At 35.8% G+C, this 1,153,433-nt stretch overlaps 2 protein-coding genes, 2 long non-coding RNA genes and 4 pseudogenes across 60 annotated transcripts; 4 read left to right on the forward strand and 4 right to left on the reverse strand.

The window, feature by feature from the left end:
- Positions 1-1,346: 1,346 nt before the first annotated feature.
- On the forward strand, positions 1,347-179,392 carry LOC140636783 (uncharacterized). Of its 7 annotated transcripts, none has more exons than XR_012034003.1 (7): positions 1,373-1,448; positions 59,296-60,439; positions 111,536-111,654; positions 142,846-142,903; positions 175,436-175,496; positions 176,509-176,647; positions 178,627-179,392. It is a non-coding gene; the product is annotated as an uncharacterized lncRNA (long non-coding RNA). The 7 variants fall into 7 exon arrangements; XR_012034005.1 differs by having other exon boundaries at positions 175,436-175,482; XR_012034004.1 differs by lacking the exon at positions 59,296-60,439 and having other exon boundaries at positions 1,347-1,448.
- RIMS1 (regulating synaptic membrane exocytosis 1) lies at positions 46,367-524,073 on the reverse strand. 50 transcript variants are annotated; one of them, XM_072832362.1, is made up of 34 exons: positions 523,618-524,072; positions 441,067-441,147; positions 322,846-323,056; positions 320,588-320,599; positions 261,552-261,892; positions 257,192-258,057; positions 212,603-212,670; positions 211,719-211,829; positions 209,687-209,786; positions 205,331-205,454; positions 201,709-201,755; positions 198,751-198,863; positions 195,252-195,382; positions 194,296-194,467; positions 194,015-194,168; positions 192,886-192,957; positions 188,276-188,432; positions 187,422-187,547; positions 185,733-185,795; positions 182,266-182,343; positions 181,293-181,382; positions 173,194-173,277; positions 163,745-163,816; positions 157,494-157,676; positions 156,283-156,395; positions 152,363-152,392; positions 141,020-141,132; positions 134,703-134,869; positions 113,621-113,856; positions 56,407-56,545; positions 54,149-54,261; positions 51,287-51,388; positions 50,549-50,688; positions 46,367-49,006 (listed from the first exon to the last, which is right to left on the reverse strand). In XM_072832362.1, exons 1-34 carry the CDS (start codon positions 523,779-523,781, stop codon positions 48,788-48,790), a joined length of 4,992 nt encoding a protein of 1,663 aa, XP_072688463.1. In that variant the 5' UTR covers positions 523,782-524,072; the 3' UTR covers positions 46,367-48,787. The 50 variants fall into 50 exon arrangements, with proteins under 50 accessions (XP_072688463.1, XP_072688464.1, XP_072688462.1 ...); XM_072832363.1 differs by having other exon boundaries at positions 188,276-188,429; positions 322,846-323,059; XM_072832361.1 differs by having other exon boundaries at positions 322,846-323,059.
- Positions 524,074-692,822: 168,749 nt separating this feature from the next.
- On the forward strand, positions 692,823-694,600 carry LOC140636402 (large ribosomal subunit protein eL8 pseudogene; annotated as a pseudogene).
- Positions 694,601-734,262: 39,662 nt separating this feature from the next.
- Positions 734,263-734,842, reverse strand: LOC140636404 (large ribosomal subunit protein eL19-like; annotated as a pseudogene).
- A 9,759-nt stretch (positions 734,843-744,601) lies between these two features.
- LOC140636285 (archaemetzincin-2 pseudogene) lies at positions 744,602-745,547 on the forward strand (annotated as a pseudogene).
- A 152,839-nt stretch (positions 745,548-898,386) lies between these two features.
- Positions 898,387-904,766, reverse strand: LOC140636286 (uncharacterized). Its single transcript, XR_012033575.1, has 2 exons — positions 904,558-904,766; positions 898,387-898,803 (listed from the first exon to the last, which is right to left on the reverse strand). It is a non-coding gene; the product is annotated as an uncharacterized lncRNA (long non-coding RNA).
- A 106,247-nt stretch (positions 904,767-1,011,013) lies between these two features.
- OGFRL1 (opioid growth factor receptor like 1) lies at positions 1,011,014-1,029,154 on the reverse strand. 2 transcript variants are annotated; one of them, XM_072832417.1, is made up of 7 exons: positions 1,028,725-1,029,154; positions 1,024,483-1,024,569; positions 1,024,251-1,024,332; positions 1,020,797-1,020,875; positions 1,020,632-1,020,698; positions 1,020,380-1,020,525; positions 1,011,014-1,016,376 (listed from the first exon to the last, which is right to left on the reverse strand). In XM_072832417.1, the coding sequence occupies exons 1-7, from the start codon at positions 1,028,995-1,028,997 to the stop codon at positions 1,015,713-1,015,715; spliced, it is 1,398 nt and encodes a 465-aa protein (XP_072688518.1). In that variant the 5' UTR covers positions 1,028,998-1,029,154; the 3' UTR covers positions 1,011,014-1,015,712. The 2 variants fall into 2 exon arrangements, with proteins under 2 accessions (XP_072688518.1, XP_072688519.1); XM_072832418.1 differs by having other exon boundaries at positions 1,024,251-1,024,329; positions 1,028,725-1,029,023.
- An 18,759-nt stretch (positions 1,029,155-1,047,913) lies between these two features.
- Positions 1,047,914-1,048,880, forward strand: LOC140636784 (heterogeneous nuclear ribonucleoprotein C pseudogene; annotated as a pseudogene).
- The last annotated feature ends 104,553 nt before the right edge of the window (positions 1,048,881-1,153,433 follow it).

The following is a 1,153,433-nucleotide window of genomic DNA, read 5'->3' on the forward strand; positions in this document are numbered from 1 at the left end:
TGCACTAGCGTTCTGGAGTTTTTGGTTTCTGACAACAGAAAACATAAATTTATCTGTAGTGGAAAAAAAAAAAAAGTCCTAAATAGAAAAGACAGCAAGAATCTATCACATGTTTAATATTGTTGGCTTTAAAAAAGTCTAATTCTACCTATGTGAAACTGGTGCTTAGAGAAATTAATTGATAATCACAATATTAGCACATGTTCTTATGTTCTTGATTGGCTTTCAAGGAGGTGATTCAAAAGATGTTTGTAAGGAAGAATTGATTTATTAACAAGGTGACAAGATTTTTGGAGTTAGAAGGGGTACCATGAATCACCTAAGTCAAATTTCCTTGATTTCCCACATAAAGAAACTGAGACTCAGAGACATTAAAACCAAACAGCATGAATTATTAGAAGTGGTGAGGGGGCACCTGGGTGGCTCAGTGGTTGAGTGTCTGCCTTGGGCTGAGGGCGTGATCCCAGGGTCCTGAGATGGAGTTCCACATGGGGCTCCCCGAATGGGGCCTGCTTCCTTCCCCCTTTGCCTGTGTCTCTGCCTCTCTGTCTCTGTGTGTCTCATGATTAAATAAACAAAATCTTAAAAAAAAAAAAAGTAGTAAGAAAAGTAACAAGACCGTGAAAAGGAACTTGCTCTTTAGCTCCATGCTAGGAGAGTGAACTTAGAAATCAAATCTCTCCTGCTATACACCCTCACATCCTCTAAGACCCCATAGTCAAACATGGTTCGGATGAACGGAAGGTCACTTGGAGGTTCTTTTTAAGATTTTTGTTTATCCATGAGAGACAGAGAGAGAGAGAGGCAGAAACACAAGCAGGGTCCATACAAGGAGCCTGATGTAGGACTTGAACCCAGGACTCCAGGATCACACCCTGAGCCAAAGGCAGGCGCTCAACCGCTGAGCCACCAGGCGTCCCTTAGCATGGGGCTAAGCAGCAGCTGTTTCAAGGCACCAGGGCAGCTTTCAGGTGAGCCGCGGACTCCCACACACGTCAGCCTCTCGGTGTTTCAAGATGGACTGAGCGGCTGCTGACCCCGTGCGCTTGCCTGGCTGTGCTTGTCACAGCCTGACGCCTGGGAACCGCGCAGGCCCGCGGCACACCCGGCGGAGCCGCGCTAGGGAAGGCTCTCGCGGGGCTACTGTAGGCGCATGGCGGCCGGCCGGGCGCGGGAGAGCGCCGGGGCCGAGCGCAGGCGGGCCGCGCCCTTGTTCCGGTGGGTCACGACCGCGGCTTGCATTCCCTGCGGGCACAGGGGAAGGGGGAATCGGACCGGCCTCGCGCAGGGAAGCACGGAGAAGTCGGGCGGACACACACCGGAAGCTGCCCAAGCGCGGACCGGAAGTGCTCCCCTCAGGGCCCCAACCACGTGGCCGGATCGTCTCCACCTGAGCAACTGCAGAGCGGCTGTGGCACCTTGGAGGTTCGGAAGGGACCTGCGTGGCTGTGAGTTTGGATCAAGGGGAAAAAAAGGGGGAAAAATAGGATTTAAAAAAATATGTATATAAGAAAACAATCAATTATTAAGCATATAATCACACTTAAGTGGTCAATAAGAGATTTGCTGTACGTCTAAATAAAACAGGCCATTACAGGGATCCCTGGGTGGCGCAGCGGTTTGGCGCCTGCCTTTGGCCCAGGGCGCGATCCTGGACACCCGGGATCGAGTCCCACGTCGGGCTCCCTGCATGGAGCCTGCTTCTCCCTCTGCCTGTGTCTCTGCCTCTCTCTCTCTGTGTGACTATCATAAATAAATAAAAATCAAAAAAAAAAAAAAAACAGGCCATTACAGAGCAATAAAATAAAAAGGGCTAGAGATCTGGGAAGATCATCCTCTGTAGGGTGAGAAAATTAGAATCCAGAGTCGTGTCACTTACAATGGGATTGAGGAAAAACGACAAGTTTTTGTTAGATCAACAAATGCGATTTGAACAGACCATCTCTGTGACTGTCGGTCTGCGGGTATGAGAGGCGGCATCACAAAAGACTGGAAAGGGAAGAAGAGAAATGTGCAGTAATTGGCTTAAGTAAGAGTAGGGAGAGGAAAGAGAGAAGAAACCGAGACCGGGAGAATTAAGAAATGGGAATAAGATGGAAACCATAGAAACAGGCTAGATTTTATGGATTCGTATAAAGAGAAAAAATCTTCCTCTGTGGTCGATAAGTATTTACTGTTATTGAAGGAAAAAAGGTCACCCAGGGAAAGCACACCAAAAAAACCATAATCTTGTTATACCATGAAAATCAGCGAGCTAGTGGCTAACATAGACCGATTTTTCTGGGCCTTGCATCACCCAGAAGCCTCTGATTTCCTCTATTTTTTTTTTTTTTTTTTAACAAAACCCAAATTCTCTTCGGAAAAGGCGTTTTAAACATTATGGTTTTCATGTTTGGTAGGTAAATGGGAAAGTCTAGAAAGGATTAATTTGAACTGAGCACATTAAAAAATAATACTGATTAAAAACTCCCTTTTTGATGAATCTTTTTCCCAAATTCACAATTAACACCTGAATCTCAGGCTAGGAATCCACGGAAAGGCCTTTCAAACCTCCTCATGGGCCCTTTCCTCAGATTTAGTGAGGATCTGACTTTAGCCTGTCGCCACAGCTCACAGGTTCCTTCTCAAATTCCTCCAGACCATAGGAAGGCCTGCCAGAAATTCAGAGTAGAAAAGGAGCAAGGTTCTCAGCTGAGTGAAGTATGGAGGAAATGTTTTTTTACTATAGTATAGACAAACTACAGTCATGAGACTGATACTGCTCTTGATCTTTGGATGCATCTTTGAAATAAGTATAAATGTATTTCCAATGAAACCACATCTGGATAGGCAAGTAGATAAAGAAAAATATTCTCAGTACATTAAAATTTTGTAGAAGAATTGATCCTTGACAATGACTGATGAATTATTGCTGTTCACACGATTATGTTCTTTTGCAAATGTGGGTCCAAGAAGGGAGGATGTCTGGTGTTATGTTTTCAGGATCAAAATCAGCAATTTGAGTTTGGCTATCATTCAAGCAAAAGCTTTGAGGACTTTTTATTATGAATCCACAATTGGTGAAGAGCCACAAGGTAAAAAAACAAAACAAAACAAAACAAAAAAACCCAAGTGCACGTTAGACAAGTTTATGCATTTTAAAATCCAATATGTCTTGCATAAAGTCAGGTGCAAGGTGAAGCTACTAGTGCTATATGAGATGGAAATATAAAAAAGTAAAACATCTATTCTTAAAAATAAATTAGCAGTTGTTTTGTGCCTCAGACCTATTCTTGCAAGAGGTATCTGCATGAGCAGAACATGAGAGAAGACCCATCTGATTTATTCCTCAAAAAATAGATGGCTATTTTGTTTGGGGAAGCAAATTAATGCTCAGAGACTGAGTTTATCTTTGCCAGCAATTTATTTAACACTGGTTCACTGCGGGAATTAGGGTAATTTCACAAGCTACTATTGTACAGACTAATATCTCTTAGTAAGCCTATAAAGGAATAACATATTCTAAACCAGTGATAAGTTAATCACAGGAGTAAAGTCCAAGTTTAGTTGAGGTATACCTTTATAGATGTTGGTACGTGGGAAAGACAGCTTAACCAATAGAGAGCTGATGTCCAGCTGCCAGTGCAAAAGTAAAAGTCTCATGTTGCTAGAGCACAATGCTAGGGAATGATGTTGTGGTTATTGACAGGCAAGATTTCCTTTGTGGAGCCACTGCAAGATTTTCACCACTGCCTTATTGTGGCAGGAGCTAATTGCCCCAAGGTCTTCAGAGAGCTATTTAGATCAGCAAAGAGCTGCCTTGCCCAGACTGAATACTCTCAGTCATCACAAACTCTTGGTATTTATAGTCTGAATGTGCACTTGCCATAGATGCTTCTTTATGTGTTTTTATTGATAAGCCCCAGCGGGGCCCCTCAGCAGCTGGGCTACTGAGTTCTTATTAGTGACAACAAATGAGATGATGACATCCTGTCACAGTTTACTTTGCTCATATCAAAACAACTTCACTCTTAAAAAACAATTTCATTTTTGCCAAAAACAAGTGGATTTGAAATTATGCCAAGCCAATATATGACAGTGGCCCTAAGTCCAGTCTATTTTAAAAAGTTGTAGACATCTGAGTTCTGTGGGCCTAAGGCAGATTTCCCTTCACATCCTAATGTATAGAAGCAAGAAATTTGGAAGGAATGGCTGATAAACAGTAGTCTTAAGGCTGTTTTCAAATAACAGAAACCTAGTCAAAGTAACTGGAAGAAAAAGCAAAGGGACAATTATCATAAGGATAGAAGGAATACAAGGAAACCTCAGAAGGATTGGAAACAAGAACAGAAAAGCCATGAGAATGCAGCCACTACTTTTTTTTTTTTTTTCCAGCCACTACTTTTCAGTGACTCTCACTCTCTGGACCACATGGTTTCTCATCTTTACCTCTCTCTGTGATACCGTTCTTCTCTGGGGCCAACATAGCTGCCCTAGCCCACCCCTACATCATTTCCTCGTTAAAAGCATGGCAGACACTAACTAGTTTTTGTATTCCTGATTGACCTGGGTTGTTCAGGTTCACCCCAGGCAATTGGCAAAAGTCAGGTTATGGAATTTCAGCATCATTTCCAGGATCTATCCCCTTGGATAAGTGAGCTATTTGCAGAGTAGTCTAGGTATGCAACCAAAAAATATGTCTACCACAAGGGTGGTTAGGTTACTGTATCATGTTAAATCACCTGCTAGTTAATCAGGTTACCCTGTTTTCTCAAGTTGAATATACTTTTTAGAAAGAGATATGTTTTTTTTAAAAGATTTTCTTTATTGATTACAGAGAGAGCACACAGGGGCAGAGGGAGAAGGAGAAGCAGACTCCCTGTCAAGCAGGGAGCTCAGTGTGAGCTCGATCCCAGAACCCTAAGATTATGACCTGAGCCGAAGGCAGATGCCTAACCAACTGAGCCACCTAGGCGCCGCTAGAAAATGTTTTAACATTGATTGTCATTCATAGTTTGTTAAGAAAGACATTTCATTAACATTTATGAAAATATGATACATAGTTAATGGTCAGAATTATAAACCTCTATTATATCAATGCATATTTGGTAAAAAGCATATTTGATTTCTATTTGATTTGCATTTTAGTGTTGGAACAGATAGTATAGATTGCTGTGACACAGATAAAAGATTCATTGTGCCCTTCCATAGTGTCAAATTGTTAGAAAGGAGCTGTCCATTGTGGGACTGCGTGTCCCAGGTGCCTTTGTATCTGGGGGAGCTGTGTCCTGATTCTTGCCATGTTGACACACAGTGCTATGATTAAAGCCACGTGTTAAAGATGACAGAGTCTCTGTCAATCTGGGCCTTGAGTGTTTATGTGTACCAGGGGCATTAAGAAAGGAATTTTGCCGAAGAAAATACCTTAACCCTATGGTTGGGACATACAGGTATGCTTGAGGTGAGAATTTCTCTTAAAGTCATATTAAAGTATAAATCAGTATTTTTCAATGTATGGTCTGAAAACTGCATAAGAACTGTTGCCAATCAGTGAGGGATAAAAAGTTTGCCTTGAGGGGTGCAGAAATGGCTCAGTGGGCAAGGTGTCTGTCTTCATCTCAGGTCATGATTTCAGGGTCCTGGGCTCGAGCCCTGCATTGGGCGCCCTGCTCAGCCAGAACTCTGCTTCTCCCTGTCTCCTTGCCCCTCCCCCTCACTTATGCTAGCGCTCTCTCTCTCTCTCTCAAATAATAAAGAAAATCTTAAAAAAAAAGAGAGAGAGAGAGAAATTTACCTTGGAATGTAAATCAACTGTATTACTGCACACTGTTCAGTTTAGCCGACATTTTTTTTCCTAGGTAGATTATTTTGCCAAAAAAGTGATGTATTGTTTTACATTCTTACATAAGCACTAGAACTTGTCATCAATTAGTACTTTGAGTAAACCTGGTGTAAATGATCCATATTAGACTTATTCCTGAAAGCAAGTTTATTTTATTCTTTGAACCGAAGTGACATATGGACATACTGAAAACAAACAAACAAAACAAAACAAACAAAAACTCACAGTGCTGAAAAGAGACATCAAATAAAAAGGAAAAAAGCTTCCTTTCTATTTGAGCCCACTCAAATCCTTCTCTGCAAATTAATCACTTTCTTGTATATCCAGGCAGAAAACATTATGAGGATATGTGCATATACAAGTATAGAGTTTAAAAATATACACAAATGGAATTCGAGTATGCACACTTTTTGGTACCTTACCTCTTCATTCAATATTTCTAAGTAATACTTGTATATCAGCAAATATAGATCTATCCCATTCCATTTGAGGGCTGTATAGTAAGAGTATTACATAGCATAAATATATCATAATAGGGACGCCAGGGTGACTCAGTAGTTGAGTGTCTGCTTTCGGCTCAGAGTGTGATCATGGGTCCTGGGATCGAGTCCCGCATCATACTTCCCGCCAGCTTCTCCCTCTGCCTATGTCTCTCTCTCTCTCTCTCTCTCTCTCTCTGTGTGTGTCTTTCATGAGTAAATAAATAAAATCTTAATATACATATATACATATACACATATATGATGTTTTCATATATATGATATATATCATAATATAGCTAAATTAGTAATTCACTTGTGGACATGTACCACATTTCTAATTTTTGTTTTTTTCTTATTACAAGCAATATTGCAATGGATAGAATTATACATACAGAAATTTTTCTGTACTATTAAAAATATTTAAGAGGGAATCTCTGTGTCAAAGGAATGCATATATGAAATATTTACAAGATGTTACCAAATTATCTTTCAAAAAGGTGATTCCCATTCATATTCTTTCCAAATGAATATGGAAATATTTTTCTCTTGTATTTGCTCTACTTTTTATTTTACTTTTTCTCTATATCCTAACCAAAGCTATTACTGCATTTTGAACAATCTGATAAGTGAATAGTGTTAAGATTTGAACTGTTTAATTTGAGAGTGGGTAAGCTTTTTGTCTCCTAAGAAGTGATGTCATACAGGACCAGCTCAGGAAAACCAACTATACCAAGAACATCCAAGGAAAGAGACAGAACTAGAAAGCCATTGGGAAAAATAGGTTTTCTCTCTCGTGGGTATAAGGATTCTCATTTGTTTCTTTCTGATTCTCTCTCTCTGTCTCCCCCCCCCCCACCCCCTACCTCGTTCCCCTTTCTCTCCCTCTCTCAGTCTGTTTTATCTGCTGAATTAGGCACTGGAAAAGATGATGATGCACCACAGCACCAGAGTTCAAGCAAAATAGAGTGACCAATATTCTGATTTTAGATCTCTAGGAGTGAAAAACTAATGGGTCCAATTAGTTAGGAGTGCTATATAATAATATGAATATGAACACAGGGTCCTCTATCCTATCCACTGTCGTTTCAGGGGTTGGAGAATGAGGCAAGTCTAATAACAAAATAGCAGTAAGAGAAATTAAGAAAACAATTCCATTTACAGCTATACCAAAAAGAATGAAACACCTAGGCTTAAACTTAACCAAGGACATGAAAGACCTATACTCTGAAAACTATAAAAAAAATTGTTGAAAGAAATTAAAGGTGACACAAACAAATGGGAAAGATAGTCCATGTTCATGGAATGAAAGAAGTAATATTGTTAAAATGTCCATACTACCCCCAAAACAATCTATAGATTCAATGTATGCTTTATCAAAATACCAACAGTATTTTTCACAGGACTAGAGCTAGTAATACTAAAATTTTTGTGGAACCACAAAAGATCCTGAATAACCAAAGCAATCTTGAGAAATATGAACAAAGCTGGAGGTGTCTCAATCCCAGATTTCAAGATACACTACAAAGCCATAGTAATCAAAACTGGATGGTATTAGTACAACCATAGACATATAGGTCAACAGAAAAGGATAGAGAACCCAGAAATAAACCCATGCTTATATGGCCAATTCATCTACAACAAAGGAGGCAAGAATGTACAATGGAAACAAGAGTCTCTTCAATAAATGGTGCTGGGAAAACTTAACTCCATGCAAAAGGATAAAACTGGATTGCTCTCTTATGCCATACGTAAAAATAGACTCAAAATAAAGACCTGAATCTGAGACCCAAAACCATAAAAATCCTAGAAGAAAACATAAGCAGTAATCACTTTGACATCAGCCTTAGCAAAATTTTTCTAGCTATGTCTCTTCAGGCAAGGGAAACAAAACCAAACGTAACATTTGGAATTACACCAAAATAAAAAGTTTTTGCACAGTAAAGGAAACCACCAACAAAATGAAAAGGCAACCTACTGAATGAGAGATGTCTGCAAATGACATATCTAATAAGGGGTTAATATCCACAATATATAAAAATAACCTATAGAACTCAACACCAAAAAAATCAAAAAAAAAATGGGCGAGGATCTGAGTAGACGTTTTCCCAAAAAAGACATACAGATGGCCCACAGACACATAAAAAGATGCTCAACATCACTAATCATCAGGGAAATGCAAATCAAAAGCACAATGAGTTAACAACTTTCACCAGTCATAATGACTAGTATCAAGAACAAGAAATAATAAGGGTTGGTGAGGATGTGGAGAAAAAAGAACCTTTGTGCACTGATGGTGGGAATGTAAATTGGTGTAGCCACTGTGGAAAACAGTATGGAGGTTCCTCAAAAAATTAAAAATGCCAATACTGTAGAATCCAGTAATTGTATCACTGGGTACTTACCAAAGAAAACAAAAACACTAATTTGTAATAATATATATGCAACCGTGTTTTTGCAGCATTATTTACATCAGTAGATGAACAAATAAAGGAGAAGTGGTATATGTATATATATACTATGGAATATTACTCTATTCAAAAAAGAATGAGATTTTGTCAGTTGCAAAAACATGGATAGTCCTAGAGGATGTTCTACTAAGTGAAATAAGTCAGACAAAGAAAGACAAATACCATAGGATTTCACTTATATGTTGAATCTCAAAAACAAAATGAACAAACAAAGCAGAAACATACCCATAAATACAGAGAACAAACTGGTGGCTGCCAGAGGGAAGGTGTGGGAGGATTGGTAAAATGGGTGAAGGGAAGTGGGAGGTACAGGCTTCCAATTATGAAATGAATGAGTCAAGGGCATGAAAGGTACAGCATAGGGAATATAGTCAATGATATTGCATGGTGACAGATAGTAACTACACTTGTGAGCACAACATAACTTGTAGAGTTGTCGAATCACTGTATTGTATATCTGTAATTACCATGTGTAACATTGTGTATCAACAGTATCTTAATTAAAAAGAAAGAGAAGTGGTGAGTAGTGAGTGAGGAAGATAATCAAAAAGGTATCTATTACATGGATTTCTTACCTGTGTCATACACAGTATTGACTCCTCACCTAGAATTGTTTCTTAAATGTTATTATTCAGTATTCTACTCTTTATCACAACCTATCTCCCTATTTTTTTAACTTCTTCGTTACCACTACAAACGTGCTCCTCAAATTCATTAAGCCCTTATATATTTGATCCTTCCCCTCCCTCCCTGTCCATCACCTTCTTACCACATCTCTTGTTTAAACCTAAAAATTCTTGCTCCCTGATCTAGAAAAATTACACTTGACAGCTAATGAGCCATCATCTTTCTCTGCTATGTAACTGGACTTCTGAGCACTGCCAGAAAAAGTCCCCAAGTAAATAGATTATTCTCAAAGCACTAAAGTTTTTTAAAACTGCAGCAAGATGCTCAATACAGCCTGAGAGTCCTGTGCCTTCTCCTTGCTTATGCTCCTTTTTCATGCCAAACTTTTAGCTCTGCTCAAGTCTCTCACTCTAGAAAACCTCTTTTCTTTCTATAAGAAAAACCTCTTATTCATACACCATCTCATGTCATTTCCCTTGCTTTTAAGCTTCTGAGGACTCGTCTTCACATTGATCTACAGAATCAAAGTTCCTCAGCATTTTGTATAAGATCCTTCATGGTATGGCTCCCACTTACTTCCCATTACATCCCATATCCCTTGTGTACCCCATATTTCAGCCAAACCAGTAACAAAGATCTCAGGATGCTCCAAACTCTCTCATACCACTCCATCTCTGTTCTTCCCAATTGAATCCTTAGCATGCCATTGTTTCCTTACTCAGCTTGGTGACTGCTCTTTACCCTCTCTCCTCAGTTCAGGTGTAGCTTGCTCTGAGAAGCCTTGTCTGCCACCCTCTCCTCCCACAGCACATCCTACTCCATTAGAGTTTGTGTGTTTCTCTTCAAACCAGAGACCCTTTGCTTCTTTGCTTCCACCTCAGTCCAAGGCTTATAATTCTGTACCTTAGAGTGGAGATTTTAGGTCTCAAAAACTAAAAATTGCAGCTGCCTCATAATAACCAATAAATGTTTCTAGAATGAAGAGACAGATGGATCCTTAAAGTGAAGAACAGAACATCACATTTAGGAATTGGGTGACTGGGAGAAAAGCATGTAAGACTCTGCTCTCCTGTTTAACAATGTCACTAGTATCAATAACCTAAAACCAACACCAAAATGTCTCAGTCCGCTTAAAAGAGAGGAATGTCCTTTTCTCGAGTTAATTACCTTTGACACTATTTTATGGGGAACATTGTTTCTCATACTTGTAGATGTCATGTGAGATTGAAACTGTAGTATCCCTACTTTCTGCTCTCCATTCCCAATAAGGATATAAGGAGATGGATATGCTGACACTTTGACTGAATGGAAATCAACACCCATATGTTCAACATCATCTACAGAGATGAAGTTTTCCAGGCTGGCAGGCTTTATTGCAACCTCTGAAGGTGTTAATAGGCCAAGAGGAGGACTGTTAACCAGAACAGCATCAGTCAGAACCCTATGGAAGCAGAGGCGAAAAGGTAGATACAAAGGAACAACAGTCCAGTGTTTCATAGGCACCTGGGACCCTTGCTAAAAATGCTGGTGACCAGGGATGCCTGGGTGGCTTGATCAGTTAAGCATCTAACTCTTAATTTCACCTCAGGTCATAATCTCAGCGTTGTGTGATTGAGCCCAATGTCAGACTCTGTGCTGGGCATGGACCTACTTAAGATTCTCTCTCTCTCTCTCTCTCTCTCTCTCTCTCTCTCTCTCTCCTTCTCCCTGTCTCCCTGCTCCCTGCCCATCCTTCTACCCCCTGCCACTCGCCACCTGCATGCACACATGTGTGCACTCTCTAAAAAAAAAAAAAAAAATGCAGGTGACCAGACCCCATCTCAGTCCTACTAAATAAGAATCTCTGGGAGAGGAGCCCATGAATCTGACTTTTAAAAAGTTCTTCTGATGTTTCTTTGGCCCATTAACCTATGGGAGCATTAATTCAGACATGATTCCCCTCCCCCGCGAGCTGCCCCTGGGGCAGAGGGAAAGGTCCCAGTGTGCAGATGGACATTTCAGGCTAGGCAAACTCAGATGCCTTTAAACTGTCAGATCATGGGCACCTGGGTTGCTCAGTGGTTGGGCATCTGCCTTTGGCCTTGGTCCTGAACCAGGGTCCTGGGATCAAATCCCGCATCAGGCTCCCCATAGGGAGCCTGCTTCTCTCTCCGCCTGTGTATCTCTCATGAATAAATAAATAAAATCTTTTTTAAAAAAACCTGTCAAATCACAAGTCAAATTCCTCTGTTTTGAGTCTGTGCTCACTAAGCACCCTCCAACAATTCAGTTTCCATATAGCTAGCCTATGTGAGGAGACAATGCAGTACAGCCAGTGTGTATTTCAGTTCTTTTCACACTGATGTTTCTTATTGCAAATTAACAAATAGTTGTACCTGCTCTATTTAATAATCTCTTGTAAGCTCATGGGAAACATGAATTGAAGCCCTAAATCTGATAAATTCTTTAATAATTCTTTCAAGTATATTGAACATCTGGATATGTAAGGCTGGAGAACACCCTAGATTACTTCCATGTGCAAAGGCTTTTAAAAGGAATATCTCTGGCCTCCTCTCAATCCCTTCTCCTTTACCCCAATTGTCTATCTTTCTAAAATATTTGTTACGAGGTTGCAGTGGTTTTACCTAAAGAGATTAAATACTTATAAAATGTCTAGCCAAGTTCTTCTGTTTCAAATAGGGTTCAAAAATGATGCTTCTTAAGAAACTTAACATAATCTAGTTTTTATTTTTCCTGTAAGGGTAAGGTCAAACTCTGAAACAGTAGTTTTAAACCAAGGATGAATTTGCCCACTAGGAGACATTTGGCAGTGTCTAGTCACAATTTTTTTTTTTTTTTTGGTCACAATTGGGGGGTGCTACTGGCATTGAGAGTTTAGAGGCTAGGGATGGTAGCTAAACATTTTACAATGTACACAACAGCTCTCTACAAAAAAGAAAATTATGTCAGGCAAGGGGTAATATGGGAACTATCTCAGTTTTGCTGTGTACCTAAAACTACTCTAAAAAATAAATTCCATTTTTAAGAAAAGAGAATTATCTAGCCTAAACGCTAATAATACCAAATTTGAGAAGCTCTGTCCAGAAGGAAGTCAGAAAACTTCTTTTCTACTTCTGAATCTTCATTCAACTTTTATGGCAATGCTAGCTAGCTTTTATAAAGGATAGTAATTTTGCATATAAATGCTTTCAAAGTAAGTTAAGATGTACATCTCTCTTTTTTGTTCAAATCGGAAGATGATGTTATAATTGAGTAACATATGCTGTATAACATCACCCTTGAGACGAAGGCATTTAGCTATACCACAAATATGAACTATGCTGATAAGAGAATTGAATTCACTTTTAAAAACATAGTTATGTCAACAGAGGTAAGCTAAATTACAAGTATGAGATGTTATGTGACAGAAATTTGGTCTTGGAATCTGGTTACAAGAGATGACCTACTTTGGGGAGGGGGGTTCATTTTTGATTTCAGAATCTATGTTTTTCCCTCAGCACACGAGCCTTCTATACCCACACATCTTGTGGGCCATATGGTGCTCTTTTGGAATGACTTTCATTTGATTTTCTTCCTTCTTAAGAAATATTTCTTTTACTTTCACTTTGTCAGGAAATGATGAGGTCCTTGAAGAAGGGTCTTTTTTCTTAATGTTTTTCTTGCTAGTAATGACTTTTAATTCCAATAAGAGTCTTATCACAACATTATGTTTTTTGAAAAAAAGAAGTATAACCCTGTTGGTGAAGTTTAGGAAAGCATTTCTGTATAACTTATTTGGATATAGAGGAAGTAATCCACCCGTCATTTGGATTCAGGACATCATAATTATGTGAAAAATTCAGAGATTTCTTTTGTGTGATGGGGGAAATGGGCAAGAGAGGTAAGCTAAGGGTTAGGGATGTAAGAATATAAATGTCACTTCCTGGGAGTTATTGAACTGTCTACCTCAAGGCCAGGGAAAAAGGGCATTTGACAATGTCGACTATGATTTGAATATTTCAGCAGTAAAGATGAGAGAAAATGGCTAACTGCTTTCTATAGGGACAAACCCAAATGAATGGTGGAAATTAACTATCTGTTAGTATTAAAAGATGCCAAGAGCACAGCAGGGAAGAATCAAGATTAGTTAAATATAATTAAAAAGTGGAACTCACACACACAAAAAAGTGGAATACACTGTACCAAAACAGAACCTGGCTGCTTACCAGAAAGCCTGCATCTCTCTCTGTTTTCCCTCCATCAGTCTTCTCCTTCGGATGTTGTTCAGCTTCAATGTAACAGTCAATTGCCATTAGGCTGGGCAGAAACACTCTGCTGTCTTTTGTTATGGCAGATTGCCTCTACCTCTGTGTCATCTGTTGTATTTGCTTAGGACATTTCCACCATTGTATCTGCCCCCAAACCCACACTTAGTAAAACTCCTGCTTGGAAAAGTGCTTATCAGTACAAGGGTAGAAGTCGTTATCTGTAGGATGACACCTTCTCTAGTGTTTAGTATTTCAGATTAGTGGAAAACCTTTCATAGTTGATGGTTTCATATCACCTGCACAAAGCCAGGCAAGGAAGCCTTTGAGTAAGTTTAAACATACTGTTTCAGAAACACAAATTTGAAAACTAGAATAACTCAAAAACAATTTAAATCTCTTAAAGCCACTGCAGTGGCTCAACCCAGTGTCAAAAAAGGGGTTTAAATGCGTATCACACAGAAAGTAACTTCAAAACCTCTTTCCCTGCTCTCCAGTTATCTCACCAGGAATACAAGCTGTTGGGGAATGTCCCTTCTCTATTTCCCAGTCCTGTCTCTAAATTCAATTTATGTTAGGCTGAGTACCTACTATCGTCTCTTGTTAAGCTTGCATCAAGAGTTCTTCAAGTATAATCTAGATTAATCTAGACTTTCAAAGTATTTTTCTGTGCATTACATGGGTCAGCAGAACCAAATGCTGAGTATCTCCCAAGCTTGCTTGCTACTTTTGAAAGTGATTTTTTAAAAAAAGTTAAATCCACAATTTTCCTTTACAAAACATACACATGTGCACACAACAGTGAGGCATTCTTCCTGAAGGAAAAGATTATCAATTCTTATGTCAAATTGTTACAAGTGTGTCTATAGAGGATTAGTATTTTGGTGACCCTGGGGAAGGAAAAACACTTCAACATAACCCCTAGAAAGAATAATTACATCCTATAAATAGGCTACTCTCCATCAAAGTTCTTGAAATACTCTGATTGGTGCTGACTGGTCAAAGCCACAGAATTTTTTCTTTCTTAATGTGTTAATGGCACTAACCTCTAGGCAGAAAAAGTGGCATGTCTTCAGGCTTCTCTCAAAAAGGATCCCCTTCTCAGTTCTTCAGTGAATTAACCTTGCAGATGGTTGGTTCCTCTGGGCAAGGTGTTCAGTAGGCCTCTGGTGGACCCAGACTGCAGGCCCTTTTCAACTGATTAGGGTTCTAAGGATAATGATTAGTACCCAGGGCTGGGAGCAGATAATATGAAGCACTGTCTTCCCAAGTAGCAAGAACAGAGGACCTTGTCATTATAAGCACATCTGTATGTCTTTGTAAAGGAAAGTGTGATTTTATTAGCACATTATCTTTAAAATCACAAAATTCTTAAGTGCTACATTAAGTGTTACATCCAATACTTCAGGTGGGAGATGATAGCAAATTGAGTCAGTCCTGGAGAGAGAAGGAATGATGAGCTGGGCCCTGATTAATGAGTTAGGGGAGAACTAAAGACCTAACCATGAGCCCTTTTTTATATATTCTCACTTTTTTCAATTTGAAGGAAAAAATTCAAGTGTTAAGATTTTTGCTGTTTTCTGAATTTTTTCAAATTTTCTGCCAATCAACCTAGAAAAAAATTTCTGTATGTATATCTTGTCTTTTAATTATTTATTTTAGAAGGATTACAAAAGAGATATACATTTGACATCAGAGGTTGTCAATAATCAAAAGAAGTGAAGGAGTGTTTTCTGGAAACTATAGATGTTCATTATAGAGATTTTGGAAGCTGCAGAAAAGAGCACCTATAATCCCACCACTTGGAGATAATTTCGGTTAATGCTTTGGTGTTTGTGTTTTAAAATTTTTTTTCTGGAAGAATGACTCCCTAAAATTTTGATAATTTATCAAGAAGTTCTCTAATATTTTTAATATTTATTATGAAATATATCCACCAATAAATGTAATCCTTAGTTAATTGTTGTCCAATTGGAAGCTTATTCCAGAAAAGTTATCTTTTTTTGCATTGTGGGCACTCAGTTGTACTTCTGAATATTCTTGTGTTTTATTCTTTCCTGCAACTCCAGTTGCATCTCTTAAAGACTTTAAAGGGACTATAATAAGTGAAATAGTTACCTTGCTGGAAATAAAAAGCCACCTATTATAGTTTCTGGAAGTCATTCCATGACTCTTTTTTTTTTTTTTTTAACAATATCTTACCCCAGGTCACTTGGAATTGTACAGTATTCTTAAGAGACAATCTTTCTGGAGTTTTGAGGATATTTTTCTTTTTTTCTTTTAAGGTTTTATTTATTTATTCATGAGAGACACAGAGAGAGAGGCAGAGACATAGGCAGATGGAGAAGCAGAGGGAGAAGCAGGCTCTCCACGGGGATCCTGATGTGGGACTTGATCCCCAGACTCCAGGGTCATGCCCTGAGCCCCCTGAGCTAAAGGCAGACAGACGCTCAACCACTGAGCCACCCAGGCGTCCCTTTGATGATATTTTTCTACTGCTAACATAAAATGTTAACAATAAATGAACAGATGCCTTTTCTGTCAACAAATAGGATGATTCCCTGTTTTAGTACAAATAGATCTGTTTCCTCACAAGGTAATAAGCCTTCCATTAGCCCCATATTTTAAATATAAGGACTAATTTTATTTAACTTATTTTTCTCATGTTGAACATACCTTAAAAATAAAACATCAGAGTTATAAAAACTAACATATTTGAAAGAGTATTATATTATTTTTTAAAAACTATCTATTTGAAAGAGAGTGTGCACACATGTGCATATGAGCAGGGGTGGGGGGGGACGTGATGATGAGGGGGCTAGGAAAGAGCAGAGGGAAGAGACAAGCAAACTCCATGATGAGCTCAGAGCCCAACGCAGGGCTCAGTCCCATGACTCTGAGATCATGATCTGAGCCAAAAATCAAGAGTCGGATACTAAACTGACTGAGCCACCCAGGTGCCCTGAAAGTATATTATTATATTTATTAATAAAGTATTTTTATTTAACAACATTCTTCTTGCCACACTCCTAAGTAATTAAAGGCATTTTGAAGACATTCGTGCTATTCTCAATTGCCATTTTTGAATTTTTGCTTTCTCGCATTTCTCTAAAAAACAAAGAATTATTTTTAGTTTCATATGTTAAGTCATAACAATGTAACCATGAACTGTTCTTCATGTCACTGATAAACACACTCAGTCATCGTATTTCCTCCATATTCCTTCCATAACCTTGGAAGAATTCAGTTTCCAAAGGAAACAATCCATCCCATAGATGAAGCTTCATTTCATAGTCATTTTAAATCAAATTACTTTTCTTATTAACCAATATTTTTTCTCTGAACTAAGTAAAAAACAGTAACTTTGATATTTCCTCCACAACCACACATTTCTTTTCTTCCACTCTCATTTATTTTTGCTAAATCTGCTCTTTAATTAACTGAGACCAGTAGGTCTTTGATGCTCTCTTTAGTTCCATTTGATCAGTTCTCTTTTGGCTTTCTTTCTTCCCTTTATGGCTTAAAAACTATGGCCAAATTGTTTCAACTAGGCCTTCCTAATGACTCAAAGTCCTACCAGCTTGTGTTTTTGTTCTGCCTGATATGTTGTGTAGGAAAAACCATGAACTGTCTTTTCTCTCTCACTGCTACCACATTCACAACACCTTTGAAACCACTTCTTCCCCACACCACGGAATTCTAGAACACTAGCTCTGTGCCCTATAATTTAACTCAATTCTGACACTATCTACCCAGAGATAGCATCGGATTCTACAGTATAAAGGCTCAGTCCTGCAAGACTACCTTCCACTTCACATGCCAGTCACCAGTAGTAGATTTCTGTGTTACCCACAACTTCTGTCCAGCTTGGCAACAAATTGGAGGTTCCTATGATCTCCTCCTCCTTGGACTAGATTATTTGCTAGGACAGCTCACAGAACTCAGAGAAATATTTATCAGTTTATTAAAGGATATAAACAGTCACACAGAGATGTAAGGCAAGATCTGGGAGGGTCCTTAGCTCAGAAGTTTCTGTCCCTGTAGAGTTGGGGTGCACCACTCTCCTTGTACATGGATGTGTTTACTAACTTGGAGCTCTCCAAACATAATATTATTAGGATTTTATGGACACCTTCCTTATGTAGCCATAGTCGATTATTAACTCAATGTCTAGCTCTGCTTCCCTCTCTGGAGAGTGGGAGGTGGGTCCAAAAGTTCAAATCTTCTAATTATGGCTTGGTTTTTCTAATGAACAGACTCCATTCAGGAGTCCCCCTGAGTCACATTATTAGAACCAAAAGACGCTTCTATCAACCATGAACTTGCAAAGGACGTGAGAACCCTATGTCAGGAAACAGGGTCAAAGACTAAATAGTAGAACAAAAGATGCTCCTAGTGCTCTTATCACTTAGGAATTTACAAGGATTTCAGGACCCTCTGTCAAGAATCAGGGGTAGATATATATATATATATATATATTTTTTTTTTTCTGTTATTTCACATTGGTGAAGCCACATTTCTCCAGTAACTATCCATTTACCTTTTCTCCTCATATCTGAAGACTTGGGAAATTGGATAAAAAAAAAACAAAACAAAAAAAACTAAAAAACTTTTCTGTTTGGAGTTTGTTTAAATGCATGATTTCCAATATCAGCTGAGCCTTTAATGTAGCTTTGAATTCCTTGTTTTTGGAAAGATCACTTTCCCACTTCCCACCACTGTCTTCACCTCAGCACCTCACTTTAACTCAAGTCCCCCACCCCATCTTTCTTGGCAGATGGCCTTGTCTTCTACTTCCTAGTGAGAAAAAACTATCAAGTTCTCTTAGCTTCCTTCTTGTTTACTTCCCATTTCACTGGATGTAGTGTTTTCTTTCTTTCTAAAGCAAATCTCTCACAATGATTACTGGTTTCTCTGAAGATTTGCCATCAATTATTTACTTCTTATAGACATCTCTTCCTCACTAGTAAAATGCTCATGTCCATTTCTTCTGAACTGTTACTAGTCTCTATGCTTTTTATGCTTTTCTGTATTTTTCAAACTTTTTAATGTATTATGTCATTAGATACAAAACACCTGAGTATAATACAGTCCATTCTATCTCTTGCTTTGGACAGATTTCTTGAAAGAGTAATACTATTTTATCCTCAATATTTTAATGCTTTCTCACCTCTAATTTGTTTTTTGGTCCCATGTCACCTTGTCTCTACTATACTGTGATATCTTTTTGTTTACAAAAGTTACCAAAATTTTCTAAATAAATACATTAACATTTATTTTTCTTACTTGACATCTCTGTGTCATGAGTTGTTCAGCATCTTCTCTTACTTAACATGGTCTCTCTGGGTGATAGCACCTATATCCATAGCTTCCAGGGATGCAGTCACACTAAGGATATCCAGGTTTTGTCTTCCTTGAGCTCCCAAATCAGTTCTCAACTCTCCATTGATTATCTCTTCATGGGTATGGCACACAGACACGTCAAATAGAAGAGGTCTGAATGGAACCAATCATCCCCCCATTAAAATCTTCTCTTCCTTCTTTGTTTTCTATATTGATGACTAGTAATGCCATTATCTCATCTTCCAAGCCAGAAGAGCCATTCAAGTTTATTTTGTTTCCTATATTAAATTATTTACAAACTCTATGTTGCTTCTGACAAACAAATATATGTAGAATATGCTATATAATTTTCCTTTTCATCTCAACTGTCCCATCTTAGGATAGAGCAATTGCTTTCTGACTCTCTTGAGTAGGTGACTACTCAATTTACAACAAGTCGCCAGCTTCAGTAGATGAGGCTCTATGCTTTGGCTAGTTAACCCCATCTCCTGAACATAAATGATAATCCAAGTTGGGGCAATCAGGCTCTTTCCTCTAGAAATCTGAAATATCTGTTTTTGAATACAGGGGCCAAGTGACCAATAGTTGGTGGAACTGACATACTTTTATGGTGCCACTTCAGGTGGACTGCCCACAACTCTTGTAGCTCCTCTGGTTCTCTGTCTTAGTTGTTAATAATTTCCTCAAAGAAATGAGATAATGCTTTATAATAAATATCCTTTTTTTGTTGTTAATTTTGGCCCATTTGTTCATATTGCTTAAAACCAAAACATCCTTAAAGTATGCCCTGACGTTTCTAACACTGTTATTGGAGTTCTTTGTTTGTTTGTTTGTTTGTTATTGGAGTTCTACTTCTGAAATGAGAGGTAGGTCTTACTTCTCTTTTTAAGTTATTTCAGAGATATGCCATAGCCTAGTGTGTAAAATGTAAATTCCATAGCTAAGAATGAAGGAACTTTCAAAATCTGGGTTCTTTTTCTTTCCTTGTGTTACCATCCAGTACCTCCTGTGTACGTAGTGATTCCAGCCTCACCACTTGCGATTCTGGGATCTTCTGTGTTGGGTAGGCTGCTAAGCCCTGGCTATGCCTCCCTTTCTTCTTATATAGTATGCACCGCCGCTCCCCTATGATGAACCCACTCACCAACCTCTTCTGACACTCTTGGGTACAGTCAGTGCCTTCTTCCCTTCTGCTCCCATAGCATGTTCTTACTTCCATAAGTGTTTACAATGCTGGAGGGTAAGTACTGTTTTACTGCTTATTGTCCTATTAGACTGTGGAAACTCCTTGATGGCAGCAATATCTGGCTAAGGGGCCCATATGCTTCTGGAAGCACCATGAGAGGGAGGATGATGAAAGATCGGAGACCCTTAGAAAGGTTGGAGAATTATGGTGGCCTAGTAAGCGTCTCATGCATCTTCCAGGGCAAGATAACACCCTGACAGAAAGTACATCATGATACCAAAAAAATGAAATAAAAGGAAGGAGTTACTAAACTAGTGGTGTTAACAACCGAAAGTAGTGCTTCTTTAATTTAGAACTACAGGATTAACAACACAGATGGAAAAAACCTGTATGTGAGTATGGCGATAGAAGGAATGCAAGAGTCTGTGGCATAAGCTTGGAGGATGTAAGGAGGACTGAGATGACAGTTTAGGGACATATGTGAGACATACTAGTAATGGCTGAATAAAAATTTAGCTTCTGGACACCAGAAGATCTTTACCATTAGTGGGCCCACGTCACTCCTGCCTCTTTTTGTAACCATTGCTGAGATGACTAAAGAAAAGATCCAGATATCCCACAAATGATTTCTAAAAACAATGAGAATAGTTATTTGTACTTGGGACCTCTGCTTAAGAGTTCTGAGAGATTGGTCAAGGATATTGACAGATGAGTTGAGTGAGTCAGTCTGAACACAAAAGAGTGTGAGTATGTGACTAAGAAGCCAAGGAATACAACATGTTTAACAGAGGTTAATTAGAATATAAATTTGGCAAGCACTAAAATTTTGGACCTCCTTAAAACTTTTAAAATGTTGCTACTTTAATAAGCTTAGGTTTCTACTTATGTCTTTAATTACCATCTGTTAAGTGAACAGTGATGATGAAGTAAAATAAAGTTTTCCCAGAGCTTTTGGTATTAAATCTACTTTAAAAACTTACTCATTGGGGCATTGGGGTGGCTCAGTTGGTTAAGAAACAGCCTTCAGCTCGGGTCATGATCTTAGGGTCCTAGGATCCAGCCCTATATTGGGCTCGTTGCTCAGCGAGGAGTCTGCTTCTTCCTCTCCCTTTGCCCCTCCCTTCCACTAGTATTGTCTCTCTCTCTCTCTCAAATAAATAAAATCTAAAAAACAAAAGCAATAACAAAAACAAAAAGAAAATTTCAGTCCTCTGTTTGTTTTTATTTTATTTTTAATTTTTTGGCTATTGCCTCTTTTGTCCAGGCCAACCACTCTTGGGTTTTCACTTAAACCAGTATTCTCAGTTTGGTCACTACAATCACCATTTTAATATTCCCTGTGATGTTGCAAATGAAAATCCAAATCATTCTTATCTTGTGAAAATCATGTGTTAGATTTGATGATGAAAAGGAAAAGTGCTTTTAAGAGGCCCAGTATGGATGTACTCATGTATTTTAGCATTTTAATAACTACCAACTGTGAATTTGGTTTTGGCAGAACACACTGTCACCTTTATGGATATTTCAGTAGTGGCTGTTGATTACATGATTTGACATTATTTTTTCTAGAATTGCATTTATAAAAACTAACTACATTAAAATGAAGCAATCATACTGTTTACCACCACTCTGTGATATAAAAGGTGAAAGGAGATTTCTGATTATTTGTTTTTCCACACCTGGGTAGTAAACAGTAATATGCATGCATTTTATTATAGTAAATTGGCTGGAACAGATTTCCAGTTTGTCCTTTGTCTATTGAAAACCTGCACCTAGGAGAAGTAAAAAAGAATTAAATCCAATATAACCAGGTTGTATTAAGTGCATAGAAGTCGTAAGAGAAATCAGCACTCTGGGGTTCCATTGTAAAGTAAAAGAGATAAGCCAGCTGTTGAGGAAATGAGATATGAACCCCATGAAGACATAGAGCTATTTTTTAGACTGCGCCTGCCCTAAGGATTAGATTTAGATCAAATAGCTTGTTCTTAATGCCTTCCGCCAATCTTGCTAGCCTACTCATTGACAGATACTTTGTCTGCCCCAACTCTCAGGTCCTCTGTTTTCCCTGAATATCCAAATACTACCTGTTTCTGATAGTCCCAGTTCAATCTTATTTCAACTGGTCTCGAGTTTCAACGATTTCCCTCCCATCTGAAATATTTCATTAATTGGTGAACTGGGTAAAACTAACATTTAAGTATACGCAGCACAGTATTGCTCAGTATTATGGCATGTGTCCATATCTTTATTCCCTATGTAGATTGTAAACTTTAGAGAGCAGGTACCATGTTTCATACTACTGCAATGTCTGCCCCAAGAAACTCTGAGCATATGTCTAGTATATACTTATTACTTGAGATATAGTTTCCCACAGGATTGCTAAAAAGAAGGGAAGAACATTCTAAGAAGATGACTTGGCTTAACTAAATGAAATCTCCCTGCAGGATGGACTAATAACTACTCATGCAATTCATTTGCTGACACTTGAATTTGTACCAGATTTTAGGGAATGGAGAAAAACAGGAAGTAAAGGTGGTGGGGAATCAATAGAGGAGAATTCTATATAGACCCTCATTAATTCTGACTCCTTTTCCTTATGAAAGTTCTTTCTATCTTAAATATGATTTATAAGCCAACGTATACTCACTGCTATATGAAAGCATAGCTTCTTCTGACAGCTGACTACCACTTCATTAAATTTGCAATTTATTCCCATTTTTCCTTCTTTTTAGCCAAAAGCAAATAGGCATTATTGTCTCTATTTCCTGTAACAGTTATTGCTACCATTAATCTCTCAAATAAGTTTTACAGAGAGGCATAAATCTGCCCACAATACCAGATAAGACAGATACTCAAAGAAATATATAGTTATATATAGTTTATATATACTTATAGTTATATGCTTATATTAAAAGTGACACAATTTAAAGTTGGATTGTATTCTTTTAAAAAAATTGTATTTTGTATGTCAATTTACTTGAACATCCATGACTCCATTCACATACTCCTGTGCATTCATTTAAGAAATAACAAATAATATACTCCATAAGGTAAGTGAATGAAATTTAGGACATTCCATTAATCTAGCATTTTAATTTTAAAGATGGGGTTGCCAAATTTGAGAGCAACCAAAATGTCCTTCAGTAGGTAAATGGATGAACAAAATGGGTATATACAATGGAATATCATTCCACTATTTTTTAAATAAACAATTGAGCCACAAAAAAACAGAGGAAACTTGAATGCATATTGCTAAGTGAAAGAAGCCTGTCTGAAAACACTACATACTGTATGATCCCAACTATATGACATACTGGAAAAGGCAAAACTATTCAAAGAGTTAAATAAAATGATCAATGATTGCCAGGAGTTCACAGTGAAGGAGTAAAGGAGGGATGAACAGGTGGAGCACAGGACATTTTTAGGGCAGTGAAACAATTCTGTATGATAATGGAATGGTAGATACCTGGCATTATACATTTGTCAAAACCCATAAAATGTACAACACAAAAAGTGAACCCTAATATAAACTATACACTTTATCGTAATAATGTATCAAAATTGGTTCATCAGTTGTAACAAACGTACCACAGTAATGCAAGTTGTTAACAGATGAGCCTGGGAGAAGGAGGGGTGGGGCGATGAGGAGACATATGAGAACTCTCTGTACTTCCTCCCCAATTTTTTCTATAAACCTAAAATTGCTCAAAAAATAAAGTCTATTTTTAAAAAAAAGATGGGAACATGTTTTTTTTTTCTCATGTTATATGTAATGAGTTGTATTCTTTAGTTAAATCTTTTTTTAATCTCTAAGATAACTGAAAATCATAAGGGCTAAAGTTGTTAATGGTTTGTTCAGGTGAATTTTAAAATCTTAATATAAAAAATGAATGTTAAAGCAAGTATGTTCAAAGGTTATGTTGTCAAAATATATGAAGCAGTAGTCACAGAAGGATGGTTGATAAATATTATATGAGAATATGCTATAGCACACCCAGAATCTGCAAGCTGTCATGCATGTGTGGGTGCATCAGCTCTTGTCTGCCATCCTTAATCTAGCCAGCCTCTCCTTCTCCAGCTTGTCAGAGAAGTGAATGACTTTTGTGTGAGGGGAAATAAATGTCTCTGGTTTCATCTCAGAGGAACTAGTCAAATTTTCAAAAATGGATCCTGACTTGTAACACTTTGAGAGATTGATATGTATATGGAAAAGATTAAGAAAATGAATGACTTATGGGACCCCTGGATGGCGCAGCGGTTTGGTGCCTGCATTTGGCCCAGGGCGCGATCCTGGAGACCCAGGATCGAATCCCACGTCGGACTCCCGGTGCATGGAGCCTGCTTCTCCCTCTGCCTATGTCTCTGCCTCTCTCTCTCTCTGTGTGACTATCATAAAATAAATAAATAAATAAATAAATAAATAAATAAATAAATAAATAAAATGAATGAGTTAATTATGATGGTAATTGAAATTAATTCCATATTATCTAACATTTATTAAGTGCTTGGTTAATGACAGGTATTGACAAAATGCTTTTATAAACATGTATACAGCACTTACTTAACAAATATCTAATAGGTGGCCACTATATGCCAGGCATTATCTTCTTTATTTATCATTATAATTCCATAAAATGAGAGCTCTTATTATCTATATTTACTGATGAAGAAAATGATACTGTCAAGCTTAATAAAATTTCCCATGGTCAGAGAGTCAGTAAGTGGAAGAGTCAGAATTCTGACTTCAGAGCCCAAGCTCTTAGATGCCAAATTGTCTCATATAATACACCAAACCTGAAATTATGAAGCTATACTATAATGCATATCTTTGTTCCCATATATGGAACAAGCAAGGAGATAAGTCAAGTGAGAAGTAAAGAAAGAGAGATGAGAATGAAGTCATTTTGTTTTAAAGTTATACATTTTTGGTACATTTTGGTAAAATCTTTGAAGTTTCATTAATTTCTTCTCCCAGTTTTACCTTAACTGACAGTATGTTGATAAATTTTTAACAAGTGACTCTCTAACATGAAAAGCTCTGATTTATAGTATTTACTAACTTCTGTGGTATACGTACTCCCACCATGACTGATACCAATGTGACATAACTGAACACAAAGTTGATAAGAGACATGCACCATTGGTTCATGTAACCTGGCTTCCACATACCACTGTTTATACCCTGTCAAAATGGGCACTTAGTAGTTGAGAAGTGATCAATTCCAGAAGGAAACTCTTCGAAGATTGAGGATTGAGGTTCTCTGTTATTTTTGGTACATTGGGCTTGTTCATGAAAAAATCTAGAGAGAAGAGAAATTTTTCCACAGATTTTATGGTATTCCATTCAAAACTTATGAGGACCTTGAGTAGTTTCTCAGGTGATGAGCTGATCTCAAAGTTCTGGAATTAAAAATGTGAGTGTGTCCAGCTGTCTAAGCCAAAGGTAGATTTTTGACATTGTTGCCAGATAACTGACTGAATTAATTCTGTGGGTTAGTCATGGCCTCTAGCATAAACTGATAGGGAGGAACAAGTAATGAAAATAGGGAATAAAAATATTCCTAGAAACTCACCTATAAAGAACTATAATTTAAAATGTACATTCAGCATTCCCAGTGAGAGCCGATACTGGGAAAACTGCCACACTATGCTGGCCTCTACATTCTGGCACAGCAGTGCTCTGCTAGAAGGAACTGCTCTCTGCAGCAACTTTCATTTCTGTTTATATACTGCCTCAGGACTCACAGCCTGGAGGGGTGTGAGTGCAGGAAGCATAGACATCCTTGGGGGTTATGCCTTGAGGGTATGTTTGGGGAGCAGTGTTCTGCAAGCTACAGGAAACTCCACCCAGGCTCCACCTCCTAACTTCAATAAATGCTAAAACCACTTGTTCCTCACTTGGCTCAGTCATTCCAAAACAGCTTGGGTGCTTGCCATGCTATCCCCAGAAAGTCTCATTATGTGAGTAATAAGCCTCTTCATACCCTCTGGTTACATGGTGTCACCATCAGTCTTGATACCCAAACCAATGTCTAGTGTGGGATTGATTTCTCTGTAAATAGGACAACCACAGAACACTAAACTAAATATACTTATTAATACCTAAAAGACCAGAAGATCTGTGCAATCTGTATAGTCACATATTTATGTAGCTTGCACCAAGGGAGGGAACGCACCAGAGTTTCTTACTGGCATCTAGTGGGGCAAAAAGCAGGGAAGGGAGGTGTGGGGCCTGAAAGCTGTTGGCTTTCAGTGGCTAAATGCCAAAGTGGAGTATTTGCATTTAGATATTAAAATAGTCAAATATAGTTTTGCTTGAACTTCACCTACAGAAGGATACGGGTAGGATATGTCTAGATAATAGCCATTTGCACTGAGTGATGAGTATGTGGAAGTTGACTATGCTATTTTACTTCGGTATGATTTGAATTTTCCATAAACTTTTTAAAAAGTGTAGTCCAGTATAATATCAGAGATTCAACCTGTCACCCAACTTAAGCTTCTCACTTTTTGCCTGATTTAGGCTTAAAAATCTACAGAATAGAGTAGCGTGTAATCAGTTCCTTTTCCCTTTCCACACATTTCTCAACTTCCTCTTGGCAGTCTTGCTGCATTGGGAGCTGGAAAGACAAAGAGACAAAGATTGTGATCCAGCACTGGTGCTCTCCAGAGGATAGGAGTTGCCCAAATGTTGAATACTGGGTCATTCATTTTTATGGATTTATGCAGACTCTGTGAATCTTTTTACTTGGGCCTGCTTGTAGCCCTAATTCCAGGGTGGGAATGCAATCTCTGGTTGGCTATTTACAACATCCACAACCACCCCCATCCCCTCCAGCTGTATGACTTTGGTCACTTTCTGCCAGAGATGCCTACATCTGGAAAGAAGTCCTCCAGAGCAGTGTCTTATCAACATGATTCAAGACCAGTTATTTTTTATATGCCCATATGGCTCCAGAGAGACCCATGATAGGAATACTGTTTACATTATAAGCACTTTCTGTCTGTCTTGCTTTGAGGGAATCTGTAGACTATCTTTACCCTTCAAACTTTCCCAGGTAGGATTCCAGTGCAAGTCCTTAAGGCCCTACACTCCAGCTAACCAAGAGAGTGTCTTTAAGAACCAGGAGGCTGTGGGGTCAGCAAATTTCTATAGCTTAACAAATATCCTTCAGGAGTGGGTGGTCAGCCTCCTCTGCCTTGGCAAGGGCCAATGTCACCTATGAGTAGCTCCTAGGAAGCTCTTCTCACATAGCTTGTTGTAGAGAAAAGCCAGTCCTCTTTTCTTACCCCCAAAGGGTGATACACTGCATTCTGGCAGCTGTCCCCAGAGGAAATCTTCACTCCTAACCTTCCCACAGTCTCCCCCTTTTTTAATGGATACCCTGGATGTGGAATGTGGAGTTAAAGGTGGCCAAGATGTGTTTTGGATTACCACTTAGCAGATTTTGCCTAAATGCTTTGGCATCTCCTTTTAGAATGTACAGACAATTAACACTCTTCCTTATCAGCTTTGAAGCCTCAGCCAAAATTCTAAAACAACAGGGAATTCACACTTAGCATCCTCCTTCTTGCATTTGCAATCATTTTAAGGCAATGTTGCTCATGACATTTTTTTTGGGGGGGGGGTGTATTATAAAGTGTGGCTGGTGGTTATTTTGTAAAACCTCTTAGGAATTTGTAGGAATCATATTTGGGGTGATGAACACTTATAGGTACAGGACACTGATGGAGAGACATGGGGATTCACAGAAAAAGGCTCACCATTTGCATCTACAAATTATTGGACTCAAGTGATTTTAAAGACTAAGAGCTGAAGAAATCAATGGGAGTTAGGGAAAGTCTACCTATGTCTACTCTACTGAATGCTAGAAAAATCTTTGTTGCATTAAATTATGATCTAGAACTTCATTCTTTTCACACGAGATACAGAAAAAGAAGCAAAAACAGAAGAACTGGAGGGGAAGATGTCATTGCCCAGTGCCTACCAATATTCTTGCCCAAACGAAAGTAGGCAGGACCTAGTAACAGCACAGATCCTCCTAATGACAAGAGATGAAATTGAGCAATGTACCTGTTTGATATCATTATTAAAACAGGGACTTTCATGTCAGTTTACGTATAGCTCTGCCTTGTATTCACTAAGAGAAATAGTTTTAATCAAGTGGTGTTTAGAAATTTCAAGGGATTTTATATGTAACAAGAATCTTAAGTTCTACCTTTCAGCCCTGAGTCTTACAACAAGCCATTCAGTTGGGGCGTGTGTGTGTGTGCGTGTGTGTGTGTGTGTGTGTGTGTGTGTGTTGGGGCGGGAGGCAGCAGTTCTCTTCCCTGCCATCTGGATAGCACTGTTCACTTTGACTCTGGGGATCAGAGTATGAGGTGAACCATCTGGATTCTTTCACCCTCCTGGTGATGTGTTAGAAGGTACCTGGCACAGAGGACAGATTTACATGGAAGCAAAAATAATAAGGTAAGACATGAGAGACCCTGAGAGACCAGCCCTTTGCTTTGAGGCTTTGCACCACAGAGCATACGGGGGCTGTTCCAGGGACTTGGGCAGGGAGGGTCTGCATGGAAGTGTAGCCACTCACCCAACTGCCGAAGCCAGTCCATTGAAAAGATCTCTTTTACAGATTAGGCTTTTGCTTTCCTTTGAAGGAAACCTGCTGCTGCTGTAAATAGTAATGATAATAATAGTAACAGTCATAATAACAACTATAGCAATAAGTTTAAAAACCACTGATATGGTTCAGCTCTCATATGTCCTAGGTGAGGGGTTTGGAAGGAGTAAATGATTTGCCCAAGCCTGTGGCTGGGTGGTGCAGGAATCCAAACCTCCTGACATCCCTCAGGGCACACATGTACAGTGTGCTGGCCTATGTGCCTCCCCAGGGATTCCCCTCTAGTCCTGCATTCCCCTCCTCCCATCCCCCTACTATACAGGGACCCACAAGAATCGTACCTTCTGAGGTGAGCAGACTTCTGGGTCAGTCATTTTTCCTTCATTCCATCTTAATCCCTCTGAATGTCAGCAAAAGCCAGGAATGAACAATAGACTCTTCCAAAACAAATCTCTCTCATGTCTTTTTTGTCTTGTTTCTTTTGTGTCTGTCACTGAATAATTCTTCCCAAACCTGCTCAGATCACTCAAATCCTTGAGCCTGTATTGAGGAAAAGCAAGAGCACACAGCTGTCTCTATGTGCATGGATATGTGACTTCTGGCATGTTGACACCACCAGAATGAACTGAAACTGAGATCTTTCCAGTTGCAGAGCAAACTCCAGAGGCAGAGAAGGGGGAATTGAAAATCAGTTCAGGAAGCTTCCAACTTCACTTCATAGATTGTTATATAGAAGTCAATACAACATGTGTGCCAGTCAAATGAGATAAGGTCTGTGAAGAGTTTGGATCATTTATTAATTCAGGTGCACAAATTAAAGCAAGAGACCCAGAGACATTCGTGGGGGTGGCCCTGGGCTTTATGATATCTGGTTCTAGTCCTGGCTCTGCCACCAACTAGGAGCATGAGAAGGCCGCTTTACCTTTCCAGGCCTAGTTACTTCCTCTATAAAATGAGTGGTTCCTGCCAGCTTTTGTAATTTAGGATTCAATCACATTTAGGGAGCCAAGCCAGATTTCTGGCACTGCTGTTTTGTAAGGCTGATTTTGACCTAAGCATATGCAATGCTAAATATAATATTTTAACTGCATTTCTGTCTCTGTTTATGGCTTCTTTTACTAAGCCAAGATGAGCCTATTTGGTTCAAGGCTAGATTGCCTGGGTGTGTTGAGCATGTTCAGACTGTACTGCCTGTAACCGCAGGCTTTCTGGAATTGTCTATAGAAAAGCAGCAGGAATTTCAAACAAGGCTATACTCATAGTAACTAAACTGCAAAAACAAAGATCCTTATTAACTGAGTGAAATCTATGAATATTTGGGCTGAAATATTTCTATTTACAAAGTAATACCAACTGAACATCAGGAAGTCTGTCTCTTTCCCCTGGACAAGGCTGCTTAGGGACTGAATAGCCCTCTGTAGTGTCCTCTGTATGTTCAGAAGGGGATTACTATGGGCAGATGCCAGAGTGACCCTACAAACATATTCCTTTCAATAGGTTCACTACTTTCCTTCTAACCCTCTGCAGATGCTCAATTGTATGCCACCAAGGATCACATGTGTCCCTCTTCTATGAACCAAGCAGCCCCCCACCAGCAGCGTGATCTGGGAGCCAGAACCTGCCCACTGCTCTCAGCACATTCTGAGATTCTGTCAGGAAGTGATGACTGAATTGCACAGAGAAGGATCTTGGCAGAGCCAACGTATAAGGAGAGATCTCTAGTTTTTGGTGGTTTTATTTTTCATTGCAGATTGAAAACCTGCTCTTCTATGACTTGTGCCCGGAGACTTTTCGGGAGGCCCTGAACCCGGGATAATGAAGAAATGATAGAAATTCATTTGGGGAGTCAAATGGAGAGGGGGGACTGCCTTTGATACAGGCAATTTAGTGGATTATAGTAATAGTGAAGGCTTGAGATGTAGAGTTTTTAAAAAGTGGACTATTCCTGTTCTTACATTTGTTTGTAAAGAAAACCATATGTCTTTAAATCACTCTTCTGTAAATAGATAACCTTTTTGCAGTATTAACAAAACAAAGCAAAACAAAGCACTTGGGAGCAAAGCAAACCCAGTTGCATAAACACTGTGGGATACAAGTCAACAAGCTCTGCAACTCTGCTGTCAAGGAGCTCTCAGGAAGCCACCACTGTGGTCTGGAGAAGGTAAATTGCGTTCTGTGGATGTTACCAATATGTTCAATTACAATGAACATTGATAGTGGCAGCCAGAACCCAGGTCTTACGACAGCTGGAAGAACACTAGAAATGGAGAACTATCAATCACGTACGCTTGTTAAACACTAAGGACCAGGGCAGCTCATCTGAAGAGGAGGTAGAGCCTTGGCAGCAAATACTAAAAGGGCAATCACGCGGTGTAGGCTCCTCTGCATGGCTGCTGATTGGGAGCTCACGGTTACAGAGTCACTAGAAAAACGTGCATCTGGGCTATCAAATTTTTGTAGATGGTGTCTACAGGGCAAAGTCTAAGTATGGAGTTGGGATATGGAAGTGGGGGAAATATGGCAATGAATTTACAGAAATAGAAAAGCCACCAAAAAATATAAAGAGAAGAACATGTCCTTTAAAAGAACTGTTATTATTGAGTTTTTTGGGAAAGAAAATCCTCTCCTGGCCCCCAACAAGCTAGTGGGGGCAGTGAAAAGGTGAGGAGACCCACAGGTTTTCCGACCTGTTCTCATTAAATAGGGAAGAAAAATAAAAATGTTTTTGTGAATTTTAGTTGAACAAGGAATCAGATAAGAGCCTCTGCGTTTTCAAGGCATTTCCACAAAGTATTCTTTGCTCTTACTACCTCCTTTCACAGATATGAAAAAGGTGTCAAATGACTTGTGCAGATCCCACAAAGATTTGTTGGAAGGTTGTGATGAGAAAGCCACCTGACCAGACAGAGTCCTTCCTCTTCTCTTGAGTGGCACCATTTAGGCTACTCTAAGCCTTTAAATGGGAGTGATTTTGAAATGATATTCAAATGAAGCTCTTATTTGAGCAGCTTTTTCAGCCTTTTTTTTTTAAAGCCCCTTTTATAATAAAAATAGTATCAATACTTAGTCTGATATATGGATAAAATAGATGATAATTATAATTTCTCGAGCACTTACTATGTGTTGGGAAGTGTAGTAAGCACTTTGCATACATCACCTAATGTAATTCTCACAGTAACCCTTTTAGGCAAGTGATATTGTTTGCCTCAATTTGAAGATGACTGATCTAAAGTGCAGTGTTAAAGTTACTTGCAAAGGCTAGGGAGCCAGTGATTATTGCAGGGCGGATTTGACCTCCAGTGTGCCTTGTCTGTAGTTGTGCTGGCATTAGTAATCCTGTATCACTTGCAAGGATGGTTTTACCACTAAAAGAGGTCTATATTTTCTACTCCAGACCCCTAGAATATTCTGGCAAATTGGCTAAGAACATTGCTTTGCATCAGAGGGACCTGGGTACAAATACTGTCTCAGCAATTGGTTGGTTGTGACACACATCTAGGATTATAGGATTGGTGGGAACATCAAAATTAAGTTTAATAACTTTATAAACTACCAGCAACTAGTAAGTTTTCAATATGATGATTATATTGTTTCTGCTTCACTATAAGGCTTTTCTGAAAAACTCAGCATTGTTTGGTTATATCCGTTCCACCTTCTCTCAGCCTTCACTAAGCAGCGTAGTGGGGGGGCGGTATTTCTTTCAAATAATTATTGAGGACCAATTATGTCAGACACTGTGCCAGGCACTTGGAATAGAGAAATAAATAGCATCCTTGATCTTAAGGACATTACTTGACTGGTAAAAGGAGTAGCCCAAAATAATCACAGTAGAATATGATAATAAGGGCTTGAATACTATACTTGGGAGCATAGAGGAATAACTGATTCTATCAGGAGGCAGACAAGAAGAGTTCACAGATGTGCAGTGAGCAAGAAGAGTTCACAGATGTGCAGTGAGCAAGACAAATAAATGGCAAATGCAAGGGTCCCTGGCTGGCTCAGTCAGTAGAGCATGTGACTCTTGATCTCGGGGTCATGAGTTTGAGCCCCATATTGGATGTAGAGATTACTTAAAAATAAAATCTTGTAAAAAAATAAATAGCAAATCTAAATCCTAAATCCTCTCTAAGAAAAGATGGCAAGACAGCATTTTTTCTATGGTCCTTAATGAGCATTGTGTCAAGACAAAGCAAAGACATTATCTGAGGCTGCCCTAGGTTTGGCCACAAAAGGAATGGTAAGACTTCTGTGCCAGGCTAAGAAAGTGATTCCTCACAGAGAATGCAAATCCAGGCTGAGGGTTTGTACATCCTGGGTTTTTTTTTTTTTTTTTTTTCTTCTCCTAAGAAGGCTACTTCTCTCACTGTTAAGAGTTTCTATTCAAAAGAGCTCTACTGGAGAAGATGGGCATGATCCCTTTCATTGGTCATCATTGGCTTTTGCTTTGGTCACTCAAAATACATGTTTTTCACTTGAAATCTGCTCTCAGCTCCACCAATCAACCAAGAACCTAGGTTATCCCAGTCTCTCCTGCAGCAGTTTCCTTGGCAACCAGGGCCCAGCCAGAGAGCTCACCAAACCACAGTGGGACCAAGTGAAACCCTGCATGAGTATCAGCGTTCTGTCTGTTTTTAAAAAGTAAGAGACCACACCAGAGACTCCCTCTCTTGCAAAAATGCCTACCCAGCTACCATCATTTTGGGTTTGTTGAGTGTCTTTTACCAGTACACCTCAAAGTAGATATACTTTTGCATCATGAGTCTTACCCTATTGAGATAAATGTCATTATTCACATTGTTCTTTTAAGGAATCGCCAGTGAGAAAATCGAAGGATCCTCCAATGGGCTCTTCTGTTTTTGTTTTTTGTTTTTTGTTTTTTTAAAACTATGTGCACGGCACTCCCTTGCAATTACTATTTCAGAATGCCACACTACAATGCTAAAATGTTGGGGTGAAAAATCAAAGAATATTGTATGGTTCCCTAATCAGCATTGCCCCATTGATCTTTCACAGTGATCAAAACTGAACTCAACTGATGTCCAAACCAGGTGTTGTGTTTGTAGTTTATAATCTGGTTCGCTGGGGATTGTCAGTGAAAAAGGTCCATGTAATGGGTAAGAGTAACTTTTCTGTCAACCACTGCTCATACCAGGGCTGTTCCTAAGGACTTCCTAATAGTGGGGGAAAATAGTGAGGCTTGCCATTTGAGTATATGAAACTTTCCAAACAGGGAACATTTAGGACAGGGCTTATCAAACCCTAGTATCAATGTGAATCACCTGGGGAGCTTGTTAAACACAGATTCAGTCTCAGGTGGGACCAGAGCATCTGCAATTCTGACAAGTTCCCAAGTGATGATTCTGTGGCTTGTCAGAGGACTAGATTTTCAGCAGCCAGAGATCAGGCTCTATGTCTGTATTTCCGTGATGACGTGTGTGCTATGGAAGTGGGAGAGAAAGAAAAATACACCTCTAATTCTTGTAGGGCTTTCAGTATTTTAAAACACTTTAATATATATTCCTCTTAAGCAAGCAATGTAAGTATTATTGTCCTCCCCTCCTATTTTTCCCCTCAGTGACACATAGCTAATGAGATTCCAGATCCAAGTTTTCATGTCTGTTCATCATAAAGGACTAATCCAAATAGAATATTTTTGTCATTATTAAGGTGTTTTGTTATTATAGTATGTATATGATTTAGAAAAGCATTACGACTATTATTAAACACACACATAATATTGAAATACTCTAAACCTAAGTGGGCTAAAGTTACTAGGAAATTATGTCCTAGATCACAAAAAGGTTCATAGAGACATCTCTGAGGGAAGGGGGTTTCTTTAGCAATGATGTTTCTTCAGAAACTCCCATATTCACAGTCAAGTGAACTTTGCTACTTTGGCCTGATATTTACTGGCTGCTGTTCTGATTTATTGAGATTCCATAATTCTGGTGGGAATAATGAGATGTCCAAGCTGTAGTGGGTTGAATGGTGTGCTCCCTCCCCAACATGAAAGTCCACCTGGAACTTTAATGTGACCTTGTTTGGAAGAAGAGTGTCGATTTAACTAAGGTAAGGCTCTCAAGATGATATCAGTCCTGATTTAAGGTGGACCCTAAATCCAATGATGACTGTCCTTACAAGACTCAGAGAAGAGGATAGAGGGGACACAGGGAGGAAAGGCATGTGAAGATGGAGGCAGAGAACGGAGTAATGCTTCCACTATCCAAGGAATGCCAAGAGGTACCAGAAGCTGAGAGAAGTAAGGAAGAGACTAGAGACTTTGGAGGGAGCTTGGTCCTGCTTCCACTATCCAAGGAATGCCAAGAGGTACCAGAAGCTGAGAGAAGTAAGGAAGAGACTAGAGACTTTGGAGGGAGCTTGGTCCTGCTGATGCTGTAATATCAGATTTCTGGCCTCCAGAACTGTAGATACATTTTGTCATTTTAAGCCTTCAAGTTTGTGGTAATTTGTTGTGGCGATCCTAAGGAACAAACAACTGCTTCCAAATCTTTCAATGGTTAAAAATGGCCTTGCCTTGGCAAGCTGCTCTCAGTGCTGTTGATGCTCTGTCCTAGTGTCTCAGGTACTGGTCTCAGCGTGGCAAATCTCTGTGGCACCTACAGGAGAGTGTGGTGGTGTTAGCCCTGGAGTTTGGGCCGCTTTCTATTAGATAAATGGAAATGATATTTTCTGAACAGACATATCTGTGCACTGAAATGAACTCACTGTACTCTTAAAGGAGGGGAGTCACAACTCTGAATTTATGCAACAAAATAAGACCTCTTGACTAATTCTTGATGGAAATAAGGCAAATTTTGGATATGCTTATAATCATGAAATATTTATACTCTTAGATTGTTTTTATGCCTTGAAAAAGGCTCTTTCCCCATAAATTTTTTCTAGACCTTAAACTTTAGTCAGTCACAGTCTAAATCTACTTCACTTAAGACTTCCCTGGTGGTACTGCCCCCTCAGAAGGTCCTTCTGTCTTTAGCTGCTTCCCACAAGCTGCATGAGGCCCTACTGCCATCTTGTGGCATTGATGTGCCACCATGCCCATTTGTTAAGGTTTCAGTTCTCACCAACAGAGGGCAGAGATGGAGGCCTTGGACTGGAGATTGAAACCCTTTATAATTTTGAGCTTTTGGCATTCAGCTGTCATGGTAGGGTGAGATTTGAAACTGAATATTAAAAAGAACCATATCATGTGATTTCTGTTTGCCTGTAATTTAAAGCAGTGGAAATTCGCAAATATTGTACAGCCTCCCTGGGGGTAAAAGCATACCGCAGATATACCATTTTGAATTTCCAACTCTTTTCTTAAACCTCACCCACCCTATGCTGTAGTGATAGCTAACAGGCAGGCATTTAGGGTAGAAAGATGATGAAGGTCAGAGTTCAGGAGGCTGACAAACACCCTGTCTGGTACTTACTTGGCTTCCTGTTAATTTGGACCTGAGAAGCCACCCAACTCTAAATTGATGGAACTTTTGTTAGATTGCTTGTTTATTTAACTCTAAACAACTGGGGTTTTTGATGGCCTAATTTTCTAGGAAATAAGATTTACATAGCTCAGAGTCATATTTACTATGTGGCTTCTATTAAATTAGAAGAATCATTTTCTCTGTGTCTCCATCTAAATTTTCACAACAGTGGAACTTTCCTGACTGACACCAATATTCCCCTTCCCCAACCTTTAGTGAAATTGCCAAGCAGGTTAAATCTCAGAGCTCTCTTTAGAGCAAGAGTGAGGTTTTGGGAGCTTCTATCTTTTTTTCTACCAATATTTAGACAGAAGCTCAAAAAACTGTTCCTCAGTTTGCTAGAACATCATTTGGAAAGGCTTCATCAAGAGACAGTATTCCAATATCCTAGAACATTGCTTCAGAAGTATCAACTTAACAATTTTAATCAAATGAATCCGAGATCTAAATGGTTGAAAAATCATTACCAGTTTTACCTAGACACTATTCTTAGTAGAGAAAAAGCTGCTGGAAAAGATGGCTAACCATAAAGTTTTGCTTTCTAGGCCTGGACCCTCACACTTTTTTACTCAAAGTAAGATCCACCAACTCTTGCATCAGCCGAGAGAACAGGGGCTGGCTTCATAGGTGTACATAAACTTGTATAGTCACTTGGGACCTTGTACTTAGAAGGACCCCGCACTTGGCTTAATGCTCTGTTGCCACCATCTTGAAATTCTTAATAATTTTTTTTAAAAAGGGGTTTCTTGCATTTTTATTTTTTACTGAGCCTTTCAAATTAGTACATCCTTCCTGGAACCTTTTTAGAAACATATAATCTGAGGTCCCACCTCAAACTTCTAAAATTGAATCTGAATTATAACAAGATCTTGAATGAACTGCTACAATACTGAAGTTTAAGAAGCACTGATCTTGGCTACCTCTGAGGTAGGTCCCAGGTAGCATAGGAAGGCTCAGATGAGTGAGTAGCAAGTGGGTTGTTGGTGGAGAACATGGGGGATAATCTGCATTCTCTTTAGAGCAGAAGAATCAAAAGTCATTTAGACTGGAGGGGTATGGATGGGGCAGACTTTGGGAGATCATTGGAGGATAGAGAAGGAAAATGTGGGAAATTATTTTATTATATAGGAAATAACATCTTCAAAACTATTTCTTTTAAATCATAGTGACCTGTCACAATTTTTTGAAAATTCAATCCTAACATTAGAGTACAAAAGAGAACTTGAACAATGAATGGCCACTGGTTTTTGACTTTGGGGTATAGTCTGATCAGGTATTGCTGATTGAGCTATTGTGGCATGGAATGGGCCAAGAATACACATCCATTATTATGGTCAAGCTGCTCTTCATCTCTTCACTGTTTCTAGGAATTTCTCCCTCTATTCCTCTTTTTAACTGTCAAAATTCCTCTTCCTCCACCCCCTTTCTCTAGACATGTGCACTTTGCTTTGGAAAATTTACACATTTACAAAAGAACAGATTGGAAGAGATTTGGACCTTAGGCTTTAGTTGCTTTCAGAAAAACAAGAAATCCTTGAAAAAGAAGCTTCAATAGGTCAACTGCTAGCAAGAGTGGTGGTGGATTTATAGAGTTTAATTTAAAATTATACTGTTGTGGGGCACCTGGGTGGCTCAGTAGGTTAAGTGTCCAACTCTTGGTTTCGGCTCACGTCATGATCTTGCAATCCTGGGGTAGACCTAGAGCTCTACCTGGGCTCTGTGCTCAGCACCAAGTCAGATTCTTTCTCCCTCTCCCTTCCTCTCTATCTCTCTGTTTGCCCGGGAAATGTGTGCTCTCTTTCTCATATTCCAAAAACAATATTGGTATGAATATTTCACAAAATCAAAACATCTTTTATGTGATGATACAGTTAGATAAAGCAAAACCAAACCAAACCAAACCAAACCAAACCAAACCAAAAAGTATTGTTTTTGGAGTATAAGCTGGAAAATAGCATGCAAGCAAAATCTTGGCTTGTGGCAACAAGACTATGGAATTTACTTTGTTTCTCAACTGCCAGGGCAATAGACCCCTTGAACATTATAACTGTAGCTATGTTGGGTGTAGGAGATGAAATTTTTGTATTTATTCAAAGGAGATTGAGTTTTAATAGACTGAAAACAATAATCTAGGAGGAAATGGAGTTCTCAATCTTCTTGCCATTCATTCATTCCTATAGTCTTGTTTTTGGTACACATTTTGTGTACCAACCACTGAAGTTTAGTTTATGTCATTGTTTTTATCTTGAATAATTTCAAAGGATTTACAAGTTTCACCAAACCATTTAATTATAACAATATTGGAATAAAGCATAAAAGAAAGAAAAAATAAATACACTATTCGTGAGCTTGACTGCAGTTGACATGAGAGTATAATTGTTTAGCAGGGTAAATGGAGCCAGGGCAAATTGTAAAGTCATTGTAGTCAGGGTAACTTGAGACCATACAATGGATTATACTATTCCTACAGTGGTCCAAGGAAGCAATTTCTACAGTGGTCCAAGGTCTATGAACTTGGATGAAAACAACAACAACAAAACTATACCTTTCTTTTTCTTTGTTTTTCTTGCCTCTAAATGAAATTGAGCATTTCTTTCAATTGTTACTGTAGGCAACAAGCCATAGCCATAGCATAGCAGTACTTATGACCTTGTTGTCAATAAAATCATAGATATTTTTATATCATGTTACAGTTGTTACAGATATTTTGAACTATCATGTATGTTATCATCACTTCAAAATATAATGGTCATTGGATTTGTCACTTTATTTAGTACATCAGTAAAGAAGTCACATATATTATTACATTACAAATTGTTTTTAAAATGTTTTTAATTTTTCTAATATAATTAATTTCTTTTGTATCTTATGTACTTTTTAAATGAGTCTAATATTATTCTAAGGAGGAGCCCATAGGCTTTGCCAGGCCCCACAGGGACCCGAAGCATTCTAAACACTAGGGTAGAAGAAAACACAAGTCCATAGAAGAAAATTATTTTCCCAGACACTAAATAAAGTATAGAACACACAAACAGCATCATGTGCGTCCGTTTGCCAACAAAAAGATATTGAGTGATATATTGGAAAATAAATTCAAAATGGATTAGAGAGCTATATGTGAGACAGGAAACCATCAAAATCCTAGAGGAGAACACAGGCAGCAACCTCTTTGACCTCAGGCATAGCAACTTCTTACTAGATACATCACTGCAGGCAAAGGAAACAAAAGCAAAAATGAACTATTGGGGCTTCATCAAGATAAATCTTCTGCACAGAGAAGGAAACAGTCAACAAAACTAAAAAGCAGCCTATGGAATGGGAGAAGATATTTGCAAATGACATATCTGATAAGGGATTACTATCCAAAATATATAGAGACTCAACATCCAAAAAACAAAAAATCCAGTTAAGAAATGGGCAGAATACATGAATAGACGTTTTCCTAAAGAAGACATACAAATGGCTAACAAATACATGAAAAGATGTTCAACATTACTCATCATCAGGGAAATACAAATCAAAACCATGATGAGATACCAGCTCACACCTGTCAATATAGCTAAATGAACCTGGGAAATGGTGGATGTTGGCAAAGATGCAGAGAAAGGGAAACCCTTTTACACTGTTGGTGGGAATAAAAACTGGTGCAGCCGCTCTGGTAAACAGTATGGAGGATCCTCAAAAAGTTAAAAATAGAACTACCCTATGATACAGCAATTGCATTACTAGATATTTACTCAAAGTATACAAAAATATTGATTCAAAGGCGCATCGGCACCTTAATGGTTATAGCAGCATTATCAACAATAACCAAATTATGGAAAGGGCCCAAGCAAGTGTCCATTGGCTAATGAATATATATATATATATATATATATACTCAGCCATAATAAAAGAATGAAATCTTGCCATTTACAGGGACATGGATGGAACTAGAGTATATTATGCTAAGTGAATTAAGTCAGTCAAAGATAAATACCCTATGATTTCACTCCTATGTGAAGTTTAAGAAACAAAGCAGATGAACATAGGGGGAGAAAAGAGGGAGAGGCAAACCATAAGACAGACTCTTAACTATAGAGAACAAACAGCGTTGGTGGAGAGAGGTAGTGGGAGATGGGCTAAATGAGTGATGGGTGTGAAGAGGGCGCTTGTGATGAGTACTATTATATGTAAGTGATGAATCACTAAATTCTACTCCTGAAACTAATATTACACTATATGATAACAATTGGAATTAAAAACTTGGGGGCAGCTTGGGTGGCTCAGCAGTTTAGCACTGCCTTCAGCCTAGGGTGTGATCCTGGGGCCCCGGGATTGAGTCCCACGTCAGGCTCCCTTCATGGAGCCTGTTTCTCCCTCTGCCTGTGTCTTTGCCTCTCTCTCTCTCTCTCTCTCTCTGTGTGTGTGTCTCTCATGAATAAATAATTAAAATCTTAAAAAAAAACAGAGAAAAAGGGAAAGTTACATTTTGTAAAAATATATATAGCCAATGAAAGAATTTTTAATTTATACTTAATAAAAATGAAAAGCAAAACATTATGAAAAACTTGGCAAATCTATGGTGGAGTGAAAATCATGATAAAAACAAATTAGTGTGATCTGCTTGGTTTTACATTATGTGTTGATAGAACTTGGAAAACCTAGAGGAATGAAGAGATAACAAAATACATACTAATCAGAAAAGCCATGGTCATATCTTGTGGATTGTACAACAAGGAAAGGAGTCCTAGAATGAAGTGCCTATGGAGGAAGATGAAAGAGAGATTCTAGCATCTAAAAGAAGGCTAGATAGTGCATACCCAATGAGAAAAAGAAAAAGATGATTTCAGTGAAAAGTAAGTTCCTCTCCACCCGGAAAAATGGGTGGGCGTTCAGAGATGTGGGAGCAGACTTGTGGGTACAGTATAGGCTGGTAACCTCACATAGCAGAAGGCAGTCAGAGAACATTAAAAGGTTGAGAATTCCTGGGATAGAAACATTGCAGGAATTGTTAACTAAATTATCTAGGAAATGGTACTAAAAATGCTGGTGAGAGTAGTTTTGCTGGGCTAGGTCAGATGGAGTTCTCTGTTTGCTTTCCAGGAAGTGGTACTGACTAAATGCAAGGTTGGTCTAGAAAAGTAGTGAGTAATCAGCCCCACTGAAAGTGCCAGGATTGGACTGAAGAAAGCAAATGTGGTATGGGCTGTGGAGGTTAGTACTTCTGTGGCCTGAGTGGAAAAAAAAACCTTTCTCTAGACTTACCTGACTGTACAGGAAAGAAACATTGCAGCAGCGTTGTTGGGTGGAATAGAGCAGGCACTAAAGGCTAGATTTGCCTAAGAGTTCTAGATTCATATGCAGTTTTCACACATTTAACTTTGATGAATATTAGTATTTGATGTATAGCAGTTATAACAACTAACATTTATTCGGTATTTACTATGAATTCAGATTTTATCGTAAGAATTCACATATTTACTACTTACCTTAATCTTCAAACTAATGCTATGAAGAGGGTAGTATTATTATTCCATTCAACAGATATGTTCTATAGTATGGTTTTATTAATTGAACTCTTAGTATAACAATTAAATATCTAACTTTTAATTAACCTAATTAACCTTTTGATTTTTTTAATCATCCACAGATCTGGAGGTCAGCTGGGGCAGCTCTGTTTCAGCCTGGGAGTTGGGTTCAGGTCTGTTTCACATGTCTCTTATTCAAGGACCAGGTTGAATGAGCAGTGTCCACCTACAGAAAGCTGTTCCCATAGAGAATGGTCTCTACTTATGTCATATCCACTTAACTTTCCCCGTTAGGGAAATAACTAACACAGAAATAAGTCATCTGGCCAAAGTCAATGGGCCAGGGGTATATAAATTCTCAGCCTCTTCTGTTGTGAGGCACTGCAAAGCAGCATGGCAATGGGTCTGAGTATGTATAATTCTTTCAGAAGGAGTGAAGAACTGGGAACAAAATCTTGCCTTCAAGCTGGAAAACTGGGACCATGAGAAGGAGAAAAATTTCCAAGAAGGAAATCTTCAGTAGTAGTTACAGAGAGGGTCAATAACTGTGCTATGATAAGACTGTTGGAATTTGTGGCTAGATATCATGTTTAGTGGAGCATATTAGCAAAGTGGTGGTGGGGGTGCTCAAACCATATGGCAGTAGAGGTAAGGTTGCCAGATTAAGCAAATAAAAATATAGGAAGCCAAATTAAATTTGAATTTCTAATAAAAATAAATAATTTTAAAATCATATTTAAATTTAATTATTCATTTTAAAAATGAAATACAAATGTAACCGAGTATTCTGTATTTGATTTGGTATGTTGGGTTATGTTGGGATTATGAATGAGTAGTAGGTGAGGTATTGGAGCCAAAATAGAAGAGATCACTATGGAAGTTGGGTGATAAAGGCAAAAGGAGGGATAAACTAGAAGATCTATATAATTAAGAAGAGCTCTATTAGCAGTAAAGGCCTGACCTACATTATTAGAGATCATCACATATATACCCATGATGGATGTATGTTGGTGGAGGGGGGTATGTAACACTGACCATTTGGGGAGCTAATGAGACAAAAGTTTTAGCAGGAACTGGATGCAGCCACCCAGAGCATCTCTGTATGGCAATTTGAAAAAGAAAAAAGAGGAAAGGAAAATCCCAAAAGTGAATGACTCAGTCTCAAGCTGAGATTAGAGTAACCTGTGTGAGACTAACTAATGAAAGTGTCATTATGTGATTGGCCATGATACTGACCACGTTTAGTTTACACCTAGGAATTGTGAATACTTGCATATGTTGTCTTCTTGATAGGTACCTGAGGAACCAGGATGGAAGGTAGGATGTGGGAGTTGTGTAAGGCCTGATGACTTCTGAGCTCCTCTAAGAAGGGACTCTATGTATAGATGAGGAGTCTTGGAAACTATTTTTGGGAGCAAATAACTTAGCCTATGGACTGACTCTGGGTGGACTTAAATGCTCCATGGGGCTGGGATTCAGTGCTGATCAGTTCAACCTCAAGGTGTGAATTTTTGTGACTGATGCAGAATTGAGGGTACTGTGCACTGGGACTAGGGACAAGGAGTCAGGTAGAGGTACTCAAAAGACAATTTTACCTTGGAACCAAAGGATAAGTCGGGGGCTCAGCTAAGGACAATTTTGTTCTATCTTTATTAATACTCTTCTTGAGAGCTGGTATGTTATATTCAAGAAGTTTGATAATGCAAATGGTGAGTGCAGTCAGAGGAGGATGCAGAGGAGAGAATTATAGGACAAAAGTTTTAGAAAGAGGGCTCAGCAGATGCAGAAGAGTTCACCTGCCTCCTTTCCCTATTTCCTCACCTCCTGTAGTAACGGCAGAGTGCTTGAGATGTACAACAGGAGACCTTACTGGCTGGGAATGTGTTGGGTCTTTTCCATGTAAGTATCTTGGCTGTAGACATTTTTGCCACAAGCATTTTTACCACACAGCTGTCTGTAAGGCAATTTTGCTATAAAAGGTAAAATCACAAAAAATTTAAAAATGAATAAAATTTTAATAAATAAAAATTCATTAAAAAGGACATAATGAAACATGGAAAATGAATAACAAAATTAAAAAGCTTTTATTGTGAAATATAAAATATTTGAATACAGGGCAGCCCGGGTGGCTCAGCGGTTTAGTGACGCTTTCAGCCCAGGGCCTGATCCTGGAGTCCGGGATTGAGTCCCACATCAGGCTCCCTGCATGGAGCCTGCCTCTCTCTCTCTCTCTGAACGAAGAAATAAAAATCTTAAAAAAAATTTTTTTTTGAATACATTTAAAATGTATGTAGATTCATGGCAATGCTGTGCAAAAAAGATTTTGTGGTTTGTACCTATCTTTGAAATTTTTCATTCTTTGTATTACACACATTTTTTTTTGCTTGTTGATTTGTCTCTTTGTTCAGCATATACTTTTTTAAAATAAATCTTTCTTCATTAAGCAAGGTATCAGTTTCCAAATACTAGGATGTATATTTGTAACTGAGTTTTGTATTGCTTAATGAAAGCCTTCTACACTGTTGTTTTTGGCATATTGTTCTTGACATATTGTCATTGATAGATGTCCTAAAGTTCTATGGGTTCAAAATTCCATACCATTGTAATAGACCATTATGAGAGCTAAGATTTACATAGTATAAAAATGAAAATACTATGTCAATGGAGAAACTATCAACCAGTTGATGAAACCAACAAAGTCAAATCAAACCATCAACCAGTTTTGTTGTTGTTTTTATGTTATAGAGTGAAATTGCCTGATAGCCAGTTTTAGTTATATGGTGAAAAGGTTTGCGGCAAAAATACTTGTGGACAAGAGGTCTATGGTAAAGATGCTTATGGCAAAAGTACTTAGAACTGGCTGGAAGTTGTGTTAAGGCAGAGTGGTTTGGGTTAGAATTCTTTCCTTTCTTTCCCATCTGATGGACTCTTCATTCTTTTTTTTTTTTTTTTTTTAAATTTTATTTATTTATGATAGTCACAGAGAGAGAGAGAGAGAGAGAGAGAGGCAGAGACACAGGCAGAGGGAGAAGCAGGCTCCATGCACCAGGAGCCCGATGTGGGATTCGATCCTGGGTCTCCAGGATCGCGCCCTAGGCCAAAGGCAGGCGCCAAACCGCTGCGCCACCCAGGGATCCCTGGACTCTTCATTCTTAAATGAAGTTGATCTAGCTCAACTATCAGGGCATAATGGAGGATGCAAAGTGTTTAGCGGGGCAGGCTCTGGAGTCAGACTTTGGTATATCCCAGCTCCATCACTAACCAGTGCTGTGACCTTTGGCCTGTTATTCATCTTCTCCAAGCTGCAGATCCTACACTTGAAATAGGGTTATAAGAGTTCTTAACTCTTAGGGCTATTGTGAGAATTAAAGGCAATCCCATAGCCCTTTGCATACAAATGAAAATACATTACTGTAATTATTTATGTCATGATCTCTCTTAATAGATAAAGAGCTCCTTTAAGATGGTCAGGGTTTTTTTGTTTGTTTTTCTTTTGTTTTTCATTTTTACATCCCAAGTAAATATACATGACATCTAGTACTCAACAAAGCCCTTAATAATGTTAGTTAAGTATAATCAGAACATATATCTCTGGCTGGGATTTCTAGATATTAAGTTGTCAAAGTCAGCAAAAAACCCATGAAGACAGCAAAATTGCCTTTCTCATGGTTACTAACTCTCCACCACTGTAGGCCCTGAAGTCATCATGCCAGGCAGACTTACCTGATTTGAAGAGAGATTTCTGCTTTTCTCTGTCTAGACAAAGAATTTTAAGGCTGTATTTAGTTGCCTCCTGTTTTAATGTCAGACTTGCCCTTGCCCTCCCCCGGTTATGTGTTAAACAGCTCTGCTTTGACAGCTTGATGTAAACTGAACTAATCTGTTGTTTTTGTCTTCTCCACCCAATCTAACAGATAATTTCATGTCTTGTAGACCAAACAACTGGTTGACTCAATAGGGTAAAATTCAGTCAACTGTTTAAAAAACTTTAAACAACTGATATAGTGACATGTCTCACATTGCTTTATTGTCTCAAATTTGATACTGATTTAGTTGTGTTTATTTTGCTTTACGTTAAAGCCAGTGTGGTCTATAAAAATATTAAGGGTTTTAAAAAAGTAGAGACTGGATCCTAACAGTGATTTACTACAAATAAACTGCAATATGAAATTATTGCTTACCAAGTATTTTGTGAGGATAATTATGAAATACATGAACACACTTCTGGAGAAGCAAAGAGTCTTAAAATTAAATTAAGACAGCTAATAATTTCTCTTTTAACATATTATTTATGAAGCTTCATCTACTATATGTGAATACATATTTATTCCCTAAGAACCTACTAAAGATAATTTAATGGATTGCTTGGTTTGTTAAGTTGGCCTCACCTAAGGCAAAGATTTATAAATCAGTCAGGAGTTCAAGAAAAGATGGAATGAGGAGACAGGTTGCTTTGATGAGAGACGCGGGAGTTAATATTCTGATATGTGACATAACTGGAAATGATTTGGCAATTGGACAAGAGAGTTGTCTCTTTTATTAGCACACTCAAACAGCAGCAGAAAAACAACCTTCCATATGATTCTTACCGAGATTTATTGTTTTTAATAATGCCACTTTTCAGAAGTATAGTCATGTGTTCACTTAGACAGGCTAACAAAGTGAAAACTTGTATGTGATGCAAAGTACCCTTTGGGCGTAGATTAAGACAGATATAGTGCAGTGACAAGTCAAGTCAAATGCCCACAGCAGACAACAAATCTCAGCGTCCTTTTCCCATGATCTGGCTCCCATTTTGCACCATAGAACCCACAATGGAAATCTGGCAAAACATAGAACACAGATGGCTACCAACTGACATGAAAAGTAAATTTTATTAAACATGTTTACATACATGAGTTGTTCATTTTAAAAGCACAGGGGAGTGTTAAGACAAGTGGTCAAAATAGAAAGATACTACCCAATTATAATTAGTTGATTGTTGGCCACTAAGACAGAACGGAATCTAGTAGAAGTGCACCAATGCTTCAGTTCTTCCTGCTCAGCATGGTGAGTATAGTGGTCAATCTGTGCCCTGTGGAATGATGGGCAGATAATTCTGGTATGTGTAAATAATAATAAATAATTCACTTGGTGCAGGCAGTATGTCTATGGATTAAAACCTAGTGTGTAACACAGTGTCTACATGTGGTACAGCCCCACGGTAGGAATCTACACCAAAATATTAATTAGAAGGAATTTGGTCCATACTACATCACGTTTTCCAGAGGGTAAAAAATAAAGTCCATCTATAGACATTTCACCCCAAACTCACAGACGGAGTATGGCTAAAACCTGCAAAATGTCTATAACAAAAATGGATGGCTTAGATTTCTTGGTTATTTCAGTAGAGTAATTAACGAGCAAACTGTACAAGTACATGCAACATACAAGCTGGCCTAAGGTGGAACTAACATACATTATTAAATAACCTATTTTTTCATTTTTTCTTTTCTTTATTCTTTTTCTTTCTTTTCCTTTCTTTTCTTTTTCTTCTTTTTTTTTCTTTTTTTTCTTTTTTTTTACAAAACGTGCATGCAGCTTTGAACAGTTCCAAGTCATGCTGCTCTATTTGTGTGATCACAAAAATTGAATGACTCATAAAAGGAGGGAGAACATATCAATGCATCTGCAGAGTCTGCAGTTTGTAGCACTTATACAGAATGTCACAAGGGAAATTCAAGGCCAAGAAAAACTCAAATGAAGAAAATGCAAGTTGAAATTTGACTGTTTTATTCCCCCCACCCCAGAAGTAAGATACTTTGCATTAAAAAATCAAGCTTTGTGCTTGCATCGATCTCAAAGAAATGTAAACTAAAATTTGATAAAAACATCACTTTAGTGCAGAATATTTCAACTGGAATTTCCAGTGGAATACTGGACAGCTCATACCATGCTCTTTCTGGGGCAGATGGGTATGTCTACGTGGAGACATGGCCGAGAGGCCTGGGCATAACTGTAAGTGTTTTCAGCTCAAATCTGTTTCTAGTTTTTAGTCACCATTTTGGGGAGTCAAAAGTATGGTTTATACACATGAGCATATACTTTTTTGGGGAGATATCAGAAAGAAGAAGTTATTATGAGGAGAGTTTCCAAAGTACAGTTATGTGGTTAGTTTTAATTCCCAGCATTTGTTGCAGGTTGACTTCTTTAAAAATCTTCCATGGAGAACAATGGAAAACATAAATTACTTTTTTAGAACGCAAACAGATTATTCTTCATTAAAAAAAAGTGATTCTATGATTATTTGTTTTAGAAGATAACTTTTTGTTTTCTGGGTTTCCACACATAAGACTGAAGTATTATAAAATGAAAGCCAGTGAAACCCTTCATTGGCCTCATCTTGCCTAGTTGTTGAACACTTTGGGGAGATGCCACAGAGACTGCTTCAGCCCTTTGGTGCTTTTGGGAAAAGAAAGGAAAGGTCTTTGTAAGCATCATGAGGCCTGTCATGACATATCCAAAAACTAGTGGAAATAACAAATACAGTGAAAAATAAAACAAAACAGATCAAGAAACCAAAACCCAACAAATAATACACAAATAAAACACACAGAACAAAATTTCTCAAACACCAAGGAAATAACACTGCTTGTGGTCTGTGCAGAAACGTGTAAAATACAACTTTTCAGAGTGAGAGTTTCCAGTTTGTTCAATTTGGGGTGCGTGTGTGTGTGTATGTGTGTGTTTGTGTGTGTGTATTTGAAGTTTCCTCTTTTTCTGTTTGTTCGAAGCATCAGTGACTCTCACTAGCATGTTGACTCTTACTGTAATTTGATAGACTGTCTTGTTCTGTCATATGAAGCCAGGTTCTAAACAAGTGGGACATATTATTGAAAACTACTACAGGCAAAACACAAGTTGATTGTCTCCAACAATGCTTTTGATCATGAAATATCTGGTTCAGATTATTATCCTGAAAGGTAGAGTTTCACTGGAATGACTCTTGTATGAGTTCACTATGAGCGGATGCAGGGAGGCCCAGTTGAACTTTCCAGAGATGACTGGGAAGCCCGGCGGGTCAGGGGAGTGAGTGTGGGATCCACCAGGGATGATGGTGGGAACAACTTGTACCATCCAATTACCATACTGGAGAGATCAAGTTCTTCCAGCAAGATCTGTGCCACACCCATAAAGCATTTATGGTCCATTCTGCCATAGTCCCCCCAGACGATCACCTGCAGAGACAAAGAAATGCCATACAACTTGAAGGGCTCTTTTTTTCATATTTGAAGGCTAAAAACAACTATTCTGTAAAAGTGGGCCAATCAGTGAAGCAGAGGAAATGAATATAACTGACACCAAAGAGGAAGAACAGATAGAAAGATACTAACATTAAAGTGCTCAAAGAGACACTATATGATAATTTTTAGATTTGATAATGTTTCCCTATCAATGAGGGGTATTATCTACGTAAACCATGTTAAAGAAGTAAATATATAAGTTTATCTTATCTAATAAGTCATGTGCAGGGCCAGATAAATAAAAATTAAAATTTGTATAAGTTAGCAGAGCAAAACAACATAATTCAGTGTACAGAGGAGTGTGTATATGGATGATGATGGAGTATGTGTATGTATGTATATGATCACGGATTGTGTACAAAGAATGAGAACATTCATTACATTTCTTTTACATTATGTACTTGTTAGTGATGTGACAGGTTGAAAAATAATTGTAAGCCAGTGCCTTCTGAGCATCTGCCTGACAATTCTGATTTGATCAGATGATTAATAAGTCCTATTATTAATTGACGAATAATATTCGTCCTATTGCTTACAGGCAGTTAGTACAATCTGGGTCAACTCCTATTGGCATCAGATAAGCATTCCATTACACTTACTCCTACTAGGTTCTGTTTTCCAATCCTTTGGTCATCTGTAAAGGTTCTCCACTGAAATCATTCACCGGCTTACAGGACTGCTGAAACTTGCCTTTTCAATTTACTGAGTAATTTTGCCAAATTATTTAATCTCTGTGATCCTCATACATAATCTGTATAATGGGGATTATGATATTTTATGCACACAATAGTTAAAATGTTTAAAAGAAGTGTATGTTTAAAAGAATGCATGGGGGTGTCTGGGTGGTGCAGTCAGTTGACCGTCGGATTCTTGGTTTTGGCTCAAGTCAGGGTCTTGGGGTTGTGAAATGGAGCCCTGCATCGGGCTCTGTGCTCAGCATGGAGTCTGCTTGGGATTCTCTCTTCCTCTGCACATCCCCCCTGCTCTCTCTAAAATAAATAAATCTTAAAAAAAGAAGTAATGTAATAGAATTACTTAATATGTCCGATATTCACCAGTCCTGAATATTCTCTTTTTCTTTCCTTTCTTCCTTTTTGTATCCCATGTCTGGCACATAGCAATGCTCAATAAATCATTGCATCATTTGCCTTGATTATCTATCTATCTACCTACCTACCTAGCCAGCTATCTATTGAGAAGAGGGGGTGTGAGAGCAGGACAAAAACTGAAGGAGAGGATGAGGAGAAGGAAAAAAACAAGGGAGATAAAATAAAGATTATGTTTTCCATTAGATTCATCAGATATTTTTAATACTACATATTGTTTATACTGTAATTTAACAATTTGTCTTTTTCTACTCAAAGATGTTACACATTTCTCCTTACTGAAATTTATTCTTTTCATGTTTGACCACCTCTTCAGTGTTTATATGAATAATTTGGACATTATAATGTAAAAACTCAAACTTCTACCAACCTGAAGAACTTTACCCTGTGGACTTTCATCAAAAACCAGGGACTGTTGATATAAAGGATCAAGGGTTTTTCGTGCAATTCTTGTCTTCTTTTTGGCTATACAGGCCCCGTTTTCCAAAAGATATACTTTGACGTATGGAGCTGAACAAAGTAATATTTAACATATAAGAAGTTAATCCTTCAGTGAAATTGATTTGGAGAATGCTTTATTAGAGAATTAGAGATGTTTATTGAAAAGTTCCCCATTGATTATTTAAATCATTTTAAATTTCCAGTGCTCCATAAATTCTATTCTTTAAAACTCTTATGTTACCACTAGGCATTTTCTTCATTTCAAGTAAATGTATGCAAAGTTAATCTAAGACTGACTGACCTGAGCTATAGCTGGCATCACAATTCAGGTGTATAACTTAAAGCCCATTGTTTCCTTTTTATGCTTAGAACTAAAAAAAAAAATCTTTTTCATTTGTGAATGTGCAGAAAAAAAACACAAGCTAAGAAACAATCATAACTAAACTTTTCTTAATTTGATAATACTCTTCCTTATCCTTTCTGCAGAATAATTGCGCAAGGAAAACCCAAATCCGTTTTTATAGAATCAAAGAATACAGAAAAGCTGCTTTTTTAATCATTCAGATGATGTGAAGTGGAGCATATAGAATTCAAGTGCAGCAAATATTTTGATTTTTTTTGCTTATGTCAGATTCTCTTGTCCAAACTCAGTACCACCTTTCCTTACCAGGTGTAGACTTGGAACCAGGTTTTTGCGTGAGACTTCGTGCTCTAATAACTTCAACTTCTAATTGGCCCTTTTTATCCTCCATTCCAATTTGTATGTCACCTGCAAGTGGAAAGGAAACAAAATGTTTCAGTTTCTTTGCAGTTACACAGAGTTGAAAAAATAGAGGTATACGACAGACCCCATGATCCTAATGGTCTTGATAAAAACCCTAATATTTAGAACCCCAGCTTTCACTTTTATTCCCCTGCCTCCAATCAGGTTTTGAAATGTTTCTCATTATTTTTCTGGTACTAATCCACATTATAAGAATCTCAAATTAGTTTAAAAATCACTTAATTACAATAATACTCAAGTATTTAAGTTATTCTTATACTCTGGTAAGATTTTTCTTTTTTTAAAAAAAAGATTTACTTATTTAGTTATTTGAGAGAGAGAGAGAGAGAGCATGCACAAGAAGGGGAAGCAGCAGAGGGAGAAGCAGGCTCCCCACTAAGCAGGGAGCCCAATGAGGGGCTCTATCCTAGGACTCCAGAATCATGACCTGAGCTGAAGGCAGATGTTCAACCAACTGAGCCACCCAGGCTCCCCAAAGAGCACAAACAGAAAGAACTGCAGGCAGAGAGAGAGGGAGAAACAGGCTCCCCACTGAGCAGAGAGCCTGACATGGAGCTTGATCCCAGGACCCTGGAATCATGACTTGAGCTGAAGGCAGGAGCTTAACCAACTGAGCCAGCCAGGTGTCTGGTAAGATTTCTTATCCTTTATATAACCTAGTATATAATACTTTTTAGTAAAAAAAGTATAATTATCTATATTTCCATTATCTAGAGAAAACCACTATTAATGTTTTTGGTGAACATTCTAGCAATCTCATAAATACTTTCTCTTTCTTTCATTAACTCCCTCCCTTCATTCCTTTCTCTCTCTCTCTCTCTCTCTCTCCCCCTACCTACCTACCTATCTCTATCATGATCATATATCCTCAATTGACTATATGGACCAGTGAATGGGCATGTCATTACCTGTTTAACAAGATCCCTGTTGATGGAAATATCTATGGTTAGGTAGGTTATCTATCATAGGTTATATATGTTGTTGCTATTATAAATAGCACCACAATGAACAGCTTAATACAGAATTTTTGCACAATTGGTGTGCATTCTCAAATTTTTAATTATTGGGTCTATTTAAATGGACAATCAAAAATTCCATGCATATTGCCAAATATCCTTCAGAAAGATTGTGCCAGTTTGTACTACCACCAGAAGTATCTGTTTTCCTATATTCTACACCCACTAATAGGAGTATTAGGAATATGGTCTATTTTTTTCCAATCTGATGGTTAAAAAGTTATAATTTGCATTTCTTTGATTAATAGAGAAGCTGAACATATTTCTAAATATTTTTGGTTTGCATGCTTTCTCTTACACTTACCTGTTCATATCCTTTGGCCATTTTTACTGAAGTGCTCACTGTTTTCTGATTGATATGTTATTTGGATTTCCGAAAATGATAAATGTAATTATTTCTAATTTTTTCTAGTTAAATCATCTCTATTTTCTCAGTTGTGAATTCTCTTTATTTGCCAGGTCAGTTGATCAATTCTGTGGCTCTGGATTGTTCATTAGTTTTTTATAACTCTGTTTCAGACCTCAGCTCCCAGATGTCTCTTTTGTTTTTGTTTTAATCACATAGACACATAGTTAAAAAGTCAAACTGTTCCGTAAGTCTTGTTATTAGTATAAAAGATTCCCATTCTCTCTCCCAACTTGCAGCCTTCCAAAGGTCACTGCCTTCAGAATTTTCAATATTTATATCTGATTTATTTTTTTACGACTTGGCATTTCCCTATTTCTAAATATTATATATAATATATATATGTGTGTGTGTGTATATATATATACATATATATATTATAAAATACTACAATAAAAATAAAATACTATAATAAAAATAAAATACTATAATAAAAATAAAAATACATATATATATAAGATTTTATTCATTCATTCATGAGAGACACACACAGAGAGAGAGAGAGAGAGAAAGAGACAGAGAGAGAGAGAGAGAGAGAGAGAGACAGAGACAGAGACACAGGCAGAAGGAGAAGCAGGCTCCATGCAGGGAGCCTGATGTCTCCAGGAGCAAGCCCTGGGCTGAAGGTGGCACTAAACCGCTGAGCCACCTAGGCTGCCCTAAATACTATACTTATAAGGTATTTTCCTATTTTTCAGTTTTAGATATTGTCACTGGCTTCTACCTTCAATCTCCCTCACTCCCTTCCTACTCCCACCATATACTTGACACTTTGTCATTATCCCAATATTAGACTATATAATTATGATTATGTAATTTTTTAAGTTCACCTAGCTCATCTTGTTGAGGTATACCCTCTGGTAACTTTCTGAGCAATGTTGTGTATGAGGAAAATGTTTTGAGACCTTTTCTTTGTCAAAGATTTATGACTAACTTTATTCACTTTGCATCATGTCTTAAGTTAGAAACAGGCATCAGAAATTAGAATAGTCATTTGAAACCAGCAATACCCTTGCTAAAATGTTGCTTCTCACTTATATTAATATTATAATACTTTATTTTTTAAGGTTTTATTTATTTATTTATTTGAGAGAGAGACAGTACAAAAGCAAGAGCAATGGGGAGGGGTAGAGGGAGAAATAGACACCCTGCTGAGCAAGGAGCCAGATGTGGGGGGACTCCATCCCAGGATCCTGGGATCATGATCTGAGCTAAAGGCAGATGCTTAACAGACTGAGCCACCCAGAGGCCCACTATTATGATACTTTAAATGACCTTGTCAATCATGAAACAATTTTCTTATGGAAAAAAAAAAATTCCTACCCATTGCAGGGGTGGCAAGGGTTTGACGGCCAACTAGCTGAGCTGGTCCCAATCCATCAAGAAAATCACTGAATTGACTGTCTGCTCCTAGTCGTACTCCAGGAAATATTAAGCTATTAGCAAAGAGAAAAGAAATCAAAATGTTAGATCTTTTAAAATTCTTTTCATTAACTTCCATTTGACTCCTACTTCTCTTCATGAGTCATAAACATTAGACAGTTTACATTGATTCTTTGCATTCATTGCCTCTGAACCAAGTATATGAAGCTCAGCACTGATTGAGAAAAGGTCTAAATAAATTCTCAAGTTAAGAGCTGATGTTCTATTCAGAAGGGCTTAGCTACAGTTGATATACTAAGTTTTCTGGACATTTACAAATACAAATCCCTACATAAACATATTGCTGACATAAAATATAAGATGCAAATTTTTATATAATGAATTTCACATAAATAACTGTTCATGAACATTAATTAACATTTATGTTCAATTTAAAAAAGGCCTGATAATTTCTTCCAACAAATGTGATAGTACAGTACAAGTTCTTATTTACAAGCAAAACTTGTTTAATTTATTTTTTTTTTAGCGAACTACATTTTTATGTTATCTGAGATTTTCATTCAGTTCAAGTGGAAAATAATTGATTAGACTATGTTCATTTCTTACTACATTTTGACTGCCTGAATTCCCTGGGCTGAAGCTCCAGCAGGGAGTGACTATGCTCTTCTGGTTTACTGATGTATCCTGGGCAACAAGAACCATCCTTGCTATGTAGCTGGACTTCAGTAAGGATTTTTTGAATAAGCACATATCTATAGAGATTTATTGTTTCCAGTATACTTTCTCACATATTATTTCCTCACAATCAAGGGAATTGGGGCGGGCACATACTATTATCACATCCAGAGACTATGAAAATCAATCTGTGAGAGGTTAAGTGGTTTATCCACAATGTAGATAAATATTGATTTATTAATTTTATATCAGAAAATAATGTCTCTGGTCTTTCATTTGCACATTGCATTATAATACTTCATCAATACTGGCATTTTGTCAGCAAGTTCATCTCCATAATTTTCGTTCCTGCTTATTTTTGGTCTTAGCTATATCTTGTTAGGAGTGTGCATACCAATCATTTAATCAAATAAACACACCTTTCTAGTGTAAAGCATGTCATGAACAACTTGGCATAATTTTATTTCATTTTCTGAGCAAAATAAAAAAGTGCCAGTAAAGTAAAATAAATTATTACTTTTAGATTGGTAAATGAGATTTTTGAATGGCGATAAATGAATATAGAAAATTTGTACACAATCAATCCCCAAGTAACCCACTGCAGAATAATAATTACTTAGTTGTAAGATCTATCACCTCAGTAAAAGTTTGGTTTTATCAGAAAAATTCTCAAGCATAGAAAAATGCAAGGTTTTCTGCAAGATCTTTATGGAAAAGCAAGTAAGCAAAACATAAATCAAGTTATACTTTTTTCAAGATTAATTAATTTCAAAATAACTAAAACTCTTTAACCAGAAAAATAATGAGTAAGATAAATTCTGGGCTGTTTTCCTAAGATAAAGATGAGTTAGTGATGTTTTTAAAAACAAAAAAATTTAAGTAGCTATTATGAGAGTGTAAGACTTCCAACAACTCAGAACCTAAAACAGTCTGGAGATAAGTAAGAATATAGGAAATTAGTTCTCACTTCTAAATTTTTTTTAAATATTTTATTTATTTATTCATGAGAAACTCAGAGAGACAGCGAGGCAGAGACATAGGCAAAGGGAGAAGCAGGCTCCATGCAGGGAGCCTTATGCAGGACTCAGTCCCAGGACTCCAGGATTGCGCCCTGAGCTGAAGGCAGACACATAACCACTGAGCCACCCAGGTGTCCCTCATTTCTAAATTTTAATTCAGATTTTAGTGTCTTGGCCCGACAATGAGTTTCCTCACATGAAATAATACATTAAATGTGGCATTTCTACAATAAACATCCGGTTATGGACTGTTCTGAACTTTTTGGGATGATGGAGATCACTTTACTCATGTTAGCCCAGATTTTCTTCATACCTTTGAAAGTTCTGAGTGACCAGGAGAGGTGTGTCCCTGCATACGTATCACAAGAGATAAGGCTGTTTTAGAAGGGTTGAACTCCTAGAAAATAAAGAATCTGTACCATAACCATTGGCAGCTTTGTTATTTTACCCGTGACTACACAAACCATGGTCCTAAAGCCATACAGAGGTGCTAATATCACTTACTTTCCCTCGGAGCTGTAACTGTTGATGCTGCCATCAGTAGACTCTCGACTTGGTTGCCTTACCATCTTCCTCATTTCAGCTGCCATTCCTGTTTCTGTGCTTCTCTGGATGGTACTTTTTAACTTCTTGTGGCCTGACTCTGACAAGAGAGAGTAAAAGAAACTCTTAAGTTTTGTCTGGACAGTTTCTCCCTGAATACTGATTGATTCTGCAAATAAAATAATTATGCATAAAATTAAATGCTTACTCGGAAAAAGAGAGTCTAAGAGAATAATCTGATTAGCTAAATCTCTTTGCCAACATGTGCTTTGGCCAAGAGGGGTAGCAGTGGAAGGTAGACCACTGCCTCAGTTCCAGAGACTACTTGAATCTCAGTGAACCAAAATGAATTTATTGACTTATTGCTGCTCAAGTTATCAACTGCAGTGAAAAACGATTTGCCACTGAACTGTCTTATGTGGAAATATAATGCTGAACAAAACAAAAGGTTTTTCCCAATCTGGAGTGTTCTGAACAGACCTAAATGAACAGGCCTTGTCCTTTTTTTTTTTTTTTTTCTAAGATTTTATTTACTTATTCAGAGACACAGAGAGATAGAGAGAGAGAGAGAGAGAGAGGCAGAGACACAGGCAGAGGGAGAAGCAGGCTCCATGCAGGGAGCCAGATGTGGGACTCGATCCCGGGACTCCAGGATCACGCCCTGGGCTGAAGGCGGCAGTAAACTGTTGAGCCACCGGGGCTGCCCCAGGCCTTGTCCTTTAAAGGGGAAGAGGCACAGGGAACCAAGTATGAAAAATAACCAGTTTTGGCCATTTCTCAGCAATCTCATAAAGAGAAACAGTAGTGTTTTATTTAATGATTTTCGAAACACTTTACCATACACATTCTTTTTTGAGATGGCACATAGGAGGCATGTGCCTTTATGGAGGTAGAACAGGTATATCTTAACTCCAAGCTTTTATGGCTCTCTCATTGGTTTTTTGTCTCAGCTGCATGACTTCTGTCTGGCAGTTTTGGGTGTGAGTCTCTTTTGGTATTGTGAATTATAATGGCTGATCATTTTCTTGATAAACTCTAAGTTCAGAGCAACTTAATCAAGCCACTTTGAAATGCACTAACTGGCATTCTATTCATAGCATGGAAATGAAATTCTAAAACATTTGTTTGATTAAAGCAATATCAAAAGGTTAGACAAACACTTAGACTTTTAATACCTGCCACACTTTTTCCATCCACACATCTGATATGAATTTCTGGTTTTCTTTCAGTTTTTCATATAGTATCATTTAATAGCCATTAATATATGAAAAAAGCTCTATATGCATAACCATGTATGTGCGTACACACACGAACTCTTCAACCCTCATACAGCAGATGCTTCAAAACACTCATAAATAAACTATAGGAAACACTGCACGTTTTCCTCATTTTTTGGTCACTGTAATCCTGTTGTAGATTATTTAATAAAAAAAATTGGTTATACTATGTTCAGAATGCTGAATATTCTCTACATAAGAGCCACAGCAATTTCTTAAAAACATAAATCTGAATATGTCATTCCCTTGCTTAAGAGTTTGTGCTTTTCTATTAACAAAATTAAAAGAAAATCCAAAACTGTTACAATGGCCCATAAAATGCCACATAACCTAACCCTTGCTCACCTCTCAGATCTCACACTGCCTCTCATTCCTGTGATCACTTCTCTCCAGTCACACAGTCTTCCCACATTTTCTTGAACACTCCAAGCAGTCTTTTCCTTCTGTCTTTTCCTTTCTGACTTTCTTGCCTTGTCCCCTCACTTTATTCAAGTCTCTGTGCCAATGTCACCCCCTCAGAGAGGCTTTTACTGATGCTTATCACTTTCTATCTCTTTGCTATGCTTGATATTTCTTTATAGCACTGCTCTGTCATTAAATTTCTATTTGTTTGCTGCCTGTTTCCCCAATTAGAATGCCATCTTTATGAGGAGAGGGACATTGTGAATGTTGCTCACTGTTATCCCTAGTATCTAAAACATTGGTATAAACTCAATAGCAAGATCACACATTTTCTTCATTCCTTAATACAAACATGTCTATATCTATTTTTTTTTAATGATTGCACCATTAGGTGGCATCATAATTAAGCCATCTCCTAACTGAGGAGCATTGGGATGTTTCTAGTTGTTACAGGAGAGTTTTTATAGAACAAATTTCCAGAAGTTGAATACTAGTGAAAGGATAGGAATCTATTTAATCTTAATAGCTATTTCTAAATTGCCAAATAGAAACATTATAGTAATTTAAATCACTGCTACCAACATTCATATGGATGTACCCATTTTTCCATCTAAGGCTCAGGGATTCTCTACTTTTCCAAACCCTTCTAGTCTCTGTCTTGCCTATTTGACTCATCCTCGTAGAATTTGTACAATTACTGAATGCAGTGAATTCATTTATGGGCATTCTAGTGCTGTTTTTTATTTATATATTTATTTGTTTGTATATTGTGCCTCCTTCTCAAAATGTAGTTCCTTTATGAAGTCACTATGGTAGAACAACATTTCATTCACACACACATATTGACCAGATTCCACTTGCAGAGTAAAGGCAAGCCCCAAGGGCATATTATGAAATCAAGCTAAGTGGAATTATGCAAGTGTTTCCCTGAAGCAGCAGGAAGCAATAAACCCAGGGTTGAACACCAAATTCTTATTGAGAACAAGGACTATCACAGCTAGGAAAATGAGGGCAAATTTTAAATCTAAATGGTGAGATGATACTGGAAATTGGAGGAGAACAGTTAAGATCAATAGTGGGGAGGTTCAGGTCATTCATTCATCAGTTTTTCATTTATCCATCCATTCAACAAATATTTACTAGTACTTGTGATATGTACACGCTGTTCTAGGTGCTGGGGACATGATGAATGACAAATTTCCTGCTATCATGGAGCTGACATTCTAGTGTGTGTATACAATCAAGACAATGGACGAATAAATATATTCTTGGTAATAACTGCTGTGGGAAAAAAAAAACAGGTAGGATGGGGGAGGGTATAGAAAGTGACAAGGTAGAGCAGCAACGGTTTTATTATAAAGGGGTGAGGGTCTCATTAATCATCAGTGTGGAGGAAGTGAGGACACAAGCCATGAGGGAACAGGGAAGTAACACTCCTGGTGGGACTGGTAGTGGTGACTGTAGTGGGGAGGCTGTGAGTAATGGTGGTCAGGAGAGGGCCCCTGTCTTCTTGGTCCTGCACAACTTTCCTCTGTAGTCTTTCCAATGTTGATGTTGGCTCTGGCCAAAAGGCTGTGTCACCAGACATCTCAGGGCTCTGGGTACACCTGGCAGTGCAGGTGACAGGTGCAGAGTAGGCTCATCAAGTAGGCTATCATTTCCTAACACAGGGTTTCACAGAGTTGTCACTTATTACACATTTGTTCAATGAATGAAAAAAAAGTAAAGAATCTGTTAATTTGTTTATATTCTTTAATTGGGACATCAAGTATTCTTAAAGAAGGGTATATTTACAGGTTGCCCTAACATTCTTAGAACAGTTTTAAAACTTAATAGCTTCCAAAATGTAAATGCTACACACCTTGAGAAAACATCATTTGAGAAGTTGGTCATTGAACTTTCTTTTATACTTACTTACTTTTATGAATTTGAATAATATATTTTTAATTGTAAAGTTTTTGTTTTAGTCCTTTTGAAGATAGCAAATAGGGACTGATACCTATCTCTTGTCTTATTCTTGTTAATAAATATCCAATAAAAAGATTTTTGATAAACAATTTTACAAAAGCCTAGGTAAAAACTGAATATAGTTCTAGCTACAAATCTGTCTTATTTAAATTCCCAACAGCTTTAATACCATTTAGAATGCAAGGATTGGAAAGAACTTTGTTTTGTAGATGTGGAAACTAATTTTGGAGAAGTATACCTCATGCAACAAATACTTGTTCAGCACTTACACTCAGCCCAGCCTTTTAACCAGATACTGGTGATACAGCAATGAACACAACAGACAAAAATCCCTCTCCTAATGGAAGGTACATTTCTAATAAGTAAAATAATTTGCTCAAAATGATTTGCTAGTTAGCAGCAGAAGTTGGATTAGATTTTCTGAATCTCAATCTTATGACCATTCCTTTATACCATAGTTTAGGAAAACACAAAGTCTAATCTCATTTATTTTATGAACAGAACAATGGTTTAGCTACATAGATATTTTCATGTACACAATTTCATATGGGCTTAGAAATTCATTTAAAAACTTTGTTAAAATCATATATATTCTATGTAAACACAAATATATATAATTATCTGTATCTCTGTATATATGCTGTGATTATAGCATAAATATATGTTCCATATATGTAATTTAAAAAGTATCAATATAATGCATTAAACCATTAAATGAGATCACCATTATTTAACAATTATTTGTATCCATTGAAGGATCATCAACCTGGTTAAGACATGAAATCTCCTATCAGATTATGACATGAAACCTTTGACTTGAAACTGCTGTCCCAAGTATTATATAAAGAACAAAGGGATTAGAAAACTAGCCTATTTTAATACTCTATATTCATGAACACATGAAAAATTAGTAAAATCCATATAATTTGGGAACAATTATTTTCCCCTGCTTTGGAAAAACAACTTTCCTTTATATAATGTTCTGGAATGTATAATTAATTATTTCTCTCTTTTCATAGTAAGAGATGTATGTTATATTGAGAAACACCCTCACTGATACATTACTTTATTATGTAAATACTCATTAAGCAGTAACTAATCTTTTTTTAAAATATTTTATTTATTTATTCATGAGAGACACAAAGAGAGTGGCAGAAACATAGGCAGAGGGAGAAGCAGGCTCCTGGCTTGTGGGGAGCCTGATGCAGGACTTGATCCTATGAGCTACCCAGGCACCAGCAAGTACCTAATCTAACAGGCATTTTTCTAGGTGTTGGAGCTAGAACAGTAAGAAGACAGGATAGTGCATATAATAAACAATTAAAACAAATAAGTTATGATAATTTTAGAACTGGTAATCATCATGGAAAAAAAGTAAACCAAAGCAGAATAGACTGTCCCAGTAGGGTGAGTTACTTTTGACCAGCTGGGCAGAGAAGGACACTTCTGGATCTAATGGAAGTGTTATCCAGACAGAAGGAGCAAGTGCAAGACCTTGAGGAGTGATTGACTTTCCTTGGCCGGTCTGAGAAAGCTATGGGAAGCTGAAGTCATATGGATAAGGAGAAGATAGGGTGGAAGAGGGTGAAGGACAAGGTGGGGCATGGCCTGCTGGAAAAGACCTGGATTTTGTGCTGAGTGTACCGGGAGGCCACAGGGAAGGGTCAGGATATGATTGACAATTTTCAAAGGATCATTCTAGCTCTTATGTGCAGAATGAATTGTAGAAACTAGAAGTGGGAGCAGAGAAGAATTGGAAAGCTACTTTCCTACCTACGAAGAGATAAATAGTGGCTTAGGTTAGGGAAGCAGCAGTGGAGATAGGGAAGAGGGTAAGTTTTGATTATATTTTGAAGTGGATATGACAGTATTTGCTCTATTAGATGTACAAGAGGTTCAGAAAAAAACACATCAATTAACTTTCAGGTTTTTAGTTAACTAGTTGATAGTAGTGTCATTTACTGGAAAGGAAGAGGAATTCATTATGAGTGGTGAAAATGATGAGTTCTCTCTTGGATGTTTGAGGGGCTTCCTAAGTAGCCATGTGGAGAGTAAAGTAGGAAGTATGTGCATGAGTCAGGACCATGACGGATAGGTCAACCAGTAGTTAGACAGACAGTATATACTGGCATGCAGATGGAATTAAAATCTATCACAGATGGAATTAAAATCTATCATAGTAAATGAAATAGGGAGGAAGTATAGAGATAGATAAAAAGAGTAAGCAAAATAAAGCCTGGGATATTTCCTATATTTAGAGAGGTCCAGAAGAAAATCAAGACTGTTAAAGAACCTCAAGGGAAGATGTTTTAAGGCATGGGGTAAAATAGGTAAGTGTCATGGTGCAGAAGTCACAAGAATAAAGTGTTAGAAGTAAAAAAAAAAAAAAAAAAAAAAAGTATTGTCTACTACCTAGAATTTTAGTAAGAAACAGTAAGAATTTTAGAAAGGCACCTGAGTGGCTCAGTCAGTTAAGCATCTGCCTTTGGGCCAGGTCATAATCTCAGGGTCCCAGGAACTAAGTCCCATGTAGGACTCCCTGCTCTTGGGGAGTCTGCTTCTTCCTCTTCCTCTGCCTCTCCCCCAACCCCACCAGTGCTCAAGCACTCATTCTCTCCCTCTCTCAAATCAATAAAATCTTAAAAAAAGAAAAAAGACACAGAAGTGATGATAGAGTTTGACTTCATGGAAATCACTGATTTCAAGAGTAGATTTGGTAAAGCAGTAGGGCTGGGAGCCTGAAAGGAATGGCCAGTCGGAAAAGAGAATGAGACACAGTAAGTAGAGGGAGTTTCCATGACTATTTTGAAAAGGTTTGTTGTGACTGAGAGGTAGGTTGGAGAATTGCATAGGATATGTAGAGGTTATCTATTTTTTAAGATATGTGACATTAGAGCCTGTTTCTATACAGATGGGAATGATTGAATGTACAAGATAAAACATTAAAATTTTTAGATCTAATATTATTGGTTGGAAAGGTGGATAAACATAGATAATTGTCTGATAAATCATCATTCAAAGTATTCTCTAATGCCAAATGAATAGTCAATTTCATCAATTAATTGGAAAAATCAGTAAAATATCATTTAACTGATTAAACAGTTCAGATCCGAAAGATAAATGCAGTAATATCCTATTAGCTTACAAAGAAAAACTAGAAGTAGATGCAGTCTTTTGGTAATCCTGAAAATGAAACTGAGATCAGTGATAAAAATTAAATATTTTTTATGTACAGAGACAAAACTGTTATGTTTTTAAAAAGAAAAGTTGTTGTAGTTAATATGTTTTGGTCATTCATTCCCTTGTTTACTTATTCAACAAACTATTCTCGGAGTGTTTTGGCTCCAGTACCGTATATACAGAAGAGCAGAAAGGAGAGGCCTTACCCGCAACCATGTTGTTGCCTAGTAGGAGAGACTGACACGCAGAAGTTTGTGATTCAGCATAATTAAAACAGAGGACTTATTTTATATTTATTTAGCTTTAGGTATTTGTTTTACGTATATTTAATAATATAGGAGAGAGGAAGAAAAAGGGGAGAGAAGGAACAATTTAAACAGTGAGTGTGAGTCTGTGCTTGCTCTGCCACTAAATGAGCATGGAACCTGGTGAGATCAGGAGATGAGAAATGCAAATCTTCTCTTCCTTTACTTTGTTCCTGAAGATAATTCTGGTGCTTATGATGATCTCTAAAATAGGCTTCCTAAAAAAAAAAAAAAAAAAAAAAAAGAAAAAAACCAACCACTTTATCTGGTGTTCAAACAAAGTAGCAGCAATTACAGTTAAACTCACAGTATTGGATATGCTGAGAGACTAGGTATCCAAGGGATTTGAAAAGGAAATTTTAACTCCATGCAGATGGTGGATGGGGGTGGTATTTGTATTTTAGGCTAAGAGAGCAGTATATTTAAAGGTCCTGACATGATAGAGAACATAGCCTCTTGAGAAAACTACATTTCCAGAATGACCAGGGTTCTGTCAATGGTGAGAGTTGAAGCTAGAGGGGTGGCAGGTGGGCAGGCTGACACGGGACCTTTCCTATAATGCTCTCAAGTGTAGAGTATGTATCATTTGGGTGGCTGTTGTATTGTTATATTAATGTTGTTAATGATCTCAAGGTCTTGGTCTTCCTAATGCCAATATTATCCCAATAATGTTGTGTGTAATTTGTATTATATGCAATATGATATAGCAGTATTGTCAAAGGTCTTTAGTAATCATTCTCTAAAAGAAAGCATTCAGCAGTTCCCCTTTGTTGTCAGATGCTTCTAATGTTGTCATAACCACATAGAAATCTTTATAAGGTAGTCTGTTCTAATAGTGCCACGGTTTTTCTTTCTTAGTTTTTAAACAAACAAGTGTTCCTTTTGTGTTATGTCAAAGTTTTAAAAATGTATTTCATCCCAAACCAGATAAGTACAACTTGTAAAAATTTCATACATCTGAAGATTATTTTTACAAAATTGCATGAGGCCTCTTTGACTTTTTTGGTCTCCCTCATTTATCCTCTATGTTAATCCTACAAGCAATAAAGTTCACAACTTTCCTTTCCTCGTCTCATTTTCTAGAGAGATTTATAATGAAAGAAATAAAATGGTCAAGAAAATAAAAATAGTATCATTAAGAATATTTCTGTGAGATGATGGAATAAATTCCCTTAATGATATTTTCAGAATACTTTAAAATCTTTCTCAGTGATGTGCCTATCCTCTTTTATTTCACTGTCATAACCTGAAAGAGGTAAATAGTTTTCTCTTGCTGCCATATACTTTAAGTTCTCTACAGATACAACTCTAGAAAAGGGATTCATGCATACTGAACACTGATCTGTATTTTTCCAGTTCTTCTGTGGTTAATAGTTATTCTCTGGTAAGAGACCCGGTGTTCTGAGCCAAGGTAATGCCTGTCTGTCCTATCTGCCCAGTTCATTCAACCACACTTGAGCTTTTCAGCAAAACATTTGCCAGTGTCACACTGAGTTTTCATTTTTCCTCTTGCCTGGCTGGTGAAAATGTAAGCAATAGCAAGTTCAAGATGCTCTTTTAAATAATCTTCATACTGAATTTAGTAAGGCTGCCAAAAAATATTTAGATGAAGAGGTTTATTGTCACTGAAACATACTACCTGTACCACATTCTATTTTGGGCAAAGCTGTAAGATGGGGGAGGTCAAATGCTGAACTTCTCACTGCTGCCAATTGATTTTGTAGCTTCAGTGTTTACAAAGAGTTTCCATATTATGGACTACTCCTCCCACCCCCACCATTCATACGTTGAGAAAATAGATTGCTATTTCAGAATATGACTGAATTTGGTGACAGAGCCTTTAAAGGGTGATACAGTTAAAATAACCCTGCTAGTGGGGGCTTGAATCCCCACCTTTTTGGTTTTCTTATGAGAAGAAGGCATTAGGACACAGAAAGGCACCATCATGTGAAGAGGGCAGCTGTTTGCAAGCCAAGAAGAGAGGCCTCAGAGGAAAGCAAACCTGCCCATACCTTGATCATAGACTTCTAGCATCTAGAACTGTGAGAATATAAATTTCTGTTATTTTAACTGCCCCATGTATGGTATTTTGTTATGGCCGCCTTAGCAAACTAATGCATCTAGGGAGTGGATATTGTTAGTTTAACACTCTAAAGCCATCCCCTTATTTATTCAATGTGATGATTTAAATATATTTTAAAGCACCTATGGATATGTCATCACCTAAATGGTCTGAGGGTGAGATTAAGCCCCAAATAACAGCATGAATTTGTTTCAGATATCCTTGATTAAAAAAATCAAGTATAGCTGAATATACCTAAATCATTTACCAACAATCCTGGAGGTTCAGAAAATAAGGTTTTATATATATTTTCCCAGGAGTAGTAAAAAAACACATTTAGATCAATTTTTTTCTCTCTCCTTTAGCCTAAATTAATACCTTAGATGAATCTGGGTTTCATTTATTGATTATAAACCTAGAATATCTCCTTACTATCAACCATTCTGGTTGTAAAAATAAAACAATAATTTAGGCTACATCTTGTTTTATTGTATATTTTTAATTTAAAAATTTTTGTTTAAATTCAGGGTATTGCTATTTAGAGAATCTTTCCTCCTATCCAGGTTCAAAAGGCAGCCTAAGATTCCAAAGGCTGGCTGAACAGGAAATTATTTGAGAGGTAATTCTGAAATCTGAATGTCTGGATTCAAGTACCAGCTTTACCATATGTTAGTTCTGTGGCTGTAGGCAGCTTACTTCACCTCTCTCTGTATGCCTCACCTTCCTCCATCTATGAAAGGGGAGGGATAATAATACCTAGCTCACAGGATGATTTTGAGTAGTAATTTAGATAATCCATGTAAAGCACTCAGGACAGTGTTTTGTACCTATTTAAGTTAAATATTGTTACAACAATAAGATCTCCAGTATTTTGTACAGATTAAGTTTTCAAGTTGAATGATGATAATTCCTCTTGCTCTACTCAAAGCACATGTTTCTGTGCATATTTAACTCAAAATATTTAGAATGAAGCATAATTAAATTGCAACATGTCACAGAGACTACTTGTGTCACCAGTACCCATTCTGACCCTTTTCTCTTAGTGATAGAATTTCCCCATCCTACAAGCTAAAGACCAACTGCATATCCCTTTCCCTCTCCCCTCTTGATGGCATGGGGACATAATGGTGGGAGCTACAGCAACTACTCTGGACCTCAAGATGGAAGCACTTGTTGAATTGGCACCACCTGGATCCCTGACATGATGGAGCCACTATAACCCAGACTGGACTGTCCTGTTATATGACAGTCTTCATTAAGCCACTGAATCTAAGGGTATCTTGTTACAGCAGCCTATCCTGTATCATAGTACATAGTACTCTAAATAAAATCAATAGGGGATTTAAAAAATTAGCAATTTTGTGAACAGTACTGTCAATACTTTAACTTTGGATAAGAAATTGGGGTTATATTAGATTGTTCCTCTATAGTTTTATATTTAGAAGAATAAGACTCTTCTAACAATAAAATTAATGGGAATTTTTCTTCCTTATGACATGTGAGAATATGCAGGGTTAGAAGGGGAGAAACTAGCAATAAATAATGTTCATTAAATATTACTGTAGATAGATCTTCTGGGAAAGATAGTAGAGTAGGAGGATCATCAGCTCACTTTGTCCCATGGGTACACCTAGATAACACCTACATCAGTGTAAATAACCCAGAAAATAACCTGAACACTGGCAGAACAGACTCTCCACAGCTAATGTAGAGAAGAGCCCACACTGAAGAGGGTAGGAAGGGCAGAGATGGGTTGGGAGCCAAATGGACTCACAGGAGAGGCTGTGAGAGGGAGGAATGCTTCGGACATGAAGAGGGGAGAAGAGCACCAAGGTATGGGGACCCCACACTGGGAAAATGAGTTCCCATAACTTTGGCTTTGAAAAACAGAAGGGCCTAACTCTTTGAGTTCTTATAACCAGTGGGGCTTAACACCTGGAACTTTTTTTTTTAAAGATTTTATTTATTTATTCATGAGAGAGACACACACAGAGAGAGGCAGAGACATAGGCAGAGGGAGAAGCAGGCTCCATGCAGGGAGCCTGACGTGGGACTGGATCCTGGGTCTCCAGGACCACACCCTAGGCTGAAGGCGGTGCTAAACTGCTGAGCCACTGGGGCTGCCCAACACTTGGAACTTTAAAAATCAGTGGGCTTGGCTCTGTGAGAGCTGGAGGGGAAGAAGAAACTGAGACCTTACCCTTAAAGAGACAGCATAACAAACATCTCCACTGAGATACAGCACAGAAGCAGTAGTATGAAAATCACCTAGGGTATATAGGAAGGAGATTTGTTTACTAATTTCAGAGCATAGTGCTGGAGGGGCAGAGATCAATAGGAGACTTCTCCAAGAAAAAGAGAGCTGGTGGATGCCATTTTCCTTCTTCATCCCCAAGCCTAGATACTCAGAACACCTGTGGGAACCAGCACAGCATGAACACTCTTCATCCAGCTTGCTAACAGCATGCCTCCTCCCTTCTGCCCTGTACGCTATGTGGATTCACAATCTCCATCAAAGCTTATGTAGGAGTTTTTCTGAGTGGCTGCAGCTCTCTCCCCAGAGCAGACAGGCATGGACTTTGCTAACAGTGAGCTCCACCCCTGTGCTCTCCTGCATACCTGCCCCCTCCAATACAGTCTTGGCTACAGCCCGTCCAGAAGGTGTCACAAGCCCAGCAGGATGCAAGCAGCCCCTACAGGGGCCAGTACCACTCCGAAGTGACTCCTGACCCAAGGAGAGGGGAAGATGACCACACATACCAGGCCAATTGTGGTCCCAACAGTGGGCTGGGGGCAGAGCTCTGGTCTGAATGCAAGCAGCACCCATCAGTGAAAGCTTTTCAGGAACAACACAGGGAAAATGCCATGTAGTTCAGTGCAACTACATCTCTGGCATCTCTACATCTCCTGGTTTGACTCAACTCAAACCCAAGGTGGCTTTAGACTGGCCCACTCATGACAAGGGACCAAATCCTGCCTACAACATGCAAAGAGAGTCATTGCAGATGACTGAAGGCAAAAGCGGCTCAGCCACAACAGCAGGGCACATGCAACACCCATAGGAGACACCCATGAAATGCCAGTTTCTGGTGAATGGGGGACATTGCACTGCAGGGCAATACAGGACCTCTTCTTCATAAGGCCATTACTTTTAAGAGCAGGAGATGTAGCTGACTTACCTAATACATAGAAACAGAGTTAGAAAAAATGAGGAGACAGAGGAATATGTCCCAAATGAAAGAACAGGACAAAATCACAGCAAGAGAGCTAAATGAAATGGAGATAAGTAATATGCCTGATAGAGAATTTAAAGTAATGGTCATAAAAATATTAGACTTGAGAAAAGAGTGGAAGACCTTAGTGAGACCCTCAACAAAGAGATAGAAAACATAAAAAAGAACCAAAAAAGATGAAGAAATCAATAACTGAAATTAAAAATACACTATATGGAATACACAGATCAGTGACCTGGAGGACAGAATAGTACAAAGTAATCAAGCTGAACGGGAGAGGGGAAAAAACTAAGAAAAAATGAAAATAGACTATAGGAACTAAGCAACATCATTAAGATAAGAATAATAACATTTGCGTTATAGCGGTCACAATAAGAGAAGAGAGAGCAGAAGGGGCAGAAAATTTATTTGAAGAAATATTAGCCAAAAATTTCCTCAATCTGAGGAAGGAAACAAATTCAGATTGAGGAAGCACATAAAACCCCCAACAAAAGCAACTCAAGGAGGGGTCCGCATCAAGACACATAATAATTAAAATGGCAAAAAGTAGTGACACAGAATTTTAAAAGCAGCAAAAGAAGACAGTAACTTATGAGGGAAACCCCATAAGGCTATCAGCTGATTTTTCAACAGAAACTCCGCAGGACAGAAGACAATAACATGAAATATTCAAAGTGCTTATAGAAAAAAAATCTGCAGCCAAGAAGATGCTGTTCAGCAAAGTTATCATTCAGAATAGAAGGAGAGATAAAGAGTCCCAAACAAACGTTAAAGGAATTCCTGACCACTAACCCAGTTCTGCAAGAAATGTTGAAAAGGACTCTTTGAGTGGAAGGGAAAAGACTATACGTAGGAGGAAGAAAAATAGGAAGCACAAAAACTGTAAAATTAAGTATATCTATAAAAATCAGTCACAAAATAAGAGGATGTGAAGTATGACACCATATACCTAAGAGATGGAGGGAAGAAGAGTAAAGAATAGGTTCAAACTTAAGCAACTGTCAACTTTATATAGACTACTATAAGCATAACATGTTATATATAATCCTAATGGTAACCACAAATCAAAAACCAGTAATAGGTATGCAAAAAACAGAAAGGAATCCAAATATATCACGAAAGAAAACCAGCAAGAGAGAAGACAGCAAGAGAAGAAACAGGGAAGAACTTCAAAAACAACCATAAAACAAGTAACAAAATGTCAATAAATATATACCTATCAATAAATACTTTGAATGTAAATGGACTAAATGCTATAATCAAAAGACACAGGGTAACAGAATGGATAAAAAAGCAAGACCCATTTATCTACTGCCTATTAGAGACTCATCTTTACACTTCCTATCACAAACATATGCAGACTGAAAGTGAAAGGATACAAATGAAGTGAAAAGAGAGCCAGGGTAGCAATACTTATATTGGATGAAATAGATATTAAAATAAAGACTGTAACAACAGACAAAGGATACCATAATATCTTAAAGGGGACAATCCAACAAGAAGATACAATTGTAAATATTTATGTACCCAACATGGGTGCACCCAAATACATTAAGCAGTTAATAACAAACATACTGGGAATAATCAATAGTAATACAAGAATAGTAGGATTTTTTTTTTTTTAGAATAGTAGGAAATTTTAACACCTCACTTACATCAATGGATAGATCATCCAAACAGAAAGTAAGGACACAGAGGCTTTGAATGACACACTACACGAGGTGGATTTAATAGACATATTCAGTACGTTCCATCCCCCAAAAGCAGAATGCATGTTCTTTTCAAGTACATATGAACATTCTTTTTTTTTTTTGAACATTCTTTAAAATACATCCTACAATAGGCCACAAAACAAGTCTCAACAAATTGAAAAAATCAGTTATAACATGCATCCTTTCTGACCACAATGCTGTGAAACTAGAAATCAACCACAAGAAAAAATATGGAAAGGAGACAAATACATGGAGGTTGAATAACATGCTACTAAACAATGAGTGAGTCAATCAATAAATTGAAGGAGAAATCAAAATATACATTGAGACAAATGAAAATGAAAACACTATAGTCCAAAATCTTTGGGTCAGAGCAGAAGCTGTTCTAAGAGGAAAGTTTATAGCAATATAGGCCTACCTCATGAAGCAAGAATAATCCCAAACAACCTAATCTTACCCCTAAAGAAGCTAGGTGTAACAAGACCCAAAACTAGTAGAAGGAAAGGAATAATAAAGATTAAAGCAAAACTAAATGAAATTGCAACTAAAAAAAAAAAAAAAAACAATAGAAAAGATCAATGAAACAAGGAGTTGGTTCTTTGTAAAGATCAATAAAATTGAAAACCTGCAGTGAGACTAATTAAAAAAAGATGAGAGAGAGAGAGAGAGAGAGAAAACTCAACTAAACAAAATCAGAAGCAAAAGAGTAGAAATAACAACTGACACCACAGGAATACAAATGATTATGAGAATATTATAAAAATTATATGCCAATAAATTGGACAATCTAGAAAAAATGGATAAATTCCTAGAAACATATAATCTCTCAAAACTGAATAAGGAAGAAATAAAAAATACAAATAGGCTTATTACTAGCAATGAAATTTAATCAGTAAAACAAACAAACAAACAAACAAACAATAAAACAAACTCCTAAAAACAAAAGTTCAGGACCCAATGGTTTCACAGGTGAATTCTACCAAACATTTAAAGAAGAGTTAATACCTATTCTTTACAAACTATTCCAAAAAAATAGAAGAGGAAGGAAAACTTTCCAATTCATTCTGTTAAGCCAGTATTACCCTGATACCAAAACCAGATAGAATCACTACTAAAAAAGAGAAGTACAGGCCAAAACCTCTGATGAATATAGATGCAAAAATCCTAAACAAAATATTAGCAAACTGAATCCAACAATACATCACAAAATCATTCACCATGATCAAGTGGGGTTCATTTTGGGGATACAAAGGTGGTTCAGTATTTGCAAATCAATCAACATGATACATCAAAACCAGAAAGGATATCATATGATCATCTCCGTAGATGCGGAAAAAAGCATGTGACAAAGTACAATATGTATTCATGATAAAAACTTTCAACAAAGTAGGTTTAGAGGGAACATACCTCAACATAATCAATTCCATAAAGGAAAACCCCACAGCAAACATCATACTCAACAGGAAAAACTGAGAGCTTTCCCCCATGGTCGGGAATAAGACAAGGATGTCTACTCTCACCACTTTTATTCAACATAGTGCTGGAAGTCCTAGCTACAGCAATCAGACAGAAAAAAAATAAAAAGCATCCAAATTGGTAAGGAAGAAGTAAAACTTTCACTATTCGCAGATGGCAAACTATATATAGAAAACCTAAAGACTCCACCAAAAAATTACTAATACTCATAAGTGAATTCAGTAAAGCTACAGGGTACAAAATCAATACACAGAAATCTAGTGCGTTTCTATGCATTAATAATGAAGTAGTAGAAAAAGAAATTAAGAAAACAATCCCATTTACAACTGCTTCAAAAATAGTAAGATACCTAGGGATAAACCTAGGAGGTGAAAAACAAGGAGGCAAAAGACCTGTACTCTGAAAACTATAAAATATTGATGAAAAAAATTGAAGATGACACAAATGGGAAGATATTTCATGCTCATGAATTGTAAGAACAAATACTGTGACAATGTCCATTCTACCCAAAGCAGTCTACAGATTTTTGCAATCTCTATCAAAATCTCTATAAAAAACAGCATTTTTTTCACAAAACTAGAACAAATAATCTTAAAATTTGTATAGAACCAAAAAGACCCTGAATAGTAATTTTAAAAAACAATAAAACTAGAGGAATCACAATCTCAGATTTCAAGAAATACTACAAAACTGTTGTAATCAAAACAGTATGGTAACTGGCACAAAAATATACACATAGATCAATAAAATAGAACAGAGAGGCCATAAATAAACTCATGATTATATGATCAATTAATCTTTGACAAAGGAGGCAAGAATATATCATGGGAAAAAGACAGTTTCTTCAGCAAATGGTATTTGGAAAAGTGGACAACTATAGGCAAAAGAATCAAACTGGACCACTTTCTTACACCCTACACAAAATAAACTCAAAATGGGTTAAGGACCTGAATGTGCAACCTCATAAAACTATAAAAATCCTTGAAGGGAACACAGGCAGTAATTTTCTGGGATCAATGGTAACAATATTTTTGTAGATGTGTCTCCTGAGGCAAGGGTAACAATAGAAAAAAATAAACTATTGGAACTACATCAAAATAAAAAGCATCTGCCCAGCAAAGGAAGAAATCAACAAAATGAAAAGGCAACTTACCAGACAGGAGAAGATATCTGCAAATGATATATCTGGTAAAGGGTTAGTATCCAAAATCTAAAAAACCTATACAACCTAACACCAAAATCCCCGAATAATCCAATTAAAAGTGGTCAGAAGACATGAAGACATTTCTCCAAAGAAGACATACAGATGGCCAACAGACATATGAAAAGATACTCAACATCACTAATCACCAGGGAAATGCAAATCAAAACCACAATGAGGTGTCACCTCACACCTGTCAGAATGGCTAAAACAAACAAACAAACAAACAAACAACAAACAAAAACACGCACACACACACAAAATCAGTGTTGGTGAGAATATAGAGAAAAAGAACTCTCATGCCCTGCTGGTGCAGCCACTGTGGAAACAATATGGAGTTTCTGAAAGAAATTAAAAATAGAACTACTGTATGATCCAGTAATTCTGCTACTGTGTATTTACTCAAAGAAAACAAAAACACTAATCTGAAAGAATATATGCACCCCTGTATTTATTGCAGCATTATTTACAGTAGTGAAAACATGGAAGCAGTCCTGGGGCAACCAAGAATCTCTCATGTATAAAACTGTCTCATGCTTCATAATACCACAAATCCTTTATTTTGATAGATTTGAAGAATTATCATTAGAATAAATCTGTTGGGTAGTTTTGTATGGAGTTTTGGTCAAACTGAAAAACTTGGAATAAATTTTCATGATTAAAACCCAAGGAAGGGGATCCCTGGGTGGCGCAGCAGTTTGGCACCTGGCTTTGGCCCAGGGCGCGATCCTGGAGACCCGGGATCGAATCCCACATTGGGCTCCCAGTGCATGGAGCCTGCTTCTCCCTCTGCCTGTGTCTCTGCCTCTCTCTCTCTCTCTCTCTCTCTCTCTCTGTGACTATCATAAATAAAAAAAAAAAAATTAAAAAAATAAAAAGCCCAAGGAAGTCTTATGTGAGTCACAAAAACCTATTCTCTTTGGTAGAGTTTTACCTCTCATTGGTTCAGGAACCTTGGAGGTACAAAAAGAAAAGAGACAATGTGTATAATAACAGTTCTACTGGGTACATATATCTTTGAAGGCTCAATCCTCACTTCTCTGTCCCTCGGGTTGATGATCTTCATGTTGGCACACAGGAAGTACAAAGCCTTATACCTAGACAGAATATTTCTTAAGTAAACCAGGTGGGGTAGGATCAGGGCAGCAGGAAAATAGGTTCAGTGCAGTGGAGCTTATACTTCACAGAACAAGATAGGATGTGCTAGCACATATTGTAATGTCTTGTTTATGATCCTCACATGATTGGTATTTCTCTGCATATTTTTAATAGAATGTGAAAGCATTATTTGCTAAGATTTGTTTTAAGCAGAGATTCCAAAGAAAACTAGGGTCTTGGGATAAATCTTTTTAAAACTGTAAAATTGGAAAATCATATTGACCTTTTTTAACTTAAAAAATTTTTGTTTTGTTTTTATTTAAATTCCAGTTAGTTAACATATAGAGTAATATTGATTTCAGGAGTAGAATTTAGGGATTCATCACTTATAAGACCCAGGGCTCATCATAGGTGCCCTCCTTAATAGCCATCACTTAAAATTTTTAAGAATTTTCAGGAGAAAAAAAAAGTAAAGTCAGATGCATTAAGAGCCATCTCTTTCCTCTTGAGCTTGTAAAATCAACTGGTAGCTTTTAAAAATCATCCAGTTTCTATTTTATTAGTGAAGATATTAAAAAATTCTGTCAGATGGAATACTTTCAACTCAGAAGGTGAGGACAGACATGTTAACTAGCAAACTTCCACGGAGTCAGCAGCCAGAAAATACTGCAAAGTCCCATTTAGGTTGTATCTTAGTTCCAAACAATCCATACTCATTGCCCCTTTCCTGCCCAAATCTTGCCCCACTACCTCTGGAGACCTGCATATACAGCCAGAGGAGCTTTTGTGTGTTATGTCATTGTAGAGGAAGAAGCAAAATCAATTGTGAAAATGTAAGGACTACTCAAGGTGGCTACACTCCCAAAATACTATCATCTGGAAATGTTTCACTTCAGTTTGTTATATCATAATTGTTGGTTTATTTGGATTTCTAATTAGCAACTGCCTCTGGTTGTTACAAGTTAGTTCATTGCTTATTTTTTTTCTAACACTCAGCTGACATACCTAATCTAGAGGATGAGATAAAAATTTTTAAAATTGTTATACCTATTTACTTAGTGATCAGAAAGGTAATTTATGGTTTTGGAGGGGGAGGTATCAGGATTAGCTAGTAGGCATAGAAGGAGTTAAGTTAATAAATTCAGGAGAAATTTTTCAGATTCTGAGTGAAGAGAGGAGAATAAATTAATTGGAGGTAGGGGAGAAGGAGAGAGAAAGAGAGACCAATTTTTCAAGAAAAAGACCACAAGAGTAAGGGTGGCCATCAGCACCATATGAGTCTGAGCAGCTGGTCCTTGTAGAGCAAAATGCTGTAACTACTTCATTCCAGGCTGGCACTGAGATCAAACCATACCTCAGAATATAATAAGCAGCAAAATGTGCAAATTAAGTAAACTGTGGTAATTTGAGGACTGGCCACAAAGGTCTTGGAGGTTGTATGCTGCTGATGAAGGATGATTCCATGACTGACAAGAATACAATTTATGTACAAAACGGTTAATTTGAGTCTCTGTGCATGAGAGATTTGAGAAACTGCTGGCTGGCTGCTTTTCTATTGACTGTGATTAGAATAAATACTACATAACAAAACATAAAGTTACATACCCATAAAGGCAAAAGAAAATCCTTAGGAAATAAAGAGAAAATATTTGGTGGGAAAATTGGTACAAAAGAATATTAAACATTTTGTCTTTAATTTTTACCCCACTACCTTCCATCTTTTGAAAATCAGGCAAACAAGAACTTGAAATATACAATATAATAAAGGCCTAAAAGTGTGCTGGTAAAGGGAAAATCTAGTGACAAAGGTTTACCAATTTCCAGAACTAAATTACCTGTATATCTCAGGGAATACAGGGAATTAACTGACCTATGTCAAGCACAGTATTTAAAGAATCTGCAGGCAAACAACTGCATAACCAGATATCTAAGCATTAATAGAGGAACTATCTTAACAAAATGGGGGCTAGGAATCATGCACATATTACTGATACTAATTTGACATCCTGAGCAAAGTCAATTACTATCTACATCTCATTTTTCCAGATATTGTTTATTACTTTCAAGGCACTGTTCTGGCTAATTTAATTCTAAAATAGTGATAGTCCTGACAGTTTGAAGGAGTTAGAGAAGCATTTGGTGTTAACCACACAAAAACTTTTGATTCTCTTTCAGCTACGTGCTAAAGACTGAATGTGTCTTCCCTGGCTCCCCAATTCACGTATGGAGACTAATACCCAGTGTGATGGCCTTAGGAGGTGGGGCTTTTGGATGAGGTCATGAGAGTAAAACCCTCATGAATGGGATTAGTGCCTTCATACAAGAGATCCCAAATATTTTACTTACCCTTCCCACCATATGAATTTATAGTAAAAAAGATGGCCATCAATGTATGAAGGAGGAACCAGATCCTTACCAGAACCTGATCATGCTGGTACCCTGGTCTTGGACTTCCAAGCCTCCAGAAGGGTGATAAATAAGTTTCTGTTGTTTATAAACTGGCCAGTATATGGCATTTTTGTTAAAGCAGCCAAACAGACAAAGACATTACACCTTGACAAGTGGGAGGAAATGAACATGGCCAAGATTGTAGAGTTTATGTGGCTTTTCTCGAAGGAAGACTATGATATAAACTAAAAACAAACCTGATATTCTTTCATTAGAGCAGAAGTAAATTTATAAGAATATTAAATATTTAATATATTTTGAGGCTTATGTGATATTATAGTAAGCTAATTTCATATTGGCAATATTTATTTTCAGTTCATATCAAATGAGGATTAAAATAACACTAAAAATAAACATTAAGATGAAATACTGAGGGACGTGTGGGTGGCTCAGCAGTTGAATGTCTGCCTTTGGCTCAGGGGGTGATCCTGGGTTCCAGGATCAAGTCCCGCATCAGGCTTCCTGCATAGAGCCTGCTTCTCCCTCTATGTCTCTGCCCCTCTCTCTGTGTGTCTCTCATGAATAAATAAAGTCTTAAAAAAAGATGAAATACTGAAATGTATATGATAGGTAGATTAAACTGTTAAATTTAGAATAGATCTGAAACTTAGCACTGGAGACTTAAAAATAAATGACCTCATCCAAACTCTGTTTAAAGAAGCCAAGGTACAGTAAAGTTAAATCATTAACTATGGTCACCCAACTCCTTAATGCCACAGTGAGGATTAGAGCTTGAATCTTTCTGCTCCAAAGTGTCAATCTCCTATTTTGCAAAAAAAAAAAAAAAAAAAAAAGAGTCTCATCATGAAGGCAGTGAAGCATGAATGCAATGTATCCTTATTCCTATTTGTTTCAGAAATAACACACATTGTCATACTCCATTTGTTCACACTTTAATAGGCCAAGTCCAGTCTCTAGTGATTTCAGCATTTCTCTGCTACAATAATTTTTTATGTAACAGGTGGTGAAGCCTGGAGGCAGCCATTATGATGTCCCTGCAATGAATAGGAACCCAATCACTGCAGATTAGACACAGTCCAGACAAATCACTCTTAGTTCTACTGTTCTCCTTAGAGACAGAAAGGTTTTGTTTCCAAATCTAATTCTGAAGTACTACAGTAAAAAGCTTTCAATAGTACTTCCTGAAATTGCCCCTAAAAAAAAGTACAAAAGGAGAGAAGTACTGTATATGCCACTGGTTTCCTAAATTTTTGATAAGTGGATTTCAGCTGTATTTCTCTACAAAGTAAGTTAAGTTCATATTTTTTGAAAGATAATAAGCAGTCAAGTTCTAAATGCTGAAGGGGGAAAGCATGTTTATGGATTTAAAAGCTCCATCTACCATTTGCTACATTAAAGGCAAAAAACATGAAACAATTTAAAAGATGGAACTCTGGAAGGCACAGGCAAAAATAATTATCTCAGGAATACGTTACACAATTCTTTTTTAAAATTTATTTATTCATGAGATACACAGAAGAGGCAGAGACACAGGCAGAGAGAGAAGCAGGCTCCCCGTAGGGAGCCTGATGTGGGACTCAATCCCCGGACCTCAGGATGACACCCTGAACCTAAGGTAGATGCTCAACCACTGAGCCACCCAGGCATCCCACACTCCACAATTCTGATGAGATATGACATTGAATTTTATAAAAGTTAAACACCATGGAAATATGTACCAGCTCTTTAATTGAAAATAAATCTTTTTAACTTTTATGTTTTCCTTTCAAGAATACTGCAATATAATGATGATGTGTAAAGTCATCTCTGGTTCTTGCAACCCATAGTGTAAGAGTTACACTCATTAAGGATATCACCATTTGCAAAATAATTTCAACTTATTGATGTGGGAACCACATTTTGACTTACTTGCATTTGTAATCCTAGCATTGATTAGAGGTCAAGTGTCATTTTTCATAAAAATTGCCCATTATAGGAGTGCCTGGGGGGCTCAATCATTAAGCATCTGCCTTTGACTCAAGTCATGGTCCCAGGGTTCTGGGATGGAGCCCCCTCTTGAGCTCCCTGCTCAGCGAGGAGTCTGCTTCTCCCTCTGCACCACTCTCTCTCTCTCCTTTTCTCTCTGAAATAAATAAAATCTTAAAAAAAGAATTACCCATAATAGATAGACACTCAGATTTCTCTTTTTCTCTCTCTCTCACACACACACAAGGAATAGCAGCTTTCATTGTTACTAGTATTTTAAATGCTATAGATCAAAGTTAAATTGACAAATACAGTGTCAAGTTTTTCACATCAAGAAAAATCTTTTCTTAGGAGAAGGCACAATTTCTTTCACATCCATTTGTCTTTTTTTTTTTTTTTTTTTCCTGGGGGACAGATTTCTTCCATCCTTCCTCCCTTCCAACTAAATCTTTATGTACACCAAGTCTCTCCTTTCCTTTTCAGTATCAGAATGGTATTCCTTCTCCTTTGCATTCTTACCATACATTCCCCCTTCTCTTCTTCTCCACCTTATTCCCTTACATTTTACTCTGTGAACTGCAGAATTTTCAAAAGTTCTCCTTCCATTAACTGTTTATAAACATATGTAGGTTTGGGGCACTAGGGTGGCTCAGCTGGTTAATTGTCCAACTCTTGATTTCACCACACATCATGATCTTGGTGTTGTGAGAGATCAAGCCCCTCATCAGGTTCCGTGCTAGGCATGAAGCCTGCTAGAGTCTCTCTCTCCCTCTCCCTTTGCCTGATGCCCCCAATAATAAACATGTATAGATTTGTCTTCTTTACACTGTTTTCTCATATACATGCATATATAGCTATCCCTCCTTTCCTAAATATGTATTAAACACTTGGATGGTATTACTACAGACACTGTCAACTCAAAATTGAAAGGAGCTTACAAACTGGTGGGGGGGAAAAACATAGAAGCAATTCTATTTCAGCAGGATAAGAAGTATAAAATATGCCTAAATGAGTGATGGGACAAAGGATGAAGTTAACATCTCTGTCGGCATGAGTTAAGGAACTTCCTAGAGGAGGAGATGCTTGAGTTATACCTTGGAGGATAAGAACGAATTTGCTGGGCAGATAAGGAAGGGAAAGAGCATTCAAGACTCTGGAGGCTAGGGTCCCTGAAAGACCTCTCTATTAAGTAATCAGAATAGCTGTAACTTTAAATCCTTATTATCTGTGGTACATATCTAATTTTTCAGGTCCGAAACACCTGCAATCTGGAGTGTTTTTCATCTTTCTACTTGAATTGTACCTTCAAAGTTTGGGGTAAAAACCACTGACCTTTACTCAATGTAAATTATGTTTGGATCTCTGGCAGCAAGATTCTCAAAACTCAAGAGGAAAGCAAAGGAACCACAACAATGCTCCCCAGTCCACTGGAAATGTCAGGAAACTAATGAGAAAGTCTAGCAAAGAGAGGGACAGCCAAGGCTATGTGCTATTCTTGTTCTCTTCTTAGCCAAGGCTATATGCTATTCTTGTTCTCCTCTTAGCTCTTCCATCCTTTTTTCCCCTTTATCTTTTAGTTAATTCTTCTTTCTTCAACCCTCTAAAATGTTTTCATCTCCAGAACTCATCTTTGATGTAGAAGTTTATAGACTTCTCTGGGGATCTCCCATTTGACTGGCATGGATATCATCTCTATGTGGATAATGTCCATCTTGTATTTCCAATTTCAGTAACTTTCTTGAGTTTTGATTCTGAATTTCCTATATATTTCTGGCCATCGTCACTTAAGAAATCCTGCCAGCAACTTAGAGTTTATGTAGCAATTGGGGATTTTTGAAGGATTCATGATGTGTCAACTTGGCTAGTCTATGGCTCCAGTTATTTAAGTGTCACTGTGAAGGTATTTTGTAGGTGTGACCGAGTCCACAATCAGTAGACCATAAATAAAGTATACTATTTCAGATCATCTGGGTGGGCCCAGTTCAATCAGATGGAATTTAAGAGCAGAAGTAAGGCTTCCATGTTAAAGAAATTCCACAGCTTCAGCCAGTACCTGAGAGTTCTAGCCTGCCCCTCTCAGGCTCATGCCTTGTCAGCCTCCATAATCACAGAAGCCAACAATACCTTGTAATAAATCTCTTCTTAATATACATCTCTTACAGATTCTGCTTCTCTAGTTGAATCAGGACTGGTAGAGGTTTATAGACCCAGACTGGCCTTTTTACTCATTTCTCAATTCTGTTAAAGATATTGCCATTTCCCCCATTATCAAACATGGTTATAATTATTCTTACTGCCTTATATCTCCTGAACTTATTCCTTCCGTTTTGTTTCAACTGGTCTCTCCATATTGCAATTCTTATTATTTCAACTGCGTTTGGACCACCATAACAGATAAAGATGTTGGTCTCCTGCTCCAATTTTACTGGCTCTCCCTGGCAGCCTAGCACATCATTTAAAGTGCTCCCTATTGTATTCCTACCAACTCTGCCATATTTACCTCTGTACCTCTGATAGCAAACTTCTGTGCCAACCAAGCTGTTTATATACCATTTCTTCTTCATGACTTTACATTTTCCGCCTCCAAACTTTTCCTAATACTATCCTACCCACTTGAGATGTCCTTTCTGTCTTTTCTCTACCAATGCTTTAAGACCACCTCAAAGCATCTCTACTTACAACTTGGTCTGACCATCTTAAGCTGCAGTGATATTTTTCTCTAAACTCCTATATTGATTATTTCCCTATATTTAAATTGGTAATTGATTATGAATTGCTCTATGAAAATACTTAATATGATAGACTTTTAATAAAAACCTCACTTACATATAATTTTTCACATAAATATATATGCTTTATATGTTTCCCTTCCAGTACTCTCCCGTCAGAGTGCTTTGAGTGAAAGAGTACTGCTCAGCAACTGTTTATCAAGTGAGTTGCTGAATGAACCTTAGTAACTAAAACTTAGACTGTTAACTGTATATATATCTTCATAGAAGCCCAAAGTGGTTCCTACTGATTGGTCAATCAGGTAAAAAAAAATATCTAGACCACACTGATTCTGTAATGCTGGTCTTATATCAAGTTTAAAGTGTGAGGGAGGAAAAGAATAAATGTTTTTACTTAGGTAGAAAGATAATTTTTGGGTGCCCACTAACAATCAGCACAGATAAGCACAGATAAGAGGCAAAGGGACATTTCACTTAGTTGGTTAAACATGAGGATGGCATAAAACCAAACAGATGTTAAGATTCCTTTTAAGATAAACGACTTAAACTAAACTGGGAATTAGGGGAGGGAAAGATATAAATTACAAATGTAGCACAGCCATCCTAAGTATATTTATGCCTTCTTTTCATGGATGAGGCCTGCATCTGAAATTAAATATTAAGTGTTAAAACTAAAAACAAGAAATTAACTGCAAATATTACTCAGAATATAAAATGAAAATATAAACATAACACAAGCAATATATAGAATACTCTTCTTTGCTCAGGTATAAAATCCTTCATACACTAAAGTGTCCTTCATTAGATTTTGATTTAGAGCTTTTTTAGAAAGAAGAAAGGGAGTTGCTGATAAGTATTGATTTTACCATACAGTTTATATGCTTAGTCTCTGGAGAACAACTCTGTTTTGGAATATATACAAGTACGACTGCTGTTTTCTAGAGGGATCTCAGAATAGCTTTTGCACAAACCCTGGTGATAACAATATTACATTTTCAATTTCAGCCAGACTGCTGTGACATCAGTACATGAGTGAATAAGAAAATGAATTAGGAAATTTTTTTTTACTGGATTGTACTTCTCCATAAATTATCTGAAACATAAGTCTATTTTTGAAATTTCTTTAAGTTCTTAATATGTATGTCTTCTTCTGATCTAATGACAATTAAAACATGTTTATCATTTGAGAATTTTAAGTGATTTCTATGAAATACTGCTGAGAAAGATCCTCATAAATAGGTAGTCTTAGAAAAAAAAAGTATAACTTATCATACAGCTTATCACACAGCTGGCATGAGTCATTGTAAGTTATTCACACAGACAAAAGTTACATTTCTCTGGTCCATGCCTGAAGATAACAAAATGAAAGGCAAAATTTTTGGAGCTAAAATAGAAAATATGATTTATAATTTCCAAATGCAAACTAAATATACTTCTTAATTTCCAAAATAAATGCCCAAAGTATTTATCTGCATTGAATTGTGTGTAAAAGGTCTATATGGATGCAACACAACTGGTGCAATTTTAAATATAAATAAAATTGCTTTAAAGAAAACTATAACTTTGTGATAACACTAAGATGCATATTTTGGTACTAATGAGTCAAACCACTGCTTGATTTCAAATCCAGCTTTATAGTGCACTAAGTCAAGGTTTAAAGTTAATCACATCAGACATCACAATTTTATACATATACCTGCCACCTCCTTCTGTAAGTCAGTCATGCATCACATTAATAAGTTTTTGCATTTTTTCCTTTTCATTCACTTATTAGTAATCTCAAGTATAACATCACCTTTGTTTGAAACTGTTAATACATCATCGAAAGCTTCAGACAAATATAGAAATTCTCCTTTTGGTTTTAGATTTATGAAAAGTTGTAAATTAAGCAGTAAAATCCTTTTAGAACTTGGAATATTCATACATGGAACACAGACTTACCTTGTTTATCTTGAAAAAGTTAAGAATTAACATTAAGTTCTCAGAGAAAACCTGAAATCCAAAGGAGCTTTGACCTGGTTTAAATAAGCTGTCCTGTCTCTGGGTGGAATATCGGAGCTCTCTGCAGTCTTTACTTTCTCTCTCCCAATCTCTGTTTCTCTCATTCTCAGCCTCTCTCCTCCCCCTACATCCTACCCCCCCCTTCTTCTTCTCACTCATACACACAGCATGATTAAATTGCTCCTGTCAAGAGTGTTTTTTCTATGGCTTATTATAAGACCATGAAGTGAAAAATCACTCAGTAATTTTGCTATTATCATCTCATAAATATGAAAACTGCTAAAAAGCCACACTTTGAAAACTGCTACATAGTCACAAATCTTAAACAAACTATATAATGGAGACATACTTTAAGTATGAAATGAAAATATGTTGCTTACTTTATTAAACACTGATGTTATTTAAGAGATATCAAAGAAGTAAAGCTCAGAGCTAATACTTGATTTCCAAGGGTAAATCTGTTTAGAGAGCATTTACACGGGCAGGAGGAAGGCCCATATTGATTTCTGGCATCATACCCACGTAACCCTTAGAATGTGAAAAATTATCACTCCCAAAATGCACTTATTAAGCACTCATAGGTTACATCTGCTTTCCCCAGACCCTTTCTCATCCCACCCCCCTGCCAGGAGATGAGCACTAGGGCCAGAGAAATGGTAAAGCCTAGAATAAGAAAGAGGCCCCACCTCTGTTGAGTGCTTTTTATATACCAAGCCCTAGACTCCATGTTTTATACGCATTTCTGCATTTCCACTAACCCTCTTCCTAAGTTGCTAGTGGTATTGGTGTTGCTCTATTTTACAAGTATGAGAACTGGAGCTCAAGAGTTAAGAAACAGTCGGTGGCAAACTATCACTCCCTACAAAAGGAGGGAGTAAAGTAAATCCCAAGGCCCACATCCTCTGAAACCTGTATAATTCATAAAGGTCTTTCTATGACACTATGTTGCGGGAGGGTTTTAAAATTGCACCAATAGAATCATTTTACCAGGACAGTGTTTTTCCTATGGTTCCCCCTGGCCACAATGGCCAGGGCAATGAGAGTCCCGAGTGTTCTGCTTTTTCCTCTCCTTCCCTCTAGTGCTGTGTTAAGAGCACGAATAGGTAAACAGGGTAATCGCACTTCATGGTTAACTCAGGGCAATCATGTTTGAGGGCCTGTTGTTCTAGCATATTATTTATTACTAGTGGAAATAGCCTCACAGAACTTGTGGCTTGGTATAAGTTGCACATATTTAATTGTTGTGGTATTGTAGAGCTCCCCCCACTCCCCACACCCCCTGGCTGGGTACCGTTGTGTAGAGCCCAATCTGTACAGCTATAGCTGGAGACCCTGGGTAGAAGGCTACAGTAGCAGATGTGGTTGGTGTGCTGCCCATACCCACCCTGGCACTCGCTGCTCCTGTTTGCATGCATGGCATATCGCTGCAGGCACCTGCAACTCTGCTGAGGGGCCTTCCAACTGTTGGCAGTCAGCTAGGTTCACATGGAAAAGAGGCCTGAAAGTGCCAGGAAGTTAATGATCCTGGAAGCAGTCCTCAGCCAGTGACAAATGGAAGTTGTTGGATAAAAGCTAGTTTCTTTACCCTCAGGGGAGACACCTCTACACTGTCTGCCATAGAACCCCAATGGGATCAAGCCCCAATTACCCAGAGCACTAATCTACCACATAACACACCTTATATTGACTTACTTTCCCTATCTCATTTCCCTATAATCCATATTGGTGCTTCCTTGGGAATCACCTCTCAAAATAACTACTTGTGCTCAAATCTCTGCTTGTAGGAGAACCCAGACGACAGGGTTGCCAAAGACAAGTGGATTCTATTTTACAAGGCTGGAGAGCTTTGTGGCTTAGCCAATATTTGGGAGATGTAGGAAATTTTTCTTAGTCAATAGATTAGTATTTTATAAATATTAGAGTGATGTTTTTAATTTCACATAAATTATTAAAAAAAAAACTTTCCACAGACAGCATGTGGGAATCACAAATATAGGAAAGCCTTCTTCAGATATTCATTCTCTATGGAATGAAAACTCTTATGTGGCTATCCATCTTGGCTTATTTTTTAAAAGATTATTCATTTATTCATTCATTCATTCGAGACACAGAGAGAGAGACAGAGACATAAGCCGAGGGAGAAGCAGGCTCCCTGCAGGGAGCCCAATGCAGGACTCCATTTTAGGACCCTAGGATTACTACCTGAGCCGAAGGCAGACACTCAACCACTGAGCCACCCAGGTGCCCTTAGCTATTTTTAAAGGTATAATTTATACCTCCATCAACAGAGAACCATATCCCAATGATATATTTCATCATGTAGCAAGCAGAGGTAGAAGCTGTATCAGAGGGGATACTAGAATGTGGCAAGGTTTGTTAAAGATATGCAAGATCACAAAGAAAACATACACTATGCCACTGGCAATCTTAGGGCAGAAAAATAAGGGATACAAAAATGAGTTTTATCAATAGGATCAGGACAGGGGATTTGGCCAATGGCCAGGCTTGAAAAAGGGCTGAAAAAGAAAAAGAAGGAAACATCTGGAGTGGAGAAATCAATGCCAAGTATGTTCCTTGGAAGCTGGTGAGGAACTCACCTGGTGCCTCCATGATCAGTAAGTCCTAGAAAGAGGGTTCAGTCCACAAGAATGGGAGGCTATATGTGGGTGCCTCTCTTCCCTGCCACCAACATGTACTAAATCATGTAGAGAAGGCCTGGTAAGATTTGAGAAGCAACTCTCTAACTCCTCAGTTATCCCCTTAACCATTTTGTTGATGCCTGAAATGCCTGTATTTAGGAAACTGTTCATTATATACTTAGAAATAAAATGCAAACACCTGGTCAAAGAAACAGTATGAATGCATCTCTCAGCATAAAAGCAACCAATCAGGTATGCTTTCTACTTTTCTTGTATGTCTTAAATAGTGCTTAATGAATAACATTTTTAAACATTTTTAAAATGGAATCATTGTTAATGAAAATGCATACATACCAGAATCCTTTTGAAGAGAAGGTAGTTAATAACACATCTTTATGTTTCAACTGCAAACACTTTTCTTCATCCTAACTCATTCACTTACATCTAATCTTGCATTTCCCCCTCTTCCCAGCCCCATGCTCCAAAGCAGAACAACTTTAAGTCTGCTTATCAGATCATTCTACATCTTTGTCAAAACTCTTCAATAGCATGCTACTGCATTAAGATGAAATCAAAATCTTAAGCATGGTCATAAGCCTTATTAGACCTGGCCCCAACTTGCTCTCAAGAATGTTACTATGCCACCCTCTCCCTTTCCCTCTGTTTATTCTGACTTCTTTTGGCTTCTCAAAATCAGCATCAGCTTTCCCATCAGAGGTCTTTGTCAGAGGTCTATTTACCTGGAATCTTCCCTCTTCCCCTGCACTGACTCTCCTGGATTGCTCTGTCTCATCACTCAGGCCTTGGAGTAAACATCACTCCACTAGTCTAGGTTGAGTCCACTTGTAGGTCTCACTGACATAGGGCCCTGTACTTCTTCATAACATTTAACGTATTTGAGATGACCTTCCTATGTCTGTCCTGGGGCAAGGACCATATCTATCTTGCTTCTTACTCTGAGCTCAGAACAGTGCCTGGTAAATATTAGATTGTTTAATAAATGCTTTTCATGAGTGAATAAACAGTGACATGATCCAAGGTCTTCTGGGCTCAAATTCCATATTCTTTATGTCACATCTCCCAGAATACAAGGAGTTGGACAATTAAACTGATGGTGGTGGTGGTGGTGGGGGGATGACAAAAATACAAATGAACAAAGAGTTGCTGAGAAACCAAACTTTGAAGGCATAATTTTGGCAAACGTTCTACCTATTTATTTTTCTTTTACCCAAAACAAATGGAAGTTTTAAAAGAGGCATTTTTTTTTATCACAGAACTGTTTTATTTGATATATGGATATATTAAACAATTGAGGGTAAAATTGGTTTGGGTTAAGTTGGGAGATATTTATGCAGTTGGCCTTTTTAAAAGTCTGTAGTTGGTGTCGTCTTTTTTCTCACTACATAAGTATGTGTTTTAGTGTCTCAATTTGCATTTGTAATTTTGTTTGTTCATTTTCTTAAAGGGGGTTTCCATATTTTTCAGATTGCAAACTTTATAAAATCTAAACTGGCCTGTACTAAGTAGAATAAGTAACCCTACCCAAATTTTTTGTGTACTAATCTCTAGAATTTATGCTTCATTACATAGCAAGGGGAAATTATGGTTCCAGATAGAACTAAGTTTGCTAGCCAGCTAACCTTAAAATAATGAGATGATGTGGATTGTTTGGGGCAGTCTAATCACAAAAGTTCTCGTTATAGGAAGAGAAGAGACAGAAAGGTCAGAGTAAGATGTGATATGAGAAAGACTTAGCTAGCTATTTCTGGCTTTGAAGATGGAAAAGGGCTGAAGGCCAAGGAATGAATGCAGTCCCTAAGAACCTGGGAAGGCAAGAAATGGATTCTCTCCTAGAGCCTCCAAAAAGAAGAAAGCCCTACTGATACCTTAACTCATTTTGGACTTGTGACCTCCAGAACTCCCAAACAGTTCATTCCTGTTGTTTTAAGCCACTACATTTGTGATAATTTGTTACAGCAGCAATGAGGAACTATAATACACTGCCCCTACATCAAGAGATTGCTCAAAAACCTATTATCTTACAAAAGACTACCCTAAAATTTTCTTTTATTTATAAAATTGTCTCATAATCTAAATTGTGAGGATAATTATGGACAGCTTCCAAATAGTTTTGAGAAAAAAAACTATCATTTATAAGGAAGATCTCTAAGGCTAGGAAACATAATCTACTATAAGTGCTATTATGTTCACATCTAAGGAAACAGTCACTTGTAACTGGAATGCATTTAGTCAAATATTTATTAAGAACTTTAAAGGAATATACATAGAAATAAAATATTGCCTTTTCTCTTATCCTCAGGTACACACACACACACACGTTTTCCCTTCATTGAGACTCTACATAAACCTAATTTAAAACCAACCACTACCACTGATATAATTTTTGGTAAGTTGTTTACCTTAAGTGTTCCTTTATGTAAAGTGGAAACAGGTTAGTTTTCTGGAAGGAATAGAAATGATGATATGTAAAGCACTCAGGGTGGGTAAGACACCTAAAAATTCAGTAGCTATTATATTAATATAATAATAACTTCGGACTTACGGATTTCTACATTGAATAACATTGTACTGCAGACCCTTTGTATTTTCTCACAAATAAGGGTTCTGACTAATAACATTTCCATACATGCTTGAAAGCAGTTGTTAACAGGGAGATATTTTAAAAGTAGGATCAAGACACAGTGTGCTCTGGTTAGAAGCTAGGTGATAAATATAACAGAAGTTAACCTTATACAAATGGGAATTTTAAATTAGCATAGAGGATGATTAATGAAAGAATGTTTATATTCTATTATTTGACATGAATTAAAATATTAGGAAAGCTAGTTGTTGCTTTTAAGGAATGTGAAAGGGGGATGCAATGCAGGAAAGCAGCTTGATATGTAAGAACTAATAATCCTCTGCTTAGGATTTTGGGATAGCTTTAACATTTGAATCTGGAAGGTGAACAAAACTCTGATGTGCAAGTTATTCTGTTTTAGCCTAGTCACTCCAATTAAAGCAAACATACCTACATGATAGAATTTTATACAATTTGTGTTAAAAAATCTATGGAAATGATTGCATATTAAAAGTCTGTTAGTAAAAGTTGACAAAGAAGAATATAAAATGCTTCCAGAAAACTAGGAAAGATAAGTATTTTGCATGTTGGGTCCTTTTCATGATTTTTAACAATAATTTTTTCAGATATGTGCTAATGAGAAAATGATTACTTTAAAACACATTAACATATATTGGGAACCCAACCTTGGAAAGTACTAATGCTTATGATCTTATGAGCATTATTTATTTCACATGACCCTTGTAGGAAAATTCTTGTCAACTAGACTTGCAACCTTTGCTATTTACATGTTAATTGAAAGAAATGCATGTCAAAATATATCCTTGTCTTGGGAGGTTCTGGTGACTCCATGGGCAGTAAATATTAATTTAATGAGCTTTATTGTTTATGCAACTACCTGACATGCTCAGTATATTAAGGAGGGCCAATAAAAATGTGCCTAATAGGCTCTATGATATTTGAGAAGGTCATTCCTTGGGGAAAGAAAGGTAAATTGCTTTCTACGATGTAAATTAAGTGGAGATGAAACTTAGCACAGAAGAATGGGTAGTGGGAGTGACCCTTAGGTGCTAATATTTACTTATTTGAGAGACAGAGAGAGAGAGAGAGAGAGTCCACTGACTGTGAGTGGAGTGAGGAGCAGAGGGGAGAAAAAGAAAATCATCAAGTTGACTCCCCTCTGAGCACAGAGCCCTACACAGGGCTCTATCCCAGAACCCTGAGATTGTGACCTAAACTGAAATCAAGAGTCTGACTCTCAATCAACTGAACCACCCAAGTGCTCCCTCTGAGGTGCTTTCTAAATGCCTTTTTGGCATATTAGACTTAAGATGTCTCACTTCATCTGGCTGGGGCTCTGTTACACACTCTTAGGACTGTTGGTGTCTTATGTGAAGACCTGTCTATGGGTTTAGGTAGCATATAGGTAATTAGCTGAGCTTGATGTACAAGGAGATCATGAAGCCCCTCATCTTCCACATCCGCCCTTTCCCTCCTCCTCTCCTGCCACAGTACAAAAGGTGACTCTTCTCTTAACTGGATTTGATACCTCTCCCTCTTGCCTTCTCAAGGACCAAGCTCTATTGATTACATTCTCTCTCTTTTTATCTTAAAATGTCCCTTTCATTAGATTATAAGTATTTCAAAAACCTATATTCTTTTTGGGACAAACTTAATGGGCTCCTCTTCTGTGTTCATTTCTCAGAGAATTATATTTAAATAATTTTTTCCTTATCTGTCCCCACATAATCTCTAGTTAAGTTTAATATTTTGTTTGATAAATTCTAGGGAATTTATCAAAGAAGTCTTTGCTAATCAGAAATTCTGGAATGTCAGCAGCCACTTCTAAATATTTCTTTCAGTTCTCCTATGAACTTATAACTTTACTTTGTGTTAGTAAAAGACTCACTGAAATGTTTTTTTGAGATAATGATCCTCATACCAGAAGTATGAGGATTTCTCTATCACTTCATTACTCCACCTCATCTGTTAGACATAGTCTCTAATTATATTCTTTTGAATTCTATTTTATGATGCCTATGCTTATCACCAGTAATAGCCTACTGTTTTCTGTTCTTCACTCATTTCTATCAGGGGCAAGTGTTTTGGTACTCTACAGTGCTGTAGAGCCAAGGTGGTGACACTGCAGAAAGTCCACTGTTTTCTGTCAGACAGCAGCTCTGTTGTAAGGAAATCAATGTAGGATATGGGAAATTGGCTGCACAGAAGTGAAACATAAAGCAGTTGAGTATCACCCTTAAATAAAAACTACTATGGCTTGTTTTCTTGATTTCTCAGTCTCTGCAAGTAATCAGATTCAATATATTTTTGTGCTTAGAAAAAATTAAAAAGTTGGGGCACCTGGATGCCCAATCGGTTAAGCTTCTGCCTTCAGCTCAGGTCATAATTCCAGGGTCTTGGGATCATGCCCCACACCAGGCTCCCGGCTCAGAGGGAAGTCTGCTTCTCCCTCTGTCTCTCACCCTGCCTATGCTCTATCACTTTCTTTCTCTCTCAAATAAATAAAATCTTTAAAAAAAAAAAGAAAAAGAAAAAAGTTACACGACCTTTAGCATAATAATTGTCAATTACCAATTTCAGGAAAGTGGGATTATGACTCATATGGCTATTAGTAGATTCTGTTTCAGGTTTATGGAAAAGCTAAATGTTGAATATTATGTAATGTATGACCGAGTAAAGAAAATCTGGATTAAAGTCATTATTATAGAAAACAATTAATGGAACCCTAAGTTATACAGCTCAGTAGTAGTAGACACCATGTATAACTCAATCCTGTTGGGCCACTGCTGGGAAAACTGAGGCTGAGAACAGGAAATACCGTGTGGACTGTCACAGCGTATGGAAGAGGCAGGCCCTACAACTCAGGCCTGCTGACCCTCTCAGTTCAGCACATCTTCAGGAAACACATACATGCTGACAGAATAATCCTGTAAGTCACTTGTTTATACTTAAAAATATTCTACCTATAAAGTACTGCTGTCCCAACCAGGCAGTTGTGGAGTTCTCCGGGTGTGTGCAGCATTTGGCAGCAAGATCGCTCCCTCATCAAAGCGGAGAGAGTGCTGCCCTGCAGGACGCCATGGGGAAGCCTTCAGTTTGGAGCTTCAGTGAGGGTTAAACATCAGAGTCCCTGGGAACCAGAAAGTGGAACACAAGTCTTTTCTCTGGGGGAGCCATGGAAAATAATCTTTATTCTTTTAGCCTACAAGCCAAACTGAACTCAGTGTGAAGTACTGAATTGGACAGTTGGAATTTAGTGCTCGATGATTATCTCTGGTTTGATATCTTTGCTGTCCAATTAGTTGTGCTTTATTCTGGAGTCATGGGCTACACTGAGAATCTCTGCAGTTTAACCCACACATGTGGACCGTCTGGCCTTAAGACTCTGGCTTATGTTTCTGGGGTAAGTTAAGCAGTGTTTTAGAGGATGTTTGAAGAGAAGTAATAAGCATGGAATTTCAAGAATAATACCCTTTTACATCTATTGGAATATTTTGGAGAATTTTATAGTAAACATGAATTTGGGTGAAAGGCTAAAGTCTCATTAATTTTTATGATAAAACTGAAGACTTCAAATAATCCTTCTTTAGCTGCTGTTTGAGGCTATGCTCTCGGTCCTTTTGGAGATAAGTGCTAGTTTCCTTTGCCATTAGAAGTGATTCAGTGGAAAAGTTTGAGGAATATGGATCATTTCTTCTTCCTTTTTTTTTTCAAGTTTTTTTTTTGGGGGGGGGGCGGTGGACAAAGGGAGAGGGAGAGAGAGAATCCACACTGAGCGAGGAACCTGACACAGGGTTCAATCTCACAACTCTGAGATCAGGACCTGAGCCAAAACCAAGAGTTGGACACTTAACTGCCTGAGCCACCCAGGTGCCCTGGATCATTTCTTTATCCCAGAAGCAATGTTTCCAAATTCCAGAAGGCAAATGATAGAATTTCCAATCTTTTTGGAGCTCAGTGATTAGGAGTTAAAATAGTTCTTAGTTCATATATTCCACAGATAGGAAATATTTATATACTGAAGACAGCATTAAAGTATAGAATCAGCTTAAAATGGGCATACCTTAGAGACCAATATATCAATTCACTGGATATAGAATGTCAACCCATTTCTGGGGCATCACAAGATGGTTGACATACTGGGCTGGGATCACCTTCCAGATTATGTAGAAGAATTATGATGATATCCAATCTCCTTTTTTTGTATTGAGACTAAGCCAAAGAACTGTCTAGTATGTATTAATATAATCTTCTGAGAAACCAGGAGTCATTATGTGTCTGACAAGAATGTCAAAAGTGTGTTTTATTAGCAAATACGAGCTCCTGTTCATTATGAGTCAATTCTTTTGAGAGGAGAGGATATAAATAAGGGTATAGAACTGAGATATAAGAAAACTATAAACAGAAAGCCCAAACATTTTTTTTTTAATTATAGCAATCAACTACTAGGAAACCACAGATGGCAGATACATACTATAATTCATTAAAATGTCATGTAGTCTGAGAGGTGGAAATATCCAGTATCTCTTGACATGACAGTTGCTAACCTGAGAACATAGCTGCTGCACAATTTACCAGTGTGAAAAACTAATTGCTTATTATAATGGTGTTTTCAGTTATCTTTATTCACATAAAAGAAGAATAAAAGAATTCAGCACTTACACATAAAGGAAAAAGAAACAATCAAGGAACAATAATTTTAAGAATTAACAAATCTTTCCAAGCCCAAATAAAGTAAATTGCCATTATAATTTGGGTTATTTTTGCTTTAGGTACTTGAGCTGTGAATATATATTTTCTTTTGTTTTTGAGAATTCAAGGCTTAATAATATCTACATCAAGAAAATCACCTAAAATAAACTAACATTTAAAAAGGGATACACTAGGGGCCCTGGGTGGCTCAGTCAGTTGAACATCCAACTCTTGGTCTCAGCACAGGTCTTTATCTCAGGGTCATGAGTTTAAGCCCCACACTGGGCTCCATGCTAGGTGGTGAGCCCACTTAAAAAAAAAAAAAATGTTAAGCTGTAACCTAAAGGATTTATGTACAAGTGTTGAACTATGTAAACTTTACAGATAGCATAAAATCCAACATAGATGGACTAGAAAATAATCTCATTCTTCATCCTCATATTTGTGTTCTGTCAAAAATTATAAAATGACACATACCTACTGTTTAAAAATTTTAACCAAACTTTAGCTAAGCATCCAAAGTGGAAATATTTCTTTCCATATTTTATCATCTATCTTAGGAATTGATTGGTGACACTTTGGATGCACAATCACAACACATAATTTTTTTCCCCTTCCTATTTGGTTACATAGGTTTGCGAACTTCCTTAGCTGTTTAATATTTGAACATGCCACTCAGCACAAAAAAAAAAAAAAGGATTTTCAGAAGAAAGAACAAAAGCCAATACTGGTAGCTGGATTCTGTGTGCAAAGTAGCAGCAGCAAAGATTTTAGGTGCTATCTGGACTTATTTCTGGGCCCTGATTTGCGTGACAAGTCCATAAAAAGTCTAAAGAACTAAAGAGGTTACCACACTGGGATGTGGCTGTGTGCTTTCTCAGTGTACATATACAAGGTATACAAAACTAAGTACCTCTGTCAAAACCATTATTCTAATCATCAAAAGAACACTAGGAAAAACTACAAATAAATCAGCTGCAGTTCAACCAATCAATGGCAACTCTATCACTTTTTTTTTTAAAGAGTTTATTTATTTATTCATGAGAGACACAGAGGGAGAGGAGGAGGACAGACACACAGGCAGAAGGAGAAGCAGGCTCCCCACAGGGAGCCTGATGTGGGACTCAATCCTGGGACTCAATCCTGGGACTCCAGGATCACACCCTGGGCTGAAGGTAGGTGCTAAACCACTGAGCCACCCAGGAGTCCCCTCTATCACTCTTAAGACTTAACATTGAGCATGGGTTATAGAGTATCTAAGAAACAAAGTAAGTAATCTCCAATGCTAGATTGCATAACACATTTTAGCTTTTTTTATTAAAGCATAAAGTTGTAATTATTTTAACTATAGCAAGTACTTGAGTTGGATTAAAAATTAGCTTTACGTCAAAAATAAACTCAAAATAGAATTCTACCTTAAGAGCTGGTACTACAATTTTCCTTAATGAAGAAGTTGCCCCCATTGAAAGGCAGAATAATTTAGTGGCTAAGAGGACATACTCTACAGTCATACAGCCTGGGTTCAAATCCTTGCTGTGCCAAACTCCACTTATTCTAGTTTAGCTTCCTCCCTCAGGCAAACAGAAAAAATGATAGGAGAGCCCACCTTATAAATCTATCTAAAGATTAAATAAATATTGATAAAGTAACTTGAAGAGTGACAAAAATGTACTTGTTTGTTGTCTAGAGATATTGACAGAATCCAGGAGAAATAATTGAGGAATGGTAAGAGAAAAGAGAAAAAAAAATGGCACAATATCATGTGCTTAGTGTTTATGATCACTTCCAAACCACTCCCTTCTCTCTGGTCCCCTGTTTGCTCCCAATACTCTCTTCACTGAAGTCTATGAGACGCATGAATGCTGGGCATGCACAAATTTTAATTCTGTTTTGTTATAAAAACCAGAGAAATGGTTTCACACAATGAAGTATGGGACAGAGGGAGCTGGACTCCAAGACTCAGAAGAGGCCAGGAAAGTTTTAAACTGGGGGAAGGAATAGAAATCGTGGGGATAGTTTCAGAATCTGACAGGCTTTGATACTGGGATAAAGAGACTCCCAGGTTACAATGGTGGTGACAAATAACATAGGAAAGCAGCAAGAGTTTTAGACTCTACTTAAAAAATAATTTGAACTCTCAAATGATTTAATTAATTATAATTAAAGAAATTTTAAGTCATGCATATGAGAACCAGCCACTTGCTGGTTCAATTTTATTGAACTTGAGACTATACATTTTAAAGTCAATTTTTACAGCAGATAGAATTATTTTAACTAATATTATCAAGTTACTTGCGGATGACAGCACAGTATCATGACAAAGAATATAAATGCTAGCATGCTGAATCTACCAGTATTGGCTATGTGATCCTGGGAAAATTATTTAATCTTTCTGAGCTGAGTTTCCTTATCTAAAAAAATGATGATAACAATGGTACCTATTTTAAAGTGCTAGAATTGTGTCAGTCTGGCTCATAATATGTATTCGATAAACTCAGTCTTCATTATTATCTATAATAATGTTTATCTTTGTGGATAACTGAATCAATTAAGTGAATAGAACAAATGAATCTACTTTTCTTATAAGAATATAGTAGCAGTCCTCAAGATATAAATGACTTGCTGATAGCATTTTCCCATCTTCTCCCCAACACAATCAACTTGTTCTAGACTGTTAGGGGATCCTTGTAGACAACTAACTGCCTGATACTTTCCTAATACCCATGCTTCCTTTTCCCCTGGGACGATTCTCCTGCTGGTGCCTCACTACAAGTAATTTGGACAACATGGACCAAAGGGAATCTCCCATGTGCATGTACAGATAATTTTTTAGCTCTCTTCTTCCTTCACTTATCTTTTACAGCTCTTTCTCAGCTATTCCAAGGAAATCTTTCCTTCCTTTGATAACTTCTTCAGTGCCCAGGAAGCAGCAACATGTTGCAGAAGAAAACAAGTACCATTTTGAACGGGACTTCTCCCTTTGAAAGAAGACTATGTAATTTGAGATATGATCCCTTTATGTACTCTCTTCTCCACAGAAAAATCTAGGAGAATTTACTGAACCCAGAGATGCCCACCAAACTCATTTTTGTTAAACAAACAAGAAATATAATCATCTTCTGTTTGAGCCTTTGCACATTTTAAGACAGCATGAGAAACTAGTTCACCAAGCTGTTGGAGTTGCAGTACAATAGTATCATGGTCCTGGCACCACACAGCAGGCTGACAGTGTCCCTTCCCAAGCCAACTTTGATGACAGGCCCCACTCAGAGCAGAGACTCTGTAGCTTGATTGCTAGGCTCAAATTCTGCCCTTACTAAATGTGAACTTGGGAAGTTACTCTATATGTTTTACTGACAAGTAAAATAGGACTAATAATACCATAAGGCATAGTATTGAAGAAGAAGTAAGAGTGGTGTGCATTAGCTTATTAATTTTAATGTGTAAAATTATGTGAATATACATTTTATCATTTTCTCCCTATAAAGGAAAATGATACCCAAATTAAATATTTTTCTAGTTATATAAACTTCTATAAAAATATCAAAATGCTAAACACTGACACTAGATATTCTGGATATTTATAGATAATTATACATTTAACTAACAGTTAACAGCACTTTAAACATACCCAGACCATGTAGTACAATGGTTATGGACTTAGTCCATTCAGGCTGCTATAACAAAAATACTATCAACTAGGTGTCTTATAAAGAACAAATGTGGGATGCCTGGGTGACTCAGCGGTTGAGCATCTGCCTTTGGCTCAGGGTGTGATTCCGGGGTTCTGGGATCGAGTCCCACATCGGGCTTCTTGTATGGAGCCTGCTTCTCCCTCTCTCTGTGTCTCTCATGAATAAATAAATAAAATCTTAAAAAAAAAAGAATAAATGTTTATTTCTCACAGTTCTAGAGGCTGAGAGGTCCACAATCATGGATGGAAATGGCAGATTCAGTGACCGGGGAGGACCCACTTTCTTGTCCACAGCTGTCTTCTCACTGTGACCTCACATGGTTGAAAGGGCAGTTAGCTCTCTGGGGTCTCTTTTATGAGGGTACTAATAGTCATGAAGGCTCTACCTCTCATGACCTAGTCACCTCGCAAATGCCCTACCTCCCAATATGATCATATTGGCCACTAGGTTAAAAAATATGAATTTTAGGGTGACATAAATATTCAGTCCACAGCAAGGACTAAGACTCTAGGCAAAGACAAAGATTCAAATTCTCTTTGCCACTTATTAGCTGTTTGACTTTGGGCAAGTGATTGAACTTCTCTCAGCCTTAGTTTTTTTCCTTGAATATTACGAGATAATTACTGTATATCATAAACTCTCCTAGCAACTGCACAGAATTGTTGAGAGGGTTTAATATGATAATGCACATTAAGTACATTACATAGGACCAGTCACATAATATGGGCTGAACAAGTATTCACCATTTTTATTAGTTATTGATATCCACTTGATAAATGTTTTCAGAGTAACTGAAATGTTTGGCATCACATAAACATTACTGCCAGTGCTAGGTGGGAGTAAAAGTGGTAGCCACTAAAGTTCAGTGAGGGAACAATTGCTAGTTTCAGGCACTACTGACCCAGTGATCTATGGTGGAAAAAAGGGGAAAACTTGAAAGAAAAATAATGACTTCTTTACCTTGGGAAAGTGAGCAGGATATAATTAAGAATGAACAAGATAGATGTTAGTATAGTATGCTACTAAAAACATATTGTTTAAAAGATTAAAATTCAGGTGATACATATGCAAAATCTGAACTATTTGAGCTCGTTATAATTGTATTTAATTCTCACATTTTCTGAATGGAAAGAAAGGCAAATTATGAATATATTAAATTTTAAGAACATATGCTTATATTATATTTAACTCTAAAGCTAATTTTCTTCAGGAATCCTTCCTCTGTTAATGTATTTCTAATGTTTCCTAATATGATCTGGCTTTTATTTTAAGAGCTTTCAATAATTTTGCACTCATGAGATGGTGAGCCTGAAAGACTTTGTAAACTGTAAAGCTCTATAAAAAGACAAGATAGCCCTCTGCTTTTTATTAAGTAAAAATAAGCCTGTAAACAATTCGAGGGAAAAGAAAATCCTTTCTATTTGTGTGTATCATGAAGAATACTCACAGCAGAGTTCTAAAGGGCAGAGGTTTTTCTCAAATGCTTAGCTAAAGGGTACACAATGAATGACTACAAAAACATAAAAGCAGAACAAAAGAATAGATAATTGGCATTACTTTGGGGGAACATCACTAAGCCACTTACAGAGTAAAACGATGTGCACCAAATTGTCAAATTGTGCTATCTGGGCCAAAGAATCTAGGACATGCTGAATATGAATTGAAAAGCACTGTTGAGATATTGAGGAGACAGCTTCTGCATCCAGCACCATGAACAGAAGGAAGCCAACAGATCTGTTACTATAGGGCCACTATGATTCGAGAACTCTCACCAAGGAACCCATAATTCAGGCCACCTACATCTTGGAAATTAAAACCAGTATTTGTAACTGTACTTAGACTAAATTCAAGAATATGGAAAAAATATGCTTTTTCATCCTGATCAAAGCATGTAATGCATTACATTAAAATACTTGAATTCAGCTGTTCTTCCTTTATGTTTCTGTATATAAAATTTGGACTAGATTTTCAAAATTAATTACATGATTTATACAAATGGGTGGTTTTCCCCCACAAAAACAGAATGCTTTGGAGTCTTTACTTTGAAAGAGATAATAAAGAATGATCCATGAGAAGAGAGTATTGTTAAGCATTATAAAAAGTCAACGGACTGAAAGTAAATTTTTACTTTGCAGGTAAAAGTTTCCTACTCTGATATTGCTATTCACATTAATCTTCTTAATAAGTCTCTTAAACATATCAATTGTATTTTTTTGTTAATGATTTTCTGATGATCACAGAATTCCCAGGAAATTTTATGTAATCTTTCTTAAAACTACATCTTCTTTCTTTCTCTCTCTCTTTTTTCTCCCTCTTTCTTTTCTATTCCTTTTTTTTCTTAAAAATATTTTATTTATTTATTCATGAAAGACACAGAGAGGCAAACACATAGACAGAGGGAGAACCAGGCTCTCTCTGGGAAGCCTGAATGGAACTCGATCCCAGGACCCTGGGATCATGACCTGAGCCAAAGGCAGATGCTTACTTGTTGAGCCACCCAGGTGCCCCTCTTCTTTTTTTTTTTTTTTTTAAAGGTTTTATTTATTTATTCATGAGAGACACACAGAGAGAAACAGAGACACAGGCAGAGGGAGAAGCAGGCTCCATGCAGGGAGCCCGATGTGGGACTCAATCCCGGGACCCCAGGATCACGCCCTGAGCCAAAGGCAGACACTCAACCACTGGAGCCACCCAGGCACCGCCCCCCTCTATTCCTTTTTAAAAACAACTAGATAATTGGGTGAATTTCTTGAGTTAGAAGTTGTAAGCAAGAATTGGCATTTTTAGTAGCAGGTTGAATCATATATGTCAAACATCCCTTGAATTTATTTTCCTGTGGATTTCTGATCAAAAGGCTTTCCTTTCAAGAACCCTCCTTCATTAGAGGCATTGCATCTGTTTCTAGTTTCCATAATTCAGGTAGGCAGATCATGTAAGATTCTTCTTATATTTTCAAATTTGGAGTGATAAAAATGTTAACTTAAGATATTAACTGATTTGTTTATATTTCCTAATTAATATACTTCTACTTCATTAGATAATAGCAGTGTTTCCATGCAACTATATGTTTATTTACAAATGTTTATTTAGATATTACATATACTTTCTAATTCTTTCCATTTGAAACTTTCCTAAACATAATACAATTATTTACTACTTTATTGTCAGAAGTTTTATAGTTTCAACTTAAAAGCTAAAGAAATGTGCTATTTCAACTTACAAAAACATCCTAGGGAGGCACCTGGGTGGCTCAGAGGTTGAGCTTCTACTTTCAGCTTAGAGTGTGATCCTGGGGTCCTGGGATCTTGTCCCGCATTCGGGCTCCCTGCATGGAGCCTGCTTCTCTCTCTGCCTCTGTCTCTGCCTCTTTCTCTCTCTGTGTCTCTCATGAATAAATAAATAAAATCTTAAAAAAAAACCATCCTAGGGTACTGAATTGAATCTGGAATCTGGACTGTTTTTTCTCCCATAGTCCTAGAACAAAGTTTGTTAAGCCTCACTAAAACTTTCACTAATCATTGTGTGTACCACATTCTTTAGTTATAAGAAAATAATTCTTACAATGTAAAGGATTATTTTAATAAGTATCACAATGTACTGGCCTGATATCAGTAGATTTTTTTTTTCTTTAAAGATTTCCTTTACCCATTCGACAGACTGAGAGAGTACAAGTAGGGGGAGCAGCAGAGGAAGAGGCAGAAGTAGGCCCCCAACCAAGCAGGGAGCCCAACAGAGGACCCGATCCCAGGACCCTGGGATCATGACCCAAGCTGAAGGTAGATGCCTAACTGACTGAGCCACCCAGACACCCCAGAAGTTTTATTTTCCATATAAGAAGTCACCAGCTGACTTGCAAAATGGCTATGGCAAATCCATTATGACAGGTATACTTTGTCTTCATCCCCAAGGAAACACAGATTTCCAAAAAATATAGACATTTTCACATTTCTTAACTAAGTACTTTCATAAAATTAATTGCCAGACTTTTATAAAATGAAATGATATATGTAAGAGAGCAGTGAAAACTGTAATATCTTTATCAATCATTATCAATGCAAATTTCATCTTTCAGTAATTTTCTAATAAAATGTTACTTTGACTTTACTGTGGTACAGAAGTTACTCTCACAACAATTCATTTACCATCTCAAAACCCTAAAATGAAAGTATCTACTGTTATTTATAGAAAGGTTAAAACTTAAAAGCAAAAAGGTGGAAGTATCCAGTAAAATGTATCCAGATCAATACTTAGGGGCCTTTGAAGTTATATAAGAGAAAGAAAGGGAAAAGGAGGCAGAAAAATTAAAAAAAAAAAATCACTTCTACTTGTCAAAGTGTTGGCTGTGCAACAGTGGATTTTTTTTTTTTTTTTTTTTTTTTTTTTTTTGCGAGGGACAGTGTCTTACAGGACAGTGCCTTTAATGAAGAAGATTCTCGATAGAAGTCTACTGGTTGGGTATAATGTTTGCACAGCCAGAATATCATGCTCAGATGGTAATTAATTGATCATATCATGGTATTTCATTTAACATTATGACTGCTGATCTTAGTGGATATATTTTAAAGGCAATTTTTCTTCTATGTTGGATTTTATTATATTTTAGGAAATCAACACATCTAATTTTTAAAATTTTTGACAAGTAGAAGTGCAATTTTTACCAATATTTTCCATTACACATATCTCATTGGTTTCATATGCATAATACCTGTGACCTTATAAGTTAAATTTTATCCAAATCAAATTCATATCTATGAACTTTCTGTGACTTTAACAAGAACAATCTGAGGCACCTGAGGGGAGCAGAATTCAGTTTAGGGTATGAGGAGGACTGAGTGGCTTGTGAGGAAAGAGAAAGAACACAAAACTCTTAAAAAGTTTCATTCATTCAAGAAAATCTTTGTATGCCTAATACAGGTATTGTGCTAAATTCTGGGAGTGTAATCATCACTGATATAAAAGACACAACCCTGAGCTCCCAACTGGGAAAATTAAGAATTAGGGGAAATGGTTTCACTACTTTATGCAAGCAGCAGAGTCAAGGATCAGTTTTTAGGGCAAGGTTGAAGAGTTGAAGATTCTTATGTTTGTGGAGGGTGGATCAGCTTTCATTCTGAAAAATCATTTTGTCTAGTGAGAGATGACACCATTGGCACACAGTATAAATGTCAACACTGAAGGAATAGGGAAACTGAAAGTTCAGGAGTAGTATAAATTAACTTCTGACTATGAGAAGCAGAAAATGTGTTTAGGTAACTACAGAAATGATCATTATTCTCTAATGACTTCATCTGTATTCTCCATGGTAGGCACTAAGTTCTTGGCCTACAGCAAAGGTTCTGAAACCTCTTTAAAAGTTGACAGTGTGGAGGAGGCACTAGGTGGCTCTGCCTTGGGCTCAGGTCTCAATCCTGGGGTCCTGGGATTGAGTCCCACATCTGCTCCCCATAGGGAGTCTGCTTCTCCCGCTGCCTTTGTCTCTGCCTCTCTCTGTGTCCCTCATGAATAAATAAATAAATATTATAATAAATAAATAAATAAATAATAAACAAACAAATAATAAATATTTTGGACTCTGTGGGCCATAAGATCTTTGCCTTTGTAGCATGAAAGCAGCCATGGATGACACAGAAATGAATAAGCATGGCTGAATTTCAATAAAACTGCTTTTAGACATCAAAACTGAATTTCATATAACTTTTATGTCACAAAATTTTATTCCTATTATGACTGTTTGCAACCATTTGAAAAAACTGAAAAATCATTATTAGCTCATAGGCCATAAGAAATAGACTTTGAGCCAGAGTTTGCTGACCTCTGACCTAGGATAGAAAAGACTGGGTAATAGGGCAAAGGGAGGGTCAGTTTAAGAGAGATCCTGGATCATTTTCTTGCAGATTATGCTTAATGCAGGATAAACATGTGCACAAATGCCCTTTAAGTGTGCGCACAATGTGGTGTTGTGACCAAGTACAATTTTCTGAGGCCAAGGCTGACAGACTGTACCAGATCCTCAAAGGAGGACTTGACAAGGAGGAACTTTGGGAACACTGATAAGCATAGAACTCAGGTTAGATCTCAAGAACTTGTATCCCATTAACCACTTTACACCTAATGAGCAGAGAAAAACATTGGCTGGCTTAACCTGTCTCTCAGCATCATTCACGAATGATGTCACCAATATCTGTTCTCTACCTACTGCCCTTTTATTTGGTTTCTCAGAATTATTAAGATCGCTAGTCAGTATTACTGTGAGCCCTTTTATTTATATTATTTTTTATATATATTTATTTATGCCAGGTACTTTGCTAAACTGTCAACATAAATTTTCATTTAATTCTCACAACAGTCTTCTGAGATAGGTACCATTTATTCCATTTTATAGTTGAAAAAACTGAGGCTGAAAAGGCCTTTGACTTTTCCTTTTCTTCTGGAGTCTTCCACATCCTCTGTCCTTACATTCTTTTTTTTTTTTTTTAAGATTTTATTTATTTATTCATGAGACACACAGAAAGAGGCACAGACATAAGCAGAGGGAAAAGCAGGCTCCCCAGAAGGAGCCCGATGTGGGACTTGATCTCAGGATCCCGGGATCTTGATCTGAGCTAAGGGCAAATGCTCAACCACTGAGCCACGTGCCCCCTGTCCTTACATTCTGCACTGCCTTCTTAAGAACATTCATTAACCCCAATTTCCATTTACATGCTGATGATCCTCAATTGCTTTAAAAACCTATCCAATGACTGTCCCAAAATCAGAATGGCCAGAAGTGATAAATAATATCCTTGCCCAGCAGTCACTCTTTGACCAAACGGTAATATGTACTCTTATCCCTGGCATTCCTCTCCTCTCTATTGCCCACAGACTCTTGGATACAAAGGACTATAATATTTTTCCTACTCACCAAGCTTTTCTAAATATAGCTTGGCACAAGCCTTCTGCAATGGTGTCCTAAGAGATGTTCTAAATATATGTTTTTTTTTTAATTAAAAAAAAGGTAGTGTTATAGAATAAAAAATATATGAATTTATATTTTTTAAAAGCTATATAAAAAAGTATCTCTCTGTGTGTACAAGGAGTTGAATGGAGCTATAATGAAGTGGTTAAACTCTACTTCGATTTCTAAAAGTTCTGTGGCCTCAGGCAAGTCATGGAATCTGTAAAATAGTAGTAATAAATAGCACCTTATAACTGTTTTGAGGACTGGAGAAATTAATACATGCAAAGCAATTAAACACCTGGATGGCATGTGGTAATTGATAAATAATAACTGTCACTGTTGATGGTTTTATTAATATTAATAACATGCATTAAAAAGATTAGCTAATAATATACTAATTTTTTCACAGTGAACTTGCAGTTAGTGGTGGCATTGTAAGAGTTTTATATTATCTTTTTTCTGGTTTCTTTTGTGACTAAAAATCTGAAAAAGATTACTAAAATAAATGAGCAAAAAATCTATGTAAAATCACTCTGTGTTAAATGAGGATGCATTGAAACTGGTTATCTGCTATAAAAATAATCAGACACATTTCTCATGACACTTGAGCTACCCAGAATATTTTATAACACTCATTCTGAAATTTATCTCATGTTTAAAAATTATCTTAGTACAGTTAACAATAATTATCACCATATATAACTATTTGAGTACTGAGGATTGTACTTTGAAGGCATTTAATAAATGTTAGTTTCCTTTCCTCCTTCAGATTCTAAACACAAATTAATTATAAAAATTAATTCCACTCAAATAAATATTTTTTCTGACAAACCAACCTACTAAAAGTATATATACATATTAGCCAAATTGAAAATTTATAGTTCAAGCGAGGAAAAGAACAAAAATAGAGCAGCTGGCATGTGTTTGAAAATACTAATCCTTATTAGGGCATCTCTTCAGAAGATGAGTTACTATAGCTGAATTGAAATCTCTATTAACAGTAGTGAATTCCTAGGCCAGACAGCAACAGTAAATAAAAGAACCCATGCTTACATTTATTTGATGGTTTTGCAGACTTGGGAATCATTTCTGGCACCATGATTTTGTGTTCAGGAAACAAAGAACATGAAACATTATGTTCCTCAGAATGTTTTTCTTGTGCTATTAAATGAATCAAATAAATGAGGTACAGACAAATAATCTGGATTTTAGCAAAATTGTGATAAATATAGCTTTCCATTTCTGAAGCTCTTGGGGGGGCATCTATCCTTTGTGAGACCTTTTTGCTTTCGTTATTAATCATCAGCAGAGCCAAGGAAACATTTCTTAAAATGTTCTAAGAGAACACCTTAGCCTTCCTTCCTTGCAGCTGTAACTCCCTTTTATAAAGGATAAGACTGAGAATCTTCACAAAGCTGCACTAAACTTAAAATGCAGGGGCGCCTGGGTGGCTCAGTCAGTTAAGTGTCTGACTTTGGTTCAGATCATGTTCTCAAGGTGCTGGGATGGAGCCCAATGTTAGGCTCCATGCTCATCAGGGAATCTACTTCTCCCTCTCCTCCTTCTGCTCCCCTGCTCATGCTCTCTCTCTCTCAAAAACAAACAAACAAACAAACAAACAAACAAACAAAAAACACAAAAAACAAAAAACAAAAACAACCAAAAAACAAAAAACAAAAACAACCAAAAAACAAAAAACAAAAAACAACCTAAAATATTTAGAAAAAATAAAATGTAGAGACTATTTTGGTAAACTAGATTGGCTGAAAGGAAACAAATTAAATCCTATGGCAAAATAAGATATTCACTTTCCCAAGGTAAATAAAGTATGAAATCAAAGCTGGTGATCACTTATTTTATGACTTGCTTTGCTGGTGTGATTTTTGGGGAGAAAATTGGAAAAAGATTAGCAGAAGGGGATTTAATATCTTGGACATTTTCTTGGCGTGATTATTGTCTAAGGACCACATGAATTTTAAAATAATGTCCTCAAGTCACAGGGAAATTAACTTATTCAAGCACTATCCCATTAGGTTTAAGTAGGTTATAGTTACAGTTTTATTCTTGTATATTATTTTCTTGACAGTAGAACAAGGGTAATTTTGTTAGTTTCTATCTATGATTTCTTCTTGAGGAATCTGTGATATGCCTTGGTAATTCCTTAACTCTTACTAAACTATTTTGAAATCAAACATACATAACTCTACCTAAAAGTTCTTAGAATACTTACATTTTTGCCTGTGTAATCTTGTGGGATAATGAACACTATATAGTTTTTAATTCTACTGTGAACCTTCTGAAATGTTTCATTTCTGTGATTATAATGAAAGAATTAATTTCATTGAGATAAATTGCCAAAAAAGGCCTTTTAATCCATATTCTGAGTAAGATTAAGAAAATGATTTGCCTTAGGAAGAGGTAATATCAATAGGTAAGAGAGAGGGCAGAGCTTCAATTTTCTCCAATAGTGCAAATCTTCATACTGGGAAGAGCCAAATTAAGTAGTAAATGGCAGCTCAAGACAGATGAATTTCCAAAATGAATACAATAATCTAGATCTAACCAAATTTTATCTATCTTAAAGATGGACAGTATGATTTCAAAGAATCCTATCATGATCTCAGAAATTCTGGTGCAGACATTGGAGCTGCACATGGCAGGGGATGACAGTCTTGAAAGGCAAATGGAACTAACATGAACTAAGATAACTGCAAATCCTGGTAAATGTGTTTAAAGTTACCTTGCTGAGATTTTACATTATCCAAACTCAGCTGGAATTCCAGTGCTGCTCAGCAGTACTTTTACTGTAATCATTTCTTACAACATCCCTCACCCTGTATCCTCACTCTCTCCATTCACTCTAGCCTCATTTGCACTGAGAAGATCAAAGTCCTCAGACTCAAGCTCCTTCAGCTTTCATATTCCCATTGCAAGACTCCTCTGGATCTTTTCTGTCAAATTCAGGGAGAGAACCATCTTTTCCTCTCCAAGAATAATTTTGGTGTCCTTGAATTATACCTTCTGTTCTCTGGGACTTTGCTCTGTTAATTAAAATTCTTTGTATTCGTATCTTTCAATCTTTCCATCCAGAGGTGCTTTTTCCATATTTCATCCTGTAAAAATGCTCAGATCACCTTCATTCTGAGACAGAAACACATACAGACACAGACACACACGCATACACAGTTTATTCCTAATACTGCCTCCATTACAATGTCTGGTTCATAAAAAAATGCTTTATAAATTTTGGTAGAATGAATGAAAGAAGTGTTCACATGGTCTTTTCTCTTCCTAATACTAAGCTTTCTGAAGAGAAGTTCATAGTAATTGCTTCTATTTATTCATCCTTCCAGCTCCAGCCCCATATATCTCAATAAGCTTTAGGGTGGTGAGGGCAGCCTCATACCATCCCATTGTAGACCCTCCACTTCCATGCCCCTGAGCTCCTATCCACAGTCTCTGCTATTCCAGTTCCTTCCACCCATGACAAGAACCCCCAACCCAAATCCAATGGGGAGTAATTAAGTGGGCATGGGTGAGATGAGAGAAAGTTGAAAGGGACTTCCTTGGGACTCTCTTTCTTGTCTTTACTCCTCACTATTTTTCCTGGATCCTGCTCCTCCCTCCCCACTTCTCTATATTCTCCCTCTTCCTTTAGTAGTTATTCCTGAATAAGGGCATTTGATCTTGTCTCTCTCAAATTTATCTTCAGTCCGTTCCTTTCTCTGAGTAAGCACATTCCTTTCCATATCTATAGTTCCTTCTCTACCTTCTTGTGTCATCATCTGTCATTTCATCTATTAGCCCCACACTGACCTCCTTGCTTCTTCACTGATTTTGTCCACTTGGCTTCCATTTAAGCTTCAAGCAGCACAGCTTTGCTTCTTCTATTGTCCTGATTAAAATGTCTCTATCAAACAGTGAGCAAAGTCCCTTAAGGGCTTCTAAAAGACCTGGCCCCAACCTTCTTCTTCTAAATATATTTCCCACTATAGCCCTTTCATACACCTTTGCTTTCTCCAGACTGTGTCCATGGGCTGAGATCATTTACTGAAATATACATTTGTGTTTTTCTCACAGTTTTTTTCCTTTCCCCTTTCCACAAAATTATTTGCCTTTTAATGTTTCCACAAAATTATTTTATGCTTCCTTGCTTCAGGGATTCTCACAGGAATGTAAAGCAGCCAGAAGGCAGCAGCGACTCTTTTGCCTTTCGTAAATGCCTAAACTCTAAAACAGATAATGCTAAATGTGTGAGCCAGATGGGGAAAGAGGAGAAGGCTCTGCAGGGCCCAGAGGCCAGGGTGGAACCTGTAGGAACCCAGGCCCTGGTCTGTTGCTCTGCTGTGACACAGAAAGAGAGGAAGAATATGCTAGGAGTTTAATGTAACTAAAAGGTATTCTTGGTACAGATTGAGATTCTTTTACTCAGAAGGGGTGTGCATCATTTCCAAGTCATAGAAATTTTGGTTTATCCATGTTCATGTGAGATATGTTTCTTTACAAAATATATACCTATTACTTTGCTCATGACAATAGCCCCAAATTTTCTGCACTTGAAGCAAACGGACAGGAAAGTCAGAGAGTTTTATCTAACAGGAATTCAGAGAAAAAGATACTGGTAAATATTGAAGTAACAGAAGACAATTTATAGAGTTAGAGGGTCTTGAGCAGGGTCTTAAAGGAAAGGACTTGGACAGAGGAAAATGAAATTTGGAATGGGGAAAATTTGAAAGGTACAGAATATCTATCATTAAAGAAAGAGAAATGATTTTTTGGTACATTCTTAGTACATGATAATTGACTCTTAATTGTTTGAAAATTAGAAAATAGTCCAGTAACATTTTCCATAATTTCATCAGTTTTAATCATTAACACGGTATTAGTCTATCTACTAAAGTATTTTTAGCTGTTAATGATATAATAAATAATTTAATCAAATGGTTAGACCATAATTATTTACCAGTTCTACATTTGCTCTCATCCCAAGACACAGATTTTAGACCATTTTGTCTTCCCTCTTCTTTTGGTAACATACATAAATGGCATGGTGTTTACTACATTTGGCACTTGCTTTATATTTTCTCATTCAGTTCTTTGGTTTATATTTATTTCAAGTGTGAATAATTTCCTTCCCCTGGGGATGATACTTTTAATTCTAAAATACCTACTGTGGCTGGTACAGAATGGAGATATAGTTATTCAGTAATATAAGATGAGGTAAATTGAACAATTTCTAGTCTATAAAACTGACGGTATTTTACATGCATAGATATTTTCTTCATAAAATTTAAATGTTCTAAGCAGAAATCATAATCTCAGATTCACAGTGCTTATTTGATCTAAGATTTGTCCTGAGGTGACCTGTCTGTTGCATGGAAGAGGTCTATCCATTAGAGTTAAAGAAATCTTTTATATGCTTTTAGGATGTGCACCTTTCCCAGGGGAGTAAGCACTCATCATTTTCAAATACTTTATCGAGGTACTGTTCCCTCTGTCCTGGAATGGCCTTCCCTGTATAACAGTCCTGATTGATTGATTATTTATTTTTTAAATATTTTATTTATTTATTCATGAGGACACACAGAGAGAGGCAGAGACATAGGCAGAGGGAGAAGCAGGCTCCCTGTAGGGAGTCCAATGCAGGACTCTCAGGACCTTGGGATCACACCCTGAGCCAAAGGCAGACACTCAACCGCTGAGCCACCTAGGTGCCCCCCAATTTATTTTTTAATGCACAGGTCTCACCTCATTAAGGAATCCTCTTGAAATTGCATGAGAAAGTGAATCACACTCTGTGCTCCCCCTGTACCCCTTTGATAATTGGATAGTTGCCCTTTCTGAGATGGAATATTAATATGTAACTCACCCTTTTCTACTTTGACATCTCTGAAGGCAGGGTCAGTATTTCATCCATCTCTTTAGTATTCCTTGCTCCTAGCCCAGTGCCTAGTATAGTGTCTATCACACACTAGCAACAGGACTGTGCTTAAATGTTTGTTGAACCTTATTTCAAATTCTTTGTTGCACAGTGGTTAAGAGCATAGGCTTTGGTACCCAGAAACCTGGGTTTAAATTCTGGGCCTATCACTTATAATGGGAACTTGGGCAAATTACCTAATCACTGTATGCCTTAGTTTCTTCAATTTCAAAATGGGAATAGGGCAGCCTGGGTGGCTCAGTGGTTTAGCACCGCCTTCAGCCCAGGATGTGATCCTGGAGACCCGGGATCAAATCCCATGTCGGGCTCTCTGCATGGAGCCTGCTTCTCCCTCTGCTTGTGTCTCTGCCTCTCTCTCTCTCTCTCTCTCTCTCTCATGAATAAATAAAATCTTAAAAAAAAAAAAGGGAATAGTAGCAATGGTACTTCATAAGTTTATTATGACCAATAAAGGAGTGAAATTATATGTACACATATGTGCATATGTATAACTGAAGAATGCATGGGAAAAGCTCTAGAATGTAAATCTGTTACTAGTTTTATTCACATAGACACATGAATACTTACCATTCTTATGATACTTCTACTTGTAGGTAATTGCAGGGGTGTTATTTAGGGATGAACCTTCACAGATGTTTAGACCCTTCTCAAAAATGCCTTTATTTATAAGTAAGGAAGGGATTTCCACTGGGGGAATGTCATATAGTTAGCCTATAAGTGAGGGAACAAATCCTCACACTACTCAGGCTGGGCTTCTAAATCTACATGAGCTAAAAAAACTACCTTGAGTTCTAAAGCCTAGCTCTAAGTTTACTCAGAATTTCATTCAATTTGAAAATATTGCTAGATCAGGATCAGGAGTTTTTTCTTATAATTTTCCTTTCTTTCACTACTTCACATTTCAATCTAATTCAGCTACCATTTACTGAATAGTAAATAGTATGTTGTGATTGCTTGAAGACATTTACCAGTAGTAACACCTAGAGTCATTGGAAATGTCTTGTCACTTTCCTATTAAAAATACATATTTAAAGAAGTTATTCCTACTTTAATTGTGAATAAATAGTGTGGTAAAGGTGATTTAAAAATATTAATATTATTTATAACTGAAATATCCTGTAAGAATAATCATATGTAACTTTAGAGACTAGTATATCGTTAGAATAATTATATATCTAATTAAAGAGCTAATAAATGCTCTTCATAGTAAATATACATATGTGAGTATATGTATAAAATTTACTATTTTCAATTTGTTGAAATAAATTTTACTTGATTTCAAACGAAGACTCAAATATGCCACTTTGAGCAAACTTGCAGTTATAGCAACAAAAGCAGAAAAGCAATATGTTTGTAGTCTATCATTCTAAAAAGAGTTGATTAGACTTTATTTCTGAGTGCTTTGCATTTTCTTGATTCTCTGTTGTCTGTGTGGTAGAGGGTAGAGAATCTGTAACCCAGGCTGTACAGATTAGAGGTTTACTATAAGAGAAGACCTTACTTAATCTTTTTTCACATTAAAACAATTAAACATTTACATTAAATGTAATATGTTCTATTTCACAGAATACACAGCCTGTTTTAATGTATAAGGAATGCTGTTTTCCTCTCCATATCACTTCTAGAAGACAGAACAGGGCAAAAAACCACGGCATGCACTGAAACAAAGAGGCATGACAATTGAGGTTTGTTACTATTTGTCGTGTGCTTTAGAAAGATGGAGAGTATCAAATAACAGGTAAAATTATGATATAGAAAAAGAGACATAAAATTTTATACCTGGAAAGTTCAAACAAGGACATCTAGTCCAACCCACCCATTATATAAGCAAACTAAGTCCTATAGAAATGAAGTCAAAGTTGATTCACTGAGTCATTTTGGAATAGAATTATTTTGTTAGCTTGGCTTTGTAACCCGTTATCTTTTTCCGCTTCCTTACACTGCAACCTAATCCCCTAAAGTAGGCATTCCATGGAAGTTATTAACAATGCAACCTTTTGGGAAGGTAAATATTATTTGAAATTAAACAATGACCATAAATGGAATAAAATTTAAATTAATAAAGCAGAGTCTAAGTGTTTCATCTGAACCTATTACCTACAAAGTTGTATAACAAGTATAGATTCTATATAAAATTATTGTTGTGTTTTAGTCTAAGAAACTATAATTATACTTAACTAGTGAGTGATAGAGAGGGAACTAACTATAGGGGAAAAATAAAAGAAGAGAGACTATGAATAGTTAGGGAAAGAAGATACCTGCTCGCTAAACCTGCAGCCTCTCACATAGGAAAGACTGGTTCATCAAAGAACATTTCCATTTCATCTAAGTGATGACGGATTTTGAAATCTGGTGGTGAAATCCTTATCCACACTGTAAACTATCATTACATCAATACCAAAAACCAAGAAGCATCACCATCAAAAATAAGACAAATCAAACAACACAAAGGAAAAATGCCTCCTACTCTTTAGGAAGAAGTCTGACACTAGGAAAATAAAAAATTCTCCTTCCCAATGAACATCTCATCTTAGTTGGATGGCACAGAGGCAGATCCATCACAGAGACTAGCTAATCTAGGTTCATTCTATGTTTTTCAGAAAGACAAACCTCTGTTTAAATAGCTGTGCACTCTAGTTCAGTTTTTCAATGGTTTAATATCCTACCTTTAATTTATTTGTAAGTACGTCCACTAGAATGCACATTTTAAAATAGGCACTCTCCAGGATGCCAAGTTAACTATGAAAAGAATTTCATGAAAGTTTTTTGGCATAAGTAAATTTTGTTACAAGACTTTTGCTGTTAAGGAACAGAAATACGGAACCAATGGTTATAACAAGAGAAACAAGTACTGACAGTTTAAATCAATTCAATATTTCACTTACCTTTAGTTTTCCATAGTACTGAGCATAGTACTGAATTATCTAATAATGTCTGATAAATATTATATAATTTTGGGCAACTGAAAAAAAATTTTGTAGTACAGAAATAACCATCCTCCTTTCTGTGTTTGCTTTTTTCTATATACCTTGAGGACATAAAGCTTTTAAGATTTATAAGCTGTAGAAAGTATCTGAAACTCAAATTTGTATTAAGACATTATTCTTTGCACAAATCCACTGACCCATTTTCCTAAAGTAAAAATAACTGCTGGGTTTTTAACTTGCACTGAAAATATAACAATCACAGTTCAATAATTATATTCATACAGTACCTTGAAGACTATATTTCAAGTTGCACAACTGACCTTCTTTTCTATAAAAAATATAGATAGAGCCTAAATCATAGGTAATTATATCATGGAACATTTTGAAAAGGAGAATCCTGTTGCTTTTCTTGCATATAAATCAATTTGGATCTTTAATACTTCTTTGCATTTCCTTGCATATTTATAGACATGACTTTATTTCTTTTTTTAACTTATAGAAAATATCTGACCACTTTATAGATTGACAAATGATACCTTGTTAGACAGCTGTACAGAAAAAAAATAAGCACACACATGTGACAGATTTTCAGAGACAGAAAAATAAATTTCCTTTTGCAAAGAATCAGTACACTCTACAATCACTCACAAGCCATAGCACGAGGATCCACTTTTGTCTCTCCAGCAAGAATTCGAGGTGTCTAAGTTGAATTCACTTCACTCACCTGTTTGGCTTAGTTGGGATGTGCTTCTACTCCTTCTAGATACTATGGCAACCACTTTGGCACTCAGGCTGGATCTCCTTTTCTTTCCACCTGCTCCAACTGTACCCACAGCCGTGTCGGACTGACTGCCATCATTATGCTCCAGTGTGTACATCTCCCCACTCACACTGGTGCTCTTCGTGATGGCTCTTCCTGAAGTCCCCATCCGTCTGCCTTGCATTTTAGGGGTAAATGAACTATATTTACAAAGTAAAAACATATATGCATCCATAAATTACAGGTCAGCATAACCAAAGCTCTAAATCTAATTAATTTTGAAATAATCCAGGTAAATTTTTAGCAGGAAAAGTCAGTTGAGTAGTAGGCTTATAGCTAGGATTTACTAGACATAGCTTAAAACAATAGTATTTTGACATAGGAATCTTAAACTTAGAGTAAAAAGAAATGCAACCAATGTTATCCACAGGGAGGAAAATGTTACTAATTTTAGAGTTACTGTGTTACTTTCAGAGAAAAACAAAAATATTTAAATCAATAAAACAAGTTCATATACATTCCTCAGAAAAAAGTATTATTAAAAATGGATACTCTGGATTTGCCATTCAAGGCTTAAAAAATGAAAACATCTGTTCTAGTTCCAACTAACAGATATCTCTTTTACAATCTGAGGCTTAACGAGTCTAAGACAGACTACTAATGAGGCAAAAAGAATCACATTTCCCTCTTTCTTCCTTATCCCCTCATGTTGCATCTCTTCCAAATTCCACTTCCTTTTTCTCTGTCAGTGTTTCAAACTCATATGCTCAGATTGAGATGTTCTTTTTTTTTCCTTGCTTATTATAACTTGCTTGTCTATGTTTCCAGATTATACTAATTTACCTGAATAAATTACTATACTTCTTTCCTAAATGAAAAAAATTACTGTTGAGAATTTCAGGCACCCTGGAAGTTTGGTGGGGAAAAAAAATCGCCTCTACTTGCTAAAGTAAATGTATGTCTGTGAGTTGGGGAGAGAGCTAAGGCAGGAAAGTTGGGAGCCACGGATGTTAGGATTCTTCATATCTTTTAAGTTACGCTGCATATGCAGTTATATTATCCATGTAGATTGCCCTCTTTTGGTCTAGTAAAGACCTGGTTTGATATATCTGAAATGGCCCTCTTTATTTTATGTTTTCTTAAAATATCTGCAAAAATTGACTTACATGACCCTTACCACGATCTTGATTTTCTATTTCTTGTTTTGAAGTACAAAATACGTTGAAACAGTAACTTTTAACAGTGATGACATTTAATACTCAGGTTGGGATAAATCCTAATATGATTAGAAATGATAAAACAAATATTTGGGATCATGTAATGTATTTGTGGTTAAATATATAATGAGTGTTTCAGTAGAAAGGGAAACTGATATGGGATGAATTCAGAAAAATGGGAGAATGAGATTGTGGAAGGCTTAGAAGTTATGGAAATGAAACAAGACTGTTGGATCCTTAGTATCCTTCCATGAATTGAATTGAAAAATGAGACCCCTATTTGATAGGAATCATTTTTAATCCCTACCTGAATTACTTGGTCTATATCATTAATAATATTAATACTTGTACCCTTTCAATTTATTCTAATCAGCTTTTCATTAACTCAAAGCTTTTAAAGCCATTTAGTTATGCTATGTGCTTTATGCAAACTCTATTTCAAAACATTATTGAGGACAGTATTACCTATAGCTAGTCCAAAATTGATTCTTATGGGGTTTGTATTCCCAACTCCAGGGGACCTTCTTTCATGATAAATATTACAGTAAACTTCTTCTGTGTCCTCACCAATTTATTTCAATGCATGATCTAAATCTGCCACGTCTCCTTAAGCTTACTCTTACTACCTGCTTTTTCTACTATTTTGCTTGCAGACTTTTTGCTGGAGAATATGAAGCAATGTCATAATTTGGTCAGTTTTGTAGTTATCATGTCCATCTTCAATCAAACACTTGTGATTGAGAAGTCAGTAGTTTTTCCACCTCTCATCAATCTTTTTAGCACACTCCTTGCAGGAGTTATTGAAAATTTCTTTTCTGATGATTTTATTCTTACCTTAATAGTAAAGTCTGGATAAACTAACATGTACCTTTTGTTTCTCCATTATTTCCATGAAAATGGAGTTCTATTACAACTCTCAATTTGTATTTTAAAAGTTAGTTCATAAAAAATACTATTGTAAAATATTTGACAATGTTCTTTAGGCTACAGAAAAATTTAAAAGTATAGGGAAATGTCATCAATAATATTTCTGTCATGAGAGTGTATTCAATATGAGCCAGGAAGATTCAAAATTATTTTTTCATGGGCGTTTAATCACAGCAATGAAATGTTCTACTATGTTGAAAAAATTCTGGAAAGCAGCTATGCTCATCACTATATCACCAATGCAAACCAATGACAAAACTTCTAAAAAAATTAGGGAAATCTGTATAGTGATTACCACTTATGGAGTTAAGAATTTATGTTAAAATTAGTTTTGTGAATAAATGATATAGTTTTTCCTCAAAAAATAAAATATTTAGAATTTTAAAAGCATTCTTATATGATATGACAACTGTACACAGCTTCCTTAAGAATATGGAATATCATAGTGTTCAACAAGAACATGTTAAGGCATTTTCAATTCTGTTTACCTAATTGAGGGGAGAGGTTTCTGGGTTCTAATCAGGTTAATTTAATTCATGTGAAGGTTACCATTTTACTGCAAATATGCTTTCTATTCCCCTATTTTGTATCCTTTTATTTGTTTCGCTTCCATTGCCTAGTAAACTATTCCCGTTACTTAGTTTCATTTAGTGCCTGAATCCTTCAGGATGTACTTTAAGGTTTTCTGCTTTATAAAGCTCAGAGCCTGTTTAGTGTTATGACTCTCGTTTCCCAGTCCTTTGTTTTCTGTTTTCTTTTGGTTATATTAGGATTCTTACATTTTATATCAGCATGCACCTTATGCATCACTAGATTTGCCACAGTGCCCTTCCTACTGCTGAATGAACTGAAAATTTGAGTAGGAAGCAAAAAAAAAAAGTGATGTTGGTATACAAATGGACTAGGATATAACCCATCTTTAAAAATAAATAAACAAAACCCCCACCTTTCTTCTTTGATACCCCCCCTCCCTCTGGCTACTGGCTTTTTTGCTAAAAAATCTTCTCATGCAGTTGTCTGTATGTTCTGTCTTCCTATTCTATCTTGAACTAATTTAAATCAGGCTCTGTCCCCACTACTTCACCAAAGCTGCCTTTTTTATTAAAGTCACCAATGATTCCACATGGTAGTCCTATCATTGCACAGTCCTTACCTTTTTGACCTCTCAATAAATCATGTATGTGACAAGACATTTGATTTTACTGATCATGAAACACTTTATTCTCATGATTTTCCTACCTCATTGACAAGAAGACCTTTATCCTCTTTGTCACCAAATACTGCGGTTCTTCAGTGCTCAGCCCTCTGACCTATATTCTTCCCTATGACACTAACTCCCCAGGTGTCTCCTCTCTCAGGCTTTACATATTAAACATTGCTGCAAATTCCAATTGTTTTCTCTCCACTTGTACTCAGTCCTGAACTCGAGATTTATATAGTCAGCTGTTAACTGACATTCCTGTTTGGATATGTTTCTCAAAAATAACATGTTCCACCCAACTGAAAAACTGCTCTATAGAACTTATCCTTCTTATCACATTAAAGATACCCATTCTCCCAATTGCTCAGAGTAATAATTTCCCCCTATAAAGAAATCTAATGTGGATTTTAGACCAAATAAAATAGTTGCCTTATTTTCTAATGGTTGATGTATTATCTAACAAGCCCACTGAAGGGTCATGTGACTCTCTAGGGGAATGTGTAAAATTTTTGTCTATTTACTCCTATAATAATTATGGTTCAAAGATTTTGCAACTCTGTAAAGCTAGATATTAACTTGAAGAAAACTGATAAGGAGCAAATGATAACTATTTAGAAGATGAGGTAACTCCAAAGGTTACAGTTTTACTGACCTAGAGAATATTACCCAGTTTTGAATCTAAATTCATAATCTTATTCAGCATTCATCTTTTTTTTCAATGACTATATATGTGTATACATAAGTACCTGAGTTTCTTGGATCATCTTTGGAATCTATTTATCATCCTGTTGGTTTTCTCACTAATGAGTTAAAAGTTCAACATTTGCTACCTGTTTGTCTTATTACTGTGTTTTGATTTTGAGAATAAGGTTTTGGTAGTGTTGAGGAGTCCCATCAAAATGCCCAAATGGACCCCCTGCTGGATCCAATTAAACTATGTTGTTGGAGCAGGGCACCTCCTGTACTCCTTAAAGGTTGCCTTTAAACAAGTGGCAACAGAACATGACTTTTAGTCTCTGCTTCCTTTTTTCAGACTCTGGTTTTCTGTATTTCTTTGTTTTGTTTGTTTGTTTCTGGTTCTTGGTAAATTGGCTCATATTTTGCTTGCTTGTGACTAATAATACAATCCTCACTAATGGCACCAATAATAGGAAATCCATTCATGGAATCAAATCTGTTGGATGATAGATATCAGGATATATTATAAGTTGGATGGCAAAACCCCCCAAAATTGGGTTTGTTAGCCTTTTTTACATGTCTGTTAGCTTGTTACTAAAAGTTCACATAACTTATGAAAATGTCTTGTGCATACTGAAATAAGAACTGCTCTTTAAAGTCCAGGCTTAGATTTCGGTGGTAATTTTGGTCCTTTGGCTAAGTGGGAAAACCAAGGTTGCTAGTTCTCTTCGTATTCTTAAAAACAGTCTTTTTAATTGATAATAAAAATCTTTTACTTTCTATGTACCCTAGGAATAGCTGTCCAGGCAGATAGATATTAGATCCAAAGTTATCTTAAATTTAATAGAACTCCTGTTCTGACTGAACTGTATAGATGAGTAAGTACTTACATAATTCTAATATGGGTAACTAAAGAATCTCTAGAGAAAAAAGAAACTGAAAATCAAATACTTTGAATATGCTAGCCTCTTAAGAAAAAAAATTCTCAAAGAATTGCTAACTCAGAAGAATTTTAATAGAAGAATTTAAGCCCATAATCAAAGCTAATCCTTTGAGATATCAAACTAGTTTGATAAATTTGGCTTAAAAACAGCCTTATAAAAACCATGATGAGATGCCAGTTCATACACACTAGGATAGCTATAATAAAAAGGAGACACTAACAAGTGTTGATGAGAATCTGAAGAAACTAGAACCCTCATACATTGCTGATGGGGAAGTAAAATACTACTGCTTTGGAAAAGTCTGACAGTTTCATTAAACTTAGACATAGTTAAATTAAACTCAAAGTTATCGAATGATTCAGTAATTCCATTCAAAAGTTAAACATAGTTACCATATGGCCCAGCAATTCCATGCCTTGGTACACACTGAAGAAAATTTAAAACACATATCTACATGAAAACTCACATATGAATATTCATATCAACGTCATTCTTAACACTGAAAAAAAGGACAACCCAAATGCTCATAAACTGATGAATGGAGAAACAAAATGTGGCATATCCATATACAATGGAGAATTATCAAACATAAAAAAGGAATGAAGTGCTGTTATAAACATGGATTAAGTTAAAAACATCATTACATGAAAGAAGCTAGATACAAAAGGCTACTTATTGTGTGCTTCCATTTAAATGGAATGTCCTAGAGTCAAATTCACAGAGACAAATGTAGATAAGTGGTCACCAAATGCTAAAAGGGGGAGAATGGGAAGTGACCACTAAATGGGCTTCTTCTGGGGGATGATAAATATATTGTGGAATTAGACAGTTGTGATAGTTGCACATCAAATTGTGACTACATTAAAAACTTCTAGATTTTATAATTCCATAGGATGAACTTTGTAGTATGTGAATTATATCTCAACTTAAAGTTTTGTCTTCTTACAGATTTTACCAGCATGGTATATGATATGAGCACAAAATTTCATTTTCTTTTTTAGAAAATGAAAGACTTAGACTTAGATTGGTTTTCCAAGACAGATTGGTTTTTGCATGGGCAGCCAGAATCTGGAATTCCTAAACTGGTTTTACTTAATGGAACGCTAACACAGTAATAATGCTTAAGATTATGAAAAATGTAAAATTATGTAATAACTAAATTGAATTGTAATTCTGATAAAACTCTGTTATCAATAAGAATTAAGTTGGAGTGTCAGCCTAAGCAAAATTTCCAAGTGATTAGTGAATTTTAAGATTTAGAATTAGTATTAAAAAATTCATTAATTAATTAAAAAATCTCTGAATAAGAGATTCTGGATAATAAGAATATAGATATTTTCTAAGTTAGAATATAAAACTTGGTTAATAACCAAGGAAATATATATATGTACATTTAATTTTCATATGATATATAGTAGCTTTGCCTTTGATAAAGTTTATCTTCATTTCTGCCCCTTAAACAATATATCTAAGGGATATTGTGGGTGTAGGGTGCTTTCATGTGTGCTCTATAACTTGCTGGTATGCTAAATTACTTGCATATGACAGTCTGTTGTGCTCAATTACCTACCTCTGAGTTTTCTCTATGAAATAGAAGCTTAGGTTAAAAGTTGTAGTTAATATTGACAGTTGGTTCTACACTAGGAACAAAAGTGGCATATACTTTAAAATATGTGGATACATATTCAAGACAATAGATGTGTTTTTATTTATCAAAGGAAAAGAAGGAAATAATTTCTTAGATTAAAATACCTGGAATGTGAATGAAGATAGTAAAAGACAGAACTTGAGCAGATACATTAAATTGTAGAAGGTCTGAGGAAAAGTGAGCTATTTACCCTGTTTTATGGTAGCTGTAAACAGTAAGTCTGAAGGGCAAAAAAATAAAACTTTGACAAACTGGCTCCAATTAATGTAAATATTCATAATATACTAAGAAAAGTCTGTGAGTTATTTACTAAAAGTTATATTAATACAAGATTAAAATTTGATTTTCTGTTAAAATGATGAATTGATCTTAGAATATTTAGTTGAGAGCAACTTTCATTTAATTAGAAGTGGCAAGCTGACCATTAAGGAACAAGAGTTCTACTTTATATGTAGAACCAATACCTACAAAGCCTGCAAAGGAAATTGGTTTAGTATCTGTTTTATGGCTCACAGGATCCTAGAACTACGGATAATAAAAAAAAGTCTGTACCCTGAATTTAGCAGAATTTTAGAGATCTCATAGTGATAGGTACAGCAAATGATGTCTGGTAGTGATGACTGCTTTGGCTCACACTGTAAATAACATACATTATTTAGTGGGATATAATTTACCATAAAATGGCAAAGATGGTATGATAATCTATATGCATTTTATCAAATCAAAGATGTCATCAATATTAAAATACATTATTATTTTATGTATTCTTAAGAAAGAAAAATGTTGGTAACAAAACTATGGCATGCCATCAATTGTAAAATATATACCAATTTCATATATGGCAAAGTATAAATAAGTGAGAACCATGAAATTATGATAATAGCCAATTTAGAAACTCATTTTAAACAAGAATTTTTAAAAAAAGATTGGTAAATTATAATCACTTTCTAAATATTCAACATGCCAAAAGAATCTGGAGGTCTAACAAGATTCTATGGTAAACCTGAAAAGGGGCCAGTAATATAAGGCATATTAAAAGATGGCTGTAATATACATAAATTCATAATTCTGTTAACAAAAATACTAAAAATCAACCCAAATTATTTAGATCAATATGGAAGTTACTAATCACAAATTGAAATCAAACAGAAACTTGCTGATCAATATTAAGAAACAATTCCCAGGCATCTATCTCAAAATTTTCAGTAGTTAAAATACAGGGCTGATGAATGACAACCAAATGGCATCAAATATCTCCTGACCATGTCTAGTGGATCTACCTGAATAAGCATCAGTTAGAACTGAGGGATGCACTCAAGTTAAATCACTATATTCAATCTCTTCAAAAATGCCAGCCGTTCAGAATAATTACCTCTGTGTAATTCTTGCTGAATTTCATTCGTATACACATACACATGCATGAGGCTATAAGTAGTTTTTGGTATTGAGGATGTACATACCTTTTGTTAGCATATTCTTAGGTAACAGACTTATTCCTAGGTATTTCTAGTTTCTGATTATATTATACTAATGGTATTTTATAAATTTAATTTCCTAAAGTTTGCTGCTAGTACATAAAAATACAATAAATTTTTGTATTTTGCCATTGTATCCAGTGACTATACTAAGTTCATTTATTGATTCTAATAGTTGTTTTATAGATTATTTTGGGTTTTTTATATGAAGAATCATAAAAACTATGAATAATGACATTTTAAATTCTTCATTTGCAATCTTTATAGCTTTTATTAACTTATTTTTTACTGCTATATTGCTATACTGCGAGGTCCAACACTGGCTAGGGCCATGTGAATAATGTTTGATAGAAGTTGTGAGAATGGCCTATGAAATTGGGGCAAAAGTGTTCAGTTTTTCACTATGAAATAAAATACTTGCTGTAGGGTCACTGTAGATAATTTTTATTGTCTTAAGAAAGTTCTTAGTTTGCTAAGATATTTTATCAAATGTATGTGCTGAATTTTATCAAATGCTTTTTTCCCTTTATTGAGACGATTATATAATTTCTTTCATTCTGCAATTAATTATATATGGAAAATGTAAAACAAATTTTGCATTATGGAACAAAAAGTTTTGTCATAATGTATTTTCATTCTCTCAAAATCTATCTGGATTCAATTTGCTGAAATTTTATGAGAGATTTTGGTTTGTGATTTTCCTGTCTTCTAATGTCCTTATCAAAGTTATCAAGGATAGGCTGGCCTCACAAAAAGATTTAGGAAGTATTTTTACTTTTACTTTTTATTCTCTAGAGAAATTGCTATATGCCTGAGAGCATTCATTCCTTAAATATTTGGAATAATTTATCAGTGAATCTGCATGGGTGAGGAGTTTTCTTTGTGGGGAATATTAAAATAATTTCAGAAGCATTAAAAAAATAGACACAGGACTCTTCAAAGTTTTTATTCTTTTTATGTCATTTTTAGTAAGTTGTGCTTTCTAAGAAATTTGTACATTTCATCTGAGTCAGGGTTAGGCAAACTTATTTTGTAAAGGGCCAGATAGTAAATATTTTAGGCTTTGCAGGCCAGATTGTTTCTGTTGCAATTACTCTACTATTATGGTAGATAAAGAGCCACAGATAATATATAAGGAAATGATGTATTCCAATAAATCTTTATTCACAAAAATAGGCGGTGGGCCAGATTTGGTTTGTTGGTCATAGTTTTGGCTAACCCTGATCTGAACTGTAAAACTTACTGGCATACAATTGTTTAAACCATTTAAATATTTGTGTATCCTACACTGGTATCTCCCTTTTCTCATTTCATGACATTGGTTATACGTATTTAGTCCATTTACTTTTGATGCAATTAATGAGATAGCTGGAATTGACCCTATCACTTGCCACTTATTTTTAATCATTGTGTTCTTTTACTTCTCCATTTCTGCCTAGATTAATTTGGTCTCTTTTTCTACATATTAGCATCTGAATTATGTATTCTTCTATTAGTTATTAATGGACACCTTCAGGATTAAAAAATACATAATATATACCTTGACTTATTAAAAACTTCCTTAAATTAAACATTTTATCGCTTTCAAAAGAATGCGAAAACTTTAGCATGGCTTGATTCCATTTACACCCTTTCCACCTTTTATGTAGGTGTTATATATTTTACTTCTATATTTTTTTGTTTTAGAGAGAGAAAGTGCACATGAGTGGTAGGGGAGGGGTAAAGGAAGAGGGGGAGGGAGAATCTTAAGCAGGTTCCATGCCCAGTGTAAATAGTGATAGTAAATGTTGCTTAATCTCACAACCCTAGATTATGACTTGAGCTGAACTCAAGAGTCATACGCTTAATTGACTGAACCATTCAGGCACCCCCTTCTACATATGTTTTAACCACGACAAAATATTGTTATCATTATTAACTCTTCCCAGTGTTCATTCTTTCCTCAAATTTAGTGCTTCCCACTGGGGGCATTTTCCTTCAATGTGGAGTACAGGTCTACTGGTGATGAATTCTCCTACCTGTTGTATTCCTCCCTTCCTTCATTTTCTGTAGGATATTCTTTGCTAGGTAATATTTACTAAGCATAAAATTTTAGGCTGGAAATATTTTTGTTTTGTTTTTTTTCCCTACAACATTCTTTCTTTTGGTCATTCCATTGCTTTTTAGCTTTTATGTATCTGTTGAAATTTCAGCCAGTTTTATCATTGTCTTGGTGAACTTCACATCTCTTTACCCTGAGATTCTTTTAAGAAATGTTTTTTTTCTTCAGTTTTCAGTACTCTGATCATGATATTGGTAGATTTTTTTTCTTTTTACATCCTGTGGATTCTTTTATAGGTTTTTGGATTCATAATTTGATGTATTTCATCAGTTTTGGAAAACTCTCGGCTAGTACTTTGGTATTCAAGTATTGTTTCTGCCATTTCCTCTTCTTCTGGGATCCAAACTATATATATAGATTAGACCTTCTCATTATGCCCACATATCTCATATGTCCTCCTCCAATTTATTTCCTTGTTTTCTCTTTGTCCATCAATTTATACACGTTCCATTGACCAGCTCAAGAATTCTCTATTCTACTGCTTCTAATACCCCATTAAACTGACCTATTACATTTTTGTTTGTATCTTTTAGTTTTAGAATTGCCATTTAACTTTTTAGAATGGGTTCCAGGTCTCAGCAGAAAACACCCAACATCCTTTGTTTTCTGGAACATATTAATCATGAATATTTTAAAGACCCTATATGAAAACTCTATTATTGATTTTTGGTCAATTGGTCCTTTTTTATTAATCTAATTTTTAAATCATACCTTATAAATTTTAATTAGATGCCAGCCACTGTGGATGTTTGCTCTCTTATTTTCCTTTAATCAGGGTAAAATTTTCTTTTGGTAGGCAGAGAGAAATCATCTCATTCCTATTCAGAGTTGACCCTAAAGCTTTGCCATTACTTGTATAGTGTAATGCATATCCCCAGAGTTTGGTCCTTCTGGACTTTGTCCAAGAAACTAAAGGTATTTTTCAAACCCCTCTGACTGTGGAACTTGAGGGTGATGTGTCTCCCCAGCACTGGGTACTCACTGGAATCTTTCTTCAATCCTTCCTTTAATCTTCTAGCCATGCTTTTTGTTTGGTTTCTTGGGAGTCTTTTCCTGTGTATGCTCACTTCAGGAGTCAACAAATTATGGAAACCTGTAGCAAAGTTTGGTGCCCCTCAGGCACAGTTTCCAGCTCCTTCTCTTTATCAATTCCTGATCTGTGATCCCTCTCCTCAGTCCAGTAAGACTGCTGCTTTCTGCTTAGGCTCTATTATCTCAGGTCACTAAATCAGAAAGTACCTTCAGAGAAAGCTGGGTTAACTTTGGCACTTACTTCACTTTATTTCTTCTTTCCTTCCTTTCTTTTTTAAAGAATTTATTTATTCATGAGAGACACAGAGAGAAAGGCAGAGACACAGGCAGAGGGAGAGGCAGGCTCCCTATGGGGACCCTGATGTGGGACTGGATCATGCCCTGAGCCAAAGGCAGCCACTCAGCTACTGAGCCATGTAGGCGTCCCTCTTCTCCTCTTTCAAAGATTGAATTTCTTCAAATTTCTGCCTGTTTTGTTCCATCCAAATACCCTCAAACATTTGCTTGTTTGTGTTTGTTGGTTTAGAGGTGGGAAGGTTAGTCTGATACAAACTATATTGTTATGCCTGAAACTGGAAGGACTGTGTCTTCTTACTGTTCTTGAATAATGGTAGATCAGTGATGCTTTCAAAATCTCCACAAGATTAGCCATGAAGTTTTAAGTATTATAATTGTGCTGTAGCAATTTATTTCTCTGCAAACGACACCAAATAGCTTCTGCCATATCAGTCCCTCTACGTACCCTCAGCAGCCTCTCTGCAATAGACAACTTGGAGGCTTCCCCTCTGAGTTGGTATCATCTGCTACTCAAGGCATAAAACACTGTTTCTGTGTTTTCCAGCGCTAAAACTGTCTCTAGTTCTCACAGAGTCTAGATGGGAATTTTTTTGATGGGGCTTTCCAATGTTGTGCCACTGACTTTAGAGAGCTCTACATTCTATTCAATAGGCAAATAAGTCAGCATCTACTCTTGATGTTTCTCCTCATTTGAGTCCAGATTTCGTTGAATTTGGAAGTTGTGTTCTATGATTTATGATTTAAAGATACGGTTGTCTTCTAGGTTCATGCTGGATGAGGTTTTTCATTTCTTTCTTTAAAAATGTGGGTAGTTTTCAGCTGACAATTAGAGAGGAATAAAAATCTCTGTTTTCTGTAATCTTCAGTGTAAGATCATAGAATTCTTTTTAGGAAGTAAAATCAATGAGTCTTGATGACTCATTTCAGTATGCAATCTCAATGGGAGTGATATACTTCCAAAGGGTAATAACTGGTTCTTGGTAGAGGTAAGAGGGGTAAACCCTTCTTAGATAACACAATGGCTGTGGTCCTCTAAAGAGCCACAGCACATAAACAGATATAATGTTATCTACGATATTAAAATGTCACGTGGGAAGGACAATTAGGAAAATAACATCTAAGAGGGGGTTGATAATGATAAAATTGAGGAACAATGCATTAGAATGAGGATGGGGGAAGAGTTAAAATAAAGGTGGCTTCCAGGTTTTTGATTTGGGAACCAGGTGGATAATGGGATGGGAAGAATATAATTACTCTGTTCAAATACTAATTAAGTCAATATGTTTATATATTTAAGAAATATTTTAGGATCTCAATGACTACAAATAGCTAGTTAGCAATATATGTTTTCATGTATTTCCAGGATATTATAAATGCAAGTAAATATATGTTTGTACACACACACACACACACACACACACACAGTTCAACAAAACCTGGTGTGCAATATTCAGTGAATACCAAAACATTAAAAGATAATCTCACATTACAACATTTCTTATCTGTCAATATGACCGGATAAGAAACTTCCTAAATACATTCTGTAGACAACTTGTATTGATTGCTTATGTGTACTTATCTAAGGTCTAAATATTCTCCATGGATATGTATATGTCTCTATCTTCAATATACCCATATCTCTCTGCTGAGTGCCATACTGTCCATGAAATTCTAATTACAGTTGATTCATGAACAATGTGGAGGTCAAGGGCAATGACTCCCTGCACAGTCAGAAATCTGCATCTAGCTTTTGGTTCTCCTAAAACTTAAAATACTAATATTCTACTGTTAACTAGAAACCTTACTGATAAACACCATTGGTTAATACATTTTGTATATGTATTATATGCTGTATTCTTTCAATAAAATAAATTTTATTTATTCTTTAAAACAAGAGAAAAGAAAACTTAGTAAGAAAATCACAAAAAGACAAAATACATTTATAGTATTATACTGTGTATGTTGAAAAAAAATCCACATATGAGTGGACCTGCTCAGTTCAAACCCATGTTGTTCACAGGTCAACTGTACTTGTGGTGAGGTGATCTTCTCCTAGGTATAGCAATTATTTTGTATCAATCTGTGGAATGTGAAGACCTAGCTTAAATTTTTTGCATTGTTTTGTTTTTTGCTTGTCAGAAACCTCTATCGAATATACCTCCCAGTTATACTGCTTCTAGTTGAATCAAAAAGGTCACAGACATTTGCTTGTGTCAAGCATAATGTGTTCAGTATCCTGTCATCTTGGCCACAGCTGACTGAATCAGGGACTGGCATCTGAGTTGAAAGTAGGGGGGACCTGAAGGGGGAGGAATAGAGGGCTAGCTGAGGACAAAGCATAACCCCAGGGCAGCACATTGACAAGTCTTTGAAACAGGTAGAGGGATATTCCTCTAAGGACTCAGCTGCCTCCATGTTAATACTTTGCCAAGGGCAAAGGCAATCTTAGCCTGACACACAGGATCCTGTAAGTCTACTTTAACATATAAAAATTTCTTTAGAAATTTCCTTTACTTCTACCCCTCCCCCAAGATATGTGTTGGCAACCATGCCCCAAGCACATGGCCCACTGATATACATCTGAAGGGTCTCATGACTAAGGTTTTACTAGACGGTAATAAGTGACCTTTTCCCAACTATAGCTAGCCCTCTCAATGTCCTGGAAACCTTGCTTTCAAAATTCCTTAGGGAGTATGCTATCCCCTAAACCCCTCCCAACTCCCAGGTATATATCAGTCCTGTCCCCGTGCTTAAATAAAACCACCATTTTGCACCAAAGACATCTCAGGAATTCTTTCTTGGTCGTCGGCTCTGGACCTCACCTGTATTCCAAAACTTCATCAGCCTCTAAGGTCAGGAAGACAGCCTATAGACTGTCCAGGCTTTGGACCTCTGATTACGGGATGCTCTTTATTTGATGATTACTAATTGCTCCTTTGATCATAGGCCCACCCATCTTCTTTCCTTAAATTCCAACATCCTCTGAGTTCCCAGAATCTCTTTCTCTAGCTTAGCGGTAATCTCCCTTTACTCCTTACATTTCTGTTCCATGCTCCATCTACTATTCTTCCTCACATCTTAAATGGTCTTTTCTCTGTTGGAGCTCCTCTCTGTCCTTTTCCTGTCCTGAGCTCCCTCCACCTTCTGCTTTGATGCTTTGATGTCCCTGACTGCTATCTTCTTAACACCTCAGACATCACTGTGAGTTCAAGATACAATTTTCTTTGCCCTGCCCTGATATTTGCTTTCTAACTTGGGATAAAGTCCCTAGGCCCATAGTTCTTGCTTTTTTACACCTACAATTATTTTCTTATTTATTAATTTCATTTTTAACTATTCCCTTTAAGGAAGTAAATTTAAAACTAAAGAAAATAGGAATGCATTAAATATTAAACATCTATTCTAGCAATGTGGTAGGTAATACATTCTGAAAATCTTTTCACTCCCAAATGCCTAGAAATTATGTGAAAATCACAACAAATACCCATTACAATACAAACCCAAGTTCACAAGAAAGGCACATCCCTCTAGCCAAAGACCAAGAGGGAACTGAAAACAGATTGCTTAATGGATTATGAGTGTCTTGGGAGGTTTTATAGAGAGATTTAGAGCAGGCCCAGTGGGGAGTCAGAACTAAAAAGCCTGCAGGAACCAAGATCCTTAAAGAACAAGGGAAAACTCAGTCCCACCCTAAGCCCTAATGGCCCTCACTGGTTACATTCTAATGCATTATTTCAGGAAGAAAGAGAAATGCCCCAAAATGAAAGTCTAAAATACACAGGAAGTGGTTAGCAAAGAAACTTGAAAATGTGGGGTCAATCTAAAGCATTTAAAAGCAAAAATAACATCTAATAATGGGAGAAAGAAAACAAGTGGAAAATATGTAAATACATTTTGTTATGTTAATACAAATACTTGTAACATAGAAGAGCTAAAGTGACTAGAATAACTTTTTTTCCCTAGGAGGGAGTAGAAGTACTTAAATTTAAATGTGTTATTTAACTAAATATATCTATTTGAAACACTAAATTAGGCACTAAAATCAAAGAAATAGTATAATTTCCAGAGTAATAAAAGGGAAAAATGAAATAAATACAATTCAATTAAAAATCAACCAGGAAAGAGGAAAAGTATAATAATAATAAAAATGGAAAATATAAAATTGGATAGTAGAAATAATTCCAAATATATAAGAAATCAAAATAAATACAAACTGATTAGGAAGCCAATTAAATGAGAGACTTTCAGGCTAGGAGAAGAAAAAAAAAATCTAAATCCATCTACATGCCATTTATAAGAGATACAACTGATACATAGTCTCAGAAAGGTTGAGAATAAAAGGATGGGAAGAGTTAGACTGAATACTAATAAAAAAAAAAACCCTTATGTTCTCATATAAGATAAAAGTTTCTTTAAATCAAAAGAATATTATTATTATCAGAGATAAACAAGTTCACTCCTTAAGATAAAAGGGTTAAATTACCAGACTGTCAATTCTAGCTTTATTGCATATTGGCTATGTGAATCCACTTCGATCTTTATTTGTAAAATGAGGACATTAATAATTACATTACAAGGCTGTTATAGCAATCATGATCTTGCATGTGGACCATCTATCAAAGTTCCTGGTATGCAAAAAAAGATACTTAATAAATCAGTATTTTTAATATATTAAAAATAAAATATTTTAATACATAAAATATTATATTTTCATTATATTAAAAATATAATATACATATCGCATAGCTATGGCAAAATTATGAAAATGACACATGAAATAGGTGAAGTTTGGAAAGCACTGGCTCAAAGTAAAAGGATATTTTATCCATTCCAAATAAGAGAACTGTCACAGAATTTGAATATTCACCCAAGGAAGGTATTTAATATTGATTGCCAGAGTTCATGCCTGGTGACCAATAAAACAATTAGCTGCCAATCAACATAATACAGCTAGATTTATAATCCCCATTTGGTTCTGCAATGTGCAAACATAAACATGTAAACACAGTACATTAAATAGAAATTTAAGAATCTATTAGAAATTTCCCATTATATACTTTTTGGCATAAAAATATAGTAACAATTTTCGATCCTCTCAACAGTCATCCTGCTATTTAGTAGCTACTATAGCACTGAGCATCCTTAATATAGCTGGTCTGTGTGGTAATTACAACACATCAAAGACTAAAGGGTGACATAACTGGCTCTTGAGGAAGTCCTCATGTGCTTTAAGAATTATATAGTATTGAAATAAAGGTAGACAACATCTTAGCAACAGGGGAGTTTCTTATACTTAAGTCTGATGTTGTTTTCCTTGTACTTAAAAGATGTCTAAGCTTTAGACATCTTTAATAATATGTTATACTGAAGATGTGCTGTTAGCAGCTGTAAGTTAATTTCTTATATATTGAGGGGAAAATAATAATTAAGCAGGGAGAATTATATTCTTGTTTTATTTAACAACAGAATATTAAATTAAATGTGTAACTTCTTTTAGGTTAAATTAAATTACAAAATTATTGGAAAAAAAACTTACAGGCAATCATAAATAGACGTGTATAAATTTTTCATACTTTCTTCCAAAGACACACTGACTTATTTTTCTAATTAAAGAAAAATTTCTAATTATCATTATCTATGATCTCCATTGAACATGTTCTTTAAAATATTTTATTTAATTAATTAATTAATTTATTTATTTATTTAAAGGTTTTATTTATTTATTAATGAGAGACCCAGAGAGAGAGAGAGAGAGAGAGAGAGAGAGAAGCAGAGACACAGGCAGAGAGAGAAACAGGCTCCATGCAGGGAGCCTGACGTGGGACTCGATCCCGGGTCTCCAGGATCAGGCCCTGGGCTGAAGGCGGCGCTGAACTGTTGAGGCACCTGGGCTGCCCTTTAAAATATTTTAAATTTAAACAGAATCTATGATCTATTTCTAATAAAAGAATAAAACTACAGAGAAGTAGATTTCTATAGAAAACATTACAATGTACTTTTAAAACTCCATGTATAGTGTATACTTTTCCCCCACATGAGTCTCTACTAATATCTAATTATAATCCTTTCCACAAATAATCCCATCTTTATAAGGTATTCCAAGTTGCTATTATCTTTTGAAAATTTAGTTTATTAAAACTTATTTTTTATTGTCTATTAGATAGTAAGCATTTATCTAATTTTCTACTGACATTCCCAGTATTTAACTAAATACATCTTAGTAAATCTATAATGAAATTGCAGAGTAGAAAGGTAAAAACAAAGCAGGCTAAAGCTTTTCAAACAAAACCAGTGCTGCTTTATTTACTTCAAACTGCAATGTTAAATGGCTTGCAAGGAAGAACCTTACCAGGAAAACCTACTCATCTGTCCCAAGAGCTCTGTAACTTGCCATTATCAAGTCTGTTGAATCACTTATATTCATAGGTCAAGCAGTATTTTGTTTATAATTATGGCGTGGTATAATAATTTAAATATATAGTACATTTAGTCATATGATATATTAATAAGTATGGTATAGTATTTTTACTGTACCCTTTTTAAAGGGCACATGGCATATTCCTTCTATCTCTTTATAGCTTTAATCTGGTCACAGAAAATAACAGTGGTGAGGACTCATCAATCTTGGACTATTAAAACTAAGACAATGCTGTGAAAGAAGCCACTAGAAGATCACTAAAATATCTCTTCTTTCTCAGATATTCAATATCCAGTATCCTTCACTGTTTCCAGTTCATTGTCTCCCCTATCATCAAATTTCCATGTTATTTTCCTCCCTTTTTAGTACTTTTATAGATCTCAATAGACTGCTTTTCCATTCTACAACAGACAACCATGCAAAATTAAGGGTGGATAGCTCCAAGAAAAAAATTCCCTTTTGATCACTCTTAATATATTCAGTGTCAGTAGGCTTAATGATTAGTAAGTACAAGGGGTGCCTGAGTGGTGCAATCGGTATGTGCCTGACTCTCAGTTTCAGCTCAGGTCATGATCTCAGGGTCCTGGGATCAAGCCCTGCATCCCACTCAGGCTCTGGGCTCAGAGTAGAGTCCTTCTGGAAAACTCTCTCCCTCTTCCTCTGTGCCTCACACTCATCCTGCTCATGCTCCCTCCCTCTCTCCTTCTAAAATAAATAAATAAATCTTAAAAAAATAGTAAGTATATAAAATGAAAGTTCAATTTGTTATTCTAAGCTATATGTAGCAAGTGATTTTTGCAGTTAAGTATTTCTCAAATGCCATCACAAACAAATCCAAAGATTATTTTAAATGTTATCCTATATTCCTCTGCTGAATTGAAGAACTATTGTGAAATAAAATACAGTAATGTAGACTGTGAATCATTAATAGGAAAATATAGCAAGCAGTATTTGGAAAACAAGAAATTATACAGAAGGTTGTGCAGCCCACTGTTCATTTCAGATGTGCTTATCTCAACATTTTCTTGGTTCATAATATGCTTGGATAGAGGAAAACAAAGCTGTACATGTTATTTTAAGTGCCTATATACTAAGAGTTTGCATAATGTGGATAAGATTATATCATATACTTTCTTCCTATAGTCCTTTGTGAGAATACTCGGTATTTGGTTGCCTTTTAGGATACTGAACACTGTCTTTGGAAATGCTCTAATGTCTTCTAAATCCATTTGTTGACTTCTAGAATAAAATTCATCTGACACAATGTATAATAAAATATTTTTTGTGTCATGGGAAAATTTGAGGAAAAAATATATATGGAATGAGAATATAAAAATAAAAATAAATTTAAATTCTCACATAGATTATAATCTCCTTGAATGTGTAGCCTAGGTATTATAATTTAAGGTAGTGTTGGAAAATAATGGTGTTCTTACACATGATAGGAATCCAAAAGTTTGCTGCTTCTTATGACATAGAAATACATTCTATCATCATAATTGATTAGACTTGTTGATCTTTTATCCACGAATTTGAATTAATAGAATTTTAAAACCTATGCAGATGTTAGTTAAAAAAATAGAAATGAGAAGCAGTATTATATTGAGAACCATCATTCTTCACAATGTTAGTTATAAGAACAGGAAATATTTAATGGCTAAAAAGACTAAAAGCAATGTTCTAATTAGTGAGACACAGTGTTTTTATATTGATATTATTTTGTTCCTTTTTTTTTTTTTTTTATTCCAAAGCCTTCTCAGGTTTCTACCACGTGGTTGATGATGGATGAAAAATAACCCTGTGTGTGCCTGTGTGTGTGTGTGTGTGTGTGTGTGTGTGTGTATGTATGTACAGTTATGCCTGTGTGCCTACGAGGATATTCAGGGAGAAGAATACGTATGAAAAGATAACTAGACTGAATGTCAAAAGAAAGCTACTAATTATCCCATCTCATTTTTCCTATCTATTCCTCCTAAGTATTCTAAGAAATCACATGTGTACCACATACCAAGAATCAATCACTGGCTTAAAGTATGGGGGTATAAGAAAAGTAGTTCTTCACTAGTTTAAGGGGAAATTTGCTTAGCTGTTAGCATTTGTGCCTAAATTTACCTAATCCACTTATATATTTGAGAAACTCTCTCAGCTCCTATGTATTCTAAACTGCAGAGCAGAGAAAGGGAAGCTGAAAACCGAAATGCCTAGAAAAAACTGATTTGTCACTAGGAAATCTATTTGTACCCTTATGAGGTCCATTTTCAGAGTATTAGAAAGGTAATTGCTCCTATTCTGAACATTTCTATTTTTTGGGCCTCTCACCAAGCCCCAAATTCCTTCAATGAAACTTCTTTCTGGAAACTAGTTAAGAACAAATATAAAATATGGCTTGTCCAGACTAAGTCTGCGTTAAGTAAGATGGCACTCTGATTCCTGTGGTCTTTTCTCTTTCAGCGAGGCATTTGTGTTGTAAAAAGACAAGAGCACAACTGGTGTTTTAAACAAACTTCATGCAGATTTCTTAGAACTCATGTAATGTAAACTAGGGATGTGTATTTAGTATCACGTCTGCTCAGTCCTACTCTGAAAGACCAATTGCTATGGGACTAAAGAAGAGGTCAGTAAACTACAGCCCATGAGCAAAACGTAGCCTGCTTCTTGTTTTTATGAATAAAGTTTTATTGGAATACAGTCATGCTCACTTGTTTGCATAGCTTTCACACTGCAATGATATCATAAAGTAAATGCAAGAGAGACTGTCCTTTATAGCCTGAAATATTTACTATCTGGCCCTTTTCAGGAAAAAAATTTTAACACTGGACTAAAGGATGCTTTGTGGATTTAATTACATTAGAAGAAACTTCCATATATATGACTCTGAGCAATCTCTAAAATTATGACTACAGTTATAAGCTAGATAGTATTGAATAGTCTGTAGGCAATAGTACACAATAGCAAATAACACTCAACCCACTCCAGTCTCAGTTATATTAGGGAAATGTTTCTGCTGCTTGACCTAAACTGTATTTTAGCAAGAACATTAAGAAAGCTAGATGCATTTTTATACCATGGATACAGACCCAGTTTACATAAACAGTGTTGCCAACTCACCTGATTCTACCCCTGGGGTGCTCAGATTGCTCTGACATAAAGCTTGTGCTGCTGAGGCGTGAGGCACTGCTGGTTCGGGAAATGGCGGACACATCACTGACATCACTATCTGATGATTTGGCAGAGACGTTATCACAGCTTCTGTACTGATCTTTATGTATGCTATACTAAAGATTAAAAACAAGAAAGTGTGAGCTCCATCATCAGGTTGTGGGAAAAGAGACATACATGGTGAGGTTAATGACTACTTAGCCCATGCCAAGTAAAAGTGTACCTTCAAAAAAGTAGTGTGGAATAAAAAATAATACAGACACTAATGTAATATATGATTTTCAATACAAAAATCCTACATCCTTTGAGTGGTAAAAAATGGTTTATGAAGACTGAATTATAAATCAAACAAAAACTTTAAATGTTTGGGCAGAAAATTCATTGAATAAATTACTGGCATATACTTGAAACTTCAAAATGTCCTTTTTTCCAGTGTATTGGTTTCTCTATTCTTACTTTGGTTGTCATTATTGCCTGTTTGGTCATCTCTACTGTATGCATGGTATAGACTACGTCTTTTTGTCTGTGCTTTTGATTCTTTCCAAAACTATTCAATTTACCTACACAGTTTCTCTGTTTTAAGACATCAATTTGTTTCACATTTCTTCAAAATATATATCTCTTCATAAAGGGCTGGTATTAAATTAAGGGCCTGTGCCAAGGAGGAATAAAGCAATGGAGGCAAAAACTGGACCTCAGCTCTCTACTGTAGTTTAATTAGACATTTTCAGATTTAAACTATCTGCTCAGTGTCAAAAGTAAAAAAAAATGGGATTCCTATTAAAATTTGAGCATACACTATATGTTGTATTTTTAAATTTGCTTTGGTATTCATTACACCTAAGACTTTAGAAATCATTAGGCAGAAGATTAAAACATGCAAAGTTGTCAGAGCAGTTAAATGTATTCCTCTATTTGACTCTTATTGCAGTAGATGACATAGCAAGTAGCTTTATATATTATTATTTTATATTTGTGTTTTCATCATAATAAATAGGTTATAACATAACTATTCAACCGTAATTATATATACTTTTAAAATACCTGATTATTCAGTGTTTCTCTTATTTTTGGTACTGAAAGTTTAAGATAATATAACTTTTTTAATTTTTAAAGATTTTATTTATTTATTCATGAGAGACACAGAGAGAGAGAGAGGCAGAGACACAGGCAGAGGGAGAAGCGGGCTCCACTCAGGGAGCCTGACGTGGGACTGGATCGTGGCTCTTCAGGATTATGCCCTGGGCCGAAGGCGGCCCTAAACCAAGCCACCTGGGCTGCCTCGATAATATAACTTATTAATGATAGAATACATGACTAAAAGAAAAACATGACTAAACATTGGGTATTTAATTTTCTTAACAAGTAATTTAATTTTATATTTATGTGCTGAGATGTGAAAATATCAAATGTTTATTAAACTTGCAGAAAATCTCTTCTATTTTCTGATGCTCCATATAGATAGTTTTAATGAACCTAAAATAGTCCAAATATTCTTTATAAAAATTTGCATAAATGTCTTGCTAAAGTACACTAATAAATGTTGCTAAAAACCTGGATCTGTATATAAAAAAGAAGTATAAAACAATAATATTTTTAAAAAAATCATAGAAAAGAGAATCATATTTATTTAATAATCCTTCAGGTAAGAGTAGTTCAGGCCTGAGGTATTTGCATGTTAGTTTTAACTCTTCATATCTCATGTGAATGTATTGGGCAAAGAATTTCACATCCAGGATGAAAACAATTCCAAATTATAGACTATCAATGAAGTTATCTTTCCAAAGAATTTTTTCTTAATTATGTAAGTTGTTCATGAAAGTCATATGTTAAATTATAATTCAAGGGAAATTCATATATGTGCAGAACTGAGAGCTACTTTACAACTTCGTGTATGATGTAACATTAATATGACTTAACATAACATGCATTTTAAAGTAATGTGAAAATGTTTTACCATCAATTCTGTTATATCTTATAGCATGATGCCAACATGACTCATCTCAATCAGAACTGTTTTTATTTATAGAGTGGATGTGGTAAAAACTAAATATGCTCACACAGCAGGATCTGAATTTAATACTGTTAGTGGGGTACAAACATAACTCCTATCTTACTTGTCTTGGAAACTATTTTGCTAAGTACACATATCATGTAATTATTATGATGCTTCCAAACATACTGAAATGATAGCTTGTCCATAAAGGACTATGAAAGAATTGGGTTCTAATACAATAAAAATCTACCCAGCTGTAGGAGATTTTCTGTCACTCTGTTAACATCAGAACAAATGTTCTCCTTATTGGCAAATTCCAATAATAAGCAATGTAGACTATAGCATAAGAATATGTGAATACACACAGAACTATTTCTCCAACTAAAGAAATCTTCCTTCTCTATAAGCCGTCTCTTCCTCAACATTTTTGTATATAGACTTTTGCTATTTCAGCAAAGAGATTAAACAGGGATTTTAAAAGACTATATATCATATTAATATCATATTAAAGTTTTCTATGCTGGGCTAAAAAACAATCCATCATTTTAACACAAGATCACAGTTTTCTTTGCATTTAGTTATCTGAAGAAAATGAAAGATTTTTACATATATTTTTTACTACTATATTTATTTTCAAAAACTGTTAGGAGTTTAATCACTTTGACTTTTCTTCAAGCATTATTTGTTCAATTTCCTATTTAACAATTAAATATTTTAATGGAAATAAATTTTATTTTGAGAAATATAATATCACTAGGAGGAATTTATACTAATACGGCAGAGAAATAAGTCATTGGTGTGAGGGGAGACTCTAATTATATGGTGGCTATTTTTAAAAATAATAATAAACATTCAGCAGCTCCCTACAAAACCCATCGCATCAATCTTGGTTGCTGTTCCTGGGTTATAGAAACATAAACAGTCTTTAAAATGTGAGTGCCTAAATGCAAACTCACCCTCCAATTATGAATTTCACCCCATCATTAAGGAATGCAACACTGTATATAACATCATTGAAAAAATAGCATCACATTTCACGGATCCTGAAGCAGTCTTGTGTGTTTTCAAAAGGAAAGTTAGTGCCAATTCCCTATTCAAGATGGAGTTAGGGATGTTCCACATTTTATTTTTTTAAAAGATTTTATTTAATTTATTCATGAGAGACAGAGAGAGAGAGGCAGAGACATAGGCAGAGGGAGAAGCAGGCTCCTTGCGGGGAGCTTGATACAGAACTCTATCCCAGGACCTGGAATCACGCCTTGAGCCAAAGGCAGACATGCAACTGCTGAGCCACCCAGGCTTCTCGGGATGTTCCATATTTTAAAGGAGGTGCCAGGTTTGAAACATCTTAAGAATTATAGTACATTTATCTGATAATTCTTTGCCCTGAAAAAAATCTAGTTCTACTGGTATTTAGTTCTAAATATTTTGAGAATAGCTAACTAATTTCTAATTTGGCAGAATTTCCACAAAGGTGTTCATCAGAAATGTCAAATGTATTAAAACACTAAAAAAGAATCAGGAAAGGAAAAAGTTCAAAAGTTAATTTATATTAAATTATAAATTTAGGACAATTCTAGTTCTTGATTATATGATTTTTGTAAAGTAAATTATAAAAAGGTTGGAGTAAAAGGATAAAAAATGAGAAAGAACTTCTCCAGTAGGTAAGAGATGTTCAACTGGCCTACTCTTCGAAATGAAACTACTTAAAATGGAAAATTACTTAAATCATTTCCTAATGAAATAGGGAATTCTTTTAAAAAGTTTACGTATTAGGCCACAATATGAATATTAGAACTGTAGAGGATTTATCTTTTACTTGACATATAAAATAAAAAATAAACTATTTTATCTTATATATTTTTCCTATCCTGTATTCATATAAGTTCTTAAAGAGACCATATCCTTGGTCTCACATTTATTGATACAATATATCATAATTTTATTTAGATAACATAGTAGTCTTAACTTATACAGTAAGAGCAACAATAATATATTTGAAAGTTATGAGTTTTTTAATATTCAAATGGGATGAGAGAGAAAAAGAAAAAAGATGCCTGTGCTAAGGAGAGAGCAAAGACAGAATATGATAATTTAACTGCATGCGAATTAAGTCATAGGAGAACTTCTGAATCAAACTGGAATGACATGTACATTTCAATGATGTAAGAAGCAGAACACAGCAATACCTAAGTTTCAGATAAGGAGTTCTAGGACTCATCACTCCACAGAAAGGCTTTACAAATTCTGGTAAGCCTCAGCTTTCATAAATTTGGTAAGTAAGAGAGCTGGAATAGAAGATTAATTTCAGGTATTTTTCAGTCCTAAATTTCTAAAAGTCAGATAATAGTCAGAATCTCCCAATCAAGATAAACCTATTTTTGATTTATTATAAATATTAAATATTAGTGGTTGTCTAGATTTTTTAAAAAAGATTTATCTATTTTAGAGAGAGAGAGAGCGTGAATAGGAGGGGCAGAGGGAGAGGGAGAATCCCAAGCAGACTCTGTGCTGAGTGCAGAGCCTGATATGGGGCTCAACCTCAAGACCCTGAGATCATGACCTGAGTGGAAATCAAGAGTCCTGGGCTTAACTTATTGCACCACTCAGGGCCCCCTCATGGTTGTTTAGACTTGTAACGCATTTCCTTTGTAAATTTTTTTGATCAACTGATTGATGATTGGAGTCCGGGTCCAGAATGATCCAGAAAGGCTAAGATTACACTAATTGTTTATCTCTTTCTTGTTTCCTATACTGTCCCTAACTTTGACTTGTTATTCTATTTGACCTTATCCTTTGACATAATGTTACGAAATTAATAAGGCATTTTCAGCTTTAATGAAGCATTTCCAGTTTAAAGAACCTTTCTAAATAACTGCATCTAACTGTGGAGGAAGAAAACCTAAATTATCCTGCCTTCTAATCACTACTGCATTTGTTGTAAAAGAAAACAAAAATAATGATGATATTTATAAAGAAGACAGACAAATAAGCTAAGTGATAATAATTAAGAATGAACCACAGAAAAGACTTGTAGAGCTGAAATCAGCAACTCTATGGCACATTAAGATATTCTGCTTACGTTTTTTTTTTCTTTTAATTTAAATTCAATTAGCCAACATATAATAATTAGTTTCAGATGTAGAGTTCAATAATTCATCGTTGCATAAGTTGGTTGTTTTTTTCTTAAATGATTTTACTTTTTAAAGTGTTGTTTCAGACTCTTATGGTACTGAGCCTCACTGAAATCAGTGACCCTAGGCATTGTCTCAATTAGAAATCCTATAGCTAATTAAGATGTAGGGTGGTAAACCGCAGCCAATACATAGGACTCTTTTTGAGTCTGGTGACAAGTCATATTTTGTGACCAATTCTATTTTTTTGTATCAGTCTCTGAATATCTGGCTATGTAAAGATCAACCCCCAATATTTACAAATAAGTAGGTTTTTCTCACATTCATATTTCAAGTTCACAATATTAAGTACAGTTTTTATTTAATCTTGAATTTCTAAAAGTCCATTACTTCCAAAAGGGCTTCTTGACATCAAATAATAACATGGGTTGTTCTGTAATGGCTGCTGCCACTTTTGTAAGTATTAAAAATATATGTATATTTTAAGTGAAACATATAATCTGTTTAAAATTGTTTCATGAGGTTAAAAATTCTACACATATTTTAATTAAAATTATTAGATGCTAATTAGCAGTTTATAAACTCCTAGTGTATCCTTATAAAATAATATTGAAATATAAATTAAATGTTTTATTGCCACTTGAAATTGTGATTTCAGTTTCTAAGAATATGATATCATTTATTTTTCTCACTAAAGACAGATCAATAAGAAATCTCACATTGCATAACTTGTGTCACTCACTAATAAATCTCAATAGTCAATATCAACCTAAAATAGTATTTAAGACTATAAACTTTTATCTTAATATTTTAAATGCGATATTAAATGAGATTCAAGCAATAAAATAGCTTCATTATCTTGCTTATTTATGTCAATTTGACTTGGTAACAGATCACTAAATGACTTTAAATCAAGTATTTACTTTTTCTCTTTAGAAAAAGACATTAAATCCCAAGTTTATTTTAACAAAGATACGTATCTTCTAAAATATCAAAAGGACAGAGGTTATGATGCAAGACCATCACGTGAATGATAACTTCTCTAACATAACTTGGCACTTGCCAGTCCTACCTGCAATACACACTATACATTTTTTTTTAAAGGGAAACTATTGGTTGGATACTACTAGTTTTACCTTGGAATATTGCTCGCGATCAAGTTCTTGACTAGAACCAGACCCTGTTGTCTGCTTAAATCGATGGACTTTCATTTTCATCTGTCTTGTTCGCTCCTCCACTACTAAGCTTGCTGCAAAAACACACAATGGAAGCCTATTAACAAAGGCGAAGCACTTTTTGGAACTGAATGGTTTAAGATTTCAATTCTTTTGATATGATTTCAATTAAATCAAATTTAGAAATAACTCATGACTAATAAACAAAATGCAGAATATTCAATGCTAGCACCTGTTAATCTAAAGATGGACATGACTCAAATAACACAAAATGGGGAACACAAATGTTAGTAACAAAATATAAGTACCCTACTTCTTCACCTGATATGAAATATTTTCAATTCCATTTATAAATGACTATGTGAAATCAGATTTAATTGTGAAAATATGCTTTCCATTTAATCAACTGCTTGTTGCATGTACATATATAGAGAAACAAATATGCATACTGAACACATCACACATATATGCACATGCTTAGCATGCATGCACACATCCACTTAACATCCTCAGCTAACTGCAGTCATCTAAAAACTGTTTTAACTGATAAACACCTGCTTTTCTGAGGCATTCTTATTAAATCAATTTCTACCAGCAGTGTTTCATGAATATTTGCCAGTCTTAGAAATGAACTAAGAGAAAAAAAAAATAGTTTTCTATTTCTAGTGGCTGTATCTGACCACATATATGAAATTCTTACATTTTGAAAATACAATATAATATTTTTAGCTCTTTAATTTGTAATATGAAAGAAATACATTACATTTAAATCTTTCTTAGTCTCCTAAGTAGAAGCGTGACTGTTTAGATAGGAAAACTACAGCCTTTGATAAAATACAAGCTATTTTAAGTCAGAATCCATCATAAGCAGCTTAGCTTCAAGACCTTGCTATTATTTTATACATTTTTACAAATGAAGGGGGAAAAAGAACTAAGAGCACAGTTCTGTGGAGAATAAACTCTTCAAAACATGCACGTGTGTTGTGTGAGACCTATGTTATTTTTTTATAACCTTCTGACAATTTCTCAGACTATTCAACCTCTGCAACACAATGCTAAGATTTAGTTTTAAGTTGTGTATATACATATATTTATGGGGGGGAAATTTTTTTGTGTGTGTGATTAAAGTACTGAGGCTTCTGCCAAGAGAGCCAAATGCCCTCATTATAATATGAATGTCGATATATGTTATTGACTTGGCAGCTGATTTTACCTCTTATGAGGAGTTTATAAAGACACTTGCTGGCAAATGTTTTCATTGCAATAGCTAAAGGCCTATCATCCTCGATAAAAGACACTGACATCGATTATAAAACTTAAGCAAATATGTAGCTTTTTTTGTGTATTCAAGTACAGATGAATAGCACAAGAGATAAATACATAGTTTGAAATGTGTGGGCAAATGTTTTAATTATACTTTAAGCATAACATTATTAGATGTTTAGCTTTGTTTAAATTCAGTAAATTAGGTAGACAACATCCATCCCTGACACCACTGTTCTGTGAATTAAGCAATGATGCACACTTGCTTTGAAAAAGCTGACTTCAGAGACAGTAAATGATGATTATTATGATTAAAGGATGGTACAATGGAGATCTTGAGAAAAGTAGTAGAAATTTATTAAATACTTGACAATATAGATTAATGATTACTATAAAGTAAAAGGCTACTTGAGATTAATTAGAAATTGAGACAAAATCATTAAGATGCGTTATATTTACATAAAGCCATGTGCAATACAGAAAATGTACAAAAATATGTTTTCTGCCTTCTGCCTATGGTGTAGGTACCTTGAGATACTTGCTCTGTCATTTGCTTTGAGTATGGAGGAAATCAAATGAACAGTAAGTAATAAGTCATACTGTGCACTTAAAGCTTAAAGTAACTCAAAGTCATCTGTATTTGTAATAAAACCAAACTTAAATGACATTAGCTTAATATTCTCACCAAATAATATTATTTTTAAGATATTCTTCACATTGATTGGCCCATAGCTTTGTAACCTTCACTTTTATTATCATGAAATTCTTAGGGAAGATAGTTACTTACACTGAAAAGATAATTTCCCAAGAGCTACTGGCCTGAAGCAATCTGAAACATTTCTGGTGATTTTACCTTGCCAGGACAACACCTCAGTTCTCTAAATAGGATTACTTAGTTTGTGATATGGCTGTATTTAAATCTTTATGTTGCAAAACTCAAAACTAAATCATAAGGAGACAGTGGTAGCCTAACTAAAACGAATCCTAAAATTTTTTTTTTTTTGTAGATTTTTAAAAAGATTTTATTTATATTCATGAGACACACAGAGAGAGAGGTAGGCTCCATGCAGGGATCCTGATGTGGGACTCGATCCCAGCACCCCGGGATCACGACCTGAGCCAAAGGCAGATGCTCAACCACTGAGCCACTCAGGTACCCACTAAAATGGTTTTAAATGACTTCATTTGACCTTCCAAAAATGACTAATACACTATCTTTATTCTTAAGGGAATAAAAGTTAACATTTTTTAATCTGTCAAAGAAAGAAAATCCCCAAATTTTGATTCAAAATTGTCAGTAGACTCCCTTGACTACCCAGAAAAAAATGTAGTTGCCATCTATCCTCATTGCTTGCTCTCAGATCCCAAGAACAGAAGCAAAATGCCAATAGCTTATCATTTACTAACTCATATCAAAACATCAAATAATTACATAAAATTCACATTTTTTTAGTTATTCTCAATACTTCCATATGGTATATACATTAGTGTGTATTCTGAAATAATTATTCATACAAGTTATTATGTTTCAGTAAATATTTTTTCTCCAAACATCAATGAAGAAGCTTCCATGTGAATTTGGAGAGTTTAACTTTTTTACAGAGTTTGCTTACTTGAGATGACATTATTTCTGAATTATTGGTGTGTCTATCTAAACAGTAAAACAATATATGAATTAAAATAAAATATCACAATTTGAACCAGAGGACATGATTATTAATGTAGATTTATATAGATACTTAGAAATGATTAAAAATGATTTGAATCCTTGGAATATGGTTATCTGTCAAGTATCCCGGTATAAGCAAAATTAACCATGGCCTAGAAAGCTCAAGTATCTTGTTTTGAAAAGAATGGTCATTTAAAATTTTTGCATTGGCACTTTTAATGCCAATAGCAAAGCTAAAATATGAAATATTTTCCAATTCTCCCATAAACCCTAGCATTAAATTCACATTTTAGGAGCATTCTGAATGTTGGCAGCATTTGTAAACTAACAAAATCATTAAAATGTCAGTTGTCATTCTGTTATAAAGGAATTTAAAAACTGGGGGACTTCTGGGTTTTAATTTTTTTTTAATTTCAAAACTGTCATATACTAGAAGTTAAGAAAAAAATGCTCTCATTTTCTACAACAAATTTAAATTGCATTTAGTTTTTTAATGAACATATAGCATAGGTAAAACAGTTAAAAGAGAAGGATGTTTGCTATAGATTAAATTTTAGCTATAATTGTGATAACGTGATATGAATAAACAATTCTTCTCTCCCTCTAAGGTACAATTAACACTGTAATTTTTAAAAAAAAATTCTATTTATTTATTTGACAGAGAGAGAGAGAAAGCACTAACAGGGGTAGTGGCAGAAGGGAGGAGGCTCCCCACTGAGCAGGGAGCATGATGCTGGGCTAGACCCCAGGACTCTGGGATCATGATCTGAGCCAAAGGCAGACACTTAGCCAACTGAGCCACCCAGGTGCCCAACACTGTAATTTTATACAAAAGGTATTTAAGTTGGAATTTTTCACCGTGCTTTCTACAAGCTGAATGCTGTGTCTGATGTTAAAAAAACTGTGCTTCTTCAAAAGCAGATAGTAATTTAGCTAAAAAAATATATATTGAATTTAATCCATTTTCTTTAGTTCCACTTCATTTACACTATTATTTTAAACTCTGACATTTTTAAATGAATGTACATATGTCAAATATCAACTCAATATTATAATTAAGAAATAATAAAACTAGAACCTTTATGGGTTAATTTAAAACCATACTTATGAACTCATTTCTTCTAAACTCAACAAGGACTCTGGAACACGAAAGGTGAGAAAAGTAAGGACGGTTTTATTTTATTTATTTATTTTTTAAAGATTTTATTTATTTATTCATGAAAGACACAGAGAGAAAGAGGCAGAGACACAGGAAGAGGGAGAAGTAAGCTCCATGCAGGAAGCCCGATGTGGGACTCGATTCCAGGACTCTGGGATCACACCCTGAGCCAAAGGCAGACGCTCAACCATTGAGCCACCCAAGCATCCCAGTAAGGACAATTTTAAAAGTCTATAGTTTATTACAATTTGCTAATGGAAAGTATTAAATATTATTAAAAAGACAGACTAAAATAATTGTTTCTCTTCTCATGTCCCATACTTTGCTATGAATTCTTACTCTAATGGTATGGATGATCTTTGATGAAATTCCAAAGAAGGTAAAATCATTTGCAAATACTGTGTTTGTGCCTACATGCATTTCTTCTAGATCTATCCCTTTCATAGGATTATTAAAGAGGCCTGTGACTTAAAAAAATAATAAAGTTAAAAGGTTAAATCTTCCCTAACTGTCCCTCACTGAAAAATGTCTATAATATCATCTCTTCCAAAGATAATGTAATTTTTTCAGGGAAACTCCTCTGACTTACAGATATTTGTGATTTGCTTAAAAAGATTTTAAATATTAAAGTTTTGTATAATTTAAGATAATTATAATTTAAGCATTACACTTTCTTAAATATATTTAAAATATAAATGAATTTACAATTACATAATGATAAATTTGCTCTGATCTTCAAATCCGAAATCTTCATTTCTTCCTATGCATCTACAAATTAACATAAATTTGGAGTTTCAAATGTTTGTGTTTATAGGCAAAAAGATAATCCAGATACTATATTGTTAAAGCTTCTAATACTTTGTAGTATTCTAGGTGAAACATAAGTGTAAAAGAGAATAGGAATAATAAAAATTTCCATACTACTAAATATATTAAATTAAAAACATTATGATTATTTTAATTTATAACAGAGTTAGCTAGTACATCTGTCAATCATGACTGGAGGTTAATGTTTGTCAAGTCAACTACAAAGTGCTATCAGATTTTGTCAATAGAAAAACCAATGCCTCTGCTTCCCTACTTCTCAGTAGTAGTACAATGAGAGTTCAGAGATAACGAAGTCCCATCTTTGCTCCAATGTCTGTCCAGAAGAGCAATGGTAAATGACCACATATCTGGAATTTGTCAGGTAGAATGAGATACATAAATGAAACATTTACGATGTCTCACTTATTGACAGTATTGAAAAAAAAATTCCTTCTCTGAAGCACTTAAAAACTCATTGATAGTGGTAACTCAAATATAAGAAACAATATAACATGAAACATGGAGACTATAAGTAATAAAAGATTTAAAAACTTAGCTAACTGAATTTTTAACTATTATAAACTATATACAACTTGAACAGAAAGATGGGTTGATATTTGAAAATTCAAAAATGAAGAGTCTCTATTAACAGTTTTTTAGGCTTTTAAGTGACACAAATTGTTAAGATGTATAAACATTCTCCATACATCTGGAAGCAATGTGGCAAAACAGAAAGACCCCGCAGGAATGACTAGGCATGGCTTACAATCTTGGGTGCATTACCATTCATCAATTCATCAGTGTAGCCTTGATCAATTCCTGATACATCTCTTCATTATGGAGTTTTTATTTGTAAAGTAATAAGATTGCTCAGTTTAACTGCCAGATGTTATAGCTTATGATTTTGTTTATTTCAATAGGGTGTTAGAATTTTCTCCACATGTTTAAAAAACAAAAAACTACAAATGACTTTCTCTCTTGCTCTATTACCTAATTCCCAGTATTATAAAATTTGCTAACTTTTTGCTAAAACTATAGATGTTAATGGGGGAAAAATCAACAGTGCATTTTACATTATTATTTATTATTGTGGTTTATTTTTCCAATTAAAAAAGGCATTCCTTGCATATTCATCCTATTTTTGGAGTCATACAAGTGTAGCAAACAACTATGATATAAATACACCCTCTACCTTCCACACACATATACAGTATATCTACATGAAAATTAAATGTTTATAGTACTTTCACTACACAGAAATGCCCAAATTGTGGGTCATTTTCCCAAAATAAAATGCATTACAATTTGCAAGGGTAGAAATGTATCAAATTGTTTTCCTTGTGCTCTTGTATGATTTTCTTAGATATTAAGAATTGTGCAATCATAGTACAAACAATAAAAATAACAGATAACATCTATCCAGCATGAGAAGTATTAAATATAACAAGTAAATAACATGTAAAGTGAAAACATATTGCCTTTAAAGGCTTTTAAAGAAAATAACTTATGTTTGGTATGGATCATTGAAGTGCAATATTGGCACAGGCGGAATAGGTAATTTGTACATATAATCATTCAAATCTCACCATAGCCAAAGCCATAAGACCATTTCTTGTTTAAGCATGCTGATTTTCACTGAACTGTCTAAAACAAAGCTAAGATTACCAATCCCAGGCATCCCTTTCAGTGTTAAAATTGCCAAGCACCAGAGTAACACTGCAAATACTAGTCAGATACTTGACAGATTAGAAAGGCTCTTGATGAAATAATCTGTCATTCTACTTTGCCCTTTTGTGTTTCATAAGGGTAAACAGCTTTATAAAATGTATTTCTATTCTGGGGGGAACTTTTTTCCTTATGAGACACTTTCAAGAATACAGTTTTCATGAAAAGCAGCCCATGTATGTAAGGCTTCTCTGGGGGAATACCAAAATCATTCCCTGAGGGATCATGTTCTTCATTCCAAGTGATCTCCAAAATGTTTATTCATAGTTTTCATTATTCCAATTACTTATTCCAATCACATTATTTTATTATGCCATTACAATACAGATGGGAGGAGTATCTAACTTGAAAGGTTTGATGTGGCTTAACTGCTAAATTCAGCATCAATTTTTTGATAGTCTTTTCCCTTTTTAATATAAAAAGTGCTTATCAATTTTAAAATTTGTTAAAAATACAATATTGAAGGGAAACACATGCTGTTAAAGGAAAAAAAAATCACAGAACTTATGCATGGCTAGACATCTGTCTGCCTTTTACTTTTCCTCTACACTTTTCTTAAAAAATCCTAGGAAGAAAAAAAAAATCCTAGGAAGAAAGCGGTAACAATGTTCTCCCTCAACAAGGCAGATCTTGCAAGTTGACATAAGTGCTAACTACTTTGAAGTTTTTACAGTCTATATACTATTTTAAATAACCATATATTAATCAACAGATGGGAAAACAGGATTAAAACCAAGAGTTCTGAACTGTTATACGTAAGCTGCTTCACTCACTATGTCTCTAAAGTTTAAAGAGAAGGCTAGAATGACAACTATATTTAAGGATTTGTGGCAAAAAAAGAAATGGGTAAATTAGGCACTTTTACTGATGGAGCTCTGAATATTTATGATATTCATAAATATTCATAAGGGTTCAAGAAAAGCAAAGCCTGGAAGATACAGAAACTTAAACCTTTGAAATCACAACATGATATAATAACAGGAAATGAATCACCTGGCCTAAAATGCACCCTACTAAATATGCATCTAATAAAAATGTTAATAGAACTGAAATCCTTTTCTACTTAGTGACAGTTAAAATAGTGCTGCTTCTGAATACACAAATTAGTTTACTTTCAACAAAGATTAAGTTACATGATTTTTTCCTATAATGTGTTTCACAACCATAGTATACTGTTAAAGTAAATGTGCAGGTATCATCTATACAATAATTTAGGTAACAGAAGATTATTAAATAATGTTTTTCATTTTTTATATGAATTGCAGTAATGCTTAATAGTTCCATAAATTCTATTTTGCTTAACTTAGCATTCCAACTGTTCTTGTCAACACTTAAGGAAGGAAAGTACAGGTAATTGATTTGACCATTTTTTATAAAAACCTTATACTTTAAAATACACTTGACTGTAGACAATCCTTACAGAGCCCCTACAACTTGGTTGCAATAATTATTATATATTTTATTAGTGAAGCAGGAAAATAAAAAAAGCAACAAGTGCCACTTACTCTTTGTTCCTGTTCAAACCATTTAATAATTTGAACTCTAATTGCTTTTCATTCTCCACAGGTGTAAGTTACACATTTTTTATAATAAAGAAAATTCATATTTGTATAAAAGAGAATGTGACATGTTTTGCTAGGATTTAAAATTGCTTCCAAAACCCCCAAAGTTAGTGCACTTAAGAAATAGTATCCAAACGTATATAAATTAGAAATTTATTATGATAGTAACATTTTTTCTCACCTTGAAGTCATTTAATTTCTGGTTCTGTTTTGATCTTCTTATATCATTATTTCGATGCCCCCAAACTACATTCATGGGCTCTTTAAAACTGTCCAAGAAATGTAGCAGAGAGGGAAAAATTGGCTTACTTTTAGAATGAATAATTAAAATATGCCTATAAAGCAGTTTGTGAAGTCTAAAATGATATGGTCTCTCAGCTTTCAACATAAAAGAGGGAGGGAAAAGATAAATAACGTTTTATAAACATTTATAGTTCCTCAGTTAACTTTTCAAGTTCAAGAATGTGTTATCTTTATTCAAATACATTAATTTGAGGGACAAGCCGGGTATAAGATTTAGTTGCGTCGTAAAAAATTGGGTCATCAGGGGGAGGTGGGACTCCTACATGAGCCTCTCTAAGGTGCTGTAAGTGGTAGATGTCATAGCAACATGGACTGTAGACAGAAAATGGGCGGCAGACTTGAAATCTGGTTCTGCTGTGCAGCAGCTTTATCCCTTAGGCATCCCACTTAGCCCTCTCTCTATGAAACAGGTACTAATCCTTTCCTTACAGTTGCACATGTTGTTACCATAAACATAGTTATCTTTCAGGTTGTTGTAAGAACATGAGATAAATATATAGCACTCTTAGTCAAGTTATTGACATAGAATAAGTGGTGAATAAATTCTATCTAACATTAAAAAATTAATAGTATTTAACATCTCTGTTTATGTGCTTTACAAACATATGCTGGAAAATTATATATTGGTCCTTTACAGTTAGGGTGACCAACCATCCCATTTTGTCTGGAACTGCCCCAATTCAAGCACTGAAAATCTTGTATCTCGGGAAACCTCTCAGTCCTCCACAAACTGGGACTGTTAGTTGTCCTACAAGTTGGTCTACATTCATTAAAAACAAACTGTCACTAGGAGCCCCTTAGTTTATACTTTCAGGTAGGCAGTTTGTCCCAGTCTTCATCTATCCAGGGAAGATTCAAGATAACTTAATTCTCCAATACAATCCATCACAGAAAAGTCAGCTCATAGCAGCAGGGTTTCTATACAAAATAAAACTGTTTCTTTCTTGTGGGGATATGTGAACCTAAACTTTGACTTTAAAGAAATTTCTTGAACTTGCTTCTATCATATATGGGCTTTTCAAACTTTTTGTGACTAAGCAATACTCCCTTAAATCCTAGGAGAGGGAAGCAACAACCTCTGCCTTGCTTACATGCATTTTGGGATGTGCCTCTTTGGCTGTTTTAGTCATGTGGTCCATTCCATGAAGCATATCCATGTTCTACATGCAAAGAAGACTTGGCAGAGTGACGATACCTCTCAGCCAGAACACAATGACCTTGCAGAAATGTCAGGCTGTGTAGTGAGGCTGTAAATGTGCACAACTCATAGAGATTTTAAGTTGTACAACTTATGAGTTTTGTTTTGTTTTGATTAGCTAATTATAGCTTTTGGCTAGTAATAATATATATATAGAAGATTTTTCTAAGTGAAGAATTATTACATTTTTCTTTCTTTTGGCTAACTTAATTAGGTCATGACCCATTTCTAATATAAAATTTTAAGGTTTTTATCATACTAAATTTATCATACAAATCCAACTAAATTCATCTAGGTACAAATGCATTGGCCATTTTTGAACCACTGAATCTAAAGTTGTGTTTCTGATACCTGAATTAAAATTGCAGGTTGGCCAGCAATCTTTGCAAAATCTAAGGACCAAGATATTTTGACCTTATTGAATAACATTTTATTTTATATTAATATCTACTTATTGCCTGGTATGTCAGATACTTTGCCAGAATATAAATATATCTTTAAAATTCAAATTAAGTAAATAATCGAATATTATCTCCCATTTTCACTTGGTAATACTGAGGTATATAACACATACCTTAATACCTAGGAGTTAGGGATAATGTACTTGGGATTCATGTCTATTAAAATAGGATATACTAGAGTATAGAGGAAGGAAGTCAAAAAGTAAGAGACCTGGGTGTATAGTCTACCATTCATTAGCAGTGTAGATGGGTAAATCTCTTAATGTCTCTGAATCTGAGCTTTATCATTCATAAAAAAGGATGATGCTACTCTCTGGACTAAGTTTTAGGATTACTATGCCTAAAAAATTAATTCAATCATTAATCCACAAATACTAAGTAAATGTACTTTTATTATGTAGATAGGATTACTTAATTTTTTAACTATTATTAACAACATTCTATTAAGCTAAAAGCTAATGTTCAAATATTTAATTATCAGGCCAACAGTAACAGTGAATAGAAAATGGTACGGGCAGTACATGAGCAGGACAAGGTATGCGAGTACTTGAAACTCAAGTCCAAAGACCAAAAATCAAATGTGATCCAAAAGATAATAAGACAGGAGGTCACTAATGTGCCAACATAGCAGGCTGAGTGGTTTTCCTTGTCACTCAGGAAGACAGAACTCATGGGTATTGTAACAGTACTGAGGCCGAGAGAAGTGATATTTAGGCAGCTGTTTCCCAGATGTATGATTACACTGGGAACCAAACTTTCTATAATGTTACTAATATCAGAAGGGAATATCCAGGGATTTTTCTCATCCTTTGCAGTAGATACTATGCTGAACAGAGGCATAATCAAACCTTTTATATGAGAGCAGGGGAATCCAAACAAACAAACAAAAACATATAAAAATATATTATTTTTCAAAAGTAATTGTCATCATAGATCAATTTTGAGACAAAAGCACTCTTAATTTTAATCTTTTCCTCTTCAATGTGCACAGTGCAAAATACTTAACGCCAAATGCCCTACAAAATCTTTGCAGGGAGGAAACTACCTTTATGTTAAATAATTTTGCTCATTATTTCAATAAATACAGTTATATAATTCACATATTATGAAAGAAAAGGAATAATATTAAATGGTTAAAAAGTTACATTAATATTTACCTTTTGTGGAAGAGTTATATTTTTCTTGTTCTTCAATGAATTAAATGCACATAATGATGGAAACAAAAGAAAGAAATCAGCAAATTTATAGTTAGACACGGAAATGTGAATCAGCACAATGGCATGAATAATAAAAATGTACAACATATAATGTGACATGATAAATTGCAATGACAAATCATAAGAAGTCTCAAATATGGTACTAAAATTAATCAAAGAAAGAATGAATACAATAATTTAAATATTTAAAATAAAAACATAAACATTGGGAAATTAATAATGTTTGGCATTGAAAAATATATTGTGTGGCATTTTTTCTTTCTTTTAGGAACTGCAAAAATATTTCAGTACTAATTTTTCCTATAAATTCTAATTTAATCCATTATGACTTTTTATTGCAAGCATATTAAAAAGCATCCATATATTCATAATGAACATTTTTCATCATTTCAAAAATGATAGCATTTCAGATAATTTGTAATTTCATATAAGCCACGAAAAACAGAATTCCATTTTTTACTAGATAGTAAGCATTTTCTTTTCATTTTGAAAATATTCAGTAACATTTCCCACAAGGAAAAAATTATCCTAGTTTAAGTAATCCTTTCTTCCTTCCCAAATTAGTTATATTAAAATATCCCAAAGTGAAATTATTCTTTGGAGATTATATTTCTTAGACATTTCATAAAGCTTTATATCTACCTCCTTATTTGTACACTATTTACTGAAAAATAGTGGTCTATCTAGATAATTCTGAAGTGGGTATCGTCAGAGTTTTAAGTAACAGATATATTAATAATAGAACACATAAAATAAAATTGGAACACCAAGTATTAGTTTACAAATAATTTTTAAGTATTTCTTTAAAAGATATTCAGTTGAGCACAAAAAGTCACTTGGTTGGTTTCAGAAAACCATACAACATTTTTTTGCAAACAGTTATGTTGCTTTCAGCTTCACTCCCTATAAGGACTACATTGGAATACAAATTTGGAATATAATCAGAGAAATTTCTTAGGAGTCTTTGCTCAATTATCACATGCCATCAGTTATTTAAATTGTAAGGCTACTTTTTTGGCTACTTTATCTCAAAATCTGTGTTGTAATCACTCCTCTTCTTTTCTTCTAAGTATACTTTAACATAATCAGATTCCATGTAGCAAAGAGGCTAGCATTTTTAATTTTTAGAAGAAACTTTAAAAAACTTTTCAAAATTTAGTAAAAATGCTCTTTCAAAGGATGTGTTGCCTTTATAGAACATATTGCTTTTATGGTACAAATACAGAGGACTAAGACTGAATTAAAAAAAAAAAAATGTATCCAGTCAAACAATCTAATCATCCTGGCACGAATCCTAAAAACAATCAAGTAGATAACTGTATCCAGCAACTGTATGAATAACATTTTATGAGTTCATCAAAAGTTGTATCACTACAGGAATCTAAACCATTTGAAATATCTGCTCTTACCAACAATGCTTATCATCAATTCAGTTCTTTTTTCAAAAATAAATAAATAAATAAAACTACCCTTTGTTAAAAATAAAAAAGACAACAGCAACAAAAAAGAAGACTAGAAAGAAGGAAGTCAAGTATAGTAGAGACTTAATTTGCAAATGAACTTCATTCAGCATTAACTACAAAGAAGATTGAACTAATGTTTAAAAAATACTGTCAAAAGAAGAAAGAATAATCCTATAGCCCTACAAACAATGAAATCAATCATAAATAGAATGTGCTACATTCTGCTAATCTATCATCAAATAAAAAATTTACTTTTAAAAACATATTTTAGGACACAAAGATTTCATGTCTGTTCAGTTTGAAATAGATCCACAATATGATGATGGCAGATACTATTATCATTTACCAAAAGTCTCAGAGCACTTCATAAAATCAAAAGTAAACCAGATCTGTTTTAATTATGTTAGAACACTTAGATACAATAACACATGTTCTCAGATTTTTGAAAGGTTTTGAGACCATAAATTTCAGGAACCTCAAATAACAAAAAAGTGTTGACTAAGTATATTTATATTAAATTTCAAAATAACTCCATCAATTTCAAGCTCAGTCATTCCTTTCTTCCCACCTCAATTCAATCCTTACAAATTGATGATTTCTCTGAAAGACAACTGTGAATATGAATATCATAAACAGTAATGTTGATATTAACAATAGAACATAAGCTTTTTTAAAAAAAAACAACAAATCCAGCATACAATCCAACTGATTTCATAGAAGCAATTCTTATTTCTACAGAAGTAATATAACTATAATCTCACTATATAAGAGTTATATGCAGTACCCTTATATGCTTTTGAACCTGTAAAGTATTATAACAACTGGAGGAAATGCAAAGAATTTTAGGAACACATGACGTTTTGGATATCGATCTTTAGCAAAATATGGCCAGTAACAATGAATTTCTACAAAATGCCAGAGTTTGTGGTTCTTTTAGTTGTGCAACAGGAGTTCATGAATGGATAATTTAAATAAACACCAAGTTTTATTTAAAGCAGTTTCATCTAGGCTATTGCTAATTCGAGTCTTAAGAACATTAATTATGAATTATCTTCTCAAAATGTTCCCAAAAGAGAAAAGTTTGTTAAACACATGAACTGAGAATTCCAATTAATTGCTATTTTAGAAAAGAAAGTCAGAGTTTCACATGGCATAAATTCCTTATTAACTAAATGAATACTCTTATAACAGGCCTGAATATTGAAGCATGATATATCAATGAGACATATAATTTTTAAAAATAATACATATCCAGAGTTTACCATAGCAACTTTCCTCTTAGTAAGTTGATACTTCTTAAAAATCTATATTAATTTTTCTATAACCAAGTATTCTTTTTGTACTCTCTGCCATATGTCTTTGAAACAATGTATTTATCTTCTTACATCATTTCTGTGATATATTAACGTGATACATTCAGTAAATTCCTACAGTTAAATAGTAAAACACCTACACAGCTCCCTCAATATAGAATGAAATACAAATTTCACATCAGAACAACCAACACTATTGAAAAAAATATACAAAATGTTAACCTTTTAGTTTTTTTACGGGGATGAAGATTTTGAACACACATTTTAAATAGAAGTTCACTGTATTATACTATAACCCCAAACTAAAAATTATTTCAGTACATTACTTAGTGGATCTCTGAAAATACTTAAGTGATAAATATACTTATAAATCTTTTTACCTAGTGAGAAATCTGATAGACCTTGGAGCACATGAAAAAAAAAAAACTGGGACTATTTTAACACAGTATTGAAATAATCTAGCCTGCATTAAGTTTAGGGAACTTAATTTCCATAATCAAAGCTCTCTTCTCTCTGTTTCTCTCATTCTCTTTCTTTCTAGGCAAATAAACACAATGTGTATATGCTTAAAATAAGAGAATCTGTAAGTAACGTGAACTGTTTAAAAAAAAAAAACAAAACACCCAAAACACTAAAATATGTGTTCTAACTTTTTCTTGTGTCATAAAACTTGTATAAAAGACTAGTATATTGCAAGTATATTAAAATTAAAAATACCAGTAAAGACTTCAAATGTTTAAAAAATATTTTTAAAATAAGTTTAAGCCTTCTTCTAACACATAAAATATCATATTTTACTGAGATTTTAAAAACTGTATTTTTTTGTCCCTTTCTAAAAAGGTGCTTCTAAGGCTCAATTCATTCTCTCAATTGACTGTCTAAAATTCATTCATTCACTCACTCAGCAAAAACAGAGTATATGCCATAAACCACTATAACTTGGTTCTGGGAATAAAATTCTAAGAAACAAAACTTTAAGATTCAGTAAACTACATAAATTATTATTCATTTAATATAAAGAGTATAAAAAGAGGTGATTCTCAAATCCAAGGTTTTTGGAAAATGATCTCTCTTTATTGGATACCTTGTTCTATACTGCTGCTTCTCACTGGCACCTGTGGGAGCTGTCGTCCCCTCCGACTGCTGAAGGATGTGTCTGAAGGAGGAGGATGGGTTGGACTTGCTTGTCTGTGCATTCTGTGGGCACAAAACAAAGGGGGGAATGAAATGATGAAACTCCAAGAAGGGCCTGACAAGTACCTTTCCCTTCTTCCTGTTACTATTAAAATAGACATAAACCTCCTAACTCAGCCTTTGGAAACAAAATCAAATGCTTTTGATGATATGAGTAAAAGAAATACTATAAAAAGGAGCTAAAAGAGACAAGGTAATGTCTGTCACAAATAGTTCTGCATAATGAATTCCTGAATTGAGTACAATCAGACTCACTTTGAAATAACTTTCTATGAAGTTGTGGCTTTCCATTAAGTTATCCATTTTTGGTGGTGCTGAACCAAATATATCTACTTACAGCCTCTGAATCCTAACCATGTGGATAAATTAGTCAAGAAAGGCTGTTGCCTAAATTGCTACTATTAAGTCAATATTTATATATAGAATTACTTATAAGTGATAAGAATACTTCTGGCTGTAGACTTTTATAAATTACCATTCACTTGTTCTTTATTTTTAAATAGGAAAACCTTGACGGATATTAAAAAAAAATAACCTTGGGTACATGCTATAAAATATACTGGTCCAAGGACTGAAGTTACAAATATAAATTTGAGAAGTGTGCAGATACATTACTACTGCACAGGAGTAATCTGACCTCCATCTGCTGGCATTCACTTTTTTTTTTTTTAACTAAAAAACTTTCAAACACTCTAAGATTTTACCGAAAACATACAAAAGATTTTTATAAAAGAAATTTCTCTTATACTTTTTAAAGCAAATACACATTTAATTTTCCAGGTAATTTTTCATAAAGAGTTTCACATAATTAAAATATATGTATATATATATATATGAATATGCCACAAACAGATGGAAGGACATAACACAGCCAAATTTAATTTTCAATGGTAGCTAATTGGCAGGAACTATAGACTACTATCAGCACAGTGAAGATAGATGCAACTATAGAGGATGTGGAATAGGTTTAAGTGCCACAAAGAAAGGGTTAAAAATTATGGTGTCATAATGAGTGAAAGCATCAAGTGCTCAGAAAAGTACAACACCACACCAACACCCGGAGGCAGAACATGAATGCTGGGCTGGACACTGAATAGCGACCTTGTCAGAAGCGGAGAAGGTGGCGCCGACCCTCCAGGGGCAAGGTGGTGGGTAGAACACAGTGCTCTGACACTAGAGTGCTCACTCGACCTTGAGCGAGCGGGATGTTTTCCCCTAAGGACTGGCTGATCAGTCGCTCTTAGGGCTGCGTATCCCCTTCTAGAAAGGCATGGTGGGAGAACCCTAAAACATTAGGGCCAAAAAAGATCTTCAGTCAGCAGGTTCACATTAAGTTTGATACCAACACATTTGTCCAAGGAAAACCTGGTTACTCTTACAAGGCAGTGACTTTAAAAACCAGAAGAAACTCATCATCATGCGATCACTGAAATGGAATTCAAAAGAAACTGACAAGTTATTGCAAATGTACATGCCACGTGGTTTTCAGAGGGCTAATCCAGATTCCTCCAATATAATAAACCTCTTGTAAAGTTGCACAAGGGCAGAGACTTCTGTCTCTTTTTTACTGAGTTGCATCTCTAGTGCCTAGAATACAGCTGTACAGAAAGCAAGAACTCAAAAAAGATACCTTGATTGAATGAATAAATATGATTAGAATAGCAAACACAGGGATACTTCAAGCACTTGCCTTCGAGAAGAAATAGTGCACTGTAGGACTCTGTGTATATTTTTACAATGTTAATCATTATAATCTGCAATAGGAAGTTTATTCCATGTAGGCTGCAAAAGGAAGATGTCTTCTAAGGTTAAGAGAAGCAGACCAACAAATTATAATGATACAATAAGATGGAGTATGTTTCATTATTGAACTGACTAAATACAAATGACTAATGTATGGATAATAACATCTTCTAAGACTAAAAAAAAGTCTGAAAAGATACTGTCCATATATTGACAGTTATTTTAATATAGGGTTCAAAATCATTATGAAGCCAATTTATGAATGAAGAATTAAAAACTGATGCGTATCTTGTTTGAAACAGATACATGATTTTGTCTTTTAAAAAATCATTTCCAATATGTATTTAAATAAAATGCATGTTTAAAATACCCAGAATTGATCTTTTTTTTACAGTGACAGAAGCAAAGAAATAACATTTCATCCCTTTTGAAACAAGGTTGTAAATCCACTTATCAAGTGATTTGAAATGTGAGAGTAAAGAATACATATTAATCATTGGAAGTTTATTAATTATTGACTATTTTATTCACCTTGTATTCAGATTGACAATTTTTCTTTTAAATAAAATGACTTTCATAGCTGTTATGATTTTAATTCAAGGTATCTATTTCAGAACAATAAAATGGGAAAAAGGGACAACTTAGAATGGTAATAAATGTACATTTTTATCTTCTTGACCTATGGATTGATGCTTTATCAGACTTTAATGCTAATCCTGAAACCTGGACTGTTGTCTCAATTTATAAATTAAAGGAGAAAAGAACTGACAATACATACTAACACTGTCTATTCATTCTAAATTGACTTTTCACATACTTCAACTCTATAGAATTAATTTATATGGAAAGGAGGGCATGATCAAGTCTTTTTCAGTAGTAAAGAATGAGTTTTTATCTATTACTCTTTAAAAGCCATTATCATGAGTACAAACTTCAAGCAATCCTTATTCACAATACTTTTTTAGTGTGGTCTGAAAAGTGAATAGTAGTTTTCACCCTAGTATTGAGAAATTTCATTTCAATTTCACTTAAATCTATCTTCATTCTTTAATGCAATTCATAGGCACTAAAAGGACTATTTAAATGGTAACTTGAAATATGAACAATTTAGGTAGACCTTGTATGGCACCAAACTGGCAAAGATATAAAAAGTAACTACAGAGACAAATAAATGGCTTTCTAGGTGAGTATTAATCCAGATTAAGATTACATGACTTAGTGTTTCCATCTCCAAAGCTACAGGAGTATCTGGGAACAGCTTGTATAGTGTGTTTAAGGTTCCTCATTTAGCACCAGATCTGTTTTTTCTTTGACACGAACTAAAAAAATCCCTTAATAACAAAACAGTCCCTACTGCCAGCCAAACTATAAGTATGAAAGCACAGACCAAAGGGGTGGCATCAATAACCACTTTGCCTGAGGAAGAGAGAGGAGTGTGGCATTAAGTCTGAATTCCAGGAAGGAAAACTGAGGAGAGTGAATACGCAGAACTTTAAGAGAGAAGGGCAAGGTTCTGGAGATGAGAGATAATGGAACCAAGTACAGTTCATTTAGACTAGAGGAAAGGCAAATCAATCAAGAAATTCTGAGGTACAGGGATGAAATGTTGATAATCCAGGCTGTTCAGCCTTGATGTTTTCAATGGAATGTAATGTGCTAAGAACATACGGATGCAAGAATGGAAGAGATTAGGAACAACCATACCAGAGAATGGAACAGGGAGTGCATGAGGGATAAGTAAAATGACAGTAACAACTATTCTTTACTGAGCATCCATCTGGAGCCAGGCACTAAATGTATGTGTGTATAAGGACACATGTATACACATATATGTTCTTCTTTTTGATATTCTCATAGCAACTCTGGAGAAGTATCATTATTTCTATTTTATAGACAGAAAAACTGAAGATCATAGAGTGACTTGTAAAATGACAGCTAATGTGCGGTAAAGGTAGGATCCACACAGATCTACTGACCACCAACACTTGCTCCCTGTGTCGCCTATTGAGATAGAATTTGTTTCCATATCACAAGATGAAAAATGGCAAATCCTTGGATATACTGTTAGTCTTATAAAACAAAATATAAATATATATCCAAATATCAAACTGTTTGACAAGTTTTAACAGAATGGTCTCCTTAGAGCTTGTAGGAACAAAATGTATGGGAAATGGCATTTAATGAATACCTACTCCATTATACAGATCTATAAATATCCCATAATTTTTAAACAAAAAATAAAGCTAATAGAGCAAAATTCTAATTCAAACTTAAGTATGTCTGAAGCTAGTTTACCATCTCCAAACGTGTATCTAAATATTTACCAGAGTCCAATCTATGCCTACTCTCTTCATCTAAGACTAGTGTTTTGACTTGAACTTAAGTAAAAACACATATCTCACCAAAATCTGAGGTTAGTCAGACATATCTATTGTTTCAATGATCTTGCAGTGAATTTCTTCTACTGCAGCTTAAAAATATATCTTTTTTATGGCTTATTAAATAAAGGATGGACACACCTGTACTATTTAAGGTCAGCTGTTCAATATGGTTCCTCTTATAACGGCCATTGCAGGCCTACACATTCTCTTTCCAAAAGTACCAGAAAAACATAAAATGCATATATGTTGGGAAGCTTTCCTTTTCAAATTGGTTAATTCTAAATACTAATCTTGACAAAACATCCCCTAGGTAGGATGCAGAGTATGGGTTCCACAAAAATAAAAGTCGCTAGAATAGAAAGGAAAAATGCTGCTAGATATCATACACTGAATTCATATGAGAGTGAAAAGTCAGACTTTTACTAAGGAGCTTCCCAAGAAAATCTGAAGCACTGCTTTAAATGCTAGGCACAAAAGTCAGAAATGAGTTCTGCTTGTCTTCTGTCTGTAACTGTTCATATCTTTCAAAATATTTTCTTACAACGCTATTCCCCATAAGACCAAATTTGTTAAGGCCAACAAAGGGCCTTCAAAATGATGACCATTAAATAGCATATTTTGCCAGAAGCCAAGTTGTGACTGTATGGTATGAATCCTTTGGGTACGTTGTTAACTTCCCAAAGACTAAGCATTGATGTCCAAAGGATTCATACTGTGACTTCAATTCACCTGAAGTTAGGTGTTAACTCAAGGTAATGAGAGTTAACACAAACCTAGAAAATCAGGCCAATTCTTCTTTTGTAACTAGTTATTCAACAATCCACTTAAAAACCAAGCATATAATTTATTCTCTAAAAATCAGTGGAGAGCTTTAATTATAATCGAACAAATATACACCCTTAAAAGGTTTGAATTTTCTATATTAAAATCTATTAGCAAAGTAAATAAAGCAAGAGTAATATGAATATGAAACTTAAGCAGCAAACACGGGAGACTGGGAATCAATGAAATTCTTGCTATTCTTTTTGGAGGGAAGGAGGATATGTGTTTATTTACAGATAATTTCAGTGTTGTAGAGGGAAATGCCCAGATACCACTCATTTGTAGTTAAGCACCATGAGTTGATTCTAGAATCATCCAACATTTTATAAAACAGTATCCTATTATCAAAAAGACTTTCTCATTTATACTCAATTAGTAATTGTTAAATGAACTAAAGCCTGAATGGGGTAAAAAGATTAAGACTTTGAGGAAAAATCTTAATCATATCAAAATAATTGAAATTATGTCTGTGAGGCAGGGGAGCAGTAAATGGTGCTTGAAGATTAAAAACTTGTCTAAGGAACTTAAGTCATTTTACTAGTAAAGAAACTGTAGTTAACTGAGTTGGCATTAAAGAATATGTAAATGGAAACATAATCAGTATTGTTTCATCACAGGATATCTATCTCTCTATCTTTCATTTTCTTTCTCAAAGCCTAGATCTCTGTAAAATTGAATCTCTACTCAACACTTTTTGAATCCTCTAAATCCTAAATCTCTAAATCTAAAGGAATTAGAATCCTTAAATAATCGATATCCCCATAACTATTAGCTAGGAATAAATTTCATTTTCCCTTTACCCACACCCCTTGATGTAACTAATAGCTACTAATTTTTCTTTTTCTTTTTTTTTTAACTACTAATTTTTCTGATCTCAGTTCAGAGGTAGTATCTCCTGGGAGGTTTCCTTTTTGCTGTTCACTATTTTATTCCTTGAACTTACTAGCACATTGCTTGGCAGATATCCTTTAAATGAATAACTGCATTGTCCAGAGTTTATCTCAATCAAATCTATTGTGACAGCCTAGCTGGAATCTTGCATTTGCCTTTTAATCTTTTAATTCATCTTACAAACTGTTGTTATAGTGATCTATAATTTTTGAACTCAAAGCCAATGATTAGCCTCTTATGTGTCCAGCTCACCAATGGCTCATGGATGAATAAAGCAGAAGTTGAAATTTTGTTAAACAGTCCACAAGGTCATGTGTAACATAACATCTAGAGATTTCTGCAGTTTTATTTTCAACTCTCTCCCATCTCCTGAAAGGATTCTCCCTCTCAAAACGGGCATAGATCCCCCCAGATCAAGAGGAAATTTTAAGCCTCAGTGTTTACTCATATTTTTTTCATTTTCATGGAATATTTTTTTCATGGAATATTTTCTACACATCTACTTTTTTTTTTTTTACACATCTACTTTTAAATATCTAGATTTCACTCAAGTGACACCTTTTTTAAAAAAAGATTTTATTTATTTATTCATGGGAGAGAGAGAGAGAGAGAGAGAGAGGCAGAGACATAAGCAGAGGGAGAGGCAGGCTCCACACAGGGAGCCCAATGTGGGACTTGGTCCTGGGACTCCAGGATCATGCCCTGAGTTAAAGGCAGACGCTGTAACTACTGAGCCACCCAGGTGTCCCTCAAGTGACACCTTTTATGAGATATTTCCTTTCTGTACTGTACTCTTTTTGTTTTCCCTATACCTTGTGCATACCTTTATAGTAATAGATGTAACACTTTAATGCATTCTTTCATTCACATCTGCGTCCCCCTACATGTTCTCAATAATTTTTGGATGAATCAAGAATATGTTAATGAGACATTAGGTGTTTTTTACAGCTATGTAAAATAATGTGTTAATATCTTACACCTAAAAATAGTAAAAAAAAAAATTGGTAAAGTTGGATAACTTGCAAAGTAAGTCAATAATTCCATTAATTTTTACATTAACTCAACAAATATCTTTTATAGACAAGTAGAAAAATCTTGGATCAATTTGCAGAAAAGAGATTTTTTAAAGAGATGACATCATTCAGATAAATAACACTCAAAATATTTGCATATTCCAAGTATTACATTCATTGATAATATTTAAATAATCTCTGAAACAAAATATTAAAATGTCCTAATATGTAAATAGTAATGAGTACAGTATTGGTCCCCTTTAGTCATCAGCATGATCACTAAGAGAAAGAGATTTTTCTTAAACCCTAAAATTTAAGGGCCACCTTCAAATTACCCTTCTCTTGTTTTTTAAGGCTATTCCCATATAGGAGATCTATTTACATGAATGTCTTTAAACATCACAATCTGTGCTTATAAACTGATCATATAAAATAAGTGAAGGCACCCTTGAATTTATCAGTTGAAATAGAAGATGGCCACACAGCACAACACCAAGCCTACCTTTCTGCATCAGAGGCAGTGCCTTTCCTAGTCTGTTTTTGGATGCTAGATCTGTCAGACTTTCTGGAGTGCCTGTGGAATGAAATGTTAAAGAAATACAAAATATATGATGAATAAAGCTACAGTAATATCATACAATGATCAAAGCAATAGACATGAGAAATGACAACTATCTTACTTAAATGATTTTGTCAGTTGGTGCTTTTTAAAATTAAAAAAAAACAATAATAAATAAAAATCAGAACTGGTGCTAAGTGGAAGACACAAGTTGCCCAACAGGAGATACAAGAAATTGAGATTCTCTTAGTCTAGACAGGTTTGTCTGCAGTAATGATTTAGTAGGAACCCCTGCCGAGCAACTTTGCCTTTCTTAATGAGTAAACAAGTCCAGTGGAGCAATGTAGTGATGATGGATGTGATGACAGTAATGGTTTAGGTGCTGAAAGACTACAAAGGGGTGAAGTGCCCTCTACATTTACAAGTTGAACAGGGTGCTACAAAGATTTTTTGTTTGTTGTTCTTCCTCCACAAAATATGAAGAGAAGAAAAATACTAGAGTGAAATATGATTCACATAATCATTTTAAATCAAATATTAAAATTATTTCCAAAGTTATCACAAACATGCTTTTGTAACCATGTAGCACTTTAAAAAGCTAACCACATATCACAAACCAAAGAATAAAGTTCTCAATATATTCTGTGTTCCAGAAGCACATATGTACACTGAACATTTGGAACTTGAAATGTCTTTTCCCAAAGAAATGTTTATATAGAGAGCCTACCTCCCTAAGTAGCAGCTTATATATGCCTATTTGACCTAAAATGTATCTCAGCTACCATATATTTGAAATAAATATAATATATTATGGTCAAGAAACTAAGACCTTAAAAAGAATCCCAGGGAAACCATAAAAAGTAATATGCATTTTTACCTTGATAATTGTATATTTTTATCTCAATAGTTGATTCTTTACAGTTTATCCTTATTTTTCTTTCCTGATATCCCTTCTTTCCAACAACGAAGAGAAAACTATCTGTCATTACTTACTAATGCCAGATAATCTTTGTGTCATATATATGCCAAGCCCTGCTATCAAGCTCACTAGTAATAACATATCAAAGGATAAAGTCCACCTTCACAGGGAATACAGACTTCTGGGGCTGTTCCTCTCTCCCCATCTCTTTTGCTGTTGCCCAAAACTGGGCTCACCCTGTGTTGCCTTTCCAATTTAGGCTTTCAGTTGGGTGTTCTCGGGTCTTCTGTTAGTATGACATCTCACTTCTGAGAAATGAAAAAAGGGTTGAACCAGAGGAGAGAAACATCTCTCACCTGCCACTTTCCTTGAATTGTTGGAAAGGGGATATATAAAATGATAACTCTATGCCAGGTCCTGAGGGAGGCACTGATGTATTAACCTTCATGACAATCCTTTCGTGGTCATCTTCATTTCAAAGATAAGGAAACAGGCTCAGGACAAAGCCACTCAATCAGTAAGAAGTAGAGCTGGGAAAAAAATGTAAGTATGTCTGGCTCCTAACCCATTTCTGTCACGTACTATCCAGCAAAGTGAAGGGATGAAGTTGATTCTAATGTATGCCTTTGGGTTGCACCTTTGCTCAAGAAGGGAAGAAACTACAAAATGTGGTATAAGCCTAGGGAAGCACGAAGACATAATCCCTCATACTAAAGGAGTATCTCTGATATTCTAATTTACTTTGTTGATCCTGTGATGAGGAGAGAGAACTGTAGTGTGGAAGAGTAGAGAAGTACATGGCACACATGTAAAATCGATTGGAGATGGTTGTTGGGAAGGAAAGCTTGTCCCTAAAGCAAAGGGAAGGAAGGTATATACATAGCAGGAGTTCAGTAGGCATCTGAACTCAAAATAAAAATATACCATTAAGAGAAATTTATTCCTTGTCCCAAGAACGCTCAGGGACTGGTAGGACAAATGTTCCTTTTCTCATATTGAGCAGAGTGAGAACAGAATGAGAGCAGAGTTTTAGGTAACATGAAACTCACTGTCGTAAAAGTTTTCACTCATTTATTCATTCAACAAATATTTGTTGAATGTGTATTTATGTCAGACTGTTCTAGATGTTTGGCTTATGTCTATGAAAATAAAAATTCTTCTGTCTTTAAGCAATTAACATTTTATCTGTAGGAGACAGTGTACCACCACAACAAAAACCTCTCAAGAAGTAAATCATATAGTGTAATAGAAGGTGATAAATGCTAACAACAAAAAGTCCATGAGAGCAGGAAGGATCAGAAATGTACGTGAGGGTGGGGTTTGGAGGGCAAATCTAGATCACCATTTTAAATAGGGTAAATTCAAGAAGGATTCATTGAATAGACAACATAAGGTGAGGTCCAGGGAGTTAGCCACCTACATATCTATGGAAAATGTATTTCAGGAAAATGAATGGCAAGTGCATAGGCTCTAAGACAGGTGTGTCCTTGGTATGTTGAAACAAAGTAAGGAGACCAGAAGGCAAAGTGCTGAGAGGGAAGAGTCAGAGGACAAGTTTGGTGATGGGTGGGGGTTGGTGACTTATATGCAGTATCCCATAGACTTTTGACAAACTTTCTCCTACTGCATAATGAAAAGGTTTAAAGGCATCTTTTAGAACCTGTCTGTTTTTATCCCTGCTAATTTCTATTAATCTTTCTAGATTCAACTGAGATTTTGCTCCTGTAAAACTTTCAACTCTCCCTCCTCTTCTCATCCCTAATAATATACTCACATACTAGATTATCACAATAATCTATAATGAGAGTAATGATGACAATGATGAGGATGATACCAATGATATCTAACATTTACCGAGAGCTTGCTGTACACCTGACTGCTTTATCCGCATTAATTCATCTTATCTTACCAATCTAATGAGATGGATACTACTCTTTTATATCTTTTTTAAACAAAAAGATTGAGGCTTAAATAAGTTTCTCTAAATAATCTTATTTAATCTAGAGATTAAATAAGTTTCTCTAACTCATAAAGTCATTAAATGTGAAACCATGAAGTGAAAGGAGACTCCACAATCTGAACAGCAGAGAACATACTTCATCTGTGGCATAAATGACGCTGGCACACAGTAGTTAAAAGCATAGACTCTGGACTCAGACTGTCTGGGTTTAACTACCTGTTTTTATCTAGCTGGGTGATTTTAGTCAAGTTATCTAACCACTCCATGCCTGTGTTTCTTGTTCTTACCTGTGAAGTGGAGATAATATTATCACATCACAAGTTTGCCAATTCTAACTCTTTGAGTATCACTTAGCATTTGTGTTACGGTTTTTATGACATTACACAGAACAAGGATTTGTAGTAGTTTCAGCATTACTTAGAACTAGCTAGCAGTAAGTGCTATAAAAGTATTATTTAAACAGATAATAGCATATGTTTGTTTCTTAAAAGTGAAGACTCATTCATCTAGAATAGTGTCAACCTCAGTCAGTACTCCATAACTGGATGACAAAAATTCATGCAGAGGTTCATACATCCAATTTTTAATTTCTATTTTAACTCTCTGGTTAAGAATGACCTTTTTTCTCTAAATGCTATAGAAACTTACTTTTATTGAAGATTCATCTAAAGATTTCTACAAAGGACAGGTCTTTATAATTCTTTTTAACCACTTAAAAGGATCTTCAAATTTAGTTCAAATAATATACACTTAATTGTAATAATTCAATGTAAAGCAAGAAACAGAATAGGAAATTCTAATATCTTTTCCACTCCAAATCCTGTTATTGCTATGAATATATAGTATTTTTAAACACAGATATTTCTTAGAAGAGAGGATTGCGAAACGTGAATAGGAAAGATTAGATCAACCTACATTTATGTACTATACTATTGAAACTATTGATCATATGGTTATAAAATGGATCATGGTGAAATGAACTACATTCTACCCTACATTACTCTAAGTTTTTTATGATCAAGAATGGCATCTGAGTTATCACTATAACATCAACATCTAGCACATAGTAGCTGCTTATAAGTGTTTGAACTGAATGAATGGTTTAAAAATTAATTTTTTGAGTATTATCCTGTAATTTGAGAGTCTAAAAAACTACAATAAATAAAAAACTAGGGTTATAAAATTCATTTTACATAAAATCAAGTAAATTTAGAAATATAACTTTTTATTGTTTTCTGGGCTTTAGTAAAATACAAAATATCATACATTTAAAAAGCTATTTCATTAGCCTTATGTATAATGAAGTATCAGTCATTATTATTGGCCCGAAAAATGCTTATCATGTTGCAACAAGGCAGCATAGACAGAATTTTAGTTTTAAGGGACACTAGAATTCATCTAGTCTACCTACAACTACCTAAATTTACAGATGAGGAAACAGAGTTCCATAAGGTTTAAGTGACTTATGCAAGGTAAGAGGGGCCTTAATTAGTTGGTGAGGACACCACCTTCATTTTCTCATGTCCTTAGGTTCTCTGCCCATCTGTCCTCCAGTGACTTGAATGATTGATGTTTATTGGAGGGGGCCCTGGAGAGAAGTGAACAAAACAGTTGTAGTGTTTCCATCATGTCTTACTTATGTTAGGTTTTAACATGTTTTGTTCATTAAAATATTTTATCATTTTATTATTCATAAATAATGTTTCTAAACATGCATGAATCAGAAATACTGAGCATTCTTTTCACTTCACAACTTAATGGTTGTATGGTTTTGGCCTTATGATTCTTAGTTCCCAGGGCACAAATGGAATTCTTTAAAAGTTATAAAGCTACATTCAAATGTAGGTAAAACAATTATTTTATTATTAAATCAAAGAAAGAGTAATAATCAGAAGTGGGAGTGTTCTTATTTAAATCTAATTCCTTGTAACTCCATTTTAATTATTGTTCTATTAATTTAAATGTGAAGATTCATAAAATGTACTAATGAAGACAAGTAATTGGTAAAATCTATTTCTGTGCTACTTTCCTTTCCTCTTCAGTAACTAAATTCAATTAGAGCAATTCCCTGAAGACATTGGTAAATACATTTTTTTCCTTTTTTTTGTGGTAAATACAGCTTTTCTGAAGATATTACAATTCTATTAAGGTCTAAAATGAATATGTTAATAAAATTTTAGTATTACTTAAAGCTATTTTTTTTTGAAGATTTATTTTTTTGAAAGCGAGAGAATGCACCTGAGCACTTGAGTTGGTGGGGAGGGGCAAAGAGAGAGAGGGAGAGAATTTTAAGCACATTCTGCACTGAGGGGAGAGACCAATGCAGGGCTTTCTCTCACAACCCTGAGATCATGACCTGAGCTGAAACCAAGAGTTAGATGCTTAACCAACTGTGCCACCCAGGTACCCCTATTTAAAGCCATTTTATAATAAAATGAAAATATAGTATGCTCTGTTTAAATTTAGGAAGAAAACATTATATTTGAATAAGAATCTACCTAAGAAATGTTCATATGCAGTGAGGATGGCTGCATGCAATTAAGATGCTTTTACCATTTTGTACAGTATTGATATTTATGTACATGACTATAGCTATTAAACAGACTTAAGTATTTTAGTGGATAAGTATATTTCATTCATCCAAATAAAGAACATTTTTGAAAAGCACAAGTAACAAATGATGCTATCATGCAAATAAAAATGGTAAGTAATGTACTGAATTTATAAATGGTTCTATGTTAACTCTGCATCACTCTGGCAACTGCCATGAACTCTGGAAGTAAAAAAGTAGGTAATCTCTTTATTCCAGAAATATTTTTAATGGAGGAAGACTGTTCATTCAGTTTGAATCAAAGAAAATCATTTGACATTTTCGGTCAGAGATTCTAATGGACAAGTAGCTGCTACTAATTGACAAATGCTGGGAAACTATACAAACAGGATTATTTACAAAAGAAATAAGAACTACTTTAGCGACTCAGGAATTAATCTGTAACACAGTGGGATGCTTTACTTGTTCCAATAATTTGCTTGTTGCCAATAATAACGTTCTCGAAAACAGGGTTATTTCCTCAAATATTTTTAGTATTTATTTAAATCACACACCTTAAAGTTATCATGTATTTTAAAGGATGCAAAAATATTCTCAATCACTCATTAAAGTTAGTAACTTCAAGCTAATGAAGCTAATGAAGTGTTAAAATACATCTCAAAATGTACCAATAAGAATACATTGAATTTTTCTGAAAAAGCTTTTATACTAAGAATAAAGGAGAATTAGATAATAGCAATTATGATTATTTATACTAGCCTTTCATATTTAAGAATGATTAATTCAACTGTGAGTGCTAAACTCAGAACTTTGATGTGTCAGGGGTATATTAAAATACATTTTTTTCTAACTTGCAAAATAAAAATTATTATTTTGAAGCTACAAGTAGATGTGGTTTTTATTAAATTCATAAACAGAAAAAAATTCATAAACAGAATTATGTACAAGCAAGTTCATAGAAGTTACTTTTTATATATTAAAATAATACCGTTTACAAAGAAGTATTTTGTTATTGGAATGATTATTTTTTAAGATATCTTTGCATTTTTAGTAATAAAACTGAAAGGAAATTTTCTCTATAATTTTAATGCCAAAATCATTCCCTGGGTCTCCAAATTTATGTAGTTCTTCTTCATCATTGTTCTAAACATCCTACAACTTCTAGGAAATCCTCTTAGATCTAGAAAAACCTACTTCCATGTTAATTACAAATAAATCTATTATACAACCTGATAGGACATCAAGATTGTTTAAAACTGAAATTATGGCAGCCCTGGGGGCCCAGCGGTTTAGCGCCGCCTTCAGCCCAGGGCGTGATCCTGGAGACCAGGGATCCAGTCCCACGTCGGGCTCCCCGCATGGAGCCTGCTTCTCCCTCTGCCTGTGTCTCTGCCTCTCTCTCCCTGTGTATGTGTGTCTCTCATGAATAAATAAATAAAATCTTAAAAAAAAAAAACTGAAATTAAATTGTGGGAAAATGGCACATTAAAATTTCATGTGAGTGCACGTGCACATGTAACCACATGTATATTTATGCTGTAAGAAATAAGTGGGCAATCAAATGCTTTCCAACTTACTAGAGAACCTTCTTAAGCAAAATTTTCTGTATTACTGTTATTTTCAAAATAATCAAATATGACTCTGATACAGGACATCCAAAGGCTGATTATATAAATTGTCATTGATTTTAGAATATTTTCCTAGTTACCAGTAACCTAGGGCAAAAGTCAAATGATGCCCAATTCTTATGAGCATTCACTATCTCCAAATGTGATGATAGGTTCACTTCATTTAGAAATTGGTAGAAACTGAAGTAAATAAAACTGATAGGAGATAAAATGCAAGTGTTATGTTTTGTCAAGTGATTGACATGGCTACTTATGAACTTAGCATCTGTTGATTCAGCTGTTTCTATGGGTATATATTATTCCTATATTTTAATAAAAGTTTACTGTAAATAACTTTCTGTTCCCTATTGTAACAAATCCTGTTGTCAAGCCATTTAAAATGTGTCTTTTGGTTTAACATAGATCTTATTTACAAATAAGTTGTAATAAAAACATAAAATATATATTCAGAATTATGTATTAGTAAAAGTTTCCTTAGTGATCTTATCTAAAAGGACCATTTCTGCTTCTAAAATTTACCCATAAAATTATATATACATTCTATTACACCGAATAACATAATTAATTCATATGTCACTAAATGACAACTAATTTTTAACTAATTTTAACCTCATGTGTCTAAGAACTGAAACTATTATTTGGAAGAAAGAAAGAAAGAAAGAAAGAAAGAAAGAAAGAAAGAAAGAAAGAAAGAAAGAAAGAAAGAAAGAAAGAAAGAATTATTTGGATTTCCATTTTGCTTAATTTGTGTCCTGATAAACTTACATTTATATTCATTATAAATACCATGATATGTAATTGTCTTATACTCACACAGTCATTACATGAGATGAAATACACTGACTCATTTGTTTGTAATAGATTCAAAGGCTTTCCAGAGTTGTGTTTTATAAAAGGACATTCTAAGTTCCTTGATGGCAGGAATCTTGCTTTTCTTAAACACTGCTATGTCTCTAGCCATAATAAGAATGCAACATAGCAGGGTACAATAAATATTTGTTGAATGCATGAGTAGCAATGTGGATTTAAGTTTTGATTTAATTTATATGGTACCTTATATTCGGATAGAAAATACTTTAAATTTACAATAATTTTTAGATTTCAGATTCGACTAACTTCTCTACTCTCCGAAATTCTATCTTAGATACCAGATAATAGCAGAAGGAATTAGTTTTAATTTTCAAATACACAAATCATATTAAAAGATAAATTTCTTAAAGATTAAAACATGATAAAATATTCTTAAAGTCTTTATAAACTACCAGTTTGTGGTCCTTTCCAACATTGGTAAAATGACTTAATTTTTTCTGAGTGACAGCGTTTAGTTTTTCTTTCATATCGGAATCCTGAAGATATCTTGACTATTTACAGACACAGAAAGAAAATTACATCACTCTTAACTAAGATTGCAATTACTCTGCTATCTATACCCACACATATTGGAAATGAACCACAGGAACCTCTTGTATACTTGCATGACTAGTTGTTCTGTTTCTGAGCTATCAGATATACTTATCTACTTTATAAATATTACCAATGTGTTGATTGAATTTCTCCTTAAACTAGAAGCACCTCAAACATCCAATAACTTCTTGAGATCAGTTAGAAATAGATATTTAAAGCCAAAAATTATATATAAGAAGCACTGTAAACAGGAGAACTGGGTTAGCTATGCCTGTGAGAAGGATAACACAGCATTTCTGACATATCAGCATGAAGTACATTCAAAGGATTGATGCTATTTTCAAAGACCTACCTTGTAGACTGACACTAGCCCTTGACAATATTTGGTTTAAAAATACCATATTCATATAATATGTAAGAACCAGTTATTCTATTTCAAAATCAGACATTTTTAATGTTCCCACAAACCTAAACTTCGTTATTAACAAGTCTGTGTAGTAAAAAAAAAACAACAAAAAAACACAAGACAACAGAAATTAAACCATTAACCAAATAACAAAGAAAGACTCTGTGACAGATTTTAACATATTTTTAAGCACCTGAAAATTTTTATTTACTCATGTGTAAATCAAAGCAATATTTAAATGTTTCTAGAAAATCAAAACACTGAAATAAATGCTGATTTAAAACAGAACTCTTCCACTGAATCTGACTTTATTGTGTTTAAACTATGCCATATGCATGCCACCCTCATTTCAGTAAACACTGAGGTGCTTTATTAACGGTGGATGCATTTATTGATCGCAACATATCTGATTCTGGCTCCTGAAAGGAAGCATATAATAACCAACATTTCTCTTGGTTATCTTTCACTTGGTGACCTATAAGCCTGTCGAAGCCACTTGTCTGTGAGGAGGAGTTGGCTAGTACCTGTCATTCTCCGGAGATGCATGCTGGATTTGAATCCTGGGACTAGGAGGTCGTCTCCTATCTAGGGAGGGGGACCATCTACCCCTGTTTGCCCAATGAACAAGACAGGAAAAAACAGGACATTTAGTAACTCCTAAAACAAAATAATATATGGAACAATAGGACTGGAAAAGCACCCCAAAAAGGCAAGGTGTAGAATCTTTGCTCCATAATTTACTCTTGATGAAAATAAATCTTGTTAACCTAGAAGTGAATAGAAACAGTTTATTTGGGAAGATGTTTGAAATCTATTATGTGTAATTTTGTTCTTTTAAAATGTGCTTGTGTGGATACATATCTACACACACACACACACACACACACACACATAAATATAAGTTTAAGTTAAAAAAAGATGCACCCTTAAGAACTTGGCTTATGTTCATAAAAAACAGATTTAATAAGCTACCGATGCTTATTTGAAATTACTGGATAAAGTGGTTTAAAGATGAGGTGTGTGAATTTAATACAAAGCAGAAGCACAGTTTTCTATTTCTGTGTTTATAATAATACTTTTTTGTGATTAACAGTTCAATGAAAATTTGAATCTTAGTTCATTCTTTTGTTAAACTATCTTAAGATTCTGTTTATGCAGAAATCACAAATACCCTGTTGAAACAGAATAGAGGCAGTAATGAACTAAACAGGCCAGATTTGGAAATTTTTATATATTAGGTGTGAATACTTTAAACAGGATAATTCCTCTGGATATTTACTTCCTTGTATGCAGGAAGGGACAACTGAATGGTCTTTAAGGACTCATCCAGCTAGAAGAGTTTATTATTATCCAAAGTAGACTAGTCCTAATGTTTAAAAAAAAATAAAAGCCATCTTCTTTGCCATTTCACTTGGCTTATTGGCTTTATTATCTGGACAAAAGCAGCAAAGGGCTGTCAACATGTGACCAGGATATCTGAGAGCAGCAGATACTAGATTCTGAAAGCTCCTTGGAAGTTTGTGCTTAATTAGTCAGCCTTACACTATGATTCAAACAGAGCTTTAAGGAAGCTGCGAAGGAAATAAAGGTATCAATAGCAGAATTTGGGCAGAAGAGAAAGCTGTGTGACATATACTCTTAAATGTGTTACATGTTTGTGAAATTAAAAGTACCTTGCATTACTTTTAAATTACTTAATAATTTTGGATTAAATAGTTGGTCAGTCCAATCTAACCGCTTTAAAATATATTTTACTCGACTTTTGTTCTGCAGAAAAAATAAAGAAAAATATTTCTAAAGTAATTGAAAATAATCATGATCACAGTGTCTTCTACATTAAGTTGTACTGTCATGTTAAAAATTATGGTGTTGGAAGTTTTTATGGTATGTGAAAACACTAAAAATATAGTTAATGTATTTTTTTCTGTAAAGAATTAAGTAATGTTAGCTTGACAGGATCATGAGTAACCTTGCTTCTTGAGGCAAAATTCCAGTCCTTGTGTTTATTTAAACAAAAAAGTAAAGGAAAATGCTGTAATTATGAACCATGCAGTGAAAGCTACGAAAGGAAAAGGTGTACATTTGGAAACAAGCAACTGTGAATGCAAGCTATTAAAAGGTAATTTTTGATGAAATATGTAGCATAATACATATATTATCTGTACACTCAAAGTCCTTCTGAATATGCTGATATACAGAAAAATATAAGAAATCAATTTGCTTTTTCCTCATATATTTAATATGGGAGCAAGATCAATTTATACTCAATTTTCATCCAGAGACTAGATATCACATAAGTTTTAATATGATACATTTGTGAATTTCAAATATACTAGTATATTTTATATGCTTTCAAATTATGTGCAACTTCTTTCTCTCCTACAACACAGAAGAAAAAGCCAAAATTTGAATCTTTATCTCTTTGTTCTTGAGCCAAATACACAGGGTTCAACTTCCATTTTCATCTTGGAAGGTAGCATGGCAGGCTATGTTGGAGTTATTAATCATGAAGCTGAACCAGCTCCTTCTTGAATTTCTCTTTCCAAAATAGCCTACCTAGAAGTTACTGGTTAGTTACAATATTATCATTTCAATATCAGGCATCCCAATCCATTAATTTAGGACCCTCTATTTGTTCAGAGCTCATCTCTTTCCCTGTGATCATAGTAGAAGAAAGGTCACTCTGATGGTTGAGGGGTTGACTTAATAGGCTGTGTGCTCCTTGCATAAGGAACTCCAGTGTTTGTTTTTGTTTCATTTTGACAGGTACAGAAAAAGTAATCAACATATATTTGTGAATGTCCAAGTAGACAGTAAGTTATTACGGGTAAGAAATAATGAGTACCTTAACCAAGAGATTAACAGTGATAAAAGGGACTCACTAATGAGATATAAAGGAATTTGAATTGACAGGTTCTGGTAAGCAATTAAATGATTCTTATGTCATGTCTTTCCCCCCCAGAACTGATACACTGTAAAACAAATGTGGATGTGTTTAAATGTGCAATTACTATTTACGTTTGCATATGTACACTTCTTTCAATGGCACATATCTCTCGGCAGAATATGGTTAAGCAGCTCAATTTTCTAAAAGAGAAATTGGGATCCCTGGGTGGCACAGCGGTTTGGCGCCTGCCTTTGGCCCAGGGTGCAATCCTGGAGACCCAGGATCGAATCCCACGTCAGGCTCCCGGTGCATGGAGCCTGCTTCTCCCTCTGCCTATGTCTCTGCTTCTCTCTCCCTCTCTCTCTGTATGACTATCATAAATAAATTAAAAAAATAAAATAAAAGAGAAATTATACGGAAAGGTAACCATTCACTTCATAAGCAGCACAAGTAAGAAATAGTTGTGAACTACTGTAATATTAGAAGTTAAACCTGAAAAAATGAGATGACTGATTATATAGAAGGTATTTTTATTGTTTGATCTCACTATTTATTTTAGTCCTTTAAAAAATGAGTGATGGGCTTATTAAGGAGTTTACTTGTGATGAGCACTGGGTGTTATATGTAAGTGGTGAATCACTAAATTCTACTCCTGAAACTAATATTACACTGTATGTTAACTAACTGGAATTTAAATAAAAACTTGAAATAAAAAATAAATTAAGTAAAAAAAATTCCCCAGTATTGTTTTAAAGTAAAATGAATATAGATACTTATACTTTGAAACAAAGTATAAGTAACAAACAAAGCTTATTTATTTTAATTCAATTTATATTTGTTACATTTTAAGTAGGTACTTCCTTTCTGTTAGGCCTCATGTTTCCATGTAGAGTGAAATTCATTCAAGCAATGCTCCTGTCTCTTTTTACCCTTTGTCTCACTCTACCTCAAGAAAGGAAGACTGCCTTAGGAGATCAGTGACTGTGTTAAAGGACCAGGCACAGGTGACTTAGTCCTTTCTGGATTACTCCTTCCAAATCAAGCTACCTGCAAACAGCAAACACTGCAGGACACAAATCTTCAAAACAGCTGTAAGATCTGAGGTCTGGGCCTGAACCTGTCTTGTGGTTCAGTGAATCTAACTGATTCTGGGGTGGGTTATTAGCAAGCCTGTAGACCTAAAGTCACAGCTATTAAACTTGTCCATTGCATTTATGGTGATATTAAGATCTCCCATCTTCTAGTTCCTGGGTCTAGCTCACAATTAGACCCAAATTTGGGAATAGAAAATGGGAGTATTTTTAAGCCCCCTAAATCTCCAAATTGAGCATTTACTAAGTAAAAAACAATAATGCTATCAGAGATGGCAAGGACAAATAAGATATGATCCCTATCTTCCAGGAATAAAATATAGCAGAAAAAACAAATACAGTACTAGGTAAAATATAATGTTTTAATAGAAGTATATAATATTATGTGGGCCCAGAAAAGAAAGTGAATAATTCTGATTTGCAAAAGGGAAGTATGGGAGTAGGTGGTGTGGGTAATTTAGAAAGGTTTTATAAAAGCTATAGTTATCTGATGTCCATTTTTGAAGAATGGACATTAAAATTTTTAATCAGGGAAGCCCCAGTGGCCCAGTGGTTTAGCGCCGCCTTCAGCCCACGGCATGATCCTGGAGACCCGGGATTGAGTCCCACGTTGGGTTCCCTGCATGGAGCCTGCTTCTCCCTCTGCCTGTGTCTCTGCTTCTCTCTCTCTCTCTGTGTCCCTCATGAATAAATAAATAAAATCTTAAATAAAATAAAATAAAATTTTTAATCATACAACAAAGGAAAAAGTGATATTTTAATTTTAATGGAAAGAAAACAAGACAAAAATGAATAAAAACTATTAATAAAGGTCATGAAAAAACTAATGGGGCAAGAGTGACAAGGGAAAGGCTATAATATAATTCAACACAATCAAGGTAAGAGATCTGTTTGGGAGATTCTCAAAAGAGAATTAATAGGATTTACTGACTCCTTAATGTGAAGGACCAGGAAAAATATTTCCAGATAATGTGTCTGGTTATATGTCAAAGCTATCTAATAAAAGGAAAATTTAGGAAAAGAAAGTCTTTTGCTATAACAGGATACAAACCGACATAATGAATTTAATTTAGACATTCAGATGTACAGAAATGGCAATTGTTTAGAAATTCAGACCTAGCTAATACTCAAGGGAAAGTTCTGGCCTGGTCAATTATAGTGGAGTATTGTCTTCATATGTATTGGGAATCAAATTTTTGATAGAAGTACAATTTCAGGGGCAGAATGAGTGGGACAAAAGAAAACTGAAGATGGAAGTAGGAAAGACACCTATCTTTGTGGGATGGGAAGGAAGTGAAGCCTGTAAGAGGAGATCGTCATAACCAAAGCACAAGAAAGAAAATCTGTAGAGGGTACTGAACAGGGGAGAGGTTCAAGTGACAGGGTGGTTAATACAAAATGTTGTAAGATGCTGCTGAACAAATAGGGAGCCAGTGTAGTTCTTGGAGGAATTTCAGTACTATGATAGAGCCATGGTAAGGAGAAGTTAGACTGCAGAATTTACTAGGAGGTAAAAAATGGAGGCACTAAGTGGAGACTACCCTTTCACAAACCTTCACTAAGGCTATGATTTCTATGAAAGGTCCAAAAAGAAGATAAAGCATCCAAGAAAAGTAACTATTCCCATGGCTCTAAAAATAAATGTATCTGAACATTTAAATAATAATTTGTTTTAAAGCCTGAGAAAGAAAAGGTTAATGGTAGGCCTGCAACCTACCCCTTCCCAAACAGGGCACGAGGGGGAATGAATGATGTGAAACATTCCCTGAATAAAGATGGAGGAAAAGTTAAAAAACATTGACTAGCCTTCCTTGTAAACATTCAGTGATATTTGCTAGTGAAAATATATACATCTTCAGTAGGAAATAGTCTTCCTAGACCTTTCACTGTAAATAAACCCCAAAATTGATTTATGAAGCATGACTAGATTCAGCAATGGGATAATTCATACTTGTGTTTGTTATTTGTGTATTCAACAGAATATATAATGAAGGCACTTAAAAATGGAAATGGCTTCCTTTGCAAACAGTGCTTCTACACGCACTATAAAACCTGGGCCAAACCATCCTAATAAGAGAGAAAAAATGGATCTGGTGGTTTGGGACTCCCTGAAGAAAAGAATACGTCATCTGTGCCTGGTGCTCCTTCATCTTTGAATCATTAGTGAACTATGGTGTTGGATATCAAGTCCGCTTTGACAATTTTGTACTGACACAAAACTTCATTCATTTTACAAGTTAGTGAAGATACTTCAAAAAAGGGCATGGAGGGGTTGGTACAACAGCATACAAACATTCATTAAAATGGTTTAGAATCAGTAAATTATTTAACTTTTATAGTTCATTAGGCCATGGAAACATGTCACTATTTTAAGAATATGTTTAAAAAATTTTCTTTAACATTTTATGTCCTGTGTATAAATTAGGCATTCATATAAGAAGTTCTCTGGTCAATATGAGAAACTAAGTAACTGGGACAAGCCTCTAAACTTCCCTCTCCCTACTCTCTGCAACATTCTGCCCTGGGACTTTATGCATCTTCCAAAGAGAACAAAGTCACCACTGTTGATACTGTGATGCTCTGCTTCAAAGCTGCTGATAGGTATGGGCACAAAACGGCATTTGAGGTCCTTATCCTCCAGACCAATAAGAATCTACAACTTGTGTAATTATCTTGATGAAAACTTAGCTCACTTTATGTTGTTCTTGGCAACGAAGTTAACCACAATAAATTAAAGATCATTGATCATACCAATTCTTGCCTCTTGGTCCTTTTTCATTTGCTAATGGAGAATTTCTATTTAATAATATAGACTGAATATAGGTTTCAATTATATTTTTCTTCTATCAAAAGTAAGTACACTCAGACTTCTCTATGACCGGTACAAAAATTGTAGCCAGATTGTCTACAGGCTATTTTAAGAATATTACTTAAGAGGTTAAATTCACTAATACATAGATTTGTGAACTCTATGCCTCTAGAGTAACAAAGGAACACATGCTAGATAGGTCAGCATAATAAACCTGTGGTATCCAATATAGTAGCTACAACCCATAAGTGGCTATTAAGCATTATGGAAGAAAGAATGTAAAATATCTATAGTTTTTAATTGATTATATGTCAGAATATTTCAGATATATATTGGGCTAAAGTATTAAAATAAATTTCACCTTTTAAATATGGCAACCAGAGAATTAAAAATTATACATGTGGCTTGCACTGTATCTCTAGTAGATAGTACCTAAGTACCTATATAAATGATATTAAAAATGTTAGGGTGTTGTTATATAGTCAGAATATTCTACTGAATTGAGCAATTCTATTCTGTTTTAATACCAACTGGAAACATATAAGAAAATAAAAATAAGTAAAAACTATAAAAAGATTTTTCTTGCTACTCTTGTATTTACTCTTTTCTTGAGGAGGAGGTATATTCTATAACAAAAGAGAAAAATAAAACAATTTCAACTGTGATTTTAGAAGAGCCTATAGCCATTTCAACTAAAATTTCTAGTACAAATATAAAAATATATAACATATAATTTAGATTCCACTGTTTGCTATTACAAAATATATAAATACAAAAGAATACCAAATAAAAAGTAATTTCCTCAGTAGAATCATATGCAGTCAGTTAAAAATGGATGTGAATACCCATACCTATTATTTAAGTCCAGAAATAAACACCTCATAAATAGATTCTGACTAAAAAGATTGCTAAAGAAAAGTTTAAGGCAGCCTCTGAAGAAGAGGAGAAGTGGGTTGCACATTAGCATCAAAATTCTCTTCAAGATTTATAAATAGGTAGTAAACAAATCTCCAGTGAATGACTTCAAATTGAAAAGAAATAACAAGTACATCCAAGACTATCAATTATAACCAACTTTATACTGGGACAGAAAATTCCATTATAATGGAAAAATTAGCTGCTTAGAATTAGGAAACACTATAATACAAAAACTTTGAATACAATTGAATTAAAATCAGAATTATTTATTAATCCATCAGTTGAAAGTGTTAAGTAAAACTGTGTTTGTATATATAATGTGCTCTTATTTTTGTAAGGCATCAGAAAATCTAAGATAAACATATCATTTTTTTGTTGTCAAAATAATAACTTACTGCAAAACCTGATCTACATCAATGAGAAGGTTGACTAAGCAATGAATATAAATTTACAAGGTAAGTTTCCCACCTAAATAGAATTCTTATTTTTAGTTTGTGGGAAGATTGCTCTTAAACCTATACTTAATAGGAACTAATAGGAAAGTGATCCCCTTCGGATAACTCTCTGGGCCCTATAACATTATCAGCATACTGAAGGCTCCCTGAGTTGTGTGTAAATAAAACGACCGAACAGCAACAGAAGGGAAAAAGCAGCAGCCAGAAGCAGTGACAAATTACACCACACCATTTGCAACAACATTCATGGAAATATGTGTATGTGTAGCCCTGGGCTTACCCACATACACATATCTCTACTTAGATATGTATAATAAGGGAAGGGGGAGATGGAGACAGTCAGCAAAGTGAACATGAATGAATAAAACTGTGAGAATCACATGAAACAAAACAAAGTGATCAAAAAAAAAATCACTAGTACAAATGATAGGAAATTAAGATTAAGAAAGTCTTTATTTTATACCTTTCTCGTTCTGGTGAATGCAAACTAGTATCTGGTCTCAAGCAGTTGGTACTAGCACTCCTAGCCCTGTCAAGAGAGGGCTGCAGTTCACTAGTGCCAGTGCATTGCATCCAGTGGTAGAAGAGAACGACAAAGAAAACAAAGAAAGGAAGACCGTGTTAGAGAGTAAAGCATAAAATAATGTCCCCTTTACATAAAATGCAGAATCACTGTGATTCAGTTCATAAGGGTGTGAGAGAGCTGACAGGATGGCAGTGCAAAATTTTGTTTAGAAAATGAAACTAAACAAAGATTATGCTTGAATTGGTTTGCATAATTTTTTAAAAGGGTCTCAGACTGAAAAAAAATGAGACTACAACACACCTACTTATGAAAAAACTGGATACAGAAAGCACTAAAACAAAATGCCTAAAACTTCGTTACCAAGAACAGATGCCACACCAAAACAAAATGAAGGACATTGGAGGAGAAAAAATTTATGACTCAACTATTTTGGTTCACGACACTAGACAAGGGGAAGTGGAAGGCATGACTTCCAAATGTTCTTACCTAACCAATATTTCATCAGTAAATCTCAAGACTCTTGAGTGAAAGCATTCATGATGCAGGGGAAAGTCCTGTCTAGTCACTGACTTGGTTTTGGTATGTGCAGGCAGAACTGAGCTTCACACATTAAAATTATCCAAAAATAAAATAATATAAAATTAATTATCATAATTAAAATCAACAAAACAAATGACACGACAATTAGAATTCTGATATTTAAGTAGACTTCATTTTGAGAAATATTAAGGAATTAGTAAGTTTTATATAGTTAAAGTCATTTTTAGATATCATTAATCTCATGAATCTCTGTGCATAATTACTTTCAAGAGAAAAGGTTAGCGCTTTATTAGAAATTGAATTTGTTATGTTTAGTAGGCAAGGGATTCAGGATTGGTTTATAACTGGGACTCACTGTTATGGCTCTTACCTGTAAATATTCCAGTGAGAACCGTTCTCTAACAAAGGCATCTTAGGCGGTAATGTTTTATAGTGCCTAACAAAATGTCTGGAACATGGCAACACAAACATGCAGGAAACAGAAAAATATATATGAAGCAAATTTTATTGGGACATGAAAAAATGTCGGAGGCCTATTAGGTTTCAAACAAAGACAGGTCTTTTGCTTATTAACAGAATAACCACAGTAATTATTTAAGGGTAGAATAAGAATTATTAAAATATGGAATTATAGACATTTGACTTCATAATTAAGGTAAAGACTCAAAATTATAATTTAATTGCCTTAATTTGAAAAATATCTGCCAACAAAATTCTGAGTTAATCAATATTTAGACTTACTCTTTAATCCCTGACTTAATACTACATCTGCTTCTGTGGAAATAAACAACTCATAGCTAAACGTGCTAACCAAATAATTTATGTAATTTGGGAATTAAAATATGACATTGTAGTAATAAGCAGAGAGCTGACCAGCATGTCAGGGAGAAAGCTCATCATGGGATGGAACTGCAGTAAGGAAAGATTAGACCAAAAGATCAGGTGAGTGCAGTGGAGGAACTCTTTCCCATTTACTGGCATCTGAATCCAAATCCAACCACATGTAAAATTTATCACTGGGAAGCAAATGAGATGGACAATAGATGCAAACCTGAATAGAATTTTGATTTGGCAGAAAATGGTGGAAAAGGCCCAACCTTATTTGAATTATTTTAAATCTCTGAGGGATTCTGGATGGTCTAAACTACACCAAGGGCAAGGTAGATCCAGTTAATCAATTATTTTTTTTAACAATTTAATGTTTCTACAAATTTAACTGCTGATTATGAAAGTCCCTAGTCTATTTCAGCTTATGTTAAAATACAATAAACAGGGAAGGGAATAAACAATTGCTGAGGACAAACTAAACATTCAAACACCCTACTGGCTTACTCATATTTATACTAATGTCAAATCAAAAAAAATCTCTTAAAGCTTCAGTTTAAAAATATATTAGAGCACCATATTTGAAAACCAACTGAAGACAAATTTGACTGAAAATAAGCATCTGCCTGCTTCACAAGCAGTAGTTTTCTTTTCAACTCCTGACCTTAGGCAAATATCTCCAGCAACAGGTTGCTCTATAACTTTTTAAAGCAATCAATTCAAAAGTGGTTTATTCAGGAACACTTTGACAAGGGTTAGCAGAGAATGTGCATCAGAATGGAAGAGAGCATAACATTTATGTATAGTATGAAGGCTCTAAATTCGCACCTTGGCTTTGCAACTTAATGGCAATGAACCTGGCTAATTCAGACCTTTTCCTACGTCTATATAAGAGTGGATATAAATCCACTTAACAGGAGTCTCAGAGAATTAAATGGGATAATAGATATAAAGTATGCAACACATAGTAAAGCAGCTATATAGCATTTTCTGTACAATGTTACTTTCTCAGGTCATATTTTTATGAAAAGGATTTAATGGTTAAATAAATAGATATTAATTGTGTAACAAATTATAATCATTATCAGTTATAAATATAATAATTGGATATTATGTATTAATTATTAAAATAAATAGGCAGAAAATGGATTAAACAGCATGAGATATATTTCTTGAGTGTATGATGACTGTAACATGATGTGCATACTAAATCTTCAGGGAGGGACTATATTTTGCAAGTTTCCAAAATCTGTTTGACTCATACTCTATTATTACTGGCACAGCACCAACTCCTCAAAATCTAATTTTGGAAAAACTAGTTTAGTGGAAAATGTCAATAGATCTGATTTTGAATCCTTGCTCTGTTACTTATTAAAGTTTCTCAGCACCTTTCCTCATCTGTAAAATGAGGGTAATAACATTCACATCATATAATTACTGCCAGAGAATTGAGATAAAGTACACTAATGACAACACTATACTTGGTGCTCAATGAATTGTATTTTCCTTGTTTGCTCGAAAGTAGTAAATCCTCAAATTTTATTCTTAAAATTCCCAAGTGAATATGAAATGATGTATCTTGAAGATTGTACAAAATGATGAAATTACCAGTATATTATATTTGCATATCTTGATATTTCAACTTTATATGTAGAGAATACAGGAAAGAAAAAATATATTTAGTTCTTCCATTTAGACTATTGGTGTAAATTTATTTCGTTTTACTTTATTTATTTATTTATTTTTGAATTTACAAATACATTGTTCCTATTGACAAACTATTTTTTAGGAAGACACATAATAGTAAGTCTGGGCAGTTAAGCATTATAAAGAACTTGAGATAATTTTTACAATATTTATAATTTTATATTTTTCTCTATTTCACAATCAAAACTAGCATTTCCTCATTTTTTTCCTGAGTCACTACAAGAAGACATGGAAATAGTTATCAATAGGATAATTTTATATATAAAAGAAGTTGAAACAATTCTTATTAGCATGACCATGTTTGCATTACTTAGCAGAAACACGTGTGCCATGAAGACAAAGTAAATTCTGCATTCGTCCTTGCACGCAGATGTTCCACAGTTACAGCCCTTTCCTACTGTCTTTTTATTAGCCAAAATATTTGAAAAAGTTTGTCTTTGTGTTGGTTTGTTTCACAGACTTCTACTTCCTTACCTTCTATTAACTCTAAATTGGCATAAATGTTTACAGGTTGCATTCTATGCATAATCTATGAGATTTACTAGTTAAATTTATTTATTTTGGATATGAAATCCAAGATGTAATGAGATGTAAATCAAGTATCAGGTTCTAAGTTCCAATTTACAGTAGAATATTACATCCCCTTTTCTTCTCAACTTTAAAGAAGCATCATATTGTTATATGCTTATATGAGAAACTTTGTATTATAACCATTCTGAATGGTGAGGGGATGAGGGAGGGAGGGAGGGTTTAGAAGTTAAGGTCAAATATTCTCATTCTTTATCATGAAGGAAGCTGATGCTCAGCCAATAAAAAATGACCATTATTAAGATTTTATTAAAAGCAAATAATATAAATAATAGTAGGTTCCAAAAGCAAATTAAAAAGGCTAAAACAAACATAATCATGAAAACAATAACACTGCCATGCACAGATCAGACCTCCTGTGACTAGACAGGTATGTGTGTGTGCTGCCAGGGGCCTTGTTGGGGCTGCTCATAGTGAGCATTTTGAATTGTAATTGTGGAAATCGGTTCCTCAGTTTTAGGAATGTGTAAAGAGTTCCACAGAGGCACATCAGTCTCTGGAGTTTGAATATACAAATAGAAAAGCAGTCTGTCTGGATTAGAATTAAAATATATTTGGAACCTTTCCACAGCCTCCAATAAAACAAAACAAATTTTGAATACTTGGGAAACTAATTTTACATATTTGTAATAATACCATTATGTGCAAGAAGAAAGAATAGTAGAATGGAAAGAGAGTCATCACACACAGTTACCATTACCAAATCCCTGTATTTACCTGGTTGTATGTAGGCATTCTGCACTTCGTCCTCGTTTTGCTCTGGGCAGCATAAGAAGCTCACTGCACAGACAGGATGGGTGGTGGATGAAACAGATAAATCATGAGGCATTAAGTGACATGGAATATGTCAATGGTATGCCGATGAAAATGTGAAAAGGGAAGAAACCAGATTGTCTGCACTAGCATATTTGCTCAAGAGGTTAAACAAAAATAAACATGACAGTATTTTAAAAAATTTAAACAATAAAGTACAAACATCATGGTCAAAGTCCTAGCTGTTGCTGATTTGCTATCGTATTTCCAAGTGACTTTACAAAATATTCAAACAAAGCAAATCTAAACTGAACCTTCCCCAAGTAAGACGCAGAAATCTATTTCTAATTCCTGATAGTTGGGTATTTTAAAAACTTTTGAAAGGCCTATACATCTGGCCATTCTGATGCTAATGAGAATCCTAAGCATGAGTCCTCTTGGCTCTTACAGTCACTAAAAATGCAATATCATATATGTTACTTCTTAGCCAATCATGAATATACTCAATTAGAATTGTTTTATTTTAAAACTGGTACTTTTTCTACACTCAAATGAATTTCACTTTATTAAATGCCCTGGTCAAGAAGCCCTCTTTTTCCATCCTCACCTAAATTCACAGTGGCCCCAATGAAGGTTGACAAAGTGGCCCTCACTCAACTCAGCTCAGGCTGAGCAGTGTGCAATCCTATTCCTCAAAGCAGTTCTTATCTCAGTACCCAGTATGACTCCACTCTTGAAGGTCATGAAACCACTTCCCACAGTAGGATGACAATAAAGGATTAAGAAGCTCTACTGAGTTCTGTGTCCTCGATTATACAGCAAAAAAAAAAAAAAAAAAAAAAAATCAATCATTAAGCACCACTAACATTTCCCTACTCCTTCCTGAAAGTTTTTCCCACTTTAAAAAATCCAGAAGAGGATATCCAGCAAGGTGGGTATTCTAAAACCTTAAATCAGATCCTGAGCTTGTGATCTGGCATATATAAGTATGTGGTTAGTCTGAGAACAAAGTCTATGGGCATGTAGAACAACAGAGCTGTAATGTAGATTTTTAGTAATTGTGTCCAGGAAGTACTTGCTCATATGAAAAAAAATCCATCTCAATATTTTATACTTTATAGACATTTTATAGAAATACATTTTATGAAAATTAGGTATATAAAAATATTATTATTAAAGTTCTCACAGAAACTCTGCAACATCAATTGTCTTTCAGATGACCTGTATCCAAATTTGTTTAATAACATAAAAAACATAATTTTATAATTACATAATTGTTTAATAGCATAAAAACAATTTGATAATCACATCAATAACATCCCAAAGACTGCAACCCACAAAATATAAAATATTTGAAAATTGCTTCTGTAGGCTTCCTTCTATAATTTAGAAACAATAAGCTATGCATTTTAAACTGGCTAAACATAAATTTCTATTTATTAAAAAATGCACACATTATGACAATATAATGTTAGCCAAATATTTCCTAGAGTCGCATTTCTATTAGAATATCCTCACAGCTGTTCCTTGAGAGTTCACTTTCGAGCAATTAAGTACTTTTACTTTCTGATGTACTCTGCCAAGATATCTATCATATACTAAAAAGGAGCAAATAAAAAGTTAAAATGTTGAGATCATAATTTGAACAAATACCTGTCTTGTTCTGATAAATACTGACTATCCACATCTCTGGATCTGTGATCAACTGGACTTCGGGAGGCATCATGGTGTCTAGTTGGAGAACGTGACCTTCTTGTTGGATGAATTTCATCTAAACTCCTAAAATGATTACAAAAATACATATGGATCAAAGTGTATAATCTTCCCAAATCTGGCAAACTAATGGGGAAGATCTGTCAGTAACTGGCAAAATACAGGCATGGCTTGAAAAGTTCTGGCATCATAACCAAATACATATTTTATCAATGAGCTAAAGGTATTAATTCCCTATGAGTGATTTCCCTGTTCTGCATTTCTCCAATCTTCTTTTGCATCTTTGTCAAAAAAGGACCACAATTTTCATCTGCATAAGTAATTATAATTTCAGAAGTATATTTCAGGATTAGAGCACTACATTACTTATGTTTTATATACTTTTTTTGAGCACTTAAAGTGCTTCAAAGAGACAATTCTAAATTCTAAATTTCTTAAAAATACATTCTGCCTCTTAACCTTTTCCTCTTTGCCATTTCTCTCCACAAGTTATTCATTATTATACAGTTTTTCCTAACAGGAGAGAAAATTGGCCAGCGGAATACAAGATAGTCATTCAAAAACTATGCTTGAGACATAAACTTTTTCAAATCCCTGGAAAAAATTTCTTGAGATTCAAGAACAGAATGTGATATAGGTTGAGTAATGCATAAAAAGACATTTTGCTCCAAATGATTCTGAAAAAGGAACTTGACTGCCCAAACCATTATTTCATGTAACAGTCTTGTGGCAGCTTACATTGTATTAAAATTAAAAATTACTGACAGAGACTTTAAGCCCATTTCAAAGCCTACCTCTGTAATGGCACATTTGGTAAACGTGAACGCGGCCTTCCCTGATCATCGCCGCGGTGAGGAGATACTGAACGTGAGCGGTGATGAGTTGTTCTTTGCTGTTCTGGCACAGTTAATGTTGTAGATTTACTTTCTCTAGCACTAGACCTATAACCTACTGGCAAGAGTACACACAAAATATCAGTCAGTACTCTTCTATAATGCAAACATTAATGTGGAAATATCAGATTATATCTAGAGTAGATTATATCTACTACAATAAATGCCATGCAATCAGTATTATTAGCTTTTCTCCTCAAAACTATTAAGTATACGTACACAGAGTGTAACATATACATGCATAAAAACAAGCTACAGATTTGTTCAAAGGTACCCATAGAAATACTGAATATGAGTATGACAACTGATGCCTCAGATGTTATGATGAGCTGGGATACTATTTTAATTTTAAAAATGAATGAGTTAGTGATTTTTTTCATTGACAGTGTTCTCTCATTAATAGATAAATCAATGCTTAGAAATGTGGGTCTCTTTAAATGTTATTTGAACTTTTCTTCCAAAGGATCAACTATTTTAATTGGATTTCAGATGGCTTTGCAATTAAGAAAATGAAAATGTTATCATATCAATTTTAGTTAACAAAGAAGAGTACTAAATCTTCACTATTACAAATATTCACTGAATTTTGCAAACTGTATATAATACCAAAATTTTCAAATGAAAATAGTGTAGGGATGGAGATGATTATGGCAATAATGCAGAGAAAATTAAACCTCCTATAGAAACAATCATCAGATCTACCTCAGACATCTGAAACTATTCCTCAAATGTGCTGATAACATAACTTAGTTAATATAATTAATAAAATTGCAATTAAAAGTACATTGTAAAATTAATTCTCCCTTGAAACAAAAAGGTTTATATCATCTCTTAGTTAAGATAAAACAGTAATCCAACCTCAAATCCAAGTAACAGTTTAATTAACTTTCTTTTTTCCCTGATGGTCATTGTTTGCCATTGAAAGGAAAATAAAAAATTCTGTGGTTCAGGGAAAATAATATATTTACAACTACATACATGTACATGAAACATTAAATTTAACTGAGCATCCTGAACTGTTCTTCATTTATTTACTTGATAATTTCTACATTATTTTAAAATATGCCAATGAAACATCATCATTAGGGAGACTAAATTTCTTCAACAATTTATTTGTTGTGACTGTATGATCTTTTAACTAAGCTTAATGAATAAGAAAGGCCTTTAAACATTTCATTAAGTGCAATTTAACAATACTGAGATCAACGATGCCCAACATTGTCATTCTAAAAACTTCAGTATAATGACCAAATAATATAACAATAAATGTTATAATTTATAATTTCATATATTTCATTTTGTGACAAAAATCATAGTAATTAAAGTTTTGAGTTTCACATAGGAAAGTTTCTCTGTCATTGTTAAGTTTAGAAAGAAACCACGTAAATTTACGCATAGTGAATTTATGTCACAGCTCATTATAAAAAATGGTGATTATTTTTAAAGATAATCCAAGGTCTGAATTACTTAAACATTTCAAATTACCATTTGTTATTACTTGATAACATTTTGTATCAGTTATACAAGAATTATGGAAGGTCAAGATTGAATTGGAGCACCATTTCAAAATTTCAAAGAATATTTAAGATATATAAATAACACTTTCATATTTGAAATATATGTATATAATAAACAATACAAATCACATTATAATTTGATATAATTAATTATTATGAAATAACTTAGAGAACTTTGACATCTTACTGTTAGAAGGGTATAAATGATTTTTTTCATGGGTTCTTTGTATTTACATAGAAAGTAATATCCTTTTTTATCCTATCCTAATTTGTATTCATAGTTGTTTTGATGCTTTTCAAAATAATTTGGTTTTCTTTGTATTATGTTTAATTTGTTGCTGATAACACATATTCTATCTTCAGAAAAAGGTGGGAGGAAACTGCTACTTTATGCTCATTTCAATGTTTTAGTTAACTCAAAGAGGGTTTATTTGTATTTTCACTTTCTGAATTTGTAGTAATGCTCAGAAAAATTGAGGCTACCACATGTCTTGCCCCATATAAGAGCATTCTCCATATGCTTATTTTTATTCTTCTTAAGTGGCTAAAATTATTTATTTTAAATAACAACAAAGCTATGATAAAGTTAATAAAATGTAGCTTTGAAAGTCTCAGCTACTTTCAAAACATTCCCTAAGGGGAGAAAGGTAAGCACATCAAACATGAGAACTCTGTGGTCCTAGAAAAGCAAAAGTCTTAGAAAGTTTAATAAAGATTCAGCTGTGGTAAGACATCTAAATAAAGCTTTTGAACGTCTTCAGAAAACAAAAAAAACAGAAATTTCAGAGTATACTAATCAAATGTAGAACTAGTATCTACATCTAAATAAATCTTTCTTCATACTGAATATTGGGAAACATAGTAACAAATTCATAATTGATCTCTAAAAGCATGTGCAAATTTATCTACCTGCTTGTTTATTAATTTATCCCTTCATTTTATTTTTGCTGCTTGCCCTTATTTTACCAATGACTCATCTTTCCTCTTTTTTTTTTTTTAGCGTATTGTATATTACTGTGTAACTTGCTATATTTTATTGTCCACACCAATGTATCTTTAGAATTTAGCATATATCCATTTTGGATCAATTAAGAGTATACCTAAATATATAAATTAATTGCATTATCTCCCTTTTTTATGAAGAGACCTCTAGAATATAAAATATTATTGATTATTTATTTGTCATATTCTATTAAAAGTCCTGCCTCATTATCTTTTAAATGCTGAATAAAAATAAGTATTATTTGAAATGACAACTTAGACATTGCTTCTATATTATAAAAGAGATTATATATGTTTATAAAAATCATGATTTGGTAAATTTCAGTGCAGAATATAAATATTTTTAAAACTCAGTGTTTTTTAGTGAGTTTTTAGTTTTCATTCCTACTATAGTGGGTTCGTAACTCCCATTTTGGCTGCTATCTGTGATCTCTCAGGGAAAGGAGAAGAAACCATTTTAGTAATTTAGTAATTATTCAAGTGGCCATTTATTCTTTCATCTGTTTGTTATCCTGCCTCATAATATAAAAATATGAAATTTCAGGTGAATGAAACATGAGAACTATACACAGAAGTAAATTCTGTTTAGATGAGTTGGTAATGACCATTTTAAGGCTGATTAATAGCCAAGATTCTTGTTAAAAAGGCTTGATTACTCTTCTACCAGGAATCATCTGAATAGGAATTTAAATAGGAATCAATGGATTTAATATACACTTTTCCACTATCAATTTTGTAAAAAATGAATATTCTATTGACTGTCGTGTTCAAGTTTCTGAGGAGAATGTGTCTATCATGATACTTTTAAAAATAAAACAGAAAATATGAAATTTTATGCACTAATATTCAAAACTCTTGTAGTCTGATGTCAGAGTATTATCTAAGAATATAGATGGGCACAACATCAGGTTTATTGCTCTTAAGAATATTTGCTAATTTCATACAGTGATTAAATACTATATTTTCTCTGAATTATAAGAAGCAAATGAATTCTAATTTTAGAGAACTCTCCACAGTTTCTCCTAGTTTTAAAGAAGTTTTATGTATCTCTTCAAACTGTGAATTAAGTCACTAGTGTGGAATCTATCCATTGACTTTACCAAAATCACTGCCTTCAAGTTAAGTGCATCTCCATCTGAGAAATTACGCGAATTAAGGGGTCATATGTCATTACTGTCCTAAAGAAATGCCTTTAATAATTCATAATTATGCATTCCAAGATACTCTCTTTACTTGTTATTTGACATTTCCTTACTTTTTATTAGTAAGTCAAGAAAATCGCACAGGATTAGCATCAAGAAAATAAGCCTTTACAACTTAGTTTTACTCACTTTCTGACAAGAGTCAGGTGAAAAACATAGATTTGAATCATATAATGCCACAAAAATTTTACTAACTTGTACAGTGACAAAAAGATGTTGACTTAAATGAATATTGAATCTTTCTAAAGCATTTCCTTATTTTAATACATACATACACATTCTAGGTATAATAAGTGATAAACACATCACAAAAGCATTAAAATTTAAGCCATGCCACATGCAATTTTAAACCCTGCCATGCATCTTTCTCAGTATATTCCATGGAAGGCTACATTATTTTGAGAAATGGAGGAAGGAAAAATCATAGGCATACAATATAAAACATAGGAGAATGGAATTTTTGAGAAAATTAACGTATTCTTTCAAAACGAAATTTGTATTTTTACTTATGCTCAGAGCATTATGAAATAATGATTTCAACCTAGCTAGCCATCTTAGCTTCTAAGATAGAACCTAAGTAAATTAAGTAAGTGGGACAGTTAATGTATAGTTACTAGCCCATTTCAAACTTTCTTAATAATTTGGAACAAAAGTCACCATGGAATAATATAATACTGATTTCTCTGTCCTATAAATCTCCAGTTCAGTATCCCAAATAAGTCTGGAAATTGACAGTGAAAACAAGCATAAGAAGCACAGTGAAGCAGAGCCATGCTCTTCACCCACGCACCTGGAGGAACTACTCCAATACCATCATCAACCTCATAATCTGAGATGTCACTATCACTGATTCGCTGAGATCCTGCACAACAGTAAGGCAAACAGATACCTCTGTGTTTTGTTGGTTTATGAAATGTAAAGGACATGGTCAAAATTTTTTTTTAAAAAAGCTAATTACGTTACTACTAAATACTTTTGAACAAGAATACACAAAGTTAATGCTGAGACGATTTTTTAAAACCTGTTTTTTCTCCAAAGATAACATTTTCTCAGTATCTCCTTTTAGTCACTTAAGACATAGAATGAAGGAGATTTTATATAATAAGATTTTGACTTTTCAAATTATTCTTTTATTCATGTATTATGCTAAAAGTCTGTAGCAAAGTATATACAGTATTTTCTACCCAATTAGGTGCCCTCCTCCACCAAGAGGAAGGGTGGGAGTATGGGGCTGAGTGGGAAGGCTGAAAGACTTTCTTGGCTAGAGCTCTATTGAGCTCATATGTTAAAAAGGACATCATGGTCTTTATAAAATATTTATGCTTATCCTTCAAAATTAGTCATTATACTGCATTAAACATTAACTTTGAGAACATGATTCTCTGATCAGAGAGGCACTAACATGAAATATTCAATTATAAGAGAAAAACAAGTTGGTTCTAGATTACCAAAATGAAGCTTCTAAGTTTCAGTTGATTATTTAGTCATAACTCAAAATTTAATGGACATAGGCAGAAAAAGATACTGTTTTACTCAATCACCAGATAAGTAACAACAAACATACTTTACAATGGGTTTTTAAAAAGTCTCTTATTAATAATAATACTAAAAATACTGAGGAATTATAAAGTTATCAAGAATCTTATATATATAGCAACCCATCAATTAATCAACCAATCAATTCAATCAGTACTGAGCAAAGAATGATAATTCAGAGTTTTTTAACTGGAGCCTCTGGAATCACATACCTTTCATTAGAGAAATGTAGAAAATAGTTTTGCCAAGTCACTTTATATAGACAAATCATTTTCCAATATTTTGATCTCTAATAAACATTTAAAAAATATCTTGAATGTCAATCTCTAATTTGATCAATACAACATAACTAATTCTGGTAACTAAAAATAACTTCAACCTACTTTGTAGTTTTTTGCTAGAGCTTTCTCCATGAATGTGTCGCCTTGGCATGAATGGTGATGGCTGAGGCAGAGGTAGTGAGGATTCATCATGTGTCTGAAGTTTATACCAATGTGGCTCATCATCTAAAAGTGCTGTCTCCAATTCTATGAGGATCTGAAAGGGCAGTTCTTAAATTAAATCAAGGGTCTTGCCCAAAACAGAATATAAAATCAATAACAATTAATACATATCACAGAAACTTCAATAAGCATTTGGCTTGAATCTTTACAATATACGTCACCTCTCCAAGAAATTCACTCTCTTCTTCTTGTACTCTTGGTTGATCCCACACAGTTATTTCTAACATCCGTTCTCTAAAATCTCTACGATGTACATGTGAATAGACAAATGTTTGATTCCATTTTGGTTCTAGGACTTTCTTTACTGTTTTGGTCCTTCTTTTGCTTTTATCACTGAAAAATAAGTATATTTTGTAAATGAAAAAGCAAAATGAAGAATCTGCTGCCATCTACTGTAGTGACATGTAATACTGCTACTGGGATTTTTTATTCTTTTTAACTCAAAATTTTTAATAAAAAAGCCTAAAAAGACTGTAGGGTTTAACACTACTCTAATTTTAACTACAATGATAGCAATAGTTATAACAGGCATATACAGAAAGGTATATTCTAAATGATGTATAGTTATTCAAGTCTAAGTGATGTATAAACAAGGTAATGAAAAAATTTTAAATTGGTATATATATTTTTTTTAAAATACAAAGCTTGAGGGTTTTTTTTTTTTAGGGAGAACATAGTTATTCTCTCATAGAGAATATTTTATTATATTTTAAAACTATATTACAGGTGTATGCATATGTTCAAACTCATCAAAATGTACACATTAATTACATGCAATTTCTGGTATATCAGTTTTACCTTAATAAGGCTTTATTTTTTATTTTTTTAAGATTTTATTTATTTATTCATGAGAGCCAGGGAGAGAGAGAGAGAGAGAGAGGCAGAGACACAGACACAGGTAGAGGGAGGAGCAGGCTCCAATGCAGGGAGCCCGACATGGGACTAGATCCTGGGTCTTCGGATCTGGCCCTGCGCTAAAGGCAGCGTTAAACTGCTGAGCCACCCCAGCGGCCCCTTAATAAGGCTTTAAAAAAACAAAACTATATCCCAGGAGATGATATCGTACCTTTTCTATTAGTAATAATTTTTGCATATTTTTTCTAAAATTATTCACTACCTTCTATCTGGAAGAAAATACATTTTCACGTAGGGATTCCTGGGACGCCCATCTACTCTAGTAGGTAAATCTGTTGCTTGCAGAACATTTACAATCAGCTGGTGTCCCACTTTATCATACCACAGCTTCACCTAAGATCAATGAAGAAAGGAATTATTTGTAAAAGTCATGAGGTATTATAATCCTGCAAAAAAACATACTAAACCTATTTTTGAAGAACTTTTAAATAACAATTATATTATTTCTGAAAAGAATACCAACTTGAAAGCATAACCATTTATAACTTGACAAAATTTTCTATTTATGTGTTTGACTTAATGATGGGCAAGCCTATAGTGTTATAGCATGTTATGAAAATAAAACTGATAAAAATTTTATTAAAAGGTAAGGGAAGAATATTAAAATAATTATCCTTATCTTTAAGTGCTAAGTGCCACAAAAACAGACACATAGATCAGTGGAACAGAATAGAGAATCCAGAAGTGGACCCTGAACTTTATGGGCAACTAATATTCGATAAAGGAGGAAAGACTATCCATTGGAAGAAAGACAGTCTCTTCAATAAATGGTGCTGGGAAAATTGGACATCCACATGCAGAAGAATGAAACTAGACCACTCTCTTTCACCATACACAAAGATAAACTCAAAATGGATGAAAGATCTAAATGTGAGACAAGATTCCATCAAAATCCTAGAGAAGAACACAGGCAACACCCTTTTTGAACTCGGCCATAGTAACTTCTTGCAAGATACATCCACGAAGGCAAAAGAAACAAAAGCAAAAATGAACTATTGGGACTTCATCAAGATAAGAAGCTTTTGCACAGCAAAGGATACAGTCAACAAAACTCAAAGACAACCTACAGAATGGGAGAAGATATTTGCAAATGACATATCAGATAAAGGGCTAGTTTCCAAGATCTATAAAGAACTTATTAAACTCAACACCAAAGAAACAAACAATCCAATCATGAAATGGGCAAAAGACATGAACAGAAATCTCACAGAGGAAGACATAGACATGGCCAACATGCATATGAGAAAATGTTCTGCATCACTTGCCATCAGGGAAATACAAATCAAAACCACAATGAGATACCACCTCACACCAGTGAGAATGGGGAAAATTAACAAGGCAGGAAACCACAAATGTTGGAGAGGATGCGGAGAAAAGGGAACCCTCTTACACTGTTGGTGGGAATGTGAACTGGTGCAGCCACTCTGGAAAACTGTGTGGAGGTTCCTCAAACAGTTAAAAATAGACCTGCCCTACGACCCAGCAATTGCAGTGTTGGGGATTTACCCCAAAGATACAAATGCAATGAAACGCCGGGACACCTGCACCCCGATGTTTATAGCAGCAATGGCCACGATAGCCAAACTGTGGAAGGAGCCTCGGTGTCCAATGAAAGATGAATGGATAAAGAAGATGTGGTTTATGTATACAATGGAATATTACTCAGCTATTAGAAATGACAAATACCCACCATTTGCTTCAACGTGGATGGAACTGGAGGGTATTATGCTGAGTGAAGTAAGTCAGTCGGAGAAGGACAAACATTATATGTTCTCATTCATTTGGGGAATATAAATAATAGTGAAAGGGAATATAAGGGAAGGGAGAAGAAATGTGTGGGAAATATCAGAAAGGGAGACAGAACGTAAAGACTGCTAACTCTGGGAAACGAACTAGGGGTGGTAGAAGGGGAGGAGGGTGGGGGGTGGGAGTGAATGGGTGACCGGCACTGGGGGTTATTCTGTATGTTAGTAAATTGAACACCAATAAAAAATAAATTAAAAAAAAATAAGTGCTAAGTGCCAGTGTTTGGTGTTTATAAATGACTTAATGATTTTAGTGTGGCTAAATGTATTTTATATTACCATATGTGTTGAAATGAAGTTTAATGAATAGGCAGTTTACACAAGTGATTTGGTAAAGAGGAGGAAACATTTACTGTGAGCCTCCTTAACACCAGATACTGTTGTTTTCTGTTTTTTTTTTTCATTTAATTTTTATAATTAACCTATTACAAGTTAATTTTCATGAGAGAAAGGGAACAGAACAAGGAAGGTAGGAAAGGTGCATTACATATCTTCAACTAAGTGAAGACCAAATAATGATATTTCTACTAAGATTTCATAGTTCGAATTAAAAAAAAATGGGACAATGGCAGACTGAAATACCATCAAATTCCTAAAAACCAGAATGTTAGTGGTCATTATAGTATTTGTGCTGGCAGTGAACAATGTTAACATGACTTTTTTTTTTTTTTAATCTAGAAGTTAACTTTGGTTTTATGGCTGAGTGAAAACTATGAGTGAAGTTGTCTAATGGGAATATATTGGAACATATTCAAAAGTCATTATAGAAAGTAACGTAATTTAACATATGATTGGTCTTTCATAGTGCAGGGCAGAGTAAAGGTTCAAACCTGAATCCATATGAATCCATATCTCTGTTCTCAGTTAATAACAGAGATGTGTTTTTCATAAAACCAAAACAGATTTTTTATCCCTCCTAAAATATTGGTGGAGTATATGAGAGATTCTCTCTCTCTATCACACACACACACACACACACACACACACACACACACACACAAATGGCAGGGCAGATAAAATAAACAGAAAGGACTATGCAAAGATATTCAATTTACTAAAAATAGAAGTTAAAACCAAGAATGGTTTTAAAAATAACAGTAAGCTTACAGTTACCTTCTTTGTTTAATTAAATGCCAAGAGTAGAGCAGCAGAAACAGACTACAGAAATCCACATACTACCAATGAAGAAAAAGTAAACTATTTACAGGACAGTTTTGAAGCAAGTTTTCTTTTAGTTACAAATATAAATGTCCTCTATTCTACCATAATCTACATAGATGTGGCATTTCATAATAGTTCGCCATAGTTTCTTTTCTCTGGCTTTCCCCACATCATATATAAAGCAACGGAAAGAAAAACTGTAGCTTTTCCAGAGTGATATCAGAAATGAAGTGTTTCAAATAAAAAAAAAAAAAAAAAAAAAAAAAAAAGAAATGAAGTGTTTCATCCAATGACTCAACAAGTTAAAAAGAGTATTAAAAATTTTTTTTCAGGCTCCAGGTTCATAAGGTTATTAAGTAGGTGGAGCCATGACCTTCTGAGTTTTTATGTCTAATCAAATACTTACCTCAGAAACTTTTATAGCACACAAAACATAATGGACATTTTATTTACTTACATTGTCATGTATCATTGAATGTTTATAACATCTGGGTACATTAGAGGCACTGAATAAATATTTCCAAATAAATATATGAACAGAGACTAATCTAATAATTTAATAAATATATGCAAATTGTGAAATAGATTATGGTGTTAAATATATGATATATATTTGGAGGACAGACTTCAAATTTTGGGGGACATTGAGAGATAAATGTCCTTCATTTTTTTAAGGACAGACTCAGAACAATGAGAAAAGACTAATCGTTTCCAACATGTATGAAAAATACACACAGAAAGTTGTCCTGGCAAGACTTGTGGGGCATCTTTTAGAGCTCCAGGACTTGTTGGAGAAATAACAGAAATGGAAGGCCTTTCCATCTTCTGAGACTCAAAGGAACTTGAACCTAAAATGATAAAAAATATAAGTAATTTTTAGTAACACATTTATATGTGTGAGAATAAATATTTTTTATGAAATGTTAAACGCACCTATTATTTGTATAAAACCATATTTCAATACCATCAGTAAGAGCAGAATCTACTTTCAATTGGATAGTTACAAAAAGTTATCATATTGTTTTCTATGGTTAATTTCCTATTTTAAAGGTATTTGAAATGATATAATTAAATATTGTACTTATTCGCTCCAATTTATATTGTCTTTCTATATTTCGGAGGGGGGAATCTGTACAGTTTAGGTTCTGACATAACGTCACATATAGGTATAAAGATTTCATGCTTTAGTGATAAAAAATATGGTGCCTGGGGATGAATGGGTGGCTCAGTGGTTGAGCATCTGTCTTAGGCTCAGGGCATGATACTGGGGTCTGGGATTGAGTACCACATCAAGCTTCTTGCAGGGAGCCTGCTTTTCCCTCTCCCTATGTTTCTGCCTCTCTCTGTGTGTCTCTCATGAATAAATAAATAAAATATAAAAAAAAAAAGATGGTGTCTGTTATTTTAATTATCTTGGCTAAAGAATCATCCATTATGAATATCCTTGCTGAAATTAAAATGAATAAACATATAATTTATGAGCCACATCTAAGCCTAGAACTCATTGCTTTTTTAAATATGATTTACCATCTATTTCAATTTGTTTATTTTTTTAAAGATTTATTTATTTATTTTGAGAGAGTGTGTGCACACAGGGTGGGGGAGGGGCAGAAGGAAAAGGAGAGGGAGAAAATTTCCAGCAATTCACACTTGATCTCATGACCCTGAGATCATGACCTGAGCCGAAACCAAAACCGAGAGTCAGATGTTCAACCTACTGAGCCACCCTGGCACCCCCACCCGTCTATCTCAGTTTTGATCTTAAGAATGAACTTCCTGAATGTCTGAGAATGCTTTCTCCAGTGATTCACAAGTGACCCATTTCACCTTCATGTAGAGGAGGCTGGCAGTCCACTTAGCCACTCAGTGTGGCTTTTCTCTCCTCTTTTTATTTTTTTATTTTTTTTATTTATTTATTTATTTATTTATTTATTTATTTATTTATTTATTTATGATAGTCACAGAGAGAGAGAGAGAGAGAAAGAGGCAGAGACACAGGCAGAGGGAGAAGCAGGCTCCATGCACCGGGAGCCCGACGTGGGATTCGATCCCGGGTCTCCAGGATCGCGCCCTGGGCCAAAGGCAGGCACCAAACCGCTGCACCACCCAGGGATCCCTTCTCTCCTCTTTTTAAAGTAAGAGTTTTCTCTTCTCAGATCACTGTTAAAATATACCCTGACACAATCCATGGTAAAGAATGTTTATGAAAAAAAAAAAAAAAAAAAGAATGTTTATGGAATGCTATTATCCTGGCAAGCATCTTGAACCCACAGCCATTCGAAATTTAGCTTTATTGATAAAACACTTATGGAGCATTGCCTGAGGGTGTGTCATCCACACATTTTTTTTTTTATACACACAAATTAAGTCTAAGTTAAGCCACATAGCATCACTCTGTGCCCTCCAAAGACTTCAAAAAAGATTTTTATAAAATTCTTTGTAACTATGCTTCTTTTATCAGGTATCCTTAAGATAATTTTTTCCCCTACGTCTTAATACAGGAACACTGTTGCTTCTAATAATCAGTTTGTTTTTAATACAGAAGTTTATTTTTAAATACTGTTAACTATAAATGAGGCAATTGGTCCAATTTTCCTCTACTCTATACTTCTGTGTATATCAGAAAGCTCAAAATCAAATATGGTCTCATCTCTAGCAGGTATGCATTTGATATACTAAGCTAATTTTCCATTCCTTTTCTATCCCACCCACATTTTTCTACCTCCTTATAGCCACGATCACATGTTTTCCTCTTAAATCACTTTGTATTTGTATTTCCATAAAATGGGTTACATAATAACACTTGATCATCAAGCCCAAGGTATTATGAATTTAATGCCAATCTGTTGCAGAGTAAATATCCACATCACTTCATTACTTCCACATTCTCACTGAAAATCTCATTACTGTCTAGACTCCAAGGCATACATTATCATTTTCTATTACCTGGAGTGTCTTTAACGGCCATGTAGATAATTCAACCATTGAGCCTCACTATCCCCTGACCCCCCTCTGTTGAACTTCACCTCTACTCCACTGACTTCACTTCTACTCCACCCACTCATTTCCACAATCATATCTGACACTGTTATAGGTTGTTTTAGGTTTTTTTTTTAATTGTTTTTATTTTATTTAAAAAAATTTTATTACTATTACTTCAATTTAAATTCAGGTAGTTAATATACAGTGCAATGTTGGTTTCTGGAGTAGAAGTCACCTACATATAGTACCCAGTGCTTATCATGTTATGCTCTTTTTAAGTTATCTAACGTGCTTGTTTCCTTCACTGGAAGTTAGCTTATGAGACTGAGCTAATTGATTGTATCAGACTGAATAATCCAGTATCACAGTAGATTTTTATGTATAGCAAACAAAACTAATATTGGTATATTAATTGAGCTCTGTAAGAGTCCTGACTGTTATGATGCAGAAGGTACTGCCAGTTAAGGTTTTTGTATACCCATCAAAAAAAAAAAAAAAAAAAAGAAAGAAAAGAAAGTAGGAAAAGAAAAATCTTAAAATAGAACTTTGGGTTTCCAGTGATTGTCATAGTTGCCAACTTCTGAATCATTGGAGATAACTTAGTATAGTAATACCAATTCATTTATATCCAATAACTAAAATAAGTGCTAAATCTTTATTCTTCAATTTCATTCAGTACATATTAAAGTAACAAATAAATCTTCTACTCACTGGACTCCAGTGGAGGATGGGAGCTCTCAGGAATCCGTGGAATGTCACTAAAAGAAATAGGGGATAGTGAAAATCCCATTAGATAAATTACCCTGCCTGAGGCAATCACAACCACATTTTATTTCAGTGGTGTGAACAATCCTTTTGGGTCTTTACAGGTGTGGAAATGGACAGGAGTTACTATCAAGGGAATTACTAATGTGCATGAATGTCAAACATCACACACACACACACACACAAATTGCAGTAAAAATAACTTTTTATATATTTAACAGCAAAACACTTCAACATGACAACAATCAGACTAATATTGTGGCTAAAATTGCCACAATATTTTTACTACCAAAACAGCAGGTTTTGGAAATAAAAAATGTTAAAGATAATATTTTATTTCAATTTGAGAAAATCAAAATGACACATATTTTACAAATCATTAATATGCTTTACAAACACATCTGAAAGAGTTTACTGAATGAAAGGGATGAAAACATTTCTTGATAAAATAATATGGTGAATATCATGGGCAAAGTTAATAAAATGAAAAGGATGAATTGCTTTAGAAATTAAAAATGGTTCAAGCTTGCAACAAAAAAGCTAAAATATTTTATATATGTGAATATATAATTTATATACACATATATAACCCTATATAGAGATTTATATCTCTATACTGAAGTTAGCTAAATATATGGCCATTTACTGTATGATTAGAAAGTGACTTGTGAGAACACCCATTCCTGTCACACTCACAAATTACTCTGAATAAATGTTTATAACCTCAGCTTAATCCATTATCCACTGTGACCTTAACCCTGGACCAGTTTGGTTTGGGAAATGTACTGCATAGAACTACTTTACTTCTGGTTTTTGAAAGATAGTTTGTATCAATTTAAGGAGATTAACAATATGCAAGTATTAACATGACATATTAAAGCAGACTGGAGTTAGCTAGGAGCAAGAGAATTATTAGAATAACATTGGAATATTATTTAAGAATTTCTAACCACTTACCTGTGACCTAACGTCACTTTGATTTTTCTTTGCACTTTTGGTGGGGAACAGAACCAAAAGCAGTTTTCTCTATTTTCCGACTCTTCATTTTTACTTTTTTGTGCAAAGTGCAAAACCACCTATATTATACTTCTTACAAAGATAATACAATCTGTATTGTATATTTTATAAATATATTTTATTGTATATTTCTGTATAACTACTGATTTGTATAAAATAAGTATTTTATATCATAATCAGGAGCTTAATCTGTAATACCTAACCACAAGAAACCAACTATTTATCTCCCATTACCTTCTTCTAAATTTATCTAGGCAAATAAAAATAATTTTTTAAAAAAAATATGTAAGCAAGGATGCCTGGGTGGCTCAGTGGTTGAGCATCTATCTTCTGCTCCAGGTATGATCCCAGGGTCCTGGGATCAAGTTCTGCATTGGGTTCCCTGCAAGGACTCTGCTTCTCCCTCTGCCTATGTTTCTGCCTCTCTCTCTCTCTGTATCTTATGAATAAATAAATGAAATCTTAAAAAAAAAACCAACTAGAAGCCATAATTTTTTAGATAGTACAACTTTGAAAACCAGTCTCAAAGTCAATTATGGAAATCAGAATCTGTAATTAAAACCAGGTACAAGCTTTGGATTTTATGTATCTGTGAAAGAAAGACTACGGAGAAGTAAAAAAAATTTTGAAGTAATTTTGAATCAAAATTTATTAATGTTTATTGCTTCAGTAATATTTTCGAGCACAAATTTCCACATTTACAAACAAGCCTTCTTAATTACTTCTACTCATCCTACTCACAAGTAAGGTGACAGAACAGTTCTGATACCAATTATAAGCATAAATGCCAAGAATATTATATTGGTAGGTTAGTAAAATTGATCAATACTTCAAGAGGGCTAATGTTTCTTAGTCCATTTGATCAATGTGCATGTAAGTTATATTTGGAATGATTTGTGGAATTACTATCCCATTAAACTAAGGATAAATATTATTTTCTTCTTTAAATTAGTCATAGAATTACATTAAACATAATTATTAAATTTAGCTAGAATTAATCTTCTACGATCCTAATAATTTCTCTATTAACTGGAGAGTTGATGTCAGATTTGATTTCTATTTAAATATAATCTTTGCATTCTATGTTTCTTTAAATTCCATAATCCATGACAATTTAGGGTTTGGTTATGCAGATTATTACTTTTTAAATTATTTACATACAAAAGTAAAAATAATGAAAATGTTACTCCAGTCCACTTTAATTGCCTTTTAATTTTTTGTTAAAGTTACCATCAATCCATATTTTGGCTTTTAAAATTTTTTTTAAACTTTTAAATCTCTACATATCGGAAAGTATTTGGCAATGTGTACAGTGCTTGATTTTAATTTTTTTTATACTTTTGATTCATTTTCCAATTTACTTACCTCTTTTCCAGCCTCATATTTACCTTAGCACTAGAACACATATCATGTAAAACTAGCATGAATTATATAGTGTTGCTATTTTTAAAAAATCTGCATGGAAATGTACCATATTTTTGCAAATGTCTTCAATGTTTACTCTTAATAATCACCACTTAAAGTTGTTTATAATCTTGCTTTTATTTTAGAGTTTATATATATTAATATTATTCTTTGGAATATATGATCATACATTTTCAGTCTTTTGGAAACTAGGATAATTATATTTTCTTCTATGTTTTGCATTGGCATATATAATACATGAGGACAACAAAAATTTAAGGCTACTACTTTTTCAACATAAAAAGTCTTGAACTAATGGCTCTACAATATTTTAGATAAAAGGGGGTAAAAGGGAATTATTTCCAAAAATATATTTAAACATCAACCCAACTATAATGAGACAATTTAAAATGACTTCCAAAAAATTACAGACCGGCAAAAAGAGTATCTGGACTTTGTGAGTTAGTGAGGAAAAGCTAATGATGTGGCGAACTCTATGCACAAATATGAAAAATATCCCACTGGCTACAGATAATTAGATTATGCTAAAAATTTAAGTTTAAAAAATACTATATCAATTATTATGACCAACTAAAAAGTAAAAATATTTCACATTTGCTTAACTTTAAAAGTCGGTACTACCCATGGGTAAAAATAAAGAAAAAAATATTCTATGCTTAGTAAAATAATAAAAAGTTCATGTAGACATGAAACAATTAGTATTTTAAATATAAGAAGACAAGTTTGTTAGTGACTCCCTTCAAGGAAATACTACTCATTAAATTAAAATTACTAAAAATAATAGTTCTGCCTTAAAAGAAGATATTTTTAGTTTATTTTTCACTTTTGAAAAATACATATCAATATTTTTTGATATTACAAGTGATAAATTGTGGAGCTTCTAAAATGTAGTAAAGAAAATCCAGTATTCAAGTTTAAAAAATTAAGAAATTTTAAAAATCTAAAATGTATGCCAGTATTCAAGTTTAAAAAATTAAGAAATTTTAAAAATCTAAAATGTATGCCCATAATTGAAGAAAAAACTATCCATGTTAACATGTACTGTATGAATGTATAAACTTCTTTTTAAAACCCTGCTAATACATGTAATTTACTAAACTTAAGAAGTAAGTTTTTTTAGCCTTACCCAATAGGCCTTGAAACAATAATTTCAACTTGAGGTTCTGATTTTGATTCTAAAATAATGTTGTAAACTTCTTCATTTGTAGCTCCCGGCAGGGGTTTACCATTCCATTCTAGAACTTCATCCCCTTGAATTTAAAAAAAAGGGTATTTTTTTACCTTATATATTCTGTTTATTTTTCTTATCTTTTTTCTTTTTTAACAAAGAAATGCAAAACATATACAAATAGTTTAATTGTCTAGGCTCTGCTCTCAAAAGCAAATTAATTGACATAAAATGTCAGCTAAATGGTTCTTCTAAACACTTTTTCCTTTTCTTCTTTCTTTCTTTCTTTTTTCCTTTTCTTTCCCCCATAGAATATTACTGGTCACAGGAAACAGTACAATACAAAACTACCTTTATCTTTGATATATACCAGAAATAATATAAAAAATAATCTCATGCTATGGGATGGAATTAGCACAGCTTATTTGGAAACATTAAAAAATAATAATTAGCATGTCCTACATATAATAAATGCAGGCAGCTCTATATGTGAAAGATTCTTATTGAACTCTGCATAAATCCTGCTTTGTTTTTGGTTGAAATAGCAATTAACATTTATTAGCATGAATTTTCCAATTATAAGTCATGCTTCATTGTCTTCACCAGACACACAACAGAATAAAAATGCATGAAAGGATCTGAATTCATACCCATTAGGGCAACGCAGGTAGCTATGGCAAAGTTACAAAGCAAGCAGATGTAAAACTGTTGCATGACAGTTAACCCACTTCCAGATGTTCATAACACACACATTCTATATATAATATATATTGTGAGCATTAACATAAAATTAGAAAATATTTTATAATAATAAAACTAATATAGTACTCATTAATTTGTTAAATATTGTAAGATTAATCAAGTAGGGTCATATGATGTTAAAATACATGAGCTAATGCTTATCGTTGATATTTTAACTAGTCTTTTCACAATTGATCATTTGGGAAAAATTATTTATTTTCATGAATATTTAAAGAAATTTTAGATCCCAAATGGTTCTCTGCACAGTACCCTTCAATTCACAATGGTAGGCTTAGCTGAAATATCCCAACCTCAATGATACTTTGAGGTGTCTTAATTTTTTTGTTTGTTTGTTTCTGTTCATTTTGTTGTTCTCAGTGCCTAAACATTTTACTAGCTAAGTAAATATAGGATAAGCTGATGAATCAATACAATCATTATATAAATGAAAGCTAACTGTAAGCATGAAATCTTTGTTTTTAGGTAGGTCTTTAAAAAGAAGTAGAAAAATTTTGTTTTACTAGAACCATTTTAAGGTATTTTTTCCCAAATGTTTGCTTACTCAAAAATATAAAATAAATATTTGAAAGGCATGTGATGCTGCTTTGGTTTGGAAGAGTATGGTTAGTATCAACATTTAAATGACTTCTAATAGTTTGACCTAAGAAGTTACCCAGCAAGGTTTTTAAAATAGGCAATGAATATAAATTGATGTTAAAAAAGGAATTAATTTATAAAATTAAAATATATTCAGTCTTTTAAATTTGACAAAGGAAATAAAGTTTATGTCATGGGAATATATATGTATGTGTGCATGTATGAAAAAATATTTTCTGAAAGAATACTTACCCTGATATCTCTTATTCTATCATGTTTTATTTCATTTTTTAAAAAATGGATACAAACCACTAAATTAATATAACTAGCCAGTAATGAGCTGCAGTCAACATTTTGCAAAAGCCCTGAACTATAAAATTCTCTTTATAGACAGCAACCTGGAAGCATAAATTTTATTTTATTTTATTTTTTTATTTTTAAGCATATATTTTAATACCATATTAACTTAGTGCATGTGTTCATTTACAAATCAATACCTCCTAAAGTAGAAGATAGTTTAACAATATTTATTTTTATGTGGATAATATCTTCAGGCAGAGATGTAGATTATGGTGATGGAAAGATAAAGAGATTTCTTCTGGCCCTACATTTGGTGGCGAAGAAGAAAGAAAGGAATGAATATCTTTACTACAAGGTTACACACCATGATAGTTCATCTGAGGAACAGAAGTAGAGCCAGGTAAGTGCTGGAGATATAGTAATTAGTGTTCCAGGTGAGATATCAGGAAACACTTGAAAATTAAGGCAATTTTAGCTGAGTTTTGAAAGATGGGAAGGACTTCAATAGGCAGAGCACAGAGCAGAAAAGTAACCAAGTAGAGAACAGGTAATCAGGTCTTAAAGGTGGACAGCTTCCCAGGGACCTGTAGGCAGACCGCCATGACAGAAGGGACAGTGAATGGTAATGGAAGTGGCTGGAACTGTTAGCAGAGAACAGAACTACAGAGCTTTGACTTAGGCAGATGATGACAGAAAGACAGTGAAGGGCTTTAATAAGGAGCATGTCAGTGTCGACTTTGTGTTTTTGATAAGTAAGCCAAGTTGTAGCACAGTACATGGACTCAAGGGGAAAGAGCAGTAGAGAAAGCTATGACAAAATTAAAGATTAATTGCAAATGATGAACAAAGGTCAAGCTAATAAAAAAGCACAGCGCGGTAGAGGCCAGTGATGTTTATGTGCAAATAGAAGGAAGATCATTCCTAAATTATAATGTCAATCAAACAGAATATATGATCCAATTCATTAAAATACTTTTTCAAATGCATCAATTGCTTGAAGTGAAAGTCTACTTGTATGGTTTATACTTATTTAAGCTGAGCTTTTAACATTTTAGATTTAAGTTTCTCAGGCTGAAGGTATATTAAGGGTGATAAAATAAATGAAATTTATCACTAAGGGATATTTTATATAGAAAAAAACCTTTCACTGACTCTCTTATGTAATCATGTATTAAAATACAAAGACCAAAAGCCATTATGTTTATAATCTGATCTGCAAATTCAGATTTCTATAGTTAGATCAGAGCACCACATTGACTTAAGGGAATCTTATACTTTTTCTAAGGGATTCTCAAACTTTCTAAGGCTGACTTTTTCAGCCTTAGAGACAAGTAAGACTTAGTTTATTGACACAGTCACTCTTGATTGAGTTATTTTCTTATTAAATCATAACTAGTTCCTGATAATAAACAACAGTGTACTATACCTCTACACATCTTCAAAGCTGTATGTATTGTAGATGGAGAAAGATCTCTGATTTGGGTTTTCTCCCTATACAATACCTGCATAGGGAATCTCTATCAAAGAAAAAACCTGGGATGTCTGGGTAGCTCAGAGGTTGAGTGTCTGCCTTCCGCTAAGGTGTGACCCCAGAGTTTCAGAATCAAGTGCCATATCGGGCTCCCACTGGAGAGCCTGCTTCTCCCTCTGCCTATGTCTCTGCCTCTCTCTGTGTGTCTCATGAATAAATAAATGAAATCTTAAAAAAAAAAAGAGAAAACTTAAATGACTTTGAACTGATATCCTGGTAATCAATTACAACAAAAATGTCTTTTAACAGTTATAGAACACTTTTCTAAAAGTCTCAGTAATTACAATCTTAAGGTATAAAAACTGAAAATAGCCTAGAAATGTTCTTTTTCTATGGGCTATGAGTTATTCATCCTCAATTCTACAGTTCAGCTTTCTGTTTTTATTTTTATTGTGATTGTCTTTCAAATACATAAGCAGACATTCCAACCAAAAGATTTATACTCAATTGTGAAGTAAATCAGAAAAAAAATATTAACAGAATTTTAACTAAAATGAAGAGTAAACAATTTAACAAAAATAGATTTTAAAGTAGATTGCTGCTGAATATGGTATATCTGAATTATCAAATGATTTTGTTATATGTTAAGGTTACAGAGCAACATTATGAAAATTTCCAAATACCGAGAAGTAGCACCTCTGCATGTGTATGATAATGCCACAATTAAATTAACAACTATTCTATTACATAATCTGTGTAAGAAATGTGACTGTGGTTGTATTTTACTAAAAATTACTACTGGTAAGTGTTTGGGGACCATTGTGAAAAACTTCAGTTATTATAACAACTTAAAATATAAACTAAGGAATTAATTAGCTATATTATTTTTTCTACAAGGCTAAATTGTTTTGGATTTGTAGCAACATTATGCAGCCATCTACATAAACTAGTGATCCTGCAGCACTTTGTATCTATTTACTTTTACACAAATTAACACAAAGATTCCTAATCTTACTCTCTCCAAACTGCTACTGATGTATCATTACCTATTATTGCCATCAATAAATATTCACACCAGGAAAAAAGTTTTCAGTCATGCACTAAGATTATTTATTTAATTGACTTATATATAACTTACCCCAAATTGAAAACCACCATCTCATGCAAAGAGTACACACTGTCTAAATGTTAAAAATAAACTTTACCTGCTCTCAAGTGTCCAACTACATCTGCAAGGCTACCCTTCTTTACTTTGGTGATGAAGGCACCAAGACGTCCTAAATCAGTCATTTTTCCTCCAACAACCTGGACAATAATAAATTTATAAGTTCCCAAAATTCATATCAAAACATAAATTTATTACTTTGATGAATTACTCCTACAGTCTCTTACAATGTATTTAGGATTGAGTGTAGGTACATTAATAAACTGAAATATATTTTGATTAAATGAGTGGCAGTATGTTTTTTATTTTTTTTTATTTTATTTTATTATTATTTTTTTAAGTAGGCCCCCAACGCAGGGCTTGAAATCATGATCCTGACATCAAGACCTGAGCTAAGATCAGGAGTCAGACACTTGAGGCATCTGGATGGCTCAGTTGGTTAAAAGTCTGTCTTCAGCTCAGGTTGTGATCCTGAGGTCCTGGGACAGAGCCCCGCTTTGGATTTCCTGCTCAGCCAGCAGTTTGCTTCTCTCTATCCTCTTCCCCAAACCTCTTGCTGTGCTCTCTCTCTTTCTCAAATAAATAAAATCTTAAAAACAAGCCAGACACTTAACCAACTGAGCTACACTGGCATGGAGTGGCAGTGTAGTTTTAAAAAGAAAATATCTCATTATGTTTGAGATGATCCTGTGTCCTAAGGAAGTTCATATACTGATTACTTATATTGACCTAACAATATGCAAGGGCACCATGAATAATGTATATCCTTACAAGACAAGTGCCAGGTCTTCCAGACTTACTTACAGAAGTGTGTGACATAGTTTATATTAGGATTCATTTTTCTTTATCCTCAAAATTCATGCCAACCATTTGAATTATAGTTCTATATGCACATGATGCACCACTGCCACATAAGTTCTTTAACTCTTTTGTATACCTTCAGTACAATATAGACCTAAGACATAATGACTATAGATTCAAACCAAGAATATGCTACTTTGGGGAAGCAATTCACCATGGTATAATGAGGAATAGCCTAAGTTTATCTCTGCTATTGACCATCTTCATTCATGACTTCATCTGAAATATGTATGTGTTCTAATCTAACTCTTGAAGTCTGAGTTATTTTACTAAATATTTAACACTTTTACATAGCTTTTCTACTGTAACTAAAATTACATACATCTGAAAGTTTCTAAATTTAATTTTTCCCAATGCAGGTGCTAAGTATGTATAATTAAAAGTGCAGGGCAAATTCCCAAAGCTTGAGGTTGATCCACAATTCTTTGGGACATGCTCATTAGTGGAGGTAATCAGAATTATCTCATAGCAAGAGAAATTAACGGTAATAACTGATGAGGTGATATGATGTGCATTAACTGAAGAAAAGTTTTGGTTGGATTAATAGTCAATGGTTTTGAAGAAGTCAAACTATCACACAACAATAGTATAATACATTGGTAAATAATTTTAAAGCCCAACTTTGAATGTGTTTCTAAGTTTCTGAAAGCAAATAAAAACCATGTGATATAATATATACATGCAAACATATAAGATAAAATGTATACATATATTTTTTCGATAATAAAACATAATTTTTTGCAGTGGGAATCAGTTAATATTTTTAAAAGATACATTTTACTCTTTTGGTATTACCATAAATTCTATTATACTTAGGAAACAATCTCTTTAATGATATTTTATGTTGCTTGTCAAGATATAATAAAATTATGCAGTTCACATTATCTAACTTTACTATCATCCATTAAAATCTTTTTAATGTAAAAATTGTCCTTGAACTTTATACTCAGATAAAAATTCTTTATTTTCCTCTATTTTATGGCAGTTTCCTAACACATCTGTATGCCATATTAATAAAATGATTTTGAAATATTAATCCATATAAAACACTAAATCTATCATTAAGACTTCAGTATATTAACAAGATATATTCACAAGAAGGACTTTATTTTGGAGAAGAGAGGAAGATATTTAAAAATCAGTTAGAAACTGCTGAATGCAACCCATACTGTGATCCGCCCTTAAGAAACACTTTAAACCAGCATACTTACTTTCAGACCCAGTAATGCACCTGATTCTTTGGGCATGGTTGTTCTCTTGTTAAGAATAACACGTCCAATTAATCGGTCTCCTTCTTTAGATGGCTGCCACGTTACAGGATGCTATTAAAACATGAATAAAGTTTTTAAAAAGGTAAGTTATTTTCTTTCCTATAGACATATAATTATTGGTTGTAGCAGGATGTTATTTCCTCAGGTAAAGGCTCTCTAGAAGGAAATCTTTATTCTGGTGGGTTCTACCCTAGGCTTACAACAATTTGCATTTACAGCTACATTTTATTTGTAGTAGACTCTTAAACTAAATAGTTCTAAAAGTATCAGCAATTAAGTAAATCTCTAAAAAATTGTTCTGAAATGAATTAAATTGAAATTTAAAATATATCTGCCTATATAAAGAAAAAATGATTCTGTATTTTGAGTTGTTAATATCATTAACTAAATAATATCTAATTTATATATAGTCATCAATTGTTTTTTGATTAAATTTAAAATTTATTAAACTTATTCAGTGATTTTTTTTCCCTTCTAAACTGCATTGCCAGGATGCCTGGGTGGCTCAGCGGTTGAGCACCTGCCATTGGCCCAGGGCGTGATCCTATAGTCCTGGATCGAGTCCCACATCAGGCTTTCTGCATGGAGCCTGCTTCTCTCTCTACCTATGTCTCTGCCTCTCTCTGTGTGTGTCTCTCATGAATAAATAAATAAAATATTAAAAAATAAACTGCATTGCCTTAAATTGCAATGAATATTTTCTCTCTTAAAATGTACATATAATGAAAAGGAGTAAGATTGTCATCTATCATATATAAAACACAGGACTATGAACAGCACATATCGTCCCCAAGCTCCAAACTTTCACTTCCCAGAAAGCTTACCGAACTAATAGGTGATGTTTCCCGGCTATGCCACGTAGCAGGATCCAACCAGTAATAATCCAAATCACCTGCACCACAGGAAAAAAATTAAAAGTGTTTAAATGTTTTAAAGTGGAGAATGTATCATTTTAAGTATGACTTCTTCATCTATAAAGCAAAGGGTTATGAATACCATAATCTTCAGTGTGTACATCCCAGAATGATACACCCTTGTATTGCCAAGGTGTGACCTGAATCCTTGGAATGGATGTGTTATAAATGCGCTTAATACTACATACTACCTTTTATTTTCATTAAAGAAACACACATAAAAAGTACTGAAAGAACTGGATTAACCCATTCCACTTTCCCTCAAAAGACTAACTATACCAAGGCATAGCCTGCCATCTAGTGATAGTGGCAGAAATTATATTCATTGAACTAAGTATTAAAACTTAGTGTCTCTTTTTCTACTCTTCTGAACTATATCATATCCTTTCAAAATTAATATTTGGTCTCAATCCTCTTCCCTCATCAACTGGCAATAGGGCATACATTTTAGAACATAGTGTTTAATAAATTAAGTATCAAGAAGAACTTTTAGCAAGAGTACAATACAACGAACAGAAAATTCAATTTTACTAAGCCATAAAAAAGACTTTAGAAAACTTTAAAAATACTAATTTTGTAAGCATGAGCTTATGAAACTTTAATTTTCATTTTTTTGGCTTAAAAATATAATGCTAAAGAAAGGGCCTGAAAAAAAAAAGAAGACAATTAATGGAAAGCAGCAGTGCTTTCAGTATTTGCATAGGAAGAAAGGCCCGTATGGCCTTTGAATGTGAGAATAAATGATCTTTTACATTTTTTTAAAATTTTTTTTTCATTTATTTATGATAGTCACACAGAGAGAGAGAGAGGCAGAGACATAGGCAGAGGGAGAAGCAGGCTCCATGCACCGGGAGCCTGACGTGGGATTCGATCCCGGGTCTCCAGGATCGCGCCCTGGGCCAAAGGCAGGCGCTAAACCGCTGCGCCACTCAGGGATCCCATCTTTTACATTTTAAATGTTAGATTAAATACATGAAAATTTTTCTCTTGATGGATCTTGAAAGAGAAGATGATTAAGAAAGTGAGTCAAGCATGCCAACTAACAGAAATCTAGCTTAATGTTGGGAAAATGTGTCTGGCTGATATCTGTGAAGTACATAAGCAAAGAATTGCATGTAGATGACAGGCATGGCAGATATAGGCATTATAACAGAAATGTGATAGAAAATGTAAAAATGATTAAAATCCACAGGCATAAAGAAGTCTATACATTTAAGTTTCTTAGTAGTTGCTTCTCTTTTCCTTTTAAATAATATCTTAGAAAGGCTGAAGGGAGAATATTATATATACTGCAATAAATACTAAAATGTTCTTTAAATATGTCATGTACATGGTAGTATATTCTGGGAAGGAGTAAATACTAGAAACTGCATTAGCAGAAACTATATTCTATTTCTGTTTCATACAGAGTACATACCCCTTTCAAAATCACATACTTTAAAATGTGTACATGGCTTGGTGGCAATGATTATAGATTTCTGCTCTTCTTTTGGATCACCTCAGTTAATGGAATATAAGGAAAGTTGTAAAAGGTTTTTTTTTTATCCTTTATTTTTACTGTTTGTAAAACGTCATGTTTTTTACGAAAATTTTTTCTTTGAATATAGTTGACATACAATGTTAACATTAGTTTTACATGTACAACATAGAGATTCAACATCTCTACACTTTATACTGTGCTCACCACAACTGTAGCTACCATCTGTCCCCATGCAACACTATTATGGTACCACTGACTGTATTGCTATGCTGTACCTCTTATTCCCATGACTTATTCATTCCATAACTGGAAGCCTGTATATTGCACTTCCCTTCACCCATTTTGCTCATCCCCTGCCCATATATTTATTTTTAAAGTTGTTTTGTCTTTAGTATTATGATACCATTCCTCTTGAAAGAAAAACTATGTATCATACTATAAAATTGTAAGCAGTTTTAAGTAGTAACTACAATTATCATTCAAAAGATTGTAACAATTCACAAAGCTTTTCCCCTAAGAAAGTCTGATGACTTCTTTTTTTTTATTTTTTAAGGATTTTATTTATTTATTCATGAGAGACACACAGAGAGAGAGAGAGACAGACAGACAGAGAGAGACAGAGACAGGCAGAGGGAGAAGCAGGCTCCATGCAGGGAGCCCGATGCGGGACTCCATCCCAGGGACTCCAGGACCACGCCCTGGGCCAAAGGCAGGCCCTAAACCACTAAGCTACCCAGGGATCCCCAAAAGTCTGATGACTTCTTAAATGCTGACTCATTTTGAAATACTGTGATAAATTAATAAAATCACCGAGATTTGTGGGGCTTAAAGAAGAAAATTAGTCATTAAGTTGAAAGCTTAGCTGCTTTGAAAAATCTTTGAGGTTAAAAATATGACAAAAATCCATCCCATTTTAAAGACTCTAAAAGAAGTTTTTTGTATTCTTCAATAACTTAGATATTAAAAACTGTACTTCTTGTTGGTATCCTTGTCTGGCTCATGCATCAACTCCTTGTATGGTGGTTCACTCTGTGTCTCAATCATCTTGTCCTAATTAAATCTGGATATAGATATCTGATGAATATTTCCTGTGCAAAAAGTGCTCCTTATACACAAAAAACCAAAGGCTTATGTTTCTAGTATGTTTTGGTGAGGATACTGAGCACATTTTAATCTAAAAACAATGCTTTCAAGTAATGGTATCCTATCATCTACAACCTTTATATAATAATGATCTTGAGGGACACCTGAGTGGCTCAGTGGCTCTGCCTTACACTCAGGGTGTGATCCTGGAGACCCGGGATCGAGTTCTGCATTGGGCTTCCTGCTTGGAGCCTGCATCTCCCTCTGCCTGTGTCCCTGCCTCTCTTTCTGTCTCTCATGAATAAATAAATAAAATCTTAAAAAAATAATGATCTTGAATGGAGAGTCTAATTTAATTGGTTTAATGTGATAATTTTGGTCATACATAGTACTGTTCATATATACTAAAACTGCTCCTAAATCTAAATTAAGAGGTCATTCAGTATTTTGGTATACAATAATATTTGTATATATTTCAGTATATAATTATACTTGCTTCACATTCTGAACAGTTTCTAAGAATTTTCTTATCACAAACTTCATCATCAGTCATTAAAATATAACATTTTTGCTTAAAGACTTATGAAAAATAAATTCTAAAATCTAAATACGTAGTTTTAAACTTATTTTTCTTCTTTCCACATAATTACTAAATTTTAAAGATATTATTGATTTTTTAAGTACTGTAATTTGTCTTTATAAGTCACATTTCTCTATTATTAATGGACTAGGCAACATTCAACAAAACTTCCTCCTAAAATATTCAGAATCCAGTATTTCATTAATATAAAACATTTTCCTTGATTATTTTTCTAATAGGTGATTAAAGAGATTGGTTTCCAAGTAGCATGACTACAAAATGATAAATTCAGGGTATTTGCTTATGGACTGAATACAAAAGAATTTTGGTTCTAATGTTCAATATAACTAACTATAAAGGAACAAATTTACTATTATCACTAATTTAGATCCAGGGAATATATCAGATGCTTGAGTCTACTGAAATTGTTTGAGTTCATAAACAGCTGAAGTTCAATGAAGTGTTATAATTTTAAGTATTATTTTTTTAAGACTTTAAAAACAGACTTTTATCCTATCCCTTGTGAAAAAAGTAGTTAATTAAACTTAATAAGCACTCAACTTTCACTGAAAGAATAAAAGTCAGCTAAATGACTCCTGAACCTTCTGTAAAGAGAACTTATCCTAACCCAAGTTATTATGATTAGAGAACGTAACAACAACAAAAAAAGAATGTAACAATGTGTAAACATGTGCCTCTATGATTTAAAACTTTTTATCTTACTGTACTTAATGTCAAAGCAAAATGGGTTCCAATAGGATCAAAATCAGTTGAACAAAAATTCTTTCTAAATTATACAAATGCATGATAATGTAGGAGTATATTAAAACCATAAAGATAAAACCATAATTCTGTTTTCATACAATAAATACCTATCAATTTACATGATAATTACACTTGACCAAGTGGAATGTGTATCTAATGTATAGGTAGTAAAGGAAAGGTTATCTACACCAAAACCTTTAAATATTAGAAAATTTGGATTTCTTTTCCATTTCCAGAAGAAATACACAGCATATTTTTAACCTCATTATAATGAATGATGATAAAAGATGGGACTGAAACAGATTCCAAGATTGACTCACAGTAATTGTGCTACTTGTCATCTCAAAGAAAATTATTCTTCCTATATAGAACAGATTGTTGGTATCCAAAGAAATTATAAAATTCATAGTCCAAAAATCAGTAGAATCATCCTTATCAGAGATTTCCTGTGCCTCTTAAACTGTTTCCCTCTTTTATTTCTATTTATCCTCTGTAATAGGATGTGTGTTGGGACTAAGTAAAATTAAATAAATCCTAATATAATTTATTATAGCACAGCACATAAATTAAAATACTTGGTAAAAATGTTTGTCGAACAGACATTCATGTTGAATAGATACGCAGTGCACACACAAAAACCAACTCAAGTTCCAAGAATGAGTTTTTACTTTGAGACAAGGTGGGGTATTTTTACACTGAGTACCATGGTTAACACACAAGTTAATAAATACTGCTTTAGTTATAACGTAGTGAAAATGTTACACATATTAAATCCTTTTATTTTACAAAGGCCTACTTTTCATAAATAGGAATTGATATCCAAAGTCTAAGAATTGAGAAAAAAATCTTAATTTCTGATTAATATAATGAAAATACCATTTTGAAATAATTTCCTCTTATTTTAGAAGTTTATTGCAGATAGTTCCATGCCTATAAAAGTCAAGTGTGACTGCTCCCACCTCTAAGTTAAAAATGACAGTGGAACTAACTTTGAAATAAATAAGCAGTAATTTGCTATACAGCAAAGTCCTAGAAAGCCTAATTTTACTTAGGTTAAATTAGCAGTCAGGGATAAGAAACAAATATTGTTTCATAGGTCTTAGAATCCAGGCATTAAAATAAAATGAGAAGATATACTTGCAAAATTTAATAATTAATCAGTGAAATATTAAAGCCTATAAATAAATGTAAATACTATGTATATGCAAAATCAATATCAGTATAAGTCCCTAGAATAGTAAAACACTTTTTGGTGATTTCATTTAGTTTACTGAACACAAATGTTCACTCCACAATTTGACAGCAAATGCTGCATAATTAAGGAATTTGTGTCAGTTGAGGCATGGCTAGAGGTATCTCCACAGCACTGGTCTTCAGCAAGAACTTCTTCAAAAATTCTAAGTAATATAAATTCCAAATTCCGGTTTTGGCCCAGGACACACACACACACACACACACACACACACACACACATACACAGAAGGTGCTATTTGCTGGAAGAATTACATTATATCTAGCCTGTAGGGATTTACTAGACTGGCTGCTCTCTGTATACTTGTCATAAGTTTCACTTTCAAAATTCCCCTTTGTTAACAATGTGCTCTGCTTCTATCAGAGAACCAATAATACCACTCTTTCCCTGGTATAAGAGTTTGATGGTTCAAATAAATGCATTCACTATTATTTATTAAGTTAATGATGTACAAAGATGTTTGTATTCAGAACCCATTTATACTCAATAGAACCTCCAGAGCTGAACTACCTCCAAAGAAAGATGAGATATTTGTGTAAGGGCCTGTAGTGCCTTCTCTGTTTAACACTGTTAGGGACCAACAATGGAGGCTTGGTAGCTCATCTAGAATTTAATTAACATATTTGGTGGAGCTAGTACTTCTCTGGTTATTATGTGTACTTTTTGGTGATTTTGAGTGCTAATGGAACACCAACACGATTACCACACAATTTCTACAAAGCAGTTTTATGGAACTCAGAATCAACACTTGTAACTGAACTCTGAGCTCAGGCATTCAGATAATCCCTCAACCTCAGAGTTAACTCCTATAGAATCCTATTGCTCTTTTAAGAGTTATCTGAGATAAAGTACATGAAATTGCTTTACAAATTATAAAGCACCACAGAAATGCAAGTTGTCATTAGAGTGTAAAAATATTTACTAAAACATATTTCCAATAATAATACTGATAAGCACCTCTGTCAATTCTAACGCCAGGTAAAAATTAAGGAACTGTCCCCATAGTTTACTTATTTGGAAACTTGAATAATCAGAGAACTTCACTCTATTTTAATTCTTCTATTAATAGCATTATCTTGTATTAGAAACTAATAATTATGTTTTTTCTTATAAAACATAAAAACTAGCTTTCGTGTAAAAAGAACATTTTACTTAACATTAGAGATTTGTGACTCTCTTCCTAACTCTGCCATATTCTTGATAATATACCTTCATCTCTATAAACCCTGTCCTCCTCTATAAAATGGGGATAATGCCACTTTCTTGCAAAAGTTTCATGATGATTAAATGAGATGTGTCAACTTCGTAAATTATAAAGGACTTCAGAAATAGATTTTATTATATAACTACACAACTGAAATTAGGACTATGAAATCATGGTGTTAGAGTTCACATTTATAGTTAATTAGCTATAACTAAAATATACATAATATGAGCAATCTCTGCAAAATATGCTCTGCATTAGGCTTAGAAAGATGTTAGTCACTTTATTTACAGAAATTAATTGGCCTGATCTAAAACAATTGCTCAACTATTCAGAGTGAATGAGTATTTCTTTAATACGAATTGATGAAGGATGAGGAAAAAGGCTATCACATATAGAAAAAGTAACATACATCTTCCTGTTAATTTCCATAAAGCCAAGGGTAGCCTAAGGTATTAAGAAAACAGTTGTTTTTACAGTATTGTCAGGTAATCTACACATTAAGTATATAGATTAACCTCTATCTGGACAGTGAAGCAATTAATTTGATCAGAATGCATAATGTATCCTTAATGTAAAAATAAGTATTTCATCATTTCTTCTTTATATGATCATGTTTTAATGTGGAAAAATAAAATACAATGTATCAGCAAAATATTTGTGATGAATTACTCTGAATCATGAAACAGGTAGGCTATTACATTCCTTTATACTTTTTTTCTGATGATTCAAGATATCCTTGAAAAAGTTTCCTTGAAACCAGCTTGTATTATACCCTAAAAATTATTAGGTATGGACTTTAGTTATGGAATACATTTTAATATTTATATTCTAATAAACTATAAGCATCCTAACTTCCTAAGATTCCTTTTTTCAGTTTATACTCCCAGCCAAATTACCCAAATAATAACAAGACTGATGGTCTTAAGAAAACAATTATAAGTTTAAAGATGTACTTGAGTCATCCCGAATGATGGGGCTTTGGAAAAGCACAGAAAATTTTGTGGATTTACTTAAGTAAGCTAAAAGACATTCAGAGGTAAAAAGCTATCTGAGATACTTAACACTGATCATCAACTCAATTTTTCCTAGTTTTGAAAAGAATATAAACTTAGATTTTTGAGACCACTTCAGAGTTCAGAAACACTTCCAAAACACCACTTCCAAAATGAGCATCGTGATGCTTGATGACATCCTTATTTTTAATCTCTGCACTGACCTGATGCTGCAGGCCTCAGAAGAAGTTGACTAATTTAAACTCCTGAAACAACAACAAAAAACCACACACACAGTCACACACACACACCTTTATGCCTTCGAATAATAAGGATGTTCATCGTCTTCAGAAAATCTAGACCAGACTATATTTATTATCTATATTAAACGACAATAAAAATTATCTACAGAAAAGTCTAAGATTACTGATGATAGGGCAAAAAGATGTCTACATATAATAATCTAGAAAGGAATAAATTTCATGTATAAATATGGTTTGAGGTCTAATGACTGAGAAATTTTTTTCTCAGAATCTAAATATATAAGAGTAAAGTACCCTGGATAGCAAAGCACAAAATTAACAGTCTTATGGAAACCTTTCTTTTTTTTCTAACACAATGACTCTACATAAATAAGAATTTGGAAGTGCTGCACACAGGAGGGAAATATTTTACTGCAACTTTCCAACTGACCAGGCTTCCACATTGAGACTGAGTATTCCATTCACGTGGGAGAACAGGTTGTCACGTGCAAAGCCTCGGAATAACCAGCCAGGAAACCCTGTGGAAAAAATCGGGGTTTATACGTTTTCATTGTTTGGGGACTGGACGTTAACCACAGGTTTAAGAAATTGTAGTGCTGGGCAAGTTCACAGCAGAGACATTACCAGAAAGCACTCTAGATGTAAATATCGTTGATAAAGGAAAATGTTAGTCTTTATCCAGACCTCACACCCAGGCAAAACTAGCAAAACAATATTAATTTGCAATAATAATTCTGAATGTCAAATCAACTTCTGCCAGCCTCTACATCCCAAAGACATGGAAATGAAAAAATACAGAGATTGATACATTATCACAATTTTAGTGATATAAATAACAAGAGTAATAGTCAAATAATGATAAAGATGAATTCCAAGGGAACACAGAACAAAATGGAAGAACTTAGGGAATGATACTGTTTATCATTTAAAAATATGTAGTAAAATTATAAATTAGTAGGAAATAAATATACTCTAGCAAACAGTTTTGGTAATATAAACAGATGTTTCAAAATCAGAGTCTATCAAAGAAAGTTACTGTAAATATGTTTTTTCCCCTGTTTTTATTTTATTTTTTATTCACTTGTTTTTATTTTGGGTATTCAAATAAATAATTTCTAGATATATTAAAGAACATTATATATATATTTATTATATGTATTATAGTTATATATTATATATATAATTATATATATATATGATTCCTATACTGGCAGTGGGAAATTGCTAGGCATAGAAATTTGGAGAATATTTTACACCTCAACATTGTTATAGAGAAAAATGTGAAGTATCCATATTTACAAACTTCCAAATTATGGTACAGGAAAGCAGATTGCAAAATACTGTCAGATCACTATCTAAATCTCTGCCAAAGGGCAAAAGTGATCAGACTGTATTGTATAAAGCTTTCAACTATACTCAAACTCCATATGATGGAAGATAATCAGGCAAGAGAAAGCACAAAAGGAAGGAACAATATTCACAATGCATTTAGATCACATATACATTTATCTTTATAAAGCAAAATATATTAAGGTTGGTCAAATATTAACCTATTGACTCAAGAAAGGACTTCTCTTCCAGAGTTCCTAAACATTTAAGGGTTGAATAAGTGATTCTAAAATTATGTTTCCAAAATAATAATTTCAAAATAGCTTCACCTTAGATAACATTTTCATAGCAAAAACTGTTACTTTAAAAAATCAGAAGTCTCATTAGTCCAGACTTAAAGGGCCCAATATGATTTTTTGGCTGGGTCACAGGTACTCTGGTGAGAAGAATGAGATGACCTTCTACTCAGGAATGTAAGGCAATCCATGCCCAGTGTGCCTAGATGTTTAAATCCAAGATTCCATAATTACCTAGCTGCACTGAACTATTCCCAAGTGTACTTCAGAGAGAATATATTTTGGAATACAGTGTTTCTCAATATTTTTGACATGTTTTATCCTTGTGAGGGATATGCAGGAAGTCAACTTAGATATTCTAAAATCTAACTCTCAATTAATCCAGAGCATCACACAACCATGCACTTGGTCTACACTACATTTCACATAGTCCCTCCCCCATCTCCCCAACGGCCTCCATAGTTCCTTTCATATATTGTCCTTCAACATATGACTCTATGAGTCATGGTGATGATGTTACTCATATGGATCATGCTCTGATAATGATTATCTCTTGTGAACAAAAGAAACTTCCCTCTGTGTCACTCTCAGGAAAAATTTGTGTGCACTAGACTGGTTTATTTTCACGTTATGGAAGCTGAAGTTTTATAACTGATGGTACATTTATCAAAATATGTTAGAATGTTCATGGTTAAACCTGCAGCCTAATTTTCTTCCCTTATTTTTTCTTACCAATCTTTTCTACACATTTTTAACTTATTTCGTATGGCTATGCTTTTACATTTAGGTAGGTACCTTAAGTAACTTTTGATATTAAGGTAGACATTAAAGCAAAAATTAAAATAAAATAAAATTTTTATAACTCTATTTTCATTAAAATATAGAATTTTCCATCCATCACTCTCCACATACCTTTGATGCAATAAGAAACAACTTAACTAAAATGCAACTGATATACAGGCATGAATTTATCCACAGCTTAAACAGCAGATTGCAGAAAATAGCAAATTATCTCAGCAAATTATCTATTTGGAAATATTGCCAAAGAATGGAAAGCAAATGAAAAAAAGACTTCTAATCTGGAAATAAACAAACAAACAAACAAACAAATCTGAGCTCCTAGACTTTATTCTTCCGAAAGTCCTGGATCCTCACAATTTTACAGTCAAAATCCTGAGTTTTTCTGTTTTTCAACTCCACAGGGCCAGTGAACATGCATTGTGTTGGTAAGGACAAGCACACTAACAGCAATAAGAATTAATTCACAAGGAGAGAGAAAGGGAAAATTAAAAAAAAAAAAACAAAAAACAATTAAACAAACCGGTTAAGGATATACATGACCTCAACACTATGACACTTAAGTAGCACTAGAACATAACTGCACCAATGGGCAACATAATAACTGATGTCAAAACAATATACATTTAGGCAACAACCAAAAAAATTATTTTGTGGCATATAAACTTTTAAAAAAATAGAATGAAATCTCCTTTTCTGGTTTTCTGGTTTAATTTAAAACTAAAAATGAAAGAGTAATATACAATACTGATGAAAAAGATTTTAAGTAAAATAACAAACAAGTAGCATCAACAACAACAAGCTGGTTGGCAAATATTTGGCATGTTGGAAAATTTAGCTATCAAGAATTACGGACTTGAATCTGAGTTTTCACCATTTCAAAATTAAATCATTACTCATAAAAACAACAAAAAACAGACATGCAGTAATTGTTTATCAAATAACTGCTTTTGATTTATGATGTAATAAAGGATTCAATGAATGATAAACATTAATTCTTATTTTCTCCCTCTGAATGTTCTATTTCTTGACATTTTGTGAATTTAGTACAAGAAATGGGAAAGATAGAATTAATTGTTCTTTGCAAAACATACTATACACAGAGTAGCTGAAATGTCTTCTAAATATTCTTGATCAAAATTATTGCCTTTTTAAGAGCAAAGCAAACAAAACTCTTTCTAGGGGATTGATCATGTCACTGAATTAAATTGTGAAATTAACATCTATTTGGCGAAAAAACTGAAACTGAATACTGTTTTCACTGATATTTAAAATTTTCAATGACATTAAATCTGTCAATTATTCTTGAAATTCTTTTATGGGGCAGCCCAGGTGGCTCAGCGGTTTAGTGCCGCCTTCAGCCCAGGGCCTGATCCTGGAGATCCAGGATCGAATCCCATGTCAGGCTCCCCACATGGAGCCTGCTTCTCCCTCTGCCTCTCTTTCTCTCTCTCTGTGTCTTTCGGGAATAAATAAATAAAAATCTTAAAAAAAAAAAAAGAAACTCTTTTATGAAAAAAGACTAAATTGCTATTTCAACAATGTTAAAAATAATGATTTTTCAAATGTTTTCTAATGCAAATTTTACAAATCTATAACAAACCTTTCCTGATTAAGACATAATGATTTCATTCACAAAGACAGTAAATATCTTTAGGTAATTTCTCCCAATAATTAAGAGCACATTTAAGATTGATTGAATAATTCCAATGATTTTAACAATAACAATTATACTGCACCTCATTTCCATATATACCAACCCAAATTGAGTTATAATGTTTTCTGATCACAGCAAGAATGAGTTGGAAAAATGGATGAAGCCCATCATAAAGATCAAATAATTAGTGTGATTATAATAGTTCCAATATTAAGAAAAAAATCAGTTTACCTTAATCTTTCCCAAAGTCTCTCTTGGTTTGCCTCCCTCCCTGTTCTTATTTTATTTTTCCTTCTCATCCCCTATGTTCTTCTGTTTTGTTTCTTAAATTCTACATATGACTGAAATCATATTTGTCTTTCTCTGATTGACTTATTTTCCTTAGCATAATACCCTCTAGTTTTATCCATGTTGTTGCAAGGCAAAATTTCATTCTTTTTGATGGCAGAAGGACTTATTTTATATATACTTTAACTCAAATTAAAAGCTTATCTCCTTTTAAAAATGAAAGAGTCTGGGGACACCTGGGTGGCTCAGTGGTTAAGCACCTGCTTTTGGTTCAGGGTGTCATCCTTGAGTCCTGGGATCTAGTCCCACATCGCGTTTCCTGCATGGAGCCTGCTTCTCCCTCTGCCTATGTTTCTGTCTGTCTGTCTGTCTGTCTCTCTCTCTCTCTGTGTGTCTCTCATGAATAAATAAATAAAATCTTTAAAAGAAATAATAAAATAATAAAAATGAAAGAGTCTGTCAATAGACATCTCCTAAACTCAATCTTATTTCTTTCTATATGGCAAGACTGTAAGTAGTCTTTACTTTTCAGTAGAAAATGCTTATTCATGTTTGAAATATATTTTTAAAGAAACCAGGCTAAGGTAATTATTGCAACTCTATTCTAAGGAATAAATACTCATTTTTCAAATGACAAACTTACTCTAGCCTGGCTATTTGCATTTTTTACTGTTGAAAGGGATAAAAATAATGAAAGACAACAATTGCTAGCCTTTATAATTTCACTTATTACTAAGAATTTTTATAGTTCCATTCATTTTCCAAAGTGATACACTAATAATTTTGATGACAAAAAAATGACACACATACACACACACACACTCCAGATCTTTGGGCCTACTGTGGTCCTTTAACATAATTATCATTGCATCATATTTTACATCAAACATCCAGATATGCACTTAGTTCACAGACATGAAAACTGTACCCATTTCAGTTTAGTTTTATAAACCAGCCAGGCAAATGTGGAAACTACAAATGGTATATTCAAAGATTCTGTATAGTAAACTCAAAAGGGACAACTTCAAGCAAAAACTCCAAAGACAAATCCTTCTCCTCATTATAAACCACAGGTTTATCACTGTGAAGGATCTCTCAGATTAAATAGATATTTAGGGGGCTCTTATTCTGTGCTCAATTTTCCCATCACCTTCATGTTCTCATTGAATAGTTCCAATTGCAGTAAAATTTCATAGACTAAAATAAACCTTACATAGAAATCTCTATAAGTAAATGTCTGAGCTTGAACAAGACTAGCCTCTGATGTCAGGGAGTCATAACATATTTTTCCAGGATGCCTAATGTCAGAAAAAACTCTAGTCTCTGTTAAGTCATTCTGAACAGAAATAGCTCTAGCTGGCCCTTCAGGTACAGATGAAATAATGTGGGTCCCTATATAGTCTCCCACTCATCTAAATGAAAGCTTTCTATGTTGTATTTGAATTTTCTGTCATTTCTAGTCTCTTTACTTATATCAATGCATCTTATCATTTATTTACCTTTCAGAAAGTTAAGCTTGTGGTAGATTTTTTTACTATGATGTGGAATAACACCCCATGAAAAATTGAAACAGTAATGAAGTTGGGTTTTTGTTTGTTTTTTTAGCAATAATATTTTGAAGTGAGTGTTGGGTTTATTTACTCACTTCGGTCACTTGGGAAGAGAAATGGCTTACCTTCACATAGGGCAAGACTTTTCTACCATGGAATGCCAAGTACTTTTTTGTTTTTGTGATCTTTAAGGCAAACTTTATAATCTGAGTTATGTGAGCCCTTTTACACGATCCATAATTAGAGTTAGGGGATCCATATGCTCTTTAAAATTGTACATAAAATTTTGTGTGCAGTAAGTATTGTTTTGTGAGAGCCCACTGCTTCCTTTATTTCTCTAATGGGCCTATGACCACTCTCCAAATTACTAGCAAATGGTTGAAGAGTCTGGATGAAGGGGTGACTCAAACTAGGACACTGCTATATTGCCTTGGTGCTTTACCTTTAGCTCCCAGAATTATCCTCTTTTATAGGTCCTCAGGCTCAGCAGTATGCTTTCATTAAGAACCCTATTTAAGCTAGACACTTAGGAAATCAAGAAACCATACCCTGAGAAAATGAGCTTTATGATTATATACAGAGGGAAAAGAAATTCATCTCAGAAAGCACTTTCATGAGCTATCAGTACTCTAATGAATCATATTTTTGAAAAGACTTTAATATCAACAGGCAAGAGAAATACTATATATAGATGTGCTAAAATCTCTTCCCTGATGAGTTCCTTAAACAACTTCAAAGACATTGACTAAGAAGGAAAATATAGAAAAAAAAAACACAAACTTTATGTAATCTAAATAAACCATTAGAAAGCATAATCCTGAAATAAGAGTAAAACTTCAAAGTGGATAAAACAATTGTTCCAATTTGGACCTGCTTAGAAGTTAAGAACAAACTTCAAAGGCTAAGCATTCTCTAGAGAGGGAAAAACAAACAAATGAAATAACACCAACAAAAAATTGAAATTGCAAGACTAACAGCTTCTTGTTACCACAAAAAAGTTCAAAAGTCATTAATAGGTCTAAAATATCTGACAGGTGTTATACAACAGAAAACATGTTTGCTAGAACCTACATCTGTTAATCAATATGCCACCTTTTCTGAAGTCAGCTTTGAAATCTATTCAATATTTACAATTTATCAAATAAAAAATTTATTTCCCTGTAAAACTCATACAGCTCACACAAAACCTTCTTTGAAACAAGTGACTTACTAGGCATTTACAATTTTTGGTTGGATTTCTGAAGTGAACTGACCAACTCATTATATGATTATGACAATTACCTTCCTAAAGAGAAAAGATGGCCTACTTGAAGCAGGCTATCCAAAATCTAAACCCATTTCACTAGCCTACCATTTATCGGTGTGGAACTGAATAGAATAAAAGTCTTCTTGATTATTAATATTACTATAATTAGTAATTCTTCATTGATTTCTCTATTCTTATGATTGGACATGCTTCTAATTAATCTTCCAGGCCTTAGAAAATTGAGAAGAAATATTCATTTTATTTATTATTGACTCTCCTCACAGTCATTTTCCTGTAACCTCCTACCTGGATCTGGCTTTCCCTGGAGACTATCACTATCAGTGGGAAGATGGCATCTTGGAGGGACCTCTGTGCCCAGTCTGTCTCAGTGTCGGCATCAGGGCCACTCTGCCTCTGGCTGCCTTGATCTTCCCTCTGTTAAGACATGCTCTCAGATGTCACAGGTCACAGGGTGACTGCAGGCACAGGAAGCAGTAGGGACCCTGGAAATCTTCCCTTACCCCACTCCTGAAATGCTCCCCACTATAACCCCATCCTCTTTTGCTATGTGGATGCTGTTGTGACTGAAGTTTGTCCATTAAAGAGTTTTTGTGATATGTCTAGTTGATCCAAAAATAAAAAGCATATCATCATCTGAGAAAAAAAAAGATATCTAAAAGGCATAGAAACTGCCTGCATTGATCATTTCTTTAGGTCTTAATTTCATTATTGGGCCTCCATGCACAGGTAATTAAACCTTGTTGGTTTTCTTTTTTTTTTTTTTAATGTTACTCTGTCTCATGTCACTCTAATCCTTAGATCAGCTAGAAGAATCTTGAACGGCAAAGAAATTTTTTCTCCCCAACACTCTAGGATTACCTACAATATATATTTGCTGTTTGCTGAGATTAATTTTGTCTTTGTTTTCCAAATGACTTCCATCATTTCTCTAATAAAATTTTCCTCCAGACCATTCACAGGCAGTACTTCAAAATAAAAATATCTCCTTCTCCTGAAGAGCTTTTTAACCATGTGTTAATAACAGTATCACATAAAATCACAGAGTTTGAAGAGAACTAAGTGGGCAAGTTTCTGTATGATGATCATTTCACCAGTGAAGTTACTGCCTTCATACATGCATTTATAGAGACTGTAAAATCAAATAGACTGCTCCCTCAAAGCTAGATAATCAATCACATTAGTTTCATCTCATCTCTCAGGTGCAAATGTGGGAGCACGAACCATCATTGCTTCAGTCTTCCTCTCAAAATAGTGGGTGTCTATCAAGAAGACACAGTAAATATGACCATAAACATGAGATTCATCTTTATCAGATAGCAACCATAGCTACTCTGCAAGTATATGTCAATTCAAAATAAAATCCTCTGTCCTCTAGAAAGAACATATTTAGTTTGTCATGAATGTTAACTGGCAGTTGACAGACAACAATGTGATTAATACTTTTACAAGTAGAAGGTGGCTGGCTGCTTCTTTTCTTTTTATTTTTTTATAATAAATTTATTTTTTATTGGTGTTCAATTTGCCAACATACAGAATAACACCCAGTGCTCATCCCGTCAAGTGCCCCCCTCAGTGCCTGTCACCATTTGCCTCTGATCTCTTGGATTTTAAGCTTGTCCTCAGCAAGAAAGTGAACCTCTTGAAAGTCATTTGCCGGGAAGAGCAGGCAGGCACTCTCCTTAGCTGCTCTCAGCAGTACTTGCTGTACCTGAGAGGGAGCAAGGGAGTAGCCAGGCAAGCTCGTGTCCCTGGCAGGCTTTCAGAGAGTCCCAGAGCCTCTGCATCTAGGACCTTATCCTGCTGCTGCATAACTCGAGATGTGCCCCTTCCCCTCCGCACAGCTCCAAGGAATACAGTCTAACAGCAAATGCCCTCAGGACACCTCACATTTCCTCAATGCCAATTTGGCAAAATAGTTACAATGAAGCCATGAGATTTACCAGTTTAATTTAAAAGACCCATAATCTCCCCTCCAAAAAAAGCCTCAGCTGCTAAAACACTACACAGAAAAGACAAAAAACAAAACAAAACAAAACAAAACTCTGTTCCCTTCCTTTATTAAGAAAATGTATACCTTTAAAAATTTAATAACAGCGTCTTTTTTTACACAGAAATAATCATCAGACAATCCTGAGGCCCTGAAAAACATTGTGTCATTCCCACTGAGAATAACAGTAGTCTCTTTTCAAACAGGCAGAATGGAAACAAGGGCCAGGAGGGGTTGGTTACTCTGTCGTCCAAGGTCACATACTCAAATCTCTAACCTGAAAGACTGCATTTTCCTTTCCTTTTTTCTGTCTGGGCTATCTGTTCCCTATATCTAAACAGTTTTTCCTTTAGTCCACAGCTGAACATCACAGAAACACAGGCAATTCCGTGCTGTGCGCTAAAATCAGGACTGTTGATTAGGAGATACCAGGCCTTGGCAGCCTTTGTCTATACACTTTAAAATAACAATCTATACAGAAACTGGTATCTTTCTGTCTTTAAGAAGATTAAGTTCTGAAGCTTTCTAATTTTAATGAAATTCAGTAAACATGGAAAACAACTATCTTTGGTCAATCAGAAAAGGAAAATACATACTTTCTGAATTAATTGTGTAATATATATGTGTGTGTATATATATATCAAGTTAAAAATTAAATACTAAATTGTAGACAATTTAATGTACACTTCTATTACTTAAAACATAAACATGAAAATAACTTCATATAATGCAACTCAATGATCACTACTGTATTTTAAAATGATATATCTGTGTAATTGCATGTTAAAAGCAAACTATTCCTTATTCTATATTGATAGGCTCTAAATGAAGCATTTTAATATCTTACTCTTGGGATAATTAAACAATATATTCTATTAATTTTACATTTATGTATAAAATTAATATAGCTTAGTTTACCTGTTCCTGAGTGCAACGTATGAAGTAGGAGAAACTGCAGAAACCCAGCAAACATAACAGCAGCATCGGAGTGGTTAAATAAATGCTACTGGCATCAAATCACTAAATTCTAGCTAGCAAAAGCAGCAAATGCACAACACAATAAAAAAAAAAAAAAACACCAAAAATGCAAAAAAATGTTAAAATTCCCTGTGGTCCTTGCATTCTAAATCAAAACCAAAAAAATTTAAAAAGCCTGCAGTGTCCAACATTATACAACGGTGACACTAAACAAGGCCATAAGTGCTGCTGTCATCAAAACAGATCTCTGCAGTGTACAGATTCTCATTGATTACTGCATTAATCTATAGTGCTCTGTGCTATACTAAAGAGGTTCCCACTGTAGCAAATACCAAAGCTCTGGTAGGTCCGTAATTAACCATTTCCTGAAACAATGCACAGAAGATGTTACCTTCCTGTAGGCAGAGACACGAAATGAAACAAAATGTAATGCTGTGGTCCCTTAAAACTAGCACAGGAGAAAAGACTTAGGCATATGCTTGAAGAGCTCCTCCTATTATTTCCCCAGTGACATTGCACTGAGATATCCATGGGCTAAGATAACAAAGTCAAGCAGACCCCTGCTGGCTTGTGGACCTTAGAAAACGCACCTGAAATGATTTGGTCCCATTATCAATCACTGGCAATGGTCCTAACAAGCTCTGTGTAACAGATCATTTCCCCTGCAGTTTCCCTGAGAAATCTTACTCAGCCCAATGACAACTGGCACCAGGAGGCATAAACCAGGAATTCAGGAGTGATTGTTGAGAACACAGACAAAAGTGTTCCGGTATGGCCAGCCTAATGGTAATAGTGGCTCATCTCCAGGGGGCAAAAGAACAACTCCAGACAGGTTTTAACAGGAGTTGGGGAGGGTGTCCATATTATATTCAACATTTTAAATGTGCAGCTTTTTGATGATTGTAGAGTCACAACTCTGTCTTTTTTACCACGCACTCTCACTGAAGCATAGAATCATTATTCTCTGTTAGGTTGCTACATTTACACTATCAACCCCATATCATGTACTACAGAACAAAAGCAATAATAACAACCAAATTAGTTGATTTGAAATTATGTCACTCCTTTAAATTCATTTTTATCATGATACATCATTCTGTTTCCAGAGACAACAATGAAAAATAATACACTTCTCTAATTCACTAGGGAATATTATTGAAAAGTAGAAGCAGACTGCTTCTAGTTTGTTTTAGAAGATTAAATGATCAAATGATAATAGGGAGAGAATTAAGAACCATCTTTCATTTATTTAAATTAAATGCAGTGTTTAATTAAATTATACTTGTTAAAAATAATTATCTGATAAGAAAAAAATTAATACTGAACTATGGATCATCTCACCACCACCAAATCAACTGCAAAATATCAGCCTCACACAAAATAGCAAATCTGAATGTTTTCAACCCCTTAACAGAATATGTCTTTAGCCTCTATTTAGAATCTTTGCTTTTTCTTTACCCTAAACTTTAAAGTATGTTTTAAACTGGCTTAAGTTAAAGACTGGTCAAATTGTTGCTGGGAAGAGAGAAAAGGAAATAAATATCATTTGAATGATTTTTATGTGCCAGATATTGTGCTGTGTTAATTTTACATACTCCATGTAATTCTTAGAGATATATGACAAAATCAGTATTACTTATCCCATATTACTGATGAAGCTCAGAAAGGCTAATTAATTTGCCCAAAGTCACGTGAATTTGGAAAGCTGGAATTCAGATTTGACTTTATCTGACTTGAATGTCCATGCAAAAGCTCTTCATTACACCATGATATATAGGAGCTACTGCAATTATTCTGATGGATTACCTCAAAGTTAAAGTGTTAATGACTTGGTGTGGAAAACCATGGTGATGCAGAAGGGGCCTATAATCATCTACCTCTATATCCTACATTTGAAGCCAGTGAATATTTTCCAGAGCTGTTTATAGGACTGAAATCTTATCCTTGCTGAATTTAAATTCCTTTCACTATGGCACTGTCATAAGGTACACATAAGAATGTCATGGTCTAGAGACTGATCTACTGGCCCAGCAAGTATATTTGAAGATAATCTATGGAAAGAGAGTCCAACTTTCAACAATCAATTTACCAGTTTTCCCTAGGTCCAATGATACCATATAATTTTGTTTGATTGAAATGTAAGAATCTATGGACCTTATAGACCTATATGTAGGCTAAGCCAGCTAAATGAAAATATTTTAATTCACTGCATGTGACTATTACTGTACCTGAGTTTTGAGGTATTTTTTTATGTTTTCCTATTTTTTCTCATTTATTACCTGGTATGAATTTATTTCAGATTACAAAGTCATTTTGAATGCTATTAATCTAATATTCTTCTCTCATTTCATGTCATGAATTTTGTTAATTTGGTATAATTATCTTGAATTCCCTAAAGTGCCTCCATATGAAAAAATTAATCGAGTGGTAACAAATTATATTTCTAACAAAAGATACTTCGTAAACTGAATAAGGTCTCTGAAATGGTATACAAAGCTTTCATAACTTCAGAGTTAAAATACAGAATCAATAAAAGAAGGGGCTAATATCGATTTTATTTTAAAATGTCCTTTCACTTATTTCTGGGCATAACATACTCTAAGATTCTATGCACAGAATAGTGTCACTGAGGACATTGTTCATATAGGTAGAAAAAAAAAACCCTTCCATTTTTATCTTGTCAATTCAGAAATTTATATTAGTAATATTTACTTATTTAAAGCATTTCTATCACTGCCCATTTTGAACTACATATATCCCATCTTGGGGTTATAATATTTCAAAACCACTCACTCAGCTGTGATTCCACAGCCTTTCATAGACCAGCAGACTGATTTCCCTGGGGAGAGAACACATAAAGCCTAACATCAATTGCAATTTTGAGCTTGCTTCACATACACCATTTGACCTTGTGCTACTGTGGTACAGGAAAAGGCCTGTGTGGAAGGGTTTCAGCTCTTTTCAAGAACCCAGGACCCATTATTTTGAAAAATTGACACTAACTTCGTATATTTGGACTGAACTACCCACTAATAGATAGTTCTAATTTGTCAGGTATTTCTCACTCTTTGTATTAGCGTGGAATATACTGATGACAAAACAAAACTCATGCACAATTAAACAACTTGCTATTCCTTTTCCTTATTTTCAGAGAATATTGATGTTGTAATCTTTAAATATTTTGGGGTTGGCTATTACACAATAAATCACAAATGTGATTAATTATCTTACAGTCTTTAGAGCTAAATCATAAATCTAATCATCTCTTTTTCAGAGAAAAAGAATGAAGATAAAATTGGTAGTTAGAAACTTTGCTGAGAAAATGGAACAAAATCACTCCACACCTCACACACACAGAATGGGAATACTTACAGGGGAGAAACAGATACAGAGGGAGTATATAATATAGGTTTCTGTCCAACTCTTAAAAATAATGACGTGGGATCCCCGTGCCCCAAACTCATTGTTGCTTACCAGCACCTGCTCCTCGGACATCGACTGTTCTCTCTTCGGAATCAACGGACCTCACTTCTCCCCACCCTTCTGAAGAGATGGGTATCCCAGGTGCACACATGACAGCAACCTTGTAAAGAAATTCAGCCTGGGGATTTTTAGCTTTGCTTTTAAACAAATTCAAAATCTTATCTAAGAAGAGCACAGAGTACCTCACCCACCACTCCGCTTACATCATTGAACAACAGCACCAACCCATAGGTCAGGAGCAGCAGAAAATGGAAACTAAAAGAAAATATTGGTGTAAGCATAAGAAAGTCTCTTTGCATGACTGACTCAGGTCATTGCAGGCACTGTGCGGCTATGCAAAGGATCACTTGGATAAAATACCACACATAAGCCTCAGTGGGCCTGGTGGCGTGGAGACTGGTAGCATTTACTGAGGAGAAGCATATTGGCATCTCTGTTGGGTTTTAACCAGATCCACAGGATTCAGGAAATAAGCTCTCTGCCAGATGACACTATGCTCCTAGCCATTCCTTCTGTTTACTTATCCTCCAAATTGCTCTAACTAGTGGCCTTTCTCCTGCTGTGAGCTTATTTGTGGAGAGGGCTAAATAAAGGATTTTTATGACAGCAAAATGGCCATTAGCCCATACAATGATTTCTTAAAATATAACTTTTCTGCTTTTGTTTAGTACTATTAAAATCAATTAAATACGTTTCTTATTATTATATCCTTGGTTTTTGAAGAAAAAAAATGTTTTGTTTCTGGTGTGAATTTGAAATTGAGCTATCTTTGTACATATGTGCATGTTCTTTATATATTATTTTTCTCCTATTTACATAAACTATTAAAGGTAGATTCCCTCTTCCTATTGCTATATTTTCCTAGCAGAGGCAAATACTTTTAAATACATACATACATTTATATATATATGGAATTTTTTTCCTACTATATGTGACTTGGCACATTTCCAGACTATGTACCCTCTTTCAGATAGAATGCAAACTCTATGAGGAAAAGAAAGCAGTTATATTTTTCCTCTATCATAATGTAGTCTTCTCATTAAAACAAAGTTATATATATTTTAATGTAAACATATTACTTGGTAAGTAATGATTATTTTTTGAATTTCAATACAGAGAATGCTGTAAATAGTAAAAAAATAAGGTATGTATGCATGTATTTCACTCTTCCTAAAGCATATTCATGTACTTCAAAACAAATTTGAGAAGTGACCAGGATAAATAGCATTATGAGAGAATCAACTATTTACAGAAACAGACATGGGAGTGTATACCAAGACTGACTTGTCTAGAAAGTAAATTCCTAAATCACCAACCTAAGGCTTCCACTTCATCAAGACTTTATTTTCTAATTAAACTTCAGTATTAACAGAAAAGTCGGAAAGTACAGGTAAAGCTTATTACAACCAAGTGACAATACTGTTAATGTTGAAATATTAATCACATATAATACCCTGGAAATTATGGGGTTTTTCTTCCTCCACAGTCCTAGCAACTACGAAAAAAGAAATTTCATTTCAAATCACAAATCTCATACCAGTGCACTTTCAAGTAATAATACTATATTGAACTTCTAAGTTCCATATAATACATTTTAAGGAGAGTGGCACTGAAATACTAAAGAGTAAATATATATATTATTTCCTAACTCTCCTTAAATATTTGCAAAAGTTGAAAAAGATCTCTACTTGTCTATAGCTAACTCATCTATGTAGTGTCTTCTGCTGGTCACAATCATATGTTAAAAAAATACAAGGTATACCTCCACAGGGACAAATATACTAAGTAATTTTAAGTAATGGGGATATCTAGATTATAAACTCTTTTTTTGTAAAAAAAGATTTTATTTATTTATTTGAGAGAGAAAGATCAAGAGAGCATGCAAGCTGGGGAAGAGGCAGAGGAAGAGAGAGAAGCAGGCTCCCTGTTGAGCAAGGAGCCTGATGTGGGACGCAATCCCAGGACCCTGGGATCATGACCTGAGCCGAAGGCAGATGCTTAACTAACTGAGCCACCCAGGTACCCCTAGGTTATAAACTGCTGATGGGATGTAAATAAAGTTTCTGATTCTCTGTGAGACTACAGACTGAAGATAGTCCAGGTGGAAATAATGTGTTGCCACCATATCAAATGACTTTATCTACTTTGTGAGCCACACTGCATTGTATTAATATTTTGGCACTTAGATCAATGGCAGGACAAACTGGGCAAAAGAGGGTAAACGTATTGTCTTTCAGTCTATACATGTGTAAACTCTACAACATCTTAGTAAAATCAAGGCTCTTAATCTTCACAACCAGTAGCGTAATACAGTATTTGTGAAAAACTTATGGCATAAATACAAGTTCTGGTTCAAAGTACCTCTTATGAGACATTTTCACTGACTAAACAATCCACGTGGTTCTCTTCACTGTTTTTGACTTCCCTTCAGGAAGGGAAGGGAAGGGAACAGGAGAGTCCCACATTGGGCTTTATTCTATTATTTCTCAAAAGTTTTGTTGATCCCTGTATACATTTATAATTTCTTTCATCTAGCAAAAATTCTAAACACTGAATATACTAGGTCTAGAATAAAGAGAAAAAAGAGCTAGACCAGATCTCTTCCTTGAAGGTTCAGGTGCTATTATTATTTCCATACTACAGATAAAGAACCCGAGGTTTAGATATGCTACATGACATATCTAGTCCATGGCAGAGTAAAAATTTGAATTTAAAAACAATAATAATAATCAAAGCTAATCTTGCTTTAGATCACAATATCCTAAAGTATGGGAACTTTTACCTAGTATCAAGTACAAGACTGTTCTTGGTGGTTCATGATTGAGGCAAATGAATCTACACCAAGTAAAATGCACAGGATGCTATTTACTGGCTGAGGTCTTTCATGAGACTCTAGCATGGAGTCTTGCCTAGACCTCAGAACACCAGTTTATAGAAATATTAATGAATGGTTCTGAATGAAAGGTACCCTGATCAAATGTATTCAGGACATACTGTGTATTGTATTATTTTCTAGAACAATCACAATGCACATCACCTTTAAAGGTGGTGAAAAGTCTTTAATTAAAGTAATTTTGGCCAAAGTTAGCATCAGCCAAACTTATTTGAACACCCTTATTTTTGACAGAACACTTATTAAAACTATTATTGCTCTGCAGAAATACTAGATGGAGAAATGCTGCATTATTAATACTATTTCTTTTTATTTGTTAAGATATTGTAATGAAAAAGGGAGGGAAGTACTGGATTCTGTTTTATAGATTCAGAGTTGATTTTGAGAACCATATCGTTCATTTGGGTAGTTTCTGTAATAACAGGCACTGTTCCATATCCTGCTCTGTCACTGGGCTATCTGTGATTCTGCTGTCACAAAGCACCAGCTCAGCTATCCCTTTCTGACTGATATGGATATGCTTCTGGATCAAGGTCTTCCATTTATTCAATTCTACTGAATCACACTGAAGCAACTGTTCTGAAGGATCCTAAGCTAAAATAAAACAAACCAAACATAAAACAAAACACAAAGTCCAAATACATATTCTGGGAAATCCTAGTTTTATATATCTAGACATAGAATAAACCAATATTCGAAATACAACGAAGGACTCTGTGGAATAACAGAAAAGGTTAGATCTAAAGATATGAGAATGAATAAAATATAGATGGTCCCTGACTTACAATGGTGTGACTTAAAATTTCTCACCTTTATGATGGTATGAAAGCAATATGCATTCAACAGAAACCACAGTTTTAATTTTGAATTTTGATCTTTTCCTGAGCTAACAATATAAGATATGATATAGCCTCTCATGATGCTGGGCAGTGGCAGTGAGCAACTGCTTCCAGTCAGCCATGTGATCACCAGTGTAAACAACTGATGCACTTACAACATTCTGTACCCAATCATTCTGTTTTTTATTTTAAGTACAGTATTCAATTAAATGAGATATTCAGCACTTGATTATAAAATAGGCTTTGTGTTAGATGATTTTGCCCAACTATAGGCTAATTATATAAGTGTTCTGAGCATGTTTAATGTAGACTAGGCTAAGCTATGATGTTTAGTAGGTTAAGTATTAAATGCATTTTCAGCTTAATATCTTCAACTTATGATGGGCTCATTGGGATGTAACCCCATCCTAAGCAAGGAAGAATTGCATTAGGATTTGGGAAATTAATCTATTTAATTAACATTTTCTCCAGGATTGAGAGCTACTTTCATATCTTCAATTTCCTGAGTCATAAGGCTACAACCTATCTTATGTCAGATTTTATAGGTTTCTGACAAGAGTATATTGGATACTAGAAGACACTCTGGCTATAAAATGCCTAGCCTGAGAACGTTTGAAAGAATACAAATAGTCAAAGAATTTGTTGCTATCAAAGCACTCTGAAATTCTGAAATACAGGTATGGGAATTTCAGGCTATGGCAATGAAACCATTTAAAATATAAATGAATGTAAGCACCCTATTAATGTTGCTATTCTTTGTCTCACAGTGTATTAGAGGACAGGCATGTATGAAAAGGATAATTCAAGGAGAACTAGTCAGTACAACGTGCCTCAATCTGTACTGTCTTCTAAGCTAGGGAGACCTAGGGCTCCCAGATCCTGAACCAAACACATGGAGTAACTCAGTTGATACTTGGTATCAGAACAGCAGATATGCCAAAATGTCAGAGAGTGGAAGAATATGGGTCAGGGTGAGGTAGGGAACACTTCAGAATGGATCTTTTTAAGGAAATGAGGCGGGGGGGGGGGGATGAGTGAGCCATGAAAGGGAGATTAAAGAGAGAAATTTTTACCTTTATTAAGATAGGTCGGTATTAAGGATCGCAATTACTGTAAACTTGACTCACCTACCACAGAATGTTTCTCCAATTCATACCCTCTGACCTATTCTATACATGTTCTATAGGAGACCTAGCAAAGTAGGACAATATGAAACCGATTGCTTTTCATGGTGCTGAGATATTTAAAGGATAATCAAAAGCTAACCATTTCAGCCTAAAACATGGTGCAAATGCTTTAGCCATTACTGCATTTCTCTGTAAAAGACAGAAAACATGCTAAAAGAAAAAGGAATTCAATTGACAAAGCCAAAATTTTGGCACTCTGAGGGTCATTTCTTAGCATCTGTCTGTTCTTTGTAATTTAAGTTATTGATTATAGAAAAATGGGAAGGCTTTTGAGCTTGAAGCTAGATAGGAAAGATATTGCAGAATGAGGTATCACTGTACAAGGACCAAATTTAATGCTAATTTCTTGTCCTGGGATTAAATCATAATACAAGCAATATAAATTCAGCCTACAAAATCCACCTAAGGAACACAATGATATTTCAGTTCCTTACAAGAGATTGATTTTTCACCCAGGGTTCAGACAGAAAAAGTTTCCTCATTTATCTGAACTGTGTGAAATGTAATATTAATCCTTTCTATGTGGGGGAAGCACTCTGAGGGTGATGGCCTTATCCACAGATGTCAGTTCCAATTACCTGCTTCTTACAAGGCGAAACTGCCTCTGGCAGCCCTGTGTTGTTTAAAAACCCAAACCCCAGACATTACAAATTTTGATTCATCAGAGGTGTTGCTGATATATATACACTAAGGATCGGCTTTCTCCTTTCATTTCTGACTCTTGGAGATTTCTCTTTATGCAAACTCAGCTATACTTTTTTAAATAAACATTATATTTTCACCATTATAGGTTTTTTGCAGTGAAAATTAGTTTTGTTTGTTTTTAATTTCTTTAGCTTACACAGCCATGTAACTGTAAACAGGAAGTAGTTTCAAGTGGTATGATGGGTAACTTTTTCCTTTTTATAGGTTGGCAATTTAAAATCTCATTTATAAGTTCAAAAACCATTAAAGTATCTATTCATTTGTATTTATAGGATACAATTCAAGTAATGCTATGTAGTGAGTAATGATGACTTTTTAAAATTATCCTGTGGCCCAAATACATAGCTTCCTACAATCATGGACATGAGCTATTTCTTCATTAAGAAAGCAACCAATAAAAAGGCTGAGTAGAAACATTAGGCCACATATGATGAGACTTCAAACAGTAAGTTATTAAAGAGAGCACAGTCAAGGAGAGAGGGAAGATCACTTGCATCATATACAAACTAATTAATTAAATGCCATATAGAAACTTGCAGTTTCACTTCATTATTTCTATACTCCATTTATCTTTCCTATTTGTATCCGTTTGTTGTCTTTTTTGTTGTTATTATGTTAGAAGTACTTTTAAAACCTTTCAAGAATTAAATCTGTGATTTAATTTAAAACCTTTCAAGAATTAAATCAGTGATTCTTCAGTATAGGAGATTCCCTAAGTTCCACCTTAATTAATTAAATTTACAACCAAATCACATAAAAGGCCAGTATTTTTCCTGGTTTCTACTATAACTAAAGAACTGTGGTATACTGGTTTGTTTATTCGTCCTTCAATTTTTAAAAATGTCTTATTAAAAATGGTATATGTGCTCCAGGTCAAAGTAAAACACACATAAAATCCTCCCTCTACTCAAACACAGTACAATATTTATTTCAAACAATAAATACAATGCTACAAAGCATAAATAAGACAAACATAGAGCTGAAAGCTACAGAAACTACAGAGGTGAGTGGTTCAAGCTGTCGGATCCACTGACATGGAAACAAGTGTTGGGTAGAGGTGGCTGCTGCCAAGCTGTCCTATCCTGCTGGGAGAGAACACTCAGCCCCTGACCAAAGTCCTCCCAGTTAATGGAGTTCAAAGCACCTCCAGTCAACTTCCCAGGATTGCTGCCTGAAAGCTGCTCCATCTCTGTTATTCACAAAGCACAAGAAACTGGGCAAGAGAAAAAGCCTCTGCTATAAACTCAGTTGAAATGTCATTCAAAAAATGATAAACTAATATTTATTTTACTTCTGCTAGACTCTCATGGAAAGAACTAATAAAAAAATATGTTCTAACAAAAAGAAAAATGAAGGCAGGAAAAAAAGGGAGATATAGAAAGTAGTTATAAACAATGAAATCGGTAAATCATGGTAAACATGTTGGTAAATCTAAATCAGTATTAACTACAGAAATAATGTTAACATTTATTTATATGTTCAAAAACAAGCTGGGCCCTTCCAGATAACAGTAATATTGAGGATAGAAAGAAAACAGTAAACTGTGGAAGAAAGAGCATGCTAAAGTCCTCTTTCATAGAAGACTCTAGAGGACTTTCAGATTTTGCTAAAAAAATTGTAAAACTAAGTACTGCACTGAAAACTTAAGTTTTGCATTTAAGGATAGAAAAAAATATATAATGTCCTAAGCTCTAAATTAAATGAATAGGCTCAGAAAACAACTTGATCAATCTAATGGAAGGCATGAAAAGAGAAAAAGAAAAGCAAACAAATAAATGGTAAAAAGAAGATGTGGTTTATGTATACAATGGAATATTACTCAGCTATTAGAAATGACAAATACCCACCATTTGCTTCAACGTGGATGGAACTGGAGGGTATTATGCTGAGTGAAGTAAGTCAGTCGGAGAAGGACAAACATTATATGTTCTCATTCATTTGGGGAATATAAATAATAGTGAAAGGGAAAATAAGGGAAGGGAGAAGAAATGGGTGGGAAATATCAGAAAGGGAGACAGAACGTAAAGACTGCTAACTCTGGGAAACGAACTAGGGGTGGTAGAAGGGGAGGAGGGCGGGGGGTGGGAGTGAATGGGTGACGGGCACTGGGTGTTATTCTGTATGTTAGTAAATTGAACACCAATAAAAAAAAAAAAAAAAGAAAAGTCAAATTAAATTAGCACAAAAGAATATATTAATGGTGGAGGGATTTAAAAATATAAAAAAGACAAAAAATAAAGAATGCATTTTATTTTACCATCCAGATGTAAGTATAATCAACATTTCCTTTCAGTTCCTTAGGTACATATATATTTTTTCAAAAACATATGATATAGTATATACACAATTAACAATGCCTCTCAGCCATCATAAATATATTTTATGCATAAAGATAAGAATATATAACAAGTTTTATGGCTACACAGTAGTCCTTTAAACAGTGTCCTTTAATCAGAAAATTGAGCTAGCTTCCAATTTTTACATTATAAACACTGTTATAATAATAAATATTTACCCATATCCCTCACTAAGAGTTTATTCTGCCAAGATACTTTTGGGGTTACAATCGTATTTTATAAACTATACATAAATAGGTCAATTAGAGGTAAGAATTCTGGCTATTAAATAATTTGACAGTTTACTCACAATTAGGCTACAATTTCTTATGTAATTTTTATTCCAATCATCTAGATTGAGTTTGAGCAATTCCAATCACTATCCCAAGTGCCCTAACTCATTGAAAAATATAAAGCCTTAAATGATGATACTTCCTTTACCTTGTGGCTTCCCACAAGTTCTTTTTTTTTTTTTTTAAGATTTCATTTATTTATTCATGAGAGACAGAGAGAGAGAGAGAGAGAGAGGCAGAGACACAGGCTCCATGCAGGGAGCCTGATGTGGGACTCGATCCCGGGACTCTAGAATCATGCCCTGGGCTGAAGGCAGGAGCTAAACCGCTCAGCCACCCAGGGATCCCCCTTCCCATAAATTCTTAATCTCTAACTTAATTCATGGCTTCCCAAAGACACTGTTCTCTCTGGAACCTCTTAAACCTAATTTAGAATTTTGGGGGGATTATACCAATTAAATTTTCAGCTCTTTCCTTTATGATCAGTTCAGCTATTAGTCAGTTCTCCATTTTCACTACTATTGCTGATGCTACTGATGCTGTTTTATTTCTTTTTTAAATCTAATGGCAATTCTTTACTGTAATTCATACTATAACTTCTGTGGATAACTGAATTTTTTTCTCTTTCATTAAAATATACATAAGTTAATATATAGTTGTAGTAATATTGTGGTTTCCTTTTTATAGTTCAAAGAATTAAATAATGTCCAAATTACTAAAAATAATTAAATAGAATTCTCAGAACAAAGGAGTAAGCTGTAATCACACAAGAAACAAAGTAAATAATTTCTTGCCATCCAGTGAACATATATCTCTTGACTGAAGTACTTTTTCCAAATGCATAATCATTAAATCAATAAAGTAAAGGGGTGCATCAAGAATTAGAAGACAAGAAAAGTTAATCCTTTTTCAAACTCAATCATCCTTAACTATACTTTTGGTATATTTTTTCTCTCTACTCAAATATACAATTTATTAGTTTCTTACTTTTTGTAAGTAGCTCCACAAATTTAAAAAAGAGAGAAAGACCTAGCAGTGCACTATTCCAAAAACTACATTTCTACGTATGTAACTATAAACTATTACTCTAGAGTATACATTTGATAAATGCAGAAACATGATGTCTCTACTTAAACCTACAATCAATTTCCTTCAGGAAAAGACACAAAAATGCAAACATTAAAAATAAAATTAGACAGTTCAAGAGAACAAGAGAAGTGAAATTTGGTCTTGGTTTTAAATCATGACTAGAGATAGGAAGGCATTTAAAAAGGTGGAACATCAAATGTCAAATAACAGAGATGGAAATGTACATGGCATGAGTCAAGGACAGGGTATAGAGCTAATCAAGAAGAGCACAGTGTTAGACAAGGTGAGTCTGTGAGGATAAATTGGTGTTACACTGAGGACTGACAGGCTTGGCTTGGGTTTTGAATTTTATTCCCTATGAAATGACCCAATCTGTAAGAGTTTTACCACTAACCCAACTGGGACAACCATTAGGATAGTAATAATTACTCACATTTGTATAATACTCTAGACCTTGAGAATTACTTTCCCATCTATTGTCTCTATATAGGTGTGCCTTCTGGTTTCTGTCCTAACATTTGCAAGGTCATTCTGCTATTCTTCAATCCCTCTCTCATTTATGGGCTCCTAAGCACTGCAGTAAGCCCGCAGAATTCACACCTGATAGTCCATCAGGAAATAAATTTAAAGTACCTGAGTCAGACTGGTGCTTGTATCTGGACACATACAACTCTTTATTCTGTCCCCAAAACAAGTTGAGTCATTTCAGATCACAAGCTGTGTCATTTTAGATGCTTTTTCCAATCATATATGTGCCCATATAAATAAGCAACTTTTTAAAAATGGGATTCTCATATTATTATACAAAATTAAAATTCTCTTGGAATAACCACCACTTCATAATTTATAAATTAGAGTCAAGGCTGAGCTTTGGAAAGTACTTGAAGGAAGATTTTTAGGTTCTGCCATTCATAACCTTGACTACACACTAGAATTAGGGTTTTTTTCATAAGTGTTGTATAGTTTTTAGAGTTGAGATCCTTTAACCTCTTTGGATAGGTTTATTCCTAGGTATCTTATGGTTTCTGATGCAATTATAAATGTGATCGATTCCTTAATTTCTCTTTGATTTGTCTCATTGCTAGGGTATAGAAATGCAATTTATTTCTGTGCATTGATTTTATATGCACACTTTGTTGAATAGCTCTATGAGTTCTAGCAATTCTAGGATGGAGTCTTCTGGGTTTTCCACATAAAGTATCATGTCATCTGTGAAAAGTGAGAGTTTGAACTCTTCTTTGCCAATTCAGATGCCTTTTATTTCTTTCTGTTGTCTGATTGCTGAGGCTAGGACTTCCAATACTATGTTGAACAACAGTGGTGAGCGGGCATCCCTGTTGTGTTTGGGACCTTATGGGAAAAGCTCTCAGTTTTTCCCCATTGAGAGTAATATTCACTGTGGGCTTTTCCCAGATGGCTTATATTATGATACTGAAATATGTTCCCTCTGTCCTTACGACATAGCAATTGCCTACTGGGTATTTACCCCAAAGATACAAATATAGTGATCCAAAGGGGCACCTATACCTCAATGTTCATGGCAACAATGTCCACAATAGCCAGCCTGTGGAAAGACCAGAAATATCCATTGACAGATGAATGGATAAAGAAGATGTGGTATAAATATATACAATGGAACACTACTCAGCCACCAGAAAGGGCAAATACTTACCATTCACATCACATGGAGGGTATAATGCTAAGTGAAATAAGTCAGTCAGAGAAAGACAATTAACATATGGTTTCACTCATATGTGGAATATAACAGTGCAGAGGATTATAGGGTAAGGGAGGGAAAACTGAAGTTATCAGAGAGGGGTAAAAACCATGAAAGACTCTTAACTCTAGAAAACAAACTGAGGATTGCTAGAGGGGAGGTGGGTGGAGGAATGGGGTAATTTGGTGATGGGCATTGAGTAGGGCATGTAATGTGATATGCACTGGGTGTTATATGCAACTGATGAATTATTGAACACTACATCTGAAACTAAGTATGTACTATATATTGGCTAATTTAATTCAAATAAATGAATAAATAGAAACAACAATGCTCAGGCCACAACCCAGAACAATGAAATCAGCATCTCTGTGCTTGGGGCCTAATCACTGGTATCATTTGCAGGAAGCTTCTCAAATGATTATAAAGTGTGAATTAGTCCTGTACTCAGGGAGGAGATGGTCATCTGCAAGCCATGGAGAAAGGCTGGAATATATCCTTCTCTCATAGATCTCAGAAGAAACCAACTCTGCTAATAACTTAATGTTGGAGTTCTAGCCTTCAAACTATGAAGAAAATAAGTTTCTACTGTTTAGGCCATTAAGTCTGTGGTATCTTATTATGGCAGCCCTAGGAAAATCATACACTATTATCTCAGACTCAGAAGAGTTTACTAGATTAAAAATAATCTGCCCTTTGATATAGAACAAGTGCTTAAAGGAAAACTGACTAATCACATAAGTTCAGTTCAGTTGGTAGAATAAGATATTCAAAGAAGATGGCTATAGGCAACAACTATTAAATCCAGAATAGCAATAAGAACCATAGATACCCCACAATGTATGAAGAAAAATGATAGAGAAGGTAATATCTATATTTCCAATATGGCAGTTGGAATCAGGGAAGTCAGTATCTAGAGATTCAGCTTCTAATTTCTGGACAGGGATTGGTGAGGACAAGCCAAAAGTTTAGTTCTTGGGGGGACTTGGCAGCATAACTGGATCTAGGGACATCTAGGCAAAAATCTAGTGTCTGGTCACTGCTAGGACTAGGTCTAGATTGCAGAAGAACAAGTAGCTGGACTGCTAAATGCTAGTCCTCAGAGGGCCGGGCTGGAGCTAGGGACAAGATGATTTCCAAGCTCTTCCAGCTAGAGGAAATGGCTTTAGGGGCAGGGATATCAGGCCAACCTCAACACCCATAATGTCTCCTCTGTTCAACAGTGTGTGAAAGGAGAGGTATTTTTTTTTTCTTCTGAAGTCTCTCTCAGGTCTAAGATTCTGTTATTCTGTTAAAATTAACCAAAAGTAAGAACAACCTTTTCATTCACTGGATAAAATGGGTCAAAAATACTGCAGTATGATTCTGCATTTTAAAAGGATACTGAAGAACAACTTACTGAGATAAAATAGTGGCACTAAAATCTTCAATATCAAATCTTTTTCTAAATGTACTTTGAAGCATAAATGTTTCCCTTTAAAATGACCTTTAGTTATAAATCTTTTAAAACATTCTATGTTAAGATTGTAAGCATATATTACATATAAAATTTGTATGATTATTTTTGAAAATGTAGCCCAGATTTTAATTTCATTTCTCCTGATTCAGAAATAGGAATTGCTTTCAGATGTAACTAAATGACTAATATTTCCAGCTATGGATTATTTTAGGAGAAATATTATTGGGTATAATCATGTTAGATTTACAGACTTCATTTCTTTTCTTTTTATAGAAATTCCTTTTAATCACAACTCTTGTTTTAGAATCAAGGCGATTTTTTAGTAGTTATATATTAGGCAGAAATTGTAGCTCTGAAAAAACCAGCTTCTTACCATGATGATTTCCAAAATTTGCTTAACACATATTCTTCGAAATTAGGAACCTAATTACTAAGTTAGCTCAGACCACACACACACACACACACACACACACACAGTTATTTGTGTTCTCTCAATCTCTTCCTAAGATTTAAATTGCACAGATGACTAAAATGGCTAATGTCCATTTTCCATATCCACTGTTAGAAGAAATTAGGGGTAGCCCAGGTGGCTCAGTGGTTTAGCGCCGCCTTCGGCCCAGGGCCTGATCCTGGAGACCCGGGATCGAGTCCCACATCAGGCTCTCCCAGAAGCATGAAGCCTGCTTCTTCCTCTGCCTATGTCTTGCCTCTCTTGCTCTGGGTGTGTCTCTCATGAATGAATTAATAAAATCTTAAAAAAAAAAAAAAAAAAGAAGAAATTAGTTCTCAGAATCCCTGTAAGGCATTTAAACTGTAGCATCTAACACACCCATAAATCATGATAAATCATGCCTCTTTCACTAGTTGAAAGGGGGAAAGAAACGTATCTTTTCCTCAGCAATACCAGGCAGTAGTCCCCCTTCTCTTTTGTGACAATTTTCATCTGTCCTTTGTAATATCAAAAAAAAAAAAAAAAAAAAAAAAAGAAGAAGGAAGAAAGAAAGAAAAAGAAAAGAAAGGAAGAAAGAAAAAAAAAGAAAACCAGGGCAAATAAAACTGTTGGGCTTTGGTGTTAAATGTCAACCTGTCCAACTACTGGTCCTACAGCAATTTCTTTCCTCTGCATAGATTAAATGGGTAAATTAAAGAAGATGTTAGAGAAAGCATTTGGTTGAGAGTTAAGAAGTAGAGGTAGAGATCTATAAAAGTGTGTTCATCAGCATCTGTGTAAAATGGGCCAACCAAAATTACATAAAAGGAAACAGGACAAAAGAAATGAAGTGAGCTCCTTTAAGTACCCCCTCAGGGCAGGGGCTATATTCTAATCATATATTCCCAAAGCCTGGTAGGTGCCTGTCATATAGTAGGAACTCAATAGAAGGTAAAAGAGTAGCCAATGCTGTTACAACGCTAATGGATCCATCAATGTTTTGAAGTTTGGTTAAGGTGGCTAAAATGCCATTTATGAAAGGCCCCAGAGGACACCAAAACTAGTTATTTGCAGCTTAATGAAGGGGACATTGAAAAACAGTTTTTTATGTTTTATTTTAATGGATATCAAATTAATGCATGCATATTATGAAAATTAAAATAAATAAGGGCTTGATACGTAGCTACAATAATTCATTTCCTCTCACGGCTCTTCTGCCCACACTATCAATTCCACTTCTTAAACTTTTTTCAAATATTTATTTTCTTATAAATAAGACTGCTTTCTTCAAAGCACTCTAATACTTTTTAAAGATTTTATTTATTTATTATTTTGACATGGACAAATATTTATATTCAATTGTGTAAACATATGCAAGTATTCAATGTGGAAGGGAGTTTATTCTATAAATTGAAAAATGTAAGTGGCACTTACAATATTATTACATATAAATACTACAGAACAAGTTAAAAATGTGCAGAATATAAATTTCCTTTTCTAGGGATGAACTGTCACGGTTCCTGTTCACTCAGAGGAAAATGTGCCTAGGTTATTAGTTGAATGGGCTGTATCAATTAATAAAATAATGTCACATTTTTGTTTGCTTCATATTTGAAACTTGATTTTCCTTAACATTTTTTTTTCTCAGTGTTTGTCCCTTTTCATTGTTAAAAAAAGAGACAGCCTTTTCTTACCCAGTAAGGAAATCCAATAATATCATGTAATTCATTAGTCATTGGATATTTCTTAGAATCCATGACATTATTTTTCATAAAGATTTTCCTCTTGGAGCCTCCTGGAAATGATCTCTGCTTTTAATTTTCACAGATTGCTTTCTGTACACAATGTCATCCAGGGATTTCTCTGCACTGAATTCCTGGGGTAGCTCCACTATTTCTTGCTTCTCATTTGTCCCACTTTCTTAATTATTATTCAAGTTTTCTTGAGTGATACATCTTTAAATAATTCTCTCAGATGGAGACTGCAAAGTTGGAGAACCTGGGAGTTGACTGATGGTTTAGATGTGCAGAGAATTCTAATTTCAAACAGTTTTGTGCCATACTTTAAAGGCATTGAACAGTTGTAGTTTCTAATCTGCTGCTGATGGGAAGTCTAAAGACCGTTTAACTCTTACTGTTGTATATATGACCTAGTTTATTTTTTAACCTCCAAAAGCGTATAGATTTTTTCCCCTTTTTTCCTTGGCATCTAGTTGGTGTTGAACTTCCTCCTATGTTTCACCATTATGACCTCTGGACTCATCCTTTGAGCTTCCAGATGTTTCCTTGTGGGTCAGTTTCACATTTTTTTGGATGAAAGAAGTTTAGAGGTTTTGTATCAGCTTTTAATGTCTAAGATCAAGTTTTTCATTTCCTGGCTTGGAGAATTAACTCATATCTGCAGCAAGCTTGTGATCTTGAGTCTGGTCATATAGTCTTATACTTTGTCCAGGGACCTCTGTCCAAGTACTTCAGTGTTAAGGGTTTTGGTATCCAGAGCTTTCCGTTAAGTTTGGATAATAACTTTAATTTTTCAAAAAATATTTTACACAGAATATCCATGTGTTGGGTGAGGAAGCTGCCCTGGGGATGAGGCTTAGGTATTTCAGGATGTATTAAACTTGATCAGGAAAAAAAAAAAAAACAAAACTTGATCAGGATGTAGCATTTTGTACTGTTTGGTTTCTAAACACCCTTTGCTCTTGAAATAACTTCTTACTTTTAGGATCTACTTGTTTATCTTGATTTTTTTAGTTCTTCCTGCTGGCGCTCTTCATAGTTTGTGGGATTTGTTGTTCATTTATATTTAAGACAGACTACTGACTTAATTTCTGTGTGTAGCTGGTGAGTATTTCCATGTAGGTCTTTTCAGTCACACTGCTGTAGTGGACACTAACAGTATCTCTAACATCTGTGAGTGAATGGAGCTTGGGAGCTAGTAGCCTTCACTTTAGGGTAAACAACATATGGAACTCAGCATTAAGCTATAAGGGTGGGGGTGCAACAATCCAGAATCTGAGTTTTGCTGAGGCAGTTTACTGGATTTCTTCTTGAATTCTACCTGGGAATTAAATGTGGGGTTGCTCTTGCTATATGTAAGGGTGTAAAGAGGAGGGAAAAATGGTAGAGAATAAGCAAAGTGATTCAGTTGCTCTGTCAACAAATGTTGAATGTATCTGCCAATTGGAAAGTCTCCTTCTTACTTCTGGCTTCACAGAATCTGTTATCTGGGTCTTAAGTCTCTGTAAGGTGCTTCATTGGCAGTCTTCACCACCGCCACACCCTCATTTACCTAGAAACCTCTTATGTCTAAAAGTAAGATGTAGACTATATTTTGCTAAGTGAAGTAAGTCAGAGAAAGACAAATACCATATGATTTCACTCATATGTGGTATTTAAGAAACAAAAGAGATAAATATAGGGGAAGGGGGAAAAAGAGAAAGAAGCAAACCATAAGAGACTCTTAACTACAGAAAACTGAAGGTTGATGGAGGGAAGATGGTGAGGGATGGCCTAACTAGGTGATGGACATTAAGGAGAGCACTTGCTGTGATGAGTGCTGGTATATGTAAGTGATGAATCACTAAATTCTACACCTGAAACCAATTTACCATATATGTTAACTAAAATTTAAATAAAACTTGAAATAAAAAATAAAACATACAAAATAAATAAAGCTGGTAAAAGTAGACTACTTTCTTCTTTTCATCTTCTAAAAACATTTCATCTGCTCATAGCTCACTTCCTTTTTCTTCACTTTTATGGGATCTCATGGGGTAAGAAAACTAAATGTTTAGGTTTGGGTAATCATTTGAAGACAAAGCCCTTTTAAGTTGCAACTGCTTTCAGGCTACCATTTTAAAAAAATATCTATAGCCAAATTCTTACCAAATAACCTGATTTTATCTTGGTGTATCCTATCTCTCTATAAAATCTATTTTAAAAGAATCCTCTGGATAGCCAAAAAAAAAAAAAAAAAATCAGGAGAAACCATAGCTATGTATATGTGTATATTTATTTATTTATTTAATCACTGTAGTTCTATAACCTAGCAGTGTGCTTGGAATGCAGTAGGTTCTTATAGATATTGTAATATCATGTGTATTATCTAATATTCATGTGTTACACACATATTAATACATAAATAATTCTGATCAAATTTTTTAATTGCAAGCCCTCTTAAGGTTATAGGAAGGACTAAGACTCCCAAAAGGATATTAAATGCATTCTTTGTTGTCAAAAAACACAAGTAAACCAGTAACTTCTGGTCAGAATTAAAAGTTCTGTGAGCAATAGGCACTGTACTGCTGGAGCCCAAAGAAATTATTCTCAATGTTTTTAGTTTAGTGATTAAAGAAAAATATAAAGAATTAGATTTACACTTAAAGATTTTAATATTTGATTTTTGCAAGGGTTCCAAACTCTTGTTCCTCATTCCCCAATGTTTAAGTTGCCAGGCATCCAAACTTAATGGTCAATAATTCACAATACCTAAAACCTATACTCTGGTCCATGGAAACTATCTTTGTCTTTAGGGGGAAAATTCACACCTGTTATTAAAGATCCATAGTCTTATATGAAACCCTTGCAGGTATCACCCAGATATCACATGCTCCTAAAAGGACTGCTAAATACTGCCTTGCAGTAATAGTTACAAACAAACCAGTTAGCCCTTGTTAGACAGGTTGACCTCAGAAGCCATTCACACAGTACTTTAAAAGTTTAAAGGTATAATCAATTTGTGTTGTATTTTTTGAGTTATTCAAAGTGGGAGAGGATAAAAAAGGAAATCATGTTATCCACTGCCAGGCTCTTATTCCAACTGGCTCTGTCTGAGGATTTATAGTTTTAGTTCCTTGTAAGTGTAAATAGCTTACTCTACTGATCAAGACAGCATGCTTCTAAGTTTCTTCTCAGAACTGGTGCCATTTCTTTCTTCCACACTGGCATCATCTTTGTCTCTTTCTTTATTCTCATGCTTTTGTACTCAATTCCTTTAGGCACAAATCTTTACTAGGCCTTGCCCCAATGGGTCATATTACTCATTTCATTTATATTCAACTGCTATCTCATAAGCGTTTTAGTTCACTGCTTTTCTTCTGAAAAGAGATTTATGCTCTTAATATTTATAAGCTAAGAAACAAAGGATGCCCAATTTTCCCCAATTGGCTAAAGCAACATGGCATTCACTTTGAAAACATGTAATAATTGACCTCAATTTTGAGACAAGCCCACTAGAGCTTACTGTTAATCCCTGTGTGTGTGTGAGAAAGAGAATTATACCATATGTAAAATATTATATTGACTATAAAGGCTGTGTTGTCTTCCAGATGCCATTCGACCAGGTTATCTTTTTTGTTGAATTTTAGGACACAGCAAAATTATATCAACATATCTAGAAAAAATTTCCCTTTTAGGCATTTATTAAACTGCATTTCATTGTGTAATTTTTCTTTATTGCTTATTTCTCTATAGAATGTAAGCTCTATGAGAGCATGGGACATGTTTATCCTTTTTTTAAATTTTTTTTTTTATTTATGATAGTCACACAGAGAGAGAGCGAGCAAGAGAGGCAGAGACATAGGCAGAGGGAGAAGCAAGCTCCATGCACCGGGAGCCCGACGTGGGATTCAATCCTGGATCTCCAGGATCGCGCCCTGGGCCAAAGGCAGGCGCTAAACCACTGCGCCACCCAGGGATCCCCTGTTTATCCTTTTTTAACCTCAGTTTATATATGGAAAGTGCTAAATACATTTACTGATAAGTAACAAACCAACTCAGCATAATGATAAAATTAGAATAATGTCAATGACAAAAATGGCATACATATAGTAAGTAGCTACCTTACGCCAGTGATATGGTCTAAATGTTTGTGTCCTTCCCAAAATTTACAGGTTGAAATCCTCCTAACCCCCATAGATGATAGACAGTATTAGCAGTTAGGGCCTTTGGGATGTGCTCAGGTCACAAAGGTAGAGCCTTCATAAATGGGATTGGTGCTTTTATAAGAAACCCCACAAATCTCCCTAGCCCTTTCAACCAAGTGAGGAAACAGCAAAAAAGGTGCTAGCTAGAGGGTATTTTACCAGAATTCAACCATGTGGGCATCCTGATCTTAGCCTTCCTAGCCTCTAAAACAGTCAGATATAAATATCTGTCGTTAATACACTCCCAGTCTGTAGCAAAAAAATTTTTTGAGCCTGAACAGAGTAAGAGAGTAAGCATTATGTTAAATGTTTATGTAACTCTTAAACTGAAAGAACAAATGAATGGATGTGATACTGTGCTTTATAATAAGAAATATATATTTGAGTTTAGTGAAGGTTCTAGCAAAGAGCTTCTAAAATCCTTAGAATTTCCTAAGTAATGAAAGCCATAAAGGTGTCTTTTGTTAGGTTAACGGGGTGATTTTTAGTATATATGCTGCCAAAGCAACTAGTTTACAAAGTGACTTTTTGGACCACACCTAAGGATGGGGGCTGGTCACTTGGAAAACCAATCATGTGATCAGAGGATTGGAGCTTAAGGTTCCAGTCCCCTGACTTCCTGGGAGAGAGGGAATGGAGGATGAACCAAAGCCAATGATTTGGTCAACTCTGCCAAGGTAATGAAGCATTCATAAAAATCTAAAAGTACTAGGTTCTGAGAGCTTCCAGGTAGGGAACATATGGAGGTGCTGGAAGAGCAGCATAACTGTAGAGGCATGGGAGTTCTGCATCCTTTCCCCAGAACCTGCCCTATGCATCTCTTCCATCTGAGTTATATCCTTTTATAATAAACCAGTTATCTAATATGTACATGAGTTTCCTAAATTTTGTGAGCTGCTGTAACAAACTAATCAAACCCACGAAGGGGGTGGTGGGATCCTCTGATCTATAGCCAGTTGGTCAGAAGCACAGGTAACAACCTGGGCTTATGATTGACATCTGAAGTGGAGGGCAGTCTTTTGGGACTGAGCCCTTAACCTGTGGGATCTGATGCTACCTCTCAGTAGATAACATCAGAATTGAATTAGGTTGAATTCTCTTGGACATCCTGCTGGTGTATGAGAATTGCTTGTTAGTGTGGGAACTCTCTCTCTCTCTCTCTCTCTCTCACACACACACACACACACACACACACACACACATTTTGGAACTGAGTCCAGAATCCAAAATAATGGTCTATACTTAAATTGCAATTTTTATCTTTCACTGCCCTTTAAATTTTATTCTATGAAAATAGTCTTCCCTTGACCCCAAAAGTCACAACACGGCATTCACTCTCCTAAGATATCTCTTCCCAAATCATTCTTTTCCTCACCCCATTAGATCCTATGAGACATACAAATAGTTCTTTTACCTTTCCTTTATATGTTATATATGTGAGTGATTACTTCACATTTATTGTGATATTAGGTTATCTATGGTATAGGTACCACAAGCAAAATCAAAACAGGAAAAATGCTAATTTAGCATCCTATTTTATATACATCATCTCATCACACACTCGATAATCTTACCATGTGGATAGTGGATACTCTTATCTCCATTGTGCCAACAAGAAAACTAGCACTTATGGAGGTTAAGTAAACTTGTGCAGAGTCACAGGATACTGTAGACTATCATGGCTGGTTCCCTAGATTGTCCTTAGTAGACAATGGCGGGGTTTGGTAATAAAGGCATTAATAGATACCATAGAAAATGGAATTTTTAAATCATTTTGAAATAAGAAAATGTGCTACATTAAAAAGTATGTTCTTTACAGTTAATGTTTCATTTTGTAAACATTGAGTTGGGACTGGTTAAAATATTAGAATAAGGCAACTATTCTGAGTGGAGTTTATTTTCAAGACATTATGAAAAGGATATTCATTTTAAGAGAAAATAGAGTCATCTGAACCAGATAACAGCAAATGTGATACCCTGTGTTCTTCAGCTTCAGAGTCCCTAAAATGATAATTCTTAAGGAGAGAAGACAGTATGCAGAGGCAATAAGTTCCTTACATTACACCAGTTCCATCCTTCCAATTACTCATGCCTCTAGTCATTTTTTCTTTCACAATCTGTTGGTATTGTAAATATTTTGATACTCAGTTCTGCCTGATTCTATGCCCACTGTGATTTAAAACACACATTTTGTAAGAACTGATGTAGAGTCCTTACTTTAGGAAATGGGAAAATATACATATATATGAAAATACATATATACATATTTATATCTATTAAGAGTTATTTGCACACCAATTAAGCATATCCATTTACATTTTTATTTAACATTTCATTATTTCAGGGGAGAAAAATATGTGTTCACACAACAATATTAAGGCACAGAAGACAGCAAGGGTATACTCACCATGTTATTTTTAAAGATTTATTTATTTTAGAGAGAGCAAGTGAGCAGGAGCACACACGTGAACAGGGTAAGGGGCAGAGGGAGAAGCAAAGCTGACTCCACACTGGTGTAGAGCCCCACCAGGGCTCTATCCCAGGACCCTGAGATCACCACCCCAGCCAAAACCAAGAGTCAGACCCTCCACCCTACTGAGCCACCATGTGACTTTTAAAAAGCTCATGTACAATATTGCATAAATATATGCATACTGACTTCTAAGACAAACGTAAGTCATCAGAAGGTGTGCTGAAAGAGCCAAATGATCCCATATAAATATAATATTTTAATTTCTGTCTTCCACTGCCCTATAAATTTTATTACATGTGGACAGTCTTTCCTTGACCCTGAAACTTACTACATGGCATCCACATTCTGCTAAGTAATCTCTTACCAAATCACTGTCCAAAAGAGTCATTTTAACTTAAGTTGCAGTAATCCTAATGACAGAATGAACTTTCTTAATTGTTCCCATATATATATATATATATATACACACACACATCCATACATTCACCCATCTATCTATCTAGATAGACAGCTAGCTAGCTAGATGGATATATGTTTGTATTTATCTAGAGAGAAAAAGAGAGAGAGAGGAGACAGAGACACATAAAGGGAGATGACACAGCCATGCATTATGACGATAGAGAATATGAGGAAATAGTTACTTTTTAATAAATTTATAATATTTAGTATATAATTTAGCAACTATAATACAAGCCAAAAACCGTAAAAAATAGTTACCCCAAAATATAACTAGGAAACACTATATAACAAGAATCAGGACCAACACCATCAAATTTAGGACTGTGGCCAATTTAAATCCGAGGGAAGAGCAGAATGAAGTGAATCTTCAAAAGAAATATGTAATTGCAAAATCAAATTGAAGTATTTTCTAGACCAGTATTATGCTATCTAAGGGAACTTTCTGTGATGATTGCTTCTGAGCACTTGAAATGTGGCTACAGTGACTGGGGGGACTTAATAATTAAGTCTATGTAACTGTAATTAATGTAAATAGCTACACGTGGTTAAGCTGTTGTAGAACAGTGTAGAACAAGACAGAAAAAAAAAAGTCAGCTTATCATACAATGAATGCTCTGAAATCTTTTGTAATATGATAGTTAAACTTTGTACTCCAAAGTCACTATCCAAAAAAACATAGAACATCTGCATGACAGACTTTCTTCGCCAGTTGTGGAAAAGACTCATTTGAAAGTTGAAAAATACTCCCTCTCTGGAGTATCACACCACAGAAGTTTAAAAAAGGTACATTCCCCTTTATCAGGAAGAGTTTTGGTTTCCTAGAAAAGAAGTCCTCCACCATCCACCCCAAAGTATTAACTTAGTGCCTACTGGATGTTCCACAACGACAAGAAACGAAGGCATTAACCACTCTTGGAATCCAAATCTGAAGCTTGTGGTTATGTCTCAAAATCCTACCAAAAAGGAATAAAGCAAGCAAGGAGGCTAAAACCTTCTATTCTATTCCCGGAGAGGCTGGGTCTGCGGCCATTCCACGTTGCACTCCCCCCCGCCCCCTCCACTTCCACGGAAATCTGGAGATACCCGACATGCAGCTCCACAGAAGTGTCAGGTATACCGTATAACCAGTTGACATACACAGTGCGAAACGATCCCCAAAATGATTAGCATCCATCTTCTGATCTAGTTATGAGTTTGTTTTTCCCTTGGGACGCGAACCGTTCGCGTCTACCCCCAAGACTTTCCCACACACCGCACCGCGGCGTTCACTACCGTCATCGCGCGGCACGCTTCAGGCCAGGCCGCACGTTTTACCCCCGCCCCCGCCGCGCGCCCCGGGCTCCGCGCAGGCGCGCCCGCGCCCCCCGCCCCCCGCCCCCCTCCGGCCGCGCGCCCCCGGGCTCCGCGCAGGCGCGCCCGAGCCCCGCCTCCGCCTTACCTTTCTCGCTGACGCTCTCGCTCTCGAGCTCCACGTCCTCGCAGCTGGTGTACTCCGGCGTGGACACGCCCTCCTCCTCGGAGCTGCTCACCGACATCTGCCGCTTCTTGCCGCCCCTCTTGGACCGGTGCGGCTTGGGCGGAGACGGCCGCACCGACTCGGACTGATCGGAGCTCAAGGAGTCGTTCCGCAGCATGGTCTCCACCTTCTCGCGCTTGGACTTCCTGATGAGGACGGCCGAGCTGGGGTCCAGGCGGCTCTGCTTCCTGAGCGGCTCCTGGGCTTTGGGCTCCAGGGCTTCTGCGGGGACCGGCCCATGCCTGGGTGCCGGCGGGCTGTGGTTCGTGAGCTGCTTGGCGCCCGGCGCCCTGGCTTCCGCGGTCCTCTCGGCCGAGTAGGCCCGCGGCGAATCGGGCGGCGAGGCCCTGGCGGCGGCCGGCGCGCGCTTGCCGGCCTTGCTGTCGGGCGGCGGGGCGCCCGCCTCGGTGCGCGGGAGGGCCACGTCGCTGTGGCGCCGCTCGTGCCTCGCGCGGGACACCCGGGCGTGCATGCGCATCTGCTGCTCCTCGGGCGGCGGTTTCACCGGGTACCGCGCCAGGTTCGGGTCGCTGCGGTACCTGGTCTGGTACTCCTCCTCTTTCCTTTGCTTCTCATCTTCCGCCGCTTTGCGGTCCTCTCGTTTCTCTGGCACGTCCGGGAAGTCCTGTGACCGCCCTTTCTCGAGCCTTCGGCTTTCCCGCCTTTCCTTCCGCTCCCGTTCTTCCACGGCCCCCTCTCCAGGCTGCACGGAGGACTTGGGCGCGCGTTTCCGCTCGCTCTTCTGGGCTCCCTTGCCGTTCTGCTCAGAGAGCCCCGCAGTCTTCTTCCTGTGATACACAAAGGAACGTGAAGAAGGAAAGCACTGCAGAAAGCTACACATCAAGACCAGACCTAAGAAACATTTCTTCGCATTCCACTTCAATCTCTTCAAGTGATTCGTTACAGTTCGATGTCTGATTAAGAAGCAATCTGATAACCACATTAAACCTGTGTATCCGATTAGCTTTCAAATAAAGCTCCTTTACGTTACGGCGTCTTAAGGAACTTAAGCAAGTAGTTTTCACATTTAAAATTCTCCATGAATTAACTAGATGAATAAAGGCCACCAATACATTAATTCAATAAATGAACGAGTTTTATGCTAAATTCTGCTATGAATGAAAGACTTAAAGATATTCTAGATGAAACTAATACAGGTTTCATCTAACATAATATACACGGGTCAGTTCAATTCTAATTACATACTTGATATGTATCTGGACAATACATATCGACAATCTTTTATCACAATGGCAACTTTTAAATGTGAATACTAAGCATGTCCATTTCAAAAATTAAATCTAATAGCACTTCTTTAATAGTACAACGAAAGTAATTTTAACAAGATCATATGCACCCACTTTTAAGGGAGTTGGTTAGGAAAAAATGGCTGAACCTTAGCCTTCCTTTTATCTTCCTTGGGCAAAGATAATAGAAATATTGAAATGTTTCAAATTATTATTCATTTTTCCTCCTTCCCTCCCCCTCCTCCTTTCCCTCTCATTTCAGAACACAGTGTAAAACAAAACAAAAACAAACACACACACACACACAATAATAGTTTTCTGTTCTATTTTTTCTGCATCCCGTTGAAGGCACTGCAAGGATAAAAGTAAAGGGTTTGGCAATCTTTAAATCCTGTAGATATAGGACTCATTTGCCCCTTTCAGCTCTTTTTTGTACACTGGAGTGCACCTAATTTGGGAAAGTTTCAGCAATTACACCAGAAGTTAGAAAAAAGTAGGGGCCTTGTCTAAAGTGTCCTGACACTATATGGTATACTATGCTATTAAGGTGGGAACAACCTAGGCTTTTTTTTTTTTTTTTTTTTAAAACCCTGAGACCCACAGAGGGCTTTCGAAGGGAACATCTTTGACTGAAAGTACAAAAGCAAACACCACGCATAAAAATCAAGAAAAAATACAAGATGAGAAAAAGGACAATTTCTATTGTGGGTTATTAAAGTATTAGTTGCGAGGATATACTGTGGGGTTTGAGGAGGAGCTAGTAATGGCGGAAAGAAAAGATAAAGGGTTTCAAATGGGACTGGTAAGCAAAAGAGAATGGTGAATTCCGCTTTAAACATTTAGTTCACATTGGTGTTTTGAAGTGGAAGGGATTTTCATCGGAGGGTGGAATTGTAAGGGTGGCATTGTAGTTTTACAATGTGAGAAGTCTAATAGGAACATATATTACTTATCAAATACAGTTTTTTATAAAAGTGTGACAATTGTACTACAGACATTTAATAGCTCAGTAAGGCACAGGTGATCTTGTTAGAAGTTTATATTGAATCGATTTACTTTCCTTCCTTCCTTTCCTGATAAATGATGCTTACCTTGTAAAGTTCACAGGGGCATTAGAGAGACCATCTGTGAAGGTGCTTTATGGGTTAATAGAGTGTCATGCAAATGAAAAGAGTTCTGCAGTCTCTCTGATCTTTGCTTCCCTAAGTACGCCTTCCCTTACCTCTACCTCTAATTATTCCCTTTCCACTAGCTCCTGATGAAGAATTCAGTAGTTCTAAACAGACTGACAACATTCTTTTGCTCTCACTTACCTCCCTGAAGTCACCATCCATCTCTTTTCCTTCTATACCCCTAATGTCTTCAATATTTTAAGTATTTATATCATCAGTAATTTATATAATCAGCAACAGCATTTGTCATATTTTCTCTTTAAAAAAAAAAAAACCTTACAGCTCCAAATTTTCTTATTTAAAAGTATCATTTTCTGACCAATCCCAAATTGCACCTTTAATATTTTTATTTTTTAACCCATAACAGTTTGTCACAAAAAGCTTCCCATTACACCTTCACTGAAGTATCTCTGGTGTCCTTTGTGTGTCCTCTCCACATAGTTCAGGTGCACTCATTCTTTGTTTCTGAAATGTCCCATCCTACCCTGCCTACCTACTGTATAATCCCTGGGTATCCTAGAAAGCTTAATTCAGAAGGCACCTCCTCTTTCTGTGGCTCCCAAAGTTTTACATGTATTTTCTAGCTTTGATCAAATTAGCCTCTGGTACAGTTAATTGTCCAGGTGTCTATCTTCCCTAGGATATTGTATGGTGGTCTTCCCTAGGATCTGTCAGCAAAGGGACTTTGTCTTAATCATCTTTATACTCTGGTCCCTGGCACAGTGTTTGCTTGTGGTAAATACACAATGGCTATTGGCTTGAATAATAGCTATGTTCACTGAATGCCTCCCATCTGCCAGTTTTTGAACACATGCTCACCTTTAACCCTTACCACAACCCTGCAAGATGGGTTGTTACTGTCCACTTTGACAGAACCAAAGGACTGGAAGATCTTTGTAACTTTGAAGTCCTTGATGTTATTGTATAGGCTTTGTTTGAAAAGGGGAACCAAGGCCTGACTTGAAGCCAACTCTCCCACCCAGTGGGATGCATAAGGATTATACCAACAAAAGCAGAAAATCTACTCTTAACAATAATAAGGTCCCCCAAACTACCAACCGCATGAAGAAGGGCTATATCCTCCTCGTTAACACTGTCTCCCAGTGTAGGAGCCTCCTGTCTGGTCGTAAATGCATTGTTGAATGAAGGAATCAATCAATTAAATTATCTGATCTTGTTAGCCCATGCTTGAAACCGTAAGTAGCTTTCCATAATTCCTTGGATAAAATCTATAAAATTTAACTTGGCCAAAAGGCCCAGTAAGACTTGGGCCCTGGTACCTAACCAGTCTCCTTTCCCCAGCTCTCCCCTACTCTCCTCCTCAGCTACTCACACTCTTGGTGTGGGCATCATTTAGGTTCTCACATGAGAACTTGTTTCTTCAGTCCACATGCCTGTGCAGATACCTGGAGTGCTCATCTCCTTCTTCATCTGGTTAATTCCTAGTCACTTGTTGAGCTCAGCATAAAAGATATATCCTCAAAGAAGGTACCCATGCACCTTCCACCAGGTCTGGCTCCCTCATATTCTCTCAGAGCATACTTTCCATTAAAGTGCTAATTCTAAAAGTGAATAAATGATCTGAGAGCTTTTCTGAGTTCAAGGTTGGAAGTTAGTATCTCAACTCAGGTGACTTGTTCACATGTGTCAATGTTATGAAAGAAATGCTTTTCAAAAAAGTTCTAAGGATTGATGCAGCATTCTAGAGATAAACAAAGCACCTTAGGACTGTTGTTGCCTTCCAGGTGGAGCCTGAGAAGTAGCACCTCCACATATTCCTTTAAATAGCAGTTAATTCTTGAAAAGAGGTTTGCTCTCAATATAATATCTTGCCTTTTGCTTACAGGGTTAATGAACTATTACCTCTCTCTTGGAGGTTCACTTCTAGACCTGGATGAAACCTGCTTCTGTTCAGGCCCCACCGCTTGCTGTGAGGACTCAGCCCCCTTGCTCCTGTCTGGTTGTGCGCTGGGAGGAGCTGTGTCCTGGGAGGAGGCAGCTGCCGTGCTCAGGGGTGTCTGAGACCGTGATCGCTCTTGGAGCCGTGCTTTCTTTTCTCTTGGTACCTCAGAACCAGCACCTGTAGCTGTATCACTTAGGGTTCCATCCTGACTTGGCTGCTGAGGGCCACTTCCAAAGAACCATGCCCCAGATTTGGTTAAGATTTCTTGTTGCTTTCGACATAAATTGCATACCCACATAACCTATTTAAAGAAGAGAGAACAATATAAATTTTCTATGCCATTTGGAAATAATAATTTATCTTTAACACATTAAAATATCTTATAAGGAAAAGAAAAATGCTTGTCATATGTATACTTATCCTTGCAAATTTCTTGTGACAATGACCCTTGCACAAGTCACAGTCAAGTACATGAATGCCTGGACTGTCACCCATCTGAAACCACAGCATCTCTAGGTTACCAGAGTATTTTCCTGGTGTCGTAACCCTGTGATTCTGAACTTTATTTTACCATGTATCCATCACATTTTGTATGACTGAATCTGAAGTTTCATTTAAAGTATATGCTAGTAAAAATGTTTTAAGCGGGGTTTGATTGATTAGTAAAATGCTGTAAAGAGCTATGAAATTAATATTTATGTACATAAATCTCAGTGTCTTGAAGGATATAGAAAATATCTGTCTTCTCAAAACTTATGCATTATTAAAGCTGATATTAAAAGATGTTCATATGGGACAAACAATAAAAGGTAGGCACAAAAGAAAAGGTCAAGCTGTATATCTTCTCTAGTTTATTAGTAATAAACTCACCTCAGGTTTACATTATGCTATAAAAGTTTCCACGCACATCTTTACTAAAGCAATAAATTTAGGGCTGGGTTTATTCATATGAGACCACTCCCAATACTGTTTCCACTAGAGATTCTATTTTGGAATAGTCATCTAGAAATACATCTACTGAGAAATTATTAGATTATTTTATCACTTAAATCTATACATCAGCTCTCCTCTTGGTGACATTTAAATGAATGTAATAATGAGGACAACAAAGATAACAAATGATGAATAATGGTAGCAGCAACACTTAGTATACAGAGCAAAAATAGATATCTACAGGCCTATGAGCACTCTTCTCAGATACCTCCAGTACCTCTGTTTGGTGGTGTAATTCCACCTCCCTGCCTCAGTTGTTTTCCTCTGAACACACTTCAGTTTTCCTTTGTATTTCAGAAACAGCACCCACAGGAAAGGCTGCTCATCAAACTACAGGCCCTGGTTTTCACAAATACTGAATCAGTCTCAATTCCTCAAAAATATTACAAAAGGATGAATAAATCCCAGATAATAGTACATGAGAAACAATATTACGGTGGTAAAAGATGAAGCCTTGTTGAGATGGCAAAAAGAAGAAAATGTACGACTGAAAACATTTAGATGAATATGAGAAAAACTACAATGGTAGCTATAAAATTAATATATAAAAGATAAAGTAAGAATAAGAAAAAGAAAAGTACTATGTTTTTAACATGGAAGAGTTCATCTGTATGAAATGTTAAGAGCTGCTGCTTTCCAAGCAAGAAAATGCAAATGGATCAATAGTATGGGGAAAACTAAGACTTAAAGATGTTTACTATAAAAAGTTTAAGATTGACAAAGCTTATTAGTTCATTCCTCTACACTTCCTCAGGTCATAAAATGAAATGGACTAGATTCACAAAAGCAGTTAGTTGAATCCCATATGCTAAGATGTTAAACAAGGTAAACAGAGCATTTCATAAGCCTGTAACAAAATAAAGGAAGTATGGAACATATCTGTAATTTAAAATGCTTCCCAAATGAGGTGATATTGAGCACAATGTATCACAATCTCTTTATGTCATAAATAAGGTCCCTCAGAAATTCCGATTCATTGAATACAGTCTTATCAAGGATATCATTATAAGGGCAATATCCCCAGGCCAGGACTTTATGCCAGTGACACTGATTATGCTTCACCCAGACCTTGGATGGGGACAGGTGATATGCTATCTCATTGGTTGCCTCTTTAGCTGACAAAACAGTAATGAGAAGGTCTGAAATCATGCAAAGAAACCAGGAAGAATCTTTGACTACTTTATATTGCTAGGGAGACATTAAATTTATGTTTATTATACTATAAGAAAAATATTATTCATCATCAAAAGTAAGTCCCTTTCCTCAAAATATTAAAGTATATTTAGGATAAATATAAATTTACTTTAAAACATAGGGAAAACACAATAAAATTACAATTAAACAAAAATTCCCAAATGGAGTTAAGTTAAATAAAGAGGCAGAAAGAAACATTAAAATACTGATAAAAAGAAGGGTAAAGGGATGCTGGGTGGCTCAATTGTTGAGCATCTGCCTTTTGCTCAGGGCGCGATCTCAGTGTCCTGGGATTGAGTCCCGCACTGAGCTCCCTGGATGGAGCCTGCTTCTCCCTCCACCTATGTCTCTGACTCTCTCTCTCTCTCTGTGTCTCTCATGAATAAATAATTTTTTTTTTTTTAAATGAAGGATAAAGGAGACTCTTCTTTGTGCATCTGAATATTTTCTAGAAAATGTTTATCATAATCTTACTTTGATTGTTTCATGTATTTTTTAAAAGATTTTGTTTATTTGAGAGGGAGAGAGAAAGAGAGCACACACACATAAGCAGGGTAAAGGGTAGAGGGAAAGGGAGAGAATCTTAAGTAGAGTCCACGCTGAATGTGAGCCTGGTGCAAACTCAATCTCATAACGTGGAAATCACAACCAAGAGTTGGATGCTTAACTAACTGTGGAACCCAGGTGCTCCAATTGTTTCATATTTTTTAAGTGTTATAAAAATGGGCCAATGAAAAGTAATTGCCAGATCTGGGCAAGTTCTAAATTTTGAATATATGCAGAATTGCCACAAGAGTGATAAAGGCAAATAAAATGTGGTTATTATTAAATTATTCTTACCATTAAATATTAAAATTCATTTAATTTCATATGAAATAGATTCAAAAGATTACAGTTAGTAGAAGCAACTGCTTCAATATTTTCAAAATATTATTTATTTATTTATTTTCTGAATGTCTCATTAATTTTGTCTGTTTTTAACACTTAGAAAAAAATTTTCCTATGCTTTATTTCCTTGTGCACACATTTTTAAATTTGTATTTCAAAATTAATTATAAGTGTGGTGAATCTATCTTCTAATCTGAAAGCAAAATTAACTCTAAAAATAAAAATATTTTTTATTAAAATACTATCTCCCAATCTCTACCATTAATTATATAAATTACTCTTGCCACAGAGTTTACAAAGAAAAAAGAAACTATTTATACAAGCTGTAAGGAAAATAGATGGCAGTACAATAGAACATTTGTTGTGCCTTTCAACATAGTTCATATCAAACATTTCAGGCATGTATAAAAAATAAGCCAAACAGTTGCTGAGAAGCAATGCAGTTATGTATGTTTACAGATTCTCTTTTTGAATTTAGGATCAAGTATTATGTTTGTCTACTAACGACAGATAATCCAAAACGTGAGATACTAATCCAAAAGTGGGATAGGGAGCCTTTCTTAACTCATTTTTTTTAAAAAGGACAAGACACAAATATTTCTACAAAAAAATGCAATTTATTTAAAATACAGCACACCTTTTTAAAGATCATGCAGGATTATACCCTGATTAAGTACCCCGAGATGTGTTCCAAACTAATCTAAACCAAAGCAAGTCTGTGTAATACCTTATCTTAACAATTTACAGATGTTAAGCAACCAAATACAAACTTAAATGAAAGATTATTGTGATGGAACATGGATTCTGAAACTACATGTCGTACATGAGAAATATGAAGAACATTTGAAAATTTTATTCAGAACTTTTGTACTAACAGCATTTTAAATTCCATTTAAGGAATCCTTAAGAAATACAGTAGACCATTTTATGGCAAAAAAAATGATTCAGATGCAAGAAATACTTTATATTTGCCTTCACATGAAATTTTTACAGATCCAGACACACAGAGCAGAAGAAATGTGCCTTAGATTTACTCTCAATGATATTGCTAAGGTGATTCATGACAATGAGGTACAGAATTCCTATATTAACACAAATGTGTTGCTTAAAAAAGTCCATCTGAGGTAGTTAGTGCTGTAACATAAAGAATAAATATAAGCAGGAAGATTTTTTAAAAAAAGATTAAGTGTGAAAATATTGGCTTGTATTTAATATAGTATTCAAAGATAGTTATACTACCATTTTGAAAATATGAAAAAGAAAATGGGCTATTCAGCTTTATTATAGATGCTGCATTTTCTGAGTACCTTTACTTATTTTCCTTACTTTATTCAGTAAAGGCACTCACTGTAGCAGAAGGGGGGACAAAATTATCAAGGTGATAGTTCAGCTTTTTTGACAATAGTAGATGAGATTGTAAAAATAATTGATTACTAAGTAGGTGAAAATGAGAGAGTTCTCTGTACTTGTTTCAGCATATGTATGTGTGTGTTTCTCTCCCAGTCTCTTGTTATTTTTGTTACTATTTCATGGGTTTATTATTTTTCCTTTTGGAAGTTTATAAAATACATAAGCAAAGAAGTGACCTGATACCTATTAGGTCTTAAGAGAGTCCCTCTGGTTACTGTGTTGAATTAGGCATAAAATGTAGGGAACCAATTGCGGAATTGTTATGAACTAAATTCTAATACTGCTATTTTTATTCTCTTTTGGTTCATCTTTGACAGATATGTTTCTCTATCCATAGGTTATCTATTTGCATAATTTCATTGGAGTTACATTTCTTTTTTTATATAGCACAAGACTGAACCATGGGTTTTTTTTGTTGCTGCTGCTGCTGCTGTTGTTTAATCCAAAAATCTTTGTGTCTTAGTAGCATTCAACCACACATCAATCCTTATTTTCTATGTCCTGACTGACATTATAATATGTTTCTCCATTTGTAAAAAGTAAATGCACATGCCTGCACTCCAGATACCAACGCTTCTGCCCAGTAAAGGACTTCAATCCATCACTGACCCCTTCATTTTCCTGTGACTTCAACCTTGCCTTCTCTGTTACTCCTTCCATTTTAGCATATAACTATTAAAGCATATAATATAATCAAAACTTTTCTTTGAACTTATTCTCTCTCTAGTCACTTTTTTCTCCATCCTCTGTAAAATCAAGCTACCTGAAAAAAAAGATAAAAAATAAAGAAAGAAAAAAAAAGAAAGAAAGAAAACTACCTGATAAAGTAACTAAATTAATACTTGCCCCACTTCCTTATATCCCCTTTATTTCTCAACGATTTGAGACACCAGTCCCCACAGTTGTATTTAATTATTTTTCATAGACATTAGTGATCTCTTCCATTGTGTTAGTTTCACTTATATACACTGAATGTATGGAATTTATGACTACCTTTTGTTTTTGGTTTATGGATATTAGAGATAGTTTCCTGTTCTGGTCTAATCTGACTTCTATCACCTCCTCTCATATTCCTCGATAAAAACTTTCTTCACTCTTACTAAATGTTAATGTTACATAGAGCTCCATTTTTGCTTCTCTGCATTTCTTATGCCAATAGATTCCATGTGAGATGGATATAGGATTTTCATATTTTTATCACAACCCCTCCTGAAAAATATTTTTCAGAAGACTTATACAATGAGTATTTGCTCAGTAAATTGTGTTGATGACTACTACACTAACACAATATTTCCATTATAGAACATGCAAAATAGAAACTGAATGAATGAGATTTAAAAAGTAAATAGCACTTTAATATTATTTTGCATACAAATTGACTATCCTATACTATAAGCTTTAGACTTTAAAATCATAATTTCTAGCTCAGGCATCTAGTAAAATATCGAAAACCATAGTACCCTCTTATCTACTACATACACCCACTTGAATGTAACCTAGGAACCTCAAACTTAAAGGACACCAAACAGAAGTGATTATGTTTTCCATAAAACTTGATCTTGTCCTGTATTGTTTGTCTCAGTTAATAGTACCACCACCCACACGGTCACCCAAACAATTAATCTAAGAATGATTCTAGCTTACTCTCCCCCTAATGATTCATCATATCTTAACTCTGATTTCTGAATATCATGATTCAAACTTGCTTCCTTATGTCTATTCACACTGTACTGACTTATTTGAGGGTGTGATCTTTTCCTATCAAGATTTCTATAACTGACATCCTATCAGATTTCCCTCCTCCTCTTATTGCCCCTGCAATAAATCTTCCAACCCATTTCACATCCTCTAAAATTTAAATTTGACAAAATCACTCTCTGCATTCAAGATATAATTATAATCTTGTTTAGCATACTGAGGTTCTTTCCTACTTTTTCAACCTCATCAACAGCTGTTTCCCACATATACTCCATTCTCCAGTTTTCTCAACAGTATGCAGTTCCCAGAATTTGTTTGAGATGTTTAGCTTTATGACCTCGTTTTTAGGTTCATCCCATACCCAAATGGATTATATACATTTTATAACATCTGCATTTTTCACATCTGATACAGTATTTCATTTATTCACTGATGATATAAAATTTTCATATGTATCATATCTTCCATAGAAATGCATTATGAAGAAAACAAAAAAATTGTTGTGTGCATTTTTTTATAGTATTTCTAAACCTTGGTACCTTATTTTTTACTTTTAATGGCCTAAATTCCTAATTTCAATAATGAAATAAAAAACAAAAGTATAATTTGTGCATATTCTGTTATCATGCTAGGATTCCAAACACTATAATGTCCTATACAACTGCAGAATTTAGACTCATAGACTTCATTATTGTATAATGCCTACAGAATATCTGTATTTATCACTAAAGTGAGTTATTACATAAATGGCATAATGAATGTTTTATGTTGAATTATTCTAAAACCACATTGTCTAAAATAGTGAATAAACCAATGCCCAAATCCTATAAGAGACTCTTAACTATAGAGAACAAACTGAGGGTGGCTGGAGGGGAAGTGGGTGAGGGATGGGCTAAATGGGTGATGGGGTAAGGAAGGCATTTGTTGTAATGAGCACTGGGCATTATTTTCAAGTTAAATGGAATACCTACCAAGATAGATCACAGGTTGGCCATTAAAAAAAAAAATTTACAGAACTGATGTCACATAGCATATATTCTCTGATCAAAACTCAATAAAATAAGGGTGCCTGGGTGGCTCAGTCTGTTAAGTGTCTGCCTTTGGCTTAGGACATGATCTCGGGGTCCTGGGATTGAGCCCTCCATCAAGCCCCCTGCTTGCAGGGAGCCTGCTTTCCCTCTCCTCCTTGCTCATGCTCTCTTTCACTATCTCTCTCCCTCTCTCAAATAAACTTAAAAAAAAATCCAAAGCTCAATAAAATTAGAAAATAATAACTAAAAAATTCTGGAAATAGCATAATTTTGGAAATTAAGCAATACATATCTAAATATGACAAGGCAAAAAAATCACAAGGGAAATTAAAATATGTATTGTTCTGGATAATAATAAAAATATAGCCTATCAAAATTTATAAGATGCATCTAAAACACTCCTTAAAAAGAAAATTGTAGCATTAAACACTCCATTGCAAAAGAAACACTTAGGGGCACATGAGTGGCTCAGTTGGTTGTGTCCAACTCTTGATTTCAGCTTAGGTCATGATCTAGGGGTCATGGGATCAAGCTCCACATTGAACTCCCTGCTCAGTAGGGAGTCTGCTTCTCTTTCTCTCTCCCTCTCCTCTGCCTCTCCTCCCAGCTCACACTTGCATTCTCTCTAAAATAAAATAAATAAAATCTTAAAAAAAACAATTATTAATGATCTAAGTTTCCACCTTAAGAATAAATGAATGAACAAAAATAAATAATATAGGGTAAAGAATAAAACGATAAAGATGAGAGTGGAAATTAATAAAATACAAAATTAAAAAAATCAATAACTTAAAGAAAATCAATAAAATAAAAATATATGGCTCCTGGAAGGGACTAATAAAGTTGATCTCCTTGACTGATCACAAAAAAGAATAGAAAATGCAATTACCAAAAGGGAGAACATCATTATAGACCCTAGATTAATTAAAAAGAAAAATTAAATTGTATTATTAATAATTTTATGCCAACAATAAATTTAAATTTAAATAACATAATAACATAAATAGAGGAATTGCTTAAAATTTTTGAATTAAGAAAAATGACATAATAAGAAATAGAAAACCTGAATAGCCCAAGCAAAAGAAATTCAATTCATAATTAAAAGGCAACTTACAATAAAAATTCCAGAACCAACTATCTTCACTGGAAAATTATTTTTAACATCTTTGAAGAGTAAATTATATTAATTTTCCAAAAGGTTTTTTTTTTATTAAAAGAGAGGAAAATAACCTACTTCTGCTTCTGAACTCATTTTATAAGGTCAACTTAGTCCTAATACAGGAAACTATGTTATTAGAATTAAAATTAGAAACAATATTCTTCTTATGAACAATTATATGTCAATAAATTGTACAACATAAAAGAAACGAATAAATTCTTAGAAACATGCAACTTTTTAAGATGGAATCACAAAAAAATAGCAAACTTGAACAAATGGATTACTAATAATCAAAAACTTTCCAACAGACAAAAGTCTAGGATCATATGGCTTCAACTGGTGAATTACACCAAACGTTCATAGAATTAATACTAGTTCTTTTCAAACTCTTCCAAAAAAAAAAAAAGCAGAAAAGAAGGGAACACTTTCATTTTTTTAAGATTTATTTATTTATTTGAGAGAGAATTTCAAGCAGACTCCCCCTGAGCATGTAGCCTTACATGGGGATCGATCTCATGATCCTGGGATCATGACTGGAACCAAAATCAAGAGTTGGATGCTCAACCAATTGAGCCACCCAGGCACCCCAAGAAGGGAATACTTCTGTACTCATTTTACAAGGCCAACATTACTCTGAGATCAAAACCAGACATGGACACTACAAAAAAATAAAATCACAGACCAATATCCCTGATGAACATAGATGTGAAAATCTTTAACAGAGTATTAGTAAACCAAATTCAACAATATACTAAAGGGATCACACCACATGATCAAGTGGAGCTTATTCCAGTGGTATTAGGGTGGTTCAATATCCACAAATCAGTCGATGTAATGTACCAAATCAATGGAATTAAAGATAAAAATCATATGATATTCCAATAAATGCATAAAAGCCTTGGCAAAATTCAACATCCATTTATGATAAAAATTCTCAACAAAGTGGGTATAGAGGGAACTTACCTTAACATAATGAAGACCATATATGACAAGCCCACAGCTAATATCATATTTAGCGGTGAAATGCTCAAAAACTTTCCTCTAAGATTAGGAACAAGATGAGGGTGCCCAATATCCCCATTTTAATTCAATGCACTATCAGAATTTCTAGCCATAGCAATTAGGCAAGAAAAAGGATTAAAGGCATCCAAACTGGAAATAAAGAAGAAAAACTTTCATTATTTGCAGAAGGCCTGATGTCATATTTATAAAACCCTAAAGTTGCCATTAAAAATTGTTAGAATAAATAAATTCAAAAAGGTTGCAAGATTAAAAAATCAACATACAGAAATATCGTGTTTCTATACAATAAAAATGAACTATCAGGAAAAAAAAAAGAAAATAATCCCATTATAATTGCATCAAAAAGAATAAAATACCCAGGAATAAATTTAAGGAGGTAAAAGACCTACACACTGAAAACTATAAGACATTAATAAAAGAAACTGAAGAAGACACAAATAAATGGAAAGATATTCTATGTTCATAGATTAGGAGAACTGATACTGCTAAAATGTCCATAATACCCAAAGCAATTTAGAGATTCAACACAATTGCTATCAAAATTCCATTGATATTTTTCACAGCAATAGAACCAGCAATCCTAAAGTTTGTATGGAACCACAAAAGACCCAAAAACATCTAGGCAGACCCCAAAAAATCTTGAAAAAGAAGAACAACCTGGAGACATCATGCTTCATGATTTCAAACTACGTTACAAAGCTATAATAATCAAAACCGTATAACATTGGTATAAAAACTGACACAGATGAATGAAACAGAATAGAGAGCCCAGAAATAAACCCATGCTTATATGGTCACTTAATTTATGACAAAGAGGCCAAGAATATACAGTTGAAAAAGGAAAATCTCTTCAATAAATGGTATTGGGGAAATTGGGCAGCATATGCAGAAGAATGAAACTGGATATCTTGCAGGATACACAAAATGAACTTGAAATGAATTCGAGATTTGAACATAAGATCTGAAACCATAAAACTTCTGAAAAAAATAAAAGGCAGTAAGCTCCTTGACATGCTCTTTGCAATGAGTTTTTGGATCCAACACCAAAAGCCAAGGCAACAGAAGTAACACTATATCAAACTAAAAACCTTCTGCACAGCAGTCAATCATTAACAACACAACAAGGCAACCTACTAAATAGAAGAAAATATTTACAAATCATGTTTCTGATAAGAGATTAATATCCAAAATATATAGAGAACTAATACCACTCAACAGCAAATAAATAAATAAATAAATAAATAAATAAATAAATAAATAAATAAATTTTTTTTTAAATGGGCAGAAGATCTGATTAGAGATTTTTCCAAGGACATACACTTTCTAAAGCCAATATACCCATGAAAAAGATGCTAAACATTACTAATCATTTGGAAAATGCAAATCAAAACCACAATGAGGTATCACCTTAGAATGGCTATCAAAAAGACAAGAAACAGCAAGTGCTGGCAAGGATGTGGCAAAAAAGGAATCCTTGTGCACTGCTGATATAGTTACTATGTAAACAATAATAAAGTTTCCTCAAAAAATTAAAAATAGAACTACCAGATGGTCCAGTAATTCCAGTTATGGGTATTTGAGGAAAAGGAAAGCACTAACTTGAAAAAGCATATACATTCCTATTTATTGCTGCATTATTTACAACAGCCAAAATATGGACACAACCTCAGTGTCCATTAATGGGTGACTGGATAAAGAAAAGTTTATTCATATACATATGTGTGTATATACATATACACATACACATGAAATGGAATATTATGCAGCCATAAGATAGAGTGAAATCTTGCCATTATGTTAAGTGAGATAAGTCAGACAAAAAAGATAATTACCATATAAATTCACTTATATGTAGAATCTAAAAACCAAATAACATACCCCTTCTACCCGAACCTCACAGGTAAAGAGAAAAGACTGGTGGTTGCCAAAGGCAAACGGTCAGTGGTAGGCAAAATGGATGAAGGGATTCACAACATACTAACTTCTAGTTCTAAAACAATTTATTGGGATATAATGTATACAACAGTCACTAGGCTTAATTATACTGTATTGCAGGGCGCCTGGATGGCTCAGTCAGTTAAGTGTCTGACTCTTGGTTTTGGCTCAGGTTATGGTCTTGGGGTCACGGGATTGAGCTCTAAGTCAGGCTGTGTGCTCAGAGGAGAGTCAGCTTGAGATACTCTCCTTTTCCCTCTGCTCCTCCCTCACTCACTCTTTCTCTCTCAAATAGATAAACAAATCTTAAAAATAAATAAAATAATAATGTATTGCATATATGAGTGTTGCTAAGAGAGTAAATCTTAAAAGTTCTCATCACAAGAAAACAATTTGTTACCATGTATGCAAAGATATGTTAACTAGATTTATTGTGGGGATCATTTCTCTATATATGGAAATATTAAATAATTATGTTGTACACCTGAAACTAATATTGTATGTCAATTATACCTCAATAAAAAACAAAACAAGGGACACCTGGGCGGCTCAGTGGTTGAGTATCTGCTTTGGCTCAAGGTGTGGTCCTAGACCCAGGATCAAGTCCCATATCAGAGTCCCTGCATGGAGCCTGCTTCTCTCTTTGCCTAGGTCTCTGCCTCTCTGTGTGTGTCTCTCATGAATAAGTAAATAAAATCTTAAAAAATAATAAAACAAAACAAAATATCTCAAAAACATTGTAAGATGTTAAATTTTACCCCAAATATAATGCCACTACATGGAATATGAACAAATTACATGTTCAAATTAAAGAGAAAAAAATCACCAATTGAACATAACTGAAGTATTTGCTAGTTAGAAGAGATTCTCCTTGAATATTAGGATACAGAGACATTAAATGAAGAAAAAGTAAAAGAAATACCATGCAAAAAATAATCAGAAGAAAGCTGGTACAGTTAAAATAGTATCAGGACAAGTAGTTATTGCAAGAGGTCTTACTAGAGATGAAAAAAAGGTGAGTTTCATTGTGATAAAAAGATCAATACACCCCAAAGACACTAAATTCCAATTTTATATACATTAACAGCATAGTATCAACATACATAAAGCAGAACTTGACAAATAAAATAAGAATAGGCAAATAACAAGTATAATGGGAGATATAAACACATCTCTAAATGACTGAAGAACAGAATAAAATTCAGAATAAAATTACAGAATAAAATTCCGTAAGGATTTAGAAGAATTGAACAAAATTTGGCCTCACTGATACCTATAAGTAGAACTATTTTCATTAGCTACAGAATAACAAATGTGTTAATGTGTGATTCTAAAAGTGCTCTATATATTCGATGCAGTCCTCACCCCAACAGACACAAAAAATCCCACCAAGTCTTTCTGGAAATGTGTAAGTTCATACTAAAATTATTGTGGGAATGCTAAAGGTCAAGAAGAACTAAGATAATTTTGAAAAATAATTTCAGAGACTTACATTGTTTTTATTCCATTATCCCTATATCCAATCAAGCAAACTGTTTTTTTTTAAAGCAGATTATTTGTTTTCTTGATGTTGAGTAACAAAAGTTATTTATGTTTTAGATAATAACCCCTTATGAGACATATCATTTGCAAATATCTTCTTCCATTCAGAAGGCTGCCTTTTTGTATTGTTGATGGTTTCTTTTGTTGTGTAAAAATGTTTTATTTTGGTGTTGTCCCAATAGTTTAATTTTATTTCCCATAAGGCGATATATCCAGAAAAATATTTCTACGGCTGATGTTAAAGAAATTTCTGCCTATGTTTTCTTCTAAAAGTTTTATTGTTCAGGTTTTACATATAGGTCTTTAATCTATTTCAAGTGTATTTTTATGTATGGTGTATGAAAGTAGTCTAGTCTCATTATTTTGTATGTAGCTATTTACATACCATTTATTGAAGAGAGACTGTTTTTTCCCTATTGTATATTCTTGCCTCCTTTATCAAAGATCAGGTGATCATGTAAGTGTGAGTTTATTTCTGGGCTCCCTATTCTGTTCCATTTATCTATTCATCATTTTTCCCTTTTTTTTTTTTGTCAGTACCAAACTGTTTTAATTTCTACAGCTCTGTAGTATATCTTGAAATCTGGAATGGTAATACCACCAGCTTTGTTCTCCTTTGTCAGTATTGCTTTGGCTATGTGTGGTCTTTTGTGGTTCCACACAAATTTTAGGATTATTTGTTTTATCTGTGAAAAATGCTGTTGGCATTTTGAGAGGGATTGCATTAAATCTATAGATTGCTTTGGATAGTAAGGACAATTTAATAATATTGGTTTGTCTAATCCATGAGCATGGTATATTTTTCCATTTGTTTATGTTGTCTTCAATTTCTTCAATCAGTATTTTTTATTTTTTGGAGTGCAGATCTTTCACCTCCTTGGTTAAATTTATTCCTGGGTATTTTATTATTTTTGGTGTAATTATAAATGGGAATATTTTCTTAATTCCTCTTTCTGCTATTTCATTATTGGTGTTTAAATGTCTGTATATTAATTTTGTATTCTGCAATGTTGCTGACTTCATTTTTCAGTTCTCATGGTTTTTTGGTGGAAACTTTAGGGTTTTCTATATATAAAGTATCAGGTCATCTGCAAATAGGGAGTTTCACTTATTTCTTACCAATTTGGATGTCTCTCATTTCTTTTCCTTGTCTGATTGCTGGGGCTAGGATTTCTAGTACTATATTGAATAAAAAGGGTGAGAGTGGACATTTTTGTCTTGTTCCTGATACTAGAGGAAAACTGTTTAGTTTAGTTTAGTTTAGTTTTTTACCATGAGTATGATGTTAGTTGTGAGGCTTTCATATATGGCCTTTGTTATATTATGTTGAGGTATGTTCCCTCTAAATCTACTTTATTGATAATTTTACCATGAATGGATGTTGTACTTTGTTAAATGCTTTTTCTGCATTGAGAGGACCATGTGGTTTTTATCCTTTATTTTTTATCCTTTCTTTTATTAATATGATGTATTATATTAATTGATTTGTGAATGTTAAGCCACCCTTTCATCCTTGAAATAAATGCCACTTGATGTTGGTGAATGATTTTTTAAAGTATTTTTAAATTCATTCTGCAATATTTTTTGAGGATTTTTACATCTGTATTCATCAGATATTGCCTGCAGTTTCCTATTTTTGTAGTGTCTTTATCTGGTTTGGCTATCAGGGTAATGGCCTCACAGAATCAATTTGGAAGCTCTGTCTTTAGGTCTGAAATGAATCTCCTGAAAGCAGCATAAAAATGCTGCTTTTATCCTTTTAGTTTGCCTTATGTCTTTTCATTAGACTATTTAATATATTTACATTTATACTAATTACTGATGGGTATGTATTTATTGGCATTTTGTTACTTGTTTTCTGATTAACTTTGTAATTCAACTCTGTTCCTTCCTTCTTTTCTTGCTCTATTCTCTTTTGGTTTGATGGCTTTCTTTATTGTTATGCTTGGATTTCTTTCTCTTTGTATGCACATCTATTATAGGTTTTTGATTTGGGGTTGCCATTAAGTTCATATATAACATCTTCTGTATATTGCAGTCTATATTAAATTGATGGTCACTTAAGTTTGAATCCATTCCAAAAGCACTAAATTTGTACTCCCCCCCTCCATATTTTATGTATGTCATATTTTACATTCTTTTATTTTGTGAATCCATTGACTGATTTTTGTAGATTTATTTGATTTTACTACTTTAACTTCCATGCTGGCTTTATAAATAATCTACCTTAATTGTATGTTTGCATTTAGCTGTGAATTTTTTTTCCTTTCCTAATTTTCTTACCTCCACTAATGTCCTTTAATGTTTCTTGTAAGGCTGGTTTAGTGTTGATGAACTCCTTAACTTTGTTTGCTTCAGAAACTCTTTATCTCTTCTGCTATTCTGAATGATAACCTTGCCAGGTAGAGTATTCTTTGGTTGCAGGTGTTTTTCTTTTAGCACCCTGAATATATCATGCCAGTCTCTTCTGGCCTAAAAAGTTTCTGCTGAAAAAATTAGCTGATAGTCTTTATGGGATTTCCCTTGTATTTATTTTCTTTTGCTGCTTTTAAAATTCTCTCATTATCACTACTTTTTGCCATTTTAATTATTGTGTGTCTTGGCACAGACCTCTTTGGATTAATTTTGTTAGGGGCTTTCTGTGCTTTATTGATCTGGATGTCTGTTTGCTCTAGATTCGAGAAGTTTTCAGCTATTGTTTCTTCAAATAAATTTTCTACTCCTTCTCTCTTCTTTTTTCCAGGAAATGTGAAATTATAATGCAAAAGTTATTACCTTTGTTGATGTCACTGAGTTCCTTAACTCATTCTCATTTTTTATTATTCCTTTTTCTCTTTGCTGTTCAACTTGGTTGCTTTCCATTATGCTGCCTTCCAGATGGCTGATATCTTCTGCATTCTCTAATCTGCTATTGATTCCCTCTAGTGTATTTTTTATTTCAGTTATTGAGTTCTTCATCTTTTTTTTTTACTTTCTCTTTTTTTGTTTTGAAGGTCTGATATCCTTCATTCTTTTCTCATGCTGAGTGAGTACTTGTGACCATTACACTTCGTATGCTTTATTAGGTATATTGCTTACCGCCATCTCATCTAACTCTTTTGTTATGATTTTGTCTGGTTCTTTCATTTGGGAAATATTCCTATGTCATCATTTTGTCTAATTCTATGTTTTTGTTTCTATGTATCAGGAAGGTCAGTTATGTCTGTTGATCTTGAATGTGGTGGCCCCATAAAGAAGAGGTCCTGTGTTGCCCTGAGCAAATGCCCCTGGGTCATTAAAACCATGTACTCTAAAAAAAAAAAAAAAAACATGTACTCTAAGAGTATCTCCTATGTGGGTGCATATAGCCTATTGTTATGGGATTTGCTTTTAGTCCAGTTGGCTGGTATCAGGCAGTTTGGTCCCTGTACTGTTGAGGGCCTGAGTCCACCTCAGGCTGTAGTTGGGCAATGTCACCAGTCAGGGTACCACCTTTGCTCTCAATGTCTAATGTAGTTGCATACAAGTGCAAATGCACAACACTCTCCCTGTACTACCACCTGAGAGGCTTTCAAATTGGTGAGCCAGCCCCGCACCGACCAGATGTCCACCCTTAGTTACTCTATTGGGGCTGCAATCACTCCAAACTGCAGAACATTCTCTTATGCTGCCAGCTAAAAGCCTCTCGTGTGCTGGTGTGTGTGCTTATCTACTCCCATCTCCGGGACAATAGTTACATTGGAGTGGTGCTGGTTGCTGCCAGGGCTACTTGCAGAGTATGTCTAGATGAGAGCTATTTTAAAGGAATCCCAGCTAAGTGGAGCAGGGTTGCAGGGGATGTGGGGGCAGGGCATATGGTCCTAGATAGGTAGAGATGTTTGTGCTGGTTCCCATGCGTCCAGCAATCTAGGTTAGAGGAGGGGAAGAGAAATGGTACCCACAAGCACTTTTGTTCTTAAAGAAGTCTCCTAAAGATCTCTGTCACTCCAGTGCATGTTCTGAGATTAATAAATAAATCTCCTTCATATATACCCTGGGCACTTTTCAAACTGCTACATCTATTCCATGTGTTGGCAAGGTTATTTGTTAGGCTAGCTCTTTGAGAGCAGGAACTCAGTTTCCTATTCCCCCCACCCCCCCGCGCCACCCATCTTGGAGAGAAATCCAATGATTTTTAAAGTACCCAGAGGTAAATCCCATTGATTTTAAAAACTTTTCAAAGTTAAGCTCCCATGGTTTTCAAAACAAAATGTTATGGGGTCTTCTTTTCCCCTGTGAATCCCCTGTGCCTGGGGTGGGGTCTGATCCAGGCTTGTGGAATCCCTCCTTTTGTGTTTAGTCTCAACAGGGGTTGGGTTCCCAGACACATCTCTGCCCTGGTACCCTTTTCAAGTGGCCTACTCTCCACAATTAACTGTTGGTCTATTCTGCTAGTCTTTGGGTCACTTTCAGACTCAGTTGTACAGGTGTAGTGGTTTCCTCTGTGTGTTCGTAGAAGGAGGTAAGCTCAGGATCTTCCTGCTCTACCGTCTTCCTATATCTCCCCTCCTCTTTTTTAAGGCCCAGAATACTTCCCCAACAGGGGTCCCACCTGAACATAAACTCATATTCAGAGCATGATTATGTCCAAAAGAGCTGTGTATAGACAGCCCAGGGATTTAGTACTCAAGGTGCTGGCTTGGGACTTTTCAGAGGGTTGAGAAAAGGGGAACTTATAGCTATAAACTTATAAGAATGCTTGAATGGAAAGTTTGATAAATTGTGAAAGAATGGTTGTTAGAGTTGTATGAGAAATTTCTGGGGCCACAATCAGCACCTCCACTTTATGGCACTTATATCTAGGAAACCCACTAGGTTCTCAGTCAAGAAAAAAATCCTCCTGTATTTCAGAAGAAGAAAAAGCTGAACAAACTGAAAAACCAACTCTTAGATCCATCAGAGAATGTTTTTTTTTTTTTTTTTTTTTTTTTTTGTAATTCAAGTGCCTTAGTTAAGCTTTGATTGCTGAGCATCCACTTCACAGATGGCTCTCTCTAATAAACACATTGCCAGCCACAGAGTAAATAAAGAGCAAGCCCACCACTCTACCCCTAGGCTCCTTTTTTAAATGAAGTTTTGGTTGATTTTCATAACTATCTGGACTGCATTTTTTTCTCTTCCCTTGCTTTAATCTGCTGTTATGTTTGAAATATACCAACAAAGAGTGAGCCCCAGAATTCTAGGCCCTCATTCTAGACCCCAATAAAAATAAAATCCCAGGACTGCATGCTTTCATTCTCACCTTTGTCCTTGCCCTCAACCTCATGCTGTCTGTCTCTATCTCTCTCCTCAATGTGTAGTTCCAGTGTGCCAGGTAATTTCTAGGGCATAAGTAATATTTTTTTTTCAAAGTTTCCTGGATATCTATTGCTATGCGTGCCATGCAATCACAAGGACTGCTCCAGCCACAACACTGGTTATACATAGGCTAAGACTGGCACACAATACCTGTAAAGGATTTGCAATGGCTATTAGTCTTGGATTTTCTGGTACTCTCATATTGATATAATTTAATTCTTTAATAAACGTAGATTAATGACATTAATTATATTTAGAAAATGATTATGCATTTGTAAGAATTTTCACATTAATCAATTAACTAGTTTATTTTTCCTTTACATTCTCATAGCATGTTTTTTGATACATTTTTGCTTTCATATTAATGTCTAGCTTTTTTTTGCAGTTATCCTCATTACTATAGCTCCTTGAAAGTCGAGTCTTTTTTATTTTCCTTTTAATTCCTTTAATAGACCAATCATCCTATGCTCTAGATATAATTGATGCTCAATAAATTTCTGTTGAATTGTTCATTTCCTTTGCATTTTAGAGCTGTACAACTAATATATCCATCCATCCATTGGTCACTTGTCAGTAAGCATAGCAATATACTGCTCCTTAGTAGGAGTCAAAAACCTGAACCAAAAGAAAAGGTAAAAGACTCCTCTTTTTGTAAATCTCAACTCTTTCCACATGTAATTATCTTCCCAGCTTGCAAATTTATGGCTGTTCCGTATATATGTATATATATTATTTTCTTTCCAGGAATCAAGCAGCCTGCCAAGCAGATACAATTTATCTCACAGAACAGCAAAGATATTATGAAACAGCATAATCACTTGCATATTCAAGTTCATAATTAATTCTATGCTTTCATTAGGTGAGAATTATGTTTTCAACAGTGTCTCCTTCTGCATCTTTCTCTTTCCTCCTGCATCTTTTAGATCTAATAAGCATGCAAATAAATTCTGCCCTTTTATGCCTTGTGCATTTCAAAATATGAACAGTAAAAAAATTCTATAGCATTACAACTACGTTATACAAGCAAACACATTAATGCAACTGTTATAATCATCAGATTTTCCAAAATAATACATCTAAGGAGATAGCATTACAGATGGGCAGGGCCCAGCTATAATCCTCAGTAACCCTGTGTCTAAATAATTGTCACATATAGTAAATAATTGCAATCATATTAGGTCTCCTTCCCCTGGACCCACCTCAGAATCTTTCCTAACATTCCTCCAGAATATTCTCCGTTTGTACACCAACTACATAACTTGATTTTGTTTGAATGCATGTGTGTTGCTGCTGTTTTTATTTGATTGGTTATATAATACAAAGATGCAAGTTTTGGTTTTGTTTCATAACGTATTGTAGTAAATTTTTAAATGACTTATTTCAGTATTTTTGGAGTTAACAGAGCATTAGAAAGTGGCCATGTAAAATTTTATTTTTGTACTATATTTTGTTATGAGAATAATATGCTATTGTAATTCCTGAAAACTTGGGACTTTATTAAAGTTTTGGGATCTAGTTCTTTCAAGTGTCAAAGATCAACTGGATCCTAAGGAGAAATGTCCTTACTGGCTACTTTAGAAGTAAACATATATCCTGATCCAGGTCTAGAATTTAAAGGTGGAAAAATCAATGAGCCCAACTCCCTTTTCTTGCAAATGAGTAAACTGACTCAGAGAGGTTGTGAACTATCCAAGGTTTCACAATGCATTTATTTAGTCAGGAGATTTTTATTGGGGGGTATATGGTGGAGTGGGCGGGGAGCTATATATTCCTTGCTTCCTAATTTAGGGTTCCATTAGTGCCAGTATCTCTCTGAATGCTGTTGTAATAATAAAACACACTACATGCAAGTAAGCACATGTCTACACACATGCATATGCACATGCTAGCTATACATTACACAAGAATCTTAGAAATATCTGTACTATAAATCAAAAATTTGATACTACTGGGAATAGAATCATATAAATACATTAAAGAAATCAGAGAAAAGCATGCAGAATGATGTGGGAAACAAAGGCAAAAGAAAACATTAAATTTCCTTACTGCCTACAGCCCATTGACAAGTCCCTGAAACAGATAGAGTGACATTCTTCTAGGGACTCAGCTGTCCTGGATGTTGATACTTTGATACTTTGCTAAGGGCAAAAGGCAATCTTAGTTTAACATTATGCTGACTTCCCCTGCTCCCCTCCCTCCCGATCCTGTAAGTCTACTTTAACAAATATAAATTCCTTTGGAAACTTCCTTTATTTCTATTTCCCTTAAGATATATGTTAGTAAATTTCCTCTAAGAATAGGCCCAGATAGACATCTAAAGGGTCTCATGACTCAGGTTTTATTAGACAGTAATAAATGGCCTTTTTCGAACAATAGCTGGCCCCCTCAAGGTCCTGGAAACCTTGCTTCCAAAATTCCTTAGAGACTTGTGCTATCCCCAACTCCCTTCCAACTTGAAAGCGACACTCACCCATCACAACCCCAATGCAGCTCGTTCTGTCTCTGTGCTTTTTCTTTATTACTTTTTAAAAGATTGTATTTATTTATTAGACACAGAGAGAGGCAGAGACACAGGCAGAGGGATAAGCAGGCTCCCCATAGGGACCCTGATGTGGAATTTGATCCCAAGACTCCAGGATCACGCCCTGAGCTGAAAGCAGACACTTAACCACTGAGCCATGCAGGCATCCCATCTATCCCCGTGTTTTAACAAAACCACCTTTTTACAACCAAAAATATCTGAAGAATTCTTTCTTGACCATTTGCTCTGAAACCCATTTCCACATCACAGATTTGATGGAGAAGACTATAGCATAGTTGCTAAGAACCACCTCTGTTACTTGTCAGTAGTTGTGATCTTGGGCAAGCTACCCAATTGCTCTGTGCCTCAGTTTCCTTGCCATACCATAGGCACATGTAGAGAGCAAAATGGAATCTCTCACATCAAGCAGGAGTCTGTGTTAAGCAATGACGCAAGTAATTAACGGTACTACAGCTACAAGATAGTTGAGATATTGCCAGCATCGGCGTCAACTGACACCCCAGAATTGATAACAAGTAGAACCAGAGGAGGTCTGGAGGGACCCAAGACTGGTTAAACCTCTTTAGGAAGGGAAGGATTTTGGCAGCAAACTGTCAGACTCTTCAGAACTGACCCCTCTATGTCTGACTACTTAATAAAGCCAACTGCCGCCAAAGGCTCTGCTTGATTGATCTCTGAAGAACTGATATCCTTCACTGCTTGAACATAAGAAGTGCCCAGAAGTGACCCTGACCAGCCGGAGGCTGTATCTCAACTCTGCGTTCACAGACTGATTTCACGTTTGGTTCCTTAACTTCCTACACCCTTCTGATATCTTGTTTGTTGTGTGCTTGTCTTACGTCCTGCTCTGTGTGCTATGTAAGAAGCCAACTTTAATTACATGGTGTATTGTCACTGAGTTTGGAATCCTGAATCTGCTTTATAGTTGTGATTAACTTTGCTTTAGGGTTCATTAAAGCTGACATTGTGGAAAGACACAACTCATGTGTGTGCCTTCACAGTGTGCTCATGACAGCACACTAATGGTATCTCCACCATAGTTTTCTTGTGAGGGTTAAATGAATTAACATTTGTGAAGAACTTGAAATAATGCCTGATACATAGCAAGGACTATAAAAATGTTTGGTAAGTAAATGAAATATGGGGCTTAAGAATGAGCATTTCCGGGCAGCCAAGTGGCTCAGTGGTTTAGCACCACCTTCAGCCTGGGGCCTGATCCTAGAAACCTGGGATCGAGTCCCATGTCGGGCTTCCTGCATAGAACCTGCTTCTTCCTCTGCCTGTGTCTCTGTCCCTCTCTCTCTCTCTCTCTCTCTGGTGTGTCTCTCATGAAAAAATAAATAAAATCTTAAAAAAAAAAAAAGAAAAAGAATGAGCACTTGCCATCCAACTCATGCTATCCTTCCTTAAGTAGAAAGTCCTGTCTTATATGTAATGGCATATTATAAGAAAGACAGACAGAGGTGGGGAGAGAGGAGAGATTGCTCTTCCTGATTACAGTAGAAGAGAGTATTAAAGATAAGCTCATATTGCAGTGGCAAGAATTAGCCTCTGATACACGGAAGAATTTACTGACAGTCAGAGGTATCAAATACACCTCCAATAATGTGGATGGCATGTTTTTTTCACCATAAAGAGTATTTTCAGAAGACTAATCTGACCAAGTTGTGATGAAGGTGTTCATAGAAAGATCAGAAACCCTATCAAAACTTCTTCTTTGTAATTTTTAAACTCTTATAACACATATTTCAACTTTTATCCTGATGTAGCTGGTCATTTTTTCCATTAAAATAGAACACATACCCTTCTACATTTTTAAGCACTTTAAAAAATCCTAGACTAAATGATTTTCAACTGCATTTATGACTGCACTGTGGTGTCCACCTCTACCAAATATAACAAATATAATTCTGGCTTTTATTACTAGGGTCCTAATGATTAAAAGCAGAAAAGGGCTTCAAACAGCAATAATATAATCTGGACACTGTGGCCCTTCTCCGAGGAGCAGATGCCCTTATTTTGAAGATAATATTAAGAATGAGAACCTGAGAAGTGGAATGGAAAGGAAAACAAGAAGTCTGACAGGAAAATCAAACCTAGGAATAGTGAGTGATGAGCAAACAAAAAGAACAGACAATTACCTCATAGTTTTGTTTACTTCAGTTCCTACAAAACTAGGCTAAGACATTAGATCACTACTAAGGCAAACAGTTCTGGCTATTTTAGCGTGAGAGATGTCTATACACTAAAATATACTTATTAGTAAGGGTGCAGAGGTCAAATATGCTTTAATATTTTTACTTATAAACAGGAAGTCTTCATGTCCAGATTCCAATGTCTTAATTATTTCATGTCCTGACATTTCAAGAGTACAGAAAGCACATACTTTAAAGTTACCATGTCAAATTCCTACTCTACAACAGGAAGAGTGAGTAGACTTACACTCTTCCTTGTTACTCCCTGACAGAGTGAATTTTAACTACTTTTCTGAAATTTCAGACCATTGACACATTTGTGAGAAGTCGTTCTGAGTTATACATGGTTTTAAATTAGATTACCTTATTAATGACCAACTGCTTGAATAGTACTTACTAGACATATAATGAATAGTTGCCATCTTTTGTTGTTGCTGTGTCTTAAACAGGCTTGGATAATGATTTGTGGCTTCAGTAATGTTTGATTGCATCACCTGCTACAGTGGAAGACATCATCAGGCAGTCATGAATTTGTGCCCAGAAAACTGCGGCCCAGGACACATTTACTTTTAGTTATATTTGACTTTCTCTTTCTTCATTTTCTCCTATACACTCTCTCACCATTTTCAGGATCCTTCTGTTATCCTTTAATTGCCAAAAGCTATGCACAGCTCAGAATTTTCATTCAAGTAATAGGGTCTTATCCAGTAATGTGTCATTTGTTATTGAGTGTCATACTTCTGGCAGAAAAGATATAGAAATATGATAATGAATAAGAAGCACTTACTGCTGTGGAAAATCAGTTCTGTCCCCTTTGTCATAAACCAGAGCTATCCTCTGCTCAAACTGGGGTTTGATCTTCATAGGCAGCACTGAACATCAACTAAACATCTATACAGCATGATGGGAGGAAAGCAAAACTGTGTTCATCACATTATATCAACTTAAAAAAAGAGAAAATTTGAGTGGGGGACACCTGGGTGGCTCACATTGGTTAAGTGTCTGCCTTTAGCTCAGGTCATGATCCCGAGGTCCTGGGATGAGGCCCCACATCAGGCTCCTGGCTCAGCAGAGAGCCTGTTTCTCCCTCTTCCACTCCCCCTGCTTGTTCTCTCTCTCTCTGTCAAATAAATAAATAAAATCTTAAAAAAAATTTTTTTGAGAGAGAGAGAAAGAAAGAAAGCAACTGCCTGTGTAACTGGGAGAGGTGCAGATGGGGAGACAGACAAAGAGAGAATCTTAAGCAGGCTCTATGCCCAGCGTGGAGGCCGATTCAGTGCTTGATATCCTGGCCCTGAGACCATGGCCTGAGCTAAAATCAAGAGCTGGATGCTTAACAGATGTGAGCCATCCAGGCGTTCCACCAAGGTTTCAATTTAATGTCCTTCTCTCTCTCTGTCCTCAGAGTCATAATCTTAAGACTACAGAAATGTGAAATTCTATACACATTTCTACATTCCATTGTTGGCAATCACTTGACTCTCTCTCTCCACCAAGATTTTCTACTGTCAGAAATTGGCCACTCTTCTCAAATGCCAGGGCCAATGGTTGAGACTTTCAACTCAGGTTTTGCTTTTGATGCCAGTTCCCATGAAGCAATTATAGTAGATTATCTTTCCCCCAAAGCTCCACACTTAAACAACTTCCTACTTTGATATGCCTTGTTGTTTGAAATGGAAACAGAACCAATTCTACATCCCAGTTTTCTAAAATGTCTTTCTCTAAGAAACCACCACCAACCACATACCTAAAAAGAAATGATACATCTTTCTGCTCCTAGTCTTGAGATAAATGTCATATACAAGAGCATCTTATTTCTAGCCTATATGTTAGAAAGAAATTAAAACAGTTTTCAGTTAAAAAAAAAAAAAGGAAAACATAGACACACACATACCAATCACCATTAGCACTATATTCTGCCCCTAAATTTATCTACTCCACACCAACATATCACAACTAAGATAACCATGGTCATTAAAGAATTTGAAAAAATAGTTTGCTTAATAAAACTGTACCATAGGGAAGGCTGTTTGAATAAGTCCTCCTATTCCAATAAATTCACATTGGCCAAGTTTTCAATATGTACTTCACATACTAGATAATTTTTGATTTCCTCCCTAATTCCTTATGTATTATTGCTGGTAGTGATATTTACCAAAAATCTCATCCATTTTCAAGGTTTTATAAAGTTTTGTAAAGTGTTCTCCTGCTGTTTATTTCACACCTGCTAACATAATTCTTTCTTTATGATGCTCTGTTTAGTTACCTTGGAAATGATATCATAACATAGCAGAAACACCTGTCATTGCAAGATGATTCCTACTTAATATTAAGCTGGAGTTAACCTCATTTCTCTATATATAATGGAAAAATGTTATTTGACATAGATTTTGCACTGAGAAAAGTCTGCAGACCTATCTTTTCTTTATTATTACATATGATTTGGGGGTAAATTCTGATAGATTTCAGACATAAATACAAATGGTTATATATTTTTGTCAGGAAATGAAAGATAAATCATAGACAAGAAATTTACTGTCTAACTTGTTAAAATACATACTGATTATTTTTTAGTGTTCTGCTACTTTCTGTCATGATCACTTTAAGATGACAACAAAATATCTCATATTTTGTTCCAAAGGATAAGGACATATTTTCATTTAAAATGATACAGTGTAGGAAAAAACAGTCATTAGAGTTAGGTATACTTAACTGATTTTTGAATGACAGTTAAGTCAATTTAGCTTTCTAGGCTTAAGTTTTCTCCTCTATAAATTAAGGACAATAATAGTTAACTTGATATATATAAATAATATATATAAGCATATTAAATGACATAAATACATATGTGGCTAAAGAGATAATTTGTGTAAGGTAGCTAGCATAGTGCTTGATATTTAATGAAAGGCTGAATCAAATTCCTTCCCACTCTTCAGCTTACAAATTTTAAAATAGTGATCTTTTAGAAGCCATACACAATTTTAAAAGACCCACTAAACTAAGGCAAATGCAGAATTTAATTTTCAGTTTTTAAAAGCATGATGTAAAAATATTTTAGCAATAGTATGTAAATCACAAATATTTTTACAACTAGAGTGTTGGAACTTGAGGGAAGTTTATCACCCATGTAATTCAAAGCCCATCACTTCCCAGGTAAAGAAACTTTTTTTTTTTTTAAAGAAACTATTTAGATAAAAAGGAATTTAGATCATTTACTTCCAGTGACACCTTTAACTAACAGTTCAAGTAAGGTGATATCAGACCATTTTAATCCAAGACTAGTAACTTATCCTTTTTATCACCAGCTTCCTTTATGCCAGCACTACTCTAAGCACATTAAATTCTGAAAAATGTATATTTTAGATATAACACCAAAGAATTATTTTTCATTATCTTTAAATGCCTATTTAAAAACTTAAAATGTCAGCATTTACTCTTCCATGGATTGTTTAAATTATGTAGTAAAGTTTAAGTAATTTTATAAAGTGTCAAAACATGAGGAAAAATTAATTAGGACCCTCTTCATTCCCTTTTGTTTGAAAGAAATTTTTACTCTTTCCAATACCAAGCATTTTGGCCATCATTCAACACTATCATCCTCTGAGAAAATATAACTTTTTAATGATACGTTTGCCTCAAAATGCAGCCTCTAATTCATCAAATGTGATAATAACAGATTCTAAGACCTATTAGTCAATTGATTTAAATACTTATTGGAAGTATATTTAAACTTTCTGGGGGTAGGGGGAATTGAGAAAATGAATAGCAAAAAAGCTGCTTTGGAGCTACTCTCTATCAATGGCACACTGATGACCACCATACACAGCTGACCTACACTCTATCACTGGTACAGGACAAGGGTTAGCATTTTACTTATATAATTCCTGACATACATCTCTTAGACCATATCACTTTTCAATGAATCTGTATCCAAACTCCATAATTGTATATGCGATAGCTAACATTTTAACTGTTTCAAAGTTTGTTGAACTCTCTAGTAATGAAAACATTCATGAAAAATTATCTATTCCTAGAAGATGTGCAGAATGGTCTTCAAGATATTGTTGGCAATATTGGTACTCACACCCATTCCAAAATACAAGATATATAAAATCTACCACTCAACAAATGGTGAATTAGTAAATTATCAAGTTTTCTCTGTCATTCTTAGAAGGAAAGGGAACATCATCATCCTAAGGAATGATTCCTCTGCCCTCCTAGGCTTTTTCCCACCTTTTTTTTTGCAGGTCTCTAGTGAGAACCATTCATTTTTACTGAAAAGTAGATCTTTTCATCTACATGATAATAGGAAAATAGTTATACTTTATATGTTATATAAATGTTGAGATTTCTTAAGGACAGAGATACAAATATTAACTAAGATGGTTCCATAATTTTGATAACCTGATGATGGGAAACCTACTTCTTGGTGCCTTAATTCCTGATCTGGACATCTCTGGGCTCTGAGAGGTCCAATAACACTACCACATATAGCGGGGATCTACTTTCTTGTTTGAGAAATGAGGGCATCTTTTCTCACAAACTCACACAAAATACAAATAGCCATTATAAGGAGCTTAAGGCATTAAGTTTTAAGTATAATAATCACACCAAGTGGAAATATTAAACCATAATGTAACATGCTATGTAATAGGGCCATTTTCTCTCCCTAATGCTTTGTAACTTCTGCTAGACAACATAATAAAGCATTCTGTAAAAATTTTAAATGTGCAGAAATAAACTGATTAGCTATCTAGATATCCTCACTACAGACTGCTCTGTTTCCATTTAACTGTTGATGTTGCTCAACATAATTTCCAATTTCATTCTGTTACTAGTACACAGGATTATACATAAGCTAGAGCAACAGTGGTTTTTGCTGATAATGATACATTTAAACACAATGATATAAAATGAAGAAAATAATCTTTTCTACTAAGGAGAAAAGGTGGATATAGTCACTGTTTTTTTTTTAAATCAAAATGTCACAAAGGAAGTCTTTACTGTTTATCTGTTTATTATAGATTACAAATTAGAACAGTTTGTTAAACCAGTATAGCTCATTAGTTACACATCAGATTACCTAAGAATGAGAAACATTTTTCCTCTAATATAGCATGAAGGGAAGTTGTCCCACTTTGTTTGTACCCATCTCACAAAAGCAAATACAAATAAATTAAGTTGTTTCCTTTATTACTATTCATATGATACCTTAAATCAACCTTCAAACTTCTTACCTTATCTAAAATGAAGGTCTTTAATTTATTTTAAACTCAGACTTAAAGTTTAAGTAATTTGAAGAATGTAACTAAAAACACTTAACTAAAAACATGCTTCCTGTATTAATTTGGAAAGGTAGATGGATTTGTATTTGATCTGTGATTTTTAAAAGTAATTTATTAAAACAGCAATGCACACATGAGGGAAATACATTCTTTTGAAAAAAAGACAACAAAAATAATTAAAAATAAAGATTAGAATTGAAATCTGAAATTTGCCTTTCATCTAATACCTGATAACTATTATAGTCTAGTTCATTCACTTAACATTCAACAAATATTAGTCAGTGTCTATTAAGTACCAGGTATTAATCAGGCCATAGGAAAAAAACAAGTCCCTATTAACACAAAGCTTATATTCTAGTGGAAATAAGCAGACAATAAAAAAAACACGCTGACAATATACGCTATGTTAGGTAGTGTTATAAGAAACATAAATTGGAATAAAGAGCCAGGGAGGGGCAGGGGTAGAAGGTGAGAGTGCTTTTTAACAGAGTTTTCAGGAAGGGCACCTCCAATGAGGTACCAATTGAACTAAGGCATAGCTGTGTGTCAGACTGATGAAGGAAGAGCCTTCCAGGAATAGGGAACTGCAAGTGTAGAGGCCTTTCTTGGTTTGTGAACAGCCAAGAGGCTGTATATAGAGGGCATTATGTGAAGGGGATTGTAAGAAGAAATGAGATCGAGTTGAGAAAGGGTGGTGGAGAAGTCAGTTCTTGCAGGGCCATGTAGGTCCTGATAAAGCCCAGTCTCACCTCATATGTAGCTTACAATACTGTATACTCTGTGCATGTGTATGTGTGTGAGTTATACATACCTACACACATATGTATGTACATATATATACAGATTTTTATTTAGTATTATAAAATACAGTACTGTTCGTATGTAATTTCCCTAGTACTTAAAAATATAAAAGTGGGATTGCTCATGGTAAACTAATTTTAAATGTTGATAGATGCTAAAGAATTCCTTCAAAACAAGCTGGACTCATTCTCACATGCAAAATATGAAAATAGTCATTTCTTAAAATCCCCAACAACACTGAATGTCATTGGTCTTCTGAATTTTTGCTGATTTCATGGTCAATATATATATATATATATTTGAATTATACTTCTGTTTTCAAGAGTGCTTATTTGGTTGTTTTTGTTTTTCTTCCCTCACTACTCATTCCAATCCTGATTTAACCAATGTCAACAGCCAGATGTGTATCCCTTCTCAATAAAAACATATGTAAGCCTATTTTCAAATATATATATATATATATATATTTGCATTTGTTGAAATAGTCCAGAAAAGGTAATGCATGGAGAAAAAAAGTATGTTAGAGCTTTCCTGGAGCTGGGGTCAGGAATGAGGGGATTAATTACAAATGGGCATGAGGCATCTTATTGGAGGAATGAAAATGTTCTAAAACTGATTTATGATGATGGATGCACCATTCAGTAAAATTACTAAGAAGCATTGAATTCTACATTTGAAAGCAACGAGTTTTATATGTATATCTCAAGTTGGTTTAAAGAAAGAAATACACACATTACTCAGTAACTTTTATAAAATAATATATCATTGATATCCCTTCAAGTTAGTAGATATAGTCTCAAAGTCAACTTTTTTGGTACTTTTTATACACATATACATATACACACATAGACTCACATGTGATTTTGCATTGCTTAGGTCATATATACACTTTAATTTGGAAACACATCTTTGCACCTTAATTTTACCAAGGAAAAGCAATGTTACAAGGCTTTGAAAGCAAAACAAAATCAGGAAAACAAAACATAGATTAAGAAAAAAAATATGTATTTCAATGCTATACAGAGCATTGTAAATACATATAAAATGTTAATATATTTAATATAGAGTGCTTACAATCAGACAAGAAAAAGACAAACCAACAGAAAAATAAAGAATATTAATAAATAGTTCTCAGAAAATCAAACCCAAATGGCCCTAAATACATGAAATAATACATAAACTTAATGAAAATCAAAGTAATATAATAAATTAATTAAATATTTTTAAAATAAATAAAATGTTAACTATGATGCATTATGTTGACAGGACTAAAAAAGAATATTAGCATTTAGTACTGGTGGATATATGAAGAAAATGTACTATCAAATATTTCTGAATTATCAAAGTGCTTTTGGAAAGTAGTTTGGAAAACCTATTTTTTGGAATTTATTCCTAAGATATAAAACATTAAAAAGTAAGTATATATGCACAAGGATATTCACTGTAGTGTTGTTCTTAGCATGAAAGAGCCCTGAAAAAATAAGAATATTGAATAAATTAAGGTATATGCCAGTTGGGTTTTGCAAATTTATTTTATATTTGGCCATCTTACTAAATTTTTCATCTTCATTTTGGTATACAGTGCTAGTTAGCAATAAGATATCTTTTTTCTTTCCACATTTATTCACGTTATTTTATTTGCTTGTCTTATTACATTCATCAAAATGTCGAAGACTACATTAAATAATAATAGTAATTACCCCAAGTTCTAATATTTATTGATATTTTTTTAAAAGATTTTATTTATTTATTCATGAGACACACACACACACACACACACACACACACACACAGAGTCAGAGACACAGGCAGAGGGAGAAGTAAGCTCCATGCAGGGAGCCCAATGTGGGACTCGAACCCGGGATTCCAGGATCACACCCTGGGCCGAAGGCAGGCTAAATCACTGAGCCACCCAGGGATCCCCCATTGATATGGTTTTGGTGTATTATCAGTAAGAATAGTAATTACTATTAGCTTTGGTAAATATTCCTATTCATATTTAGGAGGCTTTATTATATTTCTAGCTTTCCTACAGTTTAATTAGAAATGGCTTTCAATTTTATTATATGCTTTTGAAGCATTCATTCATTGATATGACTATCTGATTTTCTCCTTTACTTGTTTGATGCACTGAATTATGTTGTTAGATTTACTGCTATTAAATCACCCTTACATTCATATACTGAATGTTACCTGGTTATTTTGTTGCACTGTATCATGGAGTGATTATTTCAGAACAAGTATGTTTAAGATAAACTTTCTGAATATTTTTATGTCCAAGATGTGTTAATTTCATACCCATAATTAGTTATACAGAGAATGCTAGATTCAGAAAGCTTTTGTTTCAGAACACTAAAGATATTGCTTACTTAACTTCAAACATTCTGTCAATGATATAAGTCAGATAACAATCCGATTTTCATTTCTGTGGATATAAACTTTCTCATTTTTTTTCTCAGAAATCCTTTTGGGATTTTTATCCTCAAATATAAATTTATTACTTTTCACCAAGGGGTGTCTTTGTATAAATCTTTTCCAGTAATTTTTCTTACTACCTGACATATATTCTTTTAATCTCAAGATTCAAGTCTTTCAACAATTAGGGAATATTTTCTTCTAGTTTTGTATTTATGTCCTCCATTTCCCCTTTTCACATTTTCTGCAGCTCCTATTAATTTAATTAGAACTCCTTGATTAAGTATCTATGACTAATTTTTCTAACATCCTTTTACTTACCTTTTGCTCTTCATTCAGTGAAATATCACCTGATTACGTTATAGATCACTGATTCAGTTCTCAGCTTTGTCTGCTCTATTAATTAGTTCTGATTTTTTAAAAAAGATTTTTGCAAACATGTTTTAATTCCTAACTCATCCGTATTTACTCATAACCTCTTTCCACAGCAAAGTGGTGGTTTTTTTTTTTAATATTTTTTTAATGTATTTATTCTTGAGAGAGAGAGAGAGAGAGAGAGAGAGATGCAGAGACACAGGCAGAGGGAGAAGCAGGCTCCATGCAGGGAGCCCGATGTAGGGCTCAATCCGGGGTCTCCAGGATCACGCCCTGGGCTGAAGGTGGCGCCAAACTGCTGAGCCACCTGGGCTGCCCAGCAAAGTGTCTTTATTTGACATACACTAATCTGTCTTTGAGTTATATCAAATCTCATTTAATCATTTGTGTTCCTCCTTCCATTGTGCAGGTTATTTCCTAAGGGTCCCCATTTTCTAGGCAGGACAGTTTACTGTGCGTTCAGTGTAAGTGGGGGAATGTATTGATGGGCTGGCTTTGTTTTCCCTTCTTGAACATATAATGGGCCCAGAAAATAGCAATACCACTAGCCTCTACTCAAACACACAAAAACGTTTCTCAGCTTTTCACTTTTCAAAACAAAGTTGACTCTTATCTGACAGTGGAACACTCTTGTAAATTTCCTTCAAGTGTAGATTGTTTTACTTCTCTTCTCCTATCCATGTCAACTTCGTATACTAAGTTACTTCAAGCTGCACTTGACTCCCTCTCAGACCCTCACATCTATACTAAGTACCTTCCTCAAATAAGTAAATTTTCTTAGACTACAGTCCTCAAGTGTTAGAGTGTTAGTCTTGAATGTAAGAGTCAAATATGTTACTGCTTATTTTCTTTTTAATTTAATTTAATTTAATTTTTATTTTTTATTTTTTATTTTTTTACTGCTTGTTTTCTTAATAGTACAGGTATAGAAGTAGAGTTGGGAGATGAAGTGAATTCAAACATCCTTCACATTATGAGTGATGTTTGACTAATTGTACTGGTAGTTTTCCCCTTTTATATTTATATTGGCTATCACTGAACATAATAATTAATTCTCTTGGTAATAATTTTTCTATTGCTTGTATTTAGGGCTGGCATATTGTTTGATTTTGTTAATTAAGTCTTTTGGATATTCTGTCTTGTAAGGTTATCTAAAAAGTTATGGTCTGCTAATCAAATATCTTATGTCCTAGCTTTGTTCTGAATTTGCTCATATTTTAATTTTTCTCTCTTATTTAAAGGAATTTTAGGTAGCTAGGGAGTTGTTTGTATGTGTGTTCTTGTTAAGATCTTGATCCTGTCTTCCTTATTATATATTCACTATTATAATTCTAACAAAAATTTTTACTTGAACTAAATAAATTCATACGAAGTATCACATTCTGGAAAGCCTTCTTTGATCTCCCCAAATGAGTTAATCAATTTCTTTCTTTCTTGTACTTTAACTCAATCAAAACATGTAGAGCATTTATGACCCTTATTGGTATTCATTTATCTACTCATTAAGTATGTCTTTGAGACTAGGAACAATGTCAGTAATTTTTTTCTTGTTAGAACCAAATTATTTAAGTGTAAGTGATCTGGTTTTATTATTATCACTAACAAATGTGACAATGGAATATAAAATGACTAGACAAGACAACCATTTATTAGGAATTTATAGTGTGTATCATGTTAAGGATGTTATAAATGCTAGTAATCACCCCCAAAACACTGAGAGTAAGGAATCTCATCCCACTTTACAAATGAAAAGTGAGGCTCAATATGGTTAAGGAGATCATCCTAAGCCACACAACTTATAAGTAGAGAAGCCAGGTTTTAATTCTATTATACGTCTATTCTCTGGCTCTTAAATATGCTTTGCTGTATTTTTCTAGATAATAATATTAATATTAAAGCATATTAGGATGTCAAAATTCCAACCTCAAATCACTCTCTACAAGCTAATCCTCTAAGAATAATGACATAAAACTATGCGAAACACTGAAAATGCTGGAAAATTTGAAATCCACATATATACATATATTCATATATATATATATATATACACACATGTATACACATATCACAAGAGAAATTCTAAATAGTTAAGTATATATTTTTCTTTTTTTTTTAATTTTTTATTTATTTATGATAGTCACGCACAGAGAGAGAGAGAGAGAGAGAGAGGCAGAGACATAGGCAGAGGGAGAAGCAGGCTCCATGCACCGGGAGCCTGACGTGGGATTCGATCCCGGGTCTCCAGGATCGCGCCCTGGGCCAAAGGCAGGCGCTAAACCACTGCGCCACCCAGGGATCCCTATATTTTTCTATATGAAGGCAAGGTGTAAATATTTTTTTAAGGTTTTATTTATTTATTCATGAGAGACACAGAGAGAGAAAGACAGAGACAGAGACAGAGAGGCAGAGACAGGCAGAGGGAGAAGCAGGCTCCATGCAGGGAGCCTGACGTGGGACTCGATCCTGGGTCTCCAGGATCAGGCAATGGGCTGAAGGTGGCACTAAACCACTGAGCCACCAGGGCTGCCCGCAAGGTGTAAATATTAATGTATAAAGTGAAACTACAGGGGCACTTGGGCAGCACAGTCTGTTAAGTATCCAACTCTTTTTTTTTAAGATTTATTTATTTATTTATGAGAGACACAGGAGAGAGACAGAGACATAGGCAGAGGCTCAATTGCTGAGCCACCCAGGCATCCCAAACATCCAACTCTTGATTTTTGGCTCAGGTCATTATATCAGGGTCATGGGATTAAGGTCTGTGTTAGGCTCCTTGCTCAGCAGGGAATCTTCTTGAGAGTCTCTCTCTCTCTCTCTCTCTCCCTCTCCTTTTACTCCTCCTCCCATGCTCTCTCTCTCTCTCTCTCCCAAATAAATAAATAATTTTAAAAAATGAAACTACAGGGGCACCTCAGTGGCTCAGTGGTTGAGCATCTGCCTTCAGCTCAGGTCATGGGTCCTGGGATCGAGTTCCACATTGGGCTCCCTGCAGGGAGCCTGTTTCTCCCTCTGCTTGTGTCTCTGCCTCTCTCTCTGTGTCTTTCATGAATAAATAAATAAAATCTTGAAACTACAAACAACTAGAACTATAACAAATAAATTATATTAAATTACTAAAGATTCATCCTTTGGAGCACATTTGTTTTTGTTAGTTTCATTGTCATTTTTGCCATGTAGGATACAAATATTTCCAAAGTATATAACCCATCTGTAATACTGTCATAAAAGTTAGATACTGGGAATGACAAATATAATCATTATAATTACTATTTATTGAAGGACTAATAAAAGCAAAATACCATATGTATATCATTAATAATTCTTATACTAACCCAGTAAAAAGAGATGTTAACTCCACTTTGCAAATGAGAAAATAGAGACACTGATAGTTCAAATAGCCTGTCTAAAGTTTTCTAACTAATATATCTGTTGCCAGGATCTAAGCCCAGGTCTGGTTGACTCCATATCCTACCCTGATTATCGATAATACCCTTGAAAGATAGCAAAGCCTTAGATTTCTGTTATGCACTATGTATCCTGCTAGGAAACTTGTTCACCTGCTTTATTTACTCCATTTACGGAAGTGGTCGCTGACTCCCTCACAGATGAGAAAACTTAGTTGCAGAAAACTTAGTGCCATCCACAGCCAGTAGTGAAGGAGCTGGGATTTGAAACACTCTGTCTGCTTCCAAATTCTATATTCTTTTCTCTCTCTGAGCTGTCCCTGTAAGAAGCAGATATATTTGCATATGCTACAACCCCTGAGAATTGTAAATTCTCAAGTCCATTTGAGATGCACAGGTCAGTTGAAAGTCATAGACTTTGTGACTATGTGAAAGTCATAGACTCAGACTGCCACATTTTAAAATTACTGTGCCTATTTTTCTAGTTTTGATTATCTACTGAAGCTGCCGGATGCTTCTTACCAGGGTATCTGCTAAGAGTAGGCTCTCTTTCTTTTCTGATTCAATTTTACAAATTTGAAGACTAGAAATAAAATCCAGCTTTTTAAAGAGCTATTAATAACCTAACAGCACACTAGGATCTCTTATGAATTAATAGTATGAGTTTAATTGTTTAGATGTGATCAAATTATTTATGAAATTTCATTCATCTTTTTCCTACTTCCTGGTTTTTACCTGTTTTTCAGAAAGGTGAAGTTGGACGCCCGAATTAAGATAAATGAAGTGTTACTTGATTACTAAACCATTTTTCATGATTAGGCTATAATATGATATTTTACAACAATGTTTATTACTGTAGCTTGATCAGTGCCACTCAAAGTGTGGTTCATGGATAGTCATCATCTGAGGAAATTCTAGAAATGCAAATTTCTAGGTCATATCCCAAACCGACAGAATCAAAATTTCTGGGGGAGAGACCCAGAAATCTGCATTTCCTTCAAATGATTTGTTTGCATTGGCCTGGATCACAAAGTGCCCAGATTTTTCATAACAGACTTCTCCAAGTGAAGCATGGAACAAGTTAAGTAATAACTTAACAGTAATTGCACTGTGACTCAGTTTCCTCATCTATCACATGAAAATAATAAGGCTATATAATTAAATAAAAATATATAGATGTATAATACACACACACATCTGAGAACACCAACTGTAACAACATTATGTACTTAAGAAATATTAACCCAAAAATGTCTGCCTCTATAACTGGTGATATTTTTAAATGATATACTATGCAAATTAACTTTCATTATGATATTATCACTGTCACATTTGGTCACATTTAGGCCATTATACTACTATTTTATTTTTATCTTTAGGGATGAACTGAGCCACTTTCCATTGTGCTCAGTATACAAGAATTCTAACTCTCGATTTTTGAGAATGAAGATTGATGAACTTCTCCTTGGTAATCACAATTTTTATTATCAACAGATGTAAGGGATAGGTCTCTTTCAACTGAAAGAAAGCAACAGAGTCAAAAAGATATATTAAGAACATTGTAGGTAATTCATCAATGCCTGAGAAACCAAACTGATCAATTCTTATTTGCCTCTTAAAACACTCTCTCATTTTTAACTTTGTGTTTTCTGAACTGTCAAATTTCTTTGAAACAACAATGTGGAGATTTTCACAGTTTAGTGAGTCTCTTCCAGTTATTATTTTAATATTTTGCCAATTTTGTTTTGAAAATAAATGCCTGGTCTTCTTTTTATCTATATTCTGGGCCTATACATATCCTTTTCCAGTGCCCTGGTATATTTTACTCAAGATATATCAAAATTTAAGTCCTTTAACCTTTCATGCAGCTTCCCAAATAATCTGTGGGACATAATTTTGCCACTACAAGATAGATGATAACTGATATTTGTTCCAAAATATGTTTCTACAAATGTGTTATGTGTGGAAGAATAAATAATAATAAAAGCACAAAGATAAAAAAAATGTACAGTAACAGAATCATGTTAATGCTGCTGTAAGAGAATTTGGTGGATCAAACTGCAGAATATCCCCAAAACAGATGTCTCTAAGAAGATTATCCATCATTATGACCTAGTTCCATAATCAGGCCTACCTTGATATTTTACTTAAAAAAAATAGATGTGTAATATACACAATTTATGCTTAGCTGCTGCAGTAACATTGATAAAATATTGAACTGAAAATAATCAAACCTCACAGCAAAGGAATGAATATATGAATAAAGTAAAATATGCCTTTTTCTGGAAAATAAAGCTGGTATATACAATAATAAATTCTGAAAAAAGTAGCTGGGAATGGCTTACAGCACATAAAAGTAAATATCATTCAAGCATATTAAATAATAAAGTATCTGAAATAATCATCTAGCCAGTTTGGGCTGACACAAATAATTGGTACATACAGAGAAAAAAAAATAATTTTAAATTCAAAACAGTCAGCAAGATAAAAAAGAAAAAAAAATCAAATTCTTTTCCAAAATAACTTAAACAAAATCTGCAGAAATTCTTATTAATGAAAATCAGCTGGTTGAAATAGTTAATTCTTTCTAATCATTTTGCAAGACTCAAAATATTCTCATCCTGAAGTTATATGGATAGAAAACTTTTGAAGGATCTTTAAAAAGTCATATATTACAACATCTGAACAGGAATGCTAAGCAACAATATAGTTTTGTAGCATGAATATTCAGGCCATGTTTTGCTCATTACACTTCATGGATGCTTCTTGAGACTACATGGGTAGATAAATATAAAATAATGGTTTGATGCAGTTACTATTTTATTACAAAAATCACACTCAAACAGAAATGAACTGTCCATTTTTAGCAGTTTACAATGAGTTAAAGAGTTATAATTAAAAAAAAATCAAATAGGGCCCAATACATTAAATGAGCAGTAATCAGGAATGCTTACCTAGCTCTTTCTGTTTTACTTACCACCTGAGTCTTATGCAAAAACTATGAATAAAAAAAGACATATAGTTTACAGTTGGAGAAGTTTCTTACTCTTTTTGTTTTATTTAGTAGCTCTGGGCAGTAGGTAATGTCTAATAATATTATTTCCATTTACAAGTAGAAAACTTAGTCAAGAAAAGCTGTGATTTTTTTCCCCCAAGTCACAGAGCTGCACAGATCATCCAGCTCCCACTGGGTCATTGTTATCATCACCCCAAACATAGCCATTTCCTACACACAATAGAAGTCCCTGCTCAATTACAAATTGAATTCATAGGCCATTTGTAAACACAGAATCACATGCTATTAAGGTAATTATGGAGTACTGTAATACTTCACAGGTAATCTTATTTTAATAAAAAGATGGATAGAATGGTTCTTTAACTGCATGTGAACTGACACCAGTAGGTTTAACTTATCAAAAGATCATTTCAGAGCAAATAGGGTAAGTATTCATTCATAGGCTTCTTGGAGTCTGAGAGGGGTGAACAGAGAATAATGAAAACAATTCTGAAGAAACTTCAACATGGAGGAAATATCTGTAAAATTTTTCAAAAGTACTAATAAAATGGGAGCAATTATTATGCTATGGTACAGACTGTAATGAGTTAATCTCATAAATTAGGAATTATCACATGCAATGTGAGAATATTAAAGAGAGAACATTATACTCAAAGGAAATTAAATCCTCAATAATATATATGGGCTAAAGCTACAGAAAAAAATATTTACACACACACACACACACACACACACAGCTTGTAATTAGTGTAATCTGGTCAATTCAGTTAACTTCAAAAACTATGTAAGAAGTAAAAATAATGATAGTGTTATGGTGGGAAAATAACATATTAAGATATTAATCTGTGGTTTTTGTCCCCAGATTTCAGAGCCATATTCAAATCAGGCTATTCTTTATTTCCTTGTCTTAGAGATTTTTAAAAAGATTTTATTTATTTGAGAGAGAGAGAGAGAGAGAGAGTATGCACTGTGCATGTGCACACAAGCAGGTGGAGGGGCAGAGGGAGAGAGAGAGAACACCACGCAGACTTTCAGCTGAGTGCGGAGCTAACATGGGGCTTTATCCGACAGACCCAGAGTTCATGACCTGAGCCAAACTCAAAAGCTGGATGCTTAACCGACTGAAACACTCAGGTGCCCTCCACCCCAGGACTTTTTTTTTTTTTTTTTTGTAAGATAAATTAGCATTGTGGATTTTATGAAAAGAATCCTGAAAGAATTCCCAGTCTTGAAGAGGCTGGAGATTGGCTGTCCTGACAATAGCAGAGACTCCAGCATGGACTATGCCCTGGGCAAGTAGCAAAACCTTTAAGGGGATGGCTGTGTGTAGGTGCAAGGAGATTGTGGAAGGGCAAAGATAAGTTAAAAAAAATTAAAAGAGACCTCATTCTTTCTGTTCAAAGTAAGGGAAGAGACTCCTCCAATCCCTTTTTCTTTTTACTTTGGAAAATTGGTAAGTTCTTTCCCTGTCTCTTTGAAATGTATGTGTTTTTAAAAGCTAAATAAGCCTCTTGCCAGTTTTAAGACCCAGCAATATTTTTTCCAAGGAGTTGGAGCCATTTCTTGGTAATGCAATCATGAAGGAAGCCTATTCTCTCTGAGTTTCTGAGGGAAAGTAGGAGGCTAATCTCTTCTGATGCCTGTCTCCAAGTTGTACTACCATTTGCCATAAAAATATGTTAAGTTTATTTTAGCTTTAGATAAAGCCAATTAGCTAATATAGATGGTCACCCTGTTTATCAAATACCTTTAGGATGAACTATATGTGACAAATGCTGCTATCAAGTTCTCTTGATTAGTTACTGTTTATTTTGAGGATGCATATGCAATCCATTTGGATATATAAAAGGGTAAGATTTATTTTTGTCTTTGCCATACTTGGGGGATTGTCTGTGGTGTGCATCACATTCTACTTTAATGCTTACTCAATAATAAAGCTATTTTCTTTCTCTTCTACCTGTGTAGAAGAGATTTTAAAAGATTTATTTTAGAGAGAGAGGGAGAGAGTGAGAGAGAGCATACACATGCTTGAGGTGGGGGCAGGGGATGGGGTAGAGGAAGAAGGAGAAAGAAACCTAAGCAGATTCCATGCTGAATGTGGAGCTCAATACTGGGCTTAATCTTAGGACCCTGAGATCACAATCTGAGCCAAAACTAAGATTCAGATGCTTAACCAACTGTGCCATATATACGCCCCAGAAAAACTTTGTTTTTAATTTTATTTCTCCAAAAGTCGGACCAGAGGCACAGAGCCTCTGCTTCATCAAGATTGCCATGCTCCAAGTATGGGATAGAACTTTCCAAAGGTTCCGGTTGCTGATATGGACTTGGAGACTTGGGGAGTTCTTACAATGCTTTGGTATTGCATACATAAATCACACCTCTAGGGACTGGGGAGATACAGGGTTGGGGAATTAAACTTCAGTGATTATTGAAAGTGAATTTCCCATTGGCCTCATGGGATGAAATCTCACAAGCAGAATTATGTTAATGGAAGTAAATTAAGATGATCCAAGTGCCTTTATATACTCACCACACAATAAATTTGGAAAACAGAACACAGTTCAGCATGTGATACAGTATACACAAATTAAAAAGAAAGAAAACCTTCACAGCAGGTACCCACATTAACCTACAGCATGAAAGAATGCACATCACAGTAGGGAAGAGATACTGAAGCTCATAAATTAAAAACAGTCAGTTTTTTGTTAATGTTAACGAGAAGGTAAATATAAAGTATTAACCTCAATAAGCAACAATTATATGGAGAAAGTATATCTGCTAACAGAACATTATGTATTGGGATGAGTGTTTCCTCTCTGATAGGAGGGAAGTAAGAAGAAATGAGTAAAGAAAAGCTTTGAAAAGGAACTTTGGATCTTCATTCTCAAAATTCTGCAAACTGGAAAAGCAATCCAGAATCATATTTGTAACAAATTATCATAATGTTGATTTTAGTAACATGTTACAATACTCTGTTAACTATTAAAAAGATGATTCTTTCTAAAGGCACCTGAGAATTTCTTATCTTTTTAAATTTGTGATATTGTCATAATTTATCAATTTTTATGAAATTTTAATAATTTAAGAGCAAAAACCAGGGATATGTGTAATGATGAGTATATTATCAAGGAAATTGAATTGTTTCATTTTATGATAAAATACACATACCTTAATTCTATCACCCTAAAAAGTTTATATATATTGATAACTAGATATTGAGAGCTATCATTTATCAAATGCTAATCATATATTTAGTTTTCACATTTACACATGAAGATTCTTATGATAATTTCTATTATTAGAAAAAGGGACTCCAGTTGGATGGCATTCAAGAATCCATGATTTAATAAAAATAATCACAGATACATATATGTACACATATATACACACATAAGTCCTTTTGATAGTTTATATAATGCATTACATATTAGAAAACTACTTAATATATTACATATCAATGTTATATATTATTACACATATGTATAATACAGTTTATTAATGCTTATTATATGTCAGATAGTTTGCTAAATCTTTGACATATTAGCATCTCATTCAATGTTCATGAGACAGTGAAAAAATGTATTCTCTCCCTCACACACACACTTTTAGTAAGTAAGAAATATAGTGGATAAAATTAATAATACAGTGAGACAAATTGCTCCTTTTATTCCACTCAGGGGTTAGCAGCCTACAAGCCTATGGGACAAATCCTGCCTACTATCTCTTTTTGAATTGCTCAGGAGCTAAGAATAATGATGATGATCATTAAAATAATAATAGTATAATAATAAAGAAATAACAGACCTTAAGTCTCACAAAGCCTAAAATATTTGGTATCCAAAAAGGAAACAGTCAACAAAACTAAAAGGCTACCTATGTAATAGGAGAAAATAACTGCAAATGTCTTATCAGATAAATGACTAGTATTCAAAGTCTATAAAGAACTCACCAAATTCAACACCCAAATATCAAAAAACCCAGTCAAGAAATGGGCAGAAGACATGAACAGACATTCCTCCAATGAAGACATACAGATGGCCAACAAACATATGAAAAAAATGCTCAACATCATTCAGCATCAGGACAATACAAATCAAAACCACAATGAGATACTACCTCACACCAGTCAGAATAGCTAAAATTAATGACTCAGGAAACAACAGATGTTGATGAGGATGCAGAGAAAAGGAACCCTCTTACACTGTTGGTGGGAATGCAAATGGTGCAGTCACTCTGGAAAACAGTATGGAAATTCCCCCAAAAGTTAAAAATAGAACTACCCTATGACCCAGCAATTTGCATCACTAGGTATTTATCCAGAGGCTACAAACATAGTGATTCCAAGGGGCACACACCCCCTAATATTTATAGCAGCAATGTCCACAATAGCCAGGCTATGGAAAGAGCCCAGATGTCCATTGACAGATGAATGGATAAAGAAGATGATATATATATATCATCTTCATATATATATCTTCTTCATGATATATATATATCACATTATATATATATCACATTATATAATGTTAGTCATCAAAAATAATGAAATCTTGCCATTTGCAAAGATGTAGATGGAACTAGAAGGTATTAAGCTAAGCAAAATAAGTCAGTTAGAGAAAGATAAATACCATATGATTTCACTCAAATGTGGAATTTAAGAGACAAAACAGATGAACATAGGAGAAGGGAAGGAAAATTACATTAAGATAAAAACAGGGAGGCAAACCGTAAGAAACTCTTAACTCTAGGAAACAAACTGAGGGGTGCTGGAGGGGAGGTGGGTGGGGGGATGGGTTAATCAGGTGATGTGCATTAAGGAGGACTCTTGATGTAATAAGCACTGGGTATTATAATACAACTGATGAATCACTGAATTCTATCCCTGATACTAATAATACATTATATATTAACTAAGTTGAATTTAAATAAAGAATTTAAAAAAATAAATAAAATATTTGCTATCTAGTCCTTTGCAGAAAAAGTTAGCTAATCCTACACAGTAGAGAAATTCTGAAAATTGAATAATTATCTAAATATTTTTGCTAAGGGATGATATAAATCTTTTTCTATTCCTACATAACATAATTTCTTATGACACTGCTGAGATTATCACCAAGACAGTCTGAACTAGATGCAGCAGGTACATCACTGAAGCTTACGGTTAGGAATATACAGGTGCCCAAACGAAGTAGTGGAGATGGCACTTGGTGATCACTGCTGGGTGATATATCACCTTTAGATCCTGATGGCCCCTCCCAAAGGCTGCTATGAAGACTGAGGGAATTAGCCCACAGAGTGTACTTCAAGGGGTGCCCAGAGTCAGTGGTTGGTGACATAAGTGATCAGGAAGGCACAGAGACAAGAGGCCCTAGTTCCCCTCTCTGGGCCTCAGTTTCTCATCTATAAGTGGGGATTAGGCCCACCTTGTAGGGCTGAGGGGTGCATCAGTGACAAACCAGCAAAAAACTAGAGCCCAGAGCAGGTGTGCACATGACCATTGTTTGAGGGCTTGCTCTAGTTCAGACTGCCTCAGTGGTCATCTCAGCAATGCCATAGAAATTATGTTAAGTAGGAAAAGGAAAAGATTTATACAACCTCTAAGCAAAATTATATAGCAATCAGATATTTATATTTTGTCATTAAGGATTACTCCTGCTAGCCATATTCTCTAGTTCTAAAATATGTTTAAACGTGATTTGTTTTATGATTTATTTGTTTTATGGTTTGGAATTAAATATTTCAAAGATACTATTTTTAAGGCTTTTTGTGAAAGCAAACAGAACATTAGGTTCAAAAGACAGTATCTTAATACAAACAACTAAGGATATGAAAAATCTTCCAGCTGCAGTAGTAGGAATTTGCATCGTCTACTATAAATTAAATGACATTAACCCCACAGCTGAATTAGGAATAGGTGAGGAGATATTTGCTATAGTAAGTTGAAGAATTAACCACAGTTTTAGCCTTCTAAAATAAAATAAAAAAGAAATAACACCTTCAAAAAGCATTAGAAAATAAAAACTGCAATAACTTATAGAAAAATAGCTTATAATATTCTACTTTTTAATTTGCTAATACATTATCCAAAAATCTAAGTGAGAAAAATACTTTCCTATAGACCACCAATAAGGCTAAATAAAGATAAGTCCAAATGTTTGTAACAAATACAATCACTTTGGAAATCCAATTTGATATTGTATATTTTAACTGGCTTATAAAAGATGACAAAAATACAATGCATTATGTATTTGGGTCACATATTTCCAAAAATAAACCTTCTAATAAAAGAGTGAATCAAAAGAACTCATGAAATCAGTTTCTAATAATACCATACTTTGACTAGAACATGTTATCTATTTTATGTCTGAGTAGGAAATCTCAGGGCCTATACATATTTGATTTCAGCCAAACTCATATGCCTATGAAAGATATAAACTGAAATAAATTAATCCATTCCAGTTAATAATAAAGAACCAATCAAGAAATGTATGATGAGGAAGCATTCATGAAATGGAAAATTGCTTGCTTGCAAATCTCAAGTAAATGTTCCAAAATACTAAAATCTGATCTCATCCTTATACATGCCCCATTCACTCCTGAGGTAGGTTCAGATATGCACTTAGTTAAGTGGAAAAAGCTTCTGGGGAGCCTCCTTTGATTCTTCTCAACTTAAGTATATCCAGCGCCCTGTGTAGGAAAGAAGGGGATTAAATATCCTCTCATACCATTAATCTGAACAGAGTGGAGAAGGCAATGCCAGAAGTCATTGTTTTGATAGGACAGCTCCATACAATAGCTAAGTACAGTTCTAATGATTTTGTTTTTGGAAAGAGATATGTTAAAATGCAAAATTATATTTTAGAGTTTCTAACTTTGGAATTTCAAAAACACTTGATTGAGACAGAAGAGTTAACAGAGAAGTGCCATTCATTCATTCATTCATTCAAAGTTCATAGAATTTGAAAGAACAAAAACCAAAAAACCAAAGTTCATAGAGTGCTATTTACAGCATTGTTGTGATTGCTCAGGAAAACACCAAGAAAATTAAAATATGGCCCATGTCATTCAAGCAATTAGATCAAACCAAAGGAATTAAAAACATGTCTACAAATAAAATATGAGATTTAATATTCTCTTTAAAATTTGTTGTATATACTAGGGACTATTTTTATAACCCTGGAATTTATCTTGGAAGAAATTAACCACATGATTTTATTTTAAATGCCACAAGCTCTGAGGCAGGTACTCTGGATTTTCAACCACATCTTGTCAACATTTTGATGTACAGAAAAACACTAAACTTCTCTGGCCACACTTTTAATCTCTATCTAAGAAGATTTTGTCTACAATAACTAGCACAACTATCAGTGAGGATACAGGTCCATGAAATAGTGTAATTTGGAAATTACTTTGCAGAACATTTAAAAAGTGTTAAGCTAATTAAAAATAAATTATAAAATTATGTTTTTTTTCGTTCATTTGCACTGACTGAATTGTGACAAGTCAAATTCTAATTCCCTCATTTTCTCTAACACAATACCTTGCTTCACCAATGGAAAAGTTTTTCAGGGGCGTTGGGGTGGCTTGGTCAGGTAAGCAGCCAACTCTTGATGTGGACTCAGGCCATGATCTGAGGGCTATGGGTTTGAGCCCCACATGGGCTCTGCACTCAAGGAGGAGTCTGCTTGAGATTCTCTCCCTTTACTTAACTCTCTCCCTCTGCCTGTTCTCCTGCTTGTGCTTGCTCTCTCTCTCTCTCAAATAAATAAATAAATCTTAAAAAAGTTTTTCAGTTCAACAGTGAGTTGACATAATCCAAACATTTTTCTTTCCAAGATAATTTCAAGATGCATTAGAGAAGAATTCCTTCAGTTGTTCATTTGATGTTTGATATAGTAACATTTCATAAGAGATTCCATTAAAAAACATACTACAGATTACATTATATATTACATTATATATATATCACCTAGAATCACATAGATTGATAGGTATATATTATATGTTATATATCTAGGTATACCTACATGATATATACAAAATTATATTGGTGTTATCTAAGGAAACAGAACCAACAGGTAGATAGATATCCATAGATAAATATATTTATATACTCATAAATCTATAAATCATATTTTCTGAGTGCCTATCTGTGTCATTCATTGTTGGTGGCTCTGGGGATACTGAAGAAAATAAAACAAACCTCCTTTCCACAGAACTCACAATGAACAAATAAAGAGATGTGTTTATGTGTCTCTCTGTGTGTATATATATATTATTTAATATATATTACTTAACATATATTATTTAATATATTTAATATATTATATATTATTTAATATATATTTCTTTTCTTGCTGGTGAAAGTAATACGGGGAAAAAGATGAAAAATGGGAAAGGATATTCTGTGGTAGAGGAAGTGCCAACAATTTTAAATGGAGTGATTAGAGAGAGCCTCTTTGAGAAGGTCTTGTTTGAGCAAAGATCAAAGGAATTTAGGAGTAAATAATGAGAAGAATGTTTCAGGAAAAGAAACAGCTATGCTAGGAATTCTAGGCATGTTTTTGTTTGTTATGAACTGGGGACAGGAATAAGGTACAAGCAGAAGACAGTGGGCAGGTGGGAGAGTAATGGGAGATGATGAGTGTATATGTGGGGTACAGATCACACAGAATTTGAGTATTACTGCAAAGGTTTTGGATTTTACTTTGGATGAGATGAGAAGTCCTTGTAAGGTTTTAAGCAGAGATGTGATATGATCTGTTTCATATTTTTTAAAGATTTTATTTATTTATTCATGAGAGACAGAGAGAGAGAGAGAGCAGAGAGAGAGAGGCAGAGACATAGGCAGATGGAGAAGCAGGCTCCATGCAAGGATCTGGATGTGGGACTCAATCCCAGGACCCCAGGATCACGCCCTGGGCCAAAGGCATGCACCAAACCGCTGAGCCACCCAGGCGTCCTGATCTATTTCATATTTTAAAATATCATTCTAGTTAAGCTAAGACTGGGGAGTGGAGCTTTAGGTGGCAGAAAAGAGAGGTCATTTTGGAAAGCAGTGCAGTAATTCAGACTAGATGATCTTGTACCAGGTCAACAGAAGTGGAGGTGGTAAGAAGAGGTTGCATTCTGGATATATTTTGAAGACAGAGCAACAAAATTTCCTTAGAAATGGGATATAATATATGACAAGAAAAAAAGAGAAGTCAGGAGGATTCCAAAGTTTTTGTTTGAGCTACTTGAATAATGAAGTTGCCTTTTACTGCAGTGAAGAAAACTATAGAATAAGCTAGTTTGGAAGGTAAAATCAGGAGTTGGATTTTGTACATGTAAAGTTGGAATGCTTAAAAAACATCTGTGAACACATTTACTGCCAGGCTGAGGCTTCCTCAGCCTCCCTATTTTCTAGGACAATTAGAACTCTGACCTGTTATGGATACTTAGAAGCTCAGAAGCATCTGTAGTGGCTGGAGACATGTATAATCAACAGAATACTTGGAGGAAAAGAAATCTCAATCCCTGAATGATACTGAAGATATTGCCAAAGGAAAGGGGAACAGGCATGCTAGAATCAGAGTGGCAGAAAGCTAGTGAGAAGAACCAAGGAACTCTGTCTTGAACTACCTGCTGCATAACTTCCTTCCCATAGTACCATGCTTATCTTTCAGAAAACTGACAGACTGGATTAAGAGAAAATGAAAGCTTTCTTCTTCATCTAAAACTAAAATTTAGAAAAGGAATTTCAATCAATCTGAATGAAAATTTCATTTGAAAATAGTGGAACTTTTCTGAGGAATCAAAGCAAGTGTTTCTCTAAGAAACAGCCTTATTATATAATATTACAAAAATCAGTTGGGGCACCTGGGTGGCTCAGTCAGTTAAGTGTTTGACTTGGCTCAGGTCATGATCTAAGGATCCTGAGATCTAGCCCTACATTGCACTCCATGCTCAGTGGAGAGTCTGCTGGTTCCTCTCCCTCTGCCCCTTCTCCCATTCTTTCTCTCTCAAATAAGTAACATCTTTTTAAAAATTAGAGAAAATTTACTTGAATAAAACCTCCACAATTCATATTAACACCTTGATTAAAAAACACTTTTTTACTAAAAATGCTAACCATCACTTGAGTTTTCAGTGATTGTAGTCATTGATCATAGACCACCATACAAATATAACAGTAAAAAGTTTAAAATATTGCAAGGATTACTAAAATGTGACACAGAGACACTGAGTGAGCAGATACTATTGAAAAAATGGTCCTGATAGACTTGTTTGACATTGAGTTTCCACAAATCTTCAATTTCTGGCAACAAATTGCAGTATCTGTGAAATGTAGTAAAGTGAAGCACAATAAAATGTGGTATGCCTGTATATGCTTTAACTTATTTTATATAATCCCTATTATATTTTTTACACTATGTCCTATAATTCATCTTGATATCCAACTTTTACTATTGTCCAAACTGAAAATAAAGCAAAGATAGGGAGAACACAGAGTCAGATATAGGGTAAAATGAGAGGTATTGATGTATAGTCAACCCACAATAAAAGTAGGATAGTATTTGGTTCTTTAATCTCCAAGAAAAGAGAGAACTCAAAGAAAAAGAAAAGAACATATTATTCTGGTAAATAGAAACAAAAAGTTGAGTTAAGTGACAGTGTTGATATTGTTTCCTGAAATAGTTCAGTGGTGATGTATGGTCAAAGAAGGATGATTTAAAAACAACTGAACTGGGCTGACACCAACAAATGCTAAGGGTTTGTGGAATCTCTGATATAAACTGCATAAGAATTTGGCCTTGTTATCTAGTATTTAAGAAACACATGCTTATTAAACATTAGTTTCTAGGAATGATTTTCCACAGCTAACATTTCATAGACATATAAAATGTCAGAGTTGAAGAGAACCTATTTGTTATTTCATTTAATTCACATTTTTCCAACAAACATGAATTGGGTATCTAGTGTGTGTCAAGTAGTGTGCTCATCACTGAGTATTCAAGGTAATATTTATTCTTTCCATACCTAGAAGAAAGTCACTAATCAATAGAACATGTTATAATAAAAGTGTATAAAATGTGTAGAAAGACCTAACTCTTAACTCTGCCTGAGACACTCAAGGGAGGGCTTCATGTGGGGGATGAATTTGAGTTGCTCTTTACATTTGGTAAATTACTGTTTGTCAACTGGAAAACTTGACCAACATTGTTTTGGTATTGATAGAAACTAAGCATGGGTACAAAAGTATAAAAACATGTTAATAGTCTTGTTAACTTGTAAATGAATCCAAACTGCATTTGATGCATGAATATCCTCTACAAAACCCCCAATAAATGGTCTTTTGATATCTAATAAGAATTTAGGCACATCTAGCAACTGTAAATTTCGAGAACCAAAATATATAAATTTGAGAAGAGATATTCTTATGACACACCAACAAAATATTATAATGAGTAATAATTTTTTTAAACCATGTCTAAAAGTAAGGACTAACAACAGCAAACAAGGAAAACATCAACAACTCTGAGTAAAACAAGAAGCCTCTATGATCATCTATTTCCATCACCAATCTGAGGCTTGACTTACTGCCCTCCCTAAAAACCTCCTATGATACTACCTATCAAGTGCATCTACCCACTGTGATTGTCCTATCTGGTTTAGCTTGTACCAAAACAATATAATTGTATATTATGTTTAAGGACTGGCACTGTTGGTCTTCTGAGTTTTTTATGTAGTTTAAAGAGACAGACATTTTCAAATTCCTAGAATTAATTGCAGAGACCAGAAGTAATGTTTTCCCAATAGAAGATGAATCTTCTACTTTTACCCATATAATTTGCTGCAACAGCACTTCATTGGTCAATAAAAACATTTGATTGATTTTTTTATGAAACTTAAATATTTTACAACATATACATCTATAAAGTAAATTCACAAATTTAGTTTTCTAACATTTTAAAGCAATTTAAATGGAATTTTGAAAAAATACTTGTGTTGAAGTTTATATGTGTGAAAATATTCTATTGCCCATATGTATATAAAACAATAAAACAAATTACTCAGTCAAAATATTTATTTATTGGGATCCCTGGGTGGTGCAGCGGTTTGGCGCCTGCCTTTGGCCCAGGGCGCGATCCTGGAGACCCGGGATCGAATCCCACGTCGGGCTCCCGGTGCATGGAGCCTGCTTCTCCCTCTGCCTGTGTCTCTGCCTCTCTCTCTCTCTCTCTCTCTCTCTCTCTCTCTCTGTGACTATCATAAAATAAAAATAAAAAAAAAATTTAAAAAAAAATTTATTTATTAAATTCCATAGTAAGAGAATATATGACAAAAAGGATTTCTTAAGATATAGGTGTCTAACTTCAAGTTATGACTACCAGATTTAGAACATATTAAAAAAAATTTTAAGTATCTGCAAAACAAGTCCAATAATTTTAAAATATATTTTACAAAGTTTTAAAGATATCTCCAAAACACTTCTAATAAGAGAATATGAAAAATGGTCATGATCTCAAGGCTTGTAAGCAAATGGGCACATGATACTTTTGGCACTAAAAGGTTTGAGTATGGATATTGATAGAATTTCCAGATGGTTGTCATCCTATACGCAAAGAGGAAATTTTCGGGAATTCTGTTTTATTCAATATAATATTAGATAAAAATTATTATGCATTGATACATACACAGTTAATCTGAATATGCAAATAATAAGCTCAAATAATAAGTAACTTTTATATTAAATTAAACTGAAAGAGTGCATTTTGGCATCTATCACTATAAAATTGCATTTTTAAGTGAGAATTAATTTTGAAAAATCATTATATATAAGGCTGCTAATGGGAGAAAACCTATGAATGAATGAAAAAATGACTGGGAAAAATGAATAAATGAATTAGTGAATGGATAAATGTTAACACAGAACTATCAAGATTCTTCTAGAATAGTGATATGAGGTGCTCTGCAGACTCCCTCTCTGGTAAAACAACCATACTAGTGAAAATTACTTAAAAAAAATCCATTTAAAGTCCCTTGAACTTGTCCAAAGGGCATGTAGAAAATGGAGAAATGTTTATTCGAGAAAATCTACTAAATCCCCATAAGAACAGTGAAAGTCTGTTGCATTTGAGTTACAACTCACTCCCTTCCTTTCCCTCAACCAGCTCAGCAAGACTGAAGTTTTATTCTGGGGGGATATAGCCAAAAACATAGGTTTTCCCACCTACCACCAGTTCCCAAAGAAGGACTACAGTATCTACCCCAGAGGAGAAGGTCATTTTCATTTCTCACTCCCCCATTCTGGCTTTCTGTTGCAGAAGCTCTATTCCAGGCAAGTGTAATTGAATGGTTAGGAGTTCCCTTCCTCTACTCATTTCCCAATTGTAGGACTGAAGTTCTATGCAGGTGTGGCAGACCAAGATTACTGGACCTCAATCATCTATGTCCTAGCTTGCTCTTAGGGCAGAGGTTCTATTCCAGGAAAAGTAAGAACAAAGGTTGCTAACTTCATCCAGTGCCACATTCATAGAGCAAGAGTATCTATCTGAGAGAAGCAGGCTTCTGTCCCTATCTCTATCTCCAGAGAAGTAGCACAGAGGTTCTGACTAGGGGAAAAGGCAGATTCTAGAAAAGCTTTGTAGCTTTCCCCTGAGGGAACTGATTTTATTTGGAACAGAGGTTGGAAAAGTTCAAGCACAACATCACTGTTAAGAACAATGGTACTGAACCACAGGAGGAGGCTGATAGTTCTATGAGAGCAGTGAGTGAAACAATACACAAACTAGAAGTTTAATAGGGAGATCTAGGGAAACAGATAAGAAGCACCTGGAATTGGAGTAAGCTTTAAAGACTGAATCCAACACAAGCAGAATAGCTAAAAGCTTAACAAGGAGATCAGGAAAAGAGAGAGACAAAGACAGCTGATTAAAAACACTATCATCCCCGGTGGTGAGGAGGTCAGAGTGATATGTACATTTCCAAAGCTGTGCCCACATCTAATGATATCAGAAATTTCACACTGCAGGGGAAACAGGTTTCACTGAAATAATACTGCCAACTCATTAAACAAAAAATGAAGCAAACAAACAAATAAGAAACCCCAGGAGGGGGAAAGGGACCACACAAAGATTTGCTACAATGTGTTATCTGAAACAACCAGGAATTAACTATAAATTATGAGACATGCAAAGAAACAGTAATGTGTGTCTCATTAACAGGAAAAAAAAAAAGCAGAAAACAGAACCCTCCTTTGAGAGGACCTAAATATTGGGAATATCAGATGAAGATACTAAATGAGCTACTATCAATATGTTCAAAGAACTAAAAGAACCATGTTTAATGAATCAAGGGAGTTCTAACAGTGTAACATCAAATAGGTAGATACAGTAAGACATAAATTATTAAAAACTAAAATGATTCTAGAGTTGAAAAGTACAATAACCAAGATAAAAAAAATCACTACAGGGATTCAACATTAAATATAAGTTGGCAGAAAAAAGAATGAGTGAACTTAAAGATAGATCAATAGTAATTATGCAATCTGATGAAAAGAGAGAAAACAATGATGAAAAATGTTCAGAACCTCAGGGAGATGTGGGCTACCATTAGGCACACCAACATATGTATAATAGGAGTGGCAATAGTGAGGAGAAAAAGGGCAGAAAAAATTCAAAGCAATAAAGGCTGAAAAACTTCCCAAATTTTATGGGAAACATTAAACTATATCCACAAGCTCAATGAACCATACTAGGAGGTACATACTAGGAGGTACACATAATAATAGATGTCAAAAGCTGGGAAAGATAAATGTTTGAAAGTAGCAAGAGAAAATAACTGATCATGTACAAGAGACTCTTAAAAAATTAATAACTAACTTCAAATAAAAACAATGGAGGTCTTAGACAGTGGGATGATATATTTGAAGTTCTGAAAGAAGTAAAAGAAGCTGTCAACCAAGAATCTTACATCCAGTAAAACTAACTTTCAAAAAATGAAGGTGAAATAAAGGCATTCCTAAATAAACAAAAGCTGATAGAATTCATTAGATTCACTGTAAAGAAACACTAAAGGAAATTCTTAAGGCTAGAAGTGACATTAGACAATAATATGAATTCACATACAAAACAAAAACTGGTAAAGATAATTATATAGGTAAATATAAAAGTATTATTTCCTATTTCTTCTTTAAGTGATTCTAAAAATAGTATAAAACAATAATAAAATACTAGTATTGTCAAACCTGCAACATATGGAAATCAAATATACTTGGCAATAACAGCATAAAGGAAGTGGGTGAAAGCAATGTTGCATTGGAGTAAGAAAGAATACCAGATGGTAACTTGAATCCACAGGAAGAAATGAAGAAAATCAAAAATAGTAAATAAGAATATTATATAACAAATCCTATAAATACATGCTTGCTCTTATTTCTTCTCTCAGCTTCATTAAAATACATAAGATTATATAATTATATAAAGTAATAATTACAAAAATATATTATTGAATTTTTAACATATATAGACATAAAATTTATTAAAATAATAGTACATAAAGGGGGGAAAGGAGAATAGAGCTATATAGAATTAGTATTTATATCTCTTATTGGAAGTAAGGTAGTGTAAAATTAGATTCTTATAAGTTAAGATGTATATTGGAGACCCTAGAGCTACTAACTCAGAAAATGTATTGAAAAACATCACTGACATAATTAAAACATGATTAGAAGAGACTCATTTCATGCAGAGGAAAGCAGTAAAGAAGGAACTGAGGAACAAAAAATGAAGTACATAAAAGGAAAATAAGAGACAAATACGATCATATTGATAATAATATTAAATACAAATGAATTAAAAATCCAATCACAAGGCAGAGATTGTCAGGCTGTCTTTTAAACAAACAAACAAACAAACAAACAAGATCTAAGCATATGCTATTAATATGAGACACATGTTAGATTCAAAGATAAAAGTAAAGTCAAAAGGATGTCAAAAGATATACCATGTAAACAGCAACCATAAGAGAGCTAGAGTGGCTTTAGTAATATCACACAAAAATTGGCTTTAGTTGTGAATAATAATATACTCCCCACTAGTAGCAACAATAATAGAGAATCTCTCTGCTAATGAAATCTGTTGGATGGCAGACATCAAGGATATAATGAAATTTGAGTAGCTGATGACAAAAAATCTGGTTGTTACTTAGTCTTTTTGTATAACTGTTTACATGCTACTAAAAGCTCACATCACTCAAGAAAATATCTTGTACACAGTAAAAAAATAGTCCTTTACATTCTGGGCTTCAGTTTGTGTGTTAATTTTGGGCCTGTGGCTGAGTGGTAAATCTGCTGAAGCTGCTAGTTCTTTCTGCATATTTAAAAACCAGTCAAATGGCAATAAAAAAAAATCTCTTACTTGTGTTGTGCACCCTCGGGATAGTTAGTCTAGACAGCAGATATTAGATTCTAAGGTATCTTAGATTTGACAGAGCTCCTGTTCTGATTCATACAGATTAATAAGTACATATATAATTCTAACATAAGGGACATAATCTCTAGAGAAGAAAGAAACTGAATTTCTGATACTATGAATATGCTAGCCTTTTAAGAAGAAAAAGCTTTCTCAAGAAATTGCTAACGTGGAAGCATTTTTATGTAAGAATCTAAATCCACAAAATCAAAATGACTCCTTAGAGATATCAAGCCAGTTTGATTATTTTCACTTAAAAATAGTTTCATAAAAAGCACAATGAGATACCATGTCACTTCACGTGCAACATGATGGCTCAACAAAACAAAACAAAACAAAACAGAGAATAACAAGTATTGATGAGTGTGGAAAAATTGGAACCCTTAAACATTGCTGTATGGCTGTTAGGGAAATTTGTCAATTCTTCAAAATGTTAATCATAGAGCTATTAAATGACTCAATAACTCAACTCTTAGGTATATAAACAAGACATTTATCAACTTATGTTCACAAAAACCAGAGCATTCACCCATGGTTTAGTCTTTAGCTTCCTGAAAGCTGTTTCTCTGCAGCTCTTTTCCTTATACTACAAGGGACTATTTTTACTATACTCGAGTGGAACTCCTTTTGTTGTACTAGCATCTGTATTTAACATTGATTTGTGAAATTGCAATTTCCTGAAACAAGTTTTATAAGTGCATTAAATAATGATTTTGGGGTGGAGCAAAACTGGATTACAAAATTCCTAATGATTATTGAATATTAGCAAACATTCCTAAATGGTAATGCTAAGAGCAAGAGATTAAGATTCCATGCCTCATGGGGCACCCATGGGTGGCTCAGTAGGTTAAGTGTCCAACTCTTGATCTCAACTTGGGTCTTGATCTCAGGGTCTTGAGTTAAAGCCCCATGTTGGGCTCTACATCCACTTACCAAAAAAAAAAAAAAAAAAAGGAAAAGAAAAAAGATTTCGTGCCCTTGAAAAATAGTACAGTGAATTCCTAAAACAAATTTGGAATAAAAAATTTACAACTTTCTGAATTACCTAACAGTAGTTTTTACAACTTGATGTGTTACTCCCCTAAAGGATAAGCACAACAACATAAGAAATACCTTGAGAAATCTAATCAACTGGGCAGCCTGGGTGGCTCAGCAGTTTAGTACCTGCCTTCAGCCCAGGGCATGATCCTGGAGACCCACGATTGAGTCCCATGTCGGGCACCTTGCATGGAGCCCACTTCTCCCTCTACCCGTGTCTCTGCCTCTCTCTGTGTGTCTCTCATGAATAAATAAATAAAATCTTAAAAATAAAAAAAAGAAATATAATCAACTAAATTGCTTATTCAAAATTCTCCTCTGAGGCACCCTAACATCTCCTTATTGAAATGTTTGTCTATATGTCTGTATTTTAAAACTTTAGGCCTGTATTATTTTTCTGGGAAGAATAAGAGAACAATTCTTGCAGAAAAAAGCAGTCATCAGATTAAACAAAATGAAACAAAAACAAAAACAACAACAACAACAACAACCAAAAGATCAAGAACAGGAAAGTGAGCCCAGGCAAACTCTAACATTCACTTTTTCAAAAGAATGAAGTTTGAAAACTATGATCATATTCTTTGTCATGACATGGACTAAATGTGGACAACTCTCAGAAGATTTTTTATAATAAAAATAAATATTTAGTACAATCATGAAAGTCATTTTTTAAAATGGTTGATTTTATTAACTTGCTTGTTTTTTTATCTATTGTCTATCTGTTTTTTTTTACACATGATATTTTAAAGGTAGGCATGTGCAGTTTTCACATTTGAGAAGAATGAGAAAATGGTAGGATTCTGTTTTTCATGGTATTGCTGATATTTTCTATAAAATACTCTTAACTTATTTTTTTTACACTCTTAACTTATAAAACCTGACACTTTTTGTGAAAATAAAGATTAACTAGAAGTGTAGCAAGTTCATTTTTAGTTTCTATATTTGTAAAACAATCCCTCTCACCCAACCAAAAAAGAAATACTGATGAAAATTTATGGGAAATCCCAAAGAAATTTAACTTGGAGGATTCAAGGAAGCTGATTTACCAACAACAAAGTGTTCATGTTATCAAAGGAGTTACCTAAATTTCATACTCCAGCACCAAATAGAGAGTAAAAACAAAGTCAAAAGCAATTTAAACAAACTGTGAGGAATTCTACACTATTCCTATATATTTAGGCATGGAAGAGAGCTTTCAGGGAAATAAGTAACCATAATCTACCTATGAGAGTATGCATTTATATAAAACGCTCTCCTATTATAAGCTATCACATGTGTCAATTGCAAAGTGATTATGACAGCCATTTTCCTTATAAGCAAGTACATAATCCTTCAAGTTATTAAGAGAGGTGATTCAGGCTGAGTGAAGTTTTAAAATAAAAAACTGCCAGTCTGCAAAAAATATGATCATTAATACTTTTTGCTGGACTTAATAAAAGGCATGTTTATATGTTAGCTATCTTTAGGTCTTCATATCATACACATTAGTATTTTAGTCATATTTATTCACCAATTTAACAGACTAAGCAAAATTCCTTATTATTTTATTGACCAAGATGTAGATTGTTTTTAGAAACATTTTATTTACCCTTATTCCTCTTCCTTTTCCACTCACACCAACACATACACTATAAATTATCATTTCTTTACCAAAAATAAAAGAGCTCAGAGAAATAGGAAAAGAACCAACAATCAAGCACTTTGTTTACTATTTGGTTATTCTCTTTAACTCAACTAAAACAAAATCTGGTTTCAGTTTCCTTGGATTCAAATGGCAATTACTTGAACAACTTCAACAGACTGAAAAGGGTTTCAATGAAATTATGATTTGTCATAATTAAGTACTTTGGTACTTAAAAATAAGTGGTAGATATAAGCATTCTAATTAAAGAAAATAACTGAAAGCGATTGTATTTTATAGGTCTTTCCACTCCATTTTTAGCCTGAGAACCACAAAATGTACCTGAATTCTCATTACACAGTCAGTAATCATAATAAGTACAAAAAAACCTACCATTACGGGAAGTGTTGCCCAAGCGACAATGAGTCTGCCCAGCCCTAGAAGAGTAACTGAAGCCTTATACCACCAGGCCTATAAAGCACCAGCATTATTATTTACTTAAATGTTTATTCTTTAAAGTAATTTAAAATTATCTACATTTCAAATGCAGATTAACTCAAAGTAATATTCATTAAACCAAAGGTGTGATATTCTAGTTTGATATTTTTTCTAATACAGTATATTAATATGTTAAAATAATACCCCTAAGATGATCTCACATGTCACCAATGGTGCAGACAAACACATTTAGTGAAAACTAACTATCCTATATAATTCTCAACCTGATTCTTTTCTCAGAGAAAAAAACTGATGAACATATATTAGTATCAACATTAAAATATTAATGTTCAGCTTAATGTCGTGCTTGCTATGTATGCACTATAGTATACATCATTTAAATTTTAAAACAGTTGAAAGGCAGCTGAGTTGATATATTGAACCCAAAATACTCATTGCCTCAGTCTCATATTGGGAAGTTACTGAGCTTTGGGGAAATTGTAATTTACACCAAATGAAACTATATAGTTTACGTACAAAAGACAGGTTGACTGAACATTCCAATTGGATCCTATCTTCATAAGTCTAGCCTCTGTGGTTTCTATAGCTGGTAAGAGTGAAAAGTGACCTTTTACTACCCTAGGGAGTGATTTCTATGCATGAGAGAGGAAAAAGGGGGCAAAATGTGATTCAGTAGGACAACTCTGCCACTTGTGTTCCATAGAAAAATCATTTTATTTTGAGCTTTTGATTTTAATTTGACCTATTCTTGGCACTAAACCAGTATATTCAATTTCTTCTGCAATAAAATTTCAAATCACCTGCCTATGCATCTACTGAGTGCTGAGAAAGGTACAACCTATTGGAGTTTGTTTTTCCAATGAGTTTATTCCATATTGCAGATGGAATCATCATCAAAACTCAGAAAGCTAAGAGGACAAATTGGTTCACAATGACTTAAGTTATAAATGACTTAAAACATCACTGTTCCCATGAACTCAAACTACCCATACTTTACCTATTAATATAAAGCTCTGTAATGCCCCTAGATGTTCATTTTATTTATTTGTTTTCCATGAGAACAGGGGATGAGCTTTTCCTAGCACATACTTTCTTTGTGAAATTATAGTGACTAGCAAGACTAGGTGAAACATTCACTTAATAAAGTTCACAACATTATAATAACAAATGATAAAAAAGAAAGCATGGATTCTAACCACTTTGTCCTCCTTTGGGAAAGCATCCAAGGAAGCAGAGCAAAAAGAGAGGAAAAAGAAGAAGAGAAAAATAAAAATAAGGCATATATAATAAATAGATTTAAAGAGAACAATCATGTATTATTTTAAACTGTTAAAACACAGTTATTTTAAAAAGTAAATGTTTACTCTGCCCCAAAGTATTCATTGTTCAAGCTTTCATTGAAAATGAATACATACAGATCCTGTATATATAAGAAGATACAAAAATTGAGTACTATAATTTCCAAAATTTTTAGAACTTGGATTATTACACGTATATTTAAAACATTATTCAGAAAGAAATCTTAATTACTATTAATATTATTATGAATATATTTTTGATTAAATATTAAAGCAGTGCTTTCTTTTATTTTGTTCGTCTGAATATTTTTTGCAAATGGGATGAGTTTAGTGAAGACAGATTGACCACATTAGGCTTGGATGTCTACTCCAAAGCAGAGTACCTCTTAGCTCAATTTCTTTTAAATATGAGTTTAACCCAAGTAATTGTAATATATCAATAGTTAACTGTATTGTCAACTTTCCTCAAACCTATAAGTAGAAAGTTAAAAACATTCAACAACGTAAGTTCTCTGTCAGTAGTTACACTCTGCTGATTTGCACACTACTACTTATTGCCCATACCTTTCGAATTGGACAGTACCCCTATACCAAATGGTTTGTTAAATACTTTGACTATCATGCCCAGGTCTCATCTGTGAGAATTCATTTCAAACCAGTGCACTTAAGAACACTAAAGAAGGGATAATTAACAAACAGGTCTTGTACACCTTTTTATGTGCCAGTGGTATTTTAACCCAAAGTTGTTTTAAAAAGCTTTAACATAACATATGAAAATTAACTAAAGAACTTTTAGGAGGAAAACTTATTTGTTAATCAGAATAGCACCTAAAGAAAAATTAAATAAATATCATAAAGACCTAGATTTTAATTATCATAATAATCATATACAGTAATTATTATTATCAGTTTCATAGATAAAGAAGCTGTTGTTCAGAGAAGTTAATTATCTTCCCAAGGCCACGAAGATAACAGTGGGCTCACCTTAACATACACGATAGATCTATTTTACTGAATATCTTAATTCCACTGGAAGAGATTTTTAGAATACCCTACTTGCAATTCAAATACACTACCAATGAATACAATGGTGATAGGGAGGTTGATTTTGATTTTGACTATGATTTTCTCAATTAGGAAAATATCAAAAGCACTTACAGCTTCCACATTATTTTTAAATATAACTTTGTACTATGTTAAATTGCGTATGTAATTAAATAATATAGGAAATAACTTAGGGAAATACTGGGAATTCTTCAGGTACATGATAATCTTAACTGTTCTGTACTACATTGCAGATCTATATCAAAGAAAACTCACCCAGACATCCCTATAAATAATTTTACTGTACTATGATATGGATTATAATAAAGTACATTAAAATGTATTCTAAATTATTAGAATTTATTTAGAACTTCATCAATAATCATACTTAAGAGGACTAAATATGATTGTGTATATTTAAAGCACTGGCTTACCAGAAGACCAGCTCTTATTTAATTAAGCCAAACAAGGAAACTTCATTGGATTAAACTAAATAGAGAAGTAAATAGAGAAGAAAATAGTGCAAAAATCCCCCCAATTTAAAAGAGTATGTTTTGACATACTCTTTAAATATCCAAATAATTTCCATTAGAGAAACTTAGCACTACATTACTTTACTATGACAATAAATAGGAAATTACTCTCACAGAAGCTCATCATTGCTTCATACATATTATCTTGGTTTAATTTTAATGCCATGCAGTTTACCTTATATTTTACTTTCATTCAATCTGAAGCAGTTGCAGAAATGAAACTTTTTTCTTTCATTTTACAAGAAGAACTGGGCATAATTACTTGCAAGAGTTTTATAATTCATGATACTAAATATATATTTACTACCTTCCTCAGAAAATTTACTCCCACAGATAACCTGTGGGTTTTGAATGGGAATTGTTTATTGAGATACATATGGAAAATACCTTTTTATGAATTGTTTTCATCACTGCTCCACAACTAGGAACCTCATGAAAAACAGAAAATGGGGACGGGGAACATGAACGTCTACATTTATTCCCAGGTGTGCTTTCTAACATGCATGTGTTTTCTGCTTGGGAGGTGCACTGCTTTTCCCTCTGCACTCAGAGTGCCTTGCACACTCAGGGAACACTCACGTTGTTGGATCGCAGAGACACGCGGCCTCCACAGCGAGCACAGAACTTGGTGCGGCAGTAGGAGCAGAGATGGCCACACCCATCAGCAAACTTTGTCTTATGACAGATTCCGCAAGTCGGAGCATCATCTTTGTGCTCTCCCTGGTAACGTCGTGCTTCTTCCCCTATTTTTCTCACTTGTTCTTTATAGCTTTCAAATTGTTGATGCAATCTCCTGGGCAAAACAGAAAATGGTAGCAAACTAAGTAAATGATGGAAGACAAAAAACAAAAGCAATTTTTCCTAACAGAACAGTGGTATAGCTATTTGAACTAAATCAAAACATACAAGGCATTTTTGCCACTAATCTTACCTCCAACAGTAAAAAATGTATTTGCGTGTGTTCCATTGGTTCCAACTGTGCTTACCAGCAATGAACCATATATAAATAGACTCTATATAATCACTGTTTTGATCACAACAGTGGGATCCATGTATCCACTCTATGCCTCCGCTTCTTTGAAACATGTGGCTTTCAAAGTATTTGGACTGGGGAACTCAACAATTTACAATTATACTCATGTATGTATACAACTGAAGCAAAAGTTATACAAAATCCTTAGTCTAACTATATGTGATGTACTCTGGCATATTCTATCTCATTCTATTTTAAGTTTAATAGTGATTACTAATAAAAAAAAAAAACAAAACTTTGTCGTAGCAACTTGATTCCATGGCCCACTATTTGAGCATGATGTATACTTGGAAAAATACTGTTTTAAATTACAATGCTATGCTTCTGTCTTCCACAGAATATCTTCCTTTACTCCTCTCCTTGGAGATTATTTATATATTCAGTGTCTGATTTCATACAGTATACAAAATGTTACCTTATACATTATAATTGAGCTCACTAGTCTTTCCACATCACATGAAAAGTTCTAATCTAGGGGATCCCTGGGTGGCTCAGCTGTTTTGTGCCTGCTTTTGGCCCAAGGCATGATCCTGGAGACCCGAGATCGAGTCCCACGTTGGGCTCCCTGCATGGAGCCTGCTTCTCCCTCTGCCTGTGTCTTTGCCTCTCTCTCTATCTGTGTCTCTCATGAATAAATAAATAAAGTCTTAAAAAAAAAGAGTCCTAAACTATACCTTGCTAATATTCAGATTTTTACATACTCCAACTTTCCTTGATCTCTTTCAGGTTATATGTATGAGAGCTACTACCACTCTATTTAACGCATGCAACCAAAATTGTTGAGATAAACCATTTCCCATAAGAATGATCACACTTAATATGATTCAAGTCTCTTCCTCTCCCCATCAGCCCAAATCCCCCAATCTTAGATTGCTACAAATAAAAACTGTTTGCTGTTCTATACAGAATACTATGACATTCAGTGAATCCCCCAGTAAAAGAATGCCTTAGTTTTGTAAATGAGAACTGAAAGAGTTGTCCCAGGCCTAACCAACAGTATTGGCTATTATGACAAAGGAGAAACCCCTGGGAAATTCATCTGAGCACCCAAGTGAGCATGCTGGATGTGACTATTTCCTTGGACACAGAGTACGCACACATGCTATAGTTAATATAGGCAGTTAGCTTGATTCTCTACACCTAAGATAACTGTGGGAACTGGTACTCCCTGGAAACTGAATCACGAAAGTTAACTGTTAGGACTGTAGTGTTTGAAGTACTGAGATTTCATTCTATTTTCCTTTTAATGTCAACACCTCTTGAACAGAATTTTAACGATTACTTTAAACATTTTGAATTCTCTCTCCTGCTTTGCCAACTGACACTTTTTCTATTTAATTCCCATAATTAAAGCAATCATACTTGCTCTAGGAAATAAAGTAGTTTAGAATCTGAAGCCCTTCTCGACTTAAAGGCTAGCCAATTTCAGTTCCTAGAAAGAAACAGTGATCAAGCATATCTGATTGACTTGAAGAGTGAAGTTATTTCATACATTAAATTTTTTATTCCTTAAGCACCATTAATCTAGGCTCAAGTTGGTAGAAAACAACCATGGACATCTATTATTTCAAAAGTAAACTTACAAAATAGCATTGGAAATCTTAAGACTTCTATTAAAGAAAATAATTATTAAGGAGTGGGAACAAGGAAATACCTCCAATCAAAGAAACAGATATAAACTCTAAGCACAGAGAGAGTGCATGAATAAATATTGTGAAAACCAGCAAATCAAATTTATTTAAGTAAATATAAATGAGAAAGCCAGGCTAAGGAAAAAGTTTCCCTATAAACTTACTTTGTAATATAGTATATGATTTAGTATGGGTGTTGGCAGACTTAATATTTCTGCCACACCATAAATATGTTAGACTTTGGGCTGTATAGTCTCTTTTGCAACTACTCAACTCTATTGTAGCATGAAAGTATCATAGATAATATGTAAATAATAAGCATAATAAATGTGGCTCTATGTTCCAATAAAACTTTATTACCAAAACAGACAGTAGGCCAGATTGGGCCTGTGGACCAGTTTGTCAGCTCTAGATTTAGCATATGCTCTATACTGAGGGATAATTATTTAAAAATCCATTTTTTTTTTTTAAATTCAAACATAGAGGGGGCAGGCACCTGGGTGGCTCAGTGGTTGAGACTTTGGCTCAGGTCATGATCCCAGAGTCCTAGGATCAAGTACCGCATCTGGCTCCCTGTGGGGAGCCTGCTTCTCCCTCTGTCTATGTCTCTGCCTCTCTTCACTGCATCTCTCATGAATAAATAAATAAAATCTTTTTTAAAAAAATTCAAACATAGAAGACTTTTATCCATCCTATAGGGCCCAATCAAAAAGAGCCTTTTATATAATACATACATGCAGGGCACTGACCACTGAGATGAAAACTTGCTCTGTGATGATCACATAGCATTTTATTTGGTCACTTACAGTATATATTTAATTGTATACTATTAGTATTTCTATATATGACATCTTTCCTCTACCAAACAGTCAAAAGTATTAAAAATGCAGAGTTTACCAAGAAAGTTAAGACATAGACCCTCTGGGTAGTAGTCAATACATACTTGCTAACTGGAAAAGTCATATACAAATATTTTTTCTTAGTCCATTTTGAGAAAAAACAAGTTCATACAGAGAATCATATATCCTGAAAAAACTTACTGCCATCAAACACTGAAAATACCAGATAGGATATCTAAAAGAAGAACTTTTAATTATTGAGTTGGGGAAGAAGTATGAAGATCCACAAAGGAGAAAAATAAAATAGGAGAGTGGCCCTGAAGAGACCACTGCCTTTGTGACAATGCTGAGGTTCTGGGACCAAGAACATAACTTTTAACTTTCATACAAGTGAGCAAAATAATGTTGTAGTTAGGTACCCACCAAAAATAATTGAAATGGAGTGTGTGATTGCCAAACTGGTAGAGGGAAAAACACGGAACAAGAAAACAGTCAACCCATAGAGGACAGGAGTTGAAACAAACACACACAAAGCCGGACAGTTATAAATTATGGCACACAATGGTAGAAATAATCCAATACCTCAGGAGCCACACAGTACATGTAACGTCATGGACTGCAGCATCATTAAAAGACAAAAGCCAACATGTTAGATTTTTAAAGATTTAGCTAAATGAAGTTTAGAAGAGATATAACTAAACTGTAAAGGATATTTAAAAGAAAAGAATGAAAAATAATACATCCCCATAAAAGAATAAGGAAAACAACAACAACAAAACTGGGATCATATTTATGGCAAAAGGCATTACTAAAGATAAAAAGGTATTTTAAAAAGTATTAATTTCATTTCGTACAAGACAATTCTAAACCTAATTGCATATAATAATGTATAAAGCCAAAAAATGATAAAACTACTAAAGTAAAGAAATCCACCTTCATAGTATACTTTTATAAATCTGTCTCTCTCTGTAATTGACAGGCCAGACAAAAAATAAATGATAGAGTATATTTAGATATTATTAACAACTTTGCATATTTATATGTATACGTCTTTTCCAGTAGAATAAAATTGTTAAGCTTATTGAGTACAGTACTTATTCATACATATTTATTGTGCTCAGTGGAAGAAGACTTTTTTTGCATACAGATATGAAATTTTTCAAGCTCTGGACCTCAAAACTGAAAATGTTTTCTTTCTTAAGCTGAGCAGTGGGTGCATATTGTATGTTTTATTCTTTGTCTTTATATTTTACATTTATGTTATACAATATGCTTTTGCATGTATGAAGTATTTCATATTTTAAAAAAGGAAAAAATCAGTTCTATCTCATCAAATATCATTAAATAACAAATGAGTGCTATAAAGAATTGGAGAAAAACAATATATATGAGACAACATTGAAATCTACAATAGAGCTCACCATTTATGCCTAATTAATTTAAAGAAGAAATGCATATGTTTAAATATATGATAACTTTATGAAGTAAATTCCAATCTTATTGATGAGGAAACTAATTTTTGTAGAGGGCTGTGTTTTTCCTTCCCACCTGAATATATCATGAAAATTCGCATACTTCAGGTCTTACCTGAGCCCATATAAAGCATGACACTTGCAAATGAAATGTTTCTGAATGCAGGACAGTTTATTATCAGGAAACGTCACATTGTGATTATGACTGGTTGATGGTACATGACCAGAAGCTGACTATGGAAAAACATAAAGCTATGCTGATGAAATCAGGCCATGAAACTTCCATAGACCTGTTATTTCTGCTCACTAATAGTTTCATTTAGTTTTCAACTCCTGTACAGTATTTATTCCCAAACTCTCTTTTCTCAAACTGCTTCAAGCTACTGGGTTCTCCTAAAAGACTCAAAATACTATTTTGGTGATTTATGAACTCAGTGTCCATTCCCAACTGAACAAATGCTTGTGCAGCTTAGGCTATGGGGTTTCCCAGGACACGACAGGTGAGCAGGCAGCAACATGTCCTTCTCCACTAGTCCATGGCAAGAAGGTTGGTAAGATAAGGCTTCTCAATTGAGGTATGACACTGAGGTCTCTAGGTTCTCACTTTCTCCATGGGACATTTTAGGGGAGAAGTTTTCTTCCAGTCTCTCTTCCAGTTGGAAGAAAAACAGCCTTCAGAGTAGTTTGTAAGGATGGCAAATGCCAGGGGACAGTGTTCTTCTCCTAGAGAGATGTACCTAAGGGGTCTGGGGCAGCTCTTTGACAAGTGTTTGCTCCACAGCTCATAAGGCCATCCACACAAGCATCACTCACATCCTCCTAGAAGCTATCCCTTGGTGGCCTGTTCATATCTGTATACTCTTCTCATATATATTTAAAACTCCTTCCTGGTTTTGGCAGCAATCCATGTTTACACTACTTGTTTGGACATTCCCACAGGGAGAGAATTATTTTTGTCATAGGCTTCTTCCTCTCTTTACAGGTAGGACTCCCTTATTCCTCACTGAAGGAAAAAGTCCAACCAAAGTACCTATAGACCCCTCTAATTTATTTCCCACTGTGTTCCTTTTTTATCAGCAGACACTATAAAAGAAAAAAAGGAAGGAGAAAAAGCAGAGAGGAAAGGAGGGAAGGAGGAAGGTATGACATTTATTATTCTCACTTCTTCAAAACCTACTTACTCTGTAAGCTTCTGCAACGATCTTCTAAGCTGTCGGTTAAAAATCAAGCTTAATTCCCTTTTCTCAATTTGTATTCCCCTTATGTTATTCTGATATCTCACTCTGTCAAGATGTTGTCCTCATAATAAATTTTGCTTTTGGAATCAGGATATTAGTAGTGAAACCATAAACAGCATATTTACTTTTCGTATCTGATGTTTTAATGCCTTAATCCATATCAAATATGTGACAGTGTTCTATTATGAATAATAAATGGAGATACATATTTTATTATACAGTATTATAAATGCCAGTAAATGTTAGTAATGCAGGACTGCAAATGTAAAATTTTTTTGTGAAATTTATTTGTATATTTAAGAATTTTAGAATTAACACAATATCCTTATTGATTAGTAAGGTTGACAATATATATGATCACAAATCTCAGATTTAAATTATCTAGACAGAAAATGGAGTGTTATAAAATATGTAATATTATAAAAAGAAAAGCATTGGTACAAAAACTTTGGCTTTCTCCCAGGATGCGACTTTTTCCTTCGTTGTGTCACTGTAATAATCATTGCACTATTCTAACACCTGTGTACTCAACTCAAGAAATTCCAAGATTCTAGTTGTAAACAAGCTGTTCAGTGATTAATGGCATATTTGAAAGAAATAAAGATGAATGCCTAAAAATCTAAATATCATTCTTTAAATGTCTAAAAACATCATTCTGTAAGTGCAAAATAATTTAAACAGAAAATTATTGACATTCTTCTCTATTAATAAGGATTTGTTGATCACTTACTATAAATAAGGTACACAGCAAGTTGCTAAATGACCAGTAATGATAGAATGCAAAGAAATCTTTGTAATTGGCATAGTACCTCATTTATTTATATTTTGTATTTTTCTTTCCTCCATCCCCAAAATGGCCAGAAGCTAGGAGACAAACCACCTTTCTTCCTGGCTTTTCTTTTCAAAGTCTACACTAGATTTGCCTAGAATAGGAGGGGTTTGGAAGCTAGTGTTTTGCAATTTCAAGAGCCTAAGTGGCAGGCAGGCAGGAAGATATGAGCTTTCCCTAAAATGAAGGAGGGGCAGAGACTGGGTAATTTAAGCACAGCACTCTAAAATGAGAATTACTTTGGGATGTGCATACAATGGTGAGAAGGCATGGGTACTGAAAAACAGTAAGAATGGCTTCCATGTTCCTTCCCAACCTTGGCACAGGACACATAAAACAGAGCATAATATAGGCTCCATGAAGTTAGTGACATGGAGACTAAAGCCAGGAGAGCTCTTCTGAAAATGTTAGATTGTTGGGATCCCTGGGTGGCGCAGCGGTTTGGCGCCTGCCTTTGGCCCAGGGCGCGATCCTGGAGACCCGGGATCGAATCCCACATCGGGCTCCCGGTGCATGGAGCCTGCTTCTCCCTCTGCCTGTGTCTCTGCCTCTCTCTCTCTCTCTGTGACTATCATGAATAAATAAATAAAATCTTTAAAAAAAAATGTTAGATTGTTTAAGTGTCTCCAATAGACCTGGGGATGTCCAGGAGAAAGACCTGACAATGAATGAAATGTTTAATTTCATTAAACATTTTGCTAGCCAATAGGTTGGAGGCTTGCTTTAAAAGATTTTGACACCATACTCTACTGTCAAAAAATTCACACTAACCTCAACTCTAAAGCACAGTTCTTTATTCCAGTAAAGGTACAGCCTACTTAGGAAGTAAGTTATATGTAAACATAAATTAACAGTTTATGGCAACATATACCAAGTGACTATTATGGAACATATACCATTCCAAGGAATGGAAGTAAAGTGTTCCACAGAGAGTAACCATTCTGGGTAAAATAATCAGGGAGATTTCTTTGGTGTAGCTAGTAAAAAAACATTTCCCTAGGTGATTTACAACTTGGACTATTCCTGAATACTAAAAGTATGGCATTTGGTAATGTTAATAGAAGTACTCCAGCAAAGACATAGGAAAGCCAGGTGTAGGGCCTAACGTAATTTGATCACAAACAACACAATTGTGAATGTTCTCAAACTTCTCAAAAATGTAAGCTGAAATTAAATTCTCTTTTAGAGTCTTTATATATCAGCAAATAAGTACCCACTTTAATGTTCTAATGAATGACAGTCTAGTAATCACACATAACTGACTGTGAAGACATATGTGCGGTTAAAAAAAAATGGTTTCTTGGTCTCAAAACACAGTTGTCCCCTTTTTAATGAAATCATCTCTCTGATTCTACTCTATAACAGAAGAGCAGTAAAATTCCACTGCATTCCAGTGGTGACTAAATTTTTGTAATGATGCTTGGAAATAATAGTCCCTTATATTAGAGTTGAGTTGGAAATCACATCACAGCCTTTTAAGCAACAATATCAAGTTATGGAATTTGGTGCTATAAAATTGTTGGAAGGGAGATCGAAGTGAGTTCTTAGCCTGATCTTCAGGAATCACTCTTAAAACAAAAGCATAAACCAGTGACTCAAAGTTCCTTGATCAGGATGTTGCAGGATCAGAAAGCCACTGCCCATATTGCTGGTGTTAGAATCCTACCATGTCAGCTCATCCATTCTGATCTGAAAACCACCACCACAGCAGCTCTGAGCCTGCCAGAGAGGCCAGCAAAATGGTTGTCCTACATGCTGCCCTGGCTCTCCATTTAATTCAGTTTCAATTCAGGTCTCATACAAGTACATCTGACTGGTGGAACCTAAATCACATCAGGAAATCAAGCTGCAAGAGAATCTGTGAAATTTAGTTTTGAGATTCCTGCCTTCTTCATAAACTCCCTAGAGACAGTTGTTAGAATCAGTCTTCCACTTCAGCTACAATCCTCTGATTAAGTGAGCAATACCTGTGTCGGAGATTTCCTACCATATTTTCTCTCTCTTAATTCATGTACTGAACACACACTTAGTGAACACTCTGGGGAGCATTTTGCCTCCACCAGGAAATTTCTTTTGATAAATGCAGTCCCCTAAAAAAGTTATGTCCACATATATGTAGCTGTCCAGTCCATTGCATCTAGTAAAAAAGCAAACCAAAGTAAAATTCAGACTCACATACAAGACACATATACAAACAAACCAAAAACTCTTTTTGTAGTGATTAGATGCCTAGCACAAATCTACCACCTGTGGTGAAGGCTCTCATTATTCTTCACTTGGGTTGTTTTGTCAACTTTTTAACTAGGCTCTGGCCAGCAGATTTCCTCACTCTAGTTCATTTTCATATGGTCTGAATGATCAAAGTGATCATAACACAGTAAATCGATTATGTCAATCCACTGCTAAAATAGCATCCATAAGATATAGTCCAGTTCCTCATCCTGGGGTGATTCTCCCTTTGTTACCACTTACCTATCTATCAGCATCTCTTACAAAAGCTTCTCATATATTGTGCATCTAAAATTGTAGTTGTCCATTCATCTTTCGTTGGACACCGAGGCTCCTTCCACAGTTTGGCTATCGTGGCCATTGCTGCTATAAACATCGGGGTGCAGGTGTCCCGGCGTTTCATTGCATTTGTATCTTTGGGGTAAATCCCCAACACTGCAATTGCTGGGTCGTAGGGCAGGTCTATTTTTAACTCTTTGAGGAACCTCCACCCAGTTTTCCAGAGTGGCTGCACCAGTTCACATTCCCACCAACAGTGTAAGAGGGTTCCCTTTTCTCCGCATCCTCTCCAACATTTGTTGTTTCCTGCCTTGTTAATTTGCCCCATTCTCACTGGTGTGAGGTGGTATCTCATTGTGGTTTTGATTTGTATTTCCCTGATGGCCAGTGATGCAGAGCATTTTCTCATATGCATGTTGGCCATGTCTATGTCTTCCTCTGTGAGATTTCTGTTCATGTCTTTTGCCCATTTCATGATTGGATTGTTTGTTTCTTTGGTGTTGAGTTTAATAAGTTCTTTATAGATCTTGGAAACTAGCCCTTGATCTGATATGTCATTTGCAAATATCTTCTCCCATTCTGTAGGTTGTCTTTGAGTTTTGTTGACTGTATCCTTTGCTGTGCAAAAGCTTCTTATCTTGATGAAGTCCCAATAGTTCATTTTTGCTTTTGTTTCTTTTGCCTTCGTGGATGTATCTTGCAAGAAGTTACCATGGCCGAGTTCAAAAAGGGTGTTGCCTGTGTTCTTCTCTAGGATTTTGATGGAATCTTGTCTCACATTTAGATCTTTCATCCATTTTGAGTTTATCTTTGTGTATGGTGAAAGAGAGTGGTCTAGTTTCATTCTTCTGCATGTGGATGTCCAATTTTCCCAGCACCATTTATTGAAGAGACTGTTTTTCTTCCAATGGATAGTCTTTCCTCCTTTATCGAATATTAGTTGACCATAAAGTTCAGGGTCAACTTCTGGATTCTCTCTTCTGTTCCACTGATCTATGTGTCTGTTTTTGTGCCAGTACCACACTGTCTTGATGACCACAGCTTTGTAGTACAACCTGAAATCTGGCATTGTGATGCCCCCAGATATGGTTTTCTTTTTTAAAATTCCCCTGGCTATTCGGGGTCTTTTCTGATTCCACACAAATCTTAAAATAATTTGTTCTAACTCTCTGAAGAAAGTCCATGGTATTTTGATAGGGATTGCATTAAACGTGTATATTGCCCTCGGTAACATTGACATTTTCACAATGTTAATTCTGCCAATCCATGAGCATGGAATATTTTTCCATCTCTTTGTGTCTTCCTCAATTTCTTTCAGAAGATGTGGTTTATGTATACAATGGAATATTACTCAGCTATTAGAAATGACAAATACCCACCATTTGCTTCAACGTGGATGGAACTGGAAGGTATTATGCTGAGTGAAGTAAGTCAGTCAGAGAAGGACAAACATTATATGTTCTCATTCATTTGGGGAATATAAATAATAGTGAAAGGGAATATAAGGGAAGGGAGAAGAAATGTGTGGGAAATATCAGAAAGGGAGACAGAACGTAAAGACTGCTAACTCTGGGAAACGAACTAGGGGTGGTAGAAGGGGAGGAGGGCGGGGGGTGGGAGTGAATGGGTGACGGGCACTGGGGATTATTCAGTATGTTAGTAAGTTGAACACCAATAAAAAATAAATTAAAAAAAATAAAATTGTAGATTGTAGATTGTATAAAACACAGTTCTCATTAGACTTAAAAACATCAATTTGACAAATATTTATTGAGCTCCAAGTGTACAACAGACACTGCCTGAGTCGCTAGGGGGTACAAAGAAAACAACATACATAACATAAGAGGATACTGAGTTTTACTTATTTTATTACTTTATTGAAGGCTTTTTGATAAATGTCAGAAAATGGTCTTTTTGTGGGTCTTTTTGTGGGATCATGTGCCCACATTAGAGATTTTTTTTTCTTTTCAAAGCCTAATGTAATTTGATCACAAACATAAAACTTGATTTGTTTTAACAAAATGTAACTTTCTAGGCCCTACGCACAAAATTAAGGAAGGTTTATGATTTGCTATTAATGGCTAAATAGTTTTTTGTTGTTTAGAAGAACAAGTAATCTTGGTTAAATTGTGTCAATATGGGATCCCTGGGTGGCGCAGCGGTTTGGCGCCTGCCTTTGGCCCAGGGCGCGATCCTGGAGACCCGGGATCGAATCCCACGTCGGGCTCCCGGTGCATGGAGCCTGCTTCTCCCTCTGCCTGTGTCTCTGCCTCTCTCTCTCTCTGTGTGACTATCATAAATAAATAAAATTAAAAAAAAAATTGTGTCAATATATTTTTGTGGTTTTTCAAATTATATTGTACGTATGTTCTTATTTTATTTTTTAAATATTTTATTTATTTATTTATTTATTTATTTGAGAGAGAGAGCACAATCAGGGGGAGCTGCAGGCAGAGGGAAAGGGAGACTCAGGCTCCCCATTGAGCAGGGAGCCAGGTGTAGGGCTCTATCCCAGAACCCTGGGATCATGACCTGAGCTGAAGACAAACTCTTAACTGACTGAGCCACCCAGATGTCCCACATTTATTTTTATTTTAAATATTAGTTGTTTACAGATTTGTGACATATATATGAAATATTCTTCAAAAGGAACTGATTGTAATTGCAAATTTGTGTGATATAGGTGAAATCACTTTTACAACAGTGTGTTTTTTCTTTTCAGCCTTGAACTTCCTAATGCAACTTGAACTCTTACCAAGTATTATAGAACTTTAAATTATCAGAAATTTGTTCATCTAAATTTACTTAAGCTAATTTTTCACTTAACACCAATCTGTAGGAATATAACATGCTATTTCTCCATATGACCATGTTAGCTTTCTTTGAAATGTCACTTTTGTTTTCTCTTTCAAACCTTGTGAATTATTCCTGAAATTTAAGAAACCTAGTTGTATAAGCTTGAAACCTAAGCCCCCTACTTCTTTGCTCAGACTTGGGGTTCACTAATTTGGAATCATTCAAACTCCATTCTCAGAATGAGAAAATATAAAGAAAAGATTCCAAAACCCAATTTTAAATGGAAATATTTTGGAAAATAAAAGACGCAGGAGGAGAGACTTTGAAAATGATTGTGTACAAGTTTCTCATTTATAAAATTTAGAATCATTATTATAAGGTTGTAAAACTGGTTTGTGATAATTAGATCCTCTATTTTCAACTTTCTACTATATTTTCCTACCTTCAGAATACTCATTTGAATATGGCTAAAGGAATTAAAAGTTGACTTGTGAAGGATGTCTCCTTGCTATTCTTAAACTGTATAAAAATTATTGAAGGGGCTTTGTTAAAATGCAAGTTCTTGGACTGACAGGGCTTCTGATTCAGTAGATATGGGATAAATTCCAGGACCCTGACTTTTTATTTTTATTTTTTTAAAGATTTTATTTATTTATTCATGAGAGACACAGGCAGAGACACAGGCAGAGACACAGGCAGAGGGAAATGCAGACTCCATGCAGGGAGCCCGATGTAGGACTCGATCCTGGGACTCCAGGATCATGCCGTGAGCCAAAGGCAGACGCTTAACAGCTGAGCCACCCAGGTGTCTCTGGACCCTGACTTTTTAAAGGTCAATCCAGGTGATCCTGGTGCAGATCATCTGGGGACTATGGTACAGTAGACATTACTGAAAATAAAGGCATTTTTTTCCATACATCTTCCATCATGCTTGATAAAATTACTCTTCATCACATAATTAAATTTTAATCATAAGTGTAAAACCTGAGAGAAATCTATATAAAAATATGCAGAAAATTTAAAATATTGCCATATAACTTAATTTGATATCCACCATTTAAAAAAAACTTAACAATATTATGAATTACAAATATATACATATAAGTATTTGTAGGTTTCTTAAGTGAACATAATAGGAATGAGGGGCAGGGAGGGATAAATAAATGAAGCAAAGAGGATTTTTAGGGCAGTGAAACAACTCTGTATGATACTACAATGGTGGATACATGCCATTATACATTTGTCCAAATCCACAGAATGTGCAACACCAAGAGTGAACTCCAAAGTAAACTATGGACTTTGGGTGATAATGATGTGTCAGTGTAGGTTCATCAATTGTAGCAGCACATGTGCCACACTGGTGGAGGTTGCTGATAAAGGGAGAGGCTATGCATGTTTAGGGGCAGGGTCATATAAGAAATCCCTGTAATTATGAGGAAATCTTCCTGGGACATCTGGATGGCTCAGCAGTTGAGTGTCTGCCTTTGGCCCAGGGCATGATCCCGGGATGCTGGATCAAGTCCCACATTGGGCTCCTTGCGGAGAGCCTGCTTCTCCCTCTATGTCTCTGCCTCTCTCTCTCTCTGTGTCTCTCATAAATAAATAAAATATTTTTAAAAAGAGGAAATCTTCCTCTTAATTGTTCCGTAAACCTAAAACTGCTCTAAAAATAAAATCTATAAAAATTTTTGCCATAAAAGGCTATAATAAAACATATTGAATATACAAAAACGTTATATTTATAAATATTATATATTTCGTAAACATTTCATTAATTCAGAAATTTATCTCAGATACTACTGAATAATGTTTTAAATTACTACAGTTGAAAATATGTTCCAGTTTCTGTCTAAAACCATTATTAGTCTGTAGTTTAACAGTATACTTTCTACTTATTACAAATGTCCAGCAGATGGCACTAAAGATTTTAATTTTTATACTGAGTTCTTAGGTAGTTATTTAAACTATTTTCTTTAAAATATCTAATGTTCTAAATAAAATTGGTTGAATCAGCAGGGGGATATAACTTATTAGAAAAATGTGTTTTCAGAGGTAGCTGTAAAAGAACAAAAAAGAAATTTATAAAGTGGTGCAACTTCTGCTCTTTGGTGGAGGACCCTCATTCTATGTGGGTCTTTAAAAATTATATATTAGGGACACCTGAGTGGCTCAGCAGTTGAGTGTCTGCCTCAACAGACAGTGAGTGACAGCCTAACGGTGTCTGCCTGTTAGGCTCAGGGTGTGATCCAGGGGTCCAGGGATTGAGTCCTGCATCAGGCTCCCTACAGAGAGCCGGCTTCTTCCTCTGCCTGTGTCTCTGCCTCTCTCATGAATAAATAAAATCTTAAAAAAGAAAAAAGAATAAAAAATTACATATAAAAGGTTTTATCAGATATTTTATTTTTTTATTTTGTCTTCCAGTTAGCACTGTTAAAGATGTAGTTCATCCAATCAGCATCCAACAGTGTTCTGAAAGCACTGAGAGATGACACTTAGGAAAAATAAGAGCATAGCTGATGATTAGCTCTTAGTGTTTTATAGCCTGTTACTTCAGTCAAGCATTTGTTTTTAATTCCGTTTTCAATTTACCATAGGAGGCCACTTCTGAGTAAGCATTAAAGGAAGACATTTCAGGACACAGAGGCCCACTAGCACACATTTAAATTTTTGCTCCACTTCATCTCCCAAAATGCACCTTCACTGTGCTCCTGGGTTCTGTGAGACACTGCATGTGTAGAAGCTTTGTGTGTTAGGCGTTGATATATTGCTTCTAAATTATGGAATAGTAGCACTGCTTTCTAATATTTGAGATCTATCAGAGGTCTAAAATTGAAAATCTGGCACAAGAGGGAATCATTTTCATACCTGACAAGCAGGTTATCTCGTTCACAGCACAGTTCAAGAGAAGAAAATCAAGTGAAAAGAACAGAAACTATAAAGTAGCAGATTAAATAGTATTGAAATTTTAGAAAGAAGTGAAGTCAGTTTTTAAGAAAATAATCTAATAGGTAATGTTGATACTATCTGCATCATAAATATGTAATTGATCAATATTAAATACATCTAATTATATTCCACGTGTACTTTTCCAGGATGTGTCATTTGATCATGTTAATTGACCTAGGGATGGGCAATTTCAAAGAAAGTGGTGTCTACATGATATAGCCAAAGCATTAGGTACTCAATTCATGCCTATACAACATGCTATAAACCTTATTTTCACCAGACTTGTTATGTATTATTACTGTGGGGAAGGGAAAAAATCAAACCAACTTCATTTCACAATTGCTTTTTGGAAGGGGTTAAATACAAAAATTTAAGTGCATGACTATGAAGAAATTATTTAAACTCTATTCTTCAGTTACCTCATTTACAAATTGGTGATAATAATAGCAACTTCATAGGATTGGGGGTGGGGAGTTCGTTGAGATGATCAATGTGAAGTGCTTAGTATAGTGTCTAGCACATGGTAAAAGCTCAATAAATGTCAGCTATTATTATATGTACACATAGATAATATATGAGAAAATAAAGCACTTTGCTTTTAAATTTCTGAGTACACTTAGCTGATAACTTTGAGAAGCAGCTATAACTGTCAGGATTTCCAGGCATATAGGTATCAGTATGAGCTACTTAGATCATCTATCAATTGACCAGTGATAAAGAGATAAAAGGTCATCCTTACAAGATAGAAGAGAGAAAGGTGAGCCTGCTGATATAATTTGTTTTGTGGAAAGTCCAGGAGATATGCTCACTAGGGAGAATACACATAATTTTGTCTGAATCTTTTGTCAGCTTTTTAAAATGGTCATTGCTAACTCATACAAAAAGAAAGAAAAAAAGGAGATTCTAAAATCTTTTTAAAAAGACTAATATCATTAGGCTATATATGTATTCTAAATACTCTGAAATGGTGGAAGAATGAATGATATATAGAAAAATTCTAATATGTCAAAAAGTCGTTTCTTTTTACTTCTAATATCTAATAAATTTATGCACGTTGAATGTATTCTCATTAGTGAGTTAACCAACTTTTACTGCTTATTCATTTGAATGATAAAATATAATCTGGGAGGTGGTGGCTAAAGGGGACCTTTCTGTGTAACTTGGACAAAAGATCACTATCTTACACTTGTAATATTTGATCAGAATAATTCCTTTAGGTATGCCTGGGTTGCTCACTGGGTTAAGCATCTGCCTTTGGTTCAGGTCGTGATCCCAGGATGCTGGGATCGAGTGCCACATCAGGCTCCTTGCTCAGAGGGGAGCCTGCTTCTCCTTCTGCCTGCCACTCTCCCTGCTTGTGCTCTGTCACATAAATAAATAAAATCTTTTTTAAAAAAATATGAACAGTCCCATGAAGCTCTGTAAGATGCTCTGTTTCCCAGAAATCACAGAGCCATAAGGGGGAAATGAGAAGTGTAATGTTCCATAATTTGCAGGCATCTAACAACTCTGCCTCCATGGACAGAACCTTTGGTTGGTCAAGCTTAGTGATTACCCATCTCAGCTACCAGGCTCTCTATGATACCACCAGTATCATCCCTGTCTTGTCTGATCAAAGGTGCTATCTCATCTACTTCTCCCTAGAGAGGAGTTAATGAAGACATGTCAATTCTCTTCTAGGTAGAGTAAGGAAATGTATTACTAGCTTCTTGCCCCCAGGAAGTAAGAGTACTAACATATTTCTTTGGTTTTGGATTTAATCCACATACATAGCAATACTTGAGAAGTCAGCAGAGCCCAAGGGTTCTGGGGCCAAATATTCTTTCCTGGGATCTTCCTTTTACTAACCTTGTGGGCTGGCAAGTTAACACCCTAATACTCTACTTTTTTCATCTCTGAAATAGAGATGATAATACCAACCTACTTACAGGATTGTTGTGGGGATTAAAATAGCTAATATATGTAAAGCACTTAGAGAGGTGTGGATGTTACCAAGTACTCTATAAAACGTTAGCTATTTTTTTATAATGTACAGAGAAAATAGAAAAGAAAATCAGATAAAGCATCTGTTTTTGTTCTGTGCCATCTAACATTATTTAATGGATTGCAATATGTAAGTAGGATTTAGAATTATTAAATAAAGTGTCTAGGTTGAGTTCAGATTTTTAAAAGCAGCTCCAGAAAATATCCTACTTTTAAAGCCTGAATTAAATATCTGAGGACTAAGAAATGTATTCCACAAAGGTTTCCTCTTTTTCATTTTTTTAAAAGCAGAGAAATACAAGCTTCCTGAATTTTACTTGCACAGTATAGTGAATTAGTCAGCCATCATTAGGTACAGTATTTTCTAAGCCATTCTGGAATGCATTTCAAGACAAGTGACAAGATGTAATTTCCTTCCCATTATATTTGCTAATGGTGACATCTGTTTTCATCCCTTAATTAAAATACATTGTTAATATGCATTTGAGACCCAACTATCATCTAAATAATATAACAGGTGTTGTAAATAACTGAAGTTCTTTTATGCCCATGAAAGGGAGATCATAAAGCAGATAATTCAAATGGCTTTGCAAATATACAAGCTAAATTTCCAGAAAATATAAGACTTTTTAATTTATACAAATGTATTTGGCACTCTATATCTCTTGCCTGTGACCCAGAACCCCTACCACTATTTAATCAACTCCAGACAACATCTTCTACCCTTACCAGCCACTGCCTGAGAATAATCAAGTCTATTTTTAAAACTTACCATCTTATGTTATATTTAGATACTAAAAATGTCTCACAATCAGCTTTCACTAATCATAGTGCGCACAAAGATAGAAATAGTCCATTTACCTTTTCTAATATTGCATTATCTATGAAAAACTTTGAATAATATCAAGGCACTTTAAATCTAAACTGCATTTAATTCAATAGAATATTCTAGAACCCCGGACAGAAAATGTTGCAGTTTTTGTCATTGTAATGATCCATCAAAGCTCGATCTGATTCTAGTTCAATAATCTGATAAATTTTGAAGCAGTTGGTCAAAAAGAAAATGGTTTGCTATAGAAATGGTCCCAGAGCTATTATGATTTCACTTACAATTTTTCAACTTTACAATGGCATAAAAGCAATATGCATTCAGTAGAAGCCATACTTCAAATTTAAATTTTGATCTCTTCCTAGGCTAGCAATGTGCAGTATGATACTTTCTCATGATGCTGGGCAGTGGCAGGGACCTAAGCTCCCAGTCTGCCATTCAATCATGAGGGTCAACAACTGATACACTTAGCCATTCTGTACCCAAATAACCATTCTGTTTTTCATTTTTAGTACAATAGCAGTAAATTAGATGAGATATTATTCTATCTTATTATAAAGTAGACTTTTTGTTAGATGATTTTGCCCAGCTGTAGGCTAATGTGTTTCTGAGCATGATTAGGTAGGCTAAGCTAAGCCATAGCATTCTGTAGATTAGGTGTATTGAACGAATTTTTGACTCAACAATATTTTCAACTGACAATGGGTTCAGTAGGATATAACCTATTGTAAGCTGAGGAAGATCTGTATTTCACTTAGAAGGAACACCTTATTTCCTACTTATTTTACTGTTGTTTCTCTTGAGTACTTGATTAATCTCTTTTGGTAGATCATCTCAAACTTAAAACCTGGGTCCTGTCATCTCTTACCCAACTCAGTAACTCCTGCATCAAGTCCCACAGAACAGGCAATCAATACATACTTAGAGTTTAATTCGAAATCTATTCAGTGGCCCAGAAAGACATGTTGTCAGTCCTTAAGAAGAGTCTACTCCTCCTCTTTCTCCTTAAGTTTCACTGCCCTCTGCTCCTCTTAGGGTTAAACCTAGTAGCCTAACTGAATATACTGTAGCTATGCAGAGTGAACTTTATATTTTACCATCATCTGAGAATTCTGAATGCTAAGTAATGTTACAGTCACTATTGATTTCCCTGCTTTTCAAAATATAAATGGGGAAGTCAGGGAAGGCCTGACTCAGATGGTGAAATTTGAGCAGACCTGAGGGAGGTGAGAGAACAAGTCACAAGGAGCAGACTTGGCAGAGGGAATAGCAAGGGTGGTGAAGGCCTGAGGTGGGAGCCTGTCTGGGGGATCTAAGGAAAAGCCAGCTAGCCAGCATGGCTGGGCAAGACTGAGCAAAGGCACAGTTGTGACTCGGGGTGGTGGGTGGGGGGAGGTATATAAGTCTCATAGTCATCCTAAATATTTGGCTTTTACTCTGTGTGAATGGAAAGCCACTCTAGGTTTGAATGGAGGAGTCAGATGACTAGACTTATATTTTCACGGGATCCCTGTGGCTCCTATGTTTGTAATAGAAGGCAGGTTTGGAAGCAGAGACAACAGTCAGGAGACCACACAAGAGTTCAGGTTGGTGAAGATAAAAATCTGAACCAGACCTCAGGGGATGGAGGTGGTAAGAAGTGGTCAGATGCTTCTTCCTCTTATCTTACTTTAAATCTTCCCAGAGCATTCGCAGGTAGACATATTTTTATTTTCATGACTGTAATGTAGTTTCTTTTTCTTTTAAAACTGTTTCTCAGGGTGCATTTTTACTTCATGCTGTATATTTTCTCTCACCATCAAAGACAATTATTGCCCAACCACACAAAGTGAAGAGTGATTGGCTTTCTCAGGCTGAGTGACACCAAAGAAAATGCTCTCTGTAGGAATTATCACATAATGAGGAGATGAAGAAGTAATATGGTATGTTATCTCATAGTTAAAAATACCCAAATTTATTTGGTGCTCTGTTGGTCTCATGGACAAAGTACCTAGCTACCACCCACCCAACTTCTAAAATCTGGCATTTAGTAAAGTGTCAAGGTAGATCTGAACTGAATAGTGATTGTAAATCACTATAAAATTACCAGAAATTTCATTTATCTTATATATTCTATTAATAATATGTAGGCAATGTGAATACACAGTAATCTCATGTCTGGAAATCTTATGTTAATAGTGTTCCCACAGCTCCTTTTCACTTCTTGCTGCAGTACCAAGTCCCAGTGGTCACTATTTTTGTGTCCAAGGCACAAATGAAAGTAGAAATTAAATGGTTATTAGAATGCAGGTTCTGTGGGGGGAACATAGCTCTAATTTTTAACATTTTTTGAAATATTTTTTCTACTATGTTTTTCTAATTTTCCCTTAACTACTTATAGAACCCTAAACTGTGATGTTCTAATGCAGTTAACTTCTTCTAACACATTGAATGCCTTACTATATAGTGTGTGTATGTGTGTCTCTATGTGTATGCTTGTATATAGATGTGTGTTTTAAACCTTGTTAGATGACCCAGGATATAGCAGAGCCTCAAGTTCTCCATTTTAATATCAGTTCTCCTGGTGCAAGGCTATAAATATAGAGATAGAAGGAAGGAAAGAGAAATTTCTTCAGATGTTAAGAGAATGCTTCTCCAAATAATCTCTTACATTAGCTTATTTTGTTGTTGTGTTTGGTTTGGTTTTGATTTTGGTTTTATTCTGTTTTTGCTTTTGCTTCTCCTAAGTCTAGGAGAAAGCTTCTAACGGGGGTTCTGTGTAAACAGGTACTGAACTTAAGAAAGGAAATGTGTGGGAAATATCAGAAAGGGAGACAGAACATAAAGACTCCTAACTCTGGGAAACGAACTAGGGGTGGTGGAAGGGGAGGAGGGCGGGGGGTGGGGGTGAATGGGTGACGGGCACTGGGGGTTATTCTGTATGTTGGTAAATTGAACACCAATAAAAAATAAATTAAAAAAAAAAAAGGCCTGTTAGAGCAACCTGTCCCAATTCCCTAGAACTCCTATATAGGCACACTGGTGAATCTAAACAAGTGCCTTTGGCCAACACCTACAGGGAGCCAAGGGTCTCAGATATGGTACCAGGGAAGCAACAGAGGCTTTACATAGTGAAATCTGGGCATGGCTGCTACAGTCAGCAACAGTTTGTAAGGATCTTCTTACCAACATAACAAGAGAATCCTTCACAGTAAAAGAGCAATCAACAAGACAGACGATGCATGAGATACTAGGAAATGGAACTGAGAAGAAAGAACAAGAAATAAAGAGGGCTTAGTGTAACTACAGGCAAAAAGGTAACATTTCATATTAATTACTCACACCCAAAACCTGGTGTGTACAGTATGTCTCCTGCCTAAAAATAATTTAAACAGCCTGGCTAGGAGCTGTTGTCTCTGTGCACATCCTGCTGCTCACCTTTCTATAGAATCTGTGTAAGAAAAGATTTTTCAAGGCTACTTTAGCCACATCATCTCAGCTTCATCAAGTGCTTAGGCTGTAGGCTTCATGTATAAATACTCCTGGCTTTAATGATAGGCAAGTTATAGTCTTTAACAGATTTACTTTCAAAACCCAGAGGTTTTGGCTTTTGTTTTAGCTTTGAATACCGTGAGTAAACAGGGCACAGGCAAGTTGTTTTATAAATTCTGAAAAACTCAGCTATCATCTAAGGTAATACCAATCTCTTCCTTTCACTCCTGAATTAATGAAAGTCTGAATAAGTGTTTCATTCAGGGTTCCTGGTCAGCATCTCTTGGGTGAGTGCATTCCCACTAAATAAAAGTCATGGGTTGAGAAAATGTTCTGCTAGTGACTTGCTGAGTGATATGGACAAGCAATGCAGTTTGTATTTCATTTTCCTCATCTATGAATTGAGCATAATGGTTGCTACTTCTTAGGATTATAGAGGAGATTACCTAGTGCAATATTTGACACAGATCTGATACTCAGTAAACTCTGTTCTCTTCCACCACTTTCCCTTTCACAACATTGTGATTTGTTCCTTATTCTGAGCAAGTAGAGGAAAGGGCAGGAGAGTGTAATGAGAGACCATTTAAAGTAAAAAACATGGAAGTCAGTCCTGGTTTTGTCAATCACATTCTGGGGAACTTCAGACAAGCGTTCAGCACCTCTAAGCTGGGCTTCTTTATCACTAGGGTCATCATCAGTTTGTAAAGTCAAGAAATAATGATTATCTACTACATGTCAGGTGCTGTTTGAGATACCAGTGATATGAATAAGAACAAGTTAAGTCTCTGTTCACAGGAAACTTGCATTCAACCAAGGGAGGCAGGTGTTAAAACATATTCACAAAAGAATATATGATCTTGTCAGGCAGCACTATAAGGGTTTATGACAAATAGGAGACTAAAGAATAGGGAGTTGAGGGCAGGGGCAGGGCATGGTTACAGGGATAAGATAGCCAGGGAAGACTGAAGGGGGAGTGGAGTTCTGAGGGATGTGGGGAAATGTGGCTGCCTAACTGAGGAAGAGGATTATTCCAGGCAGAAGGAGGAGGGAGTGTAAGCACTGAACAGTTAAGAGCTTGAGTTAGGTCACACAGGGCAGGGTAGAGGAAGGACTGGATTAAAGGTCATAGTCACACGATGTCAGGAAGACCATAGAAACATGGAGGGGACTTTCAGTTTTCTTCTGAATGGGATGGGAGGCCACTGCGGAGTTTTGAGTTGCAAAATGATATGATGAGACTAAGAAATGAAAGGATCTCTCTATTGTGTGGAGAATAGACACACAAGGCAGTCCAAGACAGAGGAGTTAGTTACATGGTTCTTTGATAGCATGCTTGTGGTGAGGATGGTAAAGAAAAGCCAAACCGAAGATACTTTTAACGTCATCACACCAGTGTAAACTACTGTTTTGGCAAGTTTCTGGAGCTTATTCCATCTTTAACCACTTACTCGCTCTGTAACATTCAGCAAATTACTTAACCTCCTTAAACCTTGAGTGTTAGGGACTTCATGTTTAAGCCCTAACCCTCAATGTAATGGTACTTGGAGGTGGAGCCTTTGGGAGGTAATTAGGTTTAGATGAGGTTGAGGGTGGGGTTCTCATGATGGGGTTAACATTCTTACAAAGAGAAGAGAGACCAAAGCCCAATCTCTCTGCCATGTAGAACACAGTGAGAAGGCCACCATCTATAAGTCAGGAAGAGAGCCCTTATGGGGGAACCAAGTCAGCCAGCACCTTACTCTCAGACTTTCAGCCTCCAGGACTGTGAGCAATAAATTCTTGTTATTTAAACCATCCAGTCTATGTATTTTGTTATGGCAGCCTGAGCTGACTGATGTACTGAATTTCCTCAACTGTAAAATGGAAGTGATAATACTGCCTATTCCATAGTGTTGTTATAAGACCCAAATGCCAATCCTAACTAAAGCTTTAAATTTTCTCAAGTCATAATGATTAATATAAGGGTCAATTCCTATGAATAACAATTTTAAAAATTCTTAAAGTCTGCCAGTGAATATTTAATATTATAAGAAATGTAGGTCACATACAATTACACATGAGCAAACAGGTCACACATTTACAAAAAGTTTAAATGAGTGATGGTAAAAATTTACCTGCAGTTACATCACATTTGAGCATGAACAAAATTAGTTCTAGTTTTCAGATCATTGGTTGTTTATTTTCCATAAAGAAAAAATGTAAAAAAAAAAAAGAAAAAAAAGTTTTACCTTTTTTTTTTTTTACTATTTGATCAAGTATTTTTTAAAAAACTAGTCTAAAAAGACTAGCCTTCATAGTAGAATTCTATAAAAACAATCCTTACTAATTAAAGGAAAAGCTTACTCAGGGTTGTTAGACAGATATGGACTTATAATTGGTTTGAACCTTTGTGCTGTTTAGACACCTGCATAAAGGATTTCCAGAAAACCGATAAGAATTGTAGATCTGGGTCTCATGAACATCCTGTTTTTATTCTTCCACTGTTAGTTAAGCAGAATAATATATTTTTAATTTTATTAAACATGAAATGCCAGGATGAAATTCCTTCACATAAGAATCCATACAGAAGTGAAAAATTAAATTAACCATCACCAGAACATGACATAAAATAGCATCTCTTGTTCCATAAGATAGGATGAGTTTCCTCTCAAGATTATTTTATTTCTGAATTGGTGGACTTCACCCTTTGAAAGGGAGATATTCCACAAGCCTTTTCCTTTTTGAGAATACTAAAAGGAATAACTTTATTTATACAGCTTCCATTAAGCATCAGGCCGGGTGTTTATGATATCAGAAATGGGTAAGTGCTTATGTTATTTATGTCCAGAGCTCAGAGAACAGACTTGGAAAGTGCTTATTGTTTACAGGCAGTAGCTATCTAAACTGCAGAAACAATATACATACACTACCCTGGCTCAGTCATCTTCAAGATGTTGGCTCATCAACAGACACAATTTTTCATCCTAATGATGATTTTTAACAAGTCTTTTTGGTTTTGGCTTTTGCCTAGACTTCATATAAAAGAATTCAATAAGAATAGCTATGTTATTATCACTATAGCTATGTGATGCAATCCATTATGTGAATGAACATTGCTGTGTAGGGTTTTTTTTTTTTTTTCATGAATCTTATTAGTATATTCAGCAGGGGCCCTGCCTATCTCTTAAGGGGACAACATGAAGAGCCATAGGACACGGGGTCAGAGGAGGTACTATCCTCCTTCATCAGTCAAGTACAGGACTTGGGGTTCTGAGCTATTTTTGTATTATGGGCACATTGGCAGTCTATGAGTCCCTGCTCAGATTGTTTTTATGCAGTATGTAGAATTGGAAAGGGAACCAATTACACTGGAAAAAATTAACAAAGTATTAAAAAAGCAAATCTGTAATGTAGTAATACATGTGGTCACTTTAAGTTCTTGGACACATAAAGGAGAATACTTTTTAAAAATAAACAATGGAATATAATATACTAATGTTTATTCTATGGGTCAGAGCAACTGCCTAGAGAGTGATACTCACAGACTTGCAGAGTCTATGAGGGAAATTAGGGCCAGGGAAGTCAACTACACAGAAAAAGGTGGAACAACAAAATCCAGGCCACTCAGCACTCACCAGTGGGCAGAATTCTGGGTTCTGTTTGGTGACCAGGCAAGCCACATTTTTTTTTTTTTTTTGGATAGTCATTTGACCTGGACACTGGAGTTAACTTGCTTTCCTTTGTGAAACTTAATATTTGATGGCATTTTTCAAGAGTGAGAAGCAATTAGATGCTTAATATTAAATTTCATGTGAAAGAAAAATAGCTGAGAAATAAGTCTGATATCTGGCTTGAGATATCAAAATCCATCATTTGGCATGAAAAGTATTTTTATCTCTACTGAGTTTTTGGCTTGTATTTGGAATTCATCTCAGTGGAAAATTCATGTTGCATTCAGTGTTTTTCTCTTTATTCTGCTAAGCAATGAATCTCAGTTTTAACCTTCAAGTATTTGTTCTGATTTCATTGAGATAAGTGTTTAGCTCTGGCAAGGATATGATTTGCATTTTATTTGTATGAAGAGCCAATACTGATTCGCACAACAAGAGACGTTTAGAGTGACAAGAGCTGAGACACAAAAGATGAAATTTCCAGTTTAAATTTTGCAGGTGCTAAAAAACAAAAACAAAAAGAATGGAATGGATGACAAAAATACAAATGCCGCTCAAGAAAGGAGCATAGGTTTAAAGAGACACTGCTGAGTATTTCACAGCTTTTTCACAGACAGGGCTCTAAATATCCTTCGGAAAGCCCAATAAGATATTTCTTTATTGATTTTGCCCTCTCAAATTTTGTAAGACAATAAATAACATTTTATGTTTCTTGAAGGACCAGGGAATAACACAAAATGTTTTTATCTTACATTCTGGTCAGCAGGAGAGCTCTGTCTGTTCTGATCACAGATCTATCTCAAACAGCGAGAATAATGCAGAAGTTCAATAAATATTTGTTAAATGATGGTTGATTAGTTTTTTTAAAGGTTTTATTTATTCATAGAGACACACAGAGAGAGAAGAGAGAGAGAGAGAGGCAGAGACACAGGCAGAGGGAGAAGCAGGCTCCATGCAACAAGCCCGATGTGGGACTCGATCCTGGGTCTCCAGGACCACACCCCGGGCTGCAGGTGGCACTAAACTGCTGCGCCACCGGGGCTGCCCTGATTAGTTTTTTAAATTGGAGGCAGATAGTCCAAGAAATTTCGAGTAGCTCATCTTTTGGCTAAATCATGCAGGAATTAAGCTACTCTATAGAGGATGCTGATGTTTATTTTTCTTTTCTGGGCTGGGAGCTTCTTGAGGGTAGGAATCATTATTCCTCCTTGTAAGCTCTTGCACTGAACTGTGGTTTCCCATAGTAGGTGCTCCTTAAGTATTAAATGAATAAGGGATTAATGTTGTTTGAGTAAGCATTTCTTTCTCTCCTTACTGCTCCTTAACTGATCTTTGTTCACGCTGGTCCCATTACCTACAGCCCCTGTGTTCTTACCACAGTCTATCCAAATTAAAACCAATCTTCAAAGCTCTGTTCAGAGCCTACTTCCTTCCTGAAGTCTTCACTGATCACATCCTCTTTGAAAAACAGAATTTCAGTTTATATATCACTCATCCTGATGTTTTAGGTGTTTACATCTTGTTTGCAAAGTTCCTTTGTTTCCCCAACTCACACCATGGATTCCCTTTGTATCTGTCAAAATCATAAACAGAATGTTCTGCAAATAGTCAATGTCCAATGAATGCACAAGGAATATCAAAATCCATGCATATGGCATGATGGAATTATTCTCAGTGACACTTAATGTTGAGGGAGATCTTACATGTAAATTAATCTAACTTCCCTTCTAATCCTCAAATCCCACCAACAATATCCTGACTCAGAATTCTTCCAGACTCTTTCCATAACTTCCAAGGAGGTGTCACCTCACAAGGAATCACAATTCCATATTTGAACAATTAGTGTGAGCCTACTATGCCTGCACTATCCATCTCCATAACTGGCTTTATACTCCTTTGGCTCACACAGAATCAGCCTAATTTTTTTCCCACATGATATTCATCCAAATATTTGATGAGTGTTATCTGTTGTGTCCCCTCAGAGTCTTCTTTTCCTCAGGCTAAATAATTTATCATTTGGCATGATTTTGTATCCCTTCACCATCCTAATAGCTCCCCCTGAAAATACTTCAGATATCTATTCCATTCTGAAAGTAGGCCACCCCAAAGTGAAATGAATTATTTAGGTGTAATCTTAGCATTCCTTGTTTTAAATGCCATATTTCTGTTATAGGTCCATATAAATTAGCCTTTTAGTCATAATAATCATACAATTAACATCTATTTGAACTTACTGTCAAATAAAACACCTATGTCATCGTTATATGCCCCAAAGCTAAATTGCTCATAATTATGTGGTTGTCTTATTTAGGCCAACATGTAGAAACTTACTATCTTACTTACTGTATTTTATCTTGGTAGATTTGGCCCATCTCTCCATGGTGACAAGAACCTTTTTCTCATCTAACTTACTATATCTCCCAGATTCATATCTTGTGAAATATATAATATTTTCTTCCTATTACAGGAGTAGGCAAAATTTTCTGTACAGGGCAAGATAGCAAATATTTAGGCTTTGCAGGCCATATAGTCTCTGTCTTGATTATTCAACTCTGCTCTTGCAGTGGGAAAAGAGCCACAGACAATACAAAATGAATGAGGGGAACTGTGATCCAGTACAATATTATTTGTACATACTGAAATCTAAATTTCATCTAATTTTCATGTGTTACAGAGTATTATTCTTCTTTTGATTTTCTTCAATCTTTTAAAAATGTAAAAGTCATTCTAGTTTCACAAGCCATACCAGAACAGGTAGTGGGCTGGATTTGGCCCATGGGCATTTGTTTGCTGACTCCTGATCTAAATCATTACTGAAAGTGATATGAATGACAGGGCCCTTGACATGCACTAAGAAACTTCTCTCTTAATCAGTCCTTCATAACGAGGGCTTAGCAATAAATTGACTGAAGAACATTTAGAAACACAAAAGTTAGGATTTACCCCTCAAAAATATTCAGTAAGTGGTTCAGGAGAAAGGTTCACAAATGTGTATCCTGAAAATGCTCCCTGGATGTTTTTATGTATAGCCCAAGTTCTAAAACTCAATTGTGTTGTTAACAAAAAAATTCTGATTTTCTCTTGAAGAACACCTTTACTGTTTTTATGATGCTGTACTGAGAATAAAAGGGTAAGCAAGATAGGCAGAGTCCTTTCTCTTGTAACAGACTTAATTATAGAGTTATATTTTATAGAAATCATTTATTATAATGCCTTTCCCCCAATCAACTACAAGCTCCCAAGGACTGATACCATTATATAATTCATAATCAGAGACTAATAAGAGCTAAGGAAATTTTATTAAAAGTAATTCATATGCTATTCCATTTTATCTATCTTAAAATGGTATATTTCAATTGATTTTATAAAATGATCCAAGAATTGTGTTTGTATATAAATTTTTACACATCATTTTGCTCACCATTATATTCTTAGTACCTAGAAATATGCCTGGTACATAGTATTCTCAAGTATGTTAACTGAATAAAAAATAATATAAAAGAAGTGCTAAAGAAGATGCAAAATGCTAAAGGATGAAATGGGAAGGTATGATAAAAAAAAGAAACATGCCAAATTAAAATTTACATTGAAACTTTTGAAAACACAATTAAGGTATAGTACATATTTTCCAGAGCATAACAATTCATATAGCTATTCTAAGCATCACATCTGCAACTCCTGCTATGCCCCAACATACACACACACACACACACACACACACACACACACACACACGCAGCCAAATTAAACTAACAATAGATCCAAAGCAAGAATGACTGGATGGTGAAGACAGATCCTGACTCTGCTCTACGGGTCTAAGATAATTCCAAACTAGTTTTATGGAAACTAGAAATCATGTGACTAGTCCTGTGCTCAAAGATACTGTGAGAAGCTTCTGAGATACTTGAAGATAGCTTTTTCCCTCAGAAGCATCAGGGAGAATGAAGGTTTTAAGCAGCAATCACAGGGTGCAGATCATAAGGTGGGCTCTATGGATGCATGTGCTCAGGGAAAAAAGTGTTTGTTTACATACGCAAAAAAATCCAAATAGAATCAATTTTGCCTTTTTGAAAAATTCTGAAACATATATTTTATTTTGCATTTGTCACAACACTTAATCTGCAGAATTCTAGCATCCTCAAGTAATTTCAATCTGATTTTTTTTCACAAGTATTTTTTAGTCTGTCCTCACAAAGGCTCAACAAATCACCAGAGCCGTCTGGTAGAGAACATGGTTGGTGAGCTATGGTTTTTGAGCTGCCTGACCATTCAGGACCTTCAGCTGTCTTCACCCTTTGCACTTCCCCCTTTGGTACCACAGAAGCTATTGCGCTATTCCAAATTCCTCCACCACACCAGTTTGGACAACAGTAGAGCACCTAGGTGCCACTGGCAACTCGTAAAGCAGTAAAATCAGCAGCAGAGAAAAGAAGGTGTAGCTTCTCATTTCTCTCCAACCCAGTACAATATTAAAGTCCTGCTTCCACAGCATGACAAAATTACATGAGTTGTTATAACCATTGCTAATCTCTACTGTACTTCATTAACTGCATTATTCCCAAACACTTCACGGTCTACTGCTGGCTGGATTACTATCTATATTTGTCATTATTTCTGGAGCTTTCTTCTATCTCTGGTTACTTCAGTTCAGTTCCTTTCAGCATTCCCATTGGTGCATGCTATCTCATACATTCACTACAGGCTTTGCCTCTTCTTGTTCATCACTGATGACACTTGCAGATCTGGCCACTTCCTTCCAGTTTTTTTCATTCCTTCCAACTGCCCCTCATCCCTTCACTTCTGCCAGCTTCACTGATATCTGCTTTCTTTCTCCACCTGTCTTCTGTCTCTGAGAACAATTCTCGCAGTCCCATGATTTAGTGCCTTAGAATAAAGGAAAGACTTTATCTACTAGTGTTTAAGCATGGTGAATTTTTATGAGCAAAATGGTTTTAAATGAGCTTGCATAACAACCACTCATGCCACTTAGACTTAAAATTTGTAAAAAAAAAATAATCTATAAAGGTCAAAAGAGAAGAGTTGAAGCTGATTTTTTGGCAGTGATTTGAGAAGCATATGAAGCACAGTAAAATAATGCTGGATGTAAGACCATTTCTGGTTCTAGTATGTTAGATATCATGGATCAAAAAACAGTTCCCTACCCTCTGGGGTGTTTTATTATTCTTCTAGGCATGAGTATTATGCAGTAAAAGAAGAAGTCTCGCTTGCCCAGCAGTGATATCAACTTTTGCTATCAAAAGAAATCAATTTTTGCTATCAAAAGAATGGTGACTTCTCATTGAAATCATCTATTTCAAGATCACTAGACATAGAAACAAGAATTTGGGCCAACTCTGAACTAACGAGTACATCATCTTGGGCAAGTTATCCATCTGTCTAATCCTCAGTTACTCCATCTGGGAAATGGAAACATTGACTTAACAGCTTTTATGAGGAATATATATGTGTAATGGAGAATAAAACAAGCTAGGATTTTTCTAATGCATATCATTAGAAAAGGGTAGAAGGATCACAGATAATATTTATGGGAACTTAGTATGTACCAGGCTGTATGTGGTTTCTATCCATTAATTCATTATTTGACATATCTATATTAAAAGTCTACCGGGATCCCTGGGTGACGCAGCGGTTTGGCGCCTGCCTTTGGCCCAGGGCGCGATCCTGGAGACCCGGGATCAAATCCCACGTCGGGTTCCCGGTGCATGGAGCCTGCTTCTCCCTCCGCCTATGTCTCTGCCTCTCTCTCTCTCTCTCTCTCTCTCTCTCTGTGACTATCATAAATAAATAAAAATTAAAAAAATAAAATCTTTAAAAAAAAAAGTCTACCATGTGCTGGGTCTTTTATGGTTCCTGAACTCAAGGGGTATACATTTTGGATGGGAGAAAAAATATAAACAGACATACCACATGATAAATAAATAAATAGCAGGTGCTATGGTTGTTGAGTAGCTTAGAAAGTGATTAGGGATACGTAAAGATATTTTAGAAAAATTATCCTAAAAAGACCTCACCCAGCTCCCCCTATGAGAAAATGCACTTGAACAGAGATGTAAATAATGTGAGGAAGAAAGTCATGCAAATATCTAAGGGGGATTATTGTAGGTAGAAAGAATAGCAAGTTCAAGTTCAAAGATACTGAGGCAGGAATGAGCTTGATGTAACTGAACAAAAGCAAGCAGCCCGTGAGCACAGGAAACATTAGCAAGGCTGATGAAGATGAATAATGCTCTAAGGTTGTATATCAATGAAAAATTGCATGTATTTTAGTTTTAGTGGGACGGGAATTGGCTGAAGCATCTGTTTAAATTTTTATTTTTAAATTTATGAAAAAATTGCTGGGATGATTACATACATTTACAGTATTGTTTATTTGATATACACATTTAATTGTGGAATGATTACTAAGATCAAGAAAATTAATACATCCATCATATCACATAGTTAACTGCATTTTGGGGGTTTTCTTTTTTTATTTTTTTGCAATGAGATACTTAATATCTATTCTTAATTTACTTTCTGATTTACAACTGTGCATTACTAATTTTAGTCACTATATCATGTATTAAATAACTAGAACTTATTCTTGTTATAGCTGAGAATTTGTACCTTTTAACCTTCCTCATCTTATTTATTCCTCCTCCCAGTACCTCACAACCACCATTCTACTCTTTCTATGAAATCATTTTTAAATTTTTTCATTTAATTCCAATATAGTTAACATATAGGGTAATATTAGTTTCAGGTGTACAATATAGACTCAACACTTCCATACAACACCTAGTGCTCATCACAATATGTGCCCTCCTTAATCCCCATCACCTGTTTCACCTTCCCCCCTACCCATCTCCCCTCTGGTACGCATCAGTTTGTTCTCCATAGTTAAGAGTCTGTTTCTTGGCTTGCCTATCTCTCTCTTTTTTATTCCTTTGGTCATTTGTTTTGCTTCTTAAGTTCCACATATGAATGAAATCATATGCTATTTGTCTTTCTCCAATTTATTTCGCTCAGTGTAATACTCTCCAATTCCATTCACATCATTGCATTTGGCAAGATTTCATTCTTTGTTGTTGCTGAATAATATTCCGTTATATATGCCACATCATCTTTATCCATTCATCGATCAATGGACACTTGGGCTATTTTGCTATTGCAAATAATGCTGCTATAAACAGCAGCATTTGAATTAGTGTTTTTGTATTTTGGGGGTAAATACCCAGTAGTGTGATTGCTGGATTGTAGGGTAGTTCTGTTTTTATCTTTTTGAGGAACTTCCATACTGTTTTCCAAACTGGCTGCACCAGTTTGCATTCCCATCAATGGTGCATGAGGGTTCTTTTTTCTCCACATCCTTGCCAATACTTGTTGTTTCTTATGTTTTTGATTTAGGAACTGACAGAAGAATTTTAAGAAGGGAAGAGATCTAATTTAAGGATTTACAGAATCACTCTGGCTGCTATTGGGAGGGGAAAACTGTGTATAGGGTCAAGAGTATGGGGCAATGAGACCAGTTAGAAAGTTATTACAATTGCTCTGGTAAGGAGGAAGGTGGCTTAAATAGGGTGATATCAAGAAAGATAGTAAATAAAGGGGATTCAGGTCTTATTCTGAAGGTACAGTTCACAGAATTTGCTGATGGATTGGCTGCAAGGTGTGAATAAATAAGAAGGTTCAAAGGTGTGTCCTAAGTTTATGACCTGAGAAAGTGGGTAAATTGTAGAGATTAGAGAGTCAGGGAAGGAGATTATTTGAGGGAAAGACTTCAAGAGTAGTGTCTAGGTCTTGTTAAGTTTGAGATGCCTATGAGATATCTAAGTAAAGATGCTGAATAAACATTTACTTATGAGTTTTAGATCTTGGGAAAGTGGTTTTGGCTACAGTTACCAATATATAGTCTTGTTTAATATTCACATAGCTCAGGGTATAGGAGCTATTGTTATCTCCTCTTAATAGAAAACAGGCTGGGAGGAACAACACAATTTGCTTCTCAGCATAGAGAAAGATAATAATGAAAACAAAAGGGAAAAAGGATCTAAATAGTTATAAATAGCTGGACTCATATCTGAATTGGTCGAGCAGAAATAAGTATAGTTAATAGAAAAACTCTGAAATGCATGATGTCAAAACTAACTTGGTTATTGGCTGAGATTCAAGTATATTCTTTGTTAATTATAATACTGAATGACCTCAAAAAGAAGCCTAGAGGTTTACAGTCAGTGAAATGCAAGGAGTTATTTCATTAAGTCACAGATATAATAGGCTCAATAGGCCCAAGAATATACCTGAAAAGCACTGAATAAAATTAAAGAAGCCAAATATTTTTATCTTGGCTAACTATAGATTTACAGGGAACACTGAAATCTATAAATATGTAAGAAGATAATGATGAATCATTTATTACGTGTCTCTAAACTGTACCTAAATATCCCAAGAAAAGAGGCTGTCTAAACCTTAGTGTAATCTGAGTTCCTCCATGGTCTTTACCTGCATATATATACAATCACCCTTGATAATGGATTGAATGGAACAGAAAATTTGCTTCTCTCTGTATATAATCTTGGAGTATTCCCAACATGAGATAAATTCAGTTGTATTATTAGTATTAAACATTCCCTTTCCTAAACTTCTAATTCTATTATTTCTCTCTTGACAAAATTTCTGATTCCTTTTCAGTGAATAATTATTTAGCAACTACTATAACTATAGCATGTTTGGTTAAAAGCATAGTTTCCAGACAGTCTGAGTTTGAATCTCAACTCTACCACTTACCAGGTATATGGTCAAGGGCACACCATGTAACATTTCTGTGTCTTATAGAAACTCTTACCTATAAGATGGAAGTAATAATCAAATCTTCCGAATAGAGTTATTACAGGGATTAAATGAGGTAATAGGCAAAAACTTTGATAAAGGATTAGGATAAGGAATCAATAAATGTTTGTTATTATTATCACAATCATTTTCATATGTACTTAGAATTCTATGTCTCCCTTTCTCTGAATGAGGAAGAAACAATTAACAAAAAGAAATATTTCTAAAAAGTAAAATTAGTAATAATAATTATTTAAAAATTTTGACATTTAAAAGGATTTATTTTTTTAGAAATCTTTTGCAATTTCTATTAGTTAAAATAAGGCAGAGTTATTCTTTCATGTATGTCTTTAGAAGATCGTAATGGGATATTATGGTTCAATATTACAAAAAATAATTCCTTCAGCCAATTTATTGGTAATCCTGAGTGCAGATGAGAGATGAGCTTTGGCAAGAGTGTGGTACCCAGTAAGCACCACACAATCACTTGTCAGGCTTGGGTTTGGAATCAGACCTGCTTAGCTCCAAATGATTCTCTTCCTCCTCCACATTAATCTACAGAAGACTTCCCTGAACCTTTTGACTGGGGTGTGTTCTCTAATCACAGATGATTAGTAGCTAATTATATCAGCATAATTCAGATTAACAATATAAACAGATAATTTACAGAGATTTAAAATAAATACCTTCAAACCATTGCTCTCTTTTAAACACTGTACATGAATAACAATGTTTATGTTCCTAAAGAGATGTCTGTGGCATAATATGATATATATCACATCTATGTTATAGCAAGCACATGTCTCCAAAAGTCATACACTGGTACAAACAGGAACATAATGCAGGTGTTGAATGTCTAAATCATATCTCCCGACCAAATTTATCATTTTAACTCTTTCAAATAGAACCTCACACCTGTATTTATGCAAGAGGCTCCTAGGTGGTCTTTCAGAGCCTAGTTTACCCTGATCATCTTAAACCCACTCTCAGCTGCTGAAAAAAAATTTTAATTCCCTCATAACAGAGATAAAGAAAATTAAAGTCTAGCTCTTTTATTTATCAGACAAAGCTCATTGAGGTTAAATCACTTGAACAAGGTGGCACACATAGGTGTGATGGGGACCATATTGTAAAAGCTTCTTTCAAAGCTTTCTATCATCATCTTCCTTCCACGTAAATCTTTCTTTCTCTCTTTCTCTTTTCTTCTCCCACACTCCCTCGTTACCTTCTTCTTTTAACTAATTTACCAACTTTTTTCTATGTTCCTACACCTTTGCAGGGCTATAGTGGTGACAAGTCAAATGTCTGGGGCGGGGAGGGGCAGCGCTTTTCTCTCTTACAGTTTCCTATCTTATTAGAAAGTGGGAGGAGCATTTAAGAAGCTACTGGGAATAGATATGGGCATCAGGGGGGAAAGTAGGGTGTCTGAAGGAGTAAGCAAACAGGACGGACCCTGAAAGAAATGTAAAGGAGTCACATGGGAGGAGATGCCATGTAGGCCTCTGCTTAACAGATGAATAAGAATTAAAAAAAAAATTAAGATAAGAGAATGAGAAAGAGTATCCTGGGAAGAGTGAACAGCTTGTGCAAGGGCTAAGATGTAAGATAGGTCAGGGAACAGAAAGAAATTCAAAATGGCTAATGTAGAGTTCAATGACAAGAGACATACCTGGAGACTCACTCATATCTGATTTTGATGAGATTTAGGTGATATTTTGGACTTATAGTTGACACCAGAATGAATAAAGATTTTGGGGCTGTTAGGATGCGGTGAATATATTTTGCATGTGAAGAGGATATGAATTTTGGGAGGCAAAAGGGCAGAGTGTCATGTGTTGAACTATGCCCCTCAAGAATTCATATGTTGAAGTCCCAACCCACAGGGCCTCTGAATGTGACTATGTAGAGGTAAAAGGGCTATTAGGATACAAGCAGTTTGTTACATGTAAACATAAATAAATGAAAAAATAATCAAACAAGCAAGACTACTATTTGGAAACGGCCAGCTCACAGACATGTCACAAGGACAGAATTATCTTACTCAGTCACCTAATTACTCCTACCTATTTCCTTTCAATAAAATAAGAAATATTAAGAAATTAACAGAGAAAAATCTAAGTCCTTGATAAAAAAAATTTCTGGACATTTTCAAAGAGGCTTATTAGATCCTGCAAAGTCTGAATGCTATTTACTCATTGTGGGCGATTCCTCCATTGCAGCAGTTCACCGAGAGATTTAAAGAGCCAACATATCATGTTTATTTTTCTACTCTGAGTAAAGGTCAAGCCCAAGTTATCCCTATAGCTCTTGCTGACATAGCTGTGCTGAATAATTATATTTATGCACATTGAAAATGAATATATTTATGAGAATGCAATTGTTTCTGTCTTTAAAAACAATTAAAGATTCTCTCCAGGGGAAAAATTAAAATGTTATTGTGCTGCAAATCTTTTCTAGAATCATTTGTAACAGATTTATAACATTAAAAGAAAACCACTTTTACTTGAACTTTATGGATATATACAGTTGACCCACATTGGCAGCTCTTTTTCATTTTGCAGGCAACTATTCTCTTTGAGATTCTGAGCCAGGTTAGTGGGAGGCCTGGGGACAAGAGGTGGCCTTACGTTCTCCCTCTACCACCCTCTAAAAATAAATAGGGAAAAATTGGGAGATGCCCAGGACACAGCTTTGGGAAAAAAGAGAAACAAAGTGAGAAGAAAATCAGAAGTCAGAAAGAAGAAAACAGAGCAGCTGCCAAGTGAGTGCTAATCACATGAAACAAAATGGACAAATCTATCAATGTACACAAAAGTTGTTAATATACACTTTATATGTAACATACTCCAAATATAAACACATGCTTTTGAATTTATAACAATGAGTAATGACTAATCTAATAAACTGTATAACCTGAAGGAATACTTTTTAAAAATTATTGTAATATCATAAAAGATTTCTATGAACCACAAATACCCAGTCAAGCTTCACAATGAATCCTGCTAACCTAAAATTTAACACCACATTATAGTTTAGGAGCAATTGTTTTTCTTCTAGTTTGAATACAATACTATTATAATTTCAAGAAAGATAGATCATTGATATTCCATAATTCCTTCTGAATTATTTTAGTACGTGAGAGTATAAAAAACTAAGTTACATCATGGTAATTACTGAAAAAAAGATTAAACAGGAAGGTCAAATACTTGATCACACTAAAGGCTCTACAGCTCTAAATAATCACATACCTCACAAAAATCAATATTTTAAATATACACATCTATTATCTACCTAATGAAAATGCAAATATAAATCACAGCTGTGTCTCAGAGGATGTTAATAACATAAAATAATATTGGAACAAAGAAGAAAATTTTCTCATTCAACAAGTAATTACTGAGTGTCAAATAAGTATAAGGAATTATGCCAACTATATGTGGGATTCAAACTGAACAAGATTTAGACCCTACCTAGTTAAGTTTGTGATCACTCATAAATTCAACATAAAATGGTATACACTCAGGAATTTGAAAGTCAGAGAAATCAGTGTTGTAAGTGTAGAAGAGGGAAGAATCACCATCTCTTGACTGCTTTGCGAAGATATAATTGAGACACAAATTTTTAACTGGATCTAAAAAAATACATGAATACAGATGAGAAGGAATTTGAGGGAGAAGAAAGGCATCAGAAAAGTGAAAAAGTATAAAAGCACAAAGTGTGATCTGATAACAAGTAGCCCCACTTGCCCAGAACAATGGATACCTGTTATTCCATTGTTCTGGGTGAACATCAGAATATAAAGTCAAAATGGGAAGGCCTTAAAGTCCGTATCACAGATTCTATGGATGAAGACATGAAAGGTTTTTGGTAGGGGTATGGCAGCTTTACTGTGATGCACTTAGAAGTTTAATCTGGAGGCCAAGTGTAGGGTGCACTGGAATAGGAAGTGTCTAGATCAGGGGTTGCAGACTTCAGTGCATGTCAAGGCCAAGAAGATCCTTTAAAAAGAAAAAAAAAAAAAAGCATCCTTGAGGAGGACCTACTCAGACCTAGCCCATAAGAAATTTGGGAGGTCCAATTTTCAGAAAACTGGAAATCCAGATTTTTGATGTGAATTTTTCTAACTCACGGATGTCAAGTAATCCAAAAGGAATTTTATATTGATTAGTTGATTAATGACTAAAAGCTGAATTCAGTCCATGCACTGAGAGTTTACAGACGGACCACCAGTAACAAGCATCTTAGTGTGATCACAGCATGAATTCATACAGCCTCAAATTGGAGAGTAGCAGGCATTATTATATGTTTAGCCATTCTTAGAGTTTATTCAATTGATAAATTGGCTTTTAATACATGGCAGTTAACAAATCTAAGGCAACATGATTTCGATGGAAGCATGTCAGTTACATAAAATTATGAAATTTATAGTTTATAGCATGGTAAAAATTATAGCATGGTAAAACCTAATGGAATCATGGTCATAGTTATATCAAATAACTGAATGAGCCATATTTATGTCCCCAATGATAATCATGAAGTTAAAATTAAAAACAAGTTGAGAAGTGAATTTGAATAGTAGGTATATAATCCTGAATGAAGATTCTGTTTATTACTATTATTAATCTATTACAGTGATTTATTCAATTATTTATTCTATTATAATCCTTTCAACATCCAGTCAAGAGGCTGTTTTTCTCCTAGCTTGTTTTAATAATGCAAATATTTTCAATACTTAATATATTTAGAAAGAAGTCATCTGGTAATATTTTAATAGTATTTTCAGACCAAAGGTACTACACTTCTATGGAGCAGAATAATCTTCCTACTAATTTGTGTCTCCTACATTCACATTAAGTTTTTAACAAGGCATGCTTATAGAATTATGGATACCTTCAGCAAGTATATAGAGGGACCTAGAATCACAGCCTGCTGTCAATAATTCAGGGAAGATCTGGGGGAGAAACCAGAATGAAGAGGAGATGGAAGTGGAAGGAGAGAAGGCACTGGTTTGTCTCTGGGCCTCCCTCTTCTCTGTGTGAATTTCCAGGAGGGTAAACACCTGGATAAATGTTCCTGCAAAGCACAGGTGGAACAAAATGGGCTCAATCAGGTGGATGTGTGCCAAGAATCTGGCAGCAGCCCAAGCCCAGGAGGGCTTCCAAAATGAAGGTAAATTTCATCCTATAAACTAGGTTACTGAGATGCGTGTCACTGTGCGTGCATTATTCATCTGTCATCTCAGAGCTTTTTGTAAAACTTTGTTTAAATAATAAAGATGCGGGTCAATACTGAAAAAAGGACTCCTGCAGGAAGTCTGCTTTTACAACGCTTCTCTGAGACCAGTCTGAGAGTTTCAAAGCTGATGAATAAGAAATCATCATAGGGAAGGTGACAGGTGATGCTTGGGAATCAGGGTCAAGGTCAGAGCATCATGCTATGAAAATTTTTTTCTCCTTATAAATGTTACAAGTTCATGGTTTGATTTATTATTATTATTATTATTATTATTATTATTATTATTATTAGAAAGAGAAAGGGGAGGGGAGGGTGTGAGAAAGGGAGAAAGTAAGTCTTAAGCAGGCTGTATGCCCAGCACAGAGTCCCATGCAAGGCTTCATCTCACATCCCTGAGATCATGACCTGAGCTGCAATCAAGAGTCGGATTGATTGATTGATTTTTTTAATTTTTAAAAAGAGGAAACAGTTGGTTTAACAAGTTAGTATCCAACTTCAGAGCAATCAAGTAAGTACTTTAAAAGTCTGTGAGATTGTTGAAAATAATTTGTAAAGGAATGTTGATTTATCTTCTAGGCATCCACACAATTGGGCTCATACTAAGTAGGTAAACATCTGCATGGGTGACAAAGTATGGTCCTCAATGGTCACAACTGCTCCTGAGGCTGGTGTCTAAAACAAATGATTACTCTCATCCAGGGTGACCATATTCCCAGTATGTCTGGTACGGTCTCTGTTTACATTTCTTGTCTTGGTTACAACTGGTTCTTTCCCCTCAAAAGTGTCTCCATTTGGTCAGCAAATTATATAAACACATAACCTTTAACTGGTAGCTGGAGCTAGCTGCATAACAGCCACAAGTCAAAGAATCTGAGCCTGAATTTACTATATTCAAGTACTGCTAAAGTCCCTCCTCTAATTAAGTGATATTTTCAACAATCTCGTTTGACATGGTAATTGCTGTTTTCCTATATTTGGCTTGCTTATTGGTTATATGGCTAGAGACACATAAAGCAGTAAATTCAAACCATGTTACCTCAGCACCAGCTGAGACTCACCATTTTAGGAGGCCATACCTGAATTTATGTGTTTGAAAATTTCTTAGGTATAGCTTTAAAAATATATCTGCATTTACTCTTACTCTACATGTTTTTGCTGTTATTAGAAGAGGTAATGTAGATTATAAATTGTATTTTCCCTGTTTTAGGTGCCATAAAATTGAGAATAATTTTAGAAACTAGGTATATAAGTCAGCTTTTCTTAAGCATACTTTACAATCTATTGTATATATTTTAGATGATCTATTTGCTTATTTATCCTTAATTTTCTTATTATCTGTTATATTTTACTTACAAACCACTTCAACTCCTTTTGTAAATTTTAAAATGCTAAATAAATATTAAAGTCAAGAATTAAAATAAAAATTCTGAGCCTTCCTTTCATTCTAGAAATAATTATCATATTTGTGATTAGAGGACAAAGGTTAGCTCATAAGGTTGGCATAATGGAATTAAGCTTATAGGCAAAAGATTCATTCATTTTCTAAAGTCGAAATATGAAAGGAAAAAAGTCACCTGTCTTGCTAGTTTGGAGGAGAAAAATTGCAGCAACTGTTTCAATTTTCCATAATAATGCAGGGAGCATTCCTTTCAGTACTTTTGAAAATGACATTGGGCTACTCATGGAAACACAATCTGTGTGACTTTGGACAAGATAATTCCCTCCCTCCACTCTCAATTTTTCATCTTTGAAACATAGTTAGCACTTCCTTCATGTACTTGTTGTGAAAACTAAATATAATAATATATAAAGAGTATCTAGGAGTGTGTCCTGCATGTGGCAGATGCTCATTATATGGCAACTGTTATTCATTTTAAAAAGAAACAAAAGTAGCTCCTTAACAATCACAAAGACACATCTCAAGACCTCTGTGAATTCTCCAATTCTTATATGTTTCTCAATTACATTATGCAGAAAAGGAACTTTGGAGGCTAGTTTTCATAATTACTCATGCTTCACTGCATTTAGAAAATATGTTAAACTTATTCATGTCAATATATTAACCATTGTGAGATCTGATTTCCTACTCTAAGTTTTTGCAAATCTGAATTTATTTTCCGGTTCAGAAGCATTATCCTCTTAAACCTCTTCATGTTCTTTTCTCTTCCAACACCAGATATTGGAGTTTGCTTGATTTCTAGGACTGTTCTTCACAAAGGAATGAAATGTACCTCACTTTAGGAGAATAATTACACATGCCTTTATAAGATAAATTCATAAATTTTTAGTGAGATGCTAAGAAGACTCTAGGTAGATGGCAAGTTTCCCGTACTCATTTTAATATTGACTCCTATTCTTGATCCAAATCTGCGCCTGCAAAGTGACAAATTACTACGAGAAATGGGCTAGTTGGGTGACTTATAAGACATTGTCACAAAAGCAAGAGTCTATTGATCCTCTGGGTTATTTTTTTCCTTAGAAATTGCATAGACACAGAAAGAAAGACAACATAGATATGAAATCTGGCATATCATTTCAGAGGAGACTGTGGTACAAAGATTTCCATGTGAACCAGAGTTATAATTATGTATGTGGGAGCCATGGAGGAAGAGAAGTAGAGTGTTTATTTTTTTTAAAAGGTTTTATTTATTTAATCGAGAAAGAGAGAGAGAGAGAGACAGAGGCAGAGACACAGGCAGAGGGAGAAGCGGGCTCCATGCACCGGGAGCCCGACGTGGGATTCGATCCCGGGTCTCCAGGATCATGCCCTGGGCTACAGGCGGCGCTAAACCGCTGAGCCACCTGGGCTGCCCGAGAAGTAGTCTTCAGAGTCTCTGCTCAGGCTGAGGAATGAAGGCATTGAAAACAAGACCTATGCTAAGCTGGTTAGGTTTCAAGCTAAATTCTGAAAGAAACTTTTGTAGGGAGAGCTCTGGTTCCTGAACCTGATTAAACTTAAAAGGTTCTCTTCAGGAAGTAGGAGGCTTCTTTCTTTGAGGAGGAAAAGAGTCTTTCCTGGATGCCCATACTGGAATACTAAATACATGCAGGTTCCCACAAAAGCTTCATGAGAAGGCAGGCATTTGGACATCCTCCCCACAGTCTGAAGCCAGGGCTGGTCAGTGCATCAGAGTAGCGACAGCTACCGAGGCAGATGGGACACATCCTGGAGGCCACCTGATGATTGTCTTTTCCCTCTCCCACCTCCAAGTCCCAGCACTGAAAGTCAGAGCAGAGAAGGTGGCAAGTGTGTGAGGACAGACCATACCTCATGCCCCTAGGATGGATAGATAATCTCACTCCTAACACCAGTTTATTCTTATTAAATGAAAGAGACTAAAAAGTGACAGAATTGGATCAAGATGGCTTTGAGATGGATTCATAGCAGGAAAGAGAACCTCCCTGAGCCTCAAGGAGGCAGTTTTTACTTCAAGAGAAAGAGTTTGATGCCTATTCCTCATGAGTTGAGATTTCTCAATCAAAACAGTTTTTTTTTTTAAATTAGATATTGCAATTTCTGACATAGTCAAGTCACACCATGCAAAACTATGCTCAGGATCTGTCCCTTTGCAAAACCTTGGGAAGTTTCTAAGCTCCTTACCACTATTTAACCTTTTAGTCTCTTAAAGAGTCATTTTTCCTCTAAGCAATTCTCTAAGTTTTCAGAAGTAGTCATTGGACTCTCTTTAATGTCTCTTGAGTAGGCCGTCAGCATGAATTCTTTACCCTGATGCTGAAAAACGCACCTTGGCTCAAATCAACAAGGTAGTTGTCACATGAGTAATATATGTTTACGTATTTACTTATTATGTGAATAGATATAAGCTTGTAGCTATGATATTAAATACGTGGTTTCTCTGGAAAAAAATACAGATGTATTAGATTAGATAGTAAAAATTAATAATGGGAGCACTAAGGAATGTTACTGCACTTATTCATTTCCCTACATTATCTTTCCTATTCCTGCAGACAGAGGTCGTATGTCTGCAAAAAAAAAAAAAAAAAAAAAGAAAGAAATTATATCCAAGGTCTTTTTAGGGATTGGGGGTGAGGCAAGAGTATGTTTTCCCTTATGCTGTTTGCTGACCTTCCCTTGTCCCTCAGCATTACACACACCTAACCAATCTTGGGGACTATTCTTTCTTTGCTGCTTTAGGTAACACAGTGACATTTATCCCTCCCACTTTCCGACTTCCTGACATTACACTAAATGTTATTAGAATGCTCACTGTCTTGTTGCTATTGAACTTGGCTTTATAACTACAATGAGATGAACTAGACTATATCAACTACAATGGCAACTGGTGGACTCTTCTGTTAGAAAATTTTCAAAACTAAAAAAAAAAAAGTTCTCAGTCCTCTGCTTTCACTGCCAAATTGTCAGAAGTGAGATCCAAGATTATAGGCTCTAAACTCTTATCAGTAAACACATTACAAAAAAATTCCTCCAGGGCAAGATAGCAGTTTCTTGGTTTTGATGTCCTTTACTTGGGCCTCACTGCCAGGATTCGGATACTCTTGCTAACTCAATGGCTTATCCCTATTCTAGATCCCACATACTAGGCTCTAGGTGTTCGCCCATGATATTGCTCTCTGGTACTTTGTCCTCCTCAATCTTCACTGCATGCCTGGATACTCTGAACTGAACTCTAGGGTACCCTGCTTCCAGCCACATCCTCAATCCTCTGTGGCGGCAGTGCTCCACTTGCTCCCTCGGTCCCCTGTCCCATCTTTGCCCAACCTTTGCCTGCAGCCCTACCTTCCTTCCTTGTCTCACTTGCCAACATAATGGATCATGCCTATAACAGGGCAAGATGGTGACAGCAGATCAATATATGGTGGGGTTTAGAGACTTTTGTTAACCCCTCCCTTCCTCAAGTAGCTTAATCTCAGGCATGAGTAATGAAATATTCCCCCTTCTCAATTTGTTGCTCATGATTAAAGTTTAAAGGTAAGAAAATAACATTTGATGTGATAATAACTTTTTAATTAACATTTTAATATTTAATCCTACTTCCTAGAAAGCTGTTGATCCACCAGGCCCAGTTCTTCCACGACACAATTAACCCACAGCTGTAAATATACATCTGTTCTTTCTCAAACTTCTAATTTCTATTTTATTTTGTTTTATACATCTTATAGACACAGTCAAATAAAATTTATCATATAACTCTTGAGAAAGCAACATTTAGGACACATTTTGTTGAAACTCTGTGACAAGTAGAAAAACCTTACTGTCGATGACATTAAAGGACAATAAAGCTCAGGGGAATGCTCCAAAGTTAAAAGGCAGAGGTTGTGTTAGCTAAGCCCCAGCATAGGTAGCACCCTGAGAAGAAACCAAGCACTCAGACAATCATTTCACTTTGGATGCAAGAGCATCAGAACCACTGGTATGGGGCTAGATTCTTACACCATGAGCCAAAATAGCTGTTATAAGACAGCATATAGCTATTCTTAGGATTTATTTTGTGCCCCTTTGTCCACCATTCCTACTTAAAACATTACTATACCTAGGAACATGCATATATTTTCACCACTGTGTATAAATCATCACAGATTTGAGGTGTCTTGACACATACGTTATTTTAACCAAAGGGTGGTAGGTGGAAGTTTAATGGCCAATCTTCCCCAAACTCAAGAGGGTCATAAGACAAGTCCTGAGAGAACAATTCAGGTTATGTTCAAGGCCAAGATAAAGACAGATAATTTCTTTCTTTTCTCTTCTCTTTTCCTTCTTTCTTTCAAACTCCTTTTATTCAAACAGTATCCAAAAAAGGATTATAATTTCATTTAAGCAATGTAACAGTGATATTTCAGAAATATAGACTTTATTTAACTTTTCCCTTCAAGCAGAGAAGTTCTCATAAGTCTAACTCTGTATTGCACCCTATTATAAAGATATTTCAAAGGAGCTTAGGAGTAGGGCAAACTTAATTTTTAAAAGAACGTTTTAAATTAGAGAAATATAACCCATACCTGAAAGATTTCATTTCTCCTTTCTATCTTCCTAGTTTCTGAAACTAGAATTTATACCACTGGTACCATAATACAAATACATTTTTTCTCCTCAGCATGTCTTTTTTAATTTTACTTCTTTTTTTAGCACCACAAAATTGACTCTTAAAACTAGTATTTGAAAAGAAAATATTCTGAAACAGAAACTTAATGAAGTTTCTATTTTAAGATTTGAGGTGGCTTTATCATGTTCTCTCCAGACCCTTCCAGCCAAGCAGAAGGCTGAAATAATTGGCAGCTTAGAAGGTAGAAATGGGAAGTGCCATGCAGTGCTCTCTGAATAATGTCTTGGAGGCCCTCCTAGTACCTGTGAACCATGGCTGTCATAGGAGGCACACTGTATCATAATCAAGAGCATTGTTCTTTTGTAAAAGTAGGCAGAACTGAGGTAGTTCTGATAGTTTTCTTTCAGGCAGATATATTACCCATGTATCCTCTGGATGCTGCTTGGAAACTGCAACCAAGAATCAAAATGTGCCTGTTAGAACCGCCCTCATTTCATTGACAACTGCCACTTTAGGATCTCCACAGTACATTTACTGGCTAACATCCATTGGAATGTATAGGTCTATTCTGCTTTCAAGAACTGACTTTGCCTCTGAGGCACTGAGCAAAGTATGAGAACAACTCAAGCAAACCAGGATGAGTATAAGTCTATAGTAAATTAAGGCCACTGTATTAAATATAAATGGCAAAGATGCAGATCAAGATTTCTAAGTAATTTTATATTTTTATAGTATGATTTCTCTGTTATTTTCTAAAATATATTTTTCTACCTTCAACATTCTAATTTTATTGCTGAAAAGCAGGCCATCCTTTCCATGAAGGAAAGAAGAACTCTAATTTTACAAATGGCAGTCAGTGTGTTTATGCATGATTCTATAACCATTTTTTGAAGTTGGCAATGTCAGGTATAGTTTTCCACATCCACCGTTAGAAGTACAGCTACAAAGCCTATTATCATTCTGGCCTTATCTCTTACCACTCTCCTTCTCTCCAGACACATTGGCCCCTTGTTCTTAGAATACACTGGAAATACGGTGGCCTCAAGGATTTGCACTTCCATTTCAGCTGCCACAAATCTTCCCTGTATATGTTTGGCTCACTCACACATCCCTTTCAAGTCCTTGTTCAAATGTCACTTTCTCATGGGGCTTGCTCCAACTATCCTATTTGAATACACAAAAACATCTTCCCCTATGTGACTTCTGGTCCCATTTCTCCTTTCCTTCTATATTATCTTCTAATATAACATACGATTTGCTTGTTTATTTTCTGTTTCTCCCCAGTAGAATATAAGCTCCATGAAGGAGGGATTTTTGTTTTATTCTGTCTGTATCCCAAATACCTAGAAAAGTGCCAAGCACTCACAGTTATTGAATGAATAAGTTGTTTTACCAATAGTAATAATGTATTTGAATCTACCACTACTTGCTTGCTAACTTTGGATATGGAAATGGGAAATAAATAAAAGCTAACTGGCCAATAAATTGAAAGATTTTGTCTAATAGTTCCAAGTACCAGCAAACCGATTTTTTAGACAGATCACACATAAAGAACAGAAATTTAACAAAGACTTCCTGATTAGGAGATGATATTAAAAGCCACCTATACAATAGTGTAATTAATACTCACTTGTTTCTTTTAGAAGTTTAGTGTAAATTTCATTGAAGGAGAATTTGGATCAACTGTGTATCTTTTCAAGTTTATTCTTTAGTACATTACCAGCTAGGTCAGAATAGCTATAAACCAGTTTCTAAAGCTCACGTCCTGGCATATAAAGTTTTTGAAAGCTGTTTTTTGCTTGCTTGTTTCATTAGCCTCCTGTCTTTCAATATATTATGTTCAGCTCTCTAAATTTGGGATTAGAAGACACTTAATTCAGGCCAAAAAACTGCTGAAGTCTGGTCACTGGAAATTAAAATAAGGTAGCCCAGCAACTTCTCACATGATTATTATTTCCAGAATTACTCCATCACAGAGTCCCTCCTCTATAGTATCTATCTACCAGGCCTTCAAAAACATTGTGCAACTGAAAATTCCATGGTTTGCATTTAGATTTAATTTGGAATCCTTGAGTGTCACAATGCTGCTTCAGAGAAATAAAGCTCTAGTAGGTAGTTAAGGCTGATGAGCTTATTCAAAGAATCTCAAAACTGCAGAGGGGAGCACAAACAGAAAATCAATCTCTGCAGTGCTCAGGGTCGCACAAAAAAGCAATAAGCAGCTAAAACGAGAAACCTGGAGTTGCTTTAAAAAATATTGACTGCTTCTTTACATAGGTCACTTCAAATTATAAAGCATATTATTGCTGGCTATATAAAAACAGATTTTTTTTGTAACTGCATATCGTAATCTTCTATAATGAACAGAGGTATTTGAGTAATTCATACAATAAATAGTATTTATTTTTCTGAGTCATATAACCTTAAAATTTATTCCCTAAATCTAAAATAGTTTTTTTTTAAGATTTTATTTATTTATTCATGAGACACACAAAGAGAGAGAGAGAGGCAGAGACATAGGCAGAGAGAGAAGCAAGCTCCCCATGAGGAGCCTGATGTGGGACTCGATTTCAGACCCTAGGATCATACCCTGAGCCAAAGGCAGATGCTCAACCGCTGAGCCACCCAGGCATTCCTAAAGTAGTTTTTTAATTATCTATTTCTTGCAAGACTCAAGTTACAGATAATAGCAGAACAGTTATAGCTTACAGTTAAAGAACAGGAAAATATAAATATCAATAGCAGAAATTGTTTAAATGGCCTAAAATATCTGTTTTTAAGGTCTATTGGACTGAAACAAATATTCAAGGCAAATATTCTACAAAAGAAAAATAGGTATTATGCTGAGTGAAGTGAGTCAGTCGGAGAAGGACAAACATTATATGTTCTCATTCATTTGGGGAATATAAATAATAGTGAAAGGGAATATAAGGGAAGGGAGAAGAAATGTGTGGGAAATATCAGAAAGGGAGACAGAACGTAAAGACTGCTAACTCTGGGAAACCAACTAGGGGTGGTAGAAGGGGAGGAGGGCGGGGGGTGGGAGTGAATGGGTGACGGGCACTGGGGGTTATTCTGTATGTTAGTAAATTGAACACCAATAAAAACTAAATTTAAAAAATAAATAAATAAATAAATTTATAAATAAAAAATAAAAAAAAAAGAAAAATAGGTTCTCCCAGAATTCCATGTTTGCAAAAACAAAATCTAAAATTTCAGTTTTCAGTCTGAATTTTCTAAAGCATTCATTTGCCACCTGTCTCCAGACCCCAATTTACAGCAAATAGCCTGGCTAAAAATAATAAACATAATAGTGCCCTTTGGGTAGGATTCCTCTCAAAGTCTTTCTATCCTGTTTGTAAGTGTATCCATCCCTGTCCCATTCTTCCCTCTAGCCTCAGTAGCTAATAATCCTTATAATAAAGGCTAATCTTTCTAAATATTCTCATTTATTCTTTCTAGAATTCTTAGGAATTTTAGTTCATCAGCTGTCCTGCTTATCTGTATCTTCAAACTCTTCCAGAACTATTGACTGTAGCATCCTATATCATTCTCCAACCCACATCCTGACTCACACACTCACAAAGGTGGACAAGCAGCATCAGGCAGCACTTCCAAATAGACCTGATGGTTATGTAAACATAGAACCTGAAACCAAGGTTAATATCCACCCAAGCTGCTCCCTGGAGTTCAACAACTTATAGAGAGTTCAAAAGAGACATATGACCTCTATTGATCAGTCACTACCGGGGCTCAATTACTAAATCACTTACCTGTGAAACAAAATATTTCATTTTGATTCCACATTAGCATGATATTGTTTTTTTTTAAAGAAAATCATGTCTTTAAAATGATTCCAAGGATATATGCAGTAAAGGAAAATTTCTATTATTCAAACATTAAAAATGAATATTTTTAAAATATCAAAATTGAAATTGTTTAAAATTAAAGGATTTTTATCTTATTTTGATCTTAAAAATCAATAAATAATATAAAGAGCCAAGTGGAAGAAAAAGAACAAAGAATGTGTATAGAAATTTCAAAATAGAAGCATTATAAATGGCCAATCAACTTCTGGAAAATATTCATATTCACTAGTAGAAAGGAGATGGAAATTAAAATAACAACAACAATAAACTCTACAAACTTTTTACCTATAAAGCTGAAAAAAGTTTAAACAACATAAAATGCCCCATGCAGGGGCATTTGGAAATAGTCATTCTCATAAATGTGAAATTTGGACAGCCTTTCTGAAGACATTTGTCAATATACAGCAAAAGCTTTAAATTTTTACAAATCTATTTGAATCTGTTTTGATAAAATAGCATTTTAGTTTTTAATGGCAATGTTATAATAGCAATTAAGCTATTTAAAATACTTGTAATAAAATATTATGGATTTCCCAGGCTTTTAGCATTAAATAGAAATTATTTTCCTCAGATCTTAGAGTTTTTAAGTTATGATATGCTTTGTGAATCTCCAAGAGGGAGCAAGAGCTCCTCAGTCATTTTTTTTTTCCCCTTCTAAAAGTTAAGTTTATTGGGCACTTGTGTGGCTCAGTCAGTTAGGCATCAACTCTTGATTTCAGCTCATCTCAAGGTTGTGAGATGGAGCCCTGTATTGGGCTCCACACTGGTTATGGAGCCTGCTTAAGAATCTCTCTCTCCTTCTCCCTCCGCCCTTCCCTCCTTTTCTCTAAAATTTTTTTTAAAAATTCAGGTTGAAATACAGCGTAATACAATATAATTCAGTGTGATGCATTTTGACAAGACAGAACAGTATCATAAACTCTACAAGTACCCGCAGGTGCCTTTGTAGTCAATCCCCTGTCTCTCCCCCAAACCCTACCAATTACTACTGTTTTTCTGATATTGTCTTTTTCTAGAATTTTGTATAAATAGAATCCTATACAATATAGCTTTTTGAATCTGGCTTCTTTTACTCAGCGTAATGGCTTTGAGATTTATCCATGTTATTATGTATATCAGTAGTTCCTTTTTATTGCTGAATAGTATTCCTGTGTGTGTGTGTGTGTGTGTGTGTGTGTGACAGTTTGTTTATTCACTCACCAGTTCATGGACATTTGAGTTATTCCAGATTTTGGCTATTACAAATAGAACAACTATGAATTTGCATATAGGTCTTTGTGAGGACATGAGTTTATATTTCTTTTGGATAAATATCTAGGTGTTTGATTGCTGGGTAATATATTACATATGTGTTAATCTAATAAGAAGTTGCCAAACTGCTTTCCAAAGTGACTTGTCATTTTACATTTCTAACAACAAGGCATGAGAATCTTTGACCACACTTGTTATTACATATCTTCTAAATTTTGGGGATTCTAGTGAGTATGATGATTCTATCATCATAGTTTGGATTTGTATTCCAAACTGACAACTACAGCTACAATTTTTTTTTTACTTCTTTTCATGTACTCATTTACCATTTATCTTCTTTGGTAAAATGTTCTTTCAATTATTTTGCCCATTATGAGAAGTTGTTTACCATCTTATTATTTATTTTTGGTACACATATGTTATTAGAAATGCATTTTACATTTTTTTCTCTAAGTCTATGGTTTGGAGTCATTTTTTAAGTGTCTTTCAAAGAGCAGAAGTTTTAATTTTGATGAAATCCAATTTATCTTTTTTTTTTTTTTTCTGTTCTGTTTCATGCTTTGGAATCCATTCCAAGAATTCTATGTCTAATAAAAAAGTCACAAATATTTTCTCCTATGTTTTTTTTTAATAGTTTCTTCATTTTAGCTTTTACATTTAGGTCTTTGATTCATTTGAGTTCACTTTTGTATATGGTATGGAGTAAAAAAATCTGTTTATTTCATTTGCATATATGGATACCTAGTTGTTTCAGCACTATTTGCTATTTACCACTGAATTACTTTGATGTCTTTGAAAAGCTTCCCAGACTTGTTTAATGACAAAAACTACTGATTTTTTTCAGCATGAATTATCATGTCTACCTTTTTGGTAAATGCTCTTATAAAAGATTATTTAATAATATATTAAAACATTAATGATATTGTTATATAGGGGAAAAAGCTGGAAAAGCAAAAGTATATGTACATAACGTGAGTGTTATATATCAAAATACACAACACAGAGGTTATTAGATTTTGATTATATTATGAATACTTTAACTTTTATATGTTTAATACAATTTCCCTTTTAAATGTACATATAAATTATAATAAAATTTTTTGAAATTGTTTTCATTAAAATTTTTCATTCAGTGTTTCAACACTTCTCTTTATCTTTTCCTTTTCTCTCTCTCTTTTTTTTTTTTATAAGAGTGATAGTTTTGGCAGAGCGGAACTTGCCTTTTCAGGAATTTCTTATTTGCATTCACAATATCAGTGATGCAAATGATCTTGCAAGTGTGCGTGTGTGCTCTATGACTATGGCATTACACACCACAGATTCAAAGATAAATTGAAACATGGCAAAAATTATAATTAGTACCAAGTGGGTGTAGTGTAAGAGCTAAAAAAGCATAGTAGAAAGTTGAAATTCATTTTCACATTCAATTCAGGTGTTGTGTGAAGCTTCCTTTTGGGTGATTTCTGATTGTTAAAACACTTAAGTTTTCACCAAATTTTCCAAATGATTAACAATGCTCTATAGAACACTCTTGTGCTTCCTCTGTATGGTGCTTTTTCTCTTCCCTCTTCTTCAATTGGGGTTAATGTGCTGTGTTTAGTGATTACAAATAAATAATAATCTAATCTAATGTATCTCCAAGGATAGTTTTAATGGAGATTCCTGTCCCTTTCACATTATGAAGGTTCTTAACATGTAGGACATAGCAAAATACTTAAAAATGGGTTCACAGGATTTCTCCAAGTGGTATTAGAATAAGATATAAAGTGATGACCCAAAATACTTAGTTGAAAGAGTATTTGGTGAGATTAGTAAATGGAAGAAGCAATATTCTTTTAATATTAGTACTCAAAAGAAATACAGCTTTAACAATTAGAAATCACCTGAAACAAGCTTTTGACAATGCCTGAATTGTATATGAGAATTAATTTCAATTGTTCTACATTGGTTCTTAAACTCTTATACTACACCCACTTGGTACTCAAATACCACTTGGAGAAATCTTGTGAACCCATTTTTAAGTATTTTATGCAACTCTTCATGTTAAGAAACTTCATAATATGAAGGGGGTGAGACAACTTCATTAGAAGTATTCTTTTAGATAGATTAGACTAGATTGTTATTTATTTGTAATCTGAAATGCCGAAGTATAGCATGTTAACCTCAATTTAGAAGGAAAAAACTGCAGCATACAGAGGAAAAAGAAGAGTGTTTTATATATACCATGGCTAATAACTTGGATAAATTGGGGACTTCAGCGTCTGCTAATAAATAGTTATTGAAATAAATTGCAGCACACCTATACACTGACATAGTCTCCAATTATTGTTATAATACATAGATAGAAGAATATTTATTGATATAAAATATATTGTATATGTATATTAAAGCTTAACTGTATGTGGGTGGTAAAATTAGGAGTAATTTAATTTTTTCTTTTATTTATTTAAAGTTTTAAACATCTTTTCACATAATACTAGTAGAAACTCATCACAATCTTAAGGCACAGATATTGGAATGATACATAGTAAATACATCATTTAAAAATATATGCTGACATAGTCATTCTCCCTAAGAGGGCAGCTCCTGATTTGCAGCATTTCTTGTCTAAATGATTAAGAATGCACAGACAAAACTATCCAAAATTGATCTCTTTCTTCTGTTAAGACTATTTAGCTTTATACATAGTATCTGATCTGAAATGACAGGGTGAGAATTTAGTAAATTTCTGATGAAACTAATGACTAGTGATGAAAAACAAAAAAGATGTGTGTTTGTGCTTGCATAGCACTCAGTATATGCTCAGTAAGTCATAAAGTACATCAATGGCAGAGATCCACATTCCCAGATAATTCATTTATAGGCTTTAGTGATATTTTGGCCAGGTATGCTTGGGTATTTAGAAGGGAACCCCGCTTGAAAGGAGTGGAGCTATGTCTTATATGACAAGAAAAAGTAGTAACAGTAACGATATAATTTAAAATGTGTTAGTGAAACAGACATGATGCACATGTCAAGTAAAATAGTTCCTATAGGCTTAAAGTTGAGGTGTCTCTTGACAAGAAAGAGTTGGCTCTCATCCTTCTGAGTTTTAATAGATAAGCATTCTTCCTTCCTTTTAAGTCATTAAGACCAAAACTATTACTTTGATGCAATATATATATATATGCATATGTATATATACATATATATATATTTGATGTCATATATATGTATGTACATTTGATGCAACACATATATTGTTTGGAGATATACATATATACATGGTTTGGGGATTATATATATAATATTATACTACTTTCTTATGAAGCTCGATAAATTTTCAAAACCTCTCTGAATTATCCAAAAATCAATAAAAATCTAGGAAGATTGGTTGGGATCAGTATGCAAAAGAAAAAGGAATTAATATGAATCTTAATCTTAATCATGAAGTTAGTTTATAATATTCTAGAAAAGTATATTAGACATTAACTTGTACTATCTATACAGTGAGCAGGACAATAAAAAATACCTGAAATGATCATCAGATAACAAATAGACTTTCAAAGGGAAGAGGTGCTAAGACTTAAAATAACAGCATTATTATTAATAAGATTAATTGTATCTTTTCAACATTTAAAAGGAACCTCTAAAACTAAAAGTAACATTTAAATTAATAATTTTGTTGGCAATATTATGAGTAAACAAAATTAAGAGGAGATAATGAAATGGTCTTAATAACTTAACAACACCCACCAGAGTTATGAGATAGCTAAAATTTTTAGGTTCCAAAACTGCATCTATTATTGGATATAAGTAAACTGTCTTGGGACACCATTATTAATAAACTGTAAATAAGAACTGTAAAAACAAGTCAAATTACATAACTGTAAAATATATATAAATGAGTTGAAGTTATTACTTAATAGGATAAGTAGGTTACAGCAACAACAAAAATAAAGAATGAGTCAGTGGAAAAAAGGGAATATTTATTAAATTCATTTTAGCTTCCCAATATTTGTTTAATGATTAGATGTATCTGTGGCATGAATATTCTTTAAGTGGTAGATATTGCAGATTGATGAAACATCTCATCTCAAAAGTACCCATATACTTCGTATAATAGTAATAATAACACATAAAAGAGTACAAATCTCACTTTTTAAATGTTACCTATTCCCCCAAATATATTAGCCAAGCACTCTAAATTTTAAAGAAATTCTCTAACTTGGCTACAGTTGTGGTTCTCAGAAATAATGAGTTGTGGCTCAGTATTTCTAATCTGCAAAATATGAGAATTAGCCTAGATGCTAAGATTCAAAATGCAGACGAATATTTCTAGACAGCATTGTCATGTTGCCCAGATAAGTTTGATTATTATTAAGTCCTCTTATAAATTTCATTTTGCTCTACATAACAGATGGTTAGAAACAGTAACTGGAAACCAGAGTTTATCTTGACTAGTCTTGCAATGGAATAACTATGTGAAAGGTAAAATGAGGCATAGGAATAAAAAATACAAATCGTAGAACTATACAGAAAACCTAGTTCTACTCTTCATTTTCCAGATGAAAAAACTAAACTTCATAAATGTTAAGCACCTACTCTCCTGTATCACAGAGCCTATATTTAGAAAATTCATAATACTTCTGTTAGCATTAAAAGCTATGTGCTACGTGCAATGCTAATTTGTAGTCACTGTGAGCACAAAACTATCAATGCTGGCTTATATTCTTTGGGTATACAAAAAAAGGATAATTTTTAGGGCAAGTATCAAAATTTGTATAATCCAGTATTTCTTTCCCCTTCTTCATTGCTGGGTTCATTAAGTTTGCCTACCAAAGAAAATCTTACTAGTTAAACAAGTTTTTTTTTTTTTTAATACTGTGAGTGAATGCTTTGAACCATTATACTTATATTAAATATATTTGACACAATATACATTGAATTAAAACTTATTTAGGCTATTAAAACTAATCATGATCCATTGGTATTTCTGAATATAAATTTTAAAATGCAAACTAATAACTCTGATCAAATCACAGAACCAGATAAAGTGTCTGATACAAAGATATACTGTCCTAAACTCCTTTGGATGCTGCATCACAGAGGGTTTTATTGCATTGAAGGTGGGGACACTTTGGGACACTAAGTGAGAGGGATCTTTTTTCAAGTGGTAGGAAAATGTTTCAATATTTTAACAATATGGCTCACTTGCAGATGAAGCCATCAGCTCTGCCTGAATACCAAAGATCATTTGAATCCCACTAAAATGTCAACACACTTTGATCAACCCATTTGCAGTTTCTTCACACTGTCAAAATGAATGTCAGGTAGGAAGAAAGATGTGCTTTAGAAAAGAATTAGTCATTTTGTCTCTGAACTTGTAGATTAATGTGCCTCATATTCTAGGCTTTTCCTTGCTGAAAAATACATAAGAATCATTACATTGATTTCTATATCACATAGACTGATAACAGCATAATTTTAGCAACAGATATTATTCAAAATAGATATGTTGCTAATTCACACTATACTTTTAAAAAATACTGTTATTTATTCTTATTGGAAAGTATTCCATGAATGGTGATTTCTAAGGAAGAAATGACTACAAACAAAAGAGCTTTCCTTTTTTTAAATTTTTATTTATTTATGATAGTCACACAGAAAGAGAGAGAGAGAGAGAGGCAGAGACATAGGCAGAGGGAGAAGCAGGCTCCATGCACCAGGAGCCCGACGTGGGACTCAATCCCGGGTCTCCAGGATCGCGCCCTGAGCCAAAGGCAGGCGCCAAAAAGAGCTTTCCTAAACCATGTTGAAACTTAACAAAAGTCAATCAAGATTGTTTGTATATTGAATTCTCAACATATTGAATGCTACTTCAAAATTTTTAGAATATCACTCTATCCTTTCAAAAGTTATAAAATATAAATGCATTAGGAGACATCTAAGAAGGAAAGATCTTAAAATAAGCCTTCTTTAAGCATTCTCTTATAGTCCAGCCAGCTCCAGGCAATAGGAAAACACCTTATTATGGTAACTTGAAGAAATCCCAACACAAGGGACATCAGAGCCTTCTATCTCTCATTCCCAGGAGGTTCCTGCAAAACCTAGAAGAGCAAGAAATGCCTTCATTTTTTCCAATGTACTTACACTCCTGTGAGGAACAAACCATATAGTTAGGGCTCTTTCGCCAACACCACTTTTGCCACACAACTGCCAATTTGTCATGTAACTGTCCTTTTATCTTTCCCCTTTCATAGCCCTGATTAAGAAATGTTTAAGTAAACACTTAGTTTATATCCCTGTTTTTCCTATTTCAGTGTGAGCTTATGAATGTACAAATGTTTCAACTTGAACTTCTAAATTTAAGATGTTTAAACCCTATCATGTCTTTTAAAATGACACAAGCATTTGAAGAATATTATCTTTAAGTATTATACCGAATTTTGAAAAACTATTTCCCCAAAGTTTTTGAATACTATCTTTTTTATGGTTCTCATGTGACAGTGCTTACAAATGACCACAACTTATCAAAAGCCTATTTGAAAAAGAGACTTACTATTCATTTTTAGAAATATCTTTGTAATGCCATTGTGGTCAAAGTTATCAAAGGTACACCTTTGGAAAGAAGTATCACCTTCCTTAATGCATATTTCCACGGTGTCTTTTTGGAATTTGGGAGAGGAGAAGCTAATATTTGTTTGGTTGTTCAACAGAACTGAATTAAAAATTATATTCTTTCCATGTCCCAAAAAAGGTTGAGATCGTGTTGATTACATAAATAACAGCTCTTCCATTATGTGCACCAGAATGCCACAATTTAAGAGATGTGCAACTCTGTGCAATTCAGAATGTGAATGCCGCATGATGCCAAGCACAAAAGGTAACCAGTTGGTGATGTGGTCAACATACTGAAACAGCTTCATTTCATTTGAGGCAATTGAGGTCTCTCAAACTGACCAACAACAGAAATACTGAGGTGAAATCTGTTTCCTCTGTAAGAAAAGAACATAAAAGGCCTATCATTGACCTGCCAAAGCATTGCCTCAAAAATCAAATGATCATGCAGGTTTTGTTAATACACTGTGCAAATCAGTTACTGCTCTCACTTATCTTTAAACTCTCGGAGTTCTTTCCTAAAACTCTGCACAGAATAACAAACTAAAATTCTCTGCCTTGGGACATTAGAAGCCCTGGATTACATCTCTCTTTATGAGAATACCAAAGTGTTTTTAGAATATCCCACTCTTTTTTTATGCCTGCCTATACACGCCCTCAAATGCCACGGAATCCTGACAGTCACTTCCTTCTCCCAATGCCACCTGCTCCCTGAACACCCACCCACGAACTGCTAAAATCCTCCTGTCACCTCAGCCACATGCCAACACAGCATGCTGCCTGCCATCCCTACCCCCTAACCTCTAAACTGCCTTTGGAATAAGGAAATAAATATGTCCATTACTCAGATCACAAAAGGGCTTCTGATGGAAAGGTTATGGGTCAAATAGCTGGAAAGTACTTTCATCATCTTGATATGCCACTTTGTATTAGGCACAGTTGTCCTTTCTGTATGGGATACTTATTCAGAGATACCAGTTCCTAGGAGAAGTTTGGGTTAGAATGTATTTATTGATCTAAAAGCAGACACAAAAGTTATTCCATTCTCCTCTATGTGATCAGAAATCCTCACGTTGGACTCTTCCATTTCTATCTTGAAGAAAGCTTTTTATACGAATTACAACTTTAGATTATTTCAGCCTGCATGAACCTAAAAGATGCAATGCTTTCCAAATAATATATTCAGATATTACTCCATTCTTAAAACAACTTACTGAGTACATACTATGCACTGTGCTAGGCACAGTGGTTATATAGTATTAACGACGTGGTCATTGCTAATATGGACATTATGATTTCCTCTGATTCCCAATTATCAAGTGCTACAATTTTCCAAGATTTTGTTGGATTTCTTTCAGTGCCAGACTTACAGAACTGAGACTAGAACTAGACCTGATCATTTTGTAGGTTCTAGTACAAGTTGCAGACAGAATCCACAAGGTCAGGAACTGTACTTATTTGTCTTTGTATCTCTAATATTGTAGTCCTCAATTCATGCATGATCAATGAAGAATGCATGGATTAGTTCAGAAATGCATATATACATACATCTGTGAACAAATGATTGGGTAGGATTTTCCACAGCAGACATGTTTGACATTACTACACATCAAAAAGTTATTGCATTTATTGTTACATTTGACTCTTCTTTAACAACAACTTTCGAGAAATTAAGGGAATTTTTACCTAAATTCTAGCTCTTAAACTGACAAGCAATAGGCCTGCCTAAATGTGAATGTGGAACTTAATGAAGTCTGAAATTACCTCTGATGCTATGGCATGGGCTATGTATCTCACAGAAGACCAGGAATACATAATGCCTCTCAGTCTTTGCTACAGCTATGCTAAGAGATCAACATGAAGAAAATTCACTGGAACTTGCCATAAACTGTTAGCAGAATTTTGTGAATTTGAGTATTTCAGGAACACAATGCAAGCACTTCTGTGCCCTTTGGGGTATTTTACCAGGTTTGAATCTACAGAATAGTAGCAATCTACTTGTTTAGCTAAATTTAAAGAGGTGAGGTTTTTCTTTATTTTTTTTTAAATGACCTTTCTACCCAAAAGCATCACTTGTTTTTTCTTTCTTTCTTTTTTATTTTTTTTACCAAAAGTGTTACTAAGCTAAATATAATCAGTTTCCCCAGTGGCTCTTCTGGGATTTAACACACTGAAGCCACTAAATTTGGAAACTTATCCTAAACTTTCTGGTTATAAACCTCTAATTAGGATTATCAGAATGGTAGTGGGAAGCTACTCTTTCTCTTCTTCCCATGAGTGAATAATAGAGTCTCTTGGGAAGTCACTGAAGAAACTGACTGCTTAATTTTTTTTTAATCTCTAAAAGGATTGCATAACCTCACAAATTCAAATACTAATTTCCTACTGTGGGCACATTTTCCTAATGAATATTGAAAAGATTAAAAGAAAACTTGGGCTGAATCTCAGATGTGGTATCACTGAAGGCATTAGAAGAGGAAACTGGATATTTGTCTTTGGCTGGTAAAACAAGAGAAGGAGTCCATTGTTTTTAAACAATTATTAAAACAACAACTTATAAAGTGCTGAATGTTATATCCTTGAATCGTTCACAGAATCACTAAAAATTTATATCTAAATTAAAGCTGTTTAATCACAATCATAAGCACATTTTCGACACATTTACTCTGACAGAAGTTGTAAAATTAACTTCACCATTTGTAGGTATCATATGTGTTAACAATACCAAGAACAAAAAACAAGATAATAATAGGTAACCCTTATTAGACCCTTACCAGTATCAGCTATTACTAGAAATTCTTTACCAGACATTCTCATGTAATTCTTACCACAGTTTTTGATGTAGTTATCATTACTGTAATTGTTGTTTTGACACTGAAGCACAGAGAGGATATTTGGCTAAAGTAACATAGTCTGTTGATGGTGAGGCAAGAATTTAAACTAAGCAGTATGACTCTTGGCTCTTAACAACTGGCAATAGATGATTGAGTTTAGTAACCAATTAGTGCTATTGGAAGTTGTTAGTTATGGTTGATAATGCCCAAGTCAATGTGTTTTTAATTATTTTTTTTAAGACTTTATTTATTTATTCACAGAGACACACACACACACACAGAGAGAGAGAGAGAGAGAGAGAGAGAGAGAGAGAGGCAGAGAGAGAGGCAGAGAGAGAGGCAGAGGGAGAAGCAGGCACCATGTGGAGAGCCTGACATGGGACTCGATCCAGAGTCTCCAGGATCACATCCTGGGCTGCAGGCGGCGCTAAACCCCTGCACCACTGGGGCTGCCCCCAAGTCAATGTGTTTAAAAAAGATATTGCATTCAATTAATTTTCTTCTTTGAATTACTTAACAGTTTTGTACCTTAATCACCTTGTAGAAGAGAAAACATACAGCCTCACATTTATACACCTTATAATATAGGACCAAGAACTGGAAGACTTGGGATCAGTCTCAGTTTATTAGCTTATTAATAAGTCACAACATTAAAAGCTATGGCTCTATTCCCTAAATGAATAAAAACAAGTTTAAACTAAGTGATCTTTAATATTCCTTGAGCTCCAAATTCCTAGAACTCTGAGGTCTCTTGATATTTGTTCTGTTTGATAATGACCCAGATAATGAAGAATAATTTTACCAAGAGAGTTCTACAGTTTCAAAGAAGTGTTTTTAAAATTTGAGTAAGGAGGGATCCCTGGGTGGCGCAGTGGTTTGGCGCCTGCCTTTGGCCCAGGGCGCGATCCCGGAGACCCGGGATCGAGTCCCACATCAGGCTCCCAGTGCATGGAGCCTGCTTCTCCCTCTGCCTGTGTCTCTGCCTCTCTCTCTCTCTCTGTGACTATCATAAATTAAAAAAAAAAAAATTTTGAGTAAGGAGCAGACATATATTCAAAGAAAAAGCAATCTCTGAGAGCTGACAAAAATATTTCCACAGTCACTCATTCTGAAAAACAGACTCAAGAACCTCAAGTCATGTACCATGAAAGTCTCTTTTGATTGTGAATCATCCCTGAAAAAGAGAAATTTAATCTTTATTACTAATAGAGTTGCCTGATTTAGCAAATAAACATAAAGAACACCCAGTTAAGTTGGAATTTCAGGTAAACCATGAATAACTTCTTAGAATGTCCTATTGAGGGACATTGAGTTTTAGTATAAGCATGTACTTTATTAAAATTTTTAGGGATGTACTAAAATCTAGGGACATACAAATAAATTATTCATTGTTTATCTGAAATTTAAATTAAATGGGGTGTCTGTATTTTATCTGGCAACTCTATTGGTTAGTGAATCACTCAATTGAGGTAAAAACACAAAATCAAAAGAAAATAATTAGAACCTGTGAACCATTGAGTGTACATCTGAGAAATTCTATCCCAAGGTATCATCCTATTTTTCTCATTTCTCAGACTTATTTGAGCCTACTCAATACCAAATGATCATTTATATAAAGAATAAATTGTATCCCTGGTTACCATTCAAACATGCTATAGGCAGTAAAATTTTCTAAAAAATCTTTATCTATAAATCAGCCCTCACAGAGTTGCTGTTCTTTTCTGAAGGGTTTTCTTTAATGATTAGAATACTAGTAGAAAGGAAATGTCTATGAAAAACAAAACCAAGAGCATCTGGCTATTCTGGAGGTAAGAGACAACTCATAGAATTATTGAAGAGACATGTGATACACAGTCCAAAACACCTAAGTATAGACCTGAATCATAGTTAAGAATCCAAGTCATATAATTAGGTAATCGACCTAAAAACATCATGCCCAAGGAAAGCAAGCAACAGGGAGGAGATTATTTGGTGATATAAGAGCACAGTATCCATGCAAAGCCCCAGACTGCCCACTGAGATCAGGATACAGCTTGTCAGGAGGATTTAATCTGGATCATTAGTGAACAGAAATAAACTAGGCACAAGTGACAAAAAAAAAAAAAAAAAAAGCTGTGAATCCAAGATGGACAAGGGAACAGAAGAGTTAGACAAGTCTAGAATGTTCTTTTCCTTCTTTACTTCCTAGAAAATGTCCATTTCTTAGGACCCAAATCCTGTCTCAACTATGGAAATCTTTCTTAGCGGTTTGTCATCCCATCTCCACAAATCCCTAGAGGTCTGGTTAATTGTTTCTTCTTTAGGATTCCATAGTACATTTTATTTACCCCACAGTGCACTCAGATAGCTAGTGTCTTATTAGATTGAGCTGTGAGTCTACATGTTTGTTTTCCTCTAAAAGGCAAAGACAATTTGAGAATAGGAATTATGCCACTCAAAAAAAAAAAAAAGGAACTTATGCCACTCATAATCATTCCCTAGACTCTTCTGAACAAATGCATGAGAATGTAAGTGGCCATGTGAGATAGAGGAGAGAAATGATCAGAGACAAAGATCATAGAATTTAATTTAATATACAAGATGTTTTATTCAGATTCTACTCTGCTCTGCTGCATTATGAATTTATTTTACACATTTTATTTTTAAAAATTCTAAGTTTCTTCTTAAGGAGTTGGGGTGAAATCTGACTAAAACGCAATAAAGCATTTCTATTTATAGAGGATTTATACAAACAGAACTCCTCTTAAACAAACTCTCATGAATAAACATAAAACCATGATGTTCCAGGGGTATCCTGTCTTCTCTTCCTAGATGCCATTTCCAGCTAAAATGAAAGAGCCCAAACAGCACTCTAGGACAAGCCAGACTCCAAACCCATATATATGGATATGATGTGAGTGAGTAACTCTAGAGAGAACTCTAGGAAGCCAGAGTCTATTGGAAGGGTTTGGACATTCACACATGAAACAAGTGAGTAAGATCATGAGTAGGTCATGAGGTACTTCTAACTGACAGAGTCAGTTCTATGCTTTACTTTCAGTCCTCCTATATAGTCTGTTCTTTCTGTTTAATTCAGGATGATTTGTTGTTTTTAAGACCATATAGAAATACCCTAATACATGCACACATTTCCATGCACACCCTCCACACAAACACACACCTCTGTACACACACCCATCTCCCTCCCCTCACCGTAAGTAACTATACCTCTGTGCTTATGTTCATCCTCTACATCGTGGATTGCTTCCCACTTCCTCTCCTCCAACACACATGCATCACTGGTCTAAATTAGGACTCTGTACAATAGACTTCCTCAAACATAACCCTCATTGTTTTCTTTTCAAGTCAATACTTTTGTATCATCAAATATTTGCTTATATATTTAATTACTGTATGTATGCTTACTTCTTTGTCTCTATTGTTATAACTTCAAAAGCAAAGGCTGTCTCTTCTACTTTGCTTTCTCTCTCCCATTATAACAGAGTATATTGCCATGTACCTAAGAAAGGCTCAAGTAATAAGCATTTAAGTAGTAAATGACTGAATTAAAATAAATAAATGTTAAAACTCAAAGATTTCAGGATGTCACCACAAATGCATCACTTGACTCTTGACATTCAAAGAAGGTTCCACCTCTGCCTACCAATAACCACTCTGTACCTTGGAAGCCAGACCATCATGCTGTAAATTTGTTTTTATTGCTTTCTGGATGTTTACCCATATGAAGCTTTTGCCTGTCCAATTATTTCCCCCAGATTTTAGTTTACATCAATTCAAGAGACTCTGAATTCTATAATTACTATTCCATATTGAGGAACATCTTCTATATTTTTAATCCCAGTTGCAAGAATAACACTTCCTTATTTAGAATCACTGGCAAATTATACTCACATATAGATAAACTGCTATTCTAGGCCATATATGAAAATACTTTGTTGGGGAATAAAGAATCGGGTACAGGCTCTGACAGAAGTATCATTTAGTCATTTATATATTGCTAAATATATAGAGGAAGCGGTGGAACTGAAATTCCCACACTTCTACCCGAACAGAAAATGGGAAGTGATATCTCTCCTTTTACCACTTCTTCTAATGTAGCCTCAAGCAGTCATCTCGTAGTTTGTTTTTATCACTATTTATGGCCACCTGTGTAATCTTTGATCACAGGTAACCTAAAGGTTTGCAAGGGAAAGTTCCATGATTATATGATACAAAGTTGCTAAAATTCTCATGCCATGCCTTGTATTTATTTTACATTTTTGGTTTTTTTCCAACAAGCTCTCAAAACCTTCACGTGATTTGTTAGAAAGCTATAGTAAATAGATAATAGACCAAAGTTAAAAATCCACAGAAAGTATATTTAAACTTTTCTGTGCTTTTCACTTCATATGCCTTCTTTCTCAACAATAGAACAGTTAGGGAGAGTTTGAACTAAATCTTTCTTTCAGTTATATACTTTGGCAAAAATAAAATGAAAACAGAAGTAAGCAATTGAAAGTAACATCTCTAATTTTGTTTTTCTAACTATATAGTGTAACTGTGTTTAAACAGCTCACAAAGGGCAGCCCGGGTGGCTCAGCAGTTTAGCGCCGCCTTCCACCCAGGGCGTGATCCTGGAGACCCGGGATCGAGTCCTAAGTCGGGCTCCCTGCATGGAGCCTGCTTCTTCTTCTGCCTGTGTCTCTGCCTCTCTCTCTGTCTCTCATGAATAAATAAATAAAATCTTTAAAAATAAATAAATAAGCAGCTCACATATATTTTGGATTCAAAGGCTTCTTTACACTATTTAAAATGTTAAGAAAATGAATAAAACATATTAGAAATTCTATTTAAAACTTGAAGTGACATTTTTGAAATAATTCAAAGTGGTTGAATACTGTGTTTTTTAAAATTCAAAATATTTTACAATTATAGACGTGATGGCCAAATATCTACAAAATATAGCCCCAAAAAACTTTTGGAGAAATGTTATTACAATTATAAATATTTAAATAATATGAATAACTTGTACTTCTTCCATTACATTTTGATATATCAGTTTCAAACATCCATTTTGCCAATACTGACGTCATAACAGTTCAAGGAAAAATAAAAAGTTGCAAATACATTCTGCTAAAATTGAAGTCAAAGTCTCTATACTAACAGAGGTAAAAGTCTTTGGGATAAGTAAAATAATTTTAGTAATCTAACACCTCCATTGTCAATTTTCTTCAATACTACTATGGCACATTTCTGACCATTAGTCAACCACTAGTAAACTACAATTGGTTCTGCTGATTCTAAGAAAAAGATGGACACAAAGAATATGAACAATACATGGATATTTACTAAATTTCCACTTTAACATAGACTCTTCTTTCAGAATCCAGATGATTCTAAAGAATCTATATGTTCAGTGAAAGAATTGTATATTCTGAATACTTTTAATGCCTAAAATATTATAAGGGATATTCTATTTTAACATATGCAAATTCAACTAAAATAACTGAAAGACATTCATGCTTTCATTTGTCTTGTTAGAAGGGGATTTGGCAAAAAGTTGTGTTGACTCATCACCAATGTGACAATGCAGAAGCTGAGAAAGGAAGCATTTCATTTTCCATCATGTTGAAAATGGTATTGATTTAGGACACGACTGTCAAACATTATTCAGTTTCCATTGTTGGTCTATATAGAAGATTATACAGATTCCTAAATTATATATGCAATTCCAAATCACAAATCATATTTTCAACATGCTATGTAGATATAATACTAAAATAAGGAAATATCAGAAAGGGAGACAGAACGTAAAGACTGCTAACTCTGGGAAACGAACTAGGGGTGGTAGAAGGGGAGGAGGGCGGGGGGTGGGAGTGAATGGGTGACGGGCACTGGGGGTTATTCTGTATGTTAGTAAATTGAACACCAATAAAAAATAAATTAAAAAAATAAAATTAAAAAAAATACTAAAATAAGACATTTTAAAGAAACTTTGCCATAGTTAAGGTACATAATCGATTGCATAGGGTTTTGTTTTGTTTTGTTTTAAAGATTTTATTTATTTATTCATGAGAGACACACAGAGGGAGAGGCAGAGACACAGACAAAGGGAAAAGCAAGTTCCCTGCAGGAGACCAATGTAGGACTTGATCCCGGATCCCAGGATCACGCCTTGAGCTGAAGACAGAGGCTCAACTGCTGAGCCACTCCCAGGTGTCCCAGCACAGGGTTTTTTTTTTTTTTTTAGGTAAATATATTCAATAGTTTGACAAACATACCTAAATGTTTATTTCTTATCAAGTGTCCTTTTAGAAGCTTTACAGTAGAAATATTATGGCCAAGAGATTAAAAGTTACACTGTGCTATAAAGTTCTATTTACTAAGTTGATATTACATGATTAGGCCAGATCCATTACTGCTGACTACTTGGATTATTAATCACTATACTTAACACATCCAATTGGAATCCAGAATGTTTTCCTCCATTTTATAAGGATTTGAGAGCCTATTATACACCTTGATATGTAACTGTTTAATATTAAACTTTTCTTTAATCTAAATTCCAAAGGTAAGTAACTCTTCATTTTGTTCTTACAGAACAAAGACAAATACATATGGAAATGAAAACTGGTGTTTCTAGTATACTTATTGCCTCAAAAGCATGGCAAAAGATAAAAATCAAGACCACTGGGGATCCCTGGGTGGCGCAGTGGCAGAGCGCCTGCCTTTGGCCCAGGGCATGATCCTAGAGACCTGGGATGGAGTCCCACTTTGGGCTCCCTGCATGGAGCCTGCTTCTCCCTCTGCCTGTGTCTCTGCCTCTCTCTCTGTGTCTCTCATGAATAAATAAAATCTTAAAAAAAATCAAGACAACTATTATTGATACTATCTTGAGCATCTATGAAATAAGTATCTCAAAATCTAAATTGTGCAAAGTAAATATGACAATGCTTGAGTTTCTAATTTCTTTTCTACTCTCATGAAAAAAAATCTACAAGAATTAAAATAGTTGTCATTGGACTAGTTAGGGTACAGGATATAGTCTGATGTGATAAGTAGACAGTAAGAAGCTAGCTATCAAACAAAGAGGGTGAGACCAAGGACATTTTTTATGGCTTTTATCAATGAAAAGATTGGCAAGTATAAATTCTAAGTCAGAATGATCTTTTTTAGTTCATTTCTAAAAATTTAACAGGGAGATAAGACTGCAGTCCATAACAAAAGAGGATATTACATTAGCTTATTGTCAAGGAATAATAAAACTGCTTTGATTTATATTATTTACGTTCTCTGAGGGCATTCCAAGTGCTTCCTGTTATATGTGTTGTATTAGTCTTTAAGAGTTTTGGTGGTAGAGATGTGGTCAAATCGATCATTTTATGTAGCTTACCCTCGTGGCTGCCCCTTCAGAGATGCAGAGATTGTTTGCCCCAGCCACAAGGCCACATGACCTATTTGGCAATTTTAGTCTTCCAGACTAATGAACCACAAGGCCTCCTGGGCCCAGGCTCTGGGTTCATCCATTTCTGATGTAAAACTGATTTCATGTAGTAGCCAGTAAGCTAAAAGAATGCCAATTCGATCTTAGAAATGCATAGAAAGTTGTGAAGCCACTTTTTACAATAAAAAAAATTGCCTATCTAAATAAATTGAACAAAAATACATGGATATATTTTAAATCATTCATCCTTGTAAGTATAATTAAAAATTCATGAATGTGTTGTTCTTCATTCATTCATCAAACTTAGAGCTAATACTGCAGAGGATGGATCAGAATTATTTATTACCTCATTTTCCATATATTTTAAATTTTCTAAGATGAATATATTTTACTGGAAAAGTAAAAGTTTTAGGAGAATCTAAAATAATTTAGAAATGTCTTCTACTGTCAAGGCCTTAGAGATTTTTTAAAGAAATGAGACATGAATTCATAAAATGGTGACACAAGGTAGAATGCAAAAAGTGACTTTAAATAATAACTAAAAAAATACTAAGTAGGTTTCTTGGGGGGTAGGGTAGAGTGAGGGTGAGAATGAACTTTCTTTGGATCAGATGAGACTTCATGTAGAAGTTGTCATTTAAACTCTTCCTGGAAGGAAGAAACAGCAGAAAATATGGGCAAATTTCCTGGCAAAAAAAAATGCACATATATTCCTACATACACTATATTACACAATTCCTGAGGTTCGAAGACTTCTTGAAACCTATGCTGGGCCCCTAACAGGTAGATTATTCCTTAAAGAAAGTAGTGAAAAGTAAAGGGAGAAGAATAGGTTAAGGACAGAATTTTGGAGATCTTACAATGTTAAGCTAAGGTGTTTGTTCTTTATCTAGTTAGCAATGGAAAACCACAGAAGTTTTGTAAAAAATTTCTGTATGAGTATATCTGTACTCTTTCTGACCCAATGCACTGCCTCTCTGTTGTAGGTAAATGAGAAAATACTACTGTTTTTCTTGAAAAATGTAGCCAGCCTCCAAGATGACCACTAACAATCCATGCCTCTGATACTGAGGCCTTAAATAGTCCCTTTCCACATTGAATCAGGGCTAGCTTGAAGATACTGACAAAGATAACTGAAGCCATGGAATTAAAATATTATTTGAGTGCCTTCAGTATGTCAGGCATTTACATTCCTTATTTCATTTAATCTTCACAATAGCCCTGAGTTCAAGATAGGCATCTCTCTCACAAATAAGGATTTGATACCTAACAATCATGAGTAAACTGGGATAAAACTTAAGTCTATTGGACTCAGAATCAGGAGTACACCTAACTAAAGAAAACTTCTAAAATAAAGGGAAAAAGAGAATTTGTAGAGAAATTATAGGAAATAGAAGATGGACAAACATTACAATGGGGAACAGAGAGGTGAAGAAGGAAGAAAGATAAAAAAACATAAATATATATACAGAAAGACAGATGTAGTAAAAGAAATAATTGAGAGGCAAGTTAAGGAAATTCCCTTCAGAAATGTGTCAATACATTTCTAAAGCTGATTAATAAGTATAAATCATGTTTTACATCCTTATTTTTGTGATAAGTATCTTAATGAAACCCTAATGACACATAAAATCAGGTCATATTTTGCTACAGTAAACATTGTAAGTTTAGGTTTTTTAAATAGTTAATTCTAGCTACATTAATATCCAAACCCCCACAATTATACACAATTATATATGAATAAAACTATTAAATATTTGAAAAACTTTTATTATGTTAAAAACATACAGTGCTGTTTATACATAACATATAAGTATGACGCTGTTCTACATTATAATTTAGACCTAAAATGTATGTTACCAACATTAAACATTTAATAACATTTTCTTACTCTTTTAGGATGTAAAAGAGTATTTTAAATGATCTGGATAACTTAACACTGAACTGCTTCTTAAGATTAAGCTATTGTCTTCTTTGTTTCATTTCTCTCTAGAAAGCAAAATTACTCAAAATCACTCCAAACCCAGAGCTATGCTTTTAAAAAATAGCCTGCAATTCTCAACTCTTCCCCTAGAGGGAGAACTCATGCATGAGTAAGTAGACAGTACAAGTGAATGAAGAAACAAAAATTGGTACAGATACATATATCCGGATGTGTGTATGCATATATAATATCACTTAGAAAAATAGTTGTTCAATATTCCATATTACATTTAGAGTATATTATTGAAAAGAAAGTCCTAGTCAGTCTCCTTTCCACTCTGTCCTGTTTTAGGATAATTAATAAAAGGTCTTCTTTATCTGCACCAAGTATTTTCCTACAAAAGCATTAGATTGTGGATTTTCAGATAGTGTGATTTGTCTTCTAATATTTTAAATGGGAAAATGTAATTAAGCATCCCAATCCCTTCAAGAAAAACATCAATCATTGTCACCAAATATTATTAAAGCCCTCTTAAAAATACAAATAAATCCACCAAAGATTCCTGCATAGTATAAAGCATTTAGGAAGTGAATTACTTGATTACTTAATGCTTATTCAACTCATTAGTAGGTATTATGCCTGGATTTAGCAACAAAGAACTTAATATTAAGTTTTCCTTCTATATTGCAATAAATACGTGTCATAATGTATATGTACTTAATACGTTGGGATATGCTAAAAAGACAGATCATCTACTCTTCCCACAAGCTTTTCCACCTCTATAAACATTTACATATAATAATTTGGGGAAGATAAGAATACTAATGCCCAAAAATTTTGAACAAGGTAAACATCAGACTCTATTCTATTGGGAGAACAGCTAAGATATACTACAACATGCTCTACATGGTTTCATCTTTACTTGCAAGAAACTTAAATGTTTTGTTGTCAATGGTTGAAAATTTGTTACAGTGAGTTTTCAATTAGACTGTGAATTTTCTGTAAATGCTTTCTGAAATTCAATATAGATTATCCATTAAAATGTCATACACTGGTAACATTATTTTATTAAAAACACTTGATAGTTTCCTCAATGCCCATTCCTTGCTGGGTTGGGTTTTATGGTAGAATTGCTAGTTGTCTTCCAATATCCACTCATTCCCTCTTTCATTGTAAGATAATCTATCATTTTACCTAGGTGCATGATGGCTTGGAATAGAGATTATATTTGTAAGCTCCCTTTGTACACAGGTGTGGCCATGTGGCCGCTTTCTGGTCAAGGGATGAATGCATATATACTATATACAACTTCTAGGAATTACTTTTCAAAGGTGAGGGTGAGTCCTGCATTTTCTCTTTCCTCCTTTCTGCTGGCCAATGTGAACATATTAACTGTACATCAGTAGCCAACTTGGACCATGAATAACCTTGGGAAAGAAAGCTACACACCCAAGGGCAATAGGATAAGAGAAGCCTGGGCTCCTGACATTGAGGTAACTGTACACCTCCTATGTTGATTACTGAACCACTTTTTGGACTTGAGAGATAAATAAAGTTTGATCCTATTATTTGGGGTATTTTGTTCTTATTATTACTCTCAGACAGTTTTAATCTCAAATGGCACTGTGTCCTTTCATTGTACCTCGGATATGCTGAACTTAAGCTTAACATAGAGCTTACTACATGCTACTGTGATTATCTGTCTGAACAAGTACCTTAAGGGAAAGGTCTATGCCACCTTTGTATCCCCCAAGTACCTGGAAAATAGTACAGACTTAATAAATGTTTTAAAAGCCTCATTATGCACCATATTGAGTATATCACTGACAAATCCTATTCATCAAAATCTGTTAGTTCCAATACTAAAAGCCCCTATAACAGTATTCTGTGAGTTTTAATATATACTTATTAAATAAGAATTTATTTAGATATACATATTTGAGTGTTTTATTTTCAATAGCAGAAAACAAATTTATTGGGGCCCCTGGGTGGTTCAGTGGTTGAGCATCTACCTTTGGCTCAGATCATGATGCCAGGGTTCTGGGATGGAGTCCCACACTGGGCTCCTCACACAACCTGCTTCTCCCTCTGCCTATGTCTCTGCCTATCTCTCTCTGTGTCTCTCATGAATAAATAAAATATTTTTAATAAAGAAAACATATTTATTAAGATTACTTTTTAAAAATATGGTCTCACATTTAAAGCCTTCTGGAGTAAAGAATTAAGAGACAATTCCAATCCAAAGTGAGTCAGCTCTTTATGATGTAAGATGGAGCAAGATCATTAACCTTTATGTACTTATGGACATGTTTTTACAAGTGTAGCCAAATTAGTAAAGACCACATCATCTACCTTATCATATTAATGACAATTTTAATTAGAAAATGCATCTGAAATAGCTTGGAATTAAAATAAAACAGCCTCAGTACTTTGAACATACAACATGAATACTCAGCAACAGTACATTGTAAGAATGGTTATTAACTGAATAGGTTTTACTTTTAGAAAAGAATGCTTGTGTAGGAAAAAGAAGGTATAATGAGAACTCGGCTGCCATTGCTTCTGCTGCTGAGTCTGATAATGACAAATGTTACCTACTATTTATTCAGCGCTTATCCCATGCCAGGTACCATTCTAGGAGCTTTACATAAAATGATCTCACTTAATCTCAACAAGAGCCACATGGCATATGTGCTATCATGATGAGATGAAGAAAATAAGAGTGTGAGGTTAAGTACTTTTGCACAAGTTCATTCTGCCAGTAGTGTGCCTGAGTACTTACTATGTGTTAGGCACTTTTTTAAGGTTGTACATATATTAACTCATTTAAGCATCATAATGATACTACTAGACAGTATTATTAACCTCACTTCACAGATGAGGAAATGGAGACATGGTGAAGCTAAGTGATTTGCCCAATATTAAGATAATAAGTGGCAGAGTTGGGATTAAAATTAATGCAGTAGTAGAAATCCAGAGCCCCACTCCTTACTATTGTGTCATGTTGCCCCTCATGGTAAGTGCTGGAGTAGGAAGTGTAACTAACCAAAGGCCCCATCTTTAGTGCTTTGAAAAATCTATCACTGCTTGTGTAGAGACCACACCTCACATGGGCTGTTCCTAGCCAATCACTGAGCAAGGCAGAGGTATAAAACCCAACTCATTCCTAGGAGTGAAGGTAGCTACTTTACCTCACCACAGATGAGGTCTTAAAAGCTCTTTGACAATCCTATTGAACCTTCTGTAGACTACACAGCAATCTAAGATATTTCCACCTAACTCTCCTTACCTTTCTCCTCCTATCATTCATTAAAGGTCAGATTTGCATCTAATGACTCTCCCAGCCTTTTCTGAATCTATTTTCTCTTACTAGGCATTTCCCCCAATAAAATGCTTGCATTCCCATCTTGGCATCTGCTTCTCAAGGAACTAAACTGACAGAATTTTGATAAGTTAGTTCTCCTTGGAGTTTTCGTGGAGTGGAATCAGAGTAGTTTCCCTGACAAGAAAGGAAAGCACCCCTGTCACTCCTGGGTTCCTTTAAGGAAAAAAAGAAGCCTGAAAGAAAACTGGGATACTTCAGGAACCTCTGCATTGTGGTTAGCAGAATGCACTAAGAATTTGGAGGTTGGTTCACTACACTGAATAGCAAAATAAGCAGGAATCTTCGAGAGGATTTACACTCTTCTAGACCTCATTGATCAGTGTAGACAGCTACTCCCCAGAAGGCCAGTAAGACCCACATAGCAAGGGCTGATGGCTAAGCAGACAGATTCCAGTGTTTGTGGAAACAAGGGAGCAGGGGAAGATTTCCATTAGGATGGTGGAAGGGAAAGGAAACTGCCTATCTATCACTTTACATTATAAGTAAAGAAAACTGAAACCAATGATCTATATGGCACTGATTGGGTCCTATGCACAAAGAATCATTCATCCTTTATTGCTTTTAGGATTTTTGATTTGGAGCTTCACCTCAGCACAGTGAATAAACACTAGTGAGAAATTTTTCTTATATGGTGAGATGTTAAGAAGTCAAGCATTCCTAAACTCTCATTTTTTTATGGAGAAATGGATAAACTGAGTCAGAACACCTTCTTAGAGGTCTGGGCATCTTACTTTCCACTTTCTTTTTCAGTCTAACCCATCTCCAACTTGCTTCACCAGAGTCCTCTTCAGGGATACCCAGAATTAGCCCATTAAATGAGACAGTAGTTTTTGGTCATGTGTTATTGTTCCTTGGGAACTTTGTGGGAAGAGGATACCACCAGTTCTGACTTCTCCAGACATATGCATGTCATCAAATATTGTGAAATGTCAAGGGCACTATCAAGATGAGAAGTGAAAGAAGAATAGGAGTTGACCAGTAGATGAAGGCTGGGATGGAAAGTGAGAGGGTCCCTAGCAACAGTAAAGTTCCTAAGGCAGGAAAGATTTGGCACACTAAGGCAGCAGAAGGAAGACCAGGGCTGCTGACACACAGTGCAGAAGAGGCTGAGTGGGTCAAGACCAGGGTTTTAACATGCGTTACAGGCTATCTGAACAACTGAATGGTTTTCCCTCAAAGATATCCCTGATAGGTTTTAAGCAAGGAAAACTTAGTTTTATGATTTCAGAGTTTACTCTGGCTATTGTGCAAACTATTTGAAAAGGACTTTGCAATGCAGACATTTTATTATTTCCAGTTCCTCCAAAGAAGGTAGGAGAAATGGTCTCCTGAGGGTGCAACTTGTATCACAGAACATCACTATATTATTAGCTGTAATTATTAATTATGAGTTTATTGCCACATTACATTAATAAGAGTTATGTACAGAACTTACTTTGAGACATTATATCGAATAAATACAATGTCATTTTCAAGTAAGAAAACAAGCTCTGAAAGTTCAAGAGACTTATCTTGAAGTGATGGAGCCAGGATTCCAATCCCAGTTTTTGGTCCCTAAAGCTTGAACTCTATGAATTTGTTTCACCAGTTCTTAAATTGATGGATGATCTGGCATAACTCAGTTCAGAAATAAACAGTACATGGAACAACAAACTTAAATAAGCCATGCCCCTACCATCAAAGATCTTAGAAGACAAGGGAGAACAACATGACAGGACTAAGGACCTGGGCAATATATGCAAATTCACATGTCTATATGATAAAAGAAAAAAAAAACTTCAACAAACTAGATTTCAAAGACTAACTTGATAAAATCCTATCACTCTCATTCCCCTGAAAATACATGTCACCCATCATCTCTCCCAGACAGCCAAGAACACAGAAACCAAAGAGAATAGGAAAAGGAAGATAATTTTTTAAAGATTTATTTATTTTATTTTATTTTATTTTTAAAGATTTTATTTATTTATTCATGAGAGACAAACAGAGAGAGGCAGAGACATAGACAGAGGGAGAAGCAGGCTCCTCGCAGGAAGCCTGATGTGGGACTCGATCCCTGGACCCCAGATCACACCCTGAGCCAAAGGCAGATGACGCTCAACTGCTAAGCCACCCAGGCGTCCCAATATTTATTTATTTTAGAGAGAGAGACAAAGGAAAAGAGCAGGAGGAAGAGCAGAGGGAGAGAGAATTCTCAAGCATACCCCTGCTGAGCATGGAGCCTGACTCAGGGCTAGATATCAAGACCCTGAGACCATGACCTGAGCCAAAGTAAAAAGTCAGACGCTTAACCAAATTAGCCACCCAGGCACCCTAGAAAGGGAAGACGTTCTATTTATTTTTTTTCAAGATTTTATTTATTTATTCATGAGAGATACAGAGAGAGAGAGAGAGGCAGAGACACAGGCAGAGGGAGAAGCAGGTTCTTTTTTTTTTTTTTTTTAATTTAATTTATTTATGATAGTCACATAGAGAGAGAGAGAGAGAGAGGCAGAGACATAGGCAGAGGGAGAAGCAGGCTCCATGCACCGGGAGCCTGACGTGGGATTCGATCCGGGGTTTCCAGGATCGAGCCCTGGGCCAAAGGCAGGCGCCAAACCGGAGAAGCAGGTTCTATGCTGGGAGCCCAACGCGGGACTCCATCCCAGGTCTCCAGGATCAGGCCCCAGACTGAAGGCAGTGCTAAACCGCTGAGTCACTGGGGCTGCCCAGGAAGACATTTTAAATAACTTTCCAGCTCCTTTAGTCAGATTATCAAGATGAAATAATTCAATATTTCAGGTCTATACCCTTCAAATTACGTTATAAAATCAAAAATTAACATTTTTATTATTCCCTACTGTATTATCTGTATCATAGATTCCCTCAAATAAAATATGTAAAAGGTTTTTCTGTAATAATCAACCTAACATGTGCACAGCTCTTTCCTATGACAAAATAATTTCACGTGCTCTCCCTCCTCTAATTTTGTTATCTGCTCCACACTTTTTTTTTAAAAAAACACGTCAAGTGAACAAAACAAATATTAGTGACTTCATTACTGACCAAGTTTTGTGTTGACTGCAATTCTACTTGGAATCTCAGATACAATAATAGTTAAATATGTACATCAAATTTTCAATTAAAAGCCAAGAATATTTTTCTGAGAGCATTCGTGTTTTGCACAAATACTCACAAATCTGTTTCCGCTCCAGATTTATATATTTTCATTCTGAGAGCTCAAAGAGTTTTCATACTTCAAACACAAAAATGCAAAAAACAGATTTTTTTCAGTGTAAAATTGTAGTAAGTTTGTACGTCTCACACCAGAACTCAATGGTGCAAGCACACCATTCATAGTGGGTGTGAATCCCACTGTCCCCTCTGAATTACTATCTTACCTGATCATGTACAGCATCTAATGAGCCAGTAAAGGACTTCTTGCTCAATGACTGTGATTGTTAATTCTACTTCAGTATGCTTTCTATCATCCATTAAAATGTTTAGCAGTATTCTGAAACATAGAGTAGAATTCTTGTTGAAATGATAAATTCCCCATTTTAGGGGAAATTATCTACCAAAACAAATAATGATTTGCTAAACCAAATGGTCAATTTTCAGTCCTTATCTGTTCACTCTTCTCCTTGATACATGCATCTCTTAGCCCCTAGAACACTACACCCTCTGGGTTTCCTCCTCCTATTTCCAGTGTCTCAGTGGTGGAGTGCCCCAAGGCTCACATCTGGGATCACGATCCTTCTCTACCAGTGTATGCCTTGTGTACAGTGGTAACTCTCAAAATATACCTCCAGCTTAGGGGCACCTGGGTGGCTCAGTGGTTGAGCATCTACCTTTGGCTCAGGTCATGATCCTAGGGTCGTAGGATCAAGTCCCACATAAGGTTCTCCGCAGAGAGAGCTGTTCTCCCTCTGCCTATGTCTCTGCCTCTCTCTGTGTGTCTCTCATGAATAAATATAAAAATCTTGAAGAAATATATACCTCCAGCTTAGATGTCTCTAAGATCTAAACTCTAGATCTATGTATAAAACTGCCTATTCCACATCTCCATCTATGATATCTAACAGGCATCTCAGATTTAACATGTGTAACATCAAGCTCCTGATATTCCAACCTCCCCACCCACACATAAAATCTGTCTGTTTAAAAGTCTTCCCTATCTTGGTAGATGGAAATTCTACTTTTATATTTGTTTAAGGCCCCTCCAAAAGTTAGTCATCTTTGACTTTTTTTCTCACACTCTATTTTATCTGTAAGGACATCCTTTCAGCCCTACTTGCAAAATATATTGAGAATCTAATAAACCTTTAAAACCTAGACTGCTACTACCCTTATCAAAGTCATTGCCTCTCACTGACATTACTGCTACAGCTCCCAAGTGACATCCCTGTTTCTGCCCTTGCACCCCTATGGCCACACTCAGCATAGCAGCCAGTATGATCTGCTTAAAATGTGTATCAGGTCATGTCAATTTTCTAGCCAAACTCTGCAATGGCTCTCCACTTCACACATTTGCAAAATCCAAAGTCAGTGGTCAACAAGGATCCACCATTTCGGAACTTCTTAGCCTCATTTCCTGCTACTTTTGCTCCCTGATTCTGCCATAGGCACATAGGCCTCCCTAGTGTTCCTGGATTATTCCAGACACACTTCCATTTTGTGGATAATGCACTTGCTGGTCTCTCTACCTATAATAGCTCACATTTATAATTCTTTCAGATTTTTGCTGAAATGTTACTTTCTTAGTTTTTTCCTGGCCACTCTATATATTATCGCAACACCTCATAGCAATACTCCCTGCCCCCTTTCTTCATTTTTCTCCTTACCATTTTTTAAAAATTTAATAACCTATATATTTAACCTATTTACCATGACTCTCCTCCATACAAAGCAAGCAACAGGAGGGAGGACAGGGATTTTTATCTCATTCAGTGCTGTATCCCCAGAATCAAGAACAATTTCTGGCACACTGTAAAGTAAGTGCTCCTAAATATGTTTGCAATAAATGAATGAATGTCACCATTGTCATGTTCTGTGCACAGCCACCATACTCTTTTTTTTTACATTATTCAATTTTAATGTCATTTTTCTATTCTATATAATATTTTTGATTATATAAAATAACAGAATATTGCTTTTTCATATCCAATTGGAAAGATGGAAAGAATTACACATAGAGAGGCACTATATACCATATCAAGAAGCAAAGTGCAATTTTAGCAGATCATCATAATGGCAATTGCTCATCACTCAGTCACAAAAATGAATTACTACTACCAACAATGCTGTGACTGGAAATATATCTCAGACTTAATATGCTCCCATTAGAATGAAATTGTGTGAAAAACTGAATCAAAATATTTGAATATTAACATAGGCAGGGCTAAAAATGGGTGATGAACATTAACAGAAGAAGACAGCAGCTGGCTCCCTTACAACAGTCATGGTGAATGTATTTCTGTCTCTACCCATGTCTATAATACCAGCTACCATCATTTCACCTATGTGTGGGTATATGCACTTTTCACAAAAGGCAATCTTTTAAAGATTTAATGCATTCAACTCAGTTAATAAAATCAAATATTTTAGTTAAATCCATGAATGCATTAGCATTTATTTCTTCTTTAGAGCAAAAATAATCAGGACTCCCACTGCATGACAACTGTCAGGGTCCCATGTCATTAGAATATATCAGCAAATGACTGTCAAATATATTTTATTTTCCACATAATAGGCATTTGAGAAGAATTTTAATTATCATCCATATCATCATCTACTTTGTGTCCACAGAAATGTACAACTAATACCTTTCCAAAATTTTGTGGATTGTCCTTTCAAACAGTTAAAACAACACTGCAGGGAGAAACACTGCTAGAATAGAGTTAGATCTCCATGAAAACAATGAGAACACTGGCAAAACTTGTCAAAGTCAGGTTTTTCAAAATTCTGGAAATTAACACAGCTTGCAAGAATCCAAGGAGCAATTATTCAAGAAAAATGGCTGAATCTTGGTACGGACAGCATGCTTTATGGCCTTTTTACTTGCCCTATTCCCACTCCTCTCCTCCTAGCTTCACAGAAGCTTCAAAACCAGTTGCCCCATAATTAAAGTATCTGTGAAAATCAGAAGCCTAGGAATCAGTTTCTTAATTATAAAAGGAAAAGAAAACTAAACTAAGCAAGCACAAGGAAGGAAATATAAAATAAGAGCAGAACTAAATAAAATAGTAGAAAAACAATATTGCCCTGATTCCAGCAAAGACATGATCCAAAAAGGAAGGTATAAACCAATATTCTTTATAAATATATATGCAAAAATCATTAACAAATTGCTAGTAAAATGAATACAGTGAAACATAAGAAAGGTTATAGATCATGACCAAGTGTAATATCATGGGAATGCAAGGTTGGTTTAATACTTGAAAGTCAATTAATGTAATTTGCCATAATAATAGAATTTTTAAAACCCACATGAACATAGAAAGTGATGCAGATAAAGCAACTGACAAAATCTAAAATTTTCATCATAAAAAACTTGAAGTAAACTAGAAATAGAAGGAAACTTTCTCAATCTGATAAATGTCATCTATGAAAAACCCACACCTAACTGGAGAAAGACTGAGTCCTTCCCCCAAGATATAAACAAGACAAGGATGACTACTCGTATCACATCTGCTCACCATTGTACTGGAGGATCTAGTCTGGGCAACTAGGCAAGAAAAATAACTAAAAGACATCCATAAAGGATAGAAAGGAATAATGTAAAACTATTTCTATTTGCAGATGACATGTTCTTCTATGCAGAAAATTCCAAAGAAGTCATAAAAAAACTTATTAGCACTAATAAATAACTCAGTGAGGATTAAGGAACAAAATCAATATATAAATATCAATTTTATTTTTATACTCTAGCAATAAAAAATCTGATTCAACAATAAAAAAGAAATAACCCAATTTTAAAATGGGCAGAATTTTTTTAAAAAATTTTTATTTATTTTAGAGAGAGCGAGCCAGGGAGTGAGGGCAGAGGGAGAGGAAGAGAGTGAGTCTCAAGCAGACTCCCCACTGAGTGTGAGCCTGAGATGGGGCTCAATCTCATGACCTTGAGATCACTGAATGAGTCGAAATCAGGAGTCAGATGCTCAACCAACTAAACTACTGAGGTGCCCCATAAAATGGGCAGACAGTATAGTTAGACACTTTCCAAAGAAGATACACAATGGTGAATAAGCACATGAAAATACACTCAATTTCATTATTGATTTAAAGATTTTCCCATCAAACCACAATGATAAAACCCTTCATATCTACAAGGATAGCAAGAATAAAAAAGATGGGCAATAACAAGAATATAGAGAAATTAGAAACCTCCTTCATTGCCCATGGGATTATGAAAAGTGCAAACACTTTGGTAAACACTTTGCCTGTCTGCAAAATGTTTAACACAGAGTATCATGTGATCCAGCTATTATGTTTCTATTTATATAACCATGAGAATTGAAAATACATGCTCAGAAAAATCTGTATGTGAATATTCATATCAACATTTTTCATTATACCCAAAAAGTGTAAACAATCCAAATTTCCATCAACTGATGGATGGCTAAACAAAGGTGGTATATCCATACAATAGAATATTATCCACACAGAATGGAATCCAGATATATGCTTCATGCTGCAACATGGACAAATCTTGAAAAATTGGTACATGAAAAAAGCCAGTCACAAAAGACCATACATTGTATGATTCCATTTATATTAAATGCCCAAATGTAGCAAACCTGTACGGACAGAAAGTAAATTAATGCTGGCCAGGGGCTGTGGGATGACTGCTAATAAGTATGGGTTTTCTTTTTCAGGTGATCAAAATATATTCTGCATTTACATAGCAGTGATAGTTGCACAACTCTGTAAATATACTAAAACCCACTAAATTATATATTTTAACTTGCTGAATTTATACCATGTAAATTATATCACAATAACACTGTTATTTTTAAAAAAATAGTAGGATTAGGTTTTATTGTATTTAACATTTGAAATAAAGGAGAAATTGAGGCAAAAAGAAAAATGGTAGATTTAGGTATATAAATGTCACTGTTCTCTCCTTAAACAAACTTCTCCCTCTTTTGGATTCTCAGAGTATTCAACTTCACACTTTTACATAATAATCACATTATATTATCATCACATATTCCCATGTCTTCCCTATTACTCTAAGTACTTGACAGGGTCACATATTCTGTGACCTACATAGCCATGGCATTTAGCAAAGTTCATACACACATTCAACATATAATTGGTGACTAAAAGGATTAGCTTAGAATAATCAGAATTAAAGCAAAAGTATTCTAAGTACTGTACTTATTATAAATCCTGTGCTTAGTGTGAGATAATATTTATAAATTATCTTGCTACTTTTTTCAAGCAAAGAACAGTATTTGAAAACTGATCGTCCTTAGTAACACTCAATTATTTTCTAATACTCTCCAACTAGACCTAGTTGGCCCAATATATAAATGTTATTGGCACACCAACGTATGAATAGATTTATATAATAGTTATAGTGCTTGAAGAGGCTTCAGGAGTCTTTCAGATAAAATTCACTTTAGTGATGTTTAAGAAAGCAAGAACTAAAAAAGTAGTGGTTGGTTTGCACAACATCATCTACACAGGCATAGAGAAAAGTATAATTGAAAGTCAGGTGTCTTGATTCCCAACCCAGTGTTCAGTGTTGCCTTTGTAAAACATGCCTTAAGACGAAATAACCCTGAGTGCATGCCTTTCGTAAAATGTATGCTTGCAACATGCAATTTAACCTAAACACTTATAATGTATTGTATTCATTCCTAATACCAAAATTTAACAAAGCAATCTTATTTTAGAATTTGGATCATGTGACTCCTCTGCTTAAAAGGTCTCAAAGGCCTTATATCACATTCCAAATACAATCCGGATTCTTTACCAATGCCAAGGAGCCTTTTCATAAACTGGCTGCACATACCTCCAACCTCAACTTACAGCACTACTCCTCTTGATCAGAATTCACTAAATAGAGGAGCTTCCTCTGAGGTCTCAGCACATACTAAGCTTTCATCTGAAAAGAAGAAGCAACATACAGCCAGGTTGCTTCTTTTCACGTAAAGTTATGCTTCTGCTTTCTTTCTTTTTTTTTTTTTTTAAATGGTTAGTATTCATCCTTCAAGTCTCAACATAAATGTTACCTTCTCATACAGGTACTACTTAACAATCCTAACTCACTCTTTCCGTTTACTATACCTGTGTTTTTTTACCTTCATTGAACTGAATTTTTAAAAATTCCCCATTTATTCATTTTATTCTTTTTTTTGCTTCCCACTGATCTACATGTTCCATATCAGCAGAGACCAAACCTATTTACCTCTTTCACTACTTTATTCCTAGTATGTAGACATTTACTAAATGTGTATTAGATGAATACTAAGTAAGTAAACGTTGACCAAAAGAGCCTTGCTTACAACACAACAGACCCTGAATTCCAGAGGAGCTAGTAAGAGGCAAATAAAAGAGAATTATTATCCACCAACTTCTTTGTACTCAATGATTGCTCTGGTCTACTTACTTGCCTGAATTTAAGGAAAAGAAAGAAGAATGTTCTTAAATTGTAAATGATTTTTTTTTTTTCTTAAGCTAGGAGCAATAAGCTGTCTCCTAGCAATTGATTAATCAGCAAAAACTCACTGATTAGCTCTGTGTTTCATTGCTAAAGGGTAGGGAAAAGAAGGATGAGCTCTGGCCCTATTCTTCAAATTGCTTAAAATCTAATTGCAGAGAGAGAAAAACCATAGTGGACAGTTAATTAAAAATACAGGACTGTGTATAGTAAATGGATATATATATATAATTGATACTTGGCCACTTTTGCTAGGAGCATACATTTGGGATATAATCATATGGTGGTGATAATTTAGATAGAGTGACCAGATTAATATTCATGACACATACTCACACATTCATACTCTCAAGCAAAATAGTATATCTCATCATTTTAGTAAGCTCACAATTATGTATCAGTGGAATTAGAAAGGAATAGTCAGGAAGACAGCTGAAATGTTTCATTCATACATCCATGTATGCATCTACTCAGGTAAGCAGGCAGGCATTCCATGATGTGCCATACAGAATAAGGCAGCCATGACCACTGTCCTCATGGAGCTTACAATCTGATGCAATATAAGATAGGAAGGAGATATTTTCAAGAAGGAAAGTTCAGGTAAGGGGTCAAGTATTGCAGAAATACTAAGGAGAACTAAAACAATCAAAAGGCTAAAAGATCTGACAAGGAAGAGATCACTGAGCACACTGGGGTATTGATAGATCATTCTCTTTTCATTCTACCCACCACATGATCACCCCCATAATCACCTTAGAAGCTATTTTTGAATCCTCCCTCATATGTCTCTACTCTTCAGTCACTGAGTCGTGATAATCCTCTTATGATCTGCCCACCCTGTAGGCTGCTGCTGTGGAAAAAACATAAAAGTAGATGTCTGATTTAGGGGCTGGAAAGCACACCCATGACCCCATTTGGGGAAAGAGGGAGATAGAAGTGAGGAGACTAGCACCTACAGGCACACAGATTCTGCTAGGAGCAAGGACAATTACTCCACTGAGTCTTTTCCACTTTATGGGATATCTGATATGGATTTAGCTTTTTTCTTCCACTAGATGAAAGGGTAAACAGCACTCCAGGTGAGTTCTATTTTTTTCCTATACTCTTGACTTTCAACTTCTTCACCTGCCAACCACTCTTATCCTGGCCAATCCTATTTTTGTTGCTTCCTGCGTGATGCTGCCCTGGGTTACCTGTTCACATGGCCCTGTGGGGTCCACAGATATTACTAGTGATCTTGTTTCTGAATGCATAAGGTTTTTGACTCTGCTCAGTGAAATTCAACTCTATCACTGCCACCTCCTCAGGCTGCCAAACATGCTTCCCTGCCTGAGATGATGTGCTTATGTGAACACCACAGCAGCTTCTGTGCACTCCCACCCCATACAACTTTGGTCTTTTGTTCTCACCAGTGCCACTGAAGTATTTTTAAACATTTTATCTTTAGGATGCTATTTTCAACCTATTTTTTTAAAATTCCCTTCCCAGACTTTGAGGGTATTGTTGCCAAGTTTGACTATAATGGTGCCAGGGGTGCTATATCACCCTTCATATTCTATATGTTTTAGAACTTTTTTCTTGCAAGTACAAGTACCATGATTTCTTCCCCCTGTTGGAGCCTTAATAACAGCTTCTCTCAGTATGGAGTTTAAGCAACTTTTTGAAAAGTCCTGATAGTTCATAGTCTTGAAAATATTTTATTTGTGTTCTTAATCTACTGCCATTTGCACAAAAGTTTACAAGTTAAAACTGATACAGCATGGAGCAACAAGATGAAATGGCAAAGGTCAGATGATGGAGAATTAGATCTAGTCTTGAAGTCTCTTGCTGACACATCGACAAGCTTTAACAACTGTCTCCCCTATCATGTCTGGTTTTAACTTTTAATGATTTTTAAAATCGTTTGATCAGCTTACATTATAGGGATGGGAAGATAACAAAATGAGCGTTCTGAGCTCTTTTGAGGACTTCCTTGTCATCATTCATTCATTTATTTTGTGGAATTTTCTGTATCATATTTTTGTAGAATAAGATCCTTCTACTATAGAATACCAGACTGATGATCCTGGTCACTGATAGTCATGAAATCTCAAGGAATAAAATCCATTATGATGTAGCCTTAAGAAACTATACTGACATAGACAGCTATGTCTAGAGTTTGCATCCATATACATGATAGAAATGTAGTAGATTAGCCAAGGAATTAGAATAAACCCATGCATGGGAATGAATGTTTGCCCTTTTTTCTATCCTTTTTTATTGATGTATTATTAGTTAGCAACACTTTCTAGTTTACATAACACACTAACATAAGATATTACTCCTGTCCTCAAGAGAAACACATCTTAGTGACTATGGGTAAGGAAGAGGAGAAACAAGAATAAATATCAATAAATACTAATGTAATTATACAATGGCAACACGAACCAAGTACTAGAGATCTATAGTACACAGAAAGAAGTGTTTATTATGTGAATGAGATTGTATTTGAGCTGCAGTCTAATGTTTGAGTAGTGCTTCTGTAGATACAGAAGAATGGAAAATGTATTTTAGGATAAGAGAAGAACAAAATAAAATGTATAGACATGAGAAAAAGCGTGATGATATCTAAGACCAGAAGACCACAGCAGGAGTATAGAATGAGCCTGGAGTGATGGAAGGCCTGGAAACGTAGCAAGTGGTCAGACTGTCAAGGGTTTTATATGGTATATTAACATAGATTGCATTTCTTCCTTTTCAGGTGGATTTAGATTTATAGCTTCAGAGAAAAAGTGGAAAGATGACTTTAACTGATTTGGGAAATACATTGACTAAAGTAGAATATCTGAATTTTGTTGGGTGTTTTAAATATATGATGATGGAGGAATATACAAATAGCGATATTTAGACAATAGGACACACAATATAATTTGTCTCTCTGTGTGTCTGTATGTGTGTACATCATAGGGGTAGTTAGTTGAAAAACATTTAAGAAATGGATAGAAGAGAGTTGATGGAAAGAGGTCTTTTTTAAAAGACTTTATTTATTTATTTATTTATTTATTTATTTATTTATTTATTTATTTGAGAGACAGAGAGAGAGAATGAGTGGAGGGACCTGAGAGGGCAAAGCAAACTCCCTGCAGAGCAGGGCGCCTGACACAAATCTCGATCCCAGGACCCAGGGACCCCTGAACTGAAGGTAGATCCTTAACTGACGAGCCACCTAGGTGCCCAATGGAAAGAGATCTTGAAGGAAGGATTATTGAGGAGGATCTGGGTAAATTAATATCTATAAAAGTAACAGGAGGAAAGAATTTTATAAAGGAGAGAGCTATCAACAGTGCCAAATGTCTAAAGCTGAGTAAGCAGTATGACAATGAAAACAGAACAACTGAATTTGGCAATTGGAAATTCATCTGTGGCCAAAGGGGGCAAGTGTCAATGTAATGGCAAAGTCACTGCCAAAATACAGTAGCTACAGAAGTAGATGTTTCCTCTTTGGTAGTAAAGAGGAAGAAGAAGATGGAAAGCAGTAGAAGTGGGATGGATGCATTAGGGAAGATTTGTTTTGTTTGTTTGTAGAAGGGATTATTTTGGATAGGTCAGCTATAAATGTGACTATAGGCTGAAAAAAAGAAAACTATAAAGAAGAGAAACTGAAACTAGAAGAATGAAGCAGAAACCATTCTACCAAGTATTCAAGGCAATGAGCTTTTTGACCATTAGATTTTCAACCTATATTTACATAATGTTACTAATACCTCCCAGATACTCTTGATGAATACATGTTTAGAACTTGAAATTTTTCTGTATCTTAAACTCAGTTGATAAAAAGATATTTATAGGAAAAAGTTTGGATTATTTCAAATTGCATCCCAACGATTTTTTTTTAATGCTTTACTTAGGAATCAGGACATTTTTGTCTCTTATAAGAAGTCAGATCACATATTTATACTTAAGAAGGATAGGGTAAAAGTACAAGCTTATGCTGTTCCCTTTTCATATCCTTCCTCTATTCTCAGAAATTGGTTAAAATGAAGAAAAAATACAAATTAGAGAAAAAAGTTTGTCAATGCTCAAAATAGGAAACATCAATTTAATATCTCAAATTCTGAGAATTTTCTGACAAAGAGTATTTCAACCTAAATTATAATGAGCTATTGAAAGTTGACACTCAACTGCTCATCTTAAGAGCAAAAAACTGACACAGCTACTCATTTAAAAAAAAATACCACAATACCAATTATGAGGGAGGAAGGTTAGAAATACTAAGAAAGGTAGAAACATTCCACCAAAAACATCTTATCCACCACTGACAGACCATAGTGGTAAGGCTGGCAGAAAATTCAGGCAGTCCAGCCCTCTTGATGCCACACTAGTAAATATCAATGTTTTATTAACATTAATTTAAAGGAGGTGTAATACTTAAATATAGTAATATAAGTGGAGGGATTTTAAAGGTTTCAAAGAACTATACTATTCCTATAGTCAGAGGAAAATGCTGTAAAAAGCACAATATTAAAAAAATAGAAAACAAAACAAAACAAAAACGGGACACCTGGGTGGCTCAGTGGTTGAGTGTCTGCCTTCATCTCAGGGTGTGATCCTGGAGTCCGGGAATCAAGTCCCACAGCAGGCTCCCTGCATGGAGTCTGCTTCTCCCTCTGCCTATGTCTCTGCCCCTCTCTTTCTCTGTCTCTCATGAGTAAATAAATAAAATCTTTAAAAAAGAGAAAGAAAGAAAAAGGCCATAAAAATATCTTATCTTGAATTGTAAAGGACATATATTTAAGAAATTACAGAGCTAATTCACTAGGTGTAAAATAAATACAAGTGGAACACTATCCTTCATCTGGAATTAGAAGACTCTATATTTAAACAGGCAAATTCATTTACAAATTTGGCATTTATCTAATGGGAAGCTTACTGAATGCTGATAGAATTTTTCTAAAGTTTAACCTGGAAACAAAAGTATAGAAGAGTCAGAACATATTTGAAATAGTAAAGAAATGAAGGATACCTTGCTTTCTTAAGCATGAAAGTATATTTTAAAGTTATAGAAATTAAAACAATATGGCACAAACAGAAAATAGACCTGAAATGAAAAGAGATTCAGAAATATCAACTTATAAAGAGCTATGTGATAAATATGAAATTTCAAACCAGTGCAGAAATATAGATTTATGTTTCTAGCCTTCCTTCAGCAAAAATTTGTTAAACAAAGACCATTTACCAGGCATTACTCTACATAATGGGAGACAGCAGTGAACAGATAGATTCCAGCTCTGCTCTCTTGGAGTTTACACTGTAATGGAGATAGGCCATAAACCAATCACAAGTAGATACACAACTTAGTGAGGGTAGTGATGTGTGCTATAGATATAATAAAACAGCACGGGGAGGAAGTGTGAGGAAGACTGCTGCTTTTGATACAGGCACCAAGAAAGTTGCCTGCTGAGCAACTGACCTCAACAGAAAACAGTAGTAAATAAAAGGTCTGGCCACTGAAGCCCAGATCACAACACACATTCTAAATATAAGAAACAAAAGCATTAGAAATCTAACTAATGTAGGTGAGTGTGTTTAAGTAAGACAGTAGAAGAATTAACAACAAATTGAAAAAAGGGTCCGAGAAACCTACTGATCTTACTCTAAGAGCAGGCTGTCTAAATTCTCTCAGTAATCAGTACACGGTGCTACTTGTCATATTTTCACCCATAAAAATGGATGTGAACAAGTGGCATTTTTTTTCAAATTTCTATACATTTTTATATTATTCTACCATTAGAAGCTTCCAAGAAGAGCGAGCTATTTTACTGTTTTCTGAAGCAGAGTAGTACATTACTAACTACAATAGATTGGTAAAAAATAAATAAAAAAGCAACTTAAATATGTCTTACTTATTTTGATTTTCTATCAAATTTGATTTAGCATTAAGAGAACTCTGAGGTTCTAAAATAGTAATCTATATTAGCTAATTTCTCTTATGAATACTTTAAGTGTTCTGCAGTCCATTATTATTTTAAAATTTCCCTCTTCTCTTTTTCACCCAACCAAAATAGAAAACACACTTTGATTTCTGTGATGAGGTAAAATTATTTTCATGTTTGCAGTTCTTAGGCAGAAACACCTTCTTCAAAATACCTTATTCTCCAAAGTGCTATTTAAGTTTTGCAATGATTTTAACATTCAGCCTAATTGTTCAGGCTTTAGAGAAGAAATTAATGAAAGGGACAACCATTTAAAGCACAAGAGCTTTGTTCACACTTCATTAAATATTTTAAATGCCTATTTTATTTTATGGCTTTTTCATTCCTTTTGAATTTTAGCTGGCTTGCTTTTTATAACCAGGAATTTTGAAACTCTCTTGCAAAGAAACCTTGCTGCACATAAGTGACACCTGGTTTATAAACATATTATTCTTATTTTTACTTTCTATTTTTCTAAAATGAATCTAAACTTGAAAACTCATGTCAAGGTTTAATCATTTTAGAACTATTCATTAATATGAAGCAGTTTATTTTATCTCTTTTCTAAAATTATATGTAAGTGACCTTTGTCTCCCTCCAAAAGTAATTAATTTACTTCAGTATTATACTTTCTGTGCAGAATAGTCATTGAGAAGTGTTCCAGAAAAAATGTTACTGCTCTAAGAAAAATGTGATTGAGCAAAACAAACTTAAAATTCCAGGGATGCCTGGCTGTTTCAATCAGTAGAGCTTGCGATTTCTTAATCTTGGGGTTATGAACTCAAGCTCCATGGTGAACACAGTGTTTAATTAAAAAACAAAAATAAGGGGCACCTGGGTGGGTCAGTGAGTTAAGCATATGACTTCCACTCAGATCATGATCTCCATGTCCTGGGATGGAGCCCTGCCTTGGGCTCCCTGCTCAGTGGGGAGTCTGCTTTTCCCTCTGCCTCTGCCCCTCCCCCTGCTCATGCTCTCTCTCAAATAAGTAAATACAATCTTTAAAAAAGTAAAAAGTTAAAAACAGATTTAAAAATAAAATCTAATTCCAATAAAACTACATTGAAGTAAACTGATCTGTCCCACAAACTTTACGATAGATTAGTTACTACCTCTGGTAAGTTGCTACTTAGTACATATTAGATCTACACACTAATTTCATTATTAATTTGAGCTTTGTATAATTAATCAAACCTAGGGCAATTTTATTAGGCAGATTATGAAGCAGCTTTGTAGCAGCTTTCCTATATTTCCTCAGAACTGCCCCTCCAAGAACATGGTAGATCTCCGAGATTAGTTTGCACAATTTCATTCTACCTCTATCCCTGCAATGGTTTGTGCCAGGGTGAGCCCCTGTCCCATAACTTCACAGTCCCTCGGTACAAGGGCATTAGACATCAGTAGATGATTGGTGACACTATGGTGGGGGGGTGGGTAACATGGGCTCAGGAACCGAGTTTGCCATGTTCTGCTGCCTATATACACAGGTGCAGAGAACACACACCCATTACAAGATTTAAAAAAAAAAAAAAGCACAGATTATGAAGGAAAGCCTCAGGTTCTGATGATGCTTTCTTTTTTTTCTGATGATACTTTCTGAGCTGAATTCTCCCCAGTATATTTTCTTTTTTTCTTTTTTTTTTAATTTTTATTTATTTATGATAGTCACACAACACAGAGAGAGAGAGAGAGGCAGAGACACAGGCAGAGGGAGAAGCAGGCTCCATGCACCAGGAGCCCGATGTGGGATTCGATCTCGGTCTCCAGGATTGCGCCCTGGGCCAAAGGCAGGCGCTAAACTGCTGCGCCACCCAGGGATCCCTCTTTTCCTAAGCCATTCTAAATTTGATTTTGCTCATTGTAAATTAAAAAAATATAATAATCAAGGTATAGAATCTAAATACATAAAAAATAAATACTTAGCATTAGCTTGGAGGCAAGGTTTTATTATTTTTAGTGTGGTTTTGAACTTAGATATGGATGCTACTTATGGCCAACATTATTACAGACTAAATGTGTCCCCCTGAAAACTCATTTGTTGAAGTTCTAAACCCCAGTGTGGCTTTGTTTGGAGATAAGGACTCTAAGGAAGTAAATAAGGTTAAATGAGGTCATAAGATTGCGGCCCTGATCCTGTAAGGTCAGTGGCACTGTAAGAAGAGACTTCATCAAGATAAGAAGCTTTTGCACAGCAAAGGATACAGTCAACAAAACTCAAAGACAACCTACAGAATGGGAGAAGATATTTGCAAATGATGTATCAGATAAAGGGCTAGTTTCCAAGATCTATAAAGAACTTATTAAACTCAACACCAAATAAACAAACAATCCAATCATGAAATGGGCAAAAGACATGAACAGAAATCTCACAGAGGAAGACATAGACATGGCCAACACGCACACGAGAAAATGCTCTGCATCACTTGCCATCAGGGAAATACAAATCAAAACCACAATGAGATACCACCTCACACCAGTGAGAATGGGGAAAATTAACAAGGCGGGAAACAACAAATGTTGGAGAGGATGCGGAGAAAAGGGAACCCTCTTACACTGTTGGTGGGAATGTGAACTGGTGCAGCCACTCTGGAAAACTGGGTGGAGGTTCCTCAAAGAGTTAAAAATAGACCTGCCCTACGACCCAGCAATTGCACTGTTGGGGATTTACCCCAAAGATACAGATGCAATGAAACGCCGGGACACCTGCACCCCAATGTTTCTAGCAGCAATGGCCACAATAGCCAAACTGTGGAAGGAGCCTCGGTGTCCATCGGAAGATGAGTGGATAAAGAAGATGTGGTTTATGTATACAATGGAATATTACTCAGCCATTAGAAACGACAAATACCCACCATTTGCTTCAATGTGGATGGAACTGGAAGGTATTATGCTGAGTGAAGTAAGTCAGTCGGAGAAGGACAAACATTATATGTTCTCATTCATGTGGGGAATATAAATAATAGTGAAAGGGAATATAAGGGAAGGGAGAAGAAATGTGTGGGAAATATCAGAAAGGGAGACAGAACATAAAGACTGCTAACTCTGGGAAACGAACTAGGGGTGGTAGAAGGGGAGGAGGGCGGGGGGTGGGAGTGAATGGGTGACGGGCACTGGGGGTTATTCTGTATGTTGGTAAATTGAACACCAATAAAAAATAAATTAAAAAAAAAAAAAGACACCAAAGAGCTCACTCTCTTTCTCTCTCTGCATACCCAGCAAGGAAGGCCCATGTGAAGACATAGAGAGAAGATGATTGTCTACAAGCCAGATAAAGAGCTCACACCAGAAACTGATCATGCTGGAAACCCTACTGTAGGACTTTCAGCCTCCAGAACCATAAGAAAGTTAATTTCTGTTGTTTAAGCCCTTAGTCTGTGCTATTTAATACACACCCAGTAGACACACGCATACTATATTACATATCAAAAAACTGAAAACCAGGGATAGAGCAGCTCATTTCATCTTACATTACTGTAAGAGAAGATAGGAGCTTATAATATTTTTAACTACAGAAGTACAAAGAAAATGTAGTGTGATGTGGAAACAGTTAAGGAACTAACTAGACTGATATCTAAATCTGGAAACAGTCATTTATAAATTAAATGATTTTAATTTTCAACAGTGCCTTCGATGTATAAGCTCAGTCTTTCAGAGTTCTAACACTGATTATAATAAATTCCACCTGGAGAATGGCTCCATGGACTTCCCTACCTCACAGGTCCTTTATTCTCAGAGGAGCAGGAAACCATGCCTTAGTCCCATGAGAAAAAAAATATCAGTTCTATACTATAAAGAGAAGTCTATCATCTTAGTTTGTTCTTGATATATTAATGGAACTAACATAATTCAGAAAATCTATTTCTTTGTAACAAAGCCTATATTTCAAAATGATTTCTTTGTGGTGCACAAAAATAAAAAAAAATCAGCTTTTTAAAAAGATTTTATTTATTTATTCATGAGAGATACACAGAGAAAGAGAGAGGCAGACACACAGGCAGAGAGAGAAGCAGGCTCCATGCAGGGAGCCCAATGTGGGACTCAATCCCGGGACTCCAGGATCATGCCTCGGGCTGAAGGCAGGCGCTTAACCGTTGAGCCACCCAGGGATCCCCAAAAAATCAGCTTTGAGATATAAAAGCAGAACGATGAAATTTTTGTACTAGGGAGTGTACCACATTCTCTTTCCCTAGGCAAGAAGTGTTGTAACTCAGTTTTGGAGATAGAAGCATGCGAGGCAACATAATTTAAGAGAGAATTTATAATATTATCATTTAAATATGTTTAAAAACAATCTCTAGTCATTCTGCTAGTAAAACTGGGACTGCCCTCCTGGTTCATTTTACATTCCTTTGTTCAAAGATTAGTTGGTGATACGGACAGGGTCTTTTAGGCAGTTTATCCTGGAAGAGTAAAGAATTATGAGGCAACTCAGTCCAAAAAATACCCTTATGATAAAGCTTAAGAATGGAGTGAGACTCCATGAGTGAGTGAGTGAGTGTATCTTTTAAGCTCAATTCCTGGGTAATTTAAAAATTTCTATTTAGATTATGACAAAATGTCCCCAAGGCAGTATCAAATGACTTGTCTAGAGTCCATCAAAATCTTTTTTATCAACACCATGCTTCATCTTATATTTTATACTTCTTGAAGGCAAGTACTTACTATCACCACATTTATCCTTCCAGTGTCTACCATCCAGCAGTTCCACAGCCATTACTTGAACTATTGATTTACTTGGCATGTCAACAAATGACAGAGTAAAGAAGCAATGAGTGTTTCTACTGCACATATTTTCTAGAAATGTTTTCTCTTTTTTGCTAATAAAATATTTGACCAAAACCCAAATAGTCTGGGTTTATCTTTTGAAGATCAAGTTTAACAAAGCAACACTGACTTCCCCACATAAATCCTCTTTATTAAAAATGACAAGAGAGATGAAAACAAACAAAAGCAACTGGGGGAATTCCAGTTACTATCTTCTACAAGCTATCTAGACAAAACAAACTAGAACCATCACTAATCTTTCCCTACACTCACTAACTTAGGGTTTAATGCCCTTAAATTATAGTCACTCAAAGACCATTTTAAAATAAAACATTTGCAAAAATCACAATGGAAATACTATCAAAATTTCTTGAACGGTGTTAATTTGACCGATGACAGTGTTAAAAAAAAGTCAATTTGTGACTACTTAACTGAAATAATAAATGATGTACGTATCTGAGCCATAAGTTTCAAATGAAAGTCAATTTCAAAAACTGTAAGGAAATATCTTCCACCTTGCCATTTTATGAGTGTTTAGACAAAATCCCCTATGTACTAAACCATGTATACTTAATAATTCAAAAATAATTATAAACATGAGAAAGAATAATTGTTTATATAGGTTCAACCTGCAGCTTATGTAAAGCTCTCATTCTTTAGAAGCTCCAAGTGGGCATGACCACAGGCTACTCTGTGGTTGTTCTGTCCTTATGTAACAAAGACAGAAAGAAGAAACAGAGATACTTTACACCATGATTGATTTCTACCAAGGAAGTCTTCTCATTTAAAAAATATTCACCAAGAAGTCAAGATATCAATCACACCAAAATAGCACTCTTCCTGTTTATGTTTCTATTTGGCATGTCATGAACTTAGGGCTTGAGAACAAACAGATGTCAGCACAGACTCTACCTGGAGCTTTCCCTCTCCTCATAGCACTGGAAACAATAACAAAAATTTAAATAAAGTCACAGAACAAGGAGGCCTTGAGAGACCTTTCGGCAAGTTAATATCTGACACCCATTGGTGAAATAATCTTTTTTTTTCTTTTTTAAAATATTGTGAACTGAGCCTCAAAAACATTTCTTTACAGAGCATTCTGGTATTATAACCTGAACATCAAGAAACAGCTTTACCTATGACTAATCCACATCCCAACTGATTTTATTAAATCCAACTTCTCCTTAACCGTCTTCTGTGTGTTTAGATAAGAATCTGATTTTAAAATGCACTTGCTCATTTAAATTCCAATTAGAAGACCATGGGAAAAAAAAAAAAAAAGAAGACCATGGAAAATAAAATGTGATTATTTGAAAATAAAAAAGACAACAGCATATTCTCTGGTAACACATTACATCCCTGTTGCAAACTGGCACCTCTGTTCTCATGATTGTGGGAAACATTCATCTCTACCAGTCAGGAGACCATCAGGCTTTTTACTGTCATCTCCCTGGGTAACCGTGGGAAGGTATTCCAATTTGACCTGTCTGATCTCAATGCTATGTCTCAAGCAATGGGGCTGGATTAGATAATTCTTTTTTTTTAAGATTTATTTATTTATGATAAACAGAGAGAGAAAGAGAGAGAGGCAGAGACACAGGAGGAGGGAGAAGCAGGCTCCCTGCCGGGAGCCCGACGCGGGACTTGATCCCGGGACTTCAGGACCGCGCCCTGGGCCAAATGCAGGGGCCAAACCGCTGAGCCACCCAGGGATCCCCTGGATTAGATAATTCTTTAAACCTTTCTCAGTTCTAAAATTCTAATTTCTCTATCTGACACAATTTTAAAAGTAAAAGAGAACAAACAGATTAATATACTTGTATTATATTTTGTATGTGTTTTAGTGGCTAGCAGTAATTTCTTCATTCTATAAATTCCCATTATAATTTATTTGTACCTTCCACTCTATCTATGACTTCCCTAAACTCCTACAGTACTTTATTTGTCCCTTTTTTTTATATGTAACATATAATAGGCTCTACTTTTCACTTGTATCAGACTGAAACTCTACTAAACTGAAAATACTTGAACGTAGGAATTGAGTCTAATATCACCTTTGATTCCTACACATAAGCACAGGCTTTGTATGTAGCAACATATGCTTATGTTTGATGAGGAAATGAATGCTGGATAAACTATATTCAATTTTAGGGATATTTGTAAAAGATACAGTCATGTATATAAGTCTAAAAAAGTACAAAATATCTGGGTCTTAGGATGTACTACTTAATCTGGCCAAATAAATGGTAAAGTAAATGGTACATGATACATTTTTAAAAACACATTCAGATGTTCTGGGTAAATTGATATAATATGCTGTTAAAAATTTTAAGGCTTTTTTTTAATATAGAAAGACAAATGACTCACAGAGTCTTGAGGCAATCTCAAAAATAAAGTCTGCAATTTAAAGGAAGCCATTTATAAAAATAAAGCAGTTACTATATTCTGTTCAGTATGGCTTAGAGAAGAGAGCCCTAGATAAAAGAAATCATAATTAGTTGAGGCTGGTAATTTTGACCTTATAAAAGACTTATTGGTTTTTCTTTATTCATTTTAGTTCTTTAAATATTCTTTAAGATCAACAAATAATATTTTGTACAGAAATACATTTTAAAGTTTTCCCAGATATGCCTTCATAGATATGACAGCATTCTGTTGTTATCTTAACTGTTTTAAAGTACATTTTATGAAGCCTTATAAGACAGTGGCCTGATATTATTAGTACATTATTAATTTATAATATTAGTATCAAACTTAGAACAAGCCCAGTGCTTATTGTGCCCCACATGACCTGGCCTACATCTGTTCCTCCATCCTTACTTTGGACCTCTCTATTCCTAGTCACAGTGCCCCAGTCATCCTGAGCCACAGGACATACTCCTTCCCACCTGGAAGCTTGCAGCCTCTCCTGCTGGAGACATCATTGTCCCAACTTTTCACAGCCTGCTTCTCATCATTTATCAGCTTCCAGGTATCTCACAGAGGTCATCCCTTGTGTCTGTATTAAAGTCACCCCCTCTACAACTCTCTGTCATAGCACTCCATTCATTAACTCCCCAAACCCCCTTACAACCTCTATTTTATCTATTTATCTATACCTACTTATAAATACATATTTATATAAATTTATCTTATTGTCTCTCCCACTAAAATAAAAATTCCATAACAATACAGGCCTTATGTGTCTTGTTCACTATTGTTCAATAGTGAACAGTACAGATTTATTCCTAGTGACTGGTATGTAGCAAATGTTCTATATATATATTTGTTGAATGAACACATCAATCAATGATTACCTCCAATATAATGAAGAACCTGAAGCTCATAGATGTTTATTCATTTAGAATAAACTGATTGTGTTTACCAGCATTTTGTTTGCAATTAAATTTTCTAATACTATGTGATGAAGTAAGTTAAACATAAAATGTGACTCTGCCTTAAAAACAATACTATGTTCTTAGATCAAAACAAAACTTCCATACAAGTAAGGCCACAGATAATGAAGCTTCATGCATGCAGTGAAGCGTATTATAAATAAACTGTAAACACCAATGTTTCCATGGTTCAAAGGATAGGGTAGATGTTAGTAGAGAAGATTTCTAGAGTTCATTGAACTTGAGGTACTCATAACGATGATGATAATCATTACCAAATCCTGAGCACCTGTTACATGCTAGTTACTGTGTTAGAAAAGCATTATTTTTAATTTCAGTCATCTCAATTACAGAAGTAATACTTGCTTATAACAATCCAAACAAGAGCACTGTTCAAGTAGAAGTCTCCTTCTTCTCCACTCCAGTCTCACCTAATGAAGCACTACTGACAATGGTGTGTGCATCCTTCCACAATTCTTCCACTGTTTTATACATACCCCTAGGTATAGGGCTTACATTGAGCTGGTGAGCAATCCAACTGCTCAGAGCCAAGATCCCTTTTGCTAGGCTTGTGTCTGTGCTTTACAAGTTGTTTAATAATCACTGAATAATTAGAATCAGTTCTGCATAGGCATATACTTAATGACATTGTTCTCGTATTAACAACTGAACTCCACAAGCAGTACCACAACTTATTCAGCCATTTTCTTATAGGTGAATATATAAGTTTATCCGATTTGTTGCAGTAAATATCCTTATATACACAGCTATATTTTGGCACCATATTTGTGTCAGAAATATTTCCATAAATAGGATTACCAAGTCAATGGGTATACATAGTTTTTAAAATTTTCCTAAGCAAAGGATCTGAAATATATGAATTTTGGTCTACAGACTCCAAATAGCTTGAACAGATAAAGTAGAAATTGGATGGAATTTTGAGGAAAGGGATAAGATAAAGACATGGCAGAAGGAAACAACATGGTATATCATGTGACAATCAGGGACTCAGACCCAGTAAGCCTGGTGGTAAAATCTGGGGGGACTTAGATGTGTGTATAGGGGGAACTACTGAGGGCAGGGTAGCTTGGATCTTGATGTCAACTGGAAGAATTTAGATTTGCTACTCTAGGAAGCAAAGAATGATTTATAATTATTATTGTAACATTTGCAATAACAAGACAAATGATTAAGCAACCTTTCAGAATCAGAAGAAAAAAACCCAGCAGTCTGCTGACCCACCCATATTTGAGCTTGAGCGTGGTGTTCTTTTCCAGACCATATGGACTCTGGCAGTCTCAGTTTCCACAGGAACTCCTTGAGTAACAGAATGAGAACAGCTCACTGTTCAAATGCAAATGCTTTCTCATCAACTCAAAATTGCTCCTATTATCAAGTTTGAGAAATATAACAACAGCAGAAGCCCTCTAAGGACACAATCAATGACACACCACAGGCAACTTCCTATTCCTAGCCCTTTTCTTCTCTTGTCACAGACTGAGGCTGGAGAGGCTATTGGGGCAATCAACTCTGAGCCCTGACTAATAAGTCTACTCTCCTCCCCATCTGAACATCTTTGTTTTCAGTTTTAACAGATCCTCTGGGAGTGATAATGGTATTCTGTATCCTTAGTCAACCAATAGGTCCAATCAAGGGTGGTCTAGGGCATGAAAGGTCAAAAGTTAGTATTTTACAGAAGCCCACTGGTTTATGCAACTTCAGTTGTAACATAACAATTGACTCATCAGAAAAAAATATGGAATCTGAAGTGAAAGCAAGATAATCCAACAACTCCATCATACACAAAACATAACTACTCTCTATAAACAATGGAATATTACTAGTCCATCAAAAAGGATGAAATCTTACCATTTACATAGACATGGAACTGGAGGGTATTATGTTGAGTGAAATAAATCAATCAGAGAAAGACACTTATTATGTGGTTTCACTCATATGTGCAATATAAGAAACAACACAGAGGATCATAGAAGGGAGGGAAAACTGAATGGGAAGTCATCAGAGAGCGAGACAAACCATGAGAAACTCTTAACTATAGAAAACAAGCTGAGGGTAGCTGGAGGGAGGTAAGGGGGATGGGGTAATTGGGTGATGAGCATTAAGGAAGGCACATAATGTGATGAGCACTGGGTGTTATATGCAACTGATGAATAACTAAACTCTACATCCAAAACTAATGATGTATTATATGTTGGCTAATTGAATTTATTTTGTTTTTCGGCACACAAAGTCTCTACTATATCTGTAGTAACATATGACAATATAATAGCATAGTATTTTATGTACTAAATTATAAAGTTATAACATCTTCAAATACTAATCAGATGTAGAACATTGTCTTGGAGTACCTGGGCAGCTCAGTCACTTGGGCGTCTCACTATTGGTTTCAGTTCAGGTCATGATCCCGTGGTTGTAGGGTCAAGCCCCATGTTGGATTCCATGCTCAGCAGAGAATCTACTTAAGATTCTCTTTCCCACTCCCTTTGCCCCTCTCTCTATATGTTCTCTTTCTCTCTTGCTCTCTTTTCTCTCAAATAAATGAACAAAATCTCTCTAAAAAAAGAATATTACCAAAAAAAAAAAGAATATTGCCTTAACTATATACTATATACAGCACATCTAGTGATAAAAGTCTGTTTAATTTTTTTTTAATTTAAAGTAGCCAAGTTATAGTACATCATTAATTTCAGATGTAGTGTTCAAAAATTCATCAATTGCCTATTATACACACACACACACACACACACACATATGCCATTTTCTTTATCCATTCATCTGTTGATGGACATCTCAACTCTCTCCACAGTGTAGCTATTGTGGACATTGCTGCTATGAACACAGGGGTGCAGGTGCCCCTTCAGGTCACTACATTTCTATCTTTGGGGTAAATACCCAGTAGTGCAATTGTTGGGCCAACAGACACATGAAAAAATACTCCACATCACTTGCCATCAGTGAAATACAGATCAAAACTGCAATGAGATACCACTTTATACCAGTCAGAATGGCTAAATTAACAAGTCAGGAAAAAAAATTTGGTGAAGTTGCGGAGAAAAGGGAACCCTCTTATATGCTCGTGAGAATGCAAGGTGGTGCAGCCACCCTGGAAAATGGTATGGAGGTTTCTCAAGAGGCTAATTGAGTTTAAAAAAAGAAGAAAGAAAAGTAACCACTCTATCGTTTTCTTTTTTACTATTTTCATTCCTTTCCATACTGAAATATTATTATATGCTATGGATCTATCATTTACCTTCTTCTTCAAATACTCTGTAGGTGATTTCATTTAACTCTGAAAGCACCAACATTACCTTTGAATCAAGGACTCCTAAATCTCCAGATACAAATTCTCTTCTGAGTTCCTGACCCACAGTTATGATTCCCTATATTATATCTCATTACTGAATTGAAAGCACTTTCAGCCACTAGTGCCACTGTATGATTGTTTCTGGCTATTGTCCATTCTAATTGGTTGGTATCAATATCATACAGTCATATTGTACTGGTGGCTAAATATTTTTCATATTATGTTTGATCATAGCACATCAAACTTAACCTGTCCCAAATTAAACTCCTCAATTATTCTTACTGCTTCTAATCTGCTATATGTCTTATACATCTTTCTCAGTTAATAGCACCACCATCAACTCTACTGTCTAAGCAGGAAACTTCAGAGTCATTTCTATTTTCTCCTTATTTAATATCCATATCCAGTGATCATGTCTAGTTGTTCTCTTTCCAGATTTTTATTTATACCCATGCTATGCTTCCCACTGCAAGCCACTGTCAGTTCTTTGTTTCATACACTGCCATCATTCACTTAGCCTATTGCCTTAGCTGTTTGCCCTAATTCCACCATGCCCACTGTCTAAACCATTTCTCACATAGCATCTACAGTTATCTTTATAAAGTACATATTTTATCCTGTAATATCAAATTCCACAAAAATTTTTCCTAATTTCATCCAATAGAAACATGTAGGAACACATGTTAGGAAAGAAATAAGATAGAATAAGTGTTCAGATTTTATTAAAATAAGATTCTTATTATGAGCCATTCTCTGTGTTAAATACTATGGACCCATGAAAAAAGAGTTGGTACCTCTCTACTAGGAAGATAAATATTAATAAATTAACTGTAGTAGTTAGGGTTAGTAGATAAAGTATAAGACATCCAGTTAAAGTTGAGTTTCTGATGAATAGTGAATAACTTTTTAGTATAAGTACACTTCAAATATTGCATGGGATACAATTAACACTAAAAAATATAGTTCACTCGAAATTCAAATTTTTATTTGCTAAATTTAGCACCCTAAGTGTAATAAATGATGATGTATGCACTAAAACAAAGGTATACAAATTACAAAGCTACTACAAAAGAGAGAAATCAACTGTCTAGAAGGCCAAAAAAAAAAAAAAATCTTCAGAAAGGAGTGACACCAATTAAGGTGATTACGAGTAGTTAATTGGGTGGATAATATGTGTGTGTGGTACATGTGCAGACATAGTAAGCAACGTGAGAGAAGTTCCAGGCAAAGAAGAAAAGATTTTCAAAGGCAGGAAAGAGAACCAAGAGAGTGTTTGCAGTGCTATGCTGAAAAATGTGCTATTGTTTCTCCAAAACAAACAACAACAAAAAAAGTGGTTGATTTATATAGTTTGCCAATTTCCATGGTACAAATACTCTAACTAGGGCAGATTTCAAACAATAAATGTAATGTGAAGTTGGCAAAAGATGTGGTACTGCAATATTTCTATCATATAGTATTTTTAACATGCAGATACAATGGACATAACTCAAAAGCATAGTCACATGTAGCAAAATAATTAAGAAGTGGTGATTTTCATGCATTTATTACTTTTGTTTTAATGTAATTTTCCTAATTGTAAGTTTATACAATTTAATTTTTAATAGTAACATTGTTTAAACAACCAGTTTGAAAGTTTTTGAAAATCTAACAGTTAGTTAGTACAGGCCATCCCTAAGCACACCACTGTGTGCTGGTGAAGTACAAGTCTATACTGGTGAAGCATAAAGTGTTTGCATGAAGGAAGATGTGGGTAGGAACATGAATGAATAGGGCAGGGGAATGTGGGCAATGGTAGGTGTTAGACATCCTTTTATACAATTCCCATCAGTCAAAAAAAAAAAAAAAAACCCACAATTCCCATCAGTCTACATATGGATAGATGACAGAGATAGATTAATTATAATAATAAGAATACAAACTAAAGATTTACCATCTCAACTTACAAATTTCAACTTACACAGGGTCCTACTCATCCCTATGCAATGAAATAAAACAAGCAATATGCATCAGAGGTCTAAGTAACAACTCCGTCATCTACTGGAAATTTAAAAAGTAGAAACTAGTATCTTCTTCCTGGGGGAGAAAATTATCTGAGGTTTAATGTAGCAAGAGGTTTGTACACCAAAATTGCCAAATAAAATTCCCAGTTAGTGTCACTGTAAATCCCACATATCTTTTCAGAAACATGTACATTTGCTGCTTATGCACAAAGTAGAGACACATCCTTATTTCTTATGATGTTAATTCCAGTATTACAGATCTTTTTCTTTTTCTCTTCCTATTCTCTCAAATATCATCCTGTTAACATTACCTTTGATTCCTTCTGAACATGTCTGAAAACATAATCTCCCATTTTCCTTTCTGTGTCTCCCTCTATTTCATTCAATAATTATTTAGAGTTTCAGAACAGAGAGATGTTTCTCAAGCCCTTTTGCCTTCTTCTCTTTCAGAGATAAACATATTGCAGAAATCTAATGTCAGATTATAAATACAGTCTCTTTGCTTCTAATATATTCTAATTATAGCTGTTAAAGTGATCAACAATAGCAATTTATCATCAATCAACCAATAAGTAAAAGATAACATCTTTTTGCATTTTGGCATGTAACTAAAAACATGCAGAAACCTGTGAGAAAGAGAGACGTAATAGAAATGAATAAAGATGAGGAAATGCCAGGAAATCCAGACACTGGATTTTAGGCTTAACTGGAGAGGCAACAGCAAACCAAAATACATTCTGAATCAAAAAGTAATACGATGGGGGCATCTGGGTGGCTCAGTCAAACATCTGCCTTTGGCTCAGGTCATGATCCCAGGGTCCTGGGATTGAGCCTCACATCAGGTTCCCTGCTCAACAGGGAGCCTGCTTCTCCCCATCCTCCCTGCTCATGTTCTCTCTTGCTATCTCTGTCTCTCTTTCTCAAATAAATAAAATCTTAAAAAAAAAACTACAAAAAGTAAAATGGTGAAAATGGGATTTAAGAAAGAATATATTAAGAGTGTACCCAGGATAGGTTGTATATAATCAGCAGCTTCATAACTGCACTTAAAATGTATATACAACTCACTGCCCTCAAATTTTTTTTATTGATAAATATAAAATTTGTGCAAGAAAAATAAATAGTTCTTTTGGCCCACATCTCAACATTCAAAAAAGAGTCTAGGGAAAAAACACAAAGATATGACAAGTGGCTATTTTTCTTGTATATTTTGCAACATCACTATTCTGGTAATCACATCTAAAAACATATTTACTTTTAACTGAGAATTGATTGGACCAGCTTTAAAATTTACAATCTTATCAAAATAAAAACATCATAATTCCTATGCCAGTGTATAAAGAAAAACTACAAAGCTCTTTTATTCTGACCATTCAATACTGAGCCTTTCCCTGTATAACTTAACCCCAAAATTTAATATTTTAATGAAAGAGAGTGGGATAGCACTGGCACAGTGCAGCAGGTTTCATTTTGGTACCCAACTCCACTCAAAAACTGTTGACTATCTTCTATTAGAATTAGAAAAATAAAAAGAACTAAAATAGAGTTCATAAACTTGGCAGATTTAAGACACATACATAAATGAAGAGTTGGGAAGTGATATGTACTCTAGGGAAGACAGGTACCCCAAAGCTCAGAGGAGAAGAAATCCTGGCAGGGCAGTATGTTGGGTAAGTTTCAGAGAAAATTACACGTAAGCAGTGCCTTGAAAGTAGATTGGGTAAAAAATTACACACTGAACCCAGGAGGGCCAAAAGTAGTGGAGAGCACTGTCAGTGAGTAAGGAGTAATATAATTTTGTCAAACACACAACTGGGAGAAGGTTTTGTGGGAGTGAAGACAGTCAGGCAATGGATAGTTAGGGCAGGGTCTGTAATTTATTCTGAGCTTTTGGGCCTCTGAGAGGGCAGCCACTCTGACGATGGCTCGGTAAGATACTTTAGACTGGCCAAAGAACAAGAGACAGGAAGGCCAACTAGGTTTCCAACTCCAAGTCAAAGAGAAGGGGAATATAAAATAAGAGGATGGCAGTGAGAGGGGAAAGAAGGAACAGATGTGAGAGGCGATTCAGGGCACCTGGGTGGCTCAGTCAGTTAAGCAGCTGCCTTTGGCTCAGGTGATGATCCAGGGTCCTGGGATGGAGCCCACATCGGGCTCCCTGCTTACCGAAGAGCCTGCTTCTCCCTCTCCCTCTGGTGCTCCCCCTGCTTGTGTGAGCACTCTCTCTCTCAAATAAATAAATAAAATATTTTTAAAAAGAGAGAGAGAGAGATGCAGGATTAGAGCTGACAGGACATAGTGACTGATTATATGTAGGGAGCACAAGGAAGGGAAGAGTTGAAAATGACTCAGGGGTTGCCCATCTGGAGAATAGGGGGAATGTGTACACGAGAGAAGGTGAAGGATGCAGTACGTGACTGTGCCTGTGTGCCATGGAGTGTGATGTGGAAGGAAATACAGAGTCCAGTCATTTTACTCAGACCAAACAACATAATACCTAAGTGCCTTTATGTATAAAGTACCATGTTGGTCACTGGGAAGAGTCCAGTGGCACATGAGATCCCACTTTGTTGTAAGTAAAACATTAAATGTCCTCTAATTTTAATTGCAAAAAACCTAAATTTTATTTTCATATACACACACATACACGTAGAGAAATAAAACTCAAAGCCATACTTCTTCCAAGCCTGAGCTTTTCTCATAAATATGGTCCAAGACCATCTCATAAATATGGTCCAAGATCCCCTGAGCTATCATAGTAAATGACATTGCAAAAAACCAGCCCAAGTATTTTAACACTTTTTAGTGCTCCAAAGGATAACAGATGGTGGAAATAGCTCTCTGGAACTGCATGGAAAGGCAGAGTGAGAAAAATCAAAGGGACAAATGAAAGAGGCTTTCCATTCTCTTTCCTGATTCTCTGTATCCTCTACTCTTTAATGTTTGTCTTTAATGTTTATCTTTAATGTTTATCTTCAATGTGTATCAACTCAGAGTACCATTTACAATAAAGGGAATAACAGAATTCATCTTGGAGTCATTTGTCCATTGGCACTCATTATTCAAATCAAATCACAGTTGGAATCAAAAGAAAGCAATTTGTATCAAGTTCCAATGGTGTAACATAGTATTACATATTATAGTAGACCAACAACTTGGAGGCAAGATACCAAAAAAATATTTAAAGCTAATGATTTTTTTTAATCAACTAAGGCAACCAAAGAAAACAATTTATTGAGAAATGACTAGTATACTTCTGAAGTATTATAGGAGTTCATCCTTAAATTATGTACCAACCCCTCTTTCTGCAAGCAAAACAAATAAGAACCTACTTATTTCATATGTAAGGAAACCAAAATGCAAAAAAGTTACTAAGAGCAATTTTGTACATTTTTCTGGGTCTGTCAAATTTTATATCTTCCGTGACTTTGCTCCAACTTGGGGTGAATATCATGGAGAATGTGACTTACTCACTGATTACGTATCATGCCTACCACACTCTCACCTACAGTGAATTATTTGAATCAAGAAACCTATTGCATTCTTATCATCTTCTAACCCCTCCACAGTGTAGCCCAGGATTAAGAAGAGAGCTGACCATCACTGGATCCTCACTTGGATCTTTGAAAGGAATTATCAGACTACCTCTAAAGTCTGGAGTGCAGGCTCTGCAGTCAAATTGCCTGGCTTAAAATCCTGGCTTCACTCTTAGCGGAAGTAACTACATAAGCAAGTAATTTATATCTTTATGCCTCAGTTTCCTCATTTGTAAAATGAAGATAGTAATGGTAATTTATAGAATTTTGTAAAGATTAAATGCACATAAAATACCTAAAACAGAATAGTATTTAATTGCAGTTATTTTGCCACCACAGTTGATAGAGAACCAGCAAAGAGCTAAAAATAGACACACTTCCACCTTAACCTTATGCAAATTCAGGTTGATGAGCAGTTTTTAAAATCTAGATGTGTGTTTTTTCTCCTTTTTGATGCTCTGAAATGAAATAGTCCTCTCAATTGTGCCATGGAGTCTCTTTTCCTACGGATCCCCCTAAAGAATCAGAAAAGAGGTGACAATTATAGGGAATGTAATTCCCTAAAGCCGCATGCCTTTTCCTTACTTTTTCATTACCTTTCTTAAGGTAATTCCCAACTCTAATTCTGGACATTTTTTACAGTCTTTCGTCTTCCTTGTTCCTTTCTCTGCTACATTCACTTGTCACCAGAGCCTGCTGCTTTCTCCTTCCAAATACCTCTCTCAACCATTTTTTCCATAACCCCACTATCATTATCCTTACTATTATTAACCATTTCTGGTCTATTTTAATCATTTACTAATTGGTCTCTTTCTCTCCAGGAATGCCCTATTATCATCCATTATGCATACTTCTGAAAGATTCATCATCCCAAAGCATTCCTTTTAATCTGGGTAGCTCTGTGTTCAGATACTTTCTTGTCTTCCTTCAGAGTAAAACCAATTCCCTGAGCCTAAATTTCAAAGATATTTATCTACTGGTCCCAACCTTCCTTTATTGGTTTATAGTCTTTGACTCTTGCTAAATAAACTTTGGTCATTTACTTGCATTGTAATGTATCTTTTATACCAGTGTAGCCATCAGCTTATCTATCCATCCATCTGTCCACTCCTCCATCCATCTCTCCTCTTCCACAATTAAATTACAAACTACTTGAGAACAGACCTTATACCTAACATTATTTTGGGATACCTCCTTTCACCTTCCAATTTTGCACAGTATTTAAAACATAGCTATGTGCTCAATAAATACATTTTTAAAGAATTACTGAAAAATATCAGATACCATATAATCATTAACATAAATATGATAAAACATCAAGTATTACTGGCTCTAACAAGTTTTCCTGACCTCTAATTTTGAGTTAGATTTCTCTGTGCTTTCATGCCAATCTAAATTCTTTCATAGCTTTATCATCGTACTTTGTTGTAATCATCTACTTACTTGTCTGTCAGTTTAACCAGCTCTATCTTATTAATAGTTTTATAAGTCTGTGTCAAATGAATGAGTAAAAATGAATAAATTCATGTAACGATATATGCTACATATATGGGTCATTTGAAAATGATGGAAATCTTATTTAATATTACCCAGAGTTAAGTAAGACTTAAAAGGTCTGTTTCAGCATATCATGTTCTGAATTTATCTACCCAATGACCTCAATTATATATTACTGATGATGCTATCTAAAGTCATTAAAGACAGTCTAGACACACAACATTTAATATTTGTTATATGTATAATAGATGAGTGCATTCATTTATCTAGTAAAATAAATTTTTTACTAAATAAACATTAATTTGCTGTATAGTCGCCCAAGATCCTGGGCATGATCTTTTCTTTTTATTTAATACCTTCCTTCTAATACCAATGCAGAAGTAGCCAGGGGGTACAGATTTTCCTTTCCTTCCTGTTTTTGCACAAGAACCATTTCTTGGCACTGGAAGACTGTTCTCATTCTGGACAAAAGACTCTGTAGAAGAACAGAAGAAATAGCAGTGATTCACAGGCTGGGCCCTGAGGCACAGCGACTTTCTAATAATAATATTGCCAATATTTATTTTCCCTTTGCATTCTCTCAACATGAGTTTTGGAAGAGAGATCTAATTCAGAGATAGTCACGTTAATTTTGATTTGTGGAATTATCACTCTCCCAACTAATCTTCATTTTCACTGAGTAACCCAGTGGTTCTAAACCATAGGAGTATGTCAGGATAATTTGGGGAAACTTTCCAAATACAAATTTCCTGGCTTCACTACTCATGCACAGTAGGGAGCATCTGATACATGATGGGCTAGTGTGAGGTATAGTGTATCTTTTCAAAAACTGTTCCAATGCCTTTTTATACCACTACTCTCATTGAGAAACACTAATAGATAAGATACAGCCTATGTTTTAACTGAATTAGGTAAAAAGTATTTTTTTTTCAAATTGTGCCAATAAGAGTACACTGTAAAAGCTTCATAAATATTTTAAATGGACAAAATAATGAATAATGTAGAGATTATTCACTGCTACTGTAGTAGAATATGTAATATTTATACAGTACTTTACACACAACTCTCTTACATACTTTTACTCATTACATCTTCAAAACTTGCCAATGAGATAACTAGAAACATTTTCCTTCCTATTTTCCAGATGAGAAAACTGAGATTTAGGAAGGCAAACAAACACCTGGGCCAATGTTACCCAGCAAGTAAGAACCAGAACAAGGACTAAAAATATTTGGTACAAACTCTGAATGCTATGATTTACCCACTACTTCCTAAAAAATTGCAAAATTCTTCTTAATCATAATGTAGATCATCTGGGTATTTTGAATCCATCCTATACTATGAATCTAGATAACTGGATTCTCGACCTAGATCTGCCCCTTTCCTGCTACATGACAGTGAGGCAATTCACTACCAAAATTCATGTCTCGTCTTCCATATGCAGGCCAAGGGCACAAATCATTAAAGTTCAGTTGGTGCTCACATCATGTGACTTGAGTTAAAGTTGACATTAAACAAATCCAATTAGAAGTCTGCTTAGGCTTCTACAACTTTAGTTTTTCACGAAATTTTCTTAAAATAAATTATTTGTGTCTATGGAAAAATTTCATATGGCCTAAGATTGACCCAAGAAAGCTGAAGGGATGGAGATCCATTGAGCTAGGTCCTTAGGGCTGCCCCTAGGTCTATGGTAAAGATGACCTATAGGCTTCCTAATAGAATCAACAAGATGATAAAGAATAAGATTCTACTCAGCTGTTCTGCACAAGAGGGGAAAAACTGTTTTTAGCTAAAACACCCTCTATGCACAGGAACAATGGACATAGTATATAAGAGGCAAGTCCTCTAATGTCAGGATCACCAAACTAGAAACTGTTCAGAGCCTCATTAACAGAGGATGTAGTTCAGTCAAAAAGGGGTAACTGGTGAAAGTAATTTATGATTAATTAAGGTCCATGAAACATAATTGTTACACATAAAACTACTATGAGTCTACTCTTACCAAACTAATTTTTTTTAATACACAAGGAGTTGAAGAAGGCATCTTCTTTCTGAGCATTCAGACACAGATAAAAATGGTATCATCTTAAAATAGTTACAACAGAAAGAAGGGCCTTATAAGACTCTGTGAACTGGCACAGAATGATTTTCATAAACTGGAAAATCATATAAAGAGAATGAAGACTATAAAAGCCACACGATTAAGAAAAATTCTGTCACTTCCTAATTATAACCATGAATTGGTAATGTTAGCATTCCTTGTACTCTCTATTTTCAAGTTAACTGGTTGTACTGACTTTATCCTAAAAGACAAAAACATATACATATTTTTTAGTTGGAACTTTTATTTTTCTAATATTACCTGCTCACAATATGATCCCTACTGCAGGTGGTAATAGAAGTATTGACTATAACATTGAACAGCTCTTATGGTATATATGAAAAAATAGTTAACAGCAAAAACATAAAACTCATCACATTTTGATGTAAACATCTGGCTGAAAATAGTATAGAACAGGCTGCTTGTCTCTGAATAATATGTTCATTCATGATAAAATATATAGTTAAAAGATCTTTTGCATATGGAAATATATTCCCTTTCTTCTTGGCTGAACTTTACTACAAAATGAGATGTCTTTCCAAAAAGGAGCAATATTTTTATCTAGTATATATTTTAGAATATTTATTTCCTGTAGTATAGAACACCTACAAAATTATTAAATCTTCTATCCGAACAGAATATGAGAGTGCAAAAAAAATCACAAAAGAACAAACATTTAAAATGGCACAGTTTAGTCATGTTTCAATTTTTATTCAATTTTACTTTTCATCATTTTTTACTTTCAATATTTGACATTCTATGCAAATTTACCTAAAGTAATATAATTGAGATTTCTAAATTTTTCATTCACATGTGCCTTTTAAGATATGTATGTGTACACAAGATGCTTAATATTTTATGAGAAAACATGTTACTATACATTCAATGCATTCAACCTGTTACACATATCAGAGATTACACATATGACTTGCAGCCTCCTCCCTTCAGTATACACCAGAAGTTCTCTCCTCTTCCTTTTTAAAATCTTTTTTTTTAAATGTTTTATTTATTTATTTTGAGAGAGAGTGTGTATGCAAGAGTGGGGGTGGAGGGGAGGGCAGAGGGAGAGAGAGAACTTCAAGCAGACTCCATGAAGAGCACAGAGTCCAATGCAGGGCTTGATCTCATGACCTGAGATCATGACCTGAGCCTAAATCAAGAGTTGGATGCCCAATGAACTGAGCCACTTAGGTGCCCCTCCTCTTCTCTTTCACCACTTCCAAAACTTCATTAAATTACACTAAACTTCATCAAACATGACTAAATTCCACTTGTTCCATCTCTATTGCTACCAGCAGAGTCCAAGCCACAGTTATATTTTGCCTAAACCACTACAACTGCTTCCTAAGGTTCTTTTATCTTCACCCAACCCACTTGCCACACTACATTGGATCATAATTCTCCCTTTTCTGAACTACTGCAAAGGCTTCTCAATAGTCTTACATAAAATCCTAAGATCTGAGAGGTTTCTAAGTTGGAACCCTTGCTTATCCTATCAGTCTCATCCATTGCCCTCCCCCTCACATTTCTCTGCTTTCTTTTAGTTTCCCAACCATGCTACACTGGTTTCCATTTAAGATCCACTCCACACACCATCCTGTCCAACTGGAATTCCTTTCTGCTGACTCTTCATAAGGCTGATTTCTCATCTTTCAAGCCTCTCCTTAAATGTCATCTCTCAGAGTCTTCCTTGAACATGTTTTCTAAATAGATTTCCCAGTGTAATTCTCTAACATGGCATTCAGTTTAGCCCTTTGTTAAAAATAAGAGTTTTGTCATCTATGTTTGCTGTTTAGATCCTCTCCTACACATTCTAACTTCTACAAAGACAAAGATTCTGCTTTGTCCATCATCATATCCAGTGGCTGGTACTAGGCTCTGCACAAAGAACAGATATATAAATATTTATTGAAGGAAGAATTAATAGCCTGACTCTCTGGAAAGTAAGCAGTGAACAGCTTCTCCTACTACACAATCTCTACCAGTTGACGTTCACTTCCCCTCTCCTCAATGCTACCTTCTCATCCAAAGCTGATTTAACAGGTTCCCAATGAAGGAGCAGACTATACCTGAGCAGAGATCAGAACTTAAGAGAATGTGGAAAAGACTGAGTATAAAATCCGCTAAACTTCAGGAGCAGAGAACACCACATGACTCAGGACGTGCAGAGAGCCAAGATCAGGAAACCTAGGGAAAAGCAGGCTAGATTCTGGTATTCACAGGGTCTCCCCCAGGTTTTTGAGAGGAATCATTGTATTTATTATGGAGTTGTATCTGAGGTGGTGATAGTCTGTCAGTGGGTTGCCCAATTTTCTGTATTATTCATGCAATTTTTGCCATCCATTACTACAGCAAGACAGAATTCTGGGCATTTAGTATAAACAACCTGAATCATGTCTGGTATGCAGGGCTTAAAGGTACAGTGACATAGTGACAAGGGCTCTGTCCAACTGTTAACAATTTCAGAAACACACTTTTGTTTAATCTGTTATCTAGTATAAAATACAATGTTGATGTTAGATGTGATTTTAAATGAAAAACCATATAATCAAGTATAAAGACACATGTGTACTTCTCAGACATTATGGGAAAAGTATATATATTAATATATATTTTTCTCAGTTAAAATTTTGATTCTCAAGGCTATTTTAAAATTAGGTTAAATATAAGCTACCACATTGACATGATTAAATTCATTCTGATCCCATACATATCGGTCCTCAGAAGCCCCTATGTTATAATTAATCTGAACAAAGACAGTTGTTGCTGAAAAAAGCCATGCCCTTGATATCTGAAAAAGTATGCCTATTAAAAGAAAAATTTGGATACAGCCTCCCTGTCAATTCAAGGCTGACTCATCTGAAGCTGTGAAGAAGGGGAAAAGAAGAGTATGTGTGACACACATACCCATGTCAAAAGCTTCAATGCAGATGGTACTTAATGATCCAGTCCAGGATATGAATTACCACTGCACAGAGAGATCATTTCTAGAAACGAAGTAGAAAGGATAAAGATAGAATGGCAAAGTAAAATTCTGAGACTAATAATTTGCATTTTTACCTGGAACTTAAAATCATTTTTGGTTAAATAAATGAAATTGATACTTACAGGACTTACAAACATACGACTAACATAATTTTTAGAAATAAAAATAAACACCATATTAAAACCAGTTTCTATTTTTTTTCCCAAAGGTAATCAGAGAAACTCAAATCAAAGAATCTCAAAATTATTAAAGAAATTATATCTATAAGATCTTTTCTTTCTGATTGGCTCTAGCTATACTGAACCCAGACTCTGAGGTTACACTGTAAGTTTTAAATTATGAAATTGGTTATACATGTGAACACACAACAGAGTTAAGTTTATTTTCTAGAACTAGAAATCACAAGTATCAAAAATTCAAAATAAGGAATGGTTCAAGAGTAATATAGAATTAACTTTTGAATATGAGCTTTCCTGAAGATGTGAGGACTTCATATGCAGTACACTTACCTAAACATACATATACATTTATACAGAACCATTATAAATGCTCAAATAAAATAGAATTTAAGTAATCAAATAGCTTCCCACAAAGAAGCTGATGGCTTCATTGGTAAATTCTACCAAACATCTGAAAAAAAATTATAGTAATCTTTAACTAATTCTTCCTAAATAGAATAGTAGAGAATACTTCCAGATTCATTCTATGTGGTCAAAATTACCCTGATACCAAAATCAAATAAATCACAGGGAAACCACGAACTAATGCCACTTATAAATATATATATATATATGTGTGTGTATATATATCCTCAAAAATAATAGCAAATCAAATAAAGAAACATATAAAATGGATAACCAAGTGGGATTTATCCCAGGAATACAAGATTGGTTCAACATATGAAAATCAAAGCAGTACACCATGTTAATTAAATAATGGACAAAAAGGGCATTACCATCTCAATAGGTACAGAAAAAGCATTTGAGAAAATCCAACATACTTCCATGATATGAACACTAAACATGCTAGAAAGAAGCATCTTAAACCTGAGGGGGAAAAAAAAAAAAACAACTACTGGAACTCCACAACAAACATCGTATTTAATGGAGAAAGACTGAAAGCTTTCTTCCTAGATGAGGAGCAAGATAGAGATCTGCTGTTACCACTTTTTTTTTGTTACCACTTTTTGACAACTAGATTCCAACACGCAAAAGAATGAAATTGGGCCTTTACCTCACACCATATACAAAGAGTAACTCAAAATGGATTAAAGACCTAAATATAAGAACTAAACCTATAAAACTCCTGGAAGAAAATCCAGAGGTAAATCCTTATGACCTTGGATTTCACAATAGTTTCTTAGATATGACATCAAAAGCACAAGTAACCAAAAGAAAAATAGATTACATGGACTTCATCAAAATTAAAAATTTGTGCTTCAAGGTACTATCAAGAAAATGAAAAGATAATTCACTATATAGGAGAAAATATTTGCAAATCATTTCTCTGACAAGGATATAGTATCCATTACATATAAAGAATTCTTACAATTCAACAATAATAACAAGTAACCAAATTAAAAATGGACAAAAGATTCTGGTCAACATTTCTCCAAAGAAGCCATATATAATAACCAATGAGTACATGGAAAAGATGCTCAACACATCATTATTCACTACAGAAATCAAATCAAAACCACAATGAAATAGCCATTCACGTGCTTCATACCCACAAGAATGGCTAACAAAAAATACTAAAAATCCCAAGTGTTGGCAAGGATGTAGTGAAATTGGAATCCTTTTACATTGCTGGTAGGAATGTAAAATGGTGCAGCTGCTTTAAGATACAGTTTGACTGTTCCTAAAAAAATGTAAACATATAGTTGCTATAATGACCCAGCAATTGCATTCTTAGGTTTATACTCAAAAGAACTGAAGACATATATTCACTCAAAAAATGTATATAGATGTTAAAAGCAGCTTTTTACACAATAGCTTAAATACTAGAAACAATCCAAATGTCCACGTAACTCATGGATGATGGGTAAACAAAAAAGTGGTATATACGTACAAAAGAATATTATTTGGAAATAAAAGGGATGGAGTTTTGATAAATGTGTAACATGTGTAAACCTTGAAATATTATGCTAAATGATACAACCAGACATAAATAGTCCATATATTCCGTGATTCCATTTATGTGAAATGTCCAGAAAAGGCAAATCCATAGAGAAAGAGTAAATTAGTGGTTGCTATGAACTGGGTTTGAGGAGACTAGGGGAATGAATGACTGCTAATGGGTAGTAGGTTTCTTTTTTGGGGTGATCATCATGTTCTGAAGTTATAAAGCAGTGATAGTTGCATAATTTTGTGAGAAACACTAAATTGTACTCCATGAAAGGTGAATTGTACATATGGCATGTGAATTGCATGTTCATTTTAAAAAGCAGGCAATCGGCAACAAAAACAAAGAAAACCAAGAAAGACTGAATAACAATACATATACCTCTGGATTCAATTTTTTCCTGATAATGTCACCTTCCACAGTAATACAAACATTGTATAAATATATTTTTTCTTCGGTTATACATTCATTTTCTGGATTTTTACTTTCAAATTCCAACTTCACCCATTCTAGTATGACTAATCATCCCAATTTTTCCAGGACAGTGCAGGGAATTGGATTCCCAAGACATGTGACTTGCAGTACTGAAACATGGATAGTTCCAGGAAAACTGGGACCAGTTTGTTTTTTCATGATCTTGCATAATTTACTTAATTCCTCTGCTCTTTGTTGCAATACAGATGATACCCTCTACACTGCCTTTTCCAGTTTTTCCTTCCAACTCTATATTTTCTCCCCATGCTATTTCATTTGTCCTAATGGCTTTTATTATAAAGCAACTACTTACAAATTAGCACATCTCATCTAACCCTCTCCTGAGTTTGAGATATGGAGAGCCAAATATCTTCTGGATGTTTCAAATGGAGATACCTTTGGCCATTAATACATAAATCTAATGCTAAATCTAAACTTGCTTTCATGCCTAAATTAACTCTCTTCTTGATTTTATCACATTCACTAAGTCTCTTGAGATAAAGTGAGTTATCCCCCCTCATTTTTGCTTTATTACTATATCTAATGAATCACTATACTCTAATTATACCACCTGGGAAATTTTCTCAAATCTACCCTATCTCTTACCTCTCCTACTTATCCCTGTTAAGATCTAAGACTGATACTGATGAATAGACAAGAATCTCTCAGACTTTTTAAATCCAAAATCACTCTGAAAAACTCAAAAACCCATAATGGTATGTCAAATTTCAAAATACAGTATTAAAAATAAAACCTAAGACAAGGCACAATTAATTATATACTTTCTCCAAATTAGACAAACATCCTGTTCTTCAGAGATTCTGATGCAGCACTTCTTACCTCCTTTCTCTCTCTTTCACATACATGCTCACACTCACCCACACACACATGAACTTCTACCCACCCATATGACCACACAGCACACAAATACACATACACATGTTCTCAGACTCCAACAATGAGAACATGTTTTAAATTACCCCAGCACAACCTGATGTTTTGGGACTCAGGACAACTGTTCTCTCCCGGAAGACTGTACTCCAAAACTGCCTACCTATCGAACTATTCTTCTTTCAAAACTCGTATTACCTATTGCAGGCTTGGTATATCCTTCCTTGACCCACATCAACCCCAAACAGAATAAATCATTTTTTAACATATTGTACTTTATTACTTTGATTAAGTGATGACAACTTATGCAGCATGTCTAAAATATGACTAAGTGACATTTTAATAATAACTGAAAAAGAATCCTTGGATAGTTTATATACACAGTTATCAAAAATATAAAGTTTATGGACATGTGTATTCATCAATCTAGACTTGCAAGTAGAATGTACCAAGTAACATAAGTATAGTTGCCCTACTTCCTGTCTACCTACCACTCTCTCTCTTTTCCACACCCACACAGTCAAGCCTTTTTAAAAGTCATATACAATCACTATTTCCTTTTCCTGACTTGTCATTTCCTCCTCACAACTATCAAAATAGAGTATTTCCACCCACTTATATATTTAAACTGCTATGACAAATGCCACCAATGACTTCCAAATGGCCAGATCCTAAGGACATTTTTTATCTCTGAAGTTATTCATTGATTTTCTGCTGCATTTGATACTATTGGAGATACCTCTTGAGCCCCTCTATTACCTTGGCTTCTGGTTCTTCTATGTTTTAAATTATTATTTCTCAGCTGAGTCAGGGGATCCTTTTCTTTTGCCTATTCATTATGCATTGATTTTTACCTAGGACTCTCTCTATTATCTTTTTCTAACTATATATCTTTTAGTGATGTCATCTCCTGTCCCAGTTAACTGAGTGTTTCAGTTTCATATACCCAACTATTTCTTGGACCTGTACCCTAGGATAATGCACAGGTACCACAAAATCATTATATCAAAATGCAAACTCCTCACTGCTTACCTACCTAGACCTAGTTTGGTTCTTTAATTCCACTTTTTCTGTCAGGTCCTTAATTATCAAACAATTGATATGATAGTCTCCCTAAACTTTCCTTACAAATCATATTCAATTGACAATCAAGCACTGCCAATGTGACTCCTTACTCAGCTCCTGAAATGTTTCCTTCCTACACCCTCTGCTACTCCTATAAGACATTATCGTCTTTCTTTTGACTATTACAATAGTCTATTAGTTGATTTGCTTGTCCCTAGTTTTGCCCACATCACATTCTTAGTCCATTTTCCCCACTTCTGTCAAAGTAAGTAATACATATTTTATATACCTACACACACACACATATATATAATGCAAATCTATGCTACCCTCCTAATTAAAAGCCACGAGGATATCCTTATAACTAAATATAGTGTTTATTAAATTTTATATTTTTACCTAGTTGTCATACACAGAAACTTAAATTCATCCCACAATATTAAGCTGGGATACATTCTTTCTTGGATTTTCTAATCTCTTACATTCCATTCAAAATTTAAAAAGCAAAAAAGTAGCCTTTATTGATATTCAGACCAACTCATGGTTTATAACTCACAAATCTAAAATTCTGAGCAGCCAGCAATTTATTATTGCCTTTTTCTTATCAACCTAGAAAGGCACATATATGGATAAGGAGAGCTCAAATTACAAACACACTATATAGAGAATCAGCAGGATAAGGAAAGAATTGCAAACTTTAAATACTTGAATTCACTTAGAGAGGTTCACTATTTTAATGCAAAAAGTTTAGGTGAGCAAAGAAGTGGTCAGAATAGAGGCTCCAAAGGAACTACAGTTGCTTCCTCTAGGCCACTATACTCAGAGGGGCTACCAGGAAAGTTCCACTAGGTACAAGGTAAATTACAACATATTTCTACAACTCTTACGTCTATGGAATGTAAAAAATATAATAAAGAAAAGTGATCTAAAGTCTTGTTGGGAAGGATGACAATTGCTGTTCCATATCTAATAACTCCAATTTAAAATGGACATTAGATCAAGTGGGACCAATTAAAATGGAACCTCAATATGTGGAATACAACATTTTAAAATCAATATTCATTCCCTAAAGAACTTTCCCAGAAATAGATTGAATCCTAATATAATCCTAATACAAAACAAAATGCCTTGTAATGCCTAGAACATAAGAAGTAGAGATGATAAGTTTTCCATGAACTATGAAGGAAAGTTCAATTATCAGAAAAAATGGTTTTAGAGCAAGAACATTTATAGAAAAAAAAATATGGCAACACCATTTAGAATACTTCTTCCAACTTTGTACTTTTGTCAATGTAATTAGAAGTCATTTTTTACTATGTGTAAATAAAAATTATTTTTATTCCTTGAAAAATACTGATAAAATGTAGATGATATTCAAGTATACTTAAAGTCTGAGATAAAATCTATAACTGATGTATTGAGCCTCTTGAAATGTATTTACCAAAATTTTGTTTCCTAAAACATAATTTTAAATGATTTGTGACTGACTGTAATATACAAAATATAAGGATTTAATGCCTTATTTAATTTTGGTCTTTGCCAATGCTAATAAAAACTTGTCATAGTAGAAGAATTATAAAAATTTACTTTTCTTCTCACATTTTACAATTTTATCACTTTATTTTGGTATACTTCAAAGAATTCTCAACTAAAAAAATCTATAGAAAATCACTCTTAAGACACATTTCTTCAGAGGTGTTTGATAAAAACCTTGGAAGGAGACATTTCCCAGTAGTAACTACTTGGCTGTAATGATTATGCCGAGTAGTGCTGCTACTGAGACATTTTAAGGGAATGTTTAATTTTTCTTCTTAAGAGCATAGTTCTTGTCAGAAGATTGAATATATCCTGTACTATGCAGAATTTTAAAGCTATTGACATTTTATCTCATCAAAATCCACATTCACAACTTAATTTACTTATTTGGTTTCTTTTCTACTTCTTGCTTCCCCGTTATGTTAGTGTTTAACTCTTCACTAGTATCTACACTTGAGGTTGCAATAATAAAAATGAAACTAGATGGGCAATTCACTCTTTTCGATTGTCCATACCTTTAAATGATATGGTGAGGGTGGGTAATGGACTACCTCTGCACTTCTCTTACTTACACACCCCCCTCTCTTTACCTTGCCTTACCCTAAAGTCTTAGGCTGCAGCCCACGTACATTCCAAATCCATAAGGCACAGAATTTCTGCCTCCCTAGAGCCCTAAAAATGTGTCCCTTTCCTCTAATTAGTTTTATGCTTCCAATATGGCATTAGAAACTTCATTTAACAAAGATACTTAATACAGAGCTCATGTTTCCAGATAATTTTATCTGATTAAATAGTAGCCTTTTTATTACACATACATGAGCAATCAGAGTATCTACTCCCACATGCAACGTGAATTAATATATCTGTAACCAGTGATCTGTGTAAGAGACGACATTTTCAGTCAATAAAACTAATGCCATACTCACGGTGAAGGTTGGTGGGGCTGGTTTTCAGCATTTCTTGGTGTTTTGCAGGCAGCAGGCTTCGCCATGTCCCTGACAACACACCTGGGGCGCATGATAGACAGCACAACGCACTATTAATTATAAAAAGGGTAGAACACATCTAGAAATTAAACACGGTACTGAAAACACAGTCTAATGGAAAATCTTTGTAAGCCCCTTTGATCTTAACCTGGAGGCCCTGGAAAAGCCCTTAGAGTTGGATATTTTTGACTTAGACTTCCAAGAGCTCAATTATACCCAAATAAAATCTGTTCTAGCTTCTTAATTTGATTTTCCTTTTAGCACCAATAAAATGATTGTCAGCAGTTTTCCCCATAGAAGAAATGCTACTGAAAGCTTTGGCTTCATCATGTGATAACATCTGAAAGCTTAAAAATATGAACAACTGTTGCACTGATACGTTAAAAGATGGGCAGGATTTTCTGTGGCTTTGGCTATTTTACTAAAAGATATGGACTTATTTCATGCCATTCATTACCACACATGTTTTTTGCTTTATGCAAAAAGAGATCTAACAGGTCTGAAGACATTCTCCATGTTCAAAACCCCTTCAAGTTAAGAAAAGAGAAAGACTTGGAAGGAAATGTTCATATATAAGGTATTTGTGTGTGTGTTTGTATGTGTGTATATGTAAAATAAATAGAGAAAATACCTCCACAATGTGAAAAAAAAATAGCAAAAGGATTTTGTGTCTTAAATCCCCCATTATAGGCTAACTAAATGCAGAGGATAGACAGTATAACAGAGCTCCAAAGGGCAGCAGAGGATACTCTTACCCTTGTGTTAACAGGGCATGCCGAGCATTGAAGAGATTCATTGGCAGAAATTAAAAAACACCCCCGCCTAACACTGTACTTGGATGGCTCAGATATGCCTTCATTTCAAGAACTTTAAAAAATATTGCTTTGAATAGGGAAACCCTTGGTTACAAAGCTGAGACCCCACATCTTAGACTTTGTAACATGGAAAAGCCCCTTAGGACCCAGCATTCTCAAACATGAATCTGGTTCTTACAACTTCCATGGAGGCTTCTGGGATACTCGACTACACTACTAATATTTAAAACCAGTCATGTTATTCCAGAAGTGGATCACTGGTGAGGCAGTGGCAGATATATTGTTTTCCCAGAGCTAAAAGCTGCATGGCAAAATTCTCCACTTCTGAAAGAAATGATACAAGGAAACATGGACACAACGCACAGAAACGTGCACACACACATACTGCTCATTCCAAACAAGGTCAGCTAAGACTTAGAAATCAATATGTAATGTAACGAGAAAAGAAAATGGTATCATTTCAAAGACTTGATATACTTGGAGGATCAAAGTACAGAAATGTAGCATTTGCTAAGAACTAATGTTAAACTCTTAATGGACTGGTCAAGAGATGGAAGTCAAAGACATCCACAGGAACACAAGGCCTTCTGTTCTTGCTTCATTTCATGGAAGGAGAAAGCCACTCAGGCATCAAGGGTTAAGTCAGTAACTAAGAAGGCACTCATTAGAGCAAAATAATGTTCTGGGATTTCTGAGCTCTGAAATGTTGGTCTAACTTATCCAAAGTACAAGGAAGTTATATTTCATAGCACTGGAAAATCTTTAACAATTCCCACTCAACTAAAAATAGTACATTTAGCATATTAAATCTACATGCACTGGTTCGTTAAAATATTGGAAATATCACCAACTTTGGAAAACATTTTGAAGAATTATATCTATGGGAAACCATATGCAACCTTCTGTCTTAGTTTATTTCTTTTTTTCCCCTAAAGTTTCAGGAAATTATACATAGCTTTAAAATAAATCAGCCATTTTAATTACAGATTTCCTTAGATACGCTTTTAAGTAACTCTTTTCTAATAAATGTGGATTATCAGCCAGCACTAAAGGTAGACTTCTAAGCAAACTGTTTCCCTAAGTGAAAGACTACGTCTATGTAAGAAAACTTTCATCTAATCTCAAGTGCCCAGTACTTTTGGTGTAAAAGTACAACAGCTGACACACTGCTTCTGTCTGCACAACTATAGAATCTTTCAAATAAAAACTTTATTTGAATTTCTGAACTTTATGTACTAGATAATGAAAACAGATACATCAATATTTAAAAAATGTAGTATTTACAATGAACTTAAGTATAATTTTTAGCATCTGGATGGCTCAGTCAGTTAAGTGTCTGACTTTGGCTCAGATGGTGATTCCAGGGTCCTCAGACTGAACCTCACATCAGGCTCCCTGCACAGCAGGGAGCCTGCTTCTCCCTTTCCCCCTGCCCCTCTGCTCCTGCTCTCTATCTCTCACTCGCACTTCCTCTTTCTCAAATTAACAAGTAAAACCTTTAAAAAATAAATATAATTTGAGATGTACTTAATATACTTTAATTTTTAAAAAGCAGGTAACATTTTTCATACTAAATATATTCTGATTACAAGACTATAGTGATACATACAGCTGGCTACTGAATCTGTGTTTTTGGCGTAAAAACTATTTGTTTCGGATTCAACCAATTTGATGGGACTCTAAACTATGGTATATATATATATTCCTACATTTTCTAATTTGACTTCTTTTTAGCTGAAATTTCTTCTAGATATAAGAAAGAAAAGATTTTTAAAAACCCCTATGCTCATATAGTTACATAGGATATAAAAATATATATATAATACACTCAAGATTTGTGTTAGCTTGTGTTGATTAACATTTCTTTAAAATTATAATTGGATTGTGTTGTGTCTGGCATATTACATTTGGAGGGATAAGCTGTAATAGTTTTGACAGTTCTGATAAGCAGAAATTGTTCAGCACCAGTGCCTTCTATTATCTCCTATGCATTAAACTTGAATCACATAGACCCCTCATACTTAAGAAATACAGTATTTCAATATGTTGTAGCTATTGTAGCTATTAAGTGTCTTCCTCTACATATGATTCATTCCTTCAGCCAGACATAAGGAGGCCACAAACACTGCCAAAGTGCTGACTTCCCAGAATTACTATGGATCAAGAGACTAGGAGTTCAAGGGGTTTGACCTCTTATTCTTTGCAACATCTTTAATTCCTCAAGGATTTATCAGATGTGGACTCTTAACAGTCTTCAAACTGCAAGTGAGCATCCTCTCATTACTCAAGCATTACTGCAGATTTATGCAAATGAGACATTCTGCAACCACCACAGGGGAACGCTCCTCCTGACTCCACCCTCAGCACTGCTGGGTTTTATGAATGACTGCAATCAATGCGATGAATGGCTGCCAACTGCCCACTCAACCACTTCTACTCTTCCGTGCACAGACACACAGGAGAAACTCAAACTGCCACAAGCCTGTCAATGAGGTTATGGTTAGACTTTCATCTTTCCAAGCAGGAACTAAATGTGCTTCCAGATACTTAGAGTATGTAAGTTAAAAGTCCTAAATGCCTTCAAAAAACACAATTTACATAATTACTTTCTCTCTTTTGAGCTTCTATTTTGGTTCCTATAATAACTACCCACTCCCCTTGACCCACCTGCAAAACACAAAACAAAACACTATTTTATGAAACTTTATCTCAATTTGAACTTTATCTAAATTGTTTTATCTTTCATGACTAATGTCAGGAAACTATATACTGTGCACTAAGCTGTGAAATAGATATGACATGTTTACATTTCTGTTCTCTGTCTCTTGGTTTTTGAATTTTACTCCTATCATCAATGGAGATAAGTACATTCAAATAGTGTCTGGAGAAAAAGCGTATTTGTGCTTATTCCCCGAGTGTTATTGTACTAGTCTGCATTTGTAACAGGAAATTTTAGAGACAGTTAAAAAAACCTAAGATTGAGAAAATGAAAAAACTTTTAAAATACATAATTTTCTAATTTGCAGATCACTAATTAAAAATATATAGAATGGCACTTGGGTGGCTCAGTTGGTTGAGCATTTGACTCTTGATTTTGGCTCAGGTCATGATCTCATGGTGGTGAACTGAGCCCCACATAGGCTCTTTGCTCAGTTGAAGTCCGCTTAGAAATCTCTCCTTCTCCTTCTGCCCCACCTCTCACATGCTCTCTCTCTCTCTCACTCTCAAAAAAAAAAAAAAAAAAAAGAGAGAGAGAGAGAGAGAGAGAGAGAGTTAGATAGATAGACAGATAGAAAGAAACAAGGATTCCCCAGCAGCCATCTCCATCTTGGCTGATTGCAAATACATTTCTCTAGCTGTCCAGGCCAAAAACTTTAGACTTTTCTCCTTTTTCCTTACACTTGCATCCAATTCATAAAATGGTTCTACTTTCAAAATTTATCTAGAGTCTAATCCTTTTTTTACCTCCTCGATTATTGCCATCTTGTCTTGAGACATTATCACTATTTACTTGGATTTCCACAAGACTTTTAACTGGTTGCCCAGCATTTACCCTTGCCTTCCCTCCTCTAGTCTATTCTCTCTTCTGAAAGATAAATCAGATCATGATTGCTGTGCTCAAAATTCTGCATAGTTCTCCAGTTTACTTATTTCACTCACAAATAAATTGCCAGAGTCTTCAAAATATAATCTGGCCTCCCATAACTCTAGAGTTCATCTCCTACTATTCTTTGTTTCCAACTCCCTCCTTCTTTGCTAATTCTGCTCCAGTCACCCTGGCTTCCTTTCTGGTTTTCCTCAAATAAACCAGCCCTAATTTTACTTTGGGTTCTTTTCATCAACCAACCTTTCCTTCTGTCTGGAATGTTCTTTCCTGATATTAGTTATGACTAACTCCTTTACTTCTTTTAATGCTTTGCTTAGATGCCAATTTCTGAAAACTCCCATTCTGATTATTTTACTTACCACTATAATCTGCTTTCCCATAGCCACCATATTCCTATATGTTCAATGCCCTTTTAATTTGCTCTACCACTTACTAAAGTTTCCTGCCTCCCACTGCTGAAGTATGAACTGCTCAACAGGAAGGATCTCAGTCTCTTTGGTTCACTAACACATATTCAAAAACTTAGAATAATGTCTGACATAATAGTCACTTAATACATATTTGTTAAATGAATGGATAAGATAAAAAGGACAAAAGCTGTGGATTTCAAGCTTGAGTAATTTTAACACTCTAAAACATAGTGATTCAGAATAGATTCTAGGTAAATACTTTTTGCAAGATTACAGCATATTTCTATAAAATATTTACAAAACATAAACTGATTTATGGCCAACAAGTTTTGTGACTTGAGTAATTTCACTAAATGCACTTTTATGTGGTTTGACTAAGTTTCATTTTCTTTCTGAACAATAAAAAAGGTATTTCTCAGCATATGACTTATTTAGTGGAGAAGACTAATGTCAAGTCATTGGTTGAACCAGCAAGATACCATTTAAGATGTCATGTACTGATATTTTATCAAATAAAACTCTAATATAATTGTATATGAGGTAATTCAATAATTGTAAAGAGAAAATCCCTTTTTCTTCTGATATTTCTAAACATATAGGAAAATAAGAAGTACTTTCATTCATTTAATACTTATTATGTATCAAATATACATAGCATATCTTCTTCAATCTTCAAGATATCTACTCTGAAAGAAGATATGATTGTCCCATTTGACAGATGAAGAATACACATCTAAGAGATCATTTTTTTTAATAGTAATGGCAAATATTGATATTTTAAGAAGGCAAGATTTGTATCAAGGTCTATTTGGAATCAAAGTTGATGTCCTTTCTATCACTGCATGCAGACTCCTGACATTAACACAGTGGGTCAGGTTGGTTAAATTAGAAATGTAAAATGACCTTAAGACCAATGGCAACACTATGGAATGTGAAATGCAAGACAAGCCATCTGGCCTATAATAAAAGGCTATATAAGAAAAAGAATCAAGGAAGCTAAAAAGATTTTTTTTTTTTTAAATATTTTCAGGACAAACATCATACAATTGATACAAATCTCTTCAAATATATTTTTAAAGGAGGCCTTCAAAAGTGATCTCATTTCCACTCACAAATACGAAAAAGAAAAAAAAGATGAAAAATATTACTTTAAAAAGTGACTTTTAAAAAATTGCATATTCATGTTAATTTAACCATGAACAAATGAGTATGATGACTGTTACCCATAAGATGAAGATGGAATAGTAAAAATTCTACACCAGCAGGAGAGAGTGAACGTTGGTATTTTGAAAATCCAGATGTACTAATCACAAATCATCAGGGCCTGTTATACCTCTAATGTGCATTCAGGGAACCCTCAGAAGCTACATTAATTTTTATTTTAAAAAAGACATAGAGGACAGGCGAAGTAGGTTCCTAATTATATGAAAAAGGAAGCCAGCTGGCCATTTTTCACAATGACTGATGTGGGTTGCTGAACCTCCCCTGAAGAGGCCAGGAAGTTATTCACAAAACCAGACAAAAAAGTATAGGATTCTAAAATAAAGGTGATAACAAGATGAAGATTCACTACAGAGATTAGTGAGCAATTCTAAATTTTAGAGAAACAGATTTTTCAAAGACTGATAAAAAAGAAAATGATAGGTAAAAAATCAAGTCCAGGTCTTCTGAATTATTCAAACCTACTCCATTTATTAGCCCTTAATGTCTCCAAAATGCTAACAGGCTAATTTTGTTTCCTATTATGGTTTCCAACATTTTGGCAATATGACCAATCAGCCCCTTTTTATCCAAGCTACTATTTTCTGTTAACATAATTAGTTTCTTTTTCCATTCACCAATTCTTGAAATATTATGCATATCTATGGGTTTATATAGGCTGCCATCCCCCAAACACTGTCCCATTTACATTCTTCTACTTACTAACCCGTGTACATTCTCCAAAAGCCACCTGCTGCCTGCAAAACAACACAACTTTAGAAAAATCAAAAGTAGCAGAAATCTCCTACCACTAAACCTGCAAGAGAGAATTTCTGTTCATTCCACAGACGAGGGAAAACTCATCTAGTAAGAAGTAAGGTATTTAGAGAGGGAGGAAGCAATTAATATGGCCAGTGTAGCAGAGGTATCAAGGATGAGCCCTGAAAACACATTTTGAACTCCCCAGGAGTAAAAAGAGATGGGGTACAAGGGGAATTATGGTGGGTCGGTGGGACAAGGGGTGATGTGAAAGTGGAGACAGAGAAAAAATGGAGTCAATTAGTGAAAATGGAAACAAAAACTGATTTGAAAAAGGAGTGATGAGGGAAGAAAGCCTTTTTATAGTTACAGGCAAGATTGTAAGCAAGGGAATTGGCCCCGAGAAAAAGGAGAAGTTCAAGGTACAAGGAGAGAGGTGTAGAGGAGGTGGGGAAGAGGAAAAAGGATAGAATCTAGTGAGAAAGCAGAGTTGCTGGGAAGATAGAGAGGGATGGCATAAAACAAACAGGTAGGGGATTTGTCCCTAAAATGTCATCTTTCATTTGACCATAACTGCCATTTCCATTTTCTCCAAAAAAGAAACTTGCAGGATAATGTTCAATGAGATTCATTTTTGTTTTTTGTTTTAAAGATTTTATTTTTTATTTATTCATGAGAGAAAGAGCGAGAGAGAGAGAGAGACAGAGAGAGACAGAGAGAGAGAGAGAGAGAGAGAGAGGCAGAGACACAGGCAGAGGGAAAAGCAAGCCCGATGCAGGGAGCCCGATGTGGGACTCCATCCCGGGTCTCCAGGATCACTAAACCGCTGCGCCACCGGGGCTGCCCAATGAGATTCATTTTGGAAAGGTTTTGGAGAACAAAAAACTCTCTCTCCACCTCTTCTCATATTTCTAATTCAGCTCCTTTGAGGCAGAAAGTTCTTAAAATCTCCCCACTATTTCCTGTGCCTGGAGTAGTCGGGAATATCTAAGGGAGCTCTCTTCTCCCAATCATCATCCAGTAAGAATTTATTTTCACTAGTGACAAGGATTATCATGTCTCAAAAGCAGGAATAAGAGGGCAGTTTCCTCTTTCGCTTGTTGAGTACAAGCATAGAGGACCTCTTTTTGCTTCTGCTTGAGCATTCAGCTTCCCTCAGTAAGTAGCCTGAGCAGATTTGGGTGTGGCAAAGTCTGTGATGTTGCTAACTCTCTCTTCTTCACTAACCCAGCTCTGTTCAAGCTATTTAGGGAAACACATCTGAAGCCTGCTCAGAGGACTTAGTCTTTCAGACTTACAGTGAATTAAAAAAACAAAAATGAAATTATGACAACAGCAACAAAAACTCACCTGGGAATGATAAACCACAGCAAATTAGAACATTACAAAAGTTAAATAATATCTAATTTTCTCTAGTGAGGGAAGAAACATAGTTTAGATCAGTAAATTCAGCCTGTTTTGTTTTTCTGGCGCTCATGACAGTGATTCTGTGTATAGCACATCCCCATGGGCTCCAGTTTCACAAACAAAACTCTCACCCATTTCTTTTCCATGAAATAAAGCATATTGGTCTCAGAGTGAGTAAGAATCATAGTATTGTGAGGGTAATCCTAGAACTAACATGAAGTTACCCTAAAAAGAAAACTGTTTACAGCTTTTAGTTCAATTTCATTAATAGAGGTCCTAATACCCCTCACAACTAACTTTCATGCCTGACAGCCCAACCAACAACTACTAGTCTGAACTGCTGGCTCTGTCCCAAGCCTCGCTGAGTGGTCTCTCCATCTTAACGATTACTGACTTGAATGAGATGAGAGAGACTGTTTAGTCAACAATAACACCAAGTTAGCAGGAATAGTAGCACTCTCAGAGAGAACATATAACTAAAAATTGTCTTGATTAATTCAAAAAAGCAATTCAGTAAAACAAGATGAATTTCAAGAAATGTAAACACATTTAGATATGAAAACTATATAATCACAAAACAGAAAAATAACAGCGAATAATATCAGCTAAAATTTCTGAGTGCCTACAGTAGGCTAGGAGCTATGCTAAGAATTCCATATGCCATTAGTCATGGCACCTGGCACTGTCCAAGGTACACATTTGTGAAATACCAATTTCTTCTTAGGAGAGTCAATTCATCATTTCAAAAATCTATGATATTTGTGAAGTACTTTGTTTTGACCAAATAAATTATTTCATTGTTATTCAAGTTTTAGCAAGAGACACACAACTGTGATTGAGTATTTCAAATTTTAACCCCTCACACTCATATCCTTGCCACATTTCAATGACGTAGAAGAGTAACAGATAGTTGTCAGGTAATGGTTATCTACAGTCTAAATGTCCAGAGTAAAGAATGCAATTTGGTAGTAGAGAGAGATCAATGGTATTTCCAGAGCTTTTTTTATATCTTACAATTTTTCTGCTCTTTATTTGTAACACAAAACCATAGCTCTTTGAATGATTTTAGGTTAGTTCTATGTATCTAAGTATGCCTTTTCTCCACAAGCATTCATTCTCCTTTCTCATCTGAGAGCCAGATAGCTAAATAAATATCTACTAGGAGGTCCATAATGGTTCCTTGGTGGTATTTAAATGGATTTAAATAAATAAAATAAATTGGGAAAATGAAACTTGGGAAAGGATTAATGAAATATTTCAGGCATTGCTTTTAATTAGTTGTAACTATTTTCTCAACTGATTCACCTGTCTAGAAATTTAGACAGAAAATGGAGCCAGATATGAACATATGTTGTATGTGGACTATTACTTGTGTGTAAATATACACTATGCATTTTTTATTGTAAATAAAAATGTCTTTACTTTGTCAAGAGGCCACAATACTGATGAAAGGTATGATATTTGGAAAGATAATCTAGTGAATATGACTTCTCACTCCTCACTGACAAGGGTAAACATTCTCTAAGTGCTCTGCTCTCTTTCTTGACTTAGTAGGACTGACATTCTTATGGCTTCAAATGGGCTGATGGTTCATGAATTGTTATTTCCAAGCTTTACTCCCATTATCTATCAGGTCTTAAATCTATATCTACTTAAATATTCTCCTAAGAAATGAGCTTAAGCCAATTAAAATTACTAAACTCAATCTTCCTTCTCCTCTCAAACTTAAACACCTCTCAAATTCTACATAGGGGTTAATCAAACTTCTATCACTGATGTTCACAATCTTGATGCCACTATGAAATCTCACTCTCCCTAATGGACAATAAATCATTATTAAGTCCTCTGACTATTCCTTTGAAGAATCTCTTGAAATTGCCCATTCCTATTTTGTATACTACTTCCAAATTCATTTTCTCTCTTGAATGAACTGCTAGAGTAGTATTACTCAAGTTCCATTTTCTCCTATTCACAGATTCTGCAAAACAGCTTGCATTCCCCACCCTATCAAATGCATATACAGCTATCCAGTTACAGGGTATTTCTTTGACAAATGCCTTCATTCACTAATCTCTTCTTAATTCCTAATACAACTCATTTCCCAAGTCAGGTATATCTACCTCAAATTTTTAGAACATCATTTTGTCATTTTCATCTCCATTCCATATGCCATTTTTCTTTTTTTTTTCTTTTTTTTTTTTTTTAACTTTTAACTGTTTTATCCTTAGCCGTAGTCTCAGAGTTTGGAAGAGTGCCTAGTACATAGCTGGCACTTAATATACATTTGTTGAATGAATGAAAGAATGAATGATTTTCTCTATCATCACATCTGGAGAATTCGCATTAATTATTTCTGTGAGAACATAAAGACTCCTAACTCTGGGAAACGAACTAGGGGTGGTGGAAGGGGAGGAGGGCAGGGGTGGGGGTGAGTGGGTGACGGGCACAGAAAAATTATTTCTGTGAATAATGCTACTTCCCTATTCTCTCAATTCTATCACAAAAGGTCGTGTAAAACTGCTCTCTTTCTGATAATGTTTCTTTGTCTCTCTTTTCTATTTTATGTTTTTACCGTCCTTAGTTTTATGGATGATTTATCTAGTCCAGTATTTCCATTTTCAATTCTATCTACATTGTTGTTTAACCCATTTATTGTATTTTTTTAAAATTTTTTATTGGTGTTCAATTTACCAACATACAGAATAACCCCCAGTGCCCGTCACCCACTCACCGCCACACCCCGCTCTCCTCCCCTTCCACCACCCCTAGTTTGTTTCCCAGAGTTAGCAGTCTTTACGTTCTGTCTCCCTTTCTGATATTTCCCACACATTTCTTCTCCCTCCCCTTATATTCCCTTTCACTATTATTTATATTCCCCAAATGAATGAGAACATATAATGTTTATCCTTCTCCGACTGACTTACTTCACTCAGCCCATATGCCATTTTTCTTACTTAAAATTATCTGCCTCCTTTTCCCTCTCCATTATCTTTTAGTTCTTTCAAAATTCAACTGAAATGTCCTAAACCTCAGGAAGCCCTCCAGCCTAAGGACTCTCATTAATCCTTCACCATTCTAAAAAATGGTCCTTATATAGGAGAGAGAGACTTTATCTAATAGCTGCAGCTTAACTACTAGGAAGAAGTTCAATAAATGTCTGCTGTAAAAATAGGATGTGAAATGGAGGCACATTCCAAAGCCCCAGTTGGAAAGCCCTAATGATTACAACATCTCTGGGATCAATGAACAAACACTTATAGGACACCTGCTCTGTGCCATACACTATGACATATGCTATGATCACAACCTGAAATTAAGTCAGTCTGTTCATCAATAATGATGGTAATAATAATAACTGACATTAATTGAGCATTACATGGTCTCATTTCAGCTCTTTATATACATTAACTCATGTGATCCTGACAGCTCCATGTGCTAAGCAGAGAAAATAACCACTCAAGATAGCATTTACAAAGCCCTGTTATATGTAAGTTGCAACAGTATTAGTTCCACAAATTGAACTCTATTTGAATACTATTTTATTTCCTTGAAATTGCTGAAATCATCCCTCATGTAATATAAAAATTATCTTCAAATGTAGGTAAAAATAAGACTAAGTATAGAAATCTAGATTAATAATGCAATAAAGGATGACTTCCCCCAAAAATGCTAAATACGAATATTTTTATTTTGAAGAATAAAACTCTAGTCTGTAATCAGCTACATGTAAAAGAATGAAACTGGGCTACTTACTAACACTATACACAAAAATAAACTCAAAACAGATTAAAAACCTAAATGTTAGATCTGAAACAATAAAAATCCTAGAACAGAATACAAGCAGTTATTTCTCTAACATCAACCATAGCAACATTTTTCTAGAGATGCCTCCTTTAGGCAAAGGAAATAAAAGCAAAAGTAATAACTGAGACCACACCAAAATAAAAAGCTTTTAGATAGCAAAGGTAACCATCAATAAAACAAAAAAACCTACTAAATGGGAGAAAATATTTGGAAATGATATATCTGATAAGAGGTTAATATCTTAGATGTATAAAAAACTTATATAACTCAATGGCAAAAAACCCTGAATGGTCCAATTAAAACACGGGCAGAGGATTTGAATAGATATTTTTCCAAAGGAGACATACTGATGGCCAGCAAACACATGAAAGATGCTCAACATCACTAATTATCAGAAAACTGCAAATCAAAAGCACAATGAGATATCACCTCGTGCCTGAATGGTTAGAATCAAGAAGACAAGAAACAACAAGTGTTAGTGAGGATGCCAAGAAAAAGAAACCCTTGCAGACTGTTGGTGGGAATATGAATTGGTATGGCACTGTGTATGGAGGTTCCCCAAAAAATCAAAAATAGGAATGCCATATGATCCTATAATTCCACTACTGTGTATTTACCCAGGGAAAATGAAAACACTAATTTGAAGAGATATATGCACACCTATATTTATTATAGTATTGTTTACAATAGCCGAGACATGGAAGCAACCTAAGTATCCACCAATAAAGTAATGGATAAGGAAAATGTGGTGTGTGTGTGTGTGTGTGTGTATCACAACCTGAAATCAAGTCAGTCATTTATATATGTATATGTACATACATATACATACATATATACATATATAATATCCTTACATATACATATATATGGTGGAATATTACACAGCCCTAAAAAGGATGAGATGATGCCATTTGAAGCAAATGGATGAACCTGGGGGGGTGGGTATTATGCTAAGTGAAGTAAGTCAGACTGAGAAAAACAAATACCATTTTATTCCACTTATGAGTGGAAAATGAATAAACAAAATGCAGAATCAGAACTATATACAGAGAGCAAACTGATGGTTGTCAGAGGGGAAGGAGGTGGTGGGTTGGGCAAAATGGGTAATGGGAAGAGGGAGATAGAAGCCTTCAGTTATGTAATGAGTAACTCATAGGAATAAAAAGTAGAGCATTAGGAATACAGTATCATTGTGGTGAATATAGCATAATGTATAAACTTGTCAAATCACTAAGTAGTATACCTGAAACTAATGTAATGTTGTATGTCGACTGTAGTCAAATAAAAAAATTTTAAACACTAAGACTCTATTATACTCTTAATATATACGTATTGTATAATGTCACAGTGTTCACAAAGATTTAAAATAATTTTAATTACATTATCATATATAACTAACATTCATCCCACTCTTCAGCATCACTTCCAGAGTTTTAGCTAGTCACTCCTGGAATTGATTTGATACATACCTCTTACTTATAGATGCATGATTTTTTTAAAAAAAAATAGAGGTTTTCAAACTCTAAGACTGAAATTTGTCACTCCTTCCATTCAAGTCACTAACTTTAAAAATATATATATTTATTTATTTTTAGAGAAAGCAAGACATCACAAGTGGGAGGGGCAGAGAGAGAGGGGGAAAAAGAATCTCAAATAAACTCCTTGCTGAGCATGAAGCCCCACTCAGGGGATGGAGCCTGCCAGGGGGCTCTAACTCATGACCCTGAAATCATGACCGGAGCTGAAATCAAGAGTCAGATACTTAACCTACTGCACCACCTGGGCACCTCTCAAGTTACTAACTTCTATGGCATTAGTGCTTCTGCTATAGAAAATCTAAAGCCACAGACATTTCACTAGCCTTGGTATAGCTAATTCGATTGTTAAACATTTCTGACTGTTGCAATATCCTTTTTTTAATATCTACTGAAATTTACCTAGATGTAACTTTCACACGACAGTCCTAACTCAGACCTTGAAAAGCTGTATGGAACAAGTTCGTTGCCTTTAACAGAGACCATCTCCTCATATATTTGATTCAGTGGTCCTGTGTCCCTTTACCCTTACTTCACTTCTCTTTATTAGCCCCTCAATCATCTCTCATTTGGCATGTATTCTGTGGCTGCACTTGTTCGGTTAACAACTCTCTTAAAAGTTAACTCCATTTGTTTGTGCAGTGTTTCCACTCTAGATCTACAGGAAGGAACACAAACTCTAATGGCCTAATAGCCAAATCATATAAAAAGGCCAACTGATAGAAGTGATATTCAAGGGAAATCATCAATGAGTGGCTCCCAAACATGGTCATGCATCAGAATTACCTAAAGAGGTATTTAGAAGGACAAAGTTTTTGGGTGCTTGCCCAGACCTGCAGAGTTGGGGTTTGGACCCTGGATTTTTCAAATGATTAGCTACCCAGAGTGACTCTATGTCCAGGCAGCTGTTTAGGAACTGCTGATGAAGAATAAGCCATTCATTCACTCCAAGGGACAGTCTGAGTCCTTTCCTTTGAGGAACCTAAACCACAAGAAGTCTTAATAACTTGGACCACGTTATCATAGTCCCTCATAAAATAGCTATTCCTGACTGCATTTTAATGTTATGCCTTCAGTTTTTATGACCAGTTGATACAAGAAATAACTGTATGAGGTCGGTATCTGCCTTTAGTAGAAATTACTGGTGAGGTCACTGTCTACTACATCAATTTGAATCCTTTCTATAAAATTCTACATCCATAGTGCCTGGGCGGCTCAGTAGGTTAGGTGCCCAACTCTTGATTTTGGCTCAGGTCATGATCTCAGGGTTGCAAGATCGAGCCCCAAGTCTGGATCTGCCCTGAGCATGGAGCCTATTTAAGATTCTCTCTGCCCCCTGCCCCCACTCATGCTCTCTTGCTCTCTTGCACTCTCAAAAAATACTTCACATCTGGGAACCCTGGGTGGCTCAGCAGTTTAGCACCTGTCTTTGGCCCAGGGTGTGATCCTGGAGTTCTGGGATTGAGTCCCGCATTGGGCTCCCTGCATGGAGCCTGCTTCTCCCTCTGCCTGTCTCTGCCTCTCTCTCTCTCTGTCTCCCATGATTAAATAAAATCTAAAAAAAAAAAAAAAACAAAAAAACACTTCACACCCATCCCACAAACTTAGTTTTCAAAACTTAGTACCAAGAAAAATGTCATTCTTTGTTTACTACAAATACCTATCATGATTTCTTTTGGTCAAGGTTCCAAGAAGTTCAGAGAAACACTTAAAGTTTATCAAAACAACACTGTTGACATGGTAACCATGCTTATAATTTTACCTTTTTCTTGGTTATAAGTCTAAATTTCTATTTTATTACTGTTTTATGTTGAAATCCTCTTGAGAAAAGCAAAACAGGATCACAAAAAGAAAAAGTTTAAAACTTTATCTCATAAGAAAAAATCAAAGAATCAAAATTTAATATGCCTTATGAGTATGCCCTGACACTTACAAATAAATACACACACACACACACACACACACACACATAATTATGATGATAATGGCATTTCACTAAAATTGAAATGTTATACAAAGTTAACAATTCAGAAAGAATGTTTGACGGAAACATTCCATAGGAATTAAGTAAGTGTTATGACACAGAAATAAAATGGTTTCATGGTCAAATAAATTTGGAAAACATTAAATTAAACAGGTTAAGCAGGGGTTTTTTTTACTAAATAGATTTTCAGATTCTTCAAAATGATAGTGTTCATTGTTCACATCTAAGACAGAAGCATACTATGTAGCATTTCCCAAGGAATACCATTCAGTTTGGGAAATGATGAAATGACAGTAATTGCAACATGAGAAATATTCATTCTCCAAAGGATATAATTGATGCTTGGTAAATTATTTCAAATGATAACACAGAATAGCAAATATGGCACTTTACTTCAGTAGGAAATATTTTTAATTGGCCACTTCTCATTCTAAAAGCATGACTACATTTACCTGCACATAGGCAAGTACCTCGTATTTTGGTCCATTGAACATATCATACAACTCTTAGTAGGTTCATCTTCCAGGTGAGAATACAGTTTAAGGGTACATACTTTTCTCCATTCCATGTACTAATTTTACAGAGAGATAACCCACATGAGGTACTTAATAAATTCTTTCATGACTAGCATCCAATATAAACTTATGAAAGGCACAGATTTTGACTTACACTAATAATTCTTTGTGTAAAGCCTAGAGTTTTTGTTTGTTGACTGGTTGATTTTTCACACTGGCAACAATCAATATATTTATGTAAACTTCAAGGTAAATAACTAAAAAGGCATACAAATCCTAATGTACTTCTTTGAAATTCCCATGTTAGAGGTGTGAGGAATAAAAATGTAATCATTGTAGTAAGTAGACTATATCTGTCACCCTAATAGTAAAGAGGAAATACAAAAAATTCCTAATATTTTCATTGTTCATAAACACATTTTAAATAGTCATTTTTCAAGCTAATAATTATACAGCTTATTTTGCCTATAGAGAAATTTCTAGAAGTAATAAGACACTTTCTCTAAAACCCTGTAGTTACCTTATTGAAAAATTTTCTATTTTTATCTCTTATGAATAAAAGTAAGTAGCAAATCAACTAAAAAGATGTGACATTAACAGGATTGTCCTTGTCTATCCAAATTGCCCATAATTTTATTGCTATGTAACTGAAAATGATCCTCTTATTTTGGAAATAATATTTTAGGTTTTGTACTATTTAGTTAAAACTCACTGATCCTTCACCAATGATAAAAATTTAAATATTTGACTTCACCAAAATAGGAAATTTTGCCCCCAGCGACACTATTAAAATAATATGCAAGTCACACTGATAGAAGACATTTACATTATATATCTTATATATACCTTACATATACATACATATATAGGGCTTATATCCAGAATATATAAAGTATTCTTATAAATCAACTTAAAAAAAAAAAGCAATGTATTCTATGAGCCAGAGATCTATTCCTAGGTATTTACTCAAGAGAATGAAAACTTGGGTCTACAAAATTACTTTTACAAGAATATTCAGTCATAATCTAAACTGGAAACCCAGGTGTTTGAAAAGAATCATGCTATGTTCATACAATGGAATGTACTCCTGATATGTGCAACAGATATGAGTGAATAAGTGAATCTCAGAAATATTTTTTTGAGCAAAGAAACCAGACACAGAGTTCTTACTCCATGATTCAATTTTTATAAAGTTCAAGAAAAGGTAAAAGTAATCAATGGTGACAAAAATCAGAAAGTGGTTGCCTCTGGGTAGGGAGGGACTGGAGGGGGATAGTGGGAATGTTTTATACCCTGTTTTAAGATCTGATGACATAAGTATATACAATTGTCAGTATTAATCAAAATGAACACTTCAGATCTGAACATTTTATTTTATGTAAATTATATATTTTTAAAAAGTAAAAAAGAAATAAGAAAAATAACTGATGGCTCAAAGAAATAAGGCAAAAGTCTCATAATTTAAGGATATGTCATCTCTTGTGTAAGTATAATATAATTTAATGTGCTCCAGAAAACAATAATTCCACTAAACCACTATGGAAATCAAACAATTAATATACTTTTTCAAGTGAACAATTTATTCCTTTATACCTTGTCAGAATCAGAAGGATAAATATAAACACAGTTAAAGCTAAGAAATTTGTTTTATGTAGGAATATTTTTAATCAATTTGAATTATTACACATACATTAAGAACTTATAGGAGCTTTTAAAATAGAGTTCAGGAAAAGGACAAACCATAATACCATATGTTTAAAACACTACCTGTCATAAATTATATGTAGATTATTTAAAAGGTAAATTTGCTTCCTATTTCACACAAAACATTACTTAAGAACAGGACTAGCATTTATGGCTGGAAAAAAAATCCTAAAATTGGTATTTTGAAAGACTGTCTACATTTCATGTAGAACTGAAAATATATCTTACGCCATATGCCTTATGACATTTATTTTCTAAGAAATTCTGAGCATTAGTTACAATTTCTAAGAGAAAAATCTTATGCCAAAAGGTTTTAAAAATTATTTTTATTAGAAAAATACTGAAAAATGCAAAAAGTCATGAAAAGCACATCAATTGTTATTACTGTATAAAATGCATATTTAAGTGAAGGTCACTACTTCCAAGCATAAACAGTTTAAGACTTTAGTCTGTATCTTCTATAGCATAAATAGTTTCTATCTTCTATAAGCATAAACAGTTTAAGACTCCAAAAACCATATGGTAAAAAGCATATTCCTATAACTTCAGTCCATTTGGTTGAGGATAGCCTCAAAACTGTAATTCTTATATCCTTAGAGCTACTGCAACTCAATGGTCCCAACAGAAGAGCAGGTGTATTTACTTTGGTTTTCTTCCTCATTGAAAACTAAGCCCTGAAAGGTTTGAGAATCCAGAAGAGTCAGCCTGAAGTCACTAAAGTAAGCTATTTCCATGTACTTTTATTCTGGAGGTAAGACTGTTATTATATAAATGGGAAAAAAAAAACACCTAACTTTGAGAGGAAAAAGAATAGTAGTAATGAGAGGGTATGAAATAATGGAAAAACTAATGAGAAGTCAGAATATTAACATGCTTTCATAGACAATTTTACATCAGTGGATTCCCTGCCCTTAAAATTCCTTTCTACTCTGTGGTTGATTAAATTACTGCTAAAAATATTCATTCCCTCACTCCTATATCCTATACCATTTCTCCAATTATATTTACTGAGTTGAGCTATCCCACTTGCTTCAGCATCATGGTAAACAAAGTGTATTTCTTGTCCCTGGTTTAGGCTTTGCCATGTGCCTGGCTTTGGCAATAGGATGTTGGCAGATTGAGGAGATATAATGAGAAAGTTTGAAATGTGCTCATGCATTTGTACACTGAGGTTTGCCCTCTTGAATTGCCATTACCATGAGACACATGAAGCAAATTTGGACCCAACCTGTAGCTTGAAGCCAATGTCTTGTCAAGCCCAGCCTAGGTTAGTTACATCTACCCAGCTAACCCAAAGAAGCATCAACACACTTAGCTGATATTGGCTGAGACATTCCAGCCCTTTCACAAATATCTGAAAGAAGTCTAGATAATATTTAAGCTGATGCATGCTGATGCACTGAGAGTTTTATGGCTAATTTCTCCTCTTACCTCCAGAATGACTGCTAGGCCCCATGAGAGATATTCATGTATACAGTTTCAAGAAAGACTTCTTTTCCCATTATATCAGGTCAAACTTCTGCCTACCATGTTTTCATAATACTCAAGTTCCAGGTGTCCAGATATTTCCTAGGCCTCTTCTCTAAGAATGAGACCCCATCTTCCCCCATCAACTCCTTATACACTATGCTTTTCCAATGTCTTCAAAAATGTCCAGATTTGAGCTGAAGCTAATTCATAATAATATTAATGAGAACAATCAAAATCTCTGTGAAGGCCAGGACTTTGTTCATTTTAATCATTCCTGTACCTCTAGTTACTGGGGTCTGGCACATGATTGAGCAATGCACATTTGCTGAATAAATGTGTTGGAAATTTTTTTCAGTATAGATAATGGCTACATTGCATAGGAACGTATGCAACGAACTTTTAGTATATTCACTAAAAGGATGGAGTTACTAGAGAATTTTAGAAGACAACCTGGTAGCATCATAATGCTTTTCCTGGAATTTTATAAATCATCCCATATAGATTTCCCACCAACCCCACATAATAGTATGCAACACTATATACATTATCATTATTCCATGTAAGTCAAGGTCAGGCTTGGACATGATGGAACTGCCATGTGACCATCATCTGATCTCACCCTACAAGACCTCAATGGAAAACATAACAACTACATACCAAATCCAATTGCCCATTTTCATCTTACTAGGAAGCAAGAGTATCCTCTTAGAATGATGGTAAGGTAGAGTAGCAGGACAAAGAATTAGAATTGAGTTTGAGGCTTGGCTTGCTACTTTCTGTCTAGAAAATGTTAGGTAAACAACTTGCCACTTAATATGATCCAACACAGTGAGCTTAATAACATATTTCTTGACCCCATCTAAGAGAGCTCTTAGCAGTAACAAATGAAGTAATGTGTATAAAATGCATTGAAGACACTCAAGCATTATCAAATTGTACAGTATTGCTTTAACAATGTATTCTTTTACCCTACTTTTAATATGGAAACAGGCATTCCAAAATTATTTGTTGTACTTAAGAATATAGCTGAATAAATGTCATCATTACTAACATGGTTATATTATGTGGTCAATGACAGGTGGTTCTGAGGCAAGGAAACAAACAATCTTCTAAAATTAGGGAGATCTAATATATAATATAATAGTCAAGTTGAAACTGACTGTGACTTAAGTAGGAAAAAGACTCCAGGGACACCTGGGTAGCTCAGTGGTTGAGCGTCTGCCTTTGGCTCAGGGTATGATCCCAGAATTCCGGAATCAAGTTCCACATTGGGCTCCCTGCATGGAGCCTATTTCTCCCTCTGCCTATGTCTCTGTCTCTCTTTCTATATCTCTCATGAATAAATAAATAAAATCTTAAAAAAAAAAAGGAAAAAAGACTCCATTTACCACGTTATCAATCTGCTAAAAAATGATCTAAATAATCCATCACAAATCAGGATAAGGAACAAAATACAAAAACAGCATCCTAATCTTCATTCATGCTTATTTTGATTTCCCATGTCTTCCAATCTTACCACAGTCACCCAACCAAAATTATATTTGATTTTTTGCAAGCTAATTTTAAGAAAAAAATGAAATGCCAACTTTTACAGCTATTTACAGTATGTTTCTGCATTTTAAATATTATCTAGACTTCTGGCTTTCTTTGTAAAGGCAGTTCAATAAAATATGTAACCATGAAAAACAAGCATGTATAAAAAGTATGCTTCAGGCATCCCTTACTTTTGAGTTTTATTCCTTCTTTTTTTTTTTAAGGAGGAAGTTTGTGTAATTTCATCACTTTGGATAGAAATGCATCAGACGATAGCACTTAAAACTGGCTTTAAAAGTAGAAACTGTCTTAGTAGGAAAAAAATGTTTTTGGAGGAAAGCTTAGATAGCAAGTTTTTTTTTAAATAAATCTTGAAACTCTTGGACAAATCATAGTTCTCAAACATTCATAACAAATTATGGAAGACGCTTCTAAAATTATTCTAATAAACTTGCAACTGCAGGTTTTCTAAGAGGTTGTTTTTTTCATTCACATTTTGACTTAATTCACTATCATCAAAACCTAACAGTAGACTCAAATGTCCACATGTCCACTATCAGGAAGGCCAAACATTCATTCAAAATCCATGTTACTGGTTTCTCCTTTCTAGAATGCTTTTCTGGATTGAATTCTTAACTGGTCTCTGATGTTCTTTCTACCTAAAGGTCTCCACCATAACTACTTCCTTAACTTTTTTTTACACTGAGATACGATGTATATACAATAAAATTCACTCATTTAAAATGTACACTAGAAAAGAGGTGAGTGTGGGGGGGTGTAAAATAAGTGAAGGGGATTAAGAGTACACTTACCTTGATCACTGAGTAAAACAGAGAATTACTGAATCATTATATTGTACACCTGAAACTAATATAACACCATATGCTAACTATATTGGAATAAAATTAAAATTAAATAATAAAATAAAACTATGCATATGTGGCTCATATATTGTTCCATTTAAATAATACATTTCAAAATAAAACATCTTAAAAAGAAAAAAATAAAGTGTACACTTATATGTGCTTTGACAAATATATAGTCTTATAACCATCACTATAGTAAAAATATAGAATATGTCTATCATCCAAAAAAGTTCTCTCCTGTCTTCCATAGTCAAGCTCTTTCCCTTTCCCCCTCTTCCCCTATCCTACCTGATGACAACCCCTGATTTTTTAAAATTTCTATAATTTTGCCTTTCCTAGGATGTTAAATACATGGAATTATCCAATATTCAGTGTCTGACTTCTTTCATTTAGCATATTTTTGAGATTCACTTGTATTGTTTCACATATTGGTAGTAGGGTGTTTTTTAAAGCTGAGTAATACTCCATCTCTTGGATGTACCAGAGTGTGTATTTACTCACCAGTTGGTGAGCATTTTATTGTGTCCAGTTTTTGCCTATATGAATAAAACTGCCATGACTATCAAGGATAGGTCTTTGTAAAGGTATATTTCTTCACTTCTCCTGGCTAAATACGTAGGAGGGGCACTGTCATGTCATATGGCAAGAGTATATTACTTTTATAAGAAATTACCAAACTGTTCTCCAAAGTGGCTACACATTTTACATTCCTGCTAGCAGTATAGGAGAGTTTCCATTACTCACTCCTTAACTGTTCGATGGAAACATTATAATTGATCATTTTATATAATAACACAAGACGACTTAACGATTCATAGCCATTTGAGTTAGCTTAATTTAACATTATGGAAATTATGAATTGACCTATCTCATTTCATTCCTCCCCTATCTCTACAAGGAGAGTATACTTAATATCTTCATTTTTTAGATGAGAACACTGAGAGCTCAGAGCGGCTAATTTGCTCACAAGACAAGTGACAAATTTGGAACCTTATCTGAAGCAGTCTGATTCCTAAGGCCACTGCAGTGTAATAGGAAACAAATGCCTACATGCCTACAAAAATATACTTAATGATACATGTAAAACATGGCATACAGTTGTTTTCTCTCATTTTTTCCTCCTGATATTTGGAGAAAGAAGAAGGCCTTAAAAGGCTTTTCTTGTTAACCTTCTATACCCAGACCCAGAGCTCTAGGAGGTGACATCCCAAGTAAGCTTATATCCTAATATAGGACACTGAAATCAAAGTTGCAAGTCATGTCCATTCTGCCATTCCTGTTCCATATATACCCTGAATCCACATTAAGATACTGCATATGTATCTTAAAATATACCTATAAGCATTTAGATGGACAAATTCTCATACTACAAAAATGTCTTCAGCATAGTTTGAAATGCAGTTGTCTAATCACCAGGGGCAAGGCAGGTCACTAGGGACCATATGATGGGTGTACTCAGGGCCCAGCTAATTGTCCTTTGCCTCTGCTTTGCAGGCCTGAATTAGCTTATGCCCTCACTCTATTTATAGGTTTGATGAGTAAACTTAGATTCTTCTAATGTACAAAGACTAAAAATACAAGGGGATATGATTTGGCAAGGTCAGTATTCTAGCAACTTTACATGTCCCCAGGGTATCCCTGCTCTGATAGCCCAGAGGAGTTCCCAAGTCACTGCAACTGCAGTGTTTCTTCCTACTTTCTCCTTTAGATTAGCACTGTTCATCCATACTGCCCAACTTTCCTTCATCTCCAATCATGAAATTATTATGACCCATATATTACTAGTAATCATGAAACTTACATTTTGGACACAATAAGTACATCAAAAAAAATCACAGTATTTGTACTGTCTCTTGATTTACATAAGGGAACACTGAGTCTTAGAAAGCTACATACCATGCCCAAGATGACACAGATAACAAATTAAGGTTCAAATCCAAGTAATCTTACTCCAGAGGCTGTGCTCTCCATTACAATATACTGTGCCCAAGAGCTCTGGATCTGATCCAAGTGTCTGTTGTAGGTGTCCTAAATAAGTATCCCTAAGTCAAAGCTTTTTGTCATTCTGCAATGACATTCTGCAAACCTGCCATGACTCCAGCTGTTCCTCATCTTAGAATGCTTTTCTGCCTGAAGACCCTTTAAGTGACAAATTCTAGTGTCACCTCCAGGATCCTCCCCTAATTCATGCAGAAGTTGCTTCATTTTCATTGTTCCTGTGGTCTCTGACATCTCTCCCTAGCACCCCCTTGAGTTGTTTTATAATAATTTGCTATAAAACTGTCTCCTTCATTAAATCACGGGATGCTTGAGAGCCAAACTTAATCTGATATACCGCTGGATCATTCCGAATCAACTAAGTTATGCTGCAAGACAAACAGCATCTAAACTTTAGTGGTTTAAGATAATGAAGGTGTATTTCCATTGATTTTTCAAGTTCATGTCAGGTAGGTGGGGCTCTGCCCCACATGCTATCATTCCAAGAGGCTCTAACATTAATACCATCATGAATTCCCTAAGCCAGATAGGGAGAGAGGTAGCAAACAGAGCACTGCCTCTTAAGTGCTTGTACTCAGAAGTATTTAAATGTCATTTCTGTTCATATTTCATTGACCAAAGCAAGTTTCATGACCATGGCTAAGTTAAGAGAGTGGAGAAGTATAAAGCCTAGCAAGTGCTTGGAAGAAGAAAAACCAGAAATATCTGATGAACATTAATGATTGCCTCAATTGATATTTTCAGGATTTGGCAATACATATGTGGCCTATTTGATAAATGCTGGATGAATAAACTAAATAGATATTTTTAACCTGACATCTTTGAAAAACACAAATTGTGACCATATGCTAATAATATTTAATTGATGTCTTATGAAATTAATCCCATTATTTACTATAATATTTTGAACATGTTCATTTATCTATTTTAAGTATACTCACTTAAAATCCTTTAACAAGTTTTTAATGAGAAGCTACTATACGGAGATTAGTGTGTCAGGTATTATTTAGGCTCAAACCATTATAAAATGTAATGCCTACATAATGTCTACTAAGAAATTTAGAGTATTTATACATCTATATAATTAAAATATTTATATATTATATATATGTATATACATGTGAGCCCATGTATTTAATACATAATTATTTCTTTATTCAGTTAAATAACTGAGTACCTATCATCTGCAATGCACTGCTCCAAGGACTAGATGAAAAGAGAGAACAAGACTGACAAGGTCCTTATTCTCGTGGCGAAAGGGGGGAAGGTAGAAAGTAAGCATGAAATATATAAATATGATAATTCTAGTTGATAAGTGCTAAGAAAAAAATAATAAAACTGGGTTTTGGGAAAGAGTGACTGGCACAGTAGGGCTGTGTGCTAAACATCTTTTGCTTGCTCCTTCCGATCCAATGTCCATCCCTATCCACACTGCTCCAGGCCTGGAAGGCTATTTGAACTAAATCAATGGGATTCTTTCCCCTCTGGTTTGGATTGGCTTAGCCAATGGAAGGCACTTGCAGCAGATCAGGAACTAGAGAGGGAACCTGAATGAGATATTTATCTCCCCGGCACATTACTTGTCAGCATCCCTGTGTCCCCCTCATGAATGCCACAACCCTGCAAATCTGTCCTTTTCCACATAGCTCTATCCTTGGCTTTCTCTTTATTCTTTCAGGTCTAGAGAGGCACACCCCCTCACTGTTAATGGCTATGAGTTACTTCACCATCCCTTGTTGTCTGTCCTAATCATAGCCCACATCTTTGTACTTAGTCCCTTTATTAGTATCTTTTCAAACTGACCATTTTATCATGCCATCTGTTATAGGAGACAGATAGAAGTCTTAACAATTTACACACTATATCTGAATATATATATATATATATATATACACATTTAAGTATATAAATAAATATATATTTAAGTATATATATTCAGATATATATACTTAAATATATATATATATATATATTTTAAGATTGTATGTATTTATTCATGAGAGACACACTGAGAGACATAGGAGAGGGAGAAGAAACCTCCCTGCAAGGAGCCCGACGTGGGACTGGATCTTAAACCCTGGGATCATGCCCTGAGCCGAAGGCAGATGCTCAACCGCTGAGCCACCCAGGCAGTCTTATATTCAGATAAATAAAGAAAACATAGGTGTTAGATTTTTCTGTAAGTAATTAAATCTTCTGCGGACTCCTCTCCTACAGATAGGAACAAGTCCCCATCTGGATAAATCAGTTAGAAGTCAGTGAAGCATCACTGAAAAAGAGCTTTATTTATAGTCTGAGGACCTTAATCCAGTTCAAACTTTGTAGTATTTTAGCCAAGTACCTCTAGGCCAGGTATTTCATGATTTCTATGTAGATTAAAAAGATAAATTCCACATGCGATGTTAGGTATGGTTTCTACTGCTCTTTTACTAAACTTTTAGCCTGTTTTTCAGAGAAATTTCCCAGCCTTATTTTCCACCTTTTTCTCCACTTAACACCCTTCTCACTGGTCTCACTACTCTTGTCTCCCACACTCTTCTCTCTAATACCTACCTCATGCCAATTCCACATTTTCTAAAACTATGATGTCTTCCAAGACATCTTCAAACTCTCTCCTCCCTCCCATCAAAAGTGAGCAAGGCTTCCAGGACAGTTGAGATGGTTTTAATGGCCAGCCTAAGGTATAGGTCATGGAAGAGCCTGGGGCAGGGGTGAAAGCTGGTTTGTACTCCACACCACAGTGGACACCAGGTGGGAGGCTGAGCCCACAGGACAAAGGTGTGACTCTTCTTATCTGCACACTTCTGTACTTACTCATCTATTGTGTAGCAGCTTTTTCTTTTTAAAAAATATGTATGTTATTCCTTTAAAAGTCTTAATGCAAAATAACACACACACAAAACCTATTTAAAACATTAAATGTCTCATTAGGTAAAGTTTTATAGTAAGATACTTTGTAAATATGAAAATAAACCCTGATGCCTCTCCAAATTTATATTAATCACAATAATGTTTTACCAACTAATACAAGTAATGGCTAAAAGATTGACAGGCATCATTTATTTTATGCACCACATTTTACATAGGCTTATGTTCCAGGAAAATGAAGAAAAACTTATTAACTAAAAAGATCATAAAGGAATTTGCTTTCTTATATTATACATTAAAACTGGTAACAAAATAATCCATTTATATGTTTGAGTAAAATATTTGTGTAAAATATATTAAGTCTATCAGATTGCAACTTCCTATTACTTAATAGGTTTAAACCATCTAAGAATTTGGATTGGCAATTTTACTTTTGAGCATTGCATCTCAAACAATGGATTAGAACCTTGGTGTTCAAATGCTCCATCAGAAGTTGATATATGCTCAAACAATTTGGGAGGAAAATAACCATGACAGCTACAATTTTGACATTTACAATAATTAACTGCTGCTTTTGAGATGAAAAAATTGCTTATTGCCTATATTATATGGTACACACTGAGCAAAGTTGAACTGCCCTTAAATAACCAGCTTTCATTATGCTCTATCTACATTAACAGCCAGCCTTTTGATGTGTACAGAATTGCTGCAAGATTAGAATTACTGATTATTATAGCAGGGCTAATTTGGAGCACAGGTAAAATTCAACAAATTAAAGATGAAGGTTTGTCCCTTTCAAGAGTAGCTGGCTCCTAATCCTTGTGAAACATTTTTTTTATAGAAATTATAAACTCTTACACCTCCAAGAGTGCTGAGTCTGTGGGCTAAAAAAATAAAGAAAGAAAAGAAAAAAAAATGTCCAGAATGACCCTGTGGGAAATGCATAAAATGATCCCTGCTACATGAACACAGATCAATGACTTTATTACTAAAGGAATCTTATTCTGCTGGTCAAAAATATCACAGCTTTCAAATAGTTAAGCACATCCATAAAATATAGCCAAATCCAAAATTTATAGTTAAAATTTGAGGGTGAAATTTCAATTCTAAATAGTTGAAGCTATAAATGAAAATTATTTATAACTCAGTGGTAGGTAAAGTTTGGGGTTTTGTTGTTATTGTTTTAATAAAGACATTAATACTACTTTAGGAATAACTACAGTATGTGAGAACTGATACAAAAGTTAAAATAACCTGATACAAAGGTTAAAAGTAACCTAAATTTTATCTTGACTCTTTCAAATACTAGTTTATTAATTTTTTGAGATTTAAACTCACTTCAGATCTTTAGTATGCATTTTCCATCTTTAATACATAAGTCTTAAAATACCTATGGTTAGTATTATTATTTATATACATTTACATTTAGTATTTGCACACATTTATGATGGGAAAATAGTGCTCTAAATTCATATAAGTACATTTAGATAAATCATTCATGGATAATTACTAATATTCAGAGATTCAGAAAAATTATAATTTATAAGCATCTAATTTTTATATTTAGTATTATTTCTATGTTTAATTATAAGATATATATTTTTTGTCCTTTTTATGTCTCCTTACAAACTACCAAGTAATTTCTGATAATATAGCAACAGATAATATATTTTTAAAAATCCCTCCAAGGTTCTAAAGAAACTACCTGTACCTGTTTGTTGTCTGATAAACACTGTAATTAAACGTAGCAATAAACTATGACTATGAAATACATAACACATAATAAAATGTCACAGAAAATAAGTATTTTTATACAAGTTTGAATACGTTGACATTCAAATAAAACATTCAAATTGCCAAAATATATGTATGATATACATAAACTAAGGAAAGTTACATCTATTAAAAATTATATGTAATCAAATTCAGAGTGATCAATTTTAAGTGTAATTTACAACCTGCTTAGGAAGTTTAGCCAGTCACAGGAGGATTTGAGTTTATTTTTAATCCTCACATTAATAACACAGCAATAAACAGACTACTGAGTTGCCCATCTTACTCCGCTTGGAACAGATGTGGAGCTACCTGTGTTAGCCTTACATACAGGCAGAAGAGAATATTGCCATGTGTTATAACAGCCATGACAAGGAATGTCACAAAGATATGCATAACAGAAGAAAACTCATCCGCCCTGTCACTGTGGTAGTGTATTCTCTCACTCCTCAGTATTCTAAAGCATTGTTCCAGAGAGCACCTAAAGAAAGGAAGGTAAACTGACTTGACAATTGGTGCCCACAAATAAATCTACCAAGAATTCATTTTTTAAAGCAAGGTGCCAACTGGTCGAAAGGATGGTCTTGTGGAACTGGAATCATATTTAGGAGCATGATGATGGGAAGTTACTGTGAATTTCCTCTCTGCACCTGGGGCTGTTCCAAATGAGGAAGCCTGGCTGTGCTTCAGATTGGGGCAGCACCTCGTCAAAAGCTGTGAAGCACAAGATATGAAAAACAATGTAATATCCTCCCAAAACCAAGCAGAAAGTTCAGTGTAAGTTCAGAAGAGGCTGGGCATAGAAGAAGCAATTGGGTGTGTAGCATATGGATTCAGAGCACACATAACAATATGAAATAAAAAAGCTCAAATCCATGGACAGGAGATATTGTGGAGGCAAATCAAAGGGCCGATTTTCTATGTAGCAAGAAACAGAGGAATGAATGAGAAAGCAAAAAGAGGACTTAAAAAAAACTCTGCAAATCAGATCCTCTCCCAACAAAAACAAAAACAAAACAAAACAAAACCAAATTCAAATCCTTCTTTGTTCCCAACCTGAGCATGTTGCCTTAAATTTGGAAGCCTGTGGCCTATAACCTATAGACAGACTATGCAAATACTCTGTAATAAAACCATCAGACAGTATTTTGGAAGACCTCCAGCAAACTCTGCTTTATAATATATCCCACACACACACAATATAGATTAATAATAATAGTAGCTACTAACAACAATTTTCTCCTTGACCATACTCTTCTTAGGTTTCTTTGAATCCTCTTCTCATTAGGCTCAGATTTTTGGACTTCCATTTCATCTCTGCATTATCTAATTTTAGCCAGAATCCTGCTAAGTCAGGTTAGCCAAAATGTTCCATCCTCAATGCCTAATCATCTTTGATACCTAATTGGCTTCCCCATCTTCCACCATCAGCAAGAATCCTATTAGGTTGGTTTATCCAAAATCCTCTTTACTCCTGATGTTTTCTCTTAGTAAGTTTCCAACCACTGACCCCCATCCTGCTCCTTGGCCCAACCACATCCACCAATCTCTCTCCTAAAGTCCTCTGATACTTTGATTTAGCTCTCCCCAGAGTTTAAAATACCTTCTCCCCACTGTCTTCTGTCTCGGTGGACTTTAATTCAATCTCTCCCCTACTGCAATAGTATTGAATTATTAGTCTTGAATAAAGTCTTGTCTATTTAAGGTTTCTTTTCTTTGACAGACCATATTTATTTTATAGGCTAATTTACTCAGCTTTATTCTTTTTAAAAATAAATAAAATAAAATATAAAATAAAATAAAATAAAATAAAATAAAATAAAATAAAACCACTCTCTTTGCCCCATTCCATGAAGTTAAATGGTTCAGCCAACTTGGATCTTGTAAAGCAGTTTGGGGCTGCCAAAGTAATGTAGCAAGATCCCAAAGTTTAAATGTTTGCAGAGAGTTTAGATTTTTGCTGGTCTCTGTGTCCTAATACTGTGCTTACCAGAGTTCCCTACAAGGTTCTGAAAATGCTCCTGGATGGTAGTAAAGTGAGATTTTGCTTCATCCTTGGGTTGATGTGCCTACACAAATGTTTATAAAAGGAGCAAGGAGATCAGAAAAACGGATGTAATTAAAAGCAAGAATTCCAGAATCTCCAAACACTATTGTAATCCCTAACTATTAATAATGATGGCTATAATTTGAGCGTTTATCATGGAATAGACACCATACTTCATACAAATGGCCTTGGTTAATTTTCACAATAACACAGTGAGGTGGATGGATATGGTGATTACCACCACCAAGATGAGGAAACTAAAATCAGAGAAGTTTAATAACTTGCCCAAGGAGAGCTAGGAGCAGAGATGGTATTTGAATCCAGGACCAAATCCATAACTCCATTTGCCATTTTGTAGTTATTTTAAAATAGTTTGTTTATCGCAGAAGGCCAAATTATAGTTAGTATTATTGACCAGTCCGTTTAATTTGGCCTTGGTAAGCACTTGCCTCCATTAAGCCTGGGCAGGTAAACTGGGACAGAGGAGCCAAGAACCATACTAGCTAGCAGAAAAACACTCAGACTTCCATCTTCCCTGACTTGTCATTGGATCTGATCCTGAGACTTGTAATAAGAAATATGTATTTAGCCTTTGACTGGATTTCTGACACATAGCTCTGAAAACCCTTTGAATTTCCTGTGATGAGAGCAATAAAGGTGTCTCTTGATATGTTAATCAGGTGACTTTTCAAATACACCTAAGAATGGGGGCTGGGTCAGAAGAACCAACCAAGTGATTGGAAGGTTGGAACTTTCAGACTCATCCCTCTGACCTTCAGGGAGAGGAAAGGGACAGGAGGTTGAACCAATCATGCCTATGTAATGAAGCCTCCATAAAACACAAAAGGACAGTGTTCAGAGAACCTCCGAGCTGGTGAACAATGGATATTTGGGAAGAGAAGTGCACTCAGAAAGAGCATGGTAGCTCTGTACCCTTTCCACATACCTGTGCTATGCTATGCATCTCTTCCATCTCGCTGTTCCTGAGTTATAACCTTTTATAAGTCAGTGATTTAGTAAGTGAGAAGCTCTAGCAAATCAATCAAACCCAAGGAGGAGGATATGGGAACTTCTAATCTATAGCAGATTGGTCAGAAACCCAGGTGACAAACTGGGCTTGGAATTACTGGCTGAAGTTGGGGAGGTAGGTACAGTCTTATGGGATTTAGCCCTTAATCTATGGGGTTTGACCCTATCTCTAGGTAGTGTCACTATCTCTAGGTATCTCTAGGTAGATAGTGTCAGAATTGAGTTGAATTGCAGAACAGTCAACTGGTATCAGTGCACTACTTAGATGAGTAGAGAAAACTCTCCCACACATGGGAATTGGGAGCAGAACACTTTAGGACTACCTCATCATTCAAATGAGAATTAAGGGAACTGGAAAAGGGTGTAGGAGTGACTTCTAATTCTGCTATACACAGAATAGTTCCTTTTCAACAAGGTGGGCCCTCGAGGGTTCCTGTTCTGAGTCAAAGCACTGGATAGAAGAATAGCCACTGGGAAGCATTTTATTCCCCAAAGTCAGAGATACAATTCCACAATTTCTCTAATCTACCAGCTAATTCACTAAATTTAGGTGTTCATGGGCTTCATTCCAACTACAAAATCTAGGTCGGGTTCCATAGAGGAAGCTTTACTTTTCTTCTCAAGATAATTCTGCTCATTGTTCTAACTTACTATTTCCAAAGGGAAGAACTGAACTGAATATCCTGCTCTGCATGGGCACTTATTACCTTTCTTGTTGATTATTATTGCTTTAGGTGGCATAGGTAGGCAGCTGGCTAGTTCGTACGTGCAGAATTCTTCCACTCATACTTTCTAGTTTTTAGTCCCTTATAAAAATCCCTCACAATTTCCTTTCCTTCAAGCTTGGGACTATGCTCCATTGGAGCCCAAAGGACACTATCATTGAGATTTCTCAGTATTTTCTGAGATAGGAACTGGAGGTGTTACCTTGCTGGTCTCCAGCATAAACAACCATGATAAATTTTTCAATATTTCACACTTCACACTGTGATACCTTGAGGCTCACAAAAAAAGAATTATTTCGAGAAAATCTTGTATCTATAATATTTAAGAGGAAAGGGCAGAAATGACAAAAGGGAGATTTCAAAGTTCTGTTCATTGAACCTGCTTCCAACTTTTAGAATCACGGCTTTAATAAACAGGAGAAAATCCAGCCAGTTCCTGTGGCCCCAGGTCACAACTTGAACTTGTTTACCTTCTTAAGGGTGTTTCAGGCTGGATCCCAGTCAGAATGGATGTCTATAGCAATAAAATGAGAGAGATGCAAACCTAGGGGCCAGAATGGCAACCTGCATGCTGGTTTTTCTCTCTTCCCAGCAAGGACAAGCTGTTTTGCTTCTGTAGTTCATCCATCTATCATGTATATCTAAACCAAGGCATATTTTACTGAGAGAACCCTATGCTTTTTTAATTTTTTAAGCTTTTATTTTAATTACAGTTAGTTAACATACAGTGTTACATTAGTTTCAGGAGTACAATATAGTAATTCAACAGTTTCATATACTACCCTGTGCTTTTCATAAGTGTACTCCTTAATCCTCATCACCTATTTAACTCATCCCCCATGCCCCTCCCCTCTGGTAACCACCAGATTGTTGAGAAAACCTTATGCTCTTTAAAACAAAATTTTTTCCAGAGTGTAATTATGTGATTATGTATTTTCCCCATGTTTTTCTTGTCAAAATGATGAAAGCACATATGTGAAAATATATGATATTAAAAATAACATGATATGGAAAATAATCCATAGCACTTAAATCAGGTAAAATTGTGTTCTGACATTTTTAATTGGTACATAAATTATCTTTTGTGGTTTACAGAATAAGATGTGGAGGAGAAATCCATTTGACTTGATTAAATATTTATCCCTCACCTCTGCTTGAATTCAAGAGTTTTAGTATAATACTAAATTATTTGTCTGAGAGATGAAGGGGAAAAGGAGAATGTTTTAAGTTATTCTCTTGTCTTATGCAGAACTGAAAGAAAACCACCAGGAAATCAACCCATCTGGCCAAGGTTCTGCTTTTTTTCCCTCTGTATATCTCTTTCTTTCTTCCCCCTCCCACATTAATTCGTAGTTACTTTGTCTTTTTATTCAATGTGTTTATTTTACCATTAGTCTGGATGTTAACAATGGTTTTAATTTTACAGAGCTTTGATTCTGAGTCGCATCTCTTTTGTTAGGGGCAAACTAGCACACATATGCACACACACATGCATTAATTCTGAAGGGAAAGGTGTCTTTCCACAAACACAATTCAGGGCCACTGTGGATATGGATAACAATGGCAGAGATGTTTTAAGCTCCAATAATCAGACAAGTGTACTAGTAAAACAACCCCATGTTCAAGATGTTTAATATTAAACAGCAGGAATCTGGTGCCATTCGACAGCTATCCTTAGGACTCAGAGTCCAGGATAAAAGTCTGCATTATTTTTTTTCCTCTCTTCAATTAGTATCACTATTACAATCCGATTGGCATTGACTTCCCCTCCTCCCCACAGTGACTAATCTCTAAATCCCAGTAATGCAACCCACAATTAGTGTGATTAACAAGATACTATATTTATCTCAAAAGACAAATATATGGCAATTAAAAGATAATTGCTAAGTAAAAAATATTGAAGAGTATTAACATTATAACCTAAAAACAAACATACAACAGTACTAGAAATTTTTAAAGTGGCAAGCAAGTTAAACAGTTAGGGAAGGTGACTGAGTACAGTATGGTATTTTTAGGTAGATAATTGTAATACTTGAAAGCTGACAAACTGATTCATCACAACCTATGTTCAGGGTTGTATGTTCCATTTTCATCTCTGGCTTTTGTGTTTGGCACCAATAGTTTTCAAACCACTTTGACTATAAACTTGAAGCAAAAGACAACAATAGTTACACATGTTTTAAATGATTTGCTGAAGTAAATACCAGAGGTAATGCTGGGTCAAGTTGATACAGTTCTTCTAGGGAACTCTGGAAATTTAATTTTAACTGTTTGAATTAAGCACACACTGATGCTCATATCCTTTTACTCCCACATCTCAGATCTTCTGTACAGAGCTAGAGAGAACTTAAAACAGTACTTGTCATGAAAACCTAAAGAGGTGGGAGAGTTCTCCAGGCATTAATTCAAGTATATCTTCCCTTGTGATATACTCGAAGGAATGGACTTCCCTTTATTCTTTTTTATTTTTTTTAAAGATTTTATTTATTTATTCATGAGAGACACAGAGAGAGACAGAGAGAGGTAGAGGCACAGGCAGAGGGAAAGCAGGCTCCATGCAGGGAGCCTGACCTGGGACACGATCCCAAGTCTCCAGGATAAGCCCTGGGCTGAAGACAGTGCTAAACTGCTGAGCCACCCAGGCTGCCCTGGATTTCCCTTTAGTATCTAGTAAGGCCCACAAAGTGAGAGGTGTGGGTTGGATGGGGTTTGTTGTTGTTTTGCAGATTGTGGTTTTATTAAATAATTAAAAGATATATTAAAGTGTTCCTAAGATTTGAAAGTATTTCCAGTAACAGTAACTTGATGGTAGCAGCTCTGGAATTTCTATATTGAATTAGAAATTCATTTGGAAGATAGGTCTATGAAACTGTTTTAAAGCTAAATTCACATAGTTTTATTTTTTTTTAAATCCAATTGTATTTATTTGTAATTGAGGAAGAACGATAGACAATATCTGGAGGAAGTGGGGCAACCAAAATCCTTTCCCTCACAGTATCTCTTTTTCCTGCCACTGGTATTTGGTCTTTAAAAATTTTTAAGTAAAGATATTTTCAACCATAATTTTTCAGTCAAAAAAGTCCATGTTAGGGATCCCTGGGTGGCGCAGCGGTTTGGCGCCTGCCTTTGGCCCAGGGCGCGATCCTGGAGACCCGGGATCGAATCCCACGTCGGGCTCCCGGTGCATGGAGCCTGCTTCTCCCTCTGCCTGTGTCTCTGCCTCTCTCTCTCTCTCTCTCTCTGTGACTATCATAAATAATAAATAAAAATCTTAAAAAAAATAAAATAAAAACTTATTTAAAAAAAAAAGTCCACGTTAGTTTCCAATATAATCCAAATGGTCAAATATAGATACAGGTTTTTCCACAACAACTGAAAACTTTGTCAGATAACTGCTATTAATATTCATTAAACAAATACAGTAGAGCACCAACTGTATCAGATACCATGGTTGGTTCTGGGATACAAAGATTAATGACAAAGCAGTTCAGAGTCAAGCAAAGAGAAAAGGCAAGAAAACACATGGGGAAACAATGCAGAGATGAAAAAAGATGGAAATATTATGGTACATGAGAGAACACCTCACATGGAAATTGAGTTGAAGAAGGTTCCACAATGGAACATTCTGTGCCCCAAGTTCTGTGCCCCAGAACTTGGTCTACTTCTCTTCCACAATTTTCTGCCATTCACTCCTCCCTGTTCTATTCCTCCTTCCCTCCATCCTCCTTCTTACTCTCTATTATGCTATTCTTTGTAAGTATTCAGGACACTGATGATTACCTTTTGACAGTAAGAAGTATATATATATCACTTAAGTGTAAGTTCCTTAGAGCACTTGCTCTAAAATCCTTAGAGCAAAGATTACATTGTTTTGGTCACTGTTATATCTTCCAATGCACAGTACAATGTCTGCTACATAAGTCTGTGCTCAATAAACATTTGAAAAAAAAAAGCAATATTAGGAGTCAATAAAGAATCTTTTATTTAGGTTCCCTTCCTCTATCTTTTTCATAATTTTATCCAAATATGTAACTTGTAAAATATTTATTCCCCCAAATTAATAGACTTCCTAAATGCACTCTATAGAATTTTATTCTAGAGATCTTCCCATCCAGAAATGATTTTTAAAAATCTCAGGCATGTTGTACAACACTTAAATGTCGAGATATGTATCCTAAAATGACATCCAGTAATCATCACTGATAATGAATTCTTCATTATTATTAGATGACAAATTATCTAGTTTGCTTGTGAACAGCTCGTTAAATTCCTTTATACGGGGACACCTGGGTGGCTCAGCGGTTGAGTGTCTGCCTTTGGCTCAGGGCGTGATCCGGGGATCTGGGATCGAGTCTCACATCAGGCTCCTTGAGGGAAGCCTGCTTCTCCCTCTGTCTATGTCTCTGCCTCTCTCTCTGTGTCTCTCATGAATAATTAAATAAAATCTAAAAAAAAAAAAATCCTTTATACATGGTAGAGCCTACTCATTGCAAAAAATGGTTATGTTTCTTTGGATCAATTCTTAAGATATTCCTGTTAGACTTTCTTTCTGCTCTTTCTTTTGTATTTCATAAGCATATGTAAATTAAACTTTTGATAAAAATGCCCTGTATTTAAATATTCAACATTAAGCAAGTATTTCTCCTGAGGTCTTACATGACCCTTTTAGATGTAAACATAGTAACCTTCTGATGAAATTATTCAGAAATTACTGTTCTTGACTGGAGAGAATTAAGTTCCTTAGGGTCCATTTATTTGAATTTGGCATTTTGAACAGGAGTTATACACAAATACATGAAACTATAAGTAAAAAAAATTCTATTCCAAAAGTCAAAAATATTAGTGACAACAGTAAGTAATTTAGTTACATAGGCATTTGTTTCTATTTTTAGTGGCTTCATAATTAAAAAGGGTAAATGTGCGGCCAATCTTGGCTTTATATTTTTCATGGATTCCAGTCTCAGTGCTCTCATAGGTTTTGCTTTTAATCCATTCTTTTTCCAATCCTGACCTTTACCTTAATATAATATAAATACTTAAACCAGATATGTTGCAGTTTAGGCTGTGTTAACATCATTTCCATTTGACATCTTCAGACAAGCTTTAAAGTGGGGGGGAGGATGATAATATTCATTTCCATGGTGTTGAAGAAATTCTGAGGGTGTCTGGGTGAAAAAGAAATTCTGAGGGTGTCTGGGTGGCTCAGTTGGTTAAGTGTCTGCCTTTGGCTGAGGTCATGATCTCAGGGTCCTAGGATCAACCCCACACTCAGCTCTCTGCTCAGCAAGGAGTCTGCCTCTCCCTCTGTACTCTCCCTCTCTCTTTCACAAATAAAAAAATAAATCTTAAGAAAAAAAAAGAAATTCTGAGTTGCTAATGAAAAGGGGGTTGTAGAGGACAAATACTTGGACCTGATTCACTTAAAAATAAATAAAAACATGACACAGAAGAGCAGAAGACTAGGAATTAAGGAAGCTTAGATTCTACTCATGGTTCATAGTTCTCTAAGTAATCACCTGTTGGGCTTCAATTTTTCACTTGTAAAACAGGGTAATGGACTGACTAATCTCTAGGGTCTTTCCACCAGCAATATAGTTCTGATTCTATGAAAGTTTCATACCTCTTAAAATCTGGAAGACTATTGTATTAAACATACCCAGTTTCATTTGGTTCAGGTTTTATTATAGTATCTTCTTGTGTATTAACCATAAGCTTGTTATCTTAATTTATAAAATACTCTAAAATAAATTAAGATGGAAGATTTAATATTTAAGTAGCCTTGAAACATATATTTAAATAGCAATTAAAAATTTTCGTAATGCCATCACTTAGCATTATTAAAATGCTACTCCTCTCTCCTCAGTAGGCACAGAATAAGAAATAGTGCTACCAAATACAAAAATATTACAAAATAATAAACTACATATATTTCAACAGGCTATCTATTTTCTTTTATTAAGACAGTTACTTATAACAAATAGTGTTGCCCTTAAATTCCGTTTTACACGTGTTGGCAAAGATGTGGAGAAAGGGGAACCTTCCTGTACTGTTAGTGGGAAGGTTACAGCCACTCTGGAAAACAGTATGGAGGTTCCTCAAAAAGTTAAAAATAGACCTACCTTATGATCCAGCAATTGAACTAGTAGGTGTTTACCTAAAAAATACAAAAATGCAGCTTTGAAGGAGTACATGCACCCCGATGTTAATAGCAGCATTATTAACAGTCGCAAAACTATGGAGAGAGCCCAAATGTCCAGTGACTAATGAATGGAACTGGAATTTAAATAAAAATTTAAAAGAGAAAAATTCCGTTTTAAACTGGCCAATGGAAACCACAAATGCTGATCCCTTTACCTGTGAGAAAGACATTTGTATTGAGGCCTATATATAAATTGGCCATGATTGAAAAAAAATGATAACAGAAGGACAACTGAAGATGTTTATAATAAAAAATAACCAACTGGAGAATAAAAATTTAACTGCATAAAAGTGACCTGGTTTCTGTCAGGAAAAAGGTCACATTAAAATTACCAGAATAAGCTCATTTCACTAGTACATTTTTTCCAATGACAAATTTGAAACTGTTTTAGAAGTATGGATATAAAAGCATGAGAAATAAATACAAGGAATAAATGATTTATTGAAGATAATCATGACTGTAAATATGACAAAAATACACTTTTCTAAATCCATATCTTTATGTATCACATATTTATTCCCATACACCTGGGACTTTCCTATTTCTGAACTTACACAGTAGTAAAATCAAGTCCAACTTAGTTGGAGAATATTTGTCATCATCCATATAATGCCTTTGATCCTTAAAATATTATTCATAATTTCCTCAAATATCAAATAAAATTTGCAGAGGTAGGCTGAAATATTCTGTTATTTCTCCAACTGAATTAGATATTTCATACCAAGGTTTTGCAGGGTCCTGGAGCATATTAAAATCATTCTTATTCTTTCCATGCCATGCCTGTCCTGTTAACTTTAATATTAGATATTAAATATGATAACCTTCATATCTTTAGCTGTCTCAATAGAACTTTTACAATATTTTTCTTATAATTTTGTTTCAATACCTCCCTCAAGTATACTGTACTAAATCTTCTAAATTTCTTTAGATCCCATCTTTGTTCCTGCCAAATTATTTCTTATTTAAAGACCAGATAAGCTTTTACAAAAAGTATATAATAGTTTTCTACTTTCCTGAAGAATGTACTCACTACCATGTTAAATAAAATGTCTTTTTTCTTCCAAATAGTTTTCTTTATCATTGTCATTTTCTCACTTTCCCCCATTTGTGTATGATGTAAACTCACCTTACCCGGAAACATTTTTCCTACAGAAAATCCACTTTTAAGGAAATACAATCTGATATCTTTTCAACTAAAAGGTACTTTGTTCTCAACCTGGTATACAAGAATTTTAAAAGAATGAAAACAAAAAGCAATCTGCTTCCATGGTGGTCACTTCTATTCTGACTACCTTTTACTTTCCTTTGAAGTACCAGAGTGCTGTCAGAATTCATGAAGCGAATATTGATCAACTCTGCCAACTGTGTCAGCACTACCTAGGAATGTAGCCCTAAAATTATACAGGCTGAAACCCTACTCTCAAGGAGAGTATCCTCTACCAGGGAAGAAAAGTATAAATTGAAGATTGATGGCAATAAATAGAAAACATAAAATGTAACCCAAACAATTGCTATGAAGAAGAGGTACTGTGAGCAATTATAGCTGGAATTAGAACCAGTACTGTGTATAGCAAGATGCTGCAATTTTCCCCTTTACTTCCACAAACCAAATCAAGCCAGAAGTGGAAACTTTCAGTCTCTTGCAAAAAAAATTAGCATGATGTGGACATGTTCTTCACATATATTAAATTATTGATGACAGACTGATTTATTGGAATTTTTTTTCTTGCTTCCTCTCTATTTCTCTCCAGGAAACATCTCATTCACAACAAGCTACTCTTTTGAGTCAGTGGTTTTCAACATTGGTTGCACACTGGGATCAACTGGAGGGCTTTACAAAACCTGGGTCCTACCCCTAGAGATTCCAACTTAACTGGTGCATCCTGGGTATCAAGATTTTAAAAATCTATTAGAGACAGAGAAGCATTAAGTAGTGCTTTCTAGAAGTTCAAGACCTTAATAAAGGAAAAAAGTACATTAGCTGGCTTATTGTATATATGATTGATTAATAAAGACTGTATAAATATAAATGTTATTCATAGGTGGAGTTTTATACTATAGATGTTCTTTCTCCTCATTTTCTATAATTCAGTGATCCATACTGATTTTAACATACCCTCCATAGGAAAATCACATACAAGTTGGAGAAAATCAACTCAAATTTAATTACTGTGTGGGGGGGTATATCTTGAAAAGATGTTCTTTTAGCATTACTTAAAATAATGCAGAAGAGAAACTGTCGATAAAGAACTGGCCAAATAAACAGTTTTACGTGAATAAAGTGGGATAAGGTTAAAAATAATAAAGTTATTCTATACATTCCAAATGAAAAGATGCCTAGAATACACTGTTAAGTGGCCTGGGGGGGTGGGTGGTGAAGGGGAGAAGGGGAATTAGATTTCAGAACAGTCTGAATGAAATGAGTCCTCCGTTATAATTGTATGTGTATATAAGGATGCATATAAAAATATCTATAAATTTGTTTATATATACCAAGAATGATATCTGAGAATCATCACGCACTATAGACTGTGGTTAGGGTTAAGGAAAGGTTATCAGTTTTCATTATACACTCACATACTGCTCAGCTTTTTAAAACAATGAGCATGTATTCTTTTACTTGAAAACTTTAAGATTCTGATCTCTACAATTTCTACAGAACATGGTCACTTGCTAGCTTATGAAGAATATGAAGAACCTTCCACGACTGCAATCATAAAACAACCGTAGAATTTTATATAGGACTACATCATTTCAGAAAGAAAACTGGCGACATAACAATTTATTAATGCATCCTACTTGAAATTATCCAATTTCAATCTATTAATTTTCAAATGTTATAAATTGGTCTCTAATTTTTATTTTACTACATAAAGTTTTGTGATAATCATGCCAAGACATTTCGCCATTAGCACCAAAATAAGAAATAACCATTACTTGGTATATGGCCAGAATATTAGAGTGTAGATTTCTCTAGTAAATAAATCATATCCTTCAGTATTTCAATTATCCTTCGATAATTTATTTCCCTAATATGTGATTAAAGAAAAAAATTTAAAAAAATTAAAAAAAATTAAAAAAAAATTAAAAAAAAATTAAAAAAAAATAAAGAAAGAATAAAATTACTACCCATTCACATACCTAAAATTCACAGTCATATACTCCATACTGCAGGCCCTTAAAAATTTCACTGAATTTTTGTCTAACCAGTCAATTAATAACATCTGTCTTTATCCAGTCAAAACTAGCCTCTCAATTCTAACTCACTGTGACTCTTTATTCATCAAAGATACACTAATACATATTCAATACTGTTTGAGTTTATTATATTATGCAGTTAGCTGTAATAATTTTACAAACCATTGCACAGAACTGCACAACAACAAATAAGAAAATTGTGAGTCAGTCAGGTCTAAATACTCCAAATGTCTTTATCCGATAGAGCAACTCTGCTAGGTTTATATATAAGTAGCCATGCGCTGTCAGTTTAAAAGACATGGTTGTAAAAAAAAAAAAAAAAAAAGACATGGTTGTTTGAAGGTAAGGGTAGAGCAGTACACAGGTGATTGAGGGATATTCTTGTCTTCTCCCCATTTCTCCACCTTACAGTAAAAACACGTGAGGAAAATAAATTACTCATTGTCACTAGCTTATTTTTTAATTTCTTCTGCATTCTTTCTTCATCTCTAATCAGTTCAGACAAAGTTCATCTTGGAATGGAAGCCATCTTGTAGTGGCAATATGGCAAAATAAACAGAATACTGACTTGAATCTAAACAGATTTAGGATATATCTTGGTTTGCCTCTTATTAGGCGCATAAGCTCCACACAATTCTCTAATATGTGACATGCATGTAATACCTTACTCATCATATCATTGTATCATACACCCAGAACAATGCTTATGATCTGTGGTGGTCTGTGTGGCTATTAATTAACATTAATTTACTGCTTTTATAAAGCCATGCCATTAAATATATCTATGTAGTTAAAGTTCATGTCATGACTAATGTAACGTTACCAGGCTTATGTTAACAAGTAGAAGTGGTTAGGCTACTGTTATGTTTTGAATTCTATAAAAGTTTACTTAACTTAGTGGAAAGATATCAACTATCCTCTTAACATGAAAGCAACATTTGGTTTTTGATTCTGTTGATGACATGAGAAAATGTTTCAGGTTTGTTTATTCAATACTGAGGCAGAGACTAATGTGGGCATCTAAAGATTGCATTAGTTTTATGTATGTGATTCTACAGTTGTGTTTTTAATGGGTGTTATATCCTTTCATACTTGATAATATTGGATCTTTAAATTTATGTCTACATTATTGATGTGAAACTGAAAAGACATTTGTATCAATATATATGGAAAAGTTTCTGAGAGGAGAAACCTATTTTGATTTGAACAATCCCAAGTTCATGTTTAAACTGGCTGAATTCATTGAGCACTTTATCAATTCTCCAATAAACTGAATAAACATATAATGGAACGTATGGTTGCTATAAAGAAATATCAGAGATATCAGCTTTAAAACCACAGAGATGAAATATGTACAGTAAGACAGTACACAATACATTTCATAACTGCTCAGACTAATGCTAATTCTTAGTTTTGAGTGCCTTCACAAAGATAGAACTTTATTTTGGTATCTAAATTTTTTCTCCATTTCTCCAAATTAGACTACATGGAAATGCAGTTTTTATCTTAAAAACCTAGCCTATGTTGTGCCTTTGCACCACTCACAAATTCTGTTGTAGAATTTTGTGATCTATAATATCAGCCAACATTGTCATTAAATATTTCATGTAAGTAGTCATTTTTCACACACATCAGATAAATATTCCCACTTAATAGAATACCAATTATCTATTAAATCATTTTTATCAGTTGTATTTATACTTAGCTTCCTGCTTTACAGCCTTTTAACAATTCTCAATTCAAGCAAAAGAGAAAGAAAATAACATTTATCAGATGCCTGACCCTTTTCCAATTTCTTTTCTCATAAAAACTCTCTGTCTTATTATCTCTACCTTACAAACAATAAATGGAGCTCTAACTTAAACATTATCATACTGATTTCACTACATTAGAGTTAGACAGATAAGGCAAAGGATGGATAAGGTCAGGCAGAGGGATAATTAATTGTCCAAACTGACAAATCTAGTTGTTTAAAAGTGTTGTAATCCCAAAATGAAAGATAACAGAGAAACCTCAAAAGTGGAATTAGTAACCTTCTCAAACTATTCCAATTAACCCATTAGCTTGTAGAAAACATTCTTATATTGCAGTTTACACATAGGTGCACTCAAGAGCGCTCATTAAGCACCTACTTGGTTCTAGCATTCCATTCACCAGGACTACATATTCCTTTCATTGAGGAGTTCGGACTCTCTTACAGAACATTCTTCAAAGGGAGGAAATTTGACATCTAAAAACAAGAAGTAGTGTGCCACTGATGAAGGCAATGCCTTCAAAGAGATTTCTAGCAATATTTTCTTGGTTTATAACAAAGAGGGAAATTCAGAGATAAGAACAAGCCTTTCTATTTTATTGAGCTCAAACAAACAAACAAATATATAAATAAATGATAAACTCATAAACTTTAGATTTCTAAATCTCTTCATGGGAACTAATCTAAGAATAAATCCCAGAACATGACATTACCAAACAGTTACTGAATTAGTAAGGCCTGTTTCCCTCAAGGCAAAGATAGAAACTTGGCTTAATACTCTGAGCCCCTCTACCAAATGTTTCTTAGAGTTGAGGACATCAGAAATGTTTTGTATTCCTGCATATCATATTACAAGCCCTAATCTAGTTTCCCAACTAAAAACTACTTAGATGGTAGAATTTATCCAACAGGAAAACAAAACTACTCCAAGTATGAAATCTGCAGGTGTTTAACAGGACAAACTTAATCCAACAATATTTCAGAAAACGAAGGAAAAAAGAATACAATCATTTTCTTTTCTGTTCTATTGATCTATATGTCTGATTTTGTTCCAGTACCACACTGTCTTAATCACTACAGCTTTGTAATCTATTTGGAAGTCCAGAATTATGATATTTCAACTTTTCTTTTCTCTTTCAAATTGCTTTGGCTATTAGGGGTCTTTTATGGTTCCATACAAATTTAGGATTATCTGTTGTAGCTCTGTGAAAAATGCTGATGGTATTTTGATAGGGATCTCATTAAATGTGTATATTGCTTTGGATAGTATAGACATTTTAACAATATTTGTTCTTCTAATCCATGAGCATAGAACGTTTTCCCATTTCTTTGCATCATCTTCAATTTCTTTCATCAGTGTTTTAGAGTTTTCAGAATACAGATCTCTTACCTCTTTGGTTAGGTTTATTCCTAGATATCTTACCATTTTGGGGTACAATTATAAATGAGATTGATTTTTTTATTTCTTTTTCTGCTGCTTCATTGTTTGTGTATAGAAAAGCAACATATTTTTGTATGTTGATTTTGTATTCTGCAACTTTACTGAATTTGTATAACAGTTCTAACAATTTTTTTAATGGAGTCTTTTAGGTTTTCTATATAGGGTATCATGTCATCTGCAAATAGTAAAAGTTTTACTTCTTCCTTGCTGATTTTGATGCCTTTTATTTCTTCGTGTTGTCTGATTGCTGAGGCTAGGACTTCCAGTGCTATGTTAAATAACAGTGGTAAGAGTAGACATCCCTGTCTTGTTCATGACCATAGAGGAAAAGCTCTCAGTTTTTCCCTATAGTAGATGATATTAGCTGTGGGTTTTTCATATACAGTCTTTATGATGTTGAAACACATTCTCTCTAACCCTACTTTGTTTAAGGTTTTTATCATGAATGGATGTTGTACTTTGTCAAATGCTTTTTCTGCATATATTGAAAGGATCATATGGTTCTCATCCTTTCTTTTATTAATATGGTGCATCATGTTGATTGATGTGTGGATACCGAACCACCCTTGCAGCTCAGGAATTAAATCCTACAAATGATATAGCTAATAAAGGGTTAGTATCCAAAATATATAAAGAACCTATAAAACTCCATACCCCAAAACCAAATAATCCAATTAAAAATGGCGGAAGACATGAATAGACATTTTTCCAAAGAAGACATACAGATGGCTAACAGACACATGAAAAGATGTTCAACATCATTCATCATCAGGTAAGTACAAATCAAAACTACAATGAGACATTCTGACCCGTACCAGTCAGAATGGCTAAAATTAACAACAAAAGAAACAACAGGTGTTGGCAAGGATGCAGAGAAAAGAAACCCTCTTACACTCTTGGGAATGCAAATTGGTGCAGTCACTCTGGAAAACAGTATGGGGGTTCCTCAAAGAGTTGAAGATAGAACTACCCTATGATCCAGCAATTGCACTAGTAGGTATTTACCCAAATTATATATAAATACAAATTTGAAGGGATACATATACTCTGATAGCAGCATTATCAACAATAGCCAAATTATGGCTAGAACTCAAATGTCACCCATTGACTGATGAATGGATAAAGAAGATGTGGTATTTACATACACACACACACACACACACAGGAATATTATTTAGCCATCAAAAATTATAAAATCTTGCTATTTGCAATGACATGGATAGAGCTACAGTATATTATTCTAAGTGAAATAAGTCAGTCAGAGAAAGACAAATACCACATGATTTCACTCATATGTGGAAAATAAGAAACAAAACAAATGAGGATAGGGGAAAAAAAGGGAGAAGCAAACCAAGAAACAGACTCTTAACTATAAAGAACAAACAGGGTTGCTAGAGGTAAGGTGGGTGGGGGATTGGTTAAATGGGTGATGGGGATTGAAGAGGAAACATCACTTGTGAAGAGTATTGAATGTTGTATGTAAGTGATGGGTCATTAAGTTCTATACCTAAAAGTAATACTGCACTGCATGTTGACTAGGTAGGATTTAAGTAAAAACTTGGTGGGGGGAGGTAATTATTGGTTTAAAAAAATACAATGGCAAGAACAGGTAATATAGGAAGAATATATACAGATGATTAGCTGAGTAAATACCAAAACTGAAGAAAATAGTAGAATTAGTCCCCCTTTTCTATGTAGAATACACACAATATTTCTAGGTAGTGTGATTCCCCAAGCCCCATTTTAAGCAGCTACAAAAAGATGTACAGCATGCAGCATGTCCTTCTTGTCCTGTCCTGGAACTTGACCTGTGACCATTACAGACAGGGATATCTTTACCACAGGGTACTAATGTGGCTTAGGAGACTAAGAAAGACTGAGACCCAATTTACCACCTTGTACCCTAAGGAAAATCATTACCACATTGGACAGTTGTAAACTTTGAAATTCCAACATTATAATTCAAATTCTCTTGAATTAAACAAAAATAATATATTACATTAAATTTTTCTTAGTTTTAGATTTATTATTATTAGCAGTAATGCCATTGCATAAATTTATCACACGGTAGCCTGTTAAGGATAACCAGAAGTTGAATCCTCAAGAAGTGGTGGACAGTTCAGAAACAGACTTAAATGTGGGGGCTGGATTGTGGAGACAGTGTGGGACAATACAAATAGAGCAGAGTGCCTTGAGATCTCGAAGGGTGAAGTGAAAGCTGCTGAGGGAAGGAGAGAGGCTCTGAGAGTGGAGGGAGAAAGTCTTAAATATTAATTTCATTTATCTCACAACTTTCCCCAGGGGTAGCTCTTAGTTGCTAGCAAAGTAACATCAATATTTTTTCCATGCTTTTATTTTTGAGGAGCACTTACTACAATGTGGGCATATTCCCATATTTTACTGCATTTAATTCTCCATCTTATTCCTCCTCCTTCTTCTTTAAACTTTGCCTTTTTCAAAAAGGATTTGAGGGAATATTATTCATCTATTTAAAAAATGGAATTATTATTATATATATATATACACTACAATATGAATGGACTTTGAAAACATTATGTTTGTGAAATGAGCCAGACATAAAGGTACAATGTATGATTCTACTTATATGATAGATACCTAAATAGATAAACTCATGGACACAAAAAATAGCACAGAAGTTACCAGGGAATGAGAGGGAAGGGGGATTATTATTTAGTGGATACGGAGTTTTTGCTAGGGATGAATAAAAAAATTTGGATATAGATAGTGGTGAAAATCACAGAACATTGTTAATGTATACAATGCCATTGAGTTGGATACTTACAAAGAGTTAAAATGATAAATATTAAGTTATGTATATAACTTAACCACAATAAAAAATGAGTTTGAAAAAAGACTTAAATGCATAAATGTGCATGTATGTGGGTTTGAGCAGAGAGAGAGAGAACTGGAACTAAGTGACCTAAGGATAAGGAAAATAGGCTGAAATGAGTTAAGTATACATAATATATATCCTGTTAAGTCCAACAGGGTGGTTAAAGGTAACATGCAAGTTTTGTTCTGATTTTCTTAGTAGCCAAAACAAAAATCTTCAATATTCATTGAATAACAAACAAAACAACTGTGGTAAAGTACTGGAAGAGAAACTAGAGTATCACCAAGGATTCTCATAAAGAAAATACTGCAGGATATGGTGGGCAGTTTCTTTAAGTGCATTTGTATAATAAAGACCCAAACCAGTTCCTTTTTTGTTGCTATAGGTATAAAATGACTATTTTTTATATGTGTGGTTCGCACTAGAGAAAGTGTAATATGCAAGCAAATTTTATATTTTGCATAATTCAATACTTGTATAAAAATAGCCTTCGATAATTTGCCATCTCTTTTTCATAGGCAATTTTGGCTTCCATTCTTGCTAACACAGTAGGCAAACTTCTTATATGACCACAATGCAAGTAAATGAATGTAATTCTACAAGAGCCCCAAACTGTAGAGTCCATATTTGTAAATCATTATGCTAAGCACAAGTCATATCACAAAGAGGGGCATAAAGGTGGTTGAATTACCTGGACATTTTAATATATTGTATCAGAAACTTGTGAGTTTGAAACTTTAACTTCCTTTGACAAGCAACTGGCTGAAGAATGGAATGTATTCAAGACTAGAATTTTTTTTAACAACCTCACTGACTTCAAAGAAGGTAGGCTTAAGAGGTCATGCTGCTTGACTTGCACAGATGTCCTTTTATCTGGGATTTCCAGGAGGACACCTTTGCTTTTGGTATGCAAATCATCACCCACTAAGCTGAAATAGGTCCCAGCAAGAGCAAAATAGTGCTTTCTCATTGTTGTTGTAAGAACACTTCGTTTGTAAACAATGGGCACAAGCTTTTTTCTGGTCTTAAGTAATTGGGAAGAAAAAATATAAATATGAATTATTTTTTATAAAAAAGGCAAAATATAAATACAAAACTATAGTCAATTTCATTGTGAAGATAGGTTCACTTGGAGCTGGCTATTTAGGCTGCAGATCTAAAAATTGGAGAAAATAGGTGACTTAAAGGATATTTTATTCAGTATCACTCCTTAGTCTCAGAAGAGTAATGCCATATTTGTATAAAAACACCAGTGGAAAGTTTTCATAAAATTTTCATTAACTAAAATTTACCTTTGTAAGCACTGAGAATTTATTCATTTACCTATTTGGGTTGAAAATTTACATTACATGTATCACAGGATTTGTTGAGTCATAATTTTTTTAAATAAACTTTTTAATTTGTGACAATTTTATATTAATAGAAAAGTTGCAAAGATAGCAGAAAGAGTTTTCATTATCCTTTGCCCAGGCTCTTTTAATTTTCCATTATACATGAAGTACTACACCAAAAAATTAACATTGGTACATGACTATTAACTAAACTACAGAACTTTATTTGCATTTCACCAGTTTTCACCAAAAGTATTCTTTTGCTGTTCCAAGATCCAACTCAGGATAGCACATTGCATTTAATGTCACTGATTTTTAAACCAAGAAGCTTTAATGTGAAGTGATCTTTTCTTAAAACATGTTTTAATATTATAAACATCAATTATGTAATAATATTCTGATTCTTTCAGGGTTTGCTGAATTGAGTTGCACTCTGAATCTGATACTAACTGGCCCCAGTCAGGTATAAATTTGAGTATATTCTTATCCTTGGTGTTTTTACTGTCTGCTTTTTCCCCTGGTGGTAAGATACTGCTGATGTATTGATCATAGTCAAAGTTGAAGCTGTTGTAGTAGTTGTTATATTATTGATGTTTTGCTGTCATCCATCAATTGTGACTCCTTAGTTATTACAAAATCTAACAGCTTATTTCAGTTCCTAACCTTAACCTCTTTGGATCCTTTGATATGATTAAATAACTCTTTCATTAAAAAAAAAAAAAAAAAAAACCTGCCCTTTTTCTTGAATTCAGTGACATTACAATCTTGCAGACTTGCTCTATAGCTGACTTCACTATCCCCTTATCTGCCTCAATCTCTGGCTATTTCCTCTCATTCTTCCTCCAATAGAAATGTCCCACAATGACCTATCATTGATATTATTTTCTTCTCTCTTTCATCCACCCTTTCTTCGGCATTCTTACCTGGTCTCATGACTTCCACTGTCAGCAGTCCACTGATGACTCCCAAGGACCAGTCTTAAGTTTCTAACTGACTGATAAATAACTGTATCTGGATGTTAGCTGGCATCTTAAACTCAATATGCCAAAACTGAACTGATAATTTTCCCATTCATACTTGGTCCTTTTCTTCCTTTGTCATTTATTTATGATATCATGTTCCTTCACATCTGCTAAAGTCAAAACCTTATCTCTTTCTTGGCTTTCTTCTCTCCTCTTCTCAATACTAGATCCAAATGTTGTTAATATTTATTGACTGAATTGCTACTAGATTTTATTAATTTGTCCTCACCAATCCTTTTTCAATGCTACTATAAGTATTAGTACTAACCATAGTTGGTGTTTATAAGTTGTAAAGCAAATACAAATTACTCTCTGCCTGTGCTATTAACTTGTCTCTTTTTCCTAGACTTTTCCTCCTCTATCTGTTGGAAATTGAGCTGCACCATTTCTTTTCCTGAAGCCCACCCTGGACTATGTCATTCTTTTGCTCAAAAACTTTTAGTGTGCCTATAGGTCTCGCTCTACTCTGCTGCTTATGGAACAAACAGCCTTTGTTTGGAATTAGATTCCTTTTATGGGCCTCAATCATACTCCCCAGTTCTCCCTTTTTCATCCTCTTCATGGATCCTGGAAGCAAAAAATGCTTCCCTGTAATTTCTTATTTCCAAGCCTTTGCTGATATTCTTCCTTGTGCGTGAAGTTCCCTCTTTCCTATCTCTGTGTTCAAATCCTTTCCAGCCTTCAAAATCTACCTGAAAGGCATCTCTTACAAAAAGCTTCCCTTGGATTCCCCCATCTCAAAGTAGACTCTTCTGCTGAATCTCCTTTGTGTCAGCTATGCCACTATTGTTTCTTGTATCACATTTTACCCTGCTATTAAATTACTCATGCAGTTTTCTCATCTCCCCTACAAAATTACTTCAAACTCCTTAAGATGGCTATCTAATGCATCATCTTCTAAGGTACCTGAATATCACAGGTGCTAAACTCTCTCCTCCTTAGAAAAGTCCCTAAAATATTCAAAGCACATGCCATGAACCTATATAACTATCAGTCTGCTTTTTGGCTTCCTGAAGACAATCCCCCAGACACTAAAGATTTTTGCAGTGACTTACTGTCTTTCTCTTTTCTGTTATTTCTATCAGCAATTGCAATGGACTGAATCTTTGTTCCTTTCCTCAAATTCATATATCGAAATCCTAACCTCCCATGTGATGGTATTAGGAAGGTAATTAGATCACGATAGTAGAATCCTCACGGATAGGATCAGTGCCCTTATAAAAAGGGACCCCTGAGAGTTCTCTTGTCCTTTCCGTCTTGTGAAGGTACAACAAAAAGATGGCAGTCCACAATCTGGAAGAGGGCTCTCACCAGAACCAGACTGTGCTGGCACTTAAGCTCAGGCATCCAGCCTTCAGAATTGTGAGAAATAAGTTTCTGTGATCCATGCATACTTTGTTACAGCCGCCCAAACAGACTAAAATATCAGCAATTTCAGGGCACATGTAGACAATTCATCCAAACACTGGACTCTTAGGTACTCAACCTCTCTTCCTTACTGATCTGGCTCACTGCCACACTTAGTGATCCACTGCCAGAGTCACATGCTAGGCCTTGTTATTACCAATTCTCAACTTTAAACATTCCGTTCTCTCAACATCACTTTTTCTTCTGTTCACTCACTCACTCTAGAAACCCCTCTTCACAATCCTTTATCCCGGAAATACTTACAATTCATTGACTCTATCACCTTATCCACTTAGATTTCATGAACCATGATTCACTATTATCACAATGTGAGACACACCCTTAGAGGATCTCTTTTTTTGAGTGTTCGTAGACACTTGACAAAACTCTAACACTGGTTAAATCTAACTCCCCACTCACCCCTTGCTTACAAACAGTTGAACATAGCTGGAGAAAAATCACACACCTTTTGCTAAGTGAATTCAAATTAGACTTAAAATCTCAAACCTCAAATAAATCCTCAATATTGCTGGCAACTGTCTACATTTTTCTGAAAAATTTATTCACCCTCTGAGACCTTTGTTTTGCATTTTCTCCTTTCTTCTCTAGCATTTCCCACCTTCTAATTGCTCCCAATTGAACACTGTGTCTCTGAGAAGGGAAGTGATCAAATAAGAATTTCTACATTTCCCCATCTACCACCTTCTGGGTCTGTGCCCATTTAATATACCTCTTCTCAATTATAATGGATCAAATGTGCTTGCTTGTATTTACAGCCTACTTCTCCTTTCTGTTCATCTCATCCTTTCTTGCCTATTCAAGGACTTCAGTCCTATAATTATCCTTTCTCTCCTCTACACCATTAAGGATTTTCTCTTAAACTCCTGATTGCCTCATTCCTAATAGCACGCTGATTTGTAATAGGACCTCCCTTTAAAAAGGACAAACTGAACCCTGCATTCTCTCCAAATAACACTCCATTTCTCTGCCACTTTTGTATCAAAACTCTTCAAAGGAGTTATTCATCTTTGCAGTTTCCCATTCTCTCATGAATCTCCTCAACAAATTATGTTTTGGTTTTAAGTATTCCAAGGTGCTGCTTTTGACAAGGGTACTAATTACCTCCACATTGTCTAATCCAATGGGCAACTCTCAGCCCTCACTGTTACTCTGTTCCTCACAAGTATTCAGCAAGACTTTTTCACTCTCCCCTTCCTAAAACTATTTCTTCACTTGGCCTCATGTTTCCACACTTTCCTAGTCTTCTTCCTGTATCATTTGTCACCTCTTCTCCCTTCTCCTTTATTGGTTCTACTCCCTCTTCTCCACATCTAAAAATTAGCAATACCACAGCTCAATCTTCAGCCTTCTTCTCTTCTCAATTCTTGGTCTTGCCAATCAAACCCAGGCTTCATGGCTTTCCAAAAGATCTATAATCTGACCACTCCAAATTTATAGCCCCAGGCCCAACACTTGCCTGTACTCCAAACCTGAATATGCAACTACCCACTCAGGATTTTCAGCTATATATCTAATCATCATCTTGATGTTATCATGTTCCAAAATGAACTCTTGGTCCAATTAGATCTCTTTTCTAAATGTACACCATCTCAGTAAATGGCACCTCAATCATTTGGATGCTCAGGCACAAAACTGGAATCATTCTGACTTTTTTATTTTACTCACACCCAATCAAATCAAACTCTTGTCAACTCCACCTTTGGCAATATATCTTGTACTCAATCCCTATTCATCAACCCCCCTTCACTACTGCTCTGGTTCAAGCTATAATCATCTCTCACCTGAATGTCTACAATAGATTGATGAATAGTCGTCTTTACCCTGCCTCCCTTTATATTCTTACTTGATACAATGTGCCAGGCATTATTTTTTTTTAAGATTTTATTTCTTTATTAGAGAGACAGGAAGAGGGAGAAGCAGGCTCCATGCAGGGAGCCTGACATGGGACTCGATCCCGGGTCTCCAGGATCACACCCTGGGCTGAAGTTTAAACTGCTAAGCTAAACTGCTAAGCTACCGGGGCTGCCCGTCAGGCATTATTTTAAGCACTGTATGTATATTAACTAATTTAATTCTTCAAAATCATCCTAGGAAGTAAGTAATCTTATTATTATCACTATATGTAGAGACATATACAAGTATAGAGAGTTTTAAAAACTTGGCATAGTCACAGAGTAAGCAGCAGAATGATAATGTATTTACTTTACCAATTCCATCATATCATGTATTTGCTTCACTAGAATGTAAGCTTCATGAGGGTAGGGACTTTGTCTGGTTGTCACTGTACTGTAATAGTCCCTGAACTGTAGGCAGTTGGTAAATAAGTACTGAGTGAATGAATAAATGCATGTGTCTTCCTCCAGTTATTCTTCTTCCCCTCCTAATTCGCAACAAATGACTAATTAACTACCTTAATTGTTTAATTAAATCGTGATCTAAACAAGTTAGAATAAACATGCTCAGTGTGAGACCACAAAGGGTTTGCCTGTAAATAAAGTCCTTGAGATACAAATTGCTGAGTAGCATCCATTTTGGATTCTCAAGACATTTTTTATTTTCATTTTTTTTTCCAAGACATTCTTTAAAACTGTAATCCTGGTTCTTCATGCAGGACTTGCAAATCAGCAAACTAATAATATGCTCAGAAATCTAAAGCAATATTAATTTTATAAGGTTAATTTAAAAATCAACTTATAATTATTTAAGGATAACTTGAATTCTTAAAAATACAAATACCAATTGATCCAGATAACTCATTAACCACTGGCAGAAGAGCAGACTGAATTTTTAGAAGGAACATGGAAAAGTATAATTTCATTATTGCTCAATGAGGCAATGGGTACATACAGCTAAGCGGTCTGTTAGAAAATGCTCTGTAACCTTGGAAACAGTTTATAAATTTTCCCTCAGACACACTAATCTATAAATGATTTTTTTAATGCTAGTTATTGTAGCTGGCTTTCCTGGAAATTATGGGATTAGTTTGAAAAGCTCTCCCTAGTGCTCAAACACTAACTCACAGAACTTCAAAACTCTTTGCATCAGAAGTGAGGAATTCCTACTGTACTTCTCAAATACCACTTTTTCTCACCACTAATTTTTTTCTCCACATTTATTTTTATTTATTTTATATGTCAAGTAACTTGATATTTACCAAGTGCTTATCACTGTTTTAAGTGCTTTATAAATATTAACTCATTTAATCCTCCAAATAATCCAGTAACAAAAGGAAATTGAAACACAGAGCTGTTAAGTGACTAGCCCAAGTTCTGACATTCTCAGTAACTACACCCTGTTCTAATAGATGAGGAAGAAGAAACAGCATCTGTGGAGCAAAGGATAGTGGATATTCTTGAGTGAGAAAGATACCCAGGTGTTTTTGGGGGAAAAAAAGGCATTGGACAACTGGAAGATAGCCTGGACCACCTACATGGAGCAAACATATTCCACGATGCTGGCCTTTTACATTCACAATCATTTAAAGAAAGGCAGATTACCTCATATGTCACTAGACTGATTTTTTTTTTTTTTTTTTCTTTTCTGGAGCAGCCCGGCCATAGTTGGAGAGAAAGTAGAGGCAAAGATGAAAAGCCTATGTGACAGGATCAGGAAAAAGATAAATAAGGCCTGGAAAGGGAAAAATAAAAGTGTGTGTATATATAGCATTAGTCAGGATATCTTGTAAATAGAATAGTTGTCTATATATAGGGGGACAGAGGTCTAGAGTGATAGGAAAACACTAAATGATCCACACCTATAACAAGAACAAGCCTTGGTTTTGTATGCATAATTTAGCAATATCACTGCTTGGTTGCAGTAAGTAGCATCATTATAAAAATCAAGCTTCTCAAGCAGGATTAAATCAAAGTCATATAAGTTCTCATATACTTAAATTCACTTGTACAACAAAGAGTTTCTATGGCCATTGTATTTCAGATGCTCTAATAGTGCTTCAGGAAGCACAAAGGTTATCTATTGATTTAGGATGACCCTGACCCTCAAACAACCTAAATTCAGCAAAAGAGGCCCTAAATTTCTAGTACGTTTGATGCATCCTAATTTTTAGTGTGTTAAAATCTGGGAGGCTAGCAATCAGTGAGTTAGGTTTTCTTCCTATAGAGCAAATAATGAATTATGGTGACTTAGATCTCAAAGCTGTCTAACAAAATGAGATGGAGACTAACAATTTCCCACCTGATTGATTTTGGTAGTTTCATAGAACAAGAACTCTGTATTTTATAGTAAGTATATATTAGCTGGCAATGATATATGAACAAAGCTATTAAGCTTTCATTTTACATATAAACATCTAAGGATAAATTGACACCTTTATTATTAAAGTTTCATTTTTAATCTCACCTTAGTTTTGAGAACTAATTTATCCTAACCTTTTTTACTTAGGATTAGAAGTTTTTTCCACTTTGTCCTTTGCCCTAAAATTTCTGGCCAAGTTTTGATTTTTAAAAGGCCCTTGTATCCATTCTTATATGTTTTGTGGGCAAAGAGATCTCTAACTTTCTGTATGTCAGAAGAAATTTCTGGTTTAGCATTCAAAGTTCCCTCTTACAAATTCCTGAATGTTTGCAACTGGCCAAAAAAAGAAAGGCAATGTTTACAGTTGACATATACTTCACCTGGTCTATGGCAAGCCCCAGAGTTCATATTTTTCTGGTCACAAGTATAAAAATCACTATCACAAATGAAGGGAAAAATAAGTATTACACATTCATCCTGAAACAACAACAACTACAAAAAACAGAGCACCATGAAGCAGACTCTGTGTTTCCTGAAATGAGCAAGAAAGAACCAAGCACAGTTGCCCAGGTAGTCTCATCCCGGCCCCCCCTTCACCAAGCAACTGCCCTTACCTCCTCTTCTGAAGAAGTTAGTTAGCAGAGATATGGATCAAAACTTTAGTTATCATTATCTACCACACCTGAGTTGGAGAAAAAGGAAGCATCCCTCTCATCCCAAATTCAGCTGTGTAAATCTATTTTCCTAGGGGAGCCTTCAGGAAAATAGGAGACCAGTATGCTAGGAGAAGGTTCAGGGCTCAATGGGAGGCCTAGAACTTTCACAGATTGGGAAATGATTCTTACATCCTAAATAGGAGAAACCACATGACACAAATCCATATGTCAAAATTCTTTCTATATGTTTTCTTTTCTTCAATTTTTCTCCTTTACTCCTTAGAGAGAGATCTTGAGTCATCTCTAAGCTCCTATGAATAGTCCCTTAGCAACCATTTTAAATAGGATTAGATGCAACTGTTCTCTATTTAAGGGTGTTATATTACAAAAATCCCAGTATAGACAGAAACAGACTGGGGAAGGGGGTGTGGAATGCATTCTTCACGCAATTTTAAAAAGATTATAAAATTTATAAAAAGATAAACGAATTCCCCCCAAACAATATTCAAGTCTAAAAAATCAGTGTCAAAATATACTTGGTTGTTCACCAACTAGCCTCTCCTTGGCTAGCTGACATGAGCATCCATGTCAATTTGTCCATATTGTCGTATGGATAGATGAGCTAAGCCTATCTCCCCAGGTACATTCTATCACAAGACCCTTGTTTAGAAATATTTAGAAAAAAAAAAAAAAGAAAAGAAAAGAAATATTTAGCAATATAAAATTATATTTCTGATCTTTTATTTTTATTTTTTTAAGATTTTATTTATTCATGAAAGACACAGATAGAGAGGCAGAAACACAGGCAGAGGGAGAAGGAGGCTCCACGCCAGGAGGCTGCCGCGGTACTTGATCCCGGAACTCCGGGATCGCGCCCTGGGCCAAAGGCAGGCGCTAAACCGCTGAGCCACCCAGGGATCCCCTATTTCTCATATTTCAAATAAGTATGAGTCTTTTTACACAAAACATACAACTTATAGTTCAGAAACGTTTTGGTTATAGTAAGACATTAGCACACAGATTTAATAATTGGATCAAAGTAGCTTTTGGTTAAATAAAAAGTAAGCCTGAGTCCATTCCCTTAAAAAATTAAAAACTTCCCTTAAAAAGTTAAAAACATATCTGATTGCAGTCAGTTGTTTTCAGAACAAAGGATAGTGTATGAAATTCAAGAAGCTTTCGTGAAGTCTATTTTTCACATTTGTTTTCACTTAGGATTTTATAATAAAGGTATTTGTCTTTTGTTTGCAAAATAATACTAAAACATCAAATCCTTCTTTCCCATGCCACTGGATTCTCAGAAGACAGCAAATACTTTTCTCCCTTTAAAGTTCTATTTATTTTACTAATAGATTTTTCTGTTAGGCAATATGATTCAGTACCTGACACATAATACTTACTCAATAAATATTTATTCAATTAAATTGGATGTTTAAGCTTGTGTTCACTTCTAAGGGCTAATATTTGCCAAATGTTTCATCAAGACCTCTTGAGCACTTTCTTTACCGTTAAAGAGGTTCCTTGTCATTGCAACAAGTCATTGTTTGGGGAAGATTATGGGACCATCCCTGGGAACAATGCTATGACATTTTAAATAAGCATGTCAGCATATGAAAGAAGACTCAATGAAAACAAGTATCATTGAAAATATATTTATAATTAAGTAGAAATTATGATAAATAACAGCAGGTAAAAGGCAGAATATTTAAATTCTATTCCAATAGTTTACACATCAGTGTTCTATATTTGCTTTCTTGGAGGCACAATGGTGCAAGAAACCAAGAAACTGGAGAAAGAAGGAATGGTGAGACATGAAGAATTCAGTTCAGTATCAGAGATTTTGTTTTCAAATGTTGCAATAAAACATATTTTGGACTAAGCAAAAAATGTGTCACCTAAAACAAGAGAAGAACTGTCCCTGCCTCTTTGAAACATCCTTATATTCCCTTATGGTATAACTTCACAGACTAGAGAAAAGGTAAACTTGAATGCCCGTTTTTATACCTACTTCATTTTCAGATTTTTCTATACCTAATTCCAAATTCTCCTCTGGACTCAAATGACTAGTTTCAGGATATGAATTTGAAGATTAAAAAAAAATCTTATACCTATCTATAAATCTTATATAGAGAGAGCAGCAAAAACTTGAGAACATAAAGCTATACTCTTCTTAGCACTGAATACAAGAGTTGTGGGACTGGTAAAGAAAGAGGATTTTCTCCTTTCAGCTGAAGCCCCACAGATGGGAGTCCACTCCCAAAGGTCTTAAAGGATATGTGATGAAATCAAATTTAAGAGATGTAAAATGTAAGAGAAACAGCAAGGCCAAATTCAAATGGAAACCCTACAAAGGCCTGTGACATGTGTTCTTTGCTGTATACTGACTCACCAGGGCCAGACGGTGTCTTACATTTTGCAAGTATCAACACATTTTTGACAAATAAGTGCCCTTTAATCCTCTACCTTTAGACTGATGGGTATTAAGGAAACAAGGGTTTCAAAAGTTTTGTATGTTTCAAAGCCATGTAGAATTAGATTTTGTGAGAACAAGTCTAGCCTATCTCTATAGATGTAATCCATCTCAAAGAGAGAAATCTTTACCAATGAGTATTTTTATTTCCAGTGCTAAATCCATCAAGAAACAGTATGAGGAACTAGGGGATGCTGGCTATTGCCAATTGACCACAAAAATAGTGCATTTGCATCATACAAGCATTAAACTTACAAGAATTTAACCATATGACACACAGAGAAATAAGAAAATTGTTTAAATAGTGGGCAGGAATCCATTCACCATTCCAATTTTCTCCATAAGCATTTACTCTGAGTGAGCATGAGGATCTTCTACACAAGGGCAGTCTCACTTCCTGTCTCTCAACCACAGAATACCTCTCCAAATGAGTGAGACTGTGGTAGTCAATGAATTCAAAGACACACAGACACATTTTGTTTTTCAACACAGACCTTATAACACAACTTTATAATCTAGTGCTCAACAGAGCTGCTTTAACACAATGCCAGTTTGGGACAGAACAGAGATGATAGTTTGCCTTCTATGTGGATTCCTCCAGAGGGGTTTTCAAAAGTAAAATTTTGACAGTCCTCAAATTTCACCTTACCTGCTGCACTGTCCATAGAACCTAAATTAGATATGATCCCACCATCATCTTCACCCTTGCACAGCTTTAGCGGAAAATCCTCCCCCTGATCTCCTTGCATTCTCCTCCAGTCCTGTCTCTGTGGTGGAGTCAGGCTGACTGACAGACTCATCTCATCTGTGTAGCTGCTAGTACACCCCACATTCTTCTTCATATTTACTGGACAAAAGAATAGTAATAAATTAGTTTCTGGCTTGGGGGAAACTTCAAGCTATCAGAAGGCAACTTTCACACATCTCAAAAATATCCAAATTCACTTAAAACTAACTTGTTTTGCTCCCTGTGTCTGCATTTTCCCTAAGGCAAAGAGTATATAGGCAAAAGTACTCCAAAAATGATATTGTGTGTACCATACATCATCAAAAATGTACACTAAGTATTTCTGAGAGCAATCCTGGATCACAAAGGATACAGAACAGAGCAGAAGGGATAAGCACCTTGATAAGAAAGTGAGTGGGAAATAAATTCAAATCATAAAATGTGGGCAATAATTCAGAGCAGCAATAGCTGGAATTTAGTTGAATTTTGCCAACACGGCCTTAATAAATATAAATATTTCATTTCAGTCTTAAAAATCTGTTTAAAAAATAACCTCTAAATGCATAAAAAATTACAAGCATTGATAATTGCAAATTATCGATACAGAATATGAGACTTTATGCCCTAAGAGTCTAGTAAGCATAATGTGAGCCAGTTTGTATTCATGGACTGGGCATTGTGTACCAACCGGCCACTAGTGACTGTGCCAACCCTATTGTCAGCCCAGGGACCTTTCAGTCAGTGTATGGACCAAAATATGTCCAGTCCAAAAATGCACAATATTTCACTGCATTCCAAAGCTTCCGCAGTCTGACAAATACACGGGAACCTTTGTTTTACTTTTCTCTCCATCACTCTAAAATTATGTATTTTCAAACATGAAATGTTTGAGTTTCCCCTTAAGCCTAGGACTGTCAGCTTATCTGTTAGTCTAACAAATGGGCAGTTATTTTTAATTTCCTTCTGATAAGGAAAAAGCATGTGCAAAGAGATGCCTCTCTCCCTCTGATTTTCACAGCCTCCCACCTTAGCCTTATTACTAAAAAGTTATTTCCCATCTGCAAATGAACTCTCCTCTGCTACAGTTTAGACCTCTAAATGGAGGCTGAGACTGTCATGCTGAAATCCTCTGACCATCTAACTTACAGAAAATAATCAGTGTTCAAAAAGAGATGGATTGACTCCTCATCTAAGCTGAACTTGTATTCTATGAAAGGAGGGCAGAAAGCATTAATATCTACAATATGAGGAGTGCCAGGAAGTACATTTCAGAGTCCAGATTGCATTTAATAAAAGGCTGAGGCTATACTAATTTTTTTTCTGATCCAAACAGTATAAATTCTATTATCAGCATTACCAATAATTACAAACCACTTCAGATAAATTAAAAACTAGCTCTGACATGCACATAAAAAACAGGGCTTCCTGAAAGTTTAATAAGCTCTGCAATAACTTACAGAATCACATAATCGTTGTTAATTTTAGTGTACCTCTGTATTTCCTGATGCAAGCCAGAGCCAAAACATTATTTTAATTAAGCAATTAATTAATTAAAACGAATGAAACATTCTTGAAAACTCAGAGACCCTAGAGGGTTAGATTAGAGAAAGTAGAATCAAGACTGGAATCCACTAATTCCTGAACTCACATGTGATTAAGATATCAGTTTGCCACACAAATTTCACAAACTCAGAGCCAACTCCTTGTGTGTGTCAAAATCCACAGCACAAAAAGGACACCACTAAATTCACTCAGTGGTCGTATCTGTCACTTAATTTGGGTAAAAGTTGATTTCAGAAACATTTTCAAAGAATGCTAAGTATGGGGACACCTGGGTGGCTCAGGTCGTGATCCAGGGATCCTGGGATCAAGTCTTCTGTATCAGGCTCTCCATGGGGTGCCTGCTTCTCCCTCTGCCTATGTCTCTGCCTCTCTCTGTGCGTCTCATGAATAATTAAATAAGATCTTTAAAAAAAAAGAATAGTAAGTATGAAATAAACTGCAAGGACAGTAGGATCCAAATACTGATACATGGGGGAAATCAAGGAAGTTGAGATTAAAGGACTTTTTAACTTTCTCACTTTACACTCTAATCATCTCTTACAGGTTTAAATACATACTCTTTGCAAAACAAACATTTTACTCATTGACTTTGGCTCTGGGTCTTAATTTTCTAAACAAAAATATATAGTGGTAGGAGAAACACTGTAAAAATGTTAATTACCAGATGAAAAGGTTCATTTAGGCTTGAACAAAACATATTGTAACATCATGCTGAAGGGAAAATAATAGGGGGTGCTCAAACTTCACCAATGACTGTGCAGCCAACACAGCATCCTCTTCCTTTCTAAATGTGCTGCTTTGCCTCATCCACAGTTTCTGCTTGTCTACAAGTAAATTAAATACCCTATATGCAGCCTCCTGTATAGTTAGAAGGGCTAACTCCTACAAGGAGAGGTCAAAAGAAGCAGCTCATGGAAGTAATGCCTCCCTCCAATCCACCCAGCTCCTCTCCTCCAGAAGGTCTCCCTTCCAGCAGCCCTGAGGGGATGGCACAGAGTTGGATTTACCCATCAGGGGAGAACCCAAGGGCCAAACAAGAAAAATCACTCCTCCCCTGAAATGACTGTCATTATAGAGGAATGGATGCTTCATCTCTCTTCTGGGGAAATTCCCCACTGAGGCTCTCATATTTCTGTCTCCTGTAATGAGGAGGAGTAGAGAACAAAGAACAGCAGAAAGAAGATAAAGTGCCTGAATTTCTGCCCAAATTACCCATTATTTCTTCCCTAAAGAAATAAAAACAGAAGCTAAAAGCCAGAGTGCCCTCTTTGGAAGTGGAGAGGAAAGAACACCAGTCCCACTAGAACCAAGAGACAAAGGGTAAATGGAATTATAACTGCCCACCTTTCATATCACCAAGTCCTCTTACCAACCATGTGGTGTGAAAGATTGAGCAATGTGTGCTGTGATCACAGTAAATACATCAGCCTCTTAATTTCAAACTTGAAGGGAAAAAAATAACTAATTGTTAGATTTATACTGATTATTGTGAATTTAAGTATAAAGAAAACTCAGGAAAGAACTTTATCTTTTAGAAAATTTGCATTAAATGCAATTTAGAACATATATACAAATTACAAGAGTTTTGCCAAGAAAGCACAGACCTTTATTATGTACACTTGTTCTTCTCATGAGCTAAAAGCAGGCATTTTGATATATATATGGTGCTATGGAGCTATATATATTGTGAGCTAGAACTTGATATTGATAGGTCTTTATATTATACTATTATTTTTTAGTATTTTCATTACATCTTAATCTCAGCAAAGGTGCAGAGCTTTGGTGTATATGTACTTTTAAAATATTGGGAAATTATCCCCATCACCCCTAACTTTGTATGAAAATATCAGCATTATATCAACTATTCACCAGCACAAATCCACACTAGCCTTACACTTGAACAATATTTTTGAAGGTCATTTTTTTACATTTTATTCAGCATTTATTATGAGTATTTACTCATGAATGCCATGGTTCAATGTGGCAATCTATTAATTTTTTAAATAAGGCATTTCTGTAAAAAGAGTCTAACCAGTTGGAGGTATTCTTTCATGCGACAAACTCAAGACAGTTGCTTTTCCATTGAATACAGACCATACGAATTATATATGTAAATCTGTATGCATTCATCTGAGATTATAAACTCAATAGGTGAGTCAAAATGCTTCCTTAGTAAAACAACAAATGTGAAGAATTAAATCTGCAGACACAATTCAGGGTAAGACTATTCCAAAGTGCTGCTAAAATAAGGGATATTACCCTAGTTTGACATAAAAAAAGCATCCAACTTCTGTGTGTTCCTAAAGCTCAGGTAACTGCATTGTGCTAAAAGCACTACAATGAATAGGAGTATTCTGGCTTAGTATAATGTCAGAACCAAAGCTCCAATTGTGATTCAAAATTCCTTTATATAGTATCAACACAGCAACTACTGTACTTTTGAGCTGGGACAGTGTTCATACAGCATTGCTGCACCTGTCTTTATATTCAAAGAGATGTGAATACTGGGTGCATAGTACTATTCAAATTCATACTATTATAACAATTATTATTGCCAACAGTTGCTAATGCTGCCCATGCATAAAGAGATATGCCAAGTACATTACATAACCATTGTTATCTGGTTGACCCCTCCCACCCAATCCATGTTTCACAGATAAGACAACTTGGGGGATAAATGACTTAAGATAACACAATAACTGTAGAGCCCTGGAATCAAACCCAGGCCTCTTTGATTCTCAAATCCAGGCACTAATTTCCCTGCATCCCATAATAATTACTACTGGTACTAGTGGTAATAGAGTATATTACAGAAACTTTTATTTACCACCTGTATTTCAGTAGCTGGTTGCAATAACAAAGTTTATTTCTAAGTTCCATGGAACATTTACTACTTATGTGGTATAATCTTTCCCTAAATCACTTTTTCCTATTTTCTTTTATGTAAAGTAGGTATAGCTATCTTACTGACTTCATAGAGTCATAATAAGAATAAATAAAGATTGTGCATATAAGCATTTTTTAATAATAAATTTATTTTTATTGGTGTTCAAATTGCCAACATACAGAATAATACCCAGTGCTCATCCCGTCAAGTGCCCCCTTCAGTGCCAGTCACCCAGTCACCCCCATCCCCCACCCTCCTCCCCTTCCACCACCCCTAGTTTGTTTCCCAGAGTTAGGAGTTTTTATGTTCTGCCTCCCTTTCTGATATTTCCTACCCACATATAAGCACTTTTTTTTTTCATGGGGGCAAATGTTAGCTGTTGATGATACCACATTGTCATAAAGAAAAAATACTGTACTCTGGACTTTGTTAGCAAAATAGATGTTAGAAATGAGCAAGAAAAGAAGTCCAAATGACACCAGTGTTTTGGACTTAAAATAACTTTAAGGAGGTTTGTGTTCTTTCTCCAAGATAAAAGCTATATTCTCTATGGGAAGTGTAGACACTCCCTAGTCAATTCCATGCCATGATTTTCTAGATGTCTTCAGAATATTCTCAGTTAACAATCTTACTGTCATTTTATGTAGGACCAAGAATTAGGGATATGGGTTTCAGATCTTATTCTGATGCTGGAAAGTCACTAGAGCTGTCTGGGACACACCACAGAATAGGCTTGAGGAGGAGTGGGATTCTGCACCTACAGCCTCACTCAGGATCTGCTACATAGCAAGTGCTTGAAAGTATCAGTTAAATAGATGAACAAACTGCCATAACTATAAAAGAGGAGTACTGGCATAGATGAGAAGTTTTCAGATGTTTCCTTTTGCTGCAAAACTTTTTTTTTTTTTAAAGTAAGATCTCCAAATCACAAAATATAAAACAGATAATGGCAGTGAGCTGGAAATAAAAGAGCAGTATAACACATAGAGGCCTAGACCCTACTAACCACACTTTTCCCTTGTCCAGTCAACATTACTCCCCAGCACTCTGGGATAGCTCCAGCAGACATAATGTGGAAACCACTGATTTGGATACTAAAGCCTGTTTTGACTTAAACTCTATGAGTCTAAATATTGATTTCTAACTTCAACAAGTTAGTTATTTCTGCATCAAAGAAAGTAAACTAGCTCCTTATAGGAAATAAGTAGCTTAATTCATAAAAAAATGAACTTTGGGGATCCCTGGGTGGCGCAGCGGTTTGGCGCCTGCCTTTGGCCCAGGGCGCGATCCTGGAGACCCGGGATCGAATCCCACGTCGGGCTCCCGGTACATGGAGCCTGCTTCTCCCTCTGCCTGTGTCTCTGCCTCTCTGTCTCTCTCTGTGTGACTATCATGAATAAATAAATAAAATCTTTAAAAAAAAAAAAAAAATGAACTTTGAATTTATTCTACTTTGCTTACCAAACATCCCATGTGCTCTCCTACATTTCCCATCCTCTTTTATAGTTGCCTGACCCTGGCCAATGGCCCATTAGCTGTAGTGATGTATGTTTGTTCTACCTCCCATCTCCCTCTTTCCTGGATATGGCCACATGTTCACAGCCACTGCTTCCACATGGAAGAAGGCCATCCAATCTACATGGAACTGTGCAAATAAAAATTAAAATGTATTATGTTAAGATGTTAAGCTCTGAAGATTTGAAAGTTATTTATATTAATTTTTTGATAAATACGTATTTTCAACTTAATGGAAATATTTAGACTGAGCACTGAACAGATCTAAAATGTACTGCTCTATTTTCCTATATAATAAGGAGTCCTCAGATCTTAGTGCTTATGGAAGACACACACTTCAAGAGATTTGGTAAAGATGGTTTTGGGAATAATTACCTAAATGGGAAGAGGAGATTTTCCAAAAACCATGTGCCCCAAAACCTGTGTCATTGAATTAAAATACCATCATTGCATATTTCCACACTGTCTGAAGTTCCAGATAGATTGCCTTCTTTACAAAAATTGCTGGGAGAAAAAAAGAGTCAAAGGTTTCATGAAAGCATACCTTTCCAATAAATGTAGAAAAAAAGGACAAATCAGTTTTCAACTGAAGTCACTACCCTCCACAAATCACAATCATTGGCTCATGGGCATTTGCAACTGTTTCATAGGTATATTTATAATTTAGGATTTGGTGATGTTGCCAATCCCCAAAATAGACCTACAATCTGGACACTCCTAACAATTGATTTAAATACTCAATTTTGTTTATAAATCTTGGGTTTATCCTAATCCTATTAACTGACTTCATATTTAACCTGTGCCTTCCTTTCATTTTTATGCAATTAAGGAATATTTAACTTTCCCAAATTTCTTATTTTGAATTTCAGCTAAAATTATTAAGTAGATGGCTTACCAAGCTGTCCAGATGCCCCTTTCAAGATGGGGAGACTTATTCCTCTCTATGTTGGGTATGCTTTAGCTATTAGCCCTCCCTGAGAATCTGAAGAAAGTCACCTCTCCTAAGGCCAGGCGCCATTCCCTTGGCAACATGAATCCAGTGACTGGCCAATGCAAGAATACTATAACTAGTTTCACAGTTAGGGAGCTAACTGAAGCTTCTTGTACCTGCACTGTAGTTCAACTTCTCCCAGCCTCTCTGCTTCCCTTCCCATATATATGTTAATCGGAAGGCACTCCCTAATAAACTTCTAGCACAATAATCTCCATCTCAGCATCTGCTTCTGGGAAACTTAACCTACAAGAAATCTAAACTACTCTCCAACCATGGAGATTGGAAACAAGTCAACTGGAATGATCAGGTCTTCTAACACAATGTGATTCCTGGACCATACCTCATGGTAAAGGATCTGAAGCAAATCATGTCATTCTTTATTCTGTATCCACAAATACTTTCCAGTTAAAATAAATAGGGGCATCTTGGGAGACAGGGCAGAAACATGAACTGAAAAGATGTATATGGAAAAGAATGAAGGGTAATTTACCTTGATAACAGTGTGCTCCTTTATGGAGATTTCATGTGTGTTTATATATCTACACACACATGCACACAGATGTGTATCTGTTATTGAACTGAGGAATTAAAAATGTTCTCTCTCGGAACACAAAAACCCAAACGTAGACTTGAAAATATCTTTGTAATTTGTAGAAAACAGAGCAACTACAAAATCCTAATCAGGGCTCTCTTGGTTGGAAGAAATAGAAACCTACCCACATAAGCTCAGATCAAGGTTACACAGCAATCTAACAACAAAACCCTGGGGGGAAAAAAAAAAAAACTAAAAACAACAACAACAACAAAAGATTACACAGCAAAGTGTTCAGCCAGCCTCAGGGTGACTCAGTCTGGGAGGTCAGGATCAAAGATGCTTGATGCCTCTTGGGCCAAAAGTCCTCTCTTTTCTGTATGCTTTGTCAGTCTCTCTTCTTTTGACCCATCTTGCACAAGGCCCAATGGGGCTTCTTCTGTAGACAAGCAATCATCTGTTTTTCTGGTAAAAACACACTCCTGCTTTCTACCCCAACTATTTCAGACTTTCTTCCTCATCCTCAAATCTCAAACTCTCATCATTCTCAGAAGAAAACTCAACTCCCACTTTACAGGAAAAATAAAAAACATTAGACATTAAGTCCATCATCTTTCCAGTTACAAATTTATATCTTTTCTCTTTTATTCAAACCATCTTGTTCACTGTATTCTTTCCATCAACTGTTAAACATTCTTAAATGTATCCTATTTAAATTCCATTTAAAAGCAGCCCACAGGGACACCTGAGTGGCTCAGCGGTTGAGGGTCTCCCTTCGGCTCTGGGCACGATCCCGGGATCTGGGGATCCTGTCCTGTGTCGGGCTCCCTGCAAGGAGCCTGCTTCACCCTCTGCCAATATCTCTGTCTCTCTGTCTCTCTCTCTGCATTTCTCATGAATAAATAAATAAAATCTTAAAAAAAAAAGTGGCCCACATTGGACCTACCTCTCATTTCCCTCCAGGTATCCCCTTATGTCTCTTCCTAAATATCCCAAAGGATCTGCCTGTATTAAGCGTATGTATTGATTCTGACCACTCTATTCTAGTTCTGGCCCTACCCCTTTTTCTGAAGTCACCAGTGATCTCCTTGTTGAATCCAACAACTGAATCCAATAGCCATTTATGAGTCCTCATTCTATATGATGTGTCAGAATTTCCTTTTTATTAATTAAGATATAATTTACATACTTTGATAGGCACATATATTAAGTGTACAGCTTGACCAATTTCAACTAATGCATACATATGTATAATACACATCCTTACAAAATATAGAACATTTCTATCCTTCCAGAAAATTGCTCCTTTAGCTTTCCTGTCAACTCATCATCCCTGCTACTATAAAAGAGAACACCAATCTGATTTTTAACATCATGGATTAACTTTGTCTATTCTAGAGCTTCATGTAAATAGAATCATATGGTCTTCACTATTTGTGTCTTGTTTTTTGTTTTTTTTTTATTCGGCATAACATTTTTGAGATTTATCTTTACTGGTCATGTATCAGCAATTTACTCTTGTTTATTGCTGGGCAATATTTCACTGGATAAATATACCATAGTTCTAAAATTCATTCTTCTGCTGATGGACATCTGAGCTATTTCCAATTTAGGGCTGTTTTGAAGAAGGCTGATATAAACATTCCCTTATTAGAGCTTTCGTGAATACATGTTTTCACTTTTCTTCTATAAATACCTATGACTGGAACTGCTGCGTCATAATGTAGATGTGTATTTAGCTTTTTCAAAATATTACCAAACAATTTTTTAAAGTGGTTGTACTATACTATGCTCCCACAAGCAATGCATAGAAATTCTAGCTGCTTATTACCTTCACCAACATTTGATGTTGCCAGTCTTTATTTTGGTCATCCTAGTGAGATTGCCTTTTCCTCCTTGAAATACTCTCTTCCCTTTTATTTGCTGTATCAAGAGTCTCTGGGTTTTATCCTATCTTTCTTCATTTTTAGTGTCTTTCCTAGGTCATTGTCCCCTTTCAACTTTTAAAATGAGGTTTCATTAAGATTCATTCTTATGCTTTTTCCTTTTCTGAATCTAATCACTCATTCCCACTTGTAGCTTCATGGCCAGATGACTGATAAATTCATAGCTCCAACCCATCCTCTCTTCTGAGTTCCTAACCTATAGCCTGCAAAAGGTAAATGACCAAAACTAAATTTAGAATTGCCCTTCCATCCGCCCAGATGCTCCCAAAACCTAATGGCACAAGTCAGAAGTCAACTCTTATTCAATCCATTCAAAGAAAATAACTAAGGCTTTTGCTTCCAAAATCTCTCTCAAATCTTAACACTCTGTCATCACCATCAAAGTCTTTACTTCTAACATCTCTCACCAGGACTTCTGCAATAGCCTCCCAGCTGTTCTATACACAGTCGTGCCCTGGGCTTTCATTCAATCAGTTCTTGATACTGTAGCCAGAATATTTTTTTTTAAATACTAATAAGATTGTATCATATCTCTCTTCAAAATATTTGAGTTCTTCTGATAAAGACAAAACTCAGTAACATGATCTGGAAGACCCCACAGTGTGAAGGTTGTGCCTATCTCTCCAAGACCCTCAAACCACATCCCTCTTGGCTTTCTCTTGGTTTTCTCCTCTTCCAAAACACTGGTTTTCTTCTACTTCTTCAGGTTTACCATTCTGCCTTGCATCCAAGATTCTCTGTTCTTCCTGCCTATTAGGTACTTCACTCCCTATTTTCCTAATTAATTCCTACTCATCCTCAGATCTTAGCTCAGCCCTGTCATTTCCATTGAGAGCCATTCCTGTCCAGCCTGATATTAATAAAAATTCGGGGTTTACATCATCTTATCAAAATATCATTTATTGTTCTGGGCTGCATTTATCATAGATTTCAATTTTACATTTATTTAAAAATTTAACTTAAATAAAATGTCCTTCTCCTACAAAGGGCAGGGGATAGATGGCTCTGTTAATTCTAGTATAATGCCTGGCATATCAAAATTGCTCAACCCATTTTTGTTCTAAGAAAAAAATGAATGGATATTATCCATTTTCTTGACCCTCTGATGTTTTTCTTATTTTCAATTTGGAAGAGAATCTCATTAGTTCTTGGCCAGTCAATGAATCATTTGGACTTGGATCAAGTGACCATCTTTAATCTTTAGTTCAATCAGCTATGGCCAGGGGGGATCATATTGATACAGAACTGCTTCTTACAAAATCCCCAAGGGGGCAAAATTTATAGAAGGGCTATAGTTGCAAAAAGTAATGAGAGGCATGTAGATGAAATAAAATGAACATCTTTAAAAAGACTTTATAGAAAGAATGTTTTAAGTTTTCAAGTTTGTGGGTGTGAGAGTTTATACGTATAGGTGCATGGATGAACTGAGGGTGTTCATGGATGCATATGTGAGTTGCCATTTCCTTCCCAATCCTCTAATTATATCTTTGGGTCACTGACCAACAGTCTAGCTGAAGACAAACCTCCAAATGAGGGAAAACCAAGAAAAACTCTTCTCACAGTGAGCAAAAACCAACTGACTTTTCTAAGTGAAAAAAACAAAATATGATTTTAATATGTACATAATTCAAAAGCATAGTAGGAAAAGCTATTTGGAATCATAAATAAATTACTGCTTATTGAAAACATTGTATCTTTCAGAGAAGTATTAAAAATTTAAAATAAAATTGTCACAATTAAAAAGTATTGATAGCTTAAGTATAAGTCCAACAAATATTGCAAAGACATCTTTAAATAAAATATTTCTTAATCCCTGGCAATGATCCACTTACTTTGAATAATACTCAATATGACAAAATTCAAAATCAACAAAGTAATTAAGACTTCCCATGGCGTTTTCTTTCTTTTTCTTTTTAAAAAAGTTTTCTCTCTATCCTTTTCTTTTAAGTTCCCTTAAAGTTTCCTGTAACAGCATATATGCTTACTGAGCAGGCAAAATCAAAGCTAAATTGAAAAAAAAAAATATTTTTAATTTGATGGTAATTAAAACCATGTGGAGAGAGTAAGACAGTAGAAAAACCACTGGACAAGAAGATAGGAGACCCAAAGTCTTCTACATAACTCTCTCACTAATCAACAATGAAAACCTGAAAGAAACTCTGGGCCTTAGTTTTCTCTTCTTAAAAATGGAGTTGGAATAAATCTTTAGTGGCTAAAATGTTTTATCTTGATTGCCAACTCTCATCAGTTGATGGTCTGGAGCACTATACTCAGAAAGGTTCTGAGGCATCCAACATTTATCACTGATGCTTTTCTAGGTTCACAAAGTCATCTGGCACTAAGCATTTGCCAGCACTGTAATGGACGGTCTCTAAGCTCCCATCCATATTTCAACTCAATTTAGTTATGTTATGTCAAAAACCAGTGCTTTTCTGCCCTGGGTATGCAGACTGAACAATTCAGTTCAACAAGCACTTACTGAGATCCTACCATGTATCAGCCAGAATGTTAAGCAATGGAAATGCCTGTATGATTAGGAGAAGATATCTGCATTCAAGAAGTGTAAATCTAGAAGATGACTTAAACAAGGGGCATTTTTAAGTTAAAAACATAATCCAGTACAACACTTGCCTATGATCTTATTCTAAATACCAAATCAGAGGACATATATTATGGTTTAAACTGCTACTGAAGTTAGTGATGTTTTAATTCAAAGAAAATGTTTCCATTAAAGCATCTCTGTCTAGAGAATTACTTTTTAAAATGTATTATTTACATCCTTCCACACTGACATTCCAGCACTTTAAAAATGCTGTCCTTCAAAAACCATTAATGATAAATTAGGAGTACAACAGATCATCTAAAAACTATATTTCAATTTCACCTTGTAATATCCAACATCCAGTATATTCTCATAAGTTCTGGCCAACGGTGATTCTCTCAATAGCCAAAACCACTCAGCTCATTTTTTGATTTCAGAATTTGCTGATAGAATTCCCATGGTTAGTATAACCTTCCCACTCCATCCACCTACTCATACCCTATTAATCCATCCAGCAGCCTTAGGTGACTCTTCCACTCCACAGCCTCTGGATTTATTCATTCATTCATACACACAGTTTAAAAAATTTAGGGACCTATTATATGCCAGGCACTGGCAAAAAAGAATGAGCCTGCTCTCAGAAACAGATGCTGTACTGAGCTGAGACTGTTGAGTAAAGATTATGAAAAAGATGGGCACAGAGGAAAAATACAAAAATTAATCCAGGAAGTCTGGGAAGACTTATCAGATGAGATGTCACTTGAACTAATTTGAAAAGCTATGTAAAAATTAGGGAAAGAAGGAAATTCCTGACAGAGAGAAAAACACAAGTGGGAATTACCAAGCTGTGAAGCAGTGGTGATGCTTTGAGATCTTGATCAAGAAAGCTATAGCAGGAAGATGTCCATAGACCAATGAAGGGAGATAGTAGGCACAGTACAGATTATGAGATTTAATCTTTACTCTGAAAGCACAGGGGTTTTATTGAAGGGACATGATTAAATGAATGCTAGAATGATTCCTCTGACAGCAATGTGAAGATGGGAGAGGGTCTGATCAGTGGCAGGAAAATGAATTAGGAGGTTATTGCAGGCAATCCAGTGAGTAGTGAGGATGGTCTACACTGAAGTAACAACAATGGAATTGGAAAATAAAGAAGAAATTCAAAGGACTCTAAGAATATTGAATCAGAAGGCTTTGACAATGGATTCAATAAGGAGTTGTCCTGAAGATGTCACCCAGAAAGATAGAGATTATAAGAAAACCACTGTGTTTGGGCAGAAGGTCAAGACATTTATGATGGATCACAACTGGTTTGAAGTTCCCAAGGACATCCAGGTAGAGATATTTAGCAGGTAGTTAGGTACATGGATCTAGAATTTGGTAGAAAATTCTAAGGTAGTAAGATATATTTGGAAATCATTAACATCTAAGTATGATTGAAGTCATGAGTATGTTTGAGATTGACCAGAAACTATATAATATGGGAGTGGAAGGTTGAGAGGAGAACCCACAGGAAGGGCAAAATTTGATTATCAACAGAAGATTGATTAGGGACACATGGGAAAGGAGAAGATAAATCAGAAGGAAATGGAGTTATAGAAAGAAGGCCAAGGGAGAGCTTCAGAAAGTCCTTCAGCTCTAATTATAACCAGCACTCATTTTGAACTATTTTGTATGGCTTATTTAGCATTTTCCCAAAACATACGTCATATTTTTAAAAAATTTGCACTACTTCACCAGGTAAATTATCTGCTACTTTGCCTGGGATTGTAAGTTGTTTGTTTTTTTTAATTTTTCTGCATGTGGACCTCCAAGACCTTAAACTATGCTACTTTTATGGAAGGCAGGGACCAGATAGATAGCCACCTGACAGATTACCAATCATAGTTCTACTCAATAGTAACTATTAACAGCTTAGGCCTTTGGAGTTCCAAATACCATGCAATCCCTTTCAGTGCCTGTGTCTGGAACAAAACTCAGAGAATAGTATCTTTTTTTGACTAGTTAAGTTTTTTCTCCAGGTTGCACTACTCTAGGTAATAACTATTAGGTGGTTAAATTTGACCTAGGGTATGTAGACATCTTTATATTGAAATAGCCAGCCTAATTCATAAAAAGACTGTACTATATTTTATTTTTCCAAGTTACATTTTTATGACAATCGTCATGATGATCATGAAGAATATCAAAGTAGAATCTTTACGATTTTTACTCTTACCAAAATTTTAATATCCCAAATAAATAAGCCAGCTCAGTTCAATTTCCCATTATTTCAGATACAAAGACTTAAAATAAATTAAGTTTTTCACCCCTCCAAAAAAGGGTTAGGAAAGAAGACTTAAGCTCCAATATATTACAAGACAGGATAGCTAAGAGAGATAAATCTGCTAAGTTGTATGAAATATAAAAGGGAAAGCTATTTGGTTACTTTTGTTTTCATCTCTTTCTACTAATACACTATGTAATCTTTCTGACCTGGATAGAATTTCTACATGTGGATATATATACTACTCTATATTTAAAGAAACCTAATATATTGATTTATTTTTTTTTAGATTTTTTTTTTAAATTTTATTTATTTATGATAGTCACAGAGAGAGAGAGAGAGGCACAGAGACACAGGCAGAGGGAGAAGCAGGCTCCATGCACCGGGAGCCCGACGTGGGATTCGATCCCGGGTCTACCAGGATCGCGCCCTGGGCCAAAGGCAGGCGCCAAACCGCTGCGCCACCCAGGGATCCCTGATTTAAACATTCTCTAGATATTTCATACCATCTGCCCAATTTTTCTAAAATATAAAACCTCATAAATTGAAAACAAAACAGCTAGCCACTTAAATAAAGAGCTTCTCATTGCATTTGTTAAGAGCTATGCTTAAACATCAAGAATGGTAATGTGGCACATGATGCTTGTGCACTGATTGCTTACAATTTTAAAATAACCTGATATTCTTGAGAATATCAGTAATCTCCCAGAATACTGCTCAAATATTAATTATATTTGAGCACAGGAATGTAAGTGGGTAGCTAAACAAACAGACTACACAAAGTGTAGGAAATCCAGCCAGAAAACCCCATCAAGAACTCCTACACTACTCCTAGCACCCATTTGTGAACATGCTTGAGTCCATCATAAGAAGGTAACTGTGCAAGCTAAATTCATATGACAGTGCAGATACTTTTATTGGTTTTCAATTCATTTATCTTCTCTATGTAAATATAATGGCATCTTTCAAACAATAATTACCTCTATAATGATGAGGAACACACACAGAAAGACCAAACACTATGTAAATCACTAGCAAGGTATTACCTGTTATATTACATAAAGGTAACTGCTTGGTTCATGCTAGGTTCCCGTTCCAATGCCTAGTTCTTTAAAATAGCTAATATTTAATTAAGCATATTAATTACTTTCAATTTGCATGAAATTACTTTCTATGACATTATCTTATTTTACTATCTAAACTTGAGAAGAACTATTAAAATGTAGCATTCTAAAATCTATTTAAATGTCTTCTCTAAACTACAGGCTGCTCCTTTGCAAGGCCCAAAGGAGAACATTCATAAACAGAGTCCTGCATGTAGTTGCAATTCACAGCCACTGTTCTTTGAAAAATGTTTTGAAAATTTTAATTCTACTTTGCCATAAAAGGTAGCATTCCACTGAGACTCCATAAAGATAACACCTCATTCTCAGCAAAAGCTCTTCCATTTACCAATGATTTTCAAAGTATCTCTATAATTTGTATTATTTATTGATAAGATATATTTTATGACTGTTAATTGCTTGACTTTCTTAAGTTTTAAAAGAATAATGGGTCAGGGACGGAAAACTTATAAAGAAGAAGACATTATAATTTATTGTCCATATTGAAATACAAAATTGAGAAAAAGAGGTACTTTCCATAACCATAGAGTGAAATAGGCATAAATAGGTACTCTCCTAGGCAAACCAACATGTACAGTCATTGTCCTTTTAAACAACTCTATTTTTCCCTTTAAATAAACATTCATGCGTACAGGAAGTTTTCACAGAGACAGAGGTAGAAAATCTAAAGTCAATGTCATATATTCCCCTCTTGACATTCACAGAATACCGACTTAGATCAAGATATGTGGACACAAACTTGATGACGGAGTGTGAGAATATACATATAGAAAACCCAACACACTCAGTAGAAAATCTTAAAGAATTCTGAAAAACATATAATCTATGACATTACCCAACAATAAACTGACATGCTAGAGAAACTACTACTTGACAAATATATGGCCCCTTATTCAGCCATTCTGAAAATGAATGTTATAAAATCCAGTGGCACTAAAACCATAGGTCTTTTTCTAGTAAAAGATGAGGAATTACCATAAACTAATTTGTCTTCACCTTTTTGAATTAGGGTTGCCTTTTAGCTATTTCAGACTTTATCATTTTGCCCACATCGCTTTTTGTGCTAAAGACTTAATGAACTATTTAATAAAAAAGAAAGAAGAATGTAAAGAAGGTGAATACCACCTCAAACCAAGCTCTGGACTCATTTTACCTTGTGCCTCCTTACCAAATTCTCCAACTTGTAGCTGCAGCCTCTGCCACAGTGGACTGTCAGCATGATACAATGAAGAAATTGTTCTATAAGAACTCATTTCCACAGGACCCCTACTAGGTGCAGTCACCACAAGAAAATATAATCTTAAGATTCTTCTATAGTTTTCCAAAGTAAAGATAATAATAGCACTTTCTTTGGCACAGAAATTTCAAGTTTAAGGGAGTTTCCACTACCCACTTCCACCTAAGTTAGTAGGGCAGACATTATCAATTCTACCTTACACATAAAGAAACTGAGACTTACAGCACAGAAAGTGGTAATGTTAAGACCAGAATTTAGTTCACTGCTTTATCCAACTGTTTGATGCACACCTCTCCTTCTGATCATGGCAGTTTTAAAACTGTAGTAACTACACCAACATCTAGCTCTCAGCAAAAGACTCTCTCTATTCTGTCCCTACAGCCCAATGCCTACCCCGTTCCAATGCCTAAAAAAAACGATCTCACTGTTGAACTGCCTATCATATGACACTTTGTTCAAAATAGCCTACCTAATAAATAAAACTGAGAACAAGAGTAGCAAGGAGTGATAACCTCATGGTGGAGAATGGTGGGGGAAATGGTAAGGTCTTAACACCATGCGCAGAAGAGAAAACAGATCAGAAAAGCCCCTGGTGTACATGGGGTTAATGAGTAATCTGTGGCCAGATCTAGAGACTGAAGAGACCTGGAAAAGGGTAGAAAATGCTACTACCCATAAGAAATTCTTCTCTTCCCTCTTTTAGGTTAATTCTCTGGATCCCAGAATCAAATGTCATAAGCAAAGGGTCAGGAAGATATCTAGCTAGTGCTGAGAATTTCATTAATACTAGGAAACAAAGAGAATACTGACAGGATGAACTTCTCATCAAGAGGTAATTTCAGGGCATGGTGAAACATGTGAAGTATCCAGCCACATGCCTGACACACAATAAATGTTAACTGTCTCCCCCCCACCCAATAGAACAGAGAAACAAACTGTAATACTCATAGCTTGACGTACTTTTATTTTTGTATTATTATTATTTTTGCTTGATATACTTTTAAAATGATTTACAAGATTAGCAACTTGGAGTCAATGAACATAGGTTCTGGTCTCTTACTCTAGTTGCCACGTGTCCTCGGAAAAGTTACTTCTACTTGCAGGACCAGCTCTAAAATATCCAATTCATATCACAGAATAAAATGTAAAAAGTTGTTTAAAAATATAAAATTGTTCACAAAGATATATGCAATGCAATACAATGGACTTTATATTCCATGGTATATCAGCCTCATCCATCTGTCTATTCCAAGAGTAGGAAAATAATATTTTAGGAATTCCTATTTGATATCTTTTCAGGAAGCTTATTGCACAGGTTTAAGATAAATCATTCTCCTCATTTAACAAGTTGAGCAAATAACACTCCCAAGATGTTGTGTTTCTATTCAAGTCAGCAGTAGCACATATAGCCCACACTGGTTTCCATATTCTACTTCAAATTTAGTAATCTACTTATTTAAACGATGGTGCCTCTTCACTTCTGGTTAAGAAAGAATACATACAAGTTAAAAGAAAGTCAAGACATATGAGCAAAAATGTGAACTAATGGTTATGTCTCTTTCCCTCCATTCTCTTTGATAGCTCCTCACATCTTTCATTTTTTAAGACTTCCCTATTCTATATTTTCTCCAGGAACATTTGGAAATTCAGTCCTGGGCACATGCAATTACTAAGATAGGTTTTTATTGAAAGAAGAAAACTTTAATAGAGTTCAGGATTAACCTTCTCTAAACATAGCCCTAACCTTAAATGGCATAAAGAGTCCAGTAAAATGGTAAGTTTTCTCCTTTTCTATTTAACACAACATCTCAAAAATGGTAGACACCAGCTCGTGTTTTAGCAGCATTTCCTCATTACTATTTGCCTTCTTTCTATTCCTTCTTACCCTTCCCTGCCTCAGCAACATGGGTAGTATTCTGGGACATAAGACATGAAAATCTTTGCAAACCCCAATGAAAACATGATACTTGCATCCACGGGGACTCTATGTGCACTCCTCCCCAGCTGCCCCATCTCCTTTTCCTTCTTTTCCCACTTGCTAATTGTGGTCTTTCATATTGAGTCTTCTAGATCCATTTGAGGCCATAATGGTACATTATTGGTTGGAGAGAGAAAAAGAAGAAAAAAAGTTGAGGTTGCAAGAGTTCTACTTCTATTTTCTTTCTCCTTTCATAAAGGAGGTAGATGTTACGGATGTGTGAAAAGTCAGCATCTGATTCCCTGTTAAGGGGAGAGGGAGAAGTCTAAAGCAAATACTTTTTATAAATCAATTTCACACCATGAATTGCAGAATTTGTATGTAAAGTACAACCTCACAGAATCCCCATTTAAATCGTCTTGCCCACATATACACAGTGTCAGAATTAGAACTAGAACCCCAAAAAGCTTGGATCCACAATTAATGGCCTTTCTACCATACAATGATGCTTTTCATTTTCTTCAAACTGGAGGCAATTCTCTTGTCCTCAATCCACAGAAAAACTCTATTAAGAGTGTGAGTGAAGCTCCAGGCCATCCTATAATCAGCAACTGATCTACTAAGTCAGCCTAATCTTTTGCCAAACCACTTCTCTGAAACTGAGGAAAGAGCACAAACTAATTTAAGGAAAAGGTAGATAAAATGCAAGTTTTTTCTTGGTAGAAGGTCAGTGTCATGGGTGGGAAAACATTTGGACTTAGAATAAAAGGTCTGGGTTTGAATTCTGATTGGGCCAAGTAATGTGAGTACTTGGGTATTACTGCTTAGTAATATTAAGCTTAGGGTATTACTGGAATTCTCTGATGTAGGGTGAAGATTTGAGGATTATATGACCTGACTTACCTTCTGCACAGGCTGTTGTGAGAATCCAAATATGCATGTATTAAACTTGAGCATAGTTCAACTATTTAGCATTTGATTCAATAACTACTTAGAATAATGGCAAGCATGAGGTAAATGCTCAACAAATGTTAGAATTTTATTAAATATTTCAATATGGTTCTCATCTCCCATCCTCAAACCATCCCTTTACTCTCTGCTGCTATTTTTTTTCTTCTCTTACTATTCTGTAGCTCCTTTCCCTATGAAGCTTTTATAAAAAAAAAAAAAAAGGGAATAAGATTTTAGATCTAATGAGATCTTCTCTGATTTAGGTCCCAGATAATGCAGTTTTCAACTCATGTAATATATTGGCTTATGGTGTCTGGTGACAGTTACTTGAAAGAGTATTCATTGAGGAAGTTAGGTTTCAAAAAGCCTCCAGAACACACACACACACACACACACACACACACACACACATATACATACCAAAAACCCTACTAGGAATAAGAAAAGACCTCTGATTTGCAGATAATTACATCACTCATTAAGAATTATTTCCGGGAGTCAACTATTTCTAGTTATATGGCAATGGTATTTAAAATTAGTGCACTTTGCCAACATTAAAATGATTTATTTTATGACTAAGTACTTATAATTTCGAGTCAAATTTTTCTAAAATCTTGAGGTAAAAATTAGCTTGATTATTCTTTTCCATTTACACTTATTTAAAGATATTATCAAAGCCAAATTCAAGTAGTAATTTATAAGCAAGACTGATGAAACTACACAAATATATTTTAATCTGTATTTAATCCTTCCCATATTCACCCATCAGTTTTCTATCTTCTACTAACATCTCACACATTCATACACATGTGAAGAGAGAGACAGCACAGTAGGCAGCCTAAGGTGATGGTTCTGCAGTGATGACAAAAGTGAATTTTAAGTCTAACTCCTGTGGCCAGAACTTTAGCTTTGTGTGGTCTGTCGTAAAAGTAATTTCTCAGATATGTGATATGATGGACCAAGCGTTACCATAAAAACTTATCTCTAATTTAACAAATACCTCAAAGCCCCATGAAAAGCATCATTTTCCAATCTATTTTTATGCAAAGTTGAGAAAAGGCCACCACTTATGACTGTGTCATTAAGTTCCCATATATATGTGTCATCGGAATAGCCTTGACAATCACCAGTTTTTAAGACATAAAGTGCCCTCTAGAAAAAAAGTACAGCACTGTTCCACTAATTGCAGACAATATGACATGCTTACACGGCAGCACACTGGGATTCCAAAACACTCACCAATCTGGCACTGCACAAAAGGCCAAGACATTAACAGAGGAGGCTGATTGATAAAGTTAATGCAGAGGTCTGGGATTATAGAGGGCTGTTGTATAACAGCGTCACATACTGCGATAGTTTGTGAATCCTTGCAATAAAAGAACAATCCTTGCAAGCTAGTGCAAAGCAGTCACAGGAACGGCAGCGGGAAAGATGTTTTAGACATGAGCAGTTGGACGGTATTCTTCATTTTCATTTGTCCATATAAGCCCATACAATCTTACTGTGCTATCCTTAGGCAGTCAGCAGATTTGGAATTCTGTCCTAAAACTTACCCTCTCCCACTTAAAATCTCTCTCCCCACCAGCCTGAAACGGCCAACAAAGAGGTGTGATGGCCACTACTTGCGCTGTGCCTTCCCCTTCCTATTGGGACCCTGTCAGGCAGCAGCTCATGTTTTCCACTGGCTGCTAGAGGCCTCCATCCACCTGCTGTCTGCAGTGAGCAGCAAAAGGAATAGGCAACCTGTAAATCCTGACCAGCATAAAAGGTGTCCAGGACAGGTGGCGGGGACTGCAACCAGTGAGGACAGACGGACTGACAACCAGACAGACAAACAGCAGCACCATCAGACATGATCCATTACTTCAGGTCTCAGAAGAGGGGAAGCCTGCAGCACCAGGGATGTGATTGTTGCACTAAGGGCAGGCAGCAGATTAATGAGGGTTCTGCCTCCCTCAAGCCGGCAGGCTTAAAGTATTTGTTTTTTGGATGAGAAGGAGCAGGGAATCCGGAAACCTGCTGCTCTGTATAGAATGAGGCCAGCTTTGGCCTTCCGAGTTAATGGACCCTTTCTGAGTCTACAATGAAAGGGCAGGAATGACTGGATTTCTACTCTTTTGCAGTGGCCCAGGACCCACTGCGCTTGCTCAATATCCCCCTCTCCCATCTGGGTGGCGGTTACATTGGTGGGGACCCATGCATCTGTGAATGCAGCCTCCCTCTCTTCCTCTCCTTCCAGGCACTGCTGCACTGAGAGGAAGCAGAAGAAACCTTCAGTGGCAGCATCTTCTCTTTAGGAGGCAATCCTCCAGGGTGGGGGTGAGGCCCTGATGGGTGTGTTCTGTGCCTGGGTGTCACCCCTGTTTCCTCCCTGCCCCTTCTGTGCTCTCAGCTAACTCCAGATGCAACAGGTTCCCTTTGGCTCTTCATGCCAATCCTCTGCCCCCAGATACACCTTCTAGTCTAAACAGGAGACACCAAGGAATTAGTGCCAATCAAGGTCTCCAAATTCCTTTACCCTCAAGTTGAAAACTTTCCTGAATACGAGGAGACCTCCTAAGGGAGGGCAGGGTCAAAGTCCCATTCAGCTCCACTCTGTGGGTGATGCTAAGGAGCAAGGAAAACCCAGGTCTGGATGCCAGTACCTTGTAAGCAGTTTTGTCTGAGAATATGACAAGCAGCAGCACAGGCAGTGACACACACCCCTGCACCACCAGCCATGAGCCCAATCCCCTTCCCAGATGAAGGAAAATGGGGCACTAGACAGAGAGCTCTTGAAAGGTCGATGGGCTTTTAAAGAAGAGGGGATGTGTACAAATAGGTGATCCCCTATTGTACTGCTTCCACCAGGAAGGGAGCAGGCCCCGGAGGTCTCTTGGAAACCAGTAAAGAGGAACCTCTATTTTATTCAGGCCAGAGTCCCCATCAGCTTCTCTCATTATTAAAAACTTTGCATTGCCGACGGCATTGTATACGGGTAAGAGAATGTGTCTTCACACAGGTATTCTGTGTAGAAGACTGTGGCTACAAGATTAAAGAGACGCTGGGTAGGTAGGTTACCAAAGATGGCAACTGCCCAAAAAGGACCCAACCTTGATCTGGAGATGAATGAGTACCAAAATGAACACTAAAAGAAGCATTTTTCTTAGATACATACTGGCACCCTTCACTGGGGTAACCCCAACCTCCTCAACAACTCCAAGAAGAGCAGAGGAGCTGTTCTCAGCACCTCTTCATCCCATCTCCCCTTTCTTCCACTCAGTCCCTGCCCACAAACCTGCTCCCAGCCCGGGGGCCCTTCCACCTGGGTGGCATCAGCCCTTCTCAGCTTCTGCATACCCCACCCTCAGGGTGGTCCCTATCCACCCAATCCTCCTCTGCAACCCAGCCTCAAGCCATCCTCTCGCGGCTCCGGGGCTCTCGGCCCGGCGGCATCCCCTCCTTCCTCCAGCCCCGTCCCTCTTCCCCGCTCAAGCCCCGCGCCCCCGGCCCCGAGGCAGGCGCCTCCGCCCCCCACCCAACACCCTAGGCCGCCCCTCCCCCACACTCAGCCGCGAGGATTGGGTGAGCGAGTGGTGAATGGGCCGATGGAGGCACCGAGGCACGGATGGCGCGGCTGGGGGTGGCTTACTTGAGCATGGCTTCTTCTTTTTCCTCCTCTTCCTTCTGCCGGTCCATCACTGCCATGATGATGTTCCTCTCTTCCTCGGTCAGGTGGCTCAGGTCGGGCAGCTCTTGCATGGGGGGAGGCACCGTGGGTGGGCGAGGACCGCGGGGCCCCACGGCCGAGGACATTTTCGTGGCCTGCCCGCCCCCTCGCTGGCTCCCGGCTCTCACCTTTCGGGTTCACGCCCAGCAGCTGCGCCCCTGCCTCCCCTCACAGAGGAGCCCTCCCGGCGGCGGCGGCAGGAGGAGGAGCGGCGGCGGCGGCAGCAGCAGAGCCGGGGAGGGAGAGAACCCAGTCTTTCATGGTTGTTTGCATCCACCCAGCCCCGGATGCTGCCTTTGTTTTGGTCGCCGGAGCGAGGCTCGGGGCCGCCCGGCCGCCTCCCGCAGCCCAGCCTCGGCCGGCGGGGGCGGGCAGGCGGGCGGAGGCGCGGCGGGCGCGGCGAGGGGGCGAGGGCTCGCGCGGGGCTCGGCCGATCCGGGCGTCGCGCGCGGGGCGGGGGCGGGGCCGGAGCCGGGGCCGGAGCCGGGGCTGGGGCCGGGGCCGGGGCTGGGGCCGGGGCTGGGGCCGGGGCCGCCGCCGCCGCCGCCGTCGCCGCCGAGGCTGCTCGCAGGCTCCGCTGCCTCCAGTTTGGGGCTGCGGGAGGGAGAGGGAGAGTTTTGGGTGTCAGTTAGGCGGAGTCTCGGAGGCTTCGCTCCCGGGTGATGCTGCTGCTCTCGCAGACATAGCTGCCAGCCACTCAGCCCCGGAGCCGCTCCGCCCACGGGCACCCACCCGCCCACTCCGCGGTCCGAGCCACGCGCGCCCCAGCCTCTCCTCTCCCCCCACGCTCGCCAACGTGCACGCCACACCGCTCTATCCCCAGGTACCTCTCACCCGTGAGTCATCCTGCCTTTCCTGGTCTCTGTGTCATCCTCCCCAGCCCTATTTTTCCTTGGATTGCATTAATCATCATCATCCTCGCTACCATCTTCATCGTGGAACGCTAATATTATTTGAGCACCCACGATGTTCTGAACAGCAGGATGGAACACCCTCTGGACGCATTTTTTTTTCCCCTGCTACGATATATTTCACATTTACTAGTCAAATGTTCATAGCAACAATGTGATTTTTTAAAAAAATAATTTTGATATACACACACCCCTCTGACGGCTTGGATTTTCTGGGTCCATTGTATGCGGTGTCTTTCGTGACCCATCCTCAGTAGGACTGTTCTGTAATTTATCCTAATTCCCCCTTAAGATGCCCCACAGCCCAGCAACTATCTAATTTGTCATTTGGGGCTCTGGGTAACCCCATCGCATCACATAACCGCACTTCTCTGGTGCTTGCAAATGGATTATCTACTTGAATTCCTCTAATAATGCTCACTATCATCGTGTACTCACTTCTTAGCCACTGTAGGTACTTCTCAAGAAACACTGATACCAGATAAGAAAAACACCCAACCATATCCCATTGTAAGAAGCTTTTGCTTCAATGCCTGGCCCCAATGATAGGCATTAAGGATGAGTTTCTCTTGCTGATAAGGGCAAAAATAAACAGACAATCTCTTCAAAACAGGTATAGTTACAGACTTTAAAACCTGAAGACTGAATTCTGTTAATATAATTATAATGGAATCAATATAGAGAAGAGTTCAAATTGAACAACAGTTTCCTAGTGAATATCTCTCTTAGAAATGGTGATGAGAGAATTGATGTTTCTCTCCTTCCAGAAAGGACCTAGCACTAATAGATTTTTTTCCTACAAGCCTAACTTTATTAATGAAGAAGAAGATAGTGATATTTATGAATCTTAAAAATCCAAAATCTTAAAATTTAAGTGATTTATGTTTGACTACTTGAACTCCCATGAATGCATTTGTTAGCTTCTACATTGACACACCTATTTGACTACTCTCAGTAATGGAAGGCTCCCTACCTCCTAATTCTATTCCTATGTCTAAAGGAATAGAAAAGCTTTCAACTATTTGAGATGGCTATCATGTCATCTTAAATTTTTTTTCCAGAGTGAACTTTGCCAGTTTATCCAATCAATAATTATGTAGCATAATTTCAAAGTCTGATCATTCTGGTTATCTGCCTTTAGATACACTGATGTTTTTTCACTAGCTTTCCTGAATAGCAGTATCAAGAATATATATAAAGAACCAAGAACAGGGAAGCCCCAGTGGCTCAGCAGTTTACTGCCACCTTCAGCCCAGGGCCTGATCCTGGGGTCCCGGGATCCAGTCCTGCGTTGGGCTCCCTGCATGAAGCCTGCTTCTCTCTCTGCCTGTGTCTCTGCCTCTCTCTGTGTGTGTCTCTCATGAATAAATAAATAAAATCTTAAAAAAAAAAAAAAAAGAACAACAGTACCTGGCACTTAGTAAGTGCTTTTAGAATCATTATTTTTATTCGCACAACTTAATATTGGCCTAACTTGTTGGTAACTGTATCAGTTATGATGATGTCACTGAAGTAAACATAGTCCACTAAAATTTCCAGGTTTTTCTCATAAGTGCTGATGCCTAGCCAGATTTCCTCTTTCCTCTAATTAAGCAATTGATGAAAACGTTCTAATCATCTTTTCATCATCATAAAAAAATTGTACTTGCTTTCCTCAGGCTAGTGTGTATATAGTGTATACTGAATATATATCTAGATCTATAGATCTAGATATATATTCAGTATGAAAAAAGGAGTTTGGATTCTGACTCTACCAATGTTTTTATGATTTTGGTAAAATCACTTATCCTCTCTGAACCTCAGTTTTATCATCTAAAAAGCAAGGAAACGACATTTGCCTCAAAATAGAAGAGAAATATTAAATGAAAATATAAATTTGAAGCATCTAGCTATATGCCTAATACTTTATAGTTCTCTTGTTATTTCTTGCTCTCTCCAAAAGATGTATTAGGCTGTCCCTCAATTATTAATGTGCAGAGAGGAGTTAGAGATGAGAATGATATTCTGTAAGATGCCTGTGTATTTGTCAATGTAGAGATGTAACAGGCAAAGGCCTTGTCCTCAAGAGGTTTAAAGTCAAATCGGTCCTCTTGAAATTTTTCTAAAATATGAATAGAGGAATTTTAAGTCCTCAGTAGACATCAGAACTAGCCGAATAAAGCTCTGGAAGGCAGGGGCCGAATAAGCAATTAACAGTGGTATTTTTGTTTGCCAGGGCTGCTGTAACAAAACACCACAGACTAGGTGGCTTAAACAACAGAAATTTATTTTCTCACAGTTCTGGAGGCTAGAAATACCAGATCAAAATGCTGGCAGGACTGATTTTTCCTGAGGCCTCTTCTTGGCTTATAGATGGGCACTTTCTTGCCGTGTCCTCACATGGCCTCTGCTCTGTGCAAGCCCATCCCTGCTTTCTCTCCCTCTGCTTAGAAGGATATCATTCCTATAGGACGGGGGCCCTACCCTGATGACCTCGTTTCATCTTAATAACCTCTTTAAAGGCCCTCTCTCCAGGTATAGTTATATTCTAAGATACTAGGGATTAGGGCTTCAACATATGAATTTTGGAGGGACAATTCAGTCCAACACAAGTGATTTCCATGTATTAGAATTACTTTGGGAAATAGTGATTGATGTGTATTATCTGGATGACTTAATGAAAAGACATCTGGTCTTGATCATCTTTATGTTCATAGCTACTTCCCTGGGCTCCACAAAGTGTATGTGAAATCAGTGAGAAAATAAGTGACTAAAGGAGTGAATGAATTGACCAATAAATTAGTAGGTACCATGGTGCAACCCATCACTGTCTCTCTTTCTGACAGGAATCTTGCCCATTATGGAGGGTTTCAAAACCAATTTCTAAATTCCAAAGGAGTGTATAAATTTATTGTATAAATTTACCTTCAGAAAAGCAGAACTTACCTACGATAAGCAAGCAAACACCCGAAGTAGTTGTGCAAAAGTGTGGCACAGATGATTAGTTCCTGAAGGTACTCTACAAAAATGTCCAATACGCTTAGAAAAACATATGTAATACCTCCCTCTTAGAAATTCACAAGCCACCGTAACAACAACAAAAAAGTGATATGAAGCAATTATTTACTACAGTAAAGAAATCTGTTTTACTTGGTTCGGCCTTGCATTTCCCAAATGTATTTGGACTCTAAGATAACTGCATTTTCTCCCCTCATGGGGAAAATGTGCTTTAGACAAGCGTTGGGGAAAATCCTGACTTACAAGCATGATATCCAAAGATGTTAACTAGAGAGACCAAAGCAGGTACCTACCTTGCTCAACCAATGATATCTTTGGAAAATGTCTTAAATCTTTATTCTTAATATCTTAAATCTCTATATATCAGATGTGCTGAAGGACAGAACTAACATCATGGTCAGAGTAGTAGTAAGAAACAACTTAGAGCTCCTCTAAGGGATGTTTCTTAGCTCGGCTTTCCACTGATATTCTCAAAATAACTCTAAATTTTGATACCACCATTAACTGTTAATTTAATAGCTGAGACTATAACCTCAAAGTGGAAAATCATCGAAATGGTATCAGGTTCAAGCCCTTACTCTATATTTGATCATTGTAGTGGGTTTGATACTGCCTTCCCCCTACCCCTGCCAAAATTTATGTTCATTTAGAACCTCAGAATGTGACTTTGTTTTGAAATGGGTCTTTGCAGATGAAATTACCTAAAATGAGTTCATGTTGCATTAGAATGAGTCCTAAATCCAATGGTGAGTATCCTTATAAGAGGAGAGAATGCACACATGTATAAGGAAGGAGGCCACGTGAAGACAAAAGAGAGACGCAGAGAGAGGAGGCCATGTGAAAAGAGAAGCAGAGAATGGAGAGATGCTTCCCCAAACTAAGGAATGCCAGGAGCCACCAGTAGAAGAGGCAAAGAAGGATTCTCCTCTAGAGCCTTCAAAGGAAACGTAGGCCTGCTAATACTTTGGTTATGGACGTCTAGCCTCCACCACTGTGAAAGAATAAATTTCTGTTGTTTTAAGCCGTGTGTGCAGTTTGTGGTACATCGTTATTGCAGCCCTAGGAGACTAATACAATATTTATGTGAGTTTAGATGAATTAGTAAACCTCACTGAGCTAATCTATACAATGAAAATAACATTACCCACCTTTCAAGGTTTTGGTAAGGATGAAAGGTTGTGAAATGTGTGTACCTGCTCTGTGTGAGGAACTGAGGGTATGGAAGGGAACAAACCATATAAGTTACTGTGCCTGGAGAAGATTGGCAGCCTAGGGCCCATGAGCCAAACACAGCCAAAAGCCTGTTTTCTGAATACAGTTTTAAAAATATTTTATTTATTTTTGTGAGAGAGAGCAAGAGAAAGCACAAGAAGGGGGGAGGGGCAAAAGGAGAAGCAGACTCCATGCTGAGTAGGAAGCCCCAATAGGAGGCTCCATCCCAGCACCCTGGAATCATGACCTTTGCAGAAGGCAGACATGTAACCAACTGAGTCACCCAAGCACCCCCTGAATAAAGTTTTATTACAACACAGCCACATCCATTGATTAAGTATTTTCCATAGCTGCCTGTATACTACAGTGGTAGATGTAAAATTGAAAAGCATATGTCCAGCAAAGCCAGAAATATGTACTATCTGTCTCTTTACAGAAAAAAAAAAAAAAAAAAAAACGTTTTTTAACCTCTGCCCTAGATGCTTACAATGCAGTTTGAGGAGCGGGGAAGGCACAGAAAAACACCTAAGAACAGTTGGATTATGATAATTGCTCTAGAAAATAACTTACCGGATAGATTAGAAAATAAACTGTGGGAAGATAGGTAGTCATGCGAGTCCTAAGAAGGTGTCCCATGGCCAGAGATTTGAAGAATAAGAAGGCAAAAGCCTAAGAAGAGCTCAGCACAGGCTGTTACAAGCCGAAGAAAGTGTTAGAGATAGCACCTTGAGTCAGGAAGGGACAGAACTCTGGGGGAACACAGAGTAAGCCAGTGAGGTGAGATCATTGTGAGAGGAGATGACAGAAGGTGTGCTCATGTCAACCCTGACAAAAAGTGCTAGTTTATTCTTTGCAATGGGAAGCCATTGAAGAGCTTCAACAGGGAGTTAAGTGATATGCTTTACATTTTTTAGAAGATGACTCTGTCTGTGGGTGGGAGAAAAATGGGTAGCAGCAAGGGCTAGTGGCTTGGACTTGTAGTATAGTACCAGTGGAAAAAAGTGGACACATTCAAGATGTGCTTTGGGAGTAGCACCAAGAGACCTGCAGACAGATGAGATGTGAGGGATTTGTGAAGAGAAGATATCAGTTGATTCCTTTGGAGAGCTGAGCAGGAAGGGGGTAGGTGGTGGCTCCATACATGGAGATGGGGAATGTGTGTGTGCGTGTATGTGTTATGGGGGAGGAATAGATGGTGTGGGAGGGATATCCACAGTTTTCCATCATCGTTGTGATCATCATTGTCATCATCCTCATCTAAACTCTCAAAAAGAGAAATCTATTTGGTTTTAATTTGCTAATTGATCCCTCTGGTCAAACTGTTTTTTTTTTTTTTCTTTTTTTTTTTACTAAAGTTTTTAAAAAAGACATGCTCTTTTGAAGATTACTTCTATCAAAGATTGGCTTGAGGGCTGAGGGGCCTTTATTGCTCTCTCCACAATGACAAAATCGAAAAACTCACCAGTGCATAATCAGCAGAAGTGTGCATACAAATGCATATTCACATAAGAGCTAAGGACAAAGTACTAGTTAATTTCTACTCCAAGGAATAAGCAAGTAGCATAATTGTGATATCAGGATTCTTTATACTCAAGTTATTTAAGTGTTTTTAATTTTTTTAGAAAATGTTCACATAAATTAGTTAGGAATATCTTCAACACCTATTGAGATGCAATCTTAACTAACTGGTGAACTATAATCCTGGAGTTCTGACTTCAGTTATCACCATATCCTCCTATATATTTTTCACTGTCATTTTTATGAACACCACCATAATTATAAACATTTACACACAAGAATGGCTTATACATAAGGTGATCATATATCCTGGTTTGTCCAGAACCATCTGAGCTTGTGTCTATAATACCAGCATTATTATCAACAGCATCTCCTTTCACTTATCATCCAGTTTGGATGATAAATTATATGGCCATCCTATTTATACATAGTTATAGTAATTTGCAAAAATATAGTCTTTCTGGCTTCAAAGAACATTTGGATCTCAAGAGACTTCACTGAAAGTATTTGGCTGAATTGGGATATCAGATTTTGGCTCTAATTCAGCCAAATACCTATTTTAGTTTGATTTTTGGTAAGGTTCCACTATTGTCATTTATTTCATGAGGAATTCAATGTGTGGGAATGTCTCTGTCCTTGGACCTAGAAGAAGGTATCTCATTCTGTTCTCTTTTGGTGGGTCATACCAGCCTTGGACATACTTCTTCCAAGCAATTAATATTCTTAGCTATTCTTTCTTTATTTCCTTTCAATGCTTGTCTACTGATTAAAAATCAGAGTTCATGGCCTCTTTTGCATTCTTCTGAGACTGATCATCTTCTATTTTAGTCAAACTTAGAATGCTTAATTGGCAATGTTTGAGAATAATTTCTCCATGTTCTGATCTCTTCCAATTTCCTTCTTTATATTGAGTAACTTCTTGAGAATTATTCAGTTTTGATTTTATGTGATATGAAGAGTCTCCATCTTAGATGCCTCAACTGTTAAGATGCTTTACTCTTTTGAGAGTGCCTTCTGAGAGTTATACTCATTAAAGTATCAAAGTCTAAATGTTACCTCCCAGCTGTGTGAGTGAGATCCTCCTCCATTTACAATCAATCTCTTTCTTAAAGAGTATGATAAGTTGAACTGCCTTAAAAAGAAATATCAACTTCTTTACTTACTTCCAAAGCCAAAAACATCCTAAGTGGAAAATGGATATAATTTCCAAGTCTAGATTATTTTATAAGCACTAAAAATTTAAGTAAGTTGAAAGACAACTTTATTAGAGTTAGCATTTATTAACCATCTTTTTGTTAAAAATGACATTTTATTAAAAGAGAGACCTTGACAATCAGATTTAAATAATCACTCCTTCCTAGAGTTCTCTGACATGAACCCAACCCCTGACACTGTTTCCTGGCAAGTTCTTGCATATTTTCCTATTTTCCACTCCCAAATTTGAGATGAACAATCCAACCCCATACAGGCCAGTCCTTGAGAAGACAGTTGATTCTATCCACAGTTCCATAGCCCCTGCAGGCAAGTGGGAAAACTGATAGAAGACTACCAGGACTTGACTCCTTATTCTGTCACTAATTAGCCCTACAGAACTGAAGAGGCAACTTAATCTTCCTGAGCTCTAATTTCTTGTCTGTAAAATGGAGACAATTGTATCTCCTTTAAATATTCTAAACATTTTTATAATAGCAATAGTATTCAGTGAGCATACTATGTGTTCCTGACCCCTACTAAATGTTCTACAGGCTTTATCATATTTACTTCTTTCAACAGTGCATAGATACTATATTAATATTCTTTGGGGCACTATTTAGCATGGCCAGTGTAGATCATTGTCCTTCCTCAGCAGTTTGAGTAACAGAAGGTGAACCAAATAGACAGATTGACAAAATGTGCATATGTTTAGTGAAGCAGCAAAATGGACTCTGATGTGTATCACAGAATAGTCTATACTTGGATAATTTATCAACATTTCCATTGTAATCACCACTGTTTTCAGCAGCATTGACAATTTCTGAAGTCTTTGCTTCTCTTTAATTCATAATTACTGGGACTGAGACTCATCAGACTTTACTATGACCCTTAAATCATTTTTATAGTGACTGATTTCCTTTTTTTAATTTTTTAAATTTTATTTTTAAGGCCTGGCATCAAACTCCTGAGTTTCAACAGTGATTTGGGCATATGAGGAAGTTGACCAACCTCCTCAAGACATATTCAAGAAAAGGTCTATCAAAAGCAAACGATTTTAGTTATGGTTTCTTTCTTTCTTTTTTTCTTTCTTTCTTTTTTTTTTTTTTAATGGTTTCTTTTATCCTCTGGCCCCTTGTACTTACTTCAGCAATCACATTTGTCTGGCTTAGGTTAGGACACCTCCTAGACATTTGGCTTCTACTTAATCCTTGGGTCATAAACAATTGCCCATATTGGCCCTTTGCTGTGGATAGCCTCTACCTCCATGTGCATCTTGTGTTTGAGTGACCTCAGCATCTCGTATATCCTAGATTAAGGCTTCCATTTTTCCATATCTCACCTTGGCTCTGTGATCCACAATTTCCAAAAACATCTACATGGGGTCTCTCTCTTTTTGTTTTTCCCTTCCTGTTCTACCCTTTTCTTCTCACTTTCTGCCCCAAATTTGAGTATTTCTGTAATTATTAACTTTAATTATAAGTGATGCTATCATTTCCTAAAATAACTACTAGGATATCAGAACCTATCATTGATGTCTTTTAGGTTTATCACCTGAAATTGAATTATACTTCAATTTAAAAAAAATATATTTTGTAGAATATTTACTTATATCAAGGAAAATTCTCTAACAGTGTGCCTAGAGTACAAAAGACTACACATTATTTTCTTGGTAACGTTTTCAGATTCAGCAACTAGGAAAACATAAAGTATTTCTTATATATCAGTATTTCTAAGAAAGAAACTAACATATGGGTTTTTTTTATTTCCTGTATTTATAATAATAATAAAATAGGTTGTTTTCCTCACACCAACAGATAAACTGCCCTTTGTGTGCTTCAAACATTTCCTAGGAACTATCAAGAAACTCATTTTTAATGCCAAGAAGAGTAGAGATGATTTTTTCCCCTTATTTCTTTGATCACTCTCACATAGGACTTGATCAAAGTAGAATCATATGTTGCACACCAAATGTTAATAAATGTGACCATTTTGACAAAGGTCAAGTTGGCCTAATCCAATGAAAATAAAAACAATACCCTGTCCTGGCCCACTTGTTCAAGAGGAGAAACTGGGGTACCATGTAATAGTGCTATTTCCACTTTACCTGCTACAATAATAAATAGTCCTTCACTCAATTTGACCATAGGGAGAGAGAGCCTGTTGTGATCACTGGGCAGATAATTCGTGGTGGCAGTCAATGGAAAGATTAAAACTACACACAGACTTCCAGTTTCATCTTTGCCATGTAAAGGACTTGAAAGTTGTCACTCCTGTCCTCACAACAAGAAAAAAGAGAAAAACCAGAAAGAGCTCAAAGGTAATGACTTTTCTTAGATCCACCAGAAAACTGAAGCCACAGGGTAAACTGCCACCCTGAAATTTGCAGAGACAGGAGAATACAGAGAATTACAGCTAAGATCAGTTTACTGGGGGCAGAACCAGTAACTGGTAGGAGCACTTAAATGGTAATTTTGACAAATTGCTGTAGGCTGACTGAGGACCAGTGCAAGAATGAGAAAATCCTGTAAGCTGTAATTGAAGGGGTTCTCCCACACATGCTTCATCAATTTTACCTTTAGGAGCTCCACCAGGTTCTCACAGAGAAGAGCTAAGAAAAATCCTTTTATGGCTCTAGAAGGGGGTGGAAGAAAGTAACCATTTTGAAATAAACCCTGAATGTTTTTTATCAGGGCAAAGATTTTACCATAGACTTATCCCACTTAGGGAGAAGGATATTAATCCAACTCTAGAATCTTCTAGCCTTGCTGATCTCACCTAAGGGGATGGGAGAAATTAAGAAGCACTTGTGAAAGTCATAGCCTCATAGCCTAGGGAAACAGGCTCAGTAAAAAAATAAATAAATAAATAAATTTAAGATTGCAGAGAATGGCCCTTCTCCCACAATTTATCACCAAATTAACCATTCTAATATAAGTAGAGTGGATGATAGCTGCAAAAGCTGTAAGAAACATACATTATTTAAAATGGAGTTCCTAAAGAGCACCTGAGTGGCTCAGTCGGTTAAGTGTCTGACTCTTGGTTTATGCTCAGGTTGTGATCTCAGGGTCATGAGATCAAGCTGTGTCCAGCCCCATATCACGCAGGCTCTGCTCTCAGTGGGGAGTCCGCTTGAGATTCTCCCTTTCCCTCTGCCCCTACTCACTCTTTCTCACTCTCTCTCTCAAAATAAATATAAATCTTAAAAAAAAAAAAAAAGGAGTTCCTAGGAAAGCCCAAAGACAAAAGGGGAGACAAAAACAAGGACCCTGAAGGAATCTGAAAACTCTGATAGCTATAGCTATAGAAAGTTTTAAAATTTATATTTAGCTAAATTAACATAAAATCTCACTGAAGTTCTTTTATATTGGTTCTTTTTACTAATATGTCACATCTGCTTTTAACAAAAAAGTTCCAGGGGACCTGGGTGGCTCAGCGGTTTGGTGCCTGCCTTCAGCCCAGGGTTTGATCCTGGACACCCGGGATCGAGTCCCACGTCGCACTCCCTGCGTGGAGCCTTCTTCTCCCTCTGCCTGTGTCTCTGCCTCTCTCTCTGTGTGTGTCTCTCATGAATAAATAAATAAAATCTTTAAAAAAATAAAAGTTCCGAATCAAGCTAAAAAGTAAGAAAAAAACACATCCAGAAGAGACAAAGAAAGCAACAGGACCAGAATCAGGTATGACACAGACTTTGGAACTCTCAATAGGAAATTGAAAATAGCATAATGATTAAGGGCTGTAGAGGAAAAGGTAGACAACATGCAAAAACAGATGGGTAACATAAGCAGAGCAATGAAAACTCTAAGAAACAGAAGGAAATCCTAGAAATTAAAAACACTGTAATAGAAATAAAGAAAGGCTTTGATAGGCTTAGAAGTGGACTAGATAGCGCCAATAAAAGAACCAAGGAGATTGAAGATATGTCAATAGAAACTTAACAAAGTGAAATACAAAGATAAAAAGAGTGAAAAAAAATTAGAACAGAATATTTAAGAACTATGGAACAATTTTAAAAGGTTCAATATGTGCATAAATACCAGGAGGAGAAGAAAGAGAACCGAGAAGCAATATCTGAATAACAATACCTGAGAACTTTCCAAAATTAATGACAGTCATCAAATCACAGGAAACAACAAAAAACTACACCTAGACATATCATATTCAAACTGTAGAAAACCAAAGTCAGAAAATCTTGAGAACTTTACAAAATTAATGACAATCATCAAATCACAGGAAACAACAAAAAACTACACCTAGACATATCATATTCAAACTGTAGAAAACCAAAGTCAGAAAATCTTGAAAAAGCCATATGGGGAGGAAAAACCACTTTAGTTATAAAGGAATAAGGATAAGAAATTTAGTATGTACATCAGAAACTATATAAGCAAGAAGAGAGTGAAGCAAAATATTTAAAGTATTGTAAGAAAATCCCACCAACCTAGAATTCTATATACAGATTAGAATTATCCTTCAACAGTGAAGTATATGATCCAGATATGAAATTATCCCTCAAAAATAAATGAAAAATAAAAGACTTTCTCAGACAAGGAAAAACTGAGGAAATTAATTTCTAGTAGAACTGTTCTACAAGAGATGTTAAAAGAAGTGCTTCAAGAAGAAAAGCAATATAGATCAGAAGTGTAGATTTATGTAAAGAAAGAAAGATCAGAGAAGGAATAAATAAAAGAAAAACAAAATATTTTTATTATACTTAGTTGATCTAAAAGATAACTGATCAAAGTAATGATAGATTATTTGTAAATGCATATTGCAATTTCTAGTGCAACCCCTTACCAAATTGAAAAAAAAAGACATAATTAGTACTCATAATTAGTACTCTAAAAAAAAAAAAGACAGAAAATGAAATCATATAAAAGTTTCAATTAAACCCAGGAAAGGCAGAAAAAGAAGGGAATAAGATAAAAGCAACATTGAATAAGTACAACCAATAGAAAATAGACACAGATATGGTAGATATTAATCCAAGTGTACCCAATAATCATTTTGTTTTTATTTTTTTAATTTTTAATTTTATTTTTTTAATTTAAATTCAATTTGCCAATATATATTGGGTTCAGTGCAACTGTACCCAATAATCATTTTAAATGTGAATGGTCTCAATATACCAAATAAGGACAGAAAAACGGTCAGAGTGAATAAAAAACAACATCCAACTATGTTGTCTATAAGAAACTCACTTTAAATACAGAGTCACAAAGGTTAAAAGGGAAAACTGAAAAGTATATACAATATATGCTATCAATATATGCTATCAATATGCTATCAATATAACTAAACAAAATAAATCTGGAGTAGTCATATTAATTTCAGACAAAGCAGACTTTAGAGTGAAAAAAATCTCTCAAAGAGGCATTACATAATGATAAAGGGGTCAATTCTCCAAGAAGACATAACAATTCTTAACTGCATAAATCTAACATTAGAGCATCAAAATATACTACAAAAAAATCAATAGAACTTCAAGGATAAATAGACCAATCTGCTGTTATGGTTGAAGACTTCAACACCTTTCTTTTAGTAACTATAGATAAAATAGGCAGAAAATTACTAAGGATGTAGTTGACCTGAATAGCGCTATCAATCAAATTGATCAAATTGGCATTGATAGACTACATTCAACAACAGTAGAATAGACATTCTTCTCAGGCTCATATGGAACACTGAATAAAACAGATCATATTCCTGAGCATAAAACACACTTAAGGATTTAAGTGAAATTTGAAAAAAAAGAATTTCAGTGGATAAAATAATATAAAGAATATTCTTAGACAATGATAGAATTAAATGGAAAATCAATAATAGACAGCTGGAAAATCCCCAGCTTCTTAATTGAATAATCACTTCTTAATAGCACATGGATCCGAAAAGAAGTCTTAAGAGAAATTAAGAAGTATTTTGTTCTAAATAAAAATAAAAATATAAGTTAGAATTTGAGTGATCCGAACTAGGGTGGTGGAAGGGGAGGTGGGTGGGGGATGGGGGTGACTGGGTGACAGGCACTGAGGTGGGCACTTGATGGGATGAGCACTGGGTGTTATTCTCTATGTTGGCAAATTGAACACCAATAAAAAATAAATTTATAAAAAAAAAAAGAATTTCAGGGATCCAACAACATAGTGCTTAGAGGAAAATTTAAATATTTAAACATTTAGGGAGGGGCAAGATGGCGGAAGAGTAGGGTCCCCAAGTCACCTGTCTCCACCAAAGTACCTAGATAACCTTCAAATCATCCTGAAAATCTACGAATTTGGCCTGAGATTTAGAGAACACCTGGAATGCTACAGTGAGAAGAGTTCGCGCTTCTATCAGGTAGGAAGACGGGGAAAAAGAAATAAGGAAACAAAAGGCCTCCAAGGGGGAGGGGCCCCGCGAGGAGCCGGGCTGAGGCCGGGGCGAGTGTCCCCAGGACAGGAGAGCCCCGTCCCGGAGACGCAGGAGCTGCACCGACCTTCCCGGGCGGAAAGGGGCTCGCGGGGAGCTGGAGCAGGACCCAGGAGGGCGGGGATGCCCTCGGGCTCCCGGGGACACTAACAGACACCTGCGCCCCGGGAGAGTGCGCCGAGCTCCCTAAGGGCTGCAGCGCGCACGGCGGGACCCGGAGCAGCTCGGAGGGGCTCGGGCGGCGGAAGAGGCTCCGCGGAGGGGGCTGTGCGGCCGGGAGCCGAATCCAACAGCGCAGGCCCGAGAGCACAGGCAGAGGGACAGGAGAGGCCGGGAGGGCCCAGGACAGCAAGGACGCTCCTGCCCCGAGCTGAGCAGATCAGCGGCCCCGCTCGGGGAGCATCCAGGCCACTGCAGACCAAGAGCTCTGTAGTTACTGCGGGAGCTGACTCCAGGGCTCCAGAGCTGGCCGCCGCCACTGCGGTGGTGCCTCCTGGGGCCTCATGGGGTAAACCACCCCCACTGAGCCCTGCACCAGGCAGGGGGCAGAGCAGCTCACCCAAATGCTAACACCTGAAAATCAGCACAACAGAACCCTCCCCCAGAAGATCAGCTAGACGGACCAGTTCCAGGGGAAGTCAAGGGACTTATAGTATACATAATCAGAGGATACTCCCCCGTGTTTTTTGTTTTGTTTTTTTGCTTTTTAATTTCTGTTTGCTTCCCCCACCCTTTTCTTTTTCCTTTCTTTCTTTTTCTTTCTCTTTTTTTCTTTTTTCTTTTTTCTTTCCTTCTTTCTCTCCTCTCTTGTTCTCCTTTTCCCAATACAACTTGCTTTTGGCCACTCTGCACTGAGCAAAATGACTAGAAGGAAAACCTCACCTCAAAAGAAAGAATCAGAAACAGTCCTCTCTCCCAAAGAGTTACAAAATCTGGATTACAATTCAATATCAGAAAGCCAATTCAGAAGCACTAGTATACAGCTACTGGTGGCTCTAGAAAAAAGCATAAAGGACTCAAGAGACTTCATGAGTGCAGAATTTAGATCTAATGAGGCAGAAATTAAAAATCAATTGAATGAGATGCAATCCAAACTAGAAGTCCTAACGATGAGGGTTAACGAGGTGGAAGAACAAGTGAGTGACATAGAAGACAAGTTGATGGCAAAGAGGGAAACTGAGGAAAAAAGAGACAATTAAAAAGACCATCAGGGGATCCCTGGGTGGCGCAGCGGTTTGGCGCCTGCCTTTGGCCCAGGGCGCGATCCTGGAGACCCGGGATCGAATCCCACGTCAGGCTCCCGGTGCATGGAGCCTGCTTCTCCCTCTGCCTGTGTCTCTGCCTCCCTCTCTCTCTCTGTCTCTCATGAATAAATAAATAAAATATTTAAAAAAAAAAAAAAAAAAAAAAAAAAAATAAAAAGACCATCAGGATAGATTAAGGGAAATAAATGACAGCCTGAGGAAGAAAAACCTACATTTAATTGGAGTTCCCGAGGGCGCCGAAAGGGACAGAGGTACAGAATATGTGTTTGAACAAATCATAGCTGAAAACTTTCCTAATCTGGGAAGGGAAACAGGCATTCAGATCCAGGAAATAGAGAGATCCCCCCCTAAAATCAATAAAAACCGTTCAACACCTGGACATTTAATAGTTAAGCTTGCAAATTCCAAAGATAGAGAGAAGATCCTTAAAGCAGCAAGAGACAAGAAATCTCTGACTTTTATGGGGAGGAGTATTAGGGTAACATCAGACCTCTCCACAGAGACCTGGCAGGCCAGAAAGGGCTGGTGGGATATAATCAGGGTCCTAAATGAGAAGAACATGCAACCAAGAATACTTTATTCAGCAAGGCTCTCATTCAGAATGGAAGGAGAGATATAGAGCTTCCAAGACAGGCAGGAACTGAAAGAATATGTGACCTCCAAACCAGCTCTGCAAGAAATTTTAAGAGGGACTCTTAAAATTCCCCTTTAAGAAGTCCAGTGGAACAATCCACAAAAACAAGGACTGAATAGATATCATGGTGACACTAATCTCCTATCTTTCAATAGTAACTCTGAACGTGAACGGGCTTAATGACCCCTTCAAAAGGTGCAGGGTTTCAGACTGGATAAAAAAGCAGGACCCATCTATTTGCTGTCTACAAGAGACTCATTTTAGACAGAGGGACACCTACAGCCTGAAAATAAAAGGTTGGAGAACCATTTACCCTTCAAATGGTCCTCAAAAGAAAGCAAGGGTAGCCATCCTTATATCAGATTAAAATTACCCCGAAGACTGTAGTGAGAGATGAAGAGGGACACTATATCATACTTAAAGGATCTATCCAACAAGAGGACTTAACAATCCTCAATATATATGCCCCGAATGTGGGAGCTCCCAAATATTTAAATCAATTAATAACCAAAGTTAAGACATACTTAGATAATAATACACTTGGTGACTTCAATCTAGCACTTTCTACACTCGATAGGTCTTCTAAGTACAACATATCCAAAGAAACAAGAGCTTTAAATGATACACTGGACCAGATGGATTTCACAAATATCTACAGAACTTTACATCCAAACTCAACTGAATACAAATTCTTCTCAAGTGCACATGGAACTTTCTCCAGAATAGACCACATACTGGGTCACAAATCGGGTCTGAACTGATACCAAAAGATTGGGAACATCCCCTGCATATTCTCAGACCATAATGCCTTGAAATTAGAACTAAATCACAACAAGAAGTTTGGAAGGACTTCAAACACGTGGAGGTTAAGGACCATCCTGCTAAAAGATGAAAGGGTCAACCAGGAAATTAAGGAAGAATTAAAAAGATTCATGGAAACTAATGAGAATGAAGATACAACTGTTCAAAATCTTTGGGATGCAACAAAAGCAGTCCTGAGGGGGAAATACATCGCAATACAAGCATCCATTCAAAAACTGGAAAGACTCAAATACAAAAGCTAACCTTACACCTAAAGGAGCTAGAGCAAAAACAGCAAATAGATCCTACACCCAGCAGAAGAAGAGAGTTAATAAAGATTCGAGCAGAACTCAATGAAATCAAGACCAGAAGAACTGTGGAACAGATCAACAAAATCAGGAGTTGGTTTTGAAAGAATTAATAAGATACATAAACCATTAGCCAGCCTTATTAAAAAGAAGAGAGAGAAGATCAAATTAATAAAATCATGAATGAGAAAGGAGAGATCACTACCAACACCAAGGAAATACAAACGATTTTAAAAACATATTATGAACAGCTATACGCCAATAAATTTGGCAATCTAGAAGAAATGGATGTATTTCTGGAAAGCCACAAACTACCAAAACTGGAACAGGAAGAAATAGAAAACCTGAACAGGCCAATAACCAGGGAGGAAATTGAAGCAGTCATCAAAAAACCTCCCAAGACACAAGAGTCCAGGGCCAGATGGCTTCCCAGGGGAATTCTATCAAACATTTAAAGAAGAAACCATACCTATTCTCCTAAAGCTGTTTGGAAAGATAGAAAGAGATGGAGTACTTCCAAATTCGTTCTATGAGGCCAGCATCACCTTAATTCCAAAACCAGACAAAGACCCCACCAAAAAGGAGAATTATAGACCAATATCCCCGATGAACATGGATGCAAAAATTCTCAACAAGATACTAGCCAATAGGATCCAAAAGTACATTAAGAAAATTATTCACCATGACCAAGTAGGATTTATTCCCAGGACACAAGGCTGGTTCAACACTTGTAAAACAATCAATGTGATTCATCATATCAGCAAGAGAAAAACCAAGAACCATATGATCCTCTCACTAGATGCAGAGAAAGCATTTGACAAAATACAGCATCCATTCCTGATCAAAACTCTTCAGAGTGTAGGGATAGAGGGAACATTCCTCAATAAAAGCCATCTATGAAAAGCCCACAGCAAATATAATTCTCAATGGGGAAGCACTGAGAGCCTTTCCGCTAAGATCAGGAACAAGACAGGGATGTCCACTCTCACCACTGCTATTCAACATAGTACTGGAAGTCCTAGCCACAGCAGTCAGACAACAAAAAGACATTAAAGGCATTCAAATTGGCAAAGAAGGAGTCAAACTCTCCCTCTTCGCTGATGACATGATACTCTACATAGAAAACCCAAAAGCCTCCACCCCCAAGATTGCTAGAACTCATACAGTAATTTGGCAGTGCGGCAGGATACAAAATCAATGCCCAGAAGTCAGTGGCATTTCTATACACTAACAATGAGACTGAAGAAAGAGAAATTAAGGAGTCAATTCCATTCACAATCATACCCAAAAGCATAAGATACTTAGGAATAAACCTAACCAAAGAGGTAAAGGATCTATACCCTAAAAACTATAGAACACTTCTGAAAGAAATTGAGGAAGACACAAAGAGATGGAAAAATATTCCATGCTCATGGATTGGCATAATTAATATTGTGAAAATGTCAATGTTACCCAGGGCAATTTACACATTTAATGCAATCCCTATCAAAGTACCATGGACTTTCTTCAGAGAGTTAGAACAAATTATTTAAGATTTGTGTGGAATCAGAAAAGACCCCGAATAGCCAGGGGAATTTTAAAAAAGAAAACCATAGCTGGGGGCATCACAATGCCAGATTTCAGGTTGTACTACAAAGCTGTGGTCATCAAGACAGTGTGGTACTGGCAGAAAAACAGACACATAGATCAATGGAACAGAATAGAGAATCCAGAAGTGGACCCTCAACTTTATGGTCAACTAATATTCAACAAAGGAGGAAAGACTATCCACTGGAAAAAAGACAGTCTCTTCAATAAATGGTGCTGGGAAAATTGGACATCCACATGCAGAAGAATGAAACTAGACCACTCTCTTGCACCATTCACAAAGATAAACTCAAAATGGATGAAAGATCTAAGTGTGAGACAAGATTATTACATCAAAATCCTAGAGGAGAACACAGGCAACACCCTTTTTGAACTTGGCCACAGTAACTTGTTGCAAGATACATCCACGAAGGCAAAAGAAACAAAGCAAAAATGAACTATTAGGACTTCATCAAGATAAGAAGCTTTTGCACAGCAAAGGATACAGTCAACAAAACTAAAAGACAACCTACAGAATGGGAGAAGATATTTGCAAATGATGTATCAGATAAAGGGCTAGTTTCCAGGATCTATAAAGAACTTATTAAACTCAACACCAAAGAAACAAACAATCCAATCATGAAGTGGGCAAAAGACATGAACAGAAATCTCACAGAAGAAGACATAGACATGGCCAACATGCACACGAGAAAATGCTCTCCATCACTTGCCATCGGGAAATACAAATCAAAACCACAATGAGATACCACCTCACACCAGTGAGAATGGGGCAAATTAACAAGGCAGGAAACCACAAATGTTGGAGAGGATGCGGAGAAAAGGGAACCCTCTTACACTGTTGGTGGGAATGTGAACTGGTGCAGCCACTCTGGAAAACTGTGTGGAGGTTCCTCAAAGAGTTAAAAATAGACCTGCCCTATGACCCAGCAATTGCACTGTTGGGGATTTACCCCAAAGATACAGATGCAATGAAACGCCGGGACACCTGCACCCCAATGTTTATAGCAGCAATGGCCACAATAGCCAAACTGTGGAAGGAGCCTCAGTGTCCATCGAAAGATGAATGGATAAAGAAGACGTGGTTTATGTATACAATGGAATATTACTCAGCTATTAGAAATGACAAATACCCACCATTTGCTTCAACGTGGATGGAACTGGAGGGTATTATGCTGAGTGAAATAAGTCAATCGGAGAAGCACAAACATTATGTGTTCTCATTCACTTGGGGAATATAAATAATAGTGAAAGGGAATAGAAGGGAAAGGAGAAGAAATGGGTAGGAAATATCAGAAAGGGAGACAGAACATAAAGACTCCTAGCTCTGTGGGATCCCTGGGTGGCGCAGCGGTTTGGCGCCTGCCTTTGGCCCAGGGCGCGATCCTGGAGACCCGGGATCCAATCCCACGTCGGGCTCCCGGTGCATGGAGCCTGCTTCTCCCTCTGCCTGTGTCTCTGCCTCTCTCTCTCTCTCTCTGTAACTATCATAAATAAATAAAAATTAAAAAAAAAAAAGACTCCTAGCTCTGGGAAACGAACTAGGGGTGGTGGAAGGAGAGGAGGGTGAGGGATGGGAGTGGCTAGGTGGCGGGCACTGAGGGGGGCACTTGACGGGATGAGCATGGCTGTTATTCTGTATGTTGGTAAATTGAACAGCAATATAAAATAAATTTATTATTTAAAAAGGAAAAAATCAATCAATCATTCAATAAATAAATAAATAAAGATTTAAAGATTTAAATATTATAAAAGAAGAAAGATCTAAAACCAATAATCTAAGCTTTCACCTTATGAAACTAGAGAAACAACAATTTAAGCCTAAATCAAGCAGAACAAAAGAAATAAAAATCAGAGCAAAAATCAGCAAAATAGAAGGGTATCAACAAACTCTAAACCAACAAACTCTAAAAACTGATTCTTAGAAAAGATCAATAAAGTTGATAAAACTTTTCTGCAGGCTAATCAAAAAATACGAGAAAAAGAGAACAAAAATTGCCAAAATCAGAAATGAAACAATGGTCACCACTACTGATCTCATAAAGCTTAAAAAGATAGTAAATACTAATGAATAACTCTATGCTTACAAACTTAATAACTTAAATAAAACGGCCCAATTCCTTGAAAATCACAAATGACCAAAGCTCACACAAAGAAAAACAGATTGTATAAACAGCCCTATATCAATTAAATCAGTAATAACCTTCCAAAAAAGGAAGCATCAGGCCCAAATGGTTCACTGGTGAATTCTTTCAAACATTTAAAGAAGATATTATATCAATATCAGTTCTTCACAATCTGTTCCAGAAAATCAGAGCTAAGGGAATAGTTCCTAAATCAATGAAGCCAGCATTACCCTAATACCAAAACCAGATGAAGGCATCATTACAAAGGAAAACTGCAGGGATGTGTGGGTGGCTCAGTGGTTGAGTGTCTGCCTTCACACTCAGGGCATGATCCCTGGTCAGTAGATCAAGTCCCACATTGGGCTCCCTGAGAGGAGTCTGCTTCTCCCTCTGTGTCTCTGCCTTTCTTTCTGTGTCTCTCATGAATAAATAAAATCTTTAAAAAAAAGGGGGGGGGGAACTGCAGACCAATATTTCTTATGAACATATAATGCAAAGATCCTTAAGAAAATATTATTAAATCAAGTACAATAATATATAAAAAATTATACCAACTGGCATTTATTTCAGGTGTGTAAACTAAATTAATATTCAAAAATCAGATAATGGAATATATCACATCAGCAAGATAAAGAAGAAAATGACATAACTATATCAATTGATGCAGAAAAAGTATTTTACATGCTTTTGTCATTTTAAAAATACTCAAAGCTTAACCCATGAAAGAAATAATGATAACTAGAATTCTTAAAAATCTTATGATAAAAATTCTCAGCAAACAGGGAAAGAGCTAAACGTTCTCAACTTGATAAAGAACATCAAAAACCTACAGCTGACATTCTACTTAATGGTAAAAAGCAGGACACTTTCCTTCCTCCTAAGATTGGGAACAAGGCAAGGATATCCCTTCCCTCCACTATCCAATCTCATTTTGACTGTCCTAGCTAGTGAAGCTAAAAAATAAATAATAAAAGAAAAGAAATAAATAAAATAAATAAAATAAAATAAAAATAAAATAGTAAAATAAAAGCCATGAAGATAGGAAAGCAAGAAATAAGACTATTTTTGTTCATAGATGACATGCTTGTCTATGCAAAGAATCCCAAATGGACAAAAAAAAAAATCTCCTGGAACTAATAAGTGATTATTTTAAATGTATGGGATCTAATTGCTTTCTTATTACCAGAAATAAACAATAGCAGTGTAAAATGAGCAATGCTTTGGTATAAATCTATCTGTATGCAGAAAACCACAAAATAGTGATGAAAGAAATCAATGCAGATCTAAATTAAAGGAGAGATATTCTATGTTCCTTGGTAGAATCTTTTTTAAGATATCAATTCTTCCCAAATTGATCTATAGATTTAATCCAATTGGAATCAATATCAAGCTGCTTTGTAGGTATCTACAAACTGATTCTAAAGTTTATGTGGAAAGACAAAAGACCTAGAAAAACCAAAACAATACTTGCTACAAAGCTATAGTAATCGAGACAGCATGGTATTGACAAAGAATAGAAATATAAATAAAACAGGCAGAAAATGGAGCCCAGACTAGATTCACACTAGTCTTTGACACTTAGCAATATAAATCTTTGACAAAGGAGCAAAGGCAATTGAATAGGGAAAGAATAATCCTACAAGCAAATAGTGCTGGAATACTTGGGCATCCATATCAAAAAAAGATAACTAGACCTTTTATACTTTTCACAGATATAAATTCAAAGTGGATAATAGATGTAAATGTAAAATGCAACACCATAAAACTTCCAGAATAACATATAAGAGAATATCTTAGTAGTATGAGTTTGATGATGAATTTTTAGATGACATTGAAAGAATGATCAACAGAAGAAAAAATTGATGTTATTTTTTTTAACATTTAAGAACATGTTTTCCAAGAAAAATATTGCTAAGAGAATGAAAATAAAAGCCACAAGGTGGGATAAAATGTCTGAAAAACACATATCTCATGAATGACTCATATGCAAAATATACAAAGAAATCTTAACACTAAACAATGAGACATTAACAGGTCAATTTTAAAAAATGGGCAAAAGATATGAAAAAAACACTGCCCAAAGAAGATATAGAGTTGACCAAAAAGCATGTGAGAAGCATGATTTATCACTGAAAAATTGTAAAACAAAAAAGCAGTGAAATATACTACACAGCTATGAAAAGGGCTAAAATAAAACAAAATTAAAAAACAAAAAAATCCCATAAAATTGAAAATACTGACAAGGATGCAGAGCAACAGGAATTCTTCTTCATTGCTGATGGAAATACAAAAGGTGCAGTCACTTTGAAAGATAGTTTGATAGTTTCTTACAAAGCTAAACATAATTTTACCATATGATTTAGCAATTGCTCTCCTAGATATTTACACAAGTCAGCTGAAAATTTACTTCAAACTTATGAAAACTTAATATCTACAGCTGCTTTATTTATAATTACCAAAAACTGGAAATCACCAAGGTATCCTTCAGTAAGTGAATGGATAATCAACAGTACGTACATACAACTGATATTATTCAACACTATAACGAAGTGAGCTACCAACCCATGAAAAGACATAGATGAACTTTAAATGTATATTGATAAGTGAAAAAAGCCAGCCTGATAAGGTTATATTACGATTATGATATTCTGTAAAAGGCAAAACTCCAGAGACAGGAAAAGATCAGTGATGGCCAATGAGAAAGGAGAGGAGAGCAGGATTGGGTTGGTGAAGCAACAAGAAAATTTATAGTGCAGTGAAAACTATTCTGGAGGATTCTGTAATCATGGAGATATGACACAATGCGTTTGTTATAATCCATGGAACTGTACAACATATAGCTAACTGTAATGTGCATTAATTTAAAAAAAGTGATTTAAGGGGCACCTGGGTGGCTCAGTGGTTGAGCATCTGCCTTTGGCTCAGGCTGTGATCCCAGGGTCCTAGGATTGAGTCCTACATCAAGGTCCCTGCAGGGAGCCTGCTTCTCCCTCTACCTATGTCTCTGCCTCTGTCTCTGTGTCTCTCATGAATCAATAAATAAAATATCTTTTTTAAAGGTGATTTACGAGGTTCAAGGGAGTTCCCAGGGAGGAATGCAGATTGAGATAAGAGAATCTAACTGTATTACAAATGCATGAAACAATATCTTTAAGGAGAGTGGGGGTAAAAGGTGCTGACATAAGTAACTTTCAAAATGAGTGGAATCTGAAAGACTAAAGGCAGAAAGAACTACACACAAGCATTATCCTTTACTTGACGATATAGTTTCCCCTGGGGATACAAGTTAACAATTTTGATCCTGCTATCCATACATCCTATAAATGAACAGTTAAGAAATCAAATGGCCAAGTTCAAGAACCAGGTTTCTCACTGTTGGAATAAGAATTTACAGATAAGCAAGAGGAAGAAGCTCAAATAATTCATGTGTTAATGGGTTAAAGCTGGATATTTTGGTTTAGTTTAATATAGATATAAGTGGTTGCATATAGAAATATTTATAGAAATGTATATATGCAGGCTAGTATGCACAGATATATTTCCTTGGTTTGTTAGTGGAGAAAACCTAAAATAAATGACTCCTGAATAGCAGTGAACACACCAACACTCAGATCTTATCCCTTAATACCATTCACCAATAAAAGGAACCAGGTGTCCTTGGAGGAAGGGCTAAGTCTAGGGCAGAATATATACAAAATAAACCTGGAGCATCTTGTAGTGCCAGAACATAAGGAAGTACTCAAAAACAACAACTACAACAAAAACCCACATTAATGGGGGCGTATATCTGAGAGACAAAGCAGTCACCTGAAAGAATGGTCAAAGCTGGAATAATGTGGGCAACAAAAGAAAGTAGTATGGGGTTTTAACCCAAAGAATGAAATAAACAGCTAAATAGCTATGAATCCATACTGATATACATAAATGATTGAATCCCAGTAAATAGGGGAGAAAAACAAATCTCTCATGCAGAAGAATTCCAAATAATTAATGTAGGTACTTCACTCTCAAGAAGGTGGAACATACTCCCTACTCTTTAACTATGAGCTGCACATAGTGTGACTTTCTCCAAAGAGCACAGAATGGATAGGAGGGAAAAGAATAATTTCATAGTGGAGAAACCTGACAAACACTTCCTTAGCCAGGTAATCATGATCAACTTCTACAGTCATAAATCATGTTGATTTTATGTATCCTTAATATGATGTAATCAAAGCGGCACTTCACCTTTGTGTTCTTCCTCCCTAAAACCCATGGCTCCTATTTAGTCATGAGAAAAACATCAGATAAACTCTCATCAAGGGACATCCAAAATGTACCTTCCCAGTATTCCCTCAAACTATCCAGGTTATCAAAAACAAGGACAGCCTAAGAAACTGACAGCCAATAGGAGACTAAGGAAATATGGCAACTAAGTGAAATATGTTGTCTTGGATGGGATCCTGGAAGAGAAAAAGGACATTAGGTTCAGAACTAAGAAAATTTGGGGGCACCTAGGTGGCTCAGTGGTTGAGCATCTACCTTTGTCTCAGGTTGTGATCCCGGAGTCCTTGGAGTCCTTGGATCGAGTCCTGCATTAGGCTCCCCACAGGGAGCCTTCTTCTCCCTCTGCCTACATCTTTTCCCCTCTCTCTGTGTCTCTCATGAATAAATAAATAAAAACTTTAAAAAAATTTTGAATTAACTATGGACTTTAGTTAATAACAGTGCATCAATATTGGTTCATTAATTTTAACAAAAGAGTGATGCTAATGTAAGACACTAATAATTGGAAAAATTGAGTATAGGAATATGGGAATTCTTTGTACTAAACTCTCAGAGTTTTTTTGTACATCTAAAATTGTTCTAAAGAAACAAAATCTATTAAAAGAAATTGCATGGCACTTATCATCTTATGGTGAAATGGAACATGGAAGACACAAAGACCTAAGGTGTAGGGCAGTATGTAGACAGTGCTATGTTCATGGCAACCTTCTAAGGAATAGAAGAACTGGAAATGGTGAAGGAGAATTTCTAATTGGGAGGACCTGTGAATGCATTATAGAAGAAAAGAAGTTTGAACAAAACTTTGAAAAGTTAGAAGATTTTTGATAGAATTAAATGAAGGAAGGATCCTGAGCCATTCCAAATGGAAAAGAGTGTGAACAAATGTATAGAACAGGAAAAGTCCAATGAGTATTTGAGAAAGACAATTGCAGATTGGCTGGAGGACAAGCTGGTATCATCAAGAGTAGTTGAAGTTAAGTCAGGTTGGGACTGAGTATAAGTTTGCAAGACTAAGGACTAAAGGCTTTGTTTAAGAAGTGAAGATTTCTGAGTGAGGAAAGGATACTGAATGGCCCTAAAAGAAGAGGGATCCAAAAATGCAACATGAATAGAAGAAAGGGAGGGGTCATTTATATAGCCATTGCCTTATGTCCATGGGATGGCAGGAATATGAGAAAGGATGGCACAGTGAGATGAAGGGAGATAAATGAGGGAAAGAAAAATCAAGATGTGCAGGTGAGGGAGAGGAATCAGGTGGTGGCAGGCAGTGCTTTTTGCTTACCTAATATTGATTCTCTTTCACCTTCCTTGCTAATTGCAAATCTCAATTTTGTTGAGGGTGACAATATTTTCAGTTAAAAATACTGTTCATGCCTCTGGGAGTGCCATGAGATCCAGTTTTAACCAGTGAGATGTAAGCAGAAGTCTAACAGGAGAACTTTTGGTTTCCTGATAAAATAATATAGTCTGCTAGCATCTCCCTATGTCCCCCCATCTACCTCTCTTAATTCCTGAAAGGAATATAAATATAATACATAGAGTCACGCAGTCACCTTGTAGACAAGAGGAACAGTGCTACATACTAAGGAAAGTAGAATGAGATATGTGCTCAATACCATTGTAAGCTCCCTGGACCTCATTGTACATGACAGGAAAAGAAAATATTTAGGCAAGCCAGAGTGGTTGGATTTCTTTTACTATTTTACTTGAAACAGTCAAAGGTCACCCTAATAGTCTCAGCCCTAACAAACTGGTAAGTATTGTCTTGTTAAATCACAGTCCAGGGTGACTGGGTAAGAAGTAAAAGAGGGCTCTACTCCTAGGAGGGAAATCTTTAGGAATAGGTTACATCACAAGTGGAATTGGAGCCACTCCATTGTGTGTCATTAGGCATATTTTCATTCAAGTTGGAAGAGCCTGAAAGTGCTCTGAACACTGACATGTTGGGTACATTACTCTCTCTACTATAGAACCTACCACTTCTCAAGCCACTTCAAAATTAAATAAGCTGTCATTTGTCCATTTGCATATAGTAGTGGTGAAGAAGAGGGGAATCTCCTCTCTAAAAAAGCTGGATCCTTCTGGTTATAAATGAGGGAGCTTGTGAGAAAAGGAATGGTTTGCTTGCCTGACTGTTGTATCATTTGGGGTTCACCTCTGTCTGTAACATATGCCTCAGTATGGATTTGTTCCAGGTGTGCCTTCAAAGGAAAGGCACATAGAATGGCTTATGTGAGTCTAATTCACTCCATATTTTCTTATATATGAGCTTCTGGAGCTTAGCAATACTCATTATTACTCAATTCCCAGACTTTGGTCTTCACCATTTTTGGTAGGGAAGGGAGTATATCCTAACATCAGTCACTTAGCTATCTCTTATACTGTCATGCAAGCTGCAGTAAATACATTGAAAGAAGTTTTGGCTATTTTACAGTATTACTTCCACCTGTTTGGATGAAAAGACACAAAGTTCACCACAATTATTAATTACTTAATTCAGTAAATATTTATTGAATGCCTGCAATTTTCCTGGCACTATTTTAGGAGCTGGTGGACACGGAAGTAAACAAAATATACAAAAATTATGCCTTTGTGGAGTATGATGGAAAATAAATAAATAGGTAAAATATATAGTGTGTCAGAGATTTTGTCTCTGAGAATAATACTATGCAAGTAGAGAGAGTGAATATTGAAAAAAGGAAGAGAGGGAAGTGCAATGTTAAATAAAGTGGTTGTTTATATATCCCCCATCTTTGAAAGAAAGGAAGAAAGAAATAGAAAAAGAAAGAAAGAGAAAGAGAAAGAAAGGAAGAAAGAAAAAAGAGAAGAAAGAAAGAAGAAAGAAAGAAAGAAAGAAAGAAGAAAGAAAGAAAGAAAGAAAGAAAGAAAGAAAGAAAGAAAGAGAAAGAAAAGGTTGGTTTTGCATAATAAAGTCTTCTGAGACCTGACTATTTAAGCATGATCTGAGGGAGGAAAGGGAGTGAGTCATGCAGACAACCAAATATTACCAATGCATTATGGACTTTCCTGAGGAAGCAGACATTCACTCTTTCCATCAGATCAAATGATTAGACTAATACATTTACTCTAGAAAGGGCATTGACATTGTCCTGTGCAAAAATTATTTGCTATTGCATATTTAATATTGAAAATACACAACACTGTAGCAGATGAATTAAAGTTTAACTGCATAATATAAGATTGTATAGTAATAAGAAGTAATATACAAGTAGCAGGGAAAATGCAGACATTTTAGTGTAAAAAAAGCTGGGCACAGATACATAATTTTTTGTGTGTTTATAAGGCAAATTAATAATTTTTTCTTAAAATCTTCCTGTAATTACAATGATCTGATAGTACAGGAAAAGAAAAGCATCAAATTATTGTTAATTCCTTTATTAAACTCTAGAAGTATATTTGAAATAATCATACTTTATTTAAAACTGGTAAAGTAAGTTATTGTACACCTGAGCAGGATGGAATCCTCTGCATGTAGCATTTTTTTTTGTCACAGCAAGTCTGCAAATAAGTAGAGGCAACCATCAGCAACTTAGTCAAGTTCATGAATGTTTGTCTTCAGAGTTTCCAGGCCCTGCTCAATTTCTAACTTATTCTTATGTACATCACAATCTCTTATATAGCATGTTCTGTACATTGGGAACTAAGTGATTTTCAGTGATGATGGATGGTGGTGCTGCTGGTGTTTTAGATAGCTAAGGACCAGATATTATGCTTCATTTGATCTCCTTAGCAACTTCATGAGGTAGGTAGTAACATTTTCTCATTTTTCAGATGAGGATACTACAATTGAAATACGTTATGTCACTTGCCCCCCATGACAGCTGGGAAGTAGTAAAAATGATGTGCAAAACTAGATCTGTCTGTTCAAACCAATTTCAATCATATATGAGAAGGCTAAGTAAAAACATACTTATAGTATAAAAGGCACTTAAATTATATTTTATGCAAGGCCTATACTGAAGGTAAAGTGGAATTAACCATTTGAGAGTAATGTGTGTTTGAGGAAGAGAGAGGAGAGAGATGTGGGATGTTTGATTTTCCAAGCTTTGTGAGGACAAGTGAGGCCCTGCCTCAGTTTAGCTACTGGGGCCTGTTCCCAGGATTGTTTTCAGAAGCTGGCTGAGCTCAGGGTTGCCCAGCTTCCCTCTCCTCCCTCACATTTCCCTACCTGAGAGTAGGTCAAACTTCTGTCCCTGTCTCATTATGGTAAGCCTCTATGTATTAGTTTTCCATTGCTATTGCAACAAATTACCAAGCACTTGATGGCTTGAAACAACAGACATATATTCTATTATAGTGCTAAGGGTCAGAAATCCAAATGGAATGCACTTGGCTAAAACTAATAACAGCAAACTATGTTCCTTCTGGAGTCTCTAGTGGGAAATCTGTTTTCTGGCCTCTTCCAGCTTCTAGGAGCTGCCCACACTCCTTGGTCCATGGTTCTGCATGACTCTGACATTTGCTCCCATTGTCACACTTTTTCTTACTCTCCTAACTCCCTCCTTCCCTTATAAGCCCCCCTGTGATTACATTGGATTTACCCAGATAATCTAGAATAATCTCCTAGTCTCAGGGGCCTTAATTTAATCACATCTGCCAAATTCATTCTGCCATGAAAAGTAACATATTTACAGATCCTGGAGATCAGGAAGTTCGTATCTTAAGAGGCCATTATTCTGCCTACCACACTCTTCCTTAGCTGTATTCTTAGTTTTCAGTTTTGGACACAGTTGACATTTTATTTGAAATTTAGTAATACTTCCAAAAATCATCCCTTCCTCCAGACATCTTAGAATATATACTGGCCCATTCTCCTGTTTCCCTACTCATGGTTATAAAGTTTTAGTCAAGTGTACTCCAATAAGTTTGCATTTAAGTGCTTTTGATTGATGTTTTTTTTAAAGGATGACTTCTCTATAAAAGGCTTGTGTCTCTTGATGTATTACCCTGAAAGAATAAAATCCATGCCTAATCACCAGCAAATGACTTTAGTTAGGTTAAAATTGTAAGTCAAACAAATATATTTTATCCCATGATCAATCATTTTTAGATTTATTACAACCGTACTATGACTGAAATACTCACCAAAAAATGCAGGAAAAAAATGTGTGTATTCCAGCTGAAAAGAGCAGAAGAATTCTTCACACTAAACTGCATCTAGATATTAAAATAAAGGTCACTAACCACACATCCTGGTGCGTAAGGGGTGTGTGGGCACTGAGCCAAGACGTGCCGTCAACTCGGTACACTGTATAATGAGACAAGTCAGAAGCTTCCTAGTCCGATTATCTGAAGATGTGTGCACCTTTTTGTGATAGGTAAAAGTTCCATGGTGGAATTGGATTTTAAGATTCCAATGTGGAATGAAGTATTGATCCATGTGACAACATGGATGAACCTCAGAATCATGCTTGGTGAAAGAAGCCAGTCACACAGAGTATTTGATTCTGTTTACATGAAATGTTTTAAAAAGGCAGATCTTTAGAGATGGAAAGTATATTAGTGTTTGCGAAGGCTAAGGGTGGAAATGGGGGATGACTGTAAATGACCACAAGAATTCTTTCTGAAGTGATGGAAATGTTCTTAACTTAGGTTGTGGTGATGGCTGCCCAGCTCCATAAATGTACTAAAAATCATTGAAATGTATACTTAAAATGGGTAAATTTCATAATATATAAATTATATTGCAATAAAGCTGTTAAAACAGAAAAATTCAGTATGTTGCCTGTCTACCCAACATTTATTTATAGATATATTTCATCAAAGAAAGACTAGCATATAATGATGTTTGGTGTGATATATTTGACGATAGAATTATAGAGTTATAAGCAGCTTATTTCTTCAACAATAGGTATTAATTAAATTGTGGTAAAATTATGTCATGAATCTGCTGTATAGAAGATGATAAAATAATGTTAAGAAGACTAATGAATTGAGAAAATGCTTATGTAATATTGCCAAATGAAAAAACTAGATACCAAAAACTCTATGCTTTATGACCCTGAGTTTTTATCTATTTATTTATTTTAGTTTTCAGTTTGTTAGTCTTTTTTAATTTAAATTTTGTTAGTTAACATATAGTGCAATGTTGGTTTTGGGAGTAGAATTCAGTGATTCATCACTTATATACAATACCCAGTGCTCATCGCAAGTGCCGTCTTTAATACCCAACCCCATCTAGCCCATCCCTCACCCACCTCCCTCCAGCAATCCTCAATTTGTTCTCTGTCCTTAAGAGTCACTTGTGGATTGTTTCCAAGTTTTTAAATGATATAATTATCATACATGTGTGTCCACAATAGCAGGAATTGTTAACTCCTTGGATTGTTCCTGTAACTCCTCTCATTGATCTAGATGATAGGGAGGGCCTGTTGTAGTCACTGCTACAACTGTTCTAATTCTAAAGGAATTGATACAAGGGACCAAAAGAAAACATTCTGCCATTTCTTAGCACAAAGTCTTCTAGGCAGCAAAAACAGTGAATAGAACAGATGAAAATATGTGAATTTTTAATTGGTAGGGTTATTGGCACTGGTTGAGACAAACCACCAGGAGAAACAAATGCATGCCATATCGAGTTCTCTTTCAGGCAGGTCTAGTTAAACCAATTTATACATAATGCAGAATCTTTCCCCAAAAATCTTTTACTCTGACTGTAGCACAGATTCTTTCCTGTTAGCCAAGATGTTGTCTGCTTCTACCATTTATTTCATTTGCAACTGTTTGTTTTGCTTTGTTTTCATTTTCTCATTAAACATTATTATAAGATACTAGCTCCATTGTTAGAAGCACAGGAAATGGGACATGCATGCTTCAGTCACTACAGACACTGAATTCTACTCAATTCCTTCAAATTATGATTTTGGCTCTTCTCTCCTTGTTTCTTCATAAGTTCTCATTAACCTGTGCATTTCTGCTTTAAAGTTACTAACTTGTCTCGTATTATTTCTACCAATTAGCCTTGATAGCTTACCCTGCTCCAATGCAACAGATTGTTCCATCTGATTAATAGTGCTAACTTATTTGCAGAAAAATTCATAGAAATAAATTTTCAAATTTAACAGTGGTTACCCTTGGATGGCAGGACTACAAGTGATTTTTATTTTTTACTTATATGGCTTTGCATATGTCAAATAAATTTTCTATATTGTACCACTTCTAAAATTATGTTTTACATTTATAATCTAAAAGGTAATGCCAATTCATTTCTTACCCATATTTCTTTTTGCTTCTTAACATTCAAAAAAATGCAAAAGAATTCAATAAGGGTCAAGTGCATAGTTTCTTAATCTCAACACTATTAAAATTTTGGGCTGTATAATTCTTAGTTGTGGGGATTGTCCTGTGCACTGTAGACCATTTAGCAGCATCCTAGCCACTAAATGAAGCAGCATCCTCCACCTGTGACCATTAAAAATAGCTCCAGATATTGCCAAATATTCTCTGGGGTGAAAGTGGGGAGGGAACAAAAATCACCTCTGGTTGAGAACTGATGTTTTAATGGTTTCTTCTATGTCCCTTCTACACTATTTTCATTGCATATTTTTCTTTCTTTAGTTTCACCATAGATGTAGGATGTGGAATCCTCTGAGAAGAACCTGGAGTCCTGGGAATGTAAATGTCCTTATGGGCCCTATGCTATACTCTTCCAGAAGCCTAAGATCCTGCAAACAACTGTCTGGGTAAATACTTAGAGCACAGGAAATTTTCATAACTAGGTGTCTACTGCAAATAAATGAGCCACACTTTGTCAGTGGCTGGTGAGTATTAAATTATATCAATAATGTTGACAAACAGGAATGCAGTTCTTGTTGCAAATTATAATTCACTACATACATATCAGCTAACTGTATATAGTACTTGTCTCAGGCAGTTTGGGCCACTATAACAAAATACCACAACTGGGTAGCTTATAAACAACAGAAATTTATTTCTCACAGTGTTGGATGGTGGAGCTCCAAGATCAGGGTGCTGGCAGATTTCAGTGCCTTCTTCTTGTGTCCTCACATGGTGGACAGAGTGAGGGATCTCATTGAGATTTCTTTTATAACAGCACTAATAAGCCCACTAATTCATAAAGGCAAAGTTCTAATGGCCTAACCACCTCTCAGAGGCCCTACGTCTTAATAGGATATCAACATGTGAATTTTGAAAGGATGCACACACATTCAGACTATACCCATTACCTACCCTTAAAATCTGTGTCTGTGTCCTTGGCTTCTTTTACACAACTGTTTTTCCAATCCTTTTTCATAGTAAAAATTTTGCCTTAAAGTTCTGAGGTTATTATGAACTTTAGGGAAATTGTGGGATAACTTTCCTTTGTTACTTGAACATTTGATTCATAACAACATTTTTTCCTTCCAAATATAAATAACTGGTTTGTACACTCAGATGCATGAATCATAAAAAATAAAATGCTTGTAAATTTAGTTTTTAGCAGTTTTAAAGCTCAATTGCTTGCTAAATCAATAATTCACAGTACATCTGTAATAATAATTGCATAATGAGCCACAAAAAATCTGTCTTCAAGTTATGCACTGATTTTAAAAATACTTTCATCATCCAGTAATACAAATGTTAGGCTAAATTCACTTCCTTTGTAAATACTGAAATACCAGATGCTTTCTTTAACTAAACAAAAGCATAAAACTTGAATAATTTATCACACGAGGCACCTAATTTTCATAGTTATATTTGAGTATTACAAAATGATAATGATGACTTCAGATCTACTATTCTCTCTGCCCAACACATCCTTCCCCCTTGTCTCTCTGCCTGGAAAAAGCTATTCTTTCTTCAAGACGCAGCTTTATTTCTCCTCTGCCTTTGTAAAATTCTCCATGACTCCCTGAAACAGAGTTAGTGGTTTCCTCTGAAATTCCTATAGCTTTTTGCATCTATAATAATTCTTATTACATGACATTTATATGGCTTCTTCCTATATTGTTTCCTCCCCCTTTGAACCTACAGTGTATTGGAGGGCAGACATCCTTAATATTTCCATCCCTTAATAAGCATTTATTAAACACCTAATTTAGTGTAGGCACCATGCTAGTGGCTAGAAATACAGAAAAAAAAGTTTCCACTTATATAAGTTGCTTACCATTCAGGAATGAGATAGAAAAACAATTACAATACAACCAGAAAAGGGCTGAGATGCAGTGGACAATAGGTTGCTTGGGAGCATATAGGTTGAGCGTCTCCTCCCAGACAGAAATTTAGGGAAGGATTATTGAAAGAAGTAGCATCTGAATTGTGTTTTGAAAAATAAGGAAGCATCATCTGAACTGGGAGAGACTGGCTATTAAGAAAATTTAGGGTGGACTCAGGCACAAGGTCTAGGGGCAGGTACTTTAGGCATAAAGTGCTGGATGTGGGGAGCTAAGCTGGTAGTTTTGGACCTCTCTCTACTTCATCTGTGCTTCCTGGTTACTTGTATCCTTAAAGTTATTAGCCAGTTTTATAAGGGATAAGAGATGTGATTCATGTGAGTCTGATTTGACAATGTGATTGTATTATCTCAAAATTGAAGACAAGCAGGTAATAATTGGTTTAGAGATTTACTGCATGCTGGAGGTGAACAGTGAAGAAGTTCCTGTTTGATAGCAGAGGAGGTGAAGATAATCTCTTGAAAGTAATTCATGAGAGGAGAAAAGCCATGAAGTTATACAATAACTCTTGCTGGAATGGGAAATGGATTGACTGGAAATACAGACAAGGTTCTGGAAAAGCCTGGCCAAAGTTACATACCATGAGTGTATGGTGCACCCAATCTGTACTGAGTTTTGTCCAACAGAACTAAGCAGCCTGAATACAGAAATGGAAAAGATAGAGGACTATGCTGATGTTAAGGCTAGAGAGGCACTGCATCAGTGTAGTGTATCTGTATTCTGTAAAGATAAGGGCCAAGGGAGCAGTGGGTTTATTAAAAAATATTAAAAACAAAAGTCCAATTTATTCTTTTCACTTTTCACTCCCTCCCTCCAGCCCACTGATATGAAATATAAATACAGATTGCTGCTTTATGGACAAACAATTCTATCTTTAAATAGGATGATCTATCTTCTTTTTCTTTCTTCTTTCCTTCTCTTTCTTTCTTTCTTTCTTTCTTTCTTTCTTTCTTTCTTTCTTTCTTTCTTTCTTTCTTCTTTCTTCTCCTTTCTTTCTTTCTTTTCTTTCTTTCTTTCTTTCTTTCTTTCTTTCTTTCTTTCTTTCTTTCTTTCTTTCTTTCTTAAAATTTTATTTATTTATTCATGAGAGACACACACACACAGAGGCAGAGACATAGGCAGAGGAAAGAAGCAGGTTCCCTCCGGGGAGCCCGATGAGGGACTCGATTCCAGGACCCTGGGATCATGCCCCAGCCAAAGGCAGACACTCAACCACTGAGCCACCCAAGCATCCCCTTCTTTCTTTTGAGAGAGAGAGAGAGAGAGAGAGAGAGAGAGAGAGAGAGAGAAAATGAGACCTAGTGCAACTGGGGTGGTGGTGGGAGAGTGGTACAGAGGAAGAGGAAAAGAGAGAATCTTAAGCAGGCTCCATGCTCAGCCCAGAGTCCAACATGGAGCTCAATGCAGGGTTCAATCTCACAACCGTGAGACCATGACCTGAGCTGAAATCAAGAGTCAGATGCTTAACCCACTGAGTCACCCAGGTGCCCCCAAAATGATCTATCTTCTTATCACTTACAAGAATATTAACCAATGACCTTTTGCACTGAAAGGAAACAATGACTTTTAATGTCATTATAAGTGTGGATGGATCTCCTTATAATAATAGATGCATTCCCCCAAATCATAAGCAAACTTAAGTTTTATCAAGAAAACCCTTTAATTCATCAGAAATGCCTACTATTGAGTACACTCCTATTTGAAAAATCTTAGCCAGAGGTTGGCAAGCATTTACTGAAAATATTCATTTAGTAAGAACTTTAGGCTTTGCAGGCCCTATTATCTCTGTTGCAACTACTTAACTCTTCCCTTGTATCAAGAAAGCAGCATAGACAAAATATAAATGAGTGGCTATGGCTATTTTCAATAAAACTTTGTTTACAAAAACAGGTAGAAAGCTGGATTCAGTCTACAGGTGGTAGTTTACAAACCCCTGATCTAAGATAATTTTATTTCATTTCTGTAAAATAGGTAGTCACACTCTAACTTATTCTTATATAAATCTTCAGGTTGTTTGCTTAAATTAAGATCCACCTGTATTATTCAGTAATGTATTTCTCCAAGTAATTATAAAATTAAAAGACAGAGATGGCATGATTCGGTAACACATAATGAACAGAAATGTTCATAGTTAATCATTAGCAAAATGCTTTTTGGAATCCCTAAAATTATAACCGGAAGACCTATACAATAACAATTAGCAGATACAATAAATTTGAAATGACTAAGTTTCCAGATGGAGTACTACTTCTTGGATCTATGGAGAAATGTTTTGTGGAAGCAGTGTAATTACAGATATACAGCATAACAATCCCCCAATTTTAGGGAAATGGCCCTTAGCATGTAACAACAGCTTGAATATGCTCCTTTTCAGAAGAAGCTGGAAGTTATTATGCCTTCGAGTTAATTGCTATCGTTTTTGCATCTGATATGGGAATAATTTAAACAACAGTTCAGTAAAAGTTATTACAGTTTTTAAAGAAATTTATGTTTATTAGCATGCTTTATCTTGATTTATTCCATGATATCTAATAGACACAACAAGAGTAACCAAATGTCAAGGCAAGAAAGAGGCATATTCCTTTAAGAGATGACACAGCTCCAGTTCTGGCAAGCCTAGTGCTGAAGGTGGGTGTGAGGTCCTAAGAGAGTTTTCTCATAGAGGCAGTGAGAGTCACAGATCCCTGGAAGCAAAACAGAAGCTCCCTGGGACTACTGCCATCATCAGCACCAGAAAAGATGAAGGTAAAAAAAAAAAAAGGGGGGGGGAGATTCCTTGGGGAAGGCTTTGAGAGGCAATATTCTCAAAAGAAACCATACCAAGGGTCAAATGTCTAAACACATGCCCTGAAGTACTAGCTGAGAGGTTAGTTGTAAGACATCCACTCAGAATTGCCTTAATGCCAAACTATTTCCCATGAATTCTATCTTTATGGAATTTAATGTATTAAAATAATTCTCACACTTCTTTCACATACTGAATTTTTAATCTCAATTATGATCTCTTTTTTTTCTTACGTGCTGTAACCTATAAAAAGAGTGGGCATATAGTCATTCTTTAAGAAGAGAAAAGAGATAAAGAGACACTAAGACCACATCTTACATGACAATTGTCTCTTCTCTTTTGCGTCTTAGCCATTTATTTCTATCCAAACCTAGTCATTCTGTTTAAAAAAAATTACCTACTATGGTGAGATTGTCATGCAGGAACATTAGCAGATATTATGCAATACTGCTTGAAATTATGAACTGAGTCAATATATATGACATCTACACTCTGCTTGTTTTCTGGTCACTACACCACTGACAATATAGTTAAAGTGTTGTTATTTACATGGAATGATGATATTGATGAAGAATCATTGTTTTAACATACTGTAAACTTTTAAGCTTTAAGAAGTGGGATACTATAAAGAAAGCATTATTGTAGCAATTCATTTTCAGGGAGATGGGAAGTGAGGTAAGTCAATTATAAGAAAGCAGAAGGTTAGGATAGATTTGTTGCAAGAAAAATCTTAATGTGTTTCCATGGGATAGTAAGGAGAAAGGAGACAGGTAGTGGCAGGGGTTGTAGGAATCTGAATTTTTAATAGTAGGCACACCTCAAAGTCCTTTGTAATAGTACTGATTAGGCAAAAATAATCATAGGATAAAGAGAATAGCGTAAAAAATTACAGGGTTTATTTTTAAAGATTGAAATGAATAACTTCAGATACCTATGAGAATATCTACAAAAAACCTACAGCTAACGTCATACTTAATGGTAAGAAAGCTTTTCTACTAAGGCCAGGAACAAAGCAAGGATGCTTGGTAAGAAGCTTTTCTACTAAGCCTAGGAACAAAGCAAGGATGTCCTATCTCACAACTATCTTTCAACATCATACTGTTAGCCCTAGCTGATGCAATAAAATAAGAAAAGGAAGTAACAGACATATAGATTAGGAGAAATATAAATCTGTCTTTATTTGCAGATGATTTGATTGTCTATGTAGGAAATTTGAAAGAATTGCTAAAAAAGAAAAACCTCCTAGAACTGATGAATAAGCAATTATAGCAAAGTTCCAGAATACAGAGTTAATATACAAAAGTCAATAACTTTCCTATATACCATTAATGAGCATGTGGAATTTGAAATTAAAAACACAGTACTATTTACATTAGTTCCCCCAAAAAAGCAAAATGCTTAGATATACATCTAACAAAATATTTGTAAGAGATACATGAGGAAAATTCATTCACTACTTCTAGGATTGCAAAATGGTACAGCCACTTTGGAACACTAAATATACTTTTATTATATGATCTAGCAATTGTGCTTTATGGTATTTACTCATAGGACTTGAAAATTTATGTCCTCACAAAAACAAGTATGCAAATGTTCATAGGAACTTTATTCATAATTGCTAAAACTTGGAAGCTACTAAGATGTCCTTCAGGAGGATAAAGGACAAATAAACTATGGATATCCAAATAATCAAATATTCAGTGCTAAAAGGAAGTGAGATATCAAGCCATGAAAAGACACGGAGGAACTTTAAATTCATATTATTAAGTGAAAGAAGCCAATCTGAACAGTCTACATACTATATGATTCCAACTATATGACATTCTGGAAAAGGCAAAACTATGGGGATAATAAATGTATCTGTGGTTGTTGGGGGAAAGGACAGAATAAACAGGCAAAGCACAGAGAACTTTCGGGGCAGTGAACCTATTCTGTATGATACTATAATGGTGGATAAATGGCTATACATTTATCACAACTCATAGAATGTACACTACCAAACATGGACATAATATAAACTATGGACTTTGAATGATAAAGATGTGTCAGTGTTGGCTCATTGATTGTAACAAATGTTCCACTCTGGTGTGAAATTTTGTTATTTGGGGAGGCTGAATATATGTTGGGGGAAAGAGTATCTGGAAAATCTTTGAATCTTCTCTTCAATCTTGCTGTAGCCTTAAAGCTGCTCTAAATAATAAAGTATATTGTTTTAAATGGGCAAAGGACTTAATAGACATTTCTCCTAAGAAGATACACAAATAGCTAATGAGCACATATAAAGATGCTCAACATCATTAGTCACTGTGGAAATGGAAGTCAAAACTAGGAGATACTACATCACACCTATTAGAATGGCCTTTAATAAAAACAAAACAAAATGAAATATGAAAAATAAGTGTTGGAAAGAAAGATTGTGAAGAAATTGGAATCCACTTGTATTGCTGGCTGGAATGAAAATGGTGCAGAAAAAAAAGAAAATGGTACAGATACTGTAGGAAATATTGGCAATTCCTCAAAAAGTTCAACATACATTATCATATGATCAAGCAATTCCACTCCTGGATGTATATCCCGAAGAATGGACAGCAGGGACCCAAACAGATAGTTTTACATCAATCTTCATTGCAGTATTATTCACAATAGTCAAAATGTGAAAAAAGCCCAATTGTCTATGAACAGATGCATAGAAAAAGAAAATGTAGTGTTTATGTAGAATAGAATGTTACTCACCTATAAAAAGGAATCAAGTTCTGACACATGCTACAATATGGATGAACCTTGAAAACAGTATTGCCAAGTGAAATAATCCAGTAACAATAGGAAAAATGTTGTAAGATTCCACTTACATAAAATATCTAAAATAAGCAAATTGATAAAGATGGAAACCTCAGTAGTTAACAGAGGCTGGGAGCAGAAAGATTATGTAATGGTTACAGAGTTCTGGTTGGGGTGATAAAAACATTTTGGAAACAGATAGTGGCCATGGTCTTATAACATCATGGGTATACTTAAAACTACTGAATTGTACACCAGAATGGTTAAAATAACAAATTTAGGTATATATATTTTACCACAATAAAAATTAAAAAAAAAAAAAGAATGATTAGTTATGGCCTTTTGAAAAGAGAGGAAACTACTTTTCTCCCTTACCTAAAAAGGTACATCTTACTTGAAGAAAAGTGATTCCTTTTTTCAAATACATGTCTCAAAGAAAAGTTTTCTAAGAACTACATAAAAAGACTAAAAAACATATTTTCAATAAAGTAGGTTGAGGGAAACTCCCAGTACAGAAAAATATTTTAAACCCTCAACTAGTTTTGACTCTGAACTGCATTCCTATATTTGTAGAATACTTAAGAGTAAAGCTAATCTTAAATTATATGAAGTTTATTTTTTTAATATGGCTCTGATCTTGTATATAACTAAGGCTTTATAATTAGTGCCACTCAAGATAGTAACTATTTTATAAAGATCATCTGATTGCAAAAATATTTATGGATTTAAAAAAAATAAATTTTAATCCCTGCCCAATGTATCTAAAGTCACAGATTTTATACAAAAATCACTTAGCAGAAAACACAGGAAGAGAACATAATAACCACTCTGAGACAATGTTCTTCATCTGAGAAAAGGTAGCTTTAAAAATCACATTGGTATCATTTTAGATAGTATTGTTTATATTTTTTCCTTTTCTATTTTCCCCCTTTTCTCTCTCAGAAGTAGCCTGCTGTCTATGACAGGGTGAAAAGCAGAAACAACATGCAGTCATTGGTTTTTGCTTTCCAAAGTCTAAGCTCTTAGAAGAACTGAGTACATTTTAAGAGGATGAAAAAGGGAGAGAGATTTGCAGACATAGAATGTATAAAGAGATATGAAGAGAAAAGTTTAAAAAGAGATTCTCCCAGTTTGATAGGTAGAAGCAAGAGAGAGGTCTATGGGTCTGAATATGATAAGAAAGAACCCTTCCAAAGCTGTACTTTCAGTTACGGGAACCCTTGTAGGAGGTTCTTGCATCCCAGCAGATAGACAATCGCTGGAACTGAAGAGGAGAGGTTATTACAGAGCATAGAAGTTTTACAGCCACCTGCTGGTGGACCTAAAATAGAATACTAGATACAAGAGTCCTACAAGAGTCCATCACTATGTTACAGTTCAGTTTGTGTAGAGTTCAGGGGCAGCCGTGGTGGAAAGGGACCCTGCCCTCAGAATGTCCAGAAACGGTGCCTATCTGGCTCAATCTGTTAGAGCCTATGACTCTCCATCTCGGGGTCATGAGTTCTAGCCCCATGTTGGGCATAGAGCCTACTTTAAAAAGCTAAAATAAAATTTATTATAAAAACAAAAACACAAACCTCCAGAAACTGATAAATAAATGGATTGGCCTGAGCTTGGCCACTTGCTTATTATGTGACCTTACGCAAGTGACTGTACCTCTCTGGGACTCACCTTTGTTAGCAGCAAAGTAGCCGAGTAGGTAGTACTTTCCTCCTATGGTCTAGCAAGGACAGGAACTCCTAACTCCTAATGTGGTCCGTGCTTACACATGCCCTTCCTCCCAGCTAGCTTCCTCAGGAAACAGATAGGTGTATGTGCACACTCACATCATGTTGTGAAAATACCACCATTCTCCTCCTAGCTGGACTGCTCAGAGAGCAGCTGTACACACAGGAAAACACAAGGACACGTATGCATGCCAGTGCATACTCACACATGCATTCCCTCTTTACCTGCTCCCGGTCCCTCAGGAAGCCACACTTTAGAGAAGAGACAGTGGTGGTCGGCTTGCCCTCTTCCTCCCCCTGTTGCCTTCAGTAGGTCCTTGTGGGGCAGCACAGCAGTCTGGTCTAAGCAGGCAGGCCTCGGTACTGGTCCTTCTAGCACCAGCTCCTGCCTCAGTTTCTCTATCTGTAACAAGGATTGCAGTACCCAGCCTGTCATTCTCCCTGGGTTCTTACAGGAGTCACACCAGTGGGTACCAAAGACCAAGCCCTCTCCAGTTGGATCTGAGTGTTGGGTTCAGGTTGGCACTCCTGGGAAACAGTGGTGTGCGGTTATATCAAGTGGATACCTCATTCTGACCAACTTGGGCTGCTGGCCACACCTCCCCAGGTGGTGGGAGTGCTGGTGTTAATTGCTCCTGCTCACTTCCTGTCTGAGCACTTCCTGTCTGAATATGTATTGCCTCATCTAACCCAAACAGAAACACCATGAAGTTGGCACTGTAATTATCCCCAGAAAAAAAAAAAAAAGGATGAAAGGATCCTTGTAGATCCAAGAGATGAAGATCCCTCAGCCCACTCCTCACCAATGTCTTTCTTGGTTCTATATGAGACCTAGAACAATCTCCAGAGGGACAAATGTTCAATATTCTCAGCTAAATGGTAGCTTTGATTCAAATATTAATGAGTTTTGAAAAAATAAAAAGTGACTTGCATAGCTTAATTGGTAGACAGTGATTTATGCCCACCAAAAAAGCAAGCACATACATGCCCTACTTAATTACAAAGCTGAGTAATTGCTTTGGTGGTGAGTCCAATATATTAAATGCCTGCCATGAACACAGTAATCTTTTCCATTGAAATATACAGCATGTGGCAGGAATAATCAGAAACATTTTACCTGATTTTAGGGTGGCCATGGACTTTGTAATCGCAATGTCACAATCACAACTTATTTCAGAGTCATTCAGGGTTTCTAGTAATAAAACATTCTTTGACTCATTCAGCAGAAATTTATTGAGTACTGCTGTGTAACAAGTGTTTTTCCAGGTTTGGGTCTATCTAGTAAATAAAACAAACAAATATCCCACTCAAGTAGAAGGAGAAAGATAATAAATGATAAATGTAAAAAATAGCAAGAAAAACACAGAATTAGAATGTAGTCAGTGCACAGCAATCAGGGGAGAGAGGTTGGGTAGGCTGTAATGTTTGTATTATATTCTTTATACAGTTTAGTAACTTCATAAGTTATAACTCAAGTTGTCCTTTTTTCTCTGGTACTCCCTCTGCCTACATATCTGCCTCTCTCTCTCTGTGTCTCTAGTGAATAAGTAAATAAATTCTTTAAAAGCACAAATATACCTTAATGAGGTTTTCATCAAATATGTAGTACAAAAAGAGAATGCTCTAGAGAAATTCAGAGTGAAGTAGAAGAATATTGAATGGCAAAATGTGGTGAATGTATTTCAATAAAACTTTATGGACACTTTAATTTGAATTTCATATAATTTTCAATAACATGAAGTACTATTCTTCGTTGATTTTTTTCCCCTAATTATTTAAGTATGTAAAAACCATTCTAGCTCACCAGTTGTACAAAAACAGGTGGTGGGCTGGATTTGACCTGTAGGCTGGATTTTGCCGACCCCAGCTTCAAACATTGAACCTCAGGACTTGGACAAATGTCCTATTTTGTAAATCCTTTACCAATTCCTTTTCCAGCCACAGGCTGGGTCCCTTAATCAGCCTAAACCAGGCTGGCAGATTCCTGCCAAGCCAGCACCACTGTGCATTGTTACAACCATTTTTCCTTTCTAAAGAGCAATCCCTTAATATGGACAGACTTATTAGAAGAATAAGCAAAAAAAAAAAAAAAAAAAAAAAAAGCAATGTTCTTAGCCTGCCTGTCAACATGAACTTATGCTAAAAGCAGTGACTACATAGTTTTTTATGCCCCAAATTAATTAAGGTCTATGCTCTATGATTGATTTTTTTTAATAGTTCAATGCAGAATTTTGTTACTTTAGTTAGCTACCATTTTTACCTCATTATTTCTATCATGTTCTTTTAAAAATTTCTTATTTTGCCACTTAGCATGTTAACCACCCTCCTAATTCTGTTGTGTCCAAATGTACTAAGCATGGTGTGTTTATCTTCAATTAAGTTGTTGATGAAATAGTAAATATGCAGAGCCAAAGACAGTTATCTGAAACCTTTAATCAAGACCATGAATCAACTTCACAATTAATGTCCATATGCCCACAATGTACTCATGGAGAATCTTCCAAATGCCCCAAATGCACTATATTTTTGGTATTTTTAAAAGGAAATAAAGTTAATTTGGTTAATATGACTTTCTCTTAGAAAATTCATGTTTCCAGTGAATCCCTTTATCAGTTTTCACAAGCCATCTGCCTAATATACAGTTCTAGTATTTTACTGAGCATTTATGTGAAACCCACACTATTTCTAGCCAGAATCTATCTTCCTAAATTTTGAAAATTCGAAGTTTGTTCATCTCTTATATTCTGCTGCCTCTTCCTTGATCCACAACTCCATATAATTACTATAATTGATTATATAATCATATTGCAAGTATTTTCAGTACTTTGGAATGAAATCCATCAAAGCCTGGAAATTCGAACTTATTTAAAAGCAGCTAGGCACGTTTTTGTTTTTAATAAATCAGTTGATACAATCCAAAATTATTCCCGATCTGCCTGTAATTCTCAATGTTTCTTCTTGGTCCCTAGTAAGACTGCTTCTTCTCTTTCCAACCCCTGCAAAATTGCCTCTTCATATCCCAGAGGAATTTCCAAATTCACAAGATCAAAACCTTTAAAAGTTTTTAAGAGACAACAAGTATTGGTGAGGATATGGAGAAAAAGGAATCCTTGTGCACTGTGGGAATGTAACTTGCTACAGCCATTAATGAAAACAGTATTGATGGTTTTCAAAAAATTAAAGATAGAACTACCATATGATCCAGCAAATTTCATTTCTGGGTATATATATCCAAAGAAAATGAATTCGGAATCTCAGAGATATCGGCCCCTCTTCTCCCATGTTCATTGTAGCATTATTCATAATAATAATATCCAATACACATGACATGGAAGCAACCTTAGTGTCTGTCAACAGATGAATGGATACAGAGAATGTCACACTCTTGTCATTTGTGACAATATATATGAATCTGGAGGACACTATGCTTAGTAAAATAAGCCAGACACAGAAAGACAAATACTGTATGATTTTACTTATATGTGGAATCTAAAAAAGTGAAGCTCATAGAACCAGAGAGCAGAATGGTGACTGTGGAGGGCAGGGGGTGGGGGAAATGTTGGTTAAAGTGTACAAAGCTTCAGTTATGCAGAATGAATACCTTCTGGAGATCTAATGTATAGTAACTATGGTTAATGGTTAACCTATACATTGCTATAGGTTAATACTGTATTGTCTTCTCGATATTTGTTAGGAAAGTAGACACTAAATATTCTCACCACACACAAAAAAAATTGTACATATGTGAAGTGATAGATGTGTTAATGTACTTGACTGTGATAATCATTTCACAGTATATTCATATATGAAATCATTGCTTACCCTAAAAAAGTAAATAAATAAGATGACAACTTTTTTCCTTCTATATACTATATCAAATATAAAACAGAAGCCACAAAAAAATTCTCAGTTTTGTAGAATTGCAGCATAATTTAATTAAAAACTGGACTTTGACAAGATGAACATAGGAATCTCTGCTTCATCTATGAGGGCTCTGTGATCATTTCTCTGAATCCCATAATATGAAAACATCACTTATGGTGAGTTTTAAACTCAAAATGTTGGCATGCATTACCTCCTGAAACATCAGCCTTTCTGTTTCTGGGCTATTGCAAGCCTCTGGAGTTCCTGATCTGGCTCCTGACAGACTGTGATTCAAGGAAGTGACCAAAATAGAAACAAGAAAACTTCATAAATTTAGACTAACCTCAATCAGCATAATCTCATAAAGATTTGTGATATTTAAGACCAAGATGTAGGGTTTTAAATCCACACCTTTTGAGACAGGATCTGCTAAGTAAATTATTAATATTACATATAAACAATATTTAGGGAACCTATGTCAATGTCTTAGAACCAGCTTCTTTTTAAAGATTTTATTTATTCATGAGAGACACACAGAGAGAGAGGCAGAGACACAGTCAGAGGGAGAAGCAGACTCCTTGCAAGGAGCCTGATGTGGGACTCTATCCCAGACCCCAGGATCACTCCCTGAGTCAAAGGCAGACGCGCAATTGCTGAGCCACCCAGGCCTCCCTAGAACCAGCTTTAAAAGCACTCTGTGGGCATTCATTTAATTAAAAAAAATAATGTTCTAATTATAAACAATTCTTAATAAGGTAAGTCAGCTTGGTTCAATTTGATATATGCAGTTATAGTCATGAACTATGTATATAGTTTATTTTAGAGGGAGAGACAGCATGAGCAGGAGGGGCAGAGGGAGAGGGAGAGAGAATCTCAAGCAGACTCCATGCTAAGCGTGGAGCTAGACAAGGGGCGTGATCCCACCACTCTGAGATCATGACCTGAGCAGAAACCAAAAGTTGGATGCATAACTGATTGCACCACACAGGTGCCCCAGTAATGAACTATATTTTAAAAAGATATTTCAGGATTTGGGTTTTCACAAAATCCCAATTCTTTTTTCCCCTAATTTATTCTAGGTATTATAGTACATCAATTAGGAACAGCTTTCAAACACTTGTGAATTTTATTAGACCCCCCAAATTATCAATATTGTACTTGTATAACTTGCTTTCACTAATGCCTATATTTCAACACTTTACCGTCTCTCCTATTTTCAAAAGCAATCACTTTGATAGATTAAACCACTGTATTATTTCTACAAATATATTCCAAGCTTATTGACATGTTGGTTTCCACTAGTCTTGCAGCCCTTCACTTATTATGCTCTGACCACCCAAATCACAGCTCCTCAGGTAATATAGGCTCAAGCATATATCAATATGTAGACTCAATTCTGATTATCTTATGCACAAGCCACTCCTACTCACTTATACTACTATTTTTCTTATTTTAACCTGCAATTATCTATCTGATTAAGTTTTGTATATTATCTGTTTTGTCCGTAGGAATGTGAGCACAGAGAAGGCAAGGTCTTTGTCTTATTCACTATACTATCTTCAAGGTGCAGAATAGAGCCTAGCACATAGTAGGCACCAAATAAATATTCATTCAATGACTAAATGATTGAATTGAAGACATGCCAGGAAGCTGAACTGGGCCTTTTGTTCCAGGTGAAAGATTCCCTGCAGCTAGCCTCTTTTTTAAGTGCTTTGGTTCAGACTATGTCCAGCAGATAAGATACAGTAGTAATGGATTTCTAAATCCCAGCCCAACTCATTTCCTCACCAAGCATGCACTTCTGAAGTCTCAGCCTTAAATTAGTGTGGATCCTGCCAGGGAAGCATATGCTGAAACAATGCTCATCCCGTGACATCTTTGAACCGCCTTAAAGATCCTCAGATGTGTAGGCATGGGCTTACCAGATGAAGACACCTGCCCTTCATAAGTTGCTATTCATAATTTAGATAAAGATATGCTGTCTCCAAAATATGCTGTCTCTTTTCCTACTTAAAAGAAGCATCCAGGATTCTGCTTCCACTTAGGATATGGAAAACTTCAAGAAAACGTTGCTCTTCATCTACCTGCAGAGGGTTTTGTTTCTAAAGTAGAAATACTTCCATCAGCAGATACAAAAAAGGTACCATCAAATAGGAAACAATTGTAAGGCAGCAAGAAAACACTTCATTGATGCAATATAATGGGCAATGGGGCAATTTCATATAAGTAAAATTTCAACTTACTAGATTTATTTATTCCTTAAAAATTAATGATTTATTTTTATTTACAAGATTTTATTTATTTATTCATGAGAGACACACACACACACACAGAGGCAGAGACAGAGACAGAGACAGAGACAGAGGGAGAAGCAGGCCCCACGCAGGGAGCCCAACGTGGGACTCGATCCTGGGTCCCCAGGATGCCTGGGCCAAAGGCAGCACTAAACTGCTGAGCCACCCGGGCTGCCTAAAAATTAATGATTTAGAGGTCTCCTGGGTGGTTCAGTCAGTTAACCATCTGCCTTCTGCTCAGGTCATGATCCTGGGGTCCTGGAATCAAGCCCCGCAGCGGGCTCCTTGCTCAGCAGGGAGTCTGCTTCTCTCTATCGCTCAGATCCTCTCCCCGGCTTGTGCTCTTATTCGCTCTTTCTGTCTTTCGCAAATGAATAAATAAAAAATCTTTTAAAAAATTTAATGATTTGGGGATCCCTGGGTGGCGCAGCGGTTTAGCGCCTGCCTTTGGCCCAGGCCACGATCCTGGAGACCCGGGATCGAATCCCACGTCGGGCTCCCGGTGCATGGAGCCTGCTTCTCCCTCTGCCTGTGTCTCTGCCTCTCTCTCTCTCTCTCTCTCTCTGTGACTATCATAAATAAATAAAAATTTAAAAAAAAATTTAATGATTTGGTTAGTGGTCAACAAACTATGACTGGATGGCCAAATTTGGCTCCTCTACATATTTTTGTAAGGCCACAGCACTACAAACAAGGCTTGGGCTATGAACTACACAGACCAAGCCAGGGAGCATCGCTCTGCTCTATTCCCCCTTCATTCCCACCACCTGCTCCTTCAGAAGGCAGCCTGCCACGCCACTACTGGCAACTTTTGAGCAGTGGAATCAGTCCAGGAGTCTGCAGCTCAGCGAGTCAGCTTGCCATCAGTCAACCACCCAAGTTGAGATAGCTGGGCTCTCGGTGTAAAGAGGATGTTTTCATATAAATTGTTAATTTAAATAGATAACTTGATACTTTGAAATTTACCTAAGTAAATAAGTTAAATTTAAAGTTAGTTGGTGAATATAGTTCAAAATTAAGTGTTAACAGCTTTTTGATTTTTTATTTAGAGTTTAACTTGAAATTTGTACTTATCCCTATATTGAATTTAAATAGTTATGCTTACTGCTTGTGGGTAAAACACAAATATACATACAGTATATAAGCAGATATACAGTAGGTCTGTGCTATTAAAATTTGATGGAGGGGGTGATTAGGAAAGGATGTCTAAGAAGATTTCTTAGGGGAGCAGTAATAAAAAGGCAGCCCAGATACTGTTTTGAGGCAACTACTCAACAACAATCTCCACAGTAATCAGGAGATGGGACTTGCCCATATTTACTTATCAGTTGTTTCCTATTCCATTAGATCCTGAGACAGTTTTTCTAAAATTAAAAACTCACTAAATAAGCCCCTGGGATTTTTGTATTTTGGAGGTTTGGTCAATTAAGTTAGAAAAAAAGGGGGGGCTGTAGCTGAAGGCAAGATGCAAGTTCTAAACTTTGAATTTAAATAATTTTGAATTTTCATCTCAAACTGTGAGAGCTGGACATATTAGTGTCATGTAGTTCTGCTGCTTTTAATTCCATGAAATTGCATACATTCTCCCTTTCCTTCGGGATTCAGTGTTCACCTAACCCCACTCACCTCATAGGCAGATTCATAGGATGCAAGCTGAATTCCTTCCACTCAAAATTACCCAACTCAGAATTAATTAAATAGAGTTAATGTAGCCTCTCATTGAAGTCTTCCTCTTTGGAATAACATTGACATTGTTGATCTCATTATTAATTGCTTCTTGATATTGGAATCTTTTTACAGGAATATGTTAAATTCAAAGTTGGTATTCAGTGGTCTAGATAGCTGGGTTGTCAAATAGTGAAAACCAAAGAGAATTTTGGTTGACCTTATAATAGGGCTTTATATAATGGAGTAAAGTTCATGAACCATATGTGTCCTCTAGGGAGACCAGAAGGCTCATCAGTACATTTAGAGTCCCATTACAAGAACTCAAGTGACACTGACTCATGCATACATGGGTTTTAAGACAGCTATTTTCTCTACAAGTCATCTGTCTTTTTTTTATTTGCTTCCAAATTCCTTGTTTCATCTGAATGTTTAAAACTGAAATCTGACTCCTTAGTAATTGGATACATCACTACAAATAATTAAGTGCCAAACTGAACTTATGGACTAAAAAGTCTATATAGCACTTTAGAGTAGAAAACGATAAATGAAAACTTCTTGTAGGGGGAAACTTTAGCTCTGCCTTGAATAATACGCATAATTTGGATGTGGGGGAAGGAAGGAAAGCATTAGGTGGGAAAGGTGCAACATGAATAAAGGGAAAAGGAGAGAAACAAATCCCAAGTAGTGGATACTAATTAGCCTCAGCTGCATACAAGGGAGGGTTTATTTTAGAAAGGAATGTTCTGAAATATAAATGTTAGAATGGACACAGAATATGACAGGTTTTGAATTCCATGTCAGTTTCTTTAGTGTTCATCTTCTACTTGCTTCTCCAAGTCCACAACTAAAGATATTTTATTTTTGTTTTTCTCTCTCAATTCTTGATATTTCCTTTCTCTGTCATATTTCTTAACATCCTGCCCTCTGATGGTATAAGATTTCTACTAGTCTTTCCTTTTTCATCAGCTATTTACCCATAATCATAGGCTGTTTACATTTACATGCTTAATTTTATATAACATAGTATCTATTACTCTGAGTTGCTTTTAGATCAACATTATGTTCGAGATTTGTCAATGTTACTACATATAGCTGTGATTCATTAATTTTAGATACTCCATAATACTTTATTGTATGCCTATACTATAATTTGTCCACTTTATTTTCAATGTTTGTTGTGTTGTTTATATATTTTCAAAATTTAATACCTTTTAATTATAAAAAGTACTTCTATGAAGATTTCTGCAGCTGTTTCCAGGTACACAGTCCCAATAGTTTCTGTGTTCTAGATACCTAGGACTAGCACTGTAGGTTGTAGGGTATGTTCATCTTCAACTACAGCAGATATGCCAAATTATATTCCAAGGTGGTATTCCATATTACACTTGCACATGTAGTATATAAGTACATAAGTGCTCTAAGCATAGAACCATATTCTTTGCTATTTATTTTCAGGCATTTTTTTCCCCACTTTCTGTTTTATGAATTCTCTCTATTGTACATTAATTTCCTATTATATTATCTTTGCCTTTATCTGAATTATTCCCTTCCTTATACTTCCTTTGGATTTATTATTTTTTCTTTACTAACTTCTTGTATTAGATGTTTAGTTCATTCATTTATATCATTTCTTCATTTTAATACACACAATATGTCTTTCTAAGTATCACTTTATCTGGACACATGCATTTGTCTATTTAATAGTTTTAGAAGCACTTTAAGTATCTTCTAATTTTCATAAAGATTTCTTCTTTGACCTATGAGTTACTTAAGAGTATATTTCAGGGAGTGCCTGGGTAGCACAGTTGGTTGAGCTTCCAACTCTTGGTTTCAGCTCAGGTCATGATGATCTCAGGGCTGTGAGATCAAGTCCCACGTGGAACCCTCCATCGAGCCCTCCACTTAGCCTGAAGTCTGCTTGAGATTCTCTCTTCCTCTCCCTCTGCCCCTCCACTCATGCTCTCTCACTCTCTCTAAAATAAATCAGTAAATATTAAAAATAAAAGTATATTTCAGAATATAATACATATAGTGTTTCTCTAGTTATATTTATCTAATTTTTTATTATTATAATTGTGTTGTGGTTAGAGAACATTGTTAAGATATCAACTCTCTGAAAATTTGTTGTGACTTTCTTTGGAGCCCAGAGTGTGGAGTTTTCCTAAATAATTTATTTGTGCTGAAATGGGATATATATTATGCAGTTGTTAGAGTCTGAGATTCTTTTATTCTCTCTCTCTCTCTCTCCTCTGCCCATTTGAGGAAACTTTTAAATTATACTATTCAGGTCTTCAAATCCTATTATTTTTTATTTACTTGGTCTATCAATTTCTGAGAATATTTTGTTAAAATCTCTACTATGATTGTGGAATTGACTGTTTATTCTTGCTTTTCTGTAAAGTTACTTTATGTATTTTGGGGGCTGTTATTAGACACATAAAAATCTATTTTTCTTATATTTTCTTCAAGAATTGTTGAAGTTTCATTATTATAAGTAATTCTCTTTAACTGTAGTAATTCTTATTTTTACTTTAAAACTCATTTTTTTCCTGATCTTAAGATAAATATATTGTATTTCTTTTGATTAGTCTTTTCATATTTTATCCTTTAAAAATTTTGGCCTTTCTGTGTACATATGTAAAGTAAAGATGTGGATATTGTAAAAAATGTATAGTTGGATTTTGTTTTTTTTAATCCACTAAAGTTTTTTAAGTAAACCATTTCTATGTTGTCTTTTTGTGCTTTTAGTTTGGCCCACCATATTTGTATTTTGTCTTTCATTTTGTGCCTCCTTTTAAAATGTATTACTTTCCTCATTCCATTTCTTTGCTTCTCTCATACAATTTATATCCCTTTTTATTTTTTTCCAAAAATTTTTTAAGATTTATATTTCTGAAAGAATAATATTTATTCACAGCTTTACTCTTCTCCAAGCAAAACACTTACCTTCAATACGCTTAAAATATACTGAACACTTCCCAACTTGTATAATATTGTTATTGTGTATTTTAATTTCATTTCTCAAAACACAGTATATTATTGTAATTACTGTTTATATAATCAATGTCCCTTTAGATATATATTTTTTTATTTTTATAAAATTATTTTTTATTGGTGTTCAATTTGCCAAGATATAGAATAACACCCAGTGCTCATCCCATCAAGTGCCCCCCTCAGTGCCTGTCACCCAGTTAACCCCACCCCCCGCCCTCTTCCCCTTCCACCACCCCTAGTTCGTTTCCCAGAGTTAGGAGTCTCTCATGTTCTGTCTCCCTCCCTGATATTTCCCACTCATTTTTTTCTTCTTTCCCCTTTATTCTCTTTCACTATTTTTTATATTCCTCAAACGAATGAGACCATATAATGTTTGTCCTTCTCCGAATGACTGATTTCACTCAGCATAATACCCTCCAGTTCCATCCACTTTGAAGCAAATGGTGAGTATTTGTCGTTTCTAATGGCTGAGTAATATTCCATTGTATACATAAACCACATCTTCTTTATCCATTCATCTTTCGATGCACACCGAGGCTTCTTCCACAGTATGGCTATTGTGGCCATTGCTGCTATAAACATCGGGGTGCAGGTGTCCCGGCGTTTCATTGCATCTGTATCTTTGGGGTAAATCTCCAGCAGTGCAATTGCTGGGTCATAGGGCAGATCTATTTTTAACTGTTTGAGGAACCTCCACACAGTTTTCCAGAGTGGCTGTATCAGTTCCCATTCCCACCAACAGTGCAAGAGGGTTCCCCTTTCTCCACATCCTCTCCAACATTTGTGGTTTCCTGCCTTGTTAATTTTCCCCATTCTCACTGGTATGAGGTGGTATCTCATTGTGGTTTTGATTTGTATTTCCCTGATGGCAAGTGATGCAGAGGATTTTCTCATGTGCCTATTGGCCATGTCTATGTCTTCTTCTGTGAGATTTCTGTTCATGTCTTTTGCCCATTTCATGATTGGATTGTTTGTTTCTATGGTGTTGAGTTTAATAAGTCATAATATGTTTTTAAAATCGTTTGTATTTCCTTGGTGTTGGTAGTGATCTCTCCTTTCTCATTCATGATTTTATTAATTTGATCTTCTCTCTCTTCTTTTTAATAAGGCTGGCTAATGGTTTATGTATCTTATTAATTCTTTCAAAACCAACTCCTGATTTTGTTGATCTGTTCCACAGTTCTTCTGGTCTCGATTTCATTGAGTTCTGCTCGAATCTTTAACTCTCTTCTTCTGCTGGGTGTAGGATCTATTTGCTGTTTTTTCTCTAGCTCCTTTAGCTTTTGTATTTGAGTCTTTCCAGTTTTTTGAATGGATGCTTGTATTGCGATGTATTTCCCCCTTAGGACTGCTTTTGTTGCATCCCAAAGATTTTGAACGGTTGTATATTCATTCTCATTAGTTTCCATGAATCTTTTTAATTCTTCCTTAATTTCCTGGTTGACCCTTTCATCTTTTAGCAGGATGGTCCTTAACCTCCACGTGTTTGAGGTCCTTCCAAACTTCTTGTTGTGATTTAGTTCTAATTTCAAGGCATTATGGTCTGAGAATATGCAGGGGACAATCCCAATCTTTTGGTATCGGTTCAGACCCGATTTGTGACCCAGTATGTGGTCTATTCTGGAGAAAGTTCCATGTGCACTTGAGAAGAATGTGTATTCAGTTGAGTTTGGATGTAAAGTTCTGTAGATATCTGTGAAATCCATCTGGTCCAGTGTATCATTTAAAGCTCTTGTTTCTTTGGAGATGTTGTGCTTAGAAGACCTATCAAGTGTAGAAAGTGCTACATTGAAATCACCAAGTATAAGTGTATTATTATCTAAGTATGTCTTAACTCTGGTTATTAATTGATTGATATATTTGGCAGCTCCTACATTCGGTGTGGGCGACCACGGACTTGCTGGAGTAACTGAACCAAACCAGGCCCAGACTTGCGTCCCTCATTCACTCAAAAGGCTCGGGAGCCTAAAGGGTGAATAGTTGGTAGACGCTTGAGAAAGGGCTTGAGCAATGGTTCTCAGGGCTCGCTTGTACGTGATTGCCCACATAACACAATAGATACAACTTATTCTGACCTGGTCATAAATGTAAATAAGGGTCTGTGCTGTCCTTGCTGGTCTGTTTACCATATCTAATATTCATTTTTAGTATGCACATTTGGAGCAACAAGCTTATCTGTTTACCAAGGTCTTCTGGCACCCATGAGTCTGTCTTGCATGCTGAGAAAGGGGAACTTTGGAGGGTTTCACAAACATGCTAAAAACAGACACCTTCTTAGCTTTGTTTTGCTCATGCTATAAAATGTTGTAAAACCTTGAATAAAGCTGGCATTGCTTGGACATCATCCACTGTGTCCCTCCTGTCCACATATCTTTACATTTCTTTTATTTTCCTCATCCCCTTATCCTCGGGACCCTGATCATGTTGCCGCAGTGCGCGCAACAATTCGGAGCGTATATATTGATGATTGATAAGTCCTCTTCTTGGAGAGATCCTTTAAGTATGATATAGTGTCCCTCTTCATCTCTCACTACGGTCTTCGAGATAAACTATATTTTATCTGATATAAGGATGGCTACCCCCGCTTTCTTTTGAGAACCATTTGAATGGTAAATGGTTCTCCAACCTTTTATTTTCAGGCTGTAGGTGTCCTTCTGTCTAAAATGAGTCTCTTGTAGACAGCAAATAGATGGGTCCTGCTTTTTTATCCAGTCTGAAACCCTGCACCTTTTGATGGGGTCATTAAGCCCGTTCACATTCAGAGTTCCTATTAACAGATATGAGTTTAGTGTCATCATGATACTTATTCAGTCCCTGTTTTTGTGGATTGTTCCATTGGACTTCCTCTTAAAGAGGAATTTTAAGAGTCCCCCTTAAAATTTCTTGCAGAGCCGGTTTGGTGGTCATGTATTCTTTCAGTTCCTGCCTATCTTGGAAGTTATCTCTCCTTCTATTCTGAATGAGAGCCTTGCTGGATAAAGTATTCTTGGCTGTATGTTCTTCTCATGTAGGACCCTGAATATATCCTGCCAGCCCTTTCTGGCCTGCCAGATCTCTGTGGAGAGTTCTGCTGTTTTTTTTATTTTTTTTTAAGATTTATTTATTTATTTATTTATTTATTTATTTATTTATTTATTTATGACAGACATAGAGAGAGAGAGAGGCAGAGACACAGGAGGAGGGAGAAGCAGGCTTCATGCTGGGAGCCTGACGCGGGACTCGATCCTGGGACTCCAGAATTGCGCCCTGGGCCAAAGGCAGGCACTAAACCGCTGAGCCACCATTCCCTGAGAGGTCTGCTGTTAATCTGATATTTCACCGCATATAAGTTAGGGATCTCTTGTCTCTTGCTGCTTTAAGGATCTTCTCTTTATCTTTGGAATTTGCAAACTTCACTATTAAATGTCGAGGTGTTGAACGGTTTTTATTGATTTTAGGGGGGATATCTCTATTTTCTGGATTTGAATGCCTGTTTCCCTTCCCAAATTAGGAAAGTTTTCAGCTATGATTTGTTGAAATACATATTCTGGCCCTCTGTCCCTTTCGGCGCCCTCGGGAACCCCAATTAAACGTAGATTTTTTTTTCCTCCGGCTGTCACTTATTTCCCTTAATCTAGCCTCATGATCTTTTAATTGTTTGTCTCTTTTTTCCTCAGTTTCCCTCTTTGCCATCAACTTGTCTTCTATGTCACTCATTCTTTCTTCTACCTCGTTAACTCTCATCGTTAGGACCTCTAGTTTGGATTGCATCTCATTTAATTGATTTTTAATTTCTGCCTGATTAGATCTAAATTCTGCAATCATGAAGAAAAAAGCATAAAGGACTCAAGAGACTTCATGATTGCAGAAACAACAGTAGCAGCAGTCAGCTCTCTAGCCCTGGAGTCAGCTCCTGCAGTAACTCTATTGCTCTCAGTCTGCAGGGGCCTGGATGCTCCAAGGGCGGGGCCGCGGATCTGCTCAGCTCGGGGCCACTAGGAGGCAGGAGTATCCTTGCTGTCCTGGGCCCTCCCAGCCTCTGCTTGTCCCGGGGGGAGCGCGGGATCTTGGGCTGTGTCCCGGCGCCCTGTGCTCCCGGGCCTGCACTGTTGGAATCGCACTCCCGGCCACGCAGCCCCCTCAGCTCGGAGCCTCCGCCCGAGCCCCTCCGAGCTGCTCCCGGCCCCGTGGGGTGCGCTGCAGCCCTTTAGGGAGCTCGGCCGCGGGGTGTGGCGCTCTCCCCAGGGCGCAGGTGTCTGTTAGTGTCCCTGGGAGCCTGAGGGCCTCCCTGCCCCTCCTGGGATCCTGCTCCAACTCCCTGCGAGTGCCTTTCCGCCCGGGAAGATTGGTGAAGCTCCTCCTTGAAGCTCCTGCTTCTCCGGGGCGGGGCTCTCCTGTCCTGGGGACACTCGCCCCGGCCTCAGCCCGGCTCCTCGCGAGGCCCCTCCCCCTTGGAGGCCTTTTGTTTATTTCTTTTTCCCTGTCTTCCTACCTGGATAGAAGTGCGAACTCTTCTCACTGTAGTGTTCCAGCTGTTCTCTCTTTAAATCTCAGGCCGAATTCGTAGATTTTCAGGATGATTTGAAGGTTATCTAGGTAATTTGGTGGGGACAGGTGACTTGGGGACCCTACTCTTCTGCCATCTTGCCCCGCCTCTGTCTCTTTAGATTTAATCATGGGTTACCATATCTTTGCTCATCCTTCCTTCTTGCATATCAGACCTGCCCTCTAGAATCTTTGTTTCACTGAAATATATCCTTTAGAATTGATATTAATGTGTGTCTCTTGGCAGCAAATTTTACAGTTTTATTTTGTCTGAAAATGTCTACCAATAGCCCATATTCTTGAAAGATACCCTGAGTATATAAATCTGATTGACAGTTATACTGTTCTCTCAGCATATGATGCCATTGCCTTCTAACTCTGCATGTTGCTGTTAAGAAGTCAGATAACACTATAAATATCCTTTAAAAAAATAAAATTATCAGATTTTCTTTCTTAAGATATTTTGTCTTCGGTGTTTGGCAGTTCCACAATAATGTTACTTGGTATAGATTTTTTTTTTCATTTAGCCTATTTCTAGGCTTTGTGAATTTAGTTTGTTTTTTGTCTATTTTCACAATTGCTTAAATTTTGCTCCTACTCCATTTTTTCTCTCTTCAGTTCTGGTTTTGATTAGATATATATTAGAACTTCATAGTATTCTTTATATATTTATATCTTTAACTGTCTTCCATATTCATCTTTCCTCTTTAGATTACATTCAGATATGGCTTTGGTTTCTATTTCAATTTATTAGTTCTCTTTAGCTCAGTTAAACATATCCCCTGAATTTTTCACTTGATCTTAGGCAAAAGGCCCAGAAGCGATATCCACTGAATTTTTAATCCCAATGTTCATACTCTCCAGAGCTAGATGGATTTAAGTCTTTATTCAGATATGTTTAAACATTTTAATACTATGTTTTCCCTTGAAAATATTTTCAAGTATTTATTTTATTTATTTAAACATGTCATATACACTTTTTATACTCTGTTCCTATGATTTCAAAATATTAAGATTCTGTAGGTTTTATTGGGCTGTCTATTCTCTTATTTCTTGCTTGTTTCCTTCTCTGCCTTCCTTTTTTATATTTTTGTTGTGAGCTCATCCTTTTTTGAGAGAGAAAATACTGAGAAAATACTTTAAGCTCTTATTTTAAGTGTCTTAGTCTAAAGAGATTTAACATTCACTCCTGCCAATTGCCCAGAAGTCCTATCAACTAAGAATGGTTTTAAGCTGAATTCTTGACTTTTTTCAAACCTATGCAAGAAATAGTCACTCTTCAACCTTAAATGAGAAATGATTTGTGGTTAAAAACCAAAGGGGTGTATTTCATTCCATCCAAAGCCAAGACCTGAGACAGGTCATTTTTCTTATTGTTTATAACAGATGTTATTGCTACTTCACCCTTATACAGGGAACCTTTTGGGTCCCAGCTTTTTATTACAGTATTTTTAATGATGCTTGCCCTGGCTTCTTTGTCTCTAAACCCTGTGCCTCGTGGGCCACAAAAATGAATCTTAAGTTTAGCTCCTTACCTGGCCTATTTATCAGTGACTCTCAGTAAGTGAATTGTCTTACTAATAATGTGTTTTACTGTATTTTCTGGAATTATCTTCCTTTTAGAGTTTGGTAAGTGACTGCTTCTTTGTAACTATACACTCAACCTATCACTATCCAATACTGGTTCTTTTTAAAACAAGTGAGCTTAATACATAGAGTTTTATTGTTAGTCTGTTTGAAAAATCTTAATACAGAAGGTTTGGCAATTCAATTCATACTTTTCAAGAATATGCTCAGTATGTCATGTTTAGGATTGAAAATCCATCAAACCGCTGTCATTTTACTTTACCTCACTGGTATTCAGAAAAAGTATTTTTTATTCAATATGTTGCCTAATTTCTACCTAGTTACTTTGTATAATATTATGGTATTATGTTATTACAAACAAATATACATATATTTTCAAAAGCCTTACTGTTGGAAAACGTAAGAAAAAGAAGCCCCACACACACTAAAATAAAAACCAATGTTATTAGCAAAAGTGACTGAGGTTAGGGAGTAAAAGGGATACAACAATAGAATGTTGAAATAATAAGAAAACAAATCACCTCAAAGAAATATGGCTAAAAAGGTAACATCTTGTTCCTTTTGGGTCCTTCCAGGATTATGTTCATATTAAGGTGACAAGTCTTTTGATCAGACTGTCCAGCATTCTACTCACTTTTTCTGACCCAGATATACGTTGAAGGCACTGGTATTGAATGTAATTTTTAAAAAGCTGACTCCCCAGTCACCAATAGTCACCTATGTGTTAGAAATGACAAATGAGCCTTACATAAAATACTATCAGTTTTAAAAGGTGAATTAAAATAATAGTCACAAGAGGCCTGGGGGTCTCAGTGGTTGGGTGCCTGCCTTCGACTCAGGTCGTGATCCAGGGATCTGGGATTGAGTTCCACATCAGGCTCCCTGCAACTAGCCTGCTTCTCCCCCCACCTGTGTCTCTGCCTCCCTCTCTCTGTGTCTCTCATGAATAAGTAAATACATCTTTAAAAAATAAATAAAATAAAATGTCACATGATATTTTTTCTCTTACAGATTTCCCCATTGCAAAACATGCATTAGTTGAGCCTTATTGTGCCTGAGACATTAAGAGACACTAAAATTAAATACCATAGTTAATACTGTCAATAGTACATTATATGAAATAAAGAAGTGATATACATACTCATCTATATCACTAGCCTAATGATAATTCACTATAACCTGTATATTGCTTCCTAATTAAAAAGAACTTTAACAAATATCAAATTTTTGTTTCATCCATATAAAATTGTGTTGAGTATTATTATCCTTTTTTGTGCAAATTAGAAAACTGAGGATTGCAACAATATGTAAATTTCTCAAAGTCTCACAGCTAATAAGTGACAGCAAAAGAAGAATGCTATTTTTGCTTGGGTTCAGACTTGGATATATGGAGCAGGTTCAGACTTGGATATATGGAGCCCAAGAATATGGAAGAATTAGAATAGGGACATAAGCCAAGGCTGGGGAAGAGTGAAGTTCTGTGGCTCTGATCTCAAAGATGATACAATTGTCCTCCAACAAATTCTGAAATTGGTTATGATTGAAATATTCAATTAGGTGGATAGTAATGAATCTGGTTAATAGGTAACACTTAAATTTTTTTTTTTTATTTATTTATGATAGGCACACAGTGAGAGAGAGAGAGGCAGAGACACAGGCAGAGGGAGAAGCAGGCTCCATGCACCGGGAGCCCGATGTGGGATTCGATCCCGGGTCTCCAGGATCGCACCCTGGGCCAAAGGCAGGCGCCAAACCGCTGCGCCACCCAGGGATCCCAATAGGTAACACTTAAGAGGTATATATCCAAAGGAAATGAAAATGAGATATTGAAAATCTATCTGTATTCTTATGTTTATGGCAGTACCATTCATAATAGCCAAAATATAGAAACAAACAAAGTGATGGATGGCTAAAGAAGATGTGGTGTGCTGGTATTATATATGTGTGTGTGTGTATATATACATATATGAATATTGTTTTTTTATGAATATTGTTTAGCCATGAGAAAGAAGAAAATTTGCCATTTGCAAAAACATGGATGGAGCTTGAGAGTATTATGCTAAATGAGATATGTCAGACAGAAAAAGACAAATACTGTGTGATATCACTTATATGCAGAATCTAAAAAAAATAAATTTGTGGAAGCAGAGTAGAATGTTGGTTATCACAGGCTAAGCGGTGAGAAAATTGGGGAAATGTTATTTGGGGTACAAACTTGCACCCAGTAGGTAAATAAATTCCAGAGATCTAATGTCTAGCATAGTGATTATAGTCAATATTACTGTGTTGTAATCTTCAGAGCTGTTAAAAGACAAAATCTTACTTGTTTTCACTACACATGAGAAATGATATTTATGTGACATGAGGGAAGAGTTAGCTAATGCTACCGTGGTAATCATAATGCAATATATAAATTTGTGAAGCTACATGTTGTATATCTTAAGCTTAAAGAATGTTATATGCCAATTGTATCTAAATAAAAAAAATTAGATATACTACAACATCAGATTTGACCTGTTTCTTCATGTAGCTGAGGCCCATGCCACGAGGTAGGAAAAAGAAGAAACCAGCTTCTAGAAGGATACTAGAAGCTATAAAGATAAATATCTGGGCCCCAGCTAAGTGAACTTCAAATTAACTGTTGTTTCTGATCATAAAGATTTTGCTTAATTGGAGAGATGGTCAGGTAAGGAATCAGAAAAGATCTGAGACCTCCAGCCTGATAGAAATCAGGGAATGTTGCAACACTGGGACTACACACAGGTAGGAGGCTCACCTTGGTGCATTGGATCTTGGTTTTTGTTGGATAAAAGACTTAATTGGCTGGAAGAAGAATCAAGTGTTTCTAGATATGTTCTCAAAATGGAGTGAGTGACTTAATTTCAACTATTAATTGGGCATGTTTTCATCCTTTATCCTATGTAAGGTCAGGTTTTAAAGAATTATACTGTTGATAAAAGATCCCCTTTGGTGATTCAGCTACAGTTAATCCCATACTTTGTAATTCCAAGAAACATTCATACTAAGCATGAAGTGAATGTTATAGGATTGAGATTCAACAAGGGTCTCATGTAATTTGGCACAATAAAGTATTTTTTCAGAGAGATTGACTTCCTGAATCAGGTGATTTTTTTCAGGCCATGAAGTTAATTTTGTACCTGGATGTTTTTAGTCATTAAAGAGGTCATAAGAATACTCGATCTTGAAGGTCAAAATTGAAGACCTGGAAACAAAATTGAAACCTAACTAACTGAAGAGATTTAGCAAAACATGTGGTTGGGACTTAGTTATTTTCTAAATGTTATATAGGTAATATTCAACATTAATGAAGATGGACAGAGTCACAGGACTATTGCTGAAGTGCTGTAATCTTTGAACCTGGCCAAATTTATAAACAGTATATATTCTCTGGGAAGTCCTGAGCCATAACAGGAATCTGTGTAAGGGTTTACAACTCCCTAGTCCTTACAACCTCTATGCATGGAGGTAGGTTAGACACAGGCATCACTCTTACAACTCTAGAAGGCAAAGAAGAATTTCAGAAAGAAGGATATGTACTATAGTTGAAGTACTTCTAGGAAGACAGCAAAAGGCCTACTTGTTTTCAAAATTGCATTCATTACTATAGTGGCTGTATAATTTTTTTCCAAACTGGAATACTTTTAAGATTAACAATGAATGCTATTCATCATTTCCCTGAGATAAAAAGTATACACTGGGATTGTCCCTGACATACCTGGAAATATGGTCATTTGAGGCATTCATGATCTTTGACAGTACAAGATTCAGATAACAGGTTAGAAAAATTATAGGCTAACAACAATGACAATACACAGCACATTGTCCTTTGTAAGTGCTTATTGTCCTTTGTAAGTGCTTTACGCAAAGTATCTCATTTAATCTTCATAATAATCTTGAGTTAGGTATAATCATTATAGCAATTTTACAAGTGAAGATCCTGCAGCACATAAAAATTAAAAAACTTAAGTAAAGTCAGAGAGCCAAGAACTGGAAGATTAGAACCCCAGGATTAGACCCCAGGCTGTCTGGCTTCAGAGCCCACATTCCTAACTATTATGTTATACATAGCCTAGTTATCATAGGTTGGAGAAAGATGAGGCTGGGTGGAGGGCAGTAGAGAAGCAGATGTTATCCTATTGTTTTGTTTGTTTATTTACAATTTTGTGGTTTTTCAGAGAATGAAAGGAAATGAATAGAGTGGCACCTAGATGATCTTTAAGCTTAAGAGAGGGAATATGAGAGAGATGAGCATAGTTACATATTGAGGTTAAGGATCCAGAAAAGAAGTAAGGTGATGACATATTAGAGTGAAAAGGATCAAGGTCTCATTTCCACTGATCTCCATGACCTGGACTAAAATGCTCAGATGGGAGTATTCGTCATGGAACAGAGGATTTTTTCACATGACCTACAGCTATGTATTGCCAATGGAAAACCCCTATTAGTAAGTCATTACTTGGGATCATGGTTACATTTATATTATAAGATGACTTGCCTATAAAAATGTGCTTGTCAAATGTTTGTTTAATGTATAAACTAAAATTAACTTTATGAGTTTTCAATAAGGGCTTAAGTTTTAGCCATTTTTTTCTTTTATACTTGATTATTCTTAATTAGAAGACATTTCTCTTTTACAATAGAGACACATAACATAATCCCATTAAGCATTATTCTAATAGATATTCAGTTAATGAAATACAGTCAAATATATTGAAAAATATGTATACCATAACACAAATTTATTTTTAAAGATATTGAAGGTATTTCTGTCTCAAAATTAACAGAGTACTCAATTATGTCTCATTATTGCATGTAAGTTATTATTTTCATACAAATTTATTTGTATACAAACTTTATTTTCATACAAATTTAATCTTAATTTTTAAAAATTCAATTAGCCAACATGTAGTACATTATTTGTATCAGATGTAGGTTTCAATAATTCATTAGTTGTAAGGATCCTTGGGTGGCACAGTAGTTTAGTGCCTGCCTTTGACCCAGGGCATGATCCTGGAGTTCCAGGGTCAAGTCCCACATTGGACTCCCTACGTGGAGCCTGCTTCTCCCTCTGTCTGTGTTTCTTCCTCTCTCTCTCTCTCTGTCTCTCATGAATAAATAAATAAATAAAACCTTTAAAAAATTCATTAGTTGTGTATAACACCCAGTGCTCATTTCATCACATATCCTCCTTAATGCTTATCACCCAGTTACTTCACCTCCCCCACCTCTCCTTCAGCAACCCACAGTTTGTTTCTCAGAGTTAAGACTCTTAAGAGAAAAGGTTGTCTTTCTCTCTGATTTTTTCCCATTCAATTTTCTCTCCCTTCCCTTATGGTCCTCTGTATTATTTCTTATATTCTGCATATGAGTAAAACCATATAACCGTCTTTCTCTGATTGGCTCCTTTCACTTAGCGTAATGCCTTCCAGTTCCATCCACAGCAATGTAAATGTCAGGTATTCATCCTTTCTGATGGCTGAGTACTATATATATATATATTTTTACATCTTCTTTATCCATTCACTTGTCGGAGGAATATTAGCTCCTTTTACAGTTGGCTATTGTAGACATTGCTGCTATGAACATTGGGGTGCAGTGCCCCTTCATTTCACTACATCTGTATCTTTGGGTTAAATACCCAGTAGTGCAATTGCTCTCCTCTTAATTAGCAGTAATAGACATATTGGGTTTAGAGAGATTCATTCATATGTTCATTCAACAAATATTTAATGACTACTGAGTTCCAAATTGTAGCAATATGAGAGTTAATCAAAGAAGCCAAGTCCCTGGTCTGCTGGAGCCTATGTTCTAGCAGGAATTAGCAGCAATAATAAAATTAGTATATATGCAACTATATGTCTATACCATCCAGTATTTATTCAGTCACACTTAGTAAAGGGAGAGAAGACTTCTCAATCAGGTCATTTTATAACACAGGGATAGATAACATCTGTAATATAGTTTATTAAATGCTGGCTACGCCCTGGTTGATTATTTCTCCTTCGTGAGCAACCAAATAAGTCACACCCCATCCACTTCCCTAATATGGCTTTCACACTACAACACACTATACATCCACTCCAATAACCCAGGGCCAGGTACTAGACAACCAAGGACAGCTCCTCTATGCTTGTGGAAATTTTTCAAACTAGCCAATGCTAAATCTGTTTACCCTGCTTCACACTTTACTTCTCACAGAAACTACAATAAAAACACTTGCCTTTAGTTCCTCCTCTCCCTCTGGCTGGTGACCAACCTCAATGGCCTGCAATCTGAGTGACTGGCCCTGCATAGCATACTGTGCTTTCCCCAGGGAACTGTGAGTAACAAAACTGTAACAGTCTGGCTTTTTTCTCTTGATCTACATCTGATTTCACCATATCTCATTCAAGGTAATGTGGTTAAAATACTATCTCATGCTGCATTTTCGTGTTGCATGGAATGTTCTTTGACTCTCTCTCTCTTTTTTTTTAAGATTTTATTTATTTATTCGAGAGAGAGAGAGAGATTTTGAGAGAGAGAGAGAGAGAGAGAGATTGAGGCAGAGACAAAGGCAGAGGGAGAAGCAGGTTCCATGCAGGTAGCCTGACATGGGACTCGATCCTAGGTCTCCAGGATCACACCCTGGGCTAAAGGCAGGCTAAACCGCTGAGCTACCCGGGCTGCCCCGCCTCTCTTTTATACTGCCTGGATGTAGTCCATCTTCCAATAACAAATTGAAGGCTATTAGCATCTCATATAATTAGACTTAAAAATCAGTGTACAAGAATTGTAACTTAAAAGAACACTGCTGGTGTTTAAAAATATGTTTAATTTCATTTTTGACTCACACATGCACAGAAAAAGGATCTGGTTTAGTCAGAATCAATAAGAGCTTATGGTCAGAAAAGTATTTTGAAAAGAAAACAGACAATAAAATCAACAAACTCTGTGTAACTTTCCTCATGAATTGAGACAGAATAACTTTCTATATCTCTTCCTTGCTAACCAGTGACCCCACTCTACTTCTAGACTCATGCTCCAGTAGCTTCCAGTATCCCAGGGTTAAATTTTGCCTCTTTGGCAGTTTCTCTATATTTACCACTTAGCTTTGTTCCTTTTCTATAAATTCTCTCTTTTATTGTGCACCAAAACAAATACTGTATTATTGGTACTGTTCTGAAATGCATATTATTCAAATGTTGAACTTTTCATATATCTGATTTCTGGCCTTCATCTTTTAGTGTTCCTTTTAATATTTTTCTTATATTCAGTTATCAATCTGAAAGATTTATTCCAGGGTAAGATTTAGAAACACTAAAAATTCAAGGAATCACTGTAATTTAAGCCCATGTTGCTCTGATTTAGGAGTTCTAAATCAGTCTTAATATATAGGGAAGTGGTAAATTAGTGTCAGAACTTTACTTAAGGTGAGTAATTTAGACAGAGATAAAAAACTTTGAAACAAGCTTAGTTGGATTTATGTTTAAATTTACAGTATATTAGGCCTGGTGTTATCATCCTTGCTGGTGGCTGTCTACAAAGAGCTAATCTATAGAAGAGATTGAGGAGGAATTCATTGATGTTCCCTAAAGTTCCCCCTTCTTTCAATCCCTACACACCTTTTTCTTTTGCTTCTGGAAAACTTACACATCATGATTCGTGGACATAGATTGTCCACATAGATGAAGATGATGATGTTGGTGGACACCTCAAGGGTGGTTTGTATTATACTAAATAAGAATAATAAAATAAATAAAATAACTAAGTAACAGTATTTTTAAAATAATATTAAAATAATTAAAATAACAAAAATAATAAAAATATTAATAAATATAAAATTCATGTTTAGAATACTTGAGCTGCCAGGTACATAGTGCTGATTTCTGTGGATGAGCTGCCTAGATTTGCTCTGGATATTGTACAGATATTATTTTCTGATCTGTCAGGGCTATTTGAATAAAGACCAGTAACAGTGAGTTCCTTCTAAGAAGGGATTCTCTATTGTGGTGAACTATTCAAAGGTGCTCAAAGGAGTTCTGCTCTACCATTTTATAATTTTAGCTATCAGGTGAATAGTTCCTAGCTTTTCCAAAAGAGGTTAAAAAATATGTGACACATACATTTTATCAATAAGTCAACCACCAGAATAGTTCAGGTAATTTTTATTCTTGTATTAAACTTTCTTTTTTTAAGATTTACTTATTCATGAGAGACACAGAGAAAGAGAGAGAGGCACAGACACAGGCAGAGGGAGAAGCAGGCTCCATTCAGGGAGACTGGCGTGGGACTCGATCCCAAGCCTCCAGGATCACACAGTGGGCTGAAGGCGGCGCTATACCGCTGAGCCACCCGGGCTGCCCAATTCTAAACTTTCTTGGGTAAGGATTATACCTTATATTCTTCTGTAATTTTGTTTTATCCTAGCTTATTAGTGCCTCCTAGCACTGTGTTTTTCATTTATTAGGTTTTCAGTACTCATTTGTTGAATAAATCATGGCTTCAGAAAATATACTGAATCATTTCAGTAGTGACATTGTGACATTTTAGGATATGGATCCTGTGCTTTGGATTAAAAACTGTTCAGTTTCTCAACAATCAGTTCTTCACCTTTCTGAAGTCAAAAGGTAAACAACAACAACAGCAACAACAACAAAAACAAAGCTACCTCAAAATCAATTCCAATTTTCAAATTTTACCACAATTTAATATGAATTTCAGTTGACAGTTGGTTTGTTTTATATCCTGTTCATTGCTAGCTCTCTAAAAGGTGATATCCAAAAATACAAAATTCAATAAAAGATGTGTGAAAAATAAATGCCACTTGATTTCAGTATTTACTTTGTGATGGAATTCTCACTTTATATTTCTTGAAGCAGATTCCACTTTTCTAAATGCTGCATTCCCAAAATAAACACATAAACAACAAAATGAAGATGACAAATGTGCAGGCTGAGGGTTGGAGTTGCCTGAAAAAAATGGATACTCCAGTTTAGACATGAACGACTCAGTCTTGAGCTTATAGAAGGATGTGTTACTTCAAGATCCTTGTTTGGAATGCAAGTGTCTTCTTGGATTATAGATTTGCTTACATTGCATACATTCTTTCAAAATGTAGACTTATTGCAAATATGGTATATAATAATACATTGGAAATTTGACTATCTCCAGGTAAAAAACTCAAAGCAAAACATACATTTGCTCTCTCAGCTTGCATCTTTACAATAAATAAATAAATAAACAAACAAACAAACAAAGGGACAGAGAGGGAGGTAGGAAGGAAGGAAGAAAGAAGGAGAGGGAGAGAGAGAGAGAGGCTATTTCTGAGATACATGAGGACAAGCCTATGCAAAAAATATGCATCTCATCTCCCAGGCTATTTCTCTTCCACCCTTTGGCTAAATAGAGTGCCTGAGTCAATATTTTACCCTAACATTGCTTTCTTAGAGTCCTACCCTATACATCAAAATTATTCTTTTCATCCACTTAAATAAAGTATTTGGAAAGAACATTCAAAGGCTTGGCCAGAATGTGGGCAGGGTGAGAGTAGGGTTTGAGGCAGCTTGTGGACAGACCATCCTCATATATATTTCAGTCTTTCATAATCTTCTAGACCACTTACTGCAGACCCCATAATATTTCACACTTCATACAAGCATATAAAAACTTATCTGAAGTAAAACACATCCACAACAGTACCTAGAGCAGTGGCTACTACATAGTAGACAATAAATATCTGTTGAATAAGTAAATATTTGTGGAATGGACAAATGAATAAAAAACATATCTGAATGGAAATGCTTCAGATAGCCCAGAATGATGGTGTTAACAGAAACAATGAAGCTCTAATTCCCAATTTTCCACACTTGGTGCATGCATTTCATCTCTTTTAGATGAGAATTTTTATGGGATTTGTGACAAATGTCACTAACATTTCATATAAAGATATTTGAGTCTTTTTCCTCCTGATGAAAAATTTAGTATTCCAGAATTTTACAGCTTAAAAGAACTTTATAAACCATTCTGTTCATACCTATTTTACCTATCAGAAAACTGAGAACTAAAGTCTCCATGCTCAGTGCCAGAACCAATACTAACAAGCAATTCTCCTAAGTGATAGTCTTGAAAATTTTTAGTGCTACATTAGGTCAACATGAAAATACATGGGTCATAATTTGAAGATATATTTAAAGGACAAAGAACACAAAAATGGAATTTTGGAGCTAAGTACATTTTATGACCTACTAAGTTTATTCAAGATTTGCATTGAAAATATAAGTCCAATTTTTGATTGGCAGTAGATCCAATTTAGCAAAGTTGATAGTAAATTAATGCAATCATGATTACATATCTATGAATAAGTAGCAAGAAAGAAAATATGTTAATCCAAAGGAATGATGGTATCAGTAGCTCACAAATTATACCACACAATCACCACTACATGGTCTATTCATAATGTCAATCTTATGCATACAGGAGCTATAAACATCAGACTTATTTTTTCCAATCTGTTCAAATGTTCCCCTTGAATTGGATGCTGACATTCCCTTCCATCCTTGTATTTTATGAATAATGTAGAAATTGGAGCTTAAGATGAAGTTCTAGCCAAATGCCACTATGCCACTACTTCTCTCAGTTCTCTAATAACGTTGCTTGCAATATGAGGTTCATAAGAGATCCTCAGGAAAAGATGGGTGAATGAACATAGATAGCAGTGTAAAAGCCAAAAGGATGATTATCAAAATCTCCCCCTTGCCAGTGTGAACTTTCATATTCTATTAGACAATTTGGAAAAGACAGAAGTCAGCTCTAATCCACATGACTCTAAGGGCTTGGGCCTCACCAACTCTGAACTCGGATCATGCTTTAACCACTGGCTTCCTGAGAAAAAGTATGATGATGCCCTGCCTATAATTTGATAACACCAAAAGAAACCAATGAAAGAATACACATCTGCTAGCTCAGTGTTTCAAAATGTCAGTAACCTTACAGTACACTACCCACTTCCATCTGTTTTTCATGTTGAGTTTCTAAGTAAGAGTTTAAACAATGAGTCTGTACCAAAAAAGTAAAAATAAAAGTGAAAAGTTTTAGTAAATCTTCTCTCCAACAAACATAAATGAAGAGAAGAGATATAAATGTGATAAAAATTGAACTCACCCATCATGTGCCTTCTTCTAAATATGACCTTGACTCATTGCCAAGAAGGATATTGATAGATTACTTCAGGAAGATCTTTCCTGAGTTATGTTTGCCCCAGCAAAGCAAAATACATTATTTTCATAAATAGATAATATAGAGAATGTCTGTTTTGGAGTACATAAATACTCATAACTTACATTTTAAAAATCTTTGCACCTGCATTAAATTATAATTTATTATTGAGAAAATCGACTTTGTTACAGCTTATTAGAGATAAAACCCTAACTTGTGAAAGAAAATCACATCACATTTAGAAAACAATGTCACTGTCATTTTTTATTAGTGCTCAGTGCTTTTTTATTTTTATTTTTTAGAGAGAGAAAGAGCATGCATGAGCAAGGACAGAGGGAGAAGAGAAGGAAAAGGAGAGGGAGAGAGAATCTCAAGCAGGCTAAATGCCCAGGATAGAGCCAGACACAGGGCTTGACAAAGGGCTCAATCTTATGACCCTGAGATCATGACCTGAGTCAAAATTGAGTCAGACACTTAACTGACTGAGGCACCCAGGTACCCCTCAGCACCTTTTTGATTCACTTATATTGACTTTAAGAAAAGTGAAAATAAATAGATGCTATAATATTGAGAAAAGGATTGTGTAAAACTACAGTTGACCCTTGAACAATGCAAGTCAGTCAGTGTCCCTGCTCATGCATGCTCTTTCTGTCTCTAAAAAGAAAACAGTAAAGTAAGCTAGAGAAAAGAAAATGTTTTTTTCAAAAATAAGGCATAGAAAATATATTTAAGTACCATATTATATTTTTTGAAGAAAAGCCTGTGTCCAAGTGATCCCATGCAGTTCAAACCATGTTGTTCAAGGGTCAACCAAACAAAAAAGTTGGACAATTTAGGGACTTCTAAGGACATTTCATTCCAAAATTATTGTGGACACAAATACTGTTCTATGAATCATAAAGCTGTTTAGCTAGTAAGTCTAAATACCAGGGTAGAGGGAAGTAACAAAAGTAAAATCACATCAATATTTGCAAAGCATAAATTGAAACTATTACGTGCTATAAAAACATGCCACAAGCTAAAATGATATACCAGAGAGCAAGTGAGTAGGAGCAAAGAATAAATCTTCCTATTATTTAAAAACAAATTTTAAAAATAAATGATTCAAGTCTTTCACTGCTAGCTAAGACAGAGTAAAAAGGGCTGGATTTACTTTCTTATCTGAAATGACCATAACACCAGCCAAAACATCTGAAAAACATTTTTTAAGATGTTAGATATCATACAGGAAAGAACAATGATTCCTGAGAGATTGGAAGCAAATGAGGTGAACTCTATAATTCCTTCAGCTCACTTCCTTGGGAGAGTTTTCAGGATATAGTGAAGGAGGGTTAACCTAAGTGACACTTGACAAACATTCTGAGTTAAAGAGATAGAGTTGATCGTTCAGGGAGAATAACACAGCTACAGTATGCAGGGTTACTGGAAAGGGGAGCACTGCACATAGAGAAAATTCTGAAGATTTGCAGAGGATATTCAGCTGAGTACTGACCAGTACATACATGTAAGGAAACACCCAGGGTTGCAAAAAGGAGCCTCCAAAGACTCAGTGGAAAGCTTACCTCATACTCATATAGGGCTGAGAATATGGCCTGTTCTCACCAGCAAAATTGAAAACTTCCTAATTCTTGGGGCAGTAAGTCAAGTATTCAGAATGGTCTTGTATAGTAGTGGGGAATAATTTCCTATAGACTAACCATTAAAATGTTCACATCTAGCAATGTCATAAACACAACATGAAAGGATCTAGCTCTTTGCAAGTAAATTAACTGCATCTCAGAACAAAGTTTAAGAATATTTATAAGTTTTCAAAAATGTCTAGCACCCAACAAAGTGGAATTCACAATATCTGGCATTCAATCTAATTAGTAATCATACAAAGAAGCAGGAAAATATGACCCATAATGAGGAGAAATGCAATCAATTGAAATTGACTCAGAACTGATGTGGGTGTTAGATTTAACAGACAAGGACAGTAAAAGACATTAACATAAATTTCATATGTTCAAAAAGTTAAGTAGAGACATGATGATACAAAATACAAATCAAACTTCTAGCAATGATAAATGCAATGTCTGAGAAAAGTATATTGGATTGGATTAATGGCAGATTCAACATAATCTGATAATTAGAAATAATTAGTACACTTAAAGATATAGCAGGATAAAGATATAGCATGATAAATTCAAGGTTACGAGACACTGAACAGATCCTAAGCAGAAGAAAGATGAAAATGATTATACCAAAGCCTATCTAATCAATTTGCTCAAAACCAGTAATTGAGAATTAAGGTTGATAAGACACCAAAGAAACATATTTAAAATACTGAAAGAAAAAAATGGTCAATTTAAAATTCTTTAGGCATCAAAAATATACTTAAAAACAGGTGAAGACATAAAAAGCTGAAAAAATTCATCACCAGAAAGCTATCATTAAAGGAAATATTACAGAAGTTCTTCATAGGCAGAAGGAAAATGACACTAGATAAAAATCTGGATCTATGCAAAAAAAATGAAGATCACTGGAAATGGTAATTGTGTAGGCAAATACATAAGCAACCAAAGCAATAAATCAGATTAAATATAAATGTTCTACACATCTCAATTAAAAAGGCAGACGCTGTCAGATTGGATTTTTTAAAAAAGACTTTTGTTTATTTATTTGACAGAGAGAGACAGAGAGAGAGAGAGAAAGAGAAAGAGAGAGAGAGCACAAGCAGCAGGAGTGGCAGGCAAAGGGAGAGGGAGAAGCAGACTCTTCACTAAGCAGGGAGCCTGATATGGGGCTTGATCTCAGGACACCAAGATCATGACCTCAGCCAAAACCAGATGTTTGACTGAGCCACCCAGGTGCCACTGGAATTTTTTTTTTTTAAAGCAAGGGTCAATTATATACTTCATGGAAGAAACACGTTTTAAATATACAGGCACAGATGAATCAAAAGTAAAAGATGAGAAAATATATACCATGCTTATAGTAACCAAAAACAAAGCTTCAGTGGTTGTAGCAATATCAGACAAAGATTTCTGATCAAAAGATATTACAAGGGATAAAGAGATCATTTCACAATGATAAAGATGTTAATTTATCAAAAGTCAATCCTAAAGTTTTATGCAAATACTAACACAAAGTATCAAAGCCCATCCAAGAAGAAATAGGCAACTTAAAAAAACCCATCTAAAGAAATTTAGTTTTTTTTAAAAGATTTTATTTATTCATTCATGAGAGACACATAGAGAGGCAGAGACTTAGGCAGAGGAAGAAGCAGGCTCCATGTAGGGAAGACATGGGACTCGATCCTGGGCCAAAGGCAGGTGCTCAACCACTGAGCCACCCAGGCATCCCTAAAGAAATTTAATTTTTTGATTTAAAACCTTCCCACAAAGAAAATTCTAGGTTTAGATAATTTCACTGGAAAATTCTACCAAGTATTTAAGGATGAAATAATACAATTTCTATGAAAATTCATTTAAACAAGTGTAAAGGAGTTCCCTCTCATTCTTTAAGGTCAGCATTATCCTGATGTCAGAACCACATTAAAAAATTCTTTAAAAAACCCTACAAACTGATGAACAAAATATATAAAGTTCTCAAAATTCAATAGTAAGAAAACAAACCCATACAAAACAGACAAAAAACTTGGGCATTTTATGAAAGAAGTACATATGGCAAACAACACCTGAAAAGATGTTCATTGTAATCATTAGGACATTGCAAATTAAATCTGTAATGAGATACACTATACCTATTGCTTATTAGAATATCTACAATACTTAATATTGGCCATATCAAGTATTGGTGACACTGTGGAGCACTTGAAATTCATATACAGCTTGTAGGAATGTGAAATGGTACAAACACACTAGAAAACATTTTGGCAGTTTTTTAAAAGTTAAATATCATATACCATATTATCAGGCTATTCTACACCGAAGTATTCACCCAAGAGAAATGGAAGCATACAAATACTTGGAGTTATACTCCAATGTTTATAGCAGATTTATTTTTAATAACCACCACTTGGAAACAATTCAAAAAAACCATCAACAGGTAAGTGGATAAATAAATGTGCTCATACGCTGGACTACTATTCAGCAATAAAAAATAATGAACCGCTGATATGTGTAATGACATGGATCAATCTCAACTTAATTATTTGACTGAAAGAAACCAGGGAAAGAGAGTATATACTGTATAATTTCATTTCTATAACACTTTAGAAAATATCAACTAACCTACAATGACACAAAGCAAATCAGTAATTGCCTGGGGACAGACAGAAAGTTATTAATAGTGACTAGATATTGCACTTTCTCATTGCCACTGTGTAAGGCTCACTACAATTTAGTAATGTATAATTGGTGCATACAAGACCAGGCAGGAACAGGTAAGTATGGCAGATCTGACAAGGAACTCTCGTGGAGGAAAAATGAACATACAAATTGAGAATGAAGACTGATGCTTTGGGCTATGTACAACCCCTACTCTACCACTCCCACTCCAAGTTTTAATGAAATAGGAAAGCACTCACACAAGAAGATGATCTTAAAGGCATCACATCATGAAAATATTAAATTGTCTTTTCCACTTAGCCCCTCTATGATTGCAAGAGAGATCAACCTATGTACCTTGATACATCAGCTTATGATCTCATTCCTTCCATTCCTTCTGGGCACTGCCACTAGGCTTGTGATACAAGATTCTTCATGATCTGTCCTTTGCCTACCTCTTCAGTCTCTTCTCAATCCATATTTAATCTATCCCAAACTATTTTAGTTTTCCTAAAGAACTATGCTTGTTCACAATACCATGTCTTTATATAAAACTTTTTACACATGCTAATTTGAATTTCAGTCTGAAGTCAATGGGAATCTTTAAAGCATGTCAAACTAGGCAGTGACATAGTTAATCTGCATTAAAAAAAAGAAGAGTCCAGGCTTGAGAGAGGTTGCTTGGATAAATGGAGCTATGTTTTCTAAGGCATGTCTGTAAGAACCCTTTATAGAATACCTGTGGTCTCTCCTACAGTGGGAAATAGATGATAGATAAGCCAAAACATTCCTTAGGAGAAGAAGGAAAGAACAGTTAGTTTGAGATGTATATTTTGACAGTTGGAAAAGTGAAGGACCTCCTACTCAGTGGCCTCAGAATTCTCCTGTGGCAGCCAGTTGTTAATATGAAGTTGTGATGAGAACTCTGGAGGTATGAAATGACTCTGAGAAATTATGAGAAGGTTATTCAAGATTTCCAAGTTGGAATAGGGCTGGTGACCTTGAATTTTTATTGAAAACCATACAATTTTGTCTATTATTTATTATCATTTTTTTAAAAAAAACTTTTTGAGTACAGTTGACACATAGTGTTTCATTAGTTTCAGGTGTACAACTTAGTGATTTGACAAGTTTATGTATTATGCCATGTGCACCATTATAGCTACCATCCACCCCATTATAGTGCTACTACAGTATCATTAACTATATTTCTTATGCTCTACTTTTTATTCCCATGACTTAGTCGTCACATAACTAGAGGCTTGAATCTCCCTTTCCCCTTCACTCATTTTGCCCAACCCCCTCCTGCACCCAGCAACCATCAGTTTTTTTATTTATAATTTTGATTCTGCTTTTTGTTTGTTTATTCTTTTTTTTAGATTCCGTTTATGAATGGAATTATATGGCACTTGTCTTTATCAGTCTGAATTATTTCACTCAGTGTAATATCCTCTAGGTCCACCCATGTTATCTCAAAAGGCACAATCTCATCCTTTTTATGACTGTGTAATATTCCATGGTGTATTTGTACCCACATTGTCCTTATTCATTCATGTATTGATGGACATTTACATTGCTTCTATGTGTTGGCTATTGCAAATAATGCTGCAATAAGCATAGGGATACATATATCTTTTCGAGTTTGTATTTTCCTTTTCCCTGCATAAACACTCAATCGTGGGATTATTGGGTAATATGGTATTTCTATTTTTAATTTTCTAAGGAATCTCCATACTGCTTTCCAGAGTGGCTACACCAATTTATATTCCCAACAGCAGTACACAGGGTTCCTTTTTCTCCATATCCTTGCCAACATTTGCTGTTTCTTATCTTCTTGCTTTTAGCCCTTCTAACAGATATGAGGTGATATTTCATTGTGGTTTTGTCTTGTACTTTCCTGATGGTAAGTGATGTTGAGCATCTTTTAAGGTATATTTTGGCCATTTGTATGTCTTTTTAGGAAAAATGTCTATTCAGGTTCTCTGCCCATTTTTTTTTAAAGATTTTATTTATTTATTCATGAGAGACACAGAGAGAGAGAGAGAGAGAGAGAGAGGCAGAGACACAGGCAGAGGGAGAAGCAGGCTCCATGCAGGGAGCCTGACGTGGGACTCTATCCTGGGACTCCAGGATCATACCCTAGGCCGAAGGCAGGTGCTAAACTGCTGAGCCACGCAGGGATCCCTTTCTGCCCATTTTTTAATCAGATTTTTTTCTTTTTGGCATTGAGTTGTATAAGTTCTTTATATATTTTGGATATTAACTTCTTATCAGATATGTCATTTGCATATATCTTTTCCCATTCAGTAGGCTGACTTTTGTTTTGTTGATCGTTACCTTTGCTATGCAAGAGGTTTTTTTGTTTTGTTTTGTTTTTTTTTTGTTTGTTTGTTTTAGAGAGAGAAAGAGAGAATGAGCATGCACAAGATGTGGGAAGGGGAAGAGAGAATCTTTTTTTTCCAAGATTTTATTTATTTGAGAGAGAAAGAATGAGTGGAGTGAGGGGCAGAGAGAGAAGCAGATGCTCTGTTGAGTAGGGAGCCTGATACAAGGCTCAATTCTGGGATTCCAAGATCATGACCCAAGCCAAGGCAGTTGCATAACTGACTGAGCCACCCAAGTTCCTCAGGAAGAGAGAATCTTAAGCAGACTCCACAATCAGCATGGAGCTGGGTCTTAATCTCACAACTCTGAGATCATGACTTGAGCCAAAATCAAGAGTCTGATGCTTAACTGACTAAGTCACCCAGGTGCCCCAAAAGCTTTTTATTTTGATGTAATCCCAATAATTTATATTTGTGTTTGTTTCCCTTGTTTTAGGAGATGTATCTAGAAAAATATTGCTATGGCTAATGTCAGAGAAATTACTGCCCATGTTCTCTTCTAGGATTTTTATGGTTTTAAGTCTCACATTTGGGTCTTTAATCCATTTTGAGTTTGTTTTTGTGTATGTTGTTAGAAAGTCCAGTTTCCTTCTTTTGCATGTAGTTGTTCAGTTTTCTTAGTACCATTTATTGAAAAGGCTGTCTTTTCCCCATTGTATATTATGCCTCCTTGGTCATAGATAAGTGACTATATAAATGTAAGTTATTGTGGGGTATCCCATTGATCTATTTTCATGCCAGTACCATATTCTCTTGATTATTGTAGCTTGTAGTATATATAAAGCTGGGATTGTAATCCCTTCATCTTTGTTCTCCATTCTCAGGATTGCTTTAGTTATTCAGGATTTTCTGTGGTTCACACAAATTTTAATATTATTTGTTGTAGTTTTGTAATTGTGCACATTTAATTACATTATTTAACAAGTTGGGTACAAAAACAGAAAGGACAGAGACTGTATTGATTTAGCTTTAGGGACTGACTGGGTAAGTATAGTGGAAACACCAAATTTTTTTATGAATATAAAGATGACACCAGAAATTTATGGATAAGTTTGAAGGAGCAAGGTGGGGAAGGGAGCAGGGTAGAAAATGGATGTCACCAATGAACTGAGTTTTGTGAAAAGGTCCACACGGTGGTGGACCCACACACTGGCCAACTTTATATCATCCCTTCCAGTTTTCTCCCAGAGTCATCTCCATCTGGCTTCTTTCTTATACCAAGACATTTCACTAACTGTTTCATCAAGGTAACTGATGGGGTCTTTATTGCAGAAACCTTTATCTTCACAGTTCTTATCTTCTCTGATCTCAGGAAACCCAAATTCCTCTTATAAGCCTAAGAACCATACACAAAATTTCATTAAGAACATTTCATTATAAATGTTTGAGAGTTACCTCAAATTCTCTAAAATTTGATCTGCCAAACTGAATTATTACCTTGTAATTTTAACCTTAGGAAGCAGAACCACTATTAATCTGGGCACACAAGCCAACAATATAGGAGATTTTCCTCACCCTGCACATTCAGCCAGTTTGTTGCAACTCCTAAATATAATTCAGACTTGTTCTGTTCAGGCTTAAACTGGTTGACATATATTTAATTTTAAACTGGCTGGGCACTATTGACCATTCTCTTTAAAAGTTAAATTATTCTTGAGTTCCATAAAAAATACTCTGTTGGTTTGCCTCCAATCTTGAGCACTTCTTCTCAGACCCTTTTTGAGAATCCTTTTTTAAAGTATATTTTATTTATTTTTTAAAAGATTTTATTTTGAGAGAGAGAGAGAGAGAGAGAAAGCAGGATCAGACAGAGGGGCAGAAGGAGAAGGAGAACCAGACTACCCCTCTGAGCCTAGCGGATTTGGTGATGACATAAGGTGAAAGCAGATGCTTAACTGACTGAGCCACCCAGGTACCCCATAAGAATCCTTTCTTAAAAGATGATGATTTAAATGATGATTTCTAGGAGTTCTGCTCACTTCATATTTACATATATTCTCTGACTCTTGTTAATCTCTATGTCTTCTATTAATGTTCCCAAACATGTATTTAAAAGTTACACTAGTTTTCTGAGTTTTAGATCAACTTCCTTCTGGTCGTATTAGTTTTATCATAGGCTATGGAAACTCAGGACTTCCAAAACTGATATAATTGTCATGTTCTCCAGACATAATTCTCTTCTGAAATCCGTCATAGGCTAAAATCCTAAATTCTTAATGTGGCTTAAAGGGTTATCCATGACAACCCCTGCCATTCACTCCATCATCATCTCTCTCCATTAACCCCACTCCATTCTGTGTTCCAGCTTGCAGAATCTCATTCAATTACTGGCTATGTTTCATCTTCTGCCTCTGCATACCTTGTTCTCTTTTTCCTTTGTGGTTTCCTACTTATTCTCCACTGAGTCTCATACAACACATCGTAGGATATAAAGGCACCTATTGCACTTTGTAGGATGAATAAGTGTCTGAATGCTGACCATCTTAACTCATAAGAGTTCATACTGAGGTAATTCTAGACAAACCAGGCAGATTACATACATTTCTTTATCTCTGCTTAATAATAATCTCCTCTAAATTGTCACTAGAGGAAAAAATAGGGTATATACCTGCAAATAAATAAAAACAGGAAGTAATACATTAGCAAATGAAAGACTTCCACCCATTTTCAGAAGATGAAAAACCAACAGAGGAAAGATAAATGACACAGAAGAGCAGAGAAGCTTGAACTTACATGTGTAGAAAAAGGATACAAGAAAGAAACAGAGCTACTCACAGAACTCCAGATTGTCTTAGAGTTCCATAGGTGTTAAAGTTATGGATGGCAGGAGTACTAGAGAGTTGAAAATAAAAGAATCAGTTGTAATACTGCCCAAGACCACCAAGCCCTTGCCGCTACCCCAGTCAGATTTCTGCCCCAACTCTCTCAGATTTATGTCTTATTGTCTGTAAAAGTTGAACCAATAAGATGCTGGACTCAGAGTGGTTGTGAATCAACGAATAGAAGAATTAATTTAGAATAGGCATATGGTAAGACAAAATGTCCTACTTTCCTTCCTTTACTTAGCTCCCTCAATACCCACAGCCAGGCTTATACCATCAAACAGGAAATGGTGGCATGGGGCACTTCTCTGGAGAATCTTTTTTAAAATATTTTATTTATTTATTCGTGAGAGACACAGAGAAGCAGACACATAGGCAGAAGGAGAAGCAGGCTCCCTGCAGGGAGCCTGACGTGGGACTCGATCCTCGGTCTCCAGGATCACGCCCTGGGCTGAAGGGCAGGTGCTAAACCACTGAGCCACCCAGGTGTCCCTTCTCTGGAGAATCTTAATGGGCCCAAACCTGCAGATATAGCATTTGAAATTCTGTCAGGAAAAAGCAGGTTTCTATCTGACTACTCTAGAGTGAAGCCTAACAACCAAAAAGGTGTACCATGTACATGAAACTTCCTATTAGCTTTTGGTATTTCATTCTAGAAGGAACTGAAAGCCAAGAATCCCTTGCCATTGAGAAAAGTGAGAGATCAAAATATGAAAACTAGAAAAGCAATAATGGACCTAGATTTTACAAGAGCAGTGGAAGGTACTGTGATATTTTTATCATTCTGGGGTTATCAAACACTATTGCATCCATGGAAAAAGAATGAGGTACTACCAAAAGAGAATAATGAAATCACAGGAAAGCCTCTTGGAAATGGAATCATTCAAGATATGCAACATTTTGCTGTGGTAATAACATAGAAAATCTTGAGGTTTAACACAACAAAAGTTTACTACTTGCTTGTGCAGTCTGCTGTTGGCCTGAGCTGCCATACCCTACACGGAGGCTTAGCATCTCTACCATGTTGCTCCAGACTTGTAAACTGCTATTTGAATATGAGGCTTTGGGATTCATCATGGCAGAGAAAGAGAGCATGGAGAATCACATAGCAGCAATTAAACATTTCTATCCCAAAGTGCCCATATTTCATTAGCTTAAGTAAGTCACATGGCTTCTTTGAAGTACAAGGGTACAAGAAATTGTAATCATTTCACATATTCACCATGGGGAAGGCAACCATTAATGTTGATGAATTTTAATAATGTTTACCCTAGAAGTCTGATTAAGGCATATCTCAGAAGTAGAACAAAAAGACAAAGAAATGGAGAGTAGATAGAAGAGAAAATGCAAGAAAATGTCAGAAAAATTCAAAAAAGTTCAGTGTCGGTATTAATCAGGGCTCTCCAGAGAAACAGAACATCTGAACCAATAGATAACATATATGTGTATATGTACACACACACACACACACACACATATGTAGAGAGAGAGAGAGAGAGATTCATCATGAGGAACTGGCTCACGTGTTTATGAAAGCTGAGAAGTACCACTATCTGCTGTTTGCAAGCTAAGAGATCCAGAAATGCCAGTGGTGTAATTCAGCCTGAATCCAAAGCCTGAAAACCAGGGAGTCATGGTATAAATTCCAGTCTGAAGGCAGAAAGAGGTGTTCCAGCTCAATACATGAGGCAGGAAAAAGGGCCAATTTCTCATTCCCGTGCCTTTTGTTCTGTTAAGCCCTTAACAGACTGGATGATACCCACCCACGTTAGGGAGGACAATCTTCTTTATGGAGTCCACCAATTCAAATGTTAATCTCATCCAGACACCCAGAAACAATATTTAATCTGGGCACTCCATGGCCAGTCAAATTGATACATAAAATCAACTCTCACAGAATCCAACCAAAAGGACTCCCACAAAACAGAAACAGAGACATGATCAAGAAATAATAATACAAGACATTTCCTGAACCTAAAAACTGTGTGTCAGTGGATTAAAATGCTCCATCAAATCCAAGCGTGATAAATGAAAGAAAGAAAAGAAAAGAAACACAACAACATAATTATGAATTTTAAAACACCAAGGATAAAGAGACGGTTTCAAAAATTTCCAGAGTGGAACAACATAGATTACATAAGAAGAAGATTACATACATAGATTACATAATTTTTAATAAAAATTAAAATGACCTCAGTTTTTCAACATCCATATTGTGTACCAGAAGGCAACAGACCAATGTTTTCAAAATCTTTAGTAAGTCATTTTTTCTCTAGATTACACAATTAGATAATTAAAGAATGTGGTAGTTGAATGACAACATTTTTAGATTTGCAAGACCTCAAAACTGTATCTCCTGTGCATTCTTTCTCAGGAATGAACTCAAGGCTATGAGTTACCAAAGCAAGAAAGCTAACCAAGAAAGAGGAAGACCTGAGACTCCGGTATCAGGAAGTTTCACACAGAATACAGACAAAGCAAATGCTCTGGATGCTAGTTTAGAGAAGTCCCAGGATAACAGCTGTGAGCAGACCTGGAGACCCACCAATCCACACTGAACTGGAGGACTCAGACCTTTAGTAGGGAAGTCTTTAGAAAGGATTTAAAAACAGAACATTTGACTTTATGGCAAATTACAACGAGAAGTTACAAGGATGTGGAAAGAATTAGTGATCATTACAAAGAAAACTAATCAAATCACAAAACCAGGTAAGTATGAACTTCAGTTAACAAAAGCAACCAAAATTGGTACAAGGAAAGAAATCATAGTGCAATATTTGGCTGAGTAAAAACAACATTTACATAGTTATAATAATTTAAACACAGAATATCGACTTACCCTTACTGGGAAAGTGGCAATGCAGGGAAGAGGCTGTTAGAAACTTAAATCCTCATCTCTCTTCCCATAAACAGGTGATAGCTAAACTTCCCTAATAAATAAACAGCAGAATAATAATCATAGTAGAAATATGAAGGTACATGCCAGAGAAGCAGCTAAGAAGTTTGAACATTGCTGTTTCTGAGGATCAAAACTAGGAAATAAGGCAGGGGTGGAGCACAAGACTGCCATTTAGAGCACATTGGCTTTTTAAACTATATATAAGTATTAGTTTGGCAAACATTAAAATATATATATGGATATATATGGAAGTTATTTTATTTTTTTAAAGTTTTAAAAAAGCTTTTATTTATTTATTTGAGAGAGAGACAGAGAGAGACAGAGACAGAGCATGAGCAATAGGGAGAGGCAGACTCCCCACTGAGCAAGGAGCCCAAGCAGAGCTTGATCCCAGGACCCAGAGACCATGACCTGAGTAGAAGGCAGACAGTCAACCAACTGAGCCACCCCCATGCCCCTCTGGAAGTTGTTTTTAAAAGAATAAAATGGAAAATGTGATGCTTAGAAGTAACAGTAAAAATGATAATAAATTCTTTGTTACAGTAGCACTTATATCTGCAACTGAATTATTCAGGCCCTTCTTTTCATGGGGGAATCTCCATTGGGGCTTTCTATTTGCTTTGACAACCACTAAGGTCTTGTTCTGGAAAGAATCTCTACTGAATCCTGTGAAAGCACTGAGCAGCTTACCAAGGTCAGGTGCATGTGTGGCAAGGGCCTTCCCAGATTCAGAGAGGAAAAACCTCCCAGAACAAATTGGGGACACTAGAAAGGCTGTAGCTCAAAGAAATGAGAAATTGGATTAAAAATTCCTCATTGAATAAGTTAAACCTCTCAGCCATCACACTTCGGTGTCACCTGCTTGAATAAGATCACACTATGTGACATCAGCCCCTGTGAGTGGGAGTTCTGTGTGTGAGAGAAGGAGGGGGGCAAAGGAGGGAAAGAAGGGAGAGGCAATTTCTCTGGGACAGATTTGTGTTCTCAGATAAGTCATCTCTTTTTGGCTGTGTCCAATTACTACTACTTCTTCTTCTTCTTCTTCTTCTTCTTCTTCTTCTTCTTCTTCTTCTTCTTCTTCTTCTTCTTCTTTTCCTATTTCAAACAATTATTTCAGGGTCCTCAGGGTTACTGAGAGTTTCCTTTATGGAAACTTGATTCCGAATTTTAATTTATTACACTCGGCAAATCAAAGAGCCCACTAGTTACACCCTCCCTGAAGGCTTACTCTGAGTGAGCTTGAAGGTCTTTGCTTTTCTAAATAAATAGCAACAAAGCTGCTTGTTTGAATTCTCTGTTGCACATAATGGGATTCATAGAGGTAGTCTGCCCAAGGTCAGGATAAGCCTTCCAGGGACCAAGGTTCACTGTTATCTCACTAAAAAGCATGTCCTAGTTCCAAATGTGTGTAAATGGAAAAACAAGGTTTAATATGAATGATTTTGCTTCATAAGCAAGCTTAATGGAGATAGGATACCATAAGGATCTTCTGATTATGTGAAGTAACGGAGTCACGGGTCATGAGAGTGAGGGCACAGCAAGGATCTTCAGGATAATTGATATTTTAACAAAATATTCCTTTAGAGATATAAATCAACTGCTTTGAGCCTTTTGCTTTTCTGAGGTGCCTGAGTGGCTCGGTTAAGCATTGGACTCTTGATTTTGGCTGAGGTCATGATCTCAGGGTCGCGGGATGGAGCCTGGCCTCGGGTTTGGCACTGGGCACAGGGTCTGCTTAAGATTCTTTTTCTCCCTCTCCCCCTGCCCCTCCCTACTCCACTTGCTTGTGTGTGCTTTCTCTCTCTCAAAAAATATAAATAAATAGATAGATAGATAGATAGATAGATAGATACTTTCGAAGTGTGCAAAACCCTCCTCTTCTCTTTTTTAGAGTTGTCTGTCTGAGGAAAAGGCCTTACAGAGAAGACTGCCTTGGGAGCTTTTAGCTGTTCCTGGAAGGTGCCTGGAAAACTCCTTTGTTTGGCTCAGAGGCCTGTGGAAACTGCATCAGATTGTCCCCATTGCAGCATATTCTTTTCCTTACAAGCATTCTTCCCTTGCTCCAGTCCCTTTGCTTTGAACTGCTGAGTCAACCTATCACATCCAAGTGTTAATGACAAAATTTGTTGTCACTTTACTTAGAAGTACAATGTTTAATTTAGAACAAGAGAGAGGGCCAGGGATGATTGGATTTCCTACCCTGATTTATGGGATGATTGTTCTGGGTCAGAAGGTCCCACCCAGTCCCCACCAAATCTGAAATTTTTATATTCTGGCAATGCATATAAATGTGGCTACAAAATTTACTACTGTGATGTTTATCTTGTGGTAGGCATTTAAAATATTTTAAAAATTCAACCTTAATAGAAACTGTTATCTTTGAAAAACTAAGAAGAATGCTTAATTGGTAGGGTGGTATGGCTTTCCTCATAAGCTCAGACAAGATTTCTTGAAGAATCAAGTCTAGAGTTTAGAATAAAGTTTATATACAAGTAAAACTTACTGAAGGAGCAGAGAGAGACAAATCTAAGCAAAGGGAATATTTTGAGCAAAAATTCAGCAGCATAGGTGACCCATGTAATACAACGGCCATATAATACCCAGGGTCAGCATTTTACAACTTCAAAGAAGATGTCATAAATACTGATGAATTGGCAGCAAGAGCAGCCCCAAGTGGCCTCTTCAAGGCTACGTGGCTTCAGATCTCCCGTTCTACTCACTTTCTGCCTCACGCATTCGATTTATAGGCTGCAATAAGTCATTCCTCACCCCTTTCCACCCCTAAGTAAGTGGCCCTATGACCTTCTTAGGGGTGGAAATCTAAGTCAGAGAGATGAATAAAAAAATAACAGAATTAACTGCATCTATATAAGTAGCAGGTTGATAACTTTATGCTTTTTAACTAGATTTACAGTCTTGCAAAGAGATCATCACAATTGCCGAAAAATAAAAGAGTACATGAAAGGTAAGAAATTCTATTCTTTAGCATAAAATGAAAGCAAAATAGATCTTGTGGTTGTACACGAAGGAATATGCAATAAAAATAAGTGATATGATCATCCTACAAGTGGCATTGAGAACAAGATCTCATTTAATATATGGATGTGGGTTTTGATGAAGAGTATCATAAAATGAAGCCTGCAAATCAGTGTGAAGTGCAATGTGCAAGGTATGTCTTTGTCACTGAAAACTTCTCTAATCACCTTCAGAATTAAAGGTAAGAATTGGGTAAAAATAAAATTGAAAGAAAACATAATTTCTATTATCCTTTCTAAAGCTAATATAAGCTCTTAGAACCCACCCCACTGCTGCAATATTCTCTGCCTCTTGGACAAAGCCCATGAAGTGACCTGCTTCCTGCCTTCTACCAATGGCAATGCCATGGTAAAAAAAAAAAAAAAAAAAAAAAAGACTTGATCCACAAAAGCCAACCAGGTCATCTAAAACCCCCCTTTCAAAAAGGACACATACAAAGACTGTTTTATAGTTTCATATATTTTTATAAACAGCAGGATATTTAAACCTGACCCACTTTTTCCCTGATATAATGAATTGTCAGAAATAGCTATACTAGTAGAGACAAAGTCACTTTTATTCCTTGTTTTATAAGAAAAGAAATCAAATAATTTGGTCTTTAACCTTCCTTTTGCATTTTGACACTTTAGGCGTTCACAGATTAGCAGTGAATTAGTTCTGTTACACAAAATTGAGGCTATAAAATACATATGTATTGACCTTTTTTTGAAATAAGATTTGTATTAGCTCCTAAGTAACAGAAGTTTTCTATTTCCTCAAAAGAAGACATTATAGCAAAAAGAACATTCAATTCAGCTTCATGTGACCTGAATTCAGAGTCTTAGAATGAGGAGAGATCTTTGAGATCATCTGGTGCCAACCCAAACCCACATTTTACAAATAATTAAAGTGGAAATACAGAGATGAAAGTAGGAGAGATGAAGCTAAAATCCTGCTTCTCAATTCAGTACTTCCGTCCATGAAGCACTCTGTTACCCTGGACTAGGCTGTTACCCTTCTTAGATACTTGTTGTAATTGGAGGGCTGGGGAGACTAGATTCAGATGCTATAAGGGCTTAAGGCAAAATAATGTTCATATTGTATAATATTCAAGGCTATATAATATTAGATCATGAGGAGAACTGCCCAACCTAAAAAGAATGTAATTCAAATTAAAACGACACCAACATAAACAATAAATCTATGTGTTGGTATTCTCCCAAATATGTCCCTGCTACCCAATGAACATCCATAAGCCAATCTTAGAGCCACAGTGCCTCATCTTGATTTACCAATGTACATTTAAGGTTGACACAAATAGCTATTATGATATCAGCCAGTTTGAAAAATTTCCAGTTATGAAAAATTCCATGATGCTATATTACAAAACACCTCTCTTTGGCTTACATTGTCCCATTTCATTAATTCGTGGCTCCCATTTTTTTTTTCCTTTGGAAAGCAGCAGATAAACATAAAACAATTGACTCATCATTATGCTGTTAAAAGTGAAAACCAAATAAACAGGACTTTTCTGACCTACTGTGTGAAACATGTTTTACACATATGCTCTCAATGAATTCTAACAATAGCTCTGGGTTTTCTATGATGTTTAATGGAAGAGTAAACTAAAATCAGAATGATAATGATTTCCTCTAATTCACTTACCTCAAAAGTGAAAAAGTTCATCTTCAAACCCATATCTTCTGTTTCTGGCTCAATGTTTTCTTTTAAACCATAATTAAAGTTTTTCTAGTAAGAGCAGATGAATCGCACACCTATAGGAGTGAATGCAACAAAGTGAGTTCTCTACTCTTGATTGTTTCCAGAATGCTGAACATAAATGTTAGATTTAAATTGAAATATCAAAAGTACTGGTATTTGTAGGTTTTCCATTCTGTCATGGAATGGAATGACACAGATTTAATAATTTATTATGTGACAGTAGATACATCTACATAAAACCTTATGTAATGTGTTAGTTTCTAAATCATACATAGTTGCTTTTGTAATATATTAAGAAATATTTTAAGAATGATTTTAGTGATTCAGTTTCCTTCCTGATTGTTGACAGGAGGAATTCTGACCAGGAAACTTGGGTAGGTTTCACTCAGGAAGTTAAAGTTGAGTTGGGAATTAAGGAGTGTTCAATTACTTGTAGTTTCTAACCTGTTACATTACATTTTCTGGCCCTTTCCCCAGGTAAAGCTCTGTAAACCAGAATTTTATACCAAAACCAAAATAAAAAGACACCATTAGTGAAATCAAGTAATATGATATTTACAATATTAACACTTTAAATATTACTTTCACAATTGAAATAGTCATTTTCATTTTCATCCTAAAATATTAATCCTTGCACGTTTGCTCTTCTTAAGAAAGGGTGGGGGGGGGGAAGTGGGGCACATCTGTATTACAGGAGACTATAAATATAAATAGGACATTCAGATAAGGAATGAGACACTGAGGCAGAATTTTTTGTCTGTATTGAAACTATACACCAATTTTGACGGTTGTATCCTTGTAATGAGCAGAGTATTTATTTAATTATGCTTATTTATTTTGTCTTCAAATCATAATTTAAATGCGATCCTTAATAAAAGCTAGTCTGGGCACATGGATTATAGTCTGAAAAAAGAAATAAAAGGGAGCTAGAGGCAAAGAGGGATGACAATGTTCAATTCCACCAACTTAAAAGGCCCCAGAAGATTCTTCCCTGATGGTCATCTGTTCCTCCATCTCACTCTGAATAAGGCATATGTTATTATTTTTCTTTTCTTTTCCCTCACTCTCAGTTCTCTGTCTTGAAGTCTCTGAACCCAGGCTGGTAACACAATTTTGACTACAGATTGCATCCTTTGTAGGATAATTTGATTTAAAGAGTCTTAATCTTGGCCTGTGCTTAGACTCATTAACTCAATTCCAATGATTCATTAGAAAAGATTTCTCTCTTTTTTTGATTATTCCAATTCAGGCTGCTATCATATTTCTAATCCCTGAAGCCATTAGGCAAACCTTTATATATTTCTTTTCTTGGTAGAAATATTGGGTTATGAATATGATATAAAGTATAATAGGTATTCAATAAAAACTGGTTAGACTTTTTTTCTGAGGCACTTGATGTTTCATTATCATGCAATAACCACTATCACCACCATGGTCATTATTTTGGCATTCAATTAAATTGTCCTCTAAACATGTTTATTGAATATTGAGGGAAATTTTTTAAAAAGATGTATTTCATTAAATGCTGAAAAGAAAGATAGATAGATATAAAGTACATAGGACATGAACTCCAACTTCAAAGAGATTAGAGTTTGGTGGTAACAGTTGTGAAAACAAATCAATTACAATGTAAAATTAAACAAAACATAATAAAAGAAGTGCATCAAAATGTCATGAGTAGGCAGATGAAAACATAATTAAGTTTAAGAGTTTATGGAATGTTTAATCAAGGAAATGATATTTGAATTCAAACTTAGAGAATGAAAATCAGTTAACAGTAAGTCTGGAAGATGATAAAATACAATGTGTATCAGATCTGGTGAGGAGTCATTGGGACTGTAGTAGAGGGCTTTGAGGGCTATAGTAGGAAATGTGTCAGAACTGAATGTCATCTCTGTTCTGATTCTAGCAGATACAAAACAACCAGAATGAATGGCCTGCTTTGTGGGGTATATGGCACACCAGGGAGTATCTATTACATTGAACCAAGCTTTGTCCTTTTCCTGGCATGCCATAAATTGTAGGCACTTGTAGAATGGGGTTATAACCCAGGAGCTCCTTTGGGGCCTCCTTCTCCTTTTTCAAAGTGCAGACTCTCCTAACTGACAAGGAAATCAGGACTTTGGTGTCAAGTCTTTGGCCTAGGATGTCTCTAGAACATTTTTTCCCGAGTTGTAGGTCCTCCTACATAGCTAGCTCCCCTGAGGGTACACTCCAGCATGGCATATCAACTCATATCTAGAGCCACAGTACATTTGCTAATCAAATCCCGAGCTCACCACACGAACAGAAGCCCAGGGAAGAAAGAATGGGAGCTCTTTTGCATTATTTACTTTTGATCTCCATTAAATTAATACTCCAGCTGCACAATTACATATAAATATCCTTGTTAGTGGGGTAGAATTGGAGAAAGAAATTTTGATATAACGAACAATAAGATAAAAGTTCTAGTCACCATAGACTTACCCTAAAATCTCAAATCCCAAACTGGTTGGAATAACGTCAAGCCAAGTGAGTAGCCTCAAGAGAACTCTTTAGAGACACTGGGAAAGGTGTTTATAAAATAAAGAGAATAGTATCTTGGTCCTCAGCCTAGCAGCAAGCTCTGTATTTGATATCCAGAGTGGGTCATTGTTTAACATTCCATCTCATCCGTTATAATATGAAGCAATAGTATAAGCCACAAAGTAAATGCAGACTGTAAATTTTTTATTGAGTTTATATGCATAGTTATGCCAGTAAAAAATAAAGTAAAAGTAAAATAATATTATAGTACAAGAAAAAATGCAATGAATTAATACTTCTTAATTAATAGATATTTTGAAATATATATTGAAAAATCTTCATATTGGTCTGTCACAGCAATGACTAATGCTACTATTTTACAGAATTAAGTAACAATAAGTAAAAAGCAATTTTAAAAGAATAAGTTTCAATTTTATAGGTATTAGAAGGCAATAAAGTATCTATTGTATGAAGTAAAATTTGTACTTACCAGACAAAAATGTTACCTTTTGCAATCTGTACCTGTTTCACTGTTTTACATTTTAAATACAAATACAAACTCCAAATTGTTAAAAAGGAATGACAGAATTGAAGTACTCCCCAGGAACCATTATTACGTCTTTGAGTTTGTTTTTTTTTTATAACATTTGTAGATTTGAGAGTCTCTTATCTCCAACACGATCTCTTATCTCTTTATTTGATGCTTAACTTCTAGTGCTCTTACAATCAGACTTGGGGGGCAGGTAGCTCTGCAGTCTTGTGGCTCTGTGCTCACCTCCTTAATCACCCTGAAAACCCCAGATGACAGGCAGAATGGCCTTTGTAGAAGGACAAAGGGAAGACTTAGCTCCTTTCTCCCCTCTTGCATGTCCTCCTTTCCTAATGCCCATCCACCTCATGGCTTCACGTCAGACTAACAGCAACTTTTGCTTCCCTTTAAGATCAGTTCTCCCAGTGAGTCCACACCTTCTGCTCTAGGAGCTTCTGTGCTGCACAGGGCTCTGCTCTATTAGTGGGGGGAAGTGGGGGGGCAGAAGCTAAGCATTCAGCCCACTTTTTTCTCCCTGCTTACTAATGCTTTAAGATCCTCTAATTCCCTTTTCTGCCTTTGAGACACCTGGAGTGTTTTCAATTATCTCAAGGAGTATCGTGTAATTCTCCAAAAATTCTTTAGGCCGAATCAAATTTTAAAGCACTTTAATTTAAATAACAAATCTATGCTTTATAGCATTTTAATGAGGATAGTATACTGCAAAAACAGTTTGAGGGGTGTTATGACACAAGTATGGATACTGATTTCTTTATATTGTTATTGCTTCCAATTTTTTTTTTTTTAAAGCTCAAATTCTCTAATGAGTACATGAATGTTGCAAGAAGGGGTACAGACAACATTTCTGGTACTGCAGGGATGAGCGATAACACAGGGAGTACAGAATGGAACCAGAAAGAAGGGAGGCTAGACCTTTGGGAAGTAAGACCTTTGTTAAATTATGGGAATTGTTTTGAGTTGAGATAGAAATTTGCTGCCCCACAACATGTATGTATGTATGTATGTATGTATTTATGTATTTATTTATTTATTTATAAGATTTATTTATTTAGTTTGGAGATTGAGAGAGAAAATGAGCAGGGCAGGCAGAGAGATTCCCAAGCAGACTTGGTGCTAAGCAGGGAGCCAGAGGCAGGGTTTGTTCTCGCAGCCCTGTGATCATGACCTGAGTGGAAACCGAGAGTCCATTGTTTAACCAACTGCACTACTCAGGTTCCCCTGCCCCACACCTTTTAAAATGTAGTATATTGGGGATCCCTGGGTGGCTCAGCGGTATAGCGCCTGCCTTTGGCCCAGGGAGCGATTCTGGAGTCCTGGGATCGAGTCCCGCATCGGGCTCCCGCATGGAGCCTGCTTCTGCCTCTGCCTGTGTCTCTGCCTCTCTCTCTCTCTCTCTCTCTCTCTCTCTCTCATAAATAAATAAATAAATCTTTAAAAAATAAAAAATAAAGTGTAGTATATTATACTTGCAAAGTATTGTTCTAAGAACTTTGTGTGCATTATTTTATTTAATATGTACAGTAGCCTTATGGGGCATACACAATTATTGTCCCTACTTTACAGATGAGGAAACCAAAGTTTTGTATGCTTGTCCAAGGAACAGTTTGCCGATGCAAATGATTCTGAATCCATCTCCTCCTCCATACAGCAAACTTACCCTAGATCTTTCCATAATACATCCTTCTTTATTTTTTAATAACGAAATAAAAGTATTTCTGGTGAGCCTATGTTCCTTAGTGGGGGAAGGAGTGGAGGAATTATGTAGTTTGTAGCTACCCTTTATTTAGTATTTTCTATATATTAGTAACTTTACTGATATAATTTCTAAGCATCTCAATTGTTCTGTAGTTAAAAGAAAGTGTGGGGGCAGCCCGGGTGGCTCAGCAATTTAACACCACCTTCAGCCCAGGGCCTGATCCTGGAGACCCAGGATTAAGTCCCATGTCGGGCTCCCTGCATGGAACCTGCTTGTCCCTCTGCCTGTGTCTCTGCCTCGCATTCTCTGTCTCAAATGAATAAATAAGTAAAATATTAAAATAAAAAAAAAGAAAGTGTGATGGAGCTAGTTCATACCAGCTCAGGAGAAAACTTAAATTTTCAGGACATTTTATGAGTCAGTTGATTAATATTATTATTATTAAAAGTTAAATTATATAAACTTATATTACAAATAAACTGTATTTAATACAAAGGTAATAAATATTAAAAACCCATGACTTTTAAATTATTTTAGTACACTGAACTGTAAATTATACTCTTGAGGTTATTTATGTTTATTGTGTCCATATTGTGGAAACACTGTATAATGCTAAACCACTGTCCTTTTCTTCTCTTTCCATTTCCCTGTTCAGTGATATCACACAGAAAGTTTAAAATTGGCCATGGTGGGAGTATAAATCAGGTTTGATATATACTTGTTGATCATCCAGATCTAAGACAGTGATACCATTAATATAGACTGAACATAGCAGTGTTGAAAGTGCTGCTATAGGCTATCCTTTACCCGATCTCCATTAAAACAGGAAATAGCCAACCATTTCTTGCTTCTATGGGTCTGTTATACCAGGAATAGGGCAACAAGTTTAGGAAATACACTTTAAAATACATACTCTTTTCTTCAATATTCTGATTCAAGATTGACACTTAAATGTGTTATACTCACTTTGCCTTCACTTTTAGGTTTGGATCGGCAAGGTGAGGTAAAATCACTTCATATCTTTCTATACCCAGCCTGCAAGTCTCCAACTTCAGGTGAAAGACAAACACCACCTTACACTCATGGGTTTGGTTGTTTCATTATTCTTCTGTGCCCTCTCCGCACTATCACCATCGGAAGAAGTCACATGACTTTACGAAAAGAGAACAGGTGTTGAAATAAAGAGGGATTAATGTTCAGATTTTCATTAGACCACTTCTTAAGATGTGATTGGCTTTGAGCAAGTTACTTTGTAGGCTTTACTTTCCCACCTTTAGGATCGTTGTTTTAAACATCACATGGGAAAGACCTTGATATATGTCTAGGGACATGTTAAGAATAGCCATGAATTCAGATGTATCCAAGGATCACGTAAGAGAGTGTAGCTGACATGATGTTAAATAACTGTGAGTGGTGGGGGAGGGGTGGCCTAAAGAGCCCCAAACTGTGAAATCCTGGGCTCCAAATGACCTCGCCTACAGATTAGAGTGCGGTTGGTCTTCCATGGCTAAGTAAGCCCAAGAAGATAACAAAGTAGACGTGACTTTTCAAAGACATATAATTTAGAGAGGGATCCTAAAAGCACAAAAACCCAAGTAGGATTTAATGTCATTGGAATCTGCAAATTGTCATCAACTTTTGCTTAATTCAATTAGTGTCCCCCCCCTTTTTTCTCAATTTTTATTTATTTATGATAGTCACAGAGAGAGAGAGAGGCAGAGACACAGGCAGAGGGAGAAGCAGGCTCCATGCATCGGGAGCCCGACATGGGACTCGATCCCGGGTCTCCAGGATCGCGCCCTGGGCCAAAGGCAGGCGCCAAACCGCTGCGCCACCCAGGGATCCCTTTTTTCCCCCTCTTAAACTTGAAGACAATGGCCTCATTCTGCTGTATATATTTTTAATTAACCTGGGCATTTTTTATTCTTACGCTTCTAAACCACAATTCTGTCACTTTTTTGCTGCTACAGACTTCCTTTATCTTCCTTCCAATCTTCATTATAGCAAGAAACAGCAGACCATTGCTTCTGCTTAGCAGTGTCCAAACCTCAATTGTTATTTCAAAGTCTTTATATGACTCTTTTATTGCTTCCTCTTCCAACATTCAAAAGGAAGAAAACATTGAAAAAGATCATAGAATATGCTAACCTGTCTTTAAACTGTGAAGACTTTTAAAAATAAGGACTCTATAGTTTTAAAAAATCTCATTAAAAACTGTATGTAAAAATATCACATGCATTTAAAAGATATGAAAATCTATAGGTATAATTTTTTAAAAAACAATAACCAAACAAATATCTATGAACATTATATATTCTGCTTTTGGCCAAGATAAAGGAAAAGGAACCCGACTTATACTCTTTCCTAAAACAATCGGAAAAAAAAAGGATAAAAATATATGAAAAAGCTGGATCAGAACCTGGACATCAGAAAGTGAAGGATTGTGATCCTTCAAAGACAAGAAACAAATGAAATAAGTCTTAAATTTGTCTCAGTGTGCTGTGTTAAGATTTGAAAGGCAAGGTAATCCCAGAGAATTCTCTGGGTTGGGGAGATGGAGATGAATGTCTGGGGAGACTAATGTAATTAGAGTTCACAGAATAGGGTACCAGAGCATATTGCAATAAAGAGAACACAAAACTTTAAAGATGATTCGATTTATAATGAAATCAAGAATATCAAATAACTAGGTAAAAAATCTAAAGAAAAATGTATACTTATTCACTGTAAACTATTATGAACTATTGAGAGAACTTAAAGAATAACCAAATAAATGGTTAGATATACCAAATTCATTAATCAGAAGATTCAATATTATTAACATGTCAAGAGTACTTCACTATCACCAGAATGACTTAAAAAAAAAAAATTCACTTCCAAATGTTGGTGAGAGTGTGGAGCAATGAAAACTCATGCATCTCTGAAGAGAGAGAAATTATTAAACAACTTTGGAAAAGTGTTTGGAAAAATCTACTAAAGCTGATCATGTGCATGCCTATTATCCAGCAACTATACTCCTAGATATTTGTTTAACTAAAAGGCATCCATATGTTCACCAGAAGATACATCTTGCAATGTTCTAGGAACTATGCATAAAAGCCAAAAACTCAAAAAACTACACAAATGCTTATCAACAGTAAAACATAGAAATAAATTGGAGTATATTTCCATGCTGGAATACTATACAGCAACATGAATGACTAATCTAAAGCTACATGCATCAACATAGATGGATTATAAATACATAAGGTTGGGGCACCTGGGTGGCTCAGTCAGTTAAGCGACCAACCCTTGGTTTTGGCTCAGGTTATAATCTTGGGGTCCTGGGATCGAGCCCTAGTTTGGGCTCCATGCTCAGCGAGAGTCTGCTTGGGATTCTCTCTCTACGTCTCCCTCTGTCCTCCCCAATAAATAAATATTATAAACAAACACATAAGGTTGAATAACTTAAAGAAAATATAGTATATGATTTCACTTTTTAAAATATACATACACAAAATTAGTCTGTGCAGTTACTTTGGATTTAAGTGACTAGAAGGGAACATAAAAAATAGTATAAGTGCTTATGTTCTGTTTCTTGATCTAAAGGTAGGCTCCATGGCTGCTTTTTGTTGTAAAAATTAATGGACCTATATGCTTGAAATATGTGCATGTTTCTGTAAGTATGTTATACTTTAATAAAAAGTTAAACAAATATTTGGCATCCAAAGTGTCAGCTTTATACCACTCTGCAGAAAATGTTGCATCTCTAAAACTCTAAAATTAGAAAATGTTTCATAATCAGAGAACAAAATAAATAAAGCTAGCAGAGTCTTCTAAATAGCATATATTAAATTATTTGCTACAATGGTTGGTACATTGACAAATACCATTTCACAAACCTACTTCAGTTTTTTGACAGCCCATTTTCTTTTTTCAAAATTGCTTCTTTTCTAATTATAAACTTATAAAATACCTATTGTAGAAAATTCTAAAAGGTATAGGAAGGTAAAGGGAAGATTATAGAAATAACTTGTAAACAATTTGTAAATATTGTACTAAGTGCATTTCAGATATCTCTATATATAATTGTCTAAATTTATAAGTATATACAGTTCTGGCTCTTTTTTCCAAATATTAGATGCATACTTTACATCTTATTTTGTGTGCTGCTTTTCATACTAATAATTATGGCGTGAGTATATAAATGTAATTTTAATATTTTCCTAAACACAATTTTTATGGATATATAATAATCCAGCATATGAAAACACTAAATTTTAGTTATCGATTTTATTATCTGGGAGCATTAATTTGGTTTCAAATGTTTTATTATTATAAAGAACATTTCACTGAACATCTTCACACATAAATCTTTACTAATACTGTTTACTTAGAATAAGTAAAAAATGTGGTAAAAAATGTGAGTTTTCTAAGAGTCTTCAATAAATTTATGATTATTTCTGAAGGCTTTGGACCAATACAAATTCTTAGTAACTGTGTATAAGAATGGTAATTTTCCTAAACCCTTGCCAAAAATTAGTACTTTTGTTTTTGTAGGTTTTGATATTTGCAAAATAATTATGATAGGTAAAAATAGTATTTCAGTGTTATAATTTTTCTTATTTATTAATGAAAGTGAATACATTTTACATAGTTATTAACCAGTTGTGTTTCTTCTTTTAAGCGTTTTGCATTAAGGTGGGCTAAATTGTTACAATAAGCAAAGTTGTTACCATGTAAAACTGAAATAAATAGAAACTTCTTTGTCACCCTTACCAGCAGGTATTAAGTTGGTAGGTTGACATCTTCCACATGGTAATCAAGCAGCCTGGGCTCCTTTTCTGTCATGGCTTTGCCACCCCTTGAAGCCTTACTGTTGAGGCTGGGTCATGCCACACAGGCCTTAACAGGCAGAACGGGGAGCTGAGTGGGGAGCCTGCATGCTAAGTCATTGAAAAGCCCTGGCCTCAAAGTCATACATCATTTCTGCTCTTATTACACCAGCAAGAACTTAAATATGTAGCCGTTAAGGAAGTTGGGAATGAGTCTAGTCTGTGTCAGACTAGAATTCTGTCACTAATAAAGAAAGGATGGATTTTGTTGGACAGCTGGCAATCTTTGCCATGATGTCCTTTGTCCACCATAATTGGAATATTTAATGCATTTCCCCCCATAAAATCTTTATATAGGAATAATAAAATTTGCTATATGTGTCACAAACATGTTTTCTAATTTACCACATTTTTTCCATTGAATTGTAATAATGCCCTTTACTTTTTATAATAAAAAATATAGATTATTTCCTTTGAGTATCCTTGAACTGCTTTTACACATAGCATTTAATTTCCTACCCTCAAGAGCTGTACAACAGTTACCTGCAATGTCTTTTTTTCCCTAATATTTTGTTCTTCCATTAACTTTTTACTACCTCTGGAATTAGTTTTGATGAAGAAGTATTGGTGAAGAATGATCATTTAACTATGTACATATTTTCCCAGCAGAGTTTATTGGATAATCCTTCTTCAAGTATTTTTTTATGCCATCATTATCATACACTAAATTCCTAACTATGATTCGTCTATTTCTGAGCTATCTATTCTGCTCTCTGAGGTGTTAAGTCTTCTCTCAGAACCACATGTTTCTAAATAATTCAGCTTTTTATTTTTATATCTGGTAGGACATTCCTCACTTATAACAAATTTTTCTCAAAATTTCTTGGCTGTTTTGTCTGAATAATTTGAAGTCATCTTCTAAGTTTCTAAAACATATTAATATCTCTATCTACATATCATCTATTTTCTCATTGAGATTCTTATTTAATGGCTTTCAAAATGTAAATTAATTTGACAAGAAAACATTAAGATATTCAGTCTCTCCATTTAGAAATATAGTATATCTTTCATTTATTCAAGTTTTTCATTTTTTTTAATATCCCTTGATAAAGACTCAGTGTTTTTCCTTTAACTTTGTATAGGAGGAGAGTTGCTTACTTGTACCTAGTTAACAGCCACAAGTAGCCAGATAACATAACAAACATTTATTGAGCACCTATAATGTTTCTGGCACTGTGCTAATTATTGAGATTAAAAAATTGAAAAAGATGTAGTACTTTTCCTGAAAGGATTTACAGGTCCAGTGTTTGAGGCAAAAATACAAATGTATTATTATTATTATATTATTATGTATTAAATGTAGGATCACAAAAAAGAAGATATATTTAGAAAATGTTTGCAGAATATCTCTTTATACATGTTCCTACTCACTTCTTTACATACAGACTAGTTCATTCCGCAAGCACTTGTTCAATGTTCACTGTGTTATAGTCCCTCGTCGATGGTCAATAGAACAGAGGATCATGCAACTAGAAAATGGACAAGACCAAGATATCCACAACACTAGCTCCTTTGTAAATGGCATAAATATCTCTCTATTTGATAATTATAAATCTATCCATCACAAATATCAATTGCTAAATGGATAATTCAAGAGAAAAGTTTAAGGTGGTCATTATTCTCCAGATATGCTATTTAGCCAATTTTGTTCCTAACTCCACATTTTTTTTCAAATTCTTTTCTGTATCTGATGATTTTTGAAATTTAATTTTTAAGTCTTATGCTTACTTAATCATTTCCCGATTGTCCCAAGGGCTGATTGTCCCCATTTTGATGAACCTAATAAACCATGGTAGAGAAATAAAAGCAAGTATCTGAGAATAGTGTGAGGCTGTATTAAAAAAAAAAAAAAGGCAAAACCAAAGCAGAGCCTCTTGCTGCATTGCCCTACCTGCAGCCTGCTGAGAAGCACTTCCTGTTGCTCACCTGTGCTGATGCTTGCTCACAGAGAGGGAAGTTTTATTTCTCCTCTCACTAGCACTGTTCCAGCTTCACATATGAAAAGATGTGATTAGGTAAAGTCTCAAGAAACTGAGTTTCTTCCTTTTTGAGATTTCCTCATCATGAGCTTTTTTTCAGAGCATGTATTGATAGACACTGGTCATTTCCATAAGATGTCTCTAAAATGTTGCTGACAGCCTCAGAAAACTAGAGTAAATTATTTTATTCAAAGAAGCTGGTGACAGATGGTGACTACACTTATCATGGTGAGCACTGAATAATGTATAGAGTTGTCAAATCAATATGTCATATACCTGAAACTAATACTGTATGTCAATAATTCTTAAACTAAAAAAAAAGAAAAAAGAAAAAGAAAAAGAAAAAAAAAGCTAACCTGGTTAAAACCAGTGTCATCAAAACCTGCACCTCTGTAGCCAAAAATGAACAAAAATCTCCACATTTTAAAAAGTAGTAGTTTTTACAGCTTTTATTTAGGATTATTCAATTGTTTTTTCTACCTAAAATATTAGAAATATCTTCCAGGAAATTCAGAATTAAGCCCAATTTCCTAAATTAATATTATACCTCTGAAAGGGCAGGTCTTGTGCCTTAATGGATCTCTGATCTTTGCATACTGACTCTGGATCTGTAACTTTTGGGCTCTAAGTAAATGTGGAGCTGCATTTAATTGAGCGCAGTCCATCTCCATCTCTCAAACTAAAGTGCTACCTTACAGCTGAAAGTTAACTCTAAACACTAGGGAATAAGGAAACATTTTCAGCTTGGTTTCATATTCGTGCTTTTAAAATTCTTAATAGTTATACTAGAATTCTAGCCTAAATTACAATTTTTGGAACTTTACTGTAATACACTACCATTCTAGCAGTATCTGTATGATGACAAAAGGTCTGCAGATAATTTATTCTCTAGAGTCTATGACATTAATGTAGTCTCTTTAGCCTCTATCAGTGTACGTTTAGAATTTCCTCCAGGGAAAAGATGTAGATGTTTTCTGTTTCCTACCCTATCTCCCTAAGAACATGCTGGTGCATAATAATGATGATGTTAGTACTTGTGATACAGCCATCAGCTCTAAAGGGATTAGTAACCAGGGAAAAGGAGTCTCTAAATGAGTTGTAATGGAGATTACAAACAATAAATTAAAATAAAAGGAAGCAAACAAAAACCTTCCATAATAGTATCCAGAGGTGGGTAAGTATGATAAACTAACTTTAATTGGCTTTTCTCTTTAAATGTTCAGACTTGGAAGAGGGTAATCAAAAGTGAAAAAAAAAATTACAAAGAAATGAGATAGAAGGCCAACTCTAGTAGAGCTATGCTTGCAGATTTCAGATCTAAGACAGCTCTTAAGGTGTGGAGTAGCATATATGTCCTTTAAAGAGCAGGGAGGATAAGACAAATTTCATCAGGTTGCAGTAGCACTTTCTCTTCTAAGCCAGCCTTCAGCTACTTGGTTTTATTTGCCATCAGTTTTGACTTCTGTACTCTGCCTCTCTAAACATGACATTTCCTTTCAGCCACTATCTCGTTAGACCCTAATTTTATCTCTTCCAACAAGCCACTGCTTTCATATGGAATATATCTAACAGTTGGCCACTCTGTTTCCCTCACTGGCCCTTGAGCATTTTTCTGCTTTTGTCCTGACATGGCCCCTTGTCACCATAGTGATTCACAGATGACCTAATCATGATGAAGATAACATTTAAAGACTAGAGTATTTTGTATATAGCCCCACCTAAGAAATAAAAAAAAATCCTCTTTATTCCTTTTTTAATGTCATCTATTTTCCTTTGCATATTTAACAGGTTAATTCATCTATAAAATATTTGTAACAAAATTGTGTCATGTGCTATGTGAGATTTTACCCTCTTGTAAAGGTAACAAGTTAGCCTGACACAATCTCATGGATGCTGGTGGAAAACATGAGGATCCTGGGTCAGAGACAAATGACTTTATTATAGCAATAGCAGAAGCCAACATTTATGTCAGTTTCCTGAGCCCCATTTCCACAGTATGACATGAAGGAGACTAGTTGATGCTTGCCTAAGCAGTGGGTTGTGTTACAGAAAAGAACTCCAAGATTAGGAAATTTTAAACTTTTATAATTGAGAATAAGCATGCCTGCTTTTTGCCTTAGAGGAAGAAACAATCTATTTTACTGGAAAGTAAAAAAATCTGCCCTTGGATCTGGAGGAAAATACCACCTCTATCTTCCAAGACTGTTCTCAGTGTAGACATTCTTATGAAGGTAGTCTAGAACAAAGAAAGTCAGTGTCTCAGCTTACAAAACAATAAAAAATACAAGACACCCATAAAACTTGTCTCCCACAGGGTGCCTGGGTGACTCAACTGGTTGTATCCAACTCTTGATTTTGTCTCAGGTCATGATCTCAGGGTTGTGAGATCATCCCATGTTAGGCTCCATGCTGGGCGTGAAGCCTGCGTAAGATTCTCTCTCTCCTTCTCCCTCTGCTCCTCTCCTGCCTCACTCTCTCTCAAAAAAAGAAAAAAAAAATTGTCTCCCAATAGTGAGGTGCCAAGAACAGGGCAGATGGGAGAGATCTGCCTTGGGACCATTCAGTAAAGGTAGCCAGCAATTCTAAATAACATCAATGATAAAATTTTATTTTCTGAAACAAAACAAAACTTTTTTTGCTCTAATTTTACACTTGCTGCAATTACAATTGTGTGCTGAGTTTCAACAGTATATGTGCAATATTCAGATTAGCACGTTATTATTTATCTTTACATAAAGATTGCATACACATCAAAGTTAATTAAGGATACTTCCAATTAGACAATCAATCTTCTAGCACACAGAGAAAAAAGAAATTTTGCAATAGTTCCTAATAATTCAAGCACATTTCTAGTGCAGTTTGTATTTCCAACTCATGAAGGAGTATTTCTTTTTTTTTTTTTTATTTTTAATTTATTTTTTATTGGTGTTCAATTTACTAACATACAGAATAACACCCAGTGCCCGTCACCCATTCACTCCCACCCCCCGCCCTCCTCCCCTTCCACCACCCCTAGTTCGTTTCCCAGAGTTAGCAGTCTTTACGTTCTGTCTCCCTTTCTGATATTTCCCACACATTTCTTCTCCCTTCCCTTATATTCCCTTTCACTATTATTTATATTCCCCAAATGAATGAGAACATATAATGTTTGTTGAAGGAGTATTTCTGTGTTTAAACAGTTAGTAGTAGCACAATGATGATTAAAGATGAAGAAACAGAACTTGATTTACTTCAATTCTGCCATTTTATGTGATTATTTGGAATTTTTAATTGTGTCTAAAATGTTTTCCATTGCAGAAACATTTGATAACTGATAGAGTTAATCCTAAAGAGGAGATGCCAAAAGTTCTGGAATTTATTGTGTAATGAGAATTGCCATCAATGCATCCTTTATGTGTAAGATTTTCCCAATAATTTGAGTATGTGTTGCTTTATGAGAAAGAAATGTTTTAATATTAAAATTAATAAAAAGTAAACTTTGATGTATGATAAGTGAAGATTGACAAATCTATCTATATGTTTGTTGAAAATGAATATGCAAAAGAATCAGTTGTGACAAAATTATTGATAAATTTGTAAAAGATAAGCCTTGAAATCCAGTTGATCTTAGCCAAAAGGCTGAGAAGTGGTAAGTCTTGAAATAGAAATTAATTTTACTATTCATTGCTGTGACAGGTCATTATGCAGGTGAAGTCCTTATCCCTTTTTCAAAAAAATCATTATTGCAACTAAACAATATTAAACATTAGCATTTTCCTTTTTTTGTACTATTACAGATATTTTATTTTTAATTTTAAAATTTTATAGACATGATTATATACATGAAGTTAAATTTTAAAAATGTCACTGTCTACACTTATTTTCTGACAATCAATATTATTTGTTTCATTTTATGACGTACTGAACAATTTTATTATATAGAGGAGAGAGATGATAAATATACATCACTTCTCTGGATGTCAAATGACGTGGGCCATCAACAGTGAGCCAGCACACAGATTATGACCAACTACTTTTCTAAATAAGAAGAAATGATTCTCAAATCTTAAGGGACAAAATCAAAAGTGACTGAAATTCATAGGAGTTGGGTGGGACTGTTATTAAGAAAGCCACTCTGCAGAGGGCAAGTGGAATTTTGTGGCACATATGTGGCGCTGAGTAATAAGATTGTCTTTTACAATACCTCAAAACAAGTCAATGCTTCTCATGCTATTAGTTCCATTCTGTTGCCCTGTTCAAGCTGTCATTTAGGAGTCCTTGAAACAACCTTTCTCTATAACCTAATAATTATCAATTACCAAGACCTTATTGTAGTTTTCTTTATTAATTTTTATTAATATGTACTTATTTGACTTAATTGTCACAGATTCAATTATTACAACTATTTTACAGCCCAAATAATTTTATCAAACATCCTCCTCCTAAGAAATTTGAGATAGAAATGAAACTGTTCTAAAGAGCCCCAGAAAAATTCATTGCAGCCTCTAATCACACATTAAAAGAAATGAGGCAGAATTTGCTAACTAGTGACCAAAACATGTAAATAAAGAAATGGTACATAAAACTGGAACATTGTCTGCCTTTACCAGACCTATATTTATTGTTAGAAAAGTGAATATCTCATAAGTAGTGAAATTATACTTGTTATACTGTAGGTAAATTGCACTTACTGTTTTACGCATTGGATTTAGAGAGAAAAAGAAGATCTCACATTCACTAGATTTCTTCTCCAATCAATTTTCCTAAGAATGATGTTGTCTTATGCAATCTTCAACTTAAAGGTATTTTTATTGTTCCTTCTGTCACATAGACATTCACATATAACCCGCTAAATTTTCCTAAGTATGACACTTTTAAGATCCTAGTAAATATATTGAGTAATTATGCTACATCACAACTAATAAGCATTGCAATTGTCATCTTTCAGGTAGCATGAAATTTAGTCCAACATGGTAGAGATGAGAAGGTGAGTTGATTTATTGCCTCTTCCATCCCTTTCTAATAAAAGTAAAGATACAGGTACTTTTCTTCAAGCAATTGGAAAATACAGAAGAAAACATAAGAAAACTTGCAAGTGTTGATAGGTCCTAAATCTCTCAATACAAATGAGAAGAGAACATTGACAGTGCAATATGTCTTTCCAATGGACAGAAAAATAAACAAGAACAGAATGGTTCCAAATATTATTCCACTAAATTTCTCTTATATTTTATCTAGAAATACATCACTTTAAACGGAAACAATGATAAAAATAAGACAGTTATACCAAGGAAATAGAAATTATTAGAAACATTAATATGGGAGTAAATACTACTGGAACTCTTTAATAAAAAAAGAATAGCCATAGATAGAACTGGGGCATTAAAGATATCCTCTGCTTTGAAGGAATTTATCACTGCATATCAAAGTTCTTCTTGCCTCATTTAGTGTGATTATACCTCTTCCTGATGGTGTAAAAAAATAAGGAATATTAAGAGAGAAATAGCTCTGCAGTCTTGGGGCTAGACAATCAAATATCCTACATTTGCCACTCCCCTTGCTTGTGCTCTCTCTCTCTCTCTCTCTCTCTCATAAATCAATCAATCAATCAAACAAACAAACCTTAGGGTAAAAAAGGCAACTGAGTTTAAAATGAGGCCGTTGGGGTAGGCCTTAATCCCATATGACCGATGGCCTTATAAGAATAGGAGGTTAAGACACAGATATATACAGAGAGAAGACCATATAAAGATACAGGGAGCAGATGGCCATCTATAAGCCAAAGGATAAATATCTTAGAAGAAACCAACTCTGCTAACACCTCAATCGTTCATTCAAGAAATGTTTTTGACATAAACTGTGCTGAATTTTCAGGTTACGTATATGAATATGATAACAAGCCCTTCGGTAATGTCAACTTTCTAGTTTTCATGGGTGAAACATGATGCATGTGGATATAAATGAAAAATCTAGAACTCTCCCTCCAAATAACTGATTTTCCCAGAACTCTGCCTTCCTTTTCCTGTATGTTTTAGAGCTTCTTCCCCTAATCCCTTATTTGAATTATCCATAACCACAGCAGCAACCATGAACATTGGCACAGATGTTCACCTCACTAATAAATAAGAAGATGCAAATAAAAAAAGAGTGAGAAGTAATTTTTTAACCCTTCGGATTTTTATAGTTGGAAGGTATTATGTCTAAATTCTCTATAGAAATATTTTCAAAATATATTAACATTATAGTAGCATTCCTTGAGATATTATAAACAATGTACAACGAGAAATTTTATTTTGCAAACTGTAGATTAAAGAAAGAAAAACCAAGTATTTTTACTGCACTAGTTTTTTGGGGTCTTTAATACACGAATGTGCTTCAAGAATCTCTAGAGCAGTGGGTATTGGTATTAACTACACATAAAATCATCAGGGGCTGTTTTAGAGATTCTTATGCCAGAGTCTGACCCACCGAGATTCTTACCCAATTGGTATGACATGTAGCATGGACAGGGATTTTTAAAAGCTTCCTGGGTGGCTTTAATATGCAGCTAAAGTTGAGAACCCCTGAACTCTGCATACGGAAAGAAATAGAAGAATATAGCATTTCCCAAAAAGAGTTACCATAGAATTATTGTTGCTGTTGATAATGATGATGGTGGTAATGATGAATATGTTACCAATTACCTAGTGGCATCTTTTAAAATGCCACTATTTTTCATGCCATGGGTTAGAAAAAGGTCTTCTCTGGTTTGGAGAGGAGATTACTACTATTTCAACAGTTAATGACACTCTTTCTAGTGGTCCCCACTGGATCCTACTTCTGTCACATTTAGACTTATCAGGTACATTTAACAGTGTTGATAATGGGATTTTGATAGTTTGATTATGATCCCTGAATGTCTAAAGCAATATAATGTTCAAAACCTGCAGGTGGTCCAGGATTTTTATTGCTTAAGTGACCAATGTGCTTGAGTATAAACCCATTCCACTACTACAAAACACAGATTGAATTAGTAGCAGGTATCTCCTGATCAGTGAAGCTCAAATATATAAGTTTATAGAAATGGTAACATGTGGTCATTCCATTATTCATCTCTGTAGTTAATCCACTGAAATTAATCCCTACTACCCCTATTCTCTCATCCAATGTTCCAACATTTTTCAAAAACCAGACAGACCACTAAAGAATGAGGACTTAAATTCTGCTGAAGAAATCCTTTATATTAAAAAAAAAAAAAGAAGTCCTTCATGCTCAAGTTCATTTCCTCAAGTCTTGAAATTCCAAGTCTTTTGTGAGAACAAAAACAGAGGTATTGCCTCCATGTTCTTTCATGCTGATAAGGATATCTTCTCCAGTGATATCTACATATTCCAAATTTTTTTCTTCTATCAATCTTCTCCATCTCTTTTGATAATGCTAATATCTTCTCAGTTTTTCAGGCCAAAGTCATCCTCAACTTTTCTCTCTATAAATAATTCCAACATCCAATTTATCATAAAGTGCTCTCTTCTCCAATATAACTAAAATAAGCTAAGTTCTCTTTTTTCTTTACCACTATAGCTTTAATCCATGCCACCACCTACTCTCATTTGGACCATGCTCCAGTCTCATAAAACTCACTTTGCCTTGAGCTTTTCATACTGCTCACCTATCTAGCAGCCATTTTGACTTTTATCCTTCCATTTAGTACATGCTTACTTTGCATGTACTATGTGATAGCAATAAGCACTCTTTTAGGTCCCAGGGATACAGTAATCATCAAAACAAAATAAAACAAAACATAACAAAACAAATATATCCTGCCCTTAAAAGGCTTATATGCTAGTAGGGGAGCTAGACAATATACTAGGCAAAGAAGGAACATATATTGTACATTAGTGACGAGTGTAAGAAAAAATAATGCAGAAAAAAGGAATATGAAATGTTGGAAAAGGTGGAGGGAGATTACAGTGAAATCTTATTAGGGTCTCAAGAAAGGCTCTTTTACTAGGATGACTAGTGTAATGTTTTTGAGAAATAATTCATTTCATATTTACTCCTCTGCTTAAAATCTTTTACTGGTTTTCAATGAAAATAAAATAAAAGCCAAATACCTCAACTATGGTCTACAAGGCTTTTTATAATCTGACTCCTCCCAACTGTCCTAACATCTTCTCAATGCTCTAACCCACATTTTATGTGATCCAGTAAAATTAACCTGTTCCTAGTATTGAAATATGCCTAACTTTTCCTACCTCAATCCCATCATTCAGATTGTAGTTCAAAAATTCAGTTCTTCATATTAGATAACTTCCCCTATATACTATCAACTATTATAGCTCTATTGTCAACTATTCTATTTCAGTACCTTATTACTTATCACTTTCTGAAATTATTTTATTTGGTTGTTTGTCTACATGTTTATTATTATTATTATTATTAAAAACAGTTGCAAATGCTGTGAAATTAGTGGCCTCCACAGGTCAGGTTCCCAACAGACTATGACACTCTGAGATTTGCATGCAGAAGGTTCATTGGGGAGTGCTCTTTGGAACATGTATGAGGGACCAAGGAAAGCACAATTTGGCAGATGAAGAATCTGAACTATGGTGCAGGTGCAAAAGCAAACTCAGATATCAATGATAGCTTACAAGTTGCAGTGACCTTTTAGAGATGTCTCAAATCAAGATAAGGGAGCCAAACTTTGTATCTGCTTTGATCTTTGATTGGATGAATTGCTGAGAGCAATTCTTAAAAAGGAACACAGCTATGGAGAGCCAGTTCAAGATGGCAGCATAGGAGGATCTTAAAACTACTTTACATGAACAAATGAACTCCCACGAACACAACAAATCTATAGTGATATGTGCAACAATTCTCTACGAAAAAAAAGCTGAAAACTAGCTGAACAAATCCTCCACAACAAAGGATAAAGAGGGCTCCAGACAAGTAAGAGAACCAGAAACATGATCTCACAACCTCCTTTCCTCTCCTACCCTATGTGGCAAACCACACTGGGGAGGAGTCAGGAGGGATCTTACAAGTAACACACCTCTTCCTGAGCAGCCAGGGGTTTGTGTCCCACCTCATGCACCTCATCTTTGGAACTTGGAAAGCAAATGAACTCTCAAAACAACTGATTTGAAAAACAACAGTGCTTATATCCTGGAAAAACACAGGACTGTAGGAAATAGAGATTCTACTCTTAGAGGGCTCACATGCAGACATCCACTCTGGGATCCGGTGCAAAAGCAGCAGATTGTAAAGCACCTAGACCATAGGTGAAGGAGATTTATTTGCTAACTTAAGTCATCTGCTAATACACAGAAGATTTTTGGGAACTCTCCCTGAACACAAATGCTGTCAGGAGTTATTTTTAGCATTCACCCTCTACTCTGCTGGTGCTAGCATGGGTGGGTGCCGCCTTTCCTTTCTCACTACCCAGCTTGTGTAGGGAGCCAGAGCTCTGCCCCTCCCCACTCTGCCAGTGGTCCTGCCTAATACCCAGCAGCACCCCACCCCTCCATGCTGTTCCTGCATGCTTGGGAATTAGAAGAATCAATATTGTGAAAATATCCACATTATACAAAACAATCTATAATTTCAATGCAATTCCTATCAAAATATCAATGGAATTTTTCACAGAAGTAGAACAAATAATTTACAATTTTTTTAAGGGACCATCAAAGATTATACAGTTCAGTAACAAAAAAATAAACAATCCAATTAAAAAACGAGCAGAAGATATGAATAGGTATTTTTCCAAGAAGACATACAGATGGCCAATAGGCACATAAGAAGATGCTCAATATCACTAATCATAAAGGGAATGCAAATCAAAACCACAATGATATTATCATTTCACACCTGAGAGAATAGCTATTGTCATAAAGACAAAAAATAACAAGTGTTGGTGAAGATGTGGAGGAAAAGGAACCCAGTTGGTGGGAATGCAGATTAGTGCAACCATTATGGAAAGCAGCTTGGAGATTCCACAAAAAAATAAAAATAGAATTACTGTATGATCCACCTATTCTATTTCCAGGTATTTATCCAAAGGTCATGAGAACACTAATTCAAAAAGATATATGTACCCCTAAGTTTGTTATAGCATTATTTTCAATAGCCAAGTTATGAAAACAACCCAAATGTCCATTGATATATAAATGAATATAGAAGATGTGGTGTATTATATATATTTAATAGAATACTACTCAGCAATAAAAAAGTGAAATCTTGCCATTTGTGACATGGATGGACCTTTGGGGTATTAAGCTAAATGAAATAAGTCAGACAGAGAAAGACAAATACTGTATGATTTCACTTACATGTGGAATCAATCTAAAAACCAAAACAGGGCATCCCAAGTGGCTCAGAGGTTTAGTGCCACCTTCAGCTCAGGGTGTAATCCTGGAGTCCTGGAATCGAGTCCCGCATCGGTCTCCCAGCATGGAGTCTGCTTCTCCCTCTGCTTGTGTCTCTGCCTCTCTCTCTCTCTCTCTGTCTCTCATGAATAAATAAATAAAACCTTTAAAATAAAATAAAATAAAAACCAAAACAAATGAACAAAAAAAAATAAAACACATAGATACAGAGCACAGATTGGTGGTTACCAGAAGGGAGGGAGGTTGCAGGATGGGCAAAAAGGTGAGGGGAGCAAGAAGTGGTAACGAGACCTCACCCCTGAGGAGTTTAAACCCTTAGTCAATATGCACTTCATAGTTTCTGGCTGCTGCATTTTTCCAGTTATCTCTAAAACTGGCCAGAGGCCTACCAAGAGCTCCACCAGTGAAATACCTGAGAGTCAAACACATCATTCTTTCTCCTCATTGTGAGATAGTAGCCTTATTTTATCCTGTCAAGGTCTATCACCCCTAGCACAATTGTAATTCCTTGCCCTGACTGCTAGTTTTGTGGTGCAGAGAAGCTAACGGGACTGAGTGGCACAGATTACCAAATTTGATTACTGAGAGTAATGGTAAATGTAGCCACTCTCCATTCCATTCCTTTGATCCCAGACCCATATATTCTACCCACCGGGGACATAGCACCATTAAATATTTAATGATTTAGAGTATGCATTCCATCTTAGAGGATGGAGCCCCATTTTTACATTATAATCATTAAGCTGAAACCTCAGCCACACCTTCAAAAGCCATTACTCTATCAGGTCAGCAGCCTCTGCAACAACTGGCTGAGTCATTCTGTCTTTTTGGAGATTAGGTGTCTCTGATGTTTATTAATATGTGATACAAAGATCCTCACACTTATTCCCTTTTATACCCTTATCTTAGGTATGCCCAATAATAGATACAATACTTCTGCATTATGAATGACTGCTGCTAGGTCCACCCAGCCTTACAGAACTCATGATGAGGAGTTATGGCCACCTAATCACTTGTCCCATGGTCAGGCAATCTGTTTCTGTCAGGATGCAGCAGCTATGATGCTAAGAGATATTTTTTGAATGGTTTTAAATTTCCCACTGGAAATGGCATAGCCTTGTTTTAAAATGCTAAGAGTTTATCTTAGATTCTACTATCTGGAACTTGCCATCTTTTCTCACCACAGTTACTCTAATACCACAGGGTCTGCTAGGTCACATGGACCAAGTGATAGGGACACTTAGACTGCAGCCTGAAACTCTTAGAGAGCCCTTTCCTACTCTGGGCCCACTCAAAGCTGTCAACTAGCCATGCCACTCAATAAATGGATCTAAGCACTATTTCTAGGTAAAAAAAAATATGCTCACTTCAGAACTTGAGAACCCAAGGAAGCCTACTGGACATTATGCTTCCACTTTAGCTATGGAAAGTGAGAAATGTAATAATGTGTTCCTTAATTGCAAGGAGATGGCTCTGCATACTCTAGACCACTGAAGACTATAAATATCACCGCTATCATGAACCCCAGACACCTTGAAGACTTTACTTCCAATCCTCTGGAGCACTTAGTCTTACCAAAGCCTTCAATATACCTGCTAGTTCTGGTTCATTTGTTCTGATTAGTATGAAGTCATCAGTATGGTAGACTGGCACAACATTCAATAAAATGTCCAGATGGTCCAGGTGCCACTGAACTATATTATGACAGAAGATGAATGGAGTAACATAGCCCTAGGGCAGGACTGTAGGCATGTATTATTATTTTTTTTTATCTCATGTGAACTGCTTTTGGACTTTCCTCTTGATAAAGAAGGGAAAAAATGCATTCATTAGATCAGAGTTTCTAATATCAGCACTATTGACATTTTGGACAGAATATTCATTATGGTGGGCATCATCCTATGCATTGGATGATGTTTAGCAGTATCTCTGGCTTCTATCAAATAGATGCCCATAGCTCTACACTAGTCATGACTATAAAATATGTCATTCCCAGTTGAGAACCACAGTGATAGCTGAACAGCCATATTTCATGCTGAAGCTGTGTGTTCATGTGTTCTAGCAAAGATGTCATAACTGGCACAGCAGGTGTAAATGAGCTACTATTTACTTGGTTGAGTTTATAGTAGTCCACTGTTGTTCTCCAGGATCTGTGTGGTTTATACAAGGCACAGCCAGATGATTAATTAAATGAAGACTTGATGGAAACTCCCCACCAGCCTGTATTTTACAGTCCTTAAGGGTAGCACAAATCCTTGTCATTTCCCCAAGATGAAATATTGCTTTTAATTTATTGTCTTAACTTGAGGGTAGGGTAGGATGGTGCTTCTGGTGATCAGAAGTTTCTACTTAGGTCCTATGATAGCTCTTACTCTATAGGCCAAGGAACCCAAAGTAGATTTCTGGCAACTACAAAGTATGTCCATATGATATTCATGTCAATCATCACTGAGGAGCAAAAAAAAAAAAAAAAAAATCACTTGGTGAGTGAGTGGACATAGTCTACTGCAAACTGGACCCAAGCTAAGATTCCATTCATTACCTGTTATCCATGTACTCCTACTCTTTTTTTTTATTTTTATTTATTTATGATAGTCACACAGAGAGAGAGAGAGAGAGAGAGGCCGAGACATAGGCAGAGGGAGAAGCAGGCTCCATGCACCGGGAACCCGATATGGGATTCGATCCCGGGTCTCCAGGATCGCGCCCTGGGCCAAAGGCAGGCGCTAAACTGCTGCACTACCCAGGGATCCCCATGTACTCCTACTCTAATAGAAGAACCAGGATGACAAAATTTGTGCAGGTCTCTGAGAATAAGTGACAACTCAATTCCAGTGTTCAGTAGTCCTTAAAATGTCTAATAGTTTCTTTTAATCACTGTGTGGAAACTTGAGTACCTTGCGATAGGTCTTTTTGGGAGATGGAAAGCAGGAATAAATACTATATATAGTTGTCATGGAGTTGCAGGGTACTTCCTTCTAGAAACACAGTCACTCCCTAAGTTGTGGATTCTGTAGCCAGAAACTGGATCAAGTCCAAACACTGGTCAAAGGATAGTGTAATATTTTGTTGGGTGGCTGACTTGGCCCCTTAAAAACCCATTCTTTTTTTTCTTTTTATTGTATAAGCTAAGCAAAACCATCATTGGGATCTCATCTATTTTATTTCTGGGATTATTGTATTTTATGAAATATCCCCATAGCTTTATATAAGTTAGACTTTCTTGGGTACCACTCTGTCCTTGACATTTATTACAATAATTGTGCTAACCTTGCTTTTGAGTGATAAGAGCCACCACCTAGACTATGGTGTTTAGGATCCTAACCTTCCCCTTGTTATCCAGGAGCCCGGTTCCTCAACAGCATTTCCTACTGTTTGCCTACAGAAAACAGGAACACTTGAGCTCTTAATGATGCCTATGCCCCCTCACCAATACCTTCCTTATTTGCTAGGTGAACAGATCCATCTGAGCCCTCCTGTATTATATAGTCAGTTTATAGATATTTAACTCACATATTTATTCTCTAACCATGTCCACTTCAACGAACCTTTTAATTCCCACTTCTGCCATGGCAATTCTGATATTTCTACTTCAGTTAACACAGGTTCTTGCTTTCCCTAAGCCTTGTAGGTTTTCATCCTAGCAATATGTTAACACCAACTCTTAAGACCCTTGCTAGAGTGTTAAGCTCTAACGGGAAATTGTCTCCAGCAAATTCTCCCTCATCCATTTTTCTGTTGTCTCTTAATCTAGGACACTCAGAATGCAGGCCCTATATACTCTCTAGTTCCTTCCAGTATATGTTGGCTAGACCCCGCAGTTCCTTCAGGATGTAATCCCTTTCATATATTAACGATTCAGCACTTACTCAGTTAAATATATGTTGTAACCTAGTTATTGCTCTGGTATCTAGTAAGGGAAGTGGGAGTAAATCCTGAGAAGGCATGGATATCCTACAGGGCAGGGATCTTTGTATTTTCAAGAAAGGGAGGAATGCTACCTATTAAAAGGGAGATGTGGACCACCTCAACAGCCCCAGAGAGTTAGAGTAAAACCCCAATGGTTTTAGAGATTTAATATTTTCAAATGCATCAAGTCAAATACCCCTTTTCATATCTCAGATCTCCACCTCATTCTTTTTTTTAATAAATTTATTTTTTATTGGTGTTCAATTTGCCAACATATAGAATAACACCCAGTGCTCATCCTGTCAAGTGCCCACCTCAGTGCCCGTCACTCAGTCACCCCCACACCCCTGCCCACCTCCCCTTCCACCACCCCTAGTTCGTTTCCCAGAGTTAGGAGTCTTTCATGTTCTGTCTCCCTTTCTGATATTTCCCACTTTTTTTTTCTCCTTTCCCCTTTATTCCCTTTCACTATTTTTTATATTCCCCAAGTGAATGAGACCATATAATGTTTGTCCTTCTCCGACTGACTTATTTCACTCAGCATAATACCCTCCAGTTCCATCCATGTCGAAGCAAATGGCTCTACCTCATTCTAATCAGGGTCTTACCTATGGTGTAATAGATTTGTTATATTTGACAATTCAGCATCTTTTTGATAATTACTATTCTTATAATTAAACTCTGGACTTGGTCTTACTCAGCTTTTTTCTGCTTCCAGTCTGCAACTGATGAAAATCTCTGTATAGACTGCCAAAGATGTCCTTTAGTTTTCACAATTTGCATTAAATTGATGATTACTCTTACTTATACTTTCATTGTCTTTCTCTAACTTATTTGTTGAACACTAGCTATATGTATTTAATTTCAAAGTCCTTATAATTGCTGTTTCCTTTATCTCTTAAACATTTGAGAGATTGCACCTGCCAAAGCAATCCCTTCCACTGATATCCTGTACCAGTTCACCACTGGGAAAGTTTCTAACTATATGCAAGACCTATCCATATGTTATCATAAATGACAAGATCTTCATTGCCATCAGACTGTTGATTATCCAACTCCAAAATCTGCTTCCTAGACAATTCATGATACCAACTGAGGACATTTCTGAAGTCTCCAGGAGACTGAATCTGAGACTTCAAGTTATTTGTTCAGGAGGTGTTTATTGTGTGTTCTGTGAAGCAATACTTGGAGAAAGCAAGGGAAGGAGACTGGGCAGGATGAGAATTTGGGCTGTGATGTAGTTACAACATGGTCACAGATGATCCCACATGATGATCTAGGATTGAATGATTGATCACAGATGTCCTAAATAAAAGCAAGGGGCTCATGATTTATAATTCCTTGTCATCTGTAGATGCAGCTGTAGGTAAAGCTGCTCTAAAAGATGCAGTTGTGAGCTGTCTATAGCCAACATTCCCAGCAGCTAGAGAAATAAATTTCTCAGTCTCGAAAAGCATGAACACACAATGAACACAAACAGAAGATGTAGAAAGACATGAAGACATGTGGGCAGACAACACAACATTTACTGTAGCAAATTTCTTACATCCACTATTGTATCTCCAACAAGAATAAAGGGCATTATGGTAGAAAGGCCCAAGTAGAAGTCTCTGCAATTGCTCCTTCATACTAGTATATTACACCAAAAATATCATATATCTGGGAAAATTGCAGGTTAGTGTCACCGTCAAGGACTTGAAAATTGCAAAAGTAGTGATACTTATTTAACTCCCTGTTTGGCCCCTGTAGAAGGTGTATGGATTTTGGAGAGTGACTGTACATTTTTTTTCTCTCTCTTTCTTTCTTTCTTTCTTTCTTTCTTTCTTTCTTTCTTTCTTTCTTTCTTTCTTTCTTTCTTCTTTCTCTTTCTTTCTTTCTTTCTTTCTTTCTTTCTTTCTCTTCTTTTCCTTCTTTCTCTCTCCTTCCTTCCTTCTTTCCTTCTTCCTTCCTTCCTTCCTTCCTTCCTTCCTTCCTTCCTTCCTTCCTTCCTTCCTTCCTTTCCTTCTCTCTCTCTCTTTCTTTCTGTGTGGGAGAACCAAATCATTTCATATACTGTGACATAATATAGTTCAAAGAAATCTTGATCACCTTGATATTCCAGTCAACATTTCAGTAGCTGTCTCCATAATTAAAATATACCAATGGGCTATATTAATTGATGTAACAAGTGAGATGTTTTCACATGATATATTTGAACTGGAATATTATAGATATACCACACAAAAATTCAGGTGTGCCAGCTTGACTCATTTCTGAAGTAACCCATAAGTCTTCCAGTTTGGAGTGAAAAGCAGAGAAATTTGCAATTAGTCTCAAATGCAATGCAAGCAGTGTATGTGGGCCCAGTGACCTAGTTGAGAAAGTGATATTCAAAGTGGAGGACAAACAGGGGTGCTGTATGGACTCTCTGGCAAGCTATAAAAGAATCAGACTGCTAAGGATTTTTTATCAAAATCTTACTCTCTTCTGCACACAACCATTTTCTTTCTGAGAAACAGCTTCTATATTTGGTTCTGGTAGACTGAACACCTAATCATGTGACCTTGATTGGTCATCATAAACTGAACATTATTTTACCCACTAAGCCTAATGTTGGCCATATATAACTGTGATATATCAAGATATGGAAATGGCATATAAAAGATCAAGCTTGAGCAGGTCCAGAAGATATAAGTACATTGCATAAGCACAAAACTCAAGCTCTTTGGCACTGACTCCTGCTGCATTGAGTCCCCTCCTTCAATCCACACTTATGTCCCTCTGAGGGAGTTTCTTATGACCATTTAATGGAAGAGGAAAATTACTGGGCCTGGTTTCCAGATGGTTCTGTTTGAACTGCTGGCACTAAAGAAGAATGGATGTCAGTATCATTAAAACCCCACTTAAAGGTCACCTGATGGAGAACAGTGGAGAGAAATCTCTCCATGGAAATGTCTTTGAGTGGCATATTTGATTTTCCACTCTGTCTGAAAATAAATGGTCAGAAGTACATATCTTCATTGATTTATAGGTAGTAACTAATGATTTGGCTGGATGGTCAGGAATTTGGAAAGAACACTATTGAAAGCATGGTGAGGTAATCCAGGAGAAGTAGGTAGATAAACATCTCAGCATAGTCACAGAATATGAGAGAGGATTTTAGGTTCTATATGAATACCTACCAAAGGGCATCCACTAAGAAAAAGACTTTGAGTAATAAGGTAGACAAATAATGCATATTTGTGCCAGCCTCTTTCCTCAAATATGCAATACTTGCCCAATAGGCCCATGTATAAAGTGACCCTCACTAAGGCTGATCTGATTCTCATTGTTGCAGAATACTTCACCAACCAACAACAGAAATGAACACTAAGATCTAAATATGGCACCATGGCTATATGGTACACACCCCACTTGATGGTAAGTTGATTACATTGGACCGCTTCCACTACAGAGGGAGACATGGTCCTTACTAAAATAGTTATTTGTGTTGGATATGGTTCTGCCTTCTTGTCCATCCAGTATATGGCAGCACCACAGTCCATAGATTTATAGAATGCCTTATTTACCATTATGGCATTACACACATTACTTCTGATCAAGAAACCAGCATAGGTGACTGGTGCTTCTTCTTCAAAGGTCTAGATCTCAGCCTCAGAGAGTTACTCTCTAAGCTCAAAGGTACTGGCAATGGGCAAGCAGCAACTCCTCCCCAGAGGTACAAGTTTCAGCTTTGTGGGACCTTCTCTGAGTTTCTACATTTTACTTATTCCAACCTTTATCCTTTTTCCTTCAGCCACTATTGCTACAACCATGGTACTTAAAATTATGTTTTTACCATTTCAGGTACCTACTCAGCGACTGGATACCTAGTTAATGATTTTTACATCAAATTCTCTCGTTTACATAATTGATAAGGCTTCTACCTCCTGACTGGGCTCAGGTTGACTGATAGTAAATATTTGTTGAATGGATTGGTAAATATATTTCTATTGGGACTCTGCAACAAATTTTTCAGGGCAAATACCTGCAGGACTCTTGGTTTGGAAAGTCTTATCATCTGGAGTCTCAGTTTCATTTTTAGATCTATTTCAATGACCATAATTCTATGGTTTCACTTACTCATTGTTCTTTTTTTATTGCTTCTATCTTGAGAGTATTATGTTATCCTTTTAACTATAGTTGTTCACCTAAACTAAATGAGAGCTTCTGTCCCATATGAAATCAGCATCCAGAAGCTAAAACTAATAACAAAAATATAGTTCTCATCCTATGACACAATTGCTATGCAGAAAAGACACTGATAGCCTCAATATTATTCTTTATATCAGTGTCCACAAATATAGAATAAAATGTTACTTAGTGGGAATCAAATAGCCTGCTGATAAATAAATTAACTGAGGGAATTTAGTGCTGAAGATGTTCAGAACCCTCCATACATCTAAGCATCAGTTCTCCCTTTTTGCAATCCTCCATTAAGTGTGCTATTGAGAGTAATCCAAGGCCAATTTTGAACATAAAAGTTAATATTATCCAAATGATTTCATTTGTATTCAAGAAAAAAAAGGTTCTTCACAATCTGACAACACATAGCTGAATTAAATGTGGCATCTCCTTGGCATATTTACTAGTTTTTAAATCACAAACCAGAACAAAATGGAATTTAAAGGAATACAATACAAATTAAGAGAGTACCCCACACCCTTCTGATTTTTAACCTGTAAAAAGAGATTAAATAGATGGTGGCACTTATGTAAAACTTAATTGGACTTTAAATTTGCTTCTAAACACCAGGTGTAGTCTTTGATATATGAAATCTAAGACAGAGGATCAGAGTTAATGCCTCTTAATCCAGGGCAGATTGTTCACAAATATGTAGAGGCAGAAAAATAGTATGTGATGAAAATACCCCTTCTCCCTCTTTGGAGGTATACCATTTCTTCTAAATAAATTTATCAGTCATCTTAAAGACATTCCCCTGCTTATTTTTCACATAAGAGAATTTTCTTTGAACCACTTTGTAGTGTACTTTGTAGTGTACTTTGAACCAATACTGAATTGAGACTGAGCTTCTCAATATCATTGACACCTCTTTGATCAGGTCTAATGATCAGTGTGGAATTGGAGATGAAACAATAATTGATGGGTGATTTTAAATAGGGAACCCAGATCAGAATAATATTATTCCCTCTGAATGCTCCTTACATTGCACTCTTTCCCATGTCCTATTCCCGGGTGATAAATTTTGCTATATTTGTAACTAGTGCTAAATTGACAGAAAAAGGGCAGCCTGGGTGGCTCAGTGGTTTAGTGCCACCTTCAGCCTAGGGTGTGATCCTGAAGACCCAGGATTGAGTCCCACATCGGGCTCCCTGCATGGAGCCTGCTTTTCCCTCTGCCTGTGTCTCTGCCTCTCTCTCTCTCTCTCTTTATCATGAATAAATAAATAAATCTTAAAAAAATAAATTGACAGAAAGAAGGTTAACTATGTAAGTAAGATTGTACAACACAAAAGAAGATGCTCATCTAAAAACAGAAAACAGGGTAAAGATTTAGGGAGAACTCCATCATCGCTTGCTTGTGATGATCATCTTATCAAACCTTTATTTGTCATCTATTTTGACTCTCTTCTTGCTCACTCTTAGGTTTAATTACTCCCCATGGGCTTGTACCATAATTTCAGTGGCTACATATTCATGTTTTGTTCTTTCAGTTCTGAGATTAAAGGACAATCTTGATTCAGAGAATAACCCAGGTCACTCATTCACAGCTGTAATATCAATGCCAACCCACTGGTGGGCTCCAGTCTTAATACTGCTCAGCAGAAGGGGAACTGCATTATTTCTCTTGGCTTTTCAGAATTTACTGTAGAATGAGAGGCATAATATTGGTTAAACAGGTCATTTGAAACATATCTCTAGAGAAAAAGCAGGTATTTTTGCAGGCTGATTTCAGAGTTAACAATATAAAAAGCAAGAAATGTCCAAAAATAACAGTGAGGTTTGGGTTCTGCTCAACAAAAACAAGTTAAGTCCAAATTTAGGTTCTTGCCACGTCATTAGCCAAGCTCCAGTTGTTCCTAGGTATCGCATCACATATGGTCTGTAAGATCACCCACAGTCTTCAGACCCCCTATTAGATGACCAGATGGACTGGCTGAAATCCCAGGGAGCAGGAATGCTATGCAAACATTCCATTGCCCAGCACCTCAAAGCTTCCTTGCTTCATGCATTTACCAAGATGGATTTTCTCTGATAGTTTTTTTGAACCTATAATTTGGTATATTATTTAGATCATTTTATTGATTTTAGGGGGGGATCTCTCTATTTCCTGGATCTGAATGCCTGTTTCCCTTCCCAGATTAGGAAAGTTTTCAGCTAGAATTTGTTCAAATACATATTCTGGCCCTCTGTCCCTTTCGGCGCCCTCGGGAACCCCAATTAAACGTAGGTTTTTCTTCCTCAGGCTGTCGTTTATTTCCCTTAATCTATCTTCATGGTCTTTTAATTGTTTGTCTCTTTTTTCCTCAGTTTCCCTCTTTGCTATCAATTTGTCTTCTAGGTCACTCACTCGTTCTTCCACCTCGTTAACCCTCGTCGTTAGGACTTCTAGTTTGGATTGCATCTCATTCAATTGATTTTTAATTTCTGCCTGATTAGCTCTAAATTCTGCAGTCATGAAGTCTCTTGAGTCCTTTATACTTTTTTCTAGAGCCACCAGTAGCTGTATAATAGTGCTTCTGAATTGGCTTTCTGACATTGAATTGTAATCCAGATTTTGTAACTCTGTGGGAGAGAGGACTGTTTCTGATTCTTTCTTTTGAGGTGAGGTTTTCCTTCTAGTCATTTTGCTCAGTGCAGAGTGGCCAAAAGCAAGTTGTATTGGGAAAAAGAGAAAAAGAGAGGAGAGAAAGAAGGAAAGAAAAGAGAAAGAGAAAAAAAAAGGGAAGAAAAAGAAAAAAAAAACGAAAAAAAAAAAAAAGAAGAAAAAGAGAAAGAAAAAGAAAGGAGAAAAAAAAGGGGGGTGGGGGAAGGAAACAAATCAAAAAGCAAAACAAAACAAAAACAAACAAACAAAAAAAGAACCACCGGGGAGTATCTTCTGATTCTGTGTACTTTAAGTCCCTTGGCTTCTCCTGGAAGTTGTCGGTCTAGCTGGTGTTCTGGGGGAGGGGCCTGTTGTGCTGATTTTCAGGTGTTAGCAGTTGGGGGAGCTGCTGTGCCCCTGCCTGGTGCAGGGCTCGGTGGGGGTTGTTTACCCAGTGAGGCCGCAGGAGGAACAGCCCCAGTGGCGGGGCAGCTCTGGAAACCTGGATTCAGCTCCGGCAGGAACTCCGTCTGCAGGGCCTGGAGGCTCCGGGGCGGGGCCGCTGATCTGCTCAGCTGGGGCAGGAGCGTCCTCGCTGTCCTGGGCCCTCCCGGCCTCTGCCTGTCCCGGGGGAGGCGGGATCCTGGGCCGTGTCCCGGCGCCCTGTGCTCCGGAGCCTGCGCTGTTGGATTCGCGTTCCCGCCCCGCAGCCCCCTCCGCGGAGCCGCCGCCCGAGCCCCTCCGAGCTGCTCCTGGAACCGCGCAGGCCCCTCCGCACGGAGCCTCTTCCTCTGCCCGAGCCCCTCCGAGCTGCTCCCGGGGCCGCGCAGCCCCCTCCGCGGAGCCGCCGCCCGAGCCCCTTCAGCTGCTCCGGGTCCCGCCGGGTCCCGCCGTGCGCGCTGCAGCCCTTAGGGAGCTCGGCGCACTCTCCTGGGCGCGCAGTTGCTGTTACTGTCCCCGGGAGCCCGAGGGCATCCCCGCCCTCCTGGGTCCTGCTCCAACCCCCTGCGAGCCCCTTTCCGCCCGGGAAGGTCGGTGCAGCTCCTGCTCCTCCGGGACGGGGCTCTCCTGTCCTGGGGACACTCGCCCCGGCCTCAGCCCGGCTCCTCGCGGGGCCCCTCCCCCTTGGAGGCCTTTGTTTCTTTACTTCTTTTTCCCCGTCTTCCTACCTTGATAGAAGCGCGAACTCTTCTCACTGTCGCATTCTAGCTGGTCTCTCTTTAAATCTCAGGCCGAATTCATAGATTTTCAGGATAATTTGAAGGTTTTCTAGGTAGTTTGGTGGAGACAGGTGATTTGGAGACCCTACTCTTCCGCCATCTTCAAGTGAAACGGCCTATTTAGATCATTTTAATTTTCAAATTACATTTAAGCTCTTTTCCAGTGCCATTTCTTTGAATGGCAATAATAATAACAACATATAGTTATCTAAACACTGGAATAAAGTCTTATAATTTTAATTCTATCAATTTAAGATGTTTAGGCTTGATTAAACTGTGTATTTGTCCTGATTTAAATGTTCAGTCAAGTATACTTTGTAAGAATCTTGTAAAATTATTTTGCATCTATTCAAGAACTCCGATATAAAATTACTCAAATATTTTATTTTTAGTCTTTATAGTACTGATAAAATTATATATATTGTATAAAGGTATATTTATATATTACACAAAGGAGATATATATTTATGTGCATATATATATCAATATACATGTATATGTACTATATGTATATTCTGAGTTTATAGAGGAAGAAATCAGTAAAATGATTTAAGATTCTAGTATGTGCCAGGCCTGTGTTTTGCAGTTTTGATATATCATCTCACTTAATCCCTGCAAGATAGGAGAATCAAACACAGGGCAGTGAGGGCTCGAAGAGTTAGAGTGTATTGCAGTCTGTTATGTTTTGATTTGCTCTTTCATCCTTCAAATAATAAATGAAGTTACAAATAATGCATGAGGTTCTGTAATATATCATGAATTTTATAGTGGTCAAATTGATCTTCAAACAGATCCAATTATGAGGAAAGATTGAAGAATGGAAAGAACAATAACATATAAGCCACATCAGACCAGGGTCCTAATCTTGCTGTGCAATCCTGAACAAATTACTTAATCTTTCTCATTAATAAAATGTATATTAATATCAACTTGATAAGGTTGTCTTGGAGATATTTCAAAGCATTTAAGAAAAGCTGTGACTCATGATAAGCATTTACCCTGTGCATACAGGCCCCTTCTTCTTACTAGTTATAATATTTGGCAATTTACATATGCTCTTGGAAAGTCAGTTTCTCTCAAGTATGGGATAATTTCTATCTTCAGAGTGATTATGAGAATCAGAAAATATTATACATGTAAATTAAATTTAATATAATATTTAATGCAATATTCTTCTGCTGCACAGGAAATAGTGCAAGCATTCTGGTATGTTATTGATTCAAAGTCATTACTGTGGATATTCTAGAGAGAATTGAAAACAGTTAGTACCTCCCTATCCCAACCTATACTGCAACCTAGAATGACAAATCTTAGAAGCCTTATGAAGGGTGAGACTCTCCTATCAGTAGCATTTTTTGTTTAAAGAATTGCAAGTGCACTGCTTCAAATGGCTGTCTGGAGACCTAGCCCTGTACTAATACTGCCTTATCATCAAGTAGAAATAGCTTCATTCTGTCCCCAGATTCTGACAAACAACTGTTGCTCTCATAATTGGGTTTGTGGCATTTAATGACAATTTGGATGTGCAGGCAAAAGGTAACATTCTCATCCATATAGGATCAGATATTTTCCCAAAGTGCACACCTACTGGTTGTCAAGTTTAGTCATGTAGTCTCAAGGGATCATGTGTCTTACTCATCTGCTTGCTGCTTGTGCTCATTTATGGCTGGTGGAATTCATGACTGGTGAGAGCAAGTTTAGCCTTGTCTTGAGCAGAGCTGGGTGGAGCTGCCTGGGTGATTGAATGAGTGCTTTCTCAATTCTACTGCTTGAGACCCTTGAGCCTGCACACTTCCTTCATTCAGTGTCATGGCATGGTCAATTACCTTCAGTCTCTGTTGCCACAAGGGACCTGATGGCTGGCCCTCTACAGCTCAACTCAGCATCCATATCCTATGGGAAAATTAAAGTGACTCATGGTTTTAATTGTTCACTGAGCCTTCAAGTTGATATTGCCATGCCCTACGTTGCTTAAGAGAAACTAAAGACAGTAGGTCTTTCCAGAGCCCAAAATTAAGAGTACAAGCAAGAGCCTCTCTCCACACCCTGCCTGTCATGAAACTTTTACCAACTTTTAGTGAGCTAAACCTGTAGAAAGGAAGTCTTGGATATATACAACTGATTAGCTTTCTCCTCTCTGCGCCTTTTCCCCTTGTGTCATAATCCCTAGGCTCTGAGAAGAGCCTGAGTTTCCTTTTACTTTTCCTGTGTCAAATCTTTCTTCTGTCTGACTCCAAAGCTAACTTAAACCCTTGATATGGAAGGAGTTCGGAAAATTATTTTAAAGAAAAATAGCATGGCTTGAAAGGATACTGTCCTACTTTTTTGAGTGCCCAAAACTGTGTATTTCCTATTTTTTCTTTATCTTCATCTTGTTTTTGTTTCTCAATCTTATTTCCTCCCTCTAAAAGATGGCACTGGGTCAACTGGGGTGACATTTATGGTCATGAAAGCAGAGTAAAAGAGACATTATTAATAATAGCTTGTAGATATTATCACTGGTAAACATGGTAGATCTTGGCTTAATGAGGACCCAGGCTGGAAGATTTCATTATTATTATTTTAATCTAGCAAGCAAGGTAGAGTGAATAGACTAGACTACATGGAAATGTGTTAACATTAGTTATCATTTCTTTTCCTACTACAAAATAAAAGTAATCATTTTCTCTCAAAACACCCTCAAGTGTCTACTATATTCCTGGCACTGTGCTGCCTATTGGTAATAGAGATATACAAGATCTTACCCTCATATTTCAGGAACTTCTAGTTTCAGAGGAAAAAGAAACACCAATTACAATAAATGTGATTTCTCTTGTAGAATTCTTATGCCAGTATCCTGAGAGTCATATACTCAGGAAGCATATAGTATATGGTCTTCCTTAACTTTTGTGTCATCTACTGTACTTACTAAAGTGCTTCAAATTGACTTCTGTTGAAGTTATTTGAATGCTCCCAAGTGTGACCAAGCCAAGAAAGACAATTTCTCAGAATTGAAAAACAGATTACCAGGAACTTCTCTTATTACTCCCAAGAGTTTAAAGTTTTATCTGATAGAATATGAACAATATTTCCTTAGATTTTCTCTTCACTGGATCATATTAACAAAGTATCCCTACTCTATTTAAAATATCCAGATTAAAAAAAAATATCCAGATAAATATTTTTCAAAAATATATGGTTCCTGAATATGTTCACAACCACCTTTAAAAAATTTTTAGGCTATGATGATATGGTTTTGTTTGTTTGCTATTGAACACACTAGAAAAAAAGAGGGTTGCAAGAAATATTTTCCTAGAATGAAGCTATAAAAGCAGCAAAAGGGTCTCAGAAAATAAATTCATAGTAAGAAAAATTTCCAACCAGTAAGTGGAAAAACCTATTCTATTATATTAGAAATACATACCCATGATGAAAACAAATAGAAATTGGTTGCTTCTCAATTCCTTTCTATTAGAAAGAGTTTTACAAAATTAAGGCACGTTTTTGCAAATTTTCAGCCTCAGAGTCACAAGAATATTCCCAAATAAGAAATTTGCTTAGGATTCCATTTATTTTCACACTTTCCTAATTGAAAACTTGCCTGTGTACTGCAGCTAAATTTAGGTAACAAACACTAATCAGGGTATTTTAAAGTTTTAATTTTAAGTCTGAGGCTTTTGAATTTTGATCTTGATATAGGAGGAAGTTCTTTGGGGGTTTTTACAGCATATAATTTCAAAACATTTTTCTTTCGAATATCAGGGAAGATAAACACAACGGGCAGCAGCAGGTTCATGTGCAATAGCAAGTTATTGTTGCAAATCTTTTTACTCTTAAATCTTCTGGTACAGAGATTTCATAAGGAATAAAAATGAATCAAAATTGGCAGAACATAAAGTACATAATCATGGAACCTAGGCAGCTCCAGAGGCACGTGACACTTCATGAAAAAATGTAATGAGAGTTCGGCATTTCACACTGCTGCTCCTCTGAGAAGAAAAATGAATAAGCTCAAATGAATCAATTTGAACTAAAACCAGATGACAAACCTTTGTGTCTGAAGATACATAAGTATAAACAAATATGCTCTTCCTTAAGCTATTAAGTAAATTTGGAACTCAATAACTGACAGTTAAAAGCAAGAAAAAATAATTAACTTGTTACTAGATGGGATTCGCTTTCCTGAGGTTTTTATCTCTGCACCACAGACTTTGTAGTATTCTAATAATTCAGCTTCTCAAACCTCTAGTCTACCTTTTATTCATAAATATAAAAGTTAATTTTGAATTCCCTTTTAATATTTTATTGAATTGTTTTGGTCACTAGGTATGCTCTTAATGACTGAATTTGTTCATAATTGTCCTCACATAGAAATTTCTTTAAAGATTCCATTTTTTAGAAATTCTTAATATAGTCCTTTTAGTAATAAGAAAATACAGGCTCTTAAAAATTGGAAAGACAGCTATGTTCTAAGAAGAGTCCTATGTATGTCCCTCTCCAAAAGAAATTGGATCAGTAAACTATTTTTTTAAGTTTTATTTATTTAAGTAATCTATATAATCAGTGTGGGCTTGAGCTGATGACCCTGAGATCGAGTGTCCCATGCTCCTCAGACAGAGCCAGTCAAGTGCCCTAGATCAGTAAACTATTAAAAAATAGACAAAGTAGGCAGAAAATATTATTACTACAACTGGTTGATTAAACGTGATGTCTATGAAATGATTGTTTGACTAAACCTCAAAATGATTTAAAAGATCCAAACCTCAAAATGATTTAAAAGATCTAATTCATTATAACACATTTACTTGTTAGCTCAGTATCTTTAAAGGACCTACTGTTTCTTTTAGCAAGTTATTTTTGTGTCCTGATTCTAGAATAACAAACAATAATATTGAGACAAAGAGATACACCAGTTTGTCCAGTCACCTAAAAATCAAGGACATGATAAGTTTAGGATTTAAAATATCTGCCACCTCAGGCCACTGGAGCATCACCTCTGTAATTGTCACTTCCTTTCACAGGCTATGCACGTGATGGAGTCTCTCTGCTCCTAAGATTTTCTCTGGAGATGCCACAGTTTCCCTCCCTTTCATCTCTGATGCCATCTCCAATGCCTTCAGGCTGTGATAGACTCCTGAATAGAAACCAAAGTCACAAAAGCCATGAAGAAAAGAGTTAGCAGAAATTGGAGGAGTTGGAAGAAATGTCCAAGAGAAACATTCACATTTTATTTTCATAGAGCTCATTCTCTCAACTTCTTAATTCTTGTGTTACTAACTCTCCCAGGATGCTAGCATTGTGGAAAGAGTTTGCCATTTTGCTTTTGAGTCACAGCTTTGGCAAACAGGAGAACTTTGACAAACCATTTGGCTTTTTGATTTCCCTTTTCCTTTTCTATATAGTGTGTTGATAAAAATCACTGCTTGATCTCACCAGGTTTGTATCCAGATACAATAAGCTTATTTTGGGGTTCAAGTATTTTACAAGTAGAAAGTCTTCATGGTGGTCTTCAGCTGAGAACTGAAGCCCATTACCTTGTAGGGTATTTCCCTCTGCTAGGCAAGGTTAGTGAAAGGAATAAATTCAAGATTAGAGGATCATTAAATATGACAGCATCAAAACAAAGTAGAAAAGGATAGTCACAAAGTGCCAGAGAGATGACCCACCTCACTTAGGAGAGATGTTTCTATTTAACTCAAGAATGCTAAATGGATTTCTAGAATCAGAGCATTCAATTCCTGAATACTGGTGAATAAGAATGACCAATTCTTTTGTCTTTTTCATTTTTGTATACTACATACAAATCACTAACTTCCTGGTAGCAAATTATCAACCTGATCCTCTGCTTATTATCTGTGACCTAGTCACTACTAGTCCTCCTTATGAGACAATTAATATTCATCACATAGTCCAATACAGTTGTAGATAAGTTTCATCATATCTGTTGAAGCAAAACTTCTCTACCTGAAAAGCATATTCTGGTCTATTAAACAGACACTTAGAAAAGGTTGTCACCACCATCTGGTAGAATGAGTCCCTTCTGTGACAGGGTAACCTCATCTATCACGGCCTCCAATTTCAGAGTCACCTTTTTTTTTTAGCTTGTCCCTACCTCATTGTGCCCACATGCACTGATTACTAAAAAGGGAAGGTCTTTCGTTAGGCCAATGGGAATGATAGAATGGTTTAGAATCCCATGACTTTTGCCACTGCGCAAAACAAAGAAGTAAATGATAGATGCTGTTAATAAAGCCCATGTGAGTGAGGCAAAGCCCCACATCCTTGACTATAAGGAACATAGAAGGCATGAGGAATCTGAGGTGACATTAATTAGTAAGCTTCTCAATGTACTGGTAGTTAAGTCCTCTTGTAGACCAAAATTCCACATGGCCACTAACATGGCGACCATAGAGCAGCACTCTAAGCACTACTCTGCATTTGGCAAGTGATTTCACAGTTCCCATCTGGTATCCCCTCTCCTACAAGTCTCATCATTCGGGGTACTTTCTGGGATGTGGGAAGGGGCAGTAAAAGAGAGGGAGGCACTCAGTGCCAGTAAAATTCTTTGAGGCTGTCCAATCGTCTGTAGAATCACCTGGAGCTGGAGACACAGGATGGTTATGCTGCACTGTTGAACATGACTCTCTATTTTTGATGTACTCTTTCTCCTTCCAACAATGGTTCCTTTCTACTTGCATAATTGTATCTGAAACCATACTTCCTCCCTGAACTCTTTCCTACCTGCTCTTTGTCACCCTGACTGAGCTGTATCCTTAAATCCTGCAGGATATATGATTATATCCTAATTTAGACCATAATATCACTATCTTGCAACTTTCTCAGATTATCAGTATGACTCTCCAACTAGACCAAAATAATTTAAATGAGACATAATATAATCCAGGGTCTCTCAACTGTGGTACTATTTACATTTGGGGCTGGATAATTCTTTGCTGGAGGGGAGGCATCCTGTGCATTGTAGGATATTTAGCAGCATTCGTTGCTTCTGCCAGAGATGCCAGTAGCATCCCCCAGTTGCCAAATATCATGAGGCAGTGAGAGGGGGAAAGTTGCCCCTGGTTGAGAACCACTGATCTACCCTGATATTGGAATACTTTTCTTTTATTGAAGTATAATTGACATATAATATCCTATTATTTTCAGGTGTACATCATAGTGACTTGATATTTTTATATATTTATGAAATGATTCCCCATGATAATCATACTGGTTATTAAAAAGTAAATTTTGGTGTAACACTTTTTTATTGCAGGATAGTTGACATTAAATATCACATTAGTTTTAGGTATACAACATAGTGATTTGATAACTGTACATTATTCTATACTCACAAGTATAGCTACCATCTGTCACCATACAATGCTATTATATTCTATTCCCTATGCTGTACCTTTCATTCCTGTCACTTATTCATTCACATAGATGTGACGCTTGATACTTTCTATTCTGAACTATTACAAGCTGGTCATTTGCACATATCTGCAGATGACTAGTCTTTGGGGCCCCCCAGCCTCTTGGAAAAATAGCAGAGGCTGAGTCCAAAGTTCTGGGAAGTGTTCAGTTTCTTCCTTCAGATCATCTCCCAGGAAAGCCAGCCAGAGACAATAAATGCTCCTCTTGAAATCTAGAGTAGATGGCTGAGCAATTTGGCTAACTCTGCTTTGGCTTGAAAGTCGAATGAAGCCTTTGAAACTGTTGGTGCTAAAAGCTTCTCCTGCATGTTACTACTGCTGGCCTTGGAGGATTCTGTTCCATCATTGCTCCTGCTGCAATCTTATAGACACCTCCTCCTCTCCACTGTTACCTCAGAGTATAGCCTCATCCTTGATCACCAGTGATACAGTAATTTATAGGGACCTGAAGCACAAGCCAAGGTAGGTAGCTCTTGGTAGTGTTAGTTGCAGGGCTTAGGTGGCTAAACCCTCCGGTTATACAATCCAGAATTAAATCACCACAAAACTCAATAGTAACTTAAATGGTGTATCGCTCACTGATGAGTTGGTTAATGGCTGAGGCCCAGAAAATTTGTTAGATCTTTTGTGACGACCATATGTCCCTAGTCGATCATTAAGGTCAGAGTCAGCAGGCTGTTTGCTTTATCCCACTCATGAGCTGCAGGCTCTTGGAGTCCCAGAATTTCTTTCCAGATTCTATTCATAGTACCCTTCTGTCTGGACACTTAAAACTAAAGACATATCTGTTCATTCCTATTCCTGAACACCCTTAAGAAACTAGGTCGGCTTGCTGTGTTTTAATTGTAAGGCATCTTGTGAGTCTTTGAAAAAGAAGCCAAGTAAATGCTTGTTGTTGTTAGGGTAATTATTTCCTAAAGAATGCACACACTTTGGCTTTGCCAACCAAATCACTCCACAAGACACATAATTTAAACCTCCATTTTATCTTATTTGTTGAAATTAAGTAACAGGAGGAGAGCTTATTTTAACTGCTTCTTTAAAACAGGCTGGAAAAGAAAGTCCAGAGCTTTTACATATAATCTCCACAAAGGAAAGTTTGCTTTATAATTATATTCATTTCAGAATGTTGTCATATTAAAATAGAGCATACATGAATATAGAATGCTGCATGATAATATAGAGCACAGTTAGAATATACTTCTTTTAATGTGTTTTGCTCATTTACTTTTTTTTTTTTAGCTCATTTACTTTTTAATACTACCATTGTCTTCTCATAATAGGAAAAAAGAGATATCAAAAAGCAGACTCATGTAAAAAACACCTCCCAACTCTGGCTTAACCACATAGTTTCACTGATCACTTCTATGTGGTCATATATGTCCAAGTGAGGCATCATACAGAGCATTTCTTTAAAATAACAGATTGCTTTTCCATGTGGCCTGCTTTAAGTGGATTCCTTGCAGTGAAGAGTGAATCAGGTGGTATATTTTACGGCATTAGGAGTCTCCATAAAGAACACTGCAGGAATAAGGAAAAAGAAAAGGAGGAATACATTGATTAACTTGACACAAATTATCTGAAGAAAGTTACTGCCTGGACAGCAATCCACCAAGAAATTGAAAACAGCAGTTAACAGCTTTTAACTTTATGGAAAAATTTCAACTTGTGGACAAATGTGGTAAGAAAAGGACTTTAAAAATTACCCATCAAGATTGTCTTTGCATAGCCCAAACTATAACTGTCCTAGTCTCAGACTTGTACTAAGCCTTGCTCATTCTCTGACATTCAATCACCCTGAACATCAACTGCTTCTTGCCCAGAAAATTTTAGAGCAGTTCCTATTGATTGCCCCTCCATATTGCTCCCACTGTGCTACTAGAAAGTGACCAGATGCCCTGTGGCTGGATTGAAAAGAAGCACTTTGTTAAACACTGGGACTCTGGGGTTAACGTCCCCCATAAGTCCATTCTAGCGAAGGGGAAGGAATCTCAAATAGAGTTTAGACTATTTCATAATCATCTAGGCTTAGGGAGGAAGCAAACATTTTGAGTCATTTCATAAATATCCTGTCTTACAAAATACAAGCAATCTGCTCTTGCTTGACCAGAAGGATTAGTAATTGACTTTTGAGGTTTTCATTTTTAAGAGTAAAGAGACAAAGATTTGTGTTTTTTCTAGTTAACAGGTATCAGCAAACATGATTACTTTTCACTTACCATAACTTCTTTTATAAAAAGCTAGAATGTGCCACCATTTATGTTTATGTACTAGAATCTATGCTAAGAGTTTTAAGTAAGTATATTAAAACTAGAAGCTGTATTGAGAGAGCTCTCTCTAGAACTGCTAGCTAAAGCACAGAATGACCAGTTAAATTTGGATTTTTGATGAACAAGAGATACTTATTATGTATACCTTAATATCCTAAATATTGCATGAGACATACTAATACTAATAAAAAATTGTTGTTTATCTGAAATTCAAATTTAACTGGGTTTTTAAATATATTTATTACTAAATATGGCAACCTTAATATTGGACCTAGGTTAAATTCACAATGTGGTAGAATTGGGTCCACAGACTTTTTGAGACAGACACAAGACTTTCTAAGGTAAACAGATATTGGATCCATAGTTCAACCACATTATCCAAGTTCAGAAAAGTCTGCTTACAATAAAAAAGCAAATAGCATGTCACTGAATATTCAATAGGATGATAGGTCTACATAAACTCTATAAGCACATTGATGCCACATGTGGTCAGGTAAAATTGGTTTTAAGGCATAAGATCCTCTTAGGAATAGTATGAATATTTTTATGCTTTAAGACTAAGATAGGCTGAAGGATTAATTCCCTAATTGGGAGCTTGACAATGGGACCTTAGTATTTTAAAAACACTACTGCCTTAAATTCCCTGTTTCCTGAAAGTGCCCAGATGGGTTCTGCTGATATTTTTCTCTGTGACTCCTTTTCTAAACTCCAATGGGTTGTCTAACCCCCTACCTCAGAGTGACACATCCTTCCGTTAGCTGTATTAATAGCTCCAGTCATATTACGTCAACTCCTGCTGTAGAAGAAGAAACTGTTTTTATCCATTATGTGCTGATTGTGAAGTTTAACTCTCAAAAGGCAATCATATTTCTTTTGCTTCCAAATTCTTGAAGAATACTCTCACTGTATTCTTCATATATTTACTAAATTTACTAGAAAGGTAGAATTGCTATAATACTCTGTTCTCTAAATAAGGGCAATGCTAATAATATTTTGTATCAAGCTAAGTTTTATTGGTATAATCTCATTTAACACTCCCTACAATCTCAGGAGGAAGATAGCACAGTTATATAGTAAAAGAACAAGTATCTAAATCTAGATCTGTCTGATTGGACTTTACTATACCACTATAGCACTAACAACTCCCACATCCAAGTAGGAAGTTCACTATGTATTAAATGTTAAAAAAAAGTAAAGCTATATGAATTCATCTTCTCTTATGGTTGAACTATCATAGGAGAGATAAATAAACCATGACTAATGACCACACCAATTACTATAAAGAAATGAACAAAGGCTTTAAAATAATAAAAACTGATTAGAGCCACACTTCCTTCACTGGGAGAGGGGGACCAAATTAGACATTTTATAGGATGAATTGTGTTCCCTTCCCAAGTTCATATGTTGGGGTTCTACCCTCAGTACTTTCAAATGTGTACTTTCAGTATTTAGAGGTAGGGTTTTTAAAGAGGTAATCAAGTTAAGGTGAGGTCAGTCAGTGATCCTAATCCAGTATGACTGGTGTCCTTATAAGAAGAGGAAATTAGGACCCAGACACACACAAAAGGAAGACCATGTGAAGACATAGGGTAAAATCAGCCATCTGCAAGCTAAGGAGAGAGGCCTCAGAAGAAACCAATTCTGCTGACACCTTGATTTCAGATTCATAGCCTCCAGAGCTATGAGAAAATAAAGTTCTGTTGTTTAAGCCACCTAGTCTGTGGGTACTTTGTTATGGAAGCCCTAGCAAACGAATACAGACCTTTTTCTTAGCGGCTTACATCCTGATTTTCCTTTTGTTAAAAAAAAAAAAAAAGGCAAAATTCCCATGGGTTTGATGTAATCATTAAATAATTAAGTGCCTAGCATTATGCTTTGAAAAATGAAGTAGCTCAATAAAAACTATCTCTTTCACTTAGATTCACAATGTGAAATAGCATATTAATTAATTATCCTTGGCAAATTCATTAAGGATCTGTTAAGTGCAAATAAACAAATCAATATCACATTCCCACAGTTTTTCTTCTGATTGAAAATGGGAAGGCAGTATTTGCTATCCCAAATTGATGTTTTATACATTGTGTTCTGTTGATTCTCTACTGCACATTTTAAAACAAACTTTTAATTTTGTAATAGTTTTATATTTACAGAAAAGTTACAAAGGTAGTAGAGAGAGTTTCCATAGATCCTATACCTTATTGCCTATTATGAACATCTTACATTAGTCTGGTACATTTGTTACAATTAATAAACCTATGTTGATTCATTGTTATTAAGTAAAGTTCATACTTTATTAAAATTTCCTTTTTACCTAATATCATTTTTCTTTCCCAGAATCCCATATCGTATACCACATTATATATTGTCATCATGTCTCCCTGGACTCCTCTTGACTGTGACAATTTCTCAGAATTTCCTTGTTTTTGATGATCTTGAGAGTTTTGAGGAGTACTGGTCAGGTTTATTGTGCAGTGTCTTCTATTGAGATTTGTATGATATTTTCCTCATGGTTAGACTAGCATTATGGGTTTTAGGAAAGAAGGCCACAGTGGTAAAGCACCATTTTTATTACATCACATTAAGAGCACAAACTATTACTATGACTCATCACTGTTGTTGATGTTGATCTGCTGGGTGAAGTAGTGATATATATATATCTTTAACCCGTTCCACACAGTACCTTTTAGAAGGAAATCACTATGCACAACCCAAATTTAAGGAGTGGGAAGTTATGTTCCATCTCCTTAAGGGTGGAATATCTACATAAATTATTTGGAATTTTCCTATGTGAGAGATTTGTCTATTTCCTCATTTATTTAGTCAATCATTTATATAAGTATAGACTCATGGATTTTTATGTTATGCTTTAAGCTATATAATACCACTTTTCTTATTTTCTTGCTCAAATTGTTTGACTTTGGCTTTTGGGAGCTCTTCAGCTGGTCCCTATGTCCCTTTGACATATCCCCATCATGATGGTTTTTTTTTTTTTTTTTTCCTGAGAAGTTCTCAATTGTATGGATTTACAGCATCCCACAGAACAGAGACAAATTTCAGTCTACAGGAGATTTTGAACACCAAAGATTAGTAAGAGTTTGCATTTCTATTGGGATAGGTCTCATATCAGTTTTTATTGTTTGCTTAAGGAAATCCTAAAAATTAAAAACATACCTGATACAGTTTTTATAAATAATATATACTTCCAGAGAGAAATCTGAATTAATTATTCAACACAACTATTTATACATAATCTCCTCTCTCTGTATCTATTTAAGATAGTACATTTTAAAATTGCTCTAATAAGCATTTTGGTAATATAGAGCAAGTTATTATTAGATGTGAAGGAATATTGTCTGTGAATATTTGTACTTCTGTCTTTGGAGGAACATCTTTTAAATTAGGGAAGAGTACTGATAATAGAATTCCGTACATGGTTTATACTCACTTAATATAGACAGCGAATGTTATTTTAGAAGAAAAAAAATCCCATTTCCCCATATATTTTATAGCTATTAGCTAATAGTTTTGCTCTCTGGATGAACCACTAGAGGCATTAGGCAGGAGTTTTCAAACCATTCTGTACCTAAAAACCACCTAAGACACTGGTGAAAACATCAGATTTAAGAGCAAAATGGTACAGCCACTCTGGAAAACTATTTGTCAGTTTCTTATAGAGTTAGACATTTCCATATTAGCCAACCATCTCATAGTTAGATATTTACACTGTGAAAGTGAAAACTTATATTTTTCACAAAAATTGTACACAAATGTATATAGCAGCTTTATTCATAACTGTCAAAATCTGAAGACAACTCAAATATCCTGTAATGGGTGAACAGATACACCAGCCTTGGTCCATCTGCAAAGTGGAATACTACTCTGCAATAAAAAAGAAAACTATGGATAGATGCAACAACTTGTATGAGTCTCAAGGGCATTATGAAGAGATAATGGAGATGGTCTCAAAATGTAGCATACCATATATTTGCATCTATTTATAATATTGAAAAAAACCTTAAAACTATAGTAACGGAGGACAGACTAGTGATTGCAGGGGGTAGCGTTGGGGATGTAACTGCAAAAGGATGACCTAAAGGACATTTCTGGAGATTATGGAGCTGTTATGTAGCCTGATTTTATTTGTGGTTACATGAATCTATACATGTGTTAAAATTCATAGAATCATTTTCAGAAAAAAGAAAAAAGTCAATGTTTTGCATATTAAAAATAAAATTCCAGGCTCTCATCCTCAAATTATCTGACTTAGAAGGTCTGAGGTGAGGCCTAGGAATCTGCACTCAACACATAGACACATATGCACATTCAAGTGGTTCTGACAAAAGTGATACATACTTTAAGGAGTACCACTTTAGCAGAAATATAATAGACTGAAATACTGGAGTATAGAATCATCCCAATGATAGCTGTGACTTTGGATGCTATTGTAAGTTGAATAGTATTCCCCACAAAACCCTTTCTAAAAACTATGTTGGAGTCCCAAACCCCAATGATTCAGAATATAACCTTATTTGGAAATTGAGTCTTTATAGAGATCAACAAGTTAGAATTAAGTCATTAGGTTAGGTCCTAATTCAATATGACTAGTAGTTTTTATTTTGTTTTGTTTATTTAAGACTTTACTTTGTAAGAGAAGCTTTAGGTTTACAATAAAATTGAGAGGGAGATGCGAGGTTTTTCATATACCCTCTGTCTCCACACATGCATAGTCTTTCCCATTATCAAAAATCACTTAGCAGAATGGTACATTTTTACCCAGGTTGAACCTACAGTGACACATCATAATCTCCCAAAGGCCACAGCTTATCTTAGAGTTCATACTAGATGTTGCATATTCTGTGGATTTGAAAAAAATGTACAATGACAAATACCCATCATTACAATACTATACAGACCCTGAAAGGGTCTCACCCATCTCTAGGGAATCCCCAGGCCAGACTTTGAGAATGATTGTTTTAAATAAATCATTGATACTTACTGGAAGCTTAGATTGCTGTAATTCTGCAAATGATTAAATTTTAGACATGGAAAAAGTCTAAGCAATGATGTCTTTTCAAATATCAGGACACTGGGAATTCATTCATTTGAGTATTTATGGAACATGCAAAGATAGGTGAAAAAAGCAATTCCTCACCTGGTGTTCTTTCCCCATACTGCATGTGGTCTGCTGTTTATCAATGGGACCTCCTATCTACTTTGTCATTTATTAGTATGTTTTGGTTTATTTCCTTGTGACAAGCTTTTTAAAAAATAACTGATATCCAATTGTTTATAAAGCCAATCAATTTGGTGCCATATGACAAAGAAGCATAATGTACAGTATTTGTTGTCCTTAAACTACCAGTAGAAATATTTTCTGTCATGTGAGGTTTTCTGTGAAACTGGATATTAGGACTTGGAGAACTGTGGCAGAGACATTTACTTTTTATTGACTATCCATTTGATCCTCGTAGTTTCCCAGTTCCCAAAGTTAGGGGTCCATGTGACCGCAAAATAAGTAGACATGATGAGTGCCACTTTTAAACCAAACCATTATAAAAGACAGTATGCTGGAATAAGCCAGCTCTCCCTTCTGCCTAGGCACAATGGAGGCCTCAAAACGAGGTATCAAGACATACTTTAAAACAAATCTGCATTTCTCTGGGCACCTGGGTGGCACAGATGGTTAAGGATCTCACTCTTGGTTTCAGCTCAGGTCGTGAGCTCAGGGTCATGATCTCAGGTTTGTGAGATGGAGCCCCACATTGAGCCTTGCATCGGGATCTGTGCTCAATGTGGGGTCTTTCTCTCCTTCTCCCTTTGTCCCTCTCACCTGTGCTGGCAGGTGTGCTCTCTCTCTCTCTCAAATAAATAAATAAATAATCTGCAATTTTTACTTAGTACATATGGGAACCCAATTAAAGAAGGTTGCAGCCATTGAATGAGAAATTAACTTTTGTTGTGTTTAGCCTCTGAGAATTTATTTATTACTACAGCATAGCCTGGCCTTTCCTGACTAATATAAGGGCAAATTAAGAAGATTAATTCAATATGATTAGAAGTAACCAAATATATTGTTTAATTAAATGTTTTGAGACTGATAACAGTTATAATTCCCAGTACAACTGCCTTTTCTTTTCTTCTGGGGGAAGGAGGGTAATAAGATGAATCAAAAAGCAGAAGACTATACCTTCTATAATGAATGAGGTCAAACAATACCCCTACATTGTCTGAAAAATAAATAAAAAATTAACAAAAAACAAGCAGGCTCTTAAAAATACAGAGTATATTTAAAATTCTCGTTACACGTTTTAATGGTATAAGAATTCTAAATTTTCATTAACTATCCCAGATTCATGATAAGGACATAACCAATCAGATCAGGAAAAAAACACAACAGACAATAAGCAAAACCTACTGACTAGCATCAGAGCCATAGTTTCTCTCAAAAAATGTTGTCCATCACCATCTGACAGAGGGAAAATAAATTTTAAGTTGTTTTGGTGAAAGAGGTGTTAATATTATTTAACCGAATTACAAATTAGACCCTGAAACAAGCAGAGAGCTAACCAGTATTCACTGAGTGAATATGCTTTTATTTATGAGGGAAGACTTAAGGTAGAGAAGTCATCAAAACCTTCTAATCTGAGTTACTGAAATATGCACTATTTTGAGGCCTTCTGTGTGACATTCAAATACCAGCTTAAAATTCTAATTTTGTTAAGCATTAGTTTTTTTATTGCTGCCATAACAAATTACCACATTTTTATTAACTTAAAAAAACATAAATTTTATCTTACAGACCTGAAATCTGCCATAGATCTCACTGGGCTAAAATCAAGGTATCTGTAGGGCTATATTTCTCTTTGGATGCTCTATGGATAATCTGTTCCCTTGCCTTTTTCAGCTTCTAGAGGCTGCTGGAATTCCTTCGCTCTTGACCCCCTCCCTTGATCTTCAAAGCCAGCAACCAGTGTTTTAACTGGCCACTGATTCTTTAGATTTCAGGTGTTGCTCTGTAGAAGCTTGGCTACATGAGGCATTAGGAGTACAAAGGATGAAGTCAGACCTAAGTTTAAATACCTTCTTTTCCACTTGCCAGTTATATTTGGGACAAAGTCCTTAACTTTAACCTCCCAGCACTTTCATTGCATCATCTGTAATAATAATACATAATAATACCTAATTCACGGGCTGCTATAAAGATTGAATGAGATAATGTATACAAAGTGATTAGAATCATACCTAGCACAAAACTACATTCAATAAATAATGACGATTGTAGAAATGTTTCTTGCTCCCATTTTACTGTATAAACCAGACTTTACTGTATAAACCAGACTTCCCAGTGGACTGATGCAGTCAGGTTTATCAATTCTTTCACATTCGTTCAACAAGAGCATTGCTCATCACCACTCAGCATCTATTTATTCTGTGCAAGGCACTGGGAATATAAAAAGAAGCAAAACAGATCAAGTGTCATAGTTTTCTAAGCAGGAATGACAATCAATCCCTCCCAAATTTGTGTGCCTTCTTTTTTTTATGCCAGTAGCATCCTGGGTATACTTCTGTCACCTATCACCTTGTCCTGTAATGACTGAATCGATTTCTCAGGCCCCACTAGTCTGTGGGAGCTCCTTGAGAACATCTTTGTATCACTAAGCAAGACCCAATGCCTAGCCTAAAGTAAAAGCCTCCGATGTTCTCTGAATAAATTTTCTCTGTACTTTGCCTATTCTTTCTACATCTGAGAGTTTCATTCTCTGTTAGAAAGATATCTTCTGGGATCCCTGGGTGGCGCAGCGGTTTGGCGCCTGCCTTTGGCCCAGGGCGCGATCCCGGAGACCCGGGATCGAATCCCATGTCGGGCTCCCGGTGCATGGAGCCTGCTTCTCCCTCTGCCTGTGTCTCTGCCTCGCTCTCTCTCTCTCTCTCTGTGTGTGACTATCATAAATAAAAATAAAAATTAAAAAAAAAAGATATCTTCTAAAAAAAAAGAAAAGAAAAATGTCTTCCATGAAGATAACTAGGGTCTTCTCATGTCCCTAATAATTTATTATTGGTTGCTTCCTTCCTTTCATGTATATCTAATCAATATTACCAGTAATTTTATCAACAATCCAAAATTCTAATTTGCTAATACAAGGTACAACTATTTCCCTGTGGCTCAGAAGGAAGATGACTGAATAGAGTGAAAGGCAGGAAGGAAACATAAATTTTCCACTAGATACAGGAAATTGGATGGGATGCCATGCCTCTTCAGGCTGGTAATGTGGCCCTTATGGTGGAGGGCTAGGGATGACCCTTATGATGAATCATCTCGGAATTCCCATAATACATTCCTCTGAATATTGAGAAGAGAAAAGGCAGCTTGGAATAAGGCATTCATGGTAAAAATCAGGGCAGAAAACTGCCTGCATGTAATCCCTTCTATGGAGATTTGCAATGCCTGTTAAAGGCTCTGGGAAATCTCAAAGACTCCTGTTTAACTCTGATTGACACACAATTCCCCAGATTCATTTGATCCCACAATACTTTTAATTTTAAATGACACGTTTTAAAGTGTCTTAGAACTGGTGTTTTTGGAACATGCATAGGTGTCACAATAGTGTCAATGATTGATGAATATGCAGACCCAGGCCAAGACTACATGCACTTTAATGGAAGTAAAGGCTATAACAGACATCTCCACGGAACAAGGACACAGCAGCACTGGCTTCACAAACATAAAAAGAATCAGGTGTCAATAATTCCACCTGACTGGAATGAGGATTCCATTAAGCCCTAAGAAGCTCCCTCCTCACTGGACACTAGTTCCATGTCTGCCTGCTTATCAGAGGAGGTGCCCAGGCCTGGAAACACCTGCAGCTCAGCCCTGAAGGTTGAGGACCCCAATGCACATTTCTTCTGCCTAGCCTAGGGCCTAGTTTTGTAACCCAGCTTCTGTGCTCAGATCAATATCCCACAGTATTAATTCAGCAGGCTCATCTTTCTTTGTCATTGTAAGACATTTCTTACATCTCACTCTGAGTAGAACCAATGCACCTCACTAATGCTTGAATTACTCAGTGAGAGAACAGTATTGTTCTTTTTTGTTTTTTTTAATTTTTTATTTATTTATGATAGTCACACAGAGAGACAGAGAGAGAGAGAGAGGCAGAGACAAAGGCAGAGGGAGAAGCAGGCTCCACGCACCGGGAGCCCGACGTGGGATTCGATCCCAGGTCTCCAGGATCGCGCCCTGGGCCAAAGGCAGGCGCCAAACCGCTGCGCCACCCAGGGATCCCGAGAACAGTATTGTTCTAATTAAACAAGTCAAAGTAGTCCACTTTCCTTAAAATCAGATGACTTAACCCTGCCCTTCACTTGGGAGCAACCAGTTCATATTAAATTCACTCATATTGATGGTCTTCTTGCAACTTATGGCATTTATTCTTTATCAGCATTATTATGGGCTCGTGACCTTTCCCAAACTCAGCTGTTTCAAATTAGTTATATTCACTGTTTTCCTTTAGATACTCAAAGGGTTAGCAATATGAAACTGGAAGCACTCACTCTGTGGATAGACATCACTTTATCTGTTCTAACAGGGTCACTATTTCTTCCTCCATCCCTCTAAAAGCTTCCTGCTTTCTGCTAATAAGACATCGGAGTCTTTCTGGACTTTTCTAGTCCCAAGATGTAGAATCTCTCTGAGCCTTGTTTTTAAGTAGAGAATGAAATTCTAGACCCAAACCTTCAGCTAGAGGTGTACAAGTGTACACATGAGGTGGGGCAGGGTAGAGGGGCTATTAGAACTCTCATGGCAAAGCATAGAAGTGGCCATTTTCTAAAAAAAGTCATACTATGTTGAGGCTTCTGACATCTCTTTTAGTTTTTACAGTTTTTACATATTTACAAAAGTATGACATATGTGTAAAGAATGAAGAAAATGTCCATTTTAAGCAATAGAACATTCCAGTGCCTTAAAAGCTTATGGATGATTTTCTAATCTCAGCCCACTCCTTCCACCAACATCTGGTGGTGGCAGTCACTATCCTGAAGTTTGTGTTTTTCATACCATTACTTTTTAAAAATAGTTTTCTTTATATCCTTTGCAATGTATTTCTAAGCAATATATTGTTTAGCCTTATCTATTTATAAGCTGTATAGAATATATATATTTTCTGCAGCTTGATTTTCGCTCAGTAATGTTCTTGAGATTTATCCTCATTGACAGGTGTAGATGAAGGCCATTTATTTTCACTGATATATAGATTTGTTATTATCTGACAATACAATGGTTTATTCTCTAGTGGGTGGAAATTTTGGTTCTTACCAATGTTTTATTTTACAAATGTTGCTGTTATGAACATTGTTGTACTTATCTCTGGGATACATATCAAATAGTTTCTTTAGGGTATATGTCTCAAAAACGGAGTTTCTCCAAAGAAAATATATGCCCATTTTAAACTTTTCTGAATACAACCAAATGCTTTAGAACGTATTTTTAAATTTTACATTCCCACAGCAAGGCATAAAGTTCTACTTGCTTCCTATTTAGGGCAATATTTGTCCATCTTTATCATTTTTAATAACTAGATAAATGTGAAATGATATTCTGAATATGAGTTAGGTTGAGCATCTTTTCCCATGCTTCTTAATTCAGATTTCCTCTTCTGTGAAACTTTGATGTCTTATCAGCCAAGTGCCTCAATCTTGTTCTTAATTTTTTAGGAATAGCTTCGCTCCTCTATGTAAATTTTAAAATCAGCTGGTTAAGTTCCACTGTAATGACTTGTTAGAATTTTTAGTAGAATTATGCTCAACCTGTTATATTTTACAATAATGTATTTTTCATCTATCAACATATATTTCCAATTGCTAGATCTTCTTTAACATTTTTCAATAAAATGTAAAATGTATAATTTTCTCTGTAAATGCTTTGAATGTTTTTATTGAATTTTTCTAGGTATTTAACATTTCATTCTACTTTTCATTGTATGGTTTTATAGATTACATTGTTTTTTTGGTGTTCAGAAATGCAATTATTTTTTATTTTGTAACCAGAAACATTGTTAAACTATCTCGATAGTTCTACTATGTTAACTATAGATTCTCTTAATTTTTCTACATAGACAGTTGTGGTAACTGTGAACTATGATGGTTTTGTTTCTTTTTTCACAATCCTTTTACTTTTGACTCCTTTTCATGCCTTACTTCGCTAGCCAGGACATCCAATTCCATATTGAATAAATATAGTGATAGCAGTCATTCTCTAATTGTTTCTAATTTAAAATGAAATACTTTAAATACTTCTTTATTAATTTGATGTGTCTGTAGACTTATTTAGGGGTACAGTTTATCGGACTATAGAAGTTTCTTATACATAAAAAGACAATTTAGAATAAAAGCTTTTACAATGGCCTTTAAACGTATGAAAGGATGTTCAACCTTCCTCACGATTAGGGGAATGAAAATGGAATCACTTCTTATCTATCAGACTCATGAATATTAAAAAGTACGGCAACATAATTTGTGCTGAGACTATTGGGTAACAGGAATTGCCATTTACTCATAACTGCTGGAAATGTGAACCCTTTTGGAAGATGCAATGGACCAAATGTTTGTGTCTCCCCCAAATCCACATGTTGAAATGCTAGCCTGTAATATGATGGTATTAGGAAGTAAGGCCTTTGGAAGGTGATTGGGCCATGAAGGCCTCATGAATGGTATTGATGCCCTGATAGAAAAGACCTCAGAGGGCTCTCTCAGTCTCTTATCTGGAATATGAAAAGAATATGAAAAGCTGGCAGTCTACAATCTGGAAGAGGGTTTTCACTAGAACCTGCTGGAGCTGGCACCCTGATCTCAGACTCCCAGCCTCAAGAACTGTGAGAAATAAATGTTTGTCATTTAAGCCACCCACTTATGGTAATTTGTTACAGCAGCCTGAACAAACTAAGGCAGAAGAGAATTTGGGAATACCACCAACACTGTATACATGCTTAACTTTTGACCTGGCTATATTAATTTGAGGAATTTACCCTGAGGATATACTTTCAACAATACAAAAATAGGCATCACTGTTTGAAATTACAAATTATTAGTAATAATCTAAATATCCATATATATGGATATTATCAGGTATCTACTTTGTGGATATACATGAATGGATGAATAAACTCTAACATATCCACAAAGTAGAGTTCTATGAAGCTGTAAAAAAATGAAATGATCTCTTAATGGATATAGATCTATTTCCAGGATATAGTGTTAATTGAAAAAAAACAAAGTGCAAAAAATTATCTATCATATGCTACCTTTCATGTAATAAAAGGAATAAGAAAATGTACATATAATAGTTCATTTGTGAAAAAAATCACAGAAAAGATAAATTGGGAACTAATGAGAAAGTTTACTGTGGTGGGCTGCTATTTATTGGCTTCCAAAGATTTGTCCATATCTAATTCTCAGAAACTGTGAATGTTACCTTACTTGGCAAAGGGATCTTTGCTTATGTGATTAAGAATCTGGAGGTGAGGAAATTATCATGGATTATCTGGATGGGCACCAAGTGCAATGACAAGGATCTCATTAAGAGAAAGAGGGAAGTTTTACATAGACACACAGAGGACAAGATAATGTGAAGATAATGGCATAGACTGGAGTGACACAGCTATAAGCCAACCAATTTTAAGAATGCCAGACAGCCACCTGACACTGGAAGCAGTGAGAAACAGTCTCATTCAGAGCCTCCAGAGAGAATGCAGTCCTGCTGACTCCTTGATTTTGGATGCCTATTCTCGAGAACTGTGAAAAAATAAGAAAAAGGATATAAGGGGCAGCCCCGGTGGCTCAGTGGTTTAGCGCTGCCTTCAGTCCAGGGTGGGATCCTGGAGACCCAGGATCCAGTCCTGTGTCAGGCTCCCTGCATGGAGCCTGCTTCTCCCTCTGCCTGTGTCTCTGCCTCTCTCTGTCTCTCATGATAGAGAAATAAAAATAAAATAAAGAAAAAGACATAAGATAATGTGGACAAGAAATATATATATATATAAATAAATATATATAAATGTATATATATACATATATATATACTGTGTATGACACTTCTACTTTAAGATTGCCTCTACATAGTAAAACTTTTCAAAATTTACTAATATTATATTCCTTAAATATTTTATAGAACTTACTGATAAAACTAGTTCCGTTAACTTTTTTGTGGCAAGATTTTCAACTACTAATTAAATTTTCTTAATGCTTATAGGACTACTCAGATTTTCTTAAGTCAATTTGATAAGTAATATAATTCTTGGAATTTAATCTATATCTTCAAGTTTACTGGTATAACTCTTTTCATACTATCCTCTTTTTTATCTTTTTAATGTCAGCAGAACTTACATCCCTTTTTCTTTTTCTTCATATTACTGATCTGAGCCTTCTTTTTTTTTCCTTTTTCAGGGAGAGAGGAGTAAATTTACCTAGATATTTGCAAATATTAATTTTTCAAAAAAAACCCCTATGTTTTGGCTTTATTGATTTTATTAGGTAGGGCTAGTTTTAGATTACAGAAATAGGGAAATTTCAAATAATAATGGCTTAATAAATATAGTTATATCTTTATCTCACTCTCCAGAGTCAGCATAGAGGTTTTATTCGTGAAGGTCATAAGGAATCAAGATCTTTCCATTACATCATTTCATCTTTGTCCTCATGGCCCAAAACAGAGGAAAAAAGAACTAAGAGCAAACAGAATTTAGTAGCTCTCTTTTAAGGAAGATTCTGCAAAGCTGCCACAAAGCACATACACTAAATTATCATTGAACAAAACCTAGTTCCATAACTATACTAGTTGCAATTGTAGTTATTTTTCTGGACCACTATGTGCCCACATAAATATTGAGTATAATATTAATAAGTATAAAATGAAAATAGATAATGGGGAAAGTGAATAGTCTCTGAAGCACTTGTCTTTTCTATCACATATGAATTTTCTGATTCTGCTCTTATCTTTCTTTCTACAAAAAAATGAGGTTATTCCTCTTCTTTATCACTTCTTTATTTGTGTAAATATCTAATTAATATTCAAAGTTGGAACAATGATATGAGTTTTTATTTGCACCTTATAGTTAAAAATATATAATCACTCTCTAAGTTCTCTCAGTTAGATATGAAGATGAATTAAATGCTTTACAACACCCAAATTCATTCTTTATTTTTCTCAGGTAATATAGCATGATAGTTTACTATCAACAGGATAAAATATTGGTCATTTTTAGAACTTAAAGAATTCTTACTTTCATTTTCCTGGTTTTTTTTTTTTTGTATTTTCCAACTTTCTATAATAAAAATCAATTGAATTTTAATCAAGAAAAAAATTTAACCAGAAAATAATGAGAATGAGAGATAATTAAAAGGACCAAAGCAGAACAACAAATAAGATGAGCAAGCCAACCAAATAAACATGAGAGCAATACATACAAAAAACAAGCTAAAAATTATTGATAAATGCTAGAAAATGTCATTACCTTCAAATAAAAACATAGTCAATTCAAAATTTAAAATATCTTGATGCATTAATAAGAAAATCAAAGTAATAATGAATGATATTTCTGACTATAAAAGACATCAGAATATTGAATTGTCTAATGTGCCCCTGTTGCTTCCTGATGACCCTGAATTATGCCACATATATGCTGTGAAAAGAGACCAGTTGTGGAGCCACAATGCATGTACAAGTCTATGAGTCATAGCCAAATCAGTATGTCTCAGTCACATTGTAACAGAAACCTGGAATAACAGCTCCCCCAATGAGTCTCCTTAGTGTGTTTACTCAGACAGAAAATTAGCAAATCTCATTTACTGAGGTCATTAATATACACTCATCCAACACCTAATCAATGAACATCTTCTCTTCCTATATGAGGTACTACATCTCTTAAGTTAGAATTCCATTTCCTAAAGTACTCTACATCCTTTGTCATTATTGACCAATCTAAACATTTGGTATTATAACCTGCAGAACATCCTGAGATCTGCACACAGAAACTTCCAAGAATTTATAAAGAGACGATATGTTTTCTAGGGAATATAAATCAAATAGCAACTGATTTTTAGAAAAAGTAAAGAGAACCAAACCTGGAAATTTATTAAGTGTGAATTTAATTGTCTATCTTGGTAATACTGGGGGAACACTATTAAAATTCGTGAATGAAGGTATTGTAAAAATTAGCCTATTTTTTAAAAAAAGATTTTATTTATTTTAGAGAGAGAGATAGTAAGAGAAAGAGTACAGCATGGGCAGTGGGTAGAGAGAGAAGCAGGCTTCCCACCAAGCCGGGAGCCTAACGTGGGGCTCAATCCCAGGACCCTGGGATCATGACCCAAGCCAAAGGCAGACAATCACCTGAGCCATGCCGGCACCCCAAAATTAGCCTTATTTTATAGAGACCATTTCTTAGCATATCAGGAAAAATTCATACTTGGTACATTGGACCAGTTAGATCTGTATACCTTGATGTTTGTATTTTTCATACAGACATGCAAACTGGAAAAATACGTTCTTCCCAACCCCCATAGTCTCATGATTTCTGCCTCCTACTGTGCCTCCCTGTCTTTTCAGCACCTGCTTTTACTGGTAACATCCATTTCCTTTGTTATGTCTCATTTAAACTTCCTGAGATAATCCAGGGGTCACATAGCCTTAAACTCCCTGCCCAGGCTATTACTGTGCTTTCCTTACACAAATATGCATATCTAATTGATCACCTGTGATCAGACCTGAGGTCAGACAATACCAGTGAGGCAGTTTATGAATAAGGAACTGCCTAGAGATGATTCCTTCCTTAGAAAATGTGCTGATCTCTGGGGCACCTGAGTGGTTCAGTCAGTTAAGCATCTGACTTTGGCTCAAGCCATGATCCCAGGGTTCTGGGATTAAGCCTGGTGTTAGGCTCCCTGCTCATTGGGGAGTCTGCTTCTCCCTTTCCCTCTGCCTCTCCCTCTCCCTCTCTGTCTGCCCGCTCCCTCTGCTTATGCTCTCTTGCACTCTCTGTGTCAAATAAATAAATAAAATCTTTGGAAGGAAGGAAGGAAGGAAGGAAGGAAGGAAGGAAGGAAGGAAGGAAGGAAGGAAGGAAGGAAGGAAGGGAAGAAGGAAGGAAGGAAGGAAATGTGCTAATTTCCTCAGAAGGAAATTGTGAGCATGGTGGCCATTTTGAGGCTGCTTCTGCATAATATGTGCCTATGACCAAAAGGCAATATTCCTTAAAGAAATCATTATGTGAGGCAAAGGCCAGTCAAGATGGCAGTTTTCCTGCACAAAGATCCTCATAAATAGGCATGACTCACTTGAGATAAAGGGACACCTATTATTCTGGCCCATAGCATTTGGGCCTATGGACTAAAAAGAGGGATTTTTTTTAGGGAATTCTGACAAAAGAGTGATATGTTCTTTCTTTCTCTGTCCACAGACAGTTTTTTACTCCCAGAATGTGTTAATAAGTGTAATGATGAAATATAACAGTTCCTAACATCCATGTTTTTTCCCCTCTGTTGTGTTGCAATAACTTATGGAGGAGACAAAGCCAATATCAATTAAATAGAACCAAATTTTCTTTCAGTTACCTTCCAGATCTAGAATGGCAAATATGTGTCCTATCTTAGACAATTATTTGGTAGGGATTATCTATCAAATAGAGATAGAGAATAATCCTGAAGCCTTAATCGGACTTACTGGGCAAAGAAGTGATGATTTTTAGCAAGACATGCCGTAAGAACACCAGGAGAGAGTGGCAGCATGCATCCCTGATCTAGATACTTCTGAGTTATCTGAAAAGATACTGCAGTAAGTTAGCCAAAGATCATCAGATTTGGAGTCAGATTTTTGTCTGAATGTTGATGCTATAACTTCATTTTTCATATAATATTTTTAAATATTAAAATATTTACTGTAATAAACTATTTTCAAATTAAAAAAATTTTTGATACTTAATGAGCAGCTACTATACATCAGTTATTGTTTAGGTAATGATACAAAATGCTGAACAAAAGAACACATGGACCCAGCCATATAACATGAGTAAAACAAACAAACAGTCATAAAAATAAATATATGCTACACTGTTATACAACCATTAGGAAGGAGAGATACTCAATGTTATACAAGTTCATAGTGAAAAGATATAGGCACTTACCAACAGTGTGAACTTGGAGAAGTTATTTAACCTCTCCCTGAATCTATATGAGATAGAGTTAACAATATGTCAAAGGGATTTATAAAAATTAACTGACAATATATCCACTATGTATACAATGTTTAGATGTAAAAGTTATATTATTATTCCAACAAACACACTATTTATAGAATATACACATGTCCACTGAAATATCCTACTTAGTAATTATACACAAAACAGTTCATTATATGTAAACATTCTATTTTTCTGTTGAATGTACATATTCCATATATTCATCACAATCTATGTTAGCAGTTCAGGTGGACAAAAACAATTGCTATAGTTCCAGGAAAAAATAGGACTTTCCCCAAGAAAAGGAAAGAATAATCAGCACTGTTAATCACAAAAAATAACTAGGTAGAAAGAGTCCAGTAGCATGTTGCAAGATTGTGGACTAGCAAAAAATATCAAGAGAATGCCCTTCCTTCTGGAAGATAAGGGCTTTGTTTGACCCTACAATTTGAATGACATGATTAAATACATTATTAACGAAAAATGTAACCTAAGAAGGGACATCTGGCAATCAAAACTTACTGAGCATAGGGGTATAATGAGGACATAGTGGAAAAGAAGTTAAAGGCAGGAACAAGTCAAGACCCTTCTTATAACCTGGGGAGACTTGACCATGAGAGCACAAACTTTGGAGGCAGATATCACAAGTTCTAATATCAATTTTGCTAATAGCCATTTGTGTAACTGTGGGGAGTTATTAATCTCTGTGCCTCACATTCCCATCCGTAAAAACAGGAAAGATGATAGTTCGTCTCTCATTTGGCTAAATGAAATAATATAATTAACATACTTAGGACAGTTCTTGGATCATAGAAGTGCTATACAAACATTAGTTGTTGTTATTGTTATTATTATTACATGTATAGAATCCTTTAGACAAAAGCACTGAAATGGGAATATAGGGTAATATTCAGCAAGATGTCTAAGCTGCTTCCATCTGTGATATCTAGTCATCAGTTAAAATAAAAATAATAGCAGTTAGGAATGTTTTCCTCTGTAAGTAACAGCATACCTGTTACCAGCATAAGTAACAGTAGCCATACCTTAATAAATGAAGATATATAATTATACATATTAAGAAAATAAGTGGTAAGGTGTTCCTTGATTTGGTGTAGGAGCTCAAAATATTATAAATGACCAAGACTGTTCTTACTCTTCTCATTTGCCATCCTCAGATTATTGGCTTTTCCCCTCATGATCACAAGACAGCTGCCATATCTACAAAAATAAAATTCCCTAAGGGGAATGAAGTTTTCATTGCTAGGAGACAAACAGGTTTCCAGTCTATACAAAGTTGAGATTCTGTTAAAAAGGAAGAAGGGGATATGGCTCCTGGCCAGGCAACTAACACCATCTAACACAATTTTTATGATTTAGAAATGTTTTCACTTGTAATTTCAAAGGCAACTGAAATGACTACCTCTAGCAAGTTGAAAGTTTGAAAGTATATATAATATCTAGATACAAAGATCATGAGGTATCTGGATGAAAGAAGACAGAAAAGTTGTCAGTGCTTTAGGCAACTTTTTCACAGTGAATTTTAAGTGTAATTGTATGCATAAAAACATAGATTTATTTTCAGAAATGCAAATGAAACACCTGGAATAACTGAAAATAATATATCTGTGTTTCTTATATTATCACTCCCCATTGTATGTATTATAAGAATTATTTTAAAAACTTTTGAATTGATCTTTAAACCTAGATCCTCTAAAAAACTGATTTTCTTTTGCTTCCTTTTTATACAGCAGAATTCTGGAGTTGACTCTATTTGTTCTCTCTACTTCTGCTAATGCTATTCTATCTAGAACACCCTTCAGTAAGACTTTTACCAGCATTGCTCCATTTGATCTCCTCTTGTCAAGATCATCAATTATCTCCCTGCTGCCAAATGCAGTGGTCACTCAATATGTAACACAGGCCATCACTTCCACCTTAAATACTTTCTTCATCTCCTAACATTCTGAATCTTCTTGCTGGTCCTCCTTTACTAGATCCTCCTTCCTTCCCAAATGTTAAATGTTGAAGAGCCTTCTTAGTATCATACTGAGATCAATCCTTTAGACTCCTTTTCTTCTTTAACCACATGCATTTTCTAGATAGAACATTCAGTCTTTTTGGCTTTAAATACCATGTCTGATGCCAAATACTCCAAAATGAAATCTCAATTCAAAACTTTTCACCTGAAATCTGGAGTCCTATATGCCCAGCAGGCATCTGAAACTTTGCATATCCCAAACTATATTCCCAATCCCTCTTCCCCCACCAAAACTTGCTTGTATGATCTAGTTTTCCCTAGATCAGTATATGATCTTATACTTCAACCAGTCACTCAGGCTTCTAAACTTTGAAATTATTCTTGACTCCTCTTTCTTCACTGTCCCTCAGCCAATCGACTGGCCAATCCTGTAGATTTTATGTTCAAAATGTGTATTGACTATGGCCATTTGTTATCACCTTTGTCATCCTACTCCAAACTACTGTTTCTAGTTATTGCTATAACTGATCTCCTTATTTCCACCTTCTTCCCTACAATCTATTCGCATACAAGAGCCAAAATAATTTTTTAAACATAAGTCAGATCATATCATTCTTCTGCTCAAAACCTTCCAATAGCTTTTGACCTCCCTCTGAGTAAATCCTAAACTACAGTAGTCTCTATAGCCCTAATGATACAGACCCCCATGACCTCTCCTTCTCCTTTTTCTTTTCTCTATCTATGCTCACTACATTTCAGTTATTCTGGTTCTGGCAAATGAAACACCTGGAATAACTGAAAATAATATACCTGTGTTTCACTCACTCTTCCTGAGTGCTCCAGGCATGCTCCTGCTCCCTCTGGTTGGCATGTTCTTCCTCAGATAACCACATAGCTTATCTTTCTTTATCTACATGTTCCTTTTCAAATACCTCCCATCATAGAGGTCTTCCTTAACCACCCGTTTAAAGTATTATTTCTCATCCCTGTCCTTCTCTACTATTGCCCACAGTCACTATAACCAACTGACATATGTATTTGTTTGTTGTCTGTGCCCTCCTACCAGAGCATTTGCAACACAAGATCAGTGACTGAGTCTGTTGTGTGCATTGCAGTGGCGAGGACATGGAAGTGCCTAGCACCTAGTAGGTGTTCAAGTTTATGTATTTAAGGTATGAGTGAATCAATGAATGGCTATTTGCTGAGCAATAATTTTATTTTTTATGTCTATATAGACCTCATATAAATTTTGATACTGTTTTCAGTCTTGTAAATTAATATTTTCAATAGATTCCTTTCGTTCAATCAGGCAATGATAGTAACATTTTGTCTTAAAGTAAAAAACTTACCTTGTAAATCCCATTTCCTTTTTGTGTTATATTTTTAACAACCTTGTTTCATATATTATTGTCTTCTATTAACTACTGACATAGATGTTTTATTTGTTTAAAAAGATCATATTGAAACCATGATGCTATGAAAGAGATCATCTTTGCTATTTGTGGGCCATTTTCCTATAGCTCAATATTTTAATAATCTAAATAAAATCATCCCAAAATCAAATGCTGTGATTTTTCTGAATATACCAATTAACACCTAGAAAATACAAGGCACTTCTTATTTCTGTTAGACCTGACACTATTACATAATTTGTTCCTGTTTTATGTAAAATATTTTGATGAACTTGTTTTAGCACACCCTCATTAATATTGTAGCCCTTATACAAATGTTAATAGTTTTAGGAACACACACACACATAAATATACATGGTAATACCTAAATATATTCATTAATAGAGATATTTAGAAAATGTTGAAAACATAATTGCAGACAAAGCTTTATTTTCTGGCTACTAATAATTTCTCACACATACTAATAAAAATCACCAAAGTTAAACTAATGGAAGACAATTTTAAAATTTTGCTTGCAATGTTTCTCCTATCTCCCCTCCTTTTCCCACTACCCCACCACCCTGCATTACCAACATATTGGCTCCTACCTACTTTTCAACAAGAATCCTTTTTTTTTTTTATCCTAAATGGATGAATTGAAATCATTCTACAAAATGCCTACATTTCTATTTACAGAACACACTCTCCATATATCGTGAATCTTGCTATCACCCCTTTTCAACTCTGCTCCAGTCCCCTTCTCTTCTTCCTTAATCCATTGGCTTGCTATTACTCGGGATTTAGTGATTACATTCTCCGTGGGCTGTCCTTTCATATATCTCATTATTGCTTGGAAATAATGTAATAATGTTTCTTTTTCTCTGTCTCTGCCCTCTGTTACTCTACTTAACTTTCTTCTGAGGTGATTCTACCTTTTTTTTTTTTTTTAAGATTTTATTTATTTATTCATGAGAGACACACACAGACAGAGGCAGAGACATAGGCAGAGAAAGGCAGGCTCCATGCAGGGAGCCCCAGGTGGGATCCATCCCAGCACTCCGGGATCACGCTGTGGGCCACAGGCCAGACACTCAATCACTCAACCGCTGAGCCACCCAGGTGTCCCGAGGTGATTCCATCTTAATTGCACTTTAACTATCATTTACATGATAGTTAATAGGAAATAACCATAACATTTTGGATCTCAATACCTAACTGATTTCATCCTGGTGACTAAAGACAAACTGAAATTCAAGATTACTGAAAAGATTAAGAACAATGGTTTTCCCCCCTTAAATCTTCTCCATTCTCATTTTTCTCATTACTCATTCTCTTTCATACTCCTCCAACTTATGAGTCTGGTGTTAATTCCTCTTTTCTTTTCCCTATCTTCAAAATTATAAGCCTATAAATTAGTAATTAGTAACTGCTTATAAATAACAGAACTTTAAAATTGACTAATTTTTAGTTATAGATTTTGCTATTGTATTCCAATCAAAACAAAATTATTTAGAAGACCATAACTTCAAATAAAACATCATAAGATTGTAAGAAGAAATTAGTCTTATTATTACACTATCAAGGTAGGTCAATGCAAAATAAAATTTTCAAATCCTTTTGATGTGTTTTTTCCCTTGGCTTTAAAATCCATGCTTTCCTTTTATCTTATTAACTAAAACTTCTTTTCATATAAACTTTGATAATTACCTGTTACTTGGTTTTTAAGTTTGTTCACTAATTTCTCTCAGTTGTATAGTGTTTAGAGTTTGAAATATACATTTATACTTTTAAAAGTGTTGAACAGAGCTAGAAGATGAACATCATCATTCTCCATATATATATGAGTACGTGGCAGCTCAGAGAGGTTGATTTTCTTGTTTATGTCATATCTCAGAATGGGCACCAGAACTAAGAAGCAGATGTTCCAACCCCTGGACAATTGCTAGCTTTGACTACCCACAGATGTCTCTAGATTAGAACATTCATAAAAATACACATAAAAACATTCTCTTGGTCATTCAGGGATTAAGTGTTTTCCAGTAACATGACAAATAAACCAATAATGTATTTTATTTCTCTCTCAATATATGAGCATGTATTCGTAAGCCCCAATTTGCTTTGTAGTATGTGTGATTTGAGTTTGCTTCCCTCAAATGTTTAGTAGCTGTATATTTATATTTCTGGACAGAGAGATGTTAGGGAATGTTTAGAGACCCCAGTGTTCAGACTGAAATTTTTATTTTAATTAGATAATCAAGTTGGATTCTATAAAATTAACACAGAAAGAAAAAGATAAGCTGAAGCATCTTAGGCTAGTCATTTTACCTTGCTGGACCTCAACTTCTCCATCTAATAAAATGAAGGAGATAGACTTATTCATCATCACCATAATAATATAAAGATAATAGTAAAGTCTCCAATGAATTGAGGGCCAAGCACTATGCTAAATCCTTATATTCACTCTCATTTAATATTCACAAAGATTCCTTGAGGAGACTATTATAATCTCTATTTTTCAGATAGTGAAATGCAGTCTCAGAGAGTCAGCTTCCCAAGATATGCTGTTGATGAGTGCAGGTGGGATTTGGATTTGGGCCTGTTCTATCCTGTGGTCTGTGTTCACAATTCCCAGGCATGGAGGCCTCTCCCTGCTACACCATAACCTTGATTTCTTTTCTTTTCTTCTTTTCTTTTCTTTTCTTTTCTTTCTTTTTTTCTTTTAAATTTTATTTATTTATTCATGAGAGACACAGAGAGAGAGGCAGAGACATAGGCAGAGGGAGAAGCAGGCTCCCTGCAGGGAGCCTGATACAGGACTCCATCCCAGGACCCTGGGATCACAACCCAAGCCAAAGGCAGACCTTCAACCACTGAGCCACCCAGGTACCCCTCCACTATGATTTCTAAGGTCTCCAACAGCAACAATGTTTTATTATTCTTTTATTAAACAGACTTGGAATTATTTCCTGTTTTCTCATTATCCATGGAAACATTCGGGACTTGTTTCCTTAATTATGAATCAATATTTGTTGTTTAACTTAAACAAGTAGGCAAGGGACAAATAAATGGAAAGCCATTGGAAGTTCTTAAATTGATGTTGAATGTTGCTAAAATAAGAAAGCCCATCATTCAAGGAGAACTTTGTTAATAAAATTTCAATTAAAGCAAAATCACATAGTTCTACTAATAGCAACAATGAAAGATATACTCCCAACAGCCTTTTTCTCATTTAGAACATTACATTTGAATAACATTTCAACTATAGATGTTTGTAATGCATGTAATTGCAAGTTCTCAATTTCTCTCCACAAAGGGTTTAAAATACACACATTATTATTTTCAGTTAAAGAACATTAATATTATATTAACATGCAATCTTAAAGATATCACAAATCAATAAACCACATCAAATAATTTTCAATATGATGCTTAAATTGAAAGAAAACTATGTTTGCAAAAGTACTTGGGATTGTTATTTTTCTTGCTGGAATGGACACAGAAATAAAAGTAAACAGAAATAAGATCTTATTTGTCCTTTGTTTCTAAATAACTAAAGGATTCAGAGGGCCACTAATTCTACTAATAACTCTGAAGTCATTTCTTATTCTGAATGTAATATTTATTTTTACATACTTTGATGTATTTACTATTAAAATTCTGCTATTAAAAAAAGAGAAATATATTCAAGGAAATAAATAGATCTGTTTAGATAGACTACTTAAATTTTTGCTTTAAAATAAACTGACTATGCACATACATTACAGAGACAAGGGAAACAGTCAAATGAGAAAAACAAACTAATTCATGTCATAATTAGGGATTGGAAATTATTTCAACTATTTTATTTTATTTTAAAATGTTTTTTTATTCATTTGAGAGAGAGAGTGAGAGAGAGCACAAGCAGAGGGAGCGGGCAGGCAGAGGGAGAGAGAGAAGCAGACTCCCCACTGAGCAGGGAGCCCAATGATCATGACCTGAGCCAAAGGCAGACACTTAACCAAAGAGCCACCTAGGCACCCTATTTCAACTATTTTAAAGCAAAATAGGGTTACGTGATTCTGACTAAGAACTTAAGAATTTCAGCTTACAAATTAAGAAAACATAAAATAGTGAAAATATAAAACCAAATCTACCAAGCAACAATTTAGGATTTAAATTTATTTTTGTTCACAATATCTTTTGAAGACTTTCTGTTGTATTGATATTTAAGGAAAAATAACATGATTGCTTATAGTAAATGTTAATTATGTTCAAGAGAAAGAGATAATTATCTTTCCAAATACATAGGTCTTCAACAGCTTCCTATTACTGTGAAAGCCCCATCTATTAAGTTCTCTAGTTATTGTTTATTACTAACTTAGGCCTGGCTCTAAGTCTCCATCTGGTCTCCTGCCTTTTGAAAAAGCCCACATATGACTCTCAGCAATCTTTGGCTATTTTACTACCAGACTCAAACTAGATGTGAATCTGCAACAGGTCCTTGCCCCTTCCTCTTGGGTGCTATTCTAATTACTTTTTCTCCTTGTTAGTACCCCAAAGTAATGCAAATCCAATCATGTCTACAGATAAGTTCCTCCCACATGCCCCTGAACCTAAGTACTTGCACTAAAGGATGGCTCTCAGGAAAAGCCAGCTGGAAAGGAAATGTGTTCTAATGCTAGAGGAAGGAAAATTATCCGGGAAACTCAGAGGCTCAATGGCAGCTGCCTCAATTAAGAAGCCTTTTGGAAAGGACTCCTCGGGAGAGGAAATATGAAGACAAAGGACAATTCAAAGTGGGAAGTAAAGGTTATAGACTCCAGAGATACCAGAGAATGAGGTAGAGGAGACAAAAGTCTCAAGACAAGAGGAAACGACTCAATAGAAATTCTGAACTGGAGTAAATACTCCCATTTGGCTTTTGCTGAAGGACTTTCTTAGTCTTCTCTTTCATCTTTCTGACATAACTCAATCCCACTTTTCACAAATTTAATTTTTAATAGAAAATAAGTATAGATCCCGAAAAACAAGGTGTTTCTACACCAGGAAAAAGGTTAATTTTATCTGTGAAATACAGTGGTCTCCCTTTCTCTATGGATCTCCCAAGACTCCTAATGGATGCTTTAAAATTGCAGGTAGTACCCAATCCTATAAATATTGTTTTTCCCTATACATATGTATATACCTATTGTTGTGCCAAGATTGCGAATCCAAGAAACCACCAAGGAGCCGACACCCATGCAAACACACGAGGGTTTATTTACAAGCTCGAGCTTGGGTCCAAGTATACCCGACACAGCGGAGCAGGGACTTGGACCCTGAGGTGGGTTTCAGCTTAGTTTTATGGGCTGGTCTAGGGGACCTCTAGAAGGGGTGGAGGAATTTCTCAAGTTCTGTTTACATTCTGATATGGGGCTTTCAAGGGCATTGAGCTCTGTTCTCATTCGGATATGGGACTTTCTGCCACTAGCTTGGGCTCTGTTCTCATTCTAATATGGGACTGCCTGCCATTGGCTTGGGCTCTGTTCTCATTCTCATATGGGGCTTTCTAGGACGTTAAGCTGTAAGCTGGTTTTTTTCCTGTAACTGAAGTAACGTAAAGTTCAGCTCTTATTCACAGGGGCCTGGGATGGCTGTACTTGTGCTAATGCTGAACTTAAAGTGGAATGGAAAATTAATTTTCTCGGCCTCCACACCTATGATAAAGTCTATTCTATAAATTAGTGATAGACTAACAACAATAATAAAATAGAATTATAATAATCTACTGTAATAAAAGTTATGTGAATGTGGTCTCTGTACTGTACTTACCATCCTTCTTGTGATGATGTAAGATGATAAAATACCTACATAATGAGATGAAGTGAGGTGAATGACACAAGCTTGACAATGTAACATTAGGCTACTACTGCCATCTGATAATTTGTCTGAAGGAGGATCACCTGCTTCTGGACTGCAGTTGACCCCAAGTAACTGAAACCACAAAAAGTGAATCCATGTATAAGGAGGACTACTGTACTAGGTACTGTTTAGTTGACCAAATCTTTTGAAAAGAAACCACAGCAACAGCTTTTATATATATATATATATATATACAGAGAAAGGAATAATTTCTATCAGGCTTGATTTATTAAAACAGATTAAAATTGGATCCACTTTGTGTCTGTTGACCTTCATCTTTGAATGAGGCTTCACAAGCTCTTATAATAAATTTCCCCAGAGATTTTTGGTATCAGTTGCAATTTCCAGGAATTTATAATAAAAAAATACTTTGATAGGATCATAAACAGAAGTTATGAAAGCCCTATTTCCTCTTCTTTCAGGACATTATTGTTCAATGGAATAAGTAAGAAGAACCAGAACATAGAATGAAGCACCATGCCTGCAATTTTCTGGCTGTTTGACCCAGGCAAGTCACTTAAGCTTTCTGAGTCTCAGCTTCCTTGTTTGGAAGATGAAGATAATGATGCATGCCAATTTAAAAATAAGTAACATAAAAATGGTTAATAAACATAAAATATTCAACTTAATTAGTGATAAAATAAATAAAATTAAAATATTTGTTGAATTGGCAATGATCTCCCACATACTCAGTGTTAGTAAAAGCTAAATGAGACAGGCACTTTCATACTTTGTTGGAAGCAAAATGTCAGCATGTACCAGAAACTTTAAAAATGCTCATGTAATTTGACTCAGCAAATCTCTTTCTAGGAATCTATCTCAAGAACATCATTTGAAAACACAGTCTGTATTTTATTCACAAAGATAATTATAAAAGGTATTTATAACAGTTGAAAGTTTGAATCTTTCTAAATATTTGCAGGAAGCCTAACAATAAAACTGACCATAAATAAGGTACATATAACAAAGCAACCTTAGAATATATGTATATTGGTAAGTGCATATGGGTGGGTTTGAAATCAGTTGTAGACTATCTTAGTGGCCTCATCTGCTGCCAAATATGAAATGAGCTTACATTTCTTTGTATTTTCCAACTATCATAATCCCAGACCCCATTTATGCATTTGTCAAAAGTTTGCCTTGCTTACAACATTCCTAGTAGCTGTTCTAGGAGTTTCTTGACCTCTAGCTCATACATGTTGAAAGTGAACCCCTTGGCTTCCTTGTGGGCTCTTACTCACAGCAGCAGCTGATGAGTGATCACCACCAAAGTGCCCCTTCTGGCCCTATAGAGGAGATACTGCCTCCCATGTCTCTCCAACACAACAGAAGTCTCAGAAAGCCTGGGGACAAGGGAAGTACAGTAGAGAAGGTGCAATTACTGTGCTGGAAGTAGCAGACCTGACTGTTCCACATCTAGCATTAAGGACCTATCTATCAGGCTCCCAAGCGTGCATAATGACAGGACTCTTCATGCCTCAGAAGTGAAGTATAACCTAAGTCCTATACCATGTGCTCACATTCCCAGAGAGAAGATTCTGTCCTTCATGCCCCAGGCTGATTAGGAGAAAATCCGCTGCACGTTTGGCAATCCTATTCTCTACCAATGTGGCCTAATTGACTCATATAACTAGGACCAGAGCTCAAACCCCTTCTCAAAGTTTGGGTTACTCACTCTTAACAACACCAATAATCTAGTCTATATAAGGGTATGCAAGCTTAGTCCTGTATGTTGTTTGGAGAGGCAAATAAAAGATTTAGTTTGACTATCCCTCCCACCATAGTCCAAATACTGATTTCCAACCCGCAGATTTTTAGACGAAAAGTGGGGTGAGCCATGGTCTAAGACAGAAATTGGCAAAGTAGCTTTACTGGCCAAATCTGGTCAGCTGCTTATTTTGTAAAGCTTTATTGAAACATAACCATGCCCATCATTTACATATCATCTATGGCTGTTTATGTGCTATAATGGCAGTGTCAAGTAGTTGCAACAGAGACGAACAGCCTGCAAAGTCCAAGGGGTGCGTCCCTGAGTGGCTCAATCATTAAGCATCTGACTCTTGATGTCTGCTCAGGTCTTGATCTCAGGGTTGTAAGTTCAAGTCCCATGCTGAGCTTTAGGCTCTATGCTGCATGTTGGCTCCACACTGAGCATGGAGCCTACCTAAAAGAAAAAAAAAAAAAGGCTTTACTTCCAAACAGCCTGCAAAGCCTTAAAATATTTACTCTCTGGCCCTTTGAAGAAAACATTTTCCAACAGTTGATCTAAGGTCAGGAAATGTACCCAGAAAAAAAAAAAAAAAAAAAAAAAAACAGGAAATGTACCCAGAGGTTAGAAGCTGGAAAGCTAGCCCCCTGGTTAAAAAACTCAGGGCAACTAAATTGAACCTGTAGTATAGAATTATAGGGGGAGTTAAGAAAGAGCAAACTAAAAGAAGATGAAGCAGGAATCTGAGCCACTCACCTTATGTATATCCACTGACAGCACAGGTCACATAGGGGACTGATGAGTAGACAAAAATCTTACTGCAAAAGGTGGTGGCATCCTATTGTGTAAACCTCATTCTGTTCTCTTCCACACTGGTAATCAGGATAAAGAAAGGACTTCCAGAACACCACTAACACAAAGCTGTCTTGAGACTCAGGATGATCCGGAGGAAAATCATGTCCTGGACTCAAGAGTGCTTCTTTGACCCATGACTCTTTGTCCATATGGTGGCCCTAGTCCAGACCATGCTATAGAGGATATTTTGGCTTTCCTTCTCTGATGACATTAGCAGGCCTCAGGGCATGGCTTCCATGGTGACATCTTACCAAGCCAATCACTATACAGAAAGTGGGTGTATACAAAGCATATAGGAATAAGTTTTTCAGAAATCAATTTAATTTATATTTTGACACCTCCCTCTGCCTTTTCTCTGAGATGGGCTCTGTGTCCACCCAGAGGATAAAGTTGCATCCTCATAAGATGCAAAGTGAAGGGACTACAAAGGCCTCCATCCCCAACTATTGATATATAATTAGCCACTGAATCATCTCCCATTTCTGTCTGCAAATTCCCTACAGATCCATGTCAACCTTTGCTATTTTTCTCAATTCTCAGGTTCCCTTTTCCACAGATCCCATCCTTCAAGAGGTTCTGAAGGATTGGGATGAACTTTAAATTCTCTAAAGTAGGTATCAATATATGCAAAGGAAAGGAAAAATCAGCACCACACCACCAATAGTAACAACAGCAAACAAACAAACACTGCATCTGAATGTGGTATCCTACTGAGAGGACATTTCCTTCTCCACCTGTTATCTTCTATCCATCCAAGATTTCAATGTATTTTCTTGTTGTAAGGGTCTTATAATCTACTCATACCACATTTTCTCCTAAACCTTTCTTTTAAATAAAAATTGTTACTGTTACTATTCAATTTCAAATATTTGCATGCCTATACAGCCTCTTTATCTAAGATTTCTTTTGCCTCAACTTTGAAAGGGGAGCTACTCAGTTACAGGTTTTCAGGTCTTTGGGCTTGTACATACTGTCTTAATTACTTTATAGAATTCCACTGATAGCACAGAAACCACAGTAGCTGCCTAAATGAACATATGCCTCACATGAAACTCAAATATGTGTTCAGTGGGTCCTGTTACTTGGTGTTACCTAGATGCATTCTAAGTGGGTAACACAGTGACAGAATTCCATAGACAAATGTGAGTCAAACATAACCTAAATGGAAGTCTCTAGAAATAGACTGGTTTAAAGTGGCCTGCTCTGTGGTAACAATTGCATTTGCATTTATTAACCAAATGTAAACAAGATATGTTATAAAGGAAAAGAAAATGAGAAACAGTTCTACCATCACAAAATGATTCTATTTAGAACACTGCCATCATCTCTTGGCAGAAATATCTTGTTGGCTTCATTTTGGAGCAGATTGCTTTGAATTGTTTTCAACCACTCTAAAATGTGGGTGCCAGGCTTTATAGCTAGTACATTAATGCCAATGTTTGTTAACTGACCAGAAAACAAAAAAAATCACATTCTAGTAAACTAAATCCATGTTATTAGATCAGCTCCTGTCCCTAAACCATAATTAGAAAGCCTTTATAATAGTCTGTAGAAAGTTCTGGTATGGAAGATAATAGAATTTTCAGGTATACTCTCTGGCATTTTTCCTAAGCTGCTTTGCATCCAAATGATACTCATTCCCTTTTCCTGTGCTTAAGTAACACTTGAAAAAAAAAAAAAAAAGATTTATTTATTGGGGAGGGAGGGCAGAGGAAGAGCCCTATAAAGGGCTTGATCTCAGACCTTAAGGTCATGACCCAGAGATCATCACCTAAGCTGTAACCTAGAGTTGGATGCTTAGCTGACTGTGCCACCCAGGAGCCCGACTTAAAAATTCCTTTGTTATTGCACAGGTTGTACTGTATTATAATCATCTGTTTAGATGTCTGCCTCAGCTCCTCAATCAGGAGCAACTTAAGAAAAGCCATCTCTGGCATTACGGCCTCTAACATAATACTGCCTAATAAATGTTAGCTAAGTTAGTGAGTAATTTTATGACTAAGGAATAATAAAACCATGCTTATATATTTAAGTCTAGCCAGGCCATATAAAAATGATGGAACAAACCATTGTATTCAATGTGTAAAATGGATAATGCCAATAGCCTGTGTTAATTCTTATCAGATATAAAATTCAATTAACAGTTTAATGCAAGATCTACATAGCATGGGCACTCATTAAACATCAGCAATTGAGTTGTTTTTCCATTTGTACATGGTGAAGGACTTCTACATGAAGACTTTCGGAGATAAGCCTAAGGTGGCTGGCTCAAGTGAGCCTCTACTGAAGTCAAATTTAGCCCTTCTTTATTCACCACAAAGAGTTAACTCTTAGCAGAAGTAGCTGTAAGAAATGTGGATTTTTCCTAGTGATTTCATCCAGTAGGTTCTACTTTAGATTTTGAGGAGAAATAGAGGAGATTTAAATGCACACCCTACATCAATCAGCTTAACATTACATTCCATATTTTTGTTCTTCCCTAAATCATTCTTCTTCCACACTACGATCCAGGGTTCCTATCACTTTCTCTAACCATCCACCAGCCCATGGCCTTGTCCTCTGCAAACTAGTACCTCTCCAAGGCCCTGCACACAGATCTTCCTTGTCATATGCACAGCCCTATGACCAGTTTACACTTAGCAACTTCTCTCATATGACCAGACTACAGTGGGCAAGTCAAATAAATACTGACAGCTCATTATGCCTAAAATTATCATGAGTAGCAATTAGTTAAAGTGGATGATAGATAGAAAGGAACTCACTTCTGGTATCTGGAGATTCTAAATAAAAATAGTTACTACAAATTAAGCAAAAACCTTTAACAAATCCTAAATATTCAAATGAGGATTAATATCTATTTTTGTAAGAACTCTTTTTTCTAATGCTAATGATCCCATAATTCCTGTCTCAGATTTATAGGCCTTTTAGACCTCTTCTTTAACAGACTGTGGAATAGCTAGTATCACAGGAAGAGATATAGTATGTTTACCATTTAATTAGTATATTCAGTTGAATTCAATTCAATTCAATTCTTGAGTGCAGTGGTAGGCACACACACACAAAAAGGAATCTGATGTTCACTGATAATCTTGAGTGGTGAGAATATGTGTGCCTTTTCTTTTGTTGCCTGTAAGTGATACAAAGCCTATCAGCATATTCTAATATAAGGGCAGTCTATTATTACCTCAAAATAAAATTTGTAAGGCAAATAAGCATCTTTAAATTGAAGACATGTAATAATGATAGTTTCCTAATAGCATTTTATAAATATTGCTGAGAGAAATTACCTTTTCCTTTCAGTGAAATTGTCTAAAGCAAAAACCTCATAGGCCTAAGTTAAACAGGCAAAGAAGACTATTCTCAACTGTTGCAATAAGAGAGAGACAGTAGCTCAGTCTGAACTAAACTCTGCTAAAAAGAAGCTGGAGAATTTTTAAGAACTAGATTGGGAGGACGGCAGGGAACCTGTGTTTGCTAACTGGCCTTACCTAAAGGAAAGTTAACTTTCTCATATCTTCATGTCAGGGGTACTTTTATAATCTGAAGCAACATGCCTAGGGAAGTTAGCTACTACTCTCCCAGAATATTGGGAGATTCCTGATATCTGATAGCAGATGATAGAGGCACTATCTTCTTTGATGATTACACTACAAAGGAATGGCTCTCAAACTTCAAGCTATCTTACAAAGCTGTAGTCATCAAGACAGTATGGTACTGGCACAAAAACAGACACATAGATCAATGGAGGATAATAAAGAACCCAGAAATGGATCCTTAACTCTGGTCAATTAATCTTCTACAAAGCAGGAAAGAATATCCAATGGGAAAAGGACAGTCTCTTCAACAAACAGTGCTGGGAAAATTGAATAACTACATGTAGAATAATGAAACTGGACCATTTTTTTACACCATACACAAAAATGAACTGAAAATGGATGAAAGACCTAAATGTGAGATAGGAATCCATCAATCCTAGAGGAGAACACAGGCAGCAACCCCTTTGACCTCAGCCACAGCAGCTTCCTGCTAGATACATCTCCAAAGGCAAGGGAAACAAAAGCAAAAGTAAACTATTGGGACTTCATCAAGATAAAAAGCTTCTGCACAGCAAAGGAAACAGTCAATAAACCTAAAGGACAAACTACAGGATGGGAGAAGATATTTGCAAATGACAAATCAGATAAAGGGCTAGTATTCAAGATCTATAAACAACTTACCGAACTCAACACCCAAAAAGTAAATAATCCAGTCAATAAATGGGCAGAAGACATGGAGAGACATTTTTTTTTTACAAAAAAGACATACAAATGGCCAACGGACACATGAAAAAATATTCCACATCACTTGGCATCAGGGAAATACAAATCAAAACTACAATAATATACTACCTCACACCAGTCAGAATGGCTAAAATTAACAAGCCAGGAAACAACAAATGTTGGCAAGGATGTGAAGAAAGGGGAACACTTTTACAATGTTGGTGGGAATGTAAGCTGGTGTAGCCACTTTAGAAAACAGTATGGTGGTTCCTCAAGAAGTTAAAAATAGAGCTACCCTAAGACCTAGTAATTTCACTATTAGGTATTTACACCAAAGATACAAATGTAGTGATCTGAAAGGGGCATATATACCCCCACTGTTTATAGCAGTAATGTCCACAATAGCCAAACTATGGAAACAACTGAGATGTCCATTGACAGATGAATGGATAAAGAAGATTGGTACATATATGTATGGAATGGAATATATACTCAGCCATCAGAAAGGATGAATACTTAACCACTTACATCGACATGGATGGAACTGGAAGGTATTATTCTGAGTGAAATAAGTCAATCAGGGGAAAACAATTATCATATGGTTTCACTCATATGTGGAATATAAGAAACAGCTCAGATGATCATAGGGGAAGGGAGGGAAAACAGAATGGGAAGTCATCAGAAAGTGAGACAAAACAAGAGAGACTCTTATTTACAAGAAACGAATTGAGGGTTTCTGGAGGGGAGGTGGGTGGGGGGATGGGGTTGATTGGTGATGGGCATTAAAGAGGCCACATGATATGATGAGCACTGGATATTATATGCAACTGATGTATTATTGAACTCTACATCTGAAACTAATGATATGTGGGCTAATGGAATTTAAATTAAACCAACAACAACAACAAGAACAAACAATGGTTCCCAGGTCCTTGAGAAAGACATTCCTAATGGAAATACTGGCAAAAGACAGGGGAAAGATTTACATACATTTCCAAGGGAGCAGATAATTTGCAATTACAGGTTTTCCAAAGTAAATGCTCTAAGAAAAGAGAGGTCAGGGACCTAGAGTTGAGCCATCTTAGTCAGAATATTTGAGGATTTCTTTGACTCTCACTGCTCAAAGAGGATAATTCATGTACTATTTCAAAGAAGGATCATTAGAGCAATGCCAATCCTACATCAATGCCACCTCTTAATAAAAGTTTTTAAGACTATTGTCAACAAAATCACATTTGGAATTCATTGTCTTCAAATTAATTAAAAAAGAACATGTTTGTTTTAAAAAGAATTACTTAACTTCCAACAATATTAAAAAACCTTACAATGGCATTTGTTTTGATTTTGAAACATTCCTAGAGTGACAATGCTGATTAGTGCTGAAAACGATTTAATTGTATTAGATAACTTTGAACAAACAAAATGATTCTTATTTGGATATGCCTTTATTCAGTGGTTCAGGGTATTTCTTGGATAACTGAAATGAACATTCAATTTGGAAGGGTAAAAATCCCATTTGCTCCCTCAGGCTATAGTTTTCTTTCAACAAATATTTTAAATTTCTATTATAGGCAAAAGATATTACTCCATGATTTAATATAAAAAATTAATAAGGCTAATCTTTGCTCTTAAATTCACAGACTAAGTGGATTATACAAGTCACCAAGTTTCTCTAATATAAGGCAGATTGAAATCAGTGCCATAAAAGAATGTCAATTGCTATGGTGTTACCAAAACAGAAAAAAATCAAATCTTATTAAGTAATTCTCTTTTAGTCCATCAGTACCTTATTCAAATCAAAAGGTTGCAAGTAGCATAGATCCCCTCGATTTCTTTTATCAAGAAGAATGAAACATTAGCAAATATAGATTTATTTCATGAAATCCAAAGCCAGCCCTCAGAAGCAAATAGATCCAGAAAATGGACATCAAAATTACTCTTTCTGTCTCTCTGAATTGATGTAGTCTCTTACTCCTGTTTCTCCCCCTTCAATTTTTCCTTTTTCTGCTTAATTGCCTTCTCTGCTTTGGCATGCAGAAAGCCAAACATGGCTCTTTTCAGTGAAAGAGCTAAAAGAGACTGACCAATGTCTCACAGACCCAAATCCAAAAAGCCTGGAAAAAGCATCTAAATGGGTTGACTTGGGCCAGATGCTTACGCTTGTCCAAAAGATATCTAGAGGTTAAGGATATTGAGACACAATGAAGTCCACCCAATGAGTGAGGTGAAGAACTAAAGACAAGGGAAATCTAGGTTAGGATATTAACTCAGACTATGTATAAGACAAGAGAGATGCTAGACCAAGAGGTAATTACTGTCTTTCATCAACAAACATTATGCAGAATTGCCTCTAAGCAGGGATTAGGCTCTAAAGTCATACACTGAAAAACCATTTAAAGACAAAATTATCTTTGAAATATCTTAAATAGTCTTAAATTCTTTCATCTATGGGATTTTATGTATATAACCCTAGTATCTTACGGGATGCTTTGGTTACAAATAACAAATAACCTTGACTCAATTGGCTTAAACAAAAAGGAAGAAAGCTTGTCATTTCACAAACAAATGATCCAGAATTTGTTAATTGAGTTGTTCAATGACATTATGACACTAAAATTCTTTTCATCTGACTGTTTTGTCATTCTTAACATGTCTGAGTATCCCAAGCTAGCACCCTTGGTGCTTACAAATGGTCACAGACCAGGAACTCAATCCATATAGGAAAATATACAATCTCTTCTTTGTTCATCTAATTGAAGAAGTGATATAAACTCTTTCCCAAAGTCCCTATTCTCAGGGGATTTCCCTCAAGTCTCAGAACTAGGGCAGATCTTAGCCTAAATAAATCACTTGCTAGAATAGGATCATTGTAATGGGTTTATAACAGTCATATCTTGCTTAGGAGCCAATCTGGGCAAAACTGGACATCATACAATATTGGGGCTCTTTCAACATGGAAGAAGCATAAAATGAATAATTTGGCATTCACAGAACTCCTGATTTCAGTCACGTTTAAGTCTAATTAATACAAAGAAGGGGCACCTGGATGGCTCAGTGGTTGAATGTCTGCCTTTGCTCAGGTCATGATCCCAGGGTCCTGGGATCAGGTTCTGCAACATGCTCCCTGCGGGGAGCTTGCTTCTTCCTCTGCCTATGTCTCTGCCTCTCTCTGTGTGTCTCTCATGAATAAATAAAACCTAAAATAATTAATACGAAGAAAAAATAGAAAATAAACCTCAGATTTCATCAAACTCAATGAATTCCAAGATTAACATGTTGTGTGTACTGTCTATTGACATCCTGTGACCTCGTGATTTGAAATATTCTTTAGGAACTTCTTGCCTAGGCTATATAGGTAAGGATCTAAAGCCTAAATGATAGTTAAAGAAGTAAAGTAAAATTAATATTTTAATTCAAATGGAAGTGATATGAATAAATAGGCAGCTTGTGAAAAATTCATTTGGTTATGATGAGAGAATTATGTTCACTGGCCCAGTCATTTTGTTGTTTAACTCACAGAGGATCTTGTTGCCTTCAGGCCCTGTAGGGGACCCACCTTTGAAGACTGAGAGTTATGTACCACACTTCTCTAGGAAATCAACAGGGTCATATTCTGGCTTACTTGAAAGATCCACCTTTTTGTGTCATTTCCAATAAATCCCCACTAAGCTCTGGGAAACACTGCTCTATTCTATAGAAATTTGACTTCAGGCAGCAAAAACAGTTATAGCTTAAATTTCTGCCTACATGTTTTATTATAGATTTGCTGGTTTGTTTGTTTGTTTGTTTGTTTGTATATTTGTTTGTTTATTGTGCTTAACTATACCTCCGTGAGAGCAAGCCTTTGATATTCACATCAAGTTTGAAGCCAGGGTCATAGTGATAAAAAAAAAAAAAATCCAATGAATGAAGAATACATTTTTTTCCTTACTCATTTCTGTACCTCTGCCCAAACCACAATTTTCTGTCAGTTGCCTTATAAGTTCATAAATATCTCCAGTAACTGAACAGCACAACTCCCTTATAAAATGTTGCAAAGCAACAAATACATGTATCCAATGCTTAATGTTAACATTGAACAGAGTGTATAGCCAGCCAGTCCTCAAAGAGGTGAAGCAGGACTCTCTAGTTCTTAAGTGTGAATTGTGTACAATGGCTTCCTTCCAAATAATATATTATGGAAAGGACACAAGTTTTAACTAGAGAAACTTGACAAACACTACCTCAGCCAGGTGATCAAAGTCAACATCAACAGTGAAAAGTCATGGTGATAGTTTATCCCTTTATGTGATCTGTTAAGAATGACATGTTACCTCTGTGATCTTCCTCTCCCAAACCATAATCCTGTTCTAGTCATGAGAAAAACACCAGTAAATCCCAACTGAGAGACATCCTACAAATTACTGGACCAAAAGTCCTCAAAACCCCATCAAGGTCAGCAAAACAAAGAAAGTCTGAGAAACTGTGAGAGCCAAGAGGCGCCTAAGGAGACATGATGACTAAATGTCACATGATAACCTCGGTGGAACAGAGAAGGGAAATCTGAATCAAGTATAGACTTTATTTAATAATAATGTATCAATATTGGTTCATTAATTTTAACAAATATACCACACTAATATTGTAAGGAGATAATAAGGGAAACTAGGTGTAGGGTATGTGGGAACTCTCTATTCATTGTAATTTATTCTAAAAATAAAAGATCTTCACCTCACATTAATCCAGAGAAGAGAGGGGAGAAATGCAATCAGCAAATACCAAACAATGTCATTTCAATAGATTTGAATCTATTCCCTACTCTACCCCAGTGGAGAAGCAAATCAACACCTGTGATCCATCAAAGGGATAATGCATGCCTTCTTCACAGGGAGAGTGAATAAAGTGTGTGGCGGGAGGCCAGGACCCTTAATCTTGTGGAGGCTGCTGCACGTGGCTATAAGAGGAGCATTCCCCACCATAAGGTGTCCTCTCTACATTGCCTGTCCTAGCAGCACCAAAATACTGTTGTTTTTTCCAAGTTTATGATATATTGCCACAGGTTTTAACCCCCTAAGAGCTCACAGTTTCCAACTTTCAGCAATGACTTTGCACTCAGCTAATTTTTGTACTTTGTGATTTAACATTCAGAAAGGGTCTGTCCTTGCTATTAGATTTTTATTTCACACCTCAAATCCTCCAATACTTGGGTTTATACTGCCTGACTTACTCAAGTTTCTTATTTCCCAGAATTGTTGTGCTGCAAGATTCTTCCTTCTTTACAATGGTCTATCTCTTCACTGAGTTATCCTCTGTCTTCAAGTCTTCCTTGTCCTTGACTAATTTAAATTATGAAACAAATCCGCAACACTTCAAAGGAATCTTTTCACATCAGCCAAGATTGTTCACCAGCCAAGAAAGCCTTGGGGCAACCAGGTTACCTATTAAATCTTGATGAAGATCAGTGAGATCTAGAATTTGCTTCCTTCTGTTGGGTAACTTATAAATGTAGCAATAATATTGTGTATCCTAAATTCATTACTAGTTATGGGCATATTACATATTTTATTTTGGAATGTGTTGTATACTCATTTACAGAAAAAGAATTCCAAAGCCTGCCATCAAATCCTCCTCTATGTCACTTGACATAGAGGCACTAAAAACAATTGCAACAGCTGGATATATCCTACGATCAAGAGCCATACACTTTATATAGAAACTGAGAATTTAAAAAGTTTAAAACAGTTAAATAGAAACTGAGAATTTAAAAAGTTTAAAACAGTTAAATCAACCAACCTTAAAATAAGTTAAAAATAAATAGTTGCTTAAACTGTCAACCAAAATCATGATTTCTATTAGAGAAAGACAGTATGAGGAAGTTTGATCTGTGACCCTAACTTAAAGAAACCCATCTGTTAATGATATCAATCAAAAGTAGTACAAATACCATATGATTACACTCATAAATAGAATGTGGAAAAAAAGAATATATAAACAAAAAGCAAAATCATAACTAAAAATACAGAGAACAAACTGATGGTTGCCAGAGCAGAGAAGGGCATTGGGCAAAACAGGGAAAGGGGAAAGGGCCTCCAGTTATGAGTTAGTCATGGGAATAAAAAGCAGAGCATAAAGCATACAGTCAATGATAATGTAATAGTGCTGTAATGGGACAGATGGCAGCTATACTTGTGGTGAACATAGCATAATGTACGAATTTGTCAAATCACTAAGTCGTACACCTGATACTAATGTAGCATTTCATATCAACTATATTCAAATAAGAAAATTTTTTTAAAAAATCAAAGTAGATGGCTCCAGTCATCCAGGGTGGTGGAAGGAAGGAAGGCTTAGGGGAAAAAAGTAGCCCCCAGCCCTGCTGTCATGGAGAAGCAGGAGGTTAAGAAAGTGGTCAATCCCCTGTTTGAGAAAAGGCCCAAGAATTTTGGCATCAGACAGAATTTCTGGCCCAAAAGGGACCTCGTCCACTTTGTCAAATGGCCCCTTTACATCTGGCTGCTGTGGCAAAGGGCTATTCTCTCTATATATCAAAAAGTGCCTCCTGAGATGACCAGTTCTCCAAGGTCCTAGACCACCAAACAGCTACTCAACTGCTTACGCTGGCCCACAAATACAGACCAGAGACCAAGCAGGTGAAGAAGCAGAGATTGTTGCTCCAGGCTGAAAAGAAAGCTGCCAGCAAAGGGGATGTCCCCACTAAGAGGCTGCCTGTCCTTCGAGCTAGGGTTAATAGTGTCACCACCTTGGTGGAAAATGAGCAGCTCAGCTGGTAGTGATTGCACATGTTGTGGATCTCAATGAGCTGGCTGTCTTCCTGCCTGTCCTATGTCATAAGGTGGGAGTTCCCTACTGCATTATCAAGGAGAAGGCCAAACAGGGGTGTCTGGTCCACAGGAAGATCTGCACCATTATCATTTTCACACAGCTTAACTTGGAAGACAAAGGAACTCTGGCTAGGTAGGTAGAAACCATCAGGACCAAATACAATGACGGATACAATGAGATCTGCCATCACTGGGGAGGCAATGTCCTAAATCCAAAGACAGCAGCTCAAATTGCCAAGGAGGAAAAGGCAACGGCTAAAGAACTGGCTACCAAACTGGGCTAATTGTGTGTTGTTGAATTTTCTGTACATAAAAGTCATAAAAAGTTCTCTTTGAAAAAAATCAAAGTGGGACAAAAAAGATGCATTGTGTGTGTGTGTGTGTGTGTGTGAGTGCAGATAAACCGAGATTGCTTATTTGAAATAGATGTGTTTCTAGTTATTCTTTGAAAATTTCTTTTAGTTCAATTTTCAAAAATGAGTAACAAAAATGTGTAAGATATATCTGGACAATCTCTAATTTTATGATCTTTGTTTTTTGAAAGATTATAATATACTACTTCAATATATATATTATCTATCTATCTATATAGTCTCCTTGAGGGTCTTTTTTACTCTGTCCATCTCTTAGCCTCTTCATATAGTGCTATTTTTTCTAAGTAGATATTCACTAATTTACGTTGAAATATAATGGATGCTAATAATTTCTCTCTTTTTAAAGATTTTATTTATTTGTTCATGAGAGAGAGAGAGAGAGAGAGAGGCACAGGCAGAGGGAGAAGCAAGCTCCATGCAGGGAGCCCGACGTGGGACTCGATCCCAGGACTCCAGGATCCACCCAGGGCTGAAGGTGGTGCTAAACTGCTGGGCCATCGGGGCTGCCTCTGAAAGGAGGAATTTTAACCAAGGTTGCTGTAAGAGAGAGAAACTTAAGAGAGGATAATGAGAAAAAGATATCATTCATTTGTTCAAAGATACTTGAGAGCCTACTCTTTGCTGATGCTCCCCTAAGCACAATGAGGGATGGAAAAAAAGATGATCTGGACGTCAAGTGGCTTATCAACAATTAAAGATTTTAGGCATACATATGAGATATACTAGACACTAGGTAGGAAGCAAAAGGTATAAGAGTGACAATTGAAACATTTGAGACTTAAAGAGAGGTAGAGATCACTTCCATTTGAGAATGTTCTAGAGACTGCTCATAAACAGTGATGATAATTAGCATAGCTAAGTTAATAATTATCTAAATGGGTTGAAGGGAAAATAGAGTGGCAGTGGTCAAAACTGATTCTCTGGGTCCTGTCAGAATCTTACTAAAATTTTTTCAGGAGAAATAGGACAGGGAGCCTATGACTAAAATGCACCTTGCTTATGTGGCTCTGATTTGCAAATTAATCAATCTAACAATCTGATCACTGTGATTCCTAGGAGTTTTGTATTAGTTTTATTTAGCAATTTTATGTTTATAGATTGTCAATTTTTTTAATTTTTTAAAAAGCTCTTATTTCTAAATTATGTAGCCTTTGTGCCAAAAATTTGAAACATTCAGGTTGCTCAGTTATGGCTACCAAATAGCTACTATGAAACAACTACCACAAAATCAAAGGGTCTGTGATAAAATATTTAGCTAGAAATTTAAAAGCCTAGTTAATATTTAACCCAAAAACTTATATAATAAAAACGGTGATAATGAATATGACTCATGATAACCATTAGAGTTGTATAAAATTAAATTAACGATGGTTTTAAAACATGAAATGATCATTTCAAGGGAAGAAAATTAGTTTTGTGTGACCATATGCTACAAATTGAGAATAGATTTAGAAACCATCAAAAAGCACCAAAATAATATGGAGACAAAATATCTTCTTGTATTTGACTATTATCAAACACTCAGAGATCCTCCACTGCCTAAGGGTGATCCCCTTCTCACATTTCTCAGCACAGGATGCAAGCGCTCCCCAACACTCTTGTCCCTGCTTGCTTTTCTAGTGTCCTACTTACTCAATCCCTGCTTTGGCAAAGCTACTTTCTTTTCTTAAAAACTGCTAAGGGCTTTCCCATATCTTGATGTTTGTTGCTAGAGTATGAACCCTTTTCCACATCTCTGGATAAAGCCTATTGAGGTCCGATAAACATTATTTTTTTCATGAAGTAAAATAGTCTCAGCGATAGCCTTAAATTTGACTAGACATTGTCAAGTCTACAGCCTTAAACTTGACTAGACATTGGGCAAATTTATAGAGAGCAGCTCCCACACTGGGAACAGTGTGGACAACATCTCAAACCATGGAATCCTTAGAAAACTCAACTTACCAGGTATACTTGATTCTTGAAATGATTCTTTCAAAGATCATGAAAAGATCAGGAGGAAAGTTAGGAAGATGGAATAAAGAAGAACAGAGAAACTAAGCTAGCTCACGGTGTGTGGGGGTGAGGTGGCGGGGGTGGAAGGCATGGAAGGAGAACAAGGATGCAAGGAGTTACCAGGACTCCTATTGAGGGATGCTGTAAATTTAGAATTGATTCCAACAGAGATCAGTATTTTTCACGTTTGCTTGTCCATTCTTTTTTATTACATCATTATTGAGATATTATTCACACAGAGATAATTCACATACCACCAAATTCATCCATTTGAAGTATATACTTTAACATTTTTTGGTATATTCACACACATATGAAACCATTGCCATAGTGAATTTTACAGCATTATTTTCTTTATCTCAAAAAGAAACTCCTTATCCTTTAACTCCCACTCTCCTGTATTCTCATCCCCACAGACCTAAGCAAGTACTAATCTACTTTCTGTTCTATAGATTTGCCTATTAAAAACATTTCATACAAACAAAATCATACTATTTGGTCTTGTGCTACCACCTGTTACTGTTTTATTCCATTTAGCATAATGTTGCATCAGGGGTCAAGTAATAGACAGAAGCCATTAGCAATTAGCAAGTAGCAAATGGATAATCTCACTGGAAGTGGTAGGCAAGAGACCAGTTCCTAAAAAGGTCCACCCTCGCAGGAGAACAAACTTGTTAGAGTTAAGCAAGATGTGAGGAGTAGGCTTGCTGCCCAAGAAGGACTTCGACACTTAAACGAATAAACAAAATGCTGGTCTACTTACATAGACTAGGCCAATAAAGACAGAGGCAGAGGGGTTTCTCCTGACATCCAAAATAGGAGGCCTGTGGCAGTGAAACAAACTACTGACCAACTCAATTATTCCATTCCCTTCCCTCCTTATTTTCTCATAATAATTAAGCAAATAAACAGTAAAAACAAAGATCAACACAGAAGGCTTGCTTTAGTATTATAAACTCTCAATATGATTATCATTATGAGAAATTCAACCACCTCGCAAAAGACTTTTTTCATGAGGCAAGAATGATTTATCTAATTTGGAGAAGATGTATATATTTTTTATAACATCTGTTCATTGTTTATATGTTAATAAATGTTCATAACTCTGAATCTGTTCCTGCCAAAAAATATTCAAAGTTCTTAAATGAAAATTTGAAATAATGAAAGTATATATTGACTTACCAGATTCCAACTGATTTTCAAAATATTGTAGGATATTTACGTTGTTCAGGATGTTTTATTATTACTGTTAATTTGAAAATTAGAAACCTTACATTATTATGAGTTATTCCAAATTTACAATGCTTTTATTTTACTCTAAGGTATTAGAAACTAAAATCAGTAGTAATTATCTGGTAAATATAAATGGACTTTGGTATTGCAAAGTGTTTTGCTGTATAAAGTTTTCAATTTTCTAATCCAACAACCTATTTTTTTTCCTTCTAATGTGGAAAGATTAGATGTGGAGGAGGGTCTACAACCACAGGCAGCTCATGTTACTCTTCTGATTAATATATGATAATACATAAAAAATTTTAATTTGACAATTTTTAAAGGTTCTATACACTAAGCTTATTATTATTTTAATGAGTCTTATATTGAGATATAATTCATATGTCAAACTTCACCCCTTTAAATTGTTCAATTGAATGACTTTTAGTATATTCATACAATTGCACAATAATTACACTTTATTTGCTTTTCCCTAAAAACTAATGATAGTAAGAAACTTTTCATTTGCTTCTTGGCCATTTATATAGTATCTTCTTGGGAGATGTCTATTCAAACACCTTGCCCATTTTTTAGCTGGGTTATTAATATTTCATTGTTGAATTGTGAGAGTTCTTTATATATTCTGATTAATCCCTCAATAGCTATATGACTTACAAATTTTTTTCTCCAGTTATGTGGGTTATCTTTTCAATTACTTTATAGTATCCTTTGGATCACAAATGTTCTAATGTTGATGAATTCCAATATATCTACTTTTTGTTTTGTCAGTGTAAATTGGTGTAGTATCTATGAAACCATTGCCTAATCCAAGACCACAAAGATTTATTCCAATGTTTTCTTCAAAGAGCTCATAGCCCGATCTCTTACATTTAGGGCTATGATCAATTTTGAGTCCATTTTTGTGTATTATGAGGTAGGGGGAAGGTAAGGGTTCAAATTCATTCTTTTGCATACATATATTCAGTTGTTCCGGGACCATTTGTTGAAAAGATTATTCTTTTCTCATTCAATTATCTTGACACTCTTGCTTTGAAAGTCAATTGACCATAAATATAAAGGCTTATTTCTGGACTCTAAATTCTATGCTGTTGACTTATATTTCTATATTTATGTTAGTACCACACTGGCTTAATCACTGTAGCTTTATAATAAGTCTTGAAATGGAAATTGTGAGTCCTTTGACACTGTTCTTTTTCAAGATTGTTTCAGCTATTCTGGGTCCTTTGCATATCTACCTGAATTTTAAAGCTTATGACCAAAATTTAGAAGCTTTTTGTACATTCTTTGGGGTTCCCTCTGTAGATAATCATGCCATCTGCAAATAAAAACAGTTTTAGTTTTGGTTTGTGTATCTTGTATTTCATTTTTTTGCCTTACTGCACTGGCCAGAACGTCCAGTATTATGTTGAATGAGTGTGGTAACATGAACATCTTAGTTTCTTCCCAATTTAGGAGGAAAGCAACCATTCTCACCATTAAGTATAATGCTAGCTGTAGAGTTTTTTAAAATAGATATTCTTTATCAAGATGAGGAAATTCTCCTCTATGCCTTTTTTTTTTTTTTTACTAAGAATTTGGTCATGAATATGTGTTGAATTTTGTCAAATGCTTTTATTGGATTGATTGATATGATCATGTGATTTTTCTTCCATTAATATGATAGATTACCTTGATTGGTTAATTCTTGAATATTGAAGCAGTCTTGCATATCTGGAATAAACCATTATTTTTGGTGAATAATTCTTATTACAAACTATTTTATTAATATTATATATTATATATTGATGAATTTTACTAATGTCAATTCTAAAATTATTATGCTGAAGCAGTATTAACACACTTAACAGATAGTTTGCCAAAATGGCCCTTTGAATGACAATATTCTTTTGAATGTATAGATTATATTTTATATTTCAATCACCCCAATGTACCATATATTTTTCAAAAATAATTATTTTATATGTTGTCTTCTAAAAAATCACAGATTCTAAGCTCCCTGAGGACAGATTTTCGGCCTCCCAAATTTATGTCCTTCCCAATGCCTAACAACTTTATTCTTGATTGATAAGATGGCCAGAGTGTACTCACCAACAGACATCAGTACAATCTATACAGTGCTTTAGTGTATAATTCAGGAATCAGAGAGATGGCCCTCATAATGGAAATAACTTGATTTTGTTATGAGATTTACCTAATGATTTTGCATTATAAAACATAAAAACTCCCTTAAGGGCAAAACCAAAGCATTTTTTTTAATGAAATGGTAACTGCATTTGCAAAATTGCTTTTGGATATTGAGATATACAAATGAATTCATGGAAAATCATGAAGTGATAGGTTTAATATTATGGTCCCAAGAGTTGTTATGATACAAGTAAAACTAATCAATTTAGATTATTCAGTTTAGTTATTATTTTCACTTCAGGGGAATTCCTGAATCATTAAACTTGGTAATTTCTATAGCACTATGGGTCTCTGATTACATTGCTCACCTAATGAAACAGTAAACAGATTACCAAATTGAAAGTCCCCAAGGGGAAAAAGGGTTAAAATATTCATCTCTTCAAATTACAAATCTTTTTTAAAAAAAGATTTTATTGATTTGAGAGAGAGAGAGCACACAAGGAGGCACAGGAGGAGAGGGAGAAGCTGACTCCCCACTGAGCAGAAAACCAAATGTAGAGCTCTTTGCAGGGCTCCACACAGGGCTCAATCCCAGGATTCTGAGATCATGACCTGAGCTAAAGGCAGACGCTTAACCAACTGAGCCACCCAGGCACCCCTCAAATTTCAATTCTTTAATCAAGAGTTTTAGCTATTTAAGGCTTAATGAAGTTTTATAATGTAACTAAATAAAGTATACAGCCTGAAGGTTTTTTATATTTTGTTTTTAAAAACATAGCAATAGTTTTATGATATTTAGAAGTGAAGTTTTATACAGACACAAGATTTTTATATAAGTATGTATAAGCAAAATTCTTGAAGTTCGAGGAAAAAGCTGAAACTACAATTGTAAAATGAGTGCTTTCCCAATTTTCCATTTATGTTGTGTTCCCTTTGAGGAAGTGGACTTATATATCGTGAGTTCTTTCCTGACAATCACTCTATGCAACCCCTCCTGCAGGATGGGGTCTCTCTCCATTTGACAAGGACTGCATCATGACTCTGGGTAGAAGCTGACCTTATCAAAGTATTTCTCATTAAAGCATATCTTTTCAAGTCTGGTGATTGGCTAAGTGGTGGGTAAATTTCTGTGTATACAAAAGCTGACATGTGATTTTCAAGGTAGATAGGAGGAGGGTACTATGCAATTTGCAAAAGTACATCTAATAATACACTGTTATAATTGGGAAACAAATAATGTGAGCTTGAACTCAGTGCCAACTGCAGAAAGTTAAACTCTATAAAATCTTCCTAATCAAGGGGGCTGATGGTTTTAAAAAGGCTGAGAAATTAAATCATTTAAAAAGAAGCTCTTTAACTGTAGTAGTTTGCTTATTCTTTGATCACACTGATCAACTCTACTTATTCTGTTATTGTTTGCTTTTTTATTTTTTATAGTTTACTCATCCCTATTTTCTTAGATTTAAGTATAATTAACATAGTGTTATATTAGTTTCAGGTGTACAATATAATGATTCAACAATTCTATATATTACTCAGTGCTCATCACAGTAAGTGTACTCTTAATCCCCTTCATCAATTTTACCCATCCCTCCACCCACCTCCTCTCCAGCAACCATCAACTTGTCCTCTGTATTTAAGAGTCTGTTTTTTTGTCTCTTTTTTCTGTTTGTTCATTTGTTTTCTTAAATTCCATATATAAGTGAAATCATATGGTATTTATCTTTGTCTGTCTGACTTATTTTACTTAACCTTATATCCTCTAGGTCCATCCATGTCATTACAAATGGTGAGATCTCATTCTTTTTTATGGTTGAGAAATATTGCATTGTTTGTGTGTGTGTGTGTGTGTGTGTGTGTGTATAAATATCTCATCTTCTTTACCCATTCATCTATTGGTGGACACTGGGTTGCTTTCACATCTTGGCTATTGTAAATAACACTGCAATAAATATAGGGGTGCAAAAATCTTTTTGAATTAGTGTTTTCATTTTCTTTAGGTAATTCTCAGGAGTAGAACTACTGGTTCATATGGTAATTCTATTTTAAATTTTCAAGGAACCTCCAAATTATTTTCCACAGTGACTGTACAAATTATCATTCCCATCAACAGTGAGCAAGGGTTATTCTGTCTTCTTTGAGAAAAATGTCTATTTGGGTCCTCTGCCCATTTTTAAATGAAATTATTTGTGGGTTTTTTTTTTTTTGGTGTCAAGTTAAGTTCTTTATGTATTTTGGATATTAATCCCTAGTCATATATATCATTTGCAAGTATCTTCTCCCATTCAGTAGGTTGCCTTATTGTTTTGTTGATGGTTTCCTTCACTGTTCAAAAGCTTTTCATTTTGATACAGTCCCAATAGTTTATATTTGCTTTTGTCCCCATTGCATAAGGAGATATATCTAGAAAAATATCTCTAAGGCCAACATCTGAAGAGATTACTGCCTGTTTTCATCTAGAAGTTTTGTGCTTTCAGGTCTCATATTTAGGTTCTTAATCTATTTTGAGTTTATTTTTGTGTATAGTGAAAGAAAGTGGTCCAGACTCATCCTTTTGCATTCAGCAATCCCTTTTCCAGCACTATTTATTGCAGAGACTGTCTTTTCCCCATTGATATTCTTGCCTCTGTCAAGGACTAATTACCATACAACTGTGGGTTTAGTTCTGGGCTCTCTATTCTTTTCCATTGAGTTATGTGTCTATTTTTGTGCCAGTAACATACTGTCTTGATTATATCAGCTTTGTAGTATATCTTGAAATTTGAATTGTGATATCTCTAGCTTTGTTCTTTCTCAATACTTGTTTTATTTAACTCACAAATGTGAAATACCAGTACAGATAATCCATATATATTTATTTTAGTTTGTTAATAATTTGAAAATATATTCTGAAAATAAAAAAGTATGCATAATACTCTTCATTCTTTTTTGTAGTAATGAGTTAAAGTACTCTCCTAAAGAATAGGACAATGAGAATTAGGAGAGTGAATAGATTCTTCCTTAAATGTGTAAGAAACACTATTATTGCTATTATCATTACTTGTGGAGTGTATACCACATTCCATTTGTGTACCACAGAGTCTGTAGTAGTATACCCACTGAAATCCAGACTTTCTCCTTGGAGTCCAATCCTGTGGTTCAACCACTTCTATTTGATATTTATGTATAAAACAATACTATCGCACCTATGTTTCTACTTATTTTTTAAAAGATTTTATTTATTTGAGAGAGAGAGTACACACGAGCAGAGTGGAGGAGCAGAGGAAGAGGGAGAAGCACACTCCTTGCTGAGCAGGGGGCCCAATGACAGGACTTGATCCCAGGGTCCTGGGATCATGACATGAGCCAAAGGCAGATGCTTAACCAACTGAGCAACCCATGTGCCTTTTAAATCACTGAAGCTAAATCTATGACCGGACACAAGAGTATTGCTCAAGATAAGACATTTTGAATATATACATGTTAATTTCAGGCTCAACTAAACTTTTTCTTTAAACCATTAAACCCTATACTTTATTTTCTCTAACTGCATATAGAAAAAAAAATTTTAAGAACATATATTGAAGCCAACTAAACCATATTATTCTCAAAGGTTTGTTTTATATGAGGATATATTTTAAGGAGATATTTGATTTTTTTTTTGTTTAACTCCTCCAGAGGACATTAGCATTCACTCCTTATATCTGGTATCACAGCACACATCAGTTTTTTAACTGAACCAGGGCTTTAGTTTATGTTATAAACTGCTGAATATGATCAATTTGGCATACAGTACATGTTTCACATTATTTGAAGTAAATTCTTGTTTCAAAAACTTTAGCTTGTAATCTTATCTCCTGAAGCCCCATTTTTAGGTAAATAGTACAATTTTTATTTACCCTGGAGAAATAGGACTCCTAGAAGACCTTGTAGTAAAAGCTCAATAAATATTTGAAGTTGAAATGATTCAAAATCAATTATCCCTTTTAGGAAAACTGGTAATCCGGAAGACTTTTACTTCTTTGAACCAAGAAAAATAAGAACTCAGGTACTAGATCACCCAACCTTTGCCTGATTCTTTGTGGTCAGTGTTTATTAACAGCCTAATATGTAATTCCTGGATAGTACACATTCCCAAGGACTCCACAGTCTAGACCAAGAGAATTCAAGTAAACCAAATCACAGCTCAGCATGCTGTGTGCTGTGTGCTGTTCAGTCAGAATTATCAGTCAGGGAGGGCTTCTGAGAGTAGGTGACTGACCCTTAAGTTATTGTACTGTGGAAAACAGAAGTGGGAATGCAGGATGAATTCATTTAGGGAGGTGTTCCTGCCAGGAGCCACAGTTTATACGCTATCTTAGAGACACAGGTAAAAAAGGTTTGCTCAAGGAACTCCAGATAATTCATATGGAGAGAAAAAGATGGGATGGCAAAATAGATGGGGAGCAATGAAAGATAAGAATTCAATTTGCCACTTTAAGGAGTTTGGAATTGATCCTTAAGGTGATGAAAATCGTTTAAGATTTGTAAGTGGAGGGATGACAAAATCTGATTGGCACAGTCTGAGGAGGGCCCTAAATTGTTCCCCATGTGGAACAGAATGAGAGCCAATGAGCCAATGAGGAAGCAAAGCAGTTTAGATCTTTGCTGTGAAATATTAATAGTAGGCTTTAAGTATTTAAATACTTAAATTTAATTTAAGTATTAAATTTAAATTAAATACCACATCTCTTTCCCAGTGCTAACATATTCAGCTGCCTTTCTCCATGACCCAAACCCTGGCTTGCTGTGGTTCTGTCATGTCATTTATTAATACTAGGCAGGATGCACTTGCTGGTCTCATGAAGATACTAATGAAGACTGTGCAAAAGTGTTTCCTGGGAGGAAGAGTCTACCTTATGATGTCAGGCAATCCTGAATCAGATCTTGGCTCTGTCAGTTTTAGTGCTGTGTCCTTGTGGAACCCCTAAAGACTCTGAACTGTGCTTTCCTTATCTCAAAAATAAAATCCAAAATAACTACCTAGCAAGGTTATGAGAATTGAAAATTATTTATGTAAGGCCTCTAGAAAAGAGTAAGCCCTCACTGAGCACTACACATATTTATTATTAAAGAAAAAAATGGCATGAGCAAATTTCACATTTTCTAGTTGCTCTTTCAAAGACAAACAGACATTGGCCGGAGCTCCCAGTAGAGGACTGGGGCCTGGAACTTTCCTGTCACTCTGATTCCAGGTTATTAATGCTTCTAGGCAGCTAAGCAGCTGCACTGCTCTAGAAACCTATGCAAAAGAGTCTTGGTTTTAACTATGTAATCAACCTGACAAGGCCACGGCTGAAATAAATGTGAACACCATGGCCAGGTGGCCTTGGGGATTGTGGAGTGCAATTAAGCTCCTCATTTCCACTCACAGAATGCTCCAAGAGAGAAGTAGTTGCCTTGTCACTGGCTGAATTTGGTTCTGGATATTAATTCCAAATAGCATTTGTGCTCCCTAAGTATGGTCCTGATCAGAGCCACTTCCAGAGAACAGAGAACATGAAATGGACACTGCCTGAAGCACTGATTCTCCCAGCAAACCTTGCAGAAATATCGAAGAATGCAGGCGAGCAGAATAGTTTAGAAGAGAACCTGGCACCTCTCTCCTATTTTCATATGAATATAATGATACAGCCCACACCATTTCTGAATGTAATGAGGATGTAATCCACAGTTTAAGCAGAAAAACCTGGTTAGAGAGCAAATAGGGAAAATTTTATCTTGACAGCACAGCACAAGAGATTTGGGTGAAGGTATAAAACCAGAGAAGGAAGAATGTCTAAGTAACTGGCTTCCAATTCACATTCATTTAGTACTTTTTCCCCCCTTCCTGTCCCTAAAAGCAGGAAAATCAGAAAAATCTTCCCCTTTGTAGCTACAGCTGGCATTTTTGCAGTGATCATTAGTAGGACATGTTGGCAGTGAAAAACATGTTCAGTTTTTTCCAGAGCAGACTGTCATGTGCCAAAAGCAAGTAGGAATAGAAATAGTAACACCAATATTGTTATTACTGTACCAGGAGTCAGCGAGCTCTTCTGTGTTTATAGCTTTCCTAAGTCAAACCCGGTATCCTCATCATGCCTGACCTGTCAGCACCATTGTGAATGGTGAAGAGGGTTAGGGGAAGAGACTGAAGAGGTGTAGAGGAGAAGAAGCAAAATTGTCAGAGTATGAGCAGCCAGCCTGACTTAGCAGCCTAAGGCTCTTTTTACTTCTTTTATTGCAGGAGAAGCTTGAAAATTAAGCTTATTTTAATGGAATTATTAATTAGTAGAAAATTTTCAGGAAGCAATTGGCCATATTTACCTATCAATAGCCTTTTAAAAAATGTCAGATATTTGATACAGAACATAATTTCTAAGAATATACCCTAAGAATAAATCATTTAAAATGCAAAGACTTTGAAGTATAAAAGTGCTTATTATAGAGAGATTATAATAAAAAGAAAGTATTTTGAATAAACAGCAATCAACTGTTGATTATTGTCATTATCCACATTGAATATATTCAACTATTAAAAGAATGTTGTAAAACTTTAAGTGAAAATACTTGTTTAAATTCTTTTTCTTATGTCAAAGAAAAGAGATCCACTCAAGTAAGAGGGAATTCCCCCTCCTTACTTGTAATACATATGAAGTGAAACTAGCGTGGAAAAAGCTATTAGGAATTGGGGTGACTCTTGGAAGAGTGATAAGAATCAAAAGTCAGAATGATGGCTGATGACACATTAAAAAATCAGAAGAGATGCCTGCTCTCTCCATGATAGTATTGTTAGGAGTATAACCAATGCAATTTAACAAGAGGGGAAAAAACAAGCAGAATAAATATTGTTAAGTGGGTAACACAATTATTATTATTTAAGTACAATACTATTTTACATTTACAAATTATAGGGAATCATTCTAGAAAGTAATGAAGCAATAAGAGGATTTGGGAAATTAAAAAACTAAAAAAATCATCAGAATATACAATAAAAATCAGAAAAGATAAATTATCTAAGAATAAACGTTTGAAGAAAGCATAGAAAGTGGATTCAGTTATTATGAATGGGTCCTGACCATAACAGAAGGGAATGAGCTGAGAAGCCAGTATAGCTTGAGCTGAGCATGAGAGGTTGAGAATGAAAAAAGGAAGCTGGAGGCTTAAAGTTGAGGCATAACATGTGGGGTTTTGTAAATCATGATTTATATTTTTTTTCTCTGTTAAGGCAATGAAAAATTTCTGGAGTTTGATAGGAGACCACAGTATTTGCACTCTACAAGGATATTCTAGCTGCAAATATGGAAACCATTTTGAAATGAGCCACATAGATGAGTATGATAAGTTTTGGGTGGAGATATATTAGGTTAGTAATTACAATAGTAAGAAATCCAGAGGAGAGATGCTAGTAGTTTAGACTAGGGTGATGGTAGTAAGGACAAAAAACTAGAATAAGCTAGAGATGTTTAGGAAATAAGAATAATAGTGAATGGAACGTGGGATTGAGGTGCTCAGGTGACTTCTGAGTTTCTGAATTGCAGAATTATATAGATGGGACACCATTTGGGTGAAAAAGGAGACCCTGGAAAAATATATAACTCAGAGTGCATGTAGTTAAAACTCAAAATCTTTTCTTCTCAAAACTCTTCTCTAATGTAAGTTCTTTTTTTTTTTTTAAAAAAAGACTTTTTCTTTATTCATTTGAGGGAGAGAGAGAGAGAGAGAGAGAGAGAGAGCAGGCACCAGCGAGAGCATAGCAGGGGGGAGGGGGGAGGGCTAGAGGGAGCAGGATGCTCATGTGGGGCTATATCCCAGGACCCTGGAATCATGAGTTAGATCCTAGGACCCCAGGATCACGACCTGAGCCAAAGGCAGATGCTTAACCAACAGCCTTCCAGGCACCCTACCTAACATAAGTTTTAGTAGTCTATTTGAAACTCAGAAAACTCGGGAATGATTTTTTAATTCTCTTTTTTCTTTTACTCTCTTAAGACATGGGCTAACACTGTCCAAAGGGGGACTGTTAAAGGACAATAAAAGAATTAATATGAATTATAAATGCATTTTAAGCATATGAAAATACTAACGTCAAATATAAAGCTTTTATTTGGTGAAAGTATAAGCAGTAATCTAACCATGCCTTCCTCTGGAGAAGTACACTGAGAATTGATAAGGAAATTAAATTTTAGTTTTCCTTAAGTATGATTTGAATGTTTTCTATGATTTTATATTTTTGATACAGTAAGAAGAGAAAAAGAAAGATTAAAAAATCATCTGGGAAAAAAATAGAGATGCTGTTTTTGTTTCAAATAAAAGAAAGAGGAAGAGGAATGTCAAATAGTAATCAATGCTGGTCAGAAGACAAGCAAGGCAAAGTCCAGAAAGTGCTCCCTGCTTTTAGAAATGTGGAGGTTGTCAGTGACCTTGTGAAGGTCAGAGGTAGGGTTGTGTGGAGAACACCAGGCAGCAACAGTTTGCAGAGTGTCACATAATGAAGTGAAGACTGAAGTGTTTTGACAAATTGGCTGGCAGATAAAGTAAACGATTGGCGGTAGCTAAAGAAGACTGTGAAGTCTAGAAATTTGCTGTGGTGGTCTATTTTGAATGAGAAAGCTATCAAGACATTACATATTATAATGAAAAGAAAAGTATTAAATAATTAAAAATGATATGAAATATATCAAAACAAAAAAAAATTTTTGCTTACAAGTTGTGATTTGGAGCAATTTCAAAACCTTAAATAAAACAATAGGAATTTTATAAGTTTACTCTAGTAAACAAAGATTTGTTTTATACTCAGAAAAATAAGGACCGTGAACTTCATTTTATAAAAGAAACAAAAGAATTCTGGCCACCAGAGTGCAGTTCTCTGGGCATGAGCTGAGATGCTAGAATCTAAGTCATTTGTACAGCATCTTGTCCTGATGGCTACTTCTGCTCAGAAGTGTGATTACTCTAAGAATTTCATACTGCAAGAAGCTAGAAAATTAAAAGGTTGTAAAATAATGTTTAAATGGAAGATAAATATTAAAAGATAATGAGGATTTCTAGTTTTAGATATGATGGAGTAGACAGTTTACCCTATTCCTCTCTGCCTCTTACAACCATAAACCCTAGATGAAAAACATGAAATAAACATCAGAAGATTCTAAAAAAAAAGAAGGGAGCATTTATAAGGACTTTGGGATTCAAGGAATGGCCTGGTGAATTTTGTTTTTTTTTCTGCCTCTTATATATATCCCATCCTGGTCACAGGCTGGAAAGAACAGCAAGTACAGGCAAAAGCCATGAGCAAACAAATATAAGAAAATAAGAAGCCTGGCCTCGTTAGCCAAAGGACCTGGAAGGGAGTGGCCACGTAGGGCATAACCTTTTGGACAACACCAGACACACCTCAGAAAAAAGCTGTGCCTTCTTTAACCTGTCATTTGTGGTAAATGACACCAGGATTATGTGAGCAGAGATCAGAGTGTGACCATAACTCAGCAGAAATAACATGGCTCCCCCTCGTGGGGTGTATGTATCTGCAGAGACTGTGTGCTTGCATGTGCAGGGTCTAGCCTGGTTTCACTGATCAACATCATCTAAAAATAATAAAAGATAACTTCTTACACCAAAGACCAGGAAAATCTCAAGTTGAATGAGAGGACATATCCACCAGATACAATGTCAAGATGGCATAGATATTGGAATTATTTGACCAGGATTTTAAAGCAGCTGTTGTAAAAAAAAAAAAAGAAAGAAAGAAAGAAAAAGTTTCAGTGAATAATTAGGAATGCTCTAGGGAAAAAATGAAAAAGAAATAGAAATTTTTCTGCAAAGAAATAGAAGATACAAAGAAGAAACAAATGGAAATTTTAGAACTGAAAACACAATGGAAAGAAAATATGCAATAAAGATTTCCACTTCCAATTTGTGGAATAGCTGGGGATGACCAAAATTCTCACCCAGAACAATTAGAAAAATTAGACAAAACCACAAAAACATCTATTGGAAGGCATCAGTGAGATACCAATGGAACATAGGACCTAACAAACTAGAGTGCCAGGGAGGAGAAAAACACATTGAGGTAAACATTATATTCTTTAGTACTTTTCCACTTGAGATATTCGCTAATTTTTTAAGTTGAAAACAGAAAAGTAGAAAGAGGCTTCTAACATAGGAACTGAAAATGAGCTGCTGTCAGCTTCCCAAGACTGGGGAGGCAAAACCTGGAGTTCAGGGCTACTGAGGCAGGCAGGGAAATTATTCCACAGAGAATCACAACACATGAAGGGAGTATGGAAAGATGAGCAGAGCTCTTGCAAAAATCATAAAACTAGAGAGACAAAAATTGGACTTCAGAGACCACAAAGGAAGAGAGGAGTCTCCTCCTGATAAATACCCAAGATTTCCAGGTAAGACTCAGGATACTATCATAGGAGTAAGAAAAAATTAGAGTAGATCTTACAAAACTGCATCAATTCCAGTCCAGGTTCCTGCACTCTAACTGCCTGTGAGATAGTAAAATAAATCCTCTCCAGAAGAATTAAACAGCAGCCAAAGCCCTCATATTTTTCATCCATATTATTCAACCTTCAATCAAATGCTTTTAGGAATGCCAGGAGACAAGACAAAATGTTAAAAGCCAAGATAAAAGGGAGGCAATAAAAACAGATGCACAGGTGATCAAAAAATTGAAGTTATCCGAGAAGGCCTTTAAAGTAAGTGTAATTAAAATGCTCAGAAAAATAGATGGAAAGATGAAGAATTTCACCGTGATATCGGCATCTATTACAAAATCCAATCAAATCTACAAAATAATTTTAAAAATTAATCAAATGCAATTGTTAAATTTTTAGAAACAAATAGATTTAATGAAAGATTATATATAGCAGAAGAGAGGAATAACAAACTATTAGATAGGTCAATATAAAGCACCCAGATTAAAACAAAGTAAAAAATAGGGAACATTTTAAAAACAGCATGAGAAACATGTGAGGCACATAGTATTAGTTTGTGAACCACTGAAGTCCCAGAAGGAGAGTAGACAGCTAATAATGGCAGAAGCAATATATAGAGATAGAGTGATCAAAAAATGTTAAAAATAAAAAAAATTCAAAATGATGAAATATATGAACTGCAAATTCAAGAATCTCTACATATTCCAAGATAGATGGATGGATGAATGGATAGATGATAGATAAATAGAGAGATCACAATATGTGCACTATAATTGAACTTCTGAAAATCAAAGACAAGGATAGAATCTTTGAAGCAGCTAAAGAGAAACAGCATATTATCTTCAAATGAGCAACAGTAATACTGAAAGCTAACTTTTCAACAGACATAATATCAGCCAGAAAAAAATAGAATCATATCTTCAAAGGGATTAAAGAAAATAACTGATTCCTTAGAATTCTACATGCTACAAAAAAAAATTCTCAAAAAATAAAAACAAAACTGAAAAATAACTAAGAAAACTCTTCTACAATAGAACTCATCTAAAATAAAGATGAAAGCCAACTCTTTATGCAAAAGAAAAACGTACCCAACTGAAAACTTGATTCAGTGTAAAAGGGAGCTAAAAGCAATGGAAACATTAAATGTGTGGGTAAATCTAAACCAATGTATTATCTATATAGCAACGTTATTAAGATCTGTGTGATTTAAATTATACATAGAATAAAAATGCATAGCAAACAGCCCAAAAGTTGGGAAAGAGTCAAAAAAGTTAAAATGATCTAAGATTTTTGTGTTATGTTAAAAGCAATAAAATACCAATTTTTATTGTACTTTGATAATTTCAATAGTCTCTAACTATTAAAGGATAATAAAAAAAACATATAGAGGATCACTGGGTGGCTCAGTGGTTTAGCACCTGCCTTCCGCCCAGGGCATGATCCTGGAGACCAGGGATCGAGTCCCGCATCGGGCTCTCTGCATGGAGCCTGCTTCTCCCTTTGCCTGTGTCTCTGCCTCTCTCTCTCTCTGTGTCTCTCATGAATAAATAAAATCTTTTTTAAAAGTATAACTAACGAGCTAGTAAAGTAGAAAAAATGAATAATAAAAATATTTGACTCAGAAGAAAAAGAAAATGGAGGATAAAGAAGAATGAGAACAAGTAGAAAAAGAAAGGAAACAAATAGAACTGGTGGTGGAAAAAAATAGTAAGATAGTAAATTTACACTCAAATATAACTGTGATTACATTTAAATTAAGGAGCTAAATATTCTGAATAGAATACAAAGTGTACCAACCTATTTTTTAAATGAGTATAATGGTAATCAAATTTTGAAGGAAAATATAGAAACCCTAAGCAAAAGAAAATTGGTATATTTATATTAATTTCAGACCAAGTAAGCTTTAAGGCAAAATCTTTAGTAAATATAAAGAAGTCTATTTCGTCGTGGTAAATTATTCAATCGATAGGGAAGTTATGATAATTATAAATTTGTATGCATATTACAATCTAGCCTCAATATAAATAATGGGGATATGACTAAATTCTAAAAAAGAAAAAAATAGACAAGAGTATACTTGGAAGATTCAATACATTATATAATACCGTTATATGTGTTATTCGTCTCCCAACTCTTTTCTTACAGTCTTTTAAAGTCTCAATTTAAATTTTATTTTCTAAACTGTTTTAAAGTTTTCTGTTTTGCCTTAAAATGTATGCATTTTATCTCACATCTCATGTTTTTATTATACAATATTATGTAATAACATATTTATTCTATAAATTAATAAACCTGTAATTTAATTAATGCTTAACTTCCTTCACCTAAAGTAAAATTGATGCTGTATCAGGTTTTCCCCTGAAAACTTGAAAACTCAGGACGCATGTGTACCTCAGTTCATAGAGCCTAGCCTTACAGTACTCTCATTTCGAAAGCTGGTTGGGAAACTCAAAAGCCAAAGAAGGATAGTATTTGGTAAGACAAGTCTGATGACGACTTAACCTGAGGAACCCTTTACCTGACTACTTCTTCCAGAAAAGGGATATGCCTACAGATAATTCCTGGGTACAATAAAGAATATCAAGTGCCAAAGGTGAGGGTGTTGCTGGGGACAGGTTGATATTGTTATATCAAATATAGTTATGAGGCTTCATGAGGATAAAAGACTCTGAGCTTTCACCTTCTTTAACACTGATCATTCTATGTATCTTCTTATTCTTTCAATTGTTCCTTTGACTACGTCCCCTAAACTTATCTGTTCTTTCAACCTAGACATTTGCTCCTTGCCTCTTGCTCTCCACATTTTCCCATAATATCTTGCCTCCATGCTGTTAATGCTGCTGTCCTGGTGTCTGCATTGTCAAGAGGCTTGTACTGCAAACTTTAATCCCCAGGAAATACGTGCATGACAGTCACTGATTATTTGATTAGGTCAGTCAAATGAGTGACAAACGGATACCAGGGAAGGCAGCTGGGTATATAACAAGTACTCCAGAATACACTAAGATGAAACGATCTTATTCTTTATTTAAGGGATGAGGAAAGTGGAGAAATCATTCAGTGAAATTGAGATGTAGCACATTTTAATGTAGATGAATGTTGTCTATCTGTTCAATCAACCCATTTCCTTATTTACCCTCTGTGTAAGCTATATGAAGAAGTACAAATACATGATTGTTAACCATCTGCATACACTAGAATAAATTATTAGTGAAACTTGAAAATAAAAACGCATCTGTGATTATAAAAAGTTTTTATTTCTTACTTTACATTTTTTTACAAGATCACTAAAAGTCACTTAGGAAGACACTTCTTGTTTTTATAAGCTATTCCCTGGTGTCACTGCACTATGGTCTAACTTTTTTGATACAGGAAATGAAAGTTTCTATTGTAAAAGCAAGCTTGTGATGTTCTGCAACCCACTGGCCATGACAGAGTGTTCTAGAAAGTTTATCACCCCCCCCTTTTTAAGCAGTTAATCAATACCTTACAAATCATGCAAATAAATATGTTAGTTAAAGAACATACACTGAGAAGAACAAAATTTTGTATAAAATTCATTGTAATGTGCAAATGTATACAACTCTTAAAAGTAAGTAAAGGCAGTCTAGAATTCCCAATTCTGTGAATTCTTGAAATATTCATTTTTGATTTGCATCTACTCATTATTTGGGGGAGGAGCTCTAAAATACCAAAGACATAAATCCTAGCAAAGAATGATCAAAGTAACCAATGATAATCTTCAACTCATCTCATTTTCTGTGATAAGTTGAAATAAAGAAAAATGTTTGAAAGAAACTAATTTATGAATCGGTTTTCATATAATGTGGAATCCAAAATCCAAAAGATTAAAGAAACTGTAAGGCAATCCTTGAGCTTTCCTAAGCAGAGAAACTCAATTCTCACTAGAAAACTGCGTTAATTCCTGGAGTCCCAAAAGTTAGCTGTATTTAGGAGCTGCCTCCACCACAGACAGCAGTGGTAACCAAACAGATTTAATAATCTTAGGCATTTCTCCCTCCTAACTCCCAAATGTCTGTGCCAATAATTTCAAAATTTAGTATGCAAATCTCTTAAATTTTGCTTCTACTTTGTTGTAGTTCCAAATCAGAGCTACGGATTTAAGACCACTCCTTCCACTTCCGATCTAGATTTCTACAAAGGGCAGGTCTCAGATAATAATCACTGCAAAGGTCCAAATATTACCATGACTGGTTTCTTTTTTTCTCTTTGGAAAACTCAATTTTTGAACTTAAATAACTAGAACTGCCATAATTAATGAAACCTTTGACTATACCAACTCCTACTGAGCTCTCCTTTCCATGGATTATATCAACAAAACTGAAGAAGTAGGTATGTGTTAGTGGGGAGAAAACTAGGGAGAGTAGCCATGAGTTTTAAAAACTTACTTTATTGCACTGTACCATAAGTCACCCATGAAAAAGAAGTTTGATCATTGTACACTTCACAAAGTGAAAATGAACTTTGAGATCCCCCATAATATCTAACTCAGTAGTTTTTGGGTAGAGCCCAGAGATATTTTTTCAAAAATCTCTTCAAGTGATTTGGATTCCTACAAAGTTTAAGAACAGTTAAAGTAGTCAGAATGGCTGGATATAGCAGAATTTTTAAACATACATTTTGAATGGGTGTTCAAATCTTCTACTGCTTTTTCCTTCCAGCAGCATCTTGAAATAAAAGTTATTGTTTGAGGCCTCTGACTCTATCTATTAGAACAAGTTAAGGAAGAATTCCCAGGAACCTGTTATATCTTAAGATTCTAGCATTTACAGCAGCCTGACAGGCAATGCAGAGCTAAAATTATCCTTGGGGTGCAGGTTGGAGAAATAGTTCACCAGTTTTCTTCTTTTGGACTATTTTTAAGAATATCACCTTTTATAATAGAGTAACTATTATCATTCAGAAAGATGATTAAGACCATCTGCAGAAATTAGTCTTAGCCTTTAAAGCTTAGATTGATCTCTCTCCCTTACTTCTCTGAGTCCTGGAAACACTGATCAATATAAAACAATTTGCCATCCCAAATATAGTAGTATATTTTCCTTGTATGATTTTAAATCCAAGGTATATCTATATTCATCATTTTATGTATGAGAAGTATAAGAAAAATAGATCTTTGTCCATAACATTAACTGCTTTGATCCTCTGGTTTTAAAGCATTGGTTGGCTTAAGTCTCTCTTGCTTGGGGATACTAAGGCTCTCTCTCATGAATAGAAATCTAGTCAAATAAGAGCCTCTGATCATGTGGTCCAAATATCCAAATCTGATGTCAACTTAGTGTGCTGACCTTGATCACTGTCACATATCATGGGTTCTTGGTGACTTCTTCTTTGCTGTTTTTTTCAGAAATGTCTCTTTTAAAAATCTTTTTTTCTGCAGTTAATTTCTCTTTATAGAGATTTTATGTTGAATATTTTCCATCATTTGATAGCTTCCTCATTTTTATGCTGGGAACTTGAAATGTGTGTCAAGAATCTGAAGTCCTAAAATCTTCAGACACTATTCATGTAAACAAAACTATAGTTTTACAACATAAGAAAATTGAATTGTGTTCTATTCTTTTTAAGATTTTTATTTATTGATTCATGAAAGACACAGAGAAAAGCAGAGACATAGGCAGAGGGAGAAGCAGGCTCCTCGTGGGGACCCTGGTGTGAGACTTGATCCCCTGACTCCGGGATCATGACCTGAGCCAAAGGCAGACACTCAACCACTGAGCCACCCAGGCTTTCCAAATTGTGTTCTATTGTGTGTGTGTGTGTGTGTGTGTGTGTGTGTGTTCTATTCTTGTAGTTTGCTACTGTTATTCATTTGCTTTGCCTTTGCTTCCTTCATGAATATATGAATTTAATTGGTCTTTGCTTCCTAGGATAAATTGGTCTAAAGATAATGAAATAAAATACCTCCAGTCTTCTGCTCTTCAATCCATCTTTCAACCATTATCCAGGGTTACCTATCTGAGTGTAGATAGAATTTAGGTATTCTTGTGAATGAGTCCCTCATTGTGTACTTATACCACACAATCTGAATGAAGCCCCTTCATTCTTTGTCATATTTATTTCCACTCCTTACCATGTGATAATGCTTGAGCAAGACATGCACTTGATTATAGTCAAATTCCACATACACATACAGTGTCCTTCCTCTCAATTTACGGTCTATAGTTATATTGGCTCCATTGTCTGAAATCCTTTCTCAACCTCTAAGACTTAGCTTAGGTCAAGTTCTAGAAAGACTTTCTTAATCCAATCTCCTGACTAAATCATTTTATTTATTATTTTGGTGCTCCCATAATGCTCTGTTTGTCTGTTTGTTTATTTATTTATTTATTTTGCTGTCTATTTTCTATCATTGCATTTAATTTCATTGTGTTCTCCTTTTCTAATAATGCATCTTCTTGCACACTATGAATGAACTTCTTCAGAAGAGGGACTGTGCCTAATTTACCTTTCAGGCTCCTGATTAGAATCAATAGGTACTTATAAATGCTGAATAAATTAATAAATTAATGAACAAAAATATTAGTCAGATAATGGTGTAGCCTATTGTAGGAAACATACTTAAATAAATACAAGTTCCTCTTTTGGCAAATAGGCATATTAACCTGACACTGAAAGTATATAAAGACAACATTTAGTTATTTATTATAGTTCTGTGAAAACTTTGTAAGATTACTTTCTTAATGATTTCTTAAGTGTTAGCCATTTTTTTGTTCTTAAAAGCTTAATTATAAGATAATGAATAAAGTATTCTATCTGCTTTTTTTCTGTGGTAGTGTGGAAGGGCTTCAGGGCACATGTGATAGGTGGGACTAACTTTGGAGGACCTGGCTAATCTCCCATATTTTCCCTTACTAGCTATAAATTTGGTTAGGCCTCTAACTCATTCCTCAAAGTCTCAGTTTTTATGTGTAAAATGGTTATAATAATACTTATCCAAACTACTCGTGAGATTCCACTGCAAATCAAATGAGATAGCTATATGAGAGTATCAATAAAAAGCACTTTTTTTTCTTTCCCAAAATAAATCTTTTGGTTTATGTGGCCTCATATGGAGTTATGTTTGAAGAAACAGTTCCACAACAAAATAATTAAATATTTACTAAAAATGTTATTCATGTCCCTCGATGACCATGAACGTGTAAATCACACCTTAAAATTCCCTCTTCCACTCCCATTCTTCCTGCACTTGTATTTTGTCTCATATCAGTCCTAAACTTTCTCTCCTCACACCTCATCCTGGGCTCCACTAAAAGCTCTTACTCTTACTCAGCCAGGGCAGGCTTTCTCTTTGCTCCCGGTTTCTCTAGCAATATTTTTTTTCCAAAGGAGCAGAAATAAACCTATCCCATGAATACTGCGTATGTGATATGTGTTTTATATATGTGATGCTTAGAGCTCCAGAGGAGATGTGCATTCATGCCCACAGAGAGATTACATTTATCAAGATTCTCTGTGCTTCTACCATCATAGCCCTGATCATACTTAACTGTCACATTCTAGTGCTTTGTAGAAGGACCAAGCATAGCCATCCCTCTTACTAATTCATTCATTCATTCATTCACTCATTCATCCAATGCTGTTAGACACCAACTCTGTACCAGGCACTATGCTATCAATGTAAATCCTGGCCTATGATTTCTAAGACTTCAAAATATAGTGGAATAAAGATATATGAAAATAATGTTTCTATGACTATCGGATTTGTAAAGTCATTCACTTAATTAACCCTTATTTTTCTCCTTTGTGCTAAGCACTGTGCAAAGCTCTGGAGTATAATAGTGGAGAGTATAGCTACTAAAGATATAATCTTAACACAATAAACACATTAAGGAGAGACACAGTCTAGGAGACTAGGAAAGGCATCCCTGAAGAAATGATCTTTAAGTTTTATCTGAAGAATGATACAGATTTTGCCAGATCTGAGGCAAAGGAATGGCATGTGTGGAGGCCTAGAGGCTAAATAGAGTTGGTACATAACAAGAACTAAGAAAATTTTATTATCCCTACCTATACTGAGAGTAGGAAGAGGGATAGACTGGAGAGGTATGTAGGCATAAGCTATGGGAGGCCTGATAAAGCCTGCCAAGTGTTGAGCTTTCCCCTAAGGGCAGATAGAAATCGGTGAAGAGTTTTAAATAGATCAGTTGCATTTTTGGAATTTCATCATCCTGATTCAAGATGGACCAAACTACTTTGAATGCTGGAGTACCAGTGTAGTCTAGGGAGAGAGGCTGGTAGTGTAGACAGGATAGTAGCTGTCAAGATAAAATCAATGTATATACAAGAGAAAATCAATGTATATAGAGAGATTTAAGAGATAGAATGACTAGTAATAAAAATTGATTGGATGAAAGATATGGGGGAGAACATGAGGTTTCTAGCTTACATGAAAACATGAGGATGCAAGCTCTTCCCATGTTGTGACATCACCATTTCAATAAATGGTCTCCAGGGACAGAAGAACAAGAGAGTGAAATACTGTGGGTGAGAACTTTTTATGAAGCAAATAATGGAAGTAGTATTTACTCTTCCAACCATATACAGTTGGCCAGCAAATCAATGGTCCCCCTAAACTGCGAGAAGCTAGGACATAGTTTAGTGGGCATCTAGGAACAAGGGGAGAAGCTTAAAGCTGGTGAGGATTAGTGTTTGCCAGTATCACAAGTGATCCACTTTGGTGGAATGGGAGCAGGATGGGGAGGATAGAGCTGAGTCTTAGAATATTTTAAAAGAAGTCAATATTCAACCTGAGCCTCAAAGAAGAATTCACTAGGAAGTCAGGGACAGAATTCTAGGTGTGAAGAAGAGAATGTGTCAAGGGCATAGCTTAGCATGGTCTATCAGTGATCTTGAGGGAGATGCAGTTAGGTTGCATGTCAGAAGTGAGGAAGTCAGCTGTATTATTCAAAAGGTGAAGAAAATCTACTCTTCTGAATAATTGTTGGTACATCATCTCAAGGGTACTTAAGACAAGTTAAGAATCTCAAACATTTGCTCTAAGTGCAAACAATAAAGAGATAAGGATAAACTTCTGTATATTTTGTTAGTTTCTTCTTCTTTCACCTGTAATTAATGCTAATTACACTCAACTACATGTAATGAATTTATCATAACCATATCCATAACCCTGGATCTAATGCATAGAAACACTACTCATGACTTGTTCTTTAAGTTTGGTATACTTACTTATTTTATTTTTTATCTTTGTCCCCCTGGCCCCAGGTTTGTTTTTAATTCTCAATGAGAAAAATTTTGGAGAATTCATCTGTCAATCCTATGAAACTTTGTTGCAATTTTCTTATCAGAATTCCATAAAAACACAATCTTGCTGAAATATGAATTTCTATTAGAGCTAATTTAAAAAATATTTTCCTGAATAAAATTTAAATAGGTGAAGAACCTGAAAAGGGCACATGAGGACAATGTTTCTCTTGTTTCGTTAAGAAGCAACAACAAAATGTTCTTCGTAGTACTAATAGGGACAATTAGAAGTGTAATTATTCCAGAGAATTTTGTATTTAAATTGTCACTTCACTGCATATGCTATTAAAATACCTGCCAATCTTTCCCCAGAGATGTCAAAATCAATGACAAAAATAATGCCTAATGAATTGATTTGAGAAGTTGTATATTTCAAAATTAACATGTGACCCAGTATATCTATAATTTTGTTTATGGATTTTATATATTTCAGCTATTCCCAGGACACATCAAATTGATTGTGACTAAAAGTTACTAGCCAAATATTTAAAAAAATCCTTTTCTATTACATTTTGAGATTATAGTAACTTGAATTTTAATATTCCTGTTTCCAAAATGGAAGATGATATAAATCTTAATTTTTTAAAGATTTTATTTATTTTTTCATGAAAGACACAGAGAGAGAGAGAGGCAGAGACATAGGCAAAGGGAGAAGCAGGCTCTGTTCAGGGAGCCTAATGTGAGACTCAATCCCAGAACTCTGGGATCACTCCCTGAGCCAAAGGCAGACGCTCAACTGCTGAGCCACCCAAGCATCCCGAAGATGATATAAATCTTAATTCTAGAAAATTCAGATGAGTTTCAAAGAAAAGCAAGATACACAATTTTTTTTACAATAATTCCCTAGGAGTAGAAAGCTTTACATAAATAATTGAAATGGAAGTTTTGTTAATAAAGACAAAATTTTTCAAGGCAAAAAGAATTCTAGACTATAATACACACAGTAAGAATCTCAATTATTCTCTTAGTGTTTACCATGTTATTTGAAAATCCTCATTTCTCGAATTCCCCGAACCATCCACAGAGATCAAAAGGCTACCCTGCCCCAGGTTATATCTATTTACACAATATACCTGGAGGAAACACACAAATTCAGCAATAATTCCAAATATCCTACCACTTACTGTAAAGACATTGCCAAAGAAGAAAGAGCGCCACCTAGTGAATCTCTTAAGGAATCTTTCCTACCTGTTCATTCAGTTCATTTGACAGCTTTTTATGGGACACTTACCCTGTATTATGCACTGAGTGTACATTTCTCTCAAAGCGCTCACTTTAATATTTTAGCATACTAAATTCTCCCTTCAGGTTTTCTACTGTCTACTTAAACTTGGTGTTCCATGTCTGGAATGTCCATGCCTCATTTTCACACCTGCTAAAATTCTCCTCTCCAAAAGGCACAGGTTAAATGGCACCTTCTCAATAAGACTTTTTTTTAAAGACTTTATTGATTTATTTGAGAGAGAGGGAGAGAGAGAGAGAGTGATAGAGAGAGAAGGGGAATCAGACTCCCCACTGAGCAGGGAGCCCCTCAGGGTCCATCCCAGCACCCAAGGGATCATGACCTGAGAGAAAAGCAGATACTTAACTGACTGAGCCACCCAGGGACCCTTCAATAATTCTTTTCTAAATACCTCACTCCTCACTTGAGTTACTTTCCGAGGGATTCTGTGTTTCTACATTACCTGTTATCTCCCCCATATATATGTGCATATGTCATATATTCTGTTACTAAATTATTATATGCTGGCATATCACACTTGACTATATTTTTAAAGGCAGAAATATCCGCCAAATGATCTACACTCAATAACAAAAAAGATTATGTTCCTTTTGTAATACTACTAACATTTACCCTGCTAAAGCAGTCCAGATTCTAGAATGTGTTTTGATAGTATCAAGGATATTGATGACCACTACTGTTGTATTTTAAAATTGGAAGCAGGTTAGTTGACTCAGAAAAGATGTTAATTCATGATGGACTTCTTTGCTTCTAGGTGAAAATGTTGTAATAACTATCAACTTTTAAATATTTTGTAAAACTAAGCATATACTCATAAGACATTCCATGAACATTTATTAATGAATTAATAAAATTGATGTTAATAATTCTGTCAATGTAAGGTGCTACATTAGAAGGAAAGGTGACCAGGAGGTAATCACAGTAGTCCCAGAGGAGCTCTACATTCACTGTTTTACAGTGTATTATAAAACTTCTCCACCTCATTATGCCATATCATAGAAAGTTCAGTGGCTGGAGGCCAGTGCTCACAGAAGACCCACATGTATGGGACCAGGGTTTGGTCTACAGTTAGAGCAGGAAATGGGTGCTCCCTGGGAGGGCCCAAGTATGAACAATGAAGTGCAATCTGACAATGGAACGTGGCGGTGGGAGGTAAGTCCAAACTGGAAGGTAACAAGATCAGAAATTAGATGACAGGACAAATGGATTCTTAATTAGAGTTGGGCAAAAAAATATAGACAAGAGGAAGAAAGAGGAAACAAGCAAAAAAGAAAAGAGTTTAGTACTTCCCCAAAGGTTTTATCATGGCAGTTTCAATCCATCTCATTTTTAGAATAGCCTGGACCCCAGGCCAAAGGGAGGGGTAAATGTGACAATTCTATACCAGTATTTATTAAACTTGGCTGTGACAAAGATTCTCTCAACTAAACTGTAGTTTGGCTTTCTTGAGCCCTCTTCTCTAATAGCCTCAATCATGGCCTATAAAGACTGGAACCAAACCACTAACATGTTTATAACAGCTCAAGGCTGCACCTAGGATGACCTAAGTAAGCTCCCTTTCGAGTACCTGTCTGAGAAAACTCAAGGCTGCCAAGAGAATTAACTGTTTGTTGCAGCCAACACCTGAAGATAGGGCCCCTGTCTCTGGGCCTTTGTGGGAGGGTAGGAGCCTAACTTCTGTAGGGCCAGTTAAGAAAGCCAGATAGATTTCACCTGAATCAACATCTGCATCCCACTTTATGTAAATGTAATTTTTTCAGGCTTTGGACAAGAAGAGGGCTGATAGAACTGGGAGGTCTAACATTATGTTGAAAGTACTAGGGTCGGGCAGAGAATGCAGAGGCCATGGAGGCCATGGTGGAGGATCTAACCCAGAACAAGCAAAGACAGACCAAGGCAAGGTAGGAGCAAATCTGGCCTAGGTGCTTTCTGGAAACCAGCAACTAAGGCAAAGAGCTGTGGATCAGAACTAGAAGAGAGGTTCATGTAGGATCATGGATACGCACTAGAGATTAAAACAGGGTAATTAGTGGAGACATTACTTTAAAATGAGAATTCTTATGTACTGTGTATTATCTGTCCCTTACTAAGTTGCTCCAAAAAAAAAAAAAAGTCTACAACCGGAAGATTTATTTGTTTCTATTGTTTTTGTTTATGCTAGATCTCCTGTGGAGAAGTGGAGGGCTAGAGTCACAGACAGATCTAGAAGACAAAGCATGTTAATAAAAGAAAAAGTTTCATTGTTGATGAAATATAAGGCTTTCATTCCCTCTAGATTCACATTTGGGTAGTTTAAGGACCATTTAAAGAAACTTTTGAATTAGAAAAATGTAAAATAATTTAAATGATTATAAAATTTGAAAATTTAAACAAACACATATAACTCATTCCTCTTCTATCTCTATCGTTCCTATTTTTAAAGAATTTATTTTAAAACAGAGATGCGAGATTTTCTTTAATATTTAAATATTTAAAATTAATTTACTTTTGGGTATTTTCTATCCTATTATATATTACTCATTCAGAATACAAAGCCTCTTTCAAAAAATACATGAATAAACAATTCTTCTTAAACAAAATAATTATGCATAGCAGGTTATGAAAATTCAGTGTTAAGTTATAGTTTTCCAAAATAGAACATGGCATTCCCCATCAAAACTGCTATAAATTTACAAACACAAATGGGTACTATCTTGGCATAATTTGCTTTCAGCTTTCTTTTTAAAAGATTTTATTTATGTATTCATGAGAGACAAAGAGAGAGAGGCAGAAACACAGGCAGAGGAGAAGCAGGCTCCCTGTGAGGAGCCAATGTAGGACTTGATCCCAGGACCCTGGGATCACGACCTGAGCCAAAGGCAGACACTCAACACTGAGCCACCCAGGAGTCCCTATGGTCATTTGTGAGAATTCACTGCAATGCATACTTTTGAAACATGGCATCTTTCTGTATGTGAATTATACTTCAAGAAAATATTATTTTAAAAAATCCTACCAAAAGTCCTCTATGGGCCTATTTTTTCACCATAATGAGTTAAATCAGAAGCAGTGTGGGAGAGTGGTAAAGCATTTTGGTTTTGGGGTTCAGTGACCTGTTTTGGAACCCTGTCTCTGTCGGTGGCCCATTGTGTGGCCTCGGGAAATGACCCAGTCTCTCTAGAAACCAGGTGCCTCATTGGTAAATGGGAGATTATAAAAGCCCACATCAGAGAGTTACTGGGAAACATAAATTAAATAATGGTTAAAAAACAATGTAGTTCGCAGCATGTGGCTTGGTAAATGTGAGCTACAGCTGAATTGTACATGTTTTACAAGGAAACTGAAACTGTTCCTAACATCTTCTACAATTGTAATATTGCATATCTTTTTTTTTTTTTTTTTTGGTTTCTATTCTGACCTTTCTCTTCCCCTACACTAAAATAAATTCAGTTAAGGGCAGGGAGGATGCCTGATCATAGAACTGGAGAGTTCAAATGATTAAAGGTATCTGGCAAGTAACACGAATGTGTGCATCAGTGGTTGATAACAGTGAGGGAGTCCTAGGTCTGGAAGATCCCCCGCCCTGAAGCATACAAATTAAGTGGAAATATATGTAAACACTGACAACCAAACAGAACGCTTCTGCAAAGAAGGATTCAGCCCCTGGGTTTCTGACTCCTACCTTAGACCACACACTCTGTCATGGGCATTGTAGTCAAGTACTCCGAATTGTGTTCAAGCTTTGACTTTTCTAGCTGTTTTACCTTGGGCAAGTTATTCCAACCTTTTAAGCCTCATTTTATTCATTTGTAAAATGGAAATTACAATATCTTGCATGCTGCATTATGAAGATTAAATGGAATTGCTCTGCCCATGCCTGGGATAAAGTTATAGTAGCTAGGATATAATAGTATTCTTTTATATCTCCTAGCCCTTGATTAATGAGCAGTGGTAAGAGAGTCAGAGAGCTAAAATAATACGAAAAGCAAAAACAAACACACACACACAAACAACCTTGTGATTTGGCTGGTTGATTGATCAAGTGATAATGGAGATCTACTCTGTATATTTAAAAAAAAGATATACAGTTTTTTCAAGTAAAATCCTAATGAAATTTGACTGCTGACTATAGGCTGTACATATGATTTATCTTTGGATACATGATTTTAGTTTATTTTGCCAAGGCCTATGATTAAGTTTTGTTGTCTATATTTGTTACCCATTCCAGAATTTGGGTCAGAAAATGCAGAAACTTGAAACCCCTGACCTGGCCTATGATCACAAAACAGGATGGTGCTCAATAGTCTATACCTTGCCTTTCTCAGGATCCATTACTTCAATTTGAATAGTACTAAGCATCTAGTATATGTATGCATACCTATAGTCATGAAAAATGATATATATGTTATTAATGCTTATCTCCTTCTGCAAAGAATCTTGAAGTGAAATAAAGGAAAGAATCTGTATCTAAAACTAATTATCACAAGGCAGACTTGACTTGACCAAGTGCAATCTTTTTAGAGCAAAGGCCTTTGGATGTGCAAAAAGGCAGATCCAGGCATGTGTGTAGATAGTGAAATACCCTTGAATGACATGAGTTTGAATTACATAGATCTGCTTATACATGTATTTCCTTCAAAACAGTACTGTAAATATATTTTATCTTCCTTATGATTTTCTTTATAACTTTTTATTTTCTCTATATTACTTTATTGTAAGAAAACAGTATGTGATACATATAGCATGCAAAATATGTGTTAATTGACTCTTCATGTTATCAGTAATATTTCCAGTCAAGAGTAGGCTCTTAGTAGTTAAGTTTTTGGAGAGTCAAAAGTTATATGTGGATTTTTGTCCACACAGGGTTATCCCTAACTCCCACGTGGTTCAAGGGTCAACTGTACATGGGAGAGAACTTTGAGGGAAACTCTATATTTAGGGGGTAGAAAAAGAAAGATGACCCAGAAAGAAGACATAAAAAGAGTAAACTCAGAGATAGGAAGAGAAATCACAAAAAGTACTTCTTTGAAAATTAATGGAAAAGAAAAATCTTAAGAAGAAAGTTGGACAGTATCATCAAACGCCAGTGTGAATGGTGAGCATAGAGCACACACCACTGGATTTGCCATGACTCATTCTTTGGGATCACTGGTGACTTTTCTGAGAGCAGGCTCTGGAATGCTAAAGAAGAAAGGAAGAGGGAAAGGAGGGAGTGGGAATTGAGGTTAGTTAAAAGGTAGAACTTTTTCTTTTAAGAAGTTAGATTATCATAGAAAGGAGAGAAGGGTGTAGAATAGACAAAGGAGGGGACCTGGGGAGAGAGAGGCCACAGAGACCAATCCTGTGAGTTTCACACTCATTCTAAGCCCTCATTCATGAAATGAGGTGCATGGAAGGGAAATCTAATACATGGCCAGACTGTGTTTGGGGAAAATCCTGTTGGCCATACAGGAGAGAACATAATGGAATCTGGTTTGGTTTGGGGGTTTTGGTTTGGTTTATTTATTAATTTTTAAAAATATCCCTCACAATATAAAGAAAAACCAGTGTGGTAAGAAAGTGATTGAGAGTAGAATAAAACAAAAAAGACAAGATAATCAAAGAATGTGATAACAAATGACAGGAAATGGCTTTTACTGAAGTATGAGTCAACAGAGAGGAGCAAAAACCTAGGGATTTTGTTTTTGCTTGTGTTTAGCATGTGTTATCTTATTTTGTGTAGAAGAAAGAAAGCAAGGAATTAGTGACCTTTACCCACCCATGAGGTAAAGCACTCATTTCTACTCCACTCCACAAACAGTAGAGTAGAAATGAGTCTTTAGAGCGGGGGTGAAAAGGGTTGAGAGTACTCACTACAAGAAAAGGATGCTACAGTGAATCAGAGAGATGAACTGGCCAATGCTGAGAAGGATTGTGTACCTCATGTCAGGGCAAGCACAGATTTGCAAGGGGAGAACCAGTGGGCATAATTCTGGCTAGGCTTTTTTATAGGAATGTTCATGAGAACAGCACTGGAGAAACAAATAGTGAGAGTGGGGTGATGCAAGAGAGGGTTTATATGTGGGAGTCAGCCAAGTAGCTAAGTCCGACTAGGAGGGAAAATGGAATGTGGAAATAAGGAGGTTACCCTGAGGGTAGAGTGGGAGGGGAGCTGTATTATATCTGTTGGCCATGGTAGGTATCGCTGATGAAGTGGCATTTGAAAAGACAGCAGAATAAAGATAGAGGCAAGAAGTTATCTGGAGGAAGAGTGTTCAGGGAAAGGAAATCAGCAAGTACAAAGGCCATTGGCTGAAGCTGTGCTCAGGGTATTCAAATTTTAGCAAAAAGCCCAGGGTGGTTAGAACAGAATGGAGGAGAAGGGAAGCAGAAGGAAATGAGAAGATAAGAGAAGTAACAGGGATCTAAAGTATCTAAACTCAGAATTTAGGCTCTCAATTTACAGAAAGCCATTGGATAGGTTTGCAATATAGGAGTGATGGTATCTAACCTATATTTTAAAAAGATCTCTCTGATCAACTTAGTTATCACTACAGTATTTCAAATAGAGGCTTGGATAACAGTCATTGGGACATGGTCTACAGCTATGATTTTTTTCATAGACTTCAAAAATAAATACATATTCTTAGTTCCCAAATGCTAGAGATTCTGGCTCAGTAGGTCTAAGAGTGGGTCCCAGGAATCTATCTTTTTTTAGGCCCTTTAAGTGATTCTGATACAACTGGTCTATGGCCTGTAATTTGGGAACTCCTAGTACAATAAGACATTGCATTAAATGACTCTATCATCTTTATCACTGCTATAACTCATCTGGACTTTGGCAACCAATTTGTTTCAATCGTGTAAAAATACTAAGCAGTTACTGGTTTTGGCAAAAATCAAAAGCATTCTGTGTATGTTTTACCATTATATGCAAATTATGTTGTATACATCTTTATATCAATAATATTCATAACAAATATTTTTAAAATATGTCTGGTTGTTATATGAAGACCAGATGGTGTGTGTGTGTGTGTGTGTGTGTGTTGGGTGAGGAGAGGAGAGGAAAGGCAAAAGCAGGAGACCATTTATAAGGTTATTATAATAATCCAGATGATAGGTAGTAATAGTGAGAGTGGTCAGATTGTCAATATGTTTTAAAAGTTTAGCCAAAAAGATTTATTGATAAATCATATGTGGGATGTGATAAAAACAAAAGGCAGGGAAAGCTCTAACGCTTTTGGCCTGGACAACTAGAAGAATGGAATTGCTTTTTTGCAAAAATGAGAAGTACTGGAGGAAAAGCAGATTTCAGGAAGGGAGGTTTGGAATCAAGGATATGGCTTTGACCCGATGAGTCTGAGATTTCTATTAGCCATCCAAGTGTAGTTACTGATTATGTATATCATTGAAGAGACTGGAGATGGAAAATTAGAAGTCATTGGTATACAGATGTTATCCTCAGCCAGAGTGCTATATGAGGTTGGTTAGTACAAGGGTGGATGATAAAGAAAAGAAATATATGAATGAAGCCATGGGGCACCGCAGTATCGAGAGGTTGAGGGGGATGAGGAGGAACCAGCACTGGACTCCATGAATAGAAGGGAGAGAAAACAGTGTGTTGGAAAGCAAGTGAAGAAAATGTTTCAAGGATGAGGAAGTGATCAACTCTGTCAAATGCTACTCATAGTTCAAGGACATGGATAACTGAGAATCAAGTATTGAATTTGGCAATGCAGAGGTCAGCAACGGTCTCAGTGAGAGCTAATTGTGCACAGTTTTAAGAAAGTTTACTGTTGTTTTTCTTTAAAGTGGGAGATATTGCCAAAATATTTCCTGGATTAGGGGAATAAATAAAAAACGAAAAAAAAATTGATCATTAAAAAAAATGATGTCCTTGAAGAAAGCAAAAATAGGATCTTTTACACAAGTTAGGGGGGCAGTGGCCTTAAATAGGAGCAGGGACAACTCTTTCCTGGTAAGTTAGCAGAGTACATATACTCAGATTCTGATAGGTCAACGGTGTAGAATTTCTGAAAGTTTTCCTCTGCTAGCTTCTATTTTTCTCTGCAAAATAGTGAATACAGTAATTTCTTACATTTTACAAAAGGGGTTTCTGGTTTTGTTATGATATATTTATATATTATGTTTTGTTTGTAACATTTGTGTTTATGAAATGTGTATATTGGAGGGTTGAAGCCAGTGGCAAGAGGAGATGAAAATACAAAAGAAAGACTGATAAATTGATTCAGTGAGGCCCTAAAAGGAATGAAAGGATGTGGGATTTAGAACACAAGTGCACAGATTAGTCTTGGACAGGAGGGAAGGGGATAAAGACAGAAACAAGGATAAATGTGCTCATAGGGAGGGATTTCAAACTCTACAGAATCACTTTTCTCTATACCTACAGCTGAGAGTGATGAAGTCCATGGGGATAAAGTAGTCAAGCTAAAGAAAACAATGTGGATGAGCAGCTGTGGGAATGGGAGAGCTTGCTGCACAAGTGTGTGTCAAGGACTGCTAAGTGTCACTGAATATCCAACTGAGCTTGGATAGTATGTATCTTGGAATTAATAGCCTACCTGGTGGTATTTTTTTTCTCCAACATTTCCCTGAAGTTAAAGGATAAATATCTGCCTATAAGGAAGTCAGCCCCTTCCCCAAAAAGAAGCACCAGGAGAAGCACTGTGGCTGTCTGATATAAATGTAATTCTTGTGGAATATTAAATACACATTCATTGATTTACTCATTCCACAAAAGGTTACTGAGCATCCTCTATATGCTAGGAGCAAAACTCAAGCCTGTAGTTGAATAGGAACAAGACATTAATGAAATTAGCTCACGAGTAAATGGAAAATGGCAATACTGAGCCTACAGGGAAGGAGCTACAACAGAATATAATAGTGATATTTATTCCCATGGTAGGGTGGAAGCCAATATTACACAAAGATCTGAAGACTGAATAGGAATCCCTTAGAGAAAAAAGATGCAGGAACTGTAACCTGGGCAGAGAAAACAATATATGTACAATCCTGGAGGTGAGATGGAGCACGCTGAGTACCAAGACTGAAAACCTGAATGCTGGCAAGAGCAAGGACAGAGACAATAAAAATAAACAGAGCAGCCTTGAGGTCCATGTTAGGTATGTTCCCTGTGCCCTTAGTGGGAAAGAAGCCATTGAATTTGTCGGCAGGAGGGTCTAGTGATGGGATTTGTATCTCCCAAACACCATCTTGGGTGTGAAGGTGGATGTCTGGAGGTTCTGCAGGAGCCTCCAGGATATGGTAGGGCTGGGACTGGTGGAAGAGGGGACAGCGGCGATGGAGGCAGAGAAGTGAATGGATTCAAGAGATAATTGGGAGTTAACACTGTTAGTGCCTTATGGTAGACTGGATGAAAAGGATGAGGGCAAGGAAGGGAGGGGACAGAATACTGAATTTCTGGCTTGTTCAATAGGCTAGATGGTACAGCTTTGGGAAGTGGATAGGAAAGTGAGGAGTTCAGTTTTTGTTATATTCAAATTGGCACAAACACAGTAGAAAATAATCTGGTATTAAAAATAATCAGAATCAATATGCTCATGATACTAAATATGATCTATATTCTAGCATTTGATTCTGATATCATTTACATTTTTCAGATTTTGCCTTCTCTATCATCATTTATGAGATATATTAAATGATAATCCTCTTATCTGCAAAGAGATGTCATGGTATGATAACATGTTTTCTATTAGGGAACTAAAAGTTAACACCATCTTATGGGTTAGGGAGGCCTTCTAGTATTATGCTGAGTAGGGGTGAAGAGAATGGTGTCTTGGCCTCGTTCCTGATCTTAACTTTTCGCCATTGAGTATGATGTTAGCTATAGACTTGTATATGGCCTTGATTATGTTGAGGGATATTCCTTCTACACCTAATTTGTTTTATCATTAAAAGATATTGGATTTTATCAAATGCTTTTTCTGCATATTAAAATGACTGATCTTTATCTTTCACTCTGTTTATGTGGTATATTACATTTATTGATTCACATAAGTTGAACCAATTCTTGCATCCCAGGGATAAATCCCACTTGATCATAGTGTGTGATCCTTTTAAATGTGATCTTGAATTTGGTTTGCTAGTACTTTGTTGAGGATTTTTGCATCTATGTTTAACAGGGGTCCTGGACTGTAATTTTCTTTTTTTTTTATGGTGTCTATACCTGGCTTCAGAAACAGGGTAATGAGTTTAGAAGTGTTTCTTTCTCTTCAATTTTTTGGAAGATTTTGAGAGGTGTATATAATAATTATTCTTTGTTTGGTAGAATTAACCAATGCAGCTGTCTGGTCCTGTGCTTTTATTTATTGAGAGATTTTTGGTTACTGATTCAATCTCCTTGCTCATTAGAGGTCTGTTCAGATTTTCTATTCATGATTAGTCTTGGCAAGTTGTATGTTTCTAGGAATTTATCCATTTGTTCTAAGTTATCTAATTTATTGGCATATAATTGTTCATAGTAGTCTCGTATGATCCTTTGTATTTCTGTGATGTAGTTGTAATGTCTCTTTCATTTAAACTTTTATTTATTGGAGTTATCTTTTTTCTTAGTCTAGTTAAAGCTTTATTTATTTTATATATAATTTTTACAATATTTACCATTTTATTTATCTCTTCAAAACAAGTTTCAGTTTCACTGATCTTTTCTATTGTGTTTTTAGTCTCTATTTCTGTTCTAGCCATATTTCTTTCCTTCTGCTAACCATGGGCTTAGTTTGTTCTTCTTCTAGTTCTTTAAGGTGTACAGATGGGTTGTTTATTTGAGGTTTTTCTTCTTTTTTAATGTAGGCATTTATTGCTATAAACTCTCTTCTTAGAATTCCTTTTGCTGTATCCCATAAGTTGTTTCCATCTTCATTTGTCTCAAGATTTTTATTTATTTATTTATTTTAAATATTTTATTTACTTATTCATAGAGACAGAGAGGCAGAGACACAGGCAGAGGGAGAAGCAGGCATCATACAGAGAGCTTGACATGGGACTCGATCCTGGTTCTCCAGTATCACGCCCTGGGCTGCAGGCGGAGCTAAACCGCTGAGCCATTGGGGCTGCCCTCAAGATTTTTTTTTTTAATTTCTTCTTTGACTCATTGATTCAGAATGGTCAAAAAATTGGTTCAGAAACATGCTATTCAATCTCCACATATTTGTGAATTTTCCAGCTTTCCTCCAAGATTGACTTCTAGTTTGTGGTTGGAACAGATGCTTGATATGATTTCAGTGTTTTTAAATTTGTTAAGATTTGTTCTGTGGCCTAACACATCTAACACATCTAAATTGGAGAATGGCCCATGGCTTCTCTGCTTGAGAAGAATATGTATTCTGCTGTTTCGTGGATGGAATATTCTGTATATGTCTGTTAGGTGCATTTGGTCTAAAGTATAGTTCAAGTTCATTATTTCCTTATTGATTTTCTGTCTGGATAGTCTATCCATTGTCAAATGTGGGGTATGATGTCCCCTACTATCATTGCATTGCTATTTCTGCCTTCAAATTTGTTAATAATTGTTGAATATGTTCAGGTGCTCCAATACTGGGTGCCTACATATTTAAATTGTCATATCCTCTTGATAAATTGTCCCCTTTGTAATTATATAATGACCTTCTTTGTCTCCTATTAGAACTTTTGACTTAAAGTTCATTTGTCTGATATAAGTACAGCTATTCCTTCTCTCTTTTGTTTTCCACTTGCATGGAATACTGTTTTCTATCCCTTCACTTTCAATCTAAAAGTTTTTCTACAGTTTCAGTCTCTGTAGGCAGAATATAGTTGATTTTTTAAATCTATTCAGCTACTTATGTCTTTTAGTTGGAGAATTTAAGCTGTTTACATTTAGAGTAATTATCGATGGGTAAAGACTTACTACTGCCATTTTGTTAATTGTTTTCTGATTGTTTTATAGTTCTTTTGTTTCTTTCTTCCTCCATTACTGTCTTTATTTATGATTATTTTTGTAGTATTAGACTTGATTCTTTGTCTTTATATTTTTCTATTTATTATAGGTTTTGCTTTGTGATTACCATGAGACTTTCATAATACATCTTATAGTTTAAACAGTCTGTATTATGCTGATAACAATTTACTTCAACTGCAAAACAAAGTTCTATACATTACTTGCTAGAGATAAAGGTAGAAGAGATGATAATGAGTTGGTGCAGGGACAGACTTCCCTATGCTACCTTTTGTGGGCTAGTTTAGCTTTCTGTATTTTTCCCAGTCACTGCATTTATCTTATGTTGTTACCTAGATAAACAACCACAAATGAAAATCCCAATATAGAAACATGGAAGACTAATTTTAAAAAAAACTACTTTTATTTGTTTTACCTTAAAAGCCCAGGGGATTTATATAGTGTGTCATGCAGAAAGCTTTCCAAAGAAACCACTTTAGATACTTATCTATCTCTTTAAAACTTTTCACTAAACCAGCTACAAAATTTCTCCTTTCTCCCAGTGTCTTTACTGTCTATGTGCTTCCTTTTCAGGTCTGCCCCTCCATTTTGCCATTCTTCTTGGAACCCTAATTCCTATACTCAGTCTTGGCTGTGGAATCTGTTCTACCTTACAGAGGATCTTCCCTTATAGGGAACAGGCTTCTGGAATCCTGTTGAAAAACCCTTCCACCTTGTGAAACACATAACTATTAGTTCAGGATCTAACTTAACTGCTAGACTAGAAGCTCTATTTTGTTTAGCCACTATTTTATATCCATCATATAACATAATATAGAGCATATAGTTAAATCCAATTAATATTTGTTGAATGAATGAATGAATGAATGTTTAGACTTTCCTAGTGTGCAGCAGAAGAGTAAAGATTATCACCAAGATAGACTAGGAAAAAACGGCAAAAGAAAAGGCAGAAGGCAAGGGGCTGAGAGTATAGTATTGGAAAACATTACCAGCATCCTTTAGTCAAAGCTAGAGAAGATCTATTTTCTGACCCATCCCTTTCTCATGTTCCTGGAGATCCATTCATCATTTAAGCTGTGAACATAGCAAGACAAGGAGTCTTCCAGGTTCTCAAACACAAGTAGTTGCTCTGTACAGGTGCCCCCTAATCTCTCACTAACTGCTATTGCTGTTATGTCAACATCTTCCTGTAAATAAAGATATTTGCAGATGTTACAGAACATCCTGATAGAGACTTCTATCTGAAAGAATTAAAAGAGCTTTGTATTTCTTTCTTTTCTTTTCTTTTTTCAGTTAAAAGTCTGTTTTATTAAATAACTGGTCTGTGTGATTGCTGAGGCCACTATGTATAGACAAAAGAAAGGGAGTTATGTTTCTTGGCTTCTTCCTCCTTAGACAGAATCTTGATAATTTCCTCCTTCTTGGCCTGAAGCTGCTCTCCATAGCATTTGCATGCTTCCCTGGTCTTAGATCTGCAGGCCTTATCTACCTTCAGTATGTGGATGTGTTCCATGAGAATCTGTTTTTGAATATGTTACCCTTCACTTTCAGGAACAGGCTGTGATATACATGGCAGTCAATCTTCTTAGATTCTTGGTATCTTATGAGCAACTGGTGTAGAATTCTCATCCTCTTCATCCAGGTTACCTTTTCAGGTATTCAAGCCTTGGCAGAACCTTTTCTCTTACCAATGCCCATATGCCTGCCTTCTGGGGGGTCAAAGCACATTTCTGGCACCAAGCCCAGAAATGGACAGTCACTGGCTCCCAGATGATCAGCCCATCTTTGATCAGTTTCAGGACCTGCTGACTGGAGTTGGCATTGGGGATTTCACTGGTCGTATTGGGGTCCAACCAGACATTTGTTTAGCCACAGTGGAGGACACCGGAGACAAGCCTCTTCTGAAACCTGAGCATGCCCATGGCTGTGGCCGCAGTGGCAAAAGGAAAGCAAAGGGGCTTTGTATTTCAAGAGAAGCCTTTAGACAGAATGAGGGCAGATGTCCAAAGCATTTGTGTGTCAAGAACAAACACTCATGACTTTGTCTTTTATCGAGGTCTTTTGAATCTATGTGCATGGAGACAGGATTCTGAGTTTTTCTTATTAGAAAACATATATAAGAATAATTGGTGATATTCAGTGTCATCTAACTATCAGAAATAAAAAAAATTGGGAAATATTCTATGTAGAGAATTCTGTTTTCTGTAAGGCAGGATTTAGTTTTTGTTTTTAGCTATTTCAAGAAAACAAGATACAATTTGCTGTACTTTGACATTTAGTTTGACAAATACAATCATCTGAATTTAGTTTTCAGTCAATTCAACTTAATTTGTATCTTAAAAGTACTAAAATTGGCTTACAGAAAGTCATCACTCTCAGCATATCCTCAAATAATAAACACAAACATATGGGGAAGAAAAGATAGCCACCAACAAATTTTTAAAAAATCATATCCCTTTTTTATCACCAGTACCAGTAAGGAATAGAACAAAATGACTTAAACAGGGTACACAATTTTATGGAGTTGTATCCAATTTGGGTGGTGAGAGGGGTAGTTTCCTTGCATTCTCAGCTGTCTATATTTCAGAATTTATTAGTAATAATAGAGGTATCACTCCTGAATCTAATATATGTCTTTTAACCAACTTTCTATGTGAGAAACATATATTTCTCTTTTTTTTACAACAAGAGCACACAGTCTTAATGCTCAAGCAGTGACATTATTATGCTCAAAATAAACCTCATTTAATTTAAAAAACACTTCTACTTAAATGGGATTTTTATGAGGTGCTATAAGAGGAAGAAAAAGGGGGAAAACTATGGAATATAGGAGGAAATCTTCTATAGCATGTCACTTTAACACATATAGAAATAATGGATTATGTTTGAATCTCTGAAGGAATTTGGAGGTTAAACCTCTAGAGAATATACAAAACAGACAGTCCATGTGATCACTGATAATACCAAGTCTCAGACATCTTAGTACATCATAGAAGCTCTCAGAGATTTAATAATATTTTCTAAATCTTTACTAGCCTCAGACATTAGTGGAAGGAAGCACCTGTCTGTGTGAGCAAAGTATTAATTTAGGGTATATTACATTGGGTTATTGCCTACTCCCCCTTATACATGGGTTTGTATTAGGATTAGTGTCTCATAACATGAATCACTTGGCTATAATGCATAATAGTGAAAAGACTAAATGTTTTCCAAATGAAGTTCACATAGCACAACTGTTATTACAAAACCTAAGCAAATCATTTTGGTAAGTAATATACCCATAGAATAAATAACTGTTGGAAAAACATATCTAGGCTTATTAACTGAGCTAATGGAATAATATATCATGGCAACTTGGGAATCTAAATTTATTTTTTAAAAACATTGTAGTGGGCTGAATGGTGGCCACATAAAGATATGTCTATGTCCCAAACCCTAGTAGCTGTGATATTACCTTATTTGGAAAAAAAAGTCTTTGCAAAGGTAACTAAGGATCTTGAGAAGATAGTTTTGGATTATGCAGGTGGGTCCTAAACCCAATGACAAGTGTCCTTATGAGAGACACAAAGAGAAATCAAACACATAGAAGAAAAGGTGACAGTGATGCAACCACAAGTCCATGAATGCAGATGGCCACCAGAATCTGGAAGAGGCAATGAACAATTATCTCCCAGACCCCCCAGATAAAGCAGAGACCGTCAGATTTTGAACTTAGGGTTTCCAGAACTATAAGAGAATAATTTCCTGTTATTTTAAACCACGCTATGCGTGGTGATTTGTTATGGAAGCCCTAGAAAATTAGGACAGCCATCTAGATTAGTCTGTATTTAAAATTAATTTGGAGGGTGAATTTCAGCTATAAAGAAAACTCCTGGACATGTCCTTCTTATAATACAAGTTCCACCCAGAATTAACTGTGTGACCTTGAACGAGAATCTTAGCCTCCTGTTAACCAATTTCTTTTTGTACAGTTGGGCTAGATGATCTTAAACTTGCCTTCAAAATCTAAAGTCTACATTTCTGGTAATAACTGAAAGTAAAACACTAAATAAGGAGAAACAGAGCTAGCATTTTGTAAACACAGAGTCTCGCACATACATACCAGATCTCAAATACACACACACACACACACACACACACACATTCTTATAAAAAATTTTTTGGGTTTGTGTTATGAGAGAGGGAAGAAGAAACATGATTAGTTCTAATTGCTATCATTTATATGCCAAATGTTGTTTCGTGTAATCCTTATGATAAACTTGCTGTTATAGCAGTCTGGGTCCAAATAGAAATTAGAAACAGCACAGTGGTTTAAACAGGAGAAGTTGATATAAAGGATAATTAAACTAAGATAAAAGAATAACTGTAAGATCAGAAGAAGCCCTGTATAGTAACCCAAGGCTGAGGGAAAGCATTCATGAAAGGACAAACTTGAAGGAAAATAAGACCTTGCTGGAGTAGGTGTGGTTCAGTCACAGGACAGCAGAGAAATTTGCTGATTTGGCCAGGCTGGGGCAGATATAGAGCTGCTGGGCAAACAGCAGAACACCTTCCAGAGTACGGACAGAGAGCAGGCTCCTAGCAATTGGCAAGGGTGTGTAGTGGGACTCTATGTGTTGGCCAATGCAGAGGCCTTCAGAATGTGAGGGATGCAGGAGACCTGCTGAAGGAACACTACCTATTATATGATACTCTGCCCATGGTGGCTACATATAGTCTACATAGAGCTCTGGGTTCCATGTCAAGAAGTCTGCATAAAGGATATCATCACCCAGAGCTGCAAAATCACAAAATGATAGCATTCTGGGCCTGTGACTGGGGCAGGCTCCACCAGATGTCCTCACATCCACACTGCTGATCTCCCCTGCCCACACCAATTCCAAGAAACCTCTTCCCCTTCAATGTCCTTCCAGTACCCTCTATCAAGAAAACTTAACATTATCCCCAATTTAATGCTTAAAGAGATCCCTTTATCACAGAGCATGTATTAAAGGATGCATACGGAACTGAGAAATAATAAATTGATAACTGACACACTTGCAGAGTAACTACTATCTATCACACGTGGGGACACCAATGCTCAGAGAAGTGAATATAGCCACTAAATTGCAGAGCTAGAAATTATATCCAGAGCATAAATGGTTGATAATTCCTGAAACTAGGCTCTAACCACACCCCAAGATGAAAGTGTGATGAAAATTGCCCACTTAAAGTATTTTATACTTAATTGTACTTCTTATGATTATATGGTAAAACTTCATCTGATGAGACTTTTTCTGCACCCATTTTGTTAAGAAAAAGAAATGACAAGATCATTCACCCCTATGTTTTCTATCCTTCCCTTTACCCTCAGGCTGGGATAAACGTCTCATTCCTCTCTTAAATGCCCTCTTCTTCTTAGCAAAGACACCCTAGATTTCTCCATAGCAACCATTACACTCTAATGTAATTATCTGCTATCTGTGTATCCCTCACCCTAAAGTTCCAACCTTCCCAATTGTGAAGAGTGAGTCTTAATCATTCATCTTTGTAGCGAGGCCTGTGCCCTGGCTCATAAGGTGTGTTTAATGCGTGATAATTGAATTATCAATTCAATATACCTTCATAGCACAGTCAGAAATTAATTTCCAAAGCCATGTCCTGAAGGGAGGCCCAACATATTTGAAAAGACTAGCCCAAACAAGAACAGTAATCAAGGGCAAAGTGGCAAGTATCAAAAGCAATAAAACTGGGAACATGTAGTTGAAAGACTTGAAGTCTGGAAACACCAGGAGAGCTAATACAGAAGAATTTTGTGAGATTAGACAGATTAGCCTAATGTGACACACCTCTGACATCTTTTTAGTACTCTCTCAGTGTATGTTGTGGGATTGTACTGAATTGATATAAAGGGTCTGGAATGGCACATTCAGCAAATCAGTATATTTTGCTAAATGATCTCCACAATATTTAGTTAATGTCCATCACCACACAGTTACATTTTTTTCCTGGGATGAGAGCTCTTAAGATTTACTCTCTTAACAGCTTTTGAATATATATAGTATAGTACACTTAACTATAGTCACTATGCTACATAGTATATCCCCAGGACTTATGTATGTCATAACTGGAATTTTATACCTTTTGACTTCCTTCACCTATTTTACACCCCACACACCATCTCTGGCAACCACTAAGCTGCTACCTGTATCTACGAATTTGGGTGAGGTTTTGTTTTGTTCTGTTTGGTTTTTGCTTCCACATATAAATTAAATCTATAATTTTTTTTCTTTCTCAGTCTGATTTATTTCCCTTAGCACAATGCCCCTCAAGATCCATCCATGTTGTTGCAAATTGCAAGATGTCATTATTTTTTTAAGGCTCAAATTTCCATTATATATATAATATATATATATATAATGGAAATATAAGTGAGATGTATTTTTTCTTCTTTATCCATTTATTCACTGGTGGACACTTCAGTTAATTCCATGTCTTGGCATTGGCATTGTAAATAATGCTGCATGAACATGGGTATATACATCTTTTTGAGTTAGAGTTCTTGTTTCCTTCAGCTAAATATCAAGAAATGAAATCTCTAGATTATATGTTAGTTATTTTAAATTTTTTGAGGGACGGCCATACTGTTTTTCCATACTGGCCACATCAATATACATTCCTACCAACAGTGAATGAGTATCCCCATTTCTCTACATCTTCAGAATTACTTATTTCTTGTCTTTTTTATAATAACCATTCTGACAGGTGTGACATTTTGATTCATTCATTATGGTATTGACTTGCATTTCCCTGATATTCAGCACCTTTTCATATATTTGTTGGTCAGTTGTATGTCTTCTTTGGAAAAATGTCTGTTCAGGTCCTCTGGCCACTTTTTAATCAGATCTTTTTTCTATTGAGTTGCATGAGTTCTTTATATACTTTGGATATTAGCTCCTTTTTAAATCTACGTTTCCTCCTCTCATTCCCCCAGTTCCTTGAAGCAAAAGGCCTTACCTGTACCTGTCCACTCCATTTTCCTCAGAGACTAAAGTTCTAATTCCCATAAATCTACCCATATGACTTATATCCGGACCTTCCAAAGATCACATTCTTCCTGGATCTGGAACATTCCTTGATTTACTGCTAAATCTCTTCTTTACTTGCAAATCACCTATTGCATTCTGTTGTATTCTTAGTTGTCAAATCCCCTCTAGCCATGACCTTTTCTACTGACTCTCCTGGGACCTTCCCTTGGCTATATGCTGGGCTTTATTCAAGAATTTATGTTCATTTTTCTAGATAATAAAAATCTTTTATCCAACAGTGTTTTGACAATTGAGCTCCTGTTAAACTATATTGGCCACATCTACAGTAGGACAAAGTGATTATTGATGTTCAACACCTTGACCTGAAAATATTTCTAGAATTATAGTTACATGAGAAATACCAAATTACACTGAATTTTATTCTTTTTTTTTTAAAGATTTATTTATGTATTTGAGAGAGAGAGAGAGAGAGAGAGTAAAAGCATGAATGGCATGGGAAGGGGTAGAGGGAGGAGGAGGGAAAGCAGACTCCCAGTGGAGTGCAGAGCCTGACACAGGGCTCAATCTTGTGATCCTGAGATCATGACCTGAGCCAAAATCAAGAGTCGGAGGCTTAATTGACTGAGCCATCCAGGTGCCCCTGAATTTCCTTTCCTTACAGGTAAATAAATATTAGAAAGATTTTCAATACAAGACATAAAAAGATATATCAAATTAATGTTAATTTAACCAAGAATCCAACTAATCATAAGATCTACTATACCCAAACAGTTATTGTCAGTTGTCAGTTAGAACACCATTCAAAACAAAAAGTATATATGCTTGCATGTATATACATATCACCACTGTTTTGGTCCCAAATTTAATTAATAGTTCTCTCTTTATCTCTCTTCCATTGGTTCATTCCTCCTTACAAAAATTTGATTTGTAGTACAATAGAATTCTAGGATATCAATTTTTGCAATGCAGAGACATTATGAGGTCCTAGAAGAGATCCACATTCTACTCACAGGGCTTACAAAATATCTAAATGATTCCAGATTCATTTTTGAGCACAATGCAATCTCTCATAATTTTCTGTAAGCTCCATAAGTTTTCAATTTTTTAAAAAAAATTTTGGCAGATCTAAAATCTAAATAACTAGATTTCTGCTTCCCACCAAGACAGGTAACCAGGACCAAATTTACTCTTCATCCTTAGACAACTAAAAGACCAGTCTAAATATATGAAATAGCTTTTGGACATTGAAGAACAAATAACACAAAAAAAGTGATCTCCAAGATATGGGAAAGGAACAAGGTGAGCCACAGGATTTCCTCGGTTTACTGCCAGCAGAGTGTATCCAGGCCACAGTGCAGGGCATCTGAGGGCCCTCCTGAGCTAGGAGATGGAAGTAAGAAATTGAGAAGACAAAGTGGATAGAATATGCAGGGCAAAATACTGGATGGGAAAAAGTTGCACAAAGACAGAAGACCTGGAATGCCTGGGTGGCTCAGTGGTTGAATGTCTGCCTTTGGCTCAGGACGTGATCCTGGGATCCATGACTGAGTGCCATATTGGGCTCCTTGCAGGGAGTCTGCTTCTCCCTCCTCTGCCTGTGTCTTTGCTTCTCTCTCTGTGTGTGTCTCTCGTGAATAAATAAATAAAATCTTTAAAAACAAAGACAGAAGACCTGCAGAGAGGGAGAGGGGGAGAAGAGAAAAGGGAAAAGAGGAGGAAAGGGAGGAAAAAGCAAAAGGGGGAGGGGAAATATGAAGATTGACTGAAGGTTTTCCTTGGCTTTTCAGCTGGGTGCTGATGGACACCCATGTATGAAGAAACCACCTGAAGCAGAAAGAGCCACCAGAAAGGAGCAGGAGAGCAATCTGAAAGAGTTTATAATCCCACCAGCTAGAATAGAAAAAAAAAAAAAAAAACACGAAAAAACAAAACCAACCCATCATGCAAAAGGCATTACACAGAGTATTGCCTCAGCAGTGGAGAATATTCAGCCCTATGTTTAAAGGCTATTCTGATCTCACTTCACTAAGCTTAAAAGAAACATCTTAAAAGATCAAACTCTTTTTAAGTAAGTTAACTGCAACCCAAAGTAAAGCTCAAGGATATTTAAAAGAAACAAAAATATCAGCACTCAATGACATAAAATTCATGTCTGGTATCCAATAAAAAACTAAAGATATGCAAAGAAATGGGGAAATATGAGCCATACTGAAGGAAAAAAAATCAATCAATATAAACAGCCTCCAAAATGTCATAGATGAAAGAATTCATAGAAAAAGAACATTAAAACAGTTATTATAACTATATTCCATATGGTCAAAATATGAATAACTTAATTACTCTTGGCAATAATACTGCTCATAGAGTTTTAAGGTTTGGCTATAATATACACTAAATGCATGCTTATTTTGTTGTTCTTGTTACAGAAAATTTCAGAGACTATAATACCTGAATAGAAGGAATGTATTTGTCATATTCGTTTTTTAACCAGAATATGTTTTTCTGAATTGGGTTGAGTAGAAAGTTGGTAAACTATTTCTGTCTGCTGCAGTCAGAAGAAAAACTTAATTGTTGCTTGAACTAATTTATCTACTTCTTTTATTGATTTATGGAACTATCAATGTCAAAGCATATTCGAATCTTTGAGAAAAACTAAAAGCATGAATCATCCAAAAAGACCATCAGTATACTGAGATTTCATTAAGAGTCAAGTTGTAAGTGGAAGAAGAAAACAGAAAGTCAGATGTCAGATCATACTGTCATACTTAGCAGACAGGAAACATGTTCAAGGTTATGGTATGTGTTCATAAAAACAATGGCGTATCTTGAATTATAGTCAGTTTGCATGAGCTTTAAGGTAAGTATGATGCATGTTTCAGCAACAAATGACATCCACTCCAGATATCAAGGGTATTGTTCACTTGCTTTCTTGGTTTACAAAATGATCTCCTTTCGGGATGCCTAGGTGGCTTAGTGGTTGAGCATATGCCTTTGGCTCAGGGCATGATCCTGGAGTCCCGGGATCGAGTCCCACATTGGGCTCTCTGTATGGAGCCTGCTTCTCCTCCCTCTTCCTATGTCTCTGCCTCTCTCTCTGTGTTTCTCATGAATAAATAAATAAAAATCTTTAAAAAACAAAAACATGATCTCCTCTCAGCTGGCCAAATTACTCAAACCTCTTAAAATACCCACAAATGGGGCCCAGTCTAGTTCCTAGGCTAAACCAGAAAGAGCTCAAGGGAAAAATGAGTGGTGTTGGGGTGAGGGCAGTCTATGCTACTCACCTTTCTACATCCAAAATACATGTCAGTAGTAGATCCAAAAATGCAGGGACAGATGAGAAATGGTGATACTTTCTATTGTTGACTTGTCTTCATATTCATTTCATTTGTCCCACTAATTTCATGAGCTCATCTCAAATCACTCAGAGAACTATAATGAGCTCTGTCACCTTAAGGCAAGTCAGAATTCATGTTCATATAATTAGGACCCTGAAATATGTGTCCTGATTTTCTTGCAGAAATAGCTTAGACTTAGTAGTCAATCTTTCTCAGTACCAATCCTGATTCCATTATTCACTGGTTGTGTGACTTTAGGAACTAAGCTTCAGCTTCCTCATCTGGACAATGGAGATGAAAATAGTAGTTCCTCACAGGTTTTTGACTAAGAATGAGATGAGATGCAGAACAGTTAGTACTGCAAAGACTTTATAAATGATAGCTGTTTTTACCCATTCAAATATATTTACCTATAACAGGAACACTTCTACCAAAGGACTTCTTTCTGTTATAGCCTGATCTTCAACAATACACACATGCCTCATTTCCATTTTTGCTTTTTCTCACACTTTTCCTTTTCGAAAATGTCTCCTGTGTCACCACTTGATTAATCTACCATCCTTTAAGAGGCATCACAAAACCCACCCAAATCACTAAATCTTAACAGCTTTTAATCCTTGTTATAACTTTTTCAAAATTTATTATTCTCTAGTAAAGTGACTTTTGATTACTTTGATGATTTTTAATAAAAATGTATTTGATATTTTTTCATGCATTGTATCTTTTCTCCCCAACTATGATGTTTTATAAATGATTATTTGTCCCATATAGTAGATATTATACTACAAGATTCAGGAACCATTACTGACTTATTAAAGTACTACAAAATTCAAATGATGGAAAATAGTCAATGAGTTCATGGCAAGAGATTGACTTGAAAATGTTGATGATATCAAAGTATTAAGTCACATACCAAAAGAGAAAGAATTAAGAACTAAGAAACGAAAATATAAGGCATGCAGGGGCCAGTGAAGAAGAGGGGTGGCATGGAGGCCCAGCAAGGGTGAAGGCACCCACAAAGCACTTTCTCAACCAGGCCCAGGCATGCCCATCCTTGTATGGCAAAAACTTCAATGGGACACTTCCCCTCTAAAGCCTCATGGTGGAACTGCTGTTTGACACATTCAGAAGGAGGATGACAGCTCTACATAGGAGCACAATGTGAATGGAAGAGACCTATCATTACACAAACAGTAAGGCACTCTGAACAGACACTAAATAAAAACAGTTCTCATCTCAAAACAAAACAAAACAAAACAAAAAACAATGCTTGCGTTACAGTATTAGTTAGATTCTGGTGAACAGCATTTGCTGAATGAAGTCTTCAAGCCAGACAATGATCTCTTTTGACCCATTAACTTGCATTTGCAATCAGATTGGATCATCTCTCATCCTGAGGCTCCCCAAGACTTTGAGCAATTTTTCAGTGATCCTTACAGAAAGATACCATCTCCAGAGAAATAACAGTATTTGTATACAGTGCTTTGGATCTCTAGGAAACATCAGAATTATTAGTGAATAATATACTAAATGGCTCAAGGGCTACTGTGAAGCATTCTTCTACAGCTTGACAGTAAAATATTAGAACTGGTTCCTGTCTCTATAAGGAGGTGTTCCTTTAGAGTCAATGATAACAAATAAAGCCTACATTTTCATGCAGGACACATCCTCCAGTTCTTAAAAAAGAAGAAACCTGGAGATGCCTTCTGTATTGTGAGAATAACAATCAATCATTGTTATTCCTAAGAGATTCCTGGAATTTTGTCTTTGGATAGGACCCTTTGACAGATGGCATGGGGATATTCAGCTTTGCCAGGTTCCACAGTGATTGCTTATAGCTCATGCTACAATGAAAAAGTAAACAAGCTGTAGAAATTATCTTTAAGTGACTATTCAGTTTTTGATACCTATTATACTCCAGAAGTGACTAGTGTTCTGCTGCTTCACCCCTCTAAAATTTTAACCCATGAGATTGGACACATATTTGGACTTTAACACTGCCAGTGGCTTGCATGCCTAATGCAAGACTCCAACCACTTGGAAGAAACTGACTGGCACTCCCTCAACCTTTGCCCTATCTGTTTACACAAGTTGCCATGTACAAAGTGCTGGTGAGGTAGATTGATGATGAATCTGCTGACATCCCTGGAGTTAGTACAAAACACAGTCATGAGGATAATGTGAATTTACCAAAACCTGTGGAAACCTTTAAGGAATGGAAAGAGTGGATACTAAAATACCTTGCTGTTGTCCAAAAATAAGGACCCTCATGTAGGATAATTAAAATAAATACTTGCACATTAGAAAAAGAAAAAAATGAAAATATAGTACAGTCAGGTTTTCTCCTCTACTTCAGAAGTTTGCAAACAAAGTATAGTAACTTTCTCATAGTATTTTGGTGTTTATCACTCAGCTTTCATCCTAATACCCTCCACTTACCCAGAGATGCATGTTTAAGCAGTTCCCTAACTGCCTGGCTCTGTAAAAAATGTAAAAATTACAATTAGTAGGCAATCAGTTACCCAAAAAAATTAAAAACTGAATTGAAAGATGAGGTGAAGAAAAAATTATCCTTTGAAATCTAACAAAAAGTCAACAGATGATGAATGATACCAACAGGGCAGTAGTAACTTACAATGAGAGAGGTTCTATATTTTTTTTTTGTCAAGAAACAAAAGAAATCCCCTCCTCCACACATCCAAACAAGAAGACCACAGTGTTTCTTTAATACAAGGCAATATACATAATTTGAATCTGGTGTTAGAGAAAGCTATTACCCAGTCAATGATATTGTAATAGTTAGAGATAAGGTCATGTTAAAAATAAGTCCATTATCTTGCACAATTCTAAAAGTAGGAAGCCATGAAGCAATAAATTATCAAATTTTATTCAGTTGTCTCCAGGAAAGCTGCATTTTCTCACACTCATGGAACAATATATGTCACTGAGGTAGAGATGTTTGCAGATTGAAGAAAGAGTGGGTACTTCACTAATCAAGGCTATTGGAAATGTCATCCAAGATTATCTATGATCTTTGTTCAGTTCTGATGCTGACCAGTCAGAATTCTGATCTCTAATTTGATTTCTTAAGAGGATTTTCCCAACACAGTGGGGACTTAAAGCACTGTCATCATGTGGTAGGTTGGCTATTGTGTAAGATTTAGAGTTCTGTGTGTATTCATAATATGATACCTGGTTGAAAATCAGCACCTTGTGAATCTAGTTACTATGTATCAACCCTAAGACTCAGTTCACCTGTCAGAGATGTAATAAAATTATATCTTGAACTTCAGAACATGAGTACAGTGCCAGAACCTAGAATGACCTAATAGGATATGGTCAACCTGCAGGATCCAGCCTCCACCCTGGCGACCACTGTCCCATTATTGCTTATTAGCTCTTTAAAGAAAACATTGCTCTATCTAAAGAGATTACTGGTAAAAATCTGTTAGCAAAAAAGGTAATATTCCTGAAATTACAGAGCTGCTGCTTTTTTACTAAGCTCCAGCAGTGCTGAACATATAACTTACTTTGTACCTGAACCACAGTGCTCTTTTTCTCCCTCTGCCAGGAGCACCCTTTCCCTCCTAATGGCTTGATTGACTTACACCCACCAATTCCAGCAGGTTTTCTTTGACCTACTTACCCAACCCTTGTCTCTATATACACACATACATCTGGGTTAGGAACTTTTATCTGGCACTCCTTAGAAATATTTTGCTACCATATCTGTACACTGTTTTAAAATGATCCATTTATTGGTCTGCTACCTACAATGTTCCTTAAGTGAAACTCAGGCTTTATTCATCTTTAAATTCCTAGCATCTTGCATTGTGTTTAATATCCAGGAAGCCCTCAATACATTTTTGATGAAAAAAATGCTTTGTTACTTTATTGTAGTTTGAGACAAGAAACTTTTCAAGGCAAGTACTTTTACAGATATTTGAGTTATATTTCCCAATAGAGCTCAACCTTCATAACATTTGCATAAAATAACAGTTCCAAAGATGGGGTGATTCTTGGGTCAGCAAACGGTTATATTTCCCAGTAAATATATTTTGAAATGCATTATCTTATATGACATTTATATAGTAGTTTCTGGGCACCAGGAACTATTCTAAGTGCTTTATAAATATTAACTTGAATTATCTTCATATCAAACCTATAAAAGAGGTGCTACCACTACCTCCATTTACTGAAGGGGAAATAGAGATATAGAAAAGTTATGTAACTTGGCCAAGATTGCTTAGCCAGTAAAGGGAAGAACCAGGATTTGAATCCAGGCAACCTGGCCCAGAGCCCAAAGTCTTCTCTGCAGGCCTAATGGACTTGCCAATAAGTTTTCATCCACAAAATGAATGGGCATGCTTATATGTAGGATCTTTGATGTGTAAGTTACCTCTTCCCTTTTCCCCTTGTCTAGCCTTCTTAAACAGATATCTTATAAACCTCAAAGCTTTAGACAAGTATTTTATTGAATTACTTTCCTCTAAGGAGCCTAGTCTATTTTACAAAAAGGAAAAATGAAAAACAAAAACAAGAGCTCAGTAATCCTCACAAAATCCATTGAGGAATGTACATTTAAGAAAAGGAAATATTTTTAAATGGATATTTAGCTAGATTCTTACCCCCTTAGGATAAGGCTGAATAATGATTTCATTCTGCCCTGAGATTGAAAAAAATGCTCTTGTAAGTCTTGGAAGGGAAGCAAAAGGATATAAGGGCTCTCTGTGAAAAGCTTGTATTTCTTTCTTTTTTTTTTTTTTTTTTTTTTGAAGTTCAAATCCTACGATGATTAGCTGCAGCTGACCTTGACTCTCCCACTGCTTAGGGAGGGATATGCTATCATAGAGAAATCAAATGAATTAAGCTCTCCAGCTCAACATTTTAAATTGCAGCTGGAAGGAACCATCTTTAGGCTGGTCATCCCCAAAAACTTTTGCACAGAGGCATCTTTGCCAGAAGGAATGCAGCTTTTTTGCCAGCACTGCAATAGAATTATAAAGGAGAAAAGCAGAGAAAAGAAAGCTGCCAGGACTAATTGAAAATTGTCTAATAAAATGAATGTTATCAATTAAATTGTTCTGTTCTTAAACGGATCAATAGGGGTTAAAGAAAAGACATTTTGCCGCTGTTTAGAAAATTGACCAAGAAAACTTCTTAAAAGATTAACTTAGAAAACTGTCTTCAGCAAGCAAATGTGTAAATATCAAATTGTATGACCAAATAAGCCCTTGTTTTGTCTCTTGAAAGGTAAGGAAACTTTTATTACCAAAGAAGATTGAGAGGGACTTATGTTTTGCAAAGTTGAAGATACTGGGGGCCAAATTTACCCTCTAACCAAAAAAGAGGAAAATATAAAAAATGTTTTTCAAAAGACTAGACCTCAGGCAACACAATACAGTGACCACTGAGAGAAAGGAGAGAAATGAAGTGAACCTTATAATTGCCCCATTTTACTGCCTTGAAAAAGATTCCAGGGCATGAGGCAGAGAAGCAGAAGCCAAAAGGAACAGCCAACTTTCTAAGTTGGGGAGAGTATTAGAGAGTAGAGGGATACAGAAGGAGAGAATTCCAGATATTTGCAAGAGATCCCCTAAGATATTCAGTTGAGTGCCATTCAGTGCTTGAATGTAAGGAAATTAATTTAGGCTAGGGAAAGAATTACCCAAAAGGATTAAAGGGAACAACACATGTAGCTCATATCAGATCAAAAACTCTGTTTTCTTATAGCAGCCAGATTGGAAATTCTCATAATTCACAAGGTATTAAAAAAAAATTTACAAGTTACTGTGTAGAGTACTGAAATAGTCTTACTTCAGTAGTGGCAACTAGCCTTGGAATAAGCATTCTCTAAAAAGCAAGGCCTGAGAAGATCAAATTGTTCACAAGTAACTGTGTCAGTTACTAAACCTAGTAGATTTATCAAATATCAAATGCAAAAATTAACTCAAAATAGATCATGAATTTATATGTAAAGCCTAAAACTATAAGATGTTTAAGAGAAAACACAAGAAATTATTGATACTCAAGGTTAGGTAAAGACTGATTAGAGACAACAAAAGCATAATTCCCCAAACTGAAAATAATAATTAGAATTCATCAAATTCAAAAACTTCTGTTCAATGACCCTATTAAGAAAATTAAAGGATAAGCCACAGTCTGGGAGAAATTATTATCAAGTTATGTATCAGATAAAGAATCTGTATCCAAAATATATAAATAAGTTATTCAGCTCAATAATAAAAACATAAATAGTTCAATTTAAAAATGGGCAAAAGATTTGAATATTTTATCAAAATATATATATAGCTAATAAGTACTGAAAAGATGCTCAATATCATTGGACATTAGGGAAATGGAAATTAAAACCACAATGAGATATAACTACATGTCAACTAGAATTGCTATATTCATTCAAAAGCACTGACAAAGCCAAGTGCTGGTAAGGGGGTGGAGAAACTAGGACCCCCATGCATTGTTGGTGGGAATGTAAAATGTATAGCCACTTTGAAATACAGGGAAGTTTCTTAAAATGTTAAACATAAGGGCAGCCCCAGTGGCCCAGCGGTTTAGCGCCGCCTTCAGCCCGGGGTGTGATCCTGGAGTCCCAGGATCAAGTCCCACGTCGGGCTCCCTGCACAGAGCCTGCTTCTCCCTCTGCCTGTCTGTCTCTCTCTCTCTCTGTCTCTCTAGCTCTCTCTCTCTGTCATGAATAAATACATAAAAATCTTTTAAAAAATGTTAAACATAAACTTATCATACATTCCAGTAATTAAATTGTTAGATATCTACTTATCTACAAGAAATGTCAACAAAAGACTCGCACATGAGTGTTCACAGCACTGATATTCTTCATAGTCCAAAACTGGAAACAATGCAAATGTCTATCAAGTGATGAATGTAACAACAAAATTTGCACATCCATACCATGGAATATTACTCAACAATAAAAAGGAGAGAAATATGAATGTATGCTATAACATAGGTGATCCTCTGGTCATACTCTCAAGACTAGAGCATATGATTCCATTCATCTGAAATTTTCAGTAAGAATATATCCAAAACAGTAAGCAATCAATGGTTCTCTTACCTGGGGTTTGGAATAAGGAGTAATTGCAAATAGGTTTGAGGGATATTTTGGGTGGTGGTTAAGTTCTAAAATTAGATTTGGGTTATGAATGCACAATTTTATAAATTTGCCTCATTTAATTGTAAAAGGGGATTTTATTGTATATAAATAATAATAGGCCATAAGTCTGTTTTTAAAAGACTAGATGAATATCTATTTTTATTTTCCCTCCAGATTACCTTAAACAAAATAATAACAAAAGTAAATTTAATGAATTTGTATTAATGACTTTTTTCAGTAGTAACAAGACATTTTATCAAGAAATAGCCAATCTGGGCCTTTTTTAGTTTGCAGAGGTATATAAACTAATTGATTTTCTTTTCTAAAAGACAAAACTGTAAGTAAGCAAAAATTTGCAAGACAAATTAACTCATCTTCATCAATTTTACACCACTATATATTTGTCAAAATATTTAGAGAGCCATCCTATAATGTAGATAGATAAAATATTTTAGTTCATTTCAAAAGGTGGAGAAATTTAAGGCAGCATTGAGCTAAAGGATTTGTCAAGTCACAAGACCTTAGGCTTGGGAGAAAACTTTGTTTTTTTTTTTAGAATGACTATTCACTGATGTTTAAATGCCCCTCTACAATCCTCCCAAGAGCTCTTCAGTCTCTGCTAGAAGACCTTTCATAGCAGAGGATTTGCTATCCTCAAGAGGAGGGGAATTTTCCATCTTTGCAAAGTGCTAATAACTAGAAAGACCAAACATGGACTTTCTGTAGTTTCTATCCATAACATGAAGTTAGTTGATGGAAAGAGATTTTTATCAATACCCAGATGTTCTGGCTTCTACTACTTTACACATATATAGTGCATATTTTTAAAAATGTGGATTGACACAATCCAAATCTCCATTAGATACAAGTTCCTTGAAATGTGGGACAGAGTTCATCATATTTTCCATTGCATCCATTGAATCCATCACTGTGCCTGGCAATTTAGGTACTCAATCAATGATTTTGAACTAAACTCATAATTTTGTAGCACAAAACAAGAATATGTAAATCACCTGAACAATTTTCCCTCAACTCTATTCCATAAACATTTATTTTATGCTACTGTTTTGCAGAAATTAGTATCCTTTCTTATTATTTGTGATATGCAAACAAAACATAGGAAAGTGTTAGCCTAGGTAAGTTAGGGACTAGGTGATAGAATTAGTGATTTTACTGATATGTCTAAAAATGACCCTGAAACACACCACATGATGTACAATGAACTATGATTTACAACCACTCTTATTAGAAAATAATATTGTGATAACCTATATCACCGTATTTAGAATACAAATTGTTAGAAGGCTTAATTCATGAGGGGTTTTATTTTGAACTGTAGAGTGATAGTAATAGTCATAGGAATAACCAACATAACCTGAATTATTAGGGTAAGAATAATACCTGTCATTGTTACATATAGAAAAGCAACATGTTGCAGTGCAATAACACATAAACACACATGCACACACACATGCACACACACAATTTTAGAAGTCAAAAGATCTACAACAAATCTGGCTCCCATTAGCTGTGGTCAACTTCAGTTTGCTTACCTATGACAACAACAGCATTATAATTCCTGCCACATATGCATCAGATTATAATTGTGAAGATCAAACAAGATAGTGGGTATGAAAGTAATTGGGAAACTGAAGTGCTAAACAAAAGTGACAGAGAAACATCGTATTAAATAGCTGAAAATGTGCTTATCCATGTTTATTAAGTTATATAAGATAATACTTTGACAATCAAAATGTTTGATTCCCTGTGAAATAGCAAGTTTGTCCTATTTTTTCACATCATCAATTTTACAAATGTCTGTCATTATTCAATAGGACAAAGCCCATGCCTTAAATACCAGAATGAGTACTTTATACCAAGACAGTGCACAGCAAAAAGATTTTTTGCTGGTAATAAGCACTTAATAAATATATTCATTTGGAGAGATGCTCTCTGACATCCTTAAATTATCATTTGGGAGAAAATTAATTCTATGGCAGCTTTCAAAAATTATGTGTATCTTCACTGATTTTTTATTTAAAATTTAGCATAATTCTTAATTGGTTTTTTGAATCTTGAACACTGCTGGAAATCTTAAAACAGTGAGAAAAATCTAGTAAAAAGTATATACGCACACACATTTGAATTCTGCTTACAATATCAGTAGATTCAGGGACCCTGCAGCTCAAGAATTGACCTATAATCCAGAGACTCCACATTAAGAACCTGTGTTTTAAATTATTATAAAAATTCTTAATTATGCAATTAGAGTCTATAGAATAAGTGAAACTCTCTCCTTTTCTGGTTCCTAAACAACACTTCTTTATATTTGCCAATGTCCAGCTTTTATTCTGACCCTAATGATGTATCCAGGAAATAAACAAATGCAGTCATTATTCAGTACGAGGTAGCATTTGTAAACTGTAATGAGGTGGAAAATTAATTAAATGTGGCTGTAAATTATAAATTATTAAATGTTACTTCAAAATTTTGTCAGTGAATAGAAGCTGCAGGATAGGGTGGGGATGGAGAGTCTTTCTGAAAGCCCTTTACCTTTTGTAAAAGTATCTCTGGAATTCAAAATAGCAGTTACACAAATGTTCCAGGAACTTAGGTCAAAGCCTTGTATTCCTCTCTTTGGAAATTAGCAATAGTGCTGGTTCTGAATTATCTGCACAATTCCTATAAATCTTGCAATAATGAATAAATAATAAATAAATAAATAAATAAATTAAATAAATAAATAAATAAATCTGATAAGTAAATGTATAATGTATTGAAGGCCCCAGCCCTCTTTGTCAGACCCCTCCAGGAATTTGGCTGTCTTACAGTGCTAATTAAAATCTTGCCTACAGCCAACCAAATTCAGTGTGTACGGGGTTATTTTCCATGAAAGTAAAACCATAATTTTAACATAAAATAGTGTTTTAATTCTCAATAATTTTTTTAAAAGGATTTTATTTACTTACTCATGAGAGACACAGAGAGAGGTAGAGACATAGGCAAAGGGAGAAGCAGGTTCCCTGTGGGGAGCAGCATACAGGACTTGATCCAAAGACCCCAGCATCACCACCTCAGCCAAAGGCAGATGCTCAACCACTGAGCCATCCAGGCAACCCAATTCTTAACCACTTGAATACAAGTACAATCACCAGCATAAATGAGACCTTTCCCTAGGTTAATAAGGTAACTAAGCCACATATACCTATTTTTACTTTTGGTGACAAAAAAAAGAAAAAGAAAAAGAAAAAGAAGAGAAAGAGAAAGAGAAAGAGAAAGAGAAAGAGAAAGAGAAAGAGAAAGAGAGAAAGAGAAAGAGAAAAAGAAAGAAGAAAGAAAGAAAGAAAGAAAGAAAGAAAGAAAGAAAGAAAGAAAGAAAAGAAAGAAAGAAAAAGAAGAAAACCAGTTAACTTTACCTGAAATCAATATCTTTCATAGTTCTAGTCGCTAAAATAGTTCACAGTTAACTACAAACAGATTTTTATTTTTCATTTGGAAAGATCTTTTACAAATGACCCACTAGGAAAATCCATTTTGAGCTTAAATTGATATCTGCTTACATTATAACAGATCATGTAATCAGTGGATCTCAAATGCTCAGCAGCCTACCTCTGCTTAGGAAGTAAGTATTCATATCCACAGACAGTTTTCTTGCCAGATTTTTCTAGTGAATTAGTCCTCAGTTCCATGCCTCCTCATCCTTAGAAAAAGATTTTTTTTTCCAGAAACTGAAGTCGTTGGAAGATTTTTTTTTTTTCTCAGACACCTATGGCCAAAAAGTATCCTGTTTTAACATTGGCCAATAATGCAAAAATCTAGTACTATACGTTAGGAAGTACTCTGCTTTCTGTCTTTAGAAAAACCTTCAATTTTAGTGAAAATAAGGAGAAAGTGGAGCCAAGAATTTGGCAACTAAGGAGATTTGACATTTAAATATTTTTTTAACATTTTTAAATTTGTAGAATTTAATATATAGAAATATATTCTCTCTTGTATCTTCCATCACCATCCCATTCTTTGATGCCAAATAAACAAGTTAGATACTATTTTAAATATCCTATGGAGAGAACTATTTAGGCTTAAACATTTATCAAGTACCCTTCTACAACTAAAAGGGTATTTCTTTTCATCAGGTCACGAGTAAGATTTTGAGCTTTCCCTCTCAAAAATGCATGATACATATTTCGATATAATAAGGAAACTTTAGGAAACTGGCAGCAGGAAACATGTCTCCAATGCCAACCTGGAATTTAAGCAGGCAATTGTGAAAAAACAGCTAGCCCTAGAGAGGTGTCCAGAAAGGTTTTTTTTTGGTACCACTCTTTCACTCCTCTCATCTGGTTGGCCTTGCCTTCTTTCCTCCTGAAAGTCCAGTACCATTAGGTTCTCTGTGCCCAAACCACTTCAAAATCTGTGCCATAAGTGCCAATAAATGGCCAGAGTTACATATTTGAGGTCTGAAAAAGGGGGATAAGCAGGTCTGCTCTGTTCATCTCTATATCCCTGGACTCTGGTACCTGACCTTACTGAGAATACATGCTTCATCAATACTGTTGAAGAAATGGGTGAATGTTGACTTAAGACGACTTCAAAGTATTCATCCTCCAAAGGGCTCATGTGATTTAACAAGTGTCAGAACCCCAAGCTAAAGTAATAAAGATTAGAAGGTGGATTTCAATGATCAGTCAGTCTGATGGTAGAAGCATAGGGGTCTGAGGAGACCATCAATGGCCCAAGGACTACTACATGTCACTTAAAATTAGAGGTGGTTTAGTCTCTTTGGGTAAGTGTGCCCTGTGTGTCTTATAGTTCTGGTTAAGGGCTAGAAAAAACATTGGACCTACTTCCAATTAATCTCTCCCTTATGTCAGAAAATGAACTAGTGTGATACTATAGACTAAATGTCTTTATTTCCCCAAAATCCATATGTTGAAGCCTAATCCCCAGTGTGATGACACTTGGATGTGGGGCCTTTTGGAGATGATCAAGTAATGTGGGTGGAGTCCTCACGAATGGGATTAGTGCCCTTATAAAAGAGGTTCCAGAGAGCTCCTTTGTTCCCTTCTATCATGTGAAGTTACAGTGAGAAGATAGTCATATGTGAACTAGAAAGTGGGCTCCCACCAGACACAAAATCTGGACTTCCCAGCCTCCAGAACTATGGGAAATAAATGTTGTTTAAAACACCAAATTGATGGCATTTTTGTTACAGCAGCCCAAATGGACTAAGACATATGGTAAAGTCTGGGAGGTGAGCTGGGAGTAGAGGGTGGACATGGAGGAGAGAGTTTCCCAGAGAACCTGAATGAAGTCTGTGTGCTCCTTTCTTCACCACTGGGCACTTCTGTTTTCCTTCTGTCTTGTCTACTATCCAGGGTCCAGATCTAAACATCTCTGGATAGAATAAAGTAAGCTAACATTTTTGAGCATTTACTATCTGCCCAGCCTTGTTGTAAGTACTTGTCATTCTTTAACTTAATCTACATAATTCTAACAATAGGTATTACTTTACCTTCCCCAACCCCACTCCATAAATGAACTATGCCCAAAGTAATGCAGCTTGTAAGAAGTAGAGCCAGAGAAATAAAAGAAGTACTAGTTATGGATAGCTTATTATGTGTCAGGGCTTTACATACAATATTTCATTTACTTCGCACCACAATCCTATGACATACATACTTCTATTATTGCCATTTTACTAATGTACAAAATTAGACTTGAAATGGTTTTGTAACTTGTTCATACCTACACAGCTAATAAATGACAGGGCCAGCCTAGGGATGCTGAGTTCCTTCCAAATTCCTTCCACTTACCCTCTCCAATATTCTGTCTTCATTAAACACAAGGTCCCAGGATTATAAAAAGGTTAACATTTATGGAATCCCTACTATGGGTCAGTCATGCTTCTAAGTACTTTACATATATTAATTCATTTGATCCTCAATGAGATGAGTATAATATTACTATTGTTAATGCCATTTTGCATCTGAAGAAATTGAGGCAAAGAAAGGCTAACCAATTTTCTCAGACACATGATGAAAAAATGACTACACTTGGGCTTGGACCCAGCAGCCTATCTCAGACACCATGCTCTGAACAACTGCATCATTATGCCACTTCTCAGTGTTCATATGATAAATTTAAATAGCATTTGTTTAGAAGTCATACTCATATTCGCATTAGAAACTGACCCTAAAACCAAAGCACTTTATCAGATTCCAGGTAAATTTTATACAGAAGTAGTATAACTTCTCCATTTCCTATATTTTCACAGTAAGGTTGGGGTTAGGAGAGGGGACTTCAAAAATGTTAAAGTCCCAGACACTTGTTTGGAGACAAGGCAGGAGAAGCTGAAATACTGACCCCTGTCAGCTCCAGGAAGGCTTGGGAAGACATTCCTGCTTCAGCAACCCTCCTGGCTGTGAACTAGGGAGGGGTGGGCAGAGCCCTGTGGCCAGCTGGAGAGGTGAGAGAAACGCACTGAGCTGTGAAGAAACTGCTAGGTGGAATTAATCCTGGTAGGAAGTTCTTCGGAATCATACAACTTTGCAAGGGGAGTTCTCCAATGCCTACCCCAAAGATAGGGCAGATAGTGAGACACTTTTCCTTTTTAGGGAGAGGGAAGAGACCTTGAAACTCCAGGCCCTTCCTTCCAATATGGCAAGGAACTCCTGGCCCTCCATCTTCTAACTGAGCCTTTTATCTTTGGCCACACCTCACTTATACCTTACTCCCAGACAGCAAAGGCACCAGTCATTATATTTCTGTACTTTGTATCAATATTATTATTTTGTGACTTTACTGAATTCATAGAGCACCGAACCAAATCAAATCAGCAACTTTTTCCATTGGCATCCCCCATCCCCATCTTAAGCAGTTACACACTTTTAAAGTATTACTCACTAATCCTGGGTAGAAAGTGGGATCGAGGAGGGAGAATTCATCTACTTTATCTATCTATCTATCTATCTATCTATCTATCTATCTATCTATCTATCTATCATCTATCTATCTATCTCCATTTAGAAAAGGCATGTGCTGTGTACTTTATTTCTAACTCTCAGCAGGTTTCACACGATTGTGACTCACTGAAGAAATGAGGAAAATATGTTAATTAACAAGTTTATAACTTCCAAGCTGTGCTCTTGGTATGATTCGTGCTGTATACTATTGGGGTGGGGAGGAAGGCTAAATGGTAAGCAGTATTTTACACTTCAACAATAATAATTGTTACATTTTTGACACTAAATCAAACACACCCATACTAGGAAGAGAATACCCCCAATGTGATCAAAGAGCCAGTAGTGTTTTTGAGAAATTATAGGACAACATAAATAAGAGGCTGATGGTAAGTGGGTAGGTAGGTTGGGGAGGTTTGACCCCAAATATGGTACAACGCTAAAAAAAAAAAAAAAAAAAGGTTTTTTATTTAAGAATGGCAACAGTGGGGGGATCCCTGGGTGGCTCAGTGGTTTGGGGCCTGCCTTTGGCCCAGGGCGCGATCCTGGAGTCCCAGGATCGAGTCCCGCATCGGGCTCCCAGCATGGAGCCTGCTTCTCCCTCTGCCTGTGTCTCTGCCTCTCTCTCTCTCTCTCTCTCTCTCTCTCTCATAAATAAATAAATAAATAAATAAATAAATAAATAAATCTTAAAAAAAAAAGAATGGCAACAGTGGGAAAATAAGTATTGCGCGTTTGGCAGGTCTTGAAAGTGGGGTTAGAATTCTGTGCAATGGAGCTGTGCTTGTGGGCCCTCACTGCATTTGACCTTGGGCCTGCCCTGGCTGCTTCAGGGACACAGGACGCCTCTGGCCCGCCCTGGGAGATCTGCTAGGACTCCAGTTCTTCCGTTCGCAGTACAGACTGGAATCTCTCTTGCCAGTACACCAGCAGCCAATCCCAGGGGAGTCACTGGCTTTGCCCCTTTTCCTCTCCTACCTTTGGAATGCCTCTGTGGTGAACGGTGGGCTGAGAAGTGCTCTTGGGCCCCCAGTTCCGCCGTGGGCTGCACCAGCAAGGAGGAAGCAGGTCCTGGGTGACACCCCTCCCACCCCAGAGGAGGGCGAGGGGAGTGAAGAGGCATGCTGACCCAGGAGCCAGCAATGCCATGTGCTGCAGACAGAGCCCAGACAGGGCTCCAGGGCTACAGGTTGCCAGGACAGCAAGTTGGCACGTTTGTAGGTTGATGTGTGCATGGCCACTGTTGTGTTACAACTGATGTTTGCTGCCTAAAAAGCCCTTTGTAAAGATGTCGTCAGATTTTCTCCATTTGTTTCTTTTTTATTATTTGTTTTTAAAGCATCCATTACATATGCAAATTAATTTTGGCCATCCATAGAATTGAGAGGAAATAATAGGAAGGGTATAATGTGTTTGAAGATGTGTGGTCCACAATATATACCGCTAACTTGATTGTTTCTTGATACCTTGAATACAGTAATGCTCTACATATTACTCGAAAATGCACCATATTGAAAAATAAAAACAACACACAAACTGCACAAAAATTTGTACAAGCATGATTGTTGTACAAAAGGAGGCAAGAAGAACTCTTTAGAAATTGGAGGTTATATAGTTGAAGCAGTTTGCAATGCAGAAATGTTTCTAAAATTTTCCTAGAATTCTTGCCTCGTTTGTTTAGAACCCAGACTGTCCACACTGTGTTTTCATGTGACCAGCTGGGTCACATGCTGGGGGCTTGAGAATCCTGTGATGAAGACCGCTAAGCTGACTGCTAGCTTCACAGTAGACAAATGACAGAAAATGTGGCATGAAAACATGACAGACTCTCCTGACTTTCCATACTAAAACTCATGAACCTGAAAACTCATTACTAATTTTAAGGGGAAATTTTTTCGTGGAGCTGAGCACCAAAAGAACATTGATTTATGTCAAAACCATCCCAATCCTGTTAAAATGGACACAGTAGTTTCAAGTAGTAATAAGAGTTATTAGAACACTGGGTAATTAGGCAGTTCTCTTCACAGTTTGCTTTATAACATGGGTGTTGATTGGGCTCCTTCAGCTTTCCTGGCTACTGTTAAGATTATACTCATAAAAACGCACATAGATGATACTCACTCTTTATATAATAGGGTATTTCATATTTTTAAATCATTAAAACTGAAAAGAATACAAAGAAAGCAGGCCAAATTATTCATTCAGAGAGGAAAACTGCAACCAGTAGATGCCAATGTCACAGCTGTGAAGATGACCCCTGGGGGCTCTCTTCCTGGTAGTGTCTGCAGAGGAGAAAGCCTACAAAACTGAAGTCAGTCCTTATAGAAGCAAAGACATGCCTTGTAAATTGAAGCAGGGATCTAAATTAAAGTCCTCCTCAAGCTGAATTTTCTACATGTAGATAGGAATATCTGAAGACTAACTATAATAAAGTTCTAAATGTTATATTTTGGTGTAGGGGCTAGCAGAGTTTTAAAGTGAGTCAGTTCTCAACTAAGAACCATCACGATAACTCTGACCTATCTCCTTCTTGATGCCTTAGAATTCCCTCTCAGAAACTGGAGGAGGACAGAAGATTCCTTGGGTCCATCTGTATCTAAAATTCTGTCGCCCCACAAGCCAGCAGTGGAGCAGTGGAAGGCTGTTATAGAGGCCTCACTAGGTGGTTAGGGGACCAGGTGGCCAACAGCAGTCAGGCTCTGAATAATAGTGAAGGTATAAAGTTTGAGGAGGTCTGTTTTTAAGACATGGAACAGATTCAGCATAAGCCACAAATAAGAAGAGTTTGAAAAAGATAATAAGGAAACCATACTTTCATCATATCCATTCAAGAACTTTATTAAGTACCTCCTCAGCTTACCAAGTGCTTGGAACACACAGTAAGATAAAAAAAACTGGATTCTCTGCTTTTACCTTTCTTGCAGTGTATTAAGATACAGGTAAGCAAACGTGAAACAGATTCACCAAAGTACATGCAATGTAGATATTGCTGGGTGATAACGTCATGGGTGATGTTTATGATTTTATTATTAATTCCATGTTTTATAAGTTATCTACAATAGAAATGTATTTTTGTAATGAAAATATAGTTTTTTAAAAAAGAAGAAAATATATTTTAAAAAGCGACTTCACATAAATATTAGATTTTATGTTTAACAGGCAGTATTATAAAATCCTTCAAGAGTTAACAGATGAGCTATCTGAAGCTCAGATTAGGTGGATTACTAAGATCACAGAACTATAGTGAAAAACTAGAAGAACACATGGCATACACATAAATACATCTTACCAAAAGTTTTGTTTTTTGTTTTCTGTTTTTCTTTTTTGAGCAGGAGAGCTAGGATTAAAGCCTAAATCCTCTAAGTCTCCAAATCCTGGGCCCTTTCTACCACCCAACAGCACCTACTAATAACTGCAATATGCAAGCTGAAAGATCAAAGGAAGAACTGCAATATGTTCAATCATAAAAAATGAAATGGAAGAAACCTATGTAAGAAAAACATCTTCAAATATTTGAGTCTCATTGTCTTGCTTTCACTCTCCTGTTTCACTCTTCCTTTTAATTCTGTTTTTTTTCTATTTATATTAAAGACATATTCTTTATATAGTATTTGGGAAAGAAATAAAGGAAAAAATAACATATGCCCACTCTACTAAAATGACTACTGTTGATAATGTGGAATTATTCCTTTCACCTCTTTTCCTAGAGTTAGGTTTTAAAACATTTTTCTAATTATACAGATACTTATAAGTCTTTGTGGATTTCTGCTGTAATTACCCAAAGATATTAAAAATTTAGCCAACAATAAGGGAACAGCCCTGAACTAAAAGATTAATGAATATATCAAATAAGCAATCTTAAATTAATAGTTCCTTAAGTGTATGGCAGAAAATGTTCATTAAGAAAAAGGTTTGGTGGTAAATGAAGTTTAGGGAACATTTCAGATTCTCATCCCATTTTGGAGATTCATGATGCACTTTGCAAAAACTTGAGAGAAGCAGTGTTTAAAAAAAGGAAAAACTTCTTCAAATTTTGTTTAACTGAACATTTCCTAAATTTATTCGCATTAAAACTTTAAAAAAAATTTTACACTTATTTTACACTTTTTTACTCTTTTTGAATAGGAACAAACTGGGATACACTGCATTAATTTCTCCAGTTATTTCCAGTGCCAGATTTTAAAGGGCAACATTATTAGACCTGGCTACCTTTGCCATGCAGTAGCCAATAGGAAAAGATACTGGAAAATAAGGAGTTTCCAAGATCAGTTAGGCCAGGAGTGAGAGGAAAAGTGGGGACACCCAGGAACTCTGCACTTGGAAACTATATCTAGAAATGCAGCATTTGACACTCTACCCTCCCAATATCTTTAAAGTGTTTGTTTAACATAAGATTTGAAGATTCTAAATTTTCCCTGTCAGAAATGTCAACCAATGGAAGAAGTCTGGAGAAATCACTAGCAGAAGGTGAATCCCTGACATTATTTGCTGATTCTTCCTTTTTTCTTCACATTTCCTTCTTAACTTTGATGATTTAAAGGCATTATTGTTTTGTTTCACCTTATTCCTATCTCTACATTCAAGTAGATGCTACAAGTAGAGTATCTTTTATGTCCTCTCTACTCCCACCCTCTCACTCACTTAATAATTCTCTTTTGGGCACCTACTCCATTCTCAGTAAGCATTTGTGAGAAACATAGTATCTGCCCTGAAGTAGCCCACACCTAGCAGGGGACTCATTAAGACATCATATCTCATATTTCTCACCAATACTGTATTAGATCTTTCCTGCCTTCAGGCCTTATACTCCAGTACACCCTCTAAAATTCCCATGCTTACCCATTCAAAATCCAAATCTGATCAAGTCACTCCCTGTCCTAAAGTCAAATAATGGTTGCCCAATGTTATCTATGTTCATTTAGGTTGAATTACATGAAATTGTTAGTATTCTTACAAAGATGACAATTTTATATGGTTCATCACAATGAAATGAAATTTCCATTTTTCCATTTGTTGGCTAACACATTATATGAAAATCCTGGGAAGGATCTTTTCCAAATCTGACAGGCATGTTAGGTATCATCAGGCATGTTAAAATACAGACTATGAGGCATGCATAAAATCTGCTTTATGAACCCCAAATTGAAAGCCATAGGGCACACTTTCCAATTACTGGCAGTGATTTAAAATCTAAATGCTTCTCACATGGGCAACTCTATGGTTTGCTGTAGGTAAACAGCAGCATCAACTCCTACTACACTTACCTTGAACCCAGTAAATTGCCTGCATGTTCCAGCTTTTTTCTTCATGTTCTACTTCCTCATTGGGTTATTGTGAGAATTAAACATAAAAGAATCTGTGTAAAATACATGACAAATTACATTTTCTATTAGCAATAGGCCTAACAAATTCTCACTTTTGCAAAAAGCCTTCATTTACAACCCTATTGGAAGTAATCTCTCCCTCTGCACTGTTCTAGCATTTCCTTTGTATCTCTAATGAAAGTGCATATCAGGGTCTATCTTGAGTTAGAATTATTTATGCATGTGTCTATTTTCTACCGTAGATTATGGAACCCTTCTGAGCAGGGATCATATTTTATTCATGTGTCTCACCTACACTGGGCAGGGGGCCTTGCACTGTGAAAGCAATTTGCCACACATAAAGCACTATCAACTTGATGATTTGCATCAAGCATATGCTAACTTGTATCGAACACTTTGTTGGTGAGGGTCAATACCACTTCTCTCTGGGAACAATGTTCACGAAGTTAGAAGGTAGGACATTCTTCTTTCAATGATAAGCCTTGCCTGCATGGCAGAAGTGTGGAGCCCAGTTGCATCTTCTTATTGTTCTCCCTAGAACAATTCACCAATTCACTTTCCTAAAAGAATTATCTTTTTGCCTTAGTCATAGTGTAAGCAAACACAAGTCACCTTTCCTAATGAGACATTCATTTCCTTTTTTTTTTTTTTTTTTTTGGATTCTTAGACAAAGGTATGAATGCATAAGACTCACAATTATCTAAGTAGCTAGGGCAGTGAAGAATTAAGGAAGTATTCAAGTAAATGCATGGCCTAAGACTTCTTTTTCAGTGTTTTGAGAATTCAAAGCTATTGAGAAGGGCAAACCATGGAGGGCTATTCCTATGAATGACTTCCACTCTCTTTCCAAGCCTTCCATTCATACTTAAGGAGAATAAAGCCCAGAGAAGTGAAGAAACATGCTAAAATCATATGGTGAGAGGAAACATTTCTGTGATGGATTTGGGCCAATTTGTATGGAAAGCAAGGGATCAGTTTGAGATGATTTCAGAATCTTCTAATTTTAGGCACCACACCTTTCCAATCTCTTTCTAATCTTGCCCTTGCTGTCAAACTGACCTAGGAGAATCCAGGATGAATAGGAGAGTAAAATTGTAGCTTTAAATACTGTTCTATGAAATGCTGCTCTTGGTGGTTCCAAGAAGCCAGCAAGTCATTAAAACTGGAGAGATTACGTGGGGAAGGTCACCTTGCAACTTAAGTTTTAAGAGCATCATATGTTCTTTTAGGCCTTGGAGGAGATAATCTTTATTGTTCTGTGGAACCTGCAGCTAACAGGACAAACTGCAAGATGCTAGGCAACCCTGACTCAATGGACATGAAGCCAGAGAAGCCACAGACATGAAAATATTCCTGTTATCTCTTTCCTGTTCACCATGCTTGCTATTTGCTCACTGTGTCAGCTGTGCCAGAATCAGAATCAAACCTCTTTAATGATTTCATCAAACCTCCCTTCACCATTTAATTACCTCCTTATCACAATCCTCTGCCCTTTCTTCTGCATTCCGTGATCAACCTTACTATCTTTCCCTTCATAAATCTAGCCAAATCCAGATTAATTTCAACCATACCCCTTACATGTTCCAAAATACAGAAAGGCAAAGAAAAACTCTTTAACCTCTTAAATCACGGATGGCAAAAAATCACATGTGTTAAAATTAACTAAGTACAAATTAACTTTATCAGAGGCAGTAGAGAGCTGTGGTTAAGAGGGAAAACTCTGAAGCCAAACTCTGGTTAAAATCCTGGTTCTACTACTCATCATTTAACCTCTGTGTACCTTAGTTTACCCAATGTTAAAGTGAGAATGGTATCCATACCAACTGCTTTAGTTAGGATAGTGGAAAAATAACAGCCACCTAAATGAAACAGAAGTTTACTTCTCTGTGAGGGAGGAGTATAGGGCTGATAAGGTGGCTGCATGACTGTGGGATTAGGCTCCTCATTCGTATTCTGCTCTTCTTAAAATGTGGCTTCCATCTCATGGGCCATGATGGCTACTCTAGCTTCTAGCTTGATGTCCACACTCTAGCCAGCAAGACGGGAGTAGGAGAAAAGGGAGTAGGCCCTCATTTCCATTAAAAGTATGATCCAGAATTTCCCCCAAATCACTTCCACTCACATCCCATTGGCCATAACCTACTCAATGGGCACATCTAGTTTCAAGAGATGTCATATGTCTTTTGCTGAAACTTCTATTATTATATCAAAACAGGAGAATAAAAACTGGTGAGAAACTAGTAATCTCTGCTACATCAATGCTGTAGAGTTGTGTAGATTAAATGAATTACACATGTAAAGCACTTAAAACAGTTCCTAGAACATAGAAAATCTTTGAGGATTGTTAGCTATTAAAATAATAACAATACTGGAATGCCTGGGTGGTTCAGCAGTTGAGTGTCTGCCTTTGGCTCAGGGTGAGATCTCAGGATCCGGGATCGAGTCCCACATTGGGCTCCTTGCAGGGAGCTAGCTTCTTTCTCTGCCTGTATCTCTGCCTCTCTCTCTGTGTCTCTCATAAATAAATAAAATCTGGAAAAAATAATAACAATACTTATAGTTCATCATTATGCCTGTTTCTTCTCCCTGCTTTTGTACTATATGTTTGTGGAAAGTGAGAATGTGAAATATTTAGAGCCTTTAAAAATAACTATTACTATGAAATGAATATTAATTTTTCAAAACTAAAATAAGTGAAAGTAAAGAATAAAATATTGGCCACCGGGTGGCTCAGTTAGTTAAGCATGTGACTCTTGCTTTAGGCTCAGGTGTGATCTCAAGGGTTATGAGATCAAGCCTGGCCTTGGTCTCCTTGCTCATTGGGGAGTCTACTTAGGATGTTCTCTCTCTCCCTCTTTCTCTGACCCTACCCTGCTTATGCACAACACTAACAAATCTTTAAAAAAAGAACAAAATAAGAACCACCCATTAAACTCTTCAGTATAAAAAGATACATAATTATAATAGGAAAAGTTCTAGCAATAATTTTTCTATTATTTTTAGAAAATCTATATGTACACATCAAAGTATTAACTAGGAAATTAGAAAATCATGAAATTCAGAAAAATCAATGTTTGCTTTAGCATATGTTTGAAAGGACCTGAATTTCTTAACACGGAGAGATGATAATTATAGAGCTATTTTCTTTACAAAAGATCAAGGGATTTAACTTGTTGGTTAAAGAGTTCACTAACACAGGTACTTCTGAGGAAGTAAAGAGACTCTCCTAACCAAAGTGTGGAAACAGAAGTAAAACAAATGAAGGCAATCTTTTAAACCAACAAGTGGCAAAACTTTGACCAATATCAGATATGTATAAAGCAGAGGCTTTTCTTATATAAGAACTCACTAGGTTCTTAAGGTTATCACTAGCTCTTTGGGACAGTACAAAAGCTGATTTCTGTACCCAATAGATGAATTTATACTTTTTATACTGTCTATCATCATGGAGTTTTATTACAATATTGCAGACTTAGGTAGAACAGAGTATTAGTTTTGGAGTTAGATCATCTGGGTTTATATCCTAGCTTTACTTACTGGCTGTATGACCTTGAGCAAGTTACTCAACCTCTGCATGTATTAGATTTGTCATCTGAAAATAGGAACAATAATAACACATGCCCCATAGAATAATTATGATAATTAATTAAAACAACATGCACAAAGTTTTTAGAGCAGAAGTATTCAGGAATTGTTGGCCATTTAATTATTTATATTACCCAAGTTTTTTTTTTTTTTTTAAGTTTTACAGCAGTACAGACATTAACTTCTTACATTTACACAGCTCTACCAATCACTAAATTCTATCTCCACTGTCTTGTTTGATTTGTCACTATTTTGTCACTACAGTTCTCAATTAGGGACATTATCCTTATATTAAAGTCAAGAAAACTGAAGCTAAAAGAGAAGAAATAATGTACCTGAGGTTGCCAACCCTCCAAACCAATGGGCTCAGGTCAATGACGTGGTACTCTTGCAGGTTAGCTTCCCTCTGCTTTAAACAGAGGAACATTGATGGTGAAGATACATGAGCCCTAGGTGATAATGGTCCAGACAGCTCTTTTCATGGACTGGGACACATGGCCATGCTTTCCTTGCTGCCCCTGATTGGGCCAGGGAGAACACATGACTTTAGGCAGCACAAAAGCTCTGCCCCCCTCCAAAAAAAATTGCAGCCACTTTCTATTCTCTCTTTTGGAAATTTGATCATTTCTAGCTCTGACAATTGGAGTTGGAAAGAGCTTCACCCCACCCATTATCTTCCTGTATTAATTTCTTAAAATGAACACTTTTCTTAAAACTCCATTTTAAGGCTCTGCTTCAAATCTGATTGGTACTCTTAAGCCCCATCTAAACAGAAATTCTAAAGATGCCACTGAAAGTAGGCTTAAAAGTTCTTACCAGAAACAGAAGCTGAGAAGCATAGGGAGGGAGGCCAGGGTTGCCCAGGGGAGGACACACTTTTCATGAACACTGCCTAGTAGTGATGTAACTATTGCTGGCTATCACAATAGCAGTTCCAAGAACAGTGAGTTTCTAAATCATGGTAAGGGCAAAGATCAACAAAATCTTACTCTCTATGGACAAAATTTTGTTTAGTTCTAGATTCTGACTCGGTGTTAAATCTTGCTTATTTGGGAACCCACAACTCTTCCTTATCACCCTCTGTGGGTCTCTTGTTACTACACGAGTGTCTCAAAGCAACTCAGTGGTGTTTGTTTCTTGCCACCAAAGACTAAGACAAAGTGATATGTAAATTATCAATTAAGATCTCTGTTAGGATTTCAAAACAAAAGCATCCCATATATTACATTTGAAACCGTATGGATAGAGATGCACAGAAAGCTCATCTGCAATTACAGAAAAGAATGAGGCAGAGGCACAGTAGGAAAAGATGCAGAGAGCCAGAATCCTTCAGTTCAGCTGTTCCTGCCCTTGAGTTTTCTGAGACATCCAGTGGCCTGATAGCAAATTTTCCTTTTCACCCCACACTGGCTTAAGTTAGATTTCTGTAGTTTTGAACCCAAAATAAAGCTACTATCTATATTTCTTTTGTTTAAAAGATTTTATTTATTTATTTATTCATGAGAGACACACAGAGAGAGGCAGAGACAGACACAGAGGGAGAAGCAGGCTCCAATGCAGGGAACCCGATATGGGACTCGATCCCAGGACCCCAGGATCATGCCCTGGGTCAAAGGCAGGCACTCACCCACTGAGCAACCTAGGCATCCCATACTATCTATATTTCTCATCTGAGAATTCTTTAGGGGAATTTGACTGGAGGAACTCTGAATGTGTAATTCAAATATGAATACACATATATATGGCCCAAAACAGGCTATCTTAGAAATGTAGGAAAGCATCAGGTCCCACTGAAAACCTAGAATTTAACCTTAACTGTCTGGTTTTGAAAAGATAGTCATGCACACCAGTGATATTCAACTAGGGCAACGTAAGTGTTGTTAGAAAATGTTCTGGGAATATTGTCACGTTTCTGAGCAAAGAGCACTGGCACCTGGCTTAAAGAATGATTGAATAGCAACCCTAAATATAGAATCCTCCAGAAAACTAGAGAAATTTGTCTCCCTAGAGCTATTTGTTTACATTCCAGAGTGGTGAAGGTAATGAGGTAGAAAACTTCCCCTCCTCAGAGGTCATTTGTTTACATTCCAGAGCAAAGCCCCTTTCACCTGCACTCTGTCCCTTTCTCATTCCAGAGAGGAGGATGGGAGGACATACTAGCTGCCCTCTATCCTATACAAGCTGTGAGTTTCACAATGTGGTGTTCCTTTCCTAGTGTACCTGAACAGGTCGGTCTGGCTCTCCCAGAGCTGTCATATAAGGAATTGTGACATGGGGAACTGATACAAGATGCTCTGTGAAGAAATAGATCTATTTTCTGATCCAGTCAGAGATTTTGTGTTTCTATCAATTAGTCTATATATATATAATTATAAAACTATAACTATATATAGTTATTATATATTATATATTTTATATATAACTTTTTTATATAACTTGTTAACTTGCAGGTAGGGTGCTGGCTCAAACTCTGCCCAGTTTCAGACTTAACACTATATCCTAGATTGCCCAAGATAACCTTAGTTTACACTTACTACACAGAATATTTACTGATAGACCTCATTTCAATCCCAAACTGTCCCTGGTTGGGAGGTAGATTATATGTTCACCCAACATACAGCTCACAGAATCTCAAGAGGTATCCTTCAAGAAATGCAATATTACCTAATTTTTTGCAGCTTTTGATCCTTGGTAAATCATTCCTTTTATTTACCAACTCAGGTATTTTGCCTTTCGTTGATAAACCAACTCAGGTTATATTGCCACTGAAATAGTAATAGTCCCTTGAGGCCTTTCCCTCCGAATTCCTGTAGAACTTGGTGCCTGTGTTGAAGCACATATCATCTTTGTCTTGTAATGTATTTATATACCCCCCTTGTTCCCATACTTGTCCACAATGTATTTCTTCATACACGTGTCCACTGACTAGTCCAGAATTAAACAAAAGAATAAAATATCTCTTGGACAAAGCAAATAATTATCCACAGGTTTAACTGCTTAATGGTTCAGATTGCTTTCAGGTTTACTAAGGATATGGTTTACCTAGGCCCAAGTTGTACAGCAACAGCTCTTGTGCAGCAATTTAAACAGGGCTGATACTAGTTTTCCTCCACAAATGGAAAATCGAGACACAACATTAAATCATTTATCCCAGGCTAATGGCGAAAGGGAAAACAAAACTGCAAAATATAGCTACTGGAATTCCTGTTCAGCATTCTATCCTCAGTATAACTATGTTTCTATTTTATGTGTTTACTTTGTGGAGTATTTTATTGTGCAATGTGTATATTGTATTTTATTCACTCTAAGACACTATTCTGAAATATTGGTCCTGCCTTCTAACACATTAATAATAATTTATTCTTAAGGATCGTGTTTTATTTACAATATTGATTTTATATGTATTTATATATATGTATATATTAATATTCTGGAACTACATAGATAAGTCCAGAAATAGGAATTTTTATTCAAACTTAAGATGGAAATTCATTTAACTATATTACAAAATTTCCTACCACTGTAAGATAATATACTCCAACCTCAAATTAGTTTTGTAATTTAAAGTAAATTTAATTTAGGTTACAAAATTTTCTACAACTGGAAAAGATCCTAGTCTGGATTCCTTAAATTACAAAAATAATGTTTTCCCTTTGCCATTCATTCATTCCCAGACCAAGTAATTTAAGTTTATCGTATAGGTCCCAATGTGCCCTTCTATTTATTTATTTCCTTCTTTTATTTATGAGAGAAGCTATCTATTGGTAATGACTTATTTATATTCTTTTACTCTGAACTCCTACTTTTACTCCAATTCTTAACAACCACTACTGCTACCACCCTCTACTCCTCAGTCCCTTCCACACTAGTCTCAATCCCTTGACATATTTACCTTGCAGTGATGATCTTGTTCCTGGTCCTTCATTGGTCTTTTATTCCATAGGCTCTTACCTGCTGCCATCTGCTAAACCCAAAGTCTCCTCCAAAGATCTTTTCCACACCTCTTCATGTCCCAATCTGGGTTTCCATTCGGTTAAATGAACCTCATCAGGAAATTCAACATCCTATTACTTTATCCTGCAGAGTAATTTTCTCTTTATTGGTCTTTACCTCTTCAATCCAAATTAGACAAAAAGTCTTATCTTTATTATTTTTACATTAAAAGGAAACATAAATTGTCTTCCCAAATGAAAAGAGCATTTATGTTCAGGGATAATATTCAAACATTTTAACAGATAAAATGCCAAAGGTACCAAGATACCAGAACTGCCCATAGCAAGGCTGCAACTACATATATGTGTTGCCAAAGCAAGCACTGTGAGGCTACAGCTCTGAGTGACAAACCATTGGGAAAGGGATTCCTCTGACCTCTTAAAGCAGTGATTCTCAAATGTGGCTACATATTAGAATCACCTGGGGAGATTTTCAAGCCCATATATATGATTGGCCCCAACCGCAATCCAATTGAACTGGAATCTCTGAGGAAGGGGTCAAGTGTTGATATACCTTAGAACCTTTGCAGCTAATTTTTTTTAAATTGCAAAATGATCACTATAATAAATTGGGTTAATACCCATCACCAAAAGGGGTGCCTGGATGGCTCAGTTGGTTAAGTGCCTGCCTTCACCTCAGTTCATGATTCTGGAGTCCTGGGATTGGCCCGCATCAGGCTCCCTGCTCCACCAAGAGTCTGTCTCTCCTCCAGCTCATACTCTCTTGTGCACTCTCTCTTTCAAACAAATAACAAAATCCTTAAAAAATATCCATCACCATAAATAGTTAACAGAATCTTTTTCTTGTGATGAGAACTTCTAAAATCTACTCTCTTGGCAACTTTCAATTAAGCAATAAAGTCACCACTTTTGCAGCTGAGTTTAATGTGCAGACAGAGCTAACAACTACTGGGTTAGTTGAATGAAATATGTAGCCATGACTATTACTGCTTCAAGTGTAGTCAGTTTTTGACATTTTAAAAAAGATTTTATTTATTTATTCATGAGAGACACAGAGAGAGAGAGAGGCAGAGACACAGGCAGAGGGAGAAGCAGGCTCCATGCAGGGAGCCTGATGCAGGTTTCAATCCCAGGTCTCCAGGATCACACCCTGGGCTGAAGGTGACGCTAAACTGCTGAGCCACCTGGGCTGCCCTACATGGTTTTTCTTCTGTTCTTCTGAGGCCCAGAGGGATGAAGTGAATTGACCAAATTCAACACAAGAATCCATGGCTAAGTAGAAATTCTATCTTGATCCTCTGATTCCCAGACAAGTCTTTCCACTGCACCAGGCCCTTACAGTATAAACTTAACATGCAGCATACTAGCACATATATATGCATTTTGTTACAGTAGCCACTTGTGATTAGTCACATGATTCTATGTATACTTATTGATCTACTTTCTTGAATGTTCATCAAAGGCAGTTGTTGAGGCTGAACAATCTATCATCCTGACTGGTCTGGTTGTTCAAGATCCACCATTCAATGTCTTACAATAAGTAGGTAATAGTGTTATTGTCATAATTGTCATTACAAACTGATGAAATCAAAGTTCAAATAGAGAAGGGGGTACAAAGCATAGCAGGAAGTACTCTGTGATTCTGACTTCATTGCAATATCCAAATGCTGTCTTGTACCAAGAGGAATTTGTGGGGATGCAAGTGAGCAATATTCACAGTATCTGTGTAAGTGGATAGCTGAACTGGTACCACAAGTTCAAATGAGTAGAGAAAAGCTATGTTCAGTGTGTTCCCTTAACTTAAAGATGAATCTAAAAATCATGCAGTGCTTTGGGATACAGAGCTACAATTAGAAATTGGGTAGCCTGATCATCACTGGAATGCTTTGCCAACTATACTGTGATGTAGGGTAAAGTGTCCCTTATAGCATTCCTTGTAAAGGAAGGGAAAAGAAGGGAGGGAGGAAGAGAAAGAGAGAGATCATTTATATTCATTGTAATTAATCTATCAAAGTTGTCTCATCCTAATATCTGAATTCAATTTCAGACAGTCTGAAAAAAGAACCCAGACTTTTGAACTATCATGCAAAATTACCTCCCCAATAATATTTAATAATATTAATAAGTAAGCTATATATTAATTTTAATCTGCCAGTCTTATGTAATTATATCATAATATTAATTTGATATGAGGTATAAGCATTGGCCTATCAGGGTTGGAAATATAATCCTCCCAATATAGTTTTTGATCCTTGAACAACACAGATTTGAACTGTGTGGGTCTACTTACATACAAATTTTTTTATAGTACAGTATTGTAAATATATTTTCTTTCCTTATGATTTTAATAACATTTTCTTTTCTCTAGCTTTCTGTAAAAGTACATATATAATACATATAACATACAAAATATACGTTAATCAACTATTTACATTTTTGGTAAGGTTTCCAGTAACAGGCTATTAGTAAAGTCAGGTTATACTCAGATTTTTTATTGTGTTAGGGTCAGTGCCCCTAACCCTGTGTATTCAAAGGCCAACTGTATTTAGATCATTGAGACCGTGGAATAAGACAAGGGTGAAAGTTTTCTGTGAGTTTCCTCCCCTTTTACCAGAGGCATGGGGGAGAATTACTCCATGCAAAGTGCCTTGGGCTCTTTGAAGGAGAGCTGCCAAAACAATATAAATTTACAATTGTTTTGGACATGAATAGAAACAGGAATTCTAGTAGACTAGTAACTAATACAATTCTGAATTTTGAGGGTAAAATCCTTTACTCTAGTTCTTCCTATGTCAGTTTTGGCTGTTATAAACACAAGTCAATTAAAAAATATTTCAATATAACAATCAGCAATCTTGTTTGTCATACACCTTGTGATATGCAGAACTTTCTCTCTCTGAAAACAAAGATTTCATAACCAGTAATCATCAATGTTAACAGGCCTTGCTGTAACATTTAATTTATAAGGGAAAAAAAGAAAGAAAATCCAAACTGCAGTTTTAGGCTGGCAGTCTGTGGCTCAGCCTCTCTGCATTTTAACCAGCCTAAAATATTAAATACTTAGGCTCGAGGGATCCGTGAAAGTTTAGACCCAGCTGTAATATTGGTTTAACAGTCAGGAAAAATAACTTCCCACCTCAGAAGCAAAATTAAACTAACAATCATTAAACAGCATAATTGAGTGTTGTAACTTTAAACTACGACTCAAATAGAGGTGTACATTTTCCCATTGTTTCAAATTGTCAATAATTAAAGTCATCATTTAATGTAGTTTATGTAGCAACCATTAAATAACCCAAGAATGGGAATGCCTAATAAACCGTATAAATGTATTTTATTGATGCACAGTTTTTTACATGACTCTATATGTACATATAAATACACCTCATTAATCCAGACACCACTAATTTATAGGGTGGATTAATACAGACACAGTATTTTTGAAACAATTCAGACACAGAATCTCTGGATTAATGATGCAGCATTTAAATGGGTTGAGTGCTGAAAGGAAAAAAGGAAGAAGCTCATTGTCTTAAAGATTGTTTTAGGCTAGATTTTTATAACTGGCTTACTATTTTGAAATTAAAGTGTTAATTGCAGGGTATGTTGAAAGTCACTGAATGAATAGTATTTGGGAGACAGAATAGCATGGCTGTTAGAGTGAACCTACAAGGATTAAATCCTAGCTCTGCCACTCACCTAGCTGGGTAAGTTATATTTAATGAAATACTGATTAAATGAGCAAAAGGAGGAAAGTACTTGCATTTCAGGATGCTCAAAAAATCTTGATCACACAATTACTATGTACATATTTTTATCCAGACTCTGATTCAAGTAGACAATGATTCATTAAATAATAAAACACAAAAGTATCCCTGATACTCAGGTATTGATTCCACAAATAAACCCCATCATTATTTCAAAGCTATCCTAGAACAAGGCTGCCTGTGCTGAAGGAAGGCAGGACTTGGGGCTCACAAAGGCTTGAATAACCATGCAATTTTGGCAAGTCATTGGATATCTCTGAACTCCATTGTCCTTCATTAGTAAAATGGAGATAAAACTAACTCTAATGTTTGTTGGAAGGATTCAACTAAATAAAATAATGCTTTGATAAATGGTAACTTTTATTGATAGGAAGGTAATAATATCAGCATGATTTTTAAAACAAACATTTGATCTAACTAAGATGTTTTAATAGTAGTCATTTGAACATAACTAGGGTCTTGAAATTCAGATAATCAACTTTTTTTTTTAAGGTGAAAGCAGCAGGATCTGTTGACCTATTCTAGAGTTATTTAGTGGTTCTACATAAGCTACATGATTCATTAGTCTTTGCAGGTTCAAATTCAAAAAGTAAATAATTTGCTCCAAAACACATAAGTAGGTAACATCCCCAGTGTAATAGTCAGGATTCTGCAGAGAAATAGAACCAATAGGAGATACATATATGTATACATTTGTTATAAAGTATTGATTCAAGTGATTATGGATCCTGAGAAGTCCCACAATTTGTCCTCTGCATGCTGGATACCCAGGAAGGCTGATGGTCTAGTTCAAAAGCCTGAGAGCCCAAGAGCCAGTGATATAGATTCCAAGTCTGAAGGCCTGAGAATCAGGAGTGCCAACAGCAAGAGCAGATTAATGTCCCAGTTAAAGCAATCAGGTGGAGAGTGAATTCAACCTCCCTCTGCCTTTTTGTTCTATTCAGGCCCTCAACAGATTGGATGATGCTCATCCACACTGGGGACTGTTATCTCCTTTACTCCGTCTACTGATTCAAATGCTAATCACTACTAGCAACACCCTCAGACACCTAAAAATCATGTTTATCCAACTATCTGATTATCCCTTGGCCCAGTCAAGTTGACACATAAAACTAACCATTACAACCGAGTGTCTTGATTCTGAAGAATCAAGAATTTGATAAGGAATTCTCTTATTCCTCCCCGTTTTTGTTCCCTTTATTTATTCCAATAGCAGAACCATTTTTCCAAATGAAATCTTACTTGCAATCACAGAAAAATTTGGAAGGGATGTTTTGTCTGCCTCAACCTTTTGACACCCTGGGCTCTTAAGACATCTTTTTGAGGAACCCTCAGCTCCGTGTAATACAGATTGAAAAATATTCTATTTCACATTAATGTAGTTTCTACAGTCTATTTGAGAAAAGTAATTAAATAATTGAATATTCTTACATTTGAAAGTAATAAATCTATTTGAGCATTGTACTAAATTTAGCAAGGCTTCTCTTATTAATTATTAAAGGAATATCAGATACATGTATTAAGCTTACTAAAAGACTTGTTCTTCATGGAGCTTATATGATAAAATATGACAAAATGTCAAAAAATCTAATTTAGAAGTGAATACATTTTTTATGTGACTTTCTAGCACCTTAATATACCTTTTATGCCATATTTTATTTCTCCTGAAAAAATGCTGATTAGAATATCATAATATGATTATATATATTTTGCTTTTATATATGTGTAAGAGTGCAAGCAAGAAAGAAAATGATTACCTAGTACAGTCAGGCCAGTACTAAGCCTTTTACAGTTATTTTGTCACTTGATTCTCATGTAAATTGAATATGTCTAAGCCTCAATCATGCATGGATAAGAATGAGGCCATATTAGTATTAATATTAAGTTTTGTTTGTTCTGTTTTTCACCCGCTCAGCACAGAATTCCCAGTCCCATTGATGTCAGTATTATTTTTTTCATGCTTACTTGCCATCATTATATATTATTTGCTTAAATGTATGTTTAAGCATTTTGCCAATTATTTAATTGAGTTGTTTTTCTAATATTGAGTGTTGAGTGTCCTTTATATAATTTACAAGCCTTTTAGCAGATTTGCAAATATTTTCTCTATATCTGTGGCTTTTCCTTTTGATCTCTTAGCAGTGTCATTGCAGAAGCAGAAGTCTAATTTTGATGAAGTCTAATCTATCATTATTTTGGTATACTATCTAAGAAATCCATACCTAACTCTCATTATGGGTCATAATTTCATGCTTCTTTGCATGTATTATAATTTTTATTGGATGCAATTGGATGCCAGAGAGTAAACATAGTCCTTGTTATTATACCTTGGTCAAAAGTATAACTTCTTCTTGATATTTAATTGGAAGTGTGGTTACTTTAAATATGTTGAAGTAAGAAGATTGCCAAATATAAACACAAACCTCAATAAAATGCCAATTTGGACAATCCAAGGACAATATGAAGACACAGGGAGTAGGCGAGAAAAGCAGGAGATAGCACGTTATGAATGGTTCTGAATCAACAGAGCACAAAGGTCTTTCCTTTTAAGCCATTGCATTCCACAGCACTAGCAGCATCACAGTACATGTTATATAAGGCTGACCTACCTTAAAATGCATGAATCAACCTTTATTTAGAATTAATTTTTGATCCTTTGACCTTTTATGAATTCTTAGCATCAAAATGTCAAAAGGCTTTGAAAGTTTAATCAAAATGATGTCATTCCTTCTCGGTCAAAATCTGCACTGTGTCTTTTGATAGTGACTATGAATATTACAGCTAACTACTTTAACTCTCAATAACTCTCTTATATTTCTTATAAAGGAGAAAGTGAGGAGACTAAAAAGTGATTTACACATTGATTAAATTACTATAATATCAAATCTAAACAAACGTTGACCTGCAACACCTAAACCATCAATCAAATGATTTTGGAATTAATGAAAATCTGATTTTTTTTTTTTTTTTTGCCTTTCTTTTCTGCCTACAAGCTACATTCTTTGCTTCTCCTTGGTTTTGTTCTAAACTTTTCCCTGCAAAGTTTAAGCAAGGAAAAAAATCTGAAGAAGGGGCATCTGCTATTCACAACTAAGAGATGTGCCAGGCAGGTGACAAAGGCAATAGGATTTCAGTGAACTGAGGCAATGAGGCCCAACAAGAATTAAGGTGACTCAAAATAATATGTGCTCTAGTTGCCTAATGCAGTGACATCAGTTGGCAACATAAGAACTTATAGAAAGTAAAGGAATTGCCATATGCTGTAGAAATCAGTGAATTCAGAGAACTTCAGAACCCAGAGTCTTACTCAGACTTTGCAAGCTGAACAACCAAAGCCAAGTTTTACATGAATTATACTGGAGGCAAAAATAGGAGTTTTTAGAGGCTTATCAAGTATCTAGCACTGTGTTCACACCTTGAGACATATACCCCAATCAGTCCTCTTACCAACTATGGAAGAGTTGTATTGTTGTCCACATTTCACAGATAAGAAAACTGAGGCACTGATTCACTAATTAACTGAGGCACTATTTGAATGAAGGCCTAGTTCAAAAGATTTCTTCTTTATTTTTTGTTTATTCATTTTTAATACATAATAGATGTACATAGTGCAGAATTGAAAAGGGAAAAATGTCATAAAATAAAAAGTAAATTTCTTTCCTATCTATTCCCCAGACACAAAGTTCCCCTCCCAAGTGACAACCACTTAATTAATTTGGGTATGCTTCTGCAGATGTTTTACCAATTATTATAGTAGATGTGTCCATTTTTCCTCTCAGTTGCATTAGTGGCTGCCTTATGTATTTTGATGGTCTGTTGTTCGGTTCATAGTAGTTTAGAATTATTATATCTTCTTAGAGAATTGACTCATGTTGTCATTATGTAATGCTCTTATGTATCGCTAATGATCTTCCTTGTTCTGAAATCGACTTTGTATGATATTAATTTAGCTCTTCCAGCTTTCTTTTGATGAGTGTTAGCTTGCTTTACCTTCTTCCATCTCTTTATTTTTAAATTATCTGAGTCTATATGTTTAAAATAGATTTCTCGCTCTGCCACTTCAATTTTTTGATGGATCCAAGAAAGGAATTCATTTTTATCCATTCAACTTTTTAAGGTCATGAACAAGAACTTCAAAGCTGTTTACAGATCAAAGCTGAAACCAGAAGTTTTCCTTAGCCCATTTGTTTTTAAATATAATTTCTTATCAGAGACAATAAACATGCATGTATTTTAATACACATGCATTTTAATACAGAGAAAATCTTACCTTTCTCTTGACTAAAGGCAGTAGAATGTGCATTGAATTCATTTAAGAGTTACATATATTACTTTAAAATATGATAAAAAAGAGTTAATAAGATTCAGCTGTATATATCACTTAAGGTTGGATTTACATTTGTCACAAGGCTGGTCTTACTCACTATATGTGTAGCACTAACTCTGAGAAAGTATTAAAATCCAAGGAATCTCAGTTAAACAAAACCTGCATCCTTTTTTTTAAAAAAAAAGAAAACATATACAATTAATTTGAAAAATGCTACAAATAGTCTTAAAGTGATCTTAACTGTTCCTTGGCCATAATTTTCCTTGGATCTACATCCTGCTGTTGGTTTGTTACCTAAGAAAATACAATTCCATAATTTATTTAAGAGAAACCATCCGTACATTTTATAGAAATGTTTACTAATATAAACAGTCTTAATTATTACCCTTGGACTCCATCATGAAGGATCATATTAGTGGTTATCGGCAGGGACAAAAAAATCCAAATAATTGAGATAACAATAAAGCATTTTCTAGTAGGTTTTCTTATTCCATATTAAGTGATAACTCAGATTTCTTAGAGTACATACAGTTATTAACCATGGAAAGGCAAGGTCTCTGAAATCTACAGAACTGACATAATTCATGAGAGTTTTGTACAGTTATCAAGTTTCAGTCATGAATGTAGATTTTATGATAGCTTTTGCTTAAGACATAGTTGGGAAAGATATCATTCCTGACAAGCTATGACAATTTCTTCCAATCATGACCTGATTTCGGCTCAGGTCATGATTTCAGGGTCATGAGATTGAATCCCGAGTTGGGCTCCACACTCAGCAGGGAGTTTGCTTGAAGATTCTTTCCTTCTCCCCTCCCCCTACTACCTCTCCCGTTCTCTCTCTCTCAAATAAATAAGTAAATCTTAAAAAAATAATAATAATAATTTATGTTCCTTAATAGAAACCAGTTTTATCAGTCATTCCCTAATACTTTATTTTCCTTGACTCTGTCTTTAATTTGTAGCCATTTTAATGTAATATGAATTTGCCTGAATTTGGTAGTGCTTCCTCTGGAGAATTCACTTTTGTCATATCTGTCATATCTCCTGCCTCATCCTCTCCCTTCCTCCTTCCGAAATTTAAATCATGCAAATGTTAGATCTCCTCACTGAGTCTCACACATCTCTTGAATTTTCACTTCTTTTTTAGGACTTGTGATTTCCATATGAACCAGGCTAACAATAACAGAGCTGGAGCAAGCACACTCAAATGAATTGAGATGGAGTAGATGTCCTCCATTTGTTTCAAGTGAGTTTGTTGTCTCTCCAGACTATTTGGTCTTGGGATAGAAGGCTGGATTTAGTCTTGGAGAGAAACTAATAATATTCTGTTGCTGGAGATAGATTAGGCCAATGTCAAAATGGAAGGCCCTTTACTGAAAAACAGGATGGACAAAAGGAAGGGGACAGAGTGCACAGGGTTCAGGTATAGAGCACAGGAAAGGTATAGCGTGCAGAACCTGGATTAAGAAAAATATGAGTTCTTCTCCCATCTTCAATCCAGCCTCCTTAGTCCACACAATTTTTTCCAGACATTCTGGCTCAGTACAATACCTTTCATCCAGTTTTTATCACCACCCAGTAGGAGAAGAAAGAATAAATGAATAAAGAAATAATGCATATGTGGCACAGATTCTCTCTCACCCATTTTATCAGTCTTCAATAATTTAGGGCAGGAAAACTTCCATAGGATTTTCCAATTCACAAATGCTCTAAAACACACACCCAAGAATGTGATAGATTTGCTGCAGTCTCTTGCCCCCATGATGTATAATTTAAATGAAGACTTTAGTAGGTAAGGGAATGGAGTGAGTGTGCTATAAGCCAGCTATTGATACTTCCCAAATAGCCACTCTCTGCTTATTAAAAGATGATGAGGTGAACCAGTATCATATCAGAGCCAGATTTGGTAGGAAAGTAAATTGATTCTCTTCTTCACTTGGATGGAAACAAAGGAATTCTCTTGCAGTCATCCAAGAAATAAGACTTTCTTAATACAAAGAAGATATTCAAACTCAAAGCTTTATTTATTTATTTTTTTTAAACTCAAAGCTTTAGAACAAATAAGATAGATAAATGAACATTGAACAAATAAAACAACCCCTGAAATCTGGTATAGCCAAAAAGGCGCTACACTTAGGCCCAAAAATCTATCCCAGATATGTCACTTACTAGTTTTGTAACCTTTGGCAAAATATGCAATGATGTTAAGCCTCAAATTGCACAGTCTTAAACAGAATGAGAGATGCATGCAAAGTCTACCTCCATCACTATTTTGTTAGGAGGATAAAATGAGATCATGCACATGAAAGCACTTTGTAAAGCCTTGAGCAGTGTGCTGATGTAAGACATTATTTTTATACTGATATGAATTATGAGAAAAATAAAAGATTAATTCAAAACTTTGCTGCATGGTTATGAAAAACTCTGTGCTTTGCTATATTCAGTTATTTTTAAGGATCCCCATCGCCATAGGCACGAACATTTAATCAGTCACTGGAAGAAAAAAAACACCCCCAAAGAGTTTTGCCTAAGAAAAGCTGATAAAACAGAGTTATGCCATGTTTCTGTCTTAATCTTCCTACAAGATCCTCCCACCCTTTCTGGCTGAATACTTTGCATACTTACAGTTTTAGGCCATTAACAGAGAGAGAGAGAGAAAGAGATAGAGAATGTGGCAATGGTGCAACAGAAATAGATGCCATTATCATAGTTGATAAAAATCTACCTTCAGGAACATGTCTGCAGTCAAATGCACAGCTAACCCAGTAAAGCTTGGTTTGCTCTGTTAAAGAAAAGGCATGCTGAATCTGCAAGTGAGTAAAGAACATTCTCTCCCTTAGAACTTTATAACTTTTTCTGATACACCTCACTGGTTTTATCATTCAGATAGAATCTTTAAAACAGGAGAATCTAGGAAATCATTGGTAGAAAGACAGATAACATAAAGTTACCATAAAAAAAACTTAACTTTGTAGCTATTTCACATTATTGCTATTGTAGGCATGAAACAGAGACACAGATTTTCCTGCTTACTTAGCAATGTCCTATTTTTCTTAGCTATTCTTAAAGACTGAACTGAATAAGGACACCTTTTTACATCATCCTTCCGGATTCTAAAAATAGCAGGCAAAAGTAATGTGATAGCAATAATATAAAAATAGCTACGGTTTATTGAGTGTCTACTCTGGATGAGACAGTTTATACACATTGTCTTACTACATTATTAGTCTTTGGCATCATGACAGGTAGATATCACAATTTTCATTTACAGATAAGGAAACTAAGTCTCAGAAAGGTTAAATATTTGATCACAAAACACAACTAGTAAGAGGCAAAGTGGCAAAAAGATTTTATGGAATGACTTTTTTTCATTTGCTAGTAAAATCTGTTAACTAGGTTGTAGGGCATTTGGGAAATGGAAATACTGCTTTCTATAATTTTCTTGATAACTGAAGAATAATCAGAGAATTTGTTATAATCACTGACACTGAATATCCTCTCATAATGGATACAGCTTGTTTAAAACCTTTTTGAAGTAAAGACATGGGCTGAGGAGAGAGGCAAGAAGGGAAAGGAAAAAGGAAAAATGAAACCTGAACATAACTGATTCTCCTTTACTATTACAGAGCATTGAGTCATTGTTTTGTATGTGGATTCTAGTCCTAAATGAGTAAGATGCAAATGTTGAGGTGATTCTATTGTGGAACATTGTCAGGATGCTTTCAGTTGCAAGAGAGATAAAACTCAAATCGAATCAGCTTGAAAAAAGGTGGGTGTGGAGGGGATATGTTTGGCTTGTGTAATTGGGAAATCTATGGAAAGGGGCAAGCTTTTGGGTCACAGCCAGCTCTGGAAGTTCAAATAATACTACTTTCCTTCTCTCTGCCCTTTAGCTTTGCTTTCTTCAGTGATAACTTAGTTCTTAAGCAGGTCTCTTCCATGCATCAGAGGAGGTGGCCATCAATAGTATATCTTCCTTATAAGTAGCATTCCAGAGAATAGGCAACACCTCTCTTTCCACAGTGTCTATATCAGCCCACCAAATGGATGCCATCTTTATTAGAGTTATGTACCCACAATTGGACCAATCTCTGTATCTAGGAGAATACCTCAATCAACCAGTTTATGGCATCTGTCTACCACATGTGGGAAGAGAAAGACAACATGGGTGACATCCTCATGTTCTTCTCCAAAAGAAGGAATATATAGGGCAGAAAAAAGAAGCATCAGTTATTTTACTGAAATTACCTGAATATTTTCACTATTTTCTAATAGCTTTTCTGATATATGCCTGCTTTATTTTCAAAGCAGACAGTAGGAAAAATAAAAACATAATTGAAAAATAACTTCTGCTAGCTATGATGAGATAGTCAGACTTTCTGACTGCTTCTTCTCTTGTAGTTCCAAGAGCAACAGTGGATCTTTAGTTCTATTAACATGAAGGAGAAAGTCCCCTTCTTCCCTTGTTCCTGCTTCTTTGTTTGAATGAGCCACTAGGTGATTGCAGCAGACAACCACTTTCTTATAGCTTAAAGCCTTTGGGTACCAGTAGTTTTCTCATCTGCTCCAAATGTGCAAAGAAAAGAAATTACCCTAGAAACAAAGTATCATCAACATGCATAATAACTTTATTTACAATACTGAGAACCTGGACAAAAGTTTTGACAAAGAAATGTAATGCTATTTCTGTGTCAGGAAAGTTTAGTTTGAGTACAATATTGGAAATTTGATACATTTCAATGGTTTATGGCTATTAAGATAGTGGTAATTTATAGGGTACCATGAAATGTGTCCCTCTCCTCAAAAACTTGGATTCTATAATTACTCTCAACAGAAAACAGAAGTATGCAAAATACCTTAACAATACCAGCTCCTGATATATCAGCATCGGCTATTGCACAGTAGGAGTTTTTCTCTATATAAAGGAAGAATATGTCAGAAAGGAACTAATCAGCTATAGAAGCAAAATTAGGAAGGAAAACCATAGCAGTATATATTTAAGAAGTCTCTGGGTAATGGGTATCCTTGAATAGATAATCTGACCTATTGGATTCTCAATTGTTGAGATGATTTTCATACAGTGGAAAGATCATGGGCTTCACAGTGAAGATAAACCATTCATTATACAAATATTTATTTAGCATCTACTGCATTCCCAATATGTCTAGACACTTATGATGTGTAAATGAAGAAAACACAATGATCTCTGGCCAATGTCACAGACAGGACAATAAGCATTACATAATAAATAAATAAATCATATAGTATGTTAGAAACCCAGTAAATGCTATGAAAAAGAAAACATAAGACATAGAGAACTGAGAGGGCTCTGGAAGAAGGAAAGGGTGTGATATTAATTTACATGGTCAGGAAGTCCTCCCTGAGAAGTGATTTTTGAGCAATGAACTGAAGATGATGAGGGAGTTTCCAAGTAGATATCTGGGGGAAACATGTCAGGCAGAGGGAACAGCTAAAACAATGACCTGAAGACAGAAACATTCCTGGCACATCGGAGGAATTTCAAGGGGGGAAGGATGGCAGGAGTTAAGTGACCACAAGGGAAAGAGAGATAAGGTCAAAAGGAAATCACTGTAGGCCACTGTAAGGAAACTAGAGCAATATGGGATGATGGTGGCAGGGTCTGGAGTGGTAGTAATGAAGGTGGTAAGGAGTCATAGAAGGGTACCTGGGTGGCTCAGTCAGTTAAGCATTTGCCTTCAACTCAGGTCATGATCCCAGGGTCCTGGGCTCAGGCCCCATACTGGGCTCCCTGCTCAGCGGGCAGTCTACTTCTCCTTCTGCCCCTCTCCTTTCTCATGCTTGCTCTCTCTCTCAAATAAATAAATAAAATCTGTTTTAAAAAAGAAGTCATACTTTGGATATATTTTGAAGGTGGAGCAAATAATCCCCTTGAAATATTGGGTGTGTAGTGTGAGAGAGATACCTGTCAAGAAGCACTCCAAGACTTTTGGCCTAAACAACTGAATTCAAATCCTGGCTCCATTCCCTATTAGTCATGTTTCCTTTGGTACTTTTCTTGGTACCATGTTTACTTTACTTCTCAGTATTACCCTCTGTAAAATGGGGCTCAAATAGTATTTACTAAGCAGGATGTTTATGAGACTATTAAGTAAGATACTCTTTGCAAAGCATCTCATACATGGGAGACATCAAACAAGGGGCCATTATAAGCCCCTTTTTTAATTCCAGTGTGGTTAACATATAAAGTTAGGGGTGCAATATAGTATAGGTATACAACCTAATGATTCAACAATTCCATATATTATTCAGTCCTCATCAAGAGAAGTGTACTCTTAATACCTTTCACCTATTTCTCCCATCCCACCTTCCACAGACCTTCCCTCTTGTAACCATCTATTTTCAATAGTTAAGAGTCTGTTTTTATGGTTTGTCCCCCCCCCTTCATTTATTTTGTTTGTTAAATTTCACATATGAGTGAAACCATATAGTATTTGTCTCTCTCTGGTTGGCTTATTTCACTTAGTGTTATATTCTCTAGATTCATCCATGTTGTTGAAAGTGGCAAGTATTCATTCATTTTTGTAGCTGAGGAATATCCCATGATATATACCACCTCTTCTTTATCCATTCATCTATCTATCAAGATAGATGGGCTTCTTCCATAATTTGGCTATGGTAAATAATACTGCAGTAGACCTATGGGTGCATATATCCTTTCAAATTAGTGTTTTTGTATTCTTTGGGTAAATACCCAGTAGCATGATTACTGGATTGAAGGGTAGTTCTATTTGTAATCTTTTGAGGAATTCTCCATACAGTCTTCCACAGTGGCTGCACCGGTTTGCATTCCCACCAACAGTGCAAGAGGGTTCCCCTTTCTCCACATCTTTGCCAGCACTTGTTGTTTCTTGTGTTGTTGAGTTTAGCCATTCTGACAGGTGTGAGGTGATATCTCATTATGGTTTTGATCTGCATTTCCCTGATGATGAGTGATGTTATGGATCTCTTCATGTGTCTGTTGGCCATCTGTATGTATTCTCTGGAGAAATATCTGTTCATGTCTTGTGCCCTTTTTTAATTGGATTATTCAGGGGGGGTTGGTGTTGAGTTGTAGAAGTTCTTTATATATCTTGGATACTAACCCTTTATCAAATATGTCATTTGCAAATATCTTCCCCCGTTGCGTAGGCTGGTTGTTTCCTTAGCTGTGCAGAAGCTTTTTATTTTAATGTAGTTCCAATAGTTTATTTTTGCTCTTGTTTCCCTTGTTTCAGGAGACTTAGCTAGAAAGATGTTATAGCCAAGGTCAGAGAAGTTACTGCCTGTGTTGTCCTCTAGGATTTTTATGGTTCCACATCTCACATTTAGGTCCTTAATCCATTTTGAGTTTATTTTTGTGTGTGGTGTAAGAAAGTGGTCCAGTTTCATTTTTTTGCATGTAGCTGTCCAGTTTTCCTACACCGTTTGTTGAAGAGACTCTTTCCCATTGTATATTCTTCCCACCTTTGTCAAAGATAAATTAAGCATATAAATTGTTGGTTTATTTCTGGGTTTTATATTTTGTTCTATTGATCTATATATCTATTTTTATGCCAGTACCATATTGTTTTGATTACCACAGCTCTGTAATGTAACTTAAAGGCTGGAATTGTGATACCTCCAGTTTTGTTTTTCTTCTTTAAGATTGTTTCAGCTATTTGGGGTCTTTTGTGGTTCCATAAAATTTTAGTATTGTTTATTCTAGTTCTATGAAGAAATGCTTTGGTATTTTCATAAGGATTGCATTTAATCTGTAGATTGCTTTGAGTAGTATGGACATTTTACCGTATTTGTTCTTCCAGTTCAGAAGCATGGACTGTCTTTCTATTTCTTTGTATCATCTTCACTTTCTTCCATCAGCATTCTATAGTTTTCAGAATATAAGTAATTCACCTCTTTGGTTAAATTTATCCTCAGGTATTTTATTATTTTTGGTGGGATTGTAAATGGGATTATTTTCTTAATTTCTTTTTCTGCTGCTTCATTACTAGTGTAAAGAAACACAATACATTTCTGTATATTGAATTTGTATTCTGTGATCCTACTGAATTCATACATCATTTCTAGTAGTTTTTTTGGTGGAGTCTTTCAAGTTTTCTAGATATAGTATCATGTCATCTGCAAGTAGTGAAATTTTACTTCTTCCTTACCAATTTGGATACCTTTTGTTTCTTTTTGTTGTCTGATTGCTGTGGCTAGGACTTTCTGTGCTATGTTGAATAAAAGTGATGAGAGTGGACATCTGTGTCTTGTTCTTCACCTTACAGGAAAAACTCCTTTATTCTTCATTGAGTATGATGTTTTATATGGCCTTTATTGTAAGTTTTTCATATGTAGCCTTTATTATGTTGAGGTATGTTACCTCTCAACCTACTTTGTTGAGGATTTTTATCATGAATGGATCTTGTACTTTTTCGAATGCTTTTTCTGCATCTATTGAAATGATCATGTTTTTATCCTTTCCTTTACTGATGTGATATATCACATTGATTGATTTATGAATACTGAACTACTCTTATATCCCTGGAATGAATCTCACTGGATTGCAGTGAATGGCTTTTTAAATATATTGTTGGACTCAGTTTGCTATTTTATTGAGGATTTTTGCATCCGTGTTCATCAGAGATATTGTCTTGTAGTTCTTTTTCTATGGTGTCTTTATCTGGTTTTGATATCAGGGTAATGCTGATCTCATAGAATAAATTGGGAAGCTTCCCTTCCCTTCCTTTTCTGTTTTTCAGAATACTTTGAACTGAATAGCTATTAACTCTTCTTTCAGTGTGTGGTGGAATTCTCTGTGAAGCGGTCTAGTCCTAGTCCTAGACTGTTGTTTTTGGGGTGTTTTTTGATTACTGAATCAATTTCATTGCTGGTAATTACTGTGTTAAAGTGTTCTTTTTCTTCCTGATTTAGTTTGTGAGGTTTTATGTTTTTAGAAATTTATCCATTTTTTTTCTAGGATGTCCATTTGTTGGACAAATACAATTTTTCTCATAATATTCTCTTACAATTGTTTGTATTTCTGTGACAGTTGTTATTTCTATTTTTGCATTTGTTATTTTGCTTATTTGAGTCCTCTCTGTTTTTTTAAGAGTCTGGGTAGAGTTTTATGGAGATGAGAGGAAAAAAAGAAGAGAGGAAAGCAAACCATAAGAGACTCTTTACTATAGAGAACATATTGAGTATTGATGGAGGGAGGTGTGCAGGAAATGCGCTAAATGGGTGGTATGTGTAAGGAGGACAATTTGATGAGCACTGGATGTTATATGTAAGTGTTGAATTACTAAATTCTATACCTGAAACGAATTTTACAATATATGTTAACTAACTGGGATTTAAATAAAAAATTAAAAAAGAGAGTCTGGGTAGAGGTTTATCAATTTTATTGTTCTTTTTAAAGAACCAGTTTCTGGTTTCATTGATGTTCCATTATTTTTTTAGTTTTTAATATCATTTATTTCTGCTCAAATCTTTATTATTTTAAAAATTCTGCTATTTTAGGGTTCTGTTCGTTATCTTTTTCTAGCTCCTTAAGTGTGTATGGTTAGATTGTTGAGATTTTTCTTGCTTCATGAAGTAGGTCTATATTGCTATAAACTTCTCTTAGAACAACTTTTGCTACATACCAAAGATTTTGGACCACTGTGTTTTCATTTTCACTTGTTTCTATATAGTTTTTTATTTCCTCTTTGATAGTTCATTGTTTAGTAGCATTTTATTTAACCTCCATGTATCTGTGGTTTTTCTAGATTTTTTCTTGTGGTTGATTTCTAGTTTCATAATGTGTGGTCAAAAAAAATGCATGGTATGACTTTGATCTTTCTCAATTTGTTGAGACTTGTTTTGTGCCTTAATATGTGATCTATTCTGAAGAATGTTCCATGTGCACTTGAACAGAATGTGTATTCTGCTATTTCAGGATGGAATGTTCTGAATGTATCTGTTAGATCCATCTGGTCCAGTGTATCTCTCAAAACCACTGTTTCCTTGTTGATTTTCTGTTTGGATGATCTGTCTATTGATGTAAGTGGGGTGTTAAAGTCTCCTATTATTATTGTATTACTATCAATTACTCCCTTTATGTCTGTGATTAGCTCTTTTATGTATTTGGGTGCTCCTGTGTTGGCTACATAAATATTTATAATTGTTATATCTTCTTATTGAATTTTGTCTCCTTTATTATTATATAGTGTCCTTTGTCTCTTGTTATAGTTTTGTTTTAAAGTATATTTTGTCCAATGCAAGTATTGCTACTCTAGTTTTCTTTTTACATCCATTTGCATGATAAATTTTTCTCTATCTCATCACTTTCAATCTGCATGTGTCTTTAGGTCTGAAATGGGTCTCTTACAGGTAGTATGTAGATGGTTCTTTTTTTCTTTAATCCATTCTGTCATCTTATGTCTTTTGATTGGAACATTTAATCCAATTATATTTAGAGTAATTATTGATAGATATGTTTTTATTGCCATTTTGTTATGTGTGGTTGTATTTGTAGTTTTTCTCTGATCTTTTCTTCTCTGATCTCTTTCATGGTTTGCTGACTTTCTTTTGTGATATACTTGGATTCCTGTATCTTTATTCTTTGCAAATATATTACCAGTTTGATTCGTGATTATCATTAGGTTTGTATATAACATCTCATGCATGTAGCAGTATTTATTAAATTGATGGCCACTTAAGTTTAAACCCATTCTTTACTTCACTCTCCCCCACATCTTAGGTATATGGTATCATGTTTTACATCCTTTCATTTTGTGAATCTCTTGAATGATTTTTATAAATATACTAATTTTTACTACTTTTGTGTTTCCTACTTTCATACTCTTATGATCTTTCCTTTCTAGTCAGAGACTTCTTTAACATTTCTTATAGGGCTGGTTTACTGGTCATAAACTCCTTTAACTTTTGTTTGTCTGAGAAACTCTATCTCTCCTTCTATTCTGAATGATAGCTTTGCTGGATAGAGTACTCTTCAATTTTTTTTTTTCCTTTTAGCACTGAAATATATCATGTCACTCTCTTGTGGCCTGCAAACTTTCTGCTGAAGAATCAGCTGAAAGCCTTATGGGGTTTCCCTGCATGTAATTGTCTTCTTTTCTATTACAACTTTTAAAGATTTTATTCATTTATTTATTCATGAGAGACACAGAGAGAGAGGCAGAGACACAGGCAGAAGGAGAAGCAGGCTCCGTGCAGGGAGCTCATCGCGGGACTCAATCCAGGGTCTCCAGGATCATGCCCTGGGCTGCAGGCAGCACTAAACCTCTGCGCCACCGGAGCTGCCCTCTATTACAACTTTTAAAATGATCTCTTTAGCACTACTTTTGCCATTTTAATTACTATATGTCTTCGTGTGAACTTCTTTGGGTTGATTTTGTTGGGGGCTTTCTGTGCCTTTTGGATCTGGTTGTTTCCTTCCACAGCTGTGGGAAATTTTTACTTATAATGTCTTAATAAATTTCCTACCCCCTTTTCTGCCTCTTCTCCTTCTGGGATCCCTGTAATGTGAATGTTATTATGCTTGATAGAGTTGCTGAGTCCCTCAAGTCTATTTTCATTTTGCACATTTTTTCCCCTAATCTGCTCAGCCTACTTTCCATTACTCTGTCTTCCAGATCACTAATTTGTTCCTCTGCTTCCTCTCTACTCTGCTGTGTATTTCATCTAGTGTATGTTCACTTTCACTTATTGTGTCCGTCATCTCTGATTGTTTTTTTTTAAGAACTTCATTGATGTACTCCATTCTTTTTTCAAGTCCACTGAGTACCTTTATGACCATTACTTCATATTCTCTATCAGGCACATTAGTTATATCCATTTTGTTTAGGTCTCTTGCTGTGGTTTTGTCCTCTTTTTCATTTGGGACATATTCCTCTCTCTCCTCATTTTGCCTAACTTGTTGTATCTATTTCTGTATATTAGGAAAGTCAGCTAAATCTCCTGTTCTTGAAAGCAATGGTTTTACGAAGAAGAGTTCTTATAGTGTCCTACTGTGCAGTGTGTCCCTGGTTCCCCAGAACCTGGTACTTCAGGAGGTGTCTTCTATGTGTGTTGCATATGCCCTGCTGTTTTGTCCTGGCATCTTTTTCCTTCAGTCCAGTTGTGTACAGAGATTCTCTTTGCCTGTTTTGGGCAGTATTTGGTCTCCAGCTGCGATGGGGCACAGTTTTAACAAGGGGCCCACTGGTCTGCTTGTGAAATGAGAACTCCTGCTTCCACTGCTTCCAGGACCAGGGCTGCATAGAACTTGCAGTTTTAAGAAGGTGTGACTCAGTTTCTGCAGTGCCTGCCACCACTGCTGCCACCAGGACCAAGGCCCCACAAAATGTATATGTGGGTAGATGTGGTGTTGGTAAGGTTTATGCAGGTCTTCTGGGGGAGAGGATCCACAGTACAGGGACTGAAGCAAGCATGACTGGAGATAGTGCATCTGCCAATGCTGGATAGGTGAAGGATGAAGGGTGACTCTTGATGTAAACAAGTTTGGTAGTGAATGTTGGCTCTACACTGGTTCCTGCAGGTGGCTGTGTGTTTATGCTGGGGGTGAGGGAGGGAAATGGCACCTGCCAGCTCCTTTGCTTCTGCAAAAAATCCCCCTGGGCATGCTTTGAGATGAGTAATTGGTTTTCTCTCCCATATGGCCCAAGTGGTTTTCATAGTGCTGCTTCTATACTGTATCACCATGGGCTGTATGTTATACTAATCTCTGTAGGGGCAGGACTCAGCTTCCTATTGCTCTCTGGGCTATCTTAGAGCTGCACCTACAGATTTTTAAAATTCCAGATATTATGTCCCTCTGGTTATAAGAGCTCACAATATTTGACCTATCTCATTTTCAAAGCCAAATGTTATGGGGATTCATCTTCCCTGTGCAGGCTCTCTAGTGTGATTATGTGTTTCTTGCTCTTCTCCAGGCCTAGCCTCCTCCCACTCCCTACTGTGTCTCCGCCCTTCCTACCCTCTTTGATGTAGCCTCTTTTTTTTTTTTTTTAAGATTTATTTATTTATTCATGAGAGACAGAGAGGTAAAGACATAGGCAGAGGGAGAGGCAGGCTCCCTACAGGGAGCCTGATGCAGGACTCCATCCCAGATCCCAGGATCACACCATGAGCCAAAGGTAGACACTCGACTGCTAAGCCATGCAGGTATCTCGATATGGCCTCTTCTTTACCTTTAGTTGTGCATTTGCTCTGCCAGTCCTTGGGTCATTTAATAGGTTATTTACACTGATATGAGTGTTATCTAGTTATATCCATGGGATGAGGTCAGGTCAGCTTGGGCTCCTTTTACTTTGTCATCTTCCCAGCTATCTAGATATGCACTTTCTTTCTGTGTAAGTAGGGAGTAAGCAAGCCAAATACACTTGGAAAATGTAGGCACAGGACCAAAAATTTCTAGTGCTAGTGCATATACTGAGCTACCAGGTAGAATGGGGTTTTGCATGAAGGGAGTGTCATGTAATTACCAAGTAGAAAAGAATAAACATTGGGGGTACTAAGGCAATGGATTAACTAACAAGATATATAGAAATCAATAATAGGGCAAGTCTATGCCTTATATTTTGGAAGGTGAGACCTCAATAATGCCTCCAATATATGAAATAACAAAGTATATGTGAGTTTCTGATAATGTTAACAGACCAGGTCTATACAGCATGACAAGATAAATTATAATGAGATGAGTTGCATTAACCATGCAAGAGTTTAAAATCCATATAAAGGGGGGTAAGATGCCAGGTTGCAAAAAATGTAGGTGAAAGCATGAAGTTAAAAAACCTTAGTGGGATCCCTGTGTGGCGTAGCAGTTTGGCGCCTGCCTTTGGCCCAGGGCACGATCCTGGAGACCCAGGATCGAATCCCACATCGGGCTCCCGGTGCATGGAGCCTGCTTCTCCCTCTGCCTATGTCTCTGCCTCTCTCTCTCTCTCTGTGACTATCATAAATAAATAAATAAAAATTAAAAAAAAAAGAACCAAAAAAAAAAAACCTTAGTAACTTAAAAAATCAAGTTTAAGTATAAAAAGCAAAACAAAAAAGCTCAGACAGATGATTACTAGTTCACATATAACTCACTTTGAAGAAGTAATTTGATTCTTCAACTTCTGCCAAATATCCATTGGTTGGTTACCCAAATGCTGGAACCTCAACTAATCTGAGGCATTAGTTGGAGGAAGGAGGAAGTAGGTTAGGTTTCAAAAAAAATGTAATAAAAAAAGAAAGTGTATAAATAATAATGAGATAAATTAAAAAATAATGGAGAAATACTGAGAAAAAATAAACCCAGGTCTTAACTCTTGTAAAATTAGTATTAAGTAGAAGACTAAATTTTATACTCATTGGATTTACCCACATTTTGTTGGTTTTGGAGTTTAAAAATATTCAAAAGAATTAGTCATAGTAAATTTATAATTATTATTTGCATCATTTAAGAGATTTTAATTAAGACTTCAATCAACATTTAACTGTTTAACAAAATTTAATTTTCATAGTTTTGGTAATTGGGTATAAGTTTAATATGTTGAACATTAAATAAAAATGATGATGGGTATTCCTTTCAAAGCACAAAATATCCTCCTAGATAATAACTAAGTTAATCAGTAAGTTTAATTAATAGAATAATTTACTCAATAATTAATTCCAACACTAGGGAATGAAGACTATCAGTAGCAAAGTTGGGTTTGTGGTCATCATTGATCACCTGGTGTTCACAACAAGAGCTCAGATCTGAGGTGGAATTAGGGGGTGGGATCACAGGCAGTGATGCTCAGCTCAGTGTTGTAATTTCTACCATTGTTGGTCAGGAATAATTACAAGTGGTATAAGGTGACAGCTTCCTTTCTGAAAAATCATTTCAAGCTCCTCCTGAAGATGTGCAGCAATGAAGGGAGACTTGCTACCCTTTACCTATGTAAATGTTTTGTTTATTTCTTGGTTCTTACATTTCTGAGCATGAAATGTGGTTCTTATGGACAATATGTACAGGTTGGACTGAGGTAAGAGGTGAAGAGGCAAAGGCTGGCAACAGCCAGGGCCCCGTCACTGTGCTTCAGGACCATTCTGCATGAGAGGATTTCAAGGTCCATACCTGAAGCTGCCCTGTATTCTGTGCAAGCAGCTTTTCAATTCAAATTCTAAATGTAATGCTTGATCTGTCATCATGAGAAACACAGCATCATTACTCACTTTTCTGCCTTGGATTGCAAAGATTTTCAGCAACTTGAAATGAGTAACATGGAAATTCTTTCAGTTTCTTTACTATTATAATAACCTTATATTCATGAGAAAACCTTCAACTTCTCTTTCCTGAACTTTCTGAGAAGGCAGACAAATGATTTTTTTTTTTGTTCCTACTCCTCACAGCCTTATTCCCAAAATTTGCCCCTTAGAACTAGTCTCAGAGTATTAAACTTATTTTCCAGTAAAATGGCTATGTGGTCAAATAGTTTTGGAAACTACTAGATTAAACATGATTGAAGATATTATATTTAGCATAAGATTTTATTTGACCAAGGAACCATTTTTAGGATAGTTACTTGTAAGTACAGTGCTGGGCAGAGCATATCTTGGGAATTGTTATTTCCAGTGTCTTTCCTGCTCCCAGTGCCTGGAAGTCTGATTGAGGGCAAAGAGTAGATCAATAAACAACACAAGTGAACAAACAAAAAGTTAAAAGTAAACAAGATCCATCATCACATGATAGTGAAAAATAGTCAAAGCAAAGCAAAACAAAATGAAACAACCTCCTCTCCACCAAAAAAAGCAACCAAATGGGAACAGCAACAAAAAAGTGGACTAAGGCAGTGGGAAAACCTGATTTCACAAGTGTTTCACTGCTTATGAACCATGTGTAGGCACTAAAGTCTAGACCCTCCACGATCCTAGGTTCATTGGCTGCCCAGCTAAACTAATAGTGCCTTGAAGGATTGTGTTGAGGACTAAATGAGATTACACAATGTAAAATGTCTCATACAGTGCCTGTTACATTGTAAGTGTTCAATAAATAGTAGGTTTTCTTAGGATTTTAATATAATCATAATCCAAAATGTTCTTTTTTGATATATTAAAGGTCCTTGAAAAAATAAAACTTTCTCAGATTTTCATACTATAGAGCACAATCAATGTCTCAATCTAGTTTACTGGAATTAAAGTAATGCAGTTACCAAACTCCCCAAGATGTTTAGATGAGTCCTTATTTTATTTTATTTTATTTTATTATTTTATTTTATTTTATTTTATTTTATTTTTTATTTTTTAAAGATTTTTATTTATTTATTTATTCATGAAAGACACACACACACACACAGAGGCAGAGACAGAAGCAGAGGGAGAAGCAGGCTCCATGCAGGGAGCCCAATGTGGGACTCAATCTTGGGACTCCAGGATCATGCCCTGAGCTGAAGGCAGATGCCCAACTGCTAAGCCAGCCAGGCGTCTCCTAATTTTAAATATTTATGTAATTTTCTTAAAGAAAAACACTTGGTAAAATCAGGATATGCCCAAAAGTGACTAATTGACCACTCAAAAGGCTTCAGAAGTGGTAGACTTTGGAGGAATACTCTACAATACAAGTGTAAACCACTAAGAATTGATAGGTCTGTCAGGGTTGTGCTGACAGTTGGAGGGCTCAGAGAGACTCAAGCATGAAACTAGAATAACAATACATTTATCATAAAAACTGTAACTACCGAGTAGGCTAGATTACTAGATTCTCGATGTTTTTTGACCAAGGCAGTCTTCTTCTGGAAGTAAAAATGGTAGCAGAGTAAATCATATTCTAAAGTTGGCTTGGTGAGAGGGAATCATAAAAGAGAAGTGGTTCAGTTAATCTCTGCCAAATGAGGCAAAAATATGCAATGAGAAAAAGAGTCTCTTCAACAAATGGTGTAGGAAAACTGGACAGCTACATGCAGTAAAAGGAAACTGGACCACTTTCTTACACCACACACAAAAATAAACTCAAAAAGGATTAAGGACCTAAATGTGAGATGTGGAACCATAAAAATCCTAGAGGACAACACAGGCAGTAACTTCTCTAACATTGGCTATAACATCTTTCTAGCTAAGTCTCCTGAAACAAGGGAAACAAGAGCAAAAATTAACTATTGGGACTACATTAAAATAAAAAGCTTCTGCACAGCACCAAGACCCATCTCTGGTCATCTAATTGCTTGCTATCCATAACACCACATCTGTCCATAAATTAAGTCTGAAGTATCCATCATTGAATGGCTTCTTCAACCTGCTGAACAATGAAAATGTCCTCATGGAAACGTCAAGAATTTTCAGACATTTTGCTTTTAGCAGAATTATATTTCTGGCAGATTATTACATTTGCATATCTCTTTTTCCTCTGTAAATAAAAATGTCCTTATCAGTGAAATGCCCTCTTAAGAATTCAACCATTTCTCAAGTTACAAAGCTTTAGAGAGGTACAGTGGGAAGGACTCTTGTCCACTCCTTCCAGATTTTTGAGCAACATTTCTGAAGCATCCCTGCTAGTAAACAAGAACAGGAATGTGGACCCATAAGCAATCCATTTAATAGGTCCTGGAGGGCAGCTGCTTTTCTTCTCTTAGTACTTCCCCAGGGGACTTCATTCCCTGAATGGAACACTTTTTCCTGCCATACTCAGAGGCACTTAGTCCTTTGGCAAAACTGTCTCCTTCTCTAAGGTGTCCTCTGCTGTTCAGTGTCCTGCAAGTATTTCCTGGAACAAATAACCTATAGATATTATTATTAGCTTATTAAGCATGTATCACAAATTGAGCACTATAGTTACATATTATCTCAGTTAATCCTAACAACCACTTGCAATACTATTGCTTTTATTCCATTTTCCAGATGAGATAACACAAGCATTGAGTTGAATTAACCCAGCTTGGACGTGACAGTATAAGTATTAGAACTCACAGTATCACTCCTTGAGTTTGTATTCTTATTCCTTGTTCCTTTCCATCCTGGCTCATATCCCAATTTCACATTTAGAGAAAGCACACCCCAAACAGATTTTATATTCCATTAGCCTAATCATTACCAGTTCAATTTAGATACCATTCTAGCAACAGCTACCATTCCTTATTTTTAAATTGTAATTGACAGTAACCTAGAAACCATACACTGTTTCCAAACTATGCTCATTAAGTTTATATAACATCAAACATTCAACTTCTCCTATTGTTCACCTGCAGCTTCCCTTCTGGCCTCTTATCAGTGAAATCAATTACAACTTCATGTTCTTGCCTTTCACGTGTTGTCAAATCCATTCTCACACTACACGCTAGGCTAATTGTATGAATTCCGTTCCCCAGAGTTACTGGCTTTGAAAGGTTGCTGAGTTCTTTCACCACCTGGTCACCAACACACACACAATCTTTGTAAGATGATACCTTGGCCTCATTTTGATTAACTCTTCTGCTACTCTGGGGGAATTTCTTCTTCTCTCAGTTTCAATGTTCCTTTTCACCAGCAACTTCATATTTGGCACCAATGCCGATTTGTCCAGAGTATGTGAACAGAAAATTAGTGAAGTTGAAATGAGAAAAAAAAAAAAACAACTATATGAATCAATGTCTTGGAATACTGATACTTCTTATGCACAAAACATAGGAAAGAAGAGCAAAGGTCCAGCAGAAACCAACATCTACATAATATATAACTTATATTCTCTGAGTTGTTCAACATCATGGAGACATCTCCATTGCATTGATATTCAATGGATTTTCATAATGGAGAGCATTAAGAGTCTTTTGTATCTCACCTTTGTTTCTCTCCATTTTATTTCCTAGTGTATGCCTTAAATTCTCATATATAACATTTGTTCTGACTGCCAAAATTATGAATATCAAAAAATAACAAAATGTCAAAGAATGCATTCTGAGTAGCATATTGTAATTTTAATGGTACTCTTAAAACATGCCCAGCATGCACAAGAGAATCTTAAATTGGGAAGAGACATGTCACCTAAAACAATCCCTTCATTTTTTTGCATAAGAAATTCAGGTGTTTGTTTAAAGGAAATAATGGAAACAGCTATTAGTTAACAAGAATATATTCAATCAATAATAGTTCTGAAGTTCCTGATCAAATTCAAAAACAAATTTCAAGCTCCTATGGTGAGAAATAGTGGGGGAAAAAGTGAAAATGTCAGGAGCCACTCACTCCATTTCTGAAACACTACTGGCTCCATCTGGTGGCCAAAGTAATAACTTTCAGTTAATAGCATTTGTGGTTATGATTAATGGATTGTGCTTTCTTGAATTGGAAATGTCCAATTGCATCCAACTATTTGAAGAATTTAGAACATAAATGTAGCCTCAAGAATGTTACCATTTCTACCTGTGATTAGCCTTTTCCAAAGAGTATAATGATTAATACATTGTTTTTTAAACTGGAATTGAAAAAGAGGAAAAAATCCAGTACAAAAAAAATAAGTTATTTCTTCAACTGTGTTTTAAGAGAAACTTGTCTTCAACTACACATTTATTGGCATGTTTATTATTTGAAAACATTGGGACGCCTGGGTGGCTCAGCGGTTGAGTGTCTGCCTTGGACTCAGGGCATGATCCCGGGGTCCGAGATCAAGTCCCACATCCCGCTCTTTGCAGGAAGCCTGCTTCTCCCTCTGCCTGTGTCTCTGCCTCTCCCTCTCTCTGTGTCTCTCATGAATAAATAAATAAAATCTTAAAAAAAATAAAAACATCAATAAAGCCATTACGTTTTTAATCAAGGCAATATAATTAGTACCAATTTATTATTTAATATACATTGTCAAAAAATGTAAAATAAACATAAGTTATCTAGTACTTCTAAAAAGCCATTGGGGATTTGCATTTTACTATCTTTTTTCCCCTCTGTTCTTTGAACTAATAAACTAAAATGTAATAAGAAATGGTCCTATTCCAATAGGAAGGAGAAACTCATTTTGTGTTTTGTGTAGGAGCTCTTGCCTAAGGTTCTGTAAAAGCTTTGCCATTTCAAACTACATTTTTTGCATTTGTGTATGTTGAAGAACAAGAAACCTCAACTTTCTTCAGATTCTCAGAGTAGTTTCTGGCACCTAAATTGTTTATAAAACCCTGAGAATTAGTTACACAAATGGGTTCAGTTTATGAAACTTCATCAAGTTGTGCACTTAAGATAAGCTTATAAATTATACTTAAGAAACATTTTTTAGAGGTTTAAGAATCATGTTCCCAAACTTAAATATATAATAATAAACCATCACCATGTGCTGAGGTAAATATACGGTAAAGGTTACTAAGCTTTTGAGGATCCATTTTTCTAATGGCAAAGTATGAGTAACTTCTCTTGAATGGTTGAAAAAAGTACTATATAAAATAAAAATTGTGTGAAACTTGATCCCTGTCTCTGAAATCCGCCCATGCTGTCTCTCACTAATTCTTCTCCCTAGTTATTTGAGGGATGCTTGGAATCACTAATGAATTGTCTGAGGAGTGGAATTACATGTTTATTCTCACTATCCCACAAGAAAAGAAACTTGGAAAACAAAGAAAACAAAAGACGCGCACAGTTTAGATAATGTTACAGCACCAAAACCAAAATGTGGCTTTGCAGTACCTCTATGCTGGTTATCTATTTCTTGCCTCTCAGCTTCAGATTCACCTTGTTTTTCTGCTCTGTGAAAATGAATACGGGCCCTTTAAGTGATTTCCTGACAGCTGACCCCAAAGCTTTAGGAGAGGCTGCTGGAGAACCATTTCAGAAGAATGAGTTTTGCTTCTGGGTTCTGGAAGACTCACTCAGCAGGTTCCTGCTGCATTTGTGGCTTCTCCAGCCCCAGGCATAGGCAGTGCTCACAGCATCTCGCGTTCAGCTTCTATGGGACATAGTGACCTCAGCAGCACTCAGCAGCCAGCCAGCAGCCAGCCGCTTCCTACCGCCACCCTCCCTTTCTACCCAGGGACTCTGTAGCAGAGTGCCTCAACTCTTGTGGCATCTGTGGCATCTCTGCTGTCCAGCACCTACAGTGCATGGTGGTCAGTGGCACCCAGAACACAGCAACCCAGCTTCTTGTATCAGGATTCCTTCATGGGGTTTTGCTGTTGAGTGACCCCTATGAGATAGCTCTTCAGGAACCTCTTCGAAAAAGAGGGAAACACAGGAAAGCAGAACCAAAAGATACAAAAAAGAAAGAAAAGAGAAGAAAAAAAGTAAGAAAAAGAAAAAGAAGAAAGAAAGAGAAAGAAAGAAGAAAGAAAGAAGAAAGAAAGAAAGAAAGAAGACAGAAAGAAAGAAAGAAAGAAAGAAAGAAAGAAAGAAAGAAAGAAGAAGAAAAAGAAAGAAAGAAAGAAGAAAGAAAGAAAGAAAGAAAGAAAGAGAAAGAAAGAAAGAAAGAAAGAAAGAAAGAAAGAAAGAAAGAAAGAAAGAAAGAAAGAAAGAAAGAAAGAAAGAAAAGAAAAGAAAAGTTGTTGATCACAGCATCTGATGACCTGGATTTGGTCTCTGGCTGCAACTCTCTGAGCTTTTCAGAAACATGAGAGAGTAAATGCCCTAAGTAAGTCTGAGTTTGCTTCTGTCATTTGTCAATATAATTGGTTATTGCAAGTGATTTGTCTAACCAAGACCCTTAGGTCATAGGTGGCTAATTCATAGTTTCCTAGGTCAAAGTCCAGGAAAGTTGTCAGGTATCTATCAAGCACTGACTGCGTACACAGCACCATATGCTAGATCTGCAGACAGGATTCTCCCATTGCTGGCAAAAATAGTGACCAGCAGATCCAGGCTTACATCCAACAGTTTAACAAACCCAGCAGCAAGAGATTTCTGCTCTCCAAAACATTGCAGAGAAGTTCTGAGGCTCATACGCATTAGATGGATTTGTGTTTTTATGCTGGAGAAGGTGCGTGTTTCCATGATGGCTGATGTCACTACCAGAGTGGACACTTGTACCCTTTGATGTTCAGTTACAAAGTTATGCTGCTCCGGATCAGACAGTCTTAGGATATTTGGAAAATACTTGCCCAAATGGCCAAACAACTTTTTTAAGCTGCAATTTTTTTTGAAACCTTTTACCTATTGTTTCTTGCTCTTTTTCCAGTTGCTGATGGTTAGAAATATTGAGATTGAAGTAAGCTGTAAAATTTCAGCTCTGACTTGAGACAGATCAAAACGGTGGAAGTACAGCTGATTAAAGGTTAAAATCTTGGGCTCGTCTCTCGTCTCCCTAGCAGCACCAGTAGCATGCTGCCTACACTGACATGTCTCACGTCACCTAATGTGTTTGATTAAAGGATATATTTTAGAATTTCACCACTGTCTTTGTTTTTATTTTTTTATTTTCTAGACTGCTTGTCACTGGCCCCCCAGATCCGTGAGAGGTTTGTATAAAATATAAAAGCAAATTTTAAAAGAAATACAATGTGTGACACAGTTACAAAAGCCAGAAAATTGTGCGTTCCAGCGGACGTGCCACTCTTCCTTCAGGTCTCTGCTTCGTCGTTTTCAGCTGGGAGAGTGACAGGCTCACACAGCCTGGTGTTTGTCAGTGGATGTCACAACCATGATATTTAAACATAGGCCTTTTTGTAGTTCTTTTCTTCCATCCAAAGTCTTTTGGAAATGTGCCAAATATACATTTACTCAAATAAATACAAAAGGTCAAGTTTTCTCCTCTGCTTTCCCATTTAAAGCAAAATATTTCTTCTTTATTTTATTGATGGAAGTGTTAAAGTCATTATTTTTATCATGCCATAATACGTTGCTGGGTTATAATCCATTACCAATGTCGGTTTTCATAGTCTAATCTGTTTTCAGGTGTTGAAATTTGCTCCTAGATGCCTCTTTCTATTTGTCAACCTTATTTTTTTTCTTTCGTAATTAAAATTCAAACTCAGTGCCCATCTTTTTAAAAGTTTTAGACTTCTTTTTTTGGTTTTGCTATGAATGTTTTGGGGGAGGAAAATGTGTTTAGAGTAACAGTCACATGCCAATCAGATTAAGTTAAAGATATCTGTTATATAATTTTGTTTTTAAAATGTATCATTTTACAAAGATAGATTTATGTAAACTTATTCTCGAATACTACTCGTTTGTTTTACAGGATGTTAGCAGCAAATTGTCAGTTAGGAGAAGTATAGTTTCTAAATGCTCCAATAATAAAACAACATATTTTGGGTGTTGCTTATTGGCATTTTGTCCTAAAAGTTAATATTTACCCTTTTTCTTGAAATGAGCATTAGGCATTACAAAAATGTAATCTGTTTTTCAAATATTTTAAAATAAAAAACGTCACTCCAAAGTGAACAGAATAGATTTGACCTGTTCCCATTCTCTTCTCCCATCAGAAGGTCAGTTTGTTGACTGACCAGGTATAGCACTTTTGACAAGGACATTGAGATTTATGTAATTTCTAGGGATATACAATTGACTCAATGAATGCCCCACTCCAGAAGGCAATAAAAGAAGTATTTAAGCAGTAGTTTTACTTGCTGGAATTTTAAAAGTTTGCAAATAGTTAAAAATGTAAATATCTGAGAAAATTCAGTTATGATTGGTCTACAATTAGTTACACATTATTATTTAGATCATATTAATTTTTATCCAGATGTCTTCTATTGCCAAGAGGATTTGAAAGTGCAATAATATATATGCTATTAAAATTATGAGGATAAAAAAATAAAATAAAATTATCAGGATAAAATATCATAACCAAGAAAGGAGATATTAAGACCGTCATAGCAGGAATTAAAAGGCTAAGAGCAGCTAGTATAAATTTTGTTGGCAATTCAAAAAACAAACTATAATATATCAAATAATGATCATCCAACAAAAGGAAGTACAACCATTTAAAAGAAACAAACATTTCCAAGCACTAATCTGACAATTGATTGTTTCAAAGTTTATGGAAGGAAAACTTTTTTTTTTTTTTTAAAGATTTTATTTATTCACGAGACACAGAGAAAGCGCGAGTGAGGGAGAAAGGCAGAGACACAGGCAGAGGGAGAAGCAGGCCCCACGAAGGGAGCCCCACATGGGACTCGATCCCGGGTCTCCGGGATCACGACCTGAGCTGAAGGTGGCGCTAAACCGCTGAGCCACCCAGGCTGCCCATGGAAGGAAAACTTAAATATATTACCACCTATTAAATTTTTCAAAAATACTAAAAATCTTATCACATGACTAGCTTTCACTTAGTAACTATGGATGATAGCCAAGGAATAAATGTTAAAACCTTCCTCTTGTGAAAACCTGTTTATGAAGCACTAAAGTATATTTTTTAGGTAAATGATTTCAATTGATATGTAGGTCATACATAGAAAAGATCAAGGATAAAATGCCTTATAGTTCAGTGGTTTCAAACTATTCTGGGCCAAGGCCTAGAAATTCTGTGCTGGCACCTCCAGCTTGAGCTGGTTGTTTCCTAGAATCCCCATTCTCACCCTGCCCCCATTTCAACAAAAGCAACTCCACTTTTATGCATTTCAGTCTTCCGCATGAGATTGCGTTGAAGGCACAGTTTTCAAACTAAATAGGGATTATCAAAATGGTTCCTTTAGGCCATTCAGATTCGACTTCAGGTAGCCTTTATGTAGCATGTTTTTTCAACATTACTTAGTAATTCTTAGGATAATCCTAAAAGGAAGTCATTATTATATCTATTTTACTGAAAAGAGAAAACTAAGACTTAAAAAAAAAAGATATTTTATGAGTGAAAAGGTCAGTTTCCTAAAAGGCCAGGGAGCTGGGATTTTGAAAATTATCAAGGAATACAAACGGAGTATGTTCTGGAAAAGGACAGTGAACCAGAAGCTATGGTTTTTTAAAAAAATATTTATGTATTTTAGAGACAGAGAGAGCGAGTGCAAAAGCAGGATGAGGGACAGAGGAAGAGGGAGAAGAGAGAATATCAAGCAGACTCCCTGTTGGGCATAGAGCAGGACTACAAGGGGCTCCATGCAGGGCTCCATCCCATGACCCTGAGATCATGACCCATGGTCTTTTAAGGAAAGAGGAAAGTAACCTAGAAGTTGGTCAGTGAGAGCCAAGGGTCTGGAAGTAGCAATAACATTTTTCCCACACTACCAAGTAATTCTCGTACCAGCATGTGTCCGACAATTCAACTCAATTCTGACACTATCTACCTGCAGATAGCATCAGATCTCCCAGGTTAGAGTTCAGTTTCACCAGACTACTCCTCATCCCTCACTTCAGACACTAATTGCAACCCCAGATTATCACCTGTGCTTCTCATCTGCTGCCTATAGATTGGAGGTACCAATAACACTCCCTTGTTGGGTTCAGTTAATTTACTAGAATGGCTCATAAAACTCAGAGAAACATTTCATTCACTAGATTAGCAGTTTACTCTAAAAATATGTAACTCAGGAGTAGCCTGATAGAACAGATACATGGAACAAAGTATGCAGAAATGGTACAGATCTTCCATGCCCTGTCTAGTGTGACACTCTCCCAAAATCTCCACATGTTCACCAACTTAGAAGTTCTCTGAATCCTATCCTTCTGGTTTTTTATAGAGGCTTCATTACATAGGCACAATTGATGAAATCACAGACCATTTGCCATGATTTAACCTCTAGTTTCCTCCCCCCTGGGATATCAGAGAATGGGTCTGAAGTTCTAACCTTCCATTCACATGGTTGGTTCCCCTGGCAACCACCCACCATCTTTAGGTGCTTTTCAAAAGTTAACTCATAATATAAATTCAGTTATGGCTAAAAGAGGTTTGTTATGAACGTCAAAACACCTTTGTTGCTCTCATCACTTATGAAATTCCAAGAAGCTCTGTGCCCGAAATCAGTATGAAAAACAAACATTTATTTCATATTATAGATCACAATATTACGTACTCCAAGTGTATGGGGCTTCCTACTTGGCCCTATCTGCAGAGGTACAGAGGTATGGAGTTTCTGTAGATGAATGAGTGTTTCCTCTTAATATTTGCCAGTACAGTTTTTGAGCTTACAACTTATAGATCCAGCTGGCATGAGAGACCATGCCAATCATATCTTACTATTCCCTGGAAGCAGATTCTGATTGGTGCAGTTTGAGACTAATTATCTGTGACCAGGGCCTGTATGATTACATCACATAAAATGGGCTACCAGAAGTCCATCATTGTGATAGAGGGAAGCAGACAAGGGAGTCTTTGTGTACTGGGCAGACACCATAACAGGTGTCCACTAGGAGTATAATCAAAAACAGAGTTTAAAAAGACTTTTAGATTATAGGACCAGAATCTGTCAACAGTAGGTGACAGAAATAGGTAATGTTAAATGGCAAGATTTACATATACATATGCCCAGCTTCTCCCCCCACCCCCCACCCCGCCCCACCTCTACTTGATTAAGAGATTTCTAGTTCTGAATGCTCAGACTCTCTCCCTTCCACATTCTCCAGGGAGGGATATTTTATTGCTAAAGAGCAATTTAGACTTTTGTGATGCAGAAGTTGGAGAGGAGAGATTAGTGTGTGACCTAGAGCTGCTGAAGGACTTTTTGGGGAAAGAAATACTTGGGTGTAACTGCACGGAGTGAAGGCAAAATAGATGAGAGGGGAAAAAAAGGGGGGATTTTAAAAAGCATTCATGTGCAGTGCTACATATTTCACTGTTAAATGACCAGAATAAAATTATTGCAACCATTAGAAAAATACTCTTGACCAGTGAAGTGTATGTTTCTGGACTCATAACACCATACTCAGGTTAGACCACATGGATCATGGCTTCAGTGAATTTCAATGAGTGGGGAGGGAAATTGAAGCTCCTGTAAATGAGGGCATTGTGCAATAACTGGACACCTAAGCAGAGACATCTTGAACAGCTGGAGATGTGGAATTAGAGTTCAAATGAGAGGTCAGTGCTGGAGTAATACATTTGGAATTTACATAAATAGAGTTAAAAGTGAACCTTGAGACAGAATTATGCACATAGAGAGGGAAAAACAGACTGTGAGGGACCCGCCTCATATAAAAAAAAAAACTTAACAATTGCAAAGGACAGAAAAAAAAGACATAAAATGTAGAAATATTAAGAACCATGAAACTTATAATGAGAGAAGCCAAAGGAAAATATTCCAGGAACAAGGACGAGGTCACATAAGAATTTTAAAGAACACAGGAATTTACCTAGTTCAGTCAACTGCACTGAAAAGCATCCATTTAAGTATCTTTGGCAGATGTCCTTCTGGCTTTCAGATGAACACTTCCTGCTATGGGAGGCCCATCTCAAAGGTAGCTATTCCATTGCTGAACATGTAAGATATAGGGTTGTAATCTTGCAAACTCAATGGGTACAATATTTTCCCCTAACAGAGAATAATGATTCTTAAAGAGGACCCCCCCAAAATCTTACTATTCCTGTAAAAATATACGTGCAAAAACATATATATCTATGGTATTAAAATTTAATTGTTTGAGGGCTGTAAGCAGTGATTAGAAAAAAAAAGTCTTTAAAAATCTCTTTGAGAAAAATAGTTGAGAAATATGGTTTATATTAATTTGTGGTTAACAAATCCCAGTGGCTTAAAAGAACAACATGTATGTTGCTACAAGTTCTTCATGGAGAGCAAGGGATGTGGTGATGCTAGTGGCTTCTGGGGTGTCTGCTTACACAGCTATTCTTGGACACAGGCTGACAAGGCTGTGGGGTTTTGTGGCTGGTCCCATTATGGAACATTTCTTGGATGCAGTGGAGAGAAACTAGAGAATCAAGGGCACTTAATATCTCACACTGGAAGTCACACCCATCTCTTCTGCTCATATTTCATTGGCCAGAATAAGATACAAGCACTGTCTAAATTCAAGAAGACCAGGAAATATAGGTGAGGAACTGAGTATCTGGCAAGCATCACAAAGTCTGCCACAGAGTTGTCATATGGAGATGAAATCCATCTCTCTCTAAAGACCCCCACAAAGGTCCTTGTTTTGCATCTTTGAACAAAATATAGTCATTTTATTCCTCCTCTAAAAAAGAGAAAATTAATTCTCTCTAAATTCCTTTCACCATTTCTACGAGAATATTACACACACACTTATCAAATTGTCTTTTTCCTCAAGACTCGATAATTTGTCAATGACCATTTTTTTAAAGCACCTAATGGGATCACAGTCCTCAGTGGGGCACATGAGGTGTGGTCCCAGCTCTAAGTATGAATTCCTCAATGCAGTCAAATGTGGTTTGTTTTGTTTTTTTTTTTTTTTTTTGCCACACCATCCTGTGCACTGATGCTAGGCTTATGGTCAGTCAGAATCCTGGGCTATTTTTTTTTGACACAGCCTGCAGCAAAACAAGAAACTATGTGTTTTATCAAGGAGAAGAAATTGGTGGATAAAATTTATAAAATGTGTTATCTATGTATAGCACTTCTGATAATAGATGTGTTTATTTGATCTTTTGTGTAACAGAAGTTGAAAATAACAATAGCAAAAGTAATGGCTATTTAAAACCAGTTATAATTTATGATTTAAAAATTCAGTTACAGAAGCTTTGACCAGGGTTTTTGGTGTTTGTTTTGTTATGTTTTGTTTTAAATAAAAATGCCTTCATGGGGCTACCGAGGTTTGCTCTAACCAGAATGGCTAATCAAGAAGGTGAAAATCAAGTGGCTGGGGTTTTCAGCAGCTACTATTCTCAAGATAGTGTCCCGAGTTTCCTCTTGATTTTAGTGACAATTATGATTGTAGTTCCGGTCCCTTTTTGTACCCTTTTCTCACATCAAGATTTACCTTCTCATTTTCTAGATAAAAAAATACTTATGTGCAAGACACTTTGTAACTATAAAGAATAAACTTAATGAATAAAATTTTAATTGTACAATAAAGTTTTTTTTATCTCTTTTCTGGCCTTCAAGGAGGGAAAGAGAAAGAGAGAGTCATAGTGAAGAGAGGCAGAGAGAGTGAGAGAGAGAGAGAGAAGGAGGGAAGGAAAGAGAAGGAATGAATAACCCAGATGAGCAGCAAAAGATTTGCAAAAGCAACTAATAGAATTAGAATTTACATGTACTAGAATCACAAAAAAGAATCTGTAGAGGTAGAGAACCTCAACTTTATTTAAAAGAAAGAATATTATATAGAAAAGTGTGCTGATTGGGGCAATGCATTCCACATTTGGGATATGGTATGAACAAAGGTGAAGTGGTAATGAGAAGAAGTTGCATAACTCAGGAGACAACAAGTAGAGAAACTTCACCTAGAATCCAGAATTTGCACTAAGAGCAGTGATGAATTTAAAAAAACGTTTGAGTCACAGGTCATGATCTCAGGATCATGAGATTGAGACCCGCATTGGCTCCACGCTCAGTGGGGGTCTGCTTGAAATTCTCTGACTCTGCACCCAACCCCCAAGCTGGTGCTCACATGCTCACTTTCTCTCTCTCTCTGTCTCTCTGTCTCTCTCTCTCCCTCTCTCTCTCTCTCAAATAAATAAATAAAATAGCTTTTTAAAAAAAGATGTTTGAACCATATTATGCTGGCAAGACTTTGGACTTGGTGTCAAAGAGCCACTAAAGACTTCTGTGGAGAACAGTGACATGATCAAAGGCAGTTTTTTATGACAAATATTATAAATCCATCTAAGATGGATTGGGGTAAAGACACAATGGCAATAGAGCAAGGAATTAGAAACTGAATGAACTGACCCAGTGTTACATGATAAGAGCCTGGACTGGGGACTATAGGAGAGTAATGGGAACAAAAATAAATATTAGAGGAAAGGTCATAAAGGAATAAATAAGTCAGTTTATTAATTAATTAACAACAATAGGAGAAAAGAGACTTCAAATTAATATGGCTGCATAAGATGCTGAAGGAAATACCCCCATCCCATTTTAACCATTAAGAAATGCCCCACAACTGTAAAATTAAGTCCATAGATGAGCTGAACTAAAAGGTCAGAGTGGTAATAGGGAGTGAATCTGAAGGATTAACAAAAGAATTGGATGGACACTGATAGTTACCCTAGGAAGGCCACTGGGAGCTGGAATTGAACTTGGGACATGTAGCCTAGAATCAGAAAGGGCTGCTCTGTAGGTAAAACAGATATGGGAAAACCTGCATATGCCAGGATCCAGGAAAGTGCTAGACAGGAAAAGTGCTAGACTAGGAAAGCAGCAAGACAGCTTGCCAACTTCCCAGAACCTTGGGTAGAAAATATTTGTGAGAAATACTGAAAGCAGGCCTGAGACACACATGTGTAGTCTGAATTAAAGCAAACCATGTATTATAGAAACCCTTTTTCTGAGAAATTGGCTTAAAAACTATCTGGTACCAGTGAAAATCCGTTAGTGTATTTCCATACACATTTACATATACAAATCACTCTCTAATTTTTCTCATATAACTCTGGCAGAAACCACAATGCACACACTGAAAGGGATCACTATGAGAGATGGCAGATGGGAAAAAAGAAACAATGAGAATTTAGAGTTGTGAAACAGAAGATCATAGATTTTTGAAAAGGCAGAGTCAGGAATGATTGGATGGTCAAATTTAAGTAACTAGAAAAATGGCTAAAACTCTTATAGAAATATTTCTCATCTTTCTTACATTAGGTGAAGAGGCCTCAAAGCAAGAGAGAGTATGAAGAAAACTAAGAAAAGGAAGAGACAAAAAGGCATAACCCAGTATTTTGTCCTTAAGTTCAGCTCAAGTCTGGCTGATCTTTGAACTATGTATTCATGGAACAAACAAAAAGCAGCTTGCAACTAAGACTGAAGTGATATCTGAATTGTTAACCACTCTAGATATGAAAGTATATAATTTTAGTTTAACTAACTCAGTTGCCTACTAAAATAAAAACTTCAACATACTTGAAGAAATATAACATAATCTAGAATCTACACTATAATATTCACAATCAACTATGATATTATACAAAATTATTCACCATATAAGAAAGCAGGACCCCTTGCCAAGGAAAAAGACAATCAAGAAATGTCAACTCTGAGATGACACAGATGCTGGAATTATCAGGTAAGAACTGCAAAACAGCTATTATAATTTTGCTCAGTGGAGTAAAGGAACATATTCTCATAAATGAAAAGACAATAAGTTAAGCAGAAATTAGAAACAGTAAAAAAAATCTAAATGGAAATTTCAAACTGAAAAACATATTATCTGAAATTTAAAATTTTCTTGAGGAATCTAATAGCAGAATGGGAAAATAACAGAGGAAGAGTCAGTGAACATGAAGATAGATCAATAAGAATCATTCAATCAAGAAGGAGGAAGAGGAAAAGGAAGAGAAGAGATGGAGAACAAGAAGAGGAGGAGGAAGGTGGTGGAGGAGGAAAAGAAGTGAAGGAAGAGGAGGAGAAGGAGAAAAGAGAGAGGAAAAAAATACAGAGAGTGAGAACAGAGCTTTCAGGATCTGTGAGAACATTCCCAAGGTCTACATATGGGTTGTTAGAAGCCCAGATGGAGAGGAGATAGAGAATGGAGCTAGGAAAAACACTGTAGAAATAATACCTGGAAGCATACAAAATTGGTGAGGTTATAAATTTATATATTCACACAGTTCAGAAAACTCCAAACAATATTAGTTAGAAAAAGACCATGCCTAAGCATGTCAGGGTCAGACTACTAAAAATTAAAGATAACAAGAAAATATTGAAAATCATCAGAGAAAAATAACACATTATATACAGAAAAATATTGATTCAAATGGTCACTACACTTCTCATCAGAAGCCCTGGAGTCTAGAAAACAATACAATAATATCCTTAGTGCATGGAAAGAAAATAAACCGGCAATCCAGAATTTTCAATCTGCAAAAAATATTTGTCAGGAATGAAGGGTAGGGGCACCTAGAGGCTCAGCTTGTTAAGCGTCTGATTCTTGATTTCAGCTCAGTCATGATCTCAGGGTTGTGAGATCAAATCCTGCATCAGGCTTCTCACTTAGCAGGAAGTCTGCTTGGGATTTTCTCTCTATCTGCCCCTCTCTGCCCTGCTCTCTCTATCTCTCTCTCTCTCTCTCTCATAAATAAATAAATCATTTTTTAAAAATATAATGAAAGTAAAACAAAGATATTTTCAGATCTTATAATTTATTTTTTTTTAGAGTAGGCTCTACCCTCAGCATGGAGCCCAACATGGGCTTGAACTCACAATTCTGAAGTAAAGGTCTTAGCTGAGATCAGGTTTGACACTTAATTGACGGGTGCCTGACATTTTCAGATTTAAAAACATACAAACAAAAACTCTAATAAAAGAACTGACTGCCTCTAGATCTGTATTACTAGAAATACTAAAAGAAGTCCACCAGGTTGAAGAGAAATAATACCAGAGAGAAATTCAAAAGTAAACTTCATGGCAAAGAATGCTATTTAATATAAAGAGGAACATTAAAATAGGAAAATATTCCATTCATCAGGAAAACAGCAATCACAAGTGTGTATTTCCTAATAACAGAGCCTCAAAATATATGAAGCAAAGCTGATTGAATTAGAGTAATAAGGAAGAATTTTACACCTCTACCTGAACAATTTTTAGAAACATGACTAAAAAAAGACACAAAGATGGGTACCCCCGGTGGTGCAGGGGTTTAGCCCCACGCCTGCAGCCCAGGGTGTGATCCTGGAGACCCTGGCTCGAGTCCCGCGTCTGGCTCTCTGGGTGGAGCCTGCTTCTCCCTCTGCCTCTGTCTCGGCCTCTCATTCTCTCTGTGTGTCTCTATGAATAAATAAATAAAATATTAAAAAAAAAACAAAGACATAGATTTTATAAAACACTACCACATTGATCTAATTGATTTTATACATCATTATATTCATAAAAATATCTTCATGAATGACACAGAACAGTATATACTTTATGATTCCATTTATATAAAATGCATATAAAACTGCAGGGATAAAAACAAAGCAGTGGTTGCTTGGAGCTGGGGACAGAGTGAGGAGTGCAATGCAAAAGAGCATAAGAAATCTTTTAGAGGTGATGGATTGCTGTATCAATTTTTGATGGTTTCATGAATGTACACAACTGTCAAAACTCATTGAGCCTGAGCCACTTGTTGAATGAATGTAGTTTATGGTACATGAAATATTCTTCAATAAAATTGATAAGAAAAATTAAAAATTGAATATCTTTAATTTAAACAAGCATAAATAGTATGATCCCATTTGTCTAATGTTTTAAAATTTATCTTTCTATTGCTTTATGCATGGAGAGATTTCCTGTGTAATACTCCTCAAATGTTTATGATGGTGAATTGAGGGAAGTAGAAAGTTGGGAGTGAAAAAAAAAGAAAGTAGGGAGTGATCTTTTTTTTAGATTTTTATATTGCTTATTTCTTTTTAATGACCATATGCCATTTTTATGAAATCAATAAATTAATTTTTGAAAGTGAATTGTTAATGAAGAAATGAAAACACCATGATAGAACATTTCTTTTAAAACACTGAAAATATGGGGTGTCTGGCTCAGCTGATCAAGGTCTGCCTTCGGCTCAAGTCATGATCCTGAGGTCCTTTCTTTCTTTCTCCACACAACCCCCCATGTTCTTGCTTGCATGCTCTCTCTCCCTGTCTCTCAAATAAATAAATAAAATATTTTTTAAAATAAAAAATAAAACACTGACAGGAAATAGAAGCAAAAAATTATAACATGGTTGTGGGGCACGTTAGAAAGGGGGAAGAGTTTTCATGAAAGGGAAGAATCTGTAAATACTTAAAACAGAGTGGTGGAGGAACCCTGTGCTTTTCCTTTCACAGTTCCCTGAGCTTTGTTTTCCTCATTAGAAGCTAATCGACCTGTGAAATAAATTCATGCTAACATGAAAATAGGTACAAAGATTTTCCATTAGCCCGTGTCAAATTTTCTCTTAGCTGAAGCGAAGGATCCAATGCTTCCTTCCAGAGAAAGGGCAGTAATGTTGCAAAATAAATAATCTGAGGATACAAAATATAGTATGACATAGGTACTCAAAAGATATAATTTTAGTAAATAAAAGAAGAGATGAATGAAAACAGAATAGCTCTCCACATGATTTATACTCCATCAGTGGTTGCATGTGTCTACCATAGCACATGTCTGGCCCACTTTTCAAGCCCTTTAAATTTCTGATGATACAAGATCACTTTCTGAAATGATGGGTCATATATAAAGCATCTCATTATACTATGGATGAGATTTTATACTTCAGTGCATATCATGACACCTGTATCTATACTAAGGAACATAGAACTCTATAACCATCAGTTGGAAATCCTGGATAAGATTCTAGTCTCTGAGCAGGTCCTGAAACTGAATTATAATATCCAACTGTAGTGACTAGGCTTCCATGAAATATGTTATCCACCAGGGATCATTTGCCTTTTGAAGTATCCTCATCATCCTTTCTTCAGGATTTATTGTTTTATATATGAGCAAAAACATAAATCAATGATAGGAAATTTAAAGCCTGATATCCCTGCTATGATAAAAAAGTTCAATGAAAAATTTGAATATTATGTTTATAAATAACGTCATAAAGATCACACAGATATTTAAGTAAATAGTGTTTTTTAACTGCATTTTTTTCCAGGCTTATCCAGGAATTGGTAATTCTTTCTTTTTTTCTTTCTTTTTTTTTTTAATTTATGATAGTCACAGAGAGAGAAAGAGAAAGAGGCAGAGACATAGGCAGAGGGAGAAGCAGGCTCCATGCACCGGAAGCCCGATGTGGGATTCGATCCCGGGTCTCCAGGATCGCGCCCTGGGCCAAAGGCAGGCGCCAAACCGCTGGCCACCCAGGGATCCCCCAGGAATTGGTAATTCTTAAAAGCCCCTGTAGGTATGTATTTTTGCGCTTTTTCAAAATAATCTATTTTTGTGACATTATTTTTGGCCTAAATTTGAAACAGTTGGTACTGTTGCCATTAGCAACAAAAAGAAGACAAAACTCAAACAGTATCCATAAGTCAAATCTGATAAAATGATGGGTCACTTTCAAGACCCAGGAATCCTCATTTAGGGTTTTAAAGCTGTGAATACCATACCAATTTTAAACCATAGTATGGCTATTATAGGACTATAATAGTAGAGTCTCATAGTAGGTATCTATCTCTAAAAGGAAAGAAAAGTATGGTTTTGAGTTGTCATAATATAAAGAGATCTTTGGTTGCATAACTAAGAAGTTAAAAAAAAAAAAAAAAAAAAAAAACCTTGGGTCCCACTCCTAGAGATTCCGATTGTTATGAGATGTGTATTAGGATTTCTAAGACTCTCATATGATTTTAATATGCAACCAAGTATGAGAACCTCTGAGCTGGAATATTCTTAAGTCTTTCCATCCAACCGCTGAGTGACTTTTCTGGCATGAACAAAAAGGAAATCTGCTTTTTCTAACAATTACATGTAATTTTAACTCTATCTTGAGGTACTTGTTCAGCTGGCAAGAAAGAAACAGGGATTCAAGTTTGAAGACAAATTCCAAAATTCTAGAAGGGTAGAGTAGATCAATGAAAAGTTTAAGAAATTACGTTTTCCTTACAAAAATCACAAAGACTTGCCATGCCCACCACTCATAGTTGACTTAAAAATATTTAAACTTCAATATTTTATTTTTGTTTAAAAAATTTTAGGGCAGCCGGGGTAGCTCAGCAGTGTAGCGCCACCTTCAGCCCAGGGTGTGATACTGGAGACCCGGGATCAAGTCCCACGTGGGGCTCACTGCATGGAGCCTGCTTCTACCTCTGCCTATGCCTCTGCCTCTCTCTCTCTCTCTCTCTCTTTCTCTGTTTGTGTGTGTGTGTCTCTCATGAATAAATAAATAAAATCTTAAAAATTTTTAAGATTTTATTTATTTATCTGACAAAGAGAGAGAAGCACAAACAGAGGGAGTGGCAAAGGGAGAGAGAGAAGCAGGCTCCTGACTAACCAGGGAGCCCGATGTAGGGTTCCATCCCAGGACCCTGGGATCATGGCCTCCTCAGCTGAAGGCAGATGCTTAACCAACTGAGCCACCCAGGCACCCCTAAACTTCAATATTTTAAATTACAGTAACAAAAAGTATGTTCCTGAAATCAAAATATGCATATACGTATATAGAATGATTAATATGTGTGTCCTATTCTCAAGAAATAATACTTAGAATTCACCCTCATCTTTTTGAGAAGTAAATGCTTACCCTCAAGTTTAGTTGTATTTATATTTAATATGACAGTAATGGGTGCACATGAAATAAGTTTTGAAATGATCTAGAACTGTTACAATACATTCTGCTATTGTTATCAAATTTCTCAAACATAAAAGTCCAAAGAATAACTTAAAATGCAACCATCACCTAGACTTAATATATTTTAATTAATAAGCTTTAATTTTTAGAGCAGTTTTAAGTTCACAGCAAACTGACCAGAACATACGGAGTTCTCATACACTCCCTGCCATCTCACATGCACAGCCCACCTTCACTATCATCACTACAGTGGGATACTTGTTACAATTAATGAACCTACAATGATGTATCATGCTCCATGGTTTACATTAGAGTTCACTCTTGGTGTTATACATTCTTGATTTATTATTTTGCAATATTTACTTAGTTTTTTTTTTTAGTTTTAAGAAAGAAAATATTACCTATCCAGTTAAAGCCCTTTTGTCCCTTCCTATATCACTCCTTTCTTTTTGTAGTTAGATGTGCACTTGCACATGCACATACCTACACATACACTCAGCCACCTATTTCCTTTACTATCTTTGTAGACAGAGATAAACAACATTTTAAGTTTGGTGGGTGTCCTTTCAATCCATATTTTAAAAAATAACTCCACTAGTATGTATTGTATAGTATCTTGATTTCTTAAACTTTTAGTTGACTTTCTCAACTAAATGTTTAAAGTTGATATAAAGGAAATCATACTATATACATAATCTTGTAACCTCCTTTTATTTACCTGACATATTTGCATGATAAATCCATGCTCATAAACATAAATCTAGTTTGTTTATTTAAGCTGCCATACAAAACTCTATTCTGACTGATCAGGATTTATTGATTTTTCTGCTGATGGATATTTAAATTTTTGCTTTCTTTCACTTATTAACAATACTACAAACAATACACATTTCTTATGTGTATATATCTGCAAGTGCCAGAGTTTCACTAGATTATATATGCTGAGGTGTAGAATGCAAGATATTAAGAAATACCTAACTTCAAGGGTTTTTTTAAAGGTATTGCTGGGGGATCCCTGGGTGGTGCAGCGGTTTAGCGCCTGCCTTTGGCCCAGGGCGCGATCCTGGAGATGCTGGATCGAATCCCACGTCAGGCTCCCGGTGCATGGAGCCTGCTTCTCCCTCTGCCTATGTCTCTGCCTCTCTCTCTCTCTCTCTCTGTGGGACTATCATAAATAAATAAAAATTTAAAAAATAAAAAATAAAATGATTATTAGTCATTCAGGTGTCTACTTTTAAGAACTGCCCTACCAACCCTTGCTCATTTTTCAATTGGGTTTTAAATCCTTTTATTATTGACTGTAGGAGTGTAGGAGTTCCTCATACCTTTTCTGTCATATGTTTCACGTACCTTTCCTAGTCAACGGCTTGTTTTTAACTTTGTTTATGGTGTCTTATGCCACACAATTTTTAATTTTAATATATCATATTTATCAGTCTTTTCCTTTATGGCTTATACTATTTGTGTCTGCATCTAGGTTTATTTCTACGGAAATTTAACTATTTGTTAAAAATGCCTATGCACATTTTGAAGCTCTTATTAAAATGATCATATTATTTTCCAAAATTGTATGAGTTAATACACTTACCATCAATCTATGAAGTATGAATCATACATAGTATGATTTACTATGTTCTCATGATGGTTAATTTTATGTGCTAACTTGGCCAGGCCATGGTACCCAAATATCTGGTCAAACACATTTGGAAGTTACTGTGCGGGTATTTTTTTTACATGAGATTAATATTTACATCAGTAGGCTCCCAGTAAATAGCTTACTCTTGATAATGTGGGTGATATTCATTCAACAAATTAAAAGTCTCAAGAGAAAGACTGATCTTTCCCAAAAAGAAGAAGAAATTCTTCCAACAGACTGTCTTCAGACTCAAACTGCAGCATGAACTTTTCTATGGGTCTCTAGCCTACCAGCCTACTATGCAGATTTTGGCTTGCCAGCCTCCACAATCACATTGAAGCAACTGCTTAAAATAAATCTCTCTATATACACACATTAGTTCTGTTTCTGTGGAGAACTTTGACTAAATACAGTTCTATTACACAATTTTTATTTTCCATGTAAGTTAGATACATACACAGCCCATTCACAGTTAATATGAGATGCCAGGCTTTCTGATTCCAGTTTGCTATTAGGGACATTTTATTTCAAGTTTAGTAGTCTTCCTTCTGCTCCTTTTATCATCATATTTGTCTTTGCCTTGACTTGGTTGACATTTCCTTTGGATGGACTTTTTATGAAACTGTGTCCCCATTCTTGTGTTTAGAAAGCTTATTTCCACCTTACAAATCTCTGTATATTACTCTGAATTATCATATCATTGGTATATGCAATCAAATTGCTGAAATACATTTATGTTTTGTAATTTTCCAGTAATCTAGTGATGGTGTTTAAATAAAATAGTGTGGGGGCATCTGGGTGGCTCAGTCAGTTAAGTGACTGACTCTTGGTTTTGACTCAGGTCATTATCTCAGGGTCAAGAGACTGAACCCTGCAACAGGCAGGGAGTGTGAAGCCTGCTTAGGATTTTCTCTTTCCATCCCTCTCACTCTGCCTCTCCCCTCCCTTGCAACACATGCACATGAGTACATTCTCTCTAAAAATGAATGAATGAATGAATTAATTAATTAATTAATACCTTATGAAAAAATTTAGAAAAAAACAATTTCTGATTCTTTAACTTAATGTGTCTACTAGAATGTGGTTCAAAGAGGAATTTTTACATCAGTAAGATAACAATACATTTTTTTAGATGTAGGAAAATATCTCAAAAAATATATTTTTAAAAACAGCTTCTGTAACATTGTATATAGCTATATCTGTAGGTACGTGTAGAACAAAATCATTCCCCAATCTATATAAACTATTTTCCATTTTAATTTGATGCTGTCTTTAAAATATAATTTGAAAAGCACTATGAACTTTCAATAAACATGGATTGAAAATGGGAAACTTGCTATTGTTCAACTACCGGTAACCAAACCACTCTCAGTCACATTTTACATCAATAGTCAAGTGCCATTCACGAGGCAAAATAACTGCTGATAGCAACAGAAATATTTTTAAACTACCCTCTTCTTTTTATTCACATCTGTTCAGTATTTGAATGAATTTATTACTTTGTTTTAGAAAAATGTGCTTAACTGTATATTAAGTAGCTAAGATCTATGAGTGTGAATGAGGGAGAGAACAGCTGACACAGTATATCACGGGACTGTAACATAATATGGCTGCAGTGACCCGTGATGGTCTTTGCTTTGTGGGATAAAGTGTAATGGAACTCTTTATTAGTTTCTCAAACATAAACAGTGCATATACTTCTGTGCCTTATCATTTTCAAATCATGGTGTGTTACTCTTAGAAATAAATGCTGGCATTAAAAATACTTAATTCCCAAGTACAGGATTTGATAGTACAACAGTGAAAACCGCCTTTTCATTTTAATATTTATACGAACCAAATTTCCTATGTAGAAAGAATGTAACAATTGAGAAACACGCTGCCCTTTATTGTTATCTTCATGAAGCAGTAACTATAACTGATGTTCAGAAAATTCTTTAAAATCATCATAAAACAAAAAGTAAAAAGAACCCCTCTATAATTTTAATCCTTTCTTTCTTTGAAGGAAAGAAATGGTTTTTCTCTCAAGATTACTTTCTCCTTTAAGAAATATGACTAAATGCTGGACTCCACTAGTCTACTGCCACTAGAGATGATATACTTGCACAGAGCATTTAATAAGCATTTTCGCCATTAGGGATTCCTTCTGAATCACAAGTTCATCCCACTAGCCAGGTTTGTTCCAACATTTGCTGCCTTTCTCAGGCAGAAAAGCTCTTTTGAACTCAAATGAGGTCATTAGTAGTAAGAATATCTTGAAGCTGTAAAATGCTGAATACTTTTAAAAAGAATTCCCATACAATGTATCATTTCACAAGGATAGATTGAATTACTGTCTTTCCTTCTTTCTTCCTCCTCCTTCCTTCCTTCCTTCTTTTCTCCCTCTCTCCCTCCCTCCCTTGCTCCCTCTTTCTTTTCTTCACTTTTTCCTTTTTTTCTTTCTTTAAAAAAAAAATTAAGCCAAGGGTGATTTCTCAATCACAAGTCTTACAGCTTGAGATGCCTTTGATTCCACTTTCCCTTACACTCCAAACCTAACCCATAAGCATGTCTTGTCAGTCCTATTTTCAAAATATACCCCCAATCCAACTAGTTCTTCTACTTCCACCACTGTCACCCTAACTCAAGAGGCAATTTATCCCTCTTCAGCACAACTACAACAGCCTCTAGTTGGTATTTCTGGGTGCATTCCCACCAACAATCATCCAGTGTCCACACAACAACCAGAGGGATTTTTCTAAAGTGAGCCAGATCATGGTTCTTTTCTGTTTACGTATCCTCAATGGCTTCCCATGACTCTCAAGGCTTTTGGTTATTTGGCCCTGACTGTCTCTTGCTTCATCTTCTTCAACTTTCTCCCTAGCTGACTATACTTCAGCCTAATTGACCTTCTTTCTGTCCTTCAAATATGCCAAACATCTTCCTGACTCAGAGCCTTTGCATCTATTGCTACTTCTTTTTGAGTCTCTTTCCTCCCAGATCTCCATAGTTGCCTCTTTATGAACAGTGATGCCTCAACTCAAATATTACTTCCTCAGAGAGGCCTTTCTTCCTACTCGTAGCAAAGCAGCTCCTCCACCATCCTTCTATCATATTGCCCCACATTATCTTCTCTGATCCTTGAAATTATTTGATTAATTTTGTGTTTATTTTATCACAGCCTCTATATTAGTTACCAATTGCTGCATGATAAATTAACCAAAACTTAGCAACTTAAAACAAGAACATTTACTATCTCACACAGTTTTTATAAATTAGAAATTTGAGAATGGCTTAGCTGCTTATTCTGGCTCAGAGTCTCACATGGGGTTGCAGTTACATGTCAGCCACGGTTGCAGTCATTGAAAGGTTTGATTAGAGCTGGAAAGTCTGATTTCAAGAGGCTGACACACATAATTGGCAGGTTTCTCCTGATTATCAGGCAGAAGTCTCAACTCCTATTATGGACTTTTCCATAGGGCTGCTGGAGTGTCCACACAATATGGTAGCTGGATTCTCCAAAAGCAAATGATCCAAGAAACCAGTGTGTTTTGTGACCTAGCTTTAGAGGTAACACAGTCATCCAGAAACATCCTATTGATTACATACAAAATCAGTATTCAATATGAGAAGTGACTGTACAAGGGCATATATACCAGGAGGCAAAAAAAATCATTAGCAATGCTTCTTGATGGCTACTACACCCTGGATATCACAGACTTTGTCCTGTTCAGCAAAATCCTCTGTTACCAGGAAAGTTCCTGACACTCAATGAATCTTTGATTAATAGTAGACTAACTGGTAGTGGCAGACTTGTGTCTCAGTTTCTGTGTTTGTATTTGCACACATGTATGTGTAAAAAATTCTAACCGGAAGTCAAGAAGTCAGTTTCCTTTCTAGCTTTGGCCAAACATCATCATATAACCTTGGAAAAATCACTTAACCACCATGATCTTTACCTATCCTGACTTAAGCGCATATTTGTTGTAAACATTATATAACAGAAACTTAATTCAATTGGGTTTTAGGAAACCAAGATCTAGATTCAAATCATGTGGTTTTTAAATTATGTTACATTAGTTCTGACACTCTGTTTCTTCTTTGTTAGAAAAAACAGGTTAAATTACATAATCTACAATGCTCTTCCAATCCTCAGATCCTGCAGTTTTTATGGCTAAAGCAACAATTACATTTGTTAATTTGAAGGCACTTTAAGAAGCAGTGTTGTGTGGTTAGGTGAAGAACACCGTCTTTATTGTCAAAAGAGTCAAAATACAAGTCTACTTGTCACTTAAGCAGCTGGAAGGTGTTTTGATTAAGGAGAGGGGGCAGGCCAGCATGGGAATACCACCCATTGTTAGAAAAAACCCAGGGGACAGTTGGAGGTGGAACTGGAAATCACTGCAACCCTGACTTCAGTCAATTACGCAGCTGCTATCACTTCTCAGGCCTCATTTCAGCTAAAATTTGCCACTGGCCTTTGAGGTTTCTGACTTGAGGGCCCAAGACTTTAAGAAAGTATGAGGTAAACTTTTTTTCATCAAGGCCCAAGAGGGCACCCTTGCTCCTTTCTAGAAAGGATGGGAAAGAGGTGCAACCACAGGTCATCCTTAATATATAGTATTGTGCACAGTATAAATACACACCTTTATTTTGGAATTCTAGTCAGCCACCCTCAGTCCCTGCATGTACTCCCATCTCAGCTAAGAACATTTCTCTCCCTCAAAATTGTAAGAAATCTCCTAGAGCCATCAAAACCACTAAATGTTAAGACTCTTAGCTCACAGGATTTCATTTAAAGTCCTCACTGCTTTTGTTTTAAAATCTGTTTATTATACATCAGTAGGAATCGAGGATAACACCTACCATCTTTGTACTTCAGCCATGTTTGTTTCTTCAATATCATTTTGAAAACTAAGACTTGTAGATTTTATAAAAACAATTTGTTGATTTGGCACAGAGAGAGTTTAACTTTTAAATCTCTCATTTATTGCTTTTCTTACTAAAAACTGCTTCAATTTTGGGCAGTGAGAACCTGCTTGAGCCGCACATCAGACAATGAACTATTAGCAGCCTAGGGTTGTGGGTGGGGGTTTGTTTTTTGGTTTATATTGTGAAACAAATGGAAATGCCTAAAGGAATTTTAATGTTTGTATCTTATAAGAATGCCACGTTTCCCATACTTCTAAGAACTCAAAAATGTCTCTCATTTGTGTTTAGAATAAAATCTGAGGTGTAACATTCTGAACGATGATGTAAGTGATATATTTGAACAAACATCTGTAGGCAAGACAAACTGTCATTGATTTGTTTGTGGAACTGGACCATTTAAAATTAAGTATGAAGATCTTAGTTGCTTATTTTGTCAGCATTCTTACCAGTTAGTCAGTTTATAATAAGCTTAATGCATCCAAGCATATTAGCACAGCTCTGGGCATAGAACCCTAAAAAAACCCCAAAAAAGCATTAGGATTCAAAGCAATATAAAACAATGCTACCAATTTCACTGCATTACACATCTTGAATTTTTGATGCTTAATCCCTCAAAGCCACCTTGAACCATGTGTTGCAGCCACCAAGGGTGTTGAATGAAAAAAAATCTGAAGGGATTAAGGAGTCATTTCCACTAGAGAGAAACACATTTTCTCAGCTGTTCTGGTTTCAATGAGGAGGGATTTTCCCTAAAGCCTCCTGTCCTCTTCCCTCCCCTTTACTCCCTTTTCCCTGAGGGAAGTAGAGTAATGTATCAGGTTGGGAATTTAATAATAAATTTGGCATGCTCAGCTCAGTTCTACCCTTTTTCATCTTTGGGGGAGAGACCCTCTGCAACTTGATCCAAAAGCTCTACCTGGTGGTTCCCACAGCTAGGCAGACCCACCTGGCTTCAGCAGTACATTTAAGGTGTGTAAATCTCCCTGACAATCAGTTAGTAGGACTATTTAACTATCACAAAGTATAACCCTTAAATTTTGCCAATATGTTGGATTTCCATTTGTCTATCTTTATCATACTTCTCAAGATTCCAACAGTTTTCAACAAACCAGTTAATAACTTAATTAACAGAAATGTCCTGGCAAATTTCCACACTCTTCATATCCTCTATATCAAGCCCATATTTGCAGCAATATACCAGGTTTGAAGAGGTATACATGCTAAGAAAACAGTTAATGTTAAGACAAGAAAACGCCTTTGATACCATATTAAGTGAAAAGAGTAATGTAAAATTTCTGTATTTTAAACACTGTATTGTCAATGGAAGTCCATTTTTGTGTATATTCGTGAGTATTTTTATTGACTTAAAAATCTTTCTTTTTTCTTTTTTTTTTTTAGTGAGAGAGAGAGAGAATACACGGGCATACATGTGTGTGAGCTAGAGGCGCCAGCAGAAGGAGAAGGAGAGAATATGGGGCAGCCTGGGTGGCTCAGCGGTTTAGTGCTGCCTTCGGCCCAGGGCATGATCCTGGGGTCCTGGGATCAAGTCCCACGTCGGGCTCCCTGCATGGAGCCTGCTTCTCCCTCTCCTGTGTCTCTGCCTCTCTCTCTCTCTCTGTCTCTCTCTCTCTCTCTCTGTCTCTCACGAATAAATAAGTAAAATCTTTATTAAAAAAAAAAAGAGAGAAGGAATCTTACGCGGTCCACATCCATCGTGGAACCTAATGCAGGGCGCCATCTGCCTGAGATCATGACCTGAGCTAAAATAAGAGACATGCTTAACTGAATGAGCCATCCAGGCACCCCTTTATTGACTTTTATAAAAGATTTTTTTAATGTTTAATTTGTTTACTCCCTAATGAAATATGTTGTGTCACATTTTCAAACCAGTAAGTATCCTAAAGCAAAGACTTCCTGTCTAGCATAAAACTATTGTGGCAATTTTTGTGTAAAATATATAGCTCTTTTAAAATAATTACTTGAATCTAGATTTTTTAATGGAAACTTAGTAGTGAGGTGAAAATTTTATCTAGCCCAGAAGCCAATTTAAAAAAACAAAGTATCTGTAGATAGCAAAATAGCTGCTTTATAATCAACAAATGCATTACCTACCACTAGGCATTTATTTATTTTACCCAATAACCTTGAAAGGACTAAACCTGCTGCTGGCCTTTCTTCCTTATCTGTTTTTTTCACTTTTTCACCCCACACTTTGTCCTATGCTTTGAAATCATGGTCAAAAGTTCTACTGCCCTAGTGATAGCCACTTTCAAGGACTCCAACCTGCATTAGACAGCAGTGGGCCTGGGATTATGCAAATCACTGAGGATCCTCAATTCAGGCATACAAGTGACTCTATCAGAATATTCTTGTTTTATATTCTTGTGATTGAATTGGTATTAATATCATGAAGCTAAGAGAATCATGTATACTTCTTTAAAGGTAGACTGCTCATGGTATTTCATTGAAATGTACAGAAAACTCTTATTTTCTGAAGGAAAATTTTATGTGACCCAGCTATTTGTTTCTATTAAGGTCTAAATTTGTTAACAATTTTACATATTTAGCCTGTCAATAGGCTAGTTAGAAATGTTCAATCTCTTTAAGTATCTATACATGTTGAGTCCCTGTGTATAGGGTGTGTGTGTGTGTGTGTGTGTGTGTGTGTAAGAAACAGATGTGAATTTGGGATATTCTAATTCATACTTACTTTAAATGCCTAGATCAGAGCCTTTTCAGCTTCTTCCAAAATCCACCTGGACATCTAACTCTACTTTCTCAGACTTTACTTAATCATGAGAGACTCATCATTCGCTTTCAGAGCACTCCTGTCTTTTGAGTTTCTCAGATAACCAACTTGATTCATTCCTTAAAAGCCACTGCAGCTCTTCTCTTCATAACTTTTCAGGATATAGCAAGGAAGGGTAATAGATCTTCAACTTTGTTTAATTGTCTTCCTCTGAAACTACTTAGGATTTTGAAATTACAACAGAGACCAAGAAGAAATCTTTAACATGATTTGTTTCAAGGGGAAATGAACAGGATGTGGCAGGACCTAGCATGAAATGGAATGAAAGGGGAAATGAACAAATGGAAGATGTCCTCTGGATTAAGCAGTGAAAATAAAAATGAGGTGATAAAGACCTTTCATCGGAGAGTTAACTTATTTTTAATTTCCCTGGACTCTAAGGGAAAACACAAAGCAGTTATCCACTTGGTTCCCTGTGCCAAGATTTTCATTTCTTTCCTTCAATGATTATTATTTATTATGAAAGGATTATTAAAACAACATTAAAGGAATTCCTAAACATGAAAAATACTGTTACCTATTATCCTAACACCCTGCACTTTTGTGTCACCACTGTGAGCCATCATCTTTCACTCTTAGGCCAGATCAGGTGCCTGTTTAAAGCTCCTTGTGTTTGTTTTCACAAATTTAGCCCAGCAGAGCTTAGATAACTTACTCTTAACTTTAAGACCCAGCATTTACCATAGTGTGTGACACATATTAAGTATTCAATACATTTTTTGAGCAAACATGAATGAATATTCCTCTTAATTATTCATCTTTGAAACCCATACATCTTCAGTTCTCCCCAGTTTGTAGTTATGAATTACAACATTTAAGCCACCAAACTGAGTTTCATTAGTGCTAAGAGATCACTGCTCATGCATAAGTTCCTGGTTCTCAAAAGAGTCCCTCTTAATATTTAAATTCCCAATTCTCCCTAGCCTCTGCTGTTCTGAAGAGCAATTCTCAGCCAATCATACCAGCCCCAAGGTTCTAAATTCCACCCAGGAAAAAACAGATTCTCTCTCTCTCTCTCTCTCTCTGTCCTTCCTTTCCCTCCACCACCCACAAGAAGACCACTTAGGCTTCAAAATGCTACAAAGCTTAATGGCACACAGTCCACCTCTACCTTGTGATAAGTGCATTTTGGCAGATATGAGTCAATTAATGAGCCCAATATGAGTTAATCAGTGCAGAATCTAGAGGGAAAGTGGTGTCTTCTAGTCCTAGCTTTTATACCTATGTGTTTAGGAAACCAGTTCATCAACAATCTGGTCTTGATAGGGTAGGGGCATACATGACATGCTGGTTTTGGAGCGGTTGTTTTTTATTTTGTTCTGTTACTTTCCTATCATTGTATCCAGCCATAATCTACAGAATTTCCTTTTCAATCTCTTCTTATCTCTGGAAAATCCTGTAACTTTCTGGTCCCTTTCAGATATTAGACAAGCATCATTCAATTATTCTCACTTAAAATTCTACTTTTACATTCTCCCTTCCCCACAGGTCAGGCTCAGCCTTTGGCCTGTGGGGTATGTAGCTCCTAAGAGGCATGGTATGCTTCCCATCTGTCTTCCTATGAGCTGTCATGTGGGAAGAAGAAATAGAAAAAAATGGGAGGGTTTCAACATAGCTAGTTACTTGTTAATGGGAGAAGGTAGCCTGAATTCTCCTCTTTGAAGTCTCCACTAGTACGATGGTCTCTGAAGAGATGTTGCGCATGATTTCTTAGGGGTACCATTCATTTTCACCTTGATCTCCTCCTTTACTGAGGAACCTTCAGAAAGGATCAACCATCTCCCCTTTGGCTATACCAGAGATCTTTGTCTCCAAACTCCTTTCTGAGTGGGGAATCCTCTTGCCTGGCCAGCAGCTGCCTCAGAAACTCTATATCCCTGACTCTTCTCCAACTTTTATGTACCTTGTTATAGAGCCACAGGAACTTCTGGGATCCCTATATGGGCCCTTTGATGGACTGGGAACATTCCCCCCCATTTTCTTCTCATGTAACCAAAACCAAGGATGCCACACACTCCATGATTCAGCTGCTTCAGTGAAGTTTCTGCCTGATGAAACCACCAGCTGAGAAATGGGCACAGGCTTCACATTTACATTTAGCCTCCCAAGATCTCCCTCACCTTCTGTCTCAGGGGTTGTACCAGGGTGGCTCTTCCAGCTCTGCAGCTCAATAAAGCATTTAATAAAAAATGAAACTCCCATTGTCTCCTTGCAACTCAGTTGCCTCTTGAAAACTTTCTTGTTCTTGACTTGAAAGAAGAGCTACCTATCTATGAGAATGCATGCTCCTCTTTTTCAGAATGCACATGTGGCTCTAAGACACCAGGAACTAGAGAGAGACTATACTCCCCAGCCCCACTGACGTGTAGGTGACACTATATATGATTTGATTTACCAATGGAATGAGAATGGGGGTCATATATTACTCCAGGCCTAAGCTTTTAAGGAGCTAGTGACTTTTTGCTTTCTCTTCTTCATTCTGTCAGTTAGATGTAATGAACTTTGATGCCTTCCAGGATGGTCAAGATATAGAATGCAAGAAGCTTTGGTTCCTAAATGACCACAGAGGAAGTCACCCTCTGAGCAATAACACACATAGACTTTATGCCTGCAAGAAAAAAAAAAAGACATTATTGTGTTACATCTATTCTGCAATCTATCACAATACCCAGAATCATCCTAACCTAATATCTAATATGTCTGTGAGAGAAGATCAAGTGTTTCGAGATGGTCACTGGAGCTTGCAAGGCCAGGTCTGTCACCTCTAAATTAGCTCTAGAGATGCCTGGATACTCTGCTACTCCTATTCCTCTCCCTAAATTTATCAGTGTATCTAAACAAAGCTTAGGTATCACACCTCTCTTAATGTCTATGTGGTGAACTTCCCAATGGCAACATGCTGCCCCCACTCCATGCCCTTTTCATCCTTCCTTGTCTATATTTATGGTGAGTCTCATTGACTGGGACCAACCATAAACTTATGTTCAACAGTTGCATTCCTGGGAGAGATTTTTATTTATTTTATTTATTTTTTTTTGGGGGGGGAGGGAGATTTTTAAATCCTCATGGAAATGCAATCCTCAGAAGCACCTCCTCCCTTATCAGTCCATCCCCCAAAATGAAGAATATTCACCAATCAACCTGAATTCAAAATAGCTACATAGCTAAAGTCTTTACTTTGGAGCTATGACTGGGATTTTAACCTTCAAGTATGGAAAACACTGTGCTCTTCTCTTTCTTTTGCCATTTCTTCATGCTGATTTTCCACGTATCAACATTGTCTTTCTATTTTTTTATTTTAATAGTTGCATGAGACTACATTACACAAATAAAAAAAAAAACATTTGGGCAGCCTGGGGGCCTCAGTGCTTTAGCGCCTCCTTCAGTCCAGGGCCTGATCTGGGAGACCTGGGATCCAGTCCTATGTCGGGCTTTCTGCATGGAGCCTACTTCTCCCTCTGCCTGTGTCTCTGTTTCTCTCTCTCTGTCTCTCTCTCTGTGTCTTTCATGAATAAATAAATAAAATCCTAAAAAAAAAAAAAAAATTTATTCTTTTCTTAATGCATATTTATGATTTTCTTTTGTCCAATTTCAGTTTATTTTTGCTAAGGAAAAAAGTTACTATATGGTATCTTCAAAAAGACAAATAATTAAAATATAATTAATCCTGGCCTTTAGAAAAAAAAAATACCCCTATGAAGTAGTAATTTCCTACAGGATCTCAGAGTATCAGCTAGTGGCTTTGAGGCCATGAACCCTAACCAAGGCTATAAAACTATGTGTGGTATGTTAAAAGTTACCTATTTGTTAATAATAAACTTATGAACAAGAATCTTTCAAAGTCTGTTCACTATTGGGACAAAAGTCCAATAGTTGTGAAAATTGCTTAATAATCTAAGTATTCCCAGAATTTTCAAAGTGTATTATGAAGTTTATTAAACTTAACTTTGGAAAAGAAGGTAATGATGGTTTAGCACTCTGTTGCTATTACCACCTAAGAGTAATGACTCTCTCCCCAACAGGTTGAATGACTGAGGAGCCTAAATAAACACAGCAGGAGACTCAGCAAGGGGAAGCTTTACTGAATGCAAAGGCACAGGGCCCTTTAGTCCAACACTGAAGTCTGAAGGCCTGAGCAACTAAGGAGAAAAAAGAAAAAGCTGAGTCTTCTATGAATCACATTTTGAAAACAGTGCTCTTAAGCTCCAAAAGTTATAGCTGGAAAAGCAATGCTGAGGACAAAGCCTAATGTGAAAGTTAAGGGTGAAAATGGAAGAACATTTAATGGGGTCAGAATTCCAAATGAGGGGGAGTTAGCAAGACAGAATGTTCTGGTCAAGTATAAGAAGTAAATTTAAAGTGGCTGTAGCCACCTAAAAGGGTGGTGGCCTGGCACTTTATCAACAAGAGTAATTAAAGATCAGTAACAATCTATTTACATAATAACAACCCGGAGGTGATATGAGACCTAAAAATGTTTTCAAATGATCAAAACCATTTCATCCAATTTAAGATGCCAACTTGTGTAAGATATATTTGAATGCTTTAATGAAATCTTAATATGAAGAAAATGTAAAAACTAAGTATAAAAATAAAAATGAAAGAATATATAGAAGAATTTTTGTACAAATTTTGGTTAAGGTTAAGATCTAAAGATCAACAAGAAACTTAGAAAGGAAATGCAATTATATTTAAATACATTAGAATATACATAGAAATTCTTTTTTATAATCTCTAAAAAATATTATATGTATTGTTTTAGTTAGGCCAGGCTAATCCAAAATAACAACAAATTGACTCTCAAATCAAAGTAGTATAACTCAATAAAGATTCCTTTTTTGCTCACATCCCAGTCTGATGCCTGTCAGGAAGATTCCTCCCACTTGGAGTGGCACATCTATAGCACTAAACCTACCAGGCTTTAGTTGTTTAGTTGTTTAGTTGTTTGTTGGAAGTGTTGTGTAGGTTGTATAGGAAGTGTCCACTTCTGCTGTAGCAGGGAAGAGATGGAAGAGGCCAGCTGAAGCAGTTACTAGGCTTGGTGTGAAGCTATACCTGTCTTTTCAGTCCAAAATCCATTGACAAAATGGTCACCTAGGCCAACTGAACTGCAAGGGAAGCTGGGGATGTGGGGAATGACAATGGATCCTTTTGGACACCATCTCTGACATAGAATTAGCTAATCAAAAGGCTTTACTTGGAAAGAAATCCTCCCATACACAATGTGTGTTTTCATTAGAAGCAAACAACTTAAGAATTCAACTGACTCTTTAACAGACATCTGTATTCAACATTTGCCCAAGGAGATGTATCTTTTGAAAAATAAGTAGCACCTTCTTCTACCTTAATATTTTATAAATGGCACACTCCTCTGTAAAATATCAAATACAATTAATCTGAAATAAACTCTTTGGACATAATTGCTTTTAAAGTGCTGTGGACAAAGTATATATAGAATTCTATGCTAAATGCTATATACAAGCTCCCCTTTAGCCCAGAAGCTTTAAAGATTTAGACATAATGCCTACCAAATAAGGGTAAGCTAAGCTAAGACTTCTACATCCCATAGGACCAAGGGAGTATCATCTGTGTGCCCTGGGTGTGTATGTGTGATGCGGGGTTACTCAAAATGAGAAAGGAGAATGTACCCCTGGAGTTATGCAACATAGCAGCTCTGAGTGGAAATCTGGGGAAATATTCATTTTAATCTTTATTGGAAAACATTATCTGCCTTAAGAACTATTATTAAGGACCTCAAGAAGTGAGTGACAGTGAAATAAAATTAGAGAGCATTTTTGTCTAAAACCTTCTGTCTGAAATCAGGTAAAAATGAACTCATAAAAGAATTTAGCTGCTGGCCTGAAACTGTGAGCAAGCATAAAAATAAATGGAAAACAAGAAACACTGTACCAGTATTTTGGAACAAGGCCAGGAAAAGGGCGATTTAAACAGAAAAGAACCATTAGAACTTCTGAAGCTTCAGCACAAGACCTGCAGGAGGGCTGGAAGCTCCCTCGCTCCTACATTACTTCAACTATTTTTCATTACTCTGCCTTGAGTCTGGTTATAAAGTCGTGTTACTAATTTTTACAAACATACTGGGATTTATGCATCTAAATAACTTGTTTCAGTTAAAGTAGCCACCTTTAAGAGGCTGTGAGCTGATGTGATTGGCATTATCATTGTACAAATATTTTTGGAAACTCCTCTTTTGGGATTACCTTCAAAGTCAGCATCAAGTTCTTTTGAATGATGACAAATCAATGTCCTAAAAAGGGAGACCTATTTGAAGCCACCAAATGTCAGCTGAAGTTAATTGTATAAGGCATATTATCAAGCTGGCTTATATCCACTTCTAATTCTAAAATACATATAAGGACACATAACTTTAATAGTGAATATAGCTCTACTTTACCCACACACACACGGTTCTGAAACATGCTCTGCTAAAATGCTTTGAGCAAAGGCAGCTAACATCAATGTTATTGGTATGCAGATTATCCAACAGAAATCTCTGTGAAGTCTAGTGTACTCACTTCAGCGAAGTACACTCCAGCAGCTATTCAGAGGACCTACTTCACTAGCGTCAGATGATGTTTCCTTGTGAGTGTGTCTGTACATGCATATATGCGATGGGTGGAAAAGTTCATCTAATTTTTTAATATTTTGCATTTTCCTGATTTGCTAGTGAGGCAGAAAATGTTTGCTGTCCGTTTTCTTTTCTGTATTTATAACTTGATTTTTTAGTAGACATTTGTATATCAGGAATAGTAATGTATTATCAGTCTTCAGATATTATTCTTTTTTTTTAAAGATTTTTATGAATTCGAGAAAGAGAGTCCACAAGGAGGGGAAAGGGCAGAGGGAGAAATAGAGGGAGAAGTGGACTCCCTGCTGAGTGGGCAGCCAGACTCAGCCCTGAACCTAGGACCCTGAGATCATGACCCAAGCTAAGGTCAGACACTTTTACTAAGCCACCTGGGTGCCCCTCTTGGGATGTTATTCTAATTGCACATGTTTTTTTCTTTTTTTCCCCCAATGCATTGTTTTTTATAAGGCATGTATTAAGTATGTATGCATATACATATGTGCATGCACACACACATACACACACATATGGATAGATAAATAGATGATAGATAGATATAGATATAGATGGATAGGTTAAATATAACTGTGTTTTCTTTCTAAGTTTCCTACCTACTACCTTAAGGTCTTTCCTTTGACCAAAATTATACAAATATTTTCCTATATATTCTTCTACTTTTATTTTTATACTTAGTTTTTATATTTTGTTTAAATCAAAGTTTCATTTAAAAACAGACTTAAAGAGGAACATCTAGAAGCCCAGTCACCCTTTCAAGTTATAGCTTCTACATTTTTATGTCCTCCTTGCTCACAGGTCATTTCTTCCTAATCAAAATACATCTACGGTTTCCACTAATGTATTTTAAATAACAAATCAGTTTCTTTTATGATTGTGTATACACATTTTTCTTATGTCTCCTCCAATTATTTAAAATAAATTTAATTCAACAAACACTTCCTGTCTGTTGTATTGGGAAAAACATTGCCTGGAATACAAATAGGGGGGTATGTAACATGGTAATTTCCCACAGGGCACTTCCAAACTTATTAGATGCCACGTTATTCCTGAAACCAAAAATCTGCATGGTTCAAAGAGTTAAACCTTATATTAACACAATTTTTTATTTACTGATCATCACTTGAAATTTGGTAGTGGGAAAGGAAATGGCAAAGAAAATGTTGTATGTAAAGACAGGGGGATTGTCTTTTTTGTCCTCTTCTGGGAAAAAAACCACAAAATTAAATCTAATTTTCACTTCCTTTTCTTTTCAGTTTGTATGTGGCTTAGAGGAAGGAAGTGTTCAGGGGAGAAATCAGTTTCCTAGAGTTTTTAGAACCAAAAAGCTTGGGGGACTGGATTTTTCTCTTGCTAAAACAACAACTGCAAACGGATATTTATATAAAGAGTTAGGTCAAACCTAACAACTTAAGAGTTTATTTTTAGATTTCTGCTTGGCCAAAGGGGAAATATGGTAAATGAGCCTTATGTTCTTAAATGGGCATGTAGTCGAACTCAAAATATGTCAGAAGTCTGACAAAAGTTACTGAAGAACTAGCTTTCCTAGGCATCATTAGAAATCCCCAGACAATGACAATATTACTACTGTTTTTCTTCCTTTTTTTTTTTTTAACTTACTTTCAGTTTTAGTACTCAAGGTCTCTACATTTTTGAAGATGCCAAGACAAAACCTAAAAAGATTACATAAACAGAGAGATATAAATAGAAAGTTTAGCTGAATGTGTAGCAGAGAATTGTGCTCTCCTATGTGGAGGCCGCAAGCCACATGTGGGTATTGAGCGCTTGAAAGGTATCTAGTCCTAATTGAGATGAACAGATGTATTAAATACACTCTGGATTTCAAAGATGAAGTTTGAAAAAAGAGTATAAAATATCTCATTCAAAATTTTATATTGATTACATACTGAAGTGGTAATATTTTAGACATAATTGATGAAATAAGTATATCATTAAAATTAATTATACCTGCTTATTTTTCCTGTTTTTAAATGTGACTACAAAAAAGTTTAAAATTGCATATGTGATTCACAAAATCTTTCTATTCTATTGTAGTAGAGCAGTGGAATTAAGAGCTAGGCTCTGAAATAACTCATCTGGATTTAAACCAGACTACTGATGCACCAGCCATATGACCTTAGGCAAGTTAGGCAATATGTGCTTTGAGTTTCCTTACATATAAATTGTGAGTGATAAAATATTCTCTATTTCATAAGACTGTGTGAGGATCAAGTGTCAAGAGCCTGGTGCAAAGTAAGAGTTCACTCAGGGTTGGTTCTGTTATTCTTACTTCAGAATCCAGAAGAGCGAGGCAAGCCATTTTTTCTGCATGAGGAAGCTCTCAAAAGGAAGGGAAAAAATAAGTTAAAATCAGGAGTTTGCTGAAGTGAGGCTTTGCCTACCACCCTTCCCCACCCTACTGCAGCCAATCAAGCCATCATTCTAAAATAGAACATTTTCAAGATTTGTAGAGTCCCTATAGGTTTTCTTACTCTCCATAGCTGGGACTGATTTTCTGCGAAGGCCAATATAATTAGACAAGACTGCAGATGTTTCCTTTGTATTGATACACATCATAGAGAATAAATAGGGTGTGATATATGGATCTGACTTAAAAACAAAATTAAAAGCATGTATCTGATGCTGCTGAAGCCATGGGGACTAGCCTGAATGTAATAATAATAGCTAATTCTGTTGAGCTTTTGCTACTTATTAAGCATTACCCCTGAGGGCTTTATGGTTTTTTTTTTCTCATTTAAATTTACCTAACAGTTTGTTGGAGTAGGTATTATCATTTTCTCCATTTTATGGTGCAATGGTGTCTCAAAAATGTTAAGTAATTGCCTGAAGTCACAGAGTCAGTAGAAAGTAAGGATAGATCCAAACTCATCTGTGGACATATATCATTAGAAAGCCTTATAAGTTTTCAAATAACTACCAGTAAGTCTGTGTAGAATAGATCACAGCCCTGCAAAGAAAAAAGAAGGCTCTTATTTTATTTTTTTAAAAGATTTTATTTATTTATTTCAGAGAGAGAGTATGAGAAGGGGGAGGGTCAGAGGGAGAGCAGACTCCCCACTAAGCAGGAAGTCCAATGTGGGGCTTGATCCCAGAACCCCAGGATCATGATCTGAGTTGAAGGCAGACACCCAAGTGCCCTAGAATGCTCTTATTTTATAGTAAGGAAATCAAATTAGTGAAAAAAAGAGTTATGAGGATCATCGCATCGTTTCTGCTTGAGCATAATTTCAGAAATTAAGTTGTTCTCATAATTTCTTATTGTTCACTCAATGTGATGTTTTTGAGGTAAATAAAAGTCTACATTTCATTTAGCTCTGAATCACATAATACAAACTGAGCACAAAGTGCCAATTTAATGATTGTTGAATAAATAAGTGTGTGAGCAAATGTACTACTAGCCTTTTCAATCAGGGCTTGTCATCTGAACCACAGAACACAAAACATTTTGAGTGATTATTTAGTCAATTTTCCCAAGTGTGTACATAGCAAATACCATTCTAGATTCACAGAAGAGAAGTTTATTCACTGCATACAATGAAAGCCTTAGGACATTATGGCTTAATTCCTTCTTAGAAGCCCATAGAGAACCACTCTTAGATTAATCCATGCTCTTCGAGAACTTGACTGTAGTCAGGGGTGACAAATTTGTCACCAGGCTAGGACAAAGTGACTCATAGCTTGTTTTTGTAAGGCCTTTCAGCTAAGAACACTTTCACATTTTTAAATGTTTTTAAAAAATACAAAAAAGAATATGCAACAGACCAAAAACGGCCCACAATGCTTACATTATTTACTATCTGACTTTTTGCAGAAAAATTTTGACCTCTGCTTTAGGTAAAAGTGTCCATTATCCAAGTGGTGCAGGATTAAGTTACCTGATAATATTTGAGGAGTTCTCTAGCATCCGTGGTCCCCAAACTCTTCCCTACCAATCTATCTTCATATATAAAATTCATATTTGTTTTCATTTGTACATGGGCACCAAAACATCAGCCGTATCAACTTTATCCTGCACCAAAGGCCCCTATATAAATGCACAAGCCTTCTAGCCCCATGGCATAAAAGGTGATGCCTTGAACTTAGAGTGACATGAATTCCAATCTCAACTGTTATTAAATGCTGCTTATTAAATGAAAAAGCTGAGCATGCTGGAGTTAATTTCCTCATCCACCAGTCATACGTACAACAGACCGCTAATCAAGAATGCTTTTTCAGTATATAGCATATGTATTGGTTATCTATTGCTATGTAACAAATGACCCCCAAAATAGAGCAACAGGGGAGTTATCTTGGAAGTCTGGCTAATATACCACAATTGTCCTAGGGCAGGAAGTACGTAAAGTGGAGTCAGATTGGCATGGTGGGACTAGAGAAAAGGCAAAAATCACCATATCTCAAGGAGAGCATGTGTTGAGCGTCACAGCTCCAGAATAGCACAGAAGTTAACAACTCTCTTGTTCCATGACTTACAAACTATATATCCTTGGACAAGTTACTTTATGCCTCTGAGACTGTTTCTTCAACTGTAAATTAGAGATAATAATACCTACCTTGCAGGGTAGATGTAAAGATTTAATCAGGTAACATCTAGAGAGCCTGCATGGTATTTGGAATATGGTATATGGTCAAAACAAAAGTTCTTATTTTTCTCCTTACCTACATACTAGTCTATCAAACTGTCATTCAGTACTTTCCAAATCACAAAGCTTTATACAAAGCAAATTACATCCAGGAATGATGTTTCTGAGAAAAAAGGACTGCAATAAAATATTAGTTTAGGACTTTGCTCTTAACAAAGCATTTTAATATGCTTTATTTCACTTAATTGTCAAAGACCTGTGACGGCAGTTTTCAGCTTATCAAGACTCATATTTGTAAATTGGGAAAAATAAAAAATAAAAAAAAAGAGAAAATTTAAAGGACTGATCCAGGATTCCACAATAAATCAGTGGAAGATTTCTGAAAAGATAAGGAAAGATTCAGGGGTGGCTGGTGTTGTCCAGACCAACAACATGCTGAAACCAGAAGTACTAGTGACAGGGACCCACTTGGTCAGGAATCTAAAGGGTCCCACACTCTGAAGTCTGGAGCAAACCAGTGAGTCAGTAACCAGGAAACAAGTGGCAGTCAGAGCTTACCGAGACCAGAACTTAGTGCAAACATGTAATAGAAAAAAAATGCAATCAGGAAATAACCAAGTCTCAAATGCAGAAGAGAAAGGCAAGAGAAAGCTGGGTGGTGAGGTGGTGGGGGACCTAAAGGGAAGAAACAGCAAAGTGGACTTCTCAACAGAGCGTACATTCAAGGAGCTTTGAGAGAGCAAGCAACAGGAGAGAGGTAGAACAGAGCTCTTAGCTCACATAGTGTGGTCTAGTGTATTGAAGAGGGGCATTCCTACCTTGATCAGTTTAGAGAGGTTGCAATGATGTTAACCTGGAGATGCCAAGGAGCTGGGACTCTTTCCTAATGGTGATCTAGTTCTGAAGCAGACCACTTTTAGGTAGAGGAATGACACGATCAGATTTGTATTTTAGAAAAATCACTTGGAGTCAGAAAAAAGGATGGAATAAATATAGGAAAGATTTAAAATAAAATAATTTATTCCCAGAGAAGATTCTGAAAAGACTGTACCTATTCAAAACAATCTAATTTTATGCACATTCTTCCACTGTATACCTGATTCCATTTTTAGTTATTCCCACTACAGACACATCTATTCTAGACTGGAAACTACTTTAAATTGGCACCTTATTCAGAATAAGGTGAGGTATTGTGATTAAATTCACTTATTCACTAACTTCCTAGAGATACATGTGCTGGGATTTGATGGCTGCTATGTTGGTTTTATCGTTTCTTGTTGTTTTTTTGTCATTTATAGTTGGGTTTATATTCTCTTTCAAAATTGATAACTGAAAAATAGTTTATTTATATGGAAATAATGAGCCTTAGAAGAATTTTTTACCATTCATTAGTTGGCATCTGCCCATCTGCTTGGCAGTGCATGACACTAAGTATCTTTCTTTCTTTATGGGAATGATAAATTTAAATATGACTTCCTTTTCAAACACATTCAGAAGGGAACGAGATACATATCATAAATATCACAGGCACAATAAGGCATAAGATAGTTCTACCTGATTCTTTCTACAGAGCCTCTTCATATTTTTTTACTAGTAAGAAAGAAAAGGTATGGAAATTACCAAATGACACACAATAGCCATCTGATATTCACAGAGCTGAATATATAATTCTTTTTAAGATTTATTTACTTATTTGGGAGAGAGTGAAAGAGCACATGTGTGAGAGGGAGAAGGGGCAGAGGGAGAGAATCTCAAGCAAGCTCCTTGCTGAGTGCAGAGCACACCACAAGGCCAGCTGTGAAGCTTGATCTCATGAACCATGAGATCATGACCTGAGCTAAAACCAAGAGTCAGATGCTTAACTGACTGAGCCACTCAGGAACCCCCTGAAATATGTAATTCTATGTCATTAGGGGATGGGATTGTTCCTTGTGTGTATATGGAGGGAAAACTAAAAGTGCAGTGTTTAGAAAACAAAAATATTATCATGGAACCACAATTTATACCACAGATTATCCTAAATCTTTGTTTTTTTCCTATATTCTTCATTCCTAGAACTAACAAATATTGAGGGTTGATGCTATGCAGTAATCTTTAGTACTATTCACAAATTTCTGATTCTCTTCTCAAGCCCATAGCAATAGTTATCTGTCCCCTTAAAGTTAAAAGCACCTATGTGACTCACTTTGGTCAATAACCTGTAAAAAGAAAAAGTAACATGAGTCATGTATGAGAAGAGGTTTTAAGAAGCAATGGATCTTGTATACCTCTGGCATGGTAAGTGGGTATATTCAAGGTGGCAGCTGCTCTAACAGTCTAGACTGCCAAATGACTACCAGGAGACTATTGTAGAATTTGTGGACATGTAGCATATGCAAGAAATAAGTGTGACTGGGCCACCTGGGTGGCTCAGTGGGTTAATCATCTGACTCTTGATTTTGGCTTAGGTCATGATCTCAGGGTTATGAGATCAAGCCCCATGTAGGGCTCCACAGTCAGTAGGGAGACTGCTTGAGATTCTCTCTCTCCATTTCCCTCTGTCCCTCCCCCCCATGCTCTCTCTTGCTCTAAAATAAATAAATCCTTTTTAAACAGAAATGTGTTTTCCCACAGCAAACTTAGCCTATATTGAATAATACCAAAATTAGTACCTAAACATGGGGTGCTACCATAGTAAACAAGCCCGAAATATATGGTAGTGGCTTAGGGCTGGGTAGTGGACAGCAAGTAAACTACCACTGGAGACTAGAACAATATAATACAGATTTTTTATCAAAACATTTGGTAAAACTGTTGCCTGTGATTACCTGGATGGCAGAAAATGTAGCTCTAGAGAAAAAGATTACAAAACAGTGTTAACAGCATCTATTGATTATAAGTTGGCTATATTTTATATGGCACCATAGGAAGAGATGACTTCAGAAACAATCAATATAAGAAAATAAGAAGTGCCCAGAAATTCAGGAACCTTTAGGGTTGGAAAAGGCAACTTTCCCCCTCTGATAGGTAAAAGGTGAAACTAAGGGCTTTGATGCAGAAAGGCCAACTGGAACTCTGCCTTGTGACATAGGTCATATAAAAAATGTCATAGATTGAAATGTGTCTCCCTCAAATTCATATGTTGAAGTTCCAACCCCAAGTATTTAAGAATGTAACCCTATTTTGATATAGGGCCTTTAAAGAGGTGGTTAGATTAAAATGAAACCATTAGAATGGGGCCTTAATCCAATAAAATTGGTATCTTTACAAGGAGAGACAGAGAAAGGATGTCTACACGTAGGGAAAAGGATACAGCGAGAAAGTGGCCATCTGCAAGCCAAGGAGAGCTGCATCAGTAGAAAGAGAAAATAAACTTGCCAATATGTTGATCTTGGGCTTCCAGCCTCCAGAGCTCTGAGAAAATAAATTTCTATTGTTTAAGCCACTCAGTCTATGGTGCTTTATTATGGGAGCCTTAGCAAACTAGGACAAAGGGAATGGTCATCACACTGCTAAATGAAATAAGGTGTTTCAGCAAAAAAGCGGAAGTTTTCAATTGGATCAAATATCACAGAGCTCAGAGATCTCACAATTAAGAGAAAGAGAGGCATGAGAGTAAGAAAACAAAAATATGGCAAATCTCAGAAATACATCAAGAAAAGAACTATGAGTGGCTGTTTGGAATCCAATAGTTAAGAAGCTGTATAAGTCAGTTTGTCAGGAAGCAGAGGACATACACAAAGTACAGTTGACTCTATCAATACAGCTGGTAGAGGCACTGACCCCTTGTACAGTCAAAAATCCATATATAACTTCTGGCTCCTCCAAAATTTAAGTACTCCTAGCCAGCCTACTGTTGACTAAAAGCCTTACTGATTAACATTAACAGTTGATTAGCACATATTTAGTTTGTTATAGGTAGTATATATTATATTCTTACAACAAAGTAAGCTAGAGAAAAGGAAATGTTATTAAGAAAATTGTAAGAAAGAGAAAATACATTTAGAGTACCATATTGTATTTAACAAAAAAAAAAAATCTACAGGTAAGTGGACCTGTGTAGTTCAAAGCTATGTTGTCCAAAGGTCAACTGTATTTAACTGAAAATAATTTAATAGAGACAATTTACAGAGGCACGTCAGAGTTAAGGTTTCAATTAAGGATGATGAGGTACTCCCTGAAAATTCATATGTTGAAATCCTAATCCATGAAGGTGATGGGATTAGTATATGTGGTTTTAGGAAGTGCTAAAATCATGAGGGTGAAACCCTCAGGAATTGGATTTGTGCCTTATAGAAGAGAACCCACAGAGCTTCCTAACTCCTACCCTGGGAGGATATAAAGAGAAGTCTGCAATCCAGAAGAGGGTCTTCATCTGACCATGCTGGTACCTCAGTCTTGGACTTCTAGTCTCCAAACTATGAGAAATAAATTTCTGTGTTTATATGCTATCCAGTCTATGGTATTTTGTTACAGCAGCCTGAACAGGCTAAGGCACTGTGCTTCACACTCACCAAATCAACAAAATGCCAGAGGGTAAGGGAGTTTGGATAATGCAGTCCATAGAGGTCAGTTTCTGGGGCATAGAACAAGACCAAAAAAAAAAAAAAAAAAAGGAATATGTTCTATGAGGAAAACAGAGAATAAGCAACAAAGGAATTTAGGAAATCTTTAAGATAGATGTACTGCCAAAGAAAGAACAGCCTTGAAGGAGGAAGTGAATGTTTGAGACTAAAAATGATCCTAGGGCCCCCAATCTTCTATTGGCCAGAAGTAGGAAAGCTGCTCATCACTTTTCAGTTGAAAAATTTGGGTCCAATCAAGCACATTTCTCACAATCCAAGAGCCATCACTTCTGCCTAACAGGTTCTAATAGTTTCTATGCATCAGGGATTACCTTGTGTCTCCCTTTCTTCTCCTTTCAATGGCTAGGGGTAAACATTAGTGCTATTCTGTTTCTCTTTGCCCTTACCTACCCAATTAAATTTAGAAGGTGACATGACTTACTCTGATCAGTAAAATGTAAGCAATATGATATATGTCACTTCTAGATGGAATGCTTAGAAGCTAGTATGTAATTCATTACATTATGTCTTTTACTTTCCTTCTGGCATAGCTTCTAGCAAGTTCAAGATGGTGGCTTCTTCAGATGATTAGGTCATCGAGGATCTACAATAAGCAGAAGTAATTAATGTATATCATGAGCAATAAACAAACTTCACTCATTTTAAGTCAATGAGAGATTTGGAGGTAGTTTGTTTTTATTACATCCTAACCCAGCCAATCCTGACAGATCGGTGTAGACAGTGAATTAACAACCACAGTTTAGACTATGGAGTAGTAATTGCTACACTGGAAACAAACTTTAGGATCCTTAATATCAATATCCCCATTGGCATTGTTCAGGGCCACATTAATTGTTAAATAGACCAAATTTGATTCAATTATCTTCATCCCTCAGCACCTCCAAACCCAAAGGAGAATTTCACTGCTCTATGCTTCCTCAGAGCTTCAGCTTAGTAGTTGGCTATAATCTGAATTGAACTGAATAATAATGGCTAATAACAAGTGTTGGTTTCTGTTTCACCAGCGGTCAGTGAGCTCCTCCATCCATCAATACATTTCTAGGCCTCAGGTATCATATAGTGAATAAGACAGATAAGGCCTTACTTTCATGAACTTACCTTCTAACAGAAAGAACCCAGCAATGATGTGAGTGACTCAGCCACTTAAGTAGGGAGGTTGGAGAGGTCATCTCTGAAGAGGTGATAATAAAAGTATAATCTAAATGATGAGGAGTCAGCTATGTGAAGACAAGGAAAAAGAAAAATCTAGAAAGGGAGAACAACTTGTACCAAGGCTCTAGAGCAGGTATGAACTTGACATATTCGACAGCAGTCAAAAGACCACAGCTACAGCTGGTGTATGGTGGTTGAAGGAATAAATAATAGGGAAAGCCTCTCAAAGAATAGGCAGGTCTGGGCCATATGTGGTTTTATAAGGCAGGGTAGGAACTTGAGACCTATTCTAAACACAATGGAAAGTCACCAGCGGATTTTAAGAAGAGGAGTGATATATTCTAATTAAATTGCAAAAAGCTCACCCTGACTGATGTGTGGAGAAAGAATTAAAAGGAGAAAAGTATGAAAGCAGTTGGATGAATTACAAGGGCACTGTAGCAGCCCAGGTGAGAGATGGTAGTGATGGCGAGAAGAGGACAAATTCAGGATGTTTTTATGTGGATGTGACACTTATAAATGCTAAATTTGACACCTATGAAAGAATCAAGAATAACTAGGATTTTGGCTTCAGCAGCTCAGTGGAGATTGGTGCCATATAACTCAGCTCAGTTAGATGCTAATTAAGGTGCTTTGATAGCAACTGCCTTAACCAGGATGGTGAGTATTCAAAGAATTGCAGAACCAGTAGCAGAAATATTTTTGAGATGCTGTGGAGAGAATGCCTCCTTCTTTAAAAAAAAAAAAAAAAAAGGAAAAAAGGGAAAGGAGGGAGAAGGAAGGAAGGGAAGGAGTGAGGAAAGAGAGAGAGAGGGGGAAAGAAGGAAGGCCATTAGGCAGCCTGGATGATTTTTCTCACTTTGGCAATCAAAGAAGAATCTCTTCATGGCATAAGGTGATCTGATCTTAATGCTCTAGTTGTCCCACTAGATTCGCCCATTCCCTTGGTAAAATATTACCCTTTCTCCCAAGGGGTAAGAGAGTAAGGAAATTCTTATTTCCCTTTACTGGTAGAGCCAAACTGTTAAGACATGATTAAAGAAGGGAATTTAGGTAATATAAACTTTTAACACTTTATGAACCAGTATTCTTTTGGAGAACTGCAAAATGAGGCAAATGGCATGAGCCTTCATAGGATAAAGAATAAAGAATAAGTCAGAGAAAAATAGAAAATATCAGATTGGCTAGGGCTACATAGTCAATCTTGTTTGGGGTGAGAAGGCCCAGAGTTGGCTGGGCATTTGGGAATTGGCTGACTGGACATATTGCATTTCTGATCAAGGGGAGCATTTACAGAGAAATGAAAGTTATCTACATTTTTGGTTTGCTGACATGGTACCCTGGACAGGTTTGGCTCCATCTTGGGCCTAGAAATTTATTTTGACTAAACATAGCCATACAACCCTTCCCTTAGTATCTTTGGAACACTTCTTTGACAGAGTGAACATTTACATGTGACTTTACTACAGGATATAGATGAAGGGCATAGCAAAAAACGTGGTTTTCCAGTTTAACAAGACATAACTTATCTTTCTCATTTTGTTGTCTACCACATGGCTCCCTTTTACATTCCAAGTCTGTCCCCAGGAGGCAAGGATGGCGTAGTAGTGGGAGTCACTGTTATCTTGGCATATATACTACCCAAGCACAGACCAAGACATCTATTCTCACCTACTCTCACCTACTCAAATGTTCCCTCTTTTTCTCACATGAGACCTCCTCTTTCTTGGGGGATTGATGCTGGGGATGACCCCTTCCATATCCAGAGGACTGGAAGTGGTATTTGCACTTGAAGTTCAAAAGAATCACACATGAGCTATACATATATATTTACTGGGACAGGAAGGGCGGGGATCCTTTGCTTACCTCAGCCTCCTGGTATTTCAAATCAAGTCTTCCAAAGCCTTTCCTCTCTAGAAACACCTACTATCGTGGTTAAGAGCTCAGACTCTGAGGAGAGGCTACTAGTTTTAAAATCTTAGCTTTGTTGCTTATTAAATCAGTGAACTTAAGCAATTACATAACTTCCCTGAGTCTCAGTCTTTCATGTGAAGATCAGAGATAATAGGAGTATCAACCTAACAGCGTTGATGTGAGGATTAAATGAGATAATATGGGAAAAGTGATTACCCCAGAGACTGGCACTTACTAAATTCTCAATATACACCAGCTATGTCTATTACCATCATTATTGTTGTCATCATCCTAGTTCTTTTTGAAACCAAAGCTTACAATTTTTTTGTAGTGTCAACCTGAAAATAGAGTGCTTACAGAAATTTCTGGAGAGCGTGCACAGATGATCATCAATAAATAAGTAAATAAGCATCTTTCTGTATTTTGTCTGTCACTCAAAATATCTAGCTTTGTCATATACTAAAACTTAAAATTAAATCCAGAGTTCTAAAGCAATGCATTTTAAGTGTCTGAGGTATTGATATTAACTCTATTGTTTTTGAGCAAAAATGTCTGAAATGCTCAGCTAATGCTATGCCTCCAGCTTTATTGTGACTAAGAATTGCCTCTTTCATAGTTGCTGCCATGTAATAACAAGTGAGCACTCTTCTGTTATAAGTTCACTATAGAGTAGTTGTTTGCAGATTGCTCTTAATAACAGTGCAATTTTGTTCTGAACCTATGATTCATGAACAAGGTTGAAAACTAAAAGGCAGAAGATGAACCATAAATCTGGTGGTGACAGAATCAGGAAATTTAAAGAGATGCACCCCAGACACCTCAGATTTGTGATCTTCGAGGTACCAATCGTTATTCTCAGCAAAAAGGAGAAATAAAAACAGTTGTACTTCTACAATGGATAAAGAGGCAGTTTACACAGGTTTTTCTATTTGGGTTAAAAATAGAAATGTAAATAAAAGCAAAGAAACCACCAAATAGTTAAGATCCACTTAAGCCAAAAATAGCTACTTCTGAGTTGAGCTGTATTTGCAATAAGGCCAATTGATGACCCCAGTCATTCTAAAATATCCCTTCATTTTATTCTCTTTTCTCCTTACAAACCAAAATCAAACCAAAACAAAAACCAAAATCAAACCAAACCAAACCAAAACAAAACAAAAACACAAAGGAGACAAGTTATATAATCTACACACTGGAAAACTAACCATTTTTTATTTCTTATTGCAATTTGAATTGGAAAGGAACACTCAGTCCTAGAACATGGTAATTCATCTCCTGTTTCTTTGTCCGCAACTACAAGTAGGAGATAGTTCAGAGCCATTGCCAATCAGAAAATACAACAAAGCTGTATTAGTTTCTCGTTTGTTTACTGGCAGATCACAGACCACTTCCCTCACATCTCAGACATCCTGTTAGCTCTTAGAGACTCCATCCAGGCATACCTAAAGTAATTCAGAATAGAAAGGGCATCTGAAAACGCTCCTCTTTTTGTCCATGAACATGTCATAGTTGAGTTGAGTTTTTAAAATATTCTCCACCCTTGTTTGTTTCTTAATGCAGTCCAAGATGTAATTTGTATGGAAGCCAAAAGTGAAGACATGCTGAATATGTGAATGCTGAGGAAGTGGTTTCCTTAGCAATAACAGGCATGTGAAAGTCAAAACTTCCTTTCCTTCTCATGTGACCTTTTTTTCAAAGCAATTCAGATAGAGGACAATGGAATTGAATTCCAAGCACCCACAGTGTTCATGAATTGCTAAGCAATGATTCACCAAGCACCCAAATTACTCTAGACTGCTTGAGCATTTTATTAGAGAAGTTGCTTTGTATTTAAATTTTCCTTCCTCACTTTGCACATCAGTTTTGCTCATTCCTCCAGGCCACTTTTCCATCACTCTGAGAAAATATAGATATATACACAGTAGTCCTAAATAGTGATTAATATAAAGATTTTAGAATGTCAGAAATAGAACATTACATATAATGTTCGTAACTATTTGTTCCTATTGGATACATTGGAGACTTACAGAAAGGTTTGTTTGATAATTGAAGTCTATTATTTATTCAGAAAAAAATAATATAATTTAATTTTCTGGCAACTCTGTAACAGTATTTTAGAAGCACTGAAATTTTCATTCATTTCCATTACCAATTTATTTTGACTCTTTCATGCTAAAATAAGTGCTACATATGGCTTACAAATTACATGTTCCGGTTAGTCCTTAAAGTTTAAATGGTGGTAACTTATTTAACAATATACTGGAAAGCTGGGACCTTAAGGTGTCATGTTCTTTTGACTTTAAATTGCAGTGTTCTTGAGGAACATAGACAAGGCCATTCTATGCTTTATAGCATCTGAATTGTGAAGCTCAAAATTCCTAACATTACTCAACCTCTTACCATCATAATTCTGTGAAATGACTTTGAAGGGAGTGTTGCCAGACAGGACCAGGACCTGGGGAGCTGGGTGACCTTTCCCCTGTGATCCTTATGTGTCATAGGAATAATAGTAACTCTCATATTGGACTATAATACTCATAAAATAAGTAAAAAGAGCACCTAGCAGAGCAAGTGTTATATAGTGGCTGATTAATAAATATCAATTTTGCTTCTTGTTCTATATGTCTTCTCCATCCTGATATCTTACAATTTATTTATGCTGATCTGCTCCTAGTTTAATGCCTCTTCTGGAGTCAGAAGTGGTCCAACATAGAACCTTCATGTTCAAATAGAGCCCCAATCATTATCTTCCTTGATGGTAAATAAATGATGAATACTAATAAAAGCATAACTATCTCCAGTGAATTCACTCTGGCCATTTTCTACGGTGTTTGTGAGATTGTTTCATGAAGACAATTTGAGTTTCCAAGCCAGCAGGGTAATTTTCCATATCCTCAGAGAGAGGTAGTGGAGACATAAAATTTGCAATGTTCTCATTTGCCTAGCGCACCCTCCACTTTGACACTGAGAGAGATCAGCCTTTGGGGAGGTTATTTCTCAACCTGGATGTGTAGCTCACAGTGTGTGTACACTGGGCACCTTTAGTAAAAACTGGTTTTTGTTTTTAGTGTCATCAGGGCAATGAACATCTCCTTCTTTTCTAATCAAGGGGTAGTTCTGGAAGGTGGGCACTAGGTCACATGGCTGATTTGACTAGCCCTGATGGTGCTACAACTGAAACCACAAGGAAGGCACTTTCCTGTATTTTGGAGTAGAATGGAAGAATAGGGGAAGAGAGTGGAAATATATAACAGAGGGATAAGTAATTGGCATAATAGTTGTATGTTTATTTGTGGTTGACTCAGCTGGTCAGAGAAAGGTGACTCCAGAAGTTAGTAGTGACCTTGGCTAAGTCACTTTATCTCTCTAGGTTTTGGAATCTTGGATTAAATTTCAAACTGTGTTTCCTGGCACCTTTAGAGTTGGCTGGGAGAGTTGAGACATTTAGCAGGTAGTATTCTGCATATCTGGACTCATAGAAGCTCTGCTCTTATTTGTTTTTATACATTGGTTTAACTTATTAAAAGGGTCCTTTGGCAAAAAAAGAAAAAAGAAAAGTTAAAGATATAGGCCAGATATTTTCTAGTTTTCCTTTGAGCCTTGACATTCTAGAGCTGTAAGGAATATAGATTTATATATTGTAATTCATATAAAAACTAATTAGCAAATACAAAACAACCACAAAAACATGAATCACAAACTGTTTTAAGACCAAAGTCTATTCTAATCTTAATCAGACTGTCTGTTTGTCCACAAGGCATTGAGAAAGATATCACAGATAATTCACAGTAAATTTGTAGTGATCGTAGAAGGAAACAGCAGAAAATGCAGCACAAGCCTGAGGTTAACATGCTTATAAATCAATATGGTTCTCTGTATTACTCACGGTAAAAGAAGTCCCTAATACTAGCCATGCATTTTGGCTATCTCACACTAACTTATTTTACTAATCCTTTTTGACCTTTGAAAATGTCATAGGCACCATTGGGTGTTCAAAGTGAAGGTCTTAAAAGTAGACAATATTTCGTCTACCTCATCAGGTAACATTAGCAAGAATCAGCCACAAAGGAGTGCAGGGAACCCTCTTTCTAAGTGGTTCTCTTAGTAACAGCCTTGGGGTCACTTTGTGCAGTCTATTTTTAAGAGGTGAATTGTTTGATACCTGTTCCCTATTACCCAGTGTCTTCAGAAAAGGCTGGAAGTAAAGCAGCCAGTCTTTTTGGCATGGTTTTACTCCTATTAAAAAGGCTATTGTTGAACTGTTCAAATTGGGATGCTTTGATTGTTAGCACGTTCAGCAGGCTGTGATTACAGTAATTACAGACCTGTGAAGGTCAAATTGACAAAACTGAATATAAACTGGAACTGAATATAAACTGGGACAACCCACTGCACTAGTTCTTTCTGCACTCTTTGAGATTTTTTGTTGTTGTTGTTGTAACAGTTGCCAAATGGTAAATCTATAATAAAAAATAAAAATGAAAGTCATTGATTCGACGATTTGGCTTTGGTCACTTAGACTCACTATTAGAGGTACTGAAATGAATGCTACATTGTACTTTCAGGTCCAGGTATATTTTTGGCTCTATGACCTTACTCCTCTGTCATGGCCTTGAATTTGTACGATGTATCTAGGTACTTTTAAACCACATCATGGGTCTTCAATGTTTTCCCCTCCTTATTTGTCTCTTTGTAAGAGTATGACACAGAATACAAAATAGATATATATATTTTTTGTACATGTGTTGTATTGTGGAATTTTTAGCAGAAACAGCTCTCAAGGAAAAAAAAATCCAAAAAATTATATGAAAATAAATGAAATAATCTTCTTATAATTACCTATTGAAAAGCCAGAATAAAATTACTTCCAGGTACACTAAATATAAATGTCTTCATTTTCCTTTGTCCTTATTGATGGCTTCAAGCAATAGTTTAAGTAATAATTAATTAAACATAGAATCTATTATCATCTGTACTATGTAGAGAAGCAGAAAAGGGTAGAAAAAACTAAATCCTTTCTATACAATAAACAGGGGTGTTTGTGGAGTGCTAGGAAAGGTATGGGGGTCAGAAGAAAGGCTGTGTCTGAATCAAGCCAAAATAGTAGAGGCAGATAGAAATTAATCAATTCACAAAAATCCAGATGTTTAATCTATTCAGAGCCAAGTATTTGAATTTTGGCTGCCTGAAATTTTCATTTTTCCTCCAGATGTTTGCTTTCAGGTAGACATACTCATAATCTCACATGCCTGATTTCATTATAATTTACCATATTGTTCGAAATTTAAAGTAGCTTACAAGAATAAGGATAGGATAGTACAAGCCATTTTTTTTATGTTTTAGTGGAAATTACATTTTAAAGTGTAATTTTTAAGGATAAAATTATGCCTCTCATATAGGTATAAAATGAATATATATCACTGATCTTATTTAACTCATCAATGAGTGACAAAAACAGTAAGATGTTACAACTGGTTTAAAGGAGAGTTCTAAGAACCTTGTATGGGGGGGGTGTGCTTGTATGTGTTTGCAAAGGAATTTTTTTTTTGCAAAGGAATTTTGAAGTGAAATTATAAAGAGATGCAAAGTGGGTCTATCCAAAGGGCAATAGTCAATTGCATTTTACCAGACACAATTATTTTTTATTTCTATGGACAAGAGTAATTTACATTATTATCAGTGTTCTGCAATTTACAGTAATAAAATAGCTCAAAGACAATGGAAGGCAGAAATAATCCAGAACAGTGTGCTATACAGGACATGTGCTAGTCATTTTTACCCCAATTTCAAAGTCTTTATTATAATTTTTCATAAAATACTTTGCTTATTAAGTGAAAATTAAGCATATAAGTATTTCTGAACTCCCACAGTATTTTTAGTTAATATCACCTAGTTTACCATCTTCTTAGATATTCTCAATTACATTATTGATTCTTGTATATGTCTTGCATTGTAAGGATCTTCTTACTTGTCTCCTAGTCACCTTTTTGGTGAGGGAGGGATCCTTGCCCCAGGGTTCTGAGGATGGCCAAATACACCTGACCCTGGACAGATGTATACCACGCAGTTTCTCAGTCACATCCATTCACAGTCCAGGGAAGGAGGACAGCATGCCACACAAGGCCACACAGTGGCTGCACTTAGGAAACAGTAAACAACCAGGACTATGGGAGGCAGGCATTGTAGTATCAAAAGGATAAGGTGCCTGCTGGTGCCCAAGCTCTAGGCATACAGCAGTGAGGAAAAAAAAAATCACTGTCTTACCTTCTAGAGAGAGTCAATATATAAAAAAGTAAAATACTCAGGGTGACAGAGTAAAGAGGGCAGTGAAGAAATTAGAAGTAGGAGGTGGAAAAACAAAGTACTGAGTTATGAAAGTGGAAGCACTTTGTTGAAATTTGAAATGTAATCGGGAGGCCTCACTAAGATGACATTGACACAGGAACTGAAAGAGTGAGCCATGATGACATCTGGTGAAAGAGCTTGCAGATGGAGAGACTAGCCAATGCCATAGATGTACAGCAGAAGAATGTTCTCATGTTTAAGAAAAGCAAAGGATCCAATATGGTTAGAGTAGACTGAGGTAAGGAAGAAGGAGAAAGAGAGAAGGTCCCACTGAGATACCAGGGTTGGAGTAGGAACTGTGCAGGGCTTTTACTGAAAGAGTCAGGAACACATTGAAGGGATTTGGACAGAAGAATGGCCCATTATTTGGACGATTTTTTTTGTATCTTATCTCTTCTTCATTATTAAGGGGACAGTCCCTTCTGTCATTGTTTTCCACAGCTTTCTACTATGATAACAATTAGATGTTGATGCCTTCTCACCTAAAGCACACTCTCACTGCAGAGAAATGGATGCTTAGAAAATTCAACTTATATATAGCTAAGTCACACTCCCTAAAAGATCTGGGTCTCCCTGACATAGAAAACATGGCAGGGATAGGAAAAACTAACACACTTTTAGGCAGTAGGGAGATATAGTCTTTCCTTGCACATGCAAATTCTAGAATTTTCTGCACCCATCTACCATAGGACAAGGAACATTTGAACGTTAATACATTAAACATATTTCAACTAGCTTTTCTTGTTCATAAATTTAGTTTACACAATGGAAATATATTTCAAGCAGTATAGTAGTTATAAATTTATGCTGGATGGACTCTTAAAATTTTTCCTTCTATGAACAAGTTCAAATATAAAAACAGTACATGCTATAAATTCTGAGATCAGCAATTTGACTATATTTTTTGCAGTTTGACAGACAGGACTCATAATTTAGTCCAGTCATGTCTTCTGAGTAAATATAGATCTATCACTGACATGATTATACTGTCTTCATTTTCCCCCACCTTAGTCACGGATTTGATGTTTTTACCATTAGCATTTAGAGATAGTGGAACATACAATACATTAAAGATTTGGCCAAAGAGAGAGAAAGCTAGAGGAATCACTTCATCTGCTGTAGGAATGTGTCATTCTGAACCTTGAAGCTGATTCTGTTTTCTTTTAATGAGGTATCATCTCCTATATTTTAAATTATTTTGGAAATACTAATAGGTGCAATGGGAAAGAGTCCCCAAAACATGATGAGGAGGGAAAGTTGTCTGATGCAATTAGAGAAGGGCTCTCATGCATCCTTTTCCACACTCTTCAGTTTAGACACATCTGAAAACCCACCACCACCACTCCCAACTCTGTCCACCTGGAACACAACACTCATCATCATCAGGATTCAACTCAAGCATGACCTACTCAAAGAAGAACTTTCTTTCTCTGCTCCTCCACTCATCTCTCCCAGAATTGCCCATGCACTCATTATATTCCATTTGCATTTTTATTATTGTGTATATAGCACTATGTGCTTTATCAGTCTGTTTTTCCTATTACACTGGAAGCAATTTAAAGGAAGGGACCACAGTTTAATCATATTTTTATCCTGAACACCAAGCCCAAAGCCTAGCACATATAGGACTTAAAAAATATTGTTAACAGTTCAGTCGTGTCATACTCACTAGGTACAACATTATCCTGTGCGAGAACAAAGCCTAGTCCAGCTTTATGATTTGGGAAAGGCCATCTTCTTTCTTAGAGGCAGCAGCAGTACATAACAGAGCCATCAGTAGTGGTGGCAGAGTTTGCTATATAAAGAGAAATGGGATCACTGGCATTTAAAAAGCTCTGTTTCAGCATTATGTTACAAAGTTTTATTTAAAACAAATTTTCTCATACTGTCTCCTGTGCATCATCACTGAAAAATCCACTTTCATCGTGAGCTGGTACAGCCACTCTGGAAAACTGTGTGGAGGTTCCTCAAAGAGTTAAAAATAGATCTGCCCTATGACCCAGCAATTGCACTGTTGGGGATTTACCCCAAAGATACAGATGCAATGAAATGCCGGGACACCTACACCCCGATGTTTCTAGCAGCAATGTCCACAATAGCCAAACTGTGGAAGGAGTCTCGGTGTCCATCGAAAGATGAATGGATAAAGAAGATGTGGTCTATGTATACAATGGAATATTACTCAGCCATTAGAAACGACAAATACCCACCATTTGCTTCAATGTGGATGGAACTGGAGGGTATTATGCTGAGTGAAATAAGTAAATCAGAGAAGGACAATCATCATATGGTCTCATTCATTTGGGGAATATAAAAATTAGTAAAAGAGAATAAAGAGAAAGGAGAGAAAATGAATGAAAATATCAGTGAGGGTGACAAAACATGAGAGACACCTAACTCTGGGAAATGAACAAGGGGAGTAGAAGGGGAGGTGGGCGGAGGGTTGGGGTGACTGGGTGATGGGCACTGAGGGGGGCCCTTGGTGGGATGAGCACTGGGTGTTATTCTATATGTTGGCAAATTGAACTCCAATAAAAAAAATAAAAAAAAACCACTTTCAAACTCTTGTTTTGTGAGAGATATCACCTTGCTGAGTCTTGTTTAGTCGTGGGTATGTAATGAATGCACCTAACCACCATTCCCAGAAAAGCCGTGACTTGTGAAACATCCAAATGCCCATAGTTTGGAACAGGATTTACGTATACTATATTTTATTTTTTAAGATTTTATTTATTTATTTGAGAGAGAGTGCATGAAAGAGAGAGAGTATAAGCAGAGGGGAGGAATGGGGGAGAGGGAGAAGCAGACTCCCCACTGAGCAGGGAGCCCAATGTGAGACTTGATCCCAGGACCCTGGGATCTTGACATGAACCAAATGCAGACGCTTAACCAACTGAGCCACTCAGGCACCCTATATTCTTTTTTTTTTTTCTTTCTTTCTTCTTTTTTTTTTTTAATGATCACTTGCCTTCTCAGAGGGCAGCATAACACTGCTGGGATTATTATCACATTCAGTAATGGCTTTTGCTTCCTCTCATAGGCCCAGAGATAGGGGTTGTTCTATGTTCTAGGAGGAGAGGGCATAAGAAAGGAACTATGGACCAGGGCACCATAGGTGCCAGTTGTCAGAGGCCAGAAGGGGGAGAAACCAAAGGGATCCTTAGAAAGGCAGTCCACAGTCTCTGACAGTGATTGTTTAAAAGCATTTTCCACTCTGTATTTTAAATCCCCTCTTGTAGCCTATGAGTCTTCATTAATCCTGTCAAACACAATAGCTTTAGGTTTGGGAAATAGAAGAATAGTGGCAGTGCCCTGGACAAGAATACTGAGACAGTTGGTGGAGTGTGGTGTGGGAGCAGTGGCCCCCAGTAAGGAGTGACAAGCAGCAGCCATACAGCTTTATGCAGCACTGAGACATTTACTGGGGATGCTCAGAAATGTTCAAGAACAGTCCTGGACTTGCTTCAGTCAGGCAGGCTGGGAGCTCAGCTTGCAGTTGTTTGACTCTCCAAAGAAAGAAGGAGCTTTGAAAAATTGGCAAAACTAGGGGCATGAGGATTACAAGCAGATGGCTTTTCTCAAAGTGGAAGATTAAGACTAAAATAGGTAGATGTTACAATATGTCTTCCCTGAGGAGCAAAAGGTTTCCATTGAAAATTCCATAACCTTTCTGTCTTTACCCCAACACCTAATAAAAGGCCTCCTAGACTGGGACGCCTAGGTGGCTCAGTAGTTGAACGTCTGCCTTTGGCTCAAGGCATGATCCCTGGTCGGGAATCGAGTCCTGCATCCGGCTCCCTCCCTCTGCCTGCGTCTCTACCTCTCTCTGTGTGTCTCTCATGAATAAATAAATAAAATCTTTAAAAAAACAACAACAAAAAAAGGCCTCCTAGACTGAAAAAGCCGCAGGTCTAGTCAGAAGAGGAGGCAAACGAGGAAGGAGGGAGACACAGAGGCTCAGAGGGAACAGAGGAAAACATGGAGGAGTTTCCCCAGTGGTGAGAGAATTCCTCAGTGTGCTCTCAAGGGCTTGAATTAAGAACAGGGGTGGCAGTCACGGAGAACAGGTAGCAGGCACCAGCACTCAACAAGCAGGACAAAGAATCAATCAAAACAGTTCAAGTGGTGTGAGCAGGCTGGAAGGCCTAGCCAGGCATGCTGGCGGATGGTCAGCAACGAGTCCTACAAACACCAGTGGTCTCCAGTGGTCCTTACAAACTGGCCCAGACGCCAGCACTCTGATTGGAGGGACTGCCTGATGATCAAAAGCATCCCGTCTGTGGTGAAGAATTTTTCTGAAGGTGGATTTGTGCATGGTTAGTAAGGAATGCTACCATTTGGTCAGTCTCCTTCCCCCATGTGCCCTTTTTTCCTCCCTGCTTCTTTGCTAGGCTCGAGTAGGAGCTATTTTCCCTCTCCTCCTACTTTGTCAGTGTGTTCTGCAGCATGCCCTCAGCTCTTTGGAATTCTGTGGGTGGCAGGGGTTTTCTCCATTTCTTGCGCTCAGTGATGTGGAAAGGGAAGAAGCATGAACTCTGACACTTTTTGCGACTGTTTTGATGACAGCACGAGTGATAGTCACAAATCTTAAAAAGCTGGTGGCGGAGATCTGGAAGACACCTTATTTATTACCAGCAGCAGGTCCTTTCTCGGATCATCCCCAAAATGCTGGCAGGTTCCCAACAGCCCAATTTGGAGAGAAGCCTATTTTATTCAAGCCCCAAATGGAATAAGCTATGCAATGGTTCATTGCATAAATACTCATTCTCTCCCTTCTCTAAGCCTTAGGTCTAGCCCTCTTACGCCCTAGTCATCTTTGCTATTTCTCTTTCATTAGATTCCTTTGAAGTGGTGGATTATTTTTTCTGTCTTTGAAAATTCCTTCTGGCTAGTGGATTTCAAAAGTGCAAGCGCTTTAAACTTTTCCCTCCTCTTTTGAATTAATACTGTACTCCACATTTTTTTCTTTCCATTTTTGGGGACCCACTACTGTGTTGTTTTATATTACATTTTCATTTCAGAACTGTTTGAAAATGGAACTCATGCCATGCACGTGAATATTTTGCCTCCTCTTAGCTGATTTAATCAGCATGGATACCATTATTCATGCAATTGCATGAATAATTTATTTCACTGTTGTAAAAGTTTAATAAAAGTTTTCTTGTCTTTATCAAATTCCATGTTACCCTTTGTTCATTTTATAGCAGCAACATAATCAGAATATAAAGCAGCTTATATCAAAAAGCAGCGAATGGCATGGACTACATTAAAACTCATGTGTATACTTTATCACCATTTTATCTATGATTAGGTAAGAATTTATACATGGAGAAAATATAGTAGCTATATAGATTTAAGCATGACCAATACTAACCCATCAGTGCCACTTGCAGATTAAAAAAAAAAATTGGAAGTACATTACTACAATGGAGATGCCCAGCCGCATTTTTACCATTCAACAAAACACATGATCCTTGTCCACGTGCATGTGTGTGATCTTTCATTCACTGTATACGACCATATTAATGATGAATTCCTAATCCAAGATGATTGTTATTTCTTAAACAGAGGCACTAAAAACAGATATTTGCTCACAGTTAATTTTTCTGTTAAATTCTCACATTGTCTACTTTCACCCAGTGAAATTACTCTATAGGACAAAAGTATATTAATATTTACATATCTGCCTTTAATGCTAGCATGGCAGACTTTATGAATAAGAGCATCAATATTTATATCTACATGTTAGTAAAGTCATATTATTATCAAACTGTGGATGTTGAAATTGCAATTATGTTCTTTTCATGTAGTTAGGTGCAAAATTCTTGAAAGTTTTAAATAAATTCAAGATTGCTATGAAAAAAATCCAAAAAGGCATTTGTCTGATAAAGGATGAAAGCATAGATGACATAACTACAGAGAAAAAAGGTTGGTCATAGTCCAGAAAATGCTCATTTGCTGACACAAGTCCATAATCTCTTATCTTAAATTCTTGGAGCCAGATGTGTTTTAGAAATCAGAATTTGAGGGATTTTAGAAAGGTGATACAATACATTTATACCATATCATGTAACATCACCTAAGGGTGCCTAGAGCAGCACCCTACAATAAAATGTTTAATATTTTCTAAGCCAAACTTACAAATGTTCATTCTGTATAGGTTAATTATGACTAAAAATACTTCTCTGTCAGTTCAGATCAGGTTTTCTTGTCAAATAAATTCATATCAGGTCAAGTTTTGCTGCAAATTACCTACTTCGGCTTTTTCAGATTGTGGGTTTGTGTCTATACATTAATAAACATTTAGGAGCATCAGTATGGTCTGGGTACTGTGTTAGATGTTGTACCTAAAATTAAATATGACAAAGTCACTTCTCCCAAAAAGTATACAGTCTAATTGATGAGACACTTAAGCAAACCAATATTTATGTGTTTGCATTGGATGATAAAGAAAAAAAGAAAAAGAGAATCTAGATGACACTGAGGAATCAGGGAAAGTTCTTAAAGAAATTTCCGTCTCTAATAAGAATATTTCTAAGAAGAATAAAATCTAATAAGAAACATTTTTTCAGGAATAAACATATATAAATATTTAAAACATTTCCAGAAAAACTGTATTTCTATACTTGCTATAGGAACCAAGCCATAAACATAGTATACAATTCTAACCCCCCAAAACTCCCTATTGGTAAACTCTTACCAGATTACACCACAGTAAAAGACATCTAGATTTCCACGGTTTAAAACAAAAATTGTTTATTTCTATTCATGTTACATATGGATTGTTTCATGTGTCTTCTTTGTTCTGGGATATAGGTGGAAGGATCAGTCCTTACCTGGGATATTGCTACTCTTAGAGTAGGGGAAAGAGAATAATGGCACTATTGGGGCACCTGGGTAGCTTAATCAGTTAGGCATGCAACTCTTGATTTTGGCTCGGATCATGCTGTCATGGGTCATTGGATGGAGCCCAGTGTTGGGCACTGCCCTCAGCTGGGGAGTCTGCTTGGGATTCTCTGAAGGGGAGGCTGGGTGGCTGAGTCAGCTAAGTGTTTTCCTTTAGCTCAGGTCATGATCTCAGGGTTCTGGGATCCAGCCCCACATCAGGCTCCCAGCTCAATACCAAGTCTGCTTCTCCCTCTCCCTCTGTGATCTCTCTTACTCTCACTCTCTCTCAAATAAATAAATACAATCTTTATTTAAAAAAAGGAAAAGGAAAAGAAGAATGGTACTACCATGTAAATGTCTCTCAGTGCATCTGCCCAGAACTGGCACATGACACTGCAATTCATATTTCATTGGCCAAAAGAAGTTACATGGCATGACCTGATATCAGGGCAGCATAATCTTCCCACATGGATGGCTCATAGTACAGTGCCCCATAGGGAGCAGGCAGCAAATTTTGACATTAATACAACAGACCATACTTGGCTTCTTCATTTTATGGTCCATTTCCTTCTTTGACAAGGTGCCCTGTCCCTGAGTCAGTACCAAGGTCTGTCTCGATATTTGAACAAGTGGTAAACCAATTTTCTCAAGTAGTGAGAGACCATTTTCCATCAAATGAGAAATGTGTCTCTTGTAGAGATTATAGAAGTCTGGCATGATAGAGATTGACAAATGGACTAAAGAGTATAAGAAGCAGGAGCTTTAGAAAATATACTGGTAAACAATAAATAATTGGGCCCTTGGCAATGGGCAGAAAGGTCTATCATCATTAGGTAATAGGCCAACAACAGCGACAAAAACAAAAACTAAAAGATCATTCAAATATTTCTGAAACAATTTCAATAATTTAAAAACTAAAATACTTCTGCATATAGCTATTGCAAGTATCTTCTTTAACAAATGAAATGCACTGTGATCACTTAGAAAAACTAAAGCTAGAAAATTCATACACACATTTGATAACCTAGAAATATTTGTTTCTAATCATATGTCCACTTAATAAGGAACACAAAATAAAACGCAAAGATGTAATATAGAGGATTACCTATTTGCAAAATCAGCACAGAAAATTTAAAGTAATGCCATTTTGTCTGTGGAATATACAATGATCCTTGAAAAGAAATAGGAATAGTTTTACAAAAGCTAATAAAACTAGTAAATATGTTGTTTTCATTTGTGTAAATACAATATGTCATTTTAGTCTTCCTATGATCATAGAATTATAAGAAATTGTAGAGGTCCCAAAAAAGAAGCAGAAAAAATGACTAATGATATCAAAAAGTCTATGTAGATAAATATAGCATGTTACATATATTAAAATATAATAAATTAGCGGGTTACTAAGTCTAAGGCTGTATAGAAAGATTATATTCATGTATTTATGAGGAAGGTATTTGTAATTCTATTTTTCTTAAAACTTTGCTTCAGGGATCCCTGGGTGGCGCAGCGGTTTGGCGCCTGCCTTTGGCCTAGGGCACGATCCTGGAGACCCGGAATCGAATGCCACGTCAGGCTCCCGGTGCATGGAGCCTGCTTCTCCCTCTGCCTGTGTCTCTGCCTCTCTCTCTCTCTCTCTCTCTCTGTGTGACTGTCATAAATAAATAAAAAAAATATTATTAAAAAAGAAACTTTGCTTCAGAAAAGAAATAGAATAGAATTTAGTTGAATCTAAAGATTTAAAATCATAATGAAGCAGTACTAACATTCATATGTATTTGGTTATAGAAATTTCCAAGAATAATTATTCGAATATTACCTGAAATTAAAACATTTAATAATTCAATTTATGTGACTGTGATTAAGTTACCTAGTTTTCTTGATTAATACATAATGAATAATACCAATTCTGGTCTTTGTTTGCAAACTTCAAAAATAATTAAAGAAGAAAAGGTATTTATTATAAGGATAGAGGAGTTTCTGCATAGGATGTATAAAATCATGAGACCACTTCTTCAACTCTAACAAAGGGAATGAGGCAGACAAATTATAAAATTATGGTTTGTTTTTATTTTCCATTAGAAAGCTGAAGATAAATATAAATGGATTAAATTTCCAAAAGGGAAGAACCTTTCCTGGGAGAGAAGAAACTCAAATCCATGGGCACAGGGAGAGGAGCAAACTCACTGTAGACAGAGGTAAGGAGAAACCAGGCAAAATTTTAAAAAACTTTTTTATAGCCTCTTGTGGCAGTCAGGAAGGAGGTCCTGTGAGAGTGTGCTCAGTCATCAATTTTATCAGAACTTTCACTGAACACATGTATAGCCAGCTGAAGGATGGCAGCCAAGCAGAGAGCGGGGAGAGATTCCTGCACTTCAAGCCTTACAGAGTGCACACAGTGGCTCTCTAAAGCCTGTGGACAGGGCAAGAAAATAGAGAGATTTCCTGAAAAGGTGTATCAAGTACACAGCAACTGAAACCTGAGTGCATGACAAGAGAGCTGTGAAACATTATCCCCTAAGTCACTCATGGCTCTTACCTGAGTGCAGGCAGTAGCAGGCCAAATGCTAAGAGCACAGCAGCAACAGAGAGATAGAGTCCGTGAAGCTCAGAAAGTCAGAAGCCTCGCTGGAGAGAGCCAAGAGAACACCATAGGAACAAAACAAACAAAAAACAAAAAACAAAAAACAAAAAACAAAAAACAAAAAATCTAGATAGCATGGAAAGATGGTTACTGGGCTATAAAACACAAAGAATTATACTAGATAAACTAGTTCCAATCCCTCTCATAAAACATTTGAAACCTGTGGTAAATTAGTAGATTAGTAGGTTTACTAATCTAGCAAAAGCTATCATAAGCTTCACAGCCAGCTTAACTACAGATTGGACTGCTTCAGCTTCATCACTTGCAGCCTATTACAGGCAAGGCATTTCTTTTTCTTCAGTAAATAATATTTACAGTCTTTTTACACACAATTTATGGCATAAAATTAAAAATTATGTGGTATGTAAAAACAAGCAGGGTGATGTCATCCATCAATATGATAAATAGTCAATAGAAGTAAACCCAAATATTGGAATTAGTAAATAAAAAATGTAATATAAATCTATTTTTAAAATTGATGGAGGGATCCCTGGGTGGCGCAGCAGTTTGGCGCCTGCCTTTGGCCCAGGGCGCAATCCTGGAGACCCGGGATCGAATCCCACATCAGGCTCCCGGTGCATGGAGCCTGCTTCTCCCTCTGCCTATGTCTCTGCCTCTCTCTCTCTCTCTGTGACTATCATAAATAAATAAAATTTAAAAATAAATAAATAAATAAATAAATAAATAAATAAAATTGATGGAAAAGGTGGTCAACATAAGGATATAATAGGGAGCTTCATTTTAGCAGAGTACTAGAAACTCATTTAAAAAAGGAAATTCTAGGGGTCCCTGGGTGGCGCAGCGGTTTGGCACCTGCCTTTGGCCCGGGGCGTGATCCTGGAGACCCGGGATCGAATCCCACATCGGGTTCCCGGTGCATGGAGCCTGCTTCTCCCTCTGCCTGTGTCTCTGCCTCTCTGTCTCTCTCTGTGTGACTATCATGAATAAATAAATAAAATCTTTAAAAAAAAAAAAAGGAAATATTCTAGGATTTAAAAATACAATATCATAAATGTAGAATTCATTCAATTTATTTTATTTTACAAGTAGCCTAGAAAAAGCAGAAGAAAAGTGAATTCAGAGCCAAATTAATTGAAATTATCTAAACAAAACTAAAAGGAGAAATTTTTTTAAAAGAACTGAGAAAATCACCTAATACCTGTGATCAAATATACATGTATGGATTCCAAGAAACAGAATATGAAGAAAAAGTAGCCAAAGAAATATCTGAGGAGATGAATGCCAAGAAATATCCAAAATTGGCGAAAGAGATAAATCCACAGATCCTAGACACACACAAAAAATGTAGTGAATCTCAAATAGGATAAATACAAAGTCAAACATCCAAAACCAAAGATAAATATAAAAGAAGGCACCCCGCAGCTATCCCCAGTCCCACACACAAACACATGCTATGTTCAAGGGAAAAAAAAAAAAAAAACAATAATACTTAAGGCAGACTTCTCATCAAAATCAAAGAAAGGTATAATGACAATGGTATGACATCTTTAAAATGCTGAAGGAAAAAGATAAACAATTTCAAGAGAATGTAGTGCAAATTATTTATATAAGTACTAATTATTTACATAAGTACTAAGTACTCCTTTGTTTTATTGGCTCTAAAATAGTCTTTCTCAATCTTCACTGGGCAAGCCCTGTTCTTGGTGCGGTATATCCATCCCAATGATATCTTTCAAAACCCTATAGACCACTCAAATCTCATTTCAATTTTTGAGACTAAGTTTAAGTTTAAAATAATTAAATAAGCATCCATTCAATAGAAATAAATCACAGGGATACCACCTAAATAAAATATATTTAATTTGCTTCAGCAAAAAATAAAAATAAAATTCCATTACTTGTATATAGCTTGTTTTCAGTTGTAAAAACTCATATGGATGGTTATGTGGAAATAACTTTCATGAATATAAGGCCATTTTTTTCTTCTTTCCTTTGACATACATGAATTAGAGACATAGAAAAATCACATATTACCTTTTTTCTTGCCTTTTTTTTTTTTTTGTGGGAAAATAGGTGTGAGATGGCAGCTCACCCTCCAGCATTGTACTAGTTTAGTACACTAGCTACAGTAACAGATAAACCATCAAATCTTAGTGGTGCAACACAAATTTATTTCTCACTCACCTAACAGTCCATATAAACATTTCTAGTCTGACAGTGACCCAGAAACTCAGCTTCCTTCCATCTAGTGCTTCTTCAACATATGCCTTTCAGAGTCAACTGGAAACCAAGAAAAGAACCAAAACGGTTGTATAAGGCAATCAAACACAATCTAAAGAAAAATAGGTTATCATTTCTTTTGTTTCTTTAGCCACTAGGTAATAAACTAATAATGGACATCAATCACCAGGGCTCTAAAATTAGGTATTTTGGCTAAATTGAAAAGCATTCATGATTACTGGTAGCATAATTCATAATAGCTTACTCTTTTTCCATAAAATTACCTCTGCCATTTTGCTTTGATGAAAAATGTACAGCTCTACTAAATAACTGATTTTATTTTTCTCTTATCATTTTCAAATGCAGAAGAGCTAAGATTCTTTATTAAAATTCATTTTTATGGGCCAACAAGCACAGGAGAAAATGCTCTGCATCACTTGCCATCAGGGAAATACAAATCAAAACCACAATGAGATACCACCTCACACCAGTGAGAATGGGGAAAATTAACAAGGCAGGAAACCACAAATGTTGGAGAGGATGCAGAGAAAAGGGAACACTCTTACACTGTTGGTGGGAATGTGAAGTGGTGCAGCCGCTCTGGAAAACTGTGTGGAGGTTCCTCAAACAGTTAAAAATAGACCTGCCCTACGACCCAGCAATTGCACTGTTGGGGATTTACCCCAAAGATTCAGATGCAATGAAACGCCGGGACACCTGCACCCCGATGTTTATAGCAGCAATGGCCACAATAGCCAAACTGTGGAAGGAGCCTCGGTGTCCATCAACAGATGAATGGATAAAGAAGATGTGGTTTATGTATACAATGGAATATTACTCAGCCATTAGAAACGACAAATACCCACCATTTGCTTCAACGTGGATGGAACTGGAGGGTATTATGCTGAGTGAAGTAAGTCCATCGGAGAAGGACAAACATTGTATGTTCTCATTCATTTGGGGAATATAAATAATAGTGAAAGGGAATATAAGGGAAGGGGGAAGAAATGGGTAGGAAATATCAGAAAGGGAGACAGAACATGGAAGACTCCTAACTCTGGGAAACGAACTAGGGGTGGTGGAAGGGGAGGAGGGCGGGGGGTGGGAGTGACTGGGTGGCAGGCACTGAGGGGGGCACTTGACGGGATGAGCATTGGGTGTTACTGTATGTTGGTAAATTGAACACCAATAAAAAATAAATTTATTATTAAAAAATAAATAAATTTCATTTTTATGGTGTTCTATGAAAATATTTCTTTTCTGCTGATTTTATAGGTTTTCTTTAATAATTCCAGTTGAAATTTATGGCTCAAAATGTAATGTATTCCATGGCAAATGTGACTTGAATTTATTTTGTCTTAAAATCGCTCCATCACAGTCACTCAGGTAACTTTATTTTGATTTAATGCTTATGACTTTAATTATAAAGTAAACAGATACCATTATATCATCACATAAAAATATATAATAGAGATATTTGGTCAAGACTGTACCATAAGTTCATGCTCTGATTCTCCAAATACATGCCAATAATATGTTTTAAAAAGCTGTTTTTAAGAAAGCCAAAAAATAATACCTAGGTTTAAAAATATGATAAACAACTCTGTGGAGAAACAGCAGAAATACAAGGAGGTGAGCAGGAATAAGCTACAGGCCTGGGGATTTCCTAGCTTAGAAACAGGCAACATTAAGTAGGAGTTTGCTCCCTAATGGTATCAGGGATTTGAACTAGGCATCAAATGAAACTAGTGGCTATGGTGGGGTCTGCCTTCTCTGATCTTTACCTGCAGCTAAGGGTTACAGCAAGCTGTGAGTCTGGGGAGGCTAAAAACTGGGAAGGCCTTGTGACTAGACATACTTTTCTCTTGGTTGGATAACTGGATCCATATGATTTCCTCAGTTGCCAAGAAGGAAAGTATCAACAACTTAAACTGCTATCCTACGACCAATTTCTGTACTGCAGTGCTGGGACCCAATGGTAGAAACAACAAAACAGACAAAAGAGGAGACACTGAAAGAGAGAAAAAGTAAGAACATAGTTAACAAACAAAAACATTTTCACTCAAAATTAGCCTGTAATCCAAAGTTCTAAAATATAGGACGAAATACAATTCTAAGAAAGTCAGCCCTCCAGATAAAATTAATATTGTAAAAGAGTTTAACAGAGACTTTTTAAAAGTATGTTTAAGATGATCTAAAGAAAAAAAATAAAGACCTGTTATTCACTTTTTTTTAAAGATTTTATTTATTCATGAGAGACACAGAGAGAGGCAGAGACACAGGCAGAGGGAGAAGTAGGCTCCATGCAGGGAGCCTAATGCAAGATTCGATCCTGGAACTCTGGGATCACACCCTGAGCCAAAGGCAAATGCTCAACTGCTGAGCCAACTAGGCACCCTGTGGACCTATAATTCACTTAAAGCAGGAGTCTGCAAATTAATCTTTGTAAAGTACCTGGTAGTAAATATTTTTTGGCTCTACTGGCCATACTGTCTCTTCTGTAACTACTCAATTCTGCTCCTATAGCAGGAAAGCAGTCAAACACAATATGTAAATGAATGGGTATGATTGTTTCAATAAAACTTCATTTATATAAATAACAGTGAACCAGATATGGACTATGAACCATAGTTGCATACACCTCATTTAAATAAATATGAAATTATCAGACAAAAATAGGTAGAAATGTAATAGGAATTGGTAGGTATGCAAAGAAATAAACAACTAGAAATCTTGAAATAAAAAATATGATCACTGATACAAAACAACATTCAAAAATAAAAACTGATAAACTGTTTTTTAAAAACAAACCAAAAAATTACATACTTAAAACCCATTAAAGTTTTTGTAAAATTTAGGTAGAAGATTAAAATATTATATACATTTTATTTTTTTTTTAAGATTTTATTTATTTATTCATGAGAGACAGAGACATAGGCAGAGAGAGAAGCAGTCTCCCCAAGGTGAGCCCAATGTGGGACTCAATCCTGGGACTCGGGGGTCATGCCCTGAGCTGAAAGCAGATGTTCAACCAGTGAGCCACCCAGGCGTTCCAAAATATTACATAAATTTTAGAACTTGTTAAGAAAATAAGTATAATTAAGTAGCCATGCTAAAAACATATTTCATAATAATCATTAGAGATGCCTGGGTGGCTCAGTGGTTGAGCATCTGCCTTCAACCGAGTGTGATCCCGGTCCCGTGATCGAGTCCCACATTGGGCTCCCTGCAGGGAGCCTACTTCTCCCTCTGCCTGTGACTCCACCTCTCTCTCTGTGTCTCATGAATAAGTAAATAAAATATTTAAAAAATAATAATCATTAAAATAATATGTTTTATAGCTTCCAACCCAGCAGAAGGGGATAAAAGTTAAAGTCAATTGGACCATACACAAACATTTTATTCCACTAGACACATGAAAACATTGCATTTCCCTGCCCATTGTAATTTAAGTATGTTCAAGTAACTTCTTTTGGTCAATGACATGGGGGTGGGAGTGGCCTGTGTCACTTGTAGATGTGGCTTTAAAGCTAAGTGGGTGTTTGACATATTCTCCTTTTTCAGCTTCTCTTAGGAAGCATATATTGAGATGGAGCTTGCATCAGTTTGGATTTCTGAGTGACTAAATAAGTCAGTGCATAATGATCATGTAGAATGAGTGAGAAATAAACTTGGTTTAAAACCACTGAATGCTTAGGCTTTTTTATTCCAGTATCCCAAGCTTTTCCAGGTAGTCTCTAGCTGTCAAATTGAAACCATGAAAGGGGAAAATTAAAGGAAGAAGGCTGGCAAACAGAAAACATTACAATAGTAAGAGTAAATATATTATAAATCAAAATAAAGTAGGACTAAATATATTATAAATCTTTCCATTAAAAGCTTTATTGGATTAGATTAAAAATGATATACTTTTTTAAAAACACACTTTAAAAGCACATACATACACAGTGCATTAGTTCAAGTTTTCCAAGAAGCAGACACTAAGACAGGATTAAATGTAAAGGAAATTTATTGGAGTAAAAGTCTGAGAGGACAAAAGAGGAAGGTGAGACTGAGGTAGAAGCCTTATGACTGATGTAAAGTAGGTCTGAACCCTATGAAGGACAGGGGAAAGGAAGGACAGAGTAGGGAGAGTCTTGGACTACAGTGCAGTTCCAATAAATTTTTTGACACTCTAATCTGGAGTCCTTGAATCAAGTCACCTGATGTCATGTCATGACATGTCACTATATGTCCGAGAAATGGGCCTGCATTAGTTATCTTGATATGCTCAGTCTTTGACTGAGAAAAGTATGGCCTCATCATGAATGTCGTATTGAATCCAGATGACCATAAGCACTTGGTCAATTATGCTTCCTGATCAGGAAGTCTGAGACATGCATTTTTATGGCTACTACAAAGAGGCAGTTATATATAAAGTGATGGGAAATTTCTATTAAGCTAAATCTAAAACAAAAGAAAGTATCATAGGAATAGTTCTATCAGACAAAATAGTAAACAGCTATAAGCATTTAGAGGAATAAAGAAAGAAAGTAATTATAAAAAGAGTCTGTGCTGGCTTTGTACCTGTCAATCCAGCTAAATTGGACTAGGCTTCCCAGAATTCCCTTCCCTGTATATTTCCAAATTAGGGTTGGCCTCAATAGAAATTTGTGTAACATTTGGAAGTCAGAAGTTAGGTAATAGCTACTTTTGCACTGCAGCTCAGCTGTTGCAGTGTCTGGGCACCCCTGTGCCCAGAGCTCCTCTGACTTCTGCTGGGTCTCCTCCTGAAGCCTTTTAATTTGCTGCATCTTTATACACTGCTCTGTAGCAAAAGGGCACCAGCTTCTCCTACAAGTCACTTGCATCATCAAAAGATAAAGCTAAGGCAGTGAAATACAAATACAGGTTCCAATTTGTCCACCAGGTTTCCAGCTTGTCCTCACTGGTTCCATTTTTTTCTTGCTCTTCCAACTTCATGTCTATTTTCCTTCTTGACTGTTCCCCCGTTGCCATCAAGTTCAGCACCAGATAAGTACCATAGACAGTTTAACCAGAGTCCACAATTATATATGGTCAAACCCCTATACTAAATCCCTCCCTCAACATTATTTATAGTGGTTCTGATTCTGTGATTAAACCCTAAATGATAGAGAAGAATTACCAAAAATAATAGGACAATTAAAAACAACAACAAGATCTCAGAGTTCTGGGGATGATGGTAGAGTAGAAAGACCCTAAGCTTACCTCATTACATGGATACAATTAGATAACACCCATACCCATGTAAATAATCCAGAAACAACCTAAAGACTGGCATAACAGACTTTTTACAGCTAGTTGTAGAGAAGAGGTCACATCAAAGAGGGTAGGAAGGCCAGAGACACTATCAGGAGCTAAAGAGACCCATGAGGGATGTTGTGGATCCCAAGAACCCCAGCCATGGGGAACTGGCACAGGGAAGATATATCCTCATAATATTTGGCTTTGAAAATCAGAGTGGCATAATTTCATGAGTTCTTACAATCAATGGGGCTTAACACCTGTAAGTTTAAAAATCAGTGGGCTTTGTTCTGGGAGAGCCTGAAGGACAAGAGGAAACTGAGTCTCTGCCCTTAAAGAGAGAGCACAACAAATCCTTGGCTGAGCTACAGCATAGAAGCAGCAGTTTGAAAAATGCATGGCATATATAGGAAGGATACTTATTGAGTAACCTCAGGGAATGTGCTAGGGGGACAGGGATATTGGAGAGACTTCTCCAGGAACAAAGGAACTGGCAGCCATCATTTCTCTCCCCCAATTCCCCTACTCTTGACACAAGGATACCTGCAGGAACCAGCACAGTGTCGACACTCTCAAACTAACTTGCTAAAAACCCTGTACCCCACTCCTGTATTCTCCTGCAGACATGCCCCCTCCAATATGCCCTTGGCCACAGCCCATCCAAACCGGTGCCAAAAGCCTGGCAATGCACAAGTAGCCCCAAGAAGTACCAGCACCACTCCAAAGCAACTTCTGCTCTGGGGATAGGCAAACATCTGATCTGACTATAGGCTCCATCCACCAACAAAAGCAACTCAGGCACAACAGTAGGATACATGCAACACACATAGGAGAGACCCCTAAAGTCCCAGGTTTTGGTGAATAGGGGACATTGCAATGTAGGGCACTATAGGACGTCTTCTCCATAAGGCCACTACTTTCAAGAGCAGGTGATATAGCTGACTTTCAAAACACATAGAAACATACAAAGATAGACAAAATGAGAAGATATGGGAATATGTCCCAAATGAAAGAATGTGAAAAATCAACCTGAGAGACCTAAATAAAATAGAGATAAGTAATATGCCTGATAGGGAATTTAAAGTAACAGTCATAAAGATACCCACTGGACTTGAGAAAAGAGTGAGATCTCAGTGAGACCCTTAACAAAGAGATAGAAAACATAAAAAAGAACCAATCAGATATGAAGAATTTAATAACTGAAATTAAAAATAAACTAGATGGAGGGATGCCTGGGTGGCTCAATCAGTCTGACTCTGGGTTTCAGCTCAGGTCATGATCTCATGGGACATGATATCGAACCTTGTGTCAGGCCTTGCATTCATCTCAGAGTCTGCTTCAGATTCTCTGTGTCTTTCCCTTCTCTCTACTCTCTCTCTCTCAAATAAATAAAATATTTTTTAAAATATTTAAAGACTAAATTATATGGCATAAATAGCAGACTAGAAAAAGCAGAAGAACAGATCAGTGACCTGGAGGACAGAGTAATTAAAAGCTTGAGCTCAATATGACAGAGAAAAAATAATAATTAAAACAGGCAACTCAGCAATACCATCAAGCATAATGACATTCACATTATAGAGATCCCAGAAGAAGAGAGAGAAAAGAGGACAGAAAAAGTATTTGAAGAAATAATAGATGAAAATTTCCCAAATCTGGTAAGGAAAACAGAAATCCAGATTGAGGAGGCACTGAGAGCTCCCAACAAATCAACCCAAGAAGATCAACTCCAAGGTACATAGTAATTAAAGTGGCAAAAAAAAAAATAGTAATAAGGAGACAATTTTAAAAGCAGCAAGAGAAACCAGTTACATATAAGGGAAACCTCAAAAGCCTATCAGTTGGTTTTTCAACAGAGAGCTTGCAGGTCAGAAGGGAGTGACATGATGTATACAAATGCTGAAAGAAAAAAACCTGCAGCCAAAAATACTCTTTCCAGCAAGGCTATCATTCAGAATAGAAGAATATACAAGGAACTTCCCACACAAACAAAAGTTAAAGGAATTTATCACCATTAAACCAACCCAGAAAAAATGTTAAAGTAGACTCTGAAAGGAAAGGCCATAGGTAGGAGTAAGAAAAGTCGGAAGCACAAAAGCAGTAAAAATAAGTATATCTATAAAAATCAGTCAAGGGATTCACAAAAAAAGTGATATAAATTATGACACCATATACCTAAAATGTGGGAGTGGGGAACTCAGCCATCAACTTAATATAGGCTGCTATATGCATAAGATATCATATACAAACTTAATGGTAACTATAAATCAAAAACCAGTAATAGATATGCAAAAAAAAAAAAAAGAGAGAAAGAAGCCAAGTATATCACTAAAGAAAGCCAGCAAACCATGACAGAAAAGATCAAGAAAAGGAATAGAGAATAATTACAAAAACAATCATGAAACAAGTAACAAATGGCAATGAGTACATATCTATCAATAATTAATTTGAATGTAAATGGACTACACCAATCAAAAGACACAGAGTTAACAGAATGGATAAAGAAGCAAGACCCACTTATATGCTGCCTATAAAAGATTCATTTCAGACCTAAAGACACATGCAGACTGAAAGTGAGGAGATGGAAAAGAATTTATCATGCAAATGGAAGTGAAAAGAAACCCAGAGTAACAATATTTATATCACAAAATATACTTTAAAAAGACCTTAACAAGAAATAATAAAAGACATTATATAATCATAAAGGGAACAATCCAACAAGAAGATAGTATAGAATAGAGAAGACATACAAATTGCCACTTGACACATGAAAGGGTGCTCAACATCACTCATCATCAGGGAAATACAAATGAAAACTATAATGAGATATCACCTCACACCTGTCAGAATGGCTAAAATCAACAACACAAAAAACAACAGGAGCTGACAAGGATTTGGAGAAAGGGGAACCCTCTTGCACTGTTAGTGGGAATGCAAACTGGTACAGCCACTCTGGAAAACAGTATGGAGGTTCCTCAAAAAATGAAAAATTGACCTATCCTATGATCCAGCAATTGCATTACTAGGTATTTACCCAAAGAATACAAAACTACTAATTCAAAGGAATACATGCATCCTAATGTTTATAGTAGCATTATCTATAATAGCCAAATTATGGAAACAGCCCAAGTGTCCATCAACTGACAAATGGATAAGGAAGATGTGGTGTATATATATATACAATGGACTATTACTCAGCCATAAAAAGAATGAAATCTTGCCATTTGCAACAACATGGATGGAGCAGGAGAGTATAATACTAAGTGAAATAAATCAGCCAGAGAAAGACAAATACTATATGATTTCACTTATATGGGCAATTTGAGAAATAAAACAAATGAGCAAAGGGAAAAAAATGAGAGAGGCAAACAGGAAACAGACTCTTCACTATAGAGAACAAACTGATGGTTACCAGAAGGTAGGTGAGTGGGGGGATGAGTTAAACAAGTGATGGAGATTAAAGAGTACACCTATTATCATGAGTTTTGGGTATTGTATGGAAGTCTTGAATCACTATATTGTACACCTGAAACTAATATTTCACTGTATGTCAGCTCTCCAGAATTTGAATACTTTTTTAAAAAAAGATAAAATAATTGAAAATATTTATGCATTCAAAATGGAAGCACCCAAATACAGAAAGTATCTAATAGCAAACATAAAGGAAATAAATGATAGTAATTCTATAATAGTAAGGGACTTTAACAACCCACTTACATCAATGGGTAAACCAAACAAAAAAAATCAACAAGAAAACAGTGGCTTGAATGACACATTGGACTAGATGAATCTAACAGATATATTTAGACCATTCCATCCTAAAACAGCAAAATACACATTTTTTTTGAAGTGCAAATGGAAGAGTCTCCAAAACAAATCACATATTAGGCCACCAAACAAGTCTTAACAAATTCAAAAAGATTGAAATTATACCATGCATATTTTCCAACCACAATGCTATGAAACTAGAAATTAACCACGAGATATCTGAAAGAATGTAATTACTTGAAGGTTAAATACCATGCAACTGAACAATGAATGAGTCAATCAAGAAATCAAAGAGGAAATATAAAAAAATCCATGGAGACAAAAGAAAGCACATAGTCCAAAATCTTTGGGATGCAGCAAAAGTTGTTCTAAGAGGGAAGTTTATAGCAATGCAGGCCTACCTCAAGAAGAAAGAAAAATCTCAAATTAAATAATCTAATCTTACACCTAAAGAAGTTAGAAAAAGAAGAACAAACAAATCTCTAAACCAGTAGAAGGAAGGAAATAATAATGGTTAGAGCAGGAATAAACAAAATAGAAACTAAAAGAATAATAGAACATATCAATGAAACCAGGAGCTGGTTCATTGAAAAAAGATCAACAAAATTGGTAAACCTTCAGCCAGATTCATCAAAAAGGGGAGAGAAGATTCAACTAAGCAAAATCAGAATTGAAAGAGAAGAAACAGTAACCAACACCACAGAAATCAAAAAGATTTTAAGACAATATTATGAAAAATTATATGCCAACAAATTAGACAACCTAAGAGAAATGAATAAATCCCTATAAACATATAATCTCCTAAAACTTAATCAGAAAGAATTAGAAAATTTGAGCAAACTGATTACCAGCAATGAAAATGCATCAGTAATTTAAAAACTCCCAAAAACCAAAAGTCCAGAAACAGCTTCATTCTACCAAACATTTAAAGAAGAGTTAATACCATTATACTCCAACTATTCCAAATATAGAAGCAGAAGAAAAGCTTCCAAATTCATCTTATGAGGCCAGCATTACCCTCATACCAAAACCAGATAAACATACCACACAAAGAAGAGAACTACAGGCAAACATCTCTGATGAACATACATACAAAAGTCCTCAAAAAAATTAGCAAACTAAGTCATACAACACATTAAAAAAAACCAATTCACCACAATTAAGTGGGATTAATTCCTGAGATGCAAGAGTGGTTTAATATTCACAAATCAATCAAAATGATATATCACATCAAAAAGAGAAAGGATAAAAAACATATGATCATTTCAATAAGATGCAGAAAAAGTATGTGACAAAGTACATCAATTCATGATAAAAATCCCTCAACAACTGTAGCTTTAGAGGGAATATACCTCAACATAATAAAGGCCATATATGTAAAATCCACAGCTAACATCATATTCAATGGGGAAAAACAGAGGTTTTCTTCTAAAGTCAGGATCAAGACACAGATGTCCACTCTTACCACATTTATTCAAAAAAGTAGGGACCCCTGGATGGCTCAGCAGTTTAGCGCCGCCCTCGGCCCAGGGAGTGATCCTGGAGTCCCAGGATCGAGTCCCACATCGGGCTCCCTGCATGGAGCCTGCTTCCCTCTCTGCCTGTGTCTCTGCCTCTCTCTCTCTCTATGTCTATCATAAATAAATAAATCTTAAAAACAAAAAAAGTACTGAAAGCCCTTGCCGCAGCAATCAGACAACAAAATAAAAGGCATCTAAATTGGTAAAGAATAAGTAAAACTTTCACTATCTGCAGATGATATGATACTCTATAGAAAATTCTGAACCTCCACCAAAAAACTACTAGAACAGTTAAATGAATTCAGTAATGTCACAGGATATGAAATCAATACATAGAAATCCACTGCATTTCTCTACACTAATATTAAGCAGCAGAAAGAGAAATTAAGAAAACAATCCCATTTACAATTATATAAAAAATAATAAAATACCTAGTAATAAACTAACCCAAGGGGGTGAAAGACCTTTACTCTGAAAACTATAAAACACTGATGAAAGAAATTGGAGATGACACCAAGAAATGGAAAGACATTCCATGCTCATGGATTGGAAAAACAAATATTGCTAAAAAACCAATACTGTCAAAACAATATGCAGATTAAATGCAATCCCTATCAAAATACAAACATAATTTTTCATAGAACTAGAACAAATAATCCTAAAATTTGTATGGAACCACAAAAGACCCCAAACAGCCAAAGCAAGCTTAATAAACAACAAACTGGAGGTATCATAATTTCAAATTTCATGAATATATACAGTACAGAGCTATACTAATCAAAACAGTGCTGGCACAAAAATAGATACATATATCAATGGCATAGACCAGAAAGTCCAGAAATAAACCCATGATTACATGGTCAATTAATCTTCAACAAAGCAGGCAAGAATATACAATAGGAAAAAGTCTCTTCTAGGATGCCTAGATGGCTCAATGGTTGAGCATCTATCATCAGGGCATGATCCTGGGTCCCATGATTGAGTCCCACATCAGGCTCTGCATGGGGAATCTGCTTCTCCCTCTGCCTACGTCTCTGTCTTTCTCTCTGTGTGCCTCTCATGAATAAATAGATAAAAAAAATTTTAAGTGACAGTCTCTTCAACAAAGGGTCTTGGGAAAACTGGACAGTAAAGGAAATAACTAACAAAACTAAAAGACAACCTACTGAATGGGAGAAGATATTTGCAAATGATATATCTGATTAGGGGTTAATATCCAAATATATATAAAGAACTTATACAACTTGACACTAAAAAACACAAATAATCTAATTACAAAATGGGCAATGGGTCCAAATAGACATTTTTCCAAAGAAGACATACAGATAGCCAACAGTTTCTGATATATATATAAAATGGAATATTGCTCAACCATAAAAAAGAATAAAATCTTGCCATTTGCAACAACATGAATGGATCTAGATGGATGCTAAGTGAAGTAAATTAGAGAAAGACAAATGTCATATGATTTCATTCATATGTGGAATTTAAGAAACAAAATAAACAGGCAAATGAAAAAAGAGACAAACCAAGAAACAAACTCTTAACTATAGAGAACAAACTGATGTTTACCAGAAGGGAGGTTGGAGTGGAATGGATGAAATAGGTGAAGGGGATTAAGAGCACACTTATCATGATAAGCGCTGAGTAATGTACCGATTTATTGAATCACTATATTGCACACCTGAAACTAATATAACACTGTATGTTAACTATACTGGAACTAAAAGAAAAAAAAAGCAGTAACAAGGAGATAATCACAATATTGCAATCACAGTATAAGAATTTAACACATTTTATTAGAAACAAAGAATAGTAAATACATAAAAGATTTGAACAATATTGATCTGATATACATAACATAAAAAGTATATTTTATGTATATATTAGATATATATTTATATCTAGAAAATAGAAAAAGAAACTTTAAGTACACAAGGAGGAATACACTGTCCACAAAGTGAGCTTTTATAAACTGTGAAGAAATTATATTATACATAACATATTCTCAGATAATAAACTAAGTTATAAAATACTTAGAGTGACTTCTCTACATAGTTCATATAAAACTGCGTGTGATAATGCTAAAGTGCATTACAGTATGCTTGCAAATTTAACTGCATGTGTTGAAAACAAAACAAAGAAGAATTTTTAAATATGCACCAAGTGTTCAACTTAAAAAGACAAAAAAGAACAGGGCAGCTTGGGTGGCTCAGTGGTTTAGCACTGCCTTCAGCCCAGGGCGTGATCCTGAAGACCCCAGATTGAGTCCCACATCAGGCTCTCTGCATGGAGCCTGCTTCTCCCTCTGCCTGTGTCTCTGCCTCTCTCTCTCTCTCTCTCTCTGTCTCTCATGAATAAATAAATAAAACCTTAAAAAAAAAACAAAAAAGAACAGTAAAATTCAACATGAAGAAAATAGAACAAAGGAAACAATAAAAATAAAAGGAAATTAATAAAATGGAAAGCTGAGAAACAATAGCATGGATCAAGAAAACAAGCTATAACCTCCGGAAATACTATTCAAAAAACAAAGAATGAGAGATGATACGGAAAACATTAGAAAATTTAAAAGAGGACTAAACACAGATATTAGAAACAGTCTAAAAAGAAATAGTATATACTAAGAAAAAGTTTTGACAAATAGAATTTAAACTTTGATGAAACGGGTAACACTTAGAAAAATATAAATAACTTTAAAAACTCAAGATGAAATGGAAAACCACAATTAGACAATGAAGATAATTAAGATTACAGAAATTGGATTATTAGTAGATGTATTATTGTTAGATTCCACAAAGGACCTAACGCCCAGTGACTTTCAAGGTAACCTTGACTCCAAAGGAAAAAATAATACTGCTTTATATAAACTGTTGCAGGGAACCACAAGAACAATAACTACAAAGCAACAATCAATAACTCCAAGAAACATGCAAGAAAATTATAGACCAATCTCACTTACAGATACAAAAATACTAAATAAAATACAAACAAATATAATTAAGCTATTAGAAAAGTGTATACCAGGAACAAGAAAAGTTTACCCCAGGTGTCGAAATGGTTCAACATCAGAAAATTTGTTAATTATACACTATAGTAACAAGTGAAGGGAACAATTATATAATCATCTAAGTAGATGCTGAAAATATAAACTGTTTAAAAATCACATTTATAATAAAATATTTTAGTAAATTCAGAAGAGGAGGCTATTTCCTTACCTTGATAAAGAGTATCTATGAAAAAGTTAAAGCAAGTGTTATCCTTAAGTGTGAAACTTTGGAGCATTTATTTTAAATCAGAAAAGATAAAGATGACTACTACCATCATTTTATTTAAAATTTTGTTGGAGGTCCTAGCCACTTTGATAAGTAAAAGAAATAAATGTTGCAAGCTTTAGAAAGAAAGACATAACTCTATTTGCAGATGACTTAATCGCATGGAAAATCCATAGACATGTACAAATTATTTAAAACACTGGCAAGTCAAGAAAGTTAGCTGGTTGGGAGATCAGCATTCAAAACAAATTGCAGTTGAATACTGTAACAATAACCACCATAAAAAAGATATAAAAGAGGGATCCCTGGGTGGCGCAGCGGTTTGGCGCCTGCCTTTGGCCCAGGGCGCGATCCTGGAGACCGGGGATCGAATCCCACGTCGGGCTCCCGGTGCATGGAGCCTGCTTCTCCCTCTGCCTGTGTCTCTGCCTCTCTCTCTCTCTCTCTCTCTCTGCCTCTCATGAATAAAAAAAAAAAAAAAAAAAAAAATCTAAAAAAAAAAAAAAAGATATAAAAGAAAACAAGATTCCATTCAAAATAGCATCAAAATCTGTAGTTGTTAGGGTTCTGCCTAACAAAATGTGTTTGAGGAGACTCAAGTATATGAAGTTTCAGTTTCCCCCAAATTCATCTATAAATTTGATATGATTACAGCTAAAACTCTAGCACATTTTTAAGGAGTTTAACATAGCTCTAAAATGTATTTGGAAAATTAAAGGGCCAGGAATAGCTATGACAATTCTGAAGATGAGCATCAAACAAAGACTTGTCCTATCAAATAGAAATTTCTATATGTATTGTGATTAAATCATGATGTAGAAGGCCAAGGATATGGAAATTGACAAAGGATATGGATTACAAAGATCAGAAATAGACCCAGACATCTATCAAAAAGTAATGTGTAATGTGTCATTACAAATTAGTAACAATGAATTATCCAATAAATGGTACAAGGATGATTGGTTTTACTTATGGGAGAAAAATCAGATATCTACTCTTACCATACACAAAAATAAATTCAAGTTTAATAAATACCTAAAAGTGAAAACTAAACTTTTTAGAAGAAAAACATCTTTTAAAAATCTTTATGAGTTTGAAATAGGGGAGGATTTCTTAAACGACACTCAATGAACCAAAATCCCTAAAAGATTAATAAATGTGACTACATTAAAATTAAAAATAACATTATTTATGTTCAAAGACACCACAGACACAATGAAAAGCAAAGCAGAGACTGGAATATGAAATTTGCAAATATTCAGAGTTGTGTTCTTTAATTCACATGAAATCAATTCATATCATATCTGATCTTTTTTATTTTTATTTTTTATTTTTTTTATAATAGTCACACAGAGAGAGAGAGAGAGGCAGAGACATAGGCAGAGGGAGAAGCAGACTCCATGAACCGGGAGCCTGACGTGGGATTTGATCCCGGGTCTCCAGGATCGCGCCCTGGGCCAAAGGCAGGCGCCAACCCGCTGCGCCACCCAGGGATCCCGATCTTTTTTAATTTAAAGGAATAGCTTGTACTTGACCAGTGGAAATGACATCCCTATATGACTCATTTCCTAATTTTTCCATTTTTCTAAGCCTAACAAACTTTAATTTTTATATATACTTAAAAAAACCTCTTAAAATCTTATTTGTTTTATTTCAAAGATATTTGTTGTCATTCTTCCACTGCTGAAAACATTTTTACAGTGTTACCCAGAATAACAACTGTTACTTCTAAAGTATTCAGTAAATGTAAATTAAATACAATCTACAGGCTTAGCCTTATGTTAACAACGATGAGTAATGTATCAGTGACAACCTGAGAGCTCTTTGTTCCATGCCAGAATCAAGTCAAACAAAGAGAATTTGCACAGGACTTCAGTGTGTTCTGTGAACTACCATCTTGAGTTGTGTCCTCAGGCCCAGGCCCACTTCATTAGAATTACACCTTACATTTTTCTCTCCTAGCCTGCTCCTTAATTATTTGGCAGAGATAATTTTTCCAGGCCAGTAGAAAGAATTTTTTTTCTTAATTAGCTAGGGAATGTGGTAGTGTTAGAAGCACAGGGAGTCTAAATTACTAGCACTGTTATATTCCCATTTCTAGTACCATATGGTTAAAATATGCTGAAGGGAAAAGCAACATATGGTTTATCTCTTTCCCTAGAAATTTCGATTTAGTAGTGACATACTTGATAACAGTTTGAAATGAAGAGATAGCATTTGAAGAAGCCTGAAAGAAGTTGTTCTATTAAGTTCCATTGACAAACTAGTGCAAAAGGGGTCTCATCAAGTGTCCCCTGCTGTCATCATAAGAAGAAATACAATGTCAGAGAACTGGAGCATAGAGACAAGGGAATCCTTTAGGGTGGAGTGATTTCTAGCACTCAGTGGCATTTACAAAGAAAGAGGTAAATGGAAGGAATCATCAACTATAACATTTCTCAACTTCCATTGTGCTTCAATTACAACCTGAGTCAGTGGAGTGACTACATTCAGTAAATGATTACAAGAATAAACCATGTTCTATACAATTCAGAATATACCTTTGTTGCATCTTTGATTGCCTATATAATTATTACACACCTGTATGCTTTTTTATGCTAATACAGGCTTTGAATTAGGATAGAGGGAAAGAAATCGCTATTTGTATGTGTGTATGCTTGTGTGTGTGTTCATTCATCTGACATTCATCTGGCTGTCTCTGGAGATAGGACCAACCAGATTTTGAAACCAGACAGAGACCTAGGTTGAATCTTGCTTCTTCCACTTATGTATTATGACCTGGACAAGTTTCTTAGTCAATCTCAGTTTTTTCATCTGTAAAATAGAATTTATAATACATGCTAGCAGTAGTAAAAAGAATTGAGGATTGCTTAAATATGTAAAGTATAATTAAATAATATAATAAAAACAAATAATTGTCTTCTCTACTAGCAAGATAAACTGATAACGGACTATCAATTTTCAGTATTCTTACACTTCTTTCAAATTTTTGGCAATGTCATTACCTGAAAGAACTAAAATTATTTCTATAATTGCATATGTATTCTCTTGAAAGAAAATTCCTTAAAATACGTTGAACTATTTTGTTCTCATTATACCTAAAATTTGTGCTCATAACTAAAATGTATTGAAGCTATAAAATTGGTTTAAGTGCTGTTTATATGAATTTTAACCTAGATGTATCGACATCTATCAACAAGAACATATTATTACATACCAAGGATCTTGTGAAATATTGAGCATATTCTTGATTGAAAATCTAAAATCCAGAGAATAATGAGTTCTAAGTTTAACTTTCTGATAACTTAATCAAAGATGCATGCACTATATATTAGAATATAAGATCTTCATCAACAGATTCAAAGACTTTGTATTAGATGAACCCATTGCATTCATTCAATCAGAAAAAAATTATCAAGAGCCAACCAGATTTTAATTACTTCTCTATTTGGTCACTAAAGAAACAAGTAGCTCACAAGTCAGGGGTCTTCCATCTCCATCCATATCCTTCCATCATCCACCTGCCTTCTTCCACTTAAACCTCTTCTGAATACCAATTTCTCTAACAACTCAAATTTCTATACAAATAGTAAACTCTCCTCAGTACCCCTTTCTCTAATCACACAAAACTTTGGAATCCCTGAAGTCATTCTTTTTTTTTTTAATTTTTATTTATTTATGATAGTCACAGAGAGAGAAAGAGAGAGAGAGAGGCAGAGACACAGGCGGAGGGAGAAGCAGGCTCCATGCACCGGGAGCCTGATGTGGGATTCGATCCCGGGTCTCCGGGATCGCGCCCTGGGCCAAATGCAGGCGCCAAACCGCTGCGCCACCCAGGGATCCCCCTGAAGTCATTCTTAAATAGATATATACTTTCTTTCTTTTCCTTTCTCTTTCTTTCTTTCTTTTTTTTTTTTTAGATTTATTTATTTGAGAGGCGCGGGGGGCGGGGGGGCAACGGAGATGCACACTCTGCACAGAGCAGGGAGCCAGAACTGGAACTTTATCCCTGGACTCCGGGATCATGATCTGAGCCAAAGGCAGAGGCTTAACCAACTGAGCACCCATACTTTCCTGAACATATTAAATTGTCTAATTACTAGAATAACTCGCCAACTAATTCAATATTTTCTGGGTATCTATGTTATTCACATTGGTATCAATGGTATTTAGTTACTTATTTAGATATCAATGGTATTTTTTGTTAAAGAAAGAAAGAGGCTGCCTATTAACTTTCTCATTATAAGATACACAATGGTGCCACACGAAAGTTACTTAGTTGCTTTTATGTTAATAAGTAATAACTCCTTAGCTGTATTTCTGTTTCTGTTGAAGGCAATGGTAATTACAATAATGTAGAAAAGCTACTGACTGGACATAAGGATTACTGTGTAAAAAGTCTTCCAAGACAGCAAGATTGTCAGGGAAGGCAGTTTCAGGAGACTAGAAAGGTATAGCTATGAGCAGTGGGAGACAGAGTATGAAGGTGCTGAGTGGAGATAATGGAAGAAAGTCATGACAGGATGATACCTTCTCTGGTTCTGTTTTACTCCTAGAACTTAAGTAAAATTAAAATATTCAAAGGAAGTAAAAGTGATATAAATTTAAGATGGCCACAAAAGAGTGAGAAAATTCCTACAGGGTCAACTGCAAGTTTTGTTATAATTCAGCAGCCAAAGTCTTTCAAATCCTTGTTTAGTTGGTTCTAACCATGAGCAAGTCTCTATCTGCATACTCCAAAGATTTTACTGATTATTTTTTAATTACCTTCCTGGTTGATACATTAATCTATGATTATGTGCTAACTCATTGTTACAATAGGTTCTACTTTTCCTTCACTATCACATCATTTTAGAAACTTTTTATTGAAGTGCAATATTCATACAAAAAGTACATATATCATAAATATAGTATTTGACAGATTTTCACAAAATAAACACATCCATGTAACCAGCACCCAGACTAAGAAACTGAACATTACCAGCACTCTAGAAACCCTCTTGTATATGAGGGTATCAATTATGCTGACTTTGAACAACCTAGATTAGCTTTATCAATTTTTATACTTTATATAAATGCACTCATACAGTATGAATTCTTTTGAATGGGTTTTTTTACTTAACATAAAGCTTGTGAGATTCATCTATAGTGTGGCAAGTAATGGTTGGTCTTTTGTTTTCATTGCTGTATACCATACTGTTTTGTGAATATACCACAACTTACTCTACCATTCTAACATTAGGGCTATTTTGAAAAGTTTTCATCTGGGGGCTACTGTGATGGTATTACTGTGAACATTATACTGCCTATAAAATAACAATGAACTGCCACATAAAACAATGCTCCTTGGGAAATAATATGTTCACATTTTCAATTTAATAAATGCTTATACGTTATATTCTATTTACTAGCCTATATTCTCAGTACATTATAGGTATTTACTTTATAAACCTCTTGACGATCCTATGAGGTAATAATAAATCATTATTCCAATTGAACTAATGAGGAAATGGAAGCACAAGATAACATAGCTAGTGAATGGCAGAAGCGGAACTGAAATCCAGGTAGCGTGGTACTACACTCTGAGATTGACTTTTTAAAATATTTCTAATATGTACTAGTAGATATTGGATAATTATTAGTTCCCTTCATTCCTTAGCACTTGGGCAATGGTTTTTGCTATCATGGGTGATGAGAGCTATAGTGACCAGGGTGTACTCCGTGAGTGAGACTCTTGGATATTTCTCAGTCATCAGAGAAAAAAACCCTGTTTTTTTCTTTCCATGGATTCTGTATATTGGCTTAACTTTTTTCTTTTCTACAAAAACTATTTGAACTTCTGAGTAGGGCCTTTCCTCTCCCTGCCCACTAAGAAACACCATACAGTTTCACAATTTCTGCCTGCATTTCCATAGGCTTTGGGAAACTCTGTGCCAATGGAACTGGGAGACATACACATGCTTCCTTCTCAGGCTAGCCCACCTATAACTGTTTTCCCTTCTCAGTGCAAAATAAGAAATACAGAAGTTTATTACCCTAGTATTTTTCATTCTTTTATTTATGCCAAAAATTTGTTTAGTACATATTATAGAACCAGAAAGAACTAGGTATTGTGGTAAATATAAAATGGACTAAAAAACGATCAATGATCTTAAGAAGTATACAGGCCAGTAGAAGAAATGAATAGGATTTCATCCTTTAAAGTATGGTATATGAAATACATGTGAAGGGGCGACATTTAGAAGATTTAACACCTATAAAGATATAAACATTGGCCAATCAGAATGTATGTCATGCAGAGACAAAGGCATGGCTGTATGCAGCTTCTGAATAGCAGCCTGGTATATCCGAGGGACAGGACTGGATAGAGAGCTGTAGCCAGAACATGGAACACTTCAAATGCCAAGTGACATGCTTTGACTCTATTTTCTAAGTCCCACAGAGCCACTGAGCAGTTCTGAGCATGGTTATGTTACAATAGGTCTATGTTTAGGGACATGTTTCTCAGTCCTTTAGCCTACTGGAGACCCAAGGCCACAGAATAAAGATTGTTCTTTCCTATTCTTGTGACTTGATTTCTCAACAACCTATGACCCAAGCCTGGCTTATAATTTTTTCAGTCACTATAGCTTTCTGAAAATCCACAAAGACCAGATCTGGTTAGTTGTGTTTGGACATTTGGAATATTGCAGAGTTGTCATCCATCAAGAAGCAGACAGCCAGCTGAGCTTTTGACTTGTGTGTGCCAAAGAACAACTGAAATAAAAAGCTCACAAGGGGATGTACAATATGACTGGAATTTCCCTCTGCCAGCTGGCTGCTCTGACACTTGTTCTTCCTTTCATAATGTTTCCCACTTTTGAGGCTACTAAGTAAAGAAGCAAAGGTTAAGCTGGGGGCTGGGCAAATCCCAGTGAGTGAAACAAATGAAAGAATGTGGAAAGATGTCTCAAAGAGCCACTTCTTTTTTTTTATGATAAATTTATATTTTATTAGTGTTCAATTTGCCAACATACAGAATAATACCCAGTGCTCCTTCCGTCAAGTGCCCCCCTCAGTGCCAGCCACCCAGTCACCCCCACCCCCCACCCTCCTCCCCTTCCACCACCCCTAGTTCGTTTCCCAGAGTTAGGAGTCTTTTTAATTAAACTCCACAAGAAGGTTCTCTCTGACACTTATTTTTTCTTAAATTTGTCCTCCTGGGACATGATGCTAATTTCTCCCATATGATCTGAGCCCTGTTTCATCCACCAAAGATTTGTTGGCTACACTTACCAGCTTGACTTATAAAACAGAGTTGAAAAATCTCTTGGCACACTATCTGCAGGGAGGATGGCATGGTGGAAGAGTGTGAGCACTGGTCTGAGATTGCTTTGGTGTGACTTTTGGCTCTGCAGGATGCTGTAAGCTCTCAGAAGAGTTTCTTACCGTCATTTTTGTTATCTGTAAAATGAATATGATAATGTTAACTACCTCAAATGTGGTAGTGAATGTTAAATAACTTTCAATGTATGTAAAAAAGAACCTGACACATAGTAAGCATCCACACATACAAATGTGAGTTGTTTCATAGTAATTACTATTATTACCTTGTGTTTTCCTGTCTCCACTCTTTAATATACTTTTGTTAATGAAGCCTTCATATCTAAAAGCCACAAACTACTAAAGATTCATATATCCCTCCAAAGCATAAATCACTAAAACAAACAAAAAACACCTAAAACTCTAGAAATGTAAAAAAAGAAAGTCATATTTTTTTCATGTAAGATGACATGTGTCCACTAAGACCTCTTTCTAATTTTCTGGACAAGCCAGGCTGTTCTGAATGCAAACAACTAACAATTCTCTAATCAAAATATGATAAGATCACTAAAATACCTGCTATCTTACTGAAAGTAGTTAATATTATTGATTACTTCTAAAGCAGTAAACGTGAGGGTGTCACATTTAGCGGGACAAGTAGCCCTCTCTTCCTCAATGCTCCTCAAGGTGTCCTCACAAAGGTGTGCTTTGAGGAGAGAACCACCTACCCAGAGGAAGTAACACTGGCCAGGGATGTACTTCACAATAATTATATATATCCATTATAAAAGGGAAGGTTGCTCAGATGCTAAGGAATAGAAAACCCATCTATCTAGAAATCATGTGATTTGGATCACACTATTGATTTTTGAGTGACTTTCTTTTGATTAAAGCACAATTTCCTTGCTTTTTGCCTCACCATGGTCATCTATAAGATGGTAATGATTCAAATGATTTTTCCTTACAGTGACCCTGATGTGCTTTTAAAGATTAAAAACAAAATAAAACTTTGAAGTGCTTTGAGTTTCACAAAGCAATCAGCCTGGTACTGGAGAACATATCATGCACATCAACAGATGGCACTCTTTGTTAGTTTCAGTAAGATCTGCACTACCAGCTAATTGTTGTGTTATTTTGTAAGGAAGTAGGTCAGCAGTAAGCACCAAGCTGAAAAAAAAAAAAGCCCAACAACAACAACAACAAAAAACTAGCATGTGTGTGATGATCAATTCTTTGAATTATTCATTCTCATCATTGATTGCTTAATTGAGTAATATGGATACAAAATTCAAAGTGCCCTCCAGAATTCAAGATATTAAGACAACAGCAAGTCTCTCTGGCTTGGAAGGATCTAAGATATATGAAGGTTTCTGTTTTAAAAGAGAACCTGACTAGAAGTCCCTTATGAAGCTATTCCTAACTTCTCAGTCAAATTTATTTGAAGTTAAAAAAAAATGTGAACATACAATGCAAGGAGACTAAGACTCTCAGGCAAATCTGTGTCAGAATTTGGGAGGCATCTTCAGGGATGTCAAACAACTTGGCAGAGAAAGGAAGACTCCTGAAAGCAGGGTACGCTGGAAATTTTAGTTTTCCTGTACTACAACTTCAGATGGACAGAAAAATCAGGAGTTGAGGTTTAGGAAGAAATCTCTGTCAGAAGCCAGAGTTGACAGAATTGTGAACTACAACATATGGTAAGAATTGTGCTAAGATGTGGCATATTAGCTTAATAGTAGGAAAATGGTGGTGCGAAGATCTACTGACATACCCTTTGCATAGAAAAATAAGGTTATCTATTTAGGTGTCTATCTATTTAAGTGAGTGTAGACAAAAAATACTCCAAACCCACAACAAATGGGAAATGGCATAATTGAAGACAAAGTGAAAAGGGACATAATTCTCAATTCCTATATTAAAAAGCATACTTTTTAAAGTTACTTTACCCACTTTAGAAAGATGCAAGAAAACACTTTCTCTATGAAATCGAAGCCGAAAGTTAAATACAGGATAAAAGAAAAACATATAAGATTGTAAGAGATATCACTAATAAGCAAAAGACATACAAAACAACTAAAAACACAAATGTAACTCAGAAATTCCACTCACAGACATGTACCTGACCCTAAAGGGATTCTTTTATCACTAATATCTTTTATCTGTACCAGGAGTTATATATGTGAATGTTTATCACGTAGTAATTCGTAATAGCAAAAATCTAATAATAACTAAATGTCCATCAGCAAAATAATGGTTAAAAAATACATTCTGGAATATTTAAAATATTAGTAGTTCAATTATATCCACAACAAAAACAATACACTCCTGAATTTGCACTAGGAAAAATCAATTCAAGGATCTTAAGGACAAACTTGATTAGTCTTCTCAGAAAGCAGAGGAAAATTATGAAAAGACGAAAATCCTAAGAAAGAAGATAATAGTCATGGAAGACAGACAACCAGAACTCAAACAGAGAGTTACAGATAATCCCAAGAAAAAGAAAAAAAACAAACTATTGAAGTAGATGTGAACATAAAAGATATCCCAGAGTGGGGGGTTGGGGGGAATCAAAACTCTATAAGAATACCACCATTAAAAGACTTGAATATTAAAATAAAAAGTGTTTATCATATTCAAGGCAAAAATTCATTAAACAGGAAAATGAAACAGAATCACGTTGAGTTATGTTCTGGAAAAAAAACTTTAAATTCAATAATTAAGAAAGTTTATTTTAAGCATTCAGGAAGGAAGAGAATTAATGACTCTTAATAAAATTGAACCACATGCTATTTATAAGACCTTATTTTCCACAAACAAAATTATGTAAATCCATGCAGCAACATCTCTTACAGGAAAAATTGTGAGGGCAAAAGTTGCAAGAATTATGTTCCCAGAGAATGTGACCTCCAGGTATGAAGGAAACAGAAATATATTCTCAGGTTTGTAGGAGCTCAGAAAATGAACTATTCATGTATGGTTCTCGAAAAGGTTAAAGTTGTACTCCTACTGACCAAGAGATGAATCCTAATTGAAGACCTCAAGCAGAGGAAGCTATGATATACATCAAACCAGTACAACAAAAAGGCAATCTCAAGAACTGTTGCTAATATTGCTACAAAACAAAAGGCAAACATATCAAGTAAAATATGAATTTAATGATAATTATATGGATTGAAACTTGTAGATTATAGTAAGGGAAAAACAGATGTGAGGAAAACAAAGCAACAAAGGGAATTGAACCAAATTCCTCACTTTGTACGAAGGGAGTCAAATCTATCTTTTCTTTTATAATCCCGATCATTAAAAATATGAATTAGTAAGTATAATTATGAAAAATCCAAAAGAATTTTTTAAAAGATTCTGTTATTTATTCATGGGAGACACAGAAAGAGAGAGGCAGAGACACAGGCAGAGGGGGAAGCCAGCTCCCCGCGGAGAGCCTGCGGTGAGACTTGATCCCAGGACCCTGAGATCATGATCTGAGCTGAAGGCAGATGCTCAACCACTGAGGCACCCAGATGCCCCTAAAAGAATTCTTTACACTATTAAAAAACAAATACTAGAGAATGTAAAAGCTTATGACTTAAGTAATGTTACCAAAAAATTAAGGAGAATCACCAGTCAAGATAAAAGAAATGTGAGTAAACATATTAGTTATAATAATAATTGAGCAATTGAAAATTCCCTAATAGAAGGCAAAGAAATTCAAATCCAATTTAAAACATTGAACTTCATGATATTTTTTTAGATTTGTATCTATTTATTTATTCATGAGAGACACAGAGAGAGGGGCAGAGACAGAGGCAGAGGGAGAAGCAGGTTCCACGCAGGGAGCCCAACGTGGGACTCGATCCCCAGACCACAGGATCACACCCTGAGCTGAAGACAGATGCTCAACCGCTGAGCCACCCAGGCATCCCAAATTTCATGATATTTATAAGAAAAATTCTAAAACAAACTGATACAGACAAGTTAAAAATAAAGAATGGGTAAATATGCATCAGACATCCCCCAAAGAAAACAGGAAATAACTAATTTTAAAAAGGGCAAAAGATATTAATGGTGACCAAAGGGTCATTACATATTTATAAAGATATGTATCACAAAGAACACAATAGTCATTCAACTTTACAAGCAGAGTAAGATAATGTCAGTATATAAATAAAGCAAGGAGGTTAGAAAAATTAGAAATGTGAAAAGGAAAGCATTTTGTTATGGGAGACTTTAACACATTCGTCTTAGCCCCAATAAACATATATTTGATAAACATGTATAATTGGTAAGTTTGAATCTACTGATGTGTTGAATTTTCTATCCTAAGAAGAGAAGACATATATATATATATATATATATATATATATATATAGACACTATTTTCAACACAAATACTGTCACAAAGAAAATGTTCAAAGTTATCTAAATCAGAAATTATAGATGGTACATTCTCTGACCATAGTATAATAAAAAGATGGCTTTTAAGTTTAATTAAAAACTCAAATACTTTACAAGTTGTAAATGCCTTCCTAAATTACCATCTAGGAGAAATAAAAATAAAAACAAAATTACCAACTTGTTTTAAAATAATGAAAACAGGACTATGACTTATTAAACTGCAGGGGCACGTGGGTGGCCTCAGTCTATTAAGCATCTGCCTTTCGTTCAGGTTATGATCCTGGAGTCCCAGGATAGAACCTGGCATTGGGCTCCCGGCTCAGTGGAGAGTCTGCTTCTCCCTCTCCCTTTGCTTCTCCCCAGCTCATGCTCTCTCGCTCTCTCTCTCAAACAAAAAAATAAAATATTAAAAAAAAAATAAGCTTTGCAGAATGTATGCAAACGTAGATATGTGGCCTGAACTATTTTTTTCCAGTTAAAAACATAATTTTAAAAATAAAACTGAATGTGACTTCAAGAAGTTCAAACAGAACAAAGGATCTAAACAAAATAAGAAAATATTAAAAACAAATATATACATTAATATTAAAAATAAATATATACATTAATGCATGAGAAAAGAGAAAAACAGTAAAATGTGTAAACTACAATACTGAATTCCCAAAGAACAAGAACAGAAGTCACATCACCAAGATGGCAACACAGACTATTTCTGACACTCTCCCCCACAAGAATAACTAACAACTATTAAGAACAAGACACCAAGGGAATCCTAGAACATGAGGGTGAGGTGAACATACTCCCTGCATCACAGAGACCTAGACAGACTGAATAAGAAGGGTACACATAGAGGCTACATGTTGACGACATTGTCCCACCCTCAAGCCAGCATAGCACCATACAGAGAGATCTCCCCTGAGCCTCCAGTTCCTCCAGTAGGAAAAGAGAACCCAGGGGGTGTACATCCAGCCTTCCCTAGTATTGTGGGTTGATCTGTGAGAACTCCAATTCTGACATTGCACCACAGGGGTTGCAGGGGAATCTGGAGCTCTCAAACACTGAGAACCTGAGCATGATGGAAAATGAGAGAGGAGCTTACAACAACCAGCACCTGACAGATAACAGGTCTTAACAGACTGAGTTTACTCCTGCAGTGCCAAGAGGTAATCCCAACTAGCAGTTTTGCTCATCTGCAGACGAATTCAGGGGCACACCCTGACCAGGGAACTTGATGAGGGTACAGATCTGTTTGATTCAGGTCCTTAAATGAGAAGTTTTGCCAGCCCTGAAACCTGGTTTGCCTATGCCCAGGCAAGGAGTTGAATCACAGCCACACCTACTGTGGTATCTTCTGGCTCCATCTGACCAAAATGGCTGGAGTCAAGTCTTAAAGCTATGTGGTCATTGGCACTCAAGCTGAGAAGCAGGCAGGCAGATCTGATGGTTTGCAAAACAAAGCTGCTCTGCTCAGTCAGGGAAGTTGGGGTGCAGGTCAGATTGAGTTGAGACAATAAATGAAAAGCTTGGCCAGCTTTAGAGCTGCTTCTCTACTAAGCCTAGGAAGGGAATCAAATTTGTTATTCCACTTATCCCTGAATACAGACTTTAGCCTCTCTAACCAGGCAACCTCACCAGAACACATGGAAAGGTGCATAGCCCATTCATTATACAATGGCACTTGAATAGGAACCACAGCCCAAGGCTTCCTCTGTCTGCAGAGAAAAACTGGTGGATTCACTAGGCCAGGGAATTTCATACACACTCTGGACTGATTCCGGCCCCCCAAACAATGAGCAGTATGGGCTCTGCATCCTATTCTGCTGTCCTGCCAGGGCAAAAAAGATAATTCATCACCCTATCTACTACTGAATTTAGTATTCAGTCCTAAACATCTAGCAAGCCTGACCAGGGAATCTAAGCAAACATGGATCCCATACTAGAGCCTCACTTGGGTAGGGAAACAAGCCAGAAGTCCTATCCAGCTGTTCTAGATAGTGGCACACCCTCCCTATCCCTGTCCTCAGAGTTTGAACAGTTGCCTCACCCCAAAATAGGCCATAATAGCAGGCCCCACCTACCCAAGAACATCACCAACAGACACACCCAGAAACCTAAACTAAACTGACTGGCAAATAACTTTCTTTGCCAAAGCAAACCTGTAAAATCTAGAAGAGGAGCCTCATTACTCCAATGCACAGATACTGACATCAGGAATTAAGATCACAAAAAATCAGGTAACTAAGAGAACACAAAAGAAACTAATAAAGCTCCAAGAACTTATCATAAAGAAATGGAGATCTACGGGTGTGCCTGGGTGGCTCAGTCAATTAAGTGTCTTACTTTCACTCAGGTAATGATCCCAAAGGTCCTGGGATCATGCTCACTGGGGAGCCTGCCTCTCTCCCTACCTCTACTGTCCACCTCTGCTTATGCTCTCTTGGTCTCTCTGTCAAATAAATAATAATAATAATTTTAAAATCTGTAAAAAAAAAGTGGAGATCAATGAACTGTCAGAAAAATAATTCAGATTAATCTTCTTAAGGACATTTGGTGAAGTACAAGAAAACATATACAGACAACTAAACAAAATTAGGAAAATAGAGTGTGAACAAAATGAGAAATTCAGCAAGGAAATGGAAACCATAAAAAACAAAAGCAAAAATAAAAAATGAAACCCAAGTAGGAATAGAAATCCTAGTGAAAAATACACTAACCAAACTGAAGAACTCAATATAGAGTTTCAAAAGTAGACTCAGCATGCAGAAGAAAGAATCAGTAACCTGCAGAATAGGACACTAGAAATCACCTGATCAAAAAAGCAAAAAGGTAAAAAGAATGAAAAAGAGTAAAGGAGCCTATAAGAATTATGGGACACATGAGAAGAAACAATTATGTGAATTCCAAAAGGAGAAGAGAAAGAGAAAGGAACAAAAAGTATATTGAGACTAAAAATAGCTGAAAACTTCCCAAATCTGGAGAGAGATAGGTATCCAGATCCATGAGGCCCAAAGGATTCCAAAAGGTAGAACCCAAATAGGACTACACCAAGATACATTATCATTAAATTAACAAAATCCAAGGACAAAGAAAGCATTTTAAAAGCAATAAGAGAAAATAGAGGAGTTACATACAAGGGAATTCCCATGAAGCTATAGGTGAATTTCTTAACAGAAAATTTTCAGGCTACTATAGAATGGGATGACATTCAAAAAATTTAAAGTAAATAACTGTCAGCCAAGAATTCTATAACCATTGAAGCTGTCCTTCAAAAACAAAGGAGGGATAAAGACTTCCCTACACAAAAGCTGAGAGAGTTCATTACCACCAAACTTGTCTTAAAAGAAATGATAAGGGGAGTTCTTCGAGTGGAAGTAAAATAATAGTTATTAACATCATGAAAACATAAAAGGTAGTGAAATCTCACTGGTAATGGTAAATACACAGTCATAATTAAATTCTACAATTTGGTAGAATGGTGCATAATCCACTTACAACTCTAGTTTAAAAGTTTAAAAAAAACTAATGTGGTAAAAATTAGCCTAACTACTAATAATCTGTTATTACAATTTAAAAACCTGTAAATTGTTACATCAAACCTAAAATGAGACAGGGAGGGAGTAAAACCAAAAAAACAAATAACCAATTTTTTAAAAAGACCTGAACAGGTATTTCTCCAAAGAAGATATACAAAAGGACAACAGGTACATGAAAAGACAAGAGAGAACACATGCTGGCAAGGATGTGGAGAAAAGGGAACACTTGTGGACTGTTGGTGGGATTGTAAATTGGTGCAGCCACTATGGAAAACATTATGAAGTATCCTCAAAAAATAAAAAATAGAAGTACCATATTATCCAGTAATTTCACTTCTGGGAATATATCTAAAGGAAATGAAAACAGTAATAAAAAAAGATATCTGCACCCCCATGTTCATAGCATTATTTATAATAGCCAAGACATGGAAACAATCTAGTTGTCTATCAATAAAAGAATAGATAAAGAAGTTGTGAGATAAAATACACATATCATACAATAACATATACATTATTCAGCTATAAAAATTAAGGAAATCCTACCATTTGTGACAACATGGATGGACCCTAAATGCCTTATGCTATGTGAAATAAGTCAGACAGAGAAAGACAAATATTGTATGATCTCACTTATATGTGGAATCTAAAACAAACATACAAACTCATAGGAAAAGAGATCAGGAGCACCTTGGTGCCTTAGTGGCTAAGCATCTGCCTTTGGCTCAGGTCATGATCCCAGGGTCCTGGGATTGAGTCCCATATCAGACTTCCCTCAAGGAGCCTGCTTCTCCCTCTATGTCTCTGCCTCTCTCTGTGTGTCTCTCATGAATAAATAAATAAAATCTTAAAAAAAAAAAAAAAGAAAAGAAAAAGAGATCAGACTTGTGATTACCAGCGGCAGAGGGTAGGGAAAGGAGGTCAAAAAGTACAAACTTTCAGTTATAAAATAAGTAAATACTAAGGACTTAATGTACAACATGATGACTATAGCTAACACTACTATATAATACATTGGAAAATAGTTAAGAAAATAATTCGTAAAAGTTCTCATCACAAGGAAAACATTATTTCTTTATTCTTTCTTTTGAAGATGGATGATAGCTGAACCTATTGTGATAATCCTTTCATAATACAGTACATCAAGCTATCATGCTCTATGCTTTAAACTTACACAGTGACATATTTGACATACTCAAATGTTAATTATTTCTCAAAAAAATGGGGAAAAAGTATATATTATAGGGATCCCTGGGTGGCGCAGCGGTTTGGCGCCTGCCTTTGGCCTAGGGCGCGATCCTGGAGACCCGGGATCGAATCCCACGTCGGGCTTCCGGTGCATGGAGCCTGCTTCTCCCTCTGCCTGTGTCTCTGCCTCTCTCTCTCTCTCTCTCTCTCTCTCTCTCTGTGAGACTATCATAAATAAATAAAAATTTAAAAAAAGTATATATTATATATATATTTCATATATATAAAAGAAAAATCATACAGAAGTCCTAGCAAATCTAATTAAGAAAAAAGAGTAAACAAATAAATTAGAAGAAATAACATATAATCTTAATGGGATTTAGGGGCACCTGGGTGACAGCGTTGGTTAAGTGACCAACTCTTGGTTTCGCTAAGGTTATGATCTCTGGGTCATGAGAATGAGCCTGGCGTCAGGTTTGCACTCAGTGTGAAGTTTGCTTAAGATTCACTCTCCCTCTCCACTTCCCACTTGTTCTCTCTGTCTCTAACATAAATAAATAAATATTTAGAAGAAAAGTAAAGGATTTAAAAATAGATTCAGAGATGATTTTAAATGTTTTATTTCTTTTTTATGCATTTTTATTAAAAGTTAGTTAATATAAAGTGTAATATTCATTTCAGTTGTACAATATAGTGATTCAACACTTCCATATATCACCCAGGGATCATTACAAGTACACTTCTTAACCTTAACAACACCCATTTAACCCATCCCCCCACCCAACTCTCCTGTAGTAAACCATCAGTTTGTTCTCTATACTTGAGAGTTACCTCCTAGGTTTTCCTCTCTATATCTTTTTTTTAACCTTTGCTCATTTGTTTCTTAAATTCCAAATATGAGTGAAATCATATGGCATTTGTCTTCTTTCACTGCCTTATTTCACTTAGCATAATACACTCTAGCTCCATCCTTGTCATTGCAATGGCAAGATTTCATTCTTTTTTTCCCTCTGAGTATTATTCCATTGCAATATATATTGAATCTTCTTTCAAAAGTATTAACATAAATAAGTTATCTTAATAAATTAGAAAATCTTAACAATGAAGGTTCAAAGATAATGAAGAAAAAAATTTGTGGGCCAAAACTTAAAAAGACCAATATCAACTGAAGAATTTAAATTGAACATGTTTTCAATAACTACATTCAAGACAGCTGCAGAGTCAAGAATTTTATCAATGAATACTTTTCAGCTTCAGAAATAAACCATTCCTGTGATGTAAGTCTGCTATACATTATATGTATATATAATGTTCTAACTCACTTTGAAAAGCCAGGGTGACCCTCATAGTAAAACCTAAAAATGCCTAGTATAGATACAGAGGTTTGGATTACATATTAGCATATTCAATTCAGACAATATTAAAATAATAATTAATTCTGAATAATTAAAATTATCCTAAGAATACAGATACATAATTCCTAATGAATAAAAGTCACACCAATAGACTGCAAAGTACATAAATGTCTCAATAGATCTGGAAAATAATTTGATAAAATTTAATGAACCCTCTTCTCTGAATTTTAAAACTTGTTTAATAAGTTCAGAGTAAAATGATAATTCATTGGCATGCTAAAGAATATTTATCTTTAACATATAGCCAACATCATATTTTATAACAATACACTGGCAAATCATAAGCTAGTCAAGAATATCTATTATTAACATTATCATTTCCACCTGTTCTAGAAGTGATAGCTGAAATAAACAAAAGATCCCAGAAACATAACATGTATTTGTTAATTTAAAAACAATTTGGGAACAGATATAATACTTATAGATGACATGATTTTTTACCTAAATAATCCAAAGGAATCAACTGAAAAAAGTATTGAATATAATAACATAGTTCAGTAAAGTGACCAAGTACAAAATAAATATATACAAATCAATCAGATTTGTGATATTAATAATATATGATCAAAATATAAAGAAAAATATCCCATTCATAATAATAACCAAATACCATAAGAAACAATTCCAAGAGTAATTTTTAAGATGTGTGTGAAACCTACAGAATGACAATAACAAGAGACTGTAAGAAGAACAAAAAGACGGGATCCCTGGGTGGCACAGCGGTTTAGCGCCTGCCTTTGGCCCAGGGTGCAATCCTGGAGACCTGGGATTGAATCCCATGTTGGGCTCCCGGTGCATGAGGCCTGCTTCTCCCTCTGCCTGTGTCTCTGCCTCTCTCTCTCTCTCTGTGTGTCTCTGCCTCTCTCTCTCTGTGTGTGACTATCATAAATAAAAATAAAAAGACTTTCATGAATAGACGAACATATCTTGAAGCTGAATGGGGAGAAAATAGGTAAATTTAATCCAACAAAATTCTAATATGTATTCTTGGAGTACCAGTGTGATACTAAGATATCTTTTCAAAGCAATTCCCAAAGTTTTTCAGGAATAAATAGGAAAAACTAAAATAAATAAATAAATAAATAAATAAATAAATAAATAAATAAATAAATAATGGGGAAAGCTTGTCTCACCTGAATGTAGTGTGATACGAGAATAGATATAATAATGGAATAAAACAGATGGACAACAAGCCAACTCTAGTAGATTAAAAATATCAAAACAATGACAAGAATTTAAAAGCTCTGTGCGAGATAAACGTGGTATCATAAGTTAGTGAGGGCATAAAAAAAAAAATTCATTAATGGGGATCCCTGGGTGGCGCAGCCGTTTGGTGCCTTCCTTTGGCCCAGGGCGCGATCCTGGAGACCCGGGATCGAATCCCACGTCGGGCTCCCGGTGCATGGAGCCTGCTTCTCCCTCTGCCTATGTCTCTGCCTCTCTCTCTCTCTCTCTGTGACTATCATAAATAAATAAAAATTTTAAAAAAATTCATTAATGGTGTGAGACAATTATTTTAAAAAAACAGAAATAAAATTTAGTTCTCACTTTAAACCATAAAACAAACTGTAGAAAGATTAAAATATTCTAATGTTAAAAATGGAAACGTACACACTCTAAGAAGAAAATGAGGACTTATCAGATCTCAGGATGAGTGACTGCTTTCTAACTATAAAAGCATTGAAAGAAATCATGCAAGAAAGAGTATAAATTTGACTATAGAGAACAAAATTAGAAATTTCCCTACAATAAGGGCATCAAAAAATAAAATTAAACCTTTATCATCATGAAAAATAAATATAAAGAGCACACAATTAGAAAAAATACTTGACACAAGTTTGACAAAAAAGTTTCATATAGTTAATATATAAAGAGCTTATGTAAATATTAAAACTGCAATAGAAAAAATGGCAAAGAATATGAAGTATTTACTCCAGGAAAGAAAAAAAGAAGGAAGAAAAGGAGGGAAAGAAGGAGACAAAGAAGGTAAGGAAAAAAAAAGAAACTAAACATGAAGGAAAAAATCAGGGCAGCCCAGGTGGCTCAACGGTTTATCGTGTGATCCTGGAAACCCGGGAGGGAGTCCCACGTCAGGCTCCCTGCATGGCGCCTGCTTCTCCCTCTGCCTGTGTCTCTGCCTGTGTCTCTGCCTCAATCTCTCTCTCTCTCTCTCTCTCTCTCTCTCTCTGTGTCTTATGAATAAATAAATAAAATCTTTTAAAAAAATATTTTAGGAGAGAGAGATTTGATAATTGTTAAAAAATCCAATTACAAATATTTTTAAAGGCTATCTTTTTTCACTTATTAAATTAGCTAAATTTAACTCTAAAGCCCTGTATTGTTGAATGTGAGATTAGAAATTGGAATGACTTCTCTGGAAAGTAAGTTCGATGATCTACATCAAGAATTAATGCTCTTAGATTGAATAACTCTACTTTTAGCCACTCATCTTATGGAAATAATTAAGGAGCATTTGAGGGCAGGAACATTCATTGTCACATTATGTCTGTATTAGCTGAATTTCTCATTAATCACCAGAGATGTCAAAAAATACTCAACATCAGTTGTGAGGAGTATCACAAGTAATTTGTTACTATTAATAGTTTAAGTACCAAACTAAACATTATTTAGTAAGTGAGATTACAGTCAAGGTTATCTCTGTAATATTATTCTTACTCCTATTACAATATACTTCATGAGTAGAAAGAAAAGTAACAGAGCAGTGGCAAATGCCCAGAGAAATTTGCATAAACCTGAGCCTTTTTTAAATCTATGTGTACATGAAAACTCACTGGTTTGTGAACACATACATCTATGTGTGTTACAGAGGAGAAAATAATGAGAACCACTTACAGAATTGCATTCATATAAGATATGCAATACAGATATTTTAAACTTTTGTTTGGAAGAAGTTTGATAAAATGGGTAAATGTTCACTGTATGAGGGAGGTAGAAAGAAGTTTGGGTCCACAGTGACACCTGTTTTATAAAAGAGCTGGAAGGAAGTTGATCTGTGTTGGAAGTTGCGGTCTCTGGGAGTTATTATTCTTTTTATACTTTCCTGAATTTTCCAAATATTAAGTAGTAAGCAGATATTATTTAATGGCCAAAAAGAAATTATTAACAATAAATACTATAAAATTATAAAGAAGTACAGAATGTTTACAAAGTAATCCTGTAATCCTCTTTCCTTCCTGATCCCTACTCCAATTAAAAATATATAATAAATATTTACAGAAGAGGATTTATGCCTTTCTGATTAACCTCATAGAATTAATTCTATCATATACTAAAAGGAAAGCCTCTGACAACACAAAGTAACTTGATCTTCAAAATGTTTTCAGCTAACCTGCCAAAGACAATTTGGTGACTCTTTAAGCATTACATACTTAATTAAAAACTAAAACAAAATGTAATCATGACATATCATTTTATCCTTCATGAAAACATATCCTGTTCTTGGAGGAAAGGAGTAATAAAGACCAAATGGATATACTTTAGTTAACAGTCTTGTCTTCTTTTTTATTTACAGGGAACTAAATTAATGCCTTCTCTAGGGAGAAAAATAAAAAAGCATGCAATGACCTTCATTGAACTTCATGCACTAACCAACTGAAAGCATATTTTTTAATGCCCTGAAAAACATGCTTCAGGGCTATGGGGTTAACACAATACAAAATGCTGCCAAACTTCCTGTTATTGTTGTTGTTGTTGTTGTTTTCTTAACCCAGGAATCTTCCTATGAGAACACAAGTTTCACACTGGGGTGATAGAGAGGAAGACTTCTGTCCTGTATCCATGCATCTTGTCCCAGAACTGCCTTTCTAATAACTCATGATTCTGAAGGGCACATAAAACATCATAATAAGTGCATTTTGTGTTTTCATTTATTTCTTGGGAGAATAGCAGTCATTATTAATGTATGTTCTTGACATATCATTGGATTCACATTCCCAACTATTTTGAATCACTACCTAAAATAGTCTTTTGAGGAATGTTAAATAAAAAAAAAAAAAAAAAAAAGCCATTCTCAACTAAGTTGCTGAAGCACAGCTGTTTTCTATGAGTTGTACTATTCCAATTCTGCTTTCTCAAACACTGTGCTTAGCTACCTCAGGTTTCTCAATTTTAAAATATTATTTTATAACATAAAAATGTACTAGAAATATCTTTCTTTTTTCTACTTTTAGGGAGAGGGAAATATCATTTCTATTTTTCACTGTTTGAAAGAAAACATAAATAGGGATTGATTTCTTTCGGTTTTGGAGCTGATGGTACCATTTTGTTTATGTAGATAAGGGGTCTAAAGCAAGGTTTCTCAACTATACACTATTGACATTTTTGGCTAAGTAATTCTTTGTAGTGGGGGGTTGTCCTATACATTGTAGTACATATAGCAGCATCCCTGGTCTTTACACACTGGATTCCAGTAGCACCTTCTCCATGCCACCCACCTTGTGATGATCATAAATGTCTCCAGACACTGCCCAAAGTCCCCTGGGAGGCAAAATCTCCCCTGGTCAAGAACTCTGGTCTAAGTCATATCACTCACAGAGAGCCATGAGTATTACCTATCTTCTTTATCAAAGTCTTCAAAAAGTGAAATTCCTGTCCTTCAAACTACTTGCTACTCTATTACTTTACTAGTCCTTAAATATTCTACCTAAAGTAAACTAATAACAATTAAGATTTCCCACATCCTTCAAAAAAAAAAAAAAAAGCAGCTGACAAAAACCCTAGAATTTAGATGTTAGAGGTTACTATCACATTGAAAATTCATTTCACTTCCCTTGACGTTATTTCCTTATTTTTACTTGATCATAAAAGGCATTTAAATTATTTTATCACAATGAATATTCAAATTTTTTGTTCAAAATTCCAAGTAAAGAGATTTTCAATAAGCAGATAACTTCATATAATTCATATAATGCATAAACCTTTTATTATTCATAAACTTTATAACTAATGTAGCAATAATGGAACTTTGAGAGTTTCTGTGTCAGTTATATACCTTTTTACTATTTTAATTTTAACATGTTTATTGGAAAATTACCAGGAAACAGAAAAGTATGTAGATTACCATAATCCTACTATACAGAGATAATCACATTTAGGTGTTGATCTTTCTACATTATTCAATTCATATAAATATATCCTATACTAAACCCTTAAACAAATCATGATTTATACTCCAGTCTGTGACTTAGCCATAATGTTTACTAGACATTAAGGGCAAAATCTGTAATGATAAATATACTTAACTTTCTCAAAAACTGTATTTTACAGCACTAAAGTACACAATGTTGTATTATCTACTTTCAGCAATAATCTCTACATGCTATAATTTTTCTGCTTCTCTAATCCACAGGCTTTAACAATAACAAGAGAGAAGTGAACCCGCAGACACCTGCAGATACAATTAGGGATTTTTTTTCTACTCTATGTGTCATCTAGATATAGATGTCCAAAATTCTAATTTTTCTGAGAATTCTAGTGGAAGGAAGAGAGGGTTTTATATTTTCATGGTCACCTTTTACCTTCCTTTGCTCCATATGGATCCATTGAAACAAAACAAATTAACAAGAACCCCTCCCCCAAAAAAAATCCCTCCAAAGGCCATTTATGTGTTTAGAAAATGTCACTGAAAATTTGTCCTTGAACATTAGAAATTATTTCTCCATGTCCCTTCTATCCCCACATTCAGGAAATCTTCAGGAACTGTGTCATCCTTTATAGTTCCCAGGTCATACCACCTCCCTGGTTCTCTGTGCCCTTTCTCTTCTCCCTGGAGCAAGAAGAAATTCTTCTGTTTCCTACAGAGCTCTTTAACTCCACGTTGGTTGCATACAGCCCTTCAAAATCAATGAAGAGCCTTGAGAGAGTTGATGAACAAAATACTTGATTATTGTACAATTTTCAGTCAGAAAAGCCCTGGTAACCAATTAGTCTAACTCTTCGATTCAAAAAATAAATAAATAAATAAAAATGAAGAAACCAGTTGACTATTCTAATTTTATATTTATTGACTACAGTTCAAAGTGTGGGTCAAAGTAAGGGAATAAACACTTGTGAATCATTAGAACACCTGAGGGCCTGGGGCCAGGGACCCAACCTTATGTAACTGGGTAACAGAGGACTCATCTCAATCACTGTGACTCCATTCTCTATAAAATAGGAATAGAACCCATGCTAATAAGAACATCGGTGACCCATATAATGGTTTGCAAAGCATGTTCAAACAGATTGGTTGCTTCTCCCCTTAGAACAACACAGCAAAAGAGATACAGCATTTATAATTATTATCATCCTCATTTATAGAGTCAGAGGAATTAGTGGCCTGATTGAATCCCACTGAAGTAGCTGAGCTCAAAACGGTCCTTGAATCCAAATACTACAGCAACTGCCTTCTCTCTATCTGGAAAGAAAGTTACGAGAATCTAATGAAATTACATATATAATGTAATAATATATATATAATTTTCCAAATGAAAAAGAAAAATTAATGAAAACCCAATACTTCTTGCTGTATTTATTTTCAGGTAACTTTGGTAATATGCAGCCACCTAAGAATGCTTTCATGCGAGTGCAGGCATTTTTCTACCAACATTTCCTCCAAATGGCACAGTACATTTTAAATAAAACAACATAGGGCAGCCCCAAATGGCTCAGCGGTTTAGCACCGCCTTCAGCCCAGGGCGTGATCCTGGAGTCCCGGGATTGAGTCCCATGTCAGGCTCCCTGTGTGGAGCCTGCTTCTCCCTCTGCCTGTGTCTCTGCCTCTCTCTCTCTCTCTCTCTCTGTGTCTCTCATAAATAAATAAATAAATAAATAAATAAATAAATAAACAAACAGACAAACAAACAAACTTTAAATAAAACAACATATTAGGATTAAACCATTACACTATGACTAGTTTTTACTTCCATGATGATTCTTTAATGTTTCTGGACTTGCTTTTAAGATTTATCCTGCTCCTTATCAATTGGCAGGTGATCCAAACACTTCTTTGGTCTCATCTCTTACACATGAGCATGCCTGCTTATGCACATGTGCATACACACACACACATACACACACCACACACACACCTTTACTTTCTCCATTGTTTCTGATAATGATTTTTTTTCCTTGCCTTTGACTATTTACAACACAGACTGCAAGTCCAGCAGACGGATTTCCCAAGATGTACTGATTCTAAGAGACTCCCAGGAGCATTTTGCAGTGACCCGAGTATTCTCCTTCAACAACACAGAAAACTAAAACGTATTATATCTGAAAAATTTGAAACCCCAAAAGCTCAAAAATGTCAATTCCTCAAATATTCTATGTTCTAGATTTTTAATTTCTTTGTAATTTTCCACAGAATATTTTTTCCATAATTTTCATTCATTTCTCAAGCTATGAAGCTCACAATTGAACACATTTTCTATTGAGTTTTCGTGTGTGCTGAGTCAAATGGTTTCAAATGATACAATTACTACATCAAAAAACAAACAGGCACTTAAAATACACCCTCTCCATACCCAATCTGTACTAGAATGTGTGGGATCTGAAGGCACAGTTGTTCTCAAGTACAAAAAAGAGAATCTACTACATTATGAATTGCTTTTGAAGGAAATAAAATAATTTCACTATATATATATATTATATTTTCTTTCTTAGAATTACCACATATATTCCTGATTGATGTTTGTATTTCAGTACACTGAGATCCCAAACAACATTTTATCCCATCCTAACTACCTTATAATTGTGATTAAATATATATATTGATACCTTACACTTATTTTTAATAAATTTCATAAGACTTTTTGTAATATTGAAAATTTTCATAAAAACAATATTCCCACTTGGTTTAAAAAATTAGACAACAATCCTCCTCATACACAATTGTAATACTCTCAAAAGGGAAAAGTCTTTTAACCATTCTATTTTTAGAAAAGTAAATAATAAACTTAGTTGAAAAAATATAAAAATTTGGATAATGAAACAACTAGAATATCTTGCTATTTATCTATCACATAGAGATGTGCTTGACACTAATCTATATAAAGTGAGGTTTTAGTTCCTCTACTGTAGTACTTTCACAGCACCTCTGTAATTTTGATGATCATGTTATTTTAAGCTTTGTTGGTTCTAAATTGGAAATCTCTAGTTACACTTCTGTTTCTTGTCCAGTAAATTTTAGTCTTGACACCATTCTAGGTGGAATAAGACTGTTGATGCCTGTGTGCATACCTCTACTTTTGCTACCTTCTTTTATCTTCCTCCTCTGTCAGCTAGCTATTTACTTTTACTCTTTTAGGGTTGTAAACTGAACTGTTAAGTATTTGAGCTGATAAAAGAATGTTTTCATATTTAAGTCAGATTGAGTTCAGTTTTCTACCACAAGAGAAACCCTCTTAACTTCATAACCTCCTACCTGCTTACCTGCTAGCCAGGAAAAGGGGTGCTACCATCTACGTTGTGTAAATGACTATTTTAAAAGGATGTATGATTTTTTTAATACATCAGTATCATTAAAATATATCTCATAAAACAAAGCAAAGTGATAAGATGAAGCTCTGCCATAGTCTAAGACAATATCTTACTCAGGAAAAGCCTTTCAAAAATAAAACCATTATAGAATATTATTTGAAAACAGGGGGATACATTGTTTATTTTCTAAAAGAGACACTAAAATGGAAGGAAATAGGTGTATAGTAATCCTGGAGAAAATATTTATTGCATTTGAAACATATTCTAGGGGTTATTGTCTTACTATAAAGGCTACTGAAGGGTAAGATGGGAAGTAACCATGACTTAAGTATAATTTATAATATGTATTTTAGTTTATTTTTAAGTCAAACATTTTTTCAGTGACACCTTGAGTTTGCAGAAAACATCCATAAATCTGTTTCCTATAACTTTAAAAAATAAGTGTAATAAATTTTCCCTATTTTGTACTATTCTATACTTTTCTGCCTCTCTGAAAAAGGTTTTGAGATTCTATGACTGGTGAATCAAATTCCTCTTCCTTTGTGAATGAAAATCACAGCAATCTCCTTCATGTCCTCACTACACATTCTGATTAAGTTATGGTCAGCTCATCACGCGCAGGATTTATGTATGGTTCAAAACGTGTTATTCATGCACGTAATAATTCACCTCAGAAAGTATTTTAGGTAGCTTAAATAAAATGTACGCATACAAATACAAGCTAGTAATATATAGGTGAAAAATAATAAGCCAAATACTATGTTTATTAAAAAATCACAATGAAGCAGGACATAATACCTTCTTAAATTGAACTGTAAATTTAGTTCTGAGCTTCCTGATAGTTTAAATAAAAAGGAGAAGTTACAAATATTTCAATTCAAGGGAAACCAAACTTCTGCTAATACTAAACTCTAAAAGAAATTTCCCTTAGGGACTGTAGCCCAGAATAAAATGGGGAGGAAAACCTAGTGTGCCTATCACCAATATTTTCTGGAATTTTCTTCCTGTTTCTCCATATGCATATAGAAGTGTCTTGCCATAAGTAGGTACCGCACTGAGGAAACTGCATGGGCAGGTTCAAGAAATCAGAAAAACAGAAATTGTTAAAGGAGAGCCAAGGGATCTGATGTTGTGGATTCTCTCATCCCTATTGAAATCAGGAAAAAAAAAAACGAGCAAATTGTTTTTCTATTCTCTCTCTATAGATATTATTTCACTATTCCTAATAACATTTTCAAATAAGCAAACTGGATTCAGTGAATTGAAGTCAAAGGAAAGTCTGATTTGTCCAAAACACATAGAAATTCGGAGTCATCTCAATGATCAGAATAAAGAAGGTATGAATCAAGTTATTTGTTATACTCAGTGATGAAGCAGTCTTAAGATGATAGTATCTTAAATGTAAAAACACAGAAAAATCATATTGTCATTAGTCATATTACCATAAATCATGTGATACAGCTTATAAAAGACCTTATGTCTCTATATTTTAAAAATAATTATCTTTACAAATGCTAAAACTACAACAGCTTCTTTAGTAAACATTTAAATGTATGTTAAAACTGGCAGTTCTCTAAGAGTGACACCTCTCTTGTTCCATACTGAATAACTGATGAAGAAATAATTGATGAAAAACTGAAAATATTACTTAGTGAATGAAATATCACCATAGTGAAGTCAGGAATATTACCCAATTGATAAAATATTCATTCCCTGTAATAAATGGGTGTGAAGTCATCAATTATCAGGAAACTACCAAACACTGGTTTTGACTTAAATTTACTTAATAAGCCATGTTTATTGGATTCATATTGATCGATTCTTCCACAATTTCCACTTAGAAAATGAAATCTGTGCACTTAATTAGTTGAAAATAACAACTGCTGGTTCAATTAAATTTAGCAAATTTCACATTCTAGTGTTACCATATGTACATTTGTTTGAAGTAATAATTAAACTTCTGTACTAGATTGCATATTTTGGAACAAAGTAAACAAATCACATTATGAAATATCTCTAAAAATACACATTTGATTTCCTCTCGGAATATTAAGCACAAATGCCTTAAGTGAATCCCTAATAAATGGCTGCAAAAATTAGTTGATTATATGGGTATAAATTTGACCTAGCCATTAATAAATTCTACATAAAACTATGCACATTGGCAGTCACAGAATACATTAAATTTCATTTAGAGAGAAAAATGTAAAAAAAAGAAAGAAAAAATAAAACTTGGGAGTGCTGCCTTGCTCTAAAATTAAGGAGGTGGAGTTTCATTCATATCTAAGTTGTGGGAAAACTAATGGGATCAAAAAAATATTTCAAGTTGAGGGGATCTCTGGGTGGCTCAGTGGTTTAGCGCCTGCCTTGGGCCCAGGGCATGATCCTGGGGTCCTGGGATCAAGTCCCACATCAGGCTCCCTGCGTGGAGCCTGCTCCTCCCTCTGCCTGTGTCTCTGCCTCTCCATGTCTCTCATGAATAAATAAAATCTTTAAAAAATAAAAATAAAAAAATATTTCAAGTTGGAAAAATGTGCAAGTCAGGGGAAATACTGCTGGGCCTCTAGTAGGCAATTACCTTGATACTTGGTAGAAAAGCAGAGAAGGACTGTAAACATATTTAAGGCTGCTGTGCACTTGGCACAACGTCTCACAAAATTTCAATAAATGCTATCTTGGTTGGATCTCACAGCATTCTTGATGAGGCATGCAGAGTTGGGGATATGGTCCTTTCATAACAGAGTTAGTCATTAAGAGATTTGCTGAAGGTCAATCCAGAATCTGGATCTTTGGACAAAATTTAGGCATGGAGTTTATGCCTAAGACACGACAGTTATTTTAAATGCAAATAAGTGTGATTGATTTTAATAAATGCAAGTATGTTGTTACCACAAACTATTTTTTCATCATTGTGTAGTCCACTTTCAGTAAAGAGCTCAATAATGTTTATGTGACCATCAATAACAGCAGCTAAGTAATCCTATTCATATCAAATAAGCAACCATGGAGTGGCTATATTATTTGCAAAGTAGTGTGATTAACAGCTAGAGTCATTTATAACAAGTAGTTTACTCAAGTTCTTTATCTCTCTCTCTCTAGAGAGAGAATAATATAGACATTATAATAATATAATTTATATATATATAATTTTCTATTCATCTATTTTATCCAACCTCCATTGAAGACCATGTGTGACTTTATTGCAGAAATAAAGTTCACAATACAGATGATTTGTATGTAAAACTACATTTTCACTCTTGAATGCAATTTTCGAAGAAAGAAGAAGAAAGGAAAGAAAGAGAAAGAAAAGAAAGAAAAGAAAGAAAGAAAGAGAAAGAAAGAAAGAAAGAAAGAAGAAAGAAAGAAAGAAAGAAAGAAAGAAAAGAAAGAAGAAAGAAAGAAAGAAAGAAAGAAAGAAAGAAAGTAAGTAAGTCAGCAGTACCATGACCACCTGCGTTTAAGAGCAGGCCAGACAGTAAGGTCTGGTTCAGATACCTCCTATTCTGGCAAACTTTATTAACACAAATGCATTCATTATTAAGTACTCTTTGGCCAGACACTTTAAAGCGACGTTAGGGCCTTAATGTGAACAGCCGAGAGTTCTACAACGTGTCTGCGCAGTTTTCTTTCACACGGGAACTTTCTCCACAGAAGGAGTCTCAAAGCGCAGGGTACGGGTGTCGTGACCTACACAAGCAGGACGCGCAGCCTTGCCGTGTCCGTGCACAGCCTAGATCGTCCCGCGGTAACCGAAGCCCCAGACCTGCCTCCTCGACAGCCTCGCACCCGGTGACACGGCCTCGACGCGCGCTGGGCGCCGGGGGCAGGTCCCACCTCGGGGCTCGGAGCGGTTTGCTCCCAGTGGATCGGGGCGGGTGTGTTGCCGGAGTCGCGTCCCATTGGCCGCGCTCTCGGGGACGGGCCCGGCTCTCCGACACTGGATTGGACGGAACTACCCCCCGTAGGCCGAGATCATTGGAGGGTGCGGGAGCCAGGGGGTGGGGCGGGTTCCCCAGGATTCTTGACCGAGCGCGCTCCGCTGCGGAGCAGGGCGCCGGGCGCCGGGCTGGAGCCGGGCGGGCGGCCGCGGAGGCAGGACGGGAGGGTCCCGGCGCGAACGGGGGGAGGGTCTCGGGGGGGTCGAGCGGGACAGGGGCCGCTCGCTGGCCGCCCGGGAGCAGCGCCCGATTCCCCGCCGGCGGCGGCCGCTCCGAGACAGCATCTGTCACCGCTCTTCCTCAGCCCTTCTTGGGCCGGGCCGGGCTCCGCCGGAGGCGGCTGGGAAGACGCGGGACCCAGCGTGGCGAGCCCATCAGCTGTCAGGCGAGCGGCGAAGCGACCCGAGGCGGCGGGAGGCACACAAAGAGCGCGGTGAGCGGCGGCGGCGGCGAAAGGGGGCGGCAGATTCGGGACGGCAACTCCCGGCCGCGCCCGCCCGCCCGCCCGCGCCGCCGCCGCCGCCGCCGCCGCCGGGGCTGGGTCCGCGGCCGCCGAGACAATGCGGCCGGGCTCCGGCGCCGCGCGCCTCGGAGCACGGGAGCCTTCGAGCCCCCGGCCCCCGTTTGACCGTCCCTCGGCTCGCCCAGCCCCCTCTCGGGAGACTTGGCCCCCGCCCGGGAAGGGGCGCCCCCTCGCTCCCGCAGCCGGGAAGGAAGTCGGTCCGCGGCCGCCGAGCCCGGCAACTTGCGAGCCGGGAAAAGTTTGCGGCGCCTCCGCGGGGCGGCGCGGCGCGGCGCGGCCCGGCCCGCCCCGCCCCGCCCCTGGCGTCCGCGGTCACCGCCGGTGACTTTCTGGACTCGTCGTCAGCCTGGGCCGCGGCGCGGCGGGCGGCGACTGCGGGGAGGGCCCGAGTCCGTCCGGAGGCGCCCGCGCCCGGGGCTGCGGGTGAGTTGGCTTGTGGGGCGCGCCGCTTCCAAGCTGTCCGGGGCCCCTGGGTCTGGGGGGACGGCAGGGAGACTCAGCGCCTTTGGTACTTTTTGGAGCGCGCGGGGAGAACAGATGCAAGTGCGATTGCTTCCGAGTAGCTGACCTGCCGCGACCCGCGACCCGCGACCCGCGACCCGCGACCCGCGGCGGTGGGAACCTCTGAGGAGCCGCGGCTCCCGAGGGCCTGTGCGGGGTGGGGGCTGGGAGGTGGAAAGATGAGAAGGTCGCGCACCAGCCCTGCCTCGTAAGCGGCTCGGCGTGACCTTGGACAAGTGACTTAACCACTTAGTGATACAGGAGGCTGGAGCTTACGTGATCTGTGGGGTCTTCTCATTTTTTAAATACATCTCGGTTTGAGATTTTCCTCGGGCCTCAACGTGGTACAGCGAGTTACGGTATACGAGTTATCCGGTAGGCCAGGATTTATTTACAGGCGCCTGCAGTCACCTTTCAGCCTCCTGAGGAAACTTTTAAGTCCGAGGTTTTCAAACAGTAATATTCGAAGGTTTGGTTTTTGGTTGTTTGGGGTTTTGTTTTGTTCTCCTCCCCCCCCCCCCGCCCCAGTGAAAAATAATTATCCATTGTTTAAAAACACTTTTTAAAACTAATCTACTTTGCTGCACCATTTGGAGTAGTAGGAGCCATGCTGGGGACAGAGAACCAAGCTTAAGAGTGAAGTGGCAGGTGCCTCCAGCGATCCCTTCATCCCTTCTGGATTCAGTTTAGGGGGAGAACAAGGCTTTTATTATACATAGGAGAGAGAAAACAGGGCAGGTGTTTTGTTGTTATTGTTTTTCTGTGTTGCTTCTTTCTACTGCAAACTTGTGTGTGGAGGGCAGTGGGGGAGTGGGCTCTAACTTCTGACAGAGGAAAAGAAAATGTCACTTATAACCAAAGTGAATCTTAAACTAATGTAAATCTTCCTTACAGGAACAGTTACACGTAATGCAAGTACATCTTGATCTAATTTTAATGAAGGATTGAAAATAGCTGCTATGTTCGGTATCACTGCCGCCAAGATGGCTCACTTACATAATCTTCTTTGTTGGGATGTGTTAGTGACATGTATAATTTTGATAAATTATTAATGTTAAAGGTTGGGTCTGGGAGTGGTATTGGGAATATTTTCATCACTGGTTTCAATATAATGTAGTGTTAACTTTTGGTTATACTAATAACCTGCAATTTTTTTCTCTAAAAAGTGAAATCGAACATTTTCCCTAACCAAAATTCTTTCAACTACTAAATGTATATTTGTCAGTGCTGAATACAGGCAAAATTATTTTGTTCTCTCAATGATAAATTTTCCCAGTTTTTTCACTATTCGTGAACATGCCTTCTAGGAGTCAGGTGCTCCACTGGGTTTTCTCTTCTCATGGAGCTTATAAAAACAAAAACTGATTTCTTTTAATGTAAGTACATAAATACACTCAATAAATATTCACTGGTTAAAATACTCAGTGCTTGGATAAAAATAACTTAAAATTCTTTTCACCCATCCTTAAAGAGAATTATCATGCTTTGAGGGGAAAAAAGAAGGTGTCAAAGAAAACTGGCAGAAAAACTGAGCTTAATTCCGGTATCCATCCTCAAAGTTTATATTTTAAAATTAGGGATACAGATTTGGAAAGAGACAAAAACGGTTGATAGGGTTTCTAGGAGAAAGCAATATTGATTTAACATTATATATTTTATGACCTATCTTTCTTTGAAGAACACAAACCTTTTGAAAATGTATGTTTCTTGAATTATCAGTAGCTATTTGCATTGCGATTGAATATCTAATTAAATGGCCTAATCATAGCCATCATATTTCACATCAGTGATATCTGATTTTTAAACTCACTGTTTAAATAACATGAAATAAGCCTTTCAGTGCAGTTGCATGAAGGAAAGTATATCTTTTGAAATCAACTAAATCTACGGTGAGAAAATTACCTCCAATCTTACACCAAATATAAAATATGCACTGGAAATAGCATCTATCCAAGGAGGTCTTCACTCTAGACATGTGTGTGACTCTAGACATCTATGTGTGCAGAGGGATCCTGTATGGACTACATCATGTATAAGATACTCTGATTTTCCTAAGGAGTCTGTGTAATAATCTATTTGTTGACAAGGAAAGTAAGTCCCCAACATTTGTAAGCCTGGAAACTTCTGGAAAGCCTATTGGCCTTATTTAAAATGACCACTCAACCTAAAACATAGCATTGATATTTGAACAACGTGCTGTCTTTGTAGAATGTGCATTCTTCTCATTGCAGGTTTGCTGTTTGGGCAGCCTTGCAGGGGGTTAGAGCAGTGCATCCGAGAGGGTGGTCCTTCAACCACTTGTGTCAGAATCTTCTGTATCATCTGCAAAGCTTTAGACCGCTGGGCAGCTTTCTACATTTAAAGAATCAGAATGTCTGTGAGCATAACCTAGAGTCTATATTCTTAATAAGCTCCTCCCAAAGTGAGAATAACGCTGAATTTTGAGAATTCGTGTTAGGGTTTTCTTGCCAATGTTTAATGACAACTGTTGCTTTCCCCACAAACATTTAAAGAGTACCCCTTCCCTCTATGCTCACTGCTCTGATCACTTTCCCTCTGGCACCAGAGCTGGTGGTGTCATCTCTTAGTTGTGGCCGGGGAGCCCCTCATGAACTGCTTCTACAAGCAAACCAAGATACCATCTTCAAGCAGTGTTAAGGCAGCTTTGGAGCAGAGGGCCAGGAGACCCCTTCTTCTATGGGATACTCCCACCATCCCCTCCTCCACCCACCTCCTCATCAACTAAGGAGATGAAGTTTCAGCTCCTTGGGGAATGTACCCCAAGGTACAGAAGGCCTGAGAGGGAACAGAGCTAGAATGCTAAATGGAAAGCTATCCCCTCAGCCTATTTGACAATTTTGGTTCTGAAGCTGATAATTTAGCAGTCAGGTGTATGGGAGAACCCAGGTCCCTTGCTGTTTATTGTTAAAACTTTCATCTACAAACCTGTATAATGGCTCCTGTAATCTCTGGATCCATAGAATCCCTGACATTGTACTATTTTCATGTTTTTGAGGAAAAAGGGAAGAGTTTAGGAGAGAAGTTCAAAGTGTAGGCTAAGGAGTCAGTCACACCTGATTCAAATCCTAGCTTTGCCATTTACTACCTACGTGACTTTGAGCTGCATCCCTGACCCTATAAGCTTCAATTTCTTTGGAATATGAGGATCATAGTACCTGCCTCATAGGAGTTGTTTTGGGAATTATGTAATATATAAATGAGTGACAGATAATAATTGTCACTCATTATATACTCCATATATGTACTTTTAATTTATTATAGTAACTTTTTAAAATTTCTTTTTTAGCCCTGGAGAGTTGCTGTAGAAGAGGGATAAGAGAGGAAGACAACGCAGGAGGAGATAAGTCACTCTGGACTCAAGGGAAGGTCATACCACTAAATAGTAGTTGTTGAGCAGAGAGGAAAGGGACAAGGGAAGGCTATAGACTGCAGCACTGCTAGTAACCTAGATTTCCCCATGTAGCATACTGGCCTAGTGCTGTCCCCTCTACCCTCTTCCCTTTTCATACCACTTGATATGCTTTTTTTTTTTTTTTTTTAACTCATTTTGAGAAACACTGATTGTGTAGTCTGCCTCAAAATGTTAATACTGGTTTTGGATTTTAGTGTCTGTGATCCTCAACCTTGCAGTAGCTCAGAGGTGGCAACTGTGTCTTCTCTTGGCATCTAGCCTTTGGAATTATGGAAGGGAAGAGATATTCTCTCTCTGATCCCAAGCAAATAGATCCAGTATCCAACTCTAAATTTGCCTTTTCAGAGAAGTGTATGCCATCAAGACATGGCAGAGTGATCAGAGAGGCCACTGCCCCCTGACTTTGAATAATACGTTTACTTTCTAGAGCTCTTCTACTTTTTGAAGTACTTTGTCTCTCATTAGCTCACTTTTTTCTTACAGTCCTGTAAAATATTAACATTAGTAGACAGACCCCTATGAGGCTCATCAAATCTTCCTCTCCCCATCTCCATTCTCTTGCAAACCTATTGCAAGGCTAGTCTTTGCTATCTTTGCATCATTTTTCTTAAAATCAAAATCCTTTCATCGTTTTCTATGTGTTCCAATATCAGATTGAACTTCCACTGCCTGGCTTATACAGCAGCCATAAAAACAGTATCCCATCCTACTCTAAATACATTCTCCCCATAGTTCCTGGAACATGGCCTACTCACCACCAGGCCCTAGCCCATATTGCCTATTGCCTCATTAGTGATGCCTCCTTTTGAACCACCTAGATTCTATCCATTCTTCAATTTCCAGCTCCTCTTTAGAGCCTTCCCATATCATCATTCCTTAAAGATTCCATCTTGCTCTGAATGTCTATGATAAGCACAGCTATTTGGTCAATTATAACCTGGTCTTAAAGTCCTAATGGAGAAAAAACATAGCATAAATTTGATATAGAGAAGAAAACACTAAACTAAGTAAGTTTTAAAGACCTGATGTCTACTAAAGAGCTGTGGGAGTAAAGTTAATTTGCTCTACCTTTGTGGTTCTACATTTTCTGAGCTGTGGCTATAGAAAGATTTGGGTCAGATGATGTTGATGGTGCGTGCCTTCTCATTCTGAGGCTCTGAGACAACTGGGCCTTCCTTATGTGGGATGGAATTGGGACTCTTACTGGTTCTTGGATGAAAATGTTAAGAATGGGCACTTAGTGCTTTCAGGACCTGTTCTGTCCCACAGATCCCTTGATGGGATCAGCAATTTTTGAATGCTATGTATCTTTTTTGGTAAGCTTTTTTTGGTAACCACAAGCCTTCAGGGAAGGGTTATTGGAGATAAATTAGGTAGCAGGATGATGCATTAGGGATAATAAAGAGTTATCATGTGAATGACTTTCTATAATGGAATAAATGGGGTCAGCTATTGGATAAACCATAAGTCTTAGCATTTAAATTTTACTTTGCATTTTATCTTCATTGAATAGCGCTGTATCGTAAGTAGTTAAATTTTTAAAATCATTTCATAAATTGAAAAACATTAAAATAGTCAAACTCTACGATAGGCACTAGGTGACTTTCCATAGTAATCTAGTTGATGACATGTTGTGAATCTGCATATGTATATGTGTGTGTGTGTGTGTGTATATATATGTGTGTGTGTGTGTGTGTATATATATATATATATATATATATATATATATATATATATACCACATGCACAGGACACTGAAATTGAGAAGGGAACCCTAAATTACAAGGGATTATACATTGACCAGATTTAAGAAGAATATCTCTTTAAAATGTGTTGACATTTAATTGACCTTTGAAAGTTCATTCTGTTAATCATACTCAAAGTGCTAAAGCTATGGTTGACTGCTCTGGTGTTTTTACATTCAGTCGTGCTTAGCATATAAATTCTTCAGCATAATTGCTACTTATTTAGCAAGAGTTTCCTTTCTTCTCTGAAAATATAAGTTGTGTTTTATTTTTGTATTTTTTTTTTAAACTTTGCTTCAGGCTAGATAGTGTTAGAGTTGAATTGAAATGCTTTCCTGTCATTAGTTGTATGGGGTGTGGCTTCTCAATATAAGAGTAATGGAAATTTCTTGCTTAGTGGAAGTGTACTTTTCGTCTGGCAAAAGTTTGAGGCATGCTGCTAAAATTTAGAGAAGCTTAGCACCTCAACCCTATATATTTTTAACATAATAAACTTTTGAAAAGTTTTCAATTCCATTTGTCTTGATTAAAACTGTCAATACTAATACTTCTTATTAAACAAGAATTCAAAGGATTTGTTTTCATAGCAAACCAATTATATCCCTTGAATTGCTGTGAGTGTAATTTAATTTTATTGTAAATGACGTTCATGTTTTTAAAAAGTCAAATATGATTCTTTTTTGAAGTTAACATTATATTTCTATCACCTATAGAACATCTGCTGAATTGTTTAAAAATTTCTGGGTGTTACATTTATGAAATCAGTCTATGAAAATAATTTTTTTAAAGATTTTATTTATTTATTCATGAGAGAGACACACACACACACACACACAGAGGCAAAGACACAGGCAGAGGGAGGAGCAGGCTCCATGCAGGAAGCCCGACGTGGGACTGGATCCCGGATCTCCAGGATCACGTCCCGGACCGAAGGTGGCGCTAAACCGCTGAGTCACTGGGGCTGCCCTGAAAATAATTTTAATTTTTTTATTTTTATTTTTTTAATTTTATGTATTTATTCTTGAGAGACACACACACACACACAGAGAGAGAGGCAGAGACACAGGCAGACGGAGCTAAGCAGGCTCCATGCAGGGAGCCCGACGTTGTACTCGATCCTGCGTCTCCAGGATCACACCCTGGGCTGAAGGTGGCGCTAAACCGCTGAGACACCAGGGCTGCCCGAAAATAATTTTTAATATGGTTAGCGGCCTTACAGGCTTCTAAATTACTATTCCTAATGATCATGAAAAACTAGCTACACTTCTTGTTAAATATTAATAGAAAAATAAAAGCATATAATTTCCGATTTTTGCTAATTTAACTCTGAGACTCCAGACATGTTTTTAAAATATTGTTTTATCTTAAAAGCAGTTTTTAAATAGAGACGATAAAGTTTAAACCAGAGTTTTTATTCTCGTGAGGTCATTTTATACCTTTCACATATGGAGCTCCGTATTTGTGATGTATTTGTTTCCTGTTTGTAATAAGTTTTGATCTCATTATATTCTTTATTTATTCCAATATTATAAGCATGGTAAACAGACTCATCTCATGAAACTGACCTTATTTTCTCATCATTGTCTCTCCTTCCCTATTGTCCTATCTTTTTTTCTGCCTTTTTCTGTTTCTAGTTTTATGACTTAACAGCTGTCCTTTTCATCTCATTATAGCCCCGCCTCCAAGGGAAAATAAGTTCTTTTGCCTTAGTCCAAACATTTGACTTCAAACTCTATCCTTTTTTAGACTATACAATGAAGCCTCTTAAATAATTTTATCTAATTAATGTAAAAAGAATCCAAAGGACTATGATGCTGAAGAGTCAGATACAGGATATCCCAGACTAAGGGTGAACTCTCACACATCCATTTTGTAAACTGGTTTCAACAGATTTATTTCTTCCTTGACAAATATCTCAAGACCAGGCCAGAACTGGTTAAATACAAAATATTTAGATAAAGCCTGATCCTTAGGTAATCTCTTTTGGTAATTCAACTGGATTGATGACTCATACTAACAAGTTGTTCTTTTCTGTTTGAAGTCTGTTTTACCATCATATGGAGTTTTTGTCATTTGAATCGATAATTTATTTTCATTTTATTTAACAAATTTTTACATAATTCTTTCTTTACCAAACACTGTTCTAAACACTTTACAAATGTTAGTTTATTTAATTACCTTGACTCGAAAGTTATGGTTATTACTATATAATTACAGTTATGGAATTGAGAAAAAAACTAAGACACAGAGTTTTATGGTAAGCCTTAAGTGAGGGAAGACTGATAAATGTAGGCAGAGAACATAACTTAGCAATAGCGCTAAGAATCTGCAAAAAGATGTGCAAGAGTTTTGGGAAGATGAGTCTGTGTGGAAAGGATCAACCCAGTCAGTAGGTCTTCTTCAATTTTAAGCCTTGGACTGTAGAATCAAAAGTCAAACTTAAAGGAAACATTCCTCTGTCCTGGGAAGTGATTATTGCATCAGAAGTGACTATTGCCATGGGTTTCAGCTGCATGGTGACATGGGCTGTACTGGCTCATTGTGATTCTCATAGGGTTGCGTGGATCTTTATGCCTTACCTCATCGTAGCATTTCTCAGAACAAGCTTCTGCCTTCCTACAGTTTGACTTCTCTCTCAGCTGGAAGCTTGGACATTGCAAATACAAATGGCAATTTTTTTTCCCCCAGCCCTAACTCCAGCCCAGTAGATTATCTCTTCTTGCCCTAATTTGTGCATTACACTGAAAATATTATTCAGTAGTGTTTATGTGAGTGTTATATGAAGTTTAGGGGCTGATCTTAAGTGATGAGATTAAAGGACAAAGTTATCTTTTCTTTTAAAATTGGGGATGGAAATGAAAGAAGATGAGAGAACTGCTGAATGCAGGAAATATGAGAAAAGAGAAAGACATCATGGAAAAGAAGAGATATGTGGAGGGGAAAAAGATGGTGAAAAAATGAAGAAAGAGAATTACTGATTTGCTTCACACCCACACCTCCTCCCCAGCTTCACAGTAACAGAGACAATTTCTCTCTCTTTTGCCTGATATGAGGTTCACCAGGAAGTTATGCGCCGTGGGAGTGGAAAATTTCTCCCGTTTGCATTTTAAGACTTGGGTGTGCTGCTCTGAGATGCCACTGGTATCTAAGTAATATTTGTTTATACTGGATATTTTTCTCTGTAGCCTTTGTGGATAGGGCTTAGAATACAAACAATACTGTTAACAGAACTGTAGGTACTTGATTGCTGTGTTTATTTTATTAGTTAAAAAACTGCCAGAGCTAGGACTTCTGAGCACATTTAAAAAATATCAGAGGCAATTTTAAGAAGTGCTTTAGAAAGAAAAAATAAGAAAAATTAGGACTTTCAGGCTCTAGAAAGCCAACCAATGTGGTAGGTTTCTTTTAAATTAATATCTTCAAAATCTCTAAGGTAGTTTCATTAATTATTTTTTAAAGTGAGTTTAAATTACTCGTCTTGTATATAAATCTTTTCTTGGTAGATAGCTTAGATAAAATAAAAGTGTGGCACTTTTGTTGCACGGAATGTAAAACTAAGGTTAATTCTTTAGGGAATTTAGGATTTTTTGTATGCTGTTTAAATCATCTCTAATGACTTCTTGTTCAGATCACAGATCCAAAAGTATTTCTTACTGATTTATAATTGCATTGGGACAGAATTACTGCAATTGTAATGTTCCCAGAAAATCTAAAATATATGGTTACTTTTACCCTTAAACTTTCTGAAAATTCATTTTATGGCCCCTGAACTCTGTAGAAAGTTACATTATTTAGTAGCATTTATCAAAAACACCCAGTTTAAAAAATACTAATCAAATGATAGAAGTATTGATTTGAAGAAATTAATTTATTTTTAAATGGTTATTCATTTCTCAGGTAGAGGAATCTGGTCTTAAAAGGTTTGATTAAATCCCCATTGGTAAAACAAAGTAAGTTTTTTTTTTCCCCCCTCAATCATTGCGTGGCAATAACATCATTCAGACATTTCAAGAATCACTAACAAATTACCCTTTTGGAATAGAAAGAGGGAAAAGGAACTTTTCTTCTCATTTTTTCTTTTTCATTGTATCCTTTCCTATAATCATGGAAATTTTCACTTTCCTCCACTGTTCATCAAAAGTTTCCCATTGGTGCATCCTAGATAACAACCACACTAATTTCTCTTAATATTAGGCAGAAACAGAAACCTGGCCTTTTAGAAGCTAATGTAAACCATCCCATGTTTACTCAGACTCTCCTCCACGGATACAAGAGGAACAAGATAGTAGTTTATGGTTTGTCATTATTGCTTTTGTGGCTATCGTGTTTGGTTGACCTAAGCTTTTTTTACCTCCATTCTTAATGCTGAATCTACAAATGAAATTAGGGCCAGTCACACTGTATTTCCCTCATCAGCTATCCCTGGTGGTTCAAATTTAGTACAAATCTGCTGTGAGCACGTATTAATTAGGCTAATATAATAGGATGGAATGATAACATGAGTTTTTCAATAACTATATTTTGAAGTGTGTTTTATCTTATGAGTTTACAGTTACTTTGTTGGAAATCTAGAAAATCCTTATGTGAACAACCAACCTACTGATAGCCCCAAACAAGATAAGTTAAACATTAACTTGTAGTAAACTCTGCTGAAAGTGTCTTTGATTTTGAGATGCAGTGAGCTATTTCAACTTAAGTTGCCCACTTCTTCATAGAATAGTGTGGAGGTCTTGCAACCTCATTTCAAGTTTGGACTCTGAATAAGAATTTTTTCAGCCCCGTTTTCTGTATGCTATGTCACTGTTTGTTGTAGGCATAAAGTATATGAGCCTCTATTCTTTTGCTCTTACAACTCAATTCTCATGCTGACAGTATTGGAGATAATTAAGTTCTTCTATAGAAAACTTCACAAGTCAGTTATTAACTACTGTGTCCGTAAATATACTCTTAAACTATTTTGTAGTCCTATTTTTAAAAATGTGTGGGTGTGGGAAGTAATGGTGAATGAAGTCAGGGTGATTAGTGCTTCTTTGTATTAAGAAAAATCACACTAGTTAAAGGAAGTCTGCTTCCATGATTTGTATATGTTTAATTTTTAAAAATTCTTCTGACCCTCTTCCACTTCGATTCCTACCCCTACCCCATAAATTAAAGCAATGAAGGAATTAGAGTCATAGGATTTCATAGCTGGAAGGATTTTAGAGAGAATCTGATTAACTCTCTTATTACACTTGAGGAAATTGATATTCAGTGAGGTCAAATGAGATCATGTAGCTGTTTAAAAGCCCAAATGACATTAGTAGTTTATTTCCGTTAGTAAACACAGTTCTGATTAATCTCCCTTAACGTGCTCATAATCAGAAGGTAATAATAAGGAACAATAACTAACATGTATATGGTACTTGCCTGTACATACATGTCCATCATTTCTCAGAAAAACTCTGTAAGGTATAGAGTACTGTAGTTCCCAAAGAGCAAAAGGGTTTAGCAGTGTTCAGAGATCTGTCCATGTCAGTCTCTATCAAAAGGACCCAGGGCTCCCTGTCTTCCCACCTTGACCGAAACAGCAGCTGGTCTCAAGACAGTTCTCATATCTTAGTACTATAGCTTTGGCTCTTAACTTAATCCAATTATTAACTTTTGTCTATTTCATCACTTTTAAAGAAGAAAAAAAATTTTAAGAGCTATGAGCTTATAAAATTTTCAAAAGAAAGATGCTGGATAATTGTGAATAAGGTATGTTGTAAGAATCTCCTTATTGACATTTTGAATATTCAGCCAGTACATATTGAGTACCTTACTATGTATAGGGCACAGGATGAGCTGTTCCAGGAGACACGATAGTGATTGAAGTAGAATCATGGCCTTCAGGGAAGAGGCTCATGCAATTGTCTCTCCTTTCAAAGATTTACCTAGATAACTGTTCTTGAGAAATGTCTGGTACTGTCTACATTACTCTTGAGATAAAAGAGCTACTACAATTGACCCTTGAACAACGTGGGGGTTAGGAGTGCCTATCGCCTGCACAGTCAAAACTCTGTACAACTTTTGACTCTCCAAAACTTTACTAATAGCCTATTGATCAGAAGTCTTACTGATAATAGAAACAGACAAATTAACACATTTTACATGTCATATGTATTATATACTGTACTCTTACAATAAAGCTAGAGAAAAATGTTATTAAAAATCATAAGAAAAAATCATAAGAGAAAATACATTTACAATACTGTGCATATGTATCAAAAACAGTCATGTGTAAGTGGATTCGTGCTGCTCATAACTGTTGTTCAAGGGTCAGCTCTAATTCTTACTTCTGAAATGGGTCAATTTCTTCTGATTATTTGTATTTAAGTATTCACATTCAAGAAAACTTTTAAAATACAGAAAAGTTAAAAAAAATGTATATTCTGCATTTTACCACAGTAATGTTTATATAGTTTTTTTTCTTGGCTTTTCTTTTATCCTGATGGGATAGATAATGTTCTGTATCATTGCATAGCTCTGTAAACATGTTTTAATGATTACATAATTTCAGAAAGAGTCAGTTTCTGTGTGTGTCAATGATCTGGCTATTCGGTAGCAATTACAGATATTATTTTACACAAAATGATTAAGCAAAGTCTCTAATTTGTGATACTACTAAGAAATAGTTTCTAAAAGGATTTGAAAAAATAATGAACCAAGTAGCAGATTACTTTCAGTTCTTTCTTTAAGAGCATCAAAATCATTTTACTTGCTTAAAATATCCATAGAAATATCAATTATGTATGGTTGACCTACATTAGAAATGGATTTTTTGTAATTGTGAAATTTATAAACAAATATTTTTTAAATGCAGTTTCTATTATAGAATTGTGTTCCTCTAAAGTAACTTCTCATTACTGTGAAGATATAGTACTAATCATGTTGAATTTTTACTATTTGGGGAAATTTAATTTGATAGCTTTGATTAAAAAAGAAAGAAACAAGGACTTCTGAATTCTGCTGTGGGATTATTACAATGAAACTTACCTTAAATTCACCTAATAGTCCTTTAGAAATATGATCTTGTATTTCAACAGAACTGGGAGGGTATTCCTAGGTGAGAGTTGCTCTTTGTGAAGAGTCTAATGGAACCCTGAGGTGGAGAAGAGCTGAGCCAGCAGATTGTCAGAGGGATGCAGCCTGGGAACTGCTGACAGTTATGTGCCCAAGGGAAGGGAAGGAGATGGAATGGGAGGAGTTGGATGGAAAGTCCCTTATTAGCCTGAAGGCTAGGATGCCCTGACCCTTGGAATCCCCCTCCCTAGTGAGAACGCCAGCCAGAGTAGGAGGGGAAAGGCTGGGGCTGATGGGGGAGTAGGGTACTAACAACCAAAAAACTCTGCTAAGCTTGGAGAGTTCCTTTCTGGGGAACCCTGGCCTAGACTGTAAATCAGTATCCTTTTAAAGGAGAATTTGACAAATGAGTAAATATATGTTGGATGAAATGAGTTGACTTAGAGAATTGTTTTCTCACCAATCTGGATATTTGTTTCTACTCTTAAAAGTTTTTTTCATTTATTATTTTTTATGCCTAATGTATCATGTATACATAATTTTCTTGAATTTTCATAAACTTTTTCATATTTACTCAAACCAACGCCTTCCCCAGTTCCACAAGTGATTCAGAAGAGCTTACAATAAGCAGAACATCAGAATAGAAGAAGTGAGTGTATGATTCCAGCTCTCCAAGCCTAGTGTTCCCATCTGCATGATGATATAAATGTTTTACCGCACCATGGCAGGGATAAGATGAGATGGTGCATAAACACTGCTTGGCATACAACAAAAATAATATGTGAAAGTTAAGGCTATAAACTTGATACAGTTTATCAGGCTTAATTCTCAATTTCTCACTACCATTATATTAGGGAATGTTAATTGAACAAAAAAATGCTTACTTTAATTTCTAAAGTGGAAGAGATTTTATTCTTTATAAGCTCTTCACTATGAAAGATACTGCTTTTCTTCCTAGAATTTGAGTTTCTTAATCTTCCATATATGTACAACCCATGGGGAAATGTTTCTAGTAAATTCCTACAGCCTTCAACTGGCAGTGCGCAGGTAGTCTATATTTCTCTTAATCTCCAGAAAAATCAAGGAAAAGTACATCATCATTGTCATTACCAAGAAATATAATGAGAATTAGGAGCCTTTGAATTAGGCTGACAACAGTGTGGACCACTTAAGTGTATGTAAAAATAGAATAAGGTGAAGATGAATTTTGAAGGGCAGAATTTTGTTTGTACATTTATTTGCATTCCAGAATCACTTATGTGTATATGCCTTCTACAAAAGGAAACAGAAACCACTTGTTTCCTGTCTTAAGATGGGTTTTCTGAAGGAAAGAATAGAGTCCAAATACCAATATTGTTGATGCAGTTGCCTGGAACCTTGGCCTCCAGAGAGATGGTAGGTGATAGGATGCAGAACAGAGCCTGGCCACTGGGCCCCATGCTGACATGGGGTACCACTGTAAACACTCAGAGACCAGAATGGGTGGAGATTGGATGGAAGAGAAGGGTGGAACCAGAGGAAGAAGCCTTAGTCTGGGAGGTAGGGTTACCTTCATGCACCTTTGCATTTCCATGGCCAAGGGCGAGTCCTAGTATAAATAAATAAATCGACACATAAAGTAATAGTAATTTCCACCATCTGTTGATAAGTGCCTAAAACCTCAATATTCAAGTATGGACCATTTAAAAACCCAGACATCTTAAAATCCAGAAAATTGTGTGTATGAGTAGAAGGAGGTGGGAGAGCTTGAGTGGCTGTAATATTTTAATCTGTTCTTAGTTACACATAGTTTAAGAAAATGCATGATTATAGAATCAATAATAAGGTTCAAGACTGAATGGTTCAGGGTAGCTAAGAAAAAATTTTAAACTCTAATTGAGGCCAGCCCTAAACCTTCCCTCAGCAGAAGGAATGAATCCTTCAAGGAGTTAAAACTAATATAAGGAAGATTATAAAAGCTGATTAGGGTATAGATATCCAGAGCTGCACTTTGGGGTGGGGAAACTTTTGCAGACCTTATCTAACAGGGCTGGAGCAGCCAGCATTCCTATGGCTTTGAAGTAACTAAGTAGTTTTTTGTCAACATGTCCAGGGTTATGTAAGACAATATATAGGATCTGATGTGTTGGACACAATTGAATCTTATTCTGGCATATTTGTTTTTAATTCATGATTTTTTAAATGGATTTATTGGTGCTATTTCTCAATTAGTGGCAAGAGTTTTTAGTCTCCAGCAAATTTATCTAATCTAGTTTCATCTTTCTAGGTTAGTAATTCTCTGCCAGGAAGGTATAGCAAAATCATTTGATAGCTTTTGCAAAACACACACACTCAGCCCCTCCCCTTCTGAATAAGAATTGCAAAAATGGATGGGGCAAGAGGCAGTCCAGGTATGTGGGAAAAAAAACTGTCCTGATAATTCCATTGTCATCTTCTCATTTTGAGAATTACTGTTTTAAATGGAACCAATACTGCTCAATTACCAGGAAACAAGCAAATAATTTAAATAACATTGAGTCTCACTTAAAAGTGGCGAAATTGTTCAGTTCCTTGTTGGGATAAATCTGCTTTACCTTCCACACAGATTTCATCCAGCTGAATGTCTTTCTAAAAAGGAAGCCTGTGTATACAGACAGTATAGTGTACTGTATTGATGCTTGTGAAATACCTTTCCATTTATGCTACACCATGTAACTAAGATTTTAACGTCTTCTGGGCTTTGCAGAGTTTTTTATGTTTATTCATAGAGCTCTGAGCAAAAGGCTGGATGTTCAAAGTTGTGCTAAGGTTTAAGATCTCTCTCACATGTTCATTTGTTATTCGAGGTTGTTTGGGTAATATGTATTAGTCACTTACTGTTTTTAATTTTAAATGGTAAGATTCCAAGACAAGTAGGGGATCTGTCACAGAAAAATGTATGGAAGTAAAAATATTTTCTTTTAGTAAGCACTTACTGCTATATAATGTCTTCACAGGGTGTAAGGCTTGGTATTTAACTGTTTTAATTACAGAGTACCATGTCTATTTGTGACTAACTTAAAAGAAGTGGGTGTCTTGGTGAGAAGTTCACAAGGTTGGTAGCTGTCGCTGAGTTTGGTGGACTGACTGGAGCTCTAGTCAGCAATGGTATATGTGAATGCCAAGTACTAAGAATTTCAGGAATGTAGAATTGCACAGCACTGATAAAGTTTGCTTTGTTCCCCTATGTGACTTGACCCATTGAGAAAACGTGGTTCCCTAGGAAGTTTTAATAGTTCAAAGTCCTTAGTTAATAAAAAGGCCTCAGCATAATTCAGCTTGTTTTCACCTGCTGCCTCAAAGATTAACTTTCTTAACCTTAATGGGATAGAATTACCCTTTGCTTTGAAAAAGTAATTTATGGCGCTCTTCACATTTGTTAGTTTCAGTAAACATGGCACTGTTTGTGTGGATTTGGTTTTCGTTTTGGGTTTGGTGTCACAAACTACTAGGACTTCTGCAACTTGAGAACCTTATGGTAACTTCATCTAAAAAATCTCAGGGAAAGGCACACCCACTGCTCTGTATCAACTTAATCTTTCACTAGACTAGGAAGCATTTTGAATTCCTTCAGAAGAGTAGTGTCTGATAGAGCTTAACCTTCAGTTTTCCTCATTTATTTTCATAACAGAATGGGAGTGGAATTCAAAACATTCAAATTTGGAATTAATGTGCGTCACTCTGCTGCGAGTGATAGGTTCTGTGTTTTTCCAGTGGGGAACTTTGATCCACAAACCTGATACATGCTTGTTATAGACCTCGTTATTTCTTTCTATGTTTCTCCTGCTTGTTGCACATGCTTTCAAAAACCAGCTGACTATACAAGTTGTCTGTGGGAGCAAATTTCAGACAAAAGTGGTATTAAAACACGTGTTTTTTAAATCAGAATTCATAATGTTTGAAATAGACCTTTTAAACTCACTTAAATGTAGTATTTAATGTTAATGTGCACTTTGTGTTGTTAATATAATTTAATTTCTGTGTTTGGTCATTTTCACTCAAAGAAGGATTTTAATTGCATAATGCATGTTGGAACCCTATTAAGTAATCCTACATTGTTTCTTAGCTTAACAATAATGGATGGAAGCAATTTGCATACATTGTCTTCGACTATCACAAAATCCTACTGGAACTGGGTAGATGAATAACAGACATGAAGCTTTTTATTTTGAGACATTTTCTAGGACAGTTCTGTGTTAGAGTGAGAATTTGGTAACGTACAGAATTGCTGTTTGTACATCTCAGAAACACCTGCTAGGGACCAGTCTGCAGGTTAACCAGACAGAAAGAAGGTATATCCCTCTTGACAGTGAGCGACTGTAAACATCCTCGACTGGAAGCTGTGAAGCCACAGATGGGCTTTCAGTCGGATGTTTGCAGCTGCCTACTGCCTCAGACTTCAAGGAGCTACTTTAGGTGCAATTATCTTGTTAACTAAAACTGAATACCTTGCCTTCTCTTTGATTCATTTCTACAAAGCTTGGGTGAAAATGATATGAATTAAATGACTTTTAAACTGTCTCTGCATCTTTAGAGGACTTCAGCAGGACAGGAGGAGAGGTGCTCTGTGTGTAAATAGAATTTGCGATATCAAAAAAGAAAAGAAGCCAATTATCCTTGAGAGAAGTAAGGAAATGTATTATAGTCATTTTTGTTCTAAAAAATAAACTGTACTAGGGCAATATTTCACAAATCACTCTAAAAAATGATCTGTCCTACTGTTTATCTGTAATTTCAAAATAGGTGTCTTTTAGATCCATTCACAAACATTTCTATGAATGAAGTCTAAATTATTTGAAAAGGAAAAAAAGTAAAGGCCAGAATAAAGAGTTAATTTACTTTCACGTTATTGAATTAAACTTTTTAATTCCTTATTTTAGTCTTTAAGTAATAAAGTAGTTTTCCGGTTTCATGAAAACCTAAGATAAGCCAATATTTGAAAACTCTGTTTGTTCTCATTTTAGCTGATGAAAATAATATTTTAGGCCATTGTTGATAATGTCTGCATTCAGTTGAACTGTTAACTTTGCTCTATGTAAAAGCACATATCTCTTAAGAATGATGCATACTTCAAATACTACCCTAAGTATATGAAGGCTACCTAATACTTTTAAAAGAATCCCGTTGTGAATGTCTGTGAAGGATCCAATAACTTGTCTTTTTCATAAATCTATATTTGTCTTATTTTTTATCTGTGTCTTAAGACAGATTTGTTTAATATGAGACACTTAAATAGTAGAAATGAGTTAAAAGGAGAGGAAAATTACATCCAAAAAAAAAAAAGAAAAAATGGCATCCTTTGTCCTTTAAAACATAGTATTGTCTAAGCGTGTAGTATATTGTCATTAATGTAGAACCTATAGTTTCTATTTCCTGTTTAATACCCACTGATGATGTCAGTAAGAGGTGATACTGAAACAATGTGACCACTATTTAAATTTTGATCACTATTTAAAATTTGACTGGACCACAGTTGAACAGTCTAATTAGCTGGGATGGAAGGAGACATGTATGGAAATGCCTTTAAATTTCTCTCATACAATAAAGCCATCAAGTGAAAAACGTTAATTAGTCATGCTGGGCCATAAGAGGTTAGTACCCTGCCCCTGAAACAGGGGTGGGAGGGATGGAAGCTTTCCATCTGCTAGGCCCTGGGGTCTGGAATGGAGAATGTGGCTTGTTGTTTAATAGGTAAACTTAAAACACTTGGAGCAAATAACTCAACTGTGTCCCAGGGAACTTAACCACATTTCCTAGGTAAATAACAATAGGTCTGGAGAAATGGGTAAACTTTTCTTAGTTCTTTGACCTTCACTTTCTTTAGGTTCTCCTCCTATGTTATTTCATATCCCCTCCCTCACCTCACTGCCCTCTAAATATTCCATTTCCCACCTATTTAGTTATTTCCTTCAGTTAAGTGATTACTTATTAGAATATTTTAATTTCCAAAAATTACAACTTTCTCATTATTCTTCAATGGAGAAATACAGGCCTGCAGAAAACATGATGGATAGTTTTGAAGCTAATACTTGTAATTTATTATGACTTGGGCCCCATATTTCACTAGAAAAAAAGTCTAAAATGCTATTTTAGATAGTACCAGAAGTATGCTGTTTATATTTGGAATAAGATCTGGATGCAATTTTTTTATTTAACAAAAATATCCAACTTGCAAAATTTATAGCATTACATATCTACAACTACATAGACAAAGTTAGTGTGCACTTAAGTAGGATAAATTAATATCTAGCATAAATTAGAAACTATTGCTAATTGCTTTCACTTTGCCATAGCTTTCCCTCTTTACAAAATTTTCTCTTTACAGTTTTTTAAAAAATGTTATGTCATATCAGCATAGTAAAATATCATATATGATTAGAACATAAAATTCTTGAAATGGGCCACAGTGGTCAGTTACTGAGATTAAAATACTATTAAACATGCGCTAGATAAATGTAATATGACTGTTACTGTGAAGTTTGTACTGTAAAACAAAAAATAACCACACTGAGTAATCATAATAACTATTGTATATTTAGTTTTTGTGATCTGCAAAAATAAAAATGGGTACTTCTTTAAAAGGGAGAATTCTATAGGAAGTGTAAGAGGTCTAAGAGTGGCAGTGGTGACTTCTTTAAATGATACTGATTTTTTCTGACCATAAACCTAATTTGAACCTGAGCTCTATTTTGTAATGATGCTATTCATAATATTATACATTTGTGAAATCTTTCCTCTGGTAAAGAATAACTAAAACAAGGAGTAAGGATGATGGGAGCAAAGGAAGCTGCATAAGAATATAGTCCTGCATGGGAATTAGTAGCTGTACCTGTGAAACACAATCTCACCCAAACAGGTGCAATCAGAATTGCCTGTGTTCTTTAGCCAAAGTTGTAACTAACCATTATGGTGGTGGGGGGGGGGGGATCTTTCTTGAATGGTCCAGTTTGTGGTGGCTTAAAAATAATAATGTGAAGATGTCAGTTGTTTTTCTGTATCAGAAGTGTAACTGAAAGTTATTTCTCTTCATTTTTTTAATGGCTTGCAAATTCTTAAAGGTGGTTCTTAGTAAACTGTGTCAGCAGTATCACTACATGAATGAAGAGGAATTTCTTTGTATGGTACTATATCAGACTAACTATTCTAAATAGATACAGAAGATATGGTTGATAGTTATATACTATAGTTGTTTGTGTGTACTAACCAACCTATTAAATCATTTAAGAGATTGGGCTTTTTATGATTATGTTTTCCCTTTTTTACTCCTCTTAATGGCAAAAAGCCAGTAAGCAAAATTAAAAAAAAATATCATCCTCTGAATGTGTTTATTATTAGAAATAATAGTGAATTAAGTATTCTTAACAGGCTTCTTCAGTTGTTATGCACAGAAAAGTATCTCTCACTAATAGACACTCTTTAAATCTTCAGTGTGAAGGTGGTGGACAAGTTAATGTTGCCAAGTGATACTTCATCTGCCTTTCCTAATTTGTATATCTAATTATTATATAAACTTAATGATGCAGTACTTTGAGAGTAGAGGCTTTTTAATGCAAATTAAAACAAAGTAGATTGGAGATTCATTCAGCAGTAGATTGGAGATTCAGTCAGCCTAACGCTAAATGTGAACTTATCATCCAAAGGCTCCAGTGCCCTCCATGGTTAGAGAAATTAATGAATGAACTCCTTCAGGCACCTTAACAACTGAGTAAAATCAGAATCTCTTCATAGTTCTTATTTCAAAAATGACACTGTGAAATCTTATGTATAAGATACTTTTACTGGAAAGAATGTTAGAAAATACAAAATGTTATGCAGTGTGGTAATGTAATATACGCTTGTTTTTCTCAATCTGCTTCCTTGCAGAGACTGAACTGCCATTCCTGAATTTTTGATTTTGGTGTTTTTCAGTAAAAGAGTTAAACTCTTGAAAAGAATAAATGTTTGTTATACCAATGAAGGAAAATGTATGTAAATAAATATCTCATGCCATAAAAGAGTAGCACTTACAAGGAAGACTTCTACACATTTATTTGCAGGATGTCTGATGTTAGTGAATAGAAACTATTGTCCTATTTAAATGATTTATTTGCACTGAGTATTAAGTATGTTGAAATGAGTGAGGGAATTGGTAAGAGTTGCGAATTCAGATATTCAACTTTTGAGTATTGATTGATATTTAGTAATAGATCTTTTAATTGCATATTAAGGAAATTATTTTGCTCAATTCCTTACTCTTTGATTATTGTATTAGCTTAAAATTATCTTTGGAATTATAATCTTTCAACTATGGAATGCCCATCTGGAGAATTTAATTTTGAAACATTTATTCTTTTTCATATACTTTCAGTAGCTTTTATGGCCATATCAGATATGTAGTTTTCTTTTTCTAATTTTCATTCTACTCTCTTACCCCAGTAAATCTGTGTTTTGCTTAAAATAAGTTCTGACAGTCAGACATTGAATAAGAAATTAGGAAATTTGCACACTGTTTGTTCATGGGAGGAATAATGTTCAGCTGTATCGTGAACCAACCATCTAACCTTTCTCCATTTTAGCTTTAGTGTTTGGGCTAATTGTCTCGATTTCTTGTAACTTATTCCTAAATCTTGGAGTAGTTAAAATAAATCATCATGAATTCTTAGAAATTCTAAAAATTTAAGGCTAATTTAATAGCAGAAATTCAGTTTGTCAAAATGCAATTTACTGAAATATTTTTTTTGTATAGAAAAGAATCTATTCAGGGGTTGGTACAAATTCAATGTGTGTGAATGTATGATATGCTAATAGCTAATTAAAACCAGCTTTAAAAAGGCTTTAAGTTTCCCACCTGAAATAACCCCAGTACTAGTATTAGGAGAAGTTATGGTTATGTTTAGGGTTCAAAAACAAGCTCCCAGGGGCTGATGAGCAGTCCTATCTCCTGAATCTTGGATGTGGTGTTTCACTTTTCCTGAAGGAAATGTAAAAATCCTAAGGGTGACTGATATTCAGCACTACTAATTATTTAATTATTTTTAAATTAGGGAAGAATAGGAGAATACCTATAAAGGCAGAAGGATTTTTTTCTTACGAAGAATGATTAATCTATATCTTAAGATAGTACCTGCGGGCCACAATGCATAAATGCCGTACTGCCCCTCTTGTATCCTTTTCTGATACATGCATGCCTTTATGATTCGGCTCGTATCCCATCTTCTGATGTCTTGGGCTTTTTAAGCTGAAGCCACATTGACTTTCAGTTCTGCAAACAACCTTACTCTATTTCTTTGCATTTCAAGTCTTTGCCTTAGCTCTTCCCTCTGCATAGATTGAATAGTCTTACCTTACCCACCTCTACCCCAAAATACATACAGCTACACACACATATATACTCGTGTGTGTGTGTGTGTGTGTGTGTGTGTGTGTATATATATATCTATATATACACACACACACACACACACACACTCCTGTATACTCATACTCATACTTTAGGTATCATGTCATTTCTTCAGGCTGTGGGCTCCTCCTTTGTCCTGTGATGGGAATCACAAGAAGCAGTTCATCATGTGAAACTCGGGGTTGGGTGGGGGGGTGAGTAGTATTTCAAGCAGAGGGCACAGCAAGTGCAAAGGAGTAGAGGTTGAATCAAAAATTATAAAGTATTCTGGTTCAGAGTGAGCACAATAAGGTCAGAGAAGTAAACAAGGGATAGGCATTGTAGGGCCTATAGGTCATAGTGATGCGTATGAATATTACTAAGCATCAAATTAGCACTTGTTATTGTGAAAAATTCCTTGAATTTTGGATTCAGTTTAATTAAATGAAAGGACCTTAGTCATGGTAACTGGCCCTACTAGCAAGTGGCTAATATTTTTTTAAAGAATAAATAGCTCGCTTCAATAAATATTAAATGCCTACTTTTATAAACAATAGTGGATGTTAGGGGTTAAAGGATACAAAATTGAAAAATACTTGACCTCTGTGATTGCTAGTAAGAGTGGGAAGAGATAACGTCATGTGGACCAGAAACCGAGGATTACCAAAATTCTATCAGAGATTAGCCACCCCTTCCTGAAGGGATCTCACAAGAAATACATGCTAGGAAAATAAAAAGCCAACAGTAATGTCACTAAGTAGAGCATCCTCTTCAGCCCCTGTATGGAATACTAATGAAACAGGCTACACTAGGGAGTCATTTATTTCACACTCCGTTAGCTTAGAGCCCCCATATGGGGCAGTTCTATTTATGAGAGATCTGAGAGAGTATCTGAGTAGGTGAAAGAGAAAAACAGGGACCTGTCCCAGAGCATACCTTAATGCTTACTGTTGGGAGAAAGAACAGCCACAAGAAAGTTTGTCCACATGGGATAAAGACTATGCCTGTGACTTCATGAACCTTTAGCTGAGTCCCCAAAAATATCAGCAACATTCCCCACCATAGCAACAGTCCTCCCCAAAAATATCAGCAACGTTCCCCACCATAGCAACAGTCCTGCCCTCTCTCAGTCCCCACCTACATATCTGAGGTGGAAGCAGGGGAGGAAGAGGGCGTGAAACGGTGCTAATATGTACCCATACTCTCTCTAGATGCCCTCAAACAATTTAGGTGGAATTGGAGTTGGCAAAATACATATGAAATAAGTAATAGTGGTGAATCATGTCCTAGGTAGTGGTAATAATAGTGAAGTACTGGCTGGACATTTATTGAAGGTGTGCTATTACCAAGCATTGCTCTAGATGCTTTGTATTGACTCCCAGTTTAATCTTCACAATACCCCTGTGAAGCAGGCACTGTCATAATTTTACAGATAAAAAAAATGAAGCACAGAAAGGCTAAGTGATTGGCTCAAGGTCACTTAGTAAGTGGCAGAGAACCTAAAGTAAAAAATAAGAGGGGCTAAAGGATTGTGGAAAGCATTTGAGCCATACTTTCCTTAAGTTGAGAACATGAAGTATGGGATATGTTTGGAGAGAAATGTTGGAGTGCAGGGAGCATGCATGCCTGGAAGGTGCCTGGGCGGCCAGACTGCTGCCTGATTGGCCCCTTAGCAGGTCATAGGGAACCTGAAAGCCATGCAGTCAGAAACTGTGCTGGAATATTGTGGAGGTTTTGAATACGTGGCACAAAAATATCTCTTTAAGCTTATGGCATGCTACACTTTTAAATAGTGTTGAATTATAGGATAAAGTTATTATGCAGAAATGTTTTGTTTCCCTTGAAAGCTAGAAAACAAGGAATGGCTCTCCCTGCATTTGTAAATAGGCTGCTGTTTTTCTTTCTTTTTTGTAGTTGTAAAGAATCATTCATGCCAGCGTAGTTAATGAGCTTCCGCAGCTGTTAAATGAAATTATATATTCTGTTCAACTAGGGCCTTCTAATGCTGCCATTGTCTCCTGGCCGTCTTAGTGTCTTCTCTAAGCACCAGGATACTTCTAAATCACAATGGCCTGAGTTGTTCTTAGTCCAGGAGATTCTGAGGTCTGGGTCAGATAAGCCTGAAGAAAGAGAGGCTGTTTTAGCAAAGGTAGCTTTTTTTTTTCTATATCACAGCTGCCCTCTTCAGCAAGCACTGTGAGAAATGCTAGAGGGGAACTATTCACAATTGTGTAAAAATATTTTTAAAGCAAAATTATTATCTATCAAATTATACACAGACCTTAATTTTCAAGCAGGGTACTTAACCAACTACATAGACAGCTATCACTAAGGGACTTGACTCTGCCTTCTTCTCTTCCTTCATGATGGTTCCTTGTTCCACACCTGTCAGAACTGGGCTTCCTGATCAGATCTTTTAGTATATGTTGGAAGATTTTCCAATCCCCCAGTCTATTGTTGCTCCAAATTCAACTTTCCCATCTAATCATCCTCAAGTGTTTCTCTGAAATGCTTATTTTCCTTTTGTGCACTCAAAAAAAAAAAAAAAAAAAAAGGGCACCTCCCCATGTGCCACCAGGAAGTCATTTCTCATTCTGGTGCCACCAGGCTCCACTCTGGGTCTCTGACATGCAAGCTGCGGCCCTCTCCTGCACTGTGCTAGGTGGAGATCTGCCCCCTGCTCTGGCAGTGGAACTGGATACACCAAACACTTTTTGGTGGAAAGGAAGTAACTCCAGATTGGGACTAACTGTGCAAGCCTCTCTCATTGCACAAGAGTTACAAAACTCTGTTGCTTCTTCATATATGCCTCTCTTTCCAAACACCTAATTCTCTCTCCTCCTCCATTGAAAGAATGTTTAGATTTCTTTCCACAAACATTTCTACCATATATTTACCATAGGAAAAAAATATTTGCTAGGTAGTATTTGACTATCTGCTACATAAAAAACCAAGTCTTCCATAGGTGGCCAGTTGTTTTGTTATTTATACATTTGGGCTGTTTGCATACTGGGTGTTATTAATCTAATTGTGTTAGTCTCATCATCAGTTACATCTATTCTTAATACTACAGAAGTATATGCATTCTCTCCTAAGCTCTTTTGCATCTCTTTACCTTTTAAGAGGAAGTTAATTTCAATTAAAAGTGATGAGGAAAATATTTTTGAAGAGGCATTGCTTAATAAAGAAAAGAAAACCATGAGAGCTTTTCGAGTCTGGGTCTCTATATTACTAATGAGATGTTAAAAATACAGTCTGGAGCCTATCATATATTCTGTTATGAGAGCATGGCTATCTGTGGCCACATAGGCCACTTCTGAAATACTGATTAATAACCATTTTCAAATAATCTGATGCCATCTCCACCAAATTAATCTCAACTAATGAGAGTCCTTTCTGGGCTTTACAGATCTGCTCAGAGATAGGTAATAAAAGGTTTATATTCGAAGACTGCTGCAGTGGTGGTATTTATGCAGCTTGGCTAGAGATCCTCTCTCAACATGGTGGGTTTAGGATGAAGACTGTCCCTGGCATTGTGCAGCACGGTAGGAACGTTGGCCTGCTGACTAAACAAATATGATTGCCAAAGTGAATTATTAAATTCCAACTGTCCTTACTTGCTAGAGAATTTCACTCCTTTCTCTCCCACACAGCTTCCTACTTTTTATTAGATGAATAGTTTTCAGCTCTTGCAATAATTGCTGTATTTTGCTACTCATTACTACAGCAGTTTCCCACTGTTTATATTTTGAAACTAGCACTTGGAAGAGTCCCGTGGAAGAAGAACAAATAAATATGTGTGTGCATCTGTGCAAATATTTATCTAAAATTTCATTATTAAAAGTCCCAGTGAACTTTCAATCTTACTGCTGTGCCTTGTATCACTTCTGAGACAATCACATCATCAGGCTACTGTTACTTTACTAAACATGGGTGACTTCATTCCAGTGTTTCCTTTAGAGGACTATTTGGGAGACTCCCTTCCAATAGAGGAAGTGGGTTGATGAGGGCCAGTGTTCTCATTCCAGATCCTTCACATCTCTGAAAAGCTGCATCCTTTGTAGAAAATAGATCTGTATGTGTGCCAAAGTAACCCTGATGTTCATCAGGGGAGGGAGAGGAGGTCACATATTCCTTGTCTGTTTCAGCAGTAATCCTCCCATTTGGCAGGAGTTTGAGAGGAAGTATTTAACAATGGGATTTTATAAAATTCAATGTAGTAAAGAATGTTTTTATATTTGAATGGATCTAAGGAAGTTTTCTTTTTCTCCCCCCTGATAAGTGGAGGGTATTTAAGGGTAATGGTATCTGTGGATTTGTTGGGAGGATTTGGCTCTTTTATTGAACTTTGTGGAATAATTATTTTTCCATTTTATCATTTCCATGAAAGGTAATCCTCAGAATAAAAAGCTGTAGCCTCTTCATGCTGATCTTAAATATTTTGCATAAGGGGAATTAGTGAGGAAATAACAGTCTCTCAGGAAGGTTTAAAACTGTGATTTTATTCAGCAACCAGAGCTCTTTTAATGTCTCCAGCCATGCCAGAACCTATGAAGTTATTTTCTCTTCCATACAAGCCTTAAACTCACGTAGCTTTATGTTAAAAAAAATTTTTTTTTTAAATCGCACAAAACAGAGTAGAGACAATGTTCTTGTCATCATCTCCTGTTTGCTTCCAACCATGTGAGGTCTCCAAGGGCTGAAGACAAGTTTCCTTGGGCTAGGGTACCTATCAGTTAGGGTTAAATGGCTAGTTAGCAATTACAGTTGAAAGAGGCCTTCTGCTGAGGAACAAAGGTAGATTCCTTTCCTGTAGGATCTAGTAGGTTTACAAGTCTAGGATACAAAAATAGTTTTGGTCTTCATTAGCCAGTAACCCATGCCAACATAACACAGAGCAGTAGTTACTCAAAAGTGTTTCAGTCAGTGTCTGCTACCAAAACAAAGAAGGGCAAAATAATCACTAATGAACCTTTCAGATTATGGTAAAGTCTATTTTGACTTTGTTAATATCTAGTCCTTTTCTTTAACAGTAACTTTAAGTAGATTTACTTGGTACAGGATCATCAGAACATTGTAAACTCTTCCTTTTATCAGGAACATTAAGTTACTTGGGCCACATCTGTCAACTGGCAGCCCCACCAATTAGACATCCAGACAATATTTCATTGTCTCCTAATCTCCAGCATCACATTTTGCACAAATGAAATTCATCCATTCATTTGATAGGTGTTTATTGAGACCTTCACACAGAGATGTGGCAAAGAAAAATGCAGCCTTATTTCAAGGAGTTGGCAACTTAAAAGTTGATAAAAAACATGGTAACCATTGATTGCATGACAGAACCTCTGGTAGAAGTCCTGTCGAGGGTTTTAGGAGAAGGGGTGTACAGAGAAGATCTGTTTAGCTTAGTGAGAATCAGGAAAGTTTTAAAAAAAAAAGTTTTTCAATATATCAAGGGACAAGCATACCCTGGGCAAATGGATCAGTTGAGCTGATACACTGGAAAGATAAAGAGCATGTACAGAGGATGGAGATGTGGGTTGCAGAGCCCACTCAGGATCTGAGTGGATCATACTGCCCGAGTAAGTGTGAGAAGAGGACCATGACTGTAATTGAGGAACATGACATTTAAAGGTGAGCAGAGGAAGATGCCAGAAAAGGAGCCAGTAGAGGAGGAGAAAAATGAGGCTTCAGGTGTAAAAGGAGTAGAAAATTCAAGGAAGGAGAAGTCAACAGTATAAACAGCTCGGCAGAGACGAAGGCATTTTAGTCTTGAACAGAAGTGGCATTTTCCTGTGAATAAGAAATGATGGATGGACATAGAACAGGTGTGAGCAGGGACACAGTAATATGCTTTATGACAGAATGTACCACATGAAATAGGGAGTAGGTTAGGTAGGTCATGCTTGAGATGGATGAAAATAGGGAAGAGAGGGAGGTTGGAGAAGCTGCTGTGAGCATAGAAAAGAAGCTGACTGTGGAAGCTATTCTGTGCTTCACTGAGAGCCAGCTGAGATTAGAGGCCATAAATTTGGAGAGGCATGTATCCACTTGTTGGTGTCACTTTTTTCCAGCCTTGAATTCAAGTCCAAATATAGGCACAAAGGAGGGAAAGTATTGTGTACTAGAAATCCCACCTGAGAAGGACATGTGCCATGAGTTTGGAGTGCAGTACACCATCATTATAAAGGGAACATGATGTTATGTGCAACTTTTGACTATTTTGGTAAATTATATGTTGGACTTAGGTGGAAGCAGCTGTTTTGTCCCTCTGTCCTTCCGTCAGCACCCAAAGTCTTTGGTGGTGCCACGACCTCAAAATGCTGAGATCCCACAGACCTGGTGTGGCTCAATAGAGTGTTTAGAGTGGAATGCTTCATTTCTGTGATTTATCATGCTTATTTCCCTCTTAAGTATTCCAGATTGACCTATATACTTCAGTGCTTCACTGTGTATAGCAGTACCTGATTTATTTGACCCCATTCAGGAATCAGCCAATCCTCATAATTGAATTTTCTAGATAAGTGAATTATATCCCATTTAAAAATAAAACAACTAAACAAGCAAAAAAGACAATTTTTAAGATGTATTTCTAATCGGTCTCTATACAGAGAATAATGGACTTTATTTATAGCAGGTTCTTGATAACTTAGGGCCATGGTTATAAATATAAATTAATGGACTATATATGCCAGTTGAGTGCATTCAGGCCTCTGGGATTTTTGTTTGTTTTCAGTTTTGGTTTTGGGTGTTTAGGAGTTTTGGGGGGTCATTTCCTTGATAATTAGTCTATCATATCGCATATCTTACATTGTTTTCTGACTGCTAATCTGACTAGAATGTGCCTTAAAAGCAAGGATTTCATGCCTGATACTTCTCTATCCCACATAGCACCTAGAACAATGCAAATAGAAACTCCATAAATACGTTGTTGATTTCTAAAAATAGCACAGTTCTCTTAATGTTGACTAAAATCACATTACCTTTTTTGGGGGGAGAGGGGCAGTCTTCAGTATTTTCAAGTTAGGCTTAATGTCAGTTACAACTCATTCTTTTTTCATGTGAGTTGCTCTTTTGTCCCAGTTGGTACTTGTTTGACTCATTACCTAAATTTAAATAGGTATTTACATTTTTCCATAAGACATCCCAAGAGCTGCAGTTACATCACCTTCTCTGTAAGAAATTTCTTAGGATTGCTCCCTAATTGTTAAGTTAGAATCAGCCCATTGCACTAATCTGTCAAAGTTCTTTTGGATCCTGATTTAGCTATTCAAAAGAATTTTACATCAGGAAGCCTTCATTCTCTAGTTTAACTGAAGATATTGATAAAGATTAAAACTGTTGCGTAGGAAATGTCCAGTCAACAACAGTACCATAACCCTGACTCTCAGTGCTCTCTGCCAGGTTGATCTCTATCCAGTCCTCAGTTCCTCTGGAGCACAGTTGTTCAGCAGTTGTGAATCTTCCTGATTATATTAGGGTCCAGACTAAATTTCTCCACAAGGACATGAGAGACTTGATCAAATACTCTTTGTCGAACACCTTTTCTCTGCCTGTTGAGTAATCCAATCAAAAGGAGAGGAAATAAAAATCAACAACCATGTTGTACTAATACTACCTGCCCGCCTTCTCTCCCACCCAGGTCCTTCTCAGAAAAGATAAAAGATGATTGTGGATATCAGACACAGGATTTCAGACATTAGTTCATTCATTTAATAAATATTTATTAAGAAATTATTCTAAACCCCCACCCTGTGCTAAGAATTTAGGATACAGCTGCGAACAAGTCAGACATGGTCCCTGCCCTGCCCAGAAATGTCCGTTATTGCCTGGCTGCTCTCAGAGAGGCTGAAGGGTGGGACTTGAGTATAAAGCAGCTGTTCTAAGTAGGAGACAGACCAAAGCTGGGACATAGCATGTGCAGAAGCGGAAGCTTTTCAAGTTACTGAAATTATAACCTAAAATATGGTGTCAGGTCTCAAGAGATTGGGAAACTGAACTATGTAGCAAATAAACCGTAAGAAGTTGAGCAGCTTGTTTTCTAAAACATTTGGTGCTAATAGACTTCACTCCAGTCATTCAAGTGCATACTACCAATAACTTTCACACACACTGGTTTAACATGTTATAAAAATGGCACTGTCATCTGAAGTCAATGTCTTTGAACTTAGAACTGCCATGTAAGAATTTCAATTCTTTTGCCACAGGGGGAAAAAAGACCTAACAGAACAATGAATCAATTTTTTACTACATTGCCTAAGTCTAATGTTCTTCGGAGAGTTTTCAGAGAATTGCTTATGCAACATCCATCTCTCCCACTGTTCGAAAGGGCTATGTTAATCATTTTCTGAAAGCCCTTCTTTGTTTAGTCCTTTTTTGTTGGGCTACACCTGGGCTCTTACACAGACTTCAAAGTTAATCATACCTCATTCACAGATCTCAAAAGGACCATAGGTGTAGGTGGAGAAACATGAGATAATGGGCCTAAGACCCCTGTTTTACCCTGGCTTGGTTCCTTTTCCCATGTGCCAGTGTGGCTTATATCTGAGTCCAAAGTTTAGTAGCCCCACTAGAAAAGACTGCATAAAAGTAATATTCATTCTTCCTTTGGAGTCCGCTCCTTTCAAGAGCCTGGGTATCCAGCTTTCCTTCACCCCTTTAGGGATCCTATAGGCCAAGGTTGTTTGTACTCAAACCCAGAAGCTACCTGTGAGACAGAGGGGAAAGCCATGTCTGTTTGTTTGTTTGTTTTGTCTTGCTATTGCTGTTTTCTTCCCCTCCTCTATGTATGTTCCTGTAGTCTGTACTTCACAGGCCAATCAAATCCCTGTTTCTCTGTATAGTAGCTCCCAGTATAAATGTGTGTAACCTCAGTTGTTAACACGTGGAATTCAGCATACATATGATGCCAGATATACACCAGACCCACTCCCTTGCTTCGTTTGGTTTCAATAAGAAAGGCCTTACCTGACCCACATGTCCATTTAAATAGCACTCCCAACTGATCACTTAAACATTTATACTTTCCCTTAAAGCATTTATCACATCTGTCAGATTGTTAATTTCTTAATTGATTTTTGTCCCTGTGTGGGTACCATGAGATGAGGGACTCATTACTACATCCCTAGAGTCTAGAACAGTGCCTGGTACATAGTAAAACCCTTAAAATTTTTTTAAAGGAAAAAGTCCGTATTACATTTTGACAGTTAAGAACCTTGAGCTTCATCTTAATGAGGAAGTCACTATTATCATGTGTTTTAAAGTTTGTTATATTGAAGTTAAGAACTTGCCCAAGGTCACACAAGCAGTAAGTGGAACCAACATCCAAATTCAGACCTGCTGACTGTATTTATTCATATGACCCTATAAAATGTCTCAAAGTAGAGATAAATCAATTTTATAAATATTTATTGATATTTCTTTATAGAAATAGCATTGTGAACATAAAGAGCAGTGCATTAAACTTTATCACAAGCAACTCCTTAGATATATCAACTTCTTACCAGAATGAATAAGGCAAGATTATCAATTATAATTAATCTGAAGTTTACATATCAATCAAGTACTCCAGTTTTTCTCCATAAACTCTTAACATGGAATATTTATGAAAAACAAATGGCCAATTCAATTTTATTTTTCATTCCTTTAAGCCTAATTCTAAGGTAACTGTTCATTCCTCAACATTTAACTTGTGTTGCTTTCTTTTCCTCCCCTTTGGAAAGAGGAGTGGATAGTGGGGAAATACAACTTTCATGTTTATAAATTATGCTCCTTCCAAACCCACAGATGTCTCTTGCTTCCCTAGAGACACTTGGGCACTGGTGGTTAAGCAACTAGATTTGGAGCCCATCAGATTTTTTTTTTTTTTTTTTTAAGCATCTGAACTTTTTCTTTCTTGCCTTGCAAACTCTCTAGCCTTTAGATGAGTTGGAAAGGTTATGTACAGTTCTCAGATGAATTTTCAAATAGTAGAGTTTCTGTTTTTTTAATAAAGATTTTCTTGGTGGAGAGGAGACAGAGTGGACTGGGCCAAAAGTTTTGATTTTGCAAAGGTAACAAGATAACATATTCTTTTATCAAAAGATATTTTTTACTGAATTACAACTGACATGCAATATTATATTAGTTTCAGGTAGTGGATATGATATTTTTATGCATATGAAATGATCATCATGATAAATCTAGTTACCATCTGCCACCATACAAAGTATTACAGTATTACTGCCTATATTCCCTATATTGTACATCACATCCCCATAACTTTCAAAGACTTTTTATCATAGTTTATTTTTCTCATCTGAAACATACTTTTAATATAATGGAAGAAATGGAGATCTGTGATTAATCTGTTAAACACAATTAGAAAGATACAGAGATTAAGTACTACTGTAACAAAGTCCCAAGATATTATACTACAGTTTGCTTTTAAAAATTCACATTTTCTTCTTTGCTTGAGTCTACTGGGTTCTGTTTTGTATCAAAAGAAAACATTCTGTCATGTCAATATACAATAGCAGCAAAAACTGCACAAGGATACCACCCTCAGTGCTGCTGAAAAGAAATCATTTTCAAAAGTTTTCTTAAAATATATGGAGTCACCTATTCAGGTTTCACTAAATATAATCAGCCACCTGAGAACGTTTTTATATTTTTGCTACTATTTTAAAAGCACAGTCAATTGCTGTGTGGTGAGCAAACATCTTTTATTTCAACGACCTAAAAAAGAGCATTACATCATTTGTCTAAATTTCATCATTGTGAAGCTAGGTGCTCGTATGTCTTTCTTTGTCTTAAAAATTGTTGAAACATTGAGAAAATGGTAACCAAAAAGTTCCCAAAGAAAAATGATTCATAATCTTCTTATTCACACCCAAATATTTTAGTTTTTGCCTATTAACACACAGTGTGTCCCATTTTTTTCCAATTTTTTATTTGAATTCAAGTTAGTTAACATTATAGTGTATTATTAGTTTCAGGGGTAGAATTTAGTGATTCATCCGTTGCATATAACACTCAGTGCTCATTATTTCACATGCAGTCCTTAATGCCCATCACCCAGTTACCCTATCCCCCAATCCATCTCCCCTCCAACAACCTTCAGTTTGTTCCCTATAGTTACGTTTGCCTCCCTCTCTGCTTTTATCATATTTTATTTTTCCTTCTCTTTCCCTATGCTCATCTGTTTTGTTTCTTACATCCCACATAGGAGTAAAATCATATGGTGTTTGTCCTTCTCTGACTGACTTATTTCACTTAGCATAATACCCTCTAGTTCCATCCATGTTGCTGCAGAGGGCAAGATTTCATTCTTTCCGATGGCTGAGTAATATTCTATTGTGTGTGTTTTTTTTTTGTGTGTGTGTGTGTGTGTGTGTGTATGTATATATACATCACCTTCTTTATTCATATACCTGCCAATGGACATCTGGGCTCTTTCTATATTTTGGCTATTGTGGAGTGTCTCCCATTTTTGTACAGATGTAGTCATGTGGTACATTGAAAGTAGTGTTGTGCTTTTTGAAAATATGTTGTACTTAATACATTGATCACTTAAATGACTACATCTTGTTGATATACCACTGTATCAAATTACTGTACTGTTAAAATTGTTTTCATTTTGATGACAAATATTTTCATATAGTTTTTTATTCAATCCCTTTATTTTTTATGGTAAACTAAATTAAGCAATATCACCAAGTCAAAAACAGATTTTTTATCTACACAAAAATATAACAGATTTGCTGCAGCCATGCCTATGCCATGTGTATGTTTAAATGTTGCTAATTTAGTAGTTTCAACTTGCTGGTGCCAAAAACTCATTTACTTGAATCTTTTAATTACAAAAAAGTAGTGATCTCTATATGTTATCATTTGTATTTATTCTTTTGGGAGTTACATGCTCATCTCTGTGGAAGCAAGCATTTCTTGACTTCCTTATTGCATATTGAAACATTGATAGTCAAGGAAAAATAAAGACATTGCATGATCCCCAAAGAATTAACTTGAAATTGTATATAATATCCCATGAAGTTGTAAGAGCCTGTAAAGTATCCAAATATATCTGATCCTCTTGTACTTTTCTAGTATCAATAGATATTAATATAAAGCTTTTAGAACCAGGATACACTTCCATTCTTTCATACTTTCCCTGTTTAGGGTGTGCATGTTTACATAGATGCTGAGAAAGGCAAACTTGAGTTTATATTTTAACTCAGGTTAGATAGAGCAAGCTTAATCCTCAATTTCCTCATCTGTGTGGGTTTATTTACAAACTATGCTATGGTAAATAGCATTTGCCATGGGGCTCAGAATATGAAAAGCACTCAAAACTGTTAGCTATTATTATTAAAGTCTGATCAGTCATGATAACCCAGAACTGTTATGTAGTTTATTCAGGTAATTCAGTGGAATTAATTTTAATCAACGCATTTTCCTTTTCTATTTGGGAAATTTATAATATTCAATGTTGACAGTAATTGATGGCATTAGAGTTTCAAACATACTGTACCAGATGTATTTCCTGAAGGAAATCTAAGTGGTGAAAGCATGCTCTCATCATCCTGAAGTGCATCTAATACCTCTGCCTATCTACATGGAAGCATTGTGCAGCAGTTAGTATAATGTGGTAAACATGAGTTATCCATTATGACTTTATAAGTTGTTTTTTTTTTAAAATTTATGATAGTCATCAGAGAGAGAGAGAGAGAGGCAGAGACATAGGCAGAGGGAGAAGCAGGCTCCATGCACCGGGAGCCCGATGTGGGATTCGATCCCGGGTCTCCAGAATCGTGCCCTGGGCCAAAGGCAGGCGCTAAACTGCTGCACCACCCAGGGATCCCCCATTATGACTTTATAACCTAAAAGCAATAACATGACAAATAGAAACATTTGCTTTGTCTTTCATTAATTGACAATGAATAAATCATAACAGATTTCATTAATAAGAAACAAACTATAATAATGGGAAATAAGCTGAACAGTTTAAGCAAAAGGAAATATAGGAGCCATAGTGGAACACAGGTTGAGTACCAATCAAGAATTCAGGCATCCTGCTGTATAGTAGGAGTATGAGCTGTAACATCAGGCAGACCCAAATCTGAGCTTCTCCATCACTCACTAGTTCTGTGACTCTGGATAACCTCAATCTCAGAAGAAGGAAAAAAAGCCTTTTCTTTTAAGTACACCTTTTGTGGCCTAGTAGGCACACAGTAAATACTTCTTTGCTCCTTATCTTCCTCTAATCACAAAGGTAATGTGAAATACATACCAACCAAAATATTTTTGAAATCTGTCAGTGACTCAGCATCTCCATCTAGCAGAATATAAAAGAACTGGAGTTATTAAATTTGGAAGCCCATTTAAGAGAAATGAATTTTCTTCTTTTCTAATATAGACATTTCTAATATAAGCATATACATACATTTCCTTCTAAACATGTCTTAAATGTATCCCACAAATTTTGATGTGTTTTCATTTTCATTCAGTGAAAAATGCTTTCTTATTCTCTTGTAATTTCTTTTATGACTCATTGGTTGTTTACACATATTTTGCTTAATGTCCAAATATTTGGGGATTATACAGATATCCTTTTATTATTTTAACTTCTTTGTAGTCCGAGAACATCTTCTGTATAAATACAGTCCTTTTAACTGTATTGAAATTTGTTTTATGGTTCAACACAGTCTATTTTGATTAATGTTCTGTGTGTACTTGAAAAGAATATGTGTTCTGTTGTTTGGTGGAGTGCTCTATAAATATTAATTAAACCAATCTGTTTCATAGTGTTGTATAGCTCTGTCATTACTGATTTTCTGTCTGTGTGTTCTGTCTACTACTGAAAGAAGCATATTTAAGTCATCAACTTAACTATAATAGTAATTGTCTATTTCTCCTTTGAAGTCTCCTAATTTTTTTGCTTCATATATTTTTGAGTTCTATTATTAGATACATATATACACTTATAATCGTTATAAGTTTCTGCTGTATTGACTCTTTTATCAATATGAAATGTCTTTGACTCTCATAATACTTCTTGGGGTCTGCTTTATCTGTTCCTGATATAGCCATTAAAGTTTGCTTATGCATATTGTATATCTTACCAAACTTTTACTTTCAACCTATTTGTGTTTTTATATTTAAAGTGTATCTCTTACAGATAGTATATAGTTGAGTCCGGCTTTTTATACAACTTGGGCCCAATAATGTATGTCTTTTGATTAGAGTATTTACTCCATTTACATTTAATGTAACTAGTGATATAGTTGAATTTGGGTCTGCCCCTTTCCTATTTGTTTTCCAATTGTGTCATATTTCTAGTTCCTTTCCTACCTTCTTTCATGTTAAACAAATATTTTGTAGTATATCTTTTTAATTCTGTTGGCTTTACTTTTTTTAAGATTTTATTTATTTATTCGCAAGAGTCATAGAGAGAGACAGACATAGGCTGAGGGTAGAAACAGGCTCCCTGTGTGGAGTCTGATGCAGGACTTGATCCCAGGACCCTCAGATCACGCCATGGCCAAAGGCAGATGCTCAACCACTGAGCCACCCAGGTCCCCTTCTGTTGGCTTTTATAGCTATATTTCTTTGCATTATTCTTCTAATAGTTACTATAGGGATTACAATATGCTTCTTTATCATGATCAACTTAAAATTATTATTGAAGTAATTTTGGAAATGTATATATGTATATATATATATACACACATATATATATCTTACAACTCTATAGTTTCATTTATCTCCCCTCCATCCTTTCTGTCGTTATTGCCATGTATATTACATCTGTATATTTTAGTTTTATTTCTATTTTTGCTTTTTTACATATGTATATTTTAAAACCCAAAATACCATGTTTTACATTTTGCTTTAAGCATTCCTATATCTTCAAGAGATTAAGGGATGAAAAGAATAAAATTGATGTTAAAATCCCTGGGTAGTTATTAAAATGAATTATGTCTCTAAAATCTTATAATTCATAATTATAATTTTATCAGTTATGAGAATTTCCAACTTTTTTTTATTATTATTAATTTAAGAAGTATACCAAATATCCAGTAAAGAACAAGAAAAGTGCTGGGCAGTCAACTAGACTCATTCATTCTCTGATAAAATCTTAGTCAAATGATACACCATCATTATTATCATGGACTTCAGGTTTGCTTCTCAAAAGGCAAAACTGAAAATATAAAATTCTTGACCTCCAAAGATCTACCTACTGCATTTTAAATCATTTAGTATCATTAATTATAAATTTTTTAAAAATCAAGTTTTGTTGATTTATTTAGAAATTTATTTAGAAATTTATTTAGAAATTTGTTTAGAATTTAGTAGCAGTACTTTACTATGATAATATAAATTAATGACAAGGAAAGCCTTGTAAGATAGTACTTGTTTGCACGTAATGTACATTTCTTTCCAACTGAATAGAGAAACAACCAACATTGCTTTAGGTTACAGTGACACCTGGTGGTACTGTTTTTTTTTTTAATATTTTCTAATTTGATCTATTTGTCTGGAACTTTTTTAAAGTAATCATTTTATCAGCTAGGATGTGCCTTAAGACACCTCTCCCTTCCCAGTCCTACATTCTTTTCTGTGGCAGGGATACTTGAGCCAGAAGCCCTACTAACAAGAGCAGCCGATAACTCTTACATTTCCACCTTAGGCTTAAGAAAGAGATCTATGCCCTTGCAAAGGAGAAAACTAATTAAGGCAGAAAGAATAGACCTTATTACATGCTAAACATGAAATATTAAGGCTAATATTAAGACTAATAACATGATATGAAGTGTTTCTACAGATATGTATTTATTGAGAGTGAACTTGGCATACTTCATGAGATACATCTGTATTATTTTACTATTTTATAGATGGAAAAGTGAGGCTCTGAAAGAGTTGTAGAGAGTACTCAAAGTTAGAGTTAACCAATTTGATTAAATCTATAGGGAGGCCAGAACTAGTTGAACCCTTTGTCTAATTTTGTGAGAGAATTTTAATTCTAATTTAAAAATTAAATCTGTATATATAGATTTATACAGATATTTATAGACATAATTTTATGTATGTGTATAATATATATTTTTTAGATAGAAGTATGAGTACATTCTCTTTTTAAAAAAGTTTATTGCCAATAAAGTTGAAATTTTCTTTGATACCCAGCCCTACTTCCCTCTTCCTTTCCCCAGAGGTCATTACTGCTGTCATTTTATATGTAGCTTTAAAGAAATGCCCCTACACACACACACACACACACACACACACACACACAAGCACTTTGTTTTAAATATAGAGATGGGTTGTGTGTTTGGTACATAAAAGGTAGTATCTGACCAAAGTAACTTTTTGTTGGTAAAACTTCTTCAATGGAGAGATTAACCTCATCAAAATATGAACTCTTGCCACTATTAATAATATTTTGATACTCTGCAGCACTGTCAGTTATTTCTAGAGTTCATTCAGATGTCAGCAGTAAATACTTAAGATTTAACCGAAATATTGGCAGGACCACCATTTGAGTTTTCTCATGAATGTTAGTGTGGCAACACTGCCAGAATACCAGTGTGACCCTCCCATCACTATGCCTGGAGCCAAATTTAGCACACTTTTAAACACAGGACTCATAATAATTATTTATCATAGCTGAAGTTGTCAGAATAACATGTAGTTTGTAACTTTGCTCACAGAATATATGGAGAGAGGACTCCAAAAATTGCCTTTTAAAAATGTTTTTGAACCCACTTTTTCTGCCACTTTCATTGAAAAATCCATGTATATTTTCATGTAAACCTTTAGCCCCCATAATGTTTTTTTAAAAACACAACCTTAAAAATAAATAAATAAATAAATAAATAAATAAATAAATAAATAAATAAATAAATAAAAACACAACCTTAAATTGCATACTTCATAGGAAACTTATTATATTGATACACAGTAAAAAATATTAATTCATCCACATTTTATTTTCTGGGTACAACGACTTAAGTGAAATAGTATGTGTAAAGGAAAAAATAGCTAGAGAAACTAAGAGCCTAAAGAATTTTTAAGGAAAGCGTACTTGAATAGGTTACATCACACTGATTGGTCTCCTAACTCTCATTGAATCTACTCACAGCATTCTACACAAAGGTAACACAAACCTTTGGCTATTCCCTCACAACTATGGAGTTTATTAGATTTTAGATTTAAGCCACAGTGAGAACTTGAGACAGAATCACTTTTGGCAAAGGACAAAACTTTGGTGATCAAGGAGAAGAGTTTTTTTTTTCTTTCTCCAGGATAAACATGAAAGGTTAACTAAAGAAGGAGTGGACTTTCTCAGAGCAAATGACTTGAAAATAAAACCATGGCATTTTTGAGTTGGATAAATCTCCAACTCATAAAACCTCTTAATTTTATGAAGATATTCTGCACTTTTATCTATATTAAAGTCACCCTATTGATTATTCATGTCTTGTAACATGGTGGTAGTGAGGTAGTCTATACTTGCAGTTTTCCTTAGGATCTCAGATAAATACAAACTAGAGTAAGAGTAAATTTACTATACATGAAGGAAGCTCAAAAAAGAGTGTGTGTCATCACATTTAATTAGAATTTTCTTATAGTTGTTTCCTGGCTGTATATTTCATTATTCATAGAGAATATGTTTGTCACACTTGGATTTAGGTTCCAGCTGACAGAGAGGGGTGATAGTTTCTTATTAAATCTTCATCTCACAAAATGGGCAAAATGAAAGTGGCATGGGAGTTGAAATGATAAGTGGAAGAAAAAAAAGAAATGATAAGTGTATGGCCTGGGTGAGAGAAGAGAGCAGGTGGCAGAGCAGCTTATGGAGCTGTGCCCATAGCATAAGATGCAAGCAGGCATCCTCACCAGGGAATACACAACACCTTAAGATGCAACAATGGTGGGAGACCTAGAGCCTAAGAATTAGTAACACCCATGATAGACAAGGCATGAACAGCAGAAAATCCTAAGTACACAAGATACATCAAGCTTCAAAAGTGGTAACTGGTTTTTCTCCAGTCATTAATGGTGCTATGAAGCTGCTACACTTTAACCTAAAAACTGAGATTTGGAGAAGGCTACTGTGTGTCCTAAAAGCTGATGGGTACTATTGCAGAATATTTTTAAATCAGTTAATAGGTAAAAGATTTTTTAAATACAAAATGTACCAAATGTAATCAGATATAATATACACTTGAAATAAGTATCTTTTCATTTAAGCACTCAAAGTGACCAAATTACTAGTTTGTCAGAGATTGGTTTTATGTGACTAAAATGCCTATGAAATCAGAAGCTCTACTTGAAAGAGTAGATTTCTTGTTTTGACAGGAACATCTCTGATTTGTCTTTGGGTGGTTAAAATAATCATTTTATGTAACTAAAATTATTTTAACGACTATATTTAGTTAGGGTGTGGTTCTTCCCAGTGAGAACATTTAAACTCTTAAATGATTATTCAATAGTCAGAACCAACTATTAGGGTCATTTCCTTCCTTTCTTGTCCATTTATAAATTGTTTACATGCACTTCTCCTCTATTTGTATTCTGATTTCTCTTCATTTGGAATCCATCACACACACACAAAAAAAAAATTAAATCAAACTGCTGTCATGAAAAGTTAACTTTCCAAAAGGTTTTGCTGTCACTTAAGAAAAGATTGCTTATGATGCAGAAATTTATCTTTTTAGCCACAAGCTCCTTGGAAAAGCAAAGCAGCCTGACCTTGAATTATTTGAGAATTTAAAAACATATTTTCAGGAACTGGTTAAGTACTCATTATTTAAATATTTAAAACTCAAATAATCATATTCAAATTTTTAACAAATTGCCAGGTGGCACAGTGGCATCATACATTTACTCATCATTCATTCATCAAACATTTACTGGGAACTTCCTATAGTGTCAAACAAACTTGGCTACAGGTTGTAAAAAACTTTTAATTGCAAATAAATTGCAAATAATTGCAATGAAGTCTAAGTGCTGTGACAGAAGAATATGTAGAGTACCCTTATGGTACTCTGTGAGATGTGAACAGTTCCTCTGCAGGCTGGGGGAAGGGCACTGATATTATGGATGGCGATGGCCAGGGGAGGCTTCAGAAGACAAAATATTGGATTTGGGGTTTGAAGAATGTGTGGGCATTCACCACCTGGGGTTAAGTGGAGGTGCAGAAGCAGAATAAAGAATAGGCTCATCTGATTTAGTCCTTCAAGATGGACTCCTCCCTTCCATTATGACAGGATTAAATATGCCTTGAGTGTGAATTCATAAACTTTATAGCCCAGATCCACTAAAGGTATTGTGGGTATTCTTCCGAGCTCTTTCCTTCATCACCCCTCTTCATATTCATTCCCTCTCTGTCACCCAAGCCACACTTAGGAATTACCCAGACTTCTCCATCTCCTCAAGCAGTCATTCACTGAGTTCTGTTCTTTTTCTAATTTCTCATATTTATTTTCTGTGGGTCCTTACTGCTACTTACTTCCCTGATTAAGACTCTCATACTCTCCTCTATACTATTAATCCTTTTCTTATTTTCCTTACCTGCAATATTACATGTGGAGTAAACTCTGAAGCACAAGCATGGTCCTGCCACTTGCCTGCTTATAACTTTCACTGACCTGCTCAGTATGGAGATAATGCCCATATTTCTTAGCCTGGCATAGAGGACCCACATGCATCTTTGGCTCTAACTCTACTGAACTTTTGAAGGTCTCAGCATACGTTATCTTTTTCTTTCTCCAGCTTTGTGACTGTTCTTTCTGGTACATCTAAAACTACTCTATCCCCTTTCCTGCCCACCCCTTCGAAACCCATACTGGCACCATCTAGAGTTAGCCAACCTCATTCAGTCTTCAAGACTCAGCCTAGGTATCAGCCAATTCAGAAGTGTCATTTTGACCCACCACAGCACTTGTCACTCCTATAACAATGGCTTATGCATCTGTCTGGAAGATTAGGCCATGTTGTTCTTTGAGCAAGGATGATACCATTCATTTCTCATCACTCAGAATTTAACACATGGTTGATATATGACAGGCACTCACAAATGTTCGATGAATGACTCAACAATGTCCAGTAATAGTTTGAAATTAGGTGCCACTCTGGTTTACAGTGTGGTATGGAAGGTGGTTTTGTGATATACAGTATTGATGGTTTGCTTTTTCACCCAAGTGTTTAGTGCATCATAGATCAATAATAAATGAGTCCAGGAACCACTTGAATAAATCATTTTTAGAAAAGAACTTTAGGTATCGACTAACTCCATTCATGTATATGCCTCAATTACAGATTTACTTCCTTCCAAATAGATTTGACTTTTTAAATTTCAGCATTTTGTTAGCAATTTACAATACAGCATTTTATGCATATAACCTGTGTCCTAGCATATTTACATTTTCTCATTTGATTGAGTTTATGACTATGTAACCCGTAATTAAAATAACTTTCAGTAATTACACTGATGGATAGTCTTCTTGTCTGCAGGCACAGTTTAGCCATTGTTCTCAGTTACATGCAGGAGTGAGCTGGAACAAAGTTGTATAGCTCAGAGAGCAAGAGGCTGGATTTCACATCTTCGCACATAGAGAAAGGAAAGGGGCGCCATTTAAGGGGTGGATGAATCTTTTGAGACCATTTTGGGAAATCATAAAATATTGAAAATTCAACATTAACAGAATATGTGAGTGTGTAAGACCAAAGCTGTAGACCCCAGGAAAATCCTAGCATGTGCAGAGCAGGAAGACAAAAACTCAGCTGGCGGCGGGAAAGTAGTGTCATGTGGCCTCCTCACCCACCCTTCCAGCCCCAGTCCTAAAAGAGCCATAATTTATTTCCAAGTATACTTTTCTGATCTTTTCCTGTAACACATTATGGTATCTTGAAATGATGCTGGGTTTCCTGAGGCTTGTGCTGCTGACCGCCAACCCCACCCTGAGTGACAGATACTGTAAACATCCTACACTCTCAGCTGTGGAAAGTAAGAAAGCTGGGAGAAGGCTGTTTACTCTCTCTGCCTTGGAAATCAACTACAGAGAAACGGATTTGGAGTATTTTTATATGTGTCTTGTAATTAGTCCTATCCAGTATTTATTTATGAAGTCAACTTTAGAAGGAATAAAAGTAAATTGACTGAGTCATACTAACAAATATAAAATAATTCGTACAATCAATTATCCTTCATCTGTCCAAGACCATTTAGAAAAAAAAAAAAAATACCAACTACCCAAGAGATGAAAGTTCTGGTAACCTGTACACGGCTGAGGCTACATTTTGTGAGTTGCTGTAGCCCAGTCTATAAAAGCAACATTCCATTAAATGTCTGCAGATTAAGCTAAACAATTCTCCATTAACCTGCATAGCATTTCTACCCTGAGTTTTGCTTTTTTTTGAACCAGAAGTTCAGTGTACTGGGACTTGCTATTTTGTCAAGGATCAGATGTAGTCTAGAGACCCACGCTTAGAGTGGTAATGGTGAGCAGTATGAGTAAGACCCACTATTTAAAGCCAGAATATAGTCACGCATCTTGAGGAAAGGTAGGATCGTGGGGGAAAAAAATTTTAAGAAAAATCTACACAACTGACGCTTATAAGCTAAGCCTTAACTAGAAAGACCATAACTATTCTTTTTTTCTTCTGTGTAAATACTTTAAATCAAAGATTTATTGAACTTGACTTACCCAAAATCTGTTGTTTTTTTCTAATCATTAAATGAGTCTTCTTTTCAATAGAGCATATTTAAATAATAAGGTATATTCTAATACAGCAAGCACTTAAAAAGGTTAAAAGATTAATGTTTGTTTTGAATATTAAATGAATCTGGACACAATTACTTGAATATATGGTCTTGGTATATCAACATATGCTAGTCATTTAAACTGAAAGACACTTTACCACTTCAGAAGTATTAGAGGAACTTTTAATTTCTCCTCCTTGCAGAGTGCAGGATCTAAGAGAATAGGGGCAATTGTTTCATATGAGTCTAACAAAAAAAATGTGTATAAATACTATTGCCTTAGAATGTGATTTCAAGAAAGTATTTGAACAAGCTGGCCTTGCAGCAGTGGCAGACATTGTTGACGTGCTGGCTGAGCAACTCCAGCTTGGTTGAGTCATTAACCTTTTTCGATTTTGCTGCAGGCTTGAGGGGGACCTCTTTGAGACAGTGCTCTGCAGTCCCCTCAAAGAAATCTTTATTGTCAATGTTTAAAATTTTACTTTTACTATGTTGTGCAGATTATATGGGTAAATGCAAAGACAGCTCAGAATAGGAGAGGAACAACCCATTTACTTTTTCATAGCATCTTAGTTGTTTTGCCTAAATGAAAAGTGGAAACATTCAGATATTCTAGATATAAGTTGACTTTGTCTTTTAGTTATGAATGTAGCTGTTTCAAGTTTATTGAAATTTGTGTTGAGAGTCATTCCATCACCCAACACATATTCATTGATCACCCACTGTCCCTGTGTGCCAGTTTTAGCCATTGGGGATATAGCAATGAGCAGAAACAAAATCCCTAAATCTCATGAACTTACAAACACATACATAACATGTCAGGATATAAACATCTTCTTTATTCTATGTATCTAAAATATCCATTTTTTCCCAATGGTATTGTCTTTTTCAATCTTTCTAAACTAAATAAATTTAAATATTCTGGAAAATTTATTTCATTGTCTGTGAAAAACCTCTAGATATAAATCTATATAATATTGTTAGCCTTCATACTTAGCATTATTCTTCCAAATATGTTCTCATTGTTACCAGGCTGTTTTGTGACATATGTAAGTAGTATTAATAAACATGCTTGAGAGGTCATTTATTTATATACATTTACTGAGAAGATATTGTTAAGCAGTTATATAATAGAAGGTAACATAAAGGTTAAATGTATATGTGTTCTTACATATGTGTCTATGTATATATGTATAAAAAGAGTAAGGTCCAAGTTAATAAAATTTATTTGTCCTATATACAATGATAGTTTGAATGTATAGATGTGTATATACATATATTCCAACATAATACATTATATATATTCAAATTATGGTATATTGTACAAGTGCAAAATTTTATCAACTTAGACCTTACTTGGTCAAATGCATAGTTCTCCAGATAATAAGGTTGATTTACCTTTACACTGTATTTGTATATTTGCTATTTGCTAAACAAATGCTATAAATACTTTACAAGCACAAACTTATTTTAATGTAATCTTCCATTTATATTTGTAAAAAACAATCTAAGCTTTAGTTGACAATTCTTTGCAAGCCTAATTGTGACATAAAAACTCAACAGAAATAAGTCTCATATATATTGTATTAGATGAATTCATAGTCTTCTTGTCCCTATTTAAGTTAGTAAGTCTTTATAATATAAATATTTTTATGCCTAGTGGTGATCTATTTCTATAAAATTCTCTTGCTTAGATTTCTCTGCATCTAAATATATTTAAAACTGTTGAGAGCAAGTTATCAATCACAACAGTGGGTCATGGGTGTTATTTTTGTTAATCTATCATTGAAAAGTTATATGAATAATATACAAAAATCAGTTTTATTTCTTAAATACACAACAGACAAATGAAAGTGATATTTTAAAAATATCGTTTATTGTAGCAGCAAGAACTATCACATACCCCAAAGATAAATCTAAGACATGTAAGACCTCTACACTGGAAATTAAATATTCATGAAAGAAATTAAAGAAAATTTGAATAAAATGGAATTATATAACATGGCCATGGAGAATAAGACTCAAACTGCTAAGTGGCCCATTCTTTCCAGTTAATCAAGTACATTCAATAAGGTCCCAAAAAAATCTGAGCAGATATGTGTGTGTGTTTGTGTGTGTGTGTGTGTTTGGGTGTGCGTGTGAGAGTGTGTGGAAATTGAGAAATTCTAAAACTTATGATTTAAATGGCAAAAGAATAGCCAAGGCAGTCCTGAAGAAGATGGGGGAATCATCCGACTACATATCAACATCTATTATAAAGTCATATTAACTATGATAGTGTGCTGGATGTGTAGCCACAAGCATACAATGAATGGACAAACAGAACAGAAACATTATTATGAGAAAGATGATACTAAGTGCATTAAGGAAAGGATGGTTTTTTCAACAGGCAGTGTTGGGTTAATTTAATACCCTTATTAAAAACCATGAATTTTTAGCCTCTACCTCACACCATGCATAAAAAGAATAGATTATAGATCTCAATATGAGATTGATTATAGATCTCAATATGAAAGAAAAGACAATTAAGCTTCTAGCGAAAAAAATACTTTTATGACCTTGGGGTGGGCAAAATTCTTTTAAAAAATCACAAGACAACACTAATGGAAAGAAAAAAATGACAATTTGGGAAATAGTATCAAGAATTTCTCTTCATTAAAAATCATTAAGAAAATGAAAAGATAGTTGCAACAAATATACCAAACAACTTGCACCCAGAATATATAAAGAATTCCTGCAAATTAATAAGACAGACAACCTACTAGAAAAATAGGCTAAAACTTGAACAAAAAGAGGATATGCAAATGACCAATTAACATAAAAGGTTGCTCGGCCTCATTAGTTATCAAGTAAATGCAAATTGAAATCACAGCTCAGTGCCAAGATGCAACTACTAAAACGGGTAAAATTAAAAAGAAAAAAAAATGTTGGCAAGGATATGGAACAACACCACAGATGGAAGCATTTCTTGGGACAACCACTTTAGAAAACTGTTGAATGGTATCTACCGAAGCTGAATATATTCATATTCTATGTTGCAGCTATTTTCTACCCCACAGAAATTTGTAGAATGTTCTCCAAAGGAAATGACAAGAATGTTAATAGCAATATTATTTGTAATAGCCCCAACTTGGGAACTACACATATGCCCATTAACAGTAGGATTTATACATTGTGGTACATATTCATACAACCAAATACCAGAGCACTGAGAATGAACAATTTACAATTCACATGAAATTACCAATAAGTTTCACAAACATAAAGTTGAATGAAATAAGCTAGACTCAAAAGAGGGCATACTTTATATTTCTATTTATAATAAGTTCAAACACAGGCAAATCTAATCTATATGTATGATGATAATAGAAGTCAAAATATGGTTACCTTGCAGGGTGGGAAACCAATGACTATAAATGGGCATGAGGGACAGGATGCCTGAGGGACAGGATGCCCTGGTAATATGTTGGTCTAAGTACTGGTTACACAAGTGTGTCACTTCATGAAATGTCTTCAAGCTGAAATTTATTTTTGCACTTTTCTGATTGTGCATTATGCTTGAAAAAAAATTTTTTTAATTAAATTTAAAAAATTAAACCATCTGATCTTGAATTAAACAGGTAGCACTCTTATTCAAGCAGTCACTAAGAAAAATTCTTTGTTCCAGAGAATCCTTCTCTTAAAACATAGTAACACATCGGGCTCCCGGTGCATGGAGCCTGCTTCTCCCTCTGCCTGTGTCTCTCTCTCTCTCTCTCTGACTATCATAAATAAATAAAAATAAAAAAAAACACTTTATTAAAAAAAAACAAACATAGTAACAGCACATATCTTGAGGAACATTCTCCAAAACTGGCCCAAACTGCTCGACCATCCATAAGTTCACATAACAAATTGACTTTTAAGCGAACATCCTCTTTTCTTCAAGATACTATCCTATCTCACAGAACATCATTCTTCTCAAAATCTCACTGTATCAGTTCTATCAAGTCACCAAATTACTGAAAGACCTGATGATGAAATTACCGATGATGAGAAGCATTCAGCTATTGTCATGTTGCTACCCTGTTTCTATTACACATTTTAGGGAAGATCAAGGCGTCAAAAGGTTAGCTGACTTACATCTGATTACATAGGTGTCAGTAGCCACTCGAGAACTGAAAGAGACACTGCTAGCTTGACTCTATAATGCCTTAAATTATTTCCATAGCCAAGTAATCCAGGACTGGGCTAGAAACATATAAGCCCTCTACCACTCACAGTCAAATATACAAATAGATTGTAAATTTAGCATTCTATCTTTCAGCTTTAGAATTTTTATTGTGATTCAATTTTTGCCTTTTCTTTGAACAAAAGATTGTTGTGTGGTTGTTAAAATTGTTTTTTAAAATAATTTTTTAAGAAAAGACTTCAAACACTAGTTTGAGGATGCTTTTATATTCAGCCAAAATGAAAAAACCTTGACTCCTTCACATATCAAGTCACATGTGCTAATGAGCTCCATTTAATGATTTTCATCTGGGAATAGGGCAGCCCCACAAGGGTGTTTGGAAATGGGTGTAGGCATTTTTGGTTGTCACAATAACTGGGAAAGGACAGTCTTACGAGGCTTGGAACAATCCCAAACAAAAAATAATGGTGACTAAAGTAATAATAAGCCCAATCCTCTAAAATAAATTTACACATTCTTAAAGATAATTTACTTTTGAATGTTAACATTTGAATGATAAACACTTTAGAGTCTCAAGTTTAACACACCTCTATAATGTACGACCTGAGAGCCTACAGGTCTAAAAGAGATAAATATGATCTGGAGGATGATCTTAAAAATAATCATAATTAAAGTATAAAAATTGCCTCCAGACTGGCCAGAAAAATACCCTATGATCTGAGAGAGACTGCCAAACATTCTGTAATGTTGAGTTCATCAAATGTTTTGTCACCAAAAACCCAAGTATGGCCTTAAAGTGCTTCTTTTTTGACTCAAAGAGAAAAATGCATCCTATTTTAACCTCCAAGTCTCATAGGGTGAAACAGTTATTTCTGCAGTTTGGTAATGGCCATTACTTGAGAATCTGCCAACTTCCAGGACTTCACTGTATAATTCAGTCACTTGGAAAGCTTTGGATTTCTAAATGTACTAAAATGCTTTCAACACCTGGCCTGAGACATTCCAAAAAAAAAAAAAGAAGAAGAAGAAGAAGAATAAGAAGCAACATGTCTTTAAAACCACCTTTGAATTTTAAAATAGTCTGGTTTTAGTGTTGCTGCTCACCCAGTCACGTGAGTGTGCTGAAGAGGCAAAGTTTCCACCTTTCTTCCTGTGCACTCTGGTTAAACATTGTTGCTACAGTACAGTCACTGCAGTTATGCTGAGCCATTTCCATTTCATCCCACTCCACAGATAGTCACTCATCTCCAGAATAAGCCAACGAGGCGATAGCACTAGAGAACAGGGGCAGACAACTAGATGTCTCCACTAGTTTTGTGCACTATTACTGTACCTGCTGTACTTGCTACAAATTTATGCTTCAGTGAATCTTTTTAAGTTCACATAATCCACTCCAGCTTGGTGAGTGGAATCTGATTAGATATTTACTGACTTTTTTTCTTTTTTATTTTACAAGACAGTGCTGGGCAACAGCAAGCATGGCTTCAGTTCAGGTAATAATAATCATCGTGATAGCTGCCAATGATCACTAAAGATTCTCTGTATTTCAGAAAAGCTGTGTTCGGGGCCAAAAGTAAATACCTAGTGTCTTTATTATAGCACCAGGCACTACTTTAAACTTTTTGCTTATATTAACTGATTTAATCCTCACAAGCAATAGGCATGAATACTATTTTTCAAATGAGGAATCTGAAGTGAGAGAAATTAAGAAAAGTATCCAAAGTTGTGCTAACCAGCCTTTGAGCTGAGATGTGTTCCTACATACTATGTGATATGTACAAGTACCTTCTAAGGTATTATTGTCTCAATTTTTCCAGGGGAGGAAACTGAAATTGATAGTTAAAAAGATATGGGATTGTTTACAAATTTTCAGTTCTCCTCTCCTTCTGGCACAGGAGAAGTTTGCACTTCTCCATATCTCCTGAGTTTAGGTGTGATTTGCTTTGGTCAGTGAAATGGGAACAGAAGCACCAGGGAAGCATTAAGGGCCTGTATACAACCTGGCTTGCATCTTTCCTCCTGTGTTGGTGAAACACTTGTCAAAATGGAGCCTTTGTCATTTGGATCCTTGATTGACTATTCTAGACAGTGACCTTCTGCTGGACCAGTGTTGGACATTCAAAGGAAATTTTTCTTCTGGTAAGCTCCTGAGATTCAGGTTGAGGATGGAGAAGGAGATTATTTGTAACCATAACATAATTTAACCTAAACTTAATAATTTGCCTAAATAACTTACTCAAACCCCAATAACCTATTCATGCCGGATATATGTCTCAAATCCAGGTCTTTCTGACCCAGTAGGTCATTTTTTCCCCATTTATTATCTCTCTTGGTATTGCATGACCTGTAGGAAACTAAACTTAGTTTCTTTGTTTGCCTTTTAGTTTTGTGATAGTAATGAAAGTGCTTAATTAAAAAGTACAATCTGATATTTATGGTTATCCAATATTGATAGTATGTAGAAGGAAAGTTCCTGTCATTCTGTGGTTCACGTGTTTGGTCTGAAACTTAAATATCATGATCTAATGGCCTCTTTTCTGACTTCCTTAATTCAGAGATTCACACTGTGGTGAAGACTGTTAATAACATAAGGTAAAGAAGGCTAATTTGTCCTGAGTCTTACTCAAATTTCCGACAATGCTTATAGTTTTTATGGTGCAAGTTGGTATATGACTTCACCTTTTTTTAGGTTAACTGTCCCTCAGAAACTATGACTCTGTAAAGTCCTACCCCATCATCCATGTATACGTTGCTTTCTCCGTTTATGCAATCACCAAATTATCCAGGTCCTCATATTTAAATTTAGAGTTGTGGAGATTTTCAAATCGACCTGCTGAGGACACTAAACAACTTAGCTGTGTAGTGCTGAGTACCGTGACAATGAACATGAGAGATTCTGAACCTCTCTCCTAAGGATTATGCTCCTGAAACCTAAGTAAATAGAATACCCTAAGGACCCTACCTTTTGCATTATTTGAATTGTTGAATGACTAATGCTGCTGGCAGTAGGTGTTTGTGCAAGATAAAAAAGACAAAGAGGAAGCTTTATCCCCTAAACTGGCAGTTACCTTTTTAAAGACTGTGGTTTTCTCTATTACTTGCTGAAAATTGACTGTTAGGCTACTTTACCTCTGTAAGGTTACTTTATTTAATAGCAAAATTCCAACCCTTCATTTAGTAGCTTTTTTGAACCATTTTATTTGTTTATAATCCTCTCATTAGAGAAATGATTAGAGGCAATTACTGTGCATATGTTTCACCTTGGTGAATAGCTGTTGAATGATACTGAGCTAAGTTTTAGAATGATGTATTTGATGGATAGATTGTATGGTTGTTTTCTAACTTTTTATTTTGAAATAAGTGTAGATTTATAGGGACCTGAGAAACTGGAGTGATCCTATATACTTTTACCCAATTTCCCCCAATAGTTTCATCTTACAAAGTTATGGTACCCTATGAAGGCTAGAAAACCATGTATATGTGTAATTCTCTACCATTTTTTTACACATATAGGTTCATGTAACCACCATGCAATTAATATACAGGCTATTCCATCACTACAAAGATCTTACTCTTTATGGTCACTCTCCTTTTCCTCCACCATCCCTCATTCCTGACAACCACTGTTGTCATCCTTTCTGTTTTTCTGTTCATCCTTATAATGTTCATCTGTTCATCCTTATAATGTTCTGTTCATCCTTATAATGTTGTCATTTCAAAAACATTCTATAAAGTACTATTTTTAAATAGATGAACATTTTTAAAGTTATTTGCTATGTGTTAAAGTATTCAAAATCTGGGAGATCTCAAACATACCAAGATTTTTGTTCATATTAAACAATGATGATTAGTATACAAATTTGTTTTGGGATGCCATTTTCAATCCTTTTTTTGTATAATCTATTTCTCTCTCTATATATATATATATTAATTTTTAATTTATTTTAGAGGATGAAGACCATTGATAACTTGAATAGCATCAGCATTTTCTTTTGGTAATAGCAACTGGCAAATAAATGCTAGATTAAATGACACTGCTGTGCAAAGTGTGGCTCTTCCAGTAGGCCCTGAGTTTGGTCTACGACCTATTTAATTATGGTAAGCCTTTGGGTTGTTTCATTCTGGGAGTAGAGATTTGATAAAAATCCAAATGTGACAAACTTCCATTAAAAAAAAAAAAAACTTGACCTTCCATTTAGAACAACATTGTCATTCACTGTATCAAGCTTACACATGGATGTGTATTATGTTGAGAATTTTACAGAACCTAAATTCCTGTAAGATATATTCATTGCTGAATAGACATTTTCTCACAGAAGACATACAGATGGCCAAGAGACACATGAAAATCTCATCACTCATCATCAAGGAAATGCAAATTAAAGCCACAATTAGATACCACTTTACACCTGCCAGAATGGATAAAATAAAAAAACATAAGAAATGACAAATGTTGATGAGGGTGTGGAAAAAAAGGAACCCTCATGCACTGTTAGTGGGAATGCAAATCGGTGCAACCACTGTGGAAAACAGTATGGAGTTTCCTCAAAGAATTAAAATTGAATTACTATATGATCTAGTAATTCCACTGCTGGGTACTTATACCCAAAGACAATGAAACCACTAATTCAAAAATATAAATACACCCCTTTATTTATTGCAGCATTATTTACAATAGCCAAATTATGGAAGGAACCCAACTGTCTATCCATAGATGAATGGATAAAAGAGATGTGGGATATATATATATATATATAATGGAATATTAATCATAAAAAAGAATGAAATTGTCTCATTTTCAACAACATGGATGGACCTAGGGGGTATAATATTAAGTGAAATAAGGCAATGAGAAAAAGACAAATACCATATTATTTCACTCCTATGTGGAATTTAAGAAACAAAACAGACAAAGAAACAGACTTTTAAACACAGTGAACAAACTGTTGGTTGCCAGAGGAAAGGAAGGGGGAGGGAAATGGGTAAAATAAATAAAGGAGATTAAGATTACACTTACTTTGATGAGCACTGAGAAATGTATAGAATTATTGAGTCATTATATTATACACCTGAAACTAACATAACACTATATGTTGGTTACACTTCAATAAAATATATATTAATTGCTATCTTAATTAGAAATAGCCTATATGCTCACTATATAGGATAATTCCTCCATGTTAATGAGTCATTATATTATACACCTGAAACTAACATAACACTATATGTTGGTTACACTTCAATAAAATATATATTAATTGCTATCTTAATTAGAAATAGCCTATATGCTCACTATATAGGATAATTCCTCCATGTTAAGTGAATAAACCTGTGATGAGGTCATAATCTATGGTAAGGAGCATAGAGGCAACCAGTTGGCCAATGGAATGTCATGCAGCCTAAAGAGGAGGAAAAAACAGTTAAGGTAAAATAAAAATGTCAACACATGCTGAGAAGGAGTTACTAGAAAGTATGTGATATTATCCACTCTGGTGATACTAAAATGCAACAATGGTAAATATTAGAAAGAACATGTATAAATTTTATTCTTTGATAACTACACTAGGGTAGGGGGTAGAAATACAAGGAAAGAATGAAGATTTAGCCTGCTGAAAGAAATTTTTTGACTCATTTATCTGAAATCAAAATTTAAAATCCTAAGTTTTTCAAGATCTTCAAATGTTTAGCTATGTTAAACAGCTAAAAAAGATGGTTTATATTTTACCCATAACTTGTAACATATCTTATACATGTCACTTTAAGAATCATTAATTTCAATTCTATTTCAGTCCTGCCCTACACCACATTTTTAAGTTTACTAAGATAAAGACATTGTTGGATTTATGATTTTTTTAAAGAAAGCAAGAATACACAGTGTTACAGTAGATGAATAAAGGCCCCAGTAAAATCTCAGCAAACCAAAACGATGAACCAGGTTGCATATAATGAAATTGAATTGGCATAAGTGTAAAAGTCCAGCTATGAGGATCAGACAGCTACCTGTACAAGAACTGCATGAGGGACATGTGACTTGTCATAAGCAAATGTGGAAAAAGACTTAGGGCTTGTCCTAACCACTACCTTTGCAACTCATAGAGTGGCATGATAGTAAAACAAAACAAAATAAAACAAAACAACACCATATATATATAAAAGAACATTTTATCAATATATGTCCAGAGTAGAACAAATTCTCCTACTCTAATTTTATGTTGGTCAGATTTTCCAAGTAATTTTGTGTTAATTTCTGTAGAGGTGTAAGTAAAGTAGAACATGCCTAAACAATGTGACTATTTAGTAAAGGAGACTCAAAAATAAATTGTTGAAGACTAGGATGCATTTCTGACTTTCAACAATTAAGCATGAGAACAAGGACAAGGTTTAGATTTGAACTTTGTTGACCCCAACTGCAAAGTTGGCATAATCCGAACCAAAGTCAAAGACACACAGAAGTAGAATTCAACACAACATAAAAAGCTTTTTAACCATTTTAAAGAATCTGAAGATTTGGAAACAATGAGTTCCTTACCACTGGAGATATTCAAGCAGAAATTTCAGCAGCCACAGTGGGTATTTGTTATAGCAGTAATCTAAGGAACAGAAATGTTACAGTGTCTTCAATCCTGAGAGCTTATTAAATGTGTATCAACAATTCCCAAGTGTACCACTTAACAACTTCTTGGGTATCACTTAACTTCCCTGGGCCTCAGTTTCCTCCTATTCAAAGGACTGAGAGATGATAGTACTCACAAAGCTGTTAGAGAAATTAAATGAGGTTGAAGAACAATAGCAGCAACTTGATTCCAAATCTCCCCATGACATTCCCAAAATAACCATACAATCAACCAGTCAAACAAATAAAACTACCCAGGACCTATGGCTTAAACATTGTTAGGGAACAGAAAACACTGCAACTTTCAATCACTTATGAGAAAAAAATAAAAAGGAAAATTCTTTTTTTTATATAAAGATTTTATTTATTCATGGGAGACACAGAGAGAGAGAGGCAGATATATAGGCAGAGGGAGAAGCAGGCTCCATGCAGGAAGCCTGATGTGGAATTCGATCTCAGGACCCCAGGATCATGCCCTGAGCCAAAGGCAGACGCTCAACCACTGAGCCACCCATGCATCCCTAAAAGGGAAAATTCTAACAAAGCTTCTAATACCTGCAAACCATCCCAGAAAACCTGTTGCATAGAAAAGTGGGGTTGGAGCAAATAGAAGGAAGTGAGACATACAAAAAAATGTCCAACATATATTGGGATTTGGTAATTCACTGCCCTAACTAACTACAGGGAAGGGCCTTAAAAGTGTTCCAGGCTTAAAGTACCAGCCTTAGAGGTAGTGCTTCTGGGGGAAGATTATAGAGACAAAACAGATTGCACTCCTTGGATATGAGGTAGTGAAGGGGAAGGAAAAGGAGAAAATTAAAGACCTTGCTGAATAAGATAGGTTGATTGTATCAATGTCAGTATTTTGATTGTGATCATTGTGCTGTAGGTTTCCAAGATGCTACCACAAAGGAAAACTGCAAAAAAAGTACATGAGATGGATCTCTTTTTACCATCTTTTACAATTTCATGGTACTCTTCAATTATCAAAAAACTATAAGTTTTATTTTAAAAACTTATTTTATTTTCATAAGGTTAGAAAATGGACAAAATGAAACTATATTGTTTAGAAATTTATGTTTAGGTGGTAAAACTAAAGAAAAGAAACTATTGTCATAAATGTCAGTAGACTGGTTTCCTTTACAATGGGAGGAAGAGATTTTCACAGGAAAAAAGTGAGGTGCAAGTATTTTTTAACTTCATAATTGTTTACTCCGTGTATACTTTAAAATAATTCATTAAGTTCTCCATTTATGTCTTTAAAAAATACTTATAAGAAAAGGTACAAAAAAAGAAAAGGTACAGACCTCCAGGCCATAGTTTGTAAACCACTGTTCTAAGACACAAAGGGCATTTTAATAGTTACGATAAAATGTGTTACTAAAGCTGATTTGACCACAATGCCATAAAACTGGAAAATAAAAATAAAATAAAAAAATAAAAGGCATCTCATCTGGAAATTAAATATCTTGCATGAAATAATTCTTGGGTGAAAAGGGAATAAAACAAAATTAATGTTCTGAAAAATAATAGTAAAAACAAAATTTATGAAAAAATAATAGTAAAAACATTCTATACCAGAAATTTTGGAATATATTTAAAGCAATGTAAAGAATAATTTGTAACCCTATATTCCAAGATCAACAAAAATGAAAGAATAAAAATAAATGCATTAAATTCCCAACTCAAAACATTAAACAAAGAACAAAATAGATAAATGAAAGTAGAAGGAATTATTTAAGTTAAAATCAGAAATGAATGAAGTTGAGAATGACAATCCTGTTTACTTAGAAAAATAAAAATAGACAAACCACCAGTTAATTTAATCAATAAAATGAGAAATCACAAATATACAAAAGTAGAACTTACAATTCAGGAATAATTATGATCCAAAAGAAAAATTTTTTAAGTCTCTAGATCTACTTTTGCAAGCCCTTGTGCAAATAAAGTTGAAAACCTAGAAGAAATGGGTAATTTCTTACACAAATGTACCAAAACTGATCCCAGTACAGATAGAAAACTTAGACCAATTTTTACAAAAATGGGAAAATTTTCTACCTATCCCATGTGATAGCGTCAGGCCCAGATGATCCTACAGAATTCTACCAAACCTTTAGAGATCAGACAATCCTAATACATGAATTGTTTCAGACAATAAGAAGTCTTTTTGGGATCCCTGGGTGGCGCAGCCGTTTGGCGCCTGCCTTTGGCCCAGGGCGCGATCCTGGAGACCCGGGATCGAATCCCATGTCGGGCTCCCGGTGCATGGAGCCTGCTTCTCCCTCTGCCTGTGTCTCTGCCTCTCTCTCTCTCTCTCTGTGTGACTATCATAAATAAATAAAAATTTAAAAAAAGAAGTCTTTTTTATGAAGCCAAGTATAACATTGATATCTAAACCTGATAAAAAGAGTACAAAAATTTGTAGACCAATATCATTTGAGATTGATATAAAAATTTTTAAAAAATAAAATACTACTGAACTGACTCTGACAACACATTAAAAATTAATACACCACAACCAAATAAGGCTTATACTAAATGTAAACATGCTAATATTAGATAACAAATTAGTATAATTCACCATTTTAATGTCTATGGGTAAAAATGATATGAATTTCTTTATATGTGTTGAAGATTGACTTTGGCAAAATACCCATTCCTCTTAAAAATCTTCATGCAAACTGTAATGAACGGCTATTTCCTTACTTAATAGAGAAACACTAGAGGGATTCTCACTAAGGTCAGTAACAAAGTTAGCAAGCCCACTATCTCCACTGGTATCTAGCACTCTCTGAAGGCAGTAGTCAGCACAATTAGACTAGAAAAAACAATCAGAAGTACTGGAGTAATAAGAAATAAACCTACTTCTATTGGCAGATGATATAGAATCCATAGATTCTATAGATCATCCATAGATGATATAGAATTCCATAGAATCCATGGAAAATCCTAGAGAATCAAAGATAAAATGAATTCAAAAAACAAAAAAAATGAATTCAAACAATAAAATAATAACTAAGGTAGCAGGATATAAAACTAAGGTAAAAATCAGTAGCATTCAGGGACGTCTCGGTGGCTCAGTGGTTGAGGATATGTCTTCGGCTCAGGCAGTGATCCTGGGGTCCTGGATCAAGTCCCAACATCAGGCTCCCCATGGGGAGCCTGCTTCTCCCTCTGCCTATGTCTCTGCCTCTCTGTCTATGTCTCTCATGAATAAGTAAATAATATATTTAAAAAGATTGGTAGATTCATATACACAAATAATAACCAGCTAGGAAATATAATGAATGCACAAAACCCTTTACAATGGTAACAAAAAAAGATAAAATATTTTGGAGCAAATTTCACAAGAAACGCTCAAAATCTATATGAAGAAAACTATAAAACACTTCTGTAATACAAAAAAATAGGCTTGAAAAATGGAAAGACATCTCTTACTCTTTATTAGCACATTTCAGCATCATCAAGATGTCAATTCTCTCTTGTTAATTTATAAACGTAATCTGGTCCCAATAAAAATGCCAATGGGCTTTTTTCTAGAGCTAGATAAGGTGGTCTTAAATTTCATATACAAAATAAACACATAGAGTCAGAGAGATGTGGAGGGATGAAGAGAGGAGCAAAGAACAAATAAGTAGAAGGGTGGTGTGAGAGATTCAAGACATGAGAACGGCTGATTTGCCATTGCTGTCCCTGAAGACAAACAGGGTTGCTGACCAAAAAAATGGAGGCAGATCTTAGAAGCTGAGAACGACCACCAGCCTATAGCCAGCAAGGAAATGAAAACATCATTTCCTACAACCACATGCAACTAAATTCTATCAACAGAATAAATGATCTTGGAAGCTGATTCATCTTTTGAGTGTCTATAAAAAAGAATGCAGCCTTGGTGACACCGTGATATCAACTTTATGAAATCAGAGCAGAGAACCAGCCAAGCTGACCCACATCTCACCTATAAAAACATACAATACCTTACACAGATTGAAATGAAGCAAACAACTAAGTCTGTCAGTGAACATGAAATGAATAATGTGGTATATTAAGGACAAAAAAAGAATTATTAAAGTACATGAAAGTTCATCTATTTTTAAAATATAGGTAGGACTAGTCAAAATTTTGAAAGAGCATACTCAGAATTAGTTTGTCCAGATATTGAAATTTTTCCAAAGCTACAATAATTAAAATGGAATAGTATACTGTCTCAGGAATAGACAAATACATTAGTGAAACAGAAAATAAAGCCTGAAAAAAAAGAAAAAGAAAATAGTGCCTGCATACAAAATTAAGTCTATGATAGATAGAGATCATTATATACAGATAGATAAAGAATAAATTATTCTTTAAGTAGTACCCGGACAATTGGTTATCAGGAAAAAGAGTTAGATCTTCACCTCATACTTATAGCAAAATAAATTATACCTGGATTAAAAAGTTGAATATTTTTTAAGGGCACCTGTGTGGCTCAGTCAATTGAGTGTCTGGCTCTTGATTTTAGTTCACGTCATGATCTTGGGGTCAAGAGATGGAGCCCTGTGTCAGGCTCTACACTCAGTGGGGAGTCTGTCTGCATGAGACTCTCTTTCTCCCTCTGTCCCTCCATACCCTCCCACCTCTCTGTGTCTCATATAAATAAATTTTTTTAAAAAAGTTAAATATTTTTTAAAAGTCAAATAGGTGGATATTTATATAATCAGAAGATGGAAGAAAAATTTCCAAGCATTACAGGATTTTTCAAAACTCCACAATACAAAGGACCAATATAAATAAAGATAATTAAAACCTTATGTATCAAAATATGCCAAACCAAATATGAAAACAAATAATTATTTGGGGGAAATATCTGCAAAACTTATGACAGTGAGAGGATTAATAGACATAATATGTGAGAGACTCTTAAATAATTAAGACAGAGACTTTAATAGAAAAAAAACAGGAAAATACACCAAATGATAATTCACAAAAGACATTAAGCTAACTGATAAAAATGCTTAAAAGTTCCAATAGCAAGAATAATCAGAAAGTTTTCTAAAATGAAAGCTCTCTAACATTGAGGGTAATCTCTTCTGATTGAAAAGTTAAGCCTTCATGAAATGGTCCATTGGCTTATCATTGGCACAAAAAATTGAGTACCTAAGTTGGTATGACATATCTTTTGAGCAGCTTTTTCTTTTCTTTTCTTTTTCTTTTGAGCTGCGTTTTTAAAAAAAACTTTGGACTGTCTCAATGGAGTATAAAATTTTATTGACCAACTATAATATGTGGTTTGAACTTGAGATTACAAATTTTTTTCCAAAACTAATGGAGAAAGTGGCTCTGTTTTTGTGAAACTCGATGGGGAATATAGCTTTTTAAATACTAATCTATGCCACAAGCAAAAGAAAATGTACTATGATGATAAATATAAGTTACATAGAATCCAATTTTCAAGACATAATAGATCTTTTTGGACCACTGGTGTTAGCAGATATGATTTCTTGAATTAAGATTTGAAGCAGGTGGGCAGCCCGGGTCGCGCAGTGGTTTAGCGCCGCCTGCAGCCCAGGGCGTGATCCTGGAGACCCTGGATCGAGTCCCACGTCAGGCTCTCTGCATGGAGCCTGCTTCTCCCTCTGCCTGTGTCTCTGCCTCTGTGTGTGTGTGTGTGTGTGTGTGTCTCCATGAAGAATAAATAAATAAAATCTAAGAAAAAAAAAAAGATTCAAAGCAGGTGAAATCAACTGTGGGTTTGCTTACTCTAATTTAAACTAGCATGCTTACCATTACGGAATCAGAACTGGTTTGATCTTCTCTGGCTCCTGTAGGGGCACATCAGTATAGACACAATCCCAAGGCAGAAGCAGTGTACTACAATCATCTTGAATTAGTTTTAGGAACATAGATACATACAAGGAAGGGTTCTATTAACTCAAAGAATGGTGAGATAAAATATTGTTTTCAACTGTAACTTCCAAAAGAAGGAGCTACCAGAAAATGGTAACGGCATGGTTTTCTTTTGCCCATGGTGGGCTGGGTTATTGGTGAGATATGAAAAGTAAGAACAAAAATATATTAGGAATAAGGCAATAACATAAATTTTTTCAAGGCTGTATTGAACAGAAATAATTTTCTTCTATTCTCAACTTGTAAAGAGATTAAATAAGTATTTTTCACAGTCAGGAATAAAATGGCTATCATTCTCTGTTTACAAAAGCAGTTCCCATAATTCAGGTTGAGTATTATTTATTAATAATGATACAGTGAAAGCAACCTTTGTGTTGATCAAAATTTTAGTTTTATTAAAAACTAAAAATTAAAAATAAAAAACACAAGGTTAGCTAGAAAATTACTGATTATGAAGATCCATAGGGTGGTGGGTGGCAGTGGGGATTGGGGGACAAGAAACAACTGCTACCAGCTATAAAAATGTGCTACATTCATTAAAAAGTATGATGTTGACACAAGAAGCAGCTGTCAGACCAATAGAATAGAGTGAAACCTCCAGAAATAGATCCAACTATGTATACAAATCTAGCTTATGATAAAAGAGGTCTCGAATCACTGAGGCAAAGATGCTCTGTTCAACATACAGCATAGGGATGACTGGATAGCCACTTGGTAAAAGCAGATCTATTCTTTTCATTATACCTAAGGATAAACTTCAAATAGATTAGAGATCTAAATATAAAAAAGTAAAACTACATAAGTACCAGAAGAAAACATAAGTGAATTCTTCTAAACTCTGTGTATAAGGAGAGGCTTTCTCTAGCTATGATCTAAAGTCCCAGATACAATGAAAGAAAAGGTTAGTAAATTTGACTATTTACTAATAAAATGTTTTGCCTTGCCAAAACATTAACAAAGACATCTGACAAACAGAAAAAATATTCACAGCATGTCACAGATAAAGGATTAAATCCCCAATTGATTAAGAATTGTTTTGAATTGTGGAAAAAATCCTGTGGAAACCTATTTTTACCAGTTAAAATGACAAAATTCAAAATCTTAACAACATACTCTGTTGATGAGGTGGTGGAAAAGTGGGCACTACTGTATATTGCTGATCAATATGAAAAATAGTGTGACTCTTAAGAAGGGGAATTTGAAAATGTTTAACCAACTATATGTAACCGAACCAAACCACAACATGCAATTCCCTCTATGAATGTCTCCTGACCATCTATCTCCAACAATATGAAAACATGGATGCCCAAAGTTATTTACAGGTAATTACTTGTCATTGTTAAGCATAAGAGATTGATTGAATAAATAATGGTACATACACACAATGGAGTACTATGCTGCTGTGAAACATAATCAGGAGGAGGGCTATGTGCTGATATGGAATGATTTCCAGGGAATATTATTAATGAAAAAAGAAAAATACAGAAAAAGTGTTTAGTATGCTAATTTTTGTGTAAAAATAAGGGGGAAACTTTAAAATGCATGGCCTATCATTACAGAAAGAACACAAGAAGCATGAAACAGAAAACAATAAAATTGATTGTCTACAAGAGGTTGGGGAAATTGGGTAGAAAGAATACAGGAAGCAGTGATGCATCTCTGATTATACATTTTGTATTGTTTGGCTTTTGAAATCAGTATTTTACATATTCAAAAAATAAATCAATAAGAATACAAAGAAAGTGCTAAAACTGAAAGCAAGGTAAAAGACACAAACCTAATTGTATTTCAAATGACTACTATTGCCACACTTAAGGAAGTAAGGGAGACATGGAAGGAGGGTTGGGAAGGAACAACTAATCTAAAGAATTTATAAGCACAATTTTTGACTATATACCCTCAGTCTTGTGGTAGATGGGGAGGGAGATTACAAAGAAATCCCAAACTCTTCTTAGTGCATTGTTTATTGTAGTGTCATGGGCAAAGCAATTTTGAAACTATTTTAGATGATGGAAGAAGGGAATACAAATATGGAATGCTGGAAGGCAAGAAAGAACCCTCTAGGAATGTACTGCAACTGCAGGTATTGGTGTAAACTCATGACTTTTAAAATATTTATATGAATGTTTATGTGCACATATATATGTATGCATGTCTATATATGTATTGTGTTTGTATACTGATATGCAGGCATGTGCATATGTGAACATATGCATCATAGTTCTCTTAACTGAGAGGACCAAAGAGCAAAGACCAAAGTAGCAACAACAAGCAAACCTGGCACTCAGACCTTGATCCCACTAAAAGGAATCAAGGCTTCTAGGAGAAATGGCTGATTCCAGGGCTGGGACAGGGTAGCTTAGTTTCTTTTTTTTTTTTTTTTTTTTTTAGTTTCTAAACATATAGGCTGCCTCTGGCATCCAACACTTGTTCTCCTCTTCAAATCCTATGAAAGTGTACACATGTTCTTCTACCTCCTATTGACATGATTTTCAGTCGATCTTTCTGGGCTGCCATAAAGTTTATAATGATCCACAGGATTTTAAAGAACTTCCACCAATTCCAAATTGTTGCTTATTTTTATCCTGTGTTCCTGCAAACATTCCTTTTAAGGCTATAAAGCTCAATTTTAATTTGCATCATGGTAAGCTTCTGTTATTTGCAATTGGTTGCACATTTCTACCTTCACACACTTGTCAGACATTATAATTCTAAACGTTTGCCAGAGCACAAATGTCAGAAAGATGACCCACAACTAATTAAATGGCACACATTGTAGAAGCACACATTGAGTATAGAGTGGTAAAAACAAAAACCTCATTGGCTGAGAGGATTTGCAATGTGGATGTGCTAAAAAAGCTCATTGCCCAAGTCTGTAACCTACAGGCTCAGTGGCTGACAATACAACTGTTCTCTGAGCCCAGGGGAAAATACATCAGAAACAAACTGTATCATAATAAATTCGCTTTTCATCACTTTCCAAGTGTCCACCTAACATTTTTATTACCAGTGGCATTGAATTGGAGACTACAGCTTATGTCAGCATGTCCTCGATAGGTTGCCCTAGCCCAGGGCCTGGGTAGGGGGACAATCTACCTGAGAGCAAGGGCTATGAGGGCAAAGGAGGCCCTTTCACCTAAAACTGCTGCTATGGAGACTGGCCTTCCACCTACCTTGAGATGGTCTTAGCTCTGATCCAGACCTGCTGACGTTTGAGAAGCAGGACAGAACAGTCATCAACCAGACAGGCCATGCCTCTTCCCTTGGAGTCAGAGTCAGTGAGGGTGAGCAAGGGAAACTGAAAGCTATTCTTCCTGCAGCTTCAGAAAAGGTAGGAGTGCCTAGCTGATGGACCCAAGAAGAAGCTGTGTATTATGGCAAACTTCTAGTTCTGTAGTTTGTTAAGTATGAGCTCACTACTCTTTGGCAGGACCTGCTTGCTTCAGCTCCACACTGTTAAGCCATTTTCCCTTTTTTGTATGTGCTTTTACGGCTGCTTCTGCTGACTAATTCTGGCACCCAGGAGAGGCTCAAATGACTGTGTTCTAAGTTTGAAGCTCATCCAATATTAATCTTAGTTATAAGCACCATATTGTCCCCAGTTTGAATGTTTGCTTAATTTGCTTTTCTCTGGATGAAAAAAGAAGGGAGACTCAAACATTATGGAACATAGATTTTCTTCTTTTCCCCCTCTCTCTCCAAAAACCAGCTAGTACAGTACTTTCAAGTGGATTATGGAAAGGATTTAAAAGCAAAGGGTTAAAAGACAAATAGAAGTGGTTTCTATTGTCAGCCTCTGAAATTCCAAGAACAGACTGAAAGTTCAATTGAGGTCTATGAAAATATTAACAGATGCCAAAAGGCCGGCAGCCAGGATTTGTGTCTTTGTGCAAGAACTGAATAGCTACCAACAGCTAGAAAATTTTTAAAACTGTGGCAGTGATGGAATAGTCCTATGAAAAAGACAGGAAGAAAGAAAGAAATGTTTCTGAAATAATTAGATTTATGAACTCATAAAAAGAACGTTCTCTACAGGTCCTAAGCCTCTCAGCATGTAGATAACTGAAATATTAAGACTTGAAGATAACATTTATTTATTATTTAATGATGTTATTAGTAACAGCTGTTAAAATGAATCTGACCTAACGAGATCTTTCAGTGAAGGGAGCTAGTATGCATAATTATTAATCAAAATTTAAGTTTGCAACAAGCTAAAGAAGTTATATTTTTAAGTTATTTAGGATATTAATCACATGGCATCTTAACAAGATGGAGATTCTTTTATCAGTGGTAAATTTAGTTAATTACATTAATAAAATCATGATTGGCCCTCAATTATTTTGTGCTTCTGAACATTTAAATTGGAAATATATCTATTTGATTCACCTTTTTAAAAAAAGGTGTTAGTCAATATAGTAAAAAGTTTTGGCTATCTAAAATGAATTAAAGCCAATGCCAAAAGTTGAAAGTGTCCTTTATAAAGTAGAATTTGCATTTTTAAGATTAAAACATAAGTGACAACATGATTAAGGCAAATATTTGGGATTTTATTTGCAGATCAAATTATCAAATGTGTAAGTGCTTCAAAAATGCTTAGTCAATTATAATTTCCTTTTTAATAATTAGAATACATAGTCTTAATTTAGTTTTATCAGAATGAATTTATTGCTTTAATTCTATCAGGACAACTTTCCTATTAAATTAAGGATCTTAACTGATATTTGGTTGTAATGACAGAGAAGAAACAGAAGAGGGCACTTTAGTTCTCTAACAAAATAAAACCACTCCTAAACCCTTTTATAAATCAGTAAAACGGACAATGAGAGGATTTGAAATATCTGGTAAAGATTAAACAAAAATGTAAAGCAAGTTCCTCTGCTTCCCATAGCCTAATAAAAGATATCTCAGCTAAGTGGCTATTTGTTTCTTTAATCATTCCATAAACAACTGGGTAACATGAAAAGCAAGTGTTCTCAGATCTGCAAATCCGTGGTTCCATCATTTTAAAAGTATTTCATTTAAAAAATCTCTCATTTACTTGGAAATTGCCTGATTTATTGAATGTACTTAATTAAAATAAGTAAATTCTCATTATCCAGGATTTTTAAGCAGTAGATTGAGTGCTCTAAATATGTAAGAAGTAGCAATATGTAACAGTATATATTTCCTGTATCTTGGTTTGATGCTTAATAACAATTAGCCTATGCCATTAATCATTTTATTTAATCAGTTTCCTCTAAATTATCTTTATCATCATCATCATCACCCCAAGGCAAGGCTCCAGCTTTCAAAGAGCTTCCGTTGTATTGTGGTTGGAAAAAAAGCAACATTAACATATGAAACAGTAAACAGCAGAGAAGGTAATGCACAATTAAATCTAAATTGTGTTATTCTGTGTGTAAATAATCCCAGGCGAGTTCTTAAAATTCCCTGGACCTCAGTGTTTACATCTTATGAGGTTCTGTACTTGATGATCTGACTAAAACACTATCATCCATTCTTATTTTATATATTATTTCATTAAATTTGATTATCTAGTGCCCAGGCTTTTCATAGATTTACCATGGTTCTTAACCATAAGATTGTAAAAGACCCACTTAAAAATCTTGCAGAAGATGTGGAGCTTATCCCCTTGAAAAATGATCTAATATATTTTATACTCAAAATGAGTAAGATTCATTTCAGCAGGTTTAGGGAACTTCAGAAATCAATCTGTAGGCTCCCTAGTGTATTGTATAGCATAACAAATTCTTAACTGCATCAAGAATCTCTGATAGAGGCACAAATTATACAGTTACTACATGTGTTGGGGGTTATTCCTAGAACTTTCATATGTTGAGTAAGATGGGTGATGAGGTTGGAAAGAGAGGGATACCATACCAAGTGATTTTGGGCTTTATCCCATAAGCAACAGGAAGTATACTGGAATATTTAAACATAGAAGTGATGGGGCATCTGGGGTGGCTCAGTGGTTGACTGCCTTTGGCTCAAGTCGTGATCCCAGGGTCCTGGGATGGAGTTCCCATCAGGCTCCCAATAGGGGAGTTTCTCCCTCTGCTTATGTCTCTGCCCCTCTCTCTGTGTCTCTCATGAATAAATAAATACAAATCTCTAAAAAAAAAAAAAAGTAGAAGTGGAAGATATGCATTTTAAACAGCAAATTTGGAGACTAGAATGTAAAATAAACAGAAGAAGAAGGACAGGAAGAAAGGAGATCGTTAGTTTATAAAACAATAATCTGGATGAGGCATTGTGAGAGCCTGTTCAGAAATCTTTCCAAAATTAGGAATGTTCCCTTTTCTAAGACAGGCCTACTTTGATTGTGTATAATAAATAATGAGACAGAAGTTTTCAAACATCAAGGACATTTTGAAACTGGACAAAAGATGGTTCTGCAGTTCCGCTTTTTTTCTATTCAGGGCAATGGTGAATACCGGCAGCCTTGTTTTTGCATCCTTCCGCCTACATGGAGTACTGCAAAAGCCTGAGCATCCTAGGATCCACCACAGAGTTATGGGATACTCCTCCTGAAAAGGCAGACTTACAGGGCTTTGCTCCCCATTCACAGAAGGTTCAGTGTGGCAGGTGTACTGTCCCTTTTCATTATATCCCTTAGGGCAGCAATGAGTGGCAGAAGTCATGGGCCACTCATAATGCTATTTGAGGCTAGACAAATGAGGAAATATCTCTCCATTCTGTTGTAGGCAAAAACAATAAGCAAGCCAAATTTCTGGATAGGAACATTTATCACAGAACCGTAGTGAAAATTAAATGAAATATATGTGTGTGTGTATAGATTATCTTCTAGGAAATTTGGACATAGATCCTGATGTTGCCATATATTTCCAAATCCCACTTAATTTCTCTAAGAAACGGAAAATATAACTAATTAAATACTGAAGATTAGATATGTAAATGCTCTCATTCTGATAAAGAGGAATTTGGCAAAAAGCCCCCAGGAATAAGGGCAGAAATAAGACACTCAGTGCCACTGGAAAAAAATAGGTTAGATTCACACATCAGTCTATTGATTCTACTCAGAATTTGGTATTAGTTAGATGTGGGAAGTGAAAGGATTGGTTCCAAAGTATTTTAGAACAAAACTCACACACCTCATTTGAGGTACTTCACAGTCCAGCCTAACTCATCAGCAGTCTCCTGCCCCCACTGCCTACCTAGTCTGCATTCAGTAATATCAGATTACTAAACATACCACACACCTTGATGTCCCTGAGTTTGTGCACATTGTTACCTCGGTCCAGAATGCCCTTCCTCATGAGTCTCCATCTAGTGAAATCCTATCCTTCCCCAGATCTCAGCCCCAAAGCCACCTTGTCTATTAAGCCCTTTGTTAAGGCCCTCTGCCTACTGCCTGAAAAAAGAATCATCTGTCTCTTTGGGCCACCTACACACCATTCATGTGTGCGGTGCTCATCAGTGTATATGGAAGTGAGTATCATTCACATCCTTCTTTCCCACTGCATTGTGAGCTCCTCACAGAGGAAGCCTGGTCTAACTGCTTTTGTTTTCCAAGCTTCCAGCACAGTTTTGCACAGTTTAAGGAATAGACTGGTATTTCTTAAAGAAAGAAAGGAGAGAGAGAAAGGAATTCCAGTTAAAAGGCTATTATAATGAGCCAGACAGAAAGTCTCATATGAGCCTAATTATGGAAAGTGGCATTGGAAATAGAAATTCACAATTATGAAAATAGAATAGATTCAAAGAGCTGAGAGATTAAATGCAGGGAGTGAGAGAGAAGAAGGACTCAAAGATGATCTGACCAAGTTTTCTGGCCCAAGAGACTGACAGAACAAAAAGAGATGATATTGAAAACATAAAAAGAGTAGGAAGGGGGCAGAAAATGAATTGCTGTTTCAGACTTCGAACTTGATGTGCAGAGGAACACCCATTTTAAGGTGCTTAGCGGGTAGTTGTATATTCAGATTCAGAGCTGATGCTGTAAGAAAAGTTCAACGTGGGAGCTATGGAGTGGGTGATATTGACAAGAAGAACACTGATGACTGGATTTGGGGGTTCTGCCTCTAAGAAATGAGAAAAAGAAAGAAGACAGAGAAGAAATCTGTGTGAAGCTAAAATGAAGTGATCCAAGAAAACAGAGTATCACAGGAGCCAAGAAAAGAGCAATTCTAAGAGCAGGGAAGGTCAAAGGTTCAGAACGTGAGAGCTGGAGATGGACAGATGAGCCACTCTCATTGTAAAGGAGAGCAGCCTCACCAAACAGCAGAATGGAGTTGGAGCCAGAATGGAGCCAGGATGGAGATGGAGAGGAATTGAAGACAGGAGTATGATCTGCTCTTGAAAATGTTGGTCATAGCAGGAATGAGGGATGTTTCCATACATTCTGTAAATTATTTCTGGTTGTGACCTACATTGTCTTTTAATCGAATATTGGCTTAATCAAGTTTCATTAAAGTTTCAACTGCCCACAGCCACTAAGATAATTTTTGCTTCTCTAAGAAGTTAAAAATAGAATCTATGTATATGCCTGGAATTGGGATGGGGAAGTTTGATGATTCATTCATACTGCCTTTTAAAGTGTATCATTTAATTCTAAATATGAATCAACTCAGTTTTGATTTTTTCCTAAAGGTGAATGCAGAAGACCATATGTAAATAGTCCCTTCCACAAGAAGGAAGGAAGGAGGAAGGAAGGAAGGAAGGAAGGAAGGAAGGAAGGAAGGAAGGAAGGAAGGAAGGAAGGAAGGAAGGAAAAAAGGAAAAGGAAAAGGAGAGAGGAAGGAAGGAGAAAAAGGAAAGAAGACTTCCATTAAATCCAGCTGAAATTGTGTATGCTCTACTGATCTAGGGCTGGGCCCTGAAATAGGGTCAGGGTTTAACTGTGAGTCCTATGCACTTGGAGTCATTATTTCTCACTTGGCTCTCTCCTCTTGTCTCTGTAGATTGCAGGCTGTACTGTTTAATGTAGCAAAGGGAAAATTGAAATGTCTGCCTTCCTCGCAGTTGAGTACTTTTTATTGTCTCATTCCCTATTTATTACTGAGGATATCTGTGGATTTTAGATTATAATCAGTGAGACTTGTGGCTGTCTTCATCCAGTGCCATGCCTGCCTTTGGTAGGTTAATGTCATTGATTTTATTTTATTATTATTATTATTATTATTGTCATTGATTTTAGAACTAAATACCTGTGGGTTTTAATTTGGTTTTAACCAGTTGTGTTTTAAATATATTTTCTGAACTGGTTTTAGAAAAATGTATTAAGGTCTAGTTAAAAAGCAGACTTTGCAGAGATCAAAAATATTCACTAAATAATACACTCAGGGTCATTTTACTCTGTCAGTGACTTTTTGGAAGCTTTTTTCATGAATTTCTGCAAAAGAAGTATTTCCTTCCCTGGGGAAGAAACAGGAAGGCAAGATGAAAGAACCTAAAGGGGGCAAAGAAAACAGAAGGAAGAGACCTCTGCTTTTGGTATTAGCAGATGAGGCAATTGGTGCTAAAAAGCAATTTTAAGAAAAGCCGTGCTTTATAGAAGTATATTTATTTAGATATAATTTATCTATGTATTTTGTTCATGTACATATTAATGTCTCCCTACTAGAATGTAAGCTACCAAAGGGTAGGAAATTTTATTTTGTTTGTTTATATGTCCAAAGTACTTAGAACAGTGTCTGAAACAAAGTAACTGCCCCATGACTATTTTTTTGGTGAATGAATGAATGCTCAAAAACTCCCAAGTCCTGGGAGCATTCAACTTTCCTACCATAGATGAGCTCCTTTAACATTCCTCATCCTGTCTGTGTCTCTTGAACCCTCCTCTCTGACCAAGCCCACTTCTAGTAGAGCTCACTCCCCTGGAGAATGCAGTACCCACCCCTCGGGTTGAGGAGGAAGGCCAGAATCTGCTCTACAGGTTAGGGAAGGGAATCCTCTCTGTGTCTTTTAGTACAAGTGAAAGAAAGGGGTCACAGGGTTGGTGGGGTGGAGGGAAATTAAAAAAAAAAAAACTGGACCCCAATCTTTGGACTTAATCCCACTGATACCACCAACAGACACTAGATATTAGCATGGCTTCTGTCAAACATTGGTGAGTATTCTGGGCTCTACACTTAAACAGCAATTTTTAACTATATAGTCCCTTCCCATTTAACAGGAATGTTGTTGCTGAGTGCCCCAGAACAAAAGGTAAAGGTAGAAAAACGCTGATATATTTAACCTCTATGGATAATGATCTCGCCACCTCAGCCCCTTATTGAACAATTAGAGTGGCTACAGTATTGTATGGAGACAAGAAACTAAGTCACAAATTTACAATATCATATTACCTGTCCCTGTGTATACTTCGGCTGGCAGAGTCACACTGGCCAAAGAGTAGCAGCTATCAAAATGTAAAGCAGTGGGAGAAAAAAGAAGAGCTGGTACTTTTGTACCTACAAAGCTCCTCTTACTTCTGTGTGGTGGCTATGAGGACCACTGCTTAGACCCCCTGTCAAGAGTCCCTTCTTGGTGACCATATTTGCCTTACAGTCTCTAGTTGCTGCATCTCTGAATCTGCCACAGTGCTACCCTTCCCCCACCCTGGCTTTTCCCAGGCAGGGCTAGGGCAGGTGGGGTACTAGGTGCAGGCCATCCTGCCCAAGTGGAACTCTTCTAATGTGCAGACTTTGCTCAGGGACTCCCAACTTGGCCTGGGTGAGACTTTTTAGAAAAGTACTGTGGTCTGGGATTCTTCCCAGGTGTCAGATCAGTTCCCAGGCAGGGAGGGTCACCTAACAACTCCTACTCCCTCCTCTTTTATCCTTCACTGGCATTTTCCCACATTGAATTTTTTGCACATCTAATCTTGCCTTGACAATAGCTTTTTGGAGGACTTGAACTAATTCACCTCCAATAGCCAGTAGATCCTGCTAACTCACAACATTCTTGAGTATTAATATTACAGAATGATACTTTGAGTGAAGATGTGATCTTTGAAAATTCTTTTGGGGATAACATACCCCCAAAAGTAGGTGGCAAATGCCATCTCTGATCAATGGAAACAATGAAGGAGGTTCTTGATCTCGGGTTTGTAGGCAACTTTAGGAGTTCCTGAGCCCCTTAAATTTGTGTGTATTATGTTAAGTGTGTATGCAATTCTCCCTGAAGAAGATCTATAGCTTTCATCATAGTCATCTACAAAATTCTTACCAGTGGCAACTCTCAGTTAACTCAATAGTTCAAAAGTCATATTAACATGAAATCTGTATTACAATGTAACTTATTTTATACAATAAACAATCATGCCTCGATTTTCCATCTTAAACCAAATGTCATCTGTAAAGCCCTGCACACTAAGACACTAGTACAAAGATAATTATTCCTGCATTCTTATTCTAATATTGAACTTTAAAAGGAGTCATGCTCTAATTTAGGTAGTTAGTTATTGGCATGAAAGGAATAAGTAATTGAATAATCAATAGGTTAATTTGTCATAGTAGAGGACTGAATATCAGGAGTAGATGCTTCACCTCTTAGCCCAGACAATGCTGAAAGTTAATCCACTGGAAGATAGTGAAAAAGCACCTCTAACAGCTGTTCTCAAGGAGAAGGTTTATGTCAGCACCATTTACATCAGCTCTATGCAGAACATTTTGTCAGCAGCATAAATGCTGACATGTCAGCATCTCTAGTTTATGCCCCCGCCCCAAATGTGTATAGTTTAATTAGACCAAAGATGGGGGATGGTTTGCTGATAGCTCGACCTGGAAGTAATGGCTTCCTAAGGGAGATATTCCTGCCCCACCTTAGGGAACAATCTAATATGTGTCACTGAAAAAACAGACCTTCATGGTAGTTCTCTGCAGGATACTTTTCTCAGAAAGTAATCACTTTACCTCTGAATCTGGTGGAATGTTCATGGCAAATTGGGATAAATAACTTGCCTGGACACCCCCAGACCTCTATGCTTTACTACTAGCAACTTCAGCCAGGCACTCTGAATTCTTCCTCATGTGGGCTCTTCTTGTTTCTATGCTCATTTAAAATGTGAAAAAGAGGGGTGCCTGGTTTAAGCATCCAACTCTTGGTTTACCCTCAGATCATGAGCTCAGGGTTATGAGCTCAAGCCCCATGTTGGGCTATATGCACTTAGTGCAGAGTTTGCTTGAGATTGTCTGTCTCCTTCTCCCTCTGCCCCCCTCCCCTCTTTCACTTTCTCTTTTCTCTCTCTCTCTCTTTCTCTAATAAACAAATCTTTAAACGTGAAAAGGCAAGCATCTGCAGAGAAAATTAGCATATCAACAGAATAGTCCACAGTCCACTGTTAGACTGGAACAAGCAAGTTCTTTGAGGGGAGAACAAGTTTCCCCAGAGGAAGAGTAGATCCATGAGCAGAAAAAAGCTTAAGGGATGGATACAGAACTCTCTTCCTCTGCCCTTAAATGTTCTTTGAATGTATTTGGTCCTTGCCTTCACAGAAAATTTTTTGCTCAATACTCTTCATTTCTCAGTTCCTGGTGGTATTGGATGCTAATTTTAGGAAGCAACTTACATTTATCCTTGGAAAACTATGGGAAGAGATTTTGTCAGTGGGGTGTGTAGTGGAGAGGGCCAACAGATGTATAGGCTGCAATCTTTTCAGTCACCAAGGGGAAGGGGAGAATTAAATCCAGTAAGCTTTAGAAAATACTGAATCATCTGAAGCTTTCTCTGTGGAGATCCAGGTAATGGTAATAGACATCAGAGGAAAGTTAAAAATCGCGTTCAGACTTTTGAAGAGAAACCAGAGATTTCCCTATGCTGATGATGGTCAGATACTGACTTCTGACAAAACGGACATGTTACCTCCAGCTAAGTTCTTTCCTGACCACTAGTTCCTTACTTATATTTCTTTATCTACTGGAAACTCTCCTTTTAAAAAAAATAGTCATCTACTTTCTGAATTAAAAGATCTGTTCAGAAACACACATACATACACACATATGCACACACTTTCAAAGCATTAGTCTTCAGTGCAGAGATTTAATGGGGTAGTCAGCAAGTGTAAGACGGTCATCATAATGATTTAGACCAAGTGTGGACTCTTGTCTGGGTTTTATGTATTTATTAAGAAATCTTTATACCAGGATCTTGACAGAGACCCAGAAATGGTTATAGAAGTAGCTGGGGGCTGCCAATGCCCTCAACCAATAGTTCTTAATGCTCTCTAGAATGCCCATCGGCATAACCCTGCTGGCTCTAAATTTTTACAAAAGAAAGAGAAAAGAATAAAAATTTTTGCTTCCAGTTTGACCAATGTCTATCGCACATTTTAAAAATACACTTTCATAGACATAAATCTGGAAAACCCAGAGTTATGGACATGAAGATCAGAGTAAAATATATTAGGTGTCATATGTTACCTTGTTAACACAGGCTAATAATTTTTACTTGCACTGCATCTTTTTGAAGGATCACAAATTGCTTTGCTGCTGTCACTACAGAGCCACTGTTCAATCTTTTTGAGAAATTATAAAGGACTCACAAAATGTATCTAAAGATGAAAGAAGGGACATGCTTTCCCTATCTAATAAAAAGGAAAAGGGAGTGTCACAGGAAATTACAGACTGCTAGACTTCTATGAATACAAGTGCAAATAATCAAACCAGCTATTATAACATTGCATAAGATACTTAGCAGGGAACATAACTTTTTGAAGAGCATCATACTAATAAAAATATGTAGAGGTGGTGGTTTTTTTTGGGGGGGGGGCTTTTCTGAAGGAATGACATGAACAAAGCAGTTTTAATGTCAATAAGTTTACTGTGCTGAACAAGCAATATAGTGCCATATACTAGAAGTAGGAAGTCATGGATCTAGCCTTGTTTCTTCCATGGAGTCCCCATGTAACCCTGAGTAAATTACTTATTCTTTATTTCTTGGATTCTCCTCCAGTAAAATCAGATAATAATTCCCACTTGTCAATGTATCCTGGACTAGAGCCCTGAAGGAACTTAGAAGAGGGGTCTAAATCCCAAGGATACTGATATATTAAATACATGCTAATGAGGGTGACTGCTTGGCTCACAGTTACCCCCACTTGCTGGAATTATCCCCCTTGATGCAGAATGTTTGGGATAGAAAATGATCATACCTGGACTACAGGTCCTATTCTCTTAGCAGCAATGTGCACAATAGCTAAATTATGAAAAGAGCCTAGATATCCTTCAACAGTTGAATGGATAAAGAAGATGTGGTGTATGTGTATATATATATATATATATATATATATATATATATATATATATATAATGGAATATTACTCAGCCATCAGAAAAGATGAATATGTCTACCATTTACACTGATGTGGATGGAACTGGAGGGTATTATGCTGAGCAAAATAAGTCAATCATATGGTTTCACTCCTATGTGGAATATAAGAAATAGTGCAAGGGACCATAAAGGAAGGACGGAAAACTGAATGGGTTAAAATCAGAGAGGAAGACAAACCATGAGAGACTCTTAACTCTGGAAAACAAACTGAGGGTTGCTGGAGGGGAGGTGGGTGGGGGAAACGGGGTAACTGGGTGATAGGCATTAAGGAGGGCATATGATGTGATGAGCACTGAGTGTTATATGCAACTGACAAATTACTGAAATCTGAAACTAATGATATACTCTATATGCTGGCTAACTGAATTTACATTTTAGAAATAAGTAAATAAATACACAAATAAATAAACATACTAATCTTTTTGTCTGCAGCTGATTATTGCAGGCATAGACACTTCATTCAAACCCAGATGATCAAATTCTCTCTTCCAGGACACCAAATGGAGAGACAGAAGGGCAAAAAAGATTGGGAACTGTCAATATGAAGAGTCATAAGACATGTTAAAACTTGTGAAATAATAGATAAAATAGATCATAGGGCAGTACTCTTGGACCTTCCTGGTGCATTGCAGTCGAATTACTCTTGGTGGCTGGCACAGCATTTCTTTTGTGGAATTGCATGAGACGAGGCTAATAGGATGGTGCTGACACACTGATTTGGGAAAGCTACACAAAGTGGTCCCCAAAAGTGGTCAGAAAGCATTACTAGTAGTAAAAATAAAGTTTGTCTTGTGAGACTTTTGTTTCACGTGTATATTTATATAATTTATATAGATATATAATAAACATAGTAATATACACAACAATATTTATGTAATATCTAGAGTTGTCTCTATAAATATTATGTTTCTATTATACATTTATATTTATACACATTTATATATTATAAATTTCCTATTGTGAGTAAAAAATATTGCCCTTGGTGAACTCCCACCTTCACCTAAAAATAGATTAATACATGTAAAACTAGTGTTGGTAAATGGCAGTAACAAACATAATATAATGTAGTTAATCTCAAGGTAAACCCATTAGAAAAGATAGAAATAAGATGTTTATTTATAATTCCTAAAACAGCATTCCATTCCATTCATGACCCATTCATGAGTTTAGTAAACAGAATGGATACATTTTCTCTTGTATAAACTGGGCAGAACCAGAAACTCTTAAGCTCCAAACTGGTCAAGTTATAAATGGAGAAAGGTCACACAAACTTTGGCTCATGATTGCATCTCTTAAACAAAGCCAAACAAATTATCACCTCAGGGCCATTCAGACATCTGAGTCTAATTATTAGACAAAGGTCTAAAAGTTTGACCTTCATGTTTCATTACCTCTATCCCATCTACCATTTTGCACTGGCTTTTTAAATTCTGTCATGTTATTGATCAATAATTGAATTGTAATCCTATAATGTGATCATTTAAATTAGATCTTTTAATTCTATATGGAAAAAAAACTCATCAAGATAAGTAAAAAATCAGAATTTTAAACAATTTTACACTTGCAAGACTCCTAGAAATATCAAGTATATTTTGAAATCTTTGTTAATCCATTCAGTCAACTGTGTTGAGAGTCAACACGTTACCCCTGTCAGTGCCTGGCCAATCCTCAAAGAATCAAACTATGACTCAGAGCTAAAAGGATAGTTTTGAATGCTTGAAAAGCTGTCAACTACCTCATGATTTCTTCTACTTTATGGGTGTTCATTATAGTAGTATTCATCACTCTTAAAAATCTATCCATGACTTACGGTCAAATATACTTCCTTCAATTAAAGGGTATCCTTCCTGACCATGTTTCCAAAAGTATACTCCTTTTTTAAAGAAAAAAAAAAAGTATGGAGTCATTAACAACTATGAGAAAATAGATTTGATCATCACATTCTTTGACAGATAGAATCTCTCTGCCTGTTCTTTTCTTTAAGACACCACAACCTTTTTATGCTCATGCTGTCTGTGCATGTTTATGACATCCATCACCATGAGCTGTACCTGCTAGGGTAAAGATATGGTGCCATAGGGAGAGACATCGCTGGCCAAATCCCTTGTAGCTTATGTCAGAGTGAATGATGATACTGGAAGCTTGTGGAAGAACAGCAGAAACTGTGAGAGTCTAGGATACTTCATCTAGATCAGAATTTGTGCAAAGCTCCTATGTTGACTATTTTCTTGAACATTTTTCATATTCAACCTAAGCCAAAATTTTATCTTTAAGGCCAAATCATTCTACATCCCAAGTCACTCAACTAAGGATATTTTTCAGTATTTGTTATCCAGTCTGATGGGTATACAATAATTCAATACTTTTAGGAGAGCATCACAGTCTTATAAGAAAATTATTTTTTAAAAAATGAGAAAATACAATATTGGTTTGTGATGGCCAATAGCTTTTTTCAGAGAGGGGAAATGTTGGGTTCTCTGTTACCTTTATTCCAAATTTTTTAGCACAGCTTCAACGTCCTTAATGACTTTTCTCTTATCTTCCATTACTGCTTGGTTAATGTGATTCTTTAACACATACTCTATATCACATCCATGCCCAACAATTTTCAGTTTGCAATCACCTTAGTATACCATGCTCCAGGTGCATATGAGCAAGGAAGCATGCATGGAGGAGAGCCATTTGGCTATGGTGGAACATTTATAGCCACTTCAAAGTGAGATTTTTGCATTATCTTCATAGATAGAGTCACATTTATATATATACACTGGCAAGATATTCATCATTCAAATGTTCATCATACAATTTTTAATCTATGCCCCATCTAGGCCTATACTTCCTGGATGGCTTTCTAAAACAAATCCTGTGATTTCTTTTGCGTAGCATTTTTTTACATATGTTAATGTTTTTAATTTATGAAAGGTAAACATTTGAAATTACCACAATTTTCATAAATAGGTTTTGGCATCTCTCCAGTTCAAATAATCCAAGACCCTTAGTAGTTGGATATGGTGACAAGCTCTGCATTGTTTTTTGTTTTGTTTTGTTTGTTTGTTTAAATATTTATTTATTCATGAGAGACACAGAGAGAGAGAGGCAGAGGCACAGGCAGAGGGAGAAGCGGGCTCCATGCAGGGAGCCAGATGTGGGACTTGATCCAGGGACTCTAGGATCATGCCCTGGGCCAAAGGCAGGTGCTAAACCCCTGTGCCACCCAGGCGTCCCTCCCCTTTGTTGTTCTTAAAGCAGCAGCTCCAACTGACCTATGCTCAAGCAGAAACAGTGAGTCCCTCCTCTTTACTCTCATAGTATACATCTTTATGAGATCCATCATATTCTACATTACATGTTTTTACATGTGCATGTCTATCTTTTGTACTCTGTGAGGACTCAAAGGCAGAGTGGTTACCTTTGCTAACCCCAAATCACCATAGCAACAGAGGTTCTTCCTTCCCCTCCTAACAAGACCAGCTGGCACTGAGGGCATACTATGTCTGCATACTTCAATTGCCCCTTCGGAGTTGTATATTAATTAAGAGTCACTTGCATTTATTCCTATACTTTTATGCCAGTGTTACTAGTTATTATAAGTATGTATTTCATTAGATATCAAATAAACAATAAACAAGTGCAGCAGAAGTGAAAACTTTATTTTTGTGAAATGTATCCCAAAAGTTTTGGGAAAAAATAGAGATGGATTACACACACAAACACAGATACTCACACACACAAAATTGACAAGTCATGGGAAAAAGCACTATACACAACTGAGGGGGGAATCTCAAATATCTAGAATGATTCTACATCCAGACTGATTGCACACATCTTTAAGTACTTTCTCCATTTTAAAGAAATCTCAGTTGTAAAGCTGAATGAGGATTGGATTTTTTTTTTTCTCAAAAAGAGCAACATAGAATTCCAAACAGTAATCCCAGAGTTAAATTTAAAAAAGAAAAAAGAAAAGTCTTGGCTTTACATCAAAAGGTTGGCAAATTAATTTGTTAAAATATTTAAGAAATATCCTTTTAAAGCTTTCCCTTCTTTAATTCACTTTTTTAAATATATTTTTTTATCGAAGTTTGATTTGCCAACATATAGTGGACACCAGTGCTCATCCTGTCAGGTGCCCTCTCAGTGCTCGTCACCCAGTTACCCCATCCCCCCACCCACCTCCCCTTCCACTACCCCTTGCTCATTTCCCAGAATTAGGAGTCTCTCATGTTTTGTCACCCTCTCTAATTTTTCCCACTCATTTTCCCTCCTTTCCCCTCTAATCCCTTTCGCTATTTCTTATATTCCCCCTATGAGTGAAACCATATAATAACTGTTCTTCTTCGATTGACTTATTTCACTCAACATAATACCCTCCAGTTCCATCCGGGTTGAAGCAAATGGTGGGTATTTGTCATTTCTAATGGCTGAGTAATATTCCCTTGTATACATAGACCACATCTTCTTTATCCATTCATCTTTCGATGGACACCAAGGCTTGCTTCTTCCACAGTTTGGCTATTGTGGACATTGCTGCTATAAACATTGGGGTGCAGGTGTTCTGGCATTTTGCTGCATCTGTATCTTTGGGGTAAATCCCCAGCAGTGCAATTGCTGGGCAGGTATATTTTTAACTCTTTGAGGAACCTCCACACAGTTTTCCAGAGTGGCTGCACCAGTGCACATTCCCACCAACAGTGCAAGAGGGTTCCCCTTTCTCCACATCCTCTCCAACATTTGTTGTTTCCTGTCTTGTTAATTTTCCCCATTCTCACTGGTGTGAGGTGGTATCTCATTGTGGTTTTGATTTGTATTTCCCTGATGGCAAGTGATGCAGAGCATTTTCTCATGTGTTTGTTGGCCATGTCTATGTCTTCTTTGGTGAAATTTCTGCTCATGCTTTTGGCCCATTTCATGATTGGATTGTTTGTTTCTTTGCTGTTGAGTTTAATAAGTTCTTTATAGATCTTGGATACTAGCCCTTTACCTGATAGGTCATTTGATGTCTGTAGGTTCTTTTAGTTTTGTTGACTTTTTCTTAAGCCTTTTATATTGATTAAGTCCCAATAATTCATTTTTGGCAAGGGAAACTTGCTTTCATAGCAAGGGAAACTGGCTTTTTAACAAGGGAAACTTGCTTTCATAGATGCATCCTGTAAGAAGTTGCTATGGTCAAGTTCAAAAGGGGGTTGCCTGTGTTGTCCTCAAGGTTTACTCCACTTTTAAACTAACAAATCCAGGGATCCCTGGGTGGCGCAGCGGTTTGGTGCCTGCCTTTGGCCCAGGGCGCGATCCTGGAGACCCGGGATCGAATCCCACGTCGGGCTCCCGGTGCATGGAGCCTGCTTCTCCCTCTGCCTGTGTCTCTGCCTCTCTCTCTCTCTGTATGACTATCATAAATAAATAAAAAAATATATTAAAAAAAAATAAACTAACAAATCCATGACAAAAGACCTTCTACTGCACCCTGCCCTGCCCCTAACCTTTGTAACAAGGACTAGGTAAAAAAAAAGTGGAGCCAGATGAACTAAGGAAAAAGGTGGTTCCCTTCTGAAGGTAAAACTGAAACGCAAAGCCAGGTGCTACCTATGGCCATGAGTTAACCTTATAGAGGAAGCTGGAAGAAATCAAGGATGAGAGATGGAGACAGAAGGCCTTTGATTCTCATCCCTGAGTAAGACTCCTAAGGACAGGCACCCACATTCCATTCTAGGGGCGGTCACACAACAGCATCTCTGCTTGTTGCTTAAGTTCATGTAAGTTGGGTTTCAGTCCCACGCAGGCAAAAAGAGTCTGATAATACAAAAAATAACAGACAGCACTCCTTTATATATTGCCATGGTTGTGGAGGTTGTTAGTTGACTCCACAAATATTACTGGGCATCTTCTCTGTGCCAGACTGTGAGGAGGTGAACAAACCAGACCCAAGACCAAGCTCTTGTGGAACTTACAGACTACTGCCCTGATGGCTGGAATTAATTTCAAATATAAATTTTATGTCTATAACACAATAACACTTAGATCATAATATAGTTGTATTTATCATGCAGTAATGGTTAATAGGTCCAACATGGACATTAAAGAGAGTTAGAATATTTTCAAGGGAGTAGCCATAATCCTGTTGAATGCTAGTGAGGATAGCAGTGCTTAAATCATAACCCCATGCCATTGTCAAATTTAGAATTCAATATTGGAAGAACTCTGAGTTAATAAGTAGGGCAATTTCTTATGTTAGCATGATATAAATATACAAAAAGGCCTCATTTGGCTTGGTTACCGCTATATGAGATTGCTTGTAAAATTTCAGAACTGGAAGGGGCCTACTTGTAGGAAAAATAAATCACAGAGAAATTAAACAATTCAATCACGGTCAGCCAAACTGTGAATACCGCCAATCTCAACCAGATGTCAAGATAGGTCAAAATCATCTGGAAGTGTATCACAGTAGTTTGTTGCTACTAACAAAATAGTGACATTTGGATAACAGATGAGAAGTGTGTCAGTCTATTACCTGGCAGTGAGTCAGAAATTGCACACTTCCATGAAACCCTATGGGGAAATCAGTATTATGCAAATCAATAATATGAGTGTTTTTTGTCACTGAGCACAAAAAAGCAGAAGATCATGTCAGCTGTTAGAAAACTCAGGACTAGAACCTAGCATCCTGAGTTTTTTCAGAGGGTTCTCTTTTTAAATCAACTTACAATAAAGGATAGGATAGACATCAAGAAGGAGAACATTTAACATGTGGTTACTAATGGCCTGAGGGAAATAAATAAACCTCTATCAAATGAAGCTCAGTCTGTGTTATCTACAGACCCCTTTCTTCCTCTGCACTGATCTGGAGGGAATTTTATTTTTATCCCTTCTAACTTAACTTCTGCTTGCTATAGAGGAGGTTAATGGCTTGCCTAAACTTGAGCTTCGTAAAGTGGTATTAGTACCTGCCAACTAATGCCTTATTCAAATACCTCAGATGAAACAAAACATCATTGACTTAGGCCTGCTCCTGTAAACCTCAATTTTCAAAAGCTTTCAGTGTCAATTACCTCTCACAACAAAGCAGTTCACAAGCCTCTTGATAATGCTCAGAATGTCATCTCATCGATCCAGATCTGTTTATACTACACAGTAAAATCCAATTCCTTGTAGTTATCACTGAGAGGTAGGCTGCCTTAATCATGGAATTCCTAAGGAAAATGAGTAGCTCAGAAGTAAACCTGAACTTATTAAATCCAGCTCCCAATCAAAATTTCCAGTAGCGATGGGGCTTCCAAAATCATTTACTGCTGCTACTCAGCAATTTCAAGGATATGTTTTCCAGACCATGGTAAGAACTCCCCCCATTAAAGAAAAAAAAATGAATAGAATGCAATTCATACAATATTAATAACTTGCTCTACTTTATAGCTTAGTAATAAAGTTATTTATGCTGCCAGAGGCGTTTCATGACATTAGCAGTAGAAACATAGCAGTAGACAAGTGGGCCAGGCCCGTGCCATTTACAAATGGCATAACAGCAGCTCCTCCAGAACAGGACTGTGGCCAAAGGGAATAACCCTGGGACAAAATCTCTGTACTATACACAGAAGGAGACCTAGTCTAAATCAATTTCTGTCCTATTTTTTTGGAATAAACAAATAGCAAAAAATTATAATTTAGATTAACACAGCCTGGACAAAGATCATCTAGTTGCCACTATCGAAAATATTCTTCTGAGATTTAAATTACACATTGCACCTAGCTCCTCTTACATTAGCACCAGTTATGCCCAACCATGCTATCCTCACACACATAGATGTACGTTTTAATCTTTGATTATGCACTGTTTTATATTATTTTATATTATTTATTCTGTATTATATTTCCTATATTTGTTTCTAAGCACCTAGAAAGCAATCATCACATCTTATCCAGTGCCTCTCTATCTCCCATAGCACCTGGCACAGCAGTAAATTTTAAAGACCAATGGTAAAGAAATATTTGTGAATAAAGAAATATGATGCCAAAGTGTTGTCTGATAAATGGCTATAATGTGGTCATTTTCCACGATTAGATCTAGGATGGGCAAACAGTAGAAAGTGATGGCATAAATAATTCAAAATGGATAATTGGAAAGTCATTTATATTTTGCTTTGAAATGCATTAAGGCCGGCCACAATTTTATGGCCATTTATAGACTGGCCAATAAATGATGAGTTGTGTGCTGTGGTAAGAGAAACGATGGATTGGGCATAGAAAACATTTGTCCTATTTTGTCGACCCAACATTCATCCCCCACTTTCTTCTAGTATCGTAATATCCTCCTAGGTAATTATCTCTCTTATTATGTGCAATCCTGTTGGGAAGGTTAATCCAGGCATCACTGGAGGCTCCTTCAACTAATTTCCTTGTGAAAATTGCCTAGTGTAGCTAAGGGCTGGTACATCACTTACACTCAGCCAATCACACCCTCTTTTAAAGGGCCTTGAATTTCAGGCCATGTTATACAAAGGAAGAAAAGAAAAAGAATGTTCCACGGCTGGCACATACGTGGGTGTCCTTCAGACCTGCTTCTGAGAACTTCTGACATATTTAGATCCCATAAGTCCCAAACAGGGGTCTTGTGATCTACCCATAGTTTCTAATGAATTCACTTTTAATATAACTTAAGAGTTATTTCCCAACACACTCTAAATACTATGTTAGGCCAGTGCTTCCCTGAGAAATGTAGAAATAGCAAACCAGGACACAGACATGCTTTGCCACAGCGTAGATTCTGAGCTAGAATGGCATGAGGTAGTGTAAAAGGCTAGAGAAGAGACAGAAAGTGAGTAGAGCATGTTATTATTCATTAGAGATAAGAAGGAGCAAAGGTGGTTGACTCACAGAGTAAGAAAAAGGATAAGAATCATAGGAAGAAGCAGATATGCCAGGAGGGTACACAACTCTGAAACATCTGGGTTGGCCTGGCTTCCAATGGTGGTCCAATTCCCAACCCTATTTCCCAGGAAAGTTCACTGTATATTTTCCTGGAATTTCATCACTTTAATAAAACCCTCTGGACTTGTCAAGAGCTTTCAAAAGGAAAGTACAGTGGTTAAGGTATGAGCTTTAGGGTCTGACTTCCTACATGAAAACTCAGTTCCGTACCTATTTTATTTAAATGTTCCTATCTGTAAATTAAGGCACATAATAGATACCTCATAGGGTTTTGATGAGGTTTCAATAAGATAATCCAAATATAGTGCCCAGCCTACTGACATTCAAATATATCAGACACAAATCTTAGGCACGTCTTCAAATTCTCCCTACCTCCTACCTCCCAGACAGCCCATACTGCTGGGGGTACAGCCCCTCCAGACACCCCATGCAGCTGCATCCAAACTTCCTGAGCAGCCATGGAAGGTGCCTCATGATGCTACCTGCAAGTGAGAGGGAGTCAGACCCCCAGGAACAAACTGATCAATGGGATGAGAGGGAGCCAGGCAGACCACCTCCTTTTTCCCTCATTCTACACTGCCCTAAAGCACAGTTTCTCCATCGGACCTGTCTGGAGAGGTCTTTAGAAGACATGCTGTGTCTTACTTATCACAGCTCCCATGATGTAGCAGCCACGGTGGTAATGTATCACATTTCATGATTTGTCTTTGTTTGCAGTCTCCCTTCTTCCCTACTCTGGCTTCCTTGGGTTTGCCTCTCCCAAATCAACTTCAGATTTTAAAATTCCTGCTTACTTCAATCTCTACTTTCTAGAAAACCCAGCCTAAGATAACTATTATTCATATTATTATTATTCCTTGAACTAGCTTGATTGGATCTCCGTTACTTGAAACCACAGGATCCAGAATAAAACAATGAGGCAGAGTACATATTGTAATTCCAAACTGGATACTAAGAAATATGTGAACTGCTCTATCACTAAGATCTGAGACCTAAAGATATTTTTTTGAAGTTTGAAGGCAATTCTAAAGAATAAAATTTAAAAATTCTTAAAACAGTTCACAAATACTGTGCATAAAGTTTATTTTTTTGTGAAAATATAGGTTTTTCATATATAAAAATATTTGAGTGAAAATCTTAGGAAAATAAATATTTAATCAGAGAAACAAAACATTCATTTGTTCTTTTTTCTCTCCTTGAGGAAACTTTCTCAGGCATTTACCTATTTCTTCCCCACACATTGATGTTCAAAGTCTTATTCTCTGGAAAAGAAACATTTGAGGATGACAGTTTACATGAAAGATGCTGTTATGAAGAGTGTTTAGTAATACTTTAATATAGTAGTTGATGGGAAAGATCATTTATAAAATTATTGTTGCAGATGTTTTAGAATATGGAAATTCATATTAACCCTGAAAGAAAATAAATAAAAAATGTTGACAATGGTAGTTGTTGGCTGATAACTAAAAGGTAATCCTAGAGTGGTGACTAGGGTTTGGACCTTGAATTCATGCAGAATGGGCTCAAATCCCTGCTCACTACTTTCTAATTGCATGTGCAGGGCCAAATTATCCTACAGCACTACGGTTTAATTTTCTTCTCTTTTATAATAGATACAGGAATAATACAGGATAGATACGGGTTAGATATATGGAGATATAGGATGGGATAGATAGATAGATAGATAGATAGATAGATAGATAGATAGACAGATAGATAATAGATAGATCATACAAGATAGATGGGATAATAGAACTACCTCAAAGGGCTGTTGTGAGGAATAAGTGAGGTCTTTCCCGTATCTCAGTAAATATTACTATTACTCACCGAAGTTGTTCATCCTTGATTTCACTCTTTCATAGCTTTCCCTTATCTCCTCCATTCAAGGCATCACAATTCCTATTAGCTCTCCTCCAAAATGTCTCCTTTATCCATTCTCCTCTCCTCTACCTCCACCAATAACATCAAAGCTACCATAGTCTCCTGCCTATAAAATCCTATAACCTCCTTATTGTTCCACTCTTTTTCCCATATGATCCATAATCTACACCACAACCAAGTGATCTTTTTTTAGCATGATTTGCATGATGTCACTCCCTACTTAAACTCTCCAAAGGCTTTCCATTGCACTTCGAGTAAGAATGACGCTCATTACTGTCACCTACAAGTTTTCATGACCTTGCTCTTGCCTGCCTTCCTATCTCCTCTGCTAATCTTTATCCCCAGTTCATGTCATTGGACTCTAGCACATATACAGGCCTTCCTTCTGTTCTTCAAATACATCAGGCACATCCCTGCCCCAGGATCTTCGTGCCTGCTCTTCTCTCTGATGGAATGCTCTTCCTCCAGGTCTTTACCTGGATCACCCCTTCTTATCATTTGGGTTGTTTTTAAATGCTGCCTTCTCATACTTAACCACCTTTTCTTTAGTAGACCCCACACCATCATGTTTTAATTCTCTTTGCTGTATTATATCTTCAAGTGACTTAATTGCTACACACGTGGTCAAAGAACCAGATTTTCTAAGAAGCTAATGGGAAATCTGCATTAGTTCTCTAAGTAACTGAAATAACTCTCTAACCCAAGCCTGAGCGATCTGAAAAAGTCCATGAAAGTCCCTGTAGGAAAGAAAAACGCTAGTCATCTGCCAGGAAACACTAAGCCTCCCCGCCAGACACTATCTGTGCCATCCACAGCCGCCACCTGCTATAGTGAATGCTAGTTCCCACTGGTGCAAACTCCAACATGGTCCAGATCCTGCCAAAGTAATTAACTTATACCAAAGAAGTGGACTCAAAATTAAAACAAAGGGATTTTAAAAGTTAAATCACAAGTTAAAAAGCACATAGCCACTGACACTAAGTGGGTAAACTGCTTTGAAATTGGTGTTGAATTGGCATTGGGTCCATAATGGGACTTGATTATTTCCACATGGTATTTAACAGGCACATAAAATCCCACTAATATGAAAGAAATGTATTTTAAATGTGGGTTGACAGGAAGAAGAATACTTTAAATTACTAAAAAATGCAAAAAGGAATTTTATGGCAACTGAAGTATATTATCTCAGAATATTGATTAAAAACTCTTCAAATAAGACAGAAAAGCTTAAATGACTACTTGATATTAATATGTATTCAGTGATTAGGATGGAGCCTTTTCTTGTTTGTATGGAAACTATTTTAGACTTTTAAATAAGCTTGAATTGTTTGAAATCTTCTAGCAAAACATTTACCAGAGATTTCCAAGACTCCTTGACTAGACATCATTTGCTGTCTGGATTAATCTCTGACATCTGAACCCTTCTACCTTTACATTGTGGCTGCCTTTTCCTGCTCTGTCCTGTTTGGAGTTGGTGACAGAAGTATGAACAAGTAACAAGTACTCAGCATAGTTTGCTGACATCATAGACTCTGAAGTCAGACCCTCAGGGTTCAGATCCTGACTGGGCCTCTTAATAGCTGTGTGACATTGAGCAAATTACTAAATCTTTTTGTGACTTTGTTTTTCCCTTGGTGAAATACTACCTACTTCAAAGGTTGGGAACCAAAACAAACAAACAACAAAATAAAGACCTCATCAACAATGTCATCCAACTAAAAACAAAAAAACAAAACAAAACAAAGCAACAACCAAACTTCATCTAAATTTTACAATATCCACATGCCCAAAGCCTCCTTATATAGACCACTGGCTCAAGTAATTTGTACCAGCTTCTCCCCTCTCTCCAAATAGCTCTGCTTTGAACAGTGCCTGGCACAAAGCAGACAATAAGTGTTGAGTGACATTAGCTGCTCATCTAGGTTCCTTAAAAGCAAACTCATTTCCACATGCCACATGGGGCCCCAAGACCTAGCAGGACTGGCATCCAGTCCAAGCCCTCAGGTACAGGTGAGCAATAGCATTCAGGCTATATGAGACATACTGTCTTGATAAATGTGCACCTCTCTGCTTGGACCACATAGTTACAGTCTTTAGAAACAAAGATAGCTCCACTTACTGAGTCTACTGTAGGAAGGCCCTGTACTTGTCATTTATAATACGATCTTATTTAATCTTTGCTTTCATCTTTACATTACTGTGGGAGAAACAAAAATGTCAGATAACCTCTGGTGTTGATTATCTTTAAGAAAAGATAATTTCATTTCCCAATATTTTTCAGTTCTTTGTGTCAGGATTTGATAGATACAAAATGATTCATTATTCAATTCTGTGTCTACTCAAAATTTTTATGAGAGAACTATAGTCTTATAAAAAAAGCCAGGATGTAAAGTGTGCCCAAATTAAATCCATTTTTTTGGTTCCACCTTTTATCAAAGTGCGAGAAACATAAAGTGCGCACATACTAACTGTACTGTTTCTTGTGTTTTCATAAACTGAACACACTGTGTAAATAGTACCCAGATTAAAAAACAGAACATTACCAACACTCCAGAAGTCGCCTTTGTACTTCCCTCCTTTCACCAACCCTTCCATAATTATATAGCACTTCACCTATATTTGCACTCCAGACGTATAGAATCATAAAGTACAAATTCTACTGCATTTTTCTTCTTTCACTCAACATTCTGTTTGTGAGAATCACCTCTACTGCCAAATATAGTCAATAATGATCTATACAGAATTTCATTCTTGAATAGATTACAGTTTGCTTATAAATTATAATGTCAGTATGATGGGCAGTTTGAGGCTGTTATGAATAGTATATGTCTTTTGGTGTGCATATACATGTACTTCTGTTAGGCATCCACCTAGGAGTTTAATTGCTAGGTCATAAAGTATATATATGTTCTGCTTTAGTAGTTATTGCTGAATAGTTTTCCAAAATGGTTACACCAATTTATAAGCTGGTATCGATGAAGGAAACATTCCAGTTCTTCCACATCCTAAGCTACACTTTGCATTTTCCTTCTTTTTTTTTCTTTTAATCTTACCCATTCTCATAAGGGTGTATCAGTTCATCTTTGACTTATTCTTAATGCTTATCCTTGATCCTATCTTTTCTGCCCATGGCTGCAAGGTACAGCACACTCCCTGATGATGACATAGAATAACCATGTTCCCAACTATACTAGGCCAACTGGAAAACCATCTCAATACAGTCACATGGCCCAAAAACTAGCAAATCTCACCACCCCTCCCCCCAGAAGCCTGGAAAAGCAATGAGATCTTCACATAGTCTCTTGGTGAGAAAGTGGCAGAAGAATTATAACAAACGATACACAGCAGGACTTCCTAAGGATACTCAAAGACAGCTCTCTCTAATACTCCACTGTCCTATCAACTGCCCCACTTCTTCCTCAGAACTCCCCTTTCTGTTCTCCTCTCTGCTGGGTCTCCTCTCTGCCTTGTATCCCCCTTCCTTCCTTTATCCTTCATGTTAACTTCTGGGCTCTCCCACCCTGTTCCTCACCCTGGAAGTACTTCTCAAGTCCAAGACAGATTCTGTAGCCAAAGAACTAACTAGTCCTTCCTCCCTAGAGGTGGGAGGGACAGCAATTCATAAACATCATACCTTAATATTTCCTCTTAATACTTGTGTGGTGGGTGATTTTGAGTACTAGGGTGTGTAGTATGCTCTTAGTTTTCACCCATCATCTGTTCCAAGCTAATAGGTAAGCCCTAGAGATTTCTTTCCATGGATATCTTGGCCAGGCAGAAAGCCAGACTACCTGTAGCCAGAGGCCTTTTCACTCTTTTGCAAAATTCCAAGTCCTCAAAAGAGATGGTGCTGGGAGTTGTAGAAGAGAGCAGGAAAAGAATAGTGCCTTTGAGAATCATCCATGCTGAGAGAAGAGATTCATTCTCATGTAGTGGGAAGAGGATGAGCAATCTGAGGCTCTGCAAGGGGCAGAGCTCTGTGCTGTGCTCTGTGGCAATGCCAGAAGGAGGGAAGTACCACAGCTAGTCTATATATGAAGCCTTTGTATCAACTGGAAAATGCACCCCTCTGGGCAGATGTAAGCCAAAAAGAACCCAGCTTTTGAATAAATGGTGCCTTTGTCCAGAATAAAATGAATCATCCCCATACCAGGGCACAGGGCCTGGTGAACAGGGTGCACCCTGGCTCTAAGCCCCTTTACCCCTTCAATCTAGCCCTTTGTCCAGAGCACAAAGTATACCACTGTGCACAGTATCCCTGCAAAAATGTAGCAAGATCTCAAAAAGATAGCTGCATGGTGTGACTAAACTGGAGAAACCCTAGGTATTGGAAGCCCTGGCCTCACTAGAGAACAGAGAGCCATGAAACTCCAAGGAAGCATAAAATTTGAATTTTTAGCTTTGATGTATCAGCTGGGGCCATGATGGCCTAGCCAGCAGAGGCCCTTTTCCTTATCCAATACCATGTGAACTTCCCAGATGCTATGATCCTAAGAGAATCAGGGACTCCATCACTGATTGAGATTGGGTTTCCTGGAAGTCTGATGAGGTTGAAATCAGTTAGTTTAATTTTCATTTAAAGGCAATAAGAACTGAGATGTTTCTTACCCACTTGAGTTTATTTTCTATACCACACCTGAATTACAGTTTTTTAAAAAAGTAAACCTACTTTTGATTACTAAAACTACAAAACCCAACTTGCAGAATGACAGTGAAATTACTGTCAGTCTAAATAAGTAGATTTTTATTTAGTCCATGCAAAATCAGAATACAATCTTAAATATGAATGTAATCCCATACAATTTTAAAAGACCTGGTAACTAACAAGAGGCTAGAATGTTTAGCATATAAAACATGGGAAGTTCAAGATTACAGTGTGTAAAGATCTGACATTTCCACGTATTCACATGGGTTTTTAAGCAGATTACTTGTCAATATTTTCCCTTTGTTCCGTTGCTTTTTAGATTGCTTTTTTAAAAACTGAGAACAAGAAATATCTGAAATGTTACAGATGTCATATTAACACATACTCTGAACTATTTGCAAGTGTCTGCAATTAAGATGTTTGTTTTTGAACCCACTGTACTGATTTTTTTCACGACACTAAAGAGTGGTACTTGAATAACATATAGCCTGATTTTGAGACAGCCAAATTAATAATGACTGAAATTGAAAATTCACTTTATAAGCTATTGTGAGGTATTATAATCATAGTCAGAAACATTAAAAAAACTAAGAAAAAATTAAGCTAATGTTTTTTCTCATTTAACCTAAAATAAGTATGATTTCCTAAAAGCTTTTGCTTGTGAATAAAATTCTAGATGACAAAATAAATGCTAGTGAATAAAATCATAATAGTAAAAAGTGGCAAAAATCTGATACCTCAATTATGCTGTAGATTTTGAGGTGTCTTTTCTTTGAAGAGTTCAAAGCACTTGAATAGGAATTATCTTAACATATTCCATTTTCTAGAATGATAAAAAGACAAATATGACTCTCCCCAATGCATAAACAAGGAAACTAAAGCACAAAATTTTAATAGAGTCTTCAGGACCACAGTCAGCCATTAATTATTCATATATATGTATACTTTAATGCTTCCACGTTTTTCTTTTATCATAGGATTTTTTTTCCTTATTCACTCTTCTTCAAAATTCTATTTATACTCTCAAACCTAACAGAAATATTAACTCTTCCATCAAACCCTCCCTGATCCTCAGACAGAAATAACTGACCATGCCAGCTGTTATTCACCAGTTCCATTTGTTTAATTGCTTAAACTTATCCCTTTGGATTTTGAAGAGTTTTCTTAAATTACACCTAAATACAAGCCAAGAAGGAATAAAAAATGCACCATGTTAGCCATGATTATGTGTGGGAGTTGTACTGTCTATAACTTTTTAACTTTATATTTTCCAAATTTTCTCTAAATGTCATGTAATTTATAATTGGGAAAAGTAAAACAAAACAAAATGAATAAGAGAAAAAAAGACATATGAAGTTTTATGAACTGTCGCTTTAGTTTACAGGTAGGAAAAAGCAATGCTCCAAGACTAGCTATAAATACAGAAGAGACATCTAAGGAGACAAAAGAGACTTCTGGGTAGAAAAAGAACCAAAAAAAAAAAAAAAAAGAAAAAGAACCAAAAAGCTCCCTGCCAACCAAAACATGACCTCCTTCACATGTTATGTCTAGATATGACTCTGCTCCCCAGGCAGCTTGGCAGATGTCACAGATGACCCTGGGAATACCTGTGTTGGTTTTGAGAAATCATAAGACAATAGGCCAAATAAACAGATGGCTATGGGAAAACTAATCTGCCTTTCTTAATACAATGGATAGATAGGAAGGAATAACTTCTTGGGAGAAGTAAGACATAGTAAGGAATCCAACTGAAATGGCTAGTGCCCAACTAAAGTTTCTTGCTTTCAAATGGGAAACTGAGTCTGAGGAAGATCAACAATGCTTGCTCATGTGTCCTGGGTAGGAGGGAAAGCCAAACTGTTTAACAAAGAGGCCCAAGAACACACTTTATAAGCTATTGTGAGGTATTATAGAAAAGAAAATGAAATATATTAATCTCTCATAACTAGTTCTGGGATGAGTGGCCTGGTCTGGTGGGCAGCTCCATGGAGTCATTAGGTACCTCTTAGTCTGCAAAGTTTCTTCACCATAAAGCAGGAGTTTGAAAACTGCAGGCCTGTAAGCCAAATTAGCCTGCTATCTGTTTTTATAAATAGCATTTTATTGGAAACAGCCATGCCCATTTCTTATGTGTCATCTTTGGATGCTTTCATAACATAAGGCAAAGACTGTATATAGACAAAACTGACAATAGTTACTATTTGGCCCTTCATGGAAAAAGTGTGTCCACCTATGCTCTAAGGTACTGAACTTGCTGCATGGTGGAGGCTAGATTGTGGGCATATTCAAGTTCCTATCTTGGGAAAGAAAAGGAGCACACACCCATGCTACAAGGCCCATACCTGGGAGCAACACATGTCATTTCTTGCACATTCTACTGCAAGGACTCAGGCACAACTCCTCACAGAGTGGTAACGATACTGGGAAGTGAGTCTCTCACTGAATAAGCATGTGTCCATCTACAATTGTATCCCAATGAAACAAAGAGGATGAATTTTGGAGGACAGCTGATAGCTTCCACCACATGGTATGTTTGTTTTGTCCAAATGCCTCAACTTTGATCATGTAAAGTAGCCTATATCCACATGTGTGTCATATCAAAAGCAAATGTTCACATTTTATCCACACAGAAATGTATTTTTGCTACAACCAAACCAATATATATTCTATTATTGCTTGTCAGAGCATTGAGGTACAATTTGATGCAAAGTATAAGAGCTAGAGTGAATGTTATACCAGACCAAAGAAAACTTGTGTTTTCTTTGGAATAGGCAATGACATAAGCAAGCTGGCCAAGATGGTGTATGATTCTTGTCAAACAGCATCATGGTGTTAAGGGGTGGCCTACTAAGTATGCCATGACGAAGGCAGGTACAACCTAATGCCTTCAAAAGTGCCATCCAAATACCATAGGATCTCACTCATGTGTGGAATCTAAGAAACAAATGAGCAAACAAAAAAAGACAAAAAAGAGACTCAAGTACAGAAAACAAACTACTGGTTGCTAGAGGGGAGGTAGTAGAAGGATGGGTGAAATAAAGGGTATTAAGAGTACACCTATCCTGATGAGCACTGAGAAATGAATAGAATTGGCTTTATTTTAAGGATTTTATTTATTTACTTATTTATTTATTTATCTATTTATTTATTTGAGAGAGATAGAGAGCACAAGGTGGGAGGGCAGAGGGAGAAGCAGACTCCCCACCGAGCAGGGAGCCAGAGGTGGGGCTCAATCTTAGGACCCTGAGATCATGACCTGAGCTGAAGGCAGATACTTAATTGACTGAGCCACTCAGGTGCCCCCTCGTATATAGAATTGTTGAATCATTATATTGCACATTTGAAATTAATATCACACTATAGGTTAATTGTAGTTCAAGAAAAAAATAATAAAAAAGTGGCATCCAAAATTCTGTTTTGTGAAAGCATTCCTCAAAAAGGTGTGAGATCCATTCATAAGGTACTGACCACATACAAAATATGCTATAAGCCTCCAATCATCAGGCTCCATTTAAAAAGAAAAAGAAAATGCATATGAAAAGATCTAATGAATAGTCACAATTTCCATAGGGGACTTTACAGTCCATTTGCTCTACTATCATATGAGATTAGAAATAGAAAAAGCATCTAAGCTAATATTTCTGCTAGGATGATTCCCTGCAGCAAATTTTACTACCTTCTTGAATTCAATTTTAAATGTCTAGAGCAATGTGCTCTCCTCATCCTTCTCCTGGAGGCAATTCAAAGTCCTGTGGGAAATTTTCCCAACACTAGCAGTGTAAAAAAAGTAATAGAGTGAGGAATAAGGGGATAGAAGTTCTGGTTCTCACTCTTCTGCTTTTCAACCACATGAACTTGCATGATTCATTCTTTATATTCATTCAATTAGTGTATTTTTCCTACTAGATTCAAAGCCACTTGGGAGAAACAAAGATGTCAGAGACTGAGCCCCAGCCTTCTAGGAGTTTATGATCTATTATAGGAGTAAGTTCAAGAAAAAGGAAAAATGCTTAAGTCAGTAGAATCACATCAGTTGTGAGTGATGGTAAAGAGGGGTCATGCAAACTAGTTTTGAAGACTAGTGAGATCTAGAAAGGCAAAGTAGGAGAGGGGAAGCATCCCAAGTGGAAAGAAGGCATACACGAAGGCTAGAGGTAAGAAAGGAGATACTCAAGGAATGACTGGTAGTCAGTGTTAGAACATGTCATTCACAAGGGAATTAGGAAAGACAGTAACAATCCACACTGGGAAAACTCATGAGTCTGATGCTATTTAGAAAGCAAAATGAAGGGTTGTCAGAAGGCAGGTGATTTAATAAAGGAAAGACTTTAGAAGTTACATGGTGATTTGTAGAGGATTGGGGGTAGGGAGACTAGTTAGAAAGCTAGGACAGCAAGACAAATGTGGGAGAGATTTCCAATAAGGAACGAATTTAAGAAATTATTTTCCCTGTTTGGAATATGATCCAGATGCTTATATTAGAGATGCCACAATCAAAATATGATGAAATAGAAGATATCACACTTAAGTTGACAGAACAAAGAATGCTTGATATTGCAATGACAGAAAAATAACTGAGTAGAAATGCATTTGAATTTCAACTGCTTAATTTGATGTTTGTGAAGACTTTGAACTATATTAAAGGCTAAGAAAGGCAGTAAACCTGAAACTCTGGGAAGGGTGTAGGAACTGGCTTCTTTTATGAAGAGTGTAAAAGTATAAACAGAGAATAACTATCTTCCTAGATTCCTGACACTTACTCTAAGTTAGACGGACTTTGTAGGTTCTACTTTGCCTGATTTTGACTGGAAAGGTAGTCTATTTTATTATTTATTTGTTTGCTTATGCATTTAACTTTATCAAATTATATTTTGTATATATTAAATGCACCTATTTAAAGTGTACAGTTTGATGTGTTTAAACAATGTATACATCTGTATATTCATCACCATAATTATGATATAGAATAATTCTCTCATCACCCTCCCCCAAGATTCCTTTATAATTCTGCAACTAACACCAACCCCTTCTCAAGTAATTGCTGATGTGACTTCTATCACTGTGGATTACTTTTGCCTGTTCTGGAACTTCGTGTATATACAATCACACAGCATACACGTTTGTACGATTTCTTTTGTGACTGCCTTTTTTGCTCAGAGTGTTTTTTAGATTCAGCAATGTTGTTGCATATAAGTAGCTTACTCTTTTTTTATTGGTGGATAAGTTGCATGTATATATCACAAATTGCTTATCCATTCATCTGTAAATAGGTGTTTGGGTTGTCTCCAGGTTGGGGCTATTATGAATAAAGCTTTTATGAACATTAGTGTGCCACCCATTTTGTGGGCATAGGTTTTCATTTATCTTGAATTAAATGCCTAAGCCTAAATCATATGGAAGTCTATGTTTAATTTGATAAGAAACTGCAAACTGTTTTCTAACATATTTACAGTATTTTTTATTCTTAACAGTAGTGTATGAAAATTCTAGCTACTCCACATTCTTTTCAACCCTTGATATTGTCAAGCTTTTTAAATTTCAACATTCTAGATTGTTTGTAACAATATTTTATTGTGGCTTTAATTTACACTTCCTAATAATATTTTCATGCCCTTTTGTTCATGTCCTCTTTGGCCATTGTGTGTGTGTGTGTGTGTGTGTGTGTGTGTGTGTGTGTGTATATATATTTGTGTGTGTAAAGATTCTGTTCAAACATTTTGCCCACTTTTTTTAATTGTCATTTGTCTTATTTTTGAGTTGTCAGAGTCCATTACATATTCTGGTATTCTGGATGCAAGCCTTTTTCAGATATACTTATTACAGATATTTTCTTCTGATCTGTGGCTTGCCTTTTCAATTTTTTAGTGGTATCTTTGGAAGAGAATTTTTTTAACTGTAATAAAGTCCAATTTATCAATTTTTATAGTCTTATATCTATAAAATCTTTGCCTCTCCTCAAAATTTGAAAATGTCTATGTTTTCTCCTAGAAGCTTTTTATATTTAGATTTTACTCTAGTTCTATGATACGCTTTGGATGTATTTTTGTGTAGTATAAGTAGGAGTCAAGGTTCGTTTTTTTTTTTTTTTCTGTTTAAATATCCAGATGTCCCCGCACTATCTATTGATATACTACCCCCTTCCTCATCAAGTTACCCTGTCACCTTTATCAAAAATCAATTGACTTTCTATAAATACTGGTCTGTTTCTGAAATCTTTATTCCATTTTATTGATTTATTTGTTTATCCTTCCACCAAGGCCATACTATCTTGATTATGTAGCTTTCAGGTAAGGCTTGAATTTTTAAAAAAGGAGGTCCTTCAAATTTACTTTTCTTTTTAAGAATTATTTGGCAACTCTAGGTCCTTTACATTTCCATATAACTATTAGAATCAGTTTGGCAGTTTCTACAAAGAAGTCCTGGGACTTCTGTTAAGCTTGCATTGAATGTAGAACAATTTGGGGAGAATTGACATCTTAACAATATGAGTTTTCTAGTTCAAGAATACGGTATCTTTCCTCTTTATAGTTGTTATCTTAACAATCTTTTGTTAGTTTTCCATGAACAGATCTTACACGTTTTGTTAAATTTATCCCTAAGTATTTCAGACAGCCTGTCTTAAAAGTTGACTACTGCAGAAAGTACTCTCACCTATTATTTATTTATTTATTTATTTATTTATTTATTTATTTATTTAATTCCCAGAATAATAATTTCTTCAAATTGGCAGTATTAAAGGATGGTTGGTAATGGGGGAAGGGTAATTCCCAAGTGGAAGCATTTCCAGTTATGAGATAATCCCCTGCCATATTAGGAAAAAAATCTCTTCATGAAAGCTCATTCCACACCAACTTGCAGGAATGTCAATAAATACATATATAAGGGGGAATGTAGACATGGACAAGTCTCCCTGGTGTCAATAATGAAGCTATTTACCAAGATAATTAGGTGTTTAAAGTTGAAAGCAGCTCTTTTGCAGATTTCCCAGTCTACAGATCTGTGTATAGTTACCACTCAAAAATTACCTGATTTATCACAGTAATGGGCACTTTGAAAATTTTTTCCTAGGGCTGGTTATTTTATTTAGCAGAATTCCCATACTTTAGTTTGAATCAGCATTTGTGCAATTACAGAGCACTTGAATGAGGCCTCAAGATTAAGAGTGGAGAGAAGTGTTTATCAGCAGAGTTTTACCTGGATGGACAAAATTCTCTTGAAAACGCTTTTGGGAAATCTAAGTCTCCCACTGATCTTTTTGCTTTCCACACAAAAATAGTGATGATAAAGAGGAAACTAACTTTCTGAACCATTAAATATTGTATTATTTCTCTTGCCAAGTTCCCTGATGGGTATTTTATATTTTCCTTAATGTAAAAAGTAGATTATTCAAAATTCCTGAAATAATTACATTATAAATATGATAATATTAGCTTATGCAGTGCTTCTTCCATTTGTGATAACAATTTTTTCTCATAACCATGAAGTTAGATGAAGAAGAATTAGGTGTTATTATGTAATCAGTAAACAAACTCTAAAGAAAAATCAAAGGCCAATCTAAAATGATATAGAGATCTGGCTCTGCATCTTTTCATTCTTCCCATTCTTCCTTTCCTCATTCCTCCTCTCTTTTAAATTGTGATCTTTAAAATAAACACTCAGAAACCACAAGTATTCAAGAAACAGCAACAACAATAATAGCATATTAACTACTCCATCAGGAATAAACATTGCAAGTCCATAACTTCAGACATCTCTGTGTCTCTATCATACAGATGCCTCCAAACCAAAATAACTATTATCTAACTAATTCAAACCAAAGAGTGAATTAAAAGGTAGACTTCAGCATATAGTGTTAACAGAAGATCTTTCAGCCTGTAGCTATTCAGGAAGCTACATAGAAATTTGCACTTACAGGAAAGGCAACCTTGCATCATGGAAAGAGCACAGAGCCGGGAAGGCTGGGAGACTTAGGTTGGAGCTAACCTAAACAGCAGATCCATCACAGAATTCAAAGAAACCCTTTAAACTTGTTTCTTTCTGAGTAAATGCAGTTGTTGGACTTCCTATTTTCTAGTTTGTTCCAACTCTAGATTCTACTAAGAAAGGAAAGTACTCTGTTTATTATTATAGGGGACATTTTCTTTCCTCTTTTGCATTCTGCATAAATAACCTTCTCTTTAATCAATTCATATTAGAGTCTGTAAAAAAATAATTCATAGATATATAAGGAAACTGGAAGGCACTAAGCCTCCTGGTGTCATACTCTCCCAGGTGACTTATGTGGAATGAAGTTTCTGGGTTATCCTTTCCTGGCAGCCACTTCCACCATGGCATGGAGCAGTGGACTTGAGATGGTCACTGAAGACCCATTTGGCTGCTATTTGTAGGCACTTCAAGAGTGAAGGCTATCAGCTCCACCATGAGCACCATCAGACTGAAGTCCAAATAGCCAGCTGAGATCAGCAGTTACCCATCCAGGAGTAGGCTGGCCAAGCCCCTCTACAGTTATGCCTAGAGAACATCCAGGTGATGCCCCAGCAATCTTTTCACCTGTTCTCCTTTGCTGCCACAATATTTAGTATACCTCATCAATGCCTCCAGATGCGATATTAGGCAAGAAGAGAAAGGAGGGTATAAAACCTGAACAACTAGTAGTTTACCAAAAGAAACAGAGTGATTCTGGCTCTTATTCAAATTTTCAATAGTCCAGATGTTTAACCGAAAGGAGAAATATAGACATGAAATGATAGAAATAGTTCCATTAGTAGGTTTAAGATGTCCCTACCAATCATCAGGGTGGGACTCATAAGGAAGATCAGATGAGCTATTAAGAAATAGGTGCTACATTTTCTTTACATGGCTAAATTTTGTGTGACTTTGTGACCTCACTATACTTTTATAATTTGAGCTCACTGCAATAAGCTAAAACAGGACAAACAAAACGAAGAGTCACCCTTTTCACAAAGTCAAGTTTAGTCAAGTTTTTCTAGGTATAGAACACACTCAAGCCCTTCTATAGGATGGCTTGTCAACAATGCTCACGAAGTTTAAAAGAATTTGGATGACCATTTACTTCCTCCCATGAAAACTTCCACAGGGTTTCCATTTAATAAAACCTTAAGATAAGTGAGTTTTTCATCTTATTATTGGGAGCCTCGCACTTACAATTTGGTTGCCAACATGTAGGAAAAAAGAAAAGCTCACATCAAAGGAATATACTCAGAAAATCAAACATTAAGGGAAAAAGCCTTTTCTTAAAAGTGTGGCCTTTAACTGTCAATCTGAATTTTGGTCTAAAGTGACAAACCAGAGGGAAAAAAGTCAGTTTTGCTGTGAACCGCCAAGGGCATTGCTTTTATTCTGCTGCTGCTCCAGATGCTTTTCGTACAGAGACTTCATTTCATGCTCGCACTTGTTTATTGCCATTCGTTAACCCTCAGCCAGGCATGGAAACAGAGACTTTGTTGATTCACTAAATATGATTTTTAAATTACTTCATCTTACCCAGAATTTCAAGCCAGCAGAAAAAGTAGGACCATGTCCCTTTTTTTTACCTCAAATTTGAATTAATGACATTTGTTACTAAGTGACCCAAGAAACCAGAAACTATGATCTAGCTTTGTCAAAGCATTAAATACTTATGAAATGCTTCAATATAAATCCTTTTACTTGTCATAAAAATAATTCATTTTGAAGGCTGTCTTGAGGAAAACATTTTTTTTTTTAGATTTTATTGATTTATTCATGAGAGACACACAGAGAGAGAAGAGACAGAGAGTCAGAGACACAGGCAGAGGAAGAAGCAGGCTCCATGCAGGGAGCCCGACATGGGACTTGATTCCAGGACCCCAGGATCATGCCCTGGGCTGAAGGCAGCACTAAACCGCTGAGCCACCCGGGCTGCCCAAGGAAAGCTTTTTATTTCAGAAATGGATCCAGAAATAGCTGTCCCTACCCTACACATTTCAAGATATAACTGCTAAGCATTTTTTTAATCCAGTCACTCTTTATTGTTTATTATGTGTTGAGCCTCATGTTAGGTACCCAAGATGCAAAGGTGAAGGTTGCATTCTCTCTGAAGGCAGAGGGAAGATCCAGAGGTAGCCGTTTGCAATAGATAAAGGCCTATGGAATCAATGGGGATGCAAATGAGGGAGCAGATTGGAGACAGATTTGAGAAATATAATTAAGAGAATTTGTTGTCAAACTGGATGTGTTGACAAATGAAAATTCAGAGGTAGCTTCCTGGTTTCCAGTGTGGAGATAAAATGATGCCACTTAACAAGATCAGAAATGTCAGGGTGACAGGTGTATAACCAGCTCCACATTACCCCAGAGATGAGATCTAAAGGAGCCACTATGCACAGAAAGCTGCATGGTCAGAGATGACTGTTTTCAAAGTTCGTTTCAGAGCTCCAGTGGGTTTCTTTCCCACATGGAAATGTTTGAACTCGCTTCAGAGCCTGCTAAACTTGATCAATGGCAGTGGCAAATAAGCTTGGTGGTCAGAAAAATTCTTCTGTAGAGAGGACTCCAGTCCTCGATTAATACTGCAGCATAGGTCAGCCTACTGTCTAGGCTGATGCTTCTGAATTCATTCTAATTAGCAAGGGGTGCTCAAGAGTTAAAAAGGGCCACCCATTGCAAAAACACTGAATAGAGAGCCAGGGGGCTCAGGTCCTACTCTACGCTCTTGCAACTGCAGCATTTGAGGGAGAATAGTCATGTCACGTCTTCATTATCTGGAATATTAGGATCCACACTTACTGCCAACTGTAAAAGTCCATAATATTGCTTCTCCTATCTGGACATTGAAACAGAAAAATGAGGGGAAAGCAGTTGAAATGAATGTCAGAGAAAATTAAACTGTTCAACCTCTATTTAGGTCATGAGAACTTATTTCATATCTTATGTGTGACCAAGACCTATGGCGACCCCATTTTAATTTCACAGTATGAAGATACCTACAATTTAGAGTTTTGAAAGATGAATGTTTATCTAGCATGATTATTTATCCTCCTAGATATGATTATAAGTCAACAATAATTTGGCCACAATGTTCATAGAATTAACTACATACACATTTTTTTTAGAAATTTATTTTTATTTTTATTTTTTTTAATTTTTATTTATTTATGATAGTCACAGAGAGAGAGAGAGAGGCAGAGACACAGGCAGAGGGAGAAGCAGGCTCTATGCAGGAAGCCTGACATGGGACTTGATCCTGGAACTCCAGGATCACGCCCTGGGCCAAAGGCAGGCGCCAAACCGCTGCGCCACCCAGGGATCCCCTACATACACATTTTTAAATAGTGTTAACTATTAAAAGGTCTTCCACTAAGACATAAATAAATATCTATTTGGAGGGTTTGAAATTAAGATTTTCTGCTTTTGATAAAAATCAATACTGATAGTGTCCTAAAATAAACTAGATCATCTCCTGATCCTGATCCAAAGGCTTCAGCTTTGCCTCATACTCCAGCTCTTTCTTGGCAAAAAAGGGAAACCAACACTAAAAAACACTAAAGAAGTAATAAAGGGCTCTTTTGTACTTTCATTATATTTACAGTGAGGAAAATTTTCTATACTGTAGATATCAGTATATCTAACATAAAATCATCAGTTCTATACCTGGTCGCTTTTTTAGTACTATAGTTTTATAGTACACTAAAACTGTAAGGTATCTGTTTCAATCTGTAAACCTGGCATAGATTAGAGCAGATTGATTTCCATGGAGAGAAATGCTACACAATGTATGCATGACCAAACATCTCATTTTCTTCTAGAATGCTAGCATCCACCGTAAAAGAGTATCTTGAATATGTCCCTTGTATTTAACCTAGGCTTTAATCCTTTCAAGAAACTCACAAAATAGATATTATTACCATTGAGAGACCAAAGACTCAGAATTTACGTGACTTGACCAAAGCCACAGAGCCAACTATAAGTGATGGTTTTGCCATGTGGATCCAAGTTTCTCTGGCCTTAAGGCCAGCTGTGCTCCATTAAACAAAATATCTCTTTTTACTCCTTCAGGGCTTTTTCTCAAACTTCTCTTCCTGACAACAGTCAAATCATCCATTCAAAGATTTCAGACAAGCTCAGCATTCTAAGGTAAGCTGTCAGATCTGATTTGGTTCACATCATCTACCACTTCTTTGTTTATTCTTCCTTTAAAATCTTGCTTTTCCAAAGTTGAGAGTGGATAAAACAGGCCATTTCAATCACAACAAAAATGTTATACACCATTTGAAAACAAAATATTTATATATTCATTGGTAGTGTTAAATATACACTAAGGTTATAAAAATAGTAGAGTGCTAACTATTATAGCAGAATTACTCAATAAACCCAGTCTTTCTGCGTAGTTAAGTCAAACCCATGCTGGCTCTCTAATCTGTCTTTAGTAACCTATTTTAAAATGCTCTTCCAAATAATCCAACGTTTTCTCAGGGATAATCCCAAGGGCAGGATAATCCTTCTATGTTCCCTGTGTCACTCTAGCCCCTTAGTCACAATTGCCAAAGCATAAAATCACCTATGAGAGGCCAAACTGCCCATTGTTACGTTTATCCAGGTTGGGTTTCCTTCCCTCCCTGGAACACCAGCTTGCCTGCTTTGCATCCACTTGAGGTTTAAAATAAGGAATGTGTTATAAATCTTTTTTCCAAATTATCTCCCATATTAAATTTTATGTTCTTTTTTTTTTTTTTTTTTTAAATTTTATGTTCTTAAAGCAATGCAGACTCAGTCTTGAATTTCTCACTATACCAAGAATCTCCAGTCTCTTAGGATTTTACATTGCCTACAGACATTCAGCGTTCGGGGAAAAGAACACTCTATTTTCCATCACCGGGATGTGCCCATTCTTCCCTCATGACAGTAACTGCATGCATTCCTCTCTACTAAACAATCCATCCCAAAGGCTGCAGTGAAAATCATGCTCACTCACCACTGTGGCTGTTACTTTTTTCCTCTCTAATAGTTTCTCAATTATGCACAATGTCATTTCATTCTGCCTCTTACCACAGCCTATTCTCAGTTTTTCCATCCTCTCCTTTCTTATCTAGATCAGCTCAGCCAAGCTCCTCTTCATCCTCATCCACACTGTCCCAGGATATTTAGAGCAATCTCTTCACTTTCACCTCACAATTGCCTTTTTCTTAGTAAGAAATGTGACTTATTTCAATGATATTGTAATAGGGTTGTATGGTGACGGCGGTAGCTAAACTGTGTTGTACAGCTGAAACTAGTGTAACCTGTGTGTCAACTAGACCCTTATTAGAAAGACTTGTTAAAAAGACCAGCCCTATTAAGTGAAAAAAAGTCATCTCCATTAAAGGCTCATTTTCATTTATCTGTATTCAATATACTTTTTAAACTTTGCAAAAAAAGAAACAATACCCATCCAAGTATTTACACATGTGATCTGCCCTCCAAAAACCTGCAACGAAAATAACTTCATATGTAAATAAAATTTCACCCTTCAAAATATTTATTTAATAAAAGGAAATAATGTTGATCTCATATGAGAATCATAAAAATATATGCCTAATCATAGAAAAACAGCAAGTCCTTTGTTCCAGCTCTTCAAAAAATATTTTAATCATGCAAAAATCAATATAATGTACTGTAACATAATGCTAAAATGTTAACCAAGATGAAGTGGCTTTTATTCATTTTACAGGATGTATATTTGGCAATAGTTTTTAAAAATAATTACTCTAAAGGAACTCTAAATATATTATCTCAGAAACAATATTTTAAAATACAGCAGTCAGCAACAGAAACTATTGTTCTTTATACATTTTTGGCATAACACTGCCATACAATTACAGAATTATAAAATAAGTGTTTCATAGTACCATACAGATCCAGAAACTGGTTACAACTCCTACCACATACACATGGTATTGGTACTAACAGACATGCACAGCATTCTGTAATTCATACTGCAGGTGAATATAGAGCACAGAGAAGACCCAGGGGCTGCTGGACAGGGAGAGCTTATGTGAGAAGTAAAACATACATCTTTTTAAGAATCATACTCATTTTCCTGAATACTTAAAATAAAAAGTACACAACAGTTTCCAAAGTGAAATACTGCCTGGACCCAGTTGGCCATCTATCTTCTTAGGTAATACTAATGGAAGGTCAATATCTTATTTAGGAAAAAAGTAAGTAAATGGTCTTTTTAAAAAATGAAAAAAAAATGCTTATCAAAGGATAAGCTGATGCTTTGCTCTCATTTACTTCTCTTAATTGTAACACCACACAATAAATATGGTGTCAACTCTTTTTTGGGAGATAGTTGCTTCATTTGCTGACAACTTTAGTAGTGAATCTTATCTCAGCCAGTTTAATTCCTTGCTAGTAAAACCACCAAGTATTGATACCCACTGGCAAAGAAACTGAACTTGGTATCTGATCATTTGCCTAATTCTATTGGTCTCCTGGAAGGTCGCAGTCTCCTGTGGAAGAGCCAGAAGTCATGGTTCAAATCAGAGTATTAATGGGATTGTTTGCACACCAGGCCCTGATCTCCTAGGCACCAGTTACTTAGAGCTAATTCCAAAATCACACTCCTACTTTTATATAGCTTTTATATAGATCATTCCTCATCCGCTCCCAAGAATTCCGTCACTTGTACAAACCCATCGGTGGTTATATCTTTATTTCTGTAGTAGAGTTCCTGGTAGTGTTCCCAATCTCTTGTTCCGTTTGTGTTTCCCTTTTCTTCACAAGAAAATCTTTCAACACTGAAAAAAACAATGCCTACTCGACCAATGAGTACAGAACTTGGAACATTTCTTAGGACTAAGATTATTATATACATAATCTCTCTGATTAATGTAAACTGTTCCATAAATTCTACTATGATTTAGAAATGAAAATATGATGAACCTCATAGCTTAAATATATTTTCATAAGGTTCTGTTTTTTTTTAATGAGGTCTTTCACTGTAACAAGTAAGCATCAATGTCTTTTCCCTTTCAGTTCATTTTTAAATTACACTGAGTCATTTTATAAAGATTTTTTAAAATATTTATCTATGAAAGAACAACCCAAGAGAATTTTTGGTGAAAGAACTGGGAGGGTGGGCAGAAATGGTATTTCAATGTTTCCCAAGACAGTTATAAAGATTCAGCTGTAATTTACATGACGGATGTCCAATTGCTCACAATTTCCTAAACAACTACAAAATGGTAGCAAATTGTAACATATTTTGTGATAATTGATACCTATTAAAATTGTGTATGGAGTCCAAGGTGATCTACCTTCTTCAAAAGTCATGATAATGAGGCTCAACACCTCATAATTCAGAGGAAGCTCTGAGTACCCATCACACCTTCGGAGAGACTGGAACCCAGTATTGGCTCCACGTTATCAAGATGCCTAGCTGATTCTTAGTCCTCATTCCCAACTCTACTTTCAGGCATGGTTTGAGCCATTAAACAAAGCACTTAATTTTATCTTCCACATGAAAACTTTAATTCAAGCAACAAACATATTAAGAAGCTATTTCCTACAAAAAAAAAACTAAAACAATAATTCTCAACAGATCAAGAAAAAAGCAGATGACAAAGAACAGTCTAATCTAGGAAAAAAAGCAAAAACAGTGCTTTTCAAATATTTCTAATAGGAAAATTAATTTCATATTCCTCTAACCATCTACTGGAATTAAACTTTTAAATAATCCTCTAACAGAAGTCCATTTTCTGCATCCATCTGCAGCTAAGAATGAGAAGTAAAATACAGATATTACTTGAAGTAACTGAGAAATGTTTAAAATGAAAATCATAGCATGTAGCAAAATCAAGAAAATGCATAAATAAATATACCAGTGTAGTTAATGTTTCTTACCCTAAACATTTTTTTTGTCAAATGTAACACATTGTTGAACACTGTGGCAAGTGCACTTTCTTATGAACTGATGCTATTGTCACAGAGGGAAATTTCTCCAAAATGAAAAAGCACCAACCTAAATTCATTAAAATAATTGATATTCATGGTTTGGAAAGTTGCTCGTGTCAAGATTTTACAACAGAGTAAAAATTTAAGCTTCTGAATGAAAACCATTTACATTAGTTAAGGCACATCTAGATACCTCCAGGCAATCGTATTTATAACTATATTATTATTAACTTCAGTAATAAGGGATTCCTAAAAACACCGTCTGTCCCTGAACACAATCTGCTGGGTGGGCTGGATAACTAGAACAGGGAAGGAGGCAGGGTAGTACTCATTGTCACCCTAGAGATTACCCACACAGATCTGTTCATGTAATAAACACTCCAGAATTCAAAGTTGAAAGAAGTCAATATATCAATATATGTAACTCCTAATTTTCAAGATCCTACATTGGCCCTCTTGTCATTCTCAACACCCACACCTGCATTGAAATGATTCTAGCACGCCTAACTCCAACCTACCTTGTATTTAACACATATACCCCAAAAGACAAAGGAGAATTCTCTAAGTGAGAAACAAATTAGAAATCTTCAAAACCATTCCTAACACAAAGAATCTCCACTCAGCCCAAATAGACACAAAAGACCCATAGACGAAGATACATTCAAGTAAGATCAAGAAGGTCCTTCTTTTCTCAGGTTAGAAAATAAAGCTTTTAGAAGAGCCTTACTTATAGAAAGACAAAAACCTGGTTGATTTAGTTACTTGACAGAGTATGAACTCAATCATAACTCTATTTTAAACTTTGGAAATTTAAACAATTAACCAAATAGTCTCTATCAGTTCAACCAGTTTTTGACCACTTGATATGGAAATTTACCTACTAAAGTGTTTTTTTTAAAGAATAACTCAGAACATTGCACTGTTTTTCCTTTTTCACCAGATCATATTTTCACTCATATTAAAGCATAAAAGCTAGAAGCAAAATAGGTAGTTTTATACAAAATGTGAAACATAATGACTATGATAGGTATTAAATGACATTTTCATATGTTTAAATTTTTAATACTTAGCAAAAAAATCTTAGAACTTCTCTAATAACTCCTGAGTTGTACATTTCATTTCCTACTTGAAGCTTACAAAGTGGTCTAAAAACCTAAATTCAAAATAAAACTTTACAAAATAATTTTTGAACTGAGAACTAGACCTGATTTACAGAAATCAGACACATTTCACTTCTATCATGATTCTTTTTAGTTTCTTATGAGATTGAGCATGAAATTGTATAATAGTACAATATTCTTAATGTTATAAACTTTTTCTCTACTGTACAGAAATATATCTTATAATTATATATCACTTTACAGTATTTCAAAATACTTCCACATACATTATCTCCTTAGAGATATGAAAGCATAAAATATTAGAAATGTGCTAGACTAAGTGATATAACATCTACTTGCCATGAAATGCAATTTAATATTTTATCAATAGCCAATGTTTCTATCCTCACAGTCCAAGGTACAATGATAAAGTCTATATATTTGCAAAGATTCAATAATTTTTCTAGCTATTTGGCCATGCTTCACTGCATTTTTTAAAACAACTTCTCAATAATTTTCTGCAAGCATATGGTAGTTTTTTAAAAATACAAAACATCAGAGTCAAACCCAGAGGGCTGTTTCATATCGAAGACCCACATAAATACATATCTATAGATCTTATTTAAAAAACTATTAATTGTACAAAGTATTCTTTATAGAAAAAAATGCCAAACACTCATAACTTTTATCTGCAAAACGAATGACATCCCCTTACTTGTTCTTCACTGAAGAATTCTCTCATAAATTATTTGCAGATTAAATGGAGGAATCATTCTATTATATATGAATATGCATTAAAAAATGACATGAAGGGACAAGGCCAATGTTTTAAATGGAAGCCAGGCAATTTTCTCCCTTGAAACTAAATATTCTCAAATTAATTTGCACAATATAATCAAACCCCTAGTTAGGAATAATATTCTAAGAGTTAAATTGTTGAATGAAATGTTTTTACTTGTAAGGGCTCTGATATACTACAGTTCCTAAGTCATTCAGATTATAACCATTTATTTTAGTCTTTGTCCATTGTTTGTCAATATTTTGATATCTGGTCACAACTTTTTAATATTATGCACTTAGAAAGCAGGCTGAACACTTTATCATGTATTCAAAATTGGTAAGATATTTTGAATTAATCATGTTCCTACAATTTGGCTCAATGTGACAACTACTCTCACCATCTAACCTGGAAAACTGTTTATTAAACTCTACAGTGGCCGTGCTATAAGCTCCACATTAAGACGGCCCATACAAAAAAAAAAAAAAATTTTGAAATGCAAAAGCAGAATTGTTTCCCCAAATCTTAATACTGATTTCACAAAACAACAGAAAGCAAAAATTAGGATATTATGGGAACCAAAAATGAGAAAATAGTCTATATTAATTGGAATATGATATACAACTTAGTTACTAATATTCATACTTAAAAAGTCAAGTTTGAGCAACCGTGGTATTTCATGTAAACTTCAAAGCAATAAAATCATATTTCTAAAGACATACTATTGATAGATTTTCTAAAAATCCTCTGCTGGAAATCCCCAATCATAAAGGTAACAGAAGATGGTATGATAGGACTCACAAACAGGACATAGTAAAAATTCTCTGGGGATTAAAGTGAATCTAAAAACCCAAGAGATACACAAAAGCTAGTTCCACTCCAAATGAAAGTGAAATTTTTTTCTATTAATTGCTTTAACTGTATTTGTATGTATGCTTTGAAGTTCTCACCACAGAGTTTCTGATTATTTTCTGATGTGTAATATTAATTACACATCAATTAATATTAGCAAGTAGTACAAGAAATAAAACTACTTGTTCTAACCAATATTAACACATTAAGTGTCTACTAAAACTTAGTGTGGATAAGGAATTTGATGAAGGGGATCCCTGGGTGGCTCAGCGGTTTAGCACCTGCCTCTGGCGCAGGGCGCGATCCTGGAGTCCTGGGATCAAGTCCCACGTCAGGCTCCTGGCATGGAGCCTGCTTCTCCCTCCTCCTGTGTCTCTGCCTCTCTCTCTCTCTCTCTCTCTCTCTCTCTCTATCATAAATAAAGAAATAAATCTTTAAAAAAAAAGGAATTTGATGAAGATATGGAATTTCAAATCTATTCTCAATTTCAAGGTTTGACAACTTAGAGATACATCATATGTTTTCTTTTTTAAAGATACTCTGGACAAAGCAAGATTATTAATTTCATAGCCCAAAGAACACTAAGATAGTCAAGGCTTTTAGAAACCACTGCTTTGCTGCCAGGTAAGAAGCAGGCCATTTAAAAATGAGTAATTTTTTTCCTTATTTTTTAATTCTTTAGTCATTTGCATTCAGAAACAAGCACCAAATTTCTATGAGACAGCCATAAAAGCAAAATACTTTCCTTGGACTTTTGCATTGTAATTTGTTTTTAAGCATTTAACACAGAAAAACATTTTCATTACTTTAAAAAAGCAAATTCTTGATATCGTACAGTTGAAGTGCTCTTCTGTTCCATTTAAATTTGAGTACGGATCACTTGAACATACCCTAGAAATGCACATGCTGGCCGACAAAAATGGCAAATGAGGACAAGTGCAGAGACAAGGAAAGAGGAAAGGACAGTGGGGCCAAGGAATGGGCTGGGCAATTATAGCTCCCCAAGAACAGAAATTTCACATACCAGAATTCAAAAATAAACATGTTGAGGTGCTGTAATGAAAGAGTCCAAATTACTTTCTTAATACATCTAAAAAGTCCAAATTTGTTTTGCCAGCTCAAGAAATAAATCCATAAATTTGGGCAAAAGTATGGCAAGAGCATGAAATTTATCCTCTTGATTTTCTTCATGTAATCTCCCGAAATAATTTATTTGATATATCAAATACTACACGATTATTTCCAGATACGTCGAAAATAACTGAAAAGCAATTATTATGTACAGAATTTGAACACTCACATCCTAAAAGTGTTATAGAAGACATTCATTTATTGGGTCTTGTTTGAAACTTCTTCCTAAATATTAAATTCATTGTCATCCACAAAAAAAAACAACAGCAAAACATTTACAACAGAAATCACAAACAGATGGCTAAAATTTGTGACGTGCCCTCTGTTCTTCAGGATACATTGTATGGTTTCTCCTCCCTTACCTAAGCTGGGTTGTGGGTTCTCTGATAATTCACTGTAATTGTACATCATCATGGGAACCTGTAGTTCCAGGATTTTCACCGTCTTTCTTATGATTTTCACCTTCTTCATCTTTTTCAGGAGGAGTTGCAGTCTCCTTCCTCTCTGTGGGATCGGTGACTGTTTTTTCCAGTTCAGAATTTGAATTTTCAGCATTACCGTCCTCGGTGTTTCTTGGCTTGGTAGCTTCACTGCTGGGCTCTGTGCTAAGACTGTCTGTTTCCTCTCCAGGTCCTCCTGGTGCTGCTTTTTTTTCTTCAGCTGTTTTGCTATTTAAATGAACAGCTGAGGAGGAATTTTTGGAGTCCTTGGACTTTTTGTGCATAGAAGTTTGACTGATATGACCAGAGGTGGGAGGGGCGGACATTTTCTGGGCTTTGCTTCCCTCTGACTGTTCTTTCTTCGGCGGTCCCCAAATAAAATTCTCTGAAGGCGTGTAATGTTTCTGGGCGAAACGTAGGAGCTTTCTCCTCTCTCTCCTGTCTCTAATTGTATAAACAAAATACTCCAGAGCACTCTGTTTAATATTGGGAATAGTATTTTCCACAAGAGCTTCATGAAGAATAAATTTTACAAGAGGAGATTTAAAACTTTCATATCCAAGCTCACCGAGGCTTTTAAGAATACGAGTGATTCGTAAATAGTTGTGCTGTGACCTGAAAGAGAGTATTGAATAAAATGTTGCGGGGTGGGGGGGTGGGTGATCAGGTGAAGGAAAGCAGGGGAATGTGAAGTACTGGAAAAATATTTTTTAATGGAACAAGGACTTCACTGAAAGTCATATTAGACACTGTAAGAAGAATAAACTAGAAGTTATGAAAACCTTATACTTCTATGTAGTGCCAATCTAGGTGAAATTCAAATATACAATATAAATTCCCTTTGTTCCTTTACTTCTTCATATTTGAAAAATATTTAGATCTAAAATTTATTCCCACTGATGCTGAACTGTTATTTATTAAGTACATCCAGGATGTGGAGCATTTAGTTGCAGCAACACCAACTCTATTGTACCTACCACAGGTAACTAGTACCAAACATAAATGCAACATTAGCTGTCAGCTGAAGGTATGATTTACAGTGTCAGCAAAATCCATAAAGAAAGCAGCACAAAAACCCACTCTACCTTGCTAGCACAATTGTGACAGAGGATGCAAAACTGACTTCTTTAGCAGAACATAGGAGCATGGGCTTTGGAGTCAGACCTGAGCTCATACCATGGCTCTGCCACCTACAGCTCTGTGAAGTTACAGTATCTCTCTCTGATTCATCTGTAAAATAGGGGAAATGGCCCATATCTTACTGGACTGTTAGAATGGGTTTGGTTAGAAGAATCAAAAGAGTTGAGATGCATGCGGGGCCTGTAGAACTCAAAACATATTATATACTATTTAAAATTAATATTGTTATTATTTAAATTTGGTACTAATTTATGTGTGTATAAATACATATATGTATCTATCCCAACTTAATCACCTAATGTCTTCCATCCATGGCCTCTTTCTCCTTTATTCCCCTGGTCAGAGAATTTTAGATTTTGCTTCTAATGGCATGGACACCAGAGATACCTTTTTGCCTAAATTGCAGAAACTTCTCTGTCCCCAAACTAACGCTCCCTAAGCTTATCTATCACAATTCACAATATGCCTGCCCTATGTCACTGGGCCAATAGTTGCCTTATTACAAATATATGGCCGCATCATATATGGCTACATCTTTGGCTGCATGTATTAATCATGCATCATCAATAGCCCAGGTATTTATTTACCCCATACTGACACATAACCATAATCATCACTTATTTCTAACTTCCTAAGACCTGCTTTATACACCAGACATTGAACTTTAAACAAGCAATGCATATACCTACTTTGCAGCTAGCAAACTACTTGGGAGAGGTGAAGAAGGATGTTGATTTATCTAAGAGACAGATGGAGATGGTTCCACAGCCTTACATTTTAATAAGAAAGTCTGGACAAAACAAAAACAAACACAAACAAACAAACAAACAAAAACCTTAATTATTCAAGCTAGCCAAACCTTGGAAAAGACAAGTCCAGCAGTTTTATCATCCCCATTCTTCTGGATTTTACCACAAAAGTATCATCTTAATATTCAACTCTTTGAGGCCAAAGGGTAGAACATAGCAGATATGTTTCAGTCTTATGAATCGGTATTTTTTTAATAGTTAGGAAGCAAGAGTCTTCTAAGACAACATGAATTTTAATGAGGTTAAGACAATGTGCCATGGACAGCAGAGTTGACTTAGTGTTAGGTTAGTATGGCATTCCTATTCTCCAAAAACTTAGTGATAAAAGTGTTGAGCAATATCTGTTCCCTAAATCTATGAGAAAGAGATGTATGGAAAAGTGGAGAAATAGTTTTCTTTAAAAATCCCAAAGACGAGTTACATAATCCAACAAAATTTACTACATTGCAACCAGCTCTGTTGCTCATATGCAGTCTTTGAAGAATGGCCAAGATGAAACTTCTGTACACATTTATCTGTTATTTGTACACTCTCCAATGTAAAATATTTATGTAACAGTAGAAAAGGGCAAAACCTTGGGTTGAATGGAATGAAAATGAGGATTATGGAACAGAAGTATATGAGAAAGGAACTGAATGCTTCCGTATGACTTGAAATAAATAAGACAAATAAAGACAAAATGGAAAAGAAGAGAGCAGCTAAAACCTTCCTAATTTTGTGAGGAGTCTTTGGGGTTGCACAGCAGAGAAAAGAGAGAGGCTGGGCTTCCTGACAGCAGTAAGGGCAGTAAACAGGACTGCAAGTGTCAGGAAGACTAGGTAGGTGAAGAGAGAACACACAAAAGGCAAGAACCAGAAGGTGGAAAATAAAAGTGAGAAGAAATTCCAGAGTCTTAAAATATGGCTCTGTAATCTAAGGTGATTACAAATAAAATTTGAAATACATCTGAGCAATACATAATTTGTACTCCTGTGTTTGAAAATATTTCACTTCTTTTAGTCACGGTCATTTGTTCACTGAATGTTACTTCATTTCACTTTCATTCAATACTTTTTTGTCTGCTGGGCTACTATAAATATATTGAGTTTCCTGCCTACTCTAAGAAACTCAAGATGTCACACAGATTAAACACAAATAAAAGCTCTGTGTAATACCCAGCAAAAGGAAAATGAGAGACAGTGGGTGGTGGAAAGAAAAGGATTTGAATGGGGTACAGGGAATGTCATGGTTAATTCAGACTCCCTTCCCGTGACCCAAGCCAGGAGATCATTTTAATTAAAACCTTCGGAAGGGTTCTTTTTCCAACTATCAGTTAGAGGATCTGAAAATAAAATTGCAAAGAGGTTTTAACCTGGAAAACGTATTTGTTCATTGTTTATTCACTCAACAGACATTTACTAAACAAGACTGCTGTTCCAACCAAAAACAAGATGGGGACGAAGATTCTCTAAAATGATAGTTAGGTTGCCATCCTTCATGTCACGAGGCTGCTTGCATACAGCTTTCATTGATAGTATGACAGAAGTGCTTAGAAACTCTGTCCAGAGACAGCTACCCACACTCCTGAGGCAGAAGTATATATATGCTTCTGCTGTTAAGTGCCCTATACAAATCAAATTTAACTTGAGTTATGAGTTAATGGGTTTTCTAGTCAAGATCATAAAGCTTTATACCCATATCTTCAGTGTTTTAGTACAAGCTACCATTTTAATAGTGTTGCCCATGACTAAAATAAAGTAAAAAGAAGGCTTAAACATTAATACTCATTTTAGCAAAACAAGATGAAAGTTCTAGAAAAACACCCCAAAATTCAGTTAATTGATGCTCAAAATTCTGGTGGGCAAAGAAAAATTTCTTAGGTTATTTTTTTATTTCTTAGTATTTGTCCAGTTCAGCTAATTACAATGGACTAAAAAAAATGCTTTAAAGCTACTGGTTTTATGGCCCAGCATTCATAAGCCACCTTAACATTAAAAAGAAAGAAATTCAGTTTGCATGCAAAGAAAATAATCTTAAAAAGCAAACTTTGGGTGTAGGTATTAAGTTATAAATATCTAGGCAAAAAAGTACAGTAAATCATTTCCAAATAAACTCTTAAAATTTTCTTCACAGGTTAGGATTTAGTAAGCAAAAATGGGCTTTTGTTCTTTACCTAAATAATGAAGATTCTAATTTTCCTTCTTTTTTTTTTTTAGAAATGTAGAGGAACATCTGAGTCTTATAAAATGATATTTATATGTCATAGGCTTAATTTATGTATTTAATCTAAGAAGGTATCATACTCGATGAACAGACTATGCCACAAGAAGCTTACAGTCCAGCAGAGGTGACTTGGGAAACTATACCCAAGAAATAAGTATAAATGCCAAGAACCGTGGTATAAAGAGTGAGGGTAGAGAGGTTGATCAGTATAGAGGTTTCAAGAAGAATGAGCTCTAAAGCAGAATGGCCTTATTCCTACCTGCAATTTCATCCTTTTTTGCGGTTTTATTGTGCTTTAGAATATACAACAAGGAATAAACTGCACTTCAGACCAGCTTTTGAATTCAAATTCCCGGGTCCATCTGCTAGTTGCTCCTATATTCCATAGAGAATTTCAACCAAGAAAATATAACATGCTGGCCCCTGATGCACTGGGGGGGGTGAGGGTCGGGGAGGGCTTTACTTACTCATTCAGATGCTGAAACCTTTCCTGCCAGTTAACAGCCCGGGCAACATTTCCAGTTTTATCAACCAGTTTTATTCCAAAAAATTCTAACATCATCTTATAGGCCAGGAGGAATCTTTTAATTGCTTCTTTTGTTTTTTTGAATTCCTAAGGGAAGAAGAAAAGTCAGCTGAAATGATTCAGTAGTTACCAGCACAATAAAATAGCAATATTATTTGGTCATCTCCTATAAAATGAAATGAGTTTGTATTACCTCAATTTCATATGTAGTTAATTCTTTAGCATAAAAGTTCAAGCCTTGTTCTCTCAGGGGGAAAAGCCTATTTTTTTTAGAAAAATAATATTATTATATTAATGTTATCTGGAAAACATACATGATTACATAGGACATAGTTTGAGATACATAAATGTAACTGACCATTGAATGTAAGTATGGTTGTGCTCCAGCTTTTCATAATCTCCTTTCCACTTATTTAGAACTTCTTCAATGTAAACACCTAGGTAGTAAATATTTAGAAAATGAGTCAGACATTTAAGACATCGTTGGAGGCATGTTAACATTCAACCACTTAGTCTTTATTTAAATTTAATAATAGCACACAAAAATAATGCCAAGAATACCCTATGCCATTTGCTCAGTTATGTAATAAGCCTGATTTTTCAAAAATCAGTGGCACCTCAAATCACAGAAAGTTCTACCAGTGTTACTCTAAAGCAGAAGCTGACAAACTATGGCCTGCCATTTGTTTTATACATAAAGTTTTATTGGAACAAAGCCATGCACATTCATTTTACACTACCACAGTAGAGTTGAGTAGTTGCAACAGAGACTACATGGCCTACACAGCTGACTACATTTACTCTCTGGCCCTGGACAGAAAAAGTTTGCCAACCCCTGCCCTAGATGGTCATGAGTTCTTTAAATAAAGATGGGATCAAAATGAAATGTAGCCCAGGGAAAAAGGAAGTAATAAAAGAAAGGTGAGGGAAGAGCAAGGGAGGGAGAGAAGTGTGGAAAAGGAGAAGGAAAGGGAGAGAGGAAAGATGGAAGAGAAAGGACCCATATTACACACAGTATACATCATCCAGCTTAATCTTCACAGAACTCTCCCCAGCCGGTGCCACCATTCCCATTTTAATAATGAGGACATTGAGCAATTCATTTGAAGTCACACACTAACAAAAGAATGAACTTAGGAGTAGAACACAGGTCTTTCTGGTTCCTAAAAACAAGCCCTCTTCACCACATCCTAATGTTGCCCCATAAGAACTTACTTCAGTTAACCTTTGAACAGGAGTTCGAACTTTTTTGTTACAAGTACATAATGCATGTCACATACAAAGCATGTGTCAATCAACTATTTTTATGCCACTGGTAAGGCTTCCAGTCAACAGGAGGCTATTAGCAGTCAAGTTTTGGAGAAGTCAAAAGTTACACACGGATTTCTGACCGTACAAGGTTTAGCCTCGATAAACCCTACACTGTTTGAGGGCCAACTGTAGAACAAAACCCTCCTGCTTCTCTTATTCTCTCTAGGTCCCCACAATTGACTGTGTGACCATTTAGTCAATTTTATAGAAAAAACCACGACAACATATTTCTCTAAGCATAGCTCATCTCATTCTTATTTTCTCCACAGATCACCAGTTTGTAGCAGAGGTCTACTTTTGGAAGGCTGAGTAAAAAGTTGTTTTTGAATCAAACTCTTGGCTTTATCAGCATTTTAAAACTATTTACCTCCATAATTTCCCTTCCAACTACCCCTCCTCCTGCTTAATAATTAAAATACATCATTGCAGGCTTATGCTTACTGGCAAGTGTATGGGTGTGTATGGGGGGAGGGTATATGCGTATGTGTACACATACTGGGAGGAAGTTCTGTAAGTTAATGTAATTTATGTAATAAACTAGAACAACATTTTATGTGACCTTAGATACAACTCCTGACCCCTACAAAGCCTGTAAGATTTAAAATAAATTTTATTATAAAGATTACAAAAAATTAATGCACTCCTTGAAGTTATTACTTTAAGTTGCTACCTGAAAAATAAATTCACTACTAAAAATACAAAAATAAATCAATTAAATATTGTAATGTTCAATGTTTTTTTATATTTGAAGGCATTCCTTTAGGTACATTTTATTAAATTCAAATCAGAGTCAAATTAACAATCTATCATTGCATTTCTTCAAAAGGTTTTCTTGTCCCAGGTCCTAAAAAAACTAAGAATTTATTTAATATTACTTCAACTAGTAAATAAAGCAGTGTGTTTCTATCATTAGTAAATGTAACAGAGCATTTTTATCCACAGGTTTCCTCCTAAATCAGGGCAGGCTTTTGGGACACCAGAAAATTAATTAAAGACAAGTGGATCTGGCCATTGCAACAGTGTTGTTAAGTCCTAACTCCCAACTGGTATACCTCTCAGTATACAGTATAGGAATCCTCCTCCCCACACTCCACCCAGCCTTCAGAGAGCCTTCTTTCAGTTAGTTCACTAGAAAATGTAGTCCTGCTACTTGGAAAGCTTTGTCATGTATAATCCTCATTCCCTGACTCACACGACTGTGGATTTGGCTCCGTTTCCACTAAGAGCAAAGAGCAGAAGCCAGGGCCATCTGGTCACCTCACAGAGATAAGGGTGAGAAGGAGAGAAGCCAACTTGGCTGCTTTGACCTGGATAAAATTAGGATGCCCATCATGAACCATAGCATGGTGCCTTGGTGAAATATGCATATTACCACAGTGGATGTACCCTCTCCCTATAGGGGGAGAAATTTAGAAAAGATCCTACGAGGGCAAATGTAAAGTTGTGAAGGAGGAGGCACTTTATTTGGCAGAGCTGAATGGATATCTACTGTCTGTGCAGTTCCCTTTCTAGGACATCGGAACACTGAACTGGTACTGCTGGATCTCCCTGACCCCTGACACCCAGAATCGACAGGAAAGATAATTCTTTTTTTTTTTTTAAGATTTTATTTATTTATTCATGAGAGACAGAGAGAGGCAAAGACATAGACAGAGGAAGAAGCAGGCTTCTTGCAGGAAGCCCGATGTGAGACTCGATCCCTGGACTGGGATCACGCCCTGAGCTGAAGGCAGACACTCCACTGCTGAGCTACCCAGGTGCCCAGGGAAAGATAATTCTAATATAAACACTACTTTTAAATTATGTTCTAAATATTTTGGGGGCGTGGTGTGGTGAAAAGAATACTGAACTCTGGATGCTAGACCCAACTCTACAATCGAATGTCCAGATAACTCAATCATTCAGGCTTTAAGACCCAGTGACTTCATCTTTAAAATTAGGAAGATTAATTTGATTTCCTCTAACGTTTCTTAATAATCTAATATTCTATGATTATATACGTTTATAAATCTCATCTCTTTGCCTCTCACAAAAGTAGCCCCCACTATCTTTAAGATAATAGCCACTGCGGACAAGTGGTGGGAAGGTATTGCTAATTCACAGTTATTCCTCCAGAACTGGCCAAGTGGATGTTCACAACTCTAAGGTCTAGGAGTTTGGGGACACATTTAGACTACTGGCACTGTAAAGCCAGTCAATGAACAAATGCATTAAGAATGTACTGACTGCAGATTAAAAAAAGAATAACTAGGTGTATGGGACACCTGGGTGGCTCAGTGGTTGAGCGTCTGCCCCTGGCTCAGGGCATGATCCACGGTCTCAGGATCGAGTCCCACATTGGGCTCCCTGCCTGGAGCCTGCTTCTCCCTCTGTCTACGTCTCTGCCTTTCTCTCTCTGTGTCTTTCATGAATAAATAAATAAAATCTTAAAAAAAAAAAGAATAACTAGGTGTATGTTATTAGTTAAAGTTTGTTTTTTATCAAGGTAGCAGATTACTCACCATCTGGCTTAAATGGAATTTTATTCTTATAAAAACGAAGATTGCTCAAGTCATTTTGATATCGGATATCTTTGAAGTTCTGCTAAAGGAAAAAAATAAATCAATCTCCAGCATATGGACATATAAAAAAGGCACAAGGACCTTCTTGCATATTTGCTCACTAGCAACACAAAATAAGAAAAACAGAAGGGAAATATTTTACATTTTAGAAAAAAACATTCTATACTCTTACTGGGTACTGATGTCGATATTTGTACAGATCCCTTGCAGCATAAAAGCTTCTCTTTGGTTTGGCAGTTGCTTCAGTGGAATCACCACCCTAAAATAAAAGGGAAATTCCATTTACGTGGTGATGCAATATAACGTCCCTGAGAAATTTCTAGAACACTCAAATAAATATCAAGCTGTTCAGAATAATGACAATATTAGGAATTCTCTTTTAATGATGCTTACTAGCAACATTTATTAGTATTCTATTTGCCTGATTTGAGCCCAGTAACATTTGTTCTAAGGTGTTTTAATAAATAAAAAAACTTTATTACTCACCAAAAGCCTACAGAGGCCAAATGTTCTAGATCACTATTCATAAGAAATAGAACTCAAAATGAATTTAAGACATTTACTTTACCAGAGGTCTCAAGTAATTGTATGATAAAATTTTAGAATATATAATACTAAAAAAAACTGCTAAGATAATAAATCAGTTCTGTAAAGAAAACTATTACTAATTTTGCAACATTTAGTTGTACAGTGGAAGGAAAATGAAACTTATGGAATGAAAACGGAATTTTTAAAGCAAACTAAATAGCTTCTAAACTCCATCCCTGATAGCACCGTAACGAGTACACAAAGGCATCAATGTTCCATTAACCTGGTGATAATACAAGGTGACATAAATCAGCATATTTAAAATATATATACACAAAGTAGTAAAAGCTCTCAAATGGAATGAACTTCAGATTGTAGTAACTTATATGTGGTAGTTTATTCATACTATTTAAATTCTAAAAATTCTCACTACCATGAATAATTTTAAAAATGCAAGACACAGATCAATGTAATCAGTTTAAATTCTCTAACTATATGTACTATTATAATGTATAAGGAAGTGCTTTGTGTCCCACATCATGCAGAAGGACAATAAGACAGATGACAATGATGAGATAGAAGACAAGGTTTAGGTATGAATATTCATTAAGAGCTTCACCCATCCCCACCCACCCACCCCCCATCCCTTTCTCATCATACTCCACCCCCATCTGTGTTGAGAGATTAGCATCCTCCAAGCAATTTTCACACATTTTTGAAGTGGTGTGATTCTCACTATTACTACAAGTATAGAGATACTTACTTTAACACCAAATTCTCTGATGTTTAACATTAGCTACTCTGTCATGTTACATAAGCAAGGCAAAGCTTAAATTCTGGTCCTTGCCACACGTTTCAAAATAGCTCTGCCTAGCAAGTTTCTGAATCTATTTAGCCTGAGCTACAACCATATGAATCATCATCCTACATTTGTATAGAAAGCACTTTTCCATTTACAAAGCACTTACATGTATATTATTTCATTTTATTTTTATGACATACCTGGATGGCAGTTATTAGCGTTCCCATCTTAGAAACACAGTAACCGAGGCTTAGAGAAGTTGAACAAGGCCCAGAGTTCAGTGACAAGACAGGAATTGCAATCCCAGGCCCGGGGCTGCAAGTCCAACTAACTAGGCATGAATCATTTCAGCTCCACTACAAGTGAAGGAGCACTATAGGAACCTTGGTAAAATGTCAACAGCCCAAGACTTGGGCTGTCTTGACTCTGGTACTTATTTGTGAGGCCTTAAGCCAACCACTTAACTGAATCTGAGTTTTATCATCTGTGAAACAAAGATAATGACTCATGCCCTACCTATTTCCCAGGATTATCATGAGAATGACTGCATCCTCCAACCTCTAAATGTACCAACCTGCAAGCACATGACCTTGTTCTTCCAACTTCTGCTCCTTTCGGATTCACTATCCTGTCCCTTTTCATCTGCTCAGCCAAGGATTTTGTTTCTTAATATATTGTTCCTATTTCCTGCATCATCAAAATTTGTCTCTTCTGGATCATTCCCCTCAGCAAACATGCTGTAGTATCTCTTATCGTAAAATAAACACACACAACCTTCCTTGACCCAAATCCCCCCTCAAATACAGATCCATAGCTCTGTTCCCTATTATAGTAAAATATCACCACTGAATTGTGCATACCTCCTTGTCTCTCCTCTTCTCCCAAGACCTACCACAATCAGGCTTTCATTCTCAGCCTTCTACCTAAACAGCTCTTTCAATGTCACTAACAAATCTCCATTTTTGCCAAACCATGTCTCAGTGCTCAACTCACACAACTTCCCAGCAGCACTGGGCCAGTTAAATGTCTCTTCCTGAAACACGGTCAGATGCCACAGCTCTCCTGGTTTCTTCCTATCTCATTGGACGCCCCTTGTCAGCCTTCTCTTCGGTTCCTCTTCCTATGTTCTATATTGAGGAGTGCCGAGGGTTCGGTTCTTGCTCCTCATCACTCCTCAAGGACCAAGTACCTCCTAGTACATTATATACCACCATTCTTAAAAGCTGATGACTGCAGTTCTGGACTAAGGCTCCATTCATAGATATCTTAAGAATTCCACTTAGATGTCCAATAGGATATAAAATTCAAGAGAATTCTTGATTTAACCCCTGACGATGCTTTTTCCCTAGACTTACCCATCTTACTTAATGGCACCATCATTTGCCAAATATTCACTTGAACTAGGAATGAAGGCAATGAAGGAGGTGAGAAGTAGTCAGACTGGGATATATTCTAAAGGTAGCCCCAGCAGTACTTGCAAGTGACTATGGGGAGAGGCAGCAAATGGAGTTGATAGTCAAAAAACGACATTAAAAATATTTTTTAAGAAGTTAAATGGTGACACTAACAAGGAAAATTAATCATTGAAAGGGAAAAGGGAGAGCTGTTGTCGTCTACCATTTTCTGGGGTCACCATTAACTGACTGAAACCTTGATTATCAAACTGTTTTATACAGATGGACCTAGTTAGCTGGATTGAACCTAAGCTGGTGTTTGGTTTGGTTTGTTTTTTGATATCCGAAAAGAGCAGGTTACTTAATTGGGAGACAAGAGAAAGGAAAAAAACAAACAAACAAACAAAAAAAACAAAACAAAACTGGAATACAGCCTCTAATACTTTTGGGGAGGGAGGTTAAATTCACAATGCAAAATGACCCATCCATAAACCGGAACACAAGGGGCAGAGAGAGAATCACAATTCCAACAGGTTAAACGTTCTACCTACACTGGCTGCAGACATACTCGGGTTTGCATCATTCTCTCCCTGGATGTTCTTGGGCAAGATTCTCCTACTCTGTCAGCCTGTTTCCTCTAAAATGGGGATTAAAAACAGCAACTCCCACCCAACTCCTGAAACTTCAGGTGATTGAAATAATACGTTTAGCGTGGAGCCTGCGCTGGGGCTTTGCTTTCTCCTGACCTAGAGAGACAATTATCCACATTTATGAGGCAGCCTCAGCTAGAATACTAAAGTGGCAGTTCCTCTACTCCCGCCAAGCACCCTGTGGTCGTGCTGACTTTGGGCTCCATTTCTTGCCCCCCCCCCCACACACACACACACACTCCTTCCTCCACAGCTGATAAAGAGGAGGAGGGCCTAAGGTAGACACCTCCAGGATGAGCCCTTCTCTAGAAGCCTGGCTGTGCAGTTCCTCCTCCTTTTTTAAAGTTGTCCGACTTACTTTCAGGCCGTCAGAGGTTAAAAGGAATATATCTACCTCTTTACTAACCTCTCCTCCAAATTGCAAGAGGCGAATGATCCAGGCACACTTGGAGCAACAAGTCTCGGGCGTACTCGAGTTTGGAGGAGCGCCCGGCTCCTGGGCCGAAAGGCCTTGCCCGGGGCGGGCCCTTCCGCAGCACTTGAAGCGGCTGCAGACCCGAGCCGGGGCGGAGCGCGCTCGCGGCTCCGAGCTGCGGTGCCCCCTCGTTCCGGGTCGTTCCTACCGATAACACGCACCAGACCGGCGTTCCCCAGCCTCTATGCTCGGACGGGGTCCCCCCGCCCCACCCCCGCAGCCCCAGCCGCGCTGCAGAGGCAAAGAAAACACCCCTTCAAGTTGGGCGCCGCCGCCGGGAGGGGCCTCCCCGGCGCGCGGGTGCTCAGGCCCCAGGCGGGCAGCGCGGCTCCGACGCTCCCCGCCGCCGCAGGCCCCCGAGTCCGCGGGGAGGCGGGACGGTCCGGCCTCGGAGGACCCGCAGCCGCCGGCGCCCCCTCCCCCTGCCCCTGCCCCTGCCCCTGCCCCTGCCCCTGCCGCGAGCCGGGGTCGCTCGGCGTCCGCTCCCGTCCGCGGCGACGTCCTTCCTCCAGCGGCTGCGGCGCCCCGGCCCGGCCCGAGCCCTCCTCCCCGCCGGGCCGCGTACCTGCTCGGCGCCCGCCGCCTCGGCGTCTCCGTCCGGCGCGGGGCTGGCGCGGGGCCGCCCGCCGCCTCGCTCCGGGGGCTGCGCAGGCTGCTCGGGCTCCTGCCCCGGGCCCTGGCCCCCGCCGCCGCCGGGCCCCGGCTCCTCGGGCTCGGGCTGGGGCTCGGGCTCGGGCTCGGGCTCGGGCTCGGGCTCCGAGTCCGTCTGCCAGGTGGAGTCGCAGTCCTCCACGGTGGTGGGCTCGCGGAAGCTGACCCCGCCGAGCAGGTTGCCCATTGAAGAGGCGGCGGCGGGCGCGAGCCTGCAGGGGTGCGGGGCGCGGGGCGCGGGGCGGGGCGGGGCGCGGGGCGCGGGCTGCGGCAGGCGCGCTAGGGCCCGGGCATGGCCGCGGCGAGGGCGCTGGGCGGCAGCCTCGGCCCGCCCGCCCGCCGCCGCACTGCCTCAGCGCGGCGAGCCGCAGACAGGCACCCTCGCGGGGAGGAGCCCGCGGCCCCGGGACCGCCGCCGCCGCCGCCGCCGCCCGAACCCGCCCATCTGGCTCCTTCGCCCCCCGCCCCCCGCCCCCCGGCCCGTGCGCTGCGGGCTCCGGCCCCGGGGCGCCCCCCACTGCCCCGTTCCGCCCCGGAAGGATGGGGGGTGCTGTCCGCCCGCCCCCCTTCACCCCCACCCCTACCCCGGGGCGGGACGGCCGGCTTGGGGCTCCTCCCAGCGGAGCGGCAAGAGCGGTCCCGCCGGGCTCGGGCTGCGGAGCCGCTGGCGGGGGCGGACAGATGTCAAGGCGGTGTCACCGCCTTCAGGCAAGCCCTGTCCACATCTCCGCCTCTTCTCCCGGCTGGTCCGGGAGAAAGATGAATCGGCCACACAACAGAAGACGACAAAAGCTAATGATGACAGGGCACCGCATAAACAGAAGATCCAAGCCACCACGACTCTATGCATTTAGGGCAGCCACCTAGAGCCCCTGTGGACTGCATACAGTCAAGGCTATCCGTCCCCGCATCTAATGAGCAAACATCCCTTGAAACAAAAAGAGCAAGACCAGCTTGACTTCCCCCGTCGATCTGTGGATCGTTTTACTACCACCCGTTCCAAACCCACGCTCTGGGTAGAATAAAACCCCAGAATGGTAGGCCACTCTCTTGGTCTGTTGTGTAAATGAAAGGAAGAGGGAAAACGTGTTGTAGGAATACGTACAGATAAAATTGCATGACCACATAAGTGGCCCTGAGCAAAGCGGCTACTGTAAACTTTGTGTTATGGCTTTGTGTTAAAACTGCAAGGAAAGCCTCTTGAGGGCAATCATGTCTGTGTATATGCCAGAACTTGGTAGGTACTCAGTCAACATTTGTTGAATGTGAACTGAGAAAGTAAGTTAGATATATAAGATTATGTCTTATAAATTGATGTGCCTTGAAATATATAGTTTCTGTTTAAATATTGCGTTATAAAATAGGAGACTGAATCAAGGCCAATGGTCTGTATCTAGGGGAAAAAGTCAGGTGAACAGGGTGCTCATTCTCCAGATAAATCAAGACTGCCTCTCCTCGAGCATGCTTCAGGAGATCCCAGCTGTGGCTTTGTCTTTAATCAGTATCTGATGACCTTGGACAGGTCAAATAGCTACTTTAGACCTAAATTTCATCTATAGAATTCAACCAGATTTTATCTCTGGGGTCCCTTGCAGCTCTGACCTTCTGTGGTCCGTGACTGGAAAAGCTCTAAAACTAATAAGTAAGAGACACCAGACCTGCAAAGAGACTTTTTTTTTTTTTAATCATAATGGTTCAGTGAAGAAAAAATGGAGCAGCAGTAGAACACATGAATCCAACTGCTCATATCTGGGGGATTTGGATTCATCTTCCATTGGCAGAGAACCAGAACACATTGCAGAAGTAAATGCTGTCCGTCCAACCGTAAGCATTCCAGACAGAGGGAGTCTAAGGATAGTTGCTATACCCAGGTGTTCCATCAGTCGGTCTAGTAGTATGTAAAGTTGGCCTTGTATTCTTTGCTTTCTTTCCATCAAGAGACAGAGTCTAATTTCTAACCCCTTAAATTGGGGCTCAACTCAGTGGCTTGCTTTGGAAACTAGAATATGGAGGATTTTCAAAAATAGAATATCTTGGATTTCAAGGTTAAGCTATAATGAAACTTGCGTCTTCTACTGAGCTGTCTTGGAACATACTCTCTGGTAGCCCTGAGCTGCCATATAAGAAGCTTAACTATTATGAGACTGCCATGCTGGAAAGGCCACTGTGTATGTCTTCAGGTCACCAGTCCCAGCCTTGCAGCATCCCCTGCTGAATTCTGCTGACTTTTATTAAAGCTTCCAGACCAGACCATTCACCAACTGAACACCTCTCAATGACCTCCATTGATGCCATGTGGAACAGAGGAAGCATTCAGCAGAGCCCTGCTCAAATTCCTGACCCTCAAACTAGTGAAATATAATAAAATGACTGATGTTTAAGTCATTAAATTTTGCAGTAGTTTGTTATGCAGCAGTAGATGATGGCACCGTGAAAAGTATCTGCCTATATATATATAACTTACAATTAAACCCTTACTTTTCCACTACCTTTTGGCAAATATATCAATTTCTAATAGGGCTATAGATTTTGTACCAAGCTGTGCAATAGATTTTCTAAAGAACATGATTTTACGTGAGGTATTATAAAACCTTAAGTAATAATTTTGGAAGTTCACTGTAGTAATTCATCATGTTGTGTCCAATCTATGTATTTAAAAAAATTCTGGAGATCTCTCATCTCTTGGTTCTGTACACAGGAATTACCTTACCCAAAAACCTAAACTTTTTCATCATCCTAATTCTTGAGAGTATTTAACACTCTTGCATTGATAGTAAAGAAGTATGTTTACTTCATGCAAAAAATTCAACACTAAGTCAGTGCCAGGAAGATAACAATTTATCAATACATGCTAGCCCTAATAACTATTTATCTGATATATCTACAAAGAGGATTGAATTTAACAATATAAATAATATTTAATAATATAAAAATATGTGGAACAAAGAGAAACTACTATGGCAATGCCTATTATAAAGTATAACTTCTAGGGGCGCCTGGGTGGCTCTGTCGGTTAACCGTATGTCTTTGGCTCAGGTCATGATCCCAGGATAGGTGTAGGGGCTCCCTGCTCAGCGGGAAGCCTGCTTCTCCGTCTGCCCCTCCCCCTGGCTTGTACTCTCTCTCTTGCTCACTTTCTTTCTCCCTCTCAAATAAATAAATAAAATCCAGAATCTACACTAAGCTATACAGATACCATAGCCATGTTTCAGTGTACCAGTCTTCAAACTCGTCATGGTTTCAGCCATGTCCTTGAATGGTGAGACCTTTGTAAGGAGGAACTGGTGCTTTTGGAACAAAACTTTTTGAAATAGAACGAACCCACAACACATGTGATATATCTTAAAGTGTTTTTTATAGTGAATTGTGTTTTCGGGATGTTAAGAAAAAAGATTTATTGTTATATAATTTCCTTTGAGAGCCTTTCAAATAAAAAGAAAGAGTAGATCACAGACCATTTTATCCAACCTTAGGAATTAACTTCTCAGTAGTTCCCAGGAACATAAGACCTTTGGAGAAAAAAAAAATAGTATTGTAAAAAAAATTACCCCCTTTTATCAAAGCAATTCCATTTCCATTATTTTTGATAGGAGTGTTTGTTGTTTTTACTACTTTGTAGTAAAGTCAAAGTATAAGGAGTAAATAACTGACATCCTCAACAGACTTGAGAAGTTGGAGCCATCCTGGCTACATATGTCAAGTGTCTTCTGTGGCCTTTTTCAAACCACTGGAGTATTGGTTGATCCCCTGAAGCAATAACGTATTGTATTTCATGGAGTCTAGGAAACAATCAACTCTAAGACACATCCTATTTCAGAGACATTTAAATGTGAAAACTGTACATTCTATAATCCATGGAAAATGGTGATTTGCTAAGAGAGAAGTTTAACGTTTTTAAAGGACTAATTTATTCCTAAGAAATAGTTTACACTTCAAAGACCAGCTCTAGATTCATTTCCAATACTGAGTATTTTCACAGCCTAGAGTCCTTTGTACTAATCACATCACATTAAACTTATTAATAAAGAAAAGGAAAAGTTCACAGAATTTAAGTATTGAATTAGTATATAATAAGGTATCAGTGGAGATAAGTTGAAATTAATATAAGAAATTGGTTATATACCATCATTTGTATAACTAAACAAATAAATTCAGCCCACAGACTAAAAATAGAACCATGTTTAAATTGAAAAAAAATAATAACCTTTGTTCAATAACATTTGTTTGGAGTCTTTACTTGCATAATTCAGCAGCATTTAGATCCATATTTGGGGGCTTGTATTCACTTTAAGATGCTATACTGAAGAGAAACTGAAATATCTTTTCTAGCCACACTTAAGTAATACAAAACATTCACATTTTCAAAAGAAAATTAGTATAAACACTAAGTGATACAGGAATTTTTACCTTAATCAAAAAAAGAAATTTTACCTATTACCTCCAAAGTTTTTGTTTCTTTTCCATGAATGTAAATAGATATGTATCTCCCAGTCCCTTTTTTCCAATTACTATTAAATATTTGTTACTATTTTTACATAATTTGCATTCTTGGCCCTTTAAAGTAACTGAATATGAGATGGATATGTAAACACATTATGGACTTTCGGCCAGCTCATGTGGTACTTGTTATTAAATCTGTAGCCAAGGAATATGTGATTCTCGTGGGTTCCTCCAGGCTTCCTCAGAGTTTCTGCCCTTCTCTTCTACAGTTACTTTTCATCTTGTGAAAAGACTCCCAGAGGCAGGTTGTAGGATGGATCTCCTCCAGGCTACTCAGGGCACAAGTGTCCCTAAGAGGACACATCAAAACCAGTAGACATGCTGTCACTGAACCCTGGGATGCTGAGAGACCCAAAGGCAAGCGTTTGGCACTTTATTCCAGAACTTGATGGCAGCCTCAATATGCCAGAGGAACCAAGTCATACTCCTGCCCAAAGACAAGTATAGGCTACTTAATCCCTAACCAACCCCGGACACTAGTCTGGCCTTCTATGAGATTGGCAAACTGTTGGGAGCCAGAAGTGGGGTCTTAAAGAATAATTCTTTTTTTTTTTTAAAGATTTTATTTATTTATTCATGAGAGACACAGAGAGAGAGAGGCAGAGACACGGCAGAGGGAGAGAAGCAGGCTCCATGCAGGGAGCCCGACATGGGACTCGATCCCGGGTCTCCAGGATCACACCCTGGGCTGAAGGTGGCACTAAGCCGTTGAGCCATCAGGGTTCCCAAGAATAATTCTTCATAGATGTCAGCAACTCCATCAGGAAAACACTGAGGCATGTTGTATGTGGCAAGAGGAGGTACAATCCATCCAGATGGCCATCTCTTCTAAGAGAGGCACCATTCTATTTGGCAACAACTCTTCCTTCCAGGCTTCATAGCTTACAACTACTTTAGAAGAGTGCTTAGACAGAGGCTTTGTCTCAGTTTGATATTTTGTTTTCTAATGGCTGATCATCTATTCTACCCAGTTTCCAAGATACCGCTAATAATCCTCACTTCCTGATATTCATGGCCTTGAAAAGCCCCCTCCTACACTGAATGAGGTCTGGCCCTGTGAAAATAGTAAAGAATGGTGAACATGAGGCTAGGTCATGAAAGACATTGCAGCTTCCACTTTAGTCTCCTCAATTGATTATTCTGAGGGAAACCAGGTGCCCTTGCAGATATTTAAGGGACCTATAGAGAGGCTTACAAAGAAAGAGAGGAACAGAGGCCCCAGACAACAGAGAACACAAACTTGCCAGACAAGTGAGTGAGGCACCATGAAAGTGGATCTTCTAGCCCCAGCCATGCCTTCAGATGCCTACACTTCCAGCTGACATCTGACTACAGCCACTTGAAAGCATTTTCCCCTCCAATAATGAGAACTATCCAGCCTAGCCCTTTCTGAATTCCTGGCAAAACAGAAACCAAGAGAGAAAATAAGTGATCATTGTTTTAAGACACTACATCTTGGAGTGATATATTACAAATTATTGGAGAAACTAAATCAACAGTAGTCACCAACTTTATTTATTCCACAAACTTTTACTAAGCATCTATCATATGCCAGACCCTGTACTAGGCTAGGATACAAAGATGTTTAAGACACAGTTATTGTGGGGCACCTGGGTGGCTCAGTTAGTTAAGTGTCTGCCTTCTGCTCAGGTCATGATCCTGGAGTCCCAGGACTGAATCCCACGATTGGGCCCCCTGCTCAGCAAGGAGCCTGCTTCTCCCTATCCCTCTGCCACTCCCTCTTCCCTTCATGCTATCTCTCTCTCTCAAATAAATAAAAATCTTTTTAAAAAGTTGTTGCTCTCAATTCTGTGGGAACATAGATGAGTAAATATAAATGGTGATACAAGATCTTATGACAAAATGCTATGACAGCACACACAAAAAAGGAATGATTTTTGTTCCTTTGTTAATAAGAAGAGCTATAGAGTTATTCATTCTTTTCAATCAAAATGTATTTGGTGCTTCCTAGGAACCATTCACTGAGATCTGTGATAGACACTGGCGAAAATATGGTGAAAAAGACACATCCCTGATCTCAAGGTTAATATCAAAAGCTGAGGAGATAACACATTGGAGGAAAGCTAAAACTAGGTAATCAAATTTGCCATATTATGACCTTGGTGAGAGCAGTTTCTACAGAATGGTGAAAATAAATAAAAAATTAGAATAGAAAGAGGAAGTAGAAGCTGCTAGTGTAGAACTTTTTTTTTCCTTCAGAGCATTAGTAGTAGAGAGGAGAGAGAAAGATCAAGAGACTAGTTCTCCTTCTTGCCTGAGCAGTGCTCTTGGTTTTATCACCATTCTGCTCACTTCTGCTTCCCTGGAAGGGCTGGGTCTTCCCATGAGAACTGAATGGTGAATTGAGCAAGGCAGAGAGGCTGCCCAGAGCTGCACAATCTCAGAATCTCTAGCTTGTAATTGTTGTGAGATGATCTGACTGAAGGATGTTAGCTGATATTAACAGAGCTCTTTAAAAGACTAGTCCAGAAAACCAGAAAACCAGTTCTTAATTCATGATGAGAACTGTAACTGACAATTCCTAGTATATATATGAGTGCTCATCAGGCTTTATGAGTGTCCCCCCAAAATTGATATAGACTTAACTACAACACATTCATTCATTAATTTCAATGATATGATATCTGTAGCTATCTTTACAATTATGAAAACAGAAGAGGATGATATATTTAAGTCTATGGACTGCTATCAGCTACCAATGACAAGTAAATTAGTGAATTATTTTGTATTAACAGCCATTCATTAACAAACCTTTGATGAAAGCAATAGGTATCAGTTTAAATGATACAAACAGCTACTAGGCTATGAGTGTTTATTTGTTCATCTAAGTATTCATTAGAAAGCACTTAAAAGTGGACTTGCATTTTAGAGTTGCAGAAATCTACATGGAATAATTCCCAAAAAGACATTTTCAAGGTTTTAACTTCAATAACTAAAAATGCCATTCCTAGGAATTCATAGTAAAGAACAATCAGTCTGCAAAGTTATAATACCCAATATAGAGGAAGTTTCTCAGTGAATATTAATTGATGATGATTGAGATTATTATATGAAATATTTGAAGGTGAGAAGAAAAAAAAACTGGATAAATTCAATAGAAGAAATTGACCCAGAAGTGTTAACACCATTTATGAAGTCAGTTGTGCCCAGAGTATTTTAGTAGTTTTTCAGAAAAGTATAAATGCTCTAACAGTTGTGTAGGTTGGTTACAAACCCAGAGGATGAAGATAAGAGTGAAGATTGAGATAGGAAATAGAATTTTGCAATCTTCTTCCAGCCAAGTCCTAAGGAATCTTGCTCTAGTACCTACTACTCTTTTTCCAACATTATTAATCTCTCCTCCACAGGATCGGCCTTTACACACACACACACACACACACACACACACACTCTTAGCTTTAAAAAAAAAAGTAAACTTGATCAGGTGCTTCTATAGCTACTGTTGTTTTTTTTTTTAATTTTTCCTTTCACTTCTCCAAATGACAAGTGATGACAAGTGATCCTTATGTTTCCACTGTTCCATTGTTCACCCCCTCCGAAACTGTATCCATTCCCCACCATTCTACTGAAACTGCTAGACGTTATTGCATAAGCTTCATGATCTCTGTGATGTGTCATTCTGTTCACTGTATTTACCACTTGGGTGACACATTCCATCCTTAAACCCTTTGCTCCATCACTTTCAGGATTTCACACTGTCCTGGTTCTCCTCACATTACCTCAAAAATCTTTCCTTAATTCTGTTCTCCTTTCCTTTGATATCTGTTCTTTTCCCTCTGTACTGTCTCCCTTTAGAAATTCATCACTTAGCATAATATCCACTCTAAAAATCTAATCTTCTTGATGACAGCCACCATTCTATATCTTCAGCTTTGTCCTCTCATGGGATTTTATTGTTGGCCAAAAAGTCTGGAATTAAAACTTCTCATTTTATTTTTTCAGAGGTTGAACTCTTGTGATTGCTTCTTCTTGGATAAGTTAATGGCTTATTAGTGAAAATCAGAGATATAAATTTTCTGAGGAAATGCAAGAATTGATGGAAATGCTGCAATTTTTACCCCATTCATTGCAATTTTGCATCAGATATGCAATGCTCAGGAGGAATAATATGTTGAACATATCATATGTCACTGTATGTTTTATAACATAATATTCTAAACCATTTATTATGCATGTTTGTTTATGTTTCCAAACTTTATGGCCACCCTATATTTCTGTACCTTTGACTGACTACTATATAATTCGTTGTGGATACTTCCTGTCATCTCAAAGTCTCAAGATCATGTATTTGAAGAATAACCTGTATTGAGTATCAACTACTGTTCTAGGTGCTGCGATACGATAAGTGTTCTTTAAGGTATCCTAATCTAAACTCATGATCTTTTTTTCTAAAACCAGGGGCTTTACTAACTTCCCTGCTATTCTTTTAATCACCCAAGTTAAAAATCTAGGAATCACACTTGATTAACTTTTTTTCTATTTATTGCTCATTTGGTAAATGCTATCTATATATTGAGGGGTTTTTCCTTTAAAATGGTTGTCCCATCCACCTATTCCTTCATGTTTCCATGGCATACTGTCACAATGCTAGTGTGACAATAGCCCTTAACACTGCAAACCTGGAGTACTTCAATAGCATAGTCTCCCAGTTTTTCTTTATGGTTCTACTCAGTCTCCTTCTTCCAATTCATGTAGTATATCTTTGCCAGACCAATCATCTACAAAAGGCCATTGAAAATATCACTTCATTCCATGCTCAATAGCTTCAGTGTGCCCCCATCTTATTAAGATGGGAGGTTGGCTTTGCTGGTCTATCTTTTTCTCTCACTCAAGTTTATGATTGCCTACTCTCAGGGTGTCTATCTTCTCACGGACATCTTGTGTTAGGCAAATAATTCTCAGATGTGAAACCAAAAGCACAATCCACAAACTTTTAAAATGTCATAAATTAGTTTTTATCAAAATTTAAAACTTCTACTCTGCAAATGATGCTAAGAAAACAGACAATTTATAGAATGGAAAAATTATTAGCAAATTACATATTCAATAAAAAGGACTTGTATCCAGAATACATAAAGAGCTCTCAAAATCCAACTATAAGAAAACAAACAATACAATTTTTTAAATGGTTAAAATGTTTGAATACATGCTTCACCAGAGAAAATATATAGATGGCCAAATGCAGATAAACAACAACAACAACAAAAAGATGCTCCATATCATTACCTATTTATGACTAATCAAATTAAATTTGTGATAAGATGCCACTACCTATCTGTGAGATTGGCAAAAATAAATGAACAAACAAACCACGGATAATACCAAGTGGTGATGAGGATGCAAAGAAACTGGAACTCTCATGTACTGCTCATAGGAATCCAAAATCATACAGACAGCCTGAAGCAGGTTGGAAATCTTTTATAAAGTTAAAAATAGACTTACCATATTACTCATCAACCCTATTTAACTTAGAGAAATAAAAACTATGTTTACAGAAAAAACCTGTACATGAATTATTATAACAATTTCACTTATAATCACCAAAACCCTGGAAACAATCTAAATGTTTATCCATAGATAAACAGATAAGCAAGATGTGGTATAGCCATAAATAGAAAATTACTCAGGAATAAAAAGGAACAAAATATTGATAGACAAATAACATGGAAGGATCTCACAGGCCACATAATGAGTGAAAGAAGTTAGTCTTAAGATGTTGCATACTGTATGACTCCATTTAAATAACATTCTGAAAAAAAAGGCAGAACTATAGAAAATGATAGGGAGGAAGAACAGATGAGTGGTTGCAGGGGTTAGAGGTGAGGGGAGTGATGGATAAACAGAGACAGTACCAGGGAAATTTAATTTAATTTAATTTAATTTAATTTTATTTTATTTTATTTTATTTTATTTTATTTATTTATTTTACCAGGGAAATTTTAGTGGTAATGGAACCGTTCTATATCTTGATTGTATTAGTGATTCTGTAAATTTAAACACATGCTAAAATCCATAGAATTGTATCGCAAAAGTTATTTTTATTATCTTATTTTGTTAATTTAACAAAATTTAACAGCGATAAAAATATTGAAAACTTGAATTAAGTGACTATATATAATTCCAGAACCATCTCTATTGTCATTTAGGATTCTTAGGATATTTTGCTATTAAAAACAACGATGAAACTAATGCTAATAAATGTATTTAATAAAAATAATCATAGTTACAAATGGTAACTTTTTAAATGATACTTTCTTTGTAAATATATTGAGTGCCTTTGATATAAGGTGAAGAATGCAAAGGGATTTCAAATGTTCCAATAAATATTTTTTTAAGTAGCCATAAAATGCAACAAAGGATATTTGTAACACTTATGGGTGAAAGATAATTATGAGACAGAAACAATGTGCATAGTATCAGGTAATAAAACAGTAATTATGATAGTGGTTATAATAGACATAAATTAAAAGATCAAGTGTAGGTATAAAGACCATTATAGAAGTTGGTTTAAAATGCTATGTTAAAAAAAAAAAATAAAAAAAAAATAAAATGCTATGTTAAACATTCAGGGAGGATAAAGATTATAAAGATAGCCTGCACATATTTGAAGATATGCCATTGTGGAGAAATGCCAGGTAATAGAGCTAGCAGAAGATTTCTATGAATCTGCTTATACAGGTCTTCCCAACACAGAGACTTGTACAATATTAAAAATCATAAAATATCAATTTACAAGACAGCCTTGAGCTCCAAATGGATAAGATATTGGGATTTTCCATAAAAACTCAACATACTCTTTATATACCTTACTGTATGTAAGACATTCAATACGTATTTATTAGATACATTTGCATTAATCTACTACAGCAAATATAAGGTTAAATAAATTATAAAATCCAATTTGTGAAGAAAAGAGAAGGCCTGATACGTGCAGGGAAATAGAATGTCAATATGGTGGCTGACATTCTAGATGCCAAAGAAACTTCCTCAATATTCCTGGATTGCACACAAAAGATACAGAAATGATACATTTTCAGGATAGTTCACTTATGCTATAACCAAATCTGTCTGCTCTAAACTGAACATCCAACTATCACGGGCCAATTATGAGTATACTTGCCAACATAGGGCAGCTATGAGCTGACTGTATAAGTACATGTGTCTGTATTATATATGCACAGTTGAAATCTTTTTATTAGTACAAATGTTAAAAATCAAAGATTTGATTCAGGGACATAGAGAGCTTAAAAATATGTCACTTGTTTGTCATTCACGGCAAAAAACATCCTGTCAACTGATTGTAAGTTCATCACTTTTCTTGAACTCATCAGAGAAGGATAACCAATTAGCCCCAAATCTAAGAAGAGACAGGCATTTGCAGGGAAAGAATAGACATGGCCAGTTGCTTACATGGCTCAGACACAATCAGACACTGGTTGTGGAAGAACTCAGCCACAATAGTTCATGAACTAGTAGAGCCTGAGTGAAGCTTGTAGGAAAATGTGGAGCCTCTTGAAGATGCAGGTATGGGAGAGTTTGTACCTTCTTACAGACTCTTCTCCATGAACCCCACCTCAAGCACACTGAAAAAGCATCCCTAACCATGGAGGACTGAAAAGCCAAATAGCAACATCTGCTAAAGGAATAAGAAATCCCAAGCAGGACCTTTCTCCTTTATCTTGTTTAGGGAACAGAAGTCCTAAGCTATTATGAAGGAGTATAACAAACAATCATCCTTAGGAAACTGGTGAAAACCCATTGCAAATGAAGAAAGGAACAGAAAACATCTACTACTTTTACTTCCAGTTTGCCTAGGATGGACACGGGACTTTCAGGGCTAACTGGGGAAGTCCCTAGCACACTGGAAGGAGGTGGTCATCTTAACCCTAGCATAGGCAAGGCTCCAGAATATCTCTTGGGACCACAACTAAGGTGAAGAGAGGGATAGGAGGACAGAGAAAACCACACCCTACAGACACAGTGCCTACCTAAGACTGAGTCTTAATAAAAACAGAGAACTTCCTCTCCCCCACCACCAGGCTCACAAGCTGAGTAACAAGATACAGTGGATATTGCTGGAAGAAGGCCAAGAGAGTGAAGACAGACTCTCTCTGGGGCACAGCACAAAGGGAAGAACTAACTAAGGGTGGAACAAACACTGTGTGTTGGCAGGGGGAGGGCTAGAAGCAAACCCCCCACCTGATGTGCAAGGAGTCACTAAAGGAATTTGATCCTTGTGGTGAATTGAGTTAGCACTGCAGCTGAGGAGGGTAATATCAAACTCAGCCCAACTCCTAACTCAAATTCACATGTTAAAATTCTACCAGAAGGACAAGTATATGCATATGCATTTCCAGGCATAAAATCTATTTATCACAGTTCTACTGTCCTGGACAAGGTGTCTGGCTTTCAACAAAAAATTATGAGGCATATGAAAAGGTGAGAAAAAAACAACACACTGTCAAAAAATAAAGGAATTGACAGAACCAGACTCAGAGATGACAGAGATGTCAGAACTACCTGACAGGGAATTTAAAATAACTATGAGTATTATGATAAAGCTCTAGTGGAGAAGAACAACATACAAGATCAGATAGGCAATTTCAGCAGAGAGATGAAAATTAATAAGAAAGTATCAATCAACTTGAAATGTAAGAAATGAAAACCATAGTAATAGAGGTGAAGAATGTCTTCAAATGGCATCAACAGACTTAACAAAGAATCAGTGAACTGGAAGATTGGTCAATAGACATGACCTAAACTTAAACGCAAGGAGGAAATAATTTTATATCTCCTAGGTATTTACCCTAGAGAATTGAAACCTTGTGTTCACACCAAAACCTATACATGAATATTTCTCATATCTCTATTCACAATCACCTCACTGAAAATAACCAAATATTTTTAAATCAATGAATAGATGTACATAGCATGGCATATCCATGCCATTTTATATGATTCTCTTTACATAACTTTCTGAAAATGGCCAAAATAGAGACAGAAAACAGATTAATGGTTGCTGGGACTTGGGGTGATATCAACAAAGGTACAGCACACAGGAATTTCAGTAGTGATAATTTTTTTTTAATTTTTATTTATTTATTATAGTCACAGAGAGAGAGAGAGAAAGAGAGAGAGAGAGAGAGAGGCAGAGACATAGGCAGAGAGAGAAGCAGGCTCCATGCACCGGGAGCCCGATGTGGGATTCGATCCCGGGTCTCCAGGATCGCGCCCTGGGCCAAAGGCAGGCGCCAAACCACTGCGCCACCCAGGGATCCCCAGTAGTGATAAAAGTACTCTGTATCATGCTTGGTGTTGGGTACATGGGTTTAAGCAATTGTCAAAACCCAAAGAATTATGCCCCCAAATGAGTGCATTTTATTCTATGTAAAGTGAATAAAAACATAACAGGATGTGGAGGTATCCCAAAATGGAACCCCAAAATGGAACATAAGCTCTAACAAATGTAACTAATCTAACCTATGAACTAGATTACCTCACTAACACAGAAAGAGAAGAAAAGAACTAACCTAAGAAACTTTAGAAAACAATATTTTGAATAAATACTATTAAGGCTAGAGACAAAAATTTTTGTACAAATATACTATATTCTAGTTAGTAAATGTATTTCTCACAGAGATATGACTTAGCACTTCTGAACCTACCTGTGTGTACTAAGATTGAACAACAACAGAAAGGAAATATATTGTAGAAGCACAGAAAATCCCATTAAACTCAACAAAAGTTGACCATCACCAAGATATATCATAGTCAAATTCACAAAATACAGACAAGGAAAGAATCCTGGAAGCAGAAAGGAAAAAAAAAATCATTAACCTATGACAGAAGACAGATCAGGTTTTCAGCAGATCTGTCCACAGAAATCTAGCAGTCCAGAAGAAAGTGGCAGGATATATTCAACATGCTGAATAGGAAAAATATGCAGCCGAGATTACTTTATCCAGCACAACTGTCACTCAGAATAGAAAGAGAGATCAAGAATTTCCAAGACAAAAACTGAAGGAGTTCATGACCACTATGCCAACTCTGTAAGAAATATTAGGATTCTTTGAGTGAGAGAGAAAAAAAAAAAAAAGGCAACAGAGACTAGAAAGGACCAGAGAACATCACCAGAAACATCAACTCTATAGGTAACACAATGACACCAAATTCATACATTTCAATAATCACTCTGAATATAAATGGACTAAATGTTCCAACCAAAAGATATAGGGTATTAGAATGGATAAAAAATATCCATCTATATGCTGCCTACAAAAGATTCATTTTATACCTAAAGACATATGCAGTTTGAAAGCAATGGATGGAGAAGAAGTTATCATGTAATAGATGTCAAAAGAAAGCCAGAGTAAGCAAACTTATATCAGACAAACTAGATTTTTAACAAAGACTATAACAAGAGATGAGGAAGGGCATTATATCATAATTAAGGGGTCTATCCATCAAGAAGATCTAACAATTGTAAATATTTATATTCCCAACTTGGGAGCACCCAAATGTATAAATCAATTAATAATAAACATAAAGAAACTAATGGATAATAATACAATAATAGAAGGGGACTTTAACTCCCCACTTACAGCAATTGACAGATAATCAAAGCAGTAAATCAACACGGAAACAATGGCTTTAAATGACACACTGGACCAGATGGACTTAACAGATATAATCAGAATATTTCATCCTGAAGCAGCAGAATACACATTCTTTTCAAGTGCACATTACATTCTTCAGAATAGATCACATACTGGGTCACAAATCAGCCCTCAACCATTACAAAAAGATCAGGATCATGCCATGCATATTTTCAGACCACAACACTATGAAACTTGACATCAACCACAAGAAAAAACTTGGAAAGACCACAAATACATAGAGGTTAAAGAACATCCTACTAAAGAATGAATGAGTTAACCAGGAAATTTAAAAAGGGATTAAGGGCAGCCCTGGTGGCTCAGTGGTTTAGTGCCGCCTTTGGCCCAGGGCCTGATCCTGGAGACCGGGGATCGAGTCCCATGTCAGGCTCCCACCGTGGAGCCGGCTTCTCCCTCTGCCTGTGACTCTGCCTCTCTCTCTCTCTATGTCTCTCATGAATAAATAAAATCTTTAAAAAAATAAAAAGAGATTAAAAATACATGGAAGCAAATGAAAATGAAAACATGACAGCCCAAAACATTTGGGATGCAGCAAAAGCAGTCCTAAGAGGGAAGTATATTGTAATACAGCCCTACCTCAAGAAGCAAGAAAAGTCTCAAAAAGACAACCCAATCTTATGCCTAAAGGACCTGGAAAAGGAACAACAAATGTAGCCTAAAACTGGCAAAAAAAAAAAAAAAGAAATAATAAAGATTAGAGGAGAAATAAATGATACAGAAACAAAACCGTAGAACAGATCAACCAAAATAAGTACTGGTTCTTTGAAAGAATTAATAAAATTGATAACCCCCTAGCCAGACTTATCAAAAAGTGAAAAGACTCAAATAGATAAAATCACAAATAAAAGAGGAGAGATTGCAACCAACACCACAGAAATACAAACAATAATAACAGGAATATTATGAAAATGTATATGCCAACAAACTGGTGATCTGGAAGAAATGGATGAAATCCTAGAAACTTACAAACTACCAACACTGAAATAAAAAGAAATGGAAAATTTGAATAGACTCATAACCAGCAAAGAAATTGAATTAGTAATCAAAAATCTCCCAACAAACAAAAGTCCTGGGCCAGATGGCCTCCCAAGGGAATTCTAGGAGACATTTAAAGAAGGGTTAATACCTATTCTTCTCCAACTGCTCCAAAAAAAAAAAAAAAATAGAAATGGAAGGAAAACTTTTAAATTCATTCTATGATTCCAACATTACCCTGATTCTAAAACCAGATAAAGAATCCACTAAAAAAGAGAATTACAAGCCAATAGCCCTGGTGAACATGGATACAAAAGTTCTCAATAAAATACCAGCAAATCAAATTCAACTGTACATTACAAGAATTATTCACTACAATCAAGTGGAATTTGTTTCTGGGCTACAAACATGATCCAATAGTTGCAAATCAATCCACTCAATACACCAGATTAATAAAAGAAAGGATAAGAATCATATAATACTCTCAATAGATGCATAGAAAGCATTTGACAAATACAGCATCCATTCTTAATAAAAACCCTCAACAAAATAGGGATAAAGGAAACATACCTCAATATCATAAAGGCCATATACAAAAGACCCACAGCTAATATCCTTGATGGGGAAAAGCTGAGAGCCTTTTCCCTACAGTCAGGAACATGACAAGGATGTCCACTCTCACCAATACTATTCAACATAGTACCGGAAGTGTTAACCTCAGCAATGAGACAACAAAAGAAAATAAATGGCGTCCAAATTGGCAAGGAAGAAGTCAAACTTTCACTATTTGCAGATGACATGATACCCTAGTAGAAAGTCTATAAGACTCCACCAAATTGCTAGAACTAATACATAAATTCAGAAAGATACAGGATATAAAAGCAATGCACAGAAATCTGTTGCATTTATATACACCAATAAAGAAGCAGCAGAAAAACGAAATCAAGGAATTGATCCCATTTGCAATTGTTCCAAAATTAATAAGATACCTAGGAATAAACCTAACTGAAGAGGTAAAAGATCTGTACTCTGAAAACTATAGAACACTGATGAAAGAAATTGAAGAGGACACAAATAAATGGAAAAGCGTTCCATGCTCATGGATTAAAAGAACCGATATTGTGAAAATGTCTATACTACCCAGAGTCATCTAGACATTTAATGCATTCCCTATTAAAATACCACCAGTATTTTTCACAGAGCTAGAACAAACAATCCTAAAATTTGAATGGGACCACAAAAAGTAACTAAAGCAATCCTGGAAAAGAAAAACAAACCTGGAGATATCATGATCCAGGATTTCAAGCTATATTACAAGGCTGTAGTCGTCAAGACACTATGATACTGGCACAAAAACAGATAGATCAATGGAAAAGAATAGAGAACCCAGAAATGAACCCACAGCTATATGGTGGGCTAATCTTTAACAAAGAATATCCAATGGAAAAAGGACAGTCTCTTCAACAAATATTGTTGGGATTTGGATAGCAACATGCAAAAGAATGAAACTAGACCACTTTCTTATACAATACACAACAGTAAATTCAAAAGACCTAAATGTGAGTCAGGAGACCCTCAAAATCCTAGCAGAGAACATAGGCAGCAACCTTTTTTACCTCAGCCATAGCAACTTCTTACTAGACCTGTTGCCGGGGGCAAGAGAAACAAAAGCAAAAATGAACTATTGGGACTTCATCAAAGTAAAAGACTTCTACACATTGAAGGAAACAATAAACAAGATTAAAAGGTAGCCTACAGAATGGGATAAGATATTTGAAAATGACCTATCTGATAAAGTATATAAAATATATAAAGAACTTACCAAATTCAACACCCCCAAAAACAAATAATCCAGTTAAGAAATGGGCAGAAGTGTATCTGGGTGGCTCAGTGGTTGAGCGTCTGCCTTTGGCTCAAATCATGATTCTGGAATTGAGTCCCATATTTGGCTTCCCCATGGGAAGCCACATCTGTATATGTGCCAATAAGGATATGAAAATAAATATAAATGTGTGTATGCATGGGGCTAATATAATACATTGAATATACATGTATATGTATATTCAATGTATTATATACTTTTTATTTTTATTTTTGTATACTTTTTATTGACTCAAAGTCATGCACCTCCTTTAAGGCCAGCTCAATACCATCTCCACTTAAACCTTTCCAGATCCCCATTTCAATTTGTATTCTCTTACAACACTTAACAGTACAAGTCTTGTACTTGTGTAGATAGTCTAGATGTCCTTCTAGATAGCAAGCTCTTAAGTGTCTTGTTTGGCTTTTATCTTTTACAACACCTCCATCAGCTTCTAAATATATAGGTGCTCAGTAAATTTACTGAATGGAATTTAATATTAATGATATCTAGACACAAATCTGAATGTCTAAAAATCAACATGCCTTGAGGTAATTAGTTCTCTTCCAGCTGGATTCCCCAGGGCCTAAAAAAGATCAAAGATTCTCTTTAGGATTCAGTCCTGAGCCCTGAACTCTTCCCTTTGCATTATCTTCAATATGATCCGGTCCTCATGGCTATGGAAACGAAATACTGTTTATCCCTGAATGCATACATCAAGCCTTATCTTCTTCTTAGAGAAGCTTCAATCTCTTCCTGTGCCCCCCTTCCCAGCCTTTTCTACCTACTTGCCTCCAATTCCTCAGGGAGTCATGTGCCAATTCTACTTCAGTTCTCCCCCCAGTTAGCCTCTTCCTGTTTATCACAGCCACAGTCTAAGCCATCATCATCTCCAGAAACTTCTGAAAGCTTCCAGGCTGATCAGTGTATTTTACACTCTATTTCATTTTAGCTGGTTCTTCAGAAAGCAGTTAGAATAATTGTTTTTAAAACTCTAAATCAGGAAGGCTGAGCGGTCGCCCTCGAGCTGCACTTAGCTTCTGCACGTGGAACCCGGGAGTGGGAGATTCAGAATCGAATCCCTTCTCCCTCCCCCTCCTGTTTTCGGCTTTGTGAGGAACCTTACCAGCAAAGACAATGGCCAGCAATGTTACCAACAAGACAGATCCTCGCTCCATGAACTCCCGTGTATTCATTGGGAATCTCAATACTCTTGTGGTCAAGAAATCTGATGTGGAGGCAATCTTCTCAAAATACGGCAAAATTGTGGGTTGCTCTGTTCATAAAGGCTTTGCCTTCGTTCAGTATGTTAATGAGAGAAATGCCCGGGCTGCTGTGGCAGGAGAGGACGGCAGAATGATTGCCGGCCGGCTTTTAGATATTAATCTGGCTGCAGAGCCAAAAGTGAACCGAGGAAAAGCAGGTGTGAAACGATCTGCAGCGGAGATGTACGGCTCCTCTTTTGATTTGGACTATGACTTGCAACGAGATCATTACGACAGGATGTACAGTTACCCAGCACGTGGACCCCCTCCTCCTCCTATTGCTCGCGCTGTGGTTCCCTCAAAACGTCCACGTGTATCAGGAAACACCTCACGAAGGGGCAAAAGTGGCTTCAATTCTACGAGTGGACAGCGAGGATCTTCTTCCAAGGCTGGAAAGTTGAAAGGAGATGACCTTCAAACTATTAAGAAGGAGTTGACCCAGATAAAACAAAAAGTGGATTCTCTACTGGAAAGCCTGGAAAGAATTGAGAAAGATTAGAGCAAACAAGGAGAGATGAAGAATGATAAGTCAGAAGAGGAGCAGAGCAGCAGCTCCCTGAAGAAAGATGTGACTAATGTGAAGAGGGAGTCTGAGGGGGGTGCAGATGACTCTGCTGAGGAGGGGGACCTACTGGATGATGATGATAATGAAGATCGGGGGGATGACCAGCTGGAGTTGATCAAGGATGATGAAAAAGAGGCTGAGGAAGGAGAGGATGACAGAGACAGTGCCAATGGCGAGGATGACTCTTAAGCACATAGTGGGGTTTAGAAATCTTGTCCCATTATTTCTTTACCTAGGCACTTGTCTAAGATCAAAATTTTCACCAGATCCTCTCCCCTAGTATCTTCTTCAGCACATGCTCACTGTTCTCCCCATCCTTATCCTTCCCATGTTCATTAATTCATATTGCCCTGCGCCTAGTCCCATTTTCACTTCCTTTGACGCTCCTAGTAGTTATGTTAAGTCTTACCCTGTAATTTTTGCTTTTAATTTTGATACCTCTTTATGACTTAACAATAAAAAGGATGTGTGGTTTTTTAAAAATATAAAAAAATAAAAAATAAATAAAAAATAAAAATCTAAATCATATCATGTATCTGTTTAAATTATTTAAAATTCTTCATTAGCTTCCCTCTGCACTTGAAATAAAATCCAGTCACTTTATTTCTTTATTTTGTCCTCAAAGCTCTACACACAATCACACTCCCAGTCATAAGCCTCCGGTCAAACTCAGTCGCCTCTTTACTTCTTTAGAGCTTTTGCAACAAAGTTTACTTCTGCTAGAGCAGAGTTTCTTGAATTATCTGCGGTAAAGGATCAGATCTTTTCTTCAATCTGTCATGGAATACTTTCCAAAATAGAGTAAAAATCAACTACTAGAAAAAAATTTAAAAGAAATATATTTTATTTTTATATTTAATGGCATAAAGGTAGTCTATCAAATTACGATAAATGTTACAAATGCTTATTCTCAATTTCGGGACAGATCTCACTAGAGTTCCAGAGCAGTTTGCCAACAGAGGTCAGTCTACAGGCTACTGAGAGGCTCTGTGTTGGTGTACTCTGTGTTGTAACTGATTCCATCCACTCTTTAAGGCATTGCCTAAAACTTCACTCCCTCAGAGTCTGCACCAAACATGCTATCTCATAAGATCCATCCCCTTTATAATATTTTCTATCACTGCATCCTACTTGGCTTCATTCATAACCTGACTTAAATTGCATTCATATGCACACACACACACACGCACACACACACGTGCACACACACACACATTTCTCTGCTTACTTTTTTTTTTAATTTTTTTTAATTTTTATTTATTTATGATAGTCACAGAGAGAGAGAGCGAGAGAGAGAGAGAGAGGCAGAGACACAGGCAGAGGGAGAAGCAGGCTCCATGCACCGGGAGCCCGACGTGGGATTCGATCCCGGGTCTCCAGGATCGCGCCCTGGGCCAAAGGCAGGCGCTAAACCGCTGCGCCACCCAGGGATCCCTCTCTGCTTACTTTATTCTCTACATCTCTCTCCTAAATTCCAGGTGGCAGGGACGGTGATCATTTTTGTCACTAATGTATCCCAATTACAAAGTCAAAAATGTCAAATTTCATTGGGTTTGATGAATTTCTCAGAGACTTTCACATACTAATATGAACTGTACAACCCCAAGGGCAGGTATATAGTGCAGAGTTTCCCAAACTCATGGGATTGATAGATCTTTCTTCAGAATGCGTCTATAGAATACATTGTAGGAAGCATTGATCTAAAGAGATAAATGCAAATTTTGTACATGCCAAAACTACTTTTGCCAGGTTGTAAAGTTTGTTGTATAGATACTTAAATGCAAGCTGCTATTATTTCATGGGTGGAAAGAGTAGAGAATTGGAATTATGCCAAAGCCTTGGTGGAATGAGGGATATGTGACACTCATTTGCCCATTTTTCTCTTAGTTTCTTTTCTACCTTGTGACATTCTAGGCCTAAAACACTAAAAATTAAATTTCCTTGGTTTCTCAGCCAGATGACTTCTGGATCAGTTCTTCAAAAAAAAAAAAAAAAAAAAAAAAAGGTACTAGCAGAAGATTAGAAAGCTGAAGAAAGGGGAAAATTTTATTTTATTATTAAGAAATTTTGTTTCCAACAGCAGTGGGAGGTCTCAGGCTTCAGTGGCCTTTGGCCCTGTGGACTGGGGCTGATGGCTGCGGCTCCGGTATTATGCACAGTTAAAACAGCAAAAAAGCATCCATGAAGCCAGCTGGCTGTGCCCTCCATTGGTCTTCAGTAGCTGCAGGAGGGATGACCATGGATTTGTCAGCAATGTGGCTTCTGGCCTCCAGCAAGATCCACTGTGAACATCATCCTGTGTCTTCTGGCACTGTCTCTCCTGCAATCCTCTAGCCAGGGCTGGTGGTGACTTCTTGTAGTCACTAACTCTTCGTCTCCCCACCTTCTGCCTTCTGCTCCATCAGGCTTTCCTAAACCAATGAAACCAATGCCTTGTATTTTCTATTTGAAAAACCTAAAGTGGTTTTTGGTTTCCTGACTGGACACCAATTAATATGGGGTCAAGATGGGAGAAGGTGATTCTATCTTCCAAACAGACTACATGAGGGTAGAAAAATGTCATCTGCTCTGTCTGATGTCATTATGAGTCAGAGTTAGGCATTAAGAGAAACACCTAAGCAAAACAGAATAATGAATCATGGGAACAAAATCATGAGTGAAAACACAAGCTCATGATTTTTAATCCAGTCCATCATAGGGTGACTTCTGCAAGTCCTTTCATCATTCTGAGCCTGACTGTCCTCAAGTCCTTCCTCCTTGACTGCTTCCAACACCAAGGAATGCACAGGTATTTGTAACCCCCCATGACCTCTATTAATCACCCCCAAGCCACTCCCAAATAAGCAATCTAAGTAAATGTCATGTGTTTGCCCTACCAGTGCAGCTTTAGGACAGGTCTCCTGGTTTCTAGCTCTCTCTCCAGCTGGACTATCACTCAAAACCCTGTCAAGGTAGAAAATCTGGAGTTGCTGTTATTCAACATTTTTAAGTACTTCTGTGAGGCACAGGGGAATGAAAAAATAAACTCACAAAATGATGTGTGGGAGACAACAATGTATACAAGTAACAGTAAAGCTTTCAGTGAAACAAGAGCTTCTATAGAGGCACAAATTAAGGCAACAAGCACTGGGAGAGGGAAGAACTAATTCTGTGGGGATCCTTCTCAAGCCTTCACAGAAATCCATTGTGTGTGGTGGAGCACAGCGCTCATGGGGCAGAGTGAATAGGGCTGAGAACAGGGAGGCTGAGTGGGGTCAGACTGAGCAGACCCTTTGGGGGCCACACCCACGTTACTACACACATGGCTCTAGGAAGCTGTATGAGGTTTTTAAACTGAAAAAGGGAAATGAAATTCAAGTTTTAAAACTTGAAATATATAAATATAGGATATGGTTGTTGAGCAATGATGATATTGAAGAAGAAAATATTGAGCATTTCAAATTATTCTTATGTTATCTGCTACCCGTAGGATATATGCATAGTATCCTATGCATATATGCATAGGGGATATAAGCAGGGGGATATGCTTAAGACATAATAAGCAAAAGGAATTTTCTTAATAAATTGTCATAATAATGACACAGCCAGGTCAACTGAAACATTGGTTGGAAAGAAATAATTATGTTGAAAGACTGAAAATGTGGTTGCAAGAAAGAATTTAATATCTTTCCGAACAACCTAGAATGAAAATAATATATTCTAAATTTCCAGATATTACTGATTTGGAGGGACAATGAGAAATAATAATAGTTTATGGATATTAAGAAGCTGGAACTGTGATTCAATATTGCATAATAAGAAGCAAATTATAGAAATATATTCTGAACTCATTAATTCCTACATATTCATACAATGATCAGTGAAGAAACAGTAACGGCACAGAGATTTTTGAGTGCCATTACACGGGAAATTAGTTATGGCTTTTCAAAGTAAAATGATAAAAATACCGATAAAGTCAGCACTATTCTGAGCCATATATAAATGAACTAATCCAGGTGAGGAAATTTTCAACCCTCTCGAACAACCTTAGGATAAATTGAGCCCAAAATATCTCATTTAACTTTGATTAGCACTATATTAAAAAGATGGAGACAAATTGAATGGAGAACTCAGACAAGCAGCTTAGTATTGAGGAAATTGATTTATGAAAAATATTATAGGAACAAAATATGTGCAACTTTGCAAAGAGATGACTAAGGAATGATGACAGTCTATAAATATTTGAAAGGTATAAACATCCAGTTGGGGAGGAATTATTTAGCATGTTATAAAGAGCTATAATTACAGTTTATGGGATGAAATTAGACAACCAAGATTTAAAGCATTCAAAACCACCCTCTTCAGCATACTGGAGACTTGTATTTGAAAATATAAATAGTTTAACCTTTGGGATATTTGAATGCTTTTGTCTCTGTTTTTATTTCTATTTTTTAAAAATGTAATCGGTGTAATGAAGAGAGATAGGCATAAATCTCTTAAGTGTAAGCACAATAAACACTATTTTATTTATTTTGCACACTTCCCTGTCCTAAAGGAATCTCAGATGGCTCACTCAATTTGTTTGGGAATAGAATACAGAATATATAAACAAAATCCACAAGTACTTCTCCAACTGAATGTTAATCTTTTCCACTGGATCTACTTACTAGTAGTAGTGAGCAAAACTCACTAACTGGATTTTGCATAAATTTTACTAGAGGATTGTAAATCATTGATCTAGAGTAACTGAAGTTATGTACCTCACTGAGGTAAAGACAAATATGGGCTGCTTTATGTTGAAGAGACTCAAGAATTTATTTGGACTGGACACTAATTACTGCCTCCTTCTTGAATTGCTTCCTTCCCAGTGAAAGTCCTAAATATCCAGCCACAATCACTTTCCTGTGCCCATGTACCGTATCTCACACTGGATGTCCTGCTGCTGCTTCAAACTTAATAGACTCCAAATCAAATTCATTTGACAAACAAAATAAAATTTGCTCTACAATGGATATGCCAGGCCCTGTGCTGCTGAGCTAGAGATAAAACCATGATTATAAAAAATTCCTATGGGGAGGAGCTCTTAGGTTTTATCTCCCTACTGTTAGTCATTTCCCAAGTTTTAAACTACAAAATTCTCTTATGAAGGTTGGGTTCCAAGGCTGGGTTTTAAGGCTGGGTTCCTAAGAATACATAATTTACTGATATTCTAGTGTTCATGAATTATTGAGAAAGCACTTGCAGGATAAAAGAAGGGAAGCAGGGGCACCCAGGAGGGTCAGTTGGTTAAGCGACCAACTCTTGATTTTGGCTTAGGTCATGGTCTTAGGGTCCTGGGATGGAGCACCGCATAGGACTCTGTGCTCAGTGGGGAGTCAATTTGGGATTCTTTCCTTCTGCCCCACCTCACTCAACAAATAAATCTTTTTTTAGAAAATGGACTAAAGCAACTGAGATTTGGAGAAGGAAACTAAATAAAGCTGCAGTCCTAACTGGAATCCAGCTTCTGTGGGGAGTTGTGAAGCATAAATTGTACCACTCAGTTGATCCCACCTTGAGGCAAGAAGGATTGTCTTTTGTACGTCCATGTCAATGAATCATTGACTACATGACGCCATCTCCTCAGAGAGTGCTATGTGTAACCTCTCAATGTGCTCTCATTCCTTTCATGGGTGCCAATTTACTAGAGAAGGAGGGCAACTGCAAGTAATTTCCAGCCAACTGTCAAAGCAGCTGGGGAATATGTGCACCATCTGGGAAAAAGCATCTGACTGGCCACCAACATGCTTATTATAAACATTGTCACTCCACTGGCCACTCAGGGTCACAACTCCTTTCCCATCAAGCCATGCTGCATCAGTCACTAAATGTTGAAAATTCTTCCTTCACACTTTTCTTTCTTGTGTTCTGCCCTTATTTCTTTCCAGCCACCACTTGGAGCAGTTCGAGATCTTACTGACTCACGCTCAATCTACAATCTTATTTTCCTAACAAATCTCAAGAGTTCCAGAGGCAAAAAAGGCATCACAGGTAGGCAAAGCAACTGGGTGGAGATGAGGGCGTCCTGGAAAGTGCATGCTCTAACGAAAGGAGCAGCTACTACTCAGCTTCAGATGTGGGAAACTGTACCCAGTGCCGCAGGTCGTCTGATATTTTAAGAGAAGTTATAAATCCACATTATATGAAGTATTCTAATTTTTGTATCTGGTAACCATTTCTAAGTTTTTTTGTTTTTTAAAGTTCTATGTGAGGTAAAAGAAAAAAAAAAAAACATGCCTGCAGGTTAAATGTACCCACAACAGCCATTTTGCAAAATCTGGTCAAAAGTTTAAGAGGAGATGATATTTAAATAAATAACTATGGTTCAAAATGAAAGGAGATGAAAATATTAATCCCAGATAATGTGAGGCTTCAGAAGAAAAAGAAGAAAGGAAATAGACCCTGAGCCCTGATGAATAAGGATCCTTGGACTTGAATAAGTCCCCACTTTCCTTCTCCTCTCAGCCTCACATCTGGTACAAAAAGCATGTGTCAGTGTGTTGCTAAATGATGCTTCTGAACTTGCGGGCAGCAGTAGAAAACAAAAAGAGGATAAAATTGGTCAGGTATATTTTATGGAGTACATGGCAGCAATGACCACCACTATATACCTCCATCCCCTTTAGAAATGCCCTGTATCCCCCAACATACCCTAATATGGGAAGCTCTTTGTTTTTAGGCCACAGAATCCTGACTGCTAGACCTTTATAGAGGACGTGAGTCAAAAGCAGCTCTTGCAGTTGTTCCAAAATCACAGTGTCTTTGGACCAAAGTTCACCACCACCCGGCATGGCTCTCTGCCTGAGCTAGCACCATCACTGAAGAAGCTCCACAGATGTCCAATGAAGGGACTCAGGCAGCCAAAACACCTTTCCAGAAAAGCTGAGCAGAGCTGAGGCCAGGAAAACACAATGTCCAGTTGGCTGACTCTAGGAATAGCAAGCTGTTTTCTAGAATAGTCCACATTTTCATGCATCTTTCCCATTCCAAATGGAATAATTCCATAGAAGTTTACAATCAGATGTCTCCTGTCCCAATTGGCATCTAAACACGAGGCTTCTTCACCAGGTGGGCTGGGCCTATTTCTCTAGGTTGCTTCTCATTGGAAAGAATCTCTACATTCTGGAATTTTCAACGGCTCAGCTTTAGAAGGGGGCATTCAGGGCATTCACGTTAGGTTAATAATCCTGAATGTAAACATTTTTGGTGTTGGGCTCGTTATTCAAAATGCATCTGATAACCTTCTTGTTCCATTTAAAAAGTTTATTTCATTACATAATTGAAGTTCTTTCACTATTTGCAAAATTAGCTTTTGACAAATGAGCCTTTTGCTAGTTGGCTTGCCCCTGCCCTCTTCCTTCTGCTGCTCCCAAAAAATACCCATGCGTCTTTTGCACCCAGTTGGCAATACCCCAATCTTGAATGGACTCAGCTCTCCACTGCCTTGCCTCTGCCCTGGATTGCTGAATGCTGAAGAAAAATCACACCATAAAGCAAGTCTTAAACTGCCTGCTTTTCTCTTTCAGCAGACATGGGCAGGCTTCCTCCTTCATAGAGGAATTAGAAGCTGTCAGACAGGAACTTCCCCAAATTCCTGCCTGCTACACATCTAACTGTAATTACATCATCTGCTACCCTCTTCCTCCTGCTGCAGAGGAGGAGGAAGTGGCCTGTTCTGTGGACTCTGTTCTCCGGTTCCTGGAGTCCACCCGCCCATATCCATCTGGTTAACACCCCCCACACCCACCACCCCCAACAGCATTTGAATTCCCTCTATACCTGACAACTCCACAATGGTCCTGTGATCCAAAGTCCCAGTTTGTTTGCTACCCTTTTATTTTCCTCTCCTTCACTCCCAAACTTCAGCATCACCCAAATCTGTTGCTACTGTGCCTCACTTTCTTTGCCAACACACTGCTCTGTGGCTACTGCTCCCATCATTCTTCTCCCTGCCGCCAAATCCAAAGGACACACCCAGTCCTTATCCTCCTTGACACCTCAGCAGCGTTTGTTACAATTGAGCCCATCCTCTCCCCAAGACTTCCTTGTCACAACACCTTCTTCATTGCCCTTCTGCCTCCCTTTTGGGGCATCCCAAGTGTTTGCGCTTCCTGCCTACCTCTTCCTTTTTTTTTTTTTTTAACTTTTGATATTCCTTGGGATTCTATCCTCGGTATCCCTTTTCACTTTTCCTTGCAAAGTAATCTAATTGATCCTTGTGGTTGGATTTTCTATCCACCTTCAATGGTATTTCTTATTTCCTCATTCTGTGAGATAAGCATATGAACACTCCTTTTGTCCCTCTCCTTCCACCTCCAATCTTGCATTAGCTATACTTGGACTTTATCGTTACATTTTATCCTTCCACCATAACAAATCTCTCTGGCTTTATATATAGATTCATGCTAAAAGATAGAAGCTAACAAACAGCATTAGTACTCTGTAAATACTCTCCACTGTAAAGGAAAGTACAATGTTGCCAAATAGTGGGCCAGAATTACACTTCCTTCCCTAATTTCATGACTCTGTGTCACTGCTGGACAATTCCAAGCATCAGGGTCAAATGGACTAACTTTTCTTACACTCCCCAATTACTTAACATTAGTTAACATTATAATCCCCTTCATTTTTTTATGATTCTTATGTATTTTGCCTAAAATTTCAAATTGCTTTCACGATTTCTTATAGCATTTGCCTTGATCATCCCCTTTTCATTTTCAGACTCTATATCATACTAGTCCATGCAGCTCCCCTTTTTTTACCCAGACTTCCATTTTCCTGTTCCAGTCTGGCTCATTTTGTTTTTAGTTGTCTGCTTACCTGTTATCCTAGTACTTCTCTTTTTTGCCCTTCCAGGTTTCACTGTCTCCTCAGCCTGTCTTTCTTTTTCTTAAATATGCCTGTTTCCTGGAGTACATTTTTGGGTAATTGATTTTAAAACAGTGTGTATGGGGTAAATTATCTAATTCTTTGCATGTCTTCCTTTTTTCTTTGTTTTGTTTTGCTTTCACCCTGGCTGGGAGTTTGACGATTGTAATCTTTGAAGGCATTGCTTCCCTGTTTTCCAGCCTCCAGGGGTGCTTCTGCCAGACTGATTCTTGTTCCTGTGTAAATGACATATTATTTTTTTCAGCTGAAGTTTTTATAATCTTTTGTTTATTTGTTGCTCAGCATATCATAGTGATTTGTCTTTAAAAAATGCTCTTTATTCAGGTATGTAAATTTCTTTCTTGAAAACTGGAAATTTCATAACCAGCAGTTTTCCTAGTTTCTGCCCTTGCCTGTATCTCCTTTTCAAGCCTCAAAAGTTCTTCCTATTTTTATTTCTCCTAGGTGTAACTTTCTAATAGTAACTTTAATTTAAACTAGCATAGGTGCTCTTTCTGCTACATTTTTTCTTTTTCTCTTAACTTCTTTTCAATATGAGAAATATATTTCATTGATATTTATATGCTTTTCTGGGTTTTTTTTGCAAGCTTCAACTGGCAATTTCCTTTTCTGTTCCTCTTTTTGCTTTTATCTTTTTATTTATTATGAAGAAGCATAAGTATATCCTGTCTTTAACTTGAAAATCCCCCCTTTTGCTGTTTTTAGTTTTCCAATTCTTAATAGACTTTTTTCCCCCTTTCTCCTAAAGTCAGAAATTTTTCTATCATTTTTCATGCTGTTACATTTTATCCTGTGTTTTTCTAGGGTAGTGTTCTAGAACTTCTCCCATAACTGTTGGCCTCTCTTTATGTTTGTTCCTCACTGTCACAAAGTTTTGGTAATCCTAATAGTCCAGTGCCCTTGTTATCCTCCTGTTTGCTGAAAGAATTTTTCAGAATCTATATTTCTCTTGGAAGAGTGTGTGATGGTACTGTGTCTCCAGGAACTTTGCTTGACATTGCTATGAAAGCCCTCTGTGTGTTTCTGAGTGACCCAAAGCCTATGTGTCAGTTTTTCTAGATATGGCACTCAAGTCATTAGTTATTTTCTCTTCTTAAATAAGCTCTTCATATATCAACTTCTGTTCTTATTTAAAGGTGCTCATTGCATTTTCAACTGTTTACATTATTTCTCTGAGTTTTTCAATAAAATTAGATGTGTCACTTCCTTTAATTAATGCTGCAGTCTCTACATCATTATGTATTTTGGCCAATTGTTGCTGGATTTTTGGCCTTCCTCATGTCCTCCCAATAATCTATTTTTCAATCCTTCCACCACACTATGCTCAGTAATGAAGTCCTTTTTTTTTTTTTTGGTTGTAAAAAAGACTGTTTATGTTTTTCTACTAATAATTTGATCTTAAACTTTTTCTCCTTTAAGTATGATCTTTGCCTTCTCAGTCTGAGTAGCTTTCTCCTTTTTGTTTTGAGGTTGAGAAGGTTGAATTATAATTATGAATTCTTTTCTCTTATAATTTCTAGAGACACTTTAGCCACATAGGTCTAGGGGCTCGCACAGGGGGCACTCTAGAACAAGCAGATTGTTCCCTGCATGTGAGGCCAGGCTTATGGATGTATTGTGCCTTAATTTCTTCATCCATAAAATGGGGCAATACAGAATCTACCTCATAAGGTTGTTAGAGTGGGTGAACTTATTATACATAAATTCAGAAGAGTTATAGATCAGATTATTATTAGTTCCTTAAGTCAGTTTTCTTTACATTGGCCTTGCTTGTTCTCTTTGATGCTGATGGTATTTCTCATGTGTCTCCTTAACCTAGGATGTCCAGTCATGCTTTAGGAAGATTTGGGTCATTAGAGTTTCTTCTGCTGTTACATTAACAGGATGATTTTCCACAGTGGTCTCTCTGATAAGATGAGTTTTGACTGAGAATTCTATGCATATTAGTGGACCAGGAACATTACACTATAAGCCTTCACTTTAATGGCTGGTGATCAGAAGCTAAATGTCAGTCTGTGAATCTCCAAATTTGATTGACTTTCATCCATATCCTCTCTTTGTATAGATTTTCAGTTAATATAGCATTAAAGGGAAATGGTGATGATATCGTAGAGTGGTGGATAGTATGAAATGAATACATAAAATTCAAATAAAATATTTACAGAAACTCTTCACTTGATAAAAAAAAAGAAAAATCCTTTGCTTAATTACAAGTGCAATGTTTTTATCACTTCAAAATAATGTCCTGCTCTTTTTTTGGAAGTGACATGTGATTAACTCTCTAGAATTGGAAGTAATTGTAGAATGACTGTGATTTTGAGGTTTTGTAGGATTTTTTGTAGATAATTTCACAGAATTTTTTTGTAGAATGCTGGAATCACTTGTGACTTATTGCAGATTCTTTAATTCTGTTGATTTAAAAATAGAACAATAACTTTAAAATATCTCCCCCTAATGGTGTGTATCTGGGCCACCTGCAAACTCTAGAACCCAGAAGAAGAAAATCAGGAAAAAGGGAGGAAATATTCCACTAGTAGGTCATAGGGCTTTTTTACTGAAGAATAAATTGTCTTAGGTTGTCTCTCTACTGAATTAGGTTTCATAACTTCCTATGATGTCATTTGTTCTTTTCCCTCTGGCTTAAATTAAGACTTCCTTTACAGCTGCCAAGTCAGTTTCCTTTAAACCAATTTATAATCAAGTATTTCTACTAAAGTTTTGAAAAAAAAAAAAAGAAAGAAAGAAAGAAAGAAAGAAAGAAAGAAAGAAAGAAAGAAAGAAAGAAAGAAAGAAAGAAAAACACTGAATGAGAAGCCAGGATAAATAGATTCCTAAAACCAATTTTTCTTCTAATTATCTGACTTTAGAAACCAGTGTTCATAACAACCCTGTATGTCCTAACAATTCACATTCTTGGAAGATAGAAAGCTTCCTTACATAATAATGAGTTTTTTGTTTTTGAAAGTATTCCAGAAAACACTTGAAAACCACTTCTTAAGACTCTGTGGAATTTTTATGTAATAAGATTGGATTTAATGGTCCCAAAAAGTCTCTCTGAACCTTGAGACTCAATGACTTTCTGCTTTAGTTCTGTGGGAAGGAGGCAGGTAGGAAATAAGGAAGAGAACTAGCTTATTTATTCAATCTTGCATGGATTTAAGCTTTGGTCTCTGGAGTTGCTCTAGGCTTCCTAAGGTTGTGCTTCGCCTGTCCATTCTGACTCCATACTTAAATGCACATTTTTTTGTATCTTTCTATTCTTCAGCATTTCCATATAAGTATCCTTAAGTCAAAGGCAGGTAAATTCATATCATTAGTTGGAGGGGTGGTCAATCAATGCAAGCACAAGATTTCTTTAAATTCCTATTCTTCATTTTAAAGGTCAATGGGAATTTAAAATTATATATCATATCTATTTCTCCTTTAATACAAAATAATATTTTAAGTTATCAATCATTGGGGGCAGGCGAGATGAAATTTGACCCAATTCACCTAGGAAGATGTATCTCTGGTTTCTTTGTAGTACAAGACAAGTCACTCCTGTTTAGGGATTTCAAATCAAAACATTGAACTGGCACTCTGGATTCAGGTTTTTCATCCATGATCTTACAACCCTGGAGACCTGCTTCTGCACTCTAACATGGAAGGGGGGATCATATACTGGAAGAGGGTTGCATGCTATTTAAACAGCCCTTCTCAGTTCATTCATACTTCTTTTTTCATTTGATTCTGAACTATTTACAATGACATATTTTAGTAGAATTATTTCAGAATCTGTCTTAATTCAATCTGAATGTGCCTCAGTGAACTAATAAAATCCTTGCCCCTGAAAAAGGGTGTATTATGTGTTACATTTTGCTTCAATTCATGATGTGTCTTTGGAGAAGAATTTGTCAAGGACAATTTCAAAATGTGTAACATCATCAATCTCACTGACAACATCTTTAATGGCTGCACTCTATAGTCAGAGTTTTGCCAAATGCAAGCAAGGACTCAGACTATCCCACACCTGCTCCCTACCTATTGTTTCAGATGTATCATCTATTGAGAAGACAACCAAGTTTAGAAAGAATTCATCCTTGAAACATTTCTTCTTTAATTAAGTCAACAGATGTTGTTTGAAGTCTATACCTGGGGAATTTATTACTTCAGCTTTAAAAAGTAAGAGGAATTCACAGATCTACCTTTACAATGTTTTTTTGATCAATATAGCCAGGCTAGTAATGACTGAAAATAGTTAAGAATTTGTGATGGTTGTCATTTTCAACAATTTGAATGGCATTTTCTAAAAGTGCTTTTATTTGTGTTGTCATCCAGACTTCATTGCTCCTGGCAGGATATCTGATCTTCCTCTCATGGTGGGAGGTTGGATTGAACTGTATTGCCTGAAATAGGCTCAAGGAACTGGGGCAGATGACAGGAAGTGATTTTCATGGCCTCTGTGGTTGAAGGGAGGCAAAGAACAAACAGTAAAGTTAAAGATCGAAGTCAAAAATGCAGAGCTAAACCAGTCATAGAAGAAGGCAAGAAGAGCCTGAGGTGGGCAACAGTTAACTGTTGTAACCTGTGGGTCAAAGAACCAGTGAAAAGGAAAGCAAGGATCTTCCACTAGGAAGAGGCAAGCAAAACAGTAATCCTGGCAAGCAGCCAAAAGATGAGCTCTTGCTGCCTTCTGAAGTATAAGAAGCCAGGACAGAAGTGACACCCAGTGACCCTTCTAGGCTTCAGTTTATCTGTTTCCTACTCTCCCCGCCTAATAAGAGTGTGGAAAAGATCAATTTTGATCTTTTATATAAAGTCAAATTATCATTATCATTATTATTGTTCAAATCTGTAAAATAATTGAAAAATATATAGAAAGGTAATCTAAATAAGAAAGAATAGAGGGCACCTGGGTGGCTCATTTGCTTCAGTGCTTGCCTTTGGTTTGGGTCTTGGTTCCAGGGTCCTGGAATATAGCCCCTCATCAGGCTCCATGCTCAGCCAGGAGCCTGCTTCTCCCTCTCCTCCTGCCTTGTGCTCTCTCTTGCTCTTGCTCTCTCTCATATAAATAAAATCTCTTTTTTTAAAAAAAGGAAAGAATAGGAAAAAAACATCAACATGGTAGGAATATCTTTTTTGTTGAGAACAAAATAGGACAAAGCATTTTGATGTGTTATTTTCTTTAAATTTAGTTTGTTCTGGTTAGTTTCTAACCAAAGTATTTGATTAGCATCTCTGATTGGCAAACGTTTGTTATAGTTACAATTTGTAAATAAGTTATCTAATGTTGTTACTGTGGCAAGTTCTGGTAAATTTAAAAATCAAAATTTATAGAATGCAGAAAAATCCCAACTTGAAAGAATTGAATCTTTTTTTACACACCAGGTCTCAAATTATCCACCTACTTTGACAGCTTTAGTGTCTTGATTAAATATTTTATGATGATACTACTTAAGATAAAATGTAAAAGCTAATTTATAGTGACATCCCTCTATGTAAAAGGTTCCCAAGCTGATTTATTACCAGGTTGAAGCATGTCAGTGAATACAACCATATTTAAAATAAAGAGATTTTGCAATTTTCTTCCATACTCCTAGTTAAGCAACTTCTACTAAATAATTTATATGAAAAACAGGGTCTTTAATTTTACAAGATTCCACTTTATTTTCCTATGGTATCTTCTTTAGTTTCAGTCTTCAATTCAGTACCTGCTATGTTATGTACTACGTAATAAATTTGGAACACTATGCTCAATTATAATTCATTTTAATACCTGCACATTTGAGGAAACTTAATGTTGAAGATTGAGACTTAGTTCTTCTCAGACTTGGATTCTTATCTTCTACTCAACAGAAAAGTAATTAATCAGTTGACAAATTAATGCTATGTTTTTTCAGTTTTCTAATTGCCTCTCATTATGCTAATTTTGTCTTTTGGTAAATGTATTATGTTATATCATTATGAAAAAACTTTGGGGAAAATGTATATGTGTATGTATGTGTGTGCTATATATTTTGAATATACTATATATTGTATAATATACAATTATATTTTTGAGACAAGAGAGGGCTAAGGGACTACTTCTAATGCTTTATTTACAATTACATAGGACTATTTATTAATACAATTAATAAAATAAGGCACTATAATTATAATCTAATCTATAAATACAGAAAATCTGGATAGTGATAGATGAGTATTATTCCTAAGGTCTAAAAGTATCTTCATCAGTAAAAGGATTTCAGGGATTACTAAAGAAGAAACAAATGTCATGAGTTTTATATTGGTGATAGTTTGTATTACAGGAGTATTAGAGGCATTGTAAAGTAGAGAAGGTGAAGCTAAGAATATAGCCAAGCTATATAGGGGACAAAAACTAGGCACAACCTGAGGAAGCAAGTTGTATATGGTATACTGTCAACTCTTATGACAGTTCATGATACAAGAGGTGGCAGCGACACTGGTATTATGGGAAAGTATTATCTTTGGTGACAGCATTTTGGTGGGAGGGAACAGGATAAAATGGAAAAGAGAAAGGACAGAGAAAGACTAGATGCTGATAGTATTAAGCCAAAAACAAAAATATGTCATGGACTCAAAACTTAGCAGTAAAGACCTGTGAAATGGGAAAATACACAAAAACAACATAATTTATTTTTATCAATTCAATGTGCTTACATTTTACTTCATAAAGAAAGTATTTCAGATGAATTATTCAAAAAGAGAAGGAGATTTTTACAATGAGACTCATAAAAGAGAACCAAAAGTGGGAGGGGGGTAGCATATGCCAACAAAAAGAGTCAACAGAGTAACTATGGTTGAGCATCAAACCTGGAGTTTTCTCCTAGCCATGATGAAGGTAGAAAATTATTTTTAATGAATGTTCTATAATTTATAATATGAAATAATTACCTACAAGTATTTGGGGGATAATATTTCCTGTGAGAGACCTAGCTCCTATGTGACAATAGAGGGAATAAGATATCAATAATCACATCAATATTGGTTTCACAATGAATAGATAAATTAAATTTGCATGACTAGTTTTGAGAGCAACCTCAGATAAAAATCCATGGCCAACAACTGAGACAGTCTATAAAAGCAATGACAAAGATGTCATTGTCCAGACTTGTAGCCCTCATGTGATCTAACTTGATCCAAGAACATTGGTTCATACTTAGCAAGTGTTTGTATTGGGTTTGGGGACACATTTGTGAGCAAATAGACATAGTCCTTGCCTTCGTGGAGCTTACATTTTTGCAGAGGAGACAGAAATAAAGTAATAAAAAAGAAAAATAAAATAGTTACAAATTGTGATAGCAGTGTTAATTTTCTACTTAGCACACCCCATCAAGAGTTAAGATGGTGGAGGATGTCCTCTTGTTTCCACCTAGTATTGGGGAAGGCCTTTTTAAGGAAAAGACATTAAGAGAATTTGGAGTATATACAGTAATGAATAGATGCATAACCCAAGACAATCTTTCTTAACTACCTCTCTGCCAGACTTTGAATATCTACCATCTAAACAGGATGTTTAAGACTGATACTGTAGGCAATTGATCTGGATTACAGGCATTCTATATGCCTAATTAAGAAAATTTCATGAATTTTAGAAAACAATACGCTGGTTATACAGTTAGTATCCTATTATAAATCTTAAGAAGTTTAATATTTTAGCTCAAATAAAAGTACTATATACTGAATTGTGTCCCCCCAAAATTCATATCTTAAAGCCCTAACTCCCAATGTGTGAATGGTATTTGGAGATGGGCCTTTGGTAGGTAATAAGGTTTAGATGAAGTCATGAGGGTCCATGTAAACACAGTGAGAAGGCAACCAGCTGCAAGAAAGAAAAAGGACCCTCACCAGGGAATTCAGGAAACTGTCAGCCAGCCTAATCTTGGACTTGCTAGCCTCCAGACCTACTAGAAACAAATTCCTGTTGTTTATGCCACCCAGTCATGGTATTTTGTATTTTGTTACAGCAGCCTGAGCTGACTAATACAGAGATGAGGCTGAAGAAATAGTAGGATTTAGAGTGAGGAGTCACAAAATATGAAAGAGATGCAGAAATGTGTTCTAGATGCTCCTTTTAAATCCTAATTGTGCTGACAAAAGTGTAGTGAATCTTTCTTTGATACTCGGAGGCATCTTCTGGATCTCAGAAGTGTGGGCAGCCTGGTTCTTACAGCTCCTATGTTTCACTAAAAGGGTCCTGCCTACCAGGATTAGGGGATTATCTCAATTGAACTGCATGTGAGTAGCTAACAATTCTCCTTAGTTCAGTAATGCAGTATTGTAGTATTTTTAAAAATTGGTTCCTTTGTATTAAAAAAATTGTTTGCATACTAAATTCTCTTCAACCTCCCTCTCCAAAAGCTAACAATGGTAAACAGTTCCTTGTATATAATTCAAGAAATACTTAATGTACATAAGTGTTGATATTTGCATTACACACATACTCTTAAATCCAAATGGCAGAATTGCTCAAATAATATGCCACCTTTTCTTTCAATTCACAACATATCTTGGAGTTCATACAGTACATTTTGTGTATCTTATTTAATCTGTTCCTAATTGATGTTTCTGTTTTCCTAGTCTTTGTTATTATTAATGGTGCCGAAATGAACATCCTGTATAAGAACTACTTTCATGTATATGTGTGAGTATATCTAGAGGATAAATTACTAGATTAGAATTGCCAGGTGAGGCATGAGTGGGTGGCTCAGTTGGTTAAGTGTCTGCCTTCTGCTCAGGTCATGATCCCAGAGTTCAGGGATTGGAGCCCACAACCCCACATCGGGGGTTCCTGCTCAGTGGGGAGTCTGTTTCTCCCTCTGCCTCTCCCCCTGCCCATGCTTTCTCTCTCTCACACACACACAAATAAATAAATAAGATCTTTTTAAAAAATAAGAATTGCTGGGTGAGAGGAGATGCATGTTTTAAAATTTAAAATATAAATTTTTAAGTTTGTCCATGTGTTTTTCAAAAATTACAAATTTTAACAATACTAATAATGATTATGTATTAGGCTTCCCATTTAAGCAATTACCAAATTGCCTCCCAAAGAGGAAATACCAATTTATATTCCCACCAATAAAAAATGAAAATGCCCATGTGTCAAACTATGCTGTAAATTCTATTTATTTATTTATTCATTCATTCATTCATTCATTCATTCATAGAGACACACAGAGAGAGAGGCAGAGACACAGGCAGAGGGAGAAGCAGGCTCCATGCAGAGAGTCTGACGTGGGACTCGATCCTGGGTCTCCAGGATCATGTCCTGGGCTGCAGGCAGCACTAAACTGCTGCACCACCAGGGCTACCCTAAATTCTTAACTTATAACAATCTTAAGATTATTATTCCTGATTTAAAACTGAGTTAGCTGAGGCATAGGAAGGTTAAGCAGCTTGACAAGAGCCACACAGATTTAAGTGACTACACCTCTCACCCGTGATCCTATACAGGCTTCCTGAGTTTCAGTACTAGCTCTCACACTGGCTGATGATCTTGGCCAAGTTATTTACTTCCCATCTACAATTTTCTTATTTGTAAAAAATAAAATGTATCTCAAACCATAAATGTGGGGATAAAATGAGCCAATGTAAGGAAAATCCCACGCACAAGGCACTAAACAAACATAAATGCTCTTCTTCCCAGTTAAAATAACCAATGAATAAACCATTGCCCTGGCTAATACTTTTCAATGACACAGAAATTAAAGAAGCAACTATGACCCTTTTAATGCTGACACTACAACAATAAAGCCAACAGACATGAGAATTTGTGATGTAACTCCCCTCTCTGTCTTTCTGGTACAGTCTTTAATTCTGGTTGGTTTAGTCTTGCCCCAGCATCCTCACAGTGTTTATATAGATTTCCAATCCCTAGAAATCAGTCTAAGTAGGAGTTATTTGAACCAACTGGAACTGACTTCCTCACCTATTCAGGAGATTGCTCAAAGTTCTATCATCAGTCTTTGGGTAATAAATTAAGATCAAGTGTGAACCTATGAAGAATCAAAGGGAATATATTCATGTTGAGCTATAGAGTATGGTGTAACTTAGAGCATACAATAAGAGAAAACTTTGTACTGGGGAGTGAGAACTGCACATTAAAATATTGTCACATGTCCTACTCTGTTTCTTTTAATAATATGATAAGATAGTTGAATCAATAGTTATTGAAGAGTTCCACTCATGGGAATAGGTATTGGGACTAAGTGATCCAAGGAGAGGTACTTACTTGCTCCCCACACATCAATTTAGAAACTGAAGGCCCACTTTATGAACAAAGGGCTTAGATGGTAACAGAGCTGAGGTAGAGGCCAGTGACTCAACCAGAGTCATTCTGTCTGGCTGATTCCTTAAGATCCAACCTATTCCCTTGTTTCTCCTTGAGGGGCTTGGATGACATAAAATTTGGTAAAGTTATGTTGCTGAAAACTGCTATTCATTCCAATATAGGCTTGAATGGACTTTCTCTTTAGGTGTCACAATGCAGGGACTGCAGCAGGGGAATGATTCATTTACCTCTTTTCTCCAAACATGTTCCCTCCAAATGTGGAGGATATCTATAACCTCACACCATGGCCTGTCTCCTCACCTGAGTGACAGGTAGAGCTCAGTAAAATAGGCTCAAAATGGGAAGCAGGACATTTAGTCATGGCTGAGTTGGCATAATGGTTTTGATGTGACTCAGAAAACTCACAACCACATAAAAATGTCAAATAAAAAAAATCACTGTTTTGTACAAGCAGGTTATAGAACAACAAACACTCAGACAATCACACTAACTCTGTTTCAATTTACCCTCACTCTGACCTGACCTTCTATCTGTGAGCCCTCATGCTGCACTTAGCCCTGTCACATCCACAATGTGATACTTACCTTCCTCCCTTGACAGTGCTAACCAGCAATGGCGTGAGGTTCAGATACTTCTCCTTTTCATTTTTTCCACAAATATTTACTAAGGCTCAGTACTATTCAAAACACCGGAGTGAATGCACTTTTTTCTTCCTTCCTCTTTTTCTTTTTTTTTTCTGTAGATTTCATAATTATTTTACATGGAAATTTTAATCATTTGTCTTTTTTTTAACTGAGTAAAATATGTCTCATTTCAAAATAACCAAGTCACAATGTCATATAGCACCAGAAAGTGCTTTAGCTAATAGAAAAGATTTCCATATGATGTAATTTAGGAAAGAAATAACTGCATTTTGGCAAAAGGTATTTTAAACAATCTTGGTTCTGTTCATCCCATTAGTACTACCACTGTTGCACATTTATAAAAATGTTTCAGAGACTTGTACAAAGAATATATACCTCTAAATGTCCTCCAAATTTGGTAAATCTGAATACTTTATAATCACCCATTTTAGCTTTAAAAAATACAATGTACTTCTTTATTTTAAAATTGTATGTAGTCTGGTCAAAATAGAACAGTTAGTTCCTGCTTTAATATACCTCCATGACACAATACATAGCAAAGATATATAAAGATCTAAAAAGAAAATCCTAAAACCCATGTCTGGGTTCAAAACCTGTCAAGCATTGCTGTGCACTAGAAATAGAAGAGAAACCAGGAGTTGGGTAGAACCGAGGTCACAGGCATGCTGGGCTCTAGTCCAGTAGCAGGCAGTGGCAGCTGGCAATTCAGGGAAGGAAAACTGAAGGTGTTCCATAGAAGACTGGAGCCAGGTTTTAAAACAGGAGCAAGATGAGGCTCCTTCTGGGGAAAGGAGGTTGGAAAAGCGCAGCGGCTTACTACCTGGGGTAATGACTCTGTAGACGGCTTCAGAAGCAAGCAGGCCAAACACTCCATGCACCTGAGGAACTGGGCCAACTGCCCCTGGCCTGGAACCTGATGTCCTAGCCCTGCTGAGACCATTGGCAGGTGTTCCACGATTCTATACAGTATCTGGGTTAGAGCTGGGGTTCAGGAAGTTGGGAGAATAAAGCTGCAAATCCACTACAGAGAGAAGTGTGAAGAAAAAGAAGTGGGGGGGATTTCCTTCAAAATGAGGCTGCAAAATTTCAAAGCACATGGAAAATTCTAATGCTGTGAATGTGACCCAGCCAAAAATCCACAATTGTGACAAAATTTTATTCCAGGTAAAATTTTGTGAAACTAGCCAGAAGTTTAGAATAAATATGCTTTGAATGCTTAAAGATTAAAATGAAAATTATATAAATTATATTTTAAAAATTATATAAAAACAAATGAAACAAGTTAGATAAATTAAAAACAGAATGACTAGTAATATTGGAAATTTAAAGTCTATCATTGATATAAAAATTCATAACATTTGGTAAACTTTGGAACAGACAATAAAAGAAAACATAGTAAATTGGAAAATATTACTGCGGATTCACCTGGATCAGAGCACGGGAATAAAGTCTATAAAAATGTTAAATAGATCATACACCTTAGTATGCTTGATAGAGTTCCGATTTTTATCTGTTATCCTGATGTAATTATTAGCGGCATACCTTTTTTTTTTTTTAAGATTTTATGTATTTATTCATGAGAGACAGGGAGAGAGAGAAAGAGGCAGAGACACAGGCAGAAGGAGAAGCAGGCTCCATGCAGGGAGCCCGATGTGGGACTCGATCCGCGGTCTACAGGATCACGCCCTGCGCGGAAGGCGGCGCTAAACCGCTGAGCTACCTGGGTTGCCCAGTGGCATACCTTTTAACTCTCAAGTATGTCCTAATTTAAACAATAAATTATTTGGTCACTCAAGTGTTAAGAAATATATAGGATAGACTAAAAGACAAAGAAGACTTCCAAACGGAAACAATAAAATCACAAAAAAGTAATATTTGAAGAGGAAAGTATTGTGAATTGTTGATAATTGAATAAAGACATGCATCCTCAAAATGAAAGTGACCTATTTGAACCAAACAAGATCTATGAAAACATATTTCCACCTAGACCCATCGTAGTTAAACTAGAGGAAAATCAAGAATTAGGAGAATGCTTATCAGCTACCAGGAGAAAAGACAGATTACCAACAAAAATGGTAATTAAACATTAAACCCAGCAGATTTCTTACCAGCAACAATAGATGCCATTAGACAATAGAGAAATATATTCAGCGTAACAAGGGGAACATTCAGTTTAGAGTACTATACACAGATAACTTGGTAACAAAAAAAAAAAGGTGTGGGGAAACGGATATCCAGCCTATAATTGATGTGTGTTTAGATTCTTGGGTTTGAGAGGAGGATAAAAATACTAGATAACTTCAGATATTTTTAAAAATAAATTATAATTGAGCTATTTTTTTATAATTGAGCTATTTTTTAGTAAGAGTGCAAAAAATTTATTGATATGATTTCAGAGCCCATATTGTATCTACCCTTTTTCTTTAATTCTTGATTTTTAGAAGTTTTATGCATAGGAGTCATATATTATTCCATTTCTTTTATTTAATGTTTCATGTTTTTGTTTAAATTCTAGTTAGTTAATATAGAGTGTAATATTAGTTTCAGGAGTAGAATTTAGTCACTTACATATAACACCTAGTACTCATTACAAGTACCTTCCTTAATACTCATCATCCATTTGAACCATCCCATTGCCCACCTCCCCTCCAGCAATACTCAGTTTATTCTCTATAGTTAAGAGTCTTTCTTCTGGTTTGCCTCCTTCTCTCTTTTTCCTCCTATGTTCATCTGTTTTCTTTTTTTTTTTAATTTTTGTTAAATTTTTAAAATTTATTTATGATAGTCACACAGAGAGAGAGAGAGAGAGAGAGAGAGAGGCAGAGACACAGGCAGAGGGAGAAAGAGGCTCCATGCACCGGGAGCCCTACGTGGGATTCGATCCCGGGTCTCCAGGATCATGCCCTGGGCCAAAGGCAGGCGCTAAACCGCTGTGCCACCCAGGGATCCCTGTTTTGCTTCTTAAATTCCACATATGATTGAAATCGTATGGCATTTGTCTTTCTCTGACTTATTTCACTAGGAATAATTCTCTGCTTCCATCCATGTCACTGCAAATGGCAAGAATTCATTCTTTTTAATGGCTGAGTAATATTCCATTGTATAAATATATCACATCTTCTTTATCCATTTATCAGTCAATGGAAATTTGGGCTCTTTCATAATTTGGATATTATTGATAATGCTACTATTAACATCAGGGTGAATGTGCTCCTTCAAATCAGTGTTTCTGTATCCTTTGTGTAAATACCTAGTAGTACAACTGCTGGATTATAGGGTGGAACTATTTTTGACTTTCTGAGGAACCTCTGTACTGTTCTCCAGAGTGGCCATACCAGGTTTGCATTTCCATCAAAAGTGCAAGAGGGTTTCCCTTTATCCATATCCTCACCAATATTTGTTCTTTTCTATGTTATTAATTTTAGCCATTCTGACAGGTGTGCAGTGGTATCTCATTGTAGTTTTAATTTGTATTTCCCTGATAAGTGATGATGAACATATTTTCATGGGTCTCTTAGCCGTCTGCATGTCTTCTTTGCAGAAATGTCTGTTCATGTATTCTGCCCATTTTCTAATTGGATTATTTGTTTTTTGGGTGTTGAGTTTTGAAATACTTTATATATTTTAGATCCTAACCAGATATGCCATTTGCAAATATCTTCTCCCATTCTGAAATTGCCTTTTAGTTTTGTTCATTGTTTCCTTTGCTGTACAGGAGCTTTTTATCCTGATGAAGTCCCAGTAGTTCATTTTTGCTTTTATTTATCTTGCCTTGGGAGACATATCTAGAAAGAAAGTTGCTACGGCCAAAGTCAAAGAGGTTGCTGCCTGTGTTCTCTAGAATGTTGATGGTTTTCTGTTTCACATTTAGGTCTTTCATCCATTTTTAATTTATTTTTGTGTATAGTGAAAAAAAGTGATCTGGTTTCATTCACATATTGCTCTCCAGTTTTCCCAACACCATTTATTGAAGAGAGTGTCTTTTTTCCTTTGTATATTATTTTCTGCTTTGTCAAAGATTAGTTGATCATATAATTATGGGTCCATTTACAGGTGTTCAATTTTGTTGCATTGATCTATGTGTCTGTTTTTGTGTCGGTACCATACTGTCTTGATGATTACAGCTTTGTAATAAACTTGAAGTCCAAAATTGTGATGCCTCCAGTTTTTTTTTTTTTCTTTTTCAAGATTACTTTGAGTATTCAGGGTCATTTGTGGTTTAATATACATTTTAGGATTCTAGCTCTGTGAAAAATGCTGGTGGTATTTCGAGAGGGATTGCATTAAATGTCTAGATTGCTTTGCATAATATAGACATTTTAACAATATTGGTTCTTCCAATTGATGAGCATGGAATGTCTTTCCATTTCTTTGTGTCGTCTTCAAATTCTTTCATCAGCATTTTAGGGCTTTCAGACTATAGATCTTTTATCTCTTTAGTTAGACTTACTCCTAGGTATCTTTTTTTTGGTGCAATTGAAAATGGGACTGATTCCTTGATTTTTCTTCCTGCTGTTTCATTATTGATGTATATAAATGAAACAGATTGCTGTATGTTGATTGTGTACCCTGCAACTATATTGAATTCATGTATCAGTTCTAGTAATTTTTAGTAGAATATTACGTCATCCACAAATAGTGAAAGTTTGACTTCTTCCTTGACAATTGGGATGCCTTTTATTTCTTTGTGTTGTCTGGTTGCTGAGACTAGGACTTCCAGTACTATGTTCAATAAAAACAGTGAGAGTGTACATTCTTGTCTTGTTCCTGCTTGTAGAGGAAAAGCTCTCAGTTTTTCCCCATTGAGGATTATGTTACTTGTGGGTCCTTTGCATATGGCCTTTATGATGTTGAGGTATGTTCCCTCTATCCCTACTCTGTTGAGAGTTTTTATCAAGAATGGATGCTGTATTTTGTCAAATGCTTTTCTCACATCTATTGAGAGGATCATATGGTTCTTATCCTTTCTTTTTCTAATCTGGTGTGTCATGTTGATCGATTCGTGAATATTGAACCACTCTTGTATAACCCATTTGATTGTGGTGAACAATTCTTTTAATGTACTGTTGAATTTGATTTGATCTTGTTAAGAACTTTTGCATTTGAGGATGCCTGGGTGGCTCAGAGGTTGAGTATGTGTCTTCAGCTCAGGGCATGATGCTTGATCCTGGGATCAAGTCTCTCATCAGGCTCCCCACATAGGGACTCCCACAGGGAGACTTCTCCCTATGTCTCTGCCTCTCTGTGTGTGTCTCTCATAAATAAAATAAATATTAAAAAGAATTTTTGTATTTGTGTTCATCTGGGATATTGGCCTATAATTCTCTTTAGTGGTGTCTTTAAGTTATAGATCAAGGTAATGCTGGATTCATAAAATGAATTTGGGAGTTTTCCTTCCATTTCTTGAATAGTTTGAGAAGAATAGGTATTAACTCCTCATTAAATGTCTGATAGAATTTCCCTGGGAAGCCGTATGGTCTGGGACTTTTTGTTTTTTGGGATATTTTTGATTACTGATTCAATTTCTTTGCTGATTCTGGGTCTGTTTGAATTTTCTATTTCTTCCTGTTTCAGTTTTTGTAGTTTATATATTTCTAGGAATTTATCCATTTCTTCCAGATTGCCCAGTTTGTTGCCATACAGATTTTCATAATATTTTCTTATAATTGTTTATATTTCTGTGGTGTCGGCTGTGATCTCTCTCATTCATGGTTATTTTTTTAAAAAAGAGAGAGAGAAAAAAAAAAGCACAAGCTGGAGAGAGAGGGGCAGAGAGAGAGGGAAAGAATCTTAAGCAGGTTCCACACCCAGCGGGTAGCCCAACATGGGGCTCAATCTCACGACCCTGGGATAATGACCTGAGTCATAATCAAGAGTCAGACACTTAACTGACTAAGCACCCAGATGCCCTACGTTCATGATTTTATTTACTTGGGTTCTTTCTCTTTTCCTTTTGTTAAGCCTGGGTAGCAGTTTATCAATTACATTAATTCTTTCAAAGAACTAGCTTCTATTTTCATTGTTCTAATCTACTGGGAGGTTTTTTTGTTGTTGTTCTTTCTGTATCATTTTTCTGCTCTAATCTTTATTATTTCTCTTCTTCTGCTGGCTTTAAGTTTCATTTACTGATCTTTTTCTAGCGCCTTTAGGTTAGGTTATATATTTGAGATTTTTCTTGCTTCTTGAGGTAGACCTTTATTGCTCTATACTTCCTTCTTAGAACTGCCTTTGCTGCATCCCAAAGGTTTTGGACTATCATGTTTTCATTTTCATTTGCTTCTGTATACTCTTTAATTTCTTTTTTAATTTCCTAGTTAACCCATTCATTCTTTAGTAGATGTTCTTTAACCTCCATGTATTTGTGATCTTACCAAGTTTTTCTTATGGTTGACTTCAATTTTGTGATCTGAAAATATGCAGAGTATGATCTCAACTTTTTGTATTTATTGAGGCCTGATTTGTGACACAGTATGTGATCTATTCTGGAGAATGTAACATGTGCACTTGAAAAGAATGTATATTCTGCTGCTTTAGGATGAAATGTTCTTTTTTTTCAGATTTTATTTATTTATTCATGAAAGACACACAGAGAGAGGCAGAGATATAGGCAGAGGGAAAAGCAGGCTCCCTTTGGGGAGCCCCATGTGGGACTTGATCCCAGGATCCCAGGATCACAACCTGAGCCAAAGGCAGATGCTCAACCTGAGCCACCCAGGTACCCCTAGGATGAAATGTTCTGATTATATCTGTTAAGTCCATCTGGTCCAGTGTGTCATTCAAAGCTATTGTTTCCTTGTTGATTTTTCTGCGTAGATTATCTGTCCATTGCTGTGAGTGGGGTGTTAAAGTCCCGTACTATTTCTGTATTATTACCAATTAGTTTCTTTTTTTTGTTAATAATCGATTTATCTGTTTGGGTTCTCCTAAGTTTGGGACATAAATATTTATAATTGTTAGGTCTTCTTGTTGAATAGACCCCTTTATTATGATATAGTGCCCTTCTTCTCTCTTGTTACAGTCTGTTTAAAAATCTAGTTCATCTGATATAAGTATGGCTATTCTGGCTTTCTTTTGGCATCCATTAGCATGATAAATGGTTCTCTATCCTCTCACTTTCAATCTGAAAGTGTCTTTAGGTCTAAAATGAGCCTCTTATAGGCAGCATATTGATGGGTCTTTTTTTTTCTTTCCTCCATTCTGATAACCTAGGGGTTTTGATTAGAGAATCTGGTCCATTTCCTTTCAGAGTGATTATTGATAGATATGAATTTAGTACCATTTTCCTACTTGTAAAGTTATTATTTCTGGAAATTTTCTCTGTTCCTTTCTAGTCTTGTTTTGGGTCTTTCTTTCCCACTCAAAGAGTCCCCTTTAATATTCTCTGCAGGACTGGTTTAGTAGTCACTAACTCCTTCTATTTTTGTCTGGGGAAATGTTTATCTCTCCTATTTTGAATGATAGGCTTGCTGGATAAGGTATTCTTGACTGTAGATTTTTCCCATTTAGCACATTGAATATAGCCTGCCACACTCTTCTGGCCTGTCAAGTTGCTGTGGAGAGATCTGCTAATCTTATTTGTCTTCTCTTTTAAGTTAGGGATTTCTTTCCCCTTTCTGATTTTAATATTTTTTTCCTTATCTCTGTATTTTGCAAACTCGATTACAATCTGTCTTGGGGTTGGCCTGCTTTTGTTGATTTTGATGGGAGTTCTCTGTGCCTACTAGACTCGGATATCTGTTTCCTTCCCCTGATTGGGGAAGTTTTCAGCTATAATTTGCTCAAATAAACCTTCTGCTCCTTTTTCCCTCTTTTCTTCTGTGATTCCTATGATAGGAATGTTATTGTACTTTATGGAGTCACTGAGTTCCCTAAGTCTACCACTAATTGTGATCCAGTATTTTTCTCTTTCTTCTTTTCAACTTCATTATTTTCCATAATTTTTATCTTCTGTATCACTGATTCATTCCTCTGATTAATCCATCCTGTGGTCACTTATATCCAGTCAGTTTCACATGTTGATTATAGCATTTTTTTATTTCAGCCTGACTACTTTTTAAGGTCTTTTATCTCTGCAGTAAGGAACTCACTGGTGTCATCTATACTTTTCTCAAGCCCAACTAGTATCCTTATGACTGTTGTTTTAAATTCTGGTTTAGGCGTATTACTTACATCCATTTCAATTTGATCCCTGGCCATGACCTTTTCTTGTTCTTTTTTGGGGGGGAAATGAATTCCTCTGTATTGGCATTGTGTTTTGGTCTCTGTCTTGTTCTGTGTGTTAGGAAAGAAAGCCTGTTATGTTTCTTCCTCCTGGGAGTAATGGCTTTATTAAGAAGTCCTATACTGTCCAGGGCATGGAGCTTCAGGAAGTGTTTCTGGTGTATGTTCTATGCACGCCACTGCTGTTTTTTTTTTTTTTTTTTTCTGCTAGATTTTTTTTTTTTTCTGCTTTTTCCCACAGGTCAATTCTCTGCAGAATTTTTCTTTGTCTGCAATGGGGAGTATTTGTACCTTGTCTAGTGTGTAATGAGCTTTAACTAGGTGTACACTGACCTACTTGTTAAAAGAGGACTGATGCTATTTCCCCTAGAGCTAAAGTTTGCAGCACTCTAGTCAGTAGCCTTGGTGTTTGTGCTGATTTTCCAGAGGGGAGGGAGGGGTTCTCACCAAACTGTGGCCGGTGCTGGTTTGTCCCAGAAGGGCATTTGCTCCAACATGTAGGAGGTTGGAATTTAGAGTAAAGGACAGTAAAAAGCTGCCATCTGGGTTAGCTGCCCTCAGCAGCTGTCTTGCCCCTATGCTAAGGAAATGAGCAGTACAATGGCACTTGCGGGCTCTTTTGTCCCCTGAGAGGCAATGCCACCCCTCCCAAGTGCTCCAAGAAGGGGCAAAGTTCTCTCCTAGTGTGCCGCAGGAGATCCTCAGATCACTCCATCTGTTCCTGGGCCCCTGCCCTCCTTCTCCATAGGAGCACTGCTATGCCCACCAGGCTCCACACCAGCCATGGTGCGGACTTTTAAAACTTCAGTGTTTGATTGCCACTGGTTGTAAAAACTCACAATAATCAGCCCCTCTCATTTTTCCAGTCAGCAGTTTTGAGGAGGTGTTTTTCTTGTGCAATCCCCTGTGCACTGTGCTCTCATTCACTCCCCTCCCCTCTCCTCTATCTATGATCAGGACTCCTTCCCCTTCACAGCACTTATGACTTTCTTCCCACATGACATCTCTGCACCTCCTATCTTCCACAATGTGGCCTCTTTTCTCCCTCTAGTTCTGTAATTTGGTCTCTCAGTCTTCAGATAAATTTCTTGGGTGTTCAGAATGATTTGATATTTATCTAGCTGTGTTTGGGGGATGAGGCAAGCATTGGGTTCCCCTACTACTCTGCCACCTTAACTCCCTCCTCTAATGTTCTTCTTTTGAGGTATATCTGGCATATAACATTGTGTTAGTTTCAGATGTACAACTTAAAAATTCAATATTTTTATATGTTGTGGATGATCACCACAATAAATCTCATCCTTTATCTATCATAAATAGTTATAAAATTTTTTATATTTTCTCTTATAATGAAAACTTTTTTTTCTATTAACAACTTTCAATTATGCCATACAGTATTACTAAGTATAGTCACTATTCTACACATTATATTCTCATGACTTATTTATTTTATACCTGGAAATTTATATTTCACTTAGCATTAATGCCCTCAGCTCCATCCATAATGTCACAAATGGCAAGATTTCATTCTTTTATATGGCTGAAGAGTATTCCATTATATACATATACTACATCTTGTTTATCCATTCACCCATCAGTGGACATTTAGGTTGCTCCTATATCTAGGCTATTATAAATAATACTGCATTGAACATGGGGGTACATATACCTTCTCAACTAGTGTTTTTGTTTCCTTTAGATAATACCTAAAAGTGGAATTGCTGCATCATATGGTAGTTTTTTTTTTAAATTTTTTGAGGAAACTCTTTATTGTTTTTCACAGTGGCTGCACCAATTTATATTCCCACCAGCATGCACAAGGATTCCTTTTTTTTTTCCACATCCTCACCAACACTTCTTATTTCTTGTCTTTTTTATACTAGCCATTCTAACAGATGTGAAAGAATATCTTATTGCGGTTTTGATTTGCATTTTCCTGATGATTAGTGATGTTGAATACGTATTCATGTGCCTGTTGGCCATCTACATGTCTTTTTTGAAAAAAATATCTACTCAAACTCTCTATTAATTTTATTTTATTTTTTAAATATTTTATTTATTCATTCATGAGAGACACACAGAGAGAGAGAGAGAGAGATTGAGAGAGAGAGAGAGGCAGAGACACAGGCAGAGGGGGAAGCAGGCTCCATGCAGGGAGCCCGCCCAACGTGGGACTCAATCCCAGGACAATGGGATCACGCCTCGGGTGTGGCAGGTGATAAGGAAGGTACTAAACCGCTAACCCACTGAGCCACTGCGCCACCCAGGCATCCCTCTCTGTTCATTTTAAGTTGGATTCTTTTATTGCTATTCAGTTGCATGAGTTCTTTATATATTTTGATATTAATGTTTTTCATATATGACTTGCACATATATTCTCTCATTTGCTAAGTTGCCTTTTCATTTTGTGAGTGACTTCCTTTGCTGTGCAGAAGCTTTTTGGTTTGCTATAGGCCCATTTGTTTATTTTTGGTTTTTTGCCTTTTTTTTGGACTCAGATCCAAAAACTCATTTCCAAGGCTGATGTCAAGGGGCTTACTGGCTACATTATACTTAATTAATTAATTTTACTTACATTTAATTTACAGCTTCTATGTTAAGAATTTTAAAGAATTTTTGTGGAAATTAACAAACAATCTAATTTATCTATGTATAGAAATGTAAAGGAGTAAGACTATACACATCAATTTTGAAGAATATTGAGTTATCAAGATGTTATTAAGATGTATTGCAAAGCTATAGTAGTTATGGCAGTTTGGTATTAGGATGAGAATAGACAAGTAGACACCTGGAAGAGAAAAATATGTAAGACCATTTGTTTTCTTATAAAGTATAAAAAAATGATAAAAGAAACAAATTTTAAAGAATGATGTTAGGTCAATTGGTTTTCCATATGGAAAAAATATTCTTGATATCCTATTTCACATAAGATACAAAAATCAATTCTGGAGTAGGTGGGAAGTATACCTCTATGTGAATGATAATAGCAAAACATCACATGGACTTTTTGGCTTTCAGATTGGAGGAGGCAAACAAAGGGGTACAACTTTCTTTGGTTGTCTAGAATCCAGGTTCTTCGAATACCAGCCACCTTTACCATGCCACCTAAGTTCAATCCAATGAGATCAAAGTTGTATATCTGATGTGCACCTGTGGAGAAGTCAGTGCCACATCTGCCCTGGACCTAAAGATTGGCCCTCTGGGTCTGTATCCAAAAATGCTTGGTGATAACATCACCAAGGCAACTGGTAACTGGAAAGGTTGAGGATTACAATGAAACTGACCATTCAGAACAGACAGACCCAGATTGAAATGGTATATTCTGGGCAGCTCGGGTGGCTCAACGGTTTAGCGCGGCTTTCAGCCCAGGGCATGACCCTGGAGACCCGGGATCGAGTCCCATGTCGGGCTCCCTGCAGGGAGCCTGCTTCTCCCTCTGCCTGTGTCTCTGTCTCTCTCTGTCTCTCATGAATAAACAAATAAAATCTTAAAAAAAAAAAAGAAATGGTATCTTCTTCCTCTACCCTGATTATGAAAGTCCTCAAGAAACCACCAAGAGGCAGAAAGAAGCAGAAAAACATTAAGCACAGTGAAAATATTCACTTTTTATTAGATTGTCAACAGATGAGGCACCAATCTTTAGCCAGAAAATTCTCTGGAACCATGAAGAGATCCTGTGGACTGCCCAGCCTGCAGGCTGCAATGTTGATGGTCACCGCTCTTGTGGTGTGATCACATAATATTATGTGATCAACATAATAATTAATATTATAATTAATATAATATTAATACTGGTGCAGTGGAATGCCCCACTAGTTAAGAACTACAAAGGAAAATATTTTAATAAAGGATCATTTGACAACCAAAAAAAAATCACACAGAAAACAGAGAATTTCTTCATGACTTCAAGATGGCAAAAACTTATTAAAGTGTCAATAACTGAGACAAAATTAAGAACCTCTATTTATCTAAAGACCCCAGTAAAAAAGTAAATGAGAAAACTACAAACTGGAGAAGATACTTTCAATATTTTATCTGATAAAAGATTACTATCCAAAAGATATAAAATGTTCCTATAAGGCATTATAAAAATAGAAAGTCCATTGGGCAAAAACTTGAACATTGAATAAGCAACTTGTGAAAGAGAATAAATGATGATAAACATATGAATTACTCAACATCATTATTCATTAGGGAATTGAAAATTGTGTAACTATATACACTTGTGAGAATAGGTGAAATCTAGAGAAACTAGTAATACCACATGCCGGTGAGGATATGGGCAACTAGAGCTTTCATGCACTATACATGGAAATATAAATTGGTACAGCCATGTCATAAAATGTTTGATAGTAACTACTAAAGTTGAATGCATGCATAGCCTATAACTCACCAATCCTAAGATTTCACTCCTACATGTATACCCAATGCAACAGTGAATGAAAGACAGAAACAAGAATATTCAAAATTACATTAATCATCATTGTCAAATACTAGAAAAATTCTAAATGGCCAGCAAGAGTAAAATGGATGATAAATTGTGGTATATTCATACAATGGGATAATCTACATTAAAGTGAAGAGTCACCACTACATCTAACAGCATAGGTGGGCCTAGCAATATAGCATTGAAGATAGCAATCAGACATAATGAGGTGATATTTTATTATTCCATTTACATAAAATTCAAAACAGACAAAGTTAATCTATGGTAAGGAAGACCTTAGAAAGGGAAAAGGGGAAATTTGGAAGGGACACTATAGGGGTTGTGGGGTGCTGATAATGTTCCACTTTTTGATCGGGGTTATTACACAGGTGTATCTACTTTGTGAAAGTTTATGGAGGTGTACACTTACGCATATGTTTATTTCTAAATGTTTGCTCTACATAAATTTTAAAAAGTTAGCCCTAGGTAATCAACATAGAAATAGAAACAGTCTTGATATCTTCCAAATTAGATGAATCAAATGGAGGACAAATAAGATAATTTGGAGGAGGAAGAGGAAGAAAAAGAGGGGAAAAGAAAGGAAAAGAAAAATTTAGAACATTTTATCAACCCAACAGAAAATAGGATAACAGAAAAAAAAAACAAATAAAATGAATGGTAAGCAGAAAATACAAAGGAAGGTGGTAGAAATAAGCCCAAATGCATAAAATATCAAAGTGAATGTGATAGGTAAAGTTCACCTATTAAAATATTATCAGATGGAGTACCAATAATAAAATTCAGATATATGCTGATCAGAAAAGGCATACCTAACACCAAACCAAAAAAGAAAAATTTGAGCATAAAGTTTTAAAAAGCCAAGTAGAGGGGTGCCTGGGTGGCTCAGTGGTTGAGCATCTGCCTCTGGCTCATGTCGTGATCTCAAGGTCCTGAAATCGAGTCCTGCATGGAGCTCCTGACCAGGAGCCTGCTTCTCCCTCTGCCTATATCTCTGCCTCTCTCTGTGTGTCTGTGTGTCTCTCATGAATAAATAAAATCTTTAAACAAAAGAAGAGCCGAGTAGATTTCATAGTAAGTTGCATTACAAAAAATAGAGAATTATCCCCAAGACAGTAAAACAGTTTGGTACCTAATAATATCACATCACATTAGACAGAGCACACTGACAGGATTACAAAGTAAAGTCAACAAACCCAAAACTATATAGTAGGAGGTGTCATACACTTCAATAAAAAGCATAAACCAGACAGAAAAAGCTAGTAAAAGTATAGAATATCTGAACAACTAGACTGGAAGAAGTGCCAGCTACCTCTCTCCCTACTCCTAGTCATCTTCCAAAACACACACACACCAAAATCCTCAGGCTACTGAGAAGGGAGAAGAATTCAATAACCACCTCTCAAGTCAAATTTTAGGGAAAGACTCTTAGATTCAGGGAATATGGGAAGGGACTAAAGGAGAATTCACCCAGAGTCTACCAGAACAAAGTTTACATATAGAACCCACTAGAAATATGAACAAGATGAAAATATAATGGCATAGAAACTATGCAAACAGAACAAAAAATGAGAATGAAAGAAACTCTATAGCAACCAGAGTCTAAAATACACAGAAAAACATCTCACCAGTGTTTCATACCATAGAAAAGCTTATTAAGAATATGAATTGAATAATATAAGAGCTTAAATGTAAGAGGATAACACAGAATGAAATAAAAATGGAAATTCAAAATATAAGGAAACAAACTGAAACTAAAATAACACCATTACAAAACTAATAAACAAATTACACACTGTAAGAAATTGAATGGACACGGCTGAAAAATAAATTACTTACACCGAGAAAAGGCTTGAGACAAGCACAGTAAAATCAAAGGAAAAAGATAAAAAGATTAATGGCAATAGAAGATAATAGCTAAGGAAGAGTGACAAAGATGACATTACACAAGGATGATAAATGTCTTTGAGTTAAAGAACTCAATAAATGAATCAGAAAAAGTATTCCAATAACAAATAGAAAAATAATCTTGAACTGCAGGGATAAGAGACTCTGCAATTCAGAAGTTTATATCATATTCCAACAAATATATTCAATACTATCAACTCTAAATCATATTCTTGTTATTACTGAATTTAGAGGATAAGAAAAAATTCCTTAATCTTCTCCAGAGCAACATTCCAGGGTAGAGGACAACTAGGAACTGCCTACTAAACTGAAAGGAAAAGAAATGTGATTTAAAAAAGAAATACTGTATGTAGCCAACATTCCATTCACGTATAAAGACTAGAAAGAGATATTCTTAAATGTGAAAGGAAAAAAATAGCACACATTCACTTTCTTGAGGGGCAAAAAATGACTCAGTGATAGAATCTAACCAATCAAGAAATGAATAGAGACATCATGGTAAATGGTGTTTCCTGCAATGTTGAATACTAGAAGACAGTAATGTCACAGCAGTACAAGAAGGTGTGACCAACATTTTCTATAATCAACCAAGTATTTCTTTAGGTTGGAAGGTAATAGACACATAATATGCTCTAGCACGAAAGAACTCAGCGAATATAGCACTTACAAGTGTTTTTATAAACTCCTTGAAATAAAATCCATACAACATGAGGGAATCAAAATTGAGAACTTGGGAATGAAAATAGTGATGTACATTAAATCCATTTAAATATAGAACTAAGAGGGATCCCTGGGTGGCGCAGCGGTTTGGCGCCTGTCTTTGGCCCAGGGCGTGATCCTGGAGACCCGGAATCGAATCCCACATCGGGCTCCCGGTGCATGGAGCCTGCTTCTCCCTCTGCCTGTGTCTCTGCCTCTCTCTCTCTCTGTATCTGTCATAAATAAATAAAATATTAAAAAATATATATATAGAACTAAGAAAATAGGATTAAGGTTACAAAACAAAATATAAATGTCATAAAACTTTGAAATCCAAAAAAAAAAAAAAAAACTTTGAAATCCTTAGTGTCTCAATGTCAAGTAAAATTAAGCTACTTTTTATGAAAAATGGAATGTAGATTCTTATAATAGCTTAAGGTGACAAATTGAGCACATGTATTGATCAAGTCTCTCTCTCAAGACTGTATTAAAGTGATAGTAAAAGTAGAAGATCCAATGGAACAAGGTAAGGGCTAGTAGTTGATGAAAGAGTTCAATAAGGTTTAGGAAGTCCAAAAAGCAGATGGAAGTGTGGAAGTATAGGAAGAGCTCTGGCTATGAAGAAACCAGGTGTGACAGGGGTGGGATAGAGACCTAGGGTTGATTTAAAAAATAATTAATAAAAATAATTAATATGTAAAGAAAAAGTAGTAACCCCATATCCCTCACCTCCTCTAAGCATCACCATCCAAAAAAAATCAAAACTAAACAAAACTAAATCATTCTTTTCTAGAGAAATTTAGTAGTTTGGAAAACCCAAAGTAGAGATGTTTACACTTAGAATAAAGCCTTAGAATCATTTTAGGGATTCGTCAGATTAATAGCCAGATCACTACCCATTTACCTTTATGGAAACCTTTTACACATTATTTCTAGTTCTCTTTCCCATTATTCTAAAGCAATGAACAACTATGAATTATCTGACACTTCAGGGAAAATATTTAAAGACCAAGGTAAACATGGTAAAATACCCCAGAGAAAGAAAGACAAATTAAGGAATGGAAAAGAACTTTTAATTATTATTAAAATTATTATACTAATTATTATATTAAATTATTATTATTCTAATTATTATACTAAAGATAAAGTAGAAGATGTTACATGCATGCAGCAAGAATAGGATCTCTGAAAAAAGGAAGAGTAAAATTGCCAAGAGGGAACACTTAGAAAATTAGTGTATGACTATTGAAAACAAGAAAATTATGGAGAAGAAAAATATCAAAGAAGTAATAGACAGGAACATGCCACAGCTTAGTATAGATGTAGGTGTTCAGATTGAGAGAAGCCAGGAAATGTCCACCATGAGTGCAATAAACATCCATTACTAAACATAATATCAAGAAATTTAAGAATACCAAGGTCAGAGTGAAGATCCTAGAAATTTTCAGAGAGGAAAGGTAACAGTACTGACTGCTAGCATGCAAGCAGCATTGCTTTCAAAATTCTGATTACAGCTGCTATTGAACTTAAAAGTCTTTACCTAGGCGAATTATCAATCAAGTATGATGATGGAACAAAAAGCTTTTAAAATGCTTAAGTACTCAGAAAATTTCTCTCCCATGCATCCTTCTTTACAAGATTCCTTAAGATGGTTCAGGGGAAACAAGAAGCTACTACCAAGTATTTCTTTAGGTTGGAAGGCAATAGACACATAATATGCTCTAGCACGAAAGAACTCAGCGAATATAGCACTTACAAGTGTTTTTATAAACTCCTTGAAATAAAATCCATACAACAAGAGGGAATCAAAATTGAGAACTTGGGAATGAAAATAGTGATGTACATTAAATCCATTTAAATATAGAACTAAGAAAATAGGATTAAGGTTACAAAACACAATATAAATGTCATAAAACTTTGAAATCCTTAGTGTCTCAATGTCAAGTAAAATTAAGCTACTTTTTATGAAAAATGGAATGTAGATTCTTATAATAGCTTAAGGTGACAAATTGAGCACATGTATTGATCAAGTCTCTCTCTCAAGACTGCATTAAAGTGATAGTAAAAGTAGGAAACTGAAGCTAACTGGTGACAATAATGATGTTAGACCTAACATAACTAATGTGTGGCAAAATCATTCTTTAAGTAAGGTCCAGAAATAAGCATGCAGTAAAAAAATTGAAGGTGTGTGCAGTGGAATATATTCCATAGACTTGATAGTATCCTTGAAGAACAAACTTAAGGATTAGCTAAAGAGGGATCCCTGGGTGGCGCAGCGGTTTGGCGCCTGCCTTTGGCCCAGGGCACGATCCTGGAGACCCAGGATCAAATCCCACATCAGGCTCCCGGTGCATGGAGCCTGCTTCTCCCTCTGCCTGTGTCTCTGCCTCTCTTTCTCTCTGTAACTATCATAAATAAATTTTAAAAAAAAAGGATTAGCTAAAGAAAAAAAGAAAGGCAATTAGAAATTTGAAGAAGAGGGACACTATACATGAAAAAAATACACTATCTTGAAATCACTGCTTGGCTCCACAATGGACCACATTTGCATAGTTGTGGTAATGTAAAGCTAGGCTTATTGATTTTCCAACTCTTTTTTTTTTTTAAACAAATATTGTATCATTTATTTGTATGAGGTAACTACACTGGTCAAGTTCCCAAGGGTTAGAGGGAAGAATGAGTGGGGAGGGCTTAATGGGTATAGAGTTTCAGTTTTGTAAGATGAACAAAATTCTGAAGATGGATGGTGGTGATGGTTGCATAACAATGTGAATCTATCTGATGCCACTAAACTGTCCATTGAAAATTGACTGAGATGATAAATTGTATGTTATGTATATTTTACCAGAATTTGTAAAAGAAAATTTCCACATGCTATGGATAATACACATTGAGGTCTCCAGGAAGGACCTGCCTGTGGGAGGTCTGTGCTCTTCCCTTTGATGTATGGGGAACCAAGGTCACAAAGAAAGGATGAAGATGTGAATGACACCAGTTAAAGCAGAGCAGCCAGGCAATTCAGTTGAAAGTATTCTGACATTTAATTTAACTGCAATTTCCCAATCATTTGATGTTTTCTTCCTTCAGGGAGAATAGATGGATTCCATTGCCTTGACTGTTCTGTCCAGTAGAGTGTGTGAGTTCTTTCCAGCTCCACTTCAGAAAGGAAATACAGATGGTAGCATTTCTTTCTTCCTCTTAAAAGTTAAAGGCAAAGCATGGAGAACTTAACTGTGGTTATAGCACAGAAGGCAATTTTTTCAGTCTTGTTTATATAAAAATGAAAACAGTGCAAGGGTGAGGAATCAAAAGCCTCACTTTTAAAGGTAAGGAAATAGATCATTTATCACTACTAGACAGAAATAAAGGGAAAATGTATATTTTGGGGGTACAAGTATGATCAAAAGAGAACCTAAGAGTAGTGAAAATAATTACTGTGACAGGAGAGAGAGAAGGGAGTTTAGGAAAGAATAAGTGAACTAAATTTACCACCTCCTCATTTATCATGGCAGTGTGTTGATACATAGATAATCAAAAAAAAATCATGACTGCTCAATATAGAATTTTTAAAGAGTAAAAGTAGAAAAATATCATAATAAATAGTATCTCTTTTTATAAAATATTTTCTCTCTATTCACTTATCTAATGTACAAAGAGATGTTTATAATATTCTTCTAATATTTTAAAATGGTGGTATTCCTCGAATAATTCATGTCTTTATGTCATTTTTATAACAACAATAATTGTATTGTAAAATAATCATTATTGCATACTCTGAATGCTAGGAGGGTAATTAATTGATTCTAAGGAGATAAAAGGGGAAGTAGGGAGGCTACTAAACTATTACAAAAGCCCAAGTGAGAAAATATGGTGCTTTGGGCTAGGATGCTCACATTGGAAATGAAGTGACCTGATTCATAACACAGTTTGGAGGGAGGAAAAACAGGACTGATAGGTTTGAATGCGGGTGGCATGCAGAAGAGGAGTCAGGCCAGATGCTGAAGTTTCTTATTCAAGCTACTGGGATCACAGAGGCCATAGACAGAAGTAGAATGGAACATGTTATTTCCAAGTTAAGAGAGGTAGAGGCAGGTCTAGAGTTTGACTTTGTATGTCCTAAACTTGAATATCTGAGAAACATACAAGTATTAATCATATAGTCACTTGCTTACACAAATTGGAGTGCAAATAGGTCTACACTGGTTATATGAATCTGGGATTTGTCAGCAAATAGGCTATGACAGCCTTAGGCAAGAGTCTAAAACAATCTTCGGTCCATTAGTATTCACAAACTAGTTACTTTAGTTATTATATCATGAATGTTAATTGATTTAATTTATTATTAGGATTTTTCAGTAGCTTAAATTCTGTTCGATCCTCCTCTCTGAGAAACAAATACTAAAACCTTATCAAAATTACATCGACTCATAGAAGGTTTGAATTTATTTATTTATTTATTTTTAAAGATTTTATTTATTTATGAGAGATACAGAGAGGGAGAGGGAGAGAGAGGCAGAGACACAGGCAGAGGGAGAAGTAGGCTCCCTGCAGGGAGCCTGACATGGGACTCGACCCCTGGTCTCCAGGATCAGGCCCTGGGCTGAAGGTGGCGCTAAACAGCTGAGCCACCCGGCTGCCCAGAAGGTTTGAATTTAAAGAAATCTTAGATATTATATACTCCAGTCCTCATTACACAGATTAAAAAAAAAAAAAAATACTGAGGCTCAGTTTTAGTATTTTCCTAAAATAAACTAATTTGTGACTGAAGTAGAAATAAAACATAAGTTTTTAGATTCTCAATCTATTCTATGAAAGTTCACACACACACACACACACACACACTCACACACAAATACCCTGTGCATTAAAAAAAAAAAAGAGAGAGAGAGAGCTTTTTAAAATCAGACTCTACTAATTTCACATAAAAATTAATATTTGCTAGTTTCTTTGGGCTATAATATGAGAATATTGAATTATTTTGTGTGTGGTATCTTGGAAGAATTGTGTGTAAATTATTTTTAAACCCATAAGAAAAGAAGAAAAATATATTGAATATATTTTGGAGGATAATCTTTTCTTTTCTTTTTCTTTTTTTTTTTAATTAGAGTACATTTTGCCAACATATAGCATAACACCCAGTGCTCATCCCACCAAGTGCCTCCCTCAGTGCCCATCACCCAGTCACCCCAACCCCCCAACAACCTCCCTTTCCACTACTCCTTGTTCATTTCCCAGAGTTAGGTGTCTCTCATGTTTTGTCACCCTCACTGATATTTTCACTCATTTTATCTCCTTTCCCTTTTTCTCTTTCACTATTTTTTATATTCCCCAAATGAATGAGACCATATAATGTTTGTCCTTCTCTGATTGACTTACTTCACTCAGCATAATACCCTCCAGTTCCATCCACGTCGAAGCAAATGGTGGGTATTTGTCGTTTCTAATGGCTGAGTAATATTCCATTGTATACATAAACCACGTCTTCTTTATCCATTCATCTTTCGATGGACACTGAGGCTCCTTCCACAGTTTGGCTATTGTGGCCATTGCTGCTATAAACATCGGGGTGCAGGTGTCCCAGTGTTTCGCTGCATCTGTATCTTTGGGGTAAATCCCCAGCAGTGCAATTGCTGGGTCGTAGGGCAGGTCTATTTTTAACTCTTTGAGGAACCTCCACACAGTTTTCCAGAGTGGCTTCACCAGTTCACATTCCCACCAACAGTGTAAGAGGGTTCCCCTTTCTCCGCATCCTCTCCAACATTTGTTGTTTCCTATCTTGTTAATTTTCCCCATTCTCACTGGTGTGAGGTGGGATCTCATTGTGGTTTTGATTTGTATTTCCCTGATGGCAAGTGTTATGGAACATTTTCTCATGTGCATGTTGGCCATGTCTATGTCTTCCTCTGTGAAATTTCTCTTCATGTCTTTTGCCCATTTCATGATTGGATTGTTTGTTTCTTTGCTGTTGAGTTTAATAAGTTTTTTACATATCTTGGATACTAGCCCTTTATCTGATCGGTCATATGCAAATACCTTCTCCCATTCTGTAGGTTGTCTTTTAGTTTTGTTGACTGTTTCTTTTGCTGTGCGGAAACTTTTTATCTTGATTAAGTCCCAATAATTCCTTTTTGCTTTTGTTTCCCTTGCCTTATAGATGTATCTTGCAAGAAGTTGCTGTGGGGCCAAGTTCAAAAAGGGTGTTTCCTGTGTTCTCTCTAGGATTTTGATGGATTCTTGTCTCACATTTAGATCTTTCATCCATTTTGAGTTTATCTTTGTGTATGGTGCAAGAGAGTGGTCTAGTTTCACTCTTCTGCATGTGGCTGTCCAACTGTCCCAGCACCATTTATTAAATAGACTGTCCTTTTTCCAGTGGATAGTCTTTCCTGCTTTGTCGAATATTAGTTGCCCATAGAGTTGAGGGCTCATTTCTGGATTCTCTATTCTGCTCCATTGATCTACGTGTCTGTTTTTGTTTACTTTCTCTGCATTTATTGAGAGGATCATATGGTTCTTGTTTTTTTCTCTTGTTGACATGATCTATAATGTTGATTGTTTTATGAGTGTTGAACCAGTCTTGCATCCCAGGGACACATCCCATTTGGTCATGGTGAATAATATTCTTAATGTATTGTTGGATCCTATTGGCTAGTATCTTGTTGAGAATTTTTGCAACTGTGTCCATGAGGGATATTGGTCTATAATTCTCCTTGTTGGTGGGGTGTTTGTCTGGTTTTGGAATTAAGGTGATGCTGGCCTCATAGAACGAGTTTGGAAGTATTCCATCCCTTTCTATCTTTCAGAACACTTTAGTAGAATAGGTATGGTTTCTTCTTTAAACGTTTGATAGGGATCCCTGGGTGGCGCCGCGGTTTGGCGCCTGCCTTTGTCTCAGGGCGCGATCCTGGAGACCTGGGATCGAATCCCACGTCTGGCTCCCAGTGCATGGAGCCTGCTTCTCCCTCTGCCTATGTCTCTGCCCCTCTCTCTCTCTATAACTATCGTAAATAAATAAATAAAATAAATAAATAAACATTTGATAGAATTCCCCCGGGAAGCCATCTGGCCCTGGACTTTTGTGTTTTGGGAGTTTTCTCATGACTGCTTCAATTTCCTCCCTCTTTATTGGCCTGTACAGGTTTTCTGTTTCTTCCTTTTCTAGTTTTGGTAGTTTGTAGTTTTCCAGAAAGGTGTCCATTTCTTCTAGATTGTATAATTTATTGGTGTATAGCTGCTCATAATATGTTTTTAAAATCCTTTGTATTTTCTTGGTATTGGTTGTGATCTCTCCTTTTTCATTTGTGATTTTATTAATTAGTCTTTTCTTTTTAATAAGGCTGGCTAATGGTTTATCTATCTTATTAATTCTTTCAAAGAAGCAACTCCTGGTTTTGTTGATCTATTCTACAGTTCTTCTGGTCTCTATTTCATTGAGTTCTGCTCGAATCTTTATTAATTCTCTTCTGCTGGGTGTAGAGTTTATTTGCTGCTCTTTCTCCAGTTCCTTTAGGTACAAGATTAGCTTGTGTCTTTGACTTTTTTCCAATTTTTTGAGGTATGCTTGTATTGTGATGTATTTCCCTCTCAGGACTGCTTTTGCTGTATCCCAAAGATTTTGAACGGTTGTATCTTCATTCTCATTAGTTTCCATGAATCTTTTTAATTCTTCTCTAATTTCCCTGTTGACCCTTTCATATTTTAGCAGGATGCTCTTTAACCTCCATGTGTTTGAATTTCTTCCAAATTTCTTTTGATTGAGTTCTAGTTTCAAAGCATTATGGTCTGAAAATATTCAGGAGACGATCCAATCTTTTGGTATCAATTAAGACCTGATTTGTGACCCAGTATGTGGTCTATTCTGGAGAAAGTTCCACGTGCACTTGAGAAGAATATGTATTCAGTTATGTTTGGATGTAAAGTTCTGTATATATCTGTGAAATCCATCTGGTGCAGTGTATCATTTAAAGCTCTTGTTTCAAAAAATAAATAAATAAATAAATAAATAAATAAATAAATAAAGCTCTTGTTTCTTTGGAGATGTTGTACTTAGAAGATCTGTCATTTACAGAAAGTGCTGTGTTGAAGTCTCCCGGTATTAGTCCAATAATAATTAGTATTATTATTAGATAATAAGTATTATTAATACTTATTATCTAAGTATGTCTTAACTTTGATTATTAATTGATTGATATACTTGGCAGCTCCTACATTAGGGGCATAAATATTCATAATTATTAGGTCCTCTTGTTGGATAGATCCTTTAAGTATGATATAGTGTCCCTCTTCATCTCTTACTACAGTCTTTGGGATAAGCTTATTTATCTGATATGAGGATTGCTACCCCAGCTTTCTTTTGAGGACCATTTGAATGGTCTGCTGTTAATCTAATATTTCTCCTCATATAAGTTAGGGATCTCTTGTCTCTTGCTGCTTTAAGGATTTTCTCTCTATCTTTGGAATTTGCAAGTTTCACTATTAGATGTTGATGTGTTGAACAGTTTTTATTGATTTTGGGGGGGGGGGGAATCTCTCTATCTCCTGGATCTGAATGCCTGTTTCCCTCCCCAAGTTAGGGAAGTTCTCAGCTATGATTTGTTCAAATATGCTTCTGGTCCTCTGTCCCTTTCAGAGCCCTTCTGGAATCCCAATTAAATGTAGATTTTTTCCTTCTAAGGCTGTCTTTTTTTTTTCCCTTAACCTTTCCTCATGGTCTTTTAATTGTATTTCTCTTTTATCCTCAGCTTTCTTCCTTGCCATCAATTTGTCTTCTATGTCATTCACTCTTTCTTCTACCTCATTAACCTTTGTTGTTAGGACCTCCAGTTTGGATTGCATCTCATTTAATTGATTTTTAATTTTGGCCTGATTAGATCTAAATTCTGCAGTCATGAAGTCTCTTGAATCCTTTATGCTTTTTTCCATAGTTACCAGTAGCTTTATAACTGTGCTTCTGAATTGGCTTTCTGACATTGAATTGTAGGGATCCCTGGGTAGCGCAGCAGTTTGGTGCCTGCCTTTGGCCCAGGGCGCGATCCTGGAGACCTGGGATAGAATCCCACATCAGGCTCCTGGTGAATGGAGCCTGCTTCTCCCTCTGCCTGTGTCTCTGCCTCTCTCTCTCTCTCTCTGTGACTATCATAAATAAAAAAATTAAAAAAAAAAAGAATTTTAATCCAAATTCTGTAACTCTGTGGCAGAGAGTACTGTTTCTGATTCTTTTGTGTTGAGTTCTTCTTTCTAGCCATTTTGCTCAGTGCAGAGTGGCTAAAAACGAGTTGTACTGGAAAAAGAAAGGAAAAAAAAGAAAGAAAAGAAGAAAAGAAAAGAAAAGAAGAAAAGAAAAGAAAAGAAAGAAAAGAAAAGAAAAGAAAAAAAGAAAAGAAAAGAAAAGAAAGAAAAGAAAAGAAAAGAAAAGAAAAGAAAAGAAAAGAAAAGAAAAGAAAAGAAAAGAAAAGAAACAAACAAGGAGGGGTATCCTCTGGTTCCAGTATTGTAATTCCCTCGACTTCCCCTGGAGCTTTCCAACGCTGCTTGGTCAAGAACTTGCTCTACCCCTGTCCTTCCAGCTGGTCTTCTGGGGGAAGGGCCTGCTGTGCTGACTCTCAGGTGTATGCATTGCTCAGTGGGAGCTGTTTATCCTGTGAGGCCCCTGTTCCCTGGTGGCCCCACTCCATCCCAGGCACAGGGTGACACCAGGAGGGACAACAACATTAGCCACGGCCAGCTCCCCAGCCCTGGAGTCAGCTCCCTCAGTAACTACCGCAGTCTCCCAGTCTGCACTGGCCTGGATGCTCCGGGGGCGGGGGGCGCTGACCTACACAACCTGGGGGCGCCCGGCGGCAGGAACACCCTCACTGCCCTGTGCCCTTCCGGCCTCTGCCTCTTCTGGGGGGAGCCCAGGATCCTGGGCTGTGTCCCCTGGAACCCTGGGATCCAGGGCCTGAGCTGCTGGAATCCCGCTCCTGGGGCTGCAGCTCCCGAAGGCAGCAGGGCGCAGCCTCCTCCGCCTGGAGCCCCCGCCTGACCACCGGCTTCTCCCCGCGGCCCGGCTGGGCGCGCTGCAGCCCTTTCCCGCGCTCGGCCCGTGGTGCGTGGAGCACTCTCCCCGGGCTCACTCCTCTGTTAGTGACCTGGGTACTGGGGGCTCCATGCCCCTCCTGGGATCCTACCCCAGTTCCCTGCGGGCGCCTTTCCATCCAGGAAGAATCCGGGGCAGATTTTTAAAGTTCTTGCGTCTCTGGGGCTGGGCTCTCCTGTCCTGGAGGCTCTCACCGCCCGGCCTTAGCCCGGCTCCTCGTGGGGCCCCTCCTCCACTGGATTCTTTTTTATTTTATTTCCCCGTCTCCCTACCTTGTTAGAAGCGCAAACTCTTCTCTCTGTAGCATTCCAGCTGTTCTCTCTTTAAATCTCACGTCGAATTCGTAGGTTTTCAGGATGATTTGAAAGTTATCTAGGTAAGTTGGTGGGGCCGAGTGACTTGGGGACCCTACTCTCCACCATCTTGCCCCACCCCAATAGTATACAAAAATTATGTCTAGTATTACTACATCAATACCATTATCAACAACAAAACAACGGAGTTCAGGATTTTTTTGCAGTTTTTCTTGTACTTAGGGAGTTCATTTATGATACATAGGGTACTACATTCAAAATTTATTTGAATGAATTTCTTTTTCCATATGATCATATCATCAGTTTGATATATAGTTAGGTTCATTTATTTCTATTTCTATCCATTTGTAGGGAAATCTTTTTTAAATTCTTTTTAATTTTTTAAAATTTCTGAATGTGTAAAGCATTTATATTATTTGACAGTTAAAATGATATTTTCCAATAAGTCCCACACTCAATACTGTCCCTCTACTGCATTTCCACATACCTTCTAGGGGCAAAAATTTTTATCCATTTTTGGCTTATCTTTCCTGTATTTCAATTTTGCAATATACACGCATACACATATATCTCTATTTATCTAAAATATATGTATATAGCCTTATTTCTCTCTTACATAAAAAATAGTACACTATATATACTTGGATTTGGGGATTTTTTTTCCCAAATTACAGTGTGCCTGGAAATCATTTCATACCAATTCATAGAATTCTTCCTCAATCTTTTTTTTTTATAATGTATACTATTCCATGTGTGAATGTACCATAATTTATTCTACCAGTTTCCTGTGGTTGGACATTTGGGATGTTTTCAGTAGTTTGCTATTACAAATAATGCTTCAATGAATAACATTGTGCATTTTTTTCCCTTCACATTTGTGAGAGTGTATCTTCAGGTTAAATTCCTACGTGTGGGAATTGCTGCTGTGTCAATAGCAAATTTTGCTAGATAATGCCAAATTCCTTCCAAAAAGGTTATATCATTTAGAATTCTCATCAGCAATATTTGGTAATCTTGTAATCTTGTATACAAAATATGTTATTGAGATTTTGAATTCTTATTTTTCTAATAGATAAGAAATAATATCTGAATGTAATTTCAATTTGTATTTTTCTTATAAGAGAAGTTATGAAATTTTTTATATTTTTGAAAGCCTTCTGTATATCTTTTTTTCATGAACTGATTATTTCTATCTTTGCTTATTTTGTATTAGGGCATAGGTTTCAAATATATTTTAAGAAATGTGTATATATTAAGATGTTAGCCCTTTATCTATGATAAGGTAACAAATATTTTCTCCTCATCTACCATTTATTATTTGACTTTGTTTATGGTGGTTTTGCTAATTTAAAAATATTTTAATATATTTGAAGGTATCAATCTTTTATTGTATCTGGATTTGATTCATAACTCACCCAGAGGTTATTTTAAACTTTTACCTTCTCTTCTAATCTTTGTGTAGTTTCATAGTTTACAATAGATCTCTGCCCTATTTGGAGTTTATTCTGGTATATAATGTGAAGTATAGGTGGCCTTCTATAGCTGCTCAAAAATCATTCATTAAAAAGCCTACATTAAAAAATAAATAAATAAATAAATAAATAAATAAATAAATAAATAGCCTACATTTCTTCTAGTGATTTGAGATGCCACCTTCATCATATGTTGAGGGTATTTTTTTATTTTTCTTGTCATTGTTATTTGAATATAGTTAGTAAATAGTATTATATTCATTTCAAGTATAAAATATAGTAATTCAAAAAACTCCATATATTACTTACTGCTCATCAAGATAAGTGTATTCTTTATACCCCTTACCTATTCAGTCATCACCTACCCACCTTCCCTCTGGTAACCATTTGTTCTTTATAGTGAAGAATCTGTTTCCTGGTTTGCCTCTCTTTTTTTCCCTTTGCTCTTTATCTTGTTTCTTAAATGAAGTGAAATCATATAGTATTTTTCTTTCTCTGACTGATTTATTTTACCTAGCATAATACTCCCTAGCTCCATCCATGTTGTTGCAAATGGCAAGATTTCATTCATTTTTATGTCTGAGTAATATTCCAGTGTGTGTGTGTGTGTGTGTGTGTGTGTGTGTGTGTGTGTGTGCACGCGCACATATACACCACATCTTTATCCATTCGTTATTCTATGGACACTTTATCTATTTCCATAGCTTGGCTATTGTCAGTAATAATGATGCTATAAACATCAGGGTACATGTATCCCTTTGAATTAGTATTTTTGTATTCTTTTGTATCAGTATTTTGTATCACTTGTCGGATCAAAGGGTAGCTCTACTCCATACTGTTGTGCGGAGTGACTGCACCAGTTTGCATTCCCACCAACAATTCAAGAGCATTTTCCTTTTTCCACATCCTTGCCAGCACCTGTTGTTTCTGTGGTTTTGATTTTAGTCACTCTGACAGATGTGAAGTGATCTCTCGTTATAGTTTTTATTTGTATTTCCCTAATGATCAGTGACACTGAGCATCTTTTCATATGCCTGTTCTCCAAAATGTATAAAGAACTAATAATACCCCAAAATTGAGTAATCCAATCCAGTTAAAAAATGGGCAGAAGTCATGAAAAGTCATTCCTTTTCTAGCTACTTTAGGTGTAAGGCTCAGTTGTTTGAGATTTCTCTGCTTCTTTAGGTAGACCTGTATTGCTATAAAGTTCCTTCTTAGAACCACTTTTGCTGCATACTATAGGTTTTGGACCATTGTATTTTCATTTTCACTTGTCTCCATGTATTTTTTTGGTTCCTCCTTGATTTTTAGTTGACTTGTTCATTGTTTACTAGCATATTTATTTAACTTCCATGTATTTGTGCTCCTTCCACATTTTTTCTTGTGGTTCATTTCTGGTTTCATTGCATTATAGTCAGAGAAAAATGCATGGTACAATGTTGATCTTTTTTAATTCATTGACACTTGTTTTGTGACCTAATATTCTGGAGAATGTTTTGTGTGCACTTGAAAAGCATGTGTATTCTGCTGCCTAAGATAGAATGTTCTAGATGAAAAAAAAAAAAAAAAAAGAATGTTCTAGATGAGTTTGTCTGATCCATCTGGCCAGTGTGTCATTCAAAGCCATGTTTCCTTGTTGATTTTCTGTTTAGATCATATGTCCATTGATATAAGTGGGGTGTTATTTCCCTTACTATTATTATATTATTAGCAATTATTTCCTTTATTTTTATTATTAACTCTTATATGTATTTGGAGGCTCCCTGTTGGGCATATTAATATTTACAATTTATGTCTTCTTGATTGATTGTTCCCTTAGTGACAATATAATGTCCTTCTTGTTTCTTGTTATAGACTTTGTTTCAAAGTCAGTTTTTTCTAATATAAATCTTGCTAACCTGGCATTCTTTTGACATCCATTTGTATGATATATATGTCCCTATCCCCTCATTTTCAATCTGCATGTGTCTTTAGGACTGAAGTGAGTCTTGTAGGAAGCATAAGATGGGTCTTGTTTGTTTTCTAATCTATCCTGTCACCCTATTCTTTAGATTGGAACATTTAGTCCATTCACATTCAAAGTAATTATTGATAAGTAAGTACTTATTGCCATTTTGTTATTTGTTTTGTATTTTTGTGAATCTTCTCTGTCCCTTTTCCCTCTTACTCTCTTCTATCTTCGTAAGTTGTCTTTAGTGATATACATTGATTTCTTTTTATTCTTTGCATATTTATTACTAGTTTTGACTTATGGTTATAATTATGTTTGTATGTAACATCTTCTGCATATAGAAGTCTAAGGTTGATGGTCACTTAAGTTTTAACCATTCATTACTCCTCTCTACCCCACATTTTAAGTATATTGTGTCACAGTCTACATCCTTTTATTCTGTGAGTCCCTTGACTGAATTTTATAGATATACGTTTTTTACTCATTTGGTCTTTCCTTTCCACTCACAGAGTTCCCTTTAACATCTTCTGTAGAGATGGTTTAATGGTCATGAACTCCTTTAACTTTTGTTTGTCTGGGAAGATCTATCTTTCCTTGTATTCTAAATGATAGCTTTGCTGGATAGAATATTCTTGGTTGCAGATTTTTTCCTTTTAGCACTTTGAATATATCATGCTACTACTTTCTGGACTCCAAAGTTTCTATTGAAAAATCCACCAATAGCCTTATAGAGTTTCCCTTGTATGTAACTTTTCTTTTCTCTTGCTGCTTTTAAAATTCTTTCTTTTTGTAACAGTGTTTTTGTTTTTGTTTTGCCATTTTAATTACCACATGTCTTTGTTTGGACCTCCTCGGGTGACTTTTTTGGGGAATAACTGTGCCTCCTGGATCTGAATTTCTGTTTCCTTCCCCCAGATTTTCAGCTATTATTTCTTAAAATAAATTTTCTGCCCCCTTTCTCTCTTTTCTTCCTCTGGGAGCCCTCTAATATGAATGCTATTACACTTAATGGAGTTGCTGAGTCCCATAAATGTATTCTCATTTTGCATAATTTTTCTTTCTCATCTCCTCAGCTTGATTACTTTCCATTACTCTGTCCTCTAGGTCACTGCTGATTTGTTCTTCTGCTTCTCTCCTGCCATTTATTCCATCTAGTGTATTTTCTATTTCAGTTATTGTGTTCTTCATTTCTGATTGCTTCTTGTTTATCTCTGTGTTAAAGGTCTTATTTATGTCCTCCATTGTTTTCTCAAGTCCATTGAGTATCTTTATGATCATTACTTTAAATTCTCTATCAGACACATTACTTATTTATATTTCACTTAGCTCTCTTATTGTGATTTTGTCCTATTCTCTCTTTTGGGACATATTCCTCTGTCTCCTCATTTGCTTTGTCTCTTGTTCTTGAAGTAGTGGGTGGGATACATACTTTTCACAAGGTGGAGCTGGTTCTCTTCCATGGGGGATATGCAGCCGCTGCTGATACCATAGTAGACTAGGGCCACTCTGCAAAAGTGCATGAGAGCAGGGGGTACAATTTCAACGAGGAGCACTGTCTTCCCAAGGAGGTGGCGAGCCACAGCTGCCAAGACCAGGGCCCTGCAAAACTCATGGTCAGATGATGCAGTGTTGGTGAGGTTTATGCTGGTGTTGAATGGAAGGGAAACTGAAATGTCAGGACTGAGGCAGGCCTGGCTGGAAGGGGCAGATTCACCAAATTGTGGACAACAGACCATAGTATAAGCCAGTTAGGTAGTAAAACCTGGTGTTGGGTTGGTTCCTGCAGCTTATCAGGTGTTTTTGCTGGAGAAACACAGGAGGGAAATGGCACAGGCAAGCTCCTTTGTCCCTCAGGGGACTATGATTTTAGTAAACAACATGCTCCAGGCATTTTTTAAAATACTACTTCTACATTGTATCTCCTTGGGCTATCTTTTTATGGGCAGGGACTCAGCTACCTATTGCCCTTTGGACTCTTCCAGAGCCAAGCTACTGATTTTTAAAATACCAGACTTTATTAAGTCCCACTGGTTGTAAGAACGCACAAAATTCAGTTCCCTGTAATTTTTAAAGTCAAATGCTATGAGGATTCATCTTCCCTGTGCAGGCTCCCAGGTATGAGAGTCTGTTTCTTGCTCTTCTCTGCACCCCTAACTCCTTGCCTCCAATGGCCAGACCAATAAGGATGAATTCCCCACTGCACCTCTGCCCTTCCTATCCTCTTTGTTCTGGCCTTTTCTCTGAATTTAACTGTGGAATTTGTTCTGCCAGTCTTCTGATAGTTTTCTTGGTTACTTGTACTGATGTAAGTGTTATCTAGTTGTCTCAGTGGGACAAGATGAGTTTAGGTCTTCCAACTCTACCATCTTCCCAGGAAGTCCCATATATTGAATTTTTATATGTATTTGTGTCTATTTCTGAACTCGCTATGCTATTCCTTTTACTGATATGCCTTTTCATTCATTGGTACCCTCTATTTTAATTATAGAAGTGTATGTTTAGTAATTGGTAAAACTAATTATTCTGCTTTTTCAGAATTTTCCTAGTTTCTCTGGTATATTTATTTGTAACTTTGAACTTTATAATCAAATTCTGTAGCTCTAGCAATAAAATTTGTTGGATTTTTATTGGATCATGTTTAATTTACATAATAACTTAGGGAGAATTAACTGTTTTATATTGATTCATTCTATTCAAGAAAGAAGAATGTCTTTCCATTTATTAAAATCTGTTTTTGTGCCTTTCTGATATATTTTAAAGTTTTCCTTATATAGATTTTGCACATTTCTTTTCAAGTTTGTGCCTAAGTATTTTACATTTTTTGTTGTTATAAATGGAGTTTTTCTTACATTAGGTCTTTTAAGTGGTTATTGATTTTTGTATGTTAAAATTGAACCCTGTTACTTCACAGAATTTATGTATGTGTTAATTTTATTTTTGATTCTCTCAGGTTTTCCAAGAATACCATCTCATAAATTGCAAATAGTTTTATTTCTTTATTTTTCCTAATTCTTGTGCCTCTACTTCTTTTGTTATGTCTGAATGCATTGTCCAATACTCCCAATTCAACATGAAATAATACTAGAGATAGTGGGCATCCTTCTTAGGGCAATTTTTGAGACAAATAAACATAACACTGTTCCATTTTCCATAGTATAGTAAGTGCAATCTGCTAGAGCAATAGGCAAGTGTCCCCAGGCAGGAAACTTGCTTTATTTGTAATACTTCAAAAGATGTGTTTCTGTGAAGTTAAATTTAAGATCCAATTTTCTTTTAAGGTAGATATCAAGGGAACTTTCTTTTTTTTTTTGATATCAAGGGAACTTTCTGATATTACCTCAAAGAAGTCTTGGAGAAATTCTTTTGAATTACATGTACCAAATTGCTGTCTTTCTCCCTGTGTTGATGAGGTGCTCTAACAAAAGCCAATGAGGCCCTGGTAATAGAAATAGGATATTTCTTTGTGATAGGCCTTTGTGAGAGCAAATCTTAGGGAAGAGCCAGACTCCAGTTAATGGGGATAATGGAAAATTAAATTCACCTGTGTTTTTATTATTGTAAGGTATTTGATTCACTCTCTTCTTAAATGTGTATGCAATTGGAGATTATTTGATGCAGGAAATCTTGAAAAAAATTTAGTCACAGAGCAGCAGAGTATATATTCTATAATATGTTCTGGCCAAAATGCATGTAATACCAAGGCTATTATCTCAATTTCAAATTGCTATCACATACAAACAAGCATAGATATTAACATACTGTGATTCTTTTAATAACAAGGACTCTGGTAATAAGTACTTAATAGATTTTTCTGAACATTTTATTTAGTAAGACCTAATCCTTGGGAGTAGTTTGAAAAAAGTTGTATTTCGGGATCCCTGGGTGGCGCAGCGGTTTAGCGCCTGCCTTTGGCCCAGGGCGCGATCCTGGCGACCCGGGATCGAATCCCACGTCAGGCTACCGGTGCATGGAGCCTGCTTCTCCCTCTGCCTGTGTCTCTGCCTCTCCTTCTGCCTGTGTCTCTGCCTCTCTTTCTCTCTGTGTGACTATCATAAATAAATAAAAATTAAAAAAAAAAAAAAGTTGTATTTCACCAAGGTAGCACATTATCAAAACTAGTCATCAAATTTATAGCAAAAAAAGCTATAACAAGATATTGATACTTGTACATATAAAGAAATTCAAAGAGAAGTTCCTTTTTTTTTTTTTTTTCCAAAGAGAAGTTCTTATAATATATCGAGTCAGGGAAAACCCTAGCTTAAAAAAATGCTAGTGTTTTTCTTACTGATACAGAAGTATTTTCCAGGAAATTGGTCAATAATAAAAATTTGTATGAATAAAATATAGAAAGAAAGGCCCTTGGATGGGAATGTTTTCATCAAAATTTCTCTATTAAATTCACCAACTTATTTTGATGGCATATACAAGTTCTATGCACAAGAGAAAGTCAATATTTTGACAAAGAAAACCCTGAAAAGACAATAGGATAAAATAACATAAGGTTTTCTGTTACAACTTTAAAAACCTTTAATGGTTTAGTGGTATCATTGTGTTTATATTTGCAATGTTAAAATAAATTTTTGCCCAATAGTATTTTAATTTTTGAGGCAAAGAATTTTGTATACTGCTTTCATTTTAATCTTGTATTATTTACATAATTGCCTTAGTACTTTACTTTTCACATGTAAACACGGGTTTTCAAAATTTATCATATGCCATGATGGTGGTAGATAGAAAATGGTTCCTATTTTTAAGGAGCTCATAGACTGCTGGCAGGAACAGAAAAGCAAACTAATAATTGCAATACAGAGGTTAAAAAAAGAGAGCACAGTGATCTGAGAGAGGAAAGCTGGATCAATACTGCAGGGAGACATCAGGGAAAACTTTGTGGTTATGGAGACCTACATGGTAGGAGATGGGTCAAGAGAAGAGCAGGCAAGGTCAAGGGAAAGCAGGAATTCATAAAAAACTATATGTTTGAGAATGGCAAGTCATCTAGAATGGTAACTATTTGTTTAATGTTTATCTTCCCAGAAAGGTTTTAAGGTCTATAAAGCTAAAAGCTATGTCTTTCTTGTTCAACATGATATTCTTTTTAGCATCTAGCAGTGCCTGGCACTTTTAAGAAGCTCAGTAAATGTATTTATATTTTTCTAATTGCTTTACTGTTTATTATTAATAAGTTATTAATATTAAAACTTTTAATTTAATAATTTAATTTTAATAAGTTCTAATATGCAAACGTTCTATAATATAATAAATACCCATGCATCCATCACTCAGACTCAGAAACAAAATATTACTAACCCATTTATTACCTTTTATGAACATACCCACATCTCTTCAATCCATAGCTACTATTCTGAATTTTACATATGACATTCCAGTGTATTTCTTTTTAATTTTGTTATATATATATATTTATCGAAGTGCTTAAACTTTATATAAATATTTCCATGATGCCTATTTAGTCTATGATTTGGTTTCTTTCCTCCACATTATGTTTATGAGATTCATCCATGTTGATATTTGTGACAGTAGTTAATTTTGATTGCTGGATAGTAGACTATTGTGTGAGTATACATAATTATTCTTCATAAGTTTTGCTTATGATGGCATTTGTTCTCAGTATTTTGTTCATATAAACAATGATGCTATGAATTTTCTTGTATATGTTCCTGTATACACGTGATAGAGTTTCTGTATATCCTCTCTTCTGTAGGTAAATGCCTAGAAGTAGATTTGCTGGTCAGTTACTCAACCTCTTCAACGACAGCTACCATTACAGCCCATTTTAATTTTTGTTAATTTCACATGTGTGAATGGTCTCTCATGTTGAATTTGCTGAACTATTTTTGAGGTTTTGTCTTCTATAAGTTGCTGACTCAATTCTTTTGCTAATTTCATTTATTTGCAATTGGTCATTTTTAACTGACTGAGTTATCCATGTTATTGATTCAGTTATTAGTAATATGTATTGTAAACATAACCCCATAAAAGATACAATTGTCAAATCTAATCAGTCTTCTTCCTTTTGGGTTTTGGGCTTTCTTTGGTCTTGTTTAATTAACATCCTTAACTACCCACAATTTATAATTATTATTTTATTTTATTATTTTACATTCCTTTCAGGTCTCTAATCCACTTAGAGTTTATCTTTTTATATGAAATAGGGATCTGGAATAAGATTTTATGGTTCCAAATTAATTCCCTAAATAACCCATCCTTTATGGAATGGTTCATCATTTTCTTGCCGATCTACAATGACATATTTATCATCTTTAAGTCAGATATATGGGAATATTTCTTCACTCTATTTTGTTCCACTATTTTATTTGTCATCTAAACAAATTTATTTTCTTTTTCAAATTCTGTTATGCTCTTGCGCTATTTACTCTTTCATATAAATTTTAACACTGGCTTTTAACTATTAGTAAGTTTGAAATTTTCTTATTTTATGTTTTATGTTTCTTGTTTCCCCTGAATTTGCTACATTTTTCTTTCTTTCTTGTTCTTGATTGAGGCTTTTGAAAAATTGGGTGTGAATTACATGGAAACTTCTGTGCTCGTAAAAATAATAATTTTTTACTCTATCACCCTATGAAGTAGGAATTGTTATTGTGTTCATTTTAACTTTTGTATCACAGAACTTTCAAGCATCTATAAAAATAGAACGAAATAACTAACCTAATATATCAATAATCCAATCTTGATAATTACTGAACGTGGCCAATTATTCTCTAGACCTTTATTCAAACAGCACCATATCCACCACCACCTTGTTACAAGTTATTTAAAGTGCTCTTCTTTTCACATAACTACAACACCATTATTGCATTCTTAGAATTTAAAAATGAATATTTAATACTATAAATGTCTACTCAATGTTCTGATTTCCCTGATGATTTTATACATTTTTTTTACTTTAAAAAAAGTATCTAAATATGGTCTATCTTCTCAGTTGCTATGTCTTCTAAATCTCTTCTAATATGTATATTTTCTGTCCATCTATTTTATTGTGTTTTATTTTATTTTATTTCATTTTACCTCATTTCATTTTAATGTGTTGAATATGCTGGGTCAAATGTCCTATAGTTTCCTGTGGTCTGGCTTTTGTTCTTGTATTCACATAGTGATATTCAGCACATTTCTCCATCTCCTTGTATTTCCTAAAAATGTGGGTATATCCATGGGTTAGATAAGCCCAGAATCCTCCTACTCCATCATCTTCCCATAAGATGCTAGGATTAATTCTTGATATATTTTAATTAGTTTCCAGAATAGTGAAATCATTTTCTAGAACCCTCCAAAGGGTTTGAGTTTGTTCGTTTATTCCTATAAATCATAAATAATTAGTATAATTTTGAACTTCTGGACTTAAATATATTTTATAAGTTTTAATCCAATTGCAGTTGTTATCTTTATTGATATATAAATTTTCCTTTCTTGGCTGGGGCTGGCTAATCAGATTAGTTTATGAGTCTATTAGCAGAAATCTTTAAGGGTTTTCTTGCTCTCTGGTATGAAAATGTTCCAGGATCAACTTGTACATTTCCAGATGTGGAATAAGCTATATATACAATAAGAATTCATTTTTTATTCTAATTATTCTCTACTGAAGTAAAAGATATATATTATATTTTTACTTTTAGTGACATCCAAGAAAAATTTTAATATATGGTTTGCTCAAAATATATAAATTTATTTTTGCAAATAATACAAAGTTATTAGAACTCCTATGATATTGGACATTTTACCCTAAACATTTCTCTATTATTTTCTAGGGCCACTGTAACAAAGCACCACAAACTGAGTGACCTAAACAATCACAGTTTATTGCCTCACAGTTCTAAAGGCTACAAATCCAAGATCAATGTGTCAGTAAGGTTGGTTCCTTCTGAGGGCTATAAGGAAGAATCTGTTTTATGTCTTTAATGTTTCTGGTGGTTTGCTGGCGATCTTTGGCATTCTTTGGCATGTAGAAGCGTACTATGATCTCTGCCTTCAACTTCATGTGGTTTTCTTCCTATGTGCTGTGTCTGAATTTTTTTTTGTTGTTTTTGTAAGGACACCAGTCATATTGAATTAGGGCCATTCTAATTACCTCATTTAAACTGCATTCCCTCTGTAAAGACTACCTTCAAATAAAGTGACATTATGAGGTACTGTGGGTTAAAATTCCAACATCTCTTTTGGGGGAGGAATAATTTAACATATGACAACTTCCTTCTCATCTTAAAAGTTATTAGTATAAAATTTTAATAATTTTACCCGAAAATAAGTGTATTATTACTTTTTTATACAGTCCATCTTAGTTTATATTTTTCCCTCATGTTTACCTTTTTTTTCTTTACATATCATTCTTTCTTGAATCTTAGGCCTTCTATCTGAGATCATTTTACTTCTACCTTGAGTACATCATTTCAAATTCCTTCAGTCAAGTCTGTTAGTGGTTAACTCCTTTAATTTGTGTCTACATGAAAATGTCTTTATTTAATCCTCATTCTCAAAGATAGTTTAAGTTTCAAATTTTAGATGAACTTCTTTCTTCTCTCAGTACATTGAAGATGTGTTTATATTCTCTGGCTTCTATTTTTGCTGCTGTGACATCAATCTAACTTTTATTTGAAGGTAGATTGCCACCTATTTTAAAAAGTTACTTTTTATCTTGTCATTGATGATCTCACTTTACAGTGTGACTGGGTTAACATTAGTTTTTATTTGTTCTGTGTTGGATTTATTGTTTTCTTAAATCTAAGAATCTTTGTATTTCCTCAAGTGTGGAAAATTCTCATTATAAAAATATTAGTATTTCAAAATTTCCTCTCCCTCTTCTGAGTACTCTTTTATTCTGGAACTCCAGTTAGGCATGAGTGAACTTTTCAGTCTGTCTTCCAAATCTCTTAACCCATCTTCCATACTTTTTAAATTTCTCTGTGCTAAATTCATAATTCTTCAGATCCCATTCCAGCTTATTATTTTCTCTTTAGCTGTGTCCGGTTTGACATTTAACCCATCCACAGAGTTTTAATTTAAACAAATATATTTTATTTCTACAGATTTTACCCAGTTCCTTTCCAAAGTTATATAATTGTTAAAATATTTTCAACCTTAGTCCTTGGTCATATTTACAATATCCTTTTTTTTTATTTACAGAGACATTTTAAGCATAATTTTGACATTTTTAATCCTGTGTCAGATCCTAAGCCAAGTCCATCTGATTCACTGTCTGCTGTTTTTAATGACTTTGCTCTCTTGCTTGTTTCTTGTGTGTGTAAGCTCTTATTTGGTGGGCCTTAATTTGAAAGAGGCAAGTTGGGAGTGACTTTCATCAAATAAATGTGTATTTACTTCTGGTAGGTGCTCTACCACTCTGGTACACTACCTACCTGAAGCATTTTAAATTAAATTGTTAGTGTAGTTTTTCTTGAACTCTGCAGGTTTTGTAAATTCAAACCTTGAGCTCATGTTTAGATAGATTAGTAATTAATTTTCAGGGAATAATTTTTCTCCCACATGAAGCCAAGAACTAAGACTTTTAAAGATTCCTTTTGACTCCTTTCACCAATATATGATTTTTTTTTCCTAGTTCAACCATTCACTGAGGGTCTAGCCCTCTGAACATCTTGCCTTTATGCATGAGTATTATTTGCCCATCTTATTAAACAAAAGGTCTTATCTCCTATTCCTTCATGAAGCTGTCAAAACCCTGGTCTCTATTTCTAATAGACACTCCAGAAAAACCAGGACATTAGTTTTAACTTACCACTCTAGTTTTAGTTATTCTCTTTGTTTTGAAGATATTCATCTCATAATTTCTGCATCTATTAGTGGGAGAGTTTTCATAATATCTTGTCCAACAAAAGTGGAATTTTCTCCACATGCTTTAAATCAAAAAATTTCCCAGTTCCAAATAAAAGAGCACAGCATAGGGAATATAGTCATGGATATTGTAATGGCATTGCATGGTGGAAGACGGTAGGTACACTTGTGGTATGCATTGCATGATGTATAGAAAAGTTGAGTCACTATACTCTATACCTCAAACTAATGTAACATTGTACGTCAACTACACTCAAATTTTTTAAAAAATAATTTAAAATAAAACTTAAAAAGTTCTATAGTTCCATTCTAGCAAGGCTATTTCAATAACTGTTGAAACTTTAGAAGGCTAAAACTGAATTCCATATTTTTAAAGATTTTATTTATTTATTAATGAGAGAGAGAGAGAGGCAGAGACACAGGCACAGGGAGGAGCAGACTCTCCATGGCGAGCCCAATGTGGGATTTGATTCCAAGACCCTGGGATCACAACTCGAGCAAAAGGCAGACACTCAACCACTGAGCCACCCAGGCATCCCTAAACTCTATATTTAAACACCTAAAATAATCTTTAAAAATGAAATTTGGGTTAATGTAGAGGTAAAATCAAGAAATTAAAAATAAGAAATATCAACATTAGCAAGACTTGTGCCAACATTTTACTTAATAAAATGTCTGTCTTCCTAACCAACATTCTTACAATATTAGACAAATTATATAGTTATGATGCAAATATGAAACTTATCTATAGAACTGATCTGCCAAACAGCTGATATTAATCATATAGAACTCACTAAAAGAAAAAACAATAGTAACCTATTTATTCAACTTGATTTAACTTTCATTTTTTGCCTCTTCAGTACATTTAATCTTCTGAAAGTTAAAGCATATACTAAAACTACTAAAGTTTAAGCACAAATTATATTTGAATAAAGAGCCTTTTAGAATTAAACAGAAAAGACAATCTAGATATAATTTAACCAGTTAAGCATCCTTCAACAAAATTTTGCCAAAATAAACCAATTCTATTATTAGGATCTCTACAATTTCCCTATACTCTACTCTAAGACAGAACAAAACTTTTCTATATCAAAATATTTTTTATATTTAAGTTCATTTAATCATTTTCAAGTTCAGTGGATGATCATGATGCATTATAAATCTTCTTTATTACAAAAATGCACCCTAGATTCCTCATGTTTAGTTAATTTCAATTCACAAATTAAGCTAGTAGTAACCACCAAGGGGTATACCATCTCTAATAATTAAAAAATCTCCTTAAGCTTTTTCCTATTAGCATTAGCACAGTGTTTACCTTGGCAATAAGGAAATAGCAAAGGAAGAGAAGCCAAAAGGACATAAAGCACCAGGTAGCATTTTCTATATCTCTGGCAAAAAGTTCTGGCAGTAGCAATATATAAGCTAGCATTCAAAAAAGTGCATTAGCTCTGGTTTTAAACAGACTCCTACACGGAGAGGGGAAAAGGCAAATGTGCAGTTGGCAGTTTAAGAACTGCTGAGCTATGGGTCAAATTTTGCCCAACTGAAAAACAATAAAACTTCATCAGACTCAGCTTACTACTGCATGGTCAGCAGTGACCTTCATCAGCATGGTTTCACCAGATTGGTACAAACAGAAGTATCTTTTTAATACATAAATCAGATCACTCAGTGTCCATATTTAAATTGCTTGAGGCAATTATATTACAATAAGAATGAAATCCAAGATTTTTATCAAGACCTATAAGTTCTTACAAGGTTTGGCCCTTATTTTCTCTCCAATATCATTGTATAACATTCTCCTCCTCTTTTTCCATGCAGGCCACAATGACCTCCCTTCTGGTTCTGGAATATGCCAAGTCCTTTCCTAAAACAAGGTAATTCCATAGAGAAAAAGTAGTCTTTAAATTATTCTGGAACAGCTGGTTGTCTGTATTAAAAATTAGCCTCAATCCATACATGATACCATACATAAAAAGTAACTCAAAATGGATCATAGACCTAATTGTAAGAAATGTAACTATAGGGATCCCTGGGTGGCTCAGTGGTTTGGTGCCTACTTCGGCCCAGGGTGTGGTTTTGGGAATCCCAGGATCGAGTCCTGCATGGGGCTCCCTGCATGGAGCCTGCTTCTCCCTCTGCCTGTATCTCTGCCTCCCTCTCTCTCTGTGTCTCTCATGGATAAATAAATAAAATATTTTTTTTTAAAAAAAGAAATGTAACTATAAAGCATCTAGAAGAAAACAAAAAAATTTTGTGACCTGGGTCAAAGATTTCTTAAGTAAGACACTATAAACATGATATAGAAAAGAAAAAAACTAATAAAATTTATTTTATCAAAATTAAGACTTTTATTCTTAGAGTTGAGGGAAACAAAATAGGTAAATTTAAACTAGGAAAAATATTTCCAAACACATTTGACAAAGGCTTTATCTAAAATACAAAAGACTCTTTCAACTCAAGAAGGAAACAACCCATTAATAGACAAAAAAAAAATATATATATATATATATACATATATAATTGAATAAGCATTTCCCAAAAGAAGATAAACAAATGTCAAATAAGAACATGAAGAGATTCTCAATATCACAAGTCATCAGAGATATGAAATTAAAACCAGATGAGATAACACTGCACACCACTACAATAGCCTAAATTAAAAATACTAACAATAGCAAGTGTTGATGATATAGTGCAATGACAACTCTCAAACATTGCTGGTGGAAAGCAAAATGGCACTGCTACCTCAGAAGTCAGCATAGGGTATCTTAGAAAGTTAAACATATGATCCATTGATCCTACTTTTAGGGGTTTTTCCAAAAGAAATGAAAACGTATGTTTATATGAAGACTTACACCAAATTTTCACAGAAGCATTATCCACAATTGCCCAAAACTAGAACAATCCAAGTGTTCACCAACATGTGAATGGATAAAAAAAAATTGTGATATATCCATATAGTATAAAACTGCTCATCAATAAAACGGGGATATTAATATATACGACAAGATGGATAAATCTCAAAAACGTCTTAAGTGAAAGAAAACACAAAAGAGCACATACTATTTGTTTTCATTATATGAAATTCTTTAAAAAGGTAAAAAGCATAGTTAGAGAAAACAGATCAGTGGTTATTTGGTCCTGGAAGCTGGATCAAAGTATCAACTGCAAAGGGGCACTGGAACAGTACCATATTTTGAATGCAGTTACCCAAATTCATCAAACTGTGTATAATTATCAATATTCATTAAATGTACACTTAATGTAGGGGAGGTTATGATATATAAATTAAATATCTATAAAGTTGAAAAAATAGCAACCACAATTGTTTAGAGCCAGACCAAGTTAATATTTAAAAGTAGGAGTATATTTTATTCCTGCCATTATTTAGAGTTGTTATTGCATGGTAACAATAAAAAGTACATCAACTTATAGTCATCCTCAGAGAACATTGGGAATGAGATGTAGAAATGAACACAGATTTAGAGAAAGTCTGCATGAAGAGTTGGTCACACAATTCCTCTCATACTGTTTCTAAAGCACTCACAGTTTTCAGGCTTCCCCAGGTGGTGGAAGGATTCCTTTCTTTCAAAATAAAATAACCCCAGAAATAAGTTCTTCAAATACAGACATGGGGACTTCACCCAGTGAAATGGGCTCACATTCAACCCTGCTAGAGAAAAGCCCTACAAAGGGCAATAGCACCCACACATACAGCTTCATAATACTTCGTTCAGAAATACTCAGCCCAGAATCATCAGCAAGATTTGAAGAGACCTTGCAATGTGAGTGAGAGACCAAGAAAAACACACCAAACATAGATATAATGTATGAAACAGGAGGAACTTCAGAGATGATTTCATTAATTCATTCAACAAATGTTTGGGGAACTCTTCCTGCAGTTTTGTACTATGTTGGGCTCTATACTGCTAGCTAAATTAGATGGAATTAACTTACTGGAAAAACACAAGTAGCAGCATAAAGACCTTGTTTCATGTTCTCACTAGTAATTCACTTTGAGACAAATAAAATCATTTAACCAATGTAGACTTCAGCCCACTCATTCCTCAGCTGGGTATAGAAATATGTAATTGTGTTGTACAGTGTGGGCTCTGACTTCAAGAGGTGCAAGTGGCTTTTGTGCAATTTGGGTAATGTTTCATTTCTCTACTGGGGTGAACATGTTTACTGTATACTTAAGACTTGTGCACTTTTCAGTATACTTCAGTGAGAAGGATACCAAAAACATGAATTTTAATGCCTCTTCCCAAGATGAGTGAAACTCTATGATTCTATGACTGTTTTCAGTTAAGCATTATGATAAAGAAAAGAAATCTGGGAACACTTGGGTGGCTCAGCAGTTGAATGCCTGCCTTCTGCTCAGGTCGTGACCCTGGAGACCCGGGATCAAGTCCCACGTCGGGCTCCCTGCATGGAGCCTGCTTCTCCCTCTGCCTGTGTCTCTGCCTCTCTCTCTGTGTGTCTCTCATGAATAAATAAATAAAATCTTAAAAGAAAATAAAAGAAATCTGAACGGGGAATTTTAAAACATGATCCTGGACCATTTTAACCAACCAGCTGCAATCCTTAGCCAAACATCCTATCACTAAGAAACTCCATTTTCTCATATATACATTGAGAGGTAGAATCAGTTTAGATTTTCTCTTATGTTTCCCAATATCTAAAAGACTATGATTATTATTATAAACATCTAACTCCACCTGATGATTTGCCAAAACATCATCAAGTAGAATTGTCCCTGACCTTTCTGTTGTAAACACAGAATCATCAAGTGAGACATTTTTGGTTTGCAAACTATGCTGTTAATGACAAGCATGACTTATTCTCATAATTAAGTTCTGGATCCTACCTGGAGTCTTCTTTATGCTATTAATTTGCTTAGGGAACCATTCTCTTTGTAATGAAAAGTTGCGATTAAATAGTTTTACTATACTCTGTAAATATTTTTTAGTAGGTATGCCTCAAAATATCTTTCTTCTCTCCTGCTTGGCTTTTATATTCTCTTTCCCACTCTACCTTTGTTTCTCTTCAGAAGAAAAGCCTGACCCTCTAGCTTTATTCTTCTACTTGAAAATCTCATAAAACTTTTTAATTTAAAAAGTTTTATGAATCTTTATTTCAAACAGAGAAATAACGAGAGTTATTTTGAGTTTTTGACAAAGGTTGTAAATTCTTTAATTCTTTTCTCTATACACCATTTCATTTATAGGCCTAGTTCAGGGATTAATAGATTATCTAGTGTGAACTGTTTCTTGCCTCTGGATAAGTGGGGTCTTTCCCCCTCCTCCAAAAGTTAGTAGATGGAAAGTACTTCTCTAAAGGCTTAATGTTATTAGTGCTGTTGAGAAAGATGAATTTTTCTGAAAAAAGTGTTGCAGGCATCTCTCTCTAAGGAAGCCTCTTTGGAGACACTCTGAGGCTATTGTTTGGGTCAGTTATTCATATGTCTCTTTTGAATTCTATTTTTCCTGGAGTAATGTGGACAATCTGACGTTAGCAATTTCTTTCTAAGACTCCAGGAATTTGGACAATGGATTACTTCAAGTTTGAAATTATCTGTCTCTCAGAGATATTTGGCTTTCAGCTTTTCATCATTCCCACCCTCTTTAGAGATAGCATTTGGAGGCTCTATTTCTAGAAGTTAACATGTAAGATTACTAACCTAATGGGAAATTGTATAACAGCTTGACAAATTAGTCGACTAATGTATTTTCATGACCTATTGCTCTCAAATTTTAATATTACCCTTCATTTCTTAAGATTCTCAGTACTAAAAAACAAAAAGTTCTAAAAAAAAAAAAGCAAGAGTTTACTGTAAAAGATAGCTTGTCACGTTATTCTTAAAGCGGATATATATTTCTATTTTCCCTCGCAAAGTTTATAGACTCAGCAAAGAAATTGAAGAGACCTTGAAAAGAAATGCCCTTAAGCCATCTCAGAAAGGTAATTACCTTTCTTCTTCTTACAAATATCAGAAGTCTACCCAGGCCTCTGCCAGTAATGGGCTGTGTTACCTCCAACCCTAAAACGGACATAAAACTTTTCCCTTTCTCTCTCTCTACTGTCACATTTTTCTTCCCTTGAGAAAAAAATCACCATCTCCCCTCATTGCCAAACAATATCCCCTTTGTAACTTTAAGTCCGTTTTTCTCAATTCTCTCCTTCCAAAAGAAGACTGGTCCATTGAAAATACGAATTTGTTTCTTAGTGTATCTAGAGATTTCTTAAGAAGAGCTACTGAGATAGAAGTCTTGTCCCTGCTGTGTCACCTCCGGACCCTTTCTGCATGATCTGGAACAAAGCCTCTAGATCCCTAAATCAGAAATTGCAAATTCAATCTGAGTGCAAAGCGAGACTTATCTCAAAGAGCATCCTGCCCTCCTTCAGATCAGCCAGTCTCTGTCTCCAGTGAAATGATAATAGTCACCATCATGGCACACCCTGCGCCCTACTTCTCGGTCTGTCTAGGCCACCATGCCAGGTACTGGGAAGGCCACCAGGTCCAGAAGGGGCCTGTAGTCAACAAAACCATTTTGTTTGACCTATGTTTACTTAGTACTTCTAAACCCAGAAGGATCTTTCACAAATATTACCACATATGATCTTTACAACAGCCTTCTGAGAAAGCAGGACAGGGAAATTGGCACTCCTCCCATTTTACAGAAGAAAGAGACAATGCCAACTTTGCAGTTGAGAAAGGGGTGGAACCCAGCTCACCTTCCTACAAGTAAGTGCAGGTCCTCACTCACAGTTTCAACCTGTAGTCTCCAATGTAAATGCTGGAATATTCCCATAATAATTTCACTTGTGTGATTCACTCCTATCCTTTAATCATTTCACTGCAGATATATTACAGTGTCTGAGCACAAATGTCTTTGCTTTTCATCTCAGAACCCAAATAAGCTTTTTTTGAAAAGCCACTCCCAAATTTTGGGGTGTTAATTGTGTTAAATGCCTTTCTCCAAGAAAGATGATGTGATGTTGAACTTACTGATGGCACTTCTTACCAACTTTCATTCTTTTACTGGTCAATAGTAGGTAAAAGTCAAAATGCTTTACCTATCAGTTAAATGGCCAAATCTGAAACTATCTAGTGAGGAAAGGAGACTTCCATTACAAGTGAAACAGTATTCTGAAATATTGTGCACTGAGTCTCTTAATTTCCTACTGGCTGAGTCCCAGATGCCATCCTTTTTCCTGAGCTAACTAGAAAGCAGATTTTTAGTATGACCATTGTTACTTCTAACCACTGCTTCAAGTAAGTCTAAGAACATCATTAATAAGGAACATCGTCCCAAGACAGCTGCCACCTGCATAATCCATGGGATAGTTAATAAGTGTCTTTTCTGCCTTGGCATTTATCCTTGCCAATGCACCATCAACAAGGGAAATGAACTCTGGGGTGAGCGAACTCATCAGAGTTTGTGGGATGGTAATATTTAATTTTTTAATAAATGAGATGATTACTCATGCTAGCAATAAAAATAAGCATTTACTATAAATCTGTTTTATGCAGGGCACTGGGCTTGGGAGATAGAAGGTAGTACTAGGCACAGATTTTTACCTAAACGACCTGACAATATAGCTGGACATGTAAGACATGGATCTAAAAATGGAAACTGCAGTTGCAACATAGTATCTTTAATGCAAAATGAGAGCATAGAGAATATTATGGGAGCTTATAGGATAGAGCAGTTCAGCGGGCTAAGGAGCCCAATAACTCTGAGCTACAAAACTTGCTGGTTACACTTCTAGTAATCCTCATCATGACTATACAAGACAAAACACTGCTATTGCTTGCATTCCTCCCCCACTTTTCAGATAAAGAAATTGAAGCTTAGAGCTAAGTAACTTGCCTAACTCAGCCATACACTTGGTGTCTAGGCACTCTGATACCAGAACGTTATCTCTTAGCCATGATACTAGATGAGGAAAGGCACCACCCTTCCCAGAACATGAACACATCTCAGGGAGAAAGACCAGTATAACCAGCAGACTCTGATAACTGGAGTCAATGATAAAATACTTCAGAGGGGATCCATGCCAGCAGTTGGTTTTGCCAGCCCAACTCCAGGTGGCAGAGTGATGCCACAGGAGACACAGCACCAAGAGAGGAACGCTAAAAAGCAACACCAATAAAGCAAGCAGGTAGCGCCCTCTAGGACACAAGTCAGAGAGTTGCCTGTAGTTTAGGGGGAAAACCCTGGTTCATGGACAGGGCCAAGGTGAACATCTTAACACTAATGTGTTAGGTACCAAGAGTGACTATCATATAGAACATGACGTGGATCATGAAGTAACTGACTTAACCAGAGCAGGATAGGGAGGGATGGAAAGCAAGAGTCATCCACCCCCAGGATACAGTAGGCACTGTGAGGACAGAGTCCGTGGCAGCCTGCCTAGCAGGCAGAACTTGATATACAGAAAAGAGGCAGGACTTTTTAAGCAGAAAGTTAAATAAGATGCACTAAACCTCTACCTGGTGGGGAAGGTTGCTAGATTGTTCATCAGACTCAGATGCACTCTGAAGGCCATAAAAAGGTGGGAAGCCAGAGTCCAGAGGTAAGGCCCAAAGTCAGAGCCCAAGTGGCAGCAAAATTAATTTGATTTTTTTGATTTGATTACTTAATTTGATTAAGTTGTATCTTTTCCTGGCAAGAGCCCTGACAACTATTCTGTTTGGGTCACAACTGAGCAAAAAGTCTAAGATATGATTGAGCCCACAGGTGAGGATCAAGGATTCCTACTTATGGCTTAATAAAGCTTCAAAAGACAAGAACCAAGCAGCACCTATAATCTTTTGGATTCGTTATATAGAGTGTGTACTTTGTGCAGGCACACTTTCAAGTGGAGGACCACTGCAGCAAACAGAAAAGACAGACCTCTACTCCCTTGGCACTCACATTCCACAGGGAGCATACTCAAGTCAATGAAGATGAGGCAAAAGAGTGTTCCAGGAAAGGGGAATGGCTTTGCAAAGGTGCAGAAGTGGGAAATTTCATGGGTTGCTTGAAAGAGAAACAATGGGTCTATTGCAGCAAAAGGATTATTAAAGGAATCTAGGGAATTTGGTCATGCACTGTATCCACAGTCACCAAAGCACAGTGTGTTTCAGCTAGAAGAGCCTATAGACCATCTGCACCATCTGTCCCTCTAGTCTAGATCTCCTAGAGGAGATCTCTAGGCCCTGAGAAGTGGAATAGGTAGAAGCATGAGGTACACCAGTCTTAAGGAAGATGAGCCCTGTTGCAGTTATTTTGACAGGAAGTCTGAATCATCGGGTCACTGATATTGGAGTGGTTTAAAGAAATACAAATGGACCCGAATTCAGTCAGGGAAGCCAGGTCCAGGCCCTTCTCATTCACACTTATCTCCAACATTGAGCAAGCTCCAGAGCTTCACAGGGTTGAGTCTGATGCTCTCAACAGCCCGTTCCAATTCTGAAGCTTTTTAATGCTTTAAAGAATCCTCTCCTGGTTACCAGTAATGAGCATTCAGTGACCTCAGAGAAGTGGGGAAGGAAGTGGGGCAGCAGGCAAGCTAGGCAGCAGGATCCAGGTTCTGGTCCGGATTCTGGGCACTGCTGTGATCTGATCACCCCTCAGTGTCCTCATTGGTAGAGTGTAGAGTTGCCAAGTCACCTCTCAACTCTAGTATTCCGTGAGCCTAGAATCTCCGTTTGCTTTGACAGTGAAAGACAAACTCCCAGCTGATGTACTGTTTTTTAAAAGAGTACCAGTCCTCAATGAAAACATCCTTTAAGGGCAGCCCGGGTGGCTTAGCGGTTTAGCACTGCCCTCAGCCCAGGGCATTGATCCCGGAGACCGTGATTGAGTCCCATGTCAGGCTCCCTGCATGGAGCCTGCTCCTCCCTCTGCCTCTCTCTCTCTCTCTCTCTCATGAATAAATAAATAAAAATTTAAAAAATAATAAAACATCCTTTAAAAAACTATTAATTGCCTGCTCCTTTACACCTCAACTTCCCCCACCCTAGCTTGTAATTTTGCAGTCAATGGTGTGGAGCTTGAGTTTCAGTGCTTGCTTTCAATGTTCATGCAGCTTTTAAGTAAATACTTTTCTGAGGAAAATACAAAGGAATGAGTCCAGTAAGAAGACAAAGGTCAACAAATTATTAAATGTATTTTCCACAAATTAAACTCATTGCACTGTATACAGTGAATTCTAGTGCAGCCAGGACTCCTTGAGCATTTCCCCACATGATTCTATAAATGCCATCAGCACGCTCAGCAAGTTTTATAGCGTATAATGAAAGATACTTGTTCTAACAATACCATCAACTGTTTCTGAATCGAAGGCTGTCAAGATTGCCCTTTTACTTTATTCTATGTGGGGGAAAAAAATGACTCTAGGGGAGACTTGTAATCAGAGGGAAAAGTGACAGAATATTGGCTAATTTGCCTCCCTCAGGCCTCTTGGAAGTTCTCAATTATGGTCTCTTTTATTACCCACTTTTCTAATCATAGCTAAAGTCATGATGAGAGTTCAAGTTAAATCTTGCAGCTATAAGAATATATTTTGTTTCTTTCAGGAAAAAAACCCCAAGTATCCAAACAAAAGCTCGAAAATATCACATGTACATTTCTATGTGCATTCATGTCCCGCATGTCTTAGCACTGCCCGTAAGTTCCTGCAGTGCAGCCTCCAGAGTGCATGGATGATACTGGCTAGCAGATAGGGAGCGCTGACTCTGCGCCAGACACTGTGCTAAGTGATTTGCACGCTGTGTCTCATCCAGTCCTTCCAACAACCAAATCTGGGAAAGCTGTAAATGGGTTGTCCTTTCAAAGCCAGCTTCTGCCTCGTGGTTTTGCTATTTTGGTAAATGGTACCATTACTCTACCCGCTAGCCGGGCCCAAGAGCTTGGCTATTCTTCCTCAATGCATAGCCTCATATCAAGAAAGACTTAGGGACTGGCCTTCTTGGCCAATGTCTCTCACAAGTGTCTCTTTTCTTCCCTTCCCTTCCCTTCCCACAGTTCCCAGCTGCTCCACTGACTTCCTCTTTTCTTTATCACAATGCTTCTGGCGCATAAAGGGTTAGTCCAGAGCCCCTGCTCACTGCTCACTTTCTCTCTACCAGTCCGTATCTGTCCCCTCCATACACACACCTGCTTTTTAATGGACATTGTCCTAGGTCATCTCCACCATTAGAACCCACCCATCTCCCATTCTCCCAACAAACATTGACTTGATTATGCACTTCGCATTTTTCACTTATGCTCACTGTGTGTTATCTCTTCATAGACATAAATCTTGGCTCTCCAAATAAAATGAAATTCCTTGAGAGTAGGACCATCATCTATGCAACCACTAGTCCAGGGGCTCAGGCAGCAAATCAAGATTAACCAAATAAGTCGGGTATGTGGGATATAATAAACTTTGCAACCTTAATAGTATTAATACTTACATAGTGTTTACTAGGGGTCAGACGTTGTTCTAAGCGCCTTAGATAGATTAAGAACAACCATGAGAAGTATGCACATTTCACTGGTGGGGAACTATGGCACAGAGAGGTTAGCTTACTTTCCTAAGATCACAAAGCTAGTAGGCAGTGGGGTTAAGATTTAAACCAGGCTGTCTCATTGAAACATCTGTGCTCTTAAGCAACCAAAGAAAGAATATTTGGACTGTCTACTTCCAAAAACACCAATATATTTTCTATTCCTTTTCATTATATTTTCAATATCTGATAAAATAAAAAAGCACTTAATCGGTGAGATAATCACAAACATACTAGGGTTTTTTGTTTCCTTGTTAGCAAAATTTTAGCTTTCATGAGTGAAAGGAGAGAAAGGGTTGAAATTTATCCTAATGTACTTGAGCACCTTTCCATTTGACTATTTCTGTTTTGTTTGTTGGTTTGTTTGTTTTCTTTGAATCCAAGAGGATGCCTAGTGCACAGGCAAGAGGTGCTTAGACCTTGGAGGAAGCCCATACTCTCTGTTCAGAACTTGGCTGATATCGACATTCCGCCATGGTAGCATCACCCTGTAGAGTAGGGTTTTGTTTGTTAAAAGTAAAATTCCCATGGAAAGAAAAGAACCTCACCTGTTGCAGAAGTTACCTCGATAAGGAGCTGAGATTTCACTTCAATTGATGGGAGTAGGAAGGAGGGCATTAAATGCCTAATGTGTCTGGAGAGGCAGCCTAGTATGGTAAAACAAAAGTATTTTAGAAAGCTCAAATTCAATTTCTAACCTTGCTACTTACATTTGAGAAATTTTGGCAGCCAGATGGGCCCTTGGGACCTCAAAAAGTGTCAGCTATACGGGGAGGATGTTAGAATGAGTAACTTATTGGACACATGACACTTGATTGTGTGTTCCCCAAGGCAGAGACCATGAATATGCTGAATCAGTTCTAAATACCAACACCCAGATACTAGACACTGAATGTGCCTCTGAAGAATAAATGAATAATTAGTCTTAACTTAGAGCTCTGAAAATGACCTCTCCCAGAGCTTCAGACCTTTATACTCAACTGCTGCCCAGACATTTTCACCCAGATATTTCATTATCATTTAAAACTCAAATGTGTAAGACCCAAATCATTACCTTCCTATCAACAAGATCCATCTCCTGGTATCCTTTTCAGTATCTTTGCCTTAAAATGATCATTTCTGATACATTGAAACCCTATGGCTTAAAATCCTCAGTATCTCCTTTACTTTCCTCTCTGAACAATCCTAAATCCTGTTCTTTCCTTCTATTTTCTCAGCTCTCTACTCTTTTTATCTTCTCTGCCAACATGCTGAATCCTTTTTACCTCTTACTGGCACTTCTTACCTTTGGCTCTCTCTCTTCTAAAAAAAGTCAGCCACATTTAACTTTCTTTTTTTTTCTTTTTATTATAACAGCTTTATTGAGCTATAATTTACATACCATCAAATTCACCTTTAAAATCCCTTAAAAAGGGAGAAGAAATGTGTGGGAAATATCAGAAAGGGAGACAGACGTAAAGACTGCTAACTCTGGGAAACGAACTAGGGGTGGTGGAAGGGGAGAAGGGCGGGGGGTGGGAGTGAATGGGTGACGGGCACGGGGGGTTATTCTGTATGTTAGTAAATTGAACACCAATAAAAAAAAATAAAAATAAAATAAAATCCCTTAAAAGTGTACAATTGTTTTTAGTAGATTCATGGAATTGTGCAGCCATCAACTCCAGCATATTTCTATCACCCCAAAAAGAAACCTCTTACCTATTAGGAGGGCACATGTTATAATGAGCACTGGGTATTATAGAAAACTAATGAATCAGTGGCCCCTACTTCTGAAACCAATAATACATGTTAATTAATTGAATTTAAATATTAAAAATTTTTGGAAAAAAATATATGCAATGTCCACATTTAATTTTCTGGCACAATATTTTAAGAACATCTCTGGCTTCCTCAAAAACCTCCAGCAATTCACCACAGGACATATAAATGTTTGATTCTATTCCATTATCTCAGTTACAAACATTGCCTGCATCAGCCCTTGTCCAAGCAGCAGGCAGAAAATATATTACTCATCGGAGCTGGTAAAATTTAATATAAAGAATTATTAACTAGGTAATAATGGTCAACTACGAAAAGTCGTAGATGAGAACTCTTAAGTGTACAAAGGTAGCAACTTCAGAAAGCAGCCACTATCCCCAGGACTAAATAAACAAGGTGGGAACTTGGTAACTTAAATATCATTATATCTATTATTCTTTCCTAGATGGTCCATTATATTCATAACAATTCTATATAATTATATGTATAATACGTAGTTACCTATATGACAAACATATAATTACATAATATATAACTATAAATGAAAATATATACATTTATTATTTAAAGATAAAATCCCTCAGGTGTTCCCACTCCTACTTCCAATTCAAATTCCATATTTTCTTAAACTCTTCTTTCATCCAAATCTCCCTTTGTCCACAGCAGGAATCCTGGGTATCAAGGACAATGGGGATGACCGAATGTTTTTTCCATGTCACACTAAACATTCTCAGAATTACAATACCAAAACTACTACCACTGTAATTATTGACAAATATTTTGAATGTTTTTCATATGCTATTCCCATTCTCTCATTTTTTAGAATATTACTGTATATATATTGTAGAATATAGAGCCATTACATACTAACTTATATTTGTTTTGTTTTTGGCTTGTACTTAATGCTCACTCTCAATCTTTATAGCAATGTCTCTCTGGTTACTTTGGATGTCTGAAGCTCCAGTATATCCCCAAGGAAAAGCTTCTAAAAACAGTATTCCCTAAGTTTCTGCATGTTGATGGCAATTTTCTGTCTTTATACTTCAGTCAGCTTAGTTGAATATAAAATCTGTGGTTCACAGTTTCTTTCCTTCAACATCTTAAATATGTTACTCTGTTTTCTTCAGGATAAGGCACTGTTATTGAAAAGCTGATAATCTACTTTTCTTTCCCTTATAAATCACAAGATCTTATTGCTTGGATATTTGTTCTGGGTCAGTTTTCTCAGCTACACACACACACACACACACACACACACACACCAGATCCTCTCTGCTGGTTTTCTGAATTAATCACACTCTTGCTGATACTCGTCATTTCTTTCTTCACTTTTTCTTTTCAGTTTTTTTTATTGTGGTAAAATACGCATAACATGAAATTTACTATCATAACCACAGTTCAGTAGCAGTAAGTACATTCACATTGTTGAGCAACCATTGCAAGCATCCCCCTCCAGAACTATTCTCATCTTACAAAACTGAAACTCTGTACCCATCAAGTACTTTTTTTTTAAGATTTTATTTATGTATTCATGAGAGACACAGAGAGAGAGGCAGAGACATAGACAGAGGGAGAAGCAGGTTTCTCACAGGGACCTTGATGTGGGACTCGATCCCCAGACCCGGGATCACACCCTGAGCTGAAGGCAGACACTCAACCACTAAGCCACCCTGGCGTCCTGTGTACCCATCAAGTACCAACTTCCCAGCCCACCACTTTCCCAGCCCTAGCCTCTGGAATCTTCAATTCTTTCTGATCTTTACATTTTTCCTCTTTTTTTTCCTCTTTTTATTGTAAGATATTAGCTGTTATATATATATGCTCTTGTGTTATACTTCTAGTTAGTCAATTTCTGAAATGATGTTTTTTTTTCTTATTCTTTCTTGAGTTCTACCACTTTATTGAATTTTCTTCATTCTGATTCATCTTTCAGATCTTCTGTCTTTTAGCTCATTTTGAAATATTGTTATAGTATTTTTGGTTTGGGTTTTGTTTTTGTTTTTGTGTGTGCGGAGCAGGGGAGGGGCAGAGGGAAAAGAGAGAGAATCTTAAGCAGGCTCCATGCCCAGCACAGAGCCTGATGTGGGACTTGATCTTATGACCTGAGATCCTGACATGAGCCAAAATCAAGACTCAAACACTTAACCAACTGAGCCACCCAGGCCCCCTTAAGTTATAGTTTTCATTTTTGTGAGAACATGTATCTCATGTTCCTGCATTATATATAGAGACTCTACTCCTTCTTCTTTCTTTTTATCTGATGATAAATTTAAATGTGATTTGAACACTATCCTTTTTGTTGCTCATTTTGACAAAGAATTCAATTTTCTGAACTTTTACAAAGGGAGCTTGGTTTATATAGTTTTTCCAATTGAACATCTCTAGGCCACCCTCTCCTGGTGGTTTTTGTAAAGTATTCAACAGTATGAACACTTAAATTCTAAGATCTCCTGTTTCTATTCTCCCTCACCAGTGTTCTGGACTTCGTATTTCTATGGTCTCTGTTGTCCCTGATCTGTTCGATTTAGATTCTCTTCTCAGCAGTTTTTTCTCAGTTTAGACTATTGCCCAGCTTTGTCCTGGGAGGGACCTTTGTTTGGTAGCTTTGACAATGAAGGGAGCTCAAACTATTCAAGCCCTTCAGTTTTATCACACACCATGCCTCACCATAGACATTTTGGATCATGAAAATCCCCCTCAGTTTTAGTTGCTATTCTCAGCTTGGCTGGCTGAGTTTTTCAGGTTAAATGCTTGTTTGCTATTTTGAACCATCAGGTTTGTCATAGATCCCATTGCTTCTTTCTGCTTCCTCTTGGACAAGTGCTAATACCCAGGACGTCTTGTAACTGTTGGTGATTTGTCATTATTTGCTCATAATTTGGGGTTTATGGAAATACTCTGTCACCTAGTTTTGTGAATTGCCTGTGGCCCGTTTTTTTTTTTTATCCTATTCTGTGGGTTTTATAGAAGAATTTGGGAAGATGCCACTGCCTTCTTCACAAGATATTCAGAGCATAACTTTTTAATTTCCTAGCTCAGTATACCTTGTACATAGAGGGGGCTTAATAACTATATGAATAAACAAACGTAAAAGTTTTAGGTATTTCCTTCACATACTTTGTAATGTTAGAGCAAGAAGTGTCAAAATTGTAAAGGAAGTGAAACTTAATTTTAGTACCAACCCACCAACTTTCTTGGTCGCTCCTCAACCTGTGCTTTTGACATCTTTCTCTTCTCTTTCTTCTTTCTAAGACACATTCACCTCCTTCCCTACCTATCTATTGGTACATTGTAGGACTCGTGTTGCTAATATTTGTTCAAGAATTTTTCTTCTAAGTTCATGAGTTAGATTTTCCTTTCTTAAGCTATCCTCATTAGATCTGATATCAAGATTATGACAACTAAACTCTTATGGTGATTTGTCAAGTGTTCCCTCTTTCTCTGTATTCTGGAATAGTTTGTGTAAGAGTAGAATTACTCATTCTTTGAATACTTGCTAGAATATATTGGTAAAACAATTTGTTCCTATACACCTTGAGTAGGAAGACTTAACTACAAATCAATTAACTTAGTGGATATTAGAATACACTAAAAGATAAACTGAGTCATATTAAAAATCTTAAGTGTTTGAGCAAAAAACAATTCAAATCAGGCAGCATCCAATCTAGCAGAGGGCCTCAAAGATCTATACAAAATGAAAGACTTTTATAAGCAGAAAGAAGCAAACAACAATAAAGTTATACCAGAAAAAAAAATGAGTTGGTTATTGCAAAGGTAATTTCCTTTAGAGGATGGCGGAGTCATTAGTAAGATAACTAGTGTTGATCAAGTGATTTTTTTTTTTAAGATTTTATTTATTTACTCATGAGAGACAGAGAGAGAGAGCCAGAGACACAGGCAGAGGGAGAAGCAGGCTCCACGCAGGGAGCCCCACGTGGGATTCGATTCAGAGTCTCCAGGATCACAGCCTGGGCTGAAGGCAGCACTAAACCGCTGAGCCACCCGGACTGCCCGATCAAGTGATTTCTGATTGACTGGCTTAAAATTCCATTTCTGGGAAAGCCAAAGCTGTAATTAAGCCTGTTTGATGGTATGGGGCTTAGAATAAGCAACTTTATTACTTCTTTCTTGGTAAATTACATTTTTCTAGGAATGTTACCAACTCTGTTACAAACAGTGCTGCCTATCATATCTTCTTACTAACATTTTCTTCTGTACCTTCTATAGATATGTCCTCTTTATTTCTAATTTTTGTCCTCTCCTTTTTTATTTTCTTAAATTGACCAGAGGCTTCTCAAATGTGCTCGTCAAATGATCACATTTGCCTTTATTGGGCCTCTCTATTACACATTGATATTACATTTCATTAAATTCATATTCTTTATTATTATTTCTACTTTCTCTGGATTAATTTCATTGTTTTTTCCCTTAACTTCTGAACATAGATGATTAATTTTTAATTTTTATTTTTTCTTATCTACAGAAGTATTTAAGGCTAAAAACTTTCCTCAGAACACTGCCTTAGCTGCATCCAATAAGTTTTAATAAAAGAATTTCGATGTCATTTGGTTCTAAATATTTCCTGATTTGTTATATTTTGAACATAAGTTATTTAGAACTGTTTCAAAAATTTCAAACATATAGACTTTTTCTCTTTGTTTTTATCAATGATAACTAAAGTTTTAGTAATAGAAGATACTTTGATTTCCTCAAGACTTTTTCTCTTTTTTATGAAATTCTAACATAATTGTAATATGGTCAGAAAGTATAGAGTCTGTGACAATAATCCTTTGAAATTTTTTGAGACTTGCGTCATGGGCCAAAATGGATCAATCTGTATAAATGTTTCATGAGCCCTTGAAAGGAGCTGTTAAGTATAATGTTCTTTCTATGTCCATTAGATCAAGCTTGTTAATTGTGTTGTTGAAATATTTTATATTCCTATTGAGTTTTTTATCTGTATAAAATAGCTCTGAAAGGGTACACAGGAGACTAGTAATTTTGGTTGCTTCGAAGAGAGAAACCATATGGCCATGGAGGATTGTCAACAGGGCCCTCAAAGCTGTGTACATTCCAGGAAATGCTGCATCACCCCAGGCCTGGATCCTGCTATCATGACCCTCAGACCTCCTCCCAGTCCTGGAAATATCCCCAATCCCTGACACCCTATACTCCCCACCTCACTTCAATAGTCTGCTCAAAATACTAACCTTATGAAGAAGGCTGCAATTGGAACTGGTGGCACATTTTCCCCTAAGAGAGCATGAGGAGTAAATCCATTCTTTCTCATATCTGTGTTTGTCTCAATCACCAGGAGCAGTTCAAGGTGCCAAGTCATCCTTGTCATTTGTCTACCTTTTTCATAAATTCTGTACATCCCCTCATCTGACCCAATCTCACACACTTACCCACCCAGAATATTTACACTGTGCCCTCAGGAATTCAGTAATATATTAGCAAATACATTAGTGAAATATCTTTAACCTCTTCTCAGAATGTTCTGGCAACTTCTTGCTTTGACTAAAGCTTGCCACTCCATTTTGTACTCAACATCTCACAAGTAGTAGCTGTTTGTTCTCCTACAGCTCTAATCCATAGGGTCTGGAATAGAATAAGCAATAATTATTGCTTCTAGACCATTATATCCCAAGTATGCTCTGCAGACCAACAATAACCACATCACCAGGAATTTGTTGGTAATACAGAATCTTGAGTGCCATCTGAGACCTACTGAATCAGAATCTGCATTTTAACAAGATTTTTTAGCATCTTGCATTTATATCATAACCCCATTTTGAAGCAAGCCACTCAGTTAGGATAAAATCTACATCTAAAAAGCTATAGGGCAGCCTGGGTGGCTCAGTGGTTTAGGGCTGGCTTCAGCCCAGGGTGTGATCCTGGAGACCTGGGATCAAGTCCCACGTTGGGCTCCCTGCATGGAGCCTGATTCTCTCTCTGCCTGTGTCTCTGCCTCTCTCTCTCTTTCTCTCTCTCTCTCTCTCTGTGTCTCATGAATAAATAAATAAAATCTTAAAAAAAAAAAAAAAAGCTATAGATCTCTTGTTACTTCAATAGGACCAACACTTGTCTCTCCTACTTCTTAGCTCCATTCGGGCTATCCTCTCATAGTTCCTCAACCTCACCTCCCTGTTCCTGACCAGGGCCTTTTTCTTCCAGCCCCCACTGCCTGGGACACTCTTCTGTAAGATAGGCTCTCATTTTATTCTGTACCATATTCAGAACTGTACTCAAACCCATTCCTCAGAGAGCTTTTCTTGATCACCCTATGTAAACTCAGAATTTGCCTACCTCCCCATAACTATTATCTGCTTAGTTTTTGTCAAAGAACTTTGATTTATATTACATTATATATTATATAACTCTTTATTTTCAGTTTCCTTCCCCCTCCCACACACACATGTACATACACAAATAAAAGCAGCACGTCAGCAGGAACTTCCTCTGTTTTATTCATCGTCATGTCTCCAACATGAGAAACAGTATCTGCGTAAGTGTTCAATAAAGTGTTTTCTAAGAAGGTAATGAATGAGAAGCAGGGTTGGAGAGAATATTTTTCATCATACAACATTTTATACCTTTCCAATTTTGAGCCATAGTTATTATCTACTCAAAAAAAAAAACTTTTTTACTTAAATGTTTCTTAAAGTTGCCCTGATATCTCTTGCTTTCTTCCATTCAGTCTTAGAGAAAGACATGCCTCTCTTCTCATTGAAAGACAACTCATCAATTAAAGAAAAGAAAGACAACTCATCAGAATGGAATTACCCAACTCCCTCCTAAATTCACATGAACATGGCTCCAGCAATATTCCCTCTCCTTCATTTCTACAAACACCCACCATCAGCCTTTAAATATGCTCAGGGATCTCCTGTAGAGAAAACAAACAAACTCCCTGAAGCAGCTTTCTCCACTCATGCTTATCCAAGTTGCTTATACAAGCTGACTATGCTTAACTCCCACTCACTTCTCAATTTACTGCAATATGTCTCTTGTTCCCACTAGCCCATCAATGTTTTAAACTAACCCACTATTATCTCCTAATGGTGAGATAGATACAATTTCCGATTTAATCTCACTGGATTTTTCTGGTGCTCTTCACAGCTTCTGTCATAATGGTATCCTGTTGTCTTCCTATTCTGCTTTTTCTTAACCCTTTTTAAGGACTCTCACTTGTTTGGGTTCTCCAGGATTCTTTTTCCAGTCTACTCTTACAGAAACTCCTTGAGTGGTCACATTCGTTTTACAGTTTCTACCTAACCTGTTGATGACCTCCAAATCTCTAATTCTGCCCCAGACCTCTCCTACATGATTCTTTCTTATAAACAGATAAAGGTGTGGGCTAAAGTCCAGGCTCCTCAGTTAGCATGTTGTATGGGGTCTTCCTTGGAACATAACATGGACCCTGTTTGTCTCTTCAGCCACATAGCTTCTTCTTATCCTAGCAATTCTAAAATTCACTGTGCTATTTCTAGCCCCATGCTTTTTTTGCTCATGCTGGCACCCTTATAACACCCTCAAGCACCACAAGGTATTCTTTTCTTTGACTGGCTAAGCATCCTTGTCTCTCCAGGCTGTGCTTGGTGCCTTCTCATATTCAGTATACTCTATGCACATATCTCTCAAAGCATCAACTGCATTGTATCAAAATCATATCCTTATGAATCAGTTCTTGACCTTCACCCATGAGGTTCCTAAAGGCAGATGCTAGGTCTTACTCATGCTGGTTTCCCCAGCACTAAGCACAGGTCCTGCCATATAAAAAAGTGCTCAACAATAAATAAATAAATAAATAAATAAATAAATAAATAAATAAATAAATAAACAAACAAATAAATAAAATAATTTTTAAAAAGTGCTCAACAAGTATTGAACTGGGCTAATAGTTATACTGACTTTATCAGGCTCTGAGAAAAACTGGTGTAAAAAGACATAGTTTCCCCTTATTCTTTGTGGGAAGAAAACCACCACAACTAAAGCCCTACCAGATATTTTCACATGTAAATTCATCTGTTTTATGAGTATTCTTGGAAGTTGTTTGCTGAGAATCAAATCAAGCTATAAAAAAAGGGGACCATGATCAGGGGTAGCCAGATATGGCTCTCTTTAGAAATAATGGACAATTCTTATTATAGATTTTTTTCTAATGAAAGGCAACACTGTTGCTACACATACTCCCACAGGAAAGTAGCTATGTGAGAGAACTCATGAATGTTCAGCCTCTCTCCCTCAGCATGAAAATAATTTGTGCTTCAAGGAAAGATAGTATGAGTTTATTAATGAAAATGAAATTCTTCAGAAGGACGCCAACAGTACCCTTAAAATGAATAAAAAGCAGCTCCTATGACAGACAAGATAAATTTTATCCACATTGTCCTGGAGCTATTTCCTATATATTTTGGAAGGTATAAAATAAGTAAATACAATGGCTTACTGTATTTTCTAAAGAAGTATTGAAGACACATATTTCCTTACCTTGATTTCCCTATGTCTATTTTATTCTTAAGTTACACAATTTAAAATGACTGTTCTGAGAAGTGGTTTCACATTTTCCCAATGAGAAATAAAAATGAGGTCTTAAACCAGAAATAAAACCTTCATTATGTCTCTTTAAATTTTTATACTGTTCCCACCAGCAACTTGCCGTTAGTAGATTGCATGTTTAACATTAATATCCATTCTTAAAGAGATCTTTGGTTACCTAACACAATTCTTTATTCCTTTTAGCAACTTATTTAAATTTTTTAAATACCAGCATTATTGAAAGTATCTCAAATATTTCATTGTCTTGCTTTTCTTCTAGTACAATTTTATAAACTTTTGAAAGCACCAAATCGCTAATATATCTTCTTTTACTTCTTGGAATTAGAATATTTTACTTCCCAGGAAACAAATGCCTTTGAAATATATTTATATACCTTGGTAGTAATTGGTAACATTATCTAACTTTGGTGGTTATTGGGACTGAGGAACACGTTATAATGTTTCCTTATTAAAGAAAAAAGGCATTATATTCTAACTTTGTAGCTTGTTATCATGACCACATCAAATATGAAAGTAGAAGAAGCAACACCATCTACAATTACTGTTTTCAGTAATAGAGAATGATAAACCCTGTTCTGAATCTATCCTCATCCTGATCCCAGGATCATGGGATCAAGTCCCACATCCGATTCCCTGCAGGGAGCCTGTTTCTCCCTCTGCCTATGTCTCTGCCTCTGTGTGTGTGTGTGTGTGTGTGTGTGTGTGTGTGTGTCTCATAAATAAATAAAATCTTAAATTACAAAAAAAGAATCTATCCTCATCCCATGAGAGTAACCATGAGAGTGGATACTTTTCCAGTAGATATTTCAGACTAGCAATGACTATGTGTGCAGAGATTTTGAGGCATTATTCATAATGCCCTAAAAGGAAACTCGATTTCTTCCACACTATTTTTAAATAATGGTCCATCAGTGAATTTCAGGGACTATTGTTACCTAAATGTGTTAGCAAAATACTTTTATGTGCATTTGTCTGAGGAAAGGATCAGTGGCTTACACCAAAATCTCATTATAATTAATAAAAATTTAAAGTCCAGTGAAATAAGTAGCAGCTACTTATGGGTGTTCCTTCTTCTATTTCTTCTTTTTTTTCTTCCAGTATCTTCTAAGCTCAACACTCATTGGAAACTCCTAGAACTAGCAGTCACAAAACCTAGGATCTACTTCCAATTCTATTATTTACTATAACCCATGTGGCTTTGGGCAAATAGCATCTCTCTAAGACTTAGTTTTCTTACCCTAAAAAGTAGATAGTAATATCCAAAGAATCCCTCACAATGGAGGACACAGCCTGAGTTTCCAAAGCCAAGAGCCACCATCTGATTCTCCTTCCCCAAATAAAGATAGACATATTAATAAATCAAAAAACTATCTGAATATGAAGAAGGAAATAATTTTCAGGGTTAAGACATTTTTTAATTTCACTCATCAACTGTGTATTGAAAAAGATGTCAAACTAGGAAAGAAAAGTATGATTTATTTTGTCATTGCAGAAAAATCCAGCCTGGTTGACAACATGCTGGCTCAAAGTATCACCAATGGAAGACTAAGATAAAGTCCTTCTTGTCAGCATCCTTACTGACATCTTTTAAGGCACATTTTACTGGAGCACCTGGATGGCTCAGTCAGTTTCCTCTTAGGTCGTAATCTCAGAGTCATGGGATCAAGCCCTGTGTCAGGCTCCATGCTCAATAGGGAGTCTGCTTGAGCATTCTCTCTATCTCTCTCCCTCCACCCCTTTCCTTACATGTGCACTCACTCACACTTTCTCTCTCTCTTTCCAAAATAAATAAATCTTTTTAAAAAATACATTTTGCTATAATTGCATTAAATTTAATTTATATTGTAAATGATAGTAAAGTTCTTGTCTTAAAACTTGTCACTGCATCTATATTCTGAAGTTACTCCTTTTAAAAAATAAATGAATGCATAAAGTTTCTACATTTTATTGCTATTTTTTATTGTGCTGTATCAAGGCACTGTTAATCCTATATAAGACACATCAGAATAGCAGCTTTTTTTTTCATGTTTCAAGTTTTTATTTAGATTCTAGTTATTTGACATATAGTGTAATATTGGTTTCAAGAGTAGAATTCAGTGATTGATCACTTACATATAACACCCACTGCTCATCACAAGTGCTCTCCTTAATATCCATCACCTATTTAGTACATCCCCTCACCTATCTCTGCTCCAGCAACCCTCAGTTTGTTCTGTAATGCTAAAAGTCTTTTATGGTTTCCCTTCCTCTCTTTAGCCCTTTTGATGGTTAAGAATCTCAAACAAAATAACATATGATCCCTAATGTGTTTAGTTTAAATGATTTTACACAAAATTCAAAACTTTCTACCAAAGTAGTGTTTTTTGCCTCATTTTCTTCTTTTTGTTTCTCTTACTCCTTCTTTTAATAAAAAAAAAAAAAAACCACTGTAAAATCAATATGATAGTACATAGTAGAACTTACTATCTGCCATCTATTGTATTCAGGACTAATTAATGTATTTATTAATTAATAAATTAAGTATATAAATTCATTTAAGTCTCATTATAACCCTATGAGGCAGATACTAGTGATACTTCATTTTAAAGATGAGGAAACTGAGGCACAAAGAAATTAAGTCACCCTTGAATAAGTGCTAAATGATAAAGCCAGAATTTCACCTACAGTGTCAGGTTTCTGAGCCTGACAAACTAAATGTGAAATAAGAATAGAACACTGAGGGGATCCCTGGGTGGCTCAGCGGTTTGGCGCTTGCCTTTGGCCCAGGGCGCGATCCTGGAGTCCCGGGATCGAATCCCACATGGGGCTCCCGGTGCATGGGGCCTGCTTCTCCCTCTGCCTGTGTCTCTGCCTCTCTCTCTCTCTCTCTCTCTCTCTGTCTATCATGAATAAATAAATAAATTTAAAAAAAAAGAATAGAACACTGACATTCATTCAATTGTCAACAGGTATTTCTTGAGTGCATAGAAAGTGTTGGAATAGAAAGTCTTCCAGTACTGGAAATATAAAAGTAAATATGATGTAGTCCCAGCCATCAAGAAGCTTACAGCTATTGCAGTGCTGTCCAATGTGATAGCCAAAAGCCACCATCTGACTATTTAAATTTAAATCTTAATAATTTTAATTAATAATTTAAAGTATTTATAATTTATATATGGAATTTTTATATACTTTATAATCTAATTTTAGTTGATTTAAATAAGTGTAGCTAAAATGAAATAAAATTATAACCACTTCTCAGTCACATTTGCCATAGTTTGAGTGCTTAACAGCCATATGTGACTAGTGGCTACCACACTGGACAGCATAGATTAGAACATTTCCATCACTGCAGAAAGTACTACTAGGCAGTACTCATTGCATTTGAGTGGGAACTCAGGGGAAAAGTAAAAAAAGGTTAATCTAAGAGAAATTGAATAGCCTTGCATAAGTGTTCTATATGGTGCCCAGGAACAGAGAAAAGAGAACCTGACTCAGGCCACAGGGCTTAGAATTACTTTTCATTATAGGTGACATCTAAGCCAAAACCCAGAAGGTTAAGTGAGAATTCAGTAGGCAAATAGAGAAAATGGGATGTTTGAATCAGAAAGAAGATGTTTCTTAGTGTTTTCTAGCATGACTCTCTGATCAAACATTTGGTACTAAAGTTCCATCCTCAAAGAACATGGAATATTAATCTTACGTACCAGGGAGCCCAAAAGGGAAATTGGCCATGGGAGGTAGAGAAGACATGCCCATCTTCATCTTGATACTTTGTGCCCTGTACTGCAGTGATGCTGAGCTGCACCACACAGTGCAAGGTCTACTCAGGCTTTTATTCTACATCCCCATTAATCACAGATTTTCAACTATCATTTCAAATCACATCAACATGAAATGTTCCAAGCTGTGACTCAGTCCTTTTGGAATAAGTTCTCTTTATTTTACACGAGTCCTGTTTCCTAAGATGGAGAGAATGTCAGAAAACAGTGACAATTATGAGAATTTTAAAGGTGGTCTTTGCCCACCAAGCCAGCTTGATAGAGTGGATTTGTATCACTTCCTGTTTTTATAGGAAAAAATTTTGTAGCATGGTGCTTTTGCAAGAAAGATTATTGAATATTGAAATAATAATCTTATAACTTTTCCTCTGCATTGCAAGGGCATATGTTTGATACTTTTATTAATATGGTAAAATCCTAGATATTAAAAAAGATTTAATAAGCTATACACACAAAAATCCATTCTCATAGGAACCCACTTAGAAGAATATTATTCATTAATTCATTGGCAAAGTATTGCATGAATTCACAAAGGAATTAGAACAGAATGACTTATGAGACTAAGTAAAAGGATATACAAATTTTCACTTCTAGGTCATTAGTTTTCATTTTTCTGAGATGAATAAGGCTAAGGGGATTTTTGACTAAAAATAAATTTTGGCATATGAATATATCTTACCCTACATTGGCCCTATCTTTTCTTTAATCTTTGTTTACCTGGAAAGCCTAGTGGCATTTTTTTTAGTTTCCTATGCTTTTCCTTATTACATACAAAGACAGCAGGAAAAGGAAAGATAGGGAAAAAGCTAAGAATTTAATTTTTTAAAGATTTTTTATTTGAGATAGAAAGTGTGGAGGAGGGTCAGAGGGAGGAGGAGAAAGAGAGAATCTTGAGCAGACTCCCTGCTAAGCCGAGGGCCTGCCACTGAGCTCAATCCCAGGACCCCAAAGTCATGACCCTATCTTAACCTGAATCCAACACTCAGCCAACTGAGCTACCCAGGTGCCCCTAGAACTGAATTTTCAAACTTAGTTATCTCCTGGATTTCTTTTTTGTAAATAGCCTCAGCATGTATATCCATAATTATTGTTTCAACCTATTGTTCTGTAAACTGCAAGAAACCACAATCACAAAGTTCATTATTCACTTTTCACATACCTTCCACTTGCACAGCTTTGTAGTATAGTACTCAGTTCCCTATTTGTTATCATCCCAGAACTATATAGGAGCTCTGTGATGGAGATGGATGGAACAATTAGCATCACCATTGCTTTCAAGAGGGGAAACTGAAAGTCTAAGACAAAAATGGGAACCCAAGATCATCAACTGGCCTTCATACTCAGTCTTCTGCCTCCAGAGTCAGTGAGTGTTCTTTTCATTTTAAGACAATAAAGAAAAATAGACCAGGGACTAAACAAACTCCTGTTGCTCAAGGTCAATCTATCTTTTTTTTTTTAAGATTTTATTTGTTCATTATAGACAGAGAGAGAGGCAGAGACACAGGCAGAGGGAGAAGCCGGCTCCATGCCGGGAGCTCGATGTGGGACTCGATCCCAGGACTCCAGGATCACACCCTGGGCCAAAGGCAGGTGCCAAACCACTGAGCCACCCAGGGATCCCCAAGGTCAATCTATATTATGAACACAGGCAGGGAAGGTATAATCACATGTGGGTTCTTCCCATCACACTCACATTATTGATTGTGATAGTAATTGAAAAAAAACAAAAACTAGCTCTAAGGAGAAATATTAAACCTGGACACAAAAGGAAGTAGAAATTCCAATAAAGGCAGGTCCTCTATAGTTAAAGCATTAGAGGGGAGTGCTGGGAAGGTGAGGAGCATTGTAAACCTGGAAGGCAGCGAACACACATTTCCAATGCTATCCCAAGGCACTCATCCTTATACTATAGAGGAGGCATTGGTAACTCTGTTGATTGAGAGAAGATAATTATAGAGCTTGAAAATACTCTAGAAATCATTTCCTTCAACCTCTTTCTAAAGAAAGAAATGAGTTCAAGTTGGTTATACATTCACCCAATGTCCTACAGCTCAACAAAGCCAGGACTAGAACTGAGATCTTCTCATTCTAAATACACTGCTTCTAACCAGAGACTGTAAATCTGCATTAACCAAACTGTTTCACAGAACTCTAGTGTCATGTGGGATGTGAATAAATACTAATTAATTAATTAATTAAGATGTGAGATTCCACATTCAAGTAATTTGGGAAATGCAGGGTTAATCACAATTTTAACTTTGCATTTACTTCACAAATTCTCAGAACCTTTAACATGATAATATACACTATGTATTTCTAAGAGGAGAAGATACAATGTACATGATTTACCCAAATTTTTTTTACCATGAAACATTTAAACTTTTTTGAGGAAAACCTATTACAATTTATGTCAATGTTATTAAATTTCCATAGAATATAGTTTGGGAAAAGCAGCTCTAATGTTATGAGATGTTCTCAATGGCCTTTTGAGAATAAATGTGACTGGAATTGTTTTTGTTTGTTTGTTTTGAAGGTATAAAAATGTAGCTTCAGTTTCTGGTAGTAAAACTCTTTTTCGACATAAGAACTAGATCTCATAAAACATAATTTTATTGACTTCCTAGGCTCAAAAAAAGTAAGAAAATTCTGCAAAATGGTTCTCAACCTCTAAAAAGAACCTGTGAACTAAAATCGGCACCGATCAATATACACATGTGCACACACACTTAGATACATGGGAGGAAGAGAGGCAGGTTTTATAGGTTTGTATATAAAACAAACATAAGAGGAAAAGATGCCTGTATTGGTACTGTGATCAGAAGACTAAGCCTGAGGCAGAGGCAATGAGGAAGAGGTGAACCCAAGGTTAAATTAAACTAAATTAAATTACAGATTAGGTGAATGCTAAAGTGATCCCAGGTAGCATAACTTGGTATCTAGTGGAACCAAAAGAAAATTCTCTAAGGAGATACACATCTTCATTGTAAGTCCTAGCCTCATCTCAAATCAGGATCACCCAGCATAAGGAAACAAATGGCAACATGTGAAAGTTACTAGGGGAAAAAAAAGACATTTAGCCCTCCAAGAATTTCAAATACAATATAATATATAAAGTAATTATATAATAGTATATTTTTTAAACATAAAAACGGACTTCCAAAAAGATGGAACAGACATACTTTTACCTATTCCCTTTTTCTAATGACAGCTAAAACCTTGGTCCTTGTATAAAACAGATATGAGATCATAAAGAAGAAGAAGTCTAGAATCAGACAGTCTAGGAACCTTGGAACCAAGTATTGATATGATGGTAAGCCCCCTGGGTTTTCTTTTTGCTTCATATATCCCAGTTTTAGAGCTAAAGAATCTAGCACCCAGAGATGCCAGTGAGTATGGGGCTGGGGTGGTGGGGAACTCCAACAAAAGCCAAAAAAAGGCCAATAAAAGGAAAGCCTACCACAACAGAAACTTTTTGATAACTGTGCTATTCCTGCCAAATACAACAGGAAAAAATATGGCCTCACTCCCACCATGCCAGCAAAAGCCAACTTGGCAACCTAGACTTCTACATTTCTACTACTATTATAAGATATCCAAACACCCCTACTAAGAGTGTCAGAGAAGGCTAAGCAGGGATCCAGGGCTTTTAACTCAGTTATCCAGTAACAACCCCCACCCCACCTATGGTATCAATAGAAACCAAAAAAAAGTATAGATAATTCCAAAATTCCATAATTTTGAATTATGTTTAAATAAGCCACAGGAAAAAAAAATAAGCCACAGGAAGGAGGGGGAAATAAAGCAGAGAAATTAAATAAAAGAAAAAATATTTTTTTATGTATGCTACTGATTTTTTTCAAAGATATTATTTATTTATTCATGAGAGACACACAGAGAGAGGCAGAGACATAAGCAGAGGAAGAAGCAGGCTCCCTGCAGGAAGCCTCATGTGGGACTCAGTCCCAGGATTTAGGGATCATGACCTGAGCCAAAGGCAGACACTCAAACACTGAGCCACCCAGGCATGCCAAAATAGAAAAAATATTAAACTGATAAACAAATCAGGATGCCTGGGTGGCTCAGCAGTTCAGCCTCTGCCTTTTGCTCAGGGCATGATCCCAGGATCAGGGATCGAGTCCCATATTGGGCTCCTTGCAGGAAGCCTACTTCTTCCTCTGCCTGTGTCTCTGCCTCTCTCTCCATGTCTCTCATAAATAAATAAATAAAATATTTTAAAATAAATTATAAATAAACCCTAACATAATAATTACATATAATATAAATTGTCTAAATACACCCATTAAAAGACAGAAATTGGCAGAGTGGATTTAAAAACATGACTCATTTATATGCTATCTACATGAAATTTCAAATATAATAATATAGTCAGGTTGGAACTAAAGGTGGGAGGATATATATTATACAAACATTAATCAAGGAAAGGAGAAATAGCTTTATTAGATCAGATAAAGCAGACATCAGAGCAAAGATGGAGAGGAACATGCTATGATCAAAGAGTTCAGTCCTCTAAGAAGACCTAAAAATCTTAAATGTGTATATGCCAATTGTAAAAATTATTTATCTATAGTAATTACTATAAATGTAAATGGTTTAAATACTTATTACTGAGTTTATATATGGGGTCTCTATTCTATTATATTATCTATGTGTGTATATTTTTGTGCCAATGTGTTGTGATTATTATAGCTTTGTAGTATATCTTGAAATCTGGGATTGCGATACTTCCAACTTTGTTTTTTCTCAAGATTCCTTTGGCTATTTGGGGTCTTTTGTGATTCCACACAAATTTTAGGATTAGGGGTTCAAAATGCCATTGGCATTTTGATAGGGATTGCCCTGAATCTGTAGATTGCTTTGGGTAGTATGCATATTTTAACAATATATTCTTCCAATCCACGTGCATGGCATATATTTCCATTTGTTTTCATCATCTTGAATTTCTTTCTTCATTGTCTTACAGTTTTAGACTACAGATCTTATCTTGTTTTAACTTATTCCTAAATATTTTATTCTTTTTGGTGCAATTGTAAATGGAATTGTTTTCTTAATTTCTCTTTCTGCCATTTCATTATTGGTGTATAGGAATGTAACAGATTTTTGTACATTAGTTTTGTATCCTACAACTTTATTAAATTCACTAACAGTTTTTTGGTGGAGCCTTTAAGGTTTTCTATGCATACTATCATGTCATCTGCAAGTAGTGACAGCCAATTTGGATGCCTCTTACTTCATTTTCTTATCTGACTACTATGGCTAAAACTTCCAAAACTATGCTAAATAAACATGGTAATAGTGGACACCCTTGTCTTTTTCCCGATCTTAGAAAAAAAAAATCTCATGTTTGGGACACCTGGGTGGCTCAGTTGGTTAGGCATCTGCCTTCATTCAGCTCAGGCCATGATCCTGAGGCCCTAAGATCAAGCCTGTGTCTCCCCCTTCCTGCCTTTCACTTGTTCTCTCTCTTGCTATCTCTCTCTCTCAAATAAATAATTTTTTTTTAATTTCATGGTTTTTCCCCATCAAGGATGATGTTAGTCATGGGTTTGTAATACATGCTTTTATTATGTTGAAGTATATTCCATTAAAACCCACTTTGTTGAAGGTTTTGTCATTAATCAAGGTTGAATTTGGGTCAAATGGTTTTTCTGCATCTATTGACATGATTTTTATCCTTTTTGTTAATGTGTTGTATCACATTGATTGATTTGCAGATATTGAACCATCCTTGCATCCTTGGAATAAATCCCACTTGATGGTGGTAAATGATCCTTCTAATGTATTGTTGAATGTGGTTTGGTAATATTTTGTTGAGGATTTTTGCATCTATGTTCATTAGGGATATTGGCCTATAGTTTTCTATTTTTGTAGTGTCTTTGTCTGGTTTTGATATCAGAGTAATGCTTACCTCCTAGGATGTAGAAGCAACCTCAATGTCCATTGACAGATGAATGGATAAAGAAAGTGTGGTATAAATAATGTAATATTACTTAGTCATAAAAAAGAATGAGATCTTGCCATTTGCTACAATATGGATGGACCTAGAAAGTATTATGCTAAGTAAGATAAGTCAGAGGAAGACAAATGCCATATGATTTCACTTATATGTGGAATCTACAAAACAAAACAAGCAAACAAAAAAGTACAAATAGGCCCATAAATACATATAACAAACTGGTGGTTGCCAGAGGGTGAAAGAATGAGGAGATGGGCAAAAAGGAGTGATGGGAAGTGGGAATACATATTTCTAGCTATGGAATGAATAAGTCATGATGAGTATGAAAGATACAGCTATAGAAGTATACAATGAAGTGATAATCCAGAATTATAGTAGAAGACTTCAATATTCCCTCAAAACAATTAATATAACAATTAGACAGAAATCAGCAAGGATATAGAACCTCACATTATCATCCTACACAATCTAATCAAAATTTATAGTATATTACAGCCAACAACAGCAGAATATATACCTTCAAGTGCTCACAGAACATAGGTTAATATAGACTACATATATATACAATATAGATCATGTCCTAGGGCTATAAAAAACACCAACAAACTTAAAATGACTGAAATTATACAGAGTGTGTTCTCCACCCACAATGCAATCAATCTAGAAATCAGTAACAGATAAGAAAATCTCCAAGCACTTGGAAACTGATCAACACATTTCTAAATAATCCGTGGGTAAAAGAAGAAGTCTCAAAGGAATATTTTTTAAAGTTACGTTGCAGGAAAATGAAAATACAACATATCAAAATATGGATGACATAGCTAAAGCAGTCTTTAAAAAGAAAATTTATAGCACTAAGTAAAGATATTGAAAAGAACAAAAGTCTCAAATCAATTCTTTAAACTCCCATATCAAGAAACTAGAAAAAAGGAAAGCAAGTAGAAGAAAGGAAAAATTAAAGGTAAAGCAGAAATCACTGAAATTGAAAACAGAAAAGTAGTAAATAAATGTATCAAAGAGCTTGAAAATATCAGTAAAATTGACAAACCTATATAGCAATACTGACAAAAAAAAAAAAGACACAACCTGTGCTCATAGAAAAGCTTGCCCATAAATGTCCATGGTAGATTTATTCAGGCTAGCCAAAACCTAGATTAAGCCTAGATGTCTTTCTATAGGTAAATAGGTAGATAAACTGTGGTATACCTATATCATGGAATACTACTCAGTAATAAAAACAAATGAACTGCTGATACATACAACAACCTGGGTAAATTTTCAGAATTATAAAGTGAAAAAGGCAATCTACAAGGTTACATAATGTATGATTCTATTTATGTAAAATTCTCAAAAATGACAATATGAAAGAAATGGGGAACAGAGTAGTGTTTTCCAGGGGACAAGTGGGAGATTAGATGGTAAGGAAGTCAGTGTGGCTATGAAAAGGGCAACATGAGTGATCCTTGTGGTGATGGAAATGTTCTATATCTTGACAATATCAATGTCAATATCCTGTTATGTTATTGTGCTATAATTATGCAAGATGTTATCATTGCAGGAAATTAGGTGTCTCCCTGTATTATTTCTCACAACTGTATGTGAATCTACAAATTTTAAAATTGCAATTTTTAATAAGTAACAATAGAATAAAACAGAAGAGATGACAAAAATCATCAAGAATGTTTAAAAATTAAATGGAATTTTTAGAAATTATATAAAATTTCTGGGTAAAGACAAAGAATTTAATATAAGTATCTACTTTCACTCTTTCTTTAATCACCAATATTCTGCCTCTAAAGAGTGAGACCAGAAAATTGCTGGTAGAACTTCACTTGGAGAGGCAAGAAGAGCAGAAGAGCTAAGCTACCCCTCCACCTTGACAAGTAAAACCCACTCTTCTTATAGTCTAGTGTAAATACTTGCTGCAAACGTAAGATCAAAGTCCCCTCAGCAATGATCTCTTGAACTCAGTTCTCAGTAAACTATGCCAATCAAAATCTGTCTTAGTAGCTTCTTAGATTGCTAGCAACATGTAGGATCTCTTAAACCTCTCACCAACTTAAGCCCTAAAGATCAATTTCTGAAAATTGCTCCGCATGCTCTGTAGGGTTGCAAGGAATCTGCAAAGACCCAGACCTGCAAAACAGCAGTTAGTTTACTAGAGAGTCAAGCTCCCACAACAGTAGTAGCAGGTTTGATGTTCAGGTTGGCTCCTCCTTCTTCCCATCTTCCTCTTCATTTGTGCATATTTTTAAATGTCCAAGGGGCCATTCAGCAAGCAGAATGAGAAGTCCATCAAAGAAAAGAAAATATAATTCTCATCATAACCTGTCCAGCCCATTCTCAATTAGATCATTCCCTTAGGTACAGCAGCCACTTTCACATTACCAACCTTCTTCATCTCTATCCCATGACTGTTCAAACCAAATCTCTAGAATTTTCCAAATCACAAGCTAACCAACCTCTTATCATTACTGTAGGCCCAGAGATGTCATGAATAAGACCTGTCAGACATTGGAGCCTACATCCACTCTTCTCTGGTGCAGTGGACAGGACCTTAATCTCAAATACAGTAAGGTAAAGTGGAAATCATGTGAGAGCACAAGAAATATAAGTATTGTCTACTTGACACTACAGTATAAAAAGGGAGTTATTAAATTACTACTTTAAGATCTTAGTTATACTCACATTTTTTTCCTGATGGTACTTGACATGAACTTCAATATCTTTTGTAGAGGTGGTGGAAATCAAGAGGTAAAATCTTATGATTTAGAATGTCATGCTTTCAGAATAGAATTGTCTATCTATAAAGGAACCTCCTTTTTATTCCTCAGGAAAAGAAATCCATGGAAGGAGGCAAAATCTATTTTTTAAATAACATATTAGTAAGCAAAGTAGGGGATAATAATGAGTTTTATTGTGTAAATAATAACTCACAACTGGACTTATAATCCCCTGAAAATTCTCTTGTTAGAAGTCAGAAGTTTCCCTTCAAGCATATTCTTCCATGGATAAGTTTAATATTTATTCAAGGAGTCATCAAAGAGCATTAGCAAGTGCAGGACTTGTTAGCTTTGTGACCATATCTTAGCTGTGTGATCACTTATTAGCTCCGTGATCTTGAGTAAATCACTTTTCCTCTCTCTGTCAGAATTTCCAATTGAGTAATATCTATCCCTACCTACTTCTAGAGGATTATGATCAGGCAAGTCTCCATTTCACATTGATAAACACTGCATTTCACATTTCATCCTGTTCTGTTCTACTCCACAATATGAGTTAATTGATTTATGACCCAATTCAAAAAACTAAGAGAAAAAAATGCATATCCCTTAAGCTCGGTTTTTTGATAAATTATATCTACTGGAAATAAAATCATGGTAGTTAAGGTTTCAATTAGAAATCATTTCTTTAATTCTAAACAGATTGCAAGGAAATATGGTGCGTGGGTAGGATTTGCAGAGATAAATGACTAACAGGGGAGAAAGTCATTTAGCAATAGATTCCTAGGAGCTTGGATTTGGAAAAAGACCTTAGAGAACATTTGGTCCAATTGAAGAATTTGCCTCCAGTAGCTGGGATAGATAGTTTTCTGGTGGGTTAATGAGCCCTTCTTTATTTAGATAGTTCAGGACCATGCTAGGCAGTTATTTTGTTCCTGAGCAGCTTACCTAGAAATATTTTCCTTGAGATGAAGAAGTTTCCATCATTCTAAATGCCAAAATCCTATCCTAGTTCTACCTTGTGTTGTAAGACAGAAATGCTCTCTCTCTTTCCTATATCACAGCCCATCTAGTATCTGCAAACAGTCAGTCTTTCTTTCCCATCCTTCTTGTTGCAGCTTCAGTAACCTCTGTATGAAAGCCCTCGCATATACAGACTGTCCATAACAGAATCAGCCTAAACACCATATGCTACATTGAAAATACCCTACAGAAAATCAGGGTAAGATTTCAGGGAAAGCATATTATTAGGTGTCAGAAAATTTGGAGTTGGGTCTTGGCTCCAGCTGTTTCTAAATGTGTGGCCTCAGGGCAGTCCTCTCACTTCTAACTTCTTGTACTGCTTTTGTAAGGTTTTATTATCAAAGTTAATTTTATCAAGTGAATTAGGAGTGTTCCCTTTTTTCCTGTAGCCCAGGAATGTTTGTATATGAGGTTTGCCTCAAGTAATGAAGAAAATAAAGTTCCATAAAGTGACAAAAACATTTTGACAAATTCCTAGAGCGAGCGATAAGAGATTTGCTTTCAAGCCTTCCTTCATACCAATATTAACCAAGAATTTTTAGTTAAATTTCTAGACTAATTGGATTTTTGTATGTCCTTGTTAGGCACAAGGGAAAATATAAGTTAATTATATGGGGGGTTAATGGAAAAAATTAAGCTATAAGGACATCATTTTTAACTATCATCCAATTTATAAATAAATTTATATATAAATTGCACAATACATATTCTTACTATGTGCAATGCACTAAGATATTTTATATTCTAGTCTAGTCTCTTTATAAAAACATTCTGGTTGTGACTGAGTTGATTTCATGATCCATTAATGTGTCACCACATATAGTTTAAAAAATTCTGCTTTAGGGGCCTTGGGATTTGCTTCAGACCATGCTATTAATTCTCTATATGGCCCAAGTTATTTAACACCTCTGTGTCTTGGTTTCCTATAAATTGCCGCTGAGCTTATAGACGTGCTGTAAGTATAAAATGAGATATGAGTTTTAAGATTATTTTAAACAAGACAAAAAGACTTTAAAAAGATGGTTTTATTCAGGTATTAATATCAGAGCCATAACTGATCAAGCAACTGTACTTTTCATCATAATACAAAAATGTGGAGTAGGAAAACAATTTTAAATAATGAGTTTAAAAGATTAAATAAAACTATCAAATCAGCTATCGAGTGACCCAGCAATCACACTCTTGGGTATTTATCCCAAAGAAATAAAACTTACGTTCAAAAAAAGACCTGTTTCTGAATGCTTGTAGCAGCTTTATTTGTAGCAACCCAACTGGAATCAGCCCAGATGTCCTTTAGTAGGTGAGTGGTTAAATAAACTGATGCATCCATAACATGAAATACTACTCAACAATAAAAAGGAACTATTGACGTGTGCAACTGGGATAAATCTCTAGAGACTTAAGCTAAGTGAAAAAGCCAATCTTGAGAGGTTGCATGCTGTATGCTCCCATTTATGTGACATTTTTGAAATGAAAAAATTTAGGAATGAAGGATGAGTGGCTGCCAGAGTAAGGCTGGAGGAATGGAGAGAGGGTGGCTCCAAAGGGGTAACAGGGCAGGTCCTTGTGCTGATGGAACTATTCTATATCTTGATTAAGACCATGGATACACAAACCTACATATTTGATAAACTTGCATAGACACATACACAAAAATGAGTACACATTAAACCAGGGAAATCTGAAAATTAGTGGTTTGAATCAATGCCAATATCTTGATTGTAATACTGGAGTGTAGCTCTGTAAGATACAACCGATGAGGGAAGCTACATAAAGGGTATATGGGATCTCTCTGTATTAATGCTTACATCTAGATATGAATCTGTAATTTTCTCAATAAAAAATTCAGATAAGAAAAGATTATGCAAAAATTGTATGATCTTTGTATAATTCTCCATAAATCTCCTCTTCTCCATAAATTCCTTTCTCTGTGCACAAGTGTGCGCGCGCACACACACACACACACACACATACACACACACCTCTTTAAATCAGGGGTAAATTCTCCCCTAAGACTATCACTTATGCAATCCTAAACACCCAGAGTTAAAAATTCTTGGCACTCATGTCCCCCCCTTATACTACCACCCCTGTCCCTTGTACCCATGATGGCTTGCTCCCTGCCCCCCACCCTTGACTAAAAATATTCCATGTTTCTTGCCAACCAAATTCATTAGTTACTCATTAATTAAAATAAGTAATCCATCTGAAAAAATAAGGCAATTAGAGAGCAATGCTTGTGGCTCAGTATGTTCTAGGCAATCTGGATATCAATACAGCCAAGTGTAGTGAGCAAAGTTTGCTTTTTAGTTAGATGCTGAGGAATTACTTTCCAACAAAGAGAGAGAACCATAGAGGAGGCTGAGATGTGTGCTAGGACACAGACTGAATGCTGTCAGATGTTGCAGAATGTCGAGCTCCAGGATTATGAGTAGGGATTTCATTTCAGAAAGCAATATTTTGGGAAAATATCCAGGATGGTATGGGGATGGGCAGAGATGGTGAACAGGATACCAGAACATCCCCAAGTGTGGCCCATGTACCCTAGTCTTCAAGCTCTTTGTTTCTAGTCTGTGAGCAAATTATCATAGGAATAGGGAGTTCAGATTTAGAAATTTGTCCTTCGCCACAAATTGTTAGAGAAGTTCTGCTCTACAAGGCTGCCATGGATATCCAGAGGTGAGATGAGATGAGGTGAGGTGAGGTGGTTTAGGAAGCGGTCAGTTTAAAAGAAGAAAAAATAAAATCTGATGAAAGTTTGAGCAGCAGATTTGAAGTAGCACTAAAATTTTGAAGTACAATATAACATCATGAACTATTATCAGAAAACTGGGGAGGTGGGGGAAGAGGATTAACTTTATTGCTGAGAAAACATTTCCCCCATAACTACAATAGAAATTTCTGAGAAGAAAACCACTAAGAAAACCACTAAACAATTTGTCTCTCCATCCCAGACCGAGCTGCTATTATTTTTCAAGAGAACATTAACTGAACAAGGAGTTTTTCAAATAAACACTCAGTGAAGGAGGGAAAAGGCATAACTGATTTTTTCAGTCTTTTATATTTCAAAAAAGCCATTAAAGGATTTTGATGCTTGAGGTATTACATAAATTATCTCATTATTGTAGCAATGAAAGGATTTCACACCCATCCATTTACTTCTGATTTGAATTCCCTCCATGAAAATTCTTTGTTTTTGGAAACTATTTGTTATGCTGCAGATATAATTTGTGTTAATCAAGGAATACATTTAAAAGGTAAGGTTTTCAGTGCTTTATTAGGAGAAAAAAAAAACGTTGGCCCTCCATAGCTACTTCACAATCCACTGGTTTGCATAGTATATTTGCCAGCCACCTAAAATTAATTATCCTTAAAAACTTATCATAGAAAGGTAATTTCACTGCACAGCTTACAATTTGTGTCTCTTCTACCAAATAGCTTATTTGATAAGTGACAGAGAGTGGATGAACACTTGTTGGTTCCTCACTGCTTGCAAACTCTGCAACTTGAAGGAAAGGCCATTGGTACAGTGTTTGGGAATAATAGTTCTTACAAAACAAAATATATATAACTAAATCCCAGAATTGTACATAAATGATACTTTGAGGGGCACCTTGGTGGCTTGGTTGGTTAAGTGTCCGCCTTTGGCTCAGGTCATGATCCCAGGGTTTTGGGATTGAGCCACACATTGGGCTCCCTGCTCAGTGGGGAGTCTGCTTCTCCCCCTCCTCCCCACTTGTGCTCTCTCTCTCTCTCTCTCTATGTCTCCCTCTCTCAAATAAATAAATAAATAAATAAATAAATAAATAAATAAAATCTTGAAAAGAAATGATACTTTGAGGTATCATCCCTGCATTCAAGATCGTTCTCTGCATCAGCCTCTGTTTCACCAGTTCCCTTCCCCTCCCATTCAGGTCCATGTTCAGTACCGTAGGGAAGGGCATGAATGTGCTCTCCAGCAGAAATCCAGCTTTCATTCCCAAAAGTCTAAGAGGAGAGGATTGAGCAAGCATAAATATGAAAAAGATGGGTTTCTCTAAGACTAGGAGAAGCTTCCTTGAGGTTGGAAGGAGGGGAAAAAGAAAAAGGCAGCATGATTCCCAAGAACAAAAAGAGATGGCCATACCCCAGAGATATCAGCTATGCTGTATGTGTAGGAAGACTGGACCATAGACAGGCCAGGAAAGGATTTCTATGATGAAAGAATAGCACCAAATAGCAGAAAGTTGTATCTAAAGAGGACATGGGCACCAGTAACCATTCTCTTTCCACCACCTCAACACCTTAAAACTGGGTAGAATCATGGAACTATGAAGCAACACCAGGAGGTTGTATGGGCAAGGGAGAACTCCAGGAAAAGCTATTGTCAGGACTTTTCTACCCACTCCCAGCAAATCAAAAGCTCAAAATCCAAAAATTAAGTTCAGTTACAGAATGTAAAGTTACACTTCTTGCCCATCTGAGTTTAGGAACTGAGATTCACCCCACTACAAATAAACATATACATGTACAGCATAAGTGTATATGGAATAATAGTGGTGCCCCATGACAGACCCTTACTTTTCACACTTCATTATGAGGTAGGTGCAATGTGCTATGTCATTAAAGGAATGGTGATAGGTGTCCAAATTTGAATTGTCTATAAAATAATCTGTATTAACGATAAAGTGGTGTATATCCATGTAAGAGAAGTGCCCCATGGGAGATGAAGAAGGAGAGCTATCAGGGGAAGAAATATCAACCTTTGAGCCCTTTAATTCATAATTCAAATGCACTCCCAACAAGCACTAGTTCTCTCCATTTCTTCACTATGATGGCCTAGAAAAATCTTTGTTCACAAAAAAAATGTTGGGATCAGAATACCAGATTTGACTGCATCTCTCATATTTACCAATGGCAGCCTGTCTCTTCAATTACACTTTAGTCCTAAATAAATGACTTTCCAAGTTGATCTAGAATGGGGGAAGCAAATTATTTTTCATACTTCATACCTTTTGAAATATCCTTGCAAAATATTATCTTCTTCCACAACATTTTGCTATCCCCAACACCAAGACACACTTGGAAACTCTAAATAGACAAATCAAAATATAAATAACAACAGGAAAAAGAAGAATGAAAGCAGTTGGATACCTAACCAGCTTTCCTCTAGAGTTATGAATTCATTATCGGGGAAGTTGTCTTGATCCAAGAGACAAAACCATAGGATAAACAAAAATTTTAAATAAAAGCCCCAGTTAATTTTTTTAAAGATTTATTTATTTTAAAGAGAGAGAGTACACAAGCAGCGGGAGGGGCAGATGAGGAGGGAGAAGGACAAGCCGACTCTCACCTGAGCGCAGAGCCCCACAAGGGGCTCCATCCTAAGACCCTGAGATCATGACCTGAACTGGAATCAAGAGTCAGATGTTTAATTGACTGAGCCACCCAGGCACCCCATATAAGCCCTAATTGTAAATGAAGCAATCAAGTCAAAGCAGACCTAAAGAGAATCAGCAAGTCCATTCAATTCCTATTAGCAAAAACACAGAAAGAAATTAAATCAATCAGTGCCCATGAGGTGAGAAGCAGGAGCAAATCGAAAAGGACCTCAAGTTTATATATAAAGCAATTAAGATTAAGATACACAGCTAAATCTACCCAGTAAGCCTATAGTCTAGTAGCATGTTTCTAAAAACTTGAAAGCAAAATCAGAAAAAAAAGTCCAATTTAAATTCAAAAATGGCATAATCAGGGTGACACAAGTAGTCTCCATGATACAACTGTTTACCTACACCTCTGGCTTTCAGAGGTATAGAGGCAGGGACAGCAGCATAGGCTTCATCTGGAGCTTGTTAAAATGCAGAATCAGGGGCAGTTGGTGGCTCAGTTGGTTAAGCAACCAACTTTTGATTTTTTGGCTCAGGTCATGATCTCGGAGTGATGGGATCGAACCCCACGTCTGCCTTTGTGCTCAATTGCAGAGTCCACTTGGGATTCTATCTCCTTCTCCTTCTGCCCCTCTCCCTGCTCACTCACTCATTCTCTCTCTCTCTCTCTGTCGTACATATATACATACAATCTTTAAAAAAAATAAAAACAAAAAATGCAGAATCACAGGCTTCTTACTGAACTGACTCCAAATCTGCCTTGTAACAAGATTCCAGGTGAGTCACATCAATAGTAAACAGTTGGAGAAGTCTGGATGATAAGAGTAGTCTTCATTTTTAAAAAGGTATGCCTATTGCTACCAAGAAATTTTCTTTATGCAAAGTTAAATTTTAGATAAAATCATTACATATTTAAATGATCAAGGCAAATGGTTAAATATATTCCCACCCCACCCCACCTCTAACACTTACACACTTTCCTAGTAGCAAGTGGAAAACATCTTTCTTGTCACATCCTCTTAGTTAGAATGGCTGAGGAGTGCTCCTTCCTAAGGTCAACAATTTTGACACCCCCCCCCAAAAAAAATGCTGGCCAAAATAAAAAAGTTTTTTAACATTCAAGATAATTTCCTGCAAATTATCAAAGATGTGGAAAGTTAGTAAATAAATTCTCTTGTTCCATTAATTCATAGTTGGGAATTACATATGGTCCATCCTACACATTCCCAAGGTTGTTTTCTCTCTAGGAGGGCCTCTCCCACAAAGGGCACATGGGAAAAATTAGTAAGTTCAGACTCTGTGTTCAGGAGTGTTTATCTTTTTTGTTTGTTTCTTTATCTAAGGTGATATAACTTGGGAGGAACTGCTACAGAGGTAGAAGTATAAGGATAAAATCAAATATTAAAGAAAATAATATTTACCACATGTTTGTGGGGTCTGGAAACTACCCTAGAAAGAGCCATTTCTCGGCAAAATGGTAGTTGACTGTGGCTGTTACACAGAGTCTTAGGGATTGGTTGGGCCTGACTGAGGTGCCTGAGCAGGCTTCTGCCCAAAAGGCTCCTTAATGAAGGAGAAAGGGAATATGAGGCAGAGACAAAGGATATGGATCACATGCTGTGATCTCTCCCATGCAGGTAAGAACCTATAGCTATTAATTCCATGGTTATTTTCAACAGATGGGGCTCAATAAATACATTTAAGCTTTATAAAGATAAGAACAGGCTAAGATTCAGCCTGTTAATTTGATGTGAGAAAATTGCCCTCCCAAATCCACTGCCAACTTCCCAAGGTCACCTGCCTTTTCTTACCTTGGGAATTGCTTATTTAAAGAACATAGAGAAGCAAACTCATCTACCAACATGCCAAGCTTCAGATACACATACAGATTTTTGGCTTTTGGACCAACTGTGTCAGGCAAGAAATGGGCAAGAGATACCATCTTTGTTGGTTTCAACTATGTCTCTATTTTCCCCTCTGAAAAACCACTGGAAGTTTGTGTATGATAATGTATATGTGTTTTTTTATATGTATGCACCCATACTTATCATTAACACTCTAATGGTGGCCACTGGAAATTTGCTGTGAAAGTGTAATTTTTACATATAAAATGAAAATAGGGAAACCTTTCCAGTGCCACATTGCAGTTTTGAGCACTTTTAAAATTCCTTGTCATATATAGTATTAAAATTGCCAATCTGCATTTATTTTTAATATGGAATATACAATACACTTTCACCTGAATAAATAATAGAAATAAAATCATGGCAATTCAAATGATCACAGTTCTCAACTTTAATTCAACTCAATTAATACTGAGCATGGACTATGCATAAAATGTAAGCAGTAGTAGGTGCTACAAGGAAACCCAGAAAGGGGACCAAGCCAAAGTCCTTCTGGGGTCCTGCATTGGAGTACTGGCATCATGATCTTCAACTCCACCACAAAGTGAAAGCTACTTAATTTTAAGAGGAAAAAGAAGGTTCTGGCCTATCTTCAATGAGGGTATGCCTGAATTAGGGAAAAATGTGCATATACACACAGATAATTTTCAGTGAAGATTGTAGGTGACAGGTACCAAATGAATTCTGCCAATTAAGAGAACTCGATAAATCCAAAGAAGAGGTGACTGGGACCAGTGTAGCTATGGGAGGCATTGTGGAAGAGAGCAGAACTTGGTGTTGGCCTTAAAGGCCAAGTAGGATTTACAGGGTAGAAAGGAGGAAAGAGCACATTCTCCATGACAGAAAGCAAAGCTTCAGTAGATATCAGGGCAGGTTGGGACAGCAGCCAGGCAGCCAGGGATGTGATGGTGGAGAGCCCACACTCAGGAGCCAGAGTGGGTTTGAATCCTAGCTTCACCAACTACTAGCTGATAATCTGGGACAGTCATTTACTTGTGTGTATCTCAGTACCTTATAGACATATATGCAGATTCAAAGAGCTAATATTTGTAGAGTGCTTAGATTAGGTGAGGTTGGAGTAGAGAGCTCCTGAAAGTGAACTCTGGACAACAGGTTTGAAAGTGGACTGGGGTTGGTTTGTGGAGGTCCTTGAGTGACTTGCTTTGAGCTTGTTCTTAAAAATGACAGGAAGCCGGGATCCCTGGGTGGCGCAGCAGTGTGGCGCCTGCCTTTGGCCCAGGGCGCGATCCTGGAGACCCGGGATCGAATCCCACGTCGGGCTCCTGGTGCATGGAGCCTGCTTCTCCCTCTGCCTGTGTCTCTGCCTCTCTCTCTCTCTCTGTGACTATCATAAATTAAAAAAAATTAAAAAAAAATGACAGGAAGCCATTGAGGGCTTTGAATGGCATAAAAGTCAAAGCAACACAAAATATCTTTTCCGACGTGTCAATGCAAGGGTTTCTTTCTGTATTTTTTTCTCTAAATTCACTTTTTATTGGTATCTCAAAAAATGCTCATTTTCCTCATTTGCCATGTCTTTTCATTCCAGCTTTAATTCCTCTTTTCATTTTTATAATTGTTTTTTTCAGATTTTTGAGGGTTTTGCATTCATATCATATTAATGACCTTATAATTACTAAGCTAAAACTATAAGAAAGCCTGAAAATGAAGATGGACCATAACAAAGGACATTTTCCCCATCCTAATTGCTATTAAAAAGAATATCTGTTTAAAGAAAGCAAACCTTAATGTATTATATACCCATTATCGGCAAAATATTACGTTCATTGAGTTCATAATTTATAAATGTAAGAATAAAGTGCCCCAGGGGTGTGTTCCAAATGAAGCTAGATTTGGGAATGCAGAATTAATCACCCTACCTAATGTTAAAACATCAGATTTATTATATTTAATTAAGTGACTCAATGATCTCTCCAATTCTGATAAGTTGTCTTTATACCAAGTATAGAAATACAGATATTAGCAGTCAAGAAAACCATGCAGTCTTCAAGTGGGATTATTTTCCTTGTGAATAATTTTTGTCCTATTTGATCTAATTTTTTTCTCAACTAAATATGGGTGGCCCATGTTAGGACCCTCTGGTATCTAGCCCCACAGCCTCCTCAGCCTCCTCTGAATGCAATCACAGCCATGGGAACAGTTCCTCAGGAGCTCTGCCTACTGCCATCTAAATAATTCTTTTCCTCCAGGATGCACCCCTTGCCAGGCATTGATGCCTACTCACTCCCACACATGTTCTAGAGGAGCCTGCAGAGGATTTAATACCCTATGGGCAACCCTCAACTAGTGGGCGCTGGGGTGAACAAATGCTTCTCCCATTCTTTCCTCAGGTGGGCAATTCTAATAAGTATCCTACATGATGCCAAAAGCCCCAGCCATCCACAGCAGTGCTGATTCAGAATGCATTCTCTCTTGGGCTTTCCCATTTCACTTCCAAGCTCACTTCCCACATAAACTACCTAAACAAGCCTTTTTCTCAGACTCTGCTCTAGGAGATCGCTGACCACAATAGCCTGAAAACACAAATCCAAATACAGTGAATTAGAGTTTATTTTGTAAATTAACGTGATGTCAAATAGCTATAAAAATCCTTAACTAAGCCCTATGTTCTAGAAGAGATTTATTTTAATTTCAAAAATGAGCATAGTGTTATATAAATATTCCCGGCAGCAAATTGACTTCATTTCATTCTTTTATATTTTAAAGGCTAATTTGGAAAGCTTTGAATATACAACTGCCACCAACATTTCCCCAGATCCTACCTGTAAATCCAATATTAAATACACAAATATGTTAAATTGGGTGATAAGATAGAGAGTTGAGTTTATGTCAGATATAATGTCTATGTTAGCCTTTGTTTTGTATTGGGACATGTCAAAGATGTGTTCTTTATGAGGATTTTATGATTATTCAGTGGTAACTTACTATCCTGGCAAACTGGTTTTTATACAGGAATATCAGTTTTTATTGAATTATAATTGATATACAGTATTATATTAGATTCAGGTGTATAAGATAGTAATTCAACATATTCTATACATTACAAAATGATCACAATAGTCTAGTTATTGTCTATTGCCATAAAAAGTTATTACGATTTTATTGACTATATTCCCTATGCTATACATTATACCCCGTGACTTAGTTATATCTGGAAGTTTGTACCTCTTCATCCCCTTCAGCTATTTGTGCATCTCCCCATCCGCTTCCCCTCTAGGAACTACTGCTGTGTTCTCTGTTTTGTTTTGTTTGTTTTGCTTTTTAGATTCCACATATAAGTGAAATCATATGGTAATTGTCTTTCAGGAATATCTTTATTAGTAAGAAGATGTTCAATACAGCTTTGTGAGAAACTTCACTAACATAGGTA

This window comes from Canis lupus, chromosome 7, assembly GCF_048164855.1.
Source record: "Canis lupus baileyi chromosome 7, mCanLup2.hap1, whole genome shotgun sequence".
NCBI classification, from domain to species: Eukaryota; Metazoa; Chordata; class Mammalia; order Carnivora; family Canidae; genus Canis; species Canis lupus.

Bases quoted from the DNA above. Each gene is read 5' to 3' on its own strand.
- RIMS1 (XM_072832361.1), bottom strand. From the start codon at position 523,781: ATGTCCTCGGCCGTGGGGCCCCGCGGTCCTCGCCCACCCACGGTGCCT. The intron at 211,830-212,602 runs GTAAGCTTTCTG...ATGTTTTAATAG, and splicing joins AAACATCACCTATTAGTTCG to CATCCTGTAACGTGGCAGCC. The intron at 141,133-152,362 runs GTAAATATTAAT...GTGTTTTTGCAG, and splicing joins ATATAACTCTTCCACAAAAG to CAAGCTTAGTAGTGGAGGAG.
- OGFRL1 (XM_072832417.1), bottom strand. From the start codon at position 1,028,997: ATGGGCAACCTGCTCGGCGGGGTCAGCTTCCGCGAGCCCACCACCGTG. The intron at 1,020,526-1,020,631 runs GTAATACAAACT...TTCTTCCCTTAG, and splicing joins TAACTACATATGAAATTGAG to GAATTCAAAAAAACAAAAGA. The intron at 1,016,377-1,020,379 runs GTAAGTAAAGCC...ACTCTCTTTCAG, and splicing joins AGGTTTCAGCATCTGAATGA to GTCACAGCACAACTATTTAC.